Here is a 1,153,433-nt window from a genome sequence, read left to right on the forward strand (position 1 = left end):
TGCCACGTGCATGTCCCAGCCTCCTATGATAGCAGGAATGTATGTAGAGATCCTACTAATGATGGTGTCCCTAAAAGTAGAAGCCAGAAGACCCCACTGTGCAGATGGGGAGGCTGGGGAGGTCCTGAGAGGTAAAGGGTCTGTCCAGGGTCACAGTCCTGGGCATTAGCAGGAACCTGGTCTGAACCCAGCTCTGTGTCCTCACAGCAGGGACACCATCCAACCCCAGGCCTTGCAGGGCCTGTGAGTAGGCTGTGTGGGTGCACTGTATGGACAGGGTCTGGGGTAGATTGTGAGCATTGAGCAGCTGGGGGAGGGAATCCCTGAGGGGGCTCTAGTGTGAGGAGGAAGTTGGGTAAGGGGTCCCTAGGAAGTGGTGACCTCACTTCCCTGACAACAGAGCCTAACAGAATTTGGAACCCAGGTAACCAGGCACCCACATTCCAGAGACAGCCCCCTGCCCAGCTCATTTCACTGGAGATCCCTGAAAGAAGAACATGTTTGCATGTTGCATACCAAAGTCCAGAGGCCGCAGGCAGAGGAAAGCACACCCTGCAAACGCTTTCCCTCACTGGGGATGTCATATCAGGGCTCCCCACCCTCTCATTTGGCCAGAAGTATGGAAAGGTGACACCATGAGGCCCAGAGCCAGACCCCAGCCCCATACGCTCTGATCTGACCTGTGCAGCCCCAGGTTTCCTCCCCATGCATGCATGCGTGTGTGTGTGTGTGTGTGTGTGTGTGTAAAGAAGGCTCATGTGTGGTGCACCCACCCCAATCAGGAGCAGGGGTTAGATGCCCAGTGGGCAGGTCATGTTCACACCCTGGGTCAAGGCTGGCTGGGTGGGATGGGGTGTTGGGGGCTGCGAGCTCTCCCTGGGGTTTATCCTGTGTCCTGCAGGCATGGGTCCCTGTCCCAGGTGTGGGGCTGTGCACACACAGGTCTGTGTGTGATCTGGGAGCAGCAGGGGGACTGGGCAGGAGGACAGTGAGGACGGCCGGGCAGGGCTGTGATGCATCCAGGCCGGCTACCGGTCCCTGTCTTTGCAGAACAACAGGGATGATGAAACCGGGAGGAGACTGTTATACACTGACTCCATCTCCCTAACACAGGAAGTGACCGTAGGGGTCTCTCCAGGAGCAGGGACTGGCGACTGCCTGGGAAGGCCTCTGACACTGCCCAGGCCACTGTCCCTGCTGGTACCACACAGGACTTTGGTCCAGCACACAGAGGCCAAGCCCAAGCGTGAGAAGGCCAGGGCTGGGTGTATGTGGGTGTCTGGGGATGGGACGGTGCTAGGCCCCACAGGCAGGAGACCCCAGAGGCTGGTGTGGGGCCAGGAGCAAGGACTGGGCTCAGAGCACCCAGTGGGTGGACTGCAGTTGTGGAGATGTCCCGGTGAGGGTTCCTTCCTAGCTGTAGCTTCTTTGAGAGGCCCTGGGCTGAGCTCTATCTCTGCAAAGGCACACAAGCTTGTTCTCTCACTCCAGGATCTCCAACGAAATGAGCTGGGCAGAGGGCTGTCTCTGGAATGTGGGTGCCTGGATACCTGGGTCTAGCTCTGAAGAGCCAGAGCTGGCCCCAACTTCATCTGCAATTCCAGAGGGGGGGGATGGTGCCTGGAGAGACTTCAGCAGGAGACCAGGGGTCCACTAGGTGACCCGGCACCTGCCCACAGAGAACCTGACGCTGTCCCAGAAGCACTGGCACCTGCCCCTCCCCTGCCCCTGCTCCTGCTCCAGTTCCTGCTGTTTCCCTGTCCCTTCCCCTGCCCCAGCCCCTACTCCAACACCTGTTCCTGCCCCTGCTCCCACCCCTGCTCCTGTCCATTCCCCTGCCCCTGCCCCAGCCCCTGCTCCCACCCCTGTCCCTGCCCCTGCCCCTGCCAGAGCCACTCCCTCTTCCCCTGCCCCAGCCTGTGCTGCTGCTCTTGCATCTGTCCCCGCTCCTGTCCCTGCCCTTATCCCATCCCCTGACCCTACTCCTGCTCCTGTGGGGCTCCTAGAACCACATCCAGGGCCCACAGCCCTGCTTCTCATACAATTATCCCTTGTTCTATCCCCCGACCCCAATGGCCGGCAGGAATGTTCATCCCTGACAAGTATGTTCTTTCTCTCTGGTACATATTAACTCATATTAACTGTTATTTTATCTTTCCACGTTCTGCATACTGTTTATTATTTCTTTTAAATAAAATTACTTGGTTACACTTGAACATGTCACGAGAGTTAAGTACATTCCCAACTCTGTGTCACCACACCACAGAACATCGCTGGCAAGATATCTTCTTCCCCAAAGGAGACCCTGAACCCAAAGCCCTCCCTACCCATTTCTCCTCCAGCCCAGCCTCTCAAAACCCCTAAGCTGTTTTCACTCTCTGTTCCTTTACCTGTTCTGGATGTTTCTATACATGGAATCCTACAATATGTGCCTTTGTGTCTCCCTACCTATTTTCAAAGGGGACTCTCTTTTCTCTGTGTTTATGTGACATAGAATTTCCCTTATTCCATATTGAAACCCCTGATGGATTACAGATGAAATGTAATCATAGAGGCCCCTTTAGGAATTATGCACAATCTCAGGGTCAAGACCCCTGTTCCTGCTGGGACGCCATAGCCTGACCCCAGAGAGGACACATCTGTTTCCTTCTGTGGCCCCCACAGAAACCAGGGAAATGCAGAAAGCTGGAAGACACACCACAGAGGGCAAACACATCACTCACAACCCAAGGCCAGAGAAAAGTTTCATCTGACTCTGTTCCAAACCAGGCTCCAAGTCACAGGGTTCCACAGGGACAGAGACCAAAGACATGCAAGTCCAAGGGGGAGGATAGGCACATGGGGAGTACGTGTCAGAGATGTGGGAGGCCTTGGGGAAGGGCTCTGACAAAGGAAACCCTATGAGGGCAGCGCTGGTCACCCACAGAGCAGCAGGTGTCTGGTCTGGGGATCAACAGCCCTGGTGAGAATGTGAAGAAAGAGAGGTCCAGTACAGGTCCCCTGGAAAGTAGGGTGATGGGCACCCCTGTTTGGGAGAACAGTTAGCAGCACCCAACCCAGCCCGCAGGTGCACCCATCACCTAGCTGTGCTCAGCCTCAGTCTCAGCCCTAGAAACTCTGGCACAACTTTTCACAGATGTATTGTCAGGAGTGTTCAGCACAGTGGTGGTGGAGAGAGCAGGGAATGGAACAACCCTAATGCTCAAGGAGATGGATGGGATCCACGGTCCCAGTTCTCATGATAGAATGTCCTGTAGCTACTGTCCCAAGGTCGTCCAGGCACAGAATCCAGGAAGCCCCTCCTGAGACCCCCCTCCTGCCACCCTGCTCCTGGGAACATTCAGAATTGTTTGAGGAGGTGGAGAGGAACCAGGGTGACAGCAGGGCCAAGGAGAAGAAATGTCAGCACTGGGAGGACAGATGGATGTGCCCTGAGCCACCTTCCAGGGCCCAGGCTGTGATGCCCTCTGACCTCAACCCAAATAATGGCTCCTAATGTATGGACCAGACTTCTACTTTCACCCCCTGCTTCCTAACTCATTTATTTGACATCTCATTCATTACCCCCTTTTTCCTTTCCCTCTACCCCTCTCTTCTCTCCCCCACTGCATCACCCTCCCTGCCTCCCTCCCATCCTTCCTCCCTCCTTCCCCTCACTCCCTCCCTCTCATCATTCCTCCCTCCTTTTCTTTCCCTCTCATCATCCCTCCCTCCCATTCCCCCTCCCTCCCTTTCTTCCTCCCTTACTCCCACCCTGCCATCCTCCTTCTTTCCCTTCCCTTTCTTGCTCACTCCCTCCCTGCCTCCCCAATCCCTCCCTCCCTCATCCAGTGTCAACTGGATATTTATGACACAACTTTTCTGACCAAATGCCAGTGTTTCAGCCAACAACTCCAGGGCCTCCGAGTTTTCCCAAGGGTCTCTGTGATCCTCTGACTCTTCCATCAACCTCCTTGGGAAGCTCTGTCCTGACGTCTCCCTTATCTCCTGCCTTTTCTGCAACCCTTCTGTGGTTTCCTCTCCCCTCACCAGAGCCACCCTCACCAGGATTCCCCATGCCTTGGCTGGGTGCCCACATCCCACACTGGGCTCCATTAGCCCTATGTTTTGTGCAAGGCCTGTGCGCTCCCTCTGGGGTCACCTGGCTTCTCCGTTGAAGCAGCCTGCATCTTCCTGCACTGGGTCTCCTCTGACGAGTCTGTGAGGTCAGCCTGTGCCCATGTCACAGGCATGGAAGCCTGAGTCCAGAAAGTCCAGATGACCTGCTCCCAGTCCCAGCATGTGGAGCTTGGGCTGAGTGGTGCCTGAGCAGAGGAGGAGTTGGGCCCAAGGAGCCTGAGGGAGGATGTGGCACAGTAATCCCCCAGGAGAAGAGTGAGCATCATGGGGGCCCGGTGCTCAGGCCCGCTGGGAGACCGTGTCCCATCCACATTGGATCTGTCCCCAGGGCTGGAGGTCATTGGGGTATCCACTCTCCCAGGCTGCAGGCTGGCAGTGACTGGCAGGGGAGGAGCATGGTTGGTGCAGGAGAGAGCCCTCAGGTAGAGAGGAGGGGGCAGGTGCTCCCCCAGCAGCAGGTGCACTGGGATGGACTGAGGGGCATCAGCAGACAGCAGTGTCTGCAGCTGGGGTCTCCACACAGGCCCCCTCCTGATGCTCAGCACAAGCTTGTCTGGATGGCCTATGTCCCCAAACACAAAGTCTGGCCCAGGACTGCCCCTCAAGCTCCTACTCCCAATCCTTTGTACTCAGCTCAAGTGCAAGAAATGGCCAATAGTTTAGGTGGTGTTGGGCGCATAGAGACATGTAATTTTCTGGCCCACACTGTAACACTGCTGGCATTTTAAAGATCTCAGGGCTTTGATTCAAAAATGGTAGAATGCCAGGGACCCCAGACAGCTTTCTGGAAACAGGCCTCTGTGCCTTGCAGCCTTCCCATCCCACCAACTCTGCTCATAGCCCCTCCAGAGCACAGGCCCACAGTCTTGGGACCTCAGATGGCCCAATGTACCTACAAAAAGTGGTCCAGGCAGGGCAGCAGGACACACTGTGGATTCCAGTAAGTCCCCCTCCCAGAAAGTGAGGGTATTGTGGACGAGCTGTCTGAAAACAGCCAGGTCAGGGTTCCAGAAAGATACCAGAGGCACAGAAGTAACTGAGGGACATCTGAAGGTCAGGTAGGGACAGTGGGAATCTCGGATGGTTTTGCCTAGGGGCAGCTCCCGTCCCCTAAACCCTCAGTGTGATGGCTTTGCTGGGGGATGGGGGAGGGACCATGCCTGAAGGACCCATGGCTCCACTGTCAGAGGTCACCAACTTGATCTGTGCACAGGTGGGAAAACCTGGCCACACCCCGAAGAATTTCTGGAAACAGTAGCCATCTCAGTGGCAGCCAACCTGGGAGGTCAACCTTCCAGCTGCCTGAGGTGGAATCGAGCCACAGACCAGCACACTAGCCAGAAATGGAGGAAGGAGAACCAGTTCTGCATTTCAATAGTTTCTGAGTTACTGGTTTGTTCCTATGGTTAGTATACTTTGCAAGGCCTTGAAAATGTTCTCCTCATATTCTCTGCTGGAGAGGTTCTTGAAAAATCTCTGGTTTATAGATAAAATCATCCAGAATCGATCTTGGTTGGCACAGTCATGCTGGGAAAAGTATGGATTTCCCCCCAATTACTAAAAATAGAACTCCTGTATGCTCCCACTACTGGGTAGACATTTATAGGAAATGAAGTCAGCTTCTCGAAGTAAGATCTGCAAACTCTCACCCAATCTCCCCAAGGAGGGGCGACTACCCTTAGCAACAGGGTATCCATGTGGGAAGTCATAAGCAACCCTCTCCTCAAAGCAGGTGCCTCCCTGGACAAGGGGCTGTCCCAGGGCTGGGAGGTCTCTGCAGTAACTCATTCAATGTCCTGGATACTAGGAGGAGACAGAGTACAGCACTAGGCCAGTGAGGGTCAGGACACACTGCCCCAAATATGATATCTTGGCAAATTAAATATAGAAACTGGAAGAATTTTCCATAAAGCAGAAGCAGGAAGTTCCCTCTGATTCCCAGCCATCAGCCCTTCTTCCCTGAAGCAGGTCAGAGCACTCCCATGTGGCACTTTCCCCTCCCCAGACCGCAAGGAGGACATGCTTGTCAGCAGAGTCAAGGAATTTAGGGCCACAAAGGCTAGAGGAACAAGCCAGGTTAAACTAACCTTTATCTTCCTAGTTTTTTACCATTTGCCAGCCCTAGCTCAAACCCCCGTGTTTCTCAATTCTTCACACATTTATTGCTTCTTTTCCTAAAACATAGAAGAACTGTCGGCTCCAATTGCCTCTGCTGGTCTCCATGTTCTCGTGAGGCTCCCAGCAAAAAAATCAATACACTTGCCAGCTTTTCTCCTGTTCATCTATCTTTGTCAATTTCCAGACCCAGCCAGGGACCTTAAGAGGAGTTGAAGAAAACTTTCCTCTGTTGCAGCCCTGAGACGGGGGTGCGGGCGGGTTGGGGTGGGTAGTGGAGTTGGGGGGGGTGGGTGGAGTCAGGAAAATCCATCAGGTCTTCCTGACCTTGGTTAGAGCTTCCCTCTGCTGGGAAGCAGCACGGGGCTGTGTATGGCTGGGGAAGCCGGGGAGAGGCAGGTGGAACATGTAGGAAGCTCCCTGACCCCCAGCCGGGGGACTTGGCCCCACTGACAAGTCCAGGGTATGATGATGAATATTATAATGGAAGCATCCTGAATATCAGGCCTTCCCCAGCCCAGGCTTCAATATGGCTGCTCCTTGTGGTTGCTACTGTTGGCTTAGTGAGTTTTCTGAACCAACTATGTCATGACTGCGTTCTTTGCTGTGTGTGGCCACTGAATCCCAGTGCTGTAACTTAGTGGTCGGCCAGTGGCTGGGCTGACAGGTCACCCCTGTTCCTGAGCTATCGCTACAGATTGGAGGGCCCCAGAACCTCATCCTCAGGTTCGAATAGTCTGCTTGAGTGGCTCATGGAACTCAGAGAAACACGTTACTTACTAGATGACCAGTTCATTAAAAGGATAGAACTCAGGACCAGGCAGCTGGAAGCAAAGGGCAAGGTATGTAGCAAAGGCTCAGAGTTACCCCTCTCAGAGTGAAAGAGGCCTTCACCCACCTCCTCTCTGACCTTCGTCTGATGATGTCCCTCCTTTGGGCTCATCTGTGAACTCAAGTCAAAGACCCAGAGGTCACCAAAATGACCCCTCAAGCAATAACCACTGCCTGACGGTCACCAGCAAGAACCCACGTGATGGACTCCAAGACAATGATTGACCAGAACTTTACTGACCCCCCTGCACCTGACCACAGACCTCTGTCCTAGATTTTCCTCATATAAAAGCCCAGGAGTGTTTTCAACACCTTGAGACCATGCCAGTCCTCAGCCTTCTGGTGTTAGCTGCTGAAATACATTCCTTTCCTGTGTCACCACCACTCACCTCTCTGCCTCTGGATCAGGAAAACTGAGAATAGTGTAATATAGCAAGTCAAATACCAGCTCTTCCCCTCCCCGGGGTTCACTGCTGTTGCTCCTCTCACTACAGTTCTGCTGTTGGCTTAGTGACATTTCTGAACTGATTTTGTCAAATTTGTATCCCTTGTGTGTGGTCACAGAAGTGTCGTCTGTGAATGTAGTGGTCAGCAGTCAACTGGGTGAGATTTCCTTAAACATCTGGAAACTGCCGTCCTTCTGAAAAACAAAAACAAGAACAAAAAAACCAATGTCTAGTCCTTGCAGATGGGGAGGAGGGCTCTGGGTGTGTGGTGTTGGGATACGCCTTCAGCACCAGCCAGGCCTCTTAGCACTCTGCCTTGGCCTTCACTTCCCACTTGCCAAGTCTGACAATCACCAGAGGGCAAAGCCTAGGGCCTTCTCAGGTCGGCCCTGAGCAGGTACCCAGACCATGCATGCAGTGTCCCAGGGGCTCAGGAATAGGTCAGAGCTTCCAGGCCCTTCTTCCCTATTCTCCTAATCACTCAGCCTTTCTTCCAGTGATTCTGCTTGATTTCTATTTGCCCCAACTCTTATCCATTGCCCTTGGTGGCAGAGACTCATAAATACCTTTAAATGGTTTGGACATCGAATGTCCTCCAGTAGCCACCTCACTACTGGAAGAGTTGGTAGAAAACAACAAGTCACAGAGCAATCCAAGGTTCTGGACTTGGTGTTTCCCTCTCCTGAGATGGGGACATCTGTGAGAGGGGCAGGTGGCCAGCTGGTGGAGGGCCAGGCACCTGACATGGACAGGACAGATGGAGTACATGAAGCCGAGACCCCCAGAGCATGTTCCTGACATCTGGAATGAACTGGCCTTCAAAGCTGCAGATTGGTTGGGATCATTTTCAGGCTGAGGAGGAAAATGAGGGGAACAGAGGAGACTGAGGAGGCTTATAACAGACCCATAAAAAATTGTTCAATATCCCTCGACATGAGGGAAATACAAATCAAAACTATAATGAGATGGGATGCCTGGGTGGGTCAGTGGGTTAAAGCCTCTGCCTTCGACTCAGGTCGTGATCTCAGGGTCCTGGGATCGAGCCCCACGTCAGGCTCTCTGCTCAGTGGGGAGCCTGCTTCCCCTTCTCTCTCTGCCTGCCTCTCTTCCTACTTGTGATCTCTCTCTCTCTGTCAAACAAATAAATAAAATCTTCAAAAAAAAAACTATGAGATACCACCTCACACCAGTTAGAATGGCTAAAATGAACAAGACAGGAAACAATAAGTGTTGGTGAGGTTGTGGAGAAAAGGGAACCTTTTTACACTGTTGGTGGGAATGCAAGCTGGTGCAGTCGCTCTGGAAAACAGTATGGAAGTTCCTCAATAAGTTAAAAATAGAGCTACCTTATGACCCAGCAATTGAACTCCTGAGTATTTACCCCAATGATATAGATGTAGTGAGAAAAAGGGGCTACCTGCACCCAATAATCATAGCAGCAATGTCCACAATAGCCAAGTTGTGGAAAGAGCCTTGATGTCCTTTGACAGATGAATGGCTAAAGAAGATGTGGTCCATATATGCAAGGGAATACTCTTCAGTCATCAGAAAGGATGAATACCCACCATTTGCATCGACATGGATGGAACTGGAGGGGATTATGCTGAGTGAAATAAGTCAAGCAGAGAAAGACAATAATCATATGATTTCACTCATATGTGGAACATAAGGAATAGGGCAGAGGACCACAGGAGAAAGGAGGAAAAACTGAATGGGAAGAAATCAGAGAAGCAGACAAACCATGAGAGACTCTGGACTCCGCAAACCAATCTGAGGGTTACAGAAGGGAGGGGATGGGGGGAATGGGGTACCTGGGTGACTGGTATTAAGGAGGGCACATGTTGTGATGCGCACTGGGTGTTACAGGCAACTAATGAATCAATGAACACTAATGTACTATTAGTACATTATGATGTACTATATGTTGGTTAATGAATTACATTTTAAAAATTAAATAAAATTAAAAAGTAAAAAGTAAAACCAAGGCAGAAACCGTACATAACTCAGAGGGCTCCATGCTCCTGGTAGCTGAGCTAGTGGCCACAGCCAAGGCCTCTGGCAGTTGGGGGACTGAAGGTCTGAGAGGTGGCTCAGTGCACCCCTGCCCCTGAAGCCCCGTGGCCATGGCAAGGTGCAGGGACTGGGAGGGAAGACCCAACCAGAGGCCACCCTGGCTCCACGGCCGCTGCAGGACCACTCCCAGCCCCACCAGGTGGTGTCTGTCTAGAACCAGGAAGAAAACCTTTTCCCTTGATTGTTCTTTTTAAACATGGTTGCTGAACATTGACACAGAAATCACCTGACATAAAACTGGAGCCGTTCACAGCTGCAAATGACCCAGAAGTTATCAAAATGTAGTGACCACAAAGAAAGGACCTTGTGTCCCCAGGTGGGCCTCCTGTGTGCAGGTGCAGCTGCGGCCCTGGGAATGCTTATGTGGGCAGGGCTGGGCTCCAAGGTCTCCCTCAGGGAAACAGAAGTAGGAACCTACTCTGACAGCTCTGCTCAGGACAACACCCCCTGATGGAGACAGGGGCAGCTCCTCATGAGTCCCTGATGTCCTGGTGATTCTTGGGCACAGCCTGAATCTCAGTTTCTTCATGAAGGGTGGGGAGGGCTGCCCAGACACCATAGGTCACACAGGTCCTCCAGGGGACAGCCCAGCCGCCGAGGGTCACACAGGTCCTCCTGGGATAGCACTTTGGTGGGTTTGTGGTCCAGCAGGTACCTATTCAAGTGGCTCTTGTCACACCACACAACTTCGATCCCATTGGCCAGGTCCACCTCCATCACCTGGTGACAGGCCAAGGTCAGTCAGTGAACCTCCACAACCAACACCCCCAAAAAAGCTCCCATGTAATAAACATCACCCTGGTCCATGGGGATGTGGGCCTGGGACTGTGGCCAGCACTGGTAGCTGAAGTCCTCACGGGACACCCAGTAGAAACTGGGGTGCAAGGTGCCAAAGAGGGGGGACAGGATCTCCATGCCCACATGGTCACAGAACTTCATGTCCACATCCGCACACAACAGGTCGTCCACCTCATGGAGGAAGCGCTGCTCACAGAAGTGGATGACCATTGCCATGTACTGTATGGACACATCCTGCTACTGTGGGGCACTGGGGACCTCAAGGGCCACAACCCTCCAGCCCTCCCAGCAGGGCACACAGGCCTGGCAGCTTTCTGGTCAGTGATGATCTAGTAGGTGACCCTGTGTCCCACCATGATGGGCTTCTCTGCCCTCTGCAGGGACAGCTCCAGGAAGACCACCTATGTACAGGGACGAGGGACAAAGTGGGAGGAGGGTCACAGTCAGAGGCTGACCGCAGGACCCGAGAGCTGGGGGCCATGTATGTGTGCACCTTCTTCAAGGAGGCAGGCCCTGGACTGCTTTAAGCAACAGTCACTCTCCCAGCCTGTCCTGAGCAACTCTGCTTGTGAGGCCTCCCTATCTTCTGTTCCCAGAGATGGGGGCCATCAGCACCCCATCATACAAAGGGGAGCCTGAGACTTCAGAGGCAAGAAACCAACCCCACAGTCAGCATGCTGGAGCCAGAAACACTCCCCCTGTGCCAAGCTCCCGGGCAAACCCTGCAGGTACCCTCCCCTGGCCAACCCCCTGCATGTTCTGCCCACCTGCCAGGAGTGGAGCACCTTTGGGCACAGCCCTCCTTCCTATGGCCTACAGACTGGCTAGAATCAGCAGGGCTGGTTTCCTGCTCCACTTTGCTTTGAGGGGGCTGTCTCTGGCCCCCACAGAGCTGTCTCCACCCCCATAGGGTCCTCTCTTGAAGGCTACTGGGCCTCTTGCTGACAAGTTCCATCAATCAACCGCTGCTATTCCTAGGAGCGGTCACCCTCGAGCTCCCCCAGATCAGGAATCAGGTCCAGACCATGGGCAGGGAAGGGGAAAGAGGACCACTGGAGGAAGAGAGGCTTGCTTAGGCCCCAGCCATGAATCCAGGAGTGGAAGCTTCCAGGTCCAGTACTACATCTCCCAGGCTCCAAGAATTTGGAAGTCTTGTCTCTCTGAGGGGTCTACCTGTGGGGACAGCAGCTCCCGCATTGTCAGCAAGGCTGGTGAGCCCCTCTGAGACTGATTTTTTTCTTAAGGTTTTATTTATTTATTTGACACAGAGAGAGAGATAGTGAAAGAGGAAACACAAGGAGGGGGATTGGGAGAGAGAGAAGCAGCATGCTTCCAGTTGAGCAGGGAGCCCAACATGGTGGGGTTTGATCCCAGGACCCCATGATCATGACCTGAGCAGAAGGCAGATGCTTAACGACTGAGCCACCCAGGCACCCTGAGACTGACTTTTTCACATAGGCACTAAGCCTACTTCCCAGTGCCTGCCCCAAACCTGGCAGCTTAGTAAATCACTCACACAGGGAAAGTGGGCATTACATTTAAAAAGGGGACAAAGCAGCTGGCAGACAATGAGTCATGTTACCGGGTGGCAAGTCCAGGTCCAGCCAACAGGGGAACAAGCCAGACATGAAGCGGGGGCAGAGGAGGGAGAAGAGTGCAGAGGAAGAGGGCAGAGAGAATGTAAAGGCCTGGAGTCAGGCCTGAGGCACATGTGGGAGACCACACACCTGGGAGCCCCACGGGGGTTAGGGGGCATATGTTGGGAGAGAAAAGGCTGGAGAGGACAGGAAGCTGGGGAGCAAATCACAGAGATGCTCAAAGTATGTGTTCTGAAAAGACCACTCTTCTGGTTACCGGAGAAGAATGGGCTCTGTACAGCAGAGGGCAGGGACACCCTAACCTTAAGCCCTAACCCTAACCCCACCCTAACCCTAATCAAACATCATGCTTAATTTTGAGGACTGACAGCTCTACTCTGAAATCACAAAAAAGTCCATCATGCTGGCTTTCACTCCTTGCTCAGTATTTTACTAAAAGTTCTACCCAAAACAATAAGGCAAGAAATAAGGAATCCACACGTGAAAGGAAACAGTAGAACTAGGTCTATTCAGAGACCAGAGATGGCATCATCTTATACAGAGATCTTCCTAAAGAATACACAAAAAATGGGGTGCCTGGGTGGCTCAGTGGGTTAAAGCCTCTGCCTTCCGCTCAGGTCATGATCCCAGGGTCCTGAGATCAAGCCCCACATCGGGCTCTCTGCTCCGCAGGGAGCCTGCTTCCTCCCCTCTCTCTCTCTGCCTGCCTCTCTGCCTACTTGTGATTTCTCTCTCTCTGTCAAATAAATAAAATCTTTAAAAAAAAAAATGAATACACAAAAAATGATCACAGCCAGTTCCCAAATTCTGCAAAGTTACAGGACAAAGTATCAATCTCTCTTATTTGTATACACTAGTAATGAATCATCCAAAAAGGAATTTAAGAAAACAATTCCATTTTAGGGGACATCAACATTGACAAAATACTTGGGAATAGATGTAATCAAGGTGTACATCTTGTACACTGAAAATTACAAAACATTGCTGAAAGAAAGTAAGGGAAACCTAAATAAAGCTGAGGACACCCCATGGTGATGAAAAGACATACTATTGATAAGATGGCAGCAGTACACAAAGCAATGTGGAAATCCAATGTGTTCCCAAGAAATCTCACAAAGGCCTTTGGGTGGGAAGAAATGCACAAGCTAATTGTAACAGTCATATGGAATTTTAAGGGACCACAAGTTAGCCAAAACCATCTTGAAAAAGAAAATCAAAGGTGAAAGGTCATACTTCCAAAGTTCAAATCTTAATACAAAGCAACAGTAAATAAAACATTGTGATACTGTCGTAAAGGTATGCATACACCTGAAACAAATAATAAATTACAAGTTAATTAATTGAATTTAGATTTACAAAAATTTTTAAATAAATTAAATACATATATTTTAAAGTATGCATACAGATCAGTGGGATTTAACTGAGAGCCCAGAAATAAACCCCTTCATCTATGGCCCACCGAATTTTGACAAGGGTGGACAACATTACACTGGGGGGACATAATGGTCTTTTCAACAAAGGGTGCTAGACTATCAGCTATCCATGTATAGAGCAATGGAACTGGACCCTTACCTCATACCACATATACACATTAACTCAAAATAAGTTAAAGGCTTAAACATAAGAGGTAAAATTATAAACTCTAGAAGAAACAAATGGGGATAAATCTTCATAACCTCGGATTTAGCAATGCTTTTAGATCTGACACCAAAGCATAAGAAGGGAAAGAAATAAATAGATAAAATAATATCCTCAAAATTAAAAATCTGTCCCAGGCACCCGGGTGGCTCAGTTGGTTAACTGTCCGACTCTTAATTTTGGCTCAGATCATGATCTCAGGGTTATGAGATTGAGCCCCTCATTAGGCTCCACTGAGTGTGGGGCCTGCTTAAGATTCTCTTTCTTTCTCTCTCTGCCCCTGTCCACTTTCACACTCTCTCTCACTCACTCTTTAAAAAGAAATGTAAAATTTTTTTTAAATATTTGTACATCAGATGATACTATCCAGAAAGTGAAAAGACAGCCCCCAGAATGGAAGAAAATATTTGTACAATATTTATCTAGTAAGAGTCTGTTGCCCAGAATATGTAAAGAGCTTTTACAACTCAACAAAAAGACAACCCCATTTTTAAAATGGATGAAGGACTTGGATAGACCCTTCTCCAGAGAAATCATACAAACAGTGAAGAGCACATGAATAGATGTTAAACATAATTAGTCTTTATGGAAATGAAGATTTAAACCAGTTAGATGTCCTTTTACACAAGTAGAATCACTATGACCAAGAAAACTAAAAATAACAAAAGGATATTGAGAAACTGAACCCTCAAACCTCGCTTGTCAAAAATGGTGCAGTCTACATATAAAATAGATTGGTGTTTACTCAAATAGATCCAAGCAGAATTACCTTAGCGTTCAACAATTGTCTTCCTAGATATATACCCCCCAAATTGAAAACTCTGGTCCAAAAAAACAAACACAAATGTACAGGGATATTCATAGTAGCAGTGTTCACAATAGGCAAAACCCAGAAACTATGCAAATGTCCATCCATGGGGAAAAGCATAAACAAAATGAGGTAGATCCATAAATGGCTATCTCTGCTCTATGAAGGAATGAAGTAAAATGGTTCATTTGTGGGGAAAAAATATGGTGGTTCCTTAAAATACTAAACACAGAATTCCACTGCAGCCTATATGCCCCCCTCCACAAAATTCAAAGTAGAAGTACCTATATTCAGAGCAGCATTTCTCACAACAGCCAAAAGGTGGAAGCCACCCAAGTGTCCACTGACAGATGAATGGATAAACAAAATGTGGCTTATACACCATGGAACATGATTCAGCCTTTAAAACGCAGGGAGTTCTGACACAGGCTCCAACACGGGTTGAACGTGGAAGTCATTATGCTGAGTGAAATCAGCCAGTCATGGAAGGTTGGATACTGTATGATCCCACTTGGATGGGGTGTCTGGGACACAAAGCTGGATGTGGCTGCAGGGGGCTGAGGGGAAATGACAATGGGGAGCTGGTGTTTCATGCATACAGACTTCCTTGGGGAGAATGAGAAATTCTGGAGAATGATGTACAACCACGGGAATTCAGCTAAGGCCAGACAATTATGTACCTGAAATGTTTTAAGGGGTCAATGTTCTTATGTTTAGTCATTGTGAAAAAGTGAATGAAAGACTGATGGATGTTAAAACGTGGATGGACACTGAAAACACCCAGTGACATAAGCCATGTAGAAATACCACTCAGATGGGAGCCGTCTGTGCTCCTTAAGTCCATCAAGGTTACCCAAATAAGGGAAAGTCCTGGAAGAAGTTCCAGAAGAAGAAAACTGGATCCGAATGGAGAAGACATTTCAGACTGTCGGGAAGGTGGTAACAGCTAAAGTGGGCCTGTGGTCTGGGTTCAAATGTGGGAACCATCACGATTTCCTCACTGGGAGTTATGTGGTGGTTGTGTGGGACAGTGTCCCTGTTTGGGGTAAAATGCACGGAAGTAGACCGTGTGAAGTGGCAAACATGGTAAAGAAACAACAGCTGGGGAGTCTGAGTGTGCAGATAAAGCACATATGTGCTGCTGTGACAAGTTATTGCAGATCTGAAATCACCACAGAGTAAATGACTCTTCCAAACATCCACGTTAGCACCACATCACAGAAGCGAGAGAGGACATCAGACTTCCGGATGGAGGCCAAGCCCTCCCAGATCCAGTTCACCCACCGTGGAGAGGCCACTTGCCCCTGGAGGAGGCCACATGTTAGCAAGAGACTCACGGGAGGATTAAATCAGGAGCCCCCACGCCTTGGGTGCAGTAGAAGCAGTGGGATTCGGAATTCCGATTCTCCACAACGCTCCACTACAATCTAGTTAGAACTGTGAAAAAGCATGAAGGGAAGCCTCAGTAAAGTGGACTGGGGATACCAGAAGGGGAGACTGTAAGGGGGCGCCTGGTGCTCAGTGCCCATTACAGACTTCACATTACAATCCCCCATGGGAGGGACTCATCCATTCCAGGCCCCACAGGGGAAGCTGGAGGGTTCATCTCTTACAAGAAATCCACCATTCCCGCACCTCGGCTGCTGAGAATCCTCCACCACCCCGAACCCCTGCCTTTCTCCAGTGGACTTTCCTTCCAAGCAACCCTCCCAACTTCTTCCTCTTTCTCCATGAAATCATGTTCCTCTCCTTTGCTTCTTGCACTTGTCTGATGTGACCATAGCTTGCTCACCCCAGATTGCCATTCTCTGCTATTCCCAAATAAACCCATTTTGCAAGTCAAATAACTGGCAGGTTGAGTTTAAGGAAAACAGAACTAATAAATTCAAGAAACTTGCAAGGAACAAAATCAATATACACAAATCAATTGCATTTCTACATGTTCCGAAGGAACCATCAGCAAGAAACTATGAACAATCTCATTTACTACTGCATCCAAAAGAACAAGATACCTAGGAGTCCCCTGAACCAAGGAGGTGATGGAACTGTCCTCTGACAGCCGTGGGACACTGATGACGGACAGGGAGGGAGACACATGGAGACAGGAAGACACAATGTGCTCAGGGAAGAACCGATACTGGGAAAATACCTACTTTCCCCAAAGTTGTCTACCAAGTCTGCACTGTTGTTCCCGAACTTCCAAACTCCCAACTAACCCTGAAGCAGGTGTGGACATGGGAAGGACCCTGCAGGGCCAAGGCAGGGGGAGCATGAGCACCAAGGCAGGCAGCCCCTCCCTAACTGAAGACTGAGTCGTCCCAGGAACTGAATCTGCACGTGTACAAACAGAGACGCAGGACCCGGGGCTCATCCAAGCCCAGAAAGGGGGACCCCATGCACAGCACTGTGAGAGGCCACATCAACAGACACAAAACCACGGAAGAACCAGTGTCTACACAATGCGCCTTTCCTCCTGGGGTCCTGTGACCATGCACCCCCTCACCAGTCCCCGCTCAGGTGGCTTCTCCTTACCTTCTCCTCCAGCGGCTTGTCCTCAGTGGGCAAGACTGCTGTTAGTGTGGACATGGCCCCACGTCCTCCACAGTGTATCCTGTCAGTGTGGATGTGGACCCACATCCTCCCCAGCTTGTCGTCTCAACGTGGGAGCGGCCTCATGTCCTCCAGAAGTCTCTATAGCAGGTTTTGAGGAGGCCCCACTCCTGTCCCAGATGCAGCTGTGCAGGCCAGGTTCAGGGCAGGAGCTGGGGTCCTGCACCCTCTGCAGGTGGGGTAGGCAATGCAGGACTAGGGGAGCTCACCCTTCAATGGAAGCACCTGCTCCCTCCCGGGGTCCAGCTGGAGACATTTAATTCTGGAAATTCAAGCTGCATGAAGCCCAATATCCTTCAACTTCTCCAAAAACAGCTAAGGAACAATGAATTGGAAACAGTATGGAATGATAACAGTCCCTGACACAAATGGTGGCACCAAACATGACCCTGGCCCTGACACACACCCACACTCTGACCTTGCTCTCAAGCCTGACCCTGACCCCAATCCAAGGCCCTAACCATAGCCCCCAACCCCAATCCAAGACCCTAACCCTAGCCCCCAACCCAAACAAAAATCAAAAGGTAGGGACACCTGGGTGGCTCAGTGGGTTGGACTTCTACCTTCGGCTCAGGTCATGATCTCAGCATCCTGGGATTGAGCCCTGCATTGGACTCTCTGCTTTCTTCCTCCCCCTCTGCCTGCCTCTTTGCCTACTTGTGACCTCTCTCTGCCAAATAAATAAATAAAATCTTAAAAAAAAAAAGAATAAAAAGGTAGAAATTACAAATATCCATCAGTGGTGAATGCATAAACAAAGTGTGGTGAAGTGTTTGAATTTGGGTTCAGGTTCGGGTTTCAGTCAGATTTCTAGATCAAGATTTGGGTTTAGGGTAAGGGTGAGGATTTAGAGTGAGGGGTAAGGAAACAGAGTTGGAGTTTAGGGCTTTAGGTTTATGATTTAGGGCTTAAGACTCAGGGATGATGGGATAAAGTTCAAGGTCAAATTTGGGGTTTGGGTTCATGCTGGGATTTGGGTTCAGGGTTCATGGCTCAGAGTTCTGGTTTAGGGTTTGGGTTTGTGGTTCAGGGCTTGGATCCAGGGCCCAGGTTCCGAGTCCAGGCTTCCAGTTCAATTTCAGGTTTGGGATTTAGGGTTCCAGTTGGGGCTTTAAGGTCAGGTTAGGTTTCAGTGTTAAAGTTAAGGGTTAAGGTTAGGCTTAGGGATAACACATTTTCTTCAGTTGTCATCATGGACACAAAATTTCTATCAGAAGTTTCTAAACCTGAATTGTATTTCATCTGGGTGTCAGGAGCTGGTTTAGAATTTAAGATCTCAGTAACTATCCCCCAACAACATTCTGATCCTAGGGTGATCCTAGTCACCCAGAAGCAACTTTTGTCTTGGCTCAAACATACCCTTGGCAGAGAAGGGTGAGCTGGTGCCAAAGTTGGGATGACTTCCAATGGTAGAGATGTGAAACCAAATATCAGGGAAATGTTCATGGAAAATGAAAGAGGAGACAGATAACTGGTCAACTACTGATTCTTCCACAATAACAAAGACCAAGTCTCCAATGTAATCTGACAAGGTTCCCTAAGAAGGCCTACGGTACTCATTACCAGTACTGAAAGAGGGCCACCTCCCCTGCTTTAAACTAAGAATCACAGCAGGATACTTCCTACTTTGTTCAAAAATAAAATTTTATTATTTGGCAGTTCCAGTGTATAATTTGTGGAAGCACTGACAACATTTCCCTTTCTCAAATCCTCATCAACATATGGTTAAAATGCAGGCAACATTGTAATGCACTGCTCATTGGAATACCAAGTACAAAGAGGGCTATTAGAAGCAATAAAAAGGTATCAAATATGAAACTAAAAAAAAAAGCACCCTTTATGAGCACTCAATGAGTATCCCTAACCTTAAGATCTAAAGTCTCATTCTATGGAATTCACCCATATAACAATATCCTATTGATCACCATAACCACCTCACCATTGATCTCTAGGCTTGCAATACACACTCCAACCACTAGAGACAAACTTCTCAGCAGAAGAACAGGACTTGCCCACTCCCAAGGGTCCAAGTCTTTCAGTGAAGCCAAAAAAATCCCAGCCCTTGGAAGTCCCAGCCATTAGTACACAGTCACAGAAACCACACCCAGAACTCAATAAAGGACAGACATCTCATGAAGCGGGTGCTGTAGATCACCACCAACCCCACGAAGTAACTCTACAGTGGACTCCAAGTCTGTCTCCTGCCCGGGATTACATGGGGGCACCACATTCTTCCAACACTCCATCCTCAGAAAACCTTGAACTGTCCTCGTCAGTCCTGTGTGCAGGCTCACATGAACCTTGTGAAAACCAGACACCTTCTTGAGAGCACTCAGCCTCTCATGCCTCTCCTAGCAGAGGGAGGGTGCTGTCTCCCTGACTTCCACATCAACTAGAAAATACTTGGAACAAGTCTTGCCATACTCCATGCAAAAGGCATATTCTCTCTCTGCAAAATAATGTTCGCTCAGACACCACGGATTCCCCCACATCTTTCTGAACTAAGATAAATTGGAGATATAGCTTGGCCAGAGCTGTTATTGCAACCCCCTACGCACATAAACACACACACACACACACACACACACACACACACATTCTTCCTTTGTGCCCTCCAGAGCAGTTTCCATCCACCTTGTTCGTTCTTAGCCATTGTCTCTGCAGAGCAGTACAGTTGCCAAGGTGCTGGGACTGAGGTGCTAGGTGCTATGCCAGCACCTTGGACCACTCACTATCAGAAATTAATATTCTTTTTATTAACAGATACATCTCAGGAGATCTTGCCACAGCAGCCATTAGAAAAGTCATTACAACAGAGGTCCTAACAACCTGTGCCAATCTCTAGGTCTCCAGTTCCTGGCTCCAGGGATTGACTCATCCATGGGCATATGACCTGGTCACAGCCAATGAGGTGGGAAGAACCTCGATCTCAGCCTGCAGAGGCAAGCATGGGGTGGACCTTCCAGGCCGGGGCTTTTGAATCCTGACTGCAGAAATGGTCTAGGCCAGACCCCGGCAAGTGTCACAGAGGGCCCAAGAAGCCAGATGCTCCATAACATTGGTGAGGCCTCCATCAGACACATCCTGAAGCCCACACATGTTAGATCCTCCACTAACTCAGGAGAACCCTAAATGTGCTCATGGTCTTGGCCTGAAGAAGATGATCATCTGTGTGGTAGATAAGCCACAAGATATACCCAACAGGCAATGGGGACTGACTCAGCCAAACTATACCTATATGGAATTCAAACACAGACAAACATCTTATGGCAAGCTCGAGGTCTACAGAGAAAGGCAGGAGAATTCCAGAGGCCTTAATTATTCACCCATCTCACTATCATTTTTTTTTTTCTGTTCAAGTGGAGGGGCCAGGGTTAAGAAGGATAGATCCCAGTGTCTTCCCACTCTGCCACTGGAAAAGAAGAGCCCTCACTCTGTCATTCATCATGTTGCAGATCTGGGGTGTGGGAAACTACCACCCATGGGCCACATGGGACCTCCCCCCGTATGGTCTCAATCCAGTGTCTCTGAAACATTAGTTATGGACGGTCTGTGGCTGCCTTCAAGCCACAGTGCAAGAGTGGAGTCATTGTCAGAGACACCACATGCACTGCAACACTGAACAGAAAATCATTACAGAACTGTCCAGAAAAGTCTGTGCTGATCCCTGATCTCAAAGATATTAAGATCATGTCCCTTCTTTGAGTCGAACATAGAGCTTTCTGGGCCAAATCTAATTTTTTCACCATCAGAGGCAAGGACTTCCATGCTTTGAGCCAGAATGCCATCTCCATCATCCTCTATTTACACCTCGAATGCCATGTCTACAGGTCTGTTGCACAATGGGAATTCACTCTTTGCCATGGTAGTGATGCTCAGAAACGGAGGTGTAAGTGTGAGCTCATGAGGGTGAGCATGTTTTTCCTCTTGGGTAGCCACAGTGTGCAAGAGGAATACAACAGAGTAGCGTGCTTTCTGTCCCACAGAAATGGCCACACCATGCGGTTGCATAGTGATCTCAGAAGGAAGCCTCCTTCCTAGAACACACTTCGTCTGGGAGGACTCCCATGTCCCTTGTCCCAGACACTAGGTTACACCAAGCCTGGGGGCACCCAGATGGATAGAGACTCGCCTTGCCCAACAGGGTTTTGAAGGACACCTGCTGTTCCAGGGCAAAGGATCCTGAAACCATTCATCCACCTGTCATCCAGCCACCCATCTGAGAGAGAGATTGACTCCAAGCCAAAAGGACAGACAAAGAGACGATGAATAGCAGCCTTGCATGACAAGTGCCACGACAGGGGACACTCAGAGAACTGGGCTTGTGCACGGTTGGCCAGACTGGGAAGCAGGGGATCAGGGGTTCCAGCTGGATGTCACAGCTGTGCCCTGTGTGGCTACAAGTGTTAGTGTGACTGGGCTTTGACCAGACTGGAAATGACAGGGCACGCATGGGGTGATGTCCCTAAACTGTCTTCTGCAAGGCAAAATTTCGGTAACGAGATTTCCTTCAGTATGCTTTCATGTCACATGCGTCTGTGAGTCCCTAAACCTGATTATGTAGAACATGAAGTATGTAGGAAGCCATGGCTTTCAAACCTGAGGTGCTGGGGGCAGAGCACCCTTGAGCTTTCTTTTGGCTGCTTTCAGAGTAGGATGACTTCTCCCGCCTTCATCTCCGACCCCAGGACAGGGAACAAAGGCAGCACAGATCAACACGTCGCAATGTCCACAGAAATCTGCAAAGCCATGTTCTCACAGGAGCTAATGGATCAGGACCAGTGGGACAGAAAGGGGTAGCTGATAGCAAGGAACCAGAGGAACATGTCATGTGCATGTGAGCTGGCCCACTTCTATACTGGTCAGAAGAAGGCATGCCTTACCGGAGGGAGCCCCGCCTGCACTTGGTCCATCTCTTCACTGCCCTTGAGCAGAGCAGAGATGTGCTGAGCTTGGTGTGGCTTTCATAGGGACATGGCCAGCTGGCTACAGATGCTACCTGCCAAATACCTAGAGGACCAGCTCCTTCCTGGTCCTCAGCTAAGATGAAACAATCATTATGTTTAATTAAGTGACCTATTTCCGGGGACAGGTCCTATGCTCAGTGCTCTGGTGACTATATCCCCTCCCTTTGTCTTTCTGAAAAACATCTTAGGCAGGTAAGATGGACCTGCAAAAAACTGTCCCCAGTTCAGATATGTCACTTAACCCTGACCCTAACCCTAATATCTACCTAAGATATAGTATTTAAAATACTGCTCAAAAGTGAAAGGATGGTTTTTATGAGATAAAGAATTCAGGGACCAACCTTTTTTGGTCTTAACTCTCCCCTGAATTCCTTCAATCCAAATCATTTTGACCACATGCTATCTGGAGAGTGGCCACACGGGGGCAGCACTGAGTAAACAGTGCGCCAAACCCATTGCAAAATCCATTGCAGAACCCATTCTTCCCTCATCCTGTCAAACCTTGTTCTTTCAAGGTTTACAGATCTTGGTACAGGTGATGAAAAGTGTGACTTTGCTGAATTTTTTAACAATCAAACTTATTCCTTCAATCTGTTAAGAATAGAAGATGTTTTCTAAAATCTCAAACTTGGAGAGCTCGGGAAGGCCCAGGGGCCTGGGAAAGGGCTATGATTTGGAATCGATACAGGTCTACTTAGGGAACAAGGATGGCTTCTCTTCCACTTCCTTGCAGGATGAATTTGTGTCAACGACCAGCACTGAATCCACACCAAAGAGTAGAAAGTACAACTCAGAGGAAAACCAAGGAGAATGAATCCACAGCCTCCAGAAGCAGAGAAAGAGCCAGCCCCAAGAACAAAGACATACCAGGAAGGCTCTGCCTAGGCCAGTTTGCATTTCTGCAGATCCTGTGGAGCTACAATGCCCTCAGTACCCCCGGGGGTCGTGGGTCAGGCCGAGCGCACACCTTGATGCTGTCCTGTTGGAACACGTGAAGAGCCTCCTGGGCCCTTCCACCACGAAACAACCCCTACCCCCTGATGACTCCACCCTGCTTCTTGGAACTCCCATACCCCTTCCTGACCCCATCCTTCACTTTTACCATCACGGCCCTAATACAGAGTATGCTGAACGACTTCCTCTTCTGTCATCTAAATGTTTTTGGTCATGTTTGCTGGGAATTGTTACCTTGCATCATTGTCCCTGATGTAGAATCCCTTGCCGCCTTGCCTGAAATCAATGTGGACTGCGAGTGCCTACACAGTGTCATGGGGCTAGTGTCCTGGGCAAGGTCCTCCTGAAGCTGGCTCAGTTGTTGCAGTGAAGGCCTGAGCCAGGCACTACTCATTGGATGCCAGGAAGGCAGCACAGCCAAAATCTTGCTTGGGGTTCAGGATTGCTCATGGCCCCTCAGCCACATCAGATGGCATGGAGGAACACTCTGAAGACACAGGCTAGTCCAGTGTGGCCCTGGGGAATCTTCATGGAACAGGCATTGTGTCCAATGGAGGAATTCCATAGGAGAGGGGACGATGGGAGTCAAAACTACTGATAAGTATATTTCATCTTGGAGACTGCCCAGAACTTAAAAACATTTAAAAATAGAGCTACCCTATTACAAAGCTGTCATCATCAAGACAATATGGTACTGGCACAAAAACAGACACATAGATCAATGGAACAGAATAGAGAGCCCAGAAATAGACCCTCAACTCTATTGTCAACTAATCTTCAACAAAGCAGGGAATAATGTCCAATGGAATAAAGATAGTCTCTTCAACAAATGGTGTTAGGAAAATTGGACAGTCACATGTAGAAAAATGAGACTGGAACATTTCCTTACACCACACCTGAAAATAGACTCAAAATGGATGCAGGACCTCAATGTGAGAAAGGAATCCATCAAAATCCTTGAGGAGAACACAGGCTGCAACCTTTTGACCTTCACCACAGCAACTTCTTCCTAGGAACATCACCAAAGGCAAAGGAAGCAAGGGCAAAAATGAACTAGTGGAACTTAATCAAGATCAAAAGCTTTTGCACAGCAAAGGAAACAGTCAACAATACCAAAAGACAACTGACAGAATGGGAGAAGATATTTGCAAACAACATATCAGATAAAGGGCTAGTGTCCAAAATCTATAAAGAACGTATCAAACTCAACACTCAAAGAACAAATAATCCAATCAAGAAATGGGCAGGGGACATGAACAGACATTTCTGTAAAGAAGACATCCATCCAAATAGCCAACAGACACATGAAAAAGTGCTCCACATCACTCAGCATCAGGGAAATACAAATCAAAACCACAATAAGATACCACCTCACACCAGTCAGAATGGCTATAAGTAACAAGTCAGGAAATGACAGATGCTGGCGAGGATGCAGAGAAAGGGGAATCCTCCTACAGTGTTGGTGGGAATGCAAGCTGGTGCAACCACACTGAAAAACAGCATGGAGGTTCCTCAAAAAGTTGAAAATAGGGAGAGGCGAGTCAAGATGGCAGAGAAGTAGCAGGCTGAGACGACATCAGGTAGCAGGAGATCAGCTAGATAGCTTATCTAACCATTGCGAACACCTACAAATCCAATGGGAAATTGAAGAAAAGAAGAGCAACAATTCTAGAAACAGAAAATTGATCACTTTCTGAAAGGTAGGACCTGCGGAGATAGACCGCGGGGGGGAGGGGCCGGCTCCTGGCAAGCGGTGGAGCAATGGAGCACAAAATCAGGACTTTTAAAAGTCTGCTCCACGGAGGGACATCGCTCCAGAGGCTAAACCGGGGGGAAGCCCACGCGGGGGCAGCCTAACCCCAGGTCCCGCAGGGTCACAGAAGGTCTGGGGGTGTCTGAGTGTCACAGAGCTCGCAGGTATTAGAGCGGGGAAGCTGGCAACAGTGACAAAGCCAAGGAGTGAGCTCTCAGCTTGGGGTTACCTTGAACAGGTGGCAGGCTGGGTGAGCTCGGAGCGCGGCCAAAGGCCACGGAGACAGAAGCAACCAGGCGCTTTTCTCCAAGTGCAAGCGATTGAGCGCTTTCCTCCAAGCACAGCCAGAGGCCAGGGAGATGGGGACGGTTGGGTGCTTTTCTCTGAAGGCACACTGAGGAGCGGGACCCCGAGCTCTTGGCTCCTCTGGGCTGGAGATTGGGAGGCTGCCATCTTTATTCCCGTCCTCTGGAACTCTACGGAAAGCGCTCAGGAAAAAAAAGTGCCGAAAGCAAACCTGAGTGGATTACTTAGCCCGGCCCCTGGTAAGGGCAGTGCAATTCCGCCTGGAGCAAAGACACTTGAGAATCACTACAACAGGCCCCTCCCCAAGAAGATCAACAAGAAACCCAGCCAAGACCAACTTCACTCACCAAGGAAAACAGCGGAATTCCAGAGGAGGAGAAAGCAAACCTTATCTGGACAAAATGACAAGGCGGAAAAACTCACCACAAAAAAAAAGAGCAAGAGGCAGTACCGAAGGCTAGGGACCTAATCAATACAGACATTGGTAATATGACAGATCTAGATTTCAGAATGACGATTCTCAAGGTTCTAGCCAGGCTCGAAAAAGGCATAGAAGATAGAGAAACGCTCTCTGGAGAGATAAAAGACCTTTCTGGAGAAATAAAAGAACTAAAATCTAACCAAGCTGAAATTAAAAAAGCTATTAATGACGTGCAATCAAAAATGGAAGCTCTTACTGTTAGGATAAATGAGGCAGAAGAAAGAATTAGTGACATAGAAGACCAAATGACAGAGAATAAAGAAACTGAGCAAAAGAGAGACAAACAAATACTGGACCAAAAGGAGAGAATTTGAGAGATAAGTGACACCATAAGACAACACAACATTAGGATAATTGGGATTCCAGAAGAAGAAGAAAGAGAGAGGGGAGCAGAAGGTATATTGGAGAGTATTATTGTAGAGAATTTCCCTAATATGACAAAGGGAACAAACATCAAAATCCAGGAGATGCTAAGAATGCCCCTCAAAATCAATAAAAATAGGTCCACACCTTGTCACCTGATAGTAAAATTTATAAGTCTTAGCGACAAAGAGAAAATCCTGAAAGTAGCCCGGGAAGGGAAGTCTGTAACATACAAGGGTAAAAACATTAGATTGGCAGCGGACCTATCCACAGAGACCTGGCAGGGCAGAAAGAACTGGCATGATATATTCAGAGCACTAAACGAGAAAAACATGCAGCCAAGAATACTATATCCAGCTAGGTTATCATTGAAAATAGAAGGAGAGACAAAAAGCTTCCGGGACAAACAAAATCTGAAAGAATTTGCAAACACCAAACCAGCTCTACAGGAAATATTGAAAGGGGTCCTCTAAGCAAAGAGAGACCCTAAAAGTAGTAGATCAGAAAGAAACAGAGACAATATACAGTAACAGTCACCTTACAAGCAATACAATGTCATTGAATTCATATCTCCCAATAGTTACCCTGAATGTTAATGGGCTAAATGCCCCAATCAAAAGACACAGGGTATCAGAATGGGTAAAAAAAACAAAACCCATCAATATGCTGCCTACAAGAAACTCATTTTAGACCCGAAGACACCTCCAGATTTAAAGTGAGGGGATGGAAAACAATTTACCATGCTAATGGACATCAAAAGAAAGCTGGAGTGGCAATCCTTATATCAGATCAATAAGATTTTAAGCCAAAGACTATAATAAGAGATGAGGAAGGACCTATATCATACTCAAAGGATCTGTCCAACAAGAAGACCTAACAATTTTAAATATCTATGCCCCTAACATGGGAGCAGCCAACTATATAAACCAATTAATAACAAAATCAAAGAAATACATTGACAAGAATACAATAATAGTAGGGGACTTTAACACTACCCTCTCTGAAATGGACAGATCATCCAAGCAAAAGATCAACAAGGAAATAAAGGCCTTAAATGACACACTGGACCAGATGGACATCACAGATATATTCAGAACATTTCATCCCAAAGCAACAGAATACACATTCTTCTCTAGGGCACATGGAACATTCTCCAGAATAGACCACATCCTGGGTCATAAATTAGGTCTCAACTGGTATCAAAAGATTGGGATCATTCCCTGCATATTTTCAGACCACAATGCTCTGAAGCTAGAACTCAATAACAAGAGGAAATTTGGAAAGAACCCAAATACATTGGGGACTTAACAGCATCCTTTTAAAGAATGAATGGGTCAACCAGGAAATTAAAGAAGAATTGAAAAAATTCATGGAAACAAATGATAATGAAAACACAATGGTTCAAAATCTGTGGGACACAACAAAGGCAGTCCTGAGAGGAAAATATATAGCGGTACAAGCCTTTCTCAAGAAACAAGAAAGGTCTCAAATACACAACCTAACCCTACACCTAAATGAGCTGGAGAAAGAACAAGAAAGAAACCCTAAACCCAGCAGGAGAAGAGAAATCATAAAGATCAGAGCAGAAATCAATGAAATAGAAACTAAAAAAAAACAATAGAACAAATCAATGAAACTAGGAGCTGGTTCTCTGAAAGAATTAATAAGATTGACAAACCCCTGAACAGACTTATCAAAAAGAAAAGAGAAAGGACCCAAATAAATAAAATCATGAATGAAAGAGGAGAGATCACAACCAACACCAAAGAAATGCAGACAATTATAAGAACATACTATGAGCAACTCTACTCCAACAAATTCGACAATCTGGAAGAAATGGATACATTACTAGAGACATATAAACTATCACAACTGAAGCAGGAAGAAATAGAAAACCTGAACAGACCCATAACCAGTAAGGAGATTGAAACAGTCATCAAAAATCTCCAAACAGGGGCGCCTGGGTGGCTCAGTGGGTTAAGCCGCTGCCTTCGGCTCAGGTCATGATCCCAGGTCCTGGGTTCAAGCCCCACATCGGGCTTTCTGCTCAGCAGGGAGCCTGCTTCCTCCTCTCTCTCTGCCTGCCTCTCTGCCTACTTGTGATTTCTCTCTGTCAAATAAATAAATAAAATCTTTAAAAAAAAAAAATCTCCAAACAAACAAAAGTCCAGGGCCAGATGGCTTCCCAGGGGAACTCTACCAAACATTTAAAGAAGAATTAATTCCTATTCTCCTGAAACTATTACAAAAAATAGAAATGGAAGGAAAACTTCCAAACTCATTTTATGAGGCCAGCATCACCTTGACCAAAACCAGACAAGGATCCCATCGAAAAAGAGAATTACAGACCAATATCCTTGATGAACACAGATGCAAAAATTCTCACCAAAACACTGGCCAATAGGATCCAACAGTACATTAAAAGGATTATTCACCATGACCAAGTGGGATTTATTCCAGGGCTGCAATGTTGGTTCAACATCCGCAAATCAATCAATGTGATACCATACATTAATAAAAGAAAGAACAAGAACCATATGATACTCTCAATAGATGCTGAAAAAGCATTTGACAAAGTATAGCATCCCTTCCTGATAGAGGATAGAGGAAATGGAATGGAGGGCAGGGATAGAGGGCACATACATCAATATTATCAAAGCCATCTATGAAAAACCCACTGCAAATATCATTCTCAATGGAGAAAAACTGAAATCTTTTCCGCTAAGGTCAGGAACACGGCAAGATTGTCCGTCATCACCACTGTTGTTCAACATAGTACTAGAAGTCCTAGCCTCAGCAATCAGACAACAAAAGGAAATTAAAGGCATCCAAATCGGCAAAGAAGAAGTCAAACTATCACTCTTTGCAGATGATATGATACTATATGTGGAAAACCCAAAAGGCTCCACTCCAAAACTGCTAGAACTTGTACAAGAATTCAGTAAAGTGTTAGGATATAAAGTCAATGCACAGAAATCAGTTGCGTTTCTTTACACTAACACGAAGACAGAAGAAAGAGAAATTAAGGAGTCAGTCCCATTTATAACTGCACCCAAAACCATAAGATACCTAGGAATAAACCTAACCAAAGAGGCAAAGAATCTATACTCAGAAAACTATAAAGTACTCATGAAAGAAGTTGAGGAAGACACGAATAAATGGAAAAATGTTCCATGCTCCTGGATTGGAAGAACAAATATTGTGAAAATATCTATTCTACCTAAAGCAATCTACACATTTAATGCAATCCCTATCAAAATCCTATCCATTTTTTTCAAAGAAATAGAACAAACAATCCTAAAATTTATATGGAACCAGAAAAGACCTCAAATAGCCAAAGGAATATTGAAAAAGAAAGCCAAAGTTGGTGGCATCACAATTCTGGACTTCAAGCTCTATTACAAAGCTGTCATCATCAAGACAGTATAGTACTGGCACAAAAACAGACACATAGATCAATGGAACAGAATAGAGAGCCTAGAAATAGACCCTCAACTCTATGGTCAACTAATCTTCGACAAAGCAGGAAGGAATGTCCAATGAAAAAAAGACTGTCCATTCAAAAAATGGTGCTGGGAAAATTGGACAGCCACATGCAGAAAAATGAAATTGGACTATTTCCTTACACCACACACAAAAATAGACTCAAAATGGATGCAGGACCTCAATGTGAGAAAGGAACAACCTCTTTGACCTCAACTGCAGCAACTTCTTCCTAGGAACATCGCCAAAGGCAAGGGAAGCAAGGGCAAAAATGAACTAGTGGGATTTCATCAAGATCAAAAGCTTTTGCACAGCAAAACCAAAAGACAACTGACAGAATGGGAGAAGATATTTGCAAATGACATATCAGATAATGGGCTAGTATCCAAAATCTATAAAGAGCTTAGCAAACTCAACACCCAAAGAACAAATAATCCAATCAAGAAATGGGCAGAGGACATGAACAGACATTTCTGCAAAGAAGACATCCAAATGGCCAAGAGACACATGAAAAAATACTCCACATCACTCGGCATCAGGGAAATACAAATCAAAACCACAATGAGATACCACCTCACACCAGTCAGAATGGCTAAAATTAACAAGTCAGGAAATGACAGATGCTGGCGAGGATGTGAAGAGAGGGGAACCCTCCTACACTGTTGGTGGAAATGCAAGCTGGTGCAACTGCTCTGGAAAACAGTGTGGAGGTTCCTCAAAAAAACTGAAAATAGAGCTACCCTATGACCCAGCAATTGCACTACTGGGTATATATCCTAAAGATACAAATGTGGTGCTCCGAAGGGGCACGTGTACCTGAATGTTTATAGCAGCAATGTCCACAATTGCCAAACTATGGAAAGAACCTAGATGTCCATCAACAGATGAATGGATAAAGAAGATGTGGTATATATACACAATGGAATACTATGCAGCCTTCAAAATAAATGAAATCTTGCCATTTGTGATGATGTGGATGGAACTAGAGGGTATTATGCTTAGCGAAATAAGTCAATCAGAGAAAGACAACTATCATATGATCTCCCTGATATAAGGAAGTAGAGATGCAATGTGAGGGGGTTTGGGGATAGGAAAAGAAAAATGAAAGAATATGGGATTGGGAGGGAGACAAACCATAAGTGGCTCTTAATCTCACAAAACAAACTGAGAGTTGCTGGGGGAAGGGGGGAGGGGGGCCGGGAGAGGGTGGTGGGGATATGGACATTGGGGAGGGTATGTGCTATGATGAGTGCTGTGAAATGTGTAAACCTGGCGATTCACAGACCTATACCCCTGGGGATAAAAATACTTTATATGTTTATTTTAAAAAAATAAAATCTTTTTTTTAAAACTTGAAAATAGAGCTACCCTATGACCCAGCAATCACACTACTGGGTATTTACCCTAAAGATACAAATATAGTGATCCAAAAGGGCACATGTACCTGAATGTTTATAGTAGCAATGTCCACAATAGCCAAACTCTGGAAAGAACCTAGATGTCTATCAATAGATCAATGGATAAAGAAGAGGTGATATATATATACAATGGAATACTATGCAGCCATCAAAAGAAATGAAATCTTGCCATTTGCAATGAAGTGGATGGAACTAGAGGGTATTATGCTTAGCGAAATAAGTCAATCAGAGAAAGACAACTATCATATGATCTCCCTGATATGAAGAAGTGGAGAGGCAACGTGGGGGGTTTGGGGGCACAGATGGAACCGGAGGGGGTTATGCTAAATGGAATCAATCAAACAGAGAATGACAACAATCATATGGTATCACTCATATGTGGAACACAAGGAATAGTGTGGAGGACCACAGGAGAAGGGAGGGAAAACTGAATTGGACGAAATCAGAGAGAGAGACAAACAATGAGTGACTCTTATTCATAGGAAACAAACTGGAGGAGGGGTAGGTTGCGGGCGGGATAGCTGGGTGATGGGTATTGAGGAGGGGACATGTGGCAATGAGCCCTAGGTGTTATGCGCAACTAATGAATCATTGACCATTACATCAAAAATCATACCTTGGCTACTGGATTTAAATTAAAAATGTGAAAAACTTATAAAAAAGAAAGAAACTTGTGCTATTACAAGGAATATCACAAAAATACAAAGGATCGTGACAGAGTACTATGAGCAAGTAGAGGCCAACATCTTGGACAACCTATAAGAAATGGATAAGTTCCTAACAACAAACTAGAATGAACCATGAAGGGAAAAAAAAATCTGAACAGACTGATCACTAGTAAAAAGATTGATTCGATAATCAAATTCTCCCAGGAAATAGAAGCCCAAGACCAGACAGATTCACTGAGGAGTTCAACCAGACGATAGAAGAAGAATTAACACCAGCCCTTCCCAAAGTGTTTTTAAAAAAGGAGGGGCATACGTCGAAACTCATTGTATGAAGGCAGCAGTATCCTGCTACAAAACAAGACAAGGATGCTACAAGAAAAAGAATGGCCAATATCTCTCATGAACAGAGATGCAAAAAATCCTCAACAAATTATCAGCAGCATCAATTCAACAATCCTTCAGGAGAATCACACAACATGATCCAGTGGGATTTATTCCAGGGATGCAAGGATGATTCCATATCTGCACATCCACCAATAGCATAAACCACCTTAACAAAATAAAAGATAAAAATCCTAGCATTGTTACAATAGATGCAGAAAGAACACTTGACAAGATTTAATACATTTATGATAAAGACTCTAAACCATCCTGGTATTGAGGGAACATACCTCAACCAAACAAGGGACCTATATGAAAAGCCCACAGATGACGTTATACTCAAGGGTGAAATGCTGAAAACTTTCCCACTACCAGCAAGAACAAGATAAAGATGCCCACTCTTACCAGTTTCATTCATCATAATATTGAAAGCTCTTGCCAAACCATTTAGACAAACAAAACAAAACAAAACAAAAAGATATGAAATCTAAGTAGGAAAACAAAATGGTCACTATTTGCAGATGACATGATACTATATGTAGAAATCTCTAAGAAGTCCACAAAAAAATTGTTTTATTAACAAATAAACAAATTTGAATAAATTAGAATAAATAAATTCAGGAAAGCTGAAGGATACAAAGTCAATATACAGAGACATGTTGCATTTCTTTTTTTAAAAGAATGTATGTATTGGACACAGAAAGAGACAAAGAGAGAGAGAATAAGTAGGGGGAGCAGCAAAGAGTCAGGAAAAAACATACTCCCTGCTAAGCAGGGAGCTCATGCCAGACTCATTCCCAGAACCCTGGGATCATGACCTGACCTGAAGGCAGACAGTTAACCGACAGAGCCACCCAAGTGCCCCAACTTGTATTTCTATATACTGATGACCAACTTTAACAAAGAGAAATTAAGAAAACAATGCCATTGACAATTGCATCAAGCAAAAAAAGATCTAGGAATAAAAGTAACCAAGAATGAGAAAGACCTGGTATACTGAACACAAGGTGGAAAATGAAGGAAAAATATGTGCATGTTGGTGGGTGAATGTATGGGCTAAAGATTTGGAAGATGACACAAATAAATGGAAGCATACACCAAGCTCATTAACTGGAGGAGTTAATCTTAACATGTCCACCATACCCAAAGCAATCTGGAGAAAGAAGAGGAGAGAGAGAGTCCAAGATGGCAGAGGAGTAGGACACCTTCATTTCATCTGACACAAGGAATTTATAGAGAGCTATCGAACCATTCTGAACACCTGCAAATTCAAGTGTAGATCCAAGAAAAGAACAGCACCAACTCTACAAACAGAAAAGCGACCACTTTCCACAAGATAGGAAGTAGAGATAAGTGAGTCTAAGCTGATAAGCAGAAAGAAAAACCCTTGGGGAGGGAGCCTCTCTCAGCCAGCTACTGCCAAGTGCTAGGGGCAACAGAGCACAAAATCGGAACTTTGGGAAGTTCTGCTCTGGTGAGGGATGTCACTCTGGCAGCTGGGTAGGGAGTGGAACACTTGATGGGACAGTGTGGTCTCAGGATCCTCGGGGTCCCAGGAAGACCAGGGGCACTTTAGGGCAGCAGAGCTCCCAGGTATCGGAGCAGGGAAGCTGGCTGCAAAGAGTGAGCCCAGGAGTGGGCTCGAAGCTGGAGGTTGCCATAAACTGTGATCCACAGCACAGTCTGGCCACTGCTCTTTGAGAAGGGGCCCAAGAAGCAGCACAACTGGGGAGATCCCCCTTCCTCCCCAGAGGAGTGATGTCTGAGTCTGCTGGGTTTGGAGACCAAACTGGGTCATGTTCCAGAGACAGAAATGCTTGGTCACAAGTCCAGTGATACCATAGTCATGAACGAAATGGAGGAAGGCACAAATAAATGGAAAAACGTTCCACGGTCATGGATTAGAAGAACAAATATTGTGAAAATGTCTATGCTACCCAGAAAAATCCAAAGATTCAATGCAATCCCTATCAAAATACCATCCACATTTTTCACAGAACTGGAATAAATAATCCCCAAATTTGTATGGAAGTAGAAAAGACCCTGAAGAGCCAAAGGGAAGTTGAAAAAGAAAACCAATGCTGATGGCAATGCAATTGCAGACTTCAAGCTCTATTACAAAGCTGTAATATCAAGACAGTATGGTTCTGGAATAAAAACAGACACACAGATCAATGGAACAAAATAGAGAAACCAGAAATGGACCCTCAACTCTACAGTCAACTTATCTTCCTCAAAGCAGGAAAGAATATCTAATGGGGGAAAAGTGTCTTCAATAAATGGTGCTGGGAACACGGGAGAGCCATATGCAGAATAATGAAACTCGACCCCTTCCTTATACCATACACAAAAGAAGACTCCAAGTGGATAAAAGATGTCAGTGTGAGACAGGAATTCATCCAAATCCTTTAGGAGAACAGAGGCAGCAACCTCTTTGACCACAGCCACAGAAACTTCTTGCTAGACAATGTCTCCAAAGGTGAGGGAAACAAAAGCAAAAATGAACTGTTGGGATTTCATCAAGATAGCAAGCTTTTACATAGCAAAGGAAAAAATAAACAAAACCAAAAGACAACTGAAAGAATGGTAGAAGATATTCGCAAATGACATATCACATAAAGGGCTCATATCCAAAATCTAGAAAGAACTTACCAAACTCAAAACCCACAGAACAAATAACCCAATCAAGAAATAGTCCAGGGGCACCTGGGTGGCTCAGTGGTTTAAAGCCTCTGCTTTCAGCTCAGGTCATGATCCCAGGGTTCTGGGATCGAGCCCCGTATCGGGCTCTCTGCTCAGCGGGGAGCCTGCTTCCTCCTCTCTCTCTCTCTGCCTGCTTCTCTGCCTACTTGTGATCTCTATCTGTCAAATAAATAAATAAAATCTTTTAAAAAAAAAAAAGAAATAGTCCAAATACATGAATAGACATTTCTCCAAAGAAGACATCCAAATGGCCAACAAACACATAAAAAAGTGCTCAACATCCCTTGACATTAGGAAAATACAAATCAAATCCATAATGAGATACCACATTATACCAGTCAGAATGGCTAAAATGAACAAGTCTGGAAATGAAAGGTGTTGGTGAGGATGTGGAGAAAGGGGAACCCTTTTATACTGGTGGTGGGAATGCAAGCTGGTGAAGTCACCCTGGAAAACAGTGTGGCGGTTCCTCAAGAAATTAAAAATAGAGTTACCCTACAATCCTGCAATTTCACTGCTGGGTATTTACCCCAAAGATACAAATGTAGTAAACTGAAGGGTCACCTGCACCCCAGTGTCTGTAGGAGAAATGCCCACAAGAGCCAAAGTATGCAAAGAGCCCAGACATCCATCGACAGATGAGTGGATCTATATGGATATATATATATATATATATATATATATATATATATATATATTTGAAAATTATGCAGTTATCAAAAATGAAATATTGCTATTTGCAATGATATGGATGGAAATAGAGGGTATTATGCTAAGTGAAATAAGTCAATCAGAGAAGGACAATTATCATATAATCTCACTGATATGTGGAATTTAAGAAATAAGACAGAGGATCATAAGGGAAGAGGAAAAAAAAGGAAGCAAGATGAAACCAGAGAGGGAGTCAAAGCAAAGAGACACTTAATCTCAGAAAACAAACTGAGGGTTTCTGAAGGAGAGAAAGGTGAGGGAATGGAGTGGCTGGGTGATGGGCATGGGGAGGGTATGTGCTGTGGTGAGCACTGTGTGCTGTGTAAAACAGAAGATTCTCACCTGTACTCCTGAAACAAATAACACATTATATGATCATAATATAAAAGAAGTGAAAGAAAAACATTTAGAATACAAATGTAAACTATGTAAAAATAAATAAATAATCTCATCGATGAAAGCAAGCAAGCAAGCAAGAAACTAAACAACTTGGAGTCACCACACTCCAATTTCAAGCTAGATTACAAAGCTGTTGTCATCAAAACAGTATGGTACTGGCATTAAAAACAGACACACAGGACAATGGAATACCGATAATCATAGTACTTTTGGCAAAGTTTATTCATTCATATATTAAAGATATATTTAAACTTAGCTCTGATAGAATTATTAACTCTGAATGGGCATTTATAATATTGATGTCCTGTTCCAATGTTTGCTACCAATAAATGCATTTTTAAACATGCTGTTTTATATACATATATATTACAAAATAAGGATGATTTAGAATCCACACTTTTAAGAAAAAATAAATTCACTTTAATAAACCTACCACAGAAAAGGAGATATAGATATCAATCATCACAACTGAGAATATCACAAAAGAAGACAATCAGACACAATCTGGTGTCTGATGGAAGAACAGAATACTACTTAAGTAGTTCTGCCCAAATGTCCAACCTGCTGAAAGCTATAGATCCAGCTACTCATTTACAAAAACACAGATGTCAGAGAAAAGTCCTAACAAAGAGTATGAAGACATCGCCAATGAAGTCCACAATGCATATATTCTGACAGGAAAAATGTTTTCCCAACAAATAAACTGTAAAATAAAAAATAAATAAATAAACAGAAGGAAAAGAAGGAAGGAAGGACAGAAGGAAAGAAGAAAGGAAGGAGGGAAAGAAGAGAAAGGAAGGAAGGAAGGAAGGAAAGAAAGAAAGAAAGAAGAAAAGAAATGAAGGAAGGAAGGAAGGAAGGAAGGAAGGAAGGAAGGAAGGAAGGAAGGAAGGAACCTCAGAAACTAACCCATACATGTATGGTCTTAACTTGGGACACAGCAGAGAATAAACAATGGGGAAAGGACTGTCTCTTCAGTGAATGGTACTGGGAAATCTGGACACTAAATGTGGAAGAATGTGACTTGATCACTTTCTTTTTTTTTTTCTTTTTTAAGATTTTATTCATTTGTCAGAGAGAGAGAAAGAGAGAGAGAGAGAGATCACAAGTAGGCTGAGAGGCAGGCAGAGGCAGAGGGAGAAGCAGGTTCCCTGCCGAGCAAGGAGCCCGATGTGGGACTCAATCCCAGGACGCTGGGATCATGACCTGAGCCCAAGGCAGCCGCTTAACCAACTGAGCCACCCAGGCGTCCCGACTTGATCACTTTCTTATACTGCACATACAAATTATGAATGGATGAGTGACTTGAACATAGGAACTAAATCCATAAACCTCCAAAAAGAAAATATGGGTAGTAAGTTTCTCAATACTGGTTTTGGGGAAGAGACTTTTACATCAGACACCAAAAGCAAAGGCAACAAAAACAAAAATAAACAAGTGGAAGCACATCAAACTGAAATTTCTGCATGACAAAAGAAATTTCTGCATGATCAAACCATTAAAGGCAACCTCCCCAGTGAGAAAAAATATCTGCACATCCAATGTGTAAGAAGAGGCTAATATCCAAAATACACAAAACCCTCCTTCAAATCCAAAGAAAAACTGAACAAAAACTGGGGAGGATATGTGAATAGATACTTTCCAATGATGGCATACAGATGGCCAACAGACACAAAGAAAGTTGTTCAACATCACTAATTGTCATCAGGAAAACAGAAGTCAAAACCGCAATCAGCTATCACCTCACAAGTGTGGGAACAGCAATCATCCCAGAGACAGACACCGGGTGTGGTCAAAGGTGTGCACACGAACGGACCCTTTGCACTGTCGGTGGGAATAGAAATTGGCACAGCCACTGTGAAAAACTCTAAGGAGTTTCTGCAAAACAATAATAGAACTCCACATGACCTGGTAATGTCTCTACTGAGTATTTCTTTGGCGAAAGCAAAAACACTCCCTCCAAAAGAGAGATGCACTCTCATGTTCACAGCAGCATTTTTCACAATAGCCAGACATGGAAACATTGACCTTGGGAGCATTATGCTAAGTAACTCGGACACAGAAAGACAAACACCAGAGGCTCTCATTGACATTCCACATGGAAAAAAAAAAAATACTGAATGCACAGATAATGAGAACAGATGGGTGGTTCCAGATTCAGGGATGGTGGGGGGAAATGGATGAAGGTAGTGTGGATGAAGTTTGAGTAATAAAATCCACAAGTCATGGACTGTTCCGTGCACCATGGAGACAAAAGCTAACCCTGCAGGGTGGGGTACACACTCCCCCACTACTTGAAAGTACAGTGTTCCTAGGAAACCTTTCACAGCACAAGTGGCATAAATGGAAAAAGGAATTACCATTCATTTCTACAGAAAAATGAGTGAGCATGCTCAGACACCAAAACTTCCTTCTCTTTGGCTCTTCTCAGGCCTCAGGACACAACATCCTAACGGATGCCCAAAATAAATGGAGATAAAGCACAGTAGATGTTCACAGACACAATTCAAAGCTCTGGTGGCTGGACGTAGAAAACAGTGCCCAGGGAGGATCTGATTGGGCTGCATGCTGCCTCCCCCCAAAACAGATGCTGAACGTGATGCCCACTTTTTACTTTTTTCATAAGAGAGAAATCCTCTTCAGGTTTCTTCCTGCTACTGGAGCTTCATATTAACATAGATCTTTTGAAAAAGCCAAGTGTCTTACCATGAACTTTGAAAAAAGTGGGGAAGACTTATACTTGAAAATTGCTGAGGGGGTAGAAGTTCAGAGTTCTCCTGGACACAAACATCAGCAGGTCCACTGTGAAAGGCACCTTTCTCAGCAGGTGGAACATGAACTACCTCCTACCTCCAGAAACCTCCACCTTTGCCTCGCTCAGGACAACCCACAAGAGCTCGGAGTTACCTCAATTCATCTTTTCTCCCGATCCCAATATCACACCCACCGACAAATCTTGTGAGCTCCATCTTCAATAGGTACCCGGAATAGCACTAACCCTTCCTTCTAAGGCTGTCTGTCTGGTCCACACTGGAACCCATCTCTTGCCTGACTTCCTGGAAAAGCTTCATCATTGACCTCCCTTGCCCATCCTTAACCCTGTGTTATCTGTTCCCAACACTGTTGCCAGGAAGGCCCAGTAAAACAGGGTCCCATGGGGTCATAGCCCTGCATTGGCTTTCTGTCACTCTACTGTCACCTCCCTGAGGTCATGTCCTAAGCTGTCTCCTGTGGCCACAGGGCTTGCTGCTCCTGGACACACCTGGTATGCTCCTGCCCCAGGGCCTTTGCATATGCTTTCCCTTCCATGTAGAAGGCTCTTGATGTGATATCACTCACCTTCTTTAGATCTTGACTCAAGCACCACCTTCCTAGTGAAGACCCACCTGGCCTCCATGAGAATAGTAAGTACCACAGCCATCTCCCCTTCAGCACTCCAGCCCTGTCTCCTGCTTTCTATTTCCAGACCAGTTATCACAGTCACCAAGCCATCTTGGCAAAGGGGAAATGGGGCCCTACTCAGATGGTTTCACCATGGACTCCCTCAAATTTCCTAGTCCAGAGCCCTGGGGGAAAAGGTGACCAGAGCTCTTGTACAGCCAGGATGCCCAGGACAATGGGTCCCCCTCCGGCACCCTGAAGACCATCAGGAAAAATGAGCCATAAGAGAAATCCACTTGCACATGAAACCTGAAACCAGACACCTTCCTCGATTCCAGGTGAGCACACACATGTCCTCCCCTTGCGTGATGTGCTCACCTGAGAAAGCTGAGCAGAGAAGCATCCCAGGGTCCACATCTCCCTCTGGCCAAGGTCCTGGGAACAGACCTCTCTCCTCCCTCCACTAGCCACCTGTGGTTGATGTCTGGCATCCTCTCGTGCTGGGACAGAACGGTGCACCTGTCCCTCTCTCCTGGGACGTCATCACAAATCAGGCCTTGCTGCACACTTTTCAGGAAGGAACCTGCAGCAGCAGCAACAGTCTGCCCAGGATCGGTCTCAGTCTCACACGCCAGGTCCCATGTGGAACTAGAGCTTCAAGGAGACTGATGTGCCATGTGGCCTTGGAACCCAATGGCAGGAGCTGAGATTTCAGTTCCAAATGAAAACCGGCCTCTTCCACACAGCAGAGGAAAGTGGAGGATTTCTCAGGGATATGGCTCTGGAAGAAGAGCTTCTGCTTGCTGAATTCACAGGGACCAGGCAGAGGACACCTGCAGTGCCTTGTCTAAGGAAGCAAGGGGCACACTGGGCAAGAAGCCATAATGCTACCTGTGGGTTGCTTCCTACCAAGCCCCCTGCTGAGACGAGGGCTGGAGAACCCAACAGGAAGCAAGTTTCCTATCACATCTGCAGCAGGAGGGTTGGCTGGGGAGCAGAGCCCTGTCCCTGGAGCAAGCTGGCCTGTGCATCAAGAGTGAAGACCCACCACCATGGCCTCACAGTCTCCCAGCTCTCTGATCTGAATGCCCTGCCAGACTCACACCTGCTAACATGGTGACTCCTAAGACCCAGAGACTGCTTTCCACCCCAGCTCACTGTGCTCACAGAGAAGCAAACTCCAGGCTCAGAAACTTGTTCATCATTAGCTCTGGAATTCCATGGGTTTGTCTACACTGGCCCATCCAGGTGTCCCTTCCAGATCATTCCTCCAGTGCCCTTGGGTTTTGAGCCACCTTCAAGCTGCCCTTCAAAAGGCAGGAACGGGTCTATTTAGGCAGGCAAGCTGAGCAACTCTGTGTGTGGGAAACTTGGATCACATCCTCCCTGAACACCAATGCTTCCAAGTCCAAGCTTCAAACCTTCACTTACTGGGCATGGAGCACCACATCAACATGAACCTGCTCTTTCAAATCTTTTGTCTCCCATTCCTTCAAATCAGAAACAAAGCTCCAATCACCACTCTATTTTCCCTTCAGAGAAGTGAGGAAAAGGAGAGAATAAAACGTGTGGAGGGAGGAGCAAGATGGCAGAGGTATAGGAGATCTAAATATCATCCTGTTCCAGGAGTTCTGCTAGATAGTTATTAAACCATTCTGAAAACCTACAAACTCAATAGGAGGTAGAAGAGAAGAAGAGCAGCAATTCTAGGAACGGAAAAATGACCACTTTCCAGAAGGTAGGACATGCAGAGAAGTGGATCCAAGGCAACCTACAGGAAGATAGACTGTGGGGGGAGGGGCTGGCTCCCAGCAAGTGACAGAGCAGCAGAGCACAAAATTGGAACTTTTGGAAGTCTGCTCCACTGAGGGATGTCACTCCAGATGCTCTGGGGGGGGGGGGGGGGGTGAAGCCCTCACGGGGACAGTGTGGTCTCAGGACCACAGGGTCACAAAAAGACCAGGGGTGTCTGAGTGTGGCAGAGCTCCCAGGTATTGGAGCGGGGAAGCTGGCTCCAGAGATGGAGCCGAGGAGCCGGTTCTCAACTCAGGCTTACCTTAAACCATGATCCCAGGCACAGTCGGGCTCTTCAAGAAGTGTTCCCACAAGTGGCAGATCTGTGGAGACCTCCTCCTTCCTGGGGCAGAAGCAAATGACAGGAATTGGCTGAGTTTGGAGACTCCAAATGGGGCTGTATGCCTGTGACAGAAACACTCAGTCACAGGACAGGCATACATGGAGTGCGGCCGGAGATGAGGAAGATGGGAGGGATTGACTGCTTTTCTCTGAGGGTGCACTGAGGAGCGGGGCCCTGAGTTCTCAGCTCCTGCAGACCCAGAGATTGGGAAGCCGCCATTTTCATTCCCATCCTCCAAAGCTCTACGGAAAGTGTTCAGAGAACAAAAGCTCCTGAGACCAAAACCACACAGATTACTTAGCCTGGCTCCTGCAAACAGTGCAATTTTGCCTCAGGCAAAGACACTTGAGAATCACAGCAACAGGCCACTTCCCCAGGAGATCAGCAAGAACATCCAGCCAAGTTCACCAATCAGTGAGAGCTGCAGAGAGGGGAATGCAGCACATAGAATTCATGACTTTTTCCCCATGATTCTTTAGTCTTTCAAAGTTAAATTTTTTTTATTTTATTTTTTTCTTATTCTATTTTTTTAATTTTCCTCATTCCTGTTTTAACCTTTTAAAACTATTTTATCTTATCAATATTTTTTTTAAAAATATTTTTAAGTTTTTATTGTTGTAGTCATATTCTCTCCCTACATTGTATTTAACCTAATTTTTGTATACATATAGGTTTCTTTTTTCTTTAAACTGTTGGGATACAACTTCTAATATATCAAAATATACCCTAAATCTAGAGCATGGCTTTGTTCTAGTCTCCAGCCTGATCACATTCTTTCCTTTTTTTTTTTTCTTTTTTCAGCCAAATTCTTATCTTATCAATTCCTTTTTTAGAATACTTTTTAATTTTCATCTTTACAGTCATATTCCACCCCTTCACCATGTTTACCCTTATTTTTTTAATATATATGTTTTTCTTTCTTTTAAATTTTGGGAGGCAGTTTCATCTAACAGACCAAAATATACCCAAAATCAAGTGTGTGGTTCTGTTCTATTCACCAGTCACGCACACACACACACACACACACACATATGTATTTGTATATAAATAAATATGTATTTACTTATATTTGTATTTATATTTGTATTTATATTTATGTATTTTCTTTTTGTGCCCTTTCTTCTCCCCCTAGCTTTGGGTCTCTTCTGATTTGGTTAGTATATATTTTTCTGTGGTCTTGCTACACTTTTAGTATTTTGTTCTACCACTCATCTATTCTTATCTGGGTAAAATGACAAAGGGGAGAAAACTCACCACAAAAAAAAAAAAATGGACAAGAGGCATTACCAATGACTAGGGACCTAATCAACAGACATTAGTAATATGTGAGAACTAAAGTTCAGAATGATGAATTAGGTGCTAGCTAGGGTCCAAAAAAGCATGGAAGATATTAGAGAATCCCTTTCTGGAGAAATAAAAGACTAAAATCTAACCAAGTTGAAATAAAAAAGCTATTAATGAGGTGCAAACAAAAATGGAAGCTCTTACTGCTAGGATAAGTGAGGCAGAAGAGAGAGTTAGTGATATAGAAGACCAAATGATGGAGAATAAAGAAGCTGGGCAAAAGAGAGACAAACAACTACTGGACCATGAGGGGAGAACTTGAGAGATAAGTGATACCATAAGATGAAACAATATTAGAATAATTGGGATCCCAGAAGAAGAAAAAAGAGAAAGAGGGGCAGAAGGTGTATTGGAACAAATTATAGCAGAGAATATCCCTAATCTGGTGAAGGGAACAAGGATCAAAATCCAGGAGGCACAGAGAACACCCCTCAAAATCAATAAAAATAGGTTCACACCCCATCATCTAATAGTAAAACATACAAGTCTCAGTGACAAAGAGAAAATCCTGAAAACAGGTTGGGACAAGAAGTCAGTAACATACAATGGTAGAAATATTAGACTGGCAGGAGACCTATCCACAGAAACCTGGCAGGCCAGAAAGGACTGGCATGATATGTTCAGAGCACTAAATGAGAAAAATATGCAACCAAGAATACTTTATCCAGCTAGGCTGTCATTAAAAACAGAAGGAGAGGTAAAAAAAGATTCCAGGACTAACAAAAACCAAAAGAATTTGCAAACACCAAACCAGCCCTACAGAAAATATTGAAAGGGGTCCTCTAAGCAAAGAGAGAGCCTAAAAGTAGTAGATCAGAAAGGAACAGAGACAATATACAGTAACAGTCATTTACAGACAATACAATGGCACTAAATTCATTTCTTTCAATAGTTACCCTGAATATAAATGGGCTAACTGCCCCAATCAAAAGACACAGGGTACCAGAATGGATGATTTAAAAAAAAAGAAGAAGAAGACCCCTTGATATGCTGTCTACAAGAAACTCATTTTAGGCCCAAAGATGCCTCCAGATTTAAAGTGAGGGGGTGGAAAACAATTTACCATGCTAATGGACATCAAAAACAAAACAAAACAAAACAAAACAAAAAACAAACAAAAAAAGCTGGGGTGACAATCCTTATTTCAGATAAATTAGATTTTAAGCCAAAGTCTATGATAAGAGATAAGGAAGGACACTATATCATACTCAAAGGGTCTATCCAACAAGAAGATATAACAATTTTAAATATCTGTGCTCCTAACATGGGAACAGCCAATTATATAAACCAATTAATAAAAAAATCAAAGAAACACATCAATAAGAATACAATAATAGTAGGGGACTTTAACATCCCCCCCCCAACTGAAACGGACAGATCATCTAAGCAAAAGACCAACAAGGAAATAAAGGCTTTAAATGACACACCGGACCAGATGGACATCACAGATATATTTAGAACATTCCATCCCCAAACAACAGAATTCACATTCTTCTCTAGTGCACATGGGACATTCTCCAAAATAGGTCACATCCTGGGTCACAAATCAGGTCTCAACCAGTATGAAAAGATTGGGATCATTCCCTGCATATTTTCAGACCACAATGCTTTGAAACTAGAGCTCAATCACAGGAGCAAAGTTGGAAATAATTCAAATACATGGAGGCTAAAGAGTATCCAACTAAAGAATGAATGGGTCAAACACAAAATTAAAGAAGAATTAAAATAATTCATGGAAACAGATGGAAATGGAAACACAACTGTTCAAAATCTTTGGGACACAGTAAACGCAGTCCTGGGAGGGAAGTCTACAGCAATGCAAACCTTTCTCAAGAACCAAGAAAGGTCTCAAGTACACAACCTATCTCTGCCCCTAAAGGAGCTGGAGAGAGAACAGCCTAGAAATCCTAAACCCAGAAGGAGAAGGGAAATAATAAAGATTAGAGCAAAAATCAATGAAGTAGAAACCAAAAGAACACTAGAACAGATCAATGAAACTAGGAGCTGGTTCTTTGAAAGAATTAATAAGATTGATAAACCCCTGACCAGACTTCTTCAAAAGAAAAGAGAAAGAACCCAAATTAATAAAATCATGGATGAAAGAGGAGAGATTACAACCAACACCAAAGAAATACAAACAATTATAAGAACATATTATAAGCAACTATACACCAGCAAATTTAACAAAATTAGAAGAAATGGATGCATTCCTGGGATATATAAATTACCAAAAAGGAACCAGGAAGAAATAGAAAACCTGAACAGATGCATAACCAGTAAGGAGATTGAAACAGTCATCAAAAATCTCCCAATAAACAAGAGTCCAGGGCCAGCCAGCTTCCCTGGGGAATTCTACCAAACATTTAAAGAAGAATTAATACCTATTCTCCTGAAACTGTTCCAAAAAATAGAAATGGAAGGAAAACTTCCAAACTCATTTTATGAGGCCAGCATTATCTTGATCCCCAAACCAGAAAAAGACCTCATCAAAAAGAATTATAGACCAATATCCTTGATGAACATGGATGCAAAAATTATCACCAAAACACTAGCCAATAGGATCCAACAGTACACTGAAAGTGTTATTCTCCATGACCACAACCAAGTGGGATTTATTCCTGGGCTGCAAGATTGGTTCACAATCCACAAATCAATCAATGTGATACAATACATTAATAAAATAAAGAACAAGAACCATATGGTACTCTCAATAGATGCTGAAAAAGCATTTGGCAAAGTATACCATCCTTTCTTGATCAAAGATCAAACCCAAACTTGATCAAAATTCTTTGCAGTGTAGGGATAAAGGATACATACCTCAATATCAATAAAGCCAAAACCCACAGCAAATATCATTCTCAATGGGGAAAAACTGAGAGCTTTTCCCCTGAGGTCAGGAATACAGCAGGGATGTCCACTATCACCACTGCTATTCAACATAGTACTAGAATTCCTAGCCTCAGCAATCAGACAACAAAAAAGAAATAAAAGTCATCCAAGTCAGCAAAGAAGTCAAACTCTCATTCTTTGCAGATGATAGGATACTTTCTGTGGAAAACCCAAAAGACCCCACTCCAAAACTGCTAGAACTCATACAGGAATTCAGGAAAGTGTCAGGATATAAAATCAATGCACAGAAATAAGCTGCATTTCTACACACCAACAACAAAACAGAAGAAAGAGAAATTAAGGAGTTGATCCCATTGACAATTGCACCCAAAACCATAGGATACCTAGGAATAAACCTAACCAAAGAGACAAAGAATCGGTACTCAGAAAGCTATGAAGTACTCATGAAAGAAATTGAGGAAGGCACAAAGAAGTGGAAAAACATTCCATGCTCATGGATTGGAAGAACAGATATTGTCCAAATGTCTATGCTACCTAAAGCAATCTACACATTTAATGTAATCCCTATCAAAATACCATCAATGTTTTCAAAGAAATGGAACAAATAATCCTAAAATTTATATGGAACCAGAAAAGACTCCGAATAGCCAGAGGAATGTTGAAAAAGAAAGCCAAAGTTGGTGGCATCACAATTCTAGACTTCAAGCTCTATTACAAAGTTGTCATCATCAAGACAGTACAGTACTGGCACAGAAACAGACACATAGATCAGTGGAACAGAATAGAGAGTCCAGAAATGGACCCTCAACTCTATGGTCAACTAATCTTTGACAAAGCAGGAAAGACTGTCCAGTGGAAAAGACAGTCCCTTCAACAAATGGTGCTGGGAAAATTGGACAGCCACGTGCAGAAGAATGAAACTGGACCATTTCCTTATACCACACACAAAAATAGACTCCAAATGGATGAAGGACCTCAATGTGAGACAGGAATCCATCAAAATCCTTAAGGAGATCCCAGGCAGCAACATTTTCGAATTCAGCCACAGCAACTTCTTCCTAGAAACATCACCAAAGGCAAGGGAACAGGGTAAAAAATGAACTATTGGGACTTCATCAGGATCAAAAGCTTCTGCACAGCAAAGGAAACAGTCAATAAAACCAAAAGACAACTGACAGAATGGTAGAAGATATTCACAAATGACATATCAGATAAAGGGTTAGTATCCAAAATCTAGAAAGAACTTATCAAACTCAACACCCAAAGGACAAATAATCCAATCAAGAAATGGACAGAAGGCAAGAACAGACATTTCTGCAAAGAAGACATCCAAATGGCCAACAGACACATGAAAAAGTGCTCCACATCACTCGGCATCAGGGAAATTCAAATCAAAACCACAGTGAGAATCCACCTCAGACTAGTCCGAATGGCTACAATTAACAAGTCAGGAAATGACAGATGTCAGCAAGGATGCGGAGAAAGGGGAACCCTCCTACACTATTGGTGGGAATGCAAGCTTGTGCAGCCACTCTGGAAAACAGTATGGAGGTTCTGCATATAGTTGAAATAGAGCTGCCCTACGACCCAACAATTGCACTACTGGGTATTTACCCTAAATATACAAATGTAGGGATCCAAAGGGACACTGCATCCAAATGTTTATAGCAGCAATGTCCACAATAGCCAAATTATGGAAAGAGCCTAGATGTCCATCAACAGATGAATAAATAAAGAAGAGGTGGTATATATATACAATGGAATACTATGGAGCCATCAAAACCCCCAAAATCTTGCCATTTGCAAAGACATGGATGGAACTAGATGGTATTATGCTTAGCAAAATAAGTCAACCAGAGAAAGACAATAATCATATGACGTCTCTGAAATGATGAATTTGAGGGGCAGAGGGTCATGGCGGGTAGGGAGAAAAAAATTAAACAAGATGGGATCATGAAGGAGACAAACCATAAGACTCTTAATCTCACAAAACAAACTCAGGGTTGTTGGGGTTGGAGGGATAGGGATAGGGTGGCTGGGTTATGGACATTGGGGAGGGTATGTGCTACAGTGAGTGCTGTGGAGTGTGTACACCTAATGATTTACAGACAGATTTCCCTGTGGCAAATAATACATTACATGTTAGTTTTTTTAAAAAGAATTTTAAAATCTTTGGAAATAAATAAACTTCTCTTACAATGTACACACACAAATCTGCAGGGATATAAGCTGGAGCAAGATTGAGATTCTTCCTCATATCTAGTCACCAAAGCTTCATTCTTCATTGTATAGACTTAATTTACCATTAATTCTTCTGTTTACAAAAAAGTAAGATAATGTAATAAGAAAATACAATTTGGCTTCCTCCCCTCCGTTTTTTATGTAGAGAACTTACTGTAGTATATTTCAGCCAATAATAGTACTTTATATTTATTAATCATTTACTTTGCGCTAGGCACAGTTTTAAATATCTTATATCCTAATCAATCCTCACAAATATATGAATTATTTACTGAAATCTTCAGTTCCACTTAAAGATAAAGGAAATAAGTCATTGAGAGTTTAGGTAAATTTCCCAGGTCATCACAAATAGTAAGTGGAAGAACTGAGATTTGAACCAATGCGGTCTGGGTACAGAGTCTTTGCTGTTCAACTTCATTCTGTTTTGTCTAAATTAGACTCTACAGGAGGGATCATGAATGCAAAAAGAAGGCAAATTGGGACTGTGGAATTTAGAAATGGGTGTATTGGTTAACTGTCAACTATGTTTAATAATTGAAGTCATTATGGCCAGGATTGTCCTGGGTTTTCCCTCTCTTCTTTTATTACAATTAATAGTGCTTCTTTTATTCTCAGATTTTCCTTGTTTGGGAAATTAATTACAAATTCATCGTATAAATAATGCATTTGTGCTATTAGAATGTAGGCTCACATTTCAAGGTTATCAATAAATAAGACTTGACATGTTGAAATTAAGGTTATCACAGACTCTCTTTTATTCTTTGGGGAAGAGTCCATCATTGTGCTTCAAATTAAATCAAAGTATGATAATTTAAATATACAAAATATTTGGATAAACATACAGGTAGAGATTACTCAATGATATTGTTGATGGAATTGATGTGTGCTAAATATGTTTCTTCACATATTTATACAATACGGAAAGTAATCATTGACTTACTTCCTGTTTTTTATTTGGTGATGAGTTTCAGTTTATCCACTGTGGTTTTCAATCTTACATATTGATGAGCTATGGAAGATACCTAAAGCTAAAAGAACAGATTGAGCTTCCAGATTGAGAAAAAAACATTGTATTCATTTAAAATATTTTTTTAAAGATTTTATTTATTTATTTGACAGAGAGAGAGATTACAAGTAAGCAGAGAGGCAGGCAGAGAGAGAGAGGAGGAAGCAGGCTCCCTGCCAAGCAGAGAGCCCGATGCAGGGCTCGATCCCAGGACCCTGGGATCATGACCTGAGCCGAAGGCAGAGGCTTTAACCCACTGAGCCACCCAGGCGCCCCTCATTTAAAATATTTTTAAACTCATCATCATTATTCTCCAAAACTCCAAACTATAGAACCATTTATTGAAGACGTGACATGAAAAACTTCAGATGCTTTTTGATAAGGAGAAATTATGACATTATTTAAGTGGATTATAGCTGCCATAAATCTATTGTTATATCAACTGAACAACCTTATCAACCCCTCCCATCCCCAAGAATAAAGATAGAAAAACCTTTGGGGAGTATCTTATGGGGCATGAATTAAATAATAAAATAAATCTTCATACATAGAACATGGTGATTAGAATAAATTATATCTTTTTAAAATTTGACTCATCAATATATATGAGTATTTATATATAGACCAAAAATATTTAAAGTACTTAAACCTGATTATATAAAACCAGTAGGCTACATAAAACAAGCAGCACACATAGAAGTAAAAAATCAAAAAGATTGGGGTGCCTGGGTGGCTCAGTGTGTTAAAGCCTCTGCCTTCAGCTCAGGTCCTGGGATGGAGCCCCACACTGGGCTCTCTACTCAGCAGGGAGCCCGCTTTCTCCTCTCTCTGCCTGCCTCTCTGCCTACTTGTGATCTCTGTCTGTCAAATAAATTAATAAAATCTTTTTTAAAAAATTAAAAAGTTTTGATGAAACAATAACAAAATTTTGAAAAGATTACTCTAAAAACTAAAGCATAAGTGTATGCAATTTGTATTGGGTAATTGGTACCATCACTCAGAGCTGGATAACAAGTCTTTGTATGTATGTATGTATGTATTTTGTAAATCTCATGTTGTTTTTTATTTTTCCAATCTGTTTTGTCTTGTGGGTGATGGTCTTTGTTATATAAGGTTATAAGTGATGTTAATGAGAGCACCTAACAGAAATACAGAAAGTATCCACCTTGTCATTATGAGGGCACAAGATTAAAGTTCCCTCTTAGCAAACCACAAAAGGGAAATCAGAAGAAGTGATTTAGTATTTTCAAGCAGGAAGTTAGCTGCTTAAATATGTTTTGCAATTTACTGTTTCCAAGTGAGAAAGCAAGCATGAGTGTTTCAACAGGGGCAAGGTTCTCTTTTAACTTTCCAAAATTTATGTACATTTCTAATAATATTGAAAGTAAAGAGTGCTGGCAGATCAAATTCAAAGCAATACTGAATGGGTTAAAGCCTCTGCCTTCAGCTCAGGTCATGATCCCAGGGTTCTGGGATCAAGCCCCACATCAGGCTCTCTGCTCAGCGGGGAGCCTGCTTCCTCCTCTCTCTCTGCCTGCCTCTCTGCCTACTTGTGATCTCTGTCTGTCAAATAAATAAATAAAATCTTAAAAAAAAAATAAATCAAAGCAATACTGAAGAGAAAATTTAAAGGTCAATATTCAGTAGTATTTTTGTTGAGATACTATTGATAGAAAATCTCCATTATAAAACTCCTTTAGTTCATAGCTATGTGAACTGTAAGCATTGTATTTCTTCCTAAAGATGATATTTCATTTCACCTTCTATCTAAAAGGTTAAGGATTTTCCTCCCAGATAAATGAATGTAATTAAGGTGAATATATATATATATATATATATATTTAAAACTACATCAGCTTTCTGTCTTTCCATTTGGTGAAGCCTCCCTTTTAAAATAAAACAAATAGTAACTCTATCCATTTTAAGCAAGGTATCTCCGTATATTAATGCATGCATTATGTTTCTCTTTGTAAGTCGGAAAATGTCTCAATGAGTCTTCTTTGTCAACCAGTTATTAAAAATAGAGCATGATTTTCTTCCACCTCTTTGTTCTACTTTACAATGTTTTTAGAATCAGATGATCAGAAGTAAAAAGAGTGTACAGATAAATGGGAAACAAGGATTGCATAAACAAGAATAAGCATGTTTTGAAACTAATCAAGAACCTTAGTAATTGGTCATGAGCATTCCAAAGGAGATGCAGGAATGAGCTAATATGTACCAACAGGAATACAATGGTGCTTGCTTAAGGGTGTCAGGGCAGAGAGGAACAGAACTTGAGGCTGGGTAAACAAGAATTCATAGATTTGGGGACACTTTCCCAATTTAGAGTTTAACAACCAGTGAAGATGCAGAAAATAGGACAATTTCACTGCTAGAGTGGCCCTTAAAAGCCTGGAGAGAATGATTGTCCACATCAAACAAAGTGGGAATGCCTGACTTTCCCTGGGATACAGTTCTAGAAGGGGTCAAAATGGCTCAGAAAAGTGACTTTGCAGGAGGGAATATATTATGTGAGACCAGACCATTCAATGGATGTTTATAATCTGTAAGAATGCCCAGAGGGCACATCCATTTACCAAAGTCATCAGGAACAGCACTGGTGAAAGGGGTACTGGTACCATTTTGTACTGTAGAGAATTTCTTCTGTAGGCCAGGACTAATGGTAAGAAAGATGATCACAGAATTTGGCTTTATAGCAATAGAAAAGATGGAACACCAAAGCAATAGCGAAGAGGTGGGAGTCTATAACTTCCAGAAGCCAAGGGACCACAATTACTATAGTGGCCTGCATATCAGAAAGATAACAAGGGTCCCCACCCACAGGAAGTTAAGGAGATGGTTAGTAAAACAGAGTGTCTTGGAAAGCAAAAGAGTTGGGCTGGAAATGGATTTGGATGCAGATAGCTTTTTCTTTTCTTTTTATACTTGTATTTGTGTATCTTCCTTTTCCTCTCCTTCAATGTATATTTATTCTCACAATATAAACATTTCCAAGATTATATTTGACATATATGTGTATATATTATATACACAGCCATATCAGTATTCTCCATCAAACTGAGAGAAGTCTAATGTGTAAAACAAAATCACCAGAGTCCATTTTTCTCTTTATAAATTCTAGCCTTCATTGTTCAGTGTTTATCTCCACTATTTCTTGGCACTCAATAACCTTTTCTGCCTTTATTCATTCACTCAGCTGAGGTTCACTGAGGGCCTATTACATGCTAGTTCTACTGGAGACACAAAGGTGAACAAAACAAAATTTGTGCCCATTTGGCTCTTCCATTCTTGGAGAGAGAGAGAGACAGTAGAGAAACAATCACATGAAGGACTAGGTAGTGATTGCTGCTCTGGAAAAACTCAAGTTGAGATCAATGGGATGAAGCACGAGGAGCTGGCAGGGAGGTGTGATTTTATCGTATTCTCCTCTCCTCTCTGTTAAACCATGGTTTTAAAAGGAACAGTTTTCATCTCAGTCTGTGGAGGTTGAAAAAGATTACTAAGGGATAGTAGTATTTGTGATTTTCATTCATGGTGAAATGTAAGATTCCATCCTTTCTGGGTACAGGAAGCATTTGAAGAGATCAGACAAAAGAATCGAATTCTTCTCTTTGGACCATCACTGAGTCCTCTGCTTATATATTACCCCCAACGCTTGCATTAGTATCTTGAACCTTTTTATATAAATGATAAAGATGATAAAAACAGAAATGATCTAAACTTCTTTTTGATCCTTATATCAGAGCACCCACCATAAAATCAAAGTTTCTGCAAACACATAGGTTTGACTATTTCTATGAGATGATGTCCAGACAAGCGTGCAGATAAGTCAACCAGACATCCAAGCTCTAGTCTCCTGTTTTGAATTCTGTGAAGCATTTAAACATTGCCAGGGTAAAGGGGCTGCCATTGCCAGTAAAGGCTGTTGTTACAGGCTGTTTTGCTCAGATGATAGCAAAGTAGTATTCACTGCCACTTTTATGATAATAGTTAAGAATCTCACATATTTTTAAACTCGGTCATCACACTAATAGTCTAGTTTAGACAAACCCAAGACCACTGCTGCTATTTAATCACTGTAGATCTTACAGGCTGGCATCTTGAAGAGGAAGGATTGACTTTCAGACCTACAACTCAATATGGCAAGGATACTTTGTGGTTAGGCAAGGACGAGGGAAGAAAAAGCTCAGGTTTCAATGCCGGGACAGTTGCTGACCCACTCTCAGTACGAAGCAGCAAAACTTCTGTGGTAGAGGTTTGTTCATTTGTTTGTATGTTTGCTTATTATTTATGAGTGAAAAGTTTTGACTACTGTTGAGCTGGCAAAATAAATTCATAAGGAAAGGACGATTGGGAGGAGGAGACTGAAAAGGACTATAACTGGGTTAGTACTTAATTGATTTTTAGGGTAAGTAGAATTGCTAAAAACATAAGAGCCAGTCATAGCAGGTGAAACAGACAGTGAAAAAAGTGTTATTGTACAAGGAAGATTCTGTTGGGAATTTGAGAAATACTGTCATTAGTTATGATTTTATTCAGCTATGGTCATTAGTCACTAGCCATACTCCCAGACATATGACACAGGAGATAGGGGACCACAGAAGTCTGTGAATATAGTTCAAAGGAGTGTGACACTTTGTTTGAAAATATTAGCAAGTCCCTGATAAATCTTCATTATTTCAGATTTGTTAGTTAAATAATTGGGAGACTTACAATTTCATAGTAGACATAATTGAACAGAATGGACTAGTCAAGCTGAGTCCCAGCTGAATTCAACACACAGAAAATTCTCCAGAATTTAGATGTAATTGAATTGACTGATTTGGAATGTTTGAAGTCATGAATTGAGCAAGTTTATGCTGCAAATTTTACCACTTGATTGTCTTGCCTTCTTTAAATAATGAACTCTCCCCTGAAGCCCTTAAAATGTTACATGTATGAGTAAGGTGAGATTGGTTTTATGATGACAAGCAATCACCCAGCCAGAGTGATGTGCCTCTGGTCCAAACAACCATATACCTTGTGATACAGGCAGTTCCTTCTGCCTGGGCCATCTTATTTCAACCTCATGTTCAGAGGTGATAAACCACATAGGAAACAACCTCTTGCTACCATACCTACCATGTATTGCTTTAGTAATGAGAAGCCATTCCAAAGAACAAAGAAGGCTAACAGAAACATAAAAATGATAATGAGAGAAATGGAAAAAAAAATTGGCTTAGGTGAGTCAACTCTTCAGGTGGTGGATAAAGAACAGGATGAAAATCAGAATGAAATTTGCACTGCTGTTCTTAAATACTGTTGATAGGGAATCACCAGATCACAATGATAATCCCAGCTCAGGTGACTGCCTTTCTTCAAAGGCACCATAAATCCTTCCCTATTTAACCTAAGCTGGAGAAATAAAAGTCCCATGATGCTTGAGAAGAATGGAGTGGGGGCGCCTTGATGGTTCAATGGGTTAAGTTAAGCATGTGACTCTTGATTTTGGCTCTGGTCATGATCTCAGAGTCTTGGGAGGGAGCCCCGAGTCAGGCTCCATACTCAGCTTGAAGTCTGTTTGGGATTCTCTCTCCCCCATCCCCCTGCTACTCTGCCCACTCATGTGTCCTCTCTTTCTAAAATAAATATATAAAATCTTTAAAAAGAGAAAAAAAAAAAGAATGGGGAGAATAAACGGAAATGGTGTGATACATTAATGTTGGCTTTCAATTGTCAACCTGTGCTTGGATGTCAAGCAATGCTCTTCTTTGCTACCTTTAATGGTCATGCCAAAAGGAAACCCTTTTTTAAAAAACCGTTTTATTGAGATATAATTTACATACTATATAATTTGTTCAAACCTCTTTGCAGTTAATATTAAGCAGTACTGAATGTCAAGATTTATGTCTTAATTCTATTTTGTATTATATAATCAAATGTCTCCCCCATTCACCTTTCATTTGGTTAATAAATATTTTTACATTCCTTTGATTTTAAAATCTTGAAAATATTTTACCTTAAATACATATATTATATTTGGTATATGACAGGTTTTCTTTTTTATTCCATTTTAATAATCTCTTCTTTGAAATAGATGATTCTAATATGCTATTTTATATTTTTCTATGAAAATTTCTTTTATAGTTAAAATTTAAATCAATTTAAACTATAAATACCCCTTCCCAATTCCAAACTATTCACTTATTTTCCCATCCTTTGAATGTAACCTGTAAATTAGCATGTTTTATCTACCAACAGAAAACCGCACACAGGGGCTCCTGGGTGGCTCAGTTGATTAAGTGGCTGTCGTCTGCTCAGGTCGTGATCCCAGGGTCCTGGGATGGAGCCCTGTGTTGGGCTCCCTGCTCAGCAGAAGGGCTGCTTCTCCCTCTCCCACTCCCTTGGCTTGTATTCTTTCTTTTGCTGTCTCTCTCTTTCTGTCCAATAAATTAAAAAAATATATTTAACACAACAAACAAAACACAAAAAACCACACACACAAAGTATATACACATATGTGTATATATATTTATATATGTGTGCATATATATAAATTCTTTTTATGGTTGTCCAGAATTTTAGTGTCACTGAAAATATGAAGTTATTATGTAGTAAATATGCACCATTGGCCAATAGTTCCTGTTTGCTTTCATTTTTTTCTTTTTCATTTCTGTAATTCACCACTGTCTTTAAGACAAAGAAGATTGTTTTATGCTTGAATCTGTTGCATTTCAGTATTCTTTTTAATAAAACATCTTGGAAATTAACAAATGAATAGCTTTCCTTGTCAGTGTGTATGTTGAGGACAACTTTTTCATCAAATTTGTGGAAGTTGGAGAATTTATTAGTGGCAATCCTGAGCTACATTGATGCTATTGCTACTGATCGTATTGTGTCTGTTTTGAAGTGTTTTCCCCCACCCCCAGGTTTGGAGGCTTCTACTGAGATATTCTCAAGGGCAGAGTGTCGCAGCCGGCGTGACAAATCGACCAGGAACGTGAGGGTAAGAGGATGGTGAAAAGAAATTAAGAGACAAAGAGATGGGGGCAGAAGGAGCACTGAGGAGGATGTCCAACAGTGCTAAGTTTATTCAGAGCATTAAGGCCATATATATAGTGATAGGAGAAGCGATACACCCGTGTCTAAACAACCATGAGTTCCCATAATAAGTTTCACATTTAACTATAGGCAGACCTTGTGATGCCAAACGGCTGATGCTGGTACAATTGTTCTGTATTGATACAGCAAACCTGAAAGTAATTTATGAGCAGTATTAGGGCAGCAAGGACCAGCAATGAACTTTTGACCCCAACCGAATTGTTCTCATTTGTTTAGCAAGCATGTGGGAAGTCACATAGGGGAGCGCACAACACATAGCACAGACCCTTTCTCAGTGCTACTCAACTTTTCCCATCCTAAACCTTTTGTTAGGTTATTCGGACTTATTTAAAGGAGGCACAAGTCAGGGCCTGGTTTGGTCCTCGTCTCAAGCCTTATTGTGGCCTCCCACAGCAGAGATTATATTTTAGCCTAGTTTTGGGTTATAGAAAAATGAAGCAGAAACTGCAAATTTGGTATATATCCTCTGCCTCCACATATAGTATCCTTTAGTTTCCCATGTTAGTAATTTGCTGCATTAGTGTGATACCTTTGTTAAAATTGAATCATTACTGACATGCTATCATTTCCTGAGGTACAGAGTTATGTTAGAGTTCACCCTTTGTGTTGTATATTCTGGAAGTTTTGATAAATACATAGTGTCGTGTATATATTTCATTACAATGTGCTACAGAGTATTTTCACTGTCGTGTAATTTCCTGTGCTCTATCTACTTATCTTTCACTCTTACCCCTAATCCCCAGCAACCACTTATCTTTTTACTGTCTCCATATATTTGATTTTTCAGAATGTCATTTAGTTGGAAGGATGCTGTGTGTAGTCTCTGTGGACAGGCTTCTCCATAATAGACATTTAGGGTTTCTCCCTATTTTTTTCAAAACTTGATAGTTTGTTTCTTTTTATTGCTGAATAATTTTCTGTTGTTAGGATGTACCAATTTATCTGTTGACCTATTGTATGACATTTTGGTTGTTTCCCAAATTTTACAATTACAAACGAAGTGATAGAAACTTTACGTGCAGCTTTTTGTGTGAACGTAAGCTTTCAACTCATTTGAGTAAATATTTAGAAGAGTAACTGATGGATCATGTAATAATCTGTGACGAACTTCGTAAAAAAGTTTCCAAATTTTATTCTACATGTAAGCGGTCAGACCATTTTCTTTCGTGCAAGCAAGAGAGTTTCTGCTGCTCCACATTCTCATCAGTATTTTGGTGTTGTCAGTGTTTTGGGTTTTAATCATTCTAGATGCACAGTGGTATCTTGTTGTTTTATTTTGCAATTCCGCAATGCCCTGATACTGAGCAGCTTCTCATATGCTTTCATTTGCCCTTTATTTTTTCTTCTCAACTTGCATCCCTTTTATGACTTTTTTTTCTTACTATGTTAGCAAGGACTTCCAATACAACGCTTAGTAAGGGTAGTGAAAGGAGATATAGCCTTGCCTTGTTGTTGATCTTAGGGGGAAAGTATCTAGTTTCTCACCACTAAATAGGACCTTAGTTTTAATTTAAATCAACTTGGTTACTTTCCCCTCTATTTCTAGTTGGAAGTTTTTTTTTTTCTTTGACCATTAATGGTATTGCATTTTTCAAATAATTCTTCCGTATCAATACAATTTTTCATGTCTAACATGTGATGGATTATAATAATTAATTTTAAAATATTGATACAGACTTACATATCTGGAATCCATTCCACTTGTTCATGGTGTATGGTTGTTTTCATACAACCATATTTTATTTACTAATGGCTTGTTGTAGGTTTTATATCTGTTTTCATGAAACATCTTGGTTTTTACTTTTTTTTTTTTAATGTTTTTCAGTTTTATTATTGGAGAAATACTGACCTCACAGAATGACTTAGGAAGGGTTTGCTAGCTATTTTTTGGGTAGACTGTAGAGAACTGGTGTCATCATTATTGTAATGTTTGTCAGAATTCACTAGTGAAACCACCTGCAACAGGTAATTTCATTTAGGAAGGTTGTTAATCACTGAATTGTATGTTTTAATAGAGATCTATCCAGATTATACATCTTCTTGTGGAAGTTTCTTTAGATGATGACTTTGAGGGAATGTTCTATTTCAACAAGTTACCAAATTTGTGGGCATAAAGTTAATAATATTCACTTACTAATGTTGCAATGTTCATGGGATCAGTAGTGATGGGCACTTTTCAACTTCTGATATTTGTAATTTGTGTCTTCTCTTGTTATTATTATTATTATTATTATTTTTTTTTTTTTGGTAACCTGACTAGAGTCTTATAAATTTTACTGTTAAAGAAAACTGAAAAAGTAGTAGTCCATAGTTTGTTTTGGTGAAGTTAAAAGTGTCAGCCTGGCTAAAGCAGGAGGTAGAAAATACACCTCGTGAAGTTGCTTTGGGAGAACAAGTTTGAGACAGAATGTTAATACTGCAGGTGATATGTTACTAATTTCATCTTATTAATGATTGTAAGAAGTTGAATTCAAAAAGGAGTCTAACTGTTGGCAATCAGGGACTCACTGAAAGAAATAAAACACAGATACTCTAGAACAATCATCATGGAAATTTGGGACTGATTCTTTATAAAATCACAACAGGTTAGTTTGAGAAGGGCAATGAATAACATTTTGCTACTTACAGTGCTGTCTTGGGCAAAGAGAACATAAAAGGAAACATGTTTATAAAATTCATTTCTTACATACATGCATTAAATTAGTTCTTAGGAAATATTTTCATATGGACATCCCATTTCATATTTCCTATAAACCGGTCAAAATAACAGAACCTAAAAAAATTGGACCAATTATCTAAGCTACAACCATCCAGCCAGCTTCAAATAACATGAGTTAAAAATAAAAAATGTGATTTTTGTAATTCATGGAGAATTTGGTTGATTTCTGCAGCAGAAAAGAAGTTGTGTAGTTCAGGATGAGGGACAAAGGACCATTAAAACTATTTGTCTACAGAAATTCTAATCTTCCAAATATTTTATGTATACCGTGAATTTTTGTTTATTAAAAAATGCTATCACACTGGGCACATCTGATCTTCATAAATGCTGTGAGTTAGACCAAATCAAATTTCTAGACTCAAAATGTTAGAGTCTAGAAAACTTATAGAGGTAATTTTCTAGCTCCTAGGAGAGTTGAAGACAGACCTGGGTCTTTTGATAATACAGCTAGTATTTTTAATTACACTATTTTTTTTTGAAATGTGTTATGCATTAACTATGTAATTTTACCTGGTTTATACTTAGTCACTTAAATAGCAATACAAGAAATGAAAATGTTCTTCAAAGAAATACTGTTATTAACTTCTTCATTGGTTTGGGAAGACCATAAATAATTCAAAAACCAGACTATGGACTTGAAAAGCACATAGATCACCCTGATTTTTAGAAAATATCACTGCATCTGGCTTCCTGGTCTGTGTCATAAATGACATTTAAGATACAAAGGAAAAACTAGCATTTCCTTCTGCTCTGCACCACACATTCTGACACTTGATTTTATTTTCAGCTCCAAGATTTACATATCCTCTGATGTCCTTATTAGATTAAAATCTTTTAGAGGACAAAAAAATTTTTTTCTTTTAACACATTCACCATGACTCTAAGAATAGTAGATGTGTAAAATTTTTTAATTTATTAAGTGACCAAATAAATGTAACTTTTACTTTTCTTACCAAAATGTGTGTTTAATTTTCTTAGAATGGTACTAGTATATGCAGAGCCTAAACTTAAATTGTATTTATTTCTATGCATGAGAATTTTGCCTCTGATTAAGGAGTAGAAAATGAATAGCCCTTCTTGGGTTCTATATTGACTTTTTTTTTAAGATAGATTTATTTATTTATTTATTTATTTATTTATTTATTTATTTATTTATTTATTTGACAGAGATCACAGGTAGGCAGAGAGGCAGGCAGAGAGAAAGAGGAGGAAGCAGGCTCCCCACCAAGCAGAGAGCCTGATGTGGGGCTCGATCCCAGGACCCTGAGATCATGACCTGAGCTGAAGGCAGAGGCTTTAACCCACTGAGCCACCCAGGCGCCCCTACTATTGACTTTTTTGGAGATTACTTATTGTTATAATATGTATGTATCCATCAGACAAAAACAAAACACAGTTCTGACCTGAGAGTTCTTACATTATAGAATGATTTTAGTAAAAAAGGGGTGTGTGAATAGTTGGTATTATTAATAAAAACTTTTTTTTTTATTAAATTTTTTTATTTTTTTCAGCATAACAGTATTCATTATTTTTGCACCACACCCAGTGCTCCATGCAATCCGTGCCCTCTACAATACCCACCACCTGGTGCCCCCAACCTCCCACCCCCCACCCCTTCAAAATTCTCAGATTGTTTTTCAGAGTCCATAGTCTCTCATGGTTCACCTCCCCTTCCAATTTCCCTCAACTCCCTTCTCCTCTCCATCTCCCTTTGTCCTCCATGCTATTTGTTATGCTCCACAAATAAGTGAAACCATATGATAATTGACTCTCTCTGCTTGACTTATTTCACTCAGCATAATCTCTTCCAGTCCCGACCATGTTGCTACAAAACTTGGGGATTCATCCTTTCTTTTTTTTTTTTTTTTTTTTTTTTTGCAGCTTTATAAACATATATTTTTATCCCCAGGGGTACAGGTCTGCGAATCGCCAGGTTTACACACTTCACAACACTCACCATAGCACATACCCTCCCCGATATCCATAACCCCACCCCTCTCCCAACCCCCTCCCCCATCAACCCTCAGTTTGTTTTGTGAGATTAAGAGTCACTTATGGTTTGTCTCCCTCCCAATCCCATCTTGTTTCATTTACTCTTCTCCTACCCCCTCGACCCCCCATGTTGCATCTCCTCTCCCTCATATCAGGGAGATCATATGATAGTTGTCTTTCTCCAATTGACTTATTTCGCTAAGCATGATACCCTCTAGTTCCATCCACGTCGTCGCAAATGGCAAGATTTCATTTCTTTTGATGGCTGCATAGTATTCCATTGTGTATATATACCACATCTTCTTTATCCATTCGTCTGTAGATGGACATCTAGGTTCTTTCCATAGTTTGGCTATTGTAGACATTGCTGCTATAAACATTCGGGTGCATGTACCCCTTCGGATCACTATGTTTGTATCTTTAGGGTAAATACCCAGCAGTGCAATTGCAGGGTCATAGGGTAGTTCTATTTTCAACATTTTGAGGAACCTCCATGCTGTTTTCCAGAGTGGTTGTACCAGCTTGCATTCCCACCAACAGTGTAGGAGGGTTCCCCTTTCTCCGCATCCTCGCCAGCATCTGTCATTTCCTGACTTGTTAATTTTAGCCATTCTGACTGGTGTGAGGTGATATCTCATGGTGGTTTTGATTTGTATTTCCCTGATGCCGAGTGATATGGAGCACTTTTTCATGTGTCTGTTGGCCATCTGGATGTCTTCTTTGCAGAAATGTCTGTTCATGTCCTCTGCCCATTTCTTGATTGGATTATTTGTTCTTTGGGTGTTGAGTTTGCTAAGTTCTTTATAGATTTTGGACACTAGCCCTTTATCTGATATGTCATTTGCAAATATCTTCTCCCATTCTGTCAGTTGTCTTTTGGTTTTGTTCACTGTTTCCTTTGCTGTGCAAAAGCTTTTGATCTTGATAAAATCCCAATAGTTCATTTTTGCCCTTGCTTCCCTTGCCTTTGGTGATGTTCCTAGGAAGATGTTGCTGCGGCTGACGTCGAAGAGGTTGCTGCCTGTGTTGTCGTCGAGGATTTGGATGGATTCCTTTCTCACATTGAGATCCTTCATCCATTTTGAGTCTATTTTCGTGTGTGGTGTAAGGAAATGATCCAATTTCATTTTTCTGCATGTGGCTGTCCAATTTTCCCAACACCATTTATTGAAGAGGCTGTCTTTGTTCCATTGGACATTCTTTCCTGCTTTGTCGAAGATGAGTTGACCATAGAGTTGAGGGTCCATTTCTGGGCTCTCTATTCTGTTCCATTGATCTATGTGTCTGTTTTTGTGCCAGTACCATGCTGTCTTGATGATGACAGCTTTGTAATAGAGCTTGAAGTCCGGAATTGTGATGCCACCAACTTTGGCTTTCTTTTTCAATATTCCTTTGGCTATTCGAGGTCTTTTCTGGTTCCATATAAATTTTAGGATTATTTGTTCCATTTCTTTGAAAAAAATGGATGGTACTTTGATAGGAATTGCATTAAATGTGTAGATTGCTTTAGGTAGCATAGACATTTTCACAATATTTATTCTTCCAATCCAAGAGCATGGAACATTTTTCCATTTCTTTGTGTCTTCCTCAATTTCTTTCATGAGTACTTTATAGTTTTCTGAGTATAGATTCTTAGTCTCTTTGGTTAGGTTTATTCCTAGGTATCTTATAGTTTTGGGTGCAATTGTAAATGGGATGGACTCCTTAATTTCTCTTTCTTCTGTCTTGTTGTTGGTGTAGAGAAATGCAACTGATTTTTGTGCATTGATTTTATATCCTGACACTTTACTGAATTCCTGTACAAGTTCTAGCAGTTTTGGAGTGGAGTCTTTTGGGTTTTCCACATAGAGTATCATATCATCTGCGAAGAGTGATAGTTTGACTTCTTCTTTGCCGATTTGGATGCCTTTAATTTCCTTTTGTTGTCTGATTGCTGAGGCTAGGACTTCTAGTACTATGTTGAATAGCAGTGGTGATAACGGACATCCCTGCCGTGTTCCTGACCTTAGCGGAAAAGCTTTCAGTTTTTCTCCATTGAGAATGATATTTGCGGTGGGTTTTTCATAGATGGCTTTGATAATATTGAGGTATGTGCCGTCTATCCCTACACTTTGAAGAGTTTTGATCAGGAAGGGATGCTGTACTTTGTCAAATGCTTTTTCAGCATCTATGGAGAGTATCATATGGTTCTTGTTCTTTCTTTTATTAATGTGTTGTATCACATTGATTGATTTGCGGATGTTGAACCAGCCTTGCAGCCCTGGAATAAATCCCACTTGGTCGTGGTGAATAATCCTTTTAACGTACTGTTGAATCCTATTGGCTAGTATTTTGGCGAGAATTTTTGCATCTGTGTTCATCAAGGATATTGGTCTGTAGTTCTCTTTTTTGTTGGGATCCTTGTCTGGTTTTGGGATCAAGGTGATGCTGGCCTCATAAAATGAGTTTGGAAGTTTTCCTTCTATTGCTATTTTTTGGAACAGTTTCAGGAGAATAGGAATTAGTTCTTCTTTAAATGTTTGGTAGAATTCCCCCGGGAAGCCGTCTGGCCCTGGGCTTTTGTTTGTTTGGAGATTTTTGATGACTGTTTCAATCTCCTTACTGGTTATGGGTCTGTTGAGGCTTTCTATTTCTTCCTGATTCAGTTGTGGTAGTTTATATGTCTCTAGGAATGCATCCATTTCTTCCAGATTGTCAAATTTGTTGGCGTAGAGTTGCTCATAGTATGTTCTTATAATTGTCTGCATTTCTTTGGTGTTCGTTGTGATCTCTCCTCTTTCATTCATGATTTTATTTATTTGGGTCCTCTCTCTTTTCTTTTTGATAAGTCTGGCCAGGGGTTTATCAATCTTATTAATTCTTTCAAAGAACCAGCTCCTAGTTTCGTTGATTTGTTCTATTGTTTTTTTGGTTTCTATTTCATTGATTTCTGCTCTGATCTTTATGATTTCTCTTCTCCTGCTGGGTTTAGGGTTTCTTTCTTGTTCTTTCTCCAGCTCCTTTAGGTGTAGGGTTAGGTTGTGTACCTGAGACCTTTCTTGTTTCTTGAGAAAGGCTTGTACCGCTATATATTTTCCTCTCAGGACTGCCTTTGTTGTGTCCCACAGATTCTGAACTGTTGTGTTTTCATTATCATTTGTTTCCATAAATTTTTTCAATTCTTCTTTGATTTCCTGGTTGACCCATTCATTCTTTAGAAGGATGCTGTTTAGTCTCCATGTATTTGGGTTCTTTCCAAATTTCCTCTTGTTATTGAGTTCTAGCTTCAGAGCATTGTGGTCTGAAAATATGCAGGGAATGATTCCAATCTTTTGATACCGGTTGAGACTTGATTTAGGACCAAGAATGTGATCTATTCTGGAGAATGTTCCATGTGCACTAGAGAAGAATGTGTATTCTGTTGCTTTGGGATGAAATGTTCTGAATATATCTGTGATGTCCATCTGGTCCAGTGTGTCATTTAAGGCCTTGATTTCCTTGTTGATCTTTTGCTTGGATGATCTGTCCATTTCAGTGAGGGGAGTGTTAAAATCCCCTACTATTATTGTATTCTTGTCGATGTGTTTCTTTGATTTTGTTATTAATTGGTTTATATAGTTGGCTGCTCCCAGGTTAGGGGCATAGATATTTAAAATTGTTAGATCTTCTTGTTGGACAGTTCCTTTGAGTATGATATAGTGTCCTTCCTCATCTCTTATTATAGTCTTTGGCTTAAAATCTAATTGATCTGATATAAGGATTGCCACTCCTGCTTTCTTCTGATGTCCATTAGCATGGTAAATTCTTTTCCACCCCCTCACTTTAAACCTGGAGGTGTCTTCGGGTGTAAGATGAGTTTCTTGTAGGCAACATATAGATGGTTTTTGTTTTTTTATCCATTCTGATACCCTGTGTCTTTTGATTGGGGCATTTAGCCCATTAACATTCAGGGTAAGTATTGAGAGATATGAATTTAGTGCCATTGTATTGCCTGTAAGTTGACTGTTATTGTATATTGTCTCTGTTTCTTTCTGATCTACTACTTTTAGGGTCTCTCTTTGCTTAGAGGACCCCTTTCAATATTTCCTGTAGAGCTGGTTTGGTATTTGCAAATTATTTCAGTTTTTGTTTGTCCTGGAAGCTTTTAATCTCTCCATCTATTTTCAATGATAGCCTAGCTGGATATAGTATTCTTGGCTGCATGTTTTTCTCATTTAGTACTCTGAATATATCATGCCAGCTCTTTCTGGCCTGCCAGGTCTCTGTGGATAAGTCTGCTGCCAATCTAATATTTTTACCATTGTACGTTACAGACTTCTTTTCCCGGGCTGCTTTCAGGATCTTTTCTTTGTCACTAAGACTTGTCAATTTTACTATTAGGTGACGGGGTGTAGACCTATTCTTATTGATTTTGAGGGGGGTTCTCTGAACCTCCTGGATTTTGATGCTTGTTCCCTTTGCCATATTGGGGAAATTCTCTCCAATAATTCTCTCCAATATACCTTCTACTCCCCTCTCTGTTTCCTCTTCTTCTGGAATCCCAATTATTCTAATGTTGTTTCGTCTTATGGTGTCACTTATCTCTCGAATTCTCCCCTCGTGGTCCAGTAGCTGTTTGTCCCTCTTTTGCTCAGCTTCTTTATTCTCTGTCATTTGGTCTTCTATATCGCTAATTCTTTCTTCTGCCTCATTTATCCTAGCAGTGAGAGCCTCCATTTTTGATTGCACCTCATTAATAGCTTTTTTGATTTCAACTTGGTTAGATTTTAGTTCTTTTATTTCTCCAGAAAGGGCTTTTATATCTCCCGAGAGGGTTGCTTTAATATCTTCCATGCCTTTTTCAAGCCCGGCTAGAACCTTGAGAATCATCATTCTGAACTCTATATCTGACATATTACCAATGTCTGTATTGATTAGGTCCCTAGCCTTTGGTACTGTTTCTTGTTCTTTTTTTTGTTGTGAATTTTTCCGCCTTGTCATTTTGTCCAGATAAGAGTTTATGAAGGAGCAAGTAAAATACTAAAAGGGTGGCAACAACCCCAGGAAAATATGCTTTAGCCAAATCAGAAGAGATCCTGAATTGTGAGGGGGGAGAAAGGGGATAAAAAGGGTTTCAGAAAGAAAGAAAAAAAAAATCTATTAAAAAAAAGAAAGCCGATAAAGAAAAAATATAAAAAGAGGAAAAAATATATATATATTAGATAAACTTGCAGAAAATGGTTGATTTTCTGTTTCTGGAATTGCTGTTCTTCTTCTCTTCAATCTCCCGTTGGATTTGTAGGTGTTTGCAATCTTTAGATAAGCTATTTAGCTGATCTCCCGCTACCCGAAGTAGTCTCAGCCTGCTACTTCTCCGCCATCTTGACTCCTCCTGCTTAATAAAAACTTTCAAAGGAAATTGATAAAATTCATTAATTCTCCAGAAAAGAAATACTTTCACTCTGCTTTATCATCATGAATTTTTTTAAGATTTTATTTATTTATTTGACAGAGAGAGAGATCACAAGTAGGCAGAGAGGCAGGCAGAGAGAGGGGGAAGCAGGCTCACCGCTGAGCAGAGAGCCCGATGCAGGGCTCAATCCCAGGACCCTGAGACGATGACATGAGCCGAAGGCAGAGGCTTAACCCACTGAGCCACCCAGGTGCCCCAATCATCATGAAATTTAATTTCCTGGTTATCCAAAGAGTTCAAACCTGTCAGTGAAAAAATGTCCTCAGCCTAATGAATGTCAAATTTTGGAAATGTACAGTCTATGCTTTGAATACCAATATTTCTGGTTAAGAATGAAACTGGACCATTCTCTTATACCATACACAAAGATAAACTCAAAATGGATAAACATCTCACATGAGGCAGGAATCCATCAGAATCCTAGAGGAGAACATAGTCTTCGACATCAGCCACAGCAACTTCTTTCAAGATATGTCTCCAAAGGCAAAGGAACAAAAGCGAAAATGAATTTTTGGAACTTCATCGAGATCAAAAGCTTCTGCACAGCAAAGGAAACAGTCAACAAAACAAAGAGGCAACCCACGGAATGGGAGAAGATATTCACAAATGACACTACAGACAAAGGGCTGATATCCAAGATCTATAAAGAACTCCTCAAACTCAACACACACAAAACAGATAATCATGTCAAAAAAAAGGGCAGAAGACATGAACAGACACTTCTCCAATGAAGACATACAAATGGCTAACAGGCACCTGAAAAAATGTTCATCATCACTAGCCATCAGGGAGATTCAAATCAAAACCATATTGAGATACCACCTTACACCAGTTAGAATGGCCAAAATTAACAAGACAGGAAACAACGTGCAGCTGGAGAGGATGTGGAGAAAGAGGAACCCTCTTACACTGTTGGTGGGAATGCACGTTGGTGCAGCCACTTTGGAGAACAGTGTGGAGATTCCTTAAGAAATTAAAAATAGAGCTTCCCTATGACCCTGCTATTGCACTGCTGGGTATTTACCTCAACGATACAGATGTAGTGAAAAGAAGGGTCATCTGTACCCCAATGTTTATAGCAGCTATGGCCACGGTCGCCAAACTGTGGGAAGAACCAAGATGCCCTTCAACGGATGAATGGATGAGAAAGATGTGGTCCATTTACACTACAGAGTATTATGCCTCCATCAGAAAGTTTGAATACCCAACTTTTGTATCATCATGGACAGGACTGGAAGAGATTATGCTGAGCGAAATAAGTCGAGCAGAGAAAGTCAATTATCATATGGTTTCACTTATTTGTGGAGCATAAGAAATAACACAGAGGACATGGGGAGATGGAGAGGAGAAGGGAGTTGGGGGAAATTGGAGGGGGAGATGAACCATGAGAGACTCTGAGGGTTTTGGAGGGGTATAGGGTGGGAGGTTTGGTGAGCCTGGTGGTGGGTATTATAGAGGGCACATAGTGCATGGAATACTGGGTGTGATACATAAACAATGAATACTGGAACACTGAAAAGAAATTTAAAAAATAAATAAAAATATAAAATAAATAAAAAATAAAAATAAAAATATTTTACGTATGTAAAAAAAAAGAATAACAAAAGGAAGACTTGGTAGAATGTAAGAGGCAATGTACTTGGAGCTTTTAGTTTCAAAATATATGGATCCATACTTGAAACTTTTATGTAAGTCTTCAGTGCTATGTCATTGCTACTTAAATCCATTTACAAGTTACTATACCATTACTCCCTTCTAAGAAGAGGTAATTTGTCCCTATTCCCTATAATCCAAAATATAATAGTTCACCTGGCGATTGTTGAGTAACCCCTGAGGGTTTGCTCCATGCAATCTCAAAATGATCATGCTTTCAACAGGAGATGGACACATCTATATAGATACTCAAGTCAATTTTTTTTCCAAATTTTTCTTCAGAATGCATAATGGATTTATGTGTATATAAATAATTGTCCTGTGAAATGTTAACCTTATGTTTTAACTACTAAAATATTCCATTGTGCTGAACAAATTGTTTTTGTTTTGTTTTTTGGGTTTTTTTTTTTGTAATTGGCTACTAAAATGTTTTTCAGAGTTGTTTTTTTGTTTGTTTATTTTGTTTTGTTTTTAACATTATCATGTCCAAATCCTCCTTGGGTGTTGGCTTTTCTAGTTGGTCCATGTTTTTACCTTTGATCTACAAGTCTTGTTCTGCTGTCTCCAGGATTTAGGGATGTCTGCTTTATCCTTAAAACCTAATTTAATTAAATTCAAAGCTCCTATATTGAGTTAGGAACTGTGTTCAGCTCTGAGGCCAAGTAAGATAACAGTCCCCTATGAGTTTCCCTTGGAAGTGGACAAAAGAATATGAAAGGAGGCATGGAAACAAATAATTATGATAAGTTAGAGATGTAACAGTTAAGAAAATATTTGCTTTATGTGACTAAAGGATGACAGTGCTACTACTCTACATAAGAAAGGTTTCAGGTGGGCGCCTGGGTGGCTCAGTGGGTTAAGCCGCTGCCTTCGGCTCAGGTCATGATCTCGGAGTCCTGGGATCGAGTCCCGCATTGGGCTCTCTGCTCAGCGGGGAGCCTGCTTCCTCCTATCTCTCTGCCTGCCTCTCTGCCTGCTTGTGATCTCTCTCTGTCAAATAAATAAATAAAATCTTTAAGAAAAAAAAAAAAAGAAAGGTTTCAGGTTTATGTGCTACCAATAACCATCTGATTGTCTTATATAAAGCCATAATCTATAAATCTATGTAATACCCCCAAACTTAATTTCATTAAGAGTTAAATTGTTTCCTTATTTTCTCCAACTATTATACTTGAAATATATTATTTAATTTCTTAACTGATTCCTAAGAGTACAACATACTTTAATGAATGGCTCAAAAAATACTTTTATGGTCCTCTTTGAAGCCAAGACTGTGAAATCACCTCTCTTCAGTGACTCTGGAAGTTCTGAGAAAGCAGTACAGATGAATTAGAAACCCTACATATGTACTATAGTTTCCTGATAGTAGAGAGATCACACTGAAAATGGAGATCAGTTGCTACATTTAATTTTGGAATTTTTATATATATTATATATAAAAACATATTGATGTGTGTGTGTGTGTGTGTGTGTGTTTATTTATCTATATATATGGAAAACATGAGAATGAGAGCCTTAGATGATTATTCCTTATGTGGTTTATTGTGGTGGTGGTTGTTCAGTCTTCATAATATCTTCTTTTCAAAATACCATTCTGGTTCTTATTTTCTTAGGTATTAAAATATTATTTTGAGGTATATTTGACTTTAGGTCTATTGACTTACTGAACTAGCTATATGGTCTTGGATACACTGTTTAATTTCCCTGGTAAGGCTGAAACATGTCTTGTTTCTGATCATGGGTAAGGTGGCCTGTATTTCAGCAATAATTACAGTATCAGCTATAGCTTTTTTTGGTTTCAATTTTGTTTTTGAGATTTAATTTATGAGATTGAGAAAATTTACCATTATTCTTAATTTACTGAGCAATTTTATCTTGAATGTATGTTGCATCTTCTCAAGTGTATTTGCCACATCTTTTGCAGTTAGCATATAATATTTCTCCTTTAATTTTAATGGAATAAATTAAATGTGTAGAAGTTTTTCTTTATCATCTTGACAACTTTGACTGACTCTGGGATTATTTTGTTCAACCAGCTTCTTTAAGATTTTTTTGTTAAGTTATCTCAGTACCCAATATGGGGTTTGAACTCACATTGAGAGTCACAGGCTCCACCCACTGAGCCAGCTCAGTGTCCCTCCACTGATGTGGAAGTTTATATCCTAGATTGGGCTCCTTTTTCCTTTTTCTTTATTGCATTTAATGCTATAAATCTAAATACTGATTAACTTACGAGACAACTTTTAATATGTTGTGTTTTCTTCAACTATTTTTGAGGTTTTTTTAAAAAATTTCGAACCCATGATCCATTAGAAATAGACTGTATAATCTTCAAGCATGTGGAGATTTCCTAGATTTATGCCACTTAGTGACTTAGAATTGGATACTACTGTACTATAGAACAAATTCTGTACAAATTCTCTTCTAACAAAATGTGACCTATTTTGTGGCTCAGCATATGGCTTGTATCACTATTTCCAGTACATTTGAGAGAAATGTGTATTTTATCAATATTCGGTGTGATGTTATAAAGTACCAATTAAGTCAAAATGGTACAGCTCTTCCAATCTTCTACATATTTACTGACCTTCTTTGCCTAATTAAAGACTGGAGGAAGGATTTAACGAGGCCAACTACTAATTTATGAAGAGGATTTTTAGTTTTGTTTTTTTTTGAGATTGTTGTATTTACCATATATTTATTCTTCCAGACATTGCTATCAATTCAGAATTAGTTTTCTATATGGCATCTTTTCTCTTAGTCTGAAAAAAATTTTTTAAGACTTTATTTAGCAGGTCGGCTGGAGATAAATTCTTCCACATTTTGTCTGAAATGTATGTATTCATTGATCTTTATCTGCTATTTACAGTTCTCTTGAAAGCCCCAAAAATAAATCTTAATGCCCAATGTGATTTTTTTATCATAGCATTTCCATTCAGTGCTTTTGAAAATTTCTGTCTCTTTATTGAAAAGCATTATTTATTCCCTCATGATGCTTACTTCTCTAAATTATTTAACACATTAATCATGATTCCCTTAATCCATTTCTGATAATTCCAACATCTGGCCATTTCTGGGTCTGATAGCATTATTATGATAGTAATATGTTTTGTTTATTTCCAGAATTTCTATTTCACCTTTATGCTGTCCTTATTGACTGAAGTATTGTGAGCTTTCTTTAGCAGGGACTGTCTATTCCATACATACTTTTTGGTATCTAATTGGTTCCTTTTCTTCAAGACTATTTTTCCTTTAGATGTCACTCGACTTGTGTTCTTATTTTAACGTTGTATTTCAAGGTCTCCTTAGTGCACATACCAAGTTACAATTTCCATTTTGCTGGAACTCTAGGTGAACTTCACTATTGTGGGTACAGTCTTCCTTTATTTTGCTTTTCACTTATATTTCTCTTATTAATATGCTCAGACAACATCCTTAAAAAGAAACAAAGATAGGGAAAGAGGCAGGCAGGCAGGAAGATACACAGAGCATGGAAGACACAGGAGGAGAGAAAACATAGGAGGTAAAATTTCTGTCTGGTGGTCTTAGTAGACAGAGAATTTTAGGTTCAAATTGCATTCTACAATCAAGATATTAAAGATACACCAAAATTTTATTTGTAGATTCCACTCTGATGAAAATCTGATGCAGTTCTCCTGTACTTTCTCTCTAGAAACTTAGTGCTCTGCCTTTCAAAGTTATGTATCGTGGGGAAGATTTATTTAGTTACATTTTCCACCTATTCTCAAGGACACTGAGCAGTCTCTTGCTGTGAAATATGTGGGGTGTTTTTTCCCCTCAGCTTCTATCAATGGCTTCTCTTCCTGCTGTAGGTTTTTCTCCTTCTCCATTTCCCCCACTCTTCTCCACAGCTCAGATTCATGCCATTCATATATGGACACTATTGGAATGCTGCATTAGGCTACTTTTCTTACAAAATCAATTCTCTTAGTCTTTTTTTTTAAACTCTGAATAAAATGTCCTTTTTCGCATTTTTTAATGTTTTAAAATTTTAAATTTATATACTGAGTATACAATTTTAAAAATCTCTTCCCCACCCCATCCTACTTTTTTTGTAGTTTATTTTGTATACTATTCTGGTGTTATGCAACCAATACATTCTTGAGTCATTCTGAAAATATGAATTTGAAATGTTTAAGTTTTCTTTGAAGCCTTCAATTCTAATTGTTTTCATTCCTTTCATGCTATTAGTTCTTCTTGGTCATTCCTTACTCAGCTGCTGATTTGCATCATGTGTGTAGCAATAGGAAGATAATTTGGATTCTGGAAGAAGCATGTACCATGGGATCTCTCATTCTTTCAGGAATTGTGATAAATTTCTACTAAAATGTGTAGTTCTCCACTGACCTGGGTAAAGTCTGTCCTCTGGGTAATCTAAAATGGCCAGATACAGGATATGGGACCAAGAGTGTGAGTGGAGGGGTGTCACCTATTCTTCTTGTTCCATATATGGACTTCCTAGAAACCACTCTCAATCCCTGCCCCCAACTCCCACCCCCAAGCTTTCTGCCTGTCTTGCTTTTTTCCAGAGCTGGATCCAGAAGCCTTTCCAGATGACCTGCCTGGCCATTTCCTCCTCTGCTTCATCAGTAAAGAAGTGTCCACCATCTCTTATTCTCCCATAAATAGATTTAATTATGTTACCCACTGTGCTCCCCATCCCCAGCTCACTCATACATCCCCAGATTTCTTGGCTGTGACAAATACATTTAATGAATCTCATTTTTAAATGGGTCTAAAGATGGATACAGGTCAATATATGTGCTCAGACCCCTCTTCAACAATTATCTTTGTTCCTATTTTATCCATTCCTCTTCGGAATTTTCATTTTCTATTTTTTGATGAACTTTATTTTGAAGCTACTGCCTATTTAGAAATAGCACAGTAATTTTCAATTAAACATTTTTTTAAATGTATTTCTTCTGTCACTATTTCTTCTTAAATCTCTTGTTTTCATTCTAGGCTTAGTTTTGTCTTGACATAAACCTTGTGTAATACTTTCTACCATATTCTCCAGCAGTAAACTTCTTGTGCATTCTTCTGTCAAGAAATGCACTTTAATCCTATCACCTATTTCCCCCCATCTCCCCCACCACCTCCACTCTGGTAACCATCAGTTGTCTCTGTATAGTTTGTTTCTTGGTTTGTCTCTCTCTCACTTTTTTCCTTGTTCATTTTGTTTTTTAAATTCTACCTTGGGCGGGGGGCACCTGGGTGGCTCAGTGGCTTAAAGCCTCTGCCTTCAGCTCAGGTCAGGATCCCAGGGTCCTGGGATCAAGCCCGCTCAGTGAGTTAAGTATTTGCCTTCAGCTTGGCTTGTGTTGCCTTGGTCCTGGGATTGAGTCCTGCACCAGACTCCTTGCTCAGCTGGGAGCCTGCTTCTCCCTTTGCCTACTGCCCCCCACTTGTGCATGTACGCTCTCTCTCTCTCTCTCTGACAAATAAATAAAATATTTAAGAAACAATAAAAATAATAAATTCTACCCATTGGTAGTTATATGGTATTGATCTTTCTCCAGCTTCTTTCACTTAGCATCATATTCTCTAGCCCCATCCATGCTGTGCACAAGGCAAGATTTCATTCTTTTTATGGCTGGATAATAATCCATTGTAATATGTACACACACATACATATATATGTACATACACACCTTTATCCATTCATCTATCTATGGACACTGGCTGCTACCATAACTTGGCTATCTTAAATAATGCTATGATAAACATAGGAGTGCATGTATCCCTTTGAATTAGTGTTTTTTGTATTTTGGGGGTAAATACCCAATAGTGTGATTATTGGATCATAAGGTAGTTCTGTCTTTAACTTTGTAAGGAAATTTCATACTGTTTTCCACACCAGCTGCACCACTTTGCATTCCTACCAACAGCACCCCAAGTGTCCTTTTCCTCCATATTGTCAGCAACACATGTTGTTCCTTGATTTTTGTTTTTAGACCTTCTAACAGGGATGAGGTGGCATTTCATTGTGGTTTTGATATGCATTTTCCTGGTCATGAGCAATGTTGAGCATATGTTCACATGTCTGTTGGCCATCTAGAGGTCTTCTTTGGAAAAATGTTCATGTCTTCTGCCCATTTTTTAACTGGATTATTTGGTTTTGGGTGTTGAGTTGTAGAAGTTTTCTTTATATATATTGTATACTAACTCTTGCAAATATCTTCTCCCATTCCATAGGTTATTATACAGTTTTGCTGATTGTTTCCTTTGCTGTGTAGAAGCTTTTTATCTGATGTAGTCCTAATAGTTTATTTTTGCTTTTATTTCCTTTGCCTCAGGAGGGCTATCTAGAAAAAGGTTGCTACAGCCAATGTCAGAGATCATTGCCTGTACTTTCTTTAAGGATTTTAATATTTTCAGGTCTCACACCTAGGCTCTTAATTCATTTTGAGTTTATTTTTGTGTACACTAAAACAAAGTGGTCCAGTTTCATTCTTGGGCATGTTGCTGCCCAGTTTCCCCAACACATTTTTTGAAGAAACTGTTTTTGCTGCCGGTCAGATATTCATTCCTCCTTTAGAAGATTAATCGACCATATAATTGTGGGTTTATTTCTGGGCTTTCTGTTCTGTTGATCTATGTGCCTGTTTTTGTGCTACCACCATAATCTTAATTATTATAGTTTTGTAATACAAAGTAAAGTCTGAAATTGTGAGGCTTCCAGTTTTTATCTTTTTCAAGATTACTTTGGCTATTTGGGGCCTCTTTTTGGTTCCACATAAATTTTGGGATTGTGTGTTCTAGTTCTTTGAGAAATGCTGTTGATATTTTGATAGGGATTACATTAAATCTGTAGACTGCTTTTGGTGGTATAGACATTTTAACCGTATTTGTTCTTCTGGAACACCTGGGTGGCTCAGTCTGTGAGGCGTCTGCCTTTGGCTTAGGTCACAATCTTGACTGAGAGTGTTCAGAATCTCCTGGTCCAAGAGAGTGCCAGCTAGCACCTGCACGGACCACTCTCAGGGGAGGGTGTGGAGCTCGACTCAAACCCTGGTTGGACAATGTGCATGCAGAGCACAAAAGGCTGTGGTTCTAGACAGTGCTGGCTGGTGTCCAGACCAGACTCTCTCACGGGCGCCAACCACCCAGATGCTCCCAGGCGCACCAGCGGCTCAGGGACCAAGACCTGGCTTCTTGGCTGCACTCTCTGGTTCCCCACCTGCGGTGGCCATCCTGGGTCCTTGGGCTTAAGTCCCTATCCCTAACTGCCCAATTCCAGCAATTATCCCTTAAGTTCTTTTGCTCTTTTTGAGTGCTTTCAACCGGACTCCAAGTTAATGCTGTTCCCCAATCACAGGGCACTCTCATACTGGGGTATTACTTTTCAATGGGTCTCTTCTGGTGGCTCCCTCCCCTTTTGTTTATCTTCTGATGTCAGTCCGATGTTCCCACTCTGCTTTACCTGCCCACTGGCATCTTCTGTCCCCATAGAGATCCAGAAGTGTATAATTCTAATCTCAGGCTGATTTCATGGGTGATCAGAGTTCTTTGGTAGGTAATCAGCTCACTTTAGGGGACAGGTTGAAACAGCACCTCCTACTTCTCCGCCATCTTGTCTCCCTCCTACTTCTCTGCCATCCTGTCTCCCTCCCCCTTTGTCATTATTATAGACCTTCACAAATCTGGTGGATTTGTGGTTAGTACATAATGGTGGTTTTAACTGACATTTATCGAATGATCCAAAAAACCTCAGTTTTTGTTCTGTGTGTTTATACATAGTCTCTTGTACGTTCTCTTTATACGTGTTTCCTCAGAAATACTGGGAATATACTTCTCCAGTTTATCCATTGACTTTTTACTCTCTTAATAGTTGATAGACAGAAGTTCTTACTTCTACTATAATCCCTTAATGGTTAACACATTTTGCATCCAGTACGGAAACTTTGATCTTCTCTAGTGTCATCGAAGTGCAAATTTCATCTCCAAAAGTTGCATTTCATGCATGCATGACATATATTTAATATACATGGTGTTAGATCTCAGAGTTCACTATATTGTCTTAACACTCCTTGGTGCACAGTTTAGGAATTACAGAGTGAGTGTGAATTCATGTTTCTTCTGTCTGCTTTAGCTAGTGCTATTTTGAAGGAGTTCGCCAATAAATCAATTAGCAAATAAAGATATTAATAATTACTTCATATGATCTCCTCTTCGACCTATCATCATATTCCCTATTTAATCTTGATAGTTATAGTTTGTTATTTTTCCTTTGCATCTTTTATTTTTCTTGAACAAATGATTGTTTATTTAATTAATTTAATTATTTAATTAGTACAATGTACTATCTAATTAGTACATTGTACTATTTTAAAAGTAAGGTTTGTTTTGTTTAAATTTCTATTATATTTTTGTTTTTTAGTTATTTTTTAAAAAATACTCAGCCTAATTGCTTCTCGGCCTTTTGGCTAAGATCAAGTGTAGTATCTGTTCTTATCAGTTTAAAATACTCAGCCTATTATTTTTCTTTATTTTATTATGTTCAATTAGCCAACATACAGGACATCATTAGTTTTTGATACAGTGTTCAATGATTCATTCGTTACCTATAACACCTGGTCCTCAATGCCACATGTGACTTTTGAAATCAGGACAAAAAATTTTAAACATTTTACTTTCAGGAATCATAAGTGTTTAGTCATCCTAGGATTTCTTACCACTTATTTTTCATTTCTGAAGTGTGTTTTTCATTTATTCACTCTTTCTTACTTATTCTCACCTCATTTCTGAGATTTTCATTTCAAAATAGTAAAGAATTACTTTCATCTGCTTTATGAATGTGAACCTAAGTCAGATTTTAATGGTAGGTAAGGTGTTACTTTGTGCTTTCCTCTGTGATAACTTCACAGGATGTTTGACCTCTGTGTTGAGCAGTTCATTTGGTATGAGATTAGTTGTCTGAAAGCCTTAAGAATGAGAGAATTGGGATAATTTTTGCACCTCAACAAAGTAATGGAATAAAGATGTTCATAATAGTTACTTATTTTTTATATTCTTGGAATTTTAGTGGTAAGACCTTTTTACATTCTCACTGTAGCAGTATGTCTTCTCTTTTCTTTGTATCCGTGTTCCTCTCTCTCTTCTGGTGTCACTGTTGTTACAGGTTGTTACAATCTTCTTGATTGTTTCAAGGGACAAACTTCTGAATTTTTGGCTTTGTGAATTTACTGGTTATTTGCTATATCATTGATTCCTTACTGAATTATTTCCCTGCTTCTCCATCCTTGTCTTTTAATTTGTTCTCTAGTGTTATAAGATGAACATTTAGATCATTAATCTTAGGCCTTTCCTATTTCCTATCATAAGAATGTAAAGTTATGTTTTTCTCTCTAAGCATAATAAATGCCTTCTGCAAATATTGGTATGTAATACGTTCATCCTAATTTATTTAAAGTCACTTGTAATTTCCTAAGTTGATCTGTGAATTATTCCTTTTTGACATATGTGTTAATAAAAAGCAACTTGTTATTTTTAAATACTTGCGACTTTCTCAGGTATCTAATTTCACTGATTCTAATTTGCTTCTGTTTGTGTCAGAGGACATAGTCTGAAAGAGTGCTCTCCTTTGAAATTGAAGGACATTTGTTTTCTGGCCCAGCTCAGTGTCTACATTAGTAAACGTTTCATGTGTTCCAGAGAAGAACTTGAATTGTCTGGTATTAGATGTAGTTTTCTAGGAATACCATTTGGGATACAGTAATCAATAGCGATATTCAGGTCTTCCATATCTCTATTGCTATTTCGCCCAGTTGGTCTGTCAATTATTGGCTGGCATTAAAGATCATAATTATGATCATGGATTTGCCTGGTAGTTTTGCCAAATCATACTTCAGCTATTTTGCAGTTCCATTATTTCCATTATTTGGGGAATACAATATCAATGTTAAGTTTTCTGATATATTAAGCCTGTAATCATTATGAATTGTCACTTCTGCCCTTTGGTAATATTCCTTGTCTCTATCTATTTGTTCTTGTATTTAGACAATTATTTTAGTCACTCTAGCTTTATTATGATTCAAGATGCATAGTACATAATTTTGCTTCTTTTTAGTTTCAATATCTTGGTGCTTTCGATTTAACATATATCTTTAGTAAAAGCATATACCTGAGTTCAGATTTTATACCTAGCCTAAAAATCTGTGTTCCAAGAGTTTTTTTTAATTTTAAATAATCACAAACATGAATATTTTAATATTATGTTAATTGAAAAAATATTACAATTCCATCCATAAAAGATCATATTACAAAAGTATGCACTTCCTGGAACAGATGTACATACACACATTTTGAGCAGCATTTTTTATTTCATTGAAAACAATTTTACTATCCTCTCATCAAAGAGTAAGAAAAGAATACATATCTATATTATGGACCAGGAATATAAATAAACATCATACAGACATTTTTAAAAGATGATGGGTAAGTAAGTAATCACAGGCTCCAACTAAGGTCTACAGCTTTTGGATAAGGAGGAAAAAAAACAATATTACAAAATTCATACTTGCCCAGTAAAGAAGGGTTTGGTTTCTGCATTCAGAGTTGGAATCTTAGTATACTGTGTACACAAATAAATGCCTTTGTGAATCTTTCACAATTAGAACAAATTAAGCCATATGCTAAAATATTCACAGCACTTTTTTACAGCATGAGACTCATAAGATTTCTGAAAAACACTCAAAGAGTGAAAATATCACATCTGTTTTTCCATAAAAAGATCAATTTAGTAAAGAGTAATGCTTGAAAATAATAAAATAATTGAAAAAAATGATTTCAAAATTATTGAAAAATGATTATGGTTGCATTTTAAAAACAAGAATGAAAATTATACACAATACAAAAATATGAACCTGGTTGTATATGATGTTTATGTAATTTTTTTATCTCCTTTTTTTTTTAATAAACATATATTTTTATCCCTAGGGGTACAGGTCTGTGAATCGCCAGATTTGCACACTTCACAGCACTCACCATAACACATACCCTCCCCAATATCCATAACCCCATCCCCCTTCTCCCAACCCCCCTCCCCCCAGCAGCCCTCAGTTTGTTTTCTGAGATTAAGAGTCACTTATGGTTTGTCTCCCTCCCAATCCCATCTTGTTTCATTTATTCTTCCACTACAGCCTTAAATCCCCATGTTGCATCTCCACTTCCTCATATCAGGGAGATCACATGATAGTTGTCTTTCTCCGATTGACTTATTTCGCTAAGCATGATACCCTCTAGTTCCATCCACGTCGTCGCAAATGGCAAGATTTCATTTCTTTTGATGGCTGCATAGTATTCCATTGTGTATATATACCACATCTTCTTTATCCATTCGTCTGTAGATGGACATCTAGGTTCTTTCCATAGTTTGGCTATTGTAGACATTGCTGCTATAAACATTCGGGTGCACGTGCCCCTTCGGATCACTATGTTTGTATCTTTAGGGTAAATACCCAGCAGTGCAATTGCTGGGTCATAGGGTAGTTCTATTTTCAACATTTTGAGGAACCTCCATGCTGTTTTCCAGAGTGGTTGCACCAGCTTGCATTCCCACCAACAGTGTAGGAGGGTTCCCCTTTCTCCGCATCCTCGCCAGCATCTGTCATTTCCTGACTTGTTCATTTTAGCCATTCTGACTGGTGTGAGGTGATATCTCATGGTGGTTTTGATTTGTATTTCCCTGATGCCGAGTGATGTGGAGCACTTTTTCATGTGTCTGTTGGCCATCTGGATGCCTTCTTTGCAGAAATGTCTGTTCATGTCCTCTGCCCATTTCTTGATTGGATTATTTGTTCTTTGGGTGTTGGGTTTGCTAAGTTCTTTATAGATTTTGGACACTCGCCCTTTATCTGACATGTCGTTTGCAAATATCTTCTCCCATTCTGTCAGTTGTCTTTTGGTTTTGTTCACTGTTTCCTTTGCTATGTAAAAGGTTTTGATCTTGTTGAAATACCAATAGTTCATTTTTGCCCTTGCTTCCCTTGCCTTTGGCGATGTTCCTAGGAAGATGTTGCTGCGGCTGAGGTCGAAGAGGTTGCTGCCTGTGTTCTCCTCAAGGATTCCGATGGATTCCTTTCTCACATTGAGGTCCTTGATCCATTTTGAGTCTATTTTCGTGTGTGGTGTAAGGAAATGGTCCAATTTCATTTTTCTGCATGTGGCTGTCCAATTTTCCCAACACCATTTATTGAAGAGGCTGTCTTTTTTCCATTGGACATTCTTTCCTGCTTTGTCGAAGATGAGTTGACCATAGAGTTGAGGGTCCATTTCTGGGCTCTCTATTCTGTTCCATTGATCTATGTGTCTGTTTTTGTGCCAGTACCATACTGTCTTGATGATGACAGCTTTGTAATAGAGCTTGAAGTCCAGAATTGTGATGCCACCAACTTTGGCTTTCTTTTTCAATATTCCTTTGGCTATTCGAGGTCTTTTCTGGTTCCATATAAATTTTAGGATTATTTGTTCCATTTCTGTGAACAAAATGGATGGTATTTTGATAGGAATTGCATTAAATGTGTCGATTGCTTTAGGTAGTATAGACATTTTCACAATATTTATTCTTCCAATCCAGGAGCATGGAACATTTTCCATTTCTTTTTGTCTTCCTCAATTTCTTTCATGAGTACTTTATAGTTTTCTGAGTATAGATTCTTAGTCTCTTTGGTTAGGTTTATTCCTAGGTATCTTATAGTTTTGGGTGCAATTGTAAATGGGATGGACTCCTTAATTTCTCTTTCTTCTGTCTTGTTGTTGGTGTAGAGAAATGCAACTGATTTCTGTGCATTGATTTTATATCCTGACACTTTACTGAATTCCTGTACAAGTTCTAGCAGTTTTGGAGTGGAGCCTTTTGGGTTTTCCACATATAGTATCGTATCATCTGTGAAGAGTGATAATTTGACTTCTTCTTTGCAGATTTGGATGCATTTAATTTCCTTTTGTTGTCTGATTGCTGAGGCCAGGAATTCTAGTACTATGTTGAATAGCAGTGGTGATAATGGACATCCCTGCTGTGTTCCTGACCTTAGCGGAAAAACTTTCAGTTTTTCCCCATTGAGAATGATATTTATGGTGGGTTTTTCATAGATGGCTTTGATAATATTGAGGAATGTGCCCTCTATCCCTGCACTTTGAAGAGTTTTAATCAGGAAGGGATGCTATACTTTGTCAAATGCTTTTTCAGCATCTATGGAGAGTATCATATGGTTCTTGTTCTTTCTTTTATTAATGTGTTGTATCACATTGATTGAATTGCGGATGTTGAACCAACCTTGCAGCCCTGGAATAAATCCCACTTTGTCGTGGTGAATAATCCTTTTAATGTACTGTTGAATCCTATTGGCTAGTATTTTGGTGAGAATTTTCGCATCTGTGTTCATCAAGGATATTGGTCTGTAGTTCTCTTTTTTTTTTTTTTTAATTTTTTTTATTTTATAAACATATATTTTTATCCCCAGGGGTACAGATCTGCGAATCGCCAGGTTTACACACTTCACAGCACTCACCATAGCACATACCCTCCCCAATATCCATAACCCCACCCCCCTCTCCCAACCCCCCTCCCCCCATCAACCCTCAGTTTGTTTTGTGAGATTAAGAGTCACTTATGGTTTCTCTCCCTCCCAATCCCATCTTGTTTCATTTATTCTTCTCCTACCCCCTCAACCCCCCATGTTGCATCTCCTCTCCCTCATATCAGGGAGGTCATATGATAGTTGTCTTTCTCCGACTGACTAATTTCGCTAAGCATAATACCCTCTAGTTCCATCCACGTCGTCGCAAATGGCAAGATTTCATTTCTTTTGATGGCTGCATAGTATTCCATTGTGTATATATACCACATCTTCTTTATCCATTCGTCTGTAGATGGACATCTAGGTTCTTTCCATAGTTTGGCTATTGTAGACATTGCTGCTATAAACATTCGGGTGCACGTGCCCCTTCGGATCACTACGTTTGTATCTTTAGGGTAAATACCCAGCAGTGCAATTGCTGGGTCATAGGGTAGTTCTATTTTCAACATTTTGAGGAACCTCCATGCTGTTTTCCAGAGTGGTTGCACCAGCTTGCATTCCCACCAACAGTGTAGGAGGGTTCCCCTTTCTCCGCATCCTCGCCAGCATCTGTCATTTCCTGACTTGTTAATTTTAGCCATTCTGACTGGTGTGAGGTGATGTCTTATTATGGTTTTGATTTGTATTTCCCTGATGCCGAGTGATGTGGAGCACTTTTTTTTTTTTAAGATTTTTTTTTTATTTATTTGTCAGAGAGAGAGGGAGAGAGAGCGAGCACAGGTGGACAGAATGGCAGGCAGAGGCAGAGGGAGAAGCAGGCTCCCCGCCAAGCAAGGAGCCCGATGTGGGACTCGATCCCAGGACGCTGGGATCATGACCTGAGCCGAAGGCAGCTGCTTAACCAACTGAGCCACCCAGGCGTCCCGTGGAGCACTTTTTCATGTGTCTGTTGGCCATCTGGATGTCTCCTTTGCAGAAATGTCTGTTCATGTCTTCTGCCCATTTCTTGATTGGATTATTTGTTCTTTGAGTGTTGAGTTTGCTAAGTTCTTTATAGATTTTGGACACTAGCCCTTTATCTGATATGTCATTTGCAAATATCTTCTCCCATTCTGTCAGTTGTCTTTTGGTTTTGTTCACTGTTTCCTTTGCTATGTAAAAGCTTTTGATCTTGATAAAATCCCAATAGTTCATTTTTGCCCTTGCTTCCCTTGCCTTTGGCGATGTTCCTAGGAAGATGTTGCTGCGGCTGAGGTTGAAGAGGTTGCTGCCTGTGTTCTCCTCGAGGATTTTGATGGATTCCTTTCTCACATTGAGATCCTTCATCCATTTTGAGTCTATTTTCGTGTGTGGTGTAAGGAAATGATCCAATTTCATTTTTCTGCATGTGGCTATCCAATTTTCCCAACACCATTTATTGAAGAGACTGTCTTTTTTCCATTGGACATTCCTTCCTGCTTTGTTGAAGATTAGTTGACCATAGAGTTGAGGGTCTATTTCTGGGCTCTCTATTCTGTTCCATTGATCTATGTGTCTGTTTTTGTGCCAGTACCATACTGTCTTGATGATGACAGCTTTGTAATAGAGCTTGAAGTCCAGAATTGTGATGCCACCAACTTTGGCTTTCTTTTTCAATATTCTTTTGGCTATTCGAGGTCTTTTCTGGTTCCATATAAATTTTAGGATTATTTGTTCCATTTCTTTGAAAAAAATAGATGGTACTTTGATAGGAATTGCATTAAATGTTTAGATTGCTTTAGGTAGCATAGACATTTTCACAATATTTATTCTTCCAATCCAGGAGCATGGAACATTTTTCCATTTCTTTGTGTCTTCCTCAATTTCTTTCATGAGTACTTTATAGTTTTCTGAGTATAGATTCTTAGTCTCTTTGGTTAGGTTTATTCCTAGGTATCTTATAGTTTTGGGTGCAATTGTAAATGGGATGGACTCCTTAATTTCTCTTTCTTCTGTCTTGTTGTTGGTGTAGAGAAATGCAACTTATTTCTGTGCATTGATTTTATATCCTGACACTTTACTGAATTCCTGTACAAGTTCTAGCAGTTTTGGAGTGGAGTCTTTTGGGTTTTTCACATATAGTATCATATCATCTGCGAAGAGTGATAGTTTGACTTCTTCTTTGCCAATTTGGATGCCTTTAATTTCCTTTTGTTGTCTGATTGCTGAGGCTAGGACTTCTAGTACTATGTTGAATAGCAGTGGTGATAACGGACATCCCTGTAGTGTTCCTGACCTTAGCGGTGTAGTTCTCTTTTTTGATGGGATCCTTGTCTGGTTTTGGGATCAAAGTGATGTTGGCCTCATAAAATGAGTTTGGAAGTTTTCCTTCCATTTCTATTTTTTGGAACAGTTTCAGGAGAATAGGAATTAGTTCTTCTTTAATTGTTTGGCAGAGGGGTGCCTGGGTGGCTCAGTGGGTTAAAGCCTCTGCCTTCAGCTCCGGTCATGATCCCAGGGTCCTGGGATCGAGCCCCGCATTGGGCTCTCTGCCCCATGGGGAGCCTGCTTCCTCCTCTCTCTGCCTGCCTCTCTGCCTACTTGTGATCTCTGTCTGTCAAATAAATAAATAAAATCTTTAAAAAAATAAAAAATAATTAAAAATTTTTAAAAAATAAATGTTTGGTAGAATTCCCCTGGGAAGCCATCTGGCCCTAGGCTTTTGTTTGTTTGGAGATTTTTGATGACTCTTTCAATCTCCTTTCTGGTTATAGGTCTGTTCAGGTTTTCTATTTCTTCCTGCTTCAGTTGTGGTAGTTTATATGTCTCTAGGAATGCATCCATTTCTTCCAGATTGTCAAATTTGTTGGCGTAGAGTTGCTCATGGTATGTTCTTATAACTGTTTGTATTTCTTTGGTGTTAGTTGTGATCTCTCCTCTTTCATTCATGATTTTATTTATTTGGATCCTTTCTCTTTTCTTTTTGATAAGTCTGGCCAGGGGTTTGTCAATCTTATTACTTTTTTCAAAGAACCAGCTCCTAGTTTCATTGATTTGTTCTATTGTTTTTTTGGATTCTATTTCATTGATTTCTGCTCTGATCTTTATGATTTCTCTTCTCCTGCTGGGTTTAGGGTTTCTTTCTTGTTCTATCTCCAACTCCTTTAGGTGTAGGGTTAGTTGTGTACTTGAGACCTTTCTTGTTTCTTGAGAAAGGCTTGTACTACTATATATTTTCCTCTCAGGACTGCCTTTGTTGTGTCCCACAGATTTTGAACCATTGTGTTTTCATTATCATTTGTTTCCATGAATTTTTTCAATTCTTCTTTAATTTCCTGGTTGACCCATTCATTCTTTAAAAGGATGCTGTTAAGTCCCCAATGTATTTGGGTTCTTTCCAAATTTCCTCTTGTTATTGAGTTCTAGCTTCAGAGAATTGTGGTCTGAAAATATGCAGGGAATGATCCCAATCTTTTGATACCAGTTGAGACCTAATTTATGACCCAGGATGTGGTCTATTCTGGAGAATGTTCCATGTGCCCTAGAGAAGAATGTGTATTCTGTTGCTTTGGGATGAAATGTTCTGAATATATCTGTGATGTCCATCTGGTCCAGTGTGTCATTTAAGGCCTTTATTTCCTTGTTGATCTTTTGCTTGGATGATCTGTCCATTTCAATGAGGGGAGTGTTAAAGTCCCCTACTATTATTGTATTCTTGTCAATGTATTTCTTTGATTTTGTTATTAATTGGTTTATATAGTTGGCTGCTCCCACGTTAGGGGCATAGATATTTAAAATTGTTAGGTCTTCTTGTTGGACAGATCCTTTGAGTATGATATAGGTCCTTCCTCATCTCTTATTATAGTCTTTGGCTTAAAATCTTATTGATCTGATATAAGGATACCCCAGCTTTCTTCTGATGTCCATTAGCATGGTAAATTGTTTTCCATCCCCTCACTTTAAATCTGGAGGTGTCTTCAGGTCTAAAATGAGTTTCCTGTAGGCAACATATAGATGGGTTTTGTTTTTTATCCATTCTGATACCCTGTGTCTTTTGATTGGGGCATTTAGCCCATTAACATTCAGGGTACCTATTGAGAGATATGAATTTAGTGCCATTGTATTGCCTGTAAGGTGACTGTTACTGTATATTGTCCCTGTTCCTTTCTGATCTACTACTTTTAGGGTCTCTCTTTGCTTAGAGGACCCCTTTCAATATTTCCTGTAGAGCTGGTTTGGTGCTTGCAAATTCTTTCAGTTTTTGTTTGTCCTGGAAGCTTTTAATCTCTCCTTCTATTTTCAATGATAGCCTAGCTGGATATAGTATTCTTGGCTGCATGTTTTTCTCGTTTAGTGCTCTGAATATATCATGCCAGGTCTTTCTGGCCTGCCAGGTCTCTGTGGATAAGTCTGCTGCCAATTTAATATTTTTACCATTGTACGTTACAGACTTCTTTTCCCGGGTTGCTTTCAGGATTTTCTCTTTGTCACTAAGACTTGTAAACTTTACTATTAGGTGACGGGGTGTGGACCTATCTTGTTGATTTTGAGGGGGGTTCTCTGTACCTCCTGGATTTTGATGCTTGTTCCCTTTGTCATATTAGGGAAATTCTCTCCAATAATTCTTTCCAATATACCTTCTGCTCCCCTCTCTCTTTCTTCTTCTTCTGGAATCCCAATTATTCTAATGTTGTTTCATCTTATGGTGTCACTTATCTCTCGAATTCTCCCCTCGTGGTCCAGTAGCTGTTTGTCCCTCTTTTGCTCACCTTCTTTATTCTCTGTCATTTGGTCCTCTATATCGCTAATTCTTTCTTCTGCCTCATTTATCCTAGCAGTGAGAGCCTCCATTTTTGATTGCACCTCATTAATAGCTTTTTTGATTTCAACTTGGTTAGATTTTAGTTCTTTTATTTCTCCAGAAAGGGCTTTTATATCTCCTGAGAGGGTTTCTCTAATATCTTCCATGCCTTTTTCAAGACCAGCTAGAACCTTGAGAATCGTCATTCTGAACTCTAGATCTGACATATTACCAATGTCTGTATTGATTAGGTCCCTAGCCTTCGGTACTGCCTCTTGTTCTTTTTTTTGTGGTGAATTTTTCCACCTTATTTTGTCCAGATAAGAGTATATGAAGGAGCAAGTAAAATACTAAAAGTGTGGCAAAGACCCCAGGAAAATATGTTTTAACCAAATCAGAAGAGATCCCAAATCATAGCGGGGAGAAAGGGGATAAAAAGAGGTTCGGAGAAAAAAAAAAGAAACAATTAAAAAAAAAACGAAGAAAAAATATAAAAAAGAAAAAATATATATATATTAGATAAACTAGTTAAAAATGTTAAAAAAGAAAAGGGCAAAAGTTAAAAAAAAATTAGCAGAAGATGAAAAAAGAAATTGAAAAAAATTTAAATTAACTGCAAGACTAAAGAATCATGGGGAGAAAGCCATGAGTTCCGTGCTTTGCTTTCTCCTCCTCTGGAATTCTGCTGCTCTCCTTGCTATTGAACTTGCACTCCTTGGTAGGTGAATTTAGTCCTGGCTGGATTTCTTGTTGATCTTCTGGGGGAGGGGCCTGTTGTAGTGATTCTCAAGTGGTTTGCCCTAGGCAGAATTGCACCATCCTTACCAGGGGCTGGGCTGAGTAATCAGCTCGGGTTCACTTTCAGGAGCTTTTGTTCCCTGAGCACTTTCCGTAGAGTTCCAGAGGATGGGAATGAAGATGGAGGCCTCCCAGTCTCCGGCCCGGAGGAGCCGAGAGCTCGGGGCCCCACTCCTCAGTGCATCCTCAGAGAATAGCGCCCAGTTACCCCTGTCTCCCTGGCCTCCGGCCACGCTCCGAGCTGACCGAGCCTGTAACCGGTTCAAGGTAACCCCAAGCTGAGAGCTCACTCCTCAGCTCTGTCTCTGTAGCCAGCTTCCCCGATCTAATACCTGCAAGCTCTGTGACACTCAGACACCCGTGATCCTTCTGTGACCCTGCGGGACCTGAGGCCATGCTCACCCAGCGTGGGCTTCACCCCAGTTTAGCCTCTGGAGCAATGTCCCTCAGCATAACAGACTTTTAAAAGTCCTGATTTAGTGCTCCATTGCTCTGCGGCTTGCTGGGAGCCGGCCCCTCCCCCCGCAGTCTATCTTCCCTTGGATTCACTTCTCCGCCAGTCCTACCTTTCAGAAAGTGGTTGATTTTGTTTCTAGAATTGCTGTTTTTCTTCTCTTTGATCTCCCGTTGAATTTGTAGGTGTTTGCAATCTTTATATAAGCTATCTAGCTGATCTCCTGCTACCTGAAGTAGTCTCAGCCTGCTACTTCTCTGCCATCTTCTATACCACCTGTTTATGTGATTTTTTATGAGAATTTACACGTCTTAAGAATATTTACATGACAAACAAAATGCAAGAACAAATACCACAAAACAAGGCCTAAAGCAACAGCGCACAGCAAGCAGTATGATTTCTGAACAAATTCAGAGGGAGAACAAGGAACAGCTAGCCTTGCCTGCACAGCAGACCCCGCAGAGAAGTCTTCAAATCAGCGTCGCTTGCTGGGGCCCCTGTGTTCTGAGAGTTTAGTCTACTTACTTGTACTTCAGTAATTTAAATGTTTGAATTTTTATTTATTTTATGATTTTTATTTATAGACCGTATTTTTAGAGCAGGGTAGGTTTTTTTGACATTTTATTTATTTATTTATTTGAAAGAGAGCTGGGGAGGGGCAGAGGCAGAGGAGAAGGGAGAGAGAGAATCACAAGCAGGCTCCACGCCCCATGCACAGCCCAATGTGGGGTTCAGTCTCACAACTCCAAGACCATGACCTGAGTTGATATCAAGAATTGGAAACTTAACAGAATGAGCCACCCAGGTACCCTTAGAGCAGTTTTAATTTCACTGAAAAAGGAGCTGGAAGTACAAAGAGTTCCTAAATACCTTTCACCCCTCCATATATGTAGTTTCTCACTATTAATATCTTGAATTAGTGAGATAGAGCTGTTAAAAGGATGGGCCAATACTGTTACATTATTATTAAAATTCTTAATTTACTTTGTTCCTGTTGGCAATTCTATTGCTTTTGACAAATGCATTACTACATTATCCACTGTTACAGTAACGTATATGATGCTTGGCCCTAAAAATGCCATTTTCTGCCTATTTTTTCCCTCTGTCCTTCCCCTCAACCCCCTAGCAACTGTTGAGCTTTTTTACTATTGATTTATCTTTTCCAGAATGTCTGTCATCCATGGAGAGTAAGTGTCAGGTATCTGATGACTTAGGAAGTCAACTCACATTTGATTATATAAGTTCTGCAGTGTCTCAGAAAGTGTTCATTTTATACTCTTATTTTCCTGATGACACATTACAGAGATCTATATTGAAGAGAAAATAGACAGTAATTGCAGGTTTAAAAATTTACTCATTGGGACACCTGGGTGGCTTAGTGTGTTAAAGCCTCTGCCTCCGGCTTGGGTTGTGATCCCAGAGTCCTGGGATCAAGCCCCACACTGGGCTCTCTGCTCAGTGGGGAGCCTGCTTCCCTTCCTCTCTCTCTGCCTGGCTCTCTGCCTACTTGTAATCTCTGTCAAATAAATAAATAAAATCTTTTTTTTTTTAATTTACTCATAATACTCCCTAAACATGAGAGGAAAGCTAGCATTTTTGTTTTCTATAAAAGATCTAAATTTGTTAGCAGTTTTCCATTTTGCTGTGTTTCATTATTTTTTTAAAGATTCCATTCATTTATTTAACAGACAGAGATCACAAGTAGGCAGAGAAGCAGGCAGAGAGAGAGGAGGAAGCAGGCTCCCCACCGAGCAGAGAGTGCAATGCGACGCTCGATCCCTACGCAAGGATCGATCCCAGGACCCTGGGATCATGACCTGAGCTGAAGGCAGAGGCTTTAACCCACTGAGCCACCCAGGCACCCCTCCATTTTGCTGTGTTTTAAAAGAAGGATAAAAAAACAAGTGACTTTTGAACAACAGATTTGGACTGCATAGGCCTACCTATGTGTAAACTTTTTCAGTACAGTACAGTACAGTATTGTAAATGTATTTTTTCCTCTTCCTCATGATTTTCTTAAGATTTTCCTTACCTTCTTAATGATAAGAAGGTAGTATAGAATACCTATAACCTACAAAATATGTGTTAATAGACCATTTAAGTTATCCATAAGGCTTCCTGTCAACAGGCTTTTATTAATTAAGTGTTTAGGGAGCCAAAAGTTACACTTGGATTTTTAATTTTGCAGGGGTTAATGACCTTAACCCTCACATTGTTCAATGGTCAGTTGCGTGGTTTAACCTGACAACATATGATGTCACAGGCTTCACAAGTATAAAAATTTATTTTCAATGATTTAGTCACTTTTGGATAAATACTCTGCCTTTCAGGCTAGTGGGTACATGTAAAGGTACTCAAGTTTGAACTAGAATGATGTATCACCTCAATCTGTTGGAATGGCTGTTATCAGAAAGATGAGATAAGAAATGTCAGCATTAATGTGAAGAAAAGAGAACCCTAGTGTACTGTTGGTAGAATTGTAAACTGGGGCAGCCACTATGGAAAGCAGGAGGATCCAAAAAACTAAAAACAGAACTACCCTAGGATCCAACAATTCCACTCCTGGGAATATAGCCAAAGGAAATGAAAACACTAACTTGAAAAGATAGCTGCATCCCCATGTTCATAGCTGCATTGTTTATAGTAACCACAACTTGGAAGCAACCTGTGTCCACTGATGGATGAATGGATAAGGAAGTTGTGATCTATACATAGACAGTGGAATATGATTCAATCACACACACACATCCAGAAAATCTTACCATTTTGCAATAACATAGATGGACCTTCAAGGCATCGTACTAAGTGAAATAAGCCAGACAGAGAAGGAGAAATACTGTATGATTGAAAGACAAATATGATATGATCTCATATGTGAGATCTAAATATATATGGATCTAAATATACAAGTAATCTAAACATACATAAAGAGATCAGACTTGAGGATTCCAGAGACAGAGTTTTGGGGAGAGGAGAAATGGGTCAAAATAATTTTTGATGGTCAAAATGCAGAAATTACCAATTACAGGATAAATAAGTATTAGGGACATAATTTACAACATGACTACAGCTAACACTGCTCTAGGATATATAGGAAAGTTGTTGGATTAAACCATGAGAATTCTCATTACAAAGAGCACCTTTTTTTTCTTTTTTCTTCTTCCTTTTCTTTTTCCTGGATCTATATGAGATGATGGATCTCATTTCACTTGTGGTAATCATTTCACTGTACATGTCAATCACACCATCATGATGTATATTACTTAAACTTACACAATGATGGATGTCAGTTATTTCTTACTAAAATGGGGGTTGGGGGAGAATTCTGCCTTTCCAATGATTTCTTCTTGTTCTCATTTTCTTCAAGATGAGGTCATGACATAACAAGTCTTTCAATGTTCTTATAGTCACAGAGGATAAGGAGGCCTTGAATCTCCTTTTGATTTTGAGCACTGCTCTCATCTTTGCTGTGTTGTCCCTGGTGTAGTGCAGAATCTGTGCTTGTGGAAATCAGTGAGATGTGACTTTCTGAATGGTCTTTGAGGGGACAGTATTCAGGCATCCACTTTTGGATGCCATGATGCAAGCTATTTGTCCTCAGTCCAGAAATCCTTCTTTGAATCTTTTTCACCCTGACTCTAAACCTTGTAACCTCTCCATTACCATACTAAAACTTCTGAATATTTTACTTTGTCATCACACATATTTTTTCCAGGCTTCTTGACAGAGGCTGTCATCTTACCTACTAAACCATCTCAGCTGGCACTGTTGGATTTTTGTTTTACAACATGCTGGGTATCCAACTATTGTGGCAGTACTTTCTAGGGCTTACTGAATTAAATTTTCTAGGGGGAGGCACTGTGTTTGTCAACCTTTGTTGTTTTTGTCTTAAATTCTTCAAATCCTAATTCTCTAATAGAGTACCTACCTGCAATAATTGGTAATAATTAATTGAATTAAACAAATCATTAATCAATTAATATGGTGGCCAAGCTAATAAATTGAGGAATGGGAAAAAACATAGCATGGGAAATTACAAAAAGGTAAAGGAAAATATGCAATAAAAAGGATTTTGATGTGCACAAAGTGTAAGCTCATGGAGATTGATCATTTCCAAACATGAAAAGTGTGACCCATCTCTTCAAGGATGAATTGAGTGATATAAATTGGCCTGGAAATATCTAGAAGTGATTGACATTTCAGGTGGCAGAAGGGTCATTCCTTCTGATGGTGAAATTGTAAAAATATTTGGCAAGGTAGTAGATAGTGATTAAATCCAGGAACTTGCTGGTGAAGTCATTAATGAGAGGGATTGCATTTTGACTGTTAGTTGTTGACACCAATTATGAAAAAGCTAGTATAAAGGTTTGGTAATGATTTCCAAAAAGTGACTGCTGTCTGGTGAAGGCAAAAGCATGGTCTGCAATTAGCATGGAAATCTACTCAGTCTTCTAATGAATTAGGAAAGTTAGAAAACAATACTCTCCAGTGAAGAGAGCTAGAGGAAAAAGTAAAATTTCAGTTAAGGCAAAGAATTAAACTGTTGTTTATAAAAATAATCAGTGATACAAGAAAAGGTATTTTAATAGCATACTGTTATTAGGCTCATTGGAAAAGTCCAGGAATAACTAAGAAGATGGGCATACTGAGGTGGGCAAATCCCTCTACCTCAGATGTAAAATACATCCAGGCCAACTTTCTTTTTCTTTTTCTTTTCTTTTTTTTTTTGCCAACTTTCACTGACTTTCTCAGTGTGGCTTTCATGGACATCTTTTCCTATGTGAACATCGTTAGCACATAAAATGAAATTATTCCTCAGCCTTAATTGTATACAACATGCTATGATTACTTCATCCTGGAATTATAAGATCAAATGCAAATGACAGGTTCTGCTCGGAAACTGAAGATTTTTCCCAATTCAAGGATGTGCCACAAATCTGCTTTCCCTTACTGTTACAATGCCATAGAATAACATCATTTGCCATACATAAACCACACTAGAGCAGAATATAAAAGAGTTCCTTAAGAGAGACAATCACTATATTTCCGCTGTTTTTAAAATTTCCATTAAATTGTAATGGATTTTATGTACTTCATTGACAGAGAGCCATTGCTTCACTTTCTCTAGAAGATAAGTGGAAAGAAGGCAACGGGGCACAGTGAGCTAAGAGTCAAGAGATAAAGATGTTAATTTCCACTCTGGCTCTCACTTCCTTAGCAACCTTGAGATACCACGTGAGCCTCAGTTTCCTCAACAGTCAAAGAATGTAAATGAAACAGCACCACTTACTTTGGTACTGTTGCAAGGGTCTAAAGGACCGGACTTATTTGACACATCTTTGAAAATTACAGAGCACTTTGGAGAACCATCATATTAATAAAATCACACCTCTGCTCTACTTGAGCTCTCACTATGTGACAAAAAGCAACAACAACAACAACAACAACAAAAGAAACAACAAAGAGAACACTCTCACACTTGCTTCAAATCTTTAAATTCTTCACTTGCCTCTTGGCGGCCTTACACCTCGTGATCTTTATTCGAGAGATTTGTCCATTTGGTGTCCTACTCTCTGTTGCCATCCATAAATTACTTTGTGCCTCCCTTTCTGTTACCCTTCCCCTCCTCAGCTAAGCCTAGCTCCCATTCCTGCTGCTGTCTCCTCTATACTTTTTCATCCAGACTTAAAACTGTATGAGGTAATTATATATGTATTTCCCCTATATTCCTCAGGATTGAAAGTTCTGAGAGCTGGAAAGTTATCTATCTTATTCACTGTTGTTTTCCCCTGTGCCATCAAATAGTAAAGCTTCCTAAAAATGCACAAATAACTACAACAGATTATGAATCCATCAAATTTTCTTTATCACTTTAAAGTGGTAGCCAAATAAATTTAGAAGCTTACAAGATGAGTCTCCTCTGATTTTTTCCATAACATATATTCTTTCTTTAAAAAATTTTTTATTTATTCATTTGAGAGAGAAAGAGAGAGAGAGAGCATGAGATGGGGGAGGGGGTGGGGCAGAGGGAGAGGGAGAAACAGAAGCAGACTCCCTGCTCCCTGCTGAGCAGGGAGCCTGAATTGGGTCTTTATGTGGGGCTTGATCTGAAGGCAGACCCTGACCCATCTGAGCCCCCCCCCAGGTGCCCTCCAGAGCTTATATTCTGAAAACTAGAGATTCATTCTTTTTTGGGGGGTGAACTATCTACTACTTTATTACTTTATTTATTACTAATTATTTCATAGCTTATTGAAGAATAACTTATATACAAAAATACTGCACACAGACATTCACTTTTAAATTCACAACAACAACAACAAAAAGGACTGACCAAAAAAGGAGTCTTGAGTCCACTACAAATATAATACTTTATATATTACTTACTGGATAAAGTTATCAGAATTTTTTCTTGGGCTGATAAGCCACATTCAGAACTCCGTTTTAACTTAGAATCTTTGTATGAGGAGTTCAGAACACTCCCTGTAAGTCAATCCATATTTTCTTAGAGTATTTTCAAAATGCATTTCATGGGCCTCTATATTCTCTATGAAATTGCTTTGTACAGTGGAAAATAGTTCTCACATCAGTGATTAAAGTTTCTCCAAGAGAACTTAATTTTCTAGGACCAGAACGGAGTCATATTCAAGGATAAGACCATAAAATTTCTTTGCCTCAATCAAATCCTAGCACCCCTGTGGCCGAGGTTCATTTGGAGGTGTTACTGGTGCAGTATATGGAACATCCTGATCTTCACAACCACTTTATCACCTTTCCTATTTTCTGAGCCATAGTGGTGTTGTTCCTGCTGGGCACAGTCATTTTTAACCATGTTTTTGATGTAGTATTTTCTGACATGCTCTGTTACCAAGCCCTTGTTGCTTTATTCCCTTGAGTCTGGAAATATAGAGTCTCTCAGCCTAGGTTTTCTGTTTTCTCTTTTTAAATTTTTATGTATTTATTTATTTTACCTTGTGCCAAGTACTTCACCATTTGGACATCTCACAAACTGACATCTGTCAAACTGTGGTCTCAAATCAACATTTCTGTTCTGTTCTGTTCTGTTCTGAGACATGTGGTATTTTTTTAGGAAAAAGGAGGCACAGGAATTACCATATGTTGTCTTAGTCCTGACCATTTGAATTCTGAATCAGCATCTTTCCCCTGATATTGAACAGTTCTCCATTTTCTGATTTTTGTAATTTTGTAAACATTATGCAGTTAACTATTTTATGGCATTGAGGTGGGAAGAAGATTTACCATGTACTATAAGACCAGCTATCTATGCATGGGCTAGCTTCCCTTTATGATGGTTACATGTGACTTGAAAGTGAAAACATTCATTGTTCACTTCTGTGAACTTCCATTTTGTCAAATTCATCTATATAATTAAAAGTTTTTACCCAATCACTTACTTCTGTGACTCCCCAAGAAATCAGGAATATGTTTCTCCAGTCTTAATAAGGCCATAATATAATAGTGGTATCTTTAGAAATTGAAGGAATTTGAGAATCTGGAAATGTAAACTCACTACACAGTCAAATCAACTATCACATATGCTTTTTGAATGAAAATGAGAGGTCAAGTATATTTTTGTACTCTCCCTCTCTAGTGCCCTTGCCCTTAATATGTGTACATGTATGCACACACTCTTTGCTGCTTTCATTCCTCAGTGCCCATGGACAACATGCTCCTGCTGTTTTAAATCCTTCTCCATGCACAGCAGATGAAAACTGCATTGAGACTGCTTACACTACAAATCCCCAGAGTGTTGAGTGAAATGTATGTGGGTTTAAGTCTTAACAGGAATTGAATTCCAACACTGCCACTCAGTGATACAAGACTGTCTTTACAAGTACTACCTGCAAGGCCAAACCATCCTGTCATCAAATTTCTACTTAGTATGTGAAATTAATCAGGGTGATTACCAGTTGGTTCTCATGGCTTTTGGAAGGCAGACATAGGCCTACCCAGCATGGGATCTATGGGCTGGTTCTCACTCAGCATTTAGGGAGACATACTTCATTCTTCAGTGTGTCCCATTTCCTATGGCCCATTGTCCTCTGCTGTGCTGAGACAGAGCTGTTGTTCTGTATCATCAGTTGTATTTCCTATGTTGTCACCATCTGGAGGAGGAGAAAGAAAAAGGAAGAACTAATGTAATTTTTTCTTATCCAATAAGTGTCCTATCTCCAGAGAACCCTAAGACTTTAAGGTATAAGGGATATCTAAAGATCAGAAAACCTAGATCCTTACTCCTGTTTGATGCTGGAATATGCTCTGACAGTTTTAAGTAATGAGCTAATTTATTCACCAATGATTTCAGCCAAACAGGATTCATGAGATTCATTCATTTACCCATTTTTTCTTCTGAATATTTATTTCATACTATGCTCTGAAGATACAATTGAGAAACAGCAAAAATCCCAGCTTTCATGAATTTACATTCAAATAGGAAAAGACCAAAAAAACAAAAATAGCTAAAAGGTATGACATCAAGTATCATTAAGAGCCATAGATGAAATAGGGAAAAGAATTGCTAAAGAGAATGAGGGAGCTCAATTTCGAATCAGATGATTAGGAAACACCTCACTGGAGAAGTGTCTGGGGACAGAAACCTCAGGAAGTGAGCATGAGTGTTATCCACAGAAGAGCTTTCTAGGCAAAGCCAAAACCCTAACCCAAACACTTACAGATATAAAAGCTCTTAGGTGTCTATTGCCTGGTGTTTGAAGAGCAAAGGTCCAGTGTGGCTAACACACAAGAAGTAAGGGAGATAATAACAGGACCTGTGGTCAGAGAGGTAATGTGATTAGAGGCAAATGATATGCAGATCTCCTGGGACACTGTAGGCTACTGTAATGGTTTTTGCTTTCTCTCTGACTAGTAAGTCAAGTCACTGATAGGGTTTGAAGGATGGAGTGGCATTATATGATTGACATTCTAAAAGACAACGGTCTATATATATTGGTGTCAATATAAATATAGATATGGATAATTTCCTCCAGCTGCAGTGCAGAGAATAGGTAATTGGATTGAAATCAGAATCAGGGAACAAATGAGGAGGCCATCACAATTATCTAGACTAGAAGCCCGGATAGCTTGGATCATGTCACTGTGGTGGATGTAGTAAGCTATTGAATTTTAGATATATTTTGAAAGTAGAGCTGATAGACTTGGCAGCCAAAGTGAATGCTGGCTATAAAAGAAGAAGAATTAAGGATGACACCAAATTTTTAGTGTAGGCAGCTGAAAACAATGTAGCTATCATCCAGACAGAGAAGATGTCAGGGGAAGCAGGCTTTGGGAGATAGGAAAAGTTTGCTTTGGAAATGTTTAGTTCAAGGTGTCTTTGACTACTTAGGTAAAGACAGTAGATGGTATTCTACAGGTCTGGAATTCAGGGATTTAGGAGAGAAATCCAGGCTGGAGAATATTTTTAGAGTTCATTCATATTTAGATAATATTTAAAGCTGTAATTATCAAGGAGTACATTTAATAAGGGAGGAATAATTTTGTTTAAAGATTCTATGATGTTAGGATCATGGGAAGCTGAAAGGAATAACCACTGATACAGAAAGGAAAACACTGGGAGGTGGAAGGGCCCCGGAACACCACTGAAGAAGTATTTTTAGAAAATGGCTATGCCGAAAACTACTAACTGTTATATGTCAATTCTCTCAATTAAAAAAAGTGGGAGTGAATAATATGTAAAATTCTGCTGATAAGTAAAGGATGGCAAAAACTGAGGACTCCTGCATTTAGCAATGCATTTCTAGGTGATTTTGATAGAAGTAGTTATGGCATCAAAGTCTCATTAGAATATTCTTTGGGGGGCGTGCCTGGGTTGCTCAGTGGGTTAAAGCCTCTGCCTTCAGTTCAGGTCATGATCCCAGGGTCAGATGGAGCCCCGCATCGGGCTCTCTGCTCAGCAGGAAGCCTGCTTCCTCCTCTCTCTCTGCCTACTTGTGATCTCTGTTTGTCAAATAAATAAATAAAATCTTTTTAAAAAAAGAGTCTATTTTCATATATGGTGTAAGGAAACGGTCTAATTTCATTTTTCTGCATGTGGCTGTCCAGTTTTCCCAACACCATTTGTTGAAAAGGCTGTCTTTTTTTCATTGGACATTCTTTCCTGCTTTGTCGAAGATTAGTTGACCATAGAGTTGAGGGTCTATTTCTGGGATCAAAATGGATGAAGGACCTCAATGTGAGAAAGGAATCCATCGAAATCCTTGAGGAGAACACAGGCTGCAACCTTTCGACCTCTACCGCAGCAACATCTTCCTAGGAACATCACCAAAGGCAAGGGAAGCAAGGGCAAAAAGGAACTATTGGGATTTCATCAAGATCAAAAGCTTTTGCACAGCAAAGGAAACAGTGAACAAAACCAAAAGACAACTGACAGAATGGGAGAAGATATTTGCAAATGACATATCAGATAAAGGGCTAGTGTCCAAAATCTATAAAGAGCTTAGCAAACTCAACACCCAAAGAACAAATAATCCAATCAAGAAATGGGCAGAGGACATGAACAGACATTTCTGCAAAGAAGGCATCCAGATGGCCAACAGACACATGAAAAAATGCTCCACATCACTCGGCATCAGGGAAATACAAATCAAAACCACAATGAGATACCACCTCACACCAGTCAGAATGGCTAAAATTAACAAGTCAGGAAATGACAGATGCTGGCGAGGATGTGAAGAGAGGGGAACCCTCCTACAGTGTTGGTGGGAATGTAAGCTGGTGCAACCACTCTGGAAAACAGCATGGAGGTTCCTCAAAAAGTTGAAAATAGAGCTACCCTATGACCCAGCAATTGCACTACTGGGTATTTACCCTAAAGATACAAATGTAGTGATCCGAAGGGGCATGTGCACCTGAATGTTTATAGCAGCAATGTCCACAATAGCCATTAATGCTATGGGAGTGGAGAGCTTGTTAAAGGGAAAAAAAATGCATCCCTATTGTTTTACCCTGAGTAGAATATCTCATGTCCTTTGCTGAGTGAGAGAGGCAACAGGCTAAAGGGAGTAGAAAACTGAATTTCATGATCTCTGGGTGATTTTTTGTATGTACAATGGTATGATTTTCTATTGCTGACTATGGTATGTAAGGATGATCACTACTTCTTAGATTCTTGGAAATTTTACAGAGCAGTTTCTTCTTGCCATTCTTTAAGAAGCAAACAAAGAAAAATAGACAAAAAAGACTCTTAAATAGAAAAGACTGGTGGTTCCCAGAGGGAGGTCGGGGGGAGGGGGGCATTGCTGAAATGGATAAAAGAGAGGAAGAGTTCACCAATCTTCATGAGCACTGAGTAATGTACAGAATTGACAAACCATTATATTGTACCCCTGAAACCAATATAAGACCGCATATTAATTGTACTTCAAAAAATTCATGAGAGCACAGGTTTTCAGAAAGGTAGTACCTTACCAGGAATGGACAGCAATCCCTGTACCAACGGATGAAAGGTTACCCCAAACTTGGCTGTCACAGATAGGCAAGGCAAGGGAGTCAATGCCTGGAGACACTTTGCCCTTCTTTGCTCCCACTTTTTGGGTCCCTCAGGATAATCACATATCCTTACCACAGTTTCTCAATGAGGGCTCTCACTGACACTAGGAGGAGCTGTTTCTGGGAAAGATACAAAATGCTAATCTTCCTGTTCTACCAGTTCTGCCAAACATAGCCTAGGGGACAATGCATCCATCTCTTAGATCACAGAGCAGCTGTTTGGACTAATGAAGCTTTGGGGAAGGCCCCTCCCCACAGCATTCCAACAGCAGAGTGGGGAGCAGGCCCAGGCATTCCAAAGGCCTCCACCCTCCTCCCAAACCTTCCACTGCCCCCGCACCCTCTGTGGTACATTTTAGCAAACCAGGTATTGCTGCTGATTTCCTGCTCCCCATTGACTCCAGCAGTACCTGGCCCTGCTCTATGGTGGATCCTTACTGTGGTGACATGAAAGGTAAGAATTGGTTTTCATAAGACTCAAACCACCACTCTCTACTTCTTTGTCAACTTTCCTTCACTCTTGTTGATTTGTCTTTTTATTCGCCTTTCAGAATGAATTCATCTAGCAGTGGACACTTGGGTTGCTCATCAACAAAACAAAAAAGCAACCTCTTCAATGGGAAAAGATATTTGCAATGATCTATCTGATAAGAGGTTAATATGAAGAGGAAAATGACCCAGAGCAGGCCCAGGCCAGGAGGCCCGAGAAAATGGAAAGATACTAACAATGAGCTAGAGATAGCAGAAGTCCTACTGGCAGCAAAAGCTAACCAGCCCTTTTTGCTTCTGTAAACAGGCTTCCTGCAACAGTCTCCCTGCACTCCTGTTCCCTCCCAAAGCAGCCCCTGCTCCCCCAGTTTAAACCCACCTCCCAGCAGTCAGCATAGCCCTGGGAACCTGCCTGCCTGCAGTCTCCTATGAAAACCTTGCGACCTCGTTGCCCAGGGCCCAGAGTTTCAAGTATGAGCTCATCTGGGCCCGACGGCATGAAATAAATTCGAGTACTACTTCTCCGAGTGTCCCTTATCTCTTGCAGATCTAATTTTCATTTTTCTGCAACAAATATCCACAGTGTATAAAGAACACACGAGGCAGTTAGAGACCACCAAGTCCCAGACCCTTCCTGTCTGCTGCTCCCCATTGCTTCTGCTGAGGTGGAAGAAAAGACCAAATGGCCCTCCCGTTTGGTTAAGATATGAAAATATCTTGCTGAGGCAGAAGAAAAGACCAAATGGCCATCCTGTTTGATTAAGAAAAGAAAAAATGTCCCCCAGGATGATTTAGCACTCTTCTGAGACACCTCTGTATAGATTATACTTCCACATAAAGGGGCCAATCGGCCCTGAGAGACTGCGAAACAACCCGTTACCATCCCCCATCACCCGTAACCATAAAAACTCACCCTTAACACTGTCGGGTGCTCAGCCTTTGGGAAACAATCCTGCTGATCCCACCGGTGATAATAAAGCTGAGTTCTCCCTGATTTCTGTGTGCTGCTTGAGTTTCCTCTGTTGCAGAGTTCCTCTGCAACATTTGGTTCCCTGACTGGGAAACCCAACCGTGCTGGCCCATTGTGCCACCAGTGTGGAACCGGAGACGGGCTTTGGAGGGCAATGGAGTACCTAGCCTAGGGTTTAGGTGCACCCCACTGATTTCAGTGGATCCAAAGCTGGGTTCTCCCAGATGCCCGCGGTTCACCTCCGCTCTGCTGGACCAACAATAGGAGACTGGGGACACCTGGCAGATTCCACCCTTCAGACCAGGTAAGCCCCAGGGCCACTGCCTGAACCAGACCCATCCATTGCGGATGGAAGGGGAGTCTGATCACCTCCCATTAGTCAGGGATACCCAGAGGGAGCTGTCCAACCTGTTTGAATGTGGAGAGTGCCTGACTGCGTGAATCTGTCTGTATGGCTCCACCGCTTCAGCTACGGTGTCTAAGCGGGCTGCACCCTGAGTCTCGCTGAGCATCCTATAGCATAAGGGTCATCTACTCCACTGAGCCTGGTCTGGGGCTTATATGGATAGACCTTAGCTAAGATGCTCTTAAGTTCCCATGAGGGATGCAAGCAGGACAGCATCTGAAAAAATCCCTTCCCTTTGTCTGTGACATTGTTCATGATGGGAGGGAAACCCAGTAAACCTACTGTCTTACACTGCATGCTTAAAAACTTTAAAAAGGGCTTCAGCGGTGACTGTGGAGTTCATATGACCCTGGGAAAACTCAGAACCTTCTGTGAGCTAGAATGACCTAGTTTTGATATTGGATGGCCCTCAGAAGGGAACTTTAGATTTGCTTACCATCAGACATGTTTATTGCATGGTCATGGGAAACCCAGGGCACCCAGATCAGTTTCCATATATTGACTCCTGGTTAGAAATAGCTAGAACCCTTCCCCCATGGGTACAGTTCTGCATTTATAGTAAGGGACAGTGCAGGATCCTCATCGCTCAACCAACAAGAAATACTCGGAATAAAGCCATACATCAGGGGGATCCAGAGGAAGAACTCCCACAACCGTATGTTCCTTCGGCCCTCCTGGCTGCTCCTCCAGTGGGATGCAGCACCCCACCACCCTCTCTGCCTCCTCTGGCTCCATCCCTGCCTCCTCCTGTTCCAGCACCAACTGCAGCCTCTCCAGCACCTCTGATTCTGCCAATGACCACAGTCTCTCTGCCACTTCCAGTTCCCCAACTGTCAATGATCTCACTACCAGCCTCCACACCACCACCAACTACTCATGGTGGGGACTCCTCCCCAGAACCCAAACCCTGAAACACCACACTCTGTCTCTGAACACTGGAGATCCCAACTTACCAAATACCCCTCCATGAGACTTGAGGTCCTGATACGATTGGCACAGATGGAACCCCCCAACTAGGTTGGCCCATCTTCTATTATCAGTCTTTCACCACTACCGACCTCCTAAACTGGAAATATCATACTCCCACATATTCAGAGAAACCACAGGCAATGATTGACGTCATGGAATCTGTAAGGGCCTACTTGATCAGTGCTGGCCTCATCCCCGTAGAATAGCCATCCCGATATTTAGGTAGTGAACTTAGATTGACCCTGTCCCCTTCCCCCAGAGGAATGCACTTAGAAACAGAACCGGTGAAATACGGCCGGCTGGTGAAATACGGCCAACTGGCCCCCGATAACAGAGCGTAGGTACTGGGACATGTCAGGCTGGGTGGGGAGATAACGGAGCCCAGATACCAGGACGTGTTTGGCCAGGTGGAGACATCCAATCAGTAAAAGCGCATGTATTACCTCCCTACCCACCAAGGAATGTGATCCCCGCCTTTCAGGCGCCAAACTAAGGCGCCAGTTCTAGCCAAGGTGATAGGCTGATTTAAATGACTATCATGGGGTAGGGTGTAATCTGATTGGCCACCTGTGTGTAACCTAGCATGATTGTATGACATTCTCTGTGTGCTACATTCTCATTGGCCAGGCTCAACTATATGGCCTTTACTCTATAAAAACTGGCTTATGAGGGTAGGGGGTTGTCGCTTTCACTTTGTGAAAGGTGGCCCCTACCGCTCGGTTTTGGTTCTCGGTGCTGGCGGTGAAATAAAGCCCTGCTTAACTTTCGCTTTGTATCAGTCTCGTCCTTTTGTCCATGGACCCTTCAGAATCCATCTTCCAAACCCACCAACCAACGTGGGAAGATTTTCGACAGCTCCTTTGCACCTTGTTCAACACCAAGAAGAGAAGAAGAATCCTTCAGGAGGCACGTAAGTGGCTCGAGAAGGTGGATCCAGCAGGCATTATGAATACCGAGCGATGGGCTCAGGAGTCTGCACCAGATGATCAGCCCAACTAGGACTTAAACACAGAAGAAGACCATAATACTATCAAGTGCTACCAGGAAGCCATCCTGCGAGGTCTCCAACAAGGTGCCAGGAAACCTACTAACATGTCAGAGACAGCTGATGTGACTCAGGACAGGGAAGAGACTCCTGGTAATTACTACGAGGCTTTCTGCATAAACACTCCATTTGATCCAGAAGCACCTGAGAACCAATAGATGGTAGATGGCAGACTTTGTGGCATAGTCAGCTCCTGATATCCATTGCAAGTTCTAAAAACTTGAGGGTTTTGCTGGGATAAACATCACCCAGCTACTAGAAATAGCCAGTAAGGTCTATAGAAACTAAGAGACTGTAGCAAAACATGAGGCTGAAGAGAAGATGAAACAAAAAGTCACCCTGCTGGCTGCAGCCCTTCAACAAAACTCTCAACTATAAGAACTGCCAGAACAGTTAAGAGAACAGCCTCAACAACGCAGAACCCTCAAAAAGGGCCAATGTACATACTGCAAGGAAATGGGGCACTGGAAGAATGAATGCCCAAATCGAAGGCCAAAACCATTCAAATCCTCCACCTGACCTAAAACCCAGGCAGACCGGAATCCAGACTTTATCAGACTAGTCATCATAGACTTGGACTGATGGGGACAGGCTCATTAATGCTAGGCCCCTGGGAGCCCATAGTTGATGTAAATGTGGAGGGCCAAGGGGAGACAAGATGGTGGAGAACTAGGAGGAGGCACCATTTCAACCTGTATCCTAAAGTGAGCTGATTACCTACCAAACAACTCTGATCACCCATGAAATCAGCCTGAGATTAGAATTATACACGTCTGGATCTCTACGGGGCAGAAGACGCCAGTGGGCAGGTAAAGAGGAGTGGGAACATCGGACTGATATCAGAAGATAAACAGAAGGGGGAGGGAGCCACCAGAAGCGTCCTATTGGAAAGTAATACCCCAATACAAGAGTGCCCTGCGACTGGAAGCCAGCATTAACTTGGAGTCTGGTTGAAAGCACTCAAAAAGACCAAAGGATCATGGGGGGAAATTGTGGGAATCGGGGTAGTTAGGGACAGGGGCTTAAGTCCCTGGACCAAGGACAGCCACCCCTGGTGCTGAGCCAGAGAGAATGCAGCAAAGAAACCAGGTCTTGGTCCCTGAGCTGCGAGCGCGCCTGAGAGTGCCTGGGTGGTGGCTCCCATGAGGGGCTGGGAGCCTCACCAGCCAGCAGAATCACAGCCTTTTTGCACTGTCCATGCATGCACCACGCAGTGCTATCAGAGTCTGAGTCATGCCCCACACCCTCCCTTGAGAGAGGTGTGCACAGGCACCAGCCTGGTGCTCTCAGACCTGGAAAGTCTGAGCACTCCCAGCCCGTGCCAGCGGGAAAATCTCAGTGTGCTATCGCTGCTTGGGACCTCTCTGGCAGTCTGGAGCTGCCCAGACAGCCGCAGCTGTTGTGGTTTTGGGTACAAGCAGGAGTTCCTGCGTCCCCAGGGACCGCAACTGTGAACATGCTCTGCCAGCGGCCAAGGGGGAATTTATGTGCTCTGGAGTACCCAGAGGGGAACAGACTGAGGCTTCTCTCTGAGAGGAGGGTCTGGGTGCAGTTTGCTTTCCTCTAAACCTCTAAAAAACCATAAAAAGCTGTCAAGGTGAGAAAAAACAAACGAACAAACAAACAAAAAACCTCCAGAGGACAAAAGCCTGAAAAACCGGTTTCCTCAGAGCCCACCCCCTTGAGAGGGGGGCGGGAGGACTTAACTCAGGGAACACTGCCTGAAAACCCACGCAGCAGGTCCTTCCCCCAGAAAGCCAACAGGAAAAAAAAGAAAAAAAGAAAAAAAGAAAAGACAAGAGAACAACCACCACTACTTCATAGATACAACTTTTATTTTTAATTCGTTCCCATTATTCTGGTCCTTTTTTTTTTAAGATTTTTTATTTATTTGACAGAGAGAGAGAGATCACAAGTAGGTGGAGAGGCAGGCAGAGAGAGAGAGAGAGAGAGAGAGGAGGAAGCAAGCTCCCCACTGAGCAGAGAGCCCGATACAGGGCTTGATCCCAGGACCCTGGGATCATGACCTGAGCCGAAGGCAGAGGCTTTAACCCACTGAGCCACCCAGGTGCCCCAAGGTCCTTTTTTTTTAATAGATAATTTTTTAACCTATTTACCATCACAGTGAGATGTCCACTACATCAAATTCCATAATAACCTTTTAACCTGAACTTTTTGATACATACACCCGTGTTTTTCTTTTGCTTTTCTATTTTTTAGTTTTTTAACTTTATTTTAGGTTAGCTTAGTTTATTCTTTTTTTATTTTAATTTTTAATATTCATATAGTCAAACTTCAAGGTAATCTCCTTTCCCCAATCAATGCTACTCCTATAGATAAACCAATTTTTAATCCCCCTTTATCTTAGGAAAGTTAAGTCCTTTAACAAAAATATCAAGATACATCCAGGAAGAATCAAAATAACCTTCCTCACCCACAATGAGAATTCGTAACCACTTTCCTATCTTTTTCTTCTGCCAGTGTTTCTGTGTATTTGTGTTTGTCCTGGTAGTATATAAATCTTATACTTGGGGTTCTTTTTGACGAGGTTCTTTTTTTATTTTGCTTTTATATATATATATATATTTTTTTTTCTCTTGTCGTCTACTTTTATCAGTCTTTTTGTTTGTCTGTTTTTGTTAGTATACTTCATAAATCTTACCTTGGGGCCCATTTGGGCTGGGCCTTCTCTTTTATTTTATCTTTCTATTTTTTTCCTGTCTCTCTCTCTTTCTCTTTCTCTCTCTTTCTCCTTTTTTTCTCTCTTTCTTTTTTCTTTCATTTCGGTGGGGACTCTTGATTGCTCAGAAATGTTCCAGGGTGCACCTTGACTGCACCACAGTCGATACATCCAGCTACATCCGTTCAGCCATCTCTCACCAAAATGACTAGGAGGAGGAATGCCCAACAGAAGAAAAATTCAGAGGCTGGGCCTTCTGCAACAGAGCTAATGGCTATCGACATAGACAATATGTTGAAAAGGAAATTCAGGCTAACAATTATCCAGGCAATAGCTAGGTTGGAGAAAGCCATGGATGACCAAATGGAATTGATTAGGGTAGAACTGAAAGCCACCAGGGATGATGTTCACAATGTTAGGGCAGAACTGAAAGCCACCAGGCACGATGTTCACAATGTTCTAAATGAATTCCAATCTAAGCTAAATTCTCTAGAAGCCAGGGTAACTGAGACAGAAGATAGAATTAGTGACCTGGAGGACAAACAGATAGAGAGAAAGGATCAGGAGGAAGCCTGGAACAAACAGCTTAGAAGCCAAGAAAACAGAATTAGGGAAATAAATGATGCCATGAAACATTCCAATGTCAGAATTATTGGAATGCCTGAAGGGGAGGAAAAAGAAAGAAGTCTAGAAGATATAGTGGAACAAATTCTCCATGAAAATTTTCCCAATCTCGCGAATGGAACCAGAGTTCATGTACTAGAGGCAGAACGGTCTCCCCCCAAGATTATAGAATCTTGAAAGTCCTCGAGATGCCTGATAGTAAAAATGAGGAATCATAATTGTAGACAGGCTCTCTTGAAGGCAGCTGGTCAAAGAAGATCCTTACATACAGAGGAACGCCCATCAGAATAACGTCAGACCTGTCCACAGAAACCTGGCAAGCCAGAAAGGGCTGGCAAGATATACGCAGGGCACTAAATGAGAAGAACATGCAGCCAAGAATACTTTACCCAGCAAACCTGACATTCAAAATGGATGGAGAGATAAAGAGTTTCCAAGGCCAGCAAGGCTTAAAAGAGTATGCAACCACCAAGCCAACACTGCAGGAAATATTAAGGGGGGTTCTATAAAAGAGGAAAAATCCTAAGAATATGATTGAACAGAAAAAAGGAAACAATCTACAAAAAGAAAGACTTCAAAGGTAACACGATGTCAATAAAAACGTATCTATCAACAATCACTCTCAATGTGAATGGCCTAAATGTGCCCATAAAATGACACAGGGTCACAGATTGGATAAAACGACAGGACCCATCCATATGTTGTCTACAAGAGATCCATTTCGAACCTAAGGGTATATCCATAATGAAAGTGAAGGAATGGAGAAGCATCTTTCATGCCAAAGGGCCTCAAAAGAAGGCCAGGGTAGCGATTCTCATATCAGATAAATTAGATTTTAAATTAAGACTGTAGTCAGAGATACAGAAGGACACTACATAATTCTTTTTTTTTTTTTTATTTGACAGACCGAGACTACAAGAAGGCAGAGAGGCAGGCAGAGAGAGAGGAGGAAGCAGGCTCCCTGCTGAGCAGAGAGCCCGATGTGGGGCTCGATCCCAGGACTCTGAGATCATGACCTGAGCCGAAGGCAGAGGCTTTAACCCACTGAGCCACCCAGGCGCCCCAACACTACATAATTCTTAAAGGGACTATCCACCAAGATGATCTAACAATTGTAAATATTTATGCCCCCAATATGGGAGCAGCCAATTACATAAGGAAACTGTTAATCAAGATAGAGTCATATTGATATGAATACATTAATAGTAGGGGATCTTAACACGCCTCTCTCAGTAATAGACAGATCATCCAAGCAGAAAATCAATAAAGAAACAAGAGCATTGAATGACACATTGGACCAGATGGACCTCATAGATACATACAGAACATTCCATCCTAAAACAACAGAATACTCATTCTTCTCAAGTGTACATGGAACCTTCTCCAGGATAGACCACATACTGGGTCACAAATCAGGGCTCAACCGATACCAAAAGACTGAGATTATTCCCTGCATATTCTCAGGTCACAATGCTTTGAAACTGGAGCTCAATCACAAGGAAAAGTTTGGAAGGAACTCAAACACCTGGAAGCTAAAGACCACCTTGCTTAAGAATGCTTGGATCAACCAGATCAAAGAAGAACTTAAACAATTCATGGAAACCAGTGAGGATGAAGACACTTCAGTCCCAAACCTATGGGATACAGCAAAGGCAGTCCTAAGGGGGAAATACATAGCCATCCAAGCCTCCCTCAAAAAAATTGAAGAATCCAGAATACACCAGCTGTCTCTACATCTTAAAGAACTGGAGAATCAACAACAAATTAAACCAACTCCACACACAAGAAGGGAAATAGTCAAGATTAGAGCAGAGATCAATGAGGTAGAAACTAGAGATACAATAGAACATATCAGTGAAACTAGAAGCTGGTTTTTTGAAAGAATCAATAAGATCGATAAACCATTGGCCAAACTAATCCGAAAGAAAAGAGAGAAGGCTGAAATTAATAAAATTATGAATGAAAAGGGAGAGATCACAACTAACACCAAGGAAGTAGAAACAATCATCAGAAGTTATTATCAACAGTTATATGCCAATAAGTTAAGCAACCTACATGAAATGGATGTATTCCTGGAAGACTATAAACTCCCAAAATTGAACCAGGAAGAAATTGACAACCTGAATAGACCAATATCTAGTAACAAGATTGAAGCAGTGATCAAAAACCTCCCAAAAAACAAGAGCCCAGGACCTGACAGATTCCCTGGGGAAGTCTACCAAACTTTCAAAGAAGAAGTAATACCTATTCTCCTGAAGCTGTTTCAAAAAATTGAAGCAGAAGGAAAACTTCCAGACTCTTTTTATGAAGCCAGCATTACCCTGATCCCCAAGCCAGGCAAAGACCCCACCGAAGAGGAGAATTTCAGACTGATGTCCCTGATGGATATGGATGCTAAGATTCTCAACAAGATCCTAGCTAATAGGATCCAACAGCACATTAAAAAGATTATCCAGGGACAACTGGGTGGCTCAGTTGGTTAAGCAGCTGCCTTCCGCTCAGGTCATGATCCCAGCGTCCTGGGATTGAGTCCCACATCAGGCTCCTTGCTCGGCAGAGAGCCTGCTTCTCCCTCTGCCTCTGCCTGCCATTCTGTCTGCCTGTGCTCGCGCTCTCTCCCTCTCTCTCTGACAGATGAATAAAATCTTAAAAAAAAAAAAAAGATTATCCACCGTGCCCAGGTGGGATTCATCCCTGGGTTACAAAGATGGTTCAACATTTGCAAATCAATCAATGTGATAGAACAAATCAATAAGAGAAGAGAGAAGAACCACATCATCCTCTCAATTGATGCAGAAAAAGCCTTTGACAAAATCTGTCATCTGTTCTTGATTAAAATTACTATAGCACCAAGAACCATAAGATACCTGGGAATAAACCTAACCAAAGAGGTAAAGGATCTGTACTCGAGGAACTACAGAACACTCATGAAAGAAATTGAAGAAGACACATAAAGATGGAAGACCATTCCATGCTCTTGGATCGGAAGATTAAACATTGTTAAAATGTCTATACTGGCTAGAGCAATCTATACCTTTAATGCCATTCCGATCAAAATTCCACCGGTATTTTTCAAAGAGCTGGAGCAAATAATCCTAAAATTTGTATGGAATCAGAAGAGACCCCAAATTGCTAAGGAAATGTTGAAAAACAAAAACAAAACTGGGGGCATCACGTTACCTGATTTCAAGTTTTACTACAAAGCTGTGATCACCAAGACAGCATGGTACTGGCATAAAAACAGACACATAGACCAGTGGAACAGAGTGGAGAGCCCAGATACGGACCCTCAACTCTATGGTCAAATAATCTTTGACAAAGCAGGAAAAAATATACAGTGCAAAAAAGACAGTCTCTTTAATAAATGGTGCTGGGAAAATTGGAGAGCTATATGTAGAAGAATGAAACTCAACCATTCTCTTACACCGTACACAAAGATAAACTCAAAATGGATAAAACACCTCAACGTGAGACAGAAATCCATCAGAATCCTAGAGGAGAACATAGGCAGTAACCTGTTCGACATTGGCCACAGCAACTTCTTTCAAGATACGTCTCTAAAGGCAAAGGAAACAAAAGAGAAGATGAACTTTTGGGACTTCATCAAGATCAAAAGCTTCTGCACAGCAAAGAAAACATTCAACAAAACAAAGAGGCAACCCCCGGAATGGGAGAAGATATCCTCCCATTGACATGTACTGTCTCCCAAATGACAGTACAGACAAAAGGCTGATAACCAGGATCTATAAAGAACTCCTCAAACTCAACACACACAAAACAGATAATCATGTCAAAAAATAGGCAGAAGACATGAACAGACACTTCTCTAATGAAGACATACAGATGGCTATCAGACACATGAAAAAATGTTCATCATCACTAGTCATTAGGGAGATTCAAATTAAAACCACATTGAGATACCACCTTATACCAGTTAGAATGGTCAAAATTAACAAGACAGGAAACAATGTGTGTTGGAGAGGATGTGGAGAAAGGGGAACCCTCTTACACTGTTGGTGGGAATGCAAGTTGGTGCAGCCACTTTGGAGAACAGTGTGGAGATTCCTTAAGAAATTAAAAATAGAGCTTCCCTATGACCCTGCTATTGCACTGCTGGGTATTTACCTCAACGATACTGATGGAGTGAAAAGAAGGGCCATCTGTACCCCAATGTTTATAGCAGCAATGGCCACGGTCGCCAAACTGTGGGAAGAACCAAGATGCCCTTCAACGGATGAATGGATAAGGAAGATGTGGTCCATATACACTATGGAGTATTATGCCTCCATCAGAAAGGATGAATACCCAACTTTTGTATCAACATGGATGGGACTGGAAGAGATTATGTTGAGTGAAATAATTCAAGCAGAGAGAGTCAATTATCATAGGGTTTCACTTATTTGTAGAGCATAAAAAATAACATGGAGGGTATGGGGAGAAGGAGAGGAGAAGGGAGTTGAGGGAAATTGGAGGGGGAGATGAACCATGAGAGACTATGGACTCTGAAAAACAACCTGAGGGTTTTGAAGGGGCGGGGGGTGGGAGGTTGGGGGAGCCAGGTGCTGGGTATTATAGAGGGCACGTATTGCATGGAGCACTGGGTGTGGTGCATAAACAATGAATTCTATTATGCTGAAAATAAATAAAGTAATTAATTAATTTTAAAAATGTGGAGGGCCAGAAGATCACTTTCATGGTGGACACCGGGACAGAACACTTGGTAGTAACTACACCAGTGGCACCCCTTATAGGACGAACCATAACCATCATGGGTGCCACAGGGGATTGAGCTACAAGCCAACCCTTTTGCAAATCCCAAACTTGTAAGCTAGGCAGACACACTATGTCCCATGAATTTCTATATGTTCCAAACTGCCCACTCCCTTTACAGGGAAGAGATTTTCTTTCAAAATTAGGAGCACAAATCTCCTTTGAATCTTCTGGACAGGCCACCATGAGTCTAAACCCCACCAGACCTCAACTCATCTTGTCCCTCAACACACACTGGGATGAAAAATGGAGACTGTTTGAACAAGAACACCCTGAGACAAACCCCAAGCCCTACCAGACTGCAGTTCCTGATGTATGGGAGGAAGATAACCCTCCCGGACTTGCCATCCAGTAAGCTCCAGTCATTACAGAACTAAAGGCAGTAACACAACTGCAATGGCAAAGGCAGTATCCGATCTAATGGGAAGCCCAAATGGCATACAGGCCCACCTAGAGCCACTAAAAGAAGCAGACATTCTAGTCAAATGCCAGTGTCCCTGGAACACTCCACTGCTGCCAGTCAAAAAGCCTGACAGTGAATACTGACCCGTCCAGGACTTGTGTGCCATAAACCAGATTGCTCAGACTCCACACCCAGTAGTGCCAAACCCCTATACCCTCTTAAGCCAGATCCCGCTGGACGCTGCCTGGTTTACCTGCCTCAATCTAAAGGATGCCTTTTTCTGTAATCACTTAGCCCCCGTAAGTCAACCTCTCTTTGCCTTTGAATTGACTGATGTCAGCTGGGAACTCCAGATGCAACTCACCTGGACCAAACTTCCACAGGGATTCAAAAACTCACCAACAATATTTAGTGAAGCCCTGGACTCTGACTTGGGCTGACTTCCCCAGGGAACGAACTGGCTGCACAGTACTCCAGTATGTTGATGACCTTCTCATCAACAACTAAGCTGACCTTCTAATCAACAACCAACTAAGGAAACCTGCCACCAAGCAACACTCGACCTCCTACATCATTTATCAAAAAGAGGATATTGAGCATCTTGGAAAAAGGCTCAATTATGTAGACAAGAGGTCAAATACTTAGGATTCATGATAACTCAAGGAAGACAGGCCCTCAGCACCGAACAAAGAGCTGTGATAATTAGCCTCCCATGGCCCACCCCCAAACAAACTTTGCATGAGTTCCAGGGGGCTGCAGGTTTCTGTAGAGTCTGGATACCAGGGTTCTCAGTCATAGCCAGGCCCCTGTATGATCCACTAAGGGGACCAGATAATCATCCTCTTTAATGGGAAGACAGACAAGAGGGACTCAAGGACTCACTTAGAAGGGCCCCAGCCCTAGGCCTACCTGATACTGGGAAACCCTTCTGCCTGTATGTTCATGAAAAAAACAAAATTGCCTTCGGACTTCTAATCCAACCAATAGGCCCTTGGAAAAAGCCCACTGCATATCTGTCAAAGAAATTAGACCCTGTCACTTCCAGATTGCCCCCTTGCCTACGGGCCTTGGGAGCTGCCACACTTCTCATCAAGGAGGCTGACAAGCTCACTCTAGGACAACAGCTTACAGTAAAAGTTTCCCACTCAGTGAACACTCTTCTGAACAGTCAGGATCAGAAATGGATATCAAATGCCAGACTTACTCAATATCAAGGGATACTTCTAGAAAATCCTCATATAAACCTAAAGACTGTGCCCTAAACCTGGCCACATACCTCCCAATGGTGGAAGGGGAACCAGAACATAACTGTCAGGAAATCATAATGGAAGTCTACGCCACCTGGCTGGACCTCCAGAATTCCTCTCTGATGAACGCTGACCTTACCCTATACACTGATGGTAACAGCTTCCTAAGCAATGGGCCAAGAAAAGAAGGTTACACCATTACCATGGCTACAGAAGTCCTAGAAGCTAAAGCACTCCCTCCAGGATGGACAGCACAGAGAGCTGAACTCTGGGGCCTCATCCAGGCACTCTTACTGTCTAAGGACAAAAACGTCAACATACATACTCAGGATACACCTTCACCACTCTACATATACATGGGGCAATCTACAAAGAAAGAGGACTCCTCACATCCGATGGAAAAACCATCAAGAACAAAAACAGGGGTGCCTGGGTGGCTCAGTGGGTTAAGCCGCTGCCTTCGGCTCAGGTCATGATCTCAGAGTCCTGGGATCGAGCCCCGCATCGGGCTCTCTGCTCGGCGGGGAGCCTGCTTCCTCCTCTCTCTGCCTGCCTCTCTGCCTGCTTGTGATCTCTCTGTCAAATAAATAAATAAAATCTTTAAAAAAAAAAAAAAGAACAAAAACAAAATCCTCCAGTTATTAGAGTGTGGGTGCCCAGGAGCTTAGCCATCATCCACTGTCAGGGACACCAAAAAGGAGATGCTGAACCAGCTATAGGGAACCGCTTAGCTGACCAGGCAGCCAGGGAAGCTGCCCAAGACAGACAACCTGCTATTATAGCATCCATTACCCTCTCCTTACGAAATCTCCCTTATACAGCAGCTGAAGATGATTGGGCCAAAACCAAGGGAGCCATTCACCATCCCCAGAGGTGGTGGATCCTCTGGTTGGGCACTTATTCATTCCAGCAAACCTTGCCTCCTATGCCATCACTGAACAACATTCAACTTCACACTTGGGAAAAACGGGCTTGAAAAACTGCTGGAAAAACATTTCTACACCGCCAGACTCACAACCTTATGTGAGTCGGTCACAGATTGGTGTGCCACTTGTTTTTAGACACAACCCAAAAACTGGACTTTCCCTGCCCCCCAGAGAACAGCGCACAGGGACAGCTCCCTTCGAAGACCTGAAAGTGGACTTCACAGAGATGACTCCTTACCAAGGCATAAAATATCTGCTAGTTCTGTTTTGTACCTTCTCAGAATGGGTAAAGGCATATCCAACCCAGACCAAGAAGGCCACAGAAGTCACCAGAGTACTCCTCCAGGATGCCGTGCCTCAGTACGGGATCCCACTTACCATACACAGTGACAACGGCCTGGCTTTTATCTCTGAAGTTTTATGAGAGCTAACTTTAGCCCTCAACATCTCCTAGAAACTCCACACAGCCTACTGGCCTCAGAGCTCAGAGAAAGTAGAGCGTATGAACTGTAGCCTCAAGGAAACCTATCCAAATTACATGCTGAGACCTCCTTAGGGTGGACAGATCTACTTCCCTTAGCAGCACTCCACTCCCGCTATACCCCTCAAAAAAATGGATTCTTCCCATTTGAAATACTCTATGGCAGGCCACCCCCACTGTTTTCTTCTTTTCCAGGCAACGTTAATGTCTTAGGAGATACATACCTCCAGAACCAACTGTTTTCCCTAGGAAAAATCCTCACAGAATTACACACCCACATATCCACATATTAGAGAGGGCCTCTAAATCCTTAGAAACCCCTGTCCATTCCTTCTGCCCTGGAGATGAGGTCTGAGTAAAAGATTGGAAACATGAACCCCTTTGCCCAACCTGGACTGGCCCACATACAGTAATTCTCATAACTCCCACTGCCCTCAAGGTTACCAACATCACACCATTGATCCACCATTTGTGAGTGAAAAAGGCAAACCTGGACCAAGCTACCTGGATCCCACATCCATCACCATCAAACCCTCTGAAGATCATTCTAAAGAAGGGCCCCAAACTAAAATACATCCTCTCCTTTCTCAAACCACCTGGAGCCTCACCTTATGACTACTAAGTTTCCTCTGCCTCTTCCTGCCAGAGACCCCCAGTAACCCAAAAACATATGACTGGAAATTAGCCCAGACTTTGGAAGGCCAGGATGAATTCCTTCATAACCAGACCACTGACGAGTGTCCCACCTTCCAGATATCCCTATGTCAACTCCTGGCTCCATGCAAGAAACAAGTACTTGAAGGGAGGCTATGTAAAGAACAGGGACACCAGATATACCTTTGTCCAGACCAGGGGTTAGAGGAATTTGAGGAAAACTTTTGTGACCAATGAGGTTGTGAGACCCATAGCCCCATAGCCCCAGGCAACCTTCAGATCTCCCCTGTTTACATGTCCCAGGCCAACCAAACACTCACAATTACCCCCACAGAACTGTGAAGGCTCCTACTGGGACCGGCTGAGATGCTGGGGACTGGGTTTGTATGTTTCTGGGAGGGACCCTGGAATGACATTCACTCTCTGCCAGGACAGACTCCCTCTGCATCCCAGGTTGTCTTCCATAAACCCCACTCCCCCAGAGCCAACCATTCAAAACTATACTTATCAGCTTTTAAACACCTCCTACCACTTATGGCTCAACTAGACCCATTCGCCTACTGGTTCCACCTGCTGGGTCTGTCTCCCCTTGGCTCAATCAGCTTTCTTCGGTATCTTCATCCCTCCTAACCGGCTGTTGCCCAATAATACAAGCCCTGTGAGTTTTGGCCCCATACAAAACTCAGTCCCACTGTTTCCAGCTAACAGTCTAACCAGCTTTCTTCCCCCCAGCTGCACCGAGACCCCCGACCCAGGCTGCCAGAACTTCACAGCTCCTCTACCTCATTGCACCCCCCTGGGCATTTTCCTCTCCTGCGAAAACAACCTTCTCTTTAGGTGCCACAATGAAGGTAATGCCCCTTCTGGTTGCATTCTTGTGTTTTTGTCCCCCTCTGCCTCACTATATTCAGACTTCCAGTCCCAGGTCTCTCTTCACCATTGAAGTCGATGGGCAGTATAGTCTTACCGTTCCTCCTGGGGGCTGGAGTCTTTGCCAGTGTAGCTACTGGCGCATCGGGCCTTGGGACTTCCCTTAGCTTTTACTTCAAGCTTTCACAGGAACTCAACAACGATATGGAACGTATCGCAGATTCATTAACATCCCTCCAGACACAACTCTCCACTCTGGCGGCAATAGCCTTCCAGAATCAGTGAGCCCTAGATATCCTCACTGCTGAAAAGGGAGGAACCTGTCTCTTCCTACAAGGAAGAACGCTGCTACTGTATCAACCAGTCTAGGATCATCACCTCCAATGTTCACGAGCTCCGGGAACACATCCAGCGTCATCGAGAAGAACTCACATCTTGGGGTTTCAACCCATGATCATGGACATCCTGGCTATTACCCCTAGCAGGCCCTTTGTTGTCCCTAGTCCTCCTAGTTACCCTCGGTCCTTGTCTCCTCAACAGCCTCATCTGTTTCATCAGAAATACTATCTCTCAACACACGATAGCCTGTATCCTCACCCTCTGAGGATACAGTCCCTTAAATCTAGATAATGATGTTCTCTAGGGTACCCCTGCCAATCATCAAGAGGGGGACATGAGGTGGGTAGATACCACTGGGTCTCAGCCCTTTCCTATCCGCTGCTCTCCATTTCTCCTGCTGAGGCAGAAGAAAAGACCAAATGGCAGTCCTGTTTGGTTAAGAAAAGGAAAAAAACAAGTCCCCTGGGATGATTTAGCACTCTCCTGAGACTCCACTGTGTAGATTATACTTCCACAAAAAGGGTTCAATCGGCCCTGAGAGACCCAAAAAATGTCCTGTTACCATCCCCAATCTCCCGTTACCATAAAAACTCACCCCTAACCCTGTCAGGTGCTCAGCCTTTGGGGAATGATCCCACTGAACCCGCCAGCGATAATAAAGCTGAGTTCTCCCTGATTTCTGTGTGCTGCTTGAGTTTCCTCGGTTGCTTCAGATTTTCCATAACACAGATACAGCTCAACTCCCAATAAAAAAAATCCAATTACAAATGGACAGAGAAGCTGAATAGACGTTTTTCCAAAGGCAACATGCATATGGCCAACAGAGACATGTAAAGATGCTTAACATTACTCATCAGAGAATGCAAATAAAAACCACAGTGAACTGTCACCTCACACCTGTCAGAATGGATAAAATAAAAAACACAAGACGCAGTGAGAGTTGGCAATGAGGTGGAGGAAAAGTTTTGTGCACTGTGTGGGAATGCAAACTGGGGCAGCTACTAAGAAAAACAGTACAGAGGTTCCTCAAAAAAAAAAAAAAAAGTTGAAATGCCATAGGATCCAGGTCTTCTACTAGATAGTATTTACCCAAAGCAAACAAAAACACTTATTTGAGAAGATAGAAGCTCTTATGAATTTTTGACTAGTAAGTTATTCTCTAAGAAAGGTTCAGGTGTATTAGGATTCAAGCTAAAAATCCACAGAGTTGACAGTGAATGAGGAGATTCATTGATTGCACAGAATTTTGTGGATACGGAGTTCCCGTATATCTGATGAATAAGACAGTTACTAAGTGTTGCGTATGTACACACACGCATCTGCTTATGATTTAGGATACAGACATTTTTGGTGACATCATTTTCTTCTATTAACACATTTTTATTAATAAGTATCAATTGTAGGGGCGCCTGGGTGGCTCAGTGGGTCAAAGCCTCCACCTTCGGCTTGGATCGTGATCCCGGAGTCCTGGGATGGAGCCCCCCATCAGGCTCTCTGCTTAGCGGGGAACCTGCTTCCTCCTCTCTCTTTGCCTGCTTCTCTGCCTACTTGTGATCTCTGTCTGTCAAATAAATAAATACAATCTTTTTTAAAAAGTCTCAATTGTAGTAAGAGTTTTTATTTCCAATTTACTTTATAATCTATAAATAGTACTGTACCTAGTAAACACAGAAACTATCTACAAAGTCAACTTGTAACTCTCTCAGAGTACTCTGACTTTTTTTTTCTTGACAGTCATCATCATGTCTAAAAATAATACATTTATACTTCTAATTTCTGATCTTTCAACTGGAATGTCTTTTCTTTCATTTCTTAGGTTGGATCCATGTTTGCTTATTACTTCTTGGCTTACCTTTTGAATTTGCCAAAGCACAACTTCAAGCAACCTCCCCAAGAAAGGAGTGTAAAAGAGGTAAATTTTCTGAGTTTTTCTGTTTAAAAATGTTTTAATTCTACACAAATATGGTTAACAGTTTGGTAGCTGATGAAAGTACACATTGAATCTTTTTGGGGGGGGTCTCTAGGTAATTAATAGTACTTTTTGAATATTATTTATATCATATTGAAAATGTCTTTTTTATCTCCACTTTTACATTCTTTGTTTTATTTCAATCCTGAAATTTCATGATGATGTGTCTGTGTGTGAGTCTCTCTAGAAAGTATTAGATTCTCCATTGAGCCTTTTTCTTTTTGTTGCCACTCTCTCTTATACATCTATATTTTGAAATATTTAGTTAACTCTTCAACCTTATATTTCATTTGAATTTTTAAAAAATAACTTTGTCAATCATGTTTAAAAATATGATCCAGTGCATTCAAGAAAAGAAATCTATGTAGGTCTTTGAATTGTTGAATTTTAGAGGCAAAAACTTTTTTAAGGGACATACAACCTTACCCATGACCAAAATTAAAAAGTAGTAGTAGTAGTCTTTGCCCTTCCTCTCCACCTCCCCTTCTTCATCCTCTTCCTCCTCATCCTACTATTGGTGATTATGTAATGCTGTCAGTACATGAATTAATACAACCTTCCTGGAGGACACACGCTTAGTAGAGACTGAAGCTTTAACAGTATGACTATGACCTAACTGCTCATACATACAGAGTCTATCTATAAAAATGTATAACTAAGAAATTATAAGAATACCATAAAAAATGTATTCAAGGATAAGATAATTCATGGCCAAGATTGAGAAAATGTATCAATTAAGTTACCCTTAAGTGCAAGTAACCAGTGAGAAGTTTCTGAATTAATAGAGTGACTTATTTCAAATTAAATATATTAAAATGGGTAGATTCAGCATCAGTTAATTCAGTGGCTTATACATATCATTAAAGAAGTTGGCTTCATTTCTCATATTGGCCTACGGTACCTGTCTACAATTAAACTGGCAGGAATTATGCTATTATAGTAATTGATTAGACTAAACAAGATTGAGACTAATTTCTGAAAAAGTTGTTGAGATTATGTTGGTAATTAGCATGGTGGTCAAGCTTGCCATTGGAATTGATTAAAGTTTTGGAATTTCGTATGACCATACAAGAATGGATCTCACAAAGGTCTAAAGCCCACTGACCTTTGTTTTGGGGTGACTAACTTTAACTTTATTGAATCTCAAAGAGAGTTCAAAATAGTTGGTTTGTGCTTAGAACCTAGTACAATAGACAGAAAGAAATTCAAGTCTCCAGAGTAGCTAAAAGAGAATCAGGCAGCATTTTGGGGGATGGGTGGCAGAACACAAGAGTACAAAACAGGAAAGGCAAGCCTCTAAAATCCGTCCACATTCTCACCATGCATATGTGGAATGAATCCTTTACATCTTACAAACCACTTACACCTCACATACCTGAAGTGAGCTATTTTGGAGGTCTAGACGTTGACCCCTGGACAAATTCCTCTTTTGTTCAGTCATCCCCCTAAGCTTACATAACTTTTGTCAAATTGAAAAAGTCCCATCCTGTGTCCTTCAGTGTTTTTCTATCACTGATACAATTATCTGTGCTAATAATCATGTGGGTGGTAAACTGTTCAAGTCTCACAATTTTAAGAGAATTGGAAAATACTTAGGACAAACATTTAAGGATAGAAACTTCTACCTTATTAAGACACTGTTCTTATAAAATAGTGTTATTTTCAAATTAATTGGGACTGGATGAAAAAGAGTAAGATTCAATCTGACTTAGAACTTCAGATGAGCAGGAATCTGTGTATACCAGAGACACAATGCTTATGTCTGTAGAATTCACTAGGAGTTTCTAAATTTTTTTTTAAAGATTTTATTTATTTAGTTGACAGACAGAGGTCACAAGTAGTCAGAGAGGCAGCGGGGGTGGGGGGAGGAGTAGGCCCCCCGCTGAGCAGAGAACCTGATGTGGGGCTAGATCCCAGGACCCTGGGATCATGACCCGAGCCAAAAGCACAGACCTTAACCCATTGAGCCACCTAAAATATATGTGATTTTGAGAAACTCTTTGAAAAATTCTTCAGGATAGAAGAAAAAAAATCATAAAGACAATATCAACATTTAGAGAAAATAATATGAACTTTGCTTTTTGGTAGAGGGATGTGATGATGATGATAATAATACATCAATGACATGTATCTACTTAACCTCATTCATGGAGTAAGTGATGCTTTTGCTGCTGAAAGGATAAATCCACCAGAGCTTTAAGTGTTCACCTTTTTAAATGCAAACGACAGTAGTGTTGAAATAGCAAACTGAATTGAGGACAATACATTACTAAGTAAGCTTTTTAATTCAAGATAAATAGATAAAGCACAAGCAATATCAAGGACTGATTATGAATAACTTCAAATAGTCTGATTTTAGCACATCACAGAGTAAACTCAGAATTTCTGTGAGAGGAAGCTATCCAGTAACCACCTGTAGAATTTGAAATAGTATAACTTTTCAGCAAAGGAAGAGACATAAGCTTGATCCACCTGCCAATGTCTAATATTATAATGTTATTTTTCCTTATTTTCTTGCATTTTTCTCCAATTCCAGTAATTTGAATGATTCACAAGATACTTAAATAACAAGGAACACAGGATATACTCTCACTCAACTGTCAGGTACAGGTCAAATAACTGAGGTCCTTTCTCCTTTTAGAAAAATACATCTGTAAGATGTCCAAATGTCCTGTCTCTTTAAAGATAGGTTATAGAGGTGAATGACTAAGTGCATAACCACGAGATGTCATGACCTGGATTTGAATCATAGTGAAAATATTTACTAATCATGTACTTCTTCTCAAGTCTTTTAAAAATGCCTAAGCCTTAGCTTTTTTTTTTTTCTGTCTCTATCCACCTGTATTCATTGGGTCATTATGAGGAATAAATTAAATAATGTATTATTAAAAGTTACATGAAGTTTTCTGACAATCTTAGCAAATGGATCTAGTATGGATCACTATCCAGGCAAAATTTCATGAAAACTATTGATAAACCATGACCAAAACATCATTATATGTCAAATATTTTTTCAAAAAATGGTAAAAAGGAAGCTCTGTCTCATATTGGAAAGAGGAAAAAGAAGAATCTCAGAGTAAAGAAATCAATTTGACATTGGTGATCCTTGCCTGGCCCTGAGGACTTGGTTTCCATGTGGACTGTGGAATAGTGATGCGGCCTTACTTGAAGGCAAGCTTGAAGCTGGCTATAAAGAAGACCACTCACAAAGCCAGGGCACTTGAAGTGACAGATAATCTCTAAAAATGAAAGAGACAAGCTACAGAACAGAATTCTTCTTTCCTTTATGCTATGGATGGGAAAAACAAAAAAATCTTTGAAAACTTGAATCCCCAGTCCTGAACCACACATGAGAGGAGATCAGAATTCCATAAGACAACACAACTTTAAAATATTACATAAGAGCAAAATCAATATCTAGAAATGAAAATACAGAGTGATTTTTAATATAATAAATAGCCTAAAAATTTGTTAAATGAAGAAAATTAAAGAACTGTTCAACATGGGGACACACACACGTAGGAACAGAAGGATAAACATATGAGAAATAGGAAGAAAAAAGAGGGTTCTAGCACATTTATAATGGTAGTTTCCAGATGGAAGAGTACACAGAATATGGGACAGATTACAGCAGTAGAGAATGGACTGGAAATTTATGAGTTTGACAAATGAAAATAAAGACCTGCATGCATAACTGAAGAATCATAAACGAAGCAGAGAAAACACTCAGAAATATAAGAGGTTTTTGCTTTTGTTTTGTTTTTTTTTTTAAGATTTTAGTACTTATTTGACAGAGAGAGAGAGAGATCACGAGCATGCAGAGAGGCAGGCAGAGATAGAGGGGGAAGCAGACTCCCCGCCGAACGGCTGGATGTGGGGCTCGATTCCAGGACCCTGAGATCATGACCCAAGTTGAAGGCAGAGGCTTAATCCACTGAGCCACCCAGGTGCCCCTAGAATATGATAGTTAAAACCAAAAGGAATGACACTTAGATCCAATAGGGCAATAAATAAAAGGTCAGGAGTCCATGTAAATACACTGATTTTCCAAATAGTAAAAAAATAAAATAAAAATATGTAACTTTCTGTATTTACCTTGGGAAAACATCAAATATGAGAGGAAAATGAAGCCATTTTTCAGGAATAAGACACAATATTACTTATAATCTGACATTAACAGAATGAAAACGTCTTCAATAAAAAATGAGTCATCAATAAGAAGCAAGACAGTCAGTATAGAAATGCAGCTTCTGGCCAGGATGGAATAATAGGAACCAGATCTGTGCTTCCAAGTGAAACTATTTTAAAAAATAAACAAGATTATGAAAAAGTGGTTTTCAAGACACTGGGCATCACAAAATGGAGAAAAAGTATCCCTTGGAAATGGGATGGGAAGGAACATGAGCCCAAAAAAGACCTATGCTTACTGCGTTAAGACTTATCAGTCTGGGGCATTACAGAGAACAAACCCATTTGGTTCTGTAGGTCTCTGCATTAGCAGTAGCTGGAAATCTGGAAGGTCAAATTAGCAGGGGTTCAGAATAGGGAATCCTGTGAGGAAAGAGTTCCAGAGAGACAATTTCAGAGATCACTAGCAGGTTCCCTTGAGTATTCAGCTGAGTACTTACCAAGGCATGCATGTGAGGAAACTCATCAAGGCCAGGAAAAAAGCACCTGGAAGAATTAGAAGGAACAGTGATTGATGTTTACTCAGAGCTAGGAATAGGGTCTGCTCCCCTCAGTGATACTGGAAAACTTGGTGATTCCCAGAACATGACACAAAGTGTTTCTTTGAGCTTATGTACTAAAGGTGTAGCAATTCATTTAATGTTCTCTTCCCTCATATCCAGTATCTATCAGTTATGGGTCATTATTGATTAGGTGATATTTGCCCTCACCCAAGATTGTATTTTTCTGCACTCTTTCAACTTTTTCCAGCTTTCTCAACTCAGTTAGCATTACCTTTATATAAGAGGTACTCATAAATTTAGCATAAAAATTATTTTATAGACCACTTGTGGTATATTACAGATTGGTTGATCTGCTCATGAGCCCTTCCTAAACTTCAAGAAACTGTTAGGGTATGTTAAATATATTAATGTTTTTTGCTCTGAATTCTGATAAGCAGGATAAGCTAATCAGCTGTCAAAGAAATTACCTCAGAAGCCCTCTAGTGAATTTGGTTTTTTACTCTTCTAGTTACATTGCTCATAGCAGTCTGTCAGAATACTTCAGAATTTGTTGATTTCTCCTGGACCTAAGGATCTTGACTGAATGTGCCTATATCTGTGCAGAAGGGGTATTCTTGGATGCTTCCATATGTTAGTACATTTATAGAAAAATAGGCCTTCTGCAGTTTTTACCTGCACAAAATAGGCACTAGAATTTGAGGAAGCATTCTTACTTTTCCTATTACAGAGTTCTTTAAGCATGAATTATTCTCAATGTTAGAAACAACAAAATAAAAAAGAACACTATTCCAGAGAAGATACTGTTCTTAATATAGAAAAAAACCCTCACAGATTAGCTAGCATACGTGTTTGAAGACCTAAGTCCTTTCTCCAATCTAACAAATTCACAGAAAGAAAAAGTCCATGTCGGCTATACAGGTAACTTTCTCGTATATTCACGTACTAAAGACAACAACATTGTCAGTGGGGCGTTGAATTTACCAGCGACAAGGGGAAATAAGGGCAGGTGGGACTTCTCTTTTATAGAGCAGCTTTGCTTTTAGCTTTTTTTTATATTTGGACTTTATTGTGATTTGAATTAAAAAGAAAAGGTTTTGAGAACTACTAATCCAAGTGATCACCAAGGTCCTCTCTATCCCTGTCATGCTGATGAAGTTTAGAATTCGAGTGAGGTTCAGTGGGGTGAAGCCCAAAGCGGATGACCAAAAAAAATAATTCTTGAGACATCTTTGGTGCAAGATGGTGGTTTATTACAGCTCGGGGCAGGACCCGTGGACAGAAAGAGCTGCTGCCCCGGCATTGTGAGGAGTGGTGATTAGACTATGGGTTTGGGGGAGGTAAGGAAAAGGGAGGGCTTGAAAGAACTTTCATGTTTTAAAGAAGACAGACAGGATACCAGAGGCTTTGCTATTTGTCAAGGTAAGGTGGTTTTTCCTTTCAGTAAGGCATTAACAGTAAGATAGTTGAGAGTTTTCTGGAGGAATGTCACAGTCCTGCTGTTGTGTGTCCTTATCAATGAGCTTTAGTTTTGGAAGACATTTAACTTTATTTAAATTTCTCTCTGCCTCAGGCTCCCTCAATTATAGGGAGCAGAAGATGATGTTAGGGCTTTAGGAACTGAGTTAGGAGTCTTTGGAAGTTAGGCTGTTGGTAAGAAAGCCTCTTCCTTGTAAATCTCAAGGACGTTTGTAAAGGAAGGGAGACTCAGGTCTTGCAGGACTGGGGTCTCTACAAGGTAACTATTTGTTTTTCCTTTAGGGCAGCCAGGAGTGCCTGAGGAATGTCACACAAGTCATGAAGGGTGGGCTGTGGGGGTTGCTGTAGGGTGCCAGCTTCTCCATTGTCCTCAGCTAGCCTTTTGTTCCCTCATCACTGCTATCAGGCTTTATTCCATTAACACCCAAGTAAACAGCCATCCTCCTGACCTGTCATCTTAAACTATTTGACATTCATTTTAACACCAATGTCATCCAAGTAACCTAGTCAGATTTCTAAACAAAGTAAAAATATTCTGCTAGCCTTGAAAAATTTCTTTAATTCACAATATGCTATTTTTAGACAAATTCAAAAACCTTTGTTTCTTACAAGTATTATATCAATATAATTTCTCTATTGAAAATGTGGAATATTACAGATTGTCCTCATCAAACCTTGATGTGACATTGGAATGACTCAAGCTCTAGCAATATAATTTACTGTCATCTATTCTTTACTCAAGGAAACAAAATACAAATAGACTTTATTTTGGTTTTGTCCTGTTTCTCTCCTTCCTGGTCTTCTTCAAGAAAATATCAATTTATTGATAATTCATTTGGAATAATATTGCCTATTCCTACAACAATATTGTCTTTGCTGCAGTGGACCTCAGTGAGGTAGCTAAACAGCTGGCCATAGATGTCTTCCACTTAAGGCCACTCCTGATAGTCCCATTTTATCCTGAGTAAAAAGATACGCTTCTCCTTGAACTACTAGTGTGGGACTGAGAGGAAACCGTATTTAATAAGACTTGTTCAAGGGTTGAGAGGTGAAAAGAACCTGTTTTCCTCTCCTTACAGCCTGTCTTACCTATTTGAATAACTGATAAGACAGACCAAATCTGATTTGTTCAGGTTTACAAAACTGCATGAGGGAGATTAATGAGTCCATACCAAATTATAATTAGCACAGTTTTATGCAGATACATTTGAAAACCTAGGTGAAATACATTAAAAAATCTTTTAAAGTCTTTTTTCTAAGTAAGTTAATATATATAATTTTCGTAAAATAATTCTTCTCAAAATCTATTCCCATAGAGACAGAAAAATCAAAGAGACCAATGCCAAAGAAAAACTAGGAAAATAATGGTTAAAGAAAACCCCACCAGGAATTTTCACAGGGGAAAGACATGAGGGAGATGCACAGGGGAACTAAACAAATTCTTGAAAAAAACAAATAACCCTAAATTGCATGAAGTATTGTAGAATACATGAAAAAGAACTTTCTAAAAATTTCTTTGGCATGAATGCAACATAGATATCAAAACCTGACAAAAATTACAGGTGATTAAAAAAAATTTATTATAGTTGACTTATAATGTTATATTAGAAATGGATTTACAGATATAAAATATCAGGGTAGTTATGTGTAAGAAAAAAAGACAAATGTATCTATTTTGTATACCTTCTGAGAGTAAGCATTTGAGATTCTGAATAAAGGATCTGGGAGGAGGTAAGGAAACCAGCAGAACTTTGGACAATATCACAGGGTTTTAGAAACAAAAAAGTCTGGAGCTGTCAAGGCAGCCAAATTTGAGGAAACCACGATGCAGGGTAAAGTGAGGTATAGGAGTTTGTACCTGAAACACCTCATGGATGCACGGGGTGGACTCTGGGACACCAGCCATTCTGAAAACAACACAGAGTTCAGGTCTGGACCTGAAGGAGGAGCTTCCAGGAGATTTTTCGAGGGCTGTACCCAACAACCTGGGGAGAACAGAGTCAGATTGAGCCTCCCCAAAATTACAATCCACATTTGAATTAGTCAATCCTATCTGCCCAACAAGGAATAAAATATTCTCTGTAGGTAAAGATCATCCTACAAAATTCAAAAATATATCATACAAAATGTCCTATATTAAGGGTAGCATTAAGCTAAATTAAAGAAAATCTAAGACCATAATTACAGAGCAGAAAACACACTATGGTAAAAATATGTTTCCAGTTCATTTTGATCTACAGATTCTGTTGAATTGCACTCAAAATTCCAGAAGTTTATATTTGATGGAAACGAACAATCTTACTCCAACATTTTTTTTTTTTAATTGGGAAAAGAAACAAAAGAGCAAAGAAAAACTGTTAGAGGAATACATGCCCTGGAAACTTATCCTACCACATACTAAGACTTTTTGAATGAAATAATTATAACTATTGCAAGAACAGAAAAATACCACAATGAAAGAACTATCTGGAAATGCACCCATTCATAATAGCAATTCCCTTTACATTTAGAGTTTTAACATGAGTAATGTTTTTAAATGACAAATGACACTGCTCTTCATTTGGGGAAGAACTATTTTTTCAGTAAATGCTACTTGCTCAGGCAGATATTTGTAAGAAAAAGGTAAACTTTAACTCGAAAATAATTCTGAATGTTACTGTAAGGACAAGAATTCTTAAGGATTAATACATCAGAGAATGTTTTCATATCCTTAAGATATGCAAATATTTCTTTATTTGGCGAGATTAAAAAATGCATTAATAAATGCTTAGCCTTAAAAGAAATACTGAAAACTTAGATTGAGACAAAGTTGAGATGAAGAAGCTCTCTTTAGTGAAAAATCCTGATAGGGAAAATTGTACTCTGAGATGGCCAACCAAACCAGTAAGGGAATTCCAGTCCCTGTCTCAAAGCCCTTCTGTGTTCTTCTTTCCTACTCTGTTTCCCACGTACACCAAAAGTACCAAGTATGTGGAAGTAGAAGGGTATAAATCCCCTCCTTCCTTGTGCTCGGGACTCAGACCTTTGGAGAACAACTTCTGAGTCCACCAGTGTTGAATAAACCTCCAATCCTCCAAAGTCTCTGAGTGCCACTTGGTTCTTCCACCAGGATCCAGACCAGGTTCCATAACAATTGCATCCTCAACGTGAAGAGTCAAGACACAGAGGAGAAGAAATAATGGGCAGTGAATTATATTCGACAAAGACTAGTAACGACAACATAAAATAAACTAAAAACCAGTTAAAAATCGAGACATGGATAGCAAATGTGCAAAACATTTGAACAAGAACTTGGTACTGAGTTCATATATAAAACCAAAAAATACATTAATGAATCATTAAGAATATGCTAATTAAAACTTCCATAGGATACCACGACCCACAATCAAAATGCCTAATTTTAAAACTGTACAAACATGTCAAGCATTTGCAAGGATACAGAGCAACTGAATTGCCCACATAGTACTGGTAGAAATGTACATCTGTGCATCCCTTTTAGGAAATTGGATTTGCTAGATCTACTAGATCAACATCTACTAGAACTGAGCAAATACAAACCCTATGGTCAGCAATTCCACTCTTTGTCATGAACTCAACTCAATGTTTACATTCACTCAGTAATATCAATATAAACTTCTTATTGTTGCACTATTACTATAGTAAAATTGGAAATAAGCCAAGTGTTCATTAATAATGAAATCTATTTTTTATATTTATAAAAAGAATACTGTAGTGAGTATATTAATGAAGGAACATTGCTACTTTCTGTTTTTTTATCAATATAAAAAATACTGTCATTAGTATGTTAATGAAGGAACATTGTTACATGCAACAGAATGGATAAATTTCACATGCATAATGTTGAAGAAACAAAAGAGAGTGGATGTATTTAAAGCTAAAGACTAGGCAAAACTAGAAGTACCAATCGAGGTTAATTTGGGGAAATGAAACTTTCTTGTACACTCCAGTGTTCTGTTTCTGCAGCTGCAGTCTTGTAATGGAAGTGCTCACTTTGTAAACAATGATTATTTTACTGGTGACTTGTTCAACTTTCTGTATTCTTCAGCAATTTAAAAATGGTGTCTGATTCTTGACCTTCCTTAATAGAAAGTTAAATTTGTTAATGAAAAATTATATATGTTTATAACTATAATAAATCAGTAATTCTAAGCATCTCACAGGCAAAATTATTACAGGAAATATGGGAAATCCCACATTGTCTTTCCTACCCAGAGACAAAAAAATAAAATAAAATAGAATAATCCATACAATCCCTTTCATTAGGTTTGAGACAGACAGACTTTGGGGCTACCTTCCACAAACTCAGTGGCGGTGCTTTCTTTCAGGAAAGGCATTTAAAGGATATTTTTTGAGTGCCAAATTAGCATATAATATCACATGTATATTTTGTAAAATATAAGGGTACAAGATAAAAGAATGTATCTATCTTAATTACCTACTAACAGTTCACTTTTAAAGAGTTAAATTGGGTTTATTATTGTGGAAGACACCCATCATTTAAATGTTGGAATTGTAACACACAGGTGCTGTTTTCTGTACTGGTATTTTTTTAAGATTTTATTTATTCATTTGAGAGAGAGAGAGAGCATGAGAGAGAGAATGAGAGGTGAGAAGGTCAGAGGGAGAAGCAAGCTCTCCATGGAGCTGGGAGCCCAATGCAGGACTCCATCCTGGGACTCTGGGACCACGACCTGAGCTGAAGGCAGTGCCCAACCAACTGAGCCACCCAGGTGCCTTGTACTAGTATTTTTAAGAAGATACATAAATACTTGTGCTTTTAGTTCCTGTTTCTATTTTTTTCTTTATTTAAAAAATACTTACTTTAGAGAGAACTTGTGCAGGAAGCAAGGGCAAAGGGAGAGGAAGAGAGCCTCAAGCAGACTCTTTGCAGAGCTTGGAGCCCCTGCGCAGGGCTTGATCTCAGGATCCTGAGATCATGACCTGAGCTGAAACCAAAAGTCTGATGCTTAACCAACTGTGCCACCCAGATGCCCCTGGTGTGTTGTTTTTTGTTTGTTTGTTTGTTTGTTTGTTTAACTCATGAAAGCCTTCAGTTTTAGTATTACCTGTTTTCTAATATTACAAATACTAACAAAAATTGGCTGGTGCCTTTTGTGTGATCCTTAGCAATGTCTTTAATCTTTGGAAATTTAATGTGTATTTACGTCTATTCATTCTATGCCTATAGAGAAAGACTCAGAAACAGATGGCCCAGTTTCACAATATTTCATTGACACAAATTACATTTTAACAGTCATCTATCAAAATGAGGCTATGCTAAAAATCAAGCCTTCAGGAGAAATAGATTTGTATAAGAAAAACACAGCAAGAGGTTGAAAAAGTTCAAAGAATCAAATGAATAGGGCAAAATGCATGGTCAACATATAAACTGAGAACATCACATTCAATATCATTATCATTAAAATGGACTAAACACTTAAAAGTAAGACCTGAAACTGTGAAACTCTTAGAAGAAAACATAGCAATAAAACTCATTGACGTGGGTCTTGATAATGATTTTTTAGATACGATCCCAAAAACACAAGCAACAAAATTGAGAATAAACAGGTGGGGCTACATCAAACTAAAAAGCTTCTGCACAGCAAAAGAGAACATCAACATAGTGAAAAGACAACCTATGGAAATGGAAAAAAATATTTGCAAACTATGTATCTAATGAGGGGTTAATATCCTAAATATATTTTTCTTTTTATAGTCTTTTTTTATTTTATTTTTTCATTGTTCCAAGATTCATTGTTTATGTATAACACCCAGTGCTCCATGCAATATCTCCTTAATATCCACCACCAGGATCATCCTTCCACCTCCCTCCTCCCCTCCAAAATCCTCAGTTTGTTTCTCAGAGTCCACAATCTCTCCTGGTTCATCTCCCCCCTCTGATTCCCCCCAATTCACCTTACCTTTCTTTTTCCTAATGTCCTCAATATTATTCCTTATGTTCCACAAATAAGTGAAACCATATGATATTGACTCTCTCAGTTGACTTATTTCATTCAGCATAATCTGTTCCAGTCCCCTCCATGTTGCTACAAAAGTTGGGTATTCATCCTTTCTGATGGAGGCATAATACTCCATTGTATATATGGACCACATCTTCTTTATCAATTTATCTGGTGAAGGGCATCTTGGCTCTTTTCACCATTTGGCGACTGTGGCCATTGCTGCTATGAACATTGGGGTACAGATGGCCCTTCTTTTCACTCCATCTGTATCTTTGGGGTAAATACCCAGTAGTGCAATTGCAAGGTCATAGGGAAGTTCTATTTTTAATTTCTTGAGGAATCTCCACACTGTTCTCCAAAGAGGCTGCACCAACGTGCATTCCCACCAACAGTGGAAGAGGGTTCCCCTTTCTCCACATCCCCTCCAACACATGTTGTTTCCTGTCTTGTTAATTTTGACCATTCTAACTGGTGTAAAGTGATATCTCAATGTGATTTTGATTTGAATCTCCCTGATGGCTAGTGATGATGAACATTTTTTCATGTGTCTGTTAGCCATTTGTATGTCTTCATTGGAGAAGGGTCTGTTCATGTCTTCTGCCCATTTTTTGACATGATTATCTGTTTTCTGTGTGTTGAGTTTGAGGAGTTCTTTATAGATCCTGGATATCTGCCTCTTGTCTCTACTGTCATTTGTGAATATCTTCTCCCATTCTGTGGGTTGCCTCTTGGTTTTGTGGACTGTTTCCTTGGCTGTGCAGAAGCTTCTCATCTTGATGAAGTCCCAAAAATTGATTTCTGCTTTTGTTTCCTTTGTCTTTGGAGACATATCTTGAAAGAAGTTGCTGTGGCCGATGTCGAAGAGGTTACTGCCTATGTTCTCCTCTAGGATTCTGATGGATTCCTGCCTCACATTGAGGTCTTTTATCCATTTCGAGTTTATCTTTGTGTATGGTGTAAGAGAATGGTCAAGTTTCCTTCTTCTATATGTAGCTGCCCAATTTTCCCAGCACCATTTATTAAAGAGACTGTCTTTTTTCCACTGGGTATTTTTTCCTGCTTTGTTGAAGAATATTTGACTGTAGAGTTGCAGGTTCATATCTGGGCTCTCTACTCTGTTCTACTGGTTTATGTGTCTGTTTTTGTGCCAGTGCCATGTGTCTTGGTGGTCACAGCTTTGTAGCAAAGCTTGAAATCAGGCAACATGATGCCCCCAGCGTTGTTTTTCTTTTTCAACATTTCCTTAGCAATTCGGGGTCTCTTCTGATTCCATACAAATTTTAAGGTTGTTTGCTCCAGCTCTTTGAGAAATGCCAGTGGAATTTTAATCGGAATGGCATTGAAAGTATAGATTGCTCTAGCCAGTATAGACATTTTAACAATGTTTATTCTCCCAACACACGGGCATGGAATGGTCTTCCATCTTTATGTGTTTTCTTCAATTTCTTTCATGAGTGTTCTGTAGTTCCTCGAGTACAGATCCTTTACCTCTTTGGTTAGGTTTATTCCCAGGTATCTCATGGTTCTTGGTGCTATAGTAAATGGAATTGATTCTCTAGTATCCCTTTCTGTATTTTCATTCTTAGTGTATAAGAAAGCAACTGATTTCTGTACATTGACTTTGTATCCTGCCACATTACTGAATTGCAGTATGAGTTCTAGTAGTTTGGGGGTGGAGTCTTTTGGGTTTTCCATATAAAGTATCATATCATCTGCGAAGAGAGAGAGTTTGACTTCTTCATTGCCAATTTGGATACCTTTATTTCTCTTTGTTGTCTGATTGCTGTTGCTAGGACTTCTAATACTATTTGAACAAGAATGGTGAGAATGGGCATCCTTGTCGTGTTCCTGATCTCAACGGGAAGGCTGTCAACTTTTTCCTATTGAGGATGATATTTGCTGTGGGTTTTTCATAGATTTTATGAAGTTGTGCAATGTTTCCTCTATCCCTATACTTTGAAGCGTTTTAATCAGGAACGGATGCTGTATCTTGTCAAATGCTTTTTCTGCATCAATTGAGAGGACCATGTGGTTCTTCTCTCTTCTTTTATTGATTTGTTCTATCACATTGATTGATTTGCAAATGTTGAACCATCCTTGTAACCCGGGGATGAATCCCACCTGGTCATGGTGGATAATCTTTTTAATGTGCTGTTGGATTCTATTAGCTAGGATCTTGTTGAGAATCTTAGCATCCATATCCATCAGGGACATCAGTCTGAAATTCTCCTCTTTGGTGGGGACTTTGCCTGGCTTGGGGATCAGGGTAATGCTGGCTTCATAAAAAGAGTCTGGAAGTTTTCCTTCTGCTTCAATTTTTTGAAACAGCTTCAGGAGAATAGGTATTACTTCTTCTTTGAAAGTTTGGTAGACTTCCCCAGGGAATCTGTCAGGTCCTCGGCTCTTGTTTTTTGGGAGGTTTTTGATCACTGCTTCAATCTTGTTACTAGATATTGGTCTATTCAGGTTGTCAATTTCTTCCTGGTTCAATTTTGGGAGTTTATAGTCTTCCAGGAATACATCCATTTCATGTAGGTTGCTTAACTTATTGGCATATAACTGTTGATAATAACTTCTGATGATTGTTTCTATTTCCTTGGTGTTAGTTGTGATCTCTCCCTTTTCATTCATAATTTTATTAATTTCAGCCTTCTCTCTTTTCTTTTGGATTAGTTTGGCCAATGGTTTATCGATCTTATTGATTCTTTCAAAAAACCAGCTTCTAGTTTCACTGATATGTTCTACTGTATCTCTAGTTTCTACCTCATTGATCTCTGCTCTAATCTTGATTATTTCCCTTCTTGTGTGTGGAGTTGGTTTAATTTGTTGTTGATTCTCCAGTTCTTTAAGATGTAGAGACAGCTGGTGTATTCTGGATTCTTCAATTTTTTTGAGGGAGGCTTGGATGGCTATGTATTTCCCCCTTAGGACTGCCTTTGCTGTATCCCATAGGTTTGGGACTGAAGTGTCTTCATCCTCACTGGTTTCCATGAATTGTTTAAGTTCTTCTTTGATCTCCTGGTTGATCCAAGCATTCTTAAGCAAGGTGGTCTTTAGCTTCCAGGTGTTTGAGTTCCTTCCAAACTTTTCCTTGTGATTGAGCTCCAGTTTCAAAGCATTGTGACCTGAGAATATGCAGGGAATAATCTCAATCTTTTGGTATCGGTTGAGCCCTGATTTGTGACACAGTATGTGGCCTATCCTGGAGAAGGTTCCATGTGCACTTGAGAAGAATGAGTATTCTGTTGTTTTAGGATGGAATGTTCTGTATGTATCTATGAGGTCCATCTGGTCCAATGTGTCATTCAATGCTCTTGTTTCTTTATTGATTTTCTGCTTGGATGATCTATTACTGAGAGAGGCGTGTTAAGATCCCCTACAATTAATGTATTCATATCAATATGACTCTTTATCTTGATTAATAGTTTCCTTATGTAATTGGCTGCTCCCATATTGGGGGCATAAATATTTACAATTGTTAGATCATCTTGGTGGATAGTCCCTTTAAGAATTATGTAGTGTTGGGGCGCCTGGGTGACTCAGTGGGTTAAAGCCTCTGCATTCAGCTCAGGTCATGACCCCAGGGTCCTGGGATCGAACCCCGCATCGGGCTCTCTGCACAGCAGGGAACCTGCTTCCCTTCCTCTCTCTCTGCCTGCCTCTCTGCCTTCTTGTAGTCTCGGTCTGTCAAATAAAAAAAAAAAAAAAGAATTATGTAGTGTCCTCCTGTATGTCTGACTACAGTCTTTAGTTTAAAATCTAATTTATCTGATATGAGAATCACTATCCCAGCCTTCTTTTGAGTCCCATTGGCATGAAAGATGCTTCTCCATCCCTTCACTTTCAGTCTAGATGTATCTTTAGATTCGAAATGGATCTTTTGTAGAAAACATATGGATGGGTCCTGTCCTTTTATTGAATCTGCAACCCTCTGCCATTTTATGGGCACATTTAGGCCATTCACATTGAGAATGATTATTGAGAGATACGTTTTTATTAACATCGTGTTACCTGTTAAGTCTTTGTTTCTATAGATTGTCTCCATATATTTCTGTTCAGTGATATTCTTGGGGTTTTTTCCTCTTTTATAGAACCCCCCTTATTATTTCTTGCAGTGCTGGCTTGGTGGTCACATACTCCTTTAAACCTTGCCAGTCTTGGAAGCTCTTTATCTCTCCATCCATTTTTGAATGTCAGTCTTGCTGGGTAAAGTATTCTTGGCTGCATGTTCTTCTCATTTAGTGCCCTGAATACATCTTTCCAGCCCTTTCTGGCTTGCCAGCTTTCTGTGGACAGGTCTGATGTTATTCTGATGGGCTTTCCTCTGTACATAAGGGATCTCTTTCCCCTAGTTGCTTTCAAGAGCTCCTGTCTAAAATTATGATTCATCATTTTCACAATCAGGTGTCTCGAGGTCTTTCTAGATTCTATGATCTTGGGGGGAGACCTTTCTGCCTCTAGTACATGAATGCTGGTGCCATTCACCAGATTGGGAAAATTTTCATAGAGAATTTGTTCAACTATATCTTCTAGTCTTCTTTCTCTCCCCCCACCAACCCCCGCCAGGGATTCCAATAATTCTGACATTGGAATGTTTCATGGCATCATTTATTTCCCTAATTCTGTTTTCATGGCATCTAAGCTGTTTGTTCCAGGCTTCCTCATGATCCTTTTTCTCTATCAGTTTGTCCTCCAGATCACTAATTCTATCTTCTGCCTCAGTTATCCTAGCTTTTAGAGAATTTAGATTCGATTGGAACTCACTGAGAGCATTGTTAACATCATCCCTGGTGGCTTTCACTTCTGCCCTAATCAATTCCATTTTATCATCAAAGGTTTTATCCAACCTAGCTATTGCCTGGATAATTGTTAGCCTGAATTCCCTTTCTGACATAATGTTTATGCCATGTCCAAAAGCTCTGATAGAGAGGGCCCAGTCTCTGATTTTTTCCTCTGTTGGGCATTCATCCTCCTAGTCATTTTGGTGAGAGATGGCTCAATGGATGTGTAGCTGAATGTATCAACCATGGTGCAGGCAAGGTGCACTCTGGAATGCTTCTGAGCAATTCAAGAGTCCCCACCAAAAAGAAAGAAAAAAGAAAAAAGAAAGAGAAAAAGAAAAGAAAGAAAGAAAAAATAAAAGAGAAGGCCCAGCCCGAATGGGCCCCAAAGGTAAGATTTATAAAGTATACAAACAAAAATACTGACAAAAGTAGATGATGAGAGAAAAATAAATAAATAAATAAATAAATAAAAGAACCCCATCAAAATGAACCCCAAGTATAAGATTTATATACTACCAGAACAAAAACAAATACACAGAAACACTGACAGAAGAAAAAGATGGGAGGGTGGTTATAGATTCTCAGTGTGAGCAAGAAAGGTTATTTTGATTCTTCCTGGATGTATCTTGATATCTTTGTTAAAGGACTCAACTTTTCTGAGATAAAGGGGGATTAAAACTGGTTTACATTTAGGGGCAGCATTGATTGGGGAAAAGGGATTATCTTGAAGCTTATCTCTATATGAATATTAATTTAATTTAAAAATTAAAAAATAGAAAAGCAAAAGAAAAACACAGGTATATGTATCCAAGAAGTTCAGGTTAAAAGGTTATTATGGAATTTGATGTACTGAGCATCTCATCGTGATGGTAAATAGGTTAAAAAGTTATATATATTAAAAAAATGAAAAGAACCAGAATAGTGGGAACAAATTAAAAATAAAAGTTGTATCTATGAAGTAGTGGTGGTTGTCCTCTAGTTTTTGTTTTTGTTTTTGCCTGGCTTTCTGGGGGAGGGGCCTGCCGTGTGGTTTTTCAGAGAGTCTTGCTAGAGTTGAGTCCTCCTACCCCCATCAAAGGACTGGGCTCTGAGGAAACCGGTTTTTCAGGCTTTTGTTCTCTGGAGGTTTTTTGGTTGGTTGGTTGGTTGGTTGGTTTTTCCTCCCTTCAGTGGCTTTTGGTGGTTCTTTGGAGGTTTAGAGGAAAGCAAACTCACCCAGACCTCCCTCTCAGAGAGAAGCCTCAGTCTGTACCCCTCTGGGTGCTCCAGAGCACATAAATTCCCCCTCTGCCACTGGCAGAGCACGTCCCCCATCATGGTCTCTGGGGTCACAGGAACTCCTGCTTGTACCCAAAACCACGAGAAATACTAGCTGCAGCTGTCTGGGCAGGTCCAGACTGCCAGAGAGGTCCCAACCAGAGATTGCACACTGAGATTTTCACGCTGGGCTGGGCTGAGAGTGTTCAGAATCTCTGGGTCCTAGAGAGTGCCCACACAGACCTCTCTCAGGGGAGGGTGTGGAGCATGACTCAGACCCTGCTCGCACAATGGACATGCAGAACACAAAAGGCTGTGGTTCTAGACATCACCGGCTGGTGTCCAGACCAGACTCCCTCATGGGCACCACCACCCAGATGTTCTCAGGCATGCCGGTGGCTCAGGGACCAAGACCTGGCTTCTTCACTGAGCTCTCTGGCTCCCTGCCAGCAGTGGCAGTCCTGGGTCCATGGGCTTAAGTCCCAATCCCCATCTGCCCAATTTCACCAATTTCCCTTTAAGATCTTTTGCTCTTTTTGAGTGCTTTTAACCAGACTCCAAGTTAATGCTGGTCCCCAATCATAGGGCACTCTCGTATTGGGGTATTACTTTCCAGTAGTTCAATTCTGGTGGTTCCCTCCCCTTTTTGTTTATCTTCCAATATCAGTCCTATGTTCCTACTCTGCTTTACCTGTCCGCTGGTGTCTTCTGCCCCCATAGAGATCCAGAAGTGTGTAATTCTAATCTCAGGCTGATTTCATGGGTGATCAGAGTTCTTTGGTTGGTAATCAGCTCACTTTAGGGGACAGGTTGACACAGCGCCTCCTACTTCTCCACCATCTTGTCTCCTCCCAACTCCATGAATTTTTTTTTTTAAGATTTTATTCATTTGACAGACAGATCACAAGTAGGCAGAGAGGCAGGCAGAGAGAGAGAGAGGGGAGGAAGCAGGCTCCCTGCTAAGCAGAGAGCCCAATGCAGGGCTCGATCCCAGGACCCCGAGATCATGACCTGAGCCGAAGGCAGAGGCTTTAACCCACTGAGCCACCCAGCCCTCCCACCATGAATTGTTTTAAGTTCTTTGATTTCCTGGTTGATCCAAACATTCTTTTTTTTTTTAAAGATTTTATTTATTTTTTTGAGAGAGAGACAGTGAGAGACAACATGAGCGAGGAGAAGGTCAGAAGGAGACACAAGACTCCCCATGGAGCTGGGAGCCTGATGCAGGACTTGATCCTGGGACTCCAGGATCATGACCTGAGCTGAAGGCAGTCACTTAACCAACTCAGCCACCCAGGCACCCGATCCAAACATTCTTGAGCAGGTTGGTCTTTAGCTTCCAAACGAATTCCTTCCAAATGTTTTCTTATGGTTGAATTCCAGTTTTCAAAGCTTTGTGGTCTGAGAATATGCAGGGAATAATCTCATTCTTTTGGTATCAGTTGAGCCCCAATTTGTGACTCGCTATGTAATCTATGCTGGAGAAAGTTCTGTATGTACTCGAGAAGAATGAGTATTCTTTTGTACTAGGGTGGAATGTTCTGTATATATCTATGAAGTCCATCTGTTCCAATGTGTCATTCAAAGCTCTTGTTTCTTTATTCATTTTCTGCTTGGATGATGTGTCTATTACTGAGAGTGTTGTATTAAGATCCCCTACAGTTAATGTATTCATATGAATGTGACTCTTTATTTTGATTAACAGTTGGCTTACATAGTTGGCTGCTCCTCTATTGGGGGCATAAATATTTACATTTTTGGGGTCTTCTTGGTGGATGGACCTTTTAAGCATGATGCAGTGTCCTTCTGAATCTCTGACTACAGTCTTTAGCTTAAAATCTAATTTATCTGATATGAGAATTGCTACCCCATCTTTCTTTTGAAAAAAGAGGATTGCAGAATGATGCTGCAACTGCATTCTGATACTCTTGTGGCATCAAGCAAGTGACAGAGGAAAAGATCTGTGTTCTAGGTCATCTGATGCCTTGAACAATTTTGCAAACAGGGAAAATTTGACAAAACCCAAACTCAAGTCATCCCAGCAATTTTTATCCATTTGCCATGTAAAGTATATGTATTTCTAGGGAACTAAATTGTCCATTTATCTAATTCAACTTGTCAAAATGTTTCTAATGGCTCTGTGTTGTTGTAGAATATTTATGATGATTCTTTGAGAAAATAAAAGTGTGTTGACTCTAAGAAGAACTAGAATGACATAAGTCAGTTTAAATGCCATTTTATAGAAAATCTCTATCTTTGCAATTCAGTCTTGCATCTCAAATTAGTTATGTTTCATTCTTTAAACATTAACTAAGTAAGAACTATGCTATTAACAATGACCATTATTTATTGAATGCTGATCATGGATGCCTATTAAGATGAATTGTAAGATTCTGAAACCCCTGACTCGGAATATTCTCTGATTCACAAGTCTTGTAGATGACCTTGACTTGTTTTGATTAGCTAGAAATTTTTCCAAGTGTGAGGATCTAATACAAGTCAATGTTAGCTAAATAGAAAATTTCATGGTTCCTCTAAGTGAAAAGGCTGGTGGTATATTACATCTGGTCACCTGGCTCAAGGGACTGAGAGCATTTTTGATCATCTAATCTTACTCATCTCTTTGCTCTGCTTCCTTCTGTATTGTTTTTGTTTATTCTTTATTGCATAGTCTCTGTTTTGGCAGCGGCTAGGTTATATTCTAACAGCTTTCAAGCACCTAGGAAAGATGGCTTCTGTTGTCAGCAACGGTTGGTTGTTGCTTTTTGACCTGGTTTGGAAGGTAACCCTGTTGCATTACTCCATCTTCCTGGAGCTATAGTAAATCACTAAAGGGCTTTGGAAGCTGTTAGACTATTGTGTAAGTATTCAGGAAGTTCTTGGGATGTGCTTATACTTAAAAAAAAAAAATCATTATTTATCTGAAATTAGAATTTAATTGGATATTCTATAATTTTATTTGCTAAATCTGGCAGCTTTACTCAAGAGTTTATTAACCTCTATGCAAAATTAATATTTCCAAATATAGTAATATGCATGTCCTAAAGGTAACTCATAAGCAAAATGATAATGACCCAGCCAACCAAACAATACATATCAAGAATGGCATTTTTTTAAAATTTTATTTATTTATTTGACAGAGAGAGAGATCACAAGCAGGCAGGGAGGCAGGCAGAGAGAGGAGGAAGCAGGCTCTCCGCAGAGCAGAGAGCCCGATACGGGGCTCGATCCCAGGACGCTGGGATCATGACCTGAGCCGAAGGCAGAGGCTTTAACCCACTGAGCCACCCAGGTGCCCCAAGAATGGCATTTTTCTAGTGTCAAGAATTATTCAAAATTCGTTTCATGCAGTAACTCATGTAGCCTTGTAAAAACCCGTGAGATAAATAATTTAATTATTCTTATTTTACAGATAAGGAAATTGGGTTCCAACGATGTTAAATATCCTGAATGTGAAGTAGCCAGAGGTGCTGAGAGCCAGTGTTGAACCACATTGTGTGGCACCAGAGATGTCTTACAGATAATCTTTTCAATAATATCATGTTTCTTGCTTTCCAGGGCAGGATTAACAAGCTACTCTGGTAAGAACCAAACTTTCTTTTTTCTATTGATGTCTTCATAGTCTCCTTCCTTGGGCTACATTTGCAAAGAATATGAACTATTTCATATACTTGAATTCCAAGTGCATTATTATTACTTGGTAAATTAAGAGACCCATATGCCCTATTAGACTGATATCCAGTTATCTGTCCCGTTCACGTAATCTGCTGAAAGAGAGAAACCTAGATTAACATCTAGAAAAGTTGTTTTACTAAACTGCACAGCATTTTCTTCTTGCTATCACACCCTATGTCAGTGCAGAAGGGCAGTCCTTAGTCTTGGGGCCAATGATGTTTTCTGCTTTTACATGGTCACCTTGCATGGCTCTGTGTCCACACACAGAACTCAGTACTTGTACAAGAGCATTTCAAATGAGCCAGGGTTGGGACCTCAAACCTCAGTATCCAAATATTCTTCTACACTTCAGGAACAAAACAGTCCCCAGTGTAACCTTCCACCTTATGGGTCAGAATTCCCTTAATCCCTTTAATTCATTCAGGAGGAAAGAGAAGAAAACATAAAGTCTGGCAACCCGTTTCAGTTGTTCAACCCAATACATAAATTAGGCTTTCTTCCTGTCACTTTTCCAAATCTAAATATTCTATAAATGTTGCAGGTGAGAAATTTTTCAAGTAAATTTCATTGTAACAACTAGATTCCAATTCTCAGCTCTCAGAGGAACATATTTCTGCCAAATCTGCTACAGCTTAATGGTCAACACTGTTAGGGTTAGAGGTTTGTAACCAGATTTATAAAGATAGTCTTAAAATTTCCCAAATAGAGGTTGACTTTTTTTTTTGACTGCTTAAATCCTACCAAAATAAGCACAACTTCCTGACTGACTGCCAGCCTGTCTACGAAAAGGTAAATCATTTTAACATAATTATATTATGGTTAAAAGTGTCTGGTTAAAATGTGCAAACTAAGGAGTCTTTTACGATCAGTTTAGATGCCAATTCCCTACAGATGTATACAAAATCAAAGGTACCTTTTTAAATCCATGTAAAAAAAAAAAATGTATCCATACTACTTAGCCAAGAAAAAAATTATTTACTGCAATATGTCACGGATCTTCAATTTCCCTGCTCTCCTCTAGACACCAATACTACTTTCCCAACACAGAGAGCAAATACTTTTTTGTTACACAGGTGTGTTCATGGTAAGCAGAAGGCATTGTGCCTGCCACAACAGGCAAAGTTTCAAAATAAATTTGGCACCAGCCACTTGTCACTGGTCTTGCCTGAGGAGCAAGGGAGACCCATGGAGCTGGGCCTCAATCCCCTTCATTCTGTCGCTTTCTTAACCACTTCTGCCACCTCCTGGGTCAGATAGGACTTGTCTCAGGATAGAGCAGCTTGCATTTTTCCTCTACAAGGAAAAGTCAAGATAGGGAGCTGAGCTGATAGAGAAATAAACAGAAGAAAATCTATGAGAATAGAGTTTCTTCAAGTGAGCCCCTAACTTCATGCATTATAATCACCAGGGCTCTTTGCTAAAAATGTTTATTCTTTGAGGCCACAATGGATCAAATATTACAGATTCCTCTGGGTAGGGCAGAGGGATCAATAATTTAGAGATTTATGGCAAGCTTCTAAAAATGAGGTAATTATATATGTCTTTATGGCAATGGCCTCAAGAGTCTGAAAAACTCTAGTATAAACTTGGCACATTATTCTGAAGAGGGATGTTTAAGAGCTTATGGCATCCAATAGGCTGGCTTCAAGTCCTGAGCTGTCATGGAGCGTGTCTGTTACTTAACCTCTTGGAGTCTCAGTTTGCTAAATTCAGAAAACTAGATAGGAACATAGGCGTGAAGCACTTACACAGCATCTGGTGTTTACTGAACACCCAATAAATAAAAGCCTTATTATGAAAAAGCACACCAAATAAACTTGAATTTCTGTTACAAAACAAGAGATTTTCCAGAAATGTCTTATTTGAAGCTGGACCTTTCAGACTGTGTTTCTGTCTGCTCTGCCTGTATTCAGACTTCCTTGAAAGGTTTAGGAAGCTCTGATCAGAGGAAAGAATGCCTTTTTTTTTTCCTCTTTAAGGCATTGTTATTAACTAGTCCTTTCTTTGAAATCTTGTTGTTATTAGTGTTTGCTATTATCTAGTAAACTTTCTTGGAAGACTTGTTATTGTAAAGACCCAGGACTAACTGCTGCGGAGAAAATGACTAATGCTAACTAAAATATTCTTTAGACTAAGGTACCAGAATGCTAAATCATTGATTTTAAAGCAAAAAAAACAAAAAAGAAAAGAGAAGAAGGTATTGTGAATACCATATTGGCATGATCAGCATATTCTTTCTCTTAGTCGAGCTATAGAGAAGCCACATATCTTTTTTTTTTAAAGATTTTATTTATTTATTTGACAGAGATCACAAGTAGGCAGAGAGACAGGCAGAGAGAGAGGAAGGGAAGCAGGCTCCCCGCTGAGCAGGGAGCCTGATGCGGGGCTGGATCCCAGGCTGGGATCATGACCCAAGACGAAGGCAGAGGCTTTAACCCACTGAGCCACCCAGGTGCCCCAGAGAAGCCACATATCTTAAAGTGAACATTTTTTAGGGGCACCTGGGTGGTCCAGTGGGTTAAAGCCTCTGCCTTCAGCTCAGGTCATGATCTCAGGATCCTGGGATCAGACCTGCATCGGGCTCTCTGCTCAGTGGGAAGCCTGCTTTCTGCTCTCTTCCTCTCTGCCTGTCTCACTTCTACTTGTGATCTCTGTCTGTCAAATAAATAAATAAAATCTTTTTTTAAAAAGGGAACATTTTTAAAGTGAAAAATTGTATTCTCAGAAATAAAGTGCCAGATCCTAAAGTCTGTCCTATAATCTGCATGCATAGGCATCAGAAGGTCACTAAAAAGGAAACTGACTCACAACAAAAGGACTTCCGTAAATCAAATGTTAATGGCAATAGATTATGGTATAACTTTGCTGCAAGTTCTGGAATCTTCCCAGTCTCTTACCTACAATTGCCTACAACCATCTCCACTTGGGATTTACATTTGTCATCAACACTGACAAATTCAAAATCCATTTTCTAAGACTTCCTTTCTTGTGAACACCAAACTCAAGATCACCTCCAAAGTTGTCTTCTCTATTGCTGTTTCTCTTCCCTGTCTTCTCTGTGAAGGCTACAGTGTACTTTTTATAACTCTAACAAAAGTTACTCTCTAGTTATGTTAATTCATTAAGTTGAAAAGACTATAACCTGTTGATGAGTCTTTCTATATCTGAAAAAATGTTACATACATATTTGCTTATCAGGTATCTGTCTGCCTCTCCTTCCCTTCATGCATCCTAATTCTGTTCAAAATAAATAAATAAATAATGACAGTCCAGTTCCTGTTCCTAAAACTGTGACTTCTGAAATGTTACAACAACTGGTACATTTGAAATTGTACCTGGCTTAGTCCAGGACTGGTATAAGAAATATTCAGGGTAAGTCTGTGGTATTTATGTAAGAAAGCAAAGAAATAATAAAGTCTTGATCGTTTTATATCCAAAGGACTTTGAGATCAAAACAAAGGAACTCCCACTGAACAAGATGGGAAAACTCATGCAACAAAAATAAATCAGATTCTATTCACTAATATAACTGGAGTATATATTTTAAAAGTGAGTTAATAAGGATACCTAAAGAGAAGATCTAGCTAAACATCACCAGCACCAACAAGATAGAACACAAACAAAAACTTTATTGATACCCACCTGGGTATTTAGAACACTACTTCCTTACTCTGAAACTGGCAATTAAAGGAAAATTTAATAATCTTCCCTGCTGATCTCCTACTAACTGTATTTTAGTGTAATTACATACTCTTAGCTAATGATGAAAACGGGTTTTTTAGAGAAGAATTTAATAAATGAGGAAGAAAAATCAGAATTAAAACATTGCCATTTTGCACTTTTTAATAAAATAATTGTTTTAGGCAGAGGGGTAAACAATTAAATGAACAAAGTGATGGGGAACTTTATAAAGGAGGATTTAGTCTATCACCACCAGAACATCAATGATCAATCTTTCGATTATTGAAAGTGAGACAGCCAGATATTTTATACCTCTTAGAAGCATTATTCCTAAAGTTGAACCTGAATTGATGCAGGCTTTTAGATAATGGTTCCAATTTTTAAGGAAAAATAACTCCTCCAACAATTTAAATAACATCAAAGAAAGGAGACAGATAAATCAAGAATGTAGTTCATACCATTGAACAATTGACAAGGCTTTTGCAATGTGACGGCATGTGAAACAAGAAAAAGGAGGATTTGAATAGAAGAAATTCTAGGTTGACAAAGACCTCAGAAACAGAGCAACCAATCCGATGTATGTAATTTGAACAAACGACTTCAAAATAGTTATTTTATTTTATTTTTTTTAAGATTTTATTTATTTATTTGACAGAGAGAGATCACAAGTAGACGGAGAGGCAGGCAGAGAGAGAGAGGGAAGCAGGCTTCTTGCTGAGCAGAGAGCCCGATGTGGGACTCGATCCCAGGACCCTGAGATCATGACCTGAGCCGAAGGCAGCGGCTTAACCCACTGAGCCACCCAGGCGCCCCAAAATAGTTATTTTAAAACAAATGATAAACTACCACATGAAATGGCATTAGATACAAAAGAATTGACACATTTTTTAGATTTGATAATGGGATTTTGCTAAAGAAAAAAAAAAATCCACAATTTCGTGAGATGTACAAATCATTGTATAGTCCCCCACCTTACTCTTTGAACTTTATTCTTGATAACTTTTTCTTTTCCTTGCCCTGAAGTTGACTTCATCTGAAGTTAATACAGCTACCCTTCTTTTCTTTTGATTAGTGGTAGCATGGTATTTCTATCCTTCTTTAGAGAGAGCCACATTTCTAAACTATATAATTTTCCTTTAGCCTGGAAAAAAAACTGCTTTAAGATTTTTTTTTCTGCAGGGAAGGACTACTTGAAAAGAATTTCCTCACATGTTGCTTACCTGAAGATTTCTTAATCTCTCTTTCACTGTTTTTGCCACGTTTTTAAAAATTCCAGCCTAGTTAACACAGAGTGTTCTATTAATTTCAGGTGTACAATACAGTGACGCACCATGTCCATGCATTACTCAGTGCTCATCACGATAAGTCTGCTCTTAATCCCCTCTACCCATTTCACCCATCCTCCCACCCACCTGCCCTCAGTTTGTTCTCTATCGTTAAGAGTCTGTTTCTTGATTTATTTCTCTCTCATCTCTCTCTTTCTTCCCTTTTGCTCATTTGTTTTGTTTCTTAAATACCACATGTGAGTGAAATTATATGATATTTTTCTTTCTCTGACTGACTTATTTTGCTTCACATTAAACTCTCTATAAAGTTACATTTTAATTTTTATTTATTTGACACAGAGAGAGATCACAAGTAGACAGAGAGGAAGGCAGAGGGGAAGTGGGAAGCAGGCTCCCCACTGAGCAGGAAGCCCGAGATGTGGGGATCTGCAGGGCTCGATCCCAGGACCCTGAGATCATGACCTGAGCTGAAGGCAGAGGCTTAACCCACTGAGCCATCCAGGAGCCCCAAATACTCTCTAGATCCATCCATGCTGTTACAAATGGGAGGATTTCATTCTTTTTATAGCTAATACTTCATTGTGTATGTATATCACACCTTCTTTATCCATTCTTCTATCAGTGGGCATTTGGGCTGCTTCCCTTGTTTGGCTATTGTATATAATGCAGTATATTTTGGGGTGTATATATCCCTTCAAATTTGTGTTTTCATATTCTTCGGGTAAATAGCTAGTAGTGTGCTTACTGGATCATAGGATATTTTTACTTTTAACTTTTTGAGGAACCTCCATATTGTTTTTCACAGTGGCTGTACCGCTTTTCATTCCCTCCAGCAGTGTAGGAGAGTTTGGTTTTTTTACCCATATTCTCTCCAACAACTGTTCTTGAGTTTTTGATCTTAGCCATTCTGATAAGTATGAGCTGATATATCACTGTGGTTTTGATTTGCATTTCCCTGATGATGAGTAATGTTAAGCATCTTCTAATGTATCTGTTGGACATCTGTATGTCTTTGGAGAAACATCTATTCATGTCTTCTGTTCATTTTTTAATTAGATCATTTGTCTTTTGGTGTTGAGTCATGTAAGTTCTTTTTTTTTAACATTTTATTTTAATTCTGGTTGGTTAATATACAGTGTTATATTAGCCTCAGGTATAAAATAGAGTGATTCAACAGCTTAAAACACCACCCTTTGCTCATCATGGCAAGGGTACCCTTAATCCCCATCATATGTTTAACAAATTCCCAAACTCCCTTACCCTCTGGTAACCATCAGATTGTTCACTATAATGAAGAATCAGTTTCTTGCTTTGTCTCTCTCACTCTCTGTCTCTCTTATTTTTTTTTTCTTTTGCTTGTTTGTTTTGTTTCTCAAATTCCACATATAAGTGAAATCATACTGTATTTGTCTTTTGTGGAATGAGTTCTCTTAGCATTATACTTTCTAGCTCTGTCCATGCCATTGCAAATGGCAAGATGTTATTCTTCTTTATGGCTGAATAATATTCCACCCCCTTCCTCTTTATCCATTCATCAATTGATAGACACTTAGGTTGCTTCCATATCTTTTTAAATTTTCTTTCAGCTTTTTATTTAAACTCTAGTTAGTTGACCTATAGTGTAATATTGGTTTCAGAAATAGAATTTATTGGGGCGCTTGGGTGGCTCAGTGGGTTAAAGCCTCTGCCTTTGGCTTGGGTCGTGATCCCAGGGTCCTGGGATTGAGCCCTGCATCGGGCTCTCTGCTCAGCAGGGAGCCTGCTTCCTCCTCTCTCTGTCTCTGTCTGCCTCTCTGCCTGCTTGTGATCTCTGTCTGTCAAATAAATAAATAAAATCTTTAAAAAAAAGAAATAAAATTTATCGATTCATCACCTAATCACATCACCCAGTGCTTATCGCAAGTGCCTTCCTTAATAGCCATCATCCACCTAGCCCATCCCCCACCCATCTCCCGTCCATCAACCCTGTTTGCTCTCAGTTAAGAGTCTCTTATGGTTTGTTTCCCTCTCATCCCCCATCGCTTCCCCTATATTCATCTGTTTTGTTTGTTAAATTCCACATACAAGTGATCATATGGTGTTTGTCTTTCTCTGACTTATTTCATTTGGTGTAATACTCTCTAGCTCCATCCATGTTGTTGGAGATGGCAAGATTTCAGTCCTTTTGATACCTGAGTAATATTCCACTGTATTGTATGTATGTATGTATGTATGTATGTATGAATATACCACATCTTCATCATTCATTAGTCAGTGGATATTTGGGCTCTTTCCATAATTTGGCTACTGTTGATAATGCTTCTGTAAACACCACCTTGCATGTATCCCTTCAAATCATTGTTTTTTATCCTTTGGGTAAATACCTAGTGTTTGTGCCAGTACCATATTGTTTTGATTACTACAGCCTTGTAATTAAAACTTGAAGTTTGGAATTGTGATACCTCCAGCTTTCTTTTTCTTTTTCCAGATTGCTTTGACTACTCAACATCTTTTATAGTTCCAAATTTTAGGATTGTTATGTGGAAAATGCTATTGGTATTTCAATAGGGATTCCATTAAACCTTTAGACTGCTTTGGGTTTGTATAGACATTTTAAACAATATTTGTTCTTCCAGTCCATGAACATGAAATGTCTTTTTGTCATCTTTAATTTCTTTCATGAGTATTTTGTAGTTTTCAGAGTACAGTTCTTTCATCTCTTTTGTTAAGTGTTTTCCCCCCCCTGGCTATTTTATTACTTTTGGTGCAATTATAAATGGGATTGTTTTCTAAATTTATCCTGCTGCTGCTTCATTATTACTGTAAACAAATGCAATGGATTTCTGTACATTGATTTCGTACCCTGCAACTTTACTGAATTCATTTATCTGTTCTAGTAGGTTTTTTGGTGGAGTCTTTTGGGTTTATAACAAAACCATATAGTATCATGTCATCTGCAAATAATGAAAATTTTACTTCTTCCTTACCAATTTGGATGGTTTTATTTCTTTTTGTTGTCTCATTACTGTGGCTAAGACTTCCAGTGCTATTTTGAATAAAAATGGTAAGAGTGAACATCCTTGTCTTGTTCCTGATCTTAAGGGGGAAGCTCTTATTTTTTTTCCCCATTGAGTATGATGTTAGCTGTGGGGTTTTCATATAAGGCTTTTATTATGTTGAGCTGTGTTCTTTCTAAACCTATTTTTGAAGGCATTTATCATGAATGAATGTTGTATGTTGTCAAATGATTTTTCTACATCTGTTGAAATGATCCTATGGTTTTTATCCTTATCTTACTGATGTGATGAATTACATGGATTGATTTGCAAATACTGAACTGCACTTGCATCCCATGAGTAAATCTTGGTTGATACAATGAATTATTTTTTTTACTGTATTGTCAGATTTGATTTGCTAATATTTTGTTGACGGTTTTTACATCTATGTTCGTGAGAGATACTGGCCTGTGATTCTATTTCTTTTTTTTTTTTTTTTTCCTGTGGTGTCTTTATCTGGTTCTGGTATGAGAATAATGCTGGCCTTATACAATGACCTTGGAAATATTCCTTCCTCTTCTATTTTTTTGGATACTTTGAGAAGAATAGGTATTATCTCTTCCTTAAATGTTTGGTAGAATTATCCCGTGACTGTGTCTGGTCCAGGACTTTGGTTTGTTGGGAATTTTTTAGATTATTGATTCAATGTCCTTGCTGATAATCTGTCTGTTCAAATTTTCTATTTCTTTCTGCTTCAGTTTTGGTAGTTTGTATGTTTCTATGAATGTGTCCATTTCTTCTGGGTTGTCCAGTTTGTTGGCATATAATTTTTCCTAATATTCTCTTAAAATTGTCAGTATTTCTTTGGTGTCAGTGACTATTTCTCTTTGTTCATTTGTGATTTTCAGAGTTTTTTAATGAATCTAGTTAAAAGTTTATCAATTTTGTTGATCTTTTAAAAAAGTAGGTCCTGGTTTCATCTTCTTTTTTTTTTTTTTTTTTAGTTTTTATATTGTTCATTTCTGCTCTAATATGATTTCTATCCTTCCACTGGTTTAGGGTTTTGTTTGTTCTTTTTCTAGTTCCTCTGGATGTAACATTAGGTAATTTGAGATTATTTATTTATTTATTATTTTTTGCTTCTTGAAGTTGGCTCTGATTGCTATAAACTTGCCTGTTAGAATTGCTTTGCTGCATCCTAATTTGGACCATCGTGTTTTCATTTTCATTTGTCTTCATGTATTTTTTTTTAGAATTTTTAAAAATTTATTTGTTTATTTTTTAAATTTCTTTTCAGTGTTCTAGAATTCATTGTTTATGCACCACACCCAGTGCTCCATGCAAGGCCCCTGGGCCTTCACGTGCTCTCCAAGTCCGAGATTTTAGAAAACATCTATTCTTAATAGGTTTAAAGAATTAGTTTGGTTGTTAAGAAATTCAACAAAGTCACACTTTTCATCACCTGTACCCTGATCTGTGAACACTGAATGAGCAAGGTTTGACAGGATAAGGAAAGAATTGGCTTTGCAGTGGGGTTTGGGGCACTGTTTACTCAGTGCTGCCCCCGTGTGGCCACTCTCCAGATAGTACGTAGCCGAACGGGTTCAGATTGACCAGATTCAAAGGAGAGTAAATCCAAAGGTTAATCCCTGAATTCCTTAGCTCCTAAAAGCCATCCTCTAATGTATAAGCAGTATTCTAAATCGACTATCTTTTTTTTTCTTTTGCAATTTCTTTTCTTTTATTTTTTTTTAAATTTCTTTTCAGTGTACCAGAATTCATTGTTTATGCACCACACCCAGTGCTCCATGCAATATGTGCCTTCCATAAATACCCACCACCAGGCTCACCCAACCTCCCGCCCCTCCAAAACCCTCAGATTGTTCTTCAGAGTCCATAGTCTCTCATGGTTCGTGTCTCCCTCCAATTTCCCCCAACTCCCTTCTCCTCTCCATCTCCCCATGTCCTCCATGTTATTTCTTATGCTCCACAAATAAGTAAAACCATATGATAATTGACTCTCTCTGCTTGACTTATTTGACTCAGCATAATCTCTTCCAGTCCCTTCCATGTTGATACAAAAGTTGGGTATTCATCCTTTCTGATGGAGGCATAATACTCCATAGTGTATATGGACCACATCTTCCTTATCCATTCGTCCGTTGAAGGGCATCTTGGTTCTTCCCACAGTTTGGTGACCATGGCCATAGCTGCTATGAACATTGGGGTACAGATGGCCCTTCTTTTCACTCCATCTGTATCTTTGGGGTAAATACCCAGTTGTGCAATTGCAGGGTCATAGGGAAGTTCTATTTTTAATTTCTTGAGGAATCTCCACACTGTTCTCCAAAGAGGCTGCACCAACTTGCATTCCCACCAACAGTGTAAGAGGGTTCCCCTTTCTCCACATCCTCTCCAACACACGTTGTTTCCTGTCTTGTTAATTTTGGCTATTCTAACTGGTGTAAGGTGGTATCTCAATGTGGTTTTAATTTGAATTTCCCTGATGGCTAGTGTTGATGAACATTTTTTCATCTGTCTGATAGCCATCTGTATGTCTTCATTGGAGAAGTGTCTGTTCATGTCTTCTGCCCATTTTTTTTTAAGATTTTATTTATTTATCTGACAGCTAGAGACCACAAGTAGGCAGAGAGGCAGGCAGAGAGAGAGAGAAAGAGAGAGGAGAGGAAGCAGGCTCCCTGCTGAGCAGAGAGCCCAATGCAGGGCTCAATCCCAGGACCCTGGGATCACGACCTGAGCCGAAAGCAGAGGCCCTAATCCACTGAGCCACCTAGACACCCCTTCTGCCCATTTTTTGACATGATTATCTGTTTTGTGTGTGTTGAGTTTGAGGAGTTCTTTATAGATCCTGGATATCTGCCTCTTGTCTCTACTGTCATTTGTGAATATCTTCTCCCATTCTGTGGGTTGCCTCTTGGTTTTGTGGACTGTTTCCTTGGCTGTGCAGAAGCTTCTCATCTTGTTGAAGTCCCAAAAATTGATTTCTGCTTTTGTTTCCTTTGTCTTTGGAGACATATCTTGAAAGAAGTTGCTGTGGCCGATGTCGAAGAGGTTACTGCCTATGTTCTCCTCTAGGATTCTGATGGATTCCTGCCTCACATTGAGGTCTTTTATCCATTTCGAGTTTATCTTTGTGTATGGTGTAAGAGAATGGTCAAGTTTCCTTCTTCTATATGTAGCTGCCCAATTTTCCCAGCACCATTTATTAAAGAGACTGTCTTTTTTCCACTGGGTATTTTTTCCTGCTTTGTTGAAGAATATTTGACTGTAGAGTTGCAGGTTCATATCTGGGCTCTCTACTCTGTTCTACTGGTTTATGTGTCTGTTTTTGTGCCAGTGCCATGTGTCTTGGTGGTCACAGCTTTGTAGCAAAGCTTGAAATCAGGCAACATGATGCCCCCAGCGTTGTTTTTCTTTTTCAACATTTCCTTAGCAATTCGGGGTCTCTTCTGATTCCATACAAATTTTAAGGTTGTTTGCTCCAGCTCTTTGAGAAATGCCAGTGGAATTTTAATCGGAATGGCATTGAAAGTATAGATTGCTCTAGCCAGTATAGACATTTTAACAATGTTTATTCTCCCAACACACGGGCATGGAATGGTCTTCCATCTTTATGTGTTTTCTTCAATTTCTTTCATGAGTGTTCTGTAGTTCCTCGAGTACAGATCCTTTACCTCTTTGGTTAGGTTTATTCCCAGGTATCTCATGGTTCTTGGTGCTATAGTAAATGGAATTGATTCTCTAGTATCCCTTTCTGTATTTTCATTCTTAGTGTATAAGAAAGCAACTGATTTCTGTACATTGACTTTGTATCCTGCCACATTACTGAATTGCAGTATGAGTTCTAGTAGTTTGGGGGTGGAGTCTTTTGGGTTTTCCATATAAAGTATCATATCATCTGCGAAGAGAGAGAGTTTGACTTCTTCATTGCCAATTTGGATACCCTTTATTTCTCTTTGTTGTCTGATTGCTGTTGCTAGGACTTCCAATACTATTTGAACAAGAATGGTGAGAATGGGCATCCTTGTCGTGTTCTTGATCTCAACGGGAAGGCTGTCAGCTTTTTCCCATTGAGGATGATATTCGCTGTGGGTGCGTGTAATTTTTTAATGTCTTCTTTGATTTTTTTGGTTGACCCATTCTTCTTTTAGTAGCATGTTATTTATCCTACATGTATTTATAGTTTTTCTAGATTTTTTCTTGTAGCTGATATTTAGTGTTACAGTGTTGTGGTCAGAAAAGATGCATGGTATGACTTTGATCTTTTCTAATTTGTTTGTGGCCAGGGCACCTGGGTGGCTCAGTGGGTTAAAGCCTCTGCCTTTGGCTCCGGTCATGATCCTGGGGTCCTGGGATCGAGCCCTGCATTGGGCTCTCTGCTTGGCGGGGAGCCTGCTTCCTCCTCGCTCTCTGCCTGCTTCTCTGCCTACTTGTGATCTCCCTCTGTCAAATAAATAAATAAAATCTTTTAAAAAAATGATATGTTTGTGGCCTAATACGTGATGTGTTCTGGAGAATTTTTCATGTGCACTTGAAAAGAATGTGTATTTTGCTGTTTTAGGATGGAATGTCCTGAATTTATCTCTTAAATCCATCTGGTCCAGTATGTAATTCAAAGTCATTGTTTCTTTGCTGATTTTTCTGTTTGGATGATCTGTCCCTTGATACGAGTGCAATGTTAAAGTCCCCAAATATATAGTATTAATAGGTGTTTTATCTTTTCCTTTTGATAAGTCTAGCTGAAGTTCTATCAATTTTACTAATTTTTTCAAACAACCAGCTCCTAGTTTTATTGATCTGATCTTTTGTTGTTGTTGTTGTTTCTGTATCATTTCTTTTCTAATCTTTATTAATCCCTTCCTTTTGCTGGCTTTGGGCTCTGTTTATTATTCTTTTTCAACCTCCTTCAGGTGTGAGGTCAGGTTGTTTGAGATTTTCTTTTCTTCTTCTTCTTCAGGTTAGTTTGTATTGCTATAAACTTCTGTGTTAGAATTACTTTTGCTGCATCCTAAAGATTTTGGACCACTGTGTTCTCATTTTCATTTGTCCTCATGTAATTTTTTATTTCTTTGAGTTTTTGGTTGGCCCATTCATTGTTTAATAGCATGCTTTTTAACCAAACATGTATTTGTTGTCTTTCCGGATTTTTTCTTGTGGTTGATTTCTAGTTTTATAGTGTTGTAATATTGTGGTCAGAAAAGATGTATGGTATGACTTTGATCTTTTCGAATTTTTTAAGATTTGTCTTGTGGTGTAATATGTGATTTATTGTGGAGAATGTTCCATGTGTACTTGAAAAGAATGCAGATTCTGCTGTTTCTGATGGAATGTCCCAAATATATCTGTTAAGTCCACTTGGTCCAGTGTGTTATTCAAAGGCATTGTTTACTTGTTAATTTTCTGTTTAGATGAACTATCTATCGAGGTAAGTGGGGTATTAAATTCCCCTACTATTATTGTTATTATCAATTAGTTCCTGTATGTTTATTATTAATTGTTTTATATATCTGGATGCTCCCATGTGGGGTGCATAAATATTTACAATTGTTATATCTTCTTGTTGATTCTTCCCCTTTATTATTAAATAATGCCCTCTTTTGTTTCTCTTTACAGTTTTTGTGTGATATGGATATTTTAATAATACTAATTGTTCTGATCCTTGAATATGGAATTTCCATTTGTTTGTGTCTTTTTAATTTCTCTCATCAGAGTCTTATAGTTTATGGGGTACAGATTTTTCACCTTCTTAGGAAATTTATTCATAGTATTTTATTGTGTTTGATGCTGTTTTAAATGGGAATGCTTTCCTTCTCTTTTAGATATTTCATTGTTAGCATCTTGAAACTCAACTGAGTTTTTATGATTTTATATCCTGAAACTACTGAATTCGTTGATTGGTTCTCACAGCCAAAACATACCCAGCTCCTGATTTCTGGATTTTTCCCAATTTCTATATTTTACTACCATAAATAACCCTGGATTCAACTTCCATTTGTTTAAAAAAAAAAAAGGAAATAGATAATAGCCTTAATTAATTTGTCTTAGGCTAGTTTCCTAGAAGTAAAATTACTTTCTCAATAAATGTGAATGTTACTAATAACCTTTTTACATATCACTCTCTAGATATGTTGTATCATATTCTTCTTTACCTAATTATAGGTAATTAGGTAACTTCACTACATCCATGTCAAAACAAATTATTTCCTTTCAAATCTTTTTACTCTTATTAGCAAAAATACAAGAAAATATATTAATTTGTATGTCTTTCATGATTTGAAGAAAACATAGTTCAGTATACTTTAGCTAGTTGGACTTCACTTCTCATGGTTTTCTGGATGTGTCGACTAATAGGTTACCTTGAAATCTTAGTTGTCCAAATTTTCAATGTTTTTACTTAAATTTCTATATAAGGAATAATGAGAGAGACGACATCAGGTGCTGGCAGGAAACACAAGTTTTAAAATTAACTTATTTAATTGGAAATAAAGGTGAATATTCCTGATGTAAATATTAAGTATTAGAGGCATATGTTACAATCATCTTTATGTAGTGTTTTTTTAAATAGGAAAGAATTAAGTGATTTTGTCAAGGGTCGAAAAAATGAACATTCAGACATTTTCTTTTTTTTTTTGACAATTTTATTTATTTATTTGACAGAGAGAGATCACAAGTAGGCAGAGAGGTAAGCAAGAGAGAGGGGGGATACAGGGATGCAGGCTCCCAGCTGAGCAGAGTCTTATGTGGGGCTTGATCCCAGGACCCTGAGACCAAGGCCTGAGCTGAGCCTAAGGCAGAGGTTTAACCCACTGAGTCAACCAGGCACCGCCATTCTGGCATTTTCTAGCTTCAGGTGTTATCAGTCTATGCAAACACAAAGGCAGTTTGGCATAGTTCCTGGTAATACAGGCAATTTAGGAATGAACTTAAAAGTAAATAAAAACTCAACACACACACAAAATAGATAATCATATCAAAAAATTGGCAGAAGATATGAACAGACACTTCTCCAATGAAGACATACAGATGGCTATCAGACACATGAAAAAATGTTCATCATCACTAGCCATCAGGGAGATTCAAATTAAAACTACATTGAGATATCACCTTACACCAGTTAGAATGGCCAAAATTAGCAAGACGGGAAACAACATGTGTTGGAGGGGATGTGGAGAAAGGGGAACCCTCTTACACTGTTGGTGAGAATACAAGTTGGTGCACCCATTTTGGAGAACAGTGTGGAGATTCCTCAGGAAATTAAAAATAGAGCTTCCCTTGACCCTGCCATTGCACTACTGGGTATTTACCCCAAAGATACAGATGGAGTGAAAAGAAGGGCCATCTGTACCCCAATGTTCATAGCAGCAATGGCCACTGTCGCCAAACTGTAGAAAGAACCAAGATGCCCTTCAACGGACGAATGGATAAGGAAGATGTGGTCCATATACACTATGGAGTATTATTCTTTCATCAGAAAGGATGAATACCCAACTTTTGTAGCAACATGGACGGGACTGGAAGAGATTATGCTGAGTGAAATAAGTCAAGCAGAGAGAGTCAATTATCATAGGGTTTCACTTATTTGTGGAGCAAAACAAATAGCATGGAGGACAAGGGGAGTTAGAGAGGAAAAGGGAGTTGGGGGAAATTGGAAGGGGAGGTGAACCATGAGAGATTATGGACTCTGAAAAACAATCTGAGGGGTTTGAAGGGGTGGGGGGTGGGAGGTTGGGGGAACCAGGTGGTGGGTATTAGAGAGGGCATGGATTGCATGGAGCACTGGGTGTGGTACAAAAACAATGAATACTGTTATGCTGAAAATAAAAAAAAATTTTAAAAAGTTATCTGATACCATTCCCTTAGTACAACGATACAGAATTAAACCCATAAAACATTTAAGGCTAATAGAGAAATTAACTTATTTGGATGTTTCTTTGTTCTTTTACTCTCCTAGATTTATTTGATTTAATTATAATTTCACAGGCTGCACCTCATGGCAGCTACTATTTTTAAAATGATTTCTAGGACACACTGGCTTCTCCATTGTCCTATTCTTAATGTTCATCCATCAGAGTGTGTATTTTCAGCTTTCATTATATTTGTTTACTGCTTATTAAGTAAAAGTATTCTTGGGAGCCTTTTAAATATATATTATTTTACCTTAAACTGATATTATATGTTACTGTATATACTATATGCTATAATATATATTATATACCATAAAATATTATATATGTTATGTAACCTTAAAAACTGATGTCCATTTAGTTACTTACTTTTTATTTTCTGTTATTCCTGCGAGAATCTCACTATTGTCAATGGATGTATATTTATCATTTGTAATCCCAGGGATCCCTATTTTCTTCCCACTTTTTTGGTTTCTAATCAACTCGTGATCATATTCTGGGAACTTGAGACTATTAACAGTGTTTTATCTAAATAATAAGGGAGATACTGAATGTAAATTGAAAATATGGCTACTTCTCTCCCTGTCCTAAAATGTTTCTAGTAGAGAGATTTCTTAAGCCTTAAGTTAGCAGATGGTCTTACAGGAAAAGTCTTCATTATTCTCTGTATCCAGGTTTTCCTAGTTTAGAATCCTCAGATGGAATGCATGGTAAACTGATATCTCAAAAAAACTATATGAAAATGGAGATATTTTCCAAAAGAAACATTTCTGAAGCACTTTTCATTTATTTTAGCACCATAATCTATGTTGTAAGCAATTGTTTAGCTTCTCAAATTGAGTAGCACCTTTCACCTATTGAAATTCTTTACATAAAATTAATAAGTCAAACTGAGTTGTATTGAATTACGTAACATTTTGGCAACACATAGTCTACATGCTTCAGAGAAATATATCTGGGTACACTTTGTTTTTTTAAACTAGTTCTTATACAAATTTGCAATCAGACAGGCAACATGAATGAATAACACAATGAACACCACAACCCACACATAGACAAATAATCATTATTTTGCTGTATTTGTTTCTTCTCCCTTTCTGTCTGCCTGCACACATGCATATGGATGTAATTATGTGTGTTGGTATTCACGTATGTATATATGTTCATGCATATGTATAAATATAATTTCACAATAAGCTGAAGACACTATGACAGTTTTCATCTTAAATATTACAGAGCGTATTCAATGAAAATAAGAACATATCCCATTAATCCTTTTAATCAATAATTATTTATATTACGGGACACCTGGGTGGCTCAGTGGCTGAAGCCTCTGCCTTCAGCTCAGGTCATGATCTCAGGGTCCTGAGATCAAGCCCCACATTGGGCTCTCTGCTCAACAGGGAGCCTGCTTCCCCTTCTCTCCCTGCCTGTCTCTCTGCCTGCCTACTTGTGATCTCTCTCTCTGTGTCAAATAAGTAAAATCTAAAGAAAAAAATATATACAAAATTATTTATGCTTTGTCAATATGTCTTTTCAGTCTGCTAATCTAGAAGAGCTCCCTAACTTTTTTTTTCTAATTTCTTATTTTATTTTATTTATTTTTTCAGTGTTCCAAGATTCCTAACTCCTTACTTTTAAAATATTGACATTGCGTTGACACCATGCTAGATATCTTATAGAGTGTACCACAATCTAGATTTATCTTACTGCTTTCTTATGTGTACTTTTTAAAAACTTTTTTCTATTGACATTAAAATAGAATTTGTATATGAAGGCTTGGTTAGATTCAGGATAAACTTCCATTTACTTGTTTTCAATAATCTATCTTTGGTGAGTCTTTATAGTACATATTCTATTTACAATTATTATACCCTCTTGTTGGATTAATCCCTTTATCATTATGTAATGCTTTTTTGTCCCTTGTGGCTGCCTTTGTGTTAAGGTCTATTTTATCTGAGAGAAATATTGCTATCCTGGACTTTTTTTTTTCCACTTCCATTTGCATGGATTATCTTTCTCCATCCCTTCACTTTTCATCTGTTATGCATCCTTAGGTGTGAAGTGAGTCTCTTGTAGGCAGCATATAGATGGATCTTGTTTTTTTTTGTTTTTGTTTTAATCCATTTAGTTAGCCTGTGTCTTTTGATTGGAGAATTTAATCTATTTACACTTAAAGTAATTACTAATAGGTATGTGCTTATTGCCATTTTGTTCACTGTTTTCTAGTTTTTTGAAGCTCTATAATTTTGCTCTTTTCCCTTGAAATTGGTTACTTTCTTTGGTGTTTATGCATGGATTCCTTTCGTTTTTGCACATCAATTATAGGTTTTTGATTTCTAGTTACCATGAGGCTCATATATAACATCCTAAGTATATAGCAATCTATATTAAGTTGGTGGTCACTTAAGTTCAAACACATTCCAAAAGTATTACATTTTTACTCCCCCCTCCACATTTTATGTATATGTCATATTTTGTATTATTTATTCTGTGAATCCCTTAACTAATTTGGTTTTTATATTTTATTTTTTTAATTAACATAATATATTATTGGTTTCAAAAGTACAGGTCTATAATTCATCAGTCTTATACATTGCCCAGTGCTCATTACATCACAAGCCCTCCTTAATGTCCATCACTCTTAATTTTTTAGATATAACTGCTTTTTACTACTTTGCCTTTTAATCTTCAAACTAGCTTTATAAATGATCTACTACCTTTACTATATGTTTACTTTTACCCATGAACCTTTTTCCTTTAACAATTTTCTTCTAATAATGGCCTTTTCTGCTTAAAGAAGTCCCTTCAGGGGTGCCTGGGTGGCTCAGTCATTAAGTGTCTGCCTTTGGCTCAAGTCATGATCCCAATGGCCTTGGATCGAGCCCCACATCAGGCTGCCTGCTCAGCAGAAAGTCTGCTTCTCCCTCTCACACTCCCCCTGCTTGTGTTCCCTCTCTCACTGTGTCTGTCTCTATCAAATAAATAAATAAATAAATAGATAAATAAATAAATAAATCCCTTCAATGTTCCTGTAAAGTTGGTTTAATGGTGATGAACTCCTTTAACTTTTTGTTTGTCTGACAAACTCTTTATCTCCTCTTCAATCCTGAATGATGACCTTGCCAGGTAGAGCCTTCTTGTTTATAGGTGGGTTTTTTTTTTCCCTCCTGTCATAGTTTTCCTTTGACTATATCCTGCCACTTTATTCTGACCTGCAAAGTATCTGCTGAAAAATGAGCTAGTAACTTATGGGTTTCCCTTCTATGTAACTAATTGCTTTTATCTAGCTGCTTTTAAGATTATCTTTGATATTGTGGGGTGCCTGAGTGGCTCAGTGGGTTAAGCCTCTGCCTTCAGCTCAGGTCATGATCCCAGGGTTCTGGGATCGAGCCCCACATCAGGCTCTCTGTTCAGCAGGGAGCCTGCTTCCCCCTCTCTCTCTGTCTGCCTCTCTGCCTACTTGTGATCTCTGTCTGTCAAATAAATAAACTCTTTTAAAAAAGATTATCTTTGATATCTTAATTATTACATATCCTGGTGTAGGCCTTCTTAAGTTTATCTTGTTTGGGGCCCTCTTTACTTTCTGCACCTGAATATGTTTCCTTCCCAGGTTATGGGAGTTTTCAGCTATTGTTTCTTCAAATAAGATAACTGCCCCTTTCTCTCAGTCTTTTTCCCTGCAACCCAGTATAATGAAAATGTTAGTATGCTTAAAGAAAAGCTTTTATTTCTCCATATTTGAAGGATAACTCTACTGGATACATTATTCTTGGTTGGCAATTTCAACACTTGGAATATGTTGTTTTACTCTCTCACGGTCTGTGGAGTTTCTGTTGAGAAATCTGTTGAATTAGGCTTAATTGGGCATTCCTTTGTAGGTTAGAATCTTTTCTCCTCCTCTGTACCCCAGCTCTAGCTGTTTTTAGCATTTTCTATTTACTTTTTTTTAAAGATTTTATTTATTTATTTGACGGAGAAAGATCACAAGTAGGCAGAGAGGCAGGCAGAGAGAGGGGGAAGCAGACTCCCCGCTGAGCAGAGAGCCCGATGCGGGACTTGATCCCAGGACCCTGAGATCACGACCAGAGCCTAAGGCAGAGGCCCAACCCACTGAGCCAGGCACCCTATTTTTCATTTTTAACATGTTCATTATAGTATGTGTTAAGTAGGTCTCTCATATTTAAATTCATTAGTTAATATACAATGTAATACTAGTTTCAGGTTTACAACATAGTGATTCAATACTTCCATAAAACATGCAGTGCTCATCCTAACAAGTGCACTCTTTAATCTCCATCACCTATTTAACCCATTCCCCAACCCACGTCTCCCCTGGTAACCATCAGTTTAACTTAACAACCTCTTAAGGGCAAAAATGCCTTTATTAGAGGTCAAGATCCCTGCCAGAGGTTTCAGTACTCCAAACGAGCACAAAGCTGAGAAGAACTACATTCATTGGGTAAGAAGTTCAGGTAAGGGGTGCCTGAGTGGCTCAGTCATTAAGCATCTGCCTTCAGCTCAGTTCATGATCCCAGGGTCCTGGGTTTGAGCCCCACATCAGGCTCTCTGCTCAGCCAGGAGCCTGCTTCTCCCTCTGCCTGCGACTCCTCCTGCTTGTGCTCTCTTTCTGTCAGATAAATAAATAAGTAAAAATATTTTTAAAAAACAGGTAAACTTTTATCTTTCTCCACCTTTCACCCTAGCTAGAACAGCTCAGTGTCAAGATTACACTGGTCTGGTAATTCTTTTTTTTTTTTCCCCTGCAAGAAGAAGGAAATAGCATGGTATGCCTTCAACATTCTGAACTTTCAGTATGTTTTCCTAGAGGGTTTTTTCTTTTTACAAGTTTTTATTTAAATTCCAGTTAATACACAGTGTAGTAGTCTGAAGTGTAGAATTTAACTATTCATCACTTACACAAAACAGCCAGTGCTTATTGTAAGTGCCTTCCTTATCACCAATCATCCATTTAACTCATCCCATTGCCTACCTCCCCTCCAGTAACCCTGTTGGTTCTCTATGGTTGAGACTGTTTTGTGATTTGCCTCTTCTTCCTCCCACCCCATATTCATCTGTTTTGTTTCTTAAATTCCACATGTGAGTGAAATCATATGGTATTCATCTTTCTCTGATTATTTCACTTAGCATAATACTCTCTAATGCCATCCATGTCATTACAAATGGCAAAATTGAAATCTTTGTTATGGCTGAGTAATATTCCATTGTGTACATGTATACCACATCTCGTTTATCCATTCATGAGCCCATAGACATTTGGGGTCATCCTATAATTTGGGTATTTGTTGATAATGCTGCTATAAACATTGAAGTGCCTATATCCCTTTGAATCAGTATTTTTGTATCCTTTGTGTAAATACCTAGTAGTGTGATTGCTGGGTTGTAGGGTATTTCTATTTTTAACTTTTTTAGGAAACTCCATACTGTTTTCCAGAGTGGCTGTACCAGTTCACATTCTGACCAACAGTGCACGAGGGTTTCCCTTTCTCCAAATCCTCACCAATACCTATCCTTTCCTGTGTTGTTAATTTTAGCCATTCTGACTGCTATGAGGTGATCTTTCATTATAATTTTGATTTGTATTTCCTGATGGTGACTGGTGTTGAGCATCTTCTCATTTGTCAATTAACCATCCGGAAGTCTTCCTTGGAAAAATGTCTTCTGCCCATTTTTTAACTGGATTATTTGCTTTTTGGGGTATTGAGTTTTATAATTCCTTTATAGATTTTGGATACTAATCCCTCATCAGGTCGTTGGCAAATATCTTCTCCCACACTGTAGGTTTCCCATTAGTTTTGTTGATTGTTTGCTTCACAGTACAGAAGCTTTTTATCGTGATGAAGTCCCAGTAGTTTTTTTTTTCTTCTGTTTCCCTTGCCTCCAGAGACCTATCTAGTAAGCAATTGCTACAGCCAATGTCAAAGAGGTTACTGCCTGTGTCCCCCTTTAGGATATTAGGATATTGGGATATTGATGGTTTCCTGTCTTACATTTAAGACTTTCGTGCATTTTGAATTTATTTTTGTCTATATTGTAAGAAGTCCAGATTCATTCTTTTGCATGTTGTCCCGTTTTCTCAACACCATTTGTTGAAGAAATGGTCTTTTTTTCCACTGGATATTCCTTCCTGCTTTGTCGATGGTTAGTTGACCATCTAGTTTTGGAGTAGGTTTCTTTTTCACTGAAATAATAGGGTGATCTATCAGCTTAGTAAACTTGGATATCCAAGTCTTTGCCAGGCTTGGGAATTTTTTTAGCTATTTAAATAAACTTCCATGCTTTTTCTCCCTTTCTTCTCCTTCTAGAATACTAATTTCTCTAATATTTGTATGTTTGATGGATTCCCATAGATCACGTGTGCTTTCTTTGGTCTTTTTCATTCTTTTCTTTGTTCTCCTCTAATTGGGTTATTTGGAAGTTCCTATCCCCTTGCTCATTTATTCTACCATCCCTTTGGTTTACTTTGATTTTTTTTTTCCCATTTCATTCATTGAATTCTTCAACTCTAGATTTTCTGTTTGGTCCTTTTGTGTGTGTGTGTGATTCCTCTTTGTTAAAATTATTATTCTGTTTACGTATTCCTGATTTCTTTGTTTTTTCTATGTTTTATTGTAGCTCATGGAGTGTCTCAAAACAGCCATTTTGAATTCTTTATGAGCTTGATTGTGAAATTCCATGTCATTGAGTTCAGTTATTAGAGGATTATTGTTACCTTTAGATGATGACTTGTTTCCTTCATTCATCATGCTCTTTGGAGTTTTGCATTGCTGTTTTTGCATTTCAAGTAGCAGAATGCCTCCAATCTTTATTAGTAAGCTTCGGAAGGAATATACTATCTGTTGGCCCTGTTCTATCTGGGGTTTTCTCTAACCTTGCATGGATACACCTGCTTTATACTTCTTAGTCCCACTTAAGGCAGAATTCTTAAACTTTTTGGTCTTCTCTGGTTCTTACAACTCACCAGGTTGGCTGTTGGAATCCTCTCCTGTGTTTGCCAGAAGTTGGCACTGCCACTCAAGTCTGTGGTTTCTCCCTTTTCCATAGACTGGTCTGATTCCCGTCACAGCACCACCACCACCACCACCACCCCACCGCCCCCAGAGAACTCCATTCACTGGATCTCAATCTGGGTGCTGCACTCAGGAGAACCCACAAAGAGCTGGCTGCAAAGTGAAGTTTAGCACTCTGGGTGATGGGGGTTGCCTGTGGGCTGAGTTGGACATCCTCAAGTGAGATTTTTCCAGAGGCTCATTCCCTTTATAACCCTCTTTGGTGTTCTTATCAAAGAACATCTTGATACAAAGAGCCTCTTCCTTGATCTCTTGCTTCCCCCTAGTTACAGAGGTTGCACCTCAGTACTGTTGGCGCTGCTGGAGATAAATGGGTTTTTCCAGCAGTGTGCTGCACAGCTGGGGTGCCTGGACACTCACCACTCTCCTTTATTGTTGATGGAGAGGTCACTACCTGCTAGTTCAGCCCCATGCCGTGTTACCTTGGGAGGCCAGGTAACAAAATTCTGACACAATTCTTCTTGCTTTCTTAAGTGTATCCAAATTTATAATTTTTCCAATAGTATGTTAGAATCTCCCCCTCGTGAAAGCTGGAATTCTACAAGGTCTCTTGCCTGAGAGTGTCAGCCTGTTGGCACTCTCCATATTTTTCCTGAGAGGAGCTGGGGACAGTTTCTCCAACTCCTGCTGGCTCCACAGACTATATTGAGCCTGTAGGTTCCACAGTCTGTACAAAATATCTTGTTTGCCTATTACCAGATGCAATGAGATTTCTCCCAAGTCCTTTTGCATTTGGTGCTGGGTCCCACAACTGGCAAGTGGCACTTTTGTTTATGGATGGATGCCTAATTAGTTGTTTTAAAAAGGACAAAAGTGAGGGACATCTTATACCATTATGTTGCTGATGTCATTCTCTGTTTTCAGTTTTCTTGACCAGGATTTTCCCCTTATGAGATTCAGCCTGCTTTATTTATATTTTTGTTTTTATAAAAGATTGAACTTTTATTTTTATTGTGTAATTTAAAACATAGAAAAGGTTTCAAATAAAAGGAGTTTCTTCACAAGGAATCTAAGGACTAAGATAAATTTAAGTTGATTTAAAAATACATGAAGTACGAATTTGTATCATATATAAGAAAAAAGGGCAAAAGAACCCATCCCAATACATTTAATGGGAGAAAGACTAGAAAAATAGGTAGTTTCATGAAACAGGTGTCTTACCTCCTTTGCTTGGAAGAACCTGGGAGGAGGAGGTTAAGGATTGTGAAACTACTCAGGAATGGAAAGTGGACAGGAAAAACCCTGTCAGTCATCTCTGAGGGCCGGGAAGCCATTTAAAAGATCCACACCATCAAAGAAATAGCAAAGGAAGCCACATGTCCTCTCTCACCTAGCCAACTCCTTCCCACAAAGCAAATCTACATCCCATATTCTGTGGGATGGCTTCCCAGTTAATCCTTTTACTTGGAACATACTTTAAAACTAGAAGCGCTAAGGAATTTTTATGCCCAGCCTCAGACATTTCAGTGGGCGTGATATATTCAGTGATACATTTTTATCATATAATTAAATTTAAGATAATTCTTCAGGCTATTTCCTAATGTGTAACATATACCTTACATTTTATGATCACACAAATCTGGTACTTGGTCAAGATTTTTTTCCCCCAGAGATCTTATTTAGAGACTTGGCTACCTCTTCTTTTATGAAAGAGAAGGAAAAAAGGCATTACCAAGCTTGCCAGCTCAGAGAAGTCCACATTTTATTTCTGTGAAGCTGAAGACATAAGACAAGTTCTTCATAAAATAAAGATTTTGAGGTATGATAAAAAGAATAATCCAGGTTTTTCTCCTTCACACTTGCCTGATTAGGAAATATTTTCATATATATTAACTGTATGATAAAATACTTTGCATTCATTTAGAAAGGTGGCTTTATATATATTGATGTGGGAAAATCTGCAAGCTATACAGTTAAACAGGGTGAAAAGCAAGTTGTAGAATAGAACATAGTGAACTACCCCATTTTTATAAAAAGTTAGTCTATGTATAGAAAATGAAAATTTGGGGGGAAATGCACCAAATCTTGAAAGAGGTAAGCACTGAAAGATGAGATTACAGAAAGCTTAGAAGCCACGAAAACAGAATTAGGGAAATAAATGATGCCATGAAATGTTCCAACGTCAGAATTATTGGAATCCCTGAAGGGGAGGAGAAAGAAAGAAGTCTAGAAGATATAGTGGAACAAGTTCTCCATGAAAATTTTCCTAATCTCACCAGTGTTCATGTACTAGAGGCAGAACGGTCTCCCCCCAAGATTATAGATTCTCAAAAGTCCTTGAGACACCTGATAGTAAGAATGAGGAATTATAATTGTAGAGAAACTCTCTTGAAGGCAGCTAGGACAAAGAAGCTCCTTACATACAGAGGAAAGCCCATCAGAATAATGTCAGACCTGTCCACAGAAACCTAGCAAGCCAAAAAGGGCTGGCAAGATATATGCAGGGCACTAAATGAGAAGAACATGCAGCCAAGAATACTTTACCCAGCAAGACTGACATTCAAAATGGATGGAGAGATAAAGAGTTTCCAAGGCCGGCAAGGCTTAAAAGAGTATGCAACCACAAAGCCGATACTGCAGGAAATATTAAGGGGGGTTCTATAAAAGAGGAAAAATCCTAAGAATATCATTGAACAGAAATATAGAGACAATCTACAGAAGGAAAGACTCCAAAGGTAACACGATTTCAATAAAAATGTATCTATCAACAATCACTCTCAATGTGAATGGCCTAAATGAGCCCATAAAATGACACAGGGTTGCAGATTGGATAAAACGACAGGAGCCATCCATATGTTGTCTACAAGAGACCCATTTTGAACCTAAGGATACACCCAGACTGAAAGTGAAGGGATGGAGAAGCATCCTTCATGCCAATGGGCCTCAAAAGAAGGTCAGGGTAGCGATTCTCATATCAGATAAATTAGATTTTATACTAAAGACTGTAGTCAGAGATACAGAAGGACACTACATAATTCTTAAAGGAACTATCCACCAAGATGATCTAACAATTGTAAATATCTATGCCCCCAATATGGGAGCAGCCAATTACATAAGAAAACTATTAATCAAGATAAAGAGTCATATTGAGGGGCGCCTGGGTGGCTCAGTGGGTTAAGCCGCTGCCTTCGGCTCAGGTCATGATCTCGGAGTCCTGGGATCGAGCCCCGCATCGGGCTCTCTGCTCAGCAGGGAGCCTGCTTCCTCCTCTCTCTCTGCCTGCCTCTCTGCCTGCTTGTGATCTCTCTGTCAAATAAATAAATAAAATCTTTAAAAAAAAAAGAGTCATATTGATATGAATACATTAATAGTAGGGGATCTTAACACACCTCTCTCAGTAATAGACAGATCATCCAAGCAGAAAATCAATAAAGAAACAAGAGCATTGAATGACACATTGGACCAGATGGACTTCATAGATATATACCGAACATGCCACCCTAAAACAACAGAATACTCATTCTTCTCAAGTGCACTTGGAACCTTCTCCAGAATAGACCACATACTGGGTCACAAATCAGGGCTCAACTGATACCAAAAGATTGAGATTATTCCCTGCATATTCTCAGGTCACAATGCTTTGAAACTGGAGCTCAATCACAAGGAAAAGTTTGGAAGGAACTCAAACACCTGGAAGCTAAAGACCACCTTGCTTAAGAATGCTTGAATCAGGGGCGCCTGGGTGGCTCAGTGGGTTAAAGCCTCTGCCTTTGGCTCGGGTCGTGGTCTCAGGGTTCTGGGATCAAGCCCCACATGGGGCTCTCTGCTCAGCAGGGAGCCTGCTTCCCCCCTCTCCTCTGCGTGCCTCTCTGCCTACTTGTGATCTCTGTCTGTCAAATAAATAAATAAAATCTTTAAAAAAATAAAAAAGAATGCTTGGATCAACCAGGAGATCAAAGAAGAACTTAAACAATTCATGGAAACCAGTGAGGATGAAGACACTTCAGCCCAAAACCTATGGGATAAAGCAAAGGCAGTCCTAAGGGGGAAATACATAGCCATCCAAGCCTCCCTCAAAAAAATTGAAGAATCCAGAATACACCAGCTGTCTCTACATCTTAAAGAACTGGAGAATCAACAACAAATTAAACCAACTCCAAACACAAGAAGGGAAATAATCAAGATTGAGCAGAGATCAATGAGGTAGAAACTAGAGATACAGTAGAACATATCAATGAAACTAGAAGCTGGTTTTTTGAAAGAATCAATAAGATCGATAAACCATTGGCCACACTAATCCAAAAGAAAAGAGAGAAAGCTCAAATTAATAAAATTATTAATGTAAAGAGAGAGATCACAACTAACACCAAGGAAGTAGAAACAATCATCAGAAGTTATTATCAACAGTTATATGCCAATAAGTTAAGCAACCTACATGAAATGGATGCATTCCTGGAAAACTATAAACTCCCAAAATTGAATCAGGAAGAAATCGACAACCTGAATAGACTGATATCTAGTAATGAGATTGAAGCAGTGATCAAAAACCTCCCAAAAAACAAGAGCCCAGGACCTGATGGATTCCCTGGGGAAGTCTACCAAACTTTCAAAGAAGAAATAACACCTATTTGTTATGCTCCACAAATAAGTGAAACCATATGATAATTGACTCTCTCTGCTTGACTTATTTCACTCAGCATCATCTCTTCCAGTCCCGTCCATGTTGCTACAAAACTTGGGTATTCATCCTTTCTTTCTCTTTTTTTTTTTTTTTTTTACAGCTTTATAAACATATATTTTTATCCCCAGGGGTACAGGTCTGCGAATCGCCAGGTTTACACACTTCACAACACTCACCATAGCACATACCCTCCCCAATATCCATAACCCCACCCCCTCTCCCAACCCCCTCCCCCCATAACAAATAGCATGGAGGACAAGGGGAGATGGAGAGGAGAAGGGAGTTGAGGGAAATTGGAAGGGGAGGTGAACCATGAGAGACTATGGACTCTGAAAAACGATCTGAGAATTTTGAAGGGGTGGGGGGTGGGAGGTTGGGGGCACCAGGTGGTGGGTATTGTAGAGGGCACAGATTGCATGGAGCACTGGGTGTGGTGCAAAAATTAATGAATACTGTTATGCTGAAAAAATAAAAAAAATTTAAAAAAAAAAAAAAAAAGAAATAACACCTATTCTCCTGAAGCTATTTCAAAGATGAGATTATAGGACATTCCTACTTGGCATGTTTCATATTTCTATAATTGACTGTTGTTTACCTTATTAATCTTAAAACCAGAAAAATAACAATAAAAATAGCCAATCAAGTGTTCCTCCACTTTCTCTTAGCTATTTAGGATATAGTAATTGGGTCCTACAAATTCAATCATTGCAATGTTGCCCTCAAATGTCTACTTCCAAAACATCTTCTCTTAGCAGATCAATCATCAAAATCATTGCTAGTCTGAGGAAAAGCACGCAGGTCACTTATTTTTTTTTAAAGATTTTATTTATATACTTATTTGTCAGAAACAGAGAGAGAACACACAAGTAGTCAGAGAGGCAGGCAGAGGCAGAGAGAGAAGCAGGCTTTTTTCCAAGCAAGGAGCCCGATGCGGGACTCTATCCCAGAACCCTGCGATCATGACCTGAGCCGAAGGCAGCGGCCTAACCCACTGAGCCACCCAGACGTCCAATGCAGGTCACTTATTAACAGCATATTCTATTAAAAACAAAAACAATTAAAAAAAAAAAACAAGCAAACAAACATCAAGAGGCTGTCTTGACCTCTGCAGGGTATCTCAGAGCTCCCTCAGCAGGAGCAGTTCCAGTCTGCTTTTGGCAATCTGAGCAGTGGCTTCTCCTGTTCCTTCTACATTTCACTAAAATCATTCATATCCTTACCTATTCCCTTCTTGCACCTCAGTTCATTCGTATAATCTGCCCCAATCATGATAGTACATTATGGGTTTTCCAGAGCAGTTCCATCTTATTATATATGTTTATTCAGTAATGGTGATTCATCAGAGGCTATTCCCTTTTTGACCTTTGAAAGAATGCACATCAATACTTTCATAACTCAATCACAATCCATCATGTGACCATGTTTTTCAATTACAGGTAATTAAATAGGTTTTTTTTTTTTTGAACTGAGGGCACTGTGGAATTTGTTCCCTTGATAACTGCTGATGACCTTTATATTGTCTGTTTTTACCTTCATCCATCTTAATTCCTTTGAAGCATTTAGGACTGCAAGTTGTGTTGTTGTTGTTTCTTAATTCCTCTTGTATTCTCTTCTGTCCACACCCCACTACCACTTCTTTCCTTGGATCTCCTGGACTGGTTAAGGAGAGGTACTCAGGTGAATTATTTTCAACCACCCCTTCTACCCACTTCCTGCAATTGAGTACCACATCCAGTCAACGTCCAAACCTTACCCTTTTCCCAAACATTTCTAGCAATTTTCTTTGCTTTCTTCCATCTTCTCTGGTACTGCCCTCACTCAGACCCACACCCTTTGCCACTGTGCCTCAGTCTCTTTGATCAGTCCTAAAACTAGGTCTTGCCTAGAAGAGTTTTCATTCAATATGGTGGAGATAACTATGTAACCACACTCAGAGAAAGGGGTTCCTCTCTTCTAGAACTGAACAGATTAAGTGGAAAGACCATCAAGTAGACAGGTGAGTTATCCAATCTCAGCAATTATATAAAGACTAAAGAATTCAGTCATTAGGCAGAATTGGCTTGAGCAGTAAGGAATAAAGACAAGCTTCCCAGGAGCCCATTTCTGGGAAGCCCCACAGCAGCACCTCCTTTGTAGTGTGTTAATTCAATTAACCCATGGGGTATTCTTTTGTTTCAGTGATTATGACTGAACAACTTAAGGTTAAGTCATTATTAGAACGGTCCTGTGGCCTTTGTTTGGACTGAAAAGGAACACTTGTTTCTTAAGAATTGGGCAATACTCTTAAGAAACATATTTAGAAGGTAATATTTTAGATGGCAAAACATCCTCTGCCCCCACAGTTGTGGCAAACGTTGTCAAACGGTCTCTGTCGGTGTCATCCAGACAGGACACTTCCTAGAAAATAAGTAGGGTAAGGGCTCAGGTGCGGCGGAACAAGGTGCATTTCCTCATCTGATCTGTGAAAGGCTCACTGGTCAGTTGTCTGCATTCTCACCATGCTACTTTCTCTCATTTAGTCACACTATTAATCGGTTGGTCTTACAGGGGGTAAGAATAACACCTACACCCTACAGTGCACCTGCATCTTATAATACACAGGACCGACACCTCCTGTACCACAAAGGTTACCCAATCCAAAATGTGAATAGTGCTGAGGTTAAAAAACCCTGACTCAAACTTACTTTCCTGTACTTAGCGTAATTAGCAATCCTTTATCTAAAATAGTGTATGAAGACTTGGCTAAGGTTGCTCTGGCATCAAGGAAAATTTGATCTGCATGGCCACTTTGTGGTTTTTCATTTTTTGTTTTTAAGATTTTATTTATTTGACACTCAAGCAGGGGGAATGGCAGGCAGAGGAAGAGGGAGAAGCAGACTACCTGTCAAGCAGGGAGTCAGACATGGGGTGGATCCCAGGACTCTGGGATCAGACTTGAGCGGAAGGCAGAAGCTTAACTGACTGAGCCACCCAGGCATCCCTGCATGGCTACTTTGAATATTGGAATATAATAACTACACCCTAACATACTTATTTAAAAAAAAAAAACTCTAACATATTTAAAGGAAAGAAGCTTACAGGCCATATAACTTCCACCCCAACACCAACCTGCTTACAGATGAGCAAACTGGGGTAGATACCTTAATAGATACCTTACAGGGTAAAAGATTCAATTTCTTGGAATTTTATTTTTCTCATTTTTCCCTAATTACCTAACACTTTTTGAGATCCAAATAAGAAAGCTTAGGAGAAAGCACTTTGTAAAATACAAGGATATCTATATATGTATATAGGGCTTATTACTATTACAATATAGCCATGTATCAAGCCAAGATTAAATTTATTATTGGAATATGTTTTCTGTTGTTATTGTTGTTTACTCTAATTCAATACGTTTTTAAGCTGTTTTTTAGTCCACACACCAGTCTACACTGTAAGGAGGAAATTGAAAACATGAAGAAAACTTGGTCCCCACCCTCAAGGTGTTCACAGTCAATTGATACAATGTAGAGTAATTAACTAATTCTATTCAAAATATATACTGAAGTAAAAAAAAAGTGTTCTACAACTATATAGGTCATTTTATCACAATAATTTTAAAATAAGGATAGCCTATAACTGCATAATCCAAAAAGAGCAATTAGCAAAATCATCTTTAATGATTTGCTGAGATAATTAGTGTTCATAATAATGACCAAAGATCCAAAACTCTTGGAATTATAGATGTAAACACTAGACGATATTCAGTATAATTTTGGTATGAAGTCTATTCATTGACTCCTGAAATAGTTGAAAATGGGAATCCAAAAATTAAATAAATTGGTCATTTCCAGAATAGATTCTTCTGTAATAGTATTTCTTGTTTTGTGCAGATTAACAGAGTATCTCACCAGGCCATATCCCCATGCAGTGGACGGTGTATGTGAAAGTAATACCAAGTCACAGTTTGACTAAAATATTTTTTCTCCTGATTCTTAGAGCAAAATATATATTATGAGAAAAAAAGAAATCACCATGCAGGGGTATTTTTCTGTGTGTTTAACAAATAGCTTCTGGAGTAGGATACTCATTCCAATAAATCTAGAGGCATTTAGAGAAGCTTACACAGACTTCAAAAACAAATGGGATCTTAAACTTCATTCAGCATCATTCTGTGTTCAACATCTGTTTTCATCAAGCCAAATGATATTGAGCATAAATAAACACAGCGGGGCGTAAGTTTTAGTTAACATAAGCATTGACCACATGTTCTGGGTCAACTCAGTCTCATTTATGATTTTCTCAAGAATCTTCCACATTGGGGCTAGCCTCCTTCTGCGGCTTGAAGGCACAGGTGTTTGTTGTTATTGGTATTGTTTTAGTGTTGCTTGGTCTTGTTTACCTTCACCCAAACCAAATTCTGCTGCCTTCCTAGATGCATTTGAAATGAGAGTATATGTTGTTGGGGCAAATAAATGTCCCAAATGCCATGATTCTTCAACCCCATAACCATAGCAGACATGGCTAATCCATCATGGCACTCTTCCTGGCTAAGCTTGACTATGACCTCTGAATCTTTACGATTATTCTCTAGCCAGCTACTACCTACCAATGAAAGGGACCTGGCTGTGGAGATGGCTGTGTATCCACATGTGTGCATATCTGTGGATATACTAAAAACAATTGAACTGTGCTTTTCAAGTAAGTGAATTGTATGGTGTATGAATTATATCTCAAAGCTGTCAATCTCTGGTCACCAGGGAAAAGATAAAGTACCTTGAACAGCTCTTCTCTGTGCACCCCTCACCCAACAACATACACACACCAAAAAAACTTGTCAGGAAAGGGATTTGGTACTCCAGTGAAAATCTACTGGTTTGTCCAAGCATGAGATTTTTTTAAAAATAGACCTCGAAAGGATAGATAACACTTTTTCTTAATGCAAGGCTAAATCCTTTCATAACAGCTTCTGTCACACTTGTGGCAAGTAGTAGAATACTCTCGGAAGCTTTGTTGAAACACAGAATGCTAGCTCCCAGAAATTCTGTGGTGTGGGCTTGACAATTTGCTATTTCTAAGAAGCTCCCAAAGGATGCTGATGCTGCCTATCTTGCTTCGCCCACACTGAGTAGTGGCATTGGCTTAAATCGCTTGATAAAACCAGAGAGCCAGGACAAGGGCAAATACGTCTATAAAAATAGTTCCAACCCAAAATAGCAAGCAATGACATCATGTTCTTAGAGTGCGGTTACCAAGGAACAGAATGGAAATATTTACCCATGAAGAGCAAAAACCTGTCACAAAAGCAAATGATCCCTCTCTGAGAAAGAAAAAGAGAGGAAGGAAGTTTAAAATAGAACTGAGCTATAGCAAAACTAAAGCATGGCTTTTAAATGCTAAGATGAGACAGAAGATGTATTATAATTTCTTTTTATTACTTAGGTTTCTAAATTTTTAGGTAGTCTCTGCATAGGTTTTTTTTTTTTTTTTTCCTCTTTGAGTTGTAGTAACCTTTTGATGATTAGGTTTCTCTGAAAAAGAGAAAGGGCCCCATAGGCCCTTTATCAAAGATAAATAAAAATGCCACTATATAAGCAATTGGTCTTTTTAAAGTTCAACTTATTTTCTATTTTTTATTTTTTATTTTATTTATTTATTTATTTGACAGACAGAGATCACAAGTAGGCAGAGAGGCAGGCAGAGAGAGAGAGGAGGAAGCAGGCTCCCCGTGGAGCAGAAAGCCCGATTCGGGGCTCGATCCCAGGACCCTGGGATCATGACCTGAGCCAAAGGCAGAGGCTTTAACCCACTGAGCCACCCAGGTGCCCCTCAACTTATTTTTTATTAAGGAGGAAGTGATTACATTATGAAATAACAGGAATACAACTTTCAGGAAAGTGGAGGACTCTGTTCATAGGAATTAATTAGAATCTCAAGTTTGTACCTTAGGAACATACACTGTTAGTTGTTCAGAAAACCATGTTTTGGCTTCATACTCAACTTACACAGAAAATGACAAGGGAACACGTTGCTGAGGGCTAAAGAGCTACGGAAATGGAACATGGATGGAGATTGTCTGAGATGATGGAGAGCTACCCAAAGAGAAGCAGGTTCTTGCTCTGAGCAATGATTCTCCACAGAGAGAGGTAGAGGTGGGGGTGAAGATAAGAATTGTGAGAAATTGAGGTTGAAAAACTCAGTCTGAATCAATGTCCTAGACAATGGTTCTCAAATTTGAGCTTGAAGACCAAGCGATTTTGTAAATCTGGTCTCAACCCTAAAGACTGATCCAGTACATTTGAGGTGAGACCTTATGTCTTTGAACCCTTGAGTACAATGCTGTTCTAAGGCTTATCTGAGAATCTACTGCATGTTTGCATCAGTGGAACACACACTGAGAAACTGTGCTTGGGATTAAGAATCCCTGTAACAGTTAATGTGCGGACAGATGGGGGCACATCTCTCAGACATATGGCGTGTTGAGAACTATAGCTGTGAATGGAAAACAGAGCTTAAAAATAAGCTGAGATCAACTGAGATGAAGTGAAAGTCTGGGATACTAGTCTGTGTTGAATAGTCAGGTGAATCCCTAGCTGTATTCCTCACTAACCACTTCAGGGTTGGCTGTGAAAGGCCTGGTAACACTTGGTGTTGGGATTCAGCCTGATCACCATTTAGGTATTGTGACAGGAAAGAGTGAAGAGGAGATGTTAGCTCTTGGGAAGATATCAGTACCTAAGTGAAGCGGACTCATTGTTCCTCAGCTGAGTGTTCCAGTTAATCTACATAATATGATTACCTTTTTATTTTTATTTTTTTAATAATTCTGAACTAAGCTCAAAACAAGTTATATTGCCTTCCTTCATCTATAGCACAAATAGAATGTTATAAAATGGGTACTGATAAAATGCACCGTATTCAAAGTATTTAAGAATTGGGGCACCTCAGTTGATGCAGAAAAAGCATTTGACAAAATCCAGCATCCGTTCCTGATTAAAACGCTTCAAAGTACAGGGATAGAGGGAACATTCCTGAACTTCATCAAATCTATCTATGAAAAACCCACAGCAAATATCATCCTCAATGGGAAAAAGCTTGCAGCCTTCCCGTTGAGATCAGGAACACAACAAGGATGCCCACTCTCACCACTCTTGTTCAACATAGTATTAGAAGTCCTAGCAACAGCAATCAGACAACAAAGAGAAATAAAAGGTATCCAAATTGGCAATGAAGAAGTCAAAGTCTCTCTCTTTGCAGATGACATGATTCTGTATATGGAAAACCCAAAAGACTCCACCCCCAAACTACTAGAACTCATACAGCAATTCAGTAACGTGGCAGGATACAAAGTCAATGTACAGAAATCAGTGGCTTTCTTATACACTAACAATGAAAATACAGAAAGGGAAATTAGAGAATCGATTCCATTTACTCTAGCACCAAGAACCATAAGATACCTGGGAATAAACCTAACCAAAGAGGTAAAGGATCTGTACTCAAGGAACTACAGAACACTCATGAAAGAAATTGAAGAAGACACAAAAAGATGGAAGACCATTCCATGCTCTTGGATCAGAAGAATAAACATTGTTAAAATGTCTATACTGGCTAGAGCAATCTATACTTTTAATGCCATTCCAATCAAAATTCCACCGGTATTCTTCAAAGAGCTGGAGCAAATAATCCAAAAATTTGTATGGAACCAGAAGAGACCCCAAATTGCTAAGGAAATGTTGAAAAACAAAAATAAAACTGGGGGCATCACGTTACCTGATTTCAAGTTTTACTACAAAGCTGTGATCACCAAGACAGCATGGTACTGGCATAAAAACAGACACATAGACCAGTGGAACAGAGCAGAGAGCCCAGATATGGACCCTCAACTCTATGGTCAGTTAATCTTTGACAAAACAGGAAAATATATACAGTAGAAAAAAGACAGTCTCTTCAATAAATGGTGCTGGGAAAACTGGGTAGCTATATGTAGAAGAATGAAACTCGACCATTCTCTTACACCGTACACAAAGATAAACTCAAAATGGATAAAAGACCTCAACGTGAGACAGGAATCCATCAGAATCCTAAAGGAGAACATAGGCAGTAATCTCTTCGATATCAGCCACAGCAACTTCTTTCAAGATATGTCTCCAAAGGCAAAGGAAACAAAAGCCAAAATAAACTTTTGGGACTTCATCAAAATCAAAAGCTTCTGCACAGCAAAGGAAACAGTCAAGAAAACAAAGAGGCAACCCACGGAATGGGAGAAGATATTTGCAAATGACAGTACAGACAAAAGATTGATATCCAGGATCTATAAAGAACTCCTCAAACTCAACACACACAAAATAGATAATCATATCAAAAAATGAGAAGACATGAATAGACACTTCTCCAATGAAGACATACAAATGGCTATCAGACACATGAAAAAATGTTCATCATCACTAGCCATTAGGGAGATTCAAATTAAAACCACATTGAGATATCACCTTACACCAGTTAGAATGGCCAAAATTAGCAAGACAGGAAACAATGTGTGTTGGAGGGGATGTGGAGAAAGGGGAACCCTCTTACACTGTTGGTGGGAATGCAAGTTGGTGCAGCCTCTTTGGAGAACAGTGTGGAGATTCCTCAAGAAATTAAAAATAGAACTTCCCTATGACCCTGCAATTGCACAACTGGGTATTTACCCCAAAGATACAGATGGAGTGAAAAGAAGGGCTATCTGTACCCCAATGTTCATAGCAGCAATGGCCATGGTTGCCAAACTGTGGAAAGAACCAAGATGCCCTTCAACAGACAAATGGATAAGGAAGATGTGTTCCATATACACTAGGGAGTATTATGCCTCCATCAGAACGGATGAATACCCAACTTTTGTAGCAACATGGACGGGACTGGAAGAGATTATGTTGAGTGAAATAAGTCAAGCAGAGAGAGTCAATTATCATATGGTTTCACTTATTTGTGGAGCATAACAAATAGCATGGAGGACAAGGGGAGATGGAGAGGAGAGGGGAGTTGAGGGAAATTGGAAGGGGAGGTGAACCATGAGAGACTATGGACTCTGAAAAACGATCTGGGAATTTTGAAGGGGTGGGGGGTGGGAGGTTGGGGGCACCAGGTGGTGGGTATTGTGGAGGGCACAGATTGCATGGAGCACTGGGTGTGGTGCAAAAATTAATGAATACTGTTATGCTGAAAAAATAAAAAAATTAAAAAAAAAAAAAACCCTTTAGGGTGCCTGGGTGGCTCAGTGGGTTAAAGCCTCTGCCTTCAGCTCAGGTCATGATCCCAGGGTCCTGGGATGGAGCCCTGCATTGGGCTCTCTGCTCAGCAGGGAGCCTACTTCCCTTCCTCTCTCTCTGCCTTCCTCTCTGCTTACTTGTGATCTCTGCCTGTCAAATAAATAGGGACACCTGGGTGGCTCAGTTGGTTAAGCCGCTGCCTTTGGCTCAGGTCATGATCCCAGCATCCTGGGATCAAGTCCCACATCGGGCTCCTTGCTCAGCGGGGAGCCTGCTTCTCCCTCTGCCTCTGCCTGCCACTCTGTCTGCCTGTGCTCGCTCACTCTCTCTCTCTCTCTGACAAATTAAAAAAAAAAAAAAACTAAAATAAAAAAAGCTTTAATAAAAATAAGTAAAGAAAGAAAATCTTAAAAAAAAAAAAAAACCAAAACCCTTTAGTGAGTGTTATTTCCCTAACTTGAACAACATTGAAATTAGGCAGTCATAATCTTTTTTTCTTTCCTTCCCTGAGCTTCTAATTTGAACTAATGCCCACCTATAAGACGATTAGAAAGTTTATTCTGGATAGTCTCTATCTTCTCCTTATTTTAAAAAGTGTATCTTATCTACATTGTCAGAGCACATAATGATTACATACTATTCTGTAACCCTTATTTCCACAACTTGAATTTAGGGTGTTTTTTTTTTTTTTAAATTTTGTTTATTTGACACACAGAGAGAGAAATCACAAGGCGCTACAGGGTGCCTGGGCGGCTCATTTGGTTAAGCGACTGCCTTCACCTCAGGTCATGATCCCGGAGCCCTGGGATTGAGTCCCACATTGGGATCCCTGCTTGGCCCGAAGTCTGCTTCTCCTGCTGACCTCTCTCATGTTCTCTCTATCTGTCTCAAATAAATAAATAAAAAACTTAAAAAAAAAAAAGGGACTGCTACGGTATGTGACCTTTGTGTCAGCTTTCATGTGGAATAATGCTTTTGAGGTTCACCCATGCTATAATTTGTATTAGTACTTATTCTTTTCCGTGGCTTAATAATATTGTGCTGTATACATATAGCACAATGTTTATCCATTCATCCATTGATGGATTTTGGGGTTGTTTCCACCTTTTGGCTATTATGAATAATGTTGCTGTGAACATGCAAGTACTCACTTGTCTGAGTAGCTGTTTTCAATAATTTGGGGGATATACCTAGGAATTCACTTGATGGTTCATATGGTAATTCTATGTTTAACTCTTTAAGGAGCCACCCAACTGTTTCCCATTTCAGCTGCACCATTTTACATTTCACCAGTGATGTATAAGTATTCCAGTTCACATTCATACTAACACTTGTTCTTTGCTTTTTTTTTTTTAACTTATAGTCATTGTAGTAGGAATGAAGTGGTATTTCATTGTGATTTTGATTTGCACTTACCTAATGACTAATGCTGTTAAACATCTTTCATGTGCTTGTTGGCTATTGCAAATCTTCTTTGAAAAAATAGCTATTAAGGATGCCTGGGTGGATCGGTCAGTTAAGCCTCTCCCTTCAGCTCAGGTCATGGTCCCAGGATCCTGGGGTGGAGCCTCACGTCCAGCTCCCTCCTCAGTGGGGAGTCTGCTTTCCCTCTCCCTCTGCCCCTGCCCCTGCTCATGTTCTCTCACTCACTCTCAAATAAATAAAATCTTTTTAAAAAGAAAAAATAGCTATTCAACTCTCTTGCTCATTTTTGTTGAGTTGTAATTCATATGGAATACATTGAGGATTGGTTTTTCCATTTTTGCAAAAAAAAAAAAAAAAAAGCCTTGGAATGTTGATAGGGATTGTATTGAGTCTATAGATTATTTTTGATAGTTTTTTTTTGCCATCTTAAAATACTGTATCTTCCAATTCATGATTGCAAGGTACATTTCAATTATTTTGGTCTTCTTTAATTTATTTCAGCTATGTTGTATAGTTATTAATGTACAAGTATTTCATTTTCTTGATTAAGTGTATTCCTAGGTATTTTATTCTTTGGGTACTATTCTAAATTGACTTGTTTCCTTAACTTCCTTTTCTGATTGTCCTTTGTTAATCTATTGGCAATACATTGCTGATTTTTGTGTGTTCATTTTATATACTGCAACTTTGCTAAATTTATTAGTTCTAATATTTTTTTGGCTTGTTTATGTATTTTTTGCAATTTTCCACTTATAGGATCATGTCATCTGCAAATAGAGATAAACTGATTCTTTTTTCCCAGTCTGGATGCCTTTCCACTCTTTTTCTTACCTAACTGTTCTTGACAAGAACTACCAGTACAATGTTGAATAGCAATGGTGAAATCATGCATCCCTGTCTTGTTCCTAATCTTAGGGGGGAAATTGTCAGTCTTTGACCATTGAGTATGAAGTTAGCTTTGATGTTTTACATAAATCATTGTGAGGAATTTCTTTCCTATCCCCAGTGTACTGAGTGTTGTTATCGTGCAATGCCATTGATATTTCCAAAAACTTTTTCTGTCCCAACTGAGATGACTATGTTGGTTATGTTGGTACTTTTTTTCTATTATATTGATTTTTCTATTACATTGATTTATTTTATTTATTTATTTTTCTATTACATTGATTTTCTTTTCTTTTTAATGTTGAACCATCCTTGCATCTTGGAATAAATCCTATTTGGTCGTGATAAAAAATTCTTTTAATATGCCGTCAGATTCCTGTGCTAGTATTTTGTAAAGGATTTGTGCATCTGTATTTATAAGAGACATTGGTTTTTAGTTCTTTAGTGTCTGTCTGACTTTGTATCAGGGTAATATGGCTTTATAGAATACATTAGAAGTTGCTTCCTCCTTTTCTATATTTTGGGAGGGTTTTTGAAGGATTAGTGTTCATTCTTCTTTAAATGTTTGGTATAATTCACCAGTGAAGCTGTATGGCCCTGGAATTTTTTTTGTTGTTGAAAGATTTTTTTCTAAAACTAATCTGTCTCTGGGGCGCCTGGGTGGCTCAGTGGGTTAAAGCCTCTGCTTTCGGCTCAGGTCATGATCCCAGGGTCCTGGGATCGAGCCCCGCATCGGGCTCTCTGCTCAGTGGGGAGCCTGCTTCCTCCTCTCTCTCTGCCTGCTTCTCTGCCTACTTGTGATCTCTGTCTGTCAAATAAATAAATAAAATCTTTAAAAATAAATAAATAAAATAAAACTAATCTCTTTTTTAAAATGGATTAACACAATCTCTTTATTCAATATAGGTCTCTTTATATTTTCTAGACCTTCTTGAGTCAGTTTTGGTAAATTGTGTATTTTCTAGGAATTTGTTAATTTCATCTGGGTCATCTAGTTTGTTGGTGTGTAATTGTTCATAATATTCTCTTATAATTTTTTAATTTCAGTAACGATGTCCTTGTGTTCATTTATTTACATCTTTCCTCTCTTTATTGGTCTAGCTATCAATTTGCCAATTTTGTTGATCTTCTCAGAGAACCACTTTTGGTTTCATCAATTCTCTTTATCAATTTCCACTTCATTTATCTCTGCTTTAATCTTTAGTATCTCCTTCTGCTAGATTTTTTTTTTCATTTGCTCTTCATGGCTTCATTAAGATGTTTGCTTATTAATTTAAGATATTCCCTCTTTTCTAAAAAATAGAAATTATTATTGTTTGTTTTAGAGAGAGGTGAGAGGGAGAGGGAGAAGAGAGTCTTAAGCAGACTTTGTGCAGAGCATGGAGCCCGATGTGGGGCTCGATCTCAAGATCCTGAGATCACAACCTGAGCCAAAACCAAGAGTCAGTTGCTTAACCAACTGTACCACCCAGGCACCCCCAACATAGAAATTATTTTTTAAGGTTTATTTGAGAGAGAGAGAGAGAGAGAGAGAGAGAGAGCATGCAGGAGCACAGGGGGAGGGAGAGAATAAGCAGACTCCCCACTGAGTGCAGAGCTCTACTAGGGGCTTGATGCCAGGATCCTGAGATCATGACCTGAGCCCATTGGATGCTCAACTGACTGGGCCACCCAAGCACCCCAGAAATTATTTTTTAGAGCAGTTTTAGGTATATGGGAAAATTGAGTGGAAGGTACAGAGATTTCCCACATATTCCATGTTCCCACTTGTGCATAGCCTCTCCCATTATCAGCATTCCCTACCAGAGCAGTACATTTGTTACAACTGATGACCTACATTGACATAACATTATTACCCAAAGTCCATAATTTGTACTAGGATTCATTCTTGGTGTTGACTTTTCTGTGGGTTTGGACAAATATACAATAACATGTGTTCTTAGTATCATACAGAGTAGTTTCACTGCCCTAAAAACCCTCTGTGCTCTTTTCATGCCTCCCTCCCCTTTCACCCCTGGCAACCACTCTCTTTATTGTTTCCATCATATTGTCTTTTCCAGAATGTCATGTAGTTGAAACCATATAGTATATAGCCTTTTCAGATTCGTTTCTTTCACTTTGTAATATGTATTTAAATTTCCTGCATTTGTTGTTGTTGTTGTTGTTGCTTAGTAGCCCATTTCTTTCCTGCACTGAATAATATTCGTCTGGATGCACCATGGTTTTTATTCATTCTGTTACTGAAGACATCCGTGGCTTCTAAGTTTTAACAATTATGAATAGAGTTGCTATTGAATATGAATTGAATATGAATATGAATATGAATGCTATTCATATGTAAGTTTTTTCACAGTAATGTTTTCAACTCCTTTTGGTAAATACCAAACAGTGTAATTTCTGGATTGTATTGGCAAGAGCATGTTTAGTTTTGTAAAAAATTGTCAAACTCTCTCCCAAGATGACTGTACCATTTTGCATTCTTACCAGCAATGAATGTGCATTCTTGTTGCTCCACACCCTCACCAGCGTTTGGTATTGTGTCTTGGATTTTGGCCATTCTAATAAGTATATCACTGTTTTATTTTGCATTTCCCTGATGACATTTGATGAGGAAAATCTTCGTGTGCTTATTTATCATCTGTATATCTTTTTTGGTGAGGTGTCCATTCAGCTCTTTGGCCCATCTTTTAATTGGGTTGTTTTATTATTGCTGAGTTTTAAGAGTTTTTGTATATTTTGGATGATGGTCCTTTATCAGATGTGTCTTTTTGAAAATATTTTCTCCCAGTTTCTGATTTGTCTACTTGTTCTCTTGACACTTGTTTTCACAGAGAAGAAATTTTTAATTGTAGTGAAGTCCAGCTTATCAATTCTTTCATTCATGGGTTATGCCTTTGGTGGTGTATCTTAAAAAGTCATCACCATACCCAAGGTCATCTGATTTTCTCTTATGTTATCTTCTAGGAGTTTTATTGTTTTGTGTTTTGCATTTAGTTCTGTGATCCATTTTGAGTTAATTTTTGTGAAGGGTGTTAAGTCTGGTTTAGAATTTTTTTCCCCCACAGGTGTATGTCTGGTGGTTCCAGCACCATTTGTTGAAGAACCCAATATTTGCTCCATTGTATTGCCTTTGCTCCTCTGTTGAGATCAGTGGGATACAGTTATGTGGGTCTGTTTCTGGGCTCTTCATTCTGTTCCATTAATCTATTTGTCTATTCTTTTTTTTTCTTTTTTTTTTTTTTTTTAGATTTTATTTATTTGACAGAGAGAGAGAGAGATCACAAGTAGGTGGAGAGGCAGGCAGAGAGAGAGAGAGAGGAGGAAGCAGGCTCCCCACTGAGCAGAGAGCCCGATACGGGGCTCGATCCCAGGACCCTGGGATCACCACCTGAGCTGAAGGCAGAGACTTTAACCCACTGAGCCACCCAGGTGCCCCTATTTGTCTATTCTTTAACCAACAGTACACTATCTTAATTACTGCAGCTCTATGGTAGGTCTTGAAATTAGTGTCGTTCTTCCAACTTATAAAGAACAACTTTAGACCTGTAATAATGCAGTAGGGTGTGAGAGGAAGGAAACTGTTTTGTTCCTGTGGTTATTTCTCTACTTTTTATTGAGCCTATACTTCTGGATCATGAACAAACTTCATGCATGCTTCCCGGCCCCTCTCTCTGGGGTGGGACAAGTTGGCAAGAGGAGCTGGAGTTGGGATATTCTTTCCCCAGGGCCATTATGCTCTGATTGAAGCCCAGCAGGTTAGGCTTTGGTAATAGTTTTTCCTGAGGGCCAACCTTGTTAAGAACAGAATGCTCTGGCATACTTCAGAATGGTTCCTTTCCCTCTCTCCCTGTCAGAAGCATGAGGGGATTTTTTCTGATATTAACTTTGAGAATCTGATAGAGACCCAGGGAAAGCTTAAAAATGTTTGGGTTCTCTCCACCTCCATGAGTGGGTCCCCTTGGAGTTTTTAACTCTCGGAGTTGTCCACATGCCTCGAGAAATCTACCAGTTACAGTTCAGGTTTCGCTACCCTAGCACTGGTTCTCAAAGAAATTGCTATAAGATGTGATTCTCTATATTGACTATTGATCTCTTTAATTTGGGGGGCAGTGGTTTGACCTAACTTCTCTCATAGATACAGTGTTAATTTTTTTTCAGTCTGTTCAGCTTTTGACTTGTTAGAATGAAGTGGTGACTTCCAAGCTTTTTACATGCTGGACTGGAATCTGGAAGTATCCCTCTTTTTAAAATGTGTTTACTGCTATAAATTTCCCATTGACCTCTGCTTTCATTGCCTCTCACACGGTTTGGTATGCTGTTTTTGTTTCATCTCCAAAAATTTTCAGATTTCCCTTGTGATTTTTTTGTCCTCTGGTTGAGTGTGTTGTTTAATTTCTTCATATTTGTAAATTTTCCAATTTCTCTTGTTATTGATTTCTAGCCTCATTTGGGGACAGAAGATAATTTGTATAATTTGAGCCTTTTTAATTTATTGAAAATTGTTTTGTAGCCTAAAATGTGGACTATCCTGGAGAACATTTCATGTGTATTTGAGAAGAATGTATTCTGCTTTTATGTGGTGTGTCCCGTAGGTGTTTGTTAGGGCTAGTTGCTTTATAGTGTTGTTAAAATCCTCGATTTCTTTCCTAATTGTTTTATCCATAATTGAAATCTCCAAACGTAATAGAAATGTCCATTTCTCCATTTCTGTCAAAGTTCGCTTCATCATTTTGGAGTTCTATTGTTGGGGACATATATTTATAATTGTTCTTGATGAACTACTTCTTAAAGATTATATGTACTTTTTTCTCTCTTGTAACAGTTTTTGACTCTTGTCTACATTGTCTGCTATTAGCATAAGCATTTCAGTTCTCTTTTGGTTACTATTTGCATGGAATATCTTTCTCATGCTTTCACCTTCAACCTGTTTTCTTGTTTTGTTTTTTTGTGTTTTTTTAAAGATTTTATTTATTTATTTGACAGAGCAAAAGCGTGCACAAGCAGGGGGAATGGCAGGCAGAGGGAGAAGCAGGGTCCCCACTGAGCAGGGAACCCAATGTGATACTCGATCCCAGGAGCACCCTGCGAACATGACCTGAGCCAAAGGCAGATACTTAACCAGCTGAGCCACCCAGGCGTCCTTCAACCTGTTTTTGTCTTTTTTTTTTTTAAGATTTTATTTATTTATTTGACACAGAGAGAGATCACAAGTAGGCAGAGAGACAGGCAGAGAGAGGGGGGGCTCGATCCCAGGATGCCAATATCATGACCTGAGCTGGAGGCAGAGGCTTAACCCACTGACCCACCCAGGCGCCCCCCCCATTTTTGTCTTTAAATCAAACATAAATCTGTCATACACAGCATATAGTTTGATCATGAGTTTTTGTTCATTTTGCTTGATTTTATCCATATTCATAATCTCTGCTTTTGTCTGGAGAGTTTAATCCATTTACATTAAAATGATTACTGATAAGGAAGAATTTACTTCATCATTTTGCTATTTTGTAGGGGGGGGAAGTCATATATTTTTTGTTCTTCATTTCCTCCTTTACTGCACTTTTTTGTGTTTACCTGATTTTTTTTTTTTTGGTAGTATATATTTTGATTTCCTTCTTATTTCCTCTTGTGTATTTAAATTTTTTTCCTTTAATTGTTATCATGGGGATTATTTAAAAAGTTCTAAATATATAACAGTTCTAGTTAGAATTGGTAACAACTTAGCTTAAATATACAAAATTCAACCTCTGTACAGCTGTCCATATCTGTTTTATGTTATCATAAATTATATTTTTATACATTACATTCTCACTAACATAGTTTTATAATTATTGTTTTAAGCATGTCTTAAATAATGTAGAGTGTTTAAAAAGAGTTACAAATCAAAACTACAACAATAATCACTTTTATACCTACCTCTATAGTTACCTTTAATAGAGGGTCTTTGTTTTGTTTTGGTATGATTTGTTACCTAATATCCTTTCACTTCAATCTGAAGACTCCCTTTAGCATTCCCTGTAGGGCGGGTCAGCTAGAAATGAACGCCACCACCCCCCTCTCCACCCCAGCTTTTATCTGCTAATGTCTCAATTTCTCCTTCACTTTTTAGGTTATGCCAAATATAAACTTCCTTGTTGATATTTTTTATCAGTACTTTAAAAAAATGTCACTCCACAAAAAATAAGTAAATAAATAAATAAATAAATAAATAAATAAAAGCCACTCCGCTCTTTCCTTTTCTCCATGGTTTTTTATGAGAAATTTGTTGTTAACATTATTGAGGATTCCTTGTACATGATTTGGTTCTCTGCTTTCAAGGTTCTCTTTGTCCTTGGTTGTCAACAATTTGATTATAATGTGGCTTAGTGTAGATCTCTTTGTGTTTATCCTTATTGAAGGTGCTGGGCTTCTTAATGTATAGATTTGTGTCTTTTATCAAATTCCGTACATTTTCAGCCACTGTTTCTTTAAATGCCCCAACGGTCCTTCTTTGGGATTCTCCTTATGCATATCTCAGTAGGGTTGAACTAGGTGGCACAGGTCTCTTAGGCTCTGTTCATTTTTCTTCATTGTTTTTTCTGTTACTCAGACTTGATAATAGAAATTGATTCATCTTGGGGGCGCCGGGTGGCTCAGTGGGTTAAGCCTCTGCCTTTGGCTCGGGTCATGATCTCAGGGTCCTGGGATCAAGCCCCGTGTCAGGCTCTCTGCTCAGCGGGGTGCCTGCTTCCCCCCGCCCCTTTCTGCCTGCCTCTCTGCCTACTTGTGAGCTCTCTTTGTCAAATAAATTTAAAAAAAAATCTTTAAAAAAAAATAAAGAAATTGATTCATCTTTACATCCACCAGTTCTTCTGCTTCCTAAAATCTGCAATGGAAACCCTCTGGTTTTTCATCTTAGTTATTGTACTTTTCAGCTCTAGAATTTCTTCACATTGAGTAAGGGACAGGTGGGGCTACTTAGGGAGAGATAGGGGACTCTGTGACCAGGCTCACAGAAATCCCAAAAATGTGGAGGTGTGGGAAAACAAGAGGTAAAGGAACAAACCAAACCACTCTGCCCTAGGTATGGGACCTAGGTCTGCTAGGTGGTCAGTGTCTTTTTTATGGTAATCACCTGTGACCGACAAAGAGCACCCAGACCCTAAAAAGGAAGCAAGCCATTGAAGGTGTTATCACTAGTCCTTGCTCAATGGTTATACTGATGGGGATGTTATAAGAATTTAAGTTCCCAGGTTAGCTTTCTATAAAAGACCAAGGATAAATGCCCTCATTGGCAACTCTGTCCAGACTCCTCTCTTGAGAGATTTTTCTGTATCTTCACTTAATAAACTTCTATGGCTTTACTCACTCTCTGTTGCCCATGAGATTCATTCTTTGACTCCATGAGACAAGAACCTAGCTCTCCTGCTTCAATATTTCCTTTTTACAATTTTTATATATAATAAATAAGTAATAAATAAATAAATAAATAAACAATATTGATATTGTTTATACATTGTTCTTCAGGTTTCCCATAGCTTTTTGTCGATGTTTTCCTTAAAAGTGGTTTCCTATATTTCCTATATATGATTTATATTTCCTATATATGATTTAAAGTTTGTTTAGCTAGTTCAATGTGTGTACTTCCTCATGGGGAGTTTCTGTTAATTTCTCCTGTAAATTGGTCTGTCATACTTTGTTTACATGCTTCATAATTTTTTATGTTGATGACTGGACATTTTTAAGATTATGATGTGTTGGGAAAGCAAGTTCTTCACCCTCCCCACAGTTTTTGTTATTATTATTTCTATTGCATGCTATTGGTGTAGCTGTTCAGTGACTTTTCTGAACAATTTTTGTAAAAGTCTGTTCTTTTCTTGTCACTTGTGCTTTGAAGCTTCTGTACCCTTAGTTTGTGTTCAGCTTTTTATAGAAATTTCCTTGAATACCAAGAGAGAGGGAGGAGGGGAAAAGGCAGAATAAAAGCCCCTGTCATTCAGTACTGGGGTACTTGTGTTAGGATATCTACAACTCTGCCTTCGCCTTCATTTCTTGCTTTCACTGAGCACAGAGCTCAGCCTAAAGTGGAAGCTCAGAGTCTTCTCTGGTCTTTTCAGACCATGCATCCTACCTTGGATATTCATATGACTTTTGAAATTCCTCAGTGTAAAAGTGCAGCTTTGAATGCCCTAATATTCCTGAAGAAACTCTCTCCCTCAGTTTTCTTCACTGGCTTTGGTGCTCTCTTGTATGCTTCAACTATAATGTTTTGCCCCAACTGGCTGCACATTGCTCATTTACCTTAAAAAGTTCAAGGAATGCCTGCTGCTTTTCCTCCTGAGTTCTGAGTTAGGCAAAACAGAAATGAATTCCCTGTGTCAGTCCTTCAAGTACTGCCGATAAAGAAACAAATTCTTTGCAAATAAGGTCTGTTCTGCTCTCTTCAGCATCAGGGAGTAGGATTCCCCACTGGGAATGCAGGCTACTGTCCTCAAGACCACCACACATTCAGGAAGGGGGTGGGACAAAGGCAAATAAAAATGGCAGAAAGATTCCTACTGTTCTTAAATTTTTTAAAAAAGATTTTATTTATTTATTTGACAGAGATCACAAGTAGACAGAGAGGCAGGCAGAGAGAAAGGGGCAAGCAGGCTCCCCACCGAGCAGAGAGCCCAATGCAGGGCTCAATCCCAGCACCTTGGGATCATGACCTGAGCCGAAGGCAGAGGTTTTAACCCACTGAGCCACCCAGGTGCCCCTTAATTTTTTCTTGATTCAGCATTTCCTTGGTTGTTAACTTTTTACTATTTTCCATAATTTTGAAAAGTTGATGGTTTATGCTTTTTTTCCAATCGAGTGCGTGTGTGGAGGGGGTGAGGGTGGAGATTGTGCCCTTGGAACTGCTACTCTACAATTTCTGGTGACCAGAAGTGGATTTAGTTTGAAGGGTAAATATATTCTGTATTCACAGAAGCCTTATACTGGAAATTCTCCAATCATTTCCTGGTGTCTGAAGCTTGTTCAGTAGATAATTCATTACGATATTCTCTAATTTCTTGCATAATCATAATTTTATGTATGGTCTTATTTCTTGAAGTTTAGTTGGCTCAATATAAAAGGCTTGGTTCAGATTTCCCCCATCTAAATATATTAAATATGCCACTCTATTTCTTTTGGCATCAAGTGTGGTGTATACAATTCCAATGTTAACTCAATTTTCTTTCCCATATAAGTGACCTGGCCTTTTTGCCTGAATGACCAACACCTTACTTTCTTCTTCTCCTTTAAAAGTCAGTAGTTTTATGAGAGTATTTCTCAGTAGTGGCTATTATGGGTCAGTTTTACTAGTATATGAGATGGCTTTCTAATATATAAGTTTGAATCTTATTGTTTTAGTAGAGTTTTATTCAATTACCATTTTGGGAATGTCTTCCTATTCAATTCCTTTGTTTTTCTTCTTCACAGCTTCTTCTTGTAATTACAGTGGATCATCTTTGCCTGGCTTCCCATATTTAACATTTTTTCTAAAGAGTCCTTTTAACGCTTTCTGTTGTCTACTTCCTCCTGTTATTTTTTCTCTTTTAAGCTTCATTTGTGAAACGTTTTTATAGTTGGATCTTGTTTTTGTAATCCAGTCTGACAATATTTAATCTACTCTCATGTAATGTTCCTATTTATATGGTTGGATTTATGTGTTTTGCTTTTTAATTTTTACATATGTCATACACCTTTTTTTCCTTTGTTCTTTTTCTGATTTCTTTTTCAACTGGGTTTGTTGCTGTTATTGTCTTAATTTTTAAGTTTTTATTTTTCATCCTTCAACATGTAGATATTTAGTTGTCCCAATGCCATTTGTTGAAGAGATTATTCTTTCCCACTTGAATTGTCTTGGCACCTCTGCCAAGCATCAACTGACCACAAATTGTTATTTCTGTACTCAATTCCATTGATTTATATGTTTATCTTTATGCCTGCATGTACCACAGTCTAGATTATTGTAGCTTTAAGGTTTTTTTTTTTAAGATTTTATTTATTTATTTGACAGAGAGAAATCACAAGTAGGCAGAGAGGCAGGCAGAGAGAGAGGAGGAAGCAGGCTCCCTGCTGAGCAGAAAGCCCGATGCGGGGCTCGAACCCAGGACCTGGGATCATGACCTGAGCGGAAGGCAGGGGCTTAACCCACTGAGCCACCCAGGTGCCCCTGTAGCTTTAAGGTTTTATCTCCCCTGCTTGTTTCAGGTTCAGTTTGTTCTCTTCTCAATATTTTAAGGTAGGGTTTGAGTTTTTTTGTATCCTTTAAAACAGGTGCTACTGCTGTAATTTCCCTTTAAGTACTGTTTTAGTGGCATTCCATGAGCTTTGGTATGTTGCATTTTTGTTTTCATATAGCTCAATGGATTTCCTAATTGTGATTTTTCTCTTTGACCTACTGACCAAATTTATGGAGTGCATTAATTTCTACACATTTTTTAATTTTCCAGATTTTTGTTACTTATTCGTAATTTCATCCCATTGTGACTAAAGAACAGACCTTCATTATTATTTCATTTTTCTTTAAGTTTTTTAGAGTTTTTTTTTGTTGTTGTTCTTTTGTTTTAATTTTTTAGGTAGGCTCCACACCCAGTGTGGAGCCCAATTCAGGGCTTGAACTCACAACCCTGAAATTAAGACCTGAGCTGAGATCAACAGTTGGACGCCTAATTGACTCAATATTTTCTAGTGTATTATTTTGATTCCTTTTAGTAATCATTTTTTGTATTTTTTTTACTTTCTCAACGGTTACTCTAGGCATTTACAAGTATATACCTTGTTAGAATCCACTTTAGCTTTATAATAATTTAATTCTAGTGAAATATAGAAATGTTACTCCTATAAAGCTTTTTTGGTTAAATATGTTGCATCTTTATATGTTAAAAATGGATCAATACATTGTAATAATTTTCATAATTTTGTTTCAAAATAGTTGAAAGAACAAGTTATACATAGTTATTTCTTTTTTAGTTATAAAATTTAATTGTAAAGATCAAGCAGTGGTTATTGGTCAAACCAATCCACATTAATACCTGTGAAATATGCAGACACTAGTTCTTAAATAAAGGTGACAAATACCAATCAGATTCTTATAACACTGTTCAGGATCTAAATAAATGTGATCCTGGACATTATTCAATCCATAAGGCTAACTGAATGATAGTAACAATCATCAATAATTAAACCAAAGGCACAATTTTCCAAATCACTTTTAGTTAAACAGAATAAATTCTAGCTTTTTAAAAGTCTAAATATACAAAAAACTCAAAGCAATCTGTTTTTCTACCTGAGATCAAAACAAGTTTCTTATATCCTATCTAAACATGATTCTTGACATTGAGGTAAATCTGAATTCACATAATATACTTTGTCAAACTTTTCCAAAAAAATCTAAGCCCTCCTTTAGAAATGCTCATGTTACACATACATATGTACAAGATTAAGAGGCATGTAATGGGACCATGATACTACTAATAATGTGAAAGTAAAAAGTCATTCATTTATACAAAATGTTCCTGTAAGGTGCAGTATGAAATGTCTTTGTACATACGCAAATCACCAAATGTTCAGAAACTAAGCCCACTTTGAGAAAAGTCATTCTATTTTTCTGGAGCAGAGGTTGCCAAGTTGTGATGTATAACAAAAATATTGTGTATAAAAATATTGTGTATAGTAAAAATATTGTGAGAAACCAAGTATTGGCAGTAACTGCAACTTAAGTTAAAAATTAAACCCAACTAGATCTTTACTGTGGCTATACAACTTTTGCTTTGGGGCCTACAGGTTTCACTGAGGTAACAACCCCTTATCTCTTGCCTCTCTCTCCTCCTTGCACTCCCCCTGCCTCCAGCTTCTTTCTTCATGGCTGTCTTTGGCAACGCTTCTAAATCTTCAAAGCAAAAGAACCTGCTAGAGTAAATGAGGAGGATGAAAAGTAACACAATACATGATGTACAAAAACCAATCTAAGACTATGAACCAAGAAAAAACAAACACTAGAAGGAAGGCTGAGCAGCAGTGTACCCTCAAGGGAAAGCAAACATAAAAAAGCAATAGGGGATCTGTATTCTTGGTCCCTCTTGCACATTATCTCCTAATTGAGAAGAGCATGGCACCAAAACGTCAAACTGTCAAAAGGTAATGACTTTGAAGGAGGAGCTAGAGAAGCGAATACATGATAAAGAATTACAGCAGCAGCTTTAACGGTCAATGAGTTTCTTTGCTCTGGCATTGGCAACATCGGTATGATCTTGGTTGGTGTCAGCCTTTTCTGTGAGCCGGTCTATTTGTTGATTTTGAGCCTCAATCTCATTGCCCAATGTCCAGGGCCAGGTTTTTTAGGTTTCCTAGGATACTGCCCACTTGAGTTGGTTCTCTTCCATCTCATTTTCTCTGGCATTGTTGGTTATATGTTTAATGTATCCACTGATAGCTGCTCCAGTGGTTGGTTGAAGCTGACCATTTGTCACTTGGTCTGGCTGCATAGATAAACATTGCTAGGAGAGCTGTCTCCACCATCTCCCCATGTTGCCTTGCAGGCCTTACCAGACTCAAAGTTCTTTGTCCTATTACACGGGCAGACGCAAAGGCCACAGCACTTGTTGGGTTCTGTTAAAGTCTTCTGTGTCTCTCTCGTGTCTATTTGGTCCAGGCCTTCTTCTATGTGGTTTAGTTCCTCCCCTTGTTCATCCAGCATAGTGACAGTCTTGATTCCTGCATCCTGAGAATTAAGGGCTAAACCCAGTATTTTCCTTGTACTTTCCAGAAACTCATCTGTAACTGGATGAGTGGGTGGGCTCTTAGTTGAATTTCTTCTGATGACAGATTACCCATGATGAATTAGAACTTTGGATAAGCACAGAAAGTGAAATGTAGATATTCAAGCAGCTCTGGCCACACCTCTCACTTTGCAATGGCTTGGACACCCCCAGGCCTGACCTGGAGCTACGTCCTCCTAGTGCCTGCTTATTTATAGTTTTTTTATATTTACCTTTTTTTTTTTTTTTTTTTACACCATTTCATGTTCTCATTTCTTCCTGTGGATTCATTATTGAAATACAGTTTTGCTTCCACCACCTGCTTTATTGTGTCACAAATATACATTTCTACGTTATAGATAACACAATTATATAGTTTTGTAGTATTGTTTTTTAAGTCAGCTGAGGGAAGAATAGGTCATTACAATGCCTTTTGTAATTTCCTACATAATTACCTTCTTCAGCATTTTTTTTTCATGGGGATTTGATTTACTGCGTGGTCTCACTTCCTTTCAGCTTGAAAAAATTCACTATTTCTTGTAAGATCAGTTTCCTAGAAATTAATTCTTAAAATCTGAGAATGTCCTCACTCTGCCTTCATTTCTGAAGGATAGTTTTGTTAGAAGATTCTTGATGGTTTTTTCCTTTCCAGCACTCTGCATGTTATCATCCCACTGCCTTCAGGTCTGTTTCTGATAAATCAACCATTAATGGAGTTTTCTTGTACCTAGTGGTTTTTTGTTTTCAAGATCTCTTTCAGTATTTTTAATCTGACATGTATGTGGGTGTAGGCCAAATGGCCTACTTTCTGTTAAGAATTTACTGATTTTTCTCAGATTAATGTTTTCCACCAGACTTGGGATTTTTAAGCATTAAGAAATCTTCAAAGTATTTTTCTGCTTATTTTCTTTCTTCTCTCTTTTGGGAATTCCCATTACACAATGTTGGTGATTCATATTTCTCTCAAGTTATTTTTCACGCCCTTTTCTCCTGCTCTTCAGGCTGTTATTATCTGCATCATTTGGTTCTTTTAAAATACTTTGTTTCTATTTATGAAATATCATCATACCTTTACCTCCAGCATGGGTTTAGTTTTTTAAAAAATATACTTATGAGAGCTGCTTGGAAGGTTTTTGTGCTTCGAACATCTGGGTCCACTCAGAGGCAGTTTCTTTTTACTGTTTTGAAATCCCCTTGGTTTTGGGACACACTTTACTTTGCTTCTCCACAGATATTGGAACTTTTTGTTTAAAATTGGACAGTTTAGATAATACAGCAGCTCTGGAGACTCATCCTCTTCTCTTCCCAAAGCTTTTTAGTGACTCAGCTGGACTTTCTAAGTCCATTTACCCTGCACTGTACAGCATCTGATGCTCCTCTGGAGAGGGCACAGCCTGGGAATGTGCAGCCACTCGGAATCCTCCCTCCAACCCCAAGGACAGTTTTAGTAGGGCATTTAGGTACCTTTCTCCAATCTCCTCGTAAGGGTTCTAGTTCGCCTCCACTGTTATCACACTGTAATTAACAGCCATTAATTGTTGGTGGGCCTATTATTTTGGGCACTGGGGTGCAAATGGCTACACAGTTTGAGCCAATTAAATTCAGGCCCTTATAGTCTCGTTGAGGCTTGTTCTAGACCTAGGATTACTCTTAGCTGCCTTTCATTCTCAGTTAGGATTATCACTGGTTTCCCTTTTGCCTGTTGCTATCACAGAGTTACCAGTCTCGTCTGTCTCTACTCCCACTCCAAATTTCCTTTGTCTATGGCAGCACCCTTAGGCTTTAACTTAGAGGATGCTATGGAAGCTCTGTTTATAATTTGCTACTGTCTCAGAGTTGGAAATGGGGAGAGTAGCCTGCTTTTCTAGGAGTGATAAATAGAGCAGTAGTCTATAAATAGAGCAGTGGGTGACAGCTCCTGGTCTTGTTTGCCTTTCCTTGCATGGAACCTCCAATCATGAGCTGGGTCAATAGTGATCAGAAAACAGTAATCTTGGTCTGCCATTCCTGGGCTAGATCTTCAGTGCTTTAAGTGGGGACTGGGTAGAGGAAGGAAGGTCCAGTCCTCTTTGCTACTGTTACCTGAAATAGAGCTTCTGTGACATAGAGCTTGCGGGGAGGGAGCAGGTAGAATGAGAAATGCTAGCAGTCTGCTCATCCTAAGGAGAAACTGTGGGCTGAAATTGGGAGCTAGGGGGAGAAATAGTGTGGCTCAAATACCAAAGAGACTTACTATTCTTACCAAGTTTTAGTCTTTTCTTGAATAAATGTTTCTGTAATATATGTTTTTATTTGCTGTATGCTTTTATGACAACTCCCAAGACTTTAAGTAAAAAATATACATATATTTACCAGTTACGGTTGTTGTCATTTAGGAGTCTGCAGATCATGTTGCCACTCCAATTGTGTTTCCTGATTATTTCTGAGAGAGAGTATGAGGGAGGGGAGGGCATGGAGGGAGAGGATCTTAAGCAGATTCCTTACTGAGCGCAGAGGCCGACACAGTGCTCCATCCCAGGATCCTGAGATCATGACCTGAGCCGAAATCAAGAGTCAGACATTTAACCAACTAAGCCACCCAGGTGATCCTTCCTGGTTATTTTTTAATGCATGTTTTAAAATATAAGCAATCAGAACCCTTTAAATAGGTAGTATGCTCAAAACCTTTAAATAGGTAGTATGCTCAAAACCTCAGAAAAAGCTTTCTGCTGCCATCAGTTGATTCATCATCAACACACAGCCTACAGAATAAATAGGCAGTTCTTTAATAGTTAAATATATTCCAGAAGTAAGGAGTGTTTATAATTCATTTACAAGTGAGTCTGTTACACCAGTAAATGCTGTTTGACCTGTTGTATAAAGTAAATAACGCTGTGTAAGAATTAGTCCTGGAATAGTTTGCTGAATTCCTATTTCCAATCCAGTAGATTAAAAACACAATTGTGAATGATATAAAGACGTAAGAATCATATTGTGATAAAATCAATCTCAAAAATAGAGAATCCAGACCCTTGCTGGATAATTTAAGAACTCAGAAGTTTCCCTCAACTTAAACATGAGTGCCACACAGAAAATATTGAAGATGTCTTTCAATGTGATGAAACTGTACAAAACTTTAGAACATGACCATTAGATGACCAATGTATCAAAACCAACGGGATTTAGAAAACACATCTAATTCTGAAGTAAGCAGAAATAAGAAGACAATTTACAAAGAATTATAACTAATTTCTAATCATCATCAGAGTCTGAATCATATTTCTTCCCTCGGATAGTTTTCTTTTCCAGCTTTGTGAAGTTTGTTCCAAATTTCTTTTGGCTCTGAAATGGTGGCTCCATTAAATTTCCACTAAAAATAAAGCAAATTTGAAAAGCATTTATTCTTTATGATAGTACAGTTGGTATGCTAACCTGCATAAAAATCTCTTTTCTTCCTAACCTATGGATATGCTGGTGTCAAGGAAGACGTATAGTATTCATATTGATGGTTAAGAGTTGTTAAGAGTTTTAAACCCTATTTTGTATTACTAAATGTTTTTGATCAATGTTTTATTTTCTCTTATCATTAATTACTAACATTTCACTAGATGTACGAACATAGTTTCTAAGTGAAAAGCACAGAAAGAAATAAAAGTTCTTCCACCTGTTTGGAGATGCTGAACTTGGATTAGATCTTCTTCACTATAAGAATGACACAGGAAAATGATCTATTTTTTACAGCTTATTATGGCTGGTATGATAGTGTATCACATCTTTTAATGTTTAGAAAAACATCAATAAAACTCGTGGAATTCATCATCATTAACCTGGAATTGGTATGAAATTTTTCAATAATGCTTGAGAAATAATTGAGACATTTTCTTTTTTCAAAAATATTTAGGAAGATTCCTGGCACCTAGATTCTGGTTGTGAAATATCATCTGCCACTGAGAGGAACCACAGTGCCTTGGGGAAATGGTCAATTCTTGGGAGAGTCCCTCTAAGACTTATTTGCACCAGAAAGAAAATGCTTAAAGAATTGTGGGGACATGTAAAAAGGACATAGAAGCCTGCATGAAAGGGGATCTCACTGGCCAAATATGGGGCAATTTGGGCTTCAAAATAAATAATAAAAGTAACCACCTATAGCCCACTGGGTAAAATAAGCTACTGCCCATTCTAATATGAATAAATGAAAAATTAATTAATGAGGGATATGGAAAAGTTCTTCTTAAATCACTATTTGGCTTGGTAGACAACCTGTTAACCAGTGCTCAGTTATCCACCACCAGAAATGAGATAAAACATTCTTTATCTCCTGGTGTGCTACGCCGAGAAGAATACAGTGTCACTTTTATCATGTACCCATGAGAAAATGCATAGTCCAAACCTAATCTTGAAATGTTAGACAAATCCAAACTGAGGGGTGCTCTACAAAATAACTAGCTTGTATTCTTCAATTGAAATATAATTGAAATAATAATAATAATTGAAATAATTCAATTAAAAAATAAGAAAAGTTATCACATATTAATGCAAACTAAAAACACATAGTAACTATATGAAACATTTTAGTATGCAGGATCTTATTGGGACAGTCGCAGAATTTGAATAAGATCTGTAAACTACATAACATTTCCTGTCTTAATAATTGCACTAAGGTTACATAAGAAAAACCTCTCAATGTTAGAAAATACACAAGGAAATATTAGGAGCAAAGGGACAATACATCTTCAACTTCCACTCAAATGGTTTTGAAAAGAAAGTGTGTATTCAGAAAAAGAATGATAAAGCAAATGCAAAATGTTTAAAATTGAAAGACACGGGCAAAAGATAGATGAGAATTCTTTGTACTACTTTTCAACTTGTTTAAAGCTTGAAATAATTTCAAAATACATTTAATAAATATTAGTATTTTGTTTTTAAGAAAGTAAAACCTAAAACTCCAAAGTCAATTTCTATAATGTATGCATAATTTAGGCATGTGTAGGGAAGATTCAGAGAAAAAGGAACAGGGAAAAGAGAACTTTTTACTTACTGAAAAGCACTATGACTATAGAATGATAATTGTATAATTTTATCTGTTAATTTTCCCAATCAAAAACAGGCACAGAAGGCAAAATGACAGGTTCTGATTTGTGGAATCAGATAAACCATTTCACGAAGTGGACAAGGAGATTAATGAAAAATGGAAGTTGGATTTTAGACTGTTTTCAATTTGAGACTGTCTCCACAATAATTTAAGCTGATCACAGAAATGAGATTATACATTTTATCAGATTCTACAAGACAGGAATAGCTACATTAAAAAATCTAATGTTCAAAAGTAAGTCATTATCAATTTGAGTAACCTGGTTTAAATCAGGGAAGAGTCAATTCCAAAGTGTCATTTTGGGTTTTCAGACTAACAGAAAATTAGATTCAATAGGATCTGTTAGGATGAAAACTTTCATAGTTAGGTGTACTCCAAGACTCAATTTTATCTGTAACTCTGATTTTGTTGTTAGATCATGCTAATAATGTACATTTTAAGAAATATGTTTTCATTTGTGAAACATTTTCTACATCTAACCCAGAAGACCTTACTTAGCTCCATAAAATGAATGCTAACATAAAAAAAAAAATTCTCTAAAAATATCAACTGGATATGGAATTAAAATCAGTTGTTTTGCTAAAAATTACCTGTAATTGAGAATATCAGAACAACCCAGCCTCCATTCTAAAGTTTCTGTGGTGAAGTCATCTGTATTTCCTAAGTCAGTAAATCCAACAACATAATCTTGTGTTTTTCCATCTTTTACCAGTGCTAGTGTGGGAATGACTTTGATACGCAGTCTCTCACAAAGGAAAGGTGCTTTTTCCACATTCAGCTTCAGAAATTTGGTCTCAAGATGTTTCTTAGACAGTATCACCAAGTGTCGGTCTAATATTTTACACCTGTAAATAAAAACATATAGAAAATCAAAAGCTAAAACAGATTTTTCATATTAAAAATAAATATCGTAAGGGTACATCTAATTTTATAGTTTTTCTGCTTGAGTCTCATAATTTGACAGCCAGCTTGTGTCAGATGACCTCATTTCATTTCATAGGTTAACTGACGAGAGGCAGAAAAATCATCCAGTATTCTAGGAAGTCAGATATGCCTTAATGATACTTATAAAAAACAAAATACTAAATACACGCTTTCAGTCACAAGTGGTTCATGAAGTTGTCTTGTTCATGGTAAGAACAAAAAACTGTCACTTCTCTTATGCATGTTTCCTAGTGTCTCATACACAGAGCCTGAAGGGTGACAAATCTGACTTGATAGAACTCAGAAGAGGATTTTCAGGATTAGAAATGTACACACAGTGCCATATTTGGAAGTCATTAAGACTGAATTGTGTCACCAAGAAGGAACTCTTCTAACTGCAACTATCATTAAGAAGCACAGGGTAAGGGGTATAAATGTGGTTATATGGTTCTAAAGAAATGAAAAATACCAGTAGTAACTTTTATTAAGGCACTTTCTATTGAAAAGAAAAATGGAAATGACATTTTCTGAAAGTTAAAATGTATTTTAAACTGGTTGATACTTTAGTGTTCCTGAAACAGAGTACTGTAATAATCTTTTTGAGTAGATCTTAATCACAGTGTTCATTAAAGTCAGCTTTTAAAATATATGATCTAAAATTCTCTGCAAGTGGAGCTTGGCAAACACACAGGTGATTCTCATGTCCCATAAAGTTTGATAACTACTGCTTTAGATGATGAAGACATCAAATGTTTCATAATTACTGGTAGGCTTTCTGCATACTTCTTGGTGTAGAGTTATTCCTGAATTAGGACTGAGTCCAGCAAGTTCCTGGTAACCTTGATACCTCATCACTCTACCTTTGAATGCATCTTTTCATATATCACCCATGTAATATAGCAATGAGAGTGTAGTGAAAAATAGTTGGAGAGAACAAGTTAATAAATGGTTTCTGAATGAAGCTCAAAACAAATGATAAATGAACCATTACATGAGAAGTATATTCTTGAAGACTCGTAGGTAAGTCAACTCCATGGTTTTACTAGAGTTATATGGAACCTATTTTAGGTAAATCTATGACTGTACCATTTATTAATTCACTTAAAAAAAAAAAAAATCCAGAAGCAGCAGGCTTAAATCCTGGGTTCAAATCCTTTTCTGTCATTTAGTAGACGAGTGACATTAGGTGAGTCACTTAATCTCTCCCAAGTCTTGGGTCTCCATGCCTGAAGCTTTGGAATTATACCTACATACCTACCTCAAAGGGTCACATCAATGTTCCAGGATTTTATACATGAAGTTTCCAGTCTATTATGTACCAAGAACTCTGATATCTATTAGATCTAAAATTTTCTAATGATTTTTTTTTTCTATTTTTTAAGCAATCTCTATATCCAACATTAGGCTAAACTCAAGACCCCGAGATCAAAAGTCAGATGTTTTACTGGCTGAGCCAGCCAGGTATCTCTTGATTTTTCATTTTTGCTTGAAAGTAAGTACTCCTGGTGTTGCACTGTTTATACAACCATCATATATATTTACTGAGCACCTATTATGTGTCAGCCATTGCTGCTCTGGGGGTAAAAACTTGGGAGAATGGTGAACCACAATATAGGCAAACTCTGTTTTCACAAAACAATCTAGTGGGCAAAAACATCTAATAAACATCAAATGATATCAACCTTAGAGACTAACATGATATTAATATACCACCTCATCATGTAGGTCAGAGGTGGGCAACTTGAGAAATGTGTGCCAATGGGAGAGGACAGAGTACCACAGTGACAGAGGGCTTCTCTGATACCCTTTCTTTTCTTTTTTTAAGATTGTACTTATTTATTTATTTATTTACTTACTTACTTATTTATTTTTATTTATTTTACTTTTTTATTTCAGAGAGAGATCACAAGTAGGCAGAGAGGCAGAAGCGGGGGCGGGATCAGGCTCTGTGCTTCAAGCAGAGAGCCTGATGCAGGGCTCAATCCCAGGACCCTGAGACCATGACGTGAGCTGAAGGCAGAGGCTTAACCCACTGAGCCACCCAGGTGCCCCGATACCCTTTCTTTCCTAATACCTTCCCATACTTTCCCTTACAAGAGATTTCACCACCTCAACATTTTCTTTCATTTTTATTACCTTAATCAGTACGTCCCAGGCAACCAATCCCTGAAAGACGTTAATTAATAACGAAGTTACTGGGTGGTGAGTTTAAGACAAGGGCCGAGCAGGGGGAAGAGGGCAAGGCTGAGACAGCAATGAATGACGGAGAATCTACACTGGAGTGTGTGTCTGTTTGAGGGAGGTGGCTGCTATTCAGCATTAGCAAACTGCGTTTCTACTGAATTCTAGGTCTGTTATTAAGTTATTTGATTTCTTAAAACATCTGAAATCTGGACTTCGAAAAAAAATTGTATCTCTCAATTTTTAAAAGTTGGCAACTAATCACCTTTGAGGGTTAAAAGAAAGACTTAAGATACGAACTTTTCTAGGGGTATTTTCATTTTACAAGGACTCTGCCTCTGTAGAGAGGCTTGCAGAGCTGGGTTGTCCAGAAGAAATCACTTTCCTCTCCTTCCAGCCAACCCTGGCACGCCCAGTGATGCTTCTAGTGAAAGGCTTGCTCAAACCACTGTCTCCCCACGAGTTTCTGGCTGAGAAGGAGTGAGTGAATTCAAAGCTGGTGTTGGCCCCACTCCCAACACTGTGCTTATACCATACCAGTACCACAAAAGGGAGAAATAATTCTTGTATTGACAAAAACAAATTTTTACGTGTACATCTCTTACATGTTTTTAAAGTTACCTAGTGAAAATACAATTCAGAAAATAGCCAGTTCTACGGAAATAATCTTGATTTTCAATAATGTTCATTTAAACTTTTTAATGTAACGGGTTTTTAAGTTAATCTTCAATATAACAATTGTTTAACTTTAACAGAGACGTAAGTACAAAGAAACAACTTAGAAATAGTTCCTCTAATTTTTTAATTTCCCTATTATGTTAGTGTACCTCTACTCAAAGATCTCATCATTTTTAAACAAGTCACTGATGTAAACAAAGTTACCTGAACGTGGTGTCTCTGTAGAAATGGCAAACCACTTTTTTACTCTCCTTGACTTCTTGAAAAAAGTCTCTCTCACTAGGGATTTCTCTGTATTCCCCATGTCCTTTTGAAAGCCATTCCTAATTTGGAGAAAAGGGAAATATTATAAACTTGAAATATCTTTCAGTACCACCTTACATTTATTTTGTGTCTAAATTGCTATAGTATTCTGTAACGAAGTTGATTTTATCTTGTAGAGAAATCAATTCCTCTTAGTGATTTCCTTTCCTATGTCTCTAGTTTTAGTGTAGACATAAATCTGTGGGCAGGGACTATCTTTCAGCACAGTTTGTGTTTAAGACAATCATCTGTCTTGCTACCTTCAAACACATTTTCTCAGAACTTCAAAAATAAAAATTTAGACTTCAGAGATTTAAAATGTAAATATCCATTTAATTTCTCTGTACTCAAACTACTAAAATCAGAAGCATTAGGTCCAAGTTAACACCAAGCTCTGAAAAACAATGCTCATGAGATAAAGCTACTTGGTCTTTGTAAGGAGGGCAAGAGGAGGGGTGGTTCCTGCAGCTCTCTGCAGCTCAAGTCCAGTTTGCTCAGAGGCAGGACCCACTTCTATACTGGCCACCAAGGGGGAGTATCTTAGGAAGAAAAAAATCACATGATGTCCAGAAACAATACAGATCCCACATAATGTCCAGAAATAATACAGATCCCATCAGTCATCTCATCCAACTTCTCAACCCAGTGTATCAACCCTCATCAATCATGCCTGACAGACTTTTCAGTTTCTCAAGCTTCCTGCTACAGGAAAGGTTCATCATCTCCATTGGAAGCTTGCTTCCTTTTTCAGGCAGCTAGTTTTAGTAAAAAGGAACATTGGGCTTACAGGCAGAAGGCATGGGCTTGAATAATTGTTCTACCACTTATTAGGCTAAGAATTCTAATAACCTCTCTGAGTCTCCATTTCCTCATTTATAAAGTGGAGATCACGAAGCAACCATCTGAGTTGTAAAAAAGTAAGACTATCAACATGATAGTGTCTGGCACAGGTGCTTAAAAAGCAGTTGCATGTATACTCTCTAACTGTTTGAAAGGTTTTCTCACACTGAACTGCAATAGATCTGTAAATTTGGTCTGTGGATCTATGGACCACTTAGGCCTGTGGACCTAAGGTTAGAGAAAAAAGTTCTAATGTCTTTCACACATCAGTCCTTCCAATATCCTATCTTCTCTACCTCTCTCCCTTCATTTTCTTTTGGCTGTTTCTCATATGAAATGATCTCTACATATCTTACTTTCTAATTATCCTCCTCTGAACAGAGACTAATTCCTCCTTGTCCTTTTAAAAAGGGGCAGAAGTCTGAATGCGGCCCTCCAGAAGTAGTCTACTGAGAGACGGGCAAGAGTGCCATCTCCTTTCTTCCTCTGGACTTAAGCTAACACAGACTATATTAATAGCTTTGGTATCCATTTCACATTGTCTTATGCTGAGCTGACACTCACAGGAAGCCCTGGTGTTTCTCCCTATGTGACATTTCTCTGGTCAAATGCCTGTGAACAACTTAAACTCTCAAGTACAACTCCTTAATGGCAGGTTAACATTTCATGCCTTTTCTTTTCTTTCTTCTTTTTTTTATATTTATTTATTTGACAGGCAGACATCACAAGTAGGCAGAGAGGCAGACAGAGAGAGATGGGGGGGGGGGAAGCAGGCCCCCCGCCAAGCAGAGAGCCCAATGCGGGGCTCAATCCCAGGACCCTGAGATCATGACCTGAGCCAAAGGCAGAGGCTTAACCCACTGAGCCACCCATGTGCCACTTCATGCCTTTTCTTGACTCACCAATAGCACTGCCCTTAAAAGAGTGTTTGTTTTTTAAAAAACTCTTTTTAATTCTCATATGTTTAACCAACAGGTGGAAGACCTGAGCCTTTCCAAGTTCCTAAGAGGGAGGCAATCTTACTCTGAACCTCCACCAACACATGGCATCTCTCCTGAGACACTCAGCATACCCCTGTACTCTTAGTACAGTTTCTTTCAGAGTTTGTGCTCTGCAGGGCATCTGCTGAATGGAATCAAGCAGGATGGGTAGATATCACAATGCAGGCTAAGCCTACCCAAGGCCTGGCAGCTGGGCAGCACCTAGCTCTCGCTTAGTGGCTATCACCCAAAGCCTGTCCTACTGCTTTCCACTTAAGTCCTATGTCGCTAGCTGCTGTAACAAGAAGAGAGTACTTGGGTGACTGAGGCATATTAATTCAAATAGGTCTATTAAGTGCTTATGTCACTGCATATACTCATTTCCTGATACCTATACAGATCAGTAAATCAAAACTACTACGCAATCTATACTACTCTCTCAAAAAGAGTATATATCATTAAAGCTTCTTGTCTACTTCCTTAAAAAACATTTTAATAAAAAAGATCTATTACAATGCAGTGAAAACTGTAAAATAAGACCCTCTCCATTATTCTATGACAAATTAATTTTAAATTGATTTGCATAGTATTAAAAAAAAAGAAGTCCCTAAAGGCTGTAGGACTTAGGTTTTTAATGATAAATATTCAGACTATTGTTTTTAACTGCTGACAGTTTCATTTAAGCCATCATGTATATTGCTTACTGCCAATCAGGTAGATTCAGTCTTTCTACAAAAAGATCCTGGTTATGACTTTTTTTAGTTGAACTATTAGCAATTAGTAGTGTTACTTAACTGTGATTGTGAAATAGGAGTTTGTAGCAGAATCTCCTCTTACATTACCTTAAATAATTATTAGCATTATAATAAAGTCTCCTGGCTTTAAAACCACACTACACTCACACACCCTATTTTAGAAAACTCAAGCTATAAAAATAGAAACTCAGTCACATTACAAAACATTCTTTCCTTTTTGTAGCAATTCTTATAAACACTGAGAGTATAAACATTATCAAAGAGATGCTACAGCAACACAAACAAAACTCCCTATTTCTTTGGAAAAGTTAAAAGCGCATGTTTTATTCACAGCCAACTGAGAGGAACCAGAATTGGTAATAATCTATTTCAATCTGACAAAAAGCAATGAAAACATTTTTAATCAAAATTATATTTACAAAATTTAACCCAACTGGTTTTGATTAGTGTATGAGGCTGTTCCACACTCTAGAAGACCAATAAGGATAGAGCTGTGGCCACCCTTCTTTGTGACCCAGCATGCATTCCTTTGAATAAATAAGCCATGTAATTGTTACAATGGAAATGCCTGAAATTATTTCTTCTGTGTAGATTGCCTTACAGCTCTCACCTCACTTACAGTGACCAGAGCTAAATTGGCTTTACAATTGGCTTTACTGGCTTTACAATTACTTAAAAGGGAAACCACTGACTCCCAGTGCTCTTCCTAGGCTCCTCCTCAAGCAAAAAATCTGAGTTCAAAAAATGATCTTGGGCACAGTGTTTCTTTTACTTGACTGTGGATTAACATACTGAGCATGCTAATTTTTAATGTGTCTTTAAAACTAATTTTTTTCCCAGCAAATTTTTAACAGTTATAACACTCTGTAGTAAAAATCAAAAACAACGCTAAAAATAAGGACTGAAATACAACTACTTCAGCACATGTATATATAAGTTGTTAGGAGCATACTGTTAAAGTAATTTCAGAAAGCAGGGCAGAGAGGTTACTTGTTTCTGCTGTTGAGCTTTCCTTAGTGCCTCAAGTCTCTTTTCTTTGAGGCGTTCCAATTCATCTTCGTCCATCTGATCCAGTTTCTGAATTTCAGAATCCAAATGTTCTTCTACTAGTTTCGTAGTCTGAAGCAACTGATTTTCCAGGACTTTTGAAAACATGTCTACAGATGCATTCGCTTCCATTCTTCTAAATGGTATAGCTCAGCCTTGGTGCTAAGGAGAATGTTTGTAAAGTTGGGGGAAAAAAAAAACAAGTTAAGTTTTCTCTACAAAAATTCTAGCAAATGTATAATTTGTACTACACAAAATGTTCTGCTGACAACAAAGAATTTCATGTTACCTATGAGAATTTTTATTTAAATATTTTATTTTTTTTAAGATTTTATTTATTTATTTGACAGAGACAGCGAGAGAAGGAACACAAGCAGGGAAAGAGGGAGAACAAGGCTTCCCAATGAGCAGGGAGCCCTATGTGGGGCCTAATTCCAGGCCCTGGGATCATGACTGGAGCCGAAGCCAAACCCCAAAGACTGAGCCACCCAGGCACCCCTAAATGTTTTATTCTTTTTAGAGAGGGGCAGAAAGGGAAGGGGAGGAGAGGGAGAGGGAGAATTTTAAGCAGGCTCCACACTCAGCGAATTTACTAGATTGCAACACTCTGAGATCATAACCTGAGTTGAAATCAAGAAACCGACTGAGCCACCCGGAAACTGACTGAGCCACTCGGACGCCTCTTACTGAAATGTTTTAAAATTGAATTTTCCACAGGTTATAGTCACACCACTCAAAAGATTACTTAAAGCGTAGTTTAGGTGCTTCCGACTTAGTTTTTCATTACAATAAAGCAAAGACAAGTCTTTAAGACCAGAAAGAAGTGGGTAGTTGGAGTTCTACCTAATGCCATATATTAACAGTGCTTCTTATTTTAAACCAGAAGAGAAATAAAGCAGAAATTACTGAATAATAGTGAAGTTTAACTGCAGAGAGGTTTTACACATGCATCTACAAAACAAACTTTTCTTCAGTATAGAACAGAGTGCAGCCAAAAACCCATTTTTCAAGGTTTCTACCTAAATGATTAACTTCTGAGAAAGTACTTTACAATTTATGTAAAGAACAGTGCCTGGTATTCCCTAAATTTTAATTTTCACTGCTGTTCTCTATGACCTAACAAAATCTATGATGCTACAAAGATTGATACTGGTATGGATCTACTGACAGTGTTCTTTGATGTAAAACAGTATCACTCCAAATGTTAAAAATACTGATTTTCCCATTACTCCTTTATGTAACATAGAGTAGTTTAAAAACAGAATCTAATTCAGATAGGAAAGGAAGCTCTATCTCAATAACACATGTTATAAAATGTAGTGTTTTCTATTAACAACAATCAGATGGAAATTTTATGTGTACCTCTGGGTTATTACTACAGAAATATAATTTATAATTTGCTTATGAAAGCAGGAAGATGTTGCATTTCAATTAACTATGACACAGTTGCAAATACTACTGAAAACCTTAAAAAAAATCTTAATACACTGTGAACTCACTGACCCACAGTGAGTGGGTCTCTGACACACAGCCTGACTCACACAAACCCTCTACAACTACCGAACTGAAAAGACGTCATCTTCTTGCAAACCTCACCTTTTTTTTTCTTCACAGGAAAAGCAGTTGAAGGCAATGATTTCATCTTTGTATCCCCAGAGGTAGCAGTGAATGGAACACAGCAAGTGCTCAAAAAATATTTGTTAATTTGGGGACGCCTGAGTGGCTCAGGTCATGATCTCAGAGTCCCGGGATACAGTCCCACATCTCCACCTCCTTGCTTAGCCCAGAGCTTGCTTCTCCGTCTGCCCCGCTCCTGCGCGCGCGCACACACACACACACACTCTCTCTCTCTCTCAAATAAAAACCTTTAAAAAAATTTTGTGAAGGAACATGTCCCTACTTTCTGTTCAAATTATCCTTAAGTTTCAATATGAAAATGCTATACATTTTCAATGAATTATATTTCAAATACAGTAAAATAACTTCACACTTCCTATCTCCAAAGAAAAATGTCAGTGAGACTGTTTCCCTTAGGGTTGGAGCCGGATGAGGCAGAAAACTGGTTATTTAACAAGACACTGACTTACATGTCAGAACCTGTTCTTACCAGAAATAGAGCGGATGCTGATCCCTGGAGTTTTATGAGATGAACTCAGAATTTAATTCTGGGATAACCGGGAACAGAAGCGAATACCAAGAGCTGTTCTGGGGACAGGTGATGGTGGTCACCGCATTCACAAAGGGGAAAGGAGATGGTGTAGCGATCCCGGTAACTTTTCATTCTTCAAACCACAAACCTGAGTCTTCCTTTTTACAGTTCATCGGCAACAGTGGGAAGGGGCTTGTCCTCAAATTACCTAACCGTTTCCTTGACTCCCTTACATGCACCCTCCAAAACACCTTAACTGCACCCGAGACACCTTCCGAAAAGCATCCTTGCCATTCCCTGAGCCCACAGGGACAGATCAAGGCGGAGTACAGGCTGCCGGGTCTTCGACACCTCCCAGGGCGCATGCGCCGAAGCCGCCTCCGCCTCACAGACACCGACTTCTGGGCCGCGCCCCTCCCCCGCCCTGGCCGGATGTTGAGTGAAGCGATCAGCACTGGGAGGCGGCAGCCGGTTTTTTCACACCATCCTCTGCCTCACCTGAGCTCTCGGTGACACCTGAGAATGAGGAACTGCTCCAGAAAGGCAGTCCGCTCTGGCTTCACCCTCGCAGCAGCTGCCGGTAGCTGCGAACCGGCCGTCACTTCCGCCTCCCCTTTGGCTGCAGCCCTCACGCGATACAAGCTGCGACGCCCGAGAAGTGGGGCGGGGGAGGAGGGCGTGCGTACGGTGAGCGCTTCTGCGCGTGCGTAGCTCCCATCCTCCGCCCCAAGATTTCCGATTCTTAGCCTCGCTCTGGGTAAACCGTCCACCGGGGAAGGAGCAAAGTATTCTGGAGGCTGTAGTTTATCAGTGCTTGGTCTGGCCGTGTTGGACTTCGCTAGGCTGCGAGCCTCAGTACTCACAATGTTACGTCAGAAACGAGAGAGCTACGATCTTGCTCCGGAGTGACACTCCAACTTCGCTTCTGTCGTGTTGAATGAACACTTTTTTTTTTTTTAAGTTGAGGTATAACTTCCACAGCATGATTAGTTTTTACATACTTAACACCCGTAATATCACCGTGCAGATCCGGATATTAAACATGTTTACCACCTTAGCAAGTTGGTTCCTTTTGTACTTCCATAACACAAATTCTTAGATCTTGCTCTCACTTTGAATGTAAAGGTTAATTTCTATTTCGGGGAATTAAGGGTGTGTCCTTGTTCATGGTAATTGTTTTTTAGTGGCTGAACAGACCTTATAATTAAAGGACGTTACTGAGAGTCCCAATTTGTCCTAGATTACCTGGAGTGCCTATACTGGTTCATTGTGTTTCGTTACTGAACTGCGTGCGGTTGAGAATACAAAGATACAGAGATGGAAGGAAAGCCCAAGGCTTACTTCTGAGGGGAGCTCCAGAACTCCAAGTTTGCGTTCCCCTCAGAGATGGAGCTGACATGGGGAATTTTCAGCTTCATTGTCTGTCTCAGGGTTCTAGAACCAGGACACCCGGCTGTTATTCTTGCGCGGCGGACGCTTGCGGAAAGGGGGCGCTCAGGCTCCCGCCTGGCTGGCGGGTCAACTGGAGACGCTCTACCTAAAGCGCAGCTCTCGATGAGCCGCGCCCTGCGTCCCCACGCCGAAGCGGCGAGGCGATGCGCTTGCGCACTGAGAGCTCACACCATATGTGCCCTGTCCCGGTGCGCGGGTCTGTGGAGAGCCGGGTTCGAGAGGCGGCAGTGCGAGGGGAACCAAGCCGAAAAGAGACCAAAGTCGGCTGGGGGACAGTGGGTCTGTGAGAGACCGAATAGAGGGGCTGGGGCTACGAGCGCCGCTGACACACGATGGGGAAGAAGCAGAAAAACAAGAGCGAAGACAGGTAGCCAGTGACCGGGTCCACACGGCGGCGTCCGGCGCAGCTCAGTGGTTCGCGCGGGTTCCTCCGGCACGGGGTGGCCCGGGGGCGAGGCTCGCGCCAGGCACCACGGGGCTCCGGGCCTGGGTCCAGAATGGGCGGCACGGGGCCAAGACCCCAGTTCCGGGCGGGCGCAGAGGGCCTCGGCGGCGAGCGGGTTCTTCCAGTGGAGGCTCCGTCCCTCCGCTACCTCTCGCCGGGCCTGGAAAGAGGGGTGTCTTGCCTGAGGAGCCGGGCAGTGGTTTGGGGGTTCCTTGCCCCATGGGGAGGGACTCGGGTGGCTTCGCTGGGCCGGGGACGCCTGGCCAGCGTGGTTCCGGCCAGCGTGAGAGTTGTTTTTGCGGCGCTACTATTGGCAAGGGTCAGGAACAGTTCTTTCTGTGCCTTTGTACCTGTGAGTACGTGAAGAGAGGGGAGTTCGAATATGAGTGTACCTACAGCTAGGGTTCTTAACTCTGAGCCGCTCAGGTGAGTTGGAGTTACAGGGAGGTGTTTACTAGGTAACACCCTTTTAACTTCTTTTAATTTGGTTACAGTTTCCAATTATTTAAGGTCTGGTTGTCCATACTCCGTGCTTTTCGCTTTCCTTCTTCCGGCGATTTCTTTGCTTTTTAGCACCTCCCCCTAAGAAGGGAGGAGGAGGAGACAAAACCAACCAACCAGAGTCTCTCCTTTCTAACCTCTTAAAAGGCTTTTGGGGGAAGGGAGTGTAAGGGTGTATGTAGAGTTACGTACCCCGAAATTTTTGCACCATTTCTGTGTGTCCCATTCGATTGAGACCTTTTACTCTTATTCAAAGTTTACTCCTTGAGAGTGAAAAATCTGTTCACCAAACTTAGTTCAAATACTAGGGGGAGACTAAGGTAAATTAAAAGTTAAATAAAGGTAAATGTAAAATAAAGGTAAATTAAAAAAACAAGACAACAACAAAAGCCCTCAAACCAGCAACCTCTGATAGTTCATTTTGACTCAAAATGGGTATCAGGTTTTAATGTTAAAATGACTACTAATTATAATTCCTGGATTGTTTGCTCACCTGACACTCATCAGTGATGAGAGGAATTAAAAGACACCAGGGTGAGCCTTGTATTTCAGCTGTGGATCTAGTGGAAGAAGTTAATTATTGTTTGCAGACTAGAACTTGTTAATCAGACCAGGTAAATGAGAGAAAATAAGCAGACTTCTGGGTGATTTAGTGGGACAAAAATTTCTCTGCTTTTGACAGGATGTTTTGACGCATAGGATACGTTTTTATTTAAACCGTGTACGGAAAGAGGAGTATAATAAAGCTTCGTATACAGATTAGCCGTTTCAACCATGGCTATCCCATGACCATTCCTGTTCCATCCATCTGCTGAGATATCTTAAAGCCATATCAGTCTTAATGTGTTAATCATTCAGGCGTATATGAAAGGTAAACACTGGAGGAGAAAAGCAACTGCAGTTATCAAGCCTAAGGAATATTAAGAAGGGTATCTTAAATATTTTTGAGTATCCACTCATTTTCCTAATTTCATTGTCTTATTTAAAAAAAAAATTTTTTTTCTTGGTTTGGTTCAGGATTGCAGAAGTCATGTTCTTTAGTTTAAAAAAAAATACATGTATATGTTCTTTTCCTTACATCTTTTGCTTTGTAAGCTCTCTCATAATGGAACAAAGCTATTCAGAGGGGAGATATTTATTCTTGTTTATTTATAGAAAAGAGTGTTTCTTACTGATTCATGAAGATTTTGGTGAGTGATGGAAAGTGTAAACACTGGAGACTGTTAAGTGATTGGTTTGGTAGTATAGAAAGAATGCTACTACTGGTTTTTTTTAAATCTCATCAGACTAATTTGTGCTCTTATATTTTGGCTCATTTTGAAGCAAACGTGGTAGCAATGTAATCGAAAAATTTATTTTCTCATATGCCAATATCAAGTTTTGTTTATTTTCAAATGCTTCATGGACTCCTTTGCTTGAATGCCTTTCAAATAATAACTAAGAAATTCCAGGGTTTTGCAGAAGTCCACCTTTGACTGGAACAGCTTGGCCTTTTTACTTTGGCATTCCTCGTAAGATATTTTGGAGGGAAGGAGAACAGGGAGGATATTTTGGGGGTGAGGAGGATAGCAGGGAAGTTCCACCACTTGGGAATTAGTTTGCTTTGACTTTCTCTATATTTAAATACAGTTTTTTTCAAGCATATTTTGCATATTTTAAAAAGAAACAACATACACTAGGAAGAAAGTCTAGAAAGAGCTGTATTTTAGGACTAATATTCTTGTTTGTGTAAAATGAGATACTTGTCTGGTTTTATTCTCTTGTATAAAGATCTCCACTTTTAAAGATTGTACATTCATCTCACCACCCCTTGCCTTGCAAGCTATGTTAAGCTGAACATGTTTTCTGGCCAGGTAGAATGGGGTGAGAAATGAGCAGCTGCTAATTAGTTATCAAGATATAGGGAATTGAGTCGCTTTTCAGGTTGGAAAGAGCAAAAAATACTTGATCGTTTTAATCCTTACTTCCTTTTTTTAATCCTTATTTTAACTTCTTAGCCACACAGTGTTCATTTAAAATTGGGTTTTATTTCATCTGAGTATCTAATTTTATTTGGGTAATATATGCTTTGTTCTATCAGTGAGTTTTGTTTAAAAGCTGTTCTCAAATTTTGTTCCAGCTTGTGTAATTCTGGGAATGAAATTTTATAAGATATTCAGTAAGTTTTCCTGCCTTTTTTCAGTTGATTGGAGAAATTCTTGATGAAATAAGGGCGAGGGGGCGCCCAGGTGGCTCAGTGGGTTAAAGCCTCTGCTTTCTGCTCAGATCGTGATCCCAGGGTCCTGGGATCGAGCCCTATATCGGGTGCTCTGCTCAGCAGGGAGCCTGCTTCCTCCTCCTCTCTCTCTGCCTGCCTCTCTGCCTACTTGTGATCTGTGTCTGTCAAATAAATAAAATCTTTAAAAAAAAAAATAGAAATAAGGGCTAGGGTTCAATATCTGTAGATCATACAAAATATAAGGCCAGTATTTTCATGATTCTCACAGTCATCAGTTTACATAATGGGACCTTATGGGATTTTGTGTGTTCTAGTGATGTCCTTCTGTTGACACAATACGATTGATGTTCTCTTACTGATGAGTGTAAAGAAAACAAAGATCTAGGTTATTTCATTTTTCACAGCCTCCAGTTCTTTATTCTGGTCCCTTTTTTGTTTGATCCCTTAAGTGTGGTAGTTCTATTTTTTAGATTATAAGGAAGTTGGTGTGTCACCTTAATAGGATTAATACTCCCCCACCCCCACCAAAAGGGGGGGGGAAAAGGATACAGAGGGAAGAAAGAGAATTATTTCATCTATCTCACCATCAGCTATCATGGAGGTGGGGATGTCATTCAGGAACTAGAAGGTCTTTCAGGATTCCATAGAGTTCTAGGGTATGTACAGCATCAGGTAATTTTTTTCTGTGGTTCTTTATACCAGCAGTGAACCAGTATAGTGACTTCACTATTCCTTGTTTTAACTCAGATATTGTTCCTGTCATTACTGGCAAATTCCCTGGTTTTGAGAGTTCTAGCTATCTCTCAGTTGCCTAACCGTTAGATGGTTGCCGTAATGTCAGACATTCATCCTAGTCAGTCAGATATGATTAGGGTACCGGAGTCCCTCCCTATGATAGAAAACATGGTGATCTACTTGAGGAACCTGCCCAGAAGGACCTCTGAGTATAGCGGGTAGTCCAGAACTTTCCAGAGAGGGAGTGGATCAAGTGGCAAATGGTCTAGCTCAACAAAGGAATATATTTCTAATTTGTATGTACTTGAATTAATAAAAAAAAAAAGACCTATCTGCATATATTAGATCAAAAAAGAAAAAAGATATATAATCCAAGAGTTCTGTTCTTTAGCTTGTTCCTGTACTAATACTTTAGGAAATTAATACATGGGAGGAAGAGAAGTCCTAGGTTGCCATAAATGAATAAGAAAGCAGATGATAAATTTTTGTTATTAGCTTATAGTAACTTTAACCTTCTATAGTGGTGATATCTGGGGAGCTGATGCAGTTATTTTTGATGTTGCTTGCCCACTAATTGCACTTTATTCATCTAAGTTTCTTCAGTTCTTTCATTTGATCCATTAGGTGAGCAAAGCATTGTTTAACTGAAGCACCAAGTGTCAGCGGTTTGGTTAGAACAGCAGTTCTCAGACTTTGGTCCTACTACCCCTTTATCTTTTTGTGTGTTATATGGATACTTACTATGTTACAAATTAAAAGTTCTTAAAGTAATTATTAATTTAAGAATAAAAACTAGGGGCTCCTGGATGGTTCAGTTGGTAGAGCATCCAGCTCTTGATTTTGAGGTGGTAAGTTCAAACCCCATCTTGGGCAAAGAGTTTACTTAAATAAAAATTTTTTTTTTAAGATTTTATTTATTTATTTGACAGACAGAAATCACAAGTAGGCAGAGAGGCAGGCAGAGAGAGAGAGGGAGAAGCAGGCCTCCCGCTGAGCAGAGAGCCCAATGCGGTGCTGGATCCCAGGACCCTGGGATCATGACCTGAGCCGAAGGCAGAGGCTTTAACCCACTAAGCCACCCAGGCTCCCCATTAAATAAAATTTTTAAAAAACCAATAAACACATTAACTTAAATGACATCGTTAAGTAATCATTTACAAAAAAAAACGAGAAGACTGGTATTAGTAAACAGTTTTGCAAACTTCCTTACTGTCTGGCTTAGTAAGAAAACTTGATTCTCATCTGTTTGTGCACTTAGTGTTGTAGCAATATCACACATCATGTGACCTCTGGGAAACTCTTCTGTGCAGTTGTGAGAAAATCAGAATGAAAAAGTCTAATAGCCTCTTAGTATTATTTTGAAAATAGTTTTTGATCTCTTGAATTAGTTTAGACCCCCTGAACAGGTCTTGGGGACTTACTTTGAGAACAGCTGTTTTAGGGATTCCTAAACTAGATTTGGGCCTTTGTGAGATATTTTCCAAGCTCTTTGACTGTCACTAGTGTTTGTCAAACAGAGAATAGAAATGCTTAAGAAGTACTGAAGCACAGCTTAAGACATCTGTGGTTGTGTTCATGCTCTTGATATTCTACCCACTTAAGATTTTCTTTTTTAATGTAATAGGTGAATTTATCAAGTTCTATTAAAAACCTTTGAGGTTGGTTTTAATTGGGAGTCCCATTACATTTTTAGAATATTTAATACACTTGTCATCATTGCATCATCCCATTCAGGAAATTGCTTAATCACTTAAGCGCCAAGTGTTATTCTAGGTGATCAAATTATAGTGGTAAACAAATCACTAATAAAACATGCTTCTCTATTTGGTTAATTGTATATCAGTAAAATTTTATTTTTTTCATTTGACTGTTTAGAATATTTCTTGTTTGGCTTATTCCTAGGCTTCTTAAAGTTTGGTTGCTGTTAATATAGTAATTTTTCTGTTTTTGCTTAATAAGAAAACTTTTAAGATGGTTATCTTGTGTCTAACCAACTTAGTGAACTCTGTTATTAGGATAGATGTGAAAAGGGTGACAACTGAATTGTGATTAGGTTATTAGTTTGTGATAATAGGTAAATAGTAAAGGGGGGCAGGGAGAAAATTAAAGACGTAGCAGCATTCAAATGTTTTAGATAGTGACACTGAAATGACTCCTTTTTCTTACCCTTTCTAATTTATGCCCTGTGACAAATATGAACTGTTGAGAAATTATAGTCCAAAATATACAGGTATTTTGAACCCTTATTAAACAGTATTGAAGTAATCACAGTAACACAGCTTGTCCTAACAGTATTTATATGAATTTAATGAAAATACTTCATGTAGGGACACCTGGGTGGCTCCATCGGTTAAGCATCTGCCTTCAGCTCAGGTCATGATCCCAGGGTCCTGGAATCAAGTTCTGCATCAGGCTCCCTGCTCAGTGGGGAGCCTGCTTCTCCCTCTCACGCTCCCTCTGCTTGGGCTCACTCACTCTCTCACTCTGTCTCTGACAAATAAATATTTTTAAAATACTTCATGTAGAACCAATAACCATGTTGTAATTAATTTGAGAATCTGGAATGAAGGGGGAAAATATAGAGATTTAAGAACTACTATATAATAATACAGAAGAGGAAAGTGGGATTTAATATAATAATGTGCTTGAGGTTTAGAACCTCTCAGCTATTAAGCCAAATCCAACTCTAGAACCTATGGCTTTTCACTTTAGGGTACTAGTTGATTTAAGAAATGTCGATATTCCAAAATACAGGCTTTCCAAAGAAAAATTAATATCTGCTCTTTACTGGTGAAAGAACTATTAAAGATTAAGAACTCAAAAAAGGAGGGAGAGGGGCGCCTGGGTGGCTCAGTGGGTTAAGCCGCTGCCTTCAGCTCAGGTCATGATCCCGGGTCCTGGGTTCGAGCCCCACATCGGGCTTTCTGCTCGGCAGGGAGCCTGCTTCCTCCTCTCTCTCTGCCTCTCTGCCTACTTGTGATTTCTCTCTGTCAAATAAATAAATAAATAGATAAATAAATAAGAGGGAGAATAGAAAAATGACAGCCACTGTCAGTAGGTCAGTCAGTGCCAAAATTTCTTTAAAGAATTTCTTTCTCAACCAGTTTAATTATGTAACTTATTGTCTGTATATTTAAAGTGAAAGCAATGACAATTTAATGTTTCAGACCTTCCCATCAGACATGGTCTATAAAATTTCAGATATGTTCTTTCAGAGGAATTTCTATTTTTTCACCAGGTAGCAGTTATTTTTTCAGAATAATTGGTTTTCAGTCCTCCTTTTGGTGATAGACATATACCTTCCATTGTAATATAAAAGATTTGTTTGGCTTTTCTGAAACTTCATTCAAACCGTAAACTTTGGATAGCCATCCCTGAAAATACAGTTAAGTACAGTTTTAACTCAAATTTATGTCATTGGGTTTCAGGTACTGAACTTTGATGAAGCTAAGAGGTATGACTGATGATATTATAGTTGGCATTTCTTCTAAGTCTAGAATAATGTTCTAAAATTCTGTAACATGAATATAGTACATTTTATTTACCCATTCATCAGTTGATGGACATCGGGGTTCTACTTTTTGGCTGTTATGGATCATACTGCTATACAAATACATGTCCAAGTTTTTATGTGGACATATGTTTTCAGTTCTTGGGGTTTATACTTGGGAGTGAAATTGTTGGATCATAGGGTAACTCTGTGTTTGACTTCTTCAGAAACTTCCAGGCAGTTGAACTTTTTTTCAGGAACTGCCAAAGCTGCTGCTCCATTTTACATTCCAATCAACAGTGTATTAGAATTCCAATTTCTCCACATCTTCATCAACACTTATCATCTGACTTTTTGAATTATAGCCATTCTAATGGGTGTGAAGTGGTGTCTTCCTGGGATTTTAGTTTGCATTCCATGATGGCCTAAGGTGTTGAGTATGTCCTCGTGTGCTTACTGGACATTTGTATATCTTGTTTGGAGAACTGTAGGTTCAGATCCTTTGCCTATTTTTAAATTGACTTCTTTATTCTTGAGGAATGAGTCCTTTATATATTTTAGATACAGGTTCTTTATCAGATATGATTGTAAATATTTTGTCCCATTCTCTGGGTTATTTTCTCCCTTAGGAGGTTGTTCATTCGTTTCCTTCTTTCCTTCCTTTCTTTCTAGATTTTAAGTTATCTCTACAGCCAAAGTGGAGCTCAGACTCAAAACCCTGAGATCAAGAGTTGCATACTCTACTGACTGAGCCAGCCAGGTGCTCCTGTCCTTTCACTTTCTTGTTGGTGTCCTTTGTAGCACAAGTTTCTAATTTTGATGAAGTACGATTATTTTTGCTTAGGTTGCATGTGCTTTTAGCCTCAGATCAAAGCAACTATCACCAAATCCAAAGTCATAAAGGTGACTTAATATTAAATATTAATATTTGTGTACTGGTATTTTTCTTTCTAGTAGCTTTATAGTTTTAGCTCTTACAGTTTGACGTTTGAGCTATTTGAGTTACTTTTTGTTTGTGAAATAGGGATCCAGCTTCATTTTTGCATATAGATAGCCAGTCATCCCAGCACCATTTGTTAAAAAGGCTTTTCTTCTTAATTCCTTGTCAAAATTGATTGACCATATGTGTAGGGGTTTGTTTCTGGACTCACAATATTCCATAGATTTTGTGTCTTTATTGCAGTACCACACTGTCTTGATTGCTGTAGTTTTGTAGTAAGTTCACAAATTGGAAAGTGTGATTTTTCTAACTTTTTGAGATAGTTTTGGCTATTCTGTGTCTCTTATATTTTCATACAGATGTTAGGAATCATTTTCTAATTCCTGCAACAAAAAAGGCGGCAAAATTTTGATTGGGGTTGCATTTCATTTATAGGTCAATTTTGGGAGTATTGAGAATATTATGCCTTTTGGTCCATGAATGTAGGAAAAAAATAGGCACATACTCAGTGGATTTTCAGTTTTCAAGAATTTAATTTGCTCTGAAGTCAAAATAGTGAAAAGTGATTTCCTCTTTTAGGTGTATTAATACCTAAAAGAGTCTCAAAGGAATGAAATGTTGGGAAGGCATTACCTTCCCAGACTCCAGAAATTATGAGACAAAGTAGTAGGTTCCTGATTCATTCCAAAGTTTACTTTGTTTATGAAAGTTTGTAATTTTTTAAAATAAATTTAACATTTTAGTATAAAACTTTCCAGCACACAAAATTTGAAGGAATAGTAAAATGAACCCCCACATACTCATCACCTAGATCTAATCATTGCTAGTATTTTGTACCTATTTTTGTTATATGTACTTTATTTTATAAATACCTTGACATTTTCTCCCTAAACATTTTTTAATACAACCACAATATCCTTATCCCACCTAGTACAATTAACACAAATTCTCTAATATTTTTTTAAATGTCTCAAAGACTTTTAAAAAAATTTTTATTTGAGAGAGAATGAGAGAGAGAGAGCATGAGAGGAGAGAGGTCAGTGGGAGAAGCAGACTCCCTGCTGAGCAGGGAGCCCGATGCAGGACTCGATCCCGGGACTCCAGGATCATGACCCGAGCCGAAGGCAGTCGCTTAACCAACTGAGCCACCCAGGCGCCCCCAAATTCTCTAATATTTAATATTCAGTCCATATGTCAAATTTCTAGCCGCCATAATGGCTTTTCACAGTGTGTTCAAACCAGGTTGCAGACAAGGTTTACACTGCATTTCATTGTGGTATAGCTTATAAATTTTTAAAATGCACATTTTCGTTATAGGTAATCTGGCTAATATTATTTTTTCTATGTAAATTTTTTCTCCATGCTTTCATTCTGAACTTATTTAGAATTATCAAAATTTTATCTCAGCCTCTTGGTAATATGAAGGGGAAATTATTAGACTTATATGTGATAGGTGCATTCTTTGCTGTTTGGTCTAAGGACAAAATTGTTCTTCAGGCCTATAAACTTACTACTACTGAATGATGAATGAAGTGTTATATTAACTTGCTCTTATTGATATCTGATCAGTATTGTGAAGTTTGAGGTGAAATTCACATAACATAAAACTTAACTATTTTAGATATGTAATTCTGTGGCATTTAATACATTCATAGTATTGTGCAGTCTCTTCTATATAGTTCCAAAACACTTCATCTCCTTCAAAGGAGATCCTGTACCCATTAACAGTCACTCCCCATTTCCCCATTCTCTGAGTCCCTGGCAACCGCTAATCCATTTTATGTCTTTCAGTTGATCTGTTCTAGTTATTTCATATAATGGAATCATACCACGTATGACACTCCCCCCTTTTTTGTTGTTGTTGTTGTTGTTAAGATGCATTTGAGAGGAGAGCATGCCTGTGCGTGCAAAATGGAGGAAGGGCAGAGGGAGAGTGAGAGAATCCCAAGCAGACTCCCTGCTGAGCATGAAGTCCCGCATGGGGCCCAATCTCATGACCCTAAGATCATGACCTGAGCTGAAACCAAGAGTCCAGTTTTAATTGACTGAACCACCCAGGAACCCCCATGTGTAACCTTTTATGTCTGCATTCTTTGACTTAGTGTAATGTTTTGGAGGTTCTTCCATGTTGTCGACCATATCAGCACTTCATTTTGTTTTTATTGCTAAATAATATTCCATTGTGTGTATGTATGCCACATAATGTTCATCCATTTATCCAATGGTGGGCATTTTGATTGTTTCTACCTTTTGGCTACTGTGGAAAGTGCTGCTCTGAATGTTTGTGTACAGATATTTGAATCCCTGTTTTCAGTTTTCTTGAGTATATACCTAAGCATGGAATTGATTGATGGGTAATATGGCACTTCTATGTTTAACTTTTTCAGGAACCACCAGACTCTTTTTGAGTGCAGTTAACTCACATTATTACATTAGTTTCAGGTGTACAGTGTAGTGATTGGAGAAGTTAATGCATAATGCTATGTTTACTGTCGGCAGAGCTACCATCTACCACCATACATTGCTATTACAATATTATTGACTGTATTCCTTATGCTGTGTTTTTTATTCCTTTGACTTATTCCATAACTCAAAGCCTGTATCTCCCACTCCTCTTCACCTATTATGCCCATCCCTCTACCCCCTTCCCTCTGGCAGCCATCATTTTGGTCTCTGTATTTATGGAGGTCTGTTCTGCTTTTTATTTATTTACTCATGTTTTGTTTTGTTTTCTTTTTAGATTCCACATGAGTTTAATCATACAGTATTTGTCTTTCTTTTTTCACTTACCATATTACCCTCTAGGTCCATCCATGTTGTCACAAATGGCAGGATCTCATCCTTTTTTATGACTGTATAATGTTTCATCATATACACACACACACACACACACACACACACACACACACACACACACACCACATCTTCCTTATCCATTCATCTATTAGTGGACACTTGGATTACTTCCATATCTTGGCTATTATAATGTTGCAGTAAATAATGAGGTGCATATATCTTTTCGAATTGGTGTTTTCATTTTCTTTGAATAAATAGCAGTTAGTGAAATTACTGGATCATACTGTATTTCTATTTTTAATTTTTTGAGGACCCTCCATTAATTGCACCAGTTTACTTTCTGGGGTGCCTGGGTGGCTCAATCAGTTAAACATATGCCTTTGGCTGCAGTTGTGGTCCTGGGAACCTGCTTCTTCCTCTTCCATTCCCCCTACTTGTGCTGTCTCTTGTGAAATAATTAAAATCTTTAAAAAAGAAAGTGGTCCGGTTTCATTCTTTTATATATAGTAGCTAGGTTTCCCAGGACCATTTATTGAATAGACTGTCTTTTCCCCATTGTAAAGTCTTCCCTCCTCTGTCATAGATTAATTGCCCATGTAAGTGTTGGTTTATTTCTGGGCTCTCTGTTCTGTTCCATTGATCTGTAAGTCTGTTTTTGTGCCAGTATTGTACTGTTTTGATTATGTAGCTTTGTAGCATATCATGAAATCAGGGATTATGATACCTACAGCTCACTCCTGCCTCTCCCCTACCCCCCTCAAGCTTGCTTTGGCTATTTGGGGTTTTTTGTGTTTCCATGTAAATTTTAGTATTACTTGTTTTAGTTTTGTAAAAAATGTTATCACCAAACATTTTACAGTGGCTGCAACATTTTACATTTTCACCAGCAATGTAAAAGGGTTCTAATCTCTTTATATCTTTGCCCGTGCTTTTGTTGCTTTTAATAGTTATCCTAGTTGTGAAGTGGTGTCCCATTGTAATTTTGATTTGCATTTCCCTGGTTACTAATGATGAACATCTCTTTTTAATGTATTCACTAGCAATGTGTGTGCCTTGTTTGGACAAATTCTATGTTAGTCCTTTACTCATTTTTAAGTTGTATTTTTAAGGTTGAGTTTTAAGACTTCTTTGTATATTCTGGATACTTCTCAGATACATGATTTGTAAATATCTTCCTCCATTATGTGGATTGTTATCCATTGTGTTGGTAGTGTCCTTTTTACAAAAAAAAAAAAAATTAATTTTGATGAAGTCTCTTTTTTTTTTTTTTGGTCATTGATGTTGCTTGTACTTTTGTGTTACAGTTAAGAGTCTATTGCCAAGTCCAAGGTCATGATGATTCACCTGTATTTTTTTTTTCTTAAGAGTTCAATTGTTTTAGCTCTGAAATTTAGGTCTTTAACCCATTTTGTCAGTTTTTGTATTTGAGATGAGTTAGGGGTTCAGTTTCTTTTATATGTGAATATCTGGTACTGGTACCATTTGTTGAAGAGACTTGCTTTCACTATTGATTGGTCTAGGCACTTCTGTCAAGTCCACTGACCATGATGAATGGATTTATTTCTGGGATTTTTATTCCTTTGGTCTTGTTGAGCCTTATGCTGGTACCACCACATTTTGATTACAACAGTGTAAATTTTCTTAAATGAAGAATTTCAAACGCAGAAAAGTAGAATAGTTTATGAACCCACATGTGTCCATCACTCAGCTTTAAATATTACAGATGGATGACCTTGTTTCATCTATATTCTCCCTACTCCTTTCTTTCCTCCTCATATTTTTTAAAAAGATTTTGTTATTTTAGAGAGAGACACTGTGTGTGCATGCTCCCCAGTAGGAGGAGAGGCAGAGAGAGAGGGACAAGCAGACTCTGCTGAGTGTGGGGCTCAATTCCACAATCCTGAGATCATGACCTGAGCCAAAATCAAGAGGTGACGCTTAACCAACCAAGCCACCTTCACCCCTTTGTTCATCGTTTTGAAACAACCTTAGACATTTGCAAATATTTCAGAAGGTTACCTAATCAGTTGTAAGAAAGATTCTATATCTTAACATTTTAAATAGTGGTGATTTCTTTTCACTTAACAAATTCTCATACAGTAAGAGTCTTTGTTCAGGTAAATGAAGTGTCATTACACTTTTCTCTTAGCAGGATTTTTTAACTGAATTTGTTTCAGAAAATTCAACTTGGAAGTTCAGTGATCAAAATAAATTCAGTAATTGTTATAGTGGTAGCATGGTTTTTCTTGAGCTGCTGTGATGAACCTGCCTTCCGTATTGTATGAAAGTTGTAGTTGCTATTCCAGAATAAGGCTTTTTCTTGATTTAATAATATTAAGAATATGTTACATTTCTTGGTCGTCATTCATTGTAGAAGGTAGGAAAGTAAATTGGGCATACAAAAAGGAGTTTTTTAAAAGAATCTTACATTTTAATACAGCAAATAGTCCTATGTACAGATAATACAGTGAGGAGATGCAGAGAGAATGTGGAATTTAGTTTAACTAGGGGAGTGCCACCCTTCAGATTGCAAATTTGCCTCTCCAAATTATTATGTATGTGTCTTTCAGATTCCTTTCTAATTAAAACTGCCCTCAGAGCAGGCCAAATTGGAAGGAACAGGAGCATGTTGTATGTTTTGTCTCAAGTACCAGGATGAATGACAAAAAAATATCCAAGATACTCATTTGCTTCTCAATTGCTGAATAATTCTGCAGACAGGTGCAGCCTGACCATTCTACTGATAGTGTTGTTCAGCAAGTTGTTATTGAGAAGTACCCTCTCCTAAGAGTAGTTCCCTGCATCAAATTTTTGTTAGTATCTATTAGTATCTATTTGGTTGTGCCGGGTATACAGAGTATATTAGGTGAAAGTAATACTTTTACCAGTGATTAAAGGACCAGACTTGTACAGAAAACAAAGACTACAAGTTCACTTTATTTATTTATTTGAGAGAAAGAGCAAGCGAGCGTGTGGGGACAAGCAGGGGGCAGCAACAGAGGAGAAGCCGGCTCCTTGCTGAGCAGATGCAGGGCTCAATCCCAAGACACCAGGATCATGACCTGAGCTGAAGGCAGATGCTTTAACCCACTAAGCCACTCAGGTGCCCCTAGAAGTTCACTTTGAGTAAGTGCTAAATGTGCTCAATTTGAGCAGTTGTTTTAGACCATAAATTGTGTCCTTTCTTAAGATACTGATTCAGAATGTTGGCCTAAATTATCAGTAGCATCTATGTATATCTATAGGCATAATACTGGGTATAAACTTATGTTTCTTATGCAAGTATAAGACCCAAAATACTTGTATCAAATAGTAAGAACTGTAATATTTTTAAAAGTTCAGGTTTGTGGGGTACCAGGAACTGTAGCATCATTTCTGCCATAGTCTGTTGATCATTCACACAGCCCTATGTTAAAGTGAAGGTGACAGATCCCCATCTCTCAGTGTCTGAGAAATTTTGAGCCAGATTGTAAAACATCCACAGGGGGTAGAGAGACACTGAACAAGAGCAGTTGGTAGGAGAAAGTCTTAGGAAACTTGAAGATTTTGAACTGTGGAATAGTTTGGCCAGAGTTGCATTTTCTATGTTCTTGTCTAACTTTCCATTAGACTTCTCAGTGGAAAATGCCTGTCATTATTAAATTTGCCAATTTTTGAATTGAGATTTGCACATAAGGGCAATTTTCCTTTTACATTTTTTTCCGTGAACTTCTTTTGAGTTAATGTTTTGTGTCTTAAAGAGTCTTTATTATAGTGATCTCAAATAAATTGTTTTATTTTTATATTTAATATTTATTCCAAAAAGCCAAATACCTGAGTATATGCTTGCATGCACAGTTAATAAAATAGAAATATTTTATTTATTTTAGAAAAAGGGAGAGAGATGGAGTGAGCACGAGCAAGAGGGGCAGAGAGAGAAGGAGATAGATTCTCAGGCAGATTCTGTGCTGAGTGCAGAGCCTGGTGCCAGGCTCCTTCTCAGAACCCTGAGATCGTGATCCTAAGATCATGACCTGAACCAAAGCAAGAGTCAGATGCTTAATCGACTAAGCTATCCAGGCTCCCCAAGAAATACCATGTTTTTAAAAGATTACATTATAGTAATATTTTGGTTATACATTATATCATGTTAATAGAAATTAAGGTATTAGAGAATATTATAGATTTGCTCTTAATTTTCATAACTTATAAAAATGGGTAAATGATTTATATGAAGTTTACATGCTTTTAACCATACCTGTTAAACTTATGAATGTACTCTAACTTCTCAACTGTTCTTACAGCATTATTAGAAATTAAAATTAATACCTTTTGAGATGCAGTTGGCATAAAATTCACAAGTTTCCAGGATGCAGTTGATAAGTTTTGATAAACGGATACAGTTGGTGCATCCTTCACCACAGTAAGGATATAGAATATTTCCATTAGCCCAAAAAGTTCCTTTATGACCGTTTATAGGCAATGTTTTTTCCCTTCAACTGGCTTTTGGCCAGAAATCACTGTAGTTTTTTGTTTTTGTTTTCTTCTCTTTCTCACTGTAGTTTTTTCCTTTTTCCAGAAATTCATAAAAGTAGAATCAGAGTATGTAGCCTTTATTGGCTGGCTGAGTTTCATTTAATACAATACTTCTGAGATTATCCATGGATAGGTAATGATTGGTTTATAAATTATCCGGTAGATGGATATTTGGGTTATTTCTAGCTGCTTGTGATTATGAATAAAGCTGCTATGAACATTTGAGTACAAGTCTTTGTGTGGACATATGTTTTCATTTCTCTTAGGTAAATACCTAGGAGTGGGATTGCTGGGTCATATGGTAAGTGTGTATGTTCAACTTTAAGAAACTGCCAAACTGTCTTCCAAAGTGGCTGTGCCATTTTTACATTCCCTCTAGGGATGTGTTCCAATTGCTCCACATACTCTCTCAACACTTAGTATTTTCAGTCTTTTTTTAGTCATGTTGGTGTCTGTGTAGTGGCATCTCATTGTGGCTTTACATTTTCTTATGTTAGTGATATTGACCATCTTATTACATGTTAATTTGCCATTTTTGAATCTCATTTGGTTAAGTGTTCAAATAATTCGTCCATTTAAAAAATTACATTAATATTGGATTGTAGGATTTTTAAAAAATATAGATAAATCTTTCATCAGATATATACATTGCAAATTGTTTTTCCTCACTCTGGCTTGCCTTTTTATTTGACACAGGCATTTCAAATGAAACTTTTAAGATAATTGTAGATTCACATGCAGTTGTAAAAAATATCACAGAGAGGTCTTTATACCTTTTACGAGTTTCTGCACTATGGTAACATCTTCTAAAACTGTACAGTACCACAACTTGGATATTGACATTGATATAGTTCACTGACCATATTCAGGTTGCTCAGTTTCATTTGCATTTATATTTAGAGCTTTATAGTATTATCACCTGTGTGGATTTGTGTGTTCACTACCATAGGCAAAATATAGAACATCACTGCAGGGATCCCTCATGTTGTTCACGTATATGAATAACCGTATTCATCTCCTTGTGACCTCCCCTTCCTTACCCATCCCTGACCCCTGGTAACCTTGAATCTGTTAAACATTTGTAAAATTTTTTCTTCTGAAAATGTTGTATAAATGGAATTATGTATGTAACTTTTGAGGATTGGCTTTTCTTCAGTCAGCCTGATTCTCTTGTGATTAATCGAAGTTGTTGCATGTGTTGATAGTTCTTTACGTTTTATTGCTTAATAGCATTCCACGGAATGCGGATGAACAGTTTAACTTTCACCCATTAAAGGACATGTAGGTTGTTTTCGTTTTTTTGATATCGCAAATGAAGCCACCACAAACATTCGTGTAGAAGTTTCTGCATGAGATAAATTTTCATTGCTCAGGGATAAATGTGCAAGAGTGCAGTTGCGGGGTCATATGGTAAGTACGTTTTAGTTTTTTAAGAACATGGCAGACTGTTTTTCAGAGTAGCTGTGTACCAGTTTACATTTCTAGCAGCAATGTATGAGTGATCCAGATCCCATACATCCTCACCAACATAGGTTATTATCACTATTTTTTGTCAGGAGAGTATTCTCATTGGTGTGTAGTGATTTCTATTGTGATTTCAGTTTGCATTTCCCAAATGTCTAATGACGTGGAGCATCCTTTATTTGCTATATGTAAATGCTCTTCAGTGAAATGTCGTTTCATGCATTTGTCTGTTTGCTAATTTACATTATTGGGATTTTTACTGTTGAGTTTTTGGAGTTATCTGTATATTTTAGACACCAGTCCTTTTCCAGAATGTGGGTCACAAATATTTTCTCCCTCTCTCTGGCTTGTTTTCTCATTCTCTTCAGATGGTCTTTTGCATAATCAAAGTTTTTGATTTTGATGAAGTCCAATTTATTTTGGATTGTACGTTTTTAATTTCAGGAAGTCTTAACTGCTTAGTACTAGATCCCAAAGGTTTTTTTGTTTTTGTGGTTTTTTTTTTTGTTTTGGGTTTTTTTCCCCCCTAAAAGTTATGTTTTACATTTAGGTCTGTCATGTATCTTGAGTTCATTTTTTTTTTTTTAAGATTTTATTTATTTATTTGACAGAGAGAGATGACAGGTAGGCAGAGAAGCAGGCAGAGATAGAGGAAGGGAAGCAGGCTCCCTGCTGAGCAGAGAGCCCGATGCGGGACTCAATCCCAGGCCCCTGGGATCATGACCTGAGCCGAAGGCAGAGGCTTAACCCACTGAGCCACCCAGGAGCCCTTGAGTTCATTTTTGTATAAGTAGTGAATTTGGAGGGTTTTTGGGGTGGTTTTTTTTTTTTTTTTTGTATGACTAGATGTCCATTTGCTCAAGCATCATTTATTGAAAAGGCTGTCATTCCTCTCTTCAGTTGCTTGTTGCACCTTTTTCAGAAGTCATTGTCCATACTGATTTCTGAAAAAGGTGCAACAGTATGGACTTGGGCCATACCCCTCTGGGGGCTAATTTGAGATTCCCTCCTCATTTCTGTTGGTATTTATGTTTGTATGTCTGCCAGAAGCACAGTCTTGGTTATTCTAGTGACATACTCAGTCTCAAAATCGGCTTAAGTTTTTAATTTTAGTCATTTCCTAAAATGTCTTAGCTGTTTTAGGTTTGTTTGTTTGTTTGTTTGCTTGTTTTGGTTTTCTGTATGAATTTTAGAGTAGTCTTGTGTATATTGGCTATGTCCCAAAAATCTTGCTGGAATTTTGATTGGAATTGCATAAACTTGAATGTCATTCAGTGACATACTGTGTTAAATCTCCTAGTTCATGAATATGGTATATCTCACCATTTTAATAGGGTTTTGTTGAATTTCTTTGACAGCATTTTGTAATTTTCAGCATACAAATTCTATACATGTTAGATTTATAGCAAAGTGTTTTCTATGAAGTGTTTGTAAATGATTGTCATTTTTCCTTGTACTCCTTATTTTTGAGAAGACTTCAGCATATCACTGATAGTGACCTTGATCATTTGGCTGTATTTGTCACACTTTTACATTGTAAAATTACCTATTTTTTCCCTTTTTCCATATATACTCTTCAAAAGCAAATCACTGTGTGTTGCTTACACTTTAGTGGGAAATTCTCTATTTCCTTGATGATGGCATATCTGCGTAACTTATTTAGAACTCTTCTGTGTGAGAGACTTGTCTCATCCCCACTTATTCATTTATCTCTAACAGTATGGACTTGGTGATAATATTTTATACTTTGGCTTATAATCTAATACTGTATTAATTTGTTACTTTAATTAAGAAATTAATTTGTTCCTCTTCTTGGCCATTGAGTGCACTTTCACTTTCTATATTCCTTTGATTATACACTCATTGTTTTGGGTAGGGGTGGGAGGGGTAGGTAAGAAGGACGAAACAAATGATGCTTGAGCAAATGGACATCTATTCATACAAAAAAAAAAAAACCTCCAAACTCACTGCTTATACAAAAATAAACTCAAGATACATGACAGATCTAAATGTAAAACATATAACTTTTAGGGGGGGAAAAACCCAAAACAAAAGAAAACACAAAAACAAAAAAACCTTTGGGATCTAGTACTGTTCTCTTTTTTTGAGGTGAGTTTTTCCATTTTTTCATTCTGTACAGAGCAGAACAGATGAATGAGAGAACAAAATACTAAAATGGCACACTTTTTGGTAATACAAGATGCTCCAGGCTTACCCTAAGCCTAGAGTCAGCTATTTTGCATCCTTACCAGCAATTGATATTGTCAGTTTCTTGGATTTTAGTTCTTCTGATAGGTGTGAAGTTCTGTCTCCTTGTTTTAATTTGGAACAGTCCAAGATGGCAGAGGAATGGGAAACCTTAGTTTTGTCTGGTCCCAGGAATTCAGCTAGATAGCTATCAATCATTCTGAACACCTGTGAACTCAGCCAGAGATCTAAGAAAGAATAGTTGCAGCCCTACAAATAGAAAAGCAACTACCTTTTGCATGGTAGGAGGTGCAGAGAAGTGAATCCAAGGCCATATATTAGAAGATAAACTGGTGGGGGGTGGTGGGAGGGAGCCTACATAAGGCAGCATGGGAGTGATATAGCCAAGGAGCACAAAGTCAGAACTTTTAGAAGTCTGCTCTGGTGAGGGATGTCCCTGTCTAAAAGGTGCCCAGGTGGCGACACAAGGGCGGAATCCTAGGTGGGACAGTGTGGTCTCAGGATCCCTGGGGGCTCAGGAAGACCAGGGGTACCTGAGTGTGGCAGGGTTCCCATTGGAGCAGGGAAGCTGGCTGCAATCAGGAAGCCCAGGAGTGGCCTCTCAGCTCCAGGTTGCCATGAAATGTGGTCCCCATTGGCTAATCAGTCTTTGAGCAGGGGTCCAGTAAGAGGCAGAACTGCAGTGAGACACATGCCCCTCCCATTCAGGGGGTGGTGCAGGTGTATACCACAGGGGTCTGCAGAGTTTGGAGACTTGAAACGGGGTCAAGTGTCTGAGATAAACATGCTTGGTCACAGGTTCGGTGAACACAGAGTGCTCACAGAGTCCAGGAGACATGACTGCTTTTCCCTGAGGGCACACTGACAAGTGGGGACCAGAGCTTTAAGCTTGGGCCTGGAGATTAGGAGGCCACCATTTTCATTCTCATCCTCTAAAGCTGCACTTTCTAGAAAGCCTTCAGGGAACAAAAGCCTCATGGAACAATCTGGAGCTGTTTGCTTAGCCTGGCCCCCTGGCAAGGGTGGTGGCAATTTTGCCCTGTGCAGAGACACCTGAAAATCAATGCAGTAGGCCCCTTCCCCAGAAGATCAGCAAGAACATCCAGCTAAGATGAAGTTTATGAATCATGGAGAACTGTAAAATTCCAGAAAATAATATATAGAATTCGTGTTTTTTTCCCTCATGATTCTTCACTCTTTCAATTTAATTTTTTTCACTTTCCTTTTTCAACCAATTTATTTTATCAATTCTTTTTTTTTAAATCTTAATTTTCATTTTTACAATTACATTCTATCCTTTCATTGTATTTAATTTTATTTTTGTATATGTATAAGTTTTTCTTGCTTTATAATTTTGTGATGCAATATCTTCTAACAGACCAAAATGCACCCAGAATCTAGTGTATGGCTCTGTTCTTCTCACCTGTCTGATCATACTCTTTTTCTTTTTTTTTTTTTTTGGTTAGTCTTATTTAACTTTCATCCTTAACCATAACATTCTGCTTTTCAATGTATTTAATTTTACTTTTGTGTGTGTATGTTTTTCTTTCTTTACAATTTTGAGATGTAGTTTCTTCTAACCTACCAAATACACTCAGGATATAGTATATTGCTTCGTTCACCTGTCTGCATATAGTCCTCCCTTTTTTTTTTTTTTTTTTGTCTTTTGATTTTCATTTTTATAGTTACATTCTATCCTTTCATAGCATTTAACTTTATTTTTGTACTTGTATGAGTTTTTCTTTCTTTACACTTGTGGGGTCTAGTTTTTTAACAAGACTAAAATACATAGAGGATTGAGAGTACTGCTCTGTTCAGTTCACTGGTCTGCTTATGTTCTTTTTCTTTTCTTTCTTAAAAAATTTTTTTTGTTTGGTTCTCCTCTGATTTGTTTAGTGTGTATATCTCTGGGGTTGTTACCATTTTAGTATTTTGTTCTCTCATTCATCTGTTCTGCTCTGGACAGAATGACAAGATGGAAAAACTCACCTCAAAAAAAGAGAACAGGAGGGATGCCTGGGTGGCTCAGTCAGTTAGATGTCTGCCTTCATTTCAGGTCATGGTCCCAGGGTCCTGGGATTGAGTGCCACATCGAGCTCCTTGCTCTGCGGGGAGCCTGCTTCTCCCTCTACTTCAGCTCCCTCTGCTTGTGCTCTGTCTCTCAAATAAATAAAAGCTTGAAAAGAAAAAAAAAAAAAAAAGAGGCAGTACCAACTGCCAGGGACTTAATTAGTATGGATATAAGTAAGATATCTGAACTAGAGTTCAGAATAACAATTTTAAAGATACTAGCTGGGCATGAAAAAAGCATAGAAGACACTAGAAAATCCCTTTCTGGGGAAATAAAAGAACTAAAAACTAATCAAGTTGGAATAAAAAGCTATTAATGAGATGCAATTAAAAATGGAGGCTCAAACTGCTAGGATAGTTGAGGCAGAAGAGAGAATTAGAGAATTGGTGATCTAGAAGACAAAATGATGGAGAACAAAGAAGTTGAGAAAAAGAGAGTAGAAGCAACTACTGGATCATGAGGGGAGAATTTGAGAGAGAAGTGATACCATAAAGCCAAACAATATTAGAATAATCGGGATCCAAAAGAAGGGGGGGGGGGGGGGCAAAAGCTATATTGGAGCAAATTATAGTGGAGAACTTCCCTAATCTGTGGAAGGAAACAGGCATTCAAGTCCAGGAGTCACAAGAGAATCCCCCTCAAAAATCAATAAAAATAAGTCAATACCTCAACATGTGATAGTGAAGCTTGCAAATCTCAGAGACAGAAAGTCCTAAAAGCAGCTCAGGACAAGAGGTCTGTAACCTCCAATAGTAGAAACATAAGATTGGCTGCAGACCTATCCACAGAGACCTGATAGGCCGGAAGGGACTGGCATGATATATTCAGCACACTAAGCAAGAAAAATATGCAGCCACGAACACTATATCCAGCTAGGAAGTCATTCAAAGTAGAAGAGATAAAAAGCTTCCAGGACAAATGGAAACTAAAAGAATTTGTGATCACTAAACCAGCCCTGCAAGAAATATTAAAAGGGATGCTGTAAGCAAAGAGAGCCCAAAAGTAACATAGAGAGGAACAGAGACAATATACAGAAACGGTGACTTTACAGGTAATACAGTGGCATTGAATTTATATCTTTCAATAGTTATTCAATGTAAGTGGACTAAATGCTCCAATGAAAAGACACAGGGTATCAGATTTGATTCAAGAGCAAGTCCCATTGATCCTGCTGTCTGTAGTAGACTCATTTTAGACCCAGAGACACCTCCAGATTTAAAGTGAGGGAATGGAAAACCATTTATCATGCTAATGGACATCAAAAGAAAGCTGCGGTGTCAATCCTTATATCAGACAAATTAGATTTTAAACCAAAGACTATAATAAGAGGTGAGGAACTAAAAGACCTAATAATTATAAATGTTTATGCCCTTAACATGGGAGCAGCCAATTAGATAAAACAGTTACTAACAAAGTTAAACACATTGATAATGCAATAATATTAGGGGACTTTAACACCCCACTCACTGCAGTGGACAGATGTTCTAGGGAGAAGATCAACAAGAAAACAAGTGCTTTGAATGACACGCTGGACCAGATGGACTTAACGGATAAATTCAGAACATAACATCCTAAAGAAACAAAATGCACGTGCTTTTCTAGAGCATATGGACATTCTTCAGAATGGATCACATCCTGGGTACAAATCAGGCCTTAGTCGGTACCAAAAGATTGGGATCATTCCCTACCTATTTTCAGACTATAGTGCTTTAAAACTCGAGCTCAATCACAGGAGGAAAGTTGGAAAGAACTTAAATACATGGAGGCTAAAGAGCATACATGCTACTAAAAGTGAATGGGTCAACCTGGAAATTAAAGAATAAAAAACTTAAGGAAACACAAGAAATGAAAACACAACTGTTCAGAACCTTTGGGATGAAGCAAAGGCAACTGCTTTCCTAAGAAGGAAGTATGTAGCAATAAAAGCTTTTCTGAAGAAACAAGAAAGGTTTCACATAAACAACCTAACCTTACACCTGATAGAGCTGGCAAAATAACAGCAAATAAAACATAAACCCAGTAGGAAAAGAGAATTAATAAAGATGAGAGCAGAAATCAATGAAACCAAAAGAACAGTAGAACAGATCAATGAAACTAGGAGATGGTTCTTTGACAGAATTAATTAGATTGATAAACCCATGGGCATACTTATTAAAAAGAAGAGAAAGGACCCAAATTAATAAAACCATGAATGAAATCACAACTAACACCAAAACAGTTAAAAGAATATATTATGAGCAACTATATGCCAACAAATTAGGTCCAGGAGAAATGGATGCATTCCTAGAGATGTATCAACTACCAAAAATGAAACAAGAAATAGAAAACCTGAACAGACCCATAAAGAGCAAAGTTATTGAAGCAGTAATCAAAAATCTCCCAACAGAGTCCAGGGACACATGGCTTCCCAGGGGAACCAGACATTTAAAGAACTAATACCTATTCTTCTGAAGCTGTTTCAAAGAATAGAAATGGAAGGAAAACTTCAAGGGTCTTTCTATGAGGCCAACATTGCCTTGATCCCAAAACCAGACAAAGACCCTCACCAAAAAGGAGAATTACAGATCAATACCCCTGATGAACATGGATGTGAAAATTGTCACCAAGGTACAAGCCAGTAGGATCCAACAGTACTTCAAAAGGATTATTCACCACAACCAAGTCAGATTTATTCCTGGGCTGCAGGAGTGGTTCAGTATACACAAATCAAAAGAAAAGACAAGAACCATATGATCCTCTCAATAGATGGAGAAAAACCATTTGATAAAGTACAGTTTCTTGATTAAAACTCTTCACAGTGTAGGGATAGAGGGAACATAACTCAGTATCATAAAACTCATCTTGAAAAGGCCCACAGTGAATACATTTTCAATGGGGAAAAACAGAGCTTTTCCCCTAATGTCAGGAACATGGCAGTGGTGTCCATTCTTAGCACTGTTGTTCAGTATAGTACTAGAAGTCCTAGCCTCAGCAATCTGACAACAAAAATAAAAAGCATCTGAATTGGCTTTGAAGTCAAACTCTCACTCTTCGCAGGTGATGTGATACTTTGGAAAACCCAATAGACTCCACCCCAGAATTGCTATAACTAAAGCAGGAATTCAGCAATGTAACAGGATATAAAATCAACACAGAGAAATCAGTTGCATTTCTGTGCACTAGCAATGAGACAGAAGAAAGAGAAATTAAAGATGATCCCATTTACAGTTGCACCAAAACCCATGAGGAATAAACGTAACCAAAAAGGCAATCTGTGCTCAGAAAACTACGGAAAAGTCGTGAAAGAAATTGTGGAAGACACAAAGAATGGAAAAACGTTCCATGCTCATGGATTTGAAGAACAAATATTGTTAAAATGTGGTACCTAGAGCAGTCTGTACTACAGTACAATAGTGCAATCCCTACCTCCTTTTAATTTGCATGTCCGTCTTTTTTCTTTTTTTTTTTTTTTAAAGATTTTATTTATTTATTTGACAGAGATCACAAGTAGACAGAGAGGCAAGCAGAGAGAGAGAGGAGGAAGCAGGCTCCCTGCTGAGCAGAGAGCCCGATGCGGGACTCGATCCCAGGACCCTGAGATCATGACCTGAGCCGAAGGCAGCGGCTTAACCCACTGAGCCACCCAGGCGCCCCGTCTTTTTTCTTTTTGTCATTTATCTGTCAAGTGGCTGTTAAGATCTTTATTCATATTTTAATTGGATTCTTTTTTATTGTTGATTTTTCAAAGTTTATTTTTCCATATTTTGGATACAAGTTCTTGAGCCAGTAGTGTCTTGCAAATACAGGCATACCTTAGAGATACTGCACATTTGGTTCTAGACCACTGCAATAAAGCACATCAAATCAGTTTTTTGGATTCCTAGTATATATGAAAATTAGGTTTATAGTATACTATATTGTGTGCAAACAATAGCATTGTCTAAGATGATGTATATATATTAACTTAAACATACTTCATTGCTAGATAATGCTAACCATCATCTGAGCTTTCAGCAATTCATAATTGTTTTGTTAGAATCTTGCCTTGATGTCAGTGACTGCTGAATGATCACATTGGTTGATAGTTTCTGAAGTTGGGGTGGCTGTGGCAGTTTCTTAGAAGACAACAGTAAGGTCTTTCGATTGACTCTTTCATGAATCCTTTTTCTGTGGCATGCGATGCTGTTTGGTAGCCTATTTTTACTCACAGTAGAACTTTCAAAATTGCAACAAACCCTGTTGCTGCTTTATCAATGAAGTTTATGTAATACCCTGAATCTTTCATTGTCATTTCACGGTCTTCACAGCATCTTCACCAGGAGTAAATTCCATCTCAAGCAATCATTTCTTTGCTCATCTCTAAGCAGCAGCTCCATCTGTTAAAGGTTTTATCATGAGAATGCAACATTTCAGTTTTATCTTCAGGTTCCACTTCTAATTCTAGTTTTCTCTCTACCATATCTGCAGTTACTTCCTTTACTGAGGTCTTGAACCCCTCAAAGTAATCCATAAAGGTTGGAATCAACTTCTTCCAAATTCCTATTAATATTGATATATTTGATCCCTTCACATGAATGATAAATGTTTTTTTATCACCTAGAATGGTGGATCCTTTCCAGAAGGTTTTCAGTTTTCTTTGCTTAGATCCATCAGAGGAATCAGTCTATGGCAGCTATAGGCTAACAAAATGTATTTCTTACATAATGAGACCTGGTAAGCCAAATTACTCTGATCCATGAACTGCTATGAAATTTGTATATGGCATCTTCTATTGTAAGGCTGTTTTGTCTACACTGAACACCCGTTGTTCAGTGTAGCCACCTTCAATAATGATCTGAGCTTGATCTTCTGAATGACTTGCCACAATTTCTTCATCAGATATATACACACACATACACACGGTGGAAATGGCTGGTTGGTGGAACAGTCTGAACACACACAACATTTATTAAGTTTGCTGTCTTACGTGGATGTGATTTGTGGTGCCTCAAAACAATTAAAATAGTGACGTCAAAGATCACTGATCACAGATCACTGTAACAAATATAATAATGTAAAGGTTTGAAATATTGTGATATTTACCAGAATGTGACACAAACGCACAATATGAGCAAGTGCTGTTGGAAAAATACTCCAGGAAGTCTTGCCACAGCCCTTCAGTTTGTAAACAGTATCCATGAAGCCCTATAAAGGAAGGTGTGCTTGTATTTTCTCTTTCTCTTACTGTGTGGTTTGTGTTTTCATTTTCTTATCAGTAGCTTTCTAAACAGAAGTTTTAAATTTTAATAAAGTCTAAATTACTATTTTTTTCTCTTGTGAGTTCTGCTTTTGGTTTTTGTTTTGTCTATTCATTTTTTTTTTTTTTTTAAGATTTTACTTATTTATTTGACAGAGCGAGACAGTGAGCGAGGGAACACAAGCAGGGGGACTGGGAGAGGGAGAAGCAGGCTTCCGGCTGAGCAGGGCTCTGAGCAGGGCTTGGGACCATGACCTGAGCCAAAGGCAGCCGCTTAATGACTGAGCCACCTAGGTGCCCCTGTTTTTTGTTTTATCTTAAATCTCATTGCCACACCCAAGATCAACAGATTTTGCATTTTTTTTTTAAACTCCGTTGTCTTGATAGTAAGCTTAATAGTAAGTCTTGAAATAGGGTAAAGTCCTCCAACTTTGTTCTTCAGTATTGTGCTGACTATTCAGTCTTTTGCTTTTCCATTTAATGTGTCAAGTCAGTTTGTTGATATTTGCAAAGCGGTTGAATCTGTAGATTAGGGTGAAAAGAATTGACAACTCTATTACCTTCCACTGCATGATCTTGGAACATTTTTCTGTTTGTTTAGGTCTTGATCTCTATTTCTTGTTTGCTGAGTATTTTTTATATGAATAGGTGTTAGGTTTCATAAAATTTATTTGGTGTGGCAGTTAATATGATCATAGGTTTGTTTTTTTTTCCATAGCCTGTTGATGTGGTTGATAACATTGCTTTTCTTGCATTCCTAAAGTAAATTCCTCTTGGTTTTGATATGTAATTTTTTTTATGTGTGGTTGGTTTGATAGTATTTTTTGAGACTATTTGTACATGCAGATACTCATCTGTACCTTATGTCTTTATCTAGTTTTGCTACCTGAATAATACTGGCCTCAGTGTTCTTTTCTTTCTCCCTCCCTCCTGCCCTCTCCCCTTTCTCTGTTTCTCTCTCAAAAGAGTTTGTGAAGGATTGAAGTTAATTCTTCTTCTTCTTCTTCTTCTTTTTTATTTTATTTTATTTATTTGACAGAGAGAACGCACACAGGCAGAGGGAGAAGCTGGCTCCCCACTGAGCAAGGAGCGCAGTGTGGGACTCAAGTCCAGGATCTGTGACCACAACCTGAGCCAAAGGCAGAGGCTTAATTGGCTCAGCCACCCAGGCACCCCTGAAGTTAATTCTTTAAATGTATCATAGAATTCATCAGTGAAGCCGTCTGGTCTGGGCTTTTCATAGTGGGAATCTTTTAGGTTAATGTTTCAGTTGCTTATGAAAGGTGAATTCAGATTTTCTGCTTTTCAATCAGTTGCAGTAGTTTGTCTAGGAATTTGTCCATTTCATCTAAGTCATTGAATCTGTTGGCATGGCATATAGTTGTTAACAGTATTTTTTTTTAAGATTTTATTTATTTGAGAGAGAGAACACAAGCGGGGGAGTGGGAGAGAGGGAGAGAGAAGCAGACTCCCCTCTGTGCAGGGAGCCTGATGTGGGGCTTGATCTCAGGACCCTGGGATCAAGGTCCTGAGCTGAAGGCAGACGCTTAACAATTGAGCTACCCAGGCACCCCAGCAGTATTTCTTGTATTCAGATCTTGCATATCTGAAATAAATTCCAGTTGGTCGTAGTGTATAACTCATTTTATACATTGATGGATTTAATTTGCTACTATTTTTTTGAGGATTTTTACATCTTTGTTTATGAGCAATACTGTAATTTTTTCTTTCACTGTTTTTGGTTTCGATTTTTGGGTAATGCTGGCCTCACAGAATGAGTTAGTAAGACTCTGCTTTTATTTTCTAGAGATTGTGGAGAAATGGTATAATTTTTTTCCTTAAGTGCTGTAATTCACCAGTAAAATTACTTGGGGCTAGTGCTTTCTTTTGGAAGGTTATAAATTAGTGATTCAATGTGTTTACAAGATACAGGCCTTTAAGGTGAAATAAAGGATAGTATTATAGCTGTACATTAAAAGGATAAAGAAAAAAGATACTTTGAATAATCTCTGTACACATGAATTGATAATTTTGATGAAATAGACTAACTTCTCAAGGTGTTGAAACTCACCAAGGTGAAATAGACAATTTGAAGAGCCTGATGATGCCTGTTAAGGAAGTTGAATTTATAATTTAAAATGTCCTGAAAAAGAAATCTCCAGAATCCGACGGTTTTACTGGAGATTTCTACCAAATATTTTTAGAAGAATTAATAGCAGATCTGTATAATCATTTCTGGAAAGTGGAAGAAGAGACCCTTCCAGATGTTTTTATGAAAGTAGTATTACCCCGATTTCAAAGCCAGTTGAAAGTGGTGTGCCCAAAAAAGAAAACTATAAGCTGATATCCTCATAAATCTAGATCGCGTAAGTTGCTAGTGAAATATTGACAAATAGAATTGAGTACAACTACATTATACACCTTACCAAGTGGAGTGAATTCAGGTGATGAAAGATGTAGAAACTGATCAATGTAATACACCCCATTAACAGGTGTTAAAGAAGAAAAATTATTACACCAGTTGATGCATAAAACAGTTTTTCTGTTTTTATTTGATACAGAAAGCTTTTGACAAAAATACATCACCCATTCATAATATAACTCAAAAAACTAGAAATAAAGGGAAACTTCTTCAGTTTGAAAAGGTATCTACAAAAAGCCAGCAACTTACATATTTAAAGATTTTTTTTTTTTTTAATCTGACAGAGAGAGATCACAAGTAGGCAGAGAGGCAGACAGAGAGAGAGGAGGAAGCAGGCTCCCTGCTGAGCAGAGAGCCCGATGCGGGGCTCGATCCCAGGATCCTGAGATCATGACCTGAGCCGAAGGCAGCAGCTTAACCCACTGAGCCACCCAGGCGCCCCGCAACTTACATATTTAGAGGTGAAAAACTCTTTAAGTTTCCTCTGAGGTTGGAAATAAGGCAAGGATGTTTGCTTTCACCACTGCTGTTCAGGATAGCACTAGTTGTACCCAGTGCAATAAAGAAAAAAGAAATGAAGGAACACATCAGAAAGGAGTAAAACTGTTCTCATATGCAAACGGCATGATGCTTCTAGAAACTGTCCATTCTATTTATTTATTTATTTTAAAGATTTGATTGATTTACTTATCTGTCAGAGAGAGAGAGAGCAGAAGCTGGCAGAGTGGCAGGTAGAGGCAGGGAGGGAAGCAGGCTCCCTGCCGAGCAAGGAGCCTGATGTGGGACTCGATCCCAGGACCCTGGGATCATGACCTGAGCCGAAGGCAGTGGCTTAACCAACTGAGCCACCCAGGTGTCCCAAAACTGTCCATTTTAAAACTTTAGAACTAATAAGTGAGTTCAACAAGGTTGCAGTGTAACAGATCAACATAAAACCTAATCATATTTTTGTACATTAGTAATGAATATGTAGAAACTGAATTCTAAAATCTCCAATTATTTAAAAAACACTAGTTTCGTGAAAATTTCAGAACACTGATGGAAGAAATCAGTGATGTAATAAATGGAGAAACGTACTGTCTTCCAGTCTATGAATATAACATAATGAAGGTGTTCTTTTCAAATCTTTGTATATAATTAATCAAATTTCTAAAACTGTATATAATCAATACAATTTCTAAAATTATAGCAAGTCTTTTTTAATAGATACATAGAAGTTTAAAATATATTTGAAAAGTCAAAGTTAAGAATAGGTAAAACAGTTCTCATAATGAATAATAAAGGGAGAGAGTCATTCCACCTGATTTCAAAACTTACTATATAGGTCCATTAATCATGATTGTTAATATCAGAGGGAGACACACACAGATCAGTAGAGCAGAATACAGGACTCAGGAATAGCCCTATGCAAGTATAGCTAAGTGATTTTTGACAAAAGTGCAAAAGCAGTTGAGTGTAGGATGGATACTTCAAAATGTTGCTGGAGCAGCTGAGTACCCATAGGTTAAAAAAAAGATTAAAATGGATCATAGATTTAAACATAAAACATTAAAGCACACAACTGTTAGAAGGTAAGAGGTTTTATTTTCAAGTCCTAGAGCATGGTGAAAAATTCTTAGTCATTACGCCAAAAGCATGATTCATAAAATTTTGATAAAGAGCATCTCATGAAAATTAAAATTTTTCCTTTGATTAAAAACCCTGTTAAAAGATGAGCTACAGACTGGAAGAAAATTTATATAAACCATATTTAACCAGTGACTCAGAACATAAAACGAGTTCTCAAAACTCAACATTCAGTCAGTCCAGTTATAAAATGGGCAAAGGATACAAACAGACATTTAACTAAATAGTACATATGAATGGCAAATAAACGCAGGAAAAAATGTTTTAATTACTCTAGCCTTTAAGGAAATGCAAAAGGAAACTAGGATGAGATATCACCACATATCTGTTACAGTATCTTGAACAGTAGCCATAATATCAAATACTGGCTGGGATGTAGGACAAAAAAGGACATCTCCATACATTGTGATGTGAATATTAAATGGTAAACTCACTTTAGAAAATAGTTTGGCTGTTTCTTAAAAATCTACATATAACTTTTTTTTTTTTTAAGATTTTATTTATTTATTTATTTAACAAAGAGAGAAAGTGAGAGAGGGAATACAGGCACAGCTGAGCAGGTAGCCCGATATAGGGCTCAATCCCAGGATGCTGGGATCATGACCTGAGCTGAAGGCAGATGGTTAACAACTGAGCCGCCCAGGTGCCCCAGTCTACATATAACTTTTAATAGCTTTATTTTTTTTAATATTTCACGTATTTTTATTTAACAGAGGTCACAAGTAGGCAAAGAGGCAGAGAGAGAGGAGGAAGCAGGGTCCCTGCCTAGCAAAGAGCTGGACGGGGGGCTCAATTCCAGGACCCTGGGACCACAACCTGAGCTGAAGGCAGAGGCTTTAACCCACTGAGCCACCCAGGCGCCCCAATAGCTTTATTTTTTAAAGTCACTAAGTTAAAACATTTTTATTGTTTTGATAGAGGAATGTGGCCTGTGAAAACACAGTACAACAGAAAATGGCTTTTTATTTCTTTAAACCAGTAGTAAGTTTAGGATAAAGGATTGGGGGCTGTCACAGGAAATATTAATAGGAATGTTATAGCTTTGTTAAAGGAAAAAGTAAGTGGTTTGCAGAAAGGTATACCTATAGAAAAATACTTCTATAGAATCCATAAAGGTTTTAAAGCTTTTTTTTACCAGCATGACTAGATTTTAGATTTGAGTCTTTGGTTTATTGAAATCTTAAAGCTGTAGTTTGTAGTGGGCAGGTACAGAAGTAGCGCTGAGAGTGTAGGTATCAAGTTTCAGCTGATAACTGTGTGTGTGTTACTTTCATTCCTTTCATTGTAATATCGTTGGCCTTTTAGGACCTCTTCCTGAGTCTGGGGCAGAAACTTCAGTACATATTGAAGGAACACTTCAGAAACCATTGTGGTTAAGATTTAAGTTGTGTTGTGTATCCCTGATACATTTTGTTAGGTATGTTTGAATTTTTCAGACAACTTCAGAAACATGATGATCTCCTATTTTTAAGGAAGGCAGCACAATTTTGGTATCAGATTTGGGCATGAGTTCCCGGTGTGCTATTTTCTAGTCTTTGTAAATTCTTTTTTATCTTTGTCTTTAAGCTTAACTTCATAGAGTTGTTATGAGGAGTAAATAATACATAGCATATATAGTGGTTGATCAGCACAATGCTTTGATGTATGAAAAGCACTCAAAAACTATCAGTCTTGGGGTGCCTGTGTAGCTCAGTTGGTTAAGTGACTGCCTTCGGCTCGGGTCATGATCCTGAAGTCCCAGGATCGAGTCCAGCATTGGGCTCCCTGCTGAGCAGGGAGTCTGCTTCTCGCTCTGACCCACCCCCCTCTCAAAGCTCTCTCTCTCTTATTCTCTCTCTCTCTCAAATAAATAAAACTTTAAAAGAAACCATCAGTCTTTCATTACTAGCCAGAAGAAGCCTCAGACTCAACAGCATACAAAGGTAGTCCTATATACTGTTATCCTGGAGATGTTTGTTTCAGTAATATTTATCATAGAGCTAAATAAAAACAAATGACTGCTCTGGAAATATAGCTAGTCACAAGCTATTCTGATAAGATGAATTTAGTTCAGGTGAGAGCTGGCAGATTTTTGGAGGTGAGGTGCCAAGCTTCTGTCATTAACCATCTTCCCATTTCACCTTGTTTTTAGAAGCTTCTGTGGTGTGAAACACTGGCAGAGATGCCTTTGGAGATACTGCTGGGTGATACTTGGCCAGACTTAGGTTTCTGTTATGGAATGGGACCTAAGGGATAGTTCTTGATTCTTTCCCGTCTACATACAACACATCCAATTGGTCACTTAAATGCTGGTGATTGATCCCCTCAATATGTATCTTACATCATTTTGCCTGCCACTGCTGCAAGTCAGGTTCATTATTTCTCATTATAAATAACTATAAAAGCTCTGTAACTGGTCTTCTGCCTCCTGACTAGTTGGGATTCTAGTCTTCCACTCATACCAGAGGTAGATTTCTAAAGATTTTAATTATTTATTTGACAGAGATCACAAGTAGGCAGAGAGGCAGGCAGAGAGAGAGGAAGGGAAGCAGGCTCCCTGCTGAGCAGAGAGCCTGACACAGGGCTCCATCCCAGACACGGGGCTCCATCCCAGGACCCTGAGATCATGACCTGAGCCGAAGGCAGAGCCTTTAACCCACTGAGCCACTGCCCCGACCAGAGGTAGCTTTTTAAAATGCAAATTTAGTTATGTAAGGAGAGTTAATAGTCTGTTACTGTGGAATCAGAACTTTTGGGTTCAAATCCCATCTCTGCCTTATGTGATCCTGGGTGAATTCTCCCAGCCTTGGTTTCTACATTTATTAAAAAGGGTAACTACTCAAATTGGGCGCACAGTCTCTTGGGAAGTTTGCTAAAAATACCGTATCTAGTTCCCACCCTGTTCCTGGGTCCCTTGATCTTAGGTTGGGTCAGGAAGTCCGTAACTTATGAAAAACATCTCAGTTGGTTCAGATACCCTTTTATGAGTCTTCTTAAGACATCATGTACTTCATCTTTAGGTTTTTATACTTCTTGTGTCTGATATATGCATACCTGCTTTGTCCAGCTCCTTCAGTACTTGGTTCCAGGCTTGTCCTCTGCTAGGAAGTGTCTGACTTTCTGATTGTGGATTTCATGCTTCAGGAAGTCCTCTCCAGTGCAGCAGTTCAGTATTATATAATTTTTCTCAAGTACACTATCTAAAATATAAGACAAAAGAATTAGTTCTGGACAGCTGTTATAAAAGCATAAATTCCTTCATTTCTTGGCATTTTGCAGTTCCTGTTTTATTGATTTGCTGTTTTCTTCTAAGATCCTTGAGAATAAATTTTGTATCCTCAGTGTCTTATTAAGCTTAAAATTATATTTATCATAGACCTAAAAGTTATTCTCAAGAAATTTTCTTTACTGAAATGAAGCATCTTTATAATAAGGTATGCAAAGTGGAGGGTCATGTTGCATGAAGTCTTTGTTTTCTTTGTTCTTTTTCTTAAGATTGTATTTATTTGTCAGAGAGAGAGAGGGTGAGCATACAGGCAGGGGTGAGTTTCAGGCCAAGGGAGAAGCAGGCTCTCCACTAAGCAAGGAGCCCGATACAGGACTCAATCCCAGGACCCTGGGATCATGATGTGAGCCAAAGGCACATACTTAACCAATTGAACCACCCAGGCGTCTCGAAGTTTTTATTTTCTTACTGTGTCATTTATTTGGATTCACCTACCTTTCATACTTGTACATTTCAGACTGACTGACCTTCTTGGTTTTCTATAGTTTAAACTGAAACTTAGTTTGGTTTATTCCAGTATATGAAGGTGAGGACACTGTGGGATAGAACTGGAAATGAAACCAAGAATATAAAAGATTATGAGCAGATTTGGTTCTGGGTTTTGGATATTTTATGTGTTTTATTTAGTAAATCATTCCTGATTCATTTAGATTTGGATGTGTGGTCATGTTTTGCTCAAGGCATTCAAACTTTGTGCATCTTAGTTTTCCTCTTGGCAAAATGAGATAATAGACTAGATGGTCTCTAAAGTTCCTTCCTGCTCTAAAATTTCTACTATTCCAAGTCAAAATGAATAGCTCTTCAAATATTTAGGTGTTGCTATTAATAATAAAGTAATAATACTTGGTTTTATTGTTTAAGCTCTCTCCATTTTATAAATAATTTGTCTCAGGCACACATCAAAAAACTTTGGTATCAACAAAAGTTAATTTCCTTTCCTTGTTACCTCGATTTTCCTGGAGATGTTCATTATAGTTCTTTCTGATTTGAGTGTAACTTTATTGAAACAGATGCAGGGAGGCTGATTGATTAGTAGATAGAATTCAAATACTCTCATCAAAGAACTTGCCAAATGATTTTTCTCAATGGACTGCTAATACATGAGAAAAAGCAAAATGTTAAAAAAAAAAAAAAAAAAAAAAAAAACCTCTCTGTTAATGTGATAGATTGTTTTGCTCTTGAGTAACATTTAGGTCTTCTTTGTTTTCATTTAAGTGCCAAGGATGACATTGATCTCGATGCCTTGGCTGCAGAAATAGAAGGAGCTGGTGCTGCCAAAGAACAGGAACCTCAAAAGTCAAAGGGGAAGAAGAAAAAGGATAAAAGAAAGCCAGACTTTGAGTAAGTATTTCAAATATATTTGATTTTTATTAGTTTTGGTATGAGATTGACCTATTAAGCTAATTCAGTGCCTCATAATTAGATTTTAATCCTTTAATTTTAATCAGATTTTAATCCTTTTCTAGTGAAGATGATATCCTGAAAGAACTGGAAGAATTGTCTTGGGAAGCTCAAGGCATCAAAGCTGACAGAGAAAGTGCTGCAGTAAAGGTGAAAAACAGACCATTGTTACCTATTTTGTGTCCTAGTGCCAGTTTTGGGGAGCTGCTTTTGGAAGCTTTTGAGCAGTGTGAATATATTTAAAGTTTCTATAAATTCTGATGCCAAAGAGGAAAAGAAATAATGTGTTTTAAAACCTTTCACAGATATAAGAACATTTTATTCAGGAATTTAAAGGTATTTTGTGGTATGTTGCCTAGTCATAAAATTGGTACATTGGAGATAGAACATTTCTCATCTCCAGTGTTCTATGTTCGTTCTTTTTCATTCTTTGAATTTGTATAGCCTCAAAGTAATGGGAAAGTGATAGGCATGTTTTTTCCTTTCAATTTCCTCGTAGGCTCTGTATGCCATGTGAGAAGGTAATGAATGTGAACTGATGACTAGTACTTCAGAGCACCTGGATTTTGAAATTTACAGTGAATGTCAAATGTGCCTGAGGCCTAGGCTAGCTTCTGGTATTTGGTTGAGTTTTATTTTCTTATAGAAAGGACCTTATTTTGAAGTTGTTTTGAGAGTTTTTTCTATGTGTACTTAGTAAAATACGTGATTGAGAAGTCTGTTATTTTATTATTATTTTTTTTAAAGATTTTATTTATTTATTTGACAGAGAGAAATCACAAGTAGGCAGAGAGGCAGGCAGAGAGAGAGGAGGAAGCAGGCTCCCTGCTGAGCAGAGAGCCCCATGTGGGGCTTGAACCCAGGACCTGGGATCATGACCTGAGCCGAAGGCAGCGGCTTAACCCACTGAGCCACCCAGGCGCCCCATGAGAAGTCTGTTATTTTAAAAAATAAAATGTAACTTAAAATTTTTAACAATGGAAATTTTTTAGCCAACAGAAAATAATGAAGAAGAATCCATCTCAAAACAAGATAAAAAAAAGAAAGGACAGAAAGGCAAAAAACAAAGTTTTGATGATAATGATAGTGAAGAATGGGAAGATAAAGATTCAAAATCAAAAAAGACTGCAAAGCCAAAAGTGGAAATGTACTCTGGGAGTGATGATGATGATGATGATTTTAATAAGCTTTCTAAAAAAGCTAAAGGGAAAGCTCAGAAATCAAATAAAAAGGGGGATGGATCAGAAGAAGATGAGGATAACAGTAAAAGAGTTAAAGAGCGTTCCAGAGTAAATTCTTCAGGTGAAAGTGGTGGTGAATCAGATGAATTTATGCCATCTAGAAAAGGACAGAAAAAAAATCAAAAAAATAAGCCAGGTCCTAATGTGGAGAGTGGGAATGAAGATGACGACTCCTCCTTCAAAATTAAGACAGTGGCCCAAAAGAAGGCAGAAAAGAAAGAACGTGAAAGAAAAAAGCGAGATGAAGAAAAAGCAAAACTGCGGAAGCTGAAAGAAAAAGAAGAGCTAGAGACTGGGAAAAAAGATCAGAGTAAACAACAATCTCAAAAGAAATCTGAAGAAGAAGCTGTAAAATCCAGAGTGACCCTTGATATTGGAGCAATCCCTGCCTCTGAAGAGAAAGGAGAGACTCCCACAGCTGCTGAAGGTTGGTAATACTACCAAGGAAAGGGTTGAAGGCTTGGATTGGTAGTCTGAGTTTTGCCCCAGAATCATATTGCTTTTTGCCCTTGGATGTACAGGGACTTAAATTATAAGAAGAGGACTTGTAAAAGTTATATCTAAGCACTTTTGATTTCCATTGTTAAACATTTGTATAGTATAAAATATCTTTAAAACGGTTTGTGTACAGAGTAGGACTTTTTTAAAGAATTTCCCTGTGAAAACAGTTTTGCTGCTGATGATGACTGGAAGTTGCCTAATGATAAGTTTATTCCTTTTGATATCTCAGTGTCAGGTAATAATTCTTTCTTGTTTCAAGGTTTTTTTTTAATTTTTATAAATACTTTCCTGTTTTTAAAAACCCAATTCAGTCTATGAAATAGAAAAGTAAAAACATGCTAAAATTAGTTAACATCTTTTAAGCAACATAAGCCAGGTTTTTATGCCAAAACCAATTAACAAAAAATAAGTTTTCTAGCTAAAATCCTCCTCCTTCAGAAGGAGAATAAAGATCAAATGATTCACATAGGTTTTTTTTTAGACTAGAAAGCTTTTAATGGAAAAATTGACCTACCTTTTTTAACCAAATTTTTATTGTCTGGACATCTTTGAGGATTAACACCACAAAAGTAACTTCATAAACTTTAGCTCTTAGAATATATGTTTTTTATTTTGTCCTTCTAATATCCCCTTAAGGTTGGCATCATTCCTATCATCCCCATTTTGTAGAGGCAAAACTAGCTACAGAATTTAGGCAGGAATTCAGATATCATGGATTAAGAGATACATTAAATACAGTGTATTTTCTTCCTGCTGTCAGGATCCTCCTGTCTTCTTGGATACTCCAGGAAATTTAGAGCAACACCAGTATTGTGGGCTTCTAAGGAGACAACTGGGTGGTTTGAGTTATTCTATCCTGGGTCCCCCCTTGATAGACCTTACCCTGCTGCTGGCATCAGCCTTGGCCCAACATGGTCTTCGAATTCTGGGGTTTGCACATCACTGCTTTAGGAAATAACTTTTTTTTTTTTTTTTTTTTTTTTTTTTTAAGATTTTACTTATCTGACAGAGTGTACGCAAGCAGGAACAGCCGCAGAGGGAGAGGGAGAAGCCAGATCCCTGCAGAAGAGGGGGAGCCCAATGTGGGACTTGATCCCAGCACCTTGGGATCATGACCTGACCTGCTTAACCATCTGAGCCACCCAGGTACCCAGGAAACAACTTTTTAAAAAACACTTTGCCTCTATTCTTTTTTGGTAGATGACAATGAAGGAGACAAAAAGAAAAAAGATAAGAAGAAAAAAAAAGGAGAAAAGGAAGAAAAAGAGAAAGAGAAGAAAAAAGGACCTAGCAAAGCCACAGTAAAAGCTATGCAAGAAGCTCTGGCTAAGCTTAAAGAAGAAGAAGAACGACAGAAGAGAGAAGAGGAGGAACGCATAAAGCGGCTTGAAGAGTTAGAAGCTAAGCGTAAAGAAGAGGTATGTTTTCGTGAAGTTTTGTTTAACTTCAAGTCTCTGGTCTGTAAGATATCATTAGCCTTTTAATTCTAAAAGTGTCATAGTTGTAGTTCAGTTATGTTATTATTCTGATACAAACAAGATGAAGCAATGCAGAAAATCTTACCTTTAATTTCCTCAGATGCAGAGATTGGTTATGACCCTTGCCAATACTTAGTCTACTTTCCTGATATTAATACTTACTATGTACAGCCATTAAAATATTCATTTGGGTATTCCTAATGTAATAACTTTACATGTATCTTAAGAGCTTTATATTTGAGTTTGGGTTCTTTACATTTAAATTTTATAATTATGCCAATATAATTTTTGTCTTATTTGTATACTCTTATGCAGGAAAGACTAGAACAAGAAAAGAGAGAAAGGAAGAAGCAAAAAGAGAAAGAAAGAAAAGAACGCTTAAAAAAAGAGGGGAAACTTTTAACTAAATCCCAGAGAGAAGCCAGAGCCAGAGCTGAGGCTACCCTTAAACTTCTACAAGCTCAGGGTAAGTAGTATTTTTAATTAACTGAACAGTCTAGAAGCTTCTGGCATACAGCTATAGGTCTGTGATGGAAAAGGGAATTGAATTAAGTCAGAAAATCCAATGAAAATGCTGTGGAAAAAGTCAAATAATAATTAAAGAATAGGGATACCAGGCTGGCTTAGTTGGTAGAACATGCAACTCAGCCTCAGGGTCACGAGTTAAAGCCCCACACTAGGTGTAGGGCTTACTTTAAAAAAAAAAAAAAACAAACTAAAGAATAAGTAAGATAAATAGATTATTCTGGGAGATGACTTCTGTAAAGTGTGCTCTAAACATTCTGTTTTACTTGTATTTTGCTTTAGTATGTATCTTTAACAAATACTTTTTAATGCTAAGTAGAGTTTGTATTATATAAACATAATTCCTTGACAGCATTTGGTTTTCTATGTTTAATTTTTCCCATTATCTGTAAAATGTTTTTAATAATTGATTTGTTCAAATCAGGATCCAAATTAGATCCACACATTGCATTTGGTTGATATATCTGGCTCTCACTGATACCACTACCCATTCTTGTTTTTGGCATACCCTTTATTAGTCACAGATACTGGATTATTCTTTAGAATTTCTCATATTCTGGATTTATATGATGCTGTTTTCCTGTTGTTGGCTAATAGACGTTTCTGTCCCTTATAATTTCTTAGATATAGCAGCTTGACTTCTTCCAAGTGGTACTGTGTATTTCGTATTGCCTCATGTCAGGAGGCATGTGATCTGGTTGTCTCACTTCTAGTGATGTCAATATTGATCATTGGGTTTAGGTATTGGCACCTTTGTCTATTATATAAGTACTCCACTGACTTTTTCTAATTATAACTTCATATTCAGCCTAATAATTTAATGTCCAGCTGGTGATCATTGCAGAGTTTTGATATTCTGTCATTTCTTCTACACTTACTAGCATTCTTTTAAAGAAAAGCTTTCCCTGAAATGTAGTTCTTGCAGAAAAGCTAGAATAAATGCTTAATTCTTACACTTCATTAATTTTCAGAATAATAAATTAGTGTCTTAGCTACTTCAGAGGTGATCAATGTGTGTAATTTTGTTTTTTGGATATCATTTTCTGCTATTGGGGTTTTATGTAATTACATGGTTTTATCTCATAAAGTCATTCATGTTTTTGTATTTAAATTGTTCCATCTTTGGCCAGCCCGAGCTCATTCAGGTTGGTTCCTGTGAGTTTTCCTACAAGACTACAGTATTCTTAGACCTCTTCCTTGCTTCCCAATACAAGTTATCTAAGTTTTATCCTACACATTTTCTGTCTTAGATCTGGAGGAATCACCTGTTTATTCTTGGTCCCTTGGTTCCTTTTTGTCAATCTGGACATATAATTGATTATGTTTTTGATAGATAAGATGATTTAAAATAGTATCTCTGCTCCACTGAGAAAATATTAGGACCTCTCAGTTTCCTGTTCTTATATTTCATAGATTTTTATATGACAGTAATTTTGGTGCTTATGTTATAATTACAGTAATAGGTACCATTTATTGTGTATTTATTACATAACTGATGCTGTCATAAACCTTTGATATTGTCTCTTTTCTCATAAAAATCTTATAGGTATTTTCATTCCCATAATTTAGATGAAGAAAAAGAGACTCCTGAGTTTTAACAGCTTGCCCAAGGTCATGAAGCTGAGATTTAAACTGATCTGTATGACCACCTCTTAATTGTGCATTATATGTTCAGCTGGGAGCAATAAATATGGAGAAACACAGTACTTAGATTTCAGAAACCTTTATTCTAAATTTGATATAGTTTTTTAAAGATGAAATTAGAGAACAGATATGAGTACAACGAGCACCCAGATACCAGACTTGACAAGTAACTACCTGGAAGGCTAAAAACACTCATGAAGAAATTGGGATGGGAGTAATTTGGCAATCTTAGTAAAGTTTTATGGAATAGTTTGACTTGCACTTATGAGATTAGATGAAAAAAAATTTTTTTTTAAGATTTTATTTCAGAGAGCAAGTGCAGTCATGAGGGGGGAGAGTGGAGGGAGAATCAGACATCCCACTAAGCAGGGAGCCTGCTGATAGACTCCATCCCAGGACCCTAGGATCATGACCTGAATTGAAGGCAGACATTTAACCAACTGAGCTAGCCCATGAGTCCAGGAGGAACTCTTACTGAAAATTAGAAAGTATCTTGAATTTGGAAAAAAAAACAAAAAGGAAAGTACAACATATTGAAGTTTGTGGGATGCAGCTAAAGCAATGCTCAGAGGGGAATTTGTAGTATTAAATGCTTGCTTTAGAAAAAAAAGGTCAAATCAATAGTCTAAGCTTCTCATCTTAAACTAAAAAAATAGAAGAGCAAAGTAAGCAAAAAGAAGAAAGTATAGAAAACAGTGCAATATAAAACAAGACTAATAGAGAATCATTGAAGCCAGAAGTTAGTACTTTGAAAATATCAATAAAATTGATAAACTAGACCAGCTAACAAAAAAAGGAGACAAGGCACAGATTACCAATACCAGGAGGAAAGAATGGGAAGGAATAACATCATTACAGATATTAAAATGATAAGGCAGTACTGTGAACAATTCTATGCTAGTAGATTCAAAAGCTTAGATAAAATAGGGCTATTCCTTAAAAGATATAAACTGTCAAAACACATAAACATTATCCTGGGAATGAAGGCTGGTTCAGTTTTGAGAATGAGTAAATATATTTAAGAAGAAAAAGTACATCATCATCTTATGGATGTAGAAAAGTCCTTTAACAGAATTCAGCATCCATGTATGATAGAAATTCACAAACTGGAAATAGAAAAGCTCCTTATTTGCTAAAGAGATCTACATAGAAATATTCAACCATTGCACTTAATGATGCTAAATCTTAATATTGTAATTACGACAAGGATGTCCACTCTTACTCGATCATTCCATGTTGTACTGAACTTCTAGCGTGGGCAATTAGGAAAAAAAAAGTGAAAGACATACTGATTGGAAAAAGTAAAACTCTATTCACAGATGATAGCTGCCTACATAGAGAATACCATGGAATCTAGAACTAAAAAAACCCACAAAATGCTACAACTAATAATTGAGATTAACAAGGTTATAGATAGGGCCAGTATGCAAATATCAATTGTATATCTGTATGCTAGTAGTTAACAGCTGGAAACCTAAACAGTATTATTTGTAGTAGCACCCCCAAAGTAAATTGAAATTCTTCAATATAATTCTAATATTTGTGGGATCTATATGCTGAAAACTATAAAAACATGAAAATAATCAAGGAGAAATGTTGCATTCACAATTGGAAAACTTGATACTGTTGAGATTATCAGTTCTCCAAAATGACCTTTAGATTCAGTGCAATCACAGTCAAACTTGCAGCAGGATATTTTGTGAATATCTATAAACTGTTTCTAAAATGTGTATGAAAAGGTGAAGGAGTTAGAATGGCCAAAATATTTTTGGAAATAATATACTTGGAGTACTCAAATATCTGATTTCAAGACTTACTATTAACCCGTGGTAATCAGTACAGGGTGATACTGGCAAAAGCAGCAATAAAGACAGATTAATAGAATTGTCTGTATACGGTCAGCTTTGGGGAAAAAGCAGTTTAGTATGTAAAATACAGTGTTGGCAACAACTGATGCTAGAACAGTTGGGTGTCTAGATGCAAAAACAAAAACCCAAAAGCCTAGTCCTAAATCTCACACATTATATAAACATTAACTCAAAAAGATCGTAAATCTAAATCTACAGTATACAATTACAAAACTTTAGGGGGGAAATAGTAGAAAATCTTTCTGACCTTGTGTTAATGCTTAGTTTAACTTAAGCATAATTCATAAAAGGAACGTATTTCGGGAAGTCCAGTTAAAAATTGCTCTGCAGAAAACATCACTGAGAGTCCATTCAAAGACAATACCTGAAAACCACATATCTGACAAGGATTAATATGCACAATATGTGAAGCTAACTCAGTATTCAACAATAAGAAGAGCAACAGCCCTATTTAAAAATGGGCAAAAGAGTTGAACAGAACTATAGGCAGTGAAAAGAATGTTTAACATTAGTCATTAGGGAAATTCAAATTAAGACCACAGATATCATTATATATTTATTGAAATACATAAATTTTAAAAACTTGCCTTTTTCTGGCAAGTATACAGAACAGTTGGAACTCATCTACCTTATTGGTTGAAATGCAAAACTGTAAAGTCAATTTGGAAAACAGTTGGGAGTTTCTATATAAAATTAAATATGTATTTATCTAATGTCCCATCATTCCTGCTCCAAAATACTTACCCCAGAGAAATGTTCACACAGAAACCTGCATATATATGTTCATAGGAGCTTTATCTATAATTGTCAAAAACTGGAAAAAACTCAAATCTCCTTCAGTTGTCTACAGAATAATGAAACTATAGTATATCCGTACAGTGGAATGCAGTAGAAAGAATTGAAGTATTAGTACATACAACAGTTAGTACATATAACAATGAGGATGACTCTAAAATCTTTTATGATGACAACAGCCCAGACTATAAGGTTTCATTTCTGTGACATTTTGGAAAAAACAAATCTTTTGGGATAGAAAACAGATCAGTGGTTGGCAGGGGCAAAGGATATAAGTAGGGTTTGATTACATAGAACAGCATAGGATGATAGAATTGTTCTGCATCTTCACTGTGTTTAATAACTCTGCACATTTTTCAAAAGTCCCAGAACTGGACACTAAGAAAGTAGTACTTTAGTTTATGTAAATTTTCAAACTCCTTATATAGAAAAGAGATTTTTCCATGAATGTATGTATCTCTGAGGTGAATAATATGTTATCTTTTTTTATTATTATTATTTGTCAGAGACAGAGCGCGTGTGAGCACAGGCATGAAAAGTGGCAGGCAGAGGGAGAAGCAGAGTCCCCTGACATGGGACTCGATTCCAGGACCCTGGGATCATGCCCTAAGCCAGGGGCAGACTCTTAACTGACTGAGCCACCCAGACTTCCCTGAAATGTTATCTTTTTAAGTAGCATTTCTTAGATGATACACAAATAGCATAAATCTGAAGTTTTCATTTTTATCCCTTAGGTGTTGAAGTGCCATCAAAAGACTCTTTGCCAAAGAAGAGGCCAATTTATGAAGATAAAAAGAAGAAAAAAACATTACAGCAGCTAGAAAATAAAGAAGGTTTGTATACAAAGTGACCTGTGATTTAAAAATAATTTTGTTTGCCTTTTTCCTATAATCTTCAAAACAGTGTCTTTTAAAAAGAAACCACAAATACTGAAACTTATTTCCTGTACTTTCTTATTATTGTTAACCATTCTCAACTGATTTCAATGACAGGTTAATGGAAAAGTGCTTTTGTTTGAAAAATCTAAATCTTACCCAAAACAGCTATTCCTAACTATCATTCTTATTTTTGTTTCCTTCTCAACCTTTTGTGATTTCACATTATTCCTTGAGCAGACTGTTTCCTGTAAAATATATGGCTGATATTTAAACATTTTCTAAACTTGCTAAAGAATTTTGGTTTGTACTTCTGGTTTTTATTCGGTTCTTTACAGTATCCCAACAGAATTATGCACTGAAAAAGTATTGTTAACTTAGTTTCTGCCCCTTTTCAGTATCTGAACCAATAGAATTAAGCGCTGCTGTGGAAGTTGTAGAACAAGGAGTTCCAGAAAAGGAAGAGACACCACCTCCTGTTGAACAAGGCCAGTAGCACTAATTGCTTCCTTTATTAAATAGCACTGATGTGTCAGAAGTTGTCTTCATCATCATTAATTTGGGGGAAGCAAATATCTGGCAGGATGGTATTCTTCATACTTTTCTCTAAACCATTTCTTTCCATTTCCATTTTGAAAAAGTTTAGGGGTGCCTGGGAGGCTCATTTGTTTGAATATCTGACTCTTGGTCATGGCTCAGGTCTTGATCTCATGGTTATGAGTTCGAGCCCCCGTGAGTTTGAACTTCAAGCTGGGCTCCGCTTTAAAAAAAAAAATTTGTAGGAGTGAGACTTGAATCAGTTTTCAGTAGTACCAGTAAAATGTAGAGAGAATGGAAGGTTTTTTAATTTTATTTTTTTATGTTTTCATTTGTGGGTCAGAAATCTTAGGCAGTGCCAAGAAGACCTGAAGTTCTTTATTTAATTCTTTGGAAGCATTTTAATGACAACTTTTTAAGAGTACTGTAAAAATTGGCATCTTTAAACCTCCTTAGAGGTCAGCTTCTATTTACTAAATCAGTAAGAGGATTCATTTTATTAATTATGTGTATATGTGTTTTGAGGTTGAAGAAAGTTTTTGGCTTTTTTTTTTTTATTTTTTAAAGATAAACATTGTTTTAATTCATTAGACTAGATATTGATAGGCGAGCCAGAGGCTAACTATACATGTATGGTTAACAAAATCGAGAAGAATCTCTACTGTTTAAAGTTTGAAGTGGGAATAAATAGTTAAGAGAGTATCAAGATTGACCCACAGTGGTGAAAAATATCATTGATAGTTTCTGTCCTCCTTTCTCCCCCTGTCTTCTTAGTATAAAAGGATCATTTACCTGACACAACTCAGCTTAGCATGATGACACTGGAGAAATTGAGGTTGATAGGCTTAATGGCAGTCCATTATTTTAGGTGACATATGTAGCAGTAGAAAGAATTGCTAATTTAGAAGGATATTTTGGGTACATGTACCTGACTCATTTCCTCTTTTTCAAGATGTTCCAAACATCTTGGCAAATAGTAATTATTACAGGAAAGCAAAATACTGCTTGTCCCACTTGGATTTGAGAGTAGTTTTGCTTTTATTGGATTTCAGTAAAAAAAAGTTGTTGAGAATATTTTTAATATTAATAATAAGTCTTAATATTCAGAATTATACCTTTCTGATGTTTTTGGATTGTCAGCAAATATTCTTTTATTTTTTTATTTTTTAAAGATTTTATTTATTTATTTGGTAGAGATCCCAAGTAGTCAGAGAGGCAGGCAGAGACAGAGGAGGAAGCAGGCTCCCCGCCGAGCAGAGAGCCCAACGCGGGGCTCGATCCTAGGACCCTGAGATCATGACCTGAGCCGAAGGCAGAGGCTTTGACCTACTGAGCCACCCAGGCGCCCCTCTTTTCTTATTTTCAACTGGAATAGAGGTGTAGCCTTGTACCTATGATTATGATTTTTAGTAGTAGTTGTATGTATCTGTAGAAGTTAAAGCAATAAAATTAGTAGTAAATTCTTAGGTATGACATACAAGTTTGAAAGATCAAAATAAAGCTACAGTAAGTAATCCTCTCTTATTTGTGGGGGATATGTTTTGAGAACCCTAGTGAATGCCTGAAACTGCAGGTAGTACTGAACTCTGTTTCCTCCTATACAGCTGAGAGAGAGTTTAACTTAAAAATTAGGCACAGCATGGGGCACCTGGGTGGCTCAGTGGGTTAAGCCGCTGCCTTCGGCTCAGGTCATGATCTCAGGGTCCTGGGATCGAGCCCCGCATCGGGCTCTCTGCTCAGCAGGGAGCCTGCTTCCTCCTCTCTCTCTGCCTGCCTCTCTGCCTGCTTATGATCTCTCTGTCAAATAAATAAATAAAATCTTAAAAAAAAAAAAATTAGGCACAGCAAAAGATGAACAGCAGTAAGTAATAATGAATATTTAGAACAATATACTGTAATAAGTTATGTGTGTGTAGTGTCTCTCTCTTTTAAAATATCTTCCTGTACTATACTCATTCTTCTTCTTGCGATGGTGAGAGATAAGTGCCCATGTGACTAGATGAAGTGAGATGAATGATGTAGGCACTGTGATGTAATGTTAGAATACCATTGGCCTTCTGACCATACATTAGAAGGCGGAATGGAGGATCATTTGCTTCCAGACCACAGTTCACTGTGGGTGACAAAATGCAGAAGGCAACACTATAGATAAGGTTGGGGGGAATGGGGGAACTATTGTGAAATTTCATTTTTCTACAAGAACTGAATGCAGTCATCATCTACCCTTTTCAAAATCCAATAACATTTCACTGAGTTTCTAATATTTTAATTATGTTAAATATGAAGTCTGGTTTAAGTTTAATTTGGTATATTCAAAATTCTAGGAAACTGTGAAGCATTTGGTAATACTAAATTATAACATGTAGCCCTGTTGAGAAAGTAGTTCCAAAGATGATGAAATTGTATGCTGCATAATTAAAATATTTTTTAGTGTCAGCAAAATTTTCCATTTTTTCTAAAAGCGAGCCCTATTTCTGGGTGATTTCTATGTCTTTAACAAAAACCTTTATTTATAGAAGAGGAAGAAGAAACTGAAGATGCTGGATTGGATGATTGGGAAGCTATGGCCAGTGATGAAGAGAGAGAAAAAGGTGAGTAACTCATAAGTACAGGTTGACAAATCTAATGGTTATTAGAGGTGTATATATTTAAAGAAATAGTCTTCTGATTATGAAATCCATATGAACATTTCTGGGAATAAAAGCCAGTCTCAGATCTTTCCATTGCCTTGGTTTCTAATATCCTCATGTGGATCCTCATTTTATGAATAAATGGTTTTTCAAGGGCACCTAGGATTTAAAATAACATTTTTTCAGAGTGATATTATAAATGGGGTTAGGTTATTAAAGCTAGCCTACAAAAAAAACACTTTAACTTGAAATATAATACAGAGGTAATACAAGCAAATAGAACCTAATAAATATGAATAAATAATTTTCCTTTGTCATTACTTTCTGTCCTGTGTTACAAAAATCTGCTCTCTTTGGTTTTAATTTCCTGGGGGGGGGGTGAGATGGATATTTGGTTTTTCAGGGTTTTTTTCCTAATACATTTTCCTTTTTAACTTTTCATTTTAATTATAGTTAACACACAGTGTTATATTAGTTTCAGGTGTATGATATAGTAATTCAACAATTCCATATATTACCTGGTGCTCATCAGGACATGTACACTCCTTAATTCCCATCACCTCTTTAACGCTTGCCACCCTCCCCAGGCCCTACCCCAAACCTCTCCTCTCCTCTGGTAACCATCAATTTGTTCTCTGTAGTTAGAGTCTGTTTCTTAGTTTGTCTCTTTTTCTTTTCTTGCCCTTTGCTCATTTGTTTTGTTTCTTAAATTCTATATGAGTGAAATAATATATTTGTCTTTCTCTGACTGACATGTTTCCCTTAGCATTATATTCTCTAGCTCTGTCCATGTCATTGCAAGTGACAAGATTTCATTCTTTTTCAGGGCTGAATAATACTCCATTGTATATATACACTGCATCTTCTTTGTCCGTTCCTATGTCAGTGGGCACTTGAGCTGCTTCTTTATCTTGGTTATTATAAATAATGCTTCCATAGACATAGGGGTGCATGTAATCCTTTGAATTAGTGTTTTTGTAGTTTTTGGGTAAATACCTGGTAGTGCGATTACTGGATCCTAAGGTAGTTCTATTTTTAATTTTTTGAGGAGCCTCCATACTGTTTTCCACTGTGGCTGTACCAGTTTGCATTACCAACAGCAGCACAAGAGGGTTCCTTTTTTTCCACATCCTTTCCAACACTGAACACATGTTTTTAAAACCAAGTTTTTTGTTAAGCATTGCTTCCACCAAATTCACAAGTTTTGATGTTTTTTTAATTTCCATTTTAACATATTTTACCTGATTGCTAGAAGTGTAGTTCTTAATTTATAAAAGTGGGATTTTCTAATTATTTTCTTGTTACTTCATTGAGATCAGAGAACATACATGGTTCTCTCTTTTGAAATATGTTGAGACTTAATTTACAACCCGGCACATGGTTGATTATTGTGTTTAAAATGTGATTGGAAGAAATTTATATTCCGCAGTAGTTGTGTGCCTTGTTCTCTGTAGAGTTAACCCTTGAACAACATGGGTTTAAACTACAGGAGTCTACTTACATGTGGATTTTTTTTCGATATAGTGCTGTAAGTATATTTTCCTTAAGATTTTCTTCATAACATTTGTATTTATCTGGTTTAGTTTATTCTAAGATATGGTATGTAATACACATAAAAACATGGGTCAGTCAACTCTTCATGTTATTACCAAGGTTTATGGTCAGTATAGTAGGCTGTTGGTAAAGTTTTCGAGGAGTCAAAAGTTATATGTGGATTTCTGACTGCATGGGGGCATTGACATCCCTAATCCCTCTGTTGTTCAAGGGTAAGCTATTTGATCACATTTGCTCATTATTTTGTTCAAGTCTTTTTTATTCTGAGATTTTTTTCTGGATTGCCTTTCTCTCTTACTGAGAATGGTGGGTTAAAATCTGCCATGATTATAGATCATCTGTTTCTCCCTGTGTTCTAATTTTTTTTCATATATTTTAGTGTGGTATTATTAGGTGAATACACTCTCATATTTTTTGATGAACTGACTCATTGATTATTCTGTTTTTTATTTATATTTTTTTAAATTTATTTCTAACTTGCTTTTTGCCTTAAAGCATACTTTATCCGATATTGATATAGCAACATAGCTTTGATTTACATCATCTTTTTCTAATTTTAACTCTCTTTCCTTGATTAGCACATAATTGGGATTTTTATTAATTAAAAAAATTTTTTTAAGATTTTATTTATTTATTTGACACAGAGAGAGAAAGCACAGGCAAAGGGAGAGGGAGAAGCAGGCGCTCCATAAAGCAGGGAGCCAGATATGAGACTCAGTCCTAGAATCTTGGGATCGTGACCTGAGCCAAAGGCAGATGCTTAACTGTCCTAGCCACCCAGGCGCCCCCTACTTGAGATTTTTAAATCCAGTTTGTTCAATCTTTATATTTTACCTAGACGACTTAGCTCAATACATATAACCCTTTATGTAATTAATGAAGAGTATTTGTTATCTTATTTAGTCCTTACTGGTTCTGTTTCTTTTTTGTACTTTTTTACTATGGGATTGTTGTTTTGTTTAAAATTTTATTTGATGGGGGAGAGAGCAAGAGAAAGCACAAGCAGGAGGAACAGCAGAGGAAGAGGGAGAAGCAGGGTTCCCACTGAGCAAGGGAGTCCAATGCAGGGCTCGATCCCAGGACCCTGGGATCGTGACCTGAGCTGTAACTGACTGAGCCACTCAGGCACCCCTTATTTATTTATTTTTTTTAATTCCATATTTTCCTCCTTCCATGAGCTTGGAAGTTACATACTTTTTCACTTATTTTTTTTTAATTACTCTAGAGACTTTAAAAATAGGTCTTTGAACTATCACTGCCTAATGTTACACTCGTTCCAGACTGCAATGACCATAGAATACATGAACAAATTTATCCAGTTCTCAGTTCATTATTCCCATTTATATTAATTCCCGTTCTAATATCCCATCATAGCTTAAGTTTACTCATACTGTCAGCTCTTTGTTGTAATTCATTTCATTCTGCATCTCTGATCTTCCATTTGAGATCATTTCTTCTTGCCTGAATACCTTTTAGAATTTCCTTTAGTATGAATCTGTTAGTGAGGCATTCCATTTTTGCTTTTCTAAAAATACCTTTATCTCTTTATTCTTGAAGGGTATATTTACTGAGTGAATAATTCTTTGTTGAAATTCTTTTTAACATTTTGAAGATATTATTCCCTTGTGATAGCTTTCATTGTTTCTGTTGAGAAGTCAGGTATCAATCTAAAGTTTTCATGTGTCTTTGGTTTTCAGCAGTAATGATGTGGCCAGGTTTGAGCTTCTTGTTGTTGTTCATTCAGCCTATAGAGCTTTATCAATGTATGATTTTATATTTTTATCAATTTACAGTGTTATGAGCTGTTATTTCACCTCAGGGATTCTAGTTGCGTCTATGATATGCCTTCTTATTATATCAGTGTAGCATGTCTTTTCACGTTTTCCACCTAATTGAGTCTCTGTGGCCCATTCTAGATTGTTTTTCTGATCTGTCTTCTGGTTCACCAATTTTCTCTTCAGCTGTTTCTACTTGCCTGTTAAGCCCATCCCATCTTTTGGATTCTTAGTTTTGTCTCCAGTATTTTCTAGTTTTAGATTCTCCGTTTAACTGTTTTTTTTTTGTAAGTTTTTACTTTATAAACTTTTTTAAATCTTTTGCTCCCTAGATGTTAGAAACATAGTCATTTTTCAACTTTTTAAATAGATTTATTTATTTATTTTAGAGAGTGTAAGGGGGGAGGTGCAGAGAGAGAATCTCAAGCAGACTCCACCAGAGCACAGAGCCCAACTTGGAGCTCGATCTCATGACCCTGAGATCATAACCTGAGCCAAAACCAACTGTTGGATGCTCAACTGACTGAGCCAGCCAGGCATCCCTTAGCTTGGGGGCTTGCTGGCTTCCATCATGTGCATTGTTTTTTTATATGGCTTGTTATTTTCATATATTGTGCTGGATATTATACTTGTAAAACTTTTGGAATAATTTGACATCAGGGATGGTGTTTTCTTTCTCCAGAGAGAATTTATGTGTATATCCACCAGGAATCTGAACGAACCAACAATATGGAATCATTTTATTCTAGATTTAGAATTGATAGAATTTGGAGGTGATTGACCAATAATGGGGAGGTCCTGTTTATTTCCTATTCATTCTAATTGCTAGTGTTCAGTTCTTTGGGACTTCATTCCACAATAACAGTATTACACAATGTCTATCCACCTTAACCCCTTGACTCGTTTTAATAGACCCAGTGCCTAGACTCCTAAACACTGCTTAGCCTTTTAGATGCCTTCTTCAGAAACAGCAAATGACCATTGCTTCTCAGTCTTTGGGCTAAGATCAAGTGCAGAACTGGCAAATGACCCCAACAGAAAGAAATTCTATGTGTTGTGTTCCCCTCCCTTAGTTCTTGTTCTGCCTTACAGTGTGGTTCAGTCACATATTAAGTTTTTACTGTTAAATGACAATCTTCATTGTAGCAAATATGTGACCAACACTTTGCATTTATGAAAATAATTAGCATTCATGATGTTTTTATAATGTTACTGCCATACTTAGTGCACCCTTAGTAGTATTTTCCCTTTAAGGTCTTACAATGTTGATGAAAATCTCCATTTTTAACTTCCAAATTTCTTTTTCCTGAAAGAAGAAAACACGATACATATAGAAGTTAAAGAAAACCCTGAGGAGGAGGAGGAAGAGGAGGACGAAGAGAGTGAAGAAGATGAGAGTGAAGAGGAAGAGGAAGAGGAGGGAGAAAGTGAGGGCAGTGAAGGTGATGAAGAGGATGAAAAGGTGTCAGATGAAAAGGATGCTGGGAAAATGTTAGATAAAAAACCAAGTAAAGAAATGAGTTCAGAATCTGAATTTGACTCTGATGATGATCGTACTAAAGAAGAAAGAGCTTATGACAAAGCCAAACGGAGGATTGAGGTATTTATTTTTCCCTTTCTCTTTACTCCTTCGCCCCCCACTTCTCATCTGGAATCATTAAAACTGTTCTCTGAACTAAAGACAATGTGGGTACTGGCATAAGAACAAATAATGCCGATGATGAAACAACTAAAAGTCCAAAAAATCCTTATATTTCTGATATACTGATAAGTCATAGATGCTAAAGCAATTCAATGGGAAAAGGAAAGCTTTTTCAACCAATGATCCTAGTTAAATTAATAAAAAATGAGTTTAGTCTCTGTCCCCAAATCATATATAAAAGTTATCTTAAAACAGATCAGAGATGGAGCTAAAGATATAAGAAACCGAAGGTATAAATTTAGGAAAAAAACGGGACGAAATATTCATGACCTTGGGTTGGACATTGGGTCTTTAACACTGACTTAACCTAAGGACCTTACTCCCTTAACCTAAGTCAGAATGGTATACTGCTTCATTGTTTCTATTTGTTTTCTCCAAATTTTGATGTGCTCTTTAAATGATGGTTTAAGGGTGTGCAGAGATATTCTGAAAATATACCCTGTAGTCATAAACACTAGTTAAACTAGTGTTTGCCTTGTGTATTTTAAGTTAGTCACTATGAGGCATCTGATGACTTTAGGTATTGAAATTTGATGGGTTAATGAGGCATCTTTTGATTTAGCAAAGTGTACATACCTAGTGAGCTTACTACATTTTTCCTATTTAATGTAGTAGACTTGAAAGTTTTCTTTAATTATGTCAGCTTAGTATAAATAATATACTAAAAACTGGTTTGCTTAAGGATGTTAAAGTATTTTAAAGCTAAAAACAATTTTAGCTTTCCTTTTTTAAAAATTATCATTTGTACTTCTGATTTTTCAGTTTTTTCTTTTTCTTTTCTTTTTTTTTTTTTATAACCTATGTATTAGTGGTTGCGTCACCCTTCTGTAAAGTCTATTAAAGGGATACATTTTCTGAATTTCTAAAGGACTAAGAAAGTCTGTTGTTGTAAGTTGGGATTTCTCACCCCTGCCAGTGTTGACATCTTTAGGCTGTATAATTTTGTTGTGGGGACAGTCGTCTTCATTTAGGATGGTAAGCAGTATCCCTGCCCTCCACCCACTAAATACCAGTGGCATTCTCCTCCCTTCTTCCCCATTGTAACTGCTGCTTCCCACAGCACCTACTCTGGCCAACTCCCTTGCTCTGTACCAGTGTGTGAGAGACCGTTTGTAATGTGTTTGATGATTTAAAGACAATGGGTATAAAACAGAAAGAAGTTTCCCCATTATTTCACTTCCCAGGCTTGTGCATAGTTCTGTACATGAGCTTCAAGTTTTGTTTTGTTTTGTTTTTTTAAGATTTTATTATTTATTTATTTGACAGACAGAGATCACAAGTAGGCAGAGAGAGAGGGGGAAGCAGTCTCCCTGCCGAGCAGAGAGCCCAATGCGGGGCTCAATCCCAGGACCTGGAGACCACCACCTGAGCCAAAGGCAGCGGCCCAACCCACCGAGCCACCCAAGCGCGCCCCAGCTTCAAGTTTTTAAAAATGTTTAATTAAAACAGATAATATATTTTGTGTATATATATATATATATATATATATATATGTGGGTTTTTTTTTTTAAGGATTTATTTATTTTGTCATAGAGAGGTGGAGGGTACAAGCAGGGGAAGCAGCAGGCAGAGGGAGAAGCAAGCTCCCTGTTGAGTAAGGAGCCCAGTGTGGGACTCGATCCCAGGACCATGGCATCATGACCTGAGCTAAAGACAGATGCTCAGCTGACTGAGCCACCCATGCTTCCCAGTATATTCCTTTTTTTTCACATAACAGTATGCTTTGGACCTCTACATCCAGCAAATTTTTAAGCAGCTTTTTGGGATATGATTTATATACTAAAGAATTGATCCAGTCAGTTCAGTGACATTTTATAAATTTGTAGAGTTGTGCATCCATTATCACAACTCAACTTTATTTTCATCACCCCAGAAAGATTTCTTGTAACAATTTGCAGTTGTTCCCTATTTCTAGGCCCACATATATAGCAGTCCCCCCCACCCTCCTAGTCCCACCATCCACAGTTCTGCTTTCCATGGTTTCAGTTACCTGTGGTCAACTGCAGTCTGGAAGCAGGTGATCCTTCTTTTGTATTGTCAGAAGGTCAGTAGTAGCCTAACACTACACTATTCACCTAACTTCATCTCATTACGTAGGCATTTTATAATCTCACATCATCACAAAGAAGGGTGAGTACAGTAAAATAAGATACTTTGAGATCACATTCACAACTTTTTTGCATTATAGTCTTAACTGTTTAATTTTATTACTGGGTATTGTTAATCTTTCAGTGCGCCTGATTTATCAGTTTAATTTTTTTTTTTTAGGAGGGTGGGGCAGAGGGAGATTGAGAGTCTTAAGCAGGTTCCATGCTTGGGGTGCCTGGGTGGCTGAATTGTTAAGCATCTGCCTTTTGCTCAGGTCATGATCCCGGAGTCCTAGGATCGAGCCCTGCATCCGGCTCCCTGCCCGGTGGGAAGCCTGTTTCTCCCTCTCCCACTTCCCCTGCTTGTGTTCCTCTCTCGCTGTGTCTGTCAAATAAATAAATAAAATCTTTAAAAAGAAAAAAAACAAAAAACAGGTTCCATGCCCAGCACAGAGCCCAATGCAGGGCTTCTCAAAATCCTGAGATCGTGACCTGAGCTGAAATCAAGAGTCGGACACTTAATTGACTGAACCACCCAGGCACCCCTAAATTTAACTGTATCTTAGCTACGTGTAGGAGAAAGCATAAATATTGGTTTCAGGCATCCACTAAGGAGATTGGAATTTATCACCCCTGCATAAGGAGGGGACTGCTCTAAATTTCAAACATATAATATTTGTTCTTTTATGTTTAGCTTATTTCACTTACTGTTTATTTGTGTGGTGACTTTATCAGAATTTCGTTCCTTTTTATTGCCAGATAGTGTTGTATAAGTATACTGTATTTTGTTATCTATTCACTAGAGGACGTTTAAGTTGTTTCCAGTTTGGGGCTATTACAGATGGTACTACTATATACATTTGCATATAAGCCTTTGTATGGAAATGTGTTTTCATTTTTTTTTTTTTTAATATATTCCTAAGAGTGAGATTGCTGGATCATATGGTAAATTTGTGTTTAACTTTTTCAGAAACTGCTAAACTATTTTCCAGAGTGACTGTACAATTATAGATTCCCACCAGTTGAGGGTTCTGGTAGTTTCTCCGCATCCTAATATTTGTGTTGTGTTTTCAGTTACAGTCATTCTCAGAAATATGAGTATTTAGTTTTGAACTTTCAGTTCTGTTTCATCATCTGTATTTTCTGCTCTTATGCCAGTACCACACTGTCTTGATTATTATAGCTTTAATAGTAGGTTTTGAGGTAGGGAAATAGATAGAAGTCCTACAATGTTGTTTTTCCTTTTCAAGTTTGTTTTGGCTATTCCAGGTCACTTGCTTTTCCATATAAATATTATGGTCATCTTGAAAGTTTCTGCAAAAAGCTTGCTCAGATCTAGATGGAGATTGTGTTGAATCTATAGATCAATTTTAAGGAGGATTCTCTATTTTAATAGTATTGATTCTTGCAGTCTCTGGAAATAGGCTGATTCTCCATTCATTTGGATCTTTTACAGTTTCTTCTAGTAGTGTCTTATAGTTTTCACAGTTTAAGATACGTAATTTTTTTGTTAAATTTATTTTTAGGTATTTTATTGTTTTTTATACTGTTGAAAATGGGTTCACAATTTTTAAAATTTTTTTCGTTTCTAGTATAAAGAAATACAGTTGAGTTTTATAGATCTCATGACCTATAACTTTATTGAAATATTTTTATTCTAATAATTTTTTATGGATTCCTTAGAATTTCCTATAATCAGTGTGTCATGTTCTCTATCAAAGACAGTTATAGGGGCGCCTGGGTGGCTCAGTGGGTTAAGCCACTGCCTTCAGCTCAGGTCATGATCTCAGGGTCCTGGGATCGAGTTCCGCATCGGGCTCTGCTCAGCAAGAAGCCTGCTTCCCTCTCTCTCTCTGCCTGCCTCTCTGTCTACTTGTGATCTCTCTCTGTCAAATAAATAAATAAAATCTTTAAAAAAAAAAAAAAGACAGTTATAATTCTTTATTTCCTTTTTTTTTTCTTTTTCTTTTTTTTTTGCCCTGTTAGAACAGTACATTACAGAGTAGAAGTGGTAAGAGCAGACATGCTTGTCTTGTTTTCAGTCTTTGAGGGGGATAGCATTCAGATTTTCACCATTAACTATGGTGTTAATAGTAGTGCCCTTTTTTAGTCTAAGGATCTTCCCTTCTTTTCCTGATTTGTTCAGAGTTCCTATCATAAATGGAAATGTGTCTTTTCTATGTGTAGAGATTCTTTTTTCTTTTTTATACTAATATATGATGTGTTATATTGGTATTCAGATGTTAAGCCCAACCTTGCATTCCTAGAATAAATCCCACTTGATCCTGGTATAATCTTCTTTATATGTTACTAGATTTGCTTTGTAATATTTTGTTGAGGTTTTTGTGATCTATACCCATGAGGTATATTGATCAGTAACTTTTCTTCTCTTAGGATTTGTCTGGCTTTGGTGTCCGTTTAAAATTAGCTTCCTGGAATTAGTCACAAAGTGTTCCTTCTTCCTTTTTTCTGCAAGAGTTTATGAAAGATTGTTTTTGACTGTTTTCCTGTTTTAAGTGTTTGGCAAAATTTACTAACAAAGCTTTTGTCTTTCGAAGACTTACAAATTTCTAGTTCAATTTCTTGTTATATTGTCATCTCTTTGCCATATTTTCTTTTTCATCTTGATCATTTTCTGTAATTTTTGTCTTTCTAACTATTGTGTTTCATCTAAGTTGTGAACATAGAGTTGTTTATGATATCCTTTTATAATCCTTTTTCTCTGTATGGTTAATAGTGGTGTCTTTTCTTTTGGCTCTGATATTGGCGATCTGTGTCTTCTTGTCTGGGTGCCTTAAACAATAGAGATTTATTTTCTGATAGCTCTTGAGGCTAAAAGTTCAAGATAAAAGCGTCAGCAGGGTTGTTTCCTGGTGAGAACTCTCTTCTTGGTTTGCAGATGACTGCCTTCTCACTGAGTCTTCATGTAGCCTTTACTCTGTGCATGCCCAGAGAAAGATTTTTCTTATTCCTCATATTGTAAGGGCATCTGTCCTGTTGGATTAGGGCTCTACCCATTTAACTTTAATTACCTCCTTTTTAAAGGCTCTATCTCCAAATAACAGTCCCATTGGGAGTTAGGGATTCAGTATATGAATTTAGGAGAGATAAGTCCATAAGAAATTTCATGGTTCCAAAACCTTGCTATATATAATTTTCTAAAATCCATACCAGACGTCCTGGGTAATGATCTCCATTGTGGATAGGGGTCTCTAAGCGAGTCTATGCAACCAGATAGTTTTCAGCCCTGGGATTGAGGAAATATTCATTCAAAATCCCCAGCTACAGATGATTAAGTGGTTACTAATTTTTGCCAATACAGATAATACTGCAATGAACAAACACTGTTGTATACATATATTTCTCTATGCTTGTGTCATTGTTTCAAGACAAATACTTACAGGTAGAATTTCTGAGTTAAAGTCTACTGCATTGCCCTCCAGAAAATTTTAATGATACAACAAGTATGGGAGAAAAAGACAATTTTCAACCATATCAAATCCTAACTAAGGTCATGACGTTTGCATTTGAGTCACAGAGTATAAAGCTCTTGTGTACTACTCCTTGTTAGTAAACACTCCCATCTGAATTGTAACACTCCAAAATGTTTTTTCATTCTATTTTCTATAGAAAGATCCAGTGTCCAGTGGTAGAAATGAAAGTAAAGAATGGTTTTTAGATGGAAGATATTTTGTAAATTACTTCAGAATTTTGATGGAAGTCTTATCTCATTTGAATGCCAGCTTTACTATACTTGAAATGTTAGCATTTCAAAGAGCTGCTGGCATGTGTACTTTTGTTTGGTTCTTAGAAAGCTGAAGTTTCTAGGTAAATGCTGTAAGAGAAGTGCATTGTGATGCAAGGAGATGCTTCTCATGCCTAATGAGTGGTATCTTAAGAAGGTTGGAAATGTCATTAGACATCTTAGGCTGGGGATTAAGTAAACCATCTCTCAGTTGAAAGGTTTTATAGTATTTGTACACCAGATAAAGTTTAAAAATAAATTGTTAAAATATTTTGTAGTTTTGAAGTTTTAATGAAATTGTTTGATTGCAAGAGTATATCTCCTTTTATACAAACACCCCTCATAAGCTAGAGGATGTACTGTATATGCCCTGAATGGAATACAAGATCATTTTCTTATATTCTATTAAATAAGCAGTGTACAAAAGTGTTCAGAAAGTTGAAACCAAAACTTCATGCTATTTTTACTCCTATTTAACAGCGTTGTCCTGAAATTCATTTTAACAGGTTTCTCTTTGTCCAGAGGTACTATAATTGGAATTAGATTGTAAAGGTTATGTGGTAAAATGCAATTACATGTAGTTAAATCAACAAAGAACTTGGATGAAGGTTGTGGCATTCTCTTGCAACATAATTTAGAGAACAATAATGATAAGGTTTGAAATAATTTTGTCATTTTTTTTTTTAATTTCTAGAAACGGCGCCTTGAACATAGTAAAAATGTAAATACAGAAAAGCTGAGAGCTCCTGTTATTTGTGTACTTGGACATGTGGACACAGGGAAGACAAAAATTCTAGATAAAGTAAGAAAATACCATTAGTATTGATATAACTATTTAAGTAAGTGAATAATACCTTATAAAAAGCTAATAGAAACCATAGCACAGATAGGCAGTTCTGTTACATTAAATAGGTTGCTACTTTCTTACTGCTTTTGCTTCTTTTTATATTTCAAAATACAAATCTGAATCTGCTGTCTCATCCCAGCTTCGTCACACACATGTACAAGATGGTGAAGCAGGTGGCATTACGCAACAAATTGGGGCCACCAATGTTCCTCTGGAAGCTATTAATGAACAGACTAAGATGATTAAAAATGTAAGTACAGTGTATTTGGTGTGTTTTAATCTCTAACAAAAATTAAGGTATAAATTATTTCAGATACAGAAAAAAATAGTATAAAGATTCATATGCTCACTATTCATAATTAACACTTGTGCCACTTTGTTCTATTTTACTTAAGATCTTTTTTTTTTTTTTTTAAAGAAAACACTAGATGTTATGGAGCCCTCATTTTTCATTTCCTTTCCTCTTGCTCCCCAAGGCAGTTGCTATTTAGAAATTAGAGCATATTGTTCCCCTGCATGTTTTAACACTTTTCCTATAGATTTCCATGTTGAAAAACTGTTTACTCCCTGACCCTCTTCTTCTATCACATTGATTGTATTTTCATTATCTCCCTAATATTTTCTACTTTGGACATACTCAATTTATTCAAAATAAATAAAATCACATAAGGTTAAGGTAAAGCTTAATGAATCATTATAAAGCAAACACTCTTGTGTCACATATGTTAGGAGATAGAACCTTGGCCCTTACCTCAGAAGACCTCTGTTAGATCCCTCTTGAATCAAAACAGTCTTCTACTCAGGCAGAACTTTTAAAGTAATCTCTACCTTTTAGTGTGTTAGAGGTTGCAAAATGTTGTTATTCCAAACCCTTTATCCATGTTTATAAAGAGCGGTTTTGTTTTGTTTCCTATAAACTCATAGATTAAAATATTCAATGTGTTTTAATTGATTTATTCTTGTGGTGAGAGAGTCTCGTTTTCATCCAGTGATTGACTCCTGAATCTTTTTGATTTAGTTTTAGTAGTCTTTAGTTACATCCTTGTGTCTGATATAGCAGGATGTTTTAGGCGCATCTTATATGTACTGTGCTCTAATCTTGGAACTGAGCCTTGTAAAAATTCCCTAGTTCCATTATCACAGAACAGGTAAAAAAGGTAAATTTGGAACTAAGGTGTAACAAAACTGATAACTGACAGACACAGCATAAATTATATGCTAGCATTTCCCTTTATTCTTTATTTGGTCTTAGTTCTGTATATAGGAAAGGTCTATGAGTTTGTCTCCAGTTTGCAGGGAGGGTGGGGTTTGGTTGAGATTGTGTTTTATGAAGCTTGTTTTCTGGTACATTCCTAAGGAAGGAATAAGGGGAATAATATTCTTCAAGTTTTTGAATCTTGCATACCTACTTTGTGGCCTTCACCCTGGAAAGTTAGTTGGCTTCCTCAGTTCACATTTTCTTTCCTTAAAATATCTTAGAGGTTACTCTCATTTATTCTCACATAAAATACTGCCTTTCAAGTCTGATCATAAGCTGGTTTTCATCTTTTTATAAGTAATGTGGCCTTCTTGCATCTTGGGGTTGACTGTTCTGGGTCAGTTTTCTAGTTATATGGAAATTTTCCAGTTTCATTTCCATATGTAATTTAAAATCTTTATTTTAGCACAGTTTTCTTGAATTACAGTTTTTCAAATTCATAGTTTAAAATTTATCTTGCTTATAATTTATCTGGTATATCTGTGTGTTAGTCATTGGGGATTTTTATAACAGCTCATTCCACCAGTTGCCAGAACTTGAAATCTGGTGTTATGTTAGAACACAGTTAATAAAGAGCATGATTTTTATTAGGTCTATATTAAAGTTCTCAGGATAGCTTTTTTTTTTTTTAATATTTTATTTATTTATTTGACACAGAGAGAGAGAGATCACAAGTAGGCAGAGAGGCAGGCAGAGAGAGAGGGGGAAGCAGGCTCCCTGCGGAGCAGAGAGCCCGATGCGGGGCTCGATCCCAGGACCCCGAGACCATGACCTGAGCTGAAGGCAGTGGCTTAATCCACTGAGCCACCCAGGCGCCCCACTCAGGATAGCTTTTATATGACAATTATAATTGTTTGTATTCCAGACATTGAAGTGGAAATAATTATGGTGCTCAGTTAATGTTGATTTAAGATCACCAGAATACAAATATGAGATGTTTTACATTTGAATCACTTTGACCTAGATCAGGAGATAAGATTTTGAAAAATCACTTGAAGATTGACAAAAAGTAGATAAGCAAGTAAACAAAATTGTGTGTGAGAGTTACTGGTCAGTGCCACGATTTAGGGTAAAAGAGAATGTCCATATTAGGCATGTTTTAATTTTTTTTCCATTTCATTAAAGAACTTTTGTTCAGAAAGTCAGGTTTTTATGATATTTAAATAAGGCAGTCTTCCCTTAATATTTTAGGTTGGTGTAGTAAATTTTCTTTAAAACATACTTTGGGATATTTTTTAAAGTTTAGAATTGCTGTAAAGTTGGACTAGATACATTTTTTAAGTAGTCAGAACCTCTTCTTGCATGTTATCTTTTTATAGATACACTCTCAGACGACTAATGTCATTTGTTACTTCTTGATAATCTGCTCAAAATTAGAATACACTATGGTTTTATGATCTGAACAAAGAGAATATTTTCTCGTTTCGTTTTTTTCTTCTACAAACTCCTTTTGATTAATGAAAATATTGACTATTGTGCTTTGCTGGTTGACTCACTGACTGTTGTAAAACCATTTTTTTAGAAAAGGAAGTGGTGATGTTTTTAAGTTTTCATGGCTGAATAATTGTTTTTATAAAGGAACTTTATTGTTTTGGCTTCCTTAAGCTCTCTACTTTTCCCCACCTTTTCTAGTTTGATAGAGAGAATGTACGAATTCCAGGAATGCTCATTATTGATACTCCTGGGCATGAGTCTTTCAGGTAAGAGCAACTTGCATTATTTGGCATCAAACAAACTGCTAGACCATTAAATCTAAAGGTTCAGTAAGTGAGAAGGTCTGATTAATCAACATTGGGGTAGTATTTTAAGAACTGTAGTCCCTGTAATTACCAATCATTATCTGTGCCTTACTGAGTAAGTAGTAATTTATTTGGATACTTGTTTTTTATAGAGATATTTTCTACTTTTAAAAACCAAATCCTAATACATACTTGGTCTGTCTCCTGTGAAACCCATTGTACATGGAACTTATCTGTAGCCTCTTGGCTGTATTCTGTAGTGCAAAAAAATTGGCCAGTACAATTTGCAGAAATATTGGAGTAACTTCTGGAATTAACTAATTCTAGCTGATATCAGTTCACTGTGTCAGATAAGCATTTGGCAAATTAAGGGCTAATGGCACTTAAATTTTTAATGCATGTGCTTCGTTTTGTTTTTTTCATTTAGGTTTTACAAAGAAGCATTTTTTTCTTTAAAGGAGTAATTTCGAGTTTTCTATTTATGCATTTTTTTTTCCCTCTTTTCAACAGTAATCTGAGAAACAGAGGAAGTTCTCTCTGTGATATTGCCATTTTAGTCGTTGATATTATGCATGGTTTGGAGCCCCAGACAATTGAATCTATTAACCTTCTAAAATCCAAAAAATGTCCCTTTATTGTTGCACTCAATAAGGTAAGCTCCCCTGAATAATCAATGTGGAAACATGCTTCTTAATTTTTTGTGATTAAACAGATTTATCCTAGTATAACTGTTATATAACAGTATGTGCTCATGCTAAGTTAAATGTATTTTGACAAATTTATACACACAAATAACAGCCACCATCTCCATATTCCCAGAAAGCTCACTCATGTTCTTTTGTGTAATCCTACCCCCTTTTCCAACCCCAAACACTGTTCTATCATGTAGACTAGTTTTGTCTGTTTTATAATTTCATATTAATGGAATTATACAGTGCGTAATCTTTTGACTCTGGCATTTTCCATTACTCTTGTTATTTTACATTTATCCATGTTGTTGCATATACCATTGGTTGTTCCTTTTCATTGATGAGTGATATTTCATTTTCTGATTAGTATCACACTTCATCCATTTACACACTGAACAAAGCAGCTGTCAACATTCCCACACATCTTTGAGTTGAAATTTATTTTGATTTACTTTGAATAAATATATAGAAAGAAAACTGTTGGGTCACATTGTGTGTATATGTTCCACTTAAAGAGAAAATGACATTTTCCCAAAGAGTTTGTATAGTTTTATATTTTTATAAGATTTCAATTCTGCACAGTCTTGCCAGTGTTTGTTATACCTACAGACTTTGCAATAAGTGTATAATGTAATAAGTGTGTAATGCTCAATTATTGTGGTTTAATTTGCATTTCTGTGATGACTAATGGCATCAAAAATTTTTTCATGTTTATTTGCCATCTCTCTCTTTGTGAAGTAACTATTTTAAAATCTTTTCTCATTTTTTATTGGGTTATTGTCTTAAGTATTGAATTTTAAGAATTCTTTATTGTTGATTGAAGTTTTTTGTCAGTTTTGTGTATCGCGGGTTTGTTCTTGTAGTCAAGCACTTGCTTTTTCATTTTCTTAATGATATGTTTTGAAGAGCAGAAATTTCTAATTTTGGTGAAGTCCAGTGTATACGTTAATTGTTTCTAACATTTTGTGTTTCTTATGTTCTCTATTGGTAGTCTTTAATCACCCCACATTTATGAAAATTATTTTCAGTGTTCCTAGATGGTTAGTATTTAGATCTGTGGTATTTTTAGTTAACTTTCGTGCATAGTATAAGTTAAGGATCAGGGTTCACTTTTTTTCCACATGAAAATCTGGTTCAAAACCTGTTGCTAAAAAGATTATAATTTATTGATTTTTTTTATTTTTATTTTTTTTAAGATTTTATTTTATAATTTGACAGAGATCACAAGTAGGCAGAGAGGCAGGCAGAGTGAGAGGAAGGGAAGCAGGCTCCCCGCTGAGCAGAGAGCCCAATGCGGGGCTCAGTCCCAGGACCCTGGGACCATGACCTGAGCCAAAGGCAGAGGCTTTAACCCCTGAGCCACCCAGGCGCCCCTGATTTCTTTTTTATAATACTGTACAGTTGACCCAATGTTAGATTAGATTCAGGTGTACATCATAGTGATTGAACTGTATACATTATATTGTGCTAATGTATCTGTCATCAGTCACTATACAGTGCTATTACAGTATGCTGTACCTTGTATTCTTATGATTTATACATTCTATAACTGGAATCCTGCACATTCTACTCCACCCATTTCATCCGTGCCCCCCAAACCCCGCCCCGCCACTGCCCTGCCTCTTATAACCACCACTTTGTTCTGTTTATGGGTCTGTTTCTACTTGTTTGCTTTATTGTGGTTTTTTCTTTTTAGATTCCACAGACTAGTGAAATCATATAGTATTTGTCTCTGTCAGGCTTATTTTACTTTGCATAATATTCTCTGGGTCTGTCCATGTTGTAAATGACAAGATTTCATTTGGTTTTTTGTTTTTGTTTTAATTTTTATTTATTTATTTATTTGACAGAGATCACAAGTAGGCAGAGACAGGCAGAGATAGAGGAGGAAGCAGGCTCCCTGCTGAGCAGAGAGCCCAATGCGGGGCTCGATCCCAGGACCCTGAGACCATGACTCGAGCCAAAGGCAGAAGCTTAACCCACTGAGCCACCCTGGCGCCCTAATCTCATTCATTTTTATGACTAATACTCCAGAGAGAGAGAGAGAGAGTGTGTGTGTGTGTGTGTGTGTGTGTGTGTGTGTGTACACACCACATCTTTATCCATTTAACTGTCAGTGATCACTTAGGTTGCTTTCATATCTTGACTATTTTAAATAATGAAGCAGGAAACATAGGTGTGCATCTGTCTCTTTAAGTTAGTGTTTTTGTTCCCTTTAGGTAAATACCCAGTAGTGGGATTACTGGATCATAATGGTATTCTATTTTTAGTTTTTTGAGGAATCTCCATACTGTTTTCCACATTGATTGGTTGCACCAATTTACATTTACGTAAGGGTTCCCTTTTCTACACATCCTCAGCAACACTTGTTATTTATTGTCTTTTTGATACTGACTACTCTGACTGTCATAAGGTGATATTTCATTGTGTTTTGTTTCCCTGATGATTAGTGAAATTGAGTACCTTTTCATGTGTCTGTTGGCCATCTGTATGTCTTCTTTGGAAAAATGTCTATTTAGGTTTTATTTGGATTATTTGTCTTTTGGCATGTTGTATCTTGTATGTTCTTTATATATGTTTGATATTAACTCTTTATTGGATATAGCCTTTGCAAATATCTTCTCTCATTCAGTAGGTTGCATTTTTGTTTTGTTGATGGTTTCCCTCACTTTACAAAAGGTTTTTATTTTGGTGTAGTCCTAATAGTTTATTTGTTTCCCTTGCCTTAGGGGACCTACAGAGAAAATTATTGCCACAGCCAATGTCAGAAATTACTGCCTGTGTTCTCTTCTAGGAGTTTTATGGTCTCAGGGCTTACATTTAAGTCTTTAATGAATTTTGAGTTTATTTTGTGTATGGTTTTAGAAAGTGGTTTGGTTTTATTCTTTTACATATAGCTGTCAATGTTTCCCAGCACCATTTATTGAAGAGACTGTGTTTTCTCCATTGTATATTTCTTTCACATTTGTAATAGATTGACTGTATAAGCGTTGGTTTATTTCTGGCCTCTCTGTTCTGTTCTATTGAATTGTGTCTGTTTTCATTACTATAGTTTTGTATTACAGCTTGAAATCTCTAATTGTGGTAATTCCAGCTTTGTTCTTTTTCTCAAGAATGCTTTAGCTATTTGGGGTCTTTTCTGGTCCTGTACAAATATTAGGATGATTTGTTGTAGTTTTGTGAAAATTGCTATTGGTATTTTGATAGGGATTGTACTAAATCTGTAAATTGCTTTGGGTAGAATGGACTTCTTCACAGTATTCTTTCAATCCATGAGTGTGTTACCTCTTTCCATTTGTTTGTGTCTTCTTCCATTTATCATTGTTTTAGAGTTTTCAGAATACAGGTTTTTCACCTTTTGGATTAAACTTGTTTCTAGGTATTTTATTCTATTTGGTAGAACTGGAAAATGGGATGGTTTTCTTAACTTGCCTTTCTCTTAACTTACTAGTGTATAGAAATGCAAAAGATTTTTGTATATTTATTTTGTATCCTCCAACTTACTGAATACATGCCTTTTAATAATTTTGGGGTAAAGTCTTTAGGGATTTCTATATATATATATTATCCTGTCGTGCACTAACAGTGATGGTTTTACCTCTTATCAATTTGGATGACTTTTATGTCTTGTCTGATTGCTACTGCTGGGACTTCCCATGTTATATTGAACAAAAGTGGCAAGAGTGGACATTCTTGCCCTGTTCAGCCTTAGAGGAAAAACTCTGTTTTTCACCATTGAATAATGATGTTAGCTGTGGGTTTGTCATATATGACCTTTATTACATGAGGTATGTATGTTCCTTCTAAACCCACTTTGTTGAGTTTTTATCATGAATGGATATTGGTTTCTGTCAGATGCATGTTCTGAATCTATTGAGATGGTCTTATGACTTTTGTCCTTCATTTTGTTAAGGTGTTGTATCAGCTTGATTGATTCTGGATATTGAACCATCTTTGCATCCCCAGAATAAATCCCACTTGATCATGGTGAATGATCGTTTTCAGTGTATTGGTGAAATTGGTTTGCTAATAAGTTTTGTTGAGGATTTTTGCATCTGTGTTAATCAGAGACATTGGCCTGCAGTTTACTTTTTTTGTAGTGTCTTTGTCTTGTTTTGGAATTGGGTAATACTGGCATCATAGAATGTATTCAAAAATCTTCCTTCCTCTTCTGTTTTTTGGAATACTTTGAGAAGGATAGGTATGAACTATTCTTTAAGTATTAGGTAGAATTCACCTGTGAAGCCATTTGGCTTCAAAAGTCCTAGACATTTGTTTGTTGGGACTGTTTTGATTATTGGTTCAATTTTGTTACTAGTAATCAACTGGTCTTTCTGGATTTTCTGTTTCCTCCTGATTCTCTCTTAGAAGATTATATGTTTCTAATGATTTATTAATTTCTTCTAAGTTGTCAAAGTTTTGGCATATAATTTTTTAAAATTTTTTATTTATTTGAGAGAGCGAGAGCAAGCAAGAGATAGAGTGCACAAACAGGTGGGACAGAGGGAGAAGCAGACACTCTCTCCTAAGCAGAGAGCCTGACACTGGGCTCGATCCCAGGACCCTGGGATCATGAGCTGATCTGAAGGCAGATGCTTAACTGACTGAGCCACTGACGTGCCCCTGCATATAATTTTTGGTAACAGACTTCTAGTCTTTGTATTCCTGTTGTGTCAATTACTTCTGTGGTGTTGATAATTTCTGTTTCTGATTTGGGGTCCTCTTTTTTTCTCACTGAGTCTGGCTAAAGGTTTATTAATTTTGTTTCTTTGCAGAGAATGAGCTCTTGGTTTCATTGATCAACCTTACTCTTTGTCTCTTTCATTTATTTCTGCTCTAATGTTTGTTATTTCTTTCCTTCTACTAACTTTGAGCTTTTGTTGTTGTTGTTGTTGTTTCTCCCCAGTTCCTATATGTCTATAATTACATCGTTTATTTGAAATTTTTCTTTCTTGAGATAGGCCTGTGTTGCTATGAATTTTCCTCTTATTACTGCTTTCACTGTATCAAAAAGATTTTGGACTGTTGTACTTTCATTTTCATTTGAGTTCTTCATTGACCCTTCTGATTTTTCAGAACCATGTTTTTTAGCCTTCACATGTTTTTTCCAGTTTTTTCTCTTGTAATGATTTATATTTTTATACTGTTTTAGTTGGAAAGGAGTGATAGGATTTCAATCTTAAGTTTACTGAAACTTGCTCTGTGGCCTAGCGTGATCTTTCCTGAAAAATGTTCCATGTGCACATGAAAAGGATATATTCCTTTGTTGTTTCACAGAATATACCGTATGTCAGTTAAGTCCATTTCGTTGGATATGTCATTTGAAAACACTGTTTCTTTATTGATTTTGTATCTGGATGATCTATCCATAGAGGTAAAGGGGGTATTAAAGCCTCTTACTGTTCTTGTATTACTTGCAATTTCTCCCTTTTTAAAAACATTTTCATGTATGTATGTATGTATGTATGTATGTATGTATTTGACAGAGATAGAGAGTACAAGTAGGCAGAGTGGCAGGGAGAGGGAAAAACAGGTTCTCCGCTGAGCAGGGAGCCCGATGCGGGGCTGGATCCCAGGACCCTCGGATTTATTACCTGAGCTGAAGGCAGCTGCTTAACCAACTGAGCCACCCAGGCGCCCCTCTCTTTATGTTTGTTAATAATTCTTTGTCTTTAGGGGCTCCAACTTTAGGTACATAAATACAGTTGTGGATCTTCTTGTTGGTTTCGTTTCTTTATTATTATGAGTGCCTTTCTTCGTCTTTTGTAATAGTCTTTGTTTTAAAGTCTCTTTTGTCTGATATAAGCATTGCTGCCTGGCATTTTTTTTTCCTTTCCACTTCTGTTCACATTGAATGGCTTTTTCTATCCCTCTCTTTCATTTTATGTGTTTTTAAAGCTGAAGTGGGTTTCTTGTAGGCAGCTTATAAAAGGGGTTCTATTTTCTTAACCATTCGCTCACGCTTTATTTTTTGAATGGAGCATTCAGACCATTTACATTTAAAATAGTTATTAATAGGTGTGTACTTATTGCCATTTTATCAATTGCTTTCTGGTTGTTCTTGTAGTTCTCTTTTCCTTCCTTCTTCTCTTGCTCTCTTTTTTGTAATTAATGGTTTTCTTTAGTGCCATGATTGGATTTCTTCTGTGTATCTATTGCAGTTTTCATTTGTGGTTACCGTGAGGTTCACTTGTGACATCCAAAGTACATAGCAGTGTATAATAATTTAGTGGTCACTCAGGTTTGAACATAGTCTGAAAGAACTTTTTATTTATTTACCTCCTCCACATTTTAAATATATGTTGTTGTATTTTGCATCTTTTTGTGAGTCTTTTCCTTTCATAATTTTGATCTGTTGTGGCCTTTTCTTTTTCACTACAGAAGTTTTCTCTGGTATTTCTTGTAAGGCTGGTTTAAGTGGTGAACTCCTTTAACTTTTGTTTGTCTGGGAAACTCTTGCTCTGTCCTTCAATTCTGAATAAACTTGCTTGATATAATGTTTTTGGTGTAGTTTTTTCCCAGTCTTTTGTGACCTGCACATTTCCACTGAAAAATCAACTGATAGTAGCCTTAAAAGGTTTCCTTTGCATATAACTAGTTGTTGCTTTTCCTATGTTTAAAATTCCTTCTTTATCTTTCATCTTTGATATTTTAGCTGTGTTTCATGATATGGACCTCCTTGGGTTCATCTTGTCTGGAACTTTCTGTGCTTCCTGAACCTGGATGTCTGTGTCCTCAGGGCTAAGGAAGTTTTCAGCGATTACTTCCTGAAATAAGTTTTCTGCCCCTTTTTCTCTCTGTTTTCTCCTTATGGGACAGCTATAAAGAGAATGTTTATTTGCTTAATGTTATCTAAGAGATCCCTTAATCTATCCTCATTTTAAAATTATTTTTCTTTTTTTTTTTTTTCTGTTCAGCTTTGGTGCGTTCCATTTCCCTGTTTTCTTGATCACTGATCCCTTCTTATGCATCCTTAAGTCTGTTGGTTCCCTCTAGTGTATTTTTCCTTCCAGTTACTATATTCTTCAGCTCTGATTGGTTCTTTCTTATATATCCTATGTCTTTTTTTTTTTTTTTTTTTTAATACTTACAGAGAGGGAGGGAACACAAGCAGCAGAAGAAGGAGAGGGAGAAGCAGACTCCCCGCAGAGCAGGGAGCCCAATGCGGGGCTCGATTTCCAGGACTCTGGGACCACGACCTGAGCTGAAGGGAGGCACCTAATGACTGAGCCACCCAGGCACCCCTATTTTCTATGTCTTTTTTGAAGTTCTCCCTGAGTTCATTAATGGTTCTCTCAGTCCCTTGAGCATCTTCATTACCGTTATTTGAACTCTTTATCAGGCATATTGCTTATCTCCATTTCATTTAATTCTTTTTCTGAGGTTTCTGTCTTGTTCTTTTGTTTGGAGTATATTCTTTTGTCATTTCATTTTGATTTCTTTCTCTTGTTTCTTTGATTAAATTAGGTGGAACAGCTATTTCTCTTTAACTAGAGGGGAGTGATGTTGTATATGGGTTCCTGTGTAGAATGTGCTTGGTGAGTTTGGGTGGCTGATTGGAGCTGTGGTGATTGTGGGCCTTAGGTCCTGGCACACTCCATTCTGGGGCCACCCTGGTATGATAATCAGAACTGAACTGGGTTCAAGGTGGATGTTCCTGGGGCTCTCCACCCAGAGGGCAGCACAGCTGGAGGTGAGCCAAAGGCATACACTTAACAACTGAGCCACCAAGACGCCCCCGTTTAGCAGTGTTAAAAGCCCTGCTTAGGGGCGCCTAGATGGCTCTGTTGGTTAAGCGTCGCACTCTTGATTTCAGCTCAGGTTGTGCTTTCAGGGTTGTTGGATTGAGGCCTGAGTCCAGCTCTGTGCTCAGTGCTGAAGACTGCTTGTCCCTTTTCCTCTTTCTACCCCCACTTGTGCTCACTTGCTATTTCTAGAATAAATAAAATCTTTAAAAAAAATTGTTTTCCTTCATCATCATTGCTTATGGCTTTTATCTCTAGTTGTCCTTTGTTTCCCTGTGTTTATCCTACTTTGGTTTGATTTTCTTAGATGTTTGAATTTATATATTCATCAGTTTAAAAAGTTTTTTGGTTATTCAGATACTTATTTTTTTGTATGCTTCCTTTGGAATTGTTTTTATTGCTACATTGTCAAGGCTTCTAGTCTTTTGTAATAATGTAATTTGCTGTTAAGCTTATCTAGTGAATTTTTCTTTCATATTCTATGTTTTTTTAGTTCTACAAGTTTCATGTTTTTCCTTTAAAGTCACACATGTTTATAATTATTTTAAGGACCTCATATGCTAATTATAACATCTTTGTCATGTCTGGGTCTGTTTCTGCTAACTAATTTTTCTCCTTTTTAGCATTCAGATTTGGGCAGCATCTTTATATTGTAACCCTAGATTGAGGAAACAGATTTTGCTTTTTTGTTTTTACTATTAAATATTTTTTCTTCACTATAACCATTTATCACACTTCTGAAAAGTGAAGGAAAGTACATGATTTATTTAACACAGTAAATCTAATTTTAGCCATGAAATAATTAAAATGGGCTGTTCTCTGAGATAGGATGTGATTTTTTTGGTGTATAAGTTCCCTGGTAATAATACTTGCTGTAATTCTTATTTCTAACTACTAAACAGAACCATTTTGGAATTCCAACAGAATACACTAATAGGCCTAAGATAATTCTAAGATCTCATGTTTTGCAAACAAATGGCAGCCTTTCCTGAGCTGGTGTGGAGGCTGATGTTACTTCAGAAGTTTTTAATTTAAGAGGGGATGCAGTTAAGTGGGTTATACAGGCTTTTTGGTATAATAAAATATTTGAGTAATTCAGTCTCCTGAATGTATATAATATACATTAGGAAATTTTAGTTACGAGCTTTAACCTTAATTAAATTCCATAGTATTCTGAATGCTTTAAAGATGTTTCTTAAAAAAAATTTTGTCCAGATTGATAGGTTGTATGATTGGAAAAAGAGCCCTGACTCTGATGTGGCTGCTACTTTAAAGAAGCAGAAAAAGAATACAAAAGATGAATTTGAGGAGCGAGCAAAGGCAATTATTGTGGAATTTGCACAGCAGGTAAGAAAACTTGCCTTATTAATGAAGAACTTATATAAAAGAATATTTTTTCCCTTTGTTCTCCTGTCTTTATAATAAAGCCAGCAGTTCACTGTTGCTGGTTCTGTTCTCTTATTGATGGCAAGTAGTATTCTCCACTCTTCTCCTTTATCCCTGGTTTTCTTTTTAAATTAGCTAATATTTCAAACATCTGTCTTCGTATTCCAAATGCTTAAATTTTTAAAATAAAGTTGATTTGGAGGGGCGCCTGGGTAGCTCAGTTGGTTGTGTCTGACTCTTGGTTTCAGCTCAGGTCATGATCTCAGGGTTGTGAGATCAAGCGTTTTCTCAGGCTCTGTGCTCAGTGGGGAGTCTCCTTGGGGTTCTCTCACCCTCTGCCCCTCCCTCACTAAAATAAATAAGTAAATCTAAAAAAAAGAATTTGACTTGATAAGAAACTACTTTCCTGTGATATAATTAATATACAGGATATGCATGATCTCTTGAGTGTTTTTGAGGAGTTTCAGAAAGTCGAGCCATTTGCTTATCTGTTGTCTAATCAGTCATGCTGTCCTAGATACTTCCACGGCTTGGCCTTTTGGAATGATTTTGCTTTTTATGTCTCTAGGGTTTGAATGCAGCTTTGTTTTATGAGAATAAGGATCCCCGTACTTTTGTGTCCTTGGTACCTACCTCTGCGCATACTGGTGATGGCATGGGAAGTCTGATCTACCTTCTTGTTGAGTTAACTCAGACTATGTTGAGCAAGAGACTTGCACACTGTGAGGAGCTAAGAGCACAGGTTATGGAGGTAATGATCAGCTTTTGAATTTATTTTCCGTTTTGCCTTTAACAGTGAATTTTGGGAGGGGATGTCTTCTCTCAGATTCGGTCAACATAGTGTAGCATCTGACTCACTCCCTTTACACTTGTGTCTCTCAGGTTAAGGCTCTCCCAGGAATGGGCACCACGATAGATGTGATACTGATCAATGGGCGTTTGAAGGAAGGAGATACAATTATTGTTCCTGGAGTAGAAGGGCCCATTGTAACTCAGATTCGAGGCCTTCTTTTACCTCCTCCAATGAAGGAATTACGGGTGAAGGTAAGCCTAGGTGGTAAGTGTTGACATATGGGGACATGTACAATGTGTATGAGTTCTGTTGAGGTCACTTCTTTACTTTGAGAGCTGCTTGGTTTAACATGCCCTCACTCCTCCTCATCTAGGCTTTCCATGAGAATGGAAGTATATTGTTTTGGTTCTATACTGCTAGTTTTTTTTTAACATTTTTTATTATGAAATAAAGCAAATGGAGAAAACTATACAAAACGTAGAGGAAAAGTCTAGCAGATTTTTAGGAAGCAGACAAACAGATGAAGACTAGAACATTGTTGACACCTTGGAAGACTGTGTGCTTCTCACGGATGTTTGCCACCCCCACACCTTCCTAAAAGTTAACTGTGCTTCCATTTTTATGATAGTAACTAATATCCTTTTTAAAAAATAGTTTTAATATCTGAGTGTGTGCCCCTAAAAAGAAGTATGTATGGACTTCATATAAGTGGAATCATTCTCATTTCCATTGTATCTGGCTTCTTTTAGGTCAAAAAACAAACAAAACACACTTAAGATTTACCCATGTTGCATATAGCTGTAGTTCATTTTTGTTGGGTGGTATTCTACTGCGTGACTATGTCATGGTTGATTTATCTGTTCTGTTGGTGGCAAGCGTAGTGTATCTCCAGCTTTTAAATTTTTGCTCTTAACAACAGTGTTGTTGCTTTGAACATTCTTGTACTATCTCTTAGTGCAGTTGTGCAAATTTCTGCCGTGTATATGTGTAGGAGTGAGTTGTGAGCCCCAGTTTTACTGGATAAGGCAACACTGTTATTCACAGTCTAACAAGTTACACTTTCAACTGCAGTATATTAGAGTTTGCATTACTTCACATCTGTCAGCTCTTTGATGCAGTCAGATTTTTAAATTTTGCCATCTGGTAGCTCATTGTTCTTTCATTCGGTACTTGCCTGATTGAAAACTGGTTGGCCATTATTTTGTTTGTTTGTTAGCCATTGAAGTTCACTCCTTTATGAAATGTCCCTGTGCTCTAGCATTGTCTATTACAGTCAGGGGAGTGGTCTGTATAGTCAGGAGACTGGTCTGTTGGTGGCTTACATGCATCAGAGCATCTTCTACTGTCTCTCTCTGACCTTTTTACCTTTTCTATGGTATCTTAAGAAACAAATGTTTAATTTTAATGTTGAATTTATCAATCTTTTGTGCTTATTGCTTTTTGTGTCTACTTGAAGAAAAATTTTCCTACCTCACAGTCCTGAAAATACTATTTGTCATATCATCTCCTACTCCTAACCACTTTTCAAATAAATATGGTAACAAATGTTTTAATGTCTACAGAACCAGTATGAAAAGCATAAAGAAGTAGAAGCAGCTCAGGGGGTAAAGATTCTTGGAAAAGACCTAGAGAAGACATTGGCTGGTTTACCCCTCCTGGTGGCTTATAAAGAAGATGAAATCCCAGTTCTTAAAGTAAGTTACTTAAAAAAATTTTTTTTCCTCCGAAGCTGTGTGAGTCCTGCTGCTGTGTCAGCAGGGCACACGTTGGTAGTGATGGATGAAGTAGGCACCTCTGTCTTACCTGGTGGCTCAGAGCAAATAGTTCATGCTTTTAGAATTCTTCAGTTTGCACAGTACTCTGAATTAGCATAAATAATGTTTATATACACTAGAATTCTAAAATACATATTTTATTTAATATAAAATGAATCAAAAGCCCAGAAATTGGTGTTAATGTTTTTAGCTATCCAAATATACAGACAGAACTCAAGAAAATCTTATAAGGAAGTAGGAGTCATTTTAAAGCTTGTGTGCCTGTCTGTAGGAGCACATGCCCACTGGAGTCCAGTTTACATATCCTTTGCCAAAGAGAAGATGGCACTCTCCCCAGCACGTTGGCTCATAGTGAATGCTGGGACTACCGTCACTCCCAGACAGAACCAGATCACAGCCATCAGGGGATTGGCCACCTGAGGGCCAGTGAGAAGAGCGGAGGCATCCCTCTTTGGCCAGTCCCAGCTATGGCAGGGGCTGCTGCATCCTTCATGGCTAGGACACGCTGTCCTACGTGTTCCCTGGGGGAAATCTCTTCATCTGTAAAGGAGCAACAGTGGCAGAGGAAAAGGACTCCAAGGTTAGGGCATTTCTGTGAAGGCAGTCAAGCAGACCCTGTGGGCTGCCGTGACACATTACATTGATGTAGTCCTTTTCATGTTGAAAATATTGTTCTCATTTTGTTCTCCTCACCCATCTACCTTATTTGCCAAGTATAGCCAAGGTTAACTAGATTTGCGCATTAATAAATCTAAGACAGTGGCGGCCCCGAATCTCCTCCTCCTTTCCAACACAGGTTCTGCTACGCCTTATGTTTTTAGCCTTGATTTCATATTTTCATGTGAATGCTTAATTAAAAAGGGAAAGACAGTTTAATTCTAGGCCATTGCTGATAGAGATGTATTTACAACCTTGTCAAATTTAATTTCTTTTCAAGGATGAGTTGATCCATGAGTTAAAGCAGACACTAAATGCTATCAAGTTGGAAGAAAAAGGAGTCTATGTCCAGGCATCTACACTGGGATCTTTGGAAGCTCTACTTGAATTTCTAAAAACATCAGAAGTGCCCGTAAGTAATCCTTCCCAACTCCACAGGAGTCCATGATAGTCATGGTTTGTGGTGCTGTTTCTTTTACCTGACACACAGGCACTTAAGCTCAGAAACTCCTTTTCTACAGTATGCAGGAATTAACATTGGTCCAGTCCATAAAAAAGATGTTATGAAGGCTTCGGTGATGCTGGAACATGATCCCCAGTAAGTAATTTTTCTTTTGCTATTTAGGCTTTCATATTACCTGTCCTTCATGACATACTGTGTTTCACCGAGTGATCCCTGTTGTGTTTGAACCTTTCAGGTACGCAGTAATTTTGGCCTTTGATGTGAGAATTGAACGGGATGCACAAGAAATGGCCGATAGTTTAGGAGTTAGAATTTTTAGTGCAGAAATTATTTATCATTTATTTGATGCCTTTACGAAATATAGACAAGACTACAAGAAACAGAAACAAGAAGAATTTAAGTAAGTTGGTGATTTTACTTACTTTGGGTCTTTGGTAACGAAGTTGGTTGAGAATTACCAAATACAAGTTTCTCCTGTTATCCTGAAAGTAAAGCGTTCCTGTGAAATTTTCTGTAAGCCGAAACGTGAAGAAGCAATTACCATTAATTTGCATGGAAAATTTTTTGAGCACTCCCAGGCGTGAACACAGATAGCAGCTCACCGCTCTGGCGGCGCGATGCTGAGATGCTGAGTGTGGTCCCTGGAAAGCAGCTTTGCAGGGCCACATTGTCTGGGGTGCCCACTGCTTCTTAATGGCTCACTGCAAAACAAACACCGAACATTTTGGCTTTTTGCTTTTCATAAGAGTAAAAATCCTCTTTTGGTTACGGAAAGCAGGTACTAATATAGGTCTGTTGTAAAAGCAAGGTGGCATCAGGTGAACTTTGGCCACGTGGGGGATACTTGTGCCAGAAAGGTGTGTGGACAGTAGAATGGCATTGGCTCACCCGGAAGTAATGTGTTAAAAACTATACATTCTGCCCATCTGAGCCATTGCAGCAATATGTAAACTAATCCTCTGTAGCCTTACAGTTTTTAATTTTCAAGTTGGCAGGCCTGGGTCTCATTAACTGGCAAGTGGTTGCTAAAATCCTCTTGCTAGAGTTTCTGATCTGGGATTACTTGGGAGGGAAGGAAGGAAGGAACAAAATGGGAATGTGCATGGTGAGGGACTGAAATAAGGCAAGGTATTCCATGGTAAGAGAGCTTGCTCCTGCAGCTCACCTCACAGCTTGTTCCGTGTACATGGCATCGCTGCAGGTGCTAGACGAGTCAGCATCGACTCTGACCAGGTCCTCTTGCAGCTCAGGAGAGACAAGCAGTGAATGCATGGGAAGTCGGGTAAGGGCTGCAGAGCAGAGCAGGGAAGGCCTAGATCAGGAGAAGAGCCGTGACAAGCAGTGTGGTCCGGGCAGCAGCTCAGCTCCGTATATCTCCCATCCAGAGAGAGATCTGGAGGGACTGAAGTGAGCCTTCATGGGGCTCACATGGGGAGTTGTCCAGGCAGAAGGGCACACTGGGAGGCAGCCTTGTTCAATCTGACAGAGAGCAGTTAGGAGATGGGGTCAGAGAAGTTGGTAGGACTCTGTAGGACATGGGGAGAATCTCAGGGAGGCGCGAGTAGTCTTGTCAGGCTCCCAGTGTTCCAGGCAAGACATGAGGGTGGCTCAGTCCATAGGCAGTGATGGTTCAAATTGGGATACACATTTGAAGTAGAATTGCCAGGCGAGTAGTAGCATTTAGTTGGGGATATGCTTACTTGAAATCATGAAACTGGAGGTAAAAAGATGTGGCTAAAGAAGACTGCTAGACACCGTGAGAACACTTTAAACACATGCTTGATAGGCAGGGAAGGTAGTATCCTTTTGGATCACCTCATTTGGGGACATGATATGGAGAAGGTGGCTGTGGTTTGATGCCAGTGTGGTCCCCAGAGTAGGCTGCCTGTGTGCCTGACCGTGGGTCCGGTCAAGGTTCTAAGCTCCATCTAAATTTAGGGGCAGGGGTCAGTGTTCCTGTGATATAGCTTAAGACTTGGGAAGCTACAGCATGGATGGAGGGAGGGGAAGAGGATGGTGAGGGGAAGAAGCACTCAGGCGGGTGGCCTGGACCAGGGCAGATACCACGGAGGGCTGTCCACAGCATCCATCCTGCTCTTCCGGCACCGCCTGGGGAGTGCTGCTTCCAGCCAACAGAAGAAGCCTCATACTCACTTGTATTTGCTTTTTTCATGTTCAAGTGGTTTTGTCAGCTTCAAAATTTGTGGGTTTTCTTTTTTTCCTTTTAGGCACATAGCAGTATTTCCCTGCAAGATGAAAATCCTTCCCCAGTATATTTTTAATTCTCGAGACCCAATAGTGATGGGAGTGACTGTGGAAGCAGGTCAGGTGAAACAGGGGACACCCATGTGCGTCCCTAGCAAAAATGTAAGTTTTGGTTGTACTTTCAAAACAAGTGTGGTCTCTTAAAGGAATAAAATGGGGAGTCCAGGAGTGGTGACGACAAACAGAGCTTGTGACCTTCTGTGATTTATACCTCAGTGAGGAGTGCCAGTGTTGATTCTTAGCACCAGCAAATAAAGGTGCAAGGTACTGTGAAATAGTGCCCTGTGAAAGGTTTTTTGAAGTTTCAAGCCTGGGGAGAAGTTCAAAGAATAATGGACACCCATATTCCTAAGAAAAATTAACACTAACTCAGTAATGTTCTGTAATTTATAGTTCTCATTCTACATTTCTCCAACTGTCCCAAGTATCTTTCATAGTGCCATCTGCTGACCTGGTCCAGGATTCCTTCAAGGTGCACTACATTTGGTTATTATGGGTTTGGTCTCAGTAGGACCAGCCCCTCCCCCATCCTCTCTGGGGTCCATTTGTTTTGCAAATTATTTCTCAACTTGAATTTGATTGTTTCCTCCTCGCTAGACAGAAGTTACAGTGGTTGAAACGGATAGTGTATGCACAGGTGCTCCTGCCTGCTCCAGCCCCATCACGCAGACTTTCTTACTGTGGCGATGCCATCTTCGTTTACTGGGGGAAGTGCTGTTGGCTCAGCATTGCTGTTAGAAACACATCTTTCTCCCTTTATAATTAAGTAATCCCTGGGGCACTGTGAGTACCTGTGAATATCCTGCTTCAACAACCTTTATCCTGATAGGCTTAGTAATTGGTAATCCTTGCCTGTAAGGCAGTTACACAAATGTTGGTAACATTGTGATCCACCCCCGCCCCCAAATACTTTTGTAAAGAACTTTCCTTCCCCCTGAACTTTTCAGTAAGTAACTCATGCACACTCCCTTTTTGTAAAAAAAGTAATGTTTTGATCCATTACCATTGTCCATTCTGTTCAGCGGGAGCCCATTCGAGCTGGTTACCTCAGCACTTGGAGCATTTTCTTCCTTCTGGTGCAGGAAGATGCTCCAGGCTCATCTAGCACTTTACCTGCCCCAGACCTGGTTCCTTTAATGGGAAGTGGCACTTAGAAGTCATCTGAACACTAGGACTTGTTGCTTTTATAACATTTCAGTGGACTGTGGTAGGACATTTGCTTGCAGCAGTTATCTCCTCTGTGGCTTTGGCCACACCAGGCACTCCTCATTTTCAGTTACTCTCCTCTATCTCTTGACAAGGCAGGCAGTGGAGTGGTTTTCTCCTGTAACTGAGCTGAGGCTGCTCACAGCTTTTATCCTCTAACCTCAGCCTTCAGGGCCCCACATCATGTGTCTCTAGCTGCCACCCTGACTTATTCTGACCACTCCAAGCTCATTTCCGATTGAGAAGGTTTGTGCTTGCCTCTCCTTCACTATGGCACCTGCTGTGTGTAAGGGTACAGCAGAAATAGCAAGTTGACAGGGTACTTCCCGAGTTGTCTAGCATACGAGTGACCTCCTTCACAAGCCATCTTGTGACAGGCAGAGGGGATGTGGTGGTGTCATTCCCTACTGTTCCAGTGAGAAAATTACACTGTGATGAGTGCTCAGGAAGGGGCACAGAGCCAAGACTTTTCAATTGGCCCTCTTGCTCCAGTTTTTATTTCAGCTGTCCAGTTGCAGTGCCTGTGACTGGCCAGATTCCTCTGCTTACACTACAGTTCTTATTTTACAGTTTGTTGACATTGGAATAGTAACAAGTATTGAAATAAACCATAAACAAGTGGATGTTGCAAAAAAAGGACAAGAAGTCTGTGTCAAAATAGAACCTATCCCTGGTGAATCTCCCAAAATGTATGGAAGACATTTTGAAGCCACAGACATTCTTGTCAGTAAGGTAAGTGCGTCCTTAAAGTGGCTCATTTTAAGAAAGTGGTGGGGGGTTCGGTGCTTCTGTGGTTACCTTGACGCAGTAGCACTGAGAACTGGAAGTTTGAACTTACACAGTCTGAGAGAACTGTATTCTTCGTTAGGGCAGGTCCGTGATGCGGCCTTGTCTTTGTTGAGGAAGGGGCCTCCTCAGAGAGTGCCCGCCAGGACTTGCAGAGTCTGCTCCTCTAAAAGGCAAATACTGCACTTGTATTTTGGCTAAGGTTTCTTTTTAAATGAGCAGTAGCCGATGACAGGCATGGGCCACATTTTGGGGGGCAGGGAGCACATGGTGGTTACACTGTTGTTGACCTTGTTTGTGCCTCGGGCTTGCAGATCAGCCGGCAGTCCATCGATGCCCTCAAAGACTGGTTCAGAGATGAAATGCAGAAGAGTGATTGGCAGCTTATTGTGGAGCTGAAGAAAGTATTTGAAATCATCTAATTTTTCCACATGGGGCAGGAATTGGAATAAATGCAATATTATGTTGTAAAATCGCCAAGAAAAAACAGACAAAAATGGAACGGATGTATCTGGACACTGATGAACTTAAGCATGGAAGGAAAAAAATAGGTGTATAAAATGTTTTCCATGAGAAACCAAGAAACTTACACTGGTTTGACAGTGGTCAATTACATGTCCCCACAGTTCCAATGTGCCTGTTCACCTGCCCCTTCCTTTCCCAACCCTTCTCTACCGGCTGCTGTTTTAAAGTTTGCCCTAACCCAAATTTGGATTTTTATTACAGATCTAAAGCTCTTTCAATTTTATACTGATTAAATCAGTAATGCAGTATTTGATTAACCAAGCTTCTGCAGATTTTGTGATTCTTGGGACTTTTTTGATGTAAGAAATACTTCTTTATTTACGCATATCCCTTCCCACAGTGATTTTTTTCCAGCATTCTTCTGCCGTATACCCTTAGGAATTTTTTAAAATAGAAAATTAGGCACTCTGATATCTGCTTTGTGTGAAACCATGGTATAAAGCATAGCTGGCTGCTATTTACTGCTTGTGTAGTCCGGAGAGTCCACTGTAATCAGCACAATTCTGAACTACCAATAAAGAAAACAAACAGACATCCACCAGTGAGCTGTTAGGCCTTCATGCTAGCGTAGCTTCTCTCCATGAGTCATCAGCTTCAGTGTAATACCTCGTGTGCCAGCACATGAGCGTTAGAATTTTTGTACATCCATCATGCATAAGTTTCCTGATGGGGCAGTAAGTAGGGAGCTGATGGACTATTTGGGCTTATTGCTCCGAAGTTGTGGCAGAGACATCATGATTTGTTGTTGGCAGTAATTGGGTTTTAGCTAGTTTTCCAAAGAATGTGGGAAGTCCACACGAAAAATAAGATCTCTAGTATCAGACTACCTATTTATGTTGATAGCACAGCATTGAAGGCAATGGGAGGTGTTTGTCCCCAAGTATTCACTGGCATAGGATTATAAATTCTATTTTCCAAGGATTATGGTATAACCTAGCCTAGAAAAACACTATATACATCTGAAAATCTGTACCATTCTTCAATACTACTGAAGTTTCTCAAGGATGGTAGAAGCAGAGACAATTTTCCCAGGAAAAAAACTTAATATTCAATTATGTGTGTGTTTTAATTTAAAATAAGTAAAGAAGACTTAACATGCTCCTGTGTTCATGCTTGGGGAGAAGAATGACTGATTAAGATTATTTAGAAGCTTTACCCGGAACAAGCAGAATCCCAGTCTGGGACCTCTCAGGAATCTCAAAGCTTAGCATGGAGCCTGTGACAGTCTGGCTTGTAGGTTTCCTCAGCCTTTAAATATAATAAACAGTGCAGGATTTGCTTCCTAAAGGAGTCACAAAAAGGAGCCTGTACAAAATATACATACAGTTCTTTATTAAACAACTGTAAACACTTCACTGTAAAAATCCATAAAACTTTATAAACAAACATTTTGTAAATAGAATCTATACTACATTAAAGAACACAATTATTTACATGCAATACTGACAAATTTGGCACTTATTGAAAAGAAATATACAAAACACTTGCTTAAAAAGAAATTTAAACTTAGAAAAACTCCAAGCATTACTATCATGCACTTTGCAAATACCTCACAAGCACTTATGGCACAGCTAGCCGAGAGCATCAGGCTCCCTGGTGAGACTTATGTAACTTTTAATGTGCTTCCATAAGTTTGTTGTAAAACCACCTGAACATTGTCAAGAATAAAGTCAAATGCCATGTTCCAAACCGATTCCACCGACTGCTGCATCAACCTAAAAGGCGGGTTAAGAAAAAAACACCAGGTAAGACCAACGACGACTCCTGTGGGAATCAGTTCAAAGTATATCGTTAGGGTTTTAAACTGTATAAATCTCAAGGTGCACAACCTTTTGATCGTCATTTGGGATTCAAAATGAAGGGTACCCCACCTTTCAGTACCTCCACAGTTAGCGTAGAAGCTGCTCTATGCCTCACCGGAGTAGCTGAGTGAGATTCCCCATTTTACCTTCTGATAAAAGTATTGAATAGTTACCTTTTCATGTATTTGATAACTAGGTCCAGTTTTTCCAAATCTTTTTCCTCTATTAGGTCAGTACAGTATTTCACAACTTGTAGAATGTCTTCTTCCATTGGATCTAAAGAGTCGGGGGGGAAACTCAAATAAGGACCAACCTCCTTCAGAAGAAGGCAGGCAGCTAGCTGCAGACATAAAGGACACCCACGTTTCTCTAACTACCCCACTGACTTAACAGCCATCCGTATGGAGATTTCAGAGTCAGCCCCAGAGTTTCAAAGGTTAGAGGGTGCTTGGGTTTAGCCTACCAGATTTAGAAAAATGAACTCCGTTTCTACAGAGGAGCCTGTTCCTGTTCTAAAATCCTAGAATCACTGCATCTCAGTCTGTAGCCGTCCCGCCAGCCAAGCCAACCTGAAATGGTAGTTATCCATTCTTTGAGCAAAGTCTTCACATCACTGAATTCAACAGCTCCCGCTAGGTTAGGTGCCGGGGGTCTTCCGCAGCCAGCAGGCTCAGGCTGCGAGGTGGAAAGGCCTGGCACACCTGAAGTGGAAGCAGAGAGTTCTCCCTGTTAAAGAAAACAAACGATAAAAAGTGCTATATTTACATTAACAGCGAGTACGTTAACATCTGATCGAAGGAAAGGTCAAAGTTTTAAAAAGTATGAGAACTATTACCAGAGGTTTCTCAGAAGCAGGACCTTCATGTTTTAGAAACCCATCGATTAACTTCTGGGGACTCCCACAGGCCCCCGGCAGAGTTTTCACAGGACTGGTAAGCAACTTGTTTTTCAAAGGACTCTGAATCTTTTTGGGGGAACTGATGGGATTTTTTTTGTTTCGTTTCTTTTCTTTCACCGTTGCTGGTTTGAGCTGACGTAACAGATTCTTTGGCACTAAAAGAATATGAACATGAGATCCTCAACAAAGTATGTATGGACAGTACGTCAAGTTCTTGTTCCTCCTCCTCAGATACAACCCAATCTGTGCGTGCACACATCCCGACACAGGCCCCCGAGCCAGACTGTGCGTGGGAAAGGCACGAGGTGCGAGCACAGGCTGTGGGACGCCCACTCCCTGTGCTTAGTCACTGAAGTGGGTTCTGTATGGACAGGCCCATAAGGACTAATTGAAAATTCAACGGGTGAGGTACGCACGCAGTACTGTAATGTGCATTCAGAGACCTTCAGATTTTTAGTTTTAAACCTAATGATGTATCCATCTCGAGTACTCAAAAGATTTCTGGTAATTAGACTTTTTTCTGAAATGAAGGTGTTAAGAAGCTACAGATACAGGTCCAGTTAGGACTGTGACAACACTTACCTGCATCATATTCCACTCCGACACCAAGAGCTCTCAGCGTGACTAGCAGCTCAGACGCTGGCTGCTAAGCTCACCTGACGTGCTCACCCCACAAGAACTCCTTTCTCGTCTTCGATTGTGTTACAGGTCTCTTCCCTGGCTTACCTGACGCAGCGGCCAGCTGCTGGTGAGCGGCGTTCTCTCCCTGCCTTTGTCTTTGATCATACGCTGCCTTCAGCTCCTTCTGAAGCTCGGCAGGAAGGGCAGCAAACACCTCAGGGTCCACCTAATGGAAACAAAAAGGTTCAAAGCCAAACCTGAGCTGATGTTCTTTAACAAAACAGATTTTGTTTTCAAATCATGCTTTTCTGATCTGTATGAATTCTTAATAGGTCCTCAATATTAAAGCTCATTGTATCACAAGGTTTTAGGGTTAGAATAAGAAAATTTGGGGCTAAGAATGGACTTAAAACCACTGCATAACTATCAGGGCAAGCAGCACTACCAGAAAATGAGGGCGGGGGGGACAACAAGAAAGCAGGCTCATTTGCAAAGTTTTTGTTTCTTAAACACCAAGCTTAGATTGTATTACTGTCTCTGGTCTGTGATTCTCTATCTCCACCCAGTTATTTGAAGTGTGGCCCAAGGGTCATCCCTGCCCAAGAAAATAGAAACAATTTGTTCCTGTTCTACTTCTGGGTGGAGATTTCAAGCACCCACATAACCTATCTTCCCTCTTCTCTGCCAGTCTGTCTCCTTTAGAGGATGCAGAAATGAGCCAATCCCTCTGCTCCCAGTGGATATGGATACTGAAAGTTTAGGGTCCAAGAGAAAAGAGGAAATGAGATATGCCCTGAGCTGGGGCAGGACGGGTGAGCATATGTAGGGTAGAAAGTCACTAATAACTTACCTGTGAAAATGCTGGAAGGGCTATGACATTAATTCCCGCGTCACTGTTAGATTCTTGAGGTTCTGGTATTTGTAGCAAAACCGTCCCAACTGGTTGTGGCAAAATTCCTGTATTACAGCCATTTACTGGCTCTTTCCTTTTGTCGCCATGCAGCTCTCCTTGCTGACCAGCACAAGCCTGCTCTATTTGTTCCCGGAGATCGGATGGAAGTGCTTCTAAAACAGACTGATCGAGCTATAAAATACCACAAAAGTCTGAAGTTAAAACGTGCTCAGAGAGGAGGTTAGGAGAGTTAGTGTTCTCATGTTCACTTCAATTTGAACATCCTGGACAACAAACAAAGGGTGCAGAGAAGCAGGCTAGAAAAGCTAACCCTCCGAAGCAGCACATTTTCGGAAGGTTTTTCGCCTTTCACCATTGAAGCCTGGCTAGTACTATGTGGAGTCTGGAGAGACACGTGCACACTGTATACCCACTACACCAGCAGCACCGCCGGATCAGGCAGGTCCAAACAGTCCCTGGATCTCCGGCAACCACGGCAGAGACACTTCTCTCAGAACCACCCGGGGGCAGGGGCCAATGCCTGTGGGATATGTCAGATTTCTGGAATGCAATAACGGGAGTTCTGTTTACCTTTCACACAGTAGACTATCTGCCCCCAAGTACAAATAATTCTGGTTCTGACAACATTAAGAAAAAAGGGATTCTAGAAACTAACTTTTCTCTAGCCTACACACCAGATTCCTCTGCACATCTGTGCCCTTCCATTAGCAGCATGGAATCCCATAAGCTGCACAGGCCAGTGTTGTACTATGCCAGGAACAACTATTTCTGGATAACTCACTAGCATCTGGGACCCAATGCAAGTGTATCACAACCATCCCTTTCCCAGCTTTAAAGCCGGTGTGTAGGTTTCCTTCAGCCTCCCACTATTTAGTAGAGCAGAAAAATGGACTTTCCCAATATAGCTTATAGTGCTATCTCAACCTTACAAGGAGCAAAAATTCCAACCGTATTCCACATTTACCGCGCACATCAACGGAATTACTGGCTTATGTTAGGAAAATCATTCACTCTACAGAAAGAACGGTTTCCAAATGCTACAAGAAAAACCTTGGATATAGGCCCCTATTGATGAGCACCAAAGCTGTACTGCTGAACAGTTAAACCTGTATCATGACCACTGCTACAGAGAGAAAGTGGCTAGTGATGGCAGTCGGCAGAACTGGCTTCCGTCCACGTTCTACAACTTGCAAGAGTCGCAGATCTTTCCAAAAGCAGCACCTTTTTCCTAATGTGATCTTTCTCATTTGGAATTCAGTCAACGCGTGATGTGCCCCTGATCTACCTGACAAGTAGCCCTCTCCCCTTCTTGGCTATGCTGACAACTAAAAACGTCATTCCTACTTTGAAACTGCTTTTGCCCTTACATAATACTTAGAACTATAAAATATACCTGGGAAGGTGATGGAACTTCTATACTCAAGTTAAGTCTTGATTTTAAACTGATGGGAGAATGTAGACCATTCCATTTCCCTGAAGACTCAGCTTTGCTAGTAACAGGATTGACACTTGATGTCAGGTGTGTAGAAAAAGATGGCATGAAAGTGCAATTTCTAGAGGCAGAGGATATTTCCAGATCCATAGCAGCCACAAATACTGAAAGTATAGAAAATACATAAAACAGCTTCTTCATGTCCTTAGGGATGGGATAATATGGATTACTTTAATCCACTGTAGGTAAAAACAAACTTATACTACTGACTCCTTATAATCCAGAATGTCAATGTGTTTCTTAAAAAGTAGATCCATGCCAGACAATTGTTAGATTAACTTATTAGCCTTCCTAAGGGTAAAAGCACCACCAAAACAAGAACCACAGTTATGACCACTGACCTTCCTTATGCTCCTCTTCTGTGGATTTCTTAGCTTTCTGAACTTGGAAGAGATCCAGGACAGAGTGTGACCCACCAGGAAAGTGGCTTGACTGAACTGACGGGCGACTGGGGCATGCGGAAGGGTTTGGATTGGTCGGGACCAACTGATTGACTTGAATCCCAACCTAGAACCAGAAGTGGAAATGTGTTTCCAGGAAAACTGAAGCAAGAATATGAATTAACTATGCAAACTTCTCAGCTGTTTCTTTTTAAAAAGATCTTCTAGGTCTTATTTCTAGAATAAAAGATTAAAGTATTCCAACAGTATTCTATTATGACTTATTACAAAAACTACTGACTAGCTAGCAAGCAGTTATTCACCTCAATCTTGGGAGTATCCAATTCTATCCAAATATATTGCAATCTCTTCAAAATCAGAAAAATCCAAAAAAGTATACTACTTTTATATCCCACTAAAGTTCTAATCAACCAAATTTTTAACATTAAAAAAAAAAACTCCAAAGAGAGCATTCTACTTACAGCTTTACTTCATTTATCATTTTTGTTTAAAATGAAGTACTTCTCAAATATATGGGTGTGGGGGGCATGGGCAGTGCCCGGGGGTACACCGCACCCTGAGGCGTCTAGATAACAACACCCCACATCACCATAAAGTCTTACTATAACAATATTTCAGAGAGAAGTTTTAATCATATCTGGTTTAGTAATTCTTTAATCCTTCCAAAAATGCCACACCAAACCAATAAATGCCTTTTACTCACGTATGTGTACACACACAATGGAACCTGCAATGGTTCATCCTTAAGAAAATTAAGATTTTTACATTTTTTATACCATCTCACCTACATGTCCCAAAAGCATGTTTGTGTGTCTCTGGTAAATGCTCCCTTCTAGAGCATCAAGAGACATCAGAATGAATTTGGTTAAAAAGGACCTTAAAGGTACAAGAATTATTTGCAGTTCTATACTCCTCACAATCCCATCTACTTCCAGGGGATTGAGAATGGGAAGCAAGATAATGTAGGTAAAATACGCCCTTGGTTAACTAAAAGATACTCTAAAAATTTAAGATAACAAAATCATTCTACACAGAAAACTAAGAGCTTTCAGAACAAATATGACTCTATGCTGAAAAATAACAAGATCAGATCAGTTAAGAAAGTCAACAATTTTTCAGTTTCTATTCTGGTATTATCTCAAATAAGATGAAAATACGCACATAAACCCACTACTCCCTCATGACCATTCTTAGATCAAGCTTTAAATGAGAAAAACATTGCAGAAAGGCAGAATTTTAAAATGTTACTTACCCCTCTCATATCTGATATATTTAGTTTCATTGTATGAAACATGTTTAGTGTAGCTTTTCCAATTATCTTTGCGCTATCTGTTGCCTGGTCAAGAGTTACAGTCCTGTAAGTGATAGAATTAACTTTTTTAAAGGAACAAAAGCTACACCCCACATATATATTCACTAGTACCTCACAGGTATTGAACTATTTGAAAAGGCATAGGAAACTTGTCAAGAAAGTTACAAAAAAGTTTAAATAATTAAATACTAAATATAATCACTGAAAAATGAATGAGAATGTCTTCCTTCAAGGAAACCAGTAATAACAAATGAATTACATTGAAAGCAAGGAGTAAAAGAAAAACCATACAGAACGCTCGGACTTTGAAATATAGACTAAAGAAGACCTGGCCAACTGAAAATAAGTTGGAAAAAATTCTTTAAAAAGATGTATTTTAGTTAACATGTATATATACAAATAACATGCATATTATGTTGCAACTAAAGCATGAATGTAAATGTTTGAGATTCTAACAGAAATTTTAAATTTTACAGTAAAAAATTAAAAATTTACATTCCAAGATTATCCATGTTGAGGTATGAAAAGAAGATGAATACCCATGTTTTATTTCTTGACTTTTGTTATGTTTGAAGTAAAGCCACTGAATAATTTCAACATGTGAGTATGTGCATGACAATTCTCAGAAGCTCTAGAAATCAACAAACGTGTGGGCAGCTATGACAAAGGAAATACAGAGGTACCCTGTCTAAAACCCAGTGGGACTGGAATACACAATTCTTAGATCTTTAAGAATTCTTGAAGGGAGAGGGAAGACTGCCAACATTAGTAGGTGCTAAAAACTTTTTTTTTTTTAATTTATTTATTTGACAGAGATCACAAGTAGGCAGAGAGGCAGGCAGAGAGAGAGGGGGAAGCAGGCTCCCCACTAAGCAGAGAGCCCGATGCGGGGCTCGATCCCAGGACCCTGAGATCATGACCTGAGCCGAAGGCAGAGGCTTAACCCACTGAGCCACCCAGGTGCCCCTAAAAACTATTTTATTATATTTTAACTTTCTCAGTAGGTACATTATGTACATCCATGAAAGTTACCCATATTTTTAAGGAAACCATTTGCAAAAAATTTCCATTGATTTCTTGCCTCAAGTTTATTTCATACAAATAAATCCAGAAGAACTTAAGAACAAGATTTTTAGTGGACCATGGTGGTTTAAATGTGTTTATCTTCTTATCTTTCCAGAATACTATTAAACTGTCTTGGAAACAATTTTTAAGTATTGGGTCCATCGTTATTTATTTTTTGGTTAATCGTGATCTAGAAGACTGAAAGCACATTAGAAAATGTAACTTTAGGGGCACTTGGGTGGCTCAGTGGATTAAGCTGCTGCCTTCGGCTCAGGTCATGATCTCAGGGTCCTGGGATCGAGTCCCGCATCAGGCTCTCTGCTCAGAAGGGTGCCTCCCTCCCTCTCTCTCTCTCTCTCTCTCTGCCTGCCTCTCCATCTACTTGTGATCTCTGTCAAATAAATAAATAAAATCTTAAAAAAAAAAATGTAAGTTTACCAAATATGCCTGCTATGCCTAAAAAGCAAGGCACTCAGCTTGAGAGAAGTCAATTTATGTTAACAGAACGTCAGAAATGCTCCATGATTGGAAGTGTCAGGTGCCAGCAAGGGGGGTGAGAAAGGGGAGAACATGTGTGTGCCGCAGACAGAGAGTCAGCCCTTCCTCTGGGATGCACTATACCCAGCATGTCGACGCTGAGAGTTAGGGGACATCATTAATGGCCAAGGGGAGGGAGGCACCTCACTCAAAAGAAACTACACTCTTCCCACCCAGACTGCTCTTCCACTGAGAAACCAGAATGCCAGCTGCCATCTTCACACCGGCTCACCAAGTGCGGGCTGGAGATGGGAAGACCTCTCTCGTGGCAAACTGACAAGCCTAAAAGCAAAGACCACAAATACAACTGGGTTGTGATAACCAAAGACCAAGCCCCTCAACCACTCGTCTATGATGAAGCCCACTGGTCCACACATCCCACTATGAATCTAGAGGCTCCAAATAAAATTTTAGAAGTTCATGTCTCAACAGACAGCCATGGACTATCACACAGACAGGTGAATAAAACCTCTAATTATAAAAACAATAAAAAAAAAAAAAAGGTATCAGAAGAAACAAGTGACAGAGGGAACAGAAGAATATTTAAAAGAGAGAATACAGCATCTGTGAAATAACAGATATTCATATTTAAATGTCCAAAAAATTAAATACTCAGAAGTTTAAAATGTTGGTAGAAATAAAAAATTAATATTGATGAAGTACCTGATACAAAAACAAAGACAAAATAAAATTCCAGAACCCCTGGGACACCTGGGGTGTTAAGTGTCTGCCTTCAGCTCAGGTCATGATCCCAGGGGTCTGGGGTCAAGCCCTGCATCAGACTCCCTGCTCAGCAGGAAGTCTGCTTCTCCCTCTCCTTCTGCTTGTTCCCCCTGCTGTGCTCTCTAGCTCTGTCAAGTAAGTAACTAAAATCTTTTAAAAAAAAGAAATAGGCTATCAAAAGAGCACTCAGCTTCTCAAAAGTAATCCTTGAAAAAAAGATGACAATGGAGTCTTTAAATGAGGAAAAATGATTTTTTTTTTTTTAAGATTTATTTATTTATTTGACAGAGATCCCAAGTAGGCAGAGAGGCAGGCAGAGAGAGAGACGGGGAGCCAGGCTCCCTGCTGAGCAGAGATCCCGATGCAGGGCTCCATCCCAGGACCCTGAGATCATGACCTGAGCTGAAGGCAGAGGCTTTAACCCCACTGAGCCACACAGGCGCCCCAGGAAAAATGATTTCTAACTATAACTTTTAAGTCAGCAAAACTGCTGAGCATGAGGACAGACAGGTTCAAAACAATTTATACCCATGCCTTCTTTCTCACTAGATACTAGGAGAAGGAGACCAGGGATGCAGGAAAACAGGATCCTACCCAGATCATAAAGAAGGGACACCCCTTCAGTCCCAGTCCGCAGTACATCTAATCCTGATTGCACTGGCACGCTGGAGGGCCCCCAGAGAGTGCTCCAAGAGAAAAGATCAAACCAGGTGATTAACTGGTGCATTGAAACACACTAGGAGGGAATCTGGCAAATTCACAAAAAAGCCAACAAACAAAACGAGAAGCTCAGTAACTCCAGGACAAACAAGTTCCACAAAAAAAGGGAATGTGGTCGTAGTGGACTCTATGATCAACCATGTGCGGCTGCACAGGGTCACCGCCACGGAACACTGCTGGGGGCAAAGGAAATGCATCAGGGGAAACAGGAACAGGCAGTAGAAGAGAAGTAGTGCAGGGGACTCTGTGTGTGTTTATAAAACTAAAATCAAAAGCACATATATATAAGAGAGAGCCATGGCGGGGCAATTATTTCCCCGAAAGAAAAACTGTTAAAACTCCCTATGTGATAATTAAGCCACACATCTAAATTTACATAGGGCTCTTTGACGTGTCCTTTGTGTTACAGTACTGTAACATATCACAGTCTGGGAGGCACATGATTGCCACGTAGCTAATGACAAGAGGTAACAGAATCATGAGACGTGGAGTACCACTTCCTGACTCAGCAGCGGCCCACAGACTTTTTCTGTAAAGGGCCAGAGAGTAAATAGCCTGTGCTTTACGGTGCCTCTCAAACAGTCTTCACTTTGCACAGACTTCTAGATAAATACCATTCTTGGCTCACACAAACCACATAAAAACAGGCCCCAGGCTGGATAAGGCCCACAGGACACAGTGTGTCAACCCGGAAGCAGAGGAAAATACAAGGTCAGTGTTAGAGTATTTCGTAATCCCTCCCCTAAAGCATTCCTCACGCAGTTAAACCACCACCGAGATGTTAGGTTTAAGTTAATGGTTTACAACTGATCTGAATGTTCTTAATATTTATAAAATTACACCTGTTTTGATTAATCATGTGCTCTTTTACATCATCTTCTCCAAAATAAGTATTTTTTTTAATTTTATTTATTTAAATCAATATTTACTGAAAGATTTTATTTGAGAGAGAGAGAGTATGAGAAGGGGGAAGGGTCAGAGGGAGAAGCAGACTCCCCGATGAGCGGGGAGCCCAATGCAAGACTCGATCCCGGGACTCCAGGATCATAACCTAAGCCGAAGGCAGTTCGCTTAACCAACTGAGCCACCCAGGTACCCTCCAAAAGAAGTATTTTAAGGACACAGCAAAATGTACACCTGACTACCAGCTATGCACGGCACATTGTGAACTGTCCTGTGGTTATTCAACTGAGTCCTCATCTCATTAGAGACGAACACTGAAATATATGTAGGAGAAATGAGCTGGTATCAAAAGATTTGCTTCAAAATCACTGGGAAGAAAGGGAGTTAGGATAGTACGGAGGCGCTGACAGCAGTACTAGAATCAGGTAATGGGTTCACAGGGGTTCACTCTACTGTTCTACTTTTAAATGCTTTAAATTTTCCTAATGAAACTCCTTAAGTTCAGGACAAAAATGGAACAAATACCAACAACAGCGAGCAGATAATGTGCTCACAAAATGGCTATTATCCTTCAACTGGGGGTCGGGGGAATAAAGTTACAATTAATCCTAGTTTTCTTCATGTTAAAATTATATTTTTGGAGCACCTGAATTCTCCAAAAAGGACTGAATGAGGCTGATTTTCTTATTACTAATAGAGTGAACCCCCCAAAATATACAGTGCTAAGTAACTAGAAGATATGTAAAAACACATACACGAAAAGAGGAAACCAGTGCCATTTCTCTTCCCGAAGAAAAATTATTTAGTTTTTGAATAACCCTTCCCATGTATCTTAAACAAATCAAGTTCCAGGTTACATTCTCAGAAAAGGTATTAATAAACTAGATCTGATTTTTCCCACAGAAACCATGTGTAAAAAGATCATTTTATTCCAGAGTTAGGGCCCAACAACCAACTTATTATAGAAATGATCACTAACAGTGTATTTAACTAACTACAATTTGAAAGACAGGTACGTATCAAAATGTTTATTAAAATAGGTAAATATAACAGCTAAATCTTACCAACTGCATAAAAATATATTTTATAAATATGTGGTTTCACATACAATTTATAATCCCTGTTTTCATGGTGAACAAATGTGTGAGTGACAAAGCTGGCAGCTGCCTTTGACTGAGAACAGTCCTCTTGTGACTTCTGTCAACAACACCACACACAAAAACATAATTGGTGCAACTGGCATGAGCTAAAAAACTTTGTGTTTTTTTTTTTTAATAAACACACAATTCCTTATGCGTGGCTTTCAGGTCAGATGTCTCAACACTTTGACAGACAAAATACAGTGTACCGTTGGTATATAAATTGGTACACAAAAATAAGTATTTTCTTTTGGTCATAGTTTCATATTCATAGTTTCATATTCGCGGTCCTCACATTTAAAAAAAAGGGGGGGTTTAAATGCTTTCTCCCAGTCTGCAGAGACTACAATAATTAATCATTTCAGAAACAGAACCTATAACTCCCTAAATAAAGCAAATATTTCATTAAAATCACTTTCTGAAGCACTGTGCTGAGGATTCCCTCCAGGACCCTGTTGCCACCCACAACCGTCACCACCCTTTCCTTCTCTCCGTGAACGGAAGTCCACAGCCTCAAGACTCCCTCCAAAGGTCAGGCACGCAGGTTCCCATGACCAGACGAACCTGAGGGCAGTGACACGACAGCAATGGCCTTGGGCTAAATATCCAATAACCCCAGATTGTACAGATCTTTATTTAGACTCTTCCTTGGTTTTCTTCCTTTTCCTATTATTAATTGTAATAACCTGCACTGGAATATCAATTAGTCAAAATCCTTTTACACATAAGCTTACCTGGCGATGTGATCACAAATCCCATGGCCTCCAAATTTCGCAGTTTCAACTGGGGCCCCAGGCTTTCGCACCATGACTTTGAGCGTCAGGCGTTTACCCTTCATGCCGGCAGCCTCAAGTCGTCGCTGAATTTCTTCTGAAAGATTCAGAAGAAAAGCTTCCGCTTCTTTTGGCTATGGAAAGACAAACAGAAAAACTCCATTGTTTTTCTAAACACCGAACAATTCTCAAGTATTTTCACTTTCAAAATCAAACATGTATACTCTTTGTATCCTGAAAGCTGCAGGAACAAGAGTATAAAGTATTCAAGCAACAAGAGTCTATGGGCTAGCTGGAGAGATAGGACTAGGTGGAGAGAAAGAACAGTAAATAAATGGATAAAACTCACTAAGAGATCAATACCTGGGTAAACCTTATTCCATAGTTGATCTCAGCTGAAATAGATTTTCTTTCCTTTTCAGTTCGAACTGGTCTATCATCCAAACCACGGCAGAACCTATAAAGCATCTGACCTGTTTTGGGACCAAATTCTTTCTGGAGCTTTGCCATTGTCATATATTGCAAGTCTCCACAAGTTTTAATTCCCAAAGAGGTCAACTTGGATTCCATTGAACGTCCAACTCCTAGAAAAGGGGATAGTATAATTCTTTAATTCTGCACATAAACCACTAAAAACAATTTAGCAATGCAAAATAACTATCATTCATTCACAAAACAACTAGTTTAATCTCCCTCAAAATTTTTAAGTGACGTAACTGAAACATCTCATAGACTTTAAAGAACTGTTTAGTGCAAATGCTAATAAAGTTATTTCTAGAATCCTCCCCTCAATCTGAGCTCCAGATATAGGTGAACCTTCTCAAATATGTGTCAACTACATAAGTTCTCAGAAGAATGCCATCTTTATTCATTACTGAGTAATATCAAGATTTCCATCTTATTGAGAAAATCAGCAAATGAAGTTATAGGCTTGTTTACATGGGCCTACAGTATGACCTACATGTGAAGAGACTCACGAGTGTTAGGGATTCTACTATGATTTCGGTGATGGCCAAATTTCACGACAGTTTCAGTCTCACTTTCTATGAATGGAAACTAGAACAAGAACTTATGACACAGGTCCAAACCCAAGAATGTTATTGCTGTCACACTTGATAAAGTGACTTGGGGATGAAACAACATGGCAGTGAGGGCAAGATAGATTTCTTTTACTAACAAAGATTATCTCTCTAAAAGGTCTCAACCACCCCCACAGCCGGGCCAGCAAGCAGCAGTCCCTGGGTCCTTCTCTTCCAGACACCGGGTCTGAGCTTCACCTGCAGAATGCTGATGAGTTCTGTTGCTCTCAATTTGGCCCAAATCTTAACAAAGGTACACATATCTGGAGAGATATTTGAGAGTAACCTAGAGAAACTAAAATTCTGATCAGAATGGTCTGCATACTACCAAATCAGTAATTTCCACCAATAAGGAAAAGACTGTTTCTGGGTTTCCGCAGGATCTCGTGGGACAGCTGAGTGACAGCGGCTACGCTGTGCTCATCACTTGAGCATTTGTTTTTTTTTTTTTTTTAAGATTTTATTTATTCATTTGTGTAAGAAAGAACGCATGTGCACACACAAGCAGGGGGAGTGGCAGGCAGGGGGGGAAGCAGGCTACCCGCTGAGCAGGGAACCCAATGTTGGGCTCGACCCCAGGATCATGACCTGAACCGGAGGCAGAGACCCAACTGACTGAGTCACCCGGGCATCCCATCAATCATCATTCTTCTAGCGGCTATTCTGTGAGCAGTCTTCAGTCCAGGTTCTGCCAGGAGCAGCTCCCGGAGCAGTTACATAGGATATAGGGTTAGAAGGCTACCAACCTTACAAACGATCTATGGCCATGGAGACAGGCAAGACAAGTTTAAAACAAAAGTTTTTCCCTCATGGACAAGATGAAAGGTGTTAAGCGCACTGCCTCCCATCTGTGCCATTTTAAAGTTCAAGTAAAAAGAGAGAACAAGAAAGAATACCAGAGTCTGCTTTAACCTCAGCAAAATCTGCCAGAGGAATACCATTCACAAAAAGGTAAAATTCTAGGTGAAACCCATCTAAGTATCTTTCAAGATGGAGAGAACCCCAAGGTAAGAAGCAAATCATACCCAAGGCTGGCCAAAGTCAGACACTCTACACACTATTCATCGTTCAGGAAAGGCTTTTGGTCTCTGTTACCCCACTCCCCACTCTAAAACTGTGATATTTCCCTTAGAGATCTATAAAGCTGATATGTTCTCACTGAACTGCAAAATCAGCGAGAGGCAATAATCGTGGGTTATTTCTATGTGTGTGGCGTGAGGCAGGGGAAAAACCTACTGTTTTTGAGAATATCTTCAATACAGTGGAACAGAATTATTATTCCTAATACAAAAGAAAGGCTATCATATTAAATATCACCAAATGAACAATGATCAACCTAATCTAAGTGAATTGTCCCTGTAAGGAGGAAGGGAAGACCCTGTCCGCTGCAAGCTCATCTAATGAAACAAGTGGGAGAGGGAGGCAAGTGGGGGCGGTGCCCCACCTCTAGCCCCTACTATACTGAGTGGGGAGGAAAAATTAATCAGCACCAAAATCCTGACAGTTGTTAGTTTAACTGCCTTCATCATGGAAGCATTTATAAAGAAAGGAGGCCCCTCAAAGGGCACTGAAATTGAGTGCAGCCACCTAGAAAGGAAAAAGTGAAGGAAAACATGCTAGCTTAGAACCAAGTATCCAAGGAGAGAAGGAGGAGGAAAAAAAAAAAAAAAGATGTGGAAGCTCCTGGTCAAGCCACTGGGACAAAGACTTGCTTTCTCTCCTTGAAGGGGAACTATTACTCTAAATTAAAAATTGCCAGTAATGTCTCCTCCCCTGGCATCCAGACTTGAAAGTATAATAAAGACACAGGAGAATCAAGTTTTAAAGAAAAAGGTTTTTACCATCAAAATAGCACTGTCCAAGAGAACTCTCTGTGATGATGAAAACGTTCTCTACCTGTGCTGTGCAGTCCAATAGGCACTTCCCACATGAGGATGTTGAGCACTGAAATGTGGCTAGTGCAAAAGAGGGACTGAATTTTCATTTTATTTGTAATTCATTTCACTTGAAATGCTACTGCCTTCACTTAGCTCCCGGTTCCCATATGACAACACTTTAGATCTTTATGTCCGCCTACACGGTCGTCGAGTTTCTCTGAGAATGGCTGAGGGCCCAAACCCAGCATGGGCTGAACCAGGTGCAGATGGTCCTCACGGTAGGGGCACAAACATGAGGTGAAAGGCCTGGCAAAGATCTCAAAGAATTCACAGAAACAGGCTATTGCAATTAAAGAGTCGATGGGGACGATCCTTTCTTTGACTAAATAAACAGATCTCATTAGGTACTTATTTGTTAGCGTAACATATAATCACTATTCTGCAGAGTCCCTGAAAACATAAACTGACTTAGTAATGTGTTTTCTCCTTCTCGTGTAGCTACAATAACTGTGTAGAATGCTAGACACACTGTGTGCTAAGTAAATACTTACAGGCACAGAGGGCCAGAGCTTGTAGAGGACAAGTGAGGTGTAATCATCCTGAGTTTCTTCTGGCTATTGGTTAGAGAGCAAAATTTCCCTAAAGCATGTTCCACAAGATGTTAACGGGCACTATATATTCATCTTCAAATGTCTGTAGGAAATTATTACTTTTTAACAAAGATAAATAGGTTTCTTTATTGTAACAATTCTCAACTTTTACTAAGCGGACCCTCCACCAGGGATGGTTCCTGCATGCATGTGAAACCTTTTTAATCCCCCCCCCCCCCCCCCCCCCCCCCCCCGCAAAGAACAGCCCGCATTCTGTAGAGCACACTTTGGGAAAAGATGATTGCAACACCATCTTCTACACAGGCCTAACAGTGCAAAGCAACATTCTGCATGCCTTTGTGAAAGGTTCTCAATCGATCTGATTAACAATTTGGGAATTTGATAAAACTCAAAAGACCTATGGAAATCACAAAGAATTGTGGGTATGAAGAAGAGAGGAGGCCACATGGGAAGGTGGCTTGCCAGAAGGAGCCACTCTTGCTGCCCTCCCACTGTATTTCAGACATCCCTGAAGAAATGCAAGGCTATACTTAAGAATTTTACCAAGACAGGGAACTTCACACTTGCCCTTCAAGAAATAAAGTCCCTCTAGCCAGCAAGCAAACTAAAGTGAAACGTTCAGGAAATACATACTGTGTATAAACAAACAAACAAAAATCATTCCGTTCAAAGATGGTGTTACACTGAACTGTGTCTCCTGAAAATTTGTACGCTGAAATTCTAATACCCGATACCCCAGAATGTGACTGTAATTAGAGAGAGAGCCTTGAAAGAAGTAATTAAGATAATGAGGTTGTATACAAATGGGTTCTAATCCGGTATGACTGCTGTCCCTGTTAGAAGAGGTTAGGTAGGGCAGAGACACATAAAGAAAAAATACCATGTGACAATACAGGGAGAAGACGGCCAATCTACAAGCCAAGGAGAGAGGCCTCAGAAAACCACCCTGACAACTCAATCTTTGACTTTTAGCCCCTAGAATCTTGAGAAAATAAATTTCTGTTACATAAGCGGTGGCATTTATTACGGCAGCCTGAGCAAGCTAATGGAGATGGCTAGCACAGGAAGTCCGAACACACAGTTCACATGCAGCTTTAAATACACTGTACCAGCTCCTTCTTACAGAAGCCTGCGGTAAGATGTGTTATTAAAACTTTGAATTTTACTGTCTAAAACTAATTTGCTAGTTTGAGTTTAGAAGATTATTCTTCCAATTTAATCTCAAACTGACAATCAAAATGTCCTATTTCACATTTCTAACACTGACACATTCTTTTAAGTGATTTACTGGGGGATCAGGAAGCTTTAAAACTAACCTACTATAAAATGGCATTTTGGTCATTTACTATTTGATAGCCTATAACTAATTTCTAAGTGCTTCAGATTTATTTTTATAAGATGTAAGAATATACATCTAAAAATTTCAGTAAATCTGCTTTTCACAGGCAAATGAATCAAAAAAACTTTCACTGAAAAGGTACGGTCTTGAATTTTCCCCACCACAAGAAGAGTGTGTTTTTAACAAATAGGATTATCTGAAACAATATCAAGGATTACCGCATGGTTTAGAGAAATTTCTTAGAAAGAGGTATCTACCATAGCAAATCTAAATATTTAATAAATGTGAAAGGAACTATCCTGTAATTATTAACTGTGAAATAATTGTTCTACAAAAAAAAATTACATCTCCTCAAGGTCCCAAAAGGGCAACTGTTTTTCAGTTATAATTAATTATATTTGATGATTTCTCTATGGAAAGATATTTACAAGCTAGGTTAGCCACACAGTAACCACATAACAATATAAAATAAACATCCTGGCTCTTAGCAGAGAAAGGTAGAGATGGACACTTTACTTCTACCTCTGATTTAACACAACCTAATACTTTGTCTTTAGGTTTTATTCTTCCTAATAGGATTCATGTATTTTCTACTTATACAGCTTTGCTTACTAAACTCAGAAACCTGTCATGAGCCCACCAGTATATTTTTATAAACAGAGGAATCGATTCTCAAAACTTTTTATTTAGCCTAGAAGTACACAATTTCAGTTAAGATTTATTTAAAAGACCAAAAGTCAACTTCATCATATTCTTTTTAAAATGATTGCTAGGAATTCCCTGATCTTGCCATTTGAGAAATATTTAAAATAAAATATGTGAGAAATAGAAATAAAAGGTAACATTCAGGTCCTGATTAGTCAACTGAGGGGATTACTCACTGAGGAATTCCAAATTCTGTTATTCATGGCACTCAATCATGGATGATAAAAAAAAAAAAAATTTAATTCACATGTTTTGGAACAGAGAGTAACATTGTAAAATTATGAAAAGCACTAATAGATATTTACAACCAACCAGAGTTAAAAAGCAAAGATCTATATTTACCTGGTAGATTACTAACTAGCTGACCTCTGATAAAATCATCTACTTCTTCTGGTTTTAAGTGGTATTGGCCATCTGGTTTTGCTTTTCGAGTTGCCATTCTAGCAAGGAGAATATTAGAACCTATAAAAGTTAAAAAAAAAAAAAGTTTTCAAGAAATATTCACCACAGTTATTTTTAAATTAAGATTCTTAACAAAGACACCTACAGACAAGTTACCTATCAAATTTCTTTCAAAACCAATGAAAATAAATAATTCCCAATTCTGATCATTTCAAACAGAGTACAAAACTAGCAGAATTTTGTTAAACAGGACATATAACCTGCATGGATACTGGATAGAGGCTTCCCTTTGCTTCCAAACTGAGTGTCATTTCAACATCTCCTACTCTGGTAGGAGGGGAGAAAGCAGTCCCTAACCTTATGATCGGAGATGCAAGCACTGGGGGTAACGATGAGAAATTCCATCACCCTGCCAACCAGTGTGTCCAGGCTAAACAGGGAAATAAAGCCAAAGGCATGCTCCTGGATGGGAGGGAAAGGGAGCCTTAAGAACCCGAAGTCTCACTATATAATCAGAACATGTGCAGTGGAAACCAAGGATAGGCAAGTCTTATAAACAGAGAGGGACAACGAGGTCCCAGGTGGGGTGTGGACGTGGAAAAGTAAAGCAGAACAGAGCCAAGACAATGGGGGAGGAGGGACAGAGAAGGTGTCAGAGCCCTGTAAGAGGAAGAATTTATGGAAGACATAAAAAGGACATGCCTCAGTTTTACAGAAGACTTTTGTAACAGCTATGTGTTTTCCTAGGGTAAATATGTAGATATTCATGAAGAGAAAACGTTCTGCAAAGTCACAGCAAAATGATAAAAGTGGTGAGTTGTGGAGAGGCAAAAGAGGTTGAGGAGTGGAAATATCACGTGGAATTTTCATTTTAATTAATGACTGAACTTAAAAGAATGTACTCATATTGTCACACCTGTAAATTAAAAAGAACTTTTTAAACAACTAGAACCATGCCAGATACTGGAATACAGATAATAAGCCCTTAAATGAACACTGAGATCTGCAGGCCAAGCACAGGGGAGTAGAAAGGTAGGCTAGCTAGAACTGGAGGAATGCTAAGAATGTACTATTCATGTTTTTTATTTTCTGTATGTTATGATGTTTTGATATCTTAAAACTCTTGCTGGCTGGGAAGAGATGGCCCTCCCAGGGCTAGCTGGTTTTTAAGGACGGAACACAATTACCTCCCTTAGGAGCGCACCTCTCACATGCAAGCCAGCCACCCCCAACCATCTCCTCATCAAGCTCACACACAAAGACAGTATTTTCCTGCCTTAAATCATCCAGGCAGGACACCAGGCAACTAGTATAAAGAGATCCCCGTTTATAGTTCTAAGTCCACAGGATTATCCAAAATAGTGAATCCAAAGCTGTTTATTTTATCCAGCTTTTCCCACAGAAACCCCAGTAAAGGTTCTGGCCTCTCTCCTGCTTCAGCCTCATGACCAAAACTGGGGGCTTCCCCATGTGGCCCTACGTGGTACAGCATGCCTTCTCCTCTTCTCAGCAAGTGTAAGGAATAAAAAACCTGTCCATGGCATTGGCTGCTCTGTGTCATCACTCAGCTCCCTCCATAAAGTACAATTCCAAGGGTACAAATGAGATAGGGAACTTCAGGGGAAAGAATATTTCTGAATGAAAATGGAGAAGGAGTAGTTGGAAATGACAATGACAAGCTAAGAGGAAGTTACATCTATCTCCCAAGCCTGGGATATACAGAGTACAGGAGCAAACACAAGTAAAACAGGTATCCTGGCAAGAGCTACTGAGGATATGTTCCAAAAGGAGGAGGTGACTCAGGGAAGCTGAGGCATCTGAGAGGCTCAGAGGGCACAACTGCAAGAGCCAACGAAACAAGGAAAACTGATTACTAAGAGCCACTGGTAGACTAAGGGTGACTTCTGGAACTGAGAGGGAAGGAAGGTCAAGCATTCTAGGAAGCTAACGTTTCCCAAGTAACTGAATTACACCAAGTCTCACAATAACACTTAATTCCAAATCCCGCCCCCCACCCCGCCCAACCACCCTGCTTTAAAGGAAGCTTTGGCTCACTTAAAAAGAATGTTTACAAATACTGAATTCACTTCTCCCCACTTTTGAAAAACTAGAAATATTCCAACTTGTTTATCCCAAAGACAGTATCATCATCAACCATTTACTTGCCTTTCTAACACGTCTACCTCACGTACTGCACAAATTTGAGCAATGCTAAGAAGGGTCTTAGATGTCAGAGGTCTATGCAGTATGGTAAAAAAACAAAATCTAAAAAAATCACTCCTAAAGATTAAATGATATCCAATGATCATAAAGCAATGCTTTGAGTAAAGGGAAGGGTACAAGATAAGCTGGATACTAACCAATTCCAACGGAGGCCGCACATTTCGTCTGGTCTTTGATTTCCATGCGGACAGCATTTGCAAATTCATCAGGAGTAAGTCTGGTCTCTGCAAGGATCTCCGTGATGTCTACCAGTGCTTCATCACAACTGACAGCTTCAATGTTATGAGTGTAGCTGTCAACACAAAGCAAAAGCAATGCATCACTCAGCAGCTTGCCCTCAAGGAGACACAAATGTGGCAAAGTCCAGTCTTCCTCTGGCATCTTTTATTACATTTTCTTTTAAGACTTTTTAAAATGCTATAAAGTATTAGCATTTTAATTAAAGTGGCCCAAGTGCCATTATTAGTCACCTAACTTTTAACTATAGAACTAATTAACTGGTATTTTCTTTTTCCATATTAACTACCAAAAATATAGCAGAAATTATCATTTCAGTTTCCCTATGCTGAGGATACCTTTGTAAAGCTCTGAATAGCTAAAAAGGAGTGGGCAAATTAGAACTGTCATAACATTTAATCTAAAAACTGTTCAAACATGGTTTACCAGAATCCTGAACAGATAAAAAAATCACATAAATCAAGTAATTGATGATCTCCTCAATAAAAATACGATTAAATACCTTTTACTGTAGCAGGCTTAGAATACAGGATATAAAGGTCAATCACCCCCAAATACCTGTCTGAAAGAACACCAACTACATTCCCTGAATGTGGAAATACTGTGGGTTTTGATCACGATCTACTGACACAAAGGACTTGTTTTAATTAGCTAGAGAAGAGGAAAAGGAAGAACAGAGCTGTCCTATGGCTCCAAAGCTAATTAAATATGCAGAACACAAATGGAAGGCAACCAGAAATGCCTCAAGGTCAAAAACGTACCTTCAATAATCTAGATGGTAACGTATACTATGCTTTGTCTCACCTACATCTTGCTGCAGGTTACAGATCGGAATAATTGGCTAATTCATTTAAGAATAAATATCTGTATTCATTTAAGAAATGAGTGTTTTGGGGGCGCCTGGGTCGCTCAATGGGTTAAAGCCTCTGCCTTAGGCTCAGGTCATGATCCCAGGGTGCTGGGATCGAGTCCCGCATCAGGCTCTTTGCTCAGCAGGGAGCCTGCTTCCCTTTCTCTCTCTGCCTGCCTCTCAGCCTACTTGTGATCTCTGCCTCTCAAATAAATAAATAAAATCTTAAAAAAAAAAAAAAAAAAAAAGAAATGAGTGTTTTGTTTACACTTAAATAAAGGGTGAAATCTGTAAGAGCAGATGGGTATACCTGGCAGGAGGAATTCTACTTTCCAGTGAAAGCTGCCCGAGGTGTGGAGAATATGAAACCAAGGATTTCCAAAGGATGGGAAAAGAGTAACACTGTGCCATGTTTTCCCCCAAGTATAGCCACATGCCACTGACAGTGTCTCCACAGACTAAAAGGATCTCAGGACTAGCATGTGTCATGGCTCTCTCTCAAATCCTCCTGATGTGAGATTCAGGCAGGCAGCTGCCTGAATGCCATGATGCTTGGAACACAGAACACGGGAGACCATATCCAGCTCAATCATCCACTCCCAGCCCTCACTTGGATGCTTCTCTTGAGCTCAGCTCTGGAACAGGATTTAAAAAGCACACTTTCCACTTGGTAACACCAACATTCACATAGGTGAGATCTTAAGGACAGCTGTGATTATAAATGACTTATTCAGCACTCAGACCTACATACTAATACTAATGCAAGATAACTTTCATCTATTCCTTGTATTTTCTCTCTCCTGCTCAAGTAGAGAGTGCATCTCGTTTCTCTTTGTAGGACCAGCTGTATTAACAACTATTTGTACTTCATAGATACTCTATAAATATTCAAAATCATACATAAGAAGGGAGAGGAAGAGGTGAAGACAGAGGTGCAAGACGTATCTCTTAGAACATTAATACACTCCAAAGGTCAACGAACTTGGCCTACTGTCCAGATGCCTGTTTAGGTAAATAAATATTTAATGGCACACAACCATACCCATTCATTAGTGTATCTGTCTTCACTTTAAAGATTCTATTTATTTATTTGACAGACACAGATCACAAGCAGGCAGAGAGGCAGGCAGAGAGAGAGGAGGAAGCAGGCTCCCTGCTGAGCAGAGAGCCTGATGCGGGGCTCAATCCCAGGACCCTGGGATCATGACCTGAGCTGAAGGCAGAGGCTTTAATCCACTGAGCCACTCAAGTGCCCCTGTGGCTTTCACTTTATACAGCAGAGTTGAAGAGCTGGAACACAGACCTTATCTAGCTCTTTATAGAAAAAATATTCCATCTTCTGCTATAGCATATACACAGCCTGCCATGACTTATTTTAAATTTTGAGCTTTGAAATATACCTGTACTATAAATAAAAGTTAATCTCCTTTTCTCAAGCCAACTAATCAACCATCCACAAACTATTGCTAAAAACTAAGTTTTATAAAAACTAACTTTTGGCATACCTAATGATTTTAGAAGATAAATGGTTTTAGAGTCTCTACTTGTTAACCCATCAGTTCTATAAACAAAACTATAATTCAAATGTAATAAAAGAAAATAAGGCTAAAAAATGCCAGTCCTTCATCAGTCTGGTTCCAGAGGAAGAAAACGAGAGCCATGAAGTTCTACAGGCAGAGAATCAATTTCCACTGACATCAGGAAGCGTCAGAACAGTCTGAGCAGTGCCAACATGTCCCTTAAGACTGAACTACTGATTATTGGGCTGACTGAGGAAAGGGCTCCTGAAAGAGAGAAGCATCCAGCAAAAGTGGCCAGGACACCCCTAAAGAACACCAGACCCTCTTCACTATTAGATAAAAGAAGAAGAAGAGACGTGGAAGTGACCACAGTGCTTGCTATACCTTGCCAGTGTTTCATACATTGTTCGTGCAACTTCCTTATAGGCATGAAAATCATATGGAACAGCTTGAAGACTGGGACAAAGTTGTTTAGCTTGCCCAAAAAACATTCCATTCCTGATGCCAACTTGTCTAGAGAAAGAATAAAACACAATGGAGGTTAGACTAGGACTAATTTTCAAATGCTTAATCAAATATCAAGTGTTGACAGTGTCTTCCCCATGCCACCAATATACAATTTTCACTTAATTCTCATTAGGGATAAAGAACAAGCATTAAGAAAACTAGTAAGTTTGATTTTCTCCCAAAAGAAAATTGCACAATGGTCTGATTAGTGTAAATGACATGTAGATGTACCAAAATGTTATTAAAAACCAGATTTGGCTCTTGTTTGTATCTGAAGCTTTCTCCAAAGACTCAGACCTCTGGCCCCTTTGCAGAGATGCCAGCATGCCATATGCTGGTGATATCACAACCACCTCAGAGCAGGAATGTACTGTCAAAAGAGGTTTTCTTCCCCTAACACATGGCACACTTTGGCCAGGATTCGTCCCCCAAAGACAAAGAATATATACGAAAGAACTACACAAAACAGTGCTATGTGACAAACAGACAAAATGTACTCATCCTATTACCACCCAATTCCCAATTGACCAATTCCATGCTCCTGAAGTGGCTCCACAGTGGTTGAGATGCCAACAGCATTGTATATGGTGGCACATCACTCTGGGCAGGAGCCAGGGTTCCAGAACTTTGAGGGACCTAATTGAAAATGGTAAATTTTAAATCTTTTGTGTGTCTCAATGCCCCACATTACCTTTGATATTTGGAGCATTCAGCACAAAACTATAATCATGGAATTATACTTAATTAGTAAAATTCCATTTGACCACTTTGCAATGAATCAAGAAAAAAAAATACCTCAAAGTAAAAGCACAAGCGAAATAAGAAGCACCGTTTCACCAAATTATATGCTCCTATGTAAATACAACAAATAGTTATTCTATACATTCATGCAATAAATATTTACTAGGCTTTAATTACTCAGAGGTCTCTGGCACCCTCCCCATCTCAGACCATGACTGAGAGCCACCACAGAAAAGAATGCCCCAAATTATTCAGAGGTAAAGGGAAAATCATATGCATTTTTTATGGACAGGAAAACAGTAATAAATTATCTGACTGCAAAGCTCCCAGTAGATGACAAATATTCTAACAGGAAGGAAAAGTGACAGTGAAAGAAGTGACGAGTGACAAACAGCATGGGAAGAATATTTTTTCATTCATTCAACAAAAATTTATGTCTCGGGCATTTTGTGAGGTGGTAGGCAAAAGATGGTGAACAAAACAGACCCCATGATATTCACAAGGATGACCCTGCACTCACCCAGCACAAGTCAGATTATAATCAATGGACCTTATTTTGTAAGGCAGAGAAGTATATATATAATAGTTTTGAAGTCTATATAAAATCACATACAATTTAAGACATTTTCGGTAATGCTGGCTATTTAGGGTTAGCATGCATAAGCTAAGCTTACAAATTAAAGGTAATTACTCATTTTTTGAAAAATGTGTTACATAATTGTTATAACATTATATTTACTATAATTTTTTCCACTTATTCAAAAATTTTCAAGGGCATATTACTTAGGAAAACGTAATACAACTACTTATGTACTTGTGCACATATACAGCTTGGAGAGAAATGCTTAGGAGCCACTAGAAATGGTAAGGAAATTATAAACAAAAAAGGAAAACTAAGAGATTTCCTGTAACTAAGGGAAACAAAACACTCGGAGTTGGTAGTTGGGAAACTGGATTTGTTTCACAGAAAATAAAGGAGTAAAGGCAAATATCCAACAGTCGGAAGTGACTTTTTGCTACGATGACTTATCTACTTCTGTCAACTAGGTCCCATGCAGGAAAAACCACCAATACTCCATCAGCGTGTGCTACAGAAAGCAATTATTCTCAGGCTTACATTGCACATGTAGGTCACTGTCCATTCAGCGTGTTAACAGGTATCCGTATCAATAAATACAGTAAAGCATCCTTAGAAATCATTTAAAAATTATTTGATCTTAAAAAATGTGATTTAAGGATATTTGTAGATTTGTAGAATACTACGTATTCATCTGCCTATCTACCTTCTCATTCTGTAAGAAGCTTGCTCTTTCTGATGAGCAAAACGACTAACAGTAATACATATTCTAGCCTTTGTATATACATCCTACCTCTCCATGAGTTCTACCATCTCGTGGGCACACACCATCCTTTGAGACCCATGATCAGTCTGTGTCTATCAGAAACTCATGAATGCATAAACCTGGGATGATCATCCCCACAATCTAGTCCCCACTCCAGCCCCAGAAACATTTCTCTGATGCAACTGTGGATATACATATTTTTAAAAAATCTTCTCACCTAAGGAAAATATAATTATAGGACAGTCACAAGAAAAGGGTATCTAAGAACTGTTTTCTAGAGACTTTTATTATCAACTGCTTTCTACAAAATGAAAATCATAATTAAGAAACGAAACCCCCTTGGGGCGCCTGGGTGGCTCAGTGGGTTAAGCCGCTGCCTTCGGCTCAGGTCATGATCTCAGGGTCCTGGGATCAAGCCCCACATTGGGCTCTCTGCTCAGCAGGGAGCCTGCTTCCTCCTCTCTCTCTACCTGCCTCTCTGCCTGCTTGTGATCTCTGTCAAATAAATAAATAAAATCTTAAAAAAAAAAAAGAAACGAAACCCCACTGCTGTGGGTTGTGTGGGCTTTTTTCCTTCTTAACTTTCAAATTCCTTTTCTCATCACTTTATGTATCTCCTTAAAACAATCACCAACTAAGCGTCTTGCCTTTGGCCTATATATTGTCACCCCAATTATTCTGCAGTACATTCAGCTTGACAACACCATCTCTGATGCAACACAACCACGACATCCAAACACCAAAAGCGGCTAGCACCTACACAGCTGTGGCTACTTGAGTCCAAAGCCCTCAGGAACAGGAAAATACTTTCACCCCTGAGGTGGACTTCTTATCCCTCCCACCCAACCCTACTTGGTGGCCAGCACTCAGCTTGGGGGTGCCGAACTAGAAGGGACATCCTTCAGGCAGTACATAGGGTAGGCTTTCACTTCACCACCAGTTGAGCAGAACTCAAACACTGACAGAGCATTCCCAAGCTTCCCCACACCCTCCAGATGTGAACTCAACTGTCCAGCAACCAGATCCACACATTGTCACACAGTAACTCAGTGGGGAAAAAAAGACTAACCTTACTGAGCACAACACAAAATCAGCTCTGAACTGCCTGGGCTAATAAAAATAAAAAATCCAGAATGCATCTGGTATTTGTCTTATCATTTTTATTAAAGTTTTCAATTCTTGGGCTACATTACCAACCAAAATGAAAAAGGTTAAAATGTAATTTTGTCAATAAGAAAGGCAAAGTCAGTCCAGGAGTAAAAGTTCCACATGTCATAAATGGAAAGTAATTTAAGTATTTTATAATTATAAATGTCTGATTATAAAGTTTTCTTAAGTATCTTTTTAATAAAATAACTGGCAAGATTTTAAAACTATTTCAGTTAGATGATACTGAAATATTTTTTGTTCCTATTAGACTTCTTTGAACAATCCCAACTTTTAATCAGGACTGAAAAATGTTACATGTATCAAATCATTTGTTGTACACCTGAAACTAATATAATGTTGTATGTCAATTATATCTCAATAAGAAAAGTATGAATGACAAAGCCATAAATAAAAAAGACTGAAATATATAACTGGTAGAGGACTCTGTTTATTATTAAATACTTTAACATTTGCCAACAATATGTAAATACTTGCTGTGTTATAAAGGTAAAAACATCTGTTCAGTTATCAGGAAAAAAAAACCATAAAGATTGTTCTTTTAAATTAATTAATTCAGGGACACCTGGGTGGCTCAGTTGGTGAGCAGCTGCCTTCAGTTCAGGTCATGATCCCAGGGTCCTGGGATCAAGCCCCACATCAGTCTCCCTGCTCAGCGGGGAGCATGCTTCTCCCTCCTACTCTGTCTGCTACTCTCCCTGCTTGTGCTCACTCACTCTTTCTCTCTGACAAATAAATAAATAATCTTTTTCAAAAAATTAATCAATTCATTACTACTCCCTCTAGTTTTACAACTATTACAATTGATTATTTTTAAATGATTCTTTTTTAAGTATGAGGAACACATACATATGTCTGTTTCTCCTTGTACTGAAACAGCCCATTGTACTGAGAGTTAAGCTTATGGTAAGTTAGAGATCTACAGACAAAGTTTGTACTAATGAGTTGACAACACTCTACAATTTTAAGTGAGGAGATTATTGGGTATACCAATACAAAATTATTTACTTGTAATTTAATAGGTGATCCAGTTTTAACATTATTGTGAAGAAAATACTAAGTATTAGAGGAGTTTTAAATTACAAGGGATTTTTCTTAGCTATAAAAAAGAATGATTAGACCAGAAGAACATTAAGGCTCTCTTCCATTAAAAAAAAATCTAATTCTTTGGGGCACCCTGGTGGCTCACTTGAGTGTTCAACTCTTGATTTTGGCTCATGTCATGATCTCAGGGTCATGGGATCGAGCCCCATGCTGGGCTCTGCACTCAGCATGGGAGTCTGCTTGGGATTCTTTCCCTTCTCCCTCCCGCTCTGCCCCTCTCCTCATCCACACTCTCTCAAATGAATAAACAAAATCTTTAAAAAACTTTTTTAAATATCTAATTCTTTAATTTCATACTTCAAAAAGATAATGGTTTAAAAAAGACATGATCCCGAAGTTCTGGGACCAGGCCCCACATCCGGCTCCCTGCTCAGTGGGGAGTCTGCATCTCCCTCTTCCCTGCCCCTCCTCCTGCCTGTGCTCTGTCTCTGTCTCACTCTCTCAAAAAAGTAAATAAAATCTTTAAAAAGTAATCTTCAAACGACAATGTCCAATTTCTTTTGGTTTCCACTGTTGGATGTACTGATTCCTCAGGAAACTACAGTATTTATTTAAAGTCATCTAGCATTTGTGAAAGGAAAAAAGAACTGAAGGGATGAAGCCCTGAAATATTTCTTCCCATAAAATGTGTGTAACACAGGTCTGACTGGCACATCTGAATCCACTTCAAAAGAGTCTGTAAAAATGATTAAGTAACTATTTATTAGGATTACAACACATTTAATTTCCACATACCTGGCTTCATAACTACAAGAGGCAATTTCAGCCTTTGATAAAACAGAATCAATCCCATTTGCTTGTGCAGAATCTTGGTTCTCCCACAACGATGAATCTGGTATCTCTGCTTTAAAAATATAAAATTTAATGATTATACATTAAAAACTTGTTTTTCTTCACTTTCATTCAAGAAATATATTTTCCATTCCTTTCATATACAGATGCTTAATAAATTCGAAATATAGTTACATCCATTGGTACTGGTCTTACTTAATAAAAGAAAACCTAGGGGCACCTGGGTGGCTCAGTGAGTAAGCCTCTACCTTCAGCTCAAGTCATGATCTCAGGGTGCTGGGATAGAGCCCCACGTCAGCCTCTCTGCTTGGCAGGGAGCCTGCTTCCCCCTTTCTCTCTGCCTGCCTCTCTGCCTACTTGTGATCTCTCTCTGTGTCAAATAAATAAATAAAATATCTTAAAAAGAAAGAAAGAAAGAAAGAAAGAAGACCTATAGCTCTAACATGGGTTACTTCCATTATAAACTTCACCAGTGGTCAGACAAAAACACAATAAATTCAAAGTGTTGCGTATGAGTAAATGTTTGTTTGGTCTGTTGTTGTTGTTTTTTTACAAAATGTATCAAAAGATAAATATAAACTATCCCTTTAACAGTCTCTTGAGATGAAAAAGGATGAAAAGTTATCAGGATGACGAATTCCCTCCTATATTCTCGAAAGGATTATACAGCTCCCTGAAATGGGAAACAGTTAATGGAAAATACATATTTCTCTGAATGTTCTTTGCTGCTTCCTAAATAAAGTACCTGCAAAACTGAAACCTATTTAATACCACGAACAACAAACGCCAACTTCCTACAAGTCATTCGATCAAACAATTCAGTAGGTCACATATCTCAAGAGGTTTCATCCTAAATTAAAGAATTTTCTTTTGAACACACATCAGGTAAAAGAGCTTCATAATACGCCCCCCTCACAGTAAATTCTACTTAATGGTTTAACAACACATGTTGAATTAAAAACATTCAAGTGTGATCAGAATACCAACTGCTCTACAGAAAACGACTCAAGCCTAATTGTACCACTCACTAGTATTTCTTAATGTCTAAGCCAAATTTATAGCTTCACACAAGATTATAAAAGCATATTTATCTAGTGAGCGCTGACTACATGCCACTTTACTTCCATTACCACCTCTAACTTCACCAGCAATTGAGAAAGATTAAAACACAACTTCAGTTCCTGGTCTCTTGAGATACTACTACGTTCCAAGAATATATTCTAACAACATATATTCTTAAAACACAATCTCACCCATACCTCTAATACTATGAACAAAAATGTCATTAGTAAAATAAGGCAAGATATACCATTTCAATTAATTCTAGACAAACCTATTTTGAGTACATTATGACAACATATAAGCAACAAACCAAATTTCTTTTCTGCTTATTTCAGAGACATAACATTCCATGAGAAAGCAGCCAAGTTAAAGCACCACCAGAAACACATGGCAAAGTGTCTAGCTTTGTGGGCTAAAATAGCTCTTCCTGGTTTGACTCCAGAAACTGTCAACGTTTTTTACCCAATTCTGCAACTCACATAAGCATTTTTGGATTCCGGCACCCATACACACAAAGGATAAATGCAAACCAAACTGTAAGGACTGATATCTTAATGTGCTCAAATCCCACTTGCCTCAAAAACTAAAACAGCAGAGTATATAATCTGAGCCATGATTCCAGATATATTATGATAAACATATGCTATACCATGACAAATAAAAACAGAATGCAGAGCAGACTTCCCCATTTTCCTGAAACATCTTAGAAGGCTAAATAACTGCTTTCCTAGCCCATTATTCTAAGCTGAAGATTGCAAGAATTTCAGGGTTGTCAGTATCACAGTTCAAGAGAGGTTGCTACTAACCCAAACAACAACAGAGTTGAAGCTTGAAGAGCCAAAACCAGCTGCCTTTCACAGGTATAACCATGACCTTAGGCTTAAAAGTTGGGGAGCTAGGGGACTTATATTTGAAGGTCTAGTCAAATAATCTACAATACTTGTCTTGAAAATTACAGAAAAAATCATGCTTGAGGTGAGAACAGTCTGTGGTTCCTGGGCTCCCAACGCCCTGCCTGAGAAGCACCACCTCGTGTTTTCTCTTCACTGGGCTGGCTGACCTTTTCCACAGTGCAGCAGAGTGCGTGGATCCCTCCACAAGCGCAGTGAGTTGCTTCAAGGGAGACTCAGGGAAATTCAGGGACACACTGTCCTCAGTGGAGGGCAAAGTAGAGAACTGCTCATCAAAACTTGACAAACTAGACGGGCACATGAAGAATGTGGAGGAACGGTTGGAGAAATCAGAAGCCAGGACCCAAGTCTGTGAAAAAGAAATCGCTGAGAATAAATCTATAACTAACATGATTTTAAAAACTGTTGTTCTTTAGAACGAACACTGAAGTTGTCGAAGGGATAAGAAAAAAACATCTGCATCCTGGAATCCAAGAAGAGGTAAAGGCCCCAACCACAAAATCTTGAGTATAAATGGATTCCAAATAATGGGGCTATCAATGAGAAGCATCACTGTGAGTATGGCTCAGGAAGCAGCTTCCAAAGGAAGTCATGGATGGAGAGCCCTGGTTACGCTGGTCCGTTTAGACAAAGAGTTTTTGAATATGACGAATAAGAAACTAAAGTTTCTACCTATTAAGGGCTGAAGATGCTATCTGTTCTAATACTTTGCCCAGACATACAAGCCGAAACATCAGAACTGAATTTTTTTTTTAAAGCCAGTGTGCAGAAGCCAAAGGTTTAATTCCTAAATTGATCCTCGATATTTTAAAATTTGGTGTCTGACTGATCAGGACCCAGAGAAAGAAAGATCAGGAAATAATAAGGAAAGAAGAACAAAGGCATTGAAAAAACAAGTTCTAAGTACAAGGTTAGCTGCAACCAAACTTTATAATAAAGGACAATCTGGTAATTTTATGTTATAAATATTTTGGTAAGCTCCTAATGGGTCAAAGGCTTAGGAAATAAAAGTGAATGATACCGAGTTAAAAAAAAAAAAAAGAATATAAAATGCAAAGTTATCATATTCACCTTGTCTAGTGACAGAAACGTTTCTTTTTGACAGTTTTCAATGGCAAGTGAATTTTCAGTAATTTTCCTAATATTTATCTTCTAACTTACCACCCACATTTAGAGGTGGAGGAGATGTGAATTATAAAAGGTCATTACAATGTTATGAAAATCCAGTGGCTAAACTGATGAAGATAACTAAGTAACCAATAACCGTATTCTGTTAATAAACTGCGTATGGTCAGATCACCTATGAAGGAAGGAAAGATGTAAGAGGACCTGATCTCCGCTACTTGTAAGGAATGTGCGCTTACCAAGGCCAAACTTCTTGACGGAGACTGCTGAAACTAGAGACGTGCGTGGCAAACGCAAGATTCTACCCGCTGGAGGAACTGAGGGCTGGGTAACTGACTGACGTTACCAAATGCTATGTTCAAGGTATTTTTCCTTCTTTTAACGTTCCTTCACAGAGTTTTTTATGGAGTGCCCAACAGTTAACAAGTATTATGCATTTCCTTAAGCTACTTACTTATTTTCTAGAACTTAAGATCTCATCTTTTTAGTCTCACACAGAAAATACAAAAAGAAAAACCAACCTACCACAAAGCCATACAACCAATAGTTCAGAAACCACCCATACTGTCACATACCACAATACAACTGAGTGTTAACGAGCTCAATAATGACTACCCCAAGACCTACTCACGACACAGAAAATACTAAAAAACCTTAATAAAAGACTTAAAATCCAAGAAAAGCTTTAGGAAATCTGGAAAATAGATACACATGAAGCATAAAGACATATCTATCATTAATGTTTTGTACTCATACAATATAAACAGATAATCACAGCCAAAAAAAGACTGTAATCCAAAAAAAAGGTCCTCAGAAATGTCCAGTGGCTTTCCTTTTGCCTTAACTTCAATGAGATCATTTCTAAAATAATCCCAAGTTTTCTAACTGAAAACTAGGAACCAGAAATAATTGGGATGAAATTTAACGGCTTGCTGTCCATTCCACTGTGTACCTAATTTCTGACTACTTTCTGATTAATATTTTTCTGGAAAACTAATTTAAAAATTTTTTTGGCTTTGCAGACATCCATGAGAAAATTAATCAATGACAAAGAATTTAATTTCTACAAAAACATTTCTCAGGGAATTTACTGAGGGCGAAAAACAGTTGTAAAAATCTTAATAATAATGATGTGAATAGTCTAAGTTACAATTTTTATTTATTAATAGCAAAAATTCAAAAGCCAGCAAGGCAAGAAAATGTTAAAGTAGGTTCAGCAAAGACATGGGGAATGATTTCTGGTATTTATCTTCTTATTCCAATAAATAAAGTCCTACTGTTTTTTATTCCACTGACTCATACAAATCTTTAGCAACAGGAACTTTAGTATCTACTGTGGTCAGTGACCAAACAACTAGTAATTACCTCTCTGGTCTAGAGGGTTCCACAAAGTGATGTCCAGGATTTATTTTCAACCTCAGTCTAAACGTATACAAAGCAAACTAATCACACTTTATAAAACATTCTTCACTCTCTGTCCTAGGAAAATATCATCATCTAACTCAACAAAGCAAGGCTATGAACCAGTCATTTGTATTGCATAGAGATTTTGCTTTAAGATGTCACGGACACCTTTAAAACCCCTGAATGAAAAAGCTAATTATCTCAACTCTTTCATTTCTGTAACAAGAATACCAGCAGTAAAATCCAGACGTCTTCAACAGGAGCACTGTGACTTCAAAGAGAGCTCATTTGTACCTGCTTTGCCTTTAAGGATTTTATTCTGGTAATACTGCCACTCCAACTGGGGGTTAGCACCAGGACGTAAAGGTGCCCTTCCTGTGCCTCTGTTACTTGTAACAGCCACTGGTTTTCCTGTGAGGAAAAGAAAAAAATTATTTCTAAATCTAAGTACAGGAATGTTAACAACACTGACAACATGGAAAGTTTTTCACAAGATTTAAAAAATACATTTTTTTCTTTAGCTTTCTTGAGGCATTAATCCATAAAGGAGATAATATCTTTAAAGTTATCAATTACCATACAAAGATCATCTAAGTTTCTCAACACCCCCTTAAATTAAATCATCTATGACAACTTTGATACATTTATTCAACTTAAAAGCAATGCTATCCCTTTGCTTCCCATTGTTTTTTGTTTGTTTGTTTCTTGCAGTAGAAAACAAGTCAACTCTGATCCTATATTTGAATTGGCGGGGGGGACTATATCTAGATGTTTTATATTTCTCATATCAGAAAAGTAAGGTAACATCTAAATTAATCTTTCAATTTTACAGCAAGAGAAACAAATATATACGCAGAGGGACTACAATCTGACCTACTATATAATCAAATGTGAGAATATAGTCCCTCAGTTTTTGGTTTAGTTATAAATTCTTTCATGTATCCTTTCCTTTTGTGTGCATTACAAGAGAATTGTTAACTTTTTTTTTATTTTATTTTTAAGATTTTATTCATTTATTTGACAGAGATCACAAGTAGGCAGAGAGGCAGGCAGAGAGCGAGCTGGGGAAGCAGGATCCCCACCGAGCAGAGAGTCTGATGCGGGGCTGGATACCAGGACCCTGGGATCATGACCTGCGCCAAAGGCAGAGGCTTTAACCCACTGAGCCACCCAGGTACCCCGAGAATTGTTAACTTTCAAAGCAATAGTACGGATAATGCATATATATGTTAATGAATGTTTTTGTTGTCAGAATAAAAATTTTGCATCAGAGTGACTCTTCAGGCTAAACCCAATTCTTTAACATTATATACTCCTTTCAGAGCCTAAGCAGTAGCTACTACTACTTTATTTTACAAAAATAAAGCCCCAGTAATAACCCAGCAGCTTCTGGGCTCTCCTTAAAGGACAGACTCTCAGAAGAAAATGCTACTAGTTAACAACTTTCAAGCACAGAGAGAACTACTAAAAACCCCAGAATAATTAAAAGTACTGCCTAGCTCACAAATACCTGAACAAAGTCCATTCAAACAAAGACGACAGCATGTCTTATCAACGATTCAATAATGCAAAACTGGGGGGCACCTGGGTGGCTCAATGGGTTAAAGCCTCTGCCTTCGGCTCGGGTCATGATCCCAGGGTCCTGGGATCGAGCCCCACATCGGGCTCTCTGCTCTACGGGGAGCCTGCTTCCTCCTCTCTCTCTCTCTGCCTGCCTGTCTGCCTACTTGTGATCTCTGTCTGTCAAATAAATAAAATCTTAAAAAAAAAAAAAATAATGCAAAACTGTTCTCCAACCAAAAGGCTGGAATGTGCACTAGCAACAGGAGAGTTAATCAAGTTATTTACTCAAGAGAGAGAAAGCAGTGACCCAAGCTGCAAACATATGCTACCATAAAATTTCCATTTAGTAACACAGTAATAGTAAACATATAAAAATATGGAAAATGCCCAATACCAGTCTATATTAGTCTTAGATGACAGACCCTTCAGGTGAAGAGAAGTATTCTTCCCTAAAGACCTGACCTCTTTAGAGAGAAAAAAGCATTTCTAATTTCCCTTTATTTTTCTTGATAATAGAGTCCAGAAAATTTGGAAGCAGGAATTTATTTTGCCAAGGAAAATTAAGATAAATATTTCTCAAGATTTTCAGATCCTTTAGAACATATAACAATATTATCAATTTTCTTAAAATATAAACAAAAATACAGACCTTTGAGATCTGGTCTATTTCGTATACCCACTGATACAAAGAAGCAATCCATATCAACATGCATTATACAGCTCTGATGCTTGGGTGAACTCAATACTGACATATTTCCTAGAAGGAAAAAGAGAACATTCAAACCCCAAACTAATTTTTAATATTTAAAAAAATCAGGTCTATTTAATTTTAGAAACTGTATTTTTAAGTGCCTATAAGTAGAATGAAGTCTCAAAAAAAAAAAAAAAAAAGAATCTATTACAGACCATTTCTACCACACCTTAAGAGACATCAAATTTCAGTTTCTTTTGCTCTAAAAGTAATCCAGAGATACACATTTAGTTTCCAAGCATAGTTTAAGATCAATTATGAAGATTTCATGTTTTTATAACCTATATTCTAATAATTAAATCTTTAATCCAAAGTATGTCTAAATGTTTATCTTAGAGTTATTTCTGTGTGCTGAAGATTTAATTGAAATGTATAAGGTGTTTTCAAATATTTGGTTACACGGAGCTAAGGAACTTTAAATAATAATATTGATGCAGTCTACAAACATTCCTTGATTTAAAAAAAAAAACTAAAAATTGCTACTGTTATTGAGTGGTAGGTGTTATGCACTATTTTAAGAGGTTAATGTGTATTTAAATTCTAACAATGCTGCAATAAGTAATCTTATTATGCCCATTTTACAGACTAATATTATGTTATATTAATAACTGTGTTATGCAGCCAGTAAGAGGCTGAGCTGGTCATCAACCCCAAGTGGTCTGATTTGAGCCCTCACGTCATCACACTGTTGCCCTAGATATATCGAGAAAACTCTATAAAACAAATCTACATATAAATCTGTATATATATAGAAGTACACACAAACGTTCCTCCTTAGACCATTAAACACTATTAAAAATCAGCTCTGAAGCACATATGCCACTTTCAAGAAGATAAAGCTGAGTGTCTTATCCTAAAGCCTTTGCCTTCTAATCCCTCTGAGCTACATATTCTGATTTACCAGGGCGATTTAACCAATCCCGCCACAATAAGAAGCTATCCTGTTTATTGGTTTCATCCTTAGCTCTTTTCCCTGGTTCTGGTCCAAGGTACACAAGTCTTGGAAATAAGAACCCTGAGCTTATAAAAAGTTCTAATCTGGGACGCCTGGGTGGCTCAGTTGGTTAAGCAGCTGCCTTCGGCTCAGGTCATGATCCCAGCGTCCTGGGATCGAGTCCCACATTGGGCTCCTTGCTCAGCAGGGAGCCTGCTTCTCCCTCTGCCTCTGCCTGCCATTCTGTCTGCCTGTGCTCGCTCTCTCTCCCTCTCTCTCTGACAAATAAATTTAAAAAAAAAACCTTTAAAAAAAAAAAAAGTTCTAATCTCATAAAGGAGTTCTTCTGCTGATAAAAAAAAACTAGTACTTGAAGGTAGGTCTTCATGATAGTTTTCCCAAAACTTACATTTTTACTCCCCAAAGGTTCAGACTACTCCATTTACCAAATTGTGACTGTGAAAGCATTTACCAAGTTCTCACTACATGCAAGGCACCGAGCCTTTGTTCATGTTATCTTCCCTAAGCTCAGAAGCCCATGAGGTAGGCACTGGAGACTACCTATTGCTTCACTGTGAAAAGGAAACTGAGACCCAGAGAGGTGAACTAACTGGCCCATGGTCCTGCAGTGTAGGAGTGGCAGAGCCAGAGTTCGGATTCAGGCTATATTATCGAACTCCAAAGCCATGTACTTCCTTGCTCTGCCCTGTATTATCTCAAGAAATTATTTATAAAAGAAATCTTAATAATCATAATTCTGCTGTATAGAAGTATTATATAAACAATGTAAACAACCCAAAATAACTGCTTTAAATATTCAAACAGTACAGAATGTATATACCGTCTATCTATTGAATGCTTTCCTACACTATAAAAATTGTAACATTTTATTCCCATTCATGAAACTAATTTGTAATAGTTCTTTGAAGCTTTCAAAATTAAATGACCTTCACCATATAAGGTCAAGGGATGATATATGAATAATCTAATACCTATAACATTATTCTGAAGTATTTCATAAGAAACAGGAAGTATTTAGGAATACATCAAGCACAACAAAACATAACAAAAAAACCCACATGGAGAAGATCTGTCACTTTCTAGGACAGAACCATGAGCTTCCTTCTGTACCTCAGTTTCCACAGCTATTAAGTTCAGGGGTAGTATTAAATAATCTAAGATCTCTCTCCAAAAAACAAAACCAAACCATATATTCTATTAAAAAAAAACATCGTAAACCTCAAAGCAGATACTAATCAATAATGACTGCACAGAAATATAGCCTGTAATTGTTAGCTTTGTTTGCTTCTGAAGACAAGTATTAAAAAACAAAATACAATTAACCCATCTACTTTTATGTGAAAATACTCTCACTACAAGTTTACCACTATAATTACAATAGCTATTATGTCAGTTATTTAATAATTTAAAAATCATTAAGATGCCAGCTTCTGGAATTAACAGTTATTCTTGCCAAACCAATTTATTCTTACAGGAGTTTATGCACTGAATAGAATACAAGTAATATTTTACACAGTTCAAAACTTCAACAACTGACAAAATCTACATAAAGAATGAATGCTCAGAATCTTGACCTTGTTACTGTTTCAATTACTTAAAAATATTCAGTTAGCAACACTTAAAACTAAATTTGTAAAAAATAACTTAATAAGTAAGAAACCTTTCTCTAATCTGCTAGGCTTACTGTAACTTACATATCCTGATATTTCTAAAGACTTTTATATCATGAGAGCTTGGTACTGATCAAAGCACCAATGACAGCTTAAAAACAAAATGGTCAAGCATGATTGTTTCTTAAGAAAACAATTTTAGTATCTACCTGTGTCAGTTACAACAAGTGCAGACCTGCCTGTTTTCATTTTTTTTAACTTTTCCCTTCCTGGAAAGACACCACTACTTTGTCTTTGTAGGGCACTGACAAACTCAGTCAATTCACACTTCCACATTGATATGTGATGCAGTCTTGAGCGGGAATAGAAGTCTGAAATAAAACTGCAATCTGAGGATTTGGATGGCACTGAAGGTGCTGCCTTGCTAAGAGTAGGTATTGAAGAAGTGCTTTTTGTGCTTGAAGGCCCCTGAACAGCGGAGTGGTGAGCACCATTTACTTTAGTGTTACTGTGCAAAGATGATAAGGAGAAGGAATTAGTTCTGTGTGGATTCCGCACAGCATCTGTGTTTCTAGTGCTTTGTTGCGACAGGTGCACAACGCAGTCTCTGAAGTCAGTGCTGCTCTTCTCAGCCTGCTCCTCCCCCTGGGCGAAGTCTGGGGAAAGCCTGCTGGCAATACTGTGGCCCATGGGCACCAAGCAATCCTGCGTCTTTAAGGCACCATTAGAGCTAGGAGTGTGTCCATTAAAAATGGCAGCGTTGTCTCTGTGATGCGGAATTCCATTTTGTTTCCTTCCTGGAAAGATCTGCTCCAGCTCCATAAAATTAAAATCATTATTTGCATCTTCTTCATTCCAACTGTTCATTCCATTGACTTTGACTTCATTTTCTGTCTCAATCTTCTTAATTATGTGATTTCTATAGCAGGAAAGAAGATTTAATTTCAATTAATGTGAGTTTCAGGCTAAAACCATTTTCAATGTAAACATGGGTCTTAGAGATATGCACTTCAATATTTCTGTGAAAAATTAAGCCATAAATTTTATATTCTTTCTTTTCCAACAAAAGATAATTCTCAGATAAACCAAAGGAGCAAGGTAACTAGGAAAATTCTAGAACATATACAGTCTTTTAGGGCATATCCCCCCCCAAACTTCAAACACTCCCAAAGAAGAAATACAATGGAATCTCAGATTGAAGAAAAATAAAAACTATTTTCAATTACTTTTCCCACTAAAAATTAAATGGAACTTGTAATCTCTAAATATCCCATTTGAAGCACAGTATCTGGCATTTACTAGGAAGTCAATAAATTATGGGACTCAATATAAAAAGCTCTCATAAAAATGGGCAAGAAACTTAATTTGAATGATTATTCCTAGTTTTAGTTTATATAAGGCACTGTTCAACACATTAAATCCAATACTGCTACAATCCTAGGACCAGTTAGTTTGGTTCAGGAAGACCAACACACTATATGTACTAATCCAGTAATGGGGACAATTGTTGCATGAGTAGATAAAAAGTTAGAACCAGGATAATGTGTATGGATAATTCAGGAAAAAATATACCTAGAACAATGAGAACACTAGCTTATTAACAGAGGAAATGGCATTTTGTTTCTAAGAAAAGCATATTCAGATGCCAGGGTGGTCCAGGGCAATCTGGACCAACTTTCCTGATGACAAGTTTATAAATGCAGAGCCTATGACAAATGTTCCGCTAAATTCATACTGTGACTCCACTAGATATCTGCTTGGTAATGCTCTATAATAAAGACAAAGGCCATTTTCATTCACAAAAACCAAGTAACAAATACAAAAACCTGAAATGCAGAACAGTAATCTCACCCACACCATTAATCCAATTACAGTTCAAGCTCCAGAAAAGGTTGCCTAATACATGGCACTGAGGCATTGGTGATGTTACCACAATATGACTAAAGTCCCTCATCCCACTACCAACATAATACATTATTAACAACAGTCTGAATACACAAAGAAGTCACACATGAGTCAGATGCAAAACATTACCACCCATTTCTGGGTTGGCTCGGTCTGGCTGACCATCTCATGGAATACGACAGCCAGCTCTGATTAGGTCCAATCCTTACAGATGATCATGCCAGTGAAAGGGAAAAAGATGACCAACAACAAACAATTAAAAGAGGAAGGAAAGAAAACCTAATGTTACATGTCTGGCCCTTGAAATAAAGAGAAAGCAAGGAAATAAGAAGTCACATAAAAGAATTTCAAAAAAATTTATAAAATGTACTGAATATACCAAAAAATAAAGATCACAGAGAGCAACAAAAGTGAAGTAAATCAGAGAAGCCTGATGTCCAGTTTTCTGTGTCACAAATAGTGAAGATTCTTTCCATGTATACTAACAACATATACAACAGAACTGCATATATTGGCAATAAACACATTGCTAATACACATTTTTTTCTGTACTGAAGTTTTTCAACCTAGACAAATAGATGTTCATGAAGTAGCTGTAGTGGAAATATATCACTGGTAATATACATTAATTAGGCAAAAGTATACATGTATTAAAAAGTACACTCTAACAGGGTAAGTGCTTGCTAAAACTGGCACAAAGAATTTCAAGAAAACGTGTATTTTCTATTTTTATTAGTGTGGGTAAGAAAAAGATATGAAGTCGTGCATTCAGAAAGACTTTGATATTATTTGTTGTGCAACATGATGGTTCTAAAAAAAAAAATCAAGTGTCAGGTAATGTGAAAAACACGGGAATATGCTTTTAAGTGAACAAAAGCTAAAAAACAAATGACAATAACAAAAGCTACAGAAGGTAGTGACATCGGATCCCCCCAGGTTAATTAGACTCCTGGCCTTTAAAAAAAATGTATCCAACTCCCAAAGCGAGCAATTTAATAAGGAGAAGGTTAACGATAATGAACCACCTGATATACACGTAGGGCAACACACCAATCATGAAACCACTTTACCCAAGATTATTGCAATTAGAGCTTAATCAGTGTATTTTTGAAAACCTGCCACATGGACTCAAGTCTAGAGTTACCTCTAACCAAAACATTGAGTCACCAACTAAGTTTTTACTGATACAAATATATTTACATATGTCAACTTGCTATGAATTTGGAATTTTTCAAAAACCACCTAGAAATGTTAACATTTTCATTATGTATATACCACAAAACATAAGTATACCTGGCACATTTAGTTTGGTTTTTTGAGAATGCAACATTCCATAGCAAATTACGTATGTGGAAATAATTACTTTCAGGAAAATCCATGGGAAATTTTACTTATAATAATTTAAGATCCATTAGTTTAACATGGGCCTCTAAAATGACTGGAAAAGCTTTCTTATTTACATTTTATTTATGAAACTTTCACAATAAAAATAATTTTTAGGTAAGACACCCACACACATATTTTAAGATGTTTGAGAGAGAAGAATGGCCAGGTTTTGTGTTTGTTTCTATCATCAGCAAAGCAGGGGCTGTAACCACTGCCAAAACCCAGCTTTGCAGCATTCCTGGATGTAGACAAACTTACACCCTGTTGTTGAGCTGTTTGACTACACTGCTTGGACCTGGCCCAGGTTCCTCAGCTTTGCACGCAGGAGTAAAGTTGAGACCTTTCTGCATGTTGGACTGCTTGCTGTACAGCTGATAGGGAATGCAGGAGAGCAGTCTTCCAGCTTTGATACTGAAACATAAAAAGTAACACTAATTTAAGTGTTCAGTACTTGGGGAAAATAAGCTTCATGAAAAACCAACCTCTGAATGATGGGAGTTTTTCACCAATAATGAGCCACCTATTTTCCTCGTTTATTTCCTCTCCCTCTGGTTTAGTGGCTCTAATGCAACATAATCTTCCTTAAACACTTGAGAATAAGACATTCTATCCATGAAAGGACACACATCTGAACTTTAAAAAGTTAGTGGCCAACAACCTTATATGAGGGGAAAAGAAATAACTATAGGGTAGGATGACAAAACTGCATGCAGAGTTTACATATTTTAATCATCATGACTTTAATATTTAACACAATTCCCCCTCAAACAATTCATAAAGAATCATCAAGACTTTCTCAAATCTCATTTCACACATGAAGTATCACTAGAGTAACTAAAATGGATGAGGATTCCCAGTTTCCACACTATGATCTCAGGAAGGGAAATAAACAGCTATGAAAATATGTATACAACCTCTTGCCCTTTCTCCTACAGGGTACAGAATGTTTTCTTATTACAGTTAGTAAGAGTAAACTATTCATTCTTAAGCAGCTGATGACCAAGATTGTTTTTTGATACAATATTATCTAAAAGTCACTGGGGATGAAATGTGTCTCTTGGCTAGTTAGCCAAGTAAAAATAATTTTAGAAGAACTCTGTAATACTGTGAGAGAAAAACGTGACACCAAATTTAAAAAAATATTTAAAAAAAAAAAAGGCCAAATCTATACCTGAAACTAGAGTCATACACACTTTCTATGAAGACTATTGAGGAAAGATACAAAAACACAGAGAAATGAAAACAATCATGACATGAAATCACAATCAACTTTTATTTAAGTGGTTGAATAGCACTCTAATACGAATATTAAATGTACTTAGACACAACGTTTTAGCCCATATGAAGTATAAGCTCTTCACAGTATCCTAAGTACCTAACAAATGTGCTAATAACTCTTTTAGTTTGGGAGCTAAAAAAGAAAAAGCAGATCTGACTGGAACCAACCAGTCACTGCCACAGGAGACCCTGATGAGCTGGCATGACCTGCAACAATCATCATCTCTCACTGCCAGTAGATCCATATGGGAACCTACCCATAGGAGGCAGGGTCCCCTGCTACAAAAAACTCAACACAAAAGGAAGAACAACGAAAACAAAATCAGCCTTTAATAACTTAGGACAGTGTTTTCAAACTGTGCTCCATGGCACTGTCAGGCTTGAGGAGGCAGTGCAGTGAATCACAGCACCTTCTCACGAACTATTCTAACCTTCAAATGCCAACATTAAATTGTCTGAAGAAGATTATGACAAAAATTTGAAAATCTTTAATTTACAATATACTGTATAAAAGTGTAAAATTTGCAGCCAAAGGTTTCAGTAAAATAATCTACCTAAAACCAATGCACACAGGCTTCTCCATTAAAGGACTCCCCTGCCTCTTAGAAGTGGTAGCTCTATAATCATGCCTGCATTAACTGAGGTTTAATGGCATGTACACAGATATCAGAGAAATCTAGTCAAAGCAAAGTTATCACCCCACACACTTAGAAGTGGAAGCTTCTTTTTAAACAGCTCAAACTAAAAATGGGAAAACAAAGAAAAGATGTCATGTACCATCCATTAAATAATAAAATAATGTTTAAAATTTTAATGTTAAATATTTCATATAAACACTACTAAGAAGAGATGAACAAGACTGGGATAAGAGTATGAAAGAAAACAGTACCGTGATTGCCCAAAAGGATTCCCCACGCTAGGACATGTAGACACCGGGCATTTATTTTATATATTAAGACATATGCCCAGGCTGATCCATTTCCACATGGGCCAATTCATTCATAATAAGCTTAATTAAATGGCAAAGAGCAGACCTAAACAGGAATCAGAAAAATCTGGACTCTGAATCCTGCTATTCTTGAGTGAATTAGCCTTATTAGCTCTGCCTTTTCATATATAAAATGAAGCAAACAGGCCATATAATCAGTTATTTAAATATAAATCATTAAGCCCAACTTCAAACTGAAATAAAATCCGTTCAAGTGAACTTTAAAACTTTTAACTGCCAAAAATTGCTTGATTGTATTCTTTCTCTAATTGTATTCAGGGAAAGAAGGAAGAATAGGTATTTAAAAAAAAAAAAAAAAAGCTGTAATGAACTTTTTTCTAAGCAAATCAAGTTCCACCCAGCACCTTTTTCAGCCCACTTTCCTAATATCTGTGGATCTCTCCCATTCTCTCCAAAGTCAGACTAATATCCTCAGATCCAATTCTAGCCCTAGCATAATGATAGGACTGTCTGTACATAACACCACACAGCCCAACTCTGGAATGATACTAACTCCTTAAACTGAAAACTGCACAGCTCCTTTTTTAAGGAGATACACAGCTAAAAGCCATGTTCAATGATCCTATGTAACGAAGGGACAGGTCATGAGAAAACAGCAAAAGGAATCAGTAAGATGTTCCACGGATGGGCCATCAACTTAATCCCCCAAGGTTTAAAAACCCGTTAATCTATAAGATACATTTGGTTTTCTGGAAGCCAAATTCACTTTTTAAAACTGTACTTCAGATATTTTGGATTTTATTTTCCAATACTTGATAATGTTAGAATAAAAATAACCAAGGAACTTCTTATATATCATGCCTCTTAACAATCGGTCAGGCATTGTGCTAGACAGTTCGCACAAATTATTTCTAGCTCTCACCTAATCATAGCATCTCAATATTAAGCCTTCTTTTACAAATGAGGATCTTAATATTTTCACCTTTAATTTTCATAAATCTAGCAAACACTCATACATATTATATATCATTTCAAAATATAAATCACTTAAGTTATGGTTCGTCACCAAGGTTCAGATGACATATTTAAATTTAGGGAATTAGTATGAATGGCCACTGATTTACAATATCAATTCCAAACCAACAACAGAAGAACCATAATGTAACAACTAAAAAACAGATTATTAATAATACTGCAAACTGCTCTTCCTCTGTCCCCTCTCCCAGTACACCAGGTCCACAATACCCTGACCTTTTTTCCCCTTAGCATTTATTAACTTTTAACATATAATTTACTCATATACTAAGAATATTTTTTTATTATGTTTTCTTCAATGGAACATAAGCTCCAAGAGGTAGGGAATGGTTCTTTGTTTGTTTCACTGATATTTCCCAAGTACACAGCCCATCAGAGATGTGATGTACAAACATTAACTGAATGAACACTATGCTTAGCCAAACCCTTTCCATCACTGCTTCCTGCTGCTTACCCCAGTCATCTCCCCTAATTTCTGGCAGCTGAGGCTGCAAGCACACTAACATCCTAGGTTACCTAAATTATCAATATGAGGTCAAAGAGTACAACAGTGTTGTTTAAGACGTTTTTATTCACCCTGAAGAGGAAATGTGAGGTGTTTATAATATAAAAAGTATTCCAATTTTTAAAACTTATTAATTAAAAATTAAACTTACCTTTCCATAATCCATTCTGGCCGAATTACTTTTTCCCCCTTTAATTCTTTAATTTTGGCATTTGGAAGATTTGTGGCAATAATGTGTGTTGTTTTGGATCTGGAATAATACACATGGTATTGCCCTCCATGCAACATCATTAGCTTTCTCAATTCCTCAGCAGAAGGATCTATAAAATTCATATTAAAATACGTTAAGACTTTAATATTTAAGTAAAGCCCTAGCTGAATAACCCCTTCAAAAGCCTAACTTAAAGAATGTATCACTGATCCACTTCCTCCTGGGCTGCGTTGCCAATGAACAGAATTGGGAGGTAGGTTACAAAGTGATAAGACTATCCTGCTTTAGCACACCCTCTTTCCTGCTGGAGACAGTCCACCAACAAAGCACCTACTGCTAAGAGATGCCCAGACCAGATAGGGACCTCACATAAGGAATCAAATACTACTAACAGAGCAGACGTTTTAAAACTTCTGACCACGTTTAGCTACATGACCTTGATACTGGTATCTTATGTTTTAAAAACTTAACACCCATAAAATCATTTATAGTTCAGTTTACAGAGACCCCAATTAATCCTACACCTCCTTCAGAATAATACAATAGTAGACAGGTAAAGTGCTCATACTATGAGCAGACTCACTGTAGGGCTATTAACAGACTTCACTCCTATGAAGCTTAATAATTTTTATTTTTATTTAAGAAAATAAGAAAAGTTAAAATTACTTAGTTTCTTAATATGAACTTGCACTGAAGCCAAAAAATAAGGTTCACCAATATTAAAAAAATGCAAAAGAGACATCATTTTTTTCAATTTTGTTTCAAATTATTTTTTTCTTGCCGCCTACCCATCCCTCAAATTTTTTCTTCCTATAGAAAAATATCTTAAAACAAGAACCAGTGTGGTTTATGCTCTCCCATAAAGTGACTCAATGAAGTTATGTTATGACCAGTATTACTAGCATCACATTAGTTATTTTCAATAGCTTGTTTCTTTCACCCATTATACTAATGAAAGCTCTAAATTATACCTTCCTCAAAACAGCTGTACCCCAGGGTGGGAGGAGGGGACATCACAAGAGGCTTATAAATCTACTTTGTTATCCAAGCAACAGATTTTTCTTAAGCCCAAGCAATACAGGTCCCAGTATTTAAGTAATCACTTTTTTACAATAACTGTATAATTAGGACAGTTTTAGTCTTCAGAAGAAAAAAAACAAAGCACATTTAGATGCAACAGGTTTGGTCAATTCTTGGTAAATTCTTATAGAATTCATTCAATGTTACTGATTGCACATACTAGCACTGCTTAACAGAAATACAATGTCAACCACAAATGCAAGTCACACACATAATTTAAAATTTCCTAGGAAGCTCACTAAACATGGTAAAAGGTAAAATTAATATTTTTAACCTCACAGATCCAAAACATTATCACTTCAGTATCTTCAACATATAATCAACATAAAAAAGTAGGATATTTCACATGGTTTGTTTTATACTAAGTCTCCAGCATTTACTTACTTTCTTTTGCTAAGATTAAAAAATGTGGCTGGCATAATAGTATAAAGTATCAAATTAAAGGCTATAAATACAATATAATAATATGGACAGACACTAAATCCAATCCAAGCAAGGAAATGCAAAAAAGTATTTACAAGTTAATCTACAATTTTCCTAAACCAACTCTAATTGTATTCAATGACTTAAATAGAAAACAGGCTGACAGACATTACCTTTGTCTACACATATGTGTAAAAGCACTGTCCCTTCTACTACTTGCTCTCTAAAATCAAATTACTGCAGAAATTTGGAACTGGAAAACCTGGACAGTTTACTGGCCTACAGGATGAAATTAAGGAGGCTCCCTGAAGTTCAGTATTGCGAACTCTTGCATATTCTTCAGTGTGAAGGGAAGTATGAAAACCAATCTAGTTAAAAGGTAAGATCACATGAACTCTGCTATCAGACCAACCTGGGTTTAACAAGGACTTAACTCCTTTAAGTTTCCTCCTCTTTACAAATAAGTCTGGCACATAGAAGTACTCAACATAAAAATCATTATTACAATAAAGTATGATAGCAGAACTCCTTTTATGACTTGAGGATCCTACTCTAGACTTACAAAAAATGGCAGAAGACAACACATATACTGACACATGGTAGTCCTAACTTTTCAAACACACACAGAATTGCCAATAATGCACTAAGGACAACAGCCAGGAACCACTCCACCAGCCCAAACAGCCTGGCATGCACAGTGGCTGGTGGCCGCCCTCATTTTCATAGCTTTTTGATATTTTTAAAATAGTACTTCTCTCTGGCTCTATTTCTTCAACAATAGAACATACTCCCAATTACCAGCTCAAAAGAATATAAACAACAGCTCTGAAGATTTGCACACAATGAATTCATTTTTCTTGTTTAACACTCTCCTTAAATTCAGCAGATGTGGACTAATTAGGGAAAACTGTTTGGGGGACCGTATCCAACCCCATGAATCTCTAGGACACTAAGCTTGGTAGAACTCCATCCCTGCAAGCTACCACACCAGGGAATTTTCTTCATATTACTGATAACAACTGGAAATTACCCTATCTGTTCACTTGTTGACTGTCAGATTTCCCCCCTTGAGCCTGCTGCACCTTGAGGTCAGGAACCTTGTCTGTTTCACTCACTTCCAGATGTCTGGGACAAAGAAGGTGTTCAGTACACATTTACTGAATTAACTGGCATCTCCCATGCATCAAAGCCTACTGCCCAGAGTTTTCACCCCTCTAGCAAAAGTGGAGTATAAGTAGTATTACCACTTCAGTTCTCAAAATATTCATTCAGTAACTCAACAAATTAAGTCATATAGCACATGGTCCAGACCGAGACCCAGTGGATACAAATCCTAGCTCAATCCCTCGCTAAGTTATAAAGTTACTTAACTTTTCAGGGCCTTTTCTCATATGTAAACCGGGAATTACAGTGCCTCAGAGAGCTGCTGTGGGATTAAAAGCTAAAAATTATAAATTGCTAAGAAAAGTGCCATGCACATAGTAAGAAATATGTGTCACCTATTACCAGCATCTTTATTATTCTTACCATTTCTTATCCCGAAAGCAGAAAGGAAGAAATTCCATGGCTGAGGCTATTCTCTACCTATAAATCATTACATTTGTTCAATTTATAATCCCACCTATAAATCCTTCTTTTGTTGCCCACCATCTAGTACCTTTTCATTCAAGAAAGTCTTTGATGTACTAGCAAGGATAAGAAAACAAAACAAAAAATCAAACAAAACAAAAAAAATATTCAGATAAATTTTACCCCCCGAATCTCTGCAACTGATGTTACCCTCCAGAGAATGTCAGAACTAAAAAAGCTTTTGGAAATCTAATAACCACTTCATTTTCCATATTAGTACAAACAAGCTTAATCAAGTTAAACCAACTAGACCAATTCAAACAGTAGATAAAATTATTCCTCAACCCTCATTATACATCTTCACTGAACATATTATTTTTAAATACATTAGGATATAAAAAAGTTAATCACCAATAAAAATCATCACCATAGGTTACCAATGACATCTTGGTGAAGATCCTATAAAGAAGAGGATCTCTGAGGTTCAGCGGCTCCCAAAAATGACTTTACCAGAAGAAAAAAAAAAGAAGTATTGGTTCTAACGAAACTTCTTTTTTTTAAGATTCTATTTATTTATTTGACAGAGAAATCACAAGTAAGGCAGAGGCAGGCAGAGAAGGGGTGGGGTGGGGTGGAAGCAGACCCCCCACTAAGCAGAGAGCCGGATGCAGGGCTCCATTCCCAGGACCCTGGGATCATGACCGGAGTTGAGGGCAGAGGTCTCAACCCACTGAGCCACCCAGGCACCCCACAAAACGTTTTTTTAAAGGCACATATGCCAACTGAATGATTTCCCTGAAGATATACTAAATTTTTCAACAAGCAAATTATTATTCATCAATGCACTTAAGGTTTCTTATAAATAGCATCAACTTTAGGCAGATTAATTTGTAGAAAAACAGAAGACCACAGAGACTAAGGTAAATTTCTGAAGTCAGACACATCTGGTGGGATAGCCACAACATAAGGACCAGGTTTCTGTCTCCACTTACTCATAAGCTGATCAACCTTAATATGCTGCTATCATGGATAGAAAGGCCTGGTTTCCAGCTGCAGTGTGACACTGAAAAGCTGTAACATCCCAGACAACTGACTCATTCCACTTAGCCTCAGTTTCCTCTTTACAAAATAAGAAGCTAAACTAGATGATACTTAAGATTCCTTACAAAGCTACTGTATAATTCTATGTACTAAAACCATTATCTCCAGCAAACAAAACTTGAAGACTAATTCACAAGTTTGTGGGAGAAAGCAAAGCAAGTCACTCAATTTTATGGATAAAGGAACTAAAGCAGAAAAATGTAAACAAATTAAAAAAAATACATATGTATGTTAGCAAGACATTGGAAAAAGTCACTAACTCACAGATATTGATTATCTAATAAACCACAATGTCTTGTACATATAACAGGTATAAAATTAAGTTTAAGGTCAAGTAATAGCAAGCACTTAAAAGCAAATATTGTCTCACTGTGGCCAATATAAAATATGCGGTATAAGAAAAACACAGTGAACTAGAGATCAAAAGTCCTGAGTTCAATCTGGCTCTGCCAAAATTAACAAGTTTCTACTATCTTTACAGCTTAATGTGACAGAGATCAAATGGGATGACTGGAGCAAATGACTCCTAAGGTTCCTTTCAGACCTAAACTATTATGAATCTATTTGGATTCCTGACAAATTTTCTATCACTGCCCCATACTCAATTACCAGTAGCTTCCATCACATTAAATGCCATCACAGAAAGAAAAAAAGAAAAAGTCAATATTATAAAACCAACTCTACAATCTATCCAAAAGTCTGTAATAGTGCCTTGATGACCTGGTTAAAATAAACTATCTTTTATGTTTATTTTACCAGATTCCCTGCTCAATTGAGTTTATCCTCTGTAACCAAAGTTCTATACCTGATCCTAATATATGCTAACAATATTTATGAAGAGAAGGCAAAGACTTAAGGGGTCTTCATTTCTATTAATCCCTTAACAAGTAACACTGTCAATGTCTTCATTTACATATATGTAGGTATTATATATTTATGTGTATCTATGTGTGTAGACTCATACATCCCAAAACGCCCAAATTGTCCATTTAAATACAGGCACCAAAAAAAAAAAAAAAAAATTTAAATAAATACATACATACATACATACAGGCACAGAAGATCAAGACATTTGAAAAAAAAGTGTAACTAGTCTACTCTTCTCATCTGCGGCTTCCCTACTGAAACATGACACAGGATCAATCAATACGCTCAGAGAATTTCCTCTATGACAAAGCAATCTGACAGGCATTTTTACTAACAATAATTCTAAATATCTGATACAGAAATTTAAGATTAGATGCCAGTTTCCCTAAGCCATTATATTTAACAAAACATGCTTTTTAAGAGAGAACGTAATACTTGGCATAACCTGTTAAAGAGTAAGTGCTCTCAATACATGCTTACTGAACAAAATAACAAGGATTAATTTTTATACTTGACACTAAAATTTGAAAATATCATTTTGTCTTTCTCATGGTCGATAGACACATTTGTCCATTCTAGTAACACCAATACATATGTCAATTTTATTTAAAAACATCCACCTTGGACACCTGGGAGGCTCAGTGGTTAAGCATCTGCCTTCGGCTCAGGTCATGATCTTAGGGTCCTGGGATCGAGCCCTGCACAGGGCTCCCTGCTCCGGAGGGAGCCTACTCCTCCCTCTCCCTGTGTGCCGCTCTCCCTACTTGTGCTCTCTCACTCTGTGTCAAATAAATAAAATTAAAACAAACCAAACCAAAACAAAAACAAATAAAAACATCCACTGCTTTGCAGAGCAAAATAAAACTGTCATTAGCTGCTTTATACCCATAAGCAGGTAAAAACCTGGGGAAAGAAAACTGACATGAATTTAGGACCTATTCCAGTCAGGTCCTTGACATACCTTATCTCACTTACTCCTTACTCACTATCTCACTATCTCACTTACTAATTCCAGTGATTCCAGCACTGGAATTAGTCTTGGCATCACAAGTCCTGTGTGAGATTTTTTTTGTTTTTTTAAATATTTTACTTATTTGACAGACAGAGATCACAAGTAAACAGAGAGGCAGGCAGAGAGAGAGGAGGAAGCAGGTTCCCTGCTGAGCAGAGAGCCCGATGTGGGGCTCGATCCCAGCACCCTGGGATCATGACCTGAGCCGAAGGCAGAGGCTTTAACCCACTGACCCACCCAGGCGCCCCCTGTGTGAGATTATTAACTTCAAAACTATTCTTACCAGAAAACATGCATTTTTTTTTTTGGATTATCTGCATAACTATTTCTTAACTAAAGCACTGCCACACAGTTTCAATACCCAGGTTTTGTTATGAAGGTGCTAGTGCTATCGTCACGGACTGTTTTAAATATCATGTACAAATGTAGTATATACATAAAATGATATATTTTTCAGCCTTAAAAAAACAAGTTCTAATACATGCTATAACCTGAACCTTGAGCCATTTATTATGTTAAATAAAATAAATTAGTGACAAAAAAAAAACCCAAATGCTATACGATCCTACTTCTTTGAGGTATCTCAAATAGTTAAATTCACAGCAACATAAAGTAGAAAGGTAGTTGCCAGGGAGAGGCAGGTGGGGGAAGAGGAAATGGAGAGTTATTTAATGATATAGAGTTTTACAAGATAAAGCAGCTCTGGAAATTGGTTGTATAACAAAGTGGCTATATTTAACACTACTAAACTTACACTTTAAAAATAGTTAAGGTGGTAAACTTTTATGTGTATATACAATGTACCAGTTAGTACCACATCTGTAAACAGGAATTTAGTATAAGCAAAATATCATTCATATACTGATACGAACTTGAATTTTATTCACATTTAATTTTCAATTCCGCAAAACCTGTAATTGTAAGAGCTTGGTAGAACATTATTATTACTACTACCACTTTAGAGATGCTTATGAAAACAGATGCTGTGAAAATAGATGAAACAGATGAAAATCTCACAGCTTTAAGAGATGGGATTAGCTAATAAGTGACAAAGACCTAGAATTAAAATAAAATCCAAGCCTTGATTTCTGCTCCCATGCTCCTTCTCCAGCTTACAGCCACTCAGTAAGAAAATCTACATTCTATACTTCAGAAAAAAGTTTCAGAAAAAGATCAATGACGATAAAGGGAGCCATCTGCAGAATAAAAATTTCTATATTAATCCTAGGTAGCACACATTCAATCATCTCTCCCAAACTTTTTTTGAGATTTATTTACTTATTTTGGGGGAGAGGCGCAGAGGAAGAGATAGAACCCTCAAGCAGACTCCGTGCTGAGCGCAGAGCCTGATGTAGGACTCAATCCCCGGACCCTGAGGTCATGACCTGAGCTGAAACAAAGAGTCAGACACTCAACTGGCTGAGCCATCAGGTGCCTGCAGCTTTTCCAAACTTTTTAAAGCCTTGCCAACCTAACTGGAGAAGTATTTGCTACATGAAAACTTACTAGAAATATTTCAACCAAAGTAAAACCATAAAGGTTTCCTGTTACATCCTTTTAAGCCAAAATTATTAGCTCCTGGGGCGCCTGGGTGGCTCAGTGGGTTAAGCCGCTGCCTTCGGCTCATGATCTCAGAGTCCTGGGATCGAGCCCCGCATCGGGCTCTCTGCTCAGCAGGGAGCCTGCTTCCTCCTCTCTCTCTGCCTGCCTCTCTGCCTGCTTGTGATCTCTCTGTCAAATAAATAAATAAAATCTTAAAAAAAAAAAATTATTAGCTCCTTCAACACCCTGAACAAGGCTCTTTTATAAAGCAGACCAGTTTGAAATAAAAGGCCTGTAAGATAATAACATTTTCAAGTTCTAGTAAATCTAAAATTAGGTGCTAAAACTTAAGCTTCAACATATACTCCTTTCTTTTCTACTTGCATTTATGTATCCTTTCTTGACAAAACACAACTTCCATCAAAGAGCAAATGATCAAGAAAATTCTTCACCTAAATTGTTTCTCAGGAATAGGATTGTACAATTTAATTTTACAGTATCTTGGAAAGAAAGCTTTGCAAACATATAACAATGTATCTGCTTAGGACAATGGTGGTATCTCAGCAAAGACTACCAAAAGCCTAGTGACTGCAGAGTCAGTGCCTGCCTACAGAGAGGTTAGTGCCTGCTGTGGGACTTTGTTCTCAGCCCTAGACTGTACAATATTTCAATTCAGGACCTGATTAAGAACAGAAGCGGTTTCACCTCTGGGAGAAAGAAAGCAGACAGTTAACTTGAATAAGAGACAAAGTAATCTGGTCCAAAAAATGCCTAAATGAGAAAAATCAGACTTTGAAAACTGAGATTCCACATTTTATTTTAAAACAACTGCAACTTTTAGTATGTAGGAAAGTGGGTACAATGGCAACACAGGACAAAGAAGTCTCAAATGACTAAGCTAAATAAAGCTCTTTGCCTTTTTTTAATTAACTCTACCTCCTTTCCCTCAAAATAACGAACTCAAACAACAGAGGGCAGACAGAGGGCAGACCACAAGTGGATATGGTTCTGCTCTGCCTCACTGAGGTCAGACTACATGCCTAGAATATTTGATTCTATTTATGACTCAATATATGCTAGACCCTGACCAACTTCATTAAAGAAGTACAGTAAAAAATCAACCAGGAGGAATCCTCTAAAGACCAAAATCAAGTCAGACAGGCTAATGAGCATTAAGTGATATTTCAGTCATGTATAAAACACCAAAGGAAACAAATTAAGAAACTGCTTTAATGAAGAAGAAAAATGGAGACATTTAAACTAGTGGTTTTCAATTTTTTAAATGGCAGAACTCTATTTCAAATGAGCCCTAACCAAAAAATCCCCCAAATACCAAACAAATAAAAGTAATATTATATAAGACTTTATTCTGAAACTTCAATTGGTAACATATACTTATTACCATTTGCCTTTCAGCATAGTAGTGAGAAAATCCTGATTCACACACATTAGAACTATTAACATTTTCAACAATTTAGAGGAAGTTATATTCCAAGGTCTATGTAGAAACTACTTAACCTAACAACAAAAGGCAAAAGACATTTCTAGTAAATAACGTATCTGAGTATTTGTTTCATTTATGTTTTTAGTGTACTTAAAAATACTTAAATAATTTTAAAGACTATAAAACCTCCTAGGTATTTTGGAACTTAAGTTAATAACCAATTCAAAAACAACTGTCAGCTTTAGTCTAGCATCCAACAGCACTATGGTATTACTTATAACTTACAGAGACAGGAACCTTATTTAATCATGAGTGCATCTTCAGTACCCATATTTCCAAGCATTTCCCTTAGAATTTAGTATGGATTCCACAAATGCTTTTTTAAATACAAGATATTGGGGCACCTGGGTGGCTCAGTGGGTTAAAACCTCTGCCTTCAGCTCGGATCATGATCCCAGGGTCCTAGGATCGAGCCCCGCATCGGGCTCTCTGCTCAGCAGGGAGCCTGCTTCCGCCTCTTTCTCTCTACCTTGCCTCTCAGCCTACTTGTGATCTCTGTCTGTCAAATAAATAAATAAAATCTTTAAAAAAAAATTTTTAAAAAAATAAATACAAGATATTTTATCAGAAAAAAGTTCTGTGGGAAGAGAGAGCCGACCAACATTTGACTGACTGAACCTGGAAACTAAGTAGGATTTTGACATTCTGAGAAGCTGGGAATGATGATGAGAAAAGCTGTTAAGGACCTGGAGAGAGGTGTGGCCACAGGATTGAAAGCACCCTTTCAAAGAACTAGGCATAATATAGTTTGAGAGCTGTAGAGTGAATCAGCATGAAGATCACACCGAGAGGACGGGGACAGTGTTTGAAGTTACGCTCTGGAGTCTTGGAGAAAGAGCTAGGACCACTGGATGGAAGCTACAGGGATGCACATTTTAGCTCACTAAAACCATCAGACCTGCTCAAAATCGAATTCACTTGCCTCCGAGGACAACATCCCATCACACCGGAGTCACTGCAAGAGGCTGAGTGGTAGCCTGTCATTATCTCAGCAACACTGAAGAAGGAATTCTCATTTAGACAAAGATTAATTTGAAGATTTAAATTTCCTTCTAACCCCAAGATTCTGAGTCTGTGGTCTAAAACAAGGGTCAGCAAACTAAGGCCCTTGGGCTAAATCTCCCATTTTTTTTAAAATCACGTTTTATTAGAATACCGCCATTCTCATTCATTTATATTGTCTAGGGCGGCTCTAGGACTACAAGAGCAGAACTGAGTAGTTCCCAAACAGAGTACATGGCCCACAAAGCTCTCGCCCTTTAAACAAAGTCTGCAAACCCCTGACCTAAAATATAGCCAGAGGGGCGTCTGGGGGGGGGGGTTCAGTTGGCTAGATGACCAACTCTTGATTTCAGTTTAGGTCACGATCTCAGGGTGGTGAGATCAAGCACCGCACTAGACTCAATGCTCAGCAGGGAGTCTGCTTGAGATTCTCTTCCTCTCCTCTATCTGTCCCCTGCTTGTGTTGGCACGTGTGCTCTCTCTAAATAAATAAATCTTTAAAAAAATAAAAACAGGGCACCTGGGTGGCTCAGTGGGTTGGGCCTCTGTCTTTGGCTCGGGTCATGATCTCGGGGTCCTGAGATTGAGTCCCGCATCGGGCTCTCTGCTTGGCAGGGAGCCTGCTTCCCCTCTCTCTCTGCCTACTTGTGATTCTCTGTCAAATAAATAAATAAAATCTTTTTAAAACTAAATAAATAAATAAGAACAAAATTAAAAACAAAGACTACTACTTTTGGAACCTAAAATAAAATATAATATTTGTTCTAAATATTTCTCCTATCCGCTATTTCAGATGCTGTTCAGAGAGGAAAGGGAAGATTATGCTGCAGTAACATATGACCTCAAAATCAATGACTTACTACAAAGGTTTATTTTTCACTCATGAAACATGTCCCTCCTATGCTCCACATCATCTTTACTCTGAGATCCAGACTGATGGAACAACCTCTATCTAGAACACTGTCAGTCACTGTGGCAAAAGAAAAGAGGGTATAATGGAGGACAAACTGATTTTTAAAGCTTTATCCCCAAACTGATATATACCACTTCTACTTACATTCTGTGAACATGGCCAGACCTGACTTCAACAAGCAAGGAAGTAAAATCCTCCCCTGCGGAGGGGAAGCAGACTTCAGTGAACAAAAATACAATCCACCACATAATGTATTTGGAAATATTTACATAAATAATTTGTTTTCCTTATTTCTACAAACTATTTTATCAGTAGCATAGTTCTATACCAATGTTCAGCCTAAAAGCAAAAAAAAAAAAAAAGCAAAGGCACTATAGTAATTTCATGTTTCCCAAGATAAACAATATTAAGGCTCAGAATTATTTTAAAATTATTCTCTATTCTGGGCGCCTGGGTGGCTCAGTGGGTTAGGCCTCTGCCTTCGGCTCAGGTCATGATCTCAGGGTCCTGGGATCGAGGCCCGCATCAGGCTCTCTGCTCAGCGGGGAGCCTGCTTTCTCCTCTCTCTCTCTATGCCTGCCTCTCTGCATACTTGTGATCTCTCTCTCTGTTTCAAATAAATAAATAAAATCTTTAAAAAAAAAAAAAATTATTCTCTATTCTACCGAACACATGCTTGGAATAAAAAAATTCTAGGGGTGCCTGGGTGGCTCAGTGGGTTGGGCCTCTGCCTTCCGCTCAGGTCATGATCTCGGGGTCCTGGGATCAAGTCCCGCATCGGGCTCTCTGCTTGGCGGGGAGCCTGCTTCCTCCTCTCTCTCTCTCTCTCTCTCTGCCTACTTCTGATCTCTCTGTCAAATAAATAATAAAAATAAAATCTAAAAAAAAAAAAATTCTAGAAATGAGAAGAAAATATACCATTCACAGTTCTATGCCCAAAGAAAGTTACCACTGAAATAGATTTGCTTCTTAGCATATTTTTTCCTGTGCTTTTCTTTTCTAACAGTTCGAGCATCCCCTACTTCTCATTTTATACCCTATCCTTTCTCATTTACCAAAAATTTTTCTATACTATTATAAATTATCCACAGTTACTTTTTGTTTTATGTCACCTTATAGATGGTATAATTTATAGGTGAATTTCTATTCTTAGATGATGCTTGGCTTTCAAATAAAACAACATGACAAGATGATCTCTTCTATAAACCTATACTGGGAGGCCAATCAGGCTTATCAGCTTAGAAGAGACTCTTAGAAGAATTACTAAGCCAAAGGTTATAAGCAGATTAAAGGCCCCTTGCATGTTTCGTAATGCCATCCTCCAAAGCAAGTCTACCAACTCATACTCTTGCTCCAGCAATGACTGAAGGAGTTATTTTCACCCATCTATACCTGTATTGGGTATTTCACGTAATAATTTTTTAAAGTTAAATAAAGTTTTCACAAACTTATTGTCTCATTATACATTTATCTAATAGTAAAGTTGAACATATTTCCACATTTGTGACCCAGGTCCTAAAATAAATTGTTTCTGAAATTTGCCTTTAATCTATTGCGATGTTAGTGTTCTATTTCCTATTATTTTGATGTATGAGCTTTTTTCCAGTCATCCGATTTGTTGCAACAAATTATACTGAGTAATTCTTCCCTTTCCCCCACTGATCAATGGATCTTTATAATCTAGAATATTTAAAATAGCGCTGACGGGCTAGGCTGTTCTGTTTTATAAAAATAATGCATGTAACTTATAATAAACACACACACACACACACACACACACACACAAAGAGATGATTATCTCATTTACATACCAAATTTACAAAACATATTACTTTCTTCTTTTTTTTTTTTTCTTTAAGTAGGCTCCATTTCCAAGTGCAGAGCCCACAGCAGGGCCTGAACTCACGACCATGAAATCACGACCTGAGCTGAAATCAAGAGTCAGAAACTTAACTGAGCCACCCAGGTGCCCCCACAAAATTTATTTCTGAGCAACTCTAAACCACATATCTGCCTATTCTTATTCCAGTTACACAAAGTTTTAAATGCTTACAACCTTCTATAACAGGTTTTGAGATGTCAGAGCCATTGCTTCTCTCCCCATTGTTCTTTTTCATCTTTGTCTAAGGTAGAATATTGCAGGGGAAATAAAATGTAAGTCAGAGGGCGCCTGGGTGGCTCAGTGGGTTAAGCCTCTGTCTTCGGCTCATGTCATGATCTCAGGGTGCTAGGATCGAGCCCCGCATTGGGCTCTCTGCTGAGCAGGGAGCCTGCTTCCTCCCCCTCTCTCTGCCTACTTGTGATCTCTCTCCCTCTGTCAAATAAATAAATTAAATCTTTAAAAAAAAAAATGTAAGTCAGATAATTTGCTGTAGCAGGTTGGTTAATAGTTAATGGTATTAACAAGGATAAAAACATTGGGTTTGAAGAAGCATTGCTACTGCAATAAAAGTATTTCTGGCATTTAAAAATTCAAACTATTTAGCAAAACTTTTTATGTAAAATAATAATGAGTGTTCTTGATAATAATGAAGACACTCTAGGATCCTAAACTATCTTCTTAAGGTTTAAAATTATATTCCACCATATTTCTACTGTTAATTTTAAAGAACATTCTGTAAAAATGTTCTGAATGCAACTAAAGTTCAGAACTAAAACCAACCCTAGTAAGAGACAATTACACACAGTAAAAGTAAAAGGCATATGTCACAGGACCACAATTTAATCCTAAAGCTCTGCAAGTGAAATCCCATCACAACAAATGCCATTACAGAACACAAAAAGCTACATGAAGACCACTTTCATGTTCCTAGGCATAGTTTGTAAGATCATCTGGTTAAAACAAATTCTATTAACAAAGTTTTAAAATCTTGTACAGAAGTTTTCCTTGACAAATCTCTAATGAGAAAATATTCATTATGCGCACCATTTCATTCTGTATATCCAAAGAACTTGATTAAATGTTGGTTGTGCTACATACATGGTAGAAAGAAGTAAACCAAATGGCTGCTTACACCTCCTTTGGTTCTACAGTAGTAATATCCTTCATTATTTCATTATTTCATTTGAGTCTCACAATCCTACAAATTAGAAAAGATAATTTAGCATGGTTACTGATGAGGAAATAGAAAAAATTAGGTGATTCGTCCATAATCACACAGCCACTGTGCAGACCCTTTTGTCTTCTGACTCCCACCCATTACTCTTCCTCCAGTAGCCATGATTACTCTCTTGACTCCTTTCCTCCCTAACTACCTTAGACTTACCACATTCAACTAAAAGTCACATACACTTATCCAAACAAAAACTGAAGAAGTTTCAAAAGACTACAGAAAACAGTTCTGAGTAACTATCAGGTGCAAACACCTACTGAACACTGGTAAAAATACAGTGGGTGAAATAAATTAATACAGAAGTCTCTCCCATGTTAGAGGTGAAATTCCCACATCTCTGATTTATAAGATCAAAGTCTCACAGAAAAATGAAAAAAGATACATATATATAGAAAGAAAGTAATTTCTGGAATGCATACATTTCTGAAAAACTAGATTTGTCACCATTAAATGTATTCTTTTCCTAAGCCATCACATTCACATGTCCAGAAAAGAACAAAATAAGGTTGTTAAAGTTTTTAAACAAATCCTTATCACTTAAAATTTAAGTCTGTCATATTTGCATACTTCCTTGTTCATTTTGCAATCCATGCCCAAGTTTATGTCTGCCCATCTATTTTTTCAGAAACCTCAGCAGTATAAAAGCCACTGGACCTGGTCTTTTATCCACATACTGAAAAAAGCACAAAATAACCAGAACACCTCTTTCCATATTAACTGTCCTGATCCCACTCCAGAGAAGACAACAATTACATTTCACTAGATTTGAAGCACTAACTAACCTGGGGAGCTTTCACCGAAATAAACGTGCTCAGGGCCTACCTCCCGAGATTATAATTGAGTAAAAGCCTAGATAGAATGCGGCCCATTTCTTAGTTAAAAACTAAAAAGATTTAAGAAGAAGGAGCTGAATTAGCATATGAGTGAAAATATTTTAACATTCTGATGTAAAAATACAAAATGGTGTTATTCACTCATTTACTCAACTAATATTTATTAAGCATCCTACAATGTGCCACGCAAGGTTCTAGCCCCTGGCATATATGATCAAGACTTGCATCTGTGCTCCATGATACTTCTATTTCATTAGACAGACAGAAAATAAGTCAGATGAATGATACCAGTTCGGGTACAAATAAATTCTATGAAGAGAAAATAAAGCTGGACAAGGGATTAGGAAAGAAAATGGAAAGCAAGGTACATTTATCTTAGATAAGGCTGGGTCAGGGAAAGTCTCAGAGGAGGTGACATTTGATCAGAGATGTGAATGATGAAGACCTAGGGACATCAGATGGAATAGCAAATTTAAGGCTCTACAGTGCTACCTCTGAGACACATTTGGCTAGGTGCTACGACACAAAATGGGCTTTCTAGGTCCTAAAAACTTAATACATGAATAAGACCTGACAATATAAGACTTAGGTGTTAGAGAAAATGTTTCTAACAATGATGCTATGCAATTTAACTACTATGGACTGGCTTAGGGAAGGAGACAAAATCTAATTTAATATGAGTCTTAAAGGATGAATATAATTCCAGTTCACAGAAGTGAGGAAAGAAGCTTTTTACAAGAAACAAAAGCACCAACAGAAGTTTAGAAATAAGAAAGTACAAAGAAAAAACCTAAAGTATCAAAATAAGCCCAATGACTAAAATTAGGAGAATAGAAAGGGAAAACTGTAGGTCAGGATTAGACAAGAATGACTTTATCCTTTTTTGCTTAGAAAATGTCTTTTTATCTAAGATCCAGCTTAAAAAGTGAATCCCTCTATGAAGGACTCACTAACTCTCAGAGGCAGTAACTGCTCTTCTGTGTTGCCACCTACTTTCCTCTATACCTAACTCTCAGAAATTACTTACTCACCACAAAAACCCACATTCTCCATCAACCACCATCTGTTCAAACATAATTCCTAACACACCAGTAGCATAAGAGATACATGTGTTTGTCTAATCAACTAAAGCAGAGCAAAATGGGATGAAAGGTCCACAGACTGGAAAACTCAACATAGTAAAGATGTCAATTCTCCTTAAATTGACCTACAGGCTTAATGTAATTCCTATCACAATCCCAGCAAGGTATTTATTTTATAAACACAGACAACTTTATTCTAAAATTTATATGGAAAGGCACTGCACAGGCTCTGGAGTAGCTAAAATAATCTTGGCAAAGAAGAAAATAGAAATAATCATTCTGCCTAATATTAAGGCTTACTATACAGGTACAGTAATCAAAACCATATGCTATCAATGCATTAATATAATAAAACAGAGAACCCAGAAACAGACCCAGATATATCCAACTGATTTTTCATAGAAGTGCAAAAGTAATCCAGTGGAGGAAAATAGTTTTTCAACAAGCAGAGCCAGAGTAATCGCATACCCATAGGCCACCAAAAAAATAAATAAAAATTAACTGAAAATGGATGAGATTAAATGCAATATAAAACTAAGAAAATTTTTAGAAAAAAAAAATAGGTGAAAATCTTTGAGATCTAGTATTAAGCAGTAACTTCTAAATTGAAAGCACAATCCATAAAGTTGAAGATAGATAGTTGAAGATAAACTGGACCTCATGAAAATTAAACACTTTGTTCTGCAAAAGACCATACGAAAAGGATGAAAGTCAAGCTATAGACTCACTTAAAGTATCTGCAAACCACACATCTGACAAAGGAGTAGTATCTGGAATAAAGAAAGAACTCTCACAACTCAAAAGAATACAAGACAATCCAATTAGAAAATGGGCAAAAGACATGTATAGACATTTCACTGAAGAGGACATACAGATGGCAAATAAATACATCATAGGCTGTTCAGTATCATTTGCCATTGGGCAAATACAAATTAAACCGCAATGAGACACCACTACACATCTATTAGAACATGTAAATTAATTTAAAATCAAAAACAAAAAATCAATTTGCCTTCATCAAACGCTGTTGAAGATGCATCATAACTCAAATAAAAAGCACAATGAGATATCAGGACACACCTATTAAAATGTTTAAAAAGCGCTAAATGCTAACAAGAATGCAGAGAAACTGGGTCACTCATAAACTGTTAGTGGGAATATAAAATAAAATAGTACAACCAAGGAGAAAACAGTTTGGCAGTTTCTTAAAAAAAACTAAACAGGCAACCACCATCTATATGACCCAGCAATAGCACTCTTAATGTTCACACAAAACCCACATATAAATGTTCAGAGCCAAAACCAGAAATTAATCCAGATATTCTTAAACAGGTAAATGGTTAACAAACTGTGGAACACCCATACAATGGAATATAACTCAGCAATAAAAAGGAAAAAAACTACCGATATATAAAACTTGGATAAATCTTCAGAATACTATGCTGAATTTAAAAAGCCAATCCTGGGACACCTGGGTGGCACAGTCAGTTAAGTATCTGCCTTCAGCTCAGGTCATGATCTCAGGGTCCTGGGATGGAGTCCCACATCGAGTTCCCTGCTCCGCAGGAAGCCTGCTTCTCCCTTCCCTCTGCTGTTCCCCATTTATGCTCTCACTCTCTGAGCTCAAAAAAAAAAAAAAAACAAAATCTTAAAAAAAAAAAAAAGGCCAATCCTAAAAGGTTACATACAGTATGTTCTATTTACTTAACATCACTGAAATGAAAAAAGTATAGAAACAGGAGATGGGTTAGTAGTTAAAGGGATTAAAAGGGCTGAGAGCAAACTGGAAGCAGGTGTGGCTACAAAAGAGCAGAGTGAAGAATTTTTGTGGTATGGAAACATTCTATCTTGACTGTATCAATGTCAATTTCCTGGTTGATATGTGTACTATCGTTTATAAGATGTTACCAAGGAGACAAACCCGGCAAATGGCTCATGGTATCTCTATTATTTCTTACAATGGCATATGAATTTACAGTTATCTCAAAAAAATAAAACTTAATTAAAAAAACAGGATTGGGGGCACCTGGGTGGCTCAGTTGGTTAAACATCTGCCTTTGGCTCAGTTCATGATCCCAGGATCCTGGAACCGAGAACCAAGTAGGTCTCTCTGCTCAGCAGGGGGTCTGCTTTTCCCTCTTCCTCTGCTAATCCCCATTCCGACTCATGTGTGCCCTCTCTTGCTCTGCTCTCTCTCAAATAAATAAGTAAAATCTTTTTAAAAAGTTAAAAACAAACAAACAAAAAAACAACAACAACAAGGAAGGGGCACCTGGGTGGCTGAGTTGGTTAAGCAACTGACTCTTGATTTCAGCTCAGGTCATGACAGAGCCCCAAGTCAGGCTCCACATTCAGTGGAGAGTCTGCTTGAGATTCTACCTCTGTCCTCCACCCCCACCTACACCTCCCCACCAACCCCAAGTATACATACACATGTGCGCTCATTCACTCTCTCTCAAATAAATCTTAAAAAAAAAAAAAAAAAAAAAAAAAGATGAAAGTTGAAGAAGTTAACCTTGGCAGGAAAAAGATCCTCTTTGGGGGGACAAAAAAAAAAAAAAAAAGAATGTGCTGACAGACACACAATATCCAAAAGATGTAGATTCTTTTCTTAATCTCAAATTCAGTAATAATTAGGTTGCAAAGGATGGGAGTCACCAAAGAAATTTTCCGTTGGCAGAACTGGGAACTTTAAAGGAATCAAGAAAACTTGGAATGTAAAAGTCTATGGGGAGCATGATTAAGAATCAATAATATTAATTTCCTACTTCTCTTACTGCATCTAAGGCACTGACTACTGCTAAATCATTACACAGAGATTATTGATTCTCTTGTCTACAAACTGAAAGAATATTCAATAAAACTGAAAAGTTTTCTAAAAAAATTTTATCATCAAAATTTGCATGTCCCTAGGAAATTCAACAAAATGGAACTTTACTTGTAAAATTATAATGTAATCCTAGTAATAGTAAAAATTAATATTTTCATCCCTATCAGAAAGAAAAGGATATGGAAAATAATGGAAAGGACAGGAATAATCATGAAAAAGATAGGGATAAAGTTGGGTCCAAATAAAACGGGTCCACAGAGAAAATGTCTTATGGTCACACAAAAATTGGTGACAAAAGTAGAATTAGAATTCCATTCTCAACCACAGTAGTGATTACTACTGCATTTTTTTTTTCTCCCTCACACAAAGGATCTCTTCTTATATGAATAAGGGTGCCCTCATGAACTGGGGACTTCCACTACTGGCTAATGTAATAAGCAATGTTTGTTTCTTTCTTCTCCCTTCCTCCCTCCCTCCCTCCCTCCCTAACACTTTTAATGCTTATAATGCATCTCAGAAAAGTCTTTGAGCTTGAATGTTCCAGAATACTTAGGCAGAAAAGTTGCATGTGATGAACTTTACCAAAGCTGCATCAGCATTCATTTTGAGATAACATTCTTAGACTAAATTCTTTGTCAACAATGCCTGATAAAACTCAACCAAGAAAATGTATCAGTTAATTAAAACTTTATTTTAATTCAATAAATATTTCAGGAGTGGTTAATGCCTGGTCACTGTAGAGACACAGTAAAACAGTAATGAAAATGTGAAAATGAAAATGGAGCTCTTACTCTTATCCAGTAAACAGGCAACTACAATAAGATCCAATAAATGGTTAGATACTTAGGAGTCATAGTCCCACAGGAGCATGAGAAGTCACCTACACCAGTAGGAAGACAATCAGACAAGTTAGGGGAAGTGATGTATAAAGAGACCTCACAGATAAGCGAGTAACAGCTAACTGAGAAGCAGAGAGAGTTAAATATAACAGAATGACACATTTACAGCCATTCACTTAAAAACAAAACAAAACAACAACAAAACACTAAAATGATCTTAAGAGGAGAGGAATTCTCAAGAGACTGAAAACTTTAGTAATAAAAGCTGATAGCCAATAGACAAGTGATAACTGACTTTACATCAGAGAAGGATAAAAGATAAAATCTAAGCAGGCTATGTGGAAGCATAGAAGAGTCTACTTGTTGCCAGTGAAAGCAAGAGAAACTGAGTGCCCAGTAAAAGAGGCACTGAGCACCTTCAAAAGGGGCCATGTGAACAGGTGATAAAACAAGAAGTTTATGGTTGAAATTCTAAGAGACAGATTAGAAGTCCAGATCTCTATTTCCACTTACAAAGAAGAAAGATTATCATGTCCCTTCCGGAGGGTGGACTCAATGACAACAGACATACAGGAGAGGAGAAGTGGCCACAGGGGATGAAAAAAAAGGAGAGGAAGATTAAATGAAATTCTATTTTCTAAACTGTGAGCATTGTGGCCCCATCCCTCCCCCATGGCAACCAAAATGCCCGCAGCTAGGTTTATACTTTCTCTAAGTAAGATTCTGGGAAATCTAACACACACACACACCCCTCCCCCACCAGCTCAAAAGGACCTATGGATAATTACAGTTGGAAATTCACCAATGAAATGGCCCTACCAGTTCCCACTATACTGAACCTCACAGCGTACATACCCCACTCATGTGTGGTGAGCTTCCCGTCAGGTGGTTATGAAAGGAGACTACTGTTTTCCATTTTAAACCTCATTTGGCTTTTTAAAACTATGTACTTTGATAAAAATTAAAATGAAAAACACAATGGCAAGTACAGGTAGGATGAAAAGGAAAAGACTCTAAGCAGAGGATTTTATCATTTTTATACAGAGATAAATAAAACAATTTAAAACAAATCACTCTCAATCCTAATAAAAGTACATGCCAAAATAGGGTACCTAAAAAGTAAAAAGGACTCAACCTGTATATCCATTAACGTAAATGGCAACTCCACTAAAAATTGTAGATGAAGTTCCATCCTTCTGTAAAGTAGCATCTGATCGAAATTGTTCCTCCAATTTCTGGACCTTGGCAGCCATATACCCACCCTAGAATTTAAAGAAAGATAAACCAATCACAAAAGTTATATTTTCTTCACCCCTTTCTTAAAAAAAAAATTACATTAAAATAAATAAATATAAATAAATAAATAAACGTTCACTATGCTAGTGACCAAGGTTTAATGATGACATAAGGTACAATTATAAACACTAACCATAAGGCAAGGCAATAAAACAATCAGGTCAAAGAGTTTTCCCTCTGTCAATTCAATTTTTAACTGTTTTATCACATTCTTGTAAGTTACTTTAAAAGAGGAGGAAGAATAATGTTTAATGCCACAAAACATCGTTCTTATCTACAAAATTAAGCAGGAGGTTTAAACCAATTAAAAATTTGACATGTGGTCAGTAAGAGTATATTTTTGACTGGCTTCCACTATCTTCTGAATACAGGAAGCTTAAAATTAGCAACTTAAAGTAAAATGAAAGAATCCAACAAACCAGTACAGTTCCCCATGCATGTAGTTACTACAATAGATGATTCCGTGGTGAAATTCTGGATCTAAGCAATCTACTTAATAGTAGTAATAACTTTTATTAGAGAATATCAACTTCAGAAAGAAAACATTATTTTGGCTCAAGACTTACATAAATATATGAATTCAGCTATATTTTTCCTAAACACTGACAAAATTAAGCTTAATTATTTGAATTACCAATTAAGTATTTATTGATTTTACTTCACTCTAAACAACTATCCATTAGATGTTTAAAATACAGCCACACATATCTAGAAGTGGCACATATATTTCTTACAAAATGGAAATTACTTCACTAATCAGATATTACATGCTCATTGTGGAAAAAAATTTTTTTCAGAAAATATAGAAAAATATGAAGAAAACTTAAATGAGGTAGGATTCCATTCACTGTTAACATTTTGGGATCTTATTTTCAAACTTTATTACTATGTCTCAGAATACAGATGTTTTAGAAAAATAGGATCATATATAATAGCCCTTTATAACACAATCTTTTAGTCAAGGTCATTTTGCCAAGTTAAATATAAAGTTAAGGGGTGGCTCAGTTGGTTAAGCATCCAACTCTTGATTTCAGCTCAGGTCATGATCTCAGGGTTGTGAGATCAAGTCCCAAATCAGGTGGGACATCAGAATCAGCTTAAGATTCTCTCCCTCTCTCTCTGCCCTTCTTCCCCCTCTCTCCCAAAGAGAGAGAAAGAGAGAAAGGGGGGGGGGGGAGAAAAAGAAAAAGAAAGAGAGAGAGAGAGGAAGGAAGGAAGATGTAAAGATAAATAATGGTTAAACAGTGTTGCGCTACACAGAGGTAATTTATTTTGACTAATCCCCTACTAGAGTATGTTTTTCTGTTTTTCAGTATTATTAGCAAAGCTGCAATAAAATTACCATAACTAAGTATCTGTGTACCAGAACATTTATTTCCTCAGGATAAAATAAATTTCAGGTGTTAAAAAAGTTTAAACAAGCTTTCAATACATTGTGAAAACTGAGAAGAGTTGGTATCTAAAGTGATTTGCAATTTTAAAAAATGCCTTAAAGCACACTATAACCTACAAGAGGTATGAAAAATACCTGAACAATTAAATATAGTATTTTTATTCTTTTAAAACACACCCATTTTTCCCAGCCATCATTTTCAGTTCGCTTTTTCCATCCACCTCGTCTCATGGTGGAGCTTCTGTAATTAGGGAGAAAGGAAAAAAAAAAAAAAACTGTGAATTTTATAACATAATGTACTATTAACTGACATTTTATTTCAAATCAAGAAAAATGAGAAGTTAAAATAAACTCAAATATTCAACTGCTGAAAGTTAAAATTTTTTCCAAAGCATATATTCTCCTGCATCAGTGAAATCTATTCCTAAAACACCCTCCTGTAGATAAATATCAGATTTAAATTACAACTACTATAAATTTCATTTTATAGCAAAAAATTTTATGCATTCCTGAGCACCAAACCTAATACATATTTGCATAAAGAATCACCAAATTAGACTAACATGGCCATGCTTACTTGTTAACATTAATCAGTATTAAGAGAACCCAAGAAAACATTTTCCTTCATGAATTGCCCTCTGATACGGCTCTTAAACTCTGTCTTTGCTATTACATACTAGACACATAAGTGTGTATTCACAGTGTAATTCATCTATTATGCAAAACCCCTAAAAGAAGTCAATTAAAACAACACATCTAGGGGAGATAAAGTAGAAGGAGTATCACTTATAATAAACTATCAAATCTGGCATTCTCCTTAAGGCTACACTTGACCGACTATCCCATTAAACAACCAAAAGGACCAAATAATGGCTATATCCAAGTGTCAGCTGGCTTAGTGGCTAGCAAGATATAAAATGGTTCAGAAGTCAAAGCAGGCACTAAATGAAATTCCTTATAAAATTCTTTTAGTCATATAGCTACATCTTGAGACACTACTGCATTATCCTTCACAAAATTAACATGTCCTCTATTTTTCTTCTACTATGTAAAACTCAATATCAATTAATATGCTACTAGAGTTTTGCACATTACCCAAGTCAAATCAGCTTTGATATGGTTTATAAGAATTTGTTACTGAATGACACCTTAAAACATGACACTTTAGCCACACACATCAGCAGGTATTTTCTTTCAAGTTATTTCTACATTCGATATATTATGTGATTTACAGTTTTCCCTTGCTGACATTAATATTAATTATGAATTTGTATTGTCTACTCTTAAAAGGGGCCTAAAAAGATATGTAGAGGCATTCTCTTAAAAACGTAAGTCTGATAGAGAGAGACAAGGGGCATGAACAAAGAGCTCTGCAAACAGGCCAGGTGATTAACCCAGATTAGGGGACATGGATGTTGGTGGAGAGAAGAATTGGTGTTCTTTTCAGTCTGACAAAGGTGGGGGGCATGGTTACCCAATGTGTTCATTTTAAGTCCCAGAACTGCAATATTTTTCTACTAAATACTTCTGTTTTAAGAGGCTCACTTTGTCTAGACCCTTAAGACTTCTCCCCTTACCTTAAAGGAGTCTGGGAAATGTATTAACACACAATTCTTGAGTTCATATAAACTCTGCATCTATACATCTGCCCTTACAAGTGAACACTTTGGGAGTTCTGGCCATTACATGTTACGGATGCATACTCACAAAAATTAAAGGCAAAAATTAATCAGCTAAATGAAGATTAAGTTAAAGAATAAAATATATTATCAAAGTTTAATTCAGTGGGCTAATCAATTAGTTAAGAGCCTTATTCATTTAAGATCTACTGGGTAACTACTGCAAAGGGCCAATATGAAATATTAACAGTGATTCAATGAGGTAGAAACTATGAAACAAAGTTATAATAAATTTTTAAAAATATAAAGGTTCTTCCTCTAGTCCAAAGTAATAAAGTTATTCCAGACAAATGTCTAAGCTCTGAAAGGGAATAAGACTGAAATGAGTAACTTCTTCATTTCCACTACTTTGACCGAGTACAGCAAACCCATATTGAGGATTCAAATAATAAGACCGAAAAAGGGGAAAAAGAAACAATATTTCATTTTATACATTCAAATTCTACTTTTGAGAAAATCCCATAACAAATAGTAAAGTAGGTATTTGGATCAACCTTCCTGCTGAGAAAGAGGAAAGCTAGTCAAACATTACAAAAAAAAAAAAAAAAAGAGGCATAGAAGGCCCAGAAAATAATGAAAAATTACTGTGCCAGGATTTAGAAGATGAAAAAGAAAACCTGAAGATGATGAAAAAGAAAACCCTCCTTCCCAGATTGGGACAGCTTCTTCCTCTGAGAACATGTGACAATTACAAAAGAGTGGCTGAGAGATTGGGCAATGTTTTTGAACAAACACAATAAGGGAACAAAAGCTGGAATTAAAGGGCTCTCCAACCATATATATCTCAACACTTAGGATTAGGATCCTAGGAGTAAGCAAGCTGGAAGTAGGCCAAATTTTGCCAAAAACATACCCTGACCTATATTACTTCAATTTCTGAAACTAAATTAAGGTAATCCTAGACTAAAGAACACAAATAACATGCTTCTGAACAATGAATGAGTCAACTGAAAAATCAAGGAACAAAAAATACAAAAAGACAAATGAAAATGAAAACACAATGGTCCAAAATCTTTGGAATGCACCAAAGCTGTTCTAAAGGGAAGTTTATAGCAATATAGGCCTACCTGAAGCAGCAAGAAAAATCTCAAATCAAGAACCTAACCTTACACATAAAGAAGGTAGAAAAAGAAGAAAAAAACAAAATCGCAAACCAGTACAAAGAAGGGAGCAATAATGACTAGAGCAGACATAGACAAAATAGAAACTAAAAAAACAATAGATCAAGAAACCAGAAGCTGCTTCTTTGAAAAAACTCAACAGAACTGATAAACCCTTAGGCAGATGCATTTAAAAAAGGGGGGGGATTCAAATCAACAAAATCAGAAATAAAAGAGGTTGGAACAACAAACAACACCACAGAAATAAAAAGGATTATAAGACTATATATATTAGATTTTATTTATTTGAGAGAGAGAGCACATGCAAGAGAGCGGGACAGGGTGGTGGTGGTGAACGAGGCATACCCTAAGCAGAGAGCCCATAGTAGGGCTCCATCCCAGGACCCTGGGATCATGACCTGAATGAAAGGCAGCCACTTAACCAACTGATCCACCCAGGCGACCCAGATTATAAGAGAATATTATGAAAAATTATATGCCAACAAACTGGACAATCTAGAAGTAAATTCCTAGAAACACTAACTCCCCAAAACTCAATGAGGAAGAAACAGAAAATCTGAACATAGACATTAACAACAATGAAATTGAATCAGTAATCAAAAAACTCCCAACAAACAAAAGTCCAGGACCAGATGCCTTCATTGATACCAATTCTTCTCAAACTATCCCAAAAACCTGAAGAGGAAGGAAAGCTTCCAAATTCATTCTGAGGCCAGCATTACCCAGATATCAAACCAAATACAAACACTACCAAAAAAAAGGGAACAGTCCCTCAACAGTCGCAAAAAGTATCCCAAAAAGGCCAGTATCTCTGATGAACAAAGACACAAAAATCCTCCACAAAATACTAGCAAGATGAATCAGAGAATACAAAAAAATCATTATGATCAAGTGGGATTTACCTAGGTATGCAAGGGTGGTCCAATATTCACATCAACCAAAAAAGGGAAAACAATCACATGATCATTTCAATAGATGCGAAAAACATATTTGACAAAGTACAACACCCACCCATGACAAAAAAAAAAAAAAAACAAAAACCCTCAACAAAGTAGGTTTTGAGAGAACATAACACAAAGAAGGTCATATAAGAAAAACCCACAACTAACATCATACTCAATTGTGAAAACGGAGTGCTTTTTCCCTAAGATCAGGAATAAGACAAGGATGTTCATTCTCACAACTTTTAATCAACATAGTACTGGAAGTCCTCGCCACAACAATTAGGTAACAGAAAGAAATAAAAGGTATCCAAATTGGTAAAGAAGCAAACTTTCATCATTTACGGATGACATGATAACTATATGTAGAAGACCCTAAAGACTTCACTAATAAATGAATTTGTTAAGGTTGCAGAATACAAAATCAATACACAGGAATCTGTTGCATTTCTATACACAAATAATGAAGGAGCAGAAAGAGCTATGAATAAAACAATCCCATTTACAATTACACCAAAAAATAAAGTACCTAGGAATAAGCTTAACCAAGGAGGGGGAAAAAATCTGTACTCTAAAAACTATAAAACATGGATGAAAGAAACTGAAGACGAAAACAAATGGAAGGATATAACTTGCTCATGGATGAAAGAACCAATATTGTTAGTGTCCATATTACCTACAGCAATCTACAGATTTAGTACAATCCCTATTAAAATACCAAAAGCGTATTTCACAGAACTAGAACAAATAACCCTAAAATCTGGATAGACTACAAAAAAGGGGTGCCTGGGTGCCTCAGTGGGTTAAAGACTCTGCCTTCAGCTCAGGTCATGATCCCAGGGTCCTGAAATCGAGCCCCACATCAGGCTCTCTGCTCACCAGGGAGCCTGCTTTCCCTTCCTCTTGCTCTGCCTGCCTCTGCCTACTTGTGATCTCTGTCAAATAAATAAATAAAATCTTAAAAACAAACAAAACACAGAAGACCCTAAGTAGCCAAAGCAATCTTTTAAAAAGAAAAACACAACTGGAGGCATCACAATTCCAGATTTCAAGATACACTACAAAGCTGTAGTGATCAAAACAGTATGGTACTGGCACAGAAACAGACATAAACATCAATGAAACAAGAGAGCGCACCTAGAAACAAGCCCATACATATGTGGCCAATCAATCCTTGACAGAGAAAGCAAGAATACCCAATGGGAAAAAGACAATCCAACAAATTGTGTTGGGAAAAATAGACAGCGACATGCAAAAGAATGAAACTGAATCAGTTTCTTACACCATATACAAAAATAAACTCAAAATGCTTTAAGATCCTAAATGTGAGACCTGAAGCCATAAAAATCCTAGAACAGGGCAAAGGCAGTAATTTCTCTGACTGACACAGCCATAGTAACATTTTTCTATGTTTCCTGTGGCAAGGGAAAGAAAAGTGAAAATAAATTAATGAGACTACATCAAAATAAAAGCTTCTGCATAATAAAGGAAACAATCAACAAAACTAAAAGACAAGAGAGAAAATATCTGCAAAGGACATATCCCATTAAAGGGCTAGTACCCAACATATATAAGGAACCTATAAAACTCAATACCAAAAAAACAAATAATCCAATTAAAAATGGGTAGAAGACACAGATATTCTACTAAGACATATAGATGGCCGACAGACACATGAAAAGATGAATAACATCACTCATCATCAGGGAAATGCAAATCAAAACCACAATGAGGTATCATCTCACACGTGTCCGAATGGCTAACATCAAAAACACAAGAAACAGCAAGAGTTGGTGAGGATACAGAGAAAAAGGAATCCTCTTACACTGCTGGTGGGAATGCTAACTGATACAGCCACTGCGGAAAACAGTATGCAAGTTCCTCAAAAAATTACATGATTATTTAAATAAATAAATATTATTTTTAATAAATAAATTACATGATCCAATAACTCTACTACTATTTACCCAAAGAATATGAGAACACTAATTTAAAAAGATATATATACCCCTATATATGTTTATTTTTACTATGTTTACTACATTACTTACAAGAGCCAAATTATGGAAGCAGTCCAAGTGTCCATCAATAAGTTAACAGATAAAGAAGAGGTGATGTGTGTGTATATATATATATATATATATATATATATATACACAATGGAATATTATTCAGCCATAAAAAATATTAAAATCTTGCCATTTGCAACAACATGGGTGGATCTCTGGAGTATACTGCCAAGTGAAATAAGCAGGTCAGAGAAAGACAAGTACCATATGATTTCACTCATATGTGGAATTTAAGAAACAAAACAAAGAGAAAGAGACAAGCTAAAAAACAGACTATGATAACAAAGTGATGGTTACTAGAGGGGAGATGGGTAGGGGATGGATGAAATAGGTAAAGGGGATTAAAGAGTACACTTATCATGGTGAGCGCTGAGTGATACACGGAATTGTTGAATCACTATATTATACACCGGAAACTAATATAACATTGTATGTGAATTATATTGGAATTATCATTTAAAAAAAAAAAAAAAGATGACCCTGGACTGCTCAGTGCTCCAAAGCATTTGGCAGAAGCAGTGTAAATTCTCTATGGAGGATTACAACATCCTAATCTTCCCATGTTTTTGCAAACCATTTTGAAAATACAAAGTCTAGCACAGAAATTAAAATAACCAGGCACACAAAGTAGTAAGATCACATGAGTGAAAACCAACAGAAACAAAATAAACAGACCTACATAGACTCCAGATACTGATTTTAACCCAGATTAAAAATTGTACTACGCTGGAGTGCCTGGGTGGCTCAGTGAGTTAAAGTCTCTGCCTTCGGCTCAGGTCATGATCCCAAGGTCCTGGGATTGAGCCCCACATCGGGCTCTCTGCTCAGCAGGGAGCCTGATTCCCCTCCTCTCTGCCTGTCTCTCTGCCTTCTTGTGATCTCTGTCAGATAAATAAAATCTTTTAAAAAAAAAATTGTACTATGCTTACTATGTGCAAGGAAATAAGTGGCTGCAATGGGTGGGGAAAACAGAGATTCCATTCAAAATATTCAAAGGAACACCAATTAAACAACAGCTGTCTTTTCGACAGAAACAACAGCCCCAGAAGACAACAGTGCTGAAATAAATAATTAACTTATTTAGAATTCAATACCCAGAGAAAAATTCAGTCAAGAAAGATGAAATAAAGGTATTTGGGGCAAATAAAAACAGAACATAATGCCACCAGCAAACTTGCACTAAAGAAATCCTAAAATATATCCCTCAGGTAGAAGAAGAATGATCTTGGAAGTCAAAAATACAGGGGAAAAAATGAAGCAAGGAAAGCAATAAATATCTGGTTTAATCAATGTTAAATACTGATGGAATAAAAGTACAGTAAGGACAGTCAATCTGTTATTGCTTATAACATAATATATAGCACTAGTGAATCAAGAGATAATGAATAAAGAGTAAAGGTAAGAGGAATTATTTCTAGTCCAGACTCTGCCACTTCACTGATCTCTGGTACATCTTCATCTCTCTAGGTCTGAATTATTTTATTGTCTGGGTCTTTTATTGTAAGAGGCTTGGGTAGTTGACTAAATAAAGAGGAAAACTGAATAAAGCTCCTATTACCAGAAACTGAATTTATTTGAGAACAGAAGAATTTCAATTCAGGAAATGCATGCTGTACCAAGCTACAAGCACGTCTGGTGAGGGTTTGGGGTGGACTGTATTTACAGCCAAGGATTGCAAAGCGGGGGAAGTCCAAGCAGTTAAGTTCACTGGCTTGGTCAGGAGAGAATCTCCATCTTCTGTACATCAGGCATTTACAGGAATTCAGCCCAATTTTTAAATTCATTCTTCTGAGGGCATATGCCTAAGATTCTCCATTTCCTATCTTCTTATTCCATTTTAGATTAAAATTCTTTTACAGTTCCCTTTTGTACTCTCATACTGAAGACCTATTTAAAGAAATCAAATATAAAAATTAACACTATAACCATATACTTCAGCAACAAATTTTAGAAATTTGATTACATAACAGTTTTGATGTCTGTATTTATTTATGCAGATCTCCTTTAGCTATTCCAGAAGACTTAAGGCAACTTGTACTATCAAATTCATTTAAATAACCTATGTATAGACTAAGATGGCCTATGACAGTGGATTGAGGTAAAAACCTCATTGCAAATCCAGTGTTTACTAAATACTGGGAGTGACAATTTACCAGCCGTGTCACTATTGTATGTCATCAGTATAACCTGTATAACCTCTTTTTTGTCAGACAATAGATGCTAGATAAATTAGTAGACAGCTGTAGATTACTTCTCATAGCACAGGTAATTATGGCATCTAAGAAATAATTCAGACATGTATATAGGGGACACCACACTAAACTACCTAGAGATCAAAGCTAATGGAATATTACTGTGTATAAAGCACCATATTTTACTAGGCAATACTGAGATAAATGAAATTATAGACACTTTTGTATGAGTTCTAAAATTTTACAATCTAAAAAGAATTGAGTACCAATTACAGAAATACTAACGAGCCTTGTAAATAAACTTAAGAGTAAGATTCTAGGCAGGAAAAGTAGGAAGAAAAAAAACAAACTCTGGACACAAAGAAAACTACATGACCCACATCTATGATGCTAGCAAAGAGCAGCAGCAGACCAACCTGGCATGCAGCAAAGCTACCTGACAAACTAAACTGTAAGGTCAATAAAAGAGATCCTGGTGACAGGAAGCAAGTAATAAGGAGGCTTATCAGACTTCTGTTCATATGTACACAGTATCAAAGACTAGTCATACTTCACTTATTTCAGTTAGACCCCAACATCTCTCCTTTCTCATGCTCAAAACATTATAGAATGAAAATATCAAGAATATAATATATATAAAATAGCCACTAATCTTACATATGACAGAAAGTCAATAAATTCTTTTTTTTTTAAGAAGGATTCTTTATTCTTTTTTCTTTTTTTAAGATTTTATTTATTTGACAGACAGAGATTACAAGTAGGCAGAGAATTAGGCAGAGAGAGAGGAGGAAGCAGGCTCCCCACTAAGCAGAGAGCCAGATGCAGGGCCCGAACCCAGGACCCTGGGATCATGACCTGAGCCGAAAGCAGAGGCTTTAAACCACTGAGCCACCCAGGCGCCCCGAAAGTCAATAAATTCTTGTTAAATAAAGAAAATGAACAATGTACTTACTTACATGTAAGAAATAAAGTAGGAATAGGAATGTCTCAGTAAAGCGTACTCCAGTACATTTACATTTTAAACTGTACCCTGTATATTTAATCTTATCTACTTTTTCCCCATTTTATTATTTTTTAAGATCTTAAGGTAATCTATACACCCAATGTGGGCTTAAACTCACAACCCCAAGATCAAGAATCGCATGATCTGCTGGATGAGCCACAAAATTCACACATTCTGTGCTGTTTAATAGAGAGAAAATAGGATACCCTCCCTACCCCCAAAATGGTACAGACAAGATTAGTCAATGATACATACTTCTGATGCTAATGAGAACCACACAACAGGGGGAATTAAGTTTAAGTCATTTAGGGGGTTCTACAGACTACAGTGCTTCCTTTATAGTGTGAAATTAGGACAGATAATGTAAAAACCTATTCCGTAAAGTGGTACGCCAGAAATCAGGGTTTATGTTTCTGCTAACCAGTAAGGAGCTTCAAAAGAGAGGCACCTATCCTCTCAAGCCATATTCATGGCAAGAATTCTCCACTCTAGATGACTGATTTGCTTCTCAAATAGGACTTACCCTAGAACGGAGAAGAGCAATACATCAAGATACCACAACTTAACACAAATAACTCAAAAATAACACAAACCCTCTCATCTTCTCTGTTTCAAGCAACCTTCTGACTTACAACATGTCCTCTTGACTACCCTGCTCACTAAGAAGAGAATGACCTTTATCAACAAGCCATCCAATTATCAAACTTGTAAATAAAAACTGTCTTCTAGATGAAAGTCTTGCAGACTGGGTTGCTATCTAGCCCCACAGCACTTGATGACCTTGAGGAAAGTGATAAATGTTTCTAAAACTGTTTAATACACAACTTAAAATAACCTATGGACTTCTTATCCAGCATCAACATAGAAGTCAATAAATAAGGTTTTTAAAAACTAGTTAAAAACAGATAATGATTCATGTATGCAAAAGTACCCTTATCCCTAGCTTTTAGGTTATGCCTTCAATAAACATCAGCTGCTATTATACTAATCTACCCCACCAAGTCACGGACTGAAAATCAAATGAGACCACATGTGCGGAAACCCTTTGAAGATTATAAAGTACACAACATCATCATTTTAAATGTGCTATCCATGGTGTACAACGTAATGGAAAGAGCAATAGATTTACTGACACAAGATCTGGGCTTTAATCCCAGTTCTACCACTGCCTAGCTATATGACTTGGGATGAGTCCAAGAGCACTGAGCCTCACATCTCTTCACCTATAAAACAAAGTTTGACAGATTGGTGCTCAGTAAAATCCCTATAGAGCCATGAACTGGATATATGGGATGAATGTGGCAAGGAGGAAACAGAATTTGGGGTAAAACAGCAAGGAGGTAAAATTCCACTCTCTAAACCCACTTCAATTTTAACAATGTGGCTTTGTAAGTTTTAAAATACCTGAGTCAGGGGCACCTGGGTGGCTCAGCTGGTTAAGCAGCTGCCTTCAGCTCAGGTCAGGATCCCGGAGTCCTGGGATCAAGTCCCGAATTGGGTTCCCAGCTCCCCATGGGGAGTCTACTTCTCCCTCTGACCCTCCTCTCTCTCATACTCTCTCTCGCTCTCTCTCAAATAAATAAATAAAATCTTTTAAAAAAAGTATTAAAATATCTTAAGTCTGAATAAGAAAGCTCAAACTGAAAAAGACCGAAAACCAAAATAAATGAACTAAAAAAAACTAAGTCTAAAGACTTCTGGCTATGTTCTATGGTCCCTTATGGGACTACAAAAGGGGCTGAAAATGTTCCACCCCTTGAAAGATTCATTAGCTAAAACTCACCCATTAGCCCGCAAGTAATGATATTATAAAGACCAACGAAATGAGAGGCTGTCAGTGCAGTCATGCCCAGCCCCCAGTGTCAACACAGTAACAGCTAGCCAGGTGAAGGGCAAACGGGACAGCAGCTGTATTTATAATGAGCCCAGAGACCCTGAATGCCTTGCAATGCTAAAGATTTCCTGACTCTTCCATTCTCTTAACAGGGATATTCAAAACCCTATGAGGAGGGGCGCCTGGGTGGCTCAGTGGGTTAAGCCGCTGCCTTCGGCTCAGGTCATGATCCCAGGTCCTGGGTTCGAGCCCCACATCGGGCTTTCTGCTCAGCAGGGAGCCTGCTTCCTCCTCTCTCTCTGCCTGTCTCTCTGCCTACTTGTGATTTCTGTCAAATAAATAAATAAAATCTTAAAAAAAAAAAAACCTATGAGGAGTCTTATGAAGAATCGCTTATTAAAAAATATATCAAAATTACTTATTCATACTTTCCCCCTAACTTTATTTCATCTTTTGCTGGAGCAGTTATCAGTTCCCACTGGAGTTCCAATGTGCATTTAAAGAAGCTATTCAAGGGGCACTTGGGTGGCTCAGTGGGTTAAGATTCTGCCTTCCGCTCAGGTCATGGTCTCGGGGCCCTGCATCAGGCTCTCTGCTCAGCGGGGAGCCTGCTTACCCCTCTCTCTGCCTGCCCTCTGCCTACTTGTGATCTCTCTCTCTCTGTCAAATAAATAAAATCTTAAAAAAAAAAAAAGCCATTCAAATCCCACTAAAAAAACAAAACAAAACAAAAGCCACAAAACTTCATTCTGTCTTCTGTACTATGATTACTGGTGGATTTTAATATCTACCCACGGAATGATGTTAATCACCAAGAGCAATCATTTTCATGCAAAGGTGGTATTCCAACTCTTTCCTGAAGAATTATTAACATAGGGTTCTAAACAGTTCACACACCAGCAAAATTTCCACTACAGATCTAGAAACTCCACAAATACACACTCATTAGTGTTAATCTGTTAGTTAAAGGTCTGTAAACTCTAAAATATATTGGCTAGGGGCACCTGGATGGCTTAGTCAGTTAAGCATCTGCCTTCAGCTCAGGTCTGGATCCCAGGGTCCTGGAATTGAACCTGCCACAGTGTCTGCTTCTCCCTCTCCTTCTGCCCCTCCCCCTCCACTTGTGCTCTCTCGATCTCAAATAAGTAAAATCTTTTTAAAAATTTTTTCGAGGGGCGCCTGGGTGGCTCAGTGGGTTGGACATCTACCTTCAGCTCAGGTCATGACCTCAGGGTCCTGGGATCAAGCCCTGCATCAGGCTCTCTGCTCAACATGGAGCCTACTTCCCACTCCCCCCTCTGCCTGCCTCTCTGCCTACTTATGATCTCTCTCTCTCTCTCTCTCTCTCTCTCTCAGTCAAATAAATAAATTAAACCTTTAAAAAAAATTAAAAATAGAATCTTTAAAAATAAGCAAAGAAAAAAATGGATTCTGACACTGAAAACATTCCATAGGCAGCTGGAGTCACAGAGGCAAGCCACAGGGAAGAGGGTAACTGTGATGTTCATTTGGAGTACAACACTGGCAAGAGGCTACTTCTCCAAGAAATCTATATAGCAGTATATAGAATTTTTTTTCTTGGAGAAGGCAGTGGGACGCCATCTGAAGAACTAATTTACTAGGACCAAGTACTGCCCTTACAAGTGACTAAGTAAGTGAAGTGCTAGCACAGTCACTAACACAACTTGACAATGCCTGCTTCGACAGCTCGTACTTGTCCGTAAATGGTAAAGGCTTTAATACCAGATAAGCAGCTTTTTATGTAACATTTAAATAGAAAAATACAGCTCTTTTGAGGTTTTGATGTGATTCAACCACAGAGACCATAACTGTCCACAGTTCTCTGACTGCTGGAATTACAAGGGCACAGATTCTTGAATTTCACAACCCAGGGAAGGAGAATCTTCTAGACATATCCCACACACTATCAGGTTTTGACTTTGAAGACTCTCCTCAATCTATTAAAAACAAATATCAGACACCCAGGTGATGGACATTAAGCCCTTGTAACTATCTCCAAGAATCATAACTAGTGGCTCTAGACTTTATCACATACTCACTTTTAGAGATTCAAAATCAAACAGACAGTTTACATCCTAAGGATAATACTGTGTATATTTAAAATACCTCTAAAAATACTTAAAAATAAAATGTCAAGATATTTCAACCAGGTATTACTCCTAACTTAACAGGACCCTCTCAAAAAAACTTCATAGCCTGCCTACTTCACCTTCAGATACAGAGACATTTTCCTATGACCAGTTGTTTCCTGCTGCAGTGAAACAATCCCCGTACTATAGAAGAGACCTTCTTGATCAACACCAAATAAAAGAACTCTAAACCACCCAAATAAAAATGGCTATAACATACACAGCACTGTCTAAAGAACAGATGATAGACGTGGGTACATAAACCTTATCTAGAAGTGAGTCTGACCTATCTTTTCTTGAGAAGTTTCCTATTATCCACCCTATTCGTGACTTGTGTATATACACTGCTTTGTCATGTTGCTGGTATTTGGTCTCACTAAGTGTCCCTTTTAAAAAAGTTTTCCTGCTCTATTTCTTTTTTTTTTTTCAAAGATTTTATTTATTTATTTGACAGACAGAGATCACAAGTAGGCAGAGAGGCAGGCAGAGAGAGGAGGAAGCAGGCTCCCTGCTGAGCAGAGAGCCCGATGTGGGGCTCGATCCCAGGACCCTGGGATCATGACCTGAGCTGAAGGCAGAGGCTTTAACCCACTGAGCAACCCAGGTGCCCCACCTGCTCTATTTCTAAAAGAATTACATGTTTACTGCAGAAAACTGAGAAATACAGGAAATAGAAAATGGGAGAAAATTACCATATTCTCACCATCTTTAAAAAATTTCACCTCTTGGGGCACCTGGGTATCTCAAGCATTTAAGCATCTGCCTTTAGCTCAGGTCATGATCTCATGGTCGCACCCAAAATGGCACGGAGTCTGCTTCTCCTTCTGCTGCCTCTCCCACTCGCACTTGCGCACGCTCTTCAAATAAAAAAAATCTTTAAAAAAATTCGCCTCTTAACTGATATTTCCTTCCTTTCAGTATTAAATTTTTAATATTTAAATTTAAATTCTTCAAAGTTAAACATATCATTAGTAATATTTTACATTTTCAGTACTTAGTTTGAAAGAGATCTTTACAATTTCTGTTCACAACAATCTGTGGAGTAGGTAGGCCAAATACCTACCTACAGGTTTTTTGCACAGTTTCCTCCTAGGGTAGAAAGACTAAAGGCTTTCAATAAGGCTGCACTGCTGGTTGGTAGTGCAAAATCACACTTAAATTGTAATAAACTGTTTGCAATCTTTGGTGGAAAAACAATGCTATCAATATAATAAACTTCTGAAAAGAAAATGTATTTTGAATTGAACCAGCCTAATACAATGCAACAACACAGATGCTTTGAATCCAGCACCTGTCTGGGTCAGGTACAGTAGCTCCCAGATTATATATGGTATATATATATGCAGGGACAAAGAAAGAAAATAGCTCCTACAAATAAGGTTGGTTCCATCTAGACTCTAACTGTAAGTAGTCCATACTCTTAAGAAGTAGAGATCCAGACACACTATCAACTTTGTTAACTGGTTCTCTGACCTTAAGCAAGTCACAAGCAGTCAGATCCCAGTTCCTTAGTTTGTGGATAGAGTAGAACCTGACAAAGTCTAGTCTCTTGCAGTTTGTAATGTATGTATACATTGTATGTATAATGTAATGAATGTACATGATTCTATACATCTATTCACTTAAGAAAAAAAGCTTTGGAATGAAAGCATATCTATTATGCAACTTTGTCTATACTTCAGAAAACAAGCTGTGCCTGTTCAGAGAAGTGGCTATCTAGTGAATAATTAACCTTACTCAAAAAGGTCTAGCCTTTGCCCTTGGTTCCTGGAAGGTGATCTCTGAGCCCCAGGAATGCCCTGCTTGATGTCTTTCTTTATCTAGGGACTATGACCCACTCCAAACAGTCTAACAATGTGATTTATGGTGGAAGCTCTGGGTCATGCATCATCAATCTCCTGAGAGACCAGAGAGTAAAGGTCAGACATGTGGGCAGCCAACCTTATCTCTATGACCAAACTCCAATAAAAACTCTGGACATTAAGGTTTGGGTCAGTCTCCCTGGCTGGCAACACTTTGTGTGTATTGTCACTCATTGCCAGAAGTTAGTGCTGTCCTAGACTCCAGTAAGAAGAGGACTACAAGTTCCACCTGTGTGCCCCAGTGCCTTTTCCCTTAGCTGTTTTTAATTCCTACCTTTCACTGAATAAATCATAACTATGAGTACAATAGTCTTTTCAAGAGTTCTGAGTCCTTCTAGTGTATTACTGAACCTAAGGGTGGTTTGGGGAATCCGCAAACTTGCACTTGGTATCAGAAATGAGAGTGGTCTTGGAACTCCCAAACTCTGGAGTGGCAGAATGACAACTATCCTCCAGTATTCATTCTCCCTTTAATAATAGAACACCTCTCCTACCCCCTAAGTGGGAAGCAGAGTTACCAACTAGAGACTACATTTCCTAGTCGTCTTCAAAATCAGGCATGGCCATGTGAATCAGTTCTGGCCAGTGATAGGAACAGAGTAATACATGGGGGGGAAAAAATGTGTGCCATCTTCTTGAAGGAAAGTATTTATTTCTTTTTACGGTATGCAGCTATGAGGTAACTTGGCTTCAACCTGAAAATGAGAACAATACCACAGGGGATGGCTAAGCAAACACAAGGAAACTGAGGCCACAAATAACCTTTAAAAAAAAAAAAAAAGAACAAAAAAACCCTGCAGTCCCTCACCTACTATGGACTGCCCACCTACTATTACAGGAGAAAGAAAAACTTCAATATTGTTTGCATCGTTGTGTTCAAAAGCTCAGCCTATTACAGGGGTACCTGGGTGGCTCAGAGGGTTAAGCTTCTGCCTTTGGCACAGGTCATGATCTCAGGGTCCCGGGATCGAGCCCTGCATCAGGGGGCTCTCTGCTCAGCGGGGAGCCTGCTTCCCCCTCTCTCTCTGCCTACCTCTCTGCCTACTTGTGATCTCTCTGTCAAATAAATAAATAAAATTGTTTAAAAAAACAAAAGCTTAGTCTGTTACAGCAGTTTAGCCGGCATCCTAATAAATATAAGTACATTTCAGCATTTTAATATCATGATTTAGAGTCAGCATTTAAACTACATACAGATAAAGAGAAAAACAGGATGTGTAAGAAAAATATTTGGATATATTAAAACTGAAAATGCACAACAAATATTTGTAATGTCCCAGATTGAGACTGACCTCATTAAAAAGAAAGTTTCTATCCCGAACAATTCAATATAACAAAGAATTTTCTCTCATTCTCTTTGTTATAACAAAAATACAAAAAGATGATTGATTTCACAAAATCAGTCATTTGAATACAAGTTGAAAGAGGCATTCTAAAAGAACTACTAATAATTTTCTTCCCTATAACTACAGATTTCCATAGAAGGAAAAGGAAAGAAATGAAGACTGCTGTTTTAATAAAGTACAAAAAACCACCTTCTCTGGCTCTCCAGGGTGTAACGAAATTAACTGGTTTCTAAAAACCTTCTCTCAATTTTCCTGATTTTCTGAACTCCAAACCATGTGGCCCAATGCTTATCAAACATCTCCACTAGGATGTCCCACATACATCCCAAAGTCAGCATGTCCAAAAGCAGGGCTCAAGGTACAAAGTAAAACAAAAGAATGTTCTTCTGCAGATGACATGGTTAAAAAATGAGTCTAGAAGAAGGAATAAAAAGCCAGTGATCTTCACTAAGAAGTGGCGTATTCTCACAGGGAAACCAAATAATTATCCACTTTAAAGTTCAAGGTTGCAGCAAATCAAGGATTCCAAAGGCCATATAAGTTTAGTAAAACAAGGACAGGACATATCTAGAGAAAAAAGAAGGTAAAATCAAAGAAGAGGGGATTATATCTTCAGTAGTTGTCATATTTGAGCATGCACCAGAATATTTTGGAGGCCCAATTAACAAAGACTACTGAATTCCCAACTCCAAAGTTTCTCATTCAGTAGGTCTGGAGTGGGGGGAGGAATCTCCATTTCTAAAGAGTTTCCAGGTAATGCTCATGTGGGAGAGCCACTGATTTTGCCTCCAGTGTATCTTGAGACTGCAGAGACAAGTACAGGAGTTCAGATGAGACCAAGTATACCAAGAAGAAAAGCTGCTATAGTGTACACTAAATAGAAAGGATTTCACAGTAACAGGAGTAAATGCAACTTACAAAATCAAGGTTTTGATTAGATTACAGGTAACAAGATCTCTCCATCTCTCCCATCCTGTGCCTTGCACTGCCTCTCCCCAAATTCCAGGTCTAATCTACGTTCTAAGTATCATACTAAGGAGTTTTAACCTTACTTTGTAAAAGTTAGGAAAAGAGGAGTAAATGTATATACGTAAATGCCGTAGGAAGGTGATGGCTGCACACAGACAAGGAGAGGTTCTGCTTCCTGAGCCTAATCTACAAACCTGTAGTACATATCTACCTCTTCAGTGAAGCCCTCTTGGATCTCTTCTCCAACATGAGATTTGTTGCTGTTTTCTCTGTGCATTTATTCCTTTTTGTCAGTGCCTCTGCTGTCTACACCAGATATGCACTGAGAACAATGTGTAGGATTTTAAAGGGCAGAAGAGGGTAAGGGGGGATTTCAGGAAGAAAATTCCTGAGCAAAAACAAAAGAAAAAAATAATTTAGGCAACATTCTGGACTGACACATGGACAGAGGTAGTGATAACTTGTAAGGTAGTTGAGGAAATGTAACAGAAGGTTCTGAATATCATACCAAGGAGTTTGAACCTTACCTTGTAAAGGTTATGAAAGGAAGAGTAAATGTGTATATGTGAATACTGGAGGATGGGGAAGCAGGCACACAGACAGGGAGAAGTTCTGCCTCCTAAGTCTAGTCATGATCCCAGAGTCCCAGGATAGGGCCCCAACAACAGGCTCCCAGCTCAGCGAGAAGTCTGCTTCTCCAACTCTCCCCTTTCTCAAGCTTTCTCTCCCACTCTCTCTCAAATAAATAAATAAAATCTTGGAAAACAACAACAACAAAACCCACTAATTTTTAAGATGAAATGACATTCCAAATAGGAGATACTGCATTCCTCAAAAAAAAACTAGGAATCTTACTCAATGAAACAGTTTATTTAGCTAATAAACTATATTTTTAAGAAACATTCAGTGAGCCCAAGAGAATGTAATATAACCTTGAAATAAAACAATGAGAAGTAAGATTTTCTACTGGGGCATAAATAATATGCAAAAGAACATTATCAACCTTCAACATTATAAACCTCAACAGCTATAACTCATGAGCTAAAACTCAAAATGGCAACTAAGTTACTAAAAACACTTTATAACACTAACAACCAATCCATATATTATCAACAACCCTACCTCACTAGCAAAATCACACCTCAGATTTAGTTTTCCTCTCACTTAACACTAGTAATAACCCAAGTCTAAAACTACAAATTCAAATACCAAAAACAAAACTCTGATGGCCAAAATTATTTAACTTTGAAAATACTGAAAAATATGTAGTTATAAACTTAACCTACAACACAATTTATGTATATGACTCAAATGAACATCCACCCAAGGTTTTAAACACCAACTGTATCGATAAAAGAAAACGTTACAATTTCCAACAGAAAGAAATCTTTCTACATACATATATTCAAATGCAACCTGTTACAATTTTTAGTAATGAAGATCAGCAGTCTACTACTGACTGATGAGTTGGGAACTCAGTCTACTACAACTGAAACTAAAACAGGTATGTTTTAGTTTCAACCGTCACAAATTGGGCAAATGTCTGTTCACACCTTTTTAGCTATTGTTGTACAATACAAAATCTGAATGGCCTTTGTCCCTGATTCTTGGGATGGAGACTCTAAATCCTAGGAATTTTACAACTGGTAGGAGGAATCTTTGTTATCCTTGGTGGGCCCCTAGGACATCTTTTTATATTAATATAGAACTCTCAGTGGGCCCCTAGTTTCAGGATGGGGCTAACCACACTTGATAGGCCAGTTAAGTGAGGGGTGCCCAGCTGGTTCAGTGGGTTAAGCATCCAACTCTTGGTTTTGGCTCAGGTCATGATACTGTGGTTGTGATATCCAGCCTCAAATTCAGCTCTGCTCAGCACTCAGCCTGCTTCAGATTCTCTCTCCCTCTCTCTCAAATAAATAAATCTTAGAAAGAAAGATAAAGGCCACTCAAGTGATTAGAGGGTTGGGGCTTTGGGCCACATGAGATCAGTCTGACCTCATGGAAGAAAGGGGTGCTGGAGACTGATTCACCATGTGGCCAATAATTCAATTAATCATGCCTATGTAATAAAACTCCAATAAAAACTCTGGACACCAAGGCCTAGATGAGTTTCCCTGGTGGTAATTACATATCAATGTGACAGGATAGCACGTCCTGGGGACATGGAAGCTTTATATCTGGGACCCTTCCAGACATCTCTCTAGGTATATCTCCATTTGGCTTGCCCTGATTTGTATACTTTATAATAAAACTATGATTCCAACTATGGTGCGTGCAAGTATTTCCTGAGTTCTGAGTCACTTTAGCAAATTATCAAATCTGAGGGAGTAGTGGGAACTCCCAAATTTGTAGCCAGTTGGTCAGAAGTACAGGTGGCCCCAAAACCCTGGAGTTTGCAACGAGTACCTTAAAGTGAAAAGAATCTTGTGGACTGTGCCCTTAACCTGCGATGTTGTCTGCCCTAACTTTAAGTAGTTTTTTTCCTTTAAAGATTTTATTTATTCACCTGAGACAGAGAGAGAGAGAGAGAGAGAGAGAGCGAGAGCGAGCGTGCGCCCACGCGCGCGCATGGAGGGGGGGGGAGGCAGCGGGGAGAGGGAAAAGCAGACTCCCCGCTGAGCTGGGAGCCCAGCCGTAGGGCTCAATCCCAGGACCCAGAGATCATGACCTGAGCCAAAGGCAGACACTTAACCATATGAGCCACCCAGGTGCCCTAAATCTGAGTAACTAGTGCCAGAATCACACTGCAGCTATACATGTAACAAGATACACTGCCTGACCTGTCTCTTATAGGAACTGAATGGAAAAAAAGCCAAGTGAAGTACTTTTTAAGGCATAAACCATTACAAAAAGTAAAAGACATTTTTGGTTAGGCTCTCAAAAATATTAAAGAAAAAACTTAAAATATTTTTTTAATTCAGGATTGTCCAATTTAACTTTTCAAAAAACTGCTTAAACTAATAGAACTTATTTTAAGATATAATTCAGAACTCTGATGAAAAACATTTAAAAGGGAAAGGAATCTAAATCATAATTAAGACTAATGCCTAAGTAATTAAAATATATGAAGTTCATTCTTAGTAATCTCAAGTATAGACATGAAGCACTTCAGAAAAACCTAAGGTTCAGCTATTACTTTCTAACTAAATCTCCAAAAAGCTCATTTTCGCCTTGGTTATGCTCAGGAATGACTGAAGCCACTAAGCAACATTATGGTTACTCAGACCCTGGATTCAAGGAAAAATCATTCACATCATGGGGCGCCTGGGTGGCTCAGTGGGTTAAGCCTCTGCCTTCGGCTCGGGTCACGATCCCAGGGTCCTGGGATTGAGCCCCACATCGGGCTCTCTGCTCCACGGGGAGCCTGCTTCCCTTCCTCTCTCTCTGCCTGCCTCTCTGCCTACTTGTGATCTCTCTCTCTCTCTGTGTCAAATAGGTTAATAAAATTAAAAAAAAAAATCATTCACATCACAACCAACTTTTTTGCCCATCCTTAACTAATCTTTAATTCAACCATAAAGCCTTGAAAAAATTACTCAAACTAGGGGTGCCTGAGTGGCTCAGTCAAGTGTCTGACTCTTGGTTTCAACTCAGGTGGTGATCGCAGGATCCCTGAGATGGAGTCCTGCTTGGGGCTCTGCACTCAGCAAGAAGTCCCCATTAAGTTCCTTTCTCTCTGCCCCTCCCCCTGCTAAAAAAATCTTTAAAAAAATTACTCAAGCTAACCTATATGCATAGACAGCTACCTGGCTACATGAGAAAGCGTATTTTAATTTGACTGGATAATACCCTCCTTACTTACTAAACATAAAGACTTAAAAATTTGTTTCATAATCCGCAGAAACACATCACTAATTTTTACTTACTTGCTACGTGAAATTTTAGCCTTAAGCAAATTTAAAGATATCCGTATTTTCTTAAATCTGATGTATCACATCTTTAACGTAAAACTTTTTCAAACTATTTACAAGCTGACCTTCCATGGCACACATGCTTTGACTTATTTCAGTAACTATGTAATGAGGAAAAAAAATGATTTTGCCTATCATCAACCTATTAAAACATTTTTCACTTATAGAATATATACCCATTTATGTGTAATAGTTAAACCCAAAGAAAACTTACCCACAAATAATGAAATTACTTGTAGTTTGAGGAACACCACACACAAATAATACAATAAAATATAATAGCAAGTTTCCAAACAGAAACCTTGTTTTAATGTGCCTCAAAGCAAGCAGTTGTGACCCCAGGTTATGAAATGAGGTAGGAGTAGATGAAAATCCTGGCTCCTTTCTTACCTGTGTGATAGGACCCAAGGAACATTATCTGAGTCTGTTTCTTTATAACTGTGCCTACCTCAGAGTGGTTATGAATATTAAATGAAAGACTGCTCTTACCAAAGAGCCTGACACACAGTAAATGGTTAGTAACTTAGCAATTGTTATTAAATTTTGGAACAAATGTTACACAGAGAAGCAATATTTTGATTTTTCCCTAAGTTTAAGGCCCACAGATAGGATCCTCCTGGTTAAAGTTGAAACTAAGAAAAAAAAATATTCCTACAAAAAGGCATTTTACTAGATATGCAGACTAAGTAAAAATAACTGGTATCATGCCAGTGCAGTTACTACATGGAAAATCTTAGTTTCTAACAATTCAAGTTGCATTAGCTGAAAGTATCTATTATTACAATGCTATTGTTTGTCCCCATTCTTTCTTCTCTATTTCTGGAAAATACTAAAGAAAAAACAAAATCACATTATGAAAAGATGAACAGAAGGGGAAAAAAATATATGATGTAGAGCCACCTGGGTGGTACAGTTGGTTGGGTATCTGACTCTTGGTTTTGGCTCAGGTCATGATCTCAGGATGGTGATCTCAGGGTCATGATTAAGCCTCCGGTTGGCTGGTCTCCACACTTGCTGTGGAGTTGGCTTGGGATTCTCTCTCTCCCTCTGCCCTAAGTGATAAACAAATCTTTAATCACTCTAAGTTCTCATTAAGAACCAAACACAATGGGGGGGGGGGGGCGGGGATCCATAACGAAAAACAGCAGAAACTGAACATAAAAGATGATAAAACACTTCTCCTTTCCCAAATACTACAGGATCTTCAAGGATTTTCTGTCTTCAGCCTCCAGCAAGTCCTTTTATCTCCACGGTCCTATCTCCAGCACAACTTCAAAAGGAAATACGTAAAAGCCACTCTGGTGGGCAGCTGCTAAGATAATCTCTCCATATTTCACAGATCTGAGAATGAAAAGGCTGAATTCCACATTAGACCAATACTAGTCTCCATCCTCAACTGCTTACTTTTTAATCTATTCTAGGCATCCACAAAATGTATTTAAGTATGAGTTCCATAAACATTATTTTGGTAGCCAAAAATAACACCACAATAAACACAAAAATTCAATGAGTATACCTTTGTCTCATGCAAAAACACAAAATCCTAAGTCAATTTCCAAGTTAACTTCAAATACTGTTTCTCGAGACTATAAAATTACCCTGTTCTAAGCACTTTACATATATTAACTCATTTATTACTCATCGTAATCCTAAAACATACATATGGTCCTTATCTCACAGATGAGCAAACTGAGGCATCAAGATATTAAGTTGCCCAAGCCTAAAGAATCAGTAATAGTAGGAGACACCATTCTGACCCAGGCTGTCTGATTCCAGAACAATGTTTAAATTAAGTATACCAATTATTCATTTAACAAGTTTTGTTGAGCACCTGCCAGGTAGAATTCTAAGCACTGGGGATAGAGCTGTGAGAACAAGTCAGGCAAGGCCCCTGCCTTCAAGTGGAAGAGAGGCCTTGGAGCAAACAAGTATGTGGGGAAAATTTATCAGTAAGTGAACAGTGTATCCTCACCTAGCAATAAGTGCTATGAACAAAAATTAAAATGACAGCATCGGGCAGCTGGGTGGCTCAGTGGGTTAAAGTCTCTGCCTTTGGCTCAGGTCATGATCCCAGGGTCCTGGGATCGAGCCCCGCATCGGGCTCTCTGCTCAGCGGGGAGCCTGCTTCCCCTCCACTTTCTCTGCCTGCCTCTTTGCCTGCTTGTAATCTCTGTCAAATAAATAAATAAAATCTTTAAAAAAAAAAATCTTAAAAAAAAATAATAGTAAAATAAAATGACAGCATCAAAAGTGGCTGAGGGAGGGACTGGCTTCTATTTTAGGGATCCAGGAAGGCCTTGCTGAGGTGATGACATTTGACCAGCAAAGAGAAGATGTAAAGGCAAGATAACCACCAGGAGGAAGGGGTGGCCCAACTAAGAGAATAGCAAGTTTAATACCCCTAAGCTAAGAACAGTTTAATTAGTTCGAGAAATGGCAAAAGGACCAGGGGACTGGGGCAGGGTGACAAAGAGTCACATGGTAAGAAGTCCAGTTAGGACTGGCAGCTGCTAAATCATGTAATGCCCGGAGGGGGCTGTGGTAGGGATTCAATATTCAATATTGGTAGGGATTCTGATTCAATATTAAGGGTAATAGGAAGCTTTCAGAGGCTTTTGAGCACAAGAATGACAGCCTGACTAACATCTTTAAAAAGCTCTCTCTGGGGGCGCCTGGGTGGCTCAGTCAGTTAAGCGTCTGACTTCAGGCTAAGGTCATGATCACAGGGTTCTGGAATGGAGCCCGGTGTCAGGTCTAGGAGTCTGCCTGTCCCTCTCCTTCTCTCTGCTCCACCCCCGCCCATGCCCACTCTGTCTCTCTTTCAAATAAATTTAAAAAATAAAAAGATTGCTCTGATTCTTATGTAGGGATCAGTCAGAAAGAAAAGCAAGAGAAAAAGAGATAGCAGGGAGGAACTGTTCCGACCAGAACTCAGACTAGGATTTACATACTGTTTGTAAGTAGAAGAGGCACTAAAGGAACATGCAACCCAATAGTCTCTTTTTAAAAAAGACTTTTAAAAGTATGCATCCTCCCTTCATCTTCATCCCCCCTTCCTGACTTGTCTTTGAAAAAAATCAAATTATTTTTTAATATCCAAGTTAATGCTTCAGTTGGTACTATATATAGGAGAAAAAAGATTAAAACGTTATTTCCTTCAGGGGCACCTGGGTGGCTCAGTTGGTTAAGTGTCTAACTCTTGATTTCAGCTCATGTCGTGATCTCAGGGTTGTGAGCTCAAACTCCGAGTGGAGCCTACTTAAGATTCTCTCCCTCCCTCTCTGCACCCCCACCCTGGCCCCACTCATACACACGCTCTCTCTCTCTCAAAAAAAAACCCAAAAAACCTATTTCCTTCATTTGTAAGTATTCTGCTCAATATCCTATAATATATAATATGCCACACACATGCATATATTCTTAAGAAACAGAAAGTAAAGAGCTTTACTATTTAGCTCAGAGCTCATTCATTAACCTGGAGAAAAGGAGTAACTAGCCCATCTTCTGATCAGCTCTCTTCTCATACTGTTTCCAGCATATCCTGGCTCATTCTAGACTGTGAATTGTAATAAAAAAAAAAAAAAAAAAAGTACACCAGAGGGAATATGTATGTATTTACTGAACATCTCTGTATACCAGGTACTCAAGAGATGCCTTACATTCAAAGACTTATTTACTCATTAACTATCCAAAGGAGGAAATAATATCTTCATTCTACACCTGAAGATAAAATCAAATATTAGTAACTTAAATTGTTCAAGGTCACACAGCTAATAAGCCAGAATTTAAATCTACATCTAACTCTAAAGTTTTGATCTTTCCAGTACAGCAACTGTCAAATTAAGATCAAATACATGTAGTCTTCCCAACTTATTATTAATGACTGGCTTGTTGCTGGTGAAGACAGGGTTTCTTTCTTTTGCGTAGAACTGAGTTTTGCAGTTGGAGTGGGGGAAAAGGAGTGATCCTAATGACTCAAACACATTATTTTGAAAAATTATTTTCCACTTGAAATATCACAAATATTAATCCTAAGAGTGATTCTTACCTTTTTAGGAAAAAAAGTCTTAACTATGTATTGTTCACCATAAAATAGAAGTTATATGACAAAAGATGAGTTGGGTATGGACGGATAGAGAAAAAGAGGATATGCACAAAAAGATAATCTTCAAGACACGTGTCGAATCTGAGTGACAAATAGCCTAAGAATTGAATAGAGATCCTCCTAAACCTGAGAAAAATTCACCAAAGAGGGACTTCAGATGAACCTCCCAAGAATGCAACCTAGGAAACATAGGGAGGGAACCACTTGCTAGCAGCACTGGCACTGGCTAAGACAAAGATATGAGAGGAAGCAAAGATGGGAAGTTTGGGAAGCAGGTTCCCCCAAAGGCTGGATTACTGTGTACTCCACAGCAAGAACCAACGTAATGGTGTGACCAACCCCAAAGCAGCAGCAGCTAACTCCTGAAGACTAAAGCGGAGAGGCCAGACAGCCCAGACCCACAGAATTAAGAACTGTTACATTAAAGTCCTTAAAAGTTAGTTACAGGTGCTTTTACGGGATGTGCTAGCCTACATTATTTCCACTTAAATGAAACCATTCCCACTCTATACATGACCTGCGAAGGCGTGAAAGACAAACAGTAAACTTATACCATCTGCAATTATTTTGTTTTAAACAAGGGGACTCAATAAAGGAGTGTTAGATTAAGGTATTTTATTTCCTCACAGACTGGATTTAGGTGGTAAGAGCAGTGAAATATACAAGGAAAAGCCCCTTTCGGTCTACTCAGGGGCTTAATCATTTTAATAGTGAGTGGAAGTGTGAAAAGGGCACTTGTAAGGACAGTTGGGAAAAGGTGCCCTGCATATTAAGGGAACAGGTAACAAGGAAAACTAAGTGAATAAAAATTGCCTTCAGCTAGTCCAACATCGATTTGGGGGAGGGGAGTCTGATGTAGGGGTCACGGGGTGGGGGGAGGGATGGCGTGGCGGGAAGCCGGGCGGAGAGCACCCGCGCCCGGCCCTGGCAGACATCCTGCGATGCTTCATGAACCTACGACCAAACGCGCGCATGAATGAATGGCGCGGGGCTGAATGGCCGGCCCAGGCGCCGACGCAGGAGGAAGGAGTTTGCCGCGCGGTGTGAGCGGGAACGGGGGTGGCGTCCGCCGGCTAGACCCGGCGAGCACCGAGGGAAGGGCCGCCGTACGAGTCTCCCGCGCGGGGCGGTCGTGGGCCGGCGGCAGGGTCGGCGGCGCCCGGCCGGCCGCGCCATGGCGGTGGGGGAAGGGGAGGTCACGCGTTACATAACCCGGCAGCTGCCGCGCTCGGGGACGCCGCGGGCCGCCCAGGCCGCGAGAGGACGGCCTGTGGTGCCCGGGCCGGCGCACCCTCACCAGCCCCGCCTCAGGCCGTCCGCGCTCGGGCCGCCGCCGGGCTGGTCTGCGGCGCCTCCGGGCGACGCGTGTCCGGTCCCACCCCTCCCCCACCCCCGCCGCCGGCCCGGGGGTCGCTCACCTTCCGCGTTGCCCCGGACCACCATGCCCGGGCAAAGCCGCCTGCTCAGCCTCGCGGGCTCCGGCGCCGCTCCGGCCGCCGCACAGTTCCCTCGCCGGGGGCCCGAAGGAGGGTCGCGGGAAGGAGTCACACCGCGGCGCCGCGGCCCACGCTCGCCCCACGCTCACGGCGGCCGGCCCTGCGCGCGTTAAGCGGCTGCTCCCGCCCCTCCCCTTCTCTGGCGGGCGCGCGCGCCGCAGCTCCGCCCCGCCCCTCCCCCTCCACGGCCGGCGCGTTCCCTGGCTCCTCCCTCTCCCCTCCCCGCCTGCGCCGACCTGCCCGGCGCTCACGCCTGGCGAGCTGCTGTCCCCGCCCCGACTCGCACTCACCCCCCGCGCGGCCTACGCGCCGGGTCCGCACCCTGCCCCGAGCGACCCCCGCACCGCGGGCTCCGCGCCTCAGAACGCCGCTGGTGCCGGCCCCGCCCCGCCCTCCCGCCACCGCCTGCTGAGGGCAGCGCCTCCGCGGCACGTGACCGTCTCGCTCGCTGGGGCGGAGAGGAGTGCTGCGCGGGCCCGCCTTCCGCATCGCGCCGCTTGCCCTGCAACTCTGCAGCCTGCGCCCCTCTCGCTTGGGTCGCCGCGCGTCCTTTCCCTCTGCCGACGGCGCGCTGCCCCCGTCCCGCGATGGACTCCCCACTCTGGAAGGAGACAAGTGTGGGAACCGACCATGCTTTAAACCCTGGTGCTGTCTGAAGATAACGAGAAACACACGGGTCCCCTGTCCACAAGCGATTGCTTTTCAGTGACATCTAGCGGAGAAAGGGACACACATGAACTGACACTCCTATGCGAGGGAGCAACCGAGAATCATGGCCCACGTAGGTTAGCGAGAATGAACACTGCGCCACGGGGTGTGAGCGATTCCTCGCCAGCTCCCGCAGGGACACAAACACCATTTCTCGTCCTTTGAGTTTCTTCCCGGGATTGCACCTGCACCTGGATATTTGTAAACCTACAGCAGGTATCCCACCCCACGTGCAGCGCTGGGGTTACACGTGAAATCAATTTTCCACTAAAGTTAAAAACAAATCGTATATTGTGTATGCTTAAATACAAATTTTAATTGAGGGCCTCCCGGCAATAGACAGTTGTTCCATAAGGACCATTCCCCACTTTTGGCAGTGTCGCTTTGCCAAGGGATTCCACAATGCTATTATAATAGTCTTAATTGTTGTAATAAACAAACGTGAAGCGAACCTCCGTGCAAAGGCTCATCACTTTTTTTTCCCTTATTCCCTTACCTAAGATACTTGAAGAGTTTGCATGTACTTAGGAAACTACTGTTTTGAAAACTTATTTTTCAGAGTTGATACTTGTTTACTGGTAATTCAGAGGATATTTGAATGAGTTGCTTCATTTATTCTAGACTTTTCGGGTTTTGCCATTTTATAGACTTATAGATGCACTTCAATTTCGGTGTTCTTGTCTCTAACCTAGCAAAATCAGGTGGCATGTTTTTCTGAGACGTCACAATTTAATACACATGGTGTAATTTCTGCAGGTTCACAATCAGTTGCCCACTGCAACTAGGGTATCCTCATCTGCTGAGAGCCCACAGAAAAACAGTAACAACTCTTACTAATTTTTTTAATGTATATCTCTAAATGGCAGCATTCTGTTAATAAGAAATGCCAAAACTTGGGCGCCTGGGTGGCTCAGTGGATTAAAGCCTCTGCCTTGGGCTCAGGCCATGATCCCAGGGTCCTGGAATCCAGCCCCACATTGGGCTCTCTGCTCAGCAGGGAGCCTGCTTCCTCCGGCCTCTCTGCCTGCTTGTGATCTCTGTCTGTCAAATAAATAAATAAAATCTTTAAAATCAAACAAACAAACAAAAAAAGAAATGCCAAAACTCGATTTTCAAATTGAAAAAGAAAGAAGTGGGAACTCTACAGGAAATGTACCATTGTATTTCAATTGACATTTTTTCCCCACTCTTTTCTTTTAGAGTCAAAGTGTTTTTTTTTTTTTTCCCCTCAAGAAAGAAACACAAACATTGAGCTAACTGGTCTTGGCAACATCTTTATAGAATATGATAAGATGGTATAACTGCACTTTAGTGCTAAGTAGTGGAAAGCCTCTGATAAGGAAGAAAAACAATCACATTGCTCTTCAGATAAAATAGAACAAAAGAGATGAGGAGTACATAAATAAAATGTATACAAACTCTAAAATCCTTCATACAATTTTGTCAGTTTCCTTTCATTTTTGCCCATTCTAGAATGTTCTGTGTTATGCTCTCCCATAATAGATTACATTATGTCTGAAGAGCCCTTTCTTTCAATTTTGTCCAGTCACCTACATTCATTCCTTCATTCACTTCCATTTATTCTCATGAGAATTATCTTTCCCGTCTAAGGGGAGCTGGCCTGACCTTTGGGTAGTGCAACTGAGCGAGCCACTCTGGACTCCCACACTTGGGAGATACTTTGGCGTACTTTACCTTATTCCTCTTTTCTGAGCTTCATTAAAATTTATTTTTGAGATTTCTGTCATTACTGACATCTCATGGGGCATATGAAAGTGCAGACCCTTGCAGGGACAGCCCTGAGAAAGGACATGGCTCTGCTATCTTTTAACCTCTGTATCTGGCAGAAACTTTCCTTCAAAATATCCACACCTAGTCTCAAATACCAAAGACAGAAAATAAGAACATGAAACCATTAAAAAACAGAGATTTGTACTCAAGTCCCTTGGGTGATATGCACACGGCAACGCCTGTGATTTACTCATGGGAAAGAACAATCGTGCTGATCGTTGTAAGGCATTCAGCACGTTATGCTGAACAATGAAATAATGACAAGGAAGAATGAGCACAAACCCACAGAAACTTAGAAAGGAATTTGGAACCAGAACTGTTTTACCAAGACTTAATTCTTCTAAACAAATTATCTGTTCCTACAGAATAAGAAAAGACCATGGACAGGTATTTATATATATCTAGATTTAAACAACATAGCTCACAAAATTGAGGATGATTCAACAAGTAAGTTATGATGAGCATTCTGAATGACAGGTTACTCTTTGGTCAACGGTGAACAAAATGCATTTCCTGCTCCCGAAAATTTCTCGTGTAGGAAGGGAGGCCTCTGCAGAACAGGTTAAGTGTGGCTACTGGCAAGCATTCTATGGGAACATAGAAAGGATGTCCGGGAGACTTCCTCAAGAGAGTGACATCTCAGCAAAGACTGAGATCCTAGTCGAGTTGGCTAGGGGAATGCCACACCCCATGGAGGGATTACCACGTGCAAAGCCAGAGAAGGGAGGGAGAACAGGGAACATTCCAGAAACTGTAGAGTGGGAAGTACAGAGGGACATGGGGGCGGGTATGCTGAAAAAAGGAGGCTGGAGAAGCAAGAAGGGGTCAGAACATAAACGGTCTCTTAGAGTGTACGAATATGTTTTGCCTGTATCTGCCCGGCAATTAATCATTGAAGTCCTTAAGTTTTGCTTTTGTTTTTGTTTTTGTTTTAATTTACTTAAGTAATCTCTACACCCAACAGGGGGCTCAAGCTCCCAAACCCTGAGATCAAGAGTCCCTTGCTCTTCCAACTGAGACAGCCAGGCACCCCAAATCATTAAAGGCTTTTAACAGGTAAAGAGACTTTGGAAAATCACTCTGGCTGTTGTGTGGAAAGTAGGGTTGGGGCAGTCAGGAAGTCTTGTATTAGTCCAGGAGCCCAGGTGCAGGCAGAGAAGGCAGTGGGTTGAATTTGACAAGGGTAGGGGTTTTGCAAAGCAATCATAATGCATGGAGAAAAGCGTAAAGAAATTGAGAATGTATTCAAGGGAGGGATTATATAGACTGATCATGGAACTGAGTCTCAGTAATTTTTTTTATAGCATTCTTAGGCCAAAAGAAATACCTACAAGTTTCATTTATAAAGGAGGTAAGGAAAACTGAATGGGAAGAAATCAGAGAGGGAGATAAACCATGAGAGAGTCTGGACTCCAGGAATCAAACTAAGGGTTGCAGAAGGAAGGGGGCTGGGGGAATGGGGTACCTGGGTGATAAAAAGAAAATTAAATTAAAAATTAAGTTAAAAAAACAAGGTAAGGCCAAACAAGCATTTGTGACATAACAATTTAGTAGCCATTTGAAAAAAATTGAAAGAAAGTGAAAGCAAAAATAGTATTTGAATTTCATTTCTAAATAACCATTACTTCCCAATGGGAACTATGTGCCCATCAGGCAATGTAAAACTTTTCAGACTATGGGATCAAATTGGATATTGCCATCCTCACTTCCCATTCCACACTGGCAAAAACCATTCAAAAAATATTGCTTCATATTCCATTATCACAGGAGGTATAAGGGTGTATGGCTGGCTCAATCGGTAGAGCATGATCTCAGGGTCATGAGTTCAAGCCCCACAAAGGGCATGGAGTCTACTTTAAAAAAAAAAAAAAGAAGAAGAAGAAGAAGAAAAAAGAAAGGAATAAAGAAAAACAAACAAAAAACAGAACAGGAAGTGGAGTTTGTCCCATTACTACTGATAATAAGTTAAATACCAAGCTAGGTGGTGACAGCCAGATCTCTCCATTGTAAAAGCATGTCTTCCCCTGTGTATACTGTGGAGCAGTACATTTTATCAAGTGAATAGTTTCTTCAACAGTTTTTTTTAAACTAATGATTTCAGTATTCATGGATAATCTTGGACTGAATGAGTTGTTTTATTGGGTTGCAAAGAAAGGATTTTCTTTTTTTTTTTTTTAAGATTCTATTTATTTATTTGACACAGAGAGAGAGATCACAAGTAGGCAGAGAGGCAGGCAGAGAGAGGAAGGGACGCAGGCTCCCCGCTGAGCAGAGGGCTCGATCCCAGGACCCTGAGATCATGACCTGAGCCGAAGGCAGAGGCTTAACCTATGAGCCACCCAGGTGCCCCAAGAAAGGATTTTCTAATTCCATAATTTCTCCCACATTGATTAGTTGGCATTTTTCTGGAAAAGAGAACTGTCCCTATCAACTGGGGATAAACTATCATTTCTCCTTGAGGAGGGTAAATGCTTAATTCCTTCCATTTAATTACTAATATTTGTAGAAAAGTATTATCTAATAGTTACCTCCAATAGTGGTAAATGAGCTTTTTCTTTGTTTTTCCTCGTTTCTTCAAAATGCAAAAATGCTCATAAATATTTATTTATTATAATCTCGCAATTTATTATACTCATTCTTTTTGATGTGTAAATTGTCCAAGATTTGGCCAGTTATACCCCCTTCAAGTTGCTGCCTATGTCCTGTAATACATTTCAATAGTTGTTTTCTGTTTTTTTTTAAGATTATTTATTTATTTATTTATTTATGGCATGGTGGGGGCAGGGCAGAGGCAGAGGGAAAGAAATCATCTCCAGCAGACTCCCTGCTGAGCACAGAGGCCTGATGTGGGGCTCAATCCCAAGACCCCAAGATCATGATCTGAATTGAAATCAAGAGTCAGAGGCTTAACCAACTGAGCCACCCAAGTGCCTCCACCCCAGTAATTGTTTAAAATGTTGTTTTGTTTTGTTTTTTAATCAAATAAAGCTACCACTATTACTCTTCTCTTTTGGGGTTTTCTTAGCTATTCTTGCTTGCTAATTTTTTCATTTTAGGATCAACTTCTATAGTTCTCTGGGGAGGGGGAACTTGATATCTTTATTGGGATCTCATTAAACTTATATATAAACTTGGGGATAATTTTTGGTGGACAGACATCTTATCCAAGGACATGGGACATCTTTCCATTTATTCATTGTCACGTTGGAGTCTTTCAGAAGTTTCCCAAAATTTTGATTATGTAAGTTTGTGCACATTTCTATTTTTATATATTTTATGTATGTGTTTTTATTGCTATAGTAAATAGTCTTCTTATTTATTATCTTTTCATACTAGCAATTGTTTACATGAAATCTATTCATTTTTTAATAGGTTAATTTTACATTCTTCTACTGTATTAAGATGCCTATTGTTTGTATTGGTACTTTTCATTGATTTTCTTGTGTTTTTCAAGTCGTTTATCATATCATTTGCATACCGGTATCATTTTAATTCTTCATTTGCAATTTTTATTTCTCTTATCATTTTTCTCTTATTTGATTGCTTTGGTGAATACTTCTAATATATCATAGTTGATATAGTGGGAAACTGCTTTGTTCCTAATTTCAATGGTAATGGGTCCAATGTTTCACATTAAGTAAGATAGTAGTTTTGAGGCTAAGATATATATTAAGTATGATCCTGAATATTAAAAGGAATCTGGACTTCCAGTTTCACTTGACCTGTAAAGGTCTTAGAAGTTATCACTCCCATCCTTACAATAATTAGTGACATTTTTAGATGTATCAGAGAACTGAGATCACATGACAGAACACCACCTCAAAAATCTAGAGACAAGCACATCCAGAGTATATAGCATTAGAACAGAAACAATTGGATGCCATAAGATAGTAAGAATATGTACATGGAAATTTTGATGAATTGCTAGGGTCTGTTTGGACAAGTGTAAAAATGAGAAACTTGGGAGCAGCAGTCATACATTTTAATTCAACTATATTAAGAATTACTTTAAATGTGAATGGTTTAAACACATCAGTTAAAAAATGAAAGTTTTCAAGTTGGATTTAAGACAAAACAAGACTAGATACTATGTACAAGAAAATCCACTTCAAATATAAAGACTCAGATATGGGGCGCCTGGGTGGCTCAGTGGGTTAAAGCCTCTGCTCCGCAGGGAGCCTGCTTCCTCCTCTCTCTGCCTGCCTCTCTGCCTACTTGTGATCTCTGTCTGTCAAATAAATAAATAAAATCTTTAAAAAAAAAATAAAGACTCAGATAGGTTAACAATAATAGGATAGAGAAAGGTATACCTTGCTAGCACTAACCCAGTGAAAGTTGGAATAGCTATATTAATTTCAACCCAAAAGGCTTTCAAAAAAGTAATATTATCAGGGATAAAGAAGGGCAATTATATAATGATAAAAGCGTTAATTTTCCAAGAAGATATAACAATCTGTATTTTAAATGTACCTAAAAACAGTGTCAAAATACACGAAACAAAAGCTGATGGAACCGAAAAGAGAAATAGACAAATCCACTATTATAGTTGAAGACTTCTACACCCTTCTGTCAGTAATTCATAAATCAAGCAGACAGAAAAAAACAGTAAGGATATAGATGACCTGAATGACACTATCAATCAACTTGATCTAATCGACATTTATAGGATATTCTACCCAACAAGAGCAAAATATACATTCTTCTCAATTGCACATGAAGCATTCACCAAGGTAGACAGCATTCTGGGTCATGAAATACACCTTAACAAATTTAAAAAAATAGAAACCATACAAAGTAAGTTCTCAGACCATGAAATTAAACTAGAAATGAATAACAGAAAGATAGCTGGGAAAATCTACAAATGGTTGGAGATTAAACAACACATTTCTAAATAACACAAGGATCAAAGAAGTCTCAAGAAACATTTAAAAATATTTTGAACCAAATGAAAATATAACTTATCACAAAATGTGTGGGATGTAGTGAAAGTAGTGCTTAGAGAGAAATTTTTAGTATCAAATATATATTAGGAAAGAAGAAAGATCTAATATAAATAATCAGTAATTTTCTACCTTAGGAAACTTGAGAAATAAGAAAAAATTAAATCAGCAGAAGAAAGAATATAATAAAATTAGAGCAGATATCAGTGAAATTGAAAACAGGGAAACCAGAAAATCAATAAAAACAAAATTTGGTTCTTTTGAAAAGATCAATAAAGTTGATAAGCCTCTAGCCAAGCTAACCAAGAAAAAAGAGAGAAGACATAAATGACCAATATCAGGAATGATATTGGTAATGATTTCATTCCCCATGGGCATTAAAAATAGAATAAGGTAATACTACGAACAATTTTGATAGCTTAGATGAAATGGACCAATTCTTTGAAAGATACAAACTACCAAAACTCACTCAAGTATATAGTCTTTTCAACATACAATTCTATGTCTATTAAAGAGATTGTTTTAAGTCTTCCCAACAAAGAAAATGCCAGCCCATCATGGTTTCACTGGTGACTTCTACCAAATATTCAAAGGAAAAAAGTCAATTCTACCCCGTATCTTTCAGAAAATGAAAAAAGAAACACTTCCTAACTTGTTTTATTATCGAAACCAGTTAAAGATGGAACAGCTAAGGAAAACTACAGTTTCTCATTAATTCAGACACAGAAATCCTTAACAAAATATTAGCAAATTGAATTCAGCAATATATTAAACAGGTAAAACATTACAACCAAATGGAGCTTGCTCTAAGAATGCAAAACTGGTTCAATATCTATAAATCACTCAATGTAATTAATCATATTAAAGGACTATGAAAACCCATATAATTATACAATAGTTGTTGAAAAACATTCAAAATAATTTAAGCTAGAAATAGGTAAGTTTTTTAGCTAACGAAGGGTGTACATAAAAATCTTATAGTTTAGGGGCACCTGGGTGGCTCAGTGAGTTGAGCCTCTGTCTTTGGTTCAGGTCGTGGTCTCAGGGTCCTGGGATCAAACCCCACATCGGGCCCTCTGCATGGGAGCCTGCTTCTTCCTCTCTCTCTGCCTGACTCTCTGTCTACTTCTGATCTCTCTCTCTGTCAAATAAATAACCAAAATCTTAAAAAAAAAAAAAAAAACTTACAGCTTATATTATACTTAATCGTGAGAGACTGAATGCTTTCCTCTAAGAATAGGAACAAAAGAAGTATATCCTTTTTCATGGCTGCTGCTCAACATCATACTGGAAGTCCTGGCCAGTGCAATACAACAAGAAAAGAAAATATGATTATACAGATTGGAAAGAAGAAAATGAAACTGTCTTTACTTGCAGATGACATAAATGTCTATGTAAAAAAAACCTAAAAGAGAATTTACAAAAAATATCCTGGGATTAATAAGTGAGTATAACAAGGTCACAGAATACAAGGTCAATATACAGAAGTCATTTGGTTTTTTACATATCAGCAAAGAATAATTGGAATTTGAAATGAAAATAAGAAGAAATCAAGTCATCAATGAGGGCACCTAGCTGGCTCAGTTGTGGAGTGTGCAATTCTTTTTTTTTTTTATTAATTAATTTATTTGACAGATAGAGATCACAAGTAGGCAGAGAGGCAGGCGGAGAGAGAGGGGGAAGCAGGCTCCCTGCCAAGCAGAGAGCCCAATGCAGGGCTTGATCCCAGGACCCTGGGTTCATGATCTGAGCCAAAGGCAGAGGCTTTAACCCACTGAGCCACCCAGGCGCCCCTAGAGTGTGCAATTCTTGATCTTGGAGTTGTGAGTTTGAGCCTCATTTTGGGCTTAAAGATTACTTAAGAGAATTGTCATCAGTGGCATTTTAAATAGAAAGATAAGGGCGCCTGGGTGGCTCAGTGGGTTAAGCCGCTGCCTTCGGCTCAGGTCATGATCTCGGGGTCCTGGGATCGAGTCCCGCATGGGGCTCTCTGCTCAGCAGGGAGCCTGCTTCCCTCTCTCTCTCTCTCTCTCTCTGCCTGCCTCTCCATCTACTTGTGATCTCTGTCAAATAAATAAATAAAATCTTAAAAAAAAATAAATAGAAAGATAATAGCTAATTATTATTAATGTATCATGTACATTGTAATCACCCTGTCTCAAGTCAAATGAACACTTTAATTCATGCTGTTTTTAATTTAGCAACAGGAGAAGAGAGGAACTTCTTCTCAAACAAATGAGTTATATATTTATAACTCATATTTTACATTTATATTCTCTTATATTCTTATATTCTCCAATTTTTAGTGGCATAAAATAGTTTCCTAACTTCTTTGATCATTTTTAAACTTAAAATTACTTTTATCAAAAGCTTGTAGCTTTTCCCTGCCCCTTAACTTCTGATTTTCAAGCCAACACTGTCAATTGTTGTAACAATTTATTTGTGGCATTTACCTTCATGTTTCTAATAGCATGTTTATGTTGCTAATACTTGCTTTTTCAATTTTAGATTTAGGCTACTGATTTCTTACTAAGAAATATGTGTATTTGGCTGTCTCAAGTAAGGATTTATAGGCAAACACACATTTTTCACCTCATATATTCTCATTTTAGGTATATTACAAAACTTGGTTACATCAGCGATTATTTTTTATATTATCATGACTATTTTTTTCAAGATTTTATTTATTTGAGAGATTGAAAGAGAGAGCATGAGTGGGGGAAGGGGCAGAGAGAGAAGCAGACTCCCCCCTGAGCATGGAGCCCCACTTGGGGTTTGATCCTGGAACTCCAGGATCATGACCCAAGTTGAAGGCAGATGCTCAACACAGGTGCCCCTATCGTGAATATTTAAATTAGCATTCGGAGGTGACTCATATATTTATATGACCATAATTTTTTTATAATCAGTGTATCAGTTTTCATTTTTTTCCTTTGAGTCAATAATCAAAAACTTTCCAAGGAAAAAAAAAGCCCAAGACCCGTTGGCTTTACTGATGAATTCTATGAAACAATTAAAGAATTAATACCAATCCCCCTCAAACCCAAACTCTTTAAAGAATTGAAGAGAACATTTCAAAACTTATTTTATGAAGCTAGTATTACGTGATACCAAAGTCAGACAAGGACACTATAAGAAAATTAAACTACATGCCAATATCCCCAATGAACACAGATCTAAGAGAGTAGACCTTCATTGTTCCACCACAAACACACACATATACACACAATGGAAACTATGTGAGGGGATGGATGTGTTAAGTTGATTTTGATAATGATATTATGAAGTATACATATAACAATTCATCACATTGTACGTTTTAAATATATGCAATTTTACTTGTTGATCAACCTCAATAAAGCTGGAAAAAATTGTCTTTTCTGTTTTCTGTCCATTTGTTCTCCTTTCTAGGAGGTTCTTCAACTTTATCTTCTAAATCTTAACCAACACCAAAACCTCAAACTGTCATATTTTACATTTCTAAGAGCTCCCTTTTGTACCACTAAGATTCCTTATTTGCTTAACAATACCATTTTTATTCTTATTGCAGAGATATTTTCTTATCTCTCAATGGATATTAATGATAGTAACCACTTCAAAATTTTTCTTCTTTCCTTTAATTCTCCTCCTGTCCCTTTATATCTTCTCTTCACCTTTTGGTTTGGTTCTTATCTTTCACATTAGACACTGTATTCATTTGCTCAGGCTGCCATAACAAATACCACAGACTGAGTGGCTTTCAACAGAAATTTATTTTCTCACAGTTCTGGAGGCTGGAAGTCCAAGATTCAGGTGTCAAAAGGGTTGGTTTCTGTTAAGCCCTCTCTCCTTGGATTGCAGACAGCCACCTTCTTGCTGTGTCCTCACACAGCCTTCTTCCTGTGTACATACATGCATTCCTGGAGTCTCCTCTTCTTCCTATAAGGATGCCAATCCTATTGAACGGCGCCCCCCGCATGGCTTCATTTGATCTTAATTACCTCCCTAAAGGCCCTACCTCCAAATATGGTCACATTAGGGGTTGGCTTCAACATATGAATTTGTGGGGGGAGACAAAATTTAGTCCATTACAGACACCTTCCTCAAATTTGATAATTATGACTACCTGCTCATATTTAAACATGAGGCCTTAAAAGAACCGTGTGACATAGAAGGACCTGTTGAATGATGGGTTCCCTTCCCAGATAACCAGAGGGTCAGCCACCTGCTGGATGCAGGATCCTGAAATATCAGGGAATATTGGCCTTTTAAGAAGGATGCTTTATTTTGTCTATAGGAAGACCCTTGGTCCTGCTAAGGGAGATTAGGCCTGGCTGAAGATCTCTGTACTACAGCCAAGGTAGGGCAGAAGTGGGGGTGGGCAGGAACCCAGAAGTCTCAACCTCTAATGCATACGCTTTCATTTAATCCTGTTTTCATCAGGATGTCCCTCCTTCATCTTGCTTTGCATCCTTGAATCCAGAGCTTCTCAGATCAGCATTTCCAGGAGCAAACTTCTACTCTTACACTGTGGGCGGGGAACAGGTGTCATCTGGGTACACAGGCTCTGAGGCCAACTAAAGGGCTTATCTGCTTTCTTATAGATTCATTCCAAGTCTGTTCTGGGTGCTGGGTACCTGCAGCCACCAACAACCCGGCAAATTTCCTGTGCTCATGGCACTTACTTCCTAGTCAGTAAAAGTAATCAACACACAAATAAAAAGCTGTGTTCAGCAAAACATCAGGTAGTGGGGAGTGCTATATGGAGTATAGGAAAACAGGGAAGAAGGGCAGACTGGGGAAGGGTGGGTGTATTAGAGGTGTGGTAAGGAAAGCCCTCTTTGGTAAAGAGGCTTTAGAGCAGAGACCAGAAGGAAGTAAAGAAAGAAGCCAGGCAGTTATCTTGGAGAAGGGAATTCCAGGTTCAAATGACAGCGAGGTCAAAAGCCCTGAGTGGGGACTATGCTTCAGTATTTAAGGACAGTGAAGCTGGAGGAGAGCGACAGAGTGGGGGAGTGACTGAAGAGGAAGACAAGGGGGTGGCACAAAGCCAATTATGTTGGGCCCTAGCCCTGCATGCTGGATGTGATGGAGCCACTGGAAGGTTTTAACCTGAAGAGTGGCATATTTTAGAGGAATTTCCATGGCTGCCATGTGAGGAAGATTAGAGGAAAAGCCAAATGAGGGGAATCTAGTCATGTTAAGTTCAAGATATCTATCAGATACACACATGGAGATGTTGAACAGGCAGTTAGATCCAACCGTAGAGTTTGGGAAGATGTCGGCATTAAGGGAGCTACATTTTGGAGTTGTTAGTTTATGGCTGATGTTTAAATCCATGCAGCTGGATGCAATCAGTTAGGGAATGAGTATATAGAGAGATGTTTGGTGACTGAGATTTGGAGCATTACTATAGAGGATGTTGTCAAGGGGATAGGGATACATTAAAGGAAGCTGAAAATGATGAGCTTTCAGCGAGGTAGGAGAAGGAAAAGAGAAAATCTGCAAGATAAAAAAAAAATGCAGTGGGGGAATATCTCAAGGATGAAAGAAAAATTGACTGAGTCACACACTGCTAATAATTCAAGGAAGACAAGACCAAAAATGAGCTTTGGATTTGGCAGTGTGGCGGTCGCTAGGACTTGGTGGGGAAAGTCTTAATTGACACAATGGAAAATGAAAGAAGAGGAAGAAGATGGATTCAGGCGAGAGGTGATGATGGCCTGGTTTAGATCGGTTGTGGTGGAGGTGGTGAGAAATGGCCAGACTCTGAAGATGGTTTTAAGATCAAGCGATGGGACTTGCAAATGGGTTGCCTGTGGGGTACAGCATGTCAAAGATGATGTAGGTTCTCAGCCTGAACAACCAGAAGAATGGGGAGGAAGGAGAGGATCAGACTTTCAACCAATCTTCCCATTTCCAGTCTCTCACCTTCACCCCTACCTTCAGAGGCACTTGGTGCTCCCAATGCCTGAGATTTCTTAGAGCACGACTCCTGCTGCTCCACCCCAGCTCTTTGCACTCAGCTTCTCCCAGCTCCTGGCTGGCCAGGTGACTTGCTATGCATCCTTCTGATTTCCAGCTTCCAAACTTCTGTTGCTGTCTCTCCTTTCCTATTCTGCTCTTGTGTGTTTGAGTCTCTTTTAGAAAACAAAACAAAACAAAGCCTTTCATAGTCATTTTTTAGATTTGGAAAGGGACAGAGAAAAATGTCTTCTACCCAAAGTTTAACAGAAAGTCTCCCTATTTATTTTTATTGTTTATTTTTAAAAGAGATTTTGTCTATTTGAGATAGTGAGAGCACGAACGGGGTCAGATGGAGAAGGTGAGGGAGAAGCAGTTTCCCCACCGAGCAGGGAGCCCCATGCGGGACTCTATCCCAGGATCCTGGGATCACGACCTGAGCCGAAGGCAGACGCTTAACCAACAGAGCCAACCAGGCACACCCGTTTTTTTATTTTTAAATTGACAAGTGGTTATTTCTCTAGTTTGGTCAGGTCAGTTGGTCTTTCATAATGCTTATATTAGATGTTTCAGAGCCTGTGTCTTCTGACTGAGGTAAATCAACAATCTATGAGTGATAGATTTTTCTTCCTGCCTTCCCCCTCATTCTTCTTCTCTTTCATGAAGCAACACATTTTATTCACAAGTTGTTTGGGAACACTACCACTGGGCACCAGCCTGGAAAAAAAAAGTATACCATAACCATTTAAAAATATGAGCGTTTGGCTGGACAATGTGAGCGCTTGTGAGTGTGTACAGGTCTGTGTGTATCTTTGAATTTGTGGGTAAGCCCTTATGAACATTTATTCTTAGGTTAGAGAGTCACAAAGAACCACATAGATTTAACTGTGTTAACACATAGTTTAACATATAGTTCCACCTCCATTTATCTTAAGTCTCAGCTGGGAAGAAATTCCCAGAGAATTTGGAATCGGAGCAGAGAGAGGGAACCTTCAAATGGCAGGCAAACTCAAGAGCTCCACGTCAATGTATAGGCTGGGGTCAGGGAGCTTATTTTTGCAGATTCTTTGCAGCAAATTTCTAGAGCAAAGCAGCCACACGTGGAGAGAACTACATAGGCTTGTCCCTGGAGTGCATTTGTCTTTCCAGCTTGAGCTGACTCAAGTTGGCATCAGTAACTAGCAGCCAAGGGACATCTACTAAGATTAAAGATCTGTGTTTCACTGGTCTGGAAGGTTGGTCAAACTTACCACGGAGCGTTAGAGCAGTCCATCTCTCTCTACTGATATCACAAAGAACAAGGCCAGCACTTAGGACGATACGGCTCTCAACAAAACTTTCCTAGGGGTTAGCAAATTCCCATGACCTGGGGCCAGTGGTGGGGCTGTAGCATAACTTGATCTCTGTGGCTGTTCCCACAAAATGGAGAAAGCTGCATAAGGACATGGGCCTAACTTATCAGCACTTCCCTTTCCCCTTTCACTGGAAGAGTAAGCAAACCCAGGGAACACGAAATTGCCCTGAATCTTGGGCTAAGTGGGAGAGGATCAGACATGTACTTTGAACTAGATGAGAAACACGAGGATCACATTTCTGGACCAAAAGTATATTCTCCCCCAAATTTAATATCTAACACGATGCTGTATGTCTTGTTTTGCTAGACAAGGTCTTTCACAGGATCCGTCTATAACTAGAATCCAACACATTAGGAAAGCCCAAGGGAAAAATATTCCCAAAGTTACACACCAAATCAGCGGGAAAACTGAAAATAAACCTGGGGACTTTTACTACTCCCTCTATCATTAATGACTCCAGGGACCTGTAGGGACCTTCAAGGAGGGAGTCTGTTCCTAGATTTTATTGGAAGGTTTCCCTTTTGTGAGTGTTCCAAATACAAATACTGAAGGGGGAAAAAAAAGATGAATACACATGTTCTGAGAATGATGACGTACTGATAGAATTGACACATAAACAGCCCTTGCAATGGAGACACAGTTCTGTTGTAGAAACAGCATTGGTTTCTGATTCGGACTCTGCCCCTAATGAGATGCTTCATTTGGGGCTGGTCATTTGACTCCTCTGGACCTCAAAATCCTAGTTTGTAAAATGAAAGGGATGTCTTCTCTAGTTCTAAAATTCTAAGAAAGCTTAATTTTAAAGGTTTAAAAACTGAGTAAAATAAATTGGAATGCTGGTTGTATCATGCAGCACTGACATATTCAAAATAATCCAATGTGTTTAATACAATTCTAAAAAGCTGAAATAGTGACAGAAATATATTCAATTAAAGAACAATGGAAACGCCTTTTGCTTCTGGCCTGGTTTTTTCCTTTCCTTTCTTCTTTCTTTCTTTCTCTCTCTCTCTCTCTTTTTTTTTTTTTTTTTTGAGGAAGCCAGAATAAAAATAAGGGAATTATAAAAGACAAGCAGAATTAATCATTATATGAGTTTAATCAGGGAGAGATTAAAACAATCAGAGGCTCAATATTGCAAGCAGCATTCATAATCATAGGCTTTTAAACCACATGCACAATACATCAAATATTTTCACATGGGGGGAAAGGGGGCTCACAGAACAAAAGGTGTAAAGGAAGAGTAGATTTTGAACAGACCATTTCATTACTGACAGAGAGAGAGAGTGGCAAATTGCCAAAATGAAAAGCCTTATATCTAGCAACCACAGCTGATATTCAGGGGACCGTGTGAAAGGGTGTTGATGGCAGAAATGATTATTAGCAGGCAGAATGCGTTTCAGCTAAGCAGTGCACCAAGCCCAGATATTATTGTCTCAAAGGTGTTTGGCAAATAGGCAGAGATACAGAATGAAGCTTGAAAAAAAATATAGACCCACCTCCCCCGAGAGCCAATGTAAAGAAAGATTCCAGGGGTGTCTGTCCGCTCAGCTGATAGAGCACGTGACTTTTGATCTCAGGGTCATGAGTTCAAACCCCACATCTGGCATGGAACCTACGTAAAAAAAGAAAGAAAGGGGGCATCTGGGTGGCTCAGTCTGCTAAGTGTCCTACTCTTGGTTTCTTCAGATCCTGATCTCAGGGTCGTGAAATTGAGCCCCCACTCCCATTTGGGCAATCAATGGGGAGTCTGCTGGGGATTCTTCCTCTCCCTCTGCCCCTCTCCCCATCTCCCCCCCCCCCCCATGCAGGCTTTCTCTCTCTCCATATAAAATGAAGATTCCAAAGTGGGAAGAAGCACAATTATCTTGAAGTTGACAGACAAACAAAAACTGAAAGACCAAAACAGAATATACAACAGCTCAGGCAAATGAAAAATCTATTGTAGGAAAATGGCCAACAAGAAAGCTGTGGGAAAGTAACTGGAATTTTTAAAAGCACAATTTGGCCTTGTTTTTAGACACTAACTAGTCACACTTAACCAAATGTCAGGTATTTCTGGAAGTTACTGTTGGAATTATGAAGGAAAGCTGAAGTCCAGGCTGTTCATCACACATTAATTTTTAGTAAGGATTATTTATAAATTCCTGTATGGGAAATTAATTTCAAATGCTGAGTCATAAGCGAGGAAGCTATACTACTTAAGAACCAGGAAAAGGTAGGAAGGTGGCTTATCAATGGCCCTGGGACAAGGACACCACTGTTCAGAAAGCCCAGACACCAAGAGGGAACTTGGGAAGGGCAGAAAGAAAGGAGAAAATGGTGAGGAGAGGGACTTTCAAGGTCAACAGCATCTGTGCATTTTGGCTCCCTGTCCTTAGCGAAATTCTTAGCTTGGCATATAAGGCCCTGCGGTATCTGGTCCTAGTTCTTTGCTGGTGTCCCTCTGTTGAAAGCCCCGCACCCCACCTGGCTCCTGTGGGCCCACCACCTCTCAAGTGTAGTGTCTTTCCTTGCCTATGTGTCTGGGTCCTCATGTTTCCCTCTGCCTGAAATTCTCGCTGCTCAATTGAGATTGAGCACTGGTCAACACTGCAGAGCGACCTTCCTCGAACAGCCTGTGGACAGTTGCCACCACGGCCTTTTGGGTTCACTTTCCATCACCATTCTATCTCTATTGTCTGTTTCCTGTCTTCTTCTGTGGCCACATGGTTTCCATCGAGGCCCTTGCTCATTGCAGCATGGGCCGTCTGAGAAGACTCTCTAAAAAAAAAAAGGAAATGGGATTATGCTAATTAGGCAACCCCAAGGGAGGAGGTGGTTGTAGAACTTTTTATAGGTTTCAGAAGGCTTATTTATCTTCCTAGGGCAAGAGGTACAGAGCCTGAGGGCTTAGCTCACAGGAAGGGCTTCAGTGTTGGACAAGATAATCACCCCCTGCCTACAATATACGGTCATCTTAGAAATCCCCAGTAGTTGGTCTTGGAAAATTCGGAATCATTTTTAATTTTTACAAAGTGAGAGATTTGCCTTCTTGTGATATTGTACTCCCTAAATAATGCACCTGTTGTTGTCACAGAATTGTGTGATTTCTTTCTGCAGGCCTTATGTCTCTTGTGAACTAAGGTCTCTAATATATACACAGAATCAATCTTAAAGTTTTGCTCCTTTTTTGAACATAGTAAAAGATCATCTACATATTATATTAGAACAGAATCACCAGGAAATCTCAAAACTTCAAGGTCCCAATTAAGAATCTGAGAGAAATAAGGGGAACATCAATAAATCCCCAAGACAATGCAGTCCAGGTGTATGGCCAATTTTCCCATGAGAAGGGAACTACTGACTGCCTGGTTCTAATGGGATGCTAACAAACATAAGTCCATCACAGCGACGTGGGTGGCCTCAAGTAGTATTGAGGACACAATAGAATTTGGATGAAGGACCAGTGAAAAAGGAGGAATCACAATCTTATAGTCCTGCAGTCTTGGATAAATCAATATCTATGTCCACGAGGCTTTTTACCAGGCAAACCTGGAGTATTATGAGGGCTGATGCAAGGAATAATGAACCCCTGCTTCATAAACTCATCCACAATGGGCTTCAATCCTTCCTGAGCTTCGGGCTTGGAAGGATATTGAACAAGGATGGGTGAGGGTTTAGAAAAGTCAATTTCTATTTTGATAGGTTTGGTTTCCAGAATTCTTCGGGACAATAGTCCTAGAGTGAATCAGGGACTTCAGAAAACTGTTAAAACTGAGATTGGGTTAAGTTTTCAGGGACAGGCTAGATGCCATCTAAGTTACACTACTAAAGGATTATGCATAAGAGAGTCTTCAGGTGTTCCTAGCAAAAGTCCGTCTGAGGAACGTTTGAGTTGGCAGTTCAATTTACATAAAAGATTTCTCCCCATAAGATTTCCTGGTATGGTGTTACAGAGAGGAAATGCATATTGACTACCAAGAGGGCCAAGGTTTACCGTCACAGGTTGGGTCATGGGAAGAGTTGAACTGTTTGGAATTCTTTTTTTTTTTTTTTTAAAGATTTTATTTATTTATTTGACAGAGAGAGATCACAAGTAGATGGAGTGGCAGGCAGAGAGAGGGAAGCAGGCTCCCCGCTGAGCAGAGAGCCCAACGCGGGACTCGATCCCAGGGACCTGAGATCACGACCTGAGCCGAAGGCAGCGGCCCAACCCACTGAGCCACCCAGGCGCCCCTGTTTGGAATTCTTGAAGAGTGAATCGTTCTGAGGAAGATGGGTAGAGATGGTGGTAGAACCAATAACTAACAGAGTAGCACTCGTATCCAGCAGAACGCTTCGCCTTTGTCTATTATTATAATCCTCCTTATTGAATTAAAAGAATCATTGGGAATTGGGCACGACACTACCCCTCAGAGTCCCTTCATTATTCCTGTTTGGAATAACAAGGAGGCCGCAAAATTCTGTTTCATTTTAGTTAAGATGGAGGTAGTTATTCTAACTGCCTAGTCCCTCCCCCTCCTTTTTTTTTTTTTTTTTTTTTTTTTTTTACTGTATTGGCAAGTGTCTCTGTCAAAGGGAAAGTTTTTATTGTCTCTTGAGGGAGAGGAGGGTAGATGTAATTGCTTTAATTGTAACATGATGTGCTTTGCTTGTTTTCGTTTTGGGTATCTAAAGCCACTTCAAAATGTTCAGCCAAATGTTGAAGTTCATGGAATGGGATATTTGCGAACAAACTTTTTATGGATCATATCTGTAGTTACTGCCTTTGAATCACCAAGAAAGAAAGGCGGAAAAGGCATTAGAAATCAGAACACCAGGAGCTAAACCAGAATATTGTCTAAATGTGATTATTCTGTTGACGAAGACTCTTTGGATTTATTCCTTCCCTTTTATAAGATTGAATCAACGTCCAGGTTTTTGTTTTTGTTTGTTTGTTTTTATATGAAAGACTTGTGTTACAGTTTCCAAAAGGTTCTTACCCATTTCCTGTACTTTAAGCTGTCCTAATTGAGTAAAATACGTCCCCTTATTTTGTATTAACTCTTTCCTGAGAAAAGTGTACATTCACATGGACTTGTAAGAAATAATTGAGAGAGATCCTGTGTATCCTTTACCCGATTTCTCCCAATGCTAATGTTTTGCAAACTATAGGACAGTTTCACAAGGATTTGACATTGCCACAATCCATCTGTCTTGTTCAGACATCATTAGCTTGTACTGATGTGCGTGGGTATGCAAATGTAGGTCTACACAATTCTAGACTATGTGTAGGTTCATGCATTTGCCACCATGATCAAGATACAGAACAGTTCCATCAATTGCCAAACTGTTCTCCAGGGTGGCCATTCCATTTATTTCTCTACATTCTTGCCCACATTTGTCATTATTTAGGTGCTCCTGTGTTGGGTGCTGTTTTAGCTATTCTGATGGGTATGTAGTGGTGTTATCGTGATTTTCAATTTGCAAATCCTTGATGGCTAATGATGTTGGACTTGTTTTCTTATTTGCTATGCATTTCACCTCAGTGAAATGTCTGTCACCTTCTGTTGCCAGGGGTCAGGAGAGGGCACGCCTGGGTGGCCTTCTTCTGTTGGGTGGTTGGTCAGTTGGCAGACCCCCTGCTGCTATACTGGTTCTCCAGTCCTGGGTCCCTAATGAGTTCTTCCTCTTTCCATCTTTTAAACCTCTCCTTTGTTGGCCTCTTACGTTGTTTCCAGGGTTTATAGTCGCACTTGGCTGGAGGAGTGAGGAGAGATGAGTCCGTTGCATCTTGTCCATGCTGGAAAACTCTATTCCAACTTCATCTTAAGAGAATTAGAAAGTTAAAATAGAAGACCGACAATATACATGTTATATTAGAAGACAATGCAACTTTCAGTCAGGAAACTAGAGAGAGGGAATTATTTCCATTAAGAATTAATGTAAAATAGCTAGATATGTTCAGACTCCCATAATCTAACATTTTATCCATTTATGCTGCTCCCGAATGCATGAAATAAAACCTTAAATGTATCCCATAAAGTAGTAGTAGAAGACTTTGTGTGATCATTCATGTCAAGAATACTGGTTCTCATGAGAGACTATGGACTCTGAAAAACGATCTGAGAATTTTGAAGGGGCGGGGGGTGGGAGGTTGGGGGTACCAGGTGGTGGGTATTGTAGAGGGCACGGATTGCATGGAGCACTGGGTGTGGTGCAAAAATAATGAATACTGTTATGCTGAAAAAAAATAAAAAAAATTAAAAAAAAAAAGAATACTGGTTCTGAGCTTACGAGAAGGATCTTGGAGACGTGCGGATGGCAGACACTGCTGTTTGCTGCAGGGCTGGAAGGCCTCACCTTTATCTTTTTCTCTCGGATAGCACTGGCCAGGGGAATATAATGCAAGCCACATATATCATTTAAAATTTTCCAGGGGCCACATTAAAAAAGCAGAAAGGAGCAGATGAAATTATTTTAAATAATATTTTAACCCAACATATCACAAGTATTATCATTTCAACATACAATCAATACAAAATCGTTAATGGCATGATTAACTTCTTTTATATACTAAGTCTTCAGACTCTGCAGGCATGCTTTACTCAGCACATTTCAACCCAGGCCAGCCCCAGCTCAGGTGCTAGAGTCCCTCTTCGGCCTGATGCATCCTTCCCTGGACACGGTGAGCCTGGAGTAGCCTGGCGAGCTTCAGTGCTGCGGTGTGGCAGGTGATAGGTGGAAAACAAAGTCGAATCGACTGACAACTACCTTGAAAAGTACTATGTCAGCAGAAAAGTTAACATTTCATTCATTTTAGGTCTTCTGCTGATTTTCTGCATGTTGTTTGCCTGATTCTTTCTCTCTTTCTTTTGGTTTATTCATGACGATTTTCCCATTCTGGGTACAGGGCCTGAATTTATTTTCATATTGCTTTGTGCTACTTTACTTCTAAGAGGAAGATGACCCCAACTTCAGGGGAGCCAGAGGATTAAGGGCCTATTTTCTGCTCAGAAGTGTATCAGTTCAACCATACCTAGGAGCCTCCTCAGCAGTTTCTACTTCAGGATCTGGTGAGAGCAGGAGGGAGGGGGAACTCCTTTGCAACATTCAAAGGGAATTTGATCACTTAATTGATGGAGCCAACAGATGGCCAGTGCAGCTCAGAAATGACTGAATAAACAGAACAGTCTGTAAGTAAAGGGCAAATCTGGGGGTGGGGTGGGGCATGCTCACCTTGGGAAGCAGGTCTGAAGGGCCTTGGTGGGAATGGCTGGGCACTAGTGGGTCCTGCACCCCTCATTCAGAGGTGGCCACAGCCTCTGAGCGTGGCAGGCAAGGAGGGACACCCGAGAAAGGCCAGTGTTTGAATAAGAGCCATCTGGAACAAGCAGTAATAATCAGAGAAAGGGTAAAGCACTTTGCCTGGGATTAAAAAAAAAAAAAAAAAAAAAAAACAAACCAAACCAAACCAAACAAAACAAAAAGCCCAGCAACTGATCCTAAAGGCCTGAGGTTGTTAACATATATAGTTTTTATGAGGGACCAGCATTTATTTTTATGGCTGAGTTAATGGACTTCTAGAAGTAGAAACTGAATATAGACAGCAACATTTACTACTCATGGAACATTAGGAAAATCCCTAACAGCCTTTCTCCTCCTTTTCCCTCTTCCCTCTCCCCACACCCATTTACTCAGCATCTACTATGTGCCAGACACTGTGCTAGGCATTGCAGGTACAGAGATAAAAAACAGAGTCCCACCCTGGCCTCACATTCTAGCTCACAAGCCAGTGCCATCAATGTGTGCACACAGGTGTTTACCAGGTAGTTCAGGAAGGGGCAGGTGAAGCTCTGAACAAGGTGCCTTGGGAGTCCAAAGGCGGCCCCTCACCCATAAGGTCAGAGGGAGAGAAGTAAAGGAAGGTTGGATTTGGGGATGAATGGGCTGGATGATGCCTGTGTGAGTGAAGTTGGAGAATGGTGGTCTAGGAAGTGGGAAGAAGTTCTACAAAGACATTGGAGGCGTGAGTGTGGCTTGGTTCAAGAACCTCAAGTAGGCTCAGCATGGTTGGAGCCCTGTATGAGACGTGAGCGGGCTCAGAAAAGAGAAGCAAAGGCCAGATCACTAAGGGTCTCATGTATCAAACCAATTGGATTTTCTTCAAATGCAGTGGCTCTCAGTGTGGGAAAACTGTCTCTGAAGACACACCTGGTAATATCTGGAGACAAATTTCATTGTCAAAACCTGGAGAGGAGCTCTACTGACATCTAGTGGGTAGAGGTCAAGGATACCATTAAACATCCTACATTGCACAGCTTCCCAGGGCTGGCCGCTTAATTTGCAAAGTCCAGATGAGAAGATGGCTTTTGACATAATGTACAGGGATCAGGGTTTCCTTTGGCTATAAATATACTAACGCTCAATGATCTGTGTCTTTGTTTGCTTTATGTCAATTTCAGTGTTTGGAGCAAATATAGTCTGTTGGAAAGACCTGTTTCTTTGTGCTGGGTCCATGAATCAAGAAACCTAGGACAGTTCATCATGATAAGAAACATGCACAATTTTTCTAGATACTGAGAGTCTAGAGGATAGGAATTACCAACAAATTCATGCATCAAAAAAAGCCTCTCTCTTTGCCAACAATCTGTGCAGCCCCCCACAGCTCCAGACAGCACATTGGTTTGGGAGGTCAGGACAGTTCTTGGGGCTTCTCAAAGCCTGGGACGACTTCTTTTTTTTTTTTTTTTTTTTTTTAAAGATTTTATTTACTTATTTGAGAGAGAGACAGTGAGAGAGAGCATGAGCTAGGAGAAGGTCAGAGGGAGAAGCAGACTCCCCATGGAGCTGGGAGCCTGATGTGGGACTCGATCCTGGGATTCCGGGATCATGACCTGAGCCGAAGGCAGTCGTCCAACCAACTGAGCCACCCAGGCGTCCCAAAGCCTGGGACTTCTTAGTGCTTTTGCTGGAATTCTTAGTGCCTCACAAACCCTTGGAGTGAATACATCAAAACCACTGAAAACCCTGTATTCATGTCTTGCTCATGTTCTTTGGTATGTATATTGACCATTGCTTAACTTGGGGTTTGAGGCTCTCATTTTCATACCCAAACAAAACAGAATAGAACAAAACAACCCATTCAAGATTATTTACAAATTGAAGGCACCTAATAATAATACCTGACGTTTCTGGAGAGCTTTTTAGCCGCAGAGCTCTTCCCAGACAATAACTAATGGATTCTCCAGCTCCCCACAGGAATAGAGACATGTGCATTCCCATCTGCACCAGCAACGTAATTTACATGAAACGAAGAAAAAGACATTCCGAAGTGGCATTGCACGAAATCATAATTACAACCTCAAGCTCAAGATAAACACGTTGGGCTCTCCCAGGAAGTCTGTGATGCTCACCCAGTGGGGCGTTTCCACTTAGATTCCAACAATGGAATCTGGAGCATGGGAAGGACTGTCCAGGAATGTTCACGTAGTCACTGAGGGCCCCATTCAAAGGCAGATGACCTCAGGTAAAAGACCTGTTGAGAGCCGCACTGTGGCAGTTTTTGGATGTGACCACAGACCAACCACCCCTGCTTGGCCTGTCTCTCTCTCTCTCTGCTTCAGCCTTCCTGGACACTCCCTGTCTGGTACTTCTGCCTCCCAACAGTCTTCTTCTGCTAATCAGTGGAAACCGTGTGATAAGAAGTTAGGGATGTGGGAGAGACTTCCAGTGTGACATGTTAGGGGAATACAGGCTTTTTACAAAAAGGAGCAGGGAGGTGGTCTTCTGGGGGTTTCTAATCACTGAGGGAGTTAAAACATTCTCCCAGTGCTCCATGAATCCTACTACCTGGCTGTCACCAGCTTCTACCTCCCCAAAGGGCTGGTCCTGTGGTCCTGTAGCAAGGCTCACATGTCCACCCATACACAACACCCTGGACACTTCTCACAGATCATGCCTTACTTACCTTGCTTACTTACTTGCTTTGAGATGACATCAACCACCGAGATGTCTCCAAGTCCCACATTAGAAATGTCCTGGGCTAACTGGCTGAATGTAGAACAGTTCTCTGGATCAACAAGCTCAGTTAGAATCGGTCCAGTATCCCTTCCTCTCTCTCTGCCTGCCTCTCTGCCTACTTGTGATCTCTGTCAAATAAATAAATAAAATCTTAAAAAAAAAATCTGTCCAGTGAAAATGACAGAACCCCTTTATTTTCTCTCTACCCCTTAGCCTTTCCCTCTCCACAACTGAAGCCACAGAAGTGCCCCCAACAGGCCACCCACCCCAGGCTCTGTATTCTGAGCTATCCTGAGTCAGGAGTCACACCTCAGTGTTCAGGCAATTCACGGTCAAGTCCCCTTGTTGTTGGTCCAGCTCTTCTGTGCCAGCACTAATAACTGGTTTCTGCGACTGTTCTTGGAACTGGTCCCTGGTCTATATCCAGGGTCTGAGGTGCTGTGTTGACCAGCAGTGGGTTTGGAACCATCTGACCTGGTTTCTCCATGTGGCGCCTTTACGGCCACGATAGAAATGGTCTGCACATGGTCTGTGATGGAGAAGAAATTTCTGTCTCCAGGGGGCATTTTTAAGGTTATATCAGGGATGGAGGCCAAAAACCCACCTCACATGGGACTCACGGGTGTGGTAGAGGCAACAAAGGCCAACAACAGCCCGCATGCAGAGACCTCTCAGGGCACCACTGTGTAGACTGACTGGAGGTTTGGTGAAGCAGCGGCAGTGGAACGAGCAAGTGCTTTTTGAAGGGCTGAGCAGCGACTGTCCCAGTAACGTGGAGTCCAGAGGTCCAAGGCCATCTCAGAAAGCAAGTCAGATGGAATAAGAAGGACAAGCAACATGCAGAACACCCCATAAGGAAGACTGAGTTGCATCAAGCCTTACTGCTATACAGCAATTCTCCCACCCCTGACAAACATTAGGACTTGACTTTGTTAAAGTGACTTCTCTTTGATATAACAAGAGCAACATCAAATCCACAAGAGCACTAAAAAACAACAAAGGGTTTCTTAAAAGTTCTAGGAATGTCGAGGCATCTCTGAAGGATGGAAGACGCCTAGGATCATCATGAAGAAGAAAATCCGCAGTGCTGAGGTTGGGCAGAACTAAAAATATAGAGGGCTGATCCGGGATTTGATTAGCTTAAAGGTCAAGAATATTGGGAGGTACCCTGGAGGGAGTGGTTAATCACTTCGGATACCATACAGGAGCGGCTACCTCTCCACCTTCAAGCTAAGAAAGAGGCATGAGGGTGTTAGCCCGCACCCCCCCGCCCCAGTATGGACCAGTGGGTTCAGATGGTGGTAATGGAGAGGCCAGATGGGGCCCTGGCAACCCCCAGGAGGGATGGGGTGCCCTCTACATCCAGGAGACTAGATGCAGCAAATAGAACATTGGCCAAACTGAGATCTCAAATGTGAAGTGTAGCACACAGTTGATAACCCCTGAACATTTGGAAAAATTCATGAGAGAGAGGTACCAACCCCAACAAATGGAAAAGTTTACAACCAAAGAAGCAGAGTTAACAGAGCAAAGAGAACAAGAAAATGGCACATATATAATTAGAATCCTCAGAGGGAAATAAAATGATATTGCACCCATAAAAAGGAATGCTTTAGAGATGTTGGAAATGAAAAATTTGACGATTGAAGTAAAATTCTCTGTAAGTGGGCAGAAGCAGGGAAGCTGACAAGAGAGTAAGTTGAAAGGCTGAGCCAAGGAATTCTCTTGGAATAGCAAAAATGGACAAGGAGGACAGAAAACATAACGGTCAAGAGAATCAGAAGATGAACCCAGAAGTTCCCAACATGCATTGCCCAGGGCATTAAGGACAGAGTACACTCAGCAGTATTAGAAGATAGTGTGCTAGGGTAAGGTCAGGTGGGAGACTCATGGATTGATGAGCAGAATCAAGAATAAATAAAATGAAAGACTCTTATCAAGCAATGTCATGGTGACTTTTCAGACATGGAGGGTAAAGGGAGAACCCTGAACACTTTCTGGGAATAGCGGGATGGGGAGAGGGGAGTCTCTGTTACTAGAAGATAACATGAGATGCAGGAAGAAACTAGAACAGTATCTTCAAACTTCCAAGCAAAATCCTTTTGAATTAGCATTCCATGGTAGGTGAAACTAGGACACAAGTGTGCGGGCACAAAGTGAGATGCTTTCAGATGTGCAAAGATTCAAAAATTTTATGACTCAGATCTGATTTGAAAGAAGTAGGATTCAAGAAGCAACAAAACAACTGGGCAGCCTTCATGTTAAGTCTAAATAAATACCAATGACTTTTGAAATGAGATGTAATTCACATACCATAAAATTCATCCTTTTAAAGTGTATAATTCAGTGGATTTCAGTATATTTGTAATGTTGTGCAACCATAACCACTAGCTAATTCCAGAACATTTTCATTACCCAAAAAAGAAATCCTGCACTTATGAGCAGTCATTCCCCCAAAAAATGAAACATGGAGAGTTACCCTATGACCCAGCAATTCCTCAACAAGGTATATACCCAAGAGAATTGGAAACATTTAATCACATAAAACTTGTGCTGTGACTGATTCATAGCATCATCATTCATAATAGCCAGAAAGTGAGAACAACCAACACCTATTAACTGATGAACAGATAAGATGTGGTATGTCCATATAATGGAATCTTGTTAGCCATAAAAAAGAATGCAGGGCTGGGGCAGCTGGGTGGCTCAGTGGATTAAAGCCTCTGCCTTCGGCTCAGGTCCTGATCCCAGGGTCCTGGAATCGAGCCCCACATCGGGCTCTCTGCTCAGTGGGGAGACTGCTTCCTCCTCTCTCTCTCTCTGCCTGCCTCTCTGCCTACTTGTGATCTGTCTGTCAAATAAAGAAATTAAAAAAAAAAAAAAGAATGAAGGGCTGACACATGCTACAATAGGGACAAACCTTGAAAACATTATGTTAAGTGAAAGAAGTCCAACAAAAAAAGGCCACCTGTTTTATGATTTCATTTATATGAAATGTCTAGACTAGGCAAATCCATAGAGATGACCAGGGGCTGGAGGAAGTGGGTATGGGGAGTGACTGTTAAGTATGGGATTTCTTTTGGAGGGTAGTGAAAATGTTTTATGATTAGATAATGGTGATGTTTGCACAGCCTTGTAAACATACTAAAAACCAACACACTTGACATTTTAAAGGATGAATTGCTGTTAAGCAATGCTTGTCTATTTGCATCACACACTTTTAAATTTTAATTCCATTTTTTTTTTTAGAGAGAGAGCACACACATGGATGCACACAAGTGGGGGGGTGCAGAGGGAGAAGGACAAGCAGATTCCCCAATGAGCAGGAAGCCCAATGAAGGGCTCAATGTGGGGCTCGATCCCAGGACCCTGAGATCATGGCCTCAGCTGAAGGCAGACCCTTAACCTACTGAGCCACCCAGGTGCCCCCACAAACTTTTTTATTTTTTAAAGACTGTATTCTCATATTACTTGTTTGATTGAAGACAAATTTTAAAAAAAGAAAGTGGAAAAAGAAATACAGTGAACTACAAATGGCTGAGTCCAAACTCAGCGTGGAACATTTTTTTTTTAAAGATTTTTATTTATTTGACAGAGAGAGATCACAAGTAGACAGAGAGGCAGGCAGAGAGAGAGAGAGAGAGGGAAGCAGGCTCCCTGCTGAGCAGAGAGTCCGATGCAGAACTCGATCCCAGGACCCTGAGATCATGACCTGAGCTGAAGGCAGCGGCTTAACCCACTGAGCCACCCAGGCGCCCAGCATGGAACATTTTTGTTGGTCGGCTGTGTTCGAACTATGTCACAATGTAACAGCTTACACTTAGGCATTGCTTTATAGTAAACAAAGCTCGGCATGTAAAAAACCAAAGACACAAAAATCAAAACCTCTCTTAGCAAGAATATTCCAGGCTTTCCTGTAGGTCGTTTTATTTTTCACTCTAAGGTGACACTTAACATTACCTGCCAAGAGCATTCTCAGATTGGTGTTCCTTTCTGGAAAATGCACTCATCTGGTCTAGTAGTTCAGATAGGGTCACACTTTTGTAGAGGAAAAGGTAAGTTTGTGACTAGCTGATTGCATTTAAAACAAAATACTGTAACATATGGGGAAAGGACATTTTACTTAGAAGTTCTAGGAAGAGACAGGAGAATGTTTTTGAGACAGAGTGATGTTGATTTCAAGGTTTATTAAGACATTTAAAAAGTAACTTCACTGATGCATTACTATTTACCTCCAAATATAAAGCTGCTAATTCTTCAAAATCCTTAGGGCTCATTCTGTTACTGTATAGTAAGACGCTTCTCCATTCCAGAGAATGTTCTACCCAAGTTTTATGTGATTTCTAGATAGACACAGCAAAATCTTCAAGCAATAAAATAATGGCCAATGATTCCATCATCTTTGTACATGTAGATTTAAATTCAGACAAAATATAAGATCTCCCTAGACAACCAGGCCTTCCTTTTTTTTTAACTTTATTATTATTTTTTTAAATCATTTTTTAAAATTTATTTTCAGCATAACAGTATTCATTGTTTTTTGTACCACACCCAGTGCTCCATGCAATCCGTGCCCTCTCTAATACCCACCACCTGGTTCCCCCAACCTCCCACCTCCCCACCTCTTCAAACCCTTCAAAAGTTGGGTATTCATCCTTTCTGATGGAGGCATAATAATCCATAGTGTATATGGACCACGTCTTCCTTATCCATTCGTCCGTTGAAGGGCATCTTGGTTCTTTCCACAGTTTGGCAACCGTGGCCATTGCTGCTATAAACATTGGGGTACAGATGGCCCTTCTTTTCACTCCATCTGTATCTTTGTGGTAAATACCCAGTAGTGCAATTGCAGGGTCATAGGGAAGTTCTATTTTTAATTTCTTGAGGAATCTCCACACTGTTCTCCAAAGAGGCTGCACCAACTTGCATTCCCACCAACAGTGTAAGAGGGTTCCCCTTTCTCCACATCCCCTCCAACACATGTTGTTTCCTGTCTTGCTAATTTTGGCCATTCTAACTGCTGTAAGGTGACATCTCAATGTGGTTTTAATTTGAATCTCCCTGATGGCTAGTGATGATGAACATTTTTCATGTGTCTGATAGCCATTTGTATGTCTTCATTGGGGAAGTGTCTGTTCATATCTTCTGCCCATTTTTTGATATGATTCTCTGTTTTGTGTGTGTTGAGTTTGAGGAGTTCTTTATAGATCCTGGATATCAATCTTTTGTCTGTACTGTCATTTGCAAATATCTTCTCCCATTCCGTGGGTTGCCTCTTTGTTTTCTTGACTGTTTCCTTTGCTGTGCAGAGCTTTTGATTTTGATGAAGTCCCAAAAGTTTATTTTGGCTTTTGTTTCCTTTGCCTTTGGAGACATATCTTGAAAGAAGTTGCTGTGGCTGATATCGGAGAGGTTACTGCCTATGTTCTCCTCTAGGATTCCAATGGATTCCTGTCTCACGTTGAGGTCTTTTATCCATTTTGAGTTTATCTTTGTGTACGGTGTAAGAGAATCGTCGAGTTTCCTTCTTCTACATATAGCTGCCCAGTTTTCCCAGCACCATTTATTGAAGAGACTGTCTTTTTTCCACTGTATATTTTTTCCTGTTTTGTCGAAGATTAACTGACCATAGAGTTGAGGGTCCATATCTGGGCTCTCTACTCTGTTCCACTGGTCTATGTGTCTGTTTTTATGCCAGTACCGTGCTGTCTTGGTGATCACAGCTTTGTAGTAAAGCTTGAAATCAGGTAACGTGATGCCCCCAGTTTTATTTTTGTTTTTCAACATTTCCTTAGCAATTTGGGGTCTCTTCTGGTTCCATACAAATTTTTGGATTATTTGCTCCAGCTCTTTGAAGAATACCGGTGGAATTTTGATTGGAATGGCATTAAAAGTATAGATTGCTCTAGGCAGTATAGACATTTTAACAATGTTTATTCTTCCGATACAACCAGGCCTTCCTAATGCCTTGCCAAAATAATTCACTCTTGAATTGTTCATGATTTGAATGTGGAGTTTTATTTGCAGTATGATAAATACTGCTCTGTGAAAGAAACCTCTTCCTTAGAGAGAGATAAGGGATTTAGTATTTGCCCTTCCTTATGCAGACATGAGCCACCATCAAAATGAAGTCCTTTAGGCTTCATGCATGCTGACATCTTAGAAGCAACCTGGGAGAAGAGACCCCTCTAGAGGAGTAAGAGATCTGGGGGCCCTCACGAGGATGCATTGGAATTTTCTTGGAAAAACTGTTAAAGAATTTTGAGAAGAAAAGATGGAGGAAGTGAACTAAAGTGAACTTAAGCCACTGGTCTTTATTCATTGCTTGGGTTAAGATTTTTTTTTTTTTTTTAAAGATTTTATTTATTTATTTGACAGAGAGATCACAAGCAGGCAGAGAGGCAGGCAGAGAGAGAGGAGGAAGCAGGCTTCCTGCTGAGCAGAGAGCCTGATGTGGGGCTCGATCCCAGGACTCTGAGATCATGACCTGAGCCGAAGGCAGTGGCTTAACCCACTGAGCCACCCAGGCGCCCCTTGGGTTAAGATTTTTATCACACACTTAAAGACACAGATAAGAGCACACGGTTTTATCAGTGATAGTGTTGGTAATGTTGATGCTTAATAGACCATTACAACTACTCGAGTTAAAATAGTAGCCATCAACACAGATTCTGGACTTTCTCCATGACCATATCCAAATGGCCTAACAAGAAGTCCCAAAGAAGTGTCACATGACAAAGATGAACTTAAGCTATTTTAATATTGAATGACTAGACACAAATGAAAATAGTATTTGACCTTATAAATACAGCACTTTAATCAATGCTACAATGGGTACTTTTTTTTAAAGATTTTATTTATTTGACAAAGAGAGATCACAAGTAGAGAGAGAGAGAGAGAGAGAGAGAGAGAGAAGGAAGCAGGCTCCCTGACTAGCAGAGAGCCCAATGTGGGACTCGATCCCAGGACCCCGAGATCATGACCTGAGCTGAAGGCAGAGGCTTAACCCACTGAGCCACCCAGGCAGCCCAACAATGGGTACATTTTTACAGCATGAATTACTGAACAGAATTGTCCTACTTAGAATCCTCTTCAATCCTCGGGGCACCTGGGTGGCTCAGTGGGTTAAGACTCTGCCTTCAGCTCAGGTCATGATCTCAGGGTCCTGGGATGAAGCCCCGCATCAGGCTCTCTGCTCAGCAGGGAGCCTGCTTCCCCCTCTCTCTCTGCCTCTCTGCCTACTTGTGGTCTCTGTCTGTCAAATAAATAAAGAAAATCTTTAAAAAAAAATCCTCTTCAATCCTGGCAATAATTGTGAGACCAATTCCTGGAAGAGGAGATGAAGGCCCTGTAATCGGTTTCTGTGGCTGCTAAAACTGGATCAGTGGAAAAGTCTTGTGGGATGTAAGCAGGTTCCCAAGTTGCTGACAGCTTTCCTGAGCCTGAAATGCAGAATTTGAGAAGGTGTCTGACGTGACACACTATGCAGGAACACTGAATTAGAGTTGCCAGGTCCATAAACATCCAAGATGATACAGTATACAATGGTGGAATTTTAAATCCCTGCTCCGATCCGGGGAAACTTACATAGGAGTGACTTTCAACTTGATCCCACAGAACTGTGGAGTCAGCAGGTATTTCTTATGTTGTAGTAGGAGTGTCTGTTATAGAACATCCTGCCTGAGAAAATGGGACATCCAAGAGTCTAGCTAGTGTATCAGCATTTCCTCATGCTAATAAAACCTATGTTGCCATTTTAGGATTTTTTTTTAATCTAAAAACTCAGAATTCACACCGGACAAGGTGTTATGCTCTTGTGGAAAGGGTTTTAGTGTCAATTTGGGCCTTAATGAGGATGGATCTTGCAAGACCTTTTTGTACTGGAGAAAGGCTAGGGATTTTCCAGTGAGTATGAAAAGAAAGGACCCTTTAGAATGAGTATTTCATGATTATTTTGATGACATCAAAGCACTGATTTAGGGACACAAGGAAGTGCTGTGTCTAAATAGTATAAATTTTAAATAAAAGCTCAAAACTTCAATTCAACATATAGGGCCTTGACCTCAGTGGTATGAAACATGCAGATTATTGGTCAGACTTCCAGTTTTTATTTTGATATCTGGGGCCAGCATGTACAAATTTCTAGGTGGGCATCACAAAAATCACTAAGTTCTTATATTGATTTTTCTCTCTCCTGGTACACTTATTAAGGTGTAGCCTGCAATTAAGTGATCATGTTGAGGCAACCTAACTCACTAGAGAAAACATCAATCTATTCTCTCAAGAGAGATCTCCTCTTTCCTGAAGCTTAGGACATACCCAAGTCCCTTATGACAGACCTCCTTTCTCAGGGACAAATGTCCCAGAGCAGCTGTCCTCCACCTCCTGGCCCCAAACAAACAAACACACAAACATACCATCAAAGGCACAAGATCCACTCCTTGGAACTCAGCTTCAAAGAAAAGCCACGAGAGCAAGGAAAACAAGACTGTGCTGTGTTCTTTGGCTCTACCAAAGATTTCTGAAGCATGGTGTTCAAAGGGCAAGTTACTTTCTCATGGAAGATGGCCCACACCGGAAGCTTGGGCCCAGTGTTCCTTCTTCCTCTTTCCATCTGGACAATCCTTGATTTCTTAAGTTCAGGACTAGATGAGAAAGGGGAGGGTGGAGCTGTACCAGCAACTGGGGTACCTGGCAGACTTGCTGCTCCTGGCAAGGACAGACCCACCCCCCCTTCATCCCGTCAGGGGTCTTAGAGCTCTGCCTAGAGGCAGGAGGACTCAAAGTGGTAACAATAAATGCTGAAGAATCTTATGGAGGGGGCTGTGGCTACCCCACTGCCATCCTCTTGGTCCTCTAGAACCTTGTCGGGGGGGATAGAGTACCATGCTACTCATCACACTCCTTTGTATCTTGGTGCCTATAGATACAGTAGAGTTCTGTTGTCTCCATTCTGACAACCATGCGTTACCCCAGCTGTGTGTGACAGCTGGAGATCTCAAAACACTTGCCCAAATCTGATGATCCTCACATTCTGAGGTCATGGGTGAAATAAACAGAGGAAATTGAAGTACGCAAAGGAGCTTTATTCGAGGATCAGGTGCAGCAGATAACGGAGAGGAAGGTTTGGGTACCCCAGTTATTTTCCTGACTTCTCATCCCAACATCCATGAGCTCTTATACTGAGTCCTTGTTTCCTTAAACCTCTGACTGCCTCTAATAACTGTTCTTCTAAAAAGTCAAGATACTAAACCTGACTTATAGAACTTAGAAGGGCAAAACCCCCAAAGGAGCAACAAAATCAACCCAGTTCACAGAGAAGGACATTTTGGGTTGAGTTGGCAGCCCTGGGAACTGCAGGGGATTAATAATCAGATTGCAGATTACTCAAAGGAAAGAGTTAATATTGTTACTTCACCACACAGGTAGGCCTCAGAGAGAGCCGGCAATGCTATGGAAGCGTCTATCACTAAATCAGCATGTTATATGCTTAGAATTTGACATCTCAACTACATGGCCATACTTGAGGCTTTGTGATCTCTCATTTTGGAAGATGAAGGTAACAGAGAAGACTCAAAGAGTGTTCTTTAAGAAGTCATATACCTTTGGCTACCGTGGACAGAAAGCTGTTCAGTCAAGCAGTGCATATTTCTCAGTGTTAAGTATGTTCTCTTCGCTCATGTGGACATCTAGAAATCAAGAGATGATAAACACTGGGGGAAGAGTCCGTTTCGTCTTATGGAAAACTGAGGAAGGGCTGAAGAACAACACAGAAAGCAGAATATTGTGATTATTTTTATCACCAAACACCACTGTTTGAAAATCCTACACACCGGTACTATTTCACATTGTCTTTGGATATAAATATTTTCTGATGGGCTTTTTCTATGTCAGAAATGAGTAGAAAACAAGTCCCTGATTCAGTTCTTCAGGCCCCATCGTTACTTCCTGATGCTTAAAGACAAATGCTGATCCTCTTGTCGAGTTGCAATTAGTACTTCGAATACATCCCTCAGATCAGTGTGTTTAAAACTGGCTCTAAGAGGCGGATTTTCAAAATAACACATAGGGATTTAATCCCCTGATTCCCATTACTATGAGTAAGAGCTGTGAATCTAAGTGCCCTTTGGAGCCAGCTCAAAATTACCCCCTGGTGCCTCAGAATGCCAATTAAATCATAAAAGCCAAAACTGTGGTCAGATGTAATTAGTTTGAGAACAGAGTTTTGTAATTTTCCTTATGCACACAAACTGACCCTTCTAATGACATATACAGAATAATTCAATTTGGACAAAGAGAACACAAATCTCACATCTGAACATTTCTTGTTCTCTTTGCCAGGAAGCTGGGATATCAAAAACTGTGCTTGGAGAATTGTCGGAAATGCAGTTTATGTTGTTAACTTTTCTTTCTTTCATTAAAAAAGTTTCTTTCAAGGGGCGCCTGGGTGGCTCAGTGGGTTAAAGCCTCTGCGTTCGGCTCAGGTCGTGATCTCAGGGTCCTGGGATCCAGCCCCGCATCAGGCTCTCTGCTCAGCGGGGAGCCTGCTTCCCTCTCTCTCTGCCTGCCTCTCTGCCTACTTGTGATCTCTGTCAAATAAATAAAATCTTAAAAAAAAAAAGAAAAAAAAGTTTCTTTCAAGACTCCGGTTGACCCAAATTTCATTGAAAATGTGTTACTTCTTAAAAATAGGATTCTGAATATAACAGACTTCAATGGCAGGCAAGCTGTATAAGAGAAAGACAGTTCTTGGAAGACTGTTGAGCGTATCTTAGCCCAAACCATTTCTGAAAAGAGCATCAAGGTCCCTGGAGCAAGCATGGCCAGTGTCCTGTCCTGGCCATCTCTGGGATGAGGTGGTCTCCATGGTGGTCCCGAGCTAGGGTCCTGCTGCCTGACAAGAACATTTGAATCTAAGGTTACGGGCTGTGTAAGGCAGAGTAATCATTCTGTTTTTTGTTGCTGTTTCTGCTTCTTTGGGAAGGAATGGACTGCAAAAGTTGTGAGGAGAGGAAAAATAAGGTTAACAAAAAACCCTCCCACACATGGGGACAGATAATGGCAAGCCGCTGTTCTAATATTTCCATCTTTGTTAGTTCAAAATTCTCTTCTTTGATTCAACCAAATATTTGCAAGCATTATTCCACCATGTTGGATTGAGTTGAAAAAACATGGCACGTATAACTTGGGGAATTAACTTGTGTCGTTAAGAGATGTTGAGTAAAACAGTGTCCCAATGTCCCAGGATTTCTGGTGGGACAAGCATTAGTGAACTCAAGCTTCCTATTCAGTGTTTTCTGGGACACTGGGTTGTGTCCTTCTGCACATGTGTGCATGCATATGTATGCTGGGAAATGGGAAAGACAAGTAGTAAGCTGTAGTTATAATGAAGAAAACCATGCTTCTGTCTTGCCCTTGGAAAATATCAGACCTAGTAATGATAATCTATGGGAGGTGCATTTAAAAAATTCATGAAACAACAAGGTTGTTTCTGAAGAGATTATGAACCAGGGACCCAAATACTTACTTGAATATATTTTGATCCAATTTCCTCAAAAAATATTCACAGAGATTGGTGGACTTTTTTTTTTTTTTAACATACAACTCGGTTTCTCTCATTTACAACATAAATCATTTAATGTAACATTTGCAACCTTAGAAAGGCAGACATATTTAATCCAGGTCAGTTTATAAATTCCAATTTCACATGGATTAAAAACTGCAGATAAATTAAGTCACAATAATATCCTGTACATGCATTAAGGCTGGTGACTGCTAAAGTCTCTTGGGTATCTACAAACAGGAAATCACACACAGATTACTGGGTCTGAAGAGTGTCTACATCATTAAAAAAATCTTGCTTTTTTTTTTTTTTTGGTGATACAGATTTCAACAGTAACTCTGGAAAACTGTGAAAAATGTTATTTAAAAATATATATGTATATACTACTGCACAGTTTCAAAGATGTGATTCATAAATAATGTTGGCTGCACTGATTAATTTTGTAACAATTACTGCACTTCCAAGGTGATGTGAACACGCAGTGACTTATACTCAATATTAGGCACTAGTAATATCCTTCAGGCATACTACAGTTTTATGTTAGCTGTATTGTACATATATATTTTTAAATGTATGCATTTATACAAACTGTGTATATTATGTATGGGATGTCAGAAATGTACATATCACTGTTATATAATACACACATCATTGTTTTACATACTAGGATAAGTTTTAGTGCAGAAAATCTCATTGCATTGCATTCCATGTGTTCAATCTAGTACACAATTTGTCAACTCTTCAGATTATTTTTCCAGTACATTCTTCTTTAGATAGTGGGTCCGAGTTTCCATTTGCAATTTGAATGTTTCCAGAAATATGTGTTTTAACCAAGCCTTTCTTTCCAGGCACAATCCTGCACATAAGTCTGATCTGTATAGAGAATAGTAACAAATTCCAGATTTTGATTAGGAATGTATTTGGGTAACTTTCTTTCAAAGGTAACTCTAATATTGTGATAAAGGAAGGCATCCACTCAGGTCAAGGAAGGGTAAGGTCAGCTGAACTTGTGTTGGGCTTCTGAGGAAATAATGTGTCTTCAAATAGAAAAAAACGATAACAGATATTATATGTTTAAATGGGAGAATCTCTAGAAGAATCTACATGAATAACTGTGAGCAGTGGTTGTCTTCGGGGGATGGGACATACTACTTTCTACTTTATACATTGCTGTCTTCGTTTGAATCTTTACAACTAGCATGTATTAGTTTTATAATCCAAAAACACAAGAAAGGTATTCCTACTTTGAACAAAGCTAAATAAAAGGAACAAGTTATGAATGACTTTCACAAACAACAACCAGAAGATGGTTCCTTACCAAAATCACCTACGCTAAAGCAAACAAAAACTGCTGTCCTCACATGGTCTGTTGATGAGATCAAAGACAGGGAGGGACCTAGATGTTCTGACCATTCCCAAAATAACCAGTTCCAAGTTTTGCTGGGAAACATGGGCCACCTAAGTGCTTAAAATGCTGTGGGCACAATCAGCCAGGGGCCACTGGTGTGTTTACCCTGGGGTTTTGTGGGTAAGCACATCATGGGGCTCCCGTAAGAGCTGTGACTTTAAGGATGGGCAGGGCCAGAAAGCGCCCCGGGGACACATGATGCGGACCTTGAGGTTCATCATCCCTTTATGTGAGAGTTTCAACTTTTCATCCGAATTCAGCAAGAGGAAGTAGAAATAAGCCTTGGTCCTCCAAAAAACAAAAAACACAAAAAGTCCAAAATTTCCTAAATTAGACTCAAATTTCCAACATAGGAGGGGATCATGAACTCTGCCAACAACTAGTGAAAGAGATGTGAGGAACACCTCAGATAAAAGTAAAACAGAAATATTGGGAGTATTTCTAGCTGCTTCAGGGCTGAAGCCAAATACAAATTTTACAAATATTTCACCAGCTTCATTTCCCTTCGAACCCTTTACTTTCGATTCATTTGAGATCACCAAAGTTGCTCCATCATTTTGAATCAGTGCTTAGAATTACAGCAGTCTTATTTCCCACCTACAGGTCAGGTGACAAAAATATGACTATTACAACCAAACCAGTAAGAGCATCAGGGGGGGCATATATCACTATCTATTATAAATGTTTTGTGCCCCATCACCTTGGAAAACGGAGTGTTCCACATACGGCATGCACCTGTCTTTTTCAGACCATCCTGGTGCAATTCTGTCAAGTGAGAGGCTTCAAGGACATTATTTTTGTTTTTAAGGATATGGCAAGGTCTATGCTCTTTTGTAGGAATTTTTCTTTTTACCAGTATTTTTTATATCCAAGTATATTTAACAAAAAGACTAAATCTAGGGCACGATAAGAGACTATTAAAGTTTCAGACAAAAAGTGTAAACAAGACGTCAAAAAACTAAAATGTAAACTTCATTTAAAAAAAAAGAAAAGAAAAGAATCAAGGGCAACACATAAACATACCAGACACTCGGGATGGAAGCACGATGCTGTGGTCGCTGCTACCCCAAACAGATTAGCGGTCTTTGCAAAAATAACTTACCCTGCACAGTAAGCAGCTTGCTAATCAAAGCCTGAAACACAGCCCCCAAATTGAAATGCATTAAAGGACTGCGTTCTGCCCAAAGAGTGAGAAGATCAGTCTCGTGATAGCGAATGGTTCTCAGCCTGAGAAGGAGCTGATACAGACTCCTAGCGAAGAGACATTCTAGGAAATGTCCTAATTTGGCCAAGAACATTTGTAAGAGAGCTATCGCAGAGGGGAAAGACTTGAAAAATATTGACTGATGAATGCCATGTGGCTCTGTGGCCACTGTGTCACAGTGGCAGGAAGAAACAACACATGTGCTGGGTGGGCTTGTCATGGCACGTGCAGAAGTTTGCAACTCTTGACTGAGCTCCGAGTACAGCTGTCTTTTCGTGTCAGTTAGCTTTCAAAGACACTGACTTTTTGCCAGATCCCAGTGCCATGTACATATGCTTTTGAGGGCAGGGCAGGGCAGGCCTGTGGGATTTGATCCATTTGCTCATGATGCCTTTAGGTGATAATAAGTTGGATGGAAGGGGTGGGGAGTAGACTAAAAGCAAGGTATTTGGTCACATGCAATCTAGTAAACGTCAGGCACAAAAATAACTGACTTCTTTTCATTATTCAATTACCCATAAATACACACAATTAAAATTAATTGGGGGAATAGTACATTAATACTGAAAGTAATCAACAATGTAAGAACTAGGTTCATCTTACTGGCAGTCAAGCTTTTGGTGTGCTGTCTTGCACCTGGTTAACTAACCCATGAGATTTTGGTTGAATGTTCTAGAAGTCATGGTTTAGCTTTGAAACAGAAAGTGTGTGTGTGATTTTGTGTGCATGTGTGTGTGTAAGTGTATATTCTCTAATCAGAAACCTCTGCTCACTTTGCCTAGTTTGGGATTACGGAAACTAGACAAAGAAAACGTGTTCTCAAGAGCTGTGTATCTTACACACACACAGGCATATTCTTCAACACCCACACACACGTACCAACACACACGCCCTGGGAAAAGACCATTGTTCGATGCTGAGGAAATATTCACCGCAGTTTGGGAAATGCTGTGGCCGGGGACTTCAGTAGCACAGTGTCCAGACACATGGAGCCATCTGTGGAGACGAGAGCACAATCCAGCTCATGGGCAAGGTCCCTATGAGAGGTGGGTGCTGTTCCGCAGCCAGTGCAGGCCCTGCTGAGAGTATTGGACCAGATGTTCCATGCTGCTGTGCAGGGTGACAGGCCCCATGAGCAAATCCAGGTCATTGAAGAATTCTAGGGGATACAGAAGAGTTGTTTGAGTGACACACAGGCTAATAAGAGTGCTACCCTGGGAGACCCGAGTGACTTAAGAAAAAAAATTCCCTTTCTCGTCTTTATAGAAATCAAGGATTCTCTATTCCATCATGCAACTTGAGCGTTCAATGGAACAGAATCCACAGGTGGAGAACTCATTCTATATCCAAAGGACTCTATTGTCCATTTCTCATTTAAATGAATAACAATTACTGAGCCAAAGAGCAAAGAAAATTTACTTCCTCAGACTGCATTGTCTATGTGCATGAATGCTTCCTACCCTGGATGGGGTTGTGGCTCTGTTGCCCCTTATACTGGACTCAACTGTAGCATGTGCTGAACCCCTGGAGTGAGTCCAAGGAAGGAGGCTCTAGGCCCCTGGAGGCAAATCAGAGAGGGGTTCTGAAAAATCCTCCTGAAGTCACATTTTAGTCCTGGGACAGTCTCTAGGTTTGTCCTTTCATTAAATATTTATTAGGTGCCAAGGCACTGTGCTAGGCACAGGAGCGTAGAGGTAGGGGAGTATAGCATGGGGAATAATGTTGTAGGCTCCCAGATCTCCCAGAGATCCCAGTGTAGTGGCTAATACAGACAAATCCGTATGGCTCTCGTGCTGTCATAACTGGATCACCGAACAACACCGTGAGGGTAAGTATCTGGGAGAAGTTTTTCAGAGGTGCTCATATACATGCTGAATGAAGTCCCACTGGAGAAGGCAAGGGAGAGGTTAGAGAAGACTCTCAGGTGGTTGGGAGGATAGCCAAAGCAGGAATCCAGGAGCAGAAGAGGGGAGGAGGAGTGAGTCTGGGAAGCAATGCCAACTTTGCACTGTATATGCAGCACTGAGCCCTCTGGTAGGAGACATCCAGTAGACAGCTGGCAGTGCCATCTGGAGCATGGCCTGCTCAGGGTCTTCCAAATTGGCTATGTCAATTTTGTCCTGTCCCTTCTGTTTTGTTCACCTGTGATGCCCACCCCACTCCATAATCAGCCACACAACTATTTGTTTTTCAAAATCCTGTCCCACACCAGTTCCTCTAAAAAGCCTTTCTTGGGGGCCTCAGTCCCCTGGCATTGATCTTCCTTGGCATTCCCATTAGATTTTCATGGGGAACCACCTCTGGGATGCATGTTATGTACTATCTGGTTTTATTACCAATTTCATGTACTCAGGACCCATCTGCTTATCTGTGCCATTAATTCCTCATCTCAATGTGGACATTCTGGTCTTGTCCTCAGAAGCTTATGATATCATCTGAACAAAACTCACATTTCATGGCTTCAAAGTGAGGTCAGATTTGCACTCTCACCTGCTGCTGGAGGGAGAGTAGTAAATTGGTATAATCTTTTGGGAGAAAGTTTACAATATATGTCAAGATATATAATAATATGTATCTTAAAGGAATCTATTATACCTGTTGACACCCAAATTCTCCCTCTGATGAAAATAATCAGAATATGGACAATGATTTATATGAAGATATTTATCATAACATGATTTGTAATAGTATAAAAAATTGGAAGTGACATAAATTTCCAACAAGAAGGGGGTGTTTTGAGAAATCATGATACTTTATGACTACATAAGCACTATTATGACAGTTTTCTAGAACCAACATCATAGATTTTTTGAAGAAGTGAGTGACATGGGAAAATGCCTGATACATTGTTAAATGGAAACAGACAGGATATAAGACTGCATATGGACTGCAATCTTACTTTGATAAGATCGTGCGTATTTGGAGAAGACTAGAAGAAACTACAGTAGAATGTTAAGAGAGTAATTATTTCTTGATGATAAGATTACTGATAATTAAAAAACATTTTTCTCTGTAGTTTTTCACATTTTACAAATTTAGCCACAGTAGACATGTGTTTGTCTTATAATCTGTGAAAAGAGAAATCTTGTTTAAAGAGAAATAGAGCTTATCGCTACCTAGAAAATACTCCCTTTTCAGTGGTAAGTGGTAGGTTCCTATCATGTAAGTAGCTAGAAACATTCATCCTCCTTAATTAATCAGTTGATTCATTCAATGTTTCAGCTCCCCAGCTGTGTTCTAGGTACTGTGGACGTGCTGGGAACACTAAACTGAATAGAAGACTACCCTTACCTTCAATGAGCTCACCATCTCAAGGGAAAATCACACACGTGCGCATGTGTGTGTGTATCCATACAGGTGTCTACATCATTTCTATGTACCTGCATCGTGACTACCTCTACCTCCATCTCTAATCTCCCACAGTCAACATTAAGGTCGGTCAAGGCACAGGAGACCGTGAATGAGGGGGAGAGGTCAGGCAAAGTTTCATACAGTAAGTGACAACTCCTATTACGTCTTCTCGGGTGAATGATGAAAACTTGCTCGATGATGTCCAGCATCAGGCTGGCTCCCTGAAATGTGATGGAAACACACACACACTCCCTGGAGGCACACACCTCTGTTCTCCTTGGCCAGGTTGTCTGCCATCTCCCAGTAGTCATAGCTGTGGAGGATGCTGTTGGTGATGCTGACGTGATTGGCTGCCATCTGGTGGATGCGCTGTGGGATGCTGACGATGGTTGAAGGGGACAGGGCGTTGGCATTGGAGAGGCTCCCCTGAGATCCCACAGAGCTGGTCGGGGAGGGGTTGGGAGACATAGGGGATGGGGTTCCAGTGCTCCTGGAAGGTGAGAGTGCAGAAAAACACGAGTGTGGAGGTTGGTACCGGGTGAGGGAGAACAGTCCTTCCCCACCCCCCACTACTGTAAGCAAAGCAGCACATGGCCCAGTATCATGCTGTGTCTCATTTATCACCTTTACTTTGGAGAAATACACTTACTTTCCACTGGCCCCCCATGGAGATGGGGCTTGGGCAGCTTTAGATGAATTCTGCAGGAAAATAAAAACGTTGACAGTGAGTCCATCTGTTTAAGTTTAAACAGCTGATAGTAACATGTTCTTAGGTGACCGCTGAGAGAAGTAATGGCAAAGACTGCAGATAAAATGAAGACTCAGAGAAACTGAATCTGGGAAGTTAAAATTACTAGGCTACTGGTTTCTTTTCTGGAAGCTAGTGGGGGGCAGGTGCATGGCCTGCTGGATTTCACAGTGGGCTAAAATGGAGAATTTACTCCACAGCCTGGGTTTTCATGCACAGAATTCTATGTACCAAATTAAATAATAATCCTGAGGGTCTGTTGAATCCTAAACCAGCCTAAATTTTTTCAACTAGCTTAATTTTCCTGAAAAGGAAAAAAACAGCAGGAGTAGCCCCCACACCTGCCATACCACTGAGAACACCTTATATTTAAATGTAGGGCATATCTATAAAACCCACTGACATACATTTAATGCCTGAAAATATATGAGACACCAAATTCTATTGTTTTGACTTATGAAGCTTAAAATTATTTCTCTTAAAGGAAATTGCTATTGAATTTTTCTAAAAGAAAGATTAAAATATATGTCCTTAACAGAGTATTCAAAAACGATTAACCTGAATATTTTGATTTAGGATGTTGTGTTACATGAGCTGGTTGTCTGCATCAAGCATTGAAAAGAAGTTCTGCCTGTGGCAAGGAAAGTCGCTAAATGTACAGATAGAGTTCCCCTCTGAAAGCCTGATAATGCGTTCTTGCACGTAAGTCTAAGGGACTAGTAAAAAAAAGAATGGTCTTTATGATACTGATGTGAATTTTCTAAAACAGCCTGAGCGTGGTTCCCCAGAGACAAGGTGTTTCTTTTGGTTAAAAAGGACTCTAGGAAGTGGTGAGTGATTTTTAGTTTTTAGTGGAGGTGTTACCAAAATGGTAAGAAATGGCCTAACAGGTGGCAATTCTGCAATTGCCTTCAGGCCTCTTCTATTACCAGGAAGCCCTGTGACTGTAAAAACATATGCAAGAACCAAGTCTTTTTTTTTCAGAGGCAGCTCAGTATTGATAAAACACAGTCTTTATGGACAAATTATCATCGCTGCCTGAAGCTTTCATAATCCCTGAACTTTTTTTTTTTTTTAAGATTTCTTCCCTCCCTTCCTTCCTTCCCTTCCACCCTCTCCCTCTCTCTCTCCCTCTCCCCCCCCCCTCATTTTCTTTCAAGAGCAAGGGAAGAGGGAGAGAGAGAAGCCTAAGCAGGCTCCGTGCCAAGCACAGAGCCTGAGGCAGGGCCCAATACCACAACCCTGAGATCATGGCCTGAGCTGAAATCAAGAGTTAGACGCTCAACTGATTGAGCCACCCAGGCACTCCCATAATCTCTGAACATTAAGTACCATTTAAATGGCTTTTAATTAAGGATGAATACTAATAACCTCTGGAGGGGAAACCTAGTGTTTAAGTTGTGTTCTTTGCCCATTCTGTACATATTCATGAATGACATTCATACGTGCTAAGAAATTTTTGTATCCCTTAAAAGTTCTGCTGTTAGCTCTGTGGCTTGCAGAGTTCAGATTCCTTTTTTTATCCAAGCATTTTTTTTTTAAACTCTAATAATGCTCTTCAGTATTAGCTCTTAGATTCTGACATTTTGGAAATGACCCCTCTTGGCCTTAGGCCCCCAAAGTAAAGGAATAGGCTTTGTGTCTGTTCTTGTCATTATGACACAGAACGGTCAATGTGTCAAAACAGTTCTCCCCTTGCATTAGCACCTGGTTACTCTACATGCTTGACCAGGAAGCCAGTGGCATGCTGGACACAGCCCGTGGAAACTCCAACACAGCCTGGTCAACAGAGGTGATCTCTAAGAAGCGGAGGTTGGGGGGTAAATTAAAGGAACTAAATGATGGTGTATATCTGACAAAGGGTTGTTACAGGTGGAAGTGGTATACATTTCTTGTTTCTGAAGATAAATGGACAGCAAGGAGACCGAGAAATCTCAAATGAATTATAACTTCATGTCCGTTTCACAAGTACAGCAGACAAGATTTTCTTTTTTTTCATTCCCCCAGTGAAAATGATTTCATTTCCTGAGATAGGTAGAAGTTAGCCTGGCTTCCAATTCTACCCTTATATCTACCCATTGCCATTGTCCTAGTGCCTCTGTGTTCCAATGAGCCATTTCTTGTCATTTAAAACAACACCCTTACTAAAAATTAAATGAGCTACTGGAGAGAGCTACGAGGAAGTTCTAAGTAGTTACTTCCGAGAGGAAGAAGCTGTAAGCGAACATGAGGAATTTGTTAGCTATGAAGAGGAGTTTCCTAGGACACTGGAGTGGGTAATTGGATCTTCTTTCTCTTGAGACCGTGAAAGTACTTGGACACAAGGCAGGGGGATAAATTAGACGGGCTGACAAGGTCATTCTCTGGGACTTGAACACCGTGAATATATCATAAAGGGGGTTACTGTTGATATCAGAGAGGTCCTGTATGCCCCCAAAGCCAGGGATTCTACTAGGCTCCTCGAAAATGTCCTTGACCGGGAGACCACTGGGCACAAGCAACAATGCTGCCCACTAGTCAGACAATACCTTGAAATAGTCGATAAGTGCTTTTGAATACTTCACAGCGTGGTCTCTTTTGAGCCGAAACATCCGCCAGTACAGGAGAGCCAGGCAGCGGTAACTGCGACGGAAAGAGAGAAATGGGTGCTGGGAGCATGAGTGTGTCCTCTGCCAACAAGACTTAAACAAAAACTCTTGTTGTTCGAAGGCACCCCACATATATTTCACGATTACGTATATGAAATATCATTATACTTATGTTTATGTCTGCTAAGTATCTGACCTTCCTTGTGAAAAGATCTAATTCAAAATTCCAAGGAGTTACACCATAAATACATTTACCACTAGATCCTGGCTTTACTGCTGGTTTCTTGGGGTTAAGGGACAGGCCATTTTCTTCTTCTGCCACTAGAGGGCACTCTCTCTCCATGGGAGGAGTGAGGGAGTGCTAACACACAGCTTTCACAGTGACTGGGTGAGTCTCTGGCCGGAGCCACCTTCCTTCCTGACTGCCCCCTGGCGCCCAGGACCTCAGCAGTGTTGGCTTAGCTGAAAGAATAGCTCTTTACCTGTTTGTATTCCCTTCACTTCTCAACTACCTTACTGGACTGGAAGTAGTTCAAATAAAGTGACAGGTACAAACGTCTTACAAGCAGAAAGAATTCAATGCTGAGAGTAGTTATTATTATTTTATTGTTTTATATTTATTATTTACATATTAGTATTCTATCTTATATAATATGAAGTATTATTAATCATTATTAATTTGTTAATCCTAGTATGGAACTTTGAAAAGAACGCAGAAAGCCTTTCCTGAGACATACCCTCTTTTCCTTGGAGCTTTTCACTCATAATTATTTGCTAACTCAGATCTGGTGCTGACATGCTGGAATGCCAACATACCACATACAACTTTCTAGTCTCTTCTAAGCACATCAAACTGCAGATGATGGAAAACTACCCAAGGACACTCTCTTCTGTGTATGTTGCTGTTACTTTCCTTGAGACCTGATTCTCCGCCTTGTAGATTAGGTTCTAGAGTAGAGTGTGAATCATCAGAGAGCAAAGATTTCTACAGGTAGGTGTCCTGTGATTTGGGAGAGTGGGATGAGGTGTCCCAAGGAAATGTAATGGGGAAAACTATTATCCTCACATAATCAGTACCACTGTAATCATTACGGATATAGAAAAGATCTATTACATACTGGAACAATTTAAAAGAAATTCTTCTATTATTACAGTGTAATGAACTTGTTCCTTAGACTGATGTGTTGAGAACTTCAGCCCATCATCTTGATTGAGTCATACTAATCCCACATGCACATAGACAAATGGATTATTTTGATTGTATCTAAAGTGTTAAACACAAGAGAAATGACACTTGGCACAATTCACATTCAAATTATTAAAGCACAGACCTACCTAATTTTAAAGTTGGGTGTGCATACCCACACACGCATAGGTACGTGCATGTGTGCACACAGGCACACGCAGAGACATATACAATCACACACAGTAACAATTATTCTTGTGTAATGGACCTGTAGATTCTCAATCACCGTGAATTCAGATTACGTATGGTATGACAACAAGAAACGGTGAGGACTCTCCCTGGTCACCATTAGAACTGCATTTGGTTTTGCATGTCAGAAGACACTAGAAAAACGTATGCCTTTCAGCACCTGGTTTACCAATGAACATATACATATACAAGGCTAAGGAATGTATTTTAAGCTGATATTATGCACTCACCATAATGCAGCCAATTGTTTGTCCTCTGGTGTTGCATTGGGGCCTGAATGGGTTTTTAGTCTCATAGCATACCTAGGGGGAAAAAAAAGAAAAACAAAAGAAATTTTTAAAAAGCTTTCTCATTAATAATAAAACATCTTTTATGACTGAAGTTCTCTTTGCCCAATACTTAGTTTTTCATAGCACTTGCTGTTAATTCTTTCTCTCTCTCTTCTCATTCTCTCTTCCTCCCTTCCTTCTTCCCTCCCTCCCTTCCTTCCTTTTCTAGAGAGGAAGGAGGGAGGGGGAGAGGAGAGAGAGAATCTCAAGCAGATTCCCCACTGAGCATGGAGCCCGACATGGGGCTTGATCTCGGGACCCTGAGATCATGACCTGAGCCAAAATCAAGAATCAGGCACCCAACCAACTGAGCCACCCAGGTGCCCCATCTGTTAATTCTTTCTTAAAAGCTAGCTGATGCTGCCCCATTTTCCCCTAAGCATGACACTACTATGACAACTAGAACAAAATAACTTTTAGGACCATCTAACCACTTTCTGCTCCTCAACAATACAAGTCCAAATGCTACAGAGAGTTGAGAGTGATACCAGATGTGTCAAGGTGACACATCCATTTTTACTAATTTAGACTTATGGCTGAGTGGTTGACAAGATGGAGTGAAGTTCAATCCTTCTAAACCAATATCCAGAAAAATGTTCACTCCCTGTACTCAGATGAATGCTTGGATTTACGCCTTTTTCATTATTCAGGAACTCTTACTTTGATGGCTGCGTAAGTGTCCTATGTGCACAACTAGTGGCATTTATGCACTTTATGTAATCCCTTTTATTTCTTTAAACCAAGGGGACTATGGTCATTCCATTCTCCCAATAATATACCAAGTTACTTGCAGATTTTTTGAGAGAGCTGAGACAGTAGGTGAATGGTCAGAAAGTTCTGGGTTCAAATCTGAATTTAGCCTCAATTTCCCTACCAATAAAATAAGACTAATACTGCTGATCACATAGCATTGTTGTAAGGATAGTATTGGTAGAGGTCACTGTAAATGCTTAAGAAATGTTACTGTTATTATACTAGCTCCCCACCATGCAGATTTGTAGGGTCTCTGAATATATCTCCATGCACAGTTTTCCTAGTGGTTGCTCTGGTTTCTTACAAATGCATATGTGCCTTACTGCAATTCACTGGTGTTAACAGGTTCCACTTGGAATGAAGAGTGGAGACTTTATTTCCTTTTAGGTCCCTTTACTTTACTCCCTTTTAAATAATGTTATCTTGAATATCAGCTGGTGGTATAATTTTTGTTTTCATCACTGAATAGGATTTGTAAAACTCATGAGGAGGATAGTTTATCACATGAATTCTTATCTCTGTTCTTCTGTTGTTCTTCCTTCTTTCTGATGCTTCAAGATTCCTTCATTTGTCATCTCCTTTCAGTTTGAGGGACTTCCTTTAGCCAATCTTTATAGGTTAAAAACAAGTATTTTGTTTTTCTTAGTCGGAGAATATTTTTATTTCCTCTTCATTCCTGTATAATGAAGTTGCATTGAATCTAAAATTCACAGTTTGAGGGTTTTTTTCTTTCAGCACTTGAAAAATGTCATGCCACTCTCTTCTTTCCTCTGTGGTTTCAGATAAGAAGTATGCTGTCATATGAACTGGTACTCCCCTACAGGTTATGTGTCATTTCTCTCCTGTTATCTTCAGGATTTTTTGGTTTTTGTTTTTAGTTTTCAGAAACATTGTTATGATGTGTCTTGGCATGCATTTTTTTTGTTTTGTCCTACTTGGGTTTTTTCTCAGCTTCTTATATCTGTAGGTTTATGTCTTTTGCCAAACTTGGCAAGTTTCAGCCATTACTTCTTCAAACACTCTTTGAGTCCCACTTGCTTCCTCTCCTGAGACTCCAATGATACACACATTGGATCTTTTGTCCTGTGCTTGAGGATCTATCCACTTTTCTTTTAGTTTCTTTTCTTTTTGTTGTGCATGTTGGGTAAATTCTATTTTCTGTTCTCAGGATCGCTAATTCTATCCTCTGTTGTTTTGTTGAGAAAGGTCTTCAAAAAGCTGTGACTGCCAGTTGACCTGGACCCTGTGAGCTGGACCCAGGTGACTGGAGGATCTTCACCTCCTCCCTTGTCCTTGAAATGTGGGTTCTACTTGCCTTTTCTGCTCCCAGAGGCTGCTGCAAGGATACACCTTGAGATAGTGATATGGCGTGGAGAACATCTGCACAGGGTATTGGCTGAACCCATTTAAGGCCTCTATATAAACTTTAAGATCTGGTGCGCAGGTGCAGGGATCCATTCATCTTCTGGACACTCAAGTAAGTTCTCTTTGCTTATTAAACCTGCCACCCACCAAACTGGAGTGGTCTACCCCTTTCCCCGTGTCTCCCCACTCCCAATGTGCAGGAGGATTCAGATTACACATGGGAAGCTCTTGAAAGGGTTATACATCAACACATCTCCACTCTACTACTGAGCCCATCCAGTGAGATTTTTGTTTCTCCTATATTTTTCATTTCTGCAATTTATGTTTAGTTCTTTTTAAAAAATAACGTATTTCTTTGCTGAGATTTTTGATTTTTTGTTTCTTTCAAGAGAATTTATCATTGTTTGTTGAAGCATTTTTATGATGGCTGCTTTAAAATCCCTGTCAGATAATTCCAGTGTCTGATTCATCTTGGTGATTGGTGTCAAATGGCTATCTTTTCTAATTCCAGTTGTCATTTCTTGTTTCTTGGTATGATGAGTGAGTTTCTATTGTAACTTGGACATTTGGCTCTTATGTTAGGAGACCCTGGATCCTATCTAAATCTTTTCTTTAAAAAGGATGTCACACTGTTTAGGTTTAGCAGGTAGGTCCTGGCCTACTTCTGGGCTGTAGTTTCAATTACAATTTAATTTTCAGAGCCTTTGTGGTGCCATTTTGATTTGTGGTGCTTGGTATCTCTTAGGGAGAAAGGAATTCTCCACCTCTGGGGACAAAGAGGGCATCCTGAGCTGGACAGTTGTGATGAGATCTCCCTTGCCAGTGCTCCCAGTCCCCGGTGTTTCTCAGTGGGGGAGAAGAGTCTTAAGCCTGGTAAGCAACATGCAGATTTAAGGTGGTGAATTAATGTTATTTTCCAACTCAGATAAGAAAAATTTCTTTGTCTTAGTTTTGTAAGTGGTTTAAGGGATTCTATTCAGTCTAAGTTATCTAGAAGATAGATTATACTCTCCATCATGCAATGACACTTGCATCAGTGAACACACCAGAGTCCTAACCCTGGGGCAGAGCAAGTGTAGCACATCACACCTCCAGGTGTATTTGACTGACATCAGGCTTTTATTGTTGTTTGCATTTGTTTATTTATTTGTTTTTTAAAATTTGAATGCCTTAAAGGCGGCCATGCACACTCCAGTTCACCATAAGCCTTCTGACTTATTTGTTCATTCAAATATTTATTGAGCATATACTACATTGCAGGAACTGTTCTAGGGATTAGGGATATATCAACAAACAAACCAGAACACCCCCTCCCAATTCCCTGTGTTGGAGGCACTTGCATACTTGCATTCTAGGGCACCTTACTTCTTTGTGCCCATCCAATGTCACCATTTTCTTACGTGCTTATGGATATGAGTCTGTGCCTTACTCTGAGGAAGCAATGGGAGAATCTAGGATCTCTTAGATTAATTTTAACTATTTTACTATGGTGATTTCTTGCCTTCACTGACAAGAACAGCATGCCATTTAAGAAAATAGAATGAGGAAATCACCAATACGTTGATGTAGTAGAAATATTTTATTTTATTTATTTTTTTAAAATATTTTATTTATTTATTTGAGAGAGAGAGAGCGCATGAGAGGAGAGAAGGTTAGAGGGAGAAGCAGACTCCCCATGGAGCTGGGAGCCCGATGTGGGACTCGATCCTGGGACTCCAGGATCATGACCTGAGCTGAAGGCAGTTGCTTAACCAACTGAGCCACCCAGGCGCCTAATGTAGTAGAAATATTTTGATAAGAAAAATGACTGAACAGTGTTGACTTTCAAAACATTAAAAAAATTTAGGGGCACCTGGGTAGCTCAGTGGGTTAAAGCCTCTGCTTTCGGCTCAGGTCATGATCCCAGGGTCCTGGGATCGAGCCCCGAGTCGGGCTCTCTGCTCAGCAGGGAGCCTGCTTTCCTTCCTCTCTCTCCGCCTGCCTCTCTGCCTACTTGTGATCTCTGTCAAATAAATTTTGAGAAAAAAAATTAAAAAAAAACCATTATTAAGAGGTACTTTATGAAGATGACGTGTACTCTGATACTGAGATGACAGTTTCAAAGGTTGGAAACTACTTACTGTAGCAAAGTGGTATACAATACCAACTTGCATCTTGGGGTCAATGCAGATCAAAAAGATTATGACCTAAGATGGCTAGAAATCTTTCATCTGGAGTGACAGAGTAAATACCTAATCTTAGGTTGCAAAGAATTCCAGAATTAGAAAAGTCTCTTAAAGTTAGTTTTGGAGAAAAATAGTTTCACCTGTGGGTATTAAATATTATCCAAGCAGTTGGACATAAACTGTATGACAAGGTTCTCAGTATGGTTCATGGATGAGATTTCCTTAAGGGTTCATTAAAAACACATTAAAGATGTATATTTCTGGGTCTCCAAGAAGGGACAAGAGTCTCCCATCCAATCCCTTGATGTGCCCATGTTAGAAACCCTGCTTCTGTTCACATTACATGTCTCAGCCCAGGTGAGGGATGGTGTTCCTGTTCAGGTCTAAGACCAAAACATCAGTATCCTCTGAGACAGCATATCACTGGAGGGATTTCCTTTCCTAAAATACCCCTGAATCTTTTCTCTCATTGAAAACTCCTGAATCGTTTACTGATGGAGTTAGGATTTTTATGATACTAACCTGAATCAGATTTTTTTTTTTTTTTAAAGGAGTATAAAGGTGAAATTAGTTCAAAATCTGCCACTTCCCACCTGGGTGAGGTAGGCATGTCACATCTCACTTGGACTCAGCTTCCTTTCTGTAGCAATCGAGGGTTAGAAGAGCTCTCCTACTCACTCACAAAGAAAGCAAAGGAAGCAGGGTGTGTTAAAGTGCCTTGCAAAATCTTACATTCCTCTTTGTGAGGATGAACCTTAGTTCTTGGTAGCTGATGGTGAAGGCTGGGATTCTTTTCTCTGTATTCAGAGTACTGAAATACATTCCTCACCCCCTCCACTTCCCCAACAAGATAAAGTGCTTACCTGATGAGCTCTACTGTTTCCGAATACATTGTATAAGGAGATTTGGATTCCATCGGGCCTTGTTCCATTGCGTTTCCACACTCAATAAATGACAAAGCTGCTTCAGCATAGTTCAAAGCCTTTCCAAACTTTTCCACCTGATCAACAGAGTTAATAGAGTGTCTTCCCTAAGTATAATTTTTTTTTTAAACAGCATTGTCACATAGTCTATATGCTTTATTTGAGAAACCCGACTTTGAGTTCCAAAATCCTGTGAATGGAGCTGAGAGAAGAAAGAAATAGGATGCTTCCTTCTCCAGTTATTTTCACAAATTGCTACTGGCTTAGGGTAAGTGAATGAATGGTTACAGACAGCTATGTCCCAAATCCATACAACAGCTGCCAATCAGAATTGGTCAGAGCTACATGGTTGCTCTAATTTCTCTTTCTCTCCTTCTAACCCGTAATTGCTGGGCAACTTCCATCCTTGTCCCTCCATGCTATGCTAAATAAAAAAAAAAACTTGGGGGATTACCTCAAGTTGTCCAAATTTATGTTAATTTCCTCCCACATCAGTGAGGATATCTGAAAATCAGCGTCATATTCTTTGGTTCTCATAAATCTGAACTTACATATCAAGTTCCTACTTTCATATATTGTTACTCTCTGTGGTAATTACATATTCTAAATTCGGATTGTATAATCTTCCCAGTTTTCACATACTCATTCATCAACACAAACAGAATTACACAAAGACTCTATTATACTAGGTCTTGCCTCTAAAAACAATTCTCATTCATAATGGATACTGTAGAAAACACCAATGGAGAGCAAAACCCTCCCTCAGTGGCAAACCAAGTTTTTAAACAGCTTATAACCCTAATAGGCCATAGAGAAATATTTCTTGGCAGTGCTTTCAGACTAAGGAGGTCATTTCATTCAACAAGTATTTTCTACAGCACCCAGTTCTGTGCAATGTGCACTTGATACACAAAAGCTCCTTCCAGGAACCCAGAATACATCTGAAGAGAAGTTTATTGTGCACCCACAATATAGTTCAAAGTACAAGGCAGTCTGTGATTAACTGAGAAAATGCAAAGCCAAAAGTCCAATGCAAAGAGATGGTAGGAAGGGAGCAAGTCAGGGGTTCAGAGAGACTGGGGAGGCCTCGGGGAGAGACCTGAAAATGAGAGTAGGAAGGAATGGGTATGATTTGGCTGGGTTTGGTGAGGAAGCTGGAGGTGTGAGTAGCTGTGAGTGTCTGTGTGAGGCTCTGTGGCTGCAGGAGCCTGCGCTGGGATGAGTGAGGTGTGCTCAGAGGCTGGGAGAGCATCAGCCTGGATGGAACAGCATGTTGATAGGCAAGGTCACATTTGGTAACACGACACAGAAGGAATGATCTTGGTAAACCTTGGGTGATTCAGGAGGAAAATTCCACTCTGCTTTAACATTCGGTGTTCTTCTCTAATAGTGACTATGCATCAGCTTCTTCAGGTGACCAGAACTCTCCACCATACTGTGGGGTTGTGAGGAGAAGAACTGGACCTTCAATTTCCTTTGTCTATTTTCTGATAACTCTGCTTATCTCCCCTGCACCCCCGTGTCCCTAGGCAGAGATCTTCATACAAATAAATGTTTGATTGGCAACATCACTAGCACTGGAAGGGGTATGCTTCTGGTTTCAGCATCTTCAACACTGGAATAATACCCTGAAGGGCATTTGAAATGCCTTATTCATCTCTGGCACCCTAATGCCAGTTAGGAATGCTGGAGGGGAACAGAACTGGAATTACTAGGTAGAAAAGAGTCTCTTTGGAGGAGACCGTAAGATGGAACAACAATGTGATCGCTCTTAGAAAAAGCTAGAAGTTTTCTATGTCTTGCCTGGAAGAGTCAAGCTTTCCAAAACAGGAGATTATCTAACTAAGAAAAGTTTTTTTTTTTTTTTTTTAAACATCAAGTCATAGTAACTTTAGGGTCTTATGTGTAGCATAATAGTTTCTGTGTTATACAGTTTCAGAGGAAGTATTAATTTTGGCAGATACACAGGCAGAACAGGAGTCTTTTTGAAAAGGGATTTGATCCTGGGATGAAGCCAAGGGCTGGCCAGGCTAATAAGAAAGAAAAATGCAAACCTAGATTTTTTTTTCTTTTTAAAGGAACAAAATACTACCACCCACTGACTCCATTGCCTCTAGTTACTATTCAAACCTTAGAACTAAATTGAAACATTCATTTATCCAGGACTTTCTCCCATTCAGACATTATTGGTTGAAGTCATAATTTATTGGGCTATGAACACTTGATTATATAAACATTTCTCCATTTAACAGACCCAGCCATCCTTGTAATAGATTTTATAATTACCCCAGCTATATGGCCCCAGTGATGAAGCTGCAGTACAAACATAATTTGGAAGAACATATCTGGAGAGAAAAGGGTCTTACCATTGCATCTGCTTTATGCTTCATCCGTTTAGCTTCTTGCATAAAATAATCTGCACTGCGTGGCCTACAGGAGAGAATATTAAATGCCATTATTGTGTAAGCGCAGTATCTTTTGAAAATATTCTTCCCTTTTACTCAAACTTGAATCACAATTTTCAAAGTCTGTTTAATATAGAATCAAGCACTTTTGCATTCCCAAATTACTGTGTATATGTGAAATATCACAATTCTTTTTCTCTTAAATTAGCTATTCAAAACACACTCAATATATGCAGAAAGTTTACATTTATAGTGATTTTAACATGTTCCCCAGTACCTAATTTGTGAATCAGATTTCTTATTGCATGGTTAAGAAAACAAGTAAAAAATCTTATTTTACACGATATTTGTATACAACAATCCCTTTTTAATGTAAAGATCATAAATATACCTCATAATAACTGTATGGATATATATGGATGAGTATGTTTATGTATTCTTATGAAAATACATGTCATTTATATGCATAAATACAGTTGCATGTATCTATATATAATTATTTTAGGTTTTCCCCGTGGAACATGAAAAGAGGTAATATTGTATCATTATATTCCAGTTGTAATGAAGTTAATTGTAAAGCGATGTCTACCTTGTAACAATGCAAACATGGCATGTATTCTCCAGAGTTCTGATTAGCTAGCTGGTAAACATTAACAGCAGACATGTGCATTATTCAAGTAATAACCCTGGCCAGCACTAACTCTGCTGGGAGATGAAGATAATTCATACAGAGACTCCGAGTGTGTGTAATGACTCCAAGTTATGCTAAGCTACTCATCAGACAGTACCTTTTATGCTTAGTCTGATAGATTTTTAAAAATCTGCATACTCTAGGTACGATCTACATATACTTTTTTATATTATGGGTCTTTATATCATCATTAAACTTGACCTATTCATGAATATCCAATATAAGCTGGGACTCCCCAAATGAGAGGTAAGATGTAAATAGTGATATTAATCACAGAACGACTCACCTATTGTTACATGCTTATTCTGAACTCTCTTCTTTTAGATTCTAATAGGTCTTTTCCCTTACCGCAATATTAGGTGGTCAGAGCATCCTTTTACTCAAAGAGGATTATCAAAAATGCTTGGTAATGCCATGTGCACTATGACAATCCCAGAAGCTTATTCTCATCTTAATGGTTTTAATCAATTAAACAAATAAACAAACCATTTAGTTTCAAGTGCAAATCATGGAGGTGAGAAAAGGACCTTGGTTTTCTTTTACTTCCCCATAAAACACTGTATTACTGTGGTAATGTGCTGAGAATATTTAACTTTTCCAACAAAGAAATAAGGAACATAGTTACAGAATTTCCTTAATGTGTAAAATGAAACTCCCCGTCTTTGGCTCACCATCCCTCTATCATTCTTGCCATTAGGCCTGAAACCTTTCCTTCATCTCGGGAGTGGGGGTCTCCATGGCAGTGGGGCCTGAGGTGTCCTTCACAGGAAGGCCCTGCTCCTACTGGCTCTGTTTCTCTAGTTTATCTCCTAGATGTTCACACTTCTTCCATTTGAATGGGTTTTAGTTGACTTTACGTGTGGTTTTCCCTTCCCTGCCAACGCATTGACCTTTGAACACATACTGAATACAGGTCTTAGACTCCAATTCTGAAATTTAAATACGTGTTGCTACTGTCTTTGTTTTTTCATGGACTTCATGTTTCAGAGCAGTTTTAGGTTTACAGCAAAATTAAATGGTAAGTAGAGTTGTCATATACCTCCTGCCCCTCTCCCACCAGCCTCTCTCACCTTCCTTAACATCCCCTACCAGAGAGGCACATTAGTTAGAACTGATGAACCTCCAATGGCATGTCATTACCACTCAAAGTCCATAGTTACCTAGGGTTCACTCTTGATCTTGTGCATTCCTTGGGGTATAAGAAATGTATAATGACGTTTATCCACCATTACAGTATCAGAGAATAGTTGCACTGTCCTAAGAATCCTTTCCATTATTTTTTTGTTGTGTTTTTGCTAAATGTCCCAGCATAGAAGGGCAGACCTTACCTCTAGCCCACACCCAGACCTGACTCCTGAGCTTCAGATGAGTTCACAGAGCCTATCTGCTCAGAAGAGGAGTTCCGGTATCTTCATCCATTCCTCTTCCCTGTTATCAGATGTTGTGAGTGCATTCTCCTTGTAAAGATCCTTCCTTTCCTTACGGACCACATCCACCACCCAGGCCTGGCTTTCATCACCTCTATTGACCTCCAGTTTTGCTTCTCTCCAACCTATCCTAAGCTTTAACAAACCTTGACTGTGTTTGTAAAACATGGCTTTCATTACATCAACCTCCTACTCACAGACCTACAATCAATCTCCAGCTCCCAAAGAATCAATCTCAGTTCAGCCCGCCAAAGATCTTGCCTAACCTGTGAACTGTACCAGCGACTCCCCAAGGCCCTCAACCACAGCCATGGGTGTCTTCCTTGCTGTGGTGTTTACATGCCATCTCGGTCTTAGAACCTCTCTGCTCATCCTTTTCCTCCCACCTGGAACACTCTGCTCACTGCGTATACATTCTCTGAGTGCCTTCTATGAGTTACCACTCCCCAAAGTTCTTATGCCGTGAGATCCTCTTGGTAACTTGATCCATGCTCATCTCTGTCCTTCCTGGATGCCTCTTCCTGTTTACATTACACTTTTAGACATTTAATTACCTCCTGAGCTGTTAGGCTAAGTCCTGGCACGTGGGCAGCTCTGTAGCTGGTACACTTTCAGCAGGGCCTATGCTGTGAACATCTTTGATCTTCCCCACCCTATAGTTTTAAGCACATGGCAGAAGGTCCATGAATCCCCCTGAATAGCACTGAATTCATTTTTGAGTTTAGAAGAGAGTGGTGGCTTCTGATGGGGTGCAGCATCATAGCCAATAAGCCAGAGAACGTCTCCATGGCAACTTGAAATTCTCCACATCATTATCGACTCCACACACTAGTATATGAGTTTGGTCAATCTTTTTTGCCTGGTTTTGCAAACCTTTTCACTAATAGATCATCATTTCAAATGCACTTCATTTTCATGAAAGGATTCTCCCGGCAATAAGGTAGGGCATCTTAGTTTCAACTAGCCTTCTAACTTACCCTTAGGGATGATAGTGTCTCCTAAATCCTCATACATGTTCCTTAATCACCACTGTTCTTATCTGCAGCCTATGAATGTACTTTTTAGACCTGATACAGAGGGTGAGTCACAAACTCTCATAATAGTGCACATGGATAAGTAACACATCTAATTTTCTGACTGTATTATAGCAGCTGACGCTAACCTGAGATGCCGGGAAAAAAGTGTACCATCCAGAGGCCATTTACAAACACATTAGTTAGAATTCTTATCTTTGCATGTAATGGAGGGCTCACTACACTGAGTCACTGAAGATTGCCGGATGATTGGCTCATTTCCTCCTTTCAGGTGATTTCCAGTGCCCCGCTCCTAGACCAGAACATGACAGAGGGAGTGGGGCCAATGGGACGCCACCAACACTGTCCAGTAGTGTAGTGAGCACAAGCTATCATGAAGGCATCACTCTGACGGCAATGTACAAGTCAGGAGGGATGCAGAACTGTCATCATCACTGTGGCAGTTACAGACTATAACTTGGCCAAGTCTTTACTACAATAAAATCTAATTATTTCAGTGTTCAAACAGATCTGTGAGCCAATCTTTTTTTTTTTTTTACATGAAAAGCCTCGAGTTTTCTTTTCTCATTCAGATAATAACACTCCTCATATTGTTTTTTCACAGTGATGGTATTTTATGATGATACATCAATGAACCTAACAGAAGTTCAATTAAACATCATACATGTAACTAACTGTGTATCTTTGGTTCTTCAGAAATGGGGCTTGTGAGTGATCTTTTTAAAAGTCAAGGCTTAGCCATGTGTATCTTTGTTGTAAGAGCTCTCTGCAACAAAAAAAAATCTCAACACTTGATCCAAATAGAATGTTTTTTTTTTCTCTCCTCACCCTCCCACTACTCCACCTATAAACACGCAGCCTTAGTTCTGAGCAGCAACAGGGTTTGAGCCACCCTGTATTTCTTCTGGCAGAGAAGCATTAAAGCTACCTTTGCTTTTTGTTCTGCTCCAAGGCTGAGATAGAGTTGAATGGTCTCCCACGGAGAGGCTGGCAGCCTTCTTTCTGTAATTCCTACCTCTGTGAGATACACTCCCCCACCTCACCCTCCCTCTCCTCCCCCCACAGCAGAGCCGCCTGTTTTGTGAAAACTGGCAGGGATGGGAGCTCAATGTGTTTGAACAAACAGGTTCCTTGGCACAGCAGAAATCTGGATAATTTTCTTAGGGAAGTTGGAGTCCAAATCAGACAGATAGGCAACTGCATACCAAATGAATTCATCATCCGAGATCCTGTCAGCTTGTCATCTGATAAATCCCATGGGTGTTATTGTGTCCCTCAGCTTTGAAGTACTTTCTTCACAAAGAAGAATGTGTAAGAAGTTAGGTACAGGCAACCCCCTGCTTTCTCAAAGTTTGAGGTACAAGCCACTTGGCTTTTACGAAAGACCTAGAATGGTTTTTGCTAATCTGGAGAGGATCTTAATGTATCAAAAAAAAAAAAGCCTTACTGTACTAGGGTAGGTCTCTCTTCCAAGTGAAGTAGTAGTGCAAGGTGAGCTCTCAGAAAGCTGGGATACTCTTTGCATTACACAATTTTGGCTTACAAATGGTTTCATATGAATGCTCTACCTTCAGTTAGTGGGGGAAACTGTAATTCTTTTTAATCCACTGAAGTGAACATGATTTAGGAGGGCACTTCAGAGTCAGGGTCTCTGGCAAGCTGGGACTGACTTTATGAGTGCTTCTTGAAGGAAGCAGGTAGACTGCATTTAAGCAGCAAGGATTCAAATGCACTTTTGGTTTCCATTAGCTTGATGCTGGCTGGGGCCCCAGGGTCTCCAGAGTCTGGCTTCTCAGAAGCACAAGTGATCACTCATTGCGTCTCATGCAGGCCATGGGCTCCTGCCCATGACTGCTTCTCTCCTGGTCACTCATAGAAAACAGCATGTTTTCTGGGATGCACAGGCTAAGTGTTGCAGGTTTTTGTCATTCAGTCAAAAGCCATTTTCTACTGAAATGGAAACTCATCCCTTTGTTGTTCTTCTCTGGGTGTGACATTTAAAATAAAATAATTTTACAAAAGTCTTAAAGTGATCAGAGAACTAAGATTTCAATCAGGGAGGTCTGAAGGCATTGTCCTTCACTACTCCCCAGCACCCTAAGCTTAGTCTTTTTCCTTTTCTCTCTCTCTCTCTCTCTCTCTGTTACTCTGTTTCAGTTAGAACAAAATAACTTGGCTGAGAGACCAGGATCTCATAAAATAGAGAATTACATATGAAGAACATAAAGGTGTACTAATGGGGGGGGCACCTGGGTGGCTCAGTTGGTTGTATCTGCCTTCAGCTGAGGTCATGTTCTCAGGGTCCTGGGATCAAGCTCCGCATCAGGCTCTCTGCTTGGCAGGGAGTCTGCTTCTCCCTCTCCCTCTGTGTACTCTCTCTCTATCACAAATGAATAGATAAAATCTTAAAAAAAAAAAAAGGTGTAGTAATGATCTACCAGGAAAGGTGGAGAAGGGGGACTTTCAGGAAAAAACCAATGGCCATAGTAAGCCCTCCGTGGGAGCACCTGCCCCAATGTACTATCACCTCAAGGATTTCAATCAGTGTCCTCTGATTAAATCATGCCACAAGAGATCTGACCTTTTATGTACACGACTCTTCCTATCCTCTAAAAAATTAAATCCTTTCAGCTATAGATTTGCTGAGCATAATTATATCCCAAATGCCAATCCTTCTTCCTTCCCAGCCACATTTCACACTCCATGGCCTTCAGCACCACGTGGTTGAGGGAGTCTTTTCTCAATGTCGGGGGGTTTAAGTAGCTGGGCTCCTGTTACGGGTGCCACAGGGACAGATGGAATGTTTGGTGGTTGTGCTGAATGTGATGATCGTGACTGACTCCTCCTTGTGAAATATGGGCAGGAGACAGTACATCCTTCTGGGAGCAGCAGGCAGTCTGGCATTCAGGATTCGCTGGCTCCCCAACACAGCAATATGGTTGCTGGGAAAGGGGACTTGATTTCCCAGCCAAGCCACTCAGCTCTGCTCAGGACTTCTGTACTGAGGCCTTCACGACACAGTTGTTCTCTCTTGATGTTCCTGGGCCAAGAACTCCCCTGTCACTAATTATGACACAAAGTAATCTGCAGCTCATGGCTTCACACTAATAAGATCAGTTTCTAGGCTTTGAGTTTAATCAAGTGCTGTCACTTATTGACATAAATTCTTACAGATTTTTTTAAACAAAAGTTTGGCAATCACACCAGCATCACCTTAAAACCGTGGCTGTCAAGTAGTGAATGTCGAGCATGGCTAAATGTTGGGGAGGTGCAGCCACTCTGCCACCAATCTGGGCCTGCAAGTTACGCAGAACAAGCTGACCTGGATCACATTTTTAAAAAATAAGTGCTATTTTTGTTTGGTTCCATCTACATCCCGAAGACATAAACTGGTGCCTGTTTAATTGGTAAGTAACATAGGAGAAGGGGTTGAGAAGCCGTGAATTTAAATTTACCTGCATGTAGATTCCTTATATTCACTGGGGGGAAAAACTGCAGGCCTTACTCTTCTGGGAATGTTATTCTAATTCAGTTGTGTTCATTCAGCACTTGTTATTAAGCGTCCACTGAATTCAGCTGTTGTCTGAGTCACATGTTTATTCAACCATTAACCAGTATTTATAATACAAAAGGATGAGTTTACTTTTATCTAGAAGCTACATGATGCAGCTTTAAAAATTAAATGACAGTGTGGCATCTGTTCCTTTTTGGATCACTGTAAGTGGATTTCCATCAACTCTAAATTACTTCTGAGCGATTTCTCTAGCTCGCTCTTTTTTTTTTCCCACTAGTGGCTTGTCTGGTTGGTTCACTGCTTGTGGACGCCTTTTGTGAGGAGAAGTCCAGGAAAGTGACATGAGCCAGGTCCTTGTCTGTCAACGAGGCTGTTGGTGGGGAAGCTGGTGTAGAACAGAGAGGAGCAGGAGGTGGAAGTTTTGGGGTCCTAAGGCACCTTCCTGGAGAAGCCAGCCATGTGCCTCCCTATGCCCTGAATTAATGACTGAGGATTAATTAATTTCATATCTTAACTCTAGCCAATGTACCTAGCCCTTAGTAAAAATACTCAGCACATATGAACTGGACCTGGGAGACATTCTGCATCAGTTTGGGTGACTTCCTAGTCCAGTCATCTCTTAAGGGACATGGATTTTTATTGTTTTAAGGAAGAGACAATGCCTAGTTTTGCTTTTCAAGCTTCATGGGTCTTCCCAAGACTTTCTTAGTTCAGTGGTCGACTGGTTGTTGGAGTTGTATGTTTACTTTACTATTAAGGATTTCAAATCAACTAGGGCACATGGCAATTGGAACATGACATCTATCTCTCCATATGATGGATATGTAAGAGTGCTTTTTTATTCCATTATATCTATATCCGTAAAAAGAGAAACAGTTTTATTGGAGCTGTCAGCCAGAAAAATTATACATATTGCTAATGGGAAGACATTAGCTTCGCTGACACAGAAAGTGAAAAAATTATATTCGCAATAGCCCCAGCAGATTCAGAAACATTTCCTTTTGTAAGTAGTCCGAGAAACTGCAGATCAGAGTATGGCCACTTAGTTGTCACTGTTTCTGACTTAGCTTTTTGGTCCATATACTGGAAAATTTCTTATATGTAAATTTTCCATATGTATGTTTAATATCATTGTATTAATATATGTGATACCATTGTGTGTATGTTTAAATATCATGCCTTTAACATCACCTGCTGGAAATGTTGGAAATGTTTTAAGCACTTTAGGGTCTAATACACATTGTGTTTGATCGCACTGTTAGATTACGGCTTCTGAATGCAAACTGCCACATTGTCATCAGACACAATTTTAATCTCCTGTTTTTACAAATTGTTAGAGCTCATGAGAATGATTTATACCACCAAACCCTAATTATATATGTGGTTTACCGAGGGACTGTCTTCCCATCATATGCACCCACCCCAGGGATTAATTACCACCTCCCTCACTTGATGCTTAGGGCAGTGGAGAAACCAAGGGAAGGCGAGGTGGTGAGGGCCAGAAGAGTGTGCTGGGGTTGAGTGCAGCTGTAGCCACCATGGGAAGAGAAAAACATTCGCCCTCCTGGGCCACCCTTAAACTTCCATAAATCCAATTATCTTTGAATGCGTTCAGTAAGTGGAACAAACCAAAAGTGTGGATTTGGCTTTCACCTCCCCAATTCTGTGCCCTTAATTAGTTCACTGAAGTCCAAGCATAAATTCAGGACTATAACTTCATATTCTCATTTCTTGAGATGTCTATGGGGTGAATAAATTGAGTATGTCTATACCCTGGGCGAAGTCAGGGCCGGAGAAGAGGCTGGGTGGAAGATGGGGATGAAGGAATCATTACTTCTGCCCAGATGGTCACTCTCAGGAGATCTCATCTAACTGGGTCTTAGGAGAACCTCTGGGAGAGAGGTATCATGATTACCATTTTCCCAGTAAGGTCGAAGACATTCGGCACCCTTTACTTTTTCCAGTTTTGGGTGGGGTTTGTGGATTATAGTCCGTCCCCTCAGACTGTAAGCAATGAGAGGACAGGATAACTCAGTGCTGCACACTGTTCCACCCTGGGATTTAGTGGGGAGCCCACACAGACATGCACTGGATGTGTGTTAAATAGTTAACGTCAAAACCAGGATTCAAGCCAAACTCTTGAAACCGTATCTTCTGTCTTCCAGACTTGTCCTGGACACATATTTATTTTCCTTAAGAGCCTAAATAATTTCCAGTATCATTTTATCACTTCTCCTTTATCATTTTCAGAATCTCAAGAGCATCCCAGGATGTTATTTTTATTCCTCTTCTTCTCCTGTTTCTTCTCCTTTTAAATTGATGCTGGGAATGGAAGCAATACTTGGGCTTTCAAGGGCTAGGGCTGGGAAGTATGACAGGATATTTATTTTCCTGTTTAAGACCTGTTTATGCTATTATAAAGAATATAGCATTTTAGAAGGAAATAAACCAGGAGTGCATCGCTATTATTCTTTGCCCATTATAATTTACTAAAACAAAAATGCTTCTCTTTCTGGTAGCATACAACTGCCAACAGCCCAAAATGCAGGTGCTCAGGAATGTAAGGCTCATGAATGCCATTTGCCTTAGCTTCCTGACATCTTGGATGCAACCCCAGTAGCTCTGGCTGTTGTAGCCTTTCAAAAAGCCCATGAGGACTCAGAGGTGCATTCAAAGTCAAGCTCCAGTTCCCTTTGAGAAAGCAACACTCACCTGACCAAGTCATGCATATAACCCTCCTACGCGTGGAGTTTCTGTTTTACCTTGCCCCTTACCATATCAACAAAGAGTCCACACTCACATATCATCGAAGACAAGTTTCTGCCTCTTGCAGTCCCTGTGGCCATTGGTACCTGGAGACCATGGCTCTGTCTGTGGCCGTGACTTGTGGAGAACGTTTTCGGAATTGTTGTGAGCGGCCTTCTAAACAAAAAAACAACACACCAGTCTTTCAGAAACCTGGCTGAAAGGGCAACCCACTGTTTTGTGTTCTAGGTTAGAACTGACGATCCCTTGAGTTTAAATAAAGAAAAAGAAATATGTGTGTTCCAGTTCTCATGCTGAGGGCTTCTGCATGCGTTGTTAAATGGCATTCTTGTAACAGTATCAGAAGGGAAGTTCTTAATGACCCACACTCACAGATCCAGAAACTGAGGCTGGCTGAAGTTAAGAAACTTCCCCAAGTTCAAATAACTACTGTGGGTGACACCCAGGGCTTAGGACTTAAGCCCCTACTTTTCCCAGTTGGCTAGACCAGTGGTTGGAGACCAGTGGTTCTCCAAGGTGATGTCTGCATTAGAATCATCCTGGGGAGTGCTGTCAACACACAGACTGCTGGACCCCCACCCATCCAGAGCTGAATTTAGGATGTGGAGTGGGCCCGAGAACATCACATTTCTAGCAATTTCCAAGTGATACTGATCCAGGAACCAAGCTTTCAGAACTGCTGGCTTATAATCCCTCTCAAAAGAGAAGTCATTCAGGTCACAAATGGACTGATTCTCATGAGCTGTCCGTGAAGAGCAGAAAAAGGCAAAGGGAATAACTAGAAATTATTTAAAATATGTTTTTAGAAGGAACACTATTGGAAAAATTAAGAAATCACATTCCCTGGAGATTCAAATATTTATAGAGCACCTATTGTGTGCTAGCCCCATGAATCATAAAGCAACTTTGATTACAAAATTCAAACGGATGGGGCGCCTCGGTGGCTCAGTGGGTTAAAGCCTCTGCCTTCGGCCCAGGTCATGATCCCAGGGTCCTGGGATCGAGCCCCACATCGGGCTGTCTGCTCCGCAGGGAGCCTGCTTCATCTTCTCTCTCTCTCTCTCTCTGCCTGCCTCTCTGCCTACTTGTGATCTCTGTCTGTCGAATAAATAAATAAAATCTTAAAAAAAAAAATTCAAACGGTTTCCTCTGAAATAATTAAAATGTGTTAAGTGTGTATGAATGCTTCTTTAAATATGGACTGATTTTATGTGTAGTCAAGCCTCTTGATTGAAAGAGCCCCCAGGCCTCTGCGTTCCTTTTTGGCACTCACGGTAGCCATTACCAATGTGTGTGATTTCCTATCTATGTCATTCTGCCCAGCCAGACTGTGAGCTTCCCACAGGCACAGAATAAATCTGTTACGTCATCACTGGATCTCTATTGCTTGGCACAATGCCTGGCACACAGTAAGTACTTGCTCAATAAACATCTGTTTGGTGAAAGAAAGAATGACTGAATAAAGTCTGTAATTATTTTACAATTCTCTGGACATCATGGTTGCTTTTATGTTAGGATCTAGTGGTGAAGAAACATTTTGTTTGTGTTTTGATTTGAATTGGTAGTTTTTTTATTCCAGTTTTTTCTAGTAAGGTCTTAGACTCTTTGAGCCTAGAATTAATGGTAATTGTTCTCAAATAAGGGTGCATCAGCTAGTTATTAATTTCCTGATGTTAGAAGATTTTGGCTCTTGCCGGACCTTCTACCAACTACTTTACCTCTGTAGTTCATGGGATGGAACATTAAATACTGCCTTCCCCCATCTTTCTTTGCAGAGCCCTATTCTCATGCCTCATCTCTCTCCCTGCCTCACAAAGCCCTGCTGGTATTGACAGCATGGTGGTGATGTGAGAGAACTTGGGAGGATGTGCCCCACAGGATGTATGATCCAGAGCCACCAGCTGTTAGAAGGAGTGGCCATAAAGAGGAACTAACATGTAGAGTTAGTTACATAGGTATCTGTAGGTATCGGTTCCTCAGATAATACCAGCTCATTTAAATCTTCTCACCACCATTTTGCCAATGAAACCAGCTCAGAGAGATGAAGCAACTGGCCAAAGTCACATTTGGACTAGATATAAGGTTAGACAGTCTGTGGACCCCAGGGCCCTGCCCTACTCCAGGCCAACACAGGCAGCTGGAATCACCCCTGGGAAAGTTGCTGGAAAAGAGGTGGTGGCCTGGTCCCACATTTTGGCCACTGCACTTGTCACTGAACTTGGAATGGGAAATCCCATAGTTTTGGCCTAGAGTTTCAGTCCCAGATTTAACTCTGCCCTGGGGCAAGGAATCTTCCCAAATGAAAGGGCTGGTTGGTCCCAAACTCCCAATTTGCAGTGTCTCCAGATAGTAATCCTTTGGGGTCATTTCTCTTCAGAGTGGGAAATGCAATCCTACAAAGAGGCATCCTAAGCAGAGAAGAGGCTTACAATGTCTCTCCTCTGGTTTTTTCTTCTGTCATTCTCTGTGGGAAGAAGTAATGGGGGGTGCTGGTTCACCTGGACTTTCCAGAGCAGCATTTAGGGATTCTTACGAGACCTCAAGCATGTGTTTAGATTGTACCAGGCTAGAGACAGATGAGTATAGAGGTGTGCTCAATTTCATTTTTATTTTTATCAGGAAAGGAAGAGAATCAACATACCGTGAGGTCTCCGGCGTGAGACTGCAGCTGGTTCTCAGCCTTATGCTTTTTGTTGGAGGAGGCAGAAGTGAACAAGCCACTGCCATTTGATCTGCTGGAAGAAGTTAAGTCCTCGCTGGAATATTTGTGTTTAGATGCATCCGAGAGGGGTGAGATGGGTGACCGGAGCATTTTTTCATTTTTATTTATTGGTATTGCCAAGCTGAAAAAGGAAATCACAGTAATGGAATGTCACACAGTCAGCACAGGGAAAGGTAAATATTTTATATATGATCCAAACCTCCCATTTAAAATCTACTGGTAGGAAGGCGTTTATTGGGAATTATTATACCAGGAAATAATTTTATGGCCTTAGGACCATAAAAAACAATAAGTAAATTTTACTCATTGTTTCCTTACTCATCTTATTAGGATGAATAATAATTCTAGTGCTAAATGACTAACACTAGTAAGACTTTCATTTTTCTGGGTTTTTCATCTGAGGATCTCAAAACACGTAACAACTTACTATTTTTCTAACATGCCGAAGTAGCAAGTAATGGGAAAGTCAATCACAAGATATATGAGTTCTCCACCTGTAAAAGGACTTTTGATAACATCTGAACTTGTACTAATTATTATATGAAGAATAGCAGAATCACAGAATAATCTGCAAAGTGTGAGGCCAACTTTCAGTTGTTAGGTTTCTGGGCTAACTAAACATTCATCAGAATAAACAAAGAACAGAAAACTGTCATTAAAAGTTACATTTGCCGGGGGTGCCCGGGTGCTTCAGTTGGTTAAGCATCCAATTCTTGATTTCAGCTCAGATCATGATCTCAGGGGTTGTGAGATGAAGCCCCACACTGGGCTCTGCACTGGGTGTGGAGCCTGCTTAAGATTCTTTTTCTCTTCCTCTGCCCATCACCCCTTCTAAGAAAAAAGTTACATTTTCTGATTTCTAGTTCCTTATTTCACATCCAAAATTAATTGTTTATGCCAGAGGAGGACAACTGCTATATAATTTCACTTTTATGTACAATCTAAAAAACAAAACAAATGAACAAACAAAAAACTGAAACAGACTCATAAATACAGAGAACAAACTTGTGGTTGCTGGACAGAAGGAGGGGGTGGGGGGAAGAGGATTAAGGAGTACAAACTTCCAGTTATAAAATAAATAAGCTGTGGGGATAAAAAGTCAATAATACAATAATAATTTTGGATGGTGACAGATGGTGACCATGCTTATCATGACGAGCACTTCACAATGTATACAGATGTTGAATCACTACATTGTATATCTGAAACTAACACAATATTGTATGTCAACTATACTTCAATTAAAACCAAAAAAGCCCACAAACAAATGAATAAAACTACTGTCTATCCCTGAATATAACTCTCCCCCAAAATTAACCATCAGAGAAAGAGTCACCTATATTTGAATCTTTGCTATGTATGTTAATATTGATGGGCTTGTCTCCATTACTTTACCCTGAAAAAAAAAAAATGAGGGAAGACACATTACCCTGAAATAAACTCAAACACTGCTAATTTGGGATGCTCAGAGAAGTCACTTGACATAGATAGTTAAAAAAGGGTAAATCCATTTAACAAAGACTTAGTCTCTAGTCCTGCAATTATTACTTCTTAATTGCATGTGTTGGCTATCACTGCAAACAAGCCATTAAAGTCACTTCAAAAAGCAATTTCCTTAGTTGGTGGTCACAGTGTAGAAATTACAAACACAGGCTTCTAGAACAGATAATAAAGCCAAAGTTTTTAATGTTAAAATAACAAGGTTCTTTGTGTTATGCAAATAGATCTGGGTAGGGACAGAGTTTCTGGTGATACATTTCTGGTTCAAAAAGTACTGTGTGTCTAACAACCCAGAAGTGAGATGTGTTCTGGAAAACTCCCTTGGGCAAATCAAAAGTGGCTCAGGGGTGATGAAAACACTGATGTTGTAGATGTGAACAGTCTGTACATAATTGTGTCTTGACAAGTAAGCAAAGAAAGTCATATTTCTAAATATTATTTTACATATTATGTGGTTTGAAATGTTCACAGAAAACCAAATTGTTACACTAAACATTATCATGGACATAGGATTATTTCTTCTCCATCATTCTAAGTTTACATATTCAAGTTGACCAAACCAACTTTATTTGGATCTCATCTTTGGGATAGCTGATCCCCTTATATACATTCCTGAGGTGCACAGACCACCTTTCTTAGAAAGAACTTGAAGCACTTTTATATGCAAGGCTAATTATGTAACATGAATAAAACTATCTGAGCTAGAGGCTCTGCCAGACAAAGGCTCTAGAACAAGAGCTTTTATCCTGGGGTCTGTGAATGTGGATGGGAAAAAGTTACAACTTTTCACTGAAATGGAACATTTCCAGAGTAGGGGTTTAGCGGGAGTGGTGCTAACAATGCCTGTGATTGTGTCATCAGCAGGAAACCACAGATATTCTCAAGTCATGTCACAGCGGTTGCAGACATCTTGAAATATTGCTTATATCTGTCTTTGTCGCTACTTAGATATTATGGCAGTTACTAGGATCTGCTAGAAAGGTTTTCAGTGCATTAACAAAGAAGCACGTTTACAACTATATCACATATTTAAAAGACGTTTTGGAGCCGCATTTCTCCTATTCACATTTCCCCAGGATTCTGGGCACCCACTAGACACAGTGCCACCCACTAAGCACAGAGCACTGTGGGCTAGGCCAGGCCAGCTTACACGCGTACTCTCCCTCTTGCTCAGACCTTCGAGAGCCCTCGTCTTCCTTCTCAAGGTGACTCTCACACTGCAGTGGGCCTGTGCTTGTGTGCCCTCACTCTCCAATTTCCTCTTGGAGGTTTAGTACTGCTCTACATCTTCTCCTAACCTTTCAGTTTACATTTTTATGTGTGGTGCTGAAACATTAATCTCCCCTTAAAAATTCTATGTACACAGTCAGGGAGAGTGAGGACTATCTTAGCAGAGGAAAAGTGGTTTCTGAGCTGTGGTATTTCTAAATGGAAAGAGCGTCTATGACTGATGATAAGCTACTCACTTCTAATAAATACTGGGGACCTTGCCTTGCTAGAAAGCCATTTGTCAGAGAGGGAATTTGGTGCAACGTGGGTCTGTCTGGAACCCCTTTAGAGGAGTGACTTGGTGCCATTTAACCTTGGAGACACACACAGATCCTGTCTAATGCCATGATTTTAGTCTATATCCAAGAGATTAAACTCAGTTTATATTTTTTCATTCATGTTAATAAGCTTAGTGTTCTTATGGGTTTAGTGGCTATTAAAATAATGGTTTGAAAATTCAGTTACCGAGTTTTCAGAGGGAAGGTGTGTCTTTGAGAGCACAGAATGAGTATAACTAGTAACCGGTCTTTTGTTAAAAAGGAGTCCTGACAGTGGCTCTGGGGTTGTGACAGGAACACACATCCAGGCTTAATTGTTAGCCTTAGGTTAGTTAAATCAAGGGAAACAAGTCTGAAGACCCAGACCAGAGCAGTCATTAAAAGATCTGACTCTCCTCTAACATGGCACCTGCCTTTTGGACCCAGAGATCCTTTGGGCTTACCTGTACCTTCAGTGGAACATGCATACCTGTTGATATTCATGCTGCAGTGGTTTGCAGGTAAAGTATTATTGGCAGAGGCAGTCAGTCGTGAAGAGCTGTCTTTTTCTCCTTGGGCCTTCTTGACCTCCCTGTAGTCGTCTTCATTGTCACACTGCATGGAAATAAGCAAAAACTAATCAGCTCTGGATTTCAAGGGATCATAATGAGCTCCCACCACAACGTTCTGCAGAGCAAGGGCTCCCAGTAGACCAGCTTACTCAGCTTCTTCAGAGAGTATCCCAACAGGAATGTGGTTGCACCATTCCTGTCCCTGTTCTAGGTTCCTGGTCAGCTCCTCAACCAACAAGAATGAAATCTGTCAGTTTTACTATTGACATTTTATTGAGAGGAAAAGCATGACACCATGACCAACATTAGAGAGGGAACATTGTGAATGATGAAAACTGGTCTCTCATCAATATATCTGACTTAGCTCTCCAAAGACGACCTCTTCTGAATTCACACGTACCTCCAGTGTCTCTCATTTTAGCATTTCTTGGTACCTGAATAAAGTATAATTACCATAACCTGGGCTTAACGCCATAAGGACAATGACAAGCCTAGACATTTTTTTGAAATATATGGCTTTTATGAATTTCAAGCAAATGTTGTTACCTCTTGGTGTCTTAATTCTAGTTAACAATTTCTATCCCATGACAGCTTAGAATTCTTAATGTAACTTTTATTATAAAATAGTATTATGCTGGGCAAAATAAGTCAATCAGAGAAAGACAATTATCATATGGTTTCACTCATATGTGGATTATAAGAAACACGGAAGAAGACTGTAGGGGAAGGGAGGGAAAATAGAATGGGAAGTCATCAGAGAGGGAGAAAAACCATGAGAGACTCTTAACTCTAGGAAATAAACTGACGATTGCTGGAGGGGAGGTGGGGGGGGAGAGGGAATAACTGGGTGATGGGCATTAAGGAGGGCACGGAATGTGATGAGCACTGGGTGTTATACACAGCTGATAAATTACTGAACACTACATCTGAAACTAATGATATACTATGTTAATTGAATTTACATTAAAAAAATAGTATTTCAATGGAATTCTTGTTTCCATGATTGTGTTTAACTTTTTTTTAACAATTTTATTTATTTATTTGACAGCCTACTTCACAAGTAGGCAGAGAGGCAGGCAGAGAGAGAGAGAGAGAGAGGAGGAGGAAACAGGCTCCCTGTGGAGCAGAGAGCCTGACGTGGGACTCAATCCGAGGACTCTGAGATCATGACCTGAGCCGAAGGCAGAGGCTTAACCCACTGAGCCACCCAGGCGCCCTGTGTTTAACTTTTATACGTGTATTAGGGTACAATGTAAACACTCAACAAAGTTCCATTTTTGGTGAGAAAGCGGACACAGTGACAGTATATTCAGGGCTTTCAGCAGTGTTTTCCAGGATGTAAGTGCTGGCTTCAAAGATAGACTTTGACCTTCTCTCTCTAGCTGGGATTGTCATACAGTCTCTGTCACAGGATCCCAGATGCTTACACTGAAGCTGACCCCAAGTGACCCCAAACCAAAGCTCTGAATCCCTAGTCTTCTGCTCTGGGTTCCTACCAGGGCTAGACTCTGAACCTTTGGCAGCCAGGTCTATGGCATCCCAGAGCTGGGTATTAACACCCCAGATGCTGAGTGAAGATTGTTATGAAAATGTTCTTTCACTTCTCTGTGTCTGTATTTAATGATGACTCACTAGATTTTAGGAGGAGGGCTAGGTGTCAGGCTTGGTGTAAATGAAGTTTCATAAGTTAAAAATTTTTAGAAATGCCATAATAAAATTATTTAAATATAGAATATTATGGAATTTATATATATGTCTTTCTGCACATCTATTTATGTATGCTATATGTATTTCCAATCTATGTTTATCAATTTCTAGCTATGCATATTTCTTAAAAAACTATTTTTTCTCTTTCTTTCCACTAGTCTATCCATTTACCCATCAATCCCACAAATAATGAGGGGGGCAGTTTATCTAAAGGGAAACAGGAGGGAAGAGGTATAAAAAAGTAGCCCATATTACTGAATTATATGGTCCGAACCTGACAACACCTCTGCAAAGATGTCACCATTTCACAAATGAAGAAACTGAAGTACAGAGAAGGTAAGGTCACCTGATTATGGTTCTCTAGGAGGCCAGGGCTGACTACATAATTTGCAGGGTTCAGTGCAAAGTGAAATCACTGAGCCCCTTGATCAAAAAACTGGAAAAGATCCTTGATATAGGTCTTAGTGATACTTTTTGAATTTGACACCAAAACCAAAGACAAGAGGAAAAATAGATAAGTAGGACTATCTCAAACTGAAAAGCTTCTGCACAGCAAAGAAAACCACCAACAAAATGAAAAGCCACCTACTGAATGGGAGATGATATTTGCAAATATATATCTGATAAGGGGTTAATATCCAAAATATATAAAGAACTCCTACAACTCAATAGCAAAAACACAACCCAATTAAACAAAGGGCAGAGAATCTGAACAGATGTTTAGACACCATGCTAATGGCCAACAGATACATGAAAAGACGCTCAACATCACTAATCATCAAGCAAATGCAAATCAAAACCACAATAAGATCACTTCACACCTGTTAGAACTGCTAAAATAACAAACACAAGAAACGGCAAGTGTTGGTGAGGATGTGGAGAAAGGGAACCCTTGTGCACTGATGGTGGGAATGTAAACTGGTGCAGCTGCTCTGGAAAACAGTATGGAGGTTCCCCCCCAAATTAAAACTATAATTATCAGATGATCCAGCAATTCCACTTTGTATATTTATCTGAAGAAAAGGAAAACAACAACTCAAAGAGGTATTATGCAACCCCATGTTCACTGTAGCATTTATCACAACAGCCAAGACATGGAAACAATCTAAATGTCTGTCAATGCATGAATGGATAAAGAGGATGTAGGGTGTGTGTCTGTGTGTGTGCGTGTGTGTGTGTGTGTTGGAATATTATTTAGTCATAAAAAATGAAACCCTGACATTTGCAACAGCGTGGATGGAACTTGAGGGCATTTTATTAAGTGAGATAAGTCAGACAGAAAATAATACTATATGATCTCACTTAGATATAGAATCTAAAAACAAAGCCCAAATAAAGAAAAAAGCCCAAGCTGGTATATAGAGAACAGACTGGTGGTTCCTTGAGGGGAGGGTGAGGGGAGGGCAAAGTGGATGAAGGGGGTCAAAATGTACAAATTTCCAGTTATCAAATGAATAAGTCATTGAGATGTAATGCAGAGCATGGTGAGTGTAGTTAATAATCCTTTACTGCATATTTGAGGGTAGCTAGGAGAGTGGATCTTGAATGTTTTCATGAGAAAAAAAAAACATTCTAACTGTATAATGATGAATAGTAACTGTATTTATTGCGGAGATCATTTTGCAATACATACAAAAACTGAATTGTTACGTTGTACACCTGAAACTAATATAATGTTATGTCAATTATGCCTCAAAAGATAAATTGAAGAAAAAAGCAGGAAAAGAGTAATGTTATAAAGTACTAAAGTAGAAAACATTTTCCTGTCTGTCAAAGTCTTTCTCTTGATCTGTCATGGTGATGTTTTAATTACCATTTCATATCGTGTTCCTTCAGGCATGGGGATACGTAGTGGGCAGAGGCAGACTGAAGGGCCCAGGCCAGTCCCGTGACTAAATGCATGCACGGGCCCAGCAGTGGTTTCCCCGTGCCTGTCAGGTGTATAGGGCTAGGGAAGTCCACATTTCCTCTTTCCATGGCCCACTCCTCAACCCAAAGCCAACCTGCATCCCCTGGGAGATTGTAGTACCCTGCTCTGAGACTTCTCACATGCTGGATGAGGGCTGGGTGAGATGCTTATCTTGACCTGATGTGCCTTGGCCCCTGGGGGCTTATAGAGGAGAAGCACAGGTCCCTGGAAGGAGATGGGGACTAGGGGGCGGCACAGGGCCTGCTTTTACACTGTGTTACCAGAAGTGTTTCAGTATGGGAGTGATGATGGAAACTCTTCCTGTAAGCCTTTTGACAAACTTTGGAGTGCCAAGGGGCCAAAAGGCTGGCAGAAGCCGTTCTGTGGAAATAGGCAGGATGGGGGACCACATGTGAGTTAGAGCTCCACAACCCTCCCCCCGACCCTGGGTCCTATCATCCCGTCCATTGCACTTCACTTAAAAACACAAAATCAGGGGCGCCTGGGTGGCTCAGTGGGTTAAGCACCTGCCTTTGGCTCAGGTCATGATCTCAGGGTCCTGGGATAGAGCCCCTGTATCTGGACTCTCTGCTCAGCGGGGAGCCAACTTCCCCCTCTCTCTCTGCCTTCTTGTGATCTCTCTGTCAAATAAAATCTTAAAAAAAATTAAAAAATAAAAACACAAAATCAGGGATAAAATGAATTTCAAGATGGCAACCTCAAGCGTTAAATTCTAAACATAGAGCCCTTCTGGCCAGGGGCTGGTGGGGAAAGTACTACACAGCCCTCAGACTAATGTTTTATTGGGAGAGCGCAGAGCCAGACATTCCGGGTTCCTTCCTGACTCTGCCCCTTATCACCTGTGGGAACCTGGGGCATCATGCTACAGGATCTCTGAGTTTCAGTTTCCTCATATGTAAAATGTATTACAAAAACCTTTGCCTCATTAAGTTGTAAGGACTGAATGCTTTAATAGGTTCAAAGTGCCTAGAGTAGCATCCCTCATGGGAATATCATAGGTATGTTAACTATTGTGAATGATTTTGTCCTCAATTTGGAACTATCCATGATAGTGAGATCTTTGGTTTGTCACCTGTGTGTTTTTTGCTGTGGCCCGAGTTACTTCTGAAGGTAACAGTAATGGGAGGGGACCAAACTCCTCAAAATCGGCTTTAATTTATGAGTAAGTTATTTCTGCCCTCAAAAGTCTGCAAACATGGCAAATAGTGGGGGCTGCTTCCAGATGGAGAGCTGCCCACCCTGCTCCCGCCCCAGCACTCGAGCCTCCTTTCTTACTCCCTGCCTTCCTGGTGCACCCTGTTGACCTTTTTAGTGCCATGTCATCCCTGGTTCTCTGACTACTCCATGCTTGTCCTCCTCAGGGCCTTGCTCCCAGTCCCTCTCCAACACAGAGTTTCTCCTTGGTCAAGGGTACTGGGAGCAGCAGCCGCTGGTTTGGACGCTGCAGGCTAGTGCTCCCCTCCCTTGGCCTGTCCACCCCCGGCCTGGTGGCCGAGACTCCTGTTTCCTGCTTCACCCCAGTCATAGCCTTACACTCTGTCAGGCTATTGGCTTTAGGTCTGTGATTGATCACTGTCACCCTGTCCCTTCCAGCAAAGAGTGAGGGGCACCTTATATTTAGCTTTCTACTGGCCCCAGGATCCAGCTCGCCTCTACACACTCTTGGTAAGGATTTCCCATATGCCTGCTTTACCATGTGGTTGGACAGGGCTGAAATATCTATAATGACAAAATGGGACTATGAATGGTGCTTCTCCCATCCAGCAGCTCTAAGGATTCAGCGGAGTTAATCAATGTCAGGTACTTAAGCATGTGGCATACAGGAAGTACTCGAAGAATGATGTTGATTAAGGACACACATAAAACTTACTGCCTGTCCACTGCAGACCGGTGTTCCCTGTGGGCTTCAACACTTCCCCACAACTTAAGGGAAAGCCCGCCTCCCCTTGCCACGCCCTCAGCCCCAGGCCTACCTTGCGTTTCCTCTTGGATTTTGGCAAAGCCTTTTCGGCTGGAGTGTCAGATGGATGGCTTGCCTGTGTGCTCTCAGCATCCTTGGCTGCAGGGGCATTCAAGACCCCAGGCTCCTGGGGCAGGTGTTCTGGGATTCTGGACAGGAGGGTCAGGTCAATTTTGACCCAGAGAGACCTGACTTCATCACTATCCTTTAAGGGGGAGAGAAGTTCATTGCGCCCGAAAGGGACCAGTGTGTAGAACTGCTCCTCCAGCTCCTTGGCAATATCACTGGTGGTCCTGGCGTTGATGGAGCCTACAGGGGCCCGGGGGCCGCCGCCACTGCTGATGCTGCCAGCTGCTTCCTTCAGCCTCTGGTCATTCCCAGAGGAGGCGGCAGCAGCAGCGGCCACGGCCTGCGCTTTGGACAGAGGGTACTCCTCCTGCTCTGACTCCAGGTCCGAGTCCGAGGAGGAGGAGGAAGATGACGACTCTGTTTCTATGAACTCCTTGGATTTGGGGACGATCCTGCTTAGCCCCCGTGTGCGGCGCTTCTCACAGGTCACCGAGGAGCGCAGCTCCTTGCGGTGGCTCGTTCTGCTGTTGCCGCAGGGTCTGGTTTTGGTGGGCTCTGGAGGGATCACCACGCTCGCTCCCAGCGTGTCCGCGGCTGCGGGCTCCTCGGGCCGGTGGCAGTTGGTGCTGTCGCCAGCGGAGGTCCTCTCGGTGCGCCTGGTGGGCTTCTTTCCCGCAGACCTCCGGGTGGGCGCGGGCACGCTCTCGGTAGGCGCGCCAGGCACGGCGGGCGGCTGGGCAGCTGCAGTCACGGCCACGGCCACGGCTGCAGGAGGGGACTTCTGCTTCACTCCTTTACTCCCTGGGGCCTTGTTCGCTGTCCTTGGCCTCTGCTCCTCCTTGCAGGCGCTCTTGATGTCCTTCTCTCTCAGGCTGGTTTGGCAAACGTTGGGAAGTTTCCCACAGTCCTGCACTTCCTCTTTTGCTGGAGTGTAGTATTGATTGCTCTCTGGCCCGTGGCTTTCATTTTGGATCAGAATAGGTGGCTTGTGGGGATTAACTTTGTTTAGCCATTTATCCAGCTGCCACTTGTTAGAAGACGCTGGTTCAGCCTAAAAGCAGAAAACCGGCAACAAACAAAACATCTTTTATTAGACTCACTTAAAAGAGGTTTGGCTGTTTTTAATCTTCACTTACTCCCCTAGGTGTATGAGCAGGAAAGCAATGGGTTGCAAGCAAAAGGAAAATGTAAGCAGTATGTGTGTGTAGCGACCGCTGGCCTGGCACACAGGAGGCAGGGGTGGCATCCCTTTTCTGTCCCAAGGCACTTTTATGTCAGCGCAGTAGCATGAAGCCTATTTGGAAAAAATAAGGGGATATTCCTGCCCTTCATTAGAACCCATTTCCAGCACTTTTGTTACACAATGTATATTTTTTATAATTATTCATATGTACATAGACTTGGGATTCTAGGAAAGTTAACTGGGAAATAGTATGAAGACCCTGAGTGTTAAAACATACATTTTTTTTGTAAGACTGAAAAATTTAGAAGAGATTAAAAGAGGGGACTAAGTAGAACCTATAATCACAAGCAATTAACATATGATTAATGTGGTAAGGGCAAGTAGGTTATGGTAATTTAACAGCAGAAGCAATAACTTTGGGGGGATGGCTTGTTTAGTGGCAGAGAAGGATTTCAAAAGGAGCTCTGTGTGCCGCGTATGCTTTGGTAGCTGGACTTGGTTAGTCCATCCTCAACCTGCTTCCATTCCACTTTGCTGGAAATGTTTCAGAAATGGAAATGACGATGGAAACTTTTCCTGCATGCAGTTTTGTTAACATAGAGCAAATCATGGACACTGTAGGTTTTACACTCTGCCCCATGCTTTGGTTCCAGAGAGTCAGGGAATGCCCTGAATCAGAGTGCTGTGTAGATGCATTTTTCTCAGAGAGGTCCACAAGTCTCTAGGGAATCTATGGCTCAGAAAAAGGTTAAGAATTGATGAGTTTACAGAGAGTAAATGCTGTTGATTTCTAATACAAGTCCATTTTTCCAGCATCTGTGATTATTAATAGAAAAGAAGTATATTGGTAAGTGTAAAGCTTTAGGCAGAGTGTTTCCTATTTGTGACCATGCGTGACATGGGGAAAATACTTTGGCTATTTCAAGTGATGGATTTTTCCTTCCCTATGGCCTCCCACCTCTGAATTTCTGGCATCCATCGTTTGAGGAGACTACTTTCCAGCTTAAAACAAAGAAGACATTGCTTACCTTTGCATTTAATCTGGATTGGTTGAATTCCAGAGCAAGTCATGCTCCCTTGTAGGAGAAAACCCTTTTTTTTTTTTTTTTTTTAGATTTTTAAAAATTTATTTATTCGACAGAGAGAGACACACAGAGAGAGGGAACACAAGCAGGGGGAGCAGGAGAGGGAGAAGCAGGCTTCCCACCGAGCAGGGAGCCTGATGTGGGCCTTGATCCCAGGACCCTGGGATCATGACCTGAGCAGAAGGCAGCCGATTAATGACTCAGCCTGAAAACCCTTTTCTTAAAACATAATAATTTCCTAAAGCTTACTTTTATGTGTCAGAATTTGTTTTTCAACAGTGAGGTCCAGATTAAGAGAACCTGTGGCATAAGCCCTTGCAGTAAGGATCTGAGGGGAGTGGAACAGGCAGTCTTGGCCCTGGCTGGGGCTAGACATAGCTTTGGACATGGGAAGCTTCTGATGGGCCAGAGGGGCCTGGAGCCAAGATGAAGAGGACACAGAGTGTGAGCACCAAGCACTAGAGCTGTGGCAGAAATCATGGACAGCCTGCTGTTTCCCCCGAAAGAGATGAAGCCAACTGCACTTCAGAGAACACCAGCACCAGGTGTTCAGTGACTGGGAAGGACAAGCAACATTTCAGTGGAGGCCAGCTTAAGGATCTGGGGCCCTTCTCCCAGGGCAGGCAGTGAGGATGGAGAGGATTCCCCCCAGGGACACAGGCATGGGAGGGGAAACCCTTATGGCCCCTCATGGGGAGTCTGTCCTTCTACTTGTCTTTCCTTTGTTTTTGTGTACCAAAAGGACCAGGGCAAGATGCAAAAAAACCAAAAAGTTATCATTTTGCACCTCTAAGTTGTTCTATGTAAATTCTGACCTCTCTATATTTTGGCTTTTCCAGAGGAAGGGAACCCAGGAATCCTAAGAGCACACCCAGTCCATACTGCAATGGGAGATGCATGCAATAGAGAAAGCAGGACAGCAAACACAAACAGCTTTGCTGCCAGGGGGAAGCTCTCACTGGGATTAGCTGAGTGTGGCTGAAAGTGAATTTGGTGGCAAACGATTTATAGCTTCTGGTAGTGTCTCCTCCCTGCCCCATTTAGCTCCCAACGTGACCACAGGCACGTCAGTGACTTGTTTGCATCAGCTGCCCTAGTGTAATAGGACATGGTCAGTATGAATGGATGCTGAAGGGGCCTCTTGTAGAGAGGGGACACATTTGGGGAGAGGGTGCAAACATTTATGGCAAAGCAGGCACTCACACTGGCCCTGCCGCCACGTTTAACACTAGTTCACCCTCACCCCCACCACCGTGGGCCTTCCGCAGTTCAGGTCTTAGGTGAGAGAACACAGACAAATGCCTGTAGCCAAAAATGCAGCTGCATACAGGGAGATTTGCACTAAAACTCTCTGATGGGAGCATTGACAGTAAAGGGGAGAATTTAATAGACTTAGTAATGGGCCCATTGCCTGGTATGCTTTAGGATCATGTCATTTTTTTCCGCACTTCACAGCTAAAAAGAATCAGTCTAAAGTACCATTTTCAACACATCACTAAATCACACTCCCTTTCTTAAGGACCTACAATGACCTCCTATTGCCACTCAAAGGAAATCCAAATGCCTTGGACTGGTTTTCAAGGGCATCCTTCATCTTACAGTCATCTTTCATGGCTGAACACATGGCTGTGCACCCCACTTTACAGATATCATCTAATTTAATCCATACAGATAAGAAATACTATTTTTCCCAATTTGTAGATGAGGCTCAGAGAAGTTTAGTGACATGTCCAAAACTGCAGAGCTACCAGGCACTACCAAGGCTAAACCCATATCTGTTTAAGACCATATCTGTCTAAGTTTAAAGACCAGATTCTCATAGCAGAATGCTTAAACTTGTTGAATCACTATGTCATACACTGAAACTAATGTAACATCGTGTGTCACCTACATTCAAATAAAATCAGTTAAAAAAAAATCAGGTTCTCAACCCTGCTGCTTTGCCTAATCTCCCATTTCTCACTGACGTAGCCTCATGAAAGGGGGGCCTCATTCCTTTGAGAAATGTTGGTTTTCAACCTAAAATGACAGAATTAGATCTAATTTTGGAGAATACCACTGACTCTCCAAACAATTCCTGTTGGCCTCTATTATCCTCAACTGCATAGCCTTTTTTTTTTTTTTTAAACTGCATAGTCTTGTGACGTTCATATTCATTTCACATGTATACATCTTGGGTCTTCAACAAAGCCAAACATTTCTTTCCGGGGAGGCCAGGACTCTGTTTCTTTGTATGGCTTGCAGTGTCTGTAATAGGGTAGGGAGACTCTGCTGCTACTAAGAACAATTTAGAACGGGCTTTTGCTCAAATTATTATCATTTATTCCTCAGAACAGCTTTACAGATTAGGCAGGACAGGACTATCCGCCATTTTGGGGCTGAGGCAATTGTGGCCATGGAAGCTTAAATGGTGAGGAGCTAAGTGGCAGCAGAGGAGGGAAAACTCGGGCTTGGGGCTGTCCTTCACTGACATGCTGCTGGCTGTGGTGGACTTCCTCAGGGTTTCTGCCTGGTGTTGTCCATTTGCTTGCTGGATGCTTTGTATTTTCAGCCTCGACTCTCCTCCCTGATTAATCTTCCCTTCCTTCTGATTCACACACAAGCTCTCCACCATGGACTTGAGTCCCTACTTCATCCACATCCTTCACAGCACCCACACCCATGTACCCCACAGATGCCTAATTAAGGAGAAGCCTGTTTAATCAGTGAGTGATCTGCATCACATTTTTACGCTTATTTTCAAGAACAGTCTAGGGCCCCATATTCCAAAATGTGCATTTGGCTCATACTTTACATGAAGAAAATTTCCATGGTCAGGTAAGTTTGGGAAATGCTGCAATGGAGAACAGTTTAGTTTACATGAGCAATAGGAAGGGCTGGGTGATTCCCTAAGGAGATGGATTAAACTGACTTTATCCTGACGCCCCTCAAAATCATGGGACCAGGCTCTCTTTGTCCCACACAGCACCTGTTACTTGGGGACCACTGATCTAGGGAGCTCTGTGTGCTCTTGTGTGTGTGCTAGCTGAGGGGGAAGGTGCTGTCCTCTGGAATGCTCTGACAGGAAAGGATGCACCACACCAGGAAAGAAGACAAAACTCCAGTGAAGAAAACTAGCTTGAGAACAAGCAAGCAAATGTCAGGCCATAGAGAGGGGATCTGTAGTGACAGAAGCAGATTACGGTGGCTCTTCCATGCTGGTGGCAGATAGGACATTACCTATGGCGATTCATGTAAAATGCGGTGGCTTTCTACAACCACAGCCATGAAGACCAGTTCAGCTGGGCCCAGTGGGTTTCCAGTGCTGGCACACTGAAGGGGAGCACGCAGGTGCCTTGGAACATCATGAGCGCCTCCTTCTACTGCTACAGCAGGATGGTACCGGGAGGGAAGGAAGGGCCAGGAGCATTTTGCTGCAAAGCAGCAGCATGAACTTTCTGGGTAGTGGAATGGAAGCGTGTGGATATCACGGAGTCCCATTGTCTTGTGGGGGTCAGGAAAACGAGTCTCACTGCTCTCCTTAAGATGACCGGGGGAGATGGAAAGGAGAAGGGAGTTAGGGGAATTGGAGGGGGAGATGAACCATGAGAGACTGTGGACTCTGAAAAACAATCTGAGGGTTTTGGAGGGGCGGGAGGTGGGAGGTTGGGTGGGAGGTGACCTGGTGGTGGGTATTATGGAGGGCACGTATTGCATGGAGCACTGGGTATGGTGCATAAACAATTCTGGAACACTGAAAAGAAATTAAAATAAATAAATAATTAAAAAAAAAAAAGATGACTGGGGTCAGCTAGTCCAGGAAGAGAGAGACACTGGGGAGGGTCAGCCACATAATGCTACTTCCTGTCTTCGCAATTTTCATTCCGCAAACACATTTTATTTCTCAAGTGTGAATGTATTAATGTTGGGAGAAGTGTTAAAAGTAACCTTACTTTTACTCCAACTGATACATTCTATTCCAGTGGAAGGAAGTACCATGTAGCATGGCTAATACATCACTTGTCACTTCTGCATTCCCTCTGCCTAGAGAAGCAAGAATTGGAAACTCTGTGGCTTCAGGCAACTTAAACTTCTCCACCAGCTTTATTAGATTGCACTCCCTCTCCTTGGTGAGAGGCCTCTGAGAGCTGCTGGAAGCTCCCTAGACAAGAGCTTCCTTTCATCACCAAGGAGTTCAAGTCTTTGTAATTATCTCAATGACATTTAGAAAGAATGTGCTTCAAGCACTTTTTAACTGTACTTCTCTTGGACTAGGTTTAGCCAGTAGCTCCAGGATTTACATTTCAGCATGAAAATAAGACTTAACATTCATAAATTTAACCTTCAAAGTCACAAAGAGACTGGAGGAGGGGAAGGGTTATTCACGGACACTAATACTTTTTAAGCACCTCTACCGGCCCCCTTGGCTCTTGTGATATCTCTGGTACCCAGTTATTTCTTATAACTAAATATTCTGGAGTTTCTCAACAAATTATAGCATAAAGCTGGCTTTGAAGAAGCCTGTTTAACGCCTATATTTTTTTGTTTCAAATTCTTCCCATTAGAATGTCAGTTCTTTGAAGACGGGGGCGGGGGGACCTTTTCTGTCAGAAAATTGCTGAATTCCAAGGCCAAGCAGTAAGTCTGTGGCAGATGTTTGGTAAATATTTGTTGAATGAATACTAAATGAGTGAATGAATGAAATTATAAAGAAGGAATAATAATTTAGTTTCTGGGAAAGTCAGCATTATATCACCATTACAGATTAATGTTGCTAAGGACCTTCCCCTTATATTGGTAGACAGAAATAGAGGGATGGCAGAGGAGGTGAGCATCATGGAAACGAGAGAAAGTGGAAGAAAGACAGAGATGGCGGATTTGGGGATGAATGGAGAGCTCTCGGTGCAGAGCAAAAAGGTGCTGACAAAGGAATGAACAGTGTGGAGAAATTCTTAGTACTTCTGCAAAAAGCCTCAGTCTCCTGGTAGGGGACTGGAAGGGGAAATACCTGAGGGAACTTAAGAGCCAGTCTATGAACTGCAGATAAAAACACAATTGCTTTAGGGTGTGACGATGTCCTGAGGCACAAGTATCAAGCTGAAACCTTGGATTGTATAGCCCCTTAAGGTTGTTCTGCTCCTCTCTCACTGCCACGGTTTGCAAAAGAGCCTTCAGTTTTATTTATTTATTTAGTTGAAGATTTTATTTATTTATTTGGCAGAGAGAGAAAGCGCACAAGCTGGGGGAGCAGCAGGCAGAGGGAGAAGCAGGCTCTCCACTGAGCAGAGAGCCTGATGTGGGGCTTGATCCCAGACAAAGGCAGATGCTTAACCAACTGAGCTACCCATGTACCCCAGTGGCGACAGTTTTATTTCAGAACCTATTTGGAAATTTTGGCCCCAAAGTGGTACAAAGGCTTGTAGGCCAAACATGTAAATCTTGTGATCCACGGTAATGTTAAATGTTTATATACCCAAGAAGCAACCGTATTTTATGCCCTCTTTAGCAATCAATGTCTGGCAATCACAGATCCAGGGACTTGAGAAGTTTGTTTTCAACTCTCTCCCACGAACCTCCTTGGGCTGAATTACTATTTAATTTCCCCCTTTCCCCTTTAAAGTAGAAACAGCAATGGTTTTTTTTTTGGTACCTTATAATGCTTTTATATGAGGCACCTAAATCTTCCACATAGATACTCATCATAGCTATAAAAGGTTTCATTATTATTTGTAGGTTGATGCTAATTTTTCTTTTTATATTTTCACAAAGAAAACACAGTTAACAAGCTTTTATTAATATTTATAGCCCTAGTTCTTCTAATCCGTGACAAACTGCAAAAAGGTAGGACTCTAACCATGTCTAATCCATAAAACTCTTTTCCCCCTGATTTATGGGTGCCCACACTTCCCAGGGGCTGAACTGCCCTGTCTAGTTATTGCCTCCACTAACCCTTAGGGAGACTGGATCCAGAGGTTATTTCTAGGCGATGATGTGTACAGCATACTTGGAAATTTCTGGAAGTTAACCCAGAGATTTTTGGACAATGAAAGATGAAGTTTTTGTACTTCAAAGGGAGCTCTGCTAGGAGAACGGTGAGGAGATGGCAGAGTGGTGAAAATGATGAGTCCAAACAAGCCTTAACTGGCTGCCAAGGGGTGGTGGCCTCCAGGTCAGTCCTGCGTTGGAGCTCCGGGAGGTGGGGAGTGGGGGAGGGGACAGGTGTGAGAACTAGACTCCAGGGATTTACTGTGCTCACCCTGGAGAGCTAAGAAGCGATGCTGGGAGGGGGAGGCTCTTCTTACCTCAGGGCTGGAGTAGTGGGGAGGCTTGCTGCCCTCACTCTCGCTGGAACTGCTCTCGGTCTCCGAGTCAGATCCAGAGCTGCTCTCTGAGTCACTGGACGAGCTGCTGCCGCTGCTGCTGCTGCCGCTGCTGCTGCCCTTGCTGGAAGGCACGGAGGCTCTGCAGTTGGCCTGCTGGACCACGGCGCTGCCAGCCCGCGAGGCCCCCCGGGAAGGAGAGGGAAGGAAAGCCAAGTGAGCAAACACAAAACACCACGGAGCAAGCTGTCATTCGACCAAAGGAGAGAAGAGGTGCCTAGGGGTCTGCCCATCTGTCAACCATCACCTGGAACCTGAAGAGTAGTCATCAGGTCACAGGCATCCTAATGGTTAAAAAAGAAAAAAAAATGTGTATATAAATCAAATTGGGAATCAAAGCTGGTACCCCTTGGTAGTCAGGCATTTGTTATTTGCTGGCCATTTTTGAAGGGAGGGTGGTGTCATTTCAGAATGACTGTTTCTGGGAACGGCTTTGCAAACGCACCCCTAATCTGATCAGCTACAAAAAGGCAAGGAAACCCAAAATGCTTGAAATATTTTGTGAAGACTGGAAATGTCTGTTTGCTTTATTTTAGGAAGTGGGCTGTGAGGAAGGGCACAGCATTCTGCTCTGTGCTTTCATGGCCTGCTGAAAGGTTCTGGAGCCTGTGGGATCATCAAAGTTACAGCCCTGCTTCCTACCTCTTCCTGCCCAGGGAGTTGAATGCTGGAGTGTTTGCAGGAGCTGGCTTGCTGTATAAACAGTAACTTTCCTTTGAGCTCTTTGTTAAATAACTGAAGATCCATCCTTTACACAGTTTTATATATTCCAAACTTTAAAATTTAACCCCAGTACAGTGGGTTATAGTAACAGCATTTCAAACGTTCAAATGTTTCACATGTTCAAACCCTTGACATTCATATCCATGCTGAAAATTTGCCAGAAATCATTATATACTCAAAGATAACAGGAAAAATGGACACATTCTAATGGTAATTAATTAACCACAAAAATTCAGATGGAATACACCAACTCTTAGTTCAAGTCAAAAAGAAAGTTTCAGGACTCACATAATACTCAACATCTTCAGAGTCCTTTATTAACTGCATTGCAACATGCATGAATCTGTTCTTTTGAGGTCAAATTCTGAACCCAGAAAATGCAGTGATCACTTTTTAATGTTGAGTCAGCAAATATCTGCTTGCCACTTCCTGCTGTGACTACTGCTTCATCAGAACTGGATGTTAGTGAAGGCCAGGGGTGGGGGGAGCCTGTCAGGGTTTATGGCCTTAAATGCAAAGCAGCCTGGACAAGGTAAACGACCTTTTCACCTACCCCTTAAATCTTGTGACAAGTGTTTTGCCTAAGGACAGATTCTCATAAATCCTCAGTGTGGGGACAGGGAGGGGGGGTTAATATTCACTGGAGCCTTGCTTCTCCCAGAAGAATGACAAGATAAGAAACTATCTTCAGAGAGTGGGGTCATTAAAAACAAAACAAAACAAAACAAAAAACCTATTAGATTCGGACCAAATACAAACATCTGAGATCCATAAGAGTTTGTCAGTAAACCCCCAAAACACTGGGTGTAAAAACTCCAAACAATCAAATAACACCCCCCCCAAATAACCCCAAACCCTAAGCCCCCAAAATGCAAAGCAATGCATGGTGGAGGAAACAGATATGTCTCCTTGCCATACTCTGTAATGACATTTGCTAAAGACAGGGAAATGAGGATGAATAAAGAGTATTTTGATGGATTTTATATGATAGTCAAAGGTTTTTGATCACTGAGCAGTACCTTCCACTTGCTTTAATTCAAGCAACAAAGGACATGTGATACTGGTGCCGTGTGTACCTGGGCATTGTGTGTGCAGCAGAAACAGCAATGTGTGTGCAGTCCCCTGGGGCTTGCACCACAAAGTGACTGAGTGTCTTTTGAAAAGTGCCACTTTAATTCCTGTGAAAATGTCCATTAAACAGTTACCATGCTGCCTTCCTTTTATGACTGCTGTCCTCTAGTAATGAGACATACTAGCCCAAGGAGAGAGAATCTCTGATCTGAATTAGATTGGCAGAAAGGCCTTATACTTTCATGTTTTCCTCCCTTAAATTAGGAAATTCACTTAAAATGACAGATTTACTGGTATGACTATTATTTGTTTTTAAAACAATTGAGATGGCCAAGAATTTTAGGATTTACTTTGTGGTTTGGTTATAAGGGCTGTGAGGCTTACCATGCTTCTGGGGGCAAGGTTGAATATATTTATGTTTCAATGGTCTGGGTAGAGAATATGTCACCAGAAACAATCCATGTCAAGGATGGGAGCAAGATAAGACTGTTGTAGCTCCAGTTGTGGGATCGAGATAATTATCCCAACCTCTATGAAAGCTACTCTGATAACTTGTCTTGAGGCTGATCTTTGGGGGACACTGAGTCATTCCAGCCTCGGCATAGCGGATATTGTTGCCATGAGTGTGGGCAGCTGCTTTGCTGCCATGGGCCTCTGCAGCAGGGAGGGGAGGGTGGCAGGAGAGGCGAGGAAGCCGGGGTATGGTCATCACTACAGACTAGTACTAAACGAAGGATGAGACTGGTTAAACCAGGAGGGCTCTGGGGAGTCAAGGAAATCAAGAAGATGAACAAAGATGTATTAGAAAGACCTTCTGGAAAGAAGACTTTAGACTCAATATATTTCCTTGTAGACTAAGTACATTAGTGTGCCAACTTGTTGTCATGTTTTCATGCCGAAAATATTAAAAAAAAATCACTTAGTTAAAAATTACCTTTTTCCTAATATGGTAACACAGATTAGTTGAGATGATGACACAGTCTTGGAGAATTTTTGGACCCTATGCTATTTCAGGAACACGGAGTGGCATGGAGTTTGTGGTTGTGACAACACTATTGAGATAATGGAATAAAAGTCTTTCTGTCATCAAACTTAGCACCGTGCCTGGGACATAACGGGCATTTGCATGTGACTGCTGAATGGAAAATCAATACAGAAAATCTATCACTGGGCTAACGAGTTTTTTGAAACAAAGGATTTAACCTTTTAGAAGGTTTATAATCTCTCTTTTCCAATAAAGAATTTAAGGGGACTTCAGCACCTCTTGTGATCTTCCAATTTTAACACTTCTTCCTTTCAGAGAAACCATCTCTTAGACGGTTTATTTACTTTTTTGTATTTTGACTTCATGCAATGTTTTGCTGGTTTCGTGAGAGGTCAAGACCAAATACACCTGTGGGGGAGTCTTGGGTTTATTCTAAACGATCTGCTTGCTGTGTTCCCTCCTTTGCTTTCAGTGACACATTCCTTTCAGAATCTGGCCTGGGCGAATTCTGAATACAGACAGTAAAAGAAGAGATTTGGAACCTAAATGACAAATCCTGGATCTCTCAGTCAAAGGTGCTCATGCCTGCCAAGTGTATTGTGAGGCCTGGATAAATACCCAAAGTTGTCCACAAGCTTTCAGTTCACAAGTAACTTGGAGGCAGGCTTTCTGCCTGGTTGGCACTCTGTGGACAGCTGTGATGCCCAGCAGGGGTCTCACTTCCTGTGGCCATTCCACTCATAATGGCCAGATGATATTTTAGAAGGTATGACAGTATTGTCTCATTCAATATTCAGTATTGATTTCCAAATGCTCAATTTCCAAAGTGTGATTAGTGCTCTGGCAACAGTGTTCCTTTTTTGATAGCATCTTTGTTGATAATAATTGATCTAAATTATGTGAAATGAAAATGGTAAAAGATGGTGCAAGGAGGTTATCTGTTGCTGAAATTGTCTTCAAAAGCACAAAACTGATAGGACTGTTGGTCCTGCATATATGGTTTTGTTTCCTCTCCTATCGCACCAGGAACGAATCTTCTGTTAAACATGGCTTTTTGAAGATCTTTAGCGTCTGGCCTCAATCAATCTCCATCTTCACCTCAGTGGGTCTAGCTAAAACTCAGCTATAATAAATTTCTCCTATTTTTGACAATCTCTAAAATGTTTTAGAATTATAGATATCTATAATTATATCTATCATTATATATGATATATGATATGATATGATATATGATATGATATATATGATAGATTATATAATGATAGATATAATTATAGATACCTATAATTATATTATAGATATTGTATGTATGTGAGTATGTATATATATGTATATATATTTAAACTCACTCTATTTAAACTTAAAAACCAAAAGACAGTTCACCTATTTCACCCTCCCATCCCTCACCTCTGGCAACCACAAGAATAGAACAGAATTATAATAAATAAAAAGAGAATTATATTTTGATTTACCTTCAGTGTTTTTGAATTCATCTCTTTGTACAGAATTTTAATTGTTTTCCCAGATGCTACATTATATATAACTTATCACAATCTACTGGTATTGTCATTTTACCAATTTGAGTGAAGTACAGAAACTTTTTCTCCTTCGTTGTCTTAGGTATTTCTTCTATACACACTGGAGAATCATACCAAACAACATTTCAAATTTTGTTTCAATTGCCAAATACAATTTTGAAACCCAAAGAAGAAAAATTTATTGTATTGACCCTACTTTTGTTGCCACTGTTCATCGTTCTTTCTTTTTTGATATCATTTATTTTATTGAGGTTCTTTCTTTTATCATTTCCTTTCTGTTTCAAGAACTTCCTTCAGTCATTCTTTTTGGGTAGGTCTGCTGGCCATCAATGCTTGACAATTACAGAATGTCTTTTGTTCTTTGTTTCTAAAGGAAATTTTCAACGCATATAGAATTTTAAGTTGACAGTTTCTTTTTCTTTCAACACTTAAAAAAAAAGTGATGTGCTACATTCTTCTGGCCTCCATGGTTTCTAACTCCTGTGTCATTCAAATTGTTTTTGTCATTTTACCCCATACGTAAGGTGTTTATTTGTCACTGCTTTCAAGATTTCTTTTTTGGGGTGCCTGGGTGGCTTAGTCGTTAAGCGTCTGCCTTCAGCTCAGGTCATGATCCGAGGATCCTGGGATAGAGCCCTTCATTGGGCATCTTGCTCAGTGGGGAGCCTGCTTCTCTCTCTCCCACTCCCACTGCTTGTTTTCCCTCTCTCACTATCTCTGTTATAAATAAAATCTTAAAAAAAAAAAGATTTCTTTCTTGACTTTTGTTTTCAGAACCTTGACTATGATGTGTCTTGGCATGAATTTATTTGGGTTTAATCTGTCTGGGGTTTGCTCAGATTCTTCTGAGTCTTTTGCAAAACTTGGAAAAATTAGAGCCATTATTACTCTTTCTTCTCTTTCTGGGCCTCTAATGATACAAATGCTAGATTTGTTATAGTTCCACCAGCTCTTGAGGCTCTGTCCTTTTTTTTGTTTTCTTTAGTCTATGCTTCACTGTTATTCATTTTGGCAATGTCTATTATTTTATCTTCAGGTTCACAGATTCTTTCTTCTGTTCTCTTCATTTTACTTTTGAGCTCATGCATTGGATTTTTAAATTTCAGTTACTGTATTTTTTAGTTTTACAATTAACATTTGGTTCTTCTTTATATCTTCTATTTCTTTGCTGAGACTATATTTTTATTTGTTTCAAGTGTGTTCTTAAATGCTCGCTGAAGCATTTTATAATGGATCCTTTATAATCCTTGTCCAGATAATTCTAATATTTATGTCATCCACTATAGGCATCTGTTGATTGTCTTTTCTCATTGAAGTTGAGATTTTTCCAGGTTCTTGATATGAGGAATGATGTTCTATTGTATCTTGAATACCTTCATATTACAAGATGTTGGATTTCAGAAAAAGCACTTATTTTAGCAGGCATCCACTAACACAAAACCAGCAAGGGGGCAGGAGGGTATTTCTTTACAGTTGGGCAAGAGGAGAAGGAAGTCGAGGCTTCTAACTTTGCTTTTCCTGATGAGGGTGGAAATGCGGCCATTCCCCCCCACCCCCGGCCAGAGATGTTTGGCTGGAACAGAGCAGTTATCGTCTAAAAGTTTTCTTCTTCCTAGAATACTCACTTCCTGGTTCTTTGACTAGGGAAAGTTGGCTTTCCTGGGGCTTTAAAATAATTTTATATAATATATAATAAAATATATATAATATTGTATATAAAATTTATATACTATATAATAAAATAATCATATATATATATATATATATATATATATATATTAAAAAATCTGTGCCTGTTCTCATTTCCAGGTTGTTGGCTTTCCCAGCATCCATCTGAGCCATATGAGGAAAAATGCAAACCCAGTGCAAACCCAGTGAACCAACTGCCATGCCTTTCTTGGGGCTTAATGCCCTAATTGCTTTGCCTTCTCTCTATCTTAGAGTCTTATGCTTGTTTTATATATAATATCTAAGGATTTTAGCTGTATTTAGCAGATAGGATTGGGAAAAGTACATCAGAACGTCAGAATTTTGTCCCAGAATGGGAATGACCTACTTGATATTTATCAAGTAGAAAGGAACTCTCTCTCTCAATACTTCCAGCCTCTGCTCTGGTTAATTGTATCAAAAGTTGATGAATGAAACAACCATGCAGGTATCTGCTATAGTCCCTGCCCACTTTATCAAATTTGTCAGGCATTAATTCATTTATTTAAAACTGTTTATTGTGGAAATTAAGCTCAGATTTTAAAAGTCTATGTACCAAAGCTAGAAAGATCATGTCACTAAAGAATGCATATATCATAATATATATATTATATATATATATACATTTATATATATAACTCACACAAAATGAGGTTGTAAAAATGTTAAGGATAAAAAAGTGAGTAATTGAAAAGTTCTGTTCAGAGTAAATGGCATGGGAGTAAGGGATGATATTGCTGTGACATTTGTTAAGAATCCACTTTGTGGAGAGGGTGGCCCAAGATGGCTGTGTAGGAAGACCCTGAACTCACCTCCTCCCATGGACACACACAATCTATACCTACATATAGAGTAATTATTCCTGAAGAAAAACTGAGGGCTGATTGAGTTTCTTCATGGCAAACAGCAGAAGGACTAGCCAGAGAAGAGTAGGAGAGACAGAGACATGATAATGATGGAAACCTCATCCCTAACATGGGGACATGCAGTAGGGAGGATTATCATCGAAGGGCCCATGGGTAGACTCATCCATCTGGGGCAGCAAAAACCCCAGTAGTTTAAAGGGCAACTAGACTAAAGTAAGGGAAATCCATTTACTAACTGTAGAAAATCTGCCAATGGATAGAAATGGCTGGAATTCTCTACAGGGTTGGGGGTGACAACAAGTGCCATTTTTAATGTTCCTCTTCTTTGATAGTGCAGGTGGGAACAGGATTGAGGCACTCCAGCCAAACTGATAGTGCTGCCCATTGTGTCCCAGGGCTCTGGCTTACACTAACTCTACAGTCCTTCCAAAAAGGCCCCAGCATGGCATGCCTTGGGAAGCCAGGCTCATGTTTGTTCCAGCTCCAGCCATCCTACTTGGGCAACACCATGCAGCTTGCCCTTGGACCCCACTAGCTCATGCTTGTTCCAGCTTGAGCTATCCCACCAAGGCAGCCTTGGCATGGTATGTCCAGGGACCTCCTGGTTCACACCTGCTCTGCTCCATCCATCCCACCAAGGTAGCCCTGGCATGGCACACCCCAGGTCACCCCTGCTCATGCCCGCTCCAGCTGTCTTGCTGGGGAATCCTTGGTACAGTGTGACCCAGGACCTCCTGGTCTTCACTAGCTCCCAGTATGGCATGTCCTGAGACTCTTCAGTTTTTGCTCACTCCAACTCTACCCACCCCACCAGAACAGTTTTGTTGCAGCATGCCCTGTGAACCCCTGGACTGCTCCTGCTCCAGCTGGCCTGCCAAAGCCACCAGGCACATGCAGTCTACAAAGGGGATGCACCTACACAAGGCCACTTCTTTAAAACTGGGAGAGATAGTGACTCTCCCTAACTGATAGAAACAAACAGAAGGTAAGACAAAATGAAGAGACAGAGACACTTGTTCCAAAGGAAAGAAGTAAAACCACAGAAAAACACTAGTGAATCAGAGGTAAGTAATTTACTTGAAAAAGAGTTCGAAGTAATAGTCATAAAGACGTTTATCAAACTTGAGAGAAGAATGGGAAGAAACATAGTGAGAACTTCAACAAAGAATTAGAAAATATAAGAAAGAACCAATCAGAACTGAAGAATGTAATAACTGAGGTGACAAATACACTAGAGGGAATCAACAGCAGATTAGATGATACAGAAAAATGAATTAGTGACCTGGAAGGCAGAATAGTGGAAATCACCTCATTAGAACTTAAAAAAGAAAAGAAAAGTAAAGAAAAGTTTAAGGGACCTTCAAGAAAACATCAGGCATACTAACTTTCACATTATAGAGGTCCCAAAAGGAGAAGAGAGGAAGGAACAGAAAACTTATTTGAAGAAATAATGGCTGAAAACTTCCCTATCCTGGGGAGGGAAACAGACATCCAGGCTCAGGAAGAATAGAGAATCCCACATAAGATGAAACCAAAGAGATCCACACCAAGACAAATTATAATTAGCATAGCAAAAGTTAAAGAGAGACTCTTAAATGCAGCAAGAGAAAAATAGTGTCATTCAAGGGAAACTCCATAAGTCTATCAATTGATTTTCAGCAGAAATTTTGCAGGCCAGAAGGAAGTGGCAAGATATATTTGAAGTGCTGAAAAAGGGGAAAAATTGACAACTGAAACCATGGTTTGTCAAGATTATCACCCAGAATTTAAGGACAGAGATATAGTTTCCCAGATAAGCAAAAACTAAAGGAGTTCATCACCATTAATATCACCTTACAACTTACAGCAATTACCTTACAAACTTAAGCAATTACCAGTTTAAAATACACTGCTACTTATATATGACAATAAAGGTCAATATATATGAACTTCATGGAAACCACAAACAAAAACCTACAATAGATACACAAAAAATAAAGAGAAAGGAGCCCAAAAATAAAGTCAATGAAAGTTATCAAATCATAAGGGAAGAGAGCAAGAAAAGGAAGGAATGAAATCTACCCCAGAAAACAATGAACAAAATGGCAATAAATATATACCTATCATTAATTACTTTAAATGTAAATGGACTAAGTGCTCGAATCAAAATTGGGTCAATGGGTAAAAGAAACAAACAAAAAACCCCAGCAAGACCCACTCATATGCTACCTACAAGAGACTCACTTCCAAACTAAAGATATACAGAGACCGAAAGTGAAGGGATGGCAAAAGATATTCATGCAAATAAAAATGAAGAGAAAGCTGAAATAGCAATACTCATATCAGACTAAATAGAGTTTATTTTTTAAAAAGATTTTATTTATTTGACAGAGAGAGAGCACAAGCAGGTAGAGTGGCAGGCAGAGGAAGAGGGAGAAGCGAACTCTCCACTGAGCAAGGAGCCTATTGTGGGGCTTGATCCAGGACCCTGGGATCACAACCTGAGCTGAAGGCAGATGCTTAGCCATCTGAGCCACCCACGTGCTCCAAGACTAAACAGAATTTAAAACAAAGACTGTAACAAAAGACAAAGAAGGGCATTACATAAGGATCACCATTTAATACGAGAAGAGGCTACACCATTCATAAATATTTATTTGGGTGTACCAAAATAGGAGCCTCTAAATATATAAAGGAAATATTAGTGGAAATAAAGGAAGACATTCACAGTAATACAATAATATTAGACGACTTTAATACCCCAGTTACATGAATGTGTAGGTCACCAAGGCAGAAAATCAATGAGGAAACATTGGCCTTAAACAACAAATTAGACCAGATGGACTCACATATGGACTATTTTATCCCCAAACTGCAGAATACACTTTCATCTCCAGCGTACATGGAACATTCTCCAGGAGAGATCACATGCTAAGCCACAAAACAAGCCTCAATAAATTCTAGAAGACTGAAATCATATCAAGCATTTTTTGTGACCAGAATGGTATGAAACTAGAACTCAATTACAAGAAGAAAACTGGAAAGACCACAAACACTTCGAGACAAAACAATATGCTACTAAGCAACCAATGGATCAATGAAGAAATCAAAGGGAAAATTAAAAAACACCTTGAGATAAATGAAATGGAAATACAACTTCCCAAAATATATGGGATACAGCAAAAGCAGTTCTCAGAAAAACAGAAGCCTGTCTCAAGAAACAAGAAAAATCTCAATTAAACAATCCAACCTTATACCTAAAGGAAGTAGAAAAAGAAAAACAAACAAACCTCAAATTCAGTAGAAGGAAGAAGATCAGAGTGGGAATAAATAAAATAGAGATGTAAAAAAATTGAAAAAAAATCAATGAAACTAAAAGCTGGTTCTTCAAAAAGACAAACAAAATCAATAAACCTTTAGCCAGACTCATCAAGAAAAAAAGAGAGAGAGGGATCAAATAAATAAAACCAGAAATGAAAGAGGGGAAGCGACAACTGACACCGCAGATATACAAAAAATCATGAGACTACTATGAAAAAGTATAAGCCAACAAACTGAAAAACCTCCAAGAAGTGGATAAATTTCTGGAAATACACAATCTTCCAAGACAGAATCGCGAAGAATTGAAAATCTGAACAGACCAATTGTAAGTAATGAAATTGAAACAGTAATTTAAAAATTCCTAAAAAACAGGGGCACCTGAATGGCTCAGTTGGCTAAGCATCTGAATTCAGCTCAGGATGATCTTAGGGGTCCTGGGATTGAGTCCACCGTCAGGCTCCCCACTCAGTGGGGAGTCTGCTTGTCCCTCTGCCCCGCCCCCAACTTGTGCTCTCTCTCCTCTCTAATAAATAATACAATATTTTAAAAAAATTCCCAAAACCCAAAAGTCTAAGACCAGATGGCTTCATAGGTGAACTCTACCAAACATTTAAAGAGATAGTATCTCTCCTTCTCAAATTACTGAAAAAAACTGTGGAGGAAGGAACACTTCCAAACTCATTTTATGAACTCTGATACTGAAACCATACACAGACACCACAAAAAGAAAATTGTAGTCAATATCCCTAATGAATAAGAATTGCAATTCTCAACAAAATATTAGCATACAGAATGTAATAATACATTAAAAGAATCACACACCACAGTCAAGAATGATTCATTTTAGGAATGTAGGGGTGGCTCAGCATGTGCCAATTAATCAACAAGGTACATACAACATTAACAAAATGAAGGATAAAAATCCTACCATCACCTCAACAGTGCAGAGAAAGCATTTGACAAAATTCAACATCTGCTTATGATAAAAATTCTCAACAAGGTGGACATAGAAGGAACATACCTCAACATGATAAAGCCCATATATGATACTGACAGCTGACTTCATACTGAATGGTGAAAAGCTGAAAGCTTTTCCTCTAAGATCAGGAAGAAAACAAGGATGCCCACTTTTGCTACTTTTATTCAACGTAGTACTGAAAATCCTAAGCACAACAATTAGGCACAAAAAATAAGTAAAAGGCATCTAGATCAGAAAGAAAGAAACTGTCACCATTTGTAGATGATATGATACCATTTATAGAAAACCCTAAAGAGGGGCGCCTGGGTGGCTCAGTGGGTTAAAGCCTCTGCCTTCAGCTCAGGTCATGATCTCAGGGTCCTGGGATCGAGCCCCGCATCGGGCTATCTGCTCAGTGGAGAGCCTGCTTCCTCCTCTCTCTCTCTCTCTGCCTGCCTCTCTGCCTACATGTGATCTCTGTCTGTCAAATAAATAAATAAAATCTTTGGAAAAAAAAAAAAAGAAAACCCTAAAGATTTCACCAAAAGCTATTAGAACTAATAAATGAATTCAGTGAAGTTGCAGAATACAAAATTAATGTACAGAAATTGGCTACATTTCTACATGTTAATAGCAAGCTATCAGAGAGAAAAATTATGGAAACAATCCTATGTATAATGGCATCAAAAGAATAAAATATCTAGGAATAAATTTAACCAAGGAGGTGGAAGACTGGTATTCTAAGAAGTATAAGACATTGTGAAAGAAACCGAAGGTGAGACAAATAAATGGAAAGATACACAGTGCTCATAGATGGAAGAATTACTATTGTTAAAATGGCTATACCATCTGAAGCAATCTATAGATTCAATGCAATCCCCATCAAAATACCAATGGCATTTTTCGCAGAACTAGAACAAAGAATCCTAAAATTTGTATGGAATCAGAAAAGAGCCCGAGAACAAAGCTGGAAGCATCATTCTGATTTCAAACTATACTACAAAGATATAATAATCAAAACAGTATGGTACTGGCACGAAAGCAGATTCATAGATTAGTGGGCTAGAAGTAAACCTGCACATGTATGGTCAATTAATCTACAACAAAGGAGGCAAGAATATGCAATGGGGAAAAGATAGTTTCTTCAAGCGGTGTTGGGAGAACTGGACAGTTACATGCAAAAGAATGAAACTGGACCACTTTCTTACTCCATGTATAAAAATAAACTCAAAATGGATTAAAGACTTGCATGTAAGACCTGAAACCATGAAACTCCTAGAAGAAAACACAGGCAGTAAACTTTCTGACATTGGTCTTAGCAATATTTTTTTTGGACCAGTATCCTCAGGCAAGGGCAACAAAAGCTAAGACAAACAAATGAAACTACATCAAACAAAAAAGGAAGCAGCTGACAGACACTCAGGACAGCACAGAACCTGCAATAGTGGGGTCAGTTGCTTCTGGCTTCATCAAAGAAAAATTTTAACTATCAGAAACAGTATAGAATCATAAAAAGCAGACAAAATCAGTTATGAAAACTGTAACGCAAGTTACAATACTACTTTATGACAGTGCAAAACGTGCACACTTTTCATTAATCTAGAAAATCAAAGAAAAGCTCTATAAATAAGTCATACAGGATTAGCCAGTATCCAAGTGGAGGGAAACAGCCACATATACAACACGGAATGGTGATTCAGCACAATTGGACTGTACTTCCCTCATGACCCTAGACTCCTGGACATTTTTGTTGTTGTTAATTGATACCATTGTTGCCTCCTTATAGGCATCATTCTTTCTATTTATAGGTGAGGACAATAAGATCCCTAATAAGAGACAGAGCTGGGTTTCTGTTCCAGAAATTTGCCCTATCAAATTAATTAGGTGGGTTTAAAAACATTTCTCTAGGGGCGCCTGGGTGGCTCAGTTGGTTAAGCAACTGCCTTCGGCTCAGGTCATGATCCCGGAGTCCTGGGATCGAGTCCCACATCGGGCTCCCAGCTCCATGGGGAGTCTGCTTCTCCCTCTGACTTCCCCTCTCATGCTCTCTGTCTCTCAAATAAATAAATTAAAAAAAAAAAAAACAAAAAAAAACCATTTCTCTAAAGGATATATGCTCTTTCATTATTTGCAATAGGAAAGGATTTGTAAACAACCAAATGCCTGAAAATAGGGGATTGTTAAATAAATAATGATACACCTTTATGAGAGAATACTTTTTCATATTATGCAGCCATTATAAACATATTAGAATATGGACTTCATGAAAAATTCTCACAGTGTATCTGTGAAGAAATGGGCTTTCCAGTATGCCAGTCATCTGAGGGCAGAAAAACTGATCAGAAACACTTAAGTGTTGACTCTGGGGTTTTTTTCCCCTGGGAGGGGATGGGGTTTTGCTGACTCTGGGTTTTACTTCAGATTATCAGATGGTCCCAGTGTCTGTAAACAGGCTCTTTAAAGGGATTATTAAGCATACAAACTGTGCAAATCTCCTCGACTAGTTGTGTGGGGCACAAGCATAAAGGGACTGAGGTGTGAGCATTCCGTTAGAAGATCTAGAAGTACCTGGGGATCTGTGCCAGCGTAAGGGACACCTATTCCAGCTCTGTGGGGCTCCTGGGCCTCAGCTGTGTTTCCGTATCCTTTGGCAAATAAAATGAGGACCTAATCTAACCTAACAGTGTATATGTGTGTGGTCCTCCCCAGACAGTCTATTAGCTACAAAGCAGCATGATCATAATTACTTAAAAAATATATATGCAGGAAAAATATATATACAGAGGGGAAAAAACACTGGAAGGATATATAGCCAAATGTTAACTGTGGATAATTTTGAATGGTGGAATCATGAGGTTTAAATATTTTTTGAACTTTTCTGTGTTTTCCAATTTTTAACCAACAGAACATATGCTAGCCTTTTCAAGTCTTTCTGATGATTCTCTTAATATATCATTAAAATTAGCTTGCTAGTATTTTATTTCAAATTCTGGGAGGCTCTATATTTATGGGTGAACCTGAATTATACTTATGTTCATCTATTTTATATTTTGGGGACAATTTTTGGCAGGTTTTGCATCATGGGAGTTTAGCTTGGAAGAATAAATTGGATGGTGTTCTAAAAAAGTTCCAACAGTTTGAGAATTATCTGTTCTTTGAAAGTTTAGTACTTACCAGCAATAAACCATCCACTCATAGAGCTTTTTTAGAATGGTGATTTTTTGGTATCTTTTATAACTTATTTTTTGGTTGCTATCTATTTCTTCTTTTGTTGATTTTGTTAATTTATTTTTTCCAAAAAATTCTACTCAATTTCCATTTTCAAGCTTATTTACTTTACAAAATTTATGGCATATTCTCTTAAAATAAAATCCACGGTATCTAGTATAGCCCTTCCCCTAAATTTTGCTTTCTTGTCCCTTTTTCTTCATTATATTTGTCAAAAATTTGTCTATTTTCTTTTCAAAGAAACAGCTCAATCTGTATCATAATGCTAGTATTTTCTGACTTTGCTTCCTTCTATATTTTTCAGGTTTATTTTATAATATTTTTACACACTTCCTGAGTTGAAGGCTTATTTAACCTATTTTAATTCTTTCCTAATAATAGAAGTGTTTGGGGTTATCACTTTGCCTCTGAGTATATTTATGGTTACAGGTGATCCTACTCATTATGCTGTGCTTTTATTTACTTTCTAAAGAGACGGCTGGTAGTAGTTTTAAGTCCTCCTTTGATCAAACAGTTATTTAGAAGACAGCATTCCATACAAAATGACATTTCACAAGGATAAACATTACATTTGGGTCCCCGAAATAAAAATGTTTGATGTAGCTCAGTATATATCAACACTGTGAGTGGGATGGTGGCTTCAGCCTAAGGGGGGGAACTTAGGGTTCAGGTATGACAATCTAGTAAAGGAGAGAAGGGAGGGGCAGGCAGCACAGCTCATTTAGTGTGAACTAGGATAGGATGGAGATAGGGAAAGGCCTGGGGAAGGGATTAAGGCCATAAAGGAAATTTATACAGCACTAGGTCTATCCCAAAGGTCTCTGAAACCTTCTCTTGGCCTTAGGGAAGAATAAAAGTCAGCAGAACTTGCCACATTTGGCAAGAGAGAAATTTAGTGATATAGAAGGTCAGTAAACTTGGACATAAATTATGCCTCATATTTGACTGCTGATACTATTGTACCACATGGAGTTCTTCTGTTACAAACCAAAGAATCCAGAGATCCTCCTGATCAGGCGACTGGGCTATTTACCTAATCCTAGAGGGAATGAGGAACTAATGCCCAAATTTCAATTTTATGAAAAGCTTTGGGATACAAGCCTTGATCATCAGTTTCAGACACCAGAGAGCACAGATGTCACCTCATGGGGCCTGTGTCATTTCCTGGACTTCCATCTTTTATGATATCAAATGTCATAGATGACAATCAGCCATTAATTCTTAACCAGCTGTCTGACGCTCTGCTTCCCTTAGATGGGCGCCCCTGCTTGGAGAATCTGATTGAATATCACCAAAACATTCTTGAGTTTAGGATTCTTGCATTTACATCATTACTACCTGACTAATAACATTTGCTAAAGAATATACATTCTTTTGTTCTGATGTTAGTCCTGCCTTTAGATTTATCGCATTGTCTTTTTAGAATGAGTGAAGAATGTCCTAGATACACAAGACCTAAAAAAAAAAAAAAAGCTATGGCTTGGAACTCTGGATCATATTTGGAACAAGGTTTTACCTCCAGTTGAATAAAGACCCTTATGTGATCCAACCAAGCAAACAGGTATTACACACACACACACACACACACACACACACACACACACACACGCAAATACAGTAATGCACAAATATACATTGGTTCCTAAATGTTCTTGGGCTTGTTGATAGTTTTTGTCTGTTTTTAAAATAATATTTATTTATTTGTAAATAAAGGCCCGTCAGAGAACAGCCAGCCACCTTCTCTGGACTGACGGCCATGATTAGAGTGGTGCTCTCTGGTCCCTCTTCAGAGGCAAGTGTTCTTGGTGTGGGTGGAATGTGTGTATGTAAACAACACTGGAAAGCAGAGAAAAATCTGCACATTTTGCTTGTGTAACAGACAAGTATTTAAGCTGGGCATCTGATGTGTGAGTATTCTAGAGGATGGTGGGCTCCTCCCCATGTGGATGCTTGTCAGCAACCCTGCCTTGCTTTGGCCCCACTACCTCTGCACCACCCTGCTAAGCAAGACCCGTCTGCAGATGCATCTCCATTCTGTCCTTAGCACTGTTTGTGAGACAGTGCCAGGAAGCAGATGCCTTCTGGTGACACAAGTTTGCTTCCTTTATAGTCAGGTGAGTGGTACCACTAGAGACACTGGGTTGAAAAGCCCTTCTTGGCCCAGAGAACATCTCAAAGCAGGGAATCCAACATCCTTCTCTGGACAGTGGGGATGGGAGCTGCGATGTGGCAACAGCTCTGGAAGGGCTATACCCAAAGGCCATTCACCCAAAGACTCCCCTGGCAGAAAGAGCTGAAACATGGACTAGGTGAAGGCCATCTGAGTAGGGAGTATGGGGCAACGAGGTGGAAGCAGAAGGGCACTGGCCTCTAAGAGGCTGGGCTAGCTGGCTGATGGTGGGGGGCGGTGGGCGCTGCCAGGTGTGGCCCTTTGTGCTTCAGCTGCTAAGAGCGGGCTGGCCACCCAGATGAATGACTTGAGCAGTGTTTCCTTTGATCTCTTCACAAGACAAACACAGCTCTTCTGCCTTCCTCAGAGTGTTCTTTCCTGACCTGTGGCTGCTAGTTGGTGGGCAGGGAACCTCCCCACGTGATTGTTCTTCAGCCACCAGATCTACAATGGAATGCTGAGAGATCCTTGGCAATCATAATTTCATGCTATTCTGAGCTGTTTTCTCATGCTGTCCTCAGAGATAAGGTTGTGCAGGGACTGCTTCTAGAGATGAAATCATGTGGTGGGGACATACACGCAGGACCAACTGCACCCTTACCGAGTCCCATGCTTCAATATGAGTCCCAGAAGAAAGAAATTCTAGCGTGAAGGGTACCTTTTGTACCTTCCAGCACTTAAGAGTATTTTAAAGCAATATAGCACATGAGAGATCCTGCCACTTGTGTACTTGCTCATGCCATTCTTGTATTTTTTATATATATTTTCAGTTCAAGGAGGTCTTTACACAGTGCAGCCCTAGACTGCTGCCCTCAAGGGAACTCTATAATCCACGTGGCAATAAAAATTTACCCAAGCTCCTGGACTACTTAAGCTTCCTTGCGATATAACTTACATACCATATGAGTTCACTGGTTTAAGTTGTATAATTCAATCTGTTTTAGTATGCTCACAGGTTTGTGCAACCGTCACCACAATCTCATTTTAGAATATTCTTGAAAGAAATCTTGTGCCCATTATCTGTCAATTGTCATTTCCCTCATCCCTTGCTTGTTCCCCTTGTTCCAGCCCTAAGCAAACACTAATCTGCTTTCTGTTGCTACAGATTTGCCTATTCAGGACATTTCATATAAATGGAATCACGCAGTATGTGGTATTTGGTGACTGCCTTCTTCTACTTGGCATAATATAACAAAGATCATCCATGTTGTAGCATGTATTAATACAATATTCTAATGTATGGTATATACCACATTTTGTTCCTCCATTCGTTGATGAATGAACATTGGGTTGCTTCCACTTTTCGGTTATTATGAACAAAGTTATGAACATTTCTGTACAAGTTTTGTGTTTCTGTACATGTTTTCATTTCTTGTGGGTTTATACCTAGGAGTGGAATTATTGGGTCCTATGGTAACTCTGTTTAATCTTTTTTTTTTTTTTTAAAGATTTTATTTATTTGTCAGAGAGAGAGGAGAGCGAGCGAGCACAGGCAGACAGAATGGCAGGCAGAGGAAGAGGGAGAAGCAGGCTCCCCGCCAAGCAAGGAGCCCGATGTGGGACTCGATCCCAGGACGCTGGGATCACGACCTGAGCCGAAGGCAGCTGCTTAACCAACTGAGCCACCCAGGCGTCCCTCTGTTTAATCTTTTGAGGATTTTTCCAAAGCAGTGGTAGGTACTATTTTGCATTTCTTCCAGGAGTGTGTGAGGGTCCAATTTTTCCACATGCTTGTCAACACTTATTATTATTCACCTTTTTGATTCTAGCCATAGTGGTATGTGTGAAGCTGGAGCTCACTGTGGCTTTGGTTTGCTTTCCCTGATGACTAAGAATATTGAGCCACCTTTCATGGGCCTATTGGCCACGTGGGTATCTTCTTTTGAGAATGTCTACTCCAATCTTTTGCCCTTAAAAACATTTCATTACTGAGTTGTAATAGTTCTTTATATATTCTGAATAAGAGTCCCTTATCAGATATGCAATTTGCAAATACTTTCTCCCTATCTTGATGGTATTGCTGCAGCAAAATAATTTTTTTCATTCAATCATTTATTCATCCATGCAACAAATATCTATTGAACACAAAAGCCATTAGGCACTGTTCTAAAGCAGCAAAATAATTTTTAATTATTTCTATTTTTCTTTTGTCACCTCTCCTTCCTTGACTACTTTTCATTATAATAGATGCTTCAATTTATATGATTCTTTAAGAGTTTTCAAAGCATTTTCCTTTTAAGCCCCTCCTGTTAGCCTCACAGTTAACCTATATAGGAAAGTCAGGTATCATTATGTCCACTTTATGGAAGGTAAAACAGAGAGGCTAAATTGCTTACTCAACATTGCACAAGAGATGTTTTCACCCAGGTCTTAGGCTCTTAATGCTAACCTGTGCTCTCTGGGGAGCCAAACTTTCCCAGCGAGGGGAGTAAATTATCAGACTTTTTGGCTTCAGTCAGGCACATTTAGATAGCTTTGCCACACGAGACAGAATGGTATAAAGGCTTTAGAATCAGACCCGGTGGACATTTCATCTCCTTGGCTTGCTGGCTGTGTGACCTTGGGGAGATTACTTAACCTCTCTGAGCTTCAGCTGCCTCACTGGCATTAAGGGGGTAATAACAGTGCCAATCTCAGAGAGTTGCTAGGTGGGCTAAATGAGAAAATACATGTGATGTTCTTAATTAGCACAGTGCCCAGCACAGAGCAAGTGCTCAATAAATACAGGTTAATGTAATTCTTTAATTTTTAAAATTTCTTTAATTTTTAATAACTATTACTTCTTCCAACACTGTAGCCTAAACAAGTAGGAATTCCTCTAGTTTACTTGCACTCTTTTTTTTTTTTAAGATTTTATTTGTTTATTTGACAGAGAGAGATCACAAGTAGACAGAGAGGCAGGCAGAGAGAGAGAGAGAGAAGCAGGCTCCCTGCTGAGCAGAGAGCCCGATGTGGGACTCGATCCCAGGACCCTGAGATCATGACCTGAGCTGAAGGCAGCAGCCTAACCCACTGAGCCACCCAGGCGCCCCTACTTGCACTCTTAACTTGTATTATCCATCTGGTCACTTCATGGGATTTTTAAAATGTTTGATCAAGAAGGAACCTGGGAGGTCAGCTAGTCTGGGTCTCCAGAAAAGGGGTGTAGCATAGTGTGTCCAAAATCATATGGCAAATGAGCTTTCCAGCACTACTTCTCAGATGTGTCCTCTTCAATTTTCCATAAACCTGGTAGTTTTAGTGCCAAGTTCCAGGCAGCTCTGATCTTGAACAAGGTCAAAGCTTAAAAAGCACCTGTAGGGGGCTGGAGAGGCTCAGAGAGACGGCAGCACCCCAGTCTTAAGATGGGATAATGTTTGGTTCCTGAAAACCATCCTCCTAACCCAATCTCTGTCTGAATAAACCAATTCCATTTCTCTCCTGTGTTTAAAGCAAATAAAGCGAGCTTCTGAATGTCAGCAGCATGTGGTGTTTAATTTGCATCTCACCAAGGAATACAAGACTTAAGGATGATGAGCAAAAGGGATTTTTATGGAAACCAAATTACAGCATCCGAGACACAGACTCGGGCCGTATCAGCTCAAGCTGTGATCTTGTTAGCTGTCGTTAACAGAGCCGGGTTTGTTCCTTGGATAAGGACTCTCAGGGCAAATGTGTAAAACATTATTCAGGTGTTTCTGCAGGAAGAGCTGTTCATAAGGGCCTTTTCAAAGGCTATGTAACAGAGCGTGGCTGATAGACTGTGGCTGGAAGCAGGGAACAGGGACTACAACCAAAGTAAATGTAAACACAGTGAGGACCTGCACATCTCCTAGTGAGAAGCCCCAGGGAAGGGCATTTCCAGGACTGGCTCATTCAGCGGCTTGGTGGTCTCGCCAAGGATCCAGGTTCTTTGCATCTTTTCTCACTGCCACTCTTGGCTCGTCTGCAAGCTGACTGTCCTCACTGCCCTAAGGCGGCTGCTGCAGTCATGTGCAGACAATGATGTTCGGATATTCCTCTCTGGATTTGCTTGCTAAGTAGACCACCCCTCACTGGCTTCAACTGCATCACATGCCCATAACTAAATCAGTTTCATAGCAAGGCTAATAAGGCCATTAAGACCATTACGAACAGCTTAGACCCATCAATAGTCACCCCTTAGGACTGGAGACTGACCAGACTCCCCTGAAGAACATGCTCTTCAGTGTAGGGTGAACCCACAGGTGTTTTCTTGTAGGGAAGTGGGGGGTGGGTGCTGGATAGGCAATCACTGGTGTCTTCCTCATACAGGAAGCCTGCCCCATTAATGCAGTATATGCAACAAATGGCAACGAATCCAACCAGCCAGATACAAGGTTAGCTTGATAGATCATCTCAGCTAAAATTTAAGCAGAGAGCTGTGTAGCCTCGACACCTGCATGTCTGGGTTCTAGTCACACCTGTGGGCCTCTGCTTCCTCATTTGTTAAGAGACAGGCATGGATGAGATGATGTCTGAGGTTCCTCTGACCTCCAATATCTATAGTTAATTACAAAGAAAACCCTGGTGACCTTCATTTTCATCACTTATCTCTAAAAATGCCTTATATCAGAATTTCTAGCTAGAAGCTATGGTAATTTCTGTGGTAAGTCTTTTCCTTTCCCCCATTAGGGATGATGAGCAGTGGGGAGGCCAGGAAAACAACCAGAGGACATGAGTATCAGAAGTCAGAGATGATTGGCTACTGGTAGTTAGTCCTGAGTTGACTATTGACTATAACATGCTGTCTTGTGTTTTCTTTCTGACTGTGCATTCCTCTGTGACCACTGAGTGTATGCCACATTCCTAGGTTTCCTACTGCTAGGAGTCTGGGCAATCACAAACATTTCCCTGACAATTATGAGCAGAGCCTCTGATATACCAGGTGCTGTGCTGGGGGCTGGAAATTCCTTATCTTGCTGTGTGTAAAGAGACTTCAAGGATGAGCCAAAGGCATTATCTGCCTGAAGCCAGTTATATCCAGAGCACTTCCCATTTTAGTTTTAGGTCAATGAGGATTTTTCTGCTATTAAGATTTTTTTAAGTGCTTCTTGCCCTGCGCTGTTGCTTTATACACACTCCCTGCCTGGCACTATTCTGAGTGTGCGTGGTGGGGGGGGGGCAAGAAGCACCATGTTAATACACGTCCTCAAAGTTGGAGGGCCTAGAATAATGTTCAAAAGAAGATGGTATATTTCAAGTGCTAAATTCTGTGATAAAATTCTTACTTGTAAGGGTTTAGAGACCAGGAGAATAACTCTAGAGAAACTCCAGGAGGGCTTGGAGTTTGCAGGTAGGTGTCCCTGGGGGAGGTGGTGCCTGAGCAGGGCCCTAAGTGTAAGGCAGGAGAACAGAGAAGGGGACAAGCTCTAGCCAAAGGGGTGGATTATGGGTGGGAATCCAGAAGCTAGCAGGAAACAGATTCACAGAGGGCAGTTGTGCAGGGTGAAGTCAAAACAGGCTCGGACTGGGGGTGCAACTATTTCTCTTTCTTTCGATTTTACAGAGTGCAGCACCAAGTAGCCCTTCTTCTTCTTTTTTTTTTTTTAAAGATTTTATTTATTTATTTGACAGAGAGAGACCAAGCAGGCAGAGAGGCAGGCAGAGAGAGAGAGAGGAGGAAGCAGGCTCCCCGCCAAGCAGAGAGCCCGATGCAGGACTCGATCCCAGGACCCTGAGATCATGACCTGAGCCAAAGGCAGAGGCTTAACCCACTGAGCCACCCAGGCGCCCCCCCAAGTAGCCCTTCTATGTAGACACACAAGTAGTGATGAAAAGAGCCGAAGAAATAGATCAGGATTGACTGACTTCCTGTGCCGTGTGAAGCAGAAATTCTATGAGCCAATATACATGATTTAAAATAGGAAGACCATTCTGAGTGTGAGGCTTATGGGAGAAATGCTGGAATGGAGGTCTTCAGCCCCACTTTGGTCCAGTTGCTGTTGGAGTGGAGGACAAATGAGCCAACTGTGGTCCCCTCAGAACATCCTCTGTGGATGCTATGCCCCTGAGAGACACTCATGATTGTAAGTGACTCCCACGTGCAGAAGCTGAGAATGAGCTGAACCGAGAGGGAAATTACAAGGATGACATTTTATTCGAGGAAAGGAACATTCGAGTAAGGCCTTTGTTTCTTTAAGGTTTGCTGAAATAGAGAGATTGTTTTATGGGCAGGCTGAGCAAAGAGGGAAAAAGGAAGGGGGCAGATAAGAAACAGAAAGGGGAGTGAAATAAACTGAAATGTGGTCAATATAATTTTATTTGGTTTATTATTCCTGAGGATGGTGCCAATAAGTCTGAGTTCTGTGACTCCCCAGCTCCACCATCACAGAAAATGTGAGCCATCCTGCTCCCAGAAACGAGCTTCCCACTAAAAGGAGAAGCATCACCAAGCCTCGTACAACAGGTCAATAAAACTCCCAGCCCAGGCTGGACCTGAATTGATGGTGTTCTCCCAGCAGGGTCTGAGCGGTCCTAGGCATCCAGCTGGAGACAAGCCAGGCCTGCAGGGCTGCAGCCTGTTCTTTCACTGAACACATACCACAGAGTCAGGAAATGCAGTCAGGCCCCAACTGGGATCTGGATAAAAGGCCGGAGCACTGAAATGGGAACTAGACACTTTCCTTGTCTATAGGGAGCTCCTAGTTGGAAGCTCTGGCTTGTCTCTTTGACCAGGAGCTGCTTCAAAGGTAGTCTCACTTTTTTCCAATGAAGGAAAAATGAGTTAGAGAGTTTGCAGGAGGAAGAGTGGGCAGGAGGGAGGTAGGCAGGCAGCCATCAGGGTACACATGGCAGTGAGTGCCTCAGTTAATTTCAAGGAGCAAAATGCATGTGGGACCTCAGAGTGTCACATGAGAGAAAACACTCCATTAGGAACTTAATACCTAAAAAGACAGGCAGTGGCCCAGCTTGCCTAAGTCCCGGAGCTTAGGGTCCCATCCTGCCACATGGTTTGTAGGGCCCATTGCATAAGTATGTGAGCCCCTTGTTCAAAAAGCAGGGAAAAAGGGGCGCCTGGGTGGCTCAGTGGGTTAAAGCCTCTGCCTTCGGCTCAGGTCATGATCCCAGGGTCCTGGGATCGAGCCCCACATCGGGCTCTCTGCTCAGCGGGGAGCCTGCTTCCTCCTCTCTCTGACTGCCTCTCTGCCTACCTGTAATCTCTGTCTGTCAAATAAATAAATTAAAAAAAAAAAAAAGCAGGGAAAAAAAGGTGTAATTACAAGTACTAAAATATAAAGCTCCCTCATTTCTTCCATGATTTCTCAACTGGTCATGGCATTTAAAAAAAAAATATTTTATTTATTTATTTGAGAGAGAGAGAGATACCACAGCGGGGGGACTGGGAGAGGGAGATGCAGGTTCCCCACTGAGCAATGAGCTGGATATGGGACTTGATCCCAGGACTCTGGGATCACAACCTGAGCTGAAGGCAGACATTTAATGGACTGAGCCACCCAGGTGCCCTGGGTCATGGCATTTTTTATTTGCTATTTCATGTTGTGCTTTCTGGGCACCAGGGTACTTGTGGGGCGAATATAGACCCTCACAGGCATCTCCCCTTTCCATGGCCTGCTGCCCCAACTACGATGGACAAAGGGTGATGCCCAAGGGTACTGTGACCTTTGCACGGGACATACTAGGCACCTGCACCAGAGGAGAGGCTCGCTCTGGAAGAGAGTTACCCATTGAATAAACCTGGAGCTGCCAGCTTGGGGTGGTAAGGGCCACCACAGTGCCATAGGCATGTGTGCTGTACCCCCACCCCCAGTGCATCCATGCTCCCCCTGAGGTGCAGGATGGCAGCAGCTGTTGCTCATGGTGGAGAGAGAACACAGAGTGGGGCCAGGGCAGAAGGCAGGGGAATAGGCAGTTCCCTGGGAGGCATGTGACCCAAGACTCCAAGCTGCTGCTGCACACTCCACTGTTTCACTGGGCTATGCTTATGAAACAGAAATTCAAAGACCAAACTATTAAAAATTTCAGAGGGCAATCACAAAGCATTAAACTAAGTGCAGACCATCTGATCACAGGGCTCTCTGAGACCTCACAGTTCACTGGCTCAGGAAGCTGATCCCACCTGGGGCCTCAGGTCCTAGATCTTCTACCTTCGTCCTTCTCTAAAACAAAATGCCCAACATGCAGGCCGTTATCCAGACTTCTGGACTGCGGTCTTCTGAGAGCCCAGTTTCCTGCCTGTAATCCACCCTGCTGCCTCTCTGCTTGCATTCCCTGAGCTGCTCACTGGTTTAAAGGTAGAAGAAAATTCTGCAGAAAATTCCAGGTAACCAAGGTGGTGACAGTTTTGGAACCTCAAAGGAATTTCTGTGGATATGGGGTTTTAAATAAGTTAGAGTCCCATGTAATTAAAATAATGAATTAAAATTGCTGCCTCAGTAATTGCTTTTATATTATAATATTTACTACCATTGCCATTGTGTAACTTAACTCATTAATTACATTTGGAAAAAAGCTCGGCAATGAATAATTAATAGGATGTGATAACCGAGGGAGTCATGGTGGTTAGGAAACAGAGCTTGAGAGAAAGTGTCACCCACATGCAGTCCTGTTAATGAGAGCCTCACAGCCTGACGGCCAAGGCTCAGAGGGGATGCTCGGAGTCCGTCGCCTGCTGTTCTCAGAGGTCAACAGAAAATTCTCTTTGGCCTCACTGCAGATGTGGAAACAGGTCAGAAACTCTCCTCAGTGGCAGCAAGAAAGTCTCCACTTTATCAAAACAGACAATCCCTGGCACAAATAACTCAGCAAAATACAAATTAGGAAGGCACCAAAAGGTCAACACGGTGCTGCCCATGCCTCATAGAAAGTGGAAGTCTGATGTCTTCCATCACGACACATATGGTGGGTGGTCGGGGGGCAGGAGTTCAGCTGGACGCCCCTGAACTGCAAACGGTTCCACCCCCACCTGGATTTCCAAACAGGTCCAACATTTGCGGCAAGTACGGCCCTCACTCCACACACACACACAAACACACGTATGGAAAATCGAGAGGAATCAAGGTGCACCGCTTTCAGCAGGGAGAGGCTTATTCTACCAAAAAGAGAAAATCCGTTTTCAAGGAAGCTCTCCTGAAGAGCAGGATAGAATTGTGGTTTAAGCTGTATCCACAGTTTGTATAGAGATGGCCTTCTAAGATCTTGGCATTTTCTTACGTGATTGCCAACAAAGATAAAATACTTTTATAGGATATTTCTTTTCACAATGGTCTTTTGGCCAAAATTTGGTTTCTGTAGGATTGCTAGATCAAATGAAATTTGAGTTTCAGATAACCAATGAATAATATGCAATATGAGGGACATACTTATATTAAAGAATTATTCATTGTTCCTATATTTTTATTTGTTAAACCTAGCAATCTTAGGTTTGTGATCTTTCTTATTCATCCAACATGAAAATGTCTGGTGCCAGGCACTAAGAAGATGTTCCTGGAACATTTGTGGATGACTTATTTAAATTTGCATGATACCTGGCAAATAGCACCACCATTAAGTAGTGTGTAGGGATTTCCTGCTTGAAAGTTTGCAAAGTCCCTTCTGGGTTCTTGACAGGATGCTAGACAGAATGACACATGAGAAGATTAATTGCAACTAATCACAGATCTGGAAGTTTGGAGACCTGAGAATTCATATTGCAGGTTGCCAAGGCTGTATTTTAAGAGTGGTGTAATACAACAGACATTGTGATAAAAGAACTGTTAGATGATGAAATAAAGGGGTAATAAAATATCATGAGTCTATTTCAAAGTCACAAAATGCAGGGTTAAAATACTGCCTTTAATACTTCTGAATGAGCTGAGAGGATGAAAAGTGAGCCTTATGTAACCAGTTTCTTTTTTTTTTTAATTTTTTTTTTTATTTTTTAAAGATTTTATTTATTTATTTGACAGAGAGAGATCACAAGCAGGCAGAGAGGCAGGTAGAGAGAGAGGAGGAAGCAGGCTCCCTGCTGAGCAGAGAGCCCGATGCGGGGCTCGATCCCAGGACCCTGAGATCATGACCTGAGCCGAAGGCAGTGGCTTAACCCACTGAGCCACCCAGGTGCCCCTGTAACCAGTTTCTTGGTATAAGCAAACTTGTTTATATCTCCACGAATGCTACACTCGCCAGCTAGTTGAGAATCCTAAAGCGGCCATATGAAGAGATTCGAGTTTCTAGAAAAAGAGATACACAGAATTGCCTTCCAGGGCAGGTGCAGAGAATGTCAACACTGAAGGATCTTTAGTGCATCCAGACTAGCCACACTCCACCATCCTAAACTGTGTGTTATTGCCTACAGACAACAGAATATTGGAAGGATATTTTATTCAACAGAGCAGGCTTGGTCATAATGCTGGAATTTAATAAGACATGCCCTCCTTGGGGTGTTTCACTGAAAGACAGTGGCGTCTGCAAACCTAGAGACTATGTCCCAGGCTCATGTTTGTTGTTGTTGCCAGTTTTATTTTCATAATACATAAAAGGTAGAAAATTCCTCTGGAAAGCAATCCTCCTTTAGACCCTGTTATTTAGATTTTCCTACTGTACTAGATGCTGCTTACCCTATTTAGAACAGCTGGTAGGATGGGGAGAGAGACAAGGTTGACTCCAGGTCCCAGGTTTCACTCTTGACTCCTCTTTGGGGGCTGCCTATGGTGCGAGTGACCCAACCCCCTCAGAAATGCAACCATCACAGAAGCAAGAGCTCATGAAGACTTGCATTTCTTTTAGGAGCTCTGCCTCTACCTGGGTTTTAGCAATAAGACTTCCCAAAAAAGGGGTGCCTGGATGGCTCGGTCCGTTAAGCGTCTGCCTTCGGCTTGGGTCACAATCCAGGGTCCTGGGATCAAGTCCCACATCAGGCTCCCTGCTCAGCAGAGAGCCTGCTTCTCCCTCTCCTTCTGTCAGCCACTTTCCCCTGCCTGTGCGCGCGTGCTCTCTCTCTCTCTGTCAAATAAATAAATAGATAATATCTTAAAAAAAAAAAAAAGACTTCCAACAGACGATCTTCATCAGAAAGTTCAGAGAAAAAAATAACACTGGAAGCCTGATTGAGTACATTGTATGAAGCCTGAAAAGGGGGAAAGGTCAGCCAGCAAAGTTAAATACTAACTAAAGTCATGGCAATCATGTTAGAGAACAGAAAATAAAGTCTGCAATAGCTCCTGAACACCTGTCACAGAAATGAGAAGACTTTATGACCCCATCTTCACACTGCCTTCTGGAAGTTTATCAGCTGATGAAGGAGATGAGGCCCATGGAGAAAGGATCACTGTGCTGGGGAGAATCGACAGGGGCACTTTCACACAGCTATGAGGCCACACACCTTGGAGAAAAGAGAGAGGCCTGGCTTGTCTTGGGCTCACCTCATGAAAGAGCTGACCTATTAGAGAACACAGGGTTCTGAGGGCAAAGGGCGGAGAGGCCTGTTAGAAGGAGGGAGCTACTAGCTAAGTCTGTTAGACCCAAGTGCTGTGGGCTGTTACAGAAAAGCTGGCCTGAGCAGAACAGGGAAGGGGGCTCAGTCCAGTGGTGAAAGCTCAGTGAGGGTTCTAGCTCATGGGAGTGGCCCGCCTCAGCCCTGGGACAAGTACTCTATAAACTGTAAGGACCCTGTCTTTCTCAGAGAACCCCACCTCCATGTCAGTGAAAGGAACAAGCTGGACTTCCCTGCACTGGCGGCCTGATGCTCGTGTGAACCGCCATGAATCACGCCACCCAGCCCAAATAGATGTCCTTCAAACTTCTCCCCATCTGCCTGCTGAGAGGTTAGAGTCCTCCATAAAAGCCTTCCACTCTGCAGTCAGAAATAAAAAGCTTACACTGAAAATGTTTCTTGGAGTAACACTGAATGATGTGAATTCAAGATTAGTTATAATTAGGGTGGCCAAAAAATTTTGGTCTAAAACGGGACACTTAAAAAATTGTGTTAAAATACACATAACATAAATCTTAACGATTTTTTTTTTTAAAGAGAGAGAGAGAATGTGTGCACAGGAGGGGCAGAGGGAGAAGGAGAGAGAATCTTAAGTAGACACCCTGCTGAGTATGGAGCTGATGTGGGGCTCAATCTCATGGCCCTGAGACCATGACCTGAACTGAAATCAAGAGTTGGGATGCTTAACTGACTGAGCCACCCAGGTGCCCTGTTTAAGTGTATAGCTTAGTAGCATTAACTGTATCATATTGTTTTGTACCATTACCACCATCCAACCCCCAAATTCTTTTCATGTTACAAAACTGAAACTCTATAAACACTAATTTCCCATATTCCCCTCCCCTTGGCCTCTGACAACCACCCTTCTACTTTCTGTCTGAATTTGACTACTCTAGATAACCCATATAAGTGGAATTACACAGTATTGACCTTTTGGGGGCTGGCTTATTTCACTTAGCATGTGTCCTCAAAATATACAGCTCATGTCAGCATTTCTTTCCTTTTTAAATCGGAATATATCCTAGGGCAGGTATAGACCATATTTTGTTTATTCATTCATCCATCTATGGGTTGCTTCCATCTCTTGGCCATTGTGAATAATGATGCTCTGAACATGTATGTGCAAATATCTCTTCAAGACCATGCTTTCAATTCTTTGGGGGTAATATCCAAAAGTGGAATTGCTGGACCATATGGTAATTCTATTTTTAATTTTTTGAAGAACTGCCTATTTTTTCTATAGTGGCTATACCATTTTAGAATTCCCACCAACTGTGCTCGAGGGTTCCAATTTCTCCACATCCTTGCCAACGCTTATTTTCTGTTATTTCATTTTTTATTTTCTTGATAGTAGCCATGTGAACGGGTGTGAGGTGATATCTCCGTGTGGTTTAAACCAGAACACTTCTAAGAGTAAAGGAGGCACTATGTGAAATTATAATGGGGCATGGGTGATCATTGGGATGTAAGCTCACTGCAGCTATAATCAGCCTAGGGAATCACATGGGAAATGTTGCTTCTGTGGCCCCAAATCTACTGGTCTAGAAGCCCAGAATGCAAGCTTTTGTTGTAGAGTAGCCCAACAGTCTTCTGAGAAGGCTCAGTTCCTGCCTATAATTTACCCAGCTACCTGTCTGCTTGGATTCCCCAAGTTTCTCACTAACATAAAGGTAGAAAAACATTTGGCAGATTGCCTTTGGGTAGCCAAGGTGGTGACAGTTTTGGAAGCTCAAGAAGGCTCTGTGGAGCCAGGATTTTAAATAAGCTGGAGTCTTATGTAAATAAAATAATTCTGAACTAAAATTGCCTCTTCAGTAATGGCTTTTATATTATAATATTTACTACCCATGGCCATTGTATAACTTATTTTATTAATTACTATTGGAGAAAAGTTGGAAGCCATCCTTAGGTTGGGGGTAAAGGGTTAAGTGTAATGGATGGAATGTATCATTTTTTACTTTGCCTTTCTTTACTCATCAAGGGTGGCAGAAGCAATTCAAGTTTCTCCCTCTCTCCCTTCCTTATTCCTTCCTTCCTTCCTTCCTTTCCCATCCTCCCATCCTTCCGAGTGGCTGTTTTACTAAAAATATGTACTATTTGTAATAAGTTTTTATTTTACATAGCTCTTTTGCAAAAAATAACCCCATAAGGACTGACAAATGCTTTGAGGCAGATAGAGCAAACATTACCACTTCACAACAGATGACAAAAGGGGGTAAGGCCTAATGGCATACAGGATGTTTAAGCTGTGACCTGGTATTAGGGTAGGGGTAGTAGGCCAGGCAACTTGGAGGGGAGGAGGGGGTGGAGGGGAGGAAAACTGTTCCAGGCAGAAGAAACCACGTGTGTGCAGGTATGGGAGAAGTAACATTTCTGTGCTTGGAGTGACACAGTGAGTCTGTGACAGAGCCAGGGCTTGACTGGGACAGGAGGACTCACGCTGATTGAACCTCTATTGTTCCAGAACTTCTGATATCTAGAAAGTCTGTGTGGTATCCACAGCCCAGAGCTTCACTTTCCCTGACCCAGGCAAGGAAATGGGGATAACTGATGACTAGTGACCACAGGAACCATACATGGGTTGGGTTCATTTTAAGACCCATGGGGTACAGAATTGCTGTAGAGCTGTGAGCAAAATTTGGCCTTCATTTAGAAATGTTAGTGAATAACTAGCATCTCTCCAGCTAGCTGGAAAGAAGAAAAATACTCAAGAAATAGAATCTTAGGAAATAATGTTGGCTTGACTCTCCTTTCCTCATCATATAAATCTAAGCACGACCAGGGCACTTTTCAAGTTTTTTGTCATCTTCTGTTTTAAGTGCAGAGCACAGAAGGAGGGCTAAAATCTCTAGAACTACTTTGTTGGAGAGAACAGAAGCTGATGAGGTATGTGCCATCCAGTCAGCCCCTAGCGGAAACTTGCAGGGATGCATGTTTCTTCCTGTTCTGTGCTCAAACATGGCACCAACACACAGCTTGCTCTGCTTAAATGGACCTATGTTCTGATGCTCTGACATATGGACAAGAGTAAGAGCAGCCCTTGATCTGGTGCGTAGCACTCAAGCCTGTGCTGTGAACACAAGTTTGTGGCAGGTGTGATTGGTTTTTTAAGAGGATGCAGTGGGGATGGAGCAAGGATGAGGCCCTTAGGTGACCAGAGCAACGTGCCTTCGTCACCAGCTCAGTGTGCCAGACCGTCCCTGCACAAGGCCACACTGCCACCTGAAAATCTGGGCTCCGGCCAGATTCTACTCCTTTCTCAACCTTAGGCAAGTGACTCATCCCTCTAGGCATCAGTTTCCCCATGTGTAAAATGGGGACAGTGGTGCCTCCCCTAAAGCTTGTTGTGGGGATGAAATGGGATAAAGACATCAAGCCCGAGCACAGGGCTCGTGGCAGCAGCAAGGCACTCCAAGAGTAAAGAGAATAACATGACGTCCCAATGACCACATGCCTTTGCCAGGAAGGGGTGGGTTATCATTCAACGCTGTGCTCACCTTCCAACAATAGCAAAGGCCCACACCTACTGTCCTTTTAGAACTACACTAAACAGTTAGTGGCTGGGGCAATGACTCAAAGAAAATAGGGACCTCCTTCACATATTCCCTCAGCAAACTAATAAATACCTTAATTCTCTGTGCTTGGGTAACATTCATGCCTTCACACACATCATTTTCCTTCTTCCAGCCCAGCGCCAGGACTGGCTAGCTGAATAGGGGTTACTGTCTCCACTGTAAGATGAGGAACTGTGGCCTCAAGTGGCCCTCTGACTCACTGGTTGTGAACAGGGCAAATGGGGCCACAGGGAAGCCCCTGGGGAGCTGCTAGGCCTACAGACTATTGGGCTGGGCTAGGCTTCATGGAGGTCCTGTCCAATGAATTGGATCAGGGCCAGTGAGCAGGCAGAACTGGTTTGTGAAATGGAAAAGGGGCCATACACTGTCCCTACATAAGTAGTTGCTTTGGTTTCAACATTGTCATCTAATTAACCTATAATTAATTAACGAGCATGTACATACTGAACACAGACTTGCAGGAAGAAAGGGGCAATAGGAAGAGGGCAGCATGAAAACTCACATCCAGAGAATCACAGAAGGAGCAGGCACAGCGGGGAACTCTACTCAATTCAGCAGCTCTGATGGGTGTCAGAATAACGGGTGCAGACGGCCAGGCTCTGATACTGGCTGTCAAAGGCAGAGATGGGTGCTGCACTCTCTGGGCTGTTGGGAGGATATGGTATAGCAGCTGGCCTGCCAGTCACTTGCCTGGGAGCCAGCATGGGGAAAGGAACTGGATGAAGTCAGGAAAGGTCAGGCTGCTCCAGTTAATGGGGAGCACATTAACCTTTCAACAGCAGCAGGGGAGCTCATCGGGCTCCAAAACATAATCATTAAACATCAGCCAGGCGGCTTGGCCAGTGCTGGCCCAAGGCTGCCTCTGGGAGGGCAGTCAGAGGAGTGGGTCACAGGGAGGCCGACTGGGGAATGGAGGAGAAGGGAGGAGGGGCAGGCCTGTGCCCAGAGTTAGCAGCTGGAGGGGTAGCTTGTTCCAGCTGGCTCTGTGAGTCTAGAGTGAAATGCCAGGGTGGGACTGTCTGGGAGGGAATTTACTGGGGGACTGGATGGGTGGGAGGTGTTGGCCCAAAGGCTCTTAAAGCAGAGAAGGAAGGCTCCAGGCTTTTGGCTAGTTTTCTCCACTAAAAGGAGATTTAACAAAAACAAAAAGCAAAAAATATTGGTGGTATCATAACTTAAATAAACTTCCATTAAAAGTGGCTAAGTAGTTTGGTTTTAAACAAAACAAAACAAAACAAAACACTCTCCCCCTCCGCCATGTATCTATTGGCTTTAAGACTATCCACCTACCACAAATGTTTCTCCAACTGGCTCTCCACTTAATAAAGGCATAGACATGGGTGAAATATCTAAAGACAGTGGCATTCAGGGTGTTAAGAAATATACATGTGTACTAAAATGTACTTTGTATTTTTGAATAATCTTTTTTTTTCCACCTGTAAGATATATTACTTGTTGCTCTTGGGTTTCTTTTACGTTCAGTTCAGTTTCTCAGATCTGGGTCAGTGAGAATGGTGGACACATAAAATGAATAAAGGTGTGTGTGGGGGTGACTATAGATGGTTTCTTCCTGTGTAATCAGTTTAAACATTTTAAAAGAACTGACGACTAGTGAACATCAACATATTTGGTGTAGGACTGAATTTTAAAATTTTTAAAATTTTAAAATTAAGCAAGAGCCTAATGAAAACTAGCTATTCAAGAGGGTGTATGTGTAAATTCTACTTCAGAAATATATATTTTTAAAAGGGAGTAGATAGAAAGCAAAAATAAACTATCGGGACTACACAAAAATAAAAAGCTTTTGCATTGCAAACCATCATCAAAATTAAAAGGCAACCTACTGAATGGGAGAAGATATTTGCAAATGACATATGTGATAATGAATTAATATCTAACATAAATAACTTCTACAACTCAACACCAACAAACCCCAAATAACCTAATTTAAAAAAAGGCGGAGGACCTGAATAGACATTTTCAAAAGGAGACTCACAAAGGGTCAGCAGACACACAGAAAGATGCTCAGCATCACTCATCATCAAGGAAATGCAAGTCAAAACCATAATGAAATATCACCTCATACCTGTCAGAATGGCAAGAATAAAAAATACAAAAAAAAAAAAAAGCATTGGCAAGGATTGTGCTTTGTGCACTGTTGGTAGAAATGTAAATTGGTGTAGTCACTGTGGAAAACAGTATGAAAGTTCTAAAAAAAATAAAAATAGAAATAACTTATGGTCTAGTAATTCTATTACAGGTTATTCACCCAAAGGAAAAGATATATGCCCCCTATGTTTACTATAGCATTATTTATAAGAGTTAAAATATGGAAGCAATCTATGTGTCCATCAATAGATGGACGGATAAAGATGTGGTATATATACACAATGTAATATTGCTCAGCCATAACAAAGAATGAGATCTTGCCTTTTGCAACAACATGGATGGACCTTGAGGGTATTATGTGGGGTGCCTGGGTGGCTCAGTTGTTAAGTGTCTGTCTTCGGCTCAGGTCACAATCCCGAGGTCCTGGGATCCAGCTCCGCATCAGGCTCCCTGCTCAGTGGGAAGCCTACTTCTCCCTCTCACACTCCCCCTGCTTACGTTCCCTCTCTTCCTGACTCTCTCTCTGTCAAATAAATAAATAAAATCTTTAAAAAAGAAAAGGGTATTATGCTAGGTGAAAAAAATCAGACAGAGTAAAGACAATCATATGATTTCACTTACATGTAGGACCTGAAAAATAAATGAATAAAGAAACAAACAAATAAAAAGCAAAATCAGACCAATAAATACAGAGAACAAACTCATGCTTGCCAGAGAGAAGGGGGGTGGGAGGATGTGCAAAATGGCTAAAGGGGAGTGGGAGGTACAGTCTTCCAATTATGGAAGGAATAAGTCACAGGGATGAAAGGTACAACCTAGGGAATAGTCAATGGTATTTTAATAGTGTTGTATGGGCACAGACAGTAGCTACCCCTGTGGTAAAGTATTGCAGAATGAACAGACTTGTTGAATCACTATGTTGTATACCTGAAACTGATGTAACTAGGTGTGTGGCAACTGTATTTCAGTTAAAAAAGAAAAAGAGTAGATAGCAGTAACAAATATTGAAAACCATGCTAATTTCACCAGAGTTTTATTTCTCTTACTGCTAACTTTGAGATGTCTTGTGTATTGAGTACATAAATAACTTTTTTGGGTGCACTAAAAAATTAAATTAACAAGTGTACGCTATATCGTTGTTCTTGGTCTAGAAGTGAAAGCTATATGGTGTTCAAAGAAATATGACATGGTGACAAAGACCTTCATAAAAATAACTTAGAGTTCTGCTATTTAAATATTCTGCCTTCATAACTTTATCAATTTAGTCTGAGAGAATGAGTACAGAAGAGGGGAACACAGTGTGGATGGCAATGGGTCAAAGCTGGTAATTTAAATTATGGTAATAATAATTAGGGGATGCCTTCTATGGGTGTCTGGTTCTTCTGATCCCCTCTTCCTGAGGCTCATTAACTCAGGTAGTGTGGATGATTAGCTGTGCTCTTGGGTAATCACTGATCTCCCCCCTGGCTATGGGAGCAGGGGTGGGATGGCGGGTCTCCTCACCACTGGGGACAAGGCGCACCTGTGAGAGGCTTTTCCTGCTAGCAGACAAGGATGGAAAGAATCTCCAGACTAGAACTCCAGCACCTCAAATCCAGGACAGAGAGCAGAGAGCAGTACTTCTGACCAAAGACATGTGAGAAAGGGCAATATCCTGAAGAGTTTGGTGTATTAGTACATACGTTCATTTCTATCTTTTTTTAACTTTTTAAATTGTGGTAAAATACATGTAACATCAAATTTATCATTTTAACTATTTTCAGGTGTATGGTTCATTATGTATAGTCACATGGTTGTGTGGCTATCACCACTCACAGTCTTTTTTAAAGAGACCACACACTCTTAAGAAAGTTGCATTCATTATTGTGGGCTCACAGGCACTCACTTTCACTCAGAGGTCCCTCCTATGGCATTCCCATGTGCAGACATGAGGAAGCAGATCCCCACTAACCCTCAGGTGTCCTCAGACCCACTAGACCATTTTAAAGTGCAATTAGTGGCTTCATATTATTCACTGTTTACTTACTCGAAAGACTATAACGGTTTCTTCCGGGCTGCTCTGTTCTATTGTGTAAAATACATGTTTGGGACCTTTTAAAATGTGTGTTATTTACCTGATAGAACTCAATGGCTTCTCTGGAGCCATTCAGTTTTATTGTGGAAATTAGTACTAGGGGGGCTTTTTAAAAGCTGAGTTTTAGACCCGACAGCCTGCGTTTGCTCACATTGTTAACGCAGTCAATTGAGCTAACAGCCACCCAAGGGCGGTGGGGGATGTTTATACGGCCTCTCCAGAAGAAGCGATAAGGCCAAGGGGGTCCACTTTTGTGACTATATATGAGTACCGTTGGGCCCTGTTAGGAGAGTACTGGCTCAAAGACTTAGCAATTTTTCTCCCTCTGCAAGGTCCCCCTGAACAGATCTCTACCAGGGATCCTCACAGTATCTAAGAATCACTATTTGCTTTTGAAATAAGAATTATTTACTTTGAAACAATAAATGAGACCAATTCTTTGGAGACCTGCCAAAAAAGGTGTCAGGAATTGACCCAGATTGACTTTTCTATGTGACTGAAGTAGGAAGATGATGTGGTAGAGACAGCCCGGAGCCTCATCTAGGACCCACAGACCCACAAATTGGCTTTTAGGGGAGAACAGTGTAGACGAGTATATATTACAAAATAGGAATGGTATAAGCAACAGTAATGCATAGATCTTGGGATTTGTTGATGTTTATTTTTCTATAACATCAATGTAAGAACATGACCCACATTATTAGCTATTTAGAGTTTCATATATTAAATCCATACTGTAATATTTTCCTCCCCTGGCTTTTAGGCCTCTTGGTAGGACTTAAATCAGAGAGTATCTCATGGTATCTTGATGAGTGACTCTTCTTAGTGGTGTACAGAGTAATTACTCTCATATGGACAGATTAACAGAGCACTTTTTCCATTTATCACCTCATTTAATCTGGACATAAACCTAAAAAGGATGGCATTACTATCATCCTGTTTATGCAACTGAGGAAGTTCAGACAGAAATGGGTAAATAGCTTGCATGAAGTACACTCTAGCCCAAGTTCAAGGATTCAAAATACCATCCTTCCTGCATAATGAGGAGAGGTTAGGGAGAGCCAGGCCAGAGGTTTGGTATTTTTTTTTCCAGAGAGCAGTGATAAGAGGGCCTAATTTGAATTCTTAGCCTTTATTGTTTGAAAGGCACTGAGAAAGTCTTACTGAGTACTCCTTTTGTATAAAGTACTACCTAATACTTAAGATGGGCTTCCTATTCTCCCGTCCGCTGTCGAGACCAGGCATAAATAAAGAAGGTGAACAAAGGATGGAAGCAGGCCTCTGTCCACAATTACATGAGGTGCTGATGGAAAAGGTATTGGTTATTTAAGGTTTCCATGGAAGATGACACTCAATCCCACGTCTGAAGGGAACACTGTGTAGTAAAAGGTGATCCCACCCCTTGCACTGGTGGCTGTCTGGAGCTGGCTCTCAGACCCCTTTCCCTTTAGACATCTATACCCCAGCAGAACGAGGGGCCTGAAGCTCCCGGTTCACTCCCACTGCCTTGCTTGCTCAGACCAAGGCAGTTCATTCCGTGGAGAAGGTCCCTACTTCCCTTCTCCTTTCCTGGGTCTGGTGATGCTACCCATCCTTTATTTTCTTATTTTTTATTTTTAAAGATTTTATTTATTTATTTGTCAGAGAGAGAGACCACAAGTAGGGAGAGAGGCAGGCAAAGAGAGAGTGGGGGAAGCAGGCTCTCCCGCTGAGCAGAGAGCTCGATGCAGGGCTCGATCCCAGAACCCTGAGATCAGGACCTGAGCTGAAGGCAGAGGCTTAACCCACTGAGCCACCCCTACCCACCCTTTATATACTATTCCCAACACCTCCCCCACTGCCGCTCCTCTCCTCTGCTCGGAGAGTACTTCAGGGCCTCACTGCACTCCTCCAGTGGCTTTGATTTCTTCATAAATTGATGGGGGGGGGGGGGCAAGGGCGATGACAGAAGCAGCTAAGAGCATCATCAACCAGAGTCAGACCACCCTGAGGCTTTATGTCTGTAAGACTTCAGGTAAGTGATGTGTCTCTGGTCACCTGGTTCACTAGGATTTTACGGAGAGTATTTGGGAAATGAAATCAACTAAAACTCCATTGAAAATGTCATCTCCTCAAGGCCCTTCTGTTGAATCCCTCCTTTCTAGCTGAGAGGGTTGTTGTGAGGAGTAAATGAAGTAATGTCCAGGAAGGGCGGAGCGTAGCACCGCCAGATGACTGCTGTGATAGAAGACCTATGGCCAGGTGTGCACACGGCAATGTTTAATGTACACAGCAGTTACACGGACGCCTGAGCTTCTTCCACCACCTCGTAAGCTCCTGGAGGCTGGGATCAATGGGTAATCAATTTCTGTATCTCCCACAGAGGCCAGCACAATGCCTTTCCTGCTGCAAGGGCTCAGTGGTGTAGACATGCTTCAAATGAATGAAGGAAGAAAAGGAGCAGGAATCACTGGCAGAGACAGTATGGGAGAGAACCCTAAGTTGTGGCAGTGGTATGAATCACAGAAATGAAGAGAGGGGTGGGGAGACAGTGAGGGGCTGGAGGGCATCTGGTCTCGCCCCCTCTCTGTGACACTGTGACTCCACTGGTACTGATTTCTAGTTTAATTCCACTCTAATGTAATTGCACTAGATGATTTTAATCCTTTGAACTTCTTTTCCCCAAGTTTTTAATGCCGGTTAGTTAACCCACAGTGTTATATTAAATTCAGGTGTACAATATAGCGATTCAATACTTCCATATGCTACCCTGTGTTCATCGTGACAACCGCACTCTTTAATTCCCCTCACCTATTTCATCCATCCTCCCACCCTCCTCCCTTCTGGTAACCATCAGTTTGTTCTCTATTGTTAAGAGTCTCTTTCTCTTTTCTGTCTTTCCTTTTGCTTGTTTGTTTTCTTAATTTCCACATGCGAGTGAAATCATATGGTATTTGTCTTTCTCTGACTGACTTATTTCACTTAGCATTATACCCTCTAAACTCCATCCATGTTGTTGCAAATGGCAAGATTTCATTTTTTATGGCTGAATAATATTCCACTGTGATAGCTGTCTGTCTGTTTATGTATTTCACATCTACTTTATCGATTCACTAATTTCTTGCATATTTTTGGACCATTTAAAAAAAAGATTTATTTATTTATTTGAGAGAGAATGAGAATGAGTGGGGGAGGGCTAAGGGGAGGGGAAGAGAATCTCAAGCATACTCCCCATGGACACAGGGCTCAAACCCACGACCCTGAGTTCACAATCTGAGCCAAAACTGAGTCAGACACTAAACAGACTGAGCCACCCAGACACCCCTGGACTGATTTTTTTAATCATTCCATTTCTTCCCACTCTTCATCTGTGTGCCAATTAATAGTGTTTCTCAATTCTGTAGCATCTTACAGGCATGAACACCTGCTTTAACCTGTTACTGGTGAGCCCCTGACCATCAACCTCAGTCTCCTGGGTGGTCTGCTGCAGTGGCACATAGCCAGTTTCAGGAAAGTATTTTCTACTTTCAGCCCAAAGCTGTCATCTTTCAACCCCAAAACATCAGTCCTAGTTCATTCATTTGCTCATTGTTTTCATTCATTCTTCAAGTGACTTCCTGTGTCTTCTAATCTCTAGGAGCTATGCTAGGTACTTGGGATAAAAAGGTAACCAAGCCAGAAATATCAGGATTATTAGAACTATTGGTAGAAACAAAGTATTAGCACAGACTGAGTTAACTATTTGTTAGAATGTAGAACATGGCACCTGGCCCCATTCACATCTGCTTTGTTGCTGTGCGGTGGAGGATGAATCATAATCATTGGGAATCAGAGGATGTGGAGTTTAGTCCCAGCTCTGCCACATCCTACCTTGTGACCTTGGATGAGTCACATCACCTAGCTCAGGCTCAGTCTTCTTCTCTGTAAAATGGGCTTCCTAGCTCATGAGGTTGTTGTGAGGATCACAAAATGAGACAGTTAACGTGATAGTGCTTCTAAACTCAAAAGCTCTTTTTTAATTTACATGGTATACCAAAAAGATTTCAGTATAAGTAAGGAGTCCCTTGCACTGGAGACAATGCTGTGGGTCTCAAGGGCAGGGTTGATAGACACCCTCTAGAACACCATGCTAGCTGCATCTTCAAAACTGGAAATTTAAAATTTCTTAAAAAGTCCTGCATCCCCCACTCCTTTTTGGAACCTTTGAGAAGAGACCAACTGTTAATAGTACATGGTAACTGTGACTCCCTTCTCAGGACGTTAGGGACATTGTGTAAAATGTTACCCAGAAAGTTACACTTCTATGCTGGTGGCCACCCCCAGCATGCTTCCTTTGCATGGCTGAAGGGGTCCACTTGGCAAGGGGTCAAGAAGAGGAAGCTGGATGCAAACCCCCCACCTTGCGGTCTGATGCACCACCCCATCTTCCTCACCTTGCTCTGGGGCCATTTCCAGTCCTGCCTTTGGACGAACACCAGCCCCATGTGGAAGGAAAACCCCTTCCTTTTAGTCTATTTCTCATTTCCTTAATTCTATTACATTCTCCCTAATGGAAAGAGATTTGATGGGTGAGATTTATTTGAATGAGCCCAAAGAGGCCCTTCTTTTTGTAAAGCCAGCATCACTCTACGTGGTAAAGCCCCGAGCAGAGGTGCATGGCCATTTCTGCTCACCACTGTGTCTCTGCCCCAGCTCTGTGCCTGGCTGAGCACGCGGGATGTGCTCACTAACTGCTCGTGGCACAAGTGAATCAATCAATGGCAGTTGTTTGGATTTCAATATAAATGGATCTTGGACCTGAGATATTGCCAGATGGGCAGACAGGTTACAGTCTGGTGATGCATCTCCAAGGCTATAAAAATGTAGCCGTTTCTGGAGTCACACACTGACATTTCAGAAGATGATTATATGCACAATTTAACCACACGGCCACTCGTGCCCTCCAAGTGCCATCGCTTCAACAACTGTTTTCATGTTGGCTTTCTTGCTCATTCCTTTTTTTTTTTTTTAAGTCAGGCACAGTTTTTTTTCCCCCCAGCTCCTCTTATTTCCAGCTGAATGTGATTTATTCATATGAAATTATGCTCCATTTTTATAAAACCCAAGTTACTGCAAATGATGCTTGAGGTTTCACAGAAAATATTAATTCCTGATCTCCTGCTATAAAGCATCCCTGCTCATTCTGCAGCAGCTCTGTCGCTCGGAGACAGATGGAAGCAGTCCAAGGGTATGATTAACTTCTTAGTCCTGGCAATTTCCTAGTGCTCCTCTTGCCCTAGATTTCCAGATTGACCTCCAGCTTCCCTGCAAATGCACAGTTGCTCAGCTTGATAAATCACATGAATCCCTTTTTTGATCACAGTTATCTACTATTTACTACTTATGAGGTGAAGTTAATCATATTCAGAGGCACTTCATATGCTGCACACATACCCTTCCTTCTCTGAACAGCACTTTGCATATTTTCCACATTACAGCGATGTGGCAGCTTTCACAGTGCAGCGAGTCTACAGCAAAGACACACCTTTATAAATGAGCCTCGTGCCCATTTATCCTTATTCTCCTCTGCCTCTCTCTACCCTGCCTGGTACAATAATACATAAGGAGAAAAAAAAATACCTGGGAGGCACATTCTAAGGAGTGACTAAGTAAGAAAGAGAGTGTCCTTTGTAGATTGAGGTTTTCTTATAATTGGCTTGTTTGACCTTGTTGAGAATTCTGTCACCTCTTCCTGCCCTGGTCTCCTACTTTTTTCATGATTTGGGGAATCAGTGGGCCTCTGGTAGGCCAGCTGACACTCAAAGGCATAAAACAGATGAAAAATTCCACAGTCAGCAGTAGGAAAGAACAACAGTGCCATTCTACCCTCATGCAAGGCTTCTTGTCACTGCAGGGTGGCACCAGCTGGCTGGGCTGAAGCCCACATTTGCCTTCCTGGTGTGATCCAGTCTTCAACACTCTGGCTATTTTGGAGGAACCATTAATTCAGCCCATTGTTCAGGCAAAACTGAACAAGGCCACAGGTTTTCATTGGAGATGACCACAGAAGATTTTTACGTTTAGGTAATGGAAATATCATAGTATGAATTTATCAAGGTTGTGCATTGATTACTGTAAAGCACAGAACTTTAAAGCACAGTCTTAACTGTCAGATACTGGATTTCTGCTGGAATGTCTATTTAAACCAAGAAACTAGAGAAATGAAAAGATAGATAAGATTGGCCTTCAAAAGACATCTGGATATTCTCTCATCTCAGATACCCCAAAGGGACAAGATTTCTACCTGCCATTAAAATGAAAAGGGAAAGGCCAACCCTCTTTCTTATAACTTGTCTCATTGGGTCAGGTCTCTAAGACTTAGATGCAGGTTTTCTCACAGGGAAGCAGAGAACAGCCCCTGACTTCCTTCAGTATATGCTCATACCTACCAATGACCCCAAGGTCATCATCAAGTTCACATCTTGAAACAAAATGGCTCTACTCCCGTATCAAATGTCCTTGTGTTCACCAGGTACTCAAGGTGGTTAAAAGGCTAACTGGAAGTGAAAGGGGCCCACATGTGAACAGATTAGCAGGACAGGAGACAAGAAGCCCATGGTGGCACAGCCTGAGCCAACAAGGACTATTCTGTCCAACTGCAGAACTCAGGAAAGCACCTTTTAAGGTCTGAAAAGTGCTCCCACTTTCTAGGACAAAATGAAAGTGCTGCTGCATCATAATGGAATTTTATAGCAAGAAGTGATAACAGGCTAAAAACAACAGTTCAGGAAAACAGAATAGTTTATGTCATTGAATGTAGAATAGATTCATACCCTGTTCCGAGTAGCCAGAGATACTAGGGTAAGATCTCTACCTTAAGAAGGTCACGACTTGGGGGGGAATTTTTTTAAACATTTTATTTATTTATTTGACAGAGAGAGATCACAAGTAGGCAGAGAGGCAGGCAGAAAGGCAGGCAGAGAGAGAGACAGGAGGATGCAGGCTCCCCACTGAGCAGAGAGCCCGATGTGGGACTCAATCCCAGGACCCTGGGATCATGACCTGAGCCAAAGGCAGAGGCTTTAACCCACTGAGCTGCCCAGGGGCCCTGGGAAATTTTTGCTTAATCCCATTGCCGTACTGGGGTGGTTCCTCTGACAGGTAGATATTGGGCGAGACATGCCATAGTGTGATCCGGAGTCACATTCATCATTTTCTAAATAATACTGGTTTACTCAACAGAATAAGTAATGTGCTAGAAAATGATGTCTATTACTTGGTAAGTTAGCATTCCCTAATTTAAGAAAACAGAAAATATAAATCCCATGAACTCAGTAGGTGTTTTAAGTCCTTATTTTAAAAAAGGATTTAAAATTCTATCTCCAAATGATTACAGATACTTCTCACTTCTGGAAATTACTTGTGTGGCTCTGAATTCGTGGAAAACAGAACAGAGAGAAGGTATACACAACTGCATTGTTAGAACAGCGAAGTCAGCTCATTACTTTAAAATGAGCCAAACTCCCCCAATTTTGAACAGAAAAACCATTTAGACATAAGGGAGAAATGCTCTATTACATTTAAAGATGGAGAAATTCATAAGAAGAGAGATTACATTGGGAACCTGTTTCTTGGGAATGGACTTCTTTTTTCATAGTATTCTGCTGTTATCACTGATACAATCAACAGGGGCTAAGATGTTAACTACTAGTTGACTAACTGTTGGTTTTGATGAGGGGTTTAGATATAGTATCAGAAAAAGTCAAGGGGAATAGTACTGCTCATCATTAAATCATGCATGTTTTCTATCCAGGACAGAATCATGTATCTTTTGGGAAGCAGCCTTAGAATGCATTAGTTCCAGTCTTTGTATTTGCAGCCATGTGTTCAAAGGAATTCCCTATTTTCCTGAAGTAGGTTTTGATTCATTCTACCAAAGGTCATAATGAGGTTTTTGTCTATATATATAGCTTCACTGAAATATCATTTATATACCATAAAGCTCATCCATTTAAAATGTGCAATTTGGGCGCCTGGTGGCTCAGTGGGTTAAGCCGCTGCCTTCGGCTCAGGTCATGATCTCAGGGTCCTGGGATCGAGTCCCGCGTCGGGCTCTCTGCTCAGCGGGGAGCCTGCTTCCTCCTCTCTCTCTGTCTGCCTCTCTGCCTGCTTGTGGTCTCTGTCTGTCAAATAAATTAAAAAAAATGTGCAATTTGATGGCTTTTAGCAGAGGGCTGTGAAACCATCACCATGATCTAATTTTATAACATTTTCAATACCTCCAAAAGAAATCTTCTAATCATTGGCAATAACATAATATTGTAAACTAAGGGCCCTTACTTGGCTTTCAGTGCATTTTGTTGGAGGAAACTCTTACTTAACTACTCAAAGAAACATGTAGAGGAAAGGAATTAATGTGTCAAATTTTCAATGTTTTGATCCAGAGTGTCCTTCCTACCAACAGACTCAGAAGTAGTATAGTTGTCAGCTTTTGTGAAAATCCCAGCAATTCCAGGAGATCATGTGGCGGCCCCTCTCAGAGCACACAAGCTTGTGTGGTTGTCATGGGGAAGGCTTTTTCAACTGCAGTGAAAATACTCATACTCAGCCTGCCACCATAGAGAAAATGCTTTTCACCCATGCGCACAGATAATCTGCCTAAGTGACAGGTTTTGTCTTGGAGAAGCACTGAACTGAGCTAGTTGACACAGTCAATTATTGTTCATTCAAAAAAAAAAAAAAAAAAGAACTGAGAAGAAAAGGAAGGTGGTAACAGTTAGCTAGATAATGCTGATGTCCCAACCAGCCAGCCAGGGGAACATCTCCAGCTGCTTCTAACACAGCAAGAACCTCCCTTGTGGACAGCAACTGGGGCTTCCTCTTCACCTCCTGACAGTTCTTTAAGAAATACACACACACACACACACCACAATCTTAGTAAATGAAAACTCAAAAACCAACCAAAACAAAAAGGGTCTGGTCTGTTCTTGAAAGGAACTCTGTATGTCCCTGTTCAGCTCTCTTCACACACAGCCTTTTGGGCAGAGCAGGATGTGAAATGCAGCTTGAGTGTGTTTATTGACTAGGTTTATACATCTCGTTCAATAACACAAGTCCGAAAACACAAGCCAAAGCCAGGAGTAAAAAGTCAGGCACTTGGGACCATGAACTGGGATATGTGCACGAAGTACTTCAAGAGAGAATTTCATCAAAAGACAGACAGCTCCTGATGAAACACTATGGAAAAAGTCTGAAGAAAACACCTCAAAATAAATGAAGCACTTATTGCTGAAAAATGAGCTTAGATCTCCACCAATTCCAAAGTTCAGAATTTACTGCCCCATGCAGGTCTTTTCCTCTAAGTTTACTTGTCTCCTGTTTCATTGCACAACAAGGGATTCTTCATACTTTCTATGAAATACAACAAGGCGATTTTTGCAGTAATAAACTCCACACATGCATGACAAATCCAAGCATGCAAAATGTTTAACATCCCAGTTCACAGATACTTTAGGGACAAAATCCGATTATGAATTATACGCCACAATAAATAGGGCTCAATGTTTCATAAAGCAATTTATAGTTCATAAAAATGACAAAATGTACCTGTCAGACAGAGCGTGGAGAGCTGTTCTCTGGGCTGCCTGCTGGAAGGAAGGGCAGAGATGTTTATTTAATATTCTGACTTTAAATTATGTACTCAATCAACACTTTAAAAAATCCGGTCACACATTTTTGCCATGCGGCCAAATATTAAACTACTAGCAACATAGTAGTGAGCCCCATCATGTTAAGAAATGAAGGTTTCCAGAAGAGTTGACAGAAGCCTCTCCCCTCCCCGAAAGCGGACACCTGCCACCAGGGGGCGAGCACGGGGAGGCACGGAGTACTTGGCAGGTGAGGTTAGACCAGTCTCTGGAGACCAGGGGAGAGGATCAGAGCTGTTGCACTTTTATTCTCCAAAATCGTTTTCCCACAGTTTTATTCTACTTTCCTGTAAGAAAAAAATCTGTCTTGGCTCCTTTGTGGCTCCCTTCTCAATGAAAGTGTAATTTTTGACTCAGTTTTCAGATTTATCGGAAAAGTTACCGCAATTAGAAATTGGAACACCGACTGGAAATGTGATGATATTATGAGATTATTGATTTGTTGAAGACATAGTAATGACGCTGGGGTGATTTTTTAAAAAAATCTTTTAGAGATCCATATTGAAATATTTATTGGTATAATTATATGATGTTGGGGTTTGCTTTAAAACATTACATTTGGAAGAAAGGTAGAGTGGGCGGGCCTTTATAAATGAAACAAGATGGCCTTGCATTGGTAACTGTTGAAACTAAGTGCTGAGCACACTGGGAATTATTATATTATTCTGGGCATTTTTGTATGTTTTTGAAACTTTTCCTACTACCAAAACTAAGAGAAAAAGAAAAGAAAAAAGGCCACTATTTCTCCATCAGTTTCTCTCAGGTTTGTAATAACTTTTTGTCTGCCTTCTCTATAATTTTGTACATTGGCTTTCTATCAATGAGCACTCTGACACTTCAGAAGGCCAAGGTCATACTCTGTTCTCTGTCTCAGAAGTTATAATTGGGAGAGGATCAAAACATGGCCTGTAAGACCAAGGCTTACTCAGGATGCACCAGGAAATAAAGAGTGCATAAAACTCATGTATGTTACACATGTCAAGTTTACTGCTTACCAGGGACACCAAAATGCTTCCCATGCTATTCCTCATTCCATTTAGACAGTAGATAAAATAGACAGAATCTTCATATTAGAAAAAGAAAATGACACATCAGCATCATCAACCCTATTGTAGAAATGAAATACACCTTTGGTGGGGAGCTTCATGTCCTTGGTTCAGTCAGTCCAACATTTACTGAATTCCTACTGTATAGAGACTAGTGGTGCTGGGCTCCAGGAGGAACAAAAACAAAAGCACAGTAAGTAGTCATTGTCTTGGAGAAGCTTCATCCCTATGTAGGAAGTCACACTGGAGATCCAGGGATAACTTGAGGGCACTTATGAAATAACATGTAAATGAAAAGGTTAAGGTAGGACAGTGTTAAGAAGATGCAGGTCTGAATGACAACTAATAGTTGGTGGACCAGTAGCACCTCAAACAGTGCCTAGAACTGTTAGCAGGTGCTTGGTAAATATCCAAAGTAAACACTAAATGAATGAATCCATTAGGGAATCCTTCCCACTGAAAGTTGAGCAGAACTTTAAAGACAAGGAGTGTCTGGAATTGAGTTAGAGGTGTTTCTTCGTTTTACATTCATGAGGGGGATCACTATTGGCTCTTACTGCCTGAGGTTGGGAATGTTAAAACCTTTCCAAAGAACAGGAAGCGCCCTTGTACAGTGAGGAAAAGTTCCCTTAAAATCACAAGGGTAACTCTATGGAGAAGCACTACAGCAAAGTAGGAAAGAAAGTCAGATTTGAAATAAGTCAGATTTGCTTCTGGCAAAAGGTACTGGAAAATAAACAAGAGAAACTTCAATAATTCCCATAAATGACATAATCACACTGATTTAAGAAAAAGCATAAAGTCTGTGGAACTGCGAATGGCAACCGTAGTCTGGCCCTCAACCTATGTCTGTTTCCAAATCGCCCTCTCCTTCCCTGAAGGGGATGACGAGGGAGCCAGTCGGTCAATGTCCAGGTTATTGCAGACAATCTAAGGGGTTACTGCTTTCCCCCGTCCCCTGGTTTCCAGTAAATTAAGGCCCAAATGTCCTGGCATTCCAGTGTCACATAATTAGTCCAAGAGAGGGAAGAAGAATACCCACAGATCATCTCTTGGTGAGGACATTGGAGGGAGCAGGAAGAGGCGAGAAGCCTGAGGAAGACCTGGAGCCCAGGAGTCCCCTCGGATACCTCGGGGGATGGGAATACTTCCTTCTCTGCAGTCTTCTGGAGGGCCAGCCTAGGAGCATGCCCACAAAAAGCACCCAGCAAGTGACGGGTCACCATAGTTGTGCCCATATTTGCCTCCTAAAGGGTTCTCTTATTGCTCAGCAAGATGGCTTTCCCTTTTGGCAGCTATCCTTGAAAAGAACAGAATTCTCTACTCTTGACTCTGGCTAAATATACAAAAAGAATTTGGAACTCCCCAAAGGAAAGATGGCATGCATTATTAGTACAGTCTCTTGAGACGGACTCTTCCTGAAATAACAGAAATCATGAGGGATGGGACTACAAGTTCAACAGAAACCTCTCACATAGCCTCTGAAGTTTCCCCTAGCCATGGGTGTCAGTGTTTAAAAAGTCTATTGACTCTTTTCTCTCCTGCCTCCAAATACTTCCTGTGGACTTTTGTGATAAGGAAACACCAGGCTTTTTGATGTGCAGCCTACAAGAAAATTATTTAGAAAGCAAAAGCAAAGGCAAAACAAACAAAAAGTGAGAAACTCAGCCGCTCAGCCATCACTAGAGTGATGTATCCCAGGTGGTGGCACCTGTTTAGTGCCACCTGTCTGTGGTGGCACCTGTCTCCATAGGCCTGATTTTGGCTGAGCGCTCCTCACATAAGCTGACCTGGAAGCTGGGGGCAGGGGCTGCTTTTCCCTTAGCAGATGAGTATGATGCTGGGGCTAAAAGGCTTTGACGTATGTCACAGACATAGGAAGGTTTAGACATTGGTCATCCCACCAGTCACTAAGCAATATCTGTCTGAGACAGTCACTCTTCAATCTGTCCACACAACACGTGCTATCACCCACTTCATGCCATGGTATTTAGTGCCACTGACTGCCTGCACCAATATTTTCAGTGCCTGGTTTTGATTGTGCTATTTAATTTGCAGTTATTCTACATCATTAAAAACTTTACAGAGGGTGACTCATCATCCATCAGGAAAAAGAGATGAGAGTATTTTAAACAGTTTAAATAATTCCTTGAGAAAATAAAAGCTTTATGGCATTAGATTAAAATTGTATGTCATATAGCAAGGCAAAGCCCACATTTTTTTTTTTAACTGTCTCGTCTCTTAAAAGTAGTTTGGCTTTTGCATGCTATTTCTCTTCATGGTTGGAAAATAATAAAATAAATAAACACTGGAATTAAAGAGCAGAGAAAAAATTGCTTAGGTGACTCATGATTGAAGCCTGAAAAACTACTATAGTAAACTAGATGAATTGCCCAATTTCCTTCTTTCAAGAGTTGTACATTACAGCAACCATATTTTTCTCTTCCTAAATCATCATCTCCTCTAGTAACTTTCCTCTTATTCAGTTCTTAGCAAAACAAGTTGAGAAGGTTAAGAGAATGCTTCATTGATCTCTCCTGAGTTCATTACTCATTCATGAACGACTCTGAAGCATAAGTCTACGAGACAAAACAAGTTTTCCACCAGAAATAATCATTTTCCAGGTTCTCTCCGGGAGATGACATGTTTTCTCTGTCTTTATTACAGTAAGCTTGGTGTTTTGGAACATAATCAGTAGACATTCAGGTTTCAATGTATGCTAAATGAATTACCAGTCACAATCTGTTATTGAAGAGAACTCAAAGAGGAAATTAAGTGCCCTTCTTGTAATTGGGTTGTGCATAGAACAAGTTTATGGATATTGGAGTGGGGAGGAGAATGAAAGGAAGAGGCTGAAATTCAGAAGAGTCTCAGGATGATCCAATTTCTTTTTTACTTGATAGAAACAGACTAACATGCAGACAGCTCTCTAATTTGATCTGAAGTACCTACAATGTACAGATAATGGTCTCGGCTTGGGTGACAGGGAAAAATGGACAAAACCCTCCCCATATTGTACTTAAGGTCTAGAAGGAGTCAGATACGAAAAGTTAAACATACACAAACATTCCAGATGACAAGAGCTATGAGGGAGGAGCACAGGGTGCTATGAGAGAGACAATGATGCAGATCTCATTTGGAATGGATGGTCAGGGAAAGCTTGCTAAACTAGATAAAGCACAAAAAAAGCTGATGCCTAAAGGATAAAGAAATTACTGACCCAGAGAAACAGGAATGAGTGGGGAAGGAAGGGTCCAGGCAATGAAGACAGTTAGGGAGCAAAGGCCTGAGGTAGGCCTAGATCCTTGCTCAACTGAAGAACTATAGAAAGGACACTGTGGGGGAGCTCAGTGAACAGTGGGGGCAGGGGCAGATCTCAAGGGCTCTGGAGGTCAGAATAAGGATTTTGGATATTATCCACAGGGCAATAAGAAGTCATTGAAGGATTTATATTATGGGAAATTGGGTGAAGGATGTACGGGACCTGCCTGTACATTCTTTGCCTCTTATAGTGAATCTATAATTGAAAAGAAAAGAGTAGGTAGTGAGGCAATATAACTGACGTTTTTTCAGATATCACTCTGGCTTTGATGTGGTGAATGGATTTCAGAGGGAAGGGATAATGACTGAGGTTGTTCCAACAATGTAGGGAAGGGAAGTACATGGTAGCACTGGAGATGGAGAGAGTCTGTATTATATTCTGGAGGCAGAACTGAGGGAACTGGTGATGGATGGGATGTGGCAGACCAGGTGAGGGGTCAGGAATGAGCCGGCTTCTGGCTTGAGCACCTGGCAAGCATGAAGAGCCACTGATTGGGGCACATAGGACTGGTATAGGAGCAGAGGCAAAGGTAGACTTTAATTTTGGGTGTGTGAAGTTCAAGTTGCTTTTGGGATGTTCAAGTGGAGAGGTTGAGGAGATCGTTGGATACACACAGGAGACTGAAGCTATTAAATGCCAGTAAAGCACAAAGTGCCAATAAAGTTTGGGCAAATAATGGTGACAAAAAGGAGATATATGACTGAATTTTCTGGATCTACAGTCTATCCTTCTCAGAGAAGTAGATTCAGGATTCAAGTGGTTAGAACCCGTCTTTATTTCTCCATATGTGACTAATCTCTATCTTTTCTGTGAACCGTATCAGGTTTATTAAACTGACAGTAAAGTGGGTACCTCTGTAAGCAGCGATTTTTTTAAAGGTTTTTTTTTTTTAAATCTATTTGACAGAGAGAGAGAGAGAGCAAGAGAGGGAATACAAGCAGGGGGAGTGGGAGAGGGAGAAGCGGACTCCCTGCTGAGCAGGGAGCCAGATGTGGGGCTTGATCCTAGGACCGTGAGATCATGACCTGAGCCTAAGGCAGATGCCTAACTGACTGAGGCACCCAGGTGCCCCTGCACGCAGCGATTTTAATCATTTGGCTTCACCTGTGTTAGGACTTTGTATCCACATTCAACTACTTGAAAAAACACTATCAACAGCGAATCTTTGTTCTTCTGTGTTTTGCTGTTACTGAAGCATGCTGTGAAATTTAGACTGGATTCATGTATCTTTACAGGAACTCTGTTAAGGCCTTACTTTTTTCTTGCCATTTTTCTGCAAGCTGAGACCTGTATTAATTTATTTCATTGCTTAATTTCCTTCTACATCTCTTAACACAACTTATGTGTCATTAACTTAACTTTTATGCTGTTGTTTTTTATTTTAGTCCTAGCTGATCAGTCTCTTAACTTTTTATGTTGTGAGCTTCCATTTGTTGTTTTCAACCCACTTAGTAATATTTGCAAGACAAATATTAATAGTAATATTATATATTATTATAATTATTATATATATTATAACCTCTTCAGTTTTTCAGTTTTTATTATTATCCAAGTTTTAATGTTATCCAATATTATAATATAATAATAATTGTATTTACTATTATTATAAGCTCTTCAGTTTTTCCTCTGTAACAACAATGAGTCCTGTGCATTTTCAGATTCCTAGAAATGCTGTCTAGGAGGCAGTTTGTTCAGTAGACTTTGACCTTATCCTGTTCTCTGCAGGGGTCAGGCAGAGTCACGGATGATAATGTAATTGACGATCCAAATATGAACATTTTGGAGAATGAAAGGGGATGCTACCCAGATGGGAGTCAGGGGCAGGAGGAGAAAACCTTGCTTTTCTGGCCACGCTGGGTTGTATGGCTGCTCTAATTAAGACAGTTTTGCACAAATATAAATAAGATCAGGACAAGAAGAATTTCAGGGGCTTAGGAGCTTGTCAATAAAGAAAGCAAACCGTGGAATGGGGTCAGCAGTGGCAAATTACTTGCATTCTTGTTTCTTTAAGTCAAGCCAATGTTTCTATCATTTTCCCGTTCTCTTCCCAGCCACTCCTCCTTTTATTTAGATTCTGCCTAATATGAGGTCCATCTCATCCTTTTTATAAGTGCTCCTTGACCAAGGCTTTTGTTGCTCTTCCTCTCTCTGAACTCCTAGCCCAGAGCATGTATTAGCACTAGGTTCTTTTCTTTCTTGAGGAGTTTGCCATCTGCTTCATGGGAATTCTAATCGTGGCTCCTCCAGTTCCCTGAGGATCACTGAAGGTGGAAACCCGAGCCCACTGCCCCTCACAGGAAAGGGCTTACTGGAGGCTGACAACACTTGCAGTGGAATTCACAGGCAGGATGTGAGTAACTTAATGGGGATGCGATATTGCCACTATTTGCCATAGGAGCAATCTAAAAGATTTGTTGAAATACATTTTTTTTTTCTTTGCTGTATATTCTTTATTTCACTTTCCTGAAAAGCTAAAGTACACTTTCCTCTTTGGAGAATGGATGGTTAGTTTTTTCCACCACACTGGATTGCTTAGATTTGTTTACGTCTACCATAAATTTCATAAAGACAGTAACAAGTATTTATTGAGCACCTATTATATCCCATGGTAAATGCTGATTGTGGTTGACAATACCAGATAAAGTCTGCCTATATAATGATATCTCATAATTTGGCTTCTTGAACTAGCTGACAGATCTGGGGGCTTGTTTGAGGTCAGACTGTGAAGGACAGTCCTAATTTGGCCATTCAGATCTTCAGAGAGGGATTAAGAGAGACATGCTTTTTTTCACTGAGCATTTCCCAGACATTCTATTCACTGGAGATAAACAATGAACCATTTGTGACATCTGCTGTGCAGGATGACCAGCTCCTGCCTCTACGTCCTGGAGACTTTTGCCTTCACAAATGAAAATTGAGGGACAGCCACTAGGAGTTAGGAAAAAGAAGGGAAAGGTGTGGGGACAATGTGAGCACATGCCATGGGGGCTATTCCCGTCCACTGTAACTGACATCAGACTCCTGATGTCAGGAGGCTAGGGCTACACTTAGGGCCTGGAAGATACAACCTTAGACAGTGGGCCATACTGACTGCGACAAGGGCAACATCATAAGTCAGAGGGTCCCAGCAGTATCCTAGAGGAAGTATGTGGGGTAGGGACGCTGGTGTGGGAGTGATAAGAGGTCACTGTGAAGTGCAGGAATAATGGTAGGAAGAGCCATGGTCATGTATGAAGCTATTAGCATTCAGCACGATGTTGGGGGGTGGCTGCAGAAGTAAGCTAAGTGATATCCAGCCCCAAGTCAGGTCAAAGGAACAACTTATGCTTCCAGTGATGTGGCATTGCTGTCCCGTGGCAAGTAGCTGCAGCCTGACCAGCTGGACACTTACCTCATAAAGGGCTAGACTTAGGGAGGCTAGACGCCAGTTCCTTAAGGTATGGAAATGAGCACCAGTTACTTTATTGAACAACACTTGGTACAACACTATACAACACTGATAGTATAGGCAGTGGCCCTGTCTCTCTTCTTTCTCTGCCTCCTTTCCTCTTCCTCACTCTCTCCCCTAAAACTCCAGACCTTCTCCCCCTTTCCTCCTCCTACCTCCCAGATCTATTTTTCTATAATCAGTTTCTTGCCTTTTCTGATATAAATCAATTTTCCTGGCTTCTTCCTGTATTCCTCTCCTTTTATTACTAAATGGGCATTAAAAAATTTCCAGCAACACAAATAAAGAACATTCCTGGGGAGAAGGGAGAGGAGAAGAGGCAAAAGGGAGAGGAGAGGATGTTAAAATGTGTACTTTAACAGCTTTACAGTAATACATATGTTAATATAAAATGTTTTCTATTAATCTACTTTAGTATTTTTGCTGAGTTACCTTAAGATACTGAAACAGGGGTTCGGTTAAGTTTGACTTGCTTATAGTCACAGAGCTGGTAAGTAATGGAACCAGGCCATCAATGTACCAGAGAGCACCCAGCCCTGCCTCTGCCTCACCTTGGACAATTTCTGGCAGAGGGTGAAGGGAAGGGGGCAAGAGAAATTTGGAATTCTGCCACTCTCAGTGTAAAGAGCACTGGTGGGATGCGGAGTGGATGCTAAGACACACAGGGGCAAGCTTCCTAGAACTCATCCCACAGAGCAATTTCAGTTCAGGCCAGACCTCGAGCATGGCCAAGAAGGTGATGGCCTGTTAACAACTCTCATCTTTGGTATAACAGGTAGATGCTAGGTTCAGTCACTTCCTACTTTGTTGCATTTGCCAAATGCTTTTTAAAGCTTTCAACAAAATCCGTATGCTACCTCAACACAGTGCTTTGGTGGAGGCCTATTCACTTTCCACCAGCCTTGGTAGGTGTTTGATTATTATGAATGCAACTGGGGCCCAAGTTGTGTGGAATATAAATATGACTTTGTTATTGTATAAAGATGAGAGTTACACAAATGTTTTGATAGTTTTGTTGTAAAGCAACCCATGTTTGAACAACCAAAATCTTAAGTCTGGCTTTATGATTCACTTAAACAACTTTAAGTGTTTAAGTTACTTTAAGTTACCTTACTCAGACAAAATAGCAATATTTGAAGGTAAAAATAGGTTTGTAATGGTTAAGAAAGAGTCTTATAATTGTGCTTTGCAAACCAATTTTTTTTTAAACATAAAATAAAGTTAAATTGATTCTGACTGTGTTCTTAATAGTATTGGCATTTTCACCTCTCAAAAAACCACTGCCTCAGGGTTTATATGTGAAAGTGTTTTCACATGTAAGATGTAGTAATCACATACTCTTCCTTGAATGGCTCTGGACTTTCAAGAATGAATCCCAAGTTGAAAAAAGTGATATCCAGAGACATATTGTTGAACTGACCTCCCCAGAGAGACAGTCTATCTAATTTGCACTTTTCTAGTGTGGAGAGGACTGTCTGATGGCCTGACATTTTGGGAACTGTTTGGTCTGCTTCTTAAAGATGGTCTTCTTTGACTCAGCCCAACCTGTTGGCTGCAAATCTGGTCAGGATGGAACTGGCAAGTGCCAAGGGGCATTGAATTACACAAATGATTATGCTCCACGTAGAAACAACAGGCTGACAGTCTCCTGAGAAAAGCTGTGCTATGAGATAACCAGTCCCACTTGGAGAAGATTTAGAAAAATACAAGCAAAAATAAAACTTTCCAAGTGCATATCTGGACCAAACACCTGAGTGACTAGGTAAACCCTCACTAAATGAAACCACTGAAGCCTGGATCTGAGTGATAGCGTATACTCAAAGGAGCATCCACTCTTTGAATGGTTACACTTCTGAAGAAGCTACTGAAGATAAAAACCATTAAAGTCACAGGACAAAGGACTATTCCTCTGAGTTAAATAGCTTCGTCCTCTGGTGGGAGAATTCCACTTCCTCTGCCAACCAGGAGCTCTGCTGGCAGCTGTATTTGAGAAGAGCCTGCCTATCAACTCTTGATGCATGGCCTTTCTTCTGTTCTCTAAATGGAGAATCTATTTTGTTGGTACTGATACCCACCATTAACAAAAACTTAGCTTAGTTTCAAGAGTGTATCTCCTCTATGAATTCTTGAACTTAACAAAAGCAATGATTCGAGGTTTTTGTGTTAATTGTATGGTTGCCCAAATTTAATGGATCCTCTTTTAATTTTTATATAATTTTCTCATTTCCCAGATTTTGTTCAGGGCCTTCCAACCGAAACTAGTCACATCCTATGGTCCAGGCTGGTTTGGCACAACTAAACCTACATAAATCTCAATCGGGTCCTCAGAAGAGGTCTGAGGAAACATTTTAGGAAATAGGGTTGCGTGCCTTTGTACATCTTGCTCAGTGACATTTAAGTTGGTGGATAATTTCAATTTAGGAAATTATTATTCATTAACATGAAACAAAGGCCATTACATTTTTGGTCATCTACCTATGCTCATGCTTTGCACAAATGCGTAGGAAGAGTGGCATAATTTAATAAAATTGGCTATACTAAGAGAATTTTGCATTTGCTTTTGGTGACACTAAAATTTTATTGATGTATTATGATTACTTAACTAAGTTTTAGGACTCTTATCCAAATAAAAACATCCTGCTACACATTTGAGTTTTCGCTGAGACAGAAGTTTCAAATAGGTGCTTACTTCATACACATGACAAAGGCCTGACAGGCAGTATTTTTCATTTTGAGTTTCTATATTAAAAAGAAACGAACTCATCAATATGATTAAATTGGATATTTAGCTTAGGGAGAACATTAATGCAAGACTAAACATAAAAACAAATATAAACTACTCTTTCTTTTTTTCTATTTTGCTACAAGTTTAATATATGTAATATATGCTTCTTTTTGTACATTGAGGGCAGCATTTTCCCTGCCATTTAAAATTTGCCTTAAATGTATGAAGTTAAATTACCATAATGAGTATCGCTAATGTGTCTTATTTGATGTTTGGCACTTAGTAGGCATTCAAGATGACTCTCAGAATGACTCTTATGTAAAAATTTTTTAGCTCTTGTTCGACTACAAAAAACATCTACAATACAGTTCATTTCTAATGTAGGAGAAATTTGATTTTGGAGCCTTGCCCCTCAAACCTGGTCTTGATTACTGCTTCAACTCCTGTTTATATAATTCTACACAAGTTTGGCAGGATTCAAGAGCACATACCAGGGTGTTGGCTTTTATAAATCTCCTGGGATGTGAATGTCAAGCTGACTGGATGAACTCTGGCCACAAATCCGAGACAAGCACAATGACTCTATTTATTCAGACTTGGCTGCCTGAATGCAGATTGACTCTGTGGGTAATAAATTTTCACAGGCCAAGAACTCCGGCATCAACCAAGCTGATCCTGAGAAGAAAAATGCAACCAGGGAAGTGGAGCAGGGCTGCACAAACCTCCTATGTTTTTATTCCACGTCTGCATATCATTTAGCTAATTCATTTGGTCACTGATACACATGCACTGCCAATGGCTTCAGAGGTTCTTTTTGAAAGCTCTGCTTTCTGTTATGCAATGGTCATATTAAAAAGTAACAAGGGAAAAAATGAACAGCACCTCTTACGATGACTGGTAATCTGCTTTTAATATTACACCCCACACTGATGTGAGTTACCCAGTGGCCTCTATGGTAAAAAGCAGAGAATTGAGTGGAAATGTTTCTGTGCCTCCCCATTAGAAACCAAAGGCGACAAAAAGCAATGAGAACTGCAATTCAGTGCTCGGAGCAATAGCACCTATAATCTTGACATCTCGATGCAACAAGGTTTTAGATTCATTCTGAGGAGGCCGGGATTCTCTTTGAGAGACACAATTAGTACTCCATGCATTAAAAATAAAAAAAGAACTGGCTCTTTAACTTGGAGATTTATGTTAACTACCTAGATATCTATTAAATTAATCATGTGCTCTCCAAATATTGATTGGGGATTAAAAGGTAACTTTTGTTCATTGCAAGATGTAAATTACACCAGTAGGAAAATTGCCCTCTACAGATTATATCCAATGATCAGTGCCTGTAAAATTAAAATTGTCAGTTTGAGTGGATAAACTATGCTCATTTAAAAAGGAAAAATGCAGTTATATAATTAAAATGAAAAGACTGCCTGATATGTGTGGATAATGTAATTACTAGAAGCTGCAGGCACATATGTAGCCATTCAATTTGGATCCCTGCTTCTCTACTCTCCCTGAGCTTATATATTTGTCATCTCTGAAACACTGTCTGCAGTTGACATTCTCTCCACTGCTCCTTGCTGAAAGTCTTAATCATCTGTTCTTCTCAAGCCTTAGCTATAATAATTTCATCTAGATATTCGCTGTGTCTGACTTCCCAAGCATTCCCTGACTTGAGAGGCAGAGCTCCTCTTTTTACCAAACTGGGGAACATGAAATATAATTAATCTCTCAAGTCCATTAAAAAAATTCCGTTAGTACTTGAGACTTCAGGAATAATTTTGTCTTAAATCTTCTAATTTCTTTGCATTCTTACATAATAACATTGGCCTTTGGAATGTTAGAGCCAAGAGTTACAGAAAAGGGGATCTAAATAAATTACCATCCTATCAGTATCTTTCATTTACCTAAACAAGAAAATGGATTCTCATATTATTTATTCTAGTCCCTTTTCGAACCTCATCAAGTATGAAAATGGTAAGAGCGAGCATAGGAATATGCTTCCATTTTAATTATAATCCCAAATTGTCTAGGCGAACTTTGTCACAATCTCAGCTCCAGATGTCAAATTCTGCTCCCCTTGAAAGGGAAGGGTGTAGAGAAACCCATTCTTTTAGTTTCAGAGGCTTGTGTTTGAGATGAATTCTGAACACTTGTAAATTCAACATGGCGTGGTGGTAAGCATATTTAAGAAGTGGCTATAGACATTTCCATGGAGATGGCTAGACCTTTCCTCCTAAATAGGTAGATTATTTGTACATTAGTCTACAGCCACCTTAAGATTTTAGGTCTTATGTTTTTGTCTTCTCTGTCAACACCTTTGATCTTTGGACAGTATTAATTTGAAAAAACACAGCGTTCAGTAAAAGAAAAAGGTAGAGCAAAAGTCATCTTTGATACTGGAAAACAAGAAGCAGGAAATACGGTCAATTCAACTCAACATTGTACATGTATTCATGTATCCATTCAGCAAGTATTTTGCATTACTGCTATGCCAGACACAGTCCCTGCCCTCAGGAAACTTTTAATCTCATTGGTAGAGATAGATATTTTAAGAAGTAAACATGGCACATAACTAAAATTATGATGAGACTTAAGAAGAAAGGTTAAGATGATTGGGAGAAGGACTAACTGGGAGGTCCAATGTAGATAATGGGGAGGCTCCCTGAGAAAGTGAAAGTTATGTTACACTTCAGGATGAGAAGGTGTTGGTCAGACTAAAAACAAAACAAACAAACAAAAAAAAACAGGAAGGAGAGGCCTCTGGAGGCCCTGAGGCAGCTGAGTGTGGCTTGTTATAGGAGATGAAAGAAGCCCCATCTGGCTAATGTGCCATGAATGAGCTCAATGTGAAGTGAAGACAAAGAAGTAGGTGAAGCTGGACTTAGTCTAGGGTAGTGTTAGTCATGCTATGGGCTCTGGATTTTATCTCAAGTGAAACAGAAAACTTATTTAAGGTTTTAGACCAAGGAATGAGTTGATCTGATTTATATTTTTAAAAGATCACTGTGGGGAGGTTGCATTATAGAGAGGAAGAATAGAAATATGCTAGTGTCTACTACATTGGTTTAGACTCGCCAGGATGGAAAGAGAAGGGAAGGCTAGTATTTAATTTTGGAGGCTGAATTTATAGGCCTTAGAGATAAAATTAACATTTAAGTGAGGAACAGGGAGTTGTCAAGGATGAGCCTGGTGTTTCTAGGCTTGAACAACTGGGTGTCTGGCAGGGCTACTTTTAGAAATGGAAACAATCACAAGAAGAATATATTTGTGTGTAGGTGGGTAAGGGGTGTCAAAGACCAGAAGTTCAGTTCGGCACAAATTGAATTTGAAATGTTTGGGACACATCCAAGTGGAAAAGTCAAGAAGGTCTGCAGTTCAGAAGAGAGGATATCACTTTAGAAATTGTAAGCATATGAAAAATGAAGGTCATGGGAATGGATGAGATCACCTAAAGAGAGAGAGAGAGAGAAAGAGGAAAGGAGGAAGAGAGAGAAAGGAAGTGGAGAACAGCAATCATGAATAAATGCTGAGAGACTACAATATTTAAACTTGGGCAGGAGAAGCAGCCAGCAAAGCAGTCTAAGAAGAAACAGTCAGAAGGACAGGAAGCAAACCAGGAGTTTAGTGTTAGGTACCTCAAGAAAAGTGGGGTGATCAATAGTTTAATGTGGTAAGTCTTCTGGTAAGACAAGAGACTGAGAAGAGCCCAGTATGTTTGGCTCTGTGGAGGTTACTTGTGACCCAATTCATAGTTCTGATGGGGCAGTGGGGCAGAAAGGAGTCAAAAAAACAAGGCCTCAAGTAACTGAGAGGAAATGGGACAGACTTGATAAAAATCAAGCAGTGTTCTCATGTAATAGGAGTAAAGGAGTGGATGAGTGATGATAAAGGTACTTGTGTGGATCTGGTTATGGGAAGAGGAGGCTTTCCTATTGGATGCCAGTCAGCCAGGGTATGCACTAGGATGAATAAGATACAGAATAAGATTCAGGTTGCTTACTCAAAAAGTCAGAAAGGTAGAAAACAAAATCCTCCATTATCCACATATCAGTTCTGTGATGGAGAATTCTCAGGGAGAAAACCTGTAAAATGCTCTCACTAATGAACTGTTAATAAGTTATATATATATAATGTAATTCCTAGAACAGTCATTTGAAAAACTATGCAAAGAGATATACTAAACACATGATAGACAAATAAAAAAAGAATTCTGCAGAATGTTCAAGAAACCTATAGGAAGTCAAGGAAAAGAAAACAAAAAAATGAAAACAGAAAGAAAGGGAAAGTGACAGAAAAGCAAAAATAAAGTGACAGACTTAAGCACTAATATATCAGTAATTACATTAAATGCAAATGTTCTAAATACATCAATTAAAGACAGAGATTGGCAAAATAGATTAAAAAATACGACAACCATATAGTACCTGTAAAAAACTCACTTCAAATACAACAGTATAGGTGGGCTGAATGTAAAAGAATGGAAAAAGTTACATTATGTAAATATCAGTCAAAAGAATGCAGCAGTGGCTTTATCAGTATCAGATAAAGTAGACCTCAGACCAAAGAAAATTACCAGAGATGGAGTGGAACATTATAGAACCATAAAAAGTCACTCTAGCAAGAAGACACAGCAATCCTAAATGTTATGTACCAAATAACAGAACTGTAAAATATATGAAGCAAAAACAGACAGAATGGAAAGGAGCAACAGACAAATCCACAATTATAGCTGGAGACCTCAACATTCCTCTCCCAACAATTGATAAACTAGAGAGAAAGTCAGAAAGGATCTAGAAGAGCTCAATAATAACATCAACCAACAGGATTTGAGTGACATTTATAGAACACTCCACCCAACCACAGAAGAATCCATATTCTTTCAAGTGCCCATAAGACATATCCCAACATAGACCAGATCTTGGACCATAAGAAATACTTAGTAAATTTCCAAGAATTGATATCACACAGAATGTGTTCTTTGATCACAATGGAATCAAACTAGAAATCAATAAGTAAGATTACAGGAAATCTCCAAACATTTGGAAATGAAACAACCCACTTCTAAATAATCCATATATCAAAGGGGAAGTCTCACTGAACTGAAGGACAATGAAAATAAAACATATCAAAATCTGTGGGATGCAGCTACAGTGTGCTGAAAGGGAAATGTATAACACTAAATGCTTATACTATAAAAGAGAACGAGTCTCAACTCAGTAATCTAAGGTCTCTCAAGAATCCAGAATAAGAAGAGCCAAATGAATCCAAAGCAAAAGAAGGAGGGAAATAATAAAGTTAAGAAATCAATAAAATCAAAACAGAAAAACTGATAGAGAATATCAATGAAACAAAAAACTTGTTTTTTTGAAAAGATCAATGAAATTGAAAAACTTCTGGCAAGATGACGAAGACAAAAATAAGATCAGTTTCAAGATGAAATGGGATACCACCATAGACCCAGACATTGAAGGAACAATAAAAGAATAGAACTTTCTACACATAAATATGAAAACTTAAATGACATGATAAATGAATTACTTAAAGAGCACATGTTGCCATAACCTACCCAATGTGAAATAACCTGAAGAGCCCTTTAACTATTCAGAAAATAGAATTTGTGTTAAAAGTCTCCAGCCCCATGTGGTTTCACTGGAGAAATCTGACAGGTGTTTAAAGAAAAAGTAACATTAACTTTATATAATGTCTTCAAGAAGAAACAAGTGCAGGAAACACTAATGCCCTTCTTTTAAAACCAAAGACAGTACAAAAAAAGGAACTTTCTGAACAATATTGCTCACCACCATAAAAAGACAAATGTGTGGATGTGAGCAACTGCAATTCTCTTACACTCCTGATGTGAGTGTCAGTTGGTGAAACTGCTTTGGATAAAGGTTTGAGATGAGCTACTCAGCTAGAACACACATATACTCTACTGGCCCTGATTTCTACCCTTGGGCATAGACCTATTAGAAATGTTCCCACATGCTCACCAAAAAACCTGTTCAAGAATATCAATGGCAGTACTATTCTAATAGCCCTAAATGCCTTTGTGCCCATTAGGAGTAGAATGGGTTAAGTAAATTAAGGTATATACACATGAAGAAATATGACAGAGCAATGAAAATGAACACCCTTTGATTACATGCAACATGGATGAGTCTCACAAACATAATACTGAGTGAAAGAAGCCAAGGAAAAAAAGCACACGCTGTGTGATTCCATTGATATAAAGTTCAAAAACAAGCAAAATTACTCTATGGTGTTAGAAAAATAGGAGTGGTTATTCTTCTGGAGGGTAGTGACTGGATGGGGATGTGGGAGACCTGAGAGGCTGGCTGTGTCTTTATCTTGATCTGAGTGCTGATTACATGGGTGTGTGTGTGGTTTATGAATATTTATCACATTGTATTCTTAGGTTATATGTACTTTTCTCTGTGTATGGTATATTCAGTTCTCAGTTGACTAAAAGCAAAAAATCAAAAGCCTACTGGATCCAGTAACATGAAGATAACAGGTGAGCCCAGGTTCCAGGGAAGTGGCAGGCTTTGGGATCGAACATTAATTCCCATTTTACAAATGGTGACTCTGGAGTAGAGAACATCTTGGGGACTGGGCCAGGGCTGCAAAGCTACTGGGTCACCAGCAGAGCAGGGATTTGAACCCAGGAAGAGGGCTGCTGAGCCTGGGCTCACTGACTAAACTAGCCTGTCTCTTCATTCTTGAGAGTGCAAAGTCAATGAGGATAAAGGAAGCATTAGATAGAGTGTTCAAATGCTGTGAGTCTGAGGTGACTGGAGGAAAGGCAAACAGGCATGGCAACTTGAAACTCTTGTGGGTATCTTTTTGTCACAGCAAGTGACCAATATTCACAAGGACAGCCAGATGTTATGTAGAAGGCAAAGGAATTTAGTATGCTCTGTTTATTGAGACAGGGAAATGTACAATACATTTTTGAAAGATTTTGGGTTAAGGGATAAACTCTGATGATATCTAGCAAAATCATTTATGTGAAACATTTAATTATCTCTCAATGCCAGAGAAATGCAGTGTGTGTGTGGATGTGTGTCTGTGCACACACACATGTGTGTGTGCGCGTGCTCTACTCTTCAGGGGAACAATCATATTTTGGTCTTGGAGGGAAAAAAAATACCATATCATTAGTCTTTTTTAAAAGCACAGAAATTATGATTTTGTGATTAGGCCAGGCTATAATTATAGGCCAAAGCAGGATAACTTAATATAATTAATGTTAGAGCAATCACTTAAACTACCACATACAAACCACTGTCTGGAGTCTTAATTATACTACTGCATAAAAATCATTCATTCTATCAGCTGCTCTCATTGCAAATGGTGGAAAGGTGTACGCACATAGGGACAAAATGTAAGAATAAAGGATTTAACCTGTATATTAGCAATATAACATTCATTATCCATGGTCACAGATTAAAAAGCAGTAGCTAATAAAGCTAAATGATTCAACTTAAAGTTCTTACTACCTTAGAGAGCGTGTCTAGTTCATCCTTGATACCTAATTTTTTTTTTTAAATTGAGTTTTCAGTGGAAATACTTCCTGGAAATAACTCTGGAAAATTCTTTCCAAATGAAGAAAGCTTGCTGAATGCAATGCTCTATGAATCTCCTTTCTAATCTAAAGGATACACAGCCTACACATCTGATATGACTTAATCCACAATATATGTATCTGAAACTGTCACTGGGAAATCCACGAAGACGTGATTGGCTGATAGTTACATAGATGAGGAACCAAAATTAGGAGTGAAGTCATCATCAGCTCTGCCAAGATTGCTGTGTTATGGCTATCTGATGGTCCTAGAGTGTACACCTAGAAACAAAGTCATCAGTCTCTACAAAACCTGAAGCATGAGCAGCTTTTCTTGCTCAGTTAACCTTTCTTCACTTGGCTGCTACTCTAGCTTCAATGTGAGCTCTCTTTCACACCCAGGCCCTTCTTTGGGGCCTCACCTTCTTCCCCAAGGTGAACAAACGCCTCTGTGACCTCACAGCCACATTCTGTTTAGATGCTCTCCCTGGAAATGTTCCTTTGACTTATTTCACCTCTGCACACTTTGTATACTATGTGCATTTGCATGGCTAGACAGGTGAATTGCCTGTGTAGCATTCCATGACTCCTTTGTATAAAATTCACGATTCCAGGACCAACCACATACTGTCTCCTATTGCATGTAAAAATAACTTCTGGAAAAACCTCTCTGGATTGTCTTTATACCTGCCACATTTGTCCAAACTTGACAAAATACCACATAGATAATAGAAAAAGGAAACAGAAGAAGAGGAAAATCTATCTTTTGTGTTTTCAAACTTGCTTTAAAACACAAACATTTCCTGCAATGCAGAAGTTGAAAGTGATGAATGTTATGTGGATATTTTTGTACCTTAACTGACTGATCAGAGTAGTATTTATAAATCTCTGACTGATGTCTCAAGCTTGTAAATCAACACCACGGGAGAATACTTTAAGCACATTTATCATCTAAGACAAACAGCCTATTCAGAGCATGATTATTTTTTATTCATCGTTTAAGTTTCACCTCTACGTTTGCTTCTTCTCAATGTTAATAATATCTGTATAAGACTTCTCAATATTTAATGTTACAGCTTGCCCATTGCATGCTGATAAGGTTAAGTCACACGCTTGATCTCTAGAAGACCAGTGAGCTTTGCCAAGAAGAAAAAAAAAAAAGAAAAGAAAAAGAAAACAAAAAAAGGGTCTATTTCATATTGAAGTTTGATGCTAGTCGGCTTCCTTGTCAGTTCCCACTGTTGGTTTCAATGACACAAAAATCACAGCATCACAGTTTTAAGGGAAAGTAAGCCCAAGATATTTTAGTGGACTGGTCCCATGGCATGGAAGCTTATAATTACCAGAGAGCACCCAGCATCCTAGAGCACCACAATTTCGAGTGTGTATGATTCAGTCAGCTCCCAGAACAGCCCACTGGGGCAGCGGCGCAGTGTCACATTCGAAGGACAGCAACATAAAGCTAAATCTTACCTGCTCATTCTCCTCTTCATCACTACTTAGCTTAAGGTCATCTTCTAGCATTCTGAAAAAAGGAACAAAGAAGTATAGATACTTAACAAATTCAAAATAATTCAGCACCAAAATATCTTTTTTTGAAGCACCAAAATACATTTATTAATGTTGCAATAATAAGTATATTTCCTGATTAATTAAAAAAAAAACAACCCTTTCCTTTTAAGCCTTTTCTTCTGATGTCCTTAGGAAATAACAAACTGCCCCGTAAAGCCAATTAACCCCTCACAACAGTCCTTCATAGGATCAGATGGGTTGCTTCGAGAATATGAGGTTGTAAACTAACAGAATCAAATAGGTGCTTTCGCCTGCGAAGTTTGAATTCCAGTTACTTGTTCAATGTTTGGTGCAGGGCAGGTGCTGCGCTATGTCTCCATGATTATTCGTGGTAAACAATGAGAGAGCAGGTAGAACTCTGCCGACAGCAATAACACAATAAACTGGAGCTGCTTAGGTCTCCATCAGTCAAAGATCTGGAGAAGACATCTGCCCGAAGACTCTGCTGGATGAGGAAGACCAAATGGGAGAGAACTTTCCGAAAAGACTCTGTGAAGGCAACACTCAAGTGCCCTCTGGCTCTGTCAGATTTGCCATGGTGGAGGTGGTGGGGAAGAATACTTTTGGGTCCACAGAGTCCAAAGTAAAAACATGCAAACGGAAGAAGCCCTCTTCTTCTTTTTTTTTTTTTAATCTTTTTTTTTTTTAATTTATTTTCAGCATAACAGTATTCATTGTTTTTGTACCACACCCAGTGCTCCATGCAATCCGTGCCCTCTCCAATACCCACCACCTGGTTCCCCCAACCTCCTACCCCCCCCACCTCTTCAAACCCTTCAGATTGAAGCCCTCTTATTTCTGAAGATGATACAACTGTATTCTTAGTAGCACTGCTGAATTGTTTACAGGGTAATAGTTTTCAGATTAATTCATTTCAAAAGAAATCTCACTCAGAAGGATACTCTACAGTGCAAATGAATGCAGGCAGAGGTGCTCTGTGGGGGGTGGGGGTGGAGAAGAGTCCATTGCTGACAGACCCCAGGGCTCCAGGAATCAGTGTGAAGGACACTGAGCCCATGTGCTTCAAAGACCTCACTATCCTCCTTGAAGTCACCTTCCAAAGACTGTCCCCTAAAATGTGTCTCATTTCTTTAAAAGCCAATTATAGGCCCATCATCAGTATATTCCTCTGAATATTTTTATAAGTAGTTTCAGTGACTTTTGCGGTGAACTTGGGGTAAAGATTTGCCAGGGCAGCACATGGACCCAGTTTTGCCCCAAACGGCCATTTGTTTGGAGAAAATCACTTAATGCTCTCACCCCGGTCCTGTTGCCAGAGCTGTAAAATGACAGGTTATGCTGGGCTATCTCTATGGTCCAGTCCTGCTTTAGATTCCAGGAGTTTAGGGAATAAAGTCACCTCCTCTTTTGTAAAGCAGAAAAACTCTTGCATTTGCCGTAGAGAGCACAGTTAAGATATTTTCTGATGTATCATTTAAGCCATAACCATTAGGACACCAGATCTGTTTCCTCACAGGTGATGGCTATTCTACCAGTATGGAGAAGTATCACTCTTTTAGTATTTCAACCACAGGCAAACCAAGAAAACATCAGTGAAGACTGCAGAGCTATATCCCCAACTGCCCTTTGTCTCTGTTGGGTGTTACCCTCCATTCCCTTTGACCTCACAAACTCCTGCCCTTAGCTTCAAGGAGAAGAGACATGGTGGTGATTTATTATAGCATTGTTTGGGAAGAACCTTCTAGGAAGGGGACTATGTTTTCTTTGTCCTCGAGTCCCCAGTGACTAGCACAGTGAGGGCACAGAGACGGCACAGAATACAATACCAGTTTGTTGGCTGGGCTGGGGTGCTTTCCCAAAGCCCATTTTCCTACCAAAAGGCGCAAATGCCTTTCTGATGAAAAAGCCCAGAGAAGCAGGACCATTTCTTGTCTCCACCCCTCACTCTCTCTTTAGGGGTAAACTGCCAGCTGCAATTTGGTTTCATCTCGAGGACTGCCCTGCAAGCACTGAGTGTTCCAAGTGTGGGTGGTCCTGTCAGTGGGTGGGAAGAAGGAGGGGTAAGGACACACACAATCAACGTTAACAACCCTTTTGTTGTTGGATAGAGGTCATGTCAAGGGTGACTGAGAAGTTTCATCTTTATATGGCCAATAGCATGCACAGACTTGAAGGCCACTGTCAACCAGAGCAAGAAACCCCAATATGCCCCAAAGCAAGGGATCTCAGCTTGGCTGCAAACCAGTCACCACACAAGGCTGGCAACGCTGAAAGGAACCACAACAGTAAGAACAGTATGTGAAGTTCTAAGGTAGAGAATACAGCTTAGTTTTGTTTATTTTAAGCATGTGCTAAGTATGTAAACACATCACTGGGTGTTCATTTGAATTTCATACTGTCTCTCACATCCCCGATCCTGGGTAGGTCACACTTCTGGGCCTCAGCTTTGTCATTTCTATATTTGCCATTGTCTCCAGAAGAAAAGCAGTCAGAGATCCACACTGCTTCGTGAATTTTTTATATTAAAAAAATGACTTTATTATGTTTCTGGCTGAGATCTAAAAACAAAAGATCAAATGTAAAAATACCTCACTTTTTTTTTTTTTTTAAGATTTTATTTATTTGACAGAGAGAGATCACAAGCAGGCAGAGAGGCAGGTAGAGAGAGAGGAGGAAGCAGGCTCCCTGCTGAGCAGAGAGCCCGATGCGGGGCTCGATCCCAGGACTCTGAGATCATGACCTGAGCTGAAGGCAGCGGCTTAACCCACTGAGCCACCCAGGCACCCCAATACCTCACTTTCAAGAGAGACTTCCCAAGAAGTTAGAATCCAATTAAACTTCCAAATCTTGAATGGGAGGAAATGGCACCGAAACACTAAGTCCAACAGTTCCTACACATCCCACAACAGTCCTGGGACGCTGCTGTCACCAACACTCCCAGCCACAGACCCAGAGAAGTCAGTCACCACCATTCTGTGCCCAATCACCAGCAGTCACGCACCAAGGGAACAGAAGCTCAAGGCCATTCAGGAACACCGTCCAGCCCCTGTGCTTTATTCTGACGGTCACGGCGGAACCTCCGTGACTCAACATTCACTGTGTTCTTTAGGCCTGGCCCAACACACTTGAGGAGGAGGAGCCAAAGTGGATATTTGAGGTTAGAGCTGAACAACAAAGCATGGTTGGAGAAGAAAAATGCTGTAATCCCACAAGATCCTAAAAAACATCAGTGTGTGGAGAGTGGCAGGTAGACAGGAAGCCGAGATCAGCTCCATGTAAACACACTGTGGCAACTGTGCCCCCAACTCCAATCTTATACATTTGAGAACATTTTATCATCTATTTCTGAAAGGAATAGACTGGCATGGGTATATTAAACAAGAACAAAAGACAAAGGTTTAAACCAGAAGTAAAAGAAAATCCAAATTAAGTGTTGGTGACGTCAAGGGGCAGAGGTGGGTATCTCCAACTCCATTTTTGAAAAAGTAAGGCAAAGTCTCCCATGCTCTGAAGGGCTGGAGGCAGAGTTGGGATGGGTCATCTGTACATCAGCGTAGGGCCTGTGCTTCGGGATCGTGCTGGCTCCAGGGGGCACCCTGCCGCACCCCTACACCCCTACATCTGAGCACCAACGGACCTTCCTCCAGCCAGTGATGCCCACCCAACCAGAGCTGCTCCCTTTCATGTTTCCTGAGCCCTTCCCCTTCTCAGCCCCTCGGAGCCCTCCCAGGTACCCAGACTGTTGATTAGTAGCAGTACTGAGCGCTGAACAGATGTTCATGCCAGGCTGGCTAAGAGCACTTTCTACATGTTACCTTGTTCAATCCCACGCAATTCCTCCAGCTGGGCACTGCTGCGGCAGCAGGCAGGCCGTGGTGCTCGGAGCTCAGACTCTGCAGTCAGACTGCCCAGGATGAACCCTATACCTCTACCACTCAACTAGCTGAGTGACCTGATACCTGCCTCAATGGGTCTTCCAGAGAAATCATTACTCAATCATTACAAAGTGCTTAGCACAAAACCTGGAACAGAGCAAGCATTCAGTAAAGGTTCATTTTTTTTTTTTTAAGATTTTATTTATTTATTTGACAGAGAGAGATCACAATAGACAGAGGCAGGCAGAGAGAGAGAGAGGGAAGCAGGCTCCCTGCTGAGCAGAGAGCCCAGATGCGGGACTTGATCCCAGGACCCTGAGATCATGACCTGAGCCGAAGGCAGTGGCTTAACCCACTGAGCCACCCAGGCGCCCAGTAAAGGTTCATTTTTATTAATATTCCTTCTTTTTAATCTCAGAAGGTAATTTAGCCTTAGGGCATTTAAGGAATTTGCATGGGGAAACAATTTGGGAGAAAAGATGTTCCTGTAATAACGCCTTAAATCTAAGCCCTTTGCTCTACTTTCTGGACGTTCTGAAAAGAAAAGATGAGATTTTCCAGAGGTTGTGAACGGGGTAATGTATTTTAGGTTATAACTGCCACTGTGGTTGATTGATCTGAGGCGGCTTACTGCTACAGTGGACACAACCCATGCCCCTCGGAGCAGCCTCGGAGCACAAGATCTGCCCTGAAGGCCAAGGCCAGCCAGATGGCCCTGAGTCCCCTAGCAGGACCCACGGAGTGATGACAACCGGGATGCGAAACAAAACAGACAATAAAACAGAACTTTCTGAAGTAAGACCAGAGAGCAGAGATGCAGCCAGAGGTGCCAAGGAACCTGGGACTCTGTGCCTGGAACACCTGACATGCTGTCACTGCTGTCAGAAGCACTCCAAGGTCGTGCCCGATGGTGACTTACCACGGAGTCTGAGCCAGGTAAACCAAGCACTGAGGCGTGAGAGGCCGCAGGCAGGATTTTTAAACATGCAATTCGGTAATTAAGATTCTACCTATTTTTCACGCGGGAACTGTGTCAGACAACAGTTTCTGAAAATGATCGTCCCAGGATTGTTATCACACGCCTCAGGGAGCACCTGGTGCAAAGGTCCCGAGGTTTTGAGCCGCGGGCTGAAGGTCCCATGCTCTCACGCAGGGAGGGGGACTGGCGTGGACGGCTTCCAAGGGAGGGTGCGACGCAGTGGCTTCCGAGCCCTGACAAGGGAAGCAAGCACAGACAGCTCCCTTTGAGGTTTGCCGGGTATTACCTCAGGTAGTGAAGGGTGAACAGCAGCACCGCCCCCAAACTAGCCGGAAGTCGGGCATCACGCAGACTTTACGCACTGTTGTAGTCACGTGCTGGGGGGGGGGGGCGTGTGCGTGGCCCTGTAGTCACGTGGTAACGGGGGGGGCGGAGCGGGCGCACCGTCCAAGGGCCGGTTCCTTCACGTACTACAATCAGTTCAGCACTGCCACTTGAGCATTTGAAAAAATGCCCCAAACTGTGAAGCTCTGGCACACACAACTCTCACAGAACCCAGCTGCCTCATCTGCTGGTCTCTGCGGTAGCGCTCAGGAAGGGGAGAAATAGGACCCTCACGACTGTTAAGAGCTGATGATGGTAACTTGCCCACACGCGGTATTTTAAAAACTGGGCCATAGACACATTTCCGTTGTTGCCAGTCCTTACGTTTCCGAGGTACAACACTTCTCAGGGCATAAAGAGTAGCCTCTCCTTAGCAGATGGCCAACTGCTTCTCATGCTCCTGTATTGCTTCACAGGTATGGCGAACCGGCACATTAACTACCTTCAAATGTAATGGCAGTCATTTCACAGAGCAGTGGTTTTTAATTAATAGGATTTCCCTGGAATTACTTGCCATTTGGGGCCCTTAAGAGATCTGAATCCTTTAGCCCTTTAAAGTTCATTTCATTTTGCTTGATCTTAATGGCTTTTTAAAAAATCTGACTTCTAATTGGGCCATTTGATTTTCAGATTTGCTTCTATAGCTGGTGCTACTACTGTCTCCAACTATTTGAGATTTAAAGCCAAAGACAAATGTTTATGACTCCCCATTAAACATATTCATATATGCAAATATCTACTCTGGCAATTAGCTGTGCAGGATAGCCTACTCGTTTCGCAAGTGCATCCCTCTGCTGGTACTCCCCAAGCCATCATCTCTACTGCTAGGAACATGAGAAGGAAGTTATAAAACACCTTTCATTCTGTCTGAAGTCCACTGCTCTGTGAGGGTCAGTGCTTATTTTCACAAACAGGTAACTACTCTTCTCTCTGCATTTGTTCAGAAGAGTTTAGCTCATACCATTCCAGTCAACTGGGAGGCAGGAAGGCTAGGATAGGATCACAGTGGGGTGCTGGTGATTTAGTGCATCCAATGCACAAATGAAGTACCAGTCTGGAAGCAAATAGAGAAATCAGGAGTAAGAATAAGGGGCGGTCTAGATGACCTAGGAGTTTCAACTCTGATATTTTCCTATCAGGGTGTCATATCTACATTTTTTTTTTTTTTTAAACAATGGTGGTTCATAGGGAGATGGTGTTTGCTCACACATATCTCCTTCCTGGACTTCCTCTTCCAGGGACTGTTCCGATTGTTCATGAAATCGGCAAATAATCTGATTCTGCCACGTTCATCCTGTGGCAGAGGACGAAAGTGCACTGTAGCTCTTCTGTTTATGACCTTTTTCTTAGGAACAGTAAGTTCCCATGGTACTTTTCTCCCACTTACAAGCTGAGTGCACCTGCCACCTTCTATAGAGGCCTGTCTTCTCTGGGGCCAGCATCTCATTTCCTACCATTTAAGACTCTCACAAAAAACCAACCTCGTTTAGAAGACCTGTTAAACCTGGTGAGATACAGGATGAATCTGTGCCTTCAAAATCTCAATCGGGCAACTGCCTTTCCCAATAGGACTCATATCTAATACATTAATATTGAATAAGTAGCAATCAAAGGAAACTGGAAACCAACACTAATAATAATAATAAAAAAAACATAGTCAGTGGTACTAGAGTGTGGGGTGGGATGAGTTCTAGAGACCAGGGGGCTCAGGAAAAGCTGCAAGGAGGAGGGAGTACCTGAAGGGCTTCAAGTCCTACAGGAGGCAGATGAAGTCAGGGATGTCTATCCTGCCAGACAAGCACAGAGTGGGAATGGAGGTTGTTTATTTCCCTTATTCTCATTTTTTTTTTTATAATACATACACATAGTTCAGAATTCCCCAAATAGCATAAGATATACAATGAAATGTCTCCCTCCATCCTGACCTTCTTCCTACCCTCATACTTCCTGCTCTCATCCCCCAAAGTCACCCCCAGCTGTAGCTTCTTATATATTATCTCAGAGTTTCTTTATGTGTTAACAAACGAATATGAATGCAGCACATTAGATCCCTCAGGGTAAGTACATGACATTAAAGAACAACTATGTGGTGGACAAATATGTTAACTGGATCCTAATTATCTGGCTGTGGCAGGCAACTTCTAAGATGCTCCCAGTGACTCTGCCTCCTGATATGCCCCTGGATCTCCCCTCTCCTGAGTGTGGCTGCACCTAGTGACTGACTTCTAGTAAACAGAGGAGGGCAAAAGTGATAGGATGTCACTTGCAAGTTTAGGTGACCCCTGCTTGCTGGCATGCATACTCTTTTACTCTTCTTGCGAGCCTGCTTGGATGGAAAAAGGCTGCCATGTTGTGAGGTGCCGTATGTAGAAATTCCCATGGCGGGGAACTGGGGTCGGGGGTGAAGGGGGGCCCTCTGGCCAACAGCCAAGGAGGAACTAAGGTACTCAGTCCAGACATCCAGGATGAACTGAATTTTGCCAACAACCACATGAGTGAGCCTATAAGAGGGTCTCTCCCCAGGTAAGGCGTGAGATGACTATAACCCATCCACACCTTGTGGCCTTATGAGAGATTCTTAGCCAGAGGACCCAGGTGAGCCATGCTCAGATTCCTGACTGACAGAAATTGTAGAGTGATAAATGCTGTTTGAAGCCACTAAGTTTTGGGATAATTCATTAGGCATCAATAAGTAATTCGTATGCTGGTGGATGTGTCCCTTTTCAAGATCGCTCTCAGCTGCTTAAGCTAAAAGCATTAGTAGCCATTATTCAAGCCATCCAACAGAAGTATAAGGTGGGCTTAAAAGGTAATAAAAAAGTTCTAAAAGTCATGTTAAAAAGGGTAAAAAGAAATAGGTAAAACCAACTTCAATAGTACGTTTTATTTACGCCAACATATATCAACATGATAATATACATATTTCAAATGCTCACTAGCCCATGTGGCCAGTGGCTCCTATACTGGGCAATGCAGGCTCATACTATTTTAGAAGGTGAGAGGTGTTCAAATCTCCAGGAGGTTTTAAGTTTTTTCCATCCCCACTCAGTCCTCAGTCCCTGTTTGTTTCTTTCATATGTCAGTCTTCTCTAATGCTTCCTGCCCAACAGGGTACACTGAACAAGTCTGTGACAGCAAAGATCCTAGTAACTTAGCATGTGCAGGAGGTGAGGAAGGAGACAGGAAAGGCTTTGGTCAGAATCATTGCAAACTCATACCCCTACTAATGATCCTTCATGGAGACTGGGATCCCAAAGGCCCATTTTGTTCCATGTTCCAAATGTTTCAATGACCCATTTTGCTTCTAATTCTGATGATGCTAATTACATGTGGCATGACATTCCACAATGTACATGGAAGACTCTGGCTTCATGGAAAATGTGGAAGGCAGGAAACTGCACAGAGTTGCAGATGGCCTACGAGAGGGGTATGCTTAGGGCAAAATGTTTAGGAGCCGCGGCCTAGGAAAACAGAACAATGGGTTCCCTTGCAAATACACCTGTCAGATGCTGACTGGGCAAGAGAACTCTGAACACTTGTTGCTCTGACTCACCTCTTACCCACTTCTCTTGCATATACTAAAGACATATCTCACAAAAGTTATTTAAAATCTTCTTTTTTTTTTTTTTTTTTAAGTTGTGTATTTTTATAAGTGAGAAATGGAATGCTGGGCCCATTTTCCTTGAACATCCCATGGATGGAAAGCACCCAGATGGATATAAGTGCCACGTACAGTTCATGTGACAGTGAAAATATGAAAATGCTCCAGCTTTTCCTTTTAGGGCAATGCAGTCCACAGTTATAAAGGAGCATTCTCTGAACACATTAGACTTTAAAATTGCTTCCCCAGAAAGCATTACAGGAGAAGAGGGCCGTAGGTACTCTCTATCATTTCTCTCAAAAAACAACCGAGGCTTTAGAAATAGCACTTTAATAGGGAATGCTTTCTCCTCAAAGACAGTTTAAAAAATTCCTATCCTTGTTTGTTACAAGGACTTCTAGAAAATTAGTTTCTGAACTTGATGTTCTCGGTATTAGAGGATTCAGTTTCTGAGTAAATTCAAGTACACCGCATGAAAGAATAAGATCCTTTTCCAAGCAGACACCAGAAGAGAGGTCAGAGGACCCTGACTGGGAACATAAAGTTCTCTCGGCTTCACAAATCCGATGATGGGCATTTATTTACTTATTCTATTTGAAGAGGAATGTATACCTAACCAGAAGGGAGGTGATTTTGATTTACAGCAGAGTTTGGGAGGTACTATATAACACAGAACTGGACAAAAAATCAGAAGAGCTGCATGCCTTCAACAGTTCTGGACCTAAACTCTGAAGTTTTAGTTTACTCATTAATAAAATGGGATGACAGGAGTGCCTGGGTGGCTCAGTCAGTTAAGCGTCTGTCTTCTGCTCAGGTCGTGACCCCAGAGTCTTGGGATAGAGCCCTGCACTGGGCTCCCTGCTCAGCGGGGAGTCTTCTTCTCCCTCTCCCTCTGCCCCTCACCGCCCGCCACTCTATCTCTCTCAAATAAATAAATAAAACCTTTAAAAAAAATAAAATGGGATGATAATTGATTCAAATGAGCCAATAAAGGTAAAAGCACACTGGAAACTGCAAAGCCTTATAGGGGCTTCCCAGCAATGGGGTTAGCATTATCTTAGGTCCTTTAAAAAATATTGACTCATTTTACACAGTGAAGGAAACCATCAACAAAATGACAAGGCAACCTACTGAATAGGAGAAGACATGTGCAAAGAATAGATCTGATAAGGAGTTAATATTCAAAATATAAAGAAATTTTACAACTCAGCACCCAAATAAAAATAATCCAATTAAAAAATGGGCAGAAGACCTGAATAGACATTTTTCAAAGAAGACACACAAAGGGCCAACAGACCCATGAAAAGATGCTCAACATCACTAATCATCAGGGAAATGCAAATCAAAACCAAAATGAGATATCACTTTACACTTGTCAGAATGGCTAGAATCAAAACCACAAGAAATAATAAGTGTTGGCAAGGATGTAGAGAAAAAGAACCCTCACATACTACTGAGGGGAATGCAAACTGGTGCAGCCACTTTGGAAAACAGTATGGAGGTTCCTCAAAAAATTAAAAATAGAATTAGCATATGATCTAGTAACTTCACTACTGGCTATTTGCCCAAAGAAAATGAAAAGACTAATTCAAAAAGATACATCACCCCTATGTTTATTGTGGCATTATTCACAATAGCCAAGACATGGAGGCAATCTAAGTGTCCAACAGATGAGTGGATAAAGAAGATGTGGTGTATATCTACAGTGGAATATTACTCAGCCATAAAAAGAATATCTTGCCATTTGTTACTACATGGATGGATCTAAAGAGTATAATGCAAATGAAGTAAGATGGACAGAAAAATACCACATGATTTCACACGTATGTTAAATTTAAGAAACAAAACAAATGAAGAAAAAAGAGACAAACAAAAAAATAGACTTATATACAAAGAATAAACTGGTGGTAGCTTGGGGTAGGTTTGTGAGGAAGATGAATGAAATAGATAAAGGAGAAAGAAAAAAATATACTGGCTCATGGGCCTCATCCCCAAGAATCTGATTTAATTGGTCTGGGGTTGGGCAGGGGCATCAGTATTTCGACAGGCAACCCAGAGGACTTTCCTGTTCAGCCAGGGTTAAAAACCACTGCCTCAATTCCAGGTGAATGACCACCTGATTAAAGCCATCACCAATCCACAAGACAGAATTCTTCCCATCTTATCTAATTTTGTACAGAAGTAAGGACTGCTTGTCAATTTGTCTGGCTCCAAGTATCAGCTTCCATTTGGGTAAGAATGCTTCCAAGGGAGAATTGTGTTTCCTAGGATAAGGCACAAACCCATCATTACTAATGAGTTAAGGAAGTATTGTTAGTGTTTGAGAATTCTTCAGCGGTGGTTTTCAGAAACCAAGGACAGTGCTGGGGGCACTTGAGATTGTTTTCTGGCCTATTCTTCAGCCCCTGGGAGGAAATACAGAAGGGTATAGGTTATCTTGCCTTTTAGTTGTCTGGGGGAAGTCCCAGAACTTTCTTCAAGACAAAATAGCACAGTTGACATCTCAGCTCCCTTTCAAAGCACTACTCTGTGCCACAGGGGCTAGAGGCCTAGGAACCGCACTCCCTGTCAGCAGGGTTTTTGGCTAGATGTCACCAGTTTGGGAGGTCAAAGAGTAATGGGAGCCATTAATGCTCCCAGGGCAGCAAAAGCAGGTGTATAAGCTTCAGCAGATGGCAGATGTACTCTCCACTGGTTGGGTTCTAGGCAATCTTCTCTAACACGTGTAGGTGCTATAGACTTCTGAGATTATTGTTAGTAGTTTTCTGTAATTCCAGCTTTACTGATTTCCTGGTGGCTCCGTGCTTGTAGCTTGCCTAGCCCTCCTGATGGGTTATGCCCTATGGTTAGTGCCTTTCTACTTAAAATACATAGGGTGGTTTCTCTTTCCCAGATCAAACTCTGACTTACATATACAGTAACTAAAAGCATGAATGCTGGAGTCAGAAAGCCTGATTTATTGATGTACCTCGAGGCCCTGCCACATATTAGCTGTGTATCCTTGTCCAAAGAACCCAGCATTGCTGTGTCTCGGTTTCCTCATCTTTAAAACAGAAAAATTAGAGTGTTTAGCTTCCAGGAATACTGTGAGAATTATACAGGGAAAATGCATAAAACATTCATACAGTGCCTGATACACAGGACTCACTCAATAAACATGCAATGTTATTATTGGTATTTTATTACCCATTTTACCTTGTAACAATCAGCATGCTATACTTTAGGATCACTTCACTTCTTCTAAGAGTAAACATAAACTTCTTAATTTATTGACCATCTCCAAAGAGCCAGGGATATTCTAGGTTGCTGGTGATATAAAGTTGAAAAAGTCTTTGCCTTCAAGTGACTCACTGCCTTTGGGAGGGAAAGGTAGAAAAGTAAACCTAGCAAAGTAATAAAAAGTGGGAGTCCTTGGGGCGCCTGGGTGGCTCAGGGGATTAAAGCCTCTGCCTTCGGCTCAGGTCATGATCTCAGGGTCCTGGGATGGAGCCAGGGAGCCTGCTTCCCTTCCTCTCTCTTTGCCTGCCTCTCTGCCTACTTGTGATCTCTCTCTGTCAAATGAATGAATAAAAAAATCTTAAAAAAAAAAAAAAGTGGGAGCCCAAATAGCCATCTTCTTTCTTTGTCAGACAGTGCTGGCCCCTTTTATTTTTCCTCGTAGGTTTTATGTCCAGGCTTCGAAACATCTCTGTTGTTCACTTCTGTGTCTACTATAAGTTCTCTGACGTCCTTCTGAATGTACAGAGTCCTGTGAGGGACACAGGCTAATATACAGGCTTTATCAATATTAGCTGGAGTGGGAGAAACACCTGTCCTATGTTGGCATTGTTCATTTGGTTGTTCCCTCCCTGTCCATCCGCCTCTTTGTTCAGGATACCCACAGATCATTTGAGATTTCATCACAAATTTTAACAACCTTGCCCTATGCTCTGTGGACCTAGATGACCATTCTGGCTTCTGTGACTGTTGGAGGGGACCAAGCCAGAACTGGATACTGTAGAGATTCAGCCAAACCCCTATCTCAAGTTGTCTAATCCCCTGGGACATACGTCCTCAGAGTCTGAATCCCTGTGACTGGCTGCAGTCAGTGCCAGTACAAAGCCCTGTTAGTGGCTTTACACAAACACAAACACAAATAAGCTGATCATTTAAATGTAAAGAGGAGAAGAGGATATCCATGTCTCAAATCAGAGAAAAAGCATCCTATTAGCTATTCATTAAATTGGAAGATTGGTATATGATCCTCAAACTAAGGCATTTCCATAAATTCAGCTTAATGCTACCACTCTTGTAGTACTTCACATATTATCTCTGATACTTCCATAATTGTTCATTATAAAGTCCAGGTGGTCTGAATATATTAAACAGATAACCCCAATTAAAAAAAAATCTCATATACACCAGGATTAATTCAGTACTTTTTTTTTTTTTTAAGTGCATAGGGTTGAAAATTAGGTCAAATATATTCAATGTTCTATACTCATTCTCAGGTATGCACAACTGGTTTTTGCAATGGGAAACAATCACCCATTCAACATGCATCTCTATCCACCAATTGCATCCCTTTGGGAGTTACTTTGCTTATGGTGATACAGAATGGATCAAACAACTCATGCACATCAAACCCCACCATGTCTATTGTGAAGGAGGGTTCCATTCACTGGATTGGAAACAGGGTCACAAGCACCAGTCAAGGTCACTTGTTTTGTAAAAAGTTTCAGCATTTCCTCATGGTTTTAGATCAGGTGTATTTTGGGGTTAAGTCAAGATGAGTAAAACTGCAGAATCAAGTTGTTTGTTGCCTACCCAGCTTTTTACATATTCATCTCTTTGACTTTCAGGTGGCAGAAAGAAACCTCAAGTACAAAGAAAATAATTCATGTGAAAAATTTTAAGTGGTAGTGCATATTTTGAAACAGAATGTGACTGCAGAGTAGTGTTTGTTCTACTTACTGCTTAAGAAAATAACCAGTTGGCGCCTGGATGGCTCAGTTGTTTAAGCATCTGCCTTTGGCTCAGGTCATGATCAGAGGGGTCTTGGGATCGAGCCCCGCATTAGGCTCCCTGCTCAGTGGGGAACCTACTTCTCCCTCTCCCTCTTGCTTTGCCCCTCACTCACCACTGTTCTCTCTCGCTTGCTCTGCTTTCTTTCTTTCTCTCAAGTAAATAAGTAATCATTTAAAAAGGAACTAGCAATAATCATGATAAATACAGTTATTATCCTAGAGGTCATGGTGTAAATCGTGCCTATGTGGGTCTGTTCTTCGACAGAAGACAGGACCCTAGACCAGTGCAGACTTCCTGAGTTTCCAATTTTAGATGGGTCAAGAGTCCTGGTTAGTAGTTTTTCATTAAAATGGTAGAAAATCAATTGAGCTAAGGACCAACACTAGACAACACTGCAAAGAAAGTGCACTTTGTCTTTTAGCAACCTCTACCATTTTATGTGTACCCTCTCCCTTTCTCATGGCAGCACGTTCTTTTCTTGTCCCAGTATTCCATTTGGGATAAACAGATGTGACATTCAGTTGTCACGTCTCCTTAAGGTTCTTTTTCTCGGCTGTGACAATTTCTCAGTCTTGCCTTGTTTTTGATGACCTTGACCATTTTGAGGATTGTTGGCCATAAATTTTGTAGAATGTCCCACAGTTTGGGTTGTTTGATGTTTTTCTCCTGATGAGATTGGGGTTCTGGATTTGGGGAGGAAGACCCCAGAGATAAAGTGCCATTCTTATTCCACCATATCAAGGGTGCCTGTTATCAACATGACTTATCACTTGTGATGCTAAGTTTAATCACTTGGCTGAAATTGTGTTTGTCAGATTTATCCACGGTAAAGTTACTCTTTTTCCTCCCTTTCCAGACTACATACGGAAGTCACTAAGTAAAGTGCTTAAGGGGCATCTTTTTTTTTTTTTTAAATTTTTTTAAATTTTATTTATCTGACAGAGAGAGAGAGAGAGATCACAAGTAGGCAGAGAGGCAGGCAGAGAGAGGAGGAAGCAGGCTCACCGCTGAGCAGAGAGCCCGATGCGGGGCTCGATCCCAGGACCCTGAGATCATGACCTGAGCCAAAGGCAGAGGCTTAACCCACTGAGCCACCCAGGCGCCCCCTTAAGGGGCATCTTAAAGGACAGTAGCCATAGAAATTATTTGCTATTATTCTGTACAAGAAATTCGCCTATTTATTTTTTCAACCACTTATTTATATCCATATGGACTCTTGCATATTTACTTTCTGTGCTGGGTTATAATCCAACACTAGTCAACTATTTCTTTCTTTCTTTCTTTTTTCTTTTAAGATTTATTTATTTGAGAGAGAGCGAGAGAGAGCATGGAGGGGAGGGCCAGAGGGAGAAAGAGAGAAAATGTCAAGCAGACTGCACTCTGAGCATGGAGCCCAAAATGGGCTCCATCTCAAGATTCTGAGATTGTGACCTCAGATAAAACCAAGAGTGGAGCACTCAACTGACTGCACCTCCCAGGCACCCTTCATCTATTTCTTAATCATATAAAAAGTACTAGACTGAGTAGTCCTTCTGACACTCTAGAGATAGAGCCAAGGGGCAGAGTCACAGTGTTGCCAATGGTAGCTATAGACATAAATCAAAGGCTTGTCATTACCTGTGCAAAGTGATTAAAATCTGGCCAAAGAGACATTTTAAGTCCCAGCAAGGCATCCAGATTCTGATCAGCAAGGACAGAATTCTTTCTAAATGATAGATGTCTGCATATTCATATGTATACACTAGGGCTATCAGAGATACTCATTCGCTAAATGAAATAGACACCTTTGATTCTTTGTCTTGTTTGCTCACATGAATTTATGTGACATTCATGTAACACTCCTTCCTCAAAATGTTCCTTGCCCAGCTTCTCTGGTCCCTAAGGTCCTTCTTATCTTTGACTTCCCATTTCCTTTGATGAATCTATCCCTTTTGCCACTCTTCAAAAGCTGAATGTTACCTAGGATCCTGTCCTCAGTTTTTGTCTCTTCTCCCCCTTCTCACCTCCTCATCCATTCCTGAGGATGACATCTATGACCTCATCTACAGGCCCAAGTGCGCCCTGGTTTTTCAGCACTATGGCTTCCTGGAGGCCACAGACCACATTTATCCTACTGGGCAGCTTTAGTGTCTAACAAAATGCCTGACATCGAATAACCACACAACAAATGTTTGAGAAGAAAATCAATGAATCTCCACTTGAATGTGCCTCCACCGCAATTTGCCTAAAACCAGAATCCCTCAACTCCCCACTTAAAATCCAACATGCAATGCTAAATTGGGTGCCCAGGTCTGTGGTACTGCTATCTACCTGGCCATCTGCACATGGTTGCTGACTTCCTCCCTTTCCTCTTTACAGACAATAAAACTCCTAGAGATGTATGTTCAATTTCTTCACTTTTCTATTGAAGCCATCTTCCTCTATCCCTCACGATACTGCTTTAATTCACACTTCTGGTTCCCCTGTAATAGCTTAGCAACTCCCTCCCTCCAGTTTTTCCTCCAGGTTCTGCTGCCCATCTTGCTGCAGTCCACCCATAATCGAAATTCATAATCCCTGCTGCTTATCAGGGCCCACAAGGCTCTTCACGGCCTGGCCTCAGCTCTTTGCATTTGTTAGCCTGTTCTAGCCCTTGGATGCAATACTGGAACAGTGCAAGCTTTGTATAGTTCCACTTGTCTGACCTTCAACCTTGACCTCTCCTCCTGCCTGAAATGCCCTTCTTTCTGTTCCCTGCTTTCATCCATTACTCATCCTTCAAATGCCTCCCCAATGGCACATTTTCTTGATGCCCAGTGACCTTAATTAATTACCCTCTTCTGTATACTTTTCTATTAGCATATTTGCCACTCTGGAGTGTAATTATCTGTCTTCAGAGTCTGTCATCTACCTGACTCATGGGCTCCTTGAAGGAAGTGCCAGCTTCATTCCTTTCTGTGTCCCCAGGACCAGGAGCACACAAGTATTTATCTAATGAAAAGTCCTAAGCACACGTCCTTCCTTAGTAAGAGACAAGACTTGTAGCAGTGCACAGAACTTGATCCAGGACTACAAATGGAATGGAATACATTTAAAATATGCCTTTAGAAGGCTGAAAAATAATGAGCTCAAAATAACTTATATAAAAATTTATTTTAAGAGGCAATTGAATTTATAATAACAACTTTTAAAGGTTTATTGGCTATTAACTTCAACAAAAGAAAGTGGCTGGGCAAATTTGTCTGCTACAGAAAAAGCAACAATAGAAAGGGCTCAGATGGAACCTGGAGATGCCCAGGGCCTCAGTGGACTGTGTACCTGTTTATAAAATAAAAGGTGCTAGGCTCATGGCCATGTGCTGCTGCTAGAATTCCTGTAGGAAATGATGGCATAGTGTATGCTACTTTTTATCCAGATCTTTTCTTTTATCCAGATCTAGCTTTTGACAAATATATTTTGGTTAAAGGTATCCTAATACATGGTAATAATAATAACAATAAAAAAAAGATTAGGGGTGCCTGGTGGCTCAGTTGGTTGAGATTCTGACTCCTGATTTTGGCTCAGGTCACGATCTCAGGGTGGTGGGATCATGCCCTCGTTGAACTCCCTGCTCAGCAGGGAGTCTGCTTGTCTCCCTCTCTGTTTGTCCCCCTGCTTGGGCTCCCTTTCTCTAAAATAAATAAACAAACAAACAAATAAATAAGTAAAATCTTTTTAAAAAGGATTAAATTTCTGTTTTGAAGAGTTCCTATGCAGGCATGGTAGATTTTTTAAGATTTTATTTATTTATTTGAAAGAGAGAACGAGCCTGTGCATGAGCGGGGCAAGGGCAGAAGGGAGAGGAAGAACCAGACTCCCCACTGAGCAGGGAGCCCATTGAAGAGCTCCATCCCAGGACTCTCAGATACCGACCTGAGCCGAAGTCAGAGGCTTAACTGACTGCGCCACCCTGGGCGCCCCGAACTCTCTTTCTTTTAGTTTCCCTGGTGGAGAAGGCAGGATGGGGAAGGCCAGGAAGAGCCACATGGGGAAGGCCAAAGATGCCAGTGTGGATGTGGTGTCAGGCAAATGGGGCGCATTCTGTCTTAATGTTGTGGTATGAGGCACAAAAAGGGAGTGACAATAGTATGTAGGGAATATGTGTTAAAGAGACTCACCCTGACGTTGCCTTGACGTTGTTTGGGGCCAGAGGCCCAGTGCCTTCAAAAGCTGGGCCAAGCAGGTAGTTTTTAGCCCTATCACAGGTTCCCTCACTGCCTTTTTCTTTATCAAACCAATCTTGACCAGGATTTTCTCACCTCTCACCTGCAACACACTCCCTGCTCCAGAAAATTCTCAGGTTGCCTGATCACCAAGGCTAGTCTCCACAGAAGGCTGGGCCCAGTGACTGCTTATTCCCCCCATGCTGAGTTGGATGTTCTGGGGGAAATTTGGTCTTATTTGTATAGGATCTGTCAGTGCATCTGTGCCTGAATTATTTTCATGAAAAATACAAACACCATAATAAAGTTCTGCCCCAAATGCATGAACTTCTGTGGCCTGCAGTTTAGGGGTGTTATTTTGGAGCACCCAGTGTTGCTGATGCTCCTATGTCCTTGTCCCCAGCTGGTGTCCATGCTGGGGCAACTCCCTGCTTTCTCTGAGCTTCCTGCCCCAAAGGAATCCTTCACCAAGACCATAGTCAGAAGATTCAAACTGTAAAGGGGCTCATGTGCCAGGAAAATCCTCTTAAAAGGGATTTTAGAGGTGAAGAGGCTTTGGTGACTATCGAGACCAGCGGTTTATAAACTGTTGGTGTCAGCGGTGGCACCTCAACTCTTGCTTCAGAGGAAAACCCAAGCAGGCGAGCAGAGGCCTCAGATAAGTGTCATCGGCCACTTTTACCTCCTGCAAGGAAACAGCAATGACAAAGCGAGCAGCCACCCTGCCATCAGTGAGAGGCCATGGAATGTGGGACAAGCTGTGCAGAGCCTACAAGCCTGTGATTGGGTCAGGAGAAAAATGAACTCAAGGGAAAAGCTCCCCCGGTTGGAGCACTATTGGCTAGAAGGTGGAAATTCATTCGGAGGAAGGTCTTGTTTCAGGAGGATATTTAATTAGTGATTAGGGCCCAGGGAAGGACTAAGTTCATCTAATTAATACCATCTAAAATATGGAAGGTGTGTGTCAAGGACCCTTCTGAGTAAGCCTTCTTGCCCTTCTTGGTGGAGCTTCTGGAAACAGTCCCTGGTGGCTGGCCTTGGCTCAGGGGCTGGCGGCTGAGCCTGCCAGAGGGGCAAGGGCAAGGCTTTGTTGGAGCCCATGGAGGGTGTTGCCTTCTGGCCTGGCCCCCACCTCCTCCTCTGGGCTGAGCCCTCCTCCTGCCAGAGCCAATGACTGTTAACTCCTCCCATGAAGCACTGAGTCCCAAAGCAGAGAAAAGCCCTAGTTCTGGCCTTTGCTGACATCTTTCATCTGTGGGGTGGCCCCTGGGGGCCAAGGAGACAGAGAATTCTGCTTGTCCCTTCCCTTGCTTCCAGCCCCTTCTGAAGCAGCACTGTTCTTTATTCCTACTCTTGTCTCTTATCCACAGCAGCAACAGCTGGGAAGAGGTTACTAGGCTCTATGGAGGTTGGAGAGAAAGAATGGCTGATGAAGGCCTCAGAGGAGTTTTCTGGGAGGGGAGAAAAGGGAGCATGACCAGATCCCACAGTGCTGTGTGCTCTGTCCTCACCTGCAATGCCAGGCCTCCTTCCTCTGCAATTTGAATCACACATATCTTTGAGGGTCCATCCCAAGAACTGCTCTTTTAGGAAGTCTACCAGATGACCCTCCTTCCCTGGTATCCCCTCTTCTCTGAACCCCATCAAAAAAAAAAATTTTTTTTGTATTAAAATTTTTTTTTTTTTTTTAGATTTTATTTATTTGACAGACAGAGATCACAAGTGGGCAGAGAGGCAGGCAGAGAGAGAGGAGGAAGCAGGCTCCCCGCTGAGCAGAGAGCCCGATGCGGGGCTTGATCCCAGGACCCTGGGATCATGACCTGTGCCGAAGGCAGAGGCCTAACCACTGAGCCACCCAGGTGCCCCTGTATTAAAATATTTTATATTAATCATTCAAACTTAATTTTATACAACGAATGCATACATCGTCCAGATGTCTGTCTCGGAAGGGGGGTTGAGGAGACATGGGGGTGGGTGCGCCTGGGCACTGGTACAAGCAGGAGATGAGAGGCGAGGAGTCACTGTCTACGCTGGGTGCGGTCTCCCCTTCTCCAGACTTCCGGGACAGAGACAATGCTTAACACTCTTGTGTCCTCTGGAGAGTCAGGTTATCAGGTACCAGGTTCAATGCAGTGGGAGGAGACTCAGCCTGAAAGTCTGCAGCCAGCTCAGCTTCTTGGGGCCATCACCTTTCACTGAAATGCCTTCCTTATGTCTCAGCCTCACCCTGTGCAGGGTGAACTTTTTTTTTTTTTTTTTAAAGATTTTATTTATTTATTTGATAGACAGAGATCACAAGTAGAGAGGCAGGGAGAGAGAGAGGAGGAAGCAGGCTCTCCGCTGAGCAGAGAGCCTGACGCGGGGCTCGAGCCCAGGACGCCGAGACCATGACCTGAGCCGAAGGCAGAGGCCCTAACCCACTGAGCCACCCAGGCGCCCCAGGGTGAACTTCTTTTGAGCAGAAGCCATGCCACAGTCCCAGGTTTATTTTGTTATTTCCAGTGCGAGGCCCGGGACAGAGCAGGAACTTAACAAATTAACAGATTCTCCAATGAGCCAAATGAAAATGAAGAGACCTCTATGAGGTTACAGAGAAAAGAAGTGGGTGGCGGAGTAAGATCAGAGGAGGATCAAAAACAGTGAGACCGGGGGCGCCTGGGTGGCTCAGTGGGTTAAAGCCTCTGCCTTCGGCTCGGGTCGTGATCCCAGGGTCCTGGGATCGAGCCCCACATCGGGCTCTCTCCTCAGCGGGAAGCCTGCTTCTCCCTCTCTCTCTCTGCCTGCCTCTCTGCCTACTTGTGATTTCTGTCTGTCAAATAAATAAATAAAATCTTTAAAAAAAAAAAAAAAAACAGTGAGACGGGAATTCTGTTATTTGACTGCAACTCAAGTCAGTATTAACTGATAGTAACATTAACATTACTACCCAGAATGGGGAACTTTAAATAGGATTCTGCAAGAAAAATCTCACTCTTCTCTGTGTATATTTCAGTCAGATTCTTGGCAGTAACCCTCTTTCTCTTCCCCAGATATTGCAAACCCTGGATGTGCCCAAACCTAATTTTCATACGGAAACAGTTGATAGGCTACTAAGATTTCTTGTCTAGTATAATCATTTATAGTAAGTAAATCTTTCCTGTTAACGAAAAACACTTATGCTTTTTATAGAAGTCAAGGTGATTTCAACCAAAGAAAAATTACAGAGTTGGTGGGCATTAGAGAAGTGACATTTCCTCCTGGATCTTGTAATTTATAGACCTTAGGTTTATGGCTCGTTTCTCAGTAACGGGGGAATGGCTCCCAGAAGTGACTCTTTGTCCTGTGATAACACGTACTTTGTTCTATTTTTTCCTTCTTAGCGAAAAACAAAATGTTGATCTATTTTTTTTTAAATAAAAGAATGAACTCTAAAACCAGTGATTTTTGGTACCTTATTTATACTCTGAAGTTGGTAAGTAAGAAAAGCACTCAAAACACCTCTTCCATTTCCTGCTGTATCATTATTTCCAATGGCAAAGAATCCCATATAAAAGCAGCCTTTTTCACTGTGCAAATACATATTTCTTACTTCTCAGTGCTCTTCGGAACTCTCCAGATCAGAAAGTAGAAATGGGTGCTTTAGACTTTCAAAGGATTTTATGGACTCAGGCCAAATTCTGACAGAGGGAAGGCCTATCTGGTGACCCTTGACCCCCTGATCGGGTGGCGGTGTAAGGCCAGAGCTTTAGCTGGTGTGAGCCGTGAGCAGTTAGTCACATGGCCACTCAGGGGCTTTGAGTGGGAATGGACAAGGTTCTGGCTTTGCTTCCCAGCTTTCTTTACTTGCTCGGGGACCTGCCGGAAATACTGACAGTTTCCTTCTCTATAAAGGGGAAAAGAAAATACTCTCTCAGAACTGTGGCTCTGAGAAACAATATGGGTACAAAAGCTTTTATGCTGCCAGGAATAAAAACATCATTAAAAGCTGTCACTTGGTTATATAATACGCTGTAATCTCATAACTCTGGAACTGATCTAGGAAAAGCCTTGCACCTCCCTTTCATTTACCCACAAGAGTGCCGCTCTTTTAACTGATCCAGTACCCTGGGTCGTTTTTGCTACCAATACTTAAAAATTATTTGGTGCCTCCCCTGCTCCATTCTGCTGTTTCACACGGCTGGGTCAACATTTTGTTGACAAATTTGGGGTATTCTTTAGCTTAGCTGTTAAGATTTATTCTGGAAAGTGGATGAATGTTGCCATTGTTGCTTCGGGAACTGGTAAGAAAAGTTCCACGTCTTGGCCTGTAGTGGGCATGCGTCCATACCTACTCAATGACCTTCAAATGTGCAATATGTCAATTAAAATAAAGGGTTTTTTTTTTTTTTAAGTTTATTGGAAAGATAGAAAGAAAGAGAATGCACAGAGAGGGAGAAGAAGACACCCCATGGAGCAGGGAGCCTGACTCAGGGTTCAATCTCAGGACCCCAAGATCAAGACCTGAGCCAAAGGCAGATACTTAATCTACTGAGCAACCCAGGTACCCCCCCAAATAAAGCTTTTAGCCTCTCTAGTGAGATAGGAAATGGGTGACTACTGTATTAGAAAACGTGCTAGATTTGCAGTTAATTTTTGACTTCTAACTCTGTCACTTACTAGCTTAATGGCCTGAGTAAATTATTTTAAGGCCTCCATTTCTGACTGTAAACTGAGAATGAATAATATACATCTCCTCATCTTTAAAGGATTATTGGGGAACTGAATAGGATCATATAGACAAAAACATCCCGCAAATTTTAAAGTGCAGAGTAAGTATTCTAGGGACTGAGGGCTACGGGATTCCAACAGTGAAGGCTCAGAGCTTTGTGTACAGTAGGACCTCAACAAATAGGAGCTGAAAGGAAGGCATACCCAACAACCACCACTAATTTCTCTGGCAACTTGACGTGTAGTCCAGAGGTGAGGGAGAGTGAGAAACAGAGTTAGCAGATTGATTTGGGCTCAGCATGACAAAGGGAGGAAAACAATGAACTACAACATCTGGTTATGTGTTTCCAAGGAATCAGTTCAAATGACAAAACACAGAGGGAACACATTTGATTCTAGAAGGCAGGATCCTTCGGGTGTCCCCTGGGTCCACTATTGGCAGGCAATAGGCCAACCCTCATTAACTATTTGGAGAAGGCAGACATCCAGGTGGGAGAGCAGGAAACTGCACTTCCCTTCACTTCTGCTGTCCTCCTCCCCCGTCCTCTTCCTGCCTCCAGCAGGCCTGGGACAGGAGATCCCATGCTGCCCTGCTCTCTGACTTCTTTCATTCCGCCTGCACTTGTAGTGGCTTTCCTTCATTTTGCATTTAATCCTTTTATTGCTCACTGTGGTTGCTGGTGTTTCCGCTCCCTTCTCTAAGGTCAAAGACTGTATCTCAAGTGTCTGAGGGCCCCACAGCCCCTGTCTGAGGGCCTACCCAATACCTGCTGATGAGGAGCCAGGCATGCTGTTAAGGAGCTGGGACCTGGCGCTGTAGGCCGTGGGAGTCCTTAAAAGGACTGAAAGGAGGACAGTGACCCAGTGAAGACTGCCTGGCAGGAAGATCTTTAAGTAAGCTTAGAAGGGTGAGGGAAGCCAGCTTTCAAGGGAGAGAAAAACTGCTTCAGGTCCATAATGCCTTCTGTAACTCTCAGGTCTGGATGTTTGGGGATTCAGAACTTCTTTCTAGAAAGGCAAACTGATGCCTCCATCACACACCTGTACAACACCTGGGCAGGGTGTGGGGCAGTTGAATGAACAGTCACAGGAAGTGAGATCAAAGCTATAAATAGCTTGGAGATAGTTCTACCAAGTGAGTGTGTTTGTTACTGTTTTTTGTTTTTAAATTTCAGGCATTCAGAGCTTTTAAAACATCTGAGTTGAGGGAGAGACTGTGGGTTGATACTCTAAAGGTAAGCCTTCTAAGGAAGAAGGGTCGTGTTAGGCAAAAACTCTCGTTCTCTGCTGAGCCCTTCAAGAGGAGTGAGTGAGAAGTCAGAGAGAGAGGAAATGTTCAGGCCAATAGAATGTGAGCTGTCTGGAGCGTGGGGCCATGCTGGAGGGAGGGACAGGCTCAGAAGGGTGGCAGGTAACCGGTGAGGAGAGGGAAGCTGGCCACTGGCTGTGCTGGGTGTGTGTTGAAGCTACCAAGGATAGTCAAGGAGAAGCCCCTGGGTAGTGCTGCTGAGGGCTATTAGGACAGGAACACCTAGTAATTGGTTTGAAATTGTGTGCATTGCTTTCCATAAGACCTCTCCTTGCCCACTCCACACCCCAGTGGATTCTCTAGAACAGTGCTAATAGGAATAGAATACAAATATGTAATTTAAAAATTGCTAGTATCTATGTTAAAAAAATGGTGAAATTAATTTTAATAATATATTTATTTAACCCAATAGATACCACATATTGTCATTTCTTTTATTTATTTATTTATTTAGTACGAAGTATTTTAACACCTGGTGTGTACTGTCCACATTCCAGTGCTCCACCGTTACCCATGCCTGGGGGCTCCTGGACTGGGTAAGCTCTGGATGCCACAGCTGGGCCAGTCTCATACCTCAGATGGGCTTAGGCTTCCCTGCAGTTGAATCTCCCAGGTGGGACCCTAGTACCCTTCATACTTCTACCTGAGTACACACAGCTTGACTCATTTAATTCACGAGCTTACCAATGACCAGAGGATTAATGCCAGGTAACTGCATTTATGAGCATAAATATATTCTTTTTCATGAGAGCTCTTGAGATAGGCTGGAAGTGTGCCTTTAAATTACAAAGAAAAAAAAATCTGGGAAATGTATTTTTCTGTAAATACTCTAGTTTGTGTGCATACCCAGAGCTACACAGAATGCAGGAGGCAGGGATAACCCTACCTCCACCTTTGTCATTCTAAATGACCATGGTTAGTTCCAACAACCTTAATAAACAGAGTATTTCTCAACCTCACAACACAGCACTCTATCTTCACTAGAGACGGGATTACATTTGTAACATAGAATTCTGAGAATTTGCAAGCATGTATAAGCAGCTGCATGCCATAAAATAGGAGAACTGATAAAGAAGCTGAAATTAAGTGTCTGGAAGAATAAAGATGATCAATCACAGAGTCCCTCTCTCTGGCCAAAGAACTCCTGAGAAGCTGTGAAAAGCTTGACTGCATGGGGAAGCATCCCAAACCACTCCAACAGGGCACTTATGAACACCAAGGGCACACTCACTCTTCACAGCCTGATGGCTTCACACAACCGTCAGCTGTCCAAACCCATTCAAACAAAATTTATTATTATTATTATTATTATTATTATTTTTTGGTGAGTGTGCAGATAAAATTCACAAATGAATTGCCCAAGAAATCAATCTGACAGATTATCACATAAAATCTTGGCTGCCTGGAAGAACTGTAAAAAGTTTCATTAAGACAGTTTCATGTACAGGGGCGCCTGGGTGGCTCAGTGGGTTAAAGCCTCTGCCTTCGGCTTGGGTCGTGATCTCAGTGTCCTGGGATCGAGCCCCACATCGGGCTCTCTGCTGAGCAGGGAGCCTGTTTCCTCCTCCCTCTCTCTCTGCCTGCCTCTCTGCCTGCTTGTGATTTCTCTGTGTGTTAAATAAATAAAATCTTTAAAAAAAAAAAAAGACAGTTTCATATACAAACATCACCACATGTTACAGCAGCAAGACTGGGTGGTTTTGTGCCCAGGAAGCTAAAAATTACTGCCTCTTAGCCAAATAGTATTTATTTTAAGCTGGGTTATCCTATGCTTCTATTATTTAAACTCGTATTACATTTAACGTAAAAGGCCTAATCCAGGGTCCTTGACCCCAGTCTACACAGTTATATCTGTGCCCACTTAATTTGCCATGAAAGAGAATCAAGTTATACTCATTGCCCTAGCCTATTGCTCTTTCTTCCTTTTGCTCTAGACATGTGGTCTCTGGAAGCCCAGAATTTGGACTAACAAAAGCTCTGCACCTTTTACAGTGCAGCGTGGGATTTCTGTGCACTGGTGGAATTCTGCATGGCTATGGGGAAGAAGCCGGCCAGCCTCACTGCTCCCCTTACTCTCCTCTTCTTCTGTTTCTTCTGAGGGGGTGAGGCCCTTCCCATGCCTGCAAGATCTGAAGGCATCAGATCTCTTAACTCCTTTTTGCTTCCTGCCCCAAGGAAAAGACGGTTACTGGGCTCTTCATAGGCAGAGAGCAGAAGCAGGAGAAAGCTGGAGAGGAGGAGTTCCACAAGATCTTGGATGATCAGGTTCCTGCAGATTCGAGAAATCTCGATGCCATGTGGGGTCCTGCCATTTACTTAGCTGGGCAGCACTGCAGATGAATGAGATGGCCTTCTGTCCATTCCTGCTCTGGCTAAGGGGAGTGATGTGTGTATGTGTGTGTGTGTGTGTGTGCATGTGTGCATTTGAGTTTGTAGCTATTAAGACTTTCCAACCTAAGGACTCTGTAAAAGTCTAGAGTTTATCAGAGAGGGAAAACAAACAAACAAACAAACAAGTTTTAGCCCTATACAGCAATTGTGGTAAGGAAGAGCAGTTAGTAAGGTCATGAGTTAGGTTTCCATACACACTTCTGTTGTAAAGGCTAATGCTTCTTCAAAAAATAGGCAAGACATTCTGAAAGGCTCCTGGAATCAAAACAGAAGAATGGGTCCTGCTAAGGATCCAGACTCTGATAACTCAGTTCAGGCTCCGACAGCTCTGCCAGGTGTCTCAGAGCTGAGAGGCTGAGTCCTCCCGGCTCTGTTCAGTACTTATAAGGGGAATAAGAAAACCAAATGTACTTTTTTCACATGTTGTTATTGAAGACAGGGTGATGTAACAACTGAAAGTGCTTTGAAAAACACTGCTTAATGAACATTAATAAGGCAGTAACTGTGTTTGCATGTTGTCAAGCTATCTACTGCTTATATCATGAGGACTCACCTATGATGTTCTATGATGCTTACGTCTGCTTTTTCTTGCTCTAAAACTTCTCTGTATATTCCCAGGCTGTTCAAAATAGAATTCCAAGGATGTATTATATGTAGGATTAGGCAGTAGCACAGTGGAGCTAACCCAAAGTTCCAGGAATCAGAATGTCTTTAAATTCCCCAGTTTGAGAACTCTGTTCTATGCAACAACATTCTCTAATCAGGCATCTCTACTATTTGCCTTTGGACCACCGTTTCAGCAGCTTGTTTGTGTTTTTTTAAAGCGTATCTCCTGGACCCTCAGGCAGCTACATGTCTTGCGTCACCATTAACAATGGAGTTTTGGGTGCAATTTGGGCATCTCTTCAGTGCTCACTGCCTGTTCAAGAGTCTGCCTGTGACTCATGTCTTGGGACAACCCAGCATTGGGGTGCTAGATGGCTGTCACCAAACATTTAAAAATTTGGAAATTCCACCTCAAGTTCAAGTCCAATGCTGTTGATCCTGGCTAACCACATTCATGCAAAACAATCCAAACACTGACTCACTTTGGGAATCTGGGCATTCTTGGGCTTTTGCTATTGAGACAGTGGTAAATGTGTATCAGTGTAGATGCACTCTTTTGCAAGGACAGACTAATCCATAGTGCTGACAGACATACAGTTGTGGACACCAAGTGAGAACATTTCAGGCATTTGGGCATCACTATATTGTAATTTTCATCATAAAGACCCTTTACATATGCTGTTAGATTTACACCTAAGTACTTTACTTACTTTGAAGCATTTGTAAATGGTATTATAATTTAATTTTGGTTCTTCCTACTTGTTGCCAATACCTAGCAATGCAATTGATTCTTGTATGTTCATCTTGTATCCTATAATCTTCCAGAACTCATTTGTTAGTTCTATTTGATAGGTTCTCTGAGATTTTCCATACAGACAAGCATGTTGTCTCCAAATAAAGACAACTGTTTTTCTTCTTTTTTAATATACATGCCTCCTATTTCTTGCCATTTCTTGCCAGTTCTAGCAGTGGCTAGAACTTTCAGTGTTACATCAAATAAGACTGGTGTCAAATTTTGTAAAAATATTTTTCATCAATGCATGTGATTATATGCATTTTCCTTTTTAGCTTATTGATATAACAGATAACATGGGCTGATTTGCACATATTGAACTGGCCTTGTATACTTGGAATAAGTGGGATGCTGTATTATTCTTTTTATACACTGTTGGATTCAATTTACTAAAATTTTCTTGAAAAAAATTTTTTTAAAAATTTTAAAGTTTACAAGAGTTATCGGTCAAGATATTCCTATTTTGTTTTTGTCCGGTTTTGGCATTGGCATAATTTTGGCCTCATATGATTTGGGAATCTTATCTGGAAAATGTTGTACAAAATTAATGTTAACTTTTCTTTATATAAATGATAAAATTCTCCAGTGAAAACATCTGTGCTTAGAAATTTCTTTTTTGGCGGAGCTTCTAAATTACAAAGTAAACTTTTTTCACAGTTATACAGTTATTCAGGTTAACTACTACAGTTTGGTTGAGTTCTGATAATTTGTGCATTTTCAAGGATTTGATCTATTTCATGTAAATTGCCAGATTTTTGTGTGTAGAGTTATGTTAATAGGACTGTCTTATCCTTCTGACATCTGTAGGGTCTTACAGTGATATCCTTCGTTTCATTCCTGATACTGGTTATTTCTAATTTCTTTTTATCTTCAGTCTTGCTGGGATTTTATTAATTTCTTCAAAGAACCAGCTTTCTGTTTATTAATTTTTTCTACTGTTTTTAGTTCCATCAATTTTAGCTCTTATCCTTGTTATTTCTTCTCTTTTGCTTGCCTTGGGTGTATTTTTTTGCTCTTCACTTTCTAGTTTCTTCAGGCAGGACTTAGATAACTGATTTGAGATCTTTTCTCATTTCTAATGTAAGCATTTAGTGCTATAAATTTCCATCTTGACATTGTTTTATCTGCATCCCGTAACACTCTGATATGTCATGTTTTCATTTTCAATCATTTCTATGTTTACTATAAATTTCCTTTGAAATTTTCTCTTTGACCTTGGGGTTATTTAGAAGTAAGCTGTTTAATTTCCAAGTGTTTGGAGATTTTCCTGTTGGCCTTCTATTGTTTATTTTTAGTTTGATTCTGTTATGGTCAGACAATATTCTGTAAATGATTTCTATTCTTCTATATTTATTAAGTTTTTTAAAATTTGTGACCCAGAATAAGGCTTACTTTAGTGAATGTTCCATGGGTACTTGGAAAGAAAGTGTGTACTAACTGTTGTGGGGTGAAGGGTTCTATTAATGTCAGTTAGATACTGTTGCTTGATGGTATTGGTCAACTCCTCTAATCACTGTTGATTTCCTGTCTAGTAATCTATTAATTGCAGAGTGGGGTTTGGCAGTCCATGACTATAACTGTGGATTTGTCTATTTATCTTTTCAGCTCCATCAGTTTTTTGCTTCATGTATTTTGAAGTGCTTTTGTTTCTAGGGGCGCCTGAGTGGCTCAGTGGGTTAAGCCGCTGCCTTCGGCTCAGGTCATGATCTCAGGGTCCTGGGATCGAGCCCCGCATCGGGCTCTCTGCTCAGCAGGGAGCCTGCTTCCTCCTCTCTCTCTGCCTGCCTCTCTGCCTGCTTGTGATCTCTCTCTGTCAAATAAATAAATAAATAAAATCTTAAAAAAAAAAAAAAAAGATTATAACCACCAACTCTGCTTAGACCTGAGATGTAACACGAAAGACCTAGGCAGAAGGTCAGCATCAATATACCATGTCATGTCTTTGGTTGCAATTGGGTAAAAAAAGTACTAGGTATTGACAGGTATGGATTTCACTGCAGAGAGCCACTCAACTTTCAGAATTCAGTTCCTATTTTATCTCTGAATTCTAGAATTAAAACCAACAAAGCAACTAATCATGTTTCTTGCCCTTTATTTGTTTTTCTAGCCACTGGGTTCACTTAGTCAGTGGATTAAAGTATACAGTTCTAGATCATGAGATGTACTATGTTCTTAGGTCACTGTGTTAATGCCTGAACAACCCACATTTCAAAATGTTCAATCAATAACTAAGGTGAATTTTCATTTTGTAGTGATTGTATATGCCTGTCATATATTTATTACTAATATATTTATTATATTATGAGGAAATATATTAGGGGCAAAATCAGGTATATATTTGGTGTAATGGTAGGGAGAGAAATTGAGACAGAATTTGAAACTCATGTAACATTATACAGAAGTAGGAGAAGATCTCATGTGAGAACCGAGAGAGACTCTCAGGAGAATTAGAAGAATGCACTCTTAGCAGAGAGAATGGCATGAATAGAGATAGGGAGAAGAAAGATCCTAGAGCATGACAGAGGAATACCAAGTACCAGTTTGGATCGTACTTTGGGTATGTGGGGATTGAGGGTAGGTAGTGGAAGATGAAGCTAGAAAGAGAAATAGGGAAAGATCACAAAAGATTCTAAAATCCAGGTTTGGAATTTGAACTTAATTTTTGGTAGTACACAGTAACCAAATATTTTAGAGCAGAGAAGTGGCATGATCGGAACTATATTTTTAAAAAATTTATTTATCTAGGGAGGAGGGGCAGAGGGAGAGGGAGAAGAGAGTCTCAAGCAGACTCCCTGATGAGCTCAGAGCTTGACAGGGGGCTGGGTTCCATGACCATGAGATCAAGATCTGAGCAGAAACCAAGAGCTGGAAGCTTAACTGCCTGCACCATCCAGGCACTCCTAGACCTGTACTTTAGATAAGTTAATCTGGCAGCTTCATAGAGATGGTATGAAGAAATGGCAGGCGGGGAGATCAGGTTTCTACAGAGGACAGGGAAGGGAAAAAGGGAAGACCTAAACTTAGGTGGCCATAGACACTACAGAAAAAGAATTATGTAGAAGCTGTGGCATAAAACTTGATAGGATATAGCAAGTAACCAAGTCTTGGGGCCAAGAAAGGGGAGAGAGACCATGGTTTTGAGTCTGGAGGTCACTGTTAGCAAAAGTAAGTGATATAGAAGAAACAGCTGGGGGCAAGAATGGAGAGGAGTATTAGATTCTGAATATGTAGGATCTGGGAACTCAGTGGATGGCAGGAAAGACTGGTTAGAAGCTCAAGGAAGACATCAAAGTTAGGGATCTCAATTTGGGAGGCATCTGGACAGAGATGACAGTTAAAGCTATGGGAATGGACAAGATCACCATGAGAAGGATGTAGAGAAAAAGAAACAGGCCAAAGACTGAACCCTGGTAGGGTGGCAGACAAGGAACAGTTGGCTCAATAGGGCATGATCAATGAAGAGGGTCCCAGGCTGCAAAGATATCAAGGAGGTTAAAGACTCAGAAAGGGCCACTGGTTTGGCCCGGTGACAAATAGGTCATGGTGGCCCTCAAGTAGCACAGAGGTAGGGGACAGGTGACCAGGAAGAAGACCCTTGAGAGCAGAGTAGCTAGATGGTTGATAGCTGTGACTGTTGTTATTTTGTTTGGGAAAATATGAACAGGTTATAGGCCCAGATAGGAAGAATACCTAAGAAAAGAACCAGATAGGAGGGAGGAGATGGGGTGAGGGGCACCAGAGGAGAAAAAGATCAGACATTTCTTCCACCAAGATGGGAGAGAGGCAGGCTGGGATAAAGCTAGGAAAAAGTTTAAGGTGGAAACAATGGGAACATAGGGTGTTGCTCCAAAGGTACTGTACCCACGACCAGATTACTCTTCTTTTTTAATCAAAAACCCCTTTTTTGCGGAAATTAATATGACTCAGTTAGGGCAAAGGTGGTTTTCCCAATCTGACTAATCATCAAAGTTAATTATGAAACTTTTCAAAAGTACATTTTTCTAGGCCCAAACCCAGCCACACCAAGTCAGAATTTCTGGTAGAGTGGCCCAGGAATCTGCATTTTAAAGCCTTTCATTGGTTCTGAAGGTTAGCTGGGTTTGGGACCTCCTGAGTATGGTTTTCCAACCAAGGACAGGTAGCGGAATCACACGGGCAGGCACCGATTGACAGACTGCAGCGCACAGCTATTCAAATTTCAAAAAGCTCCCCAGATGATCTGATGTGCACCCTGGATAAGTAGCACACTAAAGAGACTGGATGGCGGAAAACAATGAAAACAACAACAAGAACTAGTTGGAGAGAATACTGAAATTCACAATTCCAATTGGTTCTCTGTTCCTTATGTCACCTGACAATTTCCTTTGCACATTTCTCCTATCGAAACGGCATCTGGTCCTAACCTGGCTGTCACAGGTGGACTGATGTGTTTCTCTGTGGCATCTCAGCACATTTCCACAGGCAGCCAGGCCTGCAGGGATGCCATCTGTGGCTCTGTGGAGACAGCCTGGCTTTAAAATGTTCTGAAGTCTCTTTAAGGGAAGCCATACAGAATAACATCGTTCATTCTCTGAACTCACGGCACAATGTGTCTTATAAAAGAAACAAAGATGCAGAACGGAGGAAAGAAGATAGAAAAAGCAATGATGGTTCCTATTGCATTAATCGGAAAGAAAATATTGCCAGGCAGATTCAGAATTTGATCAGAAAATTCCTTGCACTGTTTCGTTTTTTGTTTTTGTTTTTTTTTTTGTTTTTTAAAGCAACAGTAACAATACAACAATTACAGAGATGAGAGCCTGGCACATAGTTGCTTGGCGCTGAGGGAGGCCATTAAGCCCAGCCCTTTTAATGCCTCTCAAAGAAATACAAAATTCTCTTTTATCCCACATGATGGTGTGATCCAATTCCTGCTCCAGCAGCCCAGGCAGATCATCTGTTGGAGTCTTTAAGTTTACGGCACAGAAGGAAACTGTCAGCTCCTCTCCCCTTTTATAGGACACTCACATTTGCATATTCAACAGACAGTACAAACCTCACAGGCCATATTCCCCCAAATGCAATAATCCTACTCTTGAAATACAAAAGATATAATAGTAGCATGAAAATATTCTTACCCCGATGAAGGCTGGCTCCAGCTGTGGCTTAGTAAGTCAAAAACTAGTAAACTTGCTTGTAATAACATCCTAAAAATTCCAAAGGTTATTTTCCCTCATCCACAGTTAAAAAGCCATCTCCTACAGAACACTGTCACATCTGTGACGTGTCCAGATTAAGGCAAGAGGTCTCTTGCTCCTAGTAATTTGTCTGGTTAGAGATTAAAGAAAAAAATCTGTCTTGAAGCTGTCAGTTAATATTTTTAACTAAAAAAAAAAAAAAGCCATCTTCACACTTCTCAGCAGAACCCTGTGATATTTTTAAACAGAGGTAAATTCTTCTCCATATCAGGTATCTGGTAGTTTTGTTTTGTTTTGCATTTAGCACGAGACAAGCAAACAAAAGATTGTCCACGAAGTTTCAAATGTATTTTAGTAACATAAAATGAAGTTAGCTTTCTTTGATACAGAATTACCTACGCATTTCACTGAAAAAACAAAACAAAACAAAATCCTCTTTGTAATTAATAAAGAATTGTGGTATTCTAACAAAGCTGAAAGCTAAGGATCTTCAAATTCCAAATCTTTCCATTCCTGGATGAGCTTTGGTATTCAGATGTTAATAGGATGCCTGCTTTTTTTTTTTTTTTTTTTTTTTTGGCCAGTGTTCAGACTAAAAAGTCTGTGAAACAGACTTTTTCCATCCTATGACCTCAGTTTTAGGATTTCTTTTTTGCAAAATGTTAGTTATTTTACTTGGCAGATTGCCAGAATTCCTTCTTACTTTCTCTCTCTTCTCTTTATCTCTTCTCCCTTTTCTTTTCTCTCCCTTCTTCACCTTGCCTTCTATTCTTTGACAAAGTATGGATTTAAATTAAAGTCCAGCTGGACTTATACTTACATGGCGTTTGGTAGGGTTGCTAGAATTAGCAAATAAAAATACAGGATGCCCAGTTAGATTTGAAATTCAGGTAAAAAACAAATAACTTTTTAATATAAATATGTCTCAAATATTGCATGGGACATACCTATACTAAAAAAATTATTCCCAAATATTGTATCAATATACTAATACCAAAAAATTATTCCTTGTTGCTCTGAAATTCAAATTTAACTCTGTGCCTTGTATTTTAACTGGCAATACTAGTTTGGAGGTTAAACAGAAGGGATTAAAACAAAAAAAAAAAAAAAAGAAAAACAACAAAGACATCTGTTTACAACTGGAAGAAAAGAAATTTCCATTCCTATCCTTCTAAATGCTATTTGTCTAGGTATAACTCTCTATGGCACTGGTTTATTTTTGACCCATCCAGTTTTAGTAACAGCTCCACAGAGCATTCCACATCCCGACGCTGCCTGAAGACGTCCACAGGGTTTCAGCTCTGGATCACCCAAGTCCAGAACTCGCAAAATGGTCCCACAGACAGCATGGGATCAGAGTCCAGCCACAAAACCAAACAAATACTCAAGTTGTAATCAACCATTCTCCTTTGAAATTTGTACATCAAATTTAGTATTTTCAAAGGCACGGAAAGAGTTTTCTCTCTATAGTTCTCACTCTGAGGTAATTTAGCATGTTTAGTAACAGTAATTATTAGGAAAAGCAACAGAATTCAATTGTACTCCAAAACATAATAAAATGATCACCTCTTGGACATTTTGAAAGGGAAGATGAAAATATTGATACTCCAGATATTTTAAGATAAGATGAAGATCTTAGTTACACTAATTATTAATTCAAGTGTATTTTCCAACATCTAAGTACACCCAAGGGGAGGGGCATGTAATTCAGAAATGATGTTCTCTTGTTCAAAGACATATTAATATTCAGTATTCTGAAAATATATTGAAGTCTGATAGAATGGAGAATGTATGAAAGCAGGGTTAAAAGCATGGGTTCAGGAATCAAACTGAGTTCAAATCCCAGTTTTGTCACACACTAGCTGTGTGATGCTGGGCAAGTTACTTACCCTCTCTGTGCATCATTTCCCTTATCTGTAAATGGGGATAACCATTCCAGAGAGCTGCGAGAATGAGATGAGTAAAATGCTTAGAACAGTGCCTACCACATAGTAAAGTGCTCAGTAAATTTTGGGGGTGAGGATCATAGCTCAAACTGTCAACAGGAAAACAAACCTCACAAAATCAGAGATTGGCTTCATTTTTACAACTGGCCCAGGAGAAAAATGATTTTTCCCCCCTGTGGCCAAATGGATGACATATTTAGATTTTCAAAATTATAAATACCAGTATTTTATGTATTTACCCATTAAAAAAAAAATCTTTGTTTTCAGTGTATACAACTTCTTGGGTTGTGTGAAATTAGCATCAGATTGTTTCAAGAAGTGAAGTTATTTGGTTAACAGTTCTACCCAACTATTGGTTGTTTTTCTTTCTCACCCTGTTTATTATTCTCTTCACTCTCCCCAACTCCAAAAGCAAATGAATAACACTCTTTCCCCCATCCCTACAAGCCAATTAATCTAACCCAATCTTCTAGCTTTCGTGTTAAACAGACATTCAAATGAAATAGTCCCCAGTCACTGGATTTTCTGCCATCTGGTCACTTTGAACTTCATTTGTTTGTGTTTTGAACCAGGAATGGAGTCCAGTAGGGCTGGGTCTATTCTCAACGCAGCTCAGGTGTCTGTAGTCTGAGGCAGTGGCAAAGAAAGAGTGCTTTCAAGTCAGCTAACTCTAAGGTAATATCCTGGTTGGGCCACACTACCTTTGTGAGCTCCCTGAGACTCACTTTCTTTATCTATAAAAAGAGAGATTCTAATGCTGTCTACTTTTTCCAGTTGCTATGAAGATTCAAAGTGCTGATTCATCTACAGGGTGATCCTATGTTTCGGTTGATACCTGTCGTCCCTCCATCACTCTTAGATTATATAGTTATCCGATTTTTATCAGGCATTTAGCACACGGACTGGGTAGTTACTATTCAGGATGTTACCTCTTAATCATGACATACGAACACTTTTACTATTCTAAAGAAATACTTTAAGTCCCACCAAGTCTTCATTTTTGAAGAAGGGATAGCCTTTTTAACATAGAAAGATGAGTGCGTGCATGTGTGTGAAACTTTGGTCACCTGCCCACTAGCCCTACCTTCCCTGTCCCTTAATTTATTTCAGCTATATCAGGAGCTCTGTGGTAGAACCTTGAGGGCAGAGGCTTAAATATTTTACATGCTTTGGTAGGATCACGTGAGCTCTGCTTTAGCAAAATACACTCTGCCAACAGCAGAAGGCCTTCCAAGGTGAGCAGGTGGGCCAGCACTGGGAAGCTGTCTTTTTACCTCTGCCAGCTCTTTGGATTGTCAATGAATTCCAGACTCCAGCCTCTGTTCTTTTTTTTTTTTTTTTTTTAAAGATTTTTTATTTATTTATTTTGACAGAGAGAGATCACAAGTAGATGGAGAGGCAGAGAGAGAGAGAGAGAGAGAGGGAAGCAGGATCTCCGCCGAGCAGAGAACCCGATGCAGGACTCGATCCCAGGACCCCGAGATCATGACCCGAGCCAAAGGCAGCGGCTTAACCCACTGAGCCACCCAGGCGCCCCCCCCAGCCTCTGTTCTTTCCAAGATCTCCAACACCGGGCAGTAACACCACTCTTGCTCACTGTCTACAACCAGACTTCCTCCTGCTTCATTCTCAGCTTTTTGGGGTATAATCTTCTTAATGATATGGAGGGAGGGCAGGGATTAAGGGCTTTTAGGGAAATACCAGTCCTTCTTGCAGAAACAGGATTTCTCCCTTATACTTGATTCTGCTTCATGTGCCCTCTACACCAGGCCACAGACTGAAAGTGGTTCCTGCAAGTGGTTCAGGAGCCTGCTGACCTACTGAAATCTAGGCCACGCCCAAGTGCAAAATCTCCTCGAGCCAACCTGCAACTCTGAGACTCCGATTTTCTGTTCTGTAATATGGGATGTAATAATGCAATAATACACCTCATTGGATTACTGTAAGAATTAAATAAGCCAACATGTCCAGTACAGCGTCTGGCACAAAATAGGCATTTAATGCCTGGAAAGTATCATAATGGTACCAGGCTGCCTGGGAAGAGATCAGCATTAGAGGCAAAGAGAATCTGTGTGATCTGGGGGTGGGGAGAGGGGAGAATTCAGTATGTAAATATATAGGCTCTGCATTTTGGAGGTTTACATCTTAATGAAAATCTGTAGAAGAGAAAGCAAATTTCGCTAGTGGTTTTTCTGAAAGAAGGTACAGAAAATGCACAGCAACTGTATTCCAATCATCCTTTGTGTTATTCCACATTTCATTCATTGATTCAAAGCAACAATTTCTTATTGTGTAGGTATTACGTTCTAAATAGCTGGGCAAAGCTTCAGCACAAAAGCATGAAGAAGCTTTTTAAAAGAAAACATTTGGAGGAAGCATAATCAGTCTTTTAATGCCAGGCAATATTTATTGATTACCCACTGCAATCAATAAATATGGCAATATTTATTGATTTACCACTCTCTCCCATGGCCCAGGTGATTCCTCGGAAAAACATTGCCATCGGCCAAAGCCACAGTGAGTACAGAGTAGCTACAGTTTATCAATTAATGTCTCTGTGGACTGGAATTGTTCATTGCAGAGGTGCCAAACTCAGGTCTAGAGACTGTGTCCAGCTGAATCGTTAAGTGAAAGAAGCAGTTGCTTATGTGATCTAATTAGCGGTCACTGAAGAACTTCCTTCTCCTGTAAAGTACACTCCAACTATCTACCTTCTTTTTTTTTAAAGATTTTATTTATTTATTTGACAGAGAGAGATCACAAGTAGACAGAGAGGCAGGCAGAGAGAGAGAGAGAGAGAGGGAAGCAGGCACCCTGCTGAGCAGAGAGCCCGACGCGGGCCTCGATCCCAGGACCCTGAGATCATGACCTGAGCCGAAGGCAGCGGCTTAACCCACTGAGCCACCCAGGTGCCCACTATCTACCTTCTTGAGCCTGTGAACAGGTCCTAAAATTTTCTGAGTTGTCAGGCCTCCTTTGAGCTCAAGATTTCCTTGGCCCAGTGAGAACGCTTGTGGCCTCTCTGAGGGGAGTACTGCAGGGTATAAATTAGTCGCATTCTGGTACCATGGGCCTGTGGCAGAGTTGAATGGGATACAAACCTTTGGACAAGCTCTTATACTCGTTTGGTCTCAGTTTCCTCATCTGTAAGATAAGGAAGGAAGAACTTCCTTTGGAGTCTGCAGGGAGGTCTGAGGAAGCCATTTACCTGAGGTGACTGAGCAAGGGCTGGAAACAAGGCAAGGCCAGGGCACGTTAGTCCCTCCTCCGTCCTCACTCCTTTGGCACAGATTATGTATCATTAATTGGTCAGTAACCTATAGTGTGTTACGAACATTGGCTGGCAAGTGAATTGGTGTGGTTTGATCTGTATTTAATTTATTTTAAGATTTTATTTATTCATTTGACAGAGATCACAAGTGGGCGGAAAGGCAGACAGAGAGAGAGGAAGGGAAGCAGGCTCCCTGCTGAGCAGAGAGCCCAATGCAGGGCTCGATCCCAGGACCCTGGGATCATGACCTGAACCGAAGGCAGAGGCTTTAATTCACTGAGCCACCCAGGTGCCCCTTGATCTGTATTTTAAAATATTAAGTAAGAGTAGAAAATGTCACAGTAGTTGTAGGTAATGTTTTGTGATATTATTCTTTTAGTACATACACTTTCTTAGGACATGATGTAAAATGTACTTCAGACTGTGTACGTTATGTTCAAAAAGGATGAAATGAGCATATACCCCAAATAACTAAAGGTAAGATTTTAAAGAGGTAGTTATATGCTCATCTTCATAAGTAGCATTATTCACACCAGCTAAAAAGTAGAAGCAACCCAGGTGTCCACTGATGGATGAATGGAAACACAAAGTATACATACACACCATGGAACATTATTTCATTTTTTATATACACACACACACACACACACACACACACACACACACACATGCATACACATACACACACATTCACACACACACACTATGGAATATTATTCAGCCATAAAAAGAAGGAAATTCCTTTTTAAAGAGGAAAGAATTTCTGACACACGGTACAACATTGATAAACCTTTGAAGACATTATTCTAAGTGAAATAAACCAGACACAAAAAGATAAATACTGTACGATTCCCCTATATAAGATCCCTGATGTAGTTAAATTCATAGAGATAGAAAGTAGAGTGGTGGTTGCCAGGGACCAGGGGAGGGGGAGATGGGAGTTACTAGCTATGGCAATTCATTAATTCAGCGTATTAGCAGAGTTTCCATTTGAGGAGATCAAAGGAGTTCTGTGAATGGATGGTAGTGATGATCGCACAGTGATGTAACTGTGCTTAATGCTACTAACCTGTACACTTAAAAATGGTTAAGATGGTAGATGTTATGTTACATGTACTTTACCACAATTACAATTTTAAAAAGACATTAAATTAAAAAAGAACATACTGAGTAACCCTGACCTAGATAACACCCCGAGAAGTGTGTTTGGATGGAGCCTGGGCATAAAGGAAAGAGAAAGCGTGAGTCTCTGGGGAACCAAATAAGTCAGGGAATACAGTCTCTAGTTTTTCTGAAGAATTCTCTTTTGTGACCTCTGGGACCATGGGCCTTGCAGTCTGGTGTAAGAACACAAAAGAGAAAGTTTGTAATCTTGTTCTGTGATAGCATAATTTCCAACCTACATTCTTGGTTTCATTTCATATTTTAATTTGAGAGTACAACCAATATGATAATAATGCCTAGTTTCCCCCTCAGATAAAACTGATATACACATCTCTTCTCTTTCTTTTTTTTTTTTTTTTTTTTTTTTTTAATTTTTTTAATTTTTTTATTTTTTCAGCATAACAGCACCCAGTGCTCCATGCAATCTGTGCCCTCCACAATACCCACCACCTGGTGCCCCAACCTCCCACCCCCCACCCCTTCAAAATTCCCAGATCGTTTTTCAGAGTCCATAGTCTCTCATGGTTCACCTCCCCTTCCAATTTCCCTCAACTCCCCTCTCCATCTCCCCTAGTCCTCCATGCTATTTGTTATGCTCCACAAATAAGTGAAACCATATGATAATTGACTCTCTCTGCTTGACTTATTTCACTCAGCATAATCTCTTCCAGTCCCGTCCATGTTGCTACAAAACTTGGGTATTCATCCTTTCTTTCTTTCTTTCTTTTTTTTTTTTTTTTTTTTTTTACAGCTTTATAAACATATATTTTTATCCCCAGGGGTACAGGTATGCGAATCGCCAGGTTTACACACTTCACAACCATAGCACATACCCTCCCCAATATCCATAACCCCACGCCCTCTCCCAACCCCCTCCCCCCATCAACCCTCAGTTTGTTTTGTGAGATTAAGAGTCACTTATGGTTTGTCTCCCTCCCAATCCCATCTTGTTTCATTTACTCTTCTCCTACCCCCTCAACCCCCCATGTTTCATCTCCTCTCCCTCATATCAGGGAGATCATATGATAGTTGTCTTTCTCCGATTGACTTATTTCGCTAAGCATGATACCCTCTAGTTCCATCCACGTCGTCGCAAATGGCAAGATTTCATTTCTTTTGATGGCTGCATAGTATTCCATTGTGTATATATACCACATCTTCTTTATCCATTCGTCTGTAGATGGACATCTAGGTTCTTTCCATAGTTTGGCTATTGTAGACATTGCTGCTATAAACATTCGGGTGCATGTACCCCTTCGGATCACTATGTTTGTATCTTTAGGGTAAATACCCAGCAGTGCAATTGCAGGGTCATAGGGTAGTTCTATTTTCAACATTTTGAGGAACCTCCATGCTGTTTTCCAGAGTGGTTGCACCAGCTTGCATTCCCACCAACAGTGTAGGAGGGTTCCCCTTTCTCCGCATCCTCGCCAGCATCTGTCATTTCCTGACTTGTTAATTTTAGCCATTCTGACTGGTGTGAGGTGATATCTCATGGTGGTTTTGATTTGTATTTCCCTGATGCCGAGTGATATGGAGCACTTTTTCATGTGTCTGTTAGCCATCTGGATGTCTTCTTTGCAGAAATGTCTGTTCATGTCCTCGGCCCATTTCTTGATTGGATTATTTGTTCTTTGGGTGTTGAGTTTGCTAAGTTCTTTATAGATTTTGGACACTAGCCCTTTATCTGATATGTCATTTGCAAATATCTTCTCCCATTCTGTCAGTTGTCTTTTGGTTTTGTTCACTGTTTCCTTTGCTGTGCAAAAGCTTTTGATCTTGATAAAATCCCAAAAGTTCATTTTTGCCCTTGCTTCCCTTGCCTTTGGTGATGTTCCTAGGAAGATGTTGCTGCGGCTGACGTCGAAGAGGTTGCTGCCTGTGTTCTCCTCGAGGATTTTGATGGATTCCTTTCTCACATTGAGATCCTTCATCCATTTTGAGTCTATTTTCGTGTGTGGTGTAAGGAAATGATCCAATTTCATTTTTCTGCATGTGGCTGTCCAATTTTCCCAACACCATTTATTGAAGAGGCTGTCTTTGTTCCATTGGACATTCTTTCCTGCTTTGTCGAAGATGAGTTGACCATAGAGTTGAGGGTCCATTTCTGGGCTCTCTATTCTGTTCCATTGATCTATGTGTCTGTTTTTGTGCCAGTACCATGCTGTCTTGATGATGACAGCTTTGTAATAGAGCTTGAAGTCCGGAATTGTGATGCCACCAACTTTGGCTTTCTTTTTCAATATTCCTTTGGCTATTCGAGGTCTTTTCTGGTTCCATATAAATTTTAGGATTATTTGTTCCATTTCTTTGAAAAAAATGGATGTTACTTTGATAGGAATTGCATTAAATGTGTAGATTGCTTTAGGTAGCATAGACATTTTCACAATATTTATTCTTCCAATCCAGGAGCATGGAACATTTTTCCATTTCTTTGTGTCTTCCTCAATTTCTTTCATGAGTACTTTATAGTTTTCTGAGTATAGATTCTTAGTCTCTTTGGTTAGGTTTATTCCTAAGTATCTTATAGTTTTGGGTGCAATTGTAAATGGGATGGACTCCTTAATTTCTCTTTCTTCTGTCTTGTTGTTGGTGTAGAGAAATGCAACTGATTTCTGTGCATTGATTTTATATCCTGACACTTTACTGAATTCCTGAACAAGTTCTAGCAGTTTTGGAGTGGAGTCTTTTGGGTTTTCCACATAGAGTATCATATCATCTGCGAAGAGTGATAGTTTGACTTCTTCTTTGCCGATTTGGATGCCTTTAATTTCCTTTTGTTGTCTGATTGCTGAGGCTAGGACTTCTAGTACTATGTTGAATAGCAGTGGTGATAACGGACATCCCTGCCGTGTTCCTGACCTTAGCGGAAAAGCTTTCAGTTTTTCTCCATTGAGAATGATATTTGCGGTGGGTTTTTCATAGATGGCTTTGATAATATTGAGGTATGTGCCGTCTATCCCTACACTTTGAAGAGTTTTGATCAGGAAGGGATGCTGTACTTTGTCAAATGCTTTTTCAGCATCTATGGAGAGTATCATATGGTTCTTGTTCTTTCTTTTATTAATGTGTTGTATCACATTGATTGATTTGCGGATGTTGAACCAGCCTTGCAGCCCTGGAATAAATCCCACTTGGTCGTGGTGAATAATCCTTTTAATGTACTGTTGAATCCTATTGGCTAGTATTTTGGCGAGAATTTTTGCATCTGTGTTCATCAAGGATATTGGTCTGTAGTTCTCTTTTTTGTTGGGATCCTTGTCTGGTTTTGGGATCAAGGTGATGCTGGCCTCATAAAATGAGTTTGGAAGTTTTCCTTCTATTTCTATTTTGTGGAACAGTTTCAGGAGAATAGGAATTAGTTCTTCTTTAAATGTTTGGTAGAATTCCCCCGGGAAGCCGTCTGGCCCTGGGCTTTTGTTTGTTTGGAGATTTTTGATGACTGTTTCAATCTCCTTACTGCTTATGGGTCTGTTCAGGCTTTCTATTTCTTCCTGGTTCAGTTGTGGTAGTTTATATGTCTCTAGGAATGCATCCATTTCTTCCAGATTGTCAAATTTGTTGGCGTAGAGTTGCTCATAGTATGTTCTTATTATTGTCTGTATTTCTTTGGTGTTCGTTGTGATCTCTCCTCTTTCATTCATGATTTTATTTATTTGGGTCCTTTCTCTTTTCTTTTTGATAAGTCTGGCCAGGGGTTTATCAATCTTATTAATTCTTTCAAAGAACCAGCTCCTCGTTTCGTTGATTTGTTCTATTGTTTTTTTGGTTTCTATTTCATTGATTTCTGCTCTGATCTTTATGATTTCTCTTCTCCTGCTGGGTTTAGGGTTTCTTTCTTGTTCTTTCTCCAACTCCTTTAGGTGTAGGGTTAGGTTGTGTACCTGAGATCTTTCTTGTTTCTTGAGAAAGGCTTGTACCGCTATATATTTTCCTCTCAGGACTGCCTTTGTTGTGTCCCACAGATTTTGAACCGTTGTGTTTTCATTATCATTTGTTTCCATAAATTTTTTCAATTCTTCTTTAATTTCCTGGTTGACCCATTCATTCTTTAGAAGGATGCTGTTTAGTCTCCATGTATTTGGGTTCTTTCCAAATTTCCTCTTGTGATTGAGTTCTAGCTTTAGAGCATTGTGGTCTGAAAATATGCAGGGAATGATCCCAATCTTTTGATACCGGTTGAGACTTGATTTAGGACCAAGAATGTGATCTATTCTGGAGAATGTTCCATGTGCACTAGAGAAGAATGTGTATTCTGTTGCTTTGGGATGAAATGTTCTGAATATATCTGTGATGTCCATCTGGTCCAGTGTGTCATTTAAGGCCTTGATTTCCTTGTTGATCTTTTGCTTGGATGATCTGTCCATTTCAGTGAGGGGAGTGTTAAAATCCCCTACTATTATTGTATTCTTGTCGATGTGTTTCTTTGATTTTGTTATTAATTGGTTTATATAGTTGGCTGCTCCCACGTTAGGGGCATAGATATTTAAAATTGTTAGATCTTCTTGTTGGACAGTTCCTTTGAGTATGATATAGTGTCCTTCCTCATCTCTTATTATAGTCTTTGGCTTAAAATCTAATTGATCTGCTATAAGGATTGCCACTCCTGCTTTCTTCTGATGTCCATTAGCATGGTAAATTCTTTTCCACCCCCTCACTTTAAACCTGGAGGTGTCTTCGGGTTTAAGATGAGTTTCTTGTAGGCAACATATAGATGGTTTTTGTTTTTTTATCCATTCTGATACCCTGTGTCTTTTGATTGGGGCATTTAGCCCATTAACATTCAGGGTAAGTATTGAGAGATATGAATTTAGTGCCATTGTATTGCCTGTAAGGTGACTGTTATTGTATATTGTCTCTGTTTCTTTCTGATCTACTACTTTGAGGGTCTCTCTTTGCTTAGAGGACCCCTTTCAATATTTCCTGTAGAGCTGGTTTGGTATTTGCAAATTCTTTCAGTTTTTGTTTGTCCTGGAAGCTTTTAATCTCTCCGTCTATTTTCAATGATAGCCTAGCTGGATATAGTATTCTTGGCTGCATGTTTTTCTCATTTAGTACTCTGAATATATCATGCCAGCTCTTTCTGGCCTGCCAGGTCTCTGTAGATAAGTCTGCTGCCAATCTAATATTTTTACCATTGTACGTTACAGACTTCTTTTCCCGGGCTGCTTTCAGGATCTTTTCTTTGTCACTAAGACTTGTCAATTTTACTATTAGGTGACGGGGTGTGGACCTATTCGTATTGATTTTGAGGGGGGTTCTCTGAACCTCCTGAATTTGGATGCTTGTTCCCTTTGCCATATTGGGGAAATTCTCTCTAATAATTCTCTCCAATATACCTTCTGCTCCCCTCTCTGTTTCCTCTTCTTCTGGAATCCCAATTATTCTAATGTTGTTTCGTCTTATGGTGTCACTTATCTCTCGAATTCTCCCCTCGTGGTCCAGTAGCTGTTTGTCCCTCTTTTGCTCAGCTTCTTTATTCTCTGTCATTTGGTCTTCTATATCGCTAATTCTTTCTTCTGCCTCATTTATCCTAGCAGTGAGAGCCTCCTTTTTTGATTGCACCTCATTAATAGCTTTTTTGATTTCAACTTGGTTAGATTTTAGTTCTTTTATTTCTCCAAAAAGGGCTTTTATATCTCCTGAGAGGGTTGCTTTAATATCTTCCATGCCTTTTTCAAGCCCGGCTAGAACCTTGAGAATCATCATTCTGAACTCTATATCTGACATATTACCAATGTCTGTATTGATTAGGTCCCTAGCCTTTGGTACTGCCTCTTGTTCTTTTTTTTGTTGTGAATTTTTCCGCCTTGTCATTTTGTCCAGATAAGAGTTTATGAAGGAGCAAGTAAAATACTAAAAGGGTGGCAACAACCCCAGGAAAATATGCTTTAGCGAAATCAGAAGAGATCCCGAATTGTGAGGGGGGAGAAAGGGGAAAAAAGGGGTTCAGAAAGAAAGAAAAAAAAAAAAAGAAACTATTAAAAAAAAGAAAGCCGATAAAGAAAAAATATAAAAAGAGGAAAAATATATATATATTAGATAAACTATTTAAAAAACGTTAAAAAAAGAAAACGGTAAAAGTTAAAAAAAATTCAGCAGAAGAAGAGAAAAAGAAAAAAAAAATTGAAAAAGAAAAAAAAATTAAATTAACTGCAAGGCTAAAAAATCATGGGGAGAAAGCCATGAGTTCTGTGCTTTGCTTTCTTCTCCTCTGGAATTCCGCCGCTCTCCTTGGTAGGTGAACTTGGTCCTGGCTGGGTTTCCCGTTGATCTTCTGGGGGAGGGGCCCGTTGTAGTGATTCTCAAGCGTCTTTGCCCCAGGCGGAGTTGCACCGCCCTTACCCGGGGCCGTGCTGAGTAATCCGCTGGGGTTCGCTTTCGGGAGCTTTTGTTCCCTGAGCGCTTTCCGTAGAGTCCGGAGGACGGGAATGAAGATGGCGGCCTCCCGGTCTCCGGCCCGGAGGAGCCGAGAGCCCGGGGCCCCACTCCTCAGTGCGCCCTCAGAGAACAGCGCCCAAAGACTCCCGCCACCCTGGCCTCCGGCCACGCTCCGAGCTGACCGAGCCTGAGACCGGTTCAAGGCAACCCCGAGCTGAGAGTCACTCCTCGGCTCTGTCTCTGCAGCCGGCTTCCCCGTTCTAATACCGGTAAGCTCTGCGACACTCAGACACCCCCGATCCTTCTGCGACCCTGCGGGACCTGAGGCCGCGCTGACCCGGCCTGGGCTTCCAGTTAAGCCTCTGGAGCGATGTCCCTCAGCGGAACAGACTTTTAAAAGTCCTGATTTTGCTCCGTTGCTCCGCCGCTCGCCGGGAGCCGGCCCCTCCCCCCGCGGTCTATCTTCCCGTCGCTTTGGATTCACTTCTCCGCCAGTCCTACCTTGCAGAAAGTGGTTGATTTTCTGTTTCTGGAATTGCTGTTCTTCTTCTCTTCAATTTCCCGTTGGATTTGTAGGTGTTTACAATCTTTAGATAAGCTATTTAGCTGATCTCCCGCTACCCGAAGTAGTCTCAGCCTGCTACTTCTCCGCCATCTTGACTCCTCCCCCCACATCTCTTCTCTTTCAACAGGGCTATCCAGCCTTGGACTCATTGGTGTCTGAGTGTTGGGTCAGGGCCTTCCTTCCTTATTGAATAAACCATACCTCTCAAAGGCCTTTAGCCTGAGTTTCTTCATCTACATAATGGGGGGGGGGGGTCCCAGGAGCCCTAAGGGCCCTTCCTATTATATTTTTTACTCTTGGTGTCCAAGAGTTGAAGAAACAGAATCTGTCCAATTTTATCTAGGCAAAGTCTGTACACCAGGTTTCTCATTTTCTTAGCAGACAGAATCCTGGCAAATTACTTAAACAGATACGGAAAGGAAGTCTCTGGGGACAGACACCTCACAGACTAAAAGAACAGCCACAGTTCATTATTTTAGATATGGATTGCTGTGGCCAAAATAAATATCAGGAAGGTTTCAAACTTCTCTGGAAACACACACACACACACACACACACACACACGCACATGCCCCATATATAAAACCATCTTTCGGTAACAGTTTTCAAATCAACTTTGATCTCTCAACTTCCAGAACCTATTATACGATCAGTTTGCATAAACTTATTATTAAATGCACGTGCATAAATGATAGATTTCTTTGTGTTTGGCATACAATTGTTTCTCTGTGTATTTTTTCCTCCATATTTAACATTTTCTAAGACAGCTCTACAATGGGCATAAAAAGTGTTAAAAGAATATGGTCATGGACTGTTTATGTCCATCCAAAATTTGTATGCTGAAATTCTAACCCCCAAGTCATGGTATTAGGAGGGCCTTTGGGAGGCACTTAGAACTCATGCCCTTATAAGAAGGAATATAATAAAGCTTGCTTCCTCTCTCTTCTCTGCTTTCTGCCACATGAGGACACAGCAAGAAGATGGCCATCTGCAGGCCAGGAAAGTGGACCCTCACCAGATGCTGGCTCTGCCAGCGCCTTGATCCTAGATTTCCCAGCCTCCAGAACTGTGAGAAGTAAATTTCTATTGTTTACGAGCCACCCAGTCTATGGTAGTTTGTTTTTAACAACCTGAACTGACAAAGACAAATATTTTTCATTGATATGGACTTTCATCTTTGTAAATGACTCACAGAGTTGGACATTATATACGTGGAAAGGATCTTTGGGCATCATCTAGACCCACTCTGTTCTACCAATCAATGACAGCCACATCTTCTAAGACAATTAAAAACAGAAGTCAGTGGTGAATTTTTCAGGCTCCTCCAGGCCATGCATTCTTCACAGGGAAGATATAAAGTTATGTGCTCCTTGCCTATGCTCCTATTGTCTGAAGGCTTGGAGGAGAGCTCATTCCAGTTAACATCTCTGGACTAGACTCACCACTCGCCCTTCCTCACTGCCTCAGCTCCACTAGAAGACCTTTTGAAACTTTTGTTTTCATCACCCTTCACCCCTTCTCAGTTTACTTTTTTTTTTTTTTAAAGGAAAGATTTAAATTCTGACTGAGCTCTGATCATTACCAACTGCTGAGACAGGGTTGTTTCCTATCTTTTGTAAGTCATGAATCCTGTTAGGTTTGCAGTAATAACTTGATTTGGTGCCGACCAGGTAACTGGCACTTTCTATACATTAATTTCAATTACTGTATAAACTCTGGAGAAAGAACATCGTCCGAGTCATTCTAATTCAGTTTGAGCTTATGATTTCCAAGTCTTTTACTGTACCATGTGCACACCTGATGGACCTTTCTTTTTCTGTCTCCTTTGTTTATTTTTTTCTCCTAGGAGGTGAATACTTTGTGTTTGATCCCACTTCTTTAATTTATGAAGGCGATTTCAAATCTTCAAGAAGTTTTTAACATTATAGGTGCTTTGTTCAATGAAGGATCATCTATAAATGTAAAAGGGTCCTGCCTTGGAATTCTTACAAGTGTATGCCACTGACCTCTCATTTGAGAGTGGATTTGTTAGTGGTTGGCAAGTCTGGATTAAGCAAGCACAGTGACTCTGTCAAACTGTGGCCTTCATAGTATCTTGGTCATCTCCACTTGCTCACTACTCCTAGGACTTTCTAGTACAGATAACAATCTGGCAGGATCTCAATCTACTCTTCCTCTGCAGGCACCACTTTAATTACTTGCTCTTCCTGGCCTGGTTATTGTCTCCAGCGAAACTTAGAAGAGTTCACAGACAGCAATAGAGTGGGACAGAGAGGTTAAGAACTTGGCTTACAGGTTCCGAATCTTGGGTCTAAATCCTCAAGCTAAATAGAGCAGAAACCTTAATTCTCCTCTTGTTTCCTGTAAAATAGGGTGTTATTGGATTTTTACTAAAAATTAGAGGTGATAAAACATGGTAAGTGTTTAGCGTAGTACTTGGTCAAGGTTAAAGCTCAAAACAGGTCAATTATCACCAGGTAGAAAAGCTGCCACCTAAATTTATCCTCTCTGTAAATTAATCTTGTTATTTAGTTGAGGTAAAATTTATAGACAGTGAAATGCACAGAACTTAAGTGTAAAATTCCGTGTGGTTTTGATGAATATATATCCTTCTCACACAGCCCAAATTAAGATACAGAACCCTTCCATCACTTCAGAAATTTCATCATGACCCCTTCCAGTCAATCCCCACCCCTTCATGCAACCACCAGTGATGAATGAGAGTTTCTGTTGCTCCACATCCTTGCCAGCATTTGGTGTTGTCAGTGTTCTGGGTTTGGGCCATTCTAATGGCCATTCTAATAGTGGTATCTCAATATTTCAACTTGCATTTTCCTGGTGACATATGGACTAAGAGCATCTATTCATGTTAAGGTCTTTGGCCCATTTTTTTTTTTTTAAAGATTTTATTTATTTATTTGACAGAGAGAGATCACAAGCAGGCAGAGAGAGAGGAGGAAGCAGGCTCCCTGCTGAGCAGAGAGCCCGACGCGGGGCTCGATCCCAGGACCCTGAGACCATGACCTGAGCCGAAGGCAGCGGCTTAACCCACTGAGCCACCCAGGCGCCCCTGGCCCATTTTTAAATAGGCTTGTTTTCTTACTGTTGAGTTTTAAGAATTCTTTGTATAGTTAGGATACCAGTCCTTTATCAGATGTGTCTGTCACAGGTATTTCCTCCCAGTCTTATTCTCCTGACATTAACTTGTCTTCTTATTCTCATCTTCTCATTCTTCTCATATTGTTTTTTATGGAGCAGATTTTAAAATTTCAATGAAATCCATTTAATCAATTATTTCCTTCATGGATTATTCCTTTGGTGGTGTATCTAAAAGGTCAGCACCATACCCCAGGTCATCTATGTTTTCTCCTATGTTATCTTCTAGGAATTTTATAGTTTTGCATTTTATATTTAGGTCTGTAACCTGTTTTGAGTTAACTTTTGTGAGGGGCATAAGATCAGTCTAGATTCACTTTTTTCCTGTGTGGATATCCAGCTGTTCCAGCACCATTTGTTGAAAAGATTTTGGTCCATTGTACTATCTTTGCTCCTTTGTCAAATATCAGTTGACTATATTTATGTGGGTCTATTCTGTTTCACTTATCTATTTCTCTATTCTTTTGCCAATACCACACTGTCTTGATTACCGTTGCTTTGTAGCAAGTCTTGGAGTGGGTAGTTTCAGTCCTCCAACTTTGCTCTTCTCCTTCAATATTGTGTTGGCTCTTCTGGGTCTTTTGGCTCTCCATATAAACTTGAGGATCAGCTTGTTGATATCCACAAAATAACTTGATGGAATTTTGATTGTGATTGCATAGACTCTATAGATCAATTTGGACAGTTTGGTGACTTTTGATTAGAAGTGTTCTGTTGTATGAATATACCATAGTTATTTATCCATTCAGTAGTTGATGGATATTGGAGTTGCTTCCAGTTTTTGACTATTATGAATGAAGCTACTAAAAATATTCTTGTACAAATCTTTTAAAGGACATGTTTTCCATTTTTCCTCCATGAATGCTACAAAGGGAATTGCTGGTCATGCAATAAGTATGTGTTTAATTGCTTGGTCAAGCAATAAATGTGTGTAAGAAATAGTCAAATCGTTTTCAAAAATGGTTATGCCATTTTACTTTTCTATCAGCAATGCATGAGATTTCCACCTGCTCCAGATCCTTGCCAATATTTGGTGTTGTCAGTCCTTTCAGTTTTAGTGGGTGTGTGTAGTAGTATCTCATTGTGGCTTTAATTTTTATTTCCCTGAAGAAGAATGTTATTGAAATGATATCTTGTAAGACATTAAAGTGAAATGCATCTTTTAAGCTGCTTGTTAGCCATTTATGTATATTCTTTTGTCTGTTTGAAGAGGTTGCCCATTTGAAATATTCGTTTCTTTATCATTTTGTTACTGAATTGTCAGAGTTCCTTATGTATTCTGGATACTAATTATTTGTCAGATATATGTATGGCAAGTATATTCTCCCAGTTTGTGTCTTGCCTTGTCATTTTGATGAGAAGATATTTTTAATTTTGAGGAAGTCTAATTCTTCAGGATTTTCTTTTATATGTTTTTGTGACCTCTGTAAGACATCTTTGTCTATCTCAGGCTGTAAAGATATTCTCCCGTTTTCCTCTAGAAGCTTTATAATTTTAGGCTTTATAATCAGGCCTATGATTCATCTCAAATGTATGTGGTATGAGAGTCCTATTTTTTCCCCCACCAGTTGCTCCAACACTTTTTGTTGAAAGCATTTGGCTTTTGCCACTGAACTGCTTGGTAATTCTGTCAAAAATCAACTGACCATACATGTAGGGGCCTATTTCTAGACTCTATTTTGCTCCATTGATTTATTTGTCTGTCTTTATGTCAATGGTGCACTATAGTACTTCAGTTTTATAAGTCTTGAAATTAGGAACTATAAGGCCTAAAACCTTGTTCTTCAAGATTGTTTTAGCTACTTAGGTCCTTTACTTTTCTATAAACATTTTAGAATCAACTCATCATTTTCTAAGTAAGTGTCCTGCTAGGCTTTTGATCAAGATAGTGTTGAATCTACAGAACAATATGAAAAGAATCAACATACTAACATAATTAAAATCTTCCAATTCATTAACATCTGTCCATTTAGTTAGGTCTCAAATTTCTCTCACCAATGTTTTATAATTTTCAGTATACAGGTCTTATGTCTTTTGCTAAATTTATTATGTATTTTGTTACTGTAAATGAAATTCCATTTAAAATTTCATTTTTCTATTATATATTGCTAATAAATAAAAACACAGCTGAGTTTTGTATGTTGACCTTGCTTAATTCATTTATTGATTCTACTAGTTGCTTATTAGATCTCTGAGGATCTTCTCTATAAACAATCATTCTTTTCAAACTTTATGTTTTTCATTTCTTTTTCTTGTCTTATTGCACTGACTAGAACTTCCAATACAATGTTGATAGAGGTGGTAAATGTAGATATCATTGCCATATTTTTGATTTTAGGAGGAAAATGTTTGGTGTTTCATCATTAAATACAGTATTAGTGGTAGGTTTTTTACTGTACGTGCCCTTTATCAGGTTGATTAAGTTCCCTTCTTACTTCCTTCTTACTTCTACTTTGCAGAGATTTTTAAAATATCATGAGAATGGGTGTTAATTATGCTAAATACTTTATCTTCATCTATTTAGAAGATCATACGGTTTTTTCCTTTATTCTATTAATATGGTGGATTACATTAATTAATTTTTCTGTTAAACCAACCATGCTTCCCTGTGATAAACCCCACTTAGTCATAGTTAATCATATTTTTTTCATATATCACTGGATTATACATGATAAAATTTTGTTAGGGAATTTGGGGATGTTTATGAAGGATACTGGATTATTTCATTTTCTTATAAGGTTTATGTCAGACTTTGGTATTGGGGTTATACTGGCCTTTTACAATGAACTGGGAAGTTTTTCTTCCTCTATCTTATGAAAGAATTTGTGTAAGAATGGTAAGTTTATTTATTTTTTTTATTTCATTGGCATAAACAGTTTTTTATTTGAAGTTTTGACAGAATCTACCTGCAAAACCATCTAGCCCTGGAGGAATCTTCTTTGTGGGAAAGTTTCTATTATAAATTCAATTTTTTAAAATAGTAATAAGGGTGTTTAGATTTTCTAAATATTCTTGTGGCAGTGTGCAATTTACAGTAAGCTGCATATTTTCAAAGAAAGTCACTATTTCATTTAAATTGTCAAATCAACTTGCTAAAAGTAGTTAATAATATCCAGTTATTATTGTTAAAATTTCTGTAAGATATGTGTTAATGTCCTCCACTTCTCATTGCTGATGTTATTTTGTGTTTTCACTCTTTTTAATTATTATCATCAGTGTTTGTTAATTTTATTAATCTTTTAAAATTACTAAATTTTGGCTTGATTTTTCTCTATTATTTGTTAACTCCTATTCTTATTTTTTGTCATGTATTTCTAATTATCTTGGGTTTAATTTATTCTTAATTTATTAATTAATTTATAATTAATTTATTAATTCTTAATTTATTCTTCTTTTTTAGCTTCTTAAAGTGAGTCCCACCTATATTCCATAGGTTACTGATGTTCAACACTGTTCTTTTTTTAATACAAGCATGTGAAGATGCAAATTTCTTTTCTGTAATGTTTATGTTTTAGAGAGTCCCATAATTTTCATAAATTGTACTTTCATTTTCAGTTAAAATTAGTTTCTAATTTCCCTTGTTATTTATTCTTTAACTCAAACACTATCTAGATTTGTTATTTAACTATCAAATACCTAGATTTCTTTTTTGCCATTGACATATGTAATCATGCTGTGATCATAAAATATACTCTGTAAGATTTTAATCCTATGAAGCTCATTGATATTTCTTTTATTGCTCTCAACAGGGTCTGTCTTGAGTAAAGACTTCGTGTGTACTTGGTAAGATTCGGTAATTTGCACTTGTTGGGGGCAGTGTTCTATAAATGCCAATTAGGTCAAAGTGGTTAATAATGTCCAAATAGTCCATGTACTTGCTAATATTTTGTTTAAGTTTTCTAAAAAATAATAGTTACTGGTTTTTAACAACCCTACTGAAGAAAGGGTTGTTAAAAACCAGTAACTATTATTAAAGATCTGTTAGCAAATACATATGTAATTATGATTGTTATGTTTTCCTTATTAACTAACCTTTTTAGCATCAGTTAAAGGTCTTTGTCTGAAGGTCATTTTGGCAATATTAATAGTGTCAGACTGGCTTTCTTATGCTCACTGTTTATAGTCTATCTTTTCCACCATCTGGCCTCAAAATATTTGTGTTTTTATATTTAAATTGCTCATCTTGTTGACAGCAGAAAGTCTTGATTTATGCCAGTTTGACAGTCTTTGCCTTTTAACTGGAATGTTTAGTCCATTACATTTAATGCAAGTATTGATGCGGCTGGAATTACGTTTACAACTTTTCTATTTCTTTTATATCCATATCTTCTGTTTTTTCTTTCTGTTCTTTCTTTCCTCTCATGTATTGTATTAACCTATTATTTTGGTATGACTTAATTTTAGCTATGCTTTTTTGGGGAAGTGTTTTTTTTTAATGGTTTTTCTAGGTATTATACTATGCATACTTTTCACCAAACTTAGACTTAATATTATACTAATTCACATAAAATATAAGAACCTTGTAGTCATGCAATTCCATTAGCCCTTTCTTATTTTTTGTGCTAGTTTTTGTCATATATTTTACATCTATATACAGCTGACCCTTGAACAAGAAGGGCTTAAACTGTGCAGGGCCATTTATGTGAGATTTTTTTTTTTTCAATACAGTATAGTATTATAAATATATTTTCTCTTCCTTATGATTTTTCTTACATTATTCTTTCTCTAGCTTTATTGTAAGAGTACAGTATAGAACACATATACAAAATATGTATCAATTGACTAGGTTATCTATAAGGCTTACAGTCAACCACAGGTATTAGTACTTAAGTTTCTGGGGAGTCAAAAGTTGTATACGGATTTTTCATTGCATGAAAAATGGTGGGTCAGAGCTCAACCCCTGCATTGTTCAATGATCAAGTGTACATTGCAAATCCCACCAAACAATATTTTATTTTTTTACATTAATCTTTCATGTTTACACATACATTTATTTTTTCCTGTATATACTCCCTTCTTAGAGGGCTGAGTTATTATTGCCCTTATTATTCAGTTATTATTGCCCTGATATTACTGCCTTTCAGCCTTATAAATTTCCTTTATCATTTGTTGTAGAGCAGGCCTATTGGAATGAATTCTTTGATTTTGTGTGTCCAAAAGTTTTTATTTCACCTTCTATTTTTTTTTAAAGATTTTATTTATTTCTTTGACACAGAGAGAGACAGATCACAAGTAGGCAGAGAGGCAGGCAGAGAGAGAGTGAGAAGCAGGCTCCCCGCTGAGCAGAGAGCCCGATGTGGGGCTCGATCCCAGGACTCCGAGATCATGACCTGAGCTGAAGGCAGAGGCTTAAACCACTGAGCCACCCAGGAGCCCCTCACCTTTTATTTTGAAGGCTATTTTTTACTAGTGTTAAAATTATGGCTTGACAGTTCTTTCTTCAGCGTTTTGTTTTCAGCACTTTAAAAATGTTTTTGCATCGTATTCTAGCATCTGAAGTTTCTGATGGGAATCCTTCAGTTAGTTATATCACTGCTCCCATGCACATATCATTTTTTCTTCATAACTTTCAAGAGCTTCTCTTTATCTTCAGTTTCTAGCAATTTTACAAAAATGTTTCAAGATGTGGTTTTCTGTGCATTTATCCTTCTTAGGGTTAACTGAGCTTCCGGTATTTATAAGTCAATGTTTTCATCCAGTTTAGGAAGTTTTCAGCTATTATTTTTTCAATAATTTTTTCTGATCTCTTTTCTCTGGCCTCTCCTTCTGGGACTCCAATTACATGTATATTAGACTACCTGATATTGTCCCATAATGCACTGAGGCTTCACTCATTGTTTTAAAATCTTTATTCCCACTGTTCTTCATACTGATAATTCTGATTGGCTATCTCTAATTTTCATTTCAAATATTGTTCTTTTTAGTTCCAGAATTTTCATTTGGTCCTTCTTTATGTTTCCATTTCCCTGCTAAGATTTTCCTTCTTTCAGTCATTATGATTTTTTTTCCTTTACATCTTTGAAACATATTATAATAGATGCTTGAAAGTTCCTGTCTGAAAATTCCAACATCTAGATCACCTCAAGGTCTATTATAGTGACTACTTTTTCTCTTGGTTATGGATCACATTTTCCTATTTCTTCACATATCCTTTAATTTTTTTTTTTAAGATTTCTATTTATTTATTTGACAGAGATCACAAGTAGGCAGAGAGGCAGGCAGAGAGAGAGAAGAGGAAGCAGGCTCTCTGCTGAGCAGAAAGCCCGATGCGGGGCTTGATTCCAGGACTCTGAGACCATGACATGAGCCAAAGGCAGAGGTTTAACCTACTGAGCCACCCAGGTGCCCCTATCCTTTAATTTTTTGATTAGATAATGAATATTGTCAATGATACGTTATAGAGAGTCTAGAGGCTGTTTTTTTCCTTTAAAAATGTTGAGTTTTCTATTCTATCAGACAAATTACTAGCTGATTGCCTGAAATTTGTGGGTACTTAGTGTTATACTTTGTCATGATCCATTTTGGTTTTGTCTTTAGTTTTTAGGTTGAGTCCTTTATTCTTAAGGCATAGCCTCTCTGAAGTTTCCAAAAACAAACAAACAAAAAACCCAAAAAACAAAACTCAAGGTATTTACCAAGCTGCTATAATTGGATGGGATTCAAATTCCAAACTGTACAGGCAGTAGTTGTAGGTATTAGGCAGCAGTTGAAATCTCTGTTCAACCTTTCAGCTTTTTAGCTATTGTTTTCCACTGGGCTCACTGGCATCTTGCTGACACATATGCAGTTTAGGGATCATCAAAGGATTGAGAGAAATTTATATAAAGAAGTAGAAGTCTATTTTGTATGGCTCCTTGCTTTCTGGAATTTCCTCCCTTAAAGCCCATCTACTCTGGCATCCCTGAACTCCACTTCCTGACACTTCAAGCAAATATGACTGTGGCTTTGTCCTTGAATTCTAGTTGCTCTTTGTGGATTGAAAGTGCCCTCAGGGGAGAAGCTGTATAAATGTAGATCTCAACTAGTCCATTTCCTTTTTTCAAGGAACAAATTCCCAACATTATCTGCCTTCTTTTAGTCAACCTCTAATATCTTCAAATAGTTTTTTTTTTTTTTAATTTATTTGACAGACCGAGATCACAAGCAGGCAGAGAGGCAGGGAGAAAGAGGGGAAGGAAAGCAGGCTCCCCGATGAGCAGAGAGCTCGATGCAGGGCTCGATCCCAGGACCTTGGGATCATGACCTGAGCCGAAAGCAGAGGCTTTAACCCACTGAGCCACCCAGGCGCCCCTTCAAATAGTTTTTTATAAAAAGAATATTTTGTTCAGAGTTTATAATAGTTATCGTAGGAAAGTTAATTAACGTAAGCTCTTTTATTATTGACATAACTGAAACTCTCTCACAGAAATTTTAATTTATGGGTTTGTGTGTGTGTACATTAAGAATAAATTGTCTCTCATCTCTATGAATACTCATAGGATCATTAAATAATATATCCTGAGGGGATCCTCGGGTATTATCCAAGCAACTCTGTCCTACCAGGCAATGACTCTAAAATTTGTCGTGCTTAATCTCCTGTTTTTATTTATTCATATATTAGTTTCAGGTGTACAACATAATGATTTAATATTCAGTTGACCCTTGAACAATGCAGTCAATACCCCAAGCCCCATATAGTTGAAAATCCGTATATAACTTTTGACTCCCCCGAAACTTAACTACTAATAGTCTACTGTGACTGGAAGCCTTACTGACAAAACACACAAGTCAATTATACATATTTTGTATGTTATATGCATTATATATTGTATTCATATAGTAAACTAGAAAAAAGGTTATTAAAAATTATAAGGAAGAAAAATGTATTTATAGTACTGTACCGTATTTTATGAAAAAAAAAAAACCCACATATAATCAGATTCGTGCATTATAAATCTGTGTTGTTTAGGGGCCAACTTTATGTATACACTGTGAAATGATCATCACATTGTCCAGTTAACATCCACAACCATACATAGTTACACTTTTTTTTTCTTATTTTGAGACCTTTTAAGATCTATTCTCTTAGTATCTTTCAAATATATTATAGAGTACTGTCAACTATAGTCAGGATGTTGCTCATTACCTCCTCAGGACTTACTTATTTTACAACTGGAAGCTTGTACCTTCTGACTACCTTTTCCCATTTTGCCCATCCTTGCACCCCCCCATCCCTGCCTCTGGAAACCACCAATCTGTTTTGTTTTGTTTTTAGCATTTCACATATATGTGAGATATATGGCAATTGTCTTTTTCTGTCTGACTTATTTCACTTAGCATAATGCCTTCAAGGTCCATCCCTGTTGTTGAAAATAGCAGGATTTCCTTCTTTTTTATGATTAAATAATATTCCAGTGTGTGTACGTGTATGTGTATGTGTGTGTTTGCATGTGTACCTGCATCATATTTTCTTTATCAATTCATCCAGTAGTGGTCACTGAGTTTATTTCCATGTCTTGACCATTTTAAATAATGCTAATGCCTTGCTTTTAAAAGAGGCCAGGGGGGGCACCTGGGTGGCTCAGTGGGTTAAAGCCTCTGCCTTCGGCTCAGGTCATGATCTCAGGATTCTGGGATCGAGCCCCACATCGGGCTTTCTGCTCTGCAAGCAGGGAGCCTGCTTCTCCATCTCTCTCTGCCTACTGATCTCTCTCTATCAAATGAATAAAAAAAAAAAAATCTTAAAAAAAATTAAAAAAAAAAAAAATAAAAGAGGCCAGGGAAGAAAGATGCTTCTTCAGGAACTGAGTTCCCTGTCTGGAGAATCCCTATTATATACTATAATTTAAACCCATACAATGGCTTTAAATGACTCATAGGGTCACTGAATTATAGAGACAGATGGATGTATAAGCATTACTGAAGCTGAGTTTGTCCCACTAAACCATGAATGTGAAAGAAGTATTTTTCCTCATGTTTTATGTGTATGCTATTTATACTTTCCTTTGCTCTGCTTCTTCACTCCTTCCCTCCCATGGAGTTCATCATTTTTTGTCTGTTTTACTTAGGTTCTTTCACGCTGTTTCAGCTTCAAGCATCTATACACTCTCTGTTCTCCCAACTTGGCTTCTGAATCATTCTGGTTGCTCTGAACCTTAACATTATGAGTTGAATCATTTAACCCTCAAAATACATATATTGAAGCTCTGGCCTCTAGTACCTCAGAATGTAACTTTATTTGGACACAAGGTCTCCATTGGGGTAATAAGGTAAAAAATGAAGCCATTAGGGTAGGCCCTACTCCAATATAACTGGCATTTTTATAAAAAGGGGAAATTTGGACACAGATACACACAGAAGGAAGATTATGTGAAGAAACACAGGGAGAATATGGCCATCTGTTAAACAGAGAACAAGGCCTGAAACAACAGATCCTTTCTTCACAGAAGAAACTGACCCTACTGACTGATCTTAGACTTCTAGCCTGCACAACTGTGAGACAAGAAGTTTCTGTTGTTTTAGACACCCGGTCTGTGGTACTTTGTTATAGTAGCCCTAATAAACTAATACACTTAGCTCTTAACAAATAATCTGATTAACTTTCCTATTTGATTCTGACTCAAGGCTTTGCTTTGTCTCTTAAGATCTACTCACCCCTCAGTTTGGTAAATGGGCAGAAGAGCAAAATATGTGATATATGTTCTAATTTTTTTCACTGAATTTGAATGACTTTTCTGATCCTTAGGTTCCTTGTATATAAAATAAGGATATTGTCCTTACCTACCTGTCTACCTAAATAAAGCGCAAATACGATACTGCAAAGAGCATATAAAATACTTCACAAATCTTAGGCATCCTGAGTCCTTTTTCTTTGTTCATAATATGCTCCTTCTCCACTGTTAGAGGGCTCAAGTTTAGAATTCTCCACTTTATAAAAAAGGTTAATCTATTTGAGAGAGAGAGTGGGGTGGTGGTAGAGGAGAGGGGCAAAGAGAGAGGGAGAGAGAATGCCAAGCAGGCTCTGTGCTAAGCATGGTGCATGACCCCAACATCCAGACCCAAGCCAAAACCAAGAGTCAGATGCTTAACTGACTGTGCCCCCCAAGCATCCCCAGAATTCTCCACTTTTTAAGAGAAATCCTTTCAACTTAAGACTTTATTTCACTATTTCTAGTTCAAGAGACAGGATGTGAGGCAGATGATGAATATGGGGTGATGTTTCAAGCTTTTAACATTATGACATCTCCAGAGGGTTTACAAGTAATTCCTCAAACAATGTATTTATTTTTATAAGAGACTAACATATGGAAACCAATTCCTTTAGAGAATAAGCTTTTTAGGAATGCTTAAGGGAAGAAGAACTAATGACATATCAAACTGCATTAACAAGATTGGGGTGTATATTAAATGTGATTTTAAAATTTATAAAATTAAATGTGGAATGTTAGCAGTTTTTCAACATATTTTATATGTTCTGTCTGTTTTTAAAATGATTTTGTTAATGAGAATTTGAAAAATTGTTGTTCCTATAATAATTAGCACTTTTATAACAATTATTTATAAAATACCATTTATTCCCAAATAGCTTAACATTCTAGTTGCATTGATTCTTATCCAGTTTCAAGTGTTACTAAAAAGAACCAAATTTTTAAATGATTCTACCCTTTTCAGTTCTCTAGAATGCCTCCAGATGGCATTAAAACCCTTTTTCCATTATATTTTGCAGCACAAAAATTTAAAAAATTAGTGCTATTTTAACCACTCAAGACTAGTCACATTCATTCTTTCATCAGAAATCATGACAATAGGACTATTTAGACCTCTTAGGCAATATCTTTAGAAAGACAAACATATAACTACATCCTTTATGAAATACATATGGAAGCCAAAGGAACTTCCCAGACTGAGAAACAGACCTTGGACAAAATAAGACATTCGGTAATATCCTATCACAAAGTGTGATTTCTAATGAATAGCATTTTAGATGCTGAGTAATATGAGCCATGGCCTACATATAGGAAAATTCACAAAGCTGTCTTATACTAAGAAAACATACCTTACCCCTCAGAGTGATAAATAAAGATTCTTAAGGAACCAATCTGTTACTGATTCCTGTGAAGCCAATGTAATTTGTTAACTTGTGAATTATTTAATTTAAACTTTGGTGGAAAAATTTGGTAGCAAATGAATCACTGAAAACCCATTTGAATTCTTTGAGGACTGAGAGGAGAAAGACAAAATACGGAGTGAGGAACACATGCTTTCTAAGAGCTTTTTCTTATGTTTTAAAAGCTGTATTTTTGAATTCAAAAAAAATAACAAATTTTTGGGATTCCAGAGGTATTTCTAATTGTATTTTTCACATAATTCCGAGGTTGGAGATGGCAGGCTTTTAAAATGACATTGGTACTGCCTAGGTATATAGGACAGAGTATCTCACAGTATGTGTGAAAAGTCTTGTAATTATTTATGACAGTGCTGAAAGGCTCCAACGAAATTCTAAAGGGTTTGCCTCCTTTCTCCCTGACAATACACACCCTGAAATCTTATTACATTTCTGTTTTATAAGGAGAAGTATTTGCACTTTTAAGATTATTCTTATTGTGATAAAGCATAGGAAAGACCTCAAATTGTGTCCACACCCAAAAGCACTTAAAAAGACATCATCATGGGAAAGAGAACCACAGGCTTCCTTCCATTATTATGATTACTCTTACAAGATACTAGCACTGGTTTCATATTACAGGCATATTATCTGGATAGAAACAGGAAAGAGACTTACGATGTATTCGATGTACCATTGTCTGGACTCTCTGGCTCAGCATCACCTTTCTCTTAAAAAGGAAGCAGGAAAAAAAAAAATACCAACATGTGAATGTTACGATCTTTAAGATTTAAGAGAGATTAAATATATTTCCATGCTCCTATTAAAAATCTTTCAAAATGCGCAGCAGGAGGCTTTTAAAACATCTTTTTTTATTGTCTGAGAACCGGATTTGCAAGTAATTTCTTCTCCGTGTTCCAATTGCCCAGGCACGGATCTGTGAGAAGGTACTAAGGAGCTGTTTGCAAACAACCAGAGGTTCAGAGTGGAGACCTTGCCAAAAGATGAATATCTTACAGATGGAACCTGTTTCCTTCCACTTCATTTTACAGAAAATTTAAGGAAATAAACTCCATTAGCATTCTACAGGCAAGGCATTTTGAACTTTGATCCTTTCTGCTAACATAAGCCAAACCAGGGCAGACTGTGTAAGCCCTTGGAGGAGAGAATTTTACAGAACACTAAGGCTGCACTGCAGCTTCCAAGAGCCCCAAAATTTCTACCCTACTGAGAGCCCTGGTAAGTAAGTAAGATGGAAACCAGAAATCCTTCCAGACCATCTGAAAGTCTAGCTACAGAAATGTTTCTGCGGTCTGTGGTCATTGAAGACTTAATAGGTTTTAATTAAGGAAGCCTGGAACCATTTCCCTTTTTATAGTTTTTAAAAGGGCAAATTCTAGCAATACACATAATGTAATTCTTAGAACTGTGACCATTGAGGGTTTGAGCCATGCATCCCCATTTTGTAATGTGTTTCCTCGAGGCTAGAGGATGGAGGGAGAAGGGTCAAGGCTGCACGTGTGAGTCAGTTATGTTATGATGGTTGTGTGGTGCTGAAATTGAGTAAACCCTAGAGAAGGTTGTGGAACGTAAGAAATGGGTCTGATGGTGGCAACTTCCATTGCTTTGTTCTTTCACATCAGGCCTAAACATCCTGTAGAACCTCAGGCCTATGGCATGACATTAGCTTCATGGTCACTGAGTCTCAGGAATGACCCCCTAAATTACACAATGAACACATCCCAAAGATAGCATCCAAACTGAATTCCAGAGGAAACTTTACACTATCTCCTCTTTTTCTTATAGTAAATTAAACAGTTGTGAAGAAGAGAAGGCACAGTTACATAGGTAGTTCACACATCTAGCTCATATATAACTTGGTGTTAATATGTGTACGCAGTGCCAGAAAAACCACGGGGGATAGTCACTCTGTTAAAAAGCCACAAAACAGATTTAAGTGCCTTGATCACAAACACTGATGAGTCGAGGCCCCATCATGGACAAAACCATACTGAAATAAAAGTAGAGGCAGCAAATTCACAAACTTGCTTTAAAGTTTTTTTTTTTTATACTATATTTTTGTTTTCCAGGCCAGTCCATGGTGCACTCATGTAGGAGACATGTAAGGCCTCATCAGCTGGCTTTAGTGCTGGAAAATAATCTAATTTAGTACTCTCCAGAATCATTTTCCCACTAAGTAACCATGATTCCTGCCAGGATCCCCAAATAAGAGCTGTAACACCTGCATTCTATAAGACAAACCCAAGTGGAGGCTTAATTTCTCAACCATATTGATGTTTTTTTCCCCTTGAATTTGGAACAACTGGTTACCTTCCCAAGTCTATAGCCGCCAGTAATAACCCCATACAATCATAATCAAGAACGTAAAACGGCAGCTTCCGGAGCAGCAGGCAATGGTAAACAGTTCTAAACAACTTCTGTCATAGACACGGGAAATCAGTAATATAAGCAGAGACAGTTAATTGGATGTCTGAGGAAGGATGCTTTACCTTGACCAACAATGCTGACAAGGAGCCTGTAAGTTGCGAGGGCACAGGCCTCATTGTGCATGGGATCTGGGGGCTGCAGGAACTGGGGGCTGGATCAGCACAGGGACGAAGCTGCAGCCGATTACCTCTGCTCTTAGCAGCACCGATGTTGTGGCAACAGGGAAAACAGAATAAGAGGGACACAGTGGGGCCAAACGGGGCATTTACGGACGGCTAGAGAGTGAGTGTTCTCGACAACTTCAGTGCTGATAATGAACTAACCTTTCAGGGGAAAAGTAAACTCAGAATGTTTGTTGTTCAGAAAGAATAAAATGCATAACTGTCCCCATCATCTTGAAATTTTAGGTGATGCAATTTCTGAGATGCATTTGAAATGTTCAAGTGCATTAGCCATTAAGAATTGTACTCTCTTGGGACGCCTGGGTGGCTCAGTGGGTTAAAGCCTCTGCCTTCGGCTCAGGTCATGATCCCAGGGTCCTGGGATCGAGCCCTGCATTGGGTTCTCTGCTCAGCAGGGAGCCTGCTTCCCTTCCTCTCTCTCTCTCTCTCTCTCTCTCTCTCTGCCTGCCTCTCTGCCTATTTGTGATCTCTGTCAAATAAATAAAAATAAAATCTTAAAAAAAAAAAAGAATCGTACTCTCTTTATCAGGACCCAAGGGAAATGATCAATATATAATAGAAACCGCCCCCCCCACACCCAATTCTTAGTTGGGTGCTCAGAAGATGTTTCCCTGCAGCCAACAAAGAAGACTGTTTGGGGTCACCCTGGTTATTTCAGCTGTTTTCATGACAGATACCACACTGGTCTCTTTAGGGGAAACCTGCATTGATCATTAAGAAACTGAACATAAAAAAATGGTTCAGGAACAGTGTGGTCATCTTGCATGTGGAAATATAATTACAGAGAGGAAGAGAGCAAAAAAAAAAAAAAATGAGCCGTAGGATATATATACCTGTACACACACGTAAATGTATATATGTATATTGTATACGATATGCGTACTTTCAGGTTGACGCTCCCTATTTGTCCTCTTGAGCTTTCCACAGTACCTAACCTATACTACATGCTCAGTGTATGTCCTCTATCTCCTGACCTGTCATAAATACAGTGGGAGAAGAGGAGAAAGGGGCACTCACCAAGGAGATGAATATACAGTTTGCGGTATAAAACAGCTTGATGGCCCCAATAAGCCACTTAAAAAAATTACAGTAGCTACATTTTTAATCCAATCAATGCACTGAAGACTTATACACTGGGCACTCTGGTAACGCGAAGATAAATAATATCTAATTCATTCCCTTTAAATACATAACATGACGGCACTGCTAGAGTATGCACTCTCCATCAACAGGGCTACGGGGTGGACTAAAGACTGTTGAAAAGGGACAAAATACACCTGCAGTAGCCTTTGTTCTTCTGCAAAGGAAAGTTTTGCTATACTATGACTTTTTTAAAATTTATTTTTATTTATTTATTTTTATTATTATGTTCAATTAGCCAGCATATAGTACATCATTGGTTTTGATGTAGTGTTCAACCATTCACCGGTTTAATGGGTTACTTTCTTTTTTTTTAAATTTTATTTTTTTAAAGATTTTTATTTTTTTAATTTATTTGACAGAGATCACAAGTAGGCAGAGAGGCAAGCAGAGAGATGGGGGAAGCAGGCTCCCTGCTGAGCAGAGAGCCCGATGCGGGGTTCGATCTTAGGACCCTAGGATCATGACCTGAGCTGAAGGCAGAGGCTTTAACCCACTGAGCCACCCAGGTGCCCCTGAATGGGTTACTTTCTAACTAAAGTAAACCATGTTCATAGTAATGACTTGGCTTGCTTTTGTTTTTAGTTCTGTAAGGCCTTCAACCACTATGGTAAGCGATACACTTGTTTCTAGATATATCAACTTTAGACAGTGTGTATTGATTTCTGATATAAAAGGCAAGAGATAAGGTACTTAAGATACTACCACCTCTGCTTACAATTCTTACTGGTTCTGTTATTACTTGTAATGTCTCTAGTGGGTATTAAGTTTAACCTTCTATTTCTGGATTAATCAACTGCTGACAGTATCTTTTCCTTTATATTATGTGAAATGAGGAAATTCACGCATTTATTCTTCCCTCCCTTCGCTGCACACAACTCTGTACAGCTATACTTTTCCTTCTACATAGCCAAGATTTAAAACATTTATATTCTGTTCAGTAATTATTGAGTCATCCTCATTAATATTAATTTAATTAATGATTTAATTTTTGTAATTGTAGGCACATTAGAAAAATTACAAACCAATAATCAGATTTATAATATTATAATGATTAAATATTAGTCACTAAATAACAAAGTAGTAAGACTAGACGTGTATAGAAGGGAACATCACTAACTCTGAATGAAGGCAAGTGTTCTTGGCATTTAGGTCAAATGTATTTCCATTCTTATCTTCATCATGCCACATGTTAATTTGTCTCAATGACAGGCTATGGTTTTCCTAAAAAAATGTTGAAATGCACATGGGTGGCTCATTTGGTTAAACATCTGCCTTCAGCTCAGGTCATGATCCTAGGGTCCTGGGATGGAGCCCTCCATCAGGCTCCCTGCTCTGCGGGGAGTCTGTTTTCCCTCTCTCTCTCTCTGCCCCTCCCCCCACTCATGCTCTCTCTCGAGCTCTCTCAAATAAATAAAACTTTAAAAAAAATGTTAAATGGAGCATCCATTTAAGGTACATAAAATGTATATGTCTATGAAAGTTATATATGCAGTTTTTAAAAGGTTAAAATGAGTTAACTGTGAAAACATCTTCCAGACCAGGAAATCAGTCTTGTCAAGAAATAACCCAAGGGACGCCTGGGTGGCTCAGTTGGTTAAGCAGCTGCCTTCGGCTCGTGTCATGATCCCGGCGTCCTGGGATCGAGTCCCACATCGGGCTCCTTGCTTGGCGGGGAGCCTGCTTCTCCCTCTGCCTCTGCCTGCCATTCTGTCTGCCTGTGCTTGCTCTCTCTCCCTCTCTCTCTGACAAATAAAAAAAAAAAAAATCATTACTTTAAAAAAAAAAAAAAAAAGAAATAACCCAAAAACTTCCCAGGCTTACATCCACTTTCTGCCCTCCCCCCCAGCTATCTAGAAATGGAATTTTGTGTTAATAACTCCCTTTCTTTTTTTAAGGTTTTTTTTTAACCACCCAAGTATTTATTAGTAGATAAAATATTCTTTAGTTTTTCCTGATATAAATTTTACATAAATGGAATCACACCGTATGCATTCTTTTGAGACTTATTCTGTCACTCAGTGTTATGGTTTTTAGATTCAGCTGTCACGATGTATTGTAGCCTTGGTTCACTCATTCTCATTGTTGTGCAATATCTCCTTACAAAAATCTACCATGATTTTCTTATTCATTTGACTCTTGATGGACATTCATTTTTTCATTATGAATGATGTCATTATAAACATTCACGAACTTCCTTCCTTGTGCATGTTAAGAGTTCTGGGACATGACGCTTACATATTCTTGACTTTACTAGGGAATCCTAAACTGGTTTCCACATTAACTTATGGTTACACTTTAAAAATTTTTTCCAACTTAATAATGTAAAATGTAATTTCACTATGGTGTTTGCATTTCTGACTGCCAATGAGGTAAATATATTGTGCTTGCTCTTTTCGACACTCCCTGTCAATTCTTAAATTTTTTTGTAGCATTGTTTTTTTAATTCATACAAACATTTTTTCTTGATACAAGTCTTCTGCCACATTATACAGGCACACACACACCGCAGGGAATAACTGTGCCCAGTATGAGTCTTTTTACTCTTTTTTCTGGAATATTTGAATGATTATAAATTCTCAATATTAATTTAGCTGAATTGATCAGCATTTTCCTTTATTATTTTGTTTTAAGAAGTACATCAAAAGATGTTCTAAGTTATCTTTTGAAAGTGTATATTTTTTCTATTAACATTTAGGTCTTTTAAAAATACAAGGAATAGGGGCTCCTGGGTGGCTCAGTTGGTTAGGCGTCCAACTCTTGATTTTGGCTCATGTCATGATCTCAGGGTCGTGAGATCAAGCCTTGTGTCAGGCTCCATGCTCAGTGGGGAGTCTGCTTGAGAGTCTCTCTCTCTCTCTCTTCCCCTCCTCTCCGTAAAAAATAAAATTAAATAAATATATAAATAAATCTTAAAAATATGAGGAATGGTTTTTGTATATGCTATAGGGTAGGAGTTAATTTCATTTTTCTCCCTATGGATAACCAATTATTCTGGTACTATTTATTAAAAAGCCCATTCTTTCCCCATTGGTCTACATTATCATCTCTGTAGTAAATCTAGTTTTCATACATCTGTGGGTCTGTTCCTGGGTCTTCTATTCTATTTCATTGCTCAATTTGTCTATTACTATCTTCATTACTTAGCTAAAAATAGGTATTTATTTTTAATACTGGAATGGTAAGGCCCCAACCTTCTTGTTCTTCAGGAGTGTCTGAGCTACTCTTACCCCTTGTTCTACCAAATAAATTTGAGAATCAGCTTGTCAACTTCCACATATATACAAGTGAAGTTATAAATTTGCTGTCTGGGGGATCCCACTGTCCCACTGCTGCTGTTGAAAAGTGAACTGGAAATCTAATTGTTGCTTCTCTAAAGGTATTAAAGGTTATTTTAAGAATTCTTCCTTATCTTTGTAATTTACAGTTTAACTATATTGTGTCTAGTATGGACCTCTTTTTTATTTTATTTATCTGGCTTAGTACTCATTGAGTTCTTTCAGTCTGTGGGGTAGTATCTTTCAATATTGGAAAATTCTCAGCCACTTTCTCCTTTAATATTTCCTCTGTTCCCTTATCTCCTTCTGGAACTCTAGTTAAATGTATGTTGGAACTTCTCATTTTATTCCCCATGTTTCTTAACCTCCATTTTGTATTTGCCATTTCTCTAGGCTGTACTCTAGATAATCGCTTAAGTCCAATTTCCCAATTCATTATTTTTTTCTTCAGTGAAGTCCAATCATCTGCTGTTAAACCTGACCAAGGAAATCTTATTTCCTATTATTATTTTTTCATTTCTAGAGGTTCTGATAAGTACTTCTTCAAATCTTCTTGTTCTTTACCACATTGTCAATCTTTTTTTTTTTTTTATTTCTGGAAATTAAAGTAAGCACTCTTGTTTTATATTTTGGGCTTGGTAATTCCACTTGATCTTAGCCAAAATTCTGAGAAGTGATGGGTTTGGTAATTTCAATCTCCCAAATCCTTGCAGGTCTAATTCTCTGCTATCTGTTTTTCACTGCTCTTGTTTATGGTCTCTTGTTTTCTTGAATATGAGTGGTTTTCTCTTTAAGTATATTTACTTAAGCAATCTCATACTCAATGTGGGGCTTGAATTCACGACCCTAAGATCAAGAGCTGTATGTTCCACTGATTGAGCCAGCCAGAAGCCAATATTTTTTAAAGTTTAGTATATGAGTGATTTTGATAGTGAGTTCCTTATTTCCCTTAGAATTCTATTTTTATTATTCTTTATTCTTAACTGTTTTTCACCCCTTTTCTGGTATTCTTATTAGCTGAATTTTGACCTTTCCATCCTGATTGATTTTCCAAGTATCTTACCTTCTTGTCATTTTTTCCATCTGTCTTTTGCTTAATATTCAGAAAACAAATGTTTTTAACCTTATATTTTAGATTCCAGACTTCAGCTATTACTCATCATTTCTATTAAATTTTAAAATTTTATTGACCATATTTTAAATTCTCAAGTGCTCATTTATTCTGCAACTACTTTTTTTTTTTCATGCCAATCTGTTCTCTTTGTATTTAATACAAATAATTTCATTTTTTTCTGAAGATTGTAATGACACTTGAAATTTTTTCTTCTGTTCTTTGAATTAATAGATTGATTCCCTCAGGGCCATTCCTTTTCTTTGGTGCTCTGTTACATATTCTCATTTTTGAATGATAATGGGTTGATTAATGAAGGTAATTGGTGTGAATTTCCTGTATTAGTATATTGATCTCTTTTCCTAACATACCTCTACCTTGTAGGGAAGGGCTGATTTAGAGCTCTCTGTATGTAAGTCCACAGGGTACTGAGACTGGAAGCCTTCATTCAGGGTTCAGGAGAAGAGAGAGCTCAGAGTAAGCTGGGAGCCCTGACCCTTCCTCTGCACCCCAACAAAAATAGGAAGTATTTTATTCTGAGCGTGTAGTATTTTTATTTCCTTCTTGAGAAAACGTGACTCTTCTTCTACAACCCATAAATGTCTATTTTTAAGGTCTGGTATCATCTCAGAATCTGCTCTGCTTCTCTCTTAGTTATCAGCCCCCAACTAGGAATTCTAGTCAGCTGTTCATTTTCTTAGTAAATATTACTTTTTCTTTTTTGGGGTGGGGGGAGAAAAACCAGACTGAATGTTCTCTATGAGAACCAGTTAGGATGGGTGTGGAGGTAATCAGGGGAATAATAGTCCAGGTGTTCCTGTCATTGCCCACAATCCATGCCTATGTATTCTTTCTTAGGATTGAGTGGAAATATGGAGTCTTTCTGGGATCTCCCTAGAATAGTTCCCACCACTACTAGAGCTTGTTCCTATTTGTTTCACTATTTTCCTTTTTCTGGGTCATGATTTTCTCTGCCAGGTTTATCAAACAGTATGGTCCTTTCTACTTCTGTTTTCCAAAAACTCAGTTGAATTTCTGGTTTGTTAATGGCATCCCTTCTTGTTCTCCATGCTATTATGGATTTCTTTCCATTACTATATCTTTTGGTTATTTAAATGTGGATCCTGAAGAAAGGGGAAGAAGTGCTTATGTGTGGTCTTCCTATTGAATAGGATGCACTGAGAACTTTTAAAAAACACAGACATATGTCATCTATTTCAATATTTAAGTGTCTTAAACTCAATAAACTTCTATAATATTAAATTAATTGTTAATTCAACAAACTGACTATAGCATCTATCTTTTAAGGATTTGGATTGAAAAGAATTTCTGTTCAATTTACACACTCTTTTCCCTTAGTTATGTACATAACATACTTTTTCTAATTTCAAAAAGAAAAGAAAAGCACTGACCAAAAGTGACAGTCCATCAATCCACACATACACATTTTTGTTTGTTGTCTTTGAAGTTCAGTTTTTTCTATTTTCTACATATTTGCTGGAGTCAGAACTCCAAACATATTCCAAACTGTAATGATTCCAAACCAAATACAAGAAACAGCACTGGAAATGCTGATGGCATCAGCTCTCCTAAAATTTCAAATTCACTTTAATCTACAGAAAAAGCTCAGATTTTTAAATAGCAATATTACCTTTTTATAGATGTGCTTGACTTTGGTGGGGGGGAATTTATTTGAAAACAAAATATCCCCCATCCCTAGAAAAGAGGAAAACAAAATATCCCCCATCCCTAGAAAAGAGGAGGCCAATCACAAATTTCCATAGACAATGAAATGCCAGAGAGTATACCACACAAGGCAGGTGGCCCCATCATTCCATAGAAGATGGATTCAGTTTACATAATCTACATTGCAGTATAAGCACGTAGATTTATGACATGCCATAAAAATCCACTGATACATACACAAATCACAGTATATAGTTCTTGATCAAGAATTCAAACTCACAGTGAAATGACAGAAGCAACCTTCTAGGTGTCAAGTAATGGGATACAGTCTGTTGTTTTTGGATTAGAGATTCCAAAATGCAAATCCTGGCAGTCATTTTTTGTTTCACCATGTGACCTTAGATTAGTTATTAAGCTCAAAATCTCATTTTCATTACATGCAAAATGGGGATGGTAATGCCTACCTTATGTGCCTATGGTTAGGATTCAGTGAAATTACATGTCAAGGCACTGGAACACAGAACAGACTTAAGAGCTATTTCCTTTGTTCTTTATGTCAAAACTTCTAAGCTCAAGCAAGTACAATGAATGTACATCTTCTCTCTTTACCCTGAATTGTTTAACTTCAAATGGAAAGTAGTGAGAAAAGTAATGGCAACTCTTCAGTATGCTCTAGTTTCCAGTGTGTTCTTTAGTTATAATTATAAGGCATGTGATGCTAATACTTCACATCTCATGGACTTAATCAGGCATTTCTTTTAAGTCCTTTTCTTACCATTGAATTTATCATTTTCCTTAGATTTCAAGTCCATTGGCCTTTTACCTCTTTACCAGTGCCTGTGCTCAGCAAATCCCAAAGAAGGTGGGATAATTAAGTGACATTGCCTATGCGTCATGACGCCTCTATCCCCCAACCTTAATCTTTCTCTAGCTGTGCATTAAAAGTCTGGGGCTTTCTAACACATTTGTCTGGTAGTCTTTTCTCCTCAAGCCTTTTGCCTCACAGATGCTCAGTGGGTGAGTCTCAGTTCCAAAGATACGTTTACTAGCTCAGAGTGATTTTCATGTTCAAACATAGCTTTGTAATTGGCAAGGGGTGCTCTCAACTGAGTGGCTGGTCATGAGACTAAGAATGCCCAGTCTTGGTGAGTGAGTGCTTTCACGACATGAATGGGGTAGCATATGCAATTTTAATGTTTAAGAAGATATTAACACCAATTACTAGTGCCTAAGAAGAGAATTAAAACAGTACTTCGTGGAATGATAACATCCTCTCTTTGATGATGAAGCCCATGTGTTTTATTAGATAGGGGTTTCAGTAAGAAAATTGCTTCCTAGAAGCACCCTGTCTATCTCTGGAAGAGGGAAAGATTTCTTCATGGATTCTAAGGTCATTTGTCTTGAGGTCTTCTGATTGGTTCTCCTGGCCCACTCATTTTCTTTCAATTTAGATAACTCACTAATTGCCTTTAAAGATTTTTTTCCCTTCCGCATATACCAGAGACTGATTGTAATAAAGCAAAACGTTTTTTTCCTCCCGGGATTGCTTTGAAATTTACCATTTTATGTTTTGGTCCTCCTTTCCTTTGAATAAAGCTAGAGGAACACTCCAGAGTCTTATCCATTTGGGCAGTACTTGAACAAATGGCCCTCTTTTTCCCCACCTGATTTTGCTTCTTAGTGAAGTTCTTCTCAACCTACAGTCTATTGCATGCATTTTCCCTTCTCACCCCCTCTATCTTCCACCATCCACAAACGAAGCTGTAGAGAGAAGTCTTTCTTACTTGGATTATTGTGTCCAGAGGAAACAAGCTGAGAGTCCTAAAAGAACAAGAAATATCAATTAATTTTCTTATTTTGACTTTAAAAATCTAAGTTGAATATTAGACATACTGCCAGTCATTCAGACCCTATTCACTAATCGTGATCTGTACCAGGCACTGTAATGAGAAACATTTATATCAATGTGCTTACTAAGCAGTTCTGGAAATGTAGTTCACAGTCTCTTTGCTTTTGTATTGCAGACTTTTTGTTTATTGAGGTGAAGTTCACATAACATAAAATTAACCACTTTAAGATGAGCAATTTAGGGACACCTGCATGGCTCAGCCAGTTAAATGTCCAAGGTTTTGGCTCAGGTCATGATCTCAGGATAGTGAGATAGAGCCCCATGTCAGGCTCCATGCTCAGTGTGGAGTCTGCTTGGGATTCTCCCTCCCTCTCCACACCTGTGTGCTCTCTCTCTGCCCATCACCACCCCTGTGCACTCTCTCTCTAAAATAAACATAAATAAATCTTAAAAAAATATTTAAAGTGAACAACTCCGTTGTACTTAGTACATTCCTAATGTTGTATAACCACTACCTCTATTTGGTTGCAAAGATTTCCATCATTCCAAAATAAAACTTAACCTTTAGGCAGTGTCTCCTCATTCCCCTACTTCCCTTAGTCCCTGACAATCACCAATCTGTATCCTCTCTCTATGAATTTATCTGTTTTGGATATTTCAGGGAATCATAGAACATGTGACCTTTTGTGTCTGGCTACTTTCACTCAGCATAATGTTTTGAGGGTCATCCATGTCATAGCACGTATCAGTACTTCATTCCTTTTTATGGCCAAATAATAGTCCATTGTGTATATATACATCAATTGTTTAGCCATTCATCCATTAATGGACATATCAGCTGTTTTACCTTTTGGCCATTGTGACTAGGGCAGTTATGAACACACATGTGTATGTATTTGTTTCAGTCCTGTTTTCAGACTTTTTGGATATATACCCATGAATGGAATTATGGAGTCATATGGTAATTCTATATGAAAGCTTCTGAGGAATTGCCAAACTGTTCTGCACAGTGACCGAATCATTTTACATTTTTACCAGCCATATATGAAGGTTCCATTTCTCTAAATCCTCACCAATACTTGTTATATTCCCTTAACTTGGAGAAATTTTATGATAGCTGTCTTAGCATATGCAGTGACTCACAGTGGTTTTGATTCATATTTCCCTAATGACAAAGGATGATGAGCATGTTTTCATGTTTTTGTTAGGCACTTGTATATCTTCTTTGGAGAAATATCTATTTAAGGACTTGGCCCATTTTAAGGTGGGTTGTTGGTCTTTTTTGTTGCTGAGCTGAAAGAGTTCTTCACATATTCTGGATCATAGACCCTTATCAGACATATGATTTGCAAACATTTCCTCCCATTCTGTCAGCTATCTCTTCACTTTATTGATAATATCCTTTGATGCACAAAAGTTTCTAATTTTAATGAAGTCCACTTTCTTTTTCTTTTTATGGCTCATGCTTTTGGTATTATATCTGAGAATCTACTGCCAAATCCAAAGTCACACATGTCTTTCTATGTTTTCTCCATGAGGTTTATGGTTTTAGTTCACATATTTAGGATTTATTATATTACTGACTTTTAATCTAACCCAGTTCCCTTTGGATGTACATTTACTCTCATCACCTTTCTACAGGTGATGCTGGCAACCATCCCACCAGGGACAATCCACTGAACAACTGTTGTCAGTCTCACATTGGTGGATGAAAACATTATTACAGATTTCCACTTACCTGCAAGGTGGAAAGCCAGAACTACATAGCATTTTGAGTTTAGTTACTGTTTAGGTAAATAGCAATTGAACCTGATTTTACTTGCACTCAAGTGAAATGCTAACTTTTGCTTTGAGAATTCACATCCTTTTTACTTGCTAAATTCCCATTTAGTGTGAAATATAAAGGACAGTTACAAAAGGATGAATTAATCAAGATGGTAGGAATGTAAAAGAATAAGGGACAGCACATAAATTCCAGTGAAACTCCTTTATAATTTCAGTGCATGGGACACAAATCCAGTGAAATGGAATTAACTTCTATTATATAGTTTAATGTATTTTACTAGAATTTTGCTTCATGAATATGTTTGTCGTGGGACAGGAGATGTCCTTTATGACTTGTTGCATATTCAAATCTAGATAAGGTTTTCAAAAGGAATTCCACTGGACCAGTATAAAATCAGACAGACTGCTGGGTAGGGGCTGGGTGGGAAAATAGGGAAGGGAAGGGATTCCCCGCTCTGTTAAACAGACTGAGTCATACACAGATGCTTTTAATGTTAATGCTAGTAATGATGAACTATTCATATGAAGAAAAGGAACAAGCTCAACTCTCAATCTGAGATTCAAATTTTGGAAACAGTGTATTAAGATGAAATATTGTTCCTAAAATGATGGGCTAAAGTATAATTCTCATAAAAAATGATTTGGGCCTACTTTGGATAGTTGTTATTAAAAAGACATCCATGGTTAAATCCTCCAAATGGACTGGTATGCTTCCATCTTTTCTAATTAATTTAGAGATTACATTTGAACATAAATTAGTGTTAGCTTTGATACATGAAAAGTACTTTGAGCTCCCTGTAGTTGACTCCTCTGAGAGGTCTGTAGATTTTGACATTTTGCAGGTGTCTTGTACTAGATAGATAAACATTCACTCACCATCAAATAGACAAGAATGGCATTTGAGATACTTTTCAGCATTAAGTTCATTCTCTCTCTCTTTTTTTTGAAGTAGGCTCCACGCTCAGTGTGGAGACAAATGCAGGGCTTGAACTCATGACCCTGTGATCAAGACCTGAGCTGGAATCAAGAGTCAGACACTTAACCGACTGAGCCAAGTGCCCTGCATTAAGTTCATTCTTAAAAGAAAAAGTACAAATTTTTGTGAGACTGTTTGCTCACACTTTTGAAAGAGCTCATTTTATTTCTTGATGCACGTTAGGCATCCTAAAGCTCAGACAATGACTACAGACCATAGACCCTTGAGCAGAGAACCAAAAATAAGCCTACAGATAACTTGAATTATAATTATATACTAAAAGGTCATGTATTTCAGAGATCGCCAGACTTTGAATTTTACCTAAAATATTTGCATAATTAATGGTGATTACTATTTCTATTTTGTGCAGGCAGTGAAGAGGGACAGAAAACGGTTAAAGTAATTGGTTAAAAAAAAAAATCACCATAAAAGTCTGCCCTTCTGGAGAAAAAGAGAGTTCTGGAGAGGCAAAATAAAACAAAGACTTAGTCTTAATATGTAATATTGTGTTTGCAACCAACATCTTTTGGTTTCAAGCTTACTAGCTTGAAAATATTGACTGTAACCCCAGTGTTTCTAGATCATGCCACTCTGTGGGTGTGAATGATACCCCATTACTATTCTCATTGACATATGGCCAGCACGTAGCCAGCGGGCTGGTGGAGGGCATAAGTTCCTTATGAAGCTTCTCTCATGATTACATTCACAGGATCCTGTCTTCATTCTGACTAGGTCTCTGCTGGCCAACAACAGGGCTGGTGGCTGCAGCTTCTTGAAGGAGTCCTGCCCTGCGAGGCAGCTGCAAAACCCTGGGGCTGCCACAGAATGTACAGACCCTTCATCTTTCACTGAGCCAGGACCAGGCTGGGTTCAGAGTAGAAGGAAACAAAGCCCTTCCCTCCCAAAGGGCCCAAGCACTTACTTAAGTCCTTCCCATTTTGTATTTCCTGCCACTCAGGAACCCATTCGCCTATAGTTTCTGTCTCAGAGGCTTTCTCTCTGTCTCTTCTCTTCTTTCTCTCAAAGACCCTTGCTTTCTGTAAGTGGATGCTTGGGGAGTTGTTAACCCCGTCCGCACATTCTTATTTTGGCCCCCTCTGGGAGCACTCTACAAGGACTGCAAGGTTCTGTCAGGCACCTTAAGGGTTGCAGAGTGAGTGTACAAAATCTCTGCCTACAGAGCCCCGGGGTCCGGTGAGTTAGCAGTGAAGATGAGGTGTATACAAAATATTATAACCCAGGGCTGAAAGGGATGTCACACGGCTCTGCAAGGGTACTTTAAACCTTTGTATCCTTTCCTTGTCCTTGGGATGCATGTCCTGCCATTTTCTGTTTTCTGCTTGGCAAACTTCATTCTTTCTTCAAGGCTCAGAACAAAAACCCTCAAGGGTTACCTGCTTTTTGAAACCTTCCTGAATCTCAGAAGGACACGAGTGCTTTATGTTTTCACTGCACTGTATCACACTGCCACTACAGAAATTATCTTTTCAACTATGACTCTTCAACAAAAAAAAGACAAACCCAGCTTTACTAAGGTACATATTACATGATATAAATCGCACATATTTAAAGCATACAACTGGATAAATATCATTAAAAGAATGCTACTATGATTATTGTCTTGATCCAAGGGGGGCTCTGTCTTATTAAGGAGCATATACTGTTTGAAGAAACAAACAGCAGTAATATCTATTCATTAAAGAAAATTCAGAAAAGCAGTAAGGTATTAAAAAAAAAAAGTTGCCTGTCATCCCGTAACAGGACACTGCTAAGGTTAATCGACTGCTTCTGGTTTGCCAGTGTCATTCATCAAGTGTGTGTCATTCTGACATGTGCACAAAAGGGATAGCCACTTCCGCTTACTTGCAAGAATATGTACAGATGGGAATTCATTCTTCTCCACCTTCAAGTCCTGAATTCCCAACACCTATTGTTTAGTACATGGGGATCCTAAACCTTCTTTAAATGTTGTATTTAGCTGGGAAGTAAAGTTTGTACATATCATTTGGCTAAAGATAGAGATAACCAAGCACCCTGGTGTCTGAGAAAGCCCTTCAATGAAGCACTATAATAAAGACTGTATTTTGTCATGTGTAACCTGCCATCGAAACTGTCTGAGGCTACTTTCCCTCCTATACTGCTATGAAAGAACACTACTGCCAATTAATTTTAAGATGCCATCAACTATGAAACAAATCCTGATTTTAGGGAACTTAAGATGTTAAAAAAGAAATCTACTTTAGATCAGTAAAATACAGCAGTTCTTAAGCTATGTAGCTTAAGGATGATCCTCATACTGTGAAGGTTTATTACTTAAAAATGGCTCTTTGGAACCATCTGAGGACATCTCCACTCAGTTCTCTCCTTGCTTGTCTCTCAATCCAGCATTAGAATTATAAAAGGCAAGAAATGGAAATATATTTCTCTTATTTTCAGACCCATGCCTGAAGCTAGTTACTATAGAAAAAGGAGCCTCCTGACTGGGGGGGGAGGGGCCTCCCTTCACCCCCCATCCATCACTTTCTCCTCATTCTTTTCAATAAAGCTCAAAAGAGTTGAAATAAGGTAATTTATAATTAATTTGAATGTTTCTTTCAAGGTAAGGCTAAAACATGGAGTTTTAGCCCAAATACTTTGTGTTACAACTTAAAGCATGTTAGGAACACCTAGAGGGAGACAGAAAAGGAACTTTCCGTTTTTATAGCACTTTCCTTCACACTTTGCTGCCTTTCTTCTCCTTCTAGTGTACGAAGAGGCAATAGGGTTATCCCTTCTAAAATGATGCTAGAATTCTTGTATAATGCTTGAAACACTGATCAGTAAGGATAGTTCCAGACCAGGTTTGTTCCCACCAGAGCCAGCAACCATTGCCACACAAAATATTTGGGAAATGTCATTAGGTTTGCACATATGCCTTCTGAGGATGGAAAAGGTTCTACAACTTTGAGTCCTTTATTTGCATTTCAAAACTTATGAGACTCCTACAAAAATGAAGAGAAGGCAAATCAAGTTCAATTTTTTTTTCTTGGCTGAAATACCTGATAATGGCACACAGTCTTTTTTTTTTTTTTTTTTTTTACCAAATTCAATTACTTTTGAGATTTAAAGAATGAGGTGGACATATCTGGTAGTTTTTGCCTAAGGAATTGTGACTAAAAATTAAGATTTCAGAGAACAGAACAAAAATATCCAAATACAGTATCAATGAATTTTACTATACATTATGTCTTTTAACACTGAGACAAATTGGGAGAATTTTCATAAGCATTTAGCTAATTAATTTCATGGTACTGGTAACTCAGAACACCCAGTTAAAAGGACTTCCCTTGTGAGGTCAAATTGCCCCTTCAATCTTAATGAGGGCCTAGTTTTGTTATTTATTAGTCATTTTGGAGATTTTGCCCCTCAAATTCCATAAATAATTCTAACTCCTATACACTAGGAATACCGATAATCTCAAACATTAATAACCTAATGAATGAACTGCAAGCCCCCAATTGTCAGAACACTGATTAGCTGAGATACAGGTTAAAAGAGATATACTGTGTGCGAAAATTAGCAACAATCTTTGCAGTGGGCAGAGTAGGGCTCTCCCAAAGATGTCTGTATCCTAATTCCTGGACTCTGTGAATACACTGCTGCTCATGGCAAAAGGGATCTGCAGATGTGATTCAGTTAATAATTCTGAGATGGGAGATTATCCTGGATTATCCAGCTAGGCCCAATATAATCACAAAGGCCCTTATAACAGAGATGGGGAGGAAGTAGAGTTAGAGGAGATGTGACAAGGAAGTCCGAGGTCAGGATGATGAGAGCCATGAGCTTGTAGAAGCTGAAAGCAACAAGAAAATAAATTCTTCCCTAGAGCATTCAGGAGGAATGCAGCCCACCAAGACCTTGATTTTAGCTCAGACTTCTGACTTCCAGAGTTATAAGACAATATGTTTGTGTTGTCTTATGTCACTAAGTTTGTGGTAATTTGCTATAGCAGAAATAGCACACTACTCCAGTCTTATTTCTTCTGTACAAGAATAATTAATAGTACTTACCAGCTTTTTGAAAGAACAGCATTATTAAAACCATGCAATGTTCTTACACTTTGTAGAACGACTTACTCTTTCTTTTTTGAGCAAGGCTAAGGGATCTAGGGGTGACACAACTCCACACAAATCCTATAAAAATCCTAAGTAACATATAGAAGTAACATATAGTTTTTCATTTAAATTTCAAATTCTGTGCCTTAACTGATATTTGATAATGTAACTTTTTGGATGGAAGAGAAGATTCTTATAACTTAAAGTTTCTGCCTTGAAAAATATATATTTGCACTAATGAGATAAGGTCTCAATTTTACTGTAGAGATAAGTTGTTACTCAAACTATATACATTCAACAAAACAAATTTATGCAAACTTTTTGGAAAAGTTGGGACCCAGTGTGCCTTGGGGTGTGTGCTCAATTACATCAGAAATTGTACTTACACCATGGATATAGTTATATAAATAAAATACGTATTTGGTTGTATTTTGGGTGGAGTCATTATTTTGGCCAAATTATATACAAAAATGAAAAGGATTCTGCATTGTATTTTGTGTGGCAGTATGCCATTGGAAGAATGACATGCAAGTTCTGCTTAAAGACGGTGACATAGGAAGATATTGAACTCATCTACTCCCACAGACACAATGAGTCCACAGTACACATTTCCTATTAAAGAAATCTAAAGGCTAGCTGACTGATGATGACACATCCAGCAAATGAGAAGAAAACTACATCAAAGCAGGTAGGAGAAATTGGGACACAATCTCGCCATAAGCCCAAAATTGGAAGGGAACTCCGAACTCCTTGAGGAGCAAAGGGTTCAAAGTCCATACTGAGCACTCCCAACTTTTTAGGGCTATATTTGGGAGATAAACTCCCAAAATACTCAGTTTTGAAAACCAATGGGGCTCGAACTCCAAGACCCACAATACAGTAGTGATCTGAGAAATGCCTCTTAAAGGGCTCATGTACTCCGAGTCACCAAGGCCAGGTCCCTGCTCAGATTATGCCCAGAATTCCTCAAGAGGCACACCTATGGCCAGGTGCCTTTTAACACACACAAGTAAGAGCCTGCTGGAACACTCTCAAGGGTCAGCTGGTAGGTGCCATTTTCTTACTCCCCCTTTGCCATGTTCCAAAGCACCAGTATATCCCAGAAGGGAGCTCTGGTATGTGTCTGATGCCCTGATTTTTGTGGCTGCTGCCTAGATTATGCCTCTTGGTCTCTTGGCTACAGAGGTCAGAGACCTTGTGATCTGGTCACAGGGGACTGTAACAGTAGGTGTCATCCACAAAGGAGCTTATACCCATACGATGCCCTAACTTCTGCTATCAGGGGACACACGTCTGTATCACCTGGCTGGGGTGACCAGTGGGGCTCACACCTGTGAGCCCCACTGGTCTGTAAACAATACATAAGAGTTCGTAAACTGCTACTATTCTCAGGTCACAGCAAGAAGCAATAGACCCAGAAGCCTAGTCTTTCTGTGAAGGAGGCCTAGTAGCTGATCATCCTGGCTGTGGCCTGAGGGGCTGGCTACTAATTAAACACACATCTAGGAGTTGAACCTAATCTTTTCTAGCTATCTCAGGGGGTGGGTGCTATCTTTGCATCCCAGCTGTGCTCCAGAATGCTATGTTTCCTGGAGGGGAGCTTTCCAGGGATCTGGTGCCTGGTGTTTTTGGCAGATGCCCAGAGGATGCCCCTCGATCACCTGGTTCTGGTGCCCTGAAGGGCTTGTGTTCCTGGGTCCCACAGGACTGTGGCAATTAGAGGGTTGGTTCTTGGTAGACTACCAGGACCAGGGCACTGTACAGACAATAGACTGAGGCACACCCTCTTCCCCTCACTCTCCATAAGAGGCCACTTGGCTTGTCCTGGAGCTTTAGAATAAGAGCCAGGCTTTGGGAGCAGCACATACTTTAGTGGCCTATGGAGCTGCTCTCAAGGAACATAGGCTGTGGACACCATTTTTGCATTCTCCCTCTGCCTTGCTGTAGCTTGCTGGTATCTCTCAAAAAGGAACTTAAACATACCCTTGGAACCCAAATGTTTGCAACTGCTGTCTGGGGAACACTTATAGATTGCCGGCTCTGGTGGCAGAGCCAATGCTTATAGCTGTGGACCTTCAGGACTATATATATTTGCATACTTTTAAAAAACTGCCACCTGGGGGAGGAGTCAAAATGGCGGAGGTGTAGCAGACTGAGAGGACATCAGGTCACAGGAGTTCAGTTAGACAGTTATCAAACCATTCTGAACACCTACAAATCCAACAGGAGATTGAAGAGAAGAAGAGCAGCAGTGCTAGGCACAGAAAATCAACCACTTTCTGAAAGGTAGGACGTGTGGAGAAGTGAAACCCAAGTGATGGAAAGATAGACTGTGGTGGGAGGGGCTGGCTCACAGCAAGCGGTGGAGCAACAGAGCACAAAATTTGATCTTTTAAAAGTGTGCTCCACTGAGGGACATCGCTCGAGAGGCTAAGTGGGGTTGGAGCCCTCGCAGGGACAGTATGGTTTCAGGTCCCGCAGGGTCACAGAAGGATCGGGGGTGTCTGAGTTTAGCAGAGATTGCAGGTATTAGAGCAGGGAAGCCGGTTATAGAGACGGGGCTGAGGAGTGAGCTATCAGCTCAGGATTACCTTAAAACAGGATCTGTGGCACAATTAGGCCACTGCTCTTTGAGCAGGGACCCCACAACTGGCAGACCTGGGGAGACTCACCTTCCTTCTCAAGAGGCAGGAATCTGCTAGGTTTGGACACCCCAAATGGAGCTGTGTGCCAGGGACAGAAATGCTCAGTCACAGGCTGGGTGAGTTCAGAGCTCAGCTGGAGACCAGGGAGACAGGAGTGATTGAGCGCTTTTCTCCAAAGGCGCATCAAGAAGTACAGCCCCAAGCTCTCGGCTCCTCCAGGCTGGAGATTGGGAGGCCATCATTTTCATTCCCCTCCTCCAGAGCAGTACAAAGCGTTCAGTGAACAAAAGCTCCCAAGAGGGAACTCAAGCAAATTACTTAGCCCGGCCCCTGGCAAGGGCAGTGCAATTCCGCCTCCGGCAAAGAGAATCACTGCGACAGGCCCCTCCCCTAGAAGATCAGCAAGAACATCCAGCCAAGACCAAGCTTACTGATCAACAGCAGAATTCCAGAGGAGGGGAAAGCAAAGCATGGAATTCATGGCTTTCTCCCTATAATTCTTTAATCTTGCAAAGTTAATTAAATTTTTTAAATTTTATTTTTCTTATTCTAATTTTTTTAACTTTTTCTCTTTCCTCTTTTAACATTTTTTTAACTAGTTTATCTTAACAATACCTTTCTAAAAAAATCTTTTTAAACCTTCATTATTATAGTCATATTTTATCCTTCATTGTATCTAACTTTATTTTTTGGATACATATAGGTTTTTTTCTTCTAAAAAATTTTGGGATACAACTTCTAATAGATAAAAATATGCCCTAAATCTAGCACTGGGCTTTGTTCTAGTCTCCAGCCTGAGCAAATTCTCTCCACTTTCTTTTTCTTTCTTTTCCCAACCAACTTATCTTACCAATTCCTTTTTTAGAATTTTTTAAAATTTTCATCTTTCCAGTCATATTTCATTCCTTCATTGTGTTTACCCTTATTTTTGTATATATATAAGTTTTTCTTTCTTTAAAATTTTGGGAGGTAGTTTCTTCTAAGAGACCAAAATACTCCCAAAATCAAGTGGGTGGCTCTGTTCTATTCACCAGTCTAATATATATATATATATATATATATATATATATATATATTTTAAAGATTTTATTTATTTATTTAACAGAGATCGCAAGTAGGCAGAGAGGCAGGCAGAGAGAGAGGAGGAAGCAGGCTCCCTGCTGAGCAGAGAACCCGATGCAGGGCTCGATCCCAGGACCCTGGGATCATGACCTGAGCAGAAGGCAGAGGCTTTAACCCACTGAGCCACCCAGGCACCCCTATATATTTTTATTAAAAAAAATTTTTTTTTTAAAAACTTCTTTTCCCCCTTTTTTTCTCCCCCCGATTTGGCGTCTCTTCTGATTTGGTTAGCATATGTTTTTCTGGGGTCTTTGCCACCCTTTTAGTATTTTATTCTCTCCTTCATATATTCTTATCTGGATAAAATGACAAGGCGGGAAAAACTCACCACAAAAAAAGAACAAGAGGCAGTACTGAAGGATAGGGACCTAATCAATAGGGACATTGGTAATATGTCAAATCTAGAGTTCAGAATGACGATTCTCAAGGTGCTAGTGGGCTCAAAAAAGGCATGGAAGATATTAAAGAAACCCTGTCTGGAGAAATAAAAGCCCTTTCTGGAGAAATAAAAGAAATAAAAGAACTAAAATCTAACCAAGTTGAAATAAAAAAAGCTATTAATGAGGTACAATAAAAAGTGGAGGCTCTTACTGCTAGGATAAATGAGGCAGAAGAAAGAATCAGTGATATAGAAGACCAAATGACAGAGAATAAAGAAGCTGAACAAAAGAGAGACAAATAACTACTAGACCACGAGGGGAGAATCTGAGAGATAAGTGATACCATAAGACAAAACAATATTAGAATAATTGGGATTCCAGAAGAAGAAGAAAGAGAGAGGGGGGACAGAAGGTATACTGGAGCAAATTATTGTTGAGAATTTCCCTAATATGGCAAAGGGAACAAGCATCAAAATCCAGGAGGTACAGAGAACCCCCCTTGAAATCAGTAACAATAGGTCTACACCCCGTCATCTAATAGTAAAATTTACAAGTCTTAGTGACAAAGACAAAATCCTGAAAGCAGCCTGGGAAAAGAAGTCTGTAACATACAATGGTAAAAATATTAGATTGGCAGCAGACTTATCCACAGAGACCTGGCAGGCCAGAAAGAACTGGCATGATATATTCAGAGCACTAAACGAGAAAAACATGCAGCCAAGAATATTTTATCCAGCTAGGCTATCATTGAAAATAGAAGGAAAGATAAAAAGCTTCCAAGACAAACAAAAACTAAAAGAATTTGTAAATACCAAACCAGCCCTACAGGAAATATTGAAAGGGGTCCTCTAAGCAAAGAAACAGCCTAAAAGTAGTAGACCAGAAAGGAACAGAGACAATATACAGTAACAGTCCCTTACAGGCAATACAATGGCACTAAATTCATCTCTTTCGATAGTCACCCTGAATGTAAATGGGCTAAATGCCCCAATCAAAAGACACAGGGTATCAGAATGGATAAAAAAACAAAGCCTATCAATATGCTGTCTACAAGAAACTCATTATAGACCCAAAGACACCTCCAGATTTAAAGTGAGGGGGTAGAAAACAATTTACCATGCTAATGGACATCAAAAGAAAGCTGGGGTAATAATCCTTATATCAGATAAATTAGATTTTAAGCCAAAGACTATAATAAGAGATGAGGAAGGACATTATATTATACTCAAAGAGTCTGTCCAACAAGAAGATCTAACAATTTTAAATATCTATGCCCCTAACATGGGAGCAGCCAACTATATAAACCAATTAATAATAAAATCAAAGAATCACATTGAAAATAATCAGTAATAGTAGGGAACTTTAACACCCCCCTCACTGAAATGGACAGATCATTTAAGCAAAAGATCAACAAAGAAACAAAGGCCTTAAATGACACATTGGATCAGTTGGACATCACAGATATATTCAGAACATTCCATCCCCAAACAAAAAAATACACATTCTTCTCTAGTGCACATGGAACATTCTCCAGCATAGATCATATCCTGAGTCACAAATCACATCTCAACCAGTACTAAAAGACTGGGATCATGCCCTGCATATTTTCAGACCACAATGCTCTGAAGCTAGAACTCAATCACAAGAGGAAATTTGGAAAGAACCCAAATACATGGAGACTAAACAGCATCCTTTTAAAGAATGAATGGGTCAACCAGGAAATTAAAGAAGAATTGAAAAAATTCATGGAAACAAATGATAATGAAAGCACAACTGTTCAAAATCTTGGGACACAGCAAAGGCAGTCCTGAGAGGAAAATATATAGTGATACAGGCCTTTCTCAAGAAACAAGAAAGGTCTCAAATCCACAACCTAACCCTACACGTAAAGGAGCTGGAAAAAGAACAGCAAAGAAAGCCTAAACCCAGCAGAAGAGAAATAATAAAGATCAGAGCAGAAATCGATGAAATAGAAACCAAAAAAACAGTAGACCAAATCAACAAAACTAGGAGCTGGTTCTTTGAAAGAATTAATAAGATTGACAACCCCCTGGCCAGACTTATCAAAAAGAAAAGAGAAAGGACCCAAATAAATAAAATAATGAAAGAAAGAGGAGAGATCACAACCAACAACAAAGAAATATAAACAATTATGAGAAAATATTATGAACAACGATATGCCAGCAAATTTGACAATCTGGAAGAAATAGATGCATTCCTAGAGATGTATAAACTACCACAACTGAACCAGGAAGAAATAGAAAACCTGAACAGACCCATAACCAGTAAGGAGATTAAAGCAGTCATCAAAAATCTCCCAACAAACAACCTGCTACCCAGGCCCAGACGGCTTCCCAAGGGAATTCTACCAAACATTTAAAGAAGAATTAGTTCCTATTCTCCTGAAACTGTTCCAAAAAATAGAAATGGAAGGAAAACTTCCAAACTCATTTTATGAGGTCAGCATTACCTTGATCCCAAAACCAAAGATCCCATCAAAAAGGAGAATTACAGACCAATATCCTTGATGAACACAGATGCAAAAATTCTCACCAAAATAGTAGCCAATAGGATCCAACAGTACATTAAAAGGATTATTTACTGTAAGCAAGTGGGATTTATTCCAGGGCTGCAAGGTTGGTTCAACATCCACAAATCAATCAGTGTGATACAATACATTAATAAGAGAAAGAACAAGAACCATATGATACTCTCAATAGATGCTGAAAAAGCATTTAACAAGGTACAGCATCCTTTCTTGATCAAAACTCTTCAAAGCATAGGGATAGAGGGTACATACCTCAATATCATCAAACCATCTATGAAAAACCCACAGCGAATATCATTCTCAACGGAGAAAAACTGAGAGCTTTTCCGCTAAGGTCAGGAAAATGACAGGGATGCCCATTATCACCACTGCTATTCAACATAGTACTGGAAAGTCCTAGCCGCAGCAATTAGACAACAAAAAGAAATTAAACGCACCCAAATTGGCAAAGAAGAAGTCAAACTATCACTCTTTGCAAATGATATGATACTTTATGTGGAAAACCCAAAAGACTCCACTCCAAATCTCCTAGAACTTGTACAGGAATTCAGTAAAGTGTCAGGATATAAAATCAATGCACAGAAATCAGTTGTATTTCTTTAGACCAACAACAAGACAGAAAAAAGAGAAATTAAGGAGTCAATCCCATTTACAATTGCACCCAAAACCATGAGATACCTAGGAATAAATCTAACCAAAGAAGCAAAGAATCTGTACTTAGAAAATTATAAAGTATTCATGAAAGAAATTGAGGAAGACACAAGGAAATAGAAAAATATTCCACGCTCATGGATTGGAAGAACAAATATGCTACCTAAAGCAATCTACACATTAATGCAATCCCTATCAAAACCCCATCCATTCTTCTCAAAGAAATGGAACAAATAATCCTAATATTTATATGGAACCAGAAAAGACCTCGAATAGCCAGAGGAATGCTGAAAAAGCAAGCCAAAATTGGTGGCATCATAATTCCAGACTTCAAGCCCTATTATAAAGCTGTCATCATCAAGACAGTACAGTACTGGCACAAAAACAGACCCATAGTTCAATGGAACAGAATAGAGCCCAGAAATAGACCCTCAACTCTATGGTCAACTAATCTTTGACAAAGTAGGAAAGAATGTCCAATGGAAAGAAGACAGTCTCTTCAAAAAATGGTGATGGGAAAACTGGACAGCCACATGCAGAAAAATGAAACTGGACCATTTCCTTACACCACACATGAAAACAGACTCAAAATGGATGAAGGACCTCAATGTGAGAAAGGAATCCATCAAAATCCTTGAGGAGAACACAGACTGCAACCTCTTCGACCTCAGCCGCAGCAACTTCTTCCTCGAAACATCACCAAAGGCAAGGTAAGCAAGGGCAAAAATGAACTACTGGGATTTCATCAAGATCAAAAGCTTTTGCACAGCAAAGGAAACAGTCAATAAAACCAAGATAAGATAGATAAACCAAATCAAAAGAAGATATTTGCAAACAACATATCAGATAAAGGGTTAGTATCCAAAATCTAGGAGGCACTTATCAAACTCAATACCCAAAGAACAAATAATCCAATCAAGAAATGGGCAGAAGACATGAACAGACATTTCTGCAAAGAAGACGTCCAAATGGCCAACAGACACATGAAAAAGTGCTCCACATCACTTGGTATCAGGGAAATACAAATCAAAACCACAACGAGATACCACCTCACACCATTCAGAATGGCTAAAGTTAACAAGTCAGGATATGACAGATGTTGGTGAGGATGCGGAGAAGGGGGAACCCTCCTACACTGTTGGGGGGAATGCAAGCTGGTACAGCTACTCTGGAAAACAGCATGGAGGTTCCTCAAAAAGTTGAAAATAGAGCTACCCTATGACCCAGCAATCGCACTTCTGGGTATTTACCCTAGAGATACAAACGTTGTGATCCTAAAGGACACGTGTACCTGAATGTTTATAGCAGCAATGTCCACAATAGCCAAACTATGGAAAGAACCTAGATGTCCACCAACAGATGAATGGATAAAGAAGAGATGGTGTGTGTTTGTGTGTGTGTGTGTGTGTGTGTGTGTGTGTATAAAATGGAATACTATGCAGCCATTCATTAAAAGAAATGAGATCTTACCATTTGCAACAATGTGGATGAAACTAGTGGGTATTACACTGAGCAAAATAATTCAATCACAGAAAGACAATATTCATATGATCTCCCTGATATGAGGAATTTGAGAGGCAGGGCAGGGGGTTTGGGGGGTAGGGAAGGAAAAAATGAAACAAGATGGGATTGGGAGGGAGACAAGCCATAAGAGACTCTTAATCTCACAAAATAAACTGAGGGTTGCTGGGGGAAGGGGGTTAGGGAGAGGGTGGTTGGGCTTTGGATACTGGGAAGGGTATGTGCTATGGTGAGTGCTGTGAAGTGTGTAAGCCTGACGATTCACAGACCTGAACCCCTGGGGCTAATAATTCATTATATGTTAAGAACAAAACAAAACAAAAAACCAAAGAAGCCCTGCTGCCTGTGGGTCTGTTTTCCAGTCAGCCTGAATCTAGGTGCTGAAATCCTACCCTTTGGGACACTGACATGTCTTGGCACATCCTGAACTATTAGGAGCTGTTAAAAATATAGTACATTGCTTGGACAAGCACACAGGTTTGTGAGATGATCAAGATTTGGGGAAGGGCTGAATAAAAAGTTTCATCTCTTATCCAAGGCCACTCCTTCAAGACTGGGAGAGGTGGTTAATATATCTACTACATAGAAATCAACATAGACAATCAAGCAAAATGAAAAGATAGACGAATATGTTCCAAGTGAAGACAAAACTTCAGAAAATAAAAAAAACCCTTAATGAAACAGAGGTAAGTAATTTACCTGATAAAGAGTTCAAAGTAATGGTAATAAAAATCTTTACTGAACGGGTGAGAAGAATGGATGAACACAGTGAGAATTTCCACGAAGAGATGGAAAATATATGAGTGTCCCAAACAGAAGTCATAGAGGTGAAGAATGCAATGACTGAGCTGAAAAATACACCACAGGTGTTCAGCAACAGAATAAATGAAGCCAAAGAAAGGATCATTCTACTCAAAGACAAGCCAGTGGAACTCACCAATCAGAGCAGGAAGAAGAAAAAAAAAAAATGAAATAAGGGAAGACAGCTTAAAGGCCATACTGGACAACAGACTAACATTTTCATTGTAAGGTTCCCAAGAGAAAAAGAGAATGAAAGGGATAGAAATCATATTAGAGGGAATAATGGCTGAAAATTTCCCTACCTTGGGGAAGGAAATAGGAATCCAGATCCAAGAATCCCAGAGAATTCCAAAAAAGATGAATCCAAAGAGACCCACACCAAGATACATTATGATTAAAATGTCAGAAGTTAAGGAAAAAAAGAGAGTATTAGAAGCAGCAAGAGAGGGGCTCTTGGGTGGCTTGGTTAGTTAAATGACTGCCTTTGGCTCAGGTGATCCTAGAGTCCTGGGATTGAGTCCTGCATTGAGCAGGAAATCTACTTCTTCCTCTGACCCTCACTCCCCCGCTGCTCTCTCAAGTAAATAAATATTTTTTTAAAAAGCAGCTAGAGAAAAATAATTTGTTAAGTACAAGGGATCCCCCATAAGAGTTTCAGCACAAACTTTACAGGTTAGAAGGGAGTGGCAGGATATATGCAAAGTGCTGACGGAAAAATCTTCTAACCAAGAATACTCTACCCCACAAAATTATCACTAAGAACTGAAGGAGATCAAGTTTTCCAGACAGCAAAAGCTAAAGGAGTTCATTACATAATGATGAAGGGACATCATGAAGCTGAAAAGAAGTGGCCTAATTAGTAACAAGAAAACAGGTGAAACTAAAACTCAGCTAGAAAAATCAATCTTTAGTAAAGGTAGTGGATTAATTATTATAAGGGTAGAATGATGGTTAAAAGACACAAGTGGTAAAAAATAACTATGATTATAATAACTAGGGGATACACAAGACGAAAAGATGTAAAATGTGACACCAAAACCATAACATGACAGGAGGAGGGTAAAAATGTTCAGCTTAAAATGGGATCAAAGTTGTTATCAATTTAAAATAGATTGTTACAGATATAACTTGTACATGTAAGCCTCATGGTAACCACAAAACAAAAAACCTATAGTAAATACAGAAAAGATAAAGGCAAAAGAATATAAGCATACTGTTAAAGAAAGTCTTTGGGCGCCTGGGTGGCTCAGTTGGTTAAGCAACTGCCTTTGGCTGGGGTCATGATCCCAGAGTCCTGGGATCCAGTCCCGCATCAGGCTCCCTGCTCCATGGGGAGTCTGCTCCCTCTGACCTTCCTCCCTCTCATGCTCTCCCTCACTGTCTCTCAAATAAATAAAATCTTTAAAAAAAGAAAGTCATCAAACCACAAAGGAAGAGAGCAAAAGAAGGAGAAAGGAACAAAAAGGAACTTCAAAAACAGCTAGAAAACAACTAACAAAATGACAATAAGCATATACCTATTAATAAATTACTTCAAATGTAAATGGACTGAATTCTCAAATCAAACAACACAGAGTGGCTGAATTGATTAAAAAACAAGACTTGAAAAAATGTTGAGGCTACTGTTTAGAGAAGAGACTACGTGCTAGAGGCTAGGACGAATGGCTGGAGCACTCTAAGAGTCCACACTAAATGGATGATGGCTTGGAAGAGATGGCAGGTAGAGCAAGTGTGGAAACAGGAAGACCAGTTGGGGAGCTATTGCACTAATTAATACAGGAGGTGATAGTGTAGACCAAGCAGGTAGCTGTGATGGTGGGGAAGCATTTAGATTCGGGATATATTTTGAAAGTAGAGTAGACTTGATTTAGTGATGGGCTGGATGTGTGATATGGGCAAAAGACGAGTTAAGGATGGTGTACTGAGTTGTACAGCATCCTCCAAAAGCCCATGTCCACTCAGAATCTGTGAATTTGACCTTATGTGGAAATAGGGTTCTTGCAGGTAAAATCAAGCTAAGATAAGGTCACACTAGATTAAGATGGGTCCTACATTTAATGACTGCTGTCCTTAGAGACACAGAGACACAGAGAAGTAGGAAAACCTTATGTATGTAGAGGCAGAAATGAAAGTCATCAGAAGCTAGGAAGAGGCAAGGAAAGATTCTTCCCTAGAGCAGTCAGAGGAAACATGGCCCTGCTGACACCCTGATGTCAGACTTCCAGCCTCCAGAACTATGAGAGAATAAATTTCTTTTATTTTAAGTTGCCCACTTTGTGTATTTTGTTACAGGTGTGTTAGAAAACAAATACAGATGATTCCAAGGGTTTTGGGCTGAGCCAGCTGCAAAAATGGAGAAATCACTTAATAAGAAACACTGGGATAAAAGGCTTGTGGAGGGGATTAAAAGCTCAGTGTTTGATGTATCAAGCTTAAGATGTTAGGTATCCAAGTGGAGATGTTGAGTAAGTAAGCAGAAATCAAGTATGGAGTTTGGAGGATGGAGAAGAGGCCATAGACATAAAATCAGAAGTCATAAGCTTGGCACAGAGAGTACTTAAAGCAATAATTAGATGAAATAATTAGATGAAATCAACGAAGGAATGAACAAACAGAGAGGAGATATGGAAGGACTAAAGGTAAGTGTAGAAAAAGGACTATCAGAGACTCTAGGTCATGTCTGGACTAAAAACCTGCTTGAAAATAGACTCTAGCAAAAATAATAAGCACATCTTAAAAAGAGGAAGAGTTGAGATACAAGAAACAATGACCAATTTAGAAACTAACAAATAATTTTTAAGGTGTAATGGTAAAAATTGGCTATAATAATGACAGTTTGAAATACTATAATCTCAAACTGAGAGATGATGGTGAGGGAGATCAAAGTAAAACTAACTGTTTTATAGTTGGGGGTAGAATATAGATATGAGTTAATTATAGTATTGATAAAAATGAGTTTAACTAGGTTAATGTATTAAAATTTTGAAGGCAATTACTAGAAAAACAGAGTATTATGTAGATGTTTGAAAATCCCAAAGGTGGAAAAAAAAAAGAAAAAAACAAAGATTAATTAATCCAAGAGAAAGTATAAAATTTGAAAAAGCCAATAGGCATAGAAGAAAATGAAAATACAATTAAAGATCTACTCTTATAAGAAAACTAGGGACAGTATGTTTTATGGTTGAGTTACTCTATGTCTTTAAGGAAGGGCATGTCATATAAAGTATCCCAGAACACAGAAAAAGGTAGAAAGCTAAAGAAATCATTATAGAAGGCTGATATATTCCTGGTGTCAAAACTGAACTAGCATACACAAAAAGATACCTAGACCAAGGTGACTTATGAACACAGGAGTAAAATTCCTAAATTAAATATTGGCATATTGAATACAAAAGTGTATCAAATGAACAATCCACTATACTCAAGGAAACTAATCATAGGTGATGGAATGCTTCTATATCTTGAGTGTGATGGTCTCAGGAGCATATGTGTTTTTCAAAACTTGCAGGATACTGTTTGCAAATTATACCTTTACAAATGAAAAAATTATACCTTTACAACTGAAAAAAATAAATCAATCCGTGAAAATGTTCAGAAAGCTAGAAATAGAAGGAATCTACCTGAGATGGACATACAATAAGCAATTCTTATACCTACTGATAACAACTACACTCAATGATTAGAATCATCCTTGTTAATGTCATGAATATGGCAAAGATGTACAGCTTCCTGTTGAAGGAAGGGCAAAATGCAACATATTTGTCATTTGCAAAACTCTTTAACAGCTTCTCGGTTCACATAAAGCCCAAGTCCTTTCAATGGTCCTACTGGCCCAGGACAATGTGGTGTCACTTACTGCTCCTTGCCTGGTTCGCTCTGACTCCACTGTTCTTGATGTTCCTCCTGCATCCAGGCACTTTCACTCCACCTGCCAGAATTCTTTGGCCACTGTCTGCATGACTTACTCCTTCTCTACCTTCAGCTCAAGTGTCACCTCCACAGCAGGGTCTTTCTTAAGCTCCCTATTTAAAATTCATCCATCTCCATTCACCATCAGCATTCATTATCTTCCTCCCTGATTTATCTTTCTTCACTACATACCATCATCTAACATGTCATATGCTATGCATTTTCTTCTCCCCACTTTGGAAAATGTAAGTCCACCAAAAAAAAAAAAAAAAAAAAAAAAGTCTCCCAGGATCAAAAGGAGTTCAGTAAATAAACATGTAACACCTCGTAGCATTCCTTTTCAGTTCTCTTGGGTATATACCTGAGAGTGGAATTGCTGGGTCATATGATAACCAGATGTTTAACCTTTTGAGGAAATGCTGAAGTGTCTTTCAAAGAGGCTGCATCATTTTGATCCTACCAGCAACTGATAGCAGGGTTCCAATTTCTCAGTACTCTTGTCAACACTGGTTATTGTTTGTCTTTGATTTTAGCTATTTAAGTAGGTATGAAGAAGTATCTCTGTGTGGTTCTGATTTGAAACTCTAATGATTAACAATGCTGACAGTGTCTTTCCATATAGGTATCAGGCATTTGTAGACCTTCTTGGGAGAAATGTCTATTTAAATCCTTTGCCCATTCTTTTACCTTTTTATTGTTGGGTTATAAGAGTTCTTTATATATTGTGCCACTACCTATTTCAGTAAATAAAATTTTCTCTGAACACAGCCACATTTATTCATTTAGGTATTGTCTGCAAAGCCTAAATTATTTACAATCTTGATCCTTTATGGAAAAAGCTTGTTGACCTCTGATTAAAAAATGAGTTATTGGGAAAGAATTAGATAAATATTCTGAAAAAAAGAGGCTGGACAGTTGTGAAACAAATCCATGTATTTATGAGAAATTCAATTGTTGATTTGGTTTGATTTCAAACCACTGAGAGGAACATGGGCTAATCAGTTGATAGTGTTACAATAATTTACTAACCACTGAAAAGAATAAAGCTAGAATCCTATGTTATACCATCTATAAAAATTGTTTGAAAACCCAAAAATAAACTATAAAAATGATAATAAAATAGAGAACATTGTTAGAATGTTGGAGTAGAAAAAATCATTTTTCTCTGACATAAAAATTAAACACTTTGCTAGTATAAAACGTACATAAATAAGGTTGCAAGAAAATAGTTGCATCATATATATAACAGACAAATGAATAAGATATAAGGAGTTTGTACAAATCATTTTTTTAAAAGTGATAATGGATACGAATGGGCAATTTGTAAAGGAAAAATAGTCAATGCTCAAACTCAGAAGTAATTGGAGAAATGCAAATTAAAACAATGGGATATCAATTTTTTATCCTCACTACAGACAAAATGATATAAAACCAGATAATGTTAAACACTGGCAAAGGTGCATAAAGAAATACTGCTGAAACACAGTCAAGTACCCAATTCCTCTTCTAGGTATCCACACTAGAGACTTTCAAAAAGAGGCATATAAAGAGGCATTTATAGAAATAATGTTCGTTATAATAGTGTTTGTGATAACAAACCCTAACCAATCTCAGTGTCCATCAAAAGGAGCTTGATTAAATAAACTACAACAGATTCATACCGTAAAATATTTTGCTGCAATTAAGAAGAATGAAGAACATCTCTATATTTTTACCTGGAAAGATCTTTAAATACCTTTTGTTAAGGGAAGTAAAAATCAGCTCAGAATGAAATTTACCACTGTGATAATTATAATGAATTGTTATTTTAATAATTCACTTTAAAAGGTTACAGTGTTGGGGCACCTGGGTGGCTCAGTGGTTAAGCCGCTGCCTTCTGCTCAGGTCATGATCTCAGAGTCCTGGGATCGAGCCCCGCATCGGGCTCTCTGCTCAGCGGGGAGCCTGCTTCCTCCTCTCTCTCTGCCTGCCTCTCTGCCTACTTGTTATCTCTCTGTCAAATAAATAAATAAAATCTTAAAAAAAAAAAAAAGGTTACAGTGTTAATATTTAGCAATAATATGCATTCATGGTATCCAAAAAGAATCAACTCTTGGAAGAAATGTTTTTAGAACTATACCATCTAAGAGTTTGTAAAAACTGCTTATTTTATTTAAAAAATTTAAAAACTGCTTATAAACATTTATGTCTATCATGCACAGGGAAGATGAGTGGAATGGTATTCACCAAACTCCTGACAGTAAATTCTGGGTAGGGAAATAAAATCTGGACGAGGGTACCAGACACTTTCATATTTTGCTTCTTCTATCTGCATAATTTCATCTTTATGAATATGTAGTTATATATCAGCTACATGGTTAGAAAACATAAAACCTATTAGACTTGTGTATAATTTAAATATATTGTGGCTAATTTTTTAGTGTGTGTTTGTCCTTAGAAAATGAAAATTTGTTTTTTAAAGTCCTAGAAAATATTTTAAGGTTTATAAAAGATACCAAAGAGGAATTATATACTACATGTCCTCAATTCTAAGACACTGATTTTAAGATACATCATTAATTTAATAATAGTTTTTCAGGAAAAAAAAAAGAGATAATCACACTGAATGAGTAAGATGATTATATGGTGCATTTCAACTTCACAAATGTTTTTAGATAAAATGACAATTATAGGGCACCTGGGTGGCTCAGTTAGTTAAGCAACTGCCTTTAGATGCTGGAGTCTCAGGTTCAAGTCCTGCTTCAGGCTCCCTGCTCAGCAGGAAGTCTGCTTCTCCCTCTGACCCTCCCCCCTCTCATGCTCTCTCTCTCTCTCTCATAAATAAATAAAATCTTTTAAAAAATGACAATTATAATATGCATCACATTTTGCCGAGAGTAGGGAAGTGGAAGCTTAATTTTCTCCCTTTGATGAATAAATACATGCTTGCAGACTGTTGAAATTCAGCCATATGCCTCTGGTAGGAATATTTACAGGGGAAAAAAAAAAATCACGGGAAAAACCACTATCCACTACGAAATCTCTACGTGAGTAAAACATATTGCTCCTGAGCGTTACAAGATCTCACCTTATTTGGAAATGGAAATTTGCTTGGTTCCACTTTGCCAGGTGCTGGAATCGCAGAAAGTGGTGGGAGCCAGGTCATCTCCTAAATGGTGGGAAAAAACAAACAGCACTGTAATACAGGGAGTATTTAAAGTCAGTAGCTATTGGAGCCTGCCTTAATAACAATGGGAAGGGACTGAAATGAAGAGATGAATAAAGAATGAAAGGGATTTTTTTTTTTAAAAAAGGATGTGAGATCTGCTTTCATGATCTCTTTTCCTAATTTTACCAACTCTTGGTTCCATGGCTATCCCCATGCTCCCTTTGTATCTTAAAAAGGTCTGCAAGGCTGTCCTATTTTCACTTCATTTAAGCTCCTGAGTAAAGGGACAACCTAGTAGTAAAAGTTCTATGGGAAACGCTATACAAAGGGGGCTGCTTCGCTTAGACTCAATCCCACAAAAATTCACAGGGTGTTTCTGTAGGAATGTACAAAGTGACTTTAGGGTCATTATGAGAGGAGTCTTTATTTTAGTAGAAACTAGCATTAGGATGAGTTTCCAATAAGCCCCACACAACACTTTGGTCTTCATAAAAATTTCCTTCAGGGAGAAGTGAAAAAAAAAACAAGTCACACGTACGAAATAGAGAGAAAAGGAGGGAGGGTGGGAGGGAGAGAAATAAGTGTCATTTTTATAACACAGTATTAAGAATACAACTTTAGCTCAACACACAATCATCTGTCATCTGCTTTCTGACAGAAACTTTCACTAAACTGTGAGAGAGGGGGAGTGCTGTTTATACACTTGCAGTTTTCTTCTTCAGTTCCATCTCCTGGAAGGTACCTGCATTTACTAAATGATTGTACAATTAAATTGGATCAATCAATTTCTGATTACCAGCAAACTTACTTGGCGTTTACAGATAACTTTTGAAACCTCCCCCCTTTAAAAAATTTCCTTCCACTTTCAAACCTAAGCAAGCATAGAAGCGGTAGTTGATCCATTTTAGGAAAAGTGAGAAACTCTTTTTAGGTGAAGACATCTTCTCACCTCCCTTGGGGAAAAGGGATTCTGTCAGGTTTTTCAAATCAAAGAAATTCTTAAGAGTGGTCTTATGCCTTTAAAAAAAAATTATTTATTATTTATTTTTTATTTTTATTAACATATAATGTATTATTTGTTTCCGGGGTACAGGTCTGTGAATCATCAGTTTTATACAATTCACAGCACTCACCACAGCACATACCCTCCCCGATGTCTATAACCCAGCCGCCCTATCCAACCCCCTCCCCCTTTTAGCAGCCCTCAGTTTATTTCCTGAGATTAAGAGTCTCTTACGGTTTGTCTCCTTCCCCAGTGCCATCTTGTCTCATTTTTCCCTCCCTATCCCCCACGACCCCTGACCCTGCCTCTCAAATTCCTCGTATCAGAGAGATCATATGATAATTGGCTTTCTCTGATTGACTTATTTCACTTAGCATAATACCCTCTAGTTCCATCCATGTCATTGCAAATGGTAAGATTTTGTGGTTTTTTTTGATGGCTGCATAGTATTCCATTGTATATATATACCACATCTTCTTTAACCATTCATGTGTTGACAGACAGCAAGGCTCTTTCCATAGTTTGGCTATGTGGACACTGCTGCTATAAACATTCAGGTGCACTTTTTTTTTTTTTTTTAAGGTAACTCTCCTCCTTCAGCTCCTTAGATAGTGCAGAGACACACAGAGAGGGAGCAGAGGGGAAGGTCAAATCCACCTGGAAGGATTTACTCATCATCTCTCGCCCACCTTGACACCTGCGCCATAGGTGGGTTAAGCTCGTAGGCATTTGAGATGTTCCCTCCATTCTGCTGTTACAGAGGTCTCACCAATGGAAAGCAAAGGAAGATCCAGTGACCGTCTCTATCCCTCTCTGGCCTTACCTCTGCTCCCCAAAGCCCCAAGTATCTTCCCATTCTATCCTGTATCTGTCCCTGTTGTCTCTTTGGAAGAGGCTGTTAAGCAGGACTGCCAAGTTTGTGTCCAGAACAAAGTGGGTGCTCAGTATATTTCTGAATGAATGCCAAATTGAATAGTATCTCTGCAATATCTCTGCCATCCTAATCACACATTTTAACCTGAATTACTTTAATAGCTCCCTTATTGGTTCTGTTTCTTTTGTTATTGATCAATCCACTACACTCCAGCCAACTCAATTTCCCTAGACTACAGATGCAGACAAAAAGCTTCACTGCTCCAAAATCTTCACATACGATTATATATATATAACAATATGATGGTGACCATGGCCATGATGTCTCCTGTTGTGCTTTGCAGTTTTCAGAGCACTTCCATACAAGTTTTTTTTTTTCAAGATTTTATTTATTTATTTGAGAGAGAGACACACAGTGAGAATAATAAGGGGAGTGGGAGAAGGAAGAGCAGGCTTCCCGCTGAGCAGGGAGCCTGATGTGGGTCTCAACTCCAGGACCCTGTGATCATGACCTGAGCCAAAGGCAAACGCTTCACAACTGAGCCACCCAAGTGGCTAATTTAAAAACTTAACAAATTTTTAAATTTACACTCAACCTTTAATCACCACTACGCCCATACTGCAGGTGAGGGAGTCAAAGCTTAAAGAGATGAACTGACTTGCCCAAGTTCACTGAATTCATAATGTCACCACTGAAATTTGCACATATATCTCATACTTCCAGCCCAGTATTTGATTTTCACTCCACTACATTTGCTCTCAAAGACCTCACCCTCATATTCAAGAACTTCTACGAGGTGCTGGTTTTCAGCCTTGTGTCTTTTTTGTTAGTCTACATGCACTCTGTGTATAAGGGAAACTACAGTCTTTGTTTTCACTTACACTATACTCTTTGTGTGTGACTGCCCTATTCTTATATGCTTTTTAGGTTTCTATCCACTCATGAAGGCTCATTTCAAACATCATCTATGTCTTGAGGCCTTTGCTGATTCCCCTTCTACTTCAATATGATACAACAATTTTCTTCTCATGCTCCTCCAATGCACTTATTTTTCTCTCTCATAGTAAAGGTCAGGTTCTTTTTTGTGTTCAGTTTTATGAGTATACACCTCAGTCTGCACAAAATCATTTCTCCCTCTTCTGATATCCTTCCTCTAAAGCAGAACAGAAATTGTACTTTAGAATCTCAGTAATCTCTTTCAATAACATTCAGATCTATTAAACATAATCCTGTAAAGAAGGACTCAAAATTTCTTCAGAGTGGGACACTGCCTACTTATCATTGTGTAGACTGAAGCACATTATATACTAAGCTCTCAAAATTAACTCCTTGAATTAACTGAACGCCCATATTTCAATGCAAAATTATTACCTTTATTTTAATTCTAGCTAAGTATTTCCATGTGACTTTTCCATCTAATGAAGTCTGCTAAATATATGAAGGAAGGGTAAAGACAACAGCATTGCTTAAAACATTTAAATCTTTAGAATTTCCAAAAACATAAGAATTCTTTACATGAACTATTTAAATGTATACTTTAGATTATTTCTACTTCCTCTTCTGTCACTTACTAGCTCAGTGAGCTTAGGTAAATCACATCTTCAGTAAACTGCAGTGATTTCAAACCACAGACTTAGGAATCAATCAAATCTCAGCTTGTGGTATTTTAGAACCAGAGGAAATAGAGATGTTAACAATCTCAAAGTTTAATCATGAAGATTAAATGAGATAATACATTTAAAGAGCATAGCGTAGGTTCCCTTATGTTTAATCATTCAATAAAAGACAGTACTGTTTAAAACCAAACTGAGTTTAAAAATTCTTATCTCTAAAATGAGAAACAGAATTTCTTTTTTTTTTTAAAGATTTTATTTATTTATTTGACAGAGAGAGATCACAAGTAGACAGAGAGGCAGGCAGAGAGAGAGAGAGAGAGAGAGAGAGAGGGAAGCAGGCTCCCTGCTGAGCAGAGAGCCCGACGCGGGCCTCGATCCCAGGACCCTGAGATCATGACCTGAGCCGAAGGCAGCGGCTTAACCCACTGAGCCACCCAGGCGCCCGAGAAACAGAATTTCTTTATGAGCTTTAAATATCGGGAAACTGAGATGAGAGAATATATGGGAAATTTTTTTTTAAAGATTTTATTTGTTTTTGAGAGAGAAAGAGAGAAAGAGAGAGAGAACACAAGCAGGGATTAGGGGTAGAGGGAGGAGCAGACTTCCTACTGAGCAGGGAGTCTGATGTAGGACTTGATCCCAGGACCCTGGTATCACGATCTGAGCCAAAGGCAGATGCTTAACTGACTGAGCCACCCAGACACCCTAGGAAAGTGTTTTTATAAAAAAAGAAGCATTATGCAAATGTAACCCATAATTAACCTAATAATGATTAATACAAACTATGTAGTATTAAAACAGAAAGTTATTTAAAGCAATTATTATGATCCCTAAGTATATTCTGTACTCTACACTGGAGAAAATATCCCTAAGCTTTCTCATGGGAACAGAGCCTTGACATAATAACAATGAGATAAGATTTGGTTTAACAAAAAAGTGCTTAATTTGTACCTTATTTCTAGTAGTTTAAAATGTAAACAAAGGTAAAGTTTTTCATAACTGCTAAAATTTCACTTAGTCTATCTCACAGCATTCTCACAGGAAAGATTCCTGTCTGTTGTCAGGTGGTCAATCCCATGCCACTGTGTCCACTGTTCCCCACCCTCACTCATGCTCCTGACTTCTCTCGTCTTAACCAGTCCTTCAACACTGCACTGTTCCTCCTTCTCCCACTTGGCTGTCCAGTAGCCACTTCCCTGACCACAGGCTGTGAATTTATCTAAGACAGGATGAAAATAGAATGTAAGGCCAACTACTCCAGAGTTTAGGGAGCTACCTTCTGATCTTCTAAAGTCCCTTGCCACTTCTTTGATCTGTCTGCCTTTGTTCCTCTTTGATTTCTTGTCCCTTAGGAATGAGGTCACACCCTATTCCTCAACACTAAGAGGGCCCCGGTTTTGAGTTTGGGTTCCTTAGCCAAATGGTAGGATTCGGAATCAGACATATCTGTCTTAACACAGCCTCACCAGTCCCATTTCTCTAAGCAGATGTCTAGTTACCCAAGGGACATATTTCAGGGTGTCTTCTTATTTTTTAGATAAGCTTCAAATGCCAAGTCTCTTTATAGTAAATACACTCACTTTTCTGCTAAATGAAGGAACAGATGGTTAAATGATAACAGTATAGGATACTGCATTTCATTAACTGTCCAACTTTTCTCTATCCTCTACATAACAGTTTTCAGAAGGTCATGGGATACATGGGCCAGTGTCCATTTTCATGTCTATTATCCAGCAAGCTTGACCCTGAGTCCCAGGAATCCAGAACATCAAGGTGAGCAGACTTGCATATACTCATTTTACATAACCCTCTCCCTTCTATGTAGCTACCAACTTACTCTGGCATCATCTGCATCTGCCTGTCCGAGGATAAATGGTCAGAGGTTTGGGGATCTATTCATTACACAGTGTGACTCTTTATTATTTGAGGTGAGAAGAAATGAAAGTTGAATTTTAGTTTGAAATCTTGAGAGTTCAATATGTATATATTGTAGTATAAAGATCTGCACAGTATATTTAGTTTGCAAATCGAGTAAATTAGAAAAATTCTGAACAATATTTAAATTTTCCTATTAAAATCAGCGAATAGAGAAATAATTTCCCTGGTCTCTCTCCTTGTCTACTGTCGCCCCACTACACTCTATCTTGATCACTGTCAATGAAGTGTTTTATTTAAAATAGTTTCTACACCGCACTTGCTCAAAAGCTCCCAAGGACTCTGGTCCAAGCATTCAAGATGCTCTGTCATATGGCGCCATCAAGAAACACTGCAGTGTTACTGCTGCTATTTTTCTATATGGTCCTCCCCTCCTCCCTGCCAGATGGGCTTACTTCTTGTCCTGCCCTATGTTTTCCTGTCCCGACATTTTCTGTTTCTCCTTCCATATTCCTCCAACTTCACTTACCTCTTCCTTCTTTTTTAAAAAAGATTTATTTATTTGAGAGAGACAGAGAGTGAGCGAGAGAGAGTGGAGGGACAAGGAGAGAGAGAATCTTAAGCAGACTCCCCGATAAGCAGGGAGCCCAAAGCTAGGCTCAATCTCATGATCCTGAGATCTCGACCTGAGCCAAAATCAAGGGTTGGATGCTTAATGACTCAGCCACCCAGGCGCCCCTTACCTCTTCCTTCTTCCTCATGCCTTGTCTCCGTATGAAAGTCACTGACTAGTGTGATCCTTAGCAAGCACTCTGCATTACACAGGACCTGTGTCCCTTATTTCACATTTCCACGCTAGCTGGGGCTGTGAGTTTATCTTTCATGTGTTACCACTATCAGACTAAGCATTTTTTAAACCCCTATTAGTTTTAGAACCTCTTTGAGGGAAGGGGTTGTGTCTTTGAAACTCTCTTGTAGCTCTTTGGAGGCCTAGCACAATGGATAAAATAATAGGAATTTGTTTAACTTCTCTGGGATTCTCTTTTCTCTCCTTTTAAAATGATGGCACCAATAAGCTATACTTGTCCTACCAAATACATACGAAGGTTGCCAGAATCAGGAGAGACTGAAATTCTTCTTTCTCTTTCAGCAATGTTTCAACAGCTGCCGCCAACTCTGAGGTCTGCTAAAAAGGGGTGTCTATCCCCACAGGCCTGGCAAATGACCACAGCTAACTCCAGAATTCTTTGTGCTCAGAAACTCACTCTTTTCAAAATAAAACATGGGATTAATTCTGTCACTTGGGAATAAAAATATAAAATGCCAAAGTCAATTTTTATACGTGGCAGTGGCTGCTGCAGATCAGAGCATTACTTTGTTTTCAGTTTCCACACCCGAATAATCCCTCAGCTTTTCAGTTCTTTCACACGTATTATTCATGTTATGACACTCTTCTCAGATAAGTGCTGCCAACAACAGAACAGTGTCATTTTTATTACACTGCATATCCTTTAAATGCGGGTAGCTAACAAGAGCACTGTGTCTGGTGAAGGGAAACGCTGCTGCAGGCCCATACCTGGGAGTCAGAGCACCAGCCTTCGAGTAAGAGGAATCGGAAGCAGCTCCCCCATTCTTTCCTCACAAGGGTGGGGAGTGCATTCTAACTGTCAGTCCATCCCTGGGCTTCATTTATTTTTTTTTAAGATTTTATTTTATTTATTTGAGAGAGAGAGAGAGCAAGCAAGAGAGAGAGCATGAGCATGGGGAGGGATAGAGGAAGAGAGAGACGTATATCCCTGCCAAAGGCAGCCTGACACGGGGCTCGATCCCAGGACCCTGAAATCATGACCTGAGCCGAAGGCAGATGCTTAACTGAGTAAGCCACCCAGGCGCCTGCATCCCTGGACTTCAACAGACTCCAGGGTCAGACTTGAAGGCTGCGCAGATTGGGGCTCCAAACAAGAAGGCTGAAGTTACCCCCTAAATCAACAAAAATTCAAGAACATCCTCATTTTGTTACTATAGAAGAAGGACCTAGAGTCCACAAAATAATGGTAAATACAGTGTATTCATGTCCATTAAGAATAACAACGATCACTATTTTCATGGAAATACTACTCATGGAAAGCTTTTAGAAAAACAGTGGTTGCTGGAAAAGAAAAGCACCTTCTGTTTTTTTATAGTACAGCTTAGGCTACTAAAATTACAAGTAAGCAAATAACCAATAAAAATGTCTAACTGCAGCATTACCAAAAATCATAGTGAAAACTTGTTTCTTTATATTGAAAACTCAGGAACATGTCCAATTTGAACTAAAATTGACCTGAGGGGGGGATTCCCAGGAGCCATATCTATATTTTCTGGTCTCCTCCATGTCCCCTGGATGGGAGAATCTCAGATTGGAACACTAACTAATCTCAGCCAGTGCTTTTTAAAAATTTTTATTTTTTTTAATTAACATATAATGTATTATTTGTTTTAGGGGTACAGGGCTGTGGTTCTTCAGTCTTATAGCATTCACAGCGCTCACCAGCCAGTACTTTCTAACTTAAGCCTATCCCTTGGCTCTCAATGAGGTTGATCACCAATGGATAAAACAGAGGGTGCACCACATAGTAAAGATTAATGGAATCAAATTGAGAAAGTTTTAAAATCAGCTTTCACAGACAAAGAGAACACGTGTATTAGATAACAACATGACCCCATGGGCTTATGGTGGGGATGGAAAAACACAAAAGTAAGCCTTCAGACTGGAAATTCCAAGGTGGCCTGAAGGGTGTGCATCACACTTCCTCCTTGGGCCATAAGATTTTCAGTTCTCCCGTGCCCATGTAGTGTCTGGCCTTTCCTTATTTCCTTCACATGTAAAGAGTGACTGCTTTTAAGGAAATCCATCCTGTGTACTACAGACCCATCTCATCTCCCTGACTTCAGCATCCCTGCAAACTCTGGACTCTCCAATGAAAGGATAAGAGCTCGGACAGAAGCCAAGATACAACGGCTATTCAAAAAAAAAATTATTTCATGCCAGAACCTTCATTTTAGACTTTTCTGAAGATTTCTTGTTCTAGATGCAGTTTTACTGTTTTCAAGTTTTCTTTTGGGGCAAGAAGGTGGATGTGACCTGTCTTATTCTCTTGTTCCTCTGTATTACGTGCATTCTGTCTAATCTATTAACTTGGGGCCTTCTGGAATAAGAACCGTACATTTTATAATTCATTTTTAGATTTTCCTGGCTTTCAATATTCATTCTGCCCCCTGGGCTTAAAAATATCTCAATTCTTCTTCTTTAACTGTGGATTGTTTCTAGAATTTAACATTGTGCTAAAATAATAAAAGTAGTAAAATCTGGGGCACCTGGGTGGCTCAGTCGGTTAAGCATCTGCCTTTGGCTCAGGTCATGATCTCCGAGTCCTAGGATCCAGCCCTGTGCCTGGCTCCCTGCTAAGCAGGGAGTCTGCTTCTCCCTCTCCTCTGCTGCTCCCCCTTGCATATATGCATGCGGGCGCGTGCTTACTCTCTCTCGCTTTCTCTCTGATAAATAAAAAAATCTAAGAAAAAAAGTAGTAAAATCTACTTTGGGTTCTCAGAATTTAAAGAAGAGGGTTTTAATGTTGAGTATACAGCTGCAGGAACTTAATGACTCTTGTTAAACCCAGGTGACAACTTCACTCCTGAGTTCCTGCTGCAACACACAGACACCTGCCAGTTTCCTGCGCTCTTAAGAGCCTTGTGCTCCTGTTGATAAGCACTGATTAGTCTAACTTTAAAAGATGGTTTTAAAAAAATAAAGTATTTGGAGGCAGTAAGAGGATTTCCCAAATTCTGAATGTGAGGCTGGTATTTTCCTGTATCGTTTCTAAGAATAAGTCATATTAAGTCTCGGTTTAGGAGAACTGAGGCAAATTCCTGACCAGCTTATGAGAAAGGTCGTTTTATTAATGTTATCATTGTCACCTTATTTTTGATCTACATAATATCTTTTCGTGATAGCACAAACACCAGAAAAAAGCCCTGTTAGCAGACATATAGCAGACAATTAATCTCAGAACTAGCTGTGTTTTGCAACAATGAAACAGCTCTTTCATACGTGTCTAAGGGTAGAGAAGGTATTATTTGGGACAGAGAGAAAGACTATGGAAGCCAGAAGGGTAAGAGGGTGATAATTACATTCTTGTCCATGTTTTCCTTTTACCATGTTGCCCAACCCAATTCCACAGACAGATAATCAGATATGTGCATTTGACAAAATCTCTCAATTCCAGAGAAGAGGAATGGCAGAACAAAACAGGTTTGGAATCAGCATCTGGGAAACCACGTGTCATCTTGGCCCTGCTGTGAACTGGCAGAATGACCCTGGGCAGGTTTGCTTTGCTGATTACTGATGTCCTTGTCTGTGAATTGGTGTTAATCACCCTATCTTGCAGGATTACTAAAAGGGTTAGTGACAGACAAAGTACCCAGCACAGCGTCTGGCATGAAGTAGGTGCCCTCGGAAGGTGATCACTGCTATTATCACTACTTTTATAATTAGTGTTGGCAGCTTTTGGCTTGGACTTTGGGAAGAGAAGGGGATGACTATAGGAGAAGACATTTATGAGTTTGTTTTTTAATCTATTTCACTCCGTTAATTATTTAATATTTAACTGGTTAATTATTCATAGTCAAATAGAAGGCATAATGAAAGTGTGCTTATTAAACAATAATTTGCTTCCCTCACTCCCTTTGCCACTAGGGCACCATGTGCACAGAGGGGAGGGGGTGCTGTCGCATCATCTGGTATTTTTTTCAAATGGGACAATTATAGTAAGCAGAATGCATTCTCTTTCTGAAAGCCAGTTTGGGGTTCTTAAGAGTTAGAAGCTTTGTCTTTATGCCTACAGACTACCCTTGGCCAACAGTTAGGGCAGTTCAGCTGGTACACTGGCTTGAGAGCTCTTCTAAGAAGACCTGATGGAGCTGATGGGAAAAGGTGAATACAGGGGTGGAAAGCAATCTGGTCCCAGGGGTGGGAGTCGGCCTGGAGGCAGGGCACAGAGCAAGGCAGGCAGCCTGGACAAGAAGAGACCTTGAGAGCCACTGGGGCTGAGATAAAAGGTCCCTGGTACAGTAGGCTGTCCGGTTCCCCAGAGGGAAGGCAAGTCTCAGTAGCTGTGGTGCCCTTAGCACAACCTTGCTAACGGGGCACATCTTTCTCCCTTTCAAGCCCTTTCCCAGCTAAGTTCCCCTCCACCACGCAGGTTTCTATGAACTTCACTCAACTATTTCTTCTCAGTTTGAGAGGTGATTTATAGAAATCACTGAGTGGCACCACCCTAGTCTAGCAGGGATGTCTATTCGTCTTAGGAATGAATGTAAAAGGCAGGATGATTTTACAGAAGACAGGAAATGTCTCCTGACATACTCCAGATACAGACAGCCAAATCCAGAGGAGGAGGGAAAGCTGGGGAGCCTGGAAGAAACCATCTTTTTTGTTTTCTTTTTAAACCATGAGGTCAAAATATCCTCAAATTGGAGAAGCAAAAGATCAAAATATTTCCCCCCAGAAGTTCATAGGTCCACAAGTAAAGAGAAGTTAGGGCCAAAATGAAAACAGGAGGATAACCACTTTTACTAGAAGAAAAGCAACAAGAAAGACTGGGTTCGTAGAGCCTGATAAAGAGCTTACCCCTTGGGAAAAGATATTCCTTGAGAACACAGAAATGAAGATAAAAGAGGCAGGCACCAAATTAATGACGTCTAAGGAAGATAAGACCCTGAACTCAGATGCTGTGTCTTTAAATGGGGAAAGAAAAGAACTTAAGGCAATGAGGAAGCAAAGATGATCTCACAGATGTCTCCATGGGGAGAAAGTGAGAAAGAAGGTTCAGCATACACAAAAGCAAATGGACAATCTACAAATTTGAGACAGATGTTTCTATTCCTTGATCCTTGCTGACAATACCAGGCATAGTTGAAAAGGGGTCTGCAATCATGCTGAATAGTTTATGACTTAGTTAGACCCATCAATTCAGCTTCTACTAGTGCATCCAGATGTCCGTCCAACTGAACTCATTTCTGAGCATCCACTGTGTGGTGCAAGGCAATGCAAATGTCCTGGGGATAAAACATGGAATAAAACAGACATGGAACAGTGAGTACCGTGGGGCAGACAAACAATGCATATACAAGGCATCCATATTCCTCACGGTTGCCATGTTTTTGTTTCTGGTTTTATTTCTCATGGAGCCACCCCAGCCACCAATGCCCATCCTGGCCTTAATGCATGCTGCTCAAGGAATCATATTCCTCATGGTTACTCCATTGGTCTCATGTGTCTAAGTGGTTTGGAAAAAAAAAAAAAAAAGAAGAAAAAAGAAAAAGCTTAAGTTGCTGTGTCAGACGTCCAAGGGCCTACCTTGTGGAAAAACCATTATAGGTGGCTTATGGAGACAACAACCACAATTAGAGTCCACTAGTTAAAGCAACCAGGAAGAGTTTGATTTTTATAAACTTTCTAACAATTTCCGACAATATTCCACAGGTGCTTTGTGTTAAGCATTGCTTTAGTGCTGGAGCCACAGCTGCAAATGTGGTCCTTGTCCTCACGGATGCTATATTCTGGCAAAAGTGAGATAGACAGTAACCATGTATGCAACTTTATACAGCATTATATAACATAACAACACAATGCAGTTTAAGTCAGCATAAGAACCATTAAAACTACTCAGTGGTAAACTGGCTGTTTCTTAAAACAGTGAGCTGCTAGGGCACCTGGGTGGCTCAGTGGGTTAAAGCCTCTGCCTTCGGCTCAGGTCATGATCCCAGGGTCCTGGGATAGAGCCCTGCATCGGGCTCTCTGCTCAGCAGGGAGCCTGCTTCCCCCTCTCTCTCTGCCTGCCTCTCTGCCTGTCAAATAAATAAACATCTTTTTTTTAAAAAATGGTGAGCTGCTTATCATGGAAGTATTTGAAATCATAACAATGAGGAGTCTCTGGAATACCTACTTCTTTCTGACTTTTGTGGGGGTGCATGGGGAGACATGAGGCAAAACTTGGCCTCTCTGTCCATCTCTATTTGTGACTTGGTGAAGTTCTTAACTGCACCTGTATTCTCTGCTAGGCTAAGGACACATGATGTTACTTAAAGTTTTAATTTAATTGAAAAATTATCTTCACTGCATCTTTCTGCTTACATCAATAATATATGCTTCTTGGGGCACCTGGGTGGCTCAGTGGTTAAGCCTCTGCCTTCAGCTCAGGTCATGATCTCAGGGTCCTGGGATCGAGTCCCACATCGGGCTCTCTGCTCTGCAGGGAGCCTGCTTCCTCCTCTCTCTCTCTCTGCTTGCCTCTCTGCCCACTTGTGATCTCTCTCTGTCAAATAAATAAAATCTTTAAAAAAAAATAATATATGCTTCTTGTTCAAAAGTTTAACATTGCAAAAGTACAAAATGCAGGAAAGTGAAAGCCACCCAGGATCCCAACACCTATGGTTAATGCCCACAGTGAACAGTTTTAAGTGCCAAGTACTTATCCAATTTATATATATATATATATATATATATATATATATACACACACACACACACACACACACACACATATACATATATATATGTATATGTGTATACACACACACACACACTAACATGGGGATTATACATATATTTTTAATGAGGTCATACTGTTTGGTGACTTTATCTTTTTCATTTCTCATTTCTTCTTTTCCAACACAACATATAAATGTATCCTCTTTTGAAAAGCTATACAGACAATCCACTGCCTGGAAGTATAGTTTGTTCTACCTGGAAATATTATAGCTTATTTAATCAACTGATGGAGAGTTGATTTGTTGCCTTTTTTTTTTATTACTATAAACCACACTTTGGCAAAAATCCTTGTACATCGGTCTTTTCATGGTTGTGTATGTCTTCCAGTACAGAATTTCCTTCCTTGTACAGAATTTCCAGGTCAAATGGCATAAATATTTTAAATGCTAATATATTGTCAAATTGGTCTCCAAAATGGTCTATTTATTTACATATCCTGTAACAGTATATGAAAGTGACTGTTTCTAAGCACCTTTATTAATACTCTTTTTATTTTATTTTTTTTAAAGATTTTATTTATTTATTTGACAGAGAGAGATCACAAGTAGACAGAGAGGCAGGCAGAGAGAGAGAGAGAGAGGGAAGCAGGCTCCCTGCTGAGCAGAGAGCCCGATGCGGGACTCGATCCCAGGACCCTGAGATCATGACCTGAGCTGAAGGCAGCGGCTTAACCCACTGAGCCACCCAGGCGCCCTTAATACTCTTTTTAAAAGTCATATTTGCAGTGGCTTCTAGACCAAGATGGCCACTTAGGAGGCTACTGAATTTTGCTCCTTTCACAGACACACTGAATATACATCTACACATGGAGCACTCTCCTCTGAGAGAAATCCAGGAACTAGATAAGCGAATCCTACATATCAAGTGACACACAAAATATACACATTGAAACAGGTAGAAAAGACTGAGACTCATGTTATTAATCCCATTCCTAGAACAGCATATACTTGGGAGGGAACCCCCAAGTCCCAGCTTCTTTCTGAGGACCAGAGGGTCTGGGTCACAAATTTGGCACGCCAAATTTGAAGAATGCCACCTGAAGAATGCCCCCAAATCACCTAACTCCAATAGCCCATAGAGCTTGCATTCATGAGGATTATAGAAAACAAAGAGGCAGTCATTAAGGATGCAGAAGCATTTGCATCTATACACCTGGGCACAGTGCAGAGGTGGCAGACAGACAAAAATGCCCATTTCCCAGTTTCTCCCTGGAAGGAGTAAGAATATATACTTTCTCTGTGAGAGGGACTGGCTTCTGATCAACGTGCTTCTAAGTGCTAACTACAGTCCTCCCTTTTGGGACCCTGAGAAGTCTTGGGACACTCTCAACTACTGGGAGCCACTAAGAGCAAAAATGGCAGTTTGAACAATCACAAATGTTTGAGCAGTAGTCAAGAGCTTGAGCTTGCCTGGTTAATGAGATTCATCTCCTATACAATACAAGTCTGTCAAGCCAGGGATAGTTGTCTGTTTTAACTAATGTGCAGAAACAAACACAGAATATCTCAGAAATGAAGAAACAGGGAAGTATGTTCCAAAGAAAAGAACAAGATAAAACAAGATAAATCTCCAGAAACTAATCTTAATGAAGTGCAGAGAAGTGATTTACCCTATAGAAGGTTCAGAATAATGTTCATAATCATGCTCGTTGAGGTCAGGAAATTAATTTATGAACAAATAATCTCAACAAAGAGACAGAAAATATTAAACAGTATGAAAAAAATCACAGAGTTGAAGAATGTAATAACTGAGTTGGGGAAAAAATCCAAAAGGATTCAACAGCAGACTAAATCAAGAGAAAAAAATCGGGGCGCCTAGGTGGCTTAGTGGGTTAAAGCCTCTACCTTCAGCTCAGGTCATGATCTCAGGGTCCTGGGATCGAGCCCCGCATAGGGCTCTCTGCTCAGTGGGGAGCCTGCTTCCTCCTCTCTCTCTCTCTTTCTCTGCCTGCCTTTCTGCCTAATTGTGATCTCTGTCAAATGAATAAATAAAATCTTAAAAAAAAATAAAATGTAAAAAAAAAAAGAGAGAGGAAAAAAATCAGTGAACTAGATGACAGGGCACTGGAATTCATCTAATAAAAAGTATAAGAAATAAAAAAGAGTAAGATAGCTTAAGGGATTTCTTGGACACTGTTACATGTACATATATACATTATGGGGGTCCTAGAAGGAGAAAAAATGAGAAATGGGCAGAAAACTTACTCAAATAAATAATCACTGTAAATCTCCCTACACCGAAAAAGGAAACACATACCCAGATCCAGGAATGCCAGAAAGTACCAAAGAAGAGAAATCCAAAGAAAGTCATGCTGATGCACATTATAATTAGATTGTCAAAAGCTAAAGACAAAGAGAGAACCTTAAAAGCAGCAAGAAAACTTGTTACATACAAGAGAAACACCATAATACTTCAACAGATTTTTTCAGCAGAAACCTTGCAGGTCAGAGGTGAGTGGGATGTCATAGTCAAAGTGCTGACAGAGAAAAGACAACTTGCCACCTGAGAATACTCTACCTGAAAAAGCCCTTCTATCATCACTAGACCAGTCTTTCAAGAAATGTTTAAGGGAGGGGCACCTGGGTGGCTCAGTGGGTTAAAGCCTCTGCCTTCGGCTCAGGTCATGATCCCAGGGTCCTGGGATCAAGCCCTGCATCGGGCTCTCTGCTCAGCGGGAAGCCTGCTTCCTCCTCTCTCTCTGCCTGCCTCTCTGCCTACTTGTGATCTCTGTCTGTCAAATAAACAAAATCTTTAAAAAAAAAAGAAAAAAAAAAGGAATGTTTAAGGGAGTTCTTCAAGCTAAAGAGATGCTAATTAATAACATACAAATATATGAAAGAATAAAACTCACTGGTTAAGGTAAATATGCAGTTAAATTCAGAAAACTCAATATTATAGTGGTGGTACATAAATTCCTGATAACTCTAGTATAAAGGTTAAAAGACAAAAGTATTAAAAATAATTATAATAATTTGTTAATAAGTGCACAATATAATAAAAATGTAAACTGGAAAAGAGAATGTAAGACCTGATACTATAAAACTCCTAGTATAAAACACAGCAAGTAAGCTCCTTGACATTGGTCTTGGCAGTGTTATCTCAGTTTTGACACAAAAAGCAAGGGCAATAAAAGCAAAAATAAACAAGTGAGACTCTATCAGACTGAAAGCTTCTACACAGCAAAGGAAACATCAACAAAATGAAAAGACAACTTCTGGCACAGGAGACTTCCAAACCACATCTCTGATTAAAATCCAAAATATGCAAGGAACTCATACAACCCAAAAGCAAAAAAACAATTAATCCAAAGATCTGAACAGGCATTTCATAAAAACGACATACAGATGGACAACAGGTACATGGAAAGGAGCACAGCATTACTAATCGTCAGAAAAAACGAGAATCAAAACCACAATGAACTATCACCTCACATCTGTGAAGGTATCTATTGTAAAAAAGACAAGAGATTACAAATACTGGCAAGGATGTAGAAAGAAGGAACCCTTGTATACTGTTGGTAGGAATGTAAACTGGTACAGCTACTAAGGAAAACAGTATGAAGGTTCCCCAAGAAATTAAATTATAACTACTACATGATTCAATAATCCCACATCTAGGTATATATCTAAAGGAGACAAAATCATTATCTCAAAGAAATAATTTTATTCCCATGTTCATTGCAGCATTATTCATAAAAGCCAAAGAACAGAAACAACCTAAGTGTCCATTGATAGATGAACGGAAAAAGAAAGTGTGGTTTTTATATACAATGGACTATTATTCAGCCTTATAAAAAAGAAAATCTTGCCTTTTGTGACAACATGGATTGACCTTGAGGAAATTATGCTAAATAAAATAAGCCAAACAGAGAAAGAAAAATACTATACAGCATTACTATAGGTGGAATCTAAAACAAAACAAAAGTTGAATTCATAGAAACAGAGAGTGGAATGGTGGTTGTCTGGGGTATGAGGAAAATAGGGAGAGGCTGGTAAAAGGTACCAACTCTCACTATTTATAAGATAAATGATGTCTGAGATCCAAATGCACAGTTGCTAATGATGTACTGTAAATACGGCATATAACTGAAATTTACTGAGAATAGAACTTTAAAAAAGGTAAGTGTGAGATGATGGAAGTGTTAACTTCATGGTGGAAATCTTTTCATAATGTATATGTATATCTCATCATCATCATGCTGGTCTCTTAAAATACATTACAATTTTGTCAATTATACCTCAACAGACAACCATTTTTTACCTCACTGCCAATTTTATAGGAAAAGAATTCCTTGAACCGTTGCTTTAATTGCATCTCTAATTTTAGTGTAGCATATTTATTTAGGTGTCTTCTTTTCCTATTCCTGAAATACCTTTTTGTATCCTTGCCCATTTTGACATCAAAGTATATATTTTTCCTATTGTTGTTTAAAAATCCCTTTGAGTATTTTGGAAATTACCTATGTCTCATCTGTCAGGTTATCACATAAATACATTTTCCAATCACATCTGTATGGAAAGAATTCCTGAAGCAAAAATGCATGAGAAAACTTGGAAGGAAAAACAACTCTTGAGAACAAAAGGTGAACAATACAAATTTTATCTCTGAAAAATATTCAATATAATTATCAAAGTATGTGGCAATTTTATTGTATAGCAGCAAACTTGTCTAAATATTGAGACCTGATTGCAAAAGTATTTGTTGTAATAAAAGCCTAAATAGAACAGGATAGTAATATTCCAGCTGAACCAATGGATGTTTGAGTGAGTGTGTATGTGTGAGGGGGTGTGTGAGTCAGCAGGTAGGTGTGTGTCTAAGTTCGTGTGTGACTGTTGGCTACACGATGGGTATGAGGGATCTCACCAGGGTGATGAATGATGTATATAATGATTTATATAATGGTGATGGTGACACAATTCTAAATTTACTATGAACCACTGAATCACACACTGGAAATGGGTTCTTTTTTTTGATATGTAAACTATGCCTCAATAAAGTCATAAAAGGGGGAGTTAGAGAGTGCTCAGTATTAGAGTAGAATAGCAGTACTGAGAAGATAAGAACATTTTTGACTTAGGGAAGGAGCCACAGAGGAGTAGCAGTTTCTGATGGAGGGTCCAAACCCACGTAAATGTGGCCCTGATGGTCCTGGGAGTGAGTAACCTGGCTTGACAGGGGCAGCAGGAAGGATGGTGCTGGGGGGTAGGGAGTGCTCTGCCACAGAGAGAGATGAACCTGGAATAGGTAACAAGCACCCAGATCATGGAAGCCTATAAGGGAGCAATTTAGCCAATGAGGAGATCTAAGCCCGGGGGCCATGACAGGAGTGGTTTTGACAAGAAAGAAGGTTGGCGTTAGTGGGATGTATTGAGAAATTGCTAGAGATGCAAAATCCCAACTAAACAGTTTTAAAATGTTACCTTGTTTAAAGCATATTTATATTTTAAAACTTTATGCTTCAGAGCCCCCAGAAACAAAGAGAACAACAGTGTGTAAAAAGGTACAGATAAAGCCCTGGACTCAGAGTGAGGAGACACTGAGGCTGGTCACAGAGCCATAGGGAACCATGGAACCAGAGGGGTAGGGGATGAGAGCACTTGGCCCAGAGAAGTTATCTGCTCAAGGCCACCAAGTCATTCTGGGGTCACCTAGAATGTGAAACTAGGGCTTCTGCATGCTTCAATTTTCTTTCAGTTTGTAAAGTAATGATAAGATCATTTAACTGGGGTTTGATGAGAAGTAGAGATACTGTATTTGATATTATTTCATGAGTATGTTACTTGATATAGAACAAGATGCATCCACAGTATTTCTTTCCTTTTTATTTTTTTTTTAAAGATCTTATGTATTTGAGAGAGATAAAGAGCACAAATGCAGGGGGAGGGAGAAGCAGACTTCCCGCTGATTGGGAAGCCCAAAGCTGGGTTCAATCCCAGGACCCTAAGATCATGACCTAAGCCAAAGGTAGATGCTTAACCAACTGAGCCACCCAAGATACCCCATCATTAGCAGTATCTTTTTAATAACAGGATGATATTTTATTTTATTTTTATTATTATGTTATGTTAGTCACCATACAGTACATCATTAGTTTCTGATGTAGTGGTTCCATGATTCGTTGTTTGTGTATAACACTCAGTGCTCCATGCAATACGTGCCCTCCATAATAACCATCACCGGACCAACCCGCCCCCCACCCCCTCCCTTCTAAAACCCTTCATTTGTTTCCCGGAGTCCATAATCTCTCATGGTTCATCTCCCCTTCTGATTCCCCCCCACTTTCATTTTTCCCTTCCTTCTCAGTAGCAGTATTTTTAAAGTGTGAATGTAATCTATATACTATAGCATTATTTGTTCTCTTAATATTTCTTACTTGAGCCTGGTTCCAACTTTTCCTACCTTTGGTCCAACAAAAATAAACAAGAAGTGGGACAAGAGAATGAAAAGGGAAGGGAAAGGAGAAAGCAGAGACCAGAACTAGGTGAGGTGGGCAGGTGAAGACAAGTATGCTAGGAATTATGACACCTTGCTCTGCCCTTGACCAGGATGTGTGCTTGACTTTGCTGGGCCTTTGGTTTCTCGTCTGTGAACATTCTGAAAAGAAATGCAATAATCAAAGAGTTTTCAAAAGGAAGGAGTTAGATGGAGCCTATCCCACTCTACCTCAAGAGCAACTGTGTAAACACATAGCAAGATTCTTGCTGGAAGTTTACACAGAAATTGCCCAGCTACATTCAGCTCTTCTGAGTGATAGAAATGGAAAGAATTTATTTTGGAAACCTGTTTTCAATATACAGCCAAGGTCTTAGTGTTCTCAGATTCTCTGGCATTTGCCTCTTTGCTCTTCTTTTTATTTCTTTTGTATCTCTTCAGGACGACGTGGTGACAATTTTTTAAAAACAATTTATTTTGATCAGTGTCAAGGCATGGGCTTAAGCCAAGCACCATTTTTACTCCAGAGTTAAACAATCATGCTCCAATTCTCAAATTGCTTCTCCACCCTGGGAAATTTCATGACCAAGTCTCCGACATGTAATTCTAGAATCATCTGTCATAAAATGTAGTTGAACACAAGGAAGTTAGGGCAACTGCAGCTAGGGGAAAGGTCATTAATCCTGGTGCCACATTAATCTTCCCTAAACACCTTCTCTATCATATCACCTGCCTCTCTAAGAGTCTCCTCAGTTGAGAGGATCCCTGACTGCCCATTAGAGCAGGTCCCACTTCTCAGTCTTACCTCAGGTCCTGCCTCACTGTGACATGTCCAGCATGTTTCTCCTAGGAGTGTTCATTTAGGCAAGCCAGGTTCCCCTGGCCACTCACAGTAAGGAGGCTCTGTGCACCTCAACTGCAGGTCTTTGCTAGTGTTCCCCCTTCTGCCTTCACTTCCCCATCCACATCCCTACCCTTCCATCCCATATCAGCTCATGACTAACTAACAAGAGCTGTTTTGGATTAAAAACCAAGTAAGGATGTTGGTTCTTCTCTGTTCATCCTCCTTGCTTTCAAGAAGAAAATAGTTCTAGGAATGCCTGAGAGATGACATCATTAGAATGAGTATTTAATTTCCCAAAATGACTTTTGGAAGGACATTGAATGATGCCTTTAAAAGCATTAAAAATACCCCACATATGAACCCAGCTACTAAGCACATAGTAGGAACTAAATTGACACCCACTAACCTAATTTTACTAATGGTTGTAGTTTCGTTCTGTGCAAATATGAACTTTAAAATAAATTTGGTGCTTTAAAAATTCCAAGTTTCTATAGTCGAACAATAAAACAACACAACAGTAGGAAACACATGAAAAGGCATGGCTACTTCTTGGAAGGAAGGGTAGTGTGGGGAACTTCTAAATTACAATTCTCAGAGGGGTTTCAAATTACATGGAGAAAAAAAGGAATGTACTAGATGTTTCTGGAGTTCTTTATAATTGTATCTTTTTGGCTCCACACAAAGAACCAACAGCAGAATCAGGATTATTTTGGACAAATTTCAAGAAATTAAAACAAAGGTTAAAAAAAAGAAGAAGAGAGGTCAGTCTGTTTACCTAGTACAGACAGATGGTTGTATTTATGTAGTTAGACTAGTAATGCAGAAAGACTTCCAAAGTTCTACAAAGCACACTTGCCAAGAGAATGCTTCAGGTTGGCAGAAGGTAGAAACCCTGTATTGGATAAATATTTAACAACATTGGCGAATTTTTAACACTAATATCTCATTTGCAGTGGAATATGCTTCATGGTCTGAAATCTCTTTCCCCATTCTGTTTTATAAGTGATGATAAAAATCAAAACATAATCACCTGTCGAGGATGAATCCTGCACCTGCGAAACTATATTTCAAACAAGCCAGCTTCCTAATTACAATGGAGAGGGAACTGGCACAAGGAAGCACACTTTATCCCACCATTCCAGCAGTGGGCTTCAGGCTCTCAGACGAAGGGCTGTTGGTACGACTGCTAAAATCATCTTTTATTACTCCTGTCTGCACAACAAATAGCTTTGTCTGGGGCTCCATGGTAGACTCCAGCCAAAATGAGAGGGCTCAGCGCTGAGGCATCTAATAGCCCCACCTAAGGTAGAAACCAGAGCACCAGGAGTGTCATGATTATAGTCTACGGAATCAAGGGAGAGCTGGCTGGTGCAGGGCACAGGGCTGAACATGGCAAGGGGCATGGCAAGTGGCAACCACGGGCTCCGCTGTAAGGGAACTGACAGTATGATTGGGGAGGTGGGAATCTACAAACACACCTATATAGAAAAAATACCGTCCCTGTGCATACGTGGCAAGCTCCAAATGTAGGATGGGCATTGATGCTTGAAACCCAGCAAGGTAGCAGTGCTCACTGTGAGCTGGTGTGTTCGGGGCTACATGAAGGAGGTGAGCTGTGAGCAAGCCAGGAACAGAAGGTGAGACCTGGGTAATCCCAGGAATAGGCTGATGGGGAACCTGAGCTGGGATGAAGGGATGCGTGGAAGTCAGCAGGGCTCAAGTGGAGAGTGGAGGAGAGTACTGAGCATGGTCTTCACAGGGCTTTGAATGCCAGATTGTGCCATGGAGGGTGCATGGGTGGTGGTAGGTTATGAGTGTTTGAACCTGGGGTCAGACATGCCAGGTGCTGTTTTGGGCAGAGCAACGTGGCAGTACTGCGCCAGACAATTTGGATAGGGGACAGTGGGAGAGAAGGAAGCCTTTTAGAAAGAAAAAGCTTTTTAAAAACAGTTGAGAAGTAGAATTATAATAGGAGATGAAAGAGGAGGTGATCGGCTCAGGAAATATCAGATGTTTTAGCATCAGAGTCAGGAACTGCTTTTAGAGGACAGAGAGTCTGCAGGGCCAACTTCTGACCTTAGAGCAGGTTTCTTCAAAGGCAGTGTTAAGAGGAAACAATGCCCAGGCTCAGATGGGTCCTGGTCCCAGCTCTTAGATCCCCACCCAGCCCCGCCCTGCCCCAGGCACCACCAGGTCAGGGCAGGCTCCCCTGTGCTCTCCTGAGTTCTCCAGTTACTACTGCAGATAGGAGTGGACCTGGTCAGTCTGTACTTGAGTTCGGTAAACAAGAAAGATACCAACCTGCCTGATTTATTCAACTGCATTTAGAGGCTTAGTATAGTCTTTGCCTGGCTTCTGGCCATACAGAACATGTGTAAACCACTGTCCTTCCCCTAAGAAGACTCGCATTGAAATCTGGAGGCCCGGGTAACACACATCAGTTACTGAGCACCACAAAATGGCATGTAATTTACGGCAACCTTGTGTATTTTAGATCAGAGGGGCTCTAGGACTTCAGAGACATTCAGAATCTATGACCAAACAATTTTAAAAAGCATAAAGAGCCCCCAAAGGAGCAGAGCAGCCTTGCTCTCCCCTTATTGAAGAGTTTAAAACAGGAAGCGTCAGGCTTGGAGGAAGAGAGACTGTCTGAATTGATGTACGAAGAGTGAACACAATACGGAGAATGGCTAGTGCGATCACTGGTCACCTTTCACTGCAGTTGTGATCACAGCTAAAAATTCCCAGCTCAAGGGTGAGATTAGGAAGTTCAGCTCCTTGGGCCACCACTGAGCAGAATGCAGATACCTAAGAGATTTTCAAAGGTGCCGTGAACCGAATGGTCACCAAGCACCAGGAGCCGCTCCAAGCACTTGCTCTACATTTATCTCATGTTGTTCTCAGAGCCGTGAGGTAAGTGGTATGTGAAAGATGAGGAAACTGAGAATTTGAGAGGTTAAAGAACCTGCCCAGAGTCACGGAGCGGGGAGGCGAAGGATCAATGCCTCCACCTGCCTCTGAGCCACCCTGTCTCTGTGCCTCCCGCTGGTGGAGGTGGGAAGGTGGCTGCTGACAGGGCTCCCTTGGCCGTCGACAGATGCCTTCTGTGACTGACCAAGCCCTGGATGCAGCTGCGGAGCAGAGGGGTACAGGTGGATCTCTCAGGTTCCACAGTGAATGCTTCCAGAGGGGACATGGGCCCCATTTTCTCACTCACTCTCTGAAACGTGGAGAATTTGACCGTTCTGGGGAAATCTGCTTTCCACAACTGCAACTTTATAAGCATAGTTTGCTGCAAGGAACTTGGTGCTTTCCAATAGAGACTGTTGGTGAGGGGGTGTGTGATGGTAAGGGGGTGTCTGGGCATAAAGTCACCTTTGGCCTAGAGGAAGGGGCCTATGATTTTCTGCCACAATCAGGCTTTCAAGGAAGTTGCAGCTTTGGTGCCTCTGTTTACACACTGACGTTTATGTGAGGAGAGCTGAGAGTGAGGAGAGCCCACGTGTGTGAGACCCCATGCTAAGTTCCTACACAGCACACAGGTCCTCTCATTTACCTGCCTCCTTCCCAGGAATGTCTTAGGAAAGAGCCCCAAGAGTGTCTGTTCTTTCTGCACAGAGAAAGCCCTCCACTCCTCTAAAACATTGTCTTGGCCCTACCTGGCTGTATGTCTGATACCCGAGTCTCTTCTCTGTGGGCTTTAAACAGCTTTAAACAGCCGGTCCTTGGGTGCAACCTCAAGGACCAGCTGTTTGGTACAGTCTGCCCCTAGACTGTGGCTGCAGACTGACCACCCTGCGTCCTGGGCTTGAGGGCCGAGTGGCGGGGGAGTGGTCCTCCAGTTCTTCCTCACAGAGGGAAGACACGGCACTGGGCCTGTGCCTCTGCTTTGCCAGGCTGGGTTAAGCATTCCCACTGCCTGGCCTTGCAAGCTTCTCCACTACAGAACAAGGCTCCTCCTTCAGAACTCTTATATTACCTCAGATACCGATTGCTAGCTTGACACATCCAGCATCTGGCAGGCTTTCTACACTGTTCCTTTCTTTTCTGCAGCCTGAAGACTGCAGCCTGAAGAGCTGGTGGCTGTCAGGCAACCCCTGCAGGCTTGGCCTTCATACACATGGACAAGTAAGCCACCTTCACCAGGCCCTAGGGGCTGCACAGAGGAGACACACTGTAGCTGGACACCTGTCCAATGTGGCCCCACGAACTCAGCTCAGCCTGCACAGCATTAACAGAGCAGCCCCCGCTAGTCTTTAAAATCAGAACCAAAACCTGGTAACATGAATTCTAGCCCTGCCAGTTCCAATGGGCAGCTTGCGTGTCTATACGGCCCAGCCCTTGCAGGTCTGACTGTGTCATAAAGACCTGTTTCAGTTGGTTTGCCAGAGAGCAGAGGGCCAAACGCAGAGCAGTGGCCGAAGCACCACAGCCAGAGTGACCCCCTGGGCTGGCCACCCGTCCTCTGCTGGGCTTTCCCACCTCCACATTGCCTGGGTACGCTTCCCCTTCCTTCCTCTTCATCCAGCCTTCTCCTGTCCCTCTTCCTCCTCGGCTCTCACCTCCTAGAGATCTGTGGCTTTTCTTGTGCATCTTACACAGTCCCTGGCATGGAGTGAAGGTCTGCAGATGTTGGACTAGTAAACGTGGGAATGTCCCAATGAGACCAGAAAGGGATGAAATGGTAGGTGTCCCAGAGAGGCAGTGACTGGGATGGAAGAAGGGAAATGGAGGCAAGCGGGGGAGATTAACAGCAGATGTAGAAAGCAACACAAGTATTCATGTACATATCCCGTGTGATTCTCCCCAACTCTCAACAATAACGGGCGGGGAAAGGGCTGGCACCTCCATCTTTTCTTTTATGTGAGTATCAGCATGATCCATATGGCCGCCCATCTGTCTGTGTATCTGTGTGTCTATCTATATATCTATGTATCTATCTGTCAAGAGTGTTTTGTGAGAGCATCTCTGTCAGTATGATAGATGTGCATGTGTGTGTCACACACACACACACACACACACACATACACACAGAGCTGAGAAAGCCATCTCCATTTTAGCAGTTCCTCCTCAAATATTTCAGGCAAGGACTGTTGTTGCTTTTAGGATTTCTTGAAAGGAAATGACCCTCCCCAATTTTTTTTTTTTTTTATTACACTCAGTATCACCTTTAAATGAACATGCCACATTTAATAATCAGGAAAAAAAGGAGATTAAAAACAGTGTAGTCCCTCCTTAGGGATCTCCCTGAATTTAACAATGAGAAAAGAGGCACTGAGAAAAATTCTCCCTGGACTCTCACTGATGCAATGGTGGCATGATTCAGGGCATCTACTGGTGGCTAACTTCACATGTCCAGCAGGGATGGTGTTAAGGATCTTAAATCATTTCCAATTCTAATTGCTACAGAAAAACATGTTGATTCCTGACTCCCAGAACTTGGAATTTTAATAGGTTTCGGGGAAAGGAAAAAGATGGTAATGAGGCTCTAAGACATAATTGACCACATATGGTTAGGGCAATAGGCACTTACCACAGAACTTAACTGTATTTCCTATGTGAAAGCTTTTTTTTTCCTATTTTTTTGGTCTCAACTGTCTACCTTCATGATTAAAAGAAAGAAAAGAATAGGAAAGAAAAAATGTTTACAGTTTGCGTGTATCCATGTGTGTATGTGTTTAAGAGAGGCCCATCTTGGAGAACCTGGCCACTTCCTAATAAAGGATGTAATACTGTTGCATTTTTCTGTTACCTCAGCATCTGGAATTCCTATTATGTTATTTTTACTGGGAACTACGAAATAACTTTTTAAGAACCAAGATAAAAATTCACTATTTTAACCATTGAAAAATGGACAATTCAGGGTGTTTATGTTATTCATGATTTTGTGCAACCGCCATCCACATCTAATTCTAGAATAATTCTGTCATCTCACAAAGAAACCTTGTACCTTCCAATTCCATTCTCCTCCTGTCCGTGGCAACCACTATCTAGCTACTTGCTGTCTTGATGGATTTGTCTATTCTGGGCATTTCATGTAAGTGGAAACATACAATATGTGGCCTTTTGTGTCTGGCTTCTTTGACTTAGCATAATGTTTTCTAGGTTCATTCAGGTAGGAGCATGTGTCAGGATTTTGTCCCTATTTATGGCCAAATAATGCTTCATTATAGCACAATTTGTTTATCTACTCATTAGTTGATAAATATTTGGCTTGTCTCAACTTTTTGGCTATTACAGATAATGCTGATAATAATATTCATGTACAAGTTTTGGTGTGAACATATGTTTTTAATTCTCTTGGATATATATTTCAGAATGGAACTGCTGGGTCATATGGTAACTCTATGTTTAACTTTTTGAGGAACTGCCAACTGTTTTCCATAGTCCCTGCACCATCTTACATTCATACCATCAACATATGAGGGTTCTAATTTCTACACATCATTGCCAATACTTTGTTCATTTTAGCCATTCTAGCAGTAGAAAGTGGTAGCTCATAATTTTGATCTATTTTCCTAATGGCTAATGACAAACATCTTTTCATGTATTTATTTGCCATTTGTTTATCTTCTTTAGAGAAATTAAGGGAAATGTCTATTAAATCCTTTGCCACTTTCTTGGGTTTTCTTTTCATTGTTGAGTTTTGAGAGTTTTTTAAAAAAGATTTTATTTATTTATTTGACAGACAGAGATCACTAGTAGGCAGAGAGGCAGGCAGGCGGTAGAGGGGGAAGCAGGCTCCACTCTAAGCAGGGAGCCCGGTGTGGGGCTTGATCCCAGGACCCTGGGATCATGACCTGAGCCAAAGGCAGAGGCTTTAACCCACTGAGCCACCCAGGCACCCAGAGTTTTAAGAGTTTTTAAAAACACATTCTGGATACCAAACCCTTACTAGATACATGATTTGCAAATATTTTCTTTGAAGCACAAAGGTTTTAAATTGTGATGAGGTCTAACTTAGCTATTTTTCCTTTTGTTGCTTGTGCTTTTCATGTCATATTTACGAAAAAAAATTGCCTAATCCAAGGACAAAAAAACATCTAAACCTATGATTTCTTCTTCTTTTTTTTTTTTTAAGATTTTATTTATTTATTTGGCAGAGAGATCACAAGCAGGCAGAGAGGCAGGCAGAGAGAGAGGAGGAAGCAGGCTCCCCGCCGAGCAGAGAGCCCGATGCGGGGCTCAATCCCAGGACTCTGAGATCATGACCTGAGCCGAAGGCAGCGGCTTAACCCATTGAGCCACCCAGGCGCCCCGCTTCTAATGTTCTTATAGTTTTGGCTCTAAATTTTAGGTCTTTAATCCATTCTGAGTTAATTTTTGTATATGATGTGATGTAAGGGTCTGACTTCATGCTTTTGCTTGTGGATCTCTGGTTGTCCCAGCAACAATTGCTGACAAGACTCCTCTTTTCTCATTGAATGGACCTGATATCTTTGACAAACATCACTTGACCATAAAATCATGGGCTTAATTTTGGATTCTCAATTCTATTCTATTGATCTATATGTCCATCCTTATGTCAGTACTATACTTTGTTGCTTCATAGTAAGTTTTGAAGATGTGAGTACTTCAATTTTGTTCAAGATTTTTCTTGGGTTTTGGAGGTCTCTTGCATTTCCGTATGAATTTTAAGATGAGCTTGTCCTTTTCTGCTAAAATAGTGATTAGAATTTTGATAGAGATTGTACTGAATCTGTAGATTAATTTGGGTAGTATTGCCATCTTGATGATATTAGCTCTTCTAATTCATGAACACCAAATGTCTTTACAGTTATTTAGGCCTTGAATTTCTTTGAATTGTTTTGTAGTTTGCAATTTATTTTCATTTCTAAGTATTTTATTCTTTTAAGGCACCTGGGTGGCTCAGTGGGTTAAAGCCTCTGGCTTCGGCTCAGGTCATGATCCCAGTGGCCTGGGATCGAGCCCCGCATCAGGCTCTCTGCTCAGCGGGGAGCCTGCTTTCCCCGCCCCCCTCTCTGCCTATCTCTCTGCCTACTTGTGATCGCTGTCTATCAAATAAATAAATAAAAATCTTTTTATTTTTTTATTTTTATTTTTTTTAAAGATTTTATTTATTTATTTGAGAGAGAGACAGTGAGAGAGAGCATGAGCTAGGAGAAGGTCAGAGGGAGAAGCAGACTCCCCATGGAGCTGGGAGCCTGATGTGGGACTCAATCCCGGGATTCCGGGATCATGACCTGAGCCGAAGGCAGTCGTCCAACCAACTGAGCCACCCAGGCGTCCCTAAAAATCTTTTTAAAAAAAGTATTTTATTCTTTTGATGCTACTGTAAATGGCACCAAAATTTTTTAAAATTTCACTTTCAGATTGTTCATTGCTAGTGTAAAGAAATACTTATTTTAGTATATCAGTCTTGTATCCTTCAACTTTGTTGACTTGTTAGTTATAATAGTTTTGTGTATGAGTTAGAGGTGGGGTTTTTTAGGGCTTTATATATTGAAAATGATGCTATCGGTGAATAGTTTTTCTTCTTCTCCTCCAATCAGGGTACTTTTTTTTTCTTGCCTAACTGCCCTACAGAGTAATTCATGTTGAATAGAAGCCATCAAAGCAGACATCTTTGACTTGTTCCTGTTCTTGGATGGGGGGAAAACTTCCAGTTTCTTACCATTATATGTGATATTATCTGTGGGTTTTCCACAGACATCCTTTTATTTTTTTATTTTATTTTTTTTAAAGATTTTTATTTATTTATTTGACAGACAGAGATCACAAGTAGGCAGAGAGGCAAGCAGAGAGAGAGGAAGGGAAGCAGGCTCCCTGCTGAGCAGAGAGCCCCATGCGGGGCTCGATCCCAGGACCCCGGGATCATGACCTGAGCTGAAGGCAGAGGCTTCAACCCACTGAGCCACCCAGGCGCCCCCAGACATCCTTTTATAGGCTGAAGAAGTTCGCCTCTATTTCTAGTTTGTTGAACATTTTTATCATGAAAGGTGCTGGATTTATGTATTTATTGAGATAATCATGTGGTTTTAATAATTTGTTCTACAGTTATTATATATTATTTGATTTTCATAAGTTGAACCAACTTCAAATTGCTTAGAATAAATCCCTAAAAAATAATTCTTAAAACAGCAGGAAGATAAACGATATGCATTTAGCATCACATACCATTGTGGTGATTCACAGTTTTCACGGAATTTGCACAAACAAAAAACCCTGGGAAAGTGACAGCATAGTCATTGTTATTATTATTCAACTTCATTTTACAAGTAAAGAAATTGAAGCCTAGAAATTTTCCCAAGGATAACACTGACAAATGCTGAAGCCAGGTCCAGGCTCTAGGTCTTTTCATACATTGCCAGTCACATACATTTCCAGACACATACATTTCCAGTCACATACATTTCTAGACACATACGTAGACAGTTTCCTTTAATTATACTGAAAGGATAGCCACAGTATCATTATATGAAAAGGTAAGGAACATCCCATTCAAAACTAGAATCCCAACATCTAAAGCACCACTGAAACATTTAATGGTTATCTGCTCATAATCCTTTTCTATGGGTCATTCCTATCACTATAGAAACAGCAAAATGTATGTCCCATTTCTAAACACTCTTCCTTGATCTCAGCACACTAGCCACTGTTCCATTTTTCTGCTCCTTTTTACATAAACTCCATGGAAGAGCTATTGATACTCTCTGTCTCTACTTCTCTCCTCAATCTGCCAATTCCAGCCAAATGAGGTAGCACTGCACTGGCATACTCAATGCCAATTCTCAGTCTCCATCTCACCGGACCTCTCAGCACTCTGTTTCAGTCGAGAATTCTCTCCTTCATGAATCTCTCTGCATTTGATCAGTGAATCACCTTCCCTCAGTTCTCCTTCTTCCTCAGCAGCTATTCCTTCCCAGTTTCCTTTGCAAGAGGAATTGTGTGAACCAGGATTCAGCCCAACTGCCACTTCTCTTTTCCAAGTATACTTCTGTTCTAGGTGATTTCATCGTGGCCACATTTATCCTGCTAACGTATATCTTTCTCCTGAATTCCAAACTTGTATCTTGAACTGCTTCTCATTGACCGCCACCTGGATATCAGAATAGCATCCCAATTTAATACATTTAAAACTGAGCTGTTGATTTCCACCACAGGCTTTCTTTTCCCACAGCTTTCTCAATCCGAGTAAATGGCAACTTCATTCTTCCAGCTGCTCATATCAAAACCTTGGAGTCACTTTGATTTTTCTTCTCTCAAACTGAACATTTAGTCTATTAGCACATCCTGTCAGCTCAACCTTCAGCTTGTACCCAGAATCCAGCCACTTGTACCATCCACTGCTACCATCCCAGTACATGCCACTTTTATTTCCTATTTCACTTTTATTAAGGTTTTCTTTCCTCCTCCTCTTCCCCCCCTTCTTCTTCTTTTTCTTCCTTTTTTTTTTTTTTTTTTTGCTTCTATCCTTGTCTCCTGACAAGTCTCTTCTCCATACATCAGCCAGAGGGATGTTTTAGGTGAACACAGTAAAATTACACTACAGAAACAGATCAGAGTGATCTTTAAAAGCACAAAACTCAATGGATAAAGAAGATGTGATGTGATGTGTACACACACACACACACACACACACACACACACACATAATGGAATACTATGCAGCCATCAAAAGAAACGAAATCTTGCCATTTGCGACAACATGGATGGAACAAGAGGGTATTATGATGAGCAAAACAGGTCAATCAAAGAAAGACAATTATATGATCTCTCTGATATGAGGAATTTGAGAGGCAATGTGGGGGGTGTGGGAGCTAGGGAAGGAAAAAAAGGAAAAAGATGGGATCTGGGGGGAGACAAACCATAAGAGACTCTTAATCTCACAAAACAAACTGAAGGTTGCCAGGGGAAGGGGGTTAGGGAGAGGGTACTTGGGTTATGGACATTGGGAAGGGTATGTGCTATGGTGAGTGCTGTGAAGTGTGTAAACCTGGTGATTCACAGACCTGTACACCTGGAGCTAATAATACATTATATGTTAATAAAAAAAATTTTTTTTTTAAAAAGCACAAAACCAATCCTGTCACTTCTCTGATGAAAACTTCCAATGAATGCCTATCTCATAGAGATAAAATCCAAGGTCCTTACAATAACCTCTAATGTCCTATATGATCTAGCCTCTGGTTCTCTCTGTGACTTTATTTCCATTATTGTCTCCCTACTTATTTTTTACTCTAGCTACAATGGCCTCCTTGTTTCACCAAACAAGCCAAATAAGTTTCTGCCTTGGGGCCTTTGCACTTACTATAACTGTAGCCTGCCTACTCTACTCCACAACAGCAACAACATTCCCTCATTTGTTACGATTCTGCTTCACTGTCACTTTCACAGAGAGGGCTCCCTGCCTGCCCTATCTTAAATAACACTTGCCCCACTGCTCCCCATCCTCTCACCCTGCCTCCTTCTCAGCACTTATGACCTACCTGACATTTATATATCTTCTGGTTTGTTTCTTGCCTCCATCTAGTAATTTGTAAATTTCTTAAGAACACAGAATCTTCTTTTAGTTCATCACTGTATCATGGAGCAGGTGTCAGTAAACAATGACCTCCAGATGAAAGTGACCTGTCCCCTATTTTTGTAAATGACGTTTTACTGGTACACAACTAAATCCATGCAGTCACTATGGCTCTACGGCTGCTTTTGTGCTCTAGGGACACAACCAAGTAGCTGTCATGGAGACTGTAGGGCCCGCAAAGCCTAAAATATTTACTACCCAGCTCTCTATGGAAAAAGTTCACTGGCTCCTGTTTTGAGGCCCAGCCGTCTCTGCTAGCATATGGTAGAAGGTACTGAACACACTTGCTCGATGAATGAATGGACGAATGAATGAATGAATTAATGACAGGAAAAAAGAAGCAAAGAAGTGGGGTTAAGTGTTCCCATAGCAAAAAGGTATTTGCATTTTGTTACTAGATTAGCCAAGTACAGTAAAATATAAACAATGATTTGAACTTAGTAAAATCCAAATATATATAAAAGATATTTTAGAATTCTGTTTTCTGTCATTGGGAATACAATATATTTTCTCCAATGTGATGGAGAAGTACTGAGATGAATACCGCTAGCCTGTGTGACATTTAAGGCCATGTAGGGCTTAATTATCTGGGTGTCTTTGGTCCAAATAAGTAAACATGCACACACCAAAAATTATGGCATCAGAAACCTGGAAGGAAAGAGTTCTCTTCTCTTTTTCTTCTTTAAATTATTCTGGCCCACGTTTTGATTTTCCATTTCCCTTTGGGCATGAAGACAGTCTTCTTTTGGATTTAGGGTCCTCATATCTTAAGACTTGTAAACAGAGTGCACTTGAAAGCCTTATCATAGATGTTACCAAAAGCCCTGTAGCCCAAACATCTGAAAATGCTAGCAAACATTATAAAATAAAGAAACAGGATTCCAGGTTTATGATGTTATTTTTTTTTAAGGCACTAATTCTGCCAGCATGAGAAAGAGGAAGGAATGGAACTCAAAAAGGAAAGGTCAGTGTTAGAATTTTAAAAGACAGTACAAAGTCCCCACTGAACATTTAGGGGACATACTGCCCGAGCTGTGACCTTTGTTGTCGCTGTAGGACAAGGGACCTACAGTGACCCTGCAAAGGTTTTCCATGGTAATCCATTTGAAAGTACTCCTGAAACTTTGTAAACCTTGACCTGCAATACTGGTTTTCAAAAGACCCAGCTTGAAAAGCATTCACTAATTTCCATCTGTGCCCTTTTTGTGTAACATCAAGCGTTTGGGCGTCCACCAACATTTGACCATTTAAACTGGCAGTTAGGTTTATGGACCAATATTCCTGCTCCTAAACACACACACACACACACACACACACACACACAGCACTCATGGCAAATGCAGAGACAAGACTACTGAAGATAAAATTGGTGCTATACAACCCTATAACAAGACTCAAAATACTTTAATGACATTTGGATATCCAGAAGCAAAAAGAAGGAAGGAAGGAAGGAAGGAAGGAAGGAAGGAAAGAAGGAAGGAAGCCCACAAATGCTTATTTTGGCCTGTGAGTACATAGAGAATTGGTTTTCTTAAGTTTGAATATATTCTAGACAAATCATTTTCAACATCCAAAAGCCTATTTTGCCTTGTTGTTTCAGACAAGTTTCTAAGGTGTTTGACAGAGTTACATAGAGTACAAGGACAGTGAATGACGGTTTGGAACCCTGAGTCCAGACTGGCCACCTCTTCTCTTGGTATCTTTTTTGCAGAAGATGGTGGGAGATAAAATCCATCACTCCCAGCAGGAAAACAATGAGCAGAGATTTAAGTGAGAAAATGCTAATAAAAATGTCATAATGACAATAAAGCTTTTGCTCTCAGAGTCTGGTAACTGCCATGCATTCCCAACTCTCACCTTCCAAATATTCTTTAATGTTCCCTTCCAGATTTGAGGGAGAGAAATTCCCTCTGCCCTGGAACCTAAATGTGGAGATTCTGAAAAGTGGTGGCAGACCGAGGGGGTTCTGTGTGCTCCGGGGGGCTCGTGTGCTGTCACTGTCCGGGGACTCTGGGTAGACGATGCACAAGGTGAGGGTACAGATAAAGACTGCAGTTTTTGTGCCAGCAGCTCTACTCCTACCCTGCAATGGGACAGAGCCCACCCCATCTCAGCATGTGTAACTCAGGCCTCTCTCTCAAGGGTGCTTGACATCTACCAGCCAATGACACCACACAACAGCAAATGCCGAGCAGCTTGAGAGGGTTCACGGCAACCTCATGCTGTCCTAAGGACTAAGTCAAGCTTGGTCACCAACAAAATACGTGTTCTTTTCTCCACCAAACATCTCTGTAATAAGTCAGTTGGCCTTACCGTCCTTCCAGAACCCAGACATGGTTTGTGATGAAGAGGGTGCCATTTTCAGAAATTTCCAGAAAAGGAAAGCATGGTTAAAAGACCACCCTGAAGGTATAAAACAAGGTTCTTTCCTAAGATATCGTATTCTTGCTCTGATAGGAGCAGAGGGGGCCCTCATGGAAAGGGAAAGTCATTCAAGAGGGTCTTCAGGGCAGCAAATCAACACTCCCTTGAGCACTTAAAAGTGCTAAGCACAGACACTGTACTTCATCAATCCCATCCATCCATCGTAAGCCCTTCTGGGAGCTACGTTAACTTTGACTGAAAGTGTCCTTTTTAGGTGTAACCAGGCACTTCCCAATAGTCCTCAAAGAAAACACTCAAAGGAGCCTCCACAGATGCTTTGCTGAAAACATGGATTTATTTCACCTGCTGCTCTGGCCTGAATGATTAGCAAGGGGTTTATTTAAGTCCTGGGCCCCCCAGGGAAACTGAGGTAGTCCTGAGAATCTGGAGGCAATACCTACTGATCACAACCAGGCCCACACAGCCCAGACTTTCCAGAACTTTGTCGTCTTGGACACTTCTCTGCCTAGAAGTGAGTCTTGCGGGGAACTGCGGTCTCCAGCACCCTCCAGAGGGTCTGAGATCTCAGTGTGTGTGTGTGTGTGTGTGTGGTGGTAATACTCTGTCAAACCTCCGTACGCAAATTTGGGGTCACATCAAACGCCCAGAGAATAGAAATGATAGGTGCAAGGCCTGGGACTTCCATGTCTACAGGGGCCAGGAACAGACTCTGAGCAAAGGAAAGACTGAAGACCGATGGGCTGGCAAACAAAACTGCGTGTGCTAGTACATACTCTCTATTCGCATACTAGAAAAATATACTGCTTTGTGCAATACTGATTTACTCAGCTTCTCAACTTTTAAATCCTAGGTTATTGGCACAAGGGGAACAAGCGCTATACATACTTGGCACTAAATACAAGAGCAATTTTTTTTTACTGAATGTGAGGACTTAGATTTTTTGAGCCACTTTTTATCTCAGGATCTGAAGAATATACCAAATATAATGGTACTGCCCTAAAATTTAGTCCATATCTTTTCAATTACCTTCAGAAGCTGCTTCTATCATGAGTTCATCCTAAGTTATTAGAGTTTAAAAATTCATAATGACCCAATAAGATGGCTGTGTTAGTTTTCCTGTGAATGTGTTCTCAGTGCTCTTTTGCACGATTCCTCACTCCACTGAAATGACCTGCTGAGGAAATTCTAGCTAGTTTCCTAAACTGTTTGAATCTTGTTTAGTGTTTATGCACAGAGGAGATGTTGGAACCCTTTGAGATTTTATTCACTTTCTCCCCTTTTGCCTCCCTGCTTGTGTCCTGGCTGCCAAGAGGACACGGAGGTAGGATGAGGCAGAAGAATGAGTCAGAGTTACTGCAGGTCAGCCTGGACTGGTACGTCTGTTCCTAATCATACCCTGGCTAAGTCATTCCAAGTTCTAATCTTTGTGGACCTGTATTAACAGGAAGAGAGTAAAACAGAGAATGGAGAATTACAGGAATGGAGTCTGTGAGTAATGAAATTATATATCACCAGCTTAGTGCCACACTCACATTAAGTGGCCATTTCTAAATCTAAAATAATAGCACAGAGGTGGATTCTCCCCGCCTTTAAAAGGACAGCACTAGCTCAAAAATTATACCCAAATCTCTAACAATTACCTGTAAAGGTTACGACTACTAAAGATAGGAAGACTAGCTTAAAAAGAATAAAACTTTACTCTCCCCTTATTCCTTTTCTCTCTTTACAGCAGAATCTTATCAGAAGTTCTATAAAGGCAATGAAAGAGGGACATTTTATTTCACTTCAAGTTTCTGGTAGAGACTTAAAATAAAAGTTCTAAAAAATATCATAGATGAAAGGTTTCTCTACTGTATCTTCTTCCAGTCTCTAGAAAACTTCTATTTCCACACACTCCAGAAATTCAGGGAGTTGGAGTCAGTATAAACTTTCAAGGAGTTATTTAAGAACTTGAGTTCACCTAGTGCCATACGCACCGTGTACATATTCTCTGTGCTCCACTCCACACGTATTTGGTGAGGACCCATTCTGAGCCTGCTCTGAAACTTTATACTCACCCCACAATGTCTGCTGTGTTAGGCAGAAGGACAGCCCAGAGGCCAAGAGGCTGGGTTCTACAATCTGACTGTGGAGTTTGAGCCCCAGCTCTGCCAACTTCTACTCTATGCCCTTTGGAAGGTTATTTCAACTCTAGGTCCCATTTCCTTATCTCTAAGTGGCGAATGAGAATAGTACTTGACTCATGGGGTCAATGGGAGGCTCAAATGAGATGTTAGCCCCCAAACCACACCGGCCCACTAGTTCCTCATATGACCTTAGATATGAGTGGTGGCTACAAAGATCAAAGCAGTCAGAAAGTGAGGGATGTAATATTGGATATCCGGGTCAAAAATAATGTCTCATCCTCAGAATGACAGATGTTTACAAATGAAAATCAAGAGCTCCTACCTTCTGTTGCTTGGTCTTATACAACAAAAAGGTGAGTGTGACTCAGCAACATGGTGAGGCAGTCAGGCAGGTAAGTATCTCAGACTGCCCAGGAGCCAGGGGTACAGGAGTCAGTAAATAGAATCGACCCTGGAAAGCATGTGTGGTTTTTATGTCATGGTACTATAAAGTAAGATAGTAAAAATAGAAATGATAACTTCAAATTAATCCTTTTATGCCAAGTTGCTGTAAAATATTTAGAGGATTCGGGCAGGTTTAAGTGACAGATTTAATGTGCCATGGAGCTTTGTCCTTTACTGTACTTTAAGCGACAATGGCTGGATTCCCACCACACCATCTGTTCCTGACACTTGGTCTCATTAGCACGACTATTTTTATTGATACACATAGCAGTGCTTCTCATACCATCTTAGCTAAGCATTATTTATTGTATCTATATATACAACAATATTAACACAGTCAAGCATCAGGATCGGGACTGGAGGGCATCATTAAAATCAGCCAGTGTTCAGCGAGAGATTTAATGATGGATTTAATAGTATTAAATGGGAAAAAATGCCCTTGGCCTTTACATTCTCATTTAAAAACATATAAAAGAGCAGTAATTCAGGCAGTTATACTTCTCTCAAAGATTTTGCTCTAAATCACAGATGGCAATAGGAGGCCATGGCTGTGTGCTGGCTCACACCCACTCACTCTGACCAAAGCCAGAAGTGCCTCGTTGGGTCGTAATTAGCAAACTGCCTGCAAACTCAACTCTTTAAATCAGAGGCCAGTGAGTGCCAGGCTAAAGCACAGAGGGTAGAAAGCCCACAGAAGTGATAATCTAGGTATTCTCTAGAGACTACATTCTCTGGAGAGCTGCAACTCCCACATTATTATTGGGTACCACACCTGCGCTCATGCACCATAAAGTGGTGTACTTTGCTAAGAAAACCTCACAGTTTGGCTCTTTAGTTTATAGGGCTTCAAGGCAATATACTTCCCCTAACCATCTCCTGCCCTCTCCTCACCCCTTGCAGACAGGTCATAAATTTCTGTCTTGGGAACACATCTAGCCAACAAATGATCAGTTCCCCATGAAGTATATCCTGGAGAGCTCTGATTGGGGCTGCTGTTCTAAAAGGCTAAATGTTTTTGATTAGAGATCATTAGGCTGGCTTCAAATTTCGATGGAGATAGTTTTGGCAGAGTGAAAAACAACAACGATAAAAAAAAACCCAAAACAAAACAAAAAATAAAAAAAAAAACCCTGGATTTACTTAGAGGCTTGGTTTTGACTTTGTTGGGTTAGGTAGCAGCTCTGTGATCTAGAGCTAGCCATTCTCTGAGTCCATTCTCTCATCTGCAAAATGCCTCCTAGAGTTGGTATGACACTTCTCATCATTGCTGAGGACTCAGACCATGGGCATTGTCTTTCCTAAGGACCCTTGTAATCATGTGTATGTGACCAGAATGACAATCTGGCTCTCAGTACTCCCATCAGGCCTCTCTGGATACCAGCAGGATTAACAGGCAATGGACGGCAGCCATGCCTCATCTTGCCTCCCACTTTTGGAGAGACTTTCCTTTGGAAATGTTGACCATCAGGGCTGAGAATAGGTCATGCAGGGGAAGCTTGGAGCGGGAGAGCTCATGGATCAGGCTGCTCCCATGGCTAAGTTACAGTGCTGAGTCCTTCCCACACTTTTTGAAGTCTTGTCAGGAAAAAGAAACATCAGTGGCAGAAACACAAGCTCTGCAAATTAAAATATAGCTACAAAATTATCTTCTTTGCATTTTAAAGCAAATTAGAGAATCATTCAACTAATTTCAACAATGAAAGGAATGTAGATCCAGTCAAAATTACACAGGCATGGACGCTAGTGACGATACCTAAAATTAGATTCTGGGTGGCAGCTCCTGCAAAAATAAATGCGAAGTGATGGCTCATCAGAAAATACGTACGTTTCTATGTGAAACTCTCTGGCCTGGGATAAATTCTTTCAACAAAGTGACTACTCAAGCATTTACCAACCTGCTTTAGAAATACTGCAAGCTAATGTTTCTTGTCCAAAATGTGTATGCAGCACAGATAAGGGAAGAAATGGGACAGCAACATCAGAGTCTTAAACTGTCTGAAAGCCTAGACGGTAAATAAAGTGCCACGAGAACAGCCTGCAACATGACCAAGAACCAGGCACCTGCGTGACTAGGGGGTCTACCAGGAATACACATAATGAAACTAATGAAAATTTAATAAAACACCATGTGCTTTTCAATATCTAAACACAATGGGACTAATGCTTTGGAATTTTTGAATGAAATGCACTAAACAGAATCTTCTGTGAATGAGTGAGAGACCTAAGATTTGCCTCTCCCTGGTAAAGAACTATGAGATATATTCATGTGTCTGAGGATAAAATATTTCCTTTACTGAGCACTGTTTGCTTTTACAATTTTTTTTAAAGATTTTATTTATTTATTTGACAGACAGAGATCACAAGTAGGCAGAGAGGCAGGCAGAGAGAGAGGAGGAAACGGGCTCCCCGCTGAGCACAGAGCCCAATGATGTGGGGCTTGATCCCAGGACCCTGAGATCATGACCCAAGCCGAAGGCAGAGGCTTAACCCCCTGAGCCACCCAGGTGCCCCGCTTTTACAATTTTTTTTAATCAATCCCCACTAAGTGGCTACCAGATTCTACAGTGGTTCTCAACCAGGAACAATGTCGAGACATTTTTTGGTTGTCACAATTGAGAGGATGTTACTGGTTCCTAGTGGGTAGAGGACAGGGGTGCTGCTGAACTTATCCTCCAATGCACAACCCCCCATAAAATAGAATTATCTGGTGCAAAATGTCAATAGTGCCAAGTCAGAAACTATGATCAACACACAATCCAACAACTCTACTCTTAGGTACTTACTGACCCAAGATAAAGGAAAACCCTATATCCATGAATGAGCAGCCGGGTTAAGAGATACATTAGATGTATTAGATCTCATGTTCATTAGATCCTGAGCATAGAAGCTTCTGTCCCCATGGATTTGGGGTGTGATACTCTCCCAGCACAAGGATGAGTTCTAATTCACCAAGCTGGAAGCTCTCTGAACCCCATCCCTTTGGGTTTTTATGGAGGTTTCATTACATAGGCACAATTGATTAAATCATCGGCCACTGGTGATCACTTCAATCTTCAACCCCTCTCCCCTCCCTGGTAGTCAGGAGGTAAGGTTGAAAGTTCCAACCCTCTAATCACAAGGTTGGTTTTCCTGGCAAATAGCCTTCATCCTTCTGTAATCTAGGGACTTTCCAAAAATCACCTCATTAACAAGCCTAGATGTGGCTGAGATTTATAATGAATAACAAAAGAAACCTGTACCTCTCTGATCACTTAGGAAATTCCAAGGATTTTAGGAGCTTTGTGCCAGGAACAGGGATATATATATATATCTGGGATATATACTGGGATATAATATATATATATATATATATTTGGTCTTCATCTATATCTCTCTCTCTATATATATATATGTATATATATATGTGTGTGTGTGTGTATATATATATATATATATCCTATATATATATTCCTTACTATAATTCAAAACATCATTGTACTTGCCCATGAATTGTGCAACGTTCATGTTCCCAGCTAAGATCCAATAAAGGCTTTGCCTTCTCTCAGCTCTTATACTACAAACAAATGTCCTTTTTGTGGTATATTTAGCACCAAATTTTTTGCAATTTTGTGCTTTTTTTTTGTTGGTGGTTTCACTGTTTTAAATAGCCCCAAGCGTAGAGCTGAAGTGCTATCTAATGTTCCTAGGTGCAAGAAAGCTGTGATGTGCCTTCCAGAAAAGATATGTGTGTTAAATAAGCTTCATTCAGTCTGGAGTTGGAGTGCTGGCCACAAGTTCATTATTAAATAAGGTGTCTTTAAACAAAAACACACACAAAAACAAGGTTATGTATTGATGAGTTGATGAAAGTCTTGTGACCGGAGAGGCTTGCAGGAACTTAACACTGTATTTCCCTGAGGTTCAATATTTGCAAATTCCATATTCATGGCAGCTTTATAGAACCTAACTACCATGAATAATGAGAACAGACAATATACATGGGTCTTTCACTAGACCTTTTATACGTGTTTCTATCTCTGTGTTAGTGTCTGTTTCCTGAAACGCTACAGTTTAGCTCTCCATTTATTTAGGTGTTCTTTAATTTCCCTTAGTAATCTTTTTATAACTTTCAGAGTATAATTCTTGCAATTTTATCAATAAGTACTTTGTGATTTTGATGCTGTTGTGAACAGCATATATATACAAGATTGCTCTGTACTTCTGATCACTTGCTAAAAACAACTTTTTTAATCACTTTAAAACATACCACTACATTCCTGGCAATATTATTCGTCCTGAATTCTACTTGGGCTGATATTAACATAGCCTCTCAAGCTTTCTTTAGATTAATATTTGCATAAATTTTTCATCCTTTTACTTTGCCTATCTCTCTAAATATAAAGCATTTAGACAGCATATGGTTCCTTTCTACTTTTACTATATCCTAACAATCTCAGCCTTTTAATTAGGGTGTTTGTAGCATTTCATAATATAATTATAAAATCACAGGAGTTTAATATTAACTATATATTTCATTAGTCTTTGGTTTAAATATATCATCTTGATAGTTGTTCTTTATGTCCCTGTCCATCTTTGTTCCTTTCATTCTCTTCTCCCACCTTCTTTTGCATTAATTCAATCTTTCTTGTATTTTTTCCCTCCATTATTGGCTTATTTGCTATGCCACCATTTAATTTCTAAGCAGCTGCTCTTTAGTTTATATATATAAATAATATACATTATTATCATGGTGTGTCATAAAGTAATATATCAATCTACTTCTGATGTAAGATTTTTGCAGCAGTAACCTCTACTCCCCCCATCAGTCTGTTGTACTATTATTGTCATTTAGTCTTTTACATGTGTTAGGAACATTTCGATAAATTGTTGTCTTTTTCCTTTATTTATTTAATTTTATTTTTAAAAGTTTATTTATTTGAGATAAAGAGAGAGAAGGTGTGCACGTGTGCGTGTGCAAATGGGAGGAGGGGCAGAGCAGGGAGCCCGCCGCAGGGCTGGATTCTAGAACCCTGGGATCATAACCTGAGCTGAAGGCAGGATGCTTAACTGACAGAGCCACCAAGGCACCCCTGTCGTTTTGTATTAGATTGCCAGTTATCTTTAAAATCAGATTAAGTTTGAAAAATATTTTTTATTTACTAGTATATCTACCATTCCTGGAGGTTTTCATTCTTTTATATAGCTCCAAGTTTCCATCTGGCATTATTTTTTTAAGTATGAAAAACTCTTTAATATTTGTCCAATTTGTTGGAAATGAATTATCTCATCTTTTATTTGAAAAGCTCTACCCTGCATTTGTTTTTTGAGATATTTTCATTGGATATTAATTTCTAGGTTGGCATCTTTTTTCTTTCAGTGCTTTAAAAATGTTGTTCCACTGTGTTTTTGTTTATATTGTTACTGACAATAAGGTTGTTGTCATGCTTTTATGTTTGTTCCCCTGTGTATAGTATTCCTTTTATTCTTTCTAGTTGCCTTAGTATTTTCTTTGTTATTATTAATTTTTAGCATTTTGAGTATAATCTGCTTTGATGTTATGTTCTTTGTATTTATCCTACTTGGGATTTGTTGAACTTCCTAGATCTGTGGTTTATAGTTTTCGTCAAATAGGAAAGACTTTCATGGGGCGCCTGGGCAGCTCAGTTTGTCCCTCTGCCCCTCCCGCCACTCACATGCCCACACTCTCTCTCTCAAATAAATAAATCTTTAACAAACTATGAGACTTTCAGCCACTATTTCTTCAAAATATTTTTTTCTGCCCCTTTCTTTCTCCTCTCCTTTTGTAATGGCAAGTACACATATGATAAATACCTAGATATTGTGATGCAGATCAGTAAGATTGTTTTTTACATTTTGCTGTTTCTTTTTTATGTCTTTGTATTAGATGCTTAACTATGTGAATGTCACATTGGTAATTGTTTTTCAAATTTTTTTATTGAGGTATAGTTACATACAATATTATATTAGTTTCAGGTATACAACATAATACCTTGTTATGTGTATATATTGCAAAATGATCACCACAAGTCCAGTCAATATCAGTCACCATAAATAAAGAATTTTTTGTGATCAGAACTTTTAAAAGTTGGGAAGAGAGTAAATCTTAAGTATGCAATACAGCACTATTAACTGTAGTCACCAGGCTGTACATTACATCCACATGACATACTTACTTTATAACTGGAATTTTGTATCTTTTGACTCCCTTCAACCATTTCACCAACTCCCATCTCATCTCTGGCAACCACCAACCTGTTCCCTGTATCTATGAGCTTGTTTCCTGGTTTTGTTTATAAAATTCCACATATAAGTGAGCTCATACAATATTTGTCCCTCTCTGTCTGACTTATTTCACTTAGCATAATGCCTTAAAGGTCCATCCATGTTGTTGCAAATGGCAAGATTTAATCCTTTATTTATGGGTGAGTAATATTCCATTATGTGTATAGGTATGTGTACGTGTGTGTGTGTCTGTATGTGTGTGTATTCTTTATCCATTCATCTGTCAAAGGAGATTTAGGTTGTTTCCACATCTTGGCCATTATAAATAATACTGTAATGAATATGGGGGTGCATATATCTTTCTGAGTTGGTGTCTTCTTTTGAATAAATACTCAGAAGTGGAATTGCTGGATCACATGGTAGTTTTATTTTTAATTTTTTGAGGAACCTCCACACTGTTTTCCAGGTGGCTGCATCAATTCACATTCCCACCAACAGTGCACAAGTGTTTCCTTTTCTCTACATCTTTGTCAACACTTGTTATTTCTCGTTTCTTTGATGACAGCCATTCTAACAGGTGTGTATTGGAAATACGTTTTTTTTTTCTTCGAAGATGAAATTTGTTACCTGTGGATCAGTTTTATCCTTCCAAGGCTTAATTTTAAAGTTTGTTAGGGTGGGTCCAAAAAAGCCTTTACTCTGGGGATATTTTAGCCTTACTACTAAGGGATGACTTTTCTGGTGACTCTACTTAGTGTTCTGGTTTTTTAATGAGATTTCTCCATTATGGCTTGTGAGAATTCAAATGTACCTCTGCCCTATGAGAGCTCTGGGAATTGTTCAGTTTATAGCTCCATGGAAATTTTTATTTGCATGGTCTTGTGGAGTTTTCACATTATATGCAAGGATTAGTATTCAGCCAAAGACTCAGGGGGCTCCCTCTGCAGATTTCTGGAACTCTTTCTCTGAATGCCTCCACTTTTGTATTCTGCCTTGCAAAATCGAGCTCCCTAGGCCTCTCCAAACAAGGTTTCTCTTTCCCCTCATCTCAGTGAGACTTAGGTTCTGCCTGAAGCTACCTGTTCTGCAGACAGCTACCTGTCTGCACTGCAGTCTGGAAAGCACCTTTGCATATAAATCTGAAGGGAATATGCAGTAGTCACCTAATTTATTCTCCTTCTCATAAACTCACCATTCTGATGGACTATTTCCCCATGTCTGAAAATAGTCTTTTACATATTTTGTGCTGTTTTCTATTTGTTTTGGCAGATGAACAAATTCTATGCCATTTATTACTGTATCGGAGTAACCAGATTAACTATTCAAAAATACAAACCTGGTGATGTCACTCTCTAGAATAAAATCTTTCAAAGCTGACTACATATTTTATTGTCTATAAAGGTTTATTTTTTTGAAGTGCTAATATGTTCATCAGAAGAGGGTACTATGATAATAGACATAAAGCAGGATGATCACAGGAAACTTGGGACCTCTGTCTTTGTCGTATATCTTGGCTTAGCTTCTAGGGTCTCACTACACAGCCCCCTCCCCCATTTTCCACCAATTTTTACTCCTTCTTCTTTAATAGTTTGACAGTTCTCTTTCCTCCAATTATGGCACATCTCCTATCTTGTCCATCTAGTAAATTCTTCTTCCTTCCTTCAGGTAGTAAAACATTATCTTCCTCTATGTCTATGTAGTGCTGTACCTCATTCAGCATGTACCTCATGGAGTTCTGTTAATTTGTTTATGTTTTGCCCCTTATAAACTAGGTTTTTGAAAAAGTGTAAAATCAAGAAGTATGTTTTAGAAAATTAATCCAGAAAGAGCACTTGTTAAAAATTGGGTAAAGAATATATGATAGAGAGATGCCTGGGTGGCTCAGTTGGTTGGGCAGCTGCCTTCGGCTCAGGTCATGATCCCGGCATCCTGGGATTGAGTCCCACATTGGGCTCCTTGCTTGGCGGGGAGCCTGCTTCTCCCTCTGCCTCTGCCTGCCACTCTGCCTGTGCTCTCTCTGGCTCCTCTCTCTCTGACAAATTAAAAAAAAAAAAAAGAATATATGATAGAGACAATTCAGAGGATTGTTTCGTATCTGCTGTTTTAGTTAATGTCAACCTTCAAAACTAAAGAAGCCTGAAGTCCTCTTAACATCAAATCATCCTACTTTTTCTTGTTAGATTCTTAACTATAGTCAAAACCTATTCAGAAAATCAGAATTTTTAAATATGACACTCTCAGAATGGAGACTCGGTATTTTATGATCTAAGCAAACATGCCAAAATTTTCAATGTTGGGAAAATGCCTGCAATTTTCCCACCTAACTATATTGAATATCCTACTGCAGTACCCAACGCAACTGACATATATAAACTCACTATGCTCACATCACATTATCTGACTTAAAATTCTGCAGCTTATAAGTGAAATAAGTCAAGCAGAGAGAGTCAATTATCATATGGTTTCACTTATTTGTGGAGCATAACAAATAGCATGGAGGACAAGGGGAGATGGAGAGGAGAAGGGAGTTGAGGGAAATTGGAAGGGGAGGTGAACCATGAGAGACTATGGACTCTGAAAAATGATCTGAGAATTTTGAAGGGGTGGGGGGTGGGAGGTTGGGGGCACCAGGTGGTGGGTATTGTAGAGGGCACGGATTGCATGGAGCACTGGGTGTGGTGCAAAAATAATGAATACTGTTATGCTGAAAAAATAAAAATTAATTAAAGAAAAAAAAAATTCTGCAGCTTAATATTGTGTCATAATGTCTTTCTCCTCTTCAGGAAGCTGTAGGATTCTAGTTATGGAATGAATGTCATGGTGTCACAGGGATAAAAGGTACAGCATAAGGAATATAGTCGATGGTACTGTAATAGCATCATATGGTGACAGATGGTAGCTATACTTGTGGTAAGCATAGTAGAATTTACAGACTGTCAAATCACTATTTGTACACCTAAAGCTAATGCAACACTGTGTGTCAACTATACTTTAAAAAAGAAGGAACAAAAACCAACATGATATATTTTAATTCAAAAAGTCTCCCATTTGGGATAAATATATGAAACAGAAGTTTCCAAGACACAGGTTACACAACTAATGACACTGATTCTTGGGAGATGGAAAACTAATGAGGCAAACTACACTATCATCCCAGCTTACTGCATTAAGAGTTGCCAGGCTGTGGTATAGAAAGGGAATCCAGGTAGAGCGCAGTGGACACTGAGATGAGTCTGGAAGATCAAGTTGACTAGAGTTTGCAGAACAAAATGCCAAAGAGATTCCTGCAGAGAGAGAATCCTGGAGATCTACAGATGGTCCCTTTGAGTATTCAACAGGGTCGTAGGTAGCACAAGGAGAAAACAAATTGGGGCTAGGGAAAGAATCATCTGAAAGGATTAGATTAGAAAGAAGACATCAGGTGCTCACCCAAGGCCTGAAACAGTAATTGTTTTCACTAGCTAGAGTAGAAAAACTCATAAATGATGGGACATTGGGTAGAGAACTTGAAAGAACCTTGCCTTAGTAGTGGGCAGCAGACTAAATGCTGCTCTTTTCTGGCCTAACAGATTGTTAAATAAGACCCCAAATGATCAAGTTGCTCCCAAGCAACTTAAATGTACCCTAAAACAAGGCTCAATATTTATAGAAATACAAAAAGGCAGAATTCTCACCACCTGACAATGTAACAAATATTACCAGACCTATAAAGAAGCAAGAAGATGCAACCCATAGTGAAGAGAACAATCAATCAAAACCAACTCAGAACTGACACAGATGTTAAAATAAGTATACGAGGATAAATTAAACAATTATTATAATTGTCATTTATATGTCCAAAAAGATGAGAGACATAGAAGATACACGGATGACCCAAATCAAATTTCTAGACATGAAAACTACAATGTATGAGATGAAAATATACACTGAATGCAATTGATGGCAGAACAGAGATTATAGGGGGAAAGACTAATGAACTAGAATACAGAGCAATAGAAACCACACAAAATAAAATACAGAGGGAAAAAATAGTTAAAAAAAAAACAAACCAAAACCAAGAGTATCATTGAACTGTAGGATAACTTAATGTGTGTCCTAATGTACATGAAATTTGAGTCTCTAAAGGAGAACAGGGCAATGGGGAAAATGTCTGAAGAAATAATAAAAGAAAAAAATTCAAACTGGATAAAAATTACAAACCTGTAGATTCAGGAAACTCAATGAACTCTAAGCATGAGAACCATGAAGGAAGCTATAAGAAGATACAGTATAATGAATAGCTCAAAATCAGCAATAAAGAGAAAAAACCTAAAAGCAGACAAGAGTAAAATGAAATGAAGATAAAGATTACAACAAATTTCCTATTGGAAACAATGTAAGTGCAAAGACAGTAGAGCAACATCTTTAAAATATGGAAAGAAAACAAACACCAGCCCAGTGATACATAACGAGCAAAAATATCTGTAAAAAAACTAAGGTAAAATAATGACATTTTCAAATACATAAATGCTGAAAAATTCATTATCAGAAGATCTGCACTATAAGAATGTTAAAGGAAGTCTTTCAGGCAGAGGAAAATGCTCACAGATGGAAGTGTAGATATATTCAAAGGAGCAAAGAGAACTGGAAAAGGTAACCAAAGAGATAGAAAAATATATTTAATTATTTAAATGCATTTAAAATATAATTGGCTATTTAAACAACAATATTAGTTTATGAGGAGTTTGTAACATAAAGAAGTAAATATATATGCCAAGAATAGCATACAGGTGGCTAGGAGGGGAAAACGAAAGCATCCTGTTGCAAAGGTCTTGGACTGTATGGGAAATGGGATAATGTTGCTGAAAAGCAGATTGCAGTAAGTTAGAGGTGTCTATTGTAAACCCTAAAGTAACCACTGAGAGAACAAAACAAAGAGTTATAGTTACTAAGCCAACAAGTAAATAAAGTAGAATAATGAAACAACTCATTACAAAAGAAGGCAGAAAAGGAGAGAAGAGAAACAAAGAAAATATTGGAGGACTAGAAAGTAGCAGGACAACAGACCTAATCTTAACCATATCAATAATTACATTAAATGCAAACACTTTCAAATCCCAATTAGAAGTCAAAAATCATGAGACTGCATAAAAAGTCAAGACCCAGTTACATCCTGCTTATAAAAACCACACCTAAAATACAAAAAAAGGATTAAAACAAAAAAGAAATAAAAATTACATACTCACATGAATAAAAAAAGGTGAGAATGGCTATATTAATATCAAATATCTCAGTGTAACCAGGGTTAAAGAGATTATATCATGTTCAAGGAATCAATCCATCACTAGGACATTACAGTCTAAATGCCTATACCTCCCATACAGAGCTTCAAAATCCATGAAGTAAAACTGATACAACAGTAAGGAGAGATAGACACACTGATAATTATCTTCAGATTTCAATATCCCTCCCTTAGTAATTGACAGAATAAGTAGGAAGAAAATCAGTCACAACGCAATCTTAAACAGCAACACTATGACATGATGGTTTTTGTAGAAAATCTAATGGAATCTATAAAAAAGCTACCAAAATTAATGAGTTAGTTTCATAATACTTCAGGAGGTAAGATCAATAGAGACTAATTATATACCTATATGCTAGCAACTAATAAATATAAATTGAAATAAAAAAATATCATGTACAGTAGTATAAGAAATATGAAATACTTAGGGATAAATCTGAGAAAAGAAGTTCATGCCCTGTACACTAAAAATTCTAAACATCGAAGGGAGAAATTAGATGAGATTTAAATGAATGGAGATATATACTGTGTTTGTGGCTTGGAAGAATCAATACTGTTAAGATTCTTTCCAGAGTGATCTGTAGATTCAATACAATCCCAATAAGTATCCCGGAAAGCATTTTTTTTTTTTTGTAGAAATTGATGAGCTGATTCTAAAATTCACGTGGAAATGCAAAGGTGAAAAAATAACCAAAACAACCTAGAAAAAACAAGAATGAAATTGGAGAACTAACACTACCTGCTAGAAAATCTTATTATAAAGCCACAGTGACCAAAAGAGTGTGATATTGGTGTAAAGACTGATATAAAATAGGGACAAAATAAAGAATCCAGAGATAGATCACACATATATGGACAGTTGATTATCAGCAAAACTGCAAAGGCAATTCGACAGAGAAAAGATAGGGTTTTTCAACCATCTGCATTGGAACAATCGGATAGCCGTGTACAAAAAGTGAACTTTCATCCATCTACTCTTTAAAAGTGGCTCTTAAACCCAAATGTAAAATCTCAAATAGCAAAAGTTAAACATATTAGCAAAGAGTCTTATTGTAGTTATGACACTAAAACATGATTCATAAAGAAAAACAATAGATTAGAGTTCATCAGTATTAATTTGCAAAAAATCTAACAGTGTCATCTTTGAAAGACACTGTTAAAGAGAATGTGGAGACAAGCCCTGTACTAACAGAAAATATTTGCAAAGGATGTATCTGCAAAGTATATAAAGGATTTGTATAGAAAATATATATAAAGAAATTTCAAAACTCAATAATGAAACAAAAAAAAGGACAAAAGTTTTGGATACTTCAGCAAAGAAAATGTATGGATGAAAAATAAGTGCGTGAAGAGAAACTCGAGATAGTCATTCAGGCAACACAAATGAAAACCATGACAAAAATACCAATACACACATTAGAATGTTTAAAATTAAAAAGACCAGGTATTTGCAAGGATGTAGAGGCACCACAATTCTTATATATGGCTGGTGGAGATGAAAAATGGTGTAAGCTCTTTGGAGAATAGTTTGGTGTTTTTTTTTTTTTAAGTTAAACATACTTCTATCATTTGATTCAAACATTCCACTTGTAGGCATTTATTCCAGACAAAAGAAAGCATAATTTCACACAAAGGCTTTTTGTATGTTCTACACATGTGCACAGATATTTATAACAGACTTATTTGTGCTAGCCAAGAAATGGAAACAAATTAAATGTCCTGTGAAAGCGAATGGATAAACAAGTGGTGGTATAGCCATACAGTGGGTTACTACTTAACCATAAAAAAGAATGAGCATGAAATATGGATGAATCTCAAAATAATTATGTGGACTGAAAGAAGGCAAGAAAGAGTACATATTATATGATTCCATTTATATAAAAGTGTAAAAAAATACAAACTTCCCTATGATGACAGAAAGCAGATGAGGGGTGGCCTGGGGCTAGGGGGTACATTCAAGAGTAAGGGATGAGTGACAAGGAGTCTGAGAAAAATTTGAGGTGTGATGGACATGCTCATTATCTTGATTGTGGTGATGTTTTCACAGGTGTCTTGAGCTTCTCTTCATACACTTATGTGAAAACTTATCAAACTGCCATTCTAAATATATGCAATTCATTGTATGTCAATTTTACCTCTAGAAATTTCTTCTTTACCTCTTTACCTCTTTCTTCTTTACCTCTTTACCTCTTTCTTCTTTACCTCTAGAAATTTCTTCACATTTCTGTGAAGAAATGCACAACTAATAAATTTCCTATTTCCTTGCAAATCTATACAGTTTAGACTTTATACATGTAATCTTTTCTGTAAGCTCCTAGCAGGGTTTCTTTCAGCAAAATCAGCTAAACAATTTTGAGAAACTTTTCAGAAATTTCAAAGTATGGCAACATCAATTACTTCTTATAATTGTATAGACTACCTTTTTATTTCTCTAAATTTCATCCAGCTATGCTACAGGTATTTTCTCGTGTTTTCATGAACTTGATCTTCAATGTCAAGGGTTTTAGTGATTGTGAATACTTACACTTCTGTCGCCACAACACAGAGCCTCTATTTCCTTCCTTAGGGTCACTCCGGATGGAAGAGCCATCCAGATCCTGCTTTGTTAGAAAGTTTTTACCAACGATGCTCCTTTCCTATCATGTAGTTATAGGATCTCCCATTTCACTCAACCCCTAGTCCCTGTTCTTCAGTTCACATTTTTGCCTGTGACCAGAAAAGTAGAAACTGTGAACAGAGATGCTATAGCATGACTACTTTTATATAAGCATAGGACGGATCTCTATATTATCTCAAGTCATTAATTAGCCAAATCCTGTAAGCCAATCCTTTTGCAACTCTTACTGTAACTATCTTCCTCAGAACTATTTCCTTTGTTAAATACATGCTTATACAGGTTTTTACATGTGTATTATGTATCAATTACCATATAATTACATAATAACTGTAATCGGATTTAACTGCATAATTAGAATGTGTAATTACATAATTAAAACATGTAATTACTAAGTTTAAAAAGTTATGGAAATTATTTTTTTAAATGAATAATGCATGTATGAGTAGTCAACTGTTGAAGTTTATGTCTTAGGACTTCTAAAAATCATTTTCACTGAAAACAGAATTTAAAATCCAGTAGCCAGTTATTTCACTTGATGTACTGGATACATGAAAATTTTTAATGGATTTTTATTTTGTTAAAATATTAAAAACCTTCAAGAGCTCAGCATCTGACTGCAGGATAAAGAAGGGAAAGAAAAGGCAGCTCTTGTTAAGTGTACCTGAGGTCCGACTGTGTTATTAACCTGTTCCCATAGATATATTAAAAGTTTCCTTAATGTAATTGACTGCAAATAATAAGCAGTGATGACTGCCATGAAAGTCATTACCCAGCTGGTATTTCGGTGAACCTGGGAAACCATGTACTGCATCTCCCCCTACCGTGCCCAAAATCTATGCTTGGTTTCAAAGGTGTAATGTTACTTTTAAAATAAATGTCGATTATATATCTGCTTGATAATAAGAGAAATCCACATCTATTTATATGGCTTTCACTTAAAGAATAAAAAATTTTTTAAAGTTAGAAGGATTTTTACATCACTGGAATTACGATAATTATTCAACTATGCCAGAGATGGGAAAGAGGAATCAGATATGTTCTCTAATCTTATGTAGTTCAGAGAGACACACAAGCCAATAAACCAAACACAGAGAAAGCGGGCAGGAATAGCTTTTGAAAACTTTTTTTTAATCTACTAAATCATAATTTGGTGCCTGAGGAGACAATCCTCATCCTCTAAATCAGCAACTGATCTTTGATTTTTCTGATCCATATCAACCCACCAGTTGATCACTTTCTGTGCAGGAAAATCTCTGCTCCTCTTCAGGCCTGTGACACTTCATACAGACCTCATAATAATACACTTATCCCATAATCTCATAATTACGTATATGTCGGTTGCTTCTTTAGAATGTAAGTTCCAGGAGGGAAATTGTTCAGTGCAGGAAACGTTTTCTCACATGTATTAATGCCTGCATGGGGTATCCTCTCTACACATACATGCACACACACACAACAAAGTAACATCCGCCTGCCCTTTTCATAGAAGCAGAATATGTGTCTCTTGACAACACACATAACCAGCATGTCTTTCAAAACCCAACAGTTTAAATTGCAAATATTCATAAAGATCACTGTCAAATGATAAGTTATTCTTGGACCATAAAAGAAGACATGTGCACAAAATAAAGAATATGCTTTACAGAGATGGCAGGGGGAAAAAATGAGAATAGTTATAGTCAACCACAGCCTGGTTTCAAGAGGAGCCCAGTTTCTGCAGACTGCTCTGTCACTGATCATCTTGTGAATTCATCTGCATGAGATTAATGCTCCATTCATTCATTAATTACTCCCATCAACATTTATGGAGCTTCTTTCTGTCTACTGTATGTGAAGTGGTGTGCTGTGTACAGAAGATGCAATAAGGTATAAGAGATAACCTCATGGAGTTCACGTTCCCGGGATGGGGCAAACACAGGAGCAAATGTAAGTGCACATTCACGATGACACTGTGGGGACCTCTGGCGTCTGGAGTAGGATGGGTACTCCTTGACAGAGTCAACACAGTGCACTGGGGATCTAATTCCCTATGTGTTTCTTCTAGAGAGTCACTCTGGATTTAATGGGGGCAATCCAAGTTGAACTCATATGATAGAGCAAGTAATTCAGAACAGCCCCAATGTCTCGGAACCTGGAGTGGATCTGCTAGTCTCGGAGACGTCCCATTGCCTCCCACATATACATGTCTCCACCCACCCCACCTTTGCTCCAGATAGAAATTCGTAAGCATTATTCTTAATGTGTCTTTGCTGGGAAATAAACTGGTAGGCTGGGGTCCAGCAGCAGCCTGGCAAATAGTAAAGCATTCGATGCTGAATGCTGAATCCATAAGTTACATGGGTATTCCTTATAATCCATGGTATAATACATGTGTGTGTGTTTTTCAGTATTTTTTCATCATTTCTGAAGGAAGGGACATACTACTGAAATGGGGTAGTACATGGAAATCTTCTAATTTATCATGGATCATGGACTTGATCATGACCTCAGGAGTTTATCAGAGCCATGTTTAAGGCCTTAAAGCTCCACTGAGGTGTGGAGAAGGCCTGAGAAGGGGATGTAAATCAGCCTAACCCCCAAACGTTCCTTGCTTTGTGTGGCATTACGGGTATCACTAGGGCTCCTCCTTGCATTTGTCAGTGAATTCTGATAGAAGGCCACTACTGACATGTGTATGAACTGAAACTTACCACCCAAGAATGTAAATTTGGTTGATCAGATTAGTTGGTGTCACCTTAGAAATGAGGCATTGGGATTCTGGGTGGAAAGGGACAGAACACAGTAGAGGTAAGAGAAAATGGCTTAGTTTTTGGATTGCTACGTGGTTGGTTGGTTCCTGAAGTACTGTAAGATCATAGAATTTCCACTCTCAGGACTCTGGACCAGCCATGACCCTAATGCATGAATCCTTATCAAACACCCAGCTTCTGTTCTTGCTAGGATGGGAAAATGTTATGCTCCTAAAAAGACACCTTAGTTTTCTGATACCTTAGCTGACAGATCCTTCCTGATAGGCCCCAAACTACAAATTCTACTCCTTGGTCCTGTTTTTTCATGCTGATGTGAGAAAAGCCAATGTAATCATCTGCTGCTGTGTGTGAGGCCTAGAATTAAGATATAATATTATGTGCTACCTTGACATCTGGCAAAACCGGGGGGGGGGGGCTCGTATGGTCTAACCACAAATCCCCCAAGCACTCTGCCCCTGTGGCTAAGGTCCCCTAGCCAAACAACCCTTCTTGTCAAGGGGGATAGGCTCAGTTCCTGCTCATCCCTGAGTAGTGGATTTAGTCCCCTGCCAGCCTGCAGAATTATCCAAACAAGCCAATCTTACCCTTGTGGGAGTCTGGGGACACTGCACCCCCTTGTTACTATGAAGCCTGCTTCTTACTGCCCCTGCTGGTTCACTCTGTCCCAGGGCGTTGTCCCAGGTGGCCGTGCATCCTCATCTGCCAGGCTGTGAGCGCTGGAAACTAATAAACTGCTGTCAAGGTCAATTGTCCAGTGTCCAGTGTCATGTGTTCGGCTGTCCCATTCCTTTGGGAGGGGGAATCCCTCCCTCAGCCATGGGGTGAAGTAGAGATAGTCAAAGCAGCTGTATGTGAATATGAGGGCTTATGGACCTGGGAAAAGTGGGCGAAACAGAGGCCAGAAGAACTCGATTTCATGTGAATTTAAAAATCACATTTCCTCACACATTACATCTTCCCTAAATACCACTCCTAAGTTTTCTTAAGTGACTGTGGGTATGGCTACTGATGTAACACTAGATTAGGCAACAAAACAAGTGAAGAGAGGCGGAAAAACATGAGTCACATTTGAGGAAAAAGAAAACAAAGAAATATTGTGAGGTCTCAAGACCATTGGTGACAGAAAATATATTCTAGAAAATGTATAATCATGCATTTAATTCACCAGCAGTTTCCATCCACATCTTACTCTAAGTTCACTGGATATCACATCTCAGGACACCAAAACTCTACCTGTCTCTGTATGAAAACAAAGAGTGACGAACAAGAGAACTGGTGATTAGTACTGATGTATATGTTCAAGTTACAGACACAAATCCGCCTCCCCTCCTCCATCCCACGCCAAGCTAATGGATGAACCTCAATCAATACACTCAGGAAAGACCACAGAATCAATAACAGGGCTAATTTAACAGATTAAGAAGTGGCGTTTTTTTTAAACCAAAAAGCAGACACACTGGCAATAACCACCTTCTTAATGTTGCCTAGCAACAAGATATAAAAATGATGTACAATGTCAGTAACTTATCGTCACGTACAAAAGCAGCCCCCTGCCTTGGCAATGCTGTAATGTACTTTTCCCCAACTAGAACTCCACTGAGACTATTAACGCCACCATTTTCCATAATATACTCTGTTAAACAATCATGTGTTTTAGTGCATTAAAACACTGAATTTACTTAATGACTACTCAGTGAAGGAGCAGCTATAGAAAAGGGAGGAGTTTTTCTGTTTCCATTTTAAGCTCACAGGTTCATTCCCCGGCTAGGGGAATTCAATAGATAGCACTGGAATAGGACTGGATAGCACTAAAATCCAAACATTGGAATTCACATATAAAAGGGGAGAGAACAGGGTAAGGAGTGATCTTGTGTGTGTTTTAAAGGAAAAGCAGAGGGGTGCCTGGGTGGCTCAGTGGGTTAAAGCTGCTGCCTTCAGCTCGGGTCATGGTCCCAGGGTCCTGGGATCGAGCCCCACGTTGGGCTCTCTGCTCAGCAGGGAGCCTGCTTCCTCCTCTCTCTCTCTGCCTGCCTCTCTGCCTACTTGTGATCTCTGTCTGTAAAATGAATAAATAAAATCTTAAAAAAAAAAAAAAAGGAAAAGCAGACGAATGAAGTTAAAGGGTAGAATTAATGCTTCCTGGTGATTTTTAATTTTTTCCTTTGGAATGTGAAAGGAGTTTCTGGAAGGCAGAAAGCCTTTGAGGTTCCAAAGTATGTCCTTGGCCACATGGGCAAGCCCTCAATGCGGGGGAACCCTCACTCCTAATGCAGCTACTGCTCCGGCAGGTGGGAAGGGGAGCAGGTCAGCCCCGAGCTGGGACTTTACATATATTATCTCATTTTATCCTCCTATGATTTCATTTAATAGAAGCAGAAAATAGGCTCAATGAGATTAAGTGATTTACCCAGAATCACTCAGCTAGTAAGTGGTAAAGCTGGGACTCAAAGCCAGATCTGTTTTCAAAGCCACCACTCATCTTTGCTCCACTTGGCTGTTACTGAGTTCCTGCCATGCAGGATGTTCTGGGATTGCTGCTCCTTAGTACCAAGGTGTGAAGGTGGAAACCCAATTCCCCAAAAGGAGCAAACAAACAAAAACCCCCCAAACTTTCCTGATAAGCCCCTGATCACACTGCACCGTATTTATGTGCACATTTGCTAACTTACATGCTCCCAGAGTTTTAGGCAAGTTTCTTATTCACTATTATGTGGCATCATTAACTCCTTACTTTGGGGCCATGTAATACATTAAAAAAAACAACAACCCAACAAACTATTTCTGCTAAATAGAGCATCTCATTGAGGAGACCTTTGGTAAGTATTGTTGGGCAACTCGAGGGACAAAAGACACTCAGTTTTATGAAATCTTGGCAAAAGTGGTTCTATCATAGTCATCACCTATGTTGGAATATAGTAAGTGCTCAATAACTATGTATAAGGTCAACTCATGAATTTCAAAGTTTCCCTCATAGGCTGATTGACCAGTGATTTTTACTCAGGATCCGCTGGGGGCTTGAATGAATACTGGTACCTGTAAAACAGCCTGAGATGAGCAAAATGGTCCATTATCACTGATGCAAATCTGAAGGGGAGTATATTGTTTAGTTGCAAGCGTGGGCGATTACAGGTAAAGACTACTTGAAGGCAGCCGAGCATCCTCCTGGTTGCTATGCAACCCCAGAGCTGGCCCTCGTCTTACCTGGTCTCTCTAACCTCACCTGTTTCCTCATCTAGGAAATAGTTACAACACACTGTCTGGCAGTCAACAAGCATTTATGGAATACCCACAGGGCACAAAGCAATAAACTTACTGCTTCTTTAAGCCAGGAAATAAAGCTAAAGCAAAGCAGAGGATTAGCTCAAATACCTGGGCAAACGAGGCACAAGTAGAAGTATTAGGCTTTGAAATCCTCCTTGTGGCTTTCATGTGGCCTTATGCACTTGAGGCTTTGGGGCATTTTAAATTAGCATCTCAATAATCTTATCTACTGACTTTAGTCAGAATGTGTGTGTGTGTGTGTGTGTGTGTGTGTGTGTGCGCAACGCGTGTGCGTGTTGGTTTTCTATTACTGCTACAAACAAATCATCTCAAATTTAGTGGCTTAAAACAACAGAAATTTATGATCTCACAGTTCAGAACCTTACAAGTCTACATGGGCTGAAATCAAGCGGGGCTGTGTTATGTTCTGGAAGCTCTGGTGGAGAAACTGTTCCTTGTCTGCTCTGGCTTTAAGAGACTGCCCATGTTCCTTGGCTTGTGGTCCCTTTATCCATCTTCCAACCTAGGTCCGAAAGTTCATACTCTCATCTCTTCTGCCACTCTCCTCTACTCATGAAGGACCTTAGTGATTACATTTGACCCACCCAGATAATATAGGAAAATCTCCGCATCTCAAGGTCAGCTGATTAGCAGCCTTAATTCCATTGTAACCTGAGTTCCCCTTTGCCATATAACCTGATATAGTCACATGTTTTCGGGAGTAGGACATGGACATTTTTGGGGGGGTTATTATTCTGCCTACGACAGTGTGTGTTTTTGAGTAATTACTTATCTATCAAGAGCAATGGTGAGTTATAAATTTTATGGTTATAGCTCAGGGACCTGTATAAGGCTACTATCTTTAGAGCTTTATGTTCTAAGGAAGGCAATATATACATAATTTTTTTTTTAAATGCACACATTCAAAGACAGAATTTATTTTAGTTGAAAATAAATGCAGAGAGAGGGGGGAAAAAACCACAGTGTGTAAGTTCAGGACACAATCATTTTCAGTGGTGATTTTGCTTTCTTTAGAACATCCTTGGAATCTTATTAACATGTCAGCAAACCAGAGAATTTCAGGAAGCGATAGTACAGAATGAATAACTGGGTTTTTCCAGGCTCCAAGATCTGAGAAGACAGAGACCCTGTAGCTGATTAGGATAGTAAGATTAAACAAATCACTTCAGGTTTACAGCGCATCATGGATTGTGACTGTGGCTGGGAAGTTTAAAAAGAGTTTAAAAAATGAAAAACATGAGGTCCAACTCTAGGATGAAGCAATGGCTTAAATATTAATTCTACATAAAATATTAACCCTACAATCAAAAACAACCCTGACATTTGTAACATGATTTATGGTTTGCAAAGCACTTTGACATGTGTATTTTTTTATTAGAACCACATAACTACTTTGCAGAGGAGACAAGGAAAGCAGAGTTATCTCTGATTTATAGATACATAAACTGAGCCACAGAAGGGTTTTCTTAGGGCCACAAAATCAGATTCAAACCCAGATATGCAGAGTTCTAGTCCAGTGTTCTACTACCCATACTGCAAAGCCCTCATGGTATATGTCCTATCAACATATATCGTCCAAAGGAGTAGCAAGAGAGCTTGTTTCTAATCTACGGAAGAAAAAATAGATGTGAGGTTGTTCAGAAACTTAAGAATGCAAAGCATGCCTCCCACAGAGCTGAGGAGATTCTCTCCCCAACAGTTCAGAGCTGACTCCTGATGTGTGCTGGGGACAGTGACACAATAATGGATGGAGAGGACAGGAGGAATGGCTCATAAAGGCTGAGTCATAGCTGTGCTGAGATACAGCAGAATAATGTGTATGCCTCACATCCATAGTTAAAAGGAATTGCTCACTTAATGGTTCAAGATTTTCTGTTTTTTGTTTTGTCTTGTTTTTGTATGAATAAAAGAATGAACCCATAGGATAGCTGTAGCCTGTGTGCACACTGGTGACTATGTATATAAACACACATGGGCAGAGAGGTTGAGGAGTTTTCTTAAAATCTTCATGCCTGTCTGCTATTTTATTCTCCAAAAAGGCACATCATTTATTTATTTATTTATTTATTTATTTATTTATTTATTTATTTATTTATTTATTTATTTTAAAGATTTTATTTATTTATTTGACAGACAGAGATTACAAGTAGGCAGAAGGCAGGCAGAGAGAGAGGAGGAAGCAGGCTCCCTGATGAGCAGAGAGCCCAATGTGGGGCTTGATCCCAGGACCCTGGGATCATGACCTGAGCCAAAGGCAGAGGCTTAACCCACTGAGCCACCCAGGTGCCCTGAAAAAGGTACATCATTTTTTTTAAAAGATTTTATTTATTTATTTGAGAGAAAGAGCATGAGCAGAGGAGAGTCAGAGAGACAAGGAGACTCCCCACTGAGCAGGGAGCCCACACTGGGGGCTTGATCCCAGGACCCCAGGATCACAACCTGAGATAAGGCAGATGCTTAAGCCACCAAGGCGCCCCAAGGCACATCACTTTAATGGAAAATCCAAAATCAGAAACTTGTTCATTTTAACCATGATCTCACAGAATTGCTCTGTTTCACGACTTAAAAAAAGAAAAGGAATGATTCTTATATCCTGCTAAAGGAATAAGCTGATGATTGGTGAATGTGGCTGATGACTGGCTTAGGCGCAAGGCTAGAGCTAGTCTACAGAGACGGCATGGGGTCATTATCTCCTATTTTCTCTATTTAGCGGCTACCCACTGTAGCCTTTCCAAGTCAGGTATTACTCTTCCACCTAGTAACCTCTGAAGACACCTCTGAAGGTGAGACACTAAGAGAAGCTGGAAAGTCACAATCCCCTGCTGGCAGTGCCTGACAAAGGCGCACGGTACCCCCCACCCCCCCACCGCCGAGGAGTATCCTGACGCAGCACCCTCTGGAGGGCAGACCTTCCAAGCCCCAGAACCCCAAATGCTCACTATGCACTACCTTGAGATGTGACTTTAACGGTTAAGCTAGTGAAAGATGAGAAAGATAGTCCCTGGTATAATACAGGAAAATACATAAATGTAAATGCATAAAGGGAAGTCAAGTGTGACTCCCTACCTTAATTGCCTAACACAATTCCCACTAGATGCATAAATTATAGTTCCTATTAACAGCACTATGAATAATAATCAGTTTACTTTCTGACTTGTATCTAAATATACTTTCTATATGATTTCATCTTTTATTCAGCTGTTTAAAAGCAGAACATCTAATTACAGTTCCTATTAGTCAACATTAATTTTTTTTTATTTTTGCTACAGAGCATGTGTGATGACTGATTTTCTAAAAACAGAATTCTTCAGCATATGGAACAAATAGTGTTATTATTAATGCATTCCCAAATGACTCTGCATTTCAATTCCCTTAATTATTTAGTCATTGCTGATTATGTCTTTTTACAATTCATTATCTCATTTCTTGCCATGTGGGCATTTTATTCATTAAGTGTCAAAATGAAGGGTTTGACCTAAAAAAAAAAAAAAAAAGATAATCAGGAAATACTGGCATATTTTTAAAAGTCTGTGTTTCCCTTTTTCAACATTCTCATGCCATGTGATAACACACTCTAAACAGCAAGTAGTTCAAGGACATCTTAGGGAGCCATGCTAATCTGTGTATTGTGACAGCCGTTGTTGGCCCAGGTTGGAGGAGCATTTGCGGAGGGGAGGCGGTGGTGCTGCTCACCGGAGACATCTCTAAAGATTAGGATGTACCAGTTCCAACTATAGCTCAATCACACTGTGATGTTCTCGTTTTAAACAAAGATACTATTTGTGTAAGTGGATTGTTGTACTAGTTTTATTCCAAAGCTAAAATGATCTTTTAAAAATAGCTCTTTAAGTAGTGCTGGGAAACCCAGGGTAAGAAACATTTACTAAATTGAAAGAGAACTAGCTCTTAATAAGAATTAATTTTGTCCTCTGGCTGGGCCTACTGAAGTTACAAATCCAAATTCTGACTGGGACTATTTAATAAGGCCTGGGCACTCCGGCCTTCATGCAGATATTGGCTTATGATTTCAGGGAGGTCTGTGTACCCTGTCTGAGACCAAATTCACTGTAGAAATTTTTTAAAAAGGCAAGGGGAAACTATGGAAGGATTAAGAAGCCTGAGGATGTGAGAAAATTAGAGAAAAGACTTATTTCTACTTGGCTAAAGCCACTGTCCGTCTGAGATGTCTGGTTTTCTCAACAAAACTGTGCTTTGTAATCTAGATGGTAGACACTACATACAGTACCATAGAGCAAAATGGTAAACCTCTTATTAAGTGTACCTTCTAGCTAAACATGTACCTCCTGATCATGCTAAAATTCAGTACTACTGAACAGGATGTGAAAAGGGAACTCATTTTTGTTTTTTGATTTAGGACAAATGATAAATGTCATACAATCCAAGGAAAGTGCATCCAGGCAAGACAAAGCAATAGATGGGCTCAAAGAGAGTATTACTCATCCGAGACCCAAAAAGAGAATTTCCTTGCAGAAAGGTTTTGGAATATTGTGATGCTTTTCTCCCCATCTGAAGTGGGGGAGGGGAAGGGAGCTAGTTTTTCCTCACCTCAAGTGTAAGTGAAAGGGCTTTCATACACACACCCGTGTATACATCAATAGCCCTCAGAGGACGTAATGTTTGCTCTGGACATTTGGAGATACCTAAATTCAGCCTAAAAAAAATCATCAGGGGAGCAGTGAATGACTGACATGGTAGCACAGAAGGCTCTGTCACATGTGGACTGAACTTTGACCTGCAGTGGGAGACAAGACATACACTGGATACAGAAGTTGGGTTGGGCAAGAACATGGAGAGAAGAGGGGTTCATATGGAAGACAGAAAGAGGCACTACCATCATCAAAGGGGCTAGAAGTAGACATTCACAGAAAGAAAAAAAAATCTTTTTGGAACTGTGAAAGCACCCCACAAAGAACCAGTGCTCTTTCCCAAAGACAGAGACCTGCCAACTCCACAGAGCACCAGTGCCAGCTCCTAAGGACAGCCAAGTATGACTGCTTGGGCCCTTAGCACTTTCTTGTCACCCTAGCTCTAGCCCTGGGGGAGCCAGAAAGCCCGCTGAAGAAAGGAGCAATGCAAGCCAGTGAAATAGAGAAGGAACACCCGTGTCCCTCCTTCCCTCCTAGGATACCAGCCTGAAGGAAGCCCAAGTTGAGGGAAGGAAATATTAAGCTTTAAATGAGTTCAGAGCTGTGATGATACCCTATAACTGGGCATTTTAATTACTAAAATGAGATTTGTCTTTTTTCTAAGAGTGAGTGGAGAGCTTCTGAATCATCTAATAGTGTCTGGGAAACTAGTGAGATTTAATTTAAGGGCAGGAGAAGTAGCCCACGAAAAGGATTTCAAGAGACCCTGTGATCAAAAGCTTTTGGGTTTTATGTCTACATCCTGTTGAGTACTCCTTGGATGTAACAGATGCATTTTTTTTTTTTTTTTACTGTGGTAAAATACATATAATATAAAATACACCATTTTAACCCATTTTTAAGTATATTGTTCAGTGGATTTACATTCATATTGATGTGTAACCACCATCAATCCACAAAACCTTTTCATCTTTTCAAACTGAAGCTCTATTTCCATTAAATAATATGTAATAGTTGCACTTTAAAGAGGAAATAAAAGAACTCAGCATAAGGCCTGGCTCTTGGCCTTGGAATTTACTACATGCTTTTGTCGCTATTTTACTTTCACTTATTCCATTTCTGATGCTCTTATTTTTGTGTGTGTAGATCTGAGTTTCAGACCACATCATAGTCCTACTGCTTATGAATTTCCTTTAACATTTCTCATAAAGTAAGTCTGCTGGTCATGAATTCCTACATTTTTTGTTGGTCTATGAAACTCCTTACTTTTCTTTAACTTTTAAGGAATATTTGTGCTGAGAAGTCTGGGTTGACAGCTTTTTTCTTCCTTCACCACTTCAAAGATGTCAGTCCATTGTCTTACTGCTTCCCTGGCCACTGATGAGAAGTCTTCTGTCATTGTCATCTGAATTCCTCTGTTGGGAATGTTTTTTCTCTGGCTGGCTGACTTCAAGATTTTCTCTTTGTCTTTGGTCTTCAGCAGTTTGAACATGATATACCTTGGGGTGGGTACAAGTGTTGGTATTTATATAGCTAGGCAGAGCTAGCTGAGGTTCTGGGATAGGTGGGTTAGGGGTCTGTCGCTAATTCTGAAAATTCTTGGCCATCACTTGTTTTGTCTTGTTGCCTTTTCTTCACCTTCTTCGGATTCCAATTACATGAATATTTCACCATTTACTATTATCCTACAGAGCTTACTCTTTTTTTTCCCTCACATTTTTATCTCTTTTTCATTTTGAGTAATTTCTATTGAGTTATCTTCATACTCTTTGATTCTTCCCTCAACTGTGTCCAGTTTACTGACAAACCCACCAAAGGCATTTTATATCTCTCTGCATTTTCTGTTTCCCCCATTTTTTCATGTGGCTTTCTCTTTTATAGTTCCTGTCTCCCCAGTGAAATTACCTATGATTCTGCACACATAATTTTGGGTTCCTATCAGAGGTAAAAACTAACTTCATAATTTTAGATGCCTTTCCCTTCAGAGTCATTTAAGTTCTAATGTCTGTGTCACATTGGATTCTGGCTCCGATGACTGCTTTGTCCGATGACTGTGCTCTTCTGAAGCTGTTTCACTGGTCTCCTAAGTTGTTTTGAAAGCCTTGCATGTTGTACAGGGCAGCAGACTCTGTGCTTACAGGTGAGGATGCCTTTCCCTCTGTTAGGTCTTTAGCGTGAAGGTTTGTGTTCATCTGGTCAGGAGCTGTTCTGGATGTGAAGTTTGCTCTCTGCTCAGCTATGAGTCTCCCCACTTGACTTTGGGGCTTCGCTCTGCACAGCCCTTCTAGTTGTATGCCACTATTACTCAGTGCTTGCTAGTGTGGGGGTTGGAGAACTGGGGAGGGAAGATGGGCTCTGATGCTCTGATTCAGACTTCGTTTCCGGTGGGCACTGTGAACAGGAGTCTCGGTGGTGTAGCCTTCCTCCAGAAGTAGTGTTACGTGGCATGTGTCCTGGTGCCTTCCCTGGGGGTAGAGCTGTTTTCTCTTCCGTAGGTATAGTGGGTCTCCCCTACTGACCTCAGGATACATTTTGGTAGTCCTTCCTCCTAGAGATTTGTTTCTTAAGAATGAGAGAGAGTGGGGTCTCAGTTCAGTTTCAGAGGTGGGTTCCTTCCCCTGTCTCACCAAGGGATACACCAGAAGGGCTGCAGTTTTGTGCCATTCTTCCCACAGATGACAAGTTGGAGTTGGCAGCTGGAGAGACAAAGGGGTTGGGTCTGGATGGTGGCTGAGCAGTGACTGCTATTCCCCTCCCCAAGCCAGCACCACAAGAGAGGCTTCTCAGTATGCTCCCAGGTCTTTCCTATGAGTGCCTGATGGAGGAGAAAACTGAAGGAGACCACAGCCCTCTCTGTGTTTGTGGCATTCTCCTGTGAGCCCACATTCGACTTCAGAAATTCGTTATAGTTTTCTAGCTGAATCGTCTTACTAGTTGATATGGCCTTGGGCGGTGTCCCATATGAATGCTTAGGTCCCATTTCTTTCTGAAGGTGCCTGGCTCTCATCACATTTCAGGTTAATTGTTTGCCCTACGATGTCTGTTCTTTCTAGGGTTAAATCGTTTCTCTAGCTTTTTTTCTTGTTTTGAGTGAAGCAATGCATCCTCTAGCTCTCTATCTTCTTTCTGTAGCTCTGTGCAGAAACATTACTGTTTTTAATAGCACTTTACCATGTTTCGTGCAATCCTTAATCTTCTTTGAGCTACACAACCAACCTGGGTCAAGCTCATGTTACTGTTGCCACAGCCAGACAAGAAAATTGGCTAGAAAACTTACTATTTACTATGCTGAATATGGATGGCCAGTTCTTCATCTTCAAGTATTAGGTATTATTATTAACTCCTACTTCACTCAAGAGTAGATTCTTATCAGAGCTAACACTAAGTTTATGATTTTAGATGCTTCTGAGTTCCCATGAAGTCATGAATTTCTCTATGTAAAATTCTAGCTGGTATTCATTTCTGGACCTTAGAATTCCCTGGTTTTCTTAATAGTAAGAACTCAAGGCACTGAAAACAATTTAACAAGTACTATGTCCCATACTTGAAAGTATATAAGATGCTTTTAAATATTGAATATGTCCATTTTTTCATGAAGTTAGATTTTCAATAAACCATTCAAGTACTTATTGAGATGATTGCTGGGTGCTACGAAATCAAACGGAAATGTAGGCAATCTCATTCTAATAAAATTAAGTCTGCACCATACTGAAAAATATTGAAAAGAAGTAATTCTTCATATATGGTATAAAAATGCCAACCCACTTTCCTTCTCATGTCTTCTTTTAAGGGTCTATATAAAAGCTGAGGTTTTTCTGAACCCACCCCTTTGAAGACTTCCACTATTGTAATTCATTGTCCTTTCAAGTCCAAGTAGATTGCTGGGTTTTACATTGCTCTCCTTGGTTGAATAAGTATATGTGGAAAGGATTTATTTTTAAGTAGGAGGGTTCTATGTCATTTACCAGCTGTCCCAAGAATGTACCAAGCGTATTTCAATATGAAAGTACTACTTTAAGTTGGAAGTTCTGCATGATTTTTAATCCTTTGTGAGCTCTCAAAAGGAATCTTTAGGAACACAGTAGACTAGAACACATATTATAAACATTACTTTGCCTGAGTAATTTGATTTATAATTAGGAATATTTAGTAAAACCATGTACTTGTAAAAGCAACTTATAGGCACAAGTTGACATAGTTTTATAATCAACCAAAAAGGCAAAGAAATTCAAATAAACACTATAACTGTACTGAAGGAGATTAAAAAGCTATCAACCACCTATCAAACAAATGTTCCACCAGGGGGTGTAGTCTGCATTTGTTCCCTTTGCAGCCACTTTACTTACTATATGCACCTCAATGGTTGTATAAAAACTCTATTTTTGTAAAGTAATTTATAATGTCCTACTGGCTTTTGATTTTATTCCAAACTTAACTGTTTGTCAGTCAAACTCAGTGATTTCAACACTTTTGTTTTCTTATTAACGCTGAGTTGTAAAGAATCTGTAAACAGACATCTAGGATCTTTAGGGGAGTTTGCTGTTAATTCTAGGTCCATTTTTTCCCATAGCCAGGAATCCTTTCACAAAGCAATTGTTTCTTAGCAGTAAAGATAATCTCACAAATATTCTACAGCTAGATATTCTAGATAGAAATTTCTTTAAGTGAACCTTGTCTCTAATGAATTTGAAAATACTCAATTATCCTAACAACAAGAAAACCAGCAGCTAACAGTCATCAGTTCCAAAATAAAATGTTTATTTCAATCACAGATTTACAAAATTGGTTTACCTCCAGAACTGCATTTGATGAACACAAATATTTTGTTAGACACTGACTCACTAAGATGTGTGTATTCACAAATTTACCCAGCAAGAGATGTTACAGCCATATCAAATAGTAAGTGAGAACAATAGCTTTTCTTCTGTCCTGGGCAAAATGTACACTGCCTTGAAACCTACATCAGCTCAGTGTTACCTGGCCAGTTGGTGGCAGGGTTGTTGTTGAACGCAGCAAGGAGTTTTTGAAAAAGCTCAAAGTTCCAGGGCCACTCATGCCCATGCAGTCAGGGGCCTGGGCTTCTGCCCCTTGGAACTCTTGCTGTCTCTAGACTCTCCATCTTTACCCACCTCTCTCCTGGGGAGGAGGACAGCACTGAATGTTGCTGCTCGTACAAGGGCTAATAGGGGCAGGAGGTGTTAGTAACGTACAGCTCCATGCAAGGCAGCGTATAACACAGGCTGAGGCAAAAGAACCATATTCTCAACAGCACAGTACTCAGTAACTAGCTTACACATGAATACGCACTTGAGCTCACTCTGCAGGAACTCTAAGTGGTCGTTCTACGCTCACTGCACATCCCTCATGCCACTCGGCACGTACCGATCCTCAATCTAACTCCTTCCAGACGCCTTGCGGCTTCTTAGCACTGCGGCAACAACCGCAGCCATCACGCACCCCTTTGTCTCCTCAAGGCTGTAACAGAGAGGTGGTACTATGCAAGAGTCTTGATATACCCTCACAAGAAGAATTGGCTCAATCTTGCATTTTGAAAATATTCAGACTTTTTAAAAAAATTGCACTGTATGTGTTTATGAGGTTGGGTTCCGGAGACCTGAGTTTGAACCCTAACCCTGATCTTAAGTGCTCTCTACATCTCTATTGCTTCTTCTTTAAAATGGGGATGACATCATATAGGGTTACTGCGAGGATTAAAAGAGGTAATAGATGTGAAGGGCATAGTTAGCCATCAATACATGTTAAGCGAGGCCATTATGAAGCTTTCTGATGCTTTAAGTCATGTAGTTTGCTCTAATCCAAGGAGCCAATTCAAATCCCTGTGCCTTAAAGATAGGGAGGCTATGAAGCAATATTGATTTGATTAACTGTTCCTCATTTTCAGTGATAAAGGTCTAACACACAACCTGTAAGCTTTCCCAATGCTCCTAAGATATTGGGGGTGGGGAGAAGAACTAGAGAGGTAATGCATTTTTTAAATGTTCAAAGCAAAATTACCGCTCATTTAATTTCCTAAACATTTGTTCTAATTCACCAGATATTTTGCTCACTGCTTTGTCTTTCCTTCCTCCATTTGCATGTGCTTCGTTTTTGATGTGGCACACACTTTAAAAATACATTATTAAGCAGACAAGCATGTCACCCTTGGAGCTAGCACTCTGTCCCCTGCTTATTCTTAACCAATCTCCTTTTGTGTTCTTTTGTGCTGAAGTGATTAATCATTTCAACTATTCAAGGGTTGCTGATGATCTTTCTAGATGATGCCAGCTACGATGACCCCTCCTCCCCCACCATCCACACCATTTAAAACATGCTAGGAATCTGCTTTGGAGTCTTTATTCATGTCACAGTGGGCTCCTCATTTCCTACAACAATAACTAGTGGACCTCCCAAAGAACTCTGTGTTCATTTCACATGTTTTTCCAGAGTCTGGGCTTGGGATGTGTGTGGAGCGGTTGGTGAGAGACATTGGTGGAAAAAAAAAAAAAAAAAAAACCACAAGGCAAGAGGAAGTTAAGAAGTCAGAATGAGAAACACTTATTTTACAGACTAAAGGAGACATTTTTTGCTCAGTCTGGAAAGAACCTGTTGTACCTCGTTTGATTCCATCTTCCTCATTGAATGTGGCTGGGTGTTCTCACCCCTACCCCACCTCCTTCCAGTTATTTGCAACGGAATTTTCAAATGGCTTTTGTAGTTCACCAGTCTCAGACTTACCAGGATCTCAATCTGTACTTTGGTTACAGAGAAGCAGCCTGGGTAGGTTTTCAGGGATTGGTCATTTTTTAGAAGCTATTACTAACATTTTTAGCTAACTTTAAAGGTTCTATTTTGAAAAGCCTATTTTTTACTCCCTGCCCTCCCCGCCCCCAGATATACACCATTAAACTGAATTCAAAAAATGTTTAAAAATTGGACCAAAATACTGCTAGGTCACAAGTTATTGCAGGGAAGGGAAGACTAAAATGATTCATAAAGGAAATATGCAGATACAAGTATTTCAGTAATGTTAAATGAATTAATATAGAATCCCAGGGTAATTTTAAAAGAAATATGTACTTTACATACAGAATTAATCTATATTTGAGACTATTAAAAAGATATTTACAAGTAGCTGAGAATAGAGTTTTAAATTATGGCATAATACATCAATAATAAACATGCTGATCTTAAGATTTTTAATCACATTTCAGAGGCCCAATCAATGTTCATAGATAAATACTTTGTTTAAAAAAATAACATAAAATCTTTAATATTTTTAATTCCACAAAACCACAGATGTCTAATTATTTAGGATTACCATGCAAAAAAAAGGCACTGAAATAAAATCTATATTATACTGAAAATCTGTAATAACAAACAGTGTACTGCCCATAGGTCACAACTTCTGTAATGTCCTGGGAAATTCAACCAGGGAGAGAAAGATACCCATTTGTACAAACAGGCACATCCTTCTAGTGAGAGGAGGGATGGAGGGAAGTTATATTAAAGAAAATAAATCCCCTACTGTTAGCAGATAACAATTGTTCTCAAAGCTAATACCTGGAGGGACAGGAAGAGGTGTACCTTTCCTGATTTATCATCAGAAACTGAAATTGCTGAGGAAAGCAGTATTTGGTAAAGGACTGGTCTCCAGAGAGTGGAGGTGTGAGTAGTGGTACTGAGCACAGTACTTCTCCAGAAATACTGAGGTCCAAGTGGGGCCAAGAATAGGACAACATGCCATGTGCAAAACCACGATAATGCACAAACAGGGCAACACGCCATGTGCAAAACCTAGTTAGAAGGCCGATGTTAGGTTACCTATTCTGAAATTACGGGCTGTGTGGATAGCTTTCAAAATCAGAACAAAATAAGATGCCTCTAAGTATGGAGCACATTCTAAAAGTTATGCAAAATGTCCAAGTTCCAACCCCTACTTTTAAAAAGTACTTACACTACATTGCATCCAACCAACATAAAACAAAAGACTTGCACACCTACAAATCACATTTTTCAGAACTTGTAAGACAACATACAAATGAAATGGAAAGGGAAAATAAGGTTTCTAAATCTTCTCAGGTTATGCTGATCTAAATAATTATGAATATAAGGACTACAGAAAATGTAGATTAATATCTAGATAGGTGGTCTAATTTTTAAAGGCCCTTATCTCTTTAATCTATAAATTATCATCTTCTATTTAAGAAATTATTTTCAACTTTCCTACTTGGATACAAATTTGTAATTTCACATCCTTCAATTTGGAAAAGTAAAGGAAAACACTGTGTGTGGTTTTCATGATAGTAAATACAATTTTTAAATGTGTGTCTTGAACTGACTGCTTTTAGGTGGATGTGTTTTAATTGTTCTAGGAACTGCCTTTCACAGAGCATATTAGCAGTGGAAAGAACTTTGACTTCCAGCCCTTGATGTTATGAGCAGCAAAATGAAAATTAACCAAATTATCCCTGCGAATTTATTATCTTGATTTCTTCAACTTGTACATTACACTCATTATCTATCAAAATGAAAAACTCCATCTCCTGAGAGATAATCAGAACACAAGCAGCAGATAGAAAGGGCTAAGCTCTCCTGACGTATATACACCAGCAAGAGCTGCTGGACTCCTTTTCACTCCCAACCCTCAGGAGTTAGGAGGTGAATTTTCATCTCTCTTGCATTTGTGCTAATTGTAGGAAGTGTCCTAATGCTCCAGGTCACACAACAGTCTTGGTTGTCCTTGGAGAGCTGATGTTCTAGGGGAGCTGCCACCTCAATATTTTTTGTTGCAGGACTGGAAGGACAATAAGATAGAGAGGAAGAACAGACATTGAGCAAAAGGTCAGAGTCATCCATTCATTATTCCCCATCCATTTATTCAGTGTTTATTAAACATTTGTTATGTGACAGTCATTTTGATAGTCCCTGGGGATAGATGGTAACAGCCTAATGAGGACATGAAAGATCATTATGACTCAATGTAATAAGTGGAGTGATAAGAATAAAGGCTGCCTTCTGGGGAAGACAGAATAGGAGCATCTAACTCAGACTTGGGAATCAGGAAGGCTTCCTGCAAGGAGTGACCTCTCAAGGGAGGCTTGGAAACAGCTGAATTTGGGGTGAGAGGTAGATGGAGCATATTCTGTAGACAGAAGAGCACAAGGTAAGCCCAGAGGCAAGGGCAAGGTGCTTGATATCACTCTTGCAGACATGGAATATAGAGTGTGAGGTGGGCAGTGGGGAAAGATAATGCTGGAACACAAGGCAGGGCTAGGATGTGCATGGCTCTCCCAGACCACATCCAGAAATCTGACTCTGTCCTCAACCCAGAGGGGAGCCACCGAAATGTTTTTTAAAGTGCACATGCGTGGAAAGTTGATACTGCCTACATTGGGGGAGCTGGCTAGAAGCAGCCAGTACACAGGTGGCCGGGGAGGAGGTCTCTGGAATAATCTAGGTGGGAAAGGATGGTGGACTGAACAAGGAGGGTAGCATGGAGATGGAAAGAAGCAGACCTGTTTGAGGGTGATTCAGAAGACAGACTGACAGCTTGGTGTGGAACCGAATGTGGTGAGAGTGAGGAGAGTGCAGTGGGCTGAGCAGCTAGGTGAATGATGATAATGCATGCTGGAGGCAGAGCCAGTGGAGGTGCGAGACGGCATTAGGGTGGAGGTGTCCACGACACACATAAGGGGAGCAACAGGAGCCCTGGGTGGCTCAGTCGGTTAAGCATCTGACTTTGGCTCAGGTCATGATCTCAGAGTCTTGGGATGGAGCCCCGTGTCAGGTGTCCTGCTCAGCAGGGAGGCTGCTTCTCCCTCTTCCTCTGCTCCTCCCTCTGCTAGTGCTTTCTCTCTGTCTCTCAAATAAATAAGTAGAATCTTTTTTAAAAAGTGGAGCAATCTGGGGGCACCTGATAGATGAGCATGAAACTCAGAAAACAGCTGGGGTCAAGATATACACTTGCCCAGCACCACAGCACAAATGCCACCAGAAGCTGGAGAAAACTGTAGCTTCTAGAAAAAGAGGGAGATGGGACAGAAGTCCAAGGAATCCTGATACAAAAGGGGTAGTTACAGGAAGGGAGGTGCATGGAGAAGCCCAAGAGGAAATGACCACCCAGTGGGAATAAACCCAGGAAGGTGTGGTGAGAGAGGCTAAGACTTGAGCATTCGAAGTGGACACTGTGGTCAGCACATGGGACGCCCACCAGTGTCACATGGGAATGGTCACACTGGGAACAGTCTGTGCTTAGTGAGAAGAAGCCTGCGTGGAGTGGGATGCTGGTAAAAGCAGTTTCAGGGGAGTGCAGGAGGAGGAACTGGACAGCTTTAGGATCATGAGGAAGTGGAGGTGAAGGCACACAGGGGGCTCTGGCCGAGGGAGTCAACCGAGGAAGGGGAAAGAGCCCCAAGGAGTGCAGCAGAAAAGATGCTCTCTTTCAAAGTTGGAAAGCAGGAGTACACACTTACCCTGAGGACAAGACACTGTGAGCGGCCCAAGTTGGAGGAGACCTGAGAGAGATGGCACCGCCAGCTCCTGAACAGGCCAGAAGTCAGGAAAGACGGAAGGAGGGATGCATGAGATACAGGTCTGTCAGCAGGTCAGAATGCAAGAGGTTGGCAAAACAGAATCTAGGCCTGTTTAGTTCTCTGCTATACACCCAGAGCCTAGGACAGAGCCTGGCACATTGGCCAATGAAGCCAGCAGGCCAAGGTGCTCATGCTAATAGTGTCTGTTTCCTCAGCATCTGGGTCAGTGAAGCTCCTGCTGAGGCAGGAAGGAGGTCCAGATGTCAGAGGTACGGAGCAAGCAGGATGGTTTGGCTATGCCAGATTAACCTGGTTCTTGAGGATGAAAATGTCTTTCTCTGTATAAATCACAGACACATATACCATACACAGATGTACGGCATATTTGCTCTATTAGAATTTTGGGGGGCAGCAATTAGGAAGGGTTCTAAACATTCCCTGGAAGGGGATAACAGGATAAACAGCACAAGCCAGCTACCGTGATCCTGGCCTGAAAGTGGGATTCAGCATAAACAAAGAGGTCACAACAGGCTGGATGCCTAGAGGGTTCCATGATCCAGGCCCCAGAGCTGACTGCTAGAGAAAAGTCTTCACTGCCCCATCCTGAAGTCCTGGAGGGACTGGGGGTGGGGTAGATTCTAAAGGTGGACAAGAGACCAAGCAAGTGCCTTGCTAATGCGGGGGGGCATCAAGAGGACATGCCTCAGAGGAACGTAATGCCTCACACATGGCGGTTTCAGCCACAGGCTGAAACTGGCCAGCTTTCTGGGGGAAAGATGACTGTGCCCTTAGAGAATTTGATGGGGCAGAAACAATGGTAAGAGGTCTTCAGTGACTTGTACTCAAGGACCTGTTTGCATGGACCAGCTGCCTGAGAGAATTTCTAGGTTACAGAGAGAAGCAAAAAAACGTAGGGTAGAGATGAAGAAGGTCACAGGGCCTTTTATGCTAGAACTTTTCTGACACAAAGGTTACACACATGCAGACACACATTCACAGTCTAAAAATACTTTGGGAAACAAGGAGGATCTTATTTGTCTGCACGTGTTAAGTACTAACATTACTTCAGCAAATATTCTAATGTTTTTGTGCTTCTTAATTAGCACTCCAAAATATTCTTTATTAAATGACTTAATATAATCATTCCATTAATAATTACCATCTTTGGTATGGTTTTCAAAGTCCAATGAGCACACATGTTTATATTATACTTAAGTATAGAAATGGGAAAAAGAAAATAAAATTGCATTCGTTCTGTTAGGTAAATTTAGCAAAGGACATGAAGCAAGTCGAGTGGCTGGTACTATTAGCATTTCACTGTTGAAGAGCAGCACTTAAGAGAACCCAAGATTAAACATAAGTATGTTCTTTGGGAATTTACACATTTGAAAGTACTATCAGATATTAAACTCTCACGTGTATTGATATTTTCTAGAAGTAAAATAAAAACCACACTGCAATCATAAACTTCATTCATAGATAAAGATAACACACTTTGTTCTAGGTGATCCAAGGTTAAGCACTTATTTTTCTGAGAATGAAGATTCACCGATGTACAAAGAAGCAGACTACCATGAGGGTGCTGTGAAAACCTGAGTGGCATGCATGGGTGACAAGTCTAGTCTGATGGATCACATATGCTCTCTCAGGCAGCGACTGTCTCTTCTACTGTCCCACCCTCCTACACTCTTGTGTTGCTAGGGGAGGACTCTGCAAGGCACCTTTCAGCGGAGCACCGGCATTGAAGGGGATGCATCTCTATTTGCTTTCCTCCCCACGTTCTCTCTCTTACTGATTCTATAAGCATCTGTCCCTTTTGTGCGTCTGGCAGGTGTTTTAAGCCATGGCGTAAATCTACTGCTTTTTGAGTTACATTCGATCTCTTATTTCTTTTTCTGTTGATGTCCCTTATAAGGCGAGAGCAACAGAAAACATACAAAATCAGGTGTTTTTAATGCCTTGGTCCTCTAACATGATGCTGAGCTTCACCAAGTATCCTCATGAGAAACTGTGAAACTGGGTCTTTGACCTTGCCTGAAGACCAGGCCTTCATGCATTCTGGCTGGCTGACACATGCTTCCCTTGCATATCTCCAAGTCTTTACTAGCCTGGCTACAGCAGGAGGCACACAGCGCTGTTAGCTTCCATGACATCCAGTGGCATCTAGGTGTTGTTAACATGCCATCTATGTATCTCCTCTTTTCTCTCAGTCAGCACCTTCAGAGTAAAATAGTGCCCAACACCCATGAAAAGATATCAACTGAGGTATCAGAATTCACTCTTGACTATTGGGGGCAGAAAGTATATTCCCACAGACCTCTAGCTAAATGGGCTGCTAACATTCTTTTGGTCTTCTATCCCCATAGTTCTGTAAATGCCTTTGTAATTTCTAATGATATGCATCAGAATGAGACAGACAAACACAGAGAGGCAAAGCTATTAGTGCCCAACAGGAGCTTCCAGACCTCTAGGGTTCCTTTGGCCATCACCCCCAAAGTCTCTGGGCTCAGAAGAGATCCTAAATTAGAGTGGTCTCTTGCCCCACCTCTCCTAGAAACTGAACACCTCTGGAGTGATCACAAAGTCTACAGAGTGTAGCCAAACGGCCCCATGATGTAGGAGCAGGCCATTGAATACCCCTCAAAGACACAAGGATGCCCTTGGCAAGCAGAGACGGAGTCATTTAAGTAGGGCTTTTAGTTTCAGCCAGAAGGACTAGCATAATTACATCTCTTAAAAATGCATCTATGGTTGTAAAATAAGGTACACATTGTGGTATTTCTGTTTCTAACCATTCAGATGACCAAAAGCGGAAAGAGAAATGAACACAAAACACTACCAGCCAATAATTTTGTCTTGAGCAAGACTTGTAAGTTTTGTCTGGTGAATTTCTCTAGGCCTACATCAGGTTTACTCCGGCTTTGATTTTATTTCACTGCAACAAGTAATGGGATGTATTAATGGAACTCTACTGCAGCTGTACCTGGATTGATTTTGTCATTCGTGGGCTTCATTCTGTCACTAATAAAATCTTTACTGTTTGAGACAAATGAAATAATTGATAAAGGAATGAGTGTGAGCTCGAAAAAGCCTGTTGGGTCTGAAGCAGGGGAGATGTGACTGAGGTTCATCTCTGCAAATGACCCAAACAGGTCACTTAAAACAAGTTGTCTCTTTGTCCTCTATTTTCTCTATAAACTGGTTAACATAATTTCCTTTGGGTTAAGGAGCATGTAGACATTTAAGCACAAGGTTTGTCTTGGCCTACCATGCAGGTCTGAACAGTGAGGGAGCCATAATAATGGACACTTCATATGGTGGTGCTTTAAACGCTCTCCTCACTCACAGATCTCCCAGAATCAAAACCAAAAATCTTATCCAGCAGGCTAAGTATCTAGGAAAAGAGTTCCTTCATTTGTTGTAAGTCTGTTCAATTGTAATATCAGGAAACTGATTTGGGCCCCCAGAATTTAAACAAGTACGAGTTACCCCCTTCCTATCAAGAGAAATGCAACTGTATGTAAATATTCACTCTAAATATTTCATAGGGAAATTGGAATTAAATTAGTGACTAAAGGTTAAAACCAAGAAGATAATCTGCTCAGATGTCACACTGAAATTATCTTTAACTACATCCTTTAAGTCCAAACCAGGATCTCCAACACTAGTCTCTTATTAGGAAGGCTCACTACGCTATGAGTAGTGCCCCTCAACTACTGCTATCTAAAGCTGTCTTGCATAAAATTTGTGCATGCTAGATTCTAGCCCTGCACAACCCCATTAAGTTGTAAACGGATTTTATTTGCTGAACAAATGTTAATGCCATTCTACGTTAATGGATAATGCTACGAAAAGCACCTAAGTATTACAGCACTGGAACCTTTAAGAATGAAATATAGTGTAACTTACAAAACTGTCTGTTACAAACATATGTCAGCCATGAGGGCTCCTAGCTCTTATTGCCCATCTTCACAGAACTCGGTTGTAATTTCTCCCTCGGTTAACTGAATTTTGCAATAATACACAGATTTATTAGGTCCCAGGATTAGAATCCTCTGAGTAAGAGTAAAAAATAATTACACTTTAGAATATAATGTAATATTCAAATGACTTGAAAACAGTCACCTCAGCAAAAATAAGAGAGGGTAGAGGAAAAAGAAGCTTAAAGATGAAGTTGATAACATTGGCCATAAAACCTCTGTGAGTTCAAGTGCACAAATGCATGATCTGGCACTTCCAAACCATAAACACATGGAAATGGGAAACCTCCCTTTCACGGCAAAATGCCCGAGTGGTTTCATTATTGCACCAGGGGGATTTCTTCATTTAATACGATAGCTTAGTAGAGAAGATAGAGAGGGTGCTGGGGCCAGACGGTGCTTGTTAAAATCCCAGCTCTACCACTTTCTAGTTGTGTGACCTTGGGCAAGCTGTTTCGATTTCTTTGTCTGTAAAATGGGGATGTTAACAGCGCCTGCCTCATGAGGGATCTGTGATGGTTAAAGGAGCTTATACATGCAGGAAACGGAGAACAGTCCCTCATCTGTAATGAATACTCCATAAATGTTAGCTCTCCATCCTTTGGCACTTGTTCTTACCTACAGGGCTGACTGCAAATGGAGAGGCCCTGAATGGAAACTATGGCTTCTCCTCACAAAAGGTCTCTTGACTCACTGACTTCCTATTCTGTCTTGTCCAGGTGCTGCTTCCTCTACTGCACAGAAACCGCACTCAATAAAGTCACTGATGAGTTTTTTGTTGTCCAGTCCATGGAGTGGTTTTCAGTCCTCGTATCTCTTTTCCCCTCAGAAGTGCTGTGCACTGTTGAGCTTGAAACCCTCTTTCCCTGACTTCTAGGACCTTTGATGACCAACATTATCCCTCAACTTCTCCAGTTGTGTCCTCTCCCTTTCATTGGCCAGTGGATCTTACTCTCCCTGGCCCTTAAGTGTTGGAATTTTGGTTCTCATTGCTACTCAGTCTCTTGTCTCTCTCCAGGCAAATTTACCCATGTCTGTGATCTTATTACCAATGTGCTAATTAGTAAAAACGCTGGCCTGCTGCTTAGACCTCTGTTCTGAACCTGAAACCAATATATGCTCATCTACATTCTCCATGTTTCCTGGACTGTCTCAAAGGTACTTCAAATTCAACATGTAAAAAAATTAATGCAGGATTTCATCCCACCCCCACAAACTAGCATCACCCTTAATATTCCCAGACCTTTTAGTGCCCCACCGAGCATCTATCTATCCAGCTGCAACAGCCTCTCACTCCTCCCCTCAATCCATTCTGCTTAGCAGTCAGAGTAGAGTATCTAAACGGCCAATCTGATCACATCATTCTGGCTCATAGTCCTTCACGGTCCCCCTAAGCTTATCTTGGACAGGGCTGAGAAGGCACAGCCATACCTGGCTTTTCCTGCCTGGCTTTTGCCACTTACTCTCTAGCCACTCTGGGCTCACTGTCCTTGCTGGGTCCCTAACTAGCCAAACGCTTCCTGTTTCTCTGCCTGCAGCCTCAATATTCTTCTCCTTACTTCAATTTCCTTTTCATCCTCCAACCATTAGTCCAAATGTTGCTTCCTCAGGGACGTTGTTCTTGACGTTAGCTGAGGTCATGTGCCCTATGGTGGGCTCTCATAGAACCCTGAGTACTTGTCACAATTAACACTAGACATTTATAAATAAATGTCTAAATAAATGACTAAAAAATAAAACTTAGTATCTATTCCTTCTAGCACATGGCCGGTTTCAAGAGGGTCATGTCTATTGGGCCCACCATTATTTTCCCAGCACCTCTCATATGGAAAGGGCATGCTAACACTTGTTAAGTGAGTATCTCAATTTTCATTATTTTAAGGCAACTTCATGACCTGCTCATTCTCCACAATAAGAGCCATCACTTAAGTGTTATAGCTCTAAGTAACAAGTACCTTGGTGACTGTGACTATATCAGGTTTACATGAGCTGATCACAAGGGGAGAGAAAGTGATAAGGAAGACTGGGCTCCACAAAGACTATCCATGGGAACCCAGTACTAAAAAGACCAATAAGTCATGTCCATGATTTAGAGCAAATGGAATCTCTTTGTGAGCTATCACTCATTCTCCCTTAGAGGATTCCTTCATTCACTCACTCACTCACTCACTCACTCATTCATTTATTCATTCTACAAAATCATGAATTCTCAGTTCCAGACATTAGGGGCACAGTGTGGGAGGAAGACCAATGTGGCAGATGCACAATAAATACCACAGAGAAGGAGCCCCATGCTTGTGCTTGGAGGAGAGGAAATGCTTAGGACAAGAGAAAAAGACAATCTTGGAAAACGACTGGTGTATGAGAGGCAGGGGACAACCAAGGAAACATTCTGGGCAAAATTGGGAACACTGATGTGATCCTCTAGGAGTTCCCTCAGTACCAACTACTACTACTAACATGTCCGGCTGACAGGTGGGGGCAGAGAAAAGGCCCAGCTGGACACCACCATCACCTCTGTTTCCACTAAGCCTATACCATTTCCCTCTGGACCGCTCCTCATGGGCTCTGGGAAGATGAGAACTTGGAGAGGGCTCAGCTGCCTTTTGAGGAAATCATCATTTCCATTGCCCTAAACCTTGCATGTGTTTCCAAATCAATTATCTGCTTGGTCCAGGCTTTCCCTTTTGTTCCATGCCTGATTCAAAGTGGGCCATGGCAGTGACAGCACCGCGAATATTAGGGCCAGTATCAGGAAGTAGATGTGGGAGCAGGGGGCATATGGCTTTGATCAGCTCTCTTGAGAAAAAAAAAAAAAAAATGCTTTAAACTCTTGATTGCAGCATTTATTTGTATTTAAGGTGAAATTTTATGTTACCTCAATGATACCATTTTGCTGTGTGAATTACTCAAGCCCTTATTCAAACTTCAGGCTCTGCTTAGAGTACAGAAAAGAAAGGTCAGGTGATGGATTTCTACCATATCCTCAGAAAAGAGAAGAAAGGATAAGAATGGGTAGGATCTTATAAACTGGGAAACCAAAGAGGGATTTGTTGTGTTCCAGTATTACCACTTTGCTTATATAAACACCACAACCAATAAACCAGTGCTTAAGAAGGCTTAAACACTGAATATTTGGACTCTAAACATGAAAGTATGTCAAAAGAGAAACAGGAAAATTATATTAATACTTTACTCTATTTGTTGTTTAATCTGAAACAAAGCCCCAGGTTAGAGACAACACAGATATAAAATACAATATGTATTTTAACATATATTAAATGCCAGAAATGAAGCTACTCATGACAGCTGTTTTCTATATAAATCTTTGCCAGAAAAACAAAAATCATTATGAACGTAACAGATCAAATTTCAATTCCTTATTTTGGTCAACTTGAGAGTTAAAAGATTTATTTATGAAATAATGCTTTCCAGGAAGGAAGGAAAAAAAAAAAAAACCAACCCTGCCTCTGAAAACAATTTGATGATAAATGCAAATTTTTAAACCAAATAATTATATTACTGTCACTCACTAGCAATTCAAGAAGTGTGTAGGATGTCCAAAAGTTAGAAACATATTAAAATAAACGTTTTTTCTTTATAGGGAGTTGCCATCCCATCTGGTCTAATTTGTCTTGGTGTTTTGCCCAGCATAATATCAGTTCTCTGAGAATGTAAATTATTAGGTTACTCCCCTGAAAAAATATGAGTGAAGAAAAAATATGGGTTGAAGATGACATCCTGATTATAAGTTTGAGTACTCAGGAAAACACTAATATGGCGGAAGAGCCCAACCTAAGTATATCTGAGTGTGAAACTGGTTCATGGAGGGTATCTACTAGAGATTTTGAGGAGGAAAAAGACAGCCTTACAGGAAGTAACTGGCAACACATTAAGATGCAAAACAATGTGAAAATAAATTTTCAGACACTGAGCATTACCTCTTTGTCAGAGTGCTCCTGATTCTAATTAAGTTTAGGAGAAGAATAACAAGGCAACCCTTGCCTGGGTGGAAAGTACAGACTATTAAAGGATGCTTCTAAACAGGAGGGTGATAAATGGGGGCATCTAATGTGTGCACAACCATATTTTTCATCTCAACTCTGTTCTTCTGTCTCCCAGACGATCACTTTAACACAGTGTCACCTCAGCCTGTACAAAGGCATCAGGTTGATGGGTAGCTCCTAGATTTCAAAAAGAAGCAATGTTTTTATAAAGTGGCATTTAGGCAACTTCCATGATTGCCCTCAGAAAAGGTAAGCGTCAAAAAAGAAACAGAAAATAGGCTCCTTTGACAACATAGCCACATGCCTTGTTCTATTTGGAATCTACGTCCAACCAGTTGGTAAGATTTGTTTAAAAAAAAAAAAAAAGTCCTTACCCGAATTATTTCTTCAACACAGCTGTTTGTGTCTCCAGATCTACTCTCCTGAAAGCAAAGGGAAAAAAAAAAATAAGCCTGATAGCACAGATTTATATGGTTACAAAGAAGAGAGTACACTAAGTGTCTAAACTTGAGTTTAGACCGGGAGTGCCTGATGTGGGACTTAGTGATGAGCTCCTTTCCTTAACAGGGTAGCCTGAGTGGAGGCTATGACTGCCCCCTTCCCTGTGGCACAGCAGACATGCCAGCCAGGAGCACCGCACACACCTCCAGGTCAGCTCTGGGCCCCCCAGTTGCATCCCTGCTAGGCAGGGCAGGCTCCTAGGAGGCCAGTAGCCAACTGGCAACAGGTGTGAGCTCTGTCCCCCACACCCCCAGGCTCCATCAACATGTGGAAATGCTGCTTCCGCTGCAAAAGTGGGACCAGTTCACCCACCAAACACATGCAATGGCTTGGCCGAGTAAAATGGCTGCTAAGGCTTAAGCAAAAGACTGTCCCCACTTTCTAAGTAGAAGTCTGGTAGTTTCACCATCCTCAAAGCCCAGATTTACTGGTTTGATGAGCCGAAAACTGAAAGACCAAAAGGAGAAACATCCTCTCAACAGTCGCACAGCATGCTGGGTGTCACACTCCAGAGCCACTTGTTCTGCGACCCACACTGCCCTGTGCTGTGGAGATATTAAGGGCTCTGAGGAATGGTGGCTTCGGGTCGCAGTCGACACCAGGGAGCACTTTCAGTTCCAGAGTCTGTGTGGTTACTGCTGGTTCCATAGCTCGGAGCGCAGGAAGTGGTATGGTGGGGACATGAAAGCGGCGGCTGCTGGTAGAAGTGCCCGTGGTGGTCTCAGGGAGATACTTCCCCTGGCCTTTTAATTCAGTGACGTTGGCCACAACTCAGCATGGCATTCGAGAATAAGGCTGTATTCACCATCTTCTCCAAGCCCATTCTCCCATCCTCTTCACAGTGCTCTCCCCACCAGGGAAGCCAATCTGCCCCTTTCCATGTTTTCTTTTTAATTCTAAGTCACCTCGCAGATCACAGGTCACTCATGACTTCCTCAGAGCAGCCGTCCCTAAGCCTCAGCATCATTTACTTCTTCAGAGTACTCACCTCATACAGTACTTAAGTCTTTAATGATATCTCCTCCCTCTAGAACATACACTCCACAAATTGAGGGGCTCTGTATCTTTCAGCTGTACTTCACACAGTCCTAGGCGTGTGCTGTAAATGCCTGCTAGTGCACACTATGTGAAGACATGAACTTCTTCCTCTAGTCTAGGGAATGGGAGGACTACCGCAATCAGCTTCAGGACTTCGCAATATTGCAATGGCTTTACGGAAGAAGACACCTTTGTACCCTCCCCACCCTGTGTGTACCATGCTACCCTGTTACCTGTTATCAGAGCATTTTTGTCTGAAATATTCTACCCTTCACACTGGGGAAGGGGCCAGGGTGTATAAAGTTATGTGAAGTCTGAAAAGGTCCCACACATGACTGAGAAAATTTGTCCAAGTCCCCTGAGAACCTGAAAGTTTACATGACTCACCCTGCACCACATAACAGCAGTGCCTGGACCAGAACACAGGGCTCCTGACCCTCAGTTATGCACATTTTCACTACCAGAAGCTTCCCCCAGTCCCAAAGCAGTGCTTGAAATATATCTAATCCCTTAGCAAACCTAAACTCATTCGTCAAAAGTATTTTATTACCAGGGTTTCTACAAGGTTTATATGGTTTAGGAACTTCTCACGTGTGTGGTAAAATATATATTACAGGAAATTTGCCATTTTAACAGTTTTAAAGTGTATAATTTACTGGTACTAAATATAGTCACAATGCCACCACTATCTAGTTCTAAAAGTTTTTTTATCACGCTGAATGAAGTTTTCATGCCCTCTGAACAGGAACTTCCCATTCTTCTCTCTCCCAAGCTCCTAGTACCCACGAATCTACTTTCTGTTTCTATGGATCTTTCTATTCTGGATGTTTTATGTAAATGGGATCATATAATATGTGGCCTTTTATGTCTGGCTGGCTGGTTTCACTTAGGATAATGGTTTCAAGTTCCTCCATATCATAGCATGTATCATATTTCATTCCTTTTTTATGACCAAATAATATTCCACTATGTGGATATACCACATTTAAAAAAATCTATTCATTAGTTGATGGACATTTTGATATTTCCACTTTGGCTATTATGATAGTACTTTTACAAACATCCATATACAAGTTTTTGTTTGAATGCCTGCTTTCAGTTCTTCTGGGTATATAATTAGGAGTTGAAATAGTGGGTCATATGGCAATTCTATGCTTAGCCTTCTTGAGGAATTGCCAAACTGTTATACCACCCTGTCCATACTATTTTACATTCCCGTCAGCAATGTATGAAGGTTCTAATTTCTCTGTATCCTCACAAACACTTGTTATTTTTGGTTTTGCATTGTTTTATTTGTGATAGTAGCCATCCTACTGGTATAAAAATGGTTATCTCATTGTGGTTTTGATATGCATGTTCCTAATTACTATTGATGCTGAGCATTTTTACAAGTGCATGTTGCTCATTTGCATATCTTCTTTGAAAAAATGTCCTTTGCCCACTTTTTTATTGAGTTTTTTGTCTTCTTTATTGTTTGTTGTAAGAGTTCTTTATATATTCTGTGTCCTAGACCCTTATCAGATAAATGATTTGCACATATTTTCTTGCATTTTGTGGGCTGTATGTTCACTTCCTTGGTAGTTCATGGATGTACAGAATTTTTAATTTTGATGAAGTTCACTCTATTCTTTTTCTTTGTTCCTTTGCTCTTGGTATCATATCTAAGAAACCAATGCTAAATCCAAGGTTCTGAGAGATGTGCTCATGTTCTCTTTTAAGAGTTTTACGGTTTTAGTTTTTATATTTAGGTCTTTAATCCATTAGTTTGAGAATTTTTAGGTGAATTATATTTCCTTATTATTTGGTATGTCTTAGTTAAAACAGGAAAATTATCTTTGTATAAATTACTCCACACTGGTCCCATCACTAAAGATTAATAACAAAATATTTAAGGCACAGACAGCCACTCTTGCTCATGGTGCCTCAGCACAACATACATGCCTATCCTTAAAATCAAGAAAAACAGTGTTACATAGTATGACAGGATTAGGAGACCCAAATGCTTTTACTAATATTTCATTACATCCATCCCTCCTGTTTCCCCAAAAGTTCCAGTTTGGTGACACAATGTCATAAGCCCCTCCTTCTAGCCCCAATGCCACCCTTAATCCCAGGACTGCTCTAGAAACTTCACCATTCCCTATTTTTTTTTTTTTTTTTAAAGACAGCAAGAGGGGTGGGGGGTGGGGCAGAGGGAGAAGGAGAAAGAGAATCTTAAGCAGGCTCCATGCCCAGCTTGGAGCCCGACACAGGCTCGATCTCACAACCCTAAGATCATGACCTGAGCCAAAATTGAGAGTCAAATGCTTAAACAATTGAGCCACCTAGGTGTTTCTGGAAATTGCAGTATTCTAATACTCCAATCAAACTGGATCAAAGAGCTCTTTTTGGAACTTGCCCCAAACCTACTTCCTTTCCAGGGAAGCCTAAGGCAATCATCACAAAGGCTGTATGGTAAAGTCTCTGCCAGGGTCAGGCCAGGGCTCAATGGTGTTTAGAATCATCTCTTTTGGAGTTCAGTGGTGGGGATGAGTGGTCTCAATTAAAAGTGTGCCTTCAAACTCATAACCACTTCACTTACTCTACTTCCAAGTCCCAATTTTTCCCTACCATATTACATACTGGCGGAGCAAATGCTAAGTTCTCATACACTTTCTATTTTCCACCTTAAAACCATTGAGCAAGAAAAACTTCACTCCATGTTCACCTGGTAGACTCACCCATACTAAAAAGACTCTACAAATTAAACTTTGGGTTTGATTCCTTAAAGCTGTATTTCCCTTGAATACCACACTTTAATTTCATTTGAAGGGATTTATATAAATGACAGTTTGCTCTGATGAATATCTCTTCCTATCATCCTTTAAATTTCCACTATCTTACTCTGAAAAAGGGAACCCACTGAGAGAGACACAGAGTATAGTTGCTTATTTAAATACTTCTCTTTTCACTGTAGATGGAGTGTGTAAGATTACTACATTGGGTCATGTCAACGACTGCTCCAACCATGAGTTTTGATGGTCTGGACAGATATCAGGTCATTCCCTACTGGGAGAGACCCTTATAAAGCTGAGAAAGTGTCAGAAGTGGAGCCGGGACAAAGGACTTTCAACAGTCTCCGGAAACCCTGGCCTTACATCACAGTATGGTGAGTCCTTGGGCACTTTCTGGAACGTTTCTTACTCCTGAGCACACCACCTATGGACCTAAAAAGGGTACCGTGTTGAATCTGAATCTCCAGGACCCCATTTGGATTGCAGTGGGTGGCTATGAGACACAGAATTATAGAAAGTTTGAATTGGAAGGGACCTTAGAGCTCATTTTAGGCCAACTCAGTGACTTTAACAGATGGAGAAACTGTGGCCCAAAGAAGTGAAAGACTTTTCCAAAATCATTCTGGCAGGAAGAGGCAGTTAAGACAGAATTTACACTCACTTATTTAAGACCAGTTCAGTGAATTTTCTGCTATGTCATACTGTCTTTCTAAGGTCAACCCTTAGAACTGGCTCAACTTAAGGTCACTGTCATGCTTGAAGTATGGAAATAAAAGAATTTGGAGAGACCTGGGTAAATTTCCATGCTGCAAATCATCCAACACTTAGTCACCCATGTGTCTTACTAACCTCCAACAACACATGCATAGACAAAAGGGAGAAGAGATAGGAGAGGAAGTGGAAAGGGTTAAACCCACCATCCCTCCTGTGATATTAACAGATTAGAGACAAGCATTTGTGTCCCCTGAAATTGGAAGACAGAACCCCACCTCTTCTTTTCCAAATACACAAAAGGGGATAGGCAGGTAGGATTGGGGTGGGTAAGGGGTAAGGGCTGGGGGAGACTGGAGGTCCTTTCACTTCTTGAGGTCTTTCTCAAATCTGCTATTAGCTGCAGTTGTGTGCTTTGATTATATTTACAGTTTTAAAACTTACAGTGTTTATGAACAAGATTAAAACATGCATGTAATTTACATCTCTAAATTTGTGTTTATATTTTTCACAATAAAGTTATTGCTTTCCCTGGAAAGGTACCCACTGAGAAGGAGGACTGCACGATGCAAATTTTAATTACTCTATATTTTTTTGAGGGCTTGTAGCTGTTGTTTCATGCTGAGTTGCTGAGCCGTTGCTCCGTATTTACTCTGACTTTGATGAACCCAGCCCATTTCCTATCATTACGTTTTGAAATCTGTCATAACAGTCTCACCTCATTGAACCTCCAACTAAACTTCAATTAAAAGCTAGCAACCCCAGCTGATTCTCCGGCTCTACATCCCCGTCTATCACGTTCCTTCTTCACAGAACTGCTTTCCCCAAATCCTACCACTTAAAAATACACACCACGCACCCTGCCAGGGAATGGAAGGAGCGAAGCTGTGGGAAAGTCGAGCTGGAGAAATAGCCAGGAGCATCCTATCACTGAGAGCAGAAGTCCCTAGTTACCATGCCAAGCACAGAGCACTGGAAGAAGCAAGCAAGGCTTAAGGAGAAAAGGCTCGATCCAATCAGTGGGAAATGGCATTTCACTGCATAGATGAAGCTGTACACGTCCTATTTTCAAAAATAGTTTAACTCTTCATCAGACACACTTAAGGCGGAACTTTCATTCTAAAATAACGCTACTTCACAATCACAATGCCTTTGTTTGTCTGCAAGCACTCAAAAGGCCCTCAAGCATTTAAACATTGTTTATCACATGCATACTCTTCAACACTTCTACAGAAGTATTTTTAAATAAGTTTTACTAGTCTTGATTTACAAAAAAACTGAGTTACGAAGAAATGAGATATGCCATCAGTGCCACCAAAGCAGTGGGTGAGGATCTAAGCTCGAATTCAGGGATGACTGCAATTCTACATGCAGCCCAGCCACTGGCTGTATTGCCAGCTTACCTGAGGTCAGTGTCACATACGGACAGGGAGGAAGCCCATCAGTTCTCTCTCTCAAATTCAGCTTGTCTTACATCCAACCTAATATCCCCCATTTTGAGGCTACACTCTGCTCCCAACCACCCAAGCTGAAAACCTGCTTTATCCCTCATCAGTCCCCTCTTATCCCCTGAATCTGCTCAGCAAAACAGGGCACCTTTTTCTCTGCCACTCACATCCATCCTTTCCTCTCTGACTCTACTGTTATGCTATCATCAAGATATTTATACAATGAAAGGAAAAATAAGCAAAAAGAGTAATAAGAAAAGAAAAATGTACAAAGATAATATCACAAATATGCAAACAAAACGATGACAGGTAGTGACAATATTAATGTCAACTAAAGGACAGTTCATAGCAAAAAAAAAAAGGAATTGGAGAGCAAAATACAGAATGAGAAAAAAATAGTCTAGGCATTAATAGAGCATCAAAATAAGGTATGCTAGGAGAAAGGCAGAGACATACAATTGTTGCATTTGGAAATGTTTAATCTACTTGTATTGTTCCTAATAGAAAAAGGATGTTGCACCCTCCTCCATATAAGGAGACAGAAAATTTGAAAAATTAAATAAAATGAAGAAGCCTAAATTGTTAGACATTATGAACGTAGGCAGGAACCCCCACCTTTTCAAGCATACATGAGACAGTCATTGTAGCAGTCATATAATGAGCTACAAGAGGGCTCAAAAAAATTCCAAAAAAGTAGTTGTTTTATAGCCCAGACTCTTTAACCATAAGTTATCAAAATGATGGAGCTATAAATTAAACACTGTACAGGCATAAAAATCTCCTAGAATTCTTGAAATAAAACAAATATCACACACTTATAAATAACTCTTTATGGCCCCAGAAAAGTAAAATTAAAATACCACAAAAGAAAATTATGGGATACCTCAAAATATTCTTATAGAAAAATTCACACACACAAAAATTTCATTATGGTTTAAAAGAAAGTTTAGGTGCTAGGCACTCAATTAAAAATTTTAAATCAAAAGGATACAAAAAGGAGGGAACAACACATAGAGAAAACCAATGAAATATTAGCAACATGAAAAATCAGTAGAGTTTACAAAGCTAAAATGTAATTTCTTAAAAACAAAACACACCACCTAAAACACAGTCACTTAAAAATCTGTTCAGTAAAAAGAAAGCCCAAATAAACATAAAGTATATGGAAGGATAAATTATATGAAAGGAATTATAAGAGGATACTAATATTAATATTAAAAAGAACACAATACTAAGAAATGAAAAATTCTGATGAAATTAGCAACTTTCTAAAAAATAAAACAGTGCACTTAAGAAATAAAGAAGAGAGCGTAACCATAACTGTGAGAGTATGGATTATATTAAATTTAAAATTATCTTCAAATATGACTTCAAGTCAGATAGTTTTAGGGTGAAGCATTTCAAACTTTCAAGGGAACCTAATTCCATATATTTTGTCTTTCAGAGTAGACAGTAATGGAAAGCTATGAGTGATTTTATTAAATTAGTATAAAAACCTAACCTAAGAGAATAATCAATACCCTCTTATGAAGATAAATGTAAAATCCTCAACAGATTATTAAATATAATTCAATAAAATATCATAATAATTAGTGGGATTCATTGTAGGGAATGCAAAGTGGTTTAATATTCAATATTAGGGAACTTTTAGAATACTGCATCACTAAGGAAAATATGTAAAACTGGGATCATCTCAGCTTAAAGATGTTTGGTCAGATACCTAGAAAAATCCAAGATTCTACGGAGTCTTACTAAAAAGGGAGATTAAAACATGCTGGATGTAAACTAAAACGTCAAAGCTCCAGAGTTCTCCTGTGTAGCAGCAATAAAGAATCTAAAAATATGAAAAAAATCCCACTCACAATATCCAGAAAAATAAGTGAGTAAGAGCCTTCGCTAGAAATTTTCAAGACTTGTAAGAAAAATCTTCAGAATTCTATTGAAAACTACAACAACAAAATACCTGAAAGGGACTAAGCTAGATTTCTCCACTCCAATATATATATTACAAAGCCAAATAAATAATATCAAGAGAAATAAACCACAAACTTCATTAACTTAAGAAAAACTGGGATGGCAGTCACATAACAGAAAATCAGCCACATTAAATAAGTGTACAATTCAGGGGCATTTAGTACAAAGGTTTAGGGCACAATGTTATAGATGACAAACACCTCTGCCTAATTCCAAAACATCTCTATCAATTCAAAGTAAAATTCTATACCTACTAAGCAGTTTCTCCCCATTCCCTTTCACATTAGCTTTTTAAATATGATTTTATTGTATTAACAAATATTTTACTGAACTGAAAAGAACAGAATGAGAAAACCACTGATAGTATCATTTACTTATATGAGTAGATTTTACAGTGGAAATAGTATCTCTCATTTATATGTTTCTGACCAGTTCCTAGCAGAGTACCTGGCACAGTGTAATAGGTGCCTGTTGATGTTTGTTGAATGAATAAATAAGAGGCCAATATATTTTTAAAAAGAGACTTTTTAAAAAAAAATTACAGTCTCATGAGGTGCCTAGGTGGCTCAGTGGGTTAAAACCTCTGCCTTCGGCTCAGGTCATGATATCAGGGTCCTGGGATCAAGCCCCACATCAGGCTCTCTGCTCAGCAGGGAGCCTGCTTCCCGCTCTCTCTCTGCCTTTCTCTCTGCCTACTTGTGAGCTCTCTCTCTGTCAAATAAATAAATAAAATCTTTAAAAAAAAATACAGTCTTGCACTTTATATGTAATATGGCTGGTCATCTACATTACAAAGGGATGTCTTTGCTTTACCTTTCCCATCCCTCCCAAATAAATCACCAGTTACCTTAAAGACAAATTCTTAGAACAACAACATATATTTGCTTCATTAAAATTAAGCTTATATACATTACTGCAAAAGCCCTTAGCAAGTTATGTGACTTCCCTAATTTCCATACTTTTTTCTGTAAATTAGAGAACAAGTATTAGCTTGCTATCAACAGACAATATTATTAAAGAGTTAATAATTGATTTTCTATCAGATTCTTAGAGGACAAGGTCTTTCAATTATGTTATCATTTATATAATGAAAATTAGTGACCTGAATCAGAGCTTGTTGTTAAAAGTGCATTTGGTTTTCGGAAAGGTAAGTGGTCTGCCACTGCACTGACCTTGTCAAAAATCTACTGATGGCATAAAGCCAATAGAACCAGAGACAGTGGTTCCACATCCTGATCACTGATTGATATTGAGTGCTTTTCCACGGGGTCATGTCTCAATAAAGTGCCTGAGTCATGTATATCAGAGCCATCTTCCACTGTCCTGTCAAAGCTGGGCAAAGAAACCACATAACAGTAATAATGAACACGTGCCTTCCACCTGTAATCTGACATTGACAAGAACACTTCAAGACCTCTGTGTTCTTTCATCTACAACTGTGCAGTCATTACTCTGAGCGAGAAGAAGACCACACAGGCTCAGGCGAGTGACAATGCTGATGTTATTAAACCCTCACATGATAGGCAGACTTCAGTGAGGCTTCAGAAACATACCACTTCCTTTTAAACATCTTCCTGAATTTCATCCTGTGCCCCATCTATGTAATCTAACAACAAATCATGTGTTTTTTTGTAGGTAGCAGAAGGCTTGCTGATAAGTGCCTCCCTTTAACATCTCCTCCTTTTCCTCCCTTAATTGATGGAGGGAAATGTAGAGGAAAAAACACATTTGAGTATCATTTATAGTTGGGAGCATGGCTTTCTTTTCCAATCAAGAAATTCTGAACACAAAAGCTCGTAAGACGGAGAGAGTAATCTGATGTGGCTGAAGAAATTAGCCACTTAAAGATACTTAGGGCTGCTCTACCCTGTATCCTATAGTAAGAGAGATGATCAACACTCTTTCAGCCATGAATTGAAATGACTGTTGTAAATGGCAGAAGTGGCACAATGTATTTAACAATATTCTGTTTGGCACTTTCTATTAATTTTACTTATGTACTTGGATAAAAGAAATAAAGGACAGATTCACAAGTAACTCTCAGTATGTCATGTTTCTCCATAAATCTTTCTCCATTACTGTCTCACCTTTTCACAAAGGTCTCAGGTCTGCTGACCCTCAGAACAGAGTTCATCCCGTTTGCGTCTGACATCAACTGTTTCTATGTATGCTCAGTGAGGAGATAGGCTATAAATAAAAGCTAAATGAAGAAATCCAGCTGAAAATGAGGCTGACCTGAGAGGTGGGAGCAGGCAGCCCTGAAAAGCCTGAATGAGAAACTGGTATGTATTTCTATTAGCTGGTGAGGATTTTTTTAATACTCAAAGTTTTAGGGGCACCTGGGTGGCTCAGTGGGTTAAAGCCTCTGCCTTCGGCTCAGGTCATGGTCCCAGTGTCCTGGGATCGAGCCCCACATCGGGCTCTGTGCTCTGCGGGGAGCCTGCTTCCCCCTCTCTCTCTATCTGTCTGCCTCTCTGCCTACTTGTGATCTCTGTCAAATAAATAAATGAAATCTTTAAAAAAAAAACAACTCAAAGTTTTATATTTTTTTAGAAAAAATCCACCTACAATGCCATTCTTAAAGATTTTCTTCTTCTTTTACTTGTGCACATTTACATTTTTATTCTGAACTCTTCTGATGTAGCTTTAACTGTTAGTCTTGGAAAATATTTATAGGCTATTGGAAAGAGGCGTGTCATAATGGCAATGGATTTTATCTTTCCCCTTCCACTCCTAGAAAATACTCAGTTCCTTCAAAACCTGTATGTATGCCCCAGTATAAGACAGAGTGAGTTTGTTCAGCTGTGGAACTTGGTGTCCCTGAGGCTGAACCTAGGACATTAATCCATACATCTGCCCTTTCTGCTATCAAGGCAGATCTCAGAAGGTCCCTGAAGTGTCTGCTGACACCTGAATTTCCATGTAAAAGTCACCAGATAAAGCATACTATGGTGGTCCTTGCTGGGGAAATTCAGGAAGAGAAGAGACACATCAGCTCCTGTGACCCTACCATAAAGATGGCAGAGATGTTTTCTATCTCAATTCCAAAGCTTCTGTGCAAAGCCCAGTAAGAATACAATCTCTCTGTATCTTCACACCCTCACTGGTATCACAAAACCCCTTGGAGTTGTTATTCAGAGGGAGAAAAACAAAAGTTTAAAAAAATTTTCAATAAGAAATAAATACCACATTCTAAATGTGCTGTGATCATTATGGCAAGATTCTGTTTGGACAGAATGCAGACGTTCCCTCTTTGAGGTTAGCTAACACCATGTGTGAGATCTTCAGAAACTGGGAAACATTGGGAAGAAAACTCTGTGCCTACGTCACTTTTCATTTCACAACCTTTCGCTTCTTTGACTTTTCTTAGTAGACTGTTAAGAGTATGAAATTGATACATAAGGCAAATTTCTGCATCAACAATGTCTCTCTATTCAATAGAGAAAATTTGTCACTGTGTGTATATGTGTGTGTATGTGTGTGTGTGTGTGTGTATAAAATAAAAGGCTCGAAATCTAATTAAAATATATCCAAGATTATGTTGGAACAACTTAACCAAAAATGATCATTTTGTCATATATACCAACAAGAGCAGTCAAATTAAGTCAAAGTATGAATGAAAATCAGTCACAGTTACTTTCTATTTAACACTGTGGCTTAAAGGCCTATAGAAAAAACAAAAAGAAAAAAATCATTCAGTTAAACCCTCCTTTCTAATATAATACCAATAAAGAATGTGCCATGTTTGATTATGGACTTGATCTCTAGCACTAGGAAAGTAGATGATATTTAGAAACTACTTTCTTTAGGCTAGAGGAAAGGGACACCTAGAAACTTAACAGTTGTAAAGGACTAAAAGATACAGACTGTTTAATGTAACATGCAACCAGAGAAGGCCTTGAAAAACCTGTAAGGTAGTATAAAGAGTAAGAACAGGTGGTGACAGATGGTGACTACAGCTTACTGTGGTGAGCACTCAGTAATGTATAGAACTGTTGAATCAATATGTTATACACCTGAAACTAATATAACTGTCAATTATACTTCAATTATTAAAAACAAAAAAGGATGGTCACTGCTTAGGGAGATGGTGTTGTGTGAAACATCACAACATCAACAGATGACGGAAAAAAAAATAATTCAACTTCTATCTTCTGCTTTCACATCAAGAATGATCTTCAAAGTGGTAAGGCATAGAACCAACTAGGAGGGAATTTAAATGTGGGTTAGGAGGCAAGACTAAGAGAATGTTTTTAGCCACTTTACATTTGTCCCACCCTAAAGTTACCTAACTTCTCTAGACCACAGTAATCTCATTGGTAAACAGGGATGATACTAAATATGAGGACTAAATGAGGTAAAGACTAAATGAGCCAATACCTTTATACAGGTCACTGAGCAGGGTTCCTTCCACATTAGAGCTGAACAGTACATCTGAAAAATTATTTTACGTTAGAATTACAAAGAGAGTACTTCCATACTTAGAAAAGAAAGCAATGATTACCAGGAGCCAACATGAGTTGGCAAAGACCAGATGATGCTATCTCTACAATTTCCTCCCATCTTAAATATATCAGGATTTCTGCATGGCATCTGTCAAGGTCTTACTAAAGTGGGCAAGATGGAAACATATGAATTGGTTGTTAGGTTTAATTAGATGGACCGGTAGCTAACTGAACAGCCATACCTAAGCAACAAATACTGTTCAATAAATATTTGTTGAGTGCTTGCTATGTGTCTAGCATGATCTAGATGCTAGGGATTCATAACTTAATGTAGCAGAAAACATTCCTGCCCTCATGGAGTTTAGATTCTAATGAAAGGAGACAGTAAAATAATAAACAAATAAATTATATAGTATACTAGAAGATGCAATGTTATGTAGGAAAACCAGAACAAGGTAAAAGGACTGGGAATGTGGGATGGGGCATTATGTTTATAATCTGTTCATCGGGTGTGCATGTTATGTCTGCTGATCTAGAGAGGTTTTAAGACTGGGCCAGGTTTGCTCCTTCCCCCATCTCCTTTCCTACCTATAAACCTGTAGTATTTTTTCCTTCCACTATGAGAATCTCATTATTCTTAGTATTGTGTGTTTCTTTTTTCCTTTCATTGCTGAGTGAAAGCTCCATGAGTCTAGAAAAGGACAAGACTGTTGAAGGGTCTCAACATTTGAGGACTAGCTGAAGAAAGTAGAAATAATCTCTCATGGAGAAAAGAATTAAATGGGTCACACCAGACATCTTACACATCTAAAGGGCACTGTTATGGAAAAGAGGGTAAGCTTATTCTGGATCATTCCAGACAGACATGGGAGTATGGGCCAATGAGGGTAAGGTACAGTGGTCATTTTAGCTTCTTGAAAGTTTTTTTTTTTTTTCACAAGCAGGACCATCTAAAGAGAATGGGTATGATTCCTCAATTGATTACATGTTCAACCAGAAGTTAAATGACTCTGAATGGAAGTTAGCTGTTACCTCACACCTCTCAGTGTGAGATTCTTTCCAACTTTAAGACTGTAATTATGGTCATTTCTAACCAATTATTGGTTAATAAAATGTTGAATGGTAAACTTCTATACCTTCTGATTTAGCATAGTACTTTAAGTCTGTATGAGTTAGTTATTTATGAAGAAATCCTCTTAAGAGAATAAAAAGAATATTCTATAAGTACAATCCACAAATACAGAATCAGGGTTATTACAGTATCTAATAAATTAAATGGATTAATTGGGTAGAGATTGGAGAAATTTTAATTAACAATTAATCAATAAAAGAATTCAGCATGAAAATCTATTACAGCTCTGTTTACATTCTTTAACTTCAAGCACTTCAGTTCTGTGTGCTTATAATTAGCAAGCTATAAAAGATGCCATCCATTGGAACATAATGAGAAGAATGGCTTTTAATGATAATTAGTATTCATTTCCACAGACGGGAAGGTTACATGGCCACAGGGTGCAGCAAACAAAGGGTTAAACTCATTGAGGAAACTACTACACTTAAAGCAGTACTTATTATACACTTAACCCTGTAAGGCAGAGCCCTGCCTGAGGGCTCATCATAAGTAAAGCTTCATGTTAAGACAGGTGAGATTGTCCAAGGTGAGGTAGTGAGTAACAGGGAGCCCACGAAACACCACACTTCCGCAGGACTTAACTAATCCTACCGTATTGGTAAGGGCTGAGCTGCAGCTGCTGACTTTCATGTTCTCTCCCTGCTTCCTCAAATCTTACCTGCATAAATGTTTTATGAAGACCATTTGGTGTATTGTGAAGGCCAGAAAAAAGTGTTAAAAAATTTTTTTTTCATTCCTGCATTTGGGCTGGAGTTTGTTCTCCACGCCACTTTATCTCCTACTCCGAGCTCTGTTGGAGGTTTCTCATGGGCTTGCCTGTGGCAAAATCCAGGCTTAGAAGTGGGAAATATAAACCACAGTACAAAGACTCTCACTTTTAAAATCCTTTTATAATTCTGGCTTTAGAAAAATCAAAGTTTTCATTCAGCAGAGATGAAGCCCTGTCCCTTTTCACAGAAACTCTAATATCTATAAAGACCTACTTGATGAAGCCTAAAATGCTTTCTAGACACATGGTTGTACCAATGAAAGTGGTTCTTCACCTCCCACTGTACCTCTGAGCTGACAGAATTTGTTACTCGACTGATAAATAACCTGTCAACACTTTGCAATAATTAGAGCAAATGATCCTCTTCTCGATATAGCATCGCGTGACCTTCCATATTAAAATGTTCTCTATTTGTTCTATGTGCAAAGCTAAGATTGAACACATCTCAGACTACTTCCTAGCCTGAAGTCACAGAGATATTTAAGGCAGGTCATGGGCTGGGAACAGCAATAGTCAAGGGTAAACCCCGAAGAATGTGAACCAGGAAGCCAGGAGTCAGTCAGGCCATAGTATGGCCTGCTGCATTAACCACCCTCTGAGCCAAAGAAGCACCCCAGCAGTCCTCACTGAAGAGAAAAAAATCAAAGAATCTTAATAGAGATATTGGTGAGTTTATTTTTCATCATCACATGCATTTAAAAGGAAAGGTCTACAGTCAGCTCTGATCAATACAGCTCCTCCTGCTTCCTGTGTCTTTTCAATCTGTTAAGCAAGAAAATGCCTTTATGTTGGCACTAATCCCACTGTGCCCCCAAAGTAAAAAATAAAAATAAAAAACCCTCACAAACCTCCTACAGGACTACCTGTTTTTATGCATGTAGTCATTTTTTATTTAAAAAAAAAAAAAAAAAGCAACCATAAAAAACAAGAAAGCAAAGACTATCAAGAGAACACTCCTGGAAAAGCCTTCTTAAAACTATAACTAGGTAAAATAAAAGTGAAAAGATTAGGGAAAGCAATTATGTTCACAGAATTCATATTCTGCTTGTGAAAGAATTTCAGCATCTAGAGAATTACTTATTAATGGGCACCAATGTTGAGCCAGCACTGGGCACCAATGCTGGGTGCCCACTAGCGACAAGGTGGTAGGTGGTAAACAAATCAGACAGAGATCTAGCTCTCCTGGAGCTTACATTCTATGGAAGAGACGGACAACAAATAAAGGAAATAAACAGGACAGCTTCAGACAGTGACAAGCAATTGCTGGAACAGTAAACAGGTGGCATGAAAGGGCTGGCTGGTATAATCTTCAAGATTCCTTTCCGCGTTAACATCACCTCGTTTCTACTTGTCTCACAACGGTATGATGAGGACTTGTAGTCATTTGGAAGAAAGGGGCGGTTTAAGATGAGAGAGTATACTAATAATGGTAGGTATAAAACCCCAAAATACAACAACATAAAATTGCAAAGAAGAAGCAATATGCGATCTCACTTTCTACTACATCCCCAAGACTCTGGGAAGAACCTATTTACAGTTTCATCATAGCCATTCTGAAAAGGTAGAGAAAGAATCACAGGTTTTTGATAAGAAATTTTGCAAATAACATGGCAGTATAGCAAAATGCAAATGTAGATGCTGCTGAGCCATCTGTTCAGTATTACGGCAATGTTGGGAAAAGGCTCTGAAAGAAATGATGTTTGAAATCATTAAAAAAATAACATGTCAAGTTTAAAATACTCAAGAATCTTAAAACCAGCATCAACACATTCAGCAACCATATGGCCCTACAGCAGGTTAAAAAAAAAAAAAATTACCCTGCTTGCATTTTCTACTTCAACCCAATGGTTTCCAAAACATGTTTCTTTTTCCTATTTGAGTACTTTTTTTTTTCTGTTAAATTCCTTGGTGTTTACAGGTTCTTGAATTATACCTAAAACCGTATTATTCATTTCAACCTTTCTGACGCAGAAGATAATGTAGTGAGGAAGACTGAGTCAACTCTTCCAGGAAAAGGGACACGTAGGTGACTATATATAACTTGTGGAACACATCTTGTTTTAGGTTTATTGATTTATCCCTACTGATCTCACAACCTCAGTACTGATAAGCTAACTTGATTGAGTATTGCAGTTTTCTGGGCACAGTTCTAAGTGCTTAACATTCATCATATCATTCAATTAGCACAATTTTACAAAGTGGATACTGTTATTATCCACATTTTGTAGAAGAGGAACTTCTTGCAGGTCATACAACCAGGATGTGGAAGGGCCATAGTCCAAATCCAACTTTGCAGGCCAAGTTTGAGCTCCCAAATGCTATTATGTGCAATACTTTATTGTTCAAATGGGAACAAATGAGTTGACCTTTCAAGGTTAAGAAATGAACAATATATGTTTGGGGTAGAAAAAGCTCTCTTGCCTCATCAAGAAGAGATTCTTGGAGAAGTGCCCAAAACTCTAAAGAACAGAGGTAGTAGTCTAAAGGCAAACTCTTCCAGAAGCACACAACAAAATGATAGCCAGAGCTGAGAAAACTGTGAACAAATGGAAGACACTGAGTGGGTCTGAGTGGTTAATACTGCAAGCGTGGTTTTTGAGAAAGAGAGGGTTTCCTACAAATACTGGGCTAGTACTTCTAAGATCTCAGTACCTCTCAGATTAAGATCAACAAAACTTAGCCTGCCCCACAATATGTCAGAGATCTAAAATTTCAGGTTAACTTTTAAAATGACATTTATAAAGCTATCGTTTACATTGTCAGCAACAGAGAATATGCCTTACTGCTTAGCCCAAAGCACCCACCACCGGAGAAATGAGTTGATTCAGTCACAGAAGCAGAGTTTATGTTAGAGTACACTTTCTAGCATTTGTCCAAGGACAGGCCAATTGCACCTGATACAGTGGCTGACTAACATTGAGGATCTGCGTCCGGCAAGTCAAGTAAAGAGCTGGTGATAAATATTTTAATCTGTAAGATAGAGAAGCAACCCGAAGCCCATTAGTTTATTATAGTTCATTAACTCATCTCATAAACCCATTCCTTGGGAGTTTGGTCAAATTACCAAATGTACAAAGACTTAAAGAATTACAAATTTATAATGGAAATCCCTGGGGTTTCAAATGAATTAGAGACTAACTCCATTCAACTCAGCAGCTTCATACAGTGTCTTATGGATACAGCAGGACCCTGATACATGATTATTGGATTACCAGGATTAACTCATATGTAAAAATCAGTGTTACCTCAAATGGTCAGGGTCTGGTGGATACATTTTAAATGCTAAAGTTGCTTTTGTATCTGAAACGCAGAAGACTTTTTAAAGTAATGAAGCATATTTAAACAACTTAATGAATAGTTTAGGAAGAATCCAAAGAAGTCAAGCAATAGGAATATTTGCCAAACACTTAAGTTCTCTAAATTTAATGATATAAATTATAAACATCACCCTAACAAATGCAAAAACTGCAGTAGGAATAGATTTGCCTGTATTCAGTGATTTCCAATAATCTGCAAATCTACTGCTCTTTTGTTGTGTCTACCAATCAGCCATCAAAGGGGTTCCTGATGCACATGGCCATGGGCATTAGTGCCAGTGGAGAAAGTTCTGTGGTCTTCTAAAACTTTTTCATATTCGTCTATTTCTTTTGATGGATGATTTTTATTGTCTTGACTGATTAGCAATCTTGTCTTTAGCAACACTTTAAGTCCCATGTAGCCAGAGTAATAAACAGAATAAAAAGAATAAATATAAAAACAAGTTAGGCAAGACAAATCAGCATGTTATATAGCTGTGGAATTATAAACTTATTGTAGAAAAATCCACACAACCAAATCCACACAAACACATAAACATTGGTTATAGCTCACAACCTTCAATCACATTTGCCTTTGTCCCCTATATTCAGGACACCTGGTAAATCTCTGGCCTAGAGGGGCCTTTTTTTTTTTTTTTTTGCAGAAGCTGAAGCTATATAACCAGAATATAGTTGCCTGTCGATAGAGCTTGGCCCCTTTCTTCTCTACTAACCAGAGAGTCTCTACAATAAGAATGATAAGGTTTGGGATGCCAGAATTGGAAACATACTTCTTTTTCTTGTCTAATTGCTCTGGCTAGCATTTTTAGTACCACGCTGAATAGCATGGCAAGGTAGATATCCTTTTCCTATTCTTAATCTTAGAAAAACTTTTAGCTTTTGAATATAGTGTCAGCTGTGGGGTTGTCATATATGGCCTGCATTATGTTGATATACATTTCTTCTATACCTAACCTGTTTAGAGTCTTTATCATGACAGAATGTTGAATTTTGTCAAATGCTTTTTCTGCAGCTCCTGGGCTTATTTTAAGATCTTTACCCTTTATTGTGTTAATGTGGCATATCACATTTATTGATGTGTATATGTTGAACTATCCTTGTATCCCATGGATAAAATCCTACTTGATCATGGTGTAGGATCCTTTTAACGTTCTGTTGATTATCTTTCCTTGTAGTGTCCTTGTAATCTGGCTTTGGTATCAGGGCAACAATGGCTTTGTAAAATGAATTTGGAACTCTACCCTCCTCTTCATTTTTTTCAGAAGAGTTTGAGAAGGATTGGTATTAATTCTTATTTAAATATTATAAAATTTACCATTGATGCTATCTTTGTTTATTGGATCTCCTTACTTGTTATTAGTCTGTTTAGACTTTCTATTTCCTCATGATTCAGTCTTGGTAGGTTGTATATTTTTAGGCATTTTACAATATTAACAAAAATTTTTAAATGATAGTTAAGAAATAGACTGGCATATAAATGGTCAATTTACATATTAAGAAGGTAATTTGTTAAAAGGTAATTCGGTGAGGAAAAGAGTCTATGCAAAAATGGTGCTAGAATAACTGCACATCCATATATAAACAGATAAACCTTGAGTCTTGCCACATACCTTGTAAATTATCTCAAAATGGTTCTTAGGCCTAAATATAAGTACTAAGATACAAAATGTCCAGAACATAAGTGAAAATCTAAATGACCTCGGATGGGGCAAATGTTTCTTAACTAAGACACAAAAATCAAAAACTTCAAGAGAAAAAAATAATTTCATTTTGTTAAAATTAAAAGCTTTCTTCCTTCAAAAGATATTGTGAAAAATGAGATAAAGGGTACCCTTTATAAAGGGTTTCTTCTGGGGGTGATGAAAATGTTCAAAAGTTGACTGTGATGATAGTTACATAATTCTGAATATACTAAAAATTATACACATTTAATGAGTGAATTGTATGGTATATAAGTTATATCTCAACAAAGCTATAAAGAAAGAAAAAAGGGAGGACGGAAGGGAGGGAAGGAGGGAGAGAGAGGGGAAAAAAGGAAAAAAAGAGAATCCATAGTCTGGGAGAAAATATTTGTAAAACATTTATCAGATAGAAAACTTATAGCCAAAATAAAGAACTCTTACAATTTGATAATGAGAAGACAACTCAATAAAACATGGGCAAAAACATAATGATGGAGCTATATCAAAGGGACACAGGAGCCAACTGGAAGAGTTCCTAATGGCCAGAGCTGGAACAATGAAATAAAGTAGTGTTGGACTATAACTCAGAGTATGAGATAAATATCCATGATTCCATACTGATTATAAAAAACATGACTAAAGGGGCACCTGGGTGGCTCAGTTGCTAAGTGTCTGCCTTCGGCTCAGGTCATGATCCCAGGTCGTGGGATCGAGCCCCGCATCGGGCTCCCAGCTCAGCAGGGAGCCTGTTTCTTCCTCTCTGACTCCCCCTGTTTGTGTTCCCTATCTCACTATGTCTTTCTCTTTCTCTATCAAATAAATAAAATCTTTAAAAAAAACATTAAAAAATGACTGGAAAAAAAAAACCTTCATGGGGAAGAGCAGATAAATCTTCAGTGTATAAGAATTAAAATAAGTTATGTAGCTAATATGCCCTCCAGGAGATGGAGCATAACCTCACACTTCTTAAGTGTGGGCTGTACATAGGGACTCCTCACCCAAAAGTATAGCATGGACCCAAAAGTATAGCATGAACGAGGGTGAGGAAAGGTAACTTTACAGGGGGGAAATCTGGCAAACACCATTAACCGGTGAAATGATCAAGGTTAATGTCAACACTGGTAAGTCATGATGACAGTCTGTACCCTATATATCATGTGATGAAACTGGCACTTTACTTCTGGGGTCTTGTTCCCCTAAACCCCTAATCTCAATTTAATCATGAGAAAAAGATCAGACAAACCTAAATTGAGGGTTTCCTACAACTACTGGGCTAGTACTTCTCAGAACTGTCAAGGTTATCATAAATAAGGCAAGTCTGAGAAACTCACAGTTTAGAGAAGACTAAGAAAATATGACAACTTAATGTGTGACATCCTGTATGAGATCTTAGAATAGAAAAGGGATATTAGGTAAAAACTAAGTAAAACTAAGTAAGTAACTCTAAACAGCATACCACAGACTTTGAGGTTGGACTCTTGGATTGGCTGGTTTCAGGCAGACACTGGATGGCACACGCACAGGAATGGTCTGAATAGCACGCTAATGATTTGAAAACAGAACCGGCATTGAAACTAAAACTCACAGAAGGGGTTACCAACTACGTTCTCCTCTAGGATTCTGATGGATTCCTGTCTCACATTGAGGTCTTTCATCCATTTTGAGTTTATCTTTGTGTATGGTGTAAGAGAATGGCCGAGTTTCATTCTTCTGCACATAGCTGTCCAATTTTCCCAGCACCATTTATTGAAGAGACTGTCTTTTTTCCATTGGACATTTTTTCCTGCTTTGTCAAAGATTAGTTGACCATAGAGTTGAGGGTCCATATCTGGGCTCTCTATTCTGTTTCATTGATCTATGTGTCTGTTTTTGTGCCAGTACCACACTGTCTTGGTGATCATAGCATTATAATATAGCTTGAAATCAGGCAATGTTTTGCCCCTGGCTTTTTCTTTTTCAACATTTCCTTGGCAGTTTGGGGTTAGCCCAGTGATGGGTATTAAGGAGGGAACATACTGCATGGAGTACTGGGTGTTACATGCAAACACTGAATCATGGAATACTACATCAAAAACTAATGATGTACTGTATGGTGACTAACATAACATAATAAAATAAAAATAAAAATAAAATTCACAGAAGGTATATCAGAACCTAAAGCCTCAATCCAGCCAGGCTGACTGACTGCCTGCTAAAACAAAAATATCAACCTTCTCCATATGGTTTAAACAAGAACCAGCCATAACTGTATAATATTCAAAATGTCCAAATTATAATCCAAAGTTACTGAGCATATGAAGAACCAAGTAAATCTCAATTCACATAGGAAAAGGCCAATGGTGAGGTGATACAGATGTTGAAATTATCAAAATTCATTGAGTTGTTCATTTATAATTTGTAGTTTTATTACATATAAATTAGACCTTGAAAAATGAACAAAGCCAGAGTAAGTTCTAAAAGGAGTGCTGATACAGCTGAAATCTTATGCTAGTATTTAGTTACAGTGTGAGATATATTGATTCCTATAGACTATTCTGGAACTAAACCATTATTCATAACATCATTTCCTTGAGAAAATATGTTCTAAGTTTCAAATAATCCGAAGGCAAAAAATCTTTTGGCACCTGGTCCTTTCTCAGGTTGGTGACCAAACATTTTAGAAAATGTAGTACAGATCCCATCTTCAATCCAGGAATGTGAGACTTTTGATTACTTGGGTATCAAATAATACCTAAGCATATCTTAATGGTATTAACATCTCTCAAAGGATTTTGAAGATAACACATCTGGAGCAAGGTTACTCTTTCAATAAATTCTCAAATGATGACTCAGCTGTTGTCTTGAGATGGGACATGCAGGAAGGAACTATTACACTCTCTCCCCTCTTCTGGCATTGAAATTCTGTTAGAAATTAGTGAGTTCTACTTTTATAGAGTACCTCTCATTAAATCCTTCAGTCTCTTCCTAGAAAGAACCATGGATATAAAGAGTGCTCTAGTTTTTAATCTTTCCTGATCACTAAACTATTAGCAAGGGGCATGGGTACATAGGTTTCAAGAAGATTGTCCTAAAAAATATTTATTTTCTCAAAAGGAAGATCTGTAAAACTGATCTTCTTTCATTCTAAATGAATGAACAATCATAATTGGTATCTATGTTTGGGAGCTCATTTACAAACCATTCCTATAATTGTGCCACTCATTTTGAAGTGAACCAGAACATAATACTGCACCCTTCTTATTAGCATTAATTGTGATCAACTGTCACAGTTTGTTTATAAGATTGAATAATTTTTAATCCTAAAATAATTATGCTGATTATCAAATGATTTTGTATATTTAGTTGTTGTTTTTTTAAGATTTAGAATATGTTTAATAAAATCATTGCATTTTTGGATGTTGAAATACACGGCTTTTTATTTCATTGTATTTGCTTTATTTCCAAGAATTTAGAGGTTTTTCCAAGTCATTCTGTCAATAGCTGATTAGAAAAATAAGCTGCAGTGAATATATGTTGTAATTTTTAGATGCAATGAACAGTAAGGATAGAGAAATGTAACATCGGAACACAGACACACTCAAATTCCAGCTTGGATCAGATCAACTTTCAGTTTCTGATGGTCAAAGATTCTATCCATCCTACAAACCCCAGTCAATTCAACCTTCCTGGATGATCCTAAATATAGTTGATAATTCTCTTTTTACATTCTCTCCCAAGTACTCTGCCTGGGCCTCCATGATCATATTTCCCCTAAGCCTACCTTTAACTTGATTAAGTCTTCCTCCACACCTTGACCTTGAACCTATGGATATCTCATTAATAGCTTTTTTTCCTGACATAAACTAAAGAAAGGTAGATCAACTGTGCTATTTTAGGTTATTTTCCAGAAAATATTCATTCCCCTTTTTGTTGTGGGTAGAATGTTTTTTCCTACCCCTTGATTTTGTTGGCCAAGTGATGTACTTTGGTGCATGGGATATAGTGGACATGACACAAGCTTCAAACGTGCTTGCTCATCAGGGCTTGCTCTTCTGAACTCCTGTTATCACCATGAAAAGGACACAGCCCAGAGAATATGTGGTTGAAAGAGAATTAACTCACAGAGCACATCTGAACCCAGCATTCAACATGGAGCTGATTCTAGCCAGTTCTAGCCTAGACTGGCTATAGGAGGAAGAATAAATGATTTTTGTTTTAAGCCACTGAATTTTGGGGTGGTTTGTTCCTTAGTAATCACTGACTGATACATTTATTAATGTGAGGTTTTCTTCCTCTGTGAATATGTCTATGATCTCCAAAATAAGATAGATCTGCTTCTCCTATGTCTTAAGGACAGTGCTAAATTGAGTTTGGATTGCTTTCCATTAATGGCACAATCTTACACTTGCTTACATTAAAGCTGCTGTTTTTCTTTTCTGCCCAGTCTCTCAAGATCATTTTGTGATTTATACTTACCACTGTTCTTCAGAAAAGTTGGGGTCATCTGCAAACATGTCACTCTGTACCTTGTCTTCTACAATCACATCATTTGTGGTAAGGATTTTAGGGTTTTTTTGAAAGGTGTCAGCAACGATCTGTAGCACAATCACCTAGAACTCCTATTAAAATTACCAATTTCTGGGCCAGCTCCAAACTCACTGAGTCAGAATCTTTGGGTTGGGACCCAGGAATTTACATTTTTAACAATCTCCCTAGGAAATTCTTATAATGAAGTTTGCAAAATATTTCAATACTGTGAATACATTAACTAACCAGATTTCAAGCCAATACCTAGTCCTAAAGGATTTAAATGATGATCTGTCATTAACCAGAAATGTACCTCTTTATCCTTTGTTTTCTATATGTTCATTTTCTATCTACTTCAAAATGTTACTTTTTCTTCCCTGCACCTTTTAATCATATGAAAGCTCAATCTTCTTTTTAGTAACCTTGTACCCAACATTTTCAAAGGACTTTTAATAATTTAAATACATTATTTCAATGGCTTCTATTAACAAATGTACATTTTCTCTCAAAAATGTAGTACTTGGGTTAATCAGAAATTTTCCCCATAGAAATCACACGCCCTACCCCTCCCTGAAAACATAGCTCTTGCATTTTGCATTTGATGGAGTTCACTGGCTGGCCTCATAAGGAAGTGACTCACAAATCTTAATTCATTGAGTTCCTTATGGAAAGAAATTAAATTGGTAGCTATTTAAAACTGGTTTTCAGCAGTTTGCCAGTTTCATGACGGTTTTGGTCAATAGCTCTGGAATTGGTGCTATCTCTGATTTCATTCCATCTGTGGCTTCCAACCTTTCAGACTCAAAAGACAATCTTTTGAGATCTTTTCTGTATAAGGACCAATGCAATATTTTATTTAGTCTCTTTAATACTAGATGGGTGTGTAGAAAAGTGGCTAAGAGCACGGGCTTCAGAGCCAAAGTGCCTGGATTTGATCCTGGTCACACTCTGTGTCTCAGTTTCCCCGTTACATAAATGGGGATGACAGTGATGTACTACACAAGCCTGTCCGTTACATGAATTATTGCATCTACAAGTGCTTGAATAGTACTTGCTTCACTAGAAGTCAAGATGTGAAAACTGTTATCATTATTACTTTGAGTATATTATTGTCACCATTATAAATCTTTAGTTGGGTGGGCTCTTTTGCAGTTAACCACTTCTTCCCATTTTCTTAAAATTTTTTTTTAAGGTTTCATTTTTTTTTAAGATTTTTTATTTATTTATTTGACAGAGATCACAAGTAGGCAGAGAGGCAGGCAGAGAGAAAGGGGGAAACAGGCTCCCCGCCGAGCAGAGAGCCCCATGTGGGGCTCGATCCCAAGACTCTGGGATCATGACCCGAGCCGAAGGCAGAGGCTTTAACCCACTGAGCCACCCAGGCGCCCCTTAAGGTGTCATTTTTAAGTAATCTCTGTACCCAGCATGGGGTTCAAACTCACAACCCTGAGATCAAGAGTCGTATGCTCTACCAACTGAGCCAGCCAAGTGCGCCTCAAAAGTTTTATTTAAAAATATATCATACATATAGGGGCACCTGGATGGTTCAGTCAGTTAAGCATCTGACTCTTGATTTCAGCTCGGGTCATGATCTCAGGGTCGTGAGACAGAGTCCCGCCTATGGCTCCATGCTGGGCATGGCACTTGCTTAAGATTCTTTCTCTCCCTCTCCTTCTTCCCCTCTACCTAAGCTTGCATGCCGGCATGCTCGCTCGCTCTCTCTCTCTCTCTCTCAAAAAAAAAAAATACACACACACACACACACACATATAAATATAATATATAATTATATAGTAATATATATTATATATTTTTATATATACATATATGTGTAAATATATTACATACAGTAGAGTATCCATAATGTATATGCACATTTTGAAGAATAACGGTAAAATATGTATTTGTGTACCCAAACAGCTTCAGATATGGAATTGTAAAATAAGTTTTCAAACTATTGTGCTTCTTACTTAGCACCCTCATTTCACTATTCCCAAATGTTGTGTCTGTCATTCCCCCACTTTTCTTTATGCGTTTACTACCTATTTGTTTCTTGCTATTTTGAAAGAAAGTTTGCAAGTTCATGAATTCTTTTATGATCTATTTTCTTGTTAACACTCTCCATCTGCCACCTTTTTAAGGCTCTTCTGTTTTCCTCACTTGGGAGACTGTCATAGATTTTTGAGAAATGTCTTGTTCCCCATGATCATCAATTTCTTTCCACCACTGCTTAGTTATTGAAGGCTTCCTTTACCCTCCTCAAAACTCCCCCCCTTAATCATCCAGTGTCATGGCCATGTTTATGGATAATGCCCAGCATCATCTATCTGGTCCAATGTTCCACAATGTGGTACTGACATTGGCCTGAATGACTGAGGGCAGGAAATTTCCACAGTCTCATCTCATCCCTTACGCTCTTTACCCTATGTAAGAGCTGAGTAAAAAACAATTAATATTTTACACTTAAAAGGGATCTTTGAAACCTATTTGATGTGTCAGTATGCCAAAGGCTAAGGCATTGCAAAAGGAACTGAATGAGGTTGTCACTGAACTTACTCAGTTTCCTCTTTTAAATGAAAATCTAGTGCCAGACACCAAAAGGTTTCCTTTCTCTGTCCTTCTGCAATTAAAAAGACCCCTTTGGTCTCTCTACACTATTCTCTATTCCACCCACTTCCTATCATCTAACGATGCCATTTTGGCAAACTAATATTACGAGGATTTTTTATTAAATATAGCTTTAAATGGAAACACTCAATAAAATATCTCAACAGATGTTTTTCTTGCAAAGGAAAAAGAACCACAGAAATTCAAAACTAATCTATCCACCTTCCTCAATAAAGACTCTACTGTTAGTTTGCTATGGCCATTGATTTCTGTAGGTAATAACAGAGGCTGAGAAGAAGTAAGTTCTTTTAAAGGTAGATGTTTTTGTCATTCACAAAGAAGCTTCTGCATGGCCTGTTTCGGACAAAAAAAAGTAAAAATTTATCTTGTGCAAAAAATGATAACTATTTCAGAGTAAAAGAACACTTCTGTGCTCTGAAGATAACTATTTCAGTGTAAATATACCACTTTCTCATGGGCCATGAAGTCAGATGATGACTGATTTAAACGATACAAACATTAGAGTCAGACTATTTACTTTGTCTCCTCTTTTAAGAAAAATTTCAGAAAGGAGTTCACATAACCCCAATCCTAATCCTTTAGCCATCAAATAAAGTATCTTAGATAAATATAAGTATGACTTACAGATGCTGGAAAATATTTGGATTCCTCTACTGATTTATGTTTTTTATGTTCAATGTTATAGAGAACATTTTTAAAAATCAACTAATAATGTATATATTATGCTTCGGTCCCAAGATACAAAAATGTTATTTAATGAGTCTTAATTTCTCCACAGAGCAGACACCTAATTTTAACAAGGTTATCCAGAAGTTATTGGTACGAATGTGGTACAACCCTACAAGTCAGCTGACAGCATCCTAACCAAGCTGCTCAGAGGCAGATTAGGATGGAAGCATCAAATGAAAGAATATGATAGGTTCATGATCAATTTCTATTTGAAATCCACCTGCTACAAAGATGTTGCTTCTTTCACACCAGTGGAGCAAGCTCCATGTTAGAATGACCAAAAAAAGAAAAAAAAAAAAAAAAGGAGACAAAAGAAAGCTACTTTGAGGACCTTGTAAGCCATCAGAGTATCAGGGAAGTAGGGTAGACACCAATTATCTACTTGGTACTTCAATTCCACAGAATCACCTTCTCAAGGGAAGCCAAGGAAGTTAGTTGTTACCATGGTCCTGACAGTTTGCTACTGCTGGCAACATCTAACTACATGAGCTGTTTCTTAATGGGACCCACTGTGGTCTTGGAGAATTCAAGGAACCAATAATGCAAGGAACCCAATAATGGCTACAAAACAGACTGAAAACAGACAGGGGATAAGATATAGGGCATATGATATCACTACTGGACTTGGATTCTGGGGTCTTGATAAGTTTGTCTACTGATAAAAGTTTACACGTCTTAAAAGTCTATCGAGTCATTTCCATGACGACAAGGCCAGGAGTGGCAAAAAGGTCCACACATATCATCGCCAACATGCCTGGAGGAGAGCAGAGTTCCATGGTGGCTTCCATTTTGTTCAATCTATTTTATACAGTTGTATTTAAAAGCACAAACACTGATCTGTAGACTGCTATAACTGTGCATCTAGTCCTTGGGAGAAATCTCTCAAGTTAATAGGTTACAAATGTCATGAAAAGTCCTTATGACTACCCATATGACCAGTTATTCAAAGGCTGCCTATTCATGACTATTCTGAATGCAGCCCACTTTGCACACCCTATGACCGCTCTACTGCAAATGCACCTACAATGGGCAGTGAGAGTCCTGAGGTTAACGCATTAGCCAATGTCAGAGAGTCCTTTAAGTGACCAAAGAACTTCATCAAGGAAAGAACTGGACGCTTTGCTTCAATTCTGCTTCACAATCCAATGTGTTCACTGAAAATGAAATGTTAAGTAAGGGCTGATTTGTTCTCTGGGAGTGTGACAGACAAGAGTTCAGCAACATCAAGGCCCCACAAAACTCCCAATAAAACAAAAGGGCAAAGAGTCACGCCTTCTTTGCAGCTGGAGACTGAGATGATACTGATGCCACATGTTGCTTCTTAGGCGTTTTAATTAGTATCCCCTATGAACTTTCTGTAGCATTAAATAGAAAGAATAGAGATTCTTAAACAGAGTCAATCTAACAACACTACAATAATTTCTGCTGAGCTCACACTGCTGAGAACACAGTGGAGGGAAATCAGACAGTGAAGCAATCCTCAGGTTAGATGGTGAATGGAAGTGAACATAAGCTGTGTGGGCAGATAAAATGCTCCAAGGGCACGATGGCACAGCTCGAGTTGCAGTGGCCACGCCATCAAGTGCTGGGGGACACAGCAACAGGGACCATCCTGGGCAGGGTAAGTGGGACAGCTTTTTTGAGCAGACTCTTTGGAACTCTTCAAGGAAAATGTAGGCAGCTTTGGCCTATGAGCAATAGACTTTGGAAACAGAGAGTGGTTAAAGAGTAAACCAAAGAATTATTTACAAGAGCATGGAAGGTCCTAGCTGTCCCACTGCTTATTTAATCACACATACTTCATGTTTGATGACAGAATTAAATTCAGGATGATCTCACGGAGCTCGATGGGTTGTTCCAACAAAATGGAATTTAAGAGAGATACATGGGTCTTTATTATATTTAGACCCAAAAATACAACTCCAAGAATATATGAGCCACAGCTTAATAGCCTAATAGCCTCACAAGGATAAGACTTGGAAAAGTTGCAGTCGGGAGTCAATAGTGAAGCAAAGTTAATTGGCAAATTAATTCGATGAATTATGCAGGACAGGAGGAGGATAACCCTATTTATGCACCAAAGGTAGTGAGCTGTGTTGGGGTCCAGATGCATCCATGAGGAAGGTGCCCAAAGAAGAGGAGCACATGAAATCACTGAAAATGTTCGCTCAGAAGATATGAGAACTCAAGGACAGCAGAAAGCCCTCATGTTTTTGAAGGGTTATGATACAGATAAGAGATCAGAGTTACTCTATGAGGCTTTTATGGGCAAAATTAGAGCTAGTAATGGATATTACACTTTAAACACTCATTCAACAAATATCTATTGAGCTCCTATCATGAGTCAGGCATTATACTAGGCAGCAGAATTCTAAGGTGAGAGAGATGTCCCCCCAATATTCAGAGCTTTCCACAAACAAACTGGGCTGCCTTCTGAAGACAGTGAGTACATATTTGCTGAAGATATTAAGGAAAAGTTGGAAGTACACTTCAGTCTTAGACTGGTTGAAAGCAGAAGACATGAATTTTAAGCTCCCTCCCTCAGAGTGCCTTACGACCATCAATGTGCTACACTGTGCATCTCTCTTTTTCAGTTCTTCCTCATGGTAAGGAAGAAGCTAACTCACTTGACATGGTTTCAGCGGAAAGTAAACAAAAAAATCAAAACTGGTGAATTTAAACAGAAAGGGCATTTATTAAAAGAGGATAGTGGGTATCTCATAGACTCTCCAAGAGAGCTGCAAAGCTGGTCTGGGGCACACCTCTGCTGTGAATGATCAGCTCACATCACTATTGATGGGAAAGATGGTGCTACAAGAAAACACAGCCTGAAAACTGTAGCAAACTGCCACCATTGCCCCCCCACCCCGCTCCCCACTGGAACAGATTCCATGCATTCCCAACCTCCTCACATCACCTGCCTCTAATTTAACATCTGGAGGGGATGAACTGGACAGGCAGAGCCTGGATCACGGGCCTAAGTTCCAGCTTTAAGAGGAACTGGAGAGGGACGCCTGGGTGGCTCAGTTGGTTAAGCAGCTGCCTTCGGCTCAGGTCATGATCCCAGTGTCCTGGGATCGAGTCCCGCATCGGGCTCCTTGCTCGGTGGGGAGCCTGCTTCTCCCTCTGCCTCTGCCTGCCATTCAGTCTGCCTGTGCTCACTCTCTCTCTCTCTCTCTCTGATAAATAAATAAAAAAATCTTCAAAAAAAAAAAAAAAAAAAGAGGAACTGGAGAATCAAGCATCTGACATTTTCAGCTTTGACAGGCGGGCTCTACCTCATAAGACAGGGGAGTCTATGAGGGTGTTTAGGTGCTGAGAGTCCCCCAAATCTAACCGTGATGTAAAAACACTCAAAGGAAGCTATAGCAATTCTTCTCCCAGTGATACTTCAACCAAGCCAAAAACTGAAACAGAAGACCAAAAGATAAGAAAATTGAAGTTGGCAAATGAACTTCCCTAATATTATAGGGAGTGTTTGCTTCTATGAATCCCTTTTTAGGAAGAATTCTGATAGTTATGGTCACTCACAAATATGGTTAACAATGATTAAAAATTGTCATAGTGGATTTGAATGGAATTAATAACAGGAGCAAAACCCAGGAGAAACCAGGGAGTTTCACGTTGTACTATGGCAGATGGGTTTTTAAGTCAGCCTGTTGGAAAACTAATCACCACAGCAGTGACCAAGAATAACTTACTAGTATCACAGGACAGGAGGAAACCTCCAGCAGTCAAGAAATCCATCACACAGTGTCCCTAGGGCCTGCATTTCTAAAAAAGTGTCTGGCAGCCCTCTTTCTCTAAACGCCTCTAGGGAAGGTCATTTGATAACCTCCCTAGATAAGTGAGAATTGCAGATGTCGTATATCTCACAGTCAGAATGTTCTTTGAGAATGTTCTTTCCAACCATACCACTACCAACCCCCCCTACCACCCAGTAAGGAAAACAGAGAGGAGGGGCTCACCATCGCTTCCATCAATTTCATTGTGGTTTCCAAAGGACAGCGTTGGGGGTCAGAGCCAGGCTAACCTCACACCACCGTGATGCATCCACTGGGGCATTCTGGACTCTGGGTGACACTTCAGAATGCCAGACTTCCTCCAGGAAGTGTGAGCATGCTAATCGGGCCCCTGGGACAGGTGGGCACGTGGAGAGAGAGATTAGCTTTCCCCACAGCTGTCAAGCTGGGGCCTCTCATTAACACCCACATTTCTGTCTTTCTTTCCTTCTTTCTTTCTCTCTCTCTCTCTTTTTCTTTTTTTTTTTTTTTAGGTCCTTTGACTGTAGCTTGTGTACTTGAAGTATGTCATTGAAAAATGCACAGATGGGATCTACCAGATCATGAGAATGCTTTCACAGCTTTTGAAAGTGTGCTGGGATTCTTTCCTTCAGAAGAAAAAAAAAATTCTGTATTCTAATTTCTACCCATTTCCCACTCTCTTCCTGCTTCAGAAATAGACTATCACAGAAGACGATGTTCCAAGTAGTAATAACCAATAGGGTAATAATTAAAATGTTGTTTTTTTGATTTTTTAGTCCTATAGCAGCTAATTGTATCTGCTAATCTTGTCTTCATAGTTCACAGAAAGGGCACAGCATTTGAAATATATTCAACATTAGCTGCAACCTACTGAAATTCAATGTCGGGCCAGAAGGGGAGACAGCAGGGCAAGCAAGAGGGGCGTCTGACAGGTGGTGCCCTGAGGGGAGATGCATCCTGAAGCAGGAGGGACTTGGGGGAGGGGTCTTTTATCTTGTTATGAAAGTTCTAGAGAAGGGGTTGGGAGTTTTTGTATGGAAACAGCAAGATAATGAGGAATGGAGGAAGAGTACTGAGAACCATGAGTCTGTCTTCGATGACCCTGTGGCTTCCTGAGCATTTTAATCAGTTTCATCCACGATCCCCTGAACAAAATCAAAGAGGCAAAGAGGATAAAGTTACTATTCTCTGGATGGACACTGTGTTCTCTTTGTATGAGGCTGCTCTTTGTATAAAGAAGAAAGGGAGCTATGCGAAGATCCAACAGTCCCATTTTTAATTGAAGTTCCTAGTTCTGGACTTCTAGGTGGCCCCTGCCACACCCACCTGGCCCCAGCCAGCTCAGGGTCTCACTAAACTGACCCCAAGCAAAGTGGGCCCCCTGGAAGCCTATACAGAGGGCTGTGGTCTGTCTATTCATTCAGCACATGCCCAGGATTTGGAACAGATGATATTAGCAATCTTCCCAGAAAATACCCAATTTATTTGTAATGGCTTGGTTGATAGAATTATAGGACTTTTTAAATCTCAGAAAAGACCTTCCATAAAACAAGGCACTCCCCCAATAAACCCAGCACCTACTATGCTCATGTGTCCTGGTAGGGCTGAAGCAGGAGATGGCAAGGGGGAATTAATACAACTAGGATAGAGCTCCTACTACACAAAATTCCAGCAATATTACCTTGAAAATGATGACCTCTGTCCTGAGGAAGTGTTGGGCTTGACACAGGACTTACTTAACTAATAAGAAATGTTGAACAAGAAGTATTCAAAGGTGTCATCTCCAGCCAGAAAGGCCACCACTGTGCCCTTTGGAGAAATATCAGGGTAACACAGCTTGTCCTGGGTTACCCCAAGTAACAACCCAGTGGACGCAGTGATGTGCCAGCCTGCAATCAAAGCCAAAGCATAATGACAGAGGGTCTCTTTTATGGAAAGATATGAGGGGGGAATGAGATATTCTTTAAAAGGTTTTTACCAGGGGATGTACACAAAATTCTGCTCTTCTTTGTGAGCTAATTTCATCCCTTTCCTGAAAGCTCAGAAGGAACGGGAATCTTTATGTGCAGTGAGAGATGGGTTGGATAACGAAGAACCCTCATGATGGAGTTCACCACGCCAAGTGAGCAGGGCACAAAGGGCTAGAGGACGTGACATCAGCCAGGGCTGTGAACTCATGAGTCCTCAGCCTATCTGCAGGGATCTCATTAGTAAGTTTTATAGAAAATGAATTTAGAATTTAGAAATGTGAGCTTGGCGGTTCTGTGGGTCTATCTCTTACTTCAACACCAGTGCTTGGGGCAAACAGAGCTGTCTAGCCTCTGAAACCCCTTCAAGCTCATTCCCAGGGTGAGCTCATTCCCTCAGCTCTCCTCTGGCTCTGGCAACAGTGAATACTGTTACCTGTGGTTGGCATCTTGTTCCTGATTCAACAGAATCACTCTTTCGGGGTAAGATCACAGCTGGCTACCCAGTCAGCCAGCATCAGCCTCCAATTCCTACTTCCCTCTGGACCTAGACGTTTACCCCAAGGACATGGCCTTGGGGAACATGGGCCCCATGACAGCAGGACACTCCTGCTGTCTCCTCAGGAAGCTGGCCAGGATGAATGGGATCATTCCCTCAATATTCTGGCCCTATAAAGAACCTGCACCAGCCCTCCTGGATGGGTCCACACAGACCCCATCCCTGTGACTTCCTAGAGAACCACTTCCTGGATGAGCTGAATGACCCACCTGACCCTCTTCTGCAGGCTGGAGGCTCCCATGTGTGCTGTGCCAGGAACCCTGAGAAAGGCTGGCTCTCAAAGACTAGGGGCCTCCTGGGCCTTTGAGGGAGCTTTTTAACCATGGGAAGCCTTTCAGCCAAGCTGTGGGATGAGGAAAACAATAAAGCTTTTGCAAAAAAAAAAAAAAAAAAAAAAAAAAAAAAAAGAATTAGCAGCTATAAGAAGGACTGTTTGAAAATTATCAATTACACAAAGAAACTACTCTGTCCCTCAAATTGATTTAAATTCCATAAAAGGTATCAAGAATTTGGACTCAGGAAGTAGACTGCTGAGTTTGAATGCTGGCTCTGTCACTTAGTAATTACCTAACCTCTCTGTATTTCAGTTTTTTCACCTATAAAATAAGGAATAGAAGATGACCTGCCTCAGTGGGATTCTACAAGAAATAGGAGCATAGCAAAGCACCAGGCCCATTAGGAGGCACTCACACTCAAGACATATTAGTTATTGTTATTATTATTAAATATGTATTTATATTATGACAACGCATTGTTCTATTTCTCACCTCAATGGATCTCTAAGATCTATCATGAAAACAGATCAAAAACCCAGATAAACTGAATAAAATTCCTGATTGCCTTAATGAAGTTAAGGAAATGCTCATAAAATTGTCTAATTTTACAGATGTTTCTTCAAGGCTGACTGTCAATCCACGATTACGTGAAGGCAGTGTCGTGAATATTTTGATTTTACGTGACAAAACGTTTTTGGAAATAAATGACCAAGGTTACTTGTAATACAAACTCTGAAATCACAGCAATGAACTTTTCAAACTTTTTTAACGTTAAAATCCATTGGTCTATCTGATGCTTTGGATCAATATTTTGCACATGCCCAATTGGGTGACATTACGCACTGGTCATTTGGAAAATATTGGTTCAAAAAATTACACAGATCTTCCTATATTAACGTATTTAATTACCGAACATCAAAACATTACGTTTGGTTATATTATCAACAGTCTCATCAAAAAAGTCTTTCAGTGTTAAAATAGTTGCCAAGCCCCCTGTGGCAGATAAAAGTTTTCTAAAATTTTAATTTTGGCTTGAGAGCTCAAGGTTTTTTATTAGCAACAAATACAGTTTTCCTTGAAGTGACAATTTTACTTCCTTCACTTTCGGGAAAATGCCAAATACCCAAGTTTGAGAACCATAGTCTCTCAGCCATTCTTTAAGGTAAAACTGTGTTTTCCATTTTACTTTAGGGCCAGAAAGTGGCTTTTCTCAAGACAGCTCCCCTACTCGGGTAGGCAGGGAGTCGAAGCATCTTACACATTTTTCCCACTTTTACAGAGTATTGGAAAGACATGTACACAAACCATTGAGATCAAATTAATAATTCCATGTGTCTTAATCAAGGACATTCTTAAATGAAACTGACGGTTTTTGTTCTGATTTTTTAACTATGAGTACATGACAATGAAGAGTACAATGGCTATTAACAAAGTTTGGTGGCCTTGCTTTGATTCATACTAAGGCGCCTGAGTTTTACCCTCCATTGTTTCCACACCTAGTTGAATGTCAACATAGTGGGGAAAAAAAGACAAAATAACATTTTTGTATTATTGTGAAGATGGTTTTGGTATTGTGTACCCATCCTAAGGGTCTCAGGCCATCAGAGACTACATATTTGAGAACTGCTGCCTCAGGTAGATTCCTTCATCTCTCTATGCCTCAGTTGTCTTATCTGTAAAATGGAGATAATTCATGGCATATATCCCCCAAAGTGTTGTTGTGAGGACTAAACAGAACAAATCTGGTACAGACCAAAGAACAAAGCTGGCCTAGGGTAGGTGCCATATAGAGATTGCCTAAAAAGGGTCTAGGGATCACTTGAGACCCTTGGTTCATTCAGCTGTGATAAAAATAACCATCTCAGTGGTTAAAAAGACCATCTCTCTGTCATCTTCACTGAAAAAGCTGAGTACTTCCCAGAGATGGCTCAAAAGGTGAACTGGTCAGACTCCTTCAACTGCCACAAACACGACACCACTCTATAAAGCTCTCATCACTGTAACTGCCCCAGATGTGTCCTGAGAAGTTTACCTTCCCCACCTCTGTGTGGCTCTCTGAGCAACTCTTCTTAGGGGCTGACAGGGAATCACTGAAAATACCAGAGGAAGAAAGCCGGCATTTATTTATATTTCTGTTTTTATGTGTTCCTGGGTTCTCACAATATAGTGATACAAGAGAGAGATGAGAGATTGCTGGACCCCGAGCGTGCTGCACGGTGTCAGCTCTCTGCAGTGTAGCATTGCTTTGTAAAAACGAGCGGACTCACGACCAAAACATCTGTCCCTCTAGCTAGCGGGATAGGAAACTGATACAGGTTCGTTTATTCCTGATGGTACTAATGCTAAGTTTTAAAATGAAAGCAGACACAGATGTATTCTGTGAAATACAAATTTAAATGAATTTTTAGGAGACCTTTTTTGCTTCTGTTGTGAGTGCTTATTAATGATGGTGCTCACAGGTAATTTGTTCCACATATCTCTTCGGCCTCCTCCTGTCCTGCTCAGAGCACTGCGACCTGGGGCCTCCCCTCTGAGCCTCAAACAGGCCTGGATCTGTCCTGCCCAAGACTTGTTGCTCAGGGTGCTCTCCTTCAGTGCCTCCCATCTCCTTGCTTCCAGGACACCAGAGACTTCTGGTGTCTCTCTGACTCGCTTTCCTTTGCCAGCTCCTCCCCAATCACTACTATTCCTGTTGGTTCCAAAGGACTCAGTCCTGAGCCTCCTTCACTTCTCATGCCATGCTCATTCCCTAGGTCATGCGATGCACTCTTCTGGCTACAGATACCATGTGTATGTTAACTTCCAAATATTAATGTCTACCCCAGATTTGTTGTTGAATTTCAGGCTCATTGATCCGACTGCCTAGTTGGTGCATCTGCTTGAATATCTCACAGAAATCTCAGAAAGGCTATAACTGAACTCTTGGGCTTTTCTGTTAAACTGACTCTGTCCTGGTCACCTCAGGGAACACCCACCCTGTAAACCCACTTTACTGTCCTACTGTCTTACTGTCACGATCACTTCAAAGTCATGTCGATTCTACCTCCAACAGATATGTGACATCTGCGTACTCTGACCAATCTCTAATGTCACCACCTTAGCTCGAGTTCTCATCACCTCTCTCTCAATCTGCCTCTTAGCCTCCCTCCTTACCCACCTCTAGCTTCACACAGCAGCCAGAGTGTGCTTGGTAGAAGAGGAATCACATCATGTTGCTTCCATGCTTAAAATCGTTCAGTGGCTTTTTTATGGTCCTCAGGAAGAAAACAATCCTTAATGACCCTACCTGGGGTGCTTGGGACATGCATTTGGCATGTCAATAAGACATCAGGAGGGGTGTCCATCACCTGTTGTGTTGGGGACTTTGTAGGGTCCTAGCAGCCTGGAACCACCACTGTGAGAAATGAACAAGGGAGCCGACTAGAAATGTGGAGGAGATACTGAGAGCTCATGGGTAGTGGGAGCTGTTAGAGCTGTTGGCACCACTGACAGGGAAACTCCTTTATGGAAATTGTCATTGGCACTTTATTGAAGACCCTTATTTTGTAGCCATACATTCATTGCATGTTCACATAACACATGAACCCAGCAAGACTATTTCTGGAATGCAGTGAAAACACTAAGTGAATCATGGAACTATTTCACAAGCATAATATACAAGTTTACTTAGAAGCAAACTATAACTTTTGTTTGCCACTTATACTAGAGACTAGATCCTATCAACTAGATACTAGGTGCTCATTTCCTTCCATGCAAAAACAATGTAATTCACAGAAGAGTGTATTCTTCATTCATTCATTCAACAAGGTTTCACTGAGTCCCACTGTGTGAGAGACACTATCCAGGTGCTGGAGATAAAGTGGTAAGAAAGATACTTATTTATACAATGTGTGCTTAAGGATGTGCCAAAGAAAATCACCCCATCATTAGACCCCATCTTCAGCACTTCCGCCCAATGCCAGAGACGTGATGCTATAGGTGAACCTACCTTGATTAGCTAGCATTAAACACTGCAAAAGTACCTCACACTTAAGTTCTACATTGAAACAGACATCCAATAAAACACAGCTCTGAAGTAATATGTAGGAGAAAACAGTGGGAAAAGGGAGTTTGTATAACCTCTCTGTTAATATTCTGCAGGTCAGCAAAAGCTTAGCTTGAGTTGAGAAGAAAAATCAAGGCAGGGCATCTTGACCTCGGAATAAAACCCTCTGGCTGAATTTTAAGTTGCCTAAAACACAACTTTGGGGAGAAACTGTTCTTCCCATGTAATGCTCTTCCCTGTGTGATTAGACTCAGTCTCAGTTTTTATTTATTTACCTTTTTGTACTCCAGTACGAAGGGAAAATTCCATTCATTACTCATCTATTTACTGGGACACATATAGGAGTATTTATTACATCTTCATAGTGGATTTTTAAACAATCTAAGCCTTCCAAATTAATCCAAAGTCTCATGATCTCCCCCTTTAATATGTTACTCTATAATAAGTAAATTTTCATAAAAATGAAGGCAATAAAATTCTGTTCTGTCAGTAGGCACTGACATATATCTTCCAATTCTAATCATATTCTGTGGGCTGTACTTCTATTAAAATTGATACAATCTAAAAGTAATCAATGATAAGAGTAAATTTAAGAACATGTAAGGCATTCAATCAATTACTTAAGAAAGCTGTCACTAAACTCTTGGTTTGGCAACATGAAATCTCTCAACTGAAAGAGTGGATGGATGGGTGATTCCTGTTGCCTGCCAACACACCTTGTTTTATAACTCTTGTCAACCAGCATCCTGGTCAGGACACTTCACACAGATTTAAGCAGCAATCCTCTTCACCCCCTTTGATTCTGTAAGCCTATGAAATATCTTTCAAATATTTGAACTAAATGTGGACAGATGTTAAGAAAACTAGACAACCAAAGGCCAAAGAATTAGGTCACTGGCAGAGATGTCAGGTTTTCTTTTTGTGCCTAAAGTCAACACTCAGGGCAGCCCAGGGATCTGCTGGCTAGAAGCAATTAAGTAATAACTCATAGGCATAGGACTTGAAAAAAGTCCCAGAGTTGGTCATGGGGATGGAAACGCAGAGCGCGCAGTTATAAAACTGTTTTCCAGATTGTATTCTTTAACAAAGATGCCTATTATTTATGCTTTTGAAAAAAGTCAGCAATTTCCCCGTGCAGTCCATAATGAGTTCTGCAGATTCATGGAATTCCTTTCTTGAAATCATTTCCTTTACCTGAATTTTTATGTTTATACTATCCATCTCCAGGCTTATTTAAATTCACATCGTGAACAGGGGCTATGTTTGTATCTTCTGAGCCACACTCATCAACTTCCTGGTAGCTCCATAAATGTCTATATAACAACAATATTAATAAGAGTAATGAAGCATTACATAAAAACTACACAGAGTGTGTATCCGTTTTTCTTCCATTTCCTTGAGGTGCAGTAAGCCACTTTTTAAAAATTCCTCTATTAATTCAAGGTAGGGGAATGGTCAGAAGTTTCCTGTGAAGGTAATTCTGAGCTCCCGGATAGTTTACTCAGAGTCAAGTGGGCATAAATAACTGGTCTTTATAATCCCTTATGTTTTGTAAAAGGGAGCAAAAGAAACTCGTTATCATTTCACACGTGGCTGGGTTCACAAGCACTCAGGTCTTGCCAAGGTGCCCAAGGGCCACCTCCGTGTTCTTGTGGAAACATGGAAAGCCTAATCATCGTGTTTTCACCTCTTCATGGGTTTTTATGGCCTTTTCAATTATTATTAATGGGAACAGCTAAAGTAACTAGTCTTTTAGGTATGGGCTATCATCAATTATCACTGTAACTTTCATTAAAATATTAAGGTAGTTAAGGACCAAATAGAAATAGTTTCCTTTATTAATATCATTTAAAATAACAATGAAAGTGGTAAGATGGTTTTATGTTCATTAAATTGCTAATGAAGCCCAACCAATAACTCAAAGCTGGGTTCCCTACAGAATATCGATTTGAAGTACCATCAGCCAAAATCATTTGATCAGAGACACATAAAATTAGTACCAGCATTTTACTTTCCAAGAATTCGTCTTTGAAATTTTGTGGCCAGTGGTTCCATTTCTAGCCCACTAAGAAATGTAAGGTCCCCTGAAGCGAGCAGGCCTGAGTCTAGCTGGAGGAATGGAATTATGATGAAACATTTGCACATCACATTAAAGTGGATAGAAGTGAACCGCACGCTGTCCTGTTGTAGGTCACGTGCCCAGGGAGAGCCCCACTGAGGCATCTCCCGGGACCCAGCTCATTCTAAGGCTCTGACTCATAGCGCCAGGATTGTTTTTCCTCCTGGGAAAAGACCAGACACTTGCCCTTTATAAAAAAAAAGAAAAAAGAAAAAAGAAAAACCTTCTAAGATGAGTCACTGCTAAAATCAGCTGGCATTCTGAGGTGGCGGGTGGAGATCAGGGTTTGCAGCAGGGCCGTGTGCTGGGCTGCATGATCCTGCCGGCTGCTGCCCAGGCTGTGTGGGCTGGGTTTTTATGGCTGTGCCACATGGAGAATCCCTCGCTCTAGGATTCCTCGTGTGGATCTCATCATGCAGCGAGGACTCCCACTCAATTTCAAAAGGGTGCTACCCACCCTGGGGGGAAAAAAAAACACACAAAAAACCTAGCCCACTGAGGAGATGTGAAAATACAACGCGAGGGAAACAGATGGTTAGGAAGAAGCAATCTGGAATAATAGTGAGGGTGTGGGAGTCGGAGTGCAGGCTGGGTGAGGAGATCAGAGAGGAGAGAACAGGCATCAGTACGTGGCGACAGATGACAGCGTGTTGTTTGGGAGGAGCAGTTGGAGGAGGCCAGGGAAATGGAAGTAATGCATAAGGGCTGCAGCATAATTAGGAAAATGCCCCTTCTGTCGACTGCGTCCGCCCCGCTTGGTTCAGACGGAGAGAGCACTAGCTTCAACCAGGAAGCGAAGGTTACATGCTATTCCAACAGGCTTTCTGTTTCTGATCGAAACAAATCCAAACTGAGCTAATTTGTGTACAGCTGCAGGCAATATAAACATGGTTGTTTAGAATTCTTTATAGAGTATGGGCCTTTGTACTCCATACTTCACCGAAGTTAATAAGTAGGTGTCAAACTCTGAATTAAAATTCCCAGAAGAGGACACAGCACAAAGGACAATAAAAATGATTTTTAAATAATCATAGGGATAAATAGCATCCACTTCTGACAAATGTAAGAGCTGGCATAAAATGTTATTAGGCTACAGAGATCGTCTTTTGTTCAGGAAGTATGTTTTATTCCCCAGTTGTGTCATTCATCATCCTAATGAGCCCTCAAAATGTAAATTAAATAGCAAAGATGGATTCCTTCGAAAAGCATCTTTGTGTTAGGTGTTAAACCATTTTTCTACTTTTATGCTATATATTGGTTCATGTTTTCATTGGGAAAAAAATAAGCTCTCAATACTTGAACACTTTATGGGGTAAGTTCATGCAATTCATATTTTCAGGAAACAGTTCATTCATTCCCCAGTACTATGGGTTCTGTGATTTCAAAAAAAGAAGAAAGAAAGGAAGGAAGAAAGAAAGAAATCCCATTTTAAAATGCTGTGCCCTGTAAATTATGTCTGATCCGGAAAATCTTAGAAACCTGCGCATGCATTTGCTTTGTTGTTTTATTCAGAAGTGATTTGGTTCAGGGAAGCCCTCAATGGGAAAGGATTAGTGAAAATTTCAAACAGCTTTAGTTTACTGAACGGAATGCATTAATGGCTAGGCAAACACCATTTCAACCATTAATGATAAAAGAATAAGGTCATGAGCCAAATTAGTTGCTATTTCTTGTTATGTATTGGTAAGAACATTACCTGTTCCTATGATGAATAGAGAAATTGGGGTTTTGTACTTGACCTGAATTTATGCACAAGCACACACACAACAGAAGTAACTGAACAGCACTGCTAGGGAGGCATCCAGGAAAAATACACTGAGAAAGGAAAATAGCAGCAAATCATGTCTCATTTCGGCATGATTGGTCCTCATTTGCCTCTCTCTGTCTCTCTATATATATCTCCCCTCCCCAACCCATCCTCTCTTACTGCAACATATAAATCATTCTTTGCATGCTTTGGCTGTCCCTGCTTACGTGAGAGCTCAGTTGACCCATGTGCCTCTCCAGCTCTCAGTTCTGTGTATGTGTGAGCAAATGTATATAAAATGAAGATACAAATAATTACACTGTAGAGGTTTACCTGACGTCTAGGGAACAGCCATTAAACTGCACTAGGGGGTTTCTATAGCCCCATTCTGCAGGATAAACTATAATTAACCAATCTAGTTATTCTAAAGACATTATATTTTATGAGATCAAAATGCAGGAGAAGTATCCCAGAGCAGAGACTGAAACCATCCAGCTAGGAAAAGGTAACCTAGTAGCAGCATTACATAGAAGCCTGGGTTTTTCAATGACTAGTGACCAACTGCTGGCCTGGCTTGAGGTACACCCCCAAAGCCAGTCTGGTTCATTGGCATTGTTGTCTCTGGGAAGCAGTGCCCATGATGGTCCATCTCTAGATGAGTGGCATCTCTCTTTGAAGGTTTGGTTAATGAAAGAATGTATCATGACAAATGGTAGGTCACAGTAAAGCCAGCATATTCTACTGGATATCTTGTTTCAGTTTATTTATTTGGCTATTTCTAGCAGAGAACTTTCTTTATAACGTGACTAGGCTGAATTCAATGCAAGGCTCAAGACTGTCAAAATGATAGTTGAACTCATAAAGAAACTCTATAGTCAGAACCCAAATCATGGCCACTTTATTTCTGCCTATCAATGTCCTAATAATGCATATTTTGATGGGCACGTTGATTGGTTTATGATCTAATAACAACATTAATCAGGGAGGGAGAAGCTAATGCCATGTGTCAAAGAAACCTTGAGAAGTGCTGTTGAGAAGGGGCAAGAAGCCAATGAAGGGGTGAAGTCGGAGAGATGAACTAAAGATTACTTCTGACAAAGAAAAACAAGGTGTTATTCCATGCAATTTTTAACTCTGAAAAAGCGTTGTACATTCAGAGACATATTTTTAAATGAAATTTAATCCTCACCCGGAGTCTGGGAAGATAAATGGTTAGGATGTCAATAAATTGTTTTATTTTTGACCCCAGGCAGGAAAAACAACGTAGAACCCAGGGACTGGGAGGTGCCCTACTGTGAAGAATGTGCCTTTTAACCTTTGCAATATGTTAATAATATAAATTCACACCAATATGGCACCTTCACAGAAACACGGAACTCACATATAAAACCTTTCAAATATAAAAGAAATAAGTTACCCCCTAAATGTTTTCTGAGAAAATTCCCAATGAAGCAGGATCTCACCATTTGAATGCCTACACTTTCAACCAGATCCTGAAATTCCTGCAAATAGGCCCCATGTTAAATGACTGACAGTACCACTAGGAGCTCCACAAAATAAAATACATGCTTCATTAGTCCCCCAGCTGAACTCAGAATCCTCTGGCTCAAAATAAATCTCAGCCCTTAAAAATAAATTCTCTTCTGAATTAACATCTCAGAATCATTAATCTTTGGAGTGACCCTTCAATTTCATATGGAAGAGAACCACTGCGTTTCACAAAGGTCTTTTTTCTTTTGACACATCATGATTTCATGGAGAGAAGAGAAATAACATACATTTTCTTTTGTCATTTCTTCAGTCTCGCCCTCAAGGTGGCTTCTTTGTCCTCAATTGAGACATCCTAAATCTAAAATCAACGGATAGCCATCTACTGAATCAGGAAGGGAAAAAAATTTAGTTTCAGGTATAAGTGAAAATAAAAACAAGGTTAGATGGAATTATTATAAATTTCAGGAAGAAGGAAGCATTGCAGGCAATAAAATTTTGCTGAATTCAAAACGGCTGGGATTTTGTTCTTCATTGCAAAAGGCTTTATGTAGACACAGAATGCAGCTTGATCATTCCACAAAGAAACTACCAAACATTAATACTGTTGATTAATTTAATAGGCCAAATGAAGAGATGAGGTCTATGTGTAGTAAAGATAAATGTTGTCTCATTTCATCCAATGTGTGTGATACTAAAGATACAGACATCGTGGCTTAAATATTTTAGAGTTTGGTCTATAAAGCAATGCCACCATAATTCCTTCTTTAGCAAAGAACCATTTTGAAAAATAAGTAATTATTCCTTTATTTGCTTATTGATTAATCTGGATGTTCCAAGTTAGATATTTAGTTAAAGCAGGATGAATCTATCCTGTCTACCAACTTTCACAGTGGAGACCAAACAAGTCAGGTAGCAGAGGAGACACACTGTTGCTTAGGGACTGCTGGCTTCACTATATTTGCTTCTCCTACCATCCTGGAACCTGTTCTCCTCTCTATCAAGGGCATTAACTGGAACAATCCATGTTCTTCATTTTTGGTGTTCTTCAGCCAGAAACAACTACCTAAAAGCTTGCCACCCACTCTTTCCAAACAACACCAACCTCTACTACTAGGTTAATCTTAAAATAGAGCTGTCACCGTTCAGTTCTCCATGCTTCATGCTCCGTGCAGTCCATAGAGCCAAGTGCAGCCCCTTACTAAGCCTTCCTATTCCTGTCTTGCTCACTTGGGCACTTCCTTCTAAACTGTCTGTGTGTTCCTGCTGAAAGCCCCTCCTTTTTCCTCCTCCTCAAATTCTTCCTCTGAAGGTGTCTGCTCAAACCATACCTCACAATATAAAGACTTTCTCTCATCTTCTTCTTCTTCTTCTTTTTTTTTTTTTTAATTTAAAGATTTTATTTCTAGGTAATCTCTACACCGAACATGGAGCTCAAACTCACAGACCTGAGATCAAGAGTCACATGATCCACTGACTGAGCCAGCCAGGTGCCCCATCTTCTTACTTAAAACCAAATGTCTACACCCCTTTTGTGCTTGATATTTAATCCCTTCTGTGTCTTACTGAGCTTTTTTTTTTTTTAAAGGGGGTTGGCTGGAGGGAGAGACAGAATCTTAAATAGGCTCCCTGCCCCGAATGGAGACTGATGCGGGGCTCAATCTCACAACCTTGAAATCATGACCTAAGCTGAAATCAGGAGAGGACACTTAACTGACTGAGCTAACCGACTGCGCTACTGTCTTACTAAGCTATTTTAATGTTCTACTTAATAAGTCTTACCAATAAGTCTCTCATAGCAGGAATTGTGTCTGGACTCCCTTGCATATAATCTATACAAAACCTAGTACCTTGTCCACAAAGACAAATAAAAATGTAATCATTTTAAGATTATTTTCCTACTCCCACCTTCAATTTGGGGAAACATGAGTCTCAGAGAGAAGTTGCAGACCTCTAAATTTGTGTTTATGGGGCTGCCTGGGTGGCTCAGGCCTTCAGCTCAGGTCTGCCTTCAGCTCAGGTCATGATCTCAGGGTCCTGGGATCAAGCCCCACATCGGGCTCTCTGCTCAGCAGTGAGCCTTCTTCCCTTCCTCTGCCTGCCTCTCTGCCTACTTGTGATCTCTGTCTGTCAAATAAATAAATAAAATCTTTAAAAAAAATTAAATTTGTGTCTATGCCCAGTGGTTGCCAGTCCCAGGGAGGAAGATACAGAAGTTTTTTAAGTCCCCCAAATTCCACCACTAAGCCCTTCTAAGTTTCAGTGGTAGTAAAAGATATAGAACTCTTTTCCTGTTCAATAACTACTAATTTGTCTGTAGTGGATCTGCTCATTCACCGTGTCTTACTCCTACTTGGGAGAGAAACTCAATCACTCACTTGGACCATTTGAACAAGCTCATTTGAAGGGTAGACCATACCTAGATGGCCAGCTTTAGAATCTCTTACGTGATAAGTCTTCTCCATCTACTCTCTCTCATTACATTATAGGCAAGGGGCTATGACTGGTTGTTAACCAGTTGTATCTCATCTCCTACTGTCTAAAGACGGGATAGGGAACATGTAGACAGGGAAAGCTTATTGACCCAGTTTACGCTTAGTGACTGATCAGGAAAAGGCAGAAAAATACCTGAACTATGTGTACAGTTCTTTCCTGAATCCTCAAAATAATTTAAAAATATCCTTTAAACATACTTCTTATGTGCCCTCTGTGTGACATCCAAACCTCTTCACATCTTGTTCCTTTACATTGTGCCTTTCAGGTTTACTATCTCTCTCCTACTTTGGAAAGGTCTCCATGACCTTGAAGACAGGTGCTCAGCTTCACACTAGTTAGGTCTTATGACTCTTCACCCATATCCCACAACTGGGAGATCATTCATCTTATACCTGGCCAACTCCTGCAGGGCAACTCTTTCTTCAGATCGGACTTAGCCTACTCCCAATGCATGCATACTCCAAGATGCCCACCAATAAATTAAAACTAATACACTGGAGTCACTAAGCAATTTTTTTTTTCAGGAACAAAGGAGAGACATGCAAGGTCAGATGGCCTCCTTAACACAGGATAGCTGCATTCACATAATGTCAGGCCTGGGGGCAGAGCTAAAAGCATCTGCAGCCCCTTGCTGTCTCCCCTCCCTGCTGGAGAAATGCAAAGGATGCAAGTTTGTCATTAGAAAAATCTCTAATTGCTTTTGGACTATTTTAACTTCAAGTCCATTGGATTAAGGTCCTTTAAAAAAAGGTCTGTACACCACAAACCACAGAAGAAATTTTATTACCCGAAGTGAAAAAAATTGATGACAGTAAGGCAGACTATGCAAAAATGACTGCCGTGGAAGAAATTCCATTGTAACATTTGATTTGTAGATTTCTTGAATGCCAAAGAACAATAATATTCATGAAAACATTGTACTATATTAATTTGGGAGTTTTCCTAAAAGTTTTATTTTTAGGACCTCAATTTAGAAAAACTATCTTTAAAATATCAACTTCAACTTGTACCCAATGCTCTAAGAAACATCAAAATTTAATTTCCTTAATTCAATTTCCAGTGACACCTAATTTTTAAAAATTTCATCATTTGCCATCTCTCAACATCCCTTCATGGGATGGCTGAACTACTCTTGAACCTAAACCTCTATCACCAGTCAGTGTTTGAAACAGAAATGGTGGAAATCCTGGTTGGCCCCCACAGGTCACAGCTGCTTCCCTGCTCTGGTTGGTGGGGCAGGGACTCTAAGAGCAACAGGTGTCCTGGTGGAAGACAGGTGAGCTGATCTGTTCACCTGAACCTCCCTGTCATGTTCAGTTTAGCCTCGGTCTCTAGAATGGAAGCTAAGGCAAAGAGCAACCACAAATGCAGTCCTAAGCCAGAGAACCAGTCTCTGAGTCCAGAAAAGGTAAAAGTTCTTTTTTTTTAATATGCAAAATCAGAGGGGGGAGAAAAAAACCCAAACTATTGTTACTAGACTCACCATCAGGTACAAAAAGACCATGAATTGTTCCAGGACTCTGAGCCTTTCTCTTATAACTGATTATTCAGGGTAGGGTTGGTGTTGTGCTTGTTAATTCAGCATCTGCCTAGTTTATGAAGTTCACTGTTTTTTCTAAGCAACACATCATCCCTGCTTGCTAAATATCATACTGTATATTTGCAGTAATGTGGTTATCGCAATACATTATAATTATCACTTAAATAGATGTAATTTTACCAGAAAATATAAGCTCTTTGATGTTAGGGTTTATTCTCTCATTCTTTTTCTCAAAAACATCCCAGTTTGTAATACAGTATCTGGAACACGATTAGTATTTAATAAATATACATCTTTGTTATTGTTGTACTTGATGACAAGTCCTGAGTTCTTATTGTAAAAGGCCCTGCAGACGGTGGAGGAGCTTTTCTAAGCTTTATCTGATTTGACCTTGCATCACATCCCTATGAGAGAGTCTTGTTTCCCCTCATTCACAGATAAGTTAACAAGGCTTTAGTAAGGGAGGTGTAACTTGTTCCAGATCACCCTGCCGTAAGGTCAAGAGACACACTTCAATCTGGGTCTAACTCCAAACAGGCACATTATTCCAGGCTGCACCAAACATCTATGAACATACATGATTCTAAGAGTTACCTCTCTGCACTTACTCTCTGTAACCATATTCGGCAAGTGTTATATTCATAACAAACACTGTCCTGCACAGTCAAAACTTTGCATCGAGTATTTTAGTAATGAACCTAATACAAATACTTTGGAAAATTCCAAAGCAAGGGATGGAAAAAAGTATATTCCCAATAAAATACTGGAATGGGAAGCTTAACTCTAAAAATACAATAAAACTTCACTGTAATTTGAGAACAAATGAAGAGAGTAGGTGATGAAAGTATTGGGATAAATTAAACAGATCTCACCTATAAAGCATAGACACTGAGGACATCATATATAATTACAAGTGAATAAAAACTGTCAATTAGTAGAAGCTTCAGCATATTGTATAATATTTGAGCACTGCCATTTTAAGATAGCATTTCATTTTCTGTGTTATATGAAAAACTACATTCAGGATTTCACATCTACAAGACTAGAAATGTTTATTTAAATTAAATGTTATCATTACTCTAGTGCTTGTGGATAAGTATATTATTTTTCCTTGTTTTCTTCCCACTTCATCAATTTTTTTTTTAAATTGTAGTAGTGTGGTTTTTGCAAATCACCATTTTACAATGACTTTCATTCTTAAGTATTTCAGATAAACATTTAACACGACATAACTTTGAGAAGTCTCCCTCTTTGTGCATTGTAATCAATCACTCGTATTTCTGAAAAGACTAAAGCATGTACATCAAAATTGTATCTTTTTAAAGCATGCAGCTATCTTTGTCAAAGCATTGCATCTTTTCAAGGAAATGTCAGCAATGTTATTCTTGGGCCTCCCTCTGCCCAAGAGGCCAATGAGGGCTGAACAATGAAGCCAACAAGGCAATTAATCAATAGCAGTCACGGCACCATTTTTTATCCTCCAGAATCTTCATTTTCAATGAGGTTTACATCATTAAAGTAAGAAAACGGGACCGTCAATCTCCATTGGTTTCGAGTGGTAGATGAAAGAATTAATTTGATGGTCATAAAAATAACGATGCAACTGTGTGCTTTAAGTCTTTAAAAATTCGTTTTTAGGTTTAAAACCCAGAAGGACAGACATATTGCTGAGAAATAAAAGCACTGATTTGTCAATTCTTTCTTTTCCCCATAGTCTAAATAGATTTCTAACAGATCTCAATGTCATAAAGAAAGGAAAAAGGTTTCAATCCAAGTCTGTTAAGATGTAATGAACAATATATTTGAAATAAATTCATTATCAGAGATACTGATGTCACTGTTTTTGAATGATGTTGACGCATGTTGTCTCAACATGTGCTTTCATCATGACAGATTTATACAAAAAGGAGTAAAAGCATCACATAACCCCACCTAACTACATATCCCCTTCCCAGGGACAGACACAAGTCTTATGGGCCCTAAAGGCTATCGAGCTTGCCTTCAAAAAAAAAAAAAAAAAAAAAAAAAAGAATGCAAAATATAAATACGAAATTAGGTACAGAGCCTTATAAGAGGACCACACAACCCAGGAGCCCTGAAATTAAAGTTTGGTTAAATTAGTGGTAAATCCACTCCTGCCTCATCCACTGAATACACGAGTCTCATTTTGGTCGTACACTGGCAAGTCTGAATGAGCTGCGTTTTTCGTTTGGTCTTTTTCCCACGGCTGCCTCCCCTGACCACCCCCAGCTATTCCGTATTAGTGTGGCCGAGTATGCCTTGGGAGAGAAGGTGTCGAACATCAGCTCAGCCCACATGGTTCTGTGAACATTCTAGAAAACTGCGGGAGGCCACTGCCAGCCAATGAAGCTGCAGTGAGGGAAACGCCACAGTAGGTGAAGGAGTGCTTTCTGATTTTTTACACAATGTTGGCAGCCGACAGTGTTATCATTAGGTATATGTTCAGAGTTTCCTGAACTGGCTTTATAAGCTTTCATGTTTTGCTTCTAATCATTTATTTCTAGCATTGATTTTCAATGGAAAATTCATCAGAAAGAACAAAGAATGGAGAGGAAGCAAAAGCCAGAACAAGTACCGAGATTTTAACACTTGATTAAGACACATGGTTGGGCATCTCATTTTTAATTGAGATGAAAACAAAACAAGCTCTGTCTAGGACAGCCATGATGCCTAGCCAGGCAAAGAATGTTCCTGGATCAGAGTGGGGAGAAGACCTGGCACAGGTGGAGGCGCATGACTTCTAAGAATTTGGCACTTTCTCCCCATCACCTTGTTCTCACATAGCCGCCCCTCTCCCACCGTTCTTGTCCTTCAAACAGCAGGAGCGTCAGAGATAGGCTTTGGTGCTCTGTCTGGGTAGAAGTGACCTCTGCATGCCCCTGGCCTACCAGATGCAGGATCAAGTCCTGTCCGCTGGATCTTCTTCACTTCAATCATGGGAATCCAAGCAAACTGAGAGTTTCCTTGCTCTGTGGGATTTGCCTGCCCCAAGAGTGGTGTCTTTTAAATGAAGGTTTATTATTATTCAGGAATGATGACAGAGGATACTGCCACTGAAAGGATAACATATTATTCACAGGTCCCCAGTGGAGGGGTCACACCACACCATGGGGGCCGCACATGGAAGCACCAGGGTTGGTCAGGACGCAGAGGGAGCACAGGGAAAGTGTGGCCAAGAGTCTTTATTGTGCTTTACAAGGGGAGGGATGATCGAGGCAGGTAAAGCAGGTTTAGGACTGGCTAGTTAGAATTTTAGTGGGCTCTGCGGTATAGGGCTGCCCCTAGTAGTCTGGTATCTGGGGTGATTAGGGCAAAGGACAGTGGCCTGATAAAGGAGATAGTTGGGGGTGTGGACTCTGGATTTGTTGGTTGGTATATAAAAGGTAGCCCAGTGATGGGTATTAAGGAGCACACATATGGCACAGAGCACTGGGTATTATACGCAAACAATAAATCATGGAGTGCTACATTAAAAACTAATGATATACTGTACAGTGACTAACATAAAAAAATTAAAAAAGGTGCACTCCCAACAGGCCAATCATTTACATATCTAAGAATCAGTTAGCCAGGGTCAGCAAGGCCCCAAGATGTCAAAGCATCAAACTTATAAAAGATGTGATTGATTGATACAGGAGGGAAGGAACAGCAGGCAGGTAATGTCCCAGGCAATAGCAAAAGCAGCCAGAGTCCCATTTAGCTTTCAGGATTCTGCTGCTAGGGAAGAAAGACTACGCTTGACCCCGCTTCAGGTGTAAGCTAGGAGGGTTACAAAGCCTTCCCTGTGACAAACGGGTGACAGTTGCTGGCACATGTTTTACCCAACACCAAGAGAGTAGACATGTCCTCACTGGTGGAGGCTATATTACCCTCATTTTACAAATGAAGACACTGGGGGGCAGAGTTTGAAAGCAACCTTTCCCAATGTCACACAGCTAGTAGGTGGTAGAGCCAGGATTTGTATCCAGGACCTGGGTCATTCTATCTTCTAAGGCATGGAGCTTAAAGTCTACCAGATTTTTAAGGTCCCACACAAATATGTGAGATGAAGAAGTAAATATAGAGGCTCTAAAATAAAAAAACTATAATGTCAAAATTAATAATGTTTAAAATAGTGTCCAAAAACATATTAAGTCATTTTTAATTGTTATGTTTAGTATTCGTTTTAAAAATCCATTACATTTGAAAATAATGTATAGCTTAGATTTTTTTCATTTTCCAAGAATTCCTGAGTTTGCCTGATTATTAAAGGGAAATCAACTGTAAATCAAATGAATTAGTTATAGTCAAATAATTTCAAAATCAAGATTGTAAAAGCCTTCTCAAAAGTTTTAAAGCAGGGTGTCAGGTTGCTCAGTTGGTCAGGTGTCTAACACTTGTTATCAGCCAGGTCTTGATCTCAGGGCCATGAGTTCAGACCCTGCTCTAGGCTCCATGCCTAGCATTAAAAAAATAATAATAATCTTTTTTTTAAAGCATTAAAATAAAACATTATTGTACTTAATATGGGATGGGGGTGTATTTCAATATGTTCAACAGGAAAGAGGTAGGGCCACCAAAAGGACACAAGCCTCATGCCTTGGAGGTCTTAAAAGGGCCCTGTCTGATTCAGCCTTGCTCCGAAATCCAGGCTTCTTCCACTTCATTTCCACCTTGACCACAGGGGATGTAGAACATTGGCTTCAGAGGTCCCTGTGGGACCACGCTTACTATAGAGAATGGTTCAAGGGCTCTGCCCACTGCTCGCTGCAGCATCTGTTAACCTTAAACTCTGTAGGATGTGATACCAACTATCACAAAGGAGGAAAGAATATTCAAATACAGGGCAGATTCCCGATGGAGTTTCTGGAATGTCTGTCGAGAGCATCAAAGTCTGGGAGTTCTCCTTTCAGTGCTACAACTCCTTGGCCATCTAGACAATTTAATACAAATTTAGGGCACAGTATATTAGTCTAGAGAACTAAGGTACTATTATTCAACACATTCTCAGATTAAACTGTTTTGGAATAAAGGAAGGAAGTTGTGCATTATTTTATATTATTTATGTAAGTCTCTTTGAAAAGACCCCTGTACTATTCTCAGGAGATAATCATATCTGGCCATTTTAATAAGGAGATGACAGAGCATGTATCATCTGTCCCTCATTAGCTCAGTCGACAAGCATTTGTTGTGACCCCTCTCCCTCCCCTGATTCTTCCTAAAAGCTGTCTCTCACATCGACATCAACATCTTGAGCATAAAAGAGAATCTTGTGAGATCAGTAAGATGGAGGATAACTGTGGGTTTGCCTCAAATCTCTGCTGTGGGGCTCAGCATTCAGCACTGTGTCCTCCTATCCAAGAACAGCACACAGGGAAGTTGTGAGCTTGCGGGGGTGGGGAGGTGAAGGAGAGAGGAGTGATGACGAGAAGGTGCTCCATCCTGAGCACCTACTTTTCCTCATCTTGATGCTTACACAGAGGGCTCTGTGATCCAGGAAGAACGGCACTCTCACTACATGGAGACATAGAACAAACCCGTTTTGCACCCCCTCCAGATTTTTCTTTCTTTTTTTTTCCAATTAAAAAATAAATAAACTATCTGTGTTACCCACAGCTGGGCCTGCCTGCCCCCTGATACTGGTCAAACTCTCTGCTCAGGACAATGATGGGTCACACGCTCTCAACATCTCCCACACTAAAAATTTTCTCTTACAATTATATCTGAAGTACTTCACCGAGTGCTATGCAAAGCAAATATTTAGTAAATGTTACTGAATGACTGGAAGTTTGACAATCTCTTTTTAGACAGTGTTATGAACTGAATGATTGTGCCCCCACAAGTTCACATGTAGAAGCCCTACCCTACAATGTGGTGGTGCTGGAGGAGGGGCTTGGGGAGGTAATGAGATCTGATGGGGCCCTCATCATAGGATTAGTGCTCTTTTAAAAAGAGACACTGAGGGGCACCTGGTTGGCTCAGTGGGTTAAAGCCTCTGCCTTCAGCTCAGGTCACAATCCCAGAGTCCTGGGATCAAGCCCCGCATCATCTTAAAAATAAACAAATCTTAAAATAAATCTTAAAAATAAACAAATAAATAAATAAAAAGAGACACTGAAGAGCTTGCTTGCCCTCTCTGCACTATGTGACCACACAGCAACAAGGCATCTATCTGCAAGCCAAGAAAATGGCTCTCACCAAAACCCTGCCATGATGGCACCCTGATCTCAGTCTTCTAGCCTCCAGAAACTTGAGAATATAAATTATGAAGGAAAGAAGAAGGAAGTACAGTGTCTGGTACTTAGTAGGCATCTTGATCAATGCTTTTTCTGATGAATGTCAGGAAAACACTTTTAAAAAGCTTAATTACATAATATGTAAGTCTGTGCTTTAAAAAACCTTACAAAGTGCAAAAGCATGTAGATTTTATTTTTTATTTTTTTATTTTATTTTTTTTTTAAGATTTTATTTATTTATCTGACAGAGAGAAATCACAAGTAAGCAGAGAGGCAGGCAGAGAGAGAGGAGGAAGCAGGCTCCCCGCTGAGCAGAAAGCCCGATGTGGGGCTCGAACCCAGGACCTGGGATCATGACCTGAGCCGAAGGCAGCGGCTTAACCCACTGAGCCACCCAGGCGCCCCAAGCATGTAGATTTTAAAGTGTAAACACTGTTTTACTTTTACACTTGCCTGTATCTCTCTCCAAAAATAACCAATTATTAATAGTTTTGTGTGCTTTTATTTAAAAATAAAATCATACTATGTATTGGTTTTATAACTGCTTTTCCTTTAGCATTTCTTGATGCTCAGTACATATATAATTTGTTTTCATTTTGTGTAACTGGCACAAAATTTTTACACCACAATTTGACTTCTTCCTTATAGGAAAGGCATTTGGGTGGTTGATACTTCTCTATTACAAGTTCCTTGAGCACATATGTGGGTATTTCTGTTGGAAATGTTCTCAGAAACGGAACTCCTGGCCTAAAGGGCTCATATTTTCAAATGCTCGCAGATATTGCCAAATTGCTCTTTGAAGAGACAATGCTAGTTTACAATCCCACCAAGAGAACATTTCCCCATACGTCAGGAGAAAATTAATATGAAAACCATTTGAAAATTTAAATGTGTTTTTGAAGCTGAACTGCAATTCAGTAACACGGGATAGAAACACACCTTTGATTTTAAGCAGACGACATGCTGAAATTCAAATATGCTAAGAGCACAGAGATATTCTTGGAGCACAAGAGTCCTAGCCTTTACTTATATATTATTTAATTGTATCTACTCATATAACCTTTTGAAGTTGGTTTCATAAAGAGGCCATCATGCTCACTGCAGAGAGGCTCGTTACCCTGTAAACCATGACCTCTGACAGTGGCAAGCCGAGCCTCTCACCACAGCCATGGTGCCAAGTGCAATAAAGGCCAGGGTTGTACACTCTTTATATGCTGATGAAAGGATTTAAGATGGACTGATTAAAGTAATAAAACATATTTGTACACCCTTAACAGCTGCTTCTACCATATAAAAGGGTGGTCTCTTCCTTCTTTTTCTTTTTTCTCTTCCCCTAACCACACCACCTCCAACTCTCGTCTTTTTCTTCTTCCTCCCCCAACCCCCTTTTTTTAAAAGTAGATCTCCACTGAGAAATCACGTGGCCACACAAAACTCTGTTCACCTTAAGTTTCTGAATAAACAAGGGACAGAGTTGGTTGTCTGACAAACACAGAATATGTGATACTGTAAATTGGTATGAAACGGTACAATGGAATGAACCACACACTCTGTGTCAAAGAACTTCCCATCTAACACCATCTGATGGACAACTCTATCAACACAAATTCCAGAAATGCTGAAAAGCCCACAGTAACTGCTTCCACAATGCCACTCCTGCTACTTTGCAGGCTTCCCATATGCTAGAAGCATTTTCCTGGGTTAGTACCTGATGCTTTTTGCCCAGAGCTTTACCTAAGAACCTATCAGAAGTTTCCATCTGACATGAAGCAGAGTTAAGTCACAGTACTTAAAACTGCTAGTCAGGATGTTTCATTTGTTCATTTTTGCCCTTGTCAAAAATGCATTCTTATTCAATATTTCTCTAACCTAGGAGTAAATAAACTGTTTCATAAGCACACCCTATAATTTTAAAGGAAGGATTTACTTTAAAATATTTTAAATTATTTTTTATTTTAGTTTTTTCAATTGTTTTCTGAAGATTTATTTAAAAACTGAGTAACAGGTGGTTACCTTATCTGCCAAAGTTAAATGAAACAGACATTCACTATAAAATCAGTAGAAGAGTCAATTCACCCCCATTTACCATAGGTATGACTTCCATTTTAGGACAATAAAGAATAAACATTTCAAACTGCATTTCAGAAGTTTTTATCCTGTGATGAATATAAGACAAATTGCACGGTAATCATATATACTTAATTTCATTTTTAGTCATGTGCAATTAATTTATGTTGTCTTAAAAGCACCCTCCACCACCACCCCAAATTTAATAGATTCTCCTGAGAAACTTCGGAATGAAACAGAGTGCTAGGAGACTATGGAAATAAGCCCCCCTTGAGTTGATCCAAAGGATCTCATTAACCAGGTGGGACAACATCATTCTGTGAAGACTTAGGCCACATGCAAGCCCTCTTCTGATGGTCATCTCTCCCCACACTTACTTCCCATGGCCCACACTTCACCGTCTCCTCAGAGCTCAGTTCATTTCCCTTTGTGAGGTCTTTTCTGATTATTTTAGCTCACAATTCTAATTTGTCACCACTTCTGCAGTGCTTACTGTCTATACCATTCCTTTTCAGTCCTTATTCATTTACTTTCTTATATCATCATTTTATAATCCTGTCTTTCTGAAGAAATACCCTTTAGGAATAAAATACAAATCTTATACCTTTTAATTTGCCCAGAATAGTGATAAATTTTGGTTGGGAAATTCAGGAAATGCTGAATTGAAATGTCTAGTAAGAAAAAATGATACAGGCAGAGCAAAGGAATATTATATATAAGCCACAAAGTACAATTATGATCTGCCAGCTTTTAATAAAAACATACTACTTGTGAATTGGTAAGAAAAACCCAACCCTTTCAAAAGATTAACTTCTGGAAAATGCTGCAGAACTTACCTGATAAGCTAGGTCAGTAAGTCTTAGGACTTTTCTATTTCCTATCTTCTCTGCAATTTCCACTGAGTACATTACAAAGTTATATGCAGAATACAGACAAAAGTGTGTTCTTTACTCCCCGCTCATTAACAAATGTGTTTTCAGAGTGAGAGAAACCTCTCCTGTCATCCTCCTAGCTTTTGTTTTGGTTTTCCCAAGAGTTAACACCTCCCCTATATAATTTTCAGAATAATAACGACTCACACGTATTGAGCACGGGCCCTCAGCCAAGCATGGTGCCCAATGTTTCTACCATATTCCCTCACTGAATCCTCTCTCCTGCCCCAAAGGATAAGCACTCAGATGAGGATGCTGAAGTGCAGAGAGGGGGGCTCACAGCCAGCGTGCTCAAGCCATCCTCAGATTCCCAAATCCTAGCTTTTGACACTGACAGCAGCCCTCCGAGACCCACACACAGGAGAAACTGTCACATTAAACTTCAAGAGAAAACTCACAAGTCATCTGAAAGAGCACTTCCACAAGCAAGAGAATCTTGCACGTCTTCCTCTTGTGCTGTTGTGTTTTTCTCCCCCTACACATTGTATCACTCATCCTGTCCTCAGTCCTGCACTGGCTCATGTGGCTTGTGTGTCTTTTCCAGCCTGCGCGGCTCTACCTGGCTCCCAGTGTAGCTCCTGAGGTTCTCTCATGAAAGCCTCTTTCCACCATCCATGCTGCATACTGCCAATGACCACCCAGTTTTTCGGTAATACATTTTCACCTCAGCTTAAAATTCTGGAAGAGCTCCCACTGCCTCTAGGCCTAAAATTCACGGCTGCACTGACTGGCACCGTCGCCCTGGCCAGCTTCATCTCCCATTACTGCCTCTGCTCCAACAGGGTACATCTGTCCCTTGTCCTCCCTCACTTCTCCTTCCACACCAGCCTCCTTCCTGCTTCCTGTTCTCAGTGCCTTCTCTTCGCACAATCCATTGCTCACGCTAACTTCACTATCAGAACCAAGAATGGTTCCAATGCCATTTTCTCCAGAACCCCTCTCACAGGGCTAGCCACAAGGATGTCGACTCGGAATGTGTGGATTTGGTAACACACACACACACACACACACACACACACACGCAGAATGCAAAACATTGACTATGTAAGAAGATCAAAGAGCCCAAAAAACCTCTCCACAGTTTCTTTTCTTTCACCCCACATTCCCAAATACACACAAATCCTTCCAACTCCACTAATCTTGGCAAGTTTAAACGGCAGTTTTCTGAAACAAAGGTCACTTGCTCAGCTACAGATAAATAAAAATACACAAGCATCTCCAGGAAAATCAATACAGGTACTAAAAATGTAAGTTGATAATAAATTTTAGTTCCCCTTGCACATAGCTCAGGAATGTCACTATTTACTGGAACTGCTGTAGTATCAGATATTTCAGAAGGGTATTGATTTTGCTACTGAAGTGTGACTAAGGGGATAAATAAACTGCTCCTGGGGTCAATCGATCCATTTATCTTCACTGGTATTTTATAAAAAGTCAAAGTAGCATAAACTTTGATAAATAAATGTTATCATGAAAGAAGTATTACTGACATAAGGATCTGGAGGAAAAAAGAACAGACAATTTTGCTATCTGGAAAATACATGATTGGCTTAAGATTTTAGCACTTTTAATAATAGCTGCCCACAAAGAAACATCCTTTTCGACTCACTCTACATAATCCATGTGGGCCCAAGTAAAATTCTAAGCCACATGGCCAAGAAAAACAGAGGTGAGGCCACAAGTCAAGCCCTCATGAGAGAGAAATCGCCCCCAACCCCCCGTTTATCAGAAAGTAACTGCTAGAGTCCCTAAGGTACACAAATGTCTTTGGATATTTTGAAGGTATGTTTGGGAATGGCAGAGCTGTGGCAAATGTGTGGCAAATTTATCAGAATGGGGCATGCTCTGAAGTGGCTTTTTAGGGCTTTATTGTTAAACCCTGTTGCACCAATAACCACTTAATGGCATCTAGATGGTCCTGTAAAGATTTCAATGCAAGGCCCACAATGGAAAGCCCACAACATCAGGGCTCTGGTAGGATATTAAGTCTCCTACAGAATTTTAATTGAGGTGTAGGAGAAGTGGAACCCTGTGAAGAGGCCATAACTTACCCTGAGAAATTACCCTGGCAAGAAGATCTTACTGCAGTCGTGTGAAGGCAGCACAACTGTTTTCATCTTGCGACGGAACCGATGATGATAGAAGTTCCCACATTGTTACTGTAATTTCAGCCCAACAGGGACTTCAGAAATGACCATACCCCAGGGAGACACATGGCTGTCAGCATACAGAGACTGCTAAAGATTTTACGTTTGATGCAGGCAACTTCTCAAAGGGCTCTCAAACTTTAAAGAAAAAAAAAAATTTCCAATCCAAATACGTAGCTCTTAGATCCAAGCCCGCCCCGGTTTTCTTTTCATTAACTACGAGGAGCCCATTCAGGGGTTCCTTATTTTTCTTCTTTCCTTCACACAAACCACTGCTGCCTTCAAAGACCCCTGCCCAGAGAGACGCTTTTCAGGGTCCTGTTGGAGGCAAGCCTGCTGGGCATTTGGTGAGGCAGCTTAAAGGAGGGCATCTCCTGGGGGCTGGGGCAATGCCCAGCAGGACACAGTGGGCCCTGGATACAATGGCATTTACTGACTGAAAGTGTCTGGGTGGCCAGACTAGGCCTGGGATTCTCTGGGGGTCACAGGATGTTGGCAGTGTGGTTCTAACAGCTGCTAAAGCTACCCTGGGCAGGAACAGAGCGGTAGCCATGGGTACAGTCAATGGGGGAAATGCCCATGACGAAAGGCTGTCTGGCAGGCTTGGACAATCTCTATGAAATAGGTCTGGCACATTCCCGTAATGGCAGGTCACAGGAAAGAGTCCAGAGTGTACAATGCTACTCATTTTGCTCCTCCCGAAGAGTTGAAAGTGCAGGATTAGCCATCGATCTGTAGAAATGCATCCTCTAACGGCACCATCCCTCGTTGACACTTGAAGGAACAGAATGTGTATGCGAGCATACATGTGTGCACACATGCCATCAGCTCTGAATTTATTGCAGAAAATCTCCCTGATACTATGGCACTAAGGAAGTAAAGCAAAATCTCCTTTAATGGAGGTTTTCTTTTCTCTTTTCTTCCTGCCAATCATTCTGAGGATCCTGGACTTGTCTTCCCAATGCATTACATCAGACTGAGGCTTCCATTCCTCTATCAGGATGTCATCTACCTGTGGGTTAGGTAGCACAGCTGGAGAAAACTCTCATCGTAACCTGGGAGACAGGCTCCTCACCCTGGTGCGTGGGCCGTGCGGGAATCTGTGTTTCTCCATTGAGCTTTTTCCCACTCTCCAAACAGATCCCGCCAAAATCTACTGGCTCTGCTAAACTTTGCTCGTCCCCCTCTCTCTCCATGGCCAGTGGGAAATCTCCACTTGGACTGAACTCATCATCTTGACCCCCTGCTCGCAATGCTTTTCTTCAAGTGTTCACTCTCAGAGAGCAATACCATCAGCCCTCCAGCCCAAGCTGGTGCTCTGGGAGTCAGCCACAGCTCTGCCCACTTTTTACCCCAATCCAATGCATTACCAGCTCTTCCTGAAGAGCTCTGTTCTCTGGACACTCCCTCTCCATCCCTACAGTCTCTAGCTCACACTACATTCTTTCTTCTTCAATTGCTGCAGTCATCTTCTGACCAGTCCCCTGGCATCCAGTCCAACTCCAGTGGGTTCTCTCCCTGTGTCCATAGGTACCTTCTAAGAGTCATCTCAGAAGTCGCTCCCCTGCTTGAGACACTTTGATGGCTGTGCCCTTAGAAGAAAAGAGCAAGTGCTTGTCACAGCTAAAGCAGGCATTTCCACATCTGGCTCACCTTAATCTCTTTTATTTCCCTTCACAACACCCCCATTCACTCACTTTCTGTTCTCACCTACACTGCTCGGTTTTGCAAATATTTTTCCCTCTGCCCCTGCGCATCACAGAAATCTCTGCTTGGGTGTAATTTCCTCCTCAGGTCTGAAAAAGAGGTCCCTCGTCGGTTTTCCTATAGGACCCCATGTGTGATGGTCATTAATACTGTTCAGGAAATAGAGATTTTAGATGTCTTTGGATGTATATTTGCTCATGACTATTTAAACTGTAAGCTCACATACTAAAAAAAGTATAAACTTCAATAAACAGTATAAATAATTTATAGCCCTATAAATTCTTAAAATCTGGAAGTCACATACTACAATTAGTACTGACTTGTTATACATGTACTATGGAGGAAATATTTCTCTTTTATGGTCAGAGAAATTGAACATTTGTTTAAAACCAATGAGTGATAAATTCTAATTCCCAGTGGGTGACTCTTAGGAATAATGTTTAAATATATACTTAGCATGCTATGTGTTTGAGTATCTTCTGCTGAATTCAGTTGTTGACTCAGCTCAATGAGGCAGGTGTAGCTTTGGTGCAGCTGTACCTCGTTTTACCTGACAGGCACGCTTTGAAAACTACATGCCAACTGAATTTCTGTGAATCAAAATTGATTTTAAGTGCCCCATTTGAGCAAATCCTACAGTAATTCCATGTTCAAAGGGAAGAATCACCTTCTAATTTAACTTTCTTGAGTAATCCAGACTTTCATAATTGGATTTACTTACAGCAATATTATAAAGTAATTAAATTGATTTTAGTCACAGAATTAAAAAAAGAAAAAACAGAAATATATGTACACACACATTGCCAACATCCTATATAATACAAACACTGAGATGATTAAGCTGTTCTAAAGAACTGTCATACATAATGAGGGAAGAAATAAAGGGAAACAGTATTTCTCTTCTTCTGAATCCTGTTTTAACAATAAGTAAATTTTTTTTACTCTCAATTTATAACTACCAAGGACAATAGAGCTATTTTTTTTTCTAGAGCCACAACAATGAAATAATCTTGGAAGAATAATCTCAATTTTCATAATAAATAAATATGAGTGATTTAGGTTCACCAATATGTATAAGCGTAACTGTGATTATATCGTTAAAAACTCTATTTCAACAATTATAAGATGCTGTTAATTGTGAGAAGCACCACGATGTTGTGTGCTATTTGGGAAGAAAAACTGTCAACCTAAACAATGACACATAATAGATTGTGAGACACATTCCAACTTTGGAGATGTTAAAATATGAGAAAATGTGAATCCTGAAGTCAGTGATATAAAGTAACAGATTCTTTCCTGCTTTATTTTCAGTATTTGGAATAGTGTTTGGCAACTGTAAACACTCTATAGATACTTGATGAGTGGCTGAAAAAACAGTGAGTATTTAAAACATAGTGGAATAAATAAATGCCTTGCATAAAGAAAAATGAGAAAAATGGTGGGCACTGATTAAAAGTTTTAAAAAGGAGCAGTTGTTTTATTACCAAATTGTTTCTTCTTTTAAATTGCAGTTCAGGAAATTAGAATACAAATAATAACCTCTCTACAATTTTCCATTAAATAGATAACTATCAGGTTTAAGATACACAAAATCATATATAAATTTGACGAGATTACTTTTAACTAGATTTTAAAATGAATGCCCTGCTATGCCTTTCTGGTATGGTTTATAATAGAATTTCCTTTCAGTTATACTTCAAGCTCATTACTTATATCAGACTTATCTCAAAGTCTGGGGTATCTTACTGGGAATGAACAAACACACCTTAGGCTTATGTCTGCAGCCATGTCAATATGAATGGGAAATGTCCTATTTTACAACTGTGGACAACCCGCTAATGCTGTCAATTACAAACCTTCTCCCCAAATATATTTCATGAATACTCTTCCTTTATTATATTTATCTTCTTCGACTGACATCATCTTAAGACGTTCCCAGCAGAGAGCAGTTTTGTAAACCACCAGGAATTCAACTTCTATTTGTTGCTTAAATTTGCTGGGTTTTAGTGGGTTGCTTTCTCATCGTTATGGATTTTATCCTTCACCTGAAAACGTCCCTTCTTCCTCATTTGTTCTGCCTTCATGGGCTCATGAGTATGAAACCAGAAACTAGTTAGGTCATTTCTGAGAGTTCTGTCATCTGACACTCCACTGGGAATGGAAGCTACAACTTCCCCAAGCCTTGATGTTCACGTATAAATGCCGAGTCTGTCAGGTCTGAGATAAATCCGTGTCTCTTCTGTGCTCAATACACAATGCAAAACAGGGCCTGGACCTCTGGAGAGTAACTAAGCAAGGACATCATGTTCTATCTGTACAATAAAATGCACATCTCACATTAAATGGCAAATTCTTCATTTCTAAAGGTTGAATAGGGTAGTACTTATAAATGAATTCCACTTGGTTAAATTTAGAGTGCAGAAAAAGTCCTATCCAAAAATACACTCTGGCTTGGGGCCCTTTCCATTTGATTTTGAATTAATTTATCTCACACCCTTTCCTCTCAGTATCTGATGAGGCCAACATGAGTTGAAATAGCAGTATCTGGCCCAGAAATCTGAAATGCTTCAGTGCTTGATTGAGTTGCCTTGTGAAGTTTTCAATTAAATGAGGGCTTTCTCTTTATTGATACGTTTGGTGCAAGTAATCTCAGTAACAATATTTCCCTATCTTGTTCATTGTTTTGTTCTTTTCATTTCTTTAATAATCGACTTTGCCTTTGCCTTATTCTCCAGACTCCCCAGGAGTCCTTCTTTCCCCTTTGGAAAGGGGAAGGTCTCAGACGAGCATGGGCAGTTCTATAAGCCTGTCTGTCTTAAAATGGTCTAGAACACTAACATAATCTGTTTGATCCTCTTTCTCAGGTGCTTTTTAAGGTCTAGAGTAATGGCCCTCCCCACACCTCAAGTGCCTGCAACCCTCCCTGTGGCCATGGTTGCCGGCTGCTCCAGGATGATGCACGGAGGCCTAGTGGCACCCCCATCCTGCCTTCTCCTGCCTTCTCTATCCTCCACCCCTCCTTGCCTGCTGCTGCTACTGGCTTCTTCCATCCCCTTACATATCCTGGCTTCCTCCTCTGGGTGGTGGTCACCCACCTGAACTTTCCCCTTCCACTCTCCTACCACAGAGGCCCCGGCGCTGGGGTGGCTCTCTACCCCAAGGCTGGTCTTCAAGAGATGGACCTCTCTTGCCTACACTCTGCAGGACATCTGATGATGGTGTGCCATCCAGAAATCTCTACTGCTCCTTCTCTCTGCTGGTATCCAAGTCTTCACGGGGTTGCCCTGAAGATGTTTGTTGAAGTTCCTATCAGCTTACCTCTGCTAGTTTTGGGAAAGACTTCTGATGAAAGCTTAGTAACAGCCCTCTTGGTCTCAGTGACTTTCCGCACATAAAGGTAAGGACAGTCAGTCATCTGCCTCATATTCTTGGTCCAAATGTGTCTTGCCTGTGTCCCCACCCTATTTCCCTTTCTCTCAGAAATAGAGATCATACCATTAGTTACAGTTTCTTCTCTTATCATCTTAGACACTGATTATTGCAAATGACAAGGAGAAATCACTACGATTAATTGTCCCCTTTCCTCTCCTGTGTTTATGCCTAGCCTCGGACCCACAAAAAGAAAGAGAGATGCTTCGTGCCATTCAGTACATTGGTACAAACAGCAATACAAGGCTTTTGTTTCAATTTTACATTTTAAAAACTGTAACGGATATTCATGACTTTAATTTAACTGTCTACTTACTAGCAGCCATGCTTGTTAAGGGCTGCAATAAACCAAGAGAAAAATTAAGTGCTCCACTTCCTCACATTCTAAGTAATACATTATTTTAAGAGTCCCATCATTATGAATTCAGTTAGTACCCATACCAGCAGCACAGATCCTAATGACCACATTTGGTATTCATACAGACGTTATCATTTATCATGCCCTCTACTGCCATCAGAGAATCATTCCTATTCACTTTTTTTTTATTCCTTGTGTTTGATAAATAAGCTGATAATCTTTGCTCTACACAATAAAAGAATATTAAAACCAGGCCTGACTAATGTGTGGCTGTAGACATGTGAAAAAACTTTTATAAGTCCCAACACCAAAATACTCCAGCTTCTTCCCTGTGACCCATCCAGATGCTTTTAGGCATTCTTACATTTCTGGATGCCATTCCAAAACGTATGACGATAAAACTCTCTAAATTGCACCTTAAACCTTAAAACATTACAAACCACAACAGCTACTGTTAACTGTGTCCTTTTATCATATCAGATATTCACTTGATCCTGACACGTTAGCATTACTATCCCCATTTTATATATGAGGGAGCTGAATCAAGGAGAGGTCCAGAAACATGCTTGGCAGGCTCAGAACCAGGATGTGACAAGAGCTGGGCTTCAGACCTAGACTGCCCAAACACCAAGGGGGTGTGTTAGCAACAGCATGTCAGCCCAAATCATAATCCTACCCTTACCATCTGCAGTAGTCAGCTGTATGTACCAACCTGGCTAGGCTACAGCCCTTAGTTACTCACTCAATCACTAAATAGGTATTGCTGGAAAAATATTTTGTCAATGTGATTCACACCCAATATCAGCTGCCTTTACATAGAAAAGATTATCATGGATAACCTCGCTGGGCTTGATCCAATCAGCTGAAAGACCTTAAAAACCCAGCTGAGGTTTTCCCAAAGAAGTTCTATCGACCAGTTGTTCCTGGGTACAACAGCATCAGCTCCTGACCAGGGGTTTCCAGCCTGCTCTTCCTGATGTCCTGCCTATGGATTTTGTATCTGCCTAGCCATTCCCCACAACTCATAAGCCAATTGCTTGCCATCCATCCATCCATCTATCTCTCTATCATCTATCTTTTATTTATATATATCCATATATTTCCTACTGTTTCTGATTCTCTCCTGGAACCATTGCTGATACACCATCTAAGAACTGTACTGATGGTTAAGGAGTTATCATACACCTATATCGTGCTAAGCACTCTCATCTGTTACTATACGGCAAGCCCGTACATATACTGCACGCCTGGCAAACACTGGATGCACCAAAGTTTTGAAGATCAACGCCCTAAATCCCTAATGGTAAGCAAATGAATTCTAAAAATATGCACAGTTATTTCTTTTTTTTGTAATTTAGAGCTCCTTTTGTCCTAAATTGAGGTAAAAACACCTTTCGTTCTAATTTATTTGAAGTCACTCATATACTTATCATATCATTGATAAAAAGAATGTTAAAATTATGTAAAATATGCAATAAGCTAACAGTGGCCCAATTCTGTTGCGCTGTGTACAATTTTTACCATTTTACATAATTAACAAGTTCATGCAAAACTCAGTCATTCTGTGTGCAAGATTAAAGTGAAATATTTCAAGTATTACCAAAATATTATTCCTCAGACACTAGTTTAGAAAAGCTTATTTTTCTCTCCAGGTTAAATAATCTACCCTCGTTTATTACTTCATCATGAATCACGTACCCCGTCTTGCAGTTACTTCACTGGCTTGCCTGGGGATTTTTTACTATTTATTTTTTCTCATCCTAAGAAGCTAATACTAGATTCCATTTTCTAATAAGAGAGTCTGAGTTGTTGAGGAATGCTGCTCTTACCAGGAAACAAACATTCCATTCACCAACCATATTCAGTCTTGAATTTACTATACCCATCCCCACACCACTGCAGTCCATCCTCTCATTCTCTTCTCACCAAGCAAAAGGCACCTTGATGCTTTACCCTCCTTCCTCATTGAAATGAATGAGTCCTGGCCTTATGACCATGGGATTCTCACAGCTTAGCTTTTGCCTTTAATAAAAGTGTCTACCTGATACTTGTTTCTAATTCAGATGGCTTATGCTTGCCCATTTTCTCCCATTTCTCATAATAATTTTGAGTATTTGTTGGCTATTTACCTCCTGCTTATTGGTCTAAAGTCAATAATAGGTCATCTATGTGCCACTGAACACAATTTTCAACCTTCACTTTTGTCCCTGGTCAAAAAGATGTCTAAAAGTCATCATTTCATGGATAGCACCATATGTTCAATCTGAGATGAACTCCAAAATGTAAAATGTGTTCATTTGGACTAAAAGAAGCATAACCACATGCTATGCTTTGTCACAGAGACTACTCACTAAACATTAATTGCATTAAAATGACAATTCAGGAGGAAAGCACTTGTAATACTTGATTTGGGACAAAACATACTTTTGTTTAGGCAGTGACAGAAAACTACCCTCTCGTTATTTATTCACTAAGTACTGTTGGTTAACATTTTTATTTTTCATTTGTTTTCATTCCCAAGCATATTTTTCAAAACTAGCTTGATTAATAATTTAAAATACGGTATTATGCGGCAGCATTTGGATACTGTATTAAAGCATTAAGGAAAGATCTAGATAGCGGAGAGATAAAATAGCAATGTTTTCATCCTTTATCACCACTCTACTGTATTTTGGCATTGTGATCATTATCTGCACAAAGGAATGCAACAAAAACAGCTGGATGAAAGTTTCTAGTTATTACAAGAATGTTATAAACAGTCTTTTCTTCTATATCACTACCCATAAACAAGATAAGGAGAATGTCTCTTTGACCACAATATAAGCAAAGTGCGTGCTTGTCCTAAGTGCCTAAGTTTATATTTAAGGACAAAGTGATTCCTGAAGTTTTTCACTTTGGCCACTAGGGAACTCAAAAGCAATTACTGGCTACTTTTATTTACCATATAATAATTCTATGAATTTTGGTAAGTTACTTTAGATCCCTTTCGGACTAAGAGACATTTGAGTAGTACTGTGGTTTGATGAAGTAAGTTAAATATGATCACTGAAGGAGCTCTCACCAGCTTGGTGTTTGGCTGCACAAATCAGGTAAGTAGAACTAACATCACGTATTACTCCAAATACTGAATTAGGGACTCTACAATTCCTTCCTCCCTATCCAAGGCTACACTTCTGATTGGTGAAGTTTACTGAATGATCTTGAAAGAATGTTTTTACATAAGTGTTAAGGAAGGCATAAAAAATGCTTTTGATTTGTGCGTACAGTATAATAACCCAGCGCGATGTCTGAGTCAGAGCTGCTGGGGTGTGGGCTTCCTGGGGTGAAGCATATTAGTCCATTTATTCTGCCAGCTGTCTGATGCTCTGTCTTTGACAGTGGATTGGCCTGTATTGTAGGAGGTATGGCATCAAGGGTCTATGTGGTTTTGTGTGTGACTATCACATCCGAAGATCTTTCAATCATTGTTTGATCTCTTATTTCTATGTGCTATTTTTTTTACAAGACTAAGCACGTACCAAGATTTAGTATAAAAAGATTTTTTTAAGCAATTTTTTTAAAGATTTTATTTATTTGACAGAGAGATCACAAGCAGGCAGAGAGGCAGGCAGAGAGAGAGGAGGAAGCAGGCTCCCCGCTGAGCAGAGAGCCCGATGCGGGGCTCGATCCCAGGACTCTGAGATCATGACCTGAGCCGAAGGCAGCGGCTTAACCCACTGAGCCACCCAGGCGCCCCAAGATTTAGTATAAAAATATTTTTTCTTTATAAGAAAAGGATTCCTCTCAAAAGCTCAGTAGAAACTGGAAATTACAAACTATCTGCCCCAGTAAATCTAACTGGTTTTGTCAAACATTTGTCCCCATTTAAAGGCATGCACTTTAGGTTCACTCCAACAGGCAGGGGAAAGGACAGGGGTCTGGCTATAATGGTAAGCACTGACACCTCTGATAGAGCAAAATTCCAGGTAGGAAGGTTGAATAGTCATCAGAGGTTTCCTGTGTATTTTACTGATCAACATCTGAATTGCATATGAAAACAGATTATAAATGCAGGTGTTATATATTATTGCAAACTGGTCCTTTAAAAAATAAGCTGCTGTACCCAGCAACAGCTGCCTGAAAGGATGCTGTGTGGTAAGTGAATGGGGTGAACTGAGTTCTGGCAGCCAAGAGGCTAGAAAGAAGATATGTACCACAGTGATGAAAACGAGTACCTGTGATAGGTGGTAAAGAACCCCACATTGTTCCTTATAGCTAGGATGTGAAGTTCCAAGAAGAACCGGGTATCTGAAAGCCACTGAACATTTTAAAAGCTCGGATGGTAAAGGTAAACTTCCCTAATGATTCATCAGGTTTGTCTTGTTGAAAGTGGCAGAATTTACAAGCACAAAAAAATAGCTGGCAGGGGAAAGTGCCCAAAAGAAAGAAAGAAGCAGAAGCCATCTATAGCCAGGCTACCAAGCCCCAGACACAGTATTCCTTGGCATGTGGAAGTGATTCAGAGTTCAATGGGAGTAACAGATTGTTTTTTAGCCCAAAGGAGAACAAGGTTACATTCATGTTACTGAGGAATGTTGAGTCTTGATTTCTCCAAGTGATTAGCCTATAAAAGGAAGACTGCTTTATTTATTAATGTAAGAACCTAGCTTTATTAGAGGCTTAAGGCAAAAATCCACTATGACTCATGGGAGAAAAATCTTCCTATGAAACTGACAATCAATATTTACCTAAAGCTTTATGCTTGATGACAAACAGAGTCCATAGACGATATTTGATAATTTGCATTGGTAAAAATTATTGGCCAAAAGTCACAGTTGGGGCACACATGCTTCCAAAGACCACATAAGTTGCTACAACATATCCTCATATTTATAACTATGCTGTATGTCCTCATTAAGACCCAATAAATTACTTCTCTGCACCAATGATTATGAAGATTTTTCTCCATTAGCGTGCCTTCCAATCATACAGAGGTTTCCAAAGGTCATATTTTTAACCCTAATAAATATAGTTGTATTTCTCCCCAAATGATCTCTAGGGTATGAAAGAGACATGAGGCTACATATTAACTCAGAAAACTATAAATTTAATGAGGGACAAAATCTGACAGAGCCATACATTCCCAAATATAACACAGGGAAACAAATTCTTAACTTACTCTTTCTGTATTAGGGATTGATCTTGGCTCTGTCAAATTGCATATCTATCCATGAGCAAGATAAATTATTATGGTTATTTTATGGCACTAAGTTTTGAGGTGGTTTGTTATACAGCAATAACTAATCCAAACACTCCCTATGAGGGCAGCAGTTAAGTTACATGTGAGGGGATGTCCTTTTTGTAGAGACAGATACTACACAGCACCAAAAGAGGGAAGAGCAAGTATAACCTCCACATGCACTCCCACTATTCCTAGCTGCCTCATAGCCTGGACTCTGCAGCACTTACGATGTTCTGATAAATGCTAGGGCAAAACCAATTCTATCTCACTTCTTTCATTCAGAGAGAAGAAAGAGGAAGAGTTAAAGTACTTTAGTGACAAGGACCGTATCTTATTCAGCTACACCTACTATTGTGTCTAATATAATAGGAACCTCACATAAATATATTAAATAAATACTGAACTCCTGATAGTATGTTTTTCACAATTGTAATGTTAGCAATTTTGAATATTTTTGTGTGTGCATTCTAATATTGAATGAATAACTAAATATATTGTGCATATTAGAAACAAAGCTTTTTAATATCAGAAAAGGGAATTATAAAAGCAGAAAGAGAGAAGGCTAGAATGAGCCCTGTGGAACCAGATTAGAATTAGAGATATCAGTATGATCCCTGATTTTTGTTGGAGAGAAAGGTAGATAGATATATGGAAGATAAATATTAGATAGATACTTAGGTATCTATCAGTTGTATAGGTTAAATAGATATTGATAGTATATGTGTTTGTATATACTAGCATATGCACATATGATTGTTTTCTAAACCATCTGAGAATAAGTGGCAGACACAAATTCAGAGAGAGAGGGAGAGAGAGTCTACTACCTCTTTCCAATTAAAAAGTCTAGAAGCAATAACAACCAAGTAGCAGTGAACACACATAGTACCCAGATCTTGGTTTCTAAATACCACAACTTCAATAAAAGGAGGCAGGGTCCCTCCTTAGAGAAATGGCTGATTCCAGAACTAGGGTTGGGGAATTACAAAATTATTCTAGAATATTTTGCTGTATCAAAGAAAAGGAATAATGGGGAAAAAAGGGGGATACAGCATGTGGAAAAACGCCAGTGTGTTGGAAATCTCACTGACCATATCTGGGATAATTTGAGCATTAATATAATTTGAATGATCCATTATAACCTATTGAATAAAATAAAAGTCCATGAGTCCATACTGATTGAGTTAATAACTAAGGTAGAATGGAAAGCTCTTCCCTACATAGGAATGTCAACTAATAAATTTAGAAGCAATGATGCAATTAGAAAACCACTGTTTGGAAAGTACCACTGTAATAAATGACTCAGGCAAGAATCATCAAAGGATGCTAAAACTAGTGAGTGAAAGCTTCATAAGATATAAAATGTCTACAGTCTCAAACATACTTATTGACAATATTAATTAATAACCTCAGTGGAGAAAATTGACAGGTACTACCCCAACCAAGTGAGAATTTTCTCATCACCAGTAATGAGACAAGTCAGTATCATGAACCTCTGAACATGATGTTTTGAGATAAATCAACATTTCTCCTGTGGCATTCCTGCTAAAAAATGCAAAACTTGAATCTAATCACTGAAAACGTTAAATAATGTAAATTGAGAAACAGTTTATAAAATACTGGCCTCTAGCCCTCAAAAATGTCAAGACTGTGAAAATGCCCCCTCCCAAAAGAGCCAGAAGAAATAATGCATACTGAAAGAGTCTAAAGAGCCATGTCAACTAAATGCAGTGGATGATCCTGAATTGGACCCTGGACTAGGAAAAGAAAAGAGACATCATTAAGACAACTTGAGAAATTAAAATAAGGACTGCACATTAGACTATTATATTAATGTTTATATCCTAATTTTGATCAATGTACTATGATTAGGTAAGAGAACGCTCTTGCTTTTTTGGAAGATACACACTGAAGTATTTAGGAACAAATGAGCATCATGTCTGCACTGTTTTCTCAAATAGTTCAGAAAAAATTATATGTATATATCCTAAGGCCATATGTTTTATATTATACACACATACAGGGACCAAAGAGAAGAGCAAAAGAAAAGAGAAAAACAAAGTAATGTGATCAAGTATTAACATTTGGGGAATCCAAGTGAAAGGTGTAGGGAATACTTTGAGAGGCACCCGGGTGGCTCACTCAGTTAAGCATCTGCCTGTGGCTCAGGTCATAATCCCAGGGTCCTGGGATTGAGCCCTGCATCAGGCTCCCTACTCAGTTGGGAGCCTGCTTCTCCCTCTCCTTCTGCTGTTCCCCCTGCTTGTGCTCTCTCTCTCTGTCTCTGTCTCTCTCTCTGTCAAATAAATAAATCTTTAAAAAAAGAAAAAAAAACTTGGGGCACCTGGGTGGCTCAGTGGGTTAAGCCTCTGCCTTCGGCTCAGGTCATGGTCTCAGGGTTCTGGGATTGAGCCCCGAATCGAGCTCTCTGCTCGGCAGGGAGCCTGCTTCCTCCTCTCTCTCTGCCTGCCTCTCTGCCTACTTGTGATCTCTATCTGTCAAATAAATAAATAAAATCTTAAAAAAAAAAAGAAAAAAAAAGAAAAAAAAACCCAAAAATTGTGTTAATGTGAAAAGATGAAAAACAGTGGCTTAATAATGGAAGAGATTAATTAAAATATTATATATTAACCTCTCATAGCAGTTAACATGAAAAAAATACAGAGCCACGTGTATCCATAGGGATAGATGTTGAGACTCTATTAAGTGAAAAAAAGCAAGTTCACAATGTCATGGACAGTACAGTATCATTTACATAATTTAAAACATACAGGTGAAACATTACTCTGTCATTTAGTGAAATTCTTAATTTTTAAACATGAGTACCCAAATTTTCATTTTACTCTGAGCCCCATAAGTTATGCAGATCCGCAAGTTGTTACAACACTTTGTTTCTTTCATAAAAAATATCTAAAATAAATTAGCCATTTCTGGATAACATATATGCAGGTGTTTATTGTGTTATTCTATGTACTTCTCAATATTTCAATATTTTTTTCAAGCTAAAAAGAGATCTTTTCACAAGTTCATCTTAAGATACTAGTATAGTTTATGGTGATAAAACTGGAAAAACACAACAATGACAACCCTATATTCAGCATTGCAAAGCTGGGTTGCCCTAAACTGAAGTTTAGTTTAAAAGATAATTTCTCTGCATAGGGCATTTTCCCTTGTCCAAATCCTCTGCATTTACTTCTCTGATGAAATATTACCTCTTCAAATTTTTTTTAACCACTCCATCAATGATTCCTCCCTTCATCCCCTCACTTTGTTTTGTCATAGCACTTAATAGTCTGAAATCCTATCATTTCTTTGTTAGTTACACATGGTATATTCTCCTTCATTAGAATACAAACCCTGGAGCTAAGGAGCTCTGTAGTCCTTGTTGTTTCCATATTTCTATCACCTTAAACAGGATTGGCATGCACCAAGTATCTAACGTCCATCAAAAAATAAACCTAGAGGGGCACCTGGGTGGCTCAGTGGGTTAAGCCTCTGCCTTCGGCTCAGGTCATGATCTCAGAGTTCTGGGATTGAGCCCCGCATCGGGCTCTCTGCTCAGCAGTGAGCCTGCTTCCTCCTCTCTCTGCCTGCCTCTCTGCCTACTTGTGATCTCTCTCTCTCTCTAAAAAAATAAATAAATAAATAAAAAATAAACCTAGAGTGGGGGGCGCCTGGGTGGCTCAGTGGGTTAAGCCACTGCCTTCGGCTCAGGTCATGATCTCAGGGTCCTGGGATCGAGTCCCGCATCGGGCTCTCTGCTCAGCAGGGAGCCTGCTTCCTCCTCTCTCTCTCTCTCTCTCTGCTTGCCTCTCTGCCTACTTGTGATCTCTCTCTGTCAAATAAATAAATAAAATCTTTTTAAAAAAAAATAAATAAATAAACCTAGAGTGAGAAATAGAGACAAGGAGAGAAAGATATGCAGACATATAGAGACCTAAAAGTGTCCAAGCTTTTGTAACAAGCCCAGAGTAAGATTTTCCAAGAGCTTGCAGGATGCACTAAGCATGCAAGCATGGATTTGGAGGAAGCTAGGGACATCCTGGTCCTTGGGAGATCCCATTCTCCAATCATGTCCTTAGGAAACATCTCCTGGCAACAATCCTGAACAGAATTATGAGCTACCTCTTAAGGGACAGCAACAGCTCTAGGTCATCAATTCTGATAGGCCCAAATCTTCATTTCAGGGTGGCCTTGCAAGTTCAGGACCTGACAAATAATGCTGCTTCTGTTAAACAGAAATCTTCTCTAGAAGATTTGCACTTCTGTGTGTCTTTGCTCCTGTTCATGCTACATCCTCTTTCTTGGACACCTGAGTTCCAAAGCCCAACTTAAGCTTCCCTTCAGAAAACTTGCTCTAACTACAGAAGCCCACTGTATAGTGAAGGTCCTGGAAGATTTGGGTGAGCAAGGACCTGGAAGATAAGAGATTAACACAGGGCTTATTTATGCACTCCATTGCAGGGGACTGGGATCCATAGGCTCCTATAGCACTCTGCCTAAGGTTAGGTACAGAAGGGCTAATGACCGTTCCTTGGCCCAAAAGGTCAGAGCCTGACTGCAGGGAAGGGGAGGAGATAGGACCTGACTCTCCTTCCTCCCTCTGATCTCCTTACTTGCTGAGCTCAACAAGAAGCCACAGGGCAGGAAAGCCTGATGGGTTCTTACACGCACTTCCCTGGCACTAAGCAGCTGGAAGAAGAGGTAAGAGTGGATCTGGGACAGCAAATAGAAGGGACTTTGAATACTGACTATCATCTTTCTCTGTTGTACATACTTACAACAAGAGATATACAATTATATCCCTTCCTGTTAGCTTTCAATCCTTGTTCCTGTGTGTTAGCCTTGTATCTTTCGGCTTGACTCTAAGCTCTTCAGGATAAGGGATCATATATTATTTTTCCTGCATCCCCAAAAGAGATTATCACATAATCATATATCATATGATAGATTACTAAACAGGCTCAGATTTACTGATATTAAAAATGACCTAAAAGCATCAGAATTTACGATACTCTGATTATGAGATAGCACTATCTATCTCATTAATAGAAGTCAGAATTCTGCAGCAACTCATATACATTTCTTACTAGGTTACAACATAACCTAGTAAGAAACATAAATGATGAAAGTAGTCCACTATTTAACAAGAAAACTGCATTGTGTGCTCCACAAAAAGCATTAAAAAATTCTGTTGGATATTTATTACTTGGCCATTATATGAAAATATTACAGATATAAAAACCTTAGGAGATGGAAAAAATCCTAACAAATTCTTATAGGATTGAATAGTAATAATGCTAGTAATAATTGTAATAGTAATAGTAATAATTGTAAATAGTAATAGTAATGCTAGTAATAATGCACAATCAATCCTGATACAAAAAAGGGGGAAAGAAAAAAAAAACAGATTTTCTCTTTCAGCATAGTTTTCTAAAGGGAATAAATTTGCTATTCCTTCAACCAAGCAATTGTTTCCTATTATCTGAAAAATATATTCTGATTGCAGTTACAAAACAAAACATAGAGCTTTTTTTTTTTTCCCCTGGCTTGCCCATTACATTGCTATATATCCTTTGATTATGAGACTGATAACTCAGAAGTCATAAAGAAAAGTTTTTTGAAACATTATCATCTTGTTTTGGAGACAACAAGGAAAAAGCAATCAATCCAAAGCTTGAAATATCCTGGAAATATCTTGGGCATTTAAAACAATTTGGAATTATTTAGACTACTTGTACATCACATTTCATGTCCTTAAAAGTCTACTAATGAACATCACCCTGACCCCCATTCCTCATTCTTTAGACACCCTAGGAGTCAGAATTACCATACATATACAGTGTTCTACTCCTGCCTCCCGCAAAAATGGTGCCACTATCATAAAAGCATCTGTTCTGGCACCAGTGTTGGTAATATTAATTGCTCCAGTCTTTAACTCAATCTTACAACTTTGGTTGTTGCATTCATTCATTCTAACAACAAATATTTATGAGGTGACATGGACAGACATAACACAAATAAGAATTACATGACTGCCATAGGAAGTGCTAACCTACAGGCCACCTCATTAAAGTGGTATTTAAGTGCAGTATGAAGGATAAATACAAGTAATTACTTAAAACCAAAACCTAATAGAAGCAGCTTCCAATGACAAACTTTACATATACTTAAGTCTTATTTTCAAAGGTAATTATTTTAAAAAGCAGCAATAAAAATACTAATAAATTCAGTAGAAAAAATTTAGTATGAAGATTGAACTTTGATACCTTAAGTCCTACTTTGTCATCTAAAACCACTTTTACACAAAACCAATAAATCCCCCAGTGGCACCCAGAAAAGGTGATTTTCATATCGGGCATGAAAATGCCTGGCTCTCCTGATTTGGAAAGCAAGAGGTGCTATTAATCCTAATCATTATTTGTTATTGCTTTATGATATACATTAGGTCACTGTCTTGTTTTTATGAATATAGACAACAATCATTAATTCCCAGTAGCAGTATATAACCATTTCCCTGCACTGTAATGTTTTCCCCCATTAAGGACATGGATGAAAAACATTTGGGGCACCTAATTCTTTTATGGAAGATCCAAGAGCATAAAACTATTAATGTTTATCTCTTAAGTATAATTACCATATTTCTCACCTCAATGCCCACAGCTGAACACATCAATTAAAACTAGACATATCATTTTCATGTTTTGAATGAATTTAATCATGTGAAGAAGATCTGTTGTATGCCCTCCCTCCACCTTTCAGGAGGCATTTCTTTGTCAATTCTAGAATGGGTTGTAGAGTATGGAATGGTTTCTTCTACAAGTGAACCAAACCCTTGGGCAGTTGCTACCAAGACCAGAGCAGCTATGCCTGTTCAGATCATTTTAGATCTAACAGGCAAACTTTACTCATATTCAAAAACTACTATCAATGTTCAATTTACCTACAATATTTTATAAAACAATTATTCCTTATTTAAAAAGATTTCATACTGATTTATCTTTTTCCCTTACTAATAGTAATTCCTTTAAGGCAAATGTTAAAAGTAATAGAATTCCCCAAATTAAACCCAAAGTAAGTGGAACACAGAAAATAATAAAAACTAATGAAACAGAAAACTGACAAACAGAAAAAAATCAACAAAGCCAAAAATTGGTTCTTTAAAAAGACTGATAAAATTGATAAGCACCTAGAAATACTAAACAAGATTTTGGAAAAACAAAACAAAACAGAAATGATCAAGTTTAAGAATAAAACAGTGGACATACTATAGATTATACAAAAATTAGAAGCATAATGAGGGGAGATTATAAATAATTTTAAGCCAATAAATTTGACAATGTATATGAAATAGATTCCTCTAAAAACACAACTTACCAAAACTGACACAAGAAGAGATAGAAAATCTAAAGAACTCTATAACCATTTTCCACATAAAGTAGCATATCATCTGCAAAGAGTGAGTCTGACTTCTTCTTTGCCAATTCAGATGTCTTCTATTGCTTTTTGTTGTCTGATTACTGAGGCTAGGATTTCTAGTACTATGTTCAATAGCAGTGGTGACAGTGGACTTCCCCGTCGTGTTCCTGACCTTAGGTGAAAAGCTCAAAAGACTCTATCCCAAAACTGCTAGAACTCAAGCAGGAATTCACTAAAGTGTCAATATATAAAATCAATGTACAGAAATCAGTTGCATTTCTATACACCAACAACAAGACAGAACAAAGAGAAATTAAAGAGTTGATCTTATTTACAATTGCACCCAAAACCTTAAGATACCTAGGTACAGATCTAAGCAAAGAGGCAAAGAATCTGTACTCAGAAAATTATAAAATACTCATGAAAGAAACTGAGGAACACACAAAAAAATGGAAAAACTTTCGATGCTCATAGATTGGAAGACAAAAAATATTGTGAAAATGTTTATGCTACCTAGTGCAATCCACACATTTACTGCAATCCCTATCAAAATACCATCAACTTTTTCCAAAGAAAGGGAACAAATAATCCTAAAATTTGGATGGAACCAGAGAAGAACCCAAGTAGCCAGAGGAATATTGAAAAAGAAAACCAAAGCTGGTGGCATCACAATTCCGGACTTAGAGCTCTATTACAAAGCTGTAATCATCAAAACAGTATGGTACTGGCACAAAAACAGACACATAGATCAATGGAACAGAACAGAGAGCCCAGAAATGGGCCCCCAATTCTATGGTCAACTAATCTTTGACAAAGCAAGAGAGAATGTCCAGTGGAAAAAAGACAGTCTCTTCAAAAAAAGATGCTGGAAAAACTGGACAGCCACATGCTAAAGAATGAAACTGGACCAATTCCTTACACCGCACACAAAAAGACTCAAAATGGATGAAAGACCTCAATGTGAGACAGGAATGCATCAAAATCCTTGAGGAGAACACAGGCAGCAACCTCTTCCACCTCAGCCACAGCAACTTCTTCTTAGAAACATCGCTAAAGGCAAGGGAAGCAAGGGCAAAAATGAACTATTTGGACTTCAACAAGATAAAAAGCCTTTGCATAGCAAAGGAAACAGTCAACAAAACCAAAAGACAACAGAAAGAATGGGAGAAGATATCTGCAAATGACGTATCAGGTAAAGGGCTAGTATCCAAAATCTATAAAGAACTTATCAGACTGAACACCTAAAGAACAAATAATCCAATCAAGAAATGGGCAGAAGAAATGAACAGACATTTCTACAAAGAAGACATCCAAATGGCCTACAGACACATGAAAAAGTGCTCCACATCACTTGGCATCAGGGAAATACAAATCAAAACCACAGTGAGATACCACCTCACACTAGTCAGAATGGCTAAAATTAACAAGTCAGGAATTGACAGATGTTGGAGGATGTGGAGAAAGGGGAACCCTCCTACACTGTTGGTGGGAATGCAAGCTGGTGCAGTCACTCCAGAAAACAGCATGGAGGTTCCTCAGAAAGTTAAAAATAGAGCTACCCTATGACCCAGCAATTGCACTACTGGGTATTTACCACAATAAAACAAATGTAGTGCTCTGAAGGGACACGTGTGCTCCAATGTTTATAGCAGCAATGTCCACAATAGCCAAACTATGGAAAGAACCTAGATGTCCATCAACAGATGAATGGATAAAGAAGATGTGGGATATATACACAATGGAATACTATGCAGCCATCAAAAGAAATGAAATCTTGCCATTTGCAACATGTATGGAATTAGAGGGTAATATGCTAAGTGAAATAAGTCAGTCAGAGAAAGACTTTTATGATATGATCTCACTGATATGAGTAATTTGAGAAACAAGAAAGAGGATCATAGGATAAGGGAGGGGAAAATGAAACAAGATGAAACCAGAGAGGAAGACAAACCATAAGAGACTCTTAATCTAAGGAAACAAACTGAGGGTTTGTGGAATGGAGGGGGCTGGGAGGGATGGGGTGGCTGGGGATGGACACTGGGGAGGGTATGTGCTATGGTAAGCACTGTGAATTGTGTAAGACTGATGAATCACAGGCCTGTACCCTTAAAACAAATAATACATTAATGTTAATTTAAAAAAAAGAAAGAAATTTAATGAGAAAAAAATAAATTATAAAAAATAAAGAACTCTACAACTGTTAAAGAAATTGAATTTGTAATTAAACAGTTTTCTAAAAGAAAACTCCAGAACTAAATGTATCCATGTTAAACTCTTCCAAGAATTAATAAAAGAGATAATATCAATCATACACTATCTTTTAGAAGACAAAGGAAAGAATACTTCCCAACTCATCCTGTGAAGTCATTATAATCCTGGTATCAAAACTAAACACTTGGGGCACCTGGGTGGCTCAGTGGGTTAAAGCCTCTGCTTTTGCTCAGGTCATGATCCCAGGGTCCTGGGATCAAGGCCCACATCGGGCTCTCTGCTCAGCAGGGAGCCTGCTTCCCCCTCTCTCTCTGCCTGCCTCTCTGCCTACTTGTGATCTCTGTCTGTCAAATAAATAAATATAATCTTTAAAAAAAAACAAAAAACAAAAAACTAAACACATGATAAGAAAGTTACAGACCAAAATCCCTCATGAACAGCAATGTAAAGGAAAATAAAACCTTTAACAAAATATTAAATCACCTAGAAATATATAAAGAGGATAATATTCCATAATCAAGTAGAGCTTATTCCAGGGATTAATGGCTGGAAATAAATTAATGTAGTTAATTATATTAACACATTAAGGGTGGAATTTATATGATCATTTAGGCAGATGCAGAGAAAGCATTTGACACACCATTTATGTTAAATATATAACCCATTTATGCAGTACCCACTTATGTAAAAATCATTCCGTAAACTAAGAATAGAAAATAACTTCCTCAGCTTATAATGGACATCAAAAAAGGAAAAGTCTATAGCTAACAACACATACCACAACAATGCAATATTGAATGTTTTTTCCTAAGGTTGGGAATGAGAAAGAAATGTATTATGTATACTCTTACCACCTCTATTCAACATTTTACTGAAGGTCCTAGCCAAAGCAACCAGAGACAAGCAAGAAAAATAGAAGGCATTAAAACTGAAAAAGAAGCAAACCCTCCCCCCTTATTCAGTGCTGACATGTTATGTATATATAAAAAGAATAAATCTGCAAGAGAATTACTTGATCTGATAAATGAATTCAGCAATGTTGTAGCATATGAAGTCAATGTATTAGGAATAAAAAGGCTAAAAATACTATTTACACAAGTATCAAAAATATCCAGGACATGGGAATAAATTTAACCAAAGTCATGTAAGGTCTTTATTTAAAAAAGATTTTATTTATTAGAGAGAGAAAGCAGAAGTGAGAGAAAAAGAGAGAGCACAAGCAGGGGAGAGGGACAAAGGGAGAGGTAGAAGCAGACTCCATACTGAGCAGGGAGCCCAATACGGGACTCAATCTCAGGACCCCAGGATCATGACCTGAGCCAAAGGCAGACACTTAACCAACTGATCTACCCAGGTTCCCCATCATATAAGATCTTTATATTAAAAATTATATACACAGCTGAAAGAAACTAAAGAAGACATAAATAAGTAGAAAGATATATTACAAATGCACACATTGAAAAACTCCATATTGTTAAGATGTTAATTCTCCCCAAACTGATCATGAGATTCAGTACAATGCCAGTGAAAATCTCAGCAGGCTTTTCTTCAAAGAAAAGGCACAAAATTAAAATGGGAGATAATCATGGACCCAACATAAAAGCTACAACAAACAAGTTACTAGAAATGGTGAAAACAATACACCACCTCTGTTACCATTCATTCTTCCAAGTAATCCATAATCTGTCTAAACATGAAGAAAATGTCAGACACATTAAATTGGGGGATACTCTACAAAACCTCTGGAGTAGTCTTCCAAAGTGTCAAGGTCATAAAAGACAAGTAAAGGCTGAGGAACTCTCAGAGACCAGAGAATACTACGGAGTCTTGACAACTAAGGGCAATGTGGTATCCTGGACTGGATCCTCGACAAGACATTAAGGGAGAAACTCATGATATCTGAACAGAGTCTATACTTCATATACTGTACTGATGTTAATTTCTTAGTTTTGAGGACTGTACAATGTTAACATCAGGGATAGCTGGGTGAAGCATATATAGGCCCTTGATACACCATCTTTGCAACTTTTCTGTAAATCTAAAATTCAAAATAAAATGGTTGTAGGGTGCGCCTGGGTGGCTCAGTGGGTTAAAGCCTCAGCTCAGGTCATGATCCTAGGGTCCTGGGATTGAGCCCGCATCATCGGGCTCTCTGCTCAGCAAGGAGCCTGCTTCCCTTCCCCTCTCTCTGCCTGCCTCTCTTCCTGCTTGTGATCTCTGTCTGTCAAATAAATAAATAAATAAATAAAATCTTTAAAAAGTTGTTAAAAAAATTAAAATAAATAAAATAAAAAGGTTGTAAAATGATAATAAAGTGTAGCATAATATATTCATGAAAGTGAGGTGGGCAAAGATTTCTCAGAGGAGAAATTTTTCTTAGAAACGAATAAATGTAGAAGAACAAAAATGATAAATGATAACTTGGATTTCATCACAATTAAAAATGTGCATCAAAAAGTACCATCAAGAAAATAAACAAGTAAGCCACAGAATGGGAGAGAAAATCTGTAATGCAATCTAAGAAGCGACTTCTTTTTTTTTTTAATTTAAATTTTTATTTATTTATTATTTTAAACATATAATATATTTTTATCCCCAGGGGTACAGGTCTGTGAATCGCCAGGTTTACACATTTCACAGCACTCACCATAGCACATACCCTCCCCAATGTCCATAACCCCACCCCGCCTCTCCCAACCCCCCTCCTCCCATCAACCCTCAGTTTGTTTGTGAGATTAAGAGTCACTTATGGTTTGTCTCCCTCCCAATCCCATCTTGTTTCATTTACTCTAAGAAGCGACTTCTATCCAGTACACAACAAGCACTCTGATACCTAATAAACAACAATAACAGCACAATAAAATAGGCTAAATGCTTGAAGAGAGCCACTTCACAAATGGCGTTTAAGCAAATTGCCAATACCTGCATGGAAAAGTGCTTGACATCATTTCCATTTGGGGAATGCAAATTAAACCCACAATGAGATGCCAACAGTCACCTACTAAAATGATTAAATGAAAAAGACTACCATCACCAACTGCTGAGGAGGAATATGCAATACGAAAATTCTTGAGTATTGCTGGTCAAGTATAAGATGGTAAAGTTGCCTTGGAAATCTCTTGCAGTTTCTTTAAGTTAAACACAATCTACTCTACAACCTACCAGTTCCACTCCTAGCTATTTATACAAGGGAAGTCAAACCATAAGTGTACAAAAAGTTTTATACTACAATGTCGATAGCTGTTTAATTCATAATAATCCAGACCTACAAATAGCCTAGATTCCCATCAAAGGATCGACCTACTGTGATACATTCATATAGTGTATCTTTTTTTAGTGTATTTTTTATTTTTTATTTAGTGTATTTTCCCCCCAACAATTGCGAGGAGAAAAGGAACCACTGACAATACTACTGATGAATTTCAAAAATACTATGTTGAGAAAAAAAAGCCAGAAACTAGAAATACATACATCCCACTTCTAAAAAATTCTAGAGTGGGTAATAAGCTCAAGGCTTGATTCTGGGGGCCCGGGAAACTGACTGGAAGGGGGTATGGAGATGATGCCTTTAGCTTTTGCATTTATCATAACTGATTGAAAGGCACATTTAGTAACTGAACATTCCACTGCATGCAAATTATACCTCAATTAAGAAAAAGGTAACACAGTTCCTAAGAATTAAGAATTAAGAATCATTACAAGTTCTTAGTTAACATCCTTTTTCCTTTATGCCTCGGGTCTTTCCTTCCTCCGGATGAAAAAAGCCTTTTTCATAGTTCTAGTCCTTTGGCCACTTCTCGTGGAATGGTGGTAAATATTTTTTAGCCCAGCCTGTTGGGAGCTTTCAGCTAGGCGAAGCTACCCCTCTGCCAGGTGTCCCTGAAAGGCTTCTCAAATGTAATATAGAATATTCATGCACGTGCTATTTACTCCCAACACAGCCATCCAGAGCATCAACCTCATAAATGTTTCATGTTTTAGAAACTTTTTAAAAGAACAGAGTTCTACCATCACCCCTCTCTTGGGAGAGTTTTAAACCATCATGCCAAATACAGTATGTTTTAAGCAAACTTTTCTTCCCTCCACAGGAAGCATGACAGTAACTTAGCTCCATTTTTGATAGGATAATATAGCGGAAATCTGAAGATAAGATGAAACCGGGGCTCTGTTTAACCTTGATCTACCAGGATCTTCTGACAGTTGCCATCTCTTCAAACCAAATGCCAAGTTGCTCAAAGTTAAATGGCTCCTTAACAAGTTATGGGACTGTGCACACAAAGGGTTGATAAAGACTTTGTTCTGAACATTTGTGATGCTTACCAGAGTACAGATTGTCAATTTCTAGATAAAAGCTTTCAATGCTAAAAAGCGTATGTTGTATCTGGAAAGAAATATGCTTTGGGCTTAAGAATCAGTAAGTACTTTATTTCACATTCTATCCAAGTATTCGCAAGAGCCGCAATTACAAGTTCTATAAACTTAGAAGTTAATTTGTATTTTTGCAAAAGGAACATTTAAAGATGACTAGGAAGTTCTGAATTGCAGTTGGGTGGAAAGTGAAGTCCAATGAACTCATTCAAAAGAGATAAAGCAGGGTGCCTGGGTGGCTCAGTGGGTTAAGCCTCTGCCTTCGGCTCAGGTCATGATCTCAGGGTCCTGGGATCGAGCCCCACATCGGGCTCTCTGCTCAGCGGGGAGCCTGCTTCCTCCTCTCTCTGCCTGCCTCTCTGCCTACTTGTGATCTCTGTCTGTCAAATAAATAAATAAAATCTTAAAAAAAGAGAGAGAGATAAAGCACATAGTGACAATAGTTGTTCTACGGCATATGAGCATGTCTATAATGCTGACGGTCTAATTCATCGAATCAGATATTTTAAAGGACTTGGTCCATAGTTCTTTGGCAATAAAAACTCAATTTTGCTTTGGGAAAAATATTCCCAAAATAGAAAATTTCTGCATCCTTCATTTCTGAGATTTGTGGAGCTTAAAAAAAAAAAAAAAAGTGTGGTGAGGGGAGAGAACATGCTATGATCTACCCCACTATGCATGTACTAAGCATATTAAATGTGTTTTTTGGGGACGCCTGGGTGGCTCAGTTGGTTGAGCGGCTGCCTTCGGCTCAGGTCATGATCCCAGCATTCTGGGATCGAGTCCCACATCCGGCTCCTTGCTCATCAGGGAGCCTGCTTCTCCCTCTGCCTCTGCCTGCCACTCTGTCTGTATGTACTCACTCTCTCTGACAAATAAATAAGTAAAAATCTTTAAAAAAAAATATTTTAAAAAAATGTGTTTTTTGCCTCTATAAAATCATACTACAGAATTCAGTTTTAATGCTGCACTTCTTACAGTTACAATTAAACCACAGTAAAGAACTAAATCATTAAACCTACATATAAAGGGTAACCAAATCCTGCTTTAAGAAACATCTCTGGTTTTGGACTATGGGATGGGCAAGAGAGAATTACAGCAGATAGCTTAATGTAGGGAGTGAGCTTACCTATGAATCACCTTGCTAGATATGACCCTCATAAGAAGAAGATCAGATACCAACCCAATTCAAGGTATTCTCTGTAGGTTTGTTGTAACATTTTTCCCTTGAGCTTCCCTATCCTGTCCTTCCTCTTACAAGTACCACTGAAAAAACTTTTGTGCCCAACACTGGACAAGGGATTGAAGATGTTTCTTTTTCCCCATAAGACATGCCTCAGGGACTTAAGATTTTTGGAAAGAAAACACATACACACACACAAACACAACACACAACACATACAGAACAATACAATTCCTCACCCTTCAGCTAGCACAAATCTTAAATATTCTTCAAGGTTCTATTTGGGTAACATTTCCTTTGAGTTGCTTCCCTGGTGTTCCCAAAGAAATCAAGCTTCCTACTCACATCCCAACTTGCATCTCTATTATAGCTCTTATTTGATCCTGCTATGATCTATAGTTTATGTCTAATGATGTTAGTACTCACAAAATAAGAGCTGAATTCCTGACCTTTTCATTTAAGTTTGGGATATGTAAGAAGACTATCATTAACAGAAAGGTGAAGTAGTGAATATCCTTCTTTAATTACTATCACCATTCCTCGGTCTGCCATATTATGTAACAAATTCAAACTTCACTTTACATTTGCTTATTGCTGTACATTTCACCATTAATTTGGCAAAAATAGCAACATCAGGAGGTCACTCTATCACATGCTATGTTTCAGATTTAGAAACTATTAAACTGACATATAAAACCCAAAACGCTACTTCATCAACTTAGTTTTCAAACATCCACAGACTCCAAAAGGGAATTTCTATTTTAGAACTAAACCATCGAAGCAAATGACTAAGGCTTTTATTATTAATATTATTGTTGTTACAGATTTTCTTTCCTTTTGTGCTCATATTGATTCAAATTTACTTCTGGCTTGGCATGGGTGACCAATCTCTATTTCTTTTCAAGCTCAATGAGAATATTTTCCTACAAATTATGTTTATTAATTTAGGTAAACACAAACCATTCCAAGGAGTGATTCTCACTAGCCCAGAACACGATCTAGGAGTTTATGTCTGTTGCTTTGTATCTCCTTGAGGTCCAGGACCACACATTAATGTGCTGTGTTCTTGACAGACCACGGCACCCAGTACATAGTCGGTATTCAACTCCAGTTTACAGAATGGATGCCCTACATTTAGTCTCGGGCAGATGAAAAGACAAGGAAAAATGAAGAAAGACAGCATACTGAAATCCTAGCTTTCCACTACATTCAGCTTTCCTTTCTCTGCTTCTTCAAGGGCCCAGTGTGGGAGGCTGTCCTGGCAGGCTGAGCAGCTCAGAGGCCAAGCACAGGTGGAGGAGGGCAGAGTGGAGGGCACACACAGAACAGGACTGGAAACCTCACACCCTGATATCAGCTTAGCACACAGAAGACACACAGCAAACAGCATCTATCATTCCAAGGCCCTTAAGCTGAGCTTCCATTCCCAGGGAGCTGCTTTGTTATGAAGGAATAAGTCTCACAACTATGGATCAGGAACTGATCATGTCCCTTTTATGCTATAGGCAACCATGTAGCTATTTAATTAATATCCGCAAAGGCTGGATAACGTATGGCAATGAATCACTATATTGTACACCCGAAACTAATATAACACTGCATGTTAACTACACTGGAATTAAACTAAACTAAAACAAAATAAAATAAAAACAAAGACAACCTGAAAAAAAATATATCTGCAGGGGCTGCTCAGAGGAAGATGAGGTTGTCATTCATACATTGAATAAACATTTATTGAGCCCCAGTTCAACTGTATGAGGAGCTGAGGATATAAGAATCAAGGATTCACAGTCCTCAGGCCTTATGGAGTAACTTGCCAGGGGGTGATGGTCATGACATCGACCAATAAGCATAAGACCAGACCCCCAGTATGTATGCTTAGAGAAGAAACTCAGCTAGTGAGAGCAAGACAGCAAAGTGTGAACACACAGGTACAAGAGCACAAAAGGAACTGAAAGCACACTTCTGAGTCCACCTGCCACCCTCTACGAGAAGCACATAAGCCCAAGGGCATCTGCAGCCAGAGCCGGAGACATGTTGCTCCATGTTCAGGTGCGAGTTCTTGATGCTTCTCGCTTTCCTACTCTGAGCTTGTTCTATTATTTAAAGATACATATGTTTCCATACAGCAAAATCTCTAACCAAACCACCCACTTCACACATTATTAATTTATACATTAACAGACAGAGGACTGGCTACATTAGAACAGGTATCAACTGTTCTTTGTGGGAGATGTAGGGCATCTCAAGGACAGTTTTGATTAAGTGCAGTTTTATCTCATACCCCAACTTTGAATCTGATGGCCCCACTGGATGTGCAAAGTGCTTCAAACACACAGCACCTGGATGAAGGGACAAGCCTGATGCGTCTCCAGGGCTTCAGGGGATCAGAAAGGATCTATGCTTTTATTACTCAACAACTTGCTTCAAAAACACCATACACACTTAATAATGCTTCCAATCGATCTCTTTCTAGGAACTTGATTTCTTTCCTCTGCACATATTAATAAATCAACAATTAAAAATAAAATTTCTGAAGTCAAACCAATCAGAATTTTGCCCACTAATGTACATCTCCAAGTAATCTAAACAAAAGCGTCACAGCCCATATGCTAACCCTGGGTAATTTCTGCTACGTCTCCTAGCAGCTCCCATGGTCTCACACAGGCTCAGGGTATAAGCTGATGTGTAAGCTGATACTGGAATTCTCTTGATAGTGGAACCCTGTCTCCTTGAAGGAAAGGAGGTGAAAGTTGCATCTCTCATCTCTCAACTTCTCCTCATACTCCTACTTGTACAAGGCAATGCTCACTTAAAAGTCAAAAGCTAAAAGGAGATGAATAATTAAACAATTTTCCAAAGGTCTCCAAATGAGCCAGAAGCAATCCAACCCCAGTGCCCCTCCAGAGCTCTAAACCTTAAAAATATTAAAGTGTCCTAATCAGAGAACCATGAATGTATACTGAGAAACCACAGAGCACGTGGGAGGCTATTTCATGCTTCAGAGCCCACAAAGCTATTGTGGGACAGAGGTACTAATATGGGAAAGAAAATTAAAGTTCAAGGCTAAATAACTTCACAAAAACCTCAGAATGGTAGTTAAACAGCATTATGTAAGTCTTTTTAATATGCACGACATGAAGTCAGAGATCCTTCCTTGAATATGTTTCCAAAGGCTCTTTGTCCTATAAATATTTGCAAGTAGAGGCTGATATTTATAGGTCATCTTCACAGAACATTGTCACCTAATTATATTTATATAACAAGAACAGGCTGGACTTTGTTCACCAGTATCACGTGGAACTTGAAAGATACCAATGATAAAAGAATCTTCCTTCAAAAGCTAAGTAACCGTATCTACATAAACCAAGTTGAGTTACTCTTTTTAGCGTATTGCTTCAGGTAAATAAAGCTGGTACTGCTCAATCTTCAACAGGAGAAAAGCCAGAAAAGTGAGTTACAGTTGCACAGGCAGGCCTTGGCGATTTGTTGGGTAAGGTGATACCACTGCTGTGGTTTGTGATGGCCCCAACCTCAATTCATTTGAACAAAGAATTGCATCACCCCGGCTCTAAGGGACCTGTCAAATTAGTGTGGAGTCCATTCAGATCCATTGTCTTGGAGTCGCCATAGCCTCTAACTGTAAGAATGCTGGTCACAAAACACCTGGTACAGCAGTGTCTATATACAAATCACAGACATGCCACAGAAACCAAACTTTTGGGACTGGATTAGATGCTGTATATTAAAGCTACTTTTTGCAAAAGCATAAAAAATATTTTAGACCAGTTTAATATATTTCAGGCTATGATTTAAGAAATGGCATGGGTAAATGTCAGTAAAAACTTTATTAAGTAAGAGAAAACTCACAACCAATTAGATTATGGAATAAAAATTAATTAATTAAGCCCATGGATCAACTCCATTCAAGAAGAAAAAAAGGATATATTCCTTCATTTCATCATGAAGTCTGACCACCTACCTCTTTCAGTATAGTTTCATGTTAAATTTATGTTGACCTTGGTTATTTTTTTATTTTTATTTATTTTTTTTTAAAGATTTTATTTATTTGACAAATGGAGATCACAAGTAGGCAGAGAAGCAGGCAGAGAGTGAGGAGAAAGCAGGCTCCCCGCTGAGCAGAGAGCCTGATGCGGGGCTTGATCCCAGGACCCTGGGATCATGACCTGAGCCGAAGGCAGAGGCTTTAACCCACTGAGCCACCCAGGCGCCCCAACCTTGGTTATTTTTTTAAAAATAACTGGTTTCTCTTTCCCTAGGACTTCTCATATGAATCATCTGAAAAAACTACCTTAAAGCATATCTTTTTACAGAAAAATGCTCTCTTGGAACAAAGCATTTTCTGACATCACATTGCATTGCTCTTACTTGATTTAAGTCCATACTATAATAAAGTAAAAAGAAATTAAAAAATGTTAAAATAAATACGTTTGAGTATAACATTTCACAACCAAAATAGCTTGAAAACAGTGTTTCCAAACAAATGAAAACACTGCGGTGCCAACAAATATCTGAGAATGAGCCTCATTTTAAAATACAGTTTGACATGTTCAGTGAAGGAGAATCAGGGGTAAATTCATTATCATGCATTTTGAATTTTTATTTTATTTAAATGTACATCTGACTTCTTTTCATGTTTCAAATTCAGGAAAGCAGAATATCCTGGGATATTAAAATATTTTCTGGATTATATAGAGATTGCCACAGACCTGCATACTAGCATCTCTCTTAACTTTAAGAAACTGTTGACTCTAGCTAAGAGTGTTCAGTGCACAGGTGAGGTCAAGAGGATAAGCTTGGTTCACCCAGACCCTATTGCCTTCCCACCAAGAAATGATAAGAGAAGGTTTATACATGGAAAGTGAAATAAAAAGTCATACTTCCTTTTCTGAGGATGGTAATCTAACAAGACAGACAAGCAGAACTAAGCAAATAGCTGGTCCCAGGAAGAGCCTGGCAATGTTGCAGGGATGTGAGTACAAAGTTATAGGTGACCTGAGCTTGCACTGCCAGCTGGGTCTTCAGTGTGATCACTGTAGGCTGGTCCCCTCTGTCACAGAGTGCTGACTAAGCCCTGACCCCAGCAATGGATACCCTGAAGCCATCTGAATGTGCCAGGAACTTGCTTTGAGAAGGGAGAAGAAAATTGTCTGGTAGGTGAGATAGGCTACTCTCCTCTCCACCCAACCCTCCCTCTCTCTCCCTCTTTCTCTTTCACTCAACTCCTACAGTTTGGCACTCTAGGACAAACCAGGCTTCTGATTAAAGGCAGAAGTGACAGGGGTCCAAAAGTGTTGATTAATGCGTGCACCTACTATGCAAATCTGTGAGACAGGGGTGACCAGCCTAATGGCTTTTATATTTTTTTAAAGCATTAGCCGCTGACAGGTTAAGTTTGCCCCCAGGACTCAGAAGTTAGCGCCAAAACCCAAGCTCAGATACAGGTACTTTCCAAAGTATGGTTTCCAAGGACATATTCCATTTCCCTGCGGCTTTAATGAGACCTGAGAGCTGTCCATTTATAATGGCTCCCACAGCACTTCTGGGAGTGACTTAGTAACTTGCCTAAGCTTTTACAATACTAAATGCCAGCAACCACTAGTTTAAGATTTAGAATTGAAATTCATAGAGAATAGGGTTTGAAGTCGCTGAGTGAGTCTTGGCTTTTTTTTTTTTTTAAGATTTTATTTATTTATTTGACAGACAGAGATCACAAGTAGGCAGAGAGAGGAGGAAGCAGGCTCCCCGCTGAGCAGAGAGCCCGATGAGGGGCTCGATCCCAGGACCCTGGGATCATGACCTGAGCCAAAGGCAAAGGCTTTAACCCACTGAGCCACCCGGGTGCCCTGAGTCTTGGCTTTTCTAAACTTCACAACATCATAGAAGGTTCACAGGTTTTTTGTTTTTTTTTTTTGTTTTTTTTTTAAAGATTTTATTTATTTATTTATTTGACAGAGAGAGAGTGATCACAAGCAGGCAGAGAGGCAGGCAGAGAGAGAGGAGGAAGCAGGCTCCCTGCTGAGCAGAGAGCCCGATGCGGGGCTCGATCCCAGGACCCTGAGATCATGACCTGAGCCGAAGGCAGAGGCTTAACCCACTGAGCCACCCAGGCGCCCCGAAGGTTCACAGTTTTAAGACACAGAATAAGCATTGATTTTCATGACCCTAGGATCAGTTTGACTTAAAACAAAATCAACAACATGATAAAACAGAAATAATGGCATACTCCCCACCTCATTATTTTTGGTCAGCTTATCTCTGGGTGTGAAGAGTCAGGACCTAAGAGTAATATCCATTGACTAGTTGGTGAGCTCACAGCACTAGCTGAGATGTTAAGAATAGCAAGCTATATGCTGGCCTCATGTAGCACTCAGACTCTGGCCACCAAGAGAAGCTATATGCAATAGTTCCTTTTTCAGGGATCTGTATGGCCAGGAAGCAGAGAGGACCCTTCTGGGTACAAACTGAGAAGGACTCCAGCTTTGAGGAGGCGATGAGGTGTTAGAAGAGCACTGTTGGGTTCTTTTCCTTTTTCACTTCAGTGAGTACTTCAAATCATCATTAGTCATGGAGTACTGGTTAAAGATCACTGGGATAATTTTGTTGTTGTTTCATTTATATAAACATAAGTATAAATAATTTGTATTGCAAGGTTTGCCATGTGCTCTCTTCAGTCCATGGGGACCCCAAAGAACAAGATATACAAAAGCACAGTCCTGGTAATGATAGAGATGAGGTTCATTTATCTTCCCTAATTTAGCACTACAATCAGTGTACAGATGAAACAGCTCACTCTGCTTGTTTCTCTCATGGAGAAAGAGCATTTCAGAAGATACTTCTCTTCATTCCAGATTTTATGCTGATTAAAAAAAAAAACAACCAAAAACCATGATTTGGAAGTAGAGCACCCTCCAGTTATGTGGGGTAAGTAACAGCCACCACCAGGAGAACTGTTCTGCTCCACAGCTGTCCCCTGTGTCAGTGGCCCACAGCCCCACTGGCAAACCCTGCTGACTCTCCTTGTTTGGGGAAGTGCTGTACTGGAACCCTGCGTCACCTTGCAAACTGTCTACCTGCCCAGCTATCCTGCAGAAACTAGGTGGGCAGGGACAGCATCTTGCATTAATCTGTGTCTGACAGGTACAAAATGCTCTTTGATGTTAGTTCCATGCTCTTAGGATCTGAGAATGTAACTCCAAGAGTTTAAAAGGCTACACAGAGAGGCAGCAAGGTCAGCATTTTCCATAGGACCCTGTGGACTTCATAGTTAATCATATTTTCCAATTAACTTTTCCACAGTAATCCATAGATCTTCTTGTTTTATTCCTGATCCTAATGTACAGTTTCAATAATGTGGGGTTTTTTAATTGATGTTAAATAAGCTCCCAGAAGTTGCATTGCAATGAAGTAATTTCACTGAAAGGCAAACTAGATTTGCTTGTCAGATAATAAATACATGTATGTTCATAATTAAAAGAGATTTATCTTTCCAGAAAGGAGCATAATGGAATGAAGAAGGTGGTACAGAAATTCTGAGCTTCATACAATTAGTGATGCATTTCACCTGAGATCTTTTTCAGAAAAATGCAACATTCAGAATAGTAAAGGCTTGAAATGAGTTTGAGGACCTAGCAAGAAAGTAACAAGCTTAAACTAGAGGTGGTGGTATTTAGGTTAAGCATCTGGAAGTCTCTCAAACACAAGATCTGATAGCTGGTGGAAAAGATAACTAAAGACGGCTGGAGGTATTTAATAATAAGGCAGTCCCAGGAGAGAAGCGGGCTTCAGCTCTAGTGCCAACCCCGGATGAGCAGTACTACCTTCCCTGGGTCCTGTGACTTCCTCAGCACAAACACCCACTGTGTGCTCCCAGCCCGGAGAGGCAGCACCAGCATCTCTCGGGCAGCCAGGAATCCCCATAGATGGGTTTAGAACAACAGCACAAGGAAGTGAAAGAGACTCTGTATAAAAGAGAGTTGGGTGAAGAACAGAACCTTTGCCTGACATCTCCCCGTTAAAAGTTGGACTCCTGAAGCTTCTCTCCAGCAGAGCCCCTACATACCCTCAATGGTGATGGAGATAGCATTGTCTGGATCAAGTGTGTGGGTCTCTTTCAGTTCCATGGTTTGACATTTGACACTAACCTATCAACAGGGCTTCTGCGGGTCTAGAAGGTAAGCATTTTATGTGAGTTTTCACAAAGTTCTGAAGTTGGAAGTTTCTGGGAAGACTCCTCTGTGACCCAGCATATAAAGAACTACAAAGGCAATTCTCTAAAACAACATAGCGACACAGGGCCACAAAGGTGCTACACAGGTGTCCTTAAGTGCCTCACAGGCAGCTAAAGACAATCAAAGCAAATCAGCTCTCAGGAAGTAGAGGGGCAGGGTAAGGACAGAGAAGGATGTCCTGCAGACTTCTACCCTGGCGATGGGGCAAAGTGTACCATGGGCCTTAATCCAACAGTCAGGGCTGGAATGAACCCAGACAGAACAAAAGGCCAGATCCAGGCAGACTTTCTGTACAACTTGTATTAGAATAGATATGATATATTCCCTCTTCTCATCTGCCCCCAAAAGGAAGAAGCTTGCACTCCATTCCTGAGAAGGGGCCAGTCATGAGGGAGCACTTCCATCCTCACTCAGCCTGCTCCCTCATGACTCCCTCCCCGGGCTGGAGGGAATTTTCCTATCACTGCTTAAGAGAGAAGGATCAACATGCCTTGGTCACTCTGCTATTTTGGCTCTTTCTATGACAATAGTGCATTTTTAAATTTATGGTGCATTTTTAAATTTACAGTTGATATACTGTACTTGGAATGCTCTATTAGTTTCAGGTGTAAAACATATGGATTCGACAAGTCTATACATTAGGCTATGCTCGCCACCATAAGAGTAGTTAGCACTCTGTCATCATACAATGTCATTACATTTTTTCTGCTCTCCTGCCATGCAGAAAGCTTAGCTAGGCAGGGCCTGCCTCTCAGGAGAAGCTGCAGGTGTCCAGCATTTTCCAAGACCACTGGGACTGGAATGTTGAATTCTGGGGAGAAGAAACACAGATCGAAGGCTACCCTCTGTAATCCACTTGACCAGCTGAGACTTTGACATACATGTGACTGTCACTTGTGTCCTATTTCCCAACTAGTCCTAGATTCAGGAGGGGACAAAAGGCATCTCTTCACATGCCTCTTCACACTCCAGTACCTTTATGTTTGAAAAAAGGAGGCTTCCTAATGTTTAGCTTTAGCAAGGGAATGGCCAATGTCCACTGTCACCTCCCATATGTGTGGACTTTTTTTTTTTTTTTAAGAGCAACTGCTGTAGGGGCGCCTGGGTGGCTCAGTGGGTTAAAGCCTCTGCCTTTGGCTCGGGTCATGGTCCCAGGGTCCTGGGATCAAGCCCCGCATCGGGCTCTCTGCATGGCAGGGAGCCTGCTTCCTCCTCTCTCTCTCTCTGCCTGTCTCTCTGCCTCCTTGTGATCTCTGTCTGTCAAATAAATAAAATCTTTAAAAAAAAAAAAAGAGCAACTGCTGTAAACAGAGCTCATTCCTTTTTTTCATTGTTTACATAATATATTCAGGATCATGTGGTTTCTAATGATTAGAATTTTGTCATGCTTGGAAAGGAACAGAAGACAGTGGCTGAGAAGCACATCTCCCCCTCATAAAAGACACCTGAACAGTATGCTCAGGATGACTAATATTAAGGACTTGAACATAATCGTTTTCCTCAGAAGAAACAATCTTAGTTTCTAAAGATAATGCACTTCTGACATCTCAGCTCCTGGTTTCAGTGGCTACACACTGTGTACCTCTGTGCCACACTTAGGACAAGTAAAGTACATGTCAAATAAGAGGCTACTTTTAACGCAGTAGTAAGAGAAGATATGCTCACATCCTATGGTTTGAGGCATGGTGGGCCACTCTCCACACAGAGAATACTGTTTGCCGCTGGTGGATAATGTAGTGTCACTATTAGGAGCACTAGTAAGAGGAAAACACCATGAAGACAACTTATCAATTTCTGGATATTAATAAGTGGTAAGAGAGGGGAGCCTCAGTGGCTCAGTTGGTTAAGCAACTCCCCTCAGCTCAGGTCATGATCCTGGAGTCCCGGGATCAAGTCCCACACTGGGCTCCCAGCTCCATGGAGACTAAGCTTCTCCCTTTGACCTTCTCCCCTCTCATGTTCTCCCTCTCACTCTCGCTCTCTCAAATAAATAAATAAAATCTTAAAAAAAAAAAAGTGGCAAGAGGAAAATCAGAAACTCAGCAAAACCAGGTCAGAGAAGTTCCCTATTCACATACTCAAAGCCAACATCAGGTATGTTTGGGGCTTGCAAAATATAGAATGAATGCGTAGGAGATGTTCTGTCAAAGTTGCAAACTTGCCCCTCTGAAGGAAAGTCAGGAAATTAATCAGCCCACCCAATTTTAAAAGTCCAACCATGATATACATACACTGCCTAGCTTTCCCAAATGATGCCAAATGATGGTTTCATAACAGGTCATAGCAGCGCTCTTCCAGCCACGTCCCACCAATCGTACACACAGCATACCACAGCTTCTGATTCTTACTTGGTGGCTGGTACCTCAGCTTTGGAGAAAAATCATTTTTGTACTGAATATTCAAAATGGATTGTCCCATGGTGGCATTTTTAGAGTAGCTGGTGAATCGCCACAAGAATGCTTTTACCTCTGGTTCAGAGTGGGCTAACAGCCCTGGCTTACATCGATGAAAGCACTGAGAAAACTGGGACCAAACTAGCTGCTCCAGGGCCTTGTTCAGTTTAAGTGTATCCAACTGACTTATTCTTAGCACTCTGTTTGTTTGTCCTTTTCGTGTTCTCTTCTCTGGAAGCCATGTGTTCTTTGAGGGTCTCTTACTGACAGGCAGTTAAGAAGGGAGAAGTTTTAGGAGTCTGCGAAACGCCCCTATTCCATGTAACTTTCTCTGAGACATTCTCTGGGAAGCCTGGCTTCTCCTAGCAGAAGCTGGATTCACTGCCCCCCTGCACTTTTTAAAGGATTTTATTTGTCAGAATGGGAGACAGAGAGAGAGAGAGAGCATAGAAGCAGGGGGAGTGGCAGGCAGAGGGAGAAGCAGGCTCCTCACGGAGCAAGGATCCCGATGCAGAACTCGATCCCAGCACCCTGGGATCATGACCTGAACCAAGGACAGATGCTTAACTGACTGAGCCATCCGGGTGTCCCTTTGTGTGGCCTTCCTTTATCCTCAGCCATGGAGACAACTTGGAATTTCTCTTGACACGGTGTTCACATGGACTGTCACCACTAACAAACTGCCACTGTGACATGAAATTATCTGTTATCCCAGACCTTTACATATTGGGCGCTCACTGTATTCCTTTCTGAAGAACTTCTTACTCTACTTAGCCAGAAAGGTTATCTGGGGTCATCATTCATTCACTCACTGTACAAATAGTTAATGAGTAATTTATAACTCAAATGGGGGAGCAGAAAATAGTTATTGTCTTTATGGGACCTCTTTAAAATAATGAAGTACTGAGGATAAAAAAGTACCATGAACCTTACTGAGAGGACATATTCTCACCACGCTAGGGGTATAGTTTGGAAAGAAAGAGACTGAAAAGTTCAAATATTCCCAGAGATGGCAGACCATCTGCCAGGGGTGAGCGTGATGATCTTATGTTCCATATGACAACAGAGAACTTCCTGAGACCTTAGTCCCATCATGAGTATTTCAGGACTCTACAAACAGTCCCATAACTAAAGGCCTATGGTTTGTCCTAAAATTCTCACACCACTTCTCCATTCTGAATATACCACAATTTGAAACCACTTCAGTATTTTCCATTCCACTTAAGAATGTTAGGGGAGAACTGACGAACTTGCAAGGGGGACTGAGAACCTCAGCTTGATGCAGCCCAGCCGCAAATCAACACGCTTCCTGCTAAGTGGCCCCAGCAAGCACCCTCAATTACAGGAGCTGCAGGACACATCAGTCAACAGAAGCAAAAGAAATGGAAGGAGGTGGGAAGAATATGGATTCAAACAAAACCCAAACTCAAACCCCTCCATTATTTACATTCTAAAATCAGAAGAGGAAAACCTCCCAAACTAATTGGTTGATCTTGGAGCCTAGGTAGGTAGGTGAGCAGGAATGTACGTAGGTAGGTAGGTATCCATGGTGAGAGTGAGTGAGACAGAGAGAGAGAGAGGGAATTTTCCAAGATGCTTGAAAGGAAAAATAAATACAACCCAACATTCACGTGTTTTTCATTTTTGTTTCTTTTCCCCCATTCTGCTTCTTCCTCCTGTCCCTCAGAGACTACAGCCCTCGGAGAAATGGAATTGGGTATTAGCTGGCTAGTAATTAGAGGATCTAGGTTTGCTGGTACGAAAGGATTAATGAGAGCTAGCCACACGATGCTCAGCTAATCCCTCACCTGAGGCACCAGGGGCTATTATGGCCTGGTGGTGCTGTGCGGGCAGGAGTTCCCAAGAAATCGAGACGATCTTTTCCTGACAGCTTCATAAGCTGAGTGTCAGCACCTGGCCTGCTTTGATGATGGTTTTACCCTAATCAGACCACCCAGGAACTGCAGGGACAAGAAAGCCAGCTGAGTTTCAGGGACATGTCCACGAAGCTACAGGAAGATTACAGAAAAAAGGCATTCTTTTTATCTGTCAAATCCATATACATTCCTACACAGACAGGAGGAAATGCCATTTGGGGCCGTGTGCTTATGCAATTTATAGCTTGTGACTTCATCTTCTAATTTTTTTAGGACAGTAAGAAGTTATACAATATTCAGGAACAAAGTCCAACCTCAAACTCGGAAGTCCCTAGGAAGAAAGAAAGGATTAGGGTGCATTCATTTGGTTTGAAGATGCTGGCCCCAGTGAGAAATTACTGGACTAGTGAAGTGTGAACACACTTGTTGGAAAGATGAACACTCTTTAAAGTACTAATGACCTTCATTAAGAAGAAGTTTCTGCTTTCAGTAATTATTGCCTGCATTCTCTGACCTCAGTCCAGACCCCAGTCCAAGCTGGGTATATCTGTGGCATCATCCCTTGCCAACGCTGTCCTCAGACACTCAGGTTTAATACAGGACATCTGTGACTATTTGATGCATTCCTAAACCCAAAGAGTAACATTCTAGAATGATTATTTATATTCAGGAAGAAAAGAGGAGAAACATGATGGACAGGCATAAAAATCAGTGATGTCCAGGTTGGAAAGGCCAGGAGAGAGAAGAAAAAAGAATAGTACCAGCCCCATTTTCAAGGAAATTTCATAGGCAAATTAGACAAGTATACAGTGAAATTAGGTGAGCTATAGAGCTGGGGGCATGTTACTTGACCTCAAAGCAATTCTATCATATAGTAAGAGTATGTATCTGATGTGGCTGTGTCGAAGGATCCAGTGAGTTAATACGTGTAAAGTACTTAAAATAGTACCTGGCACACAGTAAATAATGATGATGGTGCTGACACTAATGAGGATGATGTTACTGTTGTAATGGTTAATTTTTTAAGCTTTTTTTAACTGAACTATGGCTGATCTATGTTACATTATGTAATGGTCAATTGTATGTGTCAACTTGGCTAGACCACAATACCCAGATATTTGGTGAAACGCCATTCTAAATGTTGCTATTTTTAGGTACTTTAGATATTTTTAGAGGGGATTAACACTTAGGTCAAGAGATTTCGAGTAATGCAGATACTTTCCATAATGTGGGTGGGCCTCATCTAATCAGTTAAAGGCTTTAAGAGAAAACAACTGAGGTTCCTGAGGAAGAGAGAATTCTGCCTCTTGACCTCCTTCAAATTCAGGCAGATTGGAGCATTAAGTCTACTCTGGGTCTCCAGCCTGCTGGCCTGCCCTGCAGATTTTAGACTTGTCAGCCATCATAACCATGGATCCAATTTCTTAATTTCAATCTCAATCTCTCTCTCTCTCTCTCTCTCTCTCTATATATATATATATATATATATATTCATACTTTTATATATATTCATATAGATGCATATAGATACATATATATCTTCATATACATATTTATAGTTACTATGTATACTTTTGCATATATATATATGCAAAGAATATATGTATATATTCTTAGTATATACTATACTCTTACTATATGTATGTATATGTATAAATATGTATGTAGGTATATGTATACACACACACACACACACACACACACACACTACTGGCTCTGTTTCTCTGGAGGGCCCTTACACAAACGATATTCTCTTTTTTATTATTATTTCATGACCAAAAAAGATGAGAGATATACCAGGGATCAATATTACAAACAAGATTTCAACTTGACTAACTTTTTTCGTAAGGCCATCCTGTTTGATCTTGATTCCCTGAGAAACTGGCAGAATGTGAAGAGGATAATTTACTTAATGCATACCTAGTTATTTCCTTTCTATTAGAAAATAAATACAAATGTTTAATTAAAATAAACAAGTAACATTTAACCTTCTTGATTACACCAGGGGCAAAGGTCTTCACACCCAACTCACTTAATCATATAAACATAACTTAGTTCTTGGATTTAAAAGGGAAAAAGGCATCCCTCAGTTCCTCTCTTCACTTTGTTAAAGAACACCTAAGCCCTTTCCTATGGAATAGTTCCTATCAGTTTAGACTTACCCTGTATCTAAGAAACATTTAAATATTTGCAACAAATGCAAATGAATTGTCCAAGAAGCAAAATCCAACTCCATGGGGCGCCTGGGTGGCTCAGTGGGTTAAATCCTCTGCCTTCAGCTCAGGTCATGGTCCCAGGGTCCTGGGATCGAGCCCCACATCCGGCTCTCCGCTTGGTGGGGAGACTGCTTCCCCTCTCTCTCTCTCTGCCTGCCTCTCTGCCTACTTGTGATCTCTCTCTGTCAAATAAATAATAAAATATTAAAAAAAAAATCCAACTCCATACAGCTTTAGAAAGGCTATATTAAGAAACTAACAATTTTCTTTATATCTCCTATCTCCAGACAGGGACAAATAAAGATAGTTGTTAAAACTAAGCTTCCTGGGGTGCCTGGGTGGCTCAGTGGGTTAAGCCTCTGCCTTCGGCTCAGGTCATGATCCCAGGGTCCTGGGATCGAGTCCCGCATCGGGCTCTCCGCTCCCGCGGGGAGCCTGCCTCCCCCGCCCTCTCTCTGCCTGCCTCTCTGCCTACTTGTGATCTCTCTCTGTCAAATAAATAAATAGAGAGAGATCACAAGTAGGCAGAGGGGCAGGCAGAGAGAGAGGGAGAAGCAGGCTCCCCGCGGGAGCGGAGAGCCTGATGCGGGACTCGATCCCAGGACTCTGGGATCATGACCTGAGCCGAAGGCAGAGGCTTAACCCACTGAGCCACCCAGGCGCCCCAATAAATAAAATCTTTAAAAAAAAAAACAAAAAACAAAAACTAAGCTTCCCAAAACATCCAATATTCTGACTACTTCTGCTAGATTAATGAAACACTTGAAATATAAAAAGTGAAATTTGTATTTCTTTCATTATCTGTTTATGGCATTAATCAGAACTGCTTTGCTAATTACTCTATTGTCAGTTTTCTATTGGGATAAATCTAAGGTATTAAGAGTACATAAGAGCTTTATATTTAAATCTTGTTCCAAATGATGACTACATTGTTCTGATGGGGCCCATAGCATTGAGGTTATAGTTGGATGTGTTATTCTGTATTGAGCTAAAAGCTAACTTAGGCTAAAAGTAGCCTTCCACAACCACTGAGATCTTACATGTTTCACTAAAGTTTACCTCCAAATTTAAATGTCTGATATAGCAGGAAACTTGTGCTATAACTTAAATCAGGAGACCCTGGTGTCCCACAGTTTCTGTGTGTGTTTGCATATGAGTGTGCATGGGGTTTGTGTGTGTTGTTATAGTTAATCTGCTATATGGGCTTTCCTCTGTGACTATAAAATATTTTACACATATTAGAAAAATATCCCTCTGAAGAAGTACGGAGAATTTTCCAGTTTTCTAAATTATCTTCCCAGATAATTTGCTTCCAAAACTAGAACTAGAACGAGGAGGCAATTCTAAATTGTCACGTTTTCTCTCCGTCCCTTGTGTTCTCACCTGTTTCATGACCACCTTCCCCTCGCTCCCTTTCTTCAAGTTCCAGATTTCTAGGTCCATCATAAAAGGAATCAACAAGGACTCTGAGCATTCCCAGGATGCACTTCGGAAACCTTGAACAGTTAAATGAGCTTCTGTTGCTACTGAGAGTAAACCAGGATCCAGTGAACCCTGCCAAGGAGGGTCCTGCTGAGCATTCGTCATTAGGGTAGGGACGGGGACCGGAAGGGGAGTTTCTTTGGCAGTTAGAGAAAAAGAAACTGGCCTAGCCCTGTTCTAAATTGACAAAGACTGTGAGGAATTCCTTAGAAGATTCAGCAGCCATTCCTGCTACGAGAGGCTTTGCTTGAAAATTTTCTTGGACTTTTGTGTTAGGAGCTAACAAGTACTATGTTATTGTTATGTGTTGGGCTTATTAGAGCAACTAGCATACTACGTTCAGGAAATCTAGCAGTTTTACATAATATCAATTATATATAGTACCGGCTTATCACAGTCCATTTTTCCCTTCTTTACTAATAGTACCTGAAATTTGTTGGACAAGGCAATGTACCCACTTTAAAAACCACTTTAGCTAGTTTCTGCTGTGACTACTCATATGCTAAATCCTACTGAGTGGAATGTAAAAAGTTACCTGGTGGGGCTTCTGAGAAACTTCCTTAAGAGGGGACTTACACAGCTAGCAGTCACCATTCTGCCCATTCCCCTTCTTCCTCTCCTGTCAGGAATAAGATGGTGATGGCCAGAGCTGCAGCAACTATCTTGCGACAATGAAGCAGCACTGAGGATAAAAGCTACGCCCTAAGGATGGTAATTAAAAAAAAAAAAAAAAATGGGCCTGAGGCATTGATAATATTATGGTTAGGCAGCCTGTTGAGATAGATCAATCAAGCAATTAATCAATCATTTAAAGATCCCTGCAATCTATCTCCCAAGTAGCTGCAGTCACCCTTTTTCCTAGTCAATTATTCAGCCTCTGCTTAGTGCCTAATGTGAGCCAAGTGCTGAAGGTACCAAGAAGGGTGAGACATACTTCATGCCCTCACGGAGCTAACAGTCTTCTGGGGGAAACATACAGGTAAGGTGCAGAGTACGTGTTGTATGATATTAAGATGTGTGTTATTAACCCATTCAAAAGAGGTCTATTAAGTCCCACTAAGTTCTAGATACTCTCCCAGGGATACGATAAGGGGTTTATATCTAAATGGCAAGGAGAAGAGCAAATTGGGAGAACCAAAACCAAAAACAATAAGATTAATGAACAAGACAAGGTCAGAAAATAAGGGTGCTGTGATAGTGAATGACAGCTTGTAGCCAGCAAAGGCCTCTTTGTAAAGGTAATATTTAATAAATAAAGTTTACCTCCAAATTTAAATCAAGATCCTGAACAAAGAGAGAAGAAAAAAAGAACAAAGCTGCCCTGTGGAGAGCTGGGGGAGGAATGTTTCTGGCAGGAGGCAGAGTTCCTGCAAGTGTCCCAGGTAGGTATAGGCTTAGCATGTTGGAGGATGGTGTTAATAACTCCGAGAGAGAAATTAGTCCTGACTGGGGTGGGGGAGGGGGAAGTTAAGGACGTTTTCCAAGTTGGCCTGGGCTGCAGCCAAGTCCTTCTCCTCTCTAGAGCACAGAATTCCCAGCAGAGAAAGAGCACAGTGACGGAACCCCCTCTCCACACCCTCCCTTCATGCCCTACTCAGCAATATGCACCACTATCTGTGCCTCACTCCCAACCTATTTTCCTTCACTGAGAAATCATCCCACGAGACCCAGAGAAAAACAAACAAGCAAACAAACAAAACAAACCGAAGAAACCCATCCTTTTCCTTCTATATCAGGGAAAGTAATTTTGGCAGCACTGGCACTTTAGAAGCAGTCATCATGACGGAGGAAGGCTGGGCCCTGGACCCAGATCAATGGTCACGTAGAAGTTCACTAACACACCATTCCTGTTCAAATGTTGCCTGGTACCTCAGTTCAGAAGAGTCAACTGCAGCTTCCCTGGCCAGACGCCAAGCCAGTGTGGAAGAGAAGCAGCCCAGGCCCTCAAAGCCACAAGAGAAACTGAGGCAAACTCAAGCCTTACTCCAAAACCCCACCCTAGTTCTGTATGCGGCCCCAGGAACACGCGCCTATGTGTGCAGGACAGCACCTGTGTCCCGAGTACCCTCCGATGGCTTCATGACACTACCAAGCAGATGAGGACATCACTAATCTTTTGGTTTAGTTAGCATTATTTAAACAGTTGGAAGTGTAGAAACACACCAGTCCACTGACTTTAGCAGATTCCGAGGTGATATATCCAATTTTCAATAAATGATGATGTTATCATATGGACAACAATTCTTTGATCAATAAAAGAAAATGTGATACTGTCCTCTTCTCAAACCAAAACATGCTCTTTCCCTCTGGGGGAAAATATGTGGGTTTATCGAGTGAAAAGGTTTTTCTTCATTTTAATGAAGATCATTTCTTTTCATAGATTTACTGCACTCAATAATTGTCAAGTTATTACCTGGTGATCTATTTCTAATGAACTCTACTTGGTTAAAAAAGAAGCTGAACGTGGAAGAATAATTTCTCATTGGTTTCCTATTACCTTTCTGATGACTATTCAGTCTCTCATCTAAAAGTAGGGCTGGTGATGGTTTTGTGGAGTTTTCTGGTGATTTCCCTCTTACATGTTTCTCTCAGATTAGCACTTTACGTAAAACTAGGACTAATAGATCATTTGTCCCATTGATGCCTCTATTTGCAATTTTTGCCCGATCATCTAGATTAGACAGAATGTTGTCTCTCAACCTAATCCATGTTGTCTTCTGTAAGTTCTCTGTGTTCAAAATAAGCCTACTTATATTGACTTTTTGTTCTAATGGCCCAAATTGAGATTGGAGTTGATGATGTTGGGGTGGAATTGATTATATTTTTTACATGTTGTCCCAGTGTGGATATTTCTCATTATAAAATTAAAGCTGTTTAAATGTTATTATCTGTTCCCCCATCAGGAATAACATCCATATGTAGGAATGTCCTAATAAGTCAAGTGGGATTAATTAGACAAAAATTCAACTTTAGGCAAAGCAGACTGTGAAAGGATGGTGGTGGGGAACATAAACTCCCACTTCTTCAAAGTGCAGAGGTTGGTCAAAGCTTCCCATCTTCATCAAATTACACCACCTGCTAGGGGTTCAGGCATGGAAAGAAACATGGAGGGAGCCAGCCCTTCTTTCATAGGCGGTCAAGGAGTTTACACTCTAAGGATGAGTAAACATGCTTTATAACTCTTTGTTTTTTAAAGTTTTTCAGCAGTTACGTGCTACAAACCATGCTTGACCCCAGAGGTACAAAGAAGAAAAAGACAAAGGAGTGAGTAACAGAGCTAACCAAGGAGCTCCCCTGTAGCCAGGGTGACAAATAATCGGTGGCCCACACGACCCAAGTCCGGGAAGAGCTTACTCTGCAATGTAATCGTCAGACTATAAAACAGACATTTACATTTAGTTAAGAAAGGAAATGGACCTTAAGAGGTTATCTGTTGAGGTTTTTTTAACTTTTTAATTTTTTTAAAGATTTTATTTATTTATTTATTTATTTGTCTGAGAAAGAGAGAGAGAGGTAGAAAGGGAGAGAGTGTACAAACAGGAGGAGCAGCAGGCAGAGGGAGAAGCAGGCTCCCTGTGGGACTTGATCCCAGCACCCCAGGATCATGACCTGAGCCAAAGGCAGACACTTAACCAACTGAGCCACCCAGGTGTCCCTCTGTTGAGTACTTTAAAACAGATTTAGAGAAAATAGTCCACAGGGGGTTTGGGTGATTCTCTGACATAAACTCTAATGTGATTCACCCATTTAAGTATTCCACAGTTAATGGACACCGACTATGTATGAGCTGGCATTACAGAGGCAAGACATGATCCCTGCTCTTGAGATATCTTGTCCTCAGAAATAAGTGAGTATACAGAGATAGCTCAGAATACAAGACTTATTGCCTGCAGGCTGATGCAGAAACAGGAACCAAGCATGAAGGAACCAGAGATCAAATGGCCTTTAGTTGGTTCTCAAAAGATACACGTGATTTCTAAGACCTGTATACTTTTATTGAAAATCTATGTTGTAGGGGCACCTGGGTGGCTCAGTGGGTTAAAGCCTCTGCCTTCGGCTCAGGTCATGATCCCAGGGTCCTGGGATCGAGCCCCACGTAGGGCTCTCTGCTCAGCAGGGAGCCTGCTTCCTCCTCTCTCTCTGCCTGCCTCTCTGCCTACTTGTGATCTCTCTCTGTCAAATAAATAAATAAATCTTAAAAAAAAAAAAAGAAAATCTATGTTGTAATTTCTACTCTTCAATAACAACAGTGGCTCCTTCTCCCTCTGTTCACACACTGTCAGGATCACTTGAATATATGTACACAGAAGACTTACAAATGAGTAAGTCTCCACTATCTAATTAGCAAAACACAAGGCAAGAAAACCATTCTTTGACTAGGTAAAACCACTAGCCTAATGGAACTCTAAAGTAAATTGTAGCACTTTCCTTGAGGACTCCTGGCAAAGAGAACCTTCTCACCACTTCCACAGATGGAGTGAAGATGGAGTGAAGAGTGCACGGTAAGCACAATGGGCGCCTTCTCGCCTATGAAGTCACACTGCCCACCTAGGCACCCATCGGACCCTGCCACGGTGCGGTCGGTTCTGGCCCTTTCTCCTCTTCCTGAAGGGAACTGAGAATGGCGAGTTTCTGCTTTTCCATCTGTCCAATTTCCAAAGTCCCCCACCGTCTAGCCGGGAGAATCGAGAAACTCACTATCCATCTCACCCTCACTGGGGAAATCCTATGGGGTCCAGGTTATGCAACAGTGATTTCTTCAGACAGCTTCTTTTGTCTCCAAAACCCAGTCTATAGGCATTTTTAGACATGGCTCAGCTCTGCACTCTGGGATATATAATCATGGAGAGTAAGCCACACATGGGCAAGATGCTTCTGGGGTTAGAAAGCAGAGGTTGTCAACAAAAATCTTACCGGCCACTCAGGAAACCTGTGAGGCATGCGATGTGGATCCGACACACCCCAGCACAGCCTGGGTGACATTCAATACCCTTGTTGGACAATCAGTACAAGTGACGATGCACGTGCAAAGCCAGGTGTCCACATTTTTGACAAATAGAAATTGTCCCATTACCTATTTCAGGGATTTTCTAAATGTTTCATAGAAAAATTAACTTCAAGAACCAGGTCCCCCAAGCAATCCTCCCCCAGCCTCTGTGTAACAGGTACAGCCCCCACCACGAAGAAGTGCTTTCATTCTGGGAGATGACACATGCAGCGACTGTTGCTAAAAGATCGTTGATGGTCCAGAGAGAGGCTCTGATGGACATACTGAGGTGCACCACTGTCTTCTGAATTTCCCCATAACGAGTCCCAAGCTCAGACATGGAACTTTTCTTGCAGACGGACACTCATCAAGAATAAAGGAAAGCAAATTCATCTGGGCCACCCAAATTAGAAACCAATAATAGGCGAATAGGAATTAGGCCAAAGTCACATTGTTTGACACTTGTGTAAAATGGTTTGTTTATGGAGCTAACAATACCAACAGCTGATGAGTGGGTGGGTCCTAAGTAATTAACATATTTAGGAGACTATGGTACCTTAGCCACCTTTAATCCCCAATCACATACAAATAACAAACTAATCTCAAATCTTTAGGGTAGTGATTTATGTCTTTTCATTTGTGTATCACTCAGAGCCTTGTACTCACTACATCCTAGATAAAATGACCCTAATTAAAATATGTCACCTTAGAGGTTTCTATTTGCCAACATTTTGTTCTCCTCATGCAAGCGAATGTATTATTTGTTTCAGTCAGATCATTACTTAGATATTTATTCAATACCTACTATGTGCAAAGCCCTGTATAAAGTACAGGATGTAAATATAAACAACACATCTAAGCAAGTGCCTGTAAATAAAGTTGAAGGGTGGCTATATGTAGACAAACTGCATAGAGCTATCAGAGGAAGTGGGAGTTGCATCTGACCAATGGGAGCAAGAGGAAGGCACTTAAGACCAGCTTGGGGGACATACACAAGTAGGCATGTGGAGATGGGAGGGTTGGAAATGAGCTCAGTGAGGGCAGAAAGCATGGTGTGGGGATGCACAGGGAATACTAAGACATTTGGTTTTTTCAATGCACAAAAGAAATGAAGGGACTGGTGGAGGGTAAAGCTGGGAAGAAAGAATGGGGACGTAGCCTGGATTATCCTGCAGCCAAGAACAGGTATCTAGATTTGGGCCATAAGAAGTGAGTGGCAGAACTTTTTAAAGTAAGGGTAGTCATGAGAGTTGTATGGAAGAGCAATAAAACCACATTATTTTCCTAGTCCTCTGCAACTTGGGGAACTCTCATTCAGGTTGGCTGACTTCTCTTCCCAACAATAGTCTGCATTAATAAAATTCTGCTGCACAGGTCACCGGTTTGGGGATACTCAGAGCTCATGGCTGCCTGGGGCCATCTTGTTCTGGCGGGGAAGGCCTGGCCATCTTCTGCCTGCAGTGCTCAGTTCCTACAGAACTCACTCCTTGGGGTGCCTGGGTGGCTCAGTGGGTTAAAGCCTCTGCTTTCCGCTCAGGTCATAATCCCAGGGTCCTGGGATCGAGCCCCACATTCAGGGGAGGGCGGGGGGGGGGTCTCTGCTCAGCGGGGAGCCTGTCTCCCTCTCTCTCTCTGCCTGCCTCTCTGCCTACTTGTGATCTCTCTCTGTCAAATAAATAAATAAAATCTTAAAAAAAAAAAAAAAGGAACTCACCCCTTTACAGAACTGCAGGTGTGGGAGAATCTTACACTATATGGATCCGGAGACAACTCCATATGTTGCCCCCCATTCCATCCACCTTGACACCTTCCAGCTTCTGTGGCAAACTCTGAGGGTCTTGCTTTGTGTGCAGACAGTAGGAATTTTTCTTTGCTGCTGTAGTCTATTGTATTTCATTTGGAATCGAAAGACTCAAAGGAAAAAGGATGATAAATGAGACCAGTGGATGTCAAGGGCCTTCTTGAAAGGACACTTTTACCTCCCTACCCCAAATTAGCTTCTCCTGCTATCCCCAGATGGACCTCCCTGACTAATTCTGAGAAAGAATGGAAGTCCTAAAGACAGCTCCTGGAAGTCCAGGGTGGAGATAGCAGCATGAGAAGCCTTTTCTCACCCTAAACCTGTGGTCCGTGTAGGAAAACTTCTGAGAATTAAAACCACTGTGTCAATAAACAAATAAATAATGAAAATAAGACCTCCTAAGTAAATAAACCAGTCAGAGAAAGACAAATACTGTATGATTTCACTCATATGTGGAATTTAAGAAACAAAACAAATGAACAAAGGAGGGAAAAAAAGAGACAAACCAGAAAAACAGACTCTTTAAGTATAGTGTATAAACAGTCGGTTACGGGGCAGGAGAGGATGGGGGAAACAGGGTATGGGGATTAGGAGTGCACTTGTTTTGATGAGCACTGAGTAATATATGGGACTCTTGGATCCCTATATTGTACACCTGAAACACTGTATGTTAACTACCCTAGAAATAAAATTTAAAAATTCATTACGACAGAATATTTGATATTTAATATGCTCTTTTGTCTAACTTTTAAAAAATGTTACGGTATGGTATGGACTAAAGAATATATAAACTTAAAAAACAAAACAAAACAAACAAACAAAAAATGTTGCTGTGTCTTCCCTACCACGAGCTCATGACCACATCCAATCCAATTCTTCCAACTAGAGAGATACGAATCTTAGGAAAGAAATGGGCAGAAAAACCTCTGACTATATCCTCAATTTAACTCTTCCAAATAAAATTTTTGTCGGAAAAAATTGGCAAGTTACTCAGGTTTCAGAGTTCTCATCCAGCAAATGGGAAAAATAATAGCACCAACCTACATGGATGATCAAGAATTACATGAAGTAATGCATATAAAAGTACTTAACCCATCCATTTAGGGTATCTTATTGCTGCTAACATTCATGTATCTAAACTGTTTTATTTATTTCACAGTTTCCATCTCAAGTGAAACATTTGTTTCCTTTTAGTTCCCCTCAAGGCAGGAGAAAAGATGAACTTTGGGGGCAAGTACATGAACTCTATCTGGTGTACAGAATGTTCTAAAACTCTCACAGGCATCTATATACATCTTCTACAGCTACTGAAATAATGTTTCAAATATCAAAAAATAGAATGGAATGAAATATCTTTTCACACAATAACCATGAAATGATATTTTTCACTCTTCCCAAGTACTTAAATAAACAATTCTTATACTTTTCCTAGTCATTACAAAGAAATTTTAAAAATCAAATCACTACTAGCAATTTATAAGAGACAGACAGATTTATAAGAGACAGACAAGAAAGCATTACTAACAGAGAGATTTTATAGCTAAACCTTAATTACATGTGCAGCTGCATCAATTCAGTTTGGACAAATAATTACATGATTAATCGTGCAGTAACATTAAATGTAACATAACAGTAAGATTAAATAGATTATCTCTATGCTCCTTCCTCAGCCAAGTATTTCTGCTTTTGTGGTTTGTTTTCTAGGTTTTGCTTTGTTTTTTAACCTGTCAAAAAAAAAATAAGGGGGGAACAAATTAAGGAGTGCCAGTGTGTGGGTGAATATGTGACAGATTCCAGGAGAGGAAGAATGGGAAATATTTGCTGAATTCTGAATATTCTGTTTGGTAAAAGAGATAAAAGTCACTGCATTCTGTACTCCAGTGCCTGGGTCATGGGAGACAAGTTGATGTTTGTCTTTTGAATGAATGATCACAGCAATTCATTATTACTAATAATAATGAAAATATTATGGCCAAAATAAAAATTTAGTGAGTTTTTTTGGTGTGTATCCACAAAATCATCTTATTTTATAAAAAGGATTTAAAAATTAGGTTTAACTATTTCAAACTCCTAGGTGGAGAATTTATCCATCTATTTGGCAAATGTTTCTTAAATAACTATTAAGCATAATTACAACAGGAGAATCAGACTCATACATCAATCTGTTACTTAAAACTGGGTATTATTTATACACTCTGTGCCCTACTAGTACTGTGATGAATTTTTGAGAACTTTGAGACATACTTTTCGTTGGGACAGCAAATAAAATCTCATTTGTAGATAGAAAACTACTGTTCAGGAAATTTGATAATAATGAGAATATATATTCCTATATCCTATATATGTGCCTGGTATACATATGTCCCATATAGTCTGACTTAGTGCCAAAGGAGCTAGGTAAAATTAATCCACCAAAAACTGAGGCTAAGATACTATACGAAATACTTAAATGAACTTTTGGTTAGCCTAAAAAACTAAGGAAGAAAATTTATTTATATTATAGCTTAACAATTTTTATGTTCTAATTGTAACCACCCGCTCAGTAGTAAGCAGAGAATGAGTCAAGGCATAATTATTATTCAAAATAATTTTCTAAAAAAAATTTGTATGATTGCCCTCTAGGACATCTTTCTAATTTCTGAAACTGTTTTTTTTTTTTGCAAAAACTAATTGAGTCTATAACTCTTACCAGGATTTCCCTTTAACAACAACAACAAAAAACCAAACCAAAACAAAACAAAAAACAACTACCATGCCCTCATCCTGGCTGATTTTCTTTTTAATTACTAACTTGTCTAACTTTGCCAGATGGTCATTTGCTAATGGTTCTGCCTATGATGTGACCAGTTCTCCAACATCAATTTCATTGACTTCATTGAAATCTCATATTTTGTTAAGACATGGACACCACACCACAACAGCCAAACTATGGAAAGAACCTAGATGTCCATCAACAGATGAATGGATAAAGAAGATGTAAGATATACACACACACACACACACACACACACACACATATATATATATACAATGGAATATTATGCTGCCATCAAGAGAAATGAAATCTTGCCATTCCTAATGACATGGATGGAACGAGAGGGTATTATGCTAATCGAAATAAGTCAATCAGAGAAAGACAATTATCATATGATCTCTCTGATATGAAGAATTTGAGGGGCAGGGTGGGGGATTGTGGGGGTAGAGAGAAATGAAACAAGATGGGATTGGGAGGAAGACAAACCATAAGAGACTCTTAATCTCACAAAACAAAATGAGGGTTGCTGGGAGTAGGGATAGGGTGGTTGGGGAGGGTATGTGCTAGGTGAGTGCTGTGGAATATGTAAGCCTGATGATTCACAGACCTGAATCCCTGGGGCAAATAATACATTATATGTTAATCAAAAAACAAAAAATAAAAAATAAAGACATGGACACCACAATTCCAAATTGCATTTGCAATTTATTGTCCAATGTTTATAACAACTTCTTAGCAGGAACAGATAAACAGAGGCGAGGTTAGGAAAGAGGAGAGAAATTCATGTTAGAAATGGTTGGTTCATTTGTAAATACTGTCATATTAAAATGACTTGATTTTCTTTGTTTTTTTTTTAATTAATTTACTTATTTATTTTAGAGAGAGGGAAGGAGGGGCAGAGGGAGAAGAAGAATCTTAAGCAGACTCTGCACGAAGCTAGACACAGGACTTGATCTCACGATCCTGAAGATCATGACCTGAGCCAAAATCAAGAGTCAGACATTTCACTGACTAAGCTACCCAGGAGCCCCACAATGACTTCATTTTCTCTGCAACCCTGAAACTGACTTGGTTCTCTGAGAATGATTGCCTGGAGGAGAGAAAGTGAGGTGCTAGCCTGCCTTATTTAGAGAACAACAGGCACCAGGTGAATTCAGTTTCTTCTCCTCCACTTCAGAAAAGTCCTTCACTTTTTAAACACCCAAACCCTCGTTTGGTTCCCTCTGTCCCACTGCTCTCTGAAAACATTCATCTTCATCTGCCCTCCAATATCTTGCTTTTCCTCCTTCCATGATCTTCCAATCCTGTGTATTACCATTTCTAAGCTCTATTAGGAACATAGCTATCTAATATTAAAAATCGTACTGAAATATACTATTTATGATTGAAAAGGGCACATGTGTAAGACACCCTCTCATTCCACACATTTCCTTTGCCAGGGCCCTTGTGTTCCTTATTCAGAGGACTGACTGATGCAAGGCAGATGCCCCTCAGTGGTTAGGAGTGTGGGTGTTGAGAGCAGGCAGCTGGGTGCTAATCCTGTCTCTAATTTACTATGTGACCTCAGGCAAATTGTTTAACTTCTCTGTGCTGTATTTTCCTTCCCTGCAAAATGGTAAGAGGATTAAATAAGCTAATATATGTAAAGTGCTTCAAACAGGGTCTGGTACTCAGTAAGCACTAAATGTGAGTCCTTACAGGGATCTTCAAGCACCATCCAGTGCTTGGTGAACACTGGGCCCCTTCTTAGAGCCTTGGGATACAGAGATAATATGCATTCCCTTGGCCCTGAAATCCAAAAAGGAGTCTGTATTGCAAGACCTTCAAAGGCCCTGCCCCATTCACAGGCTGTGTGATTTGGGATAGGGAAGCAGGGACAGACACTCAAGGCCACCTGTGCCTCTTAGCGCTGTATGACTCTTGATGGAGTATCTAATGTCTTTAGACTTCTTTCATCCACTACAAAAAATGGAGACAATACTCCCTAACTCACACAGGTTTTGGAATGATTATATACAAAACATATTTGAAGAGGCATCTAAAACAGACTTCACAGAGTTACTCCAGAAATGTTCATTTCCCTTCCCTTCCTTAGAAAAATGACCATAAATTCAGTTTGCAAATACCTAGAAGATGAGCCATTTAAATAAACGTGCACTCTGGTTACTTTTAATTCCTTCTGTGTCCAAACTACAAGTCTTTGAATACTAAGGGTCAGTAATAGCTGTAACTTCTCAAATTCATCAAAATGTATTATTTCATTCTGTACAGAGTGGCTAACCAATGAACTGAGAAAGTTGTTTTATAATATCCTTTCTCGGACTGTTTTATACAGAAGAGGAGGAAGAATGCCAGTTGTTTAAAATAGGCAGGAAAATTACACGAAAATGAGAGACAAAGTGATGGTTGGCCACAACTGTAGAACCAACATAGTCAACTGCAAACAGGGAGACAGAGGGATAATGGCGTGGGAAGGACCCAAGTGAGGAACTGGGCTTCCCCCACTGGCTGCAGCTCCTGCTCCCATGATCCTCCACTCCCTCTGATAATGGTCCACAGTGGGAGAGATAGAGCTCGGGCCAATACACCTGAGTGAGTCACTGTGACGTATCAACAAATGATTAGTAAGAACACAGAGGTTCTTTTGGGTCTGGGTGCTTGGTCAAGGCCATGGCTTAAAACTTGCCCTGTATACAAAGTGCAGGGAATTTGTGTGTGAGTGTGAGAGGACGATGGTGTGATACAGATTCTCTACGCCTCCTGTGCATGAACCAACCCAAATCCTCAAAAAATAAGTTTTTCTGACGAAGTAAGTAGACAGCTCTGTCAGTGAGGTCTTTTCATACACATTTAGCAGAAGAGAAATGTGTGGATATTAAAATCCTGCAGTACAAAAGAAACCCCCTCTTACTTAGCAATCTGCCATGCTGATAAATAGAAATAGAAGGCAATGCCTAGGCTTTTCTTTCTTCACATGTTAGGGCTACTTTGACTTCCAAGTATAGAGAAAATGGATTTCATATAGTTTGCAGTAAATGGTGACGTGTGTGTGTGTGTGTGTGTGTGTGTGTATGTATATATACATATATTTGTATACATAAGCACACATATATATGCACACGCACACATATATATCCTGAAACTCTGTAGAAATGTTAACAAGGTAATAGTATATACACATACAAAACACTCTGAGGAAGCAGAGTATTTAGAAATGCTTCAATTATCACCAAGGTGATATAGTAAAATGAGGATAATAAAATATAATTAAACATTAATTACAGAAACCATCAAAAATAATTGACTTGTACAAAGCACAGCACTCCTATTAAAAAGGAAACTGATGGATAATAAAATATATACAGTATTCTGTTCTCTAGACATAATTACTTCAAGGCAGCAATTAAATTTATAGAAAACTGTTAAGTTTCTTCTGTGACGCTTTACTACTGTGAACTCAAGACATTTTGACTGAGAACTGTTTCCAAAAAATTCTCATGATTGTTTAACATCTTAATGGGAAACACTGCCATAAACTCAAAGATTGTGTTATAAACAAACAAGAAGTGAATTTTAATACAGTTTGGACTCTGCTGCACTTGTCATATTTCTGGTGCCCACAGACAGACTTTTGCTCCCATTAGAAATGTCCAATGCTCTTATGACCAAGGCAGAGTACAGTTAAAGCTGAAGGAAAAAATTAATTTTAATGCAAAAATAATATTCTTCAGAAATGCAGACAGAATATATTTTTACTAAAAATTATCATGCCAAAGTTTTTACACCAGTTTGTCTCTTTATCATTTAAGGAACTAGGACACCATTCCATAAAACCATTCCAATGTCCTTATGGGAAGCATTAGGTTTTTAAAGGGGCATAAAAATCTCTCCTTTTGGCCTTTTCACAACATATTCAGAGAGTCCAGAGAATTCTCTACATATAGGCAGTTGTAAACAAACTTCTCTACACTGCAGCAGAGGGTCCGTGGGGGGAGGCTAGGATTTCATGTTTTTACACTGAAAAAGTTTGTAACCACTCAAAAATGAAGATGATCCTAGTCAAAATAGGTGTGCACAACTATAGGCAAAATGAAAGCAGTAAGTTTGAGAATTCCATATGTATGTGTATGTGTAGAGAAGCCTTCAAAAATCCAATCACAATTTTTTGTTGTCATACTTTTTTTTGTTTGTCCACAAATGATACTTTAAAATATTGCTTTAGTCCAGCAACACTATAGGGACATCAGGTGAAAGGAAGGAGGAAGACACAGCTAGCAAGCATGGTGGCCCTCCCATATTAATGTGAGAAAAAAGCCCAAGTGTCCAAGGAATACTTCCTGAAGCAGAACTTAAATGGAACATTTAATGTGAACCACTACAGTGAAAGTCACTAGGTTAAGCATTGTTTGTTACCGCATCAATTAGCTTAAGCTAACTGACACAAAACCAGACATCTAGTTTTTATAAGCAAGTTATGGTTTGAGCACCTGACTTTAAATGAATATGAAAGTTATCCCTCACCTGCAATGCCTTGATTTAACAGTAAAATAAACTGTAATGATTTGGCAATATTCCTTCAATATGCCTGATTTTGACCAAAATTATGCCACTAAAGAAATTTCAGAGGTACATGTGTTTGTCACCTGTCTCTATTCATGACAGTACTTCCTGGCATCATGGAGTATAGCAAGGAGTTTCCCAGACAGACAGGAAATAAGAAACTCATGGATATACATTGCCAATTCACCCTGTTGCCTTTGACTGAAGATGAAACGTGAGCCCCATGCCATAAGAACCACAGTGTAAAAGTAGGTTAAGTATAAAAATAATATAAGCACCTACCCATAGAAATTACAACTTGCGGAATATTCAGCAGAAACAGCTGAGAGTGGTGCCCAATAAACACAAGGCCCCATATCAGAGCCTTGGGATGAAGAGACAATATGCATTCTACTGCCCACAAAATCTGAAAAGGGCCCTACTGTGCATGAACCGCAAAGGCCCTGTCACATTCACAAGCTGTGTGCGTGTGTTTCCCTGCACACGTTACAGACCCAGTTACAGACTGTTACAGTCTGTAACTAGTTACAGACCCGTTAGATGCCTTATTTAATTAAATGTTGACCCCTAGAAATTTGGGAGGGCATTCCAGTTATTTTTTTTTTAAATTATCACTCTTTTACAGGAAAGTTATACTTAACACCTTAAGGTTGCATGCAGGAATAGATTAAAATCAAAGGATAATAATCCACTTAAATTTATCTCCACAGACAGCCTGTCAAATAGAAAATTCATTTATGTATGTGTGTGGGTTGTGGAAGGAGGCAAAGAGGAGAAAACGGAAGTAAGCAGGTCTATTTCTTTACAGAGAGAACAAGACACAGCACAGAGTCACAAAACACAGCACACTTACTGAATGTCAGCCTCAACAGGGTGTTCAAAAAGCAGCACTGTCTCCAAAGATGGTATGAAGTGTTAACAGGAGCAACGGGATCATGCAGGTAAGGGGCTTTCAGATAAAGCAGTATGTAAGGGGCAAAGAAAAGCAAAATCTCAGGACCTGTGGAAGATTAAGTCTGCACATTCAGTCTTTTTCAGGAGAAGTCCACTCAGCAGCAAAGGGTTGTACCTCTTCTGTCTGACGTTTTCTCAAGGTTGATAGCGAGGGAGGCAGGTCGGTCTTTTGGTCTTTTGGCGGTAGAAAAGGAGCAGCACCTTGGAAGCAGGCCCAGGGGCTGGCTTGGCCGCAAGGCCTGAGAGCGTGACTCATGCTCATTATGTGATCGAAGAATTTGGGGTCCATTTGACTTTCCCACGATAATTTAAAAAAGATGACTCTCAGAGTGGTGGGTAGCTCCCCCTAACACCCCTACTGAGAAAACTGATGGTAGTGCTGTATCGGGCCCCAATAAGAATACTGTTTTCAGTTCTAGACACAGTCAGAGAGATGTCCTCACAAGAGCTCACAGAAAGACAAAGGCTTTGGAGACATGGAGTCTCAAGAACCGTATATATACATAGTCTGGAAAAACTGGTGGAACAGAATAGTTATACTAAAAAAATATGATGGCTCACTATGCAATGCAATTCAATAAATATTTACTGAGTAACTTCCACGCAGATGATCCCTGAAGGTATATGCAGAGACTGGTAAGAAACAGCCGCTCTCCTTAGGGAGTCTACAATCTAACTTGGGCAGAGAAAAGTTGTAAACAAACACATAACCAACCCAAGGCAGGTCCGACCTATGGGAGGAAAAGATAATTTTTCACTAAGAGACATTCTGGAGAGATGGATAAAATTTTGATTGCCAGAGATTTTTCTGAGGGGCAGGTAAGGAATAAGGACATTATCAGGAATAGGATGAACAAAGAGTTCCAAGTAGAAAATAAAACATATGAGGTTGGAGGGAAAAGACGAGCGTTGCCTGGAAAATACAATATGATAAAGTAGTGTAAGATTGGTATGTGAAACATGTATTTGCAAGGAATAGTTGTATTTAAAGAAAATTTTTATGGTAGTGCTAACATATATAGCATTTATAGTTAGAGAATTGAAGCACAAGGATTCTTCCTCACAACTTCTCAGTTCTTAAGTAATCCTTCTGAGTCCAGCACCTTTTAAGCACTCAATAGTAGACTGCTGAACCAAATGAAAAAAAAATTTTATATTTTTAAAGATAGTTTATAGAATACATATGATTATTAGCAATTTTCCTCCTAAAATCCATCATTACTTCTCCCCTTTCTTCCTGTTTTTAAATCCAGCTCACTCTCGTGAAATGCATGATTTTAACTCCCATACATGATTTAAGTCCCATTTTAAACTCCTTGTCAGGCAGCATAGTTTATGGCTTCTCCCTACCACACCCAATCAGACCCATGCCCAAACAAAGACCCTGGATACTTGAATAGTGTCCCAGACCTGAAATGAATGAGGACAGATATTTTGTGTGTTCTGTTTAAAAACAGTGCCTACCTAGAACAATTTCCCAGTGCCTAGAACAGTATGAAGAACATAGTCTGTGATCCACAAATATTTTGTTGTTGGATAAAGCAAACAGATGTTTAACTTAACACAGAATAAGCCAAAGTAAAATTAGGTGTCTTCTTGTTTGTTTGTTTACTTGCTTCTTAAGATTATCTAATACTGGTATAGTGTCACAATCAAGATTTTATACTAAATGAACTGTGGAAGTTCATGCTTAAAAGGGGTAAACCTTTCCTTCTTTGATGGGCATTAGAGTTGTTAACATCCGGGCAACCACTCCACCAGCATTCATCTTTAAATTTTCAACTGTATTTAAATAATGACAATATTACAGGTTTCTCTACTGTGATTTTTAGACTCAACTAGAAATTGCTGGTCATATATAATTTCATACTTTCTTAGCCATTACAAGGAAAGTAGTCATTCTGGTGTTTCATTTAATATCACAATTTACAATTAGTTTTTATGTTCACTCAAAAAAAAAAAAAACACTAGTGCCATATGGACTAACTCCAAGATATCCCGCTGGGATGTTGCATTTTATAAACAATACGCAAATGCTATTATCCTTATAATAACCCCCAAATATTTTCCCTTCCCTCAAGTGCTGTGCTTCATACCACAGACTTCTTATTAAAAAATCAAGCTTGCCATCTATGTCATATTATATTTTTTATTTGCCTTCCCTCCCTCTCCTCTCCCTGGCGTCTGCCTACTACCTAGTACAGGGACCCTCCAAATAGGACCAGGTGCTGAGAACAGTTGGGGAAGGGGCATTCGCAGGTTTCAAAATGGAGTGCGTATCCACAGCAGCACACATCAAAGAGGTGGGCCTTTCAGGCCCCCTTCCCAGCACTCTGATAGGCTAAGTAAGGATCTGGCCTCCACCTCTTGCAAGTCACCAGAACACTGTGCTCCTTCCTTCTGAGCTGTCTTGATAAAGCTGCCAAACCTGTGACCTACTTTCACATAGCCCCGTGCTTCTGTCATCCCCACAGTCATGTGCTCTTCCCCATGATGGGCCTGCTACCTGTTTTCTCAAAACTGGAAATCACATGGAGCCAGCCACACACATACCTTGCTAGCATTTCAGTCACTGCCTTTGGGGTTTTAGTCATCATGTGTAGGCATTTTGAAACCATCTTCCCAAAGTCTTCCCCAGTGCCCATGTTCCACTGATAGCTCACCACCCTGCTTCCCACTCCCCCAGTACCTGGTAAAGCAGAGACTAGAAGAGTTGGGGAAAGATGTCTTGTTTTAAGATGTTGCTTTCTAGCTGGCAGTTATGTATTACCAGCTAGAAAACCTCATTAACCTGACAATCATATCCTATGGTTGTCACAACCATTGAAAAACTGTGGTTATTAATTGCTCAGGTCAAGCTAGGAGATATATTGATCTCTCCTTCCTCTGATTCCCCAGTGTTTCTTGCATGTATCTCTCATTTGGCAATCAATCACATTTTGCTATGAGACACCTGAGATTTCCCTTTTGCCATTTTCTTTAGGCTCTTTGTTCCCAATTGGCCAGTCCACGCAGTACACAAAGATTATGTAGATTACATGTTTCTACATTTTTCCACAGACTCTACAAAGTGGTTCTCAGAAATATTAGAGGACTGATCTGTGGGCATCAAGAATGATACAGACTTATTTCTTCCTATCTCTGCAAAGCAAAACAATGGACCCTGGAAATACCAGAAAGGGTAGCCAAAGGAAATACCTAAAAGGTCTCAAGAGTTAGGTGAACTGGCTAGGGACTCTAGAGATCCAGAAGTCCACAGAGTAGCAGAGCACCTAAGGACCGCCCCACCCAATAGAAGAAGGCTTCTCAGAGTTGGGGTTTCCCAACCCACAACCAGTAGGAACAGAAGGCAGCCCAGATAGGCTCATTGGTTCTGTGAATAGAATAAGACCCCTACCAACAATGCCAGGTGAGGTAGATCCAGTAAGGGGGATAGATCAGGTGTCCCACTGGGAGAATTGTTCTCTTACCCTGCCAGACCCAAGACTGACCTCCCTCACCCAGACACACCAGGCAAAGGGGATCCCACCACAATAGGCACATGACCAGGGAAACATTCTTCATCCATGTCCTCCCCATGAGCCAAATATTCCCTTCCCTGACCTAAAGGCATCAGGAGACCTAGCCTGCAAAAACTCCTTTCTTTCCCTCAAGCAACATCAGGGCCCAATAAACCAAACAGACCAAAACAACTATAGCAGCTCTGAACATTAAATGTCATTGTAACCACAGTCCAAAAAAGTAGCCTGGGCATTAAACCTAAAAATAGAGACTCACTTATTACAGTAGCCAGAATGTTCAGGATAAAATTGTCAAATCACCCATTATACTAAGAAACAGGAAAACCACAAGTTGAATGAGAAAAAACAGTCAACTAATGCCAACACTGAGATGATCAGATGTTAGCATTATCTGACAAGGACTTAGAAGCAGTTATCATGAAAATGCTTCAACAATCTAATAAACAATAAAATCTCTTGAAACAAATGAAGAACAGAAAATCTCAGCAAAAAAATCAGAAGTTGTAAAAATGAACAAAACTGAAATTGTATAATAAAAAATGCTATAATGAACATAAACTCACTAAATAGGCTCAATAGTAAAGTGGGGATGACAGAGAATAGAATCAATAAAATTGAAGATGCAGCAATAGAATTGACTCAATCTGAGCAACAGAGAGAAAATAGACTGAAAAAAAAAAAAACAAAACCGAGAACAAAAACAGAGCCTTAGAGACCTGTGGGACTGTAACAAAAGACCTATATTTTTTCCTCATCAGAGCACCAGAAGGGGAGAAAAGAGTATAGAGGAAAGGCTATTAACAAAAAAATGGCTAAAAACTTCTTAAATTTGGTGAAAGACATGTAACTCACAGATTCAATAAACTGTGTGAATCCTAAATAAGAAAAAAAATTAAAGAAATTCATACCAAGCCACATCATGATTAAATTTCTGAAAGCTAAAGGCAATGAAAAAATCTTGAAAATGGCCAGAGGGAAAAGTTGCATTACTTATAAGGGAATAACAATCCATATGAAAACAACTTTCTCATCTGAAATCATGATGGTCAGGAGGAAATGGCACAAGTCTTCAAACAGTTTTCAAAGAAAAGAACTGTCAACTTTGAATTCTCTATTGGCAACAATATCCTTCAGAAATGAAAGGGGAAAACAAAAACATTCTCAGATGAAGAAAAACTAAAAAAATTTGATGAGAATTTGCACCTACCCTTAAAGAATGGCTAGAACAGCAAATAACAGAAGAACATCTGGAGCTTGAGAAAAAGAATATCAGAATGGGTAAAACTGATGGTGGAAGCAAAAATTATTACACCATCTGATGTGGTACACAATGTATAAAGAGGAAACACTTAAAACAATCCTATTTAAAGAGAGGAAGTATAAAGATACCGAAATAACAGTAAGTTTTCTACATTTCAATGAAACTGGTACAACTTTGATACCAGTAGACTATGATGTTTCTTTCATAGGCACATTGTTAATGCCTACAACTACCACTATGAAAACTATACAAAGTGATATGCTTTAAAAAAAAAAAAAACTATAACCAAATCAACACAGAATCATTAAATAATTTTTCACATAAACTACAAAAAATTAGAGAAACAAATGAGAAACAGTGAAAACAAATCAGAAAACAAATCACAAAATGGAAGGCATAAACTCAAACATGTCAAAAATTACCTTAAATGTAAATGGCCTCAATAAACCAATTAAAACAGATGGTCAGAGTATATAGAATAACATGAGCCAACAATATACTGTCTACATGAAACTTCCTTCACGTATAACACTACGCATTGGTCAAAAAAGACCATGCAAACATTACTCAAAAAAAGAAAGGGCAGAAGTGGCTGTATCAATATCATTAGACTGATAAAACAGACCTAAAGGAAAATTACCAGAGATGAAGAGCATTATTACATGATTATAAAACCATCAGTCAACTAGGAAGTCAAAACAATCCTAAAAGTACATGCATGCACCAAGCCACCTCAAAATGCCTCAAAATGCATGAAACAAAAAGTGATAGACCTGAAAGGTGAAACAGATATATGCACAGTTATAGCTGGGGACTTAAACTTTTAGCAATAGTTAAATCTACGAGACAGAAAATAAAAAAGGATATAGAATAATTGAACAACATACTCAACAAGATCTACTTGACATATACAGAAACTATACTCAATGACAGCAGAATAAACATTTCTTTCAAGTGCTCATGGACCATTCATCAAGATAGGGAACTTCCCAAGTCATAAAACAAGCTTCAACAAATATAAAAGAGTTAAAATCATATGTAGACCATAATGGAATCATACTAGAAAATAAGAGAAAGACAAGAGGACAATCTCCAAGCCCTTGGAAATTATACGAAACACTCTAAACACACCATGGGTCAAAAACAAAATCTCAAAGGAAATGAAAAATCCACAGAATCGAATGAATATGAAAATATATCAAAATATGGGGCACCGAGCTAATGGGGTGCTGAAAGAGAAATTTATAGTACTAAATACCCACATTAGAAAAGACAAAAGATCTCAAGTAGTAGATGCGGAAGTCCTCAATAAAAAATTAGCAAACCAAATCTAGCAATGTATAAAAAGCATTATGCACCATGACCAAGTAAAACTTATTCTGCGGATATAAGGGCAACATGAAGGTTCTCTGTGGTGACAGAATTCTTCTGTGTCTTTACTGTGCCCATGTGATCCTGATTGTGATATTATACCATAGCATTGCATGTTACCACATGGGAAGAATGGGTAGAGAGTACATGGGATCTTTATTATTTCTTTCAAATGCATGTGAATCTACAATGATCGCAAAATAAAAAGTGTAATTAAAACATGTATGGGTGCTGAATGCAATTTCAACTCAATCATTAATCTTTAACTGATTTTATGTTATACTGAAAGTGTGGTAGTTGTTGGTTCCCAGTTGATGCCCCCAAAACTAGGACTGGAGATTTTTCTCTGAGGTTTCAACTGTCAGAATGACACAAAAATGAATGAAAGATGAAATATAAAATACATTTTTTTAAAAATCACCCTGAATTCTAGACTAAGACTGTACTGTGATCTGACTGAAGCTATCTAAAATAAGGCCATGTGGTTAATTAAAAAGGGTGATTGAAGCAACCATGCCAAGCACAGAAGAAAAAAAGATAAGAGTGTAGCGTCCATCCCAGCCATTTCCAGGGAAGAAGCAGCCTTATCCAAATCTATTACCGATACAGTTAGTAGGCAGGCATTCACACAATTGTGATGGAATTATACTTCTTAGACTTCACATATTCTGGTCCTGCTCCCCTTCCTGGGCTGCGTGGTAAATAAATCAAAAGACTCAGAAATCAACCGTAAACCTGCATCTGATGAGTAGTTGCAAGCTTTTGTTGCATATACATCTATTTTTCCTTTTTCCCCCTTTAAGCCCGCGACATTTCAATGCTATATTCTTTCCTAGATTTGTAGTTCTCTTCCTAGTTGAATGAATAAACAGACATTCTAGTTTCACATGTCAGTCTTGTTATATTAATACAGGTGAATCCAGTCTTAAAAATTTGGTGGCAAAATCAGCATATTTACTACCGAAATGGTGCCAACCACAAGAGGTCTTTTAAGAACTGGGCGATGATCATTCTCACTCTTCCCACTCTATGTCTTGAGGTCCAATGTGATCTTTCTGAACCCACTAGTCCTTCTTCTGCCAGCAATCTCAAATTAGATATGGTGCTTTTTTCTTTGGCTGTATTAACAAAATTGCCACACACTAAATGGAAATATACATGAGATTTTTATATATTTTGACTACCAAATAAAATAACTCAAGATTTTAAAACTAATCTAACAGAGGCCATGAAGTTACATTCTCTCAATACCAGACTTCAAGACTTATTAAAAGTCTGCCGAGTTTATGATATGGAAGACTAGAGAAAGAACTTCCCAAACCACGTCAGCTTTCTGTTAGGGTTCCCACCTAGACTTTTAGTTGCCCTGTGCTTAAGTGAGCTGTCAGGAAAAATCAACTAACTAAAACTGAATAGGTTTACATTTGAAGACAAAGTAAAACTTACATGGCTATAATGACCACAGACTAAAATTTAAAGAGATGAAAAATCACCTTAAGGATCATCTGTTTATTGTTAATGGTTAGAAAAAAGAAAAAAAAAAAAAAAGGACCCAGGGGAACTGGATCCACAGACGTTGCTGGCCTCAAAAGAAAATGAACACCAAAGGACATATTCAGTAAAATTCAATAGAGACTTTAAAAAGTTATTGATAAATCAAATCTTTACCATGATGAGGAAAATAACCAATCCTGATTTAAATAATTTTATTAAGATAAATATGAAAACAGAAAAAACTGGAAACAGATTAACAGCACTCTATGGAAAATTGATTATGGGAAGGAATTAAATTGGCTTAATGATGTTCCCTCAGGAGCTTCATGAAAATTAATTCATGCTGGGCCAATTCTGATTAAAATGTTATGTTCATAAACTGGGAGTCTAAACATCCCATCCTCCTGATGACATCATGCCGTTGCATAAACCCTTTGCTATCTTAGATGCTGCTATCCTTCTTTCTTCCCCATTCTCACCCCCACTGCTTTCCCTTTCTCAGTCTTTCACTTCTGGGTGGTTTTTCTTTCACATTTCACCCCTTCTACCTAAGTATTCCCCAAGGTTCCATTCTAAGCCTACTTATATAAATTCTCTCTCTCCCTGTCCCTCCCTTCCTCCAGCCACTTGCCCTCTCCTGCTTCCATCCTCACCCCACCCCCACTTTAATGCCCATGACATCAATCTCCGTATCTCACTCTGCCCTTTCTCTGGAGTGCCAGTTATGTCTCCAATGTCACGTGGATGTTCCATGGGTACACTGAATTCAAACCTTTCAAAACTGGACCTAGCATCTTTCTATACAACCTACAGGACACTGAGCTGTCTGGGGCCAGCTCAAACCAGCTTGTACAATGACTGTGTACATTTCTTCTCAACTCCACAGTCAGAAGGTGGGAATCAGCTTTGGTGTGTGTATCTTCATCAGGGACCTTGGAAAACAGGATTTCTCTGTATTATTGCTCATCATTCCACTCAAAGACACTGCTTTATCCAAGCCGTCGCCAGTGTGTGCCTAGACCATTACAGTAGTTTCCTAACTGGTCTCCCTGACTTGTCTTTGATTACACAATCCACCTCATATGGCCACAGGATTCTAGCCTTTAAAATACAGCCTGGTACATTCAATTCTGCTTCGAAATCTCACCATTTTCTAAGGAATGAAGCTCAAAACGCAGTAGATCATTCTGTGTTCCCTGAGAACAGTAATAATACATGCCTATATGTTCCCATCTGTGGTTTTCCCTTGTATTCCCTTAACCTTACATGTCCTCACCCTCATCCTCCTCTCGAGGCCCACTCAGCTGAGAAGCCCCTTTCCTGATTCCCCAGTAAGAAGGAAATCTTCCTTCTTTTATGCCTACACATCCTTTGTTTGCATCACTACTTCACTACTCCTTCTTCTAGCTCTATGCTCCAGGGTCTCATATGTACTCAACTTGGCAAGCAATCAACTTCATTTACATCAGTTTTTAAAACCTCCTTTTGCCTTTAACTGATGGAGATTCTATTTTCCTTTCAACCATCTATTTCCTTCATTTTGCCTCCCTAACCCAATTTAATTATTCCCAAACCATAAGCATTTATAGAGTTAAGAATGCCTACTCTGTCTGTCACAATCATGCAAGATGAAAGGATATTTAACCTCAGGCTGGGTATTCCAAGTGCCTGCAATTAAAGCAAATCTTTTTTTTCCCTTTGGTTGACTCTATGATTAAAAAAGAAAATGATTTCATTAAAGATAATTCAGTTGACATTTCTGCTTTAGTACAACTTGGATTTAAGACTACCCTGGAATAAGTTAGCATGCAGTAACATCAAGAAACAAGGAGCAGGAATGCCCTCAACATATATCAATAACGGGTAAAACAGGAAGTGAGTAGCAAAGAGGTAAGTGGCCTAAAGGAGGCTTGGCTTGTTATAAAATACCTATGGGAAGCCCTGATAGCTCTGGCCAGTGACAGGTTTGTACAATTTTCCCATTACCCCTTTTTTCAGCCTTTATTTCCCTCCATTCTTTGTTCCCTACTTCTAAGGCAGCTAAAGCAATATCCTCTTAACTATGTATCAAAATTTAGCAATGTTCCATTGCAAAAGAAAAGATTCAGACACTTCAGGGTCGTAACTGAGATGAGATGAAAATGAAGCCTAGGGAGAAGGGCTGTAGAAAGAATACAGGCCCTGGAGGGTGTTAGAATGAATTGCTTCCCTCCCTACAGACTCACTGCCTTACTAGGATGCGGAGGAAAAAGAGAGTGGGAGCAGATTCCTGACTTACGTTCTCTCCTCTGTGAGGGGACAAAGGTCAGGGGATGACTACCAGGGGCCCTTCACGTGTGCATGCCACATATTCGAGACCCCATGGATGGCAGGCCACAGGATCACTCAATCCCCCTTTACCACCTTCAGAGGCAATGCAGACATGCAATTTCTCTTTTGGTGATCAGTGACCTCAATCTACCTAGAAATAAATGCACTAATTGGTGGAAAGACCCATGTTTGGAGAGCTCCATCTGTATATGGGGAGTGGGGAAGCTTAAACTCCCTTGTCTGGACACCTGGGTGACTTAGTCCATTAAGCGTCTGTCTTTGGCTCAAGTCAAGATCCCAGGGTCCTGGAATAGAGTCCCACATCAGGCTTCCTGCTCACCAGGGAGCTTGCTTCTTCCTCTCCCTCTGTCTGCTATGCCTGCTGCTCCCCCTGCTTGTGCTCTCTCTGTCTCTCTGACAAATAAAAATCTTAAAAAAAAAAAAAAAAAGCAACTCCCTTGTCTATGGAGACAGATTGCGTTTTATTAATAGAAAGTTAGTAAGCTGAAAATCGATACCATTTCTACCAAATCCATATCTGTATCTAAAAATTAATAAACACCTACCAAATCAAATAACTTTAGTATTTCTAAGCCTGAATATTTAACATTTTTTATAATTAGGATTTTTAAAATAATACTCAGAATTATCACAACAGTACCATACATTTATGTAATGTTCTCCTCTTAAGAACCACTCAACATTTATAAGTATTATCTACCTCAGTCTCAGTTTTTGTACTTCTCTTTGGACTGAGAACAAATATAACAGCACATAATAGCATACAAATGGTGCACCTCTGTGAGAAGTAAAGAAATTTTATGATAGGGATGAAAAGGAAGAAAATGGCAAAAGGCAGAGACATGAAAAGATGTGCTCCACATGTTTTCTTCAGGGCACTTACTGTACAGCTGACAATAAACTGGAGTCACCTCCTTACAGTCCTGAAGGACCAAGTGTTCCTACCTTCTAAAGACCACTGCTTCTCTTTCTTGCCCATCATGTTGACTCTCTTCTGTCAACGGTTTCTTCCCTTTCCCTTTCAAACAACCAAAGATCTTCCATAGCTTGAAAAACCCACTGACTGGTCCTACTACTTTTCTAGAAGCCATCTCCCTCCTTTTATCATTATTCATGATTAATGTTGGTTTAAAGTCAAAAATCTCTATTTCATTACAATCTTTCACCACCTGGCCTAGGTTCCTACCAAACTATTTTTACTACCCTCACAAATGTCAACAATGACCTACTTTTGCCAAGGAAATGAGCCTCTTCATAATCAGGGCATTGTGACACTTCCCTTCTCCTTCTTGACATGTTCCCCTTTCTTCACTTGGTAGTCCCTACTGGGGTCTTCTGTTGCCCCCTAATGATGCAGGGTCTTCAATGCAGAATTCTTGGCCTCCAACTCTTTCTCTGTATCTCCTTCCCAAAGAGACTCAATGATTGTTTCACTGGTATAATTACCACATTGAGGACTTTGGTCTCAAGCACCTACACTGCATCTCCAAATGCTTCCTCAGCATTCCACTTGGATTTTCCACCATCAAGTCAAATTCAACATATTCAGATGAGAATTTATCACACATTCTTGACCAGATCTCAGGGAACTTAGGCTCCATGCCAGGTTCTCCACTTTATTAACCATGTGCCTTGCATTTTCTGAGTTCTCTGAGCATCTACATCTACAATATGAGAGTCAAAAGATCTTTCCTGCCTAGTCCAGAGATGGTCATAAGGTCTTCACATCCACAGAGTGCTATAAATACCAAACATGTTGTCATAGCAATTCTCCCAACCCCATTCGTCTGAACAGCCCTTCCTTTACTAAGTCATAGGGTCAACATCGCTTTTGCTGTTCCTTCTCCTGAGCCAGACAGACCATCTCCAGGGCCTATTGCTTCCTTCAAGACATCTCATAGTTCCTTCATTTTGTGCTTGTCCATTCTTCTCCACTCTTTCAGTTTGTCATCCACCAGTACTTGCTTCCTGCAACAGTTCCTTACTTCAGACATTTTCCCGTTTCTCCCTCTTCACTCCATTATGCTACCCCCAGAATTAATCTTCCCAAGATTTAACTTCTACCACATCTTTTCCCATTTCCTAAACTGATTACAGTTCCCACTCTGCCCAGGAAAATATCCAGACTCAAACTTCTGGCTGACTTTCAATCCCTCCAATCAAAATTATCTCCAACTAATCCAAACCCACAACCCACTACTAAATGTAAATGTCATGTCTCCCCATGAGGCTGAAGGCTCCTTGAAATATATATATATATTAAAAAAACGTGACTTAAATTTATTTTGTGTAATCCACACTGTGGAGTCCACTGTTGACTGAACATGTAGTGTTTGATCCATCTTGTACTGAAAACTTTAAGCAGGGTAATATGACCCTAAAATATCATTTGAAGGCCATTCTGTTTAAATAATAACTCATCATTTAGCCCTACACTGGGGAGTCAGGCCCAAGGCCAAACCAAAAAATGAACAACAAAAATATATTAGTTGGAGGTTTCAGCTCAGTATGATTGATCTGGAAACATATCTTGAGGCTCTGTTAACAAAACTTTATGGTGGGAAAAAAAAATGATTTGGATTGACTTCCACTGTCTAAATCATGAGCAGGAAACCAAAAGAATTTGACATGTCTGTACACTGTAAAGACAGAAGAGGACTAAATCCAGGAACAGGTGAAACAATTCAAAGTAGACATCCACATGAAGTTAGTGTCCTTTCCAGTAGCACAGAAGTGACCCAACATAAGCCTGCTGGCCACCTGCCAGAGGCTAGTGGCACTGATGAATCTACTGAGCACTAAGAACAGGAGGCTATCATACTGGTGTCTCCCAGAACATACCCCAAGCCCCGGACCTGGGGTCAATGAGGGTCCAGTGCAGAGGCTACAAGGAGTATGCCAGGTTCAGAAGACACAGGCTGACTCCTTGGTTGTCCACATGACTATCCTGCTTAGCAAGAAGAGCTGAACAGGAGCAAGTCCAAACGAATTACTTGTATCCACAGCTGCTATAATTGGTTAGCTCTTGATTCAGGTAAGCCTCAAGCAATGTCCTTTCCTGTAATTTTATAGAAATCATGGTGGGTAGCGGGGAGGAGGTATCAGATAAAGACAATGACACCATGCAGTTCCATAGAGTACCTGTATTACCCTGTTTTTTGTTATGGATGGTATTTTCACTTATTTGACAAATAGTTTCTGGCCCTTTACTGGATGTCTGGCACTGCTGTAGGTACCCAGGATACCATAGTAAACAAGAGAGATACAGTCTTCTTCATGTATCAAGGAGGCAGGCAATAAACCAGAAAATGAGTAAGATAATTACAGAGAATGGTAGTGATGTAAAGAATTTATAATGGGTTAAAAAGGATTGTGAATGATTGTAGACTTTAAGCCCCGTCAATAAAAAAAACAGAAGGAGGCAAAGATGTGTTCCAAACTCCTTCTCACCACTCCTCACCCAACTCCTACAGGAGGAAGCTACCCTTTCCAGCTGTCGCTCTGGCGCCAATCATGCTCAGCAAAAATACTGCATTGCCTTTTTATTCCTTTGTTAAGTTGGGCGCCATCGTAAGAAAGCTATGCCTCTTCACCTACAAACGTTTAAGTGTAAATAAACAGGCAAGATTTTCTCCTCTGGTGATTTTATTTAATGCAACAGTATGCTTTTTGACATACTTGATCTGATCAGAAATGGACCCTAAAACAACACATGACACCTTTAATTTTTTTCCTGTTATGCCTTGTATAATTTCCAAACACTTAAATTCACAGGACCTTTAGCTCTATATTGAGGGTTCCCTGTAGATAGAGTTTGCTGCTTAGCATTCATGAGTAGCACTTACCTCTCACTAACTGGGGCCCTGTGTTTTGTTATCAAGGCACATACGCAGCTAAAAAGCAGTCCACCCACTCACTAGAAAAATACTTCTTTGTTAAGATGAGATATGAGGAGGGAAAACATAGATCCTCAGGACTTTCAGTCTGTTGAAATCCTATTAAGTATAAGATAGACAATGGAAGCAGATAAGCACGGTGTTCTGCTGGTTCCATTTTCCCACCACCTACATCAGTGCCGAAAACTTCCTGTATTTTTTTACGCATAGATTCAGACTGACACCTTAGAGGGATGGCTATACTTTACTCTATGCACAGAGCTGGGGCCAGGGGCGGGGGAGGGGGAGGAGGGCGTGGCAGGAATCACTTAAAATGGACCCATATTTCTCCTAGGTTTGATACTCCCAAATCTGTGCCGCACAGAATTGTAACACAAATTCAGGTCCACTGAAATCCTTCAGTTTTGACCTGCGAATTCAAACTTACACTGTATAAGCCCTAATTGCCTAATTCTAATTCTCAATGTTTTCCCCTTTCTAGGTAGTCTTCATTTTTTTAAAGAAATGAGACCTTTAATGGAAAATTATTGCTACAGGTACAGGTCTCCAATTTCTATTCTGTCTCTGCAGCTATTGTTTTAATTAGTTTGCCTGCTTGTAGGCCGGCCCTTTGTTGTGGCCTGCTCTGGGGCAGGGGTGCCTGAAGAGGGTTCTTCTTCTGGAATGCAAGCAGTAATGAGCCATTTCCATAATAAGAGCCCTGCATTGAGCCAGGAGCTCAGGAGATGCCCCAAGGAGCAGAAATGCTTCTGCATTTCTGAGGCTGCCTTTCTAATTTGCATTTAAACATAACTCCTGAAGAACAATTTCACCTGTGATTTCCTGAGCTGGGGAGTAAGGGAGTTTAGATGTTGAATATGTACAAATTATGTTAATACAATGGAGGTAAATGAAAGTCAAATGCACTGTCATGTAAAATGTATAAGTTTTATCTAAATGCCTGTTTTCTACCACAAGTTGTTTTTATTTTTTTTCCCATTAGGTGAAATGTGATGGGACTTTTTAAAAATTAAGTGAATCTTTATAATTCCTATTTGATTAAAGCTATCTGATCGCTCTTCATTCTCCTGTAACCTAGACTTCAGAAACCTTAGCAAGAGGAGGATTAGTTGGTGTCTGGCCACTTCATACAATGGATTGAAACCAATCTAATTTAACACCTGTGTGCTCATCAATAAGTGTACTCAAGCACAAAAGTGAGCACAGTGTTGAGTGATTTTGACACTGCCTGCATGACAACCACAGATTCTGTATCCAAACACTCATAGACAAGAAGCTAATTGCAGGGATGAAAGGCACACCGCTAAAAGCATGAGTAATCGCTGCTAGGATCCAAAGATAACCTGCTCTCCTTCACCAGCGGGTGCTTCAGCATTTATGTCAAACCTGTCTTGGCCCAATCTGACCACCTTTTGTCTCTCTGACCAGTGAAAAATGAAAATGATTTTTCACCACTGCACCTGCAACTGTGAAGGATCTCTTCCGAGTGTGGAGATTTCCGTCAGCAACTGAGTACAAAATAAATGCAAAAGCTGACGTATGTCATCACACTGCAGAAAAGAAAGGCTAACTAATGAAATCTGTTTGAACACCTTATCCCCAATCCACCCTCTGATACCAGCGGAGACTAGAGACACGTGTCTTTCCAAGTTGTGACACATGTAACCCTGGACCAGGGCCAGTGATGGGGTGCATCATGAGGCAACCCCGCCATGCGGTGGGGACACTAAGGAATCATATTATCCAACAGCAATTCAAGGTAGTGATCATTAATAATGTACTTCCTGAACCATAAAATTTCAACCACTACAGGAATACTAAAATTTTCCACTTGGTTGCCCCAAGAGCATGTGAGCCCAACCAAGAAGCCTGCTGAACTGGAAGGCATCTTTCACCTTTTGCCTACTCAATCACATTTGCCTTCTCTGACTTACTCTCAGGTAAACTTGAGTTTGTTTCACCATGCTCTGTGAGTCTTCTCTCTTGACAGTCACTTGCTAGTGAACAACATACATTTGACTTGAAGCTGGAATCCACCCAGGCCAGCTGGATCACTGTCTCATTTCAACCCCACTGAATTGACACAGAATTGGATATTCTTAAGTATTACACAAAGCAGGAAACATGAAACAATCTTTTGAATTGTCCAGCTATGTGGACTAAACACTTTCACCTGCACAGGGTATCCCTGCTCATGAAATACTGGCAATGACAGCAGGAAGGTCTTCTAATTTCAATTCCATAGGTGCCGATACTGATAATGGAAATATATATATAAGATAGTTCTCTATAAACCAAGTCACTTTCTATGGCATTTTGCTCATTTTGTGGGACTGAAATTGACATAGGGAAAACGAAGGGACTCCATTTTTAGAAAGGCTCAGTCTCTGCTGTTTTTCTGCTAGGCCCCATTTACTCATGTTCTATATTTTGCATCTAAGTAAAACAAAGAAGCTATGTTTCCACTCCAAGGGGAAAACAATAAAGTTCATCATTCTCTGAGTTTCGTCCTAAGCCCCGCAAACATCTGATAACATCAAAGAACAGATGGATTCCAAACGTGTTCCAGGATATTAGCTTCGAAGAAAACCTCGGCTGATGCTGGCATCTATACCCCTGCTACCTTCAATGACTTAAGAAATGATACCTATTATTCACCTGCCCTTGCCTCTGATCAGACCCTACCCTGGATTCCTGAAGGAACATGTACCCTGACTGCCTTTCCAATATAAACTCCTAAACCCTAAGTGATCAGGAGACCCATTTCCCTTTCTTAGTCTCCCAGTCACTCTGTCTGCTACACTCTATCCCTTGCACTATTAATAAATTCTGCTCTCACTTCTTCCTGGCTCAAGATGGATTTCCATCCTGTGTGAAGCCAAGGATCCTCTTGGCTGGTCCTGCAAGATCCGCTCTGGGATCTCAGGCCCAGCCTGCATATGTGAAAATGAAGGAAATTGTTTAGGAAATCTGAATTCTCATAAATTGTGTATCCTTAAAAGTATTTATGTGGGCTAAGAGGGAGGAAACACTAGAGTTTCCATCTTACTCCACAATGTTTGGAACCCCGTTGGCTGAGATGGAATGAGTGATAAATGAGTTTTGATGAGCAATTATGGTGGCAGCCCTTTGTGCCAAGACCTCATTACAGCCTTTCCTCCACTCATTTTTGCCAAGCCGCCCTACTAAATTATAAAAGTGGTACATCAAGGAACATCTCACTGAATTCTGGAAAAGTACAGCCATGAAAATGGAAAACTAAAATTCAGAAAAACAAAGCTAACTAACAAATTCTGAAGGCAGCATTTTACTGATAAGAAAGCCCAGGAAGGTGACAGATGAACCCAGGTACCTACAACCAGCCAAGGGGAGAAGCAAGAAAAGAATCCATTATCCTGGTACCTGGCCAGGGTTTTTTTAAGCAGCTCACTGCATTGTAAGGAGGAGGTTAATACCAACTCTCATTCAAAATTAAATTCTACTAGATATTACGGATTTCTGGTGGGAATACTTCAGAAATGAAAAAGCATTTTCAATTTAAATTAAATTAAATATCCAATTATGTCACAGAGAACTATACTTCAATAGGAATCTGTTTTACTCTACCCTTTTATAAAAAGAAAAATTCACTTTTTCCTTTCTTTTTATAAATTAAGTGTTTCATGCAAAATGATTCATTTTCACTTCTGACTAAAATGCAGCCTCTTTTAGGTTTGGGGATTAGAATCTGAGGTCCAGGGTCTCAATGATATTATATGGCATAGTTCCTGTATATACATGTGTTGGTTTTTTTTTTTCCCCTAGGAAAGCATTTTTAGCTTTTATCAGATTTTCAAATGGGTCTATGACTCTCCCCAAAGATTAATAACTTTTGTTTCAAAGAGGGCTGAGGTTTTGGCAAAAGTAAGGAATCCTTACTCTGCAATCTTGTTTCTCTCAACAGCTCTTAAATCTCTTCAATTCACAAAATTACCTTTAAATTCACAAAGGAAATCCATAAGACTTACAAAGAAAAGTAAACTCCAGCTCCCACTGGAAGGGGAATGGACAGCAACTGATTAATTCGGCAATGATGCAAACTTAATATAAAACCTCATTTCAGGTAGCCTGAACTTCAGATGGATATTATCAGCATAAAAACTACCTCTTTCTCTTCCCACCGCCCCCACCTTTTTCTCTCTCTTCTCTTTCCCATCCCTAAAAAAAGGCCCATGTTTTACTTGATTTAAATTTGCCTAGCAAGCTTTTTCTTCTGAATTCATGTGACTGGACCTGAAATTACTCCACCTGGGGAGAAGAGAAAGCTGAAAGCCAATTTCATATTGGTTTTCAAATACAAGAAGTGTACTGAGAGAGAGGATGATCGCCAAAGGAATTGGTCTTTGAACTAAAGTATGAAGAATGTGAGTTTGCTCTAAAGCTAAATTTCCTAAAATAAAGAGTTCATAACATTAAACTGAGAGAATGAGAGATAGTTTCTGGACAGTTTAAGAACCAGATAGATTCTTGAATGTCTGAAATGGCTTCGATGTGGCCCTGCCTCTAGTCAGGAAGATGAAATTTACCACCAGTGGTCTCTTCCTGGCCTATGACTCCAAGGGCACAACTGGTAGAACTTTGCGCTAGCTCAGGAAGTCCACAGTCGTCCCTCTGACAGGAGGGGGCAGGAGCCAACTAATAGATCTCACAGACTCACCATCTCTCGGCTAGCCACCACTGCCCCAGTGTAACCGGAGGCTGCCCCTGTCTGAGGCTGGAAAGGGGTTTCCAACACAAAGGAGAGCACTGCTCCCTGATTCTACCCCACCAACCCCACGGAGCTCCTACGTTTTCAAGAAAAACAAAATAGACTTCAGGTGCTATTTAGCAGAAATTACATGAATGCCAGACTTTTTTTTAAATCTCTATTAGCTTTGCAGCACACTTTTTTTTTTCTTCTTTTGATGAACAGGTTAATAACCCAGTTCTGCTTCCAAAATAACCATCTAAAAGATTGGGCTGGCCTCTGCCTTCCTTTTTGCCAGGCAATCCTGCCTCAACTTAGAGTGGAGGAGATGTTTACAGCCTTACACCTTCAGATTGGCCTCAAAGGTCTTTGTGTGGGTCCTAAGGGGACCCCCAGGGGACATTTAAGGAGCTGGACGGTGCAGCTCCCACCAGTCCTGTCCTCACAGACTCAGAGATGTTGAGTTGTTCAGGGATCCTGGAGAATATCTGATCAACCAGTATCTGTAATGCATCCCCCTCAGTCACAGCTCCCAACTGATCACCCTATTCCTGCCCTGCTACTCAAGGGGGAGGAACTCATTGTTTGCAATCAGCCTGTCCCAAAGCGTTCCCGCTATCCTGCTCTAAAGGAAAGAAAGAGCTCAGTCAAAACCTGCCTTCCCTACATGTCCATGTCACACTAGTTTGGGAAACTTCATCCAAAGATCAAATGCAGGACATTTGCCTGGGCGGTTAAAATTCAAAGAGAGCCGCAGCACACATTCCTTCAGAGGTACAGGAACAGAATTCCTGGAAGCACAATGACCTGAAAAGTATGCCCAAATATACTTTACAAGTGAAGACGGCTCACAGAACTCATATCCACAGAAAAAATCTAAATAGGGTTTAAAAAAATGTGCATTTGTGGGGATACCTACTGGAAAGCTACAAAACCAGCAGAAACCAGGAGAGGCTAATAAGCTCAATATGGGAAAAATGGGTAGAAAACACTTGCATTATAGTTTTATTAATATTGCCAATGTCAGAATTACTTATTGGTTAATTAAAAAAAAAAAATACCTCAAAGCCTCAGTGAGAATATGAAAGGGCTTCGAAGTCATTATTGATTTCTTTTTCTCTGAGAGCACAAGGCCCTGCGGCCCACAGGAGGAAGAGAAATGCTGGACTTCGTCAGCGAATGAGGACATTCTCCTCCTCCTGGATGAAACCACAGCGCCATGTGTATGATGGTAGGGAAAGAAGAGGCGAGCAACTAGCATGATTAAGATGGTCAGAGGACTAACTAAATAGGGCTCTTCAACCAGAAGAGAAGAATGCAGGGAGGGAATGAAGATGCTTTAAGTCTGTTCAAAATCTGGACAGGTATAAAAAGGGAACATTTTATTAATAAATACATTTGTCTTATCTACACATCTCTTCAAAGACAAGGACTGGGACAAAGTTATGCCTGTATCACCCAGAGCACACAAAGGGCCTTGTACCTACTAGGTGTTCCACACACATTTAAACTGAATTAGACTGCATTTTCTGCAGGGAAAAGTCAGTGCCTGGGAACTAGCTCATTTTACTCAGAGGTATTCTGCTAGAGGAGTCTTTGTAGGAAAAGAGTGAGATGGCTGGTAAGCTCAGAACAGCTATGCATCTAAGGCTGAGTGAGAATATTTGGATTCAAGGAAGAAGCTCCTGAGCCATGAAAAAGGACCAGCCAGAGTCCACAGAGAGAGAAAAAACTCATTTTTTTTTAGGTTCCTTTTTCCCTTTATTATATTCTTTACCTTTAAAAAAAGCTGCTCCCTAGTTCTACTATCTCTATATTAAACATTTTCTTTCCTGCTGCCAATCCATTCCTTGAACTCCAAGTATCAGTAAGAACTTGAATTCCATAAAATACAAGCAATGTAGATAAGCAAACACTGCTCTGAGTATCTTACTGTCTATATTGCTCACTATCTCCTGTTTTCAAGTACACTTCTTGCCATAATCATGTGTCCTTAATTAAATGTAAGTTTCTGGCTGATTTTTTTATAATGTAAAAACTCATGACAATGTCCTTGGGTTTACAGCCCATTACTGTTCTAGCACACTATTCACCCTCAGCTATTGCTTGACTAAAGTTAATAGAGGACTCTGAGTCTCGTATTCATTGCTATAATGTCCCTTACGGAAATAAATATTGTGCTGCTTGCCTTTCCCTGCTGTTCCACAGTCTCATTTCAGCCTCAAGGGCTGTCTAGCACACTTGGCCCTTGTGCTAGGACAGAAGACACAAAAGGAGCCCTAACAGACACAGTGTCAATGTTTTCTTTCCTCTAACTGCAGCTATAATGACACTCTGGCACGACCGTGCATGGGGTGGCAATTAGAGATGGGACACGCCATGGGACAACTGCACTGGAAGGACACGAAGAAAGGCAATGATTTCTCTTTCTCGATACATGGCAATTTTCAGATTTCAGAGGAATAATGGACAGACACTCTATGAAAGGACTCAATTTATGGCAATTGCCTTTCTTTTCCTGATTCCATTAAGGCCAGGTGTGCTGACTGTAAGCACAGGGCCAGGTGTTCTCTTCTTATTTAGTACTCCCTGGGCAACTGTTATGTGTATCACTTTTCTTTTATCCAGATCAATACTATATTAAAAAAATGTGTCTTTCAGTCACTGTATTTTATTTAAACAAAATATTTGTTGACATAACACATTTTTATAGTCAACCTAAGGGAACTTTAAGTCGCAGGGTTATTTTTTAATTGCATGAGTTGTTTCTGATTATAAAAGTAATTCATGTTCATTGTAAGAACAAATTGAAAAAGAGCAGAAACATTTTAATAACCTATAATGCCACCAATCAAAGTAAGCTCTGGTAACAGACTTAGTATTTATAAAATCGAGATCATTCTCTATATACTATTTTATATATTTATTTTTTTATTAATGTATCATAAAAATTTCTCATGACATTAAGTTCTTTTCAAAATCATATTTTAATGTCACATAGGGCTGGGGGATTTTTTCCCACTTCCTTGATGTGTTAAATGAAACTGTGATACACATTCCTGTAGATAACATTTTAAATTTCTTCCTCACACTACAAATCACATTTCAGAAAGTTAACAATGTAGACTTCTATAAGGATCTACAAGAATGACTGTTCCCAATCCTTCACAGCTTTTAAATTTTTGCCAGTTAGATGGGCAACATGTTAAGACACTGATATTTTCATTCATGTGTCTTTATGTTTATTTTCCATATGATACTTTTTTGACAGCTGGATATCTTCTTTTTGTGAGCTATCTATTCAGGACTTTTGCCCATTTTTCTTTTAGAGCAAAGGTTTGTGGTGATTTTTTTTTTTTTAAAGATTTTATTTATTTATTTGACAGAAAGAGATCACAAGTAGGCAGGGAGGCAGGCAGAGAGAGAGAGGGAGAAGCAGGCTCCCTGCCAAGCAGAGAGCCTGATGCAGGGCTCGATCCCAGGACCCTGAGATCATGACCTGAGCCAAAGGCAGAGGCTTAACCCACTGAGCCACCAAGGCGCCCCTTTGTGGTGATTTTTTAAATATTTAAGAATCCTTTATGTTTTCAAGTTATTAACAGACTGTAAATTTTCCTGTTTGTCATTCGTCTTTAAATCTGATGGTTTTTTTTCTTTTTTTTAAATATATTTTTTAAGCTTTTATTTATTTATTTGACAGACAGAGATCACAAGTAGGCAGAGAGGCAGGCGGCGGTTGGGGTGGGGGGACAGGCTCCTTGCTGAGCAGAGAGCCTGATTGATATGGGGCTCCATCCCAGGACCCTGGGATCATGACCTGAGCTGAAGGCAGAGGCTTTAGCCCACTGAGCCACCCAGGTGCCCCTGATATCATGTTTTAAAAACTCAAATGAATAGGCCCTTATATCTGTGTCATTTTTCATCTGAATTTCAAAGTGTCCTTGAAAATTATACCACTTAAAATAATCAGACATATTTAATGTTCTGAACTTGTCCACTGACCATTAACCACCTAAAATATAAAACCACTAAAACTTTTTGAAAAAGAGAGCCTTTGGCTGACAACTATCAGAAGACCAAAAATGCCAGTAATTTCCATTGTTTTTTTGCTGTTCACAATCAGGACCCAGCAATGCCTCAAAGACACTAGCCCTACAGTGCTCTTACTCAAGTCACAAGAGCCACACACCAGCAAGCAAAGGCAGTCAAGGACAAACCACCATCCTTTGGGATTCAGTTTAGACTTCTAAGGTGACCTAACCAGAGGAACATAAACATAACAGAAAAAGGCAGTCTAGCCTGAGCAACCACACTCACTAAGTTACTTGAATTTCTGAGTCTCGTTCTGGCATATTAACTAACTACTGGCAGTATTCCTTATGACTCTCCAGGTCTGATGATGTTCCAACTTCCCTCACACTGCGGGCCCAGGATATTAAATTTACTAGAAATTTGCAGAAAACATTAAACATGGAACATTTAACTCAAACTGAAACCAAAAACCAAGCAATCAAGTAGAGAGCCAAGATAAAAAATAACAAAATCAAAAAGGACACAAAAATATTTCCTAATTAAAGAAAAGAAGAGGCTTTAACAATGGAAGAAACAGAACATTCTGGGCTTTCTGAGCTCTGTTCACTCTCTGACAATTACTCAGGTTACTGCTACATACAGGTAGTCTCCTTGAAGGACAGGGCATAATCTTTGTCACAATGTGTACGTACAATTCATGCAAGGATAAACCAGACATATACGGGATAATCCACAAACTGGTAATAAAGACAAGAGTTTCAGCCTCTTTAAGAACTACTCATGTATCCATGCCTGACTAGAACCCAACCATAAAAGATTTTAAATATATTAGATGAAATCTAAGTTCTGCTTAATCAGAGGAGCCTCGTACAAGTGTGAGATTAATCCAGTTTTCCTTGAACAGGACGGTCTCATCAAACCAACAGTCACCATCTATCCCAATGGTAGAGGAAACAGAACTGAATGGGGCCTACTCTTCATCTGACCCATTTCCTCCACTCTCCAATATGGTTTACAAATTTTCAAAATTCATATAAAGGATGATCTCCATATATCTTGATTATCTTTCTGTATTCTCCTTAATCCAAGATGATATAATTCACTTTTTGGTGGAACACTTGTGAATTATACTTAAATAATTTGTTAATACTATTACTGTTCTTGTTATTAATATATCCTGAAACAACATCAAATACTTAAAATCCCTGCTAATGAGGCAGAGACTTGAGCTCCAGGTCTGCAGTTGTGCGGCGTCTGGGCGGGGGGGGGGGGGAGGCTGACTGAAAGAGCAACAGAACCAGTGTCCTTTTATCCACTGACTTCAGAAGTACCAGAAGGCAGAAACATTATTATCTGGACAATTCAGGTGAGAAAAACTCACCTTTCCCTGAATTCTTTCTGTAAAAGCAGCACTAATGGACTGAATTACTCAGATAATTGTTCTGCGCCTGTCTGTGTTTAATTAAAATAAGAAAGGAAATAACGGCTGCCAGGCAAGCACTTTCCAGAAGGTTTAGAGTACTGAGCACTCAAAGGTTTTGCAATAGGACTACATGGCTCCAGAAAGTGCCAGCAGAGCAGAAAAATTCATCTAAACAACATTAGTTTTAATTTCACTAATTTCAGAAGAAATCCACTTCACAAAGCTTACAAAAACACTGGTTTTCAAGCATGAGAGAGAAACATTCTTTCCCCTTTTACATAAAATAAAATGTAAAAGTGTTTTCCTCCCAGTTTGTCAAGGGTGAGCTTTGTTTTTGCATTTCTGTTTTTGTCTTTTATTTTTTAAATTTTACAATGTAGCAGAAATTGCCCTCTAATATTTCAAATGTCAGGCTTCAAGTGCTAAGGCAATTGTGACAAGAGTTGAAATAGTGTGGAGAGTGAACTAATGTTCAATGCAACTAAGATTGATATATAGGTATCAATCACTTCAACTAAACAATTCACTGATTTCTGTATATGAAAGGAATCTATGAAGCTTTTAAATTCAGACCTAGAGTAGGTCTATTTATATACCAGAGTAGAAAATTTTAATAATGAAAGCTCCTCTTCACTCAGCTTCCACATTCAGTGTCATCCCAAGTCCTTATTTTCGTATGCTGTGAATATCCAAAGAAATTAAATAGGCCCTTTCTGTGAAGGCCTGGGTTTAGCATGCAGATTGTTTATGAAATAATCTGAAAGATTATCTAAATGTGTTTTTGCTTTATTTTGGTAACCTAAATGATCATAAATACACTATAGCCCTATGGGTGGAAAAGTAATTGAATAGAAACGGAAAGAGGTATGTTAATAAATCTACAGAACTAAAAACAAAATAGTATGTTAATACCATCTGTTCCAGTTCTGTATTGTCCAACTCTGCCACCCCCCCACCCCATCAGAAGGACCTAGTTAATGCACTTGAACTGCTTGCTGCCTGAGATTCTTGCCAGAACACTTAACAGCCCCCTCATTTGCAGGGTGGTTTTATAGGTCTCTGGTGCTGAGCAGAGGTAGGACAGCTTGCAGGGCATGAGGAGGACAGATAAAACCACCCTGCTGTGCAGATTCAGTCCATTTGCACTGGCTCTCATACAGAAAACAAATTGCAACCTCTCACAAAGGGGCCCTTTTCTGCACTAGCAGCCCTGAAAAATGCAGGCAAAAACGAGTAAATCAGGCAACTTCACATCAGGAGGAAAAAAAAATGGCTACCACTCCAACAGCTGCTCTCATAATTAAGAACAGATTTCATCACTAAACTCTTGCTGGTTATGTCTGCAGCAAAACAAATACACAGATGTAAGGCATTTACATACTGGATATTTCGTACTGGGTAACCAAACCAAATCTACCTTTTCTGCTTTAAATATTCTCTTGAAAATATCATCTAGTCAATGGTAAAGTATAAAGCAATGTCCAAACCTTAAGTACAACTATATTTCTGTCATCGTCTTGCAACTAAATTTATTTTGGCATTCTACCAGATTCACTTTCTTTTTACATATTCAAAATTGCAATGCACTGCCATGGACATGACCTCTCTCAAATAATGAAAGTGCACTACCAGTTTCTTTTACTCGTAAAATTTGCAAAATTTATTGCTGCCTCATTTATCCATGTTTTAAAGGATTGCATGGCACATGCAGTAAAAGGAATAGCATTTGACCTTTTTAAAGGTAGATTGGTATGCCATTAAATCAGAGAAATAAAATTAATGAAATGATAAAATTATAATAAAAACAGATAGGTAAGGACAAATTAATGGAATGCCACTCCACTGCAATGAGAAAGCGGTCTACAATTCACACAACACTGATGAGTCTCACATACAAAGTGAGACTTTGTTTTTTTTTTTTTTTTTTGCCAACAAAAGAAGCCAATAATATAAAGTACAAAAATAGGCAAAAGTACTTTTGCTATTTATTAGAAGTCAGGATAGTGGTCCCCCTTGGGTAAGTAGGGTCATTACTGGGAAGGGGCAGAAGAGGGCTTCTGGGGTCTGGTAGTGCGTCATTTCTTAGTGTGGATGCCAGTTAAACCAGATGTGTTCAATTTGTAAAAATTCCTCAAGCTGTATTCTCAGGATCATTTTTCTACATATAAATTGTACTTCCACAAGAAATTTAAAAAATAAACTAAAATAAAGTAAAAGAGATAGACAAGGCATGCACTGAACTTCACGATTTTCAACATCAACAATAAGTACCTGTTCACCAATGTTAGTCCAAACCTTTTCATAGGACCCAATCCATGCAGTGTTCACAAGCTTCCTGACACTGTTACAGTAGTGTCCTTATTAACAATATTTATCAAGTCATATGTTTTACTTTTTGAATGCCTAAATTGGCCAAATGTTTAGGCTTAAATTAACAGCACAATGTTCTAGGATAGTCTCTTGTCTAATATGTTAAACTGATTATCCTCCCAAAAGGTAAGAATGTTAAATAAATTTTTGTGTATTTCATTACCAGTACTATAATTTAAAGCAAAGAAGCAGTTCTAAACATGTAATTTTCAGTAAAAAGCGGTTCTAAGAGCATCTTTTAAATGACATATTATTATACTGCTTTACCCAAAGAACAATAATCCTTTTATTTATTTATTTATTTAGATTTTATTTATTTGACAGAGAGAGAATAGGCAGAGAGGCAGGCAGAGAGAGAGGAGGAAGCAGGCTCCCCGCTAAGCAGAGAGCCCAAGGTGCAGGGCTTGATCCCAGGACCCTGGGATCATGACCCCTCAGCCCAAGGCAGAGGCTTTAACCCACTAAGCCACCCAGGCGCCCCCAACAATAATCCTTTTTAGAAATCCAAAGATATAAATAAACTAATTGAAAGTAGAACATAAAAGATAACGCCTAATCAAGCTGACATCGTATTTTCTAAAAGCCTGCATATTTAAAATTAGACTTAAAACAGTACCCCCACCAAAATATCTAATGCATATAGTTCAGGAATGTATACCTGGTAGATTAAATAGTGGTGGCAGTTCCATTCAGAATTGCAAATTTGAGAATTTACAGATGCAAGTTAAGCTGTAAATAAGCATTAAGGCATCAGAGTGTCATAAACTTACTAAACAAGCTGTGGTGGCTGATGATGAGGGCGGTGTTTCCTGCACTCTCCTCCCAGCTAGGGCTTTGAATAAAACGGGCGGCTGAGTTACAAACATAATCACGTGCCCTTTACTTCAAGTGGCTTCACAGCTGCACTTCTCAGTGACCATCAGTGCATGAACCAGGGGTCAAAGGCATAAAGACACTTTCTTAGCCTAAGAGGAGGGTCTCTCTGACCTCTTTCCGCATGTTTGTTCATCTAGTTCAACATTGTTGCCAAGGCTGAATTGTCTTCTGATAGCTTGATCCTACACAATAATTACTGTTAAACCATACCTAAAAGGGATATGGAAAACATTATTCACAGTCTTTGTGTTAATCGATTTGGGGTTCACGTTTATAAGTAAGAGCCCCAGAGAACTTGGATGTAGCACGGTGGAACTCTCCACAAGCTGGTTTCTGCTGAAGGGCTGAAATAACACCAGGTTTCACTTTCCCATGCAGTTCTTCCACCAACAGCCGACCTGAGGCTGGCGTGTTCGGTGAGTGCTCCTTTACATCCAACCACACACCCTCTCGGACTGTCAGCCCAAGATCTAGCTTGTGCCCAGGACCACGCAGGGCTCATTAAATTTTGATTTATGAGTACTCAATGTTATTTGAACTTTTGCTTATGCCAAATTATGGGCATTTACTTCTTTTAAAGAACTCCTTTGTAATTATAATTTAAGGGAACTAGATCTGTATCCTTAACAGAATTACGATTTCAAATTCCTGTTCACTCTTAGAGTGTGGACACTTCTCCATTGATAGTCAAATGAAGCTTATATTTACAAGCTTTCTCCTGCACTACCTATGCCTCTTAAAAATGTATTCTCTGTTCTTTAAGAATTGAATGTCCAGCCAGAATTCTGACAGGATGTAAGATGCAAGGTATATTACTTTCTCAAACTCTAGGCTAGGATAATGCTTGCTTATAAAACATTATGAATCCTTGGTTAAAAAGAATGGCTATGTGATATTTTAAAGCTTTTTTTTTTTTAAATCTAATTGGACATTGATTAATGAAGCATCTGCATTTTAAGCACTGTACTCTATGTCAAGGGTGTAAAGATGAGGGTTACAGGGCACTAGCCTGACTAGGAGCTCACAGACTAGTGAACGAGAACTCTGTGAACCTAATAAAAACATAATGGGATGGATAGATGAATGGATGGATGGATGGCTAATACATGGTGCGCGGTGGTGGCCGGGGGGAACCGGTGAAGAAGTTCTGTGAAGAAACAGAAAGCAAGTCATTCCACAAGGAGCAGAGGTTTCACAGAGGAGATGATAAAGAGCTTCAGTGACAGTCGCCTTGATGGGGGTGAGTGGATGCAGAAGATGTCTGCTGTGGAAAAGCCGATGGTAAAAGAATAAAGGCAGGAAAGTACATGTTGTGTTGGGGGGTGGGGTGGGAACACAGCCGTCAAGTTCAGGGAAGCTAAAGCTCAGGAAACCTGGCTCATGAGTGTCATGAGGTTAAAGCTAGAGGGGTAAGCTGATATAAGATCGTGAGGGCTGTATGCTAGGTCTAAGTATTAGGTTTTTGTTTGTTTGTTTGTTATCTCTAAATGGGTATTTTCTAGCATATGTTTCTCAGAATACCAATTCCCTCAGTTGCTTTGAAAAAAAAAAAAAAAAACAACCAAAAAACCAAAATGCTTTTTGATCAAGTAAGTTTAGAAAATGCTACATCCTATAGTGTGTCCTTTCAGAGATTCATAATATACATTTGGTCTAGGAAAGTGGGGGAACAAAGAAACTGTTGGAGCAAGAATGTAACATGATCAGATTTATTTGTTCCTTTTCATTTCCTCTTCATTAGCAAAATATTTTTTTTAGCAGTTCATGTCTGGTAATGATGATGTGGATGTTGCACTAAATTTGAAAGAGATTCATGGCAAAACTCCAAGAGGTGACAAAACACAGAGATGGCCACTCTCCACAAGAGGCTATCTCAGATTAAAAGTGATTCATGATAGAATAAAGGTAGAATTATGGAAACATAGCAAATGAGAATGACTTCAAAGGTTCTAGCCTAGAGACCCAGGGGAAGGTGCTCCTTTAGCCAAGACATAGAATTTCAAACAAGTCTGCTCTGCAGAAAGGCAGTATCAGTACTGGTCATTTTAAGTATGGGGTGCCTACAAAAACATCTATACAGGCATACTGAGAAAGCAGTTAGTGAGCACAGCATAATGTATAGAGAAGTTGAAGCACTATTACGTTGCATATCTGAAACTAAGACAACATTGTGTGTCAACTATACTCAAATGAAAAAAAAAATTAAGAAGAAAAAAAAAAGCAAGCAGTTAGAAATACAGCTTTCAGCTTAGAAGGAAGGCCAGGACCAGAGATACATAACTGTAATCATACAGATGGTCTAGGAAGTCATTGGAATGGATAAAGCATCCCCCTCCCAACTCTGGGGAAAATGCATAGGGCAAAAAGAGTAAGGAATCCAGAATACCAACAATTCAGTGTGTAAAATGCAAAGTTAATTGATCTCTTCTATGACATTTTTTATACTATAATCTTAAGGGATTTTATTGTAATTTATTATAATCGTAAGGTTTTATTGCAATGTAAAAGGTTCTGTTTTGTATTATCCAGAAACAAAATATAGTGCTAAGCCTGACACTGTTTTATATTATTACTTTGGTCACTGGTACATCATGTAAAGGAATCAAAATCTTTGGAACAGAGTCTAATTAAATACACCTGAAGTCCAGAGTGATTCAGAGAATTGACCAAAGACTTGCAGCGAGTTGTTCTATTTGCAACTAGCCCACTATTTAAAAATTATTCCAAAATCCAACTTTCTCTTTCATTTTATTTGTTTCTAAGGCTTGTAAGAATGCAAATGAAATCAAGTAATTCACTCAAATAAGATCATTAACAGATATTAGAAAAGCATTTTCCAACTTTCACATGTTCTCTTTTTCATTTTAATTGCTATGATGGAAGACTGTTAACAATATTAGCCATTTTTTCTTGATGTAGTTGAACTGTGTTTCATTGAAAAGAACATCATGAAACTACCCTTTACTCTTGGAAAGATGGTCAAGAAAAGACCATATTAACAATGGTCTTATCATCCCACATAGACAATCAACAAAAGTTACTAAGTGCCAAACATGAGTGAAGCTCATCCTTACTCTTTTGAGATACACCAGAGAAAGGAAAAGTGAGTAGCACAATCATAACTGAAGTCAAGGAAGACTACAGCGGCCGCCACTTAATTGCACATAATTATTTCAATTGATTGGCATAAAGTTCTTAAGCCTTCAAATATAGAAGCCTTTAAAATCTATGTTAGATTTAACAGAATCTACATTTTTCTTCAGTACAGAGGGGAATAAAACCTTCAAGAATTATAAAATATTGCTGCAGAATAGCATGAATATATTTCACACTCCTGAACTGTATACTTAAAACTGGTTAAGATGGCAAATTTTAGGCTATGTGTTTTTCATCACAGTGAAAAAATTTTAAAGGCATTATGAAGTCAAATTACCTTAACGTACTTTTGTCCATAAAATGTTCCATATCCTACAAGGAATAGGGAGCTGTCCACCATTTTCAGATGATGAGAAAGAGGTGAACTGGATCTTTAGTTTAATTAACCAGACAGTGCTACTCAGAGCTTGTTAAAGAGATTTGACAAGATGAACATTCAAAAGCTAGAAAAGCTAGTAACAAAGTGAAAGTTAAATAAGTAAGTAGCACTAAGATTTAGAAGGGTATGAGAGACTTGTAAAAAAAAAAATCAACAAAATATGATGGTATGAATAAAGAAAGAGAGTCCAAGATGATCCCAGCACATCAAGTTCCAGTAATAACGTGGACCATGTTACTGCGGTCAACCTGAGTTTAAACCATTAAAATGAAAATACCCAGAAAACATTGGGTAAAAAAAAAACAAAAAAAAAAAAACAAAAAAACAAAAACCACCACAGTCTGGATGCTCTTTAACCTTTAACCACCAAGATCTGAAGATACCAAATGTGAGATACATGCCAGTAAGTCTGAGCCAGGAATTCAGATGAAGCCCAACCAACCAGTTCAGTCATCAGCTTTTGCCCCAGCAAGGTTACACTACTCACTATCCCTGTGCCTCCTTCACTTGAAGTACACTGGGGAAGGTGAAGGGACTGACAAAGAAAAGTAAAAATCATTTCACTTTCAATTTGATGGAACTAAAGAAACTTCTGGAGAGTGAAGCAGTCTCTTCTAAAAATTTGCTGTGCTCTAGGAAACAGAATAGAACTGAGAAAAATTAAACCTGTTATAGAATTTATGCCTTTAGGCAATCTGACAACTGCTGATCTTTCTTTCCTTTTGGATCTCAGTACTGAAGGCAACTCAGAAAGTCTGCTGCTCTGATCTGTACAAAAGGTCATCTGGTGTTTCCAGATCAATCTCTGTGGTGTTCCAGTTGCTAAAACAGCAGATTAAATTAGCATCCACAAGAACTGCAAGTCTCTCCTCTTCACACCAACACTTGGGGGAAAAACAGGTAAGGATGTCATTGGCATATTGGAATTGGAGAAACTTACTGTAATGTCTAGCATTAAAAAAAGGAAAGAAAGAAAATTCAAGTTTTTAATTAAAACCTTCAGAGCCTTATCACAAAAATGTTTCAGCCTTTGCAGATTAAATGGAATTTTTTCCACTACAAAAAAAAAAAAAAAAAAAAAAAAAAAAAAAAAAAAATTTCTAGGGGTAAAATAGTACTTAGAAAAACAACAGGAATTTATTTGCACTAAATGTATATATATTTAAACTATCTAACCATTTCTGTTCTTTAAATCTAGCTTGGATATTTATTTTTCATTTAAAAAGTGGGCATGTTTTAATTTCTAATCTAAGGATATTATGGTTACCAAAAAAATTTATTTTATTTTTTACTACTGCTAGCTACTTAATCTGTGAAATACAGCTCAGGAAAAAAATGCTGTCATAAAACCTGTTGGTATAAAGATAAGCAGTTTATTTAATATCTAATTAAATGTGGTCACCAGAGAAATCACAGCTTATGAAACTTTATCAGAAAAAGATTAATCCATTTCAGGCTTAACCCAAATGTCATAAGAAAACTCATGAATTTAGATAGGAATCCACTTATTATCCAAAGACATTCTCATATTGAGTAAGAAGAGCCTATATTACTGGTTATATTTATACTTACTTCAATCAAATTCATATACTTTGTAGCTATCATTGATTTCAGGGACAATTATCAAACTAGAATAATATAATAGGGAGCCCTGTCCTCTCTGTCAAAAATTTCTATAATGTTTCAAGACCACTTTATGAGTTTATAGATCCCATTCATCCAGAAATTCAAAAAATTATATGGATTGTGTCATTTTAATTCAAAAACAACTATCTAACAAAAAACTATTGAACAACCTATTATATATGGGACTCAGGCACTGGGGAAATGAGAATGGAGAAAAGGATTCCTTCTTTTAAAAGGCTCGCAAAAATCATGAGACAAACCCTTAAAAAACCACTGATATAAAGTAATAAGTACTACAGGGCGGAGGCTGCTTTTTTCCCCTAATATCTATTCGTGCCTTTATCCATAAAAAAAAATTATCTGGACACATGGTGACCCAGCATAAAGTCTGGATGGATTTCTCAGCCTTCCCCAAAGCTAAGACAGCCAGGTACTAATTGGGATCAATGAGATGTGAGGGAAAATAGTCTGTGGTCCTTCCAGGTTGAAACTTTGAAGAACAAGATATGCCTTCCCCCTTCCCTTTCCTCTTCCTGAGAGCTCAAAAGGAACCTGGGCCATCTTGGATCAGGTGGACAAGTGTAACACTCTTACAGGTGGTAGAGCTATAGAAGGAAAGGAGCCTAAGTCCATGACAGGATGTCACAGACCAGAACCACCATTCCACCTCAGATCTGTAATGTAAGAAAAATAAGCTTTTGTCTTGTTTTTAAGTTGCTGTTTTTGGAATCCATCACATGAAACAGCACCATGTTCATATTTCTTTTTTTTTTTCTGAGAATTTTGGTATTAGAAAATGTCCATTAAATGGAAGATCCAAAATTATATAGTAAAAGAGAAGAGGGGCGCCTGGGTGGCTCAGTGGGTTAAAGCCTCTGCCTTCGGCTCAGGTCATGATCCCAGGGTCCTGGGATTGAGCCCCATATCAGGCTCTCTGCTCAGCAGGGAGCCTGCTTCCTCCTCTCTCTCTGACTGCCTCTCTGCCTACTTGTGATCTCTGTCTGTCAAATAAATAAATAAAATCTTTAAAAAAAAAAGAAGAAAAGCCTGATTTCTAACTTCCTCATGAAAAATAAAACCCTGAATTAGAACAATAAACTAATTTTACAATAATAAAATTGAAGTGAGAAGTAAAACTGTACAAATTCTTAGAAGAGAATGACTTAAGTAATTGCAGGGGCACAAGTTTTTGTTAACAAAATTGTATAATCATGTGATAGAATTAATGAAAAAAAAATCAACATAGTAAGAAATGGAATAGGTATCAAGAACTGATCACCGACCTGCAGGAAAGGCTTAGGAAAACAGTAGTGAATATAGGTGAAAAAAAATACAGGTCAAAGCAATTAGAATGAAACTAATAGATAAGAAAGACAAAGATGATCCAACACAAGAGTAATTCCTTGAAGAGGTAAATCAAGAAGAGTGTGTGCAAACAATGTGTGTAAACACTTAATAAAAACAAAACAAACAGAATCAAAACAAAATTCCCTGAACTGGAAGAATGTACTAATCTGGAAAGATTGAAAGAGCAATTCATGTTTCAAGAAATGCTCCATATGAAATGGAGACATATTTTGATTAAGCTGCAGAAGTTTAAAGAAATAAGTCTTTAGGTATTCAAACAGACAGAGCAAACCATTTTCAAGAAGTAACAGGATGGGCATATTTGAAGAATATATATACCGAAGGTCAAGAAAATCTTCAAATTTGGTGAAACTAAAGAAATATAAGAGAGAGAGGTGAAAAAAGAGAAAAAATGTTGTCTGGAATGAAATTCATATTTGTGGAATTTTTTTCTGGATGGTAGGATTTGACTTGATTTTTAAATTTCTTTTTTCTTCATTATTTAGATAATTTGAAAAAGCATATAACTTGTTAACAAAAACAATGAGTAGGTAAGCAGAAAAATATGAAGAATAAGATGGAAAGCAAACATGCCAATACATTAATAACAATCAATTCTGGGTGGTGACTTTATAATTTCTAAATATTATCATCATTTTTTATAAGAGGAACTGGACCTGAAGGAGGAACCTGGCAGGCAAACTGGGAAAGAGTAGTACTCCAGGCATAAGCCAAGCCAGAAACTTATGAAAGGAAATGGCATGCATAGGAAACAGCAAGAGGTCTGGTAAATAGATGGGGATGATGCCTGGGTCAGATTATATGCTATGCTTGCATTTCATTCTAGTCTTTATTTCTGTCACTGATCTACCTAACATCATTCAAACCAGTTATAGCATATTTGTCCTTATTTTTCAGGTGTAAAAGCTCAGAGTCCAAACCTCAGGGACAAGATAAGTACTGGATCTAATAGAACCTTCTTCTAGTAATGGCACAAATAGATGAGAAGCGGGGCTTGTGCTCAAGGTGCTTCCAATGTATTTGTGACACCAGACAGGCAAAACAGCAAATAATAATACACGGTAATATAACACGCATGGACCCTATAGGAACTTAAAAGAAAGGAAACTCTTTGATGGTTGGAGCAGACTGTGGAAGTGGCATGACTTAGGCCACGCTCTTGAAGAAAGGCTACAGCATTTTGATTAAAGATTTCCAGTCTCTCAAGAAATTACACTGTAAGATCCCTACCCGCAGCTACCTCACAATTCCATAAAGATGGAGTATTTATCTTTTTTTCATACTGAATTATGAAGAAAAGGCAGACTGAGTCATCACTTATGCTGGAATATGACTGTGGGGAAAAATAAACAAGTAAGTGAAGGCTTACCTTATATTAAAATAAATTCCAGATGGCTAACTTTTCATCTAGTTCCTTTATGGTTTTATACATTAGATTTAACTTTTTAACGTATCTATGGAAATAGCCTTTTTAACCATAATTAAAAAGGAAGAAAGATACAAAATTTAATTTCTACATTATAAGCAAAAGTTATTCAAGAAACTGGGAGAACTGCTTACAATATATTTTTAAAAGGTGCACTTTCTTAATTTTAAAAAACTCATAACTTGGTAATTTACAATAGTGCAAAGAAACTGAAAACAGCTTAAATGCCCAACAAAAGGATTATGTAATAAATTATGGTATCTGCATAGGATTAAAAACTATTGAAACTCTCAACTAAATGAGATGCAAAGACCATACAGTGAATATTGCCAAAGACTGTTCAGTGACATGGCAAAGTGGTTATGTCATGCAAGGAGAATAATTGGGAAAATAACCATATATGATAGCTTCATCCTGATTCAGTAAAGAAGGTCTAAGTATAGAAAAGGCCAGAAGAATCCACACCAAAATGTTAATTGTGACTATTTCCACTATTTCCAGACTGTAGGAACTGTGAGTTTTTCTCCTTTACGTTCTTAATCTTACCTTAATCTTACCTGAATTTTTATAATGAAGACATATTACTCTCAAAAATCTTTCCTGCCCCTTGCTGCAAAACTTCTAGAAAGAACTGTCTATATGTAATATCTTTAATTCCTCCTCTTGATTTTCTCTTAAACTCAGACTTGGGCCCACAAAACAGTCTTTGAAGTAACTGATGAATTTCATGTTACTAAATCCATCATCAGCAGAATTGAAATCAGTAATCCCTTCTCTTCTTGATACCTCTTTCCTCATGTCTCCTAGATACAGTACTGATTTCTTCTTACTGACTGATCCCTTCTTTTCTGTCTCCTTTGCTGGCCCCTTCTCACTAATCCCTTGATATAGGGATGCATAACGTCTCAACCTTGTTCTTTAGCCACACTCACTCCCTGAATGACCGTATCCAGCCTCAAGGAATTACCACATGTATGCTGACCGCTTCCAAAACTATACCTTCCAGCCCAGATATATATTTCCTTCTCTACCAAATTCCACATTTGTGGCTCCAATGTGCATGTGTACTCATCATGTCTACTTGGACACCCCAAACTCAATAAGCTCAAATGAATTCCTGCTCTTCTCTTCAAAGACCTGCTTCATATATCATTTTTCCCATCTCAGCTGAAACCAGCTTCTACCTTTCGGTCAAAGGTAGAAGTAAAAAATTTGTCCTCAATTCCTCTCCATCTGTTGTTACCCAACCAGTCAATTCTTACCGACTCTCCTCCAAAATATATCCAGAATCCAGCCTTCTCATTATCTTTGCTACCACCTAATTCCCATAATTGCTATCACCTCTGCCCCAGATTAGGGAAATAATCTGCCAAGTGATCTCCTGCTTCCACCTCTGTCCCATCATGGTTTACTCGCAACATTGATGGCCAGATCAATCCTTGTAATACCCAAGTAAGACCATGACACTGTGCTCAGAACCCCTCAAGGGCTCCCCCTTCTCACTCACAGTAACACCAAGATCCTTGCTGGGGCCTAAAGGACTTACGTGATGTGGGCTCCTCTCCTGCCTCCTTCTTCCTCCTGTATTCTGCACCAGTGCCCTGCCCTGTTGGTGTCACAGGGTGAGGAGGTGTGTTCTCACTTGGGCCTTTGCTGAGCTATCCACTCTACTCCAGCTAACTCCTTCTTTGTCCAGATACCTTCCTGCTAATCTTGCCTCACCTTCTTCTTGCTCAAATCTCACTTTCTTAATGAGGATTATTTTAACTTTTTTCTAAAAGACTTCATTTATTTATTAATTTAAGAGAGAGAGAGAGAGAGAGCGCTTGAGAAAGAAGGAGAGAGAGAGCACAAGCGGGGTGAGGGGCAGAGGGAGAAGCAGGCTCTCTGCTGAGCAGGAAGCCCTATGTGGAGCTCAATCCTGGGACTCCGGGACCATGACTGAGCTGAAGGCAAACACTTAACTGACTGAGCCACCCAGAAGCCCCTTAACTAATCTTTTTAATAGTGCAACCTGCTCCCTATCTTCCAAACCCGTCTGCACTCCTTTACAGGTGTGAACCCAGTCACGTTTACTCTTTTCCATAATATTTGTCACAAATCATAAAAGGGTAAAAACCAAAATGGTAAAGGAGCAAGTGAGACACGCAATGCTGAAGCAAGGAATGCTCCTCTGAAAACTTGTATTTAAGCTACTATGATGCCATTGGGAAAGGGTGGAGTGACCCTAAGGGAGGGACTGTCCAGAGGACCAAACCTATAGGAACTGATAATAAAACACAAACACAAATGAAATAGTTAGCAATGTGAAATCCCAGTGGGCACACTGGCAGCTAAGAAGTGCAAGTTACTAGAAGGTTGATTTGTAGGTCAACATAAGGAAGGGTGAAAGCTGCCCAAAGGAGGTAGGAAGTTCCCTCTTAGCTGTGGGGGCTGAACATAGGAGGAGCCTCAATAGGGATATCACAGAGGGGAGTCAAATACAGGAGGTCTGGAGGAGAACTTCCATCACCCATGCTCTCTCTGTGAGACTGTTAAGACATACAAGAATGGGGGGGGTAGGCTGATCCATATTTGTTTCTAGGGCTTATGCAGATCAAAAACAGAATGCACACAGTTTTCTATTTTCTACTCCTTAGCCTTCTGTCACACAGATAAGGAGTCAAACATTTACTGTGTATTAAAGGCATGCCTCTGGCTATGTGGACCCAAATGCTATGTAACCAGCAATGTTTCTGAAGGATATGTCTCCCAGACAACAAATAAACAGAGCTCTGGGTAAGTATGTGGATTATGTTTGCATAGGTTATGAAATAAAACATTACCATGAATAAGTGGAATAGGAATCATGATAGAAACAAGATCCATGAAGCACAAGACGACATATAGGGATAAAGAGCCATTCTGGGAATCAGTATCCATTGTCATCACAGAGTACCTTTAAGAGCTCCATGTATACCAGGCTATTTTAAATCCATTAAAACTTAATTCACAGGGCAGGAAGTCTGAAAATGTGGTCTCCCCCAACACTGTCCCCTTTCCTTCTCCCCACGCTCCTCATTCCCACATCCCTTTGCTACAGCTCACATCATGTGGCCAGAGAAGAGAAGCATCTGCCTGCAGCACATACATAGCGCCATACACGCCGCCCCCAGCCCAGGGCTCCTGCTCACAACAACCAAACAAAGGAGAGCAAGGAAAAAGAGGCAGAGCACATAACATCCTCGGCCACCGCTGACTTCGGCTTTTGCTTCTCAGGCCAGCATATAGCTCTCTGGTTTATTTTACATGGGCTGTGTTTACATACATCAGTAAATATGGTTCCCATTTCTCTTTTTAACAGCAGCTATAAATTATATGTTGGAAGTGTTTGGCCTTTCTCTTCCCATAAAAGGTTTGGCAGGAATTACTGAGGCCCCAAGGACAGGAGGTCAGTGGTTTGAGGGGAGTCACTTCCTTCACCCCACAGCCTTAAGTTAATTAACTAATTCAACAAATACCTACTGAGCACAAACTATGTGCCAGGTACAGTTAGGGACACTTCGGTAAACAAAGCAGTAAAAAACAAAACAAAATCCTTGTTTTTACTGCATTCATAGTCTAGTGAAATTCATCACCTCACCTCAATTTCCAGATTCTGAGCCCTAAAACCATCCAGGGCTGAGCACATTAGAAAGTAAATGTGAAGTAAACAGAACTATATAAATAATTATAATAATAATCACAGGTTATTATTGTTATGGATTTGTAAGTGCTAACTATGTGCCGGGCACGCTATTCTAAGCACTGTACATCTATTAAGTAGTCATAAAAAACGCTATCAAATGCTATCAGGTACTATTATATAGAATTGTGTCCCTCACAATTTTAAATTTTAGATACAGATAGGGTCTTTATGGAGGTAATCAAGTTAACAACGAAGTTATTGGGGGAGTGCTCTAATCCGGTATGAGTGATGTCCTTACAAAAAAGAGGAAATGTAGGCACACGTACACGTAGACGGAAAACAACGTAAAGATGCAGGGAGAAGACAGCCATCTTTAAGCCAGGGAAGGAGGGCCAGGACAGATTCTCTCTCACAGCCCTCCGAAGAGACCAACCCTACCAACACCTTGATTTCAGGGCTCTAGCCTCCAGAACTGTGAGATAATTTCTGTTGTGTTAAGCCAACCGATTTGTGGTACTTTGTCACGGCAGTCCTAGCACAATAAAGGTACAATCATGATTCCACCGAGACACAGGGTCATCTGGTGAGCCAAGAAATTAAGAGTCCAAGTCAGACAATCTAGCTCCCGAAAACACACTCCTCATTCTGTTCTAAAATCAGACCAATTATGCAAAGATAGGTCCCAGTCAGTACCCCTCATGCAAGTGTCTGTTGATCCTAAAGCCTGACCTTTGGCCAAAATAAAAAACTGCTCTGTCCAGGAGTGGCCGCAGGAGGTTTGTCCCACGTGCAGCTACAGGATGGAATGTGTGAGTAGCAGCAGGGACCCTGCACTCTCCTCTATAAAGGCACTGCTAACGCTGGTTAATCAGGTAGTAAGTGAGTCTTCTGCTCGGCCCAATTAAACATGTTATTTAATACTGTGTGGCTTCAAAGAGATCGGTTTCAATGAGTCATTCTAAATACTTACTTCCTGAAAATTTTAACACTTTTCCTTAGTCCATATTTTGTTGACTTTATATTTCATTTAACTGGAAATAAATCTCAAGTGTGATATGTTCTACGACAGGTAAAAATAGCTCAGGAAAGCCCAATTCACAGAAAGAGAGAGAACATTTGATCCTAGGCTTGGCAATAAAATCTCGAGAGGGGACTAAGCATTAAATAAGGGAGAATCATGTCACTCAGCCTTTGCTCTATTAATCCAGAATAATCTCAGTCTCCAAGATTTCCATTATTTCCAACAAATAAACAAAAAAGAACTTTCAGAATTTCATTTTTCTTTTTCTTCCCACCTCTCTCTCTCTAGGTCACACACACACACACAACCACTTCCAATAATATCCTCACTTCTTTATCTTGTTTGCTTTTGTCGTTTCAGAGGTATTTCTAATAAGAGTAACAATATATAGCCAATATTTACTGAATGCTTACTATAGTGTCACTGTGCACATGACATTCTTCAACTCATCGATCAACTCCTCTTTATGTGGTAACTCTACCACATAGATATTATCATTTTCTTCACACATAAGAAAACTGGGGCCCAGAGAAGTCAAATTCCTTGCTCCCTGCCACATGGCTAACAAGTGGGAGAGCCAGGATTTGAACCTGCCCCTGGCAGAGCCATCATCATGCCATTGTGTATCTCCGTGTATCTGAAAGCTTGCAAGAACGGGTGAAATACAGAACAAGAGGCTTTTGTCATTGGATTGTGCAGTGATGCTTTTTCCAGGGTGGGAGAGGCTCTCGGATCACATACCATCTCTTCTAGTGACTCCAAACACAGAGGGCCTGGACTCTTGATTAGCCCCAGGTTTGGAGTCAACACACATAAGGTTGCAGTTTAAGGGCAAATAGTCCCGTAATCCAGCCAGATGCTTTCCAGGAGAGGAAACTTTATGAGAATTCAGAAAATACACAGGGAAAGTAAAGTGGGGCTTTCTAATGGCCTCCCTCTGGTCTCACTCTCAACACCTACATCCCTGGGAGTAGTTTCCTACCTCATGGCTAGAAAATGTGGTTTTATAAAATGAACCTAAAGGAGCCCAGAGAGGAAAGGAGATGGAAAAGGACACGGACACCTTTACACAAGACACATTTTAATATGCTTTCTTCAGAGTTTTCAATAAAGGGTTATAGAAACGGAAGCTATTTTTAAGTGGCTAAGTGCTTTACTTTTAGGGCCTAACCAGCTGAACATAAAAGTACCAAAAAATATGGAAACATTCCCACTTGCCAGCCTTCGTTATGACCTTCAGAGTGACCCATCTGTAGGATGGAAAACAAGTGCTTTCATCCAGTAGCTGAGATCAAAGTTGCGGGTCTTCACTCTTCTAAGTCTAAGGGGTGCAGGCTGCCCGCATCCTCACTAAGAAAATGCACAGCCTACGTTACAGGGAGAGGAGGAAGCACAGAGCGTAACCATCTGTGCTGTTACTAAGCCCTGCTGTCCCACAGGACGAGGCCTCAATCTGCAGTGGGTGAAGGGGGATGGAGGTATGATGATGGGGAGGATGAAACCACAACAGACAGGGAAACCGAGCCTCCAGCCTGGCCACACACCCTCGTTTCATCAATGAGCAATCAGATAGCATACTTCCATTTGAAAACATTATACCTCTCAAATGTAATTAAGAAATTTAGACTGGAATGAATATGTAATGTACACATTGCTCTGCAGATGCCTTTCCCGTCCGACAGGCTGGTGCCGACTTTAATTTGGAAGAAATCCATTTTCATACAAAGGTAACCAAGAGTGACAGGAAATAGGAAGCCTACATCATTTATCTTCTGTGAACTTAGGGGGAAAAAATCAGTTAATTGCTTTTCTAGGAAGCTATTTTGTGGAATCACAGTGCTCTATCTTTCTGCTCATATTCATGGTATAAATGGTGATTTTTAAATGCCCGGTGTAAATATGCTAATTAATCAATACACCTTAAACTATTTAATTACTTATTTTAACAAATAAAACTCTGATCAACCAAAAAACAGCTTCGCTGTTCTTGTGGATTAATTATCAACCACTACGAAAACTCTTAATATACATACAGTCTATTAATTGATACTCAAATTCACTTGTCTCCTTCCTTATCACTGACTAAACTAAGAGCAGCAGGCCCTGCTTTCCTCCCTTCCTTCCCTGGCTTTTCAGATCTGTTCTATTCTCAGCCATCAGAGCCCCTCTGCAAGAGCCATCTTAAATCACTGCTACTTATTAAATTAATAACAAACAGAAACTAAAATGGGTTATGTTTTGGAGTACCACTGAAGCTGAAACTTGCCAAACAAACTGACTTCATGGCCCATGAGACCCATATTCCCATATTTTGTCTCAACAGCACTGTATATTGGGCCTTTTCTATAGGATTGTCCCATTTCTGCCTTCCTATATCACCTAGCATATACATACGTATTTTTAAGTTTGGGGCCAATATAAAGCACTCTTTTCAAATCTAAAATTATCATTTCAATAACAATTTCTTATTATTCCATGAGCCAAAGACAGATATGGCATGGAGTTAATGATGCATGAGCTCCAGGGCCTCTTAAGCGAAGATCCCTCTAAGGCCTCAGGAGGGGCTCTAGCAATGAGTTAATACTTGTTTTTGAAAAAATTTCAAGTATAAGATAATTTTCTACTCCTTTTTTCCTAAAGAAAACCCCCAAGATGGTATACATTTTAGGTCCCACAAAACTTGTATCTGCCCCACTAGGTTAACGGTCCCCAGTGCCTGGATCTTGAATTACATGTTAAGGGCAAAACATTTATTTTGTGTGTGTATGTGAAACAAAAAATAATTTGCTTCAACTGGATTAAGATTTAGTGTTCCTTACCCTAGAATGTTCTAGAATGCATCTGCAGTCATTTCTTATGTCTCTGTCTCACACCTAGCACTAGTCACCCTTCTGAGTGGCACTCCAGGGAAGGCTCACTTAATGAGGGATGGCATCAAGAATAAAAAACTCAGCTATAATAACAGAAATGTGTTTTTCATTAAACACAAAACTGAGCTGGGAAAAACCAGCCAGGAGACAGGTGTATCAGTTAAAGAACTCCCTTGAGGTCTTTAACTTCCACATCAAATTGCACTGAATTTTTCCACACTAATTACCTATTATTGAAGACTAAAGAATTATAACAAATAATTCACCATGGCAGCAGATAGAGTACAGATGTTTTAAGAAAAAGAATGAAGAACTTATGAAGTATAAAATCAGGCAAAAGAGATTCACAAAGTCTCGATTTTTTAAAATAACAAAGATTTTTCTACTACAAGGATTATGAAGGTGAGGAAATTTTCTAGGACTTGGAGGCCAGTTTTTTAAATTTAGTTTGTACTGCACGTGAGAGAAACTGTATATTAAAAGCTAAGTGCTAGAGTCTAATTTATTTAATTCATGTAAAATTTCTTGCAGGCAGAGATCGCGTCTTAGTTTTTTTTTTTAAATTTCTCCTATCACATTGCATCTAGTCATTGATTTGATTTCTTATGAGTACTGTACCTGCACAATACCATATGCAGCTATATTTGCATCTGCCTTGTCTTTACATCATTTTTACCTAACACTTCCTTCTAGCCCACAAATCCTTCACACTGGCATAAATCTTGCTCTATAGCTAATGTCCTGAGAAACTATAATCAAGTCATACGAAAGTTCCTTTAGTTCACAGCCTCTATAAAATTCCCTACCTCACTGGAAATTAATGTCAGTACTATCAGGATGTACTGTCAGTACTATGGTAATGTCAGTACTATCAGGACATTTTCATCTAGGTACTATCTGTGTTCAAAAAAAATAGTAAAAATAATAAAATAATAATAAAAATAATAGTTCTTGTTTGCCATGTTTGTTTTATTCTCTCCAAAAAAAAAAAAAAAAGCAAATGTACCCTCAAAAAGTAAAACCTGATTAGCCAATAAAATTCTTCAGTTTCTCTGCTATGACTGTGGATTTTATAGGGATGCCCTATAAACATTGAGTGACATACCTGCAAAAGATATTTTTAATCTCTTGGAGTACTGTAAAACAAACAAGCAAACAAAAAAACTCTTTAAGGGGTGCCTGGGTGGCTCAGTGGGTTAAAGCCTCTGCCTCTGGCTCAGGTCATGATCCTGGGGTCCTGGAATTGAGCCTCACATCGGGCTCTCTGCTCAGTGGGGAGCCTGCTTCCCCCTCTCTCTGCCTGCCTCTCTGCCTACTTGTGATCTCTGTCAAATAAATAAATAAAATCTTAAAACAAAAACAAAAACAAAAAACAAACTCTTTGAGTCTGAAAGATAGGAAATATAACTTATAGATACTATCCTGCTGCTAACTGGGAAAGAGTCATTTTCTTATTATTAACAGACTAGACAGCAACACACAAGTACTGCAAAATTCACATTATCATATTTTCCATAATATGCAGTTTTTTGCTAAAATAAGAACTGTATTATCTCCCCTACAACAAAAACACCAAGAAAACAAAACAGAACAAAAAGCAGATCCACCAATTAAAACTTTGTTCTGTAAGCAACACTTCTCACCTCTTTTCTATCAATGCATGATTGGCCTCTTTAACGTATTCAGTATAGAATGTTAGGGAAGAAGCAAGTGGACAGGCTCAATGTCATTACATGGGGGAAATGAAACACTTCCTGTATAAAAGCTCTAATTTTTCTTGGTATGACTTTCTATCTCAGGCATTTCCCTCTTTCTGTGATTACCGAACCGTAGTACAATGTGTCATTCCCAATCTGGGGTCTTGGAAGAGCGTCCTGAAAGTGTCCATGTTATTAATGACATACCCAAAAGCCTAATGAAAACTGTACTGTTATCTGTATAAGGCTGTACTGGTTATCAAAAACTGGCTTTTAACCAGGGCTTTATCAACTCATTGGGCTATAAAGTAAATAAATGAATTACTACCTAATAAATTTGAAGTTTCTCTGGCACATAAAAATCATTTTAACAAGGAATCAATTGGGATTAAAATTATAATGGATTCCTGGTAGTTACAGTCACCTCTGTTCAAGGATAAGCCACATTTTATTTGCCAGGTCATTTGATGATGATAACACAAATCAAAGGCCTGATAAATTTAGTTTTATAAGGGGACATTAATACGTGTTTCCCACAAACTTTTCAAGCCATAAATGCTTGCAGAAGTTATATGCTGCTTCTATTAATTCCTAGGAATACTTTATGGGATCCTTCATAAATGAATGATCAAAAGGAGTTACTGATATACATGTCACTTAATTTCCTCATTAGAACCTGTGTAAACATCTCAGAATTTAAAAAAATATATCTTCTCTAAGGGCAATATGTTGATCTCCCAATTGGTGCACGGTGCTTTCTGAGGTGAGAGCTCAGCTCATAAATTATTAAGTTCAGCCTTGTCAGACTCCAACAAGAAACATCAAGTCATTTGTGTTTTTATTTGGTCATTAAACCAAATTAAGATACAAAGAATATGCTAGCCACAGTGTTATTCCATCTTTAAAACTGAGTATGTCAAAAAGGAAAAAGAAACTGAATGGTTCCTAAGTCCAATGCTCTAGAATTCACATTTTATGTTGGTTAGTATACCACATCACAGCAAAACAAACAAACAAAAAATGTGCATGTATGCTTTTTCATATGCTTTTGACAAGTGCCATCAATTTGGAATATAGGAGGAAATGTGCTTCTCTAAAACAAAACTTCATTTTCCATCCAGATTTACTGTTCAAGTAGACTAGACTCTGCTTCTTCTGTGATTATGTGATTTGCCTTTTTGAGTTCTCATATTCCACACATCTAGTCTACACATTTTGTAATGCAATAAATAAATACTTCAGATTAAATTTAAGATGCAAGAATCTGAACTAAAAGATTTCACTCTCTTCATATAACCTAAGATTATTTTCACAGGACAAGGCGAGTCCTTACTCGATTAACATCAATTAACCTGAATTTTAGGTATTACAATATGGATCAGACATCTGATACATTTGACTATTCACCATATTCAATACTGAGTCATTTAATAATTACTTTAAAAATCATTATAAGGTTTCCTTTATGTCTTGGAACATTTCAAAACTGACAAAAATGTTGAACTTCTGAACTCTTTTATATAAAAATTAACCTCTTTTTTACAATACTTCTACTCTTAATATATAATATCCATGTCGACACTGACCCATGCACACACACACACACACACACACACACACAAAATCCCTTGAACTGTATTGAAGGAAATTGCTTCCCGGATGAACACAGACACATAACCACATATGTTGGAACTTAAAAAAAAAATGGTGATAATCAATTTGAGATTTTAAGAAATCATTATTTATGTGTATAACCTCCTTTAGCAATGGCAACAAATCCTACCACATGAAGTCGTTCACACACTGAAAATTAAGAAACATGGGCACTGGATTTATAACTGCCGAGTCGTCACTGAGAACTACTCAGATGTATGTAGGTCGCATTGACAAAAGACTCACCTCTCCTTGTTTGGGGATGCTGAACTTGGAAAGCTTGGCCTTGGCTCTGGCGGACTCTGGCTTGGTGGCTGCAACTCCCCTGTACGACGTGCAGTGCACACTGGTTTCTGTGGATGATTTAAGTTTTGGAGACTCATCAGGAGCCTGATCTTGGCCGTCCATTGGCCGCACATATGCGGTGGGTTTCTGCTGGACCAGACTGGGTTTTGAAGCAAGGGATGGAGGAAAGTTCTGAACACAGTGTCCGCTGCTGCTGTGCTTGGCTGCCATAGCAGGTGGCCTTTCCTGGGTCTGAAGACCCACCTCTACATTGCACACTTGTTTGGCTCGTGGCTGCTGTCTGCCAACACCATCTCCAAGCAAGGTCCTGAGAGAGCCTTGTTGTGCTGAGTTGGAAGAAGAAGAGGAAGAAGAAGAGGAAGAAGAAGAGGAAGATGAGGATGAGGGGCTCGACACAGACTGGTTAGGTTTTTTATTATGGTTCTTTGGGTTAGCAGATCTGTTCAAATCAAGCAATCTGTGTCCGTGCTTACTTGCTCTCTGTTGGCCATCTGATGGCGGGTGCCCAGCCTTCTGCCAGCCCATGGTGCCCCTCTTACTCTGCTGCGTGGGGACAGCTGCTGGTGTGGAAGAAGCTGTGCTACAGACAGATGAGGGCTGGGTCTGGGCTCTTGAATCTGCAACAAAATGTTCATCGATCTTGTTCACAGGAGCCTGAGGAACCCCAGGTTTGGGAACACCCACGAGATGACTCTGATTAGATCTATCAGTTAAAAAGTCTTTCATTTCATCGTAATTGCCTAAAGTATTCTGGATCCGGTTGGAGAGCTCATCCCCCTTGTTCGTCTGGAGAAAGAAAACACAACAAGCACCCTGTTGTTAGAGAGAAGAGAAACACAGGAGACCACGGGGAGGTGCCTTGATGGCTCACAGAGTCAGGGCTGTCACACTCAGAATGAGAGCTGGGAGATAAAATCAGTCATCATCTCTGAAGTCTGTCCACACTGCATCGCACCAGGACCAGGAAGCCATTAGGAGCCTCAGACTGCATCAAAAGGGAACCTACCCACGGTGGTGTGATGCCGCTACGGAAATCAGGGAAACAACCACCACAGCTTTGCAAAACTGTCGGGATTGAGGCTTTCCAGGATTGGGGTTTCTTCTCTTTTTTATAGTCCCTTTGGAAGTTTTTCTTGAAAATTCAAATTTGGCTCAAATTGTTCTGCTGACAATTTCTAAATATATAATGATTCTTGCCAGAAACCCAGAGGGATAGGCAGAAGAAGTCAGCATACAGCTTAAAATGCACACAGGGCTTGATGTGCAAGGAGGCATCTGCCTCAACTACCCAAGGTTCTGTACAGGCCTCAGTGAAATCTCAGGCCTTTTGCTTTGGGAGACAGCTTGTATCTCTGGCCTTTGGTGTAAGTGAGAAACAATCCAGCAGTTATTTTCTCATTACCCCATCAGGTAGCCTGACTGCAGCATGACACATGTGTGGCAAATAGGTTACCCAACCTCTTTTTATTTCCTAATAGCTTAGATTAAAAAAAAAAAAAAATTACAAGTGGCATTGACTTTGAAAATCAATGTAGAAATGAAGTCTATACTATGGAGAAAAATCACAGCAAGCAGCTCTCATTATTAAGCAAAAGCTACATTTTACTGAAGGAACAGGCAGGCAAGTTGTGTGAACTGGACGCCAAGATTTGTGGGAGAAGATCTCATTCTGAGTGGCTGAGCTGCCTTCCTGGGCTGAACAGGCAGAATAGCAACTGAAGTTTGGTTGGTTGACTCTTCCAAGAGAGACTGCCACCACAGGGGGAGAGGTACAAGTGAGGGAGAAGATGAACAACTGAAAACCATCTACCTTGTAAGGTTCACTGAAGAGGGAGTAACTCGAATTAAACGTGCCATCATCTTGCTGAGTTTCCTGATTTCTTCTTTCTCGTTCTTTCCTCCGTAACACATTTCTGTCTGGTTCATAGACACTGCATCAGGAGAAAGAAAAGAGAACAACCGCATAGGAAAAAATTAAAGGCTAAAGCCCAGTGGAACATTCACCTGAGCGCAGAAGTTTGGGTCATGGACGAATGGCCGTGATAGGGAGAACAAGGATCAGATTAGAGCCAGTATAATCAAGCAGTAGGAGCTTGGGTGTCTGATAATTACATTCTTCAGGAGCAAAAAAAATCCTTAGGGCAAGTTCCAACCAGTACTAGACCTTTCTGCCTGATATGTAAGACAGGAAATATCTAAGCAACTTTGACAGGAGAAGACTGAAAGTAATCTTAAGGCAGACGGTAATTACAGCAATGTGTAAATAGAAATTACGAGCATATTTTCCCCTTATGACAAAGCCTCTGAGTGTTATATGGGAATGCTCTTGTTCTTGTCTTTCTTTCTTTTTTTTTTTTTTCTTTTGCATGGCTGTTTCTGTAGTGATTCTTTCATTAACTAGCTCCCTAAAGAGCTGTTAAAACTCCATGCTGCAATGGTTTTCACAGTTATGAGCCTTCTTCTGATCTCTGTTAATCAGTCAAGTCATCAAACTACTACTGAATCAATTCTTCCTTCTGATATATTTGACACTATCACTCCTCCTAACTATGAAAAATGTGCCAGGAGGAAGGGGTGCAGGCAACGCAGGGAGAGAACGGAAATTGAATTATGGTGTGTCATCAAGGATCTCAGCCTTTTTGTTAAAGAAAATTAATATCTATTCTCCCAAAATACAATTATGAAGTGACCAGACACCAGATAACTGGGAGGACTAAGAGAGAAATAATGTTCCTTCCCCCTCATAAGGAGAAAATAAAAGGGCTAATTCAACTAATAATAAGGAAGTGACCCGTTTACTGAAGGAAGGAAATACACTTGTTTTTTTCAGCTCAGTATATAAAGAAATCTGGCTTCAGTGGAGAACTGACATGTCCCTCAGAATGAGCATTGTCTTCATTTCCTAGCAGAAGCATTTGGTTTAAGTGACCTTGTTTTGCTTTGAGCTCCCACCTGGTCTAGTGTATAGACACCTGAGCTGGAAGGTAGGACAGCTGCCTATTGACTGTGATTCTCCCATACCAGCAACATGATGATGGAAAAGCCACACCATCTCTCTGCACCCCAGTGTCTTCATTATAAAACAGGGATGTTTAATGGCATTGTAAGGTTTAAACATGAAGGTAATCTACAAAATGGCTTTGGAAGAGCTAGAGGTGCCCAAACTCCAATGTATTGCTTTTAAATGTTGTTAATAATGAAAGGAGCTGTGGGTTCACCGAAACATATGAAAAGAGTGAGATTCTGTTTCATCTTGTTTGGTTTTAGCTAAATTGCTATCTCGAGTACAAGAGAGGATAGCGTGTCATGTAGCTGTAGAGGACACAAATAAAATGATCATAAAACAAATACTGCTTATCCTTCTAGCTCTGCCCGGGTGGACGGAATATACTTTAAACTCGCTAAGGGGCAATGCTAAATGCACTTCCAGCGAGGCTGTGAGAACACCTAAGGCATTTAATTTAAATTTAAGATTAGGGAATGTTAAAATACCCAGAACATGTCACCCATTAGCATTTTAATTCATCTTTAGTACATTACCCAAAGTTATTAGATTGGGGAATCCAACCAGTGACCTTGACATAAACGGAGGCTGCAGCCACAGCCTTACCAACTGAGAGGCTCACAGCTCCCACATCGCCATCACTACGAACTCTCTGGGTGGCTATGGTGATGGTGACTGGCAGAAGGGAGGCAGAAAATGAAAATGACACTCTTATTCCCAGAACCAGTCTTCTAGTTCAAAGAAGAGGCTAAATGAAGAGGCTAAAAGAAGAGGCTAAAACGGTCCTGCCCTGCTTGTGGACATTTGCAGTATGAAACCCCAGATCTTTCACGAACATTCCATGGATTTCAAATGGAGACCCCTCTGACGACACACGACTCATGCTGTTGATGGGCATGAAGTGAGCTTTAACCAAGAAGTGGATTCGAGTTTTAGTATGAACTTGCTCCCTTTGGGGCCAATACCAGCATCTGCAGTCAGAAAAACAAGCTTGCATTGCATGCACTGCCTTTCTTCCCCTCTCCGACATGTGCGGACATCTGGGAAGCACCTAGTGTGCAGAACTCCATGCACAGAGATTTCCACAAACATGCTCGCTGTCCTCGGGCAAGTCAAACCAACCATACACACGAGACTGGTGTGATGCGTGAAGTGGCCTTATGTGACATGGAGCAGGCAGGTGGTCATTAAGGATGATTGCAGGGCTTCTGAGAGGTCCCCATGCCCAAAATAGTACCTCCTGCATCTGCTGGCTGATGACTGAAATTCCACAACTAGAGAGTCATTCCTCTGGTTTAAGATGTCTTCACCCCTGAAAGAAATGTAGACACCACAAGAAGAGGAAACACTTTAACCTGATCAGCCCTTGGTATCTGAACATGCATGAGCTTGTCAGCACTTCTGCCAAAGGCCAAGGGGAAAGGCATAGGACATCAGGGTCCAAACAAGGTCCAAATAGGAGGTGTAAAAGAAAAAGGAGGAACCATGTAGAGTTTGGCAATGAAAACAAATTCATAAACTCTACCTACTTCACCCTGTGGGTTAGATGTTTAGCATTAGACTAAAAGCCATAATCAATTAGGCAGCTATCAGACTTGCTACACTTTCAAGGTCAGGGTTACAGTAAGAATCGCTTCAAAATATGGGGAAGCTGGAGGTGAAAGGAAAGCTGCTCTTCTTTAGTTAAATCTGCCTCATTCCCCAATCCACTTAAAGGTAACCAAAAGCACTCCAAGATACACACCCCTGCTGCTAAAGCTCTCCAACGAGGCTCTGCCTGCACACCCAGACCATAGCTTCTCATACTAAGAAGGACTGAACACCCCCAGGACCACCCACGCATAGCCTGCTAATAGAACTGCCCTGGCCATCTTTTATGGGACTGCCATGATGCTTGTGCCTGAAGTACCCTCCATGCCACCAGATGAAACCAGAAAACCATCCCCACCTTCTCCAGAATAGAGCAAAGGAAACCCAAAGAGAGAGCCAGTACTTCTTCAATGCCTTCCCTGTGGTTTCTCTTCTCCTTCCTTGGAAGGCAGCTCTGTCGCCTTCACTGAGCATTTAACTCTTGCTGATGGTGACCCACCTGACTCCCTCTCCTCCACTAGAACCACAACTCCCACCTGTCACATCAGGCCTTGGAAACTAAAATGTCATCTGCTTAAAACAAATGTCATTGTAGAGAAAGTCTGGACTTGCCACCTGCCATCTTTCTCTAACCGTCTGAAACTCTTACCTTTTCTACCAACACTAAATGTTTTAATCATAAAGACAGTATCTTCTCGACAGTGAGTCACCATTCCACTAATTACCAGTGAAATCTGTGCAGGTACTTACAATTCCAGAGAGTGCCTTTCTCTTGATCTCTCACCATTAAAACTCAGTCCTCTTCCCTTCTCTGACATTCAAGCAATGTAAAGACCATGCCATTTGCTTTAGAAACAAAGGCTGAAAGTCAGGTCAGCTTCCCTGGGGATGGTTGACTAAAGTTGTAGAAAATTCCTGGCATGCCAATATATATGTTAGACTCAGTAAGAGCCTCGTCTTATGAGCTGTGTTATTTTTGTTGTTGTTACTAGCATATGGTAAAATCTCTATCATCTGTAAAGTTATTCCTTATTTCCGTGAAAATTATAAGAATCACACTCCTCAAATGTATGTCACCAAATGTATTTATTTATTTTGTATGAAAGTGGAGGCAGCCAACTGCTACAATATTATTTATTATTTATTGCAGATGCATAACATTCCCAGGAAATGAACCTTTTTAATCAACTCCCTTTAAAGACTTATTTATTTTTAGAATTAAAAAAAAAAAACCAGCCAATGAAAAATGTAGTAAAAACAGTTCGGATCATTTCCTTTTATTTGCTTTTAATCTATAAAATGAGGTAAGGGTAGGGTTCAGGCCAAAGCTAATTATGCTGATTAGGTAGGAAAAGAATTCCAAACATGAAATTATCACCATTTAATGTATTCTTGATCACATGTTAACAGTATGAGACTAAATAATAGTAAAACTTTTGAGTCAGATGGTTTCTCCCTTCCACTGAGCTCAAAACATTTTATATATAGGTCCCTTAATTATCCTTACAATGTCCCTTGGAGAAAGACAAAGATGGTGGGTATCACTGCAGAGCTAACTTTTTTTTTTTAATTTTAAAGATTTTATTTATTTATTTGGTAGACAGAGATCACAAGTAGTCAGAGAGGCAGGCAGAGAGAGAGAGAGAGAGGAGGAAACAGGCTCCCTGCTGAGCAGAGAGCCCGATGCGGGGCTCGATCCCAGGACTCTGGGATCATGACCCGAGCTGAAGGCAGAGGCTTTAACCCACTGAGCCGCCCAGGCGCCCCCAGGGCTAAAACTTTTTTAAAGATCAAGGAACTTACGGTAAGAGTTTGATCACCAAAACAATGTCACAAAGAAGTCATCATGTAGAAGGGACAGCAATGCGAATCCATGGAAGAGGAGCAACCCAGGAGCGAAAGATGGGCACACTTCCTAAAACCCTGATGTCTACAAGCCCACACTATCAATAAACAGTAAATGTGAGCCTCACAAAAGCAAAACAGGACAAATGAGACATAGGGAAGCTACTTTGCATTCAGAGAGAACTAAAAGGAGAATTCTAGAATAAAGTCTGAGTTGTTAAAATTGTTTACAGTCCCCAAAAAACAAAAGACAAAAATCAATTTCTTTCCACAGTCCACAAGATAAAAGGATATCCTCCTAATACAGAAGAGTCGACTACAGCACAGATGAATGGCTTTAAAAATTACAGAGTCTGAAGTAATAAGCCAGCTAGGGCTGCTAGTAACACCATTTTCATCAAATCCTACCCATCCCCCAGCCTGTTCTTGTCTCTGCCCATGTAGTAATTTGCGTGTCTTGTACTTTTAAGTCCTTTTTCCCTTCACTGTCCTACACAGCCCTACTGTCAGGGACAGGTGCTGGAGCTGGTGGAGCTGCCCGCTCAGCGGAGCCCAGGTTTGACCCAGAAGGCCTGGCTGGCCAAGAGGGGCTACCTTCTGCCCTCCAATACCCATCCATGTGCAGCCTGTTTACATCTGAACATTAGCTGCCAACAAACTGCATCTCCCATGGAGGAGGCTTTCAGCCAAGGGTATATATAGCTAATTGCACCCCTTGACTAGAAACATCTAAGTGTTTTCTTCTTTAACACACACACACACACACACACACTATCCTACTTACTGGCATGTCTTCAGAGTTGAGGTCTGGAAAACAAGCCAGTTCAAGGAGGAGAGAGAGAGCCACCTCTTACCGATCTTTTGGAGAAAGTTACCATGTTCTCCATAGCTAAAAACTACTCTCCCCTTCATAGTGCAGAAATACAATTCACTTCAGTCCACAATGATTTCCCGAAAGCCAAGATGTTAGAGGCAGGGGAGACCATGAGGGCTGTGAGCAGCCTTCCCTTCTGCTGAGAAGCTGTGGTTCAGGAGACAGGGAAAGAGGGAAGGGTCCCATTCTAAAAGAGCATGTTGACAGCATGTGGTCGGGGCACTGTAGAAGGGAGCACAGGGAATCCAGAGCACTCCTTGCAAAAAACTTCATTTGTTTTGAGCTGGGTCTTGAGGAAGTGTGGCAGGTAGAGGACAGTGAAGGGAAGAAGGACTTAAAAGTCCAAGACACGCAAATTACTATTAAGTGGCCTTTGAGAGTAGTTGGATGAGGTGACCTCTGCCCTCCCCACACCAGCCCAGGTCTTTAACCAGCTGGAATTCCACACTTAAAGTATCATTTGTTTGGTTGCTCCACTGCTACCCTTTATTGCTTCCTTACCCTAAATAAGTTTAGCTGATCCCTTCGTAGAGCAGGTTTGATTTGGAGTAAATAAATGAAGGGTGGTAGCAGGGAAGAATAAAAGACACCCTATCCCTTTCTTTACAGTTTGCATCAGGACGGGCCTTGAACACCTTGAGCACAGAGAAAACAATCTTTTCAGGCACTCACAGTCCTTGGACAAAATGCTAACCTGCCCCTGGAGTGTGCACTGGCAGCCAAAGGGGCGAACAGGAAAAAAAGCACTAGGTAGAGAGAAGACCTTTCGTAGAAACTTTCCTGTTCTTTGGAGCAGCAACATCAACAACTGTGTGTAATTAAAGAAACTTAATCAAACACTGCAAAATTATAACAATTGCTTTATGAGTCAAACTAATTATCATCTCTCTTTATTTATAAAGCAAATGATAAAACATCAGTAATCCCTTCTTCAGTCAGAGAAAAGCAAGAATGTTGAAGTATATGAATTCCTTTCTTAATCTATAGACAGAGCTGGGAGAATGAAAGACAGGAAGGTGGTCAGAGAGTGAACAGATATGAGAAGCAAGTCAGACAGACACAAGGTGGGTTGGAATCACAGCTTGGTAAAGAGACAAGGATCCCCCAACCAGAGTCCTTCAATGCCCTGAATGGTTGTACATGGTGCTGGTGCTGAGGGTGAGGGATAGGGTGAGGGGAGGGTGATGGTGGTAGGAGTGGTAATGAGGAAGGAGGTAGGGGGTGGGGATGATAGAGGTAATGGTGGTGATGATGGGGGTGTGGGAGGGGATGAAGGGGGAGGTGGGAGTGGTGGCAGTAAGAGGGGTTGGGATGTTGAGGGGGTTTGGTAATGATGGTCATGGGGGTGGTGGTCATGGGAGTGATGGTGGTGGTAGGAGTGTTATTGGTGGCGTGGTGGTGGTGCTGGTGAGAACAGTGGTGAGGCTGGTAGTTAAAGATCTGTTGAGGAATGAGGACTGGTCAATAGTGCATATAACAAACTCTTAAATACTGAAGAATATCACTCTGCCTGCTCACTTTTACTAGGCTCACTTTTACTCTACTTTTCTTGTAGAGTCAAGTAATTCCATTCTCACACCTCTTTACTCCGTATTCCCCCAACAGCATTATATACCACTGGCTTTGCCATCAGCTTTGTAAGTATGACCCCCAGTATTATTTCTGCCACAGATACCTTGGAAAGGTCAGTCCAACCTTACTTGTTTGTCTCTGATCAAAAAGGTGATGTCAATCTTAATTTCATCTTGAAATTCTCTTTGAGAGAATTTACAGATCTCTGCCTCAGGACTGCTGATCTCTTCTACAAGAATGGGAAAAGAACTGGGGGTGGTTTGTGCCAGAATCACTTGTCCTATACCACAGCTTCAGTAAAAGTAGGAAACAGAATAAAGTCACAAAATAATGAACACCCACAGACAAATTTAGCCCACAAATATTCCAAAGAAAAAATAACATTTTGGGATCATCTATAACATCATCCCGAGCCCACTGGGCCAAAAATAAATATTGCTAATACCAACAACCCTTTACTACTATACACAGCCACTGCATGAAGATCTTTACATGCATTATTTCACTGAGTAGTTTTCAAAACCCCAAGAGACGTTATCCCCCTCTACCAGCAAAGAAATAAGAGGCTCTGAGGTTAACTAACTTGTGCAAGCCTCATAGCCGGTGAGTGACAATGCTGGGATCCAAAGCCAGGCGGGCCTGTAATCAGAAACCGAATTCTTAGACTCTGCTCCTCTGGCTTCCTGGGGAACCTGCTCACTGACAGGCTTTGACAAATGGTATCCCCATCTTTTGCTAGTAAATGTCAGGCAGAAGGGTGTTAATTTTCAGATCATGACAATTCCAGTTCTTTCTTCTAAGATCCGCTCAGTCTCCTTGGTTGATAAGTGTTAACTCTAAGAATTCTTCTAAAACTTGTAAAAAAAAACAACAGGGATCAGCAATTCAAATGAGTCAGCACTAGCAATTAACTAACACTCCAGTCCCAGAATTCTGTACAATGAATTCCTTAAAAAATAGGGAATACCATAATCACACCAACAAAGAAAAGATACTTCTGCAACATGGTGCTGGACATTCATTAGTTCTCTACTGATCATTTAGTGAATCCAAACTCCATTTCTAACTCAGTGGAAATGATGACTGCTCCAACTCTCTCTTGTAAATACTCTCCAGTGAGTTTTTAGAGAGATGACAGATAAATGACAGCTTTGCATTTCCAAGGGTTAAATGCTTTTCCTGAGGGATCTTAAGTCTTGGTGCCATGAGAACAAGTGTCAGGTTCTAATGGAATTGTTCCATTATAAATAAACCACCAAGTTGTATGACAAGCAGCTTTCAAAGAGGCTTTCTGCATAGTATAAACAGAGAAGTTAATTCGAGTTTCTTAACATGACCTTTTTCCTTTACAATATAAAAGTGCCTTGGGATGAAGCCATTACTGTGATTTACCATCTTCTCCTTGTTAGAATATAAAGATGCAGCAGAGCTTCACAAAAGCAGTTGTAACCTAACCAAATGAGACCCACCTGTAAAGCCCCTACTATGCTATTTCAAAGAGCTCACTTCTAGCCAACAGCAGCACAGAGCTGGCATCAATCACAGTGTCCATTATTAGAAGGACGCTTACTCCCAGGACTTTCATGTTAGAGCCAATAAAGTACTTTTCCTCCACCAACTGCTCAGTTAAATTTCATTTTTATTTTATAGCATCAGTTTCTAAACTTCCACCCCTAGGAATTGTAAAGCCATATACAAGGAGGAGTCACATTTAATAGCATGCTTATGTTTTAACTATGATACCCTTTCGTACAATCCCTGTGTAGCCACTTAGGGTCACGGATGTGATGCCTTACACCAGAGGGCAGAAGGGTAGCAGAGTCCTCTCATATAACTTCCTGCTATCAGTTGGGTCAGGCTTCTGGACACAGAAAGCCTGAAGACCCTGAACACCAGCCATTAAAGAATGGCTCCTGTTCTCCCTGCATCCAACTGTTCAACTTCTTTTCCTCCCAGAACCACTAATGACATGCAGTCCCTGGTTGAAATGGGATTTCTGAAAAGGAGTTAAGAATTAACTTGAGCCACTTCCATCTGCTGAACTGAATTAATTTACCTGTGGGGTACAGAGCTAGCCCCAAGCTAGAATGAAAGCAAACAGAGCTACCTTTAAGGAAAGAGAGAATTAAAGGAATATGTGTGTCCTCAAATATCTTCTGATGTCCAAGCAATCTGACAAACCATTAGGGTCTTCCATATAGGAAACACAATGGCAGCTACGATAATAGACCTATTAATTTATCTGAGAGGGAAAGAGATCCTGTTTTGAAGATGAGAATGACCTATTTTAGTACAGGGCAGTCTATCGGCTTAGCTAGAAGTCTTGGTGGGTAAAGGGAGGAGCGAAGAGGAAGGTACGATGTTAAATCCTCAGTGTCTGCAGGAGAACACAGAACCACTGAGAGGATGGAGCTCTATGTCACCAGGAATGCAAGTCTGGAGTATGAGACCTGGACTCCGTCCTCGGTCACAGGAAAACAGAAGCCAGTAGGCAGATGCTCCCCAGCTCCCATCCTCCAACCTTTCTCACCTCACCTGCCACCTCAGGCCTTAACATCCTCCCCCCACCCGCCCACTGCTTCTTTTCTCCTCCCCAAGCTAACTCTCCCACTTGGCTCTGAAGCCTATTGCTCCCAACTCCACTTTCCCACAGATGCTACTTTCCTCTATTTAGTCGCCATCTTGGTCTCCACTGGGTTTCTTTCATCAGCTAATAAACCCATTCAAGGCCCTCCTATCTTCTAAAAATGAAAATGATAAGTCCTTCCTGACCCTCTGCCCCCTTCTGGCTGTTGCTCTCCATCAGCCACTATTTTCTGCAGAGCCACTTACACTTGCTGTCTCTCTCCGATTCCTGGTTTTCCTAAACACATGTGATCTGGCTCTGCTCTTCACAGCAAGGTCACAACTTCCCCACTAGGCAGTCAATGGATACTTTTCACTCCCAACCTCCCACACAGCTACCATTGCCTCTTAAGAAGCTTTCTTCCCTAGGCTCTATGGAAATCTATATTTGTGATTCACCTACAGCCTTTTGGGCTACTCCTGAGTGTGCTATGCTTGTCTTTACTTTTATGCCACTCCTTTAGAATCCGTTGCCACTCAGGGTTCTGGGCAAAACCTTGTTGTCTAAGCCTGGTCTCTTCTCATGTGACAGTCTTCCTGGTGATGTCATTCATTCCTTGCCTCGGGTGCCATTTTTACCTTAGTGATATGCAAGGCTCCAAGATTTACCCAAATCTCTCTTCCCAGCTCCAGATCCAATTATCAAACTATCCACCTGATCTTTTCAAGTCATGTTTCCCACAGTACACAGAGCCCAGCAACTCTACACAGCTTATTGCCACTCCCTGACCCCAGCATCTGCCTTCAGTCTCTTGCCTATGTGGGTGGATGGCACCATTGCCCACACAGTTGCTTGGGTCAGAAACAAGGGCATCCAGTCAACCCCTCAGTCCTGTCAATATCACTCAAATTTGTTCAACTGTCTGTCTCCTTCTCCCCTGCTACCTCCTCAGTCCAGCCCACCAGTGGCTCTCTTCTAGTCCTTCACAGTGCCTCCTGTAGGGCCTCCCAGCTGTTCTTCCTGACATTTGCTTTTCCACAGTGAAGGGGTGTTTCCTAAAATAGCAGTTTGATCATGTCACTGTAATGCTCCACCTTCCCTTGGACAGAATCCAAACCCAGAATCCATGGCCCTGCAGGACCTGGTCGCTGCTTATCTTTCCAATGTCAGCTCAAATCTCCCTCAGTCTTACACTATGGTCTCTCTTTGAGTCCAGGGGTATGCTCTCCACCTACCTACCTCCTCCTAATCCTGAAAGTCTCAATTTAGTGATGCTTCCCTCACGAAAACATTCCCTGCCACCCTCAACAGACCCAAGTCCTGACCTATGTCCTACATGGAATCCTATACTCTCCCTCCAATCACATTTCTTACATAAATCCGAAACCTCCATTGAATGGTTAGCACCCCAGAAGAGAACCTGTGTCTACTTTCTGTAAAACTGTATTTCCAGCACCTAGAACACTGCCTGGCACAGAGGTGGCACTGAAAATAATATTCCAAGTACTTTAAAAATAAATGGCAAATGATTTTTAAAATTTCTTCTCATTCCTTTTCAAAATTTAGCCTATATACATACCTATATACATACCAATTTGAACAAACAGAATAAAAATCCATTCAAAGCCTGGGACTTAAAATGTTCTTTGTGGTTGTAGGGTATAACAATGGGAATCATATTAATAGTAATACTGAGCAACTGTTTTGGTGCTGGAAAGTTTGTAAAGAAAGTTTTGTTATTTTATTATCTCTCTCAACAAACTGTTATGTAGCCTTTATTTATGAAAAACACAGAATTTTAATAAATGAACATGCAAATATAAAAATGAAACAAAATCTGTGTGCCATAAACATTCTTCTGTTCATTTTACAGATAAATGCCTGTCTTCAATGGAGAAATGAGGCTTAGAAAATTTAAATGAGTTGCCTAAACAGTAACTGTTGGAATTAAAATTCTAAGTTCCACAGAAGTTCTGGATATTAAAAACAATTCAAGTGTTTAAAAATATATTTCTATTCAAAAAAATTAATTAACACTTACTATATACAAAATGTCAGCTAGACATGAAAAGATACCCATTCTTGAGGACATTTTTCTAACTTACATGCTGAAAGCTCTACTGTCGATTAAGCTTAAGTTAGAGGAAGATGTTAAAAACTATGAATTATTTGAACTCTATAGTTCTATAATTCATTAGGTGCTAGTGACAGTAAAGATGATTAATTCTAAATATCCGTATAACACAGTGTCAGAAAACCAAGAGGGTCTTCCTATGGCTGATGTATCATTCACAAGTTCCCAATTTTAATTAGACATGTAATCTATCATAAAAATATTTTATTAGATCCCTAGAACATTAGGAATATTATATATTATGAGGCTGCATGCACATGATGGTAATTATCACAGTTCTTTAAGAAATGTAAAGAAGACACTCATACATATTCTGCCAACATATCTGCTTCATGTTATCTTTTTTAAAAATATTTTTATTTATTTATTTGAGAGAGAGACAGAGATAGCCAAAGAGAGCATGAGCAGAGCAGAGACGGAGACGCATACTCCCTGCTGAGCAGGGAGCCCAATGTGGGGCTTGATCCTAGGACCCCAGATTATGTCCTGAGCCAAAGGCAGACGCCCAACCGACTGAGCCACCCAGGCGCCTCTGCTTCATGTTAGTTTAAAATAACCCTCCTCCCCTTCTCCTTTCCTCTCCTCCCTCACTCCTTAATCTTTCTGTCTCTTTGAATGTGTCTAATATACTACCATTCACAACAGAGTAAATCCAATGTCACAGGCAATATAGGCAGCTCTGTGGCATTAAATTTACGTGAAGAAAGTCTAGGAAGAAGGTTCTTCTTTCTCAAAATGCTGTGCCCAGAACAAAGTTGGGCAGTTAGTGGCACATACTAGAGGAAGAGACAGGAGAGGAAACATGTGACTTCTCTTCTCATCTTTGATATCTGGCAATTCAGAATCAATTAACCTTCAGCTGAGTTAGCAGGATGGTTCCATTCTGTGGGCTTCCGTCTTGATTGCCCAGCTTTCAGAGTGCCCAAGGGTCTCCCTCCCCTAAACTATAGCATCCATACCTCTCAGAAGTAGCTGAGGACAATACCTGGCTTACATTAGGCACTCAGTTACCATTTGTTGAGTGAAGGGATGGACGGCTGAATTGCCAGTGTTTGTTTTCACTTAACCCCTCCTTTCACTGAATAACCAGTAAGGACAAGCAATACAGTGAGTAGATTTACCTGGTCTTCTCAGGACAGTAAAGCATATGCTATGATACACAAAGGCCTTTCAGATACATTCTGAAAGCAGCAGCCTCAAGGAGTTGATAAAGCAGGTTTTACCAAATAATTCTTTAAACGACTGGCATAAAGAAACATGGAAATGTCATATTGTCCCTTTGGAATTAAAAGGCTACATGTATTAATACTGTAATATCAAGAATATCAAAAATACAAGAATATCAAGAATACAAGAAGATACTGTAATATCTCAGTGGGAAACCTACCTGAAAATCACCGAACTTAAAGTTTTCTTGAATAAAAAGCTAATGATTCAAAGTCAACTTCGAATGATAGAAAAGGGAAGCAATGCTAGCATCCCACTGAATAAGTAGAAATTTCCTACCAGTGGGCCTATAACAAGGACCCTCCACTACTATCAAAGATATTAATATTAGGCGAAGAATGAGGAGATCCAGGTAAGGCCAGCTACAGACAAGTCAGGAACCACTGCGTGGCTTGGCAGGGTCAATAAAACCAATCCATACACTGATCACTGGTTCTAGAAGCAAATGAAGTCATGAAAGCAGAACTCTTTGAAAACATTAAAGTGCTCTTCCGATATAAAATATTATTAATGCCTGGACAGAGGTGATTAAAATACCCACTATGCAGAAAGAAATACCACTCCTTATCCATCTCAGGCTGTCATTAAATACTGAATTTGACCTGAGGATTTCGTATTTAGTAATATACCATTCATATTTAGGATGTCACTGCAGCATTATTTAAACTGTAAAACAAAAACAAATTTAAAGTTAGTTAAATATCATTCTTAGGAGACTAGTTAACAAATCCTTGTTTTTCATACAATGGGAGACTATGTAGCCATTGGATGGAGGGGATCTAAATGTACAGACAGGGGAAAATATCCAAGACATGCATATTAAGCAGAAAAAATAAGCTGTAGAACAGCATAGATGATATAATCTCTTTTACGTAAAGTAACATGTGTACTTTTACAGACATTTGAAAATCTTAAAATACTTATCTCTGAAGTGAACAATGAAGTGGCAGGGGGTAGGAAGGAATTTATATTCTTCTGTCTAGCTTAGACATTTTACAAGCACATTATTTTTTTAATACAAAGCATATTTTAAAAATATTGACAGTGTTAAGTTTTAATTTGTTTCTCCCTTCCGAAGTATCTATAAACATGCAAAACATACAATTAAGGCAACAATTAGTAAATAGAGCACAGGTTTATATGCGACACTCTACCGGGATCCTGGCTCTCCCTACCAGGCTGGGCTCCATTCTCCTCCTCCCTCACTTCCCAAGGATGAACTGAACAGATCTCCCCACAAACCTAACCTGTAGTCTTTAATTCAACCAAACCCCACTTTGATCAAAGACTTTCTGGATCTGTCAGTAATTCCCCTGTACTTAAGCATGCCAAACAAACAAAAAAATCACTGTATTCATCCTGCTAGCATCTAACTGCATCTACACTGATACAATCTGGGTTTCAGACAAATAATCTACATAATTCCCAGGGATATCTCAGAAGACACCAGGTCATATCCTACCAGGTCTGGAAACATCTCTTTATGAACTCAACTTGTCTGCTTTTCCAGAGAGATACAGAACCTCAATACAACAAACCTGTGTACAGAGGCAACCGAGACTTTCAATTTATAGGACAATAACAATTTAACTCGGAAAGGGCTTACTGAATTGCCAAAGCCCTCCAGGAACTCCAAATTCTGCTCTCCTGGCTACAAATTAGTTAATTGTCCATTCTACTCCCTCATCTGCACTATCCGCTTCCAAATCCCTCCCCCCCTATAATTTCATCGTACTTTCTCTGGTTTTTGTGTCAGACTGTCTCCTTAGCTCTTATCTAGTCTAATTTTGTTTGCTGTTTGAGAAATAGTATTTACTGTATTAATTATTTATTTTCAAGTTAGTAAGTAATAATGTTGGAATTTTAGATAAAAATGAATTGTTCTTCAGATTATAATATGCATTTCCTCTGTTTCAAATATTTATATTTTAAAAAGTAGTCTAGTATTTACATCTCATAAAACAAGTAAATTACCATTAATAAATGCAACATCATCTCTTAATACTAGGCATATTATACATTCTTAAACATTGAAGGTTATGATTAATAGCATCTTTGTTTTTTTTAAAGATTTTATTTATTTATTTGACAGAGAGAGATCACAAGTAGAGAGGCAGGCAGAGAGAGAGGGGGAAGCAGGTTCCCTGCTGAGCAGAGAGAACCCAATGCGGGGCTCGATCCCAGGACCCTGAGACCATGACCTGAGCCGAAGGCAGAGGCTTTAACCCACTGAGCCACCCAGGTGCCCCGACTAATAGCATCTTCTTATACTATTCTTAAACTAGGAAAATATTGGTAATTCTGCAAATTCAATGTGTCATTTTCTATCCATGTCAATTATTTTATCAGGCACATTAAATTCACAAGAGAAGAAATACTAAATATATAACAATGGCACATCTTCACTAATAAAGAAATGCAAAGCAAATCAAAGTGAAACCATTTTTACCTATCCAATTAGAAAAAAATTTTTAAGTGAGCGGGAAAATTTATATTCAATCCTGTTAAGTGTTGGATGACAATGGGGTCTCCCATGTGGCTGAAGGGAGCCTAGATCAGAACCAAGTTCCTGAAAACAGTTCTGCATTTTATATTCATATTCAGAACCTTTAAAAATTCAGTATCTTTTAACTTGCTAATCTCCTCCTAGAAATCTGTTCAGGGAAATTGTCAGAAATGCAGAGATTTATGCAGATTAAGTTTCATTGGAGAACTGTATACAAGAGAGGAAACTAGGAGCAACCTGATGTGCAATAATCAGAAAATTATTAAATCATTACTTACTATAGCCATTAAAACTCATGCATTTCAATAATACCTAATGACACAGGAAATACTCATAATGTAATGTTAAGGGGAAAAAAACAGGATAAAAATTACATAAGCAAATGATCAAAGTTTGTTAAAATTATATAAAAGTATATTTGTATGTGCATACACACACACACACACATATATATATATATATAGAAAAAAATTCTAAAAGAATACCAACATGTTAATGCTGGCTATTCCTGAGAAATAGAAGAAATAAAACTTTCTTTTTCCTTTGTTTTTATTTGGTGTGTTTGATTCTTCACACACTTCGTATACGTGAGGGTGGCAGCTCTAAGACACAGACAATAACAAGTGTTGACGAGGATGCAGAGACACTGGAGCCCTGTGCACTCTTCGGTGGGAATGTAAAATGATGCAGCTGTATTAGAAAACAGTATGACAGTTCCTCAAAAGGATAAAAACAGGATTACAATAGGACTTAAGAATCCTACTTCTGGCATATGCCCAGAAAAATTGAAAGCAAGGTCTCAGAGAGCTATCTGTACGTCCATGTTCAGAGCCACATTATTCTTAACATGCAGGAGGTGGAAGCAACAAATGGATAAATGAAAGGTGGTCTACACATATGATGGAAAAGTATTCAGCCTCATAAGGAACTTCTGACACTTGACAAAAACTACAATCTTATGGCTAAACTGTCCCTCCTAATTCCTGCATTGAAGCCCTAAGCCCCAGGACCTCAGAATGTGACTGTACACGGAAGCAGGGTCTCTAAAGAAGTGATTCAGTTATGATGAGTCATTAGGGTGGGTCCAAATTCAATGTGACTGGTGTCCTTCCAAGAAAAGGAAATTTGGACTCACCAGGGAGACAATGAGGACGCCCATGCGCAGAGAAAAGACCAGGTGAAGAGGTGGAAAGACAGAAGCCATCTGCAAGCTGGCTTCAAAACAAACCAACCTGCTGACATTTTGATCCTGGAAATCCAACCCTGTGAGAAAATAAACTTCTGCTGTGTAAGCCACCAGTGTGTGGTATTTTGTTCTATAATCCTAGCAAACTAATATATACAACATGGTTGGACCTTGAGGATATTATGCTAAGCGAATGAGCCAATCATATAGAGACAGATACTGTATGATTCCACTTGCATGAAGTACACAGAGCAGTCAAATTCAGAGACAGAAGTGGAAGGTGGTTGCCAATGGCTGGAGGAGGGGCAAATGGCAAACTGTTTAATGGACAGAGAGTTTCAGTTTTGCAAGATGACAACAGTTCTGGAGATTTGCTGCATTTAACACTACTGAACTGTGCACTTAAAAATTACTAAAACAGGGTGCCTGGGTGGCTCAGTGGGTTAAGCCTCTGCCTTCGACTCAGGTGGTGATCTCAAGGTCCTCCGATCAAGCCCCGCATGGGGCTCTCTGCTCAGTGGGGAGCCTGCTTCCCCCTCTCTCTCTCTGCCTGCCTCTCTGCCTACTTGTGATCTCTCTGTCAAATAAATAAAATCTTTTAAAAAATGATTAAAATGGTAAATTTTATGTTGCATGCATTTTACTATAATTTAAGAATAAAGAAAGTAGGAATCTGAATTAAAAAATTATTTCACAATTATAAATATACATATTTTATTAATATTTATGATAAAGTATTATTTCTTTAATTCATGTCACTCAACAGTAGAGTAACAGTATTCTAGAAGTTCACCCCAATTTTGCTCCCATGTAGTCTTCTCCATCTTAGTAAATAGCAACACCATTCTTCCAACTGGCCAAAAAACCTTGGAATCTTCTTTACATAAGAAAGGGGAGGAAGCTGGAAGGATCTATGCAATCCATGTAATAATGGGTTAGAGCTGGAGACATCAGCCTCAACTTCTGGTCTGCTTAATATATATGTAGGTGGATAAATACAAAAATATTTATAGATATGTATTTATATACACAGGTTAGGATATACCCACATATGTCCTTGTTCTGTCAGTGGACCTAAGAAATATCAACACCTCAGTGGCAATGAGCAAGTCTCCAAATCTTGGTTTCCAAAACCATTCTACACTGAAAGGAACCAGAGCTTCTTGAGGAAATGTCTGACTTTAGGACTGACACAGAAGAAAAACAAGCTATATCTGAACAAACTTGCAGTACCAAAAAGACCACCACCACCACCAACAGGCAAATGTCAAAGAAATCTGGAAGCCAACTGGAAAAGCTTCCATTGCTGGAGCAAATTTGAACAAGAAAATAACTAAAATAGTATTGGAATATAACCCAAAGTAAAAAAGAAATACCTATGAGTCCATACTAAATAAACAAATAAATCCAAATAATTTATATAGATACTCCACCTCTAGGCAGGAGAAACATAACTCTCTACTTTTTAAGAACTATAATTATATCCAATAACATAAGTAAATCTCACAAACACAATAGTGAGTGAAAGAAGCAATACAGAGAAGAATATCTACTATATAATTCCATTTCTATGATATACAAAACAAGTAACCATAAACTTCAGTATTAGAATTCAGGACAATGGTCATCTCTGGGCGAAAAAAAGGAAAAGAATAATGATTGGAAAGATGCCCAGGAGAGATTTCTGAGATCTTGGCAATATTCTATTAAACTTGTTAATGATCTATGTTCTATCAGTGATTTAATCAACTCAATGAATTAAACTTGACCACTACCTCATACTATGCCTGAAACCAATGTCAGTTCAGTGGGGGGGGGGGGGGGGGGGGAACCACCTGAAACTGATTTTGATGTGATATAGTGATTAGTTTCATTTTTTTCCACATGGCAAGCCAAATGACCCAGCTCTATTAGTTGAAAAGACCATTATTTTCCCATTGCTATGCAGTGCCAACTTTTGCCATAAATCAGGTCTCCATATAGGTGTGGTTCTGTTCCTGGACTCCTTTTTCAATTCCATTTGTCTATTGCCTATCCCTGTGCCAACACTATATGGCTTAATTACTATGGCTTTATAATAAAGTCTTGATATCCAGCAAAGTAAGTCCTACAACCTTATTCTTTTTCAAGAGTGTCTCTTGGTATTCTTGACCCTTTGTATTTGTCATACATATTTCGGAACCAGCTTGCCAATTCTATACACAACTACTGGGAGTTCACTTAGGAACAGATATGCATACCCTCACATATGTCACAGCCACATCTCCTCCCTTGCCAAATATGGAAGCATAAAGATGTAGTTTTCCGGGGCGCCTGGGTGGCTCAGTGGGTTAAGCCGCTGCCTTCGGCTCAGGTCATGATCCCAGGTCCTGGGTTCGAGCCCCACATCAGGCTTACTGCTCGGCGGGGAGCCTGCTTCCTCCTCTCTCTCTGCCTGCCTCTCTGCTTACTTGTGATTTCTCTCTGTCAAATAAATAAAATCTTTAAAAAAAAAAAAAAAAAGATGTAGTTTTCCTTCACTTGGGTGCCTGAGTGGGGTTGCCATCACAAAAAGCCCCCACTCCCACTAACACATTACGAACGTGTAGCATAAGCAAGAAACAGACCTACATTATTAAAAAAAAAATGCTAAAAATATTATGGCCCTGGGGTAGGAAGAGGAGTTATAAGAAAAAGATCCAATATTAACTCTGGATTTATTTTAAATATCTGAGCTACAACAAGCTTATTGCATATAGACTCATACACACAAATATGGGATATATGAATTGTTATTTCTGTATGAAACATCTGAGTTATTTGTAACTCTCTGAAATTAACTCAAACCATTTACCAGATGGTAAATCCTGGAAATAAATTTAAAATATGCAAAAAAAAAAATACTATCTGACTTTTATATGAAACACAGAGTACCTAATTATAACCTTGTATTTTAATTTTGAGAAGAGGAAATAATACAGAGTTTTTATTCCTAATATCAGCTTTGAATGATAATCAATTCTGATTTGCAAAAAGGTCTATGTTTTGCAAGCAAATCAGTATTTCCCATTTGGGATTTTTATTGGACAATAAAAGCCTTATGGGCTAAGAATTCATCAGGATTAATAAAAAAAGATGCAAATTCTTATAATACAATGTGCCTCTCAACTTTTTAAGAACCTCTGCAACAGCTTTTTGTGTATATCAAATTAAGATTTACTGTATAATAAAATTATGTAGCAATAATATAAAACCTTTATCTAAAGTCATATGATTCTTCGACATTTATCCCTGCTACACTGCAGCACATAAATCATGCAAGAGAACTCTCAAGATACATATCATAGAGGGCACAGGATTATCTCGATTTAATTCTTGATAAGAAGTGAAGCAGTAACTTGTTACTCTAGACTGGCAAATCAATATCAAATGCTTGTTCTAAGATCGGTTATCACTCTAGTCATTGCAAGTAGCTTGAAAAACTGAAATATTAGCATTGACAAAAGGATTGCTCTATTTGTTTTCCAAAGGCTTTCCTGTGTGACTCAATACTTAGTTTTACGCCAAAGAAAATCAATTTCTTTATTCAACTTGTCAATCATAAAACACATAAAGAAAAAATGACTTTATTGGAGCACATAAAAGAATAATGAGTAATAATGTAAGATGAAATGGAAATATAAAGTGGCATTACATAATAATATACATACGTAACAATAGAATTAATACACATACATAGACTTACATGCAAAAAAAAAGGAATTAAATACAGAAGTTAAAACTAAACTGTCAAAAATCAGTTGAACAAACTCACTCCCATCTTTAGTTTTCAAATATAGCAATCTCTTTTCAATTCAGAATTTAAAAAAAAAAAATCATTAGAAGAACCAGTTTTCCTCTAACAATGAAAGTCCACAGAAATCCAATTTTTCTTTTCTTTTTTTTATCTGCAAACACTAAACTATCTAGAGGGATGATAGTGTTGGCACATTTGTATCAGAATACCAACAAAGAAAACATTTCTCTTTAAATGAAAGCAGGAGTGACCCTAAGTTATACTTTACATAACAAAGAACCAAGAATTTATCTAGCTTTTGATCTTGAACCAATAAAGAGTTTCAAGAAGGTATACATTGGATACCATGGTAGACAGCAACATAATACATTGATCTTACTACCACCCAAGTTCCCCCATTCCATCCAGACCACTCAAGCTCACCATGTATGAAGTATTCAGTGTCACCCACATTAATTGCCTCATATGAATCATCTTTTATTTTAATGATTGGGTATTGTCAAACACCAAGTCTTGGCTCTAAAAAGTGAAATCTGACCAAGGAAAAGGGTCTGATTCTTCCTTGTTTCGATTAAGAACAAGGACCTTCCCTTCTATGTGTCCTCAGTACCTAACAATGCCCAACAAACCATGGGCCCTTGATAAATATTTATTCAACGAAAGAACAGGAAAACATATTTTCTTTGTGTGACCTTAGGCACCTAATGTCTTTTGGTATAAGTTTCCAAATCTCTAAGAACGAGAACATAATAATACACACCTACCTCCTACACTGGGTTGTTGTGAGAACCAAGGGAATGAATAGGTATGAAACTCATCTGTTACATATAAAATATGTTACAAAGGTAAGTAAAAAAGCATTCTTGGAAAGGGGGTGGTAGCAATGAAGAACCTCTCAGGAACACAGCTTTCAAAAGTCCAGATTTCCCTTCTGTCCCTTAGACCACTTAATCTACATCTTGGCTCGCAAAGATGTTCCATCCACTGAAAGACGGCAATGATATGGTTCTAATTAAAATTGAACATGTGTGCTAGGGCTCTGAAAAATAAGTACTGAAGAAAATTTATCAAACTCTTTCCTGCAGATGATCTCTCCCACCATGAATTCCCCATTAAGATGGATGGTACAACCATCCTCAAAATGCCATAGGTTTGAAATGCCTGCCGTCCACCCGCTACATTCAATTTCTTCTATTTAATAATTCTAGGGTTGGCCCACATACTGTCCTAGGCCATCATTATCTTTCTAAAAACCTAACATATCACTACAGATCCACTTTTGGGTTTTAGGATAATAAGTACAGTATTTGGGAAAGAAAATGTTTGATCCTACTCATAACATATTCACAAATAAATTCTAACAGTTTGAAGAATAGCTGTTTTAAAATGAAGCAACAATAGGGGCACCTGGGTAGCTCAGTCAGTTAGGCATCCAGCTCTTGCTTTCAGCTCAGGTCATGATCTCAGGGTCATGAGATCAAGCCCTTTATCATGCTCAGCCTTCAATGCAGAGTCTGCTTATCCCTCTCCTTCTGCTCCCCCCACCCACCAGCTCCCTCTCTCTCTCTTTCTCCCTCTCATATAAACAAAATCTTTTAAAAAAATAAATAAATAAATAAAATGAAGCAACAATAAAATAACAAAAAGAAAATATAAATATCTATGTAATCTAAGAAGGGGCTGGCATTCCTAATCATTAAAGGAATGAAAGAAAATGAAAAAAAAATGACAGATTTGATCATGTAGAAATTATATGCTTCTATACATCATAAAATTCCCACAAACTTGTTTTCAAAAGATTAAAGATAAACTGAGAAAAGATGTAAAACATATAAGAAAAGAGTAATAGTTTTATTCTATATATAAAAATTTCTTATAGAAAATTGTTTTACAAAATCAGAAGTGAATGAGGACATGAACACTAAGTGACAAAAAATATATAAAAAATAAGAGAGAGGGGTGCCTGGGAGGCTCAGTTGTTAAGCATCTGCCTTTGGCTCAGGTCATGATCTCAAGGTCCTGGGATGGAGCCCCGCATCAGGCTCTCTGCTCAGCAGGAAGCCTGCTTCTTGCTCTGCCTCTGCCTGCTACTCCCCCTGCCTGTGCTCTCTCTTTCTGTCCAATAAATAAATAAAATCTTTTTAAAAAATTTTTAAAAAATGAAAGAGAGATAGGGAGAAGCAAAAATAACCATTGTTGTGAAAAAAATAGCATATCACCATAATTTTTAAAAAGAAAAAAATAAACAATAAATACCATTTTCCCCTACCAAATAGGTACAGAACTAAAAAGCATAATCCTCAATACAGACAACTGTACAGTACAGCGGGAGGTCTCATATGCTCCTGCTGGTAGCAAAACAGGTCAAATCTTTCTAAAGGGAAATTTGGCAATATATCAAAAACTATATAAAAGCTCACATCCTCCAATAAGGAATTACTGGCAATATGTGCAATGACTCCTATACATGAAAGTTCACCATCGCACATGTTTGTGTAACAGCTAAAATATTAAGAGAAAAAATCCTAAATGTCTAATAGGAGGATGGCTAAACAAGTTATGGTATGTTCATATAATTATCAGATATCTGTTTTCAAGGGAAATGTAATGATATGTAATAATAAGTGACCACAATATTAGTAAAAATGGAAGATTCAAAACTATATTGGCCAATATATAGTCCAAATATGGGGGAAGGTGCAAATATAAATAAACACATTTTATAAATGTAAAAGTCAAGAACAGCACTCTCAACTTCAACTTAGAGTGTTTTGGCTTTTTTGTTTTGTTTCGTAATTGTTTGATCTGGGTCTCAGTAGACTCTGAAATGGCTTGGGCAGAAGAAATACTTTTTAAGTCAGTATTTCAAACTATAAAACTCTAAGCTACATTTATTCTCACCCCCCCTCCAAAAAAAAAAAAAAATCTAATAAAATCATTAACGGAAGACAAAAGAGAGAAAGAGAAAGAGAGAGAGAGAAAGGCAAATACAATACTGGAATTAATTCTGCAATGAAGTCCGAGACAGAAGAAGAGAAGGACCACCAAAGCCCCTTGTAGTCCTCCAGGGGATACAAGACACAGCAGAGGCACCCATGGACACCCCACTTGAGCGAGTGTACCTACACCCTGACTACTTTCCTACCACACTAAGGCTGTCATGTGGTCTTACTCCCAAAGATTTCAGCCAAAGAGAACTTCTAGCCCCTTATTTCATTCCTTCCAGGATTCCAGCCTTCCAGCATCTAACAAATTGACTTAAATTTTCCTTAAATTGAAAAACAATCTTGAGATATCAATACCCCTAAAAAAACAACGTACAACTATGTACATATCAAAAAAAGATGAGCTGCAAAAAAAAAAAAAGTGTCTTACAGAAAGACACAGAAAAGAGTAAACAATGTCAACCATTTTGTGGATTAATAATACAAAGAGAGCTTTGATGTTATTTCTCATGCATTTTATAAGCATTGGAGAAAGCAAGTGAAAGACATCACGCGGCTTGTGGTTGGGGCAAGAAAGAGGCTGGGTACCAGTCCAAAATCTTCCCATGATTTGACCAGCGCCACATCTATGCTTAGAAAAGACCGCAGTGTAACAAACCATTCAAATGGCTTAATTTTTATAAATGGGTCATGGGATTATGCAACATGTCTATTTTCTTCTTTATAGTTTTTCTACTTTTGAATTTTTCTGCAATTAATCTATCATACTTTAATGAGAGAAAACTACTGTAACAGTGTTTACATTTTAAATTAGTTAAATGAAATACCCACTTCACTATGTCACTTTCCTGCTCAAAAATCTACAATGGCTTTCTCGTAACCAGGAGCTACCCTATCAAAACCGCAAGGCTTCGAATATTTTCTTTTAGACCTGAGCATACCCGGAAGCCTTGGCATGACACACAAGCCTCTCCCCGCCAGAGCTGACCTACCTGTCTCCCTCCTTAGCTCTACAGAAGTTATCCTCCTGCATGCGTCCAGTCCATATAGCGGACACATGGGACTGCTCCCCAAGGCATCGTATTCTTTTTCACGCACACACCTTTACTAACAACTTTGTTTCTTACTTAACTTGAAATTCCTCTTCCATCTCTTTCCCCACCTCCTATTCACTGTCAGCTCTGCTGGAAGGTCCCTCCGCTCCAGCAAGCAGTCCCTGACATAACCCACTGCTGCCTCCTCCTTGCTCTGGGTGCCTTGGGCTCCCATCCAGCCCAGATTAGTTTCCATTTTCTCTCTCCCCCAGGAGACTGTGAATTCTGGGGCATGTACTCATCTCTGTTCTCCCCAGAACCTAGCTCAATACCTAGCTCAAAGGGGCATGGAATAAATGTTTTTTAAATTAAGATTTCACCTCAACTGTTCTAATTCACAGAAATCTTGAATACGGAGATTTCTAATATTTCAGCCTAGCTTCAATGCTACTACTGCCCATTTCAAACCCAATAACCATATCTGCCATGCTTTCTAAGTGGGATTCCATCTACCTGCATGATACATAACCTTCCCCCTTCCTCACAACCCCTGTCATTTCCTTCACAGAGCACTCTCCCTCCCATCCTCCCCACCCCCACAAGCTCTTCTGTCCCTACATGCTCTGCTGGACCTCTCGAAATCTGTAGTCATTCGGACCCTGTGTGCCCAGTGTTAATAAGCATTCCAGCAATTGCTACTTACAACCTCCCTCATCAGCCTATAATCTCCTGAAAGAAAGAAAATATGACAAATTACTCGGAGTGCCATTTTCCCATAGTCCATGATACAGCACTCCACAGAAAGAGCTCCACCCCAGTGATCACAGCATCCCTTTGCGCCGAGAAAGAGTTCAATCTAGCTGGGATGCAACCATTTTACTAATTTGGCCAATACACATCAGTGAGTTGCAGAAGCTCCAAATGCTCCTGGAGACCTCCCTCTCACCAGTAAAGGAAAATAATATATAACAGACCCCTTTTGTAGTTACTAGCTGTAGGAGAAAATGTCCTAGTTTTCCATCCTTCTCAGTCACACCAGAGGACCACCAGGAACCCCTGAGGAGAGGAGGACGTTGAGGCAGGGCTTAAAGTCACTGTCAGTGTCGCCAGATCTGACTCACCTGTCTGGCAAGACCACTGCCGAGCTGGGGTGTTGAAGCACCTGCCTCATTCCCCTGATACTTACAGGCCTGACTTTCCTTCAAGAGATTTGCTCATGGACAATCACAAGTGAAAGCAGCATTAGGAAACACAGTTTCAGGGCTTGGGATGTGTCATTTTACCAGGCTAGCTGGGAAGTCAGACTTAGCGATGATAGGACAAATCACACTGAGAGGAAAGAGCCCCACCTGGATAAACCCTCAAAGGGGAACAAGAAGGGTAAAAGCCTGAGTCAGCTGGGGAATGTGTTCTGTGACAGGGTCAGACTGTGTTCCAACTGTAGTCTGTCTCTTACTGTGGCCAGTTTCTTCACTGTGTCTCCCCTCCCCCCAACTTTATTAGGATTTGTAAACAGAAAAGTGGAGAGTTCTCAGTAAGAAATAAAAAATAAAGATGTGTAAGGGAAACAGTGTTCAACTACTCTTTACCCTTTCCCTCTACCACCATCCCATACTATCCCACCATCTTTCTATGTGCCCTCAATTTAACAGAATACAGGAAAAACCAAATCACGTCAAATTTTAGTCTACAAACTCTAAAAGAGAGAAACTTCAATCTCAACACACACAGTCCCCAATCCTGAGGACGGTGTCCTCTTGACCACCTTGAACTTCCAGCAAAGCAGTGCAAAAGAAATCTTAAAATGCTATAGGTTAACCTGTACTATCCTATGCCTCCTTCTAAACTAGAAAGAGGTTAAGTTCTGTGGACTTTGGCATTTAGCAAATTTTTTCCGGCAAACTGAAATTCAGCATGGAACGGTGGTAAAAGCACAATGCTTGATAGCCTCACATCAGGGATGGCACCCAGTTCTACAACCTGCTGGATGGACAGCTCCCTCAGAAACACCATCAGTATCTTTTATCTTTACGGCGGCCGTCATAATGCTGATATTCTATATGATTTGTGTATGTCTGAAAAGACAAAATAAGAAATTGCTCCTGTGCTGTAAAACATTTTTCAGATAAAAGAGCAGAATACAGTTGAGCAAGGAAAAAAAACTGGTATTAATAACAAAACACTAAAATCTATAGGATAGGTTCTGTCAAGGGCTATGAGTTTTTGTCTCAACAACTACCAAATTTTATTTCTGTGTTTCTTAAGAAGTCACCAACTTTCATGGGGGGTACAAGGCTGGCTCAGTTGGTAGGCCATGCCAAATCTTGATCTTGGGGTTGTGAGTTTGAGCCCACATTGAAGATAGAGTTTACTTAAAAAAAAAAAAAAAGCCACCAACTTTCAGAATTTAAAAACACGTATGAATTAAATCTGAATGCATTAGGAGGGTCTCAGTGGTGGATCTTCCTAATGATGGTAAAAGGGACTAGATTACCAACTGGGTAAGTCTCAGAGCCTTTATTTCTCTTAGTCCCTGGAGGTGAGAAATGGCCAGACTCAACACTACCTCTTGAGGCCAAGGGCTGCATCATCCCAGGGGATCAGTGTGGCACTCAGGATCACTTCAGACCAGTCGGGTTCTCATCAGGGTTCCAGCCTCCTTCCTCACCACCTTGAAAGTTAAGCCAATCTGGGTCTCTGGGTCTTCTGCAATGAGGCCACATAAGAGCTAGGCCACACCTTTTATAAGGATAAAAGTCCTGTGCATGATTGATGGCTCTGCCAGGAAGATGTCAGCAAAGGCGTTCAGGAAGAGCTTCCTGAGCATATGGCATCCTCCAGTTCCTCAAAAGCAGCATGCAGGTGTAACCAGAAACCAGAAACCAGGTCTCATCTCAAAGGAATGGCTTTGACTACCCTTGAATTTCAGGGAGCAGAGTATTTTTGAAATATACCTCGGAAAATACCTCACTTGTAAGTAAAAATTATATATTCAGGGTACTGTCAGTGCTTATCCAAAAGACAGTGTAAAGCTAAGCAAAATATTCTGTTAACAGTAAAGGAAGTATGATAATTTTAATTCTGGAGTGCTAAGTCAACTAATCTTCAATGTTTTGTGTTCAGATGACAGGCAGGCAGCCGAACCTAGAGTTTATGCTTGTCCAATTAATCAAATAACCTCCTTGCCACTTATCCTTGGAATTGGCATTAGAAAAGCACCCATGTGCCCCCAAATCATATAAATTCCATGGTTTCCTATTCATTAAATCCGGGTTGGCTTATGCTGATATGTCATATTTTGACATGTAGCCACAAGGGATATACAATCAAAATTAAGAGGAGACCCTAGCTAAAATTGGCATGCTCTACTAGAATGAACAATTTATGCCTACCCATGGATAAAAATGTATATATCTTCTCCAAATGATGAATATTAAACTGTTAGAAACAGAGTTATAATTCACTTACTCATTTCTTTTCATTTTCAACCACACAGACTGAGGGAATTTTCACATCAGAGCAAGTGCATATGCTATTATTACACGTAATTATATACCCACTATCAATACTACTATCATCATGGAATTTACCAAATAAACCTGCAGCATTAATAACATCCTATTTTTCTCCTGCTTTCAACCCACCCATGGCTTCTGTCTGCCTTTGGACTAAATGCCCAACTCCTCAACTACTGACCCCCAAGCTCCAGCTGGTGCCCACTCTCTGAGCCCAACTCATGCCACTCCCACCCCATCCTGCAACCTCGCCAGCCCCCAGCCCTGTCCCACCATCACTCATCACCACCTCCCACCCCCACCAGGCACGCTGGCCTTCTTTTTTTGTTCTTTGTCCCATGAATGAGCTAGAAAAAAGCCCCCAACCCTGCAGTTTCCTTTGTTTGAAAAGCTTTTCCCCAAGACCTCTTAGGTCAAATGTCACCTCATCAGTGGGGATTCCCTGGCCATCCTAATTACTGCTGTCCTCAAACTGCAAATACTCTCTACCGTGTCCCTCGTCACCCATTTTACTTTCTCTATAGCACAAATATATTTTAATCTGAAAGCTGTTGCTTGGCCCACTGAAATGTGAGTTCCAATAGGAAAGCTGTTTCTTTTTATTTCCGAGTCTGGAACCTGCCTAGCATACAATAGGTCCACAATAGTGTTTGTTACCTAAATGAATGCTGGGCTAGGAGCTAGATAAAGCAAGTTACAGATGTGGCAATCCACATGCCTGAAACTATCTAATGACTGAGAAATAAATGGAAACATAGAAAAATATTTAGCAGTTGGACACTAAATTATGATTAATCAAAGTTAGCTGAAGGTATCCAACATGAATAAATTATTTAATAAAATAAAGAAGGATCATGGGGCTCAGTTGGTTAAACATCTGCCTTTGGCTCAGGTCATGATCCCAGGATCCTGGAATCAAGCCCTGCATCAGACTCCCTGATCAGCAAGGAGTCTGCTTGTTCCTCTCTCTCTGCCCCTCCCCCTGCTCATGTTCTCTCTTGCACTCTCTCAAATAAATAAGATAAACTCTTTAAAAAAATAAACAAAGAAGAAAGGGTCACATGGAAATGTAAGTGGCCTGGACTGGGAAGGCTTTCTGAAATTTGATAATGAAGAACTTGATGAAAGTTCTAACATGACCTTATGGACTGAATATTTTTATCTTTCCCAAATTCCTATGTTAAAGACCTAACCTCCAATTAGATGGTATTTGTAGGTGGGGCCTTTGGAAAGTAATTAGGTTTAGAAGAGGTCATGAGAGTGAAGCCCCTATGATGGGATTAGTGTCCTTAGAAACAGACCAGACAGCATCTCTCTCTCCACCTCCCCTCTCTCCCCACCTCTCCATGTAAGGACAGCCAGAAGGCAGCCTTCTTTCTGTAAGCCAAGAAGAGAGATCTCACCAAACATCAAACCTGCTGATACCTTGATCTTGGACTTCAGCCTTTAGAACTGTGAGAAATAAATGTCTGTTGTTGAAATCTCCCAGTCTGTGGTACATTTGTTACAGTGGTCCAAGCTGACTAATACACAAAGTGTCTGGTATGGCACCTACTGCCTGGAATATCATAGCTGTTCAATAAATATCACTGAATTTTGAAATATTCAAACTAAGAAAAACCTAAAATGTTATTATAGTTTTCTCAGTGAATATTTTTAAAGACCACTTCTCTATAATTCCTACTGATGTTCCTCTCCAGCATAAATACCAGATTTGTGGATATTAAAATTAGGCAATAGAAGAACTATCCATGAATGTAGGTAAGATACAACTTGGAAGACTTTTTTTTCAAGCCCTACAAATTTCAAAGAGCCTTTGCAAGTGCAAACAGACTTCAGCTTTTTCACATTTCTCATGCCCAGAAATTGGGACATTAAAATGCCAGGAATCCTTTCAATATCTAAAATATGTGATAAATGCAGGAGAAACTCTCAAATGACCAAGATAACTTTCTGTGGAGCTGCCAAAAAGCCAGATGCTTCTTTCAAAAGAATATCAGTTTGGCTTTGAACGAATCTGTGGCCTTCACCCCAAACAGGAAGGGCAGGTGGGATGATATGGTATACAATGCACATCCCAGTCCCCTTAGCAAGCATCTTCTGACAGCAACACTGTGTTATTATGAGGCTTGGCATCACATGCCACACACATGGCTCTGTTGTATCTGAGGACAGGAATTGGAGGGATTTGGTCTGGGGCCATGCAAAATGAATTCTGCACCATCACATGGGGAGCACGTTACATTGGAAAAGATGCAAAATAGCTTCATCACACTTGAGAGTTTTATTTTCAGAGAAGCTGAACATAGTTGAAGAAAAAAAACCAGCCACATTCAAAAAAAGTTTCATGATGCAGGATACTAGAAAATACAACTTTTCTTTTTAACCACTATATACAACAAAAAGCAATTGTTTTTACTATTGCCATCTACCAAACTATCAACTGTGTGATCTTTTTGCCTTAATTCTGAGCATTTAAAAGCACCTATTCATGTGCATTCATTTTTCACACACTCTTGTGAAACCAGGATGATGATCTGGTTTGAAATAATGCAGCCAAAGGGTTTTTGTAGTTGTTGCTGAAGTTTTTGTGTGTTTTTAAGAACACCTAGTCTCCATTCCTACAGTTGCAGCTCCTAGTGGAGTTCATCTGAGTTTAAATTTGCTGCCAAAATTATTTTTTCCAGTATCTTTAACACTGGCCGGTCTCATGAGAGCTTGCGTGCCCTGGGCTTTTATAATTAGGCAGCTCGCACCTGAGCATCTCTGTCTCTGGTAATTAGATCTCATGGCGGCACTTGCCTTCCCGTCTGGCCACTGGACCGGGACTGAACATATTTAGGAGCCGTGACTGTGGGGAGCACTGATGTCTTGCCCTTTCTCCCCGCCCTCCTCTGCCTCAGGATGACCAGGTTCTCAATTACATGGTGAGTGCCTGGAGGGCAGGAACACATCCTCCATTTCTGCTCTCTCTGGGCACCTAGCAGAATCTCCTCTCGTGGAAGACAGCTGAAAAACATTCACTTCCCAGCAGTAATAATATCTATATGTTCATAGACAGTTACATGTTTTGAGCAAAATAGGTCTTTCTGTATTTATTTGCCCCTGTCCTCTAAATATTGGGGATGGTACAAAGAAAAAATCTCTAGATGGGAATACTGAATTTAATCAGAATTGCCCCTGTTGCTCTCTTCCTTTAAATCTGTCTGTAGGAGTCAAAGACTGCAATGAACCTCAAGGTCCTTTTTCAAGATATTTTTCATCCTCAACACCCAGTGTAAGTTCACTTTCCTGGCCCAATGCAGTAGCCAACAGCTAAGGAGAGTTCCCTAAGCAATAAACAGAAATGCATACTATCTCATTTTTTTCACTGTGGGCTGGCCAACAATTCACCGGTCCACTGGCTAATAGAAGTTTGACATGGTATTCAATTTTGATTGATCTTTGAGATTTAGTTTGGGGCAGATTGCTGTGTTTAGATTCATTCTAAAATACCTATGGTTGTGCCAAAGAGGAAAAAAACCAAACAAACCAGTATTGTTCATTCAGGGGCTCGTTGACCCCTTCTATCCCATGGTTGTCTCACTATCCTGTAGGTCAGGCATCAAGTAGGGAAGCAGACCTGAAGAGATGGGCTGGAACAAGGCAGGTGGAGGGTAACAAGTACAGGACAGGAATCTGCTTTGGGAGAAAGAGCCTCAGCCCAGGGACTCCTATGCACCTCCCCAGCCTAACCAGCCATCTTCACCAAATTTGGGGCCATAATCATCGGTCTGAAAGGAGAAAAAAGGGAAGGGATGGAACATGCCATGGCCATGGAGGTAAGGAAGGGGCAAGAATGGGAAGAGGGGGAAATCTGACTATTTTCTTTCATGAGGTGGCTAGTGGTAGCTAAAGAAGACTGTGAAATCACCTCAGAAGAGCAAGCGATCGATGAGTTATGGAGCTGCTACTCTCCAGCAGCAGCAATCGTATTTTTACCAGCGTTCTTTTTCTACCTTTAAGCAGCAGAGAAAATGGCCAAGCAACTGCAGACAAATATACTTCTTAATAAGAAGAACAGTCACCATTATTGAGTGCTCACTGTATGTCAGCTATTCTGCTAAGAGCTGCCTTAAATCTTCCCTTTAAGGGTACCAATAAATATTTATTATTCTGACATATATATATGTGTATGTATACATATATGTATACATACACATATATATTAGATAGATTATATATATATATATATTAGATAGTCATAATTTCTAACCTACCTTACAATCCTGTTATATTGGTTATTAATCAGGTTTCTCCAGAGGAATAGAACCAACAAGGGGTGTGTGTGCGTGTGGGTGTGCTGCAAATAGATTTATTAAAAGGACTTGGCTCATGAAATTATAAAGGCTGACAAGTCCCAAGATCTGCAGGATGAGCTGGCAAGCTGGAGATCCAGCGAAGCCAATGCTGTAGTTCCAGTCTGAGCCTGAGGACCTGAGGACCAGGAGAGCCGATGGTGTAAAACAATCACTGTTTTACTTTTTTCGTTCCTCCATGAGACTATAAGTTCCAGAACTTGTAGATACTGAGTCTTAAAATTCACAAGTATTACTGAGTAGCTGCTATGGGCCAGGCTTAACAAGGACACAATACAGACTCTGTCCTTACAAACCTTCCCATCCTTTACCTGTAGGACAAACCCCAAAACAACCTAAATAAAATCAACTGAAAATTAAAAAAATAAATAAATAAAAAACCTCAAAAAATAATCCAGAGTACATGTCCTTGACAATTTTTTAATTTAGTTACAGTAATTAAAATCTTGTTTTTAAAAAGTCAACTATAAAAAACAAAAACAGACAAAAAACAAGTCAACTATAAGATCTAAGCCAATGTAATGCAATAACACTTAATTCTTCATTCAGTCATTAGTATAGTGATGAAATTCTCTGTAAGGAGTAAAACATCATGTCCTTTGTGACAAATTAAGCTACAAAGCTGTTTTCTCTGTTCTCTGGTTTCTAGCTTATATTAACGAGTGCCATAAAAGAAAGCCTTTAAGATAATATTTGTTTGCAGAAACAAACACTGATTCAAAGCACTTAGAAGCACATATGTGCATTGAGAGGAAACACTCAAGGGAATCCTAATATTTATCATGTCGTGTATATGATTACTGTAGTACCTGCATATCTCTATACTCAAGCCACTCTCAATATTTCATGTCTATCCCTATCCTCGACCAAAGCCATTCTGGTGGCACACCTGCATATTAACCACGGTAATGACACCAGTAAATATCACATTTTACCCTCCGTCAGAACTGTCTCAGATTATATAAACGTGATATATTTTAAGAAGGAATGCATTTCTGTTGTTTACAATTTAACAAAGATAAAGCTATGACAAATATTATAAGCTATAAATAAAGACATCTACCATTGTACTGTACTTATTCATCTCTGGGTTGAACAAATGTTAATTATACAGAATTTGAAAATGAGACTTGTTAATGTCATTTTTAATTTAGCATGTTACAGTGTAAATGTTTTCCGTTGTGTCAATTTACACCTGTTATCACAAGCTTCATTATTAGGTTTATAGTGGAGCAGCTCTCTGTGACTCCGAAATTTGCTTAAAATGGCAGAAACAATTACTAATTAGAAGGGCATGTTTACTTTAATTATATTTATTTCCTAGTCTAGTTTTATATGTAATGTACTATGGAAGTGTATGATTTAATTAGTGAAGCCCATTTATCACAAGCAATTTTTCAAATGAGTGCTGCTTAAAAAATACAACAGATTGGTTCAGAGTTTCGTAAATTCCTTAGATGATATTTCTACAGGGACAGAGTTACATGGAGATCTTTCACTCATGCACACAGAACACTTTCCCACTTTTGCTCTAAATACTTCAACAAGAATTCAACCCTAAAATTTTTGATGCAAATTTTAAGATATGGTGTACAAAATTTATAAATTTATAAGCTCCCAATTTTATGATCTGCACTCAAAATGAATGTAGGCTTTTATTTGATAGTCACACTCACAAATTTCTTTTAAACCTGTATTTTAAATTATGGAAAAAATTTTTAATGTTTTTAATAAAAGAACATGCATTTTTTTCTCCCTAGAGTCATTTCTCTGGTACAACAATTGACTTTTTTTTTTTCCCAAAATTGGGGTATGGTAACCACCAATTCAATAACTGATTTAGGCACACAGTAGATGTTAAAACTCCTGGGAAAGACTGCTGGAGAATGGGATAGTCACCTGGTGTCAATAGCACCCCATAAGCTACTTAATCGCAGGAGAAATAAAGTTTCTTTACAGGTGAGAAATCTGATGAACAGCACTTTAACCACATGACCAAAGCCAACACCACCATCAGTCGGACAGATGGACTTTCTGTGCTTTCTGAGGCATCGCCATGGGAAGGTAACCCTCCTGAGGTGGCATTCTTGAATCCTACAAGAGGAAACAACTGAACAGATACTGATGTCACAAAGACTTTGAAAAAACTTAGGGACTAGTTAAAAGAGACCAAGGCAGGGCACCTGGGTGGCTCGGTAAGTTAAGCAGCCAGCTCTTAATTTCTGTCCAGGTCATAATCTCAGGGTAATGACATAGAACCCTGAGTAGGGCTCCACACTAGGCATGGAGTCTGCTTAAGATTGTCTCTCCATCTCCCTCTGCCCCTCCCCACCCCTCATGAGGAGTACACACACTCACAATAAATGAATGAATGAATGAATAAAATAAGAAGATGTGACAACTAAATACAATATGTGATCCTTGACTGGATCTTGGATTGTTTTTTAAAAAATAGCTATAAGGAAAATAACTGATCCAACTGGGAAACTTAAGTATGAACTTACGCTAGATGATATTATTATGTTAGAATTAAATTTTCCTGGGGTTTTAATGGTAATAGATTCTGTAACAGAAAACTTTTTTTTTTTTTTTTTTTTTTATTTGACAGAGATCACAAGTAGGCAGAGAGGCAGGCGGGGGGGAGGGGGGAGCAGGCTCCCCGCTGAGCAGAGGGCCTGATGCGGGGCTCAATCCCAGGACCCCGAGATCATGACCTGAGCCGAAGGCAGAGGCCCAACCCACTGAGCCACCCAGGTGTCCCAGAAAACCTAATTCTTAAGAGATACACCTGAAGTCAGTAGGGATGAACTGTCATGGTCTGCATTCTTTAGAGTTTTCCCAGAACAAAGTGGGAGCGATGCAGCAAGTGTAGCAAAATGACTGGTACACAGGGTTGTGAGGCAGGGTAGGGGTAAAGAGTTCATCATGCTCATTACACTCTTGTTTCAACTTTTCTATAAGCTTGATATCAAAAATTAGTAAAATATGAGAGCTCCAACAGGCAGAATGGGAGGCCCAGCTAGGAAAACTCTCTATACAACTTCTTAGAGACAGAGTTGCAAAAAACATTATTGCACTACTCCGAATTTAAACTTTTTAGCATGAATATTAAATCCATTAAGACGGCAGAGTTACACTTAAAAATGGCTTCACAGTTGTGTCTCAATGTACTGACTCAAAACGTTCCCATGAAGCACATTCCAGTCACCTTATGTTTTTAGGCCCCAGAAAGAATCCATGCTACGTGGAGCAGCCGAGATATTTCTCGCTAAAGACATGCATTCCACCAGCCCAGGTGAGAAGTCTAGTACTTAGTTTTGTCAGAAAAGAGGTATCTTTAGAGTCTGTTTTCTTTAATTTTAAGACAGTTACTCTAAGTTCCCTAACACAGTTTCTGCATTTATAGAAATACCCTTTCTAAATAAAGGAAAGCAAACAGGACTTGCCTGGCCAAGAGAACTCCCCCAGAACCCTGGAGGTCAGATCATTCCCTGCTCATCCCCAGTCAGTCCTGACTATATTCCCATGGCTCCTATCAATGCACATGCGCTGGACACCCACTCATTCCCTCACAGCAGGTGACACTGAGGATCTCTGCTGGGAACAGGCCTGCTGCAGTGATTCATGTGGATTAACAGCCAGTAAGGTAACAGTCCCACTGAAGGAGGAGGGTCCCTGTCTTCAGGCCTCCCCTATTCAGGCAGAGGAACTATACAATACATTCTCTGCTACTCTTTTAGCCTGCTGCAAAGCTTTCCAATAATCAATGGCATTTTTAGGAATGCTAGGGAAGTTATCTTTTAATTAAATGTCTGATTTCTCTCCATTGGAAGGGCCTTTTTCTTCCAACTCAGTCATTCTGGCAGTCTTCATTAAATATGGTTATCCTGCTGGGTAGGATAGATAACAAGCTGGTTTGCTAAGTGTCAGCCCACTCCTAGCCCAGCCCTGGATTTTAACCTGTGAGGTAGACCAGGCCTACCTAAGGAAGTAAAACGACGGGGAAAAGCCAAGCTGAGCCAATGTAATGGCTCTCAGGAAGGTACAGAGGGCTGATGGTAAAGACCAAGTTAAGGCCAGGGAGCCAATCCACGGAGAAATTGGCAACTCAGCAGCTTTTTAACAACAGTCTTCAAACGCACTGCATTTACAGGTTCTGAAACCGCAAACACAACTTCTAGCTCCAGAAAAGGAAAGTATTGGGTTGAGGCAAAGCTCACTAGGAGAAACGAGAGAGGCTAATAGTGACCCAACTTCCCCTTTAAAAGGAAAAAGGTAAAAAATGAATATGGCTTACGTTTCTAATCTACCATTTACAGAGAGAGTTGAAAATAAAACCCAGGCAGTTTTACGGACATAGATTTTGTGTGTGTGTGTCCATACCTCCCAGTTTATAGCTGTACAACAGACACTGTGTGTTTCAAGAAGGGAAACCTGGATAAGGAGAGGTTGCTGAAGCAGGGTAAGTTTCAGCAAAATGTAACCTTTGCCTTAGAAACCGGGAAACTGAAGTAATTAGATTACAATCTTTCCAACACTGTGGGAGAGATTTGATCAATTAGAGCCAAGATCAGTTACATGATTTGGTTTACCTAAGTAATGGACCCTTAAAGGCAATCAATACTTCTCCAGGCTGTGAGTCCTCAAGACCTAAGATGCATTCAGCAAATACAAATGGATTTTCAAAGGACCTTAGGATGTTCAATCACAGACTGGAGAAGGGAACTGGAGAAGGAAGGTGAGGAGAAGGAAGAAAACCCAGTTTTAAGCTTGCTATATGGAGTCTTTCTTTCCTTCCCTCCTTTGTGTGCTATGTTCACATTTGTTTGTCTTATAGTTCATATGACTTAAATTTGTTTTACCATAAAACTTTAATCCAGGGATAAGGAGCCATGCCATTCAGTTTCTATTTAAGATTTCAATGTTGAGTCTAATTTGATAGGGGAAAGAATCAGATTTCTATTTATGGTTTAAGAAATCGACAAAACTTAAATTGTGAAGTTTTAGAAGATTTTATTTATTTATTTGAAAGAGAGAGAGAGCACGAATGAGGGCAAGTGAGGGTGGGGGGCCAGAGGGAGAGGAAGAAGCAGACTCCGCTAGGCAGGCAGCCCCACGTGGGACTCAACTGCAGGACTCTGAGATCGTGACCTGAGCCAAACCTTAACCGATGGGCCACCTAGGCACCCCTAAATTTTGAAGTTTTAAAGTAAAATGCCAGAAGCAACTCCAGATCTTCTCTCTTCCAGATGCACATACCATCTGTCCTCCAGGAATGAATTTGGGGAAGGGGAAAGGGGGTGCCATACTCAATTTGTTTGGGGACTACCTAGAGCTGTCTTTTAGGACTATTCTCGCTGAGAATGGATGGAGAAGAGTCCCATGCTAACAACCAAAATTTCCGACTGCCTATTCAAGTGCAAGAGCTGGGTTTAGGACCGTCCTTCAGCATAGTGGGCTGACTTACCAATTCGTATGGCTGAAAGTCTGAAGATAACGCATTTGTTCCTCTAGACAGAACACTCCCCAAAGCATTCTAAGTCCGCCCACTTTCCTGGACGGCAGGACGGGAAGCAGCAGCACCTGCTAGCATTTTCCCCAGCAGCCCTCTTAAGCATCTTCTTGGGCATAGGCACCTGCAACATGCTAGCCTCTCACCAGTGATCTGTTTAACACTCTTGCAATAATTAGAAAGTTAAGCAACTAATTCCTGACTTCCCCAAGAGTAGGGCTTCTATTAAAGGGTGTGGGGAAATGTGACAAGAGGGGAAATGGAAGGGGGGAAATTTATACTAAGAGGCTTTTTTGCATAGCTTTTAAGTCTCTGTAGCAATGATGAAGAGAAGCCGAGGTAATCTAAAACAACAGGTAATCAAAAAGTCATTTATATTTGCCTTTTATCATCAATTATCTTCCTCTTGACAGCAGTCGAAAAATTACGTTTTACTCAAAAGGCAGCCTGTTGACTTTATTTATACAACGCCTGAACTGTGTTGGGTGTCAGCACGTTAGCCACAGTGGAATTTCAAATTCTGCTGTTTGACAGTAACCGGGAGCTGGCTTGGAAAGCAATCTTCTGAATAACTGCATTATTATCGTTCCCTAAAATCAGATGGGCTCAGTGCCAGCAGCATGGAAACATGCAGGGGCATTACGTTAGAAGCTTGAGTCTGGGCTGTCAGTTCCAATGACCTTCTTCGAAAAGGAAGAAAAATGCACCTAGAGCTCAGTCTTCTTGTCCGTGGGGTGGGGATGACAATGGGCACTTGAAGAGCTGTTTCTGAACTAGAAAAAATAATGTACGTGTAGTACCTAGAAGGGTATTTGATGCCAGGTAGGTGCCTAGCCTATTCTGACAGCTGTCAGGAGCAGTATCCTAGAGGAAGAGCTCCCCTCTGAATGTCCTGCATCTTTCTGGCCAATCCCCTGCTGATTCATCACAAAGAGGTCAGATGCAGAGCTGCCCCTATACCCCCACCCCCGCTGATGGACTGCCCCTCGTCTAATTATGCATGCCAGCATGAAATCCTACCTGGAGATCTCTTTTCCTCCTCCTCTTCAGAGCATTAAAGGATTAAGTAGCCTTTGGGGCTCCCTGAGAGGACAGAAGGGGGGTTATGGATAAAATCCAAGTAAATAAGCCTGTGGCTGTCACCTGGGTGGATAAGGACCACCTCTGTATCTAGCTGACAGGTGTGCTCCTCAGAATGCACACCACTGTCCAGTGGCTGCAGTGCTTTGTCCTGGTTAAGGTTTCTCGCCCTTAGGCAGTTCTTCTTCATTTCTTTTAACAGGATCAGTTTAACCCTGAGAACTAAGAGAGGACCCTGGAGGTCACTGGCACACCATCTATAGCTACTAAACAGTCTGGCCAGAAAAGCAGAGGCCTGTGGATTGAGGAGACCCAAATTCTAGAGCTGCTCTGGTCCCTGGAGTACCTTGGGCAAGTCACATCCTTTGCGACTGCTTTCTTTACCACGAAATGAAGACATTGAGTAGATGGTCACTGTGATAGCAGCTAATTTGATGTGTCAGTCTGACCGGGCTACAGGTGCCTGGCCATTTGGTCAAACACTATTCGGAGTATGTCTGTGAAGGTGTTTCTAGATTGCATTAACACTGGAATTAGGAGTCTAATGAAAGCAGTTTGCTCTCCCCAATGTGGGTGAACCTCATCCAATCCAATGAAGGCCTGAATAAAACAAAAAGGCAGATTTCCTCTGAGGAAGAGGGAATTCTTTCTGCCCAACTACCTTCAAAGTGGGACAAGGGCTTCTTCCTGCCTTCAGATTTGAACTGAAACATCACCTCCCTCGATTTTGAGCCTGCAAGCCTTTTTTTTTTTTAAGATTTTATTTATTTATTTGACAGAAAGAGATCACAAGTAGGCAGAGAGGCAGGCAGAGAGAGAGGAGGAAGCAGGCTCCCCTCGGAACAGAGAGCCCGATGTGGGGCTCCATCCCAGGACCGTGGGATCATGACCTGAGTCGAAGGCAGAGGCTTTAACCCACTGAGCCACCCAGGCGCCCCGAGCCTGCAAGCCTTTTGACTGAAACTAACACCATCAGCTCTCCTGGCTCACAGGCCTTAAGGACTCAGACTAGAACTTACATCATTGGTTCTTTTGGGTCTCCGGTTTGCTGATGGACCCTGCAGACCTTGGGACTTGCTTGCTTCCATAATCACATGAGCGATAAATCTCTTTATAAATATATGAATACATGGACATGCACACATATGTCCTATTGAGTCTGTTTCTCTGGAGAACCCTAATATAATCACCAAGAATATTTTCAATTCTAACCCATGCCAAATGGTCATAGAATCTTCCCTTGAACACCTCCCGGAGAGGAGGAGACCTCCTTGTCTCCTGTGGCAGCTCATCCCACCCCTGGGATGAATCCAAAGCTGAATCAGCCATATTATCAGCCATAAGGAGCTTACTTCTAACAGACGTGATCAGACCTGAACAGCATATAGTATCTTTGCTTTTCATTATAATTAGGTTAACGCAGGCTGAGACCACCTTGGTTGTTATAGTTGACTCTGTTTCATTTTGGTTTTCCTGGTTATATCATAATGTTGGCAGTTAACCCTTAGCTTATTTTCACATGAATTACAATGAGGTTAAATCATCACCTAATACTTACACAGGGACATTTAGTACATAAATGCAGGGCGTTGCATTTAATACTATAACCAACACCATTTTCTTACCCTAGGGGCAGAAAGTTCATAATTCTTATCCCATCATCTAGAGAACTATCTCTTGCTCTCCCTTCTCTGTCATTCAGAGATTAATTATATATCATTAGCTCTAATAGGAAACATGACACGGCTCCTGTCCCTACAGCACTCCCCATTAGTATATCCTGTCTCTGGGTCAAAGGTCTCCACCCTGACTGACTACACATTAGAATCACCTGGGAATCTTAAAAAATAAACAACAACAACAACAAAAGACAGTCCTAGCCTCAGAGATTCTTTTTCAGCTGGGGAAGGTGGGGAACACAAGCTAGGACATTAATAAGAACCTAGGTGATTCTAATATGCAGCTGGTCTGAAATCCAGTGTTCTTTCCAGGCCAGGGGTCAGCAAACTTATTCCGTAAAGAGCCAGACAGCAAATATTTTAGGCTATGCAGGCCATATAGTCTCTGTCACAACTGCTCAATTGCTCCCTTTAGCAGAAAAGCAACCATAGAAATGAATGGCTTGATGGTGTTCCAATAAAACTTTATTTACAAAAACAAGCAGTGAGCCATACTGGCCCATAGGCCATATTTGTCAGCTCATCCATTCACAAGTTTTAAAATGGCTGTTGCTCTCTCTGCAGCAAAAAAAGAAATTCATCAAATTGTTATTATCACCCACCTCACATTTCTCCATCTTGCCATGTCACAAAAGAGTCTCAAATGTCTTGTTAAAATCAAATTTCACTATCTGGCATCCTCTTCCTGTGTCATACTACTGATCCCATCCAAACAGGAACAAACTTGTTCTTAAGAGAATCCTTTGCGTCTCCTAGTAATCACTGCTGCCTTTTTATACGTTCACAAACATCTGTTTAATATTGCTTCTAGAATTTCATCAGACACTAACTTAAGCTCACCCATCTGTAGTCTCTAAACTATGCTTTCCCCCCTTGAAAACTGGTACATGTTCACTGAAATCATTTACAATCTTCTGGCATCCTATTTGCCTTGATTCACAAAATATTATCTAAAGTGGTTCCACAATCACATCTGCAAGTTCTTTCAGTGCCCAGGAGACCTAAATGCACTTTTAGCAGCTCTCATTATCTCTTCTATCTTGGCTTTAATTTCTTATAACCATCTTCATTCTACCCATACCAATTTCAAAATCATTTTTCCTGATAAATATAATAACATCAAAACAGGAGCAAGCAGTTCAGCTTTTTCCATGTCATCTGTTTATACCATACCATCATCTGTTGTAAATAAGGCTATGTCTTTTTTATTCTTTTTCTTATGGCTTGTTTTGAAACCCCTACACACAGGTAATCACATGCCTGGGGCAGTCTGGTGTATATCTGTTGCCCTCAGGTAAATGTTAATAGAGCCCTTTTTACTCAGAAAAGTATCCAGTTTGAACAGCTGGCTCCATAGCAAAAGCTGAGGAAATGGAGGTAGACCGCATTTCACAGGCTTGATGAGTTTTCAGGTCTCTCTCACGCACTCAAGAAAAAAAGAAAAACATCTCTGTTGTCTCTAGCCTCTGTTGTTCTAGATTCTAGAAATGAATCTAGGATTCATTTCCTGGATTTGCCATTTACTAGCTGTGTGATCTGAGAATGAGTTCTTTACTCTCTTTAACTACTGACTAGATTCTGTGGAACCTTTTATTATACAACCTAATACATGATCAAAGCACTTAGCACTGTATGCATATCACGGAGCAGATTCCCAGTAAATGTTATCTATTATTACTAGAAGCATCATTACTAATGTTATTAATTTCCTCAACCCCCTCCACAGGGTCACAGTATGTGTAACCCTCTATTGGGGGTTTGTCCTTCCTTTTCCATAGTCACATTCTTTCTTCTCACCAATCTCTTGCTATCCATTTAAACTCTACCTCCCCACAGTCTTGTAAAGTCTCTCCAATCCTGGTGAAGAAATCTTTGTCTCCACTAGAGACAAAGAAAGCTACAATATGCAGAGAAGTTTCTCCTCTGGCAAAGAAGCAACCTGCAACTATAACCAACTATAACCTACATAATTTGAGAGCTACTCTAGCAGGAATGCACACACATATTCCATGAATCCCTCAGCATCTATATTTCCTGGAACAAGATAATCTACTCTCTTTCATCGTTCCCTTGGGAACACCCCCTGAAAACTTGGGAGATTTCAACTTTCAAATAGCTAGAGTAAATCACTCTAGCTGGATAGTATGACTATATTAATCTTCTGAGAATAAAGACTGACCTAAGCCATATTCAGATAAGGGCATTAGAAAAAGGGCTAGACAGAAAACAGTGATAGTTGGGGTTTCAGTGTCAACTACAAAATTTGCAACCATTTATTGAGTGACTACTATATGCCAAGAAATGATAACCTAGGCATTTTATAATGTTATCACACCTATTCCTCTCAGGAACTCTGCAGGAAAATGAGGTTCAGAGGACTCACACACCAAAGGTGCCTAATTAATAAATGGCAGGAATAGCATTCACCTTAGGTCCTTTGCATGCAAAGTCAGATATACCAGGCCTTTTTTTTTTTTTTAAAACATTTTATTTATTTATTTGAGAGAGAGACAGTGAGAGAGAGCATGAGCGAGGAGAAGGTCAGAGGGAGAAGCAGACTCCCCATGGAGCTGGGAGCCTGATGCGGGACTCGATCCCGGGACTCTAGGATCATGACCTGAGCCGAAGGCAGTCGCTTAACCAACTGAGCCACCCAGGCGCCCACCAGGCCTTTTTTTATGAAGGCCATTCAAACTTGTTTTTAGACACAGTTGAAAAAATAGAAAGCCTCCATGAAAAACACAAAACTAGTAAGATTTATATATATTTTAGAGAAATAAATAAACCTTGTTAATTAAATGGGTAGCTGACTTTAATCAATAATTTTGGGTGATGAAAGTCAGGTATCCCAAGGGTGCTTTTTACATAAGACTTACAAAATACACACAAGGCCAGTACTTCGAAACAGATAACTACAATGAAGTAAAATTCCAGGAGACTCAAGAAAAGTATCACTTTGATTCATCCTGTGTACCAAAGAGAAAGTGGGTAAACATCATGAAATGGCCCAGGCTTGGTCTTAAATTTAGAAGATGGGTTTCTGTTATGAATTGAATGTTCAAATGTGGACATCCTAGTCCCCAGTATTACGATATTTGGAGACAGAGCCTTGGAGAAGTAATAAAGTTTAGATGAGGTCATGTGGTAGGACTGCCCCCCCCATGATGAGATTAATGCACCTATAAGAAGTGAAGAGTCCATAACCCCTCCCTCTCTCCACCATGTGAGGATACAGCAAGAAGACGTGTCCACAAACTAGAAAGAGAAGCCTCCTCAGAAATGGAATCAGCTGCCTGTCACTTATCTCAGACTTCCCAGACCTCAGAACTGTGAGGCCCAGATGTCTGTTGTTTAAACTACCCAGGCTACCGATACTTTTGTTACAGGAGCCTGAACTAAGGTAAGCTCCTATCCTTGCCCATATACTTGCTACATGTTTGACCTTGTATAAGACATGTGGTGTTTCTGGGCTCTCAGGATTTAAATTTCTCTCTGAAAAATATATATCCTCTTTCAATAAATAATGTTAGGACAACTAGAGATCAAAATACAAAAGAATGAAGTTGGACCCTCTGTAATGGAGACCTAAGACCACCACTATGTTCAGGTATTTGCTAAAAGGACAGAGACTCAGTGTATAGTCACACTCATTACTAAGATTTGTTACAGCAACATAGTAAAGACACAAAGCTAGATCATAAGAGGAAAAGACACAAGGGAGTCTGGAGGAACCCATATGCAGACTTTCTATGCTCTCTCCCTCTCATGAGGGGTCACACAGAACACACCATTCTCCCAGCAATAAAAATGTAGCAACACGTGTACGATGCTTCTACCCAAGAAAGTCCATTAGAGACCATGCACCCAAGATTTTTAAGGAAAGCTGACCACAGAGGTACCTTCTTCCTAGCCCACACCAAAATTACAGACCCTCTGGGTAAAAAAAAGCAAGAGATTCCTTCCTCATATCATACACAAAAATTAATGTGAAAGAGATCACAGACCTAAGTGTAAGATCTAAAACTATAAAAATCTTAGAAAATACAGTAGTAAACCTTAATGAACTTTCTTAGATATGACACCAAAGTACAAGTAACAACAACAAAAAATAGAGTGGATTTCATCAACATCAGAATCTTTCGTGTTTCAAAGACTATCATTAAAAAAAAAAAAAAGAGACACACAGAATGGTAGAAAATATTTGCAAATCACATTTCTGATAAGGGAGTTAGATCTTGAGTATACAAAGAACTCATACAACTCAATAATAAAAAGAAAATAACTCCTTTAAAACTGAGGAAAGAATATGAATAGACATTTCTCCTAAGGAGATACACAAATGGCCAATAAGCACATGAAAAGGCAGTCATCATCCTTAGTCATTAGGGAAATGCCAATCAAAATTACAATGAGATACCACTGCACAAGCATTAGGATGTCTATAATCAAAAAGATAACAAGTATTGACAAAAATGTAAAAAATTAGAACCCTAAGAAGCTACTAGTGAAAATATAAAATGATGCAGCTCTTTTGGAAAACAGTCTGGTGGTTCCTCAAACATCTAAACATATAGTTGCAACATACTAACCAACAATTCTACTCCTAGGCATATGCCCAAGAAAACTGAAAATACTCATCTACACAACAACCTGTATACAAATATTCAAAGCAGCATTACTGTAGTAGCCAAAAAGTATAAAAAACTCAAATGTTCATCAGTTGATAAGCAAATACATAAAACATGGTAGAGACCATGGTATATTCAATGAAATACAATTCAGCGATAAAAAGGAACAAAGTACTGATATGTGTTAGAATATGGATAAAACCTAAAAATGTTATGCTAAGCAAAATAAGCCAGATACAGAGGCCACATATTATAGGATGCTACTTACATGAAAGGTCCAGAACAGGAACATCTACAGAGATAGGAAGTAGATCAGTGGTTTTCTAGAGTTGGAAGTGGTAGGGAGATTGGATGATGGCTAAAGGATATAGGATTTCTTTGGGGATCATGAAGGTGTCTCAAAATTGAGTGTGTGGAGGGTCTCACAACCCTGTGAATACAATGAAACCACTGAAACATGCATTCTATATGGATGAGTTGTACCAGTATGTGAATTATATTTCAATACAGCTATTTTTTAAAGAAAATTTTATGTCTTCATTTCTTCTAATCCAATGCAAGTTAACAGAAGGGCAATGAGAAAAACAGGGCTAATTCTGATCCAGAGGCCACATCAATGCTCCCATCTGGTTAAAGAGTCAGCCAAGAAGCCAGATGTCAGGACGAGAAGATGACGACCCCAGATTTGGCACTGATGCCTTGCAAAGTGCCTTTGAAAAAGGACAATGAAAGCTTATCTGGCATGAAACACAGCAGTGTCCACAGAATAAGCTTTATGATCCCAGCCATATGATGGGTTTCCTCAAAATTATAAATAAATTAAGTTCTCCAAAACCACAAACACAAAATGCCTATGACCAGATGTATTAATCTGATCCATTCATTAACATTTAGAGAGTACCCCAAGGACCCAAGACACACAAGGGATGACGTTATTACTAAACACTGTGCGAAACACACCCTCTATTCCTGTTCAGCTCGACACTGGCCTCTGAGAACAGATGTTTTCACATTAACCTGCCTGGCATCTATCTGGTTATCCACTAACTTGTCTCAGAGTCCTCTGAAGAGGTAGTAGAGATGTCGGAGGAATAGAGTGAAAGTCCTGGCACTACAGTAGGGATATGGATTATGCCAGGGAGCTCGATGTGTGTTATCTCATCTATCCTCAACCACTCAGTGTGGGATAATGATATTGTAGGTGGGAATACTGAGGCATGGAAGTGCTAACTCGCCTAAGGTCACTCAGCTAAAAGGAATGAAATTGTGCTTCAAAGCCTGTCAGTCTGGCTCCAGTAATGCCCTTCATCACCACGCTAACTGCTGTCTGCTCAACTATGCTATGTGCTTTTCCACTAGAATTCCTTATCTCTTCTAGACAACAGTCAAATGTTTCTTCTGAAATACAGGTAACACCACATACATACAGTATTTCTCAGCACTATTAGGAAAAGTGTTTAAATACCTATTTTTATTTAATGATATCTATTTAAAATTTTGAGTAACCTTTTTACTTTACAATACTTTTGGGTGTGCAGAAAAGTTGCCAAGACAGTGAGAAGAATCCCTGTATACTTCATCCTTCAGTTTACCCTACTATTAACATCTCCCGTCACTCTGTGCATCTTCCGTAACTAAAAAACCAGCAATAACACACTATTATTAACTAAATGCCACCACATTTTTTCCTGATGTCCTTCTTCTGTTCCCAGATCCCATCACATTATAGTTTGTGGTCATGGCTCCTTTGCCTCCTCTCATCTGCAACTGTTTCTCAGCCTTTTCTTATTTTTGATGATCTTGACAGTTTGAAGAGTGCTAGTCAGGCACTGTGTGGAATGTCTCTCGCTTTGGGTGTTACTGGTGTTTTCTCTTATTGTTAGAACGAGATTATAGGTTTTTAGGAGAAGACTAATGGAGGTGAAGTGTCATTGTCATCACATCTTATCAAGGTTACCTACTATCTCCATGACTTACCCTGCTGACACCCACCCGGATCACCTGGCTGAGGAAGCATTTGTCACTCCACACAAAATGCAGCCCACACTCTAGGGATGGGGAGTTAGGCTCCATCTCCTAGGGAGGCAGCAGGATTATATAACCATAATCTTAGTTTCAATGGAGTTAATCTGGCATGACATTTTAAAAAAATGAAACATGCCAAATGATCGAGTACTGCCCCACACGGTTTGTAGCGACCCTGTCATGGTTCTGAGGGCTCACTCTTGTAAAGCTTCTTACGTCTCAGAGTCACTGGAGTAAAATACACTTTCTGCAACATAATAAAGTGAACCAACCAACTTGCAGAGAAAGTAGAAAATACATTCCATTCTAGGAGATGTTTAATAGACAATAGGAGGGCAGAAGAAGGAAAAAAAATAATAACCTGTGATAGAGGAGATGAAACATGCTGTACATTATTTGTATGGACAGATATTAAACCAGAAGTTTCAAATGAGCCTATCAAGCCATATAGATATAAACGTCGAAAGTGAGGTGTCAGGTTTTTTAAAGGAACTTTTCAAAGTTAATGTATCCAACGATTTCATGATTTTACATACCCTTTGCCCACTCAGAGTAGGAGAAAAAAAAAAAAAAAAGGAAGCCAGCAGAGAATTTTATATTTCTTTGAGGACAAAGAGCTGTGTTACAATTATGACCACCACTACCAATAGAGTAAGGGCTAGCAGGGTGGGGCTGAGTGCCTGCTCTCACTTCAGTGAAAAGAAAGAATAAAGCAAGCAGAAAGTAGAAAGAAAAGAAAGTAGAAAAGAAGAGCATTTGAGATGATTTCCCTAGAATCAGGGAGGCCTACTGGACTGACAGCTGACACACAGCTAGAGGGCCCCAGGCTAGCAAAAAATTGCAAAGAGAAGTACCCACATCCCATTATCAGCCTAAAGTGGGACAAAGGTGACTCAATCTGGGGAGCCAGAAATAGAATTTATGGTGGGAATGCTGGCCAGAGGTCATCCTGCCCAACAGACTTCCTTCCAGGAGATAAGGTTATCCCAACAGAGTCTGGGGAGAACAGACTTCTATAAAATCAGAAGCTTGGATGCAACTTAAGGAGAATCCTGCCCTAGCAAGGATGCTATGGTATGATGGGCCCAGGAGAGGAACCAAAACAGTGTCCATGGGAAAGATGCTTTAAAAGCAGCTAAGGCTTCCAGAAGTATGGCAGACCAACTACTCTGGGGCCTACTGGTAAAACAATCATATTCTAGATAAAAATGCGATCATTATTGTTTTTTTAGGTTCAGAGGAAGCAAGAAAAATCACCAACAGGCACAAAGGAAAAAGCAATCAAACAAAAACCCCAGGCAATGAGCACAAGAAAGGAAAGGGTCCTATAAGGGACAGTGTTGTTTCAAACTGGCATTAGGGAAGGCCTGATGCATGTGGTTGAGCCATCAAGAAAAGCTTGGGAACACCTGGAAGGTGGTGAAATTGTCGCAGGACAGCAGTACCCTGGGGCTACTTGCAGAAGCAAATGCAAATACTCTCCCAGAAAAGCTTCCTTGGTTTAAGTCCCAAGGCTTCATCTACAGATTAAGATCAATCAAATCAAATATGAACTAGCAATCAAGGCTTACTAAGTACACACGGAAACAAAACACCATGCATGAGAGTCAGAAGAGATAGCAAACAACAGATTTAGACCGCCATGGACTTCAGAAGTTTCAATTACCGGAGACAGCCTATAAAATAATTATATATGAAATATTAAAGATGCAAAAAGATAGAATCATAAAAATAAACATGCAATAAGTGACTTTCAAAAATGACCAGGCACTTTCAGTTTTGCAAGATTAAAATTGTGTTAGAGGGACACCTGGGTGGCTGTCAGGTAAGTATCTGACTTCACTCAAGTCATGTTCTTGCTTCCTGTGAGCCTAAGAAAACAATAATCCCACACTGGAGCTCCCCCTTCAGAGGGGAGCCTGCTCCTCTGCCTCCCTCTGCCCCCACTCCACTTGTGCTCTCTCTCTCTCTCTCAAATAAGTAAATAAAATCTTAAAAAATAAAAAAGTGCTGGAGATTGGTTGCACAACAATGTGAATGTACTTAATGCTAACTGAACTGTACAACTTAACAATGGTTAAGATGGTAAGTCTTGTGTGTAGACCACAGTTTTGTTTTTTAAGACCAGCATTTTTAAGAAGACCCAAATAAAACATTTAAAAATAAAAATTATAGTTACTGGGGGCACCTGGGTGGTACAGTCAGTAAAGTGTCTGACTTTTAATCTCAGCTCAGATCTTGATCAGGGTCGTTAGTTCAAGTGCCACGTTGGACCCTTTGCTGGGCATGGAACCTACTTTTAAAAAAATTATAACTATTGGAAAATATGCACTAGCAAAATTATGTAGCATATCAGTCAAAGCTGAAAAGGAAATTAATGAGCTGGAAGGAAGAGCTGAAGAAATTGCCTAAAAGGCCATCCAGGGAGACAAAGAGATGAAAAAAAAAGAAGATATGTTAACCTACAGGTTGAATGAGAAGGTCTAATATAAGTCTAATCACATTGGGATGCCTGGGTGGCTCAGTCTGTTAAGCATTGCCCTTGGCTCAGGTCATGATCCCTAGTGTCCTGGAATCAAGTCCCACGTCATGCTCCTTACTCAGTGAGAAGCCTGCTTCTCCCTCTGCCTGCCACTATCCCTGCTTGTACTCTCATGCTCTCTCCCTCTCTCTTTCTCTGGCAAATAAATAAATAAAATCTTAAAAAAAAAAAAAAAAGTCTAATCACAGTCCTAGAAGAAAAGATCAGAAATGATAGAGAACAGATGAGACCTTCCCGAAGGTGGCAGGACATGAATCCACGGACAAACTAATCAGGGTAAATAAAAAGGAATTCGATCTAGACATATTGTAGAGAAACGGAAGAGCCCCAAAGACAAAGGATGTTAAACAGCAACTAAGCCCAGAAAACACAAAGCCAGCTTATGACCAGACCAGTCAAGTAAGAAATCCTGTCCATTTCTTATACAATTACCTTCTTTCCCTCAACTCCTTTTTCCCCCAACACAAACCCACTGAGAAAGAGCAGTTAAAATGCAGGGAAAAATGAAAAAGACACCAAATGCACCTCTTCTCCCATAATTAGGATGGATGGATGGATGTCTACAATCAGGCCTTAGCTGGGCAGGAAGAGTCTCACCTTTGAACGAGTGAAGTTTCTGAGGTTTTCACTAACATAATATGATAGCTTATTGAGCATTCTAACTGTTACTACAGTGAGACAGTGTGTTTTCAACTTAACAGAACTGTCCAGTGTAAAAAGTATAAAAAGAGAACCGTGAGTTAGCCTTCCTCAATAGAAAGGAGGTGATAAATTCCTGTTACTTCTATATTGCAAGCTTCCAGAGACCAGGACTATCTCCCACTGTTTGTTTTCCCAGGGCCAGAAACCACAGTTGGCCTGATAAACGTCTTCTGTGTAAATCCAAAAATGTATCATTATGTAGTGATAATTTCCGTGCCCTCATTCACCTCCACTCCCATTTCTAATGTGCAAAGTATTAATCTGCCAATCGTTTTGAAAAGCATCTATGCCGTGCTCTCTTTTATAAATTCTATAGATGCATGATGATTAGATGCTCTCCTTACACACTATCTAGCCAGAAAAAGGGGATGAGATAATGAATAATACCCAAGGGAAGGAAATCCCTTTTTCAGCTGGTTTAAGTCTTGCCGATAATGTGCATACAACATTTTGCATTTACCATAAAGCTCTTCAATTAGTTCATAGGCAAGTTAACCTTCTAACTCCCAGAAAATATAATGCATGCACATTTTATATCATGCAGCATCCTGCTAGCTATTATCCATCATTTACAAGTGTTATTTGTCTATAAAAATGACACTAAATTTTTGAAAAATGACACTGCTCTGCCTGCTTCTGGCTGTGTTTTAACAAATGGTACCACTGCAAAAGGCTTTAAGTCGTATAAGAAGCAATTAGTCAAAGAAGCTATAAATATTTTTTAAAAGGATATAAATGATTGCTTGTCCAGATAGCCAAATGTCTAAAGGCTGATACACAATAAAATAAGGGTTAACATAAAAGAGTACACTTCATTATTTACGGTTAATAAAGTTAATCAAATTCAGTGCTTCTTACTCATGCATGCATTTAAAGAGAAACACGAGTATGATATGCATATTTATGGATAAGAGCCCAAAAGATCATTATCTCCAAAAGAAAATCCAACAAAGAAAGAGATGCATAAAATGTTGCTATTATCTTATTACAACATAAACTGCTTTGCTTAAAACACAAACATTTATTTTAATTAAAACTATTAAGCTAAATAATATTTTCCACCACTGACAGCCATGACTAAAACATGCATTCCAGGATTAATATTAAAGCAATTTTTGGTCAGAGAAAAACATAGTCAGAGACCTTCAATGTTCCTTTTTCTGGTATCTTATCCACCTATCCTGGAGTATTTTTGTTCTTCCATTCAAAAAATCTATTCTCAAAAGATATATTAGGATCTTTTTAAAACAAAATTAGATAAGCATAAGCTCATCAATCAGCAATTTCTAAATGCATTATCTTCAAGTGGTTTGGTCTTTTATGTCACTTATCTGCTCAAAATTAAGTGTAAAAGAGTCTCCAAGAAAAGAAGATAGAAAATTAACTTCATTTCATAATACGTTCTCCAATCATGCCAGCAGACAGCTGACATTATTACAGCTCACACTTATAAATCAGTGATTATATACACTAGTTAAGCCAGAAAAGAAATGAAGAAGGCAATTATATAGTGGCGAAATTCCCGAGAAGCACAGTTGTAGTCAATGTTGCTAAACAGCAGTTCACTTGTGGTTAAAAAAAAAAGTTTTTAAATCCCATCTCTAGGTATTTGGGTGTGGGGGGGATGTCCATAGTGACTTCTGAGGGAAATATAAAAAATTCATGCAATTTGTGTTACAAGCAGAAAAGCCAACAAAGAAATCAATGGATTGTAATTTTAATTCATTTTATTGTTTATTTTGAATTTAAATTCTAAAATTTCCATACATTGCTGAACAATAAAATAGTACTGAATCAAACTGAGACCAGAATATTTGGGGTGAGGTTGTGATAACTATGTATCTTTAGACACTTAGTAATGCATAAGCCGGTGGTAAATAAAGACACAAGAAGTCAGCCAGGCATGGTTTCCACACCCTCTTCTGCTCCTTGCCACTTGAATAAGGGGCAAAACACCACTTCTAATCTTATTTCCCATTTCTTAGGTGTGTTTCATTAACTCCTTTTTTACTGCACAGTTAAATACTCTAATTGGCACACTGTATACAGCTACGAGATGTCAATCATACTGGAATGCATTTGTAATGGCCTACGGTCGAAGGGTTCTGGCAGACCCAGTGAGGTTCCCTTTATTTCTCACTTCTAGAGCCTGCACATAATAATACAACCTAAGCAGTGCGTTGAGACAAAGTGGCTTATATCACTACAAGGAGAGGAATGTTCTCTCTTCCATCTTCTTTAAATTACTCTGAAGTAATGAGATATCCTTCTTGCTCACTCCAAATGAGCCCCAAACAATGTTCACCACTTCTGAAGTACCTTTTGATTCTCAAAGCACTTGCTAGTGTTCTATATACTGAACCCCCACAGCATCTTGGCAAGGACTGCTGGAGGAAATACTGTCCAAAACGACAGTTTTACAGAATAGAGAACTGGGGACATAGATTCAGAAAACGTGACAAGAGTCTGAGGGCTTCTCCAAAAGAGGGTACTGCTTTTATTCACATCTCCAACTCTAGGGTGCTGTCCGGAAGGAAATAATACTCGTGATCCTGGGCAACTGCGATTCACTGACTTGCATCTTCATCCAAACCATCCTCCTCATCATTATCTCCCTCCCAGCTAGCAAACATGGAGAGCTGTTCATACTTTTACACTTGCTAAAAATAAAAAAAAAATTAAAAAAAAAAAAGGTGTTGCTCAAAAGGCCAGACAGATAACCTTAAATTGCCTGTCCCCAGGGAAATGTGAGACGTTCACTTCTTCCAGTCCAGTCCACAGCTAAGGAAAGAGCTGAAAAACCTGCAGGGGAAGGGCCTCTTATCTGTTTCCTTCCTGAGAGCTAATGGGGTGAGCACACAGACCCGAGGGTGTGTGTGTGCACATACGCACGCCCCTCTCCAAGCTCATCTGAGATCAATTAAGGTAGTTGTTTTGGAGTGATCAGTCTGTTCCCTGAAAGGTCAGACTTTTCTGGTAAATATTTTTGATAACTCCACTCTGTCTAAACTAACCGCAACAGCAAAATTAAAAAAAAAAAAAAAAAAAAAAAAACCCTAAGTGGCATGCTAGAGAAAGGGTCTAAATTCCACTGATAAGCCAATACTTTCATTTCTAGTAATGGCTAATAAATATTCACAATAGCACCACATCATTTTATGTAAACTCATTTCTCTGGACATCTCAGGTCTCTAGGTATATTTAATACCTCTCTCCACAAGATAGGGCAAAGGTATTTATTAGCCCTATTTCACAAAAGAACTGTGGCCCAGGAAATTAAAAGACTCGTCTAAGCTAGAAACTGGTGACAAGGTAGAGACATGAATTCAGGTCTCCAAACTCTCTGCTAACTAAATAAAGGCCCAGAAGAGTCATAGAAAAGTCAACACAAACAGTGTCAGCTGTTATTTACACTGCCTACAATAAATATTTGTTCCAGAAAAAACAGTTCAAACAAGATGGGAAATAGTTTAAACACAAAAGGCTGAAGGGTTCAGTATAGGAGAAAAATACGTTTGCTTTTACTACAGTGGAGGAGCTGTTCAGGAAGAGCCTGTCCTCCTGCCAAGGCTGGCCTGGGCTGCAGAGAGCCACAAGCTCATGGGCCAAATGGAACCAAGAAACCTACTGCTTATCAGCACAACTAACTCCTCTCTTAAAGTCCCAAGTTCTCATGCTTTCAATTCAACCACATCTTTAATTTGGAATGCGAGTGATCTCTTTCAACAAGCAAAATTTTGATTTGTGTTATCAATAATGACCAGAATTAGTCTCCTAATTCTGACATAGTTAAGTGATACCAAAGAAAAAGAAAATTAACTGGGGATCTAGGGAGGCTGCGAAAATATCACATCAAATGCAACAGGAAACAACATGATACCTGCTTTCTGAAGGAGTGGGGTGAGTCCGTGTTTGAGATCATGGTTGGTGGTGGCGGCTGCAGTGGTTTCTTTTTGCAGGGGACTTGAATTTGGCTCCTGACACAGGTAGCCTAGAGTAGGAAGGACTTGAATTTGGCTCCTGACACAGGTAGCCTACAGTAGGAAGAAGCCACATCTTTTTGAATAACACAGAGGCTGTCATGCAAAAGGAGGACTGGGTTTATTCTGGATGGCTCCAAAGGGCAAACCCAGTAAGCGCCCAGAGCAGAGCATTCTGAATAATCTGAACTGCTCAGCAACAGCAGGGGCTGCCTGGAAAAACCAGAGCCTCATCTTCAAACTGCATGCAGCAGAAGCTCGGAAACACAAGGTCAAGGACACTGAGAGGGAAATTCCATACTGGGAATGATGTCAGACAAAATAAAACCTAGGATTCTTTCAAATGCTTAGGACTCTATGGTGGTTTTTAAACATCTCTGTGCAGGCCCCCATGGCAGTTACTTCCAGATTATGGGAACTCTGGAATCACACAGATTTGAGTCCCAGTCTCAGCCCACTAAAGCTTATGACTTTTTGGTCTTTCACAATAATAAAAAGCTCAAGATATAAATTCTCTCCATAGATGAGTTTAAAGTTCATATTTATTCCAGCATACTCAGGTAAAGAGAGAAGACCCCATTTCTCATCTTCCCTGTATTAAACAGCCATAGTCACTCATTTAAAATCTTGCAGGGCACTGAAATGCAAGAATTATCCTGTTCTGACATTTCTATCAGCACAAATGGCTTCAATTCTTTAATTGTAAGGCTTCTTCTAGACACTAGGGTGAATGTTAAAAATAGCCCCAGAAAGAAAGAAAGAAAGAAAGAAAGAAAGAAAGAACGAACGAACAAACTAATTGAAGAAATTTATATGAAATGAAAAAATGTCTCCCGATTTTTGTATTCCTGGTTGTGAGTTATTAGACTGTTTCTGTTTGGGTGGTTTTCTACAAAAGAATTGTACAGCGTGATTGCTTAGGAGTCTAAAGGTTAAACTCCAAGGAGCTCATCTGTATGTGAGAACAAGGAACTGTCAAACACTTCACCTCTTGCAGATTAAAACCCTCTGACTAACAGATGTGAAATCATTGTTGCTGTAATTGTTATAAGCAGAAATCTGAGCATTTTTAGAAGATACATCACTTTTTATGCCTCGGGTCAACTTTCCCATTCATGACTGATAGAATCGTTGCCTTTCATTTACGCTCACACTCTGGTTCCCCTGAATTACTATAAAGTGTTCATCATTATTCTACAGATGGGTTCTTGAAAAGTTATAAATTGAATTTTAATCACCAGTTATATTTTCACATTGTTCCATACATGATAATTTTAGAAGTGCATTATCTTCGTTTCTGACTTCTCCTAATTGGCCACAGCAACTACAGTTTTCTGCTTCCTCCTACTTCTCTATGCCCGCTTCTACCACATAATTACAAGTGTCTGACTTACAGTAGACGCTTGATCAAGATTTGCTGAATGAAGTAATTGTATATAACACCTCAAAGCTCTACTCCCTCAAGACAGTTCTTGTAAACTCTTTTTGTTATTATAAATCACCATCTCTAGTGAACTTGCTTGATCATTTTTAATTTTAATAAAGAGGTTTTTCTTAAAATGAATTATACTGTTTCTGGTTTTCAGTTTTAAAGTTACTAGTAAGAATGAACATTTTATAACATATGAAGGCACATAATAGAATAAAATTATAGTCTTATTCTTGTCCAGGATAACACAGGTGCTCAAATATTTGCTTAAGAGGATTGTACATGTTAGAAGTTATAGCATTAAAACACTTGACTTGAAACATGCTACAATTTAATAACATAAATTTCTTCTTATCAACAATGATCTAAGAGCATATGGCCTATTTCTAAAAGAAGAAAATAAGCATGCATGCAAAAGCTTTTAATTCTGCAATTTTCATAGAAAATAGAGAACCTTATTAAGAACAAAAATGGCTGACAGGAGAAAAGCCTGAGGTATCTTTTATAGTTGACACTTGAACAGCATTGGGGTCTAGGGTGCCAGTACCCTGCACAGTCAAAAACCCACATATAATGGCTGAACCCCCAAAAACCTAATTAGTAGCCAACTATTGACCAGAAACCTCACCAATAGCAAAAACAGTCCATTAACACACGTACTGGTAGGTTATATGTACTATATACTGTATTCTTACAAAAAAAGTAAGCTGGAGAAAAGAAAATGTTATTCAGAAATCATAAGAAAGACAAAATACCTTTATAGCACTACACGGTATTAATCGGGGGAAAAAATCCATGTAGAAGTGGACCTGCGCAGTTCCAGGGTCAACAGTAATGAAAGTATGAAAGATAGAGGAGGGTTTCAAAGTTCCAAGTTCCAGGGGTTTATGTGAACAGTATACAAAATATGAATTATGAAACAGACCCTAGACCACCTGCGACTGAGGCGCCTCCATGACGTTCTACTCTACAAATATGGACTTGGGTTGGAACAAAGTCACAGTGCACTGAAGCATATGGACACTTTACCTCTGAAACACTGCTGGAGGAGGCAATGTGATTCTGTGAGGCCTCTGGTCTGAAGAAACCTCCAACCTTCGGCTCCAGCCTAAAGCTGAACAAATGAAGTGGCTTGATATTAGGGTCTGCCTTTAAAGGGGTTGGTGTTTGCATGGGTATTGGAAGGAACTGAAAAGAGCACCCCTAAAAATGCTCTGAGCAGAACTGTCAATAAATACCAAATGATGAAGTAAGTGGCTGGCACTTTCTTTAAGAAACCATAACTGTGTCTTATTTTTCCTTTCTCTGCTTGTGAATCAGCTGCATTTTTCCTGTGCCTTTTTCCTCTCCGTTTCAGAGGCTCAGTGAGTATATATTCAAGGCACATACTGCACAGCAGATGTGGTTATCTGCAGGTAGTACAGTCAGTAAATCCAGCTTGCTCAACTAAACAGCATTTATCATGTATTTTTATGCCTTCTGACGTCTGTTACTAAATATAAACAAGGGAAGAGTCACTGACAACTGGAGATTTCTAATCTATGAGATAGGGTGGCTAGAAAAATCACCTCTGTTTTAACCACAAAATTAGATAGTTTGGCCTCCCTCTGTCCATGATCTCAGGTTGTCCTCTAAATGACCCCTCAGGCTTTAGGGGAATATATATGGGCCTTGAAGAGAAGGACCCATGGAGAGGTGAGTCCGGCTGGAGCTGACTTGCTGGCTGGGCCACAGTGTAAGGTACCTGTTCTATTGGTAAAGGCTGGACCACACACACCCCCGCCCCCAATCCCCACTCCAGGAAAGTGCTAGTCTTAGACTAGGAAGGGGGCTATTAATGAACTGAAATATCTCCAAAGTAATACTGATTACTACACTTTGGGCTTTTTGTTTATTACATGTGCGATTAACATCACAAATGCCAAGAACCCACCACACCATATCATAAACATTGACAATAAAGTGTATTAAGAATACTTCATAGATCTTCTGCATGCAGAAAATTCCATCCAAAATATGCTCCAAACATAACCACCACTGGGGTTTCTTATTTATATTTTCTTTATTTTTTATTGACATATAATTAACATACAGTATTATATTACTTCCAGGTATACAATATAATGATTCATCAATTCTATACATTTCTCAGTGCTCATCAAAACAAGTATATGTTTTCTTTATCTCTGCCATTTTATCTGCATTTCTGTTTCCTGCCATCCCTCTTACTTTAACTGAGTCCTTTTGTTCCCTATTTCTGTTCCCATATTAACTGATTTGGCTAATTAATCTACAAATTTAAATATGAAGAAATTATTGTCAAACTTCACTGAAATGTCATTTTTCAGCAAAGTATAAGATGAAGTCCTACACCTGAAGGCTGAATGCTGAGGACAGATCCCCTAACCTCAGTCTCAGAGAATCTTACTTGCTGTAGTCCGTTATGAGTTGAACTGTGTCCCCCAAAATTCATATGCTGAAGTCCTAACCCTACTACCTTAGAATGTGACCTTATTTTGGAAACAGGGTCACTGCCACTGTATTAGTTAAAATGAGGTCATCCTGGAGTAGGGTGGGCCCCTGATCCACTATGAGTGATATCCTTACAAAAAGGGGAAACTGCCAATTAGGCATGAAAGTAGAGATCAGTGTGATGTTTTCCACATGCCCGGGAAAGCTAACTATTGCCAGCAAGCCACAAGAAGCTAGGAGAGAGGCAAGAAGAGATTCTCCAGGCGCCTGGGTGGCTCAGTGGTTAAAGCCTCTGCCTTCGGCTCAGGTCATGATCCCAGGGTCCTGGGATCGAGTCCCGCATCGGGCTCTCTGCTTAGCAGGGAGCCTGCCTCCTCCTCCTCCTCTCTCTCTCTCTCTCTCTCTGCCTCTCTGCCTACTTGTGATCTGTCTGTGAAATAAACAAATAAAAATCTTTAAAAAAAAAAAAGAAGAAGAGATTCTCCTCCACAGTCTCTAGAAGAGAATGACTTTGCCAACACCTTGATCTAGAGTTCTAGCCTCCAGAACAGTGAGACAATAGATTTCTGTTGTTAACGCCTTCTTGTCTGTGGTGCTCTAACAGCCGTAGCAAACTAATACAGACACCATGCACTTTCTCTGTTCACCCAGGGTGCTCAACAAAATGTGTTATTTGGTCTAATAAAACACAATACAGAGCCACATAAATAAGACACCAACTTCTTTAACAAATATAAGCAAGATCATACATCATGATCAGAAGTTAAAAATTAAAAATTGTTGCCACCTACAACACAAAGGCTTCTTGACAGAGTTTCGGATGGCTACTTCATGGAAATCAGACCTTTTTTATTTTACATTTAAAGTGGTACACCTAAACTTAAAATTGTAAATAAGCAACTTACTGTGCAAAAAGCAGCATTTTACTCCATCCACACTGTATATCTAATGCGGAGACTAATAAAATGAGAAATTCTTAAATTATGAGAAATGAGAACATGTGGCCTCTATAATGGAGCACTGAAAACGAGTCATAAGAGAAGAGCCAGTCCCATAAATATGAAGGAGACTGAGTAGAAAGTTCTGGAAGGAAGACCTCTACCAGGCCCTGTCTCGACATAGATCAGACACTTACACATTCTGAGTACTGGTTTCCTCATGTGGATCTGTCAAATGTATGGCCGCCTAACTCAACACAAACTTTCCAGATCTGACTGAGCTGGTGACTCTGTGGCATTTTATTCTGTTGACCCCCCCATCCCACACCCTTGAAATTTCTTGCTTCCTGGGCTTCTGGACTTTGTCCCCTCCTGGCTCTCCTCCTGTCTCTGTATCTGTTCCTCCTCCACCTGCCAGGGACACCTCTCACTCTTTTTCATTCTTGTCACTCTCCCTCCTGTACCCTATGTGCCATGCCATCTCCAAGCCTGTACTTCCAGGCCCAACCTCTCATAGCTCCCAAGCAGCGATCTCTGGGGAACAGTTATGCTAATGATCATAGCATGTTAGCAACATGCCTGGTATCTACAAAACTTGGAGCTGCATGTTTTTACATGTGTTTTTACATGTGTTTTTACAGCTGATCCATCATAGGATCAACACGCCGTAAAGCGATAAGGTGACTTGGAAAATGGCCTGTGAATAGATTAGTCCCTCAAAGAAGGTTAAGACATCCTGGCACCTTGTTTATAACATTCTCCCATTTAGCAGACGTCTTCATCTCACTTTACCTGGTAAAAAGTTAAAGCCCACTTTGCCTCTCAATTTTGAATCGGAGGGGTACAACACAGGCAACATGAGTTTAACAGCAACCAACATGAGGATCTGTAGGTTCTCCCTAAGACTGAACAAATGGGAAGAACTAAGGGGCAGAGGCCCAAAAGAGTGCTTGTTAGCCTTATTTATCCTGAGAACACAAACTCTGACCTTGGAGAATTAAGGAATATTTTGGAGACAGTCCCTGCCACTTGGAGGCAAATTAAAGCCCACCTTCGAGCACTGGTGGAGAAGAAGGTAAAGGGAGGCAGCAGGAAGCCTGGATAGGTTGAAAAAAATTTTCTAATTTAAATGTTCAAAAGGACCACTATTGGATCTTAATTCCTGCCAGTAAATAAAGCATTTAATTATATGACAATGAGCTATAAATATAACCCCTATAGAAAGGAAACACAGATAGTTCTCTGCTCCAGGGAGTATCTTTTGCTTTCAAAAGAATAACCTGAGCTAACTGATCATGTTTCTTGGTGGGTGATCAGATAAGTTCAGAGCAGACCCATTTAGGAGAACAGCAGGTGCACAGAAGTGGGCCATGGACTAAGTTAAATGTCAAGGCTCCCAAGTAAAATATGGCAAACATCCCTGTGCTCTCAACCAACCTCCTCTAAAACCCTCGTAAGAAACACCAAAATCAATGCCTTCCTTCGTTCAGTAAACAAGTCCATAAGAAGCACAACAAAATTTAGGGAAATAGTTATGTCTGGGCATAACTATTCCTTTATACCAGAGCTCTGAGAACTGAAGGAAAACAATACACAGAGCAACAAATGATGGCCAAGGCTGTTTGCTTCTCTCAGAATGCCCAATTCAAGATTCTTCACTGAAAACACCCTTCCACAGAGCACAATGAAGAGAGAGTTTGAAGAATAAGCATGTATGTTTCCTAGAAATTGTCAGATCAGAACAATCTTACTAAACACAGCAACAACAGTGACAAAAAACTTAATTAGGGTGGGCGGGGGGGATGGGTGAAATAGATAAAAGGGATTACCAGGACACTTATCTTGATGAAAACAGAGAAATGTACAGAATTGTTGAATCACTATATTGAACACCTGAAACCAATATAACACTGTATTAATTATACTTCAATAAAAGAAAATAAATAAAAAACAAGCCACAAAATAAAATAAAGATCTTTTTTGCTTCTGGTTTCAAAGATTACATTTACTTCTAGAATGAAAAAAAAAAAAAAACACTGTTAATTAGGGAAATAGCTAAGAAAATTATAGGGGAAAAAAATAATTAGGGAAAATGTAAAACCATGGTATTTTATAAATGTTTCCAGCTTTCACTTTTCCCTAAAGGTTCTGGCCAAATTCCCAGCATACATTTATCTGATGATGTTTCAAAGGATGGCAAAAACAGATTATCATATTCCAGTTGTTCGTGTTGCTAGTGTCTCTTGCCGCTCCCTCCTCTGTAAGATGTTTTACGCCTTGAAGGCATTGTGCTGTCGGAATGCCCTGGGGCTCAGGTGATAGAGCCCAGACCACCTGGCTAACTGGACACAACCACACCCCACACCTGAATACAGCCCAGACTCTTCTTCTCTGATACACCAGTCAGTGCTTCCCACCGCTTACCAGGGAGTGTTTGCAGGCAGCTTGGCATGCTTTATTGAAGCACATCAGAAAGTCAAACATTACTGGAGAAATAAAAAATTCCTCAGAAACCAAACGAGTTTCTTCTGGTGACATGAATGTCTCCATCAAATCAGAGTACGGATGTGAAGTGGCTGGAGTTTATGGGGGGAAAGATGTGGCGTCAGTCTCACTCATCTGCTCCCCACATTCTAACTTGTCCTCAGTCAATTACGTCTGTAACTACAAACCGAGATAACTCCTTATCTCGTGCCGTGACAATTAAAATGTCACCCTTGAGATACTAAGAACACAGATTCATTGTGGCTTCTGGTTAGAGAACTATAAACACTGATGGTGTCACATTTGGACTTTATGCAGGGGCTTCTTTCCCACTGAGGATCTGACACCTTCTCAGGAAAAAAGCCTTCCCAGAAAAAGCCCTACCACCAGAAAGTAAATCCACATTACCTCAACCTCGAATGCAAAGTGCCCACTGCAGCTGAACTCCCAGAGAGCCTAAAACCGAATATCTCACCACATTTCCTAAGAGATAAGTCACAAAATACCTGTGGTTCTGACCCCGGGAACCTGTTTGCCTTTTGCTCTGCACAACTGAATCAGAGCATATCGTACACTCTCCTTCTGAAGGCCTTGATGTTGACTCCATTTGAGTTGATAAAACTGCCACCCAGCTGTGTGGTTCTTTTCCCATTTTCTCCTCTTTTTCCTTTTAATAAACTTCCTGCTGAGGCACAAGAGGCTGGAGCAGTGTTACTGAAGGTCTCTTGTGAATGCTAAAAATGATTTAATCTGCTAGCAATATTCAAGAGAGAGAAACATGGTCTCCTGGGCCAGTGCAATGTTATCAACATCATGTATCTGTGGTGGGTAGAAAAATGGCACCCCAGAGATGTCCACCACCTAATGCCCCAAACCTGTGAATACGTTCCCTTACAGGGCAAAAGGGGCTTTACAGACAGGATTAAGTTAAGGATCTTGAGCTGAGGAGATTATCCTGGATAATCCCTGAGGGCCCAATCTAATTACAAAGGTCCTTAGAAGAGGGAGGCGGGAGAGTAAGAGAAGCAAAGGTCAGTGTGAGGTGACTGCTGGCTTTGAAGATGGAGGAAGGGACCACAAGTCAAGGAATGTGGAAAGCCTCCAAAAGTTGGAATAATCAAGGAAACAGATTCTCCCCTAGATCCTCTAGAAAGGCACCTTGATTCTAGCCCAGTGAAATCTATTGCAGACTTCTGACCTTCAGAACTATAAGATAATAACTGTGTGTTGCTTTAGGCCAGTAAGTTTGTGGTAGTCTATTCCAGCAGCAACAGAAACTAGTACAGGATGTTACTTCCTCGTCCTGACTAATCCAATCTAGGAGTTTTGGGGAAGCAGGTGGGGGAAGCACCTAGCTAATCCCCAAACTTTTTCTACTACTCCAACTCTGGATTATCTGTTCCATCAACAGAAACTGACCAGGTACAGTTTGCTTTATTTGGAGAACTGCAGAATTCTTAAGGCTAGAGAAGCTATTTGATAAGCCAAACCTGTAATTCTATCCAAGAGGAAAATAAGAACTCAAAGAGGTTCACAGAACTCCCATGGACACCCAGTCCATTGCTGATTTATATTCACTTTCTGATCCAATTTCCTCAACTTCCTATATCCTGCTTGTATTGTGAACAGTTCCATCCCTCAGGAATACATTCTTCCCTCCCTGATTCCCCCTGGCAAATTTTTCTCTGACATAAATATTTCAATCAGTAAAATGTACACATTTTGCATATTCCAGCTAGGAACCAGTACAGACTGGCCAGCAAATCCATGACCAGACAGACAGACAGAAAGAAGGTCAACTCATGCACTGAGGAGGACTACTATGTTGCCAGAGACAGACATCTTGGAAGTCAGGTGAACTCAGCTTCTGCTGAAATGCAGAAGATTTTGTAAATCAATGGACAGGTTTGTCAAGTTGTTGGTTCTACAAACACCATCTGAAACACTAAAGAGCGTTTTTACCACTTTAAACTCACAGCTTATTACAAGGCTTCTTAGTTTTTATTATTTTTAATCAAAATTATATCTTTAGAGCTGGAAGAGACTTAAAGACCATCAGTTCAATCTTTCATTTAGTCAAAGAATCCTCCCTTTGAGGATTCTTCGTATGTATGTATGCCTCGGTCTTGACTCAGAAGCACAATTCAGACAATGTCTCGGAGGGCTCTGCTCCCAGCCGCAGCATCAAGCCTTGACTTCAAGCGGGAGTGTAAGAGACAACACAGAGAACAGGCCCACTTGGCTGCACACCGAACTGAGTCACATGGACTCCTGAATGTCTCCTGAAGAAAGAATAAAAACTGAATTGAGAATGATATGATGTCAAATGAAATTAAGTATTGTGTATAGGAGAGTATACTAGCCTGAAAAAATGGAAAGCCCACTAGAAACAAGCAAACTAGCAGATGTGAAGTTTCTCGACTACTTTGTAAACTCCTCAGGGCAGCCACCATCTGGACACACTCTTCCTTCTTGCCCACCACCCTTACTTTATGATGGGCCCATGACCAGGACATGGGTGAGTTCGACTACTTCACTCTCAGAAAGGGGAAGAGCTCCACAATGTGTACTGTGCTTTCTTCTGGCCTTCATAAACAGTGAAGTTCCCCAGCATCATTAACACTTGCCCAAGCAATCTACACTTTCGGTGGTAGTCTAGGTTCCTGTACCAGTGTGTGTTCCTTAACTGGAAGCTTATTTTCATCCGGGTCCAAGACTAGTCTGATTGATGCGTCTGCTGCATCTAAGCTCTGGGTGAATGGGGTGCTAGCAGACTCACTGTAAGAAGTCAGTCTCCTTCGAGTCTGGTGCTCCTGAACTCCTGGTCATGTAGACGGAAAACCCTGGTCTTAGCTTCCCTGCTCTGACTAACCCCACCCTTCACTGTTACTCTTGTCATTATCACTATACCGCACTAGATATCTAGCACTCAGAGCAAACTGACCAAGAACCACCATGTAAAAAAAGGATTACAAAAGCTGCAATGTCCTTTAAAACAATGAGACAGAGCACCTGCTTTGCTTTAAAATCGCATGACATAGTACAATGGCATTATGTCCAGTGTCACAATTGGGCTTAAACCTAACTGTGCCTTGGTTTCTTTACCTGTTCTCCCTACTGTGGGTATGTTATTGTGATGATTAGGGAGAATGTAGATAGGATGCTATTAATTATTAGTAGCTCTTAACCATCATTGTTATTTGTACAGTATTACATGGATTTTTTTGCAATTTTGCTTAGCTTTGTCAAAGAATAAATTACTTCTAATTAAAACATTAACATAGTTTATCTGGAAAGGTTTCTTTTCCTTTACATTTTTATTCAAGGCCTTGACTAAAGCTTTAAAAAAAATCACATGCAGATTTCTCAATAAATTATTTTCTTGAAACCTGGAGAATAGAGGCCAAAGTGAAACCTACCATCTTGGCTACATAAAGAAAGAAATGAAGAGAGGAAAGAAGGGGAGGACAGAAAGGAAGGAAAGTGCAAAAAAATAAATAAGCAAAAGTAAAACTTATTAAAAAAAAAAAAAAAGCATACACACACACCAAGCTCTAACCAGTCTGCCTCAGATATTCTCTCTGGAGGAAATAATTTGTATTGTTTGGGCTAAATGGCCATTTTATACAGAAAGATTAAGAATCAGCCCAGAGCGCCTGGGTGGCTAGTGGGTTAAGCCTCTGCCTTCAGCTCAGGTCATGGTCTCAGGGTCCTGGGATCGAGGCCCACATCGGGCTCTCTGCTCAGCGGGGAGCCTGCTTCCTGGTCTCTCTCTCTTTGCCTGCCTCTCTGCCTACTTGTGATCTCTCTCTCCCTCTGTCAAATAAATAAATTAAATCTTAAAAAAAAAAAAAAAAAGAATCAGCCCAGAGTTAGGTATTAAGGAGGGCACGGATTGCATGGAACACTGAGTGTTAAGACGCGAACAATGAATCATGGAACACCACAGCAAAAACTAATGATGTACTGTATGGTGACTAACATAATAAAAATTAAAAAAAAAAAAAAAAGAATCAGTGCATTTGGGAGACTTTTCAGGTAAATGTCTACTTCAGAACAGGAGGGCATTGTCCTCTCCTGGGGATAAAGGGAAGAAAAGCTGTCTGCCTATCAGATAGGAATAAGGATGTAACCCTGATTCCACCATTCATTGGCAGCAACACTTAAACATGTATTTAATCCCTCAGAGTCCTGTTGGCCCCATTTGTCAAGTAGGATAGAGAGCCTCCACATAGAGCTATCTATGATAAGCATTCAGGTTAACCTGCAACCTGTCAGCTGGGTCACTCACCTCTGCCTCTAGGAAAACACATAAATGCCGCTTCGTGCCCCAGGGTACTGCCAAAGGACTTTGAGAGTGAAGTCTATACTTCTCCAAAAGAGAATAGCTCTAAAGAAACAAGGGCGATGATCAAGACAAGGCTGAGAACCAACGGTGAGGCCTTTTCTGAGAGATGAGCAGATTGAGGGGAATCCAGAAGCTAGAAATAAGGATTGAGCTGACAGCGAAAAAGTCAGGTAACAGCAGACACCTGTAGAAACCAGCAATGCAGCCTGAACGGCGGTCCAAAAGCCACAGAAAGAACAAGACCTTATACTGCTAAGTTTACCACAGGGAGCAGGGCCAGCTACAGAGTAAGTCAAGCCCACGGTCTACAAGCGCAATCACATAAACTGCCTCAGGAAGGGGGGTGATTCGGTTTCAATAAATGAAAAGATCCTGATACTTAGGCCTGTTTTCTCTCCAGCGTGAAGTGATCTCCACACTACAGCATGTGGATTCTACCTAAAAGCAATTTTCTCCCCTTCATTCAGATCTAGAGACAGGAAAGTCCCTGGGCAGCCACATCAAACAGAGCTGGAAGAACAAGAAATTCCCCACAACTTCAGTGACCACCTGTATACCTAGTGAGTTCCTCCCACAGATAGGTTCTTTTAAATCCACACTTTGGTCTACCTTCCCAGATTTCCACTGGCCTGCACAGTCCCTCTCCCAGCTGACTTAGGAAAAATTTGGCCCATAACCCACCCACATTCTAAATTCACAGATAAAAGGAGAAGAGAGACAACTTTGATTAGGGTTATAGGGACCTCCACAGTTGACTGATTTGCCTTTTGATGCACAGAATCTTTGAGGGGAAAAAATAGTTGCAATTTATCAGGGGCTGGGAGTAAGGCACTGCTCATTCATTTAATACTCATACAACTTCATGAGGTAGACAGAACAGTATCACCATCCCAATTTTATAGGTATAGAAATAAAGAATCAGATTGTAATGAGTGGCATGGACAGAAGTCAAGCCCACATCTGACCTTTCAATGATTAGCAACTTTCCCGTAACAGTCAATAGGCAACCTATATAGAACAAAAATACCTCTATTGGGGGAAAAATGAGATGTAACCTAACTGAAAGATCTTATGTATCTGAGGGTTTTTTCAAAAATCCATTTAAATGGGGCATCTGGGTGGCTCACTTGGCTAAGCAGCTGCCTTCGGCTAGGGTCATGATTCCGGGGCCCTGGGATCGAGCCCTGCATCAGGCTCCCTGATTAGCAGCGAGCCTGCTTTTCTCTCTCTCCCTCTGCCTGCTGCTCTGCTTACTTGTGCTCTCTGTCAATAAATAAATAAAATCTTTAAAAAAAATCAATTTAAATTTAAAAATTCCTACTGACATTTCTTTCTTTCCTTTAGTAATTTTTAATATCTATTTCCTTGGAAAGTTTTTTAAGAGAGTTTGTGAAAGTATATAAGCTCTCTAATGTTTTCCTAATTTTAATTTTTCATCATGAGTTTCTCTCATGATCTCGAAAATTATTCAGATCCTTATAAAAGTGCCCTAGAAATAAAACTGATGTCAGAAAAAACTGAGACATGGTGAAATGTAAACTGATGAATGAATGGATGAACTAACAAACTCTAGAACAGTGCACTGCTGTCCTAAATCCCTAAATTACCCAACTTCACCAAGAACGGTGACCGGGAACTCCCAACCAATGACAGCCCCATAGTGATTTCTGGATGCTAAATATAGACCAGGCCCAAATTCCCAAAGCCTAACCCTGGTTTTATCACACATACTTGGCAAAAGAACGTTAACCTGATAAAGATGTCCTGTCCGGCCATGCTTAACTCAATGCCCCCAACATGTCCTGTTTCCCCCCTAACTGCCAGGGAAGAAATGGATCACTTCTATACGATTGGGGTCTAGCCGGGCTATATTAAAAAGTCCTTGATCCTGCCGCTACAACAAAAAGTGCATTGCCATCAGTTATGTTAAAGCTACTGTGTGATAAATCTGAATATTACACAATGAAGGAGAAAATCTTGGGCTACCTTATAGCTACAAAAGGCACATGTGAAGCTATTTGGTCACGATTTTATTGAGTACTAACGTGCAGGATAACTCAAACAACAACCAACTTGAGAAGCCCTTGGGATACAAGGTGGTATGCATTCTTGTAAAATCGCTCTTCTAACGTCATAATGCATTTGAATTCCTAAGTCCTTAAACACAACACGGGTCCCCTCATTTTATGTGAAACACAGAGCAGCAGAATTTATCTTTTAGCAGGAATGTATCACGGTGAGAAAGCCCAGGTTGATCAGCTCACGTGCAATGAAGGCGAATCTAAGCCACTGGGCTCCAGCCGTGACCTTAACCAAATGACAGGGGAAGAGTGTGCCCTATTGGCTCTAAGTTCTTACAGGCTTATTTTCCAAACCACAGCCTGCATTGTCTTTATGTTCTAGCTGAAGGACTCCTAGCCTCCCACTTGTTCACGCAGTCAAGAAGACATTCGGCTGTTTCTTCAGGATAAAATCACTTTTGCCTGGCAGAACGGCTCTGTCCAGCAGCCCTATTAGTGCCCACTCCTTCCTCTGCAGCTGGAAACACTAACAAAGGAATATGGTTCTTAGACTTCTCCAGCACCACCTCAGCTTCTGCTCCTAACGGAAACCGCCTGCAGCTAGAGCCGTTTCCATACTCAGGGAAGTTGGGGCACAGTTGCTTTGGGGAGTCTAATGAAGGCTCTCTGTAGGCTCTCTTCTCAAAAAAGACAAAGAGAAAAAAGAAAAATAAAAATGTGCATATGATGTTAGAGGTTCCCCTGACCTCCAGGTTTAGAATCTGGCTTTATAAGGCTAAGGAGGAAGAATGGGATGGAGAGGAGAGGTGAGAGTTGCAGGAGGAGGGTGGGCGTGGGGAGGAGGGCCAGAGGGTCTCAGAGAGAGAGCCAGACCAAGTGACAGCACACTGAAAAAAGTGCTTCAGAGAGAAGCAACTTTCTGCCCTTCTCACCTAGCCTGGGAATCAGATAGTTTAGGTTCTGGTCCAGGTTATCATTTCTTAATGATCTTGAGTGAGTTCTTAGAATAAGCCCTCAATTCCTCAATGTATAAAAGGAAGGGCATTAACCAGATAACTTTGAAGCACTTTACACAGATTAACTCCTTTAATCCTGACACCAATCCTTTGTGATAGGTATTATTTTTTTCCAGAGTTCACCGTTGACAAAATAGAGTTATCCATAACTAGCCAGCAACAAAGCAGGGTATAAGAACTCAGATCATATGGTTCAAAGTCCATGCTCTTAATCATTACCATGTTGTTACTGTCTTCCACCAACTCACAGACTAGGGAGAATTGTTCCTGTACAAAAACAGTTTAACATTTTGTCGGTGGAATGAACGAAATTATAAAATGCATACAGAATGCATAACTACAAAATTACTATGCATATAAATATAAAGTGGACAGACATTTTACAAAAAGGAAACTGTGTGCTGTCTTATACACACTGGTATCTTAATAATATTTAAAATGCTATAGAGATAACTCACTTTCTTGAGAGAAAGAAATTATATTCAACAAAGAATAGTTTAGAAGAGTTAATGTTTTTACTGGCTGTTTATAGTACACTTCTTTATCCAGACATATTTATTAGCCTACCGCATATCAATTACTTTATTACCAAGAAATACAGGAAAGGAGCATACAAATTTATCAATGTCCATCTCAATTTGGGGAAGGCAATGAAGATACTAACCAGGATACTAATAATAAACTAGAAAAAAATGCTTAGGATTGTAGAATTACCTGTAATTCAATCAAACACTTTATTAAAACACTCACCAAAAAAAAAAAAAAACCACCCCAAAACCAAACCAAAGCAAAACAAAAAACCTTCCAAGTAACTATCAGGTTGTCTTGAGCATGTCATAGCTCTTTTTCAAAGCAAATGTGTGAAATCCCCTACAGCACCTTGCTATCCAAGAGGGACAATGATGTAAAACATCTTGCTCATCGCCTCGGCCATGCCAATCCCCAACTCCATGCCCTCACCCAAGGTCCTGGTCACCTCAATCTTACCCACCCATTACTACAACATGAAAGCTCCTCATCAGGCCCTTTACCAACCTTTCAATGAATTCCCTAAACCCTAAATTCCAAAACCACTAACACCACAGGACTGGTACCATTCCTAAATCCATTACGCAAAATGGGTCTGCCAGAATCTTCCAGGACTATAGAACTTTTGTACTTCACTATGAACTCCTGGTTCCCCACCAGGGGAGATACAAAGACTGTATCCCCACATGATTCTGGGAAGCAGCTAGATTTGAGAACACCTGGACTACCAGATAGATATTAACACTTAGTGATAGGTTCAGTGTTATTTGCTGTAAATTGGGTGAAACAGTTGGGTGGATGACCTCCAGGGCTTCTTCCAGACAAGCTAATAGCCTGTGAGTCCAGATTCTAGAGCTATTTCATAGATAGTGCTTGCTCACCAACCAAAACTTCATGCTCCTTCAAAGGAGGGGCCACATTACTCTTCTGTGTTTCCAAGCTAGCTTCACACTTAGTAGGAGCTCACTAAACTTAAGATCATGAGTTTCTATGACTATGTCCTGCTGGCTGAGGAGAACTGGTAAGCTGAGCCACAGATGCCGCTGAATGGCTATTTAGCAAACCCTATGCAGATGCTGGTTTACATTTTGCTCCAAAATCATCTCCTACAGAGGCTTGAAGGTACTAGCACTTGACTGACTACAGTCAGAAAATCAAAGCAATCACTTTTGCTAACCTTAGGGTACCAAGAAAGTACCAGTTTTGACTTTGTTTATTTGTTAAGGAAACCACAGAAAACCCTTATGAATAGCATAACTGATTTGGGAGAATTATGAAGCCTCTTGTACTGTCATAATAATTCACATATCTAATAGAAGGTAATGGTGAGAAAAACAAGACAATGGTTCTTTTTACTATAATGATAATGGTATGATCCAGGTAACAGTTTAAGTCCAGAAAATACATTAAACGGGCTTACATCTATTACCAAGCTCACTCTATCAAAAAGAGGCTTTTCTAGCTGGCATTTTGGAGTTTCCCAATGTCTGGCTAGGAAACCTTCTCAACAAAGAAGTGTGCCATCATTGGAAAGTTAAGGTTTACAGAAACTAAGAAACAATAATGTTCCTTACATTGATATAGGCTTGAATAGTTTTCGAGTCATTTTCACATGTTATTCCCCTTAAGCCTCTCACAACAGCCCTTAGAGGCAGGCAAGACATACATCAACTGCATTTTACAAATGAGGAAAAGAAGCCTAGGAGAGGTTAAGAACTTTCTCAATGGTGGAACTGGAATGAGACCCCAGGTCTTCACATTCTATCACTGAATCGGAGTGTCACAGAGGGGAGGCAGATGTGTGATATCTGGCCAGGACAGTGGGGGTTTGAGTTTGCTTTGCTCATTTTATTTTGTTTGTTTTCCTTTGAATTTGGGTATACTGAAGCAAGGCTGCAAAATTTCCAACTGGCCACAGGCCCCATCACATCCAATTATGTAACTGCTCCAGATATTTACTTGGTCTCTTTGGCATCTAAAGTTATTTGAATTTGTTCCCCTGTGCTAAGTAATTATATTTACCTGTTTATAGAAATATAAATAATTATATCTTACCATATTATGTAATATCTTTTGAGAACATTCACATACCATATTTTATTTGCTCCTCATAATTCTATTACTGATTATAAAACTAAGCTAAGAATAAAAATTGAAGTGACCTCCACAGGGTCAGGACCTAAAATCTGAATGTGTCATGTAAGAAATAACATGATGTGGGAATTTTTAAGCATATACCAAGGTAAAGTTCTTTTTAGATAACCATTACGTAAGTGTCTGAACTTAGGTACTTAGGTTGGCATATTTTGAAGTTTGATTATCACTAAAAGGACAGTCATCCGGAGTATGTTCAGAAATGAAGTTTCTATATTTCCATGGGGCCAAGTCCTGGGAAAGTCATGTTCCTCTGTTTTTCTTTCCAGTGTTCATGAGTTTCCAATAAATTGGCAGAAAGTCTTCCCAAAAAAGGGAAGTTATTCATACTGACAAAATGAATCCAGCAACATACAAAAGGATTATATGCCATGACCAAGTGAAATATTCCAGGCATGCAAAGTTGATACAACATATGAGAAATCAGTCAACATAATAGACCACATAAATAGAATAAAAAACAAAACCCACATGGTTGCCTTCATAGACGTCTAAAGTCTTTGACAAAATCAAACGCCTTTCATGATAAAAACACTTAACCAGAAATAGAAAGACAAACTTCTTCAATGTGATAAAAGGCATCTATGAAAACCCACAAACAGTATGGTAATAGTGAATGACTGAATGTTTTTCCCCCTAAGACAGGAATAAGCAAAGAAAGAATATGTCTACTTTTACCACTGCTAATCAACATAGTACTAAACATTCTAACATGCCAATTAGTCAAGAAAAAGAAAGAAAGGTATCCAAATTGTAAAGGAAGAAGCAAAACTATCTCTATTAACAGATAAAATGATCTTGCACAATAAAATCCTAAGGAATACACAAATATACACTTTCACACACACACACACACACACACACACACACACTCATCAGGACTAATGAACACATTCAGCAAGGTTGCAGGACACAAGATCAATATACTAAAAAGAAAGTAAAAATATCAGGGACCCACGATCTCATCACTAAATGCTAGCAACTAAAAAGCTTATTCTTTTAATTTCATTAATCTCAACCTGAGATGTAGAATATAAAATTCAGAATTTATTTTGGCTTCAAATCTATAATATTTGGTTAAGAGAAATGTTTCCTGGTATACCCACAGTTCTGGAAAATGTGGAGGGAAAGATACTTTTGTTTATAGAGCCAAGAAAATTAAGTGATGAGAAATAGAAAAGAGTTTGAAGCAACAAAAGAAATTCTTCCAGGCTCACTAAAGAACCCTAAACTGTTCAGGTTTTACTTTTCTTCTAATAGGTTTTCTTCAAAATACTCCATAGCAGTTGCAATTAGTTCAAAATATTGCATCTTGGTGTTCATACAAACTAGAAAGTAATGGCTACATTTTCAGTTATTTAGTTTATATTCTTTGGCCCAGTCTCCCAGAGATTCTAAACACCATTAAGTACTTCATAATATTGGTGTGGACTGTTTCCTTCTTCAATTTCATTAGAATTAACATAAAAGTGGTATCTCATTCCAATAATATTGAACATGCTTCTTAGATAACATAAACTGAACATACATAGAAAGGAAAATTGTTCATTGTTTCAGAAAAGCATTACATTTGTTTCTTTTCTGAAGATTTGAATACAGAAGCCGCCTACTCTAAAATCTAGAAGGTGTAAAGTGAACCAAGAGTAAGCCTAAGCTTGGAGGGGGTCCTGCTAGGTTCCAAAAAAATCGTTTCATACCCTTTACCCTCAGGATCTCAAAAAACACAAATTCATTCATTCATTCATGTCAATGGTCAGTTATCATTCCTTCTGTATTTGTAAGTTACCACATCTTTTGTTGTTCAATTTTGTTATAAACAAAAATCAAGGGGTGCCTGGGTGGCTCAGTGGGTTAAAGCCTCTGCCTTCGGCTCAGGTCACGGTCCCAGGGTCCTGGGATCGAGCCCCACATCGGGCTCTCTGCTCAACAGGGAGCCTGCTTCCCCTCTCTCTCTCTGCCTACCTCTCTCCCTACTTGTGACCTCTGTCTGTCAAGTAAATAAATAAAATCTTAAAAAAAAAAAAAAAATCAAAACCAGACCCAAGTTATAAGCAAAGCTTCAGTTAAAGAAAACATTAATGTAGGTTTTCTTTTCCTATAAATCAGGTAGTTTATTGCTTGATTCCCTTCCAATTTATATATAGATTTTACTCTTCATTCACAATTTGATTCTAATTATTAAGTGGCAAACAAAGTCAAGTTATTAATTGAAGAACCTGGACATAATAATTGAATAATAATATTATCTCTCTACATATATAGAACATATTCTATATATATAAAATAAGGCAAATTGCTTAAAAATGAAATATAAGTAAACATATGCTTTCAAAAATTATCTCCCTACTATTGTAAAGATGATAACATGGAAACTTGGACTGCTTTATCAAAGGAGGGTATCTGCATTTCCTACTGATGTAAGGCTTGGGCTTATGACTGATTATTAGGCCAATGAAATGGTAGCCTTAATGATGTATGCCACATACTGCAAAAGCTCTTTCATTCCCTCCACCAAGAAGATGGCATGTTCCAAAAAAGGTATACTCTGTCAGCCTAAGTCCTAGAATGAAAAAGGCACACTAGGGCACAGCTGACCTTCAGTTGCCACGTAATATGGGTAAGAATTACACTTTGAGATTGTAAGCCACTGAGGTCTAAGGGTTATGACCACAACATTGCCTGACAAAAGCTGACTAATACAAACTACAACCCTAGCACTTAACCCACTTTGTCATTTTAATTTATCTGTAAGTAGAAAGACCAGAGGGATGTCATAAACCACCTTTAGGAAATGTTGATTTCACAATTCAGTGAAATTGAAAGAAATATGTACTGACTCATCTTAGTTTGCCAGAATCAAGCAATTTGATGTAAAGCTATCCTTATATTCTGTAGCAGCAATTAATGGAGTGATAAGAGAAGGGAATCAAGAGAACAGAAAGCACCCAAATCTGAAGTCTACAGTAACAATGAATATATCACTTAGGTTCACTGGACAGATTGCAACAGGCTGTCATCCAGCCGGAGAATCTGAGGTCATTCTAAATCTGAAACTGGGGAGCAATCATATCGGTATGGATAGAACAGAGAAAGATATGAGGTCAAGGTACAGTCATCTATCTGAAATAGTAGAAAAAACTCAGTTTGGTATTGATGAAAAGTTACTAGAAATTTTGTCACTAGAGCTATCCAAAGTCATTGTTCCTAAGTCCACCTAAAACAATTCAATAATATGACTGCTTCACCAATTTTCAAGTTCTCTGCCTTAATTGGTTTTTATTTTAATTGAAATGCATATAATTTTTTTTAAAAAAATAGATGTTTCTTAGCACATACAAAGGGATCCTTATACTAACACTAAAGAGGATTGTGAAGTCACAAGAAAATATTTCTACTCTCAACTGAAGAAAGTATTGGACTATTTTCTGTTCTTATCTGCTATAGTCATTAAATAAACATAAGCCCAGACCTGAAAAAAAATTTATCATTTTTTTTAAAAAAGATACAAACTGAAAGAGTGACTCACATAAATGCTTCTAAATATGTTTTAATCCACGGAATGGATACAGCCTTTGAAAACAATTACTAATAAAAACATTAAGTAACCATGAGAAAAGAATTAAGAATTAATAATAAATTTACCATATTCTGAGGCTCCACTATGTGCCAAGCTATCTGTGTTTATTATCTCATTTAACCTTCAAGATGCATCAGTGGCACAGGCATTATCTCCATATTATACAAGAGGAAATGGGCTCAAGAAGGTTAAGTTACTTGCTCAACTAGAAGATGGCACAGTCATAATCTTAACCCACTGCATGCTGGCTCCAAAGCCCTTGGCCTTCCCATTATCAGATGGTGTCTTTCTGGAATTTTGTCACCAAGTAGATTTTTACCCTACCTTGAAGTCTAATTTGTCTTATACTCCAGGATTTTTACAGACTTAAAATAATCTTTGTCATCTGTTTCAATTTGTCACCATTCCTTATGCCAAGAATCTATTAATTTTATTTCCCTTGAAGTGCTTCTGACATAAATTAAGCCCATTTACTCTTTCCATCATCAAAGCAACACTTTTTATAGAACCAATCCTATAGCTAGAAGAGACAGTATTTCTGTAGAAATGAAAAAGAAATTGTAGAATAATCTACATAAAAAAGAATCACCTCACACACAATTTCAGATTACCTTCATGCAGTAGTTGTAATCATTTTATAGCTGCATCATCATTATCATTATTAATAAAGTTATATATAGGGGTTAATGGTAGATTTGACCAGCTGTGGTGAACAGTTGTTACCATTTTCTTCATCCATTAAGCTTGTCAAAGTAGTGGTTTTATGAGAATACAAATAATTAAGAGAAAACAGATATAGACAATATACTTTTATACATCTTAAACACTGACAAAAAACTAGTAGCTAAAATGGTAATTACAATCTTTGTACAGTAAAACCTGTTTAATTGGAATTATAGTCCAAAATACACCACAACTTGGTCACAATATATTATTCCTTCTGAGTTAAAAAGTTCAAACTCATTCTTCAGATGTTTTTCCATATGTACTTCACTGTACCTGCTACAGACCATAAATAAATGCAAATGAAATCACAAACACTGTAAGGCTGGGAGGGACCTCAGAACTCATGCCCTATGATTCTGTCACCAAGAGATGCTTCTTCTCTGCTGGTGACCACATGCGCGGCCTGGAACATGGCCATCTGGACTAAAACCCCAGCTCCATAAACACTAGTTATGAGCCTTTGGATTGAGTTACTTTGCACCTTTGTTTCCTGCTCTTGATATAAAATAGAGAATAACAGAACCTACTCACAGGTTATGAAGATTAAATGAGATACAATGCTTATAAAGGGTTCAGTACACTTCCTTACATATAAGAAAAACTAAGAATCCTTGAGGCCAGATGGGCTAAGTGTCCTTCTCAGGAGATACAGCCATTAAATGTCAGAATACCATCCTGGGGCACCTCACTGTCAGTCTTGTGTGTTTGAAAACACTTTTTTAAAATCCGTTTTAAACAGTCCTCAATTAGAAAAGTCTACAAATTTTTTCCTGGCTACAGAGCTTCATCCAATTACTTCCAAATCAAAATTACTTTTAACAACACTCTAATTAAATTACAGATGGTGTGACAGAGATTTATGCTAAAGTGGTGCACACAGACTTTTCATTCATTAGTCACTTATTCAAAACTGTCCATAAAGCATTTATTATTTACATTTTAGAGTCTAATATTTGATACTATCTTCTTCTCTATGGTTCCATGCTCCAAAACTTCCATTTCTCACAGATATTTGTTTAAAAAGTCTCTGCCACCCGCAACGTATCGACATCTATAACCACCCACGAGCTCTTCCTCTTGGCTTGGCCCAGCCTGCCCTCTTCCTTTTCTGAGACATGCCTCCATCCATTTGCCCCCTCTTTCCCCTCATAATCTCTACTTCCCCACTCCCTGTTCATTCTTGCACCCCCACGGCCAGCCCTTCAACCACCTCAATCTTCTCGTGTTGACTACTCTAAAGCAATTGACCAGGGGGACCCCACTTTCTCATGGTCTCCTACCTCTCCAATCACTTATTTTCAACCTTCTTCAAGGGCTGCTTTCCCTCCCACTGCCCCTCTGTGTCCTCAGCTTAACTCCCATTCTCTCCCCCTCTTCCTGAATAATCTTGCCCAATCTCACAGCTCTCATCAGCGCCTGTATGCAGATAACTCCCAAATCTTTATTTCTGTCCTAACCTTCTCAACCATCATTATCATACAGTAAACTTTCTACAGGCAATTCTACCTGGATGGCCCAAGGCACTTCAAATGCAACCTATTTAAATCCAACCCCATCATCTTTCCCCATTCAGTTTGCTCTTCCTCCTATATTCCCTACCTCATCACACAAGCTAAAAGTTCTAAAAGCATCTTTGGTTCTTCATCCTCCCTCATTCCTCTACTCAGTCAGTCACCAAGTTCTGCCCACGTAATCATCTAAACACATCTCCCCGGCCTCCCCTCCCCTCCATCCTCATTGGCCTCATCTTGGTGGCAATCAATTCCCTGACTGACCTCTGGATCCTTAGAGTCACCAGACTCAACCATGGACAATGCCTTCTAGAAATAATGGTAAAATGCAAATGTGACTATTTTGTTCCCTACCCAAAGCCCTCAATAGCAGGCTATCACTTACTGGAAAATGTTCAAGCTCCTTGGAATGACAAGCAAGGCTCTCCGAGGCCTGGCTCCCAGAGATCCTTTCCCCCACTCCTCTCCTGCTATTCCTTATCTTAAATGCTTCACACCTGCAACTTACCTGCATTCATCATTGTTCACAACACGCTATTTTTCACATTTTGTCTTTGCTTACCCTTTGCACTACAGTACCTACCCACATTCCCCCTACTCCCAGCTTAACTCCTATTCATCCTGTAAAACTCCAATTAGATGTCATTGTCTTCAGGAATCTTCCCTAAAACCCCACACTGGGAAGGGTATCCTTTCATGTACTCCACAGGATTCCCTATTAGAGCATATAAAAACTCTACTGAGATTATTTGAAATAATCTGCTCCAGGCTAAAGTATAAACATACCAAGGTCTGGAAAAGTGATCTATTCACTTTTGTGTCTGGTTTAATAAATGGTTGTTCATCTCAACCCAGAAACCTATAAATTTAGAGAAAGAAAGTTACAAAGAGCAGCTTAAAGCATCCATACGGTGTTACATTATTGTGTATGTTTTAGGACTTTAAAATATTACTTTTGTCCTGCTGAGGGATAAGAGTGAGGAAAAGAATAGAAACTAATTTATGTAACTAATTATCTACCTAAATATTAGAAACTAAAATACCATACTTCCTTTTTAGACTATAAATATTTAATTTCCATACTGAGAACTGTTAATTCAGCCTTGGAGTATTCATTCAAGATGAGGGGAGGGAGGGGAAGGACAGCTAGGTAGCAGGTAAAATACGCTAGCTTTCCCACAACAGTCCGTTTTCAGGTATTGCACTCACAGTAAAAGATTAAACTCTACTTATTAAAAACAAAACAAAACAAAAAACACTCTAAAGGTAAGTCACCTTAAAGATTCATTTCTCAGGGGAAGCCATGCCATATTCTGGAGAAGGACCAATTTTCAATGACTGGAAAAGAAGTAGGAGAGTCCATGTGGTACCAGCTGAGCAGTCCTGTCCTACACATGGACACACTTCTGAGGACTCAGCAGGCTCTGCACACAACATCTGTCCTGAGCTCTGAATATCCTATAGCAGCAGATGTGTCTGGTGCTCAGACGCAGCATGGACTTTATCTACATCACCCTAACCTGAGCCCAGACAATACAGGCCAGGTCAAAGGCTTCATCCTACAGAGTTATACATCCAGAGGTACAACTGGAATACCACAGTAAAATATTAAACCATTTGATTTTACATCAAAAAGAGAAGGCTATCACATATGGATGTCAGCTGGAATAATGGTTTTCCCATTACTGCTGATGCTGCTACATATTTCCTCAGGAAAACAGACAACCCATATATTTTGCTCAAAGGGTCCCACCTTCCCATTAGGTAAGTTCTCATTTCTACCACCGCTGCAGACCATGAGAAAAGCTGGCAGGACAATCCAGATAGTGGAGGGACCAAAACACTCCAGATCCCAAGCCTCTATTTCAGTGAGCTGCAGAGTCCATGGACCATGAAGATACACGGTTCTTAGCCTGAGGTAACATCCTCAAACTCCAACAGCATTTTCCTGCTTGGCAATTCTGAAAAAATGACACCAGGCAGCTCCCTGCCATGGAATATCATTGGTATAAAAGGGAGCAAGCAAGGAAGGACCATGCTGATGGCCTATCTTCTCAGTCAAAGGCCAAAAGCCTGAATAATGTAACCAAAGTTGAGTATTTAGCTGACCATGATCAGTCGTTTTTTTTCTTAAGGAACTCTTGTGTGTTTCTTCTCCGGACCCAAGAGAGCAAACCCCAGACTCTGAGAGTCCTTTTTTTCCCCTGAGAGTTGTCCAAATCACCTATTCTGCTATCTGTATTATATATTGATGGCCAATAAACAGTGTTTTCTCTCCTATAAAAGAAAACACACTAATTTGGTAATACTAGTACAAACCAAGGCAAAAACCAAACACTTGCATTCCTTATTATGGGCCTGACCTATCTTCATGCTTGAGAGAAATAGTTTCCCTCCCTTCCTCAATCTTAAAGAAAAGTTAAATTAGTGGAATAATTACAAGAAATTATTAAACACAATTAGCACCATGGCCACTAGAGGTACAAATGAGTCTTGCCACAAACAGTAGGCTAAAAGCTACCATAGGCTTTCCTCTGTGGGTTCACATGTGTCCCAAGACTGAAAGATTTGAACTGGTCACTATTATTCCTGAAAAGCCACCTTTCTTTTCCAAATCTGAAGTAGTCACAATTGTTTAGAACCAGTGTGGCTTGCTCCTATCGGCAACAGTCTCTTATGCCATTTCAGAGAATGGAAATGGGTATGTGTGCACGCGAGCGCACACACACACAAGACCTCATTAAGAAGATAAAGTAAATAAACTCCCTTCCGGTCTCACGGCACATTCAAAGTCAACTGTGCTGTATTTGCTCACATAATCATTCCTATCGGCACTTATTTTTCTAATGAAACAGGACTGGAAATTAAGCCCAGAAACTGCAGCACTATCTGACCACCTGGTGGACTCAGGGCACTCTGTGGTCAGGGCTGAGGGAGAGGGCAGCTGGCAAAGCTGGGAGAGAAGGCTCCCACCTGAGGTGCCAGACACTCGTCCCTGGTTCCACTTGGAGTTTGAGTTTTGAGGTCTCCCAGGACACAAGGAAAGTTGCAATTTACAGCCATGGCCACAGGGTAGTGCCGTCATTCTGCAAATAGCTGCCCCTCTTCCCCACCACTGCCACCTCCCTCTCCCTCCACACCCTGCCTCCCCAGTTCCCTCCCAAAGAGAGAGTGGCTGGGAGAGAATGCAGACATTTGGTCTGCGTCCTGGGCACCTACAAGAAGGACTGAGATTCCCTGACAAATCCAGAAGGGCCTATAAGACCTGGTAGGTATCCAGTTACTCTGAGCACTCGCTCCTGACACAAAAGGACGGGGCCTTCCAAGGACTGACAAGAACTGTAAAGCTGTAAAAAGGGATTAGCCTATTTATCACAAACTTTGTTTACTCAGGCTTTTATGTTTACTTACCACTGTATCCCCACTAGGATACAATTAACCACCCCCTCACTCATCAAAGTTGTATCAGAAAGACCCACAAAAATAAAATCAATGCTGCATCTAAACATAACTTCCTGACATTAAGGAATTGTAGTGTTATAACGCAAACCCTCCCCCCCAAAATAAAGAGAAGAAAATGCAGTATTTTAAAAGAGCTTCTTTTTTTTTTTTTTTTTAAGATTTTACTTATTTATTTGACAGAGAGAGAGATCACAAGTAGACGGGGGGGGGGGGGAGCAGGCTCCCTGCCGAGCAGAGGGCCCGATGCGGGACTCGATCCCAGGACCCTGAGATCACGACCTGAGCCGAAGGCAGTGGCTTAACCCACTGAGCCACCCAGGCGCCCCTAAAAGAGCTTCTTTTTAAAGAAATTTTTGTCCTTTTAGTTCTCACTACTCAAAGTTTGGTTTACGAGGGAGCTGGTTAGAAACGTAGAATCAAAGGCTCACCCTGGACCTATTAAATCATAATGTATATTTTATCAAGATCCCTAAGCTATATGAAGACGCGTTACCGTCTGAGAAGTGCTGGCCTGAATGATAGTTAAGTACACTGACCTGTGTTCTTAGAATAGTTTTCTAAGCCCTGAGTCTTTTCTTTTTCAAGGTACATTGTATAGAAAAAACAAATATATCTTGAAATTGGAAAATAAAAACAGATTATTACCCAGAACTGGTAATGATCCACTAAAGGTTTTTTCTATCTAAACTGCCAGGTAACTAATTAACATTTCAATGAACACTGACAGAAAATTTGTTCTGTCACTTCATAACTCAGGTAAACAGTAGAGGCATGACAACAAAAATTTAACCAAGACCACCATGCTTATATTACAGCACTCCAAAGGATTTCTGAAAACTAATTTCCTGTCCATAAAGAAAGGAAAATTAAAATTATTTTCAGCGTCAAGGTAACACACAACTCTAAGCTTAGTTGTTATATTAGTGGTCTTCAAATTACGGTTCCTTTTGTTTACCTCAGCTAACAATGAGCCCCCTGGGAAGAAATTATGTGAAGAAGTTTAAGTACCCTCTATGCCATCCTCCACATGTGAGTGCAGAATTACAAAGGGGAAAAACACACAAGCGAAAATTAATGACTTCTGTACTTTGATTCCCGCTCTCCTACGATAGGAATGATCAAAGATTTTTAAGTTGGAAGAATTCAGATAACTTACTGTTGTGGGTCCACTGACCCAGGAATCTTCTTCTACTGAGTAGCTGGCAGGGCATCTATAGCTTCCTATTGATAGGTAATTGTTACCCTCCAAGACAGCCGGGAAACAATCCCTTCAGGTACTCTCATACCCACTGACCTTACCAGTGCCCTTAACCCGGAACAGCTCAAGGCTCCCTTCCCAGTGAAACTCCTTCAACCCCTCCGGGCCTCTATCATGTCCCCAGGGGTTAGTTTCCATAGACTAAACCCATTTCGTTTCTTGGATGGTGTGGTGTCCTCTTACCCTGGTAATAACTGTGTATTTTGTTTCTATTGAAACTAAATTATGATTAGCCTGACATAATTTAATGAGACCCACAGTGCCAAATGAAGTCATTTGATGTAATGGGTGGTAATTCAATACATTCTCAGTGAAACATCAAAGATTATGTAATGGTTAATATATCCACATATGTTAGTAGTACAACCACAAGTAAGGGTGTATTTGTCTGCTAGACTATGATATACAACTAAGAAAAACTACCAATCTCCACTCTAAATCGCCCCTGGATCCCACTGCCAGGGACAGAATTCTATACCAGATGGATGACCTGACCCAGCGTGGCCTTTCTGTATCCCTCCTTGTTTATGATAAAGAGACTTTTTAAGGAAGCGAAGGGTATTAAAAGAACTACATTTGGCATTCACAAAGCAATTGACACTTTTATTACTTAACATCACAACCTTATGAGGTTGGCCAGTATAAGTGCTGTCATTTTATAAGTGATTAAACCAAGACTGAGAATAGGAAATGAGAAAAATCGTGAGCTGCCCAGGGCCAAACAGAAAGCAAGGTTGGAGCCAGCTGAATTCAGAAACCTCAATTAAATTCCCAGACAAAAGAAAACAGGCAACATTTAAAATAAGTTTTATGGATTTCACTTTGAAATAAAACAAGGAAACATTATGTTACCATTAAATGATATTAAAATAGTCTTTTATGGCCTTGATTTTGCTACCAAGGCTTTATTTTCAAAATAAAGAAAATTTAAACAGGCAAACTTATTCCAGGTTAAAAATTCCATTTATACACAAAAAATCTTGCATTCCTTTCGAGATTATTTTTTCCCTGATTTGACTGCTATGCTAACCAGTATTATCCCAAAGGACCTCGTACAAGTTGCTCCATCTAAAGTGTCATTGATTAGACCCATTCTGGTTCACAGAGACATTCTCCCAAAATAGATACTGAGCATTTTATAACCCTCCTACATTTTCACAAAAGAGAATCTGGAACACAGGAAGGAACCACTTCCCCACACATAATACTCATCTTCACTGTCATCAGAAAGCATGTGGTTCAAATTCATCCACACATCCAGTGTGCATCTTCTCTGGTCAGTGTGGCCCCCAGCCAAAGCCTGAGTCCTCCACTTCAATACCATGCATCAGCCAGTCTTCCCACCTGATTTTCTCCAAAACACACCTACCCACAGCCAGGCTGATGCTCCTTACAGATGGGAGCAGCACTCAGCTCCCTGCCCCCAGCACTCCACAGCTTCCTATGGACACCTCCTTGCCTTCTGCACCAAGGCAACCATACCCCTTCCAGGCTGCAGCCCACAGCCCTTCAAACTCCTAGCCCTGAAAGTCACTTGTAGAAACATTTTCATCCCTGCAAATGCTGAGGTCTTTCCTGAGCTCCAAGTATGCTCTGGGGTTCTCAACCAAAGAGAACCACCGCTGACAACCATACAGCCACCGTGGGCCACTCAGAATGAGCACAATCAACCTGCCTGCCTCTAACAGTCACCCTGCAGAGAGCGTGTGAAGGGTCCCTGCCTGCCCCTCTCCTGCCTTCTGTGTTCTACTGAACTGCTTTAACCCCAAGAGCCCACAACAGGGAGAGTGGTAGGCCTTAAAAGGTTTGCTTTGCTGGGGCTGTAGGAAAAGGGTAGCTGAGGGTCAAGGTGAGGAATCTGGAGCAGTTTTCTGACCCTATACAAGACCCAGGAAGCCTAACTAAGAAGGCATGAGTGAAGCCATGGCTTGGGCATGTCCACTGGCAGTTGATTTGAAGAGGACCAAATGTGTCAGTAGGTACTACTAGGAAACACCCCTGTGTTGTTAGTGGCTCTGCTTTACTCTGCCTCCCCCATAGAAACATGGGGGTGCAAAGGGTTTTCAACCCATGAGAAGATGGAAAACTCTGTAAAAAATAGAATGGAAATAGAAGATAAAATATCAAAGTGCATCACACAGAGTAAGGGTAAGTGTTATTTTGTGAAAGTTGTTGCAGTTATGTGTATGTGTACCCACAAAATGTCAAAACGTTAAATGATTTATTATTGTGAGTCATGGTCTAAAACGTTTGAAAGCCACTGTTCTACAGTACCTATCATATAATAATGCTTAATACTCTATGAATGCTTGCTGAATGAGCAAATTGATAAGTATGAAACAATCCATTTATCACAACTTCAAAGGTTCCAATTTGAAAGAATGTAAAGTATAATGCCTATCTGAACAAAAGTAGATGGATTCTGGCCTATGGGAAGCTATGGGGGGGGGGGTGCGGTAAGAGAAATTGGAATATTTCTATTGTATTTCAATGGACTTTTCCCCCAATAACTAAAATGTTTTATATTTAAAGAAGATTAAAGACAATTTTGTCCAACTTCATTTGTAAAACTTTTCCCATTTACTGAAACTACCTACTGATTACAAAAGTTCTGCATCTTTAAAATGCTTGGTATAGGTAATTCCATCATGATTCATAAAAGGATCTTTCAGAGACAGCATGAAAGCCTTTGTTCAAGTTCTTTCTTTGCCCAAATACCCCGACCCCCACCATCTGTAAAAATCCCATTCATCTTCCAAGGCTTAGTTCAAAGGCCACGTTTTCCATGGAAGCGTTTTGTTGTTGTTGTTGTTGTTTTAACTCAATTTTTCCTCTTTCTTCCTCTACCAGCCACCCCCATCTCAGATACGGTCTTTCTGAACCACCAGGGTTGAAAACTTCCTTTTTTATTTGTATACTCATCTCATTCCCCACTAGATAATCATATGTATAACCCACAGTTCACTCATCTTTGTACTCCTTATAGCAATCAGCACAAGGTCTTATACTTAATAAATTATCAATTAATATTTAAGTGATCAAATTAATATTAAAGTGAACAAATATTTAAGTGAACAAATTAAAGTAACGGTTAGCCTGTTAAAAGGGATGGGCATTATTTTAAAGGCCCTAAGGAAAGGCATCTATGTCCAGCAGCTTATCAAAAGCTGGTGGAGAACAGGAAGGAACAGATGGCAAAAGAGTGAGAGTTTGACAAGAGGTGCTGTTCCTCAGGCTATTAGCCACTGCAAACTTACTGAATCCTCAGCTCTTTGGAGACCCAGCTCTACCCAATGAAGCTATGGACTCAGGTGCAGGATAAGTGCCTTCACCTTGTTCCAAGAGTTCTACTCTGGCTTTAAACCAGAAATGGGGAGTGAAATTAGAAGTAGAAATTAGGGCTACCCTTTTCAACTTTAAGGCTGAAAGGAAAAACTGAAAGAGCTATCTAGTCCAAAAGGCCTCCTTTGAAAAATAAGCATGGGTGTTTGGGCAGAATGGGGGGCAGGTACAAGGAGGTAGAGGAGATAGTTCTTGAATTACTTGACTTTTTTGATGATACTGAGCTTTTCTCTTCAGACTGTCTATACAGTCATTTGGAAGCACTTTTTGTGACCACTAGACTCAGCTAGGTCTGGTTCAAAGCCACAGTCACAACTAATAAACCGCAATTTTTGGTGGGGGGGGGGGAACAATGCACACCAACTGGAAAGACCTATTAGGAATTAAAATACCATTCTCCTTTGCCATTAACCTGTACCTTCCCCCACACTATACAAAGAAACATTTTTTCCTAAGATGAACTAAAACAAGTTTTTAGTGTTTATTTTAAATTTATAGATATTTATAAGTTAACTCATGTCGGGCAGACATGGTTTGCTAAATCATGGTATTTTTTTTTCAGATTTTTAATTTAAGATCAGAATCTTTAGGGTTCTGACCTTCTCTCTCTTTGGTATTTTAATAGAACCTTAACTTCCAGTCCATCAAGGTTTTGTTTTGTAATTAACTTCAGAGCCGCCCTCATAAACTGGGAGACATCCGCAGTACTGTAGAAAATGCACACAGTTTAGAGTCAGAAAACTGAGTTTCGAGAAGTTAATGGTTGGTTCCAAAAAGGCTGCTCCATTTCTGGATGTGTGACCTTGGGCCGATTACCTGATCGTCCCCACCCTCAATGTGCCAATCTGTAAAATGGGAATAGTAAAAGATAATGCTTCCTAGGGTGGTTGTAAGGGCTAAATGAGCTACAACATGTAATGCTCTTAGAACTGTGCATGGTAAACGGTAAGCAATCAGCCAATGTTAGTTTAAAAATTTTGCTCTCAGTGCGCGTGGGTGGCTCAGTCAGTTAAGCGTCTGCCTTTGGCTCAGGTCATGATCTCAGGGTCCAGGGCTCCATGCTCAGTGTCATCTGTTTCTCCCTCTCATTCTGCCCCTCCTCCTACCACTTGTGCACACACATGCACACACTCTCTTTCTCTCTAATAAATAAATAAAATCTTTTTAAAAAATTCCTCTCTCATTTGTTTTATGGTCTCAGTAGTGTCCTTTTACCGTTCAAAAACTCCATTTCCTTATCTATAAAATGGGACTCCTATAATTTATCACCTCCAAGACTGTAAGATTCAAATAAGAAAAAAATGGATAAGAAAACATGTGACACACAGAAAGTACTCAAACGTTAGTTATTTTGGATCACTTATAAACTTATAAATAAACCATAACACTGAGTTAGAAAATACCATGCAAAAACTCATCCCTAAATGGAGAACACATCTATGTTAGAAATGCATCCTCAAGAAGTATGGTTTATCATTAACTTATCAGAAATATATAAGCTTTTGTAAAATGTAAATGTTACATCTGCAAACTAGAAACACGCTCTGTCAAGCCAAAACTTCCCACTATACTGTAAGCAAGAAGGCCGCACATCTTCATAAGCCAAAGATAAACTGATGCACTGATTAAATGCCGATTGCATGTACAGCAACTTTTTTAAAATGCTTAATTTCTTTCATTTAAAAAAAAAAGAATAAATGTACTGTTGGTAATGTAAATTTCAAGTCAATGCAACAGATATTTACTGTGTAACTGTGCTCCAGGTAACCCAGCTGGCAGCTAAGGGTGCAAAGAGAAATAAACCTTAGACCCTGTGCTGGAAAAGCCCACATATTAGAGCTGATAATTTCAAAATATTACTTGTAAAAGTCATGAGGGGGTTTCAATTTGAATCAGCAAACTGACAAGCACCATAAAAACATGCCAAAGCAGTAAGTTCTTCCCTTTGACTGAAACACTGTCTTTTAAAAGCAAAAGTCATCTCTAAAGCACAGTTTCTATCTAAAAAACTATTGAATTTGTGCCAGAAACCTACGTTTCTAAATGTAAACCTGTAAAATAATAGGTATCTGTAATTGAAAGGCTGAAATAACCCCAGGAGCAACAAGACAGTAATTAGCAACTTTTATAGAGTAATAACGTGTTTCATATTCTTTCTACACTAGCTCTTTGAAGTTTCCAGTGTAATGTATAAAAGTTTTATTACATTAGGGCCCATCCTTGTGTATTTTATAAGCACCAGCATTATGCAGAGCAAGCTGTAGTTACTCATCAACAGATCTTTTATAAGAAACTGCTCAATAATGCACTAGCTTTGTGTCCAGTTTAGTTTGTTACACCTGGCTTTAGAAAGATAAAAGTCACTAGAAGGCTATAACTGGAAAAAATCACTGGAAATAATCCACATATCATCCACATAATCTATAAATCTTAGAGCAGTTTAGCTTTAAAATTGTACATTGCATATTCATGTGCACACCACTTGCAGTTTTAGACACATGTGAACTCTTTACTGAATTAAAGCAAAAAAAAAAAAAATTACCAGAGACAGAACAGAGTGCAGTTAATATGCTTGTTCCAGCAGATGTTCATTCCCGTAAATATTAAACATAAAACAAGTTCCTCCAGGAATATGCGGGCAGTGATTTTACCACCTGAATAGGGCTGGTTGGAAACATTTAGGGGTGGGGGGGGGGGGGGAATAAGAGGGATGCCGAAGCAGCCAATGGGATTTTTAAGAAACCCGCAACGAGAATTAAACTGCTTCTAGCGGCGATTTACCTACAGCAGCTCCTCAACGTGAGAACGCGGAGCAACAGATTCCGGAGTGCTCCCCCCGGCCGCCCGCTCCCCAGGCTACGAGCTGTGAGCGCGGAATAAAGGGACACGCGGGGCGCCGGGGTGGGGAGGAGTACAACTGTAGTGAGGTGTGAAGAAAGGGCCCGAAGGAATTGTGAACCTCGAGGAAATGAGTCTCCCTGGGCCAAGGCCTCTGGAATTCCCGCACGGAGAAACACTCGCCCCCTGCCCCCGGTGTTCACTTTCCATCTCGGGTGGGAGCGGGTAGGAGACAGAGAAGATGCAGCCTCCCAGACCCGGCGCCTCCAGGGAGGAGGCTGGAGCATCCTCTAAGGGCACTTCGCAGCAGCACCAACTCCAGGGGGTCGCTGGTGTGAACCAGAGGCTCTTAAAGAAGAGGGAGGGCGCAAATGAAGCGAAGGGAGGTGAGAGGGGCTGGGGGCCGAGGGGTGGATCCCCAGGCACTAGTGACACGTTCTAGAAATCGGGTCTTTTTCTCTCCATGGCTGAGCTCTGGCCCCCGGCTCCCCAGATCACCAGCGCCTGGGCTGGGGCGGGCAGCACCGGGCGAGAGAACAGGAAAGAGGGCAAGAAGACGAGTAGGCGGCCGTGCATCCACCCAGGGGAGACAGGAAGGAGCCCGCGGGGGGGGCCGGGGGCGCCCCCGACCCACCCCACCCCCACGGCGGCCGACCCCTCCTAGCCCCCAGCCCAGGTAAGGGCGCGCGGGCCGCCGCGGCCGCCCCTCGCCACTCCCGCCTGCCCAGGCGGCCGGCACAGGGACTCACCACAGCGACTCGAGGTCCCATTCCTGGAGCAGGGCTAAGTCGAAGCTGTCCATGGTGGGAGGTGTCAGCGCCGCCGCCGCCGCTGCCGCCGCTGCCGCCGAGGCTCGGGCCGCCCGCGCGCTGCAAGGAAAGGCGCCGCTCAAGGTGCATCCCGGCCGCGCCGGAGCGGCGGCCGCCGCCCGCCCCCTGCCCGCCCCCGGGTCGGGCTTCCCCGCGTCCCCCGCCTCCGACTCCCAGCCCGCCCGGCGGGCGGTAGCGGCCGGCGCACTCACCCGCTCTTCGGCTCGCGCGCAGGCACACTCAGGAAAGAGCGGCGAGCTCGCCGCGCCGCCGCCGCCGCCGCCTCGCCCCCCTCCCTCCCCGCGCCCGCCCCTCCTCCCCTCCCTCCCGGCGGCCCGGCCCGCTGCAGCCGCCGCCGCCGCCGCCGCCGCGGTGCTCTGCGCCCGCCCGCCCGCCTCTTTCTCCTAGGGGAGGCGCGTGTGCGCGGGCGAGGCCGAGGCGCGCGCGCGCCGTGAGCCCCGCGCCGCGCCCGCCCCGCGCGCCCCTGCGCTCTCCGCGCGGCTCCCCGGGGTCCCGCGGCGCTCGCAGGCCGCGCCGCCCCCTCGCCCCGCGACCCCGCCACCCGCCTGACCCGCTGCCGCCCGGGGCCGCCCGGGGCAGTCCCGCGAGTCGGGGCGAAGGGAAAGGCTATGGTGCCGAGCGCAGGGGGATGCTGAGCCGGGCCCGGCCTGCCGCATCTTCTGCCTTTCGCCCTTGCCCGACCCCACCCGGCCCTGCCCGGGCAGCACGCACTTCTCTTAGGGCCCAGAATTCCCCCGACCCTGCCAGGCGCCCCCGCGGGCGGTGTGCCGGCTGCAGCCCTGGAGGGGGTGCTAGGAAATTCCCTGGCCGCCCCAGGCACGGGGAGAGTTAACTGAACTGCCTGCGCTGTAAACAAATCGTTTAAAATATCTGGAGTCAGTAAGTTAAGTGAAAGGGAGGAAACCTCTTCTGACAGAACCTGCAGTTTGGCCTACAGTGGGGGTCCCACCGTCCTCCAACTGGCCGTCCCTGAAAACTAACCTCCTTTCTTTTTCTTTCTTACGGGGGTGGGGCAGGCCTCTGGGTGTAGACTGCTAACTTCTCACCCCATCTCCTGAGTGACAAAACTGTCAGCTGGAGGATGATAGAGTATCATTGTGGCTCCTAAAATTCAGGTCTTTTTTTTTATTATTACTTCCTTGATTGTAAAGAACATCCCCACCCCCCTCCTCACTTTTACAGATATGCTGATAAGTCCATGCTTAGATCAGAGCCATGGCTCTGTTTATCCACAGCTGGCCAAAATCAAAACCCTTCCTCAGTTCCCTGACTCTCTCATCCTCTTGGCCACAGTTCTGGAAGCCTCACTCAGGATTCTAGAGAATTCCTGAAGAGAGTGGCACAGAGCATTGTGGTTATATCCCATCACTTGCACCAAACCCCCAATTTCCTGCAGCACAGAAGTCCTTTTCCATACTCTCCCCTTTGTTCACTCTCAACAAGAAGGACCACCGACTGGAGCCACCAGAAATCTAGACTCTTCTGTGAAAGTCACAGGATCCCTCCATCAAACCTCCTCACCTCCCTGACCTCTGAATGAGGATTATTAGCAAATGAAGTTTTGAGAACACATAGAAGAAGATCAATGAGAATGCTTACCTATTGGGGATCTGATTACAAAATGCTCAGCCCTCCTTTCTTCCCCTAGCTCTGAAGTACTTTCCTTTATTAGCATCCATAACTAGTGTTCAAATGTAAAACAATAAATTAAGAGAGAGTATTAACATAGTTTGAGAAAATGGCTTTGTTATTTTACAAACTGACAACTCCCAGCCCCTAAAAACCTCCCTCATTAGTTGAAGGTAGTAAACAAGGCTACAACTGAACAAAGAGAATGTGAATAGAGGAGAAAGTACAGGTGTGAAGGGCTGTCTTCCCAAATCCCAGCCTACAGTGCATTTGGAGAGAAGAAAAAAAAAATATGTCTTCCCAATGTCTCCTTAGCATAATCTTTGTTGGAAATGTTTGCTCTGGCAAAAGTGAGATGCCTGAGACATCCAGACAGCATTCCCAGGAACAAAGGATGGGGGTGGAGGGTGGAGGAGAGTGAGAAGAACAGCCCCTCTCTGGAAGAACTGCAAGTTCCTCGGCCTGAACAAGAAATGCATCCTGTCCTGTGCTCATGGCTGCAGCCTGGAAGCTTCTCCAGAAAGGAGACCTCCCACCCCTTACAGAGACCTGGCTTTCCTTCCCTTCCCACCACATCTGTTTATACAAAGGAGGGCAGCTGGAGAACAAACAGAACCATGTTTACTGGGAGTCCCATCCTAAGCTTGAAGCTTAAGATACAAATTTGCCTTCACTACGGAGGCTGAAGATAAATAGATGGCCCAGGAAAAGGAAGGAGGGAAAGCACTGCGGGGTATAGAGCTGGTGGAGTGGTTTACTCATAAAAGGCCTCTCCCCAAAGCCACATAGGAATGGATAGATTGGTATTTGAATTTCAACACAGTGCCTCGTGTTAATATATGAATGTACTTGAGCCTAAAGCAATTTCGGTGTGGGTATTTAAATAGTTTTCTTCAGGAATAGCCTTTATTTTCTCTTTGGGGCCTCCTAATGTAGGGGAAGTTGCATTAATACTTTCATTTCCAGTGTATGTTTTTGTGTATAGTATCCAGTTGGAGAATATGGTCTTTTGAAGAAGCCCAAATCATACTCATAGATATCATTTTTACTAAGTTGTCATAGAAAATAAATCTAAATAATATTTACAAGGAAAATGTAGAACAGTTAATGAGAGCCTTTATATGGTGATCTTTTTATTATTTTTTTATTAATCTTTTTATTTTTAAATTATTTTTATTTATCTGGTATAGCAAGATGTTTGCCATTATACCAAAACAAGTGCTTAATCCAGTTGTCAAAATTTTAAATTCTTAATAAAAAGCAAAAAAAGTTTGGACTTCCCGGGATTAGAAATTCCAGAACTAAAAGGGAGGTTTGGAGGTTTTGTTTTTGGTTTTGGTCTGTTTGTTTGTTTGTTTTTTACTTGTAAAGGAATAAGGACTACCTAAATTAAAAATAAAAATAATAAAAGCTAGTGTTTCCTCTGAAGGGGGTGGAGCTTCTGTGCATATTAAAGACCTGGTGATTTAAGGGACTCTTCTGGGGACAGAGGCAGATAACCCTCCAAAGAATGAAACCCCCCAGCTCTGGAGTCTGCAGAGCCCCTGCGAGGAGTTAGCTGAGGGAGGAGCTTTGGCTCCCCGATCAGGGGTGTTTTTCTGAGTTAAATCTATGAATGGAAGGGACTGAAAAATGAATCCTCCTCAGTCTGCGGCAGGCCTACAAGTGCACTCAGCAAGGGTCCCACTCATATTCCACCAACCTGGAGTTAAAAGCCTCCAAAACAGACCCAGAAGCAAATCTGTGGCATCCACCTAAGATCTCCTTCTGGATACAAACTGAAAGGAGAGAAATCTAGCACGGATTTTATTAATTCATGCTTTATTCTGAAGATGTGGCTGCAACTCAGGTGACTGGATGTGAATTTTCCTTTTATAATCCCACCGTTCCCCTAGAAAAATACACCTGACTAAAAGTCAGATGGACAGGCCGTCTTGCCAGAAGGTCAGAGGAGCCCCCACCCCATGTCATACAGCATTATTTGTCACTGCACCTTCTCTCCTGTTCCAGCAAGGCTGCAGACATCACAGTCCGCTTCTCTCAGAGGTTTCTTGAGTGTTTGTAACTGTATCTAGGGATTGCAGGATAAACCCTCTAGGCTTTCTGCTTGCAAATTACATGCTAATATGTCGAGCTCCAGGGCAGCTTGGGTTTTAATCCACCTCGGAGTTCTAATGTCTTCAGGCCTTTCCCTCTGCACTGGTATCTGAGTGGTTCTAGCCTGGGATTTGAGGTGCCTCTCTTTTTCTGTGTTTTGTTTTTTTTTTTTTTTTTTTTCATCATTCACCAGGTCCCGAGCAGATGGTGTGGCTGTGCTGGCTGTCATCACTCCTCCTATGTTGCCATGGAAACACGGGGCATAGGGACCATCTCTGCCTTGGGCTCTCTGACAGTATCCTCTGGCAGAGAGCTTCAACACTCTGGCCCCCTCCCCGTTGCCTGCCCACATCCTGCAGAGTTTGAGAAGGACTTGTGACCCTGGTAGCCAGGGTCATTTCAGAGATCATCTGAGGACATGTTCCCCACAAGTGGTTGTGAACTGACTGCAAAAAGAAGGGGGAGGGGAAGGAGTGCTGATAGCCTAGTTGTGCAGCAGTTGTGTTGCAATGGTGGCATATTTGGATTTTCTGTCCCCTCAGCCAGATGCTGTCATGGCTGGTTATTGCCCAGACGTCAAAAGAGATGCTCCTAAGGTTGCATCTGCTCATCAGGCAAGAGACTTAATGAATGTAAGCATGTTACTAGTGTTTTATACACTTTATTGACAGGCTACCTCCTCCAAGTGCATTCCTTTTTTTTCTTTGTACAAAACCAGGTTTTCGCTAAGGAATGTATGTACCTTCCTCAAACTTTCCAACATCCTCCTGCCTACATAATTCACTTATATAGCCACTGAGACATTAATTAGATTCAGAAGTCCATGGAAACAGCAGAGTTGGGCAGGGTCAGAGGCCAGGCAGGGCAGAAAAAAGAGCGGGGAAAATGACCCCTTGGGAGAGGGGTAGGGAAGCAGAGGGAAATTTTTCATGCCATTCAAGTACCAAATAAGACAAATTTCAAAATGTGGTTAACTACCATAACATTGTTTAGAGATTTAAAGTATTGTCCAATTAAAGAGTTCTTTAAAAAAAAAAAAAAAGTTAATTGGGTAGAAGAATTCCATGCATGTGTCTTCGGTGTTAGTTGCTCCTTATATAGCTGGTACAAAAGACTAGTGCGTGAAGCGCACCACATTTTAAAAAAGAAAGAAACAAAAGCAGGCATATCTACTGAAGACAAAAATACTGGCAGAAAAGGCATACGCTAGTCATAAAAGTAGATCAGAAAAGTATTCCTTATCACAGATCATGTATTTCATGCCACACTGACCTACTTGGGGGATAACCCTCGTTTGTGATTCAAGAATCCCTTAGTGCTGGTAATAAGAACCAACCGTCCTGATTTAAGTTTAAAACTTAATATCACCACTGACTCTTTGGCGTACTTCTTCAAGATGTGCACTGGCCATCCGTGCAAGATTCAAAGACTATTAATATATTGAGAATAGGAAACAACTAATCATAATGACCACAAACATTTCCATATTATAATATTTCCATATTATCACTGGGTACTGCTGTAAGTGGCAACTCCATTTACTCCTCCTAACACCACACAGGGTGTTACTATCATTTTTATTTTACAGGTGAGTAAACTTAAGGAATGGATAAGCATCACAAACCAAAGTATGGCAGATAGGGGATTAGACCTAGCAGCCACGATACCACACCACCTTCTATAACTTTCGCTAAATTATCTATAGCTCTGGAGTGTTTCTATGCCTGCAGGTGCTTGGAGAATGAATGTAATACGCACCCACTCAGAAGGTGAAAGAGAGCCCTCTACTCTCTCCATATAATCTTCCTTCCCCTAGTTTTTGACCTCTGAGCTCTGCCGTGCCACAGCTGGAGAAAGACACATACTCTCCCAAGTCTCAGTGTCTTCCTTTGCAACACAAGAGGGCTGAGTTGGCCATTCTTTGTCTTTGTCAGATTTTGTCTCTGACAGTTCTAAAATGTTAGAATTCTGGTTTCAGCTGTTCCTCCTGAGCACTGCCAGACAGGAATCCCTGGAATATGTCAGGAAAGCCATAAATCTTTTTTTGTTTAAAGGTAGGACCTCCTCCTTGGCTTAAACAAATATCAAGGTGTTGGTCTGTTCCAAACAAGAGCGCTTGCTGTTCTGTTAAGTGTTCACAGACAGCAAGACCAGTGTTCCCAAGAGGAAGAGACATGACTTTGGTCTGGGGGGAAATGTGAGAAAGAAGTCATAACATGACTAAAGGTGTCAGACTTTTTGCTCCATAGCACCAGAAAGTATTCAGGCATGGAATGACGGTCCCCATAGAGCCGTGGAGGACACTGGAGTTGCAAATGGACCAACTATGGCTCACAGCCTGAAGACACAGAAATTTCAAAATTATGTGTTGATGGGTTAAATATTGATGTGGACAAAGGGCAGCAGTATAAGATCCTCACAAGGTCTTTCAGGTAGCGGTATCTCCTGTAGGTCAAAGTCCATAGTGAATGTTCTCCATCCAGAAAAAAAGAAATAGCAGAGTCTACCTCATCAGGAGACCAAGTATGACAGTCCCTGCCGGTCGCCTACCCAATATGCATCCTCCTCTTACTTACAAACAAAACCCAAGTTGTGTTTGGGGAAATAATAAGCCCAGCTTGCTCTATTATAGCAAGAACTGAGCATATAACACAGCTTGGACCAAAGAGTCATAGTTCAAGTTCTGGAATTTCTTGGGAGTCTTTGCTTTCCTGAAATAGGCACCATCTCTTCCTCTAGGTCACTTCCTTCTTCTTGTCCAGAATGTATTTAAATGCCTGAGGTGGAGCAGCCATCTTGGACCTTAAGGGCAAAAACCACAGACTAGGGTTTACAGAACTGAAGTTAAAAGGAAGCTACAACCTGGGTGGTTTTTTTATTTGTTTTTTGGTGTTTTTGTGTTTTGTTTTGTTTTTTTTTTTTTATAATTATACCAACTTCAAACCACCTATCTCTGGATTTTGGAGACAAAGCAAGACTCTATTTGGCTGAGCCACTGTAGTCATGTTTTGGTTCTTACAGCTAACAGATAGAGAAGTCATGGTCCCTCCAGTGTGCCTCACACACTACCACATATAGTCAGGTCTTCCAGATGTCCTAGCCTATGTGCCCCAGCCTACGTGCCCCAGCAGAGGCAGCACTGCAAGAGGTCCAACCGTGATTTGGAGAAGCTTACATTTACTTCCCTAAGCATAATCCTGCCAGAATCCTCTGGGTTCACTCCAGTTGTAAGAAACTATGCTTGGTTGTCTGAAGACTGATTAATCTGGCTTCAGCACTTTTTAAAATATTCCATATTAATAAATGTCTCTTTATTTTTGTGTTATTTATTAACTTGGTTAATTTATTGTTACATCTTCACAGGGATACTAGAAAATCTCATTTCTGGAAAATAGTGCAGGAATAATAATAGACAGCCTTTCTTGTGTCCTTGCCACATACATAAAAATATGCATGTTTCAGACTCAGTCATTGTTTCTACCAATAAACTAATTACCACTGTATGAAGCTGATTTACTTCAGAAGGAGTTTAGAAAAACAATTAATTTTTTAAGCACAGTATTTTGAAATATAAACTACATAACAGAATTAGAACCCTATAATAAAATTGCAGAAGCTTGAAATTTGGAAGAAACCATGGAGACACTCTCTAGCTAACCTTCCACCCCATATAGGAATTACTTCCAGATCAGCCCTGGTATGTTCAGCTGACAAATCAGCATTTCTAATGATAGGTAGCTCACTCTGTTGAAAGGCTTCCTATTCCAGAACAACATTCTTCCTTATATTTACGAATTCCAAATCGAGTTCCCTGTAACTGTCTAACATATTACTAACTTGCAGTAAGTACTCAATCAGAGCTCAGTTTCACTGAATTCCTTCTCTGGGTGCTCCATATATTGAGACATGTGGGTTCAAGTAATTTCACTGGCACCTTTGGAAGAGGGAATTCCCTGCCCAGTTGGGAATACTATACAGAGAAGGAGAGCCCGGCTCTCAAAAGGAGCACATGAACAGGGGAATGAGAGAAACCACACCTTTCTCCAAATAATAGTTGGTTCCTTGGAAGAATGGAGCTTCAAAAGAACTTAAGTTGGCCAGAAGAAGGAAAATGCACACCACAAGATGGAGGGCAGGGAGGGCATAAGGAAACTCCCCAAAAGAAAGGTACCTCCCTGCTGGATCTCAAGGAAGAAGTTGCACACTGGGAGGTAGAAAATAAAAGTCCAAGATCATAGGAGGAGGATGACAGTGAGGAGAGGAAGGAGCCTTGATTAAACCTCTGAGTCTAAGGGTCAGGCCCAACATTAAATAATGACAGCAGCTCCTTCAAGGGATGGTTCCCAATGTTTTTCCAAAGCTCCAACTCTCCTGTGATGCTTATTATAATTCTATATACTTAGACAGTTACATTTTTATGAATTTAGCATTGCTTTCTGTTACTCTCTAGACAACAATAGGAGGTTTATTAAAACATAAAGGGAGATTCTTCCTCTTACTCCTGAGTGAGTATCAGCCCAGATCCCTGTGTTGTCATCCCTGTTGTCTCCCTCTCAAGAATACAACCCCAAGGGGCGCCTGGGTGGCTCAGTGGGTTAAAGCCTCTGCCTTCGGCTCAGGTCATGATCCCAGAGTCCTGGGATCGAGCCCCATATCGGGCTCTCTGTTCAGCAGGGAGCCTGCTTCCTCCTCTCTCTCTCTCTCTCTCTGTCTGTCTGCCTCTCTGCCTAATTGTGATCTCTATCAAATAAATAAATAAAATCTTAAAAAAAAAAAAAAAAAGAATACAACCCCAAGTCAAGGATGAAGTCACTGGGGATACTTACCCAAGCCCAGGCCTTGGGCTCCAGCTGCATGACCAGATAAGTCCCTGCAGATATTTATTTACCTGACAAACATTACTGAATACTTAATTCATGCCAATCACTGGGTTAAGAAATAAGGAGAGAAGGATAATTTTTTTTTAAAAGTCACAAAGCCCACAGTCTAGACAATAATGCACATATCTTCATTCACTTACTTATTCTTGAATTCTACAAGTATTTATTGAGCCAGGTTTGTGCTCAAACCTGTGCTTGGCACTCAGGTTACCACCCTAAGTGAAACAGACATGGTCTCAGTGAGGAGGGGTACCGATGATATTACAATGTGAGTAGTGCTATGATGAGAGAAGTGCACATACCCTGGAAGATCTTCCTAGAAAGAATGACAGACTTGTGTTCCAGGTCATGAATGGACTTTTCCAGAATAAGGTGGGTGGGAGAAGACAAAAAAGAACAACCTCTGTATGCCATTCTGCGTCACCTGCTATGAGAGAGGTGTGTGTGTCTTCAAAGCTATTAGAGCAAGACCAAGTGGGTGATGATTTCTGCCTGAGGCACTCTTAAAGGGCTTAGTAGCAAAAAGAACATTTAGGTTGGGTCTAAAAGAATGAGAGCCAAGTTGGGTAGTTGGTAGTGATGGAAGAGCATTCCAGGCAGAAGGAAAAGTATACGACAGAGTGCAGAGGCGAGAAACATGTCATGTTTCAATGACAGAGAAGGCTCTGTGTGGTCAAAGCCCTGCCTTGGGCTGGGGGAGGGGGTTGTAGTAGTCAGTGGGTCATGTTTGGGTGGGAGCAGAAGTAAAATGAAGGAAGAAGGGAAAAGGAGCCAAGAACAGGGCAAGAGATTGGGGCCAGGTGGTAAAAAAAAAAAAACCCTGTTTTGCTGTTGTGAAAACATTTTAAGGGAACAGGAAACGAACATCGGAGATTCAGTAAAGGAGAGAGTGAACAGCAGCTGCCAAACCCAGGGGGACAACTGAGAGCTGAAAAGAGGAAATGGTTTCTGAGAAACCAGAGAAAGTATTTCACAAAGCACTCAGCCCAGAGGTTTTTCTTTCTTTCTTTCTTTTTTTTTTTTTTTTGTAAAATCAAGCAAGACTATAAAGCCCTTCCCTTAGCACAGGGCTGACCACATCATTTGCAGAGCCTAGAGCAAAATGAGAATGTTGAGCCCCTTGTGCATAAATTAATAAGAATTTCAAAGAATGACAAGCACAGGACCCTTCTAAGTGTGGGGCCCTGTGGGACTGCCTGGATCACACATTCACAAATCTGGGGCTGCCAAGGTATTTTTGTGCTCTGGGGCAACTTTTCACTAGCAACGTGAGTGGATGCTGGCTCTCTGGGGCCTGTCACAGGACTGGCTGGGAAGTGCCTTGAGAACATAGTGCTGCACCCATTCAGTTTGCACCAGGCAAGTTCCCTGCACTTGAGCTCATTCCAAAATGAAAAAGTCTCTTTTTCCTGATAGTATTGAAAATATGCACCAAGGAGTACAATTCAAGCCATGCCCAGCTGTATGTCTCAGGAGAAAACATTAAACGAGAAGTACTTTCAATCTTTCTCTCCCCTTTATAAGAGCAGGTCCTCAAAGAGACTTGTGTTTGCTAAACAAGGTGATGATAGAGATGGAGGAGAGGGAAACTGAGGGAAGGAGGAAATCGTTCTGCAAAATAAAACAAAAAAAATGACAGGCGTAAAGGGAGAAATGAAGAACTTGGCCAGAGGAGAAAGGGAAAGGAAGGGGCAGCAACTAAAGGGAGTAGAAATTTGGGGAAAGACAGAAATATCTAAATGGGATTTCAGAAAGTTTTGGAATATGATGTAATTGCATTCTCCAGCCTCTTAATGAGCCTCAAATAAAAAACTGCACTGCTCGGGGCGCCTGGGTGGCTCAGTGGGTTAAAGCCTCTGCCTTCCGCTCAGGTCATGATCCCAGGGTCGTAGGATCGAGCCCCATATCAGGCTCTCTGCTCAGCAGGGAACCTGCTTTCCCCTCTTTAAAAACAAAAAAAACAAAAAACTGCACTGCTCAACGAAGTTTAGGAGACAGAGGCAGGGTGCGTGCGTGCGTGCGTGCGTGCGTGCGTGCGTGCGTGCGTGTGTGTGTGTGTGTGTGTGTGTGTTTGTTTTAGGGGAGGTGGTTTTCAAATAGCGGCAGATCAGAGTTATCTAGGGGAAAATTACAATGGCCTGCCCCACCTCAAGACAGCAAGAGGATGAACTGGTGTGAAATAGTTTGGAGAGTCCCCGACTGGGGGAGGCTATCACACCACTGGCCAGGATAAGGCGTCTGTTTTGGCCCTAGCCCAAGTCTTTTTCTTTGGTGGCCCTTGGTCTATTTGTCTCTTTGTTCTCCAAATGATAGTTGGTTCCTTGTCTATTTGTCTACCCTTGGGGTCAGTTCTACACGTCAACTACTGTTGCTTTAGAAAACACTCCGATGACTGGGGGAGCCAGTTACTCCCACCTGTTCCTCTTTAAGATAATCTTCGGGGCACCTGGCTAGCTCAGTTGGAAGAGCATGCAAACTCTTGATCTTGGGGTTGTGAGGTGGGTGTAGAAATTTATTTACATAAATAAATAAATAAATACTAAAAGAAAGAAATCTTCTATTCCTATTCCTTTGTTTTTCAGTAATATTTTGGAATCAGCTTGTCAGGTTACACACAAACACATGCACAGAAAAAAAAAACAACAACATGGTAACACTTTGACAGGAATAGCTTGGGGAGAGTATTTCAACAATACGGAGTCTCCTATACCTGAACATGCACCATCCCTATTTATTTAGATTTCCCTTTTTAATATAATATAAATTTATATTAATTTTTCACATCTTTCTGTGTTGAGATCTTGCATATAATTTGTTAGATTTTTTTTCTCTAGATGTCTGATTAAATGCATTCATTCTAATAATTTATCTGTGGTTTTATTATTTCCTATGTACATAATAATTCAATAATATCATCATGTGAATGATGGCTGTTTTTTCCCCTCTCTGCAATCCTGACACTATAACTTATCAGCTAGAACTTTAAGTACAATATTGAGTAGAAGCAGTAATGATGGGCACCCTTGCCTTATTCCTAGCTTCAAAACTAAGGATTCTTCGTAGAACTTTTATCAAATTAAGAAATTCCCTTTCTGAACCTTTGTTAACTTTATAGCTATTATTGTTTGTTTAGTGAAATCATGAATTGGGAACACCTGGGGGGCTCAGTCTGTTAAGTGTCTGCCTTCAGCTCAGGTCATGAAAGTTCCACATCTGGCTCCTTGATCCATGGGGAGCCTGCTTCTCCCTCTGCCTGCCACTCCCTCTGCTTGTGCTCTGACAGATAAATAAAATCTTTATTAAGAAAAGAAATCATAAATTGATGCTGCATTTTAAAAAATATTTTCTGTGACCTGTTGGAATGATCCTACTCTTCAACTCCTTTTTTTCTGTTAATGGTTAATGCAGTTAATTACATTGATTAATTTTCAAAAGTTAAACTAGCCTTGTGTTCTGGAGTAAATACAACATAGTGGTGATGCATTACTTGTTATATATTTATTGTTAGAATCAATGTGCTACTTGGCCAGGGTGGGGGAATTTCTGCATCAATGGTCATGAATAAGTAAGTCAAATTTTCCTATTTTGAAGTGACCTTATTAGCTTTTGCCAAGAAAGTCCTTGAAAATGAATTGAAGATATTTACCTCTTTTTCTTTATATTCTCTGGGAGAGTTTGTGTACTATTGGCATGATTATTCTCTAAGAAGTTTGTGGCATTTACCAGTAAAGTCATCTGAGTCTATAGTTTCCTTTGAAGGAAATATTATTTTATTTTTTTCCAGATTTTATTTATTTGTCACAGAGAGTGAGCACAGGCAGAGAGAGTGGCAGGCAGAGGCAGAGGGAGAAGCAGGCTCCCCGCCAAGCAAGGAGCCCAATGAGGGACTCGATCCCAGGACGCTGGGATCACGACCCAAGCTGAAGGCAACCGCCCAACCAACTGAGCCACCCAGGCATCCCTGAAGGAAATTTTAAATTACAAATTCAATTTTTAATCATTTTAAGTCAATTTTCTCTCCATTTTGGTAAGTTGTATTATTTTAGAAAGGTATCTAAATTATGAAAATTTTCAAGTTGATTGCCATAAGTTATGATATTTACTTAATAACTCCTTAATATCTGTCAGATTGGTAATTAGCTCTTTTTCATTCCTTCTTCACATATTTATGGCTTCTCTCCCTCTCTGTACATCAAAACTTATATATTGCAGTTAAAGTTCTGTTTAGACAAAAGTTTTGATGTACAGAATTTTCGTTATCTTTTTAAATTTGTATGCCTTTTCTTTCTTTTTCTTGCTTAACTGCTCTGGCTAGGACCTCTAGTCCTATGCTAAAGAAAAGTGGTGAGAGTGGGCATCATTTTCTTCTTGATCTTAGAGGAAGAACTTTTAGCTTTTCACCATTATGTGTGACATTAGCTGTGGGTTTGTCATATATGGCCTTTATTATATTGAGGTACATTCCCACTATAACCAGTTTGTTGAGAGTTTTTATTGGGAAAAGATGTTGAATTTTGTCAAATGACTTTTCTACATCTATTGAGATAATTATATGATTTTTATCCTTCATATTATTAATGTGGTTATCACATTGATTTGTGAATGCTGAACTATCCTTGCATCCTGGGAATAAATTCTCTATCTATCAAATGTGCTCCTGCATTTAGTTTGCTAATATTTTGGTGAGAATTTTTGAATCTGTGCTCACCAGGGCTATTGGTCTATAATTTTCTTACAGTGTCTTTGTATGGCTGTGGTATCAGCATAATGCTGGTCTCGAAAATGAGTTCAAAAGTATTCCTTCCTCTTCTATTTTTTGGAAGAATTTGAGAAGGCTTGGTATTAAATCTTTAAGTGTTTGGTAGAATTCACCAGTCAATGCTGAGCTTTTCTTTGTTGGGAGATTTTTGATTACTGATTCAATCTCCTTATTAGTAATTGGTCTATTCAGATTTTCTATTCATTCATGATTCAATCTTGTTAGGTTGTATGTTTCTAGGATTTGTCCATTTCTCCTACATTATCTAATTTGTTAGCATATAATTGCTCATAGTGGTCTCTTAAATCATTTGTATTTATATGGTATTCATACTATCTCCTCTTTCATTTATAGTTTGAGTCTGTTCTCTTTTCTTTTTCTTAGTAAGTCTAACTAGAGGTTTGTCTGTTTTATCTTTAAAAAAAAGTTATTTACATAATTCTTTTCTATTCTCTTTCTAATCTCCATCATTTATTGCCATTTCTTATTATATCTGTCACTCTACTAATTTGGAGGTCAGTTTGTTTTTCTTTTACTACTTCTTCAAGGTACAAAGTTAGATTGTGTATTTGAGATCTTTTTTCTCAATTTTTCTCAAATTTTGGATCTGATCAGCTTTGATACATTATGTTTCCAATTTTATTTGTCCCAAGATATTTTTTAATTTCCTTTTTGATTTCTTCTTTGTCTCCCTGGCTGTTCAGTAGCACATGTTTGTATCCAAATATATGTGAATTTTCCAGTTTTCTTTTTGTAATTGATTTCTAGTTCCATACCATTGGGGTCAGAAAAGATGCTTGATACAATTTCAATCTTCTTAAATCTATTAAGATTTGTTTTGTGGCCTCACAATTGATCTATCCTGGGGAATGTTCCAAGTTACTTGAGAAAAATATATATTCTGTTGCTATTGGATGTGATGTTCTATAAATGTCTGTTAGGTCCATTTGATACAATGTGTAGTTTCAATAAGATTTTTCTATATTGATTTTTTTGTCTGGATGATTTCCCCATTGTTGAAAGAGGAGTACTGAAGTCCTCTACTATTATTGCATTGCTATTTCTCCTTTCAAATATATTAATATTTGCTTTATATATTTAGGTGTTCCTATGTTGGGTACACAGATATTTACTGTTACATCATCTTGATAAATTGAGTGCTCTATCATTATATAGTGAGTTTCTTTGTCTCTTGTTACTTTTTGGCTTAAGTCTATTGTATCTGACATAAGTACAGCTCTCCTTGTTTTCTTTTGGTTTCCATTTGTATGGAATACATCTTCCCATCCCTTTACTTTCAGTACCTTTAGTCCTTAAAGCTAATGTAAGTCTCTTGTGGACAGCATATAGCTGGGTCTTGTTTTGTAAATCCATTTAACCACTCTTCTTCCTCCTCTACATCTTTTGATTGAAAAATTTAGTCCATTCATATCTGAAGTAATTATTGATAAGTTTGAACTTATATTTGCCATTTTATTATTTTCTGGTTGCTCTGTAATGTCTTTGTTCCTTTATTCCTTGCTTCCTCTCAATCTCTGTGATTCAGTTATTTTCTATAGTGATAGGCTTAATTCCTTTCTCTTTCTGTTTTGTATATGTACTACAGGCTCTTCCTTTGAGGTTACCATGATGCTTATATAAAACACCTTATATTTATGGCAGTCTACTTTAAGCTGATAGCAGTTGCACTTTAAATGCAAACAAAAGCTCTACATTTTCACCCTCCCCTCATCTTATGTATTTGATACCACAATTTACATCTTTTTACGTTGTGTATCCATTAACAAATTATTGTAATTGTAGATATTTTTAATACTTTTGTATTTTAATCTTCACTGTAGAGTTATAAGTGATTTACCCACCACCATCACATTAGAGTACTCTTAATTTAACTACATATTTTCTTTTGCCAGTGAGTTTTATACTTTCTTAAGTTTTCCTGTTACTATTTAGTGCCCTTCCATTTTTGCTTCAAGGACTCTGTTGAACATTTCTTGTAGGGCCTATTTAGTGGTGCTGAACTCCTTCAGATTCTGTTTGCCTAGAAAAAACTCTTTATCTCTGTTAGTTCTGAACAACTCTGCTTGGTAGAGTATTCTTGATTGACAGTGTTTTTCTTTCAGCACTTTAAATATATCACCCCACTTCTTTCTGGTCTATAGGATTTCTGCTGAAAAATCTGCTTATAGTCTTATAGGGGTTCCTTTGTATGTAACAAATTGCCTTTCTCTTGCTGTTTTTAAGATGTTCTCCTTGTCTTTAACTTTAGACCCTTTATTTATAATGTGTTGGTGAAAAAAAATTATTTTTTTTAATTCACCTATTTGGTACTATTTGGGCTCCCTTGATCTGGATTTCTGTTTCCTTCCCCAGGTTAGGGAAGTTTTCAGCCATTATGTCTTTGAACAAACTGCCTTCCTTCTGGGACCCCTTTATTTTTTTTTTAAATATTTTATTTATTTATTTGAGAGAGAGACTGTGAGAGAGAGTACAAGCGAGGAGAAGGTCAGAGAGAGAAGCAGACTCCCCGTGGAGCTGGGAGCCCGATGCGGGACTTGACCTGGGGACTCCAGGATCATGACCTGAGCTGAAAGCAGTCGCCTAACCAACTGAGCCACCCAGGTGCCCCTTTGGGACCCCTTTAATTTGTATTTTTTGTTTAAGATTTTATCTCTTTATTTAAGAGAGAGAGTGAGAGCACAAGTGGGGGCAGAGGGAAAAAGGAAAACAGACTCCCTGGTGAACAATGAGCCTAACGAGGGACTCAATCCCAGGACCCTGAGATCACTACCCGAGTCAAAGGCAGAGACTTAACAGACTGAGACACCCAGGCACCCCTGTGTATATTGTTTTGTTTTGTTTTGTTTTGTTTTTTTGGTGGTTTCCCATATGTCCTTTAAGCTATCTTTCTGTGTTTTTCATACTTTTTTCTTTTTAGTCAAATTGGTTGGTTGAATTCTACTGTCTGTTTTCATGCCCTCTTATCCTTTTTCTAAATGATCTAGTTTGTTCTTTAATTCCTTCATTGATTTTTTTTTTTCAGTTCAATTATTGTATTCTTTAGCAATGTGATTTCTGTTTGGTGTTCTTTTATGTTTTCTATACCTTTGTTGAAATTCTCACTTTGTTCATATGTTGTTCTCCTGACCTCAGACAACACCTTTGACTATTATTTTGAACTGTCAGGTAAATCACTTACTTCCACTTCGTTAAGATCTGTTTCTGGGGATTTACCTTGATCTTTTGTTTAAGGAATTTTCCTCTATTAATTTTTCTTGACTTTTTATGTTGGTTTTTGTGTATTAGATAAAACAACCACTCCTCCCAGTCCTGACAGAGTAGTCTTGCTAGGAGATAAATCTTGTCAATCAGCCTGGCCTGAGCTCCTGATTGCCTCTCAAACTTTTGTGGTTGTCCAACCTGCTTTCTTTAAGTGGCTCTCCGTATTTGAAGGTGTACCAAGACCTGTCAGTGTCCTAATGGAAGAATTGTATTCAACAACTAGATGCAGTACAATCAGAAGCTAGAGCCTCAAACGGAATCAGGAAAGTAGGTATTTAAGCCTCTTCCAGGCAGAAACTGGGAGAGTATTTTTGTCTACTCCCTTTGCGCTGGGCCCAGGTGTACAGTGGGGTGTTTGTGGGACTTGTGAATGGAAGTCCAGTTGGCTCTCAGAGCTTGGTGATCTGGGAACTCATCCCTCAGGCAGCAGAGCAAAAACTAGATGCAGATGTGTGTACACATTCCTTCCAGGAAGATACTGGTAAGTTGGAGCATGCTAGAAGGAGAAAAAAGGAGGTGTCTGCTGGTTTCTCTACTTTTAAGAACAGATCACAGTCAGCCTCAAGATGTATACTAAATTAGAAGTGTGATCCTGAGGCAACAGCTTTCAAAGTTTGCAGATGGTCCCCTTCAGGAAGACCTGGCACTGGGTGATTTTCCTTGCTCTTTCTGTGTTGAGTCCTGGGGAGATAGCCACAGCAAGCGCTTGCATGCCCGTTAATAATTGCTTCTTTGTTATCATCTTGTGGGTCTCAGGAACACAAGGTCCACTAGTTTTCAGAGCTAGGTGTTTTGTAGGCCTGTCCTTCAGATGGGAGTCTTAAAAGCTGGGGTGCTAAGTGCAGTGTTAAAACCATTTACTCCTTGGTAGGAATATGGAGTTTGGAGTTCCCAGCCAACCGTATGGTGCTGTGTCAGGGGTGGGGTTTATGGCAAGAGTGTGTCTCAGCATTTCCTACTGATTCCAATGTGAGTGTTTTCTCATTTGCCTAATGTATTGGAGCCTCTCAGATAGTTTTTCTATTTCTTTCAGAGGTATCTGCTGTGTATACATTTGGTATTGCCATGAGAGGAGGGAAGCAGCCTTCATTATCTCTGTCATGATTGTCTCTATTTTACTTTTATTATTGAAGGATAATTTTGCTAGGTTTAAAATTCTAGGTTGACAGAATTTTTTTCTCCAGCAATTTAAAGATTTTATATCACTGTCTTCTGGCTTCTATGATATCCATTAAAAAGTCAGCTGTCAATTATATTGTTGTTCCTGTATAGGTAAACCCTCCTTTTTCCTCTACCTGCTTTTAAGATTATCTGTTTTGTTTTCAGCCTTTAGAAGTTTTACTATGATGTGTGTAAATGTAGCTTCTTATTTCTTTATTCTACTTGAGGTCCATAGGGCTTCTTATCTGAGTTTGACACCTTTCAGCAGTTTGGTAAGTTCTTAGCCATTACATCATTAGTTACTGAGTTTGGCTCATTCTCTCTTTCCTCTCCTGAGGCTCCAATTTTATGCACATTAGAACTTCTGTTTTCTCTTTTACTCTGTCTTTTGAAATTTTAATTCCTCTTGCTTTTCTAAAGCTTCTTTCTGAATATTTTCTTCTAATGTATCTTCCAGTTAACTAATTCTTTCTTGAACTTTATGTAATCTTCTGTTAAACCCATTCACTGAATTCTTAATTTGGAGTATCATGCTTTTTTGTAATAGAATTCCCATTTGATTCCTTTTTGTAGTTTCTCATCTTCTGCCCAAATTCTCTATCTTATCTTTTTTCAACTTAGACTTTGTAAACATAGTTATCTTTTTTTTTTTTTTTAGATTTTTATTTATTTATTTGACAGAGAGATCACAAGTAGGCAGAGAGGCAGGCAGAGAGAGAGGGGGAAGCAGGCTCCCTGTGAGCAGAGAGCCCAATGCGGGACTCGATCCCAGAACCCTGAGATCATGACCTGAGCTGAAGGCAGAGGCTTAACCCACTGAGCCACCCAGGCGCCCCTGTAAACATAGTTATCTTAAACTTTGTGTATCATGGCTCTTTTATCTGGAACCCCTATATTTCCATGGTCTTTTTTTTTTTTTTTTTTGCTGAGAACATGTCATTCATATTGTCTTGCCTTATATCTAGTTATTCTTTTAAATTATATGGTGGACACAGCATTTGCAAAATGAGTTTTGGAAATAATTTGAGGATTACAGTAATGTTATCTTTCTCCAAAGAAGTATGTCAATTTCTGCCAGGTTCTTAGAAGCATTAGCAATTAAGGATTACCTTTATATAGTTTCACAAGTTGAGGGGAATTTATGCTAAAGTTGCTCTAGGGGTATATCCACTTTCAAGTTTCCATTTCTTCTAGGGTACACTCTTTATATTTCCAATCCAAATAATGGGAAATCACTATACTGTTTTTCCTTTGTGGACTCTGACTTCATTGTCATCACTTGAGCCCCAAAAAGCTGTCAACAGCTTGTGTTAGCCTTTCAACCATTGCCTCCAAAACTGGGTTTGGCCTCCAGGGAAATGTAACCCTAAATACCAGACTCACTTTCCTTAATGTCTTTCTCCTTCTGGAGAAATTCTCTGCAATTCTTCATTTGATTTTTATATCTCTAATTTATGTCCTGATTATTAAAAACATCTTAGATTAACTGAATAGATGCATATGTGCTATGAAAAATAGTTTTATTTGTATTGGGGTAATTTGCTCTGACAATGACCTTCACAAGATAGATGTAAGCTATCCTGTATAGTGGTTAAGAGCACAGGATTTGGAGCCAGCAAATCTGGTTCAAATCCTTGTTTTGCTTCTAGTAGCAGTGTGATTTTTTTGGCAGCTTACTTAAACTTTCTGGTTCCCACTACTCTCACTGGTAAAATGTAAATCGTGATTATAGATGCTTTGTTGACGAATAGAATAATATTGCAAAAATATAATACAGAGTTGGCATCTAGTGTAAGCACCATCAAATGGCAACTATTGTTATTAACATGAACTATTTAAATATTTAATAACATCTACCAAAGATAACTATTTTAGATTTAAAATTATTATAATGATGAGCTTCTTTTCCTGGTGTTGTATTTCAGAAAGGAACTCTTAGGTCATGGCTTTGGGGTTCTGGCAATACCCACTTTGTAATTTTTCCATATCCAAATCTTAGCAGTGTTTATGCTGTAGAAGTCAGGGACCCAGTGGAATACTTCCTTGCATTCTGGGGTCAATTAAAAACTCCAATTAAGGAAATTTCTGGCTCTCCTCACATGTAGTCTTAAAGCATTCTTCTGTGCATAGATGTGTAAGAGTTCATGTGTTTGAGTTTCTACAATTACCCTAATTGTTTTAATGCCTTTACATACAGGTAAAGCCAAAGGTGCACTAGCAAAAATTCCCTATGATTACCCTCAGGGTGGCCATTGTTATAGCCCTACTTTAAGCCACCCGACCCTGTTTTTATACATCTAGACATTATCTACTCATCAGGAGACTATTCCTGCCAATTCTGCCTGTTGGGCACTTGAAAGCAGGTTCATTTAAACAGCAATGATAGGAGTCTTTAGGAGTCTTCATTGACCTCATGCTGCTTAAGTCCTAACCTAGTCTTGACCTTAGAGTCAAAACTTTGTGAAAAGTCAATAAAAGTGGCAAACAATGTTATATTATTCTTGGCAGACTTTGCACAACAATGAGAGGGTTTAATAAAAGTTAATTATGGCTTAATAGTTGCTTGCTAACAAATATTGAGTTTTTACAATGTAGCAGGTAATATGCACACATGCGGTCATTTGAGTCATATAACACCAAAATGAGGTAGGCACTGTCATTACCCCCCCCCTTTAAAAGGGAGGAACTGTGGTTTACAGGGGCAAAGTACTTAACCTGAGGCCACAAACCAGCCACAGGGTTCATGTCAGTCATTCCTGAATCTGTGTGCTCTCCATGTAGACTATTAGGTAGGGAAACTTAAGATGCAGTTTATTATGGAGAAAGCTGTTGTGAAGCTCTGAGGGAACATCCAGCAAATTAATAGGTCTGTAGTTATCCCACAGAATTGCTCTGTTAAAATGAGGTGGATTATGCTTTCAAAGACTATCCTGGTAAGAATAAAGACTGAGGATCTAACAAAAACAATTAGGTTAGCAAGCATCAAAACTAACCCATAAGAACAGGGACAGAGGGCGCCTGGGTGGCTCAGTGGGTTAAGCCGCTGCCTTCGGCTCAGGTCATGATCTCAGGGTCCTGGGATCGAGGCCCGCGTCGGGCTCTCTGCTCAGCAGGGAGCCTGCTTCCCTCTCTCTCTCTCTCTCTCTGCCTGCCTCTCCATCTACTTGTGATCTCTCTCTGTCAAATAAATAAATAAAATCTTTAAAAAAAAAAAAAAAGAACAGGGACAGAATAGTCTGGAAAGCACCTGATCATGTAAGTGATGATGTTCAATAAAAATCCAGAAGATGAGGCATTAGCAGGTCTTGAGAAGCTTCTTAGAGAAGCTTATAATTGATGAAATGAAAGGTAATACTTTTGTCAGTATAAGACTGTGGAAAGTTAACCTTCTAGGCCCAACTGAAATATATGTTTCCACAAAATCTCTCAGTAGACACATTCAGTGGGTAACCATGTTACAGAATTTATCATCATTAAGGATTCTAATAGCCCAAACCAAGGCCTTCCACCCAAATCATTACACTTGAGGCTCTTTATGGAGGAGAAATGAAATTATAATAAGAATAAAATTTATTAAGTTACTTAATAGTCCTGCTGCCTTGCCTACTAAGACTTGATTTTGATTTTGTTTTTTTCCTATGAATACTTAACCAAGTAGAAGCCTAAATCTGAAGGGTTAGGCCCATATTTTCCCAAATAGTCTGGCTACCCTCATTTACCTGGGGGATGGAAATAAATTCCTCCTTTAACATCCTGAAACAATTAAAATGTAATATCGGAAGATATTATGAAACTAAACAATCCTTCCTTCACTTTAGCCTTTTAATCTAATGTGACCACTCTGTGTAGAAATTGATTTAAGGACTGCTAATATCAAGGTTTAGGTGTGAAGGTAAAGTGGTGTAAAATAACCATTTCAAAGATGATGGTGATGAAGGAGGAGGGATCATATCATCTATAGCAGTGGCTTCCCACAGTGAAGGTATAAAAACGAAGTTCCTATGTATTTGCTGGGCATACTACCAGTCAGCAATCCTAGATAATGCCTGGAACAGTAAATGCTCAAAGAATGCTTGTTGGGTGAATATATTTACTTAGAAAGTGAACTGGTCAAGGCTTTGAGCTGGATCTTAAAGGAGGCGTTTAGCTAGTGAGGAAGAGATTCATCCAAATCAGAGAGGCAAGCAAAGGGATGAGGATGACTTTGAAGTTCCCACTCGGGCAGATGGATGGGCAATGGTGGCCATAAACTAAACAAGGTGATGGATGGAGGAAGAGGCATCAGTCAAATTAATAACAAACACATGATATTTTGTCACAAATTGGGGAATTCATGATCAAGAGATTGGTGCATCTTGCTCAGTATTACTTTCTCAAATTACCTTCTCCATATTTACACAACTGAAATCCTCTTATAACCTTTCTTATTGGTCACTCTGTGATTATCTTAGAGCTCTGAGTCTTTGTTTTGATTTTGTTGGCTACTAAAATGGGATATTGTTTATTAAAAATTAAGATGAAATGAGAGTACTCTCTAAAAGCAAAAACTTTATTTCAATGATCTTATTTTCACCTTCATGTAATAGGTAGGCTGTTATTTCTCTTTTTCATTTCTCACTAAAGCCTAATGTGTTTGTGTGTTGATATTTTGTAGATGAGGGAACTGTACTAAAATACAGCATCATTCAAGGATGTAGACAAGGTGCTGGGTTTGGGAGAGATGTTGGTTGTAAATTAAAAGGTAGTCATAGCACAAAAGCAGAGAATAAAGAAAAATATAGTAGTGAGGTTACCCAACCCAAAGTAGTGAAAACTGAATATTACTCTGAAATGAAATGCCACATGGCTGGGAGACACGGCCTGAGCATGTGTAATAGAGAACATGTCTCTGGAGAGGAGAGGAAAAGCAGAATAGCTCTTTAATAAATTAAGTCAATGTCTCTCAAAATGTGTTTTCTAAATTAAATATTTCCCAAAATGTGCATTTCCCAAATCTCCTGGAGAGATTCTCTTGGAGGTTCACAATGCTAAATATTAGCAGTGAAAAGCTCTGAGAAGACCAGCAACAAAGGAAAACTAACCTTATTTTATCCAAATTTGATCAAACTTATTTGACCTTAGAATGTATTTGTCATGGAACATCTAGTACAACTTTCCTAAAAGCTGTGGGAATTGTTGAATTAGGAAACCATGTTTAATTTCATAGTGTCTAGTACATACTAGGTGTTAAATAAAACTTATTTTTGAATTTTTACAAGTAATTTTCAAATAACATAATCATTATCTGTTATCAACAGTTTTCTCAAAAAATAGATTTTAAAAAAGCAAAATAGCCATGACCTTCACAATCAGGACAGAACCTTAGAATTAGAAAGAATGTGGCTTTCTTAACATTGACTAAAAATAATTAAAGAAATTTCTACCATCTCAGGGATAAATTATTCCCTCCAGTTCCATAGCATATAGTTCCTCTGAAACTGTTAATTCTGCTTAGATGCCTTCTGAGTGTGAGTGAAATTTAATTATCTCATTTTCTTTAATAGCAGAGAGTAGATTAATTGTTCAAGAGAAAAAATGGCTTGTTACATGGGTGGAAAGGTGCAGAGTCCCTGGTGTGCCACTGTAGATATGACCATCAAGGCAGAAGCCTGACATAGATAGCACATGAAAGCGTATATTCACACAGAAGATAGAACTAATTATTCATTTAACACTAATTTTCAATTTATACTGAAATTTATTTGGTTTTGTCAAATGAGAATAAATGTGTTCATCAGGCAAACTGCAGTTCAGATTTTGACTTAATCACTTTCTAGGTATTTAAGCACAGGCAAGTCTCTGAGCTTCATTTTCCTCAAATGGCATTACAATTTGGAAAACTAGAATAAAGCCTTCCTCATTTTAGCATTTAGAAGTCCTCAGATGGTTTTTGCTCATCCTCATGCCACCCTAAAGGAAAGTTTTCTAGCAGACACAACTTACTCCATCTCACTCACAGTTCTAAAGGAGAGAGATCCAGCCAGAAAACAGACCTACAAATGATAAACACTTGAAATATACAAGTCACTTAATCCTTCTCCCTTAACTGGAAATGCGAAAATAAGGATTACCAGGCATACAAGGAGAACTGCAGCATGAAAAAGAAAGAAAGAAAGAAAAAAAAAACACTGAAAAAATAAAATTAAATTTAAAAAAAGAAACAAAAAACAAACAACAACAACAACGAAAACCCCAAGATCACACACACACACACACACACACACACACACACACACACACATCCCACCACCACCACCAACAACAACAACAACAAAACAACAAAAGACAGAAACTAACCCAGAAAGGGGGATAAAAGACAATTAGGGAATAGAAGACAACACCAAAAACACTCTAATTAATATGCAAGGGGAATTTTAGAGAAAATATGATATCCTTAAAATTGGGACAAATGCTAAGAAAAGGAAACAATTAGAGAATGAAAGAAAATGCTTGTAGATTTTTTAAAAAATAGTACTGTTTGAGAAAAAATTTAATTACAAAAGAACTAGAAAATAAACCCAAAGACTCTTCCTACTCTCTTAGAACATAGGGGGGAGGTGCACCTGGGTGGCTCAGTGGGTTAAGCCTCTGCCTTTGGCTCTGGTCATGATCTCAGGGTCCTGGGATCGAGTCCTGCATCGGGCTCTCTGCTCAGCGGGGAGCCTGCTTCCCTCTCTCTCTGCCTGCCTCTCTGCCTACTTGTGATCTCTCTCTCTGTGTCAAATAAATAAATAAAATCTTTAAAAAAAAATGCATTCCTTAAAAAAAAAAAAAAAAAAGAACATGGGGGGAAAAGACAAAGAACTGAAAACTATGAGGGAAAAGATTAGTCTAGAAACCAGAAATTCAGCCTAGGAAATCTCTCATGCAGTTTTGGAGATGAAAAACATTATTAAAAAATAGTTGAAGAAAAAATTTCCAAAGCTGAAGGACAAAATTCTTCGGAATTAGAAGAGCTTCTGAATGCCCAGAACAACTAAAGAAAACAAAGCTATACCTAGAAACATCTTTGATATGCAGAATACCAAGGATAAATAGAAACTTCTAAAGGCTTTTATACCCAGCCAGATGTCAATCAAGTATGAGGGCAGAATAATATTTTCTGGCAAAAAGATCACAGAAAGTTTATCTACCATACATCCTTTTCTTGAGAAGTATTTGAATATATACCCAGAGAAACTAAAAAGTAGAGGAAGAAGAAGATTTTAGGGTCCAGGAATCTATAGTTACAATCCAGACTCCTGAGAGCAGTGGGAAAAATTGGCACCATGACCATTGAATAGAAGGCACAGAGAGCTACAAGTACAGATTGGAATAGAAGGATGGTAGGGAGTTGGAGGTCTCTAGGAGAAAAGGGGGACTTGATAGAAAAGATAGGCTTGGGGAAAATTATTCACAAAGACAAAAATGCAAAAAGACCCCCAACAGCACCCATTGGAAACTCCAGGGATCACTGGTAGGGTAAAGAATGTATAATAAAGTGGAATGTTTAATAAAATAATAATTCACACATGAAGCAAACTAAAACATGGCAATATTGGAGGATAAAACCAAAGAGAGAGAAATTCCATTGAACCTTAGTCTAGGAACATCCTTTCTCAGTGGGCCCAGGCCTTACAATGTTAGACTTCTTAAATATACTCCTAACACATGACTTGATCAATCTATGGATGAATCATGGAGATTTGCTACGACTTTAGGACAAAATGTAAGGCACATGTTTACCTGAAAAATGAGACTTGGAAGGTGGATAAAAGGGTAGGGTCATCAATAATTTTAAAGTGAGAAATCAAGAGATACAGTATTATCAAAAGTTAATGAAACAGAAAATAAATTTACTATAATTCTTTATATTACAAATACAAACACAGGAAGAACAACAGACAGCAAATATAACAAAAGATAACAAAATAAATGTCAGACACATTTATTTTGGGAATGTGTCCCATAAATGGGAATGGGAATGTATCCCATAAATGGGAATGTCTAGGATTGTGCAGAAGGGGCAAGGGTCGTAGAACTTAGCCAAATGATGAACTTTCATATTGAAGAATCTGTAAATTATATCTTTTATTGATACATTTTTTTTTAAAAAAATAGAGTTATAGGCATATAATCTATATAGAGCAAAGAACAGAAGAAATGAAAATGGAAACAACCTCTTAGAATGGGACATTGTCTGTCTCCTTTGTCCAACATTGTATACCTTGTGCCTAAAATGGCACTGGGCACACCTACCTACTGATAAATGGTGAGTGGGAAGAAGGTGACTCCGGGAAACAATATATGAGTGTGGAGGAGAAGGGTCAGAGGCTGTCTTTTCCCAACATTGAATGGTTACCAGATAAAGGTACTATTTTGATGAAAAAAATATATAATAGTGCAAGAACACAAGAGAATGGAGCATGCCATGAATGGGGATGCTCCTTGGGGAAGTGACAAGTCAGGTGGGACCTGGAAAAGGAATCAGCCAGGTGAGGAAAAAGAGTTCCAGACTGAGGGAACACGTGTGTAGACCCTGGGTGGAGAAAAGATCCAGGTGACTAGAGCAAAAGTGCTATATGGTAGGCTCTGTGTGAGCCTGTGCAAGTAGGCAGGGGCCAAGTCTAACAGGGTTTGGCAGGCCATGTAGGGATGCTGATGAACTGCTTAAGAAAAACAAAGTGAGGCCTCTGACTTCTCTGTTTACTTATCACCAATGAGGCTGGGTTCTCCTGGCTCTGTGCTTACACTTGGGACCAGCTTGCACACAACTCTGTTCGGGAATGGACTGGTCTCCTGGACTTGATTTTCAGTATCTCAAAACTTTGAATTCCCAAAGAAGGAGAAAATACTACATACTAAGTGACTAAGTAGAATATGGTCCACTTAGCATACTATGTATCTTCACTGCATAAGTCGAAGAGGTTGTGCAGAGAATGTTGGGGGGGAAGAGTTGGATTTTCTCATCCAAGTTTTGGTACTTGTCAGGAAGTTGTGGTACTGATTTACAGGGAGGCAGAGAAACACTATCAGGGCAATTTAGGCATTGATCAGTAGCAAGGCACGTTCTATTCAAGAAGCCAGAGGAGTGTTCACTGGGTTCTCAGGAACATGGGGCCAGGCCAGATGCTGATGATAATTGTAAAGATATTGGTGCTACCCTGAAGAAATGCCTATTCTTAGAATACAGAAATAAATGTGGATGAACACAGATCCAGATTCTCTCAGAGCAAAAATGCTGCACAGGGATTAGGCTCGGTGCTCTGGGAAGCTGAGTGAACTCTTCCAATCCACTAGGGTCCTTGTTAGTGCATCAAAGCAGTAATTTACTCAATGACAAGAGTTCACGTAGCTTCCTAAGGCACTTAACTTACTCCCAGGATGTTGGTTGCACACCAGGGGAATCTGGCTCACTAATCTTTAACACTTGTCATAATTATTTTTCCTTCAATAATGTTATTTTCCCCCTGAGAAACTCAAAATTATTACATAAGAAATGTAGAAATATAAGTGTGTGATATTTTTTAATAAAATGTAGACAGTGGCCCTGGGGAATTTTTATAGCAAAAACCTCTCAAATCAATTATATTTTCTCATTTCTAGTTCCAATAATTGAATATTTTATTTCTATATTTATTTAAGTTCTTTCAAAATGAAAAGGTGGAGTTGTGTTGACACACTGGGAAAGGAGGGTATTATTAATTAAAGTTGTTTAAAATATAAGATGAAAACAGTGCTGATGCATATAAATTTGTTTCAATGAGCTGCAAGCTGCTTTTTGAGGTTATAGGAATATTGTTGGCAATCCTGGGGGGTGGTACAGTGGTTCATCATTCCATCATTGCTAGGAGGTAAGTCTGCAATCACAACTCATCCAGAGAAAAAATAAATGATGCAGCCAGGTGTTGAGTGCCCATGACTCAGCTATTTAGAAAATCCAAGATGCCTGACCTGCATTTCTCACATTTCAATCAAAAAGTTCAGTTCTGATTCCTGTCACCTCAGCTGGGTGCTCATTGTCATTTACTCCCATTGTCTTATGATTCTCACATCATCACTCTGGCCTAGAGAGGAAGGTGGTGGTGGTGGTGGTTCTTTGCCTTTTAAAGGTAAAGAACATGAGGCTCAAAAAGGTTGAGGATGGGGACCCCTGGGTGGCTCAGTCCGTTAAGTGATAGCCTTCGACACAGGTCATGATCCCAGGGTCCTGGATCAAGTCCTGGATCAGGCTCCTTGCTCAGCAGGGAGCCTACTTCTCTTTCTTCCTTCTCTGCCTGCTTCTCCCGCTGCTTGTGCTCTTTCTCCCTGACAAGTAAATAAATAAAACCTTCCAAAACAAAACAAAAAAAAAAGGTTGAGGATACTTGCCTAAGGTCACATGGCTGCTGGGTGGTAGAGTCAGAACAAGACTAGAGGTCTTTCAATTCCTTGCAGGCACTTCTTGTTGACTCCAGGACCTCAGGTGACCTTAGGCCCTACTTTGCCTGATCTCTCAGCTTCAGCCATTGCACCCCACTCCTACCATACAAGTGTTCTGAATGTCTGAACAAACATGGCATGAGAAGACCATCCCCTAGAAAGTTCCTGCTCCCAACTAGATGCTGATGACTTACCTAGAGGCAAAGGAACTTTCAGGAAGGTACATTTCATGTACATTTCATGTAGGAGTCGGCATTAGTCAGAAAACAATCATGAAGTGGGTAGCTCTTTGACCTTCTCTTGCTAGTTCCCTTAGTATGAACTATAACACCCCTCATTTCTCTCTTACTCTCTTTCTCTCTACCCTCTTCCTCCCTGCCTTGCCCATTCTCATAGGAAAAACTCTCAAGGGGATTCAGATATTTTTTGTGGTTGGTTAAAGATGACAGAGTTACCCACTCAAGGAAGGTTAATTTCAGAGTTCAAGCAATGAGTTTTCCAGAGCCTGCTTCTTCCAACCCATGTCACTGGAGATTAATAAAGGTTGGTTATTGTTATTTGGCTCAGAGGATGCTTGGTTGGTTTGCCTAAGTCCATCTCATATTCTTGTATTTATTCACTGTTACACCAGAATGCAAAATGAGAAACAAGAGTCAAAATGACAAAAAGGCTGATTTCGCTTTGAAATGCAGGACTTTCAGGTAATTGGAACTCTTTGGGATAGAAATGGCCATATCAAGGGGCCGTGAGGTTTTTGTTGCCAGAGATAGTTGAACTGAATCAATGACCACTTATTGAAATGTGTTGGAAAAGGAGAGTATGGTTAGAACAGATGACCTCTAAGGTTCATTTGTTTATTCTTCCCATAAACACGTTTCTGGAGTACAGACAGAAGAAATTGGGTCAGAGGTCAGGGTCAATGGTCAGGCACCTTCAGTCCATCTGTTGCCTTTGCTAACCCAAGCTGTTCATCCACGAAGTCCAGTGAGGAATGTGGTACCAAGAGAGCAGCTGGGCAGAAAACAGGCCCATAGCTAATGGGTCAGAGTCTCCTTGATTTCAGCTACATTCCCATCACTGACAAACTTTGCAGCAGCAACCACTTAACAAAACTGAAGGATCTATTTTGATGAGATTCTGAAACAAGAAACCCTAATGATTTTCTCCCCAGAATCATAGGAAAATGTAGCAGAGATATCATCATATCATTTGAATGTGTACCCACTTGCCAATTACTCTGGATTGATGCTTCCTGATGTAAATAATCAGCTGAACATAAAATCTAAATCATATACAGTTATTTGACACTTTATTCAAGACAAAAAAAATTGGCTATTTAGGCAAAAACATCACCCTAGTAGTTTTCCCGGCAACTGTGCTATAACTAAGTATATATATATATAAAACAGTCCACATTATGAGCAAGTAATAGTCAGGCCATTCCAATGGGTAATTTACTCTCTAGGAAACCACCAGGGCCTGTGCTACATGCATGCTCTTTTCCAAGTTGCTCAGAGCCATTTAGAAAATTACTATTGTTATTCACAAAATGCTTCACCAATCTCAGGAATTAACCCTCTTCCCAACATGTCTAATTTACTTGGTCTTCAAGTAATAGGTACGTTAAAGTTGATACGGGTACAGTGTCTAAATAATAAAAAATAGCTGCTTTTTACTGAGTGCTTTGTGTGTTCCAGGTACTCTGAATGCATTGCACACAACCTCATTAAATCCTCACAACAGCCCAGATGTATTATTATCTCTATTTGAACTGAAGAGTAAACTGAGACTCAGATAGGAAAGTCATTTGTCCACGGTTACAGAGCTCCTAGTGCCTGGTACATAGGAAGTACTAGATGAGTGATTGTTTTTTTTTTTTTTTTTTTTTTTTAAAGATTTTTTTTTTTTTTTTATTTGACAGAGAGAGAGAGAGATCACAAGTAGGCAGAGAGGCAGGCAGAGAGAGAGAGGGGAGGAAGCAGGCTCCCTGCTGAGCAGAGAGCCCGATGTGGGGCTCGATCCCAGGACCTGGGATCATGACCGGAGCTGAAGGCAGAGGCCTTAACCCACTGAGCCACCCAGGCGCCCCTAGATGAGTGATTGTTAATGTTAGTTTTTACTAGGAGGCACAGGTGGGATTGGAGTTGAGATGTAACCTCATCAAAGCCTTTACAATGGCCTCTATGTTGTTCTGTCTCATACAAATCACACTGTCCGTGAGAAAGAGGTGTGTCATGGCCAGGTGTCATTGGCAGGAATCCTTGTTCTAAGGGAGGCACATTGCATATGTCACACCTTCAGTAGCTCCTTATTAGGTAGGGGCATGTAGCATGTGAAATATAATGAATAACACAGAAGTCTCCAAACTTGAGTAGGGTATGCAAAGAATTTTCTAGAAGCTTCTAGAAGCTCAATGATACAGTCAGGGTTCATGGAATCTACATCTATCTTCTGTTTGTGGATGTCATCCTTTCTAAAACTGATTTGCCCAAGACTGCTCTGTGGGCAAGGCTCCATGCTATCTCTCCATTCCTGCCTCCCCTGCACCACAGATTTCTACCATATAGGGTACTCCTCTCACCCATGCCTGTCCTGTGTACATGCATAAGAGACACCCACTCCCAAGGGTGCAGCCGGTGGGCAGAGGCTTAGTGAGATGCTGAGGCCTTCGCGAGAACTGGAGAAACACTTCCTTTCCTCTGAGTGAATGGAGTGTGGGCTGAATCTTAGTCCCTGCGCACACACTCAGCAGTGTGCCCCTATGCAGGTCATTGCCTGCACCAATCTCATTACAATCCTTAAAATGTTCATTGTCCTGAAACAAAGGCTTATGGCTTTGTTTTTTAAGGGGCAGTATCAAAGACTGATTTTCAGAAAGCCTAGAAGTACGAAGTTTTCTGGGTTTCTTTCAGAAGGTCTGTGAGCAAAATCATTCCATGTAGTTTGGGAAGACGTGATCACTGAGCTGCCTCACAGGACAACCCAATGGAGGCATCGTCAATTCTCAAAGACAGTTGAGTCAACAAAAGGGCATTTACCAGTCAGGAAGGTTAACTGCTCATTCTTTATTTCTAAACAAAGATGGTTGAGCATCTCCTAAAGCACAAAAATATAATTGCAGGCCAGACAACAATGAAGACTGAATAAACAGGCTCATAAAATTAATGGCCAGAAATTCCATAGCAACATTTTCAGCCCAGAGCTTCTCAGACCTCAGACTGTAAATATGCCATTTGAAAAACAAGAAGATGGACTCAACATTCCAGTTCCCCAATATATTTTTTTAAGGTTTTATTTATTTGACAGAGAAAGACACAGTGAGAGAGGGAACACAAGCAGGGGGAGTGAGAGAGGGAGAAGCAGGCTTCCTGCTAAGCAGAGAGCCCGATGTGGGACTTGATCCCAGGACCCTGGGATCATGAGCTGAGTTGAAGGCAGATGCTTAACAACTAAGCCACCCAGGCGCCCCATATCCCCAATATCGTTAAGAGCAGGGCAGCCTACTACTCCTGTGCAACTCAGACTTCACAGACACACTTGATGATGGTGATGATCTTACTGAAAAGAGGAAATATTGGTTCAGTGCATGACACTGTTTTCTCGGTCCTTAACTACTCAAATGAGTATGATTTTCAGGTCAGTATTATTGATTTCATTTAAATGCAGTCTTCTCGGGAGAGGCTGCTTTTTAAAATAGATTTCTCAAGAATAAAAGGGTTTCTACCTCACCTTCTCTTCATTATGTTTATGAGTCAATGGGCGGAAGAAAGCAGAGTGCTGCCTCTGAAGTCAGCTAACAGGTGCACCCGGGGAATGAAGGAATGAAACAATTAATAAACACTTAGAAGATCCATCTCTGTGTCATACATGGCATTAGGAAATCATAATAATAGGAAAAGCCAGTGGTTATTAAGCACTAACTACATGCCAAGTGCTATTCTAAGAAAGGGACAGATATTATCACTGAAGCCACATGGCATCAACTTGGACAGAACTGAGTAGCTTGCCCACCACCACAGAGCTGATGTGATTTTTCTTCCCAAATGCTTATTAGTCTTTTATATATACTTTTCTGAGTTTATTTGATAAAGCTTCATATCTATTAATGATAGTATGCACACAGTATATATTGAAGTATTTTTCCAAGTTTGCTGTTAATTTTCTGTGTGTGTTTTTTTTTTTTTAAGATTTTTTATTTATTTATTTGACAGAGAGAGAGATCACAAGTAGACGGAGAGGCAGGTAGAGAGAGAGAGGGAAGGAAGCAGGCTTCTTGCTGAGCAGAGAGCCTGACGTGGGACTCGATTCCAGGACCCTGAGATCATGACCTGAGCCGAAGGCAGCAGCTTAACCCACTGAGCCACCCAGGCGCCCCAATGTGTGGTGTTTTTGACAAAGTCAAATCTATCCTTATTTTTATTTATATTTCACATATTTAGTATCAGACTTACAGAAACTCTTCTCACTCCAGGGTTATCAAATCTTCACCTAAATTTTCTCTAGTAATTTTTAAGCTTTATTTTAATACATTAAAATCTTTCTAGAATTCATTTTAGTTTAGTATGCATCTAATTTTACTCTACTGCTGACCACCCCCAACAATTAGACAGTGTCCCAGTATTGTTTACTGGAAAGTTACTTTTCCAATCATAACTTTATTCAACAGATCCTTATCCAGAACCTACAATGAGCAGGCATTTTTCTAGGTCCAGGGGATACATTACATTATAATGGGGAGGGGCAAAAAGGGCAACTAAACATAAAGTATGCTAGATGGTGTTAAATGTAGAGGACAAGGAGGGGTTGGAATGGCTATTTTACACAGAGTGGTAGGTCTGTAAGGTCTGTAAGGAAGTTCTCTCTGAAATGGTGATATTAGGGTAGAGACCTAAAGGAAGTGAGAGGTGACCTGTGTACCCAGAGAAGGGCATTCCAGGCAGAGGGAACAGTAGGTGCTAGGCCATAAGGTCAGATTATACTTGCTGTGTTCCAAGAATGGCAAAAAGACCACTCTAGCTGAAGCAGTACCACAAATTAGGGGAGACAGTACTACAAGAAATCAGAGGGATGGCTGGAGTCAAATTATGTAGGATCTGATAGGTTATTATAAGCAATATGGATTTTGGCCCTGGGTAAGCATAGCAGATCACATTTCCCAAAGGTGGCCACAGCCACATCTTGTGGGCTTGTCTATAATACGGCATTGTCGTACCCTCAACCTCTCTGAATCTGGGCAGACCTTGCAACCGCTTTGGCCAATAAAATATGTCAGGAGAGATGCTGTAACAGTTTGGGGAATAGCCCCTAACTGGTGTGGTAGCTTCTTCTTCCTGCCTCTTAGAAGACAATCACAATGGAAAAAATGCCCAAGCCACATGGGGAGCCTGGAAAATGAGATGCCACATGAGGAGACAGAGAGGCCAAGAAGCCACAAAGCACCAGGCACATGGGTGAAGAAGAAGAAGGGGATCCTCTAGCCTGGCCAACACCTAAATGCCTCAATTCCTGATCTATGGTATCTTGAGCAAAATTGAAATGTTGTCTTAAGCCACCATGTTTTGGGATAGTTGGTCATGCAGCAATAGAGAACTGGAACAATGAGGAATAAAGCTCTTAGAGGGGTTTGAGCAGTCACAATATTTGACTGTTCTATAAGAATTCCTCTGGGTCTGTGCTGAGAACAGAGGGAAGAAGGGAGAGTGTGGAAAGGAAACCAGTATGCAGAACAGGTAAGAGACCAGAGTGGTAGAGGCTGATGAGGTAGGAAGTGATCCAGTTCTGGATATATTTCAAAGGACACGTGAACGGGAGTTGCTGATGGATTAAATGTGAAGTTGGGGGGCTGAGACCTTCTATGAATGTGTTAGAGTTGGAGAAGGAACCCAAAATGGAGGCGGCAAAGGAGTGAAGAGGATGGCCAGTGAGATAGGAAGAGAAGTAAGAGAATGCTGTTCTGGAGACAGAGGGGAAAGTTGCTTTGGTAAGGAAGGAGTGATAACTGTGTCAGATCTGCCAGAGAATCCAGTCAAATGAGAACTGACCATTCTCAATATTACTGTCCTTGTTCTTGATATTACCAATTCAATATATTTATCATATACTAAATTTGCCTATGTGTGAGCGTATATGTGTGTGAACTTTCTCTTCTCTCCCATTGATCTGTGTAACCATCTGGAATCATATGACCACTGAAACTTTCATACTCCATAAGGCAAGCACCATGCCTGCCCCCTACCTTTTTCTTCTCCCCCCACAAGAATATCTTGGTTATTCTAATCTAAAATTCATCAGAATTTTAGATTGGAATTTTATCAATTCCCCTTCTTCCCCAAATGCACTGGAAATTTTATTTTATACATTTTTGGCATACAAATTAGTCTGGAGAGTGATTACTGAATCTGCTTATCTAGTCTCCACACATTATGTGTTTCCATTTATATGTTTCACAAACCTAAGTAGATTTTTTTTCATATAGTCTCATGTGTTTTCTCTTAAGTTCTTTTCTAGGTATTTAAATTGCAGTGGCTTTTGTGAATTATATCCCCTTTTTCTCATTATGTTTTTCTTACTGGCTATTTTTGCTCTAAGAAATCTGTTTTTGTATGAAGAATTCTCTTATTATTTCTAATGATTTTACAGGTGATGCAAACAGATTTCACACCTTTATTATTTTCATGGGCATAAAATTTCATAGCTATGGAATCAAATAGCCAATGTATAAGGTTGTCCTAATTTCTGCTGATAAAATTATTCCTAGTTTGAAGAATGGGATTTAATATGCCAGTATTTCAAAGTGTTTCACAAAGAACTCCATGATTTCCAGGTGCTCTGAGAATGATTGTAGCCACACATCTCAAATTGTCCCAGATATTTCCAATTTCAAATATTTTCCCTTTGTTAACCCATGAGTCAGACCATATGTCCTTTGATCTTTGCTTCAAAAAATATTGTCATGGTATTTAGAAACAGGGACAGCCCAGGCAAAGTTATAACATATGGGATGTTTTTCCTCTGAGCCTCTAACTTTCCTCTTAGCCTTTTTCCTGGTATGTGTGCCTAGAGTACACACATGTGTACGTGCACACACTCAGACACACACACACACAGTGGTGTCCTGGAGGAAAAAAGGGTTTTATTCAAATAATGCCATGTGGGCTGCTGTGCAGCCTGGACTCGGGATCACCTTAAGGCTGGCTGGTGTGGAAGGTTTCAGAGTCGGGAAGCCGGAGTTTGGACCTTGCCTCTAACTGTACACACCTGGTCAAGTCACTTAACCTCAGAACCTCTATTCTCTCTATGTGAATATCTACTTTGTAAGGCTGTGGCGGGGACTCAGAAAATGACTATGAAATGCACACCATAGGTAAGAGCTGAGGAAACAGCATCTGTTTGATTTAGAAGGAAGTTCCGTATTATTCCTCAGGTCCTTAAGAAAATTCCTTGGTTTCATGCTATAGAAGCAAAGCAAAGTTATTGATGCAAAGTGACCAGAATGAAAATGCAGGAAGCAGTGAGCTCTCAGTCTCCTAACTCCCCCTTTTGCGCACCTAGCTATAGAAACAAATCACCAACTGTCTCCCATTTATAACTAACCAGCCTCCACTCAGAGGCTGCAGTGTAGTAACCATGGGGCAGATATTTGTCATTTTTTGCTGTCCCCTTCTAATGACCCACCCCTTCCTACTACCATTCCACTCTTCCTTTTGAGGATGCCTTCATGCGCAGAGCTTTGCGAAATGGGGCCTGAAGTCAAATGGACGGACCTGATCTTGCCCAGGGGGCAGGCATGTGACCTAGACACAGCTCATCACATTCTCCCTTCTTTCTGGGATTCTGTATTTTACATAAAGCATGCCCCAAAGTGGGGACAACTGAGGTCATATCTGTCACTGTGGTGGCCACATTACAGGATGCAGACGGTGTTCACATTTCCATTACTGTGGTTCTCAATGGTGTTCTTACTGGTTCTGGCGACTTGGCTTTCAGACCCGCTCACTGCTCTCCTTTATACCCGGTCAACCCCTGCCCCCCAAACTGTTCCAAAAGATTGCCTTTTTGTTTAGCACAGCTCAGTTTGGTTTTTCTCTCTTGCAACAGTGCACAACTGATAGAGCCAGATTCCAAGACAAAGGTAAGAAAAGTAGCTCATCCCACTTAGCAAGAATTCTCTTACCATGGTCAACAGCTGGTGCTTGGGGAAAGGGGGACTCTTAAAACACATGACTAAATGGTACATCATGACTGAGCTGAAGTTCGACATTACCACCTTAGAGAGGATTTTGGAGTAGAATGCCTTTCAGTTTGCAAATTTATCACCAAAGGAGGCAAGAGGATGGAGGGATGGAAAAGAGAGAGTGAGTATCCACACATGTGATGATCAACTCAAACCCAAAGGCTTCATACGTTTTCAGGAGAACCTGAAACAATTTCTTTGTTCAGAATGGGGAAAAGTAAACGCTAGATTTGCCTTTCCACTCTCCATTTTCCATTGTTTCAGCACTGCTCCGTGGGCCTGAGAAAGCTGCCACCAGCATTTACTAGTTATCTGATTGTCATCCTACTTAACATGTTCCCTGGTCTGCTGGCTGATGGTAGTTTAAGCAGGGTCTAATTGGTAACATATTGTCGATTGAATTAAGTGCCATATGATAGATATTTAAACCATGGTAATTCTTCCATAAAGAAAAAATCTGTCAACAGACTACAGCAGAGGATCATTAATAAATCAAATTGTCATGTTTATTAGTTATTGCAGGAGTCTTGTTGTCTTGTATTCATGATAGTCCCCTCCCCCCATTTTTAGCACCAATAACAGGTATAAAGAGGAATCTCTGGCAAGGCGCTTTTCAATGGGTTCATATTTGTACACAAACACCTGTTTGTATTTTAATCATGAGAAAAATGGTGCTACTTCGCTTTAAAAGGAACATGGATTGGGGCTGTTTTTTGGATGAGGGATAATGTTTTTATTTTCTTGCAGTTATGTTTTAAAACATTTGGAATCAACACATTGATAATCAAAGAAAAGCCAATGAAAACAAAAATGAGAACACCATTTGCTGATCAGATCTGCAAAAAAATAGAACTGGTAGAATGTACTACAGGTTTTGTAGAACAGTCGCTGCAGTTTGATTTGTAATATTACAAAAATTGGCAATAAATTAACTTTCCATATATGGGAATGATTCAACAGATTATGGAACATCAGTACCAGGGAGCAAAACAGCTATTTGAAAGAATGAGCTAAATCGTACCTAATGACGCATCATTAAGAACCACTATCATTTATACTTTCCCTTTCCCTTTTCTTTTAACTGCCTGGACTGAAAGTCACTTTCCACATGTTTTTCCTACATGAATAAGAAATAATAGAATCATGTTTTGCAAATGTACCATCCCTGAATCTCCTAAAACCCTGTGCACTGAGTAGGACAGGCTATTATACCAAATTTACAGAAAAAGAAACTGAAGCGCGGAAGAGAAAGTGATTTATCGAAGGAGTCCCATAGCTGTCAACTCAGGAGGCAGGATGCAAGGATGCAAGCTCTTCCTCTGAACCAATGTGTAGAATAAAGGGTCTAGAAATCAGAGACCAGCATCCAGCTCCTCCCCAGAGTGTTAAATCTCAGCATGACCTTGAACTTGTTCCTGAATTCTCTGGGACCTGGCTTTCTTATCAGTCACACTTCAATACCACATAGTACTGTTGAGGCGATCCTGGCAGCCAGGAGCACAGAGTTGGAGATGGTCAGACCCCTGCTTTGCCTGGTCCCACCCAGCTCTGCCTGGTCCCACCTGGCTCTGCACCCTTGGGCCAGCTATCGGCTATCTTCTAAATTAGGCACAATCCCAAGGGCTCTACACAACATCATGAGATGGCATGTAACATGTTCACACACGTGACAGACACCAACCCCATGCCATGTACTGTCATTTGTAACCTGTCAGTTACAGGTCTCTACTGCCCAGGTTGCTGTGCACATGGAAGTCTGTGTCATCAAATCTGCTAAGCTCCGGAGCTTGCTCTGATCACCAGCAAGACTCAGGGGTAGGTCTGCCTCGGGCTCCTGTCCTAGCCAGACCTCCCACCCCCCCGCCACTACACCTTGTTAGGGCTTGCACTTGGGTATCCTTGCTCTGACCTCCTCTGTATCTCCCCATACACTCATTTACCTACCCCACATCCCACTTTCAATCTTTCCCATTTCTCCTACCATCTCCCTTCAAATCTGACAGCTTAATTGAGGAAAAGGGTGTGATACTACTACGACTACTATTAATAATAATAATAAATAATGATCACTAAGACTTATTGAGCCCTTTCAATGAGCCAGGCACCCTCCTAAGCACTTGACACGTATCATCTCTGCTAAACCTTACTTAAGAGGTAGAGACTATTGTTGTACCCATTGTACAGATGCCAGGACTCTGATGCAGAGAGGTACAATGAATGACGTGCCCAAAGTCACAGCAAGTGTCAGAGTAAAGATTGGAACCCAGAAATCCAGTGACTGAACAATGTATATTTTTCCACTTTCTAAATACAAAATAAATGAAAACTATGCATGACACAACTAAACACTAAATGCAGGTGTTACCCAGAGAAAGAGAACCACAGTAGACAGAAGCAAACCCAAAACCTTAGCATACTGAGTGTTTGTGTTACTTTCACTGTAATAACCTCACATCAGCACTGAGGTGAGAAACCCTAGTGGACCTAGGTAAAGGAAGGAACTCTTTCTCACTTTGCACTAAGGGGCAAATGCTTCTGAGAAAAGCAGAGAGCATAATTTGAAAAAAAAAATTAGTTGTACACTCGAGACTCAAAGAACGAGCTTACTGCCACTCCTCTGCTGTTGTGGGTATGAGTTAACACTTGGCTTACGCTATTTTAGTGATAGTATCAGGTCACAGAGTACCTGAACAGGCTCTACCTCAGAATTTCCAGCCCTTTGAGTAAAAGGGATTATGAACTGCATATCGAAACATGATTTCACTTTTACATTTGTAAGAGCGTGAGTAGCAAGGAATTCACAAAGTAGGGGGAAAAAATCCTTTATCACACCACTAGTTTCAAAAATATTGTCACTATTGCTATTTTGTATTAGATGTGTGTCTATGTGTATACACGAGTGTGTGTACATTACATGTAATGTGCCATATGTATATGCATGATGTCCGCACACCCAAGCATACATACATGCATGTACATGATGTGCTGTCCAAAGAATAGGAGCTAGGGCTGTCAGACCCTATTGTTGAGAAGGTCATTTGTTCTGAGTTATTTACACAGAAGCAGTGGTGGCCTTAGGGTAAAACACACACATTCTTTCCTTCCTGTGATCAGGCCTCTGGGTCATTCTCTGTGACCATTCACTGGGGTCCAGTCTGTGGCCATGTCATAGGCTCTATTTGGGGGTATAACTAACAGCCTAAATAAGGTTCAGACACACCGATCATAAGGCCCATATGCCCAGCTATCATCACGAAGGGTATCAGCACGTCCACACCAAGACTACATATCCCTCACATGTGCGCCCACACGAATCCTGTGACCTTTTCTGATCGTGTTCCAAGTCTGCCTCCGCAGTTGATCCAGCCATTCACCCCAGGCTGAATTATCTCTATGGAGTGCAATGGGGGTGCTCCCTGCTGCCAGGCTACTCTGAAGCAACCCCCAAAATAGGTACAAAGCAAGGGTTACTTCTTCTCCACCCATAGCAGCCCAGAGGATCCAGATGCTCTCTGGCTTGATCTTACCTCTCAACTCACGGGCTCCTCTTCTTTCCCTCTCAGATAAGTCGTTCAGCTTCTTTCTTCTGAGGCTGTGTGTGGAGCTCCCATCTCACTGGCAAGCTATCTGAATGACACTTTCTGTATAAACAGGAAGAGTATATGTGGTCATGACTAAAGTGTGCAGGTGCTGATAGAGGATGTGAAAGTGTGGAGGCGAGTGACTAAACCAGCCGATGGCATTTCCTCACCAGATACCCAACTGCCCTCCTGTTACCCACTGTAGGGCTAGGTGTGCCAGAAGGCTGGAAGCAAGAGCCTGGGCCCCATTCTGGGGGACCACCTGACATAAACCAGAAGAATGTGGTTGGTCATGGAGGCCAAGAATGAAGTTCTCTACTACTCTGCCTCTCCCTAACTCTGTGCAGACTCCTTAAAAGAATCCCAGGAACATTTTTGGAATCCCTTAAATATATTCTTACCATCAAGTACATTGATTTAAATGGTCTACTTGACTTGTCTGAAACTCTGCTGGCTTCTCAAACTGCCCATACATAGGAGACCAGAACCAAAAGACTTATCCTGTCTGTCATCTGTAATAAGTCTTCTAGAACTTTCTAGAATAGAGATGCAGTGGGAGAGAAGATCCACTAGATCAGTAATCAGATGACCCAAGACTGCTCTACTTGCAGGGTTTCTACCAACTCACCTCTATTCACTGGTCAACACACAATAGTAGGGCTTCTTGCCCCACACCCTTCCATTCTACCCCATTCGTCTCTAGAATACTTTCTGTCACCAAGGAACTGACTGATGGACACTTTCTTAGTTCCTATCTTATCTGTCCCCCTGCAGTGTTTGACACAGGGACCATTTCTTTCCTTCCCTCTTGGCCTCCATGACTCCACATTCTCCCGGTTCGGGTCAGGTGATCTCTCTCATTGTTAGGTTTCCATTCCTCTGCCAACATCTTAATTTTTGTCCCTCCCCAGAGCTCTATGTTTAGTCTAGTGGTTAAAGTTCTCCACAAGTGGCTCTCCCCAAGCCCACATCCATATATTCACAAGTCTCTGCTATTCTCCCAAGATGTTCCCCAGTTACCCTGGCTCAAATGGTGAAACCCTGGCCTCTAACCTTTCCATGAAACCTGTGAAATCCTTCCTGCCTTGCTCCCAACTTGCTCCTATTTCCCACTCCTGAGTTTGCCCACTTCTGGCCTCTTGCTTTGTTCTTGGCTAAAACAGCTTCTTCAGGTATGACCCTCAATCACCCTTGTCCAAACAGGGCCATTCATCTGTATCCTCAGGCTGGATTCACTTCTGGACATATCTAGAAACTGCCCACCCCAGCCTATGCCAATCACGGGGAAATTATCCAGGTATTGACCACATCAGGTCCCTGGCAAGGGGAAAATCTTTCTTTCTCTTATATTCAAATATTCAAACCAGAAATGGGGAGTCTTCCTGCCTTCTTTCCTTTCTCACACACCTGTCAACCTTTCATTATCAAGCCCTGTCAATTGACCTCTTAAACCACACCTCAAATTCTTCCCTATTCTCCTTTCCTATAGCCAGACCCTGACTTCAGGTCTCATTAACAATTCTCCCACCCCCAAAAAGGCATGTGTACCCAAGGTGTGCAAGAACATTCAGAGTTGGGGGAAGAAAAGTCTTAATATCTACTCATGCTTACTTGATTTATTTGTATTGAGGTTAGATTCACATAACATAAAATTAACCATTAACCATTTTAAAATGCACAATCCAGTGACATTGAATATACTTGCAATATTGTACAACTATCCGCTCCATCTAGTCCCAAGATTCACATTTATTTTTGTGTCATATTTTTAGTGTCTTCTATTGTGTACATTTTAATGCAGGTAATGTTTGAATACAGTTGTATTGTGACCATTTGTGAATAGTCATACATCCACTGGGAATCTGTCGTGAAAGCCTCTTTACTGAGGAGGATGCATGATAGGAAACATGGACACATGAAGTCTCTAAACTCATCTCCCAGATGACAGGCTCTAGAGTGCTTTCCAAACTGTCTCCAAATTTTCTTTGGAAATGACTGCAGAAATGATATAACATTACAACCCCTGCACCCCAGTCTCAGTCCTTAAACTCTTTAGTGGCTCCCCATTACCTATAGGAAAATCCCTAAGTTCCAGCACTGGGGGACAAGGTGTTTGATGCAGTAGCCTCTGACCTCTCTCTAGTATCATCTCTTGTCACGCTCGCTACCTCCTTCCTTCTCACCACCCAACAAGACCACACCACTGGCAATTTCCTGAACATCCAGGCTACTTTAAGTCACTCTTTTTCCATGTTATTCCTCTTTGGGGGGTGCCTTTACTTCCATGGACTATCTGGCAAGTCCCCACAGACACTAAAAATCCTTCCTCATTAATCCTCTCTGAGGTGTCATTCATGATACATGCCAGCGAGCCCTGCAGCATTTGTTTCCATGTTGGAGGATATCATGGGCAATTTGGTGGTTAAGATGGCGAGTTCTGACATTAGAAAGACCTGGGTTTGAGTCCTGCCTCTACCATTTACTACCTGTGGAAACTAGTGTTTCATGTTCTCCATGGGTGGCCTTAAGTACATTACTTAAGCTCAATCTCCTCATCTCTACAATACCCATAGCAGAGTAGTTGCATAAATTAAACAACATCATGCATAAGTATTCAATAAGTAGAGGGGAACAATTGTTTCTCTTACTGTTCTGAATCCCTAAATATTTTGTAAATCTCCTACCAAGGAGACCTACTCTCAATGAGGCAGAATGGCTTTATTTAAAAAAAAAAAAAAAAAAAAAAAAAAGATTACTTCTTTAGTGTGGATTTGTAACAGAAATTCAAAGAAGGCATTTTTTGCCAGCTGTTTATGCACCGACCTCTGCGGACTTCCCAGCCATGCCTCCTCCCCTTTCCTCCTCCTGGCCCCTCTCACCACCCACACAGCAATAACCCACAACTGGCAGGTTGCTGAACACTAGTGGCTGATCTCCCACTTTGCTTCTTCATAAGCTTGCTGCCCCAACACTGGTGGGGAGCACTCAGGGAGCCCGCCTGTGTTCCTCTTAGGGAGCATCCCCGTGTGCCTCGCCCTGGGTGAACAGCTGGGCAGAAGAGAAGGCAGACATAGGATGTGAGCAGCAACAGGTCCCTAGAGGCAGGGCATTCATGTAAACTTCTTTCCAGCCTCTGGCAAGATCTCTGGCACAATGTTTAACAAATGTACTTCCTCTGCCATAACACCAACACGCTGAATAACAATCAATTACTTATTCACGCATCTTCTCCAGGAGACCGGAGGGCTCTGCCAGGTAAAGTTGGCACTGGTCTCTGTCACACATAGTGGGCCCTCAATAAATTTGTTGAGCGAGTGTATGAATGAAAATAAACTGTAGTTGGGTAAAACCAATGTTGACCTCAAATTCTGTCATGTGTTAACCTTGTCGTGCTGTGTGGCCTTGAGCAAGTTGTAGTATCTCAGAGCTCAGTTGCCTCATAAAATGGGAAGCACAAAACACACCCTCCCATGGGAACAGAGCCGTTTCCAAAGCAGGTCATAAACTGTAAAGCCTGCCCTTTACAAGACAGATGCCACTGGGTGTATTTGGAGCTGGAAGCAAGAAGTGATGAGAGAGGGTGGCAAAAAAGATGGGGACAGATGTGCCTAAGCAGGTTAGTGGCAGAATGTCCTACTGAAAGGACACCTTACTTCTCCAGCATGTGAAAGCCAGGATTTCACTTCTGAACCAGGAAAGGCTGTGTTTGTGGGGCTGCTATTCCCCTGAGCCCACTCTCTGTTTACTATGTAAAATTCTGGAGGCCTCCCTGGAGGAAAGTGGCTCTGTTTTGTGATAGGGGACAAGAGCATAAGAAACATGGCTTATCCTGTCCGCCAGGACCTGGAAAGAAGCCCAAACTGGCTGTACTCACTGGACACCAAGGGGCCTCTTGAGTGAATCTCTCCACAGAGTCGGGATGAAGAAGTGTGTTTGGGAATCTTACAATTCCTTTTTTGGGTCAGTGCAACCGCTAGAGTGGTAGTTAGGGTGAGGAAGGACTAGTTAGTGCTGCCTGGGATCTCTACTGTAATTCTCAGCCAGAATGGGTGCCGACAGCCTATCCTGTCTGAGAGCTGGAATAGGTAGCGAGGATAAATCCTGAGGGAGAAGGCCCATTGGGGTCCACACCAGGAAGGACTGTACAAGATCATGGAGGTACATTGGAGAGCAGAGACTCTCCATCTTTGCATCCCCAAGCACTCTAGTATGGCATCAGGCACTCAGAAGGTGCTGCGAATTTTGGCTGAGTGAATAGGTAGGATCCGATCTCCTCAATGTCTGTTATGTGTATATGTCTATATCTATTATTTATCTCATGTGATAATAGAAATCACTGACAGTGATTACTGAATGCTTATGCTGTACCAAGAAGCACTTTGTATTAACTTATTTAATTCTCAAAAATCCTATGAGATAGATACTATTCCTATCCTTATATTGCCAATAAGGAAAATGAACCCCAGTTTAAGAAACTGCCCAAGGTCAGGGGTGCCTGGGTGGCTCAGTGGGTTAAGCCTCTGCCTTCAGCTCAGGTCATGATCTCAGGGTTCTGGGATCGAGTCCCACATCGGGCTCTCTGCTCAGCAGTGAGCCTGCTTCCCCGCTCTCTCTGCCTGTCTCTCTGCCTACTTGTGATCTCTCTCTCTCTCTCTCTGTCAATAAATAAATAAAATCTTAAAAAAAAAAACAAAAACCTGCCCAAGGTCACACATAATTAATGAATGATGCAGCGTTCAAACACAGGTGTTACTCTTTCAGAACACATACAGTCTCCCTACACAAACACACACACACACACACACACACACTTTATTCACATACTATTACATGCATATGTAAAGACAGGTAGACACATTGTGCTTGTATTTATAAACAAATCTATGTGCATTATGTTTATTCCTGGCATGGCTATCCTGTGTGAAATTTTCATTAGATTTCTCAGCCCTAGTGAGCACCCCAAAACATACACATTTATATATAGTAATTTTACCTCATATGTCAGGATCACACAAATCAAACCAAAGGAGGGGATGGGAAGGAGCTAAATTAATTAGTTGAACAATGTCTCTCTGTTAGAACCAAAAGACTTCTAGCTAAGAAATAAATAAGCAACAGAAGGAAACAATCAGAAGGAAGATAGAACAAGCTTCATACACTTGGTCTCGAAAGTATGAGTAAGTGTGCAATGCTTTAAGGCAAAGGAAGTAGAGTGGCCCATCACCCATAAGAAAAATTACCGCTGGATCCACTCTGTAATTCATGGCTGGAACATGAAGCAGGGAGTGCTGCAGTGATATAATAAGAAACAAATAGGGTAGACAAGGATGGAACACAATTACGGAGACACTCAATCCGTTGGTTGCATTTACCAGAGAGTAAGTTGCATGCCAGAGAATTTGCATACAAATGAGATGCTGAAAATACAGGAACAGGACAGTGATAAGACCTCATACATGTTATTAAAGCATGTCAGTGGGAAAAACAATCATTAAATTGATACCATGTAGGTTTAACTACATTACATTACAAAAATAAATTTTCAAATGGTCTCCTGAGCTTTAAAACACGTATGTGGCTTTCAATTCAGCAAGTTAACTGGTATTTTGTGTGTGTCTATCTTGTTATTTGTGTTGCTTGGCCTTATTATTTTACAAACTAATATTTTAAAATAAAGACTAGATTATTAGTTCTCCTATAGGTTAAATGTAATCATTCTTTTAACTTTCACAAACACTATTTTTTATGCTCTTGTTATATGCTGTGTGCAATTCCTAGACGAAATTTTTAAAGAATAATTTCTTCAAAATATTTCATCATTACCATGGTGTAAACTTTGTTTACATGAATAGATCAGAAAAAATTCAACTTTTATAAATAATCATTATACCATTTTAATTTAACATTATTTATATTTATATATTTATATTATATAAGGTATAAAATAAATATACAAATATAAATACATATATTATATATAACATATATAATATATAAATATATTTATTATATGTTTAGTTATGTATTTAGTTATATATTATTTAATATTTATTTATTACCATTATTTAATAATAACCATTATTTAAACCATTATAAATAACCTTTGAAACTTCTACAATAGTTAAAATGATATTTAAGGACTCCAACAGTCTTCTTTTGCTTGTCTTGAAAGTTGCTTTGGTGAAATACATTGTGAAGTAGAAATGAATTCTGTATCAAATGAAACTTCATATCAATATTTGAAAATAGTGATGACACTCTCATTTTTGCTTTGTGCATATATCAGAGAAATCACTCAGTTGGTAGCACTGAAAGGCAAATCTACCAAAAGGGAAAGGAGTATCCAAAACCCATGACAGAGATTTAGGGTTGGGGCCAGGGTGTATCCCTGTTCATCCTCCCTAATTACCAGCCACATCCTTGTTGTAGTTTGTTCCTTGATGCTTGGACACCTTACCTGAACTTTCCTGCTCCATGACAGAGCCAGATGTAACTCATTTTATTTTCTATCTCATCTCAGGAACTGTGGGGCATGCCATCAGACTCCCATCTACTCAAGCGGTTCTCCTGAGAGCGCCAGAGAAAGCTGCTCAAGGCCGGAGGTGGCTAACCTGAAGTTTTCAGCTTCCTTCATCTCTTTAGATGGCTTCACAGCTCAGGAGACCCAAGGCACAAGAGTGCTTATTGGTCAGGAAACACTGTTCTAAAATTTGGAAGCTAAGTGTTGGTTATTACTTTCATGCTCAATATGCTGTTAGTGAATACATGCTATGAAAATTAATAAAGGGACATCTCACTAAAGTGAAGTTGGGAGGCTAGGGGAACCTTAATATTTAATGTCAATTATAGGAAGAATTGTCAATTATAGACCCAATGGAAGAATCATCAACAGGAAAGAATCATCCGCTACAGAACCCACCAGGGAAAGTTATATACTGCGTCTCGTACAGGAAACTGACTACTCCTTCAACTCAGCCAATGAGAAACCACCATCACCCTGAATTTGTGATTCTTCTAAAGGATTTTTGTTCAAAACAACCCCTCCAAACTTCTTCTCCATAAAATCACTTTCCTCTCCTTTGTTTGCTGGACTTGCCTATGGTTTTGCCATACCTTCATGTCCTTGATTGCAATTCCCTGCTACTCCTAAATAACTCCAGTTTTTGCTGCTAAAATAACCTTTATTTTTAAGAATATTATTGCATTTTATCGTATCCCTCAATTTGGACTTTGTTAATTACTCTGATCATCTTAAGATGTTTGTTTCTATATATTTTTATTGACATATAGTTGACATACAATGTTAGTTTCAAGTGTACAACACAGTGATTCAACAATGCTATACATTGTTATGATCCCATTATGTGTAGCTCCCTCCTGTCACAATACAATGATATTATAATACAACTGACTATATTCCCTATACTGTATCCTTCATCCCCAAAACTTACTCATTCCCTAACTGCAAGCCTGTATGCACCTCCTGCTCTCCTTTACCCATTTGCCCATTCCTGATAATTCTCCCCTCTGGCAGCCACCAGTTTGTTATCTGTATTTAAGAGTCTGTTTTTCTCTTTTCCTTTGTCTGTTAATGTGTTTTGCTCCTTAAATTCCATATATGAGTGAGATCATATGGTATTTGTCTTTCTCCATCTGACTTGTTTCACTTAGCATAAGATTCTCTAGGTCTATCCATGTTGTTGCAAATGGCAAGATCTCATTCTTTTATATTGCTGCATAATATTCAGTGTGTGTGTGTGTGTGTGTTCACACATACCACATCTTCTTTATCCACTCATCTATTGATAGACATTAAGGTTTTGCTTTGTATATTTTATGCTATTTTTTTGGACACATAGATATTCCTGTAAAATATTTAATTTTGTTATTGATTATACCTTATACCAATTTATAAGATGATTCAATTTTCATTATAATTGTAGTGCACATGACATCGAATTTGACTTTGTATGAATAGAAATATCACATTCCTTATATTTAGCATTTTCCTTGTCTTTACCCGTTTAATTTTAACATTTCTTTGTCATTTTGGTTTACATATTAGGAGCCTAGTAGTTTGTTAGACTTTATGTTGTTGGGGGTTTTTTGAGAGAGAGAGAGAGCAAGAAAACAAGCACATGAGTTGGGGGAGGGGCAGAAGGAGAGGCAGGCTGAGAATCCCAAGTAGGTTCTACACTCAGCGTGGAGCCCGACTTAGGGCTTTTTCTCATGACCCTGAGATTATGACCTGAGCTGAAACCAAGAATAGGACACTAAACCAACTAAACCACTTAGGTACCCCAGAGTTTATGTTTCACCTGGTATTTGTTTACCTGGCTTCCCTTATTTACTTTTACTCTCTAAATTAATTTACTTATTGTTTCTTCTATTATTTTTCAGGCTTCTCCTTTTTTATATTTCTTGTTTTGATTTTTCTATATAAATTAGGCATTACTCTCTTCGAAAGGTGGAAATCCAGTTTTAACTTCACTGGTCTTTTGTTCTTTAAGTCTAGTCATTTTGAAACCGACAAAAACATTAAGCATTATTTACTGTTTTAGTTTTAGTAAGATGGATAAAATGCTTAATAGAGCAACATATTAAATAGAACTACTAATGGCATGATAATTTCAGTAATTCTGGGAACTGATGTTAACTGAGGGCTTACGACATGTCAGAAACCTGTTGAGTCTTTCAAAGATGGAACTCAGTGGTGGGGTTCCCAAGGCTGAAGCTTAGCCAAGTCCAAGGGGTTATCAGTAGATGAGGCAGGGATCTAAACCCTTGGCTGTGTGACTACAGAGTCCAACACCAAATCCAAAGGGGTGTCTCAAAAATATTTTAAGGAAGTGATGTCCTCTCTTGCCCCAGTGACTGGCTATAGAGCTCATTCAAGGATGTTCTCGCAGCCAAAGATAACTGATCCTGGAAAAAAGCCACTTACAGTGAATCCATTTAATGGGGGGGGGGGTCTGGGGAGCCTGGGTGGCTCAGTGGGTTAAGCCTCTGCCTTCAGCACAGGTCATAATCTCAGGGTCCTGGGATCGAGCTCTGCATCAGGCTCTCTCCTCAGTGGGGAGCCTGCTTCCCCCTCTCTCTGCCTGCCTCTCTGCCAACTTGTGATCTCTCTCTCTCTATCAAATAAATAAATAAAATCTTTAAAAAAAAAATAAAGTAGGGGCCCAAATTTGATACTCAGTAGAGAAGAAGTTTCATTGTGATTTTATTTTTAAAAAAGAAAAACTGTGAAAGTAAGTTTATTCTACATTTATTAAAATGTAGGTTGTAATTGTAATTATGTGCTAATTCTTAAGACAAAGAAGAAAGAAACTGAGTACTATTTGGGCGGCTTTTTCTATTTTGGTGAAACATTCCTGATAAAAGAGTAGGGTACTACCTAAGGACATCCTTTACTTCACGTAGTTTTATGGTATAAACATAAAGAAAACATCTCTTTTATTGAAGAAGGAGAAGAAGAAGGAGGAGGAGTAAAGGAAGAAGAGGAAAGAGGAGGAGAAGGAAAAGAAGAAGAAGGGGAGGAAGAAGGGGGAGAGAGAGAGAAGCAGCAGCAGCAAAGAATTCATATATTTGCCTAATGTCTCTTTTAATCCTTTGACATTAAAATCACTCCCTTTTGAAATGTCTGAGTGTTAATTTTCTCTTCAATTTTTCACTGGGGGAACTTTGTTAACCTGCATTAGATAATTGTTTTACATGTGACTCGAGCAGTTCTGCAACACCACTTCCATCTGCTCCATGAAATTTTACATCTTTTGCAAAATGTATAATTTCACTCTGCAATGGACTTACATCTTATATCCATTGTATTACATTGTGTTGTTCTGCTTATATATGACAAATGGGGAGGGGCACACTGTACCAGACTTGGTCCCTATAGGAAGCAGATGGCATACTCACTCAGACTATGTAATTGAGGAGAGTTTAATGAAAAAAAAACCTTAAAAAATGTTGTTGGTCAGGGCTGGAGAAACCAGTAAAGGATATTGAAGGATATGAGGATTAACAATAGCAGGAAGCCATTGCTAGCCACGGGTAAACCCCAAACCCCTACCTGTGACCCAAAACAGATAGCTATAGCCAGAGGAGAGGGCTGTGACAAAGAAGCTGTGATTTATGGGCACCTGGGTGGCTCAGTCATTAAGCTTCTGCCTTTGGCTCAGGTCATGATTCCAGAGTCCTGGGATCGAGCCCCACATCAGGCTCCTGCTCTGCTGGGAAGCCTGCTTCTCCTTCTCCCACTTCCCCTGCTTATGTTCCCTCTCTTGCTGTCTCTCTATCAAATAAATAAATGAAATCCTTAAAAAAAAAAAGAAGTTGTGATTTAGGTAGAGAAACACAGGCAATTCACAATAATCCAGTTGAGAAGGAGCTGGGAGAGTAATTATCAGTAATTATCTTATTATCACTCTTCTATTGTCTTCTGGTCACCTGCCAGGGACATCCATTGGCTAAACCCAGATGGAATCCAGAGAGGAAGGGGGCCCACTGAATACATTTCTAGAGTTTAGCCTCTCAGGAGAAAGGGAGGTAGAAAGGGAGAGATTGGATCTAGGGGGACAAATAAAAGTATCTATCATATTGACCAGAGACATGTTGATTTGTTGACTCAGTAGATTCTGATATTAAGTAGAGAGTGATATTTGAATGAGAACAAGCCCCACAGGTGCTCAATTCATTATGGATCTTCTAGTTTTCTAATTTGTCCTTCCTATATTACATCATAACCAGAGCAATCTGCAGGACAAATATTGGATTAATTTGATCTCCTGAAGTTTCCTTTCTACTTTGAAGAGAAGAAATTGAACAAGGGGTAGATTGAACACATGTGCTTTGGGGACACATTTGTGTATTTCTCCATATATATATATGGATATATATATATATATATATATACACATACATACATACATATATACACATACACACACACACACACATATACACACACATAACAGAAAAATATCTCTATACAGCATGGGTGAATTTACTGAATCAGCTAGCAATAATGGACATTTCAATAGCTAGAAAATGCTTTCTGACATTTTGAATCCAAGAGACCATATTCAAACTTTCAAGCCTTCACTTAACTACCAGTTTCATGATCTCACTTGACCTACAAGGTTTAAGGAGCAAAATGAAAGTTTCAGAAAGAAATTAAGTTGTAAATAATTCCATTTTCTACCATTTGCAATGACTTAAGAAAAATTTTTTTACACGGGGGCTCCTGGGTGGCTCAGTCAGTAAGTGTCCAATTCTTGATTTCAGCTCAGGTCATGATCCCAGGGTCGTGAGATTAAGTCCCGCATCTGGACCCATACTTAGGGTGGAGTCTGCTTGTCCCTCTCACACCCCCTGACCACCTTTCTGCTCTCATGCACATGAGTGCTTTCTCTTTCTTTTGCTTTCTCAAATAAATAAATCTTAAAGAAAAAAAAAGTTACTTCTGGCTCCTTTCTGAAGTCTTTCAGGAGATCTGAAATGAATGTTTTCTAGAGTAATCACTAATACCTATTTGCTTCTATACTTTCAGGACAATTTGCCTGTTTTTAAACATTCTAATGGTTAAAACAGGACAAATAAGGGCAAAAGGAACAGAACACATCATTCTGACAAAAAGCTTAGTCTAGGCTACAGTTGTAGAGAAAAATTTTTGTTTTTGACTGGCAAGTCATTCACCTATTTTCAAGATGTAACTTACCACTACCCACTCAATCAGAAAACTAGGAAATGGCCCATGGCCCCCAAACCTCATGCATCTCTACCCTTTCATCTCTGACGTCCTGTTATCTCCTCTGGGAGCAAGGTCTGCATCTTCACTAGTCTAAGCCAAGTCATAGTTTGTTCCCCCACAGGCAGATGCTGAGACATGGATTCTAGTGTAAATTATTTTTTAGGGAGGCTAAGAAGTCACCAGGAAGGAGCCAAAAGGAGATATTATCAAAACACTGTAGCCAACTAGAACCTAACTTTTGGAAAAATGACCTGGGAGCCAGTGTAGAACACACAACTCAGAAGTTGAAAGCTGGAGTATTTTAATGCCAATTTCTGTCATTGGTTGGAACCTACTTGCTGAAGGCACTAGTTTGCCGGCATTTCAAGTTGGCCAAAGATGAAGGCAAAGTAGGATTTGGAGGCCAGAGAAGACCTTCAGGCAAAGAAGCACAAAAGCAAAGAAAAAGAAAAGAAGTATTGGCAGTTGGAAATTAGACTGGCATATTCAAAGGTAGTAAGTTAGTGCCAGGGTACAGGGGCAGGGCACCAATATCTGCTACACCAAGGCTCTTTCTCCCATCATTCTCTCTCTCCCTATTGTCCTCAACTCAGGGGACTTATTTTCTTGTCTTGGATTGGAGAGGCCTCTACTCTCTACCCCTGTTTCTCTCAAGAAGTTTGCTGAGGCCTCACATTCTCTAAGTTGTCCTAAAGGCCTAGGCTTTGGGACCACCAAAGCCAGAGAGTTACAGACCTCCTTAGCTCTCTATTCTATCATATTTTCACACAGGACAATGAACACAGAGCAAACCATCTATATGAATGGATAAAAGCAAAAAATGGAAATATTGGAGAGGCAGTTATTATCTCAAAATTTTATCCTTCTATAGAATCCACCACTGTTGTTATCAACACTACCATTAGTTATTTTATTACTGTGGGTGCAACAGGAAACATTATTATGACAACAATCATGAACATTAGTACTAATAAATGTGAAAAACAATAATCAAATTAAAAGTAATATAATTTTTGACATCTGTGTGCTTACCATTCGAACTTATTTTTATTAAAATCCTATAAAATAGCTCTACAGGCTACGAGAGAATGACTTAGAATGGACTAATGATTCAGCTGAAAACAAGTGGAAAAGCAAATACAAAGTAAATTTGTTTGATAGCATTGGAGAAATGCTGGGAGAGGTGCCAGTTCTTGAAGGGCCAAGGTCCTAGAGAAAAGGGAAGCTCACTGAGGAGAACTTAACCATTTTCATTCCATTCTTCTTAGGACACTTGCTGATTCCTGACATGGAGAGAGTAAAGTTGAACTGGGCAAAAGAAAACTACCAAGAATCACATAAACCAGAAGAATGTCTGATAATCTCACAGGAAAGGAGATGGAAAATAAGAGTTTGGGGTTGCCAAGATAGCCAAGACATGAAGACCAATCACTCAAAGAGAAGAGAAGCTCAGAAAAGTAAGCCTGATATTCCACAGTAGTTTCTCCCTTGAGGCATTTGTTGACTCTTAATTTGTGCAATAAAATTAATTGATTGATTGATTGATTGAATTTGTGCAACAAAATAAAATGCTCAGAAATCCCTGAAAAAACAGCAGGAAAACATAGCAAAAGTTCTTACTGGTCATGTATATGTGGAGAAATGAAAATTAGAGCCCAGTACCCTCTAAGCTCTAGCAAACACCCAAATTATCAATGAGAGTATGGAGTATGTATTAAAGGTAGGTTTGAATCAGAAATAAACTCAATCTTACAAAGACTACAACATGGCTTTGAACCAAGGATTAAGGTAAACTGCCCATATTTGAGCTGTCTGGCAGAGTGTAGCACTAATCCTCTCTGAAGCAGAAAAAATTACCCTCACCCTCTTCAATTTTTTACACATGTTTGACATTCAATTGAACATATCAAGTATATAGGAAACAAGGTTAAGAGAGAAATAGGCAATATACAATAGGCAATAAAAATAGAGGTGATCGAGATATTTCAGTTATATGCATTCACACATCTGATTAGTATGTTTATGAAACTAGATTCTAAGAGGAATAAATTTCAACAGAGTACTGTAATATACTAAAGGGAAATTCCTAAAATTGAAAATATAACTGAAATTAAGAAAGGGCTCAATAAATAGGTATACCAGCAGACTGAAAACAACTGAGGAGAGGATTAGTGTATTTAAAGACAGATCTGTTGAAAAATACACACATTGACACAATGAGAAAAAATGGAGAGAAAAAAAAATGTTAAAAACATAAGAATTATAATCAAAAGGCCCAAAATATGTGTGCCTGGGATTTCAGAGGAAGATAGAGACATTAGGGCAAAAGTAATATTTAAAAGAGATAATGTCTAACAGCATTCCAGGACTTACAAAATACATTATGTTACAGGTACAGGGATCACTCTAACCCTCAAGCAGTATAAAGAAACTAAAATGAATAAAACCTATTACTCACTACATCATAGTAAAAATGAAGAAATTTAAAGACAAAGGAAAATTATTAAAAGCAGCCAAAGAAAAAAGAACACTTTCAAATAGTGAACAATAAGGCTAATATCTGACTTCTCAGTAGAAACTTCAGAAGCCAGAAAACAATGGAAAGATAGCTTTAGTTATTGAAAGGAAGTAATTTCCAAACTAGAATTTTATTATAAAAAAATACATTATTGGGGCACCTGGGTGGCTCAGTTGTTAAACATCTGCCTTTGGCACAGGTCATGATCCTAGGCTCCTGGGATCAATCCCACATCAGGCTCCCTGCTCAGCGGGAGGCCTGCTTTTCCCTCTCCCACTCCCCCTGCTTGTGTTCCCTCTCTCGCTGTGTCTCTCTCTGTCAAATGAATAAATAAAATCTTTAAAAATATATATATTCTTTAAAATTAAGGAAAAATAAAGATGTTTTTAGATAAACACAGAATAATTTTTGCCAGGGAATCCCACACAAGAAACACTAAACTGGGCTTTTTAGGCAGAAAGAAAATAAATCCAGATTGAAATATAGAAAGGAATAAATAAAGGAGATACAGACAAATGAATGTTAACAACAACAACAACAACAATTCATGTGATTTGAAACATTTGTACAATTAAATTCATGACAATCATACCAAAAGAAGCAGAGAATGAATAAATGGCGTTGAAAATTCTAGCATGAGAAATGGTAAACAAACTAATTTATATTGAACCTTAAGAAGTAAAAAGCACAGAGAGTAGTCTCTAAGGTAGTCATTTAACAAATAGTACAGGAATACATAACTAAAAGCAAGATGAAAATTATAAAATAATAAAATATTTTTGATTGTCTAAAAGAGGTAAAAAAAAGAAAACAAGATAATGAAAGGTCTACAAAACAGGCAGGATGGCAGCTACCCAAGCAAATTAGTAGTGAACTGGATTTCAAAAAAACAAGCACCAACTAAATGTGGCCAACCAGACACACATTTTAGTATAAGGACAAAGGAAAAGGGGTGATAATTAGAAGATAAAGAAAACTGTACCATGCAAACACAAAGCAGAAGAAAGCTGATATAGCTGTCTAATCTACCAAGTATTAATCAAGGAACAAGGCAGACTTTAAGGTAAGAAACAGCAACAGAAATGCAGAGACTTTCATAATAACAAAAGGATGAAGCATTAAGAAATACACAAAAATTGTAAATTTGTATGCACTTAATGACATAGTTACAAAATACATAAAACAAAATTTGACAGAACTAAAAGTGGAAAGAACCAGATCTGCAATTCTACTGGGACATTTAAACATGCATTTGTCATTAACTGACAGAGCAGGTCAACCAGAAATTCAGTAAGGGCATAAAAGACTTGAACGACATGATTAATAAGTTTGACCTGATTGTTCTATATAGGACACTGCATCCAAAAATGACAGGATAGCCAACCTTTTCAAATGCATATTGAATATTTACTAAAATTTAACATATACTGGTCCATAAAACAAGGGGTAAAATCACTCAAAGTATATTATTTGTCAGTGAAATTAAGCCATATGTTAGTAACAAAAGATAACTTGAAAATTCTCAAATGTTTGGAAATTTTAAAAATTTCTAAATAATTTATGGGTCTAAGAATTGTAATAGAAATCAATAAATACTTTAAAGTGATTAAGAAGAGCTTCTATTTCCAGTAATGGTGGAGAAACTTGCATTAACCCTCCCACAGATAAAAATTATAAACTCTGGGCAAAATACTAGCAATACCTGGACAACAATAGTAACAAAAACAAATGACTATTTGTTAATTAGTCATATCACAATCAAATTGTTTAAAACCAATGAAAAAGAAAAAAATATCCTAAAAGCTTCCAGGTAAAGACAAATTATGTACAGAGGAAATGAGATAAAGCTGATTGCAGATTTCTTGGTAGAAACAATGCAAATTGGAAGACAGTAGAGCAAAAACTTTGAAGTGCTGAAATTAAAAAAAAAATCTGTCAATGTAGAATTCTTTACTCAGCAAAAATGGAGATATGTCAGACATACAAAAGCTGAAAGAATTCATCACAATCAGATCTGTACTATAATAAATGATAGAGGAAATTATTCAAGGAAAAGGAAAATTATAGGAGTTGGAAATCTAGATCTAAGCAAAGGAAAGAAGAGCACCAGTAAAACCAGACACACATTTTAAGGGTAAACATAAAGACATTTTCTTATTATTGGAATATCTGTGAAAGAAAAGCAATAACAATGTATTGTGGGTTTTATAACACATGTAGAAAAAAATATATATGACAGCAACAGCTCAAAGGCCAGAAGGGGAGGAATGAAAATAATCTCTTGAAAGACTCTCAAACAGTAATGTAAAATGCTATACAATATCTTTTGATGGCAGATTATGATAATAAAATCTGTGTACTATAAACCCGAAAGCAACCATTAAAATAACATAATGAAGTGTTCTAGCTAATAACCAATGAAAAAGAAAAGACATAAAATACACACATTTAACACCCCAAAAAAGCAGAAAAAGAGGGAAATGAAACAAAATATTAGAGGACAAACAGAAAACAATAATGAGAAGACATGGTAAGATCCAATTATATCAATAATCAATCACATTCAGAGACAGGGATCCATCAAAATCCTTGAGGAGAACACAGTCAGCAACCTCTTCCACCTCAGCCACAGCAACTTCTTCCTAGAAACATTGCCAAAGGCAAGGGAAGTAAGGGCAAAAATGAACTAGTGGGACTTCATCAAGATCAAAAGCTTTTGCACAGCAAAGGAAACAGTCAACAAAACCAAAAAACAACTGACAGAATGGGAGAAGATATTCGCAAATGACATCTCAGATAAAGGGCTAGTATCCAAAAGTTACAAAGAATTTATCAGACTCAACACCCAAAGAACAAATAATCCAATCAAGAAATGAGCAGAGGACATGAACAGACATTTCTGCAAAGAAGACATCCAGATGGTCAACAATGAAAAAGTGCTCCACATCACTCAGCAACAGGGAAATACAAATCGAAAACCACAGTGAGATACCACTGCATACCAGTCAGAATGGCTAAAATTAACAAGTCAGGAAATGACAGATGTTGGCCAGGATGCAGAGAAAGGGGAACCCTCCTACACTGTTGGGGGGAATGCAAGCTAGTGCAGTCACTCTGGAAAACAGCATGGAGGTTCCTCAAAAAGTTGAAAATAGAGCTACCCTATGACCCAGCATCACACTACTGGGTATTTACCCTAAAGATACAAATGTAGTGATCAGAAGGGGCGTGTGCACCTGAATGTTTATAGCATCAATGTCCACAATAGCCAAACTATGGAAAGAACCTAGATGTCCATCAACAGATGAATGGATAAAGAAGAGGTGGTATATATATACAATGGAATACTATGCAGCCATCAGAAGAAATGACATCTTGCCATTTGCAATGATGTGGATGAAACTAGAGGGTATTATGCTGAGTGAAATAAGTCAATCAGACAATTATCATATGATCTCTCTGATATGAGGACTTTGAGAGGTGGAGGGGTTGTGGGAGGTTGGGAAGGGAAAAATGAAACAAGATTGGATCAGAAGGAAGACAAACCCTAAGAGACTCTTAATCTCACAAGACAAACTGAGGGTTGCTGGGGGATCGGGGCAGGTAGGGATAGGGTGGTTGAGTTATGGACATTGGGGACGGTATATGCTATGGTGAGTGCTGTGAAATGTGTAAGCCTGATGATTCACAGACCTGTACCCCTGGGGCAAATAATACATGTTAATAAAAGTAATTTAAAAAAATAAATCACATTCAGTGGCATAAACACTTTAATTTAAAGACACAGGTCAAATGGGATTTAAAAAGACCAAGACCCAAGTATATGTGACTACAAAAAACTAAAATGTAAAGACAACAAGAAGTAAAAAATAAAAGAATGGAAAAACATATACCACATTAAACCGTAGTTGAAAGAAAGCTTGAATTGTTATGTTAATATCAGGTGAAGTCAATTTCAGAGAAAAAAATTACCAAGGACATAGAGGGTCATTTATAATGATAAAAAGATCAATTCATCAGGAGGATATATAATTTTAACATTTATATTTCTAAAACAGACCTTCATGATATAAGAAGCAAAAACTGAAAAAACTTCAAGGAGAAATAGATAAATTCACATTTATGCTAGAGGATTTCACCACCTATGTGTCCATAATTGAAAGAAAAAGTATACAGAGCATCAGATGTTTACAGAAGATCTGAACAACCCTATCAATGTATCCTCATTACATTAAAGGACACTACCAATTATAGCAGAAAGTACATTTTTTTCAAGTACATTTACCAGAACACATCAAGTTCTAGGCCATACAACTATTCTTAATAATTTTTGAAGGTAACAAAGTCATCCAAAGTATGTTCTATACAATGGCATTAAATTAGAAATAAATAACAAAAGTCCCTAGGAAATCCCCAAATATTTAGAAACTAAGAAATTTCAAAATAACCTGTGAATCTCAGACAAAAAAAATACAAAGGGAGGTTACAATGTATTTTTAACTGAATGAAAATAAACACAAACTATAAAAATTGGTGGAATGCAGCTAAAGCTATATTTAAAAGTAATTTTATAATACTAAATACCTGAATTAGACAAGAAAACGTATTTCAAATCAAAGACTAAACCTTAAGAAACCAAAATAAGAGGAGCTAATAAAATCTAAGGTAATCAGAATTTAGAACTTCTAAATTTAAAATATCTGATCATACCAAGTATTGGAGAAGATGGGGAGCAACTGTAATTCTTGTACACTCCTGATGAGAATGTAAAATGGCACAACTACTTTGCTAAACAGTTTGGCAGAATCTTAAAAAGGTAACCCTTTACCCACCCCATGACCTAGCCATTCTGCTCCTAGATAGAAAAGAAAGCATATGTCCATGCCAAGACTTGTACATAAATATTTATAGAAGCTTTATTTATCCTAGCCCCAAGCTGGAAACAAATATACATCAATGGGTGGTTGGGTAACTGAATTGTGGTAGGTACATACAGTAGAATACAGCTCAGCTTAAAAAAAAATGAGTTAAAACACAGCCCAACATGGGTAAATCTCAAAATAATTATGCTGAGGATAAGAAGCCAGACCAAAAGGAAAAAAAAAAAAAAAGAAAAGAAATCGTATAATTTACTTCTATAAAATTTGAGATCAGGCAAATAATCCAGAGTGATGTAAGTTGGTCAGGAGTTGCTGGAGGATGGGGATGGGGAGGCAATACAAAGGACTTTGAGGAACCTTTTGGAAATAATGGGTATTTCTATTATCTTAATTGTGGTGACTGGTTTGACAGTTTCATGCATGTGAACCTATATTCAAAGGTATCCAATTATTCCCTTTAAGTATATACAGTTTGTTCTCTGTCAATTATACCTCAAAAAAAAAAAAAAAAAACAAACAAACCAAAAACCCCTGTTTCAAAATTTAATTTAAAAGTTTTCTTACAAAGAAATGTTCAGGCCTAGATGTATTTGCCAGTGAATGGTTCTAAACACTAAGGAAGAAATAGCACCCATCTTATGGAAACTCTTTTAGAGAGGAGATAAAAAATGAAATACTTCACGACTTGTTCTATGAGGCCAACATATCCTTAATGCCAAAAGCCGACAAAATAAGGCAATACGGAAAAAATTAATTGCCAGCCAAATCCTTCTTTTAATGCAAAATCCTAAAAAAAATTTTTAGCAAACTGTATCCTGCAATTTATATAAAGTGTAACATGTCACAAAGAAGTTAGGCAGGTTGCAGGAATCATTTTGAAAAATTACCAATTATCAGAATAAATGTGAAAAATCATATTATTTGAACAGATCTATAAAAAGTATTTGACCTAATTCAACATCTATGTATTTATTAAAAAAAAAAGAACACCCAAACACTTAGCAAACTAGAAATAAAAAGGAACTTCCTTGATACAATAGAAAATTTACAAAAAAATTTGTAGTAAACAACTTAATGGTGAAATAGGGAAAGTTTACCTTCTGTGATCAGGAATAAAACAAAGATGCTGCTCAGCATCACTATTTCTATTTAATATTATACAGTGTAATACGACCAGTAGAAGGCAAGAAAAAAATTCAAGAATTGGAAAGTAAGTAATAAAACATATTATTAACAGCAACATGGTTATGTTTGTAGAAAAGCCAAAAGATTCTACACACTCTTAGGATTAATAATGAATTTAGCAAGACCACTGAATAAAGGATCGATATACAACAACCAACTATACTTCTATACATCAGGAAACATCACAAAATAAAACTTTAAGACAATATCATTAAAATAGCATCAACAAACTTCATATAACTAAAAATAAAGTTAATGAAAGTTATATAATTGCTCTGCATTAAAAATTACAAAATAGCATGTAGAGAAATTAAAGAAGACCTAAATAAATGGAAGGATATATCTTCATTTTTATTTTATTTATTTACTTTTTATATTTTAAAGATTTTTATTTATTTATTTGTCAGAGAGAGAGAAAGCACAAGCAGGGGGAGCAGAAGGCAAACCAGGCAGAGAGAGAAGCAGGCTCCTGCTGAGGAGGGAGCCTGATGTGGGGCTCAATCCCAGGATCCTGGGATCATGATTTGAGCCTAAGGCAGACACTTAACGACCAAGCCACCCAGACATCCCTCATTTTTTTACTGTAAGATTTCATTTTTCTTCTTCAATTCAACGAATTTATATGGAAATGGAAAGGGCCAAGAAGGGTCAAGACAATCTTGAAGAAAGCTTACATTCTTACCAATCCATAGATGAATTCATATGGAACACATTAATGAGCCCAGAACCAGACTTGCACATTCTCTGTACCTGATTTATTATGAAGATGACACTACAGTAGAAGGGAGAAATGATAATTTTTCTCAAAAGCAGTGCCGGACCAACTGGATAAAGAGACAACAATTAATCTTGACAACTACCTCACACCAAGAAAAGAAACTTAGATGAATTTTAGATCTAAATGTACCAGGTAACAATAGCACACACAGAAGAGAACACTGGAGAATATTTTGGTGACACAAAAGTAGGCAAAGATTTCTTAAGAAGGATACAAAAAGCACTGACCACAATGGAAAACTGATAAATTAGGCCACATTAAAAGTAAGACTTTCTATTTGTCAAGGGATACCCCTACGAAGTGGAAATGCAAATCACTGAACACAGCAAGGTATCTGTAACTCATTGTTCACAAAGACTTTGATACTCCAATCAGTCAATAAGGAAAATACAGACCCACAGTGGACAAAACATGTGAGCAGCTATGTCACAAAAAGAATATGCAAATGTTCAGGAAACACATGAAAAAGTGCTTACATCATGAGATGTCAGGTGAGTACAAACCCAAACCACAAGAGGGTAATACTGTACATAGACCGAAATGATCAAAATTAAAAAGACAAACAATACTAAGTGTTGGCAAGGAGGTGGGGCAACTGGAATTCTCAATCATGGCTGCTGAACGTGTTGATTTGTACAACTCCTCGGCAATATTTACTAACACTGAGTATCCTCATACCTTATGCTCCAGTAATTCCACTTCTGGGTTTATCCCCAAGAGACAGGTGTCTACATGTACACCAAAAGGCACGTGTACAAATGTTCATGGCAGCACTCTTTGTGATAGCTAAAAACTGAAAGCAAGGCAAATATCTCTTGGTAGTGCAATTAAGCAATAGTAAGTTGTAGTATATTCCCACAACACAACACTCTATAGCAGGGGTCAGCAAACTTTTCTGTCAAGGGTTGGAGAGTAACTATTTTAGGTTTTACAAGTTGTATAATTGTCTTTGTTACATATTTGTGTCATTTGTTCACAACTCTTGAGAAATGTAGAAGGCAGTCTTTAGCTGGTGGGCTGTACCCGAAGAGCTAAAGTGGGTTTTAGTCTACCAGCCTCCCGCTCTAGACCAACAACAAGTGTGTTACTACCACATGCAATAATACGAATGAATTTCACTAACATAATTTTGCATGAGGGAACCCCCATCCCCACAAGAGTGCATACTTACCATTGTAAGGAAAACTAAAAAACTAAGGATCTTGATAGTGGGGTTTTTGCGGGTAAGAGTAATGATCAAGGGGGGGCACAAACAGGGTTCCTAAGGAGCTAGCGATATTATTTCTTTACACATGGTTACACATGATTCATTCAGTGAAAATTCATTGAATTACATGCTTACGATTTGTATAATCTGCTATATATTATACTTCAAGAAGAATTTTATGTAAAAATCTGGAAAGTCCAGTTTCTCCCCCCAACAATTTAATTATTCTCTTCTCACGACTGTTTTATACCAGCTTTTCAGCTGTTCTAATTAGTAAAAACCTCAGCCCATGCCTAGAAGATTGTGTTGTGACCTATATTCACTATAAAGTTGTTTAATAATAATACTCAAAATATTGACTTTCCTTGTCATGAGTGAGAGGGCAGGGAGAGAAAGGGAAGGTAGTGGGAGAGAAAGAGAGGGCAGGGGAAAGAAAGTGAGAAAGAGTCAGAGAGAAATGGAGAGCATAGAACCTTGGGGAAAAATTACCCCAAGTACAGCAGGACAGTGGTTTCACCCATGTGGCCTGCAGTCATTTGTCCTGCTTGTAACATTTATATTTCAGCAAGAGAGAATTAATAACACAGTTAGCCAAAATATAAGAGCAGAATTGAACATGGTTTTCTCATTTCTGCTTTATCCTAAACATGTGTAAAGATTTAGCAGCTCACCCAGCAAGTATTTTTAATCCACATTCCAGTAATAGAGATTTCATGAATGCTTCTCGAGGATATTTTTATTTCCAGGCTTCAACAGAGCCAAGTTATTTCATTTTTTTATGTGGCTCAGTGAAACCTTGAAATGATGACCAACAGGACAAATGAAAGGTGATTCCTCGTGGAACTTTTTTTTTTTTTTAATGATTCATTTGACAGACAGAGATCACAAGCAGGCAGAGAGACAGGCAGAGAGAGAGGAGGAGGAAGCAGGCTCCCTGCTGAGCTGAGAGCCTGATGTGGGGCTCAATCCCAGAACCCTGGGATCATGACCTAAGCCGAAGGCAGAGGCTTTAATCCACTGAGCCACCTAGATGCCCCTCCTCTTGGAACTTTTAAAGGTTGGAGATATTGGTTGATGTAGCAATTTATTGGGTTTTCTGACCTCAATGAGAACTTGAAGATTTAGAGACCAGGTAGTGTTGTTTAACTTTCACAGCAAGGTAAATATAATGATTACAACAAGTAACAGAGACAGAACTGTTAGCAGAATGTTTTTACCTGAATATGTAAGAGGTGGGTCTCTTGGGTCCCTAGAGATTAAACAGATGGACAATTTCCCAGGATGCTGCTTGACATATATAGGTGAAAAAATTCTAGGTCTGATGAGTAAAAACCTAACCTGGGTTGCCATAGTGGGAATTCAAGATCTCTTACACAGGTCTTGGACATAGGCCAGTTCACAGGTCAAAAACTTCTCAAATCAGGGAGGTGACTGTGTCCCTTTGAGGAAGGATCAAGTGATATGTACACAGAAGTACAACATTTGTGAATATTTTTCCAAGCCTTTCCCAGAGTCCTCGGTCCTTTTTCCAGGACTGTGCCCCAAGATAACCAGACTTTCTAGGAGTTTCTGGATACTTGTTCTAAAGTGGTACGAAACCTTGGAGAACCAAAAAGCCACAGTGGGAATATTGCGAGGTAAGTGATAGACAAAGTCTTTAATCTGTCTCCCAGTGGGTCCGCCCATTTTGTGGTTAATTTTCCCACCATGAGAAGTAGAGCACGACTAGGTATACTCAGTAACTAGACAAATCTTGACATTGGTTCCCCAACCTGTGAAATGAAGACTATTATGATAGGAAGAGCCAAGTCCCTAAAAGTGCTCCAAACCCCATCATCAAGAAAATAAACTAAAGGAATGCCATGTCTCTGTGAACTGCAGAGATTAATGCTGCTATCAAAGATCTGACACATCCAGCCATATCTCTATTTAAACCACCTGTTGAAACAGACTGATATCTCCTAGAGAATAACTGAGATGATCACAAACTTAACCAGATGGTGATGATGATCACAGCTGTGGTTCTGGTTGTGATATAATTACTGTAATTACTAAAGCAAATCAACATGGTCCCTGGTATCTGCTATGTAGCAAATCCTATGTCCCAGCAAATCCTTTTCTCATTCACATCAACAAGATAATCAGAATCAGTTTGCATAAAAAGAATAGTCATACCACTGTCCTACCTAAGAGCTATGTCAGGTCTCCCAATTCCCATCAAAATATAGTCTGTGTTGCAGATACCAATTATTTCCCATAAAATAAAAGACAGTGAGGAAGCTAAGAGGCAAGGGAGGTGAAATATTTTAGATATTTTCCACTGTCCCTTCAGCTCCACTGTCCACCCTTCTCCTCCCTATTCTGTGCTTGTATGGAGAATACAAACAGACATACTTGCTTTTTGCCTTTTGGTTCATTTGGCCAATAGAAGGCACCAGAAAAGGACCAGAGGATGGGAGAAGAGTGAAGTGGAGGCATTTTTCTGCCATGCTGAATTGTCTTGGGTTGGTTGCATCCCTCCACAGAAAGCCACAGTTTTTATCAGGCAGCTTTCTCCATATACCACTACTCTCTCTGGGTTCTACTCAAGCTTAGGGGTGGTGATGGCTGTTTCCAGTGCTGGGGACCTCTCTCTTCTTTGTTGATTTCTCTAAAATCTGCCCATAACTGTAAGTAGCTTTTTTCTTTTTTTTTGTTTTAATATTTATTTTTATTTTTTTATAAACATATATTTTTATCCCCAGGGGTACAGGTCTGTGAATCGCCAGGTTTACACACTTCACAGCACTCACCATAGCACATACCCTCCCCAATGTCCATAACCCCCCCTTCTCACAACCCCCCTCTCCCCAGCAACCCTCAGTTTGTTTTGTGAGTCTACGAGTCACTTATGGTTTGTCTCCCTCCCAATCCCATCTTGTTTCATTTATTCTTCTCCTATCCCCTTAACCCCCCATGTTGCATCTCCACTTCCTCATATCAGGGAGATCATATGATAGTTGTCTTTCTCCGATTGACTTATTTCGCTAAGCATGATACCCTCTAGTTCCATCCACGTTGTCGCAAATGGCAAGATTTCATTTTTTTATGGCTGCATAGTATTCCATTGTGTATATATCCCACATCTTCTTTATCCATTCATCTGTTGATGGACATCTAGGTTCTTTCCATAGTTTGGCTATTGTAGACATTGCTGTACCCGAATGTTTATAGCAGCAATGTAAGTAGCTTTTTAAAAAAACTTTTTTTTTTATAGTTGACACACAATGTTGCATTAGCTTTAGGTTCATAACTCAGTGATTTGGCAAGTTCATACATTATACTATGTTCACCAGAAGTATAGCCACCATCTGTCCCACTACATTGCTATCACAATATCACTGTAATCTCTGTATTCTGCTCTTCATTCCCATGACATCTTCATTCCGTAACTGGAGGTCTGCACTCCCCTTAACCCATCCTGTCTAATCGCCTAACAGCACCCCCTCCACATCTTTGGCAACCATCAGTTCGTTCTCTGTATTTATAGTTCTGACTCTGCTTTTTGTTTATTCATTTTTTCAGATTCCATTTATAAGTGAAATATGGTATTTGTCTTTCTAGTCTTATTTCACTTTGCGTAATACCCTCTATGTCCATTTGTTTTGTCTCAAATAGCATGATCTCATCCTTTTTTATGGCTGTGTAGTATTCCTGTGTGTGTGTGTGTGTGTGCGCGCGCGCGTGCGTGTGTGTGGTGTGTGTGTACACATACCACATTTTCCTTATCCATTCATCTAATGACGGACACTTAGGTTGTTTCCATGTCTTGGCTATTGTAAATAATGCTGCAATAAACATAGGAGTGCATATATTTTTTGAGCTAGTGTTTTTGTTTTTCCCCGGTAAATACCCAATAGTGGAATTACTGGATCATATGGTATTTCTATTTAATTCTTTGACGAACCTCTATACTGTTTTCCATAGTGGCTGTATCAATTTACATTCTCACCAACAGTCCACAAGGGTTCCTTTTGCTCCATGTCCTCACCTACACTTTTTTCTTATCTTCTTGATTTCAGCTGTTTTTTAGAAGATTATATTTATTTACTTGGGCGGGGGGAGTATGAGTGGGGGGAGGGGCAGAGGGAGAGGGACAAGCAGACTCCCCACTGAGCACAGAGACTATTGCAGGGCTTGATCCCAGGACCCCAAGATCACGACCTGAACTAAAGTCACTCAACCAACTGAGCCACTCAGGACTCCTTGATTTTAGCCATCCTAACAGGTGTAAGGTGGGATCTTGCTGTGATTTTTATTTGCTTTTCCCTGATGATTAGTGATGTTAACCATCTTTTCATGTGCCTACTGGCCATATGTATGTCTTCTTTGGAAAAATGTCTATTCTGTCCTCAGCACATGTTTTAATCAGATTGATTTTTTTTTTTTTTTGCTGTTGAGTTGTAAAAGTTCTTTCCATATTTGGATATTAACATTTTATTAGATATATCATTTGTAAATATCTTCTCCTATTCAGTAGGTTGTCTTTTCATTTTCTTGATGATTTCCTTTGCTGTGCTATACAAAACTTTTTATTTTGATGCATTCCCAATAGTTTACTTTTACTTTTGTTTCCCTTGCCTTAAAAGACATATCTAGAAAAATGTTGCCAAGGCTGATGTCAGAGAAATTATTGCCTGTGTTCTTTTCTAGGATTTTTATGGTTTCAGGTCTCATGCTTATGTCTTTAATCCATTTTGAGTTTATTTTTGTGTATGGTGTTAGAAAGTGGTCCAGTTTCATTTGACATGCAACTGTCCAGTTTTCCCAGCACAATTTATTGAAAAGACTGTCTTCCCCACTGTATGTTCTTGCCTTCTTTGTCACAGATTGACCATATAAATGTGGGTTTATTCCTGGGGTCTATAGTCTGTTCCATTGATCTAGGTGCCTATTTTTGTGCCCAGTGCCATACTACTTTAATTGCTACAGCTTTAGTATATTCTGAAATCTTGAATTGGGATTCCTCCAGTTCTGTTCCTCTTTCTCAGGATTGCGTTGACTATCTAGGGTCTTCTGTGGTTCCATACAAATTTTAGTATCATTGTTCTAGTTCTGTGAAAATGCTGTTGGTATTTTCATAGGGACTGCATTGAATCTGTGGTTTGTTTGGGTAATATGGACATTCTGACAATATTAGTTCTTCCAATCCATGAGCATGGAATATCTTTCCATTTGCTTGTATCATCTTTCATCTCTTGTATCATTGTTCTATAGTTTTCAGAGGACAGGTCTTTCCCTTTCTTGGTTAAGTTAATTCGTAGGTATTTTATTCTTTTTGGTGCATTTATAGATGATTTTTTAAAATTTCTCTCTCTGCAACTTTGTTAGTGTATGGAAATGTTATGATTTCTGGGTATTAATTTTCTATCTTGCCACTTTACTGAATTCATTTATTACATCTAGTAGTTTTCGGTAGAATCTTTAGAATTTTCTATGTATAACATCATGTGGTCTGCAAACAGTAATGTTTAACTTCTTCTTTACCATATGGATATCTCATTTCTTTTTCTTGTCTGATTGCCATGGCTAGGACTTACAATACTATGTTGAACAAAAGTGGCAAGCATGGACATCCTTGTTCCTGAACTTAGAGGGAAAGCTCTCAGTTTTTCACTACAATTAGCTTTTTTTATTAAACTGCCTAACTATCACGTTTGCATGTGCTCTCTGTGTCCTGCTGGTACCCTCAATAATATATAGATAGATAGTTTCCAACCCCCACCTAGGGATGCTTGGGTCTGAGATAAAGTAGATGGAGGTTACAGCCAAAAATGCCACTGCCACCCTTCCTGTCCCCCTCCTTTCAGATAAGGATTTGGAGAACCAAAAGTATCCACACAACCTGCATATTTCCCAGCTCCTGTCTGGCCTAGAGCTTCTTTTTGTGGTCTTCTCCTTCCTTGATTTCCATCTGTCATTGGTCTTGCTCTGAGATCTAGCCCACCTGGCTATTAGACTCTCCATGGCTCAAAGTCCTCAACTCTCCTTCTCTAGATACCATGGGCAGATCAACAGGAGCCAAGACACAGTCTTACTATACTTTCCCTCAGCTACCTGATTGGTCACCTGGAGCCGATCATTTCTAAAATCAGAACCACTGTACCCAGGCCTGCACGATGCCTGACTGGCAACTGTACTTTTTGAGCTACATCAGTCTTCATTCCCCTCTACTTCCAATCGATATCACTGGCCTATACCTACCCACAATATTTCACATTTGAGCTGCCCCAGAGCACACACACTCACTCCAAGGCCAGATAATTTTACAGTGTTACATGAAGTACCTTGCATGATGTTCCTCATTAAATGAAATGAAATGTCAGGAAGAATTTGTAAACTATAAAGTGCTATAGACAAACAATGAAATTGTGAGTATTTCTTGGCTAAAGTAAATGATCAGCATGTTCACAAAAGTTTTGATATTTGCAATAGTCTTTTACATAATTGATATTTGTAAAGTGACAGTAAAGAAAATCACATATAATTTCTTTTTGTGTCTTTTTTTTTCCTTCCTAAAGATTCATTAGGAAAAGACCTGCCTTTAATTACATATGGAAATGGTAAAAACATCATTCTGCTATGCTGAGAATGAGCTCACTAGGAATGTGGCATACAACATTATGTGTATATATTTGTATGCATGTGTGTTTATATGCATGTGATATGTGTGTGTGTGCATGTATGGTGTGTGTATACATATGTAGAAGGGGCAGCTAGACCCCCACAGCAGGGCTAAAGATGTTTGGACTGAAGGTTAAGGAGTAAGTTTTGGCAGAGGGGCTGTTAGGAAGCTAACTGATGGTGCGCCTGGGTGGCTCAGTGGGTTAAAGCCTCTGCCTTCGGCTCAGGTCATGATCCCAACGTCCTGGGATCAAGCCCTGCATCGGGCTCTCTGCTCGGCAAGGAGCCTGCTTCTTCCTCTCTCTCTGCCTGCCTCTCTACCTACTTGTGATGTCTATCAAATAAATAAATAAAATCTTAAAAAAAAAAAAAGGAAGCTAACTGATGCTTTTCTCTGAGCAGGATGAAGCAGATGCTGCCAAAGGATATGAAAAGTTTCTAGGCCAGGGAAAAGTCAAGAAGGAAAAAAAAAAATCACATCTTATGTCCCAAAGAAGATAATGTTGAATGACATAGGGACTACACAGTTAAGTATTGACATGAAGCCTTACTGAGTATTTAGGAACTGTTTAACACTTGCTGTATTTGGTGGTAATTCAGGGCCTATGAAAAGAGATATAATCATCATCATCATCATCACACCAAGATATATTAACCACTGGCTGTGTGCCAGGTGTTGTGCTAAGTCTCCTACGTATATTAGCTCATTTAATTCGGATAACAACCCTCTGAAATATGCTCTATAATCCCCACTTGGCAGATAAGGAAACCAAGGCACAAAAGGATTGAATGGTAACTAGCCAGTGTTAATACAGCCGGTAAGTGGTGAAGCCAAAATTCAAGTGCCCGTAGCTGAGTCCAGTCACTGGGGTTTATGTGCTCAGTTGACTCACAGAGGGTTTTCTCAAGGCATTTATTTCTGTGGATAAAGCTAAAGGAGTAAACTGTTAGATTTTTTTATCCAGGTTTGAATAAACCTAATTGTTTATATTACACTATCCTAAACCAGCTACTTTGGCTGGTGGCCAGCCACCCCAGTTTGGTCAGGAGCCAACACTGGGAACATCCCAGGAAAACCAGGATGGTTGGTCATCCTAAAAGGAATCCTATTTAAAATGAATACATTTCATGAGTTCAAGCCCCATGTTGGGTATGGAGCCTACTTAAAATTAAAACAAACAAACAAACAACAAAATAAATAAATTTACCTCTATGGACTTATACCAGTTTGTTTTGTCAACAAACACATCGCCAGAGTAATTTCTACATTTTGTCTCTGGCATTAATTAATAACTATCATATAATAAAATGGCTCCCGTTCATTTTTCATTAAGCAATGGCTCCCATCCTGGGATGGTTTTGTTTTAATGTTGAGTGGAGAGTGTAGGCAAGCAGATCCCCAAGCTCTTTAACCCACTGCAGACACAGCTGGGTGGATGGAGAGTTCTCCCAGGGAAGAGAAAGGCTTTAGGAATGGCAGACATTGTCCAGAAGGTCCAACCTCTCTGACCATGCAGGAACTTCTCCTGTGGCTCTCTCGGCACAGGCCTGACAGAGGACAGATCAGTCAAGGCCCAGACGATGCCCACATGCACCTCCTGTATCTGTTAGTGCACACTGGACTAGCCATTCTGTTCGGCAAGTCACTCAGATATTCAGTGCCAGGTACACAGCCAGTGCCTCTGATTTCTTTTTAGTAATTGGTCCATTGTCAGTGTCTTTCTCACCTCTTTAGAGTGTGGCTTCAGAGGGTATTTCCCATTGTGCCCTTAGCTTTGTCACTTGGCCTCCTGCCATGTGCTAGAATCTTTTCCTTGAGTGACTGGGGAGAGGCACCTTTATGCCAGGCTCTCTAGTGAGATCTTACTGTCTTGGACCAGTGTACTGTCTCATGTTCAGTGCCTCGGCTGGAAGAAAAGCCCTACTTGCTGGCTTGTTCCATTTTATCAGACCACACAACAGTCAAAGTGAAGTGACAAGTGCTGGAGGGTGCTCATTTCCTAAGCCTCAATTTGCACCTGCTAATGATCTGCAATATCTGGGCTGAGGCACATAGATTTGCAGAAATAAACCCTAATGGCTGCTAATTTCAAGTAGCATCAACCAAGTCACACAGGCAGAAAGAAGGTATGCAGGTGGCATGAACTATATGTACAGTCTATAACTAGGATGGTTTTGAGCTCAATGGCTTAAAAGTGAACAATAAATAATTGAGAAATGAATAACATGGGATTTGGGATCCTTTGTGTAAAATTCCATTTGCATAAAAAGAACCTATGTACCAGGACCAGAAATTCTGGTCATTAGATCTGACTAAATCATCCCAAGTGGTGATCCCTAAAATGGAACTCTGCATAATTTCCTGACATTTCCATGTCTCTTCTGCACAAGAAATTGGTTCTAAAATCCAAACAACTTAGGGGAAAAAGTTATAAAAACTTTTACCCTTTTACCCTTTTCTTTTTTAACATTTTTTAACTAGTTTATCTAATATATATATATATTTTTTCTTTTTTATATTTTTTAATTCGTTTTCTTTTTTTGTTTCTTTTTTTTTTTTCTTTCTGAACCTCTTTTTATCTCCTTTCTCCCCCCTCATGATTTGGGATCTCTTCTGATTTGGCTAAAGCATATTTTCCTAGGGTCTTTGCCACCCTTTTAGTATTTTACTTGCTCCTTCATATACTCTTATCTGGACAAAATGACAAGGCGGAAAAATTCACCACAAAAAAAAAAAAAAAAGAACAAGAGGCAATACCAAAGGCTAGGGACCTAATCAATACAGACATTGGTAATATGTCAGATCTAGAATTCAGAATGACGATTCTCAAGGTTCTAGCTGGGCTCGAAAAAGGCATGGAAGATATTAGAGAAACCCTCTTGGGAGATATAAAAGCCCTTTCTGGAGAAATAAAAGAACTAAAATCTAACCAAGTTGAAATCAAAAAAGCTATTAATGAGGTGCAATCAAAAATGGAGGCTCTCACTGCTAGGATAAATGAGGCAGAAGAAAGAATTAGCGATATAGAAGACCAAATGACAGAGAATAAAGAAGCTGAGCAAAAGAGGGACAAACAGCTACTGGACCACGAGGGGAGAATTCGAGAGATAAGTGACACCATAAGACGAAACAACATTAGAATAATTGGGATTCCAGAAGAAGAAGAAAGAGAGAGGGGAGCAGAAGGTATACTGGAGAGAATTATTGGAGAGAATTTCCCCAATATGGCAAAGGGAACAAGCATCAAAATCCAGGAGGTTCAGAGAACCCCCCTCAAAATCAATAAGAATAGGTCTACACCCCGTCACCTAATAGTAAAATTTACAAGTCTTAGTGACAAAGAGAAAATCCTGAAAGCAGCCTGGGAAAAGAAGTCTGTAACATACAATGGTAAAAATATTAGATTGGCAGCAGACTTATCCACAGAGACCTGGCAGGCCAGAAAGAGCTGGCATGATATATTCAGAGCACTAAATGAGAAAAACATGCAGCCAAGAATACTATATCCAGCTAGGCTATCATTGAAAATAGAAGGAGAGATTAAAAGCTTCCAGGACAAACAAAAACTGAAATAATTTGCAAACACCAAACCAGCTCTACAGGAAATATTGAAAGGGGTCCTCTAAGCAAAGAGAGACCCTAAAAGTAGTAGATCAGAAAGGAACAGAGACAATATACAGTAACAGTCACCTTACAGGCAATACAATGGCACTAAATTCATATCTCTCAATAGTTACCCTGAATGTTAACGGGCTAAATGCCCCAATCAAAAGACACAGGGTATCAGAATGAATAAAAAAACAAAACCCATCTATATGTTGCCTACAAGAAACTCATTTTAAACCCGAAGACACCTCCAGATTTAAAGTGAGGGGGTGGAAAACAATTTACCATGCCAATGGACATCAGAAGAAAGCAGGAGTGGCAATCCTTATATCAGATCAATTAGATTTTAAGCCAAAGACTATAATAAGAGATGAGGAAGGACACTATATCATACTCAAAGGATCTGTCCAACAAGAAGATCTAACAATTTTAAATATCTATGCCCCTAATGTGGGAGCAGCCAACTATATAAACCAATTAATAACAAAATCAAAGAAACACATAAACCATAATACAATAATAGTAGGGGATTTTAACACTCCCCTCACTGAAATGGACAGATCATCCAAGCAAAAGATCACCAAGGAAATAAAGGCCTTAAATGACACACTGGACCAGATGGACATGACAGATATATTCAGAACATTTCATCCCAAAGCAACAGAATACACATTCTTCTCTAGGCACATGGAACATTCTCCAGAATAGATCACATCCTCGGTCCTAAATCAGGTCTCAACCGGTATCAAAAGATAGGGATCATTCCCTGCATATTTTCAGACCACAATGCTCTGAAGCTAGAACTCAATCACAAGAGGAAATTTGGAAAGAACCCAAATACATGGAGACTAAACAGCATCCTCCTAAAGAATGAATGGGTCAACCAGGAAATTAAAGAAGAATTGAAAAAATTCATGGAAACAAATGATAATGAAAACACAATGGTTCAGAATCTGTGGGACACAACAAAGGCAGTCCTGAGAGGAAAATATATAGTGGTACAAGTCTTTCTCAAGAAACAAGAAAGGTCTCAGGTACACAACCTAACCCTACACCTAAAGGAGCTGGAGAAAGAACAAGAAAGAAACCCTAAACCCAGTAGGAGAAGAGAAATCATAAAGATCAGAGCAGAAATCAATGAAATAGAAATCAAAAAAATAATAGAACAAATCAACGAAACTAGGAGCTGGTTCTTTGAAAGAATTAATAAGATTGACAAACCCCTGGCCAGACTTATCAAAAAGAAAAGAGAAAGGACCCAAATAAATAAAATCATGAATGAAAGAGGAGAGATCACAACGAACACCAAAGAAATACAGACAATTATAAGAACATACTATGAGCAACTCTACGCCAACAAATTTGACAATCTGGAAGAAATGAATGCATTCCTAGAGACATATAAACTACCACAACTGAACCAGGAAGAAATAGAAAACCTGAACAGACCCATAACCAGTAAGGAGATTGAAACAGTCATCAAAAATCTCCAAACAAACAAAAGCCCAGGGCCAGAAGGCTTCCCAGGGGAATTCTACCAAACATTTAAAGAACTAATTCCTATTCTCCTGAAACTGTTCCAAAAAATAGAAATGGAAGGAAAACTTCCAAACTCATTTTATGAGGCCAGCATCACCTTGATACCAAAACCAGACAAGGATCCCATCAAAAAAGAGAACTACAGACCAATATCCTTGATGAACACAGATGCGAAAATTCTCACCAAAATAACAGCCAATAGGATTCAACAGTACATTAAAAGGATTATTCACCACGACCAAGTGGGGATTTATTCCAGGGCTGCAAGGTTGGTTCAACATCCGCAAATCAATCAATGTGATACAACACATTAATAAAAGAAAGAATAAGAACCATATGATACTCTCAATAGATGCTGAAAAAGCATTTGACAAAGTACAGCATCCCTTCCTGATCAAAACTCTTCAAAGTGTAGGGATAGAGGGCACATACCTCAATATTATCAAAGCCATCTATGAAAAACCCACCGCAAATATCATTCTCAATGGAGAAAAACTGAAAGCTTTTCCGCTAAGGTCAGGAACACGGCAGGGATGTCCGTTATCACCACTGCTATTCAACATAGAACTAGAAGTCCTAGCCTCAGCAATCAGACAACAAATGGAAATTAAAGGCATCCAAATCGGCAAAGAAGAAGTCAAACTATCACTCTTCACAGATGATATGATACTCTATGTGGAAAACCCAAAAGACTCCACTCCAAAACTGCTAGAACTTGTACAGGAATTCAGTAAAGTGTCAGGATATAAAATCAATGCACAGAAATCAGTTGCATTTCTCTACACCAACGACAAGACAGAAGAAAGAGAAATTAAGGAGTCAATCCCATTTACAATTGCACCCAAAACTATAAGATACCTAGGAATAAACCTAACCAAAGAGACTAAGAATCTATACACAGAAAACTATAAAGTACTCATGAAAGAAATTGAGGAAAACACAAAGAAATGGAAAAATGTTCCATGCTCCTGGATTGGAAGAATAAATATTGTGAAAATGTCTATGCTACCTAAAGCAATCTACACATTTAATGCAATTCCTATCAAAGTACCATCCATTTTTTTCAGAGAAATGGAACAAATAATCCTAAAATTTATATGGAACCAGAAAAGACCTCGAATAGCCAAAGGAATATGGAAAAAGAAAGCCAAAGTCGGTGGCATCACAATTCCGGACTTCAAGCTCTATTACAAAGCTGTCATCATCAAGACAGCATGGTACTGGCACAAAAACAGACACATAGATCAATGGAACAGAACAGAGAGCCCAGAAATAGACCCTCAACTCTATGGTCAACTAATCTTCGACAAAGCAGGAAGGAACGTCCAATGGAAAAAAGACAGCCTCTTCAATAAATGGTGTTGGGAAAATTGGACAGCCACATGCAGAAAAATGAAATTGGACCATTTCCTTACACCACACATGAAAATAGACTCAAAATGGATGAAGGACCTTAATGTGAGAAAGGAATCCATCCAAATCCTTGAGGAGAACACAGGCAGCAACCTCTTCGACCTCAGCCGCAGCAACATCTTCCTAGGAACATCGCCAAAGGCAATGGAAGGAAGCAAGGGCAAAAATGAACTATTGGGATTTTATCAAGATCAAAAGCTTTTGCACAGCAAAGGAAACAGTTAACAAAACCAAAAGACAACTGACAGAATGGGAGAAGATATTTGCAAATGACATATCAGATAAAGGGCTAGTGTCCAAAATCTATAAAGAACTTAGCAAACTCAACACCCAAAGAACAAACAATCCAATCAAGAAATGGGCAGAAGACATGAACAGACATTTCTGCAAAGAAGACATCCAGATGGCCAACAGACACATGAAAAAGTGCTCCATATCACTTGGCATCAGGGAAATACAAATCAAAACCACAATGAGATATCACCTCACACCAGTCAGAATGGCTAAAATTAACACGTCAGGAAATGAAAGTTTCAGACATTCTTAAAATTTTTTCATATTGTCTGGCTTTCCTGAGTCACTTTGTGAGTCAAAGATGATAATGTTTCCCCATGCAATGTCCAACCCTGTGCTGTAGGACCATCAAGTTCACTGGTGATGCAGGATTCTTTAACAGGCGCTAAACACAAGTTGTCCTAGGCTCCTCAGCTAATATTGCTTTTCTGTAGTCAGCACATTTGTGATGCCTGCTTTGAGAATGTTGCTAACTAGCCTGGTTTACCTCCTCCCCGACCATGTCCTGGTAGCCACTTGGTTCACAGGAATGAGTGGTCTGCTGTGATCTGGGGATTTTCCTCTAGGCCACTGATACCCATTTTGCAAGTTCTGATGCTGGTGCTTTCAAACAATGCCTGTCCAGGCAATGGCAGCTACGTCTTCTCCATTGCCAAAGAATGTAAGATGTTACCGATTGCAAAGCTTAATTTCAGAAAGGTTAAAATAAAAATAAAAAAGAACGTGTGCTGTCAAAATGATGACAAATATTGATTAAGGGCGACAGGTAAGTATGTTCGTACATGAATCACTTGATATGGAGACTCTGCTCTAAGTCCAGCCCCCTCATTTTGAAATTATCATTTAATAACTTAGGAGGGCAAGAGGCACACAGTCCACACCCCACCCCCAACAAATAAGACTAGAGTTCTTTTTATCCTGGGCCCATAAGGACAAAAACAATAGTGTCCTCTCCACAAATGGAGGAGGGCCATTTACACCAGAAGGGTGGGGGTGGGGATGCAAAATCCTTTTGTTGGATGACTGATGATCCTATTACTCTAAGACAGGGAAGTCATTCTAGTCCTTCACTGAAAAACAAGGCCTATATTGGAAGAAACACTGAAGGTCTCTTTCCACCATGAGGGGGCAGAACAGACATTGCTTGTGCCTTGAAGAGATTTGCTTATGCCTAGGTTGTGCTCTAGGGTTCCTTCTTGGTCTGGCAATGCTTCTGGAAATGGTTAACCCCTTAATCCCTCCCTGTACTCCCTTCTGGATTTACTTATTGTAGGGTAGGATCATAAAGAAGTGTGCAAACTGGGACTTACCAGGCTGAATTACACCTGAGAAGTTAGAAGGGAATGGATGAAAAGGTAGAAAGACCTCAGATGATCATGGAAACAAAGAGAAAGATCCCCAAGAGGGAAATTCAGAAAATTCATTACACTCACTCAAATTTTAATTTTTGTCATTCACTTAAATTTTTATAATTGGAAAATATAATACACAAAGATGAATAGAAGTCCATAAAAAATACATTTGCCGTAAACGGTAATTATAAAGCCATTTAAGTCACGAACAAGAAGGTAGTTGGCACCCTAGAGACCCACCCCTGTGTGCCCTTCCCCATGACCACCCCTCTTATCTCACCATGTACCTTGCAGTTGAGGCAGCATGGTTTCATGGGTGTAAGACCTGAGCAATCCACAGACTCCAATGGGTCTCAGGGTTGGAATCTAAGGCTCTGCCCTTACCATCTTTAAATTCTTAGTAACTTTTTAAACTTGTGTTTTATAAGTAAAGTCCAATGGCATTTATGCATGACAGAGGAGATACATGCAAGAAAAGAAAAACCTATACATTTGAGTATCTTTAATGATACTTTTCTCTTTCTTTTTTGACAAAGGGTCCTATAATATTCATTTTGCATTGGGCACCATAAATTATGTGGCTGTCTTAGACTGTAAGAATACTGCACACCTTAAAGGAAAAAGAGAAAAAGAGAGAAATAAAATAAAATAAAAATAATTTAAATAGCAAATAAAATAAAAATAATTTTAATAAAATAATAAAATAAAATAATTTAAATAGCAAAATTAATTTAAATAGCAAATAAATAAATAAATAAAATGAAATAAATATAATTTATTATAATAAAAATATAAAAATAAAATAATTTAAATAGCAAAATTAAATTAAATTTAAAAAAACAAAGAAATACCAAAAATTGAAAGAAAGAAAGAACAAATTTAAAAAGCTAACTGGCAATTCTTGGCACAAAACCTCTAGGTATTTTCTATGTGACCCAGCTGGAGGTCAGCCTGTAGCTGTTCTCACAGTAAAGGAAGGAATACAGCACATCGCTCAGTAACTGGCCTTGTTCACTGAACAAACACTGAGAGCCAACCATATGAAAAAGCACTGTGACAGACTAATGAAACCTGACTCCTACTCTCAAGGAATCTAGAGTTTCCTGGGCCAAATGAAACATACGTGCTCCTCCTTGACTCTAGTATTGCTTGACTCCAATCATTTATCTTCACTGTAGCAAGGGTAATCCTTCTAAAACGTAGATTTGAATATGACACTTGTCTCCTTAAAATCCTTCAGTGGCTTCCTGCTACCCTCAGAATAAAATTTAAACTCACTGGACTTGGTGATTCACTTTATACCCTTCCTGCAGTAATGATTAAACAATATGACTCAGAAGTGGCCAACAATAAGAAAATCTACTATCATATAACCGGAAGTCCTGGGCAGAGAAGCTTTGGACCTCTGGTTAATTCATCAGCCCCCTGATCTCACCATGAATGCAGATCTCTCCATCTGGCTAGTCTTGTCTTTCCAGCGTATTTGTCTTCTGGAGTTGGTTTTCCTTTTGAAGTAGGATATATCCACAGGGTAAAAGAGGGAGTTACATTTGCCTCTAAGCGCCTCTCTGTATGAGCATTCTTTCCCGTCTTGACAGCAAGAACTGCAGTCTTGACGATGTTAAACCAACTCTTGGAAAGCTAATGGGATTATCATGATTAGCCTAGATCTTGGTCTATGGAGGGGCTTTCAGTTCTCTCAATCACATGCTGCCTAGTAGCTCACAAAGTAGAGATGCCCATAGCAAAGAAGGATGGCTTCAGAAGGAAGGCAATCAGCAGTGCCCACCCACCAGGCCTGTGAGGCTCTTCATCATCTGGCCCTGTTTATGTATCTGGCCTTCCCTATTACCACATCTCTCTCACATTCTATTCTTTAGCTACACTAAATTTCTCAACCTAGCAGAGTGATTCTGTTTTGGGTAGCCACTCACGCTGTTCCTTTTAACTGGAACCCTCTTTACACTGAAGCAGCTGCCTCCTGCCCCGCAACACTCACATAGGCGCACGAGCACATACGCATACACACACACACACACACACACATACAGATTTTCACCTGGTTAACTCTTGCTCATTCTGTTGAGCAGTGATAGTTTAGGCCAGGAGTGGAAAGCTGGTGGCACCTGGTCTATTAACATATTTTGTTTGTTTCCCTTAGTATTTTTATATTTTTGGATTCAGTCTAGACATTGAAAAATAAAAATCCAGCTTTTTCCCTTCCCTTAAAAATTGGGAAGAGAGGGGTACCTGCGTGGCTCAGTGGGTTAAAGCCTCTGCCTTCAGCTCAGGTATAATCCCAGGGTCCTGGGATGGAGCCCCGCATCAGGCTCTCTGCTCAATAGGGAGCCTGCTTCCTCCTCTCTCTCTGCCTGTATCTCTGCCCACTTGTGATCTCTGTCAAATAAATAAATAAAATCTTTAAGAAAAAAATTGGGAAGAGACTCTAGCACCACATAGCTCCAGAACTCCATTCACTCACGCTGAGGGCAGTGGCACATTGTAAATGGGGCACATTCCCTCAAGTTCACGCAGCTCCCACCTGGCTGGATTAACTCATCTCTATAGCCTGCCTGGCCCTGTAGGCATTGAAGGTGGCCAACCCTGGTTTAGACTTCCCCTGATGGCCAGCTCCCAATTTGGATTGGGTTTCTCCTTGGCTATTTACAAAGCACCCTTCCCTCCCCTACTCAAAACACTTATCACATTATCGTAGCCACCCATTTTCTGGTCAGCTCCCTCAATACTCCCTTAGATTATAAAGTCCTTGAGGGTTATAAGTCTTGTTCACGAATCTGTCCCTATTACCTAGCCCAGGGTCTGGCATGTAGCAGGTACTTAGTGCATGTACAGACGAAAGTGAAAAGTACAATGTGTGTTGTTTGTCTCAGAAGAGCATTTAGGCTCTATTTGTTTAACCTACAATTACATGTTCATTGAAGCAATATCAATTAACTGCCCATTATAGGCCTGATAGCGAGCTAGATGTTGAGGGGAAAAGGCAAATAAGTCAGGCTTAGCTCTCAGTGAGGCCATCGTCTAATGGGGAGACCAAAAAAAAAAAAAAAAAAAAAAAACCAACAAAAAAGGCAATGTTTACAGTGGAGGTGATCGATGGGATCAGAGAAGAATGTGGAGACGCATGGAGGATAGGTGACTGATTTATCTTGGGTGGTAAAGAGAACCTATGTCTGGGTCCCAGCAGGAAACAGAATTCATTCCAGATGGCTCAAGCAAAGAGTTTGGGGAAGGGACCAGACACAGAGTTGTGGGCAAGTTAAGGAACCAGGAAGGGCTGTTGTAGTTACACTGGGAAGCCATTCCCTCTCTTGGGGATAGAGGACTAGAAGAAGAAATGATGCTGTTGGAGCCTATAAGAGCTGGAATTGGGGACCTGGCCAAAATTAGAGACCTGGTACCAATGTATGAGGTAAACAAGGAAAGAACTGCCCCAACCTCTCTCTCTTTCTCCCTTTCTGCCTTCCCATTTCCTACCAGTCTCTCCCATTGGCTCAAACCAACTAGAAACCCACCAAGTAGGGTGTCAGAGTGATTTATTATATAGAGGTCAGCCTCCTGGGGCACAAAACAGGGTAGAGGAGGGGAAAGATGGGACCTGGAGGATGGCAGGTAAACAGAGGACAGCTAATGCAAGAGTCTTTCCAAGGAAAGGTCATGCTGGAGCTGAGGCTGAAGTTGGGAGGAAAAATACTGCTTTCAAGATTTTTTGTTTCACTTAATTTAGGGTTTTTTTTTGTTGTTGTTGGTGGTGGTTTGGATTATCTGTTGGTTATTTTATATATATATCTGTTTCTGCCTGGTTTGCACTTATTAGCATATGTAAGTGTGTTTGCTGAGGCAGCTGCCTTTTGTAGACCACAGCTACACGTCCATTCACTAAGGCAGAAGATCTCCACTTAAACAACTGGTCTTAGGAATAAAAATCTAATTAAAAGTACTCAGTGATTTTGGGATTTTGTTTCTTCAGGTACCAGGTACATTAGCTAGAGGGCAGGCATCAATAATGGTATACGTATTGTATTATTTGTATTTACTACTATTTTTTAAAGATTTTATTTATTAATTTGAGAGACAGAGAGAACACAAGCAGGGGGGAGAGGGAGCAGAGGGATAAGCAGACTCCCTGCTGAGCTGGGTGCCTGATGTGGCACTCAGTCCCAGGAACTGGAGATCATGTCCTAGCTGAAGGCAGATGCTTAACCATCTGAGCCACCCAGGCGCACCCATAACATGAGTTGTTTTTAATACTATAGGAAAGGTTGGAAACTACTTTCATGATCTAGATTTCCTTCTAGCTCTGAATTAAGAGAAAACATCCCTAAATGTCCTCATCTCAAAATTTAATTCCATAAGAAGTGAGATTTGGATTGATTAGGTTATTTTATTTGCTCATATAAAAGAAGGAATATTTGTGAAGGATGTGGTTCTCTCATCCTTATAAAAAGAACAGAAGAAGGTCAATTTATGTCTGTAAGGGAATGAAGATGGTGGTAGACTGGGAGGGATTCAGGTGCTCATTATTATTCAAATTGTGCAAGTTTGGATGTAAAATTTGGAGCATATTCCTTACTGTGATTCAGTTAGAGAAAGCTCAAACCCTATGTCTACTCTACATGGACCAAAATACTTGGCTGGTAATGACACCAAACAGTTGTGCACAATTCTGCCTCCCCCTCAGAAATTCAGGGGGTGGGTTCCCAGCCATGGCTAGACCAGCAGTCACACCTGGTGACCACATCAAAAGGGTTCAGGGTGTTGCTTTTTACACTTAACGTTCAGTGAGAAGACAAAGTCATTTAAAGATCTTGAAGGTAGTAGGAAAGGTACGTTTTAAAAGGCTTTAATGGGAGCTTATGCTAAAGTGTTCTGACCTGGCAAATTGATTGATTTCCAATTTTCTGTTGGTTTGTGCTGTCAATACCAGACAGTCTCATAGAGGATAGTCTCTGTATTTTGTCATCTTTACATTTATGGAGATTTTTAAAAAATTAGTTTTTTAATCCTTGCCAGGTACATTTCAAAAGGATATTCTTAAAATCACTCCAATGGGATACCTATGTCCCTGTAGTCAGGGTGGAGCCATGGAAAATCCATCAGAAAAGGCAAGAGTAACCTGTGCTCTACCAAAAGGCTTTTGACCCTGGGCAAATGGTTGAGTCTCTTTGTGGCCTAACTGCTCAATTAATAAATGAAGATAAACATCTCTGCCTCACTTGCTTCATCTGGAGCCAACGGGGAAAGAATGAGAATGTACATGTTCAGGTGCTTAAAGAAGCACAGAGCATCACCTTAGGGAACAGGACCATTCATCTGCCTATTTGCCAGGCATACAGTGGTGTAATGTGATTTGGTTCCTGGGGAGGAGGGCAGTGGGATGGGGCTGTTGTTGCAAGGAGCATCTGCTGCAAGTACCACACAGCCTGTTAGATTGGGAGAGGGAGGTGAGCTGCTAGCATACTCTCCAGCTAGTGATATCATAATCTTCTGGGTCTGAGACACTCTGAACTCTGCTTATCCACAAAATACAGCACATGTGAGGAGACCTCTGGACTACAGACAACCCGAGCTGTAGTGCTTTCCTTCCATTCCAATTTTGGTGCCCTGAGGTAGAAATATATGGGTGGAGCTCTCAAACTCCAGCAACCTGAGGGTATTGTCAAGGGGCTGTGGGTCTGCTGAACCCCTAGCCTATTATTTCCTCTTCTTTCCCCCAACACACATGCAAAGTCTTTCTAGATTCTTGGCTGGGTTCTGCGGTTCCTCATATGTGTGTCTTTTGGAAACTTTCACCTCTGGAGTCCCGTTTTCTCAGCCCATTTCCCTGGTCACTTTTCCCAATCCCATCCCTCTGCCTGCTGTGGGGCCAGCAACATGGTGTGGCCCTTGCTCAGCTTTGAATTTTGTCATGACTTGGCCTTCCTTGTTAATGAATCCCATGTAGTCACACCTCTGATTGCCAATGTGCACACACCTCCTTTATTCTACATGATCCTGGCCATACCACTGGGTAAGGCAAGGGCTCTCCATCTAATTGTGACTAATTAAACAAAATTAATCCTTAAATAAAAAGACTTAGAGCTGGGGCGCCTGGGTGGCTCAGTGGGTTAAGCCGCTGCCTTCGGCTCAGGTCATGATCTCAAGAGTCCTGGGATCGAGCCCCACATCGGGCTCTCTGCTCGGCGGGGAGCCTGCTTCCTCCTCTCTCTCTGCCTGCCTCTCTGCCTGCTTGTGATCTCTCTCTGTCAAATAAATAAATAAAATCTTTAAAAAAAAAAAAAAGAGAGCTTTAAGGGATCCTTGTGCTACAGCTCTCCTTCATCTTCCATTGCAATACAGTTATTTCCCTTCCTCTGCCACTTGAGACTTCCTTTTAAATCTTTAGGGCCAAGTTCAAAATCATCCTCTCCCAGTGATGCTGACTGGATATCAAAATTGGAGTTCTCAGGCCCTCAGTGGGTACTTTGTCCCCAACCTGTCTGCTCCCAGGAAAGCCCTTTCCTTCCCACCCCATATGTGTTCAAGGATCTCAGTTCTGGGGTTGCCATGACACCCAGACCCCTATAAACCTCTCATTCCACTTGGGGAGCCTTGAGACATTGCATTGGACAAATACGCTGTTCTTTAAACTTACCCTGTAGATTTAACCCCAAACCAAGAAAAATATGGAGTTTTGAGCTCAAACGTATTAAAGGGATTTATGCATGACTAAAAATAGAGAAAAAATCATTACATTCTTTTCTTATAAGAAGCTGGATTTACTTTGCCAAATGTGTCTCAGAAAGTGCATGATTGTTTTTTGGTTTTGTTTTTGGGTTTTGTGTGTGTGTGTGTGTGTGTGTGTGCCAATAGTTGTATTTGCTGCCATTCCCACCAGGGCAGACTGTCCATTAAATAATCACAATATAAGGGCATCCTCAATAAAATACAATTTTAGCTCAGGAGGACATGGGATGCCTTGCTTTAAAGAATAGAGATGCTCCTCAAAGTGACTTTTTGGTAAAGCAACTAAGAAATACCAGAAATGCACCAGAAGGGAAATAAAAAATGTGGCTCAGACTCCAGACAAGGAGGGAATGGGGGGCGGTGTTGGCGGAAGGCAGGAGCAGCAGCCTGGGGGATGGGCACAGCTTGGCCTCAGCCTGGCTGTGGAAGGAAGTCTGCTACTCTGTCGCTGGAACTGTCTGTGGCCCCAGGAAGCCAGAGACCACACCTGCCCAAGGGGGTCACTGCCAGTGAGGCCAGGAGCTATTGGATCCTTTCCCGTCCTCCCTCTCTGTCTGCTTTGCACCATTATCAGCCCAAGGCAGAAACAGTGAGAGATGGGAGTACGCCCTGCAGATGATCCTAGAGCCAATCGGAAAACAGCCTTTGCTTCATGGACAATTTACGGCAGCTGTCTGAAGCACAGTTGCTTCTGTGATGCAAGGTACAATGGGTACAACTCTGAGGAAGGCATTTTATGTACTAGAGACATTCTGTGCCTAGTTTGAAAAGCACAAAAATTGCTTATATAACCCAGATGTCAGCTGGGGCCTCGCTAACCTTGGAGTTGAGGTAACCTTAGCTTCCCAAATCCTCAGCAGCCTGCTGCTGACTTCTGAACACCCCCAGATTTCCTCTCAGTCTGGATCTTAAATGCCTCATCTCTTATGTTCTCAGTCTTCATGTGGGGTCAGATGGGAGCTCCCTGTGGGTCCCCCACTAGAATCCACTTACACAGAAACAGCACGAGCTGCTGAGAGGGCCTGACTGGAGGTGGAGGTTGGGATACAGTTGGGGAGCTCTATCATATACTTCACTGCTCACAATTTCAAAACCTCCCCTCACAAGATGTCCTTTGGAGGTAATGAAAATGTTTTGGAACCAGATACAGGCAATGGTTGCACAACACTGTGTACTAAATGCTACTTTAAAGCAGTTCATGGTATATTCTGTGAATGTCATCCTACTATAAAGCAAAAACCCAACACCTCCCCTCCGGGTCTCCCCTCCAGCACAGCCCAGACTCCCTCGCCTCAGTCCTCTGCCCTCTCCCAGGCTGGCCACCGCGCCCCTACACCCAGGTCTGGGGTGCCCACACTTGCTTACACAAAAGCCTCCAGGGCTCCAACTTTATGGGGCCTGGCCAGAAACTGATCCACCTTCTGCAAAGGTCAGTCAGAGGAAAAGTGTGATATTTCTCTCTGTTCCAGGGACTCAGGTGAGGAGGGATAGGGAGTAAGGGACATGCATAGGGAAGTTACGATTTTAAGGAGCCAGTGGAAACTGTGTCATCCTATCCCCTGTATAACTGGGCCCCTATGAATAGGTAGGTTTTCCTGGCCCTCCATCACTCAAGCTTTTAGAGAGTAGACATAGATCATCTACAGCCCAGTGGTCAGGTGCGGGGGCTCTGGAACTGGACCATACTGATTAGTAAACCACTTTGCCTCTTCCTTGCTCCATGGCTTGGCTGACTTCTCAGCCTCTGTGTACTTTAGTCCCTTCACCTCTAAATGGGGATCATAACAATATTTGCTTCATCTGGCCATTGAAAGTGCTAGGTCATGAGAAGGGGCTAGCCTGCAGTGAGTGACAATGACAGTAAATGTTAGAGATCACGGTTCATGCCACCTCAGAGTATGGCCAGCAGACTTAGCTGTGTGGAGCTTTGGCTTGGTGTTCCTATAGTATTCCAAGCATATCCACATTTACTCTTAGCATTCCAGGGAACCTACCTATTGTGGGCTTAGAAATCAGGGTTTCTGGGGCTGTAAAGATGCCTGGAGAATAGGTGGCTTGAGGTCTCCATGTCTAGGCAAAAGTGTGTCACAACTTGACTGGAATTTGCAATCTTATATTTATATTAATTACAGTTTACAAAACACTTCCACAATAATTTTCTCACTTGTTTTCACAACCATCACAGGAAGCAGATTTCATCCCCATCTTTAGAGATGAGAAAGCTGAGACTGGAAGAGGTTAGGTGACTTGCCTATTGTCACACAATGAAGAATAGAGCCAAGAGTCAAAAGCAGGGGTTATGATTCCTGTGTGATCTCCCAGACGGGAACTCTGTCCACAATAACACGGTCTTCCTCAGCAGAGCACTGCAGCATGGGCAGCACTGGGCTGATGGCTGGTGGGGATAAAAGGAAGAGGCACATATATCCTACCCCCAGGAGCTTAGTTTATAGGGGGACCATCAAAGTGCTACAGTTCCCTGTCCAAATGGCCACCAATGTGTATTCCTGAAATCTCCCTGTCATTTTCTAATGAATTATTTTGTTTTCTTCAAAGGCCTGTTGTGATGCTAAGCTGTGCCCTCTGGTGAGCACAAACATGTCTGCAGTGAGAAAGAGGCTATGGCTGACACTCAGTGGGAAGACGGAGGGAGCCCAGTGGAGAGGACCCTCCGTCCTTGGCAGAGTCAGGAGACCAGTCTCTCTGAGCTTCAGCTCAGTTTCCTCATCTGTCAAATGGGGATCATCAGGGTACCTACCTCATGGAGTTATTTTGAAAGTTAAATGAGAAGGTCTATGAAAGATACTTGGCGTGGTGACCAGAATTATCATCATCCCCTCAAGCAAGCTTTGTTCCACATTGACCACCGTCAGTAATAGGAAATTCGACATAAAGTGATCCTATCTGTTTGTGCAATGGTTGCATCCTCGGGATTAACTGCTCAGACCTGGATGTCCTTTATTTTTTCATTTGCATCTGCACACAAACTAGAAACCTACAGAGCACTAAAAACACCATCATAATGAATAGCAAATAAAAAAATTATACTGAGAGTGTTTTTCAACCTCAGCTACAGAAGAAATTTAGGTGAGAAGAATTCAATCCTAAGACTCTTTTTTTTTTTTTTACAACTATTCTTTTACATAAATATCAGATTAGGGAATAGACTTTAATTGTAGTTTTTTTTTCCTTTGGAATTATAGTTTTTAATAAGTCTGCTTGACCTCTGTTTCACATACATGTATAGGAAGTTTTATAAAAGCTACTGAAATACAATAAAATGATTAAGAAGGTAGAATAGCATACCTCTTTTAAGAAAGATTTTGAAGAATACCTAAGGAACGACAATCTCCCATGCTCATCATTTTGTTTATTACCCATACGTGTTTTCTGAAAAACAACAACAAAGAAAAACAAAAAACACAAAAAACACCTGAAATAAGAAGCTAGCCATTAGTGGGTGCCCCTCAAACTCTGCAGGTAAACGATGTTTACTTGCAGTGGTGAGTTAGATCCGTCACCATTTTCAATAAAACTGATTAACGACTAAGTGTGAGCAAAATAGAGAAGTGAGTAATCAGGTGGAATTTATGTTATTCTAAAGCTGGAATAAAAGTCTATGGCATGGAAAAAAAAAGCCTTTGGGGGCTTGGCCAAGTCCCTAAATAATCAGGAGGCTGAGCAGAGTGGTTGCTCTCAGGCCTCAGAGTCCAGTCGCACAGACAGAGTCTATTAAAAATTAACAAAATAGTTTGAGATTACTATTTTAAGCATTATGATTTGGCAAATGGCAAATACCTAGCAGAAAAGATGACTGGTTTGAATTCTTAATAGCCAGTTGTAAAGGAAATGGACCACGACAGGCTCTCAGACACAGACGTGGCAGTCAGTGCAGAGACCGAGGACTGGGGTACATGTAAGTGTAAGGATCAGCAATTCCCCAGGGAGCAAACAGGAAAAGCCAAGTATTACTTCCCATCAGTTGTTGAGCATTTTCTAGCGAATTAAGGATAAGTCCGGATGGAACTGGGGGGTGGAGATGGGGGTGTCCGCATTGGAGTGGGTCTTAGGAATGGCCGAAGCCTGCTAATAGGAGGAGGCTCACTGTTTTAGGTATTATTCAATAGTTTGATGATGGGAGGGAAGGCGTTTAGACCACTGTATTTTTTTCAAAGGTTTTATTTATTTATTTGACAGAGAAAGAAAGCCCAAGTAGGCAGAGCGGCAGACAGAGGGAGAAGGAGAAGCAGGCTCCCTGCTGAGCAGAGAGACCAATGAGGGGCTCTATCCCAGGACCCTGGAATCATGACCTGAGCCAAAGGCAGACTGATACTTAACCAACTGAGCCACCCAGGCACCCCTAGACCACTGTATTAATCATGGTTGGTTTATTTGTTTTTTGTATTTTCTGATGCTTTGATTCCTTGGGACCTGAATGAGTCTGGAGAGAACACCCTTCCTCAGGGTGAGACAATTCCTGGGCCTGTGAGCAAGCCTTTCATTTGAAAACTAACATACACAGAGCCCTCGCCCCAACCACCTCCTCTTATAGGCTCTTACATGCAGGACCACTGTTCCCTTGCCCAAAGAATAATTCTAGGGCCAAGTACCAGACAACTAGGGTACAGCCCCTATGGTCAAGAACCCCTTGAAATTATTCAGACAACGAATCCAAAACTTGCTTATGGTGTTTACCCTGCCTCACTTGTTCCTTCCTACAGGAACAACAATAAAGTCTCTTGCTCACCTGCATTTGTCCCTCACTCCCTCTTCCTCCTGACTCACATGGGCTTTCCCATGTGATCTTGCATTGTATGGCATGCCCCCCCCTCAGGAACACTAATGAACTATCTTTTCAGATAACATATTGGCCTCACCATACTTGAATAATAATAAAATCTACATTTTAGAACAGTCCTGTCAAATATCTCTGGCATCAAAGGAGCCCCACAAAATGTCACACACCCAGAAAAGGCAAGGTTCAGAAAGTGAGTTTGAGCTCCATGAGGTAGGGCCTTCACATGCCTGCAAGAGCACTGATTCCATGGGCAGTGGGGAACCTCAGCCAACTCCTGAGTGAAGGGGAATGATCACAGCTATAGCTGAGAGAGCTCCATCTGGCCTCAGACTGTAGGAGGCACTGTGGAGGCAGGGGGACAGGTGAGGACGCTGGAGCCACTGGCTAGGCAAGAGGGCTGGGCCCAGAGCCACTGGGGAGGGAAAAAAAGGCAACACATGTCAGAAAAGGCAAGACTAGCCAACTAATGAAACACGGTGAGTTGAAGAACAAATGACCCAGAGCTTCCAAATGCTGGGCTCTCAAAAGACAGAGAGGTAACAAAAGCAGAAGGAGGAGTGATGAAAAGATGTGAAGTTTGGAAGTAGGAGATAATTGACTTTTTAAAAGATTTTATTCATTCACTTATTTGAGAGAGAGAGTGAGTGGAGGAGCAGGGGGAGATGTAGAGGGGCAAAAGAAGGAGGGGAGAAGAATCTCAAGCAGACTCCACGCTGAGCACGGAGCTTGACGTGGGGCTCCACGCGGGCCTCGAGGTCACTACCCTGAGATCAGGACCTGAGCCGAAATCAAGAGTTAGATGCTGAATGGACTGAGCCACCCAGGGTGCCTAGATAATTGGCTTCTTCACTCCTGATTTTCAAACAGGGTGCTAGTAATCATCATGGGAGCCTTCATTCAAAAAGTATATATTTGCTGCGCACCTCCCCACCCTGTCCTAATTGCTGAGAGGTAAGGAGCAGACAAATAGGATGGGCACAGAGCTTATACTCAAGCAGGGAACACATTTCAAATCACATCGCTTTTTCTCTAAAGAGCATCATAACTCAGGCCTTGCAAGCCAAAGACTCTCCCACAAACCCTTCTCCAGGCACTTGCTGTTCATTTCACCCCTGAAGACAAAAGCATTTCCATCGTCCATGTCATTCTCTCAGAAATGAAGATGGCTTCAGGGCTTTTAGCAGAGGAGTGGGAGTCAGTTAGGACTAACTTAGAAATCTGTATTTATTTATTTTTCCTTTCGGTTAATCAAGTAAGTGTTAAGAAAAAGAGAGGGAGTCACGTGGGTACCAGATGCATGTGAGGGAGAGCAAGTCCTCTGCTGTCCCTTCCTAGCCTGGGGCCATCTCACCTGACCGGAGGACCTCCCTCTTTCACATGGTGCACACTGTTGCTTTTGTTTTCCTTCTGCCTATGGAATAATCATTTTGTTTCTGATTCCTTCTCTGACCCAGAGCCTAGTAGTCATAGATCAACCACAGCAATACCGCAGGTCAGGAACAAAGAGAAGTGCACCAATGGGCAAAAACACACAAAACACACTGACAATAGCAGGAGAGCTCTTCCAACTGTCCATCTCACCTCTGTCTTCTGACTCCTTCTATCGCCTGCAGATAAAAACTGCTGTATTCCCGTCTGTCTTAGTCAGCATGGGCGGCTATAACTAACAGCAGCTTAAACAACAGACATTTATTTCTCACAGTTTGGGAAGCTCGCAAGTCCAAGATCAAAGTGCCTGCCGGCCAGTTTGCTTCCTGCTGAAAACCCATTTCCTGGCTTGCAGATGGCTGCCTTCTGGTTGTGTCCTCACAGGGGGGAGAAGGAGATCACCTCTCTGTTTTGTCTTCTTATAAAGCACTAATCTCATCAAGAGGCCTTCACTCTGGTGACCTACTCACCTTCCAAAGGTCTGACCTCCTAATATTATCCCAGAGGAGATGAGGGCTTTGACATGAATTTTGGAAAGACATAAACATTCAGTCCATAGCACCTTCGCTGGCCAAAATGACATAAATGGGTCTTCCAGGTTCTCTCATTAGAAATGAATTTGGGTAGATTAGAGATGAAAAAAAAAAAAAAAGCCAAGGAGAACGTAAAAGGTTTTCATCACCTAATAATGCCAATTTTATCATCACTTAGCATAACTCCTTTCTGACAATTTTATCATCACTTACAATAACTTCCATTAGGGTAATAAGGCATTAAGTAGATGTTGATTGCAAGTAATCTGGTTACATTCACTAATTATATGGAGACTGATTTTTTTCCCCCCTGTTTAAAATGTAATTTTATAACATCACTATTTCCTAAAAACAAGACATATCAAAGTAAGGAGACACACAGGCTGTAGTGATAGAAAATGAGATTTTTGTGTATTTGGCAAATGCCTGATGATAGGATGAACAGAAATGAAGGGTTCCTCTTTGGAAAAAAAAAAAATGTAAATGGCTCGCTCTAGTTTACTCTCACCTTCTTTCCCTTGGGGTCAAATTAATACATTCACTATGGATAAGCCGTTTTATACAGCTGAACATGTTGACGCTCAAATGCCATTTCATGGAGTGGGGATCTTCCCTGAACACAGAATCTTTATAGAGATTAAGAATAAATTTCCAGGCTCTGAATTTTATGAGTCTTCCATAGCTGTGGAGTGCTAGTTAAAGTAAGGGGTAGAGAGGCTTTGGATATGTTGTATTATTATTTAGGACTGCTATAAAGTTTTGTAAGGCTGTCCATTATAACTCTGGCTTTCAGTGGGCTATCCTAACTCAACAGAAATACTGATGCTACTATTACTTCTACTGCTACTGCTACTCCTCCTGCTACAACTACTAGCGAATTGCTACTTCAATATTGGCATGTATGAACTAGATTAAATTGTTTCCAATCGATAAGGCATTCTTTGGTTATTTTCAGGTTTATAACATTAATGTCCTGAGCATCCTAACAAGAGCAGAATTGTCAGAGCCGTGCTTTGGTTCTTCTGGAACTGAACATGATTTTCTTCACAGACATTGTTTTTAACTTAATTTTCAATAATATGTTCAGGTCTTTTTAGCTTAGAGTAAGAAATAACTCAGATTTCAATTAAAAATGGCAATGATAGTTTACACTGTGCAGTGTTTTCAACTATTTAAAAACAATTTCATTTTCTTACTCTCTCTTTAGGACATCAGGAGACCATGCACTGTTAGGCTTTGTAGATTAGACAGCTATTTGTCCTATTTCACAGATAAGAAAGTGAGGGTTAGAGAGACCACACGGCTTGTTCAAGGTCATGCAATGTCTGCAATAAGATTAGAATGATCCAGGTGTCCTAAGCAACAACGTTTCAACCGTAGCATGAAATGACTCTGATGCAAAGTGTACATCATTCTATTCACTAACTTTTAAAAAATATATACACTTTCATCACAATCTCTCTGAGAACCAGTCTCACATAAGCACACAACTTTTAGTGCTAGATTGGTCAGTCCGGGCCCATGCAAAGGGCCCAGCTCATTGTACAGTGCCTATTTTTTTACACAGGTAGCATCTGATGAAGGTGAAAACATGTCTCAGACAGGCGAACTGCACTCCCCAATGTCCAGGGAGTGGGACTGTACCCCCACCCTCCCAGGGCCTTGAAGGCCATCTACTCACTGAGTCTGAGCTAAGAGGCACTTTTCGAGGAGTTCAGTCACTCTGGTTTTCTTCCCTAAAAGCAGTTAAAGGTGGGCATAAGTTCTGTCTCTCAGAAGGTTCCCAAAAAGCAAGTAAAAATTTCAGAATAATTCAAAATCTAAAGTACACTAAGATCTGAGCTCATGTATTCTGATTACGAACTGCTACCCCAACAACATATTCATTCCCACCAACATGCTGTTCATACACTTGATATTTTATTTGGGGAAGAAAAGGTCAAGAAAATTTAGGTCGAAAAAGTTCTAGTCCAAGAAACAAAATATAAGAGTTTTTCTTGTATTGCAGTCTCTCCCATCTACATACACACCTTACAATTAGAATCATAGAATCCTAAGTTCCCAGCCAGATCCAGAGCCAAAGGAAACAAAATTTCTTTATATATTGCTGGGAAGAATGCTCTCAAGCTGAATTTTAAGATGCTTTCTGTCATAATATTCTCCTCCTTTAGACTATAATTCTCATTTCTTAAACTATAGACAGGAACTGCTTGGCTTCCTTAAAGGGCAAAATCACTGAGATTATTTATTTATTTATTTATTTAGCCACATGTTGTCTTTGGCGGTTTAAAAGTTGTGGCCCCCACCATCACCCCATCCTATTTACTGTCTGTCTTTTCCAAGGATTCTAATGAACTGATACGGACCCTGCAGTCCTAACACCGACAATCTTCACCTCAGCAAGAACATGGGTCTAATTATTCCAAATTCTGCTAAAATAAAGCCCAAATGTTCAATTTCCCATGTGTTCCTCTTAATTAAAAATGAAATGAAAGAGAAAAAGAAACCATCAAAATTATATAAATAAAAGCAGATGGAATGCTGTATTGGAAGCTCTCTTCTATAATAACATTCCCTTTAATAAAACTCATTGGTTAATTTGGTTGATAAAAGCAGCATTAAAATTAAATAAGAATTAACATACACTCGGGTAAATATTTGTAGTTTCCTTCATGTGTTACCATGATAAAGGTAATTTAGCTTAAAAGCAGTCATCATCTTTCTTCATAACTGATAAAGCATTACTAATTGTGTGTGTTAATATGGTACAATATGGAATTGAATAGAGATTTTATCTTAATAACATCTCCATTAAATTAAAGACAGTGTTGTATGACAGGAAAGATAAGTCTGTTTATTCTGAACTAGCACATCAAAAGAACAACTGTGGGGAGCTGTGCGGTAGCTCACATTTTCTATACAATTCAAGCTGGCAATGTTACATTTATAGTCACTGTTGTAAACATGGCTTTTTGTGTTTTGTTTTGTTTTGTGAGGAATAATCTATAGATAATGTTTCATTGAGAAGAGTGATACGTTAATTATGGTGCAAAACATACCGATCTTTCCCTCCCTGTGTCTGATAGGATATTTCTATAAACAAGATGCTGGATGGAAAATGATCCAACTCCAGTGCAATGAAATAATCATCCTTTTCGGCTATTGCTCCAATCCTCAGCCTCTGTCAGCATGACATGAGTGGCCAGGGTTTGCCATGAAGAGAACTGTCGAGCTCGTAAGGAGTGGATAATAATGAATTAACTGTAAGAATGCTGGTGTTCTTGGTTCCAGTTCTTTCCTCCAGACCCCGAGAGGGCTGTCACTGATATGGCTGGAAGGCACAGGACTGCACCCCCGCCCCAAGGTATGCTCAGCTGTGCCCCTGCCAGGCTGGAAAGGCAGGCTGCCCTGGAGAGCACTAGCCAGCTAGAGGTACCAGGCCGGAGAGGCCCAGCATCCTTTTCCACATGGGCCCGGGCAGCTTCGCCCTGATAAACACATCCTTGCCACATCACTGGCTGCCATGGAATGCCAGCGGACATTTTGAATGTCGGTTGTTTTGTCTGTTAATGTGTTTGTCTTCCAAAGTACGTGCCACAGACTGCCTGCTCAGAGGCTATGAATTTGCGTGAGACGCTGCACTGTGCTGTGTGGACACGCTCCCATGTCACCTTGTTGCTTCCAGCCCCCACACCTGTGCAGAGCCTTGGAAGACACAGCTCTGTGCTGCTGACTCTGAGCACACACACGTCATACAGACAAGTCGGCATGAGTGTGAACAGTATCAAGTACTGGCTAAAAAAGTAAGCAGTTTGGGCATAATTACAAACCTCTTCCAAAATATGTTGTTCAAAAAATCAGTCTTCAAAGTAGATGCCAACTCTATTTTTATACCAACCAGGCTGCATTCTTAAAGCCCAGCAAAAAAGAAAATCATAATTTAACATAAAGTGGAAGATGTAATAAATAATGAACTGCACAGGGGCGCATGGGTGGCTCAGTGGGTTAAAGCCTCTGCCTTCAGCTCAGGTCATGATCCCAGGGTCCTAGGATCGAGCCCCGCATCGGGCTCTCTGCTCAGCGGGGAGCCTGCTTCTTCCTCTCTCTCTGCCTGCCTCTCCGCCTACTTGTGATATCTCTCTCTCTGTCAAATAAATAAATAAAAATTTAAAAAAAAAACTTAAAAAAAAAAATAATGAACTGCACAAACAGCTTAGCATCATAAGGAGACAGATGGAAAACTTCTCTCCCGAGATCACTGCTTCCAAAATTAGAGAAAAAGGCTTCTGGACGTGTTCAGGGTGGATAGTTCAAGCCGGAATTTCAATGAGGTGAGGATACTTTTTAGTATAAATGCAAGATTTTCATATCTCCCTTTCAGAAAACACACAAATTATGGCATTCATCTGCTTCTCCCAGAACATGAAAGGCAAAACAGTGAATCTCAGGCTTTTCCAGAATGTTGGATTCAATTAAACACGGGAAGATGCTGATGGGCTTTGTTTCCTACAGAAGTGTTACGATGCCATCATCTGTCCAGGAAAAGAAAGGAACACCCATCCATGTGTAAAAGTTATCAGAAAACTGGAGCATTGGGAATAAAGGAATTATTTCCATGAGAAAAGCACAGCCAGCCATTGGCTCATAATGGGCTAAAAGGCCAATGACCCCTTCTCAGACACTCCCGAGCCCTGGTGTCCAGGACCCACAGCTGCGCCTGAGACAGCATGGTGCGGATCAAAGAGCAGGGGTGAGGCTGGGGCAATGATGACCAGCTATTTCTGCTCTGCCTCACCTGCAAGTGCCACAAATGCCTTTCATTTTCATTGCCTTCCTAGGGACCATGCACATATGGACCCACCAATGCATAGGTAATCTTGGGGAAGCTCATTTACCACAGATCCTGGTCTATCTAGCTCTCCTGAGCCCCTCCTACCCTAGATACCATCTTCACTGACGTTATGTGATGCTTCTTCTTTTTGAAAAGTGCTTAAGTGCCTATGGCATTCTGTCTACTGATCAAGAAACCCCACAGCTGGGCTCAGCTCCCTTTGTCCTGATTTCAATGACCAGGGGGATTCTTCTTTAGACTTTCCCTTCTCAGCTGTCTCAAATGACCTCAGCTGGTGTCATCACCATCTTGCCAGGAAGGCTTTCCTATTAGAATGGTTCTAAGAAGTCTTCAGGAGCAAAATTTGCATAAATAGTGTGAACAAAAATACTCTGATTGGCGTTTGAGGGTCATCCATAGCAAGTCTGGCAGAGGATGGCGACCTGAACCAGTAGGTGGCCTGAACCTTCCCCACAATTACAGACCACTGCATTAAAAAGCCCAATTCCATAAAACCCAACTGACTCTTCACAAAAATCATGCCTTTAAAAACAATGAACGCAAGCTCTCTTCTCCTTGAAACACTGAAAATAATGGGGTGTTCAAGTTTCACCACAATGCCTCAGATGAACTTTTCAACCTATGACCCTTAAACACAAATGAATAGTAGCATGGACAGTCAAGGTGAACTCAAGTTCAAAATGTTAGCAAATAGGAAATCCGGATAAGATTAATTTACCTCCTAATTACAGGAAAGGATAGGAAATGATGAAATCAAAGGCCTGTTTTTCAAAATCACAGCAGCTTGCTTCTTCAAAACCAGCAAGGGAGTGAGAAACTCCAGTAAGATGGGGCTATGGTCCTATGTAATGCAACCATCTAATGATGGACATGTAATCTCATACCTCCAGTCACTTTTGTCATAAGCCAGTGGTTAGAAATAGGTCATAGGTCCTACTCAGTCTCAAGGGGAGAGGATCATACAAGACAAGAACATAAGAAGTAAGGATCATGGGGGGCACCTTATGTGTCTGTCTGCCATAACATACCATTAACAAATTCAGGACATTTAACATTGATACTATCCTTCTCCATGTATCAGCACCTGCTGTCAGTTTGTCCCATTAGCAGTGATATGAATTCTGATCATTTGGTGAAGAAAGTATCTACTAGATTTCTCATCTGTAGTAAGTTTACCAATGTTCCCTCTGTAATTATTAAGTCATAGGCTGCTATTCATCAAGTTTTCACCCAATAATTTTAACAAAATTGATGATTCTTTGCCTGCATCAATAATTACCATGATTTTTGCAAAATGGTGGTTTTGTAAATTCCATCATTTTTTGCACTTTTATTAGCTGGCATTATTCTGCTGTAGGAAAGGACTTCCCCTCTTCCTGTATGTATGTGGATATATATGTACATTTGTATGTGGGTATGTGTATCAGGTATGGACTCATGGATTCCAATTATTTTATTGGTTTAAAATTTATTACTGTCCTTATTTATTCTGATGCTCAAACTGTCCCACATCTCATCAGCAGAAACACTTTCAAGGTGGCTCCTGTCTCCTGAGTCCTTCTACATATCCCCTTACTTGTTGGCACAAAAAGATGATCCAGGTCCATGTGTACCTCCCTGCCTCAGCCCTGGAATCAGTCATTTTTCCAAGGAGCTCTGGTTCCTTGGATCAGAGAATGACATTTAGGAACCAAGATCAGTGTGCCTGAGAGGGTTTCAAGCGAAGATGTAGGCAACAGAACGTGGAAAGGCCCCTGCAGTGGATGGGACAATGGATAGCAGCTCTACCATAGCTTCTTTAGAGGCTGAGAGGCCAGCTGTGGGCAGTATTTCTCCAGGATGCCCAAAGTGTTTAATACCAACTAGGCCCTTAATAGTTCCTCTATAAGTACCTACTTGGTTGATTCATTTCATTTACTGACATATTTATTGTTCAATAATAAAGTCAAAGTTAGCCTATTAGATGCCTTTTCACAAGCTTTTCAAATAGGTAAAATAAAATGCATGAGCAGCTTGGAGATCATACAAGCCACTCCTCCATTTGATTAATGACATCCCTTGGACCTCAGTGAGGGGCATGCCATCTCAAGGTCACACACTTGGCCAGCAGCAGAGGCAGGCCTGGATTCCAGCCCTCCCGGCTCAGAGTCCTCCACATCATATACCTTTCACCAGGACCATTTGTAATAAGATGCCAAAAAGATTAACAGAAGAGGTTTTCCAAAGCCTTCTCTGGTGTGGCTTGGCCTGGGCGCCATATGTTCTGCCCAGGCTCACACTGGCATGCTCCCCCAGTACCATGGCTCACAGATTTTACTACAAGCCTTTTGGCTCTGTGTTGCCAGATGGGGCTCTAGGTTAGCAGTCATACCCTGCTACAGGCTCCACAAGTTCTGAGCATGCACACTGCTGACTCTAAGCCAATCTGTAAAAGTTTCGTGATCATTATGCCTATCTGCAGGGCACTAGGTTCTTGAGGCTGCCTTGATTCACTGAGGGGCAAAATCCCCATCTTTGCCCTGAAGTCCTCAGTGTCTATTTCACAGTAAGGTAAGCAGGCTTACTCCTTGCTAATTAAAAAATAATAAATACAATTTCCTAAAGAGCTATTTGCAAATATAGCTGGGGGTTACTGAGACCTTGCTCTGTGCCCAGTCTCTTGCATACTTCCTCTATAACCCTGCAAAGAAGGTAAAATCATCTCCCATTTTTCAGTGGAAAAACATGGGGCAAAAGGGAGAAGCAGTCTCACCTAAAATCTCACTCAGGGTGTGGAAGCGAGAGAGCTGAGAGCTGCCCCCTGACCCACAGTCTCTGAAGCCGGAATCTCCTCTGCAGGGAGGCAAAGGACCCTTACAGACCAAAAAGCTGAGGGGAGGGGCATTGTGCCCTGTGTTCTCAGGGCAGGGACATTCTCCTGGCCCTGGACCTGGCCCTGCCCCACTTGTCCTTTCACAGGCCTCTCTCCTCCACCACCAGCCAGTGCTGGGAGGGCTCCTTAGGCAGGGCCCTGAGCTCCCTGCTGGCCAACAGAGGCGTCTTCACTGGCTTCTTGCCTCCCTAAAAGGACTTAGTTCCAGTTCTCAGCTTTTAAATCCCAGAAAATCTTCTGGCAGGGCTAGCTCATAAATGTCCCTAACTTGGCTGGAGGCAACAGCCAGCCACACTAGAGGTTTGCCCCTGCACGCTTTGCTTTGGAGTTCTGCCTGGGGCAGCTTTCTCAGGGAGGGCTTTAGAGTGTAGACATGAGCTGTGCACTGTAGCAGATGTTTTCTGGCATCTTTCCTGGGAAGTACCTCTGGGATGGTACTTAGGGGGAAAATAGAAATTACAACTCAGGACTCAACTCAGGGACATTCATCTGAAACACTGTGAAAGAACAATAATTTCTACTTGTGGCACCAACATTCAAATAAGAATATTTCAGTGATTCAAAATAGAGCAAACACTACTGTTTCCAATAGTGATGATGAGATTCTGAAGTTAGACCTGGATTCCAATGCCAGTTCTACTCATTACTAGAGCTAGGACCTTGGGCAGTTATTTAACCCAATGAGAAACTAAATGCATGTTATCCCCTCCCAAGGGTTAGTCTATTCTAAATTAGTGAGGCTTAAGATTTTTGCAGTTGTAATTTTGCATCATTGGCTTGAGAGGGCATCCTCAAACTGCGTAAGGTCCAAAGATGTGGATTCATTTGTTCTTTTCTATGGACTAATTACCTGTTGGAAGGGACAGTCCTTCCTCCCTAAGGAATAAGTGCTAATAGTGGAATTGAAAGCATTCAGGAGGACGGAGTCCAAGGTGGAGCCCCAGACTCTTTAGAATGGAAACACCACTGACATACTGGCCTTCAGGCCTTTGCTCCAGCTCCTCTCTTTCGGTCCACCTGTCTGGGTCTCTTGAAACCATGTAGGTGAGAATGCTTGGAATGGGAAAGTGCTGTTCAAATGTCAGAGGTAAATAAATCCTGCCTTTTCCAGACCTTGTTCTTTAGCACAGCAGATTCCCACCTGGCACACACTGGAATCAAGGGAGAGATTTAAAGAAATACAAATATCTGGGCTCTGCCCCAGGCCAATTAAATCAGGGTTCCTGGGAGTGAGGCTCAGGCACTGGCACTCTTTTTAGTTTCCTCAGATGATACTGCTGTAGGAACCACTGCCCTAGAAAGCCATCCTGGGCCTCCAAGGTCTTGTGCTTCTAGAATATTAACCCTGGAATACTAATCTTTGCAATTCATTCAATGCTAATTGCTTTCCCATACTGTCTTTTGGCATTTTGTTTCTCCCTCCCAGGGTAGGTGGTGAATACCTTCATACCCTATCTACCCCCCAACAGTACTCCTCTGGCTCTGGAGATTTAAGCCAATTGTGTGCAGGAGCAGGTAGCTAACTGCGTACTGTGCACCCAGGTACAGCTAATCCCACTGGAAGATAGAAAAATAGTAGTCACTTGTTCAGCCCTTTATGTGCTAGCAACTTCCATGTCAGGAGCCCTATAAGAAATCTGTCAGGGAAAGAGTTTTTAAGCCCCCTTTTTACTGGCAAGGGTGGGGGTGAGGCTCAGAGAGGAAAAGCATCTTGCCCGAGGTCACAGAGCTACCCAGTGCTGGACCCAGATGCCTACACTGGTCTGTGTGCCCCAAAGCACATGCTTTTCTCTGAGCACGCTGCCCTGACTATGGTCTTGTTGAAGTAAGGACTGATGAGAGAGAAGATGTTTGGGTGCAAGGCTGCAAGCCAGCTCATGAAGCGACTAAGAGAACTGTAAAACTGACATTTGAATTTTTCACTGCTCGAGTTCCTGATATGATTCATACTCATTTTGTGTGGCCAGGCTCAGACCTGAATGACTAGCTCAGCTATAAAATTTGGGTGCTTTCCTGAGTTCCTGCTGAAATAAATTAATAATAAGGTGACCTATAAATATTTAATAGTCGATTAGAGGTTTTTCCTTTTTTGGATCGGAATCAACATCCTCTGATAATTGCATTTGAATGTTGCAAATAATCTTTGACCCTCATGCTTTTCAATATAACCTGTGTAAATTACCTCTTCAGAAAAATCTATGTGGAGTAAAAGGCCTGGCAGGAAATATGAACAGCAGAACCATTCAAACCTGGAGGTCATTTCATTCCGATGATGTGAGGACAGCCTGCTGGGCCGAAAAGAGGTAAGCTGTGGGTGCTGACATTCTTTTAAATGAGGGTTGAATCTGTGAAAGATTTATGTCCAGTCTGGTCCCTGTCATTTTTCTTTATGCCCAGAAAGGCAAACGCCAAATCCCACACTGCCCTTAGTCCTACACTCAGAACTTTTTGCCTTTTTGTACCTGTTGCTGAAGCCAACAACACAAGGTCCACTTTCTCAGGCAGTTGTTCTCCCTCAATGGCTGGAAGGATAATCCAAATCCAATCCACTAAAGTTCTCATGACCTCCAGCTCTCATCCCCTTCCATAATTCTTCACAACTAAATAGTATAACCTCTTCCATGTGCAAGGGACCATTCAGCTGGGGAAACATCTAGCCCTTCCTCCAAGGTCATATTCTGCCACTGAAGGTGCATAGATGTCCTGGCTGATCCCTGTCATTTTCCTTTATGCCCACAAAGCAAGCTCCAAATTCCACCCTGGCCTAAGCCATTTGTATCTGGTGCTGGAGCCAAGACCCCAAAGTCCACCATTAAGGTCCTCCCATGTAATGGTCATGCAGATGTTTGAAGGCAGTGACTTTCTACGGACTCAAAGCTACAATGTGCCAGATGTTGTCTTGTGGGCTTTTCTAAGGTCGCTGTTATGACTATTAGTCACTGAAAAAATTTCTATATACCAGCCCCTCTACTTAGAAAGTTCCTGTGTATTTCACCCTCACAACATACCCATGAAGTAGAATCTACAAAATCTTTATTCCCATTTTACAGATAAAGAGATTTAGAGATGCTCAGAGAAATGAAGCAAGTTGCCCCATGTCCCTATGCAACTGGTAGTTGAGGCTGAATGAAAACTCAGGCCAATCTGACCTGCTGCTCACCAGAGTTAGAAGAGCTCACTATGAAAGCTGGGTCTTGGGTCCCATCTACAAAAGGGAGACCAGGTGCAGAGAACTAAACACTCTTTCTGGAGCTGGCATTAGAGGAAAGGAACCCTGTCTCAGCCATCCAGGGTGTCGCACAGGCTGCTAACATGCAGAGTCCTCTCCATAATTTTATGTACTGCCTCAGTGTAAGGGTTTGGCCATCATCCCCCTGACATCCTTACACTCCAGGCTTTCCTAAGCAGAAGAAGGTCTTCAGGGAATCCCCCAGATATTACACCAGCTGGTCTAAATCTTCCTCATTTTACTAATGAAGAAATTGAGGAAATGAAGTCACATAGCCAAGGTTACTTTACATGATTTGTTCTTTTCCACTCCTTGGAAGTCTAACTCTTTTAAGGTGTACGTTTTTAAAACAAACAAACAAACAAACAAACAAAAAAACACCCAGGGGCGCCTGGGTGGCTCAGTGGGTTAAAGCCTCTGCCTTCAGCTCAGGTCATGATCCCAGGGTTCTGGGATCGAGCCCGGCTTTGGGCTCTCTGCGCAGCGGGGAGCCTGCTTTCCCCTCTCTCTGCCTGCTCCTCTGCCTACTTGTGATCTTTGTCTGTCAAATAAATAAATAAAATCTTTAAAAAAAAGAAAAAAACCACCCAGATGCTTCAATAAAAACACAGTGCCACACACATCCCTTTGTTTTCCAGAATGGCTTTTCTCTAACTTGAATGTTTTAATAAAGGCAGACAGGAAACCCCAAGATCACAGAAAACCTAATTAGCAGGCATGGAGGTGACATCCTTCCCCTCCTCCATCTAGTGTTGTCATCACCTGAGTCCTAACTAGGGTGGTGGAAGATTCCAGGTTTCACCTCGAAGCTCCGATGTACAGAGGAGCAGAGATTCCAAACTGCATTGCTAAATGACCACAGTGCCCAGTTCATCCCTTAATAGCACCCCTAAACTCAATGCACTCCTCTCTAGGTTCAATGGCCCCCTTGAGGCCCCCTAAGGAGCCCCCTTGCCAGCCAAAGGAAAAGGATGGAGATGACCAGGGATTCTTGCGATGAGGGTATGGTTTATAGTTGCTCACGAAGGGTTGGGAGGTTCTATTTTATCTGAGTGCCCTACACTAGGGACTGTGTGTCTCTCAGGGCTGCTGCTTATCAGGAGGAGGACCTGGGACCGGCATGCACTTCCTTCTCTTATTTCTCCCATCCTAATTCACTGCACCCCACTCCCTATAACAAATGCATCCTCTTGCTCAGCCACCAAACCCCGGTGTAGCAGAAGCACACACAATTCTGATTCTAGCAGCTTCAATATCAACCAAGCCCTCAGGTAGGCTATGACCTACATAGTGTTTCATATGGAAATATAAGAAAGTTTATCTTAAAAAAATCCCTGACCCACTTTCAGGCCACCAACACAGGTACTCCTGGGTAAGGCAGATTCCTGTTGACTCTGAACAGCACAAAATGCTAGTATCATTAACATTTCTCCTTGGGCTGATAGTAATTCAATCAAAGCCCCTCCCAGCAAAGGCCGCTTCTGAGGCACACCTTAATTCACTTGTCAGAACACGGCTGCTGCATCTAGGTCCTGAATTAACTCAACAAATTCCAAACACAGGCTCATGGCACAACAATTTTATACATCCTCTATAGGATGTGGCCTTTTGGGGCAAAAAATGGCTGAAACATTCTAGTGATGAATTTATAAAAGGAGCGCTGTCATTTTTCTTCCCTTCATTTTCCAGTCAATCTAAGAAACTCCCTTAAAATTATTATTAAAGAATTATTAAATTGTATTAAAGAGTACTAGCTATAATTAATCTTTAGGGGAAATGTGAACAGAGTAGATTCTTTCCACATCAGTGTAGTTGCAAGAGCACATGATCTCAAGTTCAGAGACCTGGGCTTAAGTCTGACTCTGCCATTTAGTGGCAGGGTGGCATTGGGTGGCCTTTACATTTTATGTTCTACTTTCCTCCCCTGTAAGTGGGAATCACATTCATGCTTACTTCACTGACTTATTTATAAAGACCAAATAAGATCATGCACATACTTTATCAACCATAAAACTTTATCCAAGGATAAGGGATCTTCCTTTATTTTTTATTCACTAGTAGAAAGGTCAAAATCAACACTGAGAATCAAGTTTTTTTTTATCCTGCTTTTCTTCCCAGTTTATCTTTTGGTCCTCAGAGATAACCAATCTCTTCCCATTTTCATCTCTGCATACGGCATAAAGTGAATCATAAATTCATTCATACTAAAGTATAAACTTCTTTTGCAAAAACATTTTTCTTAGTCACAGGAACCAAGACTTTATAGTGCTAATATTCTCTGAGTGAGAGACTGGGGTGAGGGGGTAGGGAGGCATACTGGATTCCCCAAATTCTACCAATAGGTAACTACCTGCTTATGGATATTTTAAGGACATCCCTATGGGTCACAAGGGTATGATCTGAAAATTTTTCACAAGAACACAGAGTAACTTTCACCAACCTTTGTACCAGTTCCATCTCACAAGTGCTGAGAATATCACCTTACTGGGACTACTTGCAGCTGTGGTCTTGACTGAGGCTCCTTACCCTAATGTCAACATCCAAATTCTGAGAAAACAGTGGGAAACTTTTCTTTTTGATGTTACCACAAATAGAATTATTTTTGGAATTTTAGTTTTAGGTTGTTTATCGCAAGTGTATAGAAATAACAACTAATTTTTACAGATCGATCTTTTATCCTGCAACCTTACTCATTATATTACGTCTCATGGTCTTTTAGTGGACTCCTTATACAAGATCATATCACCTACAAATAGACATGTTTTACTTCTTTCTTTCCAATCTGACGTCTTTTATTTCTTTTTCTTGACCAACTGCCTTGACTAGAACCTCTAGGACAATGTTGAATAGAAGTAGTATAAGTGGGCATCCTTTTCTTTCTTCCTGATTTTATGGGGGAAATCATTCAGTCTTTTACCATCAAGTATGAGGGGGTTTCTCATGGATGCCCTTCATCAAGTTGAAAAAATTCCCCTCTTATTCTAATTTGTCAATTGTTTGTACAATAAAAGGGTGTTGAATTTTGTCCAATTTATTCCTCACCTCCACTGATCTATCATGTGGTTTTTGTCATTTATTTTATTAATAGAGTGTCTGACATGATCAAATTTCAGATGATAAATCAACCTTGGATTCCTGTGATAAACCATGGTATATAATTCTTTTTATATGTTGCCTGATTTGATCAGCTAGTGTTCTGTTGAAGATTTTTGCATCTGTATTCATTAGACATATTGATCTGTAATTTTCTTGTGATACTTCAGTCTGGTTTTAATGTTAAGATTATAAAGAACTCATAAAATGAACTGGGAAGTGTTCCTCTTCTGCTTTTTGAAAGAGTTCATTAAGAATTGGCATTAATTTGGGGTGCCTGGGTGGCTCAGTGAGTTAAGCCTCTGCCTTTGGCTCAGGTCCTGGGATCAAGCCCCACATTGGGCTTTCTGCTCAGCAGGGAGAGAGTTTATTTTACCCTCTCTCTCGGCTTGCCCCTCTGCCTACTTGCAATCTTTCTCTGTCAAATAAATAAATAAAATCTTAAAAAAAAAAAAGAATTGGCATTAATTCTTCTTCAAATGTTTGGTAGAATTTACCAGGGAAGCCATCTGGGCATGAGCCATTCTCAGTGGGTAGCTTTCTCTTTACTAATTCAATCCTTCTACTTTTATAGGTCTGAATATTCAGATTTTCCTGGTTTTTGTTTTTGTAATTGGGGAGCTCTTTTAAAAAATCAAGTCACCCCTCAGAGAGCCCACAGAGTTGATTCTTACCACTGAGTCCTCTTCCTTCTTCAAAGTAACTAGATTATAGTCTCCTTGACCTTTTTCTAATACTTGCCTCAGGGCCTTTACATTTGTTGTACCCTCTGCCCAGAATACTTTCTTCCAGACAACTGCCTGGCTGTTCCCCGACTTCTTTCTGTCTCATTAGTCAGACATTCTCTAAACACTCTGTAAAACAGCATAGATTCCACCTACCCAACCACTCCCCCTATCTTCCCCTTACACTGTTTACTTGTCTTCATAGTACTTTGGCCCTGCTGACTTTGATCCTGCTGACATATTACATGCTTATCTGTTTCGAGTCTCTCTTAGCTACCTGCAGGGAAATGTAAGCTCCTTGAAAGTAATCCCTTTGCCTGACTGGTATACTGCTATAAAAACGGCGACTAACACATAGAAGACACCCTTTTAACATCTTCTGTATGAATAAAATAATTAATTTATAATAGAATTCATTAAAAAAAACTTGTGTCCAACAGCAGAAAAATGATTAAGTAAATTACAGTTTCACTTCTCAATGGAATTTTAGATAATCAATAAAATTGATGGAATCACTCATAGGTATTACTCAAAGACATGAACAATTTTCAGAAAGACTCCAAATTGTTAACAGACACACAGGGGAAAAGTATTACCCACCTTGCAAGCAAGGAAAAGCAATTTAAAAGAACTACGGGATACCATTTTCCCGTTACTAAATTAACACATGTTTCTCTTTAAACGAACACCACCAGACTCTGGAAAGGCTTTCTGGTGCTGCGCTCTCTTCTAGGGAATATAAATTTAAAGAACACCTTTGGGGAAAAAAAATTGCACAAAAAAATGTGTACTATTACATCAAGATGTTCATTCTTTTTCATCTGGTAATTCTGCTGGGAATATCACATAAGAACATGATAAATATTATGGAAATGTATGTATTTACCAGATAATATATATCAGCTAATATGTCAGATAATATATCAGATATATATGTATCAGATAACCTGCACGTCTCATAGTTAGGAAAATGATGATGTATCTACTCTATTGAACATTATAAAGTTGCTAAAATTAAGCTTGTTAAAGGTTTTATTGACTTGGAGAAATGTTGACAAAATCATATGATACTAAATTTTAAAATATCAGCCCTGGAGAATACACTAGATTATCTATATAAGGAGTAAAATCATCCACAAAGATCCTATAGGAGCCTGGAGAATTTCTACTTTTGCACAAAATTATTGACTTGTTTTCTATTTGTGCCTTTTCTATTTGTGCCTATTTCTATTTGATTTTTTCTATTTGTGCCTCCAAAAGTTTAATTGTATATTCACACAATGTTTTGGCTGAGCTCTTTTCAGTTACAAATAAAAGATAAAGATTCCACTATGCACTCCCTACTGCTAACCTTCTTCATTAGTACTATATATAATTATTTAAGTTAATCATGTCAGAGGTTTTATGTTTAATTTTTAAACTATAAAGTATTATTAGCATTTTAGTAAGTAATATTTCACATCTATAAATGAATTTTAAAATATATAAACTGATTTTTTTTATAATGCATCCATTCTTCTCATTAAAGCAAACAACCACAGAAAAGTATTACCTATAGGAAAAGCCTCACTTAGAACAAGTTCTGTCTTCTTAGGAGTGGTAATGATTCCTGTGTGTATGGATTGTTGGAATCAATGGTATTTGGAAGAGGAGAAGTGACAAAGACAGGTTTCATCATATGTTCTCATTTCCTACTACTTAAAATCCAGTAGGAATTGAAGGGACAAGAGAGTTTCCAGGTAGCCAGAAGGAATCCCAAAATCATAAATACTAAACATGAGGCTTTGTTCTCTGTTGCACACATGTGCACCCATACACAGATCCCAGCTTCAGTTCACCTAAAAAACTGAATGGCTCACTGATTTTTAAAAAATAATTTTAAAATTTTGACATAATTTTAGACTTACATTTAGAATACCACAGAGACACAAAAAGATGGAAAAACATTCCATGCTCATGGATCAGAAGAATAAACATTGTTAAAATGTCTATGTTGCCCAGAGCAATCTATACTTTCAATGCCATCCCACTCAAAGTCCTAATGATATTTTTCAAAGTGCTGGAACAAATAATCCTAAAATTTGTATGGAACCAGGAAAGACCCTGAATCACCAAGGAAATGTTGAAAAAGAAAAACAAAGCTGAGGGCATCACGTTGCCTGATTTCAAGCTATATTACAATGCTGTGATCACCAAAACAGCATGGTACTGGCACAAAAACAGACATACAGATCAATGGAACAGAAGAGAGGGCCCAGATATGGACTCTCAACTCTATGGTCAACTAATCTTCGACAAAACAGGAAAAGATATCCAATGGAAAAAAGACAGTCTCTTCAATAAATGGTCCTGGGAAAATTGGACAGCTATATATGGAAGATTGAAACTCAACCATTCTCTTATACCATACAAAAAGATAAACTCAAAATGGATGAAAGACCTCAATGTGAGACAGGAATCCATCAAAATCCTGAAGGAGAACATAGGCAGTACTCTCTTGGACATCAGCCACAGCAACTTCTTCCAAGACAAGTCTCCAAAGGCAGGAGAAACAAAAGCAAAAAATGAACTTTTGGAACTTCATCAAGAAAAAAGCTTTTGCACAGCAAAGGAAACAGTCAGCCAAACAAAGGGGCAACCCACAGAATAGGACATTTGCAAATGACACTACAGACACTTGGCTGATATCCAAGTTCTATAAAGAACTTCTCAAACTCAACACCCAAAAAATCAAGTCAAAAAATGGGCAGAAGACATGAACAGACACTTCTCCAAAGAAGATATACAAATGGCTAACAGACATATGAAAAAATGTTCAACATCATTTCCCATCAGTGAAATTCAAATCAAAACCACATTGAGATACCACCTTACACCAGTTAGAATGGCAAAAATTGACAAGGCAAGAAACAACAAATGTTGGAAAAGTTGTGGAGAAAGGGGAACCCTCTTACGCTATTGGTGGGAATGCAAGTTGGTGCAGCTACTTTGGAAAACAGTGCAGAGGTTCCTCAAAAAATTAAAAATCAAACTACCCTATGACCCAGCAATTGCACTACTGGGTATTTACCCCAAAGATACAGATGTAGTAAAAAGAAGGGCCATATACACCCCAATATTCATAGCAGCAATGGCCACAATGGCCAATCTGTGGAAAGAGCCAAGATGCCCTTCAACAGATGAATGGATAAAGAATGGTCCATATACACAGTGGAATATTACTCAGCCATCAGAAAGGATGAATACCCAACTTTTGCATCAACATGGATGGGACTGGAGGAGATTATGTTAAGTGAAATAAGTCAGGCAGAGAAAGTCAATTATCATATTCACTTATTTGTGGAAGATAAGGAATAGCATGGAGGAGATTAGGAGAAGGAAGGGGAAAATGAAGGGAGAGAAATCGGAGTAGGAGATGAACCATGAAAGACTGTGGGCTCCAGGAAACAAACTGAGGGTTTTAGGAGGGAAGGGGTTGGGAGGATGGGTGAGCCTTATGATGGGTATCAAGAAGGGCACAGATTGCATGGAGCACTGGGAGTTATATGCAAACAATAAATCATGAAACACTACATCAAAAACTAATGATGTACTGTATAGTAACTAACATAACATAAATAAGTAACTAGAATAACACAGAGAGATGCCTTTGTGGAGTTTCCTCCAGTGATAACATTCTGCAATACTACAGTACAATGCCACAATCAGGATATTGATGATGATACACTCTGATCTTATTCAGATTGCTGTTTTACATGTACTCGTGTGTGTGTGTGTGTGTGTGTGTGTGTTTTTCTACCCAATTTTATCAAATGTGTAGGTTCATATTTCCACCACCACACTCAAGACACAGAATAGCTCCTCACCACAAGGATCCCATTATTGACCTTTTATAGACACATCCACTTCCTTCACCTGATCCAACTGTCCTTAACCTCTAACAACCACTAGTCTGTTTTCCATTTCTAATTTTTTTCACTTCAACAAGATTATCTAAATGGAATTATATAATGTGTAACATTTTGAGATTTACTTTTCTCACTCAGATCCAAGGGATTCACCTAAATTGTTGCATATATCAATATTTGGTTCCTATTTATTGCTGAGTAATATTTTATGGCATGGATGTGCCACAGTTTGTTTAACCACTCATCCACTGAAGGACATTGTGTTATTTCCAGTGTTTGGCTATTATAAGGAAAGCTACTACAAACATCCAGGAAAAGGGTCCTCTATGAGCACAAATTTTCATTTTGTTGGGATAAATGTCTGAATGCAGTTGCTAGGTCATATGGTAACTACATGTTCAGTTTTATAAGAAACTACCAAATTATCTTCTAGAATAGCTGCACCATTTTATATTCCCACCAGCAATGTATGAGTGACCCAGTCTATCCACATCATTACCAGTATTTGGTGGTGTCACTATTTTTTATTTTAGCCATTTGGATAGGTTTGTAGTGGTTTTAACTTGTGTCTTCCTGGAAGTCAATGATGTTGAACATCTTTGCATAGGTTTATTTGTGTGCATATGTATATTTATTTATCAGTATACCTTTTGGTGAAATGTCTTTCAGGTCTTTTACTCATTTTATGATTGAATTTATTTATTTATTACTATTCAGGGCCTTTTAAGTAGATTTTATTTTTTTAGAGCAGTTTTAGATTCATAGAAAATTTGAGCAGAAAGTACAGAGTTCCCATATACTTCTGTCCCTACACACTCACAGTCTCTTCCATTATCAAAATCCTCCACTGGAGTGATACATTTGTTATAATCCATGAACCTACCTGACACTTCATCATCCAAAGTCCATGGCTTACATTAGGGTTCACTTTTGGTGCTGTACACTCAATGGATTTGAATAAATGCATACTGACCTGTGTATACCACTATAATATCATACAGAAAAGTTTCACTCTCCTAAAAATCTTCTGAGCTCTATTAATCCCTCATCTCCCTTAACTTCTGGCAACTACTGATCTTTCTACTATCTCCATAGTTATACTTTTTTTAGAATGTCATATAGTTTTTCTAAATTGGCTTCTTTCACTTAGTAATATGCATCTAGAGTTTCCTCCATGTCTTCATAATTTGATAGCTCATTTCTTTTTAGTGCTGAATACTATTCCATTGTCAGGTCGTGCTGCAGTTTATTTATCTATTCACCTACTAAGGAACAATTTGGTTGCTTCCAAGTTTTGGCAATTGTGAATAAAGCTGCTCTAAACATCCGTGTGCAAGTTTTTGCATGGACATAAGTTTCCAATTCATTTGGGTAAATACCAAGGAGCAGGATTGCTGGAACATATGGTAAGAGTATGTTTAGTTTTCTAAGAAGTTGCCAAACTGTCTTCCAAGGTGGCTATACCATTTTTGCATTCCCACCAACAATGAATGATAGTTCTGTCATTCTACCTCCTCACTAGCATTTTGTTGTCAATGATTTAGATATCGACCATCCTATAGGTATGTGATAATATCTCATTGTTGTTTTAATTTGCAATTCCCTGATTACTTGTGATGTAGAGCATCTTTTCATATGCTTACTTGCCATCTGTATATTTTCTCTGGTGAGGTGTCTGTTCAGGTCTTTGCCCATTTTTTTAAAATTCAGGTTGCTTCTTGTCTTATTGCTAGGTTTAAATAGTTCTTTGTATATTTTGGATAATGGTCATTTATCAAATGTGACTTTTGCAAATATTTTCTCCCACTCTGTGGCTTGTCTTCTCAGTCTCTTGATACTACTGAATTTTGAAATACTACTGCTTCATTGGATAGAGGTTTGGAAATATTTTCTCCAAGTCTATAGTTTGTTTTATCATCCTCTTCACATGGTCTTTCATTGAACAAAAGTTACATCTTCTCTTTAATGTCAGAGGCAACCAAAGAAGAGCATGGAAAAAAGAAAGGTAAACTGAAAGGTAGAAAGAGATGAACTGATTAGAGACTTAGAACTGAAAGAACAACAGGCTATATGTTTCCCCCCCCCCCCCCCACAACCTACCACCCACCAGGGGAAAGTGACTCAGGTCCCTGTTTCAGGTCCCACCTCTACAACAGAAAATGGCCCACGTAGCTCACTCTTCCCTTGGATGGAAGAAGAGACCCACCCAAGTGGGCTGAAGGGGATGGGTCAGGAGCCTTGCTGACAAAAAGTGGTGAAAAGAAGTGTTTTTTTTTCCCCCCTATAGGCTTGAAAGTCACCAGGAAGCTTAACAATACTGGCAAGGGAGATCTTGCTATAGGAAGTCTGAGTCCAGGAAGTCTGTCTCCAAGGTCTGAGACTTCTTTCTCCCACCCGGAAACACCAGCTGGCAGGGTGGCATCAGCAAGGGGGATCCTGCCCAGGAAGCACTCTTTATTTCCAGGGTTTGGAGGGCCTGTCTCTTAGCTAGAGGTACAAGCCTAGTGAAAATTTCCCCATGACAGCACCAGGAGGGTCCACTGGGAGCTCCACCAGCACCAGAGAAACCAAGCAGATCAAAATAACACCATGAAGCCTGCAGAAATTAAATTATCTTTGTAACCACAGACCACAATAAGTAGTCTGGATGCTAAACCTAAAATGATAGTCTGCTAATAATACCTGAAAAGTCCAGGATACAATAAAAAAAAATTACCAGGCATACCATAAGCCAAGAAAATCACAACTTGAATGAAAAGAGCCAATCAACTGATGTCAATACTAAGATAAATCATACACTGGAATTTTTAGACAAGGATTTTAAAGCAGTCATTATAAAAATGCTTCAATAATCAATTACAAATTCTGTTGACACAAATGAAAAAATAAAAATATCTCAGTAAAGAAACAGAGCTTATGAAAAAGAGCCAATGGGAAGTTACAGCACTTCCAATATTTAATTATTTATTAATTTAATATTAATAATGTTGTTGATATTAATAATATATTAATAACATAATAGTTTATTAATTTAATATTAATAAATACATCTAATATTTAACCTAAATATATATAAATAAATATATATAAATATATATAAATATATTTATATATATATATTTATATAAATATATATATATATATAAATATATATAAATAAATATAAATCTAAAATTTAAAAAAAGTATTAGGCTTAATAGTGGAGATGCAAGAGGATATAATTCATAAACTTGAGGAAATATTAATAGATTTTACCCAATCTGAACAAAAGAGAGAAAATAAGTAGAAAAAGAAAGAACAAATGAACAAAGCTTCAAAGAACTGTAGGACAATAACAAAAGATTCAAAAATTTATAACATCAGAGTTCCAGAGAAGAGGAGAAAGACCATGGCTGAAAGATAATTCAAAGAAATAATGGACGAAAACTTCCCAAATTTGGCAAAGGACATCAACCTACAAATTCAAGACGCTAAGTGAATTTCCAAACAGAAGAAATAAAAAAAAAAAAATCCACGCTAAGACATATTATAATTAAACTTTTGAAAAACAGCAATAAAAAAAAGAAAACACTTGAAAGCAGCCAGAGAAATGACACATTACCTACAGAGGAACCCCAATTTGTATGACAAATTGTGAATTTGTCTTCATCTGAAACCATACATGTCAGAAGGAAGTGGCATATTTTTCAAGGCTGAAAAAAATTAAATTACCAACCACAAATTCTATATCTGGCTAAATATCCTTCAGGAATAAAGAGGAAATAAACAAAATGTCAGACACTAGAACACAAAAAAGTATTTGCAGTTAGCATACCTACCCTTAAAGAACGGTTTAAGCAGGGCACCTGGGTGGCTCAGTCTGCCAAGTGTTCAACTCTTAATTTTGGCTCAGGTCATGATTTCAGGGTAGTGAGATCAAGTCCTATATCATGCTCCATGTGGGAACCTGCTTGGGATTTTCTCTCTTCTTCTTCCCTCTCCCCAGCTTGCATGTATTCTCTCTATCTCACTCTAAAATAAATACGTCTTTTAAAATAAATCTTGTAAAAAATAGCTGAAGCAATTTCTTCAAACAGAAAGGTAATAATAAAAGAAAGAATCTTGGAATATCAGGGAGGAAGAAAAAGCAATGGAAAGAGAACATATAAGGGTACATAAAATAGGCATCCTTCTCCATATGAATTTCATAAATCATATTTGATTACAGAAAGGAAAATGACACCATTTGATACTTAAGTCAGTGATGGGGGCATTAAGGGACCTCTATGGAAGTAGTGTTTCTACATCGCACTTTAAGTGGCAAAATGTTGATAATAGTACACTGCGAAAAGTCACATATGCATATATAGCGCTCTCTGCAAAATTAAAAATTTAAAATCACTTCAAATGCAATGATATAGGTACATTGAAAGCAAAACTATGGAAATATATATAGAATATAAACAGTATTATGGAGACAGATGTAGCTATATTAATATCTTATTTTAAAAAAAGATTTCAGAGCAAAGAAAATCACCAGAAGCAAAGAGGGACATTACACTACAATAAAAAGATCAATCTGCTGAGAAAAAAAAATGGTCCCAAAGAGTGTACACACACCAAATAACAGAGACTAAAAATCCATGAAGCAAAACTAACAGAGCTGAAAGGAAAAATAGACAAAGCCACAGCAACAGTTGGAAACCTCAACTCTTTCCTCTCAGCAACTGATGAAATTTCTAGAATGCAAATCAGCAAGAATAGAGAAGAGCTAAACCATGCAGTCAACCAATACGACATAACTGTCACATATAGAATACTACATTCCATGATGGCAGAATATCCTTTTTTTTTTTCCCTCAAGCTCTCACAGAACGTTTACTAAGAACTAACTACCATATCCTGGACCATAAAACCAATCTTAAAAAATCTAAGGGCATTAAAATCATACACATTATGTTCTCTGACCATAATGGAATCAAATTAGAACTCAAAAAGATAAAGAAAATGGGAAAAATAAACAGTTGGAAATTAAACAACACACTTTTAAGCAATTTGTTGGTTAAAAAGGAAACCTCACAGGAAATTTAAAAATATACACAGAATGGCATGAACATGCTCACCAACTTTAAAATCACCTCTTGAAAATAAAATGTTTTTATGATGTAGAGTTATAATTTCAATATACTTTATTATGTAATTTAAATACTAGATTGTCAATATATACCCATCATCTTTTTAAATCAAAATTGTAGAATACTGCCTTGATGCACACACTTTTAAGAGGTTCCGGGATGGTTTTGCAACATATTTCTTCATCAAAAAAATAGGATAACTGTTTGATAAGAGAGCCTATCTCCTATTTCACATATCCCTTAGCCTGTTAGTAGGGGCCAGGAAGCATGTGGTTGGAGCAAAAAGCAAGAAGTTCCTCCTCTTCTACTCAGTTTCTAAAAGTTAATGTATCTTCTTACAAGGCCTTTCTCTTCTCCATCCATATTCTCTCACCAAGTGACCTCAACCAGTTCCATGACTATAAATATTACCCCTGTATCAGTAAGTCTTAATTAGGCAACTCAAGGTTCTAGACTCCAGACTTATCAAACTGCAATCCTGTCATGTTCACCTGGATGTCTGATTGTCACATTGCCCATCTCCAATAGGACTCTTGATTTTACCTCAAATCTGCTTCTCCTCAATCTTCTCCTGAAATTGGCACCCTCATTCACCCAGTTATTCAAGCCAGAATCCTAGCATCCAATATGGGCTGCTCCTTTTGCCTCACATCCATAATACATCCATGAAACACATGACAAGCTCCACAGACCCAACTACCTAAACAATCCTCTCCTTTCCATCTCTGCCACCATCTTGCTCATCTAGATGACTGTAATCTGCTCTCCTTGTTTCTGGTCTTCTCTAACTACGATCCATTCCCCACATGGAAGGACATCATTTTTAAAAATATAAATCAGATTATGCTACTCCCTGCTCACAAATTTTTAGTGACATAGCATCACCCTTCACATTTGCTTGCTCATCTACTGCATCTTCTTCAAATAGATTATGTATTTTATGAGAGAGAAAAATCTTTATGTCTTGTTCACTCCAGTATTCTCAAGACCTGGCTGGCCCTTAACAAGATACTCCATAAATACCTATCGAATGAACAAATAAATGAACAGGGTTTGAGGAGGGCAACCACAGCCATAATCATGAAACAAATTGTCTTGGCAATCTAGATCAGAGTACACTGACATGACTCTGTTATACATGCATATTATCTGATCACAACAATGTAAAAAGTATGTGTGTACATAAGGACTAGATGGAAATAAAGAAAATGTTAAAATGTAATATTTATATGGTGGTTCATGGATATGTTTCTTCTTCCTTCTTTCTAAATTCTCTTCTCTAAAATTAGCATGAATAATTATATAGTGAAGAGAACTTTAATGAGTTTTATTGGTTTAAGTCACTCATTGGGGCCTTTCTTCCTCAGGCTGAATTATTCAGTGTCTCGCCATTTTATCTCCTTATCCCTCGATCATTTTTTAGGTTCTTTGCAACACAATCTCTCCTCACCAAGAATAACCCTCAACAAGTTCTCATTCATATTATCATCCACAATATTTTTCTGTAGACATGAAAATTTAAGGAGAGAAATTTTTCCTTTCTTAGAAGGTGTCATAGAGCAAGTGTGCTCAAAAATGTTAATAAAGTCCTCATTTTAGGAATGGCTTCTAAAGAGAGTTGGAACGGTTCTAATGGGGTATAAAATCTGGCAATTAATTCCTGAAAGAATGCCTGAGAAACTCTAATGAGCTTTGCATATGTTTCCTCTTTTTATAAGTGGGATTGAATGAGTTATGTTATTCACACCTTTCAAGTGTGAATCTTAGCTAAAGTAGGTTTAATTATGCTTAGGCCATGTACTATGAAAGCAACATGGAACTTAAAAACTAATCTTCAGAAATTAAAGAAATATATGTGGTGATACAAATGTGAACATTTTTCTTTTTTAAAAAATCAGATATAGTTGCAGGTACATGAGCATATACAGTTTTGTCTTCCATCAGGCAGTGACCCCAACGAGGGTGGTGACATGCTAATTTCAGGAATATGTGTCTGAGACGAGAAACACAGAATGTGTCTTATAAAAATTTCACTTGGGGGCAGAGGTCCAAGCTGGCTTTGGGGGTGGTCTTGTGGCCATGTGGACCAGTCAGGTTTCTTGCCATTTCTGGAAGTGGCTCATTTCCAGGCCTCATTAAATGAGGTTAAATTAGAGCCAGTGAGAGGAAAGGCAGGTCAAACTGTCTGGAGAATCTGGACAGAGTGGGACCCCGTGTATGTCAGAACCCTCAGATCCAAAGTAGAATTAGAACTCATCCACCCCACAACTTCTGTTCACCACTGGCACACACAATAGGTGAGGTGTGCTGGGGTTGGGTAGGTGCTGAATGAAGATAGGAACTGGTCTCTGCCCTCAAGAATTTTAGTTGTCTCAGGGAGGTAAGACCCACAGCTGTCAAAGGAAACAATGAGCGAGCACATGCCTGTGCTGAGCTGAGAAGTCATTCCACAGGTCAGAGGTGGGAAAGAGACTGGAAAGGTCACGTGGCCGCAGTCTAGTGGGGCTGAGTCTCTATGGCTATGCTCCTCCCCCCACCAGTCTGACTTGAAATGGGACATCACATTCTGAATGGTTATTTGAATGGCCGCCTGAATGGCTGGAGAAAAGACACCTTTGTATGAAACAGAACCATCTTTAGTGCTCCCATCCCTTCTACTGTCATTCACATTTGAGTCAAGGCACCACCAGAAAGGGTCTCAGTGATGAGCTATGAAGATGGTTTCCTATTTCTTAGCTGGGCTAACAGAAGCAACACATGGTACCTCTAGTCTGAGAGTCACTTAATCTCTGCTTTGGACTGTAAGGACGAATTTGTGTTTTTATTTTTTGTTTTTTATTATGTTCAGTTAGCCAACATATAGTACCATCATTAGTTTTTGATGTAGTGTTCAATGATTCATTAGTTGCATATAATACCCAGTGCTCATCACAACATGTGCCCTCCTTAATACCCATCACCTGGTTACCGCATCCCCCACCCCCCTCCCTTCCGTAATTGTCAGTTTGTTTTCCGGAGTCCAGAGTCTCTCATGGTTTATCTTTCTCTCTCTGATTTCTTCCCATTCAGTTTTCCCTCCATTCCCCTGTGGTTCTCATGCTATTCCTTATGTTCTACATATGAGTGAAACTCTATGATAATTGTCTTTCTCTGCTTGACTTATTTCACTTTGCATAATCCCCTCCAGTTCCATCCATGTCGATGCAAATGGTAGGTATTCATCCTTTTGATGGCTGAGTAAGATTCCATTGCACATATTATTCCTGGCATGCAAGGGTGGTTCAACATTTGGAAATCAATCAATGTGATAGAACACATTAATTAAAAAAAAAAGCTAAGAACCACATGATCCTCTCAACTGATACCGAAAATGCATTTGACAAAAGACAGCATCCTCTACTGATTAAAAATCTTCAAAGTATAGGGATAGAGAGAACATTCCTCAATACCATAAAAGCAATGCATGAAAAGCCCACAGTGAATATCATTCTCAATGGGGGAAAAATCAGGAACATGACAGGGATGCCCATTCTCACCATTATTGTTCAACATAGTATTAGAAGCCCTCAGCAATCAGACAACAAAAAGATAAAAAGCATTCAAAGTGGCAAAGAAGATGTCAAACTCTCTCTCTTTGCAGATGACATGATAGTTCATGCAGAAAACCCAAAAGACTCTACTCCCAAATTCCTAGAACTCTACAGCAATTCAGCAATGTGGCAGGATACAAAATCAATGCCCAGAAATCAGTTGCATTTCTATACACTAGCAATGTGACTGAAGAAAGAGAAATTAAGGAAACGATTCCATTTACTATAGCACCAAACACCAGAAGATACTTAGAAATAAACCTAACCCAAGAGGTAAAGGATCTGTACCCTAGAAACCACAGAACACTTATGAAAGAAATTGAGGAAGACATAAAGAGATGGAAAAACATTCCATGCTCATGAATTGAAAGAATAAACATTGTTAAAATGCCTATACTGCCCAGAGCAATCTATACGTTCAATGCAATCCCTATCAAAATACCATTGACATTTTTCACAGAGCTAGGACAAACAATCCTAAAACTTGTATGGAATCAGAAAAGATCCCAATTTGCCAGGGGAATATTGAAAAAGAAAATCAAAGCTGGGGGCATCACGATGCCTGACTTCAAGCTACATTACAAAGTTGTGATCGTCAAGACAGCATGGAATTGGCATAAAAACAGACACATAGATAAACAGAACAGAATACAGAGCCCAGATATGGATCCTCAACTCTATGGTCAACTAGTCTTCAACAAAGCAGGAAAGAATATCCAATGGAAAAAAGACAGCCTCTTCAATAAATGGGAGAAATTGGATAGCCACATGCATAAGAATGAACCTGAACCATTCTCTTACACCATACACAAAGATAAACTAAAAATGGATGAAAGGCCTCACTGTAAGGCAGGAATCCATCAAAATTCTAGAGGTGAACATGGCTGTAGGGTATGAATTTGAATCAGATTTGCCTTTCTGATTAGGCTTCTATTAAAATTTGAGGTTTTATTGCTGAGGCTTCTATTAAAAACTCATAGGCAATTGTGTAAAACTGATAAATTATAGACCTGTGCCCCTGAAACAAATAATACATTATAGATTAATAAAAAATAAAGAGCAATCTGAAAAAAAATTCACAGGCACTTCCTGTATATGTTTCCAACGTTCACATACATGTTAAGGGACAAGAAAAGAATCAAGAAGCAGGTACTGTCCAGGAGGAAGAAATCACCCCTTGCCCACTAAGCCCCAGCCACAGTTTTCCTGAGGAGATAGTCAAGATATGCAAATTAAGCTACAATGACCTATCGTTTCATTTATCAGATTGGCACAGCTAAATATGGGCTGAAGAAGTTCAGCGATGGTGAGGGGGTAGGAAATAAATGGGTGCTCTGGGTCCTTTGGTGGTACAAGTGTACAAGTATAAATCCATACACATTTTTGTGACTTAGCAGTATCTACTGAAATGTTAAAAGTTGATACCTTTTCAACCTGTTTTTGTCCTTTTAAGATTTATGCCTCCAAAACCCTCTATAAGTGCTTGAAGACTGAAGCTTTGTTCCTTGCGGCTTTGTTTAAAAACTTAAAAGTATTGGGGCACCTGGGTGGCTCAGTGGGTTAAGCCTCTGCCTTCAGCTCAGGTCATGGTCTCAAGGTCCTGGGATCGAGCCCTGCATCAGGCTCTCTGCTCAGCAGGGAGCCTGCTTTCCCCTTCCTCTCTGTCTATCTGTCTGACTACTTGTGATCTCTCTGTGTCAAATAGATAAAATCTTTAAAAAATTTTTTTTTAAAAACTTAAAAGTATTATAAACATATAATTAACCCAGATGAACTCTGAAGATTAAATAAATGTTGGGTGTCCACACAGTGGAATACTATACATGACTTAATGCAGTAGACTTTTTTGTATAATGTGGAAAGTGAAACATGCAAGCTCAGGACTGCATTAATGGTATGAGTTCATATCCAAAATAATCAACAGCAAGAGTTAACATCAGTGTAAAAAAAGGATGGAGAATTTTGCACCAATTTTTGGCAGCGTGTCTCTCGAAGTGAAATTATGTACATTCCTGCACAGTTTGGAATTTTACATAAATGTGCACGATTTAATCGGAAAAATAAAAGAGGTAAAGCCCATCTTAGGGTAGTTCTGAAACACTTCCATTGGATGAGTGTTTGCAAGACTTATTCATGACATTTGTAAACATGTGGGCATATGACGTGACACTTCATAGAGGCTTTAAGACACTAATTTCTAGTATGACTAAATAAGGAGCCATATGGACAAGTCTATGTGACCAGGTTTATTTAGATCCCCACATCAAGAATTGCACTTGTTGTAGGTCTTTGAACATCTAATTTTTAAGTCTCTTGAAGTCTGTTTCCTTATCTGTAACTTGCAGATGGGCCTTCTAAGGTCTATTTGAAAGGGGCTCAGCAGACAGGTAAGTGGAGGGTGGGCAAATGATGCCTCCTAGCAATGGCGGCTGCATGCTGCTCGTGTCAGCTGGGACCAGTGCCACGAGAGCTCACAGCCCTCCTCTGAGTTAGCTAAACTCAGAGCTTTCTCAAATAACCTAGGTGGCTTTTCCCACTCCAGTACTTTCTCTCATTCATCCCAGGCCTTCTGCTTCCCCATCTATTCTGACTAAAGAAAACTGGAGAGACTGAGAAAGACACACACATACATACGCGTGCGTGTGTGCACGCGCGTACTTTAGGAAAAAGAAAATATAAATGGAGAAGGGAACTGAGTCATTAGGAGGGAGGGCAGTTAAGATGAGTTACTAGAGGTGTAAATCACACAAACAGAAGTTTGTAAAACAAACCAAGGCCCAGTGAGGTGATGACTGACATGCAGCTCCAGAGCCCCACGTTCCAGGCCACCCTGGAGGGCCTACTCCACAACGTGGCCATTGATGCAGCCCAGGTGTGCACAGCCTTGGCCACTCTCATTTCCCCTTCCTGCCCATAGCCCCCCGCCCCCCGTTGCTCAGGAAGCTGTGCGGTCCTGGTCATGCATACGGAACTGCAGAACTCCATGGCAGGTCAGAAGCCCTGGGAGCAGGCAGCTCCAGGCCCGCTTTCAAGGTAAGAACAGCTTTTGTAGCAAGGACAGTACACAGGCATTGAGGGAACCTGTGACAACCTTGCAAAGCTTATGCTTTTACTGCCACCAGGGCTGGGCCTGGAGAGAACGATGTGGTCAGTGACATCAGAGCCACTGTAGTGGACGTTGTGGACATTCTGGGCCAGCCTGACCCTCATCACAAGTCCATGAGGCAGGCATTACAACATGCACTGAATGGATGAGGAGGTCACGGCTGGTCAGGGAGGTCAGATGTCCAAAGTCATCCAGCCAGAAAGAAACTGGGTCATTGTTCAAACCCAGGTTCGCCTGGTTCCCCTAGCTCTGATATTGCTGTCTTTGATTTTTGGCTCTTTCCAGGCATATCTCCCATTCCTTCCTGGGCCCCACAGCACTGTCTTACACTTGTGAGCCAACCACTAGGAAAGCTGGACATGCCAAAAGCAGGCTTTCTCCATATATCTCTGTTTGTGATGTCCTTTTGCACATACTAGAAGGTTAATCTTAATCGATATTCAAAAAATCAATTAGAAACCTCTGCAGTAATTACAAAGCTATCACTCCTACTATGTCACATGTTTCTCAGAAACTAAAAGAGCATCTCGGGTCATTTCAGCTTTAGATCCACATCCCTGTGTGAGTGGGACCATCCACACTCCAAGCTCCCACCATCTACACGGAGGAATTAGAACGTGCCTAACCCTATCTCCCACCTCTCAGCTTTTACTCACTGCACATTATGCCGGCTTTCACCACTGCTCACAGGCCCACCAACACAATACTCCTTTTGAGAGCCAGCAGGGTGATAGAACAAACACATACTTTTATAAAAATCTACACACTGGGCGTGCCTGGTTGGCTCAGTCAGTTAAGCATCTGCCTTCACTCATGTCATGATCCCAGGTCCTGAGATTGAGCCCCACATTGGGCTCCCTGCTCAGCGGAGAGTCGTCTTCTCCCTCCCCCTCTTCCTCTCCCCACCTGCTTCTGCTCTCTCCCTCTCTTGCTCACTCTATTTCCCTCAAATAAATAATCTTTTAAAAAAAATCCACACACTGATCAGAATTTGGCAGTGAAGGTTTGAGGCACACAGTTTGAGAGCAAGTGTGCTAAAGAGTTAAATGCACATGACTTTTTCTACCTCTCCTGGGCATAACTACAATCTGAGTGAGATCCCTGAAGATGAAGTCATCTTCAAGATGCAAATGGACAGGTCTCTAAGAGTATTTCAGACACCTATGGGAAAGATTCGAGAACAAGCAGGGAGAGGACATGGGGAAGAGCAGGTGAGTGTAGGGGCCTTCTCAGTTACTTAAATTATGTAGCATCAGCAGACCTCTTCATAGCCTTTACAAGTTGAAGTGTGCCTCCCCGTTCATGGTAAAGCCCCCAGCACCTAAGAACATGACCTTAATTGGAATTAGAGTCTTTACTGACATAATTACTTAAGATGAAGTCATATTAGAATACAGTGGGCCTTAATCCAATATGACTGATGTCCCTATTTTTAAAAGGAGGGGGCAATTTGGACACAGACACAGATTACAAGGAGAATGTCATGTGAGCATGGAGACAACCACCTACAAGTCAAGTAGAGGCCTGGAGTAGATCCTTCCCTTCATAACCTCAGAAGGTAACAACGCTGAAGACATCTATATTTCAGACTTCCAGCCTCTAGAACTGTGATAGAATACGTGTCACATTTGAGCAGTCCAGTTTAAGGTACTTTGTTATGGCAGCCCTAGCAAACTAAAATACAACAGCCCAATTTCAAACTTCTGCTAAGTGAAACCTAGACAGTTTGCAGGTATAAAGCTACACATTAAAATACATCAAAGGCTGGGCACCTGGGTGTCTCAGTCTGTTAAGTGCCCGACTCTTGATTTTGGCTCAGGCCATGATCTCAGGGCTGTGGACAGAGTCCCATATTGGGGTCTGTGCTCAGTGAAGAGTCTGCTTGATATTCTCTTTCTCCCTCTCCCTCAGCCCTTCCCCCTGCTCATGCTTTCTCTCTCTCTCCCTCTCTCTCTCAAATAAATAAATCTTTAAAATACAGTAAAGGTAGAGTTATGTGTTTTCAACCCAAAATAGGACCATGGGCCTTCCATGACATTTCCCTCACTTCTTAGGAAGGCTTCCAAGAACTGTCTCTCCATTGAGGGCAGCATTGTGTCACCTAAGGGAGAGATTTGAGTCTTAAGTGGCAAATTATTAATAAAAACAAAAAGACAGGGAGCTGATACCTGAAGCATACAGTCCCAAATATTAAATTAGATTCAATGCATATTGGTTGCATTTAGCCATGTTTCAGCCCTCTCTGAAGCGCCCTCTGAAACCATGTTTCAGAACACCCAAAGCATTTCCATAACTGTCAACTGAAAAGTATACATCTGGCAAAATGATCTAATTTTTCCACTTACAATTCTTACATTTATATACCATACTGAAGAAATAATTCTGTAGAATATAGGCTTCAAAACAAATGGAATCAAACCAAGATGTTCTTTGTTTTAGGAATGTATCCTGAATTAGGGCCATGAGAACATTCACAATTTTGAGGCAATTTTGCAAAATAGGATTTACCTTGATGACTTCATAAAACTTTGTGCTGTAATTTTACCCCCAGACATTTTAATTCTTCTGCAATCTGATATGCATGTTGCTGGCTGAAAGGATAAACATGAATTCCTTTTTGTATTTTTTCCATCACTGGTACATGTTATCCAACACCTGACAGGCTGTCAGGACACGAGCTCACTAAAAGGTGAGGCTAGTGTTTAATTTGTGTTGTGAAGCACAAGCATGGCACAGAGCCACACACATGGACACCGCATATTTCATTCATTCATTCAACACACACACACATTGCTCCCTGTGACCGTGCTGGGCGCTCCATATGGGAAAAACCCTGCAGGACAGAATAAACAAACCCAAGCAGTAAAGCGAGGCAGAGCTATTTTTCTATCTATGCAGATGTCATCCACGTATGTGTAGATTCACCACCTCCTTTAGATTCTTTGGGGGCAGTTTTCTTTTTGTTCTTTGAGGGCCCTGGAAGGTCTGGCATGGTGGGCATGGTACACAATCAGGTCTTGTCGACTCTTTCATCAGGCTCCTGACCTCAGGACAGAGAGAACTCTCATACAGAATGTCTTTCCCAGTTTACTGCTTTTGACTAAAATAATAACATTAGCTCTGACATAATGACTGCACCAATTAGACTTAGGCAACGAAAAAACTCAGATGGAATAAATTTAGATGTGGGAATGGAAACCTCTCCAGAGGTCCCCACAGCAATTATCTGTCTTCTTCCAGGGACTGGGAGACAGGTCTGGTACAGGCCTGAAGTCCACAGGGAGGCCCCAGCTTCACAGAGGAGAGGGCCTCCAAACTCCTCCCTGGGCACTCCACCTCCCTTCCCCTGTTGCACCCACAGCACAACCTGCTGGGGAGCAGGGGTTAACAGGGGCTCCTGAACACTAGGACCTGGGCAGCAAGAAGTGCTCAAACGATCTTCAGGCTGAAGCTTCCAGACTCTTGCCTTGAATGGAAGCCCTGAGGGCAGAGCCCAATCCATCCAGGTATGCACACAGCAAACACATGCTACATAGAAGAGTGGCTAGATCTAATATCATGGACATTAAAATAAAACCATTCTTACCACAGAATGGTACTTCCAGAATGGTACTTCCTCCAGGTATTTATACACAGTGGAGTTTCCTCCAGTGCAGGACCCTTTGTCTATGAGACCTAGGGTATGGTACAGGGCTGTTGTCACAGTCTCTGAGGGCACTGAGCTACAAATCAGTAGAGGACAGGCATTTTCTGGGGTGACTTTAAAAGCAAACAAAATAAAATTGAGATTCCATGGAAAGTAATTTAGAGTGATTGCTTAAAAATACAAATACCACTCCATTATGTCCAGCAGAAACAGTGTTTATTGTTTTGTTTTTCCAAATGAGACTGCCCGCCACACTGAAAAATTCGTTTTATCCCCGGCTGCTGCCTATGAGGACAAGCAAGGCAACTGTACATCCGTGGCAGACACTTGGAAAACTGTAGCCCCTCCCTGGGGATGCTATTAGTGTCTGGGGCTCTTGTAAAGACAGGGAGACATGTGAATCTGATTACTATTCAGATCAGCAGCGAGGCCCAGGCTGTCTGGAACTGACATCTCCAGGTAAATAAAAGGGCATTCACTATAACTGTGCGTGTTCTTATGGCCCGTCTTGGAAACAGTGTATGTCTGCACCCACAGACTCCATAGCCATCTTGTGGAAAATGTCTCTGGTCCCCAGGTGCAGGGGTATACTTTGTGCATAATGTGATTGATTATTTTATATCACTTAGCACTTCTTCTACCCCCAATACCATAGTCAAATACCTGACCCATTTGGACTCTAGCATTAGGCGGAGGGTTGGTAACAACCTCGGGGTCTCTTTCTTGGTTCCCTGACTCATATCACCAGTATGTGACACTGTCCACTTGTCAAAAACAATCTGTATCAAACAACAATAGTAAAGCCATTGGCTCTGGAGCTTAAACGAGTTAATGACTTCATAATAAGAGCTAGCATTTATTGACATCTTTCTCTATGCCAGGGACTGTGCTTAACATTCACTATGTTACAACAACCTTGTGACATCATTCGCCTCATCTTCCGCGTAAGGAAACTAAACACAGGGCGGGTATGTCACCTACCCCAGGTCACACAACCAGTAACTGAGGTAGCCAGGACTCCAGTCTGGCTCATTTCTGACTCCAAGCCCAGGCTTGTGTTTCAGCAAGGGGGAGGACAAAGCATCTTAAACGGCAGGCTGTAGGTTGGGTTCTTTCATCTCTCCTCAACCCACCTACCCCCCCACCCCTGCCATAAGAGTTCACACAATCCTTCAAGTTGTATAACGTGGCTTCTCAATCACACAGAAATTCAATTTTCCTTAAGTATCAATCCAACTTTATCTAAAAACCCATCTTAAAGTTAACTTGCAGGGAGCTGGGGGGCTGGGGGTGTTCAGGGCCTCTCTTGGGAATGTCTGTGGTAAGACTACACCCGCCATATAAATCTTGTCCAGGAAAAGAAAAGAAGCCGGGCTGTGTAGGGTAGAGTTACTCCAGCTGCCTGGACCCCCTGCTCACAGACTGGGGAGATCAGAGGGAGCCAGGCCAATTTGATTCCAGGCCCAGAAAGCCGTGTTTGAAGCGAACCCTCTCAGGTTTCCAAGAAGGGAAGGTTTGCTGGGGAGCTGGGAGTGTGGACTGAAGGAGGAATTCCAGGCTCTGTGGTTCCTTAGAGAAGCCGAGGGCCACAGACTGCATAAGGAACCAGACTCCTTTCTACCTCAGATAAGAGTGAGGCCTCTGTCTCTGAAGGTGTTATTAATACTCTTATTTGGTTCAAAAGGAGTTAGTACTGCGCTTTTCCTGCAGAGTGAGAGTCAGAAGAGACAGGGACTTCCCCAAGGCAGGATGACCCCAAGGTTATAAACCCAAGGAGGGAGGTCCCACCTGGGCCTCTGGGAGCTTGGTCCCTCTCCAGCTCCGTAGCAAGGCTGCTACAGCGGCTCTCCCTTCCTCGCTATGTAATCACATTTAATAAAACATGACTATTGTACAATAAAGAGTGCATTTTCATAAATCTGTTTGTGAGATCAAGTGGTAGGCTTGAAAATATGAAATATGTATCAAAATCTATTACAGCCTCCTCTGGGCATTTTATGTAAATCTTTACCTGTGAGAACATTTCAGAGATAGAATCCAGACTTCATGGAACACCCAAAGCATTTCCTCTGCTGCATTGCGATATCAGCATAACATTTTTAAAAATTCAAGTTAACCTTTGGGATTCACATGCCCTGCACCATCACCTTAAGAAACATGTTTCCATTCACATGAAAGATTACTGCAGTTGCCCTGAATCCCAAGTCCCGCTAACCCATCTGGCAGGCACCAGCCAAGCTCTCCCAGGTCCACAGCGCCCCCTAGTACCAGCTCCTAGAGCTGGCTCCCCACTGCTTCTCTGCTTCCTTCTGAGAGGAGGGCCCATGTTCACCACATGCCTCTTCCCAGCCCTCACTCTTCCCACTGGGGGCCTTGGGTCTTAAAGTATACAGTAAACATTTATCTAGAACTAGTTAATTCCCCATGGACACTCTCCCTCTCATATGCCCATCCATACTTTCCTGAACCTCTCCCTCCTCATTTTCTTGCAACTCGTTGGAGTTTCTGTATTAGACAAATCTCTTTCTAATCCTCTTTCCCTTCCATTTGGGAAAAAAATATTAACCAAAATTAGGGGTGAATGACATAAAAGTGGCGTTGATAATCCAAATGCGTCCAGGAAAGGGACATGCCTGCATTTGCCTTGGAGGTAAATGTGATGACACTCTAGGGCTGTTTCTGAAACTCTCAGAAGTCCCCAGAAGCCCCTTTCCATCTCCAGTAGTCTTTAATGACCTCATTCTATTTCACTAAGGAAACCTGCTTTCTTCAAACACTAGCATTCAAGATGAACTTTAAAAATATTATTTTACTCACTGTGATTGTTTTTCTCTTGTCTTCCATATTAAAATCCTTGATGTTGTTACATTTCCCTGTGCAATCAGTTTATCCAGATTTCAGCTTGTTTGTGAGCTGGCCCACCAGGAAAGCTAGCCACCACTTATTTGTAATACTCTCCATGGAGATGTGTGGTCTGAACACCAACAGATCACCCTACACTGCTTAGGCCTCTGCCTGTGAGGGGGCCACCTTTTGTCCATCACCTCCCCTCCTGTCAGCCTCACCTTCTACAGCCACTGCTATAGAAAGCAGGTCCCTGCAGGTTGCAACCAACTTGCCACAGGAGTGAACTGCCAGCTTCTTCCCTCACCACACCTGTTTCAGTTCTTCTCACTGCTGCTGAGCTGTGGGCCCTTGGGAACTATCTCACACACTTCCCACCTACAAATGCAAAGAGGTAATGCCCTGTGAGGGGCCTTCTGACCTGTGAGGCACGAGAGGGGGAGGCAGTGCTCCTCCTTCATTGCTCAGGTGAACAGTTCTGAGTCTTACTCCAGAAGATTCTTCAGAGTTCCAAAGAGCAAGCATCTGGTGATCCTTTGTAGTGCCCCCCTCTTAATGACAAGTTGCTCCCCTGTCCTTCCCTCCTTCTCCCTGGGACCACATCCCTGCATATCAACCCTTGTTGTGGGATGTACTTTGGGGGAAAACAGGAAGAAAAAGGCTGTTTCTGAATGTTCCCTACTACATGTGTGGATTACCTGGAGAATCAGATAAGAATGTGGCTTCTTAAAGTGACATTCTATAAGCATGACTGTTGGCTCATTTTGCTCTTCTGGATACCCGAACCAAAAAATACATTTGTGACAAATCCCAGAAGAGCTTCGATGAACATGGGTTCCATAAGGACTCTAAAAGAACAGTTGCCCCTTGCTCTAGATTGAGGGCAAAAGATAGTTTATTACTTATGTATAATTACATAAAACTATCTCTAGGTGATGTAAAAAGATTCTAATATTAATTTTCAGTTCCTCACACATGAGAACCTCTTTAACCTTGTGTGGAGAAAATACTGTATTTGCTCTGGGCTGGTCCAGATTTCTTGGCTTTTTTTTCATCGGGCAGTCCTGCATTTTCTCTCCTCTGGACTTTGCTTGTCCTACAAGTGCTAGGATGTCATTTCTAGGATCAAGTTCAAAGCTGAGCCCCAGTGGTTTTATTGGCAGGACTGCAGAAAAGGCTTGGTTCCCTCCAGTACTCTCTGCAAAGTAAGTTTGGAACTCCCCTGTTGGCACCCCCAGCAGCCTGTATAGTTGCAGGCTTGCCCTGGGTCTGATGATCTCTGGTCCCTGCTCTAGGTGCTGACCTGCTACTGAGACCAGAGGGGAGATCCATCCTTTGCCTCTGCAGAGGAGTGCCTCCTGACTGAATCTGAGCTGAAAAGAGGTTCATGGAACAGAAAGAGTGTCCTCTCTCTTCCTGAACTCAAAACACCCTTCCTTCAGGCAGCACTGTGGTTTCACTAACTACTTCCTGTCTGAAGCAGTGTGAGCTACAAGAAGGTGGAGGCAGCCATCCTGGCTGTGTGGTTGGGTGTTCAGAACTCTGGGAAGCAGGTGAATGTGACCTCTGGGAAGGATGGGAGGTGCTGATAGAAGGGAATAAAGAAGGGAGGAAGCTGGCAATCCCTCCTGGCTCTGGAAAGAGCCTTTTGCACAGGAGTTAGAAAATGTGACAGGGTGGGAAAAGGAAAGCAAATACCAGACAGGCTTGGCCCTTTTATGAATGTTCTAGTTCTGCTGGCTAGAAAGAGTCTAAGATGTGAATTATTTTACTTCAGGAAGAGAAAACCCCAAGACAAAGCTTCAGTCGGGGATCCCGCCTGGAGAAAGCAGGATGCCTTTTTACCTTCCTCTCCCCCTCACTTCTGGAAAGCACTGCATGGAGTTTCCTAATTGCCACAGGACTGGCTTAGCCCCCAGATTCTCTGGGAGATACTGTCTGAGGCCTGAGGGGGGTCACCAGGCTGTCGCTCCTATAGAAGCAGTAGGTGGCTACAGAGTGCCACCTAGAGGCAGAAGTGGCTAAATATTCTGAGGGACTCAGGCCAAAACAAGCACCGTAGCCAGATCGCGTCCACTTTTCCCACCTTCATTTGTTTGCTTTAGTGAGGCCTAGGAGGCTCAGCCTCATGCCCTCAGCCCCCAGCCCAGGACAGGCTCAAGCATCGCCAAGGTCCCTTGCTCCCAAGGCCCCAAGTGCAAGCTGGACACAAGGAAAAGCCAGCAGAGTCGAGTTCTGACAGCTTCCTCTAGAATATTGTTTTTTGTTCTTTTCTTCACATTTAGTCTTACCAAATGTATTTTAACCCTACAGACTTTTAGAACTCAAAGAGGGACTGTTTATTTTTATAAACTAAATCAACATAGAATAAGTGTAAAACACATACTTCCTGGCCTAAACGCTATTGCTTCTCTTGATTGTTCTTTTAAAGAACCTATTTTGTGTCCAGCTAGGAGTTTGTCTTATTAGTTCCCGCTGTAATTGTGGCTGGCTTAGAAAACACTGTTTTAGAAATCTAAAACACCACCCCTGGTCCTTAGAGTTCCCAGACTCCTTTTAAATCTGGGGGACCCTCTGCCCAGAAGAAATTAAGTGCCCCCATACCCAAGTTAATTTAGCCCTAGTCTCAAGGGATGTGTGAATCATTCCTCTCCCCAATCCATCCATGGATGGATTAAAAATCCCTCTGCAGGACAGCGTATGCCTGGGGACATACTGCAAACTGCAACTGGTCCTGTAGAGCTGGTTCTAATATGTTTTCAGATGCCTTATTCTCTACAGAAAGTCTAAGGGCACAGAATGTCCTTTGCCCATGTTATTCCTCTACCTGGAATGCTCTACCACCCCTAATATCCAGCTATCTATAGCTGCAAAACAAATCACCCCAAAACACAATGGGTTAAGTCAATAGCTTGTTACTATTTTTCATGATTCTGTGAGCTGACTGGGCTCATGTGGGCAGTTCTTACTCCGTTATAGTCAGATAAAGGCTGGGGCTGGAATGCTCAAAAGGCTTCTTTACTCCCATGTCTAGGGCTGCTGGGATGGGTAGAAAAGCCAGGGGCTGATTGAATATCTCTTTCCATGCTGCTCTTCTCTGAGGCTAGCTCGGCTTCCTCACAGCAGGGTGGTCTCAGAGGAATTGTGTTCCTTACATGGCATCTGCCTTCCCCCGGAAAAGTGTTCTAAAAGATCTGGGAAGAAGGTGGAGACTTAATATGACTTAATCCAGAACATCACTTCTGCTACATTCTATCAGTCAGCCCAGATTCAAGGAGAGAAGAATTAGACTCCATATTTCAGTGGGAGGAGGAGCAAAGAATTTGTGACCATCTTTAAACCACACACCCTGTTTGTCTGGCCAAGCACTACTAGATGCTTTCAGTTTCATATTAATGCCATTTTCTTAGGGAAGCAAGGGTAATCGCCCCCTAGGCTACAGTAATCATATTTTTTGTACATGCTTGTATAGTGCTCTCGTACTCTCTCACACACACATTTTATATATTTTTTTAAGATTTTATTTATTTGACAGAGATCCCAAGTAGGCAGAGAGGCAGGCAGAGAGAGAGGAAGGGAAGCAGGCTCCTCGCTGAGCAGAGAGCCCGATGCGGGGCTTGATCCCAGGACCCTGGGATCATGACCTGAGCTGAAGGCAGAGGCTTTAACCCACTGAGCCACCCAGGTGCCCCCACTTTTCATATTTTCATATTTGTTTAATATTTATCTTCCCCACAGACTAAATTCCTCAAGGATACAGGCCATGTCTTTTATTCACTATTGGTCCCAGGCACTCATACGTCTGGCATCATGTTCAACTTCAGAACTGAACTAAACTGATGTTGGATTTTCAGTTGATCAAGGGAGGGAACACGGAAAGATTTGTAGGAAGGTTGAAACTAATGTAGGTGTGTCTTTATGCAGCAACCTCTTCATGTGACCTTGCTTGTCATCAGTTTGATCGTGCCCCTCCCTAAGCTCTCTAAAAGAAAGGACTTCATGTTTCAGGAGCCCGCCAGGCATGTAGTTTGAACCTCCAGAACATGGGAGGACTCAGAACTTTAAGATGGGGCAGATCCTAGGGGTGGACCTGTGCCTAGAAGGAATCTGGTCTCCCCAGAAGCATGTGGCAGTTGCTGTATGGACACTGACAAGAGGTGGCCAATCATTCAGCCCAGCTGTCAGGTCAGCAGGCTCTGTGTAGTCACAGGTGTGCTGACAGCTGGGCAGAGCCCAAGAACAGGGAGTTCAGAGCAAACCCTCATCAGAAATTGCATCTCTGGTGGCCTTAGGGTCAGCAGATGGTGTGACCTCATCCCCCAGTTGCTGGGCCAGGTGGAGCTCTAAATAGGGCACTGAGACAGAGACAGGGGCACAGGATACAAGATAGGCAGGCATCTTCCACGAACAAGGTATGAGGTAGGGCTTGAGCATGAGGCAGATCCAGGTCCTCAGTCAATACCACAGGTCAGGAAGAACGACTTCGCTGTTAAGATCCCGCCTGCTAAGCTCTGGCTGCACGTTTGTGGTAGCCACTGCAGCATTTGCCAAATATTTTTGCTCTCCACCACCTTCTGAGGACATGGTAGAATTGTATTTCCTGTCCCCCTTGTGGTTGGATGGGGTCATGTGACTAGTCTGGCTAATGAGTCGTGAGAGCCAGTGGCAGGCATCCCCTCTGCCAGAGTCTGGAATTACTGGTCTAAGACCCTAGGAGATCTCCTTCAACACTGGAGACAGCTCCCCCAACCAGGCCGGGTCTCTGAGTCATTTATGATGAACAGCACGCCCTTGCCTCCCATAATACCTGTGTATCTGGAAGGGCATAAAAATCTAAAAATCTGTGTTTTAAGTACGTGACACTTTACAGTTCTTTGTTGCTACAGCACAAACAGGCTTGAAGGTTCTCACTTTGGCTGCAAATCAAAAGCATTCAGGGGCTTTAAAAAGTCCTGCTGCCCACTCCTACACCAGAAACTCTAGGTTCATTGGTATGAGTATGCTGGGAATCAGGATTTTTTAAAACTGAATTTTTTTATTTAGAATACTTGAACATTTACAGGAAAGTTGAGAAAATAGTACAGAGAGTTCCCATATGCTCCTCACCATGTTTTCCCTACTCACCTACTATTGACCTCTCACATTACTATGTCACTACTGTTGAACCAATTTTGACACATTATTACTAACGAAGGTTCGTTCATTATACAGAGGCCCTTAGTTTTTAGCCTAGTGTCCTTTTGCTATCCCAGGGTACCGCCTAGGATGCCACATTACATTTAGTCATCATGTCTCCTTAGGCTTCTCTAGACTGTGACAGAGTCTCAGAATTCCCTTGTTTTGGATCACATTGAGAGTTTCGAGGAGCACTAGTCTGGTGTCTCATAGACTATTCATCAACATGGGTCTGTTTGATGTTTTTCTCATGGCTAGATTGTGTTAATGGGTTTTGGGGAGGAAAACCCCACCAACCAAAGATACATGACTTATCACGGTTTATGTTGATTCTGATCACCTGCCTGAGGTTCAGTTTGTCAGGTTTCTCCAAAGTAAAGTTACTCTTTTCCCCTGTTTTCATATTAGACTCTTTGGAAGTCATTATGCATAGCCCACACTTAGGAGGTGGAACACAACTCCTGCCCCTTTGTAGGAGGAGGACCTACAAAAATTATTTGGAATTCTTCTGTATGAGAGATTTGTCTACTCTCTGACTGATTTATTCAATTATTTATTTGTATCGGTGTGGACTTATGGATATTTATTTTACACACTGCTTATGGTCCAATATCTCATTGCCCAAATTGTTCCAGCTCTGGCCACTGGGAGCTCTATCAGTTGGTTCCTGTGCCCCTTTGACATATCCCCATCATTGTAGTGAATACTTCCTTATTCTTTGGTACAACAAGATGCTCCAGGCTTACCTTGAATCTTTCCTGCCCCAACCCCATAATCAATGATTTATTCAACAAGCCATGGTTCATTTATTGGAGGATATTAGAAACCCACATCCAGGTGCTTGGTTGGACATCAGGATTTGTCATTCTAATGTGCAATAAAGTCAGGGAGCTACAGGCTAAACTCACAAAGGTTCTCAACCCTTACTACACATAATAAGCACTTTGAATGTTGACTACAGCATGGCAGTTGGTTCCCCATAGGTCCATGAGGCTCCACAGCATGCAACACTTACCACATATCAAAAGTATTTACCACATAAGATACCACGAATTCATTTGAAGGGTTTATTGTTGTTGTTTGTGCAGCAATTTGTAAATGCTATTTATACCAATGTTTCCTGGAGTTTAAGTATCTTAGCAGAATTTACACCTGGTGCTGTGGCTAGAATTCTCTCTGCTCCACCCCCTTTCCTCCCCACAACGCCCCAAGAACTCAGTTCTTCTCTCAACACCCAAAGAATATGAAAGATGGAGAAATTACTCTCAAGGCACCAAGGTCAGCTCAGGATCTAATGCCAAGTCGTGGGTGATCCCAAGACACTGAGGTGACCGTTTTTTCTTTCCAGGACCAGGAAGAGAACTCTAATCTGATTTGAAGTGAATGTATGTGAGAAAGAGAGAGAATACATGAGTACCTGTGAGCATGAGAAATATGTGTGATTGTGTGTGAACTGTGAGTGTAAGTACAGGTGAATGTGTATGGCTGAGAGTAAGTGTGCAAGTATGTGTGACTATGGTATATAAACTTGAGATTGTGTGTGAGTGTAAATGAATGTGAGTGTGCGTGTGAGTGCACGTGAAACACTGAGCATGTGGGGTGTGGACAAGTCCCAGCGACAGAAGCCCCCAACCATCCTCATTCTTCACACGATCTTGTACTGCCAGCTAACTATCTCTGCTCCAAACTCACACTCACAGGAAATGGAGGGGATCAGGGTGCCATGCGTGGCACTGTGCCAAGCCTTGTCTTTCACCTCCTCCTGAGAACCTGGGTGCAGCACAAAACAGTCAAATATTTTCCTTTCTGTCATCACTAACTATAGCTCCACAAGTTCTCAGATCGCTGTGCTAGCTCATTGCCATAATTAGCAATTTTCTGATATCATACTAACACTAGTTAATTATTCCCTAGGAGACAAAGCAAATTCATGGGATGCCGAGGGTAAGTGGATAAATTCTGCTCCGGAGAAAAGCTCAAGCATTTGTTGTGTGTTAGTCATACCGCAGTGTGGTCTCAGAAAGGGCTCAGTGACGTGGAACGGAGCTATGGGTGAGGACTTGCAGGAAGGCCTCTGTCCTTACACTGGTGTCCACCAGCCCTGCTCCTCCTCCACCACAAAAACCCTGGAAAATTCAGGAACCCGTTCTCCTCCTGTCCTTCACTAATGCTGTGACTGAGCCCACCGCAGCCTGGCCTGGGGCCCCAGTGTGAGGAAGGAAGTTTGTCATCTCCACCCTCCTCCTCTCCACCCCAGTATCACCCACCCTTTCTCTGTTCCAGCAAAACTAACTTGTCCTCATCCTATCCTCAGGGCCCTGCTTTGGTCTTCTTCTCCCCTCAGGGACATACAAGTACTTAATAACAAGGTTGCCTGTGATCCCCTTCTGCAGGCAGGGTCTCCTGGAGTGGTGTTAGCTGCTGAGTGGGAACAAGAAGAGAGGGGCGTAGGCACAGCTGTGGCTTCTGGGACACAGGAGCAGTGCCACTTCTCCTCTTCAGAGACACTGAAAAAGAGAACTGAGAGTTCTTGGGGCACATCACTACGTGGGACACACCACAAACCTCTCAAAGGCCCGTTGAGTGAAAAGAAGTAAAGCAACCCACAAGGCTATTTTTACCTGTTATTCTATTGACTGAAGCAGACATTGGGGTTTTTTGCCTCTATTACTCAAATAACCACCCCAGTGGTGTCTTCCTTTCACAAGTGAGAAAGTCCCTTGTTGGTGGAAAGTTTAGGCTTGAGATCTTATACCTGGGCTTCCTCTCAATTCCCAAAGCACAGAGGGGCTGCAGGGTGTGGTTACAGTGTGACAAGGATGGTGAAGTTCATTCACTCCTCCCTGGCTTCCCCCCAGCAAAGGCCTTTTAAGACCCTTTTGTCAGCCACATCCAGTCTGGTTTGGACACCTTCCCCAGTGAGCCCTGCCACCCTGAAACTGAGCACACTGTCATGAGGGGTTGTGTTGGACTATGGTTCAGTATGTTCTATAGGCCCAGGCACCTGGATGCTCAGGGACAGCATGACTCTATGGCCTAGTTTGCTGGGACAGTCTCCGATGACATCTCTTGTCCTGGAGTAATAACTCCACAGTCTTGATTTGGACAATAACTATGGTCACCCTACTTGGTAAGGAAGATTTGAGGGACAGCACTATTTCCTTGGCCTCTGAATTCTGGTCAGTCTAAGGCATCTCCACCCCTGCTGGAGAAAGGTAAGCGTGCTTCCTGAAGCTCTGGAAAGTCAGGGTAAAATAAGTTAGCGTGAACAGATGCACTGGTGAGAGAACAAGCCACCCTGTCCATGTGCAGAGATGTAAAAGGCTCATGCTGCACACCCATGTCTGTTCAAATCCAGCCCAGTTCTTTAAATGGCACCAGCATCCCGAAGCCTTCCCGGATGTCTTCGACCAGAGCTATCCTCTCGCTTTGAACCCTCAAATCGACCCTGAGCATCTTTTCACCTCCTTTAGCATGTACCTTCTGAAATGTTGGAGAGGCAGCACAGAGCAACACTCAGGAGTATATTAGCCTCAGCTCAAGTCCCAGCTCTAACAGAGTAGCTCTGTGACCTTGGGCAAATCACTTCACTGCCATAAGCCTCAGTTTCCCCATCTTACCTTCCTTTCTAGATTTTAACCATTATTCCTTTAAAAAGCAAAATTCAAGGTGATTTGTTGAGTCATGGCTACATGCCAGGTGCTTTCACAACCACTGTCTCACCAATCCTGGAGCCAACTCTGAGAGCTAGGGTCACTGGCACCCTTTTATAGGTGGAGAATTAGAGGTTCAGAGAGGTTAATTAATTAGCCCAGGGCACACAGCTTAGTAATTAAAAGATCAGAGATGATTTAGAACACAGGTCCTTCTCCCAGATTGTCACACAACCTCCCTACCTCCCTCTATAAAAATCTCACGATGACAAATAAGCCTTTGTTCTGACATACACTGCAGTTTAGCTATAGGGGTTTGTAACACATGATATTTAAAATCAGTTGTGCTCTTCAAGAACAATCAAATAGATTCCAGGCATCAATTTAAGGGAAGGACAATCATTTACACGGGCCAAGAAGCATTAAGAGCTTCAGCCAAAATCAATATGTTACTATTCCCTATACTCGGCCCTGAATATGTGCCAGAGTCTGCTCATGGCCTTGACTTCTGGATTGAGGAAAAGATGTTCAAACAACGTTTTCCATTTGCAGACAGTGCAAGTGAATGTTGTTTCCAGGCATAAGATTTATTTCTGAAAAGAGGAAATATCACCAGCCTCTCTTGGTGTATCACTTCCCCTCTTGTGCCCTCAACATTTCCTCTGTACAGTGGGACGGTATGGGGTCATCTCTAGGACCCCAACAGCTCTTACTTTGCAGGGGACCCTGAGTCACATATCTTAGGTGCTTCAGGTTACATCTGCTTTCTAGAAGGTTTGCCTAAGCAAGTAGTATACTGGGTTGAATGGTCACCCACAAAAAGATATATCCTCATCCTTATCCCCAGAACCTGTGAATGTGAAGTTATTTTTTAAAAAACAAAACAAAACAAAAAAAGAGTCTTTACAGATGAGATTAATTTAAGGATCTTGAGATGAGATCATTCTGGATTACCGGAGTGGGTCCTAAATCTAATAACAAGTGTCTTTTAGGAGACACACAGAGGAGAGACATAGGCACATAGTGGAGAAGCCCATGTGAAGACAGAGGCAGAGATTGGACTGAAATGTGGCCACAAGGCAAGGAAGGCCAACAACCCACCAGAAGCTGGAAGAGACCAAGAACAGATTCTTTCCTGTTGCCCCCAAAAGGAGCCCAGCCACAGAACCCCTAGAATTTTCACTCCTGGCATCCAGAACTATGAGAGAATAAATTCCTGTTGTTTTAAGCCACCCATTTTGTGGTAATTTGTTCTGGTAGCCATTTAGGAAACAAATATAAATAGTTTTATATGAACACATGCTCACTTTTAAAACAAGTTGGCTTCATCTATAAATGTTTCTAAGAGGAACTATTCAGTGGAATTACCGTGACTGAAATCAAGATTAGCCCCAGTCTATTAGAACACCTGAAAATTATTTCCAGTGAAAGGAAGAGGTGCCTGGGGAACTCACTGGACAAACCCCCTCACACCTTTACTGAAGGTACCTCAGGAGTACACACTGGTTTTAATGTTGCTCCAAACCAAACTGTCAACAGGCCTTTCAAAGCCTACCTGGTCCTTCTCTTATACAGTCTGGCTAGTTTTTCTCACTGTGTTCCCCAGAGGGTCTTTCTCTAGTCCCACAGCCTGCCTCACATCCAGCCACAACCACGCAAGTGGAGATAATGGAGGCCCAGGCTGAATGTCCTCAATTTCCCATCAGGGCTTCCACCTGGTGAACAGTTCCTGGCAGAGGAATGTTCCTCTCTCCAATCCAAGTCTAATCTTCCTCTCAGGTTCTGGGTCCCACCTGCTTCTGCCTCCTCAGGACCAATGTTTTACCCTTAGCCAGTCTCTATCATCTCTCCCTCTTTATAGTGCCTTCCTCTGGGACAGAAACATGATGGACACTCTCTTACATAAGAAACTATCCATACCAAGGGCATATGGGCAGTTCACAGAAGAAAGTAATATGATCAATAGCCCATGAAATGATCCTCAACCTCACCAGGAGTGGGGAAATGCAAATTAAAACCCTTGGGAGCCACCATTTCCGTCAAGTCAGGTCACCTGAAATTAAAAACAATGTCCAGTGCTGGTAAATGATGTTAACTGTAGCTTTGTTTAGTACAGTGAATAGAAAAAACCTACACGTACACCAGAGAGAATGGATTTATATATCGAGGCACAGGTGCACACCACGGATTCCCCACAAAGCTGAGCATGGCAGCCTGTTGCAGAGGGAAAGAGGTAGGACAATGTGGAAGGTGGCCGAGGTTTGAAAACATGTACTTGGGTAAGGTTACTTTCTTCTGTTTTACTAAGAACAGCAGACAAACAGTGCAAAGGCAGTACCCAAGTTTAAGCACAAAGCCAGTGGCTGAGATTCCTTTTTATCTGTTTGGTTCTTCAAAAGAGCCCCACCTTCGATGGTCTTGGTACTCTACACAGAAGGAAGAGTTCACCAGGCTAGAGAAAGAGAAGGTTGGATCCTAGCACTCACTGCCTAGCGGGGAGTGAGAGAGAGAGAGACAGTGCATGAGCACATGCCTGCGCACGGGGCCACACAGGTACACACCCTCGTGCCCCCACAAGGCTTTGGAGAGAAGATACACTAGCACTTAAACACCTATTATCATTTTTCATTTCTTAGAAATAAATACAAATCAAATATAGGAAACATATTAGAATCTGATTGAGCTGATAATGGAGCCAATGGTGTGGTATATATTTTCAGCACTTTTCTGTATTATGCAATATTTTACTTAAAAAAATCTGTCCTTAGGGCCTGTCAATCTGTCACCTCTCCATTTGTTAACCCAAAGAGAAGTTAACCCTGTCTCCCATTGCAGGGATTACCAAAGCAGTTTTCCATCAGAGGATCCCTGTCTATATGCTTTGGGGTCAGAAGAAAGGAAAGAGTGCCAGAATGCCCCTACTGGCTCTGCAAGCAGGCTTGGAGAAGAAGACCACTCCCAGAGGTGGGGGAGGGAAACTGAATCCCCCAGACCTGCCGTGACAGAGAAAGGAGAGAGGCACAGAGACACCTATGCCCACCCTATACCCACCCCAGCCGGGGAGCCAGGCTAGAATTAAAGCAGTGAAAACTCCTCAGTTTCCTCAGCATTTGGTGACAGAACAAGCCATGGCCCTGTGTTTCTTCTTCATGGCTAGTGTCCTGAAACTATCTGTTCCTTCTGGCCAGCTATTCACCCAGTTCAGGCTCCAGTCCAGTCCAGTCAGTCTCTGTCCACCACCTCATGAAGGCTGCTCTGACTCAAGCCCTTCAGTGACCTTCTGTGGCAAGAGTCCACAGACCCTCTCTAGTCCTGCCTGGCCTGAGTTCTCTTGATACAGTTGACCCCTCTCCATTCCTGACACCCTCCCGAGGTTATAAGGATGCAACCCTGCTCAGGTTCTCTGCTTGCCCTTCTTCAATATCCTTTCTAGTTTCTCTCTCTCTCCTCTTCTCCCAGCATGGTCCTCTCAGGACTGCCCAGCCTCAGACTCACCCGGCGTAGTATGATGGTGAGTTAAGTGTGTTAACCTGACTAGGACACAGGATGTCCAGACATTTGGTAAAACGTTATTCTCAGTGTAGGTGTGAGGTGTTTCTGGATGAAATTAAAACTTGAATCCGTAGACTGAGTAAAGCAGATGGCCATCCCCAGTGTGGGTGGGCATGATCCAAACATTTGAAGGTCTGTATAAAAACAGAAAGCAGAGGAAGGGAGAATTTGTACCTACTCTAAGAGACTGCGTGAGCTGAGACATCAGTCTTCTGCTCTTGAACTGAGACGTACACCATCAACTCCCCTGGTTCTCAGGTCTTTGAACTTAGAGTGCATCATCCCACCAGCTATCTTAGGCCTCCAGCTTGCGGACAGAAGATTGGGGGATTTCTCAGCCTCTATAATCCAATTCCTTACAACAAATATTTTATATATACATATTTCTCTGGAGAACACTAACTGATACAGGTAGTCAGTAAAATGTGGATTCTTCAGCCCTGTTCCAGACTTAATGCATCAGAATTTTTGGAGTATCCCACAAATCTGCACCTTATGGTCACCATGGTGGGGGTGGGGGTGGTGGGTCTTGTTTGGTTCTTCTCTGTGATTTGTGGCCATCAGAGAGCTTTCATGGATTTGTAGTATCTTCCCTTTTTGCCTAGCAGGATCACAAGTCCCCCATTCCCTCTTCTTCCCCAGACCGAGTGAAATGAGAGCCTTCAGAAAAACAGCCTCTGAGTTTGGTCTGAGCAAGGCAGCCCTCAGTGTGGGTCTGTGGAGCAGGCTCTACATTCAAGTGAAAGGTAACAGATGGCTTATCTCTGAAAATAAAGTACTGCAGCAGCTCCCAGAAAGATTGCTTTCTTATTGTTTAATAGAATCTGTAGTAATTAAAATCAGTATTCCAGGAATGCTCAACCAAGTAGTAACATACCAAGATGTGAGGGATATCCTTCCATCCTTCCATGTTGGTTCTTAGTGTTTGTTTACCAAAGGGAAATGCTGTCACTTCTCCTGAAGGATTTCACATGCTCACAGGTGAGACCACCACCCACTATTTATGACACCCACATCCAGACCAACAGGCCAGGTTTTCCTCCTAATGTCCAGGCCATATTTCAAATGTCTCCTAGACACTCTCCACCTGGATGCCTTCCACTCAGCATATCCAAAACCACTTCAACACTCCCTACCCACTTCCTCTACTTACCTCCTCTCCCCTACTCCTTACCTTGGTTAATGGCAACAGTGCTCACCTAGCTGTTCAAGTTAAAAATTCTGCTGTCATCCTCCCTCCTCCTCTCTCTTACTTCCCACAGCCAGTTGGTTATGGATTTTGTCTGAGGCTATTTCCTCTTTATTGCCTCCGTCCTCCCTATGCCCTCATCACAGCCTGCCTTGGTTCAGGCCCCAACACTTTCTGCCTGGACTTCTATAAGGAGAGGTCTTTCAGAGGTTGTAGGGAACTTCAGGGTTCTAGAGTCAGACTAATCTACGTTCAAATCTCAGCTCTGCCATTTACTAGCTAAATGATTACAGGTAAGTTATTCATCTGCTCTAAATCACAACAATTTCCTTGTGTGCAAAAAGGACTAACAAAAATGTCTATCTCAGGGTTCTAATGAGGATCAAATGAAATCATCCTTAGCACAGTGACTGGTACAGTGTACTCTTTCAGTGAATATTAGCTTTCAATTACTATCAATTCTGATGGGTAAACAAGGCCTTCCAGGTGCTGGACACAGTCTTTCACGCTCTATCTGTGCCCCATACATTTTCTCATGCCTTTCTCTCTGCCTGGAACGCACCCCCTCCCCTGTCCATCAAGTTAACCCATGCTTATACTTAAAAAGTCAGCTTAGATGTCACTTCTTTGTGACATGTCAATATCTTGAAATCAACCATGATGGGAGTATTTACACCGAGGAAATTGGCAAATAATGTGAACTAAGGGTTGGCGTATTATTCTGATGATTGTCTAGACTTGAAAAAGTGATGGGGAAAAAGTTGTGTAGTTGTACCTGTACCTATTACAACTGCAAAATTGTTCCTTTAGTATTTGAAAACTATTATCCAATTTAGCAAAGAAGTTGCTCATATGGACAAGTGAGTGAATTTCCAATATCCATCTTTGTTGTTTCACCTTCTTATTAATATAAACAAAAATAAGGGCACCTGGGTGGCTAAGTAGGTAAAGCATCTGACTCTTGATTTCGGCTCAGGTCATGATCTCAGGGTCGTGAGATCAAGCCCTGAGTCAGGCTACATGCTCTATCACTCTGCTCCTTCCCCGTCTCCTGGCTCCCCCACTCACACTTGCTCTCTCTCGCTTAAAAAAAAAAAAAACTTAATAAAACAAAAATATCAGTCAACATTTCCAGTGAAACTACACTTGTTTACAATGACATAAGTGACTACTGTGCCAAATCAGATAGTATCAAGCATCTATTTGTAGTCTGATTTTCTTACACTATTGTAGTAGTAGATTTTACAAGAAATAGCAAGTTACACTGAAGTTATATACATAAACTGGAAAATTGTATCATTTCTAAACTTTAACAATATTACTGATAGAAAAATGTTTGCTAACCCTCAAGGAGTGTGAATTTCACTGTAAAGGTAAAATTCTTTTACAGAGCCTGATCCCTAAAATACCAAAATGAAGAGTAATCTGTTAAAGTTTCAAAATATAAGGTGAAAACAGGTATAGAAAATAAAAACAAACATCACAGGAGGTACCAAACAATTCCATTTGTCAACTCACAGTTGAAATGCAATCACATGTTGGCTGAGGATACAGGGTTCAAGAAAAAGGGTTAAGTCTGTGAGAATCAATTAGCTACATAGAATTTATAATAAAGAATATTATATGTTTTATAATTATTTGTAAGTTGTGTGCTCTATGTCCTTTATATCAGTAAAATTTATAATCAACTTATTTATATGTATTTATGTACACATATTTCGGAGAGTCAGTAACCAATCATTTACCAGCACACCACTGATACCAAGCCTCTAAGCTGCCTGCCCTTTAGGATCTAACAGTACAGAATGGAAGATGCAGAGAAATAACTCTTAACAGGAGGGAAACCAATAGGTTCCATAGACATGAAGAGATTGTTTGCTTCTAGAATTCAAATGAGTGAGACAGCATTTCAGCTGTGTGCAGCTGTCTGCCTTTGTTCATAGTGGTACACCTCCCTCACATGGCTTTTGTAAATTGAGGGAAAACTCAGTAACAGTGGGGTACATCAAGTTCACCGATCTTAAGCGTATGCCTGAACGTCTCTGTCTATTCATAGGGCGGAATATGGAGGAGCAACAGGAATAGGAATGCACCTTCAGTACAAGGACCCCCACAGAGGAATCTCACAGAGTGTAACCAAACAGGGAAGAGTGGATCCTCTGTGACTCTTTGATCTTAGGATAATTTGAACCTTACCTGCCTCTTCTAAGGGTTTTCACTGAAGAGTAGAAAGCCCTCTCTGGGGTGCAGGGTGGCAGGCTGTTTGCAGTGGCTTCCAGAGCTGTGTTGAGGGTCCATCCCCACAGGTGCGGACAAAGGGGACCAGAGAGTAACAGGGAGGAGGAGGGGAGGGGAGTAGGGGAGAGGGAAGAGAGGAGGGGAGGGGAAGGGGGGATAAAAGGGGAGGAGGGGAGGAAGGAAGGGAGGGAAGGGGGGAGGGGTAGAAAGAATCCACTGAGGGGGACTAAGCCGGCGCTCAGTCTTCATTCCTCTGCCCACAGCGGCCACGTGGTGAGGACAAGCTTCCTGGCCCCTCAAAGTGCGATGTCCAGGGGCCCCTACCTCCTTTTGGAAGGAGATTCTCAGGCCAGGTCAGGGTTCATGGGGCCCCCACCACGGCCAGGAAAATGGCCACGGAAGCGCACTCGGGCCCTCCCTTTACATGGCTCTTCAGGGTGGGACGGCAGAGGACTGCGGGGACGAGGCATCACGAATGACCCCGGACTGTCTCTTGGAAGCCCTCAGGGTGGTCCCGCCCGCCGTGCGCCGGCTGAGCCCTCGCTGCCCTTGCCGTGAGGCTTGGGGGCCGCGGACCGGGCGCTCCACGAGATCAGGTCTTTCCTCCAGCCACAAACAAAGCTTGCTTCTTCCTCTGGCCCGGAGGAGGGCTGAGGTCACGCACAGAGTGTGGCGGCTCCGCGGCCATGTTGGGGACGCGCGGCTCTTCCTTGCGGAACCGCAGATCCCAGGACCCGTTCCAGTGCTTTTCCGGGGCTGACCTCGAGACCGGTTCCTCTACCAAAGCCAAGCGGTGTAGGCTTTGAAGAGCTGTGCCACCAAAGAAACAGGAAAGCGGGAAGCAGTGGTGAGGAGCGGAGCAGCGGGTCACCCACCTTGACCCTTGACCCGCCTCCCGACTTTCACTTCCACCCCCTCCGCTGCACGTGGAATCACGCCTTGTGATTAACACGTGGCAGGTGAAGAGTGACCTTGGAACTAAGACAGGAGCTGAGTTTAAACCCCACACCAGGTTTCCGGGAGGAAAAAAAAGAATCCCCATTAATCATCTCCTATGGATTATATATTGAATTAACATACTAAGTTAAATAAAATATATTGTTAACTTTTATATCTCAGCTGTTTCTTTTTCATTTTTGAAAAAAGACAACTAGATTGCCCTTGTGACTTACATATGTGGCTAACATGCTTCAGTTGTTTTAAGGGAATATTCACCTATATATTCCAAGAGAATCCAGGCTTTAAATAAGTAACAAGTATCACAACCACTAAACCAAACACTTGGCTTCCATGACCCAGATACTCCAAGGGTTTTGTACCAAGGGTGGTAGGACTGGCTGCCCTGGTGTGGCCAATTAGGGATGTAATGTCTGTAGGGAATTCAAAAACAATAATAAAACTCAACCAAAGGTCAGTCTGCTTTCTATTATCACAATCAGGTTGCCACTATAAGCAACTTCAGGGCTGAATAGCTCTTTCCTGCCTGGGTGAATGTCTCCTATAGCCCCCCACTCCTCAGATGAACACTGACTCTCCCACTTGAGTTTCTCACTGACTTCTCCTGACCCCACGTGCCTACTGACCCTCCAAAATGGCGTTGTTGCCCCCACCATGGGCTTGGCGCTACACTAAGCACCCTGGAGCTATAAAAAGCATAGAATTCAGGAAAGGCTCCTGTATTAGTCAGGGTTCTCCAGAAAAACAGAATCAACAAGATGTGTATGAATAGAAAAGGATTTATTATAAGGAATTGGCTCATGCAATTATGGGGCCTGGCAAGTCCCAAATCTGTAGACCCAATGTCCCTGTTCAAGTCCAAAGTCCAGAAGCTGTGTAGAACCAGGAAGAGCCAACATCCCATTTCTTTTTCTTTTTCTTTTTTAAGATTTTATTTATTTATTTGACAGAGAAATAGAGCCAGAGAGCACAAGTGGAGGGAATGACAGAGGGAGAGGAAGAAGCAGGCTCTGCGCCGAGCAGGGAGCCTGACACAGGGCCCCATCCCAGGACCCTGGGATCATGACTCAAGCTGAAGGCAGCCACTTAACCATCTGAAGGATTCCTTTTCCTTGGAGGTTCAGTCTTTCCTTCTATTCAGCCTGCAACTGACTGGTTGAGGCCCACCCACATTATGGAGGTAGACTCAAAGTCTACCAATTCAAATGCTAATCTCATCCAAAACACTCACTGACTCACCCAAAATAATGTTTGGCCAAATATCTGGGCACCAGGACCCAGCCAATTTGACACATAGAATGAACCCTCACAGCACCTCACAGGCTAGTGCCAGGGAAGAGAAAAGAAAAGGACGAGCCTACTGTATGGGCTCAAATTCTTAGCTGCACCACAGCCTGCTGCACAATCCTGAGCAGGTCATGTGGCCTCACTGTGCCCACGTCCCCTTCAATACAGCGGGGACCGTGATCCTATCCACCCACAGGCCACACATGTATGTAAAGTGCTCAGGACCATCCCCGGCGTCCTGGGTGCCACCATTGTTAGTTTTATAGTGTGGCTGGGCGGGAGATTCTGATTAAACTCATGATTACCTCCTGTGGCTTTGCAGCTTCATTCATTGCATTTTAACTTTTGGGTCCAGTGCCTTTTGAAGGCAGATTTTCATCAGATTGCAAAACTGTGTCCCAAACCTGCTTTTTCCTGGATTAGGTACACAGGTGTGGTTCAGATACCCAGGAGGCCTAGAACCACTTCCTCAGCAAGGCACAGGCATTCGCTATGCTCCTGCACCTCCTGAGACCCAGGTTCTTCCGAACCCTGCCTTTATGTCCAGGAGGCTGAACTTGGCTTACCCCCCCTTCCCCACCCCGCTCTCTAATTGAACTCTTCCTAGCTGAGTGTCTGAAGTGATTCAATAGTGCTGCTGTGTGGGAGAACTGAAGCTAAAAATAGGCACCTTTTCATGGCAGGAGGAAGCAGAGTCATCAGTACCAGGACTTCAGGAAAAACTGAAGGAGTGACCCAGACCCCAGGGGTCTTGTGTAGGTGAACTGTCATGGGTCCAATATGTATTTACTGAGCACCTACTGCACACAGGATAGGGGGTGGGGGTTTCTCTCCTTTCTCATGGCTCGAGAGGAAGGAATCTCCCATCCTCTCTCGCACCAGGGAGGGGGCCCCCGTCATTTGACTGGTGAGAACTTAACATTTGTTGGGTGCCATGCACTGGTGGGCACCCTGCTCCCTTCCCAACTTTTGCTCTTGGTTCCATGCTCATTGTGCTCTCAGGGGCCCAGGGCCAGTTTTCCCTGCAGAGGAGAGGAGCTGGTACTTCCTTCCTAGCTGTCCTTCCACCCACGTGACAGTGTGGTCCAGGAAACAGGGTGGGCAAATGGGATGGCTTCCATGCAGATGTGGAGCCAACCCCCCCTTTCTCGCTTCCTGCCTTGGCCTTTCTCTGGCATTGGGGTGTTTCTGACTGTAGGCACCCACCAACATTGTGTTGAAACACCACTCTGGGGTTTGGATCTGAAAAAGACAGATTCAGAGGGGCCCAGGAGAGACCCAAGTCCTCCACTCCAGCGTGGGTGACTACAAGAAAATCAGTGCTTTATTCCCAGAGTGGCTGTTGAGACTTGGCATTTATGTCTTCTAGTCGGAACTCTAGAGGTCAGGCACAGTTGATTCTAGCCCAAGACACTGTGCTAAGAACTCCTAGGGAGCAAAGAGTGACCTAGACAGGAGCCCCCTCAGCAATGCATGGGCCTGGCTTGGGAACCTCGCCTAGCAGCTTGGACTCATTTTATGAGGAGGTGGCAAGGGCCATGAGGCAGATGTGAAATGTATGCTTGGGGCTGGATTGTATGCAGAGGATACTGAAAACCATTCATCTCCCCATTCACTGCACTGAGCTCCATCTGGAGGAGGATGGGGAGAGTGATAGCCAAGATGTTCAGGTAGTCCCACAGGCTGTGGAGCTCCGCAGGGTTGAGGGGGTGGGTGGTGGTGTACACATGTTCCTTAGCACCTAGTTCCAGACAGGTACTTCTCTGGGGTCTGGCAGACCCCTCACTGTAGCTGGAGTGCTAGCAGGGCAGGCCCTGGGCAGTGGGTGTGGGGGCTGTGGGAGGAAATGGGAAGGAGGAAGGGGCCCTGGGACAGGCACCCAGATTTAGATTTAACGAACGAGTCAAATTTCAGAAATATCTGGGGAGATAGTCCTAGGATTGCTAACTTTTTAATTTCACCGAGTGAGGATGTTAGAAAACTACCATTGGGGGTGCCTGGGTAGCTCAGTGGGTTAAAACCTCTGCCTTCGGCTCAGGTCATGATCCCAGGGTCCTGGGATTAAGCCCTGCATCAGGCTCTCTGCTCAATGGGGAGCCTGCTTCCTCCTCTCTCTCTGCCTACTTGTGATCTCTGTCTGTCAAATAAATAAATAAAATCTTAAAAAAAAAGAAAGAAAGAAAACTACCATCGATTTTCAGCGATACTTCATGAGAGAAAGGACATTTGCAGCACCGAAGAGTAGTAAGGATTTCCTAAAATAGAATAATAGGGCCAGCTTTCCTTTGAAAGGGAGGGGGACGGCGCCTGGGTGATGCAGTCTTTTGGGCTCAGGTCATGATCTTGGGGTCCTGTGATTGAACCCCTCATCGGTCTCTGTGCTCAGCAGGGGGCTTGCTTTAGATTCTCTCTCCCTCACCCTCCACCGCTCTCCCCAGTCAGGCTCTTGTTCTTTCTCTCTAAAAAAAAGAGAGAGAGAGAGAGAGAAAGTGTGTGTGTATTTACATATAGATACATATAGCTAATATAATTATATATATTATTTAATATTTATTATGTTTTATTTAAAACATTTCTCTTTATCTCTCTTATTACTCTTTTCCATGCATATATCATTGTATCTATTTTTTCTTGTTTATTCATTCTGCACTAAACCTCCTCCCGGTGTTTGGAAAACTCACCAGAACACTTGGTAGTGCTGGGACATGTTTTTCACTTCATTTCTAGAACTATGGTTTGCATGAACTGCTGTATCATTTATCTGAGTAGACATACGTTCAGTTATGTTGAGGAATATTCCACTTGTAAACTCCCATCAGACTGTGCTTGACATTATTTATCTAGAACACCTGAGATGGTTACCAACCCCTGCCCCTGGTCAGTCCCACCCATCTCTGTGGGCCTGTCTGCCTGGCTTCTATCAGTCCCACCAGTGGAGGGCCAGGGCCCTGCTCCACATGGCCGCACCCCTGCAGGTGTGTTCGTAGTGATCACAGCCATGTTCAAAATGCAGGGACTCATCCAGCTTCTCCGGGTCGCTCTGCAAGCTACCTCGATGAATTGAAAAGTGAACCACCCAAGTCAGGGACTGGTATGAAACCCTAGCGCGGTACCCAAGCCTGAAAAGCAGGTGATGAGATGAGGAATTTGGGATCAGATTTTGCAAAAGGACAAGGCTAGATGCTGAGGAGCAGTTGGACGTCCCCTGCAAGGTTACCAGGTCGCAGCTGTGGCTGGGATTCCACACCAGAGGCTGCAAATCCTTTGAAGACTCTAGACTTCACTGAGTTTCACGACTCTCTCCCTGGATGGCTTGGTGGATACAATAAAGCTGTAAATGGAAGACACATGCAGTTGGAAGAGCAAGCGAGCAAATAAAGAGAAACACCTGACACCTAGAAAATGCCCACAAGGGACAGGTGGGTCTCCCCAAGGTCTGGGGTCTCCCCAAGGCCTGGGGTAAAGCCATGGGCATCAGGGCCCACCCTGCACAGAACAAGTACGCTCAACTCACCCCCACCTTTGGTTCTGTGAGTCAGGCCATCTCTGCCCTCCCCCTTTATCCTGGCTTCCCTGCCCCGAGCTCCCAAGGTATGAAGCCAGAATGGTGGCTGTCTACAGACAAGAGCAGGGGCTCTGGAAGGGCTCTGCTCTCAGGACTGCTGGTGGTCGGCAACATTGACACGGGACAATGAGCTCAGGGAATGGAGGAGGCTCTTTCCTCTCTTCTGCTCAATGACAAGGACCCCTGGGGTCTGATGAGACACCAAGCTTCTGTCTGGCACCAGGCTGCTCAGGAAGGACTGACAGTCTGGTTGGCTGGTTGCCCATTGTAACAACTAGATGCCTGGTTCTGTGCTGAATGCTTCATGGATGCTCCCCACCTAGAAAAGCAGGTGCCATTCTCATCCCTATTTTACAGGGGGAACCTGAGTACAGGGAGAAGCTGACCCGAGTGTGCCTCCCAAGTGTAACAGTTGTGCCTGTGCTTTGATTCGCCATCTTCGCTGCCTCCCGAACGACATGGGAATCTGGAACCCACAAAGTCTCCTTCCTCGATCTGAGAAGGTGGGGAGGATGTTCAGTTGACAGGAGTATCTGAATAACTTAAGAGGTGTAGACCTGATCAGTCCTGGTAAGTTGTCCTACAATCACTGTCCCCTCAGAGATCTCCATGCAGTCCTATGGGCAGAGCTCTGGGATGGGGGTATCAGTGTGGGGTAGGGGTCACCCAAGCTGGGCTGCAAAGGCGGCTCCCCCACTTACCAGATGTGTGAATGCGGGCCAGGTCACTTCTCTGAGCCTCCCTGCTCTCCTGGGTAAAATGGGATAACAGTTCTGAGAACCTTGTGGCTTGGGGGAAGAGCCAGTAAGTGGGTACAGAACGGTGGCTTGGCACCCAGAAAGTACCCACAAATGTCAGCCGCCATGGCTGTTTTTGTTGTCCTGCTATCATTACTGCTATCATCACTTGTGCAACTAATAAAGACTGTTACCTTTAGCCACTGAAAATGTGTCAGAAGGCCATGAAACATCCCAGCATCCACATCTAGCCCTGTGGGCTCCTACTTTTTTCTTTTTTAAAAGATTTTATTTATTTATTTGTCAGAGAGAGAGAGAGCAGCACAATCAGGGGGAGGGGCAGGGGCAGAAGGAGAAGCAGACTCCCCACTGAGCAAGGAACCTGATGTGGGACTCCATCCCAGGAACCTGGGATCCTGACCTGAGTGGAAGGCAGACACTTAATCAACTGAGCCACTCAGGCGCCCCTGCTTTTTAGGATTCTTAAGGAAACATGCATTGTTGCAAGTGGAAATCCAAGAGGGAACTTCATTACTCACTTTATGGGACCAGTAGAAATAAGTGTGCCTGGTTAGCCCTTCCCTATCCACCGCCAGGGGCCCAAGCATGGAGCTGAGAGACAAAGAACAATGCCTGGAGTCTGATGAGGGCAGGGGGAGGCTGGCGGCTGGGATGCCAGCCACAGAAGAACCACTAAGGAGAATGACCCTAGAAGCACCTCTGCCAGCAGAAGGATGGCCGGAGCACGGGCACTGGGCCCACGCTTCCTTTGTGCCAGTGTTTCTCTGACATTAATGACATCAACAGAGGTGTCTGGACCATCCTAAAGTCGTCCCAGCTATCCTGAGCTCCCTGTCTGCTGCTCCCCCACCTGCACCTCCCAGAACACCGTGAACATATCCAGACTCATGTCCAAGTCTGCCATCCTCTCCCCCAGGCCTGTGTTCTTCCTGGGCTCCCTACCTTAGGAGCAAGGTGGTCATGTTGATTGCTCACCGTGAGCCTAGGACCGACAGGTCCTCTCTGCACATTAACTCCAAACCAAAGTAGATAAAAGATTTCCCACATTGTAAATGAGAAAATAAAGGTTCCAAGAAGTGGAAGGTCTCAGCCGAGGTCACCCAGCCAGCGTGAGATTCAAATCCATGTCTGGGGTGGCATAGCAATCATTTTCACCAAAACCAACCACACAGCAGACAAAGCCAGACACTCACTCACGTCAGGACTCTTGAAGTCAAGGGCTTTGGCCTTGATTTATTGTAGTGGGTATTCGACCTTTTTAGAGAAAAGACTGATAGCTTTTATCAGTTGTGAGCCAAAAAAAGATCACAAAGGAATTTCAAAGTCCTATAACAATGAAAATAATAAAACAGTATATTCCAGAAGCCTGTTTTCTACACTAAGACACTTGCCCCCTGACTTTAGGGAGGGGCTCAGCTGTGTCCTGGTCAGCTCAGCTTTGCAGAAAAGGAACATCTTCATCCCTTGCATGGCTGCTCTTTCTCAAATCCAGCCCTGCCTGACAGCCCCCGCCCACCGCCCCCCAGGCTGGTGTCCCTTGATTCCTGAGTGTGCAGTGACCCCATGTGGCCATTTCCCAGTGCAGCCACTGGCTGATAGTTCATTGTTTTAAAAAATCATAAGATTGATGTCCTTGGCTAGAAGTTTTGATTTCATTCCACCGAGGAAGCAGGCAAAACAAGTAACTCTGACTGAGAAGAGACAGGCTGAACTTTCGAGAACAAATATCATTCCAGCATGCTAACCACGGGAACCCCTGAGCTCAGGCAGTAGGCTGAGGGCGTCCCTACTAAGGCAGCATTGGAAGGACAGCAACACCGTGATGTTGTGGACGCCTAACCTCCAGGTTCATTTCTGTCCTCTATGAACCCCTCCCCCTGGCTCCTTCCTCCACAAGGCCACCGCCCCCACCCCAGACCAGGCTGAAGCGTCTGGAACTTCCAGACTCAGAAAGTGGAAATGGGGGCCTGTCAAGCAAGAGTTGGGATGGCTCATGAGGGTGATCTAAGACACCCCTTTATTTTATAAATCAAAGTAAGGGCCATAAGTGTTAGGAAGTCTCTCCTTAAAGCCTCCCAGCAAGGATTTGCATACAGTTGTCAAGTTACAGTGCCTTAAAGAAGGTAGATGGGGAAACCTTACCTTCTCTCATACTGAGATGGAGAAACTGAAACGGACTCCATTTTTAGAAAGGCTCCTTCTCTGCTGTTTTCTGCTAGGCCCTATTTGTTCATGTTCCATATATTGCATCTGAATAAACCAAAGAAGCCATGATCCCACTTCAAGGGGAAAGCAAGAAAGTTCATCATTCTCTGAGTTTTGTCCTAGGCCCTCAGGCACCTGATAACATGTAAGAAGAGCCAGATTCCAAACATGTTCCAGGACATTAGCTTTGAACAAAACTCGGCTGATGCTGGCATCTATAACCCCTGCCGTTGGTGATTTATGAAATAACACCTATCATTCACTTGTCACTTGCCTTTGATTGGACCCTACACTGGATTCCTGAAGGAACACATATCCTTTCATATAAACCCCTAGACCCCACGTGACTGGGAGACTCCTTCTCCTTTCCTTTCTGAGTCTCCCAGACATTGTGTCTGATACACTCTATCACTATTCAATAAATTCTGTTTTCACTTTCTCCAATTCACATTTAGTTTCTATCCTGTGCAAAGTAAATGACCCTTTCAGCTGGTCCTTCAGACCCAGCTTGTCTGACTCCATGTTAATCGCAGTCCTTCAGAGGTAGGGGCCCAGGACTGCTATGGTGGCTCCGCAGTGTCATCTGAGACCCCAGCTCCTCTGCCCTCTGCTTCATCATCCCTGAAGAATAAATTCTATCTACAGGGTTACAGCATGGTCACAATATGACTGTTAGAGACTCACCCATTGGTTCTGAGTTCCATGCAGAAAAAAGAAAGAGCAAGAGTAAAACCTCAATTGCCAGAGGTGAAAACTTCCTTTGAAATAGCTTTTCCTCACTGGATGTTATAGGTAACGAATGAATCATTGAACATCACATCAAAATTAATGATGTATTATACAGTGGCTAACTGAACATAAAAATAAATAAACAAGCAAACAAATAAATAAATAAATAGCTTTTCCTATTTTCTGATAACTTCCCTTATTTCTTATTGGTCAGCCCTATCTGTAAAAAGAGGTTTGGAACTGTAGTTTTGTAAGCGGGGCACGTTTCTAAGAAAGAAAGAGGGAGAGGTCAGCTGATAGGTTTCCAGCCTGGGAACAAGCGAGGCTTCCTATTTCTTATCCAAGATAAGGATTCCAAGACCCACCCAGTTTATACTGGTTTTCACAGCATGCCAATAACCCCTCTTGACGTTGAGCTGAATTCCACCTCGTTCTGATTTTAAATCTCCACCAAAAGTGAACATGGCATGCATGTTGCCTATATGTTTGCTCAATGCGTGCACTCCATCTTTCCTCATGAGCAGTCCTAAGTTTTCCTGCCCTTCTCATTAATACATATTTCATCTCCTAACCTGAACTTCCCCTTTTAAAAAACCCCGCTCCTTAACCCAGAACCTGGGACACGGTCTTTGGACATCAGTCTGCGGTCTCCCCAGGTTGCTGGCCTCCTGTAGAAAGCAATTTTCCTCTCCAACCAATGCTTGTCTTTCAAGTATTGGTTTTTGAGCAGAGAGCGGCTGAACTTGGCTTTCGGTGACAGTCTTAACATTACAGCACCAGGCGCAGGGGCAGAACCGTAGGACTCCACCGTGAATTTTGCCGGAAGGGCTCCATTACCAAGCTGCTCCCTGGACATTTATCAGTGATTTATCCTTGGCAGTCATCACTGATCCCTCATTGAAGCAGGGAGAAACCACACTAAAACACTCTTTTTGAGTAGGGCGTTTCTGCTGCTGCCACCACTGTTGTAAAGGACAGAGCATGAAATCCAACAGCTTGGTCTAAATGAACAAGCTTGCCCAGGTGCATTTCACCCAGACCCTTCCTCCACTTCCTCTTCTGCTGATCTTGTAACACCGTGAAACCTTCCACATGACTCTCGGCTATTTCAGGTTGACATTCCTTCAGAGTCTGTCATCTTTTACTGTTTGGACAACTTCAGTCCAGAATTGTAAGAAGTTATTTCAATGTATAAAATAGACCCATCCTTTGCTTGTAAAAAAAAAAGGCTTCAGAATAGAACTCCTTCTAGGGTTCCTTTAACTGGAGGTCTCCAGGATTTTTAAGTATAAAATATTTTAGAGTATTAGCTAGTTGGCAAAATCTCCCTAGGACAGAGAAACCTAAAATGAGACTGTGTGACATATTGCCAAAGTGATGATCAAATGGAAATCACAACACAGCACAATATAAATCAGCGGGAAAATGGAGTTGCATTTACAACCAGAATTTTCCCACTCGTCTCTCCTATAAAGGAAGGTCCGACACTGCCCTGCATTTCTGATAATGAAGAGAAACGCTGACACATGGGCCTCTGGAAGCACTCCGCTCCACGATCAATTGCCTGGGCAATGGCGTTTGTGCTTTGTTCTCCTAAAGCGATTTATCATGGGATCTCACTTAAGACCTTTATTATTTTGGTGAAATTCTTTGAAAAACCATCAGGTGCAGGCAGAAGGCCAGCCTGATGGGAACGCCTGCGGGCAAATGCACGCAAGCCTTTGCAGTTTGCAGTGTGTCCAGCAGATGGCGCAAGACATCGCTTGTCCCTCTGAAGGGCTCTTCAAAAATGGATATTTCCTCCCTTATTCCCTCTCTCCTTTACTCCCTTCTGTTCTCTCCCTCCCTACTCTCTGTCCCTCCCTTTCTTCTTTTATTCATTGATTCATCAAATATCTATGAAAGCCTCAAGTTGAGCTCTGTGCAAGATTGTGGGGAAATGAATTAAGACAAGGTCCTTGCCTTTGAGGAGCCCAGAGCATGTGAAGAGAAATACAACAGACAATTGAGGCTGACAGGTTGCTAAGGGAGTAGAAGTATTCTTGAGCTCAGCCCAAGGTTTTGGAGTTAGACCTGTCTTTGTCTTCAGGCCCCAACTGCACGCTTACTGTGAGCCTGTGCAAATGCCTTAATCTCTCAAAGCCTCAGTTTCCTTATCCACAGAATGGGGATACAGTAGATCACCGCAGGAGGTTTTCATAGAGTTGGAATAAATGAGTTAATATATATGAAGCCCTTAGCACATAAAAATCCTCCAAAGGTTGTTTAACACATGTAACTCATTCTCCCATGTATGGATTTATATTTCACGTAAGCATTTGCTGTATGTAACCAAGTTAAAAAGACCAACCTTGTTTTGAGAGGTCTGTTATAGGTACAAGGAACACGCCTGTGCTCTAGGGAGTTGTGCTTAGTGTGAATACTTGTTCAATGTATTTCTGAATACCTTTCCCAGGGAGAGAGTAACAATCTGTCAGAACTGAAATTGTAAAGCCAGCTGAGATAAAAGCAGCCTTGATGTTAGCCAGGCTGTGAGGACAGACTCAGAGAGCCAGCAGCAGGGTTCCCAGGAAACAGCATTTCTTCCAAAGGTCAGGCTGCAACAGGAAAATGCCATCGAACCCCTGACATCCCAGACCCACTTTGTTCCTCTTCTCCAAGAGACACCCAAACGCAGAATCGCTGTTGCTTGGGAGGGCGCACTACTCTAAGCTAATCCTAACCCAGGTCTCCTCCTCCTGCTGGAAGCAGCAGCCAGCACACCACTGATCCATTCCCTAGGCCCTCCTCACACCCTGCAGAAGGTGCCTGCGCCATTCAAGAGTCTGCCACCCTTCCTCTAGTGGAGCGGTGCTCCATGGTTCTGTGGATGTCCTCCCAGGCAATGAACAGCACTTTGTCAGACCACAGGGTGTGCCTCTAAAAAGGGAGGTTCACTCCGCTCTTCCAGGAACATCCTTGGGATAGGAATTGTGTTAGCTCACAGATGGGGGCACAGACGCCTCAGGCCATTTCCTGTCTCCACCGCCCCCCCGGTGCCCCCCCCCACCTCCGTCCCCACCATCCTCCAGGTTTATGGTGATTCCCAGGTCCAGTGACAGTGGAAGACAATCCACCAGGTGCAATGTGCTCTGGGGCAGGACCAACCTGTGCAGTCTTGAACATGGGTTTGAGGGTACCTCATGCTCCATGTCTGGGACCTGGGCCAATACATGAGTCTGGCCCTTTGCAGGCCTGTGGGGCTGCTAGTTCTGACTCAGTGGCTGGTGGCTCTGTTGCTTGCCCGGCAGTGCTAACTGCTCATCTGTGCCACAGAGTGTGTCCACAGTGCCACATTAGGGCACAATGGCCTATGGGGGACCAGGACCCTCACTCTCCTTGAGTATGGAGGGGTGAGGGATACTGCTCCTTCCTGGCCAGGTGGGCTGTTGGGGCCTCTGTCTTATTCTCTAGAAGTAGAGCCCAGCATTCATGATGCTGGGGCAGAGCCCCCATTTCACGACTGGGAGGAAGAAGAAAAGTGGGTTCCAGGAACGGAAATCTGACCCGAGTATCCAGCAGGACAAGTTGTGAGTCTGGTGAAATATGTGGGGGGGGGGACACCTGGGTGGGCTCAGTCGGTTGAGGTTTCTGCTCAGGTCATGATCACATGGGTCGTGAGACTGAGCCGCACATCGGGCTTCCTACTCAGTGGGGAGTGGGCTTGAGCTTCTCTCCCTCCCCCCCCCATTCATGCTCTAAAATAAATAAATCTTAAAAAAAATACATTTCACATTACAACCCATGCCATACCATAGTTGCTCAGGACTGTAGCTGAACATATTCTGTATGTAACGCATTCTGCAGTTTTCTTCTCTCTTCTGTTCTAGGTCATTGCTTGGAAATGATGATCACAACCCACTAAACTGACAATACAACATACTAATGACCCCAGACTCATTGTGATCACTGACAATGGCTCCACGTGTCCATAGGCTAAAGTGCCCCCAGATCCAGTGGAGCTCAAGGAGGGGCACTTTTGGTTACACAGGGGCTTAGGATCCCTCTCTTCCCACCGATCTGGGTGTGGCAATTTCCAGGAGTGGGACACTAAGGACCCTCAAGTGGTTTCAGCAGAGCATCGGGCTGGCAGGCTCTCTTTCTGCCCAGCCTAAGCCCTCCCCCACTAGCTGGAAATGGGGGTCTAGACACCCCTGGACCTGGCTTAGTCACTCGGCTGGGGTGGACACCGAGGAGATGACTTGTCCCTGAGCTTCTTTTCCTCTTGGGTTTACTGATGCACCTTGCCCTGAGTCGAGCTGAGGCTTTGGAATGTGCTTTGCTAGCTCATCTCCTATGGTCTCTGCAGCTCTCCCCTCACTATCATGCACAGGAATGGCCCAAAAGGCCAGATGCTGAAGAGCAGGCCAGTATCATAACTTATTTGGGTGCTACATTTTGCTTGTATGTAGCTTTATTCATGGGTTGATTTTAATTATAACAGGGACCTAGGGAGGGTGTCAGGGCCTGTTCTCCTGTAAATAGCAGCTCTGGAGGGAGAGGGGTCCTGCCATGTCCAGAGGTGGGTGGCCAGAAAAAAGCACCATAGAACCAGCTCTGGGTACAAACCAGGTATCCCCCAACCTAAGGACCTGCTCTCTCCCTCCAGCTGCAAGGCCCAAGCTCCAGCCACACGGGTTGGACTCTGGTGGCCCTCAGTGGTGTGCTGAGCTTCTAAGGATCTGCTATTTATTCCCAGGGTTGTGTTTGTGCTATGTGGTAGGCTCTGCTCCTCAGGCTTTTACCGGAAATAAGCCCTTTTCTCAAAAATGCATTTCTGAAAGAGTCCTGAGGTAGTGAAAAAGCAAAGGGAGAGGGACCCCGAAACATAGCATGGACCTGCTCTCCTGTGTGGCTTCCTTGTGGTGGCCCCTGTCCCTGGGAAGCCCCTGCACTTGACGGCTGACCTACAGCTCTGTCTGGGGGAGCCAGCCACATTGTGGCTGCTAGAGGAAGGAATTGGCTGCCTGCTTCTGTTTCCTGTCCAAGCCCCTCTGTTTCTTTTCTCCCCCTTCTTTCTGAAACAATGGCTCATCACTTTCTTTTTCCAAAGTCAGCTTCCCAGGTTTCACTTGAATACGGAGTGCTGACAGTGCCAGGCTATGCATCTCAAAGCAATCTTAGGTGAAGAGCCAAGGGGTAAGAAGTCTCTTTTTCTTTTGACAGAGCAGTTTCACCCTTCCTGCCCGGAGGGTGGCAAAGGGGGTGCACCAGGTCCTGGAGAAACAGCCATTCTGGAGTGTCCTGCTGTTGCTGGCACAAATGACCACAAATTCGTTATCTTTCGGTTCTGGGGGTCAAAAGCCCGACATGAGTCTCACTGGGCCCAAATCCAGGTGCCCTCAGGCTGCCTTCCTTCTGGAGCATCAAGGGGGAAATCCCTCTTTCCAGCATCTCCAGCTTCGCCCTGGCCAGGTTCTCCAGGCTGCCGCACCCCGTTCTCAAAGCCAGCAACTGCACGACTCTGCCTCTGCTTCTGTCATTCCTTCTCCTCCTCTGGCCTCTGTTCTGTCATCCCTTCTCCTCCTCTGACTTTCCTGTCCCCCTCTTACACTTTTAAGGACCCTTGTGATTATACTGGGCCCACTCAGATCATCCAGGATAGTCCCATCTCAAAATCTTTAATTCATTCAAGTCACACAAAGTCCCTTTGTCGTGTAAAACATCTTCACAGGTCTTGACATGAGGACAAGGACAACTTCAGGGGGTCATTCTTCTGCCTACCCCATGGGCTCCCAACAGTCAGCCTGTGGGTGCTTAGCCAGGCACTGAGCTTGTAGGCTGCGAGACATCAGGAGCATGGGAACCTAAGTAAGGCTTTCCTCCATGGCTCAGCCTGGGATTTGAGGAACTGTTGTTGGCCAAGAGAAGACCATCCCATCCTTGCCTTGCCCCCTTGTTCTGTTCCTGGTCGCTAATGGTGCCGAATGTCTGATTTGGGCACAGACACAGGCTTTTGTCATTAACACATTCTGCAGCACATGTGTTTCCCTGATGTGAGTGATATGAGGGACATGGCAGGCACGGTTCTGGGAAACGGACTCTGGATGTGTGTGGTGTGCAGATTGTTTATTAAGGAATGCACCTAGAATCAACACTATGGAAGGGAAAGGAAGCAGACAGAAGTGGGCAGAAGGAGAAGCCGAACCCCAGCAAAGGCCAATAGCAGCCTGGGCTGACTCCCCCGGACGGCTCTGGAGCCAGAAGGATCCCTGAGAGATGTCCAAGTGTGGCAGAGAGGGTCAGGCCTTTGCTCTCCCATATTGGCCAGTCGTGGGATGTGAGCTCCTGGGGGGACTCTCTGCACTGGAGACAATTCCCGGAGGGTCCAAGGGCTGAACGCTACGTGCTGCCAATGCCTCAGCCACTAGAGCGACCGGTCCTGTGCTGGAAGGGAGCTGGGTAGCACATCCCAGTCTCACGGCAGCTCATGGCTTGTGCCTCTCAGACACATCTGTCCATATTCTGTTTGGAAAGCAGCTCCTCCCAGATTTCGATGGGCCTCTTTTCCTGGAGGAAACTGAAAACAAGACAGGTAGGGTGCTCTGCAGCTCCTGCCTCTGTTGCTGGGCCCAAGGCCATAGCCAAAGAGCAGCATCTCCCTTCTGCCCTCTCCACTCCTCACTCCCTTACTTCGGCCAGCGCCTCTGCTGTTCTCAGGCCTTTACTGACCCAGAAGTCTGCACCCCTGGTCTACACAACCTTCTTTGGCTGGGGTGGTGGCACTTCCTCATTTTCCATCAAAACTGAGCAAGGGAGTTCCAAGGAGCACCCCCTGTGGATCCTCCAGGTTTCACGCGCTTTCCTCTCTTCCTCAGGGTGTAACAGCCTTGTCTCCTGATCGGAGTCAGCTACCCTCCATCAGGATGGGGAGTCTCTTCCTGCTTGCTGGTCACTTTGTCATGTCTCGATGAAATGGCAGTTTGTAATCCAATGAGTCTGATGGTGTTCCCGGGCAGAAATCTGCCTTTGGGGGGCGCCTGGGTGGCTCAGTGGGTTAAAGCCTCTGCCTTCGGCTCAGGTCATGATTCCAGGGTTCTGGGATCGAGCCCCACATCGGGCTCTCTGCTCAGCAGGGAGCCTGCTTCCTCCTCTCTCTCTGCCTGCCTCTCTGCCTACTTGGGATCTCTGTCAAATAAATAAATAAAATCCTTAAAAAAAAAATGAAAGAAATCTGCCTTTGGAACCAGGACGCCTCAAACTACAGAGCTTGAAACAAGGCTATGGGAAGTAGGGATGCTCCAGGTGGCTCACTGGGAATTCTGGGAAACAGCTCTTGGTTCCCAGACATGTACATTCTTCCACTGGGAACATGCCCCACACAAAGGTCCTAGATCCCATGTGTATCCTGCCTCCCGGGGGATGGCGTCCCATTCGTGTAAAGCATTGCCTCTGAGGGGCACTCTTCCTGTAACAGGCCATAACAAGTTGCCATCAGGGGCTCAGTGGGTTAGGAATCCATGGGCACAGGCCCACCCCTGCCTCTTTGTCTTGAAGAGGTCTCTAGAGCGTTCTGTGATATGTGATAACTCCCCCCGCCATGCTGTGCATCACATACTCCTTAAGCACGTAATGGTGGTTCTGTTGTTGGGAAAGGGAAATCAATACCCAGAGTGTTTATTTCTGTCAGGGTGCATTACTGGCCCTTTCTGTCTTGAAGCCAGACAAGCCACTTGTCATAGCCCATGAGTCCATATATATTCCAATTTTGGCCTACATTTCTTTTCCACCAAAATGGACGACCAGGCATTCTGCCTCAAATTCTGCCCATTGAGAGGTTTTCCCCTCCTTACTCTTTGAAGGCCACCCTTGGTCGAGGCTGGAGACAGCTGCACCTGTTTTTGACTTACACATCCCTATGAAGCCTACCTGACCATGAACTAAGGTTGGATTTTTCCTTCCACCTCCCCCTGGTCATATAGAAGTCCCACAACAGACCAGGGTAGGAACTGCAAAGCTGTGCTGGTGCAGGTGGTGGGGGCTGAAGAAGAGATAAGGCCACCGGCTGCTTCCCTTGCTGTGTCCTCTGTTCTTGCTTGTGTGTGACCGTAGATGTCCACGTCCACTTCAAATGGATTCTTGCCAGTCCACCTAACCTTACAACTTGGGTCTGTCAGAACCCAGCTCACCATGGGCACGTGTGGCAGCGTGGTCACTTTATGCCTCCTGGTCAAGTGTTCTGTCTCTGTCGGGGCCCACTCACATGTCAGGAGGGTTTGTTTGTTTGTTTGAAGATGTATAGTTTTCTGCTAGAAAAGATACAGGTTTGCTCTCCAGGGGCCAAAAGAGCATGGGTGCTGTGATTCTCCTATTGTGGTCTGCCATAAATTCTGCCCAGCTCCTTGCCCACCAGTGACACTGCCCGGTTCTTGGCCTCAAGGTCAGGGATCCTTGCAGGGGCCTTCCCTGTCCTCTCTGGGCACCACCCAGAGCCAGCAGTTCATGTCTCCCCTTGCACGTGAGTTAGATATGTAACGTGGTATCTCCAAAATCTAAGGCTTTCAAGAGGTGTGCTGTTTTCTTCACAGTGGGAGACGCAATAATTTGTCCTGTACCTCGGACAGGATGTCCCGGATGCCTCTCATTATTGAACACCTATTGAACATCACTGCTGTACTAAGCCCTGGGTCTTTGTGGGGTTTCTCTCCCATCTTCTGGAATGCATATTTTACCTGGACCTTCCATTCTTGCTCATCCAGTTTGACTGGGATCGGATTAGTCATGCGGGGGATACTGTGATGTTCTGCAGAGCTCCTAGATGGCCCAGGGCGCTTCAGACTATCTTACGACAGAGGACCGAAGGTCAACATTAGTCCAGAGGCAAGACTGCAAATGTATGCATTACCTGTTTCATGTGAATGCAAAGGGCCTCTTTTCTGATAGGAAATGCATTGGCTAAATCAGTGTCAATATACCATGTACCTGAGCACAGTGACCATGTCCTAGCAAAGACAGAACATCGGGCATGGCAGACAGCAGTCAGGACTAATACTCGGTTGAGTTTAGTGGAATCTGCTCTCATTTGCCAGGATCCACCAGGATTTTTCCAGGGCTAGACTAGTACATTAAATGGAGAAATGATGGAACCACTGTCTCTGCACCCTTTTGATATTGAACAGTGGCATAAATTTCTGCTATCCTGCTGGGACAGGATATTGTTTTAAGTTACAATCTTGGCTGAGGGAGAGGGGGAAATGTGTCAAAGGCTTCCACTTGGCCCTCCCCAATAAGATAGTTCTGACCTTGCAGGCCAAGGACACTAAAGTAGGTCTATTCTGTTTATACACTCAGCCACCAGAGAAATGGCCACTGGGAGGGTCTGTGAAGCAAATGACCTATGGTGATCTGGATCCTGACCCGGACTGCATTTACTACTTGGTCCTCATCTGCTTCACTCCAAGGGCCACAATGGTGCTTCTTGTGCCTGGGTAACAATATGGACTGGGATCCTGTGTCCAAGAGTCCTTGAAATGTCAAGTATTCCTCTTCCCCTGGTGTCCTGTTAGCTGAATGAATGTCTGAAAGTGTCCTTGGAGAAGGACCTGGGAAACTTACCATAGTGTTACAGTCCCCTCCCCTCATGGAGAGCTGGTTATCTTCATCATTCAACAGGTTCTGGGTCTGAAACTAGATATGAAAGTTGGGCAAAGGAATGTGAATCTGTATTGGGGCAACTCTCTTTCACCTCTGCTTTCTTTTGGTAGTATAGACGGAGTAGCTCTCTTGTTAGCTGTCCATCTATTTTGCCCTAGAAATACCTTGTTTTGATATCCATCTTCATGTCTATGGGTCAGCAGTATCCCTCCCTCCACATAGTGGGCACCGCCACCACAAATGGTAACTGTTCACCTGGCTGCTGGCTGTTCCATGCTGTCACGTGGCTGTTATTGCTGTGGAAGTCCATAATCCTAACTGCCATCAGTGGGCTGGGTTCTCTAATGCCCTTTCCTATCATTAGGTCTGGGCTGGATTTTAGGGCTGCTGGGACTCCTTTCACTGGGGCACTGTCCCATCTCCTAGGTTCCTTGTTAATGTGTTAAATAAATCCTGAATCCTAGGAGACTGCTCCCAAATTGACCAGGTTTCTTTTAAGCCGGATATATTCCAATCCCTTTGATGGAGCAGAATCCCATTCCATTAAGCCTCCTGCCTTCTGCTTGTACACATGGGCTAGGTCTTTCTATTGCTTTGGGATAGAGTACTCTCCCCAACCCCTTTATCAGACTCAAGAATATCCCCAGGTGAGTTTTACTGTGATTTAACCTTATTATAGGCTTGGTGACCAGGAGGGTAAGTGGGGAACAAGGGGTATCAGAAGATCCTGAGGGGTACAAGGTATTAGCCCCTATAGGAAGGAGCATTTTTATGATCTCTAATCTACCTCTGTGGATACATCACGTAAATAAAAAAATAATTTTTTTCATTTGAAGACAATGAGATTGGGGAGCTGGTTGTCCCTGTAGCGTCATGTAGTCTATCCTGACTGATATATCTGACTTTATGCTGAAAGAAGGGAAAAGATCTTTCAAGTCTCAAAAAGGACCTTTTTCCCCAGAATGGTATGCATTTTCTTTCTTTTTTTTTTTTAATTTTTTTTTTTCAGCATAACAGTATTCATTATTTTTGCACCACACCCAGTGCTCCATGCAATCCGTGCCCTCTACAATACCCACCACCTGGTGCCCCCAACCTCCCCACCCCCACCCCTTCAAAATTCTCAGATCGTTTTTCAGAGTCCATAGTCTCTCATGGTTCACCTCCCCTTCCAATTTCCCTCAACTCCCTTCTCCTCTCCATCTCCCCTTGTCCTCCATGCTATTTGTTTGCATTTTCTTTTTTAAATATGTTGATTAAATAGCCATTCTGAGCACACATCAGGTAGGTGAGGTGGACAATTATCTTCATACCTCCTTGGTTAATTTTACCAAATTCACTGGCTCAGGCCCCGGTTTGCTAACACAGTCACCAGGCATGGAGGGAGGCCCAAAAGAGGGGACTGAAAGGCCTGGGAGTAGGCAGATGTCTGGACGAAAAGTCAAGGTTAAAACTGAATTAAATAAAAAATTCCATTTATTAGCCACGCTAACCACAGCCTATGTGCTCCACAGCCACGTAAAGCTAGTGGTGACTATACTGGACTGTACAAGTAAACATTTCCATCATTCCAAAAAATTCTGTGGGAGAGTGCTAAAGAATTTAAGATTAGGCACTTCATAAAATACCTTGGCAAATGCCTGAATCTTCTAGTTCATATATAAAAGAATATCAGTTTAGGTTTTCCCAAATTTAGCAGCAATCCTAATAATTTAAATGGCGTAACAACTTGTGGAAACTAAAAGAAACTTCTAAATCATAAAGTTCTTTCAACAACCACAAGAGAGAAAGAATTTAAATATTATTCTCTTGAGAAACTAATATAGAATTATCATAGGAAGAGGTGATCAGAGTAAATGTAGAGTAAATGTAACCAAAGAGGGGAAAAAAAAAAAGGGGAAGAAAATGTATCTTAAAGGTTCCAGATCATTAATAAAAATAGTTTTCAGTATTTAGCAATGAGTATGGTATGCCAGCTTTTAAAATTTTTAACTTACTCCTTTTAAATTTCACATTAATATATATTTTCATAGCCTACCTGTGTATTTGGACTTTTATATTCTTTTTCTTATGAAGTCCTATCCCCCCCAACTCATTCCCCAAAACACTGTATAAGCCTCAGTTCCTATAAAATCTTATATGCCTTGATAGGACCATTCTTAAAAAGTAATTTTTGTTTTTAAGGCAAAGCCACTGACAGCCTCTTCCCTGATTTTTCTAATACTGAATGAACCTGGAATAGCTCCATATCTGTACTGGGTTGAGTAGTGATCCTCCAAAATTCATATCCATCTCGAACTGTGCATGTGACCTTCTTTGGGAACAGTCTTTACAGAGGTAATCAAGTTAAGATCCTGTTGGATTAGGGTGGGCCCTAAACCCAATGATGGGTGTCCTTTTATAGGAAGAGGGAGACATGGTCACACACAGGGAAGAAGGCCATGTGATGACAGGGACAGAGACATGTAGTCAGGCTGCCATGAGCCAAGGACTGCTGGCAACCACCACAAGGTAGAAGAAGCAGGAAAGGATTCTAGGGCTTTCGGAGGAAATGTGGCCATGCTGACCTCTTGATTTGGGACTTCAAGTCTCCAGAACTGTGAGAGATTACATTTCTGTTTTAAGCCACCAAGTTTGTGGTAATTGGTTGAAGCAGCTATAGGAAATGAATACAATATTCTATGTATTGAATTGATCTGATTTCGTCACTGTACCCTATTACTTGGGTGTAATTATTTATTAAAGAGCATTTACAACACTGTAAGTTTTTTTTTGTTTTTTGTTTTTTTTTTTTTTCCCTTCAGCAAGGGCTTTATTTGTCATAAGGGCATTATGCTTGACCTCCAAATTTGGCTGACAATTTACTGATGAGATTCATAACCTTTGGGTTGCTCTGATATTTTGACATATTCGCTGGGTTCTGGGCCACATCCTGGAAGGCCACCATAACTTCTGGATCCCGCATGGCGGCAAGAACTTCCGGATCACTAAGAATTTCATTGAGCCCAGGCATTCCCGCCATTCCAGGCGTCCCCCTGCCATTCCAGGCATTCCTCCAGGAAAAGTACCAGGCATTCCCCCAGGAAAGCCACCTGGGAAAGAGCCATACTGAGCTCCTGATTGTCGTCTGGCGTCTTCCTCCCTCTGGGCTCTCTCATGTTCTTCCCGAGCCTTCTTAACCCTTTCTATTCTTTCTTTGATCTCTCGCTCTTCACGTTTTCGCTCATATTTTCTCCGATGTTCAGCAATTTTCTGGGCCCTCGGTTGAACTTCTTTCAGCATTGCACTAGCATCTTCATCATAATCCAGTTTACAAGCAAGGGCAAGATCATGTGCGGCTTCTTCCCAATGGCCCAGAAGTCTATATGCTTTCCCACGCCACTTATAAGGCTGAGCTGAATCAGGATTTATTTCAATAGCTCTGTCACAGTCTCGAATGGCAGCATTTGGCTTCTGTAATTTGATGAAGACACTGGCTCTCTTGGCATACAGAATGGCCAAGCGAGGATTTAGTTTGATGGCATCTGTGAACAAGTCAATGGCTTTCTGTAGTTCACCATCATTTAGGGCATCAATGGCAGCCACTTTTTTATCATTTGCCTGATCCATCATTTCCTCGGTTATCTCTACATTTTCATCTCCCATTTCTTGAGGGGCATCGGTATCTGGTTCAATCACACCTTCATTGTCAATTTCTAGATCACTCTCCTCACTTGATGGTTCATCTGTCTTTATGTTTTCCTCTGCCTTCTTACTATCTGGTTTTTCTTCCTTGATACTGTCTTCTGATTTAGTTTTATGAGTGGCAGGTGGTATTTTACCCCCCATGCTCTCCACCCACTCCCACAGGAAACGCATTTCCTCGGTGTGCAGAACGCTCGGATCCTGCTTACACATTTTCACGAAAGCCTGAAGCTCGCTCACTTTGCGGGGATCCATGGTCCGGAGGCAGTCGCAGGCGGCAGGCGCGGCTGAGGTTGCGACCCGATTCCAGGCGCGGGTACTAACTCAGCATGATTGTGTGGAAGGGGGCGGCTGCCGCGAGGCAGAACAGACTCACAACACTGTAAGTTTTATTTAGTCCAAATATCACATCTTAGATCTAGAATTCCAACAAATGAAAATCAACAGTACAAGAATACATGAAGTAAATACCGTAACGTTTAAGACTGGCCTCACTTAAGCAACAGGAAATGCCAAATATTGTTACTACATCTTTAACCCTGACTTGAGTTTAAAAATTAAAGTCCAGAAGAATAATCTACATTACATGAATATGATAACACATTATCTCTCTCTAAACAGATAAAAGCATAATTTTTAAGTTTATCTACAGCGACTTAATTGATTCAAACCTGCTCTTCTAATTAAGAAGAAAAAATACACATCAAATTTTTAACTGGTAAAATAATTTCACAGCTATAAAAGATGTTAGTGACACCACCCTCTACTAGCAAAGAACAATATACAAATAGAGCTTTCTGACCTATTAACAATTTTTTTTCTAGCGTTCGGTGGAAAACTGTGTGTATGGGTTGGGGGGTAGGAGATGAGTAGTATGAGAGGTAAGATGAGCCAGTCACTGATCAAACTGCTAGCATACAAAACTTGACCAAACCATTCAAATTAAAAGACTATGGTAAATGACAAAGGCCCCAGTGCAATATTTCAAATGATCCCTCAAAGTAAAAGGTTAGAGACAATCCATGTTGCAAATGCCATTTTGTCCTAAAGGGCCACATCTGCCAACTCAGCCTCGTGACTTAGACTCCCTCAGTGGATTCCATTGAGACTTAGGTTCGCACTCTACCTGGGGGCTGTCTGATGCCAAGGAGCCTCCCTGCTCTGGGGAGCTGTTCCCCTGCTGCAGGATGACAACAGCGGTTCTGCTCCTGAGCGCTGAACACACCCAGAGGCCTGTGCCCGTGGGTCTAGGGTCCAACTTCTGCAGAGAGATACTTACTCGTTGGAGAGCATGACTCTATTACAGAGGCTGTAGCCAGAATGCTAGAATGAGCTTCTTTAATCATATTTTTTGAAATATTTGTGACATTTTGGCAACATTGGGGCCTCCCTGACTATGGAGAGACTGCTCCTCCTGGTCTGGCCAAGTCTTAGAACAGGCATATCTTCTGTATGAAAACCAACCAAACCAGAGCCCCCACTCTCAGCTGTTTCCTCTATCTGGTTCTTGCACTCCAGGAGGCAAAAGTCCTCGTGTCCTGATCACCCAGCATCAGCACCACACCACTGGAGGTCAATCAACCCTATAGCCAAGAGTCTCTGACATTACCCAAATTAGCCAGTCCTAAGATGTTCCTTTGCCCTGCTTGGCCTTTCCTGCAAAAACACTAAAGGCTCTCCCCCATACTCCTCCTGCTGCCTCCTGAGTGGCTCTGGTGCATCTCCCTGTGGCCTTTTGTGGCATGGCATTAGCTTTTCCATGTTGTCACTCAGTCACCTCCATAAATTAAAATCCTGTAGGTAGTTTATCACAACTGGTATAGCAAGAAGGGTGACTGGTTTTGACAGAGGGACCTCCTCTTTACTGCTCCTGACCTACTAAACAGACTCACTAAGTAGCCTATACTGCCAGGTGCTGGCACATGTGTCCCCTGGCAGCTACCATCTGCTGACATGGCGTTCCAGCCTAACTTGGAGGAGGACCTCGATGGCGTGCATGTCCACAGTCCTCATTCACTCTCAGGTGCTGTGGCCTAGGCTGATGGTAACCCACATTCTCTACTTGGCACCTTGTGGGATAAATAACTGGACTCATGGCTCCCACATGATTCCCTGCCCTGATATGCCTTGTTTCTGGACGGAGGACCCCTCAGGGACTAGGATAACTGGCCAACACTCAGGGCAGAGGCTTTTCCCAACCAGGAGCATTGAGCGACTTCCTCCAACAGACTGTGCTGGGATGTGAGCCGACTGTCTATACCAGCAATGGCAAAGTCAGTTGGGGCTGCTCAACTGTTACCTCCCTTCTCAACTGATCCCATCACACTGATGCCAACTTCCTCCAGATTATCTCCCTTTTAGAAAGTGTCGCTGGCAAAAATCCAAGTGTTAGTCCCCAGTACACTATAGGGATCTATTGGTGACATGAGGCTGAGTGCCCTCCTCATGGAAACCACAGCCCCCATAAGGTTTAACAAGTTGCTTCAAGGGGCACCTGGGTGGTTCAGTTGGTTAAGCATCTGACTCTTGGTTTCAGCTCAAGTCATGATCTTGGGGTTGTGAGATCAAGCCACACATTGGGCCACTAGGTGTGGAGACTGCTTAAGATTCTCTCTCTCCCTCCACCCCCACTCATGCTCTCTGTCTCTCTAAAAAAGAAAATTACTTCGAGGGTAGATCTCTTTGTTGTTGTCACTTACATTTCTGCCATTGTGATTTGCAATTTAAAGAACCCTTTCCATGGAGACTGGTAGCTCAATGTTCAAAGGAAATTCCATCTCAAAAAAGGAAGAAGAAAGAAGAAAGAAGAAGAAGAAGAAGAAAGAAGAAGAAGAAGAAGAAGAAGAAGAAGAAGAAGAAGAAGAAGAAGAAGAAGAAGAAGAAGAAAAGAAGAAGAAGAAAGAAGAAGAAGAAGAAGAAGAAAGAAGAAGAAAAGAAGAAAAAGAGGAGAAAGAAGAAAGAAGAAGAAGAAGAAGAAGAAGAAGAAAAAGGACAAGGGCAGAGAAGTAGTCTGTTCCTGCTTCCCCTAGGACCTGAGGAAGGTTCTCAACTCATCCAAGATGGCAAATGTCCTGGCCAGTGCATCTGGGCACTCATGAGTGCTGCTGCCTAACAACAGGATATGTGCCTCCTCTTTAAATCTACATGGTCACAAACTCAGGATACTGCCAGCACCGCTCTCTTGGATGCAACAGCAGATGACACAACAAAATTTTACGTAGCAAATTATGCAGCATAGTTATATATGGAGCAAATATAAGATTTATATACCAGAAGATTTCTATAACCAGAAAATTTAAAAAGTGCTCATTGGTTTTTGTGCCTCTACAACCTTAGATGTAGGTTCTAAATTAACTTGAACATTTTGCTAAAGTGCCTCGATGACAAAACTTCTTGGACTTAATCAATACGGCAGGGGGAATTACACCTGAGGATTCTACTAAGTTTAGACACTATAGCTCTTATAATCTGAAAAAAGTAACTGAATAGAAAACAGAAAAAAATATAGGTCTGCCTCACCATAACTGTAGTTTTGTCTCAGTTTCCTGTAGTGACAGTACCAACTCCCCTAAAATACCACCTGTATAGACACTCTAACACAATGAATAATAAATTAAAACTAATGTAAGTCTTTGTTGCTTACAAATTAGATTGATAAAAATGGGACTCCATGATCTTCCCCCACACCCTTTAAATAGTTTACCTGGCCCAATGTAATAAGGCTCTTCAAGAATTAAAATTTATTCTATAAAACCTAATTCACAAAAGGGTGATTATCACAGTTGCTTTTCCACTTTTATAGCCCAAATTTGCCTGTTCTTAAACCCAGGGAACATAAAGGTCCTTCCTGGTGGATTACTGCCATCCTACTGCTGTGGTCCCATACATTAGGTCCCTGATACCCAATATTCAATATTCTTAAAATTACTAATTCTATCGAATCAGTAACTGGTAAATATTTCGCTCTTAGAGGTTCAGCAAGTACTCTCTGCTCAGTGCCTATTGCAACGGTCTCTCAAGCACACTTCGCCTTCACCTTGGAGGGACATAGCCACCTTCTCCAGGCTCCCTGTGGGGTACCACAGCAACTTTGTAGACAAGATCTTTTCTCCACCCATCCTCTCTGGGAGCACAGGCATGGCATCACAATGACCCTATCCTTGCTCCAAGGAGAGTCATCTGACATACTCACCAAGGACATACAGGCCTAACATCTTTCAGTACTTTTTGGGTTCTGATGACCACGGAGTCCTCATTTACAAATTGTACTTAATCTCATTGATGCTGCTACTTACAAATCAGCCCCCTTAAATGGGGCTCCCTCGGAAAAAACTTCTGAAATCTGACCAAATTAACATCAATAGGCACTGCCCTCAGAGACTTCCTCGCTCAGCAGATCTGGGCAACCTCTTCTTCGGTCACCTGGCATCTCTGGACCCTGATATGACTGTAAGTGGCCTAAAGGCTTTAGATGCAAGAAACTGACCCTCTCAGCCTCAGGCTATGTTCCATTAAAACAAAAAATGACTGGCCACATACCAGATTCTCCTGCAAACAGAGGTTCTCACAAACGCTGGGCTCTATCTCTGGATCCAGATGCCCCCAGGTCATGAAAGTAGCACCCCACAAGGCCCGCATGGGTAGTGAGGCCTCCTTGATGTAGAATAGAGCCCAAACTCAGACTCTCTGATACAGGCCACCTATAGGTGGGGGCTGTCCCCCATCCTCAGTCCCTTGCCAGATGCTACTGGGCTGGAGGAGGTCACCCTCCCCAGACCCTTGACTACCTGAGGAACCCTTAGGATTAACTTAGTGAACAGCAGTGAAAGTTCATAAAAGTTCATAAACCATATGAATGGCACTGCCCACTTTTATAAAAATGATGGAGAACTCAGAGGAACCCAGCAACTTTCTATTTCCTAGCCAGGATGTCCCTCTAGTAAAGATGGGACCCCAAGTGTAGGCCACTTGGCTAAACTTTAGGTATTCATATTAGCACTAGATGCTCCACTCAGTGAACATATCACACTTGTTGCTACTGCCTAAGGGTTGTCCTCGTCAGGATAAAAATCTCTGGGAATCTTGTCTTTCACAGATATCTACAACACAAACAAAACTCACACATATACTAGGCCCACAACAGAAGTTCTTGCCAGGACACTCCTTACTCCCCTGGAGGTTACAGGCATTATGAATAGGAACCAAGACACACATGCCACTTAGAATATGCAATGTTGGGCTTTTGGAAAAGGTGTTCAATAGAACTTTCATGTCCTTGCTAGGTTCCAGGTAACCAGTTTAATTGAAAAATAATGATCTCCTCAATTCCTTTTCAAATTCGACTCTAGCAAACAGAACCTCAAGAGGCCCAATCACACCCCAGACCTTAATGTCTCTTAATTCAGGGCCTCGTGGCTGATTCACCCCTCATACAACCTTTAAAAAACTTCCCCAAAGTACCTGGCAAGTTGATGGGATAGGTGGTCCCAATGCTCATCTCTCCCACAAAAACAACAAAGGCAACAAAGAAATAACTACACACCAATGAAAACAGCTCTGGGAAAGCTCTGGACTATAAAAAAGCAGCAGCAAAAAACCTTGCAGAGCTCAAAACCAAAGGATGGCCACATGGGAAAGTGTGAGAAGCATTTTTACCTGCACTATCCTGACCCCCAGTCCAGAGCTGCTCAGCACCAGGAGGGATCCCCTCAGAGGTACTGTACCCCACAGGCAAAGGAGAGCAGGGGCCCCCAAGCAGTGGACATTTATAGCCTTTGCTACTGAGGACCCCAACAATCTTCACCAATGCTGAGCCTAGTGGACGGAGCTGCTCAGAGTCACACAGGGTCTCCTTCCTGGGGCTGGAGCAGCCCCAGTGGTGAGAGCTGCCCCCAGGCTCCTAAGTCATGGCTTTGACCCACCAGCACACAGTTGTGTTCTTGCAGCGTTCCAAGTCAGGGTTCCAACCCACGGTTACTGGGGCAGAGGTGCCACTGCTCTACATCTTCTCCCCACGTCACAGGTTGGCCTGCCATCACAGGCCGAGCTGCTGCTGCTGGACCCCAAGTCACAGTTTTGGCCTGCCATGACCCTGGAATGCTGTTGCACTGCCTTTGACTCGCCTCCCATGTCCTAAGTTAGGGCGTTGGTTCTCCAATGCAGGAGCTGTGCTGTTGCTACTGCTGCTCTGTGCCCTGCCCCCAAGTCCCAAGTCCAGGTGCTGACCCAAATCCAAGTCCCAGGCCACGCCACTACAGTTCTGTGTTCTCTCTCTGGTTCCTGAGCTGGAGATTCGATCCAGCATAACTGGGGCCAGGCTGCTGTTACTGTGCCCCCTGCCCCCTGGGGTCAGAGTTGGAACTTTCACATTCTCCCCAGGGTGTGCTGATGCTATCCCCCGCCCCTGGGCCCAGGCCACTGCTGTACTCTCTCATCCTAGGGTCTGTGCCACTACTGCATACCATGCACCTGGGGCTCAAGTCATGCACAAGCCCAGACCCAGACCCTGGATCCATGGGAGAGCTGCCAATGCCAGAACCTCAGACGTGGTAGTCCCAGCTGTAGCATGAGCTTCTTCACCTCAGGACCTTAGGCACGATGGTGGCTGTGCACACAACCCAGCCATGGACACAGCTTCACGGACCATCATTGTGCTGACTTGGTGCCAGAAGGGATGCTCTCAACTAGAACTTCCTTCCATGGGAAACAAAGGAGAACAAGACAACCTCAGCAGCCTTTACCACCAAGGACTGCAGTAGCCCTAGCCACCACTGACACCAGCAAGCCCTCCACAGTTTGGGCCACCAAAGATCCCCACAGATTTTACTGACACTGATCTCATCTAACAGACCTGCATGAAGACTACACCACAGTCCTCTTCCCAGAACAAGAAATGCACCCTACTCAGCTAGTGCCCCTCACAGCCCACATTCAGGTAAAAGTCTTTCCCCACCAAAGCTAGTCTAAAAAGGCTGGAGCAAGTAAATTCTCCCTCAAATGCTCAGGTATCAATATATCAATATAAACCCACTAGAAACACACTCAAAAAGCAAGTACACATGACATGTCAAAAAGAACACAAAAACTTTCTGGCAACTGACCCCAAAGAATTGGAATTCTGTGAGTAACTTGAAAAAGAATTCAAAATAATTATTTTAAGGAATCTCAGTGAAAATCAGGAAAACAAATCAACGAACTCAGGAAAATAATGCATGAATGAAACAAAAACTTCAACAAAAAATTAGAAATCATAAAAAAGAACCACACAAAAATTCTAGATGTGAAGGGTACAATAAATTAAATGAAAAATGCAACAGAGAGCTCCAATAGCAAGCTGAACAAGCTGAAGAAAGAATCTCTGAACTTAAAGACAGAGCATTGATATTATCCAATCAGAGGCAAAAAAAAAAAAAAAAATATTAGAGGAAACCTATGTGAGTTATGAGACACCAGCAAGCAAAAAATGTTCATACTGGGGAACCTAGGTGGCTCAGTCAGTTAAGTATCTGCCTTTCACTCAGGTCATGATCTCTGGGTTCTGGGGTCAAGCCCTGCATCAGGCTCTTTGCTCAGCAGAAAGTCTGCTTCTCCCTCACCCACTGCTTCCCCCACCCAGTTCATGCCCTCTCTCTTGCTCACTCTCTCAAATAAGTAAATTTTTTAAAAAATGTTCATATTACAAATGCCACAAAGGAGAAGAGATAAAGAGACAGAAAATCATTTAAAGAAATAATGGAAGAAAACTTCCAAAACTGGGAGAGAGGGAGGATCCAGGTATATGAAGCTCAAAGGTCCTCAAAGAGATTCAACTTAGAGAGATCTTCACTGAGACACATTATAAGGAAAGTCTCAAAACTGAAAGACAAAGATGAGGCATCTGGGTGGTTTGGTCAGTTAAGCATCTGACTGTTGATTTTGGCTCAGGTCATGATCTCAATGTTGTGACACTGAGCCCCACATCAGGCTCCATGCTCAGCAGGGAATCTGCTTGAGAGTCTCTCTCCCAGGGTGCCTGGGCGGTTCAGCTGGTTAAGCATACGATTTGTGATTTCAGCTCAGGTCATGATCTCATGGGTCCTGAGATTAAGCCTCATGTGGGGCTCCACATTTAGTGGGGAGTCTGCTTGAGATTCTCTTTCTCTGCCCCTCTCCTGACTCATGTATGTGAGCACTCTCTTTAAGATAAATAAATCTTTAAAAAAATTTTCTCTCTTCCTCTCCCCCTCCCTCATACCTCTTGCTCTCTTTCCCTCCCTACATAAATCAATAAACAAATCAAAGACAAAGAGAATTTTGAAAACAGCCAAAGAGAAAAAAGACTCATCACATACAGGGAAACCCCAGAAGGCGATCAGCAGATTTCTCTGTAGAAACCTTGTAGACCAAGAGAAAATGAGAAGATAAATTCAGAGTGCAGTAAGAAAAAAACTGCCAGCCAAGAATGCTTTGCTGAGCAAAACTGTCCTTCAGAAAGGAAGGAGAAATAAACACTTTCCCAGATACATAACAGATGACGGAATTCATTGTTACTAGACCTGCCTTACAAGAAATGCAAACGAAGCTCTTCAAACTAAAACTAAAGGGTGCTAATTAGTAATTGAAAACATATAAAATATAAAATTCATTGGTAAAGATAAATATATAGTCAAATTCAAAATACTCTAATACTGCAATAATAGTGTGCAAATCACTAGAAAGACAATGGAAAGGATCAATGAAGAGTTGGTTTTTTTAAAGATAAAACTGACAACCCATTAGCCAGACTAAGAAAAAAGTGAGATGATTCAAATATACAATAAACAAAAGACATCACAAATGATACCACAGAAATACAAAGGTTCCTAAGAGACTGCTGTGAGCATTTACGACAACAAATGAGTAGACTTAGAAGAAATGGATAAATTCACAGAAATACACAACTTAACAACACTGAGTCATGAAGTAATAGAAAAGCTGAGCATGTCAATAACAAGCAAGGATACTGAATGACTAATCAAAATTTCTTAAAAGAAAAAGACTAGAACCAGATAGCTTCACTTGCAAATTCTATCAATCATTTAAATAATACCAATTCTTCTCAAACTATCTGAAAAAATGGAAGAAAAGGGAACATTTCCAAACTTACTTTACAAGGGCATTATTACTCTGACACAAAACCAGGTAAGGACACTTTAAAAGAAAATTGTAGACCAATATATCTGATGAAGATAGATTCACAAAATCCTCAATACTATTAAACCAAATTCAGGAGCACATGGAAAAGATTTACCCATGATTTAAGTTATTTTCATCAGGATCAAGAGCGGTTTGTCCCTGGGATGCAGGGAAGGTTCAACATATGCAAATCAACCAATGTGATACCCACATTAACAGAATAAAGGATCAAATGTATGTGATGTTTTCAATAATGCAGGAAAAGTATTCAGCATCTTTTCATAATAAAAACTCTCAACAAATTAGGTGTAGAATGAATGTTTCTCAATATCATAAAGGCTATGTATGACAAGCCCACAGCTAACAACACACTTAGAAGTGAAAAGTTAAAAGCCTTTCCTCTAAGATCATGAGCAAGATAAGGATGCCCACTTTTGCCACTTTTATTAAAGACAGTACTGGAAATGCTAGCCACATCAATTGAGCAAAAAACAGAAATAAAAGGCATTCAAACTGGACAGGAAAAAGTAAAATTATCTCTTATAAATAGAAAACCCCAAAGGTCCTACCAAAAAACTCTTAGAACTAATCAATGAATTCAGTAAAGTCCCAGGATACAAAATCAGTTGCATTTCTATACACTAACAGCAAACTATCAGAAAGAGAAATTAAAAAAACAATCCCATTTATAATTGTATCAAAAATAAAATACATAGAAATAAATTTATCCCAAGAAAGGAAAGACTTGTACATTGAAAACTATGAGACACTGAGGAAAGAAACGGAAGACACAAATAAATGGAAAGGTATCTTATGTTCTTAGATTTGAAGAATAGATATTGTAACAATGTGCATACTACCCAAAATGATCTACAGATTCAATGTGGTCCCTATCAAAATTCCAATGGTATTTCTAGAGATAGAAAAAAGAATCCCAAAATTCATATGGAAGCACGAAATATCCCAATAGCCAAAGGAATCGAGAAAGATGTATAAAGTTGGCAGCATTATATTTATGATTTCAAACATTATAAAGTTACAATAATTAAAATAGTGTCACACTGGCATAAACAGTCATGTAGACTAGTACAATAGAACAGACAGCACCAAAATAAACCCATGCAGAGATGGTCAAGTAACCTTGACAAGGGTGCCAAGAAAACAAACAGAATGGGAAAAAGATAGCCTCTTCAATAAATGAGGTTGGGAAAACTGGATATCCACATACAAAAGAACGAAACTGGATAGCTATCTTATACCCATGAAAATTGATTCAAAATGGATTAAAGACTTAAATGCAAGATCTGAAAGCATAAATCTCCTAGAAGAAAATGAAGAGAAGGAATGATTTCTTTTTGGATAAGATGCCCAAAGCACAGGCAAGGAAAGCTAAAATAAACAAGTAGGACCACATCAAACTAAAGTGCTTCTGTACAGCAAAGAAAATAATTAATAAATTGAAAAGACAACCTATAGAATGGGGAAAAATATTTGTAAACCATACAGGAAATTAAATGAACTCACATAAGGAATAAAATTAGTATTTCAAAGAAATACCTGCACTCCCATGTTCACTGTAGCATATTTGCAATAGCCAAAATATGGAAACGACCTAAATGGATGAATGGATAAGAAATTCTGATACACACACACACACGCACACACACACACACACACACACACAATGGAGTATTATTCTGTCTTAAAGAAGGAAATTTTATCATTTGTGACAACAGGGATGAATTATGCTAAGTAAAATAAGTCAGACAAAGAAAGACAAATACTGTACGGTATCATTAAATATGGAATCTTTAAAAAAACTGATTTGATAGATATAAGGAATGGAATGGTGTTTGCTAGGGACTGGGGAGAGAGGGAAATGGGAGGATGTAGGTCAAGGGTACAAACTTACAGTTATAAAAGTTCCTAGATTTAATATATAGCACAGAGACTAGTTAATTATATAGTATTATGTTCTTGAAAGTGACTGAAAGTAAGTATTCTCATCACACCCACACTATGCAAAGTGACAGATGTGTTAATTATCTCAATGTACATGTATATCAAATCATCATGTTGTACACTTTGAATGTATGTAATTATATTTATCCATTTTTAATAAAGCTGGAAAAAATGTTCTAATTGTACTTTCCTCTATTTAAAGGGGAGTATGTGCTCAGACAGCTAACAGAAACATGAAAAGATGCTCAACATCACTCATCGTCAGGGAAATACAAACCCAAACCACAAAGAGATAGCATCTCAACCTGTCAGGATGGCTAAAATTAACAACACAAGAAACAATAGGTGTTGATGAGGATGCAGAGAAAGAGAGCCCTCGTGCTCTGTTGGTGGGAATGCAAACTGGTACAGCCACTCTGGAGAACAGTATGGAGGTTTCTCAAAATGTTAAAAATAGAGTTTCCCTACAATCCAGCAATTGCACTACTGGGTATTTACCCAAAGGATACAAAAATACAGATTCAAAGGTGGGTACATGCACCCCAATGCTTATAGCAGCATTATCTATAGTAGCCAAACTATGGAGAGAGCCCAAATGTCCACTGACTGATGAATGGATAAAAAATATTTTGTGTGTGGGGCACCTGGGTGGCTCACTGGGTTAAAGCCTCTGCCTTCCGCTCAGGTCATGATCCCAGGGGCCTGGGATCGAGCCCTGCATTGGGCTCTCTGCTCAGCAGGGAGCCTGCTTCCCTTTCTCTCTCTCTGCCTGCCTCTCTGTGTACTTGTGATCTGTCAAATGAATAAATAAAATCTTAAAAAAAATTTTTGTGTGTGTATATATGTATATGTATATGTGTGTATGTATGTGTATTTGTACACCACCACACACACAATGGAATATTACTCAGCCATCAGAAAGAATGAAATCTTGCCATTTGCAATGACACAGATGAAACTACGTGTATTATGCTACGTGAAATAAGTCACTCAGAGAAAGACAAATCATATGATTTCACTCATATATGGAATGTAAGAATGAAAACAGATGATATATGGGAAGGAGTAAAAGAAAAGAGAGAGGGGAAACAAGCCATAAGAAACTCTTAATGACAGGGGCGCCTGGGTGGCTCACTGGGTGAAAGCCTCTGCCTTCGGCTCAGGTCATGATCCCAGGGTCCTGGGATCGAGCTCTGCATCGGGCTCTCTGCTCATCAGGAAGCCTGCTTCCCCCTCTCTCTCTGCCTGCCTCTCTGCCTCCTTGTGATCTCTGTCTGTCAGATAAATAACCTTTAAAAAAAAAAAGAAACTCTTAATGATAAAGAACAAACTGAAGGGTGATAGAGGGAGGTGGGTGGGGGATAGGTTAAATGGGTGATGGGTATTGAGGAGGGCAATTGTTGTGATGAGCACTGGGTATTGTACGTAAGTGGTGAATCACTGGATTCTACTCCAAAAACCAATATTATACAGTATGTTAACTACCTCAAATTTAAATTAAAAAAATTAAAGGGGGATATGTGTTGCCTTTGTGTATATTAGAAACTCCTTACTGTTAGTCTGTTTAACAAGGTTTCTCATTCTCTATAAATTTTTCTATCTTGCCCCCATCCCACAGGGGCTAAAGGCCAGATTGAGGGCACATACTTTCTTGGGACCCATTAATCACAGATATTCCCATAGGCCAGGCAGCTGCTCAACTGATAAGGGACCCAAGTGAACCTGAACCAAAAATCAAAAACAAAAACTCTGCCAGGTGTAGCTATTCACTGTTCTACTGACTGTTGCTCTTACTACTGCTGGTCTGGTTGCTTTCATTGGTTGCAAACACCTCAAGTAAAATACTGTTTCAAGCAAACATAGCAAACATTGAGACCCACATCAACCTGAGTGGGTACCCACTTAAAATGAATACCCCAAGTCCCACACCCCAGACAACATCACTCTGGCCCAGAAGCTCACTGTTCAGAGGACAGTTCCAGATCATGAGCTTGCCAACTGGAGACACTCTGCTTTGGACACTAGAACTTATGCCCATAGCCTGCCTTTGCTAAGCCACAAATTGGACACAGGGCATTTTTGCTTCTCTTCCTCCAATTTAGGGATTCTATTTCATTTCTGAGCTTGCTGCCTGTTTAGCACATTACCCTGGTATATTCCTTGCTCTCTGCCAAAACACATAACCCTATACTCCCATGCTTAAAGTGAAAACTGGAGATTACTATCTATACTATCAAAAACTGAATGTTGATTATTATTTCCTCCAGGAAGCACTTTGCCTTCTCTCAGTCAACCCCTCAAGTCCCTCTGGGACAGGACCACTCACTCACTCTCCATTGCCTTCTCCTGCTGCCTTCTCCAGCTTTCCACCAGAACCTCCTATCCTGTGTCTCAAATCGTAACACTCCTTTCCCTTGGTTACACGCACTTACCACTTAATTGTTAATGTGTTACTAAGAGCATAAGAGCATAACTGTTGGACCTGCTGTCTTGACTCGAGAAATAGATCAAGATATATTATCACACTCATACTTTTCATACACTTTACAACTCTGCTAAGACAGCATTGAAGACTGCCACCCACCCCCCCACCCCTGCCGCACGACTCCAGATCTATGATCTTGGCTAATGCATATAAATGGAAACCTTAGTTATGGACCGGCCTTAAGGACTCCTTACACCCGCCCCCCGTGCTGCTCCTTTGAACTCTCATAATAAAACACTTTGGAGGACATTAGGGGAAGGAAGGGAAAACTGAAGTGGGGAAAATCAGAGCAGAAGACAAACTATGAAAGACTATGGACTCCAGGAAACAATCTGAGGGTTTCAGAGGGGAGAAGGGTAGGGGGGTGGGTTAACCCAGTGATGGGTATTAAGGAGGGCACCTGTTGCAATGAGCACTGGGTGTTATAACACAAATAGTGAATCATGGAACACTACATCAAAAATGAATGAAGTACTATATGGTGACTAACGCCACATTAAAAAACAAACAAACGCTTTCTGTGCTGTTCAAGGTAATGTATGACTTACTCTTTAATATCTCCATTATCATCACTCCAAAGTTTCCTTAATATGTTGCTAATCAGAGGACAATCAAAAAAAAAAAAAAAAAAAAGGCCTCACCAGTTGGTAGGACTGCCCCGTACAGGCTGACCAGTCAGAGGCAGCAAAAGGTCCAGAAGGAAGCATACCTTTCATATGAGAACCAATCAATCCAGAGCCCACGCTCTGAGCCCCTCCTTTGTTTGGCTCTTACAGTCCAGGAGAAAAGAGTCGTTGGCCTTAATCACCCAGAGCTCAATACCAAAGGAACAGATCCTGCCCTTCTAGCCCAGAACCCACCACCACCATCCAAACTAGACAATCCCAAGCTGTTTGCCTTGCCCTGCCTGGTATTTCCCACTGAAACACAATAAAGGCTCTCACCCTTACTCCTGCTTCTGCTTTCTGGCTCTGGTGCTTCCCCATGTGGCCCTGAGTGCATGCCTCTCATTTCTAGTAGAAATAGTAACAATAAATTTTTCTTCCAACGGCATGGACTTCTCCGCATTGTCACCCAGCCAACTTTAGAAATTAAGTCTTGGGCACAAATCAGAGCTATGTCCTCAACTGGTCTATCTACAGTGGTGGCTCATGAATTTCTTCAATAGCTTATGCTACGGCAATATTCTAATACTCAATATGCTAATATTCACCTAAAAGCAGATCCACTACTAAAAGCTACTTGATGGGATTCAGCAGACTTGGTAATTTTTTTTTAGCAGTTGAGCGGCCAAAGTTAAGGTGAAGTTAAGGCCAGGAGTTGCAAAGGTGGAAACACCTCCTATGAGTCAGAAGACAATGGCTCAGAACAAAGCATTAGCCCCAGTAGGGACGAGGTGATACTGGGCAACAGTCAGGGTTCAATTTTTCCCATATGGCTGGCACAGCTGTCTACTCATTCAGATTTAGCTTCCCTGGTTTTTTAGTTTTGATGAACCACAGAATCAGTACAGGGTCTTCTCCTTGGGGCAGAGCTACAGAAAAAGAGCTTTCTGCAAGCTGTGCCTGCTATTCATGCTGAGAACTGGAGATGGGGACCTCCCTACCCTATTCTGTGGGGGGTATTTAGGAAAAATAAAACCTCATGCCTTAAGCAAACAAAACTCACCCACATTTATTTTCCCTCCTAATGCTCTTTCTTCTTCATATCTATCACATTATTTTATAGATAACATCTAAATTTTAGAGTGGTATCTATCAAAGTAATTTAACATTAAAGGAGAAAGGAAGAAGAAACAGATGAGTACTTGCTAAAAGCAACTTAAAAATCATAATGACTTCTATGTAATACAGTTAGTCCAGGCAACAGACTATTTTGATTATAACAACTACTAATTTTCAAATAATTTTAGGACAAAGTGATACTCGTAGTTCATGGTAATGCTACCATCTATAATTTTGCTCCCTTGATGATTCAAAAGTCCTATAGTAAGACTTGATATATGTTAATAATTGAGATACAACTTATGAAACAGTTTTGGTGCTTTTTGGTTCGGGAGGTAAGAGGGGTGATGTTTAAGAGAAGAAAGGACACCTTTGTGGTTATAAAAAGAGGACAGCACTCCAGAAGTTGGCACATGAATTGGTTATGAACCACTTACATGGTTGCATGGATAAATCTTAAAAATTTTTTAAAAAGTTTTCTAACTTTCAATTTTGAAGATGAAGACACATAGGGAATGTGATACCCTAAAAATCTCATGAGTTTCCAAAATACTGCCGGTCAGGATATCACAGTTGTATTCCAGAGACACAGGCAGGGATGGAATTATGAGTCAAGCCACTGAGGAGAGTGAAATGGAAAAACACCTAACAGAGTGTACAGAATGTACTTCAAGTAATATACTTAAAGACGAAAAATTACTCCCCCACACTGTTATTATCACTCTCTAAGTAGATTTTGTTTTTATTCTGATGTAACTAGACCATTAGGGTTGGAACATTTTCAGTAAAATTAAACTTGAATGTTCTGACACTGAATGAGACCTTTTCTCAGAAATGTTGGAAATGACATCTTCACGATAGAAAAGAGCTGTGGGGGCGGCAGGGGGATCTGTTCTACTGCTTTAGCTAAATTTGTAGCAAATCTGTAGCAAACTGGAGTTTAGGTTTCCTTAAGTTTGTAAAAGGAAGCTTCCCTCATAATATAACTTGAGATATTATTTCCCTGGTCCACCTTCCTGATAAAGAATGTCATCTAAGGGGCACCCGGGTGCCTCAGACGTTAAGTGTCTGCCTTCAGGTTCAGGTGATGATCTGGGGTCCTGGATTGAGTCCCATGTCAAGCTCCCTGCTCAGCGGGGAGTCTGATTCTCCCTCTCCCTCCCTGAACCTTCCCCGTCCCCCGACTAGGGCCCTTTTGAGTGTGTGCTCTCTAATAAATAAATAAAATCTTCAAAAAAAAAAGAAAAAGAAACCATTTAAGTGCTCAGGAAGTGCCCATCAGCTGCTCTGCTCTAAGCAGAGGTGAGATGCTGGACAGAGCATGAAGTAGTCACAGTCCATTCCCTTGGGTGTCAAAAGACAAAGACAACAGAAACTTTTGTTCTATCTACATCATTACTGCCAAACAGGCTTTTACACAGGAACACTCAGAACAAGCTGACAACTCAGAAAGAGGCAAACAGAATCAGGAAGATATAAGTTAGTGGTTCTGGTCAGAGACCTGGGCCAGTGATGACATCTCCAGAGTAAGGTTGAGAAAGCAACAGCATCTGATGCATACAGGACAAGCACTGGTACTCCGAGCACAGACACTTAAATTCAGGAAGGCTCCTGGGGAAACTGATCACACGGTGGTTATTTTACACACTCTCAGTTGGAAACAGCAATGATACGTTTTAAGGTAGGAAAGATTCTTCAGAAGAAAAAGAAGGAGAATGATCATGAACCATTCATTTTATGAACCATTCCCAAGAAAGGTCCTCTGGAATACTAGACACAGTTTTGCTTTCTTTTAGATGATCAGGCTAAGATACAATGCCTAAGAAGGTTGGATACTATCATGAACACATAAATCAATAAAATATTTTAGAAATCACTTGACCAAATTGCCTTTAAAACATTTTCAAGATGAGATTTGAGATTCACAGCAAGTGAGGCACTAGAAACATCTGATTGGAAGTACTTTCACATTTTCTCTTTATGATTAAGTTACATAAGAGTAATATTTTCTCACTCCCATAATGAAACTGACCTTTAGCTACTGAAAACTCCTACAATTACAGTGAAACACGATCATAAGGTCTTTCTAATAAAATGCTTGATGGACTGATAAACAACCAACTTTTCACACTGTGAAATATATTTGTTAAAACTCAAGTATCATACACCTTGAATGAATAAAGCAAAACTTACAGCTGTGATTTATTCCCTGGTCTGGTTCTCATCATCTTTCTGTTAAGAATATCCATATCATACACCAAGAAGCCAACTCAATGCACAAGCTGGTTAGGCCAGTAAGAACTATTCAGTATTTCAGGTTCAAATGTTTATCCCAATTAATACTACCAACTTGCATCAGAGGTTAAAGTTGTCATATATTGTTCTTTAATAGATAACACCAGGTCTGATCACTTCTAAAACTTCTTTTTAAAAGACACAAAGACAAGTTTTAGGTTGAGGATGGAGGAAAAATTTGCTGAATCTTTACATCCTATTCCTACCTCCCACTTCTTGCATATTGTCCTGGTGTGTTTTCCTGGAATAGATGCCCATTCCATAGCAGGTTTTCACATCTTCATATATGAGTGGATGGATGGTGAACTCAAATGACTGATGGGCCTAATTTCCAATGCAAATCCTAGTAGCAAGAGGACAATTTCCTAAATGCTTAGTACCCACCAAATTAATGAGACAGGGTTATGCTTTCAAGGAAATTTTTGCGCTAGTTTGGTTGTATGTTTGACACCCCAATGCACGTACAGTTTTAGCTAATTTTTGCTCACTCTTTCTTGAGTGTGTAGGGATATATATCTTCAGGTCAACTACACTGGTTCTCAGATTTTTCTCTATCCAAGGTACACCTTTGTGTATTCTGACGTTCATTTGATTACAACATACAACGCACAGCATCTGAACTACCGCAGGACACAAAACGCAGTTCTATCTGGCAGCCACTACTTCTTGGGTGACGACTAATTTGGGCTCCTGCACAGGACCACAGTTTGATTCCTCAACTTCACAGACAACTTCACAACGACACACAAAGCCTAAGCGGATTTTCAGTTAGCCTGTGCTCTGAGAAATATGCTTCCAGATAAAAATGTGGTTTCCCCCTTTCTGTCTAGCCACCAAAGCATGCTGTTTCCATTTGGTGCAGCAAGACACCATACCGGGGGGGGGGTCCTTTTTTCTTGCAAAACCACCTGTGGTGTTCCCTGCTGTCGGCGAACTATACCCTGAGCGAATGCTTCAGAGAGATTCTCTTAGGTTCTTTTCCAACCATGGGGTCCATTCAAACTTCAGGCTAACCTTGCACAGAGTCAGGTTCCACGAGGCACAGACTTTTAAGATTTGAGAAGGAGTCAATGTTTGTTAAGTGTTCCATTTTGTAACCCTATCAACAAGCATTTTACAGAGCATGATGAATGCGACGCTACTCTCTATGCCTAGCGGCTCCACACAAAAGTACAAGTGCTTCCAGAAACCTTGACAGAGAGAGATAATCAATTATTTCTCTCCCTGCTATTAACCAGCTCCTGCCGACTGTTCATCTTACGCGTGATGATGACTAATATGCGCCGAATGGCAAGCAGACGCTCTTTCAGGGAGATCATGCCAAGAATAGCCAGCTGAGCCTTGCGTTCCAGTGGCAACACTGCCAGGATCCACCAGGACCACGCAGGACCGCTAGGGTTACTCTGCAGAAGAAACGAAAGCAAAACGAAATTATCACCTAAAATACAAGTCTCCTCCCTCCCCAATACTGTCCTTTTGTTCCACCAACAAGGCAGGAGCCAGAATTAAATGCCACCTTACTTTAGGTCAATTTCCCATCCATTGAGCCCTTGACATAGAAAGTACTTTCCTGTTACACATTTTTAATGTGGAAGAACTCTCAAAATAAAGCGCTTGCAAAGAGAAGCAACTTCCATGGGGAAATTCCACAAATTAATTGCTTCTGTTCTCTCAAAGCTCTAGTTGGGAGTATACACCACTCAGACAAGGGGACCATAATTTTTACTCTATTTCCAGTATTCTGTGTTATTGTTTTTTAAGTTTTAAATACATCAGAGAAAATTCTATATTAGGAAGGCTAAAGATATGTGTACAAGTTTGATTATTATAATAAAATTTATAATAAAGCTTTTAGTAGCTATGTGATGAATGTGCAGACATAGATGAAAATCTACATATGAGTTATTGTTAATTATATATAGGGGAATCACCATGAATTAACTGTATAAGAATAATTATGCTAACTGATAGCATTTACTTCACATACCCAAGTACACATTTCTCGATTCAGCTCTAAGTAAAGCTGGTCAAACAGTTTTTCTCAGTAATTCTGGCATTAAGAGCCAAGATGTCCAGGCCTCCCCGCTTCCTGTCCTGGCTTCTCCCCCAATCCTACCCCAAATGTATACAGACATATACAGAATCCCTACTGGGAACTGAGAGGGTGGATGCCAGTGTTAACTTATCTTAGGGGGAGGAAGATTCTACTGAAAGATCAGGATTATTACATTTGAGACATTTTTGGCTTACAGGAGGATGCTCCTGAGTTTTGGAAAAGACATAGGTTGGGCCGGGGGAGAGAAATCCTCAAGAGATAGAAAAAGAACATAAAAATGGATGGGAGGGGCGCCTGGGTGGCTCAGTGGGTTAAAGCCTCTGCCTTTGGCTCAGGTCGTGGTCCCAGGGTCCTGGGACCCACATCGGGCTCTCTGCTCAGCAGGGAGCCTGCTTCCTCCTCTCTCTCTCTCTCTGCCTGCCTCTCTGCCTACTTGTGATCTCTATCCGTCAGGTAAATAAATAAAATCTTTTAAAAAAAAATGGATGGGAAAGATACAAAGGACAGTTCGTCTTCCCCCAAACCTGCTGAGAGCTGGTCCTCCAGCCCTGTTCTCTCTGCAAGATGGGTGAGCACATACAGTGGAAGGAACTCCATACTCTCAGCCACAAGCCCAAGCCATCCTTGCCTGGCTCTGTCACTCAGAGGAGGGGGAGAGGATTCCTTTGCACTTAGAACTGCTTCACAGCCTGAAGCCAGGCATTGCTTGAAGAGCCAGGTTCCCAGAAAGCTCCACACTTGTGGAGTACCAGAGAAAGCCAGGCTGGATAGAAGGCAGGAACACTTCTAATTTAACAAGAGTTAGATTTTCTCTTCATTTATTCAACACCTGTTTACCAGACACAAGGCAATCTTATGGGCAAAACACAGAGGGTTCAGCCAGTATACAAGGCTTACTACTCTCTAAATCGTAATGATCTAAACAGCTGACTTAAATGATTTAAGCAGCTGATTTAAATGGGGGAGAAGAAATAAAACAGCTGGATTAAATAGTTGGAGAGAAATAGAAGTACTAAAGCTGACAGCCAATCAGAATAAATTCTTTTTTGATAGAAAACAAATTACCTTTATGCAGTATTACTCAGAAAGCATTGACTGTTTTGCTTCAAAGGCACATGCTACTATACTAGGTGCTTCTTCGTTCTATTGATAAATGAATTGGTTCGTAAGTGATCATGATGGAGTATATTGCATAGTACTGCCTAACTTTCCTTCAGAATAATATGTCTTAGCACATTACAGCAGCAAATAATAGCATTATAAAAGAAATAAGGAGACCATACCTGAGGCTCAGCTTCCCTGTCTGGCATTAACCCAAAATGGCTTAAAATTTGTTCTTTCATGTGATCCTGAAGTGAAGTAAACCAGGAAACTGACTGTTGATAAACTGAATCATGAAGGCTGGTAAGTTCTTCATAGGCTGGACCTTCCACCTGATCAAGGGAAAAGGGCCACAAAATTTCAACAGTTCATTATTACACAGTGACATCTGCAGCAATTTGCTAAGTGGATTTGTGGTATTTATTTCTTAGATAACTAATTAGTGTTTATAAACCTATTATAGGCTCAACATACAAATCTGTACTTTTCTTATACAATGAAGATCTATCTGCCTTGTCTATCTATAACATTCTGATTTTTCCCTTAACAATATAAACATATCCCATGTTGTGATGAGCAATTTTCAATGGCTACATGCAATCCTACATTGGAAAATTTACTCCACCATCCAGATAAAATATATTTAAAAATAACACAGCAATATAAATATTTAAGCAAAGGTAGGAAGGGGGGCTGTTTTATTTTGTTGGTGGTGGTGAGAAAAGGGGCCACCATTCCCTCAGGACAGTCTCCCAGAAATAGAATTGCTAAGTCAAAGAATGAGACATTTAAAATATTGTATTCCATATCACCAAACTACATTCCAAAAGACATGTTACAGCAATCACACATTCCCTTCAAATTAGCCTTACGCAGCAGTAGGCCCTGATGCTCTAGATTTACCATGCTTTGCTTCTGGGTGCCTACCTCACTGCCAAGTCATTCATTTTAAGTATGCCCCAGTCCTACTCAGAAACACCTAAGTGGGAAAAGCACTGGGCTGGGGACCAGGGAACCCAGGTGTGTTCTGGCTTCATTGCTCATTCTCTTAAGCCAGTCACACAGCCTCCTGAGGGTAGGGTTTTTTTCATCTACAAAATGGGAATTCACCATTCAGGTCCTCTCTGGTTATAAAATACCACTATCTCTGAAAACTAGGATAAACTGAGGAATTAGATTATAATGCATACAACCATTCTCATTCTGACTTACACAAATTAAATATTCATATGTAGAAGGGGATTTTCTTTTTTTTTTAAACCACAAAAATTATTTCATGTTGTCGCTATGTAAGCAACCATTTTAAAAACATATACCACCAAAAATTGCCATTCACAACAACAGTCAGCAAACCCTCTCAGATTTATTACTGGGGCAGCAGAGCAGAGGGACCCCGAGAACAATCACACTCAGTCACATCCTTTAAACCCCACTCCCTGGTCCTGTGATGTTAGGGTTGACTCATTGTGCTTGGCCCCTGCACTGTGAGGTCCTGTCCTCAGGATGACCAGAACCAGCACCAGGAAAAGGGACAGTGCTGGTGCTGGGGGTGTGGCTCTCCTCATGGACCTTATGAATGTACATCACTGTCCCCAAAGTGACAGACTCTCACCTTCCATGTTTCTAAATGTGAACCAAAGAATTCAAAATAGGCATAGAATAATTCCAAGGATTTCCTCTTTCTAGATGGTTATAATGCTTTTTCTTGCAGGATAATTTACATACAGAAAAATGCGTTGTTCTTAATGGTTGGCTCAGAGTACTGTCAGCTGTATGCACCAGTGGGATCACAATCCTCAAAGGACAGGGGACATTTCCATCACCCTCAATGGTCCTCCACCCTTAGCCAGTCTCTGCCCTCTAACACCAGAGACAAGGGATGCCTCATCTTGGAAGTATATAAATGGACCCACACAGCATGTGTGGTTGTGTCTGGCTTCCCTGGCTTAGCGTCACACTGAGAGACGTGTTTGTTGAGAGGCCTAGGAGATTCTTTCACATTGTTCTGTGGGTGGTCAGTTCCTTGGTTTTTATTGCCAAGTAGTTCTCCATTATAGAAATGGACTACAGTTTGTTTATCCATTCTTTTCCTGATGAGTCTCTGCACTATTTCTTGGTTTTGGCCATAAATGATAAGATGGCTAGGGACATTTTTTTACCTATCTTTCTGAGAATCCCTTCAAAACATTTTGTTAATCTGTCAAAATATGGGTTCTGATATTTCTATTAGACATACTAATATTTCTCAAGGGATAAGAGATCTAAACCTTTTACACTGAACTTTAGAAGGCATTTTTAAGCATTGTTTTTTATATCATATCTCATTCTGAACTAACACCAGGATCCAGAACAGGGATGGACTACTACTCACAAGTCAAATCCTGTTCACTGCGTATGTCTATGTAAACAGCGTTGTCTTGGAAACCAGTGACACCAACTCATTTCCAGACTGTCTACAGCTGCTTCTGTGCTGCAACGACAGAGCTGAGTCGTTGCCACAGAGACTGCTTGACCTGGAAGGTCTCTGGTATTGACTGTACGGGCCTCTGTGGGAAAGGTCTGCCAACTCCTGAGCCAGAACACCGAGATAACAAACCACAAAGGCATTTCACAATGTGCAGCAGTAAGGTAATTTTTCTGAGGAGGACACGTGTCCACCAGCTCCAAATCAGGTGAAAAATCCACTGAGGTAATAAATAACTGAAGTGCTGCTGAATTAGGGAAGGTATAAGTAATATTATCTGTAAAAATCTGACCAAGTTTTTCCACATGCACAGGAAAACAAGGTGACTGACCTCTGAACACACAGCTGTTAAAGCAACCTCACCTTTTCATCTTCGAGATACTCGATGTCAGCTGTGTTATAGCCATCTCTGTGACGGTGGCTTAGAACTCTGAACCGACTAATCCCAATGGCATCCACAACCGAACTCCCATCAGGAAATGTTCTGACATCCTTAATCTCCAGCATGCAGCCATACTCCGAAATTCTGACAGGACAGTTGAGAGAAATAACCATGATTTTATAAACGAAGAAGATCCAAACAAAACAAATGGGTGTCTCTACATGGGAC

The 1,153,433-nt window shown here is 40.0% G+C and overlaps 5 protein-coding genes and 5 pseudogenes across 21 annotated transcripts in view; 2 read left to right on the forward strand and 8 right to left on the reverse strand.

The window, feature by feature from the left end:
* Positions 1 to 10,054: 10,054 nt before the first annotated feature.
* LOC125109838 (histo-blood group ABO system transferase 2-like) lies at positions 10,055 to 17,012 on the reverse strand (annotated as a pseudogene).
* A 58,896-nt stretch (positions 17,013 to 75,908) lies between these two features.
* Positions 75,909 to 76,029, forward strand: LOC125110209 (uncharacterized; annotated as a pseudogene).
* A 113,563-nt stretch (positions 76,030 to 189,592) lies between these two features.
* LOC125108769 (synaptosomal-associated protein 23-like) lies at positions 189,593 to 191,232 on the reverse strand (annotated as a pseudogene).
* Positions 191,233 to 191,376: 144 nt separating this feature from the next.
* TXNDC9 (thioredoxin domain containing 9) lies at positions 191,377 to 206,713 on the reverse strand. Of its 2 annotated transcripts, none has more exons than XM_047745073.1 (5): positions 206,575 to 206,713; positions 203,871 to 204,089; positions 200,207 to 200,325; positions 196,810 to 197,064; positions 191,377 to 194,497 (listed from the first exon to the last, which is right to left on the reverse strand). In XM_047745073.1, the coding sequence occupies exons 2-5, from the start codon at positions 204,057 to 204,059 to the stop codon at positions 194,380 to 194,382; spliced, it is 681 nt and encodes a 226-aa protein (XP_047601029.1). In that variant the 5' UTR covers positions 204,060 to 204,089; positions 206,575 to 206,713; the 3' UTR covers positions 191,377 to 194,379. The 2 variants fall into 2 exon arrangements, with proteins under 2 accessions (XP_047601029.1, XP_047601027.1); XM_047745071.1 differs by lacking the exon at positions 206,575 to 206,713 and adding an exon at positions 206,035 to 206,542.
* Positions 206,714 to 207,582: 869 nt separating this feature from the next.
* Positions 207,583 to 288,192, forward strand: EIF5B (eukaryotic translation initiation factor 5B). Of its 2 annotated transcripts, none has more exons than XM_047745070.1 (24): positions 207,583 to 207,895; positions 242,655 to 242,780; positions 242,906 to 242,990; positions 243,833 to 244,508; positions 245,783 to 246,000; positions 246,376 to 246,526; positions 251,627 to 251,725; positions 252,166 to 252,255; positions 254,821 to 254,895; positions 259,580 to 259,863; positions 266,492 to 266,599; positions 266,784 to 266,894; positions 269,535 to 269,602; positions 270,152 to 270,293; positions 279,291 to 279,422; positions 280,030 to 280,212; positions 280,344 to 280,505; positions 281,817 to 281,948; positions 282,967 to 283,098; positions 283,208 to 283,284; positions 283,385 to 283,549; positions 285,378 to 285,516; positions 287,191 to 287,352; positions 287,721 to 288,192. In XM_047745070.1, exons 1-24 carry the CDS (start codon positions 207,861 to 207,863, stop codon positions 287,826 to 287,828), a joined length of 3,660 nt encoding a protein of 1,219 aa, XP_047601026.1. In that variant the 5' UTR covers positions 207,583 to 207,860; the 3' UTR covers positions 287,829 to 288,192. The 2 variants fall into 2 exon arrangements, with proteins under 2 accessions (XP_047601026.1, XP_047601025.1); XM_047745069.1 differs by having other exon boundaries at positions 207,584 to 207,895; positions 259,577 to 259,863.
* REV1 (REV1 DNA directed polymerase) lies at positions 288,041 to 383,826 on the reverse strand. Of its 13 annotated transcripts, XR_007130004.1 has the most exons (24): positions 383,377 to 383,592; positions 356,912 to 357,017; positions 355,223 to 355,349; positions 334,318 to 334,486; positions 330,658 to 330,810; positions 327,318 to 328,027; positions 324,442 to 324,549; positions 322,524 to 322,640; positions 317,671 to 317,779; positions 312,458 to 312,586; positions 309,604 to 309,758; positions 307,184 to 307,303; positions 301,594 to 301,814; positions 301,192 to 301,364; positions 295,311 to 295,413; positions 293,999 to 294,164; positions 293,559 to 293,761; positions 292,103 to 292,336; positions 291,358 to 291,478; positions 290,569 to 290,786; positions 290,303 to 290,459; positions 289,907 to 290,009; positions 289,481 to 289,646; positions 288,041 to 289,236 (listed from the first exon to the last, which is right to left on the reverse strand). XR_007130004.1 is itself a non-coding variant. In XM_047745062.1 (23 exons), exons 2-23 carry the CDS (start codon positions 357,005 to 357,007, stop codon positions 289,535 to 289,537), a joined length of 3,762 nt encoding a protein of 1,253 aa, XP_047601018.1. In that variant the 5' UTR covers positions 357,008 to 357,017; positions 383,745 to 383,826; the 3' UTR covers positions 289,244 to 289,534. The 13 variants fall into 13 exon arrangements, 11 of the variants coding, with proteins under 11 accessions (XP_047601018.1, XP_047601015.1, XP_047601019.1 ...); XM_047745062.1 differs by lacking the exons at positions 288,041 to 289,236; positions 383,377 to 383,592 and adding an exon at positions 383,745 to 383,826 and having other exon boundaries at positions 289,244 to 289,646; positions 356,954 to 357,017; XM_047745059.1 differs by lacking the exons at positions 288,041 to 289,236; positions 383,377 to 383,592 and adding an exon at positions 383,745 to 383,818 and having other exon boundaries at positions 289,244 to 289,646.
* A 35,961-nt stretch (positions 383,827 to 419,787) lies between these two features.
* AFF3 (ALF transcription elongation factor 3) lies at positions 419,788 to 963,548 on the reverse strand. Of its 3 annotated transcripts, XM_047745267.1 has the most exons (24): positions 963,418 to 963,548; positions 963,146 to 963,265; positions 876,255 to 876,329; positions 873,824 to 873,944; positions 871,954 to 872,799; positions 709,712 to 709,759; positions 629,244 to 629,324; positions 605,680 to 605,716; positions 594,729 to 594,780; positions 568,374 to 568,427; positions 533,436 to 533,487; positions 513,754 to 513,794; positions 468,377 to 468,563; positions 459,772 to 460,878; positions 454,080 to 454,204; positions 450,483 to 450,684; positions 447,876 to 447,997; positions 438,371 to 438,434; positions 435,945 to 436,081; positions 430,700 to 430,771; positions 428,975 to 429,068; positions 426,348 to 426,397; positions 425,965 to 426,188; positions 419,788 to 423,506 (listed from the first exon to the last, which is right to left on the reverse strand). In XM_047745267.1, exons 2-24 carry the CDS (start codon positions 963,196 to 963,198, stop codon positions 423,385 to 423,387), a joined length of 3,966 nt encoding a protein of 1,321 aa, XP_047601223.1. In that variant the 5' UTR covers positions 963,199 to 963,265; positions 963,418 to 963,548; the 3' UTR covers positions 419,788 to 423,384. The 3 variants fall into 3 exon arrangements, with proteins under 3 accessions (XP_047601223.1, XP_047601221.1, XP_047601222.1); XM_047745265.1 differs by lacking the exons at positions 568,374 to 568,427; positions 963,418 to 963,548 and having other exon boundaries at positions 871,954 to 872,339; positions 872,487 to 872,799; XM_047745266.1 differs by lacking the exons at positions 876,255 to 876,329; positions 963,146 to 963,265; positions 963,418 to 963,548 and adding an exon at positions 935,556 to 935,707.
* On the reverse strand, positions 803,883 to 805,305 carry LOC125108881 (peroxisome biogenesis factor 2-like; annotated as a pseudogene).
* A 165,148-nt stretch (positions 963,549 to 1,128,696) lies between the features above and the next one.
* On the reverse strand, positions 1,128,697 to 1,129,853 carry LOC125109516 (hsc70-interacting protein-like; annotated as a pseudogene).
* A 14,373-nt stretch (positions 1,129,854 to 1,144,226) lies between these two features.
* Positions 1,144,227 to 1,153,433, reverse strand: part of LOC125109733 (LON peptidase N-terminal domain and RING finger protein 2-like) — an 18,527-nt gene continuing 9,320 nt past the window's right edge. The window contains 3 exon segments of the mRNA XM_047746884.1: positions 1,144,227 to 1,148,605; positions 1,150,542 to 1,150,691; positions 1,153,187 to 1,153,349. Of these exon segments, the coding sequence (XP_047602840.1) occupies positions 1,148,411 to 1,148,605; positions 1,150,542 to 1,150,691; positions 1,153,187 to 1,153,349 (508 nt within the window). The 3' untranslated portion in view covers positions 1,144,227 to 1,148,410.

The sequence above is a fragment of the Lutra lutra genome, chromosome 9 (genome assembly GCF_902655055.1).
Source record: "Lutra lutra chromosome 9, mLutLut1.2, whole genome shotgun sequence".
Classification (NCBI taxonomy): domain Eukaryota; kingdom Metazoa; phylum Chordata; class Mammalia; order Carnivora; family Mustelidae; genus Lutra; species Lutra lutra.

Excerpts from the sequence above, each read along its gene's own strand:
- TXNDC9 (XM_047745073.1), bottom strand. The coding sequence starts at position 204,059 with ATGGAAGCGAATGCATCTGTAGACATGTTTTCAAAAGTCCTGGAAAAT. Across the intron at positions 197,065-200,206 it reads TACAGAGACACCACGTTCAG|GTGTAAAATATTAGACCGAC; the intron begins GTAACTTTGTTT and ends TTTTATTTACAG. Across the intron at positions 194,498-196,809 it reads TCTGATATTCTCAATTACAG|TGGAAATTTAATGGAGCCAC; the intron begins GTAATTTTTAGC and ends CTTTATTTTTAG.
- EIF5B (XM_047745069.1), top strand. The coding sequence starts at position 207,861 with ATGGGGAAGAAGCAGAAAAACAAGAGCGAAGACAG. Across the intron at positions 207,896-242,654 it reads AAAAACAAGAGCGAAGACAG|TGCCAAGGATGACATTGATC; the intron begins GTAGCCAGTGAC and ends TTTTCATTTAAG. Across the intron at positions 246,001-246,375 it reads AAGCTAAGCGTAAAGAAGAG|GAAAGACTAGAACAAGAAAA; the intron begins GTATGTTTTCGT and ends ACTCTTATGCAG.
- REV1 (XM_047745059.1), bottom strand. The coding sequence starts at position 357,007 with ATGAGACGAGGTGGATGGAAAAAGCGAACTGAAAATGATGGCTGGGAA. Across the intron at positions 294,165-295,310 it reads ATATATCAGATATGAGAGGG|GTTGGGATTCAAGTCAATCA; the intron begins GTAAGTAACATT and ends TTCTGGTTCTAG. Across the intron at positions 291,479-292,102 it reads CCCTTCCAGCATTTTCACAG|GTGGACCCTGAGGTGTTTGC; the intron begins GTAAGTTATTAG and ends TGTTTCCATTAG.
- AFF3 (XM_047745267.1), bottom strand. The coding sequence starts at position 963,198 with ATGGACAGCTTCGACTTAGCCCTGCTCCAGGAATGGGACCTCGAGTCG. Across the intron at positions 430,772-435,944 it reads GAAACAGTAGAGCTCATCAG|GTATGCTATGAGACTAAAAA; the intron begins GTAAGCACTTTA and ends TTTTCCCCCTAG. Across the intron at positions 426,189-426,347 it reads CCATGGGGGGCCAGTGGAAA|GAGCACTGGAACCCCATCCC; the intron begins GTAAGTGTATTT and ends CTCACCTTCCAG.